Source organism: Ambystoma mexicanum, chromosome 5p, assembly GCF_040938575.1.
Source record: "Ambystoma mexicanum isolate Mex_15411 chromosome 5p, UKY_AmexF1_1, whole genome shotgun sequence".
NCBI classification, from domain to species: domain Eukaryota; kingdom Metazoa; phylum Chordata; class Amphibia; order Caudata; family Ambystomatidae; genus Ambystoma; species Ambystoma mexicanum.
In genome coordinates, this window is record NC_090930.1 from 1156301100 (window position 1) to 1157146217 (window position 845118).

General features: G+C 45.7%; 1 protein-coding gene across 1 annotated transcript; it reads right to left on the reverse strand.

Annotated features, from left to right (window-relative positions):
- Positions 1-41591: 41591 nt before the first annotated feature.
- LOC138481477 (Y+L amino acid transporter 2-like) lies at positions 41592-542776 on the reverse strand. Its single transcript, XM_069613643.1, has 10 exons — positions 542654-542776; positions 516563-517134; positions 381200-381325; positions 341109-341253; positions 261094-261217; positions 193340-193443; positions 148058-148154; positions 96621-96770; positions 54231-54414; positions 41592-41699 (listed from the first exon to the last, which is right to left on the reverse strand). Exons 2-10 carry the CDS (start codon positions 517005-517007, stop codon positions 41611-41613), a joined length of 1464 nt encoding a protein of 487 aa, XP_069469744.1. The 5' UTR covers positions 517008-517134; positions 542654-542776; the 3' UTR covers positions 41592-41610.
- Positions 542777-845118: the final 302342 nt, after the last annotated feature.

Here is an 845118-nt window from a genome sequence, read left to right on the forward strand (position 1 = left end):
ACCTTAAGCTTGCTTTTGTTTCAAAGTGGAGTGCAATCAGAATTGTAAGAAGGTACTTGGGTGGGTATACCAAGCTTACTCAGTTCTTCCCGTAGGATTTCCCTTCTTACATTATCAAATGCTGAGGGCAGTTCCATATATGCAAGATTTCTGGAATACCATCTAAGCAACCATATTTTGAACATAGAAGATGCAGCATAGGACCCCGTTGTATAGTGCCCAGATATTTACTAAGGCACATTATATGTCTGATAGATTATTGTTAATATTTATCCATTCCATCAATTTCCAATATATTATTTGTTTTACGATCCCATTAATTAATGACATGGAGGGATATAATATTGATTCTGTACACATCCCATTCTTTTATATAGGTACTATGATAGTGGTGCTCCATTCTGCTAAAATCCTTTTACACTCTATAATCCTCTATAATTGCAATAAACAAGCACATCAACCGGGTATCCCATAGAGATGGCATATATGTCAATAGGTCTAGAGGTAGAGTTTACACGCTGTGACTCTTGCCTCTTGCTTGCCATCTCTAAGACCTTTACTGTGATGTCTGAACATTTATAATTTCTCATAATCAAGCACTCCCCTCTTGTGATAACCTGCAGTATCACATCCTCACTGAATCTAGGGAACACTAATGCCCCACTATGTGTGCCATATACAATGAAGAAATGTTGAATCTATGTTTCTGTGGTCAAATGTGCTGGGAGTTCTATGGTTTGCATGTTTAATTGGGTGTTCCCAGCCGTCAAACTACAGCAGCTGAATGAATCATGTATCCTAGTTGTAGCTTCATTTGTCCTCTTAGCAGGTGAGTTTCCTTTAACTGAGAGCGCATTTATAGCTCTTTCTACAAACAGTGAACTTTTCTTTGTCTGCTGGGCTAGCCTGTGGCATTTGAAGTAGAAAATCTTGTATTCTTTCTTACAAGCCTTATAACCTGGATTACTTTCCTTGGGGGCTATGCATACTTATCTCCTTAATCAAAAAAGAGCCAGGCACACTACTCAATGCACTAGATGCCCTTAAATGTTCTGTCCTTGCACACTTCCAGTCTAGTATCAAGGTCTGATTGTCCTTCACTATTCTTAAGTGCAGCTGGACTCAATTCTCCATCATGCATTTAATATTTAAATGTTTATGATTATTTGTTAAAACAAGGTAGAAAGCCATTTTCAACTTCTTTCTTATATTCCAATGACAATATCAATTAATGATGGTCATTCTCACTTCTGTTTGCAGCCCCAAAGATTATAATCCATTGTATTAGGAAGACCATAAGATGATCTATTTCTTGCTCTGCTGTTTTCAAACACAACAGGACCTGGGCTATCACCAACACATCAGCCATTCACTGGACATAGTACCCCTTGTAATAACCTTTGCATTTAGCTATCAGATCAGAAAGTAACTCAGGGGCAACATCAAAATCTCCATCTTCATCTAAATCCCCTATTAGCTCTGAGATATCACTTCAGTTTTCCTTTGGATGCATTTATTTACTTATGATGACCCAGGTGGCATACTCATGCGGTGCCCAGGCTGGGCTAGTAGCTTATTCCTACCTTGAAGTGAAGCACACCTTTGCAGTAGCCTGTGATACCATTAGGTCCTCTCTGCACCCACATCAGCAGATTCTTCTTTTATTAGATAGTTCAGTCCAGATCATTATTCTCTGTCACCAAGGCACTAGTGGTCATTAGGCCGGAGGATATCCAGTGTCCTGCTAATGCCCAATGCCCCACTGCCTCAGGTCAGTTCAAAGGAGGCCATCCCAAACACCAGGTAGTAGGTACAGGCTGAACATGATGTTCATTTGTTAACTTTTTTCTCCCACAGGACATAATATTACAGAAACGAATACAGAAAAAAAGAAAAGGGAAAGGGTATGTAAGTGAAATACACCACCAAACACAAAGCAAACCTATTTGCTCTGTAACCTGCTTTACCAATGTCTCTACCCACATAATAATGAAGGAACATTTTTCCCTATATAAGTGTGTATGTATGTGTGTGTGTGTGTGTGTGTGTGTGTGTGTATACACCTATGTAGGCTGCCTTTCTATTATAAGGCCAGAGAATGCCATAATTCCAGACACTACTTATAACAGTGCAACCTCTATGCAAACAAAAGGGAGAAGTTGTCGGCTTCTCCCTGTTTTCTCTTACTCTCTGAACACACCTGCACTGTGTGTTCCATATGCACCTGCGATTGGTCAAATACAGCCTCATGTTAGTATAGGGTGGAGGTGCATGCTGGCAAGCTCAGGGCACAGCTGCAACAATGTTGAGGACCAACGCTCAACCTAGTCTTGCCTTTATCTCCCCTCAACACCAGTCCACCCGGCCTCTCCTATCTCTTTGCAGTGCCTGCATGTGTAAAGCAAGACAGTAGTCTGAGAAACATGTTCCACAAGGATTAATTTATCAACAGAACAAATCATAGATAAGAAAATATTATACATAAAAATATGAACTTTCGGAAAGCTGCTACCTGAGGCTGCGGCCTTCTAGGCCTAGTTAGACATACTTTGCTCTGGAAGCCTGTCCCTGGGTGGGAGATCCAGGACTTGTGCACTGTGTGTGGCTCCTGATACATACACAGATGGTATCCAGTATCAGCTATAGGGCAGCAGACATCATCACCTGACCATCATAAAGATGGTCTCTGAAAATCACAAGCATAAACTACTGGGGGATGAATAGCTGCAGTATCAATTTTTAGGGACTACAATCACTCTTGTGTAGGAGAATACATCCCTTGATTCCCCCACAAGTGTTATTCTGCTCACACATTCTCTTCTGCTGAACTTTGTGCTTGGCACTCTCAGCCCACGTGTATTTACTTCTTTCCCTCATTGTTGGACATTTACAAGGTCTTAAAAACCTGTCTCGTTACTCTAGCATACTTTTAATTCCCTTGTTTTCGAATTCTTGCTTGAGGGAGTCAAAGCATATGAATCATAGGTTTTAGTTATAAATGGTACTTGATTTGTATTACAACTGTTTTTCTGTTTGTTCTGTAGGGAACCCTGTTATTACCTTTTGCTATAGATGTGCTTTTTACAACTTTAACATAAAATACAAATATAAAAATAGAACTGTTAACTAATACTGTTAACACAGAGTACATATATGCCTTCCATTCACATCCAACAGACTCATTTGGGGACTATTTCAGAGTGAAAGGATTCTTGATAAATTGTTGTGGTTAAAAGCATTTCTTCGAGAAAATAGTTATCATTATATTAGACAATCATTACTAATCTAATGGACCAGTTTCTGCTCATTGTCAGCATTCAACAAGACATAGTAGAAATCATCACTCTTTGGTTCCTAGTCTGGAAATATTCTGGTCCTTCACTTGTTTACTTGTTATGGGCACTGTTGCGCAATGTCTAAGATGGTGCCATCGTGTGAGCTCGCTGAGTAAGTGTGAACCCTGGCAAATCTGCAGCATGTAATGAAGTGTTCCTGGCTAGAAAACTACTGAGAAGCTACATAAAGGGTCCGGCCATAACTGGCTCCGAAGGTGCATTGATTGCTGCAGAATCCGCTGAGAAACTAGACTGAGAAGCGCGGCAGGCCCAGATGGAGTGGGCCAACCGCTGTAGGCCGCTGAGTGGCTGGAGACTCCCCCTGCTGGTGCATAGAGTGTGGCTGAAGGCAGAGGGGAAGCCCTGCAGGCGTGAATGTTCGGAAGGCCAGTGGGTGGGAGGAGAGAGGAGAAGGAAATCATTTGCTTGCCTCCCGAGTTGCTGTTACACTGCGTTGGGCTATGGCGGTGCCCGCCATGCATCGGTCTCTCTGGTGCATGATGGTCGAGGCTAGGCAGAGGACAGCCTGATTGGAGCCGCCAGAGCTACACAGCGTGCCCGCGAGGGCCCGGGGAGGCTTTTGGGCTGTGTCCGCCGTCCGATTGGTCGTGGGCGGTGGATGTTAGACCAGAAACTGGGAAGTAATTACTGCAGCATGTGCAGGAGCCCCGGCCTGATCTGCAATCGGCTTTAGAGCAATGCCCCGGGCGCTCCTCTTCACCTCGACTGATCAAAGCAGTAGTGGAACCTCAAGTAGGTTAAGCCTCATTCGCCCTCATATGGAGAAGACTGGTTGATCATCTGTGTCTCCCGCTCCCTCACTTCCCTTGTTGCTGCTCCCTCCTCCATGCTGCTGTCGTGCCCTCGCTCGAGTGCTGCGGCAAGGTGAGTGGGAGACAGCGTGTGCTGCTGGCCCCATGCTGGGGTGGGGAGGACGACCTAAACCGGCAATCTGAAGTGGAGCAACTAAAGAGCATGCCAGATGGGAATTGGTCATTGTTGGGAGTGGTGGAGATGACCCCCTGCACTGTAGCTACACGTACAGGTTGGTGACTCCCCAGGTTCAGCAAGTCACATCACTGTTCACCCAGTATGTGGGAGCTGTCGGACTTCCAATTGGCTGTGCAGATTGAAGGGGGAGGCGCAGTTTATGAGACTGCCCGCTTGCCTGCCCGCCTCTCCCCCCCTCGCTTTCATTACTGAGGCTTGCCTGGGGCACTGTGTTGCATGTACTAAGCGGGCAAGAACACCACTGGCCTCGGAATATACCTGGAAACAGCTGGGACACAGTGTAAGTGGGCAGTAACTGTGAAGACTGCTAAGCAGAGGCTATAAATACGACTGGTAACCATTTTCAGAAGCTCTGGTGAATTGTTGCACTGCGGCCCTGTGGCACGGTTGGTGACCTCCCTGGCAGTGTAGATTTGACCACCTCCGAGGCACATCTCTCCCCGTGTTGCGAGTGGGGGGTGAGGCCTAGAAGACCCAGCAATATGGTGAAAGGTGCTGGCCCCCAACAAAAGTGGTACAATGGACAAATATGACAGACCTACCTCCAGGCAGGTCGAAACAGTGTGCGAGGGGGCGGGCAGCCAGGAACATGTAGAGCGAGCGCCGCCGTTGCTGCCTGTTCATCTCCAAGGTGTTATGGCCATCATGCAGCAGGGATTTGCTTCCATCAACGATAAACTAGATGGCATCACTGTTAAGGTTACTACAATCTGTGCTCAGTTGGAGAAGGCTACGCAATGAATTACGGAGACAGAGACTCGGATCAGTACAGCAGAGGACGCCATAACGAGACCACAACGGACTGTGACGACTATGGCAAAAGAACTGTGCAGCATCAAGATGAAGTGAGAGGACTTGGAGGCGAGGTTGAGGCGAAACAATGTTTGCATTATAAGAGTACTGGAGGATGCCCTATGGAGACAGCTGTAGAAGTTTGTTGTGGAGTGTGCACCTCGAGCGCTGATGGTGAAGCCCAAACCGGGTGGGTTCCCCCGACCAATAATTCCACACCTCATGAACTACAGGGACAGACATCTGGCTTTGAAGGCTGAGTGGGAGAAGCAGGAACTCAAGATGGGCCCTAACGTGGTCCATATATTCCCAGACTACACGCTGGCAGTGCAACGAGAGACGCATATTTGTGCTGGTTAAAAAGGTACTAAGGGAACAGAGAATTCCCCATGCTATGTTGTATCCCACTAGAATGCGTCCACAATACAATAATAAGACTTATTTCTTTAAATTCCCAGATGAAGCTGCATCATTTGTCGAGGCCAACATTCCCCTACCAGAGGGCAGACACCAGGGGCAACCTAACATTTGAAATTAGCTGTGCATTACACCCGTAGCTATATAAATTAGATGTGTTATTGGCAACGTCTGTGTTGACCCCTTAAGTTAAGGCTCAGTCTAGTCAGGGCGAAACAATACAGAAGCAGGGGTCTCCACTCACCAAGGTAACACTCTCCCCCAATGCAAGTGTCTATATTTGTTGGGCGGGGGCTAGTGGGGGATAAAGGGAAGGGAATGAGAATAGTCGAAGTTCGGGGAACTATGAGGGAAGGGGGAGGGGTTGGGGGAGTTGGGGTGAAACTGTTATAAAAACGCACAGTGTAAGCTATGTCTGGTCAGGAGGTGGTACAAAATGGGGTGGAATGTTTGGTGGTATGCAGGAGTAGATGGCAGGAAATGACCTGCCCGATGTTAAACTATTGAGTTGGAATGTGCAGGGCTTGGGTATCCCTATGAAGATGCATAAAGTGATGGCATATGTTAATAGACTGGGGGCCAAGCTCCTGTTTTTGCAGGAAACACATCTGCTAGAGCATCAGGCACATAAGGTCGCCCCTGGATGGGGAGATCAGCACTACTATATGTCTTACTCCACTAGAGCACGAGGGGTCATGATCCTAGTGCATCGATCATTGCCATTCACTCATTATGCGACCGAGCGAGACGAATGTTGCAGGTTTGTGCTCGTCCATGGGAAACCGGGGAGTGCAGAAGTCCTACTGATGAATGTATATGGCCCAAATGTGGATGATTCTGAGTTCTATGATGCCCTATTCCAGAGATGCGCTAGGTAGCTCACTGTGTCTGTAATCTGTGGTGGAGACTTCAACACAATACTTGATGTTTAGATCGCACATCCGCCACACCTACATCCCTAATGAATGCAGCATGCATTATACACACACATTAAGGATTTTGGATTGAAAGATGTGCGGCGCACACTTCATAACACATAAACCGCCTTCACTTTCTATAAATTGGTGCATGATATGCACTCACGTATCGACTACTGACTGATATCCCATAGGCTAGTGAATTGGGTGACTGAATGCTGCATACTGCCTAGAACTTTGTCCGATCACTCCCCAGTGTCACTTTCATTGAGAATCCGGGAGGCATGGCCCAGCGACTACAGTGGAGCTTCAAGGCTACATCCCTGGGACACCCAGTCTTCCGGTCCAGTATGGCGCAACATATAGATAGCAACTTTGAGAATAACGAAGGGTCAGTGGGCTCGCAGGCTGTACTCTAGCAAGCGTTCAAAGGATATATGAAGGGGGTGCAATGTCAACCGAATTCAGGGTATTGCGCGACATCAGGAGGGAGTTAAAGTGGTGTGAGGACGCATTAGCGCGGCTGTAGGCGGAGTCCGCTAGGAACTCATCGCCACAGATTAGTAAGGATATTAATGCACATTTAGATAAATATCAGAATGCTGCAGGCAGAGAGTTACGATACTTAGATAAACCAGCAGCAGCGTGCCGATACGGGGAGCAGGAGAGGCTGGGGAAACTGCTAGTGCAGACAGTTCGCAGTGAGAGGGGCAGCACTAATATCCCGTGCATAATCAGGGTGGACGGAGCGGTGGCCAACAAAGTTGAAGAGGTGAGTGAGGTGTTTTATAGTTTTTATAAGAATCTATACTACCCCCAGAGTGTGGCTATGAGCGCTGAGATAGGTGAAAACTTAGCTAGAATACCCACAACACTCCTCTGTAACGCACTCGGGGAACTGATAAAGTTGAGTGAGATTAATAAATCGATTAGAGACCTCCCCGGAGGGAAAGCCCCAGGATCGGATGGTCTTGGTGCAGAATTCTACAAGGAATTCATAGATGTGTTATCCCCCCGTCTATTATTGGTATGGGCCATTATCCATAATAAATACTGATGCAAAAGTATTTGCAAAAATACTGGCTTCTAGACTTAATCCGCTAATGCCCTACATGGTGCATGAAGACCAGGCAGGGTTTGTATTGGGAAGATCGACGGCATCCAATATTCGTCGGTTGTATGATATAATGGCGCGGACACCACAAGATGTTGAGGGGGTGGCCATGACCTTCGACATGCAGAAAGCATTTGACACGGTATACCGGCCTTTCTTGTTTAGGGTTCTGCATAATTATGTGTTTGGGCCAAACTTTGTGAAGTGGGTGGAAATTCTATACACACAACCGTATGCCAGAATATGCGTGAATGGAGTGCTTTCACTGATACTAGCATTGGCGGGAGGCATTAGGCAGGGATGCCCGCTATCACCTTTGTTGTTTGCATTGGTTATAGAGCCCCTGGCAGACCTTATGAGGGCTTGGCATGCCTGTGCCGCATCAACATCGCTGGGCAGGTGGAACTCATAACATTGTATGCGAACGACATTATGATTTATATCAGAGACTCTGAGAAACATCTGCAGAGGATACTGGATGCGGTTCACAAATTTGGGAACTATTCTGTCCTGTGCCTGAATAGTAATAAGTAGGTCTTCCCCTTAACGGACAGCAAGCCCGAACCAAGGAACATGTTCAGACTGAGATGGACACATCTACATATATAATACCTAGGGGTTGAAATCGCCCGGTCAGCAACCCTTGTCAAATCTCTTAATTACGACTCATTGATCACTGCGATGTGTGCCAGGCTGGAGCGGTGGAACCAGCTCCCCATTTCCCTGATGGGACAGGTGGCGCTGATAAAAATGATTATTTTGCCCTAACCCTTTTATCTTTTTTGGAATGTTCCGGTATGGCCTGGTATAGCTTTTTTCACTAAAATAAGCAGAGCGTGCTCCTCCTTTGTATGGAAGGGCCAGATAAGGGTCAGTTGGAAGCGCCTCACACTGCCATATGAACTTGGAGGGCTGGCAGTGCCAGACTTTGAGCTCTATTACCTTGCTTATTCAGGCTTATTATGCAGTGCACGGGGATGATGGGGGAACAGCCCAAGAATACTATATTATACAGTCAAGCTTTGCCGATCTGGGGTGCGACTTTCATGGCCCGTCGAGGGATACACCACTGGCAACACATTGGCATAGGGTGGGCATACTGAACTTGGGTGACTTGTTCCATGAAGGATTATTTGTGTCCTGGAACATGAGTAAGGTACATGTGGGGGATGCCCCACTTCAGAAGCTCCAATGCTGTCGGCTATGCCCAGCAGTGGCGTCAATGTGTTCTAAATTCCAACAGGAGCCAACTTCTCGCCAGAGTCTCAATTGCATACTGTCTCCAGATGCAACCAAGAAGTCACCTTCAGCATTATAGAAACTAGTACAGATGCCCTGGGGAGGTGCAAACATCAGACATTAGTTTTAAATGTTGTTATGGAGCCCCAGGAAAAGGTTTTAATCACTTAAAGGTAATCTCTTCCATGTCTGGTTAGACAGACACTAATATGACCCATGGAGCCGGTCAACTGGGAGGGAGGCTAAGAAGGGTCCTGGGGAAACCTGCAGCTGTTATTGCTGAGATTTTGCAGGAAAGAGAACCCGGGAAAGGCTTTCTTTTTAGCTGAACCAGAGGCTTGACCCTGTCTTACGGAGTGTGGTGCTGTGTGTTAATGGGGAAACCTAGCTGTGATATCTTTATTAGTTTTATTTTATTTGACCATAAATGACTAAATGAATCCCTAGGAACGAGTTACATTGTCAACGGTTGCCAAGAACTGTTTGAGAACTTTCCCTTTTACCAACGATTGCCATCATCTGCACGGATTATTCTTCCATTGCCTGGGAATACCATCAACTACCCACCTACTTGCCTCATTGCAACATAATGTACTGAACTACCCAGACACTTGCCCCATTGCTAAGGAGTTCCACTACAAATCCAGATATTTTCCCCATTGTTATATATTGCCAGCAAATACCCTGGTAATTGTCTAATTGACAAGGATTTCCAACAACTCTCCAGGTAATTATGCTTTTTCCGGTGATTGCCGTTACCACCTTGCTACTACTGGCATTCCCATGAAATGCCCGGATACTTGGCTGATTGCCTAAGATTGAAATCAACTGGCTGATCATTTCCCATTTCCTAGGATTTGCATCAAAGGGGCAGGAAGTTGGAGTATTACCAAGTATTTCCATCAGTTGTGCAGGAAATAGCTCCATTGTTAAGAGTTGATATAAAATGCCCAGGAAACCTAAACTCTTCTGTTATCACACTTGCCCCATTGTCAAAAGCTACCATGCACTGTGTAGATGGCAGCCATGTTCTGACATGGATTGTGCAGGTTCTTTGCAAAAGAATGGCAGTGATTGTCTGTGCAGTGTCCTCTTGCCAATGATTGATATCAAGTGTTGAGTTACTTGCCACATCGTTAAATATTACCAAAGAAATCTTATTGTATCTTCCCCATGGCATATATTGTCTGCATCCACTTGGCAAATTATCATTTTGCTAAGGATTGCACAGAAATACTGGAGGTACCCATTCTATTAAAAGAGAAAGCCATCAAATTACTGCCATCAGATACATAGACAGTCATCCATTGCCATAGGTTTCGAAAATGTGCTCAGGTATTCACCCCTTTGAAAGGGTTTGACTACAAATATCTAGGTGCCAGTCCCATTGCCAAGGATTGCTAGCAAGTCACCAATTAGCAGCCGCATGGCAGAGGATTGGCATCAAATTCCCTGGAATATGTATAAATTGCCAAGAATTCCTATGAACTGCTGTGGTACTAGTTACATACCCAGGGTTTCCATAAAATACCAAGAAAATGTCCCCATTGCAATCAAATACCTGGCACGTATTGGACCTATTAACATAGTTTATCATGAACCTCTCAGATGCCTGTGCATTGACATCACCAATCAAACCATGTACTCCATTGCCAGTGATGACCATGTACTCTGCCCATAAGGCAGGTACTGACATCCACTAACCAAGTATTTGCCACATTACCAAGGATTGCCATTAAGTGCCCAGGTAGCTGCTCACTGTTGAGGATTGCCATCCACTGCCCACTTCCTTGTTGCATTGCTAAGGCCTGTAGGGTATTTTGTGGAGATTTGGGGCCTGACGGTATTTTCTTACCGCCGAAATATAACTTAGCAACAATCACTCCTTGTATTCAGATTGGGCCATGTACAACAATAATACAGTGAACATGCATTATTTCAGCACCCAGGCATGCATAATTGGTATGCGTGGGTGGTAGGCGCGGTTGGTGGTATTTTGGTGAGCATAATTCCCTTGTTTTATTTGTGGCCCCAATGTCCAGAATCCCTTATCTTTGCTTAGATTTTTCGTGTGATCACTAGAGAGACCTCAGACCTGCATTCTAGGAATACCACATTTTCCAGTGATAGTGTTGGTGTGCCACCATGGGCGAACTCACTGACTTATTTACGACAGAGAGCTATATATGGTAATCTTGTGGTAATTTCCACTACCTTATATACGGTAGGGAGCTATGTTCTGAGAGTCTCTCTTCCCGTTGGCTCATGTACCTCCAACGAGCTATGCTACAATCACTCACAACTGTTCATACTGAATCTGACATGCACACATCTGTCTTAAAATGACCATTGCACTGTTTAAAAATCTCCCCACATCATCAGCATTGTAATGGTAAACAATAAACATCACCCGTCTGTTTTCAAATATTTTTCTGTATTATAAAAGTTGTATTTAAACACGATCTCATTCTTTACAGAAATAAAATGGTACAGTCAAAGCATTGTCTGTGACACACTGCAAAGAGAGTGGCGGAGAACAGAACTCAAATTGCAACATTAGCACTTGATTAAGACACGCACAGGAATCCTACACTGACTGCATATTACCGTACACACTCAGCTCCCACACTTCTCATTACCTTATCTTTTTAGTTGTTCTCTTTGGCTGTTCTCTTTGTGAATGTGGCTCCATTGGATTAACTCCAGCAAAAAGGAACGCTTGCCTTCTCAAACCGGGGTCATTGCCTGGAATTCTCAGCTTTTGCAGATAGGAATGCCTCAGCCAGTGGAAAGGTCCTTCTTTCAGCTCTCCCCAATCTCGACTGCAGCAGGACACAGGAATCTGCATTCAGTCAGGAGCTGTTATGACTAATAAACAAAACTTTACTGAGAGAGCCCGTGTGAGGATTACATAGAAACAAAAAGGTCTCTCACCTGGGAAATGGAACAAGAGATGATGAGGTTTGATGACAAATAGAATTCCCCCCGAGAAACCCCCAGTGAACCGGCACAAAGGCCAGGGCAGAGGAAGGTTCCCAGGGAAACCCTCTTGGGGAATAAAACCCTGTGGAGCTGCTAGAGAACGTAGACTCCTTGAGAAGTCCCGTGGATGTAGGTGAAGCTATCCCGGGAGTTTCGGAGATGACTGGTCGTGTCTTTAGAAGATCGGGGCCAGAGCAACAATGCCAGGCCGGCTGATGAAAGATAGAGAGACAGAATGATTAGTCTTAAAGTTGCCTAGACATTAGATAGATACCCCTGAAGCAGGAATCTTACCAAAGGATCCGTTGGTAACACGGCCTTGAAATGTGAATGGTAGATGACCAGGGATGGAACAAGAGACTGGGCACGCTAGACAAAGCAGAGCAAGGCACAAGGATGGTAAACACACAAACGAAAGGAAAACTCGGAGCCACCTGTAATCAAGGATAAGACCTGAAGGCAATCTTACCGAGAATGGCCAGAAACCCTCTCAATATTTAGAGGTAACCGATGTCCAGAAGGAATGAAGTCAAAAGGTGGTGGATCTGAGTTATAAACAAAAACTAAAACTAAGAATCCACAGGTGAAGAGACCAAAACCCCTCTTAATGCTCCAAGCTAAACAAGTGCCTACCCCTAGGGAACCAAGCCGGTAGGAGACGGTGGCAGGAAACAACTTCTTCAATGATTAGTAGCTGAGAACTCACGAGACTGAAAGGCACCGAGACGTCCTAAACCACAAACACACATCAAAAACAAAGGTCTGTAAAGATCAAAGGGAGCACAGTCGTAATTATTAGAAGCTAACAAAGGCAAGGCTGAAGAGAGGGAGTAAGAGATTCCCTAACACGAACTCACGTAGCGTTCGCCAGCTCCTTGGAGAGTAGCAACGCGTCCTCGTTCGGGATGAGCGGGTTGATAAGCCGTCGGTATTCCGTCCCGGAGACATCGCAAAGCATGATGGGGCGCAACGACTAGACCGCCACACACACTGTAGCGGTCCGCAAGGTCCGCCATGTTGGAATCAGGCATGTCCGTGCCACCCGCCATGTCGAAGTCAGGCATCGCACTGTGGGCAACGCGATTAGCCGTGACAGGAGCCCCACAGCCAGGTCTTCTCCCCAGTAGTGCAGAAAAAAATGTCTCCCCGTCTGTTTCCCCGTTACTGCCCACTAAAACTTTCCTCTCAGCCCTCTGTATGACGTGTCCCAATGAAATCCATCATCTCTCATCCTCCTACTCTTCAACAATAGCTTCGCTTATACATTTGCAATTGTTGCAAATCTGACTTCCTTCTTCCTGCAGTTACTGTGCACAAAAACACGGAGAATCAGGCAGAGAAGAGAAGAAAAAAAATCTGCACACACATTTAAATGGTTTTCAGAGTATGCCTAATTCTGCAGTGGAGAACACATTTTATTAGTGGGTTATGTTAAATAAGGTTTTATTAGTCAGGTTAATGGTTAATAGGTTAGCTGTTAATTTTCAAATGTGTCTCTCGCACCATAGGCATTTCAGGTGAAAAATAGTGTGCATTTTTAAATGAGCACGTGTGCTTTTAACTGTAAAAATAGATTTGCATCTTATATGTTAAAATCGTTTTTGACTGAATAGCCTGTCTTTCCTTGTTAATCTGGTAACCCATATAGCAATGTACCGCACCCTTGTGGTGGTGCTGCAAAACAAATGTGCTACTTGTGCAGTAGTGCTGTACTCTGTGCTGTAACATGCCAAATATCCTTACATATACCCTCCTTTTGTTTTTAGAACTTGGCTATAATCCAAGCCAATTCCTAAAAACAACTTGTTCTCTCTTTTTTTTTTTTTTTTTACAATATAGCAATCCAACAAAATTAATATTCATGTGCATCAATGAAAAATTTGCAATCAACACTTCATCTGAGTCCATCAGTTCATAAAATGTTTCACATTTGCCTTCTCAGTGGAAGTGGCATTACTTTAAGTTTAAATTTTCCAAGTCAATTAAAAACAACGAAATAAAACAACTAACTAAAACAAATAATTAATATAACAAATTAAAATAAATAATTAAAATAATAAATACGTGGAACTTCATATGCCGGAACTTCTGTTTTGTCTCTTTTGGTATGTCCCGACCAGCGATGTTATTCGGTTCATTCGAGTACTCTTTCATCTTGGCAATCTTGAATCCACAGTAGTCATCTCTTTTGGCATTCCGGTTATTTTGTCTTCACCTCCACCTGGAGGCAGGCATCTTTTGGTCTTCATCCAGGGGACTCCAGGACTCCATCGTCTCTCCCGTGGGCTCTGATCTCGGAACCTCCGATCAAATAATGTTAATTGTCTAAATCAAAATAGAAAATAAACAAATTAAGTACATAGCATAATACTAACTTCATCCTTTTGCCAAAAATAAAACATGCCTGGTAAAAATATTTCGTTTATATTTTTTCTGTTTTTTTTTTTCTGAAATCAAATACAAGTTAAAAGAAAACAAACATATATAAAACAGCATTCAATATTTAATACACTTTCTCTCTGCACACCAACCATGAGCTTCCGTTATATGTGCATTTATTTATTTATTTATTTATTTATTTATTTATTTATTTATATTTTTACATATATTACAGTGTTTATGTACCATCATAACAATCAACTTTTTAACTTCTTTGTCACTGCCTCCTGATTGTACCCATTTATTTTCTTTTTTTTGTGTTCAAGGGATTTTATCTGTTTCTACATGCTCAAGCCGCCTGATCTCATGTCTGGGATGGCATGGTTTGATTTGATTTACATGGACAAACTGCTCTATTGCTGTTTCACCTTCATTTTTCAAAATTGTATACACTACAGGAGAGATCTTATCTATAATTCGAAATGGCCCCTGCCAGGCTGCTAGAAATTTAGAATTTTTCTGTTTACTTTTTCCAAAATGAAACTTGTACACCTGATCCCCTACACTGTATTCCTTTACTGATGTCTTTTTTATCATAATATGACTTTGCACTGTCAGCAGCTCTTTCCAGATTTCTCTGCACAAAAGCAAATGCATGTTGCAAATGCCTCCTCAGTTCATCAATATATTCATGAACTGTGGATGCACTCACAAGAGTTTGCTCATGTGTTCTGTATAGTAGGTGTTGTGGTAACACCATTTTCCTACCTGTCAAGACCTCATGGGGGCTAACACCTGTTGCTTTGGCAGGAGTCGACCTGATTGCCATCAGAACCAACGGTAAACGTAAATCCCAGCTGGAACCTGCTTCTGCCACAAATTTCTTTAAAATATCCACAACAGACCTATTGCTTCTTTCAACTGTACCTGAGGACGCCGCCCGATATGCGATATGTAGTTTCCTTTTCACACCTAGTATTTGCCATACTTTACTCATTAGAGTACTTGTGAAATGACTTCCTCTGTCTGACTCAATTCTTTGTGGCAACCCAAACCTTGAGAACACATGGTTCACCAGTAATGTGGCTGCTGTTTGCGCACTACAATCTGGTGCAGGAATGCACTCAATCCACTTCGACATCAAACATACCACACTCAAAATATAACGGTGTCCCCTGCTCGACCTTTTTAAAGGACCTACATAGTCTATTTGCAAATCTGACCATGGGAGAGTTAGGCCTCTTTTCATCAATGGTGCTCTATGCATTGGTGAAGCAGGTTTAAATTGGGCGCATACTAGACATCCTCTAGTATATAATTCCACATCTTGGGACATATGAGGCCAGTAAGCATAATCTTTTAGTATTTCTAATGTTTTTTGTGAACCTCTATGGCCTGCAGTTATGGCATCATGTGCATGGTGTAGCATTAGTCCTCTGAATGAAAGGGGTACTACCCACTGTATTTGCCCTGTTATGGACTCTCTAATCATGAGCCCATCCTGTAATCTAATTCGTGTTTTGTTCTTTAATAACACCCTCAACTCTTCTTTTCCCATACAATCATTTTCTGTTAAAGGATTTTGTTCAGGATCTATCAAATGATTATAATAGATTCCCAAAATTTGATCATTCTTTTGTGCCTCAATCAAATCTTGGTCTGGCGTGTCATGACTCCACTGCACCACCGGTTGATCTACCTCCTTTGGTGCTTTAGAACGTGTGACTGCATCAATTTGTATTTCACCCATTAAATAATCAATAGGTAGCAATTCTCCCATCACGGCCCCAATCTTAGCCAGATGGTCTGCCTTATCATTTCCCTCCTTATCCTCTCCTGGTGTTTTTAAATGCCCACGAATTTTTCTCCAGTATATTGTTAAATTATTTTCTGACACCAATTTGTCTATGGCTTGTATCATTTTTCCATGTTTAAGTGGCTTTTTGTTGTATGTAACCATGCCTCTTGCTTTCCAACCAGGCAAATACTCCACAAAGCTATTCCGTGCATAATCAGAATCAGTCACCAGGACAATTTCACTGAACTTTTTATCAACTGCAGTAGCAATTGCTTTATAGATGGCTGCCAATTCCGCCACCTGACTGCTCCTATCTCCAATCCTCATCCCTATACTGGGAACGCCTTCACATTTCAACCAGACATTTCCTATTCCTGCCACTAACTGTTTATTACTGTCACTTTCAATGTGAAAAGCACAACCATCCACATATACAGTTGGCAAATCCTTGCATGTTTTTTCCTCAAAAGCTTTGTGTGATGATTGTTCAAATTCCTGCAAACTAGTTTCCACTTCCATTTCATTTGGTATTTGTTCAGCTGCACAATCATGTAAGTCAGCTAACCCTTGAGCAATTGGGCTCTTTTTATTTTGTCCATATCTCACTTCTACGGGAAAACCTTGTAATGCCAGCGTCCATGAAGTGATTCTGGATTGCGCTAGATTGCCTGATCTAATCCTTTTACTCTCTAAAAATTGCAAAGGTTGATGATTTGTTTCAATAATCACCTTTTCTCCCTGAACAATGGGGCGGAAATGTTGTAGCGCCCACACAGTGGTTAATAGGGCCTTTTCACATTCATTAAATTTCATTTCAACTTGGGAAAATGCCTTACTTGCATATGCAATGGTTTTGTGATTCAAATCGTGTTTTTGTGGTAATACTGCTGACATACAATGTTCAGAAAAACCTATTTCTATAAAGAAATCCCTGTCCTTTATGGGGTAGGCTAAACATGGTGCCTTTACAAGACATTCCTTCAATCTAGCCACTGCATCAGACTGCTCTCTTTCCCATCTCCAGGGAGTATTTAGTTTAAGCAGTTTAGTCAATGGTTGAGTGATTTCTGCATAATTTTCAATGAACTTTCTGTTATAGCCTGTCATCCCTAATAAACTTTTTACTCCTTTCACATTTTTAGGATCTTTTAATCTTTGTATGGCCTCTATTTTCTTCCTTTGTGGATTTAGCCCATGTTCAGTCACTTCATGCCCTAGAAAGTTCACTTTTTTCTTGCACCATTGTGCTTTTTGCAAAGATACTTTGGCGCCTGCTTTCTGCAATTGGCCAAGTACATGTCTTATTTCATCAAAATGGCTTTTAAGGCTTTCATTTTTTATCAGGACATCATCCACATAAACTATTGTTCCTCTTTCCGCTGCATCCGGCATGGCCTTTCTCAAAAATATGCCAAATTCACTCCCACTATTGATGTACCCGAACGGAGCTCTAAGCCAGGCATATTGAGTCCTGTCAAATGTAAAGGAAAATAAGTGTTGTATCTCCTCTGCCAATGGCACACACCAATATCCAGAGGTGAGATCTAATGTGGTAAATACCTTTGAACCATGTATCTGAGCTAGGCCCTGATCAATGAATGGTAGTGGCCATCTAGATACTGGTACTCTTTTATTTAACTCTCTTAAGTCTGCACACAGCCGCCATTGACCATTTGGCTTTAACACACCTAAAATAGGCGTATTGGATGTGCTATGAATGGGCCTGATTATTCCCCGTGATTCCAAATTTTTAATAATCTCTGCCAATGATTCTAAACATGCCAGCGGTAGTCTATACTGGCGTACAAACACTGGATTTCTGCTACAACCTTCTGGTAGTGTGGCCACATGTAAATCAGTTAAACCACAATCATAAGCATCTTTTGCAAATACATCCTTAAACTCCATAAATATTTCCCTCAGATTGCGTCGATCCTCATCGCTGCCACATGCATCCGCTAAGGAGATCTGCTCTTCTACCATTCTGGAAAATTCTGGAAACTCTTCTGGTAAAGGAATCTCAGCGCTTTCCTCTAACTGTGTGGCTGTGTCTTTTTGTAGAGCTGCCACTTTTAAATATTTTGGCATATCAGCTTCCACTTCAATGGGCTGATTTCCTGTTTCATTTTCATTTAAATTAAATATTATGCAATCCTCTTGATGGCAGCACACTGTCTCATTTGAATCATAAGGATACACAGAATGAATTTTAAATATTCCTTTGGGCTGAGAGTCCAGGTGTTCTGGCAACTCGCCCTTGGCATCTACATATTTTTCAGGAATATTCCCAATCACCATGTTATTTAAATCTGCCGTATAATGTGATTTTTGTATGGCCATTCCTAATGGGGAGTTTTCCTCTAAATGAATATCCTGACAACCTTTATTATTCATAATCCAGGCCTTGCTGTTTTATGGGTTCATTCAGGCATACAAATGCATCAGAGCCTTTCATCTGCTGTCCATTTTTGCATTTCAGTGTTATTGCAAACTGTTTTGTAAATGCAGGAATAATAGTATTTTTCCTCATTTGTAATTCGACTGCATAAGGAACCAGTTGTGCACAATGATAAGCCCTTCTTTTGTCTTCAAATTCAGGTGCCGGACCACCTAGGCGTGACCATATTTTTTGATTAAGGAAATCTAACACCATACACATTCTGTGCATGATGTCATTGCCCATGTAAAATTCATTTTGTGCTCCACTCACTATCCATACATTATGGTAAATTATTTTCTGCCCAATGCTAATTTTAAGCATGCATCTGCCTGCAATTCGGTTTTCAAAGTCTGGACTGTCCAACCCAGAAACATATTGGTTTTTAATCCTAAATTTCGGGATTTCTTCCCTCTCCATATTTTTTTGCAACAATTTCTCATTAATGAAACTCCTTTCATGTTCAAGTGCTAAAGTGGCTTTTATTGTTTTAAGATAATCATTTATACCAACATGAACCCATGGTTGCTCATCTTCCATGTGTATTTCTGCCAGAGTGGTAATGTGTTTTTCTGAATCTGTTTTAGGAACAATATTCTGTTTGCATGTTTTCTCTTTTAAATAGAAACGTAATGTGTGCTCATCTATGGCAGTCTGCCAATCTTTCCTTGGGTCCAAGTATATTTGTACAGGTAGTTTTTCATTGTCGCTCTGATCTTTGTCTTGACACATTAATATAACAGTGACACTAGGTATGCAGCTATTCTGGAGATATACTTCCACAGCATCATTTGTCTTGGCAACGGTGTGACATTCTTTTATATTGCTGTTTTGTGATTTTAGTTTCTTAGGCCTCAATGGTTTTTTGGTTAAGGACCACAGCACTCCATTCACCCCATCTATGAGAGGAGACAATCTTTTCAGGCAATCTGTCCCCATCAGAAATGGAATTTCACAAATAGATGTGATCAATACCTCTTGTTTCATTCTGTGCTTTCCTATTTTTATGTCAACCTCAGTTACACCTATGATGGGCACCTCCTCCCCATTAAAGTTATGCACTGGGCCTTGATTTGCCTTCACTGTGATCTGACTCTGTGGAGGCCTCCCTTCATTGATACTCTTTACCAGCTCCTTGGACATAATTGTGGCCTGTGCGCCAGTGTCAATCATAGCGAAGGTGTGGCATTTTTCTTCTACAGTGATGGGTGCATAATATCTGTCCTCAACTTCCTCTAATACACATAAGAAATGTGAATTCTTACTGATTTCAGGGCTCACCTTTCTCAGGTCTTTTTCACTTTTGGATAAGCACATTGGTAAATGAAAAGACATTTTTCCCTCCTTTTTACCCATTTCTGTGCGAGATATTTTATTCATTTCTCCATGTTCAGAGGTTTTTTGGAGTGTGGCCACTGTTCGCCCATCCATCTGGGTAACATCAGAGACCACATTACAACCTTCCAACTGAACATGTGTAACAACATCATTCAGCAATTTGTCATTTTTTAATTCTGTGCATTTGTGATCATTTAGTGTAATACCAACCCTTTCAGCCTCTTCAAAAATATGTGGCTCAAAGAATTCTTCAGGTGATTGACTTGTACCCTCCTTGTGAGTATTTCCTTTTTCTGTCTGTGTTTGGTCATTGTTTTGCTTGCCCAGGGAAGGAGCTATGGCATCCCCACTTACTCCCTGTTCACTGGTATTCCCCATGCATGAGTCATTTTTCTTAAATCTGTCCCTTTGTTCTTTTGGAATTCCTAATGTTTCTTTTTCATTTGTGCAAATCTTTACTGTTTTATTTAGCTCTAAGTTAAACCGTACCTCTTTTTTAGAAGTATTTGCACTTTCTATCACAATTTCATTTACTGGTACTTTCATTTTTAATCCATTAGTCATCTCAGAGTTGTTATGCAAAATTATATCAGAGCAATCTGTCATTTTGGCACTGCAGTTATCATGAGTACTTAGTCACTTTTCGGAAGCCCCCCGGTCATTGCTATGGCCATCAGCCCCCTCTTTGGAAGGTTGTTTTTGCGCTGTATAGAGCTTTCCTATTTGCTCAGCTAACATTTTCACTTGGGCCTCAAGGCACTGGAACCTTTCCATCTCTCTAGGATCCTCTTTCTGTGGCCTAGGTCGATATTGGTTGTTTTCCCCCTGATTGGATCTATTCTGATACCTCTCAGGTGATTGATGTCGGTTGGGATGGTTTCTGAACTCTTGATTCATTTGTGGAGGAGAGCGGGTTGCACCCATCCTTTGATCATAGTCCCCTGGTGGGGAATCATTGTACTGGCGTGGATTGTAGTTCACGTTTTGCCTCATGTCCTGTCTCTCAGATTGTGGGTACTGGCCCCTATGTTGATTTCCATTATCAGTAAATCGATCCACATATCGGGGCCTATCCTGATTACCATATATCATGGTGTTGGGATCAAACCTACTCTGTGTCCCCAATGACTGGTAGGGACCATCATTTCTTTGATCTTGATTTTGTCTCTGGTTATTGTTCATACCTGCCATATCAGGCCGATATCCTACCCGGGGTCTATCCCCTTGATACCTAGGGCTGATGTAGCTCTCTCTATTACTAGGATCATGTGATTGGAACATTGGTACAGGAAATGGCGATCTTTGTTGATTACCCCTTTGTTCAGGTGTCACATTATTTTTACCTTGACTTTGAGCAGACTCAAGGGACATTTTGGCTGACCTGATTTCCATTACTGTGGCTGAGGGTTCTTTAGATTTAGGCCTAGTATCTTTCATTTTATCACTTTCTCTACCCTGACAATAGAGTACCTCATATAGCTTTGTGCTTTGATGTACAATCCATTCAAGGGACTTGTCACGGTCAAATTCACGGACCAATTGGGATATGTCTTTCTGTAGCCCATAGAAGTATGCGGTTTTAAACTCATTGGAATTTGAGTCAAAAGATACATCAAAGCGAGAGAATGCTCTTTTTAAGTCTTGTAAAAATTGGCGAGGGGATGTATTAGGTCCAGCAGTAATTGTGTACGCGACTTTCTTTGCCTCCTGCAATGACTGAAAAGGAGAAAAATGGCGCCTAATTTCTTTTTCAAACTCCAGCCATGTCATATTCTGCTGTTCATTTAATCCCCTTATGATGCTGGCCGTCGGGGCATCTAAAGTTAAATGAAAATATTGTCTGTACTGTTCCTTAGGTATCTGGAGTGCTTTAAAAATGTCATGCACCGCTTCTAAGTGATCCTCAATGCAGCATTCACCTCCCTTTTTAAATGGTTTGATCAGGGCTTTAATGGATTTCATTATTTTTATGGGGCTACTTGTTGCAATACATGGAATTGCACTATTTTGTGAGTCAATCCTGTTTTCAGGTGTATGAGATTGGTGACTGCCCCCAATGGGAGTATCAAATCCCCCAAGGGCGCTGCAACCAAGTTCAGTCACCGGCCCAGTCACTGGGGCACTAGCTCTTTGGGCAGAGCTAGAATTCACCTCCACTCCATTGAATGTGGTACCCTGCCGCCTCTCTTGGGACCTGGGAATGCACATTTGCTGTTCTAAGTCCTTACACTTTTTAAGGAGTCTGGTTGCTTCATTCTGCAAATAATTATTTTCATCGCTCATTTTATTAATCGCCTCCTGCATGTCGCACATTTGCATTTGGCATTCATTGAACTCTTTATTTCTTTTGTCTCTTTCTTGAATCATTTTAATCATTTCTTGTTCTGCACTCTGGAGATCACCTTCTTTTTCACAATGTTCTTTTTGTAAAATCTGCATTTCTGAAACAACCTCATCTTTATCCTGCCTAATGTGATCCACTAAGGCTTTTAAGTGTGCCAATTCTTGCTCACTATCCTCAAATTGTTTCTTGCTTTTGGATAACTGAGTATCAAAGTCTCTGCATTTTAATTGCATGTCTTTTTGGCATACATCCAATTCTGCTCTCAACATTTCCTGATTTTTACTTGCCCCTTCTAATTCAGTCTTTAACCTGTTAATTAGCTGAGTATCATTCTCTTGCATTCGCAGGGACTTGTTTAAAATAAACCATATTTTGCCGCATAGCCGTATTAAACAGTCTTTCTCTGCACTTTTATCGGCTGCATTCAATAATCTTGTAAGGCAGACCTGAATTATGCTGCCTTCTGCAAAAACACTGTCTAGTTTTTCTTTCTGCACCTCACCCTGAATGCGGTTACTCCATTCTAACGTGCTATTCGAAGACCAATTCCCATGTGCAAATAACTTTGCCTCTAAATATTGCACTAGATCTGAGAATGTGGTTTCCCTTTGTGACATTCTGAAATTCGTTTTTAGTGGCACACTGCTATTATAAAATGGGTTCCCTTTAATGTGCAAATGGCAGTGTGAGACACGCTTGCCACGCCCAGTAGGTACTCTATGATCACTTTCCCGGCCAACGCACCATAAATATGTAGGGTATTTTGTGGAGATTTGGGGCCTGACGGTATTTTCTTACCGCCGAAATATAACTTAGCAACAATCACTCCTTGTATTCAGATTGGGCCATGTACAACAATAATACAGTGAACATGCATTATTTCAGCACCCAGGCATGCATAATTGGTATGCGTGGGTGGTAGGCGCGGTTGGTGGTATTTTGGTGAGCATAATTCCCTTGTTTTATTTGTGGCCCCAATGTCCAGAATCCCTTATCTTTGCTTAGATTTTTCGTGTGATCACTAGAGAGACCTCAGACCTGCATTCTAGGAATACCACATTTTCCAGTGATAGTGTTGGTGTGCCACCATGGGCGAACTCACTGACTTATTTACGACAGAGAGCTATATATGGTAATCTTGTGGTAATTTCCACTACCTTATATACGGTAGGGAGCTATGTTCTGAGAGTCTCTCTTCCCGTTGGCTCATGTACCTCCAACGAGCTATGCTACAATCACTCACAACTGTTCATACTGAATCTGACATGCACACATCTGTCTTAAAATGACCATTGCACTGTTCAAAAATCTCCCCACATCATCAGCATTGTAATGGTAAACAATAAACATCACCCGTCTGTTTTCAAATATTTTTCTGTATTATAAAAGTTGTATTTAAACACGATCTCATTCTTTACAGAAATAAAATGGTACAGTCAAAGCATTGTCTGTGACACACTGCAAAGAGAGTGGCGGAGAACAGAACTCAAATTGCAACATTAGCACTTGATTAAGACACGCACAGGAATCCTACACTGACTGCATATTACCGTACACACTCAGCTCCCACACTTCTCATTACCTTATCTTTTTAGTTGTTCTCTTTGGCTGTTCTCTTTGTGAATGTGGCTCCATTGGATTAACTCCAGCAAAAAGGAACGCTTGCCTTCTCAAACCGGGGTCATTGCCTGGAATTCTCAGCTTTTGCAGATAGGAATGCCTCAGCCAGTGGAAAGGTCCTTCTTTCAGCTCTCCCCAATCTCGACTGCAGCAGGACACAGGAATCTGCATTCAGTCAGGAGCCCCACAGCCAGGTCTTCTCCCCAGTAGTGCAGAAAAAAATGTCTCCCCGTCTGTTTCCCCGTTACTGCCCACTAAAACTTTCCTCTCAGCCCTCTGTATGACGTGTCCCAATGAAATCCATCATCTCTCATCCTCCTACTCTTCAACAATAGCTTCGCTTATACATTTGCAATTGTTGCAAATCTGACTTCCTTCTTCCTGCAGTTACTGTGCACAAAAACACGGAGAATCAGGCAGAGAAGAGAAGAAAAAAAATCTGCACACACATTTAAATGGTTTTCAGAGTATGCCTAATTCTGCAGTGGAGAACACATTTTATTAGTGGGTTATGTTAAATAAGGTTTTATTAGTCAGGTTAATGGTTAATAGGTTAGCTGTTAATTTTCAAATGTGTCTCTCGCACCATAGGCATTTCAGGTGAAAAATAGTGTGCATTTTTAAATGAGCACGTGTGCTTTTAACTGTAAAAATAGATTTGCATCTTATATGTTAAAATCGTTTTTGACTGAATAGCCTGTCTTTCCTTGTTAATCTGGTAACCCATATAGCAATGTACCGCACCCTTGTGGTGGTGCTGCAAAAAAAATGTGCTACTTGTGCAGTAGTGCTGTACTCTGTGCTGTAACATGCCAAATATCCTTACAGGCCTTTCCTGGAATGCTGACACTTACCCAATGACTTAGAATTGTCATTAACTCTACAGACACTAAACCACATGTATTCATTGCCATCAACTGCTCCGGAATCTGCCCTAAGTCAATGATTTCCATCAATTTCCAGGGAAATGTCAATATTGTGATATATTGATAAGGATTGCAATCAATTGTATAGGAACCTCCCCATTTTCAGAGATTTTAAGCAACTGCGCACATTCTTGCCCGGAGATGTGTCCGCTCCTCTAAAGTGTTGTTGGTGGGGGATTGGGGGCGGATACTGCAAACCTTCCTCCCCCTACAGTTGTGCACAGGCCTTAAGGATGAGCGGCCAGGGGGTAAGTGTGCAGCAATGCTATGCTTTCTCTCATCTCCTCCTGCTTCCTTGTTCCCACTGCCTTTGGTATTGGGAAAGTGGGAGAGGATGAAATAGTGCATCGGCAGTAAAGTGAGTTCTTGTGCTGCTTCCCTTGCCCTGCATTTCTACCTGTTGTCATTGATAGATGAAGAGGTGGAGATGACAGTGGAAACACAGCACAGGCAATGTGACAATTGTCATCCCAGCTCTTTTAAAGCTGCCATAAGAGCTGGGGAAGTGCAAAATGCCTGTGCTGCTATGGGGCCTGGCAGACCTTCTGGTTTACAATAGAGTATAGCACAGAGGACAGAGACATACACCTTAACCTCTTGTGTGTTTCCCTTGTTTCTCTTGCTGCCCCATTCTGTTTTGATGTGGGCAGAGGGAGAAAGCATTCCATGGATGAATGGGACATGTAGTGGATAGAGTTGAACTAAAGAAAATGCATGCACTTTCCTTTGCATACCGCCTCTTATGTAGCTATGTCAATGGCTTTAGGATCCATCGGGACTTCCCTTTAAAAATAAAATAAAAGAAGTTACAACAGACACAGGATCATCATAAGTTTTAGAAATTCCTTTGGCGATATATATGCGATGTGGACAGGGCTGCTTTCTCATTTGATTGTGCGCCTTCCGGATTCTCATTCTCATAGCAAGGTTTCAACCAAGAATCTGTGGAGTAATTCACTTGCATGATAATTCAAAATAAATAAATAATACAATGTGATTGCACCTTTATTAGCAAAAATGGAGACGCTGAACTCCCTCTTAATCTTCCAAAGGAGCAGCTTCCGTTCGTCCTCTTCCTAATGAATTTTTGATGGATCCTTAAAAAGTTGCCGGTGTCTTCAAGCTCCAGGATTACAGGGTCAGTGGTTTCAAAATCTATCCTAATAATGGGGCAAAAAAGTGGGACATCATTCCCATTTCTTTGCCATTCCTAGTGTACCCTTCCACTTTCTTCAGCCCCTAGCAAGGAGATGTACAGAACAGACCGCCCTACCTTCCTGGTGTTAGGGTCAGACTGGCAGTGCTTTCCCAACTCCATAGCGTTCTTAAATGGAGGTCTCTCTCTCTCTCTCTCTCTCTCTCTCTCTCTCTCTCAACTCCATAGCGTTCTTAAATGGAGGTCTCTCTCTCTCTCTCTCTCTCTCTCTCTATGTGTTTCTCTATTTCTTTCTCTCTCTCTCTCTCTTCCTCTCTATCTCTTTCTCTCTCTTTCCTCTGCAGGTATCTCTTGGTCTTGCCTTTCTCGACCATCCACCCCTGATACTTGGCTTCTTCTGGTCGTTTCTCTTCTGATCATTGGAAAAGAGGCTTCGTTGAAATGGGCAACTTTTGCTGGATTGTCTTCTGGAATAGGCCCTTCACTTTTTTCCCCAGTGTCTGTTTTTGTATAGAGTAAGGGTAGGTCTAAGATTAACCATTCTTAGTCTGGTCGCATGATCTAGAGGCCCCTCTGTATACTACAGGGTCTCACAGTGGAATATTGGGATAGTACCTCCAATGTCGAATGTATATTGAGTGGTCTGAAAAATGTAGAGCTATTACAACCACTGTACCCCAATGATTTGCAGGCGAAAGCATTGTAAAGTTCTAATATCACTCAGCAAGGTTTCAAATTACTGATGAAGCAAGAAACCGACAGCATCTCTGTGGTGTTTCCACCCATACATTTGCTTCCATCGGTGCCCCCTGTTTTCCAGGAATCAGGTAATCATAGGCACTGTATATGTCATATCCGAAGGCTCAGGGGGGCTTACGGTCCCCGTCAAAGGACTGAAAACTTTCCAGGTGGATTCTCAAGCTGTATATTCAGGCCCGTCTCCAGGCTCCCAATGTAGGTTTGGTCCGGCTAGGGACATATTCTTAACCTGGACCGAAGACTGATAATGAACAAGGGGATGGGTGTGTCTCCATTACTGCTTGATTCTTTTCCACTTAACATGGGTGAGGGTCCCCCGTATGGGAGGGTCACTTTGGCTGATCTTCCCCTTCCCTCTAAGGTGCTTAGCAGATGGAGTTAGACACTATAGAGGGGGGCTGGGGTCTTTATACGGTGAACAAGGTTTCATGTTTTCTAGATCCCACTTCTTGCATCATATGTCACATAAAGGGGGGCACAGAACAACAAGAGACCAGAGTTTGAAGTCTTACACAATCTTTATTTACACACATGAGGAGGTTGTATGTCACCGGGAACCACAAAACAGATACAGCTCTCTGGGCATCAGAGTAATATTCTACAAAATATTAGTGACTCTCTTCAACCCCGAGTCTCCCTGCCAAGGGCCAATCCACTGAGAGCCCACCAGTCCAGACTCCCATTCCATCTGATGCTTAAGAGGAGTCCACACAGCAAATGAAGGTAGTGTTCTCCAAAGAACAGGTGTCAAATGGGTGAAGCTAAAATGGTGTATTTTCTATTTTATAAGGCCCTAATTCCAAAGCATCCATGCACTACTCTAGAGAGCAGCTTACTTGAAGGATTTCTCCAGGGCCTTGTCCTCAAATGTCACTTACATACTCCAGAAATATAAGGCCCTGGTGCCCTTCCTTCGTATGGTTTAGGTCGGTCCTCATAAATCATGGTTGTAGCTTGGTGTCTGTGTCTTGGCTGCATTTACTACTGGTACAGTGATTGGCCCCCAGCAGTTGTTGGACCCCTCGCATCTTCAGGAGTCTGTAATGGGCAGGCACATAGTGCCTCCTATTGTCATATATCGCCCTTGGAAAGTATGGAGCAGATGGGCGATATGGAAGAAGGACTAGACTCTGAGTAACTGCAAGGTGCGGTCTAGTCTTTCTGTTGTACTGCCTACAAGTACCGGAAAATGGAGAACACCTGTGCGTTGCAACTTTCTTGCTGCCGACGTGAGTACACCTCGCTTGTGCTCTGCCTCCAGTGGTTACTCTGTGTTTCCTGTGCCTTCCTTACCTGTTAGTCTGCCCGTGTCTTTCCGTTACCGCTGTTCGCGGTTTCCTACTCCCGTTTTTTCCGCTTTCCTGTCTGTTATCTGCTTCCGCTGCTTTACGCGCTCTGCGCTGCCTTCTAATACTCACACCTGCTTCAGCGTCTTATCTGCCATCGGACGCCTTTTTGCTGGGAACTCTTCGTTGTCCAAGTTCTTTGGAGTACTGTACTGTTTGTGCTGTTCCGCACTGGACCGTAATACCTATTCACAAAGAACACTTACCAGTGCATGCTGGTTATTGAAGTACGGACACACGCCAACAACTTCCTGCCAGCTACAGCTACACAATCTTCCAGGGTTTTTCGGCAAGGCTTTTCCCTGGTTTGGGGTGGGCTCCCCGGAGTTCCCCGCTGCCGGGTTAATTGCTTATAGGCAAGGTGGCCTCCGGGGGAGCTCGCTCCTATTTCGTCAAACAGAAGAATAAGATCGTCAAGACAACGACAAAGACAACCTGGAGGGAAAAGCAGGAAAGCTCATCAGACGAATCCGTAAAGACCCACACAGAATCATCAGATGAGGAGTGGGCTAGTGGGAAGGAAAGTGTGAGTGACAAACCTACAGATTCTGGGACCTATTGCCTTGGAAGTCACCTTCAGGTTTGGCTGATACCTCCCCTATCAATCCTAAGGCTTCTCCCTTGCTTGGTTTGCCCTGCCTGGGAGAATTTGGATAGGCGCTATCCACACATGGGTTATTCTGGATAGGATTTTCTCAACTCCTATTTGGCTACTAACTGGCATCTTGGTGGAATTCTGATCATATGTACAAAGCCCCAATCGTCCGAGCACACTTTCTCTTTCTGTTATCTCTTCTTAAGGGGATGTAGAGTCCCTGATTAGTTTCAGGTACTGAGCAGGCCCTCTATCTTGGGATGGATTCTCCAACAGGGACTGGATCATTGTCATTGTGGTTGCTGGCTCTGCCCCATGTAACTGGCTTTGTTGTTAGCTTCAACTTCTTGCCCCTCATCTTCCTCTTCTTACTTCTCTACCATCTGGTGGCTCAGCTTTTAATTTTCCTCCTCTTAGTACTCCAGTTCTCACTCTTGCACCTCCTCATACTCTCCCCAGTTCTCCTTGTTTACCTCTCCTGCTTGTGCTCTCCTTTCTCTGCCTCCAAACTATCCTGTGCTCTACTTTTCGCTCTATTTTCCTTCTTCAACCTCTCTCCAGCTCTTCTCTCTCTAATAGCACCAGGTCAGGAATGCCATCTATTACTCCACAAAACTGGTGCAGACTGGCTTCCTTTTATACTGTGGGTAATAGAATGAGTGGGGGAAATAACAGCTCTCATTGGCTCCTCCACTCCTTCCTGGTTTTCCACGGCCATGATTGGCCCTAGCCCTGTCTGCCTTCCTCCTCCCCATGAGAGTAACCCCTCCTTAGCTCCAGGTGAGGAGGGGTTCTACTGGTTTAGTTTACTTGACCCCATGCTAGGGTTAGGTAGGAATTTTACATCTCGGGAGGATTGCTCAGTGGCAATGTGCTCACCTTAGAAACAAGACAACATGGAGCTACACAGGTTCGATCCCCGGGTCCGTGCTTAGAAACCTCTGGATATTATGTGCGTTATAAATAACCTATCATATCATATCATGGCTGCTCCCGTGATCAGCCTGGTGGGTTCTTGGGGAATTGACTCTCATATTTCTCATTTTGTGTTTTTAACTGAGCACCACAGGTGTCAATCACGTGCCCAGGATGAGTGCCTGATCCTAGTCTGGGCTCTATGTTTTTCTTTAAATTCTAGTCCATGATCCATGAAGGGCTTTGTCTTGCAGGAGCATGTCAAACTATGAGTCCTTCTCCATGCATGGACTAAAGGACCCTGCACTGTAATTGTTCTGCTCTCCTCAGTTGCCTGGGTGTTGGTGTTTGTATGTGAGCTTTCTAACATGCCTATGGATGTTATTGTGGCAATCTATAGGAGACACGTGCACACTAGGTCTCCCTGGCCTGCACTGGGCAGACTGGGGTAGTGGGGGTTGGTGGGAATCATACATTTCGAGCGTCGGGGGTCACAGTAAGGAGAGAGTGGTTCCTCCTGGCCCCCAGAGCACCCCAACTTCCCTTGCGTCATCTATCCACAGTGACGTTATCATACTTCACAAAAATAGAGGGGACCTTGCCTCGTCTTAGCAAGGAGAACTGTTGGATCTTTCAGGGCCCACTCCGGGGTGCAGTCATGAACTGTATACATCCTAGCTAGCCATATCAATATAAACAAGCCACCATTAATGCCGGGCGAACTGCTGCCCAACCAAACTGGCAAGTCAAGGTGAATTGTGTTTTCAGGCTTTGTCAGACTCCTGAGTTCTCCAGCGATTCCCATATAGTCCAAAATTGTGCACAAATTGGTTGGCTCAAGTTCAGAACTGACAAATCTCTCTGGAAATGTATTGGGCCAATGCGAGTCATAGAATCTGCAGGCCAATTAAAATGGCCAGCTCACTTCCTGCACCTCAGTAGAATGCATTCGGTTGTTGGAGTGAGGAACGGGGCTGAGTCACACTACGGGGGAGCAGCAGAGCTTGTGCTATTGCTATTTCAGACCTCTGTTATGTGTTTTGTGACATTGCATTTTGTATTGTGCAAGTTTTGCGAAGTACCTTACATTTTGAATACCTCTTTGATAAACGCTTTGTGAAACTCTTTGTGACACACTTTATGATTTTTGTATCCCTTTCTCTTACCATTCCTCATTCCACCCAAATAACAAAAGAAAATGGATTCCAGTGATAATATTGCAGAAAATAGTAAAGAATTAATTTACAAAGATTAAAAAACATTGCTAGAAATAACAGAGTGGGTAAAAAATACCTAAAAGCAGAATAAATATTTAAATAAAGAAAATAAAATGTAATGATAAGGGTGGGTTTTAGGTGTTACCAAAACAGGTTTAGGTCAAAGTTGGGATAAAGGGGAGGGAGACAAGGAGAGTTTAGGAGTAGGAGAGGTAAGAGGTATTTTTACAATGTGCACCGTAAAAGGCATTTCAACATTTTTTCATGCAATATTTATTACACTTTGTAATTGTACGCCACTGTTATTTCCGCAATAAAATCACAGTGAACCAAAACAATTTCTGAAACCCTTTGAGGATTTAAAGCTCGTTCCCTTTTCTGAGCTACCCAAACGAAAAAACCCTTTGTGAAATAATATCCCTTAGTCCGCTTCCCTAACAAATTCCTACTACCATTCAACTCTTCCAGGCTGTGATTTGTGTGAGATTTCCCTCAAATAGACTGTTGGGGGCTGAGGAGTGTAGAGCTCGACAGGAAGAGTAGACATGAGAGGTGATGTCAAAACGTTAGTGAAGGTGAGGAGAAGGCACTTGAAGAGCGAGAGATGTTGCGTTAAATGGTGGGAAAGAACCAAGTATTTAAAAGGTGCATGTGGTAAAGGTGGGAAAGAACCAAGTATTTAAAAGGTGCATGTGGTAAAGGTAAGTACGTATATTTTAGAGGGTTGGTAGAGAATAGGGGAAAGAGTCAGAAGGGGGTGAGGGCAGAAATAAGTGTGGTGCAGGCTGATATTGAGAGGCTATGGCTGCCGGAGCAGCGGTAGTAGTGTAGCGATTGTGTTTGAGTTTGCAGTTAAAAAAAACAAGTTTCTGGACCTTGTGTGAGGAAGTGAGAAGGTCATGATGAAAGGAGAGAGGACGAGGCTGAGACTATTAGCCCTGCACTTAAAGCCACACACTTGATTAGTGTCTCCCAAATGGAGTGGTTAATGTTGGCATGTGTGCAAGTGTGCAACGCGCATGCAATCTTTTTATGGGTACTGCTTTGGGGGATTAAGTACCACTGACAACCTTGCTTGGCCTACTTGTATGTGACATGTTTTTAGAGTGACTGCTGAGGGGAAAATGCCAAAGTGGGTTAGACGCAGGCGTGATAATAAATTCATGTGTAACACTCGTGGCATCCATCTTTGGCTCATACTGTGGAGGAGTGAATTCCAGTGACCATTTTACATAACATGCGCGCAAGTGACCTTTGTTGTCAGTGTGTCAAAGACAAGGGAATACAAACATCCCAAAAATTAGTATTCAGTGGTTCTAAAATGAAGGTGCAATTTTTGTGGCTCTTCAAAGAGACTACGGGGAAGAGGGGAGGGGGAATCCCCAGGATTGCATGGAGACAGGCTGTTACCTTTCTTGGGCTGTAGATGAGTGTGCAATATTTAGTGAGTAGAAAATAAAAGTGACCATCTAGTGCGCCACCATGTCCAGGGCACCTACAAGCGCCAGCTGGAAGAAGTGGCATATAGCTAACTAGAGGGTATGTTACATCAGCCATAGTAGTCTCTGTATACACCTGGGATGATGAACTCTGACTGGTACATTGAAGACATCAATCTAGCATTTAGACTCCTGTGTAACATCACTATAGTGTGCAAGATAAAGTGCAGCTAGAGGAGGGGGCTGTTCAGTTCACTCACTCTGGGACAGAAGGGGGGTAGGGAAGGTGCATATTCCACCCACTGATGAGCCAGGAGAAACAACACACACAGTGTTGTGGAGCAGATTATGGGATGTTCCCGGTCTCCACGCCCACACTCATGAACCGATGAGTCAGAGAAAAATAATAAGTATAATGATGAGCAAGATAAACATTGTGACCCAACCGAGTCATGGCTGTAACACATGAACCTGGAAACCAATGACACTGCAGAGGGCCAGATGGAGGACAATGCAGCAAGTACAGAGATGGAAAGGAGCTGCTGCTTGCCCTGTGCTCAACCACCAACAAGGACTGTTGCAGCGTACAGCAATCATTTGCAAACAAAATAGCATTGGCCTGTCAGAAGATCTCTAACTCATTAAAACAACTTCCTACCCAACAACACCTCTCTTTTGAGGAAAATTCCCAGCCGTCCAAGAACTCCTCCTTCCAACCGGCAGCCAAAGACACAATACTTGAATCCATGAAATCCATGCACCCCACATCATACCTTGAAGAGATTTTACCATCTAAAATCCCTCTACAGAATCCCAACATCTTTGCCCCTTTACTGGTGCATTTTGTGTACTCCTCCTTCAGCCACGGAAGTGACCCAGAGAGTGTGAAGGTGGAGGTAGTTACCCCACACCCAAAAGTCTCAGATTAGACCAAAATAATCCGAGCAACATGTGCCCAATTACTAGCAATCTTTTCCTGCTTAAGGTGATTGATAAAATAGCCACAAAGCAGATACAACTCCTGGAAAGTGCCAGCATCCTTCACCAAAAGCAATCTGGCTTTCGTGCTTTGCACGGCATGAAGACAGCCTTAGTGGATGTACAAATGCACATGGTAAGCACGGTGGACGAAGGAAAATCAGCCTTACTTATACTTATAGACCTGTCTGCAGCTTTGGATTTGCTTGAACACAGACGTCTTTTGGACAGTCTGCATACTATAGGGCAAAGCTCCAAGGAGGCAACCAACTGTATTGCTTCCTTCCTTGGAAGTAGGAAATCCAGAGTAGGTTGGGGAGAGGCAGTTTCAGCACCTGAATCGGTACAAGATAAAGTCCTGCAAGGAGCCTGCCTGTCTCCCTCATTGTTTAATGTGTACATCAAGCTCCTCTGTGACCTCTTAACCGACCTGAAACTACAATTCTCCAACTATGCAGATGACGCAGAGCTCCTCATGGAACTCAGAAGAAACTATGAGCAGGATGTGGCACAGTTAAATAACATATGTGACTTGATCAACACATGGCTGACACAGAATTCAATGTGTCTGAATCGCTCGAAAACGGAATTGATGTTATTTGACTCAACATCGGCTAGATCCAAACTCAGCCCTGAATACTCCCACATGAATATCAGGAGATATAGGATAAAAATCCAAGACAAAATTAAAACCCTGGACGTGCACATCAAAGTCATAGTGAGCTCAGAGGCAAATGTGGATGGAGTAATCGGCAGTGCTCAATATCACCTGAAGGTATTGAGGCATGGAAAACATTTTCTGTCTCAAAAGAACAGGACAATCTTGACCAGGGCAATCATTTTGCCCCGTCTGGATTACAGCAACGCCCTTCTGGTTGGGGCAAACACCTGCTGCATTAACAACCTACAAACAATACAACATGATGCATCGCGCATCATTCATGATATACCCAGGAGAGAACACATTACCAGTGCTAGAAGAAACGTACACTGGCTGTTGCTACAAGCTACAGTACGATCAGAGTATTCACCCTAATACAGAGATGCATTCATGGAAACACATCGACATATCTCAAGGCCAATGTCAAGCATTATACACCATCTATACAGTGCCGCTCTAGCAACACAGGCAAGTTGAATGTACTCAGAATCAAAAATGCAGAGGTATGGGTAGATCTTTCGATCTTCTCTCAGCCCAAGCATGGAATTCTCTGCCAACAATACTGAGATTAGAAACCAATCAGCAAGCTTTGAGGAAACGGCTTAAGACCCTTTTGTTTGACTAACGCCCCTCCGCCCCAGCACCTTCTTAGCCATCTGAAGCTTTTATATGTTGTCCTGTTCTTGGTCTGATGTGTATGTGTAGCGCCCTGATGCCTGAGGGCTTTGGCGCCCTATACATAAATAGATGAATAAATGTACAGTTAAAACATGGTATTAGCATAATTGACCTAAAGACATTTGACCTAAAACATTTGATCGACATTTTTGACCTTTTCTTTTTTTTACAAATGTAATTAAATATATATGTGGGGGTGGGTAAGGGCATAGATTAGGTTGAGGGGAAGTGCGGGGGATGCAGGGTGGTTAGACTGAAAAAAAGGTCAAATAAATTCGATCAAATGTGATTAGGTCAAATGTTTTAGGTCAAATAGACCCAAACCTACAACATAGCTGGTAGATCTGAACATCAGTGTGTTTCACAAAGAAAAGAGGATCCGTAGATGGAACCCTCCCGTCCCCTGCACGCCTTGAAATCCCGTCACTCGACGGTTAAATCATGAATTTGTGACAATAGGTTAGTCAATTCTTATTTAGTCTATAAATTCGAAAGGAACAGCTATAAACATAACTGTAGTACAGAAAATGTGTTTAATAATTAATTGAGAAAAACATATTGGTCAGAAAGAATGGTACAGTTCAGTTTACAAAAAATGGCTGATACGTTTCCAGAAAGGCATCATTATAAGCCGGGCGGTCCGGAAATAACGGTGGCGGTAAACCCCCCGCCACTGTTGTTTCCGGACCACCTGATCCCGACTCCTGCAGGCGGGAGGTGATGTGCCCGCAAGGTCTGACCTGGCAGGTTTAACACCGCCCGCCTGCAGGCGGATGAGGAAACACCGGCAGCATTACGAGATGCTGCCGGTGTTTCCATGATCCCCATTCCCATCGAGTCCCATAGGACTCGATGGGAATGGGGATTAACACCATTCCGCCTCCGTGATTCCTGGAAAATCGGGGTTGTAATGCCCCGGTAAATCCGGGAATCATGGAGGTGGAATGGTAATACGAGTCCAGCGGTAACCCAGGCAGTTTTACCGCCGAGGTTACCGCCGGACTCGTAATGAGGCCCATTCTCTACTTCCAGAGCCAGATGAGATTTCTGAACTGTAAATTAGAAAGAGGAGAGGTAATAAAACCAAGTCCATTCGATGTACCAACAACTGGCACTTGTCACATAATTGCAAAACACAACATAATTCACAAATTCAAATATCGTTAATTTAAACGATTGACAGTTTTTAGTCTATATCTGTAGCCAACAACCACCATTTATTAGGGTGATCCGGTGCTCTTGGGATAAATAGTGAATAAAATGCCTAAATCACTGTGTGAAATATAAATAACCAAGGGGGATTTACAGGTATCCCAATAGAATGGTTTGGCATAATCAAATTTAAATACCCATATTTGTATGCACAGAGAGATTAACATTCAGGGCAAGCACTCATCGGAGTTCCACTAGTGAGCTTCGTCCTGTTGCTTGGTGAGTTTAGTAAAGAACTGATCCGGGCATCTATATGACCTAAGTGCCAAGGACGAGTATACTCGTCCTTTTTACATATACTTCAATAATAGCCTGCCACCTAAGTGGTTAAGGGTATGAACCCTGACTTATGAAGTATGTAGTCAAAATGCAGGTCCTGTAATCCATGAATAGGCACCAATGAAGGTAACATGGAAAGTATGTGAAGAAAAGAAGAGTAAAAAAATCGAGTAGAAAAATCAAAGTTTCAAACTCACCAGGGTGTGGATTTAAAAGATGTATGTGGACAAATATGCAGAGTCAGACGTATGTCAGCAATACGCCGTTCAATATTGATGACTTGAGCCATCTGTAGCAGAGATTCAGTCAAGTGCTGTGGATGAAACGTAGAGCTGCATTTAAGAATACGTTTAAGAATATGTGAGGGGAAATAAATGTGCTGAAGTATCAGAGTATATTTATGTCCGCATGGTTGACAACTTACTGTGGCATCTTCGAATGCTGAAATCGGTAAACGAAGTTCCTGGCGTGTGAACGACCATCCAAGCGGAATGTCCTCCGTATGGTGGGCTGCGCGTTGGGGTAACTAATGGCAACCGTAACCAGGATGCGAGCACGAGAAACCTGGAGTGTGCCCCTCGTAAGGAGAGTGAAGTAGTTCTGATCTGAGTCGACATAGAGGAAGGAATGGGTTGTGATCAAGTCTAGACTGCAGCTGTATGCCCCAAAGGCGGCCATGATGGATTAGTCATGCTATTGAGCGAATATTCCTCTAGAACGTGATCTCTGGTAAAAATGAGGGTTGACAGATTGAAAAGAAATTATAAAAATTGAACAACGTTGTTATTAAAAAATTATGGAAGACTCAATATAATGAAAACATGTAGGTCGTTGGCTTCAGATTTACATTTTGTGGAATAGATATGCAGCTATCTGCGATGTCAAATGGAAATGCCTTGCACAATAGAATCATCAATCAATCAATACAAAAAAGTAGTTGTATCGAAAACAGGTCTACAATAGAGTCATTAGTACCAATGAAGACAATTATGAGCCTGTTCATGAAAATTGTTTGCAAACGGTGATTCTAATTGTGGAGAGATAAAAAATGTTTGGCAGTGTGGATTCATGCCTACAATACTAATTGGCGTAATACGTCAATGAGGGAACATTCAATAGTAAAGGTAAACATTCAGCAGTGAAGGTAGACAAAAGACCATAGTTTCATCATTGCTCTAACACCAAGTCTTACATTTCGAATTTATATAAAACACTTCAATGGAAATTCATCATTGAACCCTCTGGGGAGTAGGGTGTCAAGATAATGAATCCAGAATTGTTCCCTGTGTGACAATATTGCTTGGTAATTACCACCTCTAGAAGGTTTTTTCACAGCCTCTAGGACTTGGAATTTAAGCTGTGTCAGTGAGGCTGTTTACTAAAAAGTGTCTTGCAAGAGGTGATTTGTTGTTTTTACATCTTATGTTGGATTTATGTTCAGTCACTCTATCCTTGATGGCTCTCGTGGTCTGGCCCACATATAATTTCCCACATGGGCATTTAATAGCATAAATGACACCTGTGGTTAGGCATGTTGCATACTCTCTCAGTTTTATCTTCCCTTTGTGCGGAGATCGTGTCACCCTCAGTCACGTTGTTACAGCGTGTACAACATAGGCACGGGAACGTTTTTTCTTGTTTTGAGGATGCGTTGTTTGTCTTTTTGGGGTCTTTCGGCTTTCACAAGTTTGTCGCGGAAGTTCTGTCCACGTTTAAAAGCCATCATCAGTGGTTTAGGGAATAATTCTTATAATAGGGGATCATTGTGTAGGATGTTCCAATGTTTTCTTATGGCTTTGCCCACCTGAAAACTTTGTCTGGAATATTTCGAAATATATAGTAATGGTGTTTCCTTATTTTTCTTCCTTGGAGTTAGAAGATGTTCTTTGCTGAACAGATCCGATCTGTGTTTTGCTTCTTGAAGGACTATTTCAGGGTATCCCCTTGACTCAAATTTCTCCATTAACATAGAACATTCTGTGTCCAGGCCCGCAGGATCAGACGTGATCCGTTTAAGTCTCAGGATCTGGCTGAATGGTAGACTTTTAATAATAGATTTAGGATGTGAGCTTGTAAAGTGTAATAGGTTATTTACATCTGTTAGTTTATGATATGGGGATGTTTTAATACGATTATTTTTGATCTCCAAATTGACATCCAGGAAGTGTAGTGATGGTGTCCCTACTTACATAGTGAATTTGATGTGATAATGTACTGAGTTCAGGTAATTGAAGAAGGAATCCAGTTCTTTTCGGGTCCCACGCCAGATGCCAAAAATGTCATCTATGTAACGCTTCCATGTTAATATCTTACAAGACCATTCCGGGTGGTCCAGTACATAGCGATGTTCGAACATGTACATAAATGTATTGGCATACACCGGGGCCATAGATGAGCCCATGGATGTTCCTGTAGTTTGTAGATAATACTTCCCTTGAAATCTGAAATAGCTGTTATACAGTATAAGGTCTAAAAGTTTCAAAATCAGTTGAGTATGACCTCTAGTGGTTGTTGAGTTCAGGAAGAGCCATTCAACTGCTCTGATGCCTTCTTCATGGGGGATGGACATGAAGACGTGTAGAACATCAGTGTTCACCCAGACAACCAACACTGTCACTCTCCTGACCATATCCCATCACATAACTCCAAAGGGTGTAATTTCTTTATGTATATGGTGTCTCGGGAGGATAGCTCAGGAGCGACGTGCTTGCCTTGGAAGCAAGACGACACAGAGCACCACAAGTTCGATCCCGGGTCCGCGCTTAGAAACCTCTGGGTATTATGCACGTTATAAATAACATATATCATATAAATAACATATCATAAAAAATAGCAACATCTCACTTCCAGCAATATGTGCATGCAAACAGTGTGCCAGGGAATGGCTCGGACCAACTTGGGTACTGCACGTTTGCAGACCCATACGATCTGGCACCATGCACAGGACTGGGATAAACTCACAGGACCTCAACTACACCCTCCCAACACCAACAGCCAATCACAAGTAAACCCCTGCCGCTGCTTTCACAGCATAACACATTGCTACTGTACAATGCCTATCTCCAGCCCCACTCTCATAGTGGTGCATATAAGGCAGGGAAAGCAGTGATTGTAATGGAGGAATTTGAACACAGACATAAATATGACAGGCCACCAGAAAGAGTATGCTTTTCCATGCTATCCTGATGGGAATGCTGTTTATGGACATCTAGTAAAATGGTACAATATCTTATGAGAAAAGCTATTCACTGCTGCACATTTCGTTTCATGCAAATATGCACCAGAGTTGTGCAATTCGTTGTTTTTGTTTGCAGTGGGGTAGGTACAAGATCAGGCCGAATGCCATAATATTCACTTCACCACAGGCATGCAGACCAGTGGAAAGAACGTCGACTACACGTCCATCACTGCACCCTGCGTGATCATCCCTTCAGCTGCCAGCCAAGAGACCTCCCAAAGTATCCAGAGGTGCAGCATGTGCATGCAGTGTGTCACCAGGCCACTTTGTACATGCAAGGATTAGAAGGCAGGGATCTCATGCAATTTGACATGTTTGAAGAGTTTGTGGAACATTGGCTAAATGGCTGCCATCTAAGGAAGATCGTTGTGGCTGCTGACAATGGCTCTACTATACTTTCTGCCCCGCAAGTTGACTCCAAATTGCTTGAGAAGGTAGCATCCCACTGCATTGTCAACTGCATCGAGGAACACTCACTTTATGAGCTCCTCCAATCTGGAGTAAGCAGTAAAGACTCCACTAAAACTGATCTCCCCATGTTTCCAATTTTATTTTGCCACGGCTCACCACTTTCACCTCTCCTCCATCCTCATTCTACTCAGTTTCAATGATACATATGCACGATCGATCCCTCACTCCTCCAAACACATTCCTTCATAGGCTTTAGGACATTGTGCTCATTCTGCATTCTTTGCATTCTGGGACTTGTCCTGGATTTCCTCCTTATAAACCCAAGACTGGACTACCATCTACCGAATGGAAGCGATAATATTAGCCACTGAATGGCAGGCGGCTGCCTACAACCCACTCTGGGGCCTTGCCTTCCCTGGCGACCTCTCCAACATGTTCCCAAAATGTAGGCTCGCTCATTTACAACCACTGAATGGTAATATCTGCGCTTTTCCCCGTCCCTATTCCGAGTTTGACAAATCAAGGGCTGTAAAACAGAGTAATAGGTTAACCCCTTAACTGCCAGGCTATTATCCAAGTCTATGCAAAAAGGACGAGCATACTCGTCCTCGGCACTTAAGCGCAAAGAATCCAGCAGGAAGTGGTAGAGAAGTACACAAAGGATAGTATTATCAACCAGTGAGGCGAAAGGGAAAGCTTGGCAATGACTGTTCTGGATGAATCGGTGGACATTTGGGACAGATTGTTCCTTTAAAAAAGTGTTCCAGGCCAGCACATTTCCAGGCAGTCCTGCAGGTTCTGCAGTGTCAGCACTTGCACTGGTGCACCCTAACACTGGCCTTGTATGGTGGTCCTGGAGCCGTCCAAGAGTGGGTGCAGTCATAATCTGCACCCACTCCAGTAAAGGGCCTCCGGACTAATGTACACCGCCCAAGTGGCATTTCTCTGGTGATTAGATATAGAGAACTAGCATGTGGTTCTAGTTCTCTCTTTCTAAGTACTTTGTAACCTTGTGCCAAGGTCTCTCTTTCTAAGTACTTTGTAACCTTGTGCCAAGGTCTCAAGGTGTGCTACGACTACTTCAACCATCATTACAGATATATTGACTGCTGAACTCACAAACAGTGGTGCCCACCCTCATTCACCCTGATTATTTCTCTGGTGGGTGTCACATATAATTGCGAGGCGCACATTACAGATTGTTGGCATTATGGCGCAGATTCTCAAAAAAGTAGCGCAAATGAAAGGAGCAGAGAGAATGCGCCTCTGTGATTTGCGCTACTTTTCGAAATGCATAGGTCAGCTTATTCTCAAAGGTAAATTGCGCATTTCATGAGGGCTGGGCAGTAGAGCAGCGTGTGCTGTCTAGGGGCCTTGCATACATTAGGGTCGGGAGGACGCCCACAATACTAAAGTATGCCTGTCTTCCAGCATCCACGTGTGTCCTGGGAGTACATTTCATAGGGACTGGCCTTTAAAAGGCCTATCTCTGTGAAATGCTCAGAAAAAAGGCAGTTCCATCCCAAGTGTATCAGCCGTGCTTTAAATCGCCTGTCACACTAAAAGAAAAATTCATGACCGTGTCATGATTTTGGGCTACCCCTGCACCTGTTTGCAACAGGCCGCAAGGGGACGGCCATCATTTCTGGGTATTTAAAGGTGCATCTCATATGTGAATTTGGGATGCTCTTTTGTATGTGCAGAAACAGCCCCTTGTTTACGCAAATGGGTGGAAAAAGGACATGTGAATGGTCGAATCTGAGATGCGCTCATTCAGACGTCCTTTCTGGATTGGTCGGCTCCTTTTTGATGATGATGAGATGCGCTTCAAGCCATTTTGTAAATGTAATGGTGCTGTTTGATGTGCACACCAGATGCCATTGGGAAACCCAAAATGGATGCCACATGCACCATGTCATTATTCAGAAACCTCCTTTATAACCAAGAAGCGGTATATTCAAAATATGCACATTATTAAATTGCATTCAATGAGCCATACCTTCAAGACCTTTCGCTACACAACACAGAGATGCACAGAACTCAAACACAACTATGAAGTCATTGTTACAATATGTATTTATTTTGATTTGGGCTGGTGTTCATTTTCCTCATGTGTCTCAGCTGGACAGGACAAGCACAGTTTCTGTAGGTACAGGCACATTGAACCTACAAAATAAAAAAAAAAGAAGTTAAGATGTTAGCCAGATCCATATTTAAAAAATAAAAAAAACTTGCGCTATACCAGCAACACATTGGGGATCATTTTATTAAAAGTGCACATTGCATGCAGGGGATCGCCAACGTTAGCACTTACACTTTACAAAGCGGAGTGTAATCATGAAGAATAAAACAAGGCAAAATCACCCTTACACTTCACTTTTACACTACATGCAAATTATGCTTTTCAGGCAGTGTTTTATAGTTGATTCCTATGGAATCCTCCTGCTCGTTAGCAGGTGAAAATGCAGAGTAGATTCCATAGGAATCCAATGGCAAGATGGAGAAGGAAAGCAAAGCAGAGTTGCAAACTCTGCTTTGTTCCCCACCACGGCCCTTCCAAAAGGCTCTGGATTGTAACAGTAAGGAGTAAGAGTCTACTGCCTTGCTTTCACAACTTGCATTTGCACAGCATTTAAAATGAACCCCAACGTCAGGTTTCATTGGGCTCTAAGGAACAACAAACGCCCCTAATTGGCATTGAACGTACTGAGATTGTTCCATACATGTAAAGATTGAAATGTCCCCAGGTCCTCTGTCAAACTAGTACTGGACTGTTCCATGGATAAAATCCATTCACTCCCGGGGAAGGACGCTCAGCCAATCAGGTGGATGGAACAGCTGTCGAGAATACACTGTGTACCTCCTGCTGTTTCTGAGGCCCTTCAGTGGGTGGGCCATCTAGATTGTGGAGAGGCAACAGGAATCCCCTCCCTGTTGCCTCCCCAAGTCCCCACCCTCCCCCAACCCCAAAAACAATCCTTACCCTTTCCCAACCCCTCTCCCTTCCTCCCCACTTACCTGCTGGACTGGAGATTTGTGCTCTGGGCCTGGCGCTCCATCTACCTTCCCACGACTGCCGCCATAGGAATGGAAAAGGGACAAAGTCCCTTTTCCTATGGCAGTGGCCATCTTTTCTTTTTTTGGAGAATGGGCTCACGCACTATTCGCAGAACCCATCTCCAGCAAAAAAAAACATTAAAACTATTAACACCCTGGCTAAACCCCTGGGTGCGAATGGCTATCATCCCCTTGTCGGGGAGTGGAAACGGCCGGTAACAGCCCACAGCCGTCACCAAGGCCCTCACATTGCTCAGGCCTGCATAGGCTTGGGCTGGCAGCCGTTACTGGCCGTGTCCACACCGAATGCAGAGGTGATTGACAAACTAAACATTCTTAAATCATTCTCAAATACACTTACTTATCTGCAGTGCACTTTTACAGTACCCATACAGTGTGGTAATACATTATCTGTTCTATCAATCATCAAAGTAAAACTGTGCAATGAACAGTTCAACGTACATTCCTTTATTAACGTAAATATTCCAATTCAAATTTTCACACAATTAACATAAATAAAGAAATCTTCAACACAGAAGTTTTATTTGCAAACAGGTCTCTGAACAAAATTCTCTTTTGGATAAAATATTATTGAAAAATATCTGTCGATGAAGTCACTTTATCAAATGCTCTAAGCGTTTCATTGAAGTCTTTTCAACATCACAATGCACATTTGTGTGGATGACTTAAGCACCAGGGACCATGCGACTGATATTGGTAATTTATTGTCCCACACGTGAACAATTAAAATAGTCCGTTTGATATCTAAAGTTTTACCATCATGCACAACAATTTACAAGCTGTTGGGTCTCAGGCATGCAATTTTAAACATATACAAACTTGCATTTACTCTTTCATTTTACGCTCGTTCTTGTGAATAATAAATAAATTCCACCTGCAAATTACGCTCTGCACGTAGCATCTATTCCTAGATTCCCATTGAACCCGCCTGTTCTTGAGCAGATGTACACCGAGATGTGTTCCATTGGAATTAATTTGTTTTATTCCTGCATGAAAATGTAACGCAGGCAATAAAATGAAATGCACTTTCAAGATGGAGGGAGGGAGGTCATTTAGGGATTGCCAGGGGTCGCGCTTGCTACCCCTGAGGTCTGCCTTGCTACCCCTAAAAAATTTTAAAGATTTTTTTAAAACAAATTGAAGCTCCTGGGCTGTGGCCAATGCCATGGTGCTCTTTGTTTCTAGAGTGGCTGGCTTTCTTCTTCAGGCTTGTAAGACTTTGAGCAGTGACCCTAAATAAGAAAGAATAGGAATAACAAATAATTTGTTTTTCTGGAATTCTATACAGTAATTGCTAGAATCATTAAAGGTTCATTTCAAGCACACTTCTGGGGGTGAGTCACGGATTTAGTCTGTTCTTAAACACCTCAAATTCAAAATGCAGACAAAATCCTCCAAAAAGCCTTTAGAGTAGAACAAGCCTCCATTTTGGACTATGTATTTTGCTTTTCGCAAGTTGCAGTTATAGCATGTTTTTTTCTGCTGGTACATATGTTGATCCATTCTTGTATGAAATTTATATCACGTTATGGTGATATTGTAACTATATTTTTCATTGTGTACTTAGACACAATGCTATGGTATGCCGCTTCCTGTTTTGTTAAGGGGTAAACGGTCGTGTTCCATCGCTTCCTGTGATGTCACTTCAGAGTGGAGTCAAATGACATAACGTCCTGTGATGTCATCAGAGGTCAAAGGTCATGTAATGTCACTTCCGCTACCCCAGGCATTTTGGTGAAATGATGTCCCTGGACAGAGGAGATCTACACGGGCAGAGATATCCCTGGTCCATGGCCCTCCTCTGACACCATGTCAGTGCTAGAAAATGGAGGTAAATGAAGGAGTAGACTACGCTCTGATTTCCTACTTTTTCCATTTACAATGACTGTGGCAATGTTTGAAGAGAACATACTAGGGGTTATTTAGCATGCGGCAGCATGAGAAAAGAAGGTGTAAAGGCAAGGTGTAATGCTTTTACGTCTTCATCTCCCACTCCGACCCATTTACCAGGGCCAACAAGGCAGAGAAGGGGCCAGGAGTAGAGCTCACATCTCTGCAGCGTTTTCTTCCTCTGTCTTGTAAGTGCACTTTATTTTACGTCTGCATGTGATTTTACACCCAGGAGAAAAACTAAGGGATTATTATGGATTTCCCATCTATTTAGCATCTGCTCAAAAAAGGTGGATTCCAGTCCATTAGAATCATTTAGGAAAAGCCAATTGCAAAGAGAAATGTGCAGGCGGCATTTACTTTTTCCTAAGACAGAGCACTAAAGTAGACTAAAGGCGATTTGGCGTGGTTTTACTCCTCACCATGCAAAGGTTTAAAATTGCATGAAGTGCGCCCAACAGCACGTACGCGCTAACGCTGGCGGTCCTCTGCATGCCATTAACACTTAATATAAAAGGACCCCTCTGTGATTGAAACGCATGTGGGAATGTAGGTAGCACACGTGTTTTGCACCTGCCTGAGTAAATCAAAATTGTCAATTGGGACCTAATCTTAACTCACAGAGGCTCCCCATCCGTCTTATGTCCCTGTCCTTATTCTACGATGTGAGTCTTCACCCTGGAGATGAGCAACTCACCTGTCTGCCCAAAAACGATTTGTTCCAAATGTCTTATATTGTCCCATCCCCAGGCTTAGTAGGACTTGCTGTTTTGTCCATCTACACTAAAGGAAGTTTCACCTGCAGCCCCGACTCCACCACGCCTTATGGTAATTTAACCCATGGTGTGCTATTCAATCGCCCTGTGACTTGTTTTACTTTCTACTACGACGAGAATTTAAAAGCCTAACAGACAATGTGAATTATGCTATTTAAACACAGGCCCAACTTCACACACAAAAAAACCCATCGAATCTCTTGTTTTGAGTATGTTTTTTAGGCCGGGAACAGTGAAACTTTCTGAAATGAATCAGCTGGATGGGCGGGATCCTCATTAGTGCACCCCTATGGTAAATTGCAGATTGGGACTGGTTTGGACGGGTTTGGTATATCATTAAACAAGCATATAAATAGCAGAGTGTATATAACATTTCTGTGTTTGCAATAGTAAGGTCAGTGGGCACCAAGTACAGTAGCAATGTGTCCAAAATGGAACATACAATAAAATAGCTCGTTGTTCTATTTCTCAAACCTGTTGTTACATTACATTTCTACAAACTGTTATTGTAGCACGCCACCAAAAATTAAAATGGAAGACGGCAGTGCTCATGTGGCTTGTCTAAAACTGATATTCTATGCTTAGCATGTGTAGCTAACAAGAATCCATTTTAGTTTGCTCATTAAATGGAGAGCCGACACAATTGCTAATTATGTTTAGCTCACTTCCTAATAAATATAATTAAAATATATTAATTATAGCGCAGCAGTTGCCGCCCTTATGGTTATGGTGATTGCCTAGTTCCATAGGAAATCCGAAAATTCTATTGCTAATAACTTTTGACTTGCATGACAGATTTGGCTGATATCTTCCACACAAAAATGCAGACAACTTGCTGTGTGTGACTGAACTAAAAGTTTACATTATCACTCTGGAACCTACATGTTATTATGATAAAGAAATCCATCCACTGGAACAAATGGTCGACTGATTTCTAAGACCAGAGAAGACTTTGCAAGATGTGAAAAACCAAGCCTGGTCCTGTGCGTTTGTGTTCTGACAGTAAAGATGATTGACTGATTGATTGATTGATTTGTTATTTATTATGCGCCTATGGACAAGTGATTCAAGGCGTAACAAGGCAAGGGGAGAGGAACAAAGAGAAGACAAGACAAATGATCTTGCTAAGTTTGTGACATTCAGATAGTGCAAGTGCGCAACACGAAGTGCAGGGGAGAGGGTGCAGTGGGAAGTGCAACCAGGGCAGCAGCCTCTGAGTTAAGTGCAGGGGAGACTGGGACAACAAGGTGCAATCCCAGCCAGGAAGTGCAAGGTAGGCCAGGTGGACCCCTCTTGATCAACCTGAAATTCTGTATTTATCGACCAGTCCTCATCTTCCAGTCCCGACTTTCCAGTCATACAATAGCTTGTATCCATTGGTTTTGGCTGTGAGCTGCTGTGGAAATGATGGCAATATGAACCAATTGTCAACAAGTGTATCATTTAATCAGGGTCCTTTAAGGGACCACATAGTGATTGCCTTTTGGATTTGGTTGGTCCTGTTGGGTAGATCAGAAGGCTGGGATGATGTTCAGGCCTTCTGCAAGGCTCCTGAGTAGGTTTCAGTACCATTGCTGTCTAAACCAGAATGTGCCTTTGTAAAGGTGTCAGCATTTACTATTAAGTCTTCTTGGACCTGCTGGGTCTTCATTGGTGGGCTCTTTGATAACCAATAGCAGTCCCAATTGCTGTTTCTGAGGTCAGCTGGTCAAGTTTACCGGATGCGATGTTGAAGACCGGGAGGAACGGAGTTTAGGAATTGCTCCATTACAAGCTGGTCTTTGACCTCCTCAGTGGTCATCTTCCAAATACATTTTTCCATTATTTGTTTGGCCCGATGCAGCATTTGTCAAAGAGTTTCATGAGGTAATATGAATACCTCCCAGAGTTGCTATCTGAGGTACTCTTTGTCATATCACACCATTCTAGGATTCCATCCTTCAGCATACCATAGGGTGTTTGACAATGGGGATTGATCACATAGAAGGCTGCGTGAAGACCTTGTGTCAAGAGGGTGAGATGTACTTGGCCCAAAATCCTTTGCCCCATTCATCTGTTTGACCCAATCTGTTCATAGCTACAAAGGTATGCCTCTAGGTTATCTCCTTGCATGGATAATTGCAGCAGGACTCCAAGAGTCGATGGGGGTTGGGCTGTTTGGGCGGAAGCAACCTTCAGCTGCCCCAAAACTGCCAGCTGTCCTCTCACCAACTTTTCGAGGATGGCTTCTATGGAAGGAATGACTGTACCTTGTCCAATATCTTCTCAAGCCCCTGCTTGTTTCATGGTACCTCCTAGGACTGCCCCAAACACCTCGTCAGATGAACGTATTCTGTATTATATTCCAGGTTGAAGGATATTGGTGATCCCCTTCAGCTAGGCCTTGATCGACCACTCAACCTTCTTGGGTTATCAATTGCATATGTGGCAATCCCACATAATTTGTATTTCTATTTGATTTGATGTTTATAGCACCTTACACCAAAGCGATCTACAAGCATATACAAAATGGTAAACTAAGTGCCAAATCAAGTATGTATGGGAAGTCAAAAGTCAATCACGAAGAGAGAAGATGCTCCTTGAGGCACATTTTGAAGTAAGGAAGAGTAGAATTAGAGCAAAGATAGAGGGGAAAGACATTCCAAAACTTAAAGGCTAGAAGTGAAAAGGACTAGCATCTGTGTGGCGTGCAAGGGGGGGCAGAAATTGAGAGAAGAAAGTGAGAGTGGGATCTAAGAGAACGAATATTATAGAAAGAAATGAATAAGCAAAGGACATTTTAAAGTAGACAAGAGTCAAAGGAAAGTCAGCAGAGAGAAAGTAAAGCAGGGCAAATTGAATCTCAGGGAAGAGTAAGAAGAGAAGGCAGATTGAAGAGTTATTGATAGGAACAAAGTGAAGCAAGTCTAGATGCAAGATGGCTGAAAAGAACAGATGAACAGTAGAAAAGTCTAGAAAAAAACAGAGAGGGGAGAAAGACCTTAATGGCATGAATTGTGAGGAAATGAGCGCGATTTATGGCTGTTATACAATTGACAATGACAGGAGTGAGATACTTCAGCAATGTGGGAAGCAAAGGATAAAGAGGAGTCAAAAAAGAGACCACTAGTAGAAAGGGTAAAGAGAATCGATAGAGCAGAAAGTGGAGGAGGGAGGGTGGAGACAGGGAAGAAAATGACCATGTTTTTAGAGGGATTTAAGTGAAGATAATGAGAGGCGATCCAATATTGAATGGCAAGAAGGCAAACAGAAAGGTTAGACTGTAATTCTGCAGAAAAAGGAGAGAAGGAAAGAAAGATTTGAGAGATATCGAACCGAGGCGGTCGAAGACTAGAAGTCAGGGGACTTGTGTAAAGAGAGAAGAGTAAAGGCCCAAGGTCAGAGCCCTGAGGATACAGAGAAAGTACATCCTGATAGATGAGAAGCAAACCCTTCTAAGACAGAGCCATGGAAGCAAAGATTAAACAGAGAGGAAAGAAGAATAGAGTGGCCCACTGTGTCAAAAGCCACAGAAAGATCAAGAAGAACAAGAAGGGAAGATAGTTTAGCCTAGCAAGCTGTGAGAAAAGAATTGGAAACAGCAAGTAGAGATATTCAGTAGAATGGAGCTGACGAAATCAAGATTGGTTGCGGGGGGGGGGGCATTGGAAATTACATAAGGCGAGATCTGAGAACAAACTATGCATTCAAGAAGTTTGGAAAGAAAAGACAGAAGAGAAATGGGATGGAAATTAGCTTGGGAAAAGGGTCCACGGACGGTTTGTTGAGGGTGGGTAAGATAGATGCATTTTTAAAGGAACAACGGGATATAGCATTTGAGAGAGAAGAAATGAAAAGAGCTGTGATAAATGGAATAAGAAGGGGGTAAACTGAAGAAACCAAGGAGGAAGGGAGGGAATTTGAGGAGGGGTGCAGTAGGATAGAAGAACTGGGAAAATCCTGATGATTATGTTTTTACAGCCCATACATTGAAGGAACAAGTTGTAACTGGAGGTTCAGGTCACAGTGTATTTTGGATGGATATAGCTGCGGATTTTGGCCCAGGTGGGAAGGCCTTGTCCAAAGATCTGATGCCCTGCTAGATCTCTCCCAGTTCCATACTAATATATAATACACACATAATATAGGGGTCTTGTTCTCCATCTTCTCTATTAACCTCCACTAGATGTCAGAGTGCGTAGTATCACTCTCTGTCTCACCCGTATCGGGGGGAAACAGTCTGATCATCATCATGAAGTGAGGGTTAGGAGGACTAATGAGAATGGTTGATGATTACCCTATTTTGGGTGTCCTGGCTTTTCCTAAAATGAAACCTTGGTGGCCAGATACAATGAGTCAGTCTGGCTCGATCAAGCAGTGGATTGGTCCAAAGTCTGTACTGGTCAATCCACTTCTGATACCAAAAGTCACAAACTCAAGAAGGATTAACACCAGACTGAAAAATACACTTTGAACCAGATTATATTAAAAGGAGTGAGGTTGGTTTACAAAGGTTTGGTAAATAATAGTGACACAATTAAGCATCAACAGGATGGCTTTAGCTCATGAGAAAATACATGGAAAAGGAAAGTGAATCTCTAGTGCTGAGAGTTTGTAAACTACCAAAAAAATAACCCCCCCTCTCAAAGTGTCCAGCAGTATATCATATTTAAGAAACTCAATGCCACTTTGATCTGCCTCAATGTCTTTCAGTCATTCACAATCTTGTGGGGGGAAGAACCAACATGCCCTCTCCACCTCACATCAGTGGGCCAACTAAAGAAAGGCAAAATAACAATAGAGCAGCTTCTCTTGAGCATTCCCTCTGTCAGTCTTTGTGCTCAGTCTTTGACTACTCTCCAGGTTCCTGTCCATGGAAACCAAAGGTTTATCAGTCACACACAGTCTTGTAGTTGTAAGACAACCCTGTGTACTCATTTATTGTCCTCGGAAGATTGTTTGATGTCCATGGCTTCTGGTCTTCGATTTCGGGAAGAGCCCTCTCCTGGGTCTTCGGCAGCTGGCGTGCACCCTGCATGCTGAGCCTATATTCCTCTGCATTCATTTTTCCACCTAAAATCAAATCTCCTTCCTCAACCTTCTCCTCCTTCACTCCAGCTCTCAACCTTTTTCTCACGCCTGTGTCTCTGGAAAGACAGACCTTGAAATCTGGATGAAAAAGCATGGCTGTTTTCTTCCCTTGTAGTGTCATTGAGCTGTGGTACAATTAAGACTTTCCCCCAGACACACTTAGCTAGCAAGAGGCCAGATATACCTCAATCTCGAGATTGCAGTCTTATTGGAAAGTCAATCACATCACCTTGCCCTAAAACCCTTGTCTGTCACTGCCAACACACTGCTCTTCACCATCCTGCAACAGTTGTACCTCCTCATCCCCTTTTCTTGGCATCTGTGCTGCACATTTTGTTAGGAATCCACAATCATTTCTGCTCCTCATTTCATCATGAAGAATCCAATGGAGGATTGGAGCATCACTCTGATACCGAAAGCCTGGTGCCACTTAAAAACGTGGTGAGTTGTGTCTGATCATGGCTGGGGGGAGGATTTCATTTTGTACTGTGTGAGGAAAGTATGGGGCTTGTGGGAGACAGCAGGGTAGACCTCTGGGCAAAATGAGCAGGGATTCAGGCCCCTGCCCAGAACAATGTCCAATGGCGGATGAGCGCCTGACAAATGCCTTGCCCTTCCCTAAACAGGAAAACGCCCCAGCAGGCCACTGAACATAACACCTGAGTGTGTTAGAGTGAGGTTTAAGGCATCTCTCATCCTGCAATCCTCAAATTTCAAGCCACCCTTCATTTGAACCTTAAATTCTTGCCTCCCATAAGCCTAAGCTGGTTATAGTAATGTCTGAGTTTCCACAGCCTCCTTTTCCCTCATCTGCCAACTTGGGGTTGCAGCATCACTCTGACACGGAAGGCTTGCTGCTGCTCCAAAACCTGGTGTATTGTGTCTGTCCGTGGCTGGGGAGAGGGGAATTCATTTTTGGATGGTGTGAGAAGAGTTTGGGGCTTGTGGGAGTAAGCAGGGAAGACCTACCGGCAGAATGAGCAAGGATTCAGTACCCAGTCCCGACCAATGACCCATCCTGACAAACGCCTCTCCCTGCCCTTGATAGGAAAATACACCAGCAGGCCACTGAGCATAGCACCCAAACATGTTACACCATAGGCCTTGCCGTTAGCACATCAACACTAACTAAGCGACAAAAAACGGTCATCTTTAGCTCTGTCGCACTCTGCCACATCAGTGATTAGCCAGACCCAAAGTGCTGTAGTCTATCAGATCTTGGGCTTTTCCCTATGGATAACATAGTCCCAAGTCTCTCTGTCAAATCCATAGAAACTAGATTGCCACTCATGAACCGGGTACTTCTGACCTACACCCATCAACACCACAGTTTTCATTTCTGCCTTTCCCACTATCAAGCTAATGAACCCCACTACCCATTCTTCTTACAGAGCCAGGCGCAGCAAGGCCATCAATAGTGGCAGACAGGGGCTATACAAGATTGCTTACATTACATCACATTCCTACTGAATGGTTAGAAACATTCATCCATTCACACAATAAACTGCCTTTCTGAAGGCACGTTTTTGTCCCTTCCCACAACATTTCTGCTGAAGGGTTATATTTCAACTACGTAGAAGAAGGGGTCTCAGCAGTTCCTTATCTGTCACCAGCATGTTGTAGCTGTTCTGCTGAGGAAGAACACTCATGTTTGACTTTACTGGAGACGAGAGGAATGCTTGCACTGCTCTAGAGTTTTTATGTTTTACTCTGTGCATGTTTTGCCTTGGTGAATGTACAGACTCAAGCTCCTCTACTCTGCATGGGGTGTGTGGAGGATCAGAATTAGACGGACTACATTTTGCCATTCTAAATTTTGTTTTATTTAAAAAATATGAAAACTGCCTCTCTTGCCCTAAACTATGAGTTACCTGGATGAGTATGATTGACCCAGTAATGATTTGCACTCTTCTGGTTACTTTGCGTCTCACTGGGACGAGTATGATTAATCCAGTGTTGTTTCTCAGTGCTCTGGTTACTTGGCTACTCACTGAGATGAGTATGATTGCCCAGTGATGATTCTCACTCTTATCATTATCGTGTGACTCAATGGGACAAGTATGATTGACCAGTGATGCCTCCCGCTCTCCTGGTTACTTTACATCTCACTTGGACGAGTATGATTGACCCAGTATTGCTTCTTCCTCTTCGGGTTACTTTCTGTCTTACTGAGACGAGTACAAGTATCGTATTCATTATACTCGCTACCCTTCCCGGGTCTCCCGCTCTTCCAGTTACCTTTGTGGTGTTGGGACTACATCACTGGTTCAGGAGTTCGCCTCTTGGACAGGTGTGGAGTGGGAACCAGAAGAACCAAAAAAGACACTCGAAATAATTTTAAAAGTGACCCCAAATTTCACATTTTCAGCAAGTACAACAGTTTTCCTATTAGAAGATGTCGAAATATAATAAATCACCACAAAAAAAGAGGTCCAGAGTGCAGAGGCCTACCAGGAAATCTCCAGAGTTCCCTCTAGGCCAGTCCACCCTTGCATCTTGGATTCTTCTCTGTGGTTCAGGGTGGCAACTTCTGCTATCTTCTTTTTGCTCCCTAACACCATATGCGTGTCACATTGTGTGTTGCATCATGGCCAGAAAAGGGTATTCAAACACTTTTCCCTTGCTCGCCTGGTCTGTGTGTCTCTTCCCATAGACCTGCATTCATTCGCTCGGCCCTCCAGAGCTTTGCTGCTTCCTGGTGCAACTCGGGCACCACAGACTTCTGGGTTCTGAGCTGCATAGGAAGCGGTCTCTCCTTCTCTTCTCTCGCTTAGCTGGCACAGCAGCTTTGAACTTCCCGGGTTTCTCTCTCAGTGGTGTCTCTGCCTCCAATACTTATGACGCTGCACTGGGGCTTCCCCTGCATAACATTAGAGTCCGTCTTTTGTGATGGATTGGTGTTCATTATTGCTCCATCGGTTTTCTTCGTCACAGTACCAAACATGTACTTTTTCTCAAGTGAAATAGCACAGTAGCAAATGCATAGTGATTTGTCGTGTTTTCTTCCAGCAGGTTTCACTAGCTTTGGCTATTGAGAAAAGTGGGCAGGGAGTTCCTCGTTGGAATGGGAGTCCTTCCAGTGAGTTCCCGATTGCCTCTTCCCCTACGGACCTATGACGTATGGGCTCACCTCCCAAGCCTCACAATGAAAGACTCCCCCATGAGGAGAAGGGACAGAATCCCCCGATTCGTCACAGGTGTCTACCCACAAAGTCTACATATTGTGGTAACTGCACAATTTATCATGTTGAAAATGTAAGCCCAACACTGCACTGTGCATTTAATGTCTATCTTCGGCAAAACTTATATAGAACCCATGCAGGGAAACCTTGCAACAAATATATCTTCATCCTTAGAAATAAGGGCCATGTCATAGTTCCTATTATTGATATGGTTCTTATTGTAATTCCCTACAGGGTTTTTTTTTTTTTGTAGTGATCCAGTTTCTCAAAAATGGAAACTGGTACATGATTTTATTTTTTAAATAACAATACCCCAAAAGGCCAAAATGCCAAAAGTGGAGGAGAAGCACTAATTCAAATGCCTGCCTCATCACCCATTCACAAATTAATGGTGGTCAAGAGCTCTCAAAGTTCTCGCTACAAAACCGATCCGCCACAAGCAAAGCTCTTTCATGTATCAAATGAACCAAGAAGCGGAAGGTCAGTCCATTTAGCCTCTTTCCATTGCCCCACATGTGGAAAGCTAAACTTCCAAAGAAAAAGACAGACATTGAGGAAAAGAAACACATCAATGACATTTTGAAGACAGTTTCCTCTACAGTGTTGCTTTAACTAATATCAACTTTCATATTGGTTCAGGGTCCACCAGAGCTTTGAAGTGCATAACCTTTACAACACAATAATACAATGTATCTTCTTACCTAGTGTTTTTCTGAGCACCTTTGGCTGTCTTGATGGTGGGAGGTAAATACAAAAGTAGTACACAGGTGCTCCAGAGAGAACCACAGCTAACCCAACCAAGGAATCAATGGTGTCACTGTAGAGAGGAACCACCACCAAGCACACACTGCAGGCGCAGTACACAATCGGAAAGAAGAGACTCAGCTGCAAAGCAAGTACAAGGCAGATCTTAAGTCAACTGGACTGTTAACTGCATTAAACAACTTCTGAAAAGAAAAAGATCAATAGTACAAAGTTAAGTATGTGGTTCGATGTGGATCCACCTGGGTGTAAAACTATGAATCAGTCATCAACCCCTGGAATTTGTCTAGGCAGCTTCCCGCAAAATCAATGGTTGGTCTGCCTTTGTCATTACAGAAAAGGAGACACATGCTCAAATTAGCCCCAACAAAAAAGGAGCAGACACGTTTGGACTGCTCATTCAAATCGCTTCTGCATGGGAACACAAGAAACACAAACAGACTTGGCTCTTTGGGTATCATCAGTTTAGCTTGGAGCCCTATGCCAAGAGAACTTAGGACCCATATCTGTGTATGCCCCTGCTAAAATGGCCCAAAAGTGCATGGCAAACCCAACTCTTGTTACATTAAAACAAAGCTGGGACAGCATACAAGCATTGAAATCTCGCTGCTTTCGGCATACTTATCAAAAACAGTTGATTTAGTACTACAAAGGTGTCATCAATGATATCAAAACATACTATCAGTTTACAAAACATAGGCGGAATGGTGATAGGTTAGTGGGTTTGACTACTTATAGATTCCATAAGTGTTAACCATTTTCAATGGGTTATACAAATCTGATGGCTCCACCTAGAACCACCCCTATATTGAAAAAGGTTAAACTACATCATCTGCACAGCAAGGGGTTGTGTGGCATGTCTCTGAGGATTTTGATAGGTTGATACATTGCTTACCAACCTTGGACACTTGGCAGGTCATCAGGATATGAGCCAGACATAGGGCCTCATTACGCGTGTGCCGGTGCAGTAATAATGTGCTGGTATTACCGCATACCGGCACGTTACCGTACCGGCACACTCCAGGTTTGCTGGTACGGTGGTGGATTTACCTCCATCTCTGAGCTGGAGGTATATCTGCCACCCTACTGGCAAATGAACACTGGTATTAACGGCCCAGTAATACCAATGACAGTAATACAGCCAAATCTCCAATGTAGTCCTACGGGACTCCATGGAATGGAGATTTACTGGCGTTTCTGCCACTTGGAATCTGACGGTAATTCCGGCAGGCCAAGTGGCGGGAACGCTATTACAGTTTGCCGGCGGGATACCAGCAAACTTATAATGAGGCCCATAGAGTAGGGGGAGAGAGGCCCGTGGAACGTTCTTACTTCAATTAAAAGTTATCACTCATTCTCAGGCCATCAGACTGGGAAATCCTTTTGTACCTGGCCTTGTGTGGCACCTCATGTCCACGTGTGTGTTTGAGGAGTGCGACAGGTGTCCTGTCTGTGTTTGCCTCTAATAAATGGCCAGTGTTTTCTAATTATGGGTCAGGTGCGATGGACCCATGTTTGGTATATATTTACCTTCTATTTTTTGAGATTTCAGCTAATACTAATGTGTGTGTTGTGTTCTCTATTACCACTGGGGACACTCTTGAGTTATTCTTCGTGGAGTTTTTTGGCTTACTGTTTTGTTGCACCTGGCTAACTAAGGCTGGTTGTGCTCTTATACAACTTTAACTAATCTGGGAGTGTACTGCTTGCATCTTGGAAATTGCTATCTCGTGCCTTTGTTCAGCCATAACCATCCTCCCTAATTTCACTTTACCCGTGGCATTAGTTGTTAGCCACGGTCGGAGCTCTGCATGGAAACATATTTCTGTGGATTAGCCTTTTGAGTTTTCTCAAGGTTTTGAGGCCTGTGTTCATTCAGAGACGTGCTGCGGCTTTAATTTTCAATAATATAAGCTGACCAACTACACAGTGGCTTCCATGTTACCGAGCTATATTCGCATGCTATTCATGTTATATTTACTTTATACAATGGTCATGCTAGTGTTGTTCATGTCTGTGGAGGCTATGTCATTTTTCCTTATTTCTAAATGCAAATATGACCTATTGTTCATGTTCTTCGTGTGGAGTGCATATTTGCTTCATATCTAGTGTATGCTTTTCTACTTTCAGAACGAGAGTTTGGATGCTTTTGCCATCTTCAGCTCACATATTTCACAAACCCTGCTATGCCTGCGGGGGATAAGGGCAGGGCGGATGTCTCATTGAGTAACATCTCTCACCTTTGCGGTAGATGGCGTTTTCATCTGCCTCCCAAATCCCCTGCCATTGAGGCGGACCTTGACCATAACGTGGTGGGGGGTAGGTTTTAATCAAACAAAACAACTAGCACCTGCTCTGGACATGTTATTTGCCAGTAAGATGTGTTCCCACCCCAAAAAGAATGGTCCAGTTAAATGGCAACAGTAGGTCACATTCCTGGTGCATTGGGCCAAAACAACCCGAGATACATTTTGGATCTGCATATGATACCACAGGATAACATTGGCACATGCATTCTGTATGAACAAGTGACAAACCATACAGCATGTGATTTACTCCTGGAATATTTATTCCATGCACTATTTCTTTAGCAACTCTTAAGCCAGTCATTGTTTAAAAAACTGTTCACTTATTTCACAACCAATGTTACTCAGCTACAAAGAATCAGTTGTTGAGGTTTGTCTCTCTTCCAAAGGGCACTTGGCATGTTATAATGAGTCATTTCATGAATATAATAATTTGGGACTAATGTCGAGGCGGATTGATAGGGAAAAATATGAATGTCAAAGTTATTCTTATTTGGTAGAACCCCCTGGTAAATGTTTCCTACGTTTTTATTCTCCCTAAGCTATATTTGATCCTTTTCAGATGCTTACACTAGGCTTACAGTAAAAAGAACTAAAAAGACTAAATGCGCCATTTTCCATTATCTTTTGTAAATGCAAAAAATGGGTACAAGACCACACACAGAAGCCATAAACTGCTCTTGGACCTATCTGGTTTAACATACAGAGATATTCCCTGAAACCTGTACCACCAGCTTTCAATCTCTCTGCCAGCAAGATCACATAAGGACCAAAGCTCCCATATGTCTTTTGCCTCATTTTTCCTCCTGCAAGGTTGGCCTCCCCTGACTACCTGCCCAGTCCTTCCTCTTTCGCCCAACTCTCATTCCCTACCCAGTATGGTTGTGAGAAGTACATCTTGTGAAAGGATGCAGAGATTATACAACCCCCACCCCTAATGCGCTATGAAATGGAACCACCCAGGGCAACCCTGCTCGCTCATAGGCAAAGGGTGATGCCTGCTCACCATATCACCCATGCACGGTACATTGGTCCTGCTCATTTCCATTACTGTTTGTATTAATTTAGCTTGCTCCTCAAGTTCAGAACAAGTTCAAACCCTTCCTGTGCAGGCCCTAGTTACAAATGCACCACATTCAGTACCCCATTGTTCTGTGTAACATAGTTGTTTGCAGGGTTGAGCGTTGCTTGGCTTTCCCATAATAGATTGGGGGCCAGGTTTGTAACCGGATATGAAACTCATGAACTGAGAGAAAATTCATGAACTGGGTGACCTCTAAATCAACATTGTCATAGGTTTTGATCTGCTCCACCAATGTGATTTTGAATGAATTGAGTCAGCTTTACAGTTAACAAATGACTTATTTATTTATTGTTTTCATGTACTACATGCTTTTTATTGGATGTAGTTTTATGTATTATAATTTTATATGAGTGCAGGAAATAAGAATGGGACACTTGTAAATGCAGTCAGTAGTTATTCATCATACATTCTTTTTATTTATTCCACGATAGTTTTACAGTACTGAGTTTACTGTTATTAATACACACTTTAAGTCTTGCTTCTTGAGATGCAAACCCTCACACAGGCATTTGTGTTGCTACCGTAAGAGAACTAAATGTCCCAAAATGCCTGGGACATATTGGAATGTACTACACAAAGTACACCCACATCCTGATTTTGCATAGGCATTTGGGAAGGATCCTCACGTCGTACACAGAAGCAATTTCCACGTTGAACCCCCATCTAACCACAATAATAGCGTCTTCAAAAGCACTGTTCAGCTGAAGCTGTCCTCCCCTCACTCCCCTCTCCACCCATTCACACCTGACCAAGTTCTCAGATCTACCGTTTTCTTTCCGGGATGCAGGAAATAGGCTTAGGATACCGTGAACGCGGTGAATGTATTCAGTATTTGTTATTTCTTTACCATTTTACATCCAACACCCGAGTTTTCAAAGCGTCTGGCAAAGATTTCTTTTTTAATGTATGTAAGATTTCATTTTTTTGGAGCTACAGACCCTCGCAGCACCATTTTGTTTTTACCATAGCAGGACTATCTTCTCCCAGAATGCATAGAGCATTTACTACTATACGCACAGCACATTTTTACTGAGTCTTTGAAGGCATTGGGGGAGGCATTCCATTCTCATCAAAACCACTGTTGGCCTGAAGCTGCAATCCACCCCACTCACTACATTTGCAGAAGTATTCAGGCCGCCGCCCCTCAAGGGTGCTTTGTTCTGCAAAAGAGTGCATTACCCTCAGGGTGCCCACCCAAGCACCAGGATAAACTTTAATGGACTCTGAAGCTCGATTAGCCAGTTGCACCTCCAAGTATACAAATCCAAAGAATTATATATTTAATTTATCTCATCAGGTTTGCATACATGAAAACATAAAGAGAGCATCTGTTAAAATACAGACAAAATAAAACACAATTACATATTCATCGCTTCCCCATTCCTTTCGGAGACCACCAACAGGGCATTTAACATGGGCAATGGTTCTACAGAAAACATGACAGGATATTTAAAAGAATCAGTTGTTGATGTTTGTCTCTGTTCCAAAGGGCACTTGTCCTACAGAGAATGTCGCAGCCAAGGACTTGAGGCCAAATTGTGCAGATGACTTGCTCATGAGTTTATGGACATCCTTTAAATGTCCCTTGAGTTGCACCCACACCATTTCGAACTAAATTAGGTCCTGGCACTAAGGCCAAGTGCAAACATTAAAAAAAGACTCTAGATCTCAATGAATCCTAGAGCAGAGAAATGTTTATGTTCATTTTTGGGTGTCCTCATATAATATGTGTGCACATGTGGTACCAGCGTCCAACAAATTAATGTGGTCATTATAGAAGGCGGTGTCCATTATGCCATATGAAGTGGGCCATTCTTGGAAATGTGTTGTGAAGTGCTTGTCTTTGCATGTTGGAAGACTAATGTCATGTGGAATGTTGTGCTGTGAATGAGAGAATGTTTGGGTGAGGCTTCCAAGCCCAGGCAGTTAGGAAGCCTCTGCCTGGGGGATGGGTGCCAGTGTCTTGTTCTATGTAACCTGTATATGGAACTGTAACTTAAGACGCTGTTAATAAACCAAGAAGTAACCCCAAGAAGCCTAAGAGGTTATGTTAGGCAGACACCTGTGCAGTTCCCTCTGGGACCACTGCAAAAGATTTAAGACTACAGGTGTTTGGCAGTAAACCCACTTGGTAGCAGTCTGTACCACACAGATTCACTTGGTAGCTGTGGCTGAGCAGTCAGACTTCTCACAAGAAGAGTTAGGCAGTATACAGAGTATTCACAATAGGTCAAAAGAACACAGTAGAACAAGTAAACACTGACCAGGGTTGGTGTAAAAGAGATATAATTATTTATTTAAAACCACATCTAGAAAAACACACAGGCACTAATAGTAAGCAATTCAAAAACACGGTCACTGAAAGATGTACACTCCCTTAGAAGAATATTAGACAAGTCTTAAGTAAAGCCCCACTTATTTTCAGACAGCGGTGAGCGCTTAACGCAGATGGCACTCTAATAATTCGTTTTAAAAGGGAGAGAAAAGCAGAGAATAAATTGAAACAGGTCCCAACACTTTTACAAGAACACAATAATAGAGGAAGGCAAAGTAAAACCGTGAAGTTAGAGTTCAGTAGGCTGGATCCACTTTAAGAGGATCAAACGAAATGTGTCCAAGGTCACACGGTTGCAGTGCACAAAAGTCTTGAAAAGGTTCAAAAAGAGTTGGACCAAAGAAAGGGACCAGTTAGAAGGTCAAGGCGGCCAGCCCAGTCCAGAAGGTTAAGGGGTTATTATTACCTTGTAGCAATCTTTAGAAAGGGAGGCCTGGCGGACACGGTACCTTAAAGTGGTGAGAATACTCCAGCGGGGGCAGTTGTTCTTGGCAGCGGATGCAAGTCGGTGCTTCGTCCGGGGGACGAGAGGATCTCGATGGGGAGGAAGACAGGAGTCCGTTGCACTGCCAGGGAAGAAACCAGCCGAGGAGTTTCTCAGGTAAAAGGAGCGGTCCTTTGATTCGCGGTCCAGTGGTAAGTGGCTATCCGGTTGCCGGGGTGCTTGGCATGGGCAATTCGACCACAAGCCGGTCTGGGGTGCGAAGAGAAGAAGGTAAAGTGGTTGTGCCCACCATTCAGGGGAAGAAGCCTCTCCAGCCCGGAGATCTTCTCTGTCGTCGGGAAGTGGTGAGTCGGTTCCGCAGGGCTCCACCGGTGGTGTCATCGTGGTAGGTCGGCTCAGCTTCTCCCTCGTCGGATTCTCAGGTCCTGTGGCGACTTCTGAAGTTCCAGTCCCCAAAGCCCTGCTTTTATGCAGCACACCCCCATTCACTCAGCCTAGCTGTCAATCAAACATGCTAAGTGGTGAGCCGGCCGGCTCACCACTTGGCCCAATCACACAAGAATGTGACTTGAGTTACCAAGGTAACTCACTCCAGGGTGCCTAAACCCCCTCCCACACCTCCTGTGGTACCCAGACAGAGTGGCACCGCTTTTGGAGGATTCTGTGGAGAAGCCCGCCAAAAAGTGGACCAAAGGGCTCGACTTGGGTTGGAGTCACAGAAGAGAACACAAACGCCATTTTAGAATCGAGTCCTGGCAAAAAATACCTACTGGCGAAGTAATATTAAATAAATAAACCGGCGGTATGTTCGAGGCTATGAGAATTAAATAATTAAAGCGGTAGCCTCGAACAATGGGAAAATCCCATAGGGATATATTCGCGGTCGAATATAAAAAGTAGTATCCACTGCCACTAGCCAAAACTCGATCAGGGGGGACGGAGACGTGCCCCCTCGACTAACAGACCCCGGGGCAATCGAAATTGCCCCGACCAGTACGTCCACAATATGATGGTTTGTACTGGTTTCTGTTAATAATTTGGGACTAGTAAAGCCAATGGTGGCTTTACATGCCCTGGGAGACAGTAGTCAGTCCCAGGGTATGGAGTCTATGGTGGGGTGTCACTATGATATCCCTGTGTCACTGCACGGAGGGTGCTGTGTAACAAACATAGTAAAAACACATGAGACCCTATGAGTAAAGGACCCCATAGCCCATAACACACGTTAACAGTCAAAGGAACACCATAAATCATGTCCAAGACTGGGAGAAAAAAGAGTCTCACTCTTGGCAGGAGAAAAAACAAACTCCAGAAATCCAGCAACGCTGCTGGGGGACTCACTAGGTTAGGAAATTCAGCCTAAAGAGAGAATTCTCCCTAACAGGTTACTTTATTACAAGATGCTAACCCGTTAATTGGCTTTCAACCAGTGCTTCAACTGCGTTTTACTAAACAGGTGTTTTCTCTTCCGCAATGCCATTCCAATGAAACACTCATGCCCAATGTCTTTTCCATAAACATCATGTCATCCAAGTCCCCCCCTATCCGGGTCCACTGTTTTAGATGAGCAGCTACTTCTCCTTCTTAATGTCAAAAATCCTTAGTTGACAGCCTAGAATATAAAATAAACACACTATTACTGCATTGTACACACACACACACACACACCTACACACATACACGTATACACACATAAACACCAGGTAACCCTGGTTTTTTAACCCCTCATGTCAAGGCCCCGCCAACCAGGTTACAATTGGTCGCAAAAAAAAAAACATAACTTCAAGTTCCAGGATACCAAGCAAAAAGGACTGGGTACCTACCACAACATGGTGGAATGAATCCTGCTGGCATGCACGGTATAGTATTTGTAGTGTAGAGACATTTCACAGAAACACTGCACAGACTGATGCCAAACACCTGCCTCAGCCCAGGGCATCTCTGAAGTGTAACTCACATCGCAGTCCGCTGTTTCCAACTGAGAGCTCACTAAGCATGGTTGATGACTCTGTCTGTAACTTGTATTCAGTGCTGAAAGAGTAGCACAAAAATGTCAACATGTTCACTGTTCACTCATCATCTTTCTTAATCAGGGTGTCAACGATCCCACCTATCCATCTAAAAGTATAGGAAAAAAAGTGATGTACAGTTTTGCTAGAGTTCAGAAAGAAGCACGCTTTTTTTAGATTTTATAGAGAAACTGGGAGAACATAGTGTGTCCTTCGCTTGCATTGGTCGGCCATCTTACTGCAAATACAGATGTTTGGCATGTATGGGCACCCAACCTCCTACAGTATTCAGTGCATTGCCCCATAGCATCCACAGCTGCTACAGTATAAACTTCAACACATACTCATACTGATGCTTAGTTATCCTCTACCTTGGGTGCACTTTTCCACTAGTGTGAAAATGGAGAGTAGACCATACAAGCGAAATCCTGAAAGTGATGAGTCATTGCTGGATCTTGATAATAGAATACCTGATGCCACAAATCTCCCTCAGCTTGGGCTTATCTTTGGGCCTATGATTTTAGGCATCGAGGGACAGCCTCACAAGTTGTCATGAACCAAAAATATCTGTATAGTGTTCGTCAAAGTAGGGTCCTTTACATGGTGTAAGACGGGGTGGTACACAAGACGTGTAAAGGTCTGCAGTTTAATTGTTTCATTGAGTAACAACCTTAGGCCATGAATGCTTTGTTCCTTAATCAGGACATATTGAAGTTTCCTATACAGGTAGACAGCAATTGGCAACGTGAAAAGGTGCAAAAACCTTGCAAGAGTCCAGAAACCTTTTTCATCAATTTTAAAATCTCCTTATCAGCGGGGCACCATCACCCCACAGAAACCCAAATCATGATCAAAACAAAATAAGAGAAAAGAGGTAAAAAAAAATACATATTTAAATACAGTATCAACAATAGAGTATTCAAAGGTGTACTGTGCTATGATGTGGTGCAGGATTTGCAGTGATCCAAAATCTATTCCAGGAATTCAAGGAAAGAAATTAAAAAAGCATTGCAAACAATAGCGTACATTTCAATAAAGAGGCACCAATAGTATATATTCAAAAGTGGCTAAATGCTGCCCTACGTTTACATATGCTTCGAGCCTATAGTATAATAAATCCAAAATGGCAGCTAAAACAGTAGTGCACATTTCAGTAAAGAAACACATTTTTTAGTTATGTAGTCCTGAGATATAAAGTGTGACTGTTTGTAAAGAGGAAAAAAAATTGGAGTTGGATGTCAAAAGGTTCCAAACCTGTGATGTTTGGTTTCTGGATGGATTTGTCCCTGTGGCGCGTAATGGACACATTACCAGCATTGTTATACAGACTGTGGCCCTTCCCCATGGTCACCAATCTATGAAGCTAAATGCCAATCCAAACGTGGATAAGCTTCCACCCTATATCATCTGTGTTTTTGTACTACTTGTCAATGAGTAAACAACGGTTAAAAAATGAAGGAACTTTTTAAAAAGGCCCATTGGCTTTGTAAGAGGTAATATTTAAATTTAACTCTCACACCTGTGTGTAATTTGGAGGAGAGAGTTCAAACCTTTCCATAACCAAGATCATATGCAAAAATAATGCGAATCATAGGAAAGGGATGACACATCCTCATAAATGCCCAGGCCCTCTGCTTGGACAACAGCTTGCGCCTGAGCAGCGTGGTTTCCATCTAGCTCCACACAATGGAAAGAGTAGAAATGTGCAGTTAATTTCTCTTTAGATTTACTGCCAAAGGGATAAAAGAAATACTTCTAGCAGAGGTCACTCTCAAAGACAACAGGCCTTATATCGTGGGCAAACAGTGCATTGTTTGCAGGCTAATATTTCAACTATCAACGACAAGCATTGTAAATAGGAGTATTGTGGTCTTCAGTGGATCATATTTAGGTGGCTGTATGTTTCCTTCTCCTAGCCCATCTATATCTAATCTTTGGGTACTCCTTGAATGTTTTCGAGTGCTCCTGATGGCCTTCAGAGGACACCAAGAAGCAAGAAAGGGGCATGAGCCCTGTAAAACACAGTTTCGAAGGTGCAGTTTGCACAACAGTCATCCTAGTTCTATCCATCGTGGTATGGCATTGCCTAGAAAGAAGCTCTAGCTTATTCAAACCCAATGGGACACTTAGCTCCTTACCCCTTACTGTTTGTAGATGAAAAGGAGGCTATTCCAGTTCCATGTGTAAATATCCCCGCAAAAATATTGCCATACAAAATATCACCATATTTTTGCAGCGATATTAAGGCATAGAACCTGCAGGGGACAACCCTGCAACCCCAGCATTATTTTTAAAAGGAGTGGGGGACACCCCACAACCCCTGCTCCCAAAAACCCCCAAATTATCCCACCCACAAATATCGCCCATGGCCGTTCCAGACGACCATATATACGGCAATATTTTTGGTGGGGATAATATGTAGTGATACCAGTATTCCTGGTAAAAACTTTGTCTGCTTCAACTTAGACAACATTTTACAGAAAGCCTCAATGAAATAGAATAAATATTAGCTGACCTGGCTTTTGTGGTGGCCATTCTGGCTTTAGTATGTTTCAGAACTTTGCATAGGGTAAAAATGAGCTACACTCATTCTTATAAACCTTTTTGGGACATCTCGTATCGCAATGCATTTCAATGAGATGTTCAAATCTAAGTGCAGCATTTTCCCCTGCTCATATCTACCAAAGTTGCGATTTTTTCTGTGAATAAATATTTGTATTAACTGTTAAATGTTGGTCTCTGTATTATGTGATGAAAGGGTTTTCCTTTAACGAATGAAACATACTTTTCTTTAAAAGTAGAGTATTTCACAATAAACCCAGTTCAATCATTTTCCAAAGTTATAATAGTTTTTAAAGTGTTTCAACTTCGGAGAGAAATATCGGAATGACATTGAATGTTTTCGTATTTTTCTTTATTATTTTAAGACTTGCTAATTGAACCTATTGAAGTGATTACTTCAATTGTTAGACTTGGCCTCATTTTCTTATAGGGTTTCATGTTTTTACTAATTGTGGTCTATGGTGGAAGATTTTAGGCTCACAGCGGGAGATGGTCACTCAGGTACATCTCAGCTGCATTTCCCTTGTGGGGGAAAATGGAAAATAATTTAAATAAATAGAGAAAATTTAGCCATGATGGACAAAGGCAATAATAACTATAAAGTTGACTACACCCATGATCATGTCCTACCCCAATGCAGAGCATGCACACAGTAATGGACTAAAAAGTGTTGTTCAGTAAGAAATGGTGCCAAGGTCTCCAGCACCCAAGTGATTAACCGGACTGGTTGGACCTCGAAGGGTTGTACACATACTAAGAGGTATGGAGTCCTGTTTAAGAAACTGCAGAGGGATGGTCAGGAGAAGGCTGATCATAAGTAGTGCACCTGCGTGGCCCTCCCAGGGGCACCATGGGTTTTCACAAGACACAGATTCCTTTCAGGGTTATGCTAATAGAGGTTAGATGTTCTGAGATGGTTATCTAGTTTTGTTGTTCATGTTTGTCTGGTTGATTGTCATGATCCGTAGAGTGATATATCTGTTATGCTCAGATATTTTTCTGTCAAAGTATTGGCAAATTTGATTCATCAAAGGTCTAGTGGCCTTTGGGATTTCTGCTCTGGTAATCAACTAACGAGAAATAATAAAATACTCATTAACTAAGTAACATGAATGGGGTCTTAGAATTGCCCATCTTCATTACCATCAGTTTGGGTGAGTTTCAGGAGGAGTTCACCTAATCGTTTGTGCCTTTGACTACTCGAAAACATTTCACCAGTGGCTCCCCACAAATCCTCCTATGCAATTTTTGATCACTATTAATCATTTTCATAATCTCGATCAGGCAGCAGTCGAATAGAACATATTTTGGTTCCTTTAATAGCAAATCATCCAGAAGTGTAGTTGTTTGCGATTCCATGGTGGTGGATAAATCCTCAACACTAGGAAGAGTAAGTCCAAATCACAAGCACAATCGTCAATCAGTAGCGAAGATGCTTCAATTATTTCTGTGTGTGATATTTACAATTTATCCTCATGTATTGGGGAAACAGGGAACATTGTCTGTTTCTTAGATATAATTATTTTAGATGGTGTTGATTGTGTTAGCTGTACTTCAAGCAAATCTGAAACATCTTCTCTGTTGTCTGTCTCTTCCGGGTGACATTGTGTGCTGTAACAATGATCCAGGGTTACTTACCATGGGTCACAGCTGACATAAATTCAAATTTTAGCCACTGGACATCTGCAGCACAACACTGAATCTTGCAAGGACCATGCTGAGCCTCAAAATGTAGCTGCTCCCAAGTGACAATGGTTTGGCAACCAACATCATTAGTTGGTGTAGTTGTCTGAGTCTTTATGCTCCTCTTTGTCCTATGCCTCTAATTTAAGAGAAAAAAAACATGCTTAATTTATAGCACACATACAAAATATATGAATGACAACATGAAAATGTAATATCAATGAAATAACTCCTAAACAACTTACTAAAAAAAAAATCTTTCTGTTACGTACCCTTGTTTTCGGAATGTTCCTTGAAATAGTCAAATTGGATTTGCCGACCAACAGACCAAGTTGAAAAACAGCATTTTTTAATTGTATAAACCTTGAACATTGCTCTTCCACTTAAAAAATCATATATAGAATTATAAAAAATGTCACTATGGAAACCACTAAAAACCATTTAATATTACATCACAGTTACAATGGATAATAGCTAATATTTTACAATATCTTATGTATACCTCTTACCCATGTGTCTTTCCAATTTCAACCGCTTCAGTGGTACATTCCTTGTACATAAAAAAATCAAAGATCATTGAATAAATTGTTAAACAATTCAATGTTAAAATCTTTGATCATACACAGTACATCTTGAGAAAGTTGATTTAATGATTCTCAACTTTACTATATCAGTTAAACTATGTAAATAGATAGTTACTCTTCCGATTAAAATGTTTTAATGAGAATTAATATAAATTTGAACACTGTGTACATGTTACATTCTAAAAAGACATATTTGAAAAGTGTACCTGAAAACCTTCAGAAATGTCACAGGGAGTTGGTGCAAGATCATCCTACAAAACATATTGTTTAAATTGTGGTCAATATTGACAAAGAATCCTACAAGCCACTTTGTATCAAAGCTAATATTCAACATCACAATAATCAATATGTTTTAATTTGAACTTGAACAAATACATATTTAGTCGCATCTGAAGGATTATTCTAATAAATGTACTTGAAAGGTGATTGAGGTTGCTGTTGACTCCGTAATAGTGGTCGATGTAGCATCACAGTCCTTTAATCGATGTATATATTCATGCCATTGTTCAATAGAAAATGTACATTAGTATTATACTTTAGACCACATCAAAAATAATTTAAGAAAATGTGTGTGCAAGTCACTTGGCCTCACAATTAGGATGTTGGACGTGTCTTTGGTGTCCTCCGTGGTAACAGTGTGCACTTCCATCAGTGCTTTCTATGTAAAGACAGACATGGTAATTTTTAAAAAATGACCTATTTCAGTGGTCATTTCTAGGACATATTATACAGGCAAATTTAGAAAATGGTAAAATACATTTAAAAATTCAGCGTCCACTACTCACCTGGGTCAACATGTGCTGAAATTCAGTTGGAACTGTATTGGGAACAAGTTTAAGGGGATGCCTTCTAGTGTTCTGCGATTGTTTGCACATATCTTCTGAGAAGTGCATGCTGCCGATGCAGAATTGATTGCCCCTCACGTCCTTCAATACATCCTTGGCACTGCTTTCAATTTCAGACACTAGAAATCCGCAACTCAAGAGCCATTTTGTTATAAAATTTTAATCCTTAGGAAAAACATGCAGGACTTTTAGCATGGCTGCTATTAGTGCAACCAAAAACGATACAAGAAGGCATTGTTAGATTGTCCTTATGATCTGTTAAAGAAATATAAATAAATATTAGTATTAACAAAAGTATCACAGTGAGTAAACCAAACATCCCATTCCTTTGATAATAAACAAAACATTTACTTTATAAAAAACAGCACCTAAAGCAAATATGCATTGAAAACATGCCCTACGAAAGATTACATTTGGAAACAATACTCTGTAATGTTATGTGCTGATTACAGAGATAAAAACGCACAGGACGGTTGATAATGGTGTAGACTTTTTGAATAAAATAAAATGAGAATAGGGTGTACATTGAGTTTAAAGCAATAGAAATTGGCCTAGCAGAAAACGTTGACAGAAAATAATTGTAAATGTTGACTAACCGTTACTTAGAAGAACAGATGAGCCGATTCAGCGAGCCAGGTAAAAAGTCGAGAGATGGCGATATCCGTTGTCAATTTCACAGATATATTTTTGGTAACTTCTAAAGTGTTTATAAAGGCTTACAGAAGTGGGTGTGTATGTGAATGTGTGACATGTTTGTTCACACTCACCACGCCTCTGTGACAATGTTTGACCTCCTCAATCCCGCCAGTGCAGCCCACTTGCGAGCGAGCGCTCAGCCACAGGTGCAAACTTTCATTGATAGTGCAGGAGAATCGATGCGCAAGAGGTGGGCGCAATAAGCCCAGAACACAGTCAAAGGACACAGATGTATGTTGATTGCAGGGACGGGGTCTTCAAAGGGAGACTGGAGCATCCGTGACTGGGCTGGCCATGTGGATAAGGTTCCCCATGCAAAATAACCCTTTGAGGTGTACATGGTATTCGACACCTTGAGCGTTCACATCCTCCCAGACCCCTTGCAGGTGCATGCCCACAGGTGCAGATTTTCATTGATAGTGCAGAGGGGTGGATGTGAAAGAGGCAGGCGCAATAGGCCCGGAACACAGTCAAAGAACACAGGCATATGTTGACTGCTGGGACAGGGTCTCCGAACGGGAGACTGGAGACACTGGGTCTGGGGTGGCCATATGGAAGTGTCCCCATGCGAAAGAACCCTTGGAGGTCTACATGATATTCGGCACCTTGAGCATTCTCATACTCCCAGCCCCCTTGCAAGTGCACGCCCACAGGTAAGAACTGTCATTGATAGCAGAGGGGGGTGGATGTGGATGAGGCAAGCACAATAGGCCCTTAACACAGTCAATGGACCCCAACATATGTTGATTGCAGGGACGGGGTCTTCAAAGGGGAGACTGGAGACACCGGGTCTGGGGTAGCCATGTGGATAATGGTCCCCATGCAAAATAACCCTTTGAGGTGTACATGGTATTCAGCACCTTGAGTGTTCCCATCTTCCCAGCCCCCTTGCGAGCGCACGCCCAAAGGTGTGAACTCTCATTGACAGCGGAGGGGGGGGGATGGATGTGGAAGAGGGGAGCGTGATAGGCCAGTAAACTTGTTACTTGCCTCTTTTAACCCAGGCAGCCCAAGTGAGTCTTGTTTTGTATGGTTTTGTATTTTTTTTAGCCCCCTCCAGGCCCGTGTGCAGTCTAGCTTCCCTCTTTCCAAACCACCTTCACACTGTCCTCCCGCCTCCCAGCCTGCCCCCTCCCCCGTTTGGCTAGTTGCTCTCTCTGTACCTGGCCTGGTCGCTGGCACTGCCTGCGAGCGCCTCTTTTGTCCCAGGCAGCCCAGGTGAGGGTTGTCGTACAAGGACCCTCCTGGGCCTTGTTTTGTGTGGTTTTGTAATTCTTTGGGCCCCCCACCCCAGGATCGTGCGCAGACTAGCTTCCCCGACCCTCTCCTCTCTTTCCAATCCACATCCGCACCATCCTCCCGCCTCCCAGCCCACCCCATCTCCTGATTGGCTAGTTGCTCTCACCGTACCTGGCCTGGTCGCCGGCACTGCCTGCGAGTGCCTCTTTTGACCCAGACAGCCCAGGTAAGTGTTGTAGTACAAGGACACTCCTGGGCCTTGTTTTGTGTGGTTTTGAAATTTGTTTAGACCCCCCCTGGCCTGCACACAGTCTAGCTTCCCCCAACCCTCTCCTCTCAGTCCAATCCACATCTGCACCGTCCTCCCACCTCCTAGCCTGCCCCCTCCCCTGAATGGCTCGTTGCTTTCTCCATGCCTGGCCTGGTCGCTGGCAGTGTCTGAGAGCGCCTCTTTTGACCCAGGCAGCCCATGTGAGTGTTGTAGTACAAGGACCCTCCTGGGCCTTGTTTTGTGTGGGGTTACATCATTTTTTTAGCCCCGCCAGGACCGCGCGCAGTCTAGCTTTCCCAGACCCTCTCCTCTCTTTCCAATACATATCTGCACCATCCTCCTGCCTCCCAGCCTGCCCCCTCCCCTGATAGGCCAGATCTCCAGTCATTACTGGCCTATCTGCCCGAGCAGCCCCTGTGGTTAAGGGCCCCAAGGCAAAGGGTTCCAACAGAGGCGGATCCATACTGTATCTGCAGGTGTCAGCAGGGGAAGCCAGTGACCAGCCATCAACGAGCAGCGAAGAACAAGGTAGGAGTGGCCAGGGTGGGGAGTAGAGCAATCACTGTACTCTGGAAGCCCTGCTACATAACAAACCTACATACACTGGGATAGTATTGTGTTAATTAGCCCGTGCCTTCTAGGATAGCACTGTGATTGTTAGCCTGTGCTTTCTAGTATAGCAATGTGATTGTTAGCCTTTGCCTTCTAGGATAGCACTGTGATTATTTGCCTGTGCGTTCTAGGATAGCATTGTGATTGTTAGCCTGTGTCTTCCATGATAGCACTGTGATTATAAGCTTATGACTCCTAGGATAGCACTGTGATTGTTAGACTGCACCGCACCCTTACAGATTACCAGATACTGACTTGAATCACATCTAGAAAGCACCACAATAGAATAGTACTGTGATTTTTAGCCTGTGTCTCTCTAGGATAATACTGTGATTATTAGCTTGTGCCTTCTAGGATAGCACTGTGATTGTTAGCCTGTGTCTCTCTAGGATAATACTGTGACTATTAGCTTATGCCTTCTAGGATAGCACTTCTTATTATTAGCTTGTGCCTTCTAGGATATTACTGTGATTATTAGACTGTGCCGCAACATTAGATATTACCACGTACTGACTTGAATCACATCTAGGATGCACCCCAATAGAATAGTACTGTGTTTGTTAGCCTATGTCTCTCTAGGATAATAATGTGATTATTAGCTTGTGCCTTCTAAGATAGCACTGTGATTATTAGCTTTTGCCTTTCAAGGATACCACTGTGATCCTAAGCCTTTGTCTCTCTAGGATAGTACTGTGATAATTAGCTTGCACCTTCCTAGGACAATACCATGATTATCAGCATCTGCCTCTCTGGAATAGTACTGTGTTTATTCGAATGTACCGCACCCTTAGAGATTAGCACATATTGACCTGAATCACATCTAGAAAGCACCACAATAGAATAGAACTGTGTTTATTAGCCTGTGTCTCTCTCTAAGATAGTACCGTGATTATTATCTTGTGCCTTCTGGGATAGCACTGTGATTATTAGCTGGTGCATTTCTAGGATAATACTGTGCATATTAGCTGGTGCATTTCTAGGATAATACTGTGCATATTAGCTGGTGCCTTTCAATGATAGCACTGTGATTCTTAGCCTGTGTCACCAGGATAGTACTGTGTTTATTAGACTGTGCCGACACTTAGAGATTAGCACATATTAATCTGAATCACATCTAGAAAGCACCACAATAGAATAGAACTATGATTATTAGCCTGTGTCTCTCTAAGATAGTACCGTGATTATTATCTTGTGCCTTCTGGGATAGCACTATGATTATTAGACTACACCGCACCCTTAGAGATTACCACAAACTGACTGGAATCACATCTAGAAAGCACCCCAATAGAATAGTACTGTGATTGTTAGTCTGTGTCTCTCTAGGATAATACTATGATTATTAGCTTGTGCCTTTCAAGGATAGTACTGTGATTATTAGCTTGTGCTTTTCTCGGATAGTACTGTGATTATTAACTTGTGCCTTTCTAGAATAGTACTGTGATTATTAGCCTGTGCCTTTGAAGGATAGTACTGTGATTATTGACTTGTGCCTTTCTAGGATAGTACTGTGATTATTAGCTTGTGCCTTTCTAGGCTAGTACTGTAATTATTAGCCTGTGCCTTTCTAGGATAGTACTGTGATTATTGGCTTGTGCTTTCTAGGGTAGTAGTGTGTTTATTAGACTGTGCCGCACCCTTACAGATTAGCACATTTTGACTTGAATCACATCTAGAAAGCACCACAATAGAATAGTTTTGTGATTACTAGCTTGTGCCTTTCTAGGATAGTACCAGGATTATTAGCTTGTGCCTCTCTGGGATAGTACTGTGATAATTGGCCTCTGCAGCATCCATACAGATTTGTGGATATTAATTTGAATCACATCTAGAAAACACCACAATAAGAATAGTACTGGGATTACTAGACTGTGCCTCTCGAGGATAGCATGGTGAATTTCACCCTGTCCCACACTGGGATAGTACCATGACTGCACCACACTGGGATAGCACTGTGAATATTGACCCACCTTGCTCCATTAGAGAGTTGTTAAGAAGACCTTTAAATCACATCTAGAAAGTGCACATTGGGTGAGCACTGTATTAGCCCTGCCGCACTGAGATGGTTCTGTGATTATTAGCCCTTACATTCTGAGATGGTGCTGTGAACAGTAGCCTGTGTCACACCCCAGAGATTTGTTTGTTGCTGTAAGCCCCACCCACTGAGAGCACTGCAACAGACCCTAGCGATATAACCCGACTAGACCACCGCCAACAGGCAGAGCCCAAGTTTGTATCGGACAACTCCCCACACCCAGTCCAACAGCATAGGACAGCCGGATTGAAAGCTTGAAAGCACGACTCTGCAATAACAAATAGAATAAAACCAACCAGAAAAACGCGTGCAACCGTACCATCATAACAAAATGAGCCAGCCAACAAAGCACTGCATGAGGGCTACCGCCCCAGCAACTGCAACCTTAACCCCAAGGAAACCCAAAGGAAATACAAACCAAACACGTTACCAAGAACGCAAACGGCAAATAACTCAAAATGCAGAGAAAACAAATTGGACCAAAGGAAAGACAAAGAGCAGAAAGAACAAACCCAACTGAACACCACCGAAGAATCACAACTGCAGAACACACTCCCACTGACAAGAATGATAAAAGAACCAGTGCCAAGAGAAGAGAGAAATCCATATACCTAACACCATACCTAGCAAGTAACCACTCACCAGAACAAACCAACCTAACGTAAAAAGCAAGAACGACCGACAACCAAACACAACCACACAGAAGAACAGACAAAGCTAGAGGTAACAATTCAGATAAGGGAATTAAGCTAGAAGTAGGATCTGTGTGGGCATGCATGGTAGGGGGATTCACCAGACCTTGCAACTTGAAACACGTGAGCAAACTCAAGGATCTGGCCTACATTCTGGCTAAATGGAGAATTGCCATGGGCTGGAAAACAAGCCACAGACCCAGAATAGAGGTGTGGTAGCATGATCTCTTAAAATGGGCCGATGTCGAAACATTGGTGGTATGGTATTAGGCAGTCAGCAAAGGGGAAGAAAACTAAGTGGGACCTCTGACAGCTTGGAGACAACTGGTGACAACACTGACGGGACCCACCCAAACCAGCCCAAGCGAACAAGATACGCCCGAGAGTAGTAAAGGGGAGGAGCCCCCTGAGACATGACACTTGGAGAATGATTGGAGTAAGCTCGAGTTAAGGCGGTTTGGGGGAAGATGACAGCAACAAAGATATGCAAATTGTATGCTGAGAAGCTGGAAACTAAAACTGTCGAGTTGTGTGTTATTTATGTATTGTAAACTAACAAAAATTGTTTTAAAAAAAAAAAGCTAGAGGTAACAAGAACATGATCAACACCCTAACCCCTTACATCACCAAAACAAGAGGACCCTCCCTTCAATAGCCACAAAATGTAGAAGAGGAACCTGATGAAAACAAAAACCCAAGACTGAACCTAGAAGAGCTATTTGAAAACACAGACACAACTGCACAGATCAACTTGGAAGGAAACCAAAACACCAGTCAGAAGACAACAACGACAATAAAGTACAAACCAAACTACACCTTAAAAATCCATTGCAAATTAATAAATGGCAAAACACGCAACAGAGATCTTCAACATCCTTATCATCACAGAAACATGGTTGGACAACAACTACAAAATCACACTCTAAAGTTGCCTCCCCACCAATTTCAAAGGCCTTCAGTTAAACAGAAAAAATAAAAAAGGAGGAGGCCTCGCAATAGCATTCAAAGAAAACCTGAAATTAAAAACAGACAGACCTCTAAACATCGTGAGCTGCAAATCCATGGTCATACACCTATAGGAGAATCCAAAAACAAACATTAAATTTATATTGGTTTAGAGACCACCGACATACGATGCAACCTTCGTCGACAACTTCATAGAAGCCATCACCAACATAGCCATTCAACACGAACATCTGATAATCCTGGGGGACTTCAACATTTGGTTAGAAGAAAAACTCGCCAACTCTCAAAACTCATTAATCGGGCCGATGAGAACCATGAAACCACAACAACTTGTCAAAGGGGCAACACACTTGGCAGGACACACCCTAGATGCAATCTTCACCAAGAAAAGACTTATCACCACGCACCACCAATACAAATACTTTGGAGCGACCATCTCATGACTCCATTCATGATCACACTACCAACCTAAATCACCATCCAGCCCCTCAAGGTCCCACTGACCAAAAAAAGAAACTGGAAAACCATCAAAGCAAGCAACGTAATAGAACAATTGGAGCTGACCAAACCTTCAACGGCAGAACTGGAAAAGGTAGACCTGGACGGGAAAGTGGAGCTACTCCTGATACAATCGAAAACATCTCCCCGGAAAATCCATTTACACCCTCAAGAAAAAGCCATGGCAAAATGGTTCACACCACTACTAAGCACCCTGAAAAAGCACAAGAAGCTGGAATTAGAATGGAGGAAAGAATACGACTAAGATAAGAAAACCCAGTTCCAGAGACAAATCTGATCGTATAATAAGAAAATCCAAAAGGCAAAGAAAAGGCATTATGATGACGGAATAAGCAAAGCCACCAACAAACAAAAAGAAATGTTCAACATCCTAAATGAAATGAGAAACCCATCAGGTTGCGACAACACTCCAATACCCTCACAGAAACTATTCAACAACTTCGCAGACCATTTCAGAAACCAAATCAACGACATCCGACAACTCACACAAAACAGACTAACCAACCCTAACACTCAACCAACCGGACCTGATGAGTAGCCACAGCACAAACTCCAAAACTTGATGGAAATATCAGTAGAGACGTTCATCAAGCTGGTAAAACACAGCAAGAAAGCAGGATCACCCATGCATCCCTGCCCCCCTGACATCTACAAATCAATCCTCGCAAAAGGAACGCAATCAGAATATTGTAGAAATCTCTTGAATCTGTCGCTCGCAACAGGGACTTTACCACGATCTTTCAAATCAGCATATATTTAACCACTACTAAAAAACACAAGTGGCGACATGGAAGATCTCACCAACTACAGACCGATTAATAAATTCCCTAACCAGCAAAACTTCTAGAAACCTACGTATACTAACGAACCCAAGAACACGAACAAAAACACCAGTTGCTAGACCAAGCACAAGTTGGCTTCAGACCCGCAAGAGAAACAGAATCGGAACTACTATCCATCTGGGACGTCCTAAAAACAAATGCAGACTCCAACACAATCTCGACCCTGACTCTGCTCGACCTCTCGCAGCTTTAGACGCAGTAAGCCATGACCCCCTAATCAAATGATTAGAAGATAAAGGTATAACAGACATGACACTACTCTGGATTAAATAATTCACAGAAAACAGAACATAAAGCGTATGGATAAAACCCTTCAAATCTACCCCATGAGTTTACAACTGTGGAGTATCACAAGTATCCTCACTATCACCACTATAGTTCAACATCTACCAAACTCTGGTAACCAGGATTTTCAAAAAATACAACATTACATGCTACAACTACGCAGATGACACTCAAATCACCTACACAATTGAAGATACACAATTGAAGATTCACAAACCAATCACTCATACCTAGTAGAATGTCTAAAAGAGAACTATGATGGGATGAACGACAACAACTTAAAAATCAACCCAGGAAAGACAGAAATTATGATTATATCCAAATACCAAGAGAACTACACCTACATTCCCTGGCCGACGGAACTGGGAACTGCACCCACACCATCTAAGGTAGTAAAAAACCTGAGTGTCCTAATGGACAACGCTCTAACCTTAGAACCCCAAGTAAACACGATAATTAAGAAATGCCTCTTCCTCCTTCACTCAACAAGAAGAATCCTACTTTTCCTCTCCTTCACCCACAAAACGCCCTCATCACGTCAAGAATCGACTATTCAAACAGCCTCTACATCGGGATGCCAGAACACCTCCTGAAGAAATTACAACACATCCAAAATGCAGCAGCTAAACTCCTCCTCAAACTATCAAGAAGAGACCACATCACTCAAGCACTAAAAATGCTGCATTGGCTTCCTATCAAACATCGACTCACGTTCAAAACAATTTGCATAGCACACAGGGCAATCAGCAGACAGGGAGCAGAGTTCCTACAAAAGAAAATAACAATCTACAAGCCAACGAGACTCCTCAGATCAAGCAATGAATTCCGCCTGGAACCAAAACCATACACCAGGAAAGAACTAGGGGGCTCCTCTTTCTCCCACCTGGCTGCAAAAACCTAGAACAACCTCCCGAAGAAATAAAAAACACCTATGACCACTTAAAAGAAAATGGATAAAAACCTGGCTCTTCAACACCTCAGAACCAGATGGAAATAACTGAAACAATCAAACAGGAAACACAAAAGAACAGACAGACAGAATATATGATGGCACAGACAACACCTAGGACGGACTAAGGGAGCCTCCTACAGAGAGACGATGCTAGGTGGAACAGAACATGAGCGACAACCCCATGAGGACAGAACAATAGGAATCATGTCTAACACAAAGACACTGCCACCAATCTTAGCCAACCAGAAAGGGTGTAGGGTATGGGTGTAGGGCCCAAGTACATCGATCTGAAAGGACTAGGTTGCAGCAATGACAAGCTGGGATATATGGGGTGGCCAAATACAAAGATAGAAACACAAAAAGTAGCGGACTTAGCATAATGATAGAGAGATGAGACAGCCTTACCATGCTGAAACTTAATCACTGAAAAGAAGACAACCTTCTCTAAATCACAAAGGAGACTCAATAGAAGTGTCCACTTCTCCTAACAACAAGGCTACTAACCAACCACAATAAACTTCTAAAAACCTCACCACTCCTCACACACCTCCCACACTATAACCAAACACAACCACATCTCTTAAAACCGCAGCAACCCGCACTGACTTCACCACACCGCAACAACAAACACACCACACAGAACCCCACACAACAGCACATGATGGACTCAAACCCGAATACCACATCAATAAGCTTGGTGAACAATGTTCACCAAACTGAAGCTGCCAACAGTACTTCACAGCTCCCTTGCTTTTCTCCACAAACTTTGTCCTACTAACATGCCCTACCCTAGACCCCTTTTGTTTCAGATCCGCCAGAGTGCCAGGGGACCTCTCCAGTGGTGAAAGTGCGTGGTACAAATATCCTTTAACAGTAACAAAGCACACCAATCTGTTATGATACTCTAGATGTTTTGATGTGTTGTGGACTTACACACAATTTCTAAGAACTGTTCAGATTAACAATTGTTTTTTTTTATTTAGTTTGGTAAAGTGGATGGCAATGCCACTACATATTATACTGCTGCAGTTGAGGTACTGTCTGTATAAATCCAAGGTATTGTCCGTGGTCATTTGGAAATTCATCACGAATGGCTCGAACCACGAAGGCATTGAACGTGAAATCCCAGTCTTGCATGAATCTATCATGTAAACGCACAATATGCCACAAGCATGTACCACCTGTGTAAGTGATACAGAAATAGTTTACTTGAATGAACCTAATAATTGCATTTTATTTGTTTGCACTACCTTGTAAAATGTAAGGCATTGTTATGCTTTAACAAAAACCTTTTTGTGCAAAGTACTAACAGTACTTTTGATTTCCAGTAGGGATCAAATAGAAATGTGAATGCAAATTGCAACAAAAACAGTTTGGGAGATACTTCCAAGTGAAAGAAATGTAATTGTTCGGATGATAAATCTAAAGATGAACACTTTGGTTTCAGATTCGAACGAGTAATTTATTCAATTTACAGAAAAAATCTTTTGTGAGTGATCCATTGAAGTTATATTGATGGAGGGGAACAACATATTATGGAAGCTGTCTTGGTTGTCAAACACACAACATATAGAGAGTGAATTTACTGGCTATTTAGATTATGAGGGCGAACTGTAGCTCGAGGATCATGCATAAGGACCATCATGGATCTTGTAAGGCAGGCACCCTTAAGCCATGCAGCTCGGTAACGCATAGCTGTGGTGTGCCTTCTTCGGCAATGTAGGCCAAGCCGGCAGAGTTTTCTCTGCAACAGTAAGTTCTCCACCAGAGTAGGCATAAGTTCACAATGATGGCAGGTACACCAGGTGGAAAGGTGTTCCATGCGTCAGGCTACAGTGATTGATCATCATGACAATCATCTAATACCACATCGTCTCAACTTTTCTCTCTTTCAAGGATTTCCTCTTTTGAATATTCGGCATGTACAGGTAGGGCTTAATTGTTGCCATAGTTCCTGAATAGTGAAGAAGCACAGAATCAACATTGAGGTAAATAAAAACGGTTTTATTTGTATACAGCAAAGAAAAGAGGTTTCCCATAAACATTGAATGTTAAAGAAAGAGAAGCCAAGAAACAGCCATGTTACAATAACACATTGTGAAAAGATAAGATTAATAGGCTCAAACTTTAAAAGTTCGCCAGGACACTGTTTAAATATGGTTTGGTAAAGACATTTGTACATAATATAAGAAATGAAAAGTGACTACTGAGTTAATTGATTTTAGCCAGTATCAGTACAGGTTCTCAGTGTGTCATACTTGGCAGATAGCTGAACAGAGCAGAAACAAGTCAGGGAAGCTCGAAATGAAATACACTGACACAAAGAAAAAAGAAACTCCAACGCTGTTTGATCACTTGTCGAGGAATGAGGCATCTTGGCATTTCCATGGAGACACATCAATAGATTGCGCACTAAGGACGTTGACATAAGAAGTACATTGGTGTTGTGAAATGGGGCATGAGTGTCTAGTGATGTCAGCGTTCGGGGCGGGTGATCTGAAATAGTGCCGCAAAGGCACTTGAACTTAGGGCGATGGATCAACGGATAAGATTAGCACAAGATGGCAGTACATGACCCATTGTTTTTTCGCATGTGTTAAAGTGCGAAAAATTCGGGTAAGTTGCATTGGCATTTTTTAATAAACGATCGATGTATGCGCGGAAATACATGCCTGAACCATTGGGCCAATGACATTTCTGACCAAACTACTCCTTTAAGGTGTCCAATAGTTATTAGGGTGAGGAGAGTTTTTTCATTTTAGCACTGTGATAGAATATTTTGAACTGCATTTTTTCATTTATTTTTCTATGTATTTCTTGTGTACTTGAATGTATGTACTTTTTAATTTAGCTAGTAATCTTCATTATACTTGTTTTTTTAATGTGTGGTGAATAAGTTATTTTCATCTAAAAAAATTGACATTACTTTATGTGACTTTAAAAAGTGCAGTGTGCGGTTAGGTTCCGGGTGATTTTCATCCAGACATTTCTCTTTAATAGTTTGTTCCCATCCATGTTCTGTGGATTCTGGTCGATTTCAGAAGCGTGACCAAAGATTTTCCAAAAATATGGGAGGAGCCACATTGCTTTATTGAGGAATTCCAATCTGTTTTCCACTGTTAAAATCCTGCTTCGGCTGATATGAATCAGTTCATTAGGGTCGTTATTCTTCTGGAGTTTAGGCACAGTCTCACGCAGCACACCAATTACCCAGCTGCTGCCCGTGGAATAGGGTAACAACTGGAGCTGACCTATATTAGAATCATGGCTGCCATTCCTGAAAAATGCCCCAAGAAGACTAATTGGGGAAAGAAAAGCAATTTTAGACAAAACAAGAGGGAATCCCAGGCAGACTACTTGGACCACTTAAAAATAGTGTTCACTCAGCACTCAGGCATTAGGAATACTAATGAGACCATTATGGAGGCGATCACCAACATGTTTATCTGCAGTCTGCAGCCTAAACTGCAAGCTCAGTTGAAGACTATTTGTATAAGTTTACAAAATAAACTCTTGTCTGTGCTGGTGTCAGTAGCAAATCACTGTCTATTGTGCCAAAACAGAAGAGGGCGAATATTAAGAATAAGCTGATGGCAATACAGTTTGTGACAAATCCAAGAACATGTGTACCTCTCCCCAAGGGAGAGCCACTATCCTTTGGTACTAGGGAGGTGAGCCTGCTATGCTTAACACCTCATAGCGGACCATGATCTCTCTGGAGGTGACTGCCCTTAGCGGACAGGAAAACCAGACAGAGAGGGACTCAAGTCACCACACCTCTGCGCAGACACCCTAACACCTTTATAGGGTATGTAGGAGCTAATCAGAAGCTGAGTCAGCCATTGTGAAAAGTACCATAGGGCACTCATGCACCTTAGCTCCTACATTCCCCATAAAGGTGTTACAGTGTTTGTGCGGAGATGTGGTGATTTGAGTCCCTCTCTGGGGTTTTCCTGTCCCCTAAGGGAAGTCACATCCAGCAGGATCATGGTAGGCAGAGGAAAAAACAAAAAGACAAGCTTCTAGAGGAGCGTCATTTTAAGAGCCAATCAGGAGAGAGATTCGGCAAAGCCAACAGAGTTTTAGTGTGCTGCAGCGCACACAGGGGGTGTGGCCGGTGTGAGAAACCTGAAGGTGTCTCACTTGCTAGTCCTCAGGGATCTGTCATTCCGGAGATCGCTATTTGATCTAGTTCCTGGGGGTGGACCAGTGCGGGAGTTGAAGTGAGACACCAAAGGGTGAGACACGGTATCCCCTTCCTTATGACACGTTTTTCCCTATCCTGCACCGTAGCATACTTAGAAACTCTACCCCAACCCTTTCCCATTTTGAAAACTTTCTCACACCGTGAAAGACAACAGCTTAACACCAAAGCCATTTAACTGACATGTCCCAACACAAGGGTCAGGCAGAGTCATGCAATTGCCGATAACTACACACACCTGACTGCACTTTCCCTTCCACAAAAGGATAAAAGGCAGAGCACAAGAGCACACTGGAAGAAAGGCCGAACGCACGAGGAAGCAGCCATTCTGGGACGGCAGTTCAAACGGAGGAGAAAGGCAGGGAGATCTGAAAGGACAACCAGGAGGGAATTGCCTTTGCCCTTTTCAACCCAGACCTGCAAAGCCTCCGAGAAAGGAAACATAAGACTGGGAATCGCAGCTGGCGAGTGGTGTGATGGATGTCAGCGGTACATGGAACCCTCCCGCACTGATTGCCAGGGCGGAGTGTAGCGGTTGCCATCATGGTACCACCCTTGACTCCAGCAGCAAAAGAAACACCATCGCGTACAGGACAGCCAGTGAATATAGATAAATACAAGAATTGAGAAGTGCAGCCAAGAGGTGGCAAGTGCAGGGCTTAGTGCAGACATCAGGTGCCAGGTGCTGTTGGGGGCTGTAAGGATACAGAAAAGGCCCCTGAGCGCAGAGGGTAGCCAGGGGGGCAGTGCAGGTATGTAACTGGCAGGGAGGGTACCAGGGCTGGAGAACAGAGGGTAGCCATGTGGTCAGTGCAATTACAGTTTCTGCCAGGAGGATCTGCTGCACCAAAATATACATTGCTAAAGCAAGCATTATAAGTGTTACTACATGGATAGACTGGCCATCCCAAAGTGGGAGCTGTTACAGTAGCCTACACGTGCCATAAAAGGCAGCTTTCTGCTAGCTGGTCTGACAAAACTGCTTTCCTGAGGCTTTGGGAAATTGGGAAAGCAGTTTCATGTTGCTCTGAAATGAAATATGTGTATATTGCAAATATTCCTTTCTCCTAAAAATTAAAGGAAAATGTCCATTATAAAACAATTTCAGAGCAACGTGTGATAAGGTGGGGTGACCAGAAGCAGCATTGCTTGGTGAAGTGCACTGCAGTGGCACTGGCAGGCGCGTGGCGAGGCAGTGTAGATAATATTGTTTCATTACTGATCAGAGTCTGTTCAGTGATGAAATAACATTTTACTGCACAGGCTCAGGGTCATACCCTTTGCCCTGCATATTTGCTGTGCAAATGAGTAAATGATGACTACCGTGCAAGCAGCATTTAATCGTGATTGAAAAATGTTGCCCATCATGTAATAATAATAATTTGGCATTTATATAGTGCTACGAACCTTCAGGTATCTGAGCGCTGCTTATTATACCCACAGTGTGTGGTGCTCATTTATTGACCTCAGAAGGATGAAAGATTGAGATCGGCCCTACCGGGATTCGAACCTGCGTGAGCAGACTCTGCACGGTTGTCAAAGTGAGCGCTCTACTCGCTGTGCTATGGGACCAGCTATGTAAACATGGTAGGCCGTGTTATTAACACTGCCTGCCTATGGCAGACAGCGTTTACATGGATCCCTAGAGAAACTTCCTGCTTTATGCTAGCGCATAATGCCGGCAAGCTCCATAGGGATCCCCATCATTTGCACCAGCATGAAAATGCATGCAGTCGCGAATAATGGAGCATTTGTATGGCAGAGTGGAAGGAAGCTGGTGCAAACACAAGTTGCGCTCTGCCACCCCACCCCAGCCATACACATGAATGAAAATGAGCTGTAGCTTTTACATCTTGCATTGATGTTACGGCTCTGATAAAAATGAGCCCCTCCAGTTTAGGACAAAACTTGCAGCCCTTCTCATGGGCCAGACGGAAAGGAAACTTGCCTCCCTAAAAGAAAAGTATATGGAGAAAGGGGAAAAAGCGGATAAGATACTGGCTTGGAGGTTGAGGGAACGTAGATACAGCGGGAGAGTGGACTCCATCCATTCTTCTGAGGGGGAGAAATGTATAAGCGATGCCTCGATAGTAGAACAATTTCGCCCAATACTACGAACACTTGTATACGTCGGGATACTCTGGGTTGTACCGACATTGACCACTTTTTAGATTCCCTGCCCATTCCCCGCCTCCCTCCCGAAATAGCCGACCCCCTCAAACTACCCATTACTCCGCAGGAGGTAATAGACACTATTGGTACTCTGAAGGGAGGCACCACTCTGGGAGATGATAACTTCACAGTTCACTTTTATAAATCCTTCCGCTTCATCCTTGCCCCATTCATGTCCAAAATGTTTAATGCAGACCTGGAAACAGGATCCGTCCCCCAATCAATGATGTCGGCCCTTATTGTGGTGATCCCTAAGGAGGGAAAAGACCCTACACAGTGTCAATCTTATTGCCCCATTTCACTCCTAAATACAGATGTCAAGATCCTGGCCAAGCTCCTCGCCAATAGGCTAGCTAAACATCTCCCGTCCTTGGTGCACAGGGATCAGGTTGGTTTTATCCCCAGAAGGCAAGGCGCAGATAATGTAAGAAAGACCCTGGATCTCATGCATGAGGTTTCAAATCACGATTTAGAGGAATACCTCCTCTCGTTGGACTCAGAAAAGGCCTTCGACCGGGACGAATGGCCCTACATGGGTAAGGTCCTTCAAATAATGGGCCTGGGAGACAAATTCTGTGGGTGGATAACAACTTGTCCTAAATCTCCCCCGTCTCACCTGGGATCGCTTCTTGCTCTGTTCCGCAGGAGGATTCCTCTTGTGGATGGATCGGGTCTTGTATAGGCTCGCTCGAGTCTCGTCCAGCTCCAGAGCACGTTCAGGGTTCCAGGAAGGTCGCAGTTCCAGGATGTCCAGGAAGAAAGTAGTGGTTGCCAGGGTTGAGGATTCCGGGAGTAGATTTAGAGGGAAAAGTTGGAAGGAAGGAAAAAGGGACCAGGAAATTAGGAATAGTGGATTCGGTGAACAGCACACATACGTCTAGTCACTACCTACTGATAGCGTTGAGACACGCGGGGCTGTGGGGGCGTGGCCAATTTATAGAACGTGCCGTGTCCGACATAAAGGCTGGTGCGAGGCAAGTCACTTGGCACGGCCATGTTGGGATTAACAAGGAATACAAGCCCTGTTGCAATAAGGACCCGGAAGTCCAGAAAGGGCAAGTTCTATGGTTCATGACAGCATGCCTCCTCCGAAGACCTGTTCCACCAGGTTTGCCCGGGTGTATGAGATGGAATCTTCTAAGCAATTGAGGGGTATTTAGGTTAGAAACTGGTTCCCAGGTTCTCTCGCTAGGAGGATATCCTTTCCATTCAACAAGGTATTGAAGTCGATCCCTTTTTATACCTGGAATCGCATATTTTGGACACTTCATATTCCAGTTGATTGTCCACAATCACAGGACTGGGTCTGCAGGTTTTCCGGGTGGATCGGATGTAGGGTTTCAATAGAGAGGTGTGAAAGACTGGGTGTATTCTCTTCCAGGAGTCTGGTAGCTTGAGCCAGAATGAGACAGGATTGATGATTTCCTTTATGGAAAATGGTCCATAGTACAGGGGGGTCTAATTTGTTTGGCCGTAGATGTCGTGGTAATAGTTTCGAGGACAACCAGACTTGATCACCAACAGAATAAGAAGGCGCTGGTCTTCTTTTGGAGTCCGCATAACGCTTAGTGCATGTCTGGGCCTCTTCCAATTGTTCCTTGGCTTCCTTGTGTATGTTGATAGAGTCTCAATCTATGAGTCGAGAGTAGGTACTGGTGTGGGATGTGGAAGAACAGAAGGAAAAACGGACGGGCGAAAACCTTGACTGCAATAGAAAGGGCTGACCTTGACTGCTGAGTGTTCAGAATTGTTGTAGGCAAACTCGGCCAAGGGCATAAGGAGAGACCAGTCATCCTGAACCTTGGTGGCAAAACAACGAAGATATTGCTCTAGAGTCTGATTTACACGTTCCGTGGCTCTGTTGGTTTGTGGGTGATAACCTGATGAGAGAGACGGTTGGATCCCTAGAATACGACACAGATGTTTCCAGAATTGTGAGACGTATTGAGGTCCTCGGTCCGATATGATCTTGGAAGGAAGTCCATGAAGATGGAAAATGTGTTCCAGGAAGATTCCAGCAAGTTCTGAGGAGGATGGTAGTTTATACAGAGGTGTAAAATGAGCCATATGAGTGAACAGATCTATGGTTACCATGATGGGCGTGTATCCTCGGGAAGGTGGTAATTCCACAATGAAGTCTGTAGCAATGAATTCCCATGGTCTTGCTGGCAGCGATGGTTGCAGTAGAAGACCCGCCAGTCTCTTGTTATCATGTTTGTTTTGACTGCAGACAGCACAAGCTTTGATGTACTGTTGTAAGCCAGTCTTCATTCCAGGCCACCAAAACTGTCTTTGTATAAGACAGAGGGTGTTAGTTATACCACGATGTCTGGAGTGAAGGGTATCATGGCAGAGGTTTATCATTCTTTGTTGTAATTTCTGTGTAGGAATGACCAGTGCATTGTCCTTGAATAAATATCCTTCCTTAACTCTTAGGTTCCATGGATTCTTCCTTGAAATATCCTTCCAGAGGTCAGAGGACTGGGTTTGCACTCGGATTTCTTCCAGGAGCTTGACTGCTTGAGCTAAAGATCGTGTGGGGAAATATCTTAGGATAGGCCTTGTCTTCAGTGGTTACATAGTCAGGACGTCGAGATAAGGCATCAGCAATCATGTTTTGTGATCCGGGAACATGAGTGATTTGGGTTTGGTACTGGGCAAAGAAGTAGGCCCAATGTGCCTGATGACTGTTCCTGCACTCCAACGACTGTAGAATTTGAAGATTCCGGTGGTCCATGCAGACCTGAACTGGATATCTAGCACCCAGAAGTAGATGTCGCCATTCAGTGAAGGCTTGGCGGATGGCTAACATTTCCTTTTCCAGGATGGAATAGTGTGTCTCACTGGTAGTCAGGGTTCGTGAGAGGTAAGCAATGGGGTGTTCCAGTTTATTCTCAAGTACCTGTTTCAAGACCGCTCCTATGGCATAGTTAAAGGCATCCGTTTCCACTAGGAATGGGCGATTTATGTCGGGTTGGGCCAGGATGGGGGCTTGCGTGAACTCTGTCTTCAATCGTTGGAATGCTTTATCTTGCGGTGTGGACCAGATAAAGGGGGTGTCTTTCTTCAAGAGAGCAACGATCGGCTGAACAATCTCGGAAAAGGTACAAATGAACTTCCAATAGAAGTTGGCAAGCCCCAGGAAGGATTGAACTTGTTTCACAGATGTGGGAGTGGGCCACGCCAGTATGGCTTTTACCTTTGAAGGGTCCATACCAATTCCTTCTGGGCTAAGGATGAAACCTAAGTAGTGAATAGAAGTAACGTAAAACAAGCATTTTTCGGGTTTGGCTAAAAGTTTGTGTTCACGGTGTCTTGTAATACTGCCTTTACATGTTCTTCATGCTTTAGAGGATGCTTGGAAAAGATCAATATGTCATCCAGATAGACAATGACGAAGAGTAATAACATGTCAGAAAACACCCTATCCATAAAACGTTGAAAGACTGCGGGAGCATTAGCTAGTCCAAACGGCATGACTAAATATTCATAGTGACCAAAGGGTGTTCTAAAGGCTGTTTTCCATTCGTCTCCTTCCCGGACACGGATTAAATGGTAGGCACCCCGGATCCAACTTCGTGAATATTACGGCGCCTCTCACAGCTTCCAGGATATCCGAGATCAGAGGCAGTGGGTACCGATCTTGGAGGGTGCATTGATTTAAGCCACGATAGTCGAGGCAAGGTCTGAGTTCCTTGGTGTCCTTCTTGGGAACGAAGAACAACGAAGCACCCGCTGGAGATTTTGAGGGTCTTATGGTGCCGTTTTCAAGACTGGTGTCCAGGTATTCTCGGAGGGCCTTTTTTTCAGGTTCGGAAAGAATGAACATTCTGCCGAAGGGAATCACTGCTGAGGGATTTGTATCTATGGCACAGTCATCAGGTCTGTGAGGGGTAAGGACTGTGTGGATCCTTCTCATCCTTTCTTGTCGGGAAATAGATCCACGGAAGGCTCCTATTTGCATGGGTTCCGGATCTATGTCAGGGGTTGGGGCAGGATAGTTTTTTACAGAAGTCTCAAGGGAGTTCTTTTCAAAGGGTATCTTGGTCTTTCTTCTTTCAGCCTTTCTTTCCTGGATTCGGAAGTCTATTTGCATGGCTAGATCCATAAGAGCCTGGAATGAGCTAGGACGAGCCACTCTGGCTAATTCATCGTTTATATCCTCATTTAGACCCCTGCGAAATAGAGTGAAACTTGCTTCTGAAGACCAATCTGCTTCCTTGGCTAGTTGTTTGAATCTAGTAACATACGTTAGCATATCCTGGGATCCCTGTCGGAAATCAAGTAACCGTTCCTGAGCACTATAAACCTGTTCTGGGCGGTCGAACATAGTTTTGAGTACCTGGATAAATCCATCATAATCATCCAGGAGGGAATCTCCAGAGTTGACTAGGGGAGTGGCCCAGGTCAACGCATTCCCTGTGAGGTGCGAGATTATGAAGCCCACCTTCGCCCTGGAAGTTGAAAAATAGTAGGGCTTAAAAGTAAAATGCACCAAGCAGGAATCCAGGAATCCACGTAAGGACTTTGCCGAGCCATCATATTTATCTACCACTCCACCCAGTAACACACTCTCCTTGTTAGCGGAGTCGCGAGACAAAACAAGTTGCTTTAACGCAGCATCCTCCACTTTTAAGTTCTGCATTTCAGTTGTTAGTTCTTGCATGCCACGCATGAGGTCCTGGACTGCTTTCTCCATAGCAGTATCAGTGTCGGTCGTTTGGCATCTCAAACTGTCGTAAATCTCCCCCCCGTCTCACCTGGGATCGCTTCTTGCTCTGTTCCGCGGGAGGATTCCTCTTGTGGACGAATCGGGTCTTGTATAGGCTCGCTCGAGTCTCGTCCGGCTCCAGAGCGCGTTCAGAGTTCCAGGAAGGTCGCAGTTCCAGGATGTCCAGGAAGAAAGTAGCGGTCGCTAGGGTTGAGGATTCCGGGAGCAGATTTAGAGGGAAAAGGTGGAAGGAAGGAAAAAGGGATCAGGAAACTAGGAATAGTGGATTCAGCGAACTGCACACACACACGTCTAGTCACTACCTACTGATAGCGTTGAGACGCGCGGGGCCACGGGGGCGTGGCCAATTTATAGAACGTGCCATGTCCGACGTAAAGGCTGGTGCGAGGCAAGTCACTTGGCACGGCCATGTTGGAAGTAACAAGGAATACAAGCCCCGTCGCGATAAGGACCAGGAAGTCCAGAAAGGGCAAGTTCTATGGTTCATAACACAACTTTGTATAACAGCCCCTTAGCAAGGGTATCAGTCAAAGGCACCATTTCGGCATCCCTAAGCCTCTCTAGAGATACCCGCAAGGATTGTCCTATTTCTCTCCTCTTATATGCCTTAGTGATGGAGCCCTTGGCCATTGCTATCAGATCAGACTACAGAATTACTGGAGTTCATTGCAGTGATTATGACCTCAAACTGTCGCTTGTTGCCAATGACATTCTAGCTTATTTTACCAATCTCTGTGACTCCCTCCCGCACCTGCTTGATTTTTGATTTAATTCGTACCTTTGGGGTATTCTCCGGTCTCAAGATTAACTTATCTAAGTCATGCATAATGCCTATGGGGGATAGAGACTACGAAATCAGATGAAAAAGTGACCTGAAGGGAATGAGAATAGAATGTGGGGCCACCCCGTACTTGGGAGTATCCATCCCTAGGGACTTAGGAACGCTGATTGAATCAAATTTTTCCCTGATCCTGGAAAAGATAAGTAAAGATTTCATACGATGGGCTCCTCTAACTCTCTCGTGTTTTGGCTGCATGGTCAAAATCAAAATGTACATTCTGCCCTGCCTACTCTACCTCTTCTCGGCCTCGGTGATGTTGGAGCACATGAGGGATGACATGGGCACTTATTGGACCTATATTGAAGACAATCACGCTCATCCTAAATAAGTCAGAGATCTCTTGTGGGCCCCTCCTAAGTCACTCCCTGCCCGACTCAGAACACACCCGACTCTGGCTGTGCTATGGTCATCCTGGAATAGAGACAAGGATAACAAACTACTATCCTCCTGGCCGTCCCCCCTGACCTCCCTTTGGGCCCTCCCCCCTTTAACCTAGGTGCTAAGGGCTTCCAAGATACCGAGTCCTGGTCAGACATGGGCCTAGAGAGAGCAGCCCAAGTCTTCCGCCAGAATGCCTTCATTGAATATGACCAACTGGCTACAGAAATGGGGGACAACCCGCCCACAGTATTTGAATACCTGCGCCTTAAGGGGATCTTTACCCACCCCAGATGAATTGCTGATCTGAACCGCCCCTTAAACCCTTTGAGAAAACTATGGTGGAATCTACTACGAGGAGGGTCTCTCTCTCTAGGATTTATAAAACTCTAAATACAGCGAACCTAGAGGGTAGACAGCCCTTCAAACGAGTTTGGGAGGAGAGGATGCGGATGGTTCTCGAGGAGGAAACATGGGGAGCAATCTTTAGGTCTATTTTCCCGGGGTCCCTGTACACCTCAGCTATGGAGCACAACTTCAAGATGTTACACTCTTGGCACCTCCCTCCGGCTAGCCTGTCTAAGATGTCTGTGGGGACATCCCCTCTTTATACTAGGAAGTGCGCACAACGTGGAACCTGGTATCACATGTGGTGGGAATGTCCAGCTGTCCAGATCTATTGGTCTGAACTATTTAGCTGGATCAAAGAGATCATGAGCACCATACCCTCCATGCACCCCTTGGAGATTCTCTTGGGCACACCAACCCCGGACTCTGATGCTAGCACCTTTCCAAAGGTGGTTGAGGCGATGCTGAGGGACGGTAGACTGGCCCTCACCCAAAAATGGAAGAGCCCTTCTACTCCTTCCAAAGCTGAGTGGCTCTCTAGGTTATGGGCCATCTTTACGTATGACAAACTCTCAGCAATAACCAATAACAAAATTGACTCCTTCCTGTTGAACTGGTCTGTGGTCCTACTGAGTGAGGAATGTGGTGCTTTGAAACTGTAGGTCCCTGGCGCTGAAGAAGTCACTGTGTCTTTACTTCTTTTGTTTATTAACTGTAACCTGCTTTTTACCCTGATTCACTTGTCGACCTCACTATGGGCCTCATCAAGACTTCGGAGGTAATGCGGCGGATTGTCTGCCGGACGTAATTAGCGCTAATGCCAATGTCCCCGGCGGACAATCCGCCAAATCACGACTTATCGTGCACGCGCCCCGGTCCATGGCGGTATCGCAAATAGCACAAACCTTTAAATTCAGTGCACCGTGCGATACCGCCATATCGCGGTCATAGCACGCAGTCATAGCGCGTGCTATGAGCGCGCGGGAAACGCATCACCGCCGGAATGGAAAACAAAATGGCAGCCATCTTGGAAATCACAATCCGTCGGATATCACAGTCCCAGGAAGCCATCCACGCCATCCAACCCCAAAACATGTCTCAGGAGCGCACTAGGGGCAAGACTGCCCTGGACAGGGTGAGAAAGCCCAAATTCAGTGACCAGGAGCTAGCTGTACTGGTGGAGGAGGCGGAGACACACCATGAGGAGCTGCAGCAGTGCAAAACAAGTGGCCAGCGCAGAGCACAAATCTGGCGCAACATCAGCCAGAGGGTCACTGCTGTGGGGCGCATGCCCCGGGATGGGGAGGATTGCCGCAAGCGCCTGAGCGACCTGCGCGTGCGAGTCCGTGGCATCCTGTCACAGTACAGGAGTGCAAGCAGGGCCACTGGAGGAGGGCCACCACCACCCCCACCCCCACCCAAACTCACACCATGGGAGGAGAAAATGAGTGCCCTGATAGATGTTGGCACCATCGAGGGCATTGGTGGAGCGGAGGCAGTCACTGGAATCGATCCAACTGCAGGTGAGTCCCGCACCCGAATGCATGCAGCTGAAAGAACCACACATGCAGAACCCAAGTGAATGAATGGGAGGAAATGTGTGTGAGGAACAGCATACACCCATAAGTGAGGCCTACATCCATTGAACCGTAGTGCTGCCAAGACGACCCTGCACGTGCAGTGCATGAATGACGGGCAGGGGATATACATCCATAGCCATAGGACAGCTACGTTGAGTTGAAGTGCGCATGAATACACCCCCAAAACCCTGAGCGCAGTGCACCCCAACCACGCATGCAATCTTGTCACTCCGACATTCCCTTGCAGTCTACCTCCATACCCACTCACAACAAGCACCACATGGCGACAGAACAGAATGCAAGGAGAATGCGTGAATGATACTGTCTTCAATCCCACTTGTTGGCATGAACTGCATCACACAAATATATGTAGCATTGAACTCAAACCACAGCCTATGTACCCCACAGGAACACGTCGATTCCCAACGGGATGAATATGATGGGGAGGAGGCCACACCATCACAGCGGCCACGGCACCGCCCCTCCACCAGCACCAGCACTCCACAAAGAGGCCGCACGGAAAGGAGACGAACCAGGCCAACCCCCACTACACCCCAACGCAGCCCTACCAGACAGCAGCAGCACCCACATGGCCGCAGGGAAGCCACCAGTCACAGCCCCCATGCTGAGGGACAGAGCAGTGGATCAGAGCCCGACGTGGGAGGAACATCTCCACATGGTCATCGGGCAGGAGGACAGCACTCTCCCAGAAGCAGTGACGCCGAAAGGATGGTCACACCCCAGGGGAGCCCAAAGCCAGGCACACAGCTTGCACAAAGCCCACATCTGCCTGTGCGTCGTGTCCGCACACCACAGCCGGACGTGGATACGCCATCATATGGCAGCCTAGAGGACCGGCACTCAGAAACTGGCAGCCTAATCCAAGCTGGCCCAATATCCCCATGCAGCCCCCCCACCCGACAGCGCACAAGTCACAGGCCAGCTCATGACACACCAGGGGTGCCCTTCATCAAAGGGGCTGCAGTGATGGGCCGACGCAACATTATTTAGGCCAAACAGGCCAAGGTGGAATCAATGGCCAAGGTGCAGAGTCGTCACATCAAGGCCGTCAGTGCATCAATACGGCACGGATGCAAATACATAGCGTGGGACAATGAGCGCACACGCAGAGTCGTTGAACAATGTACCGCTGCCCTGACAGGCTTCGGGCAACGAGTGAGAGAGTTGACGGAAGCAGTCTCAGCACTTGCCGAGCAAACAAGGGAGGGAAACAACCTCATGCGACAGCACATGCTGGCCGCCGCTTCAGTCCCTTCGACATGGACCACACCCACAGAGGGTTCCCTCGAGCCATTTCCTAGGCGCCGGTCTATGCGCCACCTAAGGGCACGCACACCAGAGGTGCCCAGAAAAGGAAAGCACCCATGACCATCCTAGTGGTGCATGGCATCGTTGTTGGTGCCCTGATAAGACACAGTTGGGGGTAGTTCACTGGGGGGAGGGATTGTGTGCTGGGTGTTTACTGGTGGGAGAGGGGATTGTGTGCTGGGTGTTTACTGGGGTAGGGGGGGATTGTGTGCTGGGTATTTACTGGGGGGAGGGGGATTGTGTGCTGGGTGTTTACTGGGGAGAGGGGGTCTTGTGTGCTGGGTGTTTACTGGGGGGGGGATTGTGTGCTGAGTGTTCACTGGGGGAGGGGGGATTGTGTGCTGGGTGTTCACTGGGGGGAGGGGGGTTTGTTGGACTGAAAATAAATCACGTTAGAAAAATCACAATGCATGGACAGTAGTGATTGTTACAAATGCAATTTAATGTTGAAGTGACATATTTCCAATTTACCCATTACCCATTTCTAAAAGAATCCATCAATCAATCCCTGTCTGGCCAACCTCCCTTCCCTCAGCCCAATCCTATGTGCATGTGCAACACTTTCTGGCACTTTATCGCCCTCACTACCATCCTCAGGTGGCTGCACATGAGCATCAGGGGGCAGTGGCACATTTCTGCGACAGCAGATGTTGTGCAGCATGGCACATGTCAGTACAATTTTGCCAACTTTTTCTGGTGCATACATCATTGCCCCTCCCGTGCGGTCGAGGCACCGGAAGCGTGTGTTCAGCCGTCCAAATGCCCTCTCCACGCAGATCCGTGTACGGGCATGGGCAAGGTTGTATGCCCGCTCCACCGCAGTGTGTGAATGACGCACAAGTGTCATGAGCCACGTGTACTGGGGATATCCAGAATCACCTGCGCGGGAGAGAAAGCTGATATGGGGACAAGGTAGGTCCCGTGGGTGTACAGAGCTCTGTCATCAGTATGATTTTGCCATATTTGTCATTTGGCCTATAACATTGTGGAGTGTGCTGCCCTATGGGCACGATTGAATCAATGGGGTACTCTCCACTTGGTACGCCTATGTTTCTGGATGTAACAGTACTCATTCACTTGTCGCTAGATAAGGGGGCCCTTCCATCTACTTCTGCATGACAGAAGTGGCTGCCTCATGTGTCATTGCAAATCCATTTGGCTACAGTTGCATTTGCTGGTTGTCACTGTTCTGTACTGTTCTCCATGCATTTCCCTGGCCATTCTGGGGACAGTGTTCGTGGGATGTACATTGTCATTACGTTGCCTACTTATGTGTGGTGCATTTGTGGATGTGCCAGCTTATGGTTTGGAATTTCATTATTGTCGGATGGCCAGGGTGGGATTTCTGTACTGTGTCAGTGTTGGGAGCCATGGTGTTACTCACACAGGAAGCTTTATTGTGGTGGGCCTTCCATATCTTCCATATGTCACTGTGCCGCCACATGTCTCACATTCTGCATGGGTGTGTTCTGCTGTGTTGGACATGTCCAAGGTTTATCATGCAAGGTGCTTGAATGTGAAAGCTGCAGTAATGCTGCTGCCTATTGGGAATAATGGATTCTGTGACAGGCACCATCAGTTGTGGATTGACATGTGTTATGGTACACATTTGTACTCACCCAGTAGCCATGTGTTTTGGCCTTGGTTCCTTTGCATGTACGCCGGCAGGGTACTGTTGCGCAGGACCATGGAGTCGTGGGTGGATCCTGGGTAGCGGGCACAGCAGTGGCTGAAGGTGAGGTCGGGACCACATGTCATCTGCACGTTGAGGGAATGGTACTGTTTCCGGTTTCTGTAGGCAGCCTCATGTGCCTGGGGTGGTACGAGTGCCACATGTGTGCAGTCCAGGGCTGCTATTACATTCGGGACTTGGGCAATGGCATAGAATTGACCCTTCAGCTGGTGCACCTGTGCTTGTGTGGCTGGCAATGAAATGTGTTCGTTCACATGATTCAACAGTGCATCAAGCACCTGTCCCAGCATGGCACTGAATGTGGACTGGGCCATTCCATGCATCATGGCAACGGTATGTTGGTAGCTGCCAGTCCCAAGAAATTGAAGCACAGACACGAGCTTCACTAGGGGAGGTACTGCCGTGCTGGTGGCTCTGCGGCTGCCAATGTCACCCTGGATTGTGTCCAGCAACTGGGTGATGGTTGCCCTGTCCAGCCGATATTCTGTCACCAACTGACCATCAGTCAGGGCCCAGGGTGTTGGCCTGACCCTGGGGATGGCTGGCCGCCTTGCTGTTGCTGCTCTCCTCCTCCTTCTCCTCATCCCCACTGGCCCCTGCACTCCCAGGGCCCTGGCCTGTTGGCTGGCCTCTGTAGCTCCAGGCGCAGCAGGTAGAAGTCAACATCAAGGCTCCCGGCTCCAAATGGCAGCATGGTGTTGGGGAGGGTGTGTTGTGCATGGGTGGCTGCTTTGTAGGCCTCTGATTTCCATTGGTTCCACCTGGGCCCTTATTGCTGTCTCCTCCCACCTCCTGCTGGTGTAATGGTGTTGGGGAGGGTGTGTTGTGCATGGGTGGCTCCTTTGTAGGCCTCTGATTTCCATTGGTTCCACCTGGGCCCTTATTGCTGTGGCCTGTGTTCTGTTACATCCAGCTTTTTGCTGGAGGTATTTTCAGCGGATAATCCGCCGCTTTTCTGGCGCTAATAGCGCCTTACGCGGACTCGTGATTGCTGATGTTTTCGCACGAATGGTTCCAGGTGCTGTTATGGCCGGCGCTTGTACAGCCGGCTGTACTTGCGCCGGCTGTAATGGTGACGGCGGTATTTGGACTCGTGATCCGACGGGCCCTTAAAATCGGCGCTAATAGCGTTACCGCCGATTTTAAGGGTTACCGCCAAAGTCGTGATGAGGCCCTATGTCAGTTGTACTAGATTGTCTTGCCCCATGGTTGTTTTTCAATGTTATTTGTACCCAACACTCAGCGCTTTGGTGTAAAGCGCTATATAAAACCAAATAAATACAAATACAAATAAACACAAATACAAATACACTTGGTTGGGCTTGGTAGTGTCATGAGCTGGGAGGAGGATAGGTAGTAGGGGTTGGTGTTGGGGAAATAAAGTGTAGCATTCTCCTACTGTGTTCCTTACGGTTGTCGCCAGGAATCTCCTGATGACTTTCGTATGTGTTAAAATGCTCAATAAAAATACAGTGGGAAAAAAATGAAATGAGACCCTCAGGAGGAAAGCACAGTGGAGATGCTATCTCTACTCCTGAGCTCATTTTAGTGAGCCATATAATTCAGTGGCAGGGACCCATCATGTGTAGACATACATGTAGACGGGTCCCCAACGCCAAATTTTTGTCATTTGCATGGTGGAGTACAAATGTGCAGGGCAAAAGGCGGTGTACAGGCTCGTTCCTAATTGACAATGTTTGTTCATGCACTCTGCACATTATACCAAATTACAGATGAGATTTAACTATGATCAAGGTTTGGGGCATGAACAATCGGACAGTGCCCTTAGGTAGTGATTACTCCTGATCAAAGACCCTTCTTGGGGGCCTCAATTCAGCAATTCTGATAGGTTTGTATAGAGTATATTTATTAATTGCTTTATCACTGTATGTATTTATATTCTGTTGCTTTTATGGAATAACGGCAAAATAAAGTATCGATTGATTGAAAGTACCACTTGTTTCACTATCAATGCATTACTTTATAATGAACCCTTATATGTCTTATCCAAACTTGTGTAAAAATGAAGGAAGATTTTGCAGAGTGACTGTCAAGAAGCAGAAACTCCCATTGACAATGCAATTTGTCTGTACCTTGATAGGTCTTGGGATGTCGGGACGCTTCCATCGAAGGTAAATCTGACCAGCCACTGACAATCCAACGAAAAGCCAATAAGTGAAGCTGAAGTAGTCAATGAGCGTAAATATGTCCTTCACGCAGAGAAACACCATTGTCATGCATCCCTGTCAACAAAAACAATGGTTTCATGGTTACATGGTGCACAGTTTATCAAACACTTGGATTATGCAAAACCATGCTTGAAATGTACTCAGAAACCGCTCTGATGCTGGGCAATTTGGTACTGACCTTTGCGTCAACAGATAGGTACAAATGATCATCTTTGAACTTATTGATCAGTGAAAAGGCAATTGTTGTGCCAGTGGTTCATTGCAAATGCTGCTCCTCAGAGTGGCTCAAAACTGCTGGCACTGGTGCAAAATTGTCCAGCACTGCAGCAAAAAATGAAATGTGGCACTTCATTGAGCCTTATTACAAGTGTGGCGGTCCGGAAATAAAGGTGCAGGTCGCACTGTACCAGCACCCTTTCCGGACAGCCACAATACAACTCTGCAGTTGGGTGCCGTTGCACCTGACAGGTCTGACCTGCTGGGTGTAACAGCGCCCGGTCGCAGAGTTTCCCAGAAAGCACTGGCACCGTTAGCAATAGTGCTGGTACTTCCGTGTTCCCATTCCCATGGAGTTCCCCTATGGGGGCTGAAATGGGAATGGGGATGAACCGTGTCCGTGTCCTCGAATGAGGAATTACCGGGCCATCCGAACTCGGAATGGTCCGGTAAGTCCTCATTCCGAGGACACGGACACAGATGCAGTTTTGCCGGCAGCCATGCCGCCAATAGCGGCATGGCTACCGGCATAACTCGTAATGAGGCCCACAATGTTCTTTGAAAAGGATATGTTCTTACAGCAAAAGGGATTAAAGTGACCTAGTCAATCTTTGAGGCCCAAAAATGGAGCATGGGCAGTTATAATGCATTTGTACCTTTTCAGTGTCTTGGCAGTCCGTCACAGCAAAGTAGGCATCTCTGTGCTGTGTGAAGGTATCATGTAGCAAGGCACAGACAACAGATTCAGTTTTCTTAATAAAATATTGGTCTTTTAATTGTCAGAATGGAGTAATGCCTAACTTGCCCTAAGCTAAGGTGGGATCTCCCTACCAAAAGAAACTAAGGCCAGTCTGTGTCATCAAGTTCAACTCAAAATCCAAAACCTCGGTTTGCCCTCACAACTAAAGCTATACAGTGTGTAGGTATGTCAACACCAAACGAAACATTGTTCAAAGTAAAGTTATGAGCATATTCCAGCTCTGGCTTGTTTTCAGCTTCACATTTCCCAGGTTCCGAAATAGTTACAAAAGGTCTTGGGGTCTCCCTTCCCCACGTTTAACACAGTTCCACATTATCTTGGGGGCTCCTTTCCCCAAGTTCAACGCAGGTCCAAATTATCTCAGGGGTTCCCTTCCCCAAGTGTGACACAGTTCACAAAGTCTCTGGGTTCACTTCGCCAAGCAGGTAGCGCCTCCAACAGAACGGCTATGAGCCTCTTGACTTGGAAGAATCCTGTCAGTGTAACTTTGTAATCCTCTAGGCTCTGTAATGACTCAAACAAATGCTTTCATTCACTTCAGCAATTTTCATGTAGCATAGCCTTTATATCGTGGCTTTCTTTCGTTCTTCCTCCAATAGGGCTACTCCGTCTAGACGCCGTTGTCAGACCACAAGGTTCACCCATTACAGGTCACGCAACCGATTACCCTTGGCATTTTGTGATGCGCTTGGTTTTTCTTGGTTCTTTCTGAAGGAATCAGGAGGGGTCACTCGGTCTAGGCGCAGTTGAAGAATCAGACGGTTCACCCACTACAGGTCACGCAACCGATGACTCGTGATAATTGACTATCACCTTGTGTATCTGCCAACTTGTATCAAATGTCAATATTCAATGCCACTTTTCTTTACCAGCCTTCTGGGGATGCCACCACATGTTTCCTATTCCTCCAATCTCGGTGATTGCTTTTTGGTGCAGACTTGCCTTGTTACCATTCACATTTCATACATTCTATCAGGCCTCTCGCCCACACAGGCTTCCCTCCTGAACCTGTGTCAGTAATTCACATTCATTTTAGCTTTCAACATGGCAGTCTCTTGGCTTTGCCACAACTTCTATTCAAGTCACTTTGTCACTCTGTGGTGTAAATCCTTTTTACACTTGTTTTTTCCCAATGTTCATTCAAGTTCATCAACTTGTCTTTCAAACTTGCATTTCTACTTAATTCAATAGTGCTTATTATGAACTTTCACTTTGTTCATCAAACGCTTCTGAATGGGTTTTCACTGTGTTCACAACAATACATCATTCACTCTTCACACGTGCAGTATTTTCACCTGACTTCCTGATCTTTCTATTCAATTTGTTATTCAATAAATCTTGGTACATTTCAAAAGGTACTTTGCAGTTTGTTCGGTATCCAATAAATCGTGTGGCATTTCAAAAAGAGCTTTGCAGTTTGTTCAGTATGAAATATTCTTCCCTTAGGGTTCAAAACCCCACTTTTAGGAGTTTTAACAGACTTGCTACTTGTAAATGTTCGATTCCCGCTGCTGGAGTGTCCGGGTACGAGTGTTTCCTCTCTCACACTCATTATACTTGGCTGCTCCTTCGGTCATCTCTGCAGTCTTCTCCGACTTCCACTTTCTTCCCGGATAAGCATCGGGAGCTCCAGCAAACAGCACTCGCTACCAGGAAACCTTGCTGTAGTGGTCTGCTGTGGTTGGGAGTCATCTGTGTTCCCCAGCTCCAGCTCAGGTAATTGCTGGGGCTCTGCTCCTCTCATGGCTCGCTCGGGTCACAGTGCCTCTCTCACCCCCCTCTCACCCCCTGGCAACCCATGCCGTCCTCTCTGTTGGCCCTGCTCCTGCCTGCTCTTCACCTTGCAACTGCCACCTTCTCCTCTCTCGGTCTACAAATTTATGCACATGTGGCTTTTCAATTGGTCGCAGGTGCAAGTTCTTTGCCTGACCACAATTATAGTAATTAACGGGACATGCCTGACCTTCCATAGTCCTCTTCCTTGTCTCAGTTCCATAGTGGTGAAACTGACTAGAAGTGTGCATTACTCCTAGTTTCCTCTTCCTCGTCCCAGTTTTAAAAGTATGTGAATGTGGGACAGCAGGTGTGCAGGGAAGGTAAAACGACTAAATGACAGGGGTACTACTCCTAGTTGTTTACTCCCTGGTTTGGCATAGGTTTGAGGTGTTTTGAAATCAACAAAATGGTTTTGAGGTGTGTTTACCGTGCCCATATAGAGAGAGGACCTTTGAGGTGCTCTCTTTCTAGACCTTTTATAATAAGGGTGTTGGCAAGGGTCATTCTGAAAGGAAGGCAAGGTGGTCAGTCGACAATACCCTATATAAGCTTCTGGGGCAGAAGGTTTGTCATGAAAAGGGAATGGGGAATAACACCCTCCCTCCATTCCCCAAATCTCCTTCACCCAGGTGATCCTCCCTCGCATATCCACCCCCAGGGTCGGGATTCAAAAGTGATGGCCTTTACCTGGCTACCTGAGCAGAGGATGTTGGGGAGAAGGAAGTGAGGACGGCGTCAGGATTCTCATAGATGGCAGTCCGATTTGGGCTCAAATGCAGCAGCCATGATGGTGCAGATGGCAAGCAGGTGTCGAGCCATGGTCGAACTGAAGATTTCTGTGGTAGGAAGAGATGCTCGAGAGATGACGATTGTGGAGGTCAACAGACGCAGTTCGACAGTCAAGGTTCAACAGCTCTGGCGGTTGAGAAGGATGAGACGGACCAAAGTTTGCCATTCTATATTTGTATTTATTCAAAGTGAAGAAAAAATGCCTATCTTTGCCTAACCTAAGGGTTAACCTACCTAACAGAACTAAAACTAGGGTGCTTGTTGTCAGTGTGAAAGTCCTAACAAGGACACACACTCAGTCCAAAACGAACCTGTCCTGACCATGCCACTAACACTATACAGCTATGGACCAGGAGAATGACTCCCTTCTCCTGGTGTGGAAAGATTACTTCCCAATGAAATGGTCGATTAAATATGGAATCTTCAAATCGTGTTTTGCTATCTTCTTCATCAGTTCATTCAGTTGTCTTACAGGACTTTTCCACGTCCTTTTTTGTCCCTCCTTGTCAGGGGTATTCTTATTTATTTATTTTATTTTATTGCGCATTTGTAAGGCACTTATACATCAAGAAATTGTGTTTCAAAGAATCCACAAGGCAAAGAGGGGGTGGGGACAAGGGAAATAAACAAGAAAATGGAATAAAATAACAATGATGAGCAAAAGGCAGAGGCAGTCCTACTAGGCCTTGTGAATATTTGGCACGTGCAAATGCAGAGAGAGAGAAGGGACAGGGGTGGGGGTAAGTGCTAGAGGTTCCACAGAGGGGGAAGGGCCAGAGAGCCAGTTGCAGGGCAACTGGTAAGTGCCAGGCAGTGACCACTTGGTTGGAGAGTGGTCACCTGTAAGTACAATAAGTACGGGCCAGTGAGACAGCACAGGCCAGTGGGTGCCCAAAGGCAACTGCAGGGGGAGGGCAGAGGCTTCAGGCAATTGACAGAAGGCCAGGACACATAGTGGCCCAAGCCACCAATCTCAGTGATTGAGGTGATTAGCATGGGAGGGAGTGGGGGAAGGAGGAGGAGAAGAGGAAAGTCTTGAGGAGCTTGAGGAATTTGAGGAGATCCGGCTCAAGATGAAGAGGAAGGGAGAGGCTGTTCCAGAGGAGGGAGCCAGCCGAGGAAAGAGATTGCCACCCGCTCGCTGCTTAGAGAAGTACTTGACAAGCAGATATTTGGAGCCGGAAGATCGAAGAGATCTCGAGGGAGAGTATTTGGTGAGAGCAAGTTGTAGATAGCGTAGTCCCAGGCCCCAGACAGCCTTACGGAGGATGCAGAGGGATTTGAATTTGATCCTTGCAACCGGGAGGCACTGGAGAGATTTTGGGGCTGGAGAGATGTGGTCCCTGGGCTTGAGGACAAGGATAAGTCTTGCAGTCCTATTCAGGATTAGCTGGAGGGGGCGGAGAGAGGAAGAGGGTATATTAAGGAAGAGGCTGTTGCAATAGTCCAGCTTAAAGAGTACCAGAGCTCTAGAGACATTGAGTTTCTGAGGAAAAGTGAGGAAAGGAGGGTGCCTTTGAGTAGGTGTAGTTGGAAATGGGCCTTCTTGTCAAGGTCCAGTATGTGAGACAGGAAGGAGAGAGAGGAGTCAAAGAAGACTATAAGGTTTCTGGCTTCAGAGGAAGGAGAGGGGGGAGAGCCCAAAGAGGGTGGCCAGAGTGAAGGGATGAAAGAAGGAAAAGGAGTCCCTATAGGAAGGATCTCAGTCTTGCTGGCATTGAGACAGAGATTATTAGAGGTGCACCAGGACTGGATAGCAGACAGGCAGTCAGCAATGGTAGAGGAGGTGGGAAGAGGTTCTGGGGGAAGTTTGAAAAAGAGTTGGGTGTCAACTGCATAACAATGGAAATGGGAGGAGAAAGTGGAGATAAGGTAAGCAAATGAGGCGAGATAGATGTTAAAGAGCTAGGATGAAAGGATAGAGCCCTGAGGAACACCACAAGTGGAGATAGAGGTGGGTGAGTAGATAGAACCCAGGATAACCTGGGAGGGATGGTCAGTGAGGAAGGAGCTCAGCCAGTCTACTGCCCGCTCTGAGATACCCAGGGTATCATGGAGCAGCTTTATGAGGATCGAGTGATTGACCCTATCAAAAGCAGAGGAGAGATTGAGTAGAATGAGAACAGCAGGAGAGTTAGAGTCAAGAGATGCAAGCAGTTCTTCACATCTGTTCAGGAGAGTAGTTTCCGTGCCTCTGGATGCTCAGAATCCAGATTGATGGTTGTGTAGGCAACCAACGAGCCCAGTATGATGAGCTAGTTGGGGGAAGACCAACTACTCCAGAAGTTTCCATGCAAGGGAGTGATAGAAATGGGGCGGTAGTTAGCCGGACCCGAGGGGTGGTTGGAAGGCTTTTTCAGGAAGGGGTGCACAAGGGAGTGCTTGAGGGAAGAGGGGAAAGACCCGGTAGCAAGAGAATGATTACAGAAATCAGCAAGTGCAGGGGCAAGGGAGCCGATTTTATCCTTAATAGTTCTGGAAGAACAGGGACAGACCTGTTTGGAGGAGACCTTCATAGAGCGGACAACTCTAGTGACCTCTTCCGATGTGATAAGAGAGAAGGAGGAGAGAGTGGAGGAGGGAGGATGAGAGGTGAGGGGTGGCTACGAGATGGGAGGAGGGGAGCGGAAGAGGGAGGAAGAAAGAGTACTCAGGATGTCCTGAATTTTTGCATTGAAGTGGGTGGCCAGTGCAGTGCAGAGGGCCTGGGAGCGAAGAGGCGAGGTGGAGACTGCAGAAGGATTGGCTAGTTCCTTTCAGATTTTAAAGAGTTCAGCCATGTTGTTGGATGCTCCTGAGATGCAAGCCTGGATGTGGGCCCTCTTCTTGGAAAGAGTGGAGAGATGATATTGGCTTTGGAGAAGGCAACAGGCCACTTTGTCAGAGGATGAGCTCGAGGTGCACCACTTCAATTCAGCAGCTCTGCACTTACGTTTTAGGGCTGTTAGATCACAATCGTACCAAGTGTTACGCTTGGTGGTAGGTTTCAGGAGGATCCTCATGACAGGGGCAAGAATGTCGAGAGTGTTAGTGATGGCGAGATGGAGGTTGTTGAGCGCTGCGTCAGAAGAAGAGTCAGCAGTGGGAGGCGAGGGAGGATGATGGTGGATGCAAAGGCAGCAACTGACACTAATTTCATCGGATGGATGTCTGCGAATGAGGCTGGGGGAGGTGCAGTCAGAGGGCAGACAGGCCACAGATGGGAGGAGAGGAGGGAGTGGTCTGACCAGGAGAGCGGGGTGGAAAGTGGAACGGAGAGCAAAAGATCAGTATGGATGAAGGCAGTGAGAGTGTGTCCAGCCTAGTGGGTAGGACTAGAGGGGAAAATAGAGAGGGAGAGAGAGGTGCAGAGGTCACAGAAGATGGTGGAAGCTGTGATTGCGGAGTCCAAGTGGACATTGAAGTCACCCAGCAGAAGGAATTTAGAGGTAGATGTCAGGAGAGAGGAGGAGAAGTCAGCTCATTCTGAGAGGAGCGAGGAGATAGGCACAGGACGCCGATATATAGTGGTAATGGTCAGAGAGGAGGAAGGAGAGATGCCAAGTTTGCAGACCAGGCTTTCAAAGGTGGAGTAGAGTTGGGTGGGTATGATGGAAGAAGGGACCCACTCATGGAAGATCAAGGCAAGCACACCACCAGCATGGTTAGGGCAAGTCCTGGAGATGATCTTATAGCCATCAGGGAGAAGAGAGTCAAAAGCAGTGACTGAGCTGGCATTGAACCACGTCTCAGTGAGAACGAGGACGTCGAGATCAAAGTCTTCAAGGAGGAGGGAGATATCAGAAGAATGTTGATAGTAGAGTGAGCATCAAGCGTGGCTAAGTGGAGCCAGTCATCACCTTTGAAGGTTTTTCCGAGGTGGGGTACAGGGAGGTTGGTACACCCACCGGAGGTGGTGAAGTAGGTGCAAAGAGAGAGGAAGGAGGGGTAGCATGAGTAGGAAGGAAGTTGATGAGAGACAGCAGGTGGCAATCAAGGAGGAGGAGATTGGGGTGAGGACCCTGAGCCATAACAGTGTGCGATAGAGATTAATGATGCAACGGGAGGATGAGAAGCCAGCCAAGAGTACTTCCCATATATTGACACCATGAATGGGTGATGAAGAGAAAGGGAGAGAGTGGAGATCAGATGTGGGGTCCATAGGTCTGGGGAGGGGACAGAAAAGAGGATATCAGTGACAACAGGTCTGGAAGTAGCGCTGACATCGGTGTCTGTGATAGGTAGGCCAGGGTTAGAAGAAAGGAGATATTCTTGAATGTTTTTCTTCCAGACTTCGTGAGAAAGGTAGGATAGGTGATAGAATAGCAGTTACAGTAGATGGAGCGATATGGAGAGAGCCATAGATATGTTAGAGCGGGGAGTAAAGGGAAAGAAGGAGATACTGCAGAGGCACAAGATGACTTAACAGGTGGCCTAGCAGCAGAAAGCAGGGGGTGATTAAAGCATACCAAAGGCCTAATTACGACCATGCCGGTCCGGTAACAATGGTGCCAGTAAGCCTACCGGCACTGTTGCTACCGGACCAGCATAGTACGACTCTGCGGGTGGGTGCCGTCCTGCCCACCAGGGTCAGACCTGGCGGGCGGAATTGCACCCGCCCGCAGAGTTTCATGGAAGCACTGGTACCGTCATTAACGGAGCTGTGCTTCCATGGTGCCCATTCCCACTGAGTCCTACGAACGCTGGGTAAATATTGAAAGTCTGGCGGCAACCCGCCACTAGCACCGGCAGGGTTACCGCCGGACTTGCAATAAGACCCCTAGTTTTGATTTTGTCAAAGAACACTAAAACAGCACAAAAAGGAGGATGGAGCAATTTTAAAAGCACACCTAGATTTGAATTGGCCAAAGAGCACTAAAACAGCACAAAATACAGGATGCAGCAGTATTAAAAGCAAACCTGGATTTGATTTAGCTAATGAGCACAAGAGCAGCACAAAAAAAGGAAGTAAACATGTTTAAAGCGCTCATGAGGAGGACAAGAAGGGTTAGGCACAGGTAGGCTTCAGAAACGGCCTATACGTGAGATGTACAGAAATATCCCTGAAAAGTGGGAGGAGGAGACAGTTTGCAGTCAGGCTGTGAGACAGGGGAAGCAGGAGTGAGCAGGCACCAGATGGAGGGTTTAGAACAAGGGGCAGATCATCCGGTGTGCATACCGGTGCAGAGTGGTGGCCTATTCTTCAGGGACTCGGAATACAGGGATACATTCAGTTTGATCAGTGTGCAGCGTGGGCTAGGAAGGATGCAGACGCTACGGCATGGAGGGGCACCCTCCAGCACCAGATAGGACTAAACAGGTGCCTTAGTTGTGGGCCTTGGGTGGGGGCCGGCTTTCATCTGCCGGCTCCCTGATTGGCTCTGATGTAGGGAACTGCAGCCAATCACTGCAGTAGTTGGCAGTGAACACAAGGCACTCTGGTGCTTGTTTGGGGAGGCAGCCATTTTTGAATGGCGGAGTAGCCCAATAAAAAACACGAAGGCCCAGGTGGACTTCACCGGAAAACGTGGATACTACAGGTTAATCAGAGCACACAGTATTGACTCCTATCTTCTGTATTTTGTCCTATCATAAAACAGTCTCTTTCTCTCTTGTATATGTTGCTTCTTCTTCCATGAGACTAGTTCTTAGGTCTCCTTGTTCTTGATTTCTTCCCTGTGATCAGTATAAAGTTCTGTTACGCTCACCTGGTCTCTGCGGAGGCATTGGGGCACTGTTGCAGCCATCCCCGGGGGTGAGGTCGCTGGGGTCCGACTTTGCCTTCTGCGCTTATGTGGTGACTGGTGGTAATAGGTGATGCTGCTCAGGACTGCTCCTGCGTGGAGAATAGCGGGCGTGAGTATGCCAGCTTGTTAGCCTGATCCTCTCCAAGACCCCTTCTCCCAAACGGTGGTACCTGTGGGATGTACTGTCTTCAATACTAGTGGGACAAGTAGGACGAGTCCCGTAGCTATTGTCCCTCTTCATATGTGCTGCAATATTACTGGGAAGAGAAGGAGGGTCCCACAGTTACTCTCACCCTTCTTACGGTTTCTGGTACTACTGGGATGAGTAGGAGAAGTCCTGTAGTTACTCTCACTCTTCTCATGGTTTTGGGTACTACTGCGAGGAGTAGCAGAGGTCTCGTATTAACTCTCACTCCTCCTATTAATTTGCCAATTAGGGTATAGCTATTCGTTACAGCCGCTCCTCTCCTCAGTTCACCCGCTCTTCCCGTTACCTTCCTGGGTTAGGGATTGTGTCACCGGGTTGGCATCTCTCATCGATGTTTCGATTCTTCTTTGGAGCATGGCTCCTCTACATCTACTTAGTTTGTTTTTCAGTATGACTCAGCGTATTTCCTGTGCTGTGTTTTCAACTTTGGGCCTTTTTTGCCTCTTGCTTCTCCTCTCGGATACCATATGTCAGGTAAACTTCCCTTCTTCTCTTTACTTCTCTTTCCGGTTTCACCGGGGATACCGCTAGGCAGATGGCACCAGTACAGAGAGGTGTTTCCTCTCTCACTGTCCTCTGGCCACCACCTCTTATGAGCAAGTCCCTCCTGGGAAGCTTGTTCGTTCCAGAGCCCCTTGTTAGGCTTTCTTGACACAGGCACTCCTGGGACACATGTTCCTCGGTACTACTAGACAATAGGGAGTTCAGTGTCTCTGTCTCCTTCTGACCCGTTTGAAACTCCCAGGTCTTTCGCCATCTTGGCTTTGCGCCTCCCACTTTTATGAGGCCACACTAAGGCTTCCCCAGGTTTCCACAATGGTGCTTCCTTTCCTTTCTATTTGGGTTAGGCTCATCCTAACTCCATTGGGTTTCCTTGTCTCAGTGTCAGGCAGTTCTCCACTCTTTCTTACTCTTTGGTGTTTATTTGTCTCAGTACCAAATAGACACGTATCTTATGCCAAAGTACTACAGTAAAACATATAGGAGGATTCTGATGGTAAAGATCTTTCGTTATCCGTGTCTTGAGTGAGATGAAAATGTAGTTCCTTCTCGCAACGGGAGTCCTTATCCCCAAGGGGGGAGTTTCTCCATGTGAGATCCGCTTTCTAGAACCCCTGGGGGGGAATGTGCGTAACAGTCTCACCTCCCTAGTCTCACAAGAAGAGGCTCCCCCTTGGAGACAAGTGACGGAATCCCATAATTCGTCACACAGCGTATGGCCTGATATCAGGATGTGCAAAGCAAGTCAGTCCGATATTGTGCTCAAAGATCATGGTTCGGGAAAAACACCAGGGTCAGTTTGATCATCAACAGGATTGGCAAAGAAGAAGCTGGAGGTTTGAACAGTGGTTTGAGCAGTGATCGTTCTTTGTTTGAGCATAGGCAATGACACTCTTTAGCTGGTGCGGTGCAGTAGAGGACTTGTACGAAGATGCAGTACTGCGGCCTCAAGGTTGGCGCATGCCAAAGGCTGCTCTGGAGGGGCCTGTTAGTTTGATTGCGGGTGGGAAGTGCTTGTACCATCGTTTGCAGTGGATCAATGATGACATTGCAGGAATTCCGGCTGTCTTTGCTCTAAAGAGCTCTGTGTCCCACTACAGGATCTCAGAGGCAAGAGTAGGCCTTGTTCTTGCGCTCCCAAATGTGGGGGATGCTCGCTCTCACCAGCAGGGGTCCTTCAACATACTGAGATCCTGGGAAACAGTGTAGTTGGCAGAGAGGCAGGACTGGCTCCAGCAGCAGGTCAACACCAATGTACCATGGAGATAGTTATAAGCAGTGCTTCCTTCTGCCTTGGACAACCTGTCTTCACCTCACAACTGGAGGACTTTGGAAAGGACTGCCTTCCTAACAGGGACCAAACAAAATCTTGTTCAAGGCTTAAGTCAGAGATGAATAAGAGAAGAAGTGGGAGACCCCTTTTTTTTGAAGGCAAAAGTCAATAGGTGACTGGACTAAAGCAAGCTTGATTTAGGGGTGCAGTCCCTGTCCTTAAAACAAGTGCACTTTGCCTTCTGACATCACACCCAAAGTGCTTTGTGTTAAAGGAAGTGGAGGATAAAGGAAGGAAAGAGTTATATCTTAGTACAGCATGTGTGTGGGTAGGCTGGGGTGAGTGGAAAATTGGATTCTTGCACTATTCTAGAGTTTACAGGACGTTCTGGTACGAGTCATCTGGATGTTGTGTTTGAAGAGGAAGGTGTCTGAGGGGGCTTTATAACCACAGCTTGCCTTTGTATCAATAAACCGATTACCAGTGTTGTGTGGATCCCTTTACATTTTTATCATAAGAGAGATGAAGAGAGAAAATAAGATGATGGAATCTTCCTTCAACTGGTCTGAGCTCCCTCTGTCTACTCTATAATAATTCTGCCTCCTTCCCTTGTCGAAAGTATCAAAGGCCCTTTTGGTATGCAGTACCCTGGTGTGAGGCTAGTCCTTTTGATAGGGTGTGCTCTTTGATGCCTGTTTCCCAGGACAGGTCCTGCTGGGAGGCTATTCTGCTGGAGAGAGGTGTTACCAGACCTCACATATGAACAAAGGCGAAGGTCCAGCCATTCAGTGTTCTACCCTACAAGTTGGCAGGTCAAGGCTGTCTGACTGGAATACACATAACCCTTCCACAGCTGAGCTGGGCTGACAATGCTGACACATGTATGACATCAATTTAATTTTGGCGTTAATAAGTATGCAAGATATGAGCCACCAGACCTTAACTCAGATATATGTTCTCTTTCCCTCAGGCCTGATATTGCTGAGGCTGCAGCATTTTGAAGATGGTGGTGACGCACCAGCAAAAAGGCTGGAGTGCCTAGTTAATAGAACCCCATTTACATGCTAACTGTCTGACAATCCAGGAAATGTGTGCTTTCTTCACAAGGGGGAACCAACCCCTTTGTGACCAGGGAGGTGAGCCTGGTACGCTTAATACCGCACAGGCAACCGGGTAAGCGGGAACGCATCGGGGGTAACTCCCTCTTAGAGGACAAGGAATACCCAAGCAGGGGATTTACTCATATATGTAGCATCCCATTTGTTCGTTCGCTATATGGGCATTGAGCAGGGCAATAATGTACAAGGCCCTTTTGCATCATATCCCATGTAAACAGACATTCAAGTATGTGACTTGTGTGACATTCTTTACAAGTTACATATAGTTAGTGTGCAAGAGCCAACAATAATCTTTGGTGCACATGCATTTATGTTTCGCCAATCCAAGGTTTCTAGTAGTTACAGCGATATCTATTTTAGAACATTGCTGTGTTTGGCCCAGTTTGTCTTCTACTCATTTCTTAGTAAGTACAACATATGCATCATACTTGTTTCAAACATTCATGGTGACTTAGCATTAATGGAAATATATTTGAAATGATCCCATATGTGGAAGAGAGTGTACATATGTACATGTGAGTTGGGGTTTGGTTAAGGTTAGCATAGGTAACCTGTAGTGGTTACATTAAGACCTTGTGGCGCTTACCGTCATTGTGCCTATATTCATTGTGCATGTTTCAATTGTTAGACCTGTGCCTTTTGTGCAGTGGGGTTTACAGTCTGTGTCTGTATATAGTCCTGGGTGATGTGATTAAAGCCGGTTGGGCACTGGCCCACATACATGAAGGTTATAACAAGTGATACCAGGTTGGGTTGCCTGTGGTAGGATTGGTGTCCCACAGGGGTGCCTAGGTTAGGTGTGGCAGACCAGGTTCATGGGAAAGGGGTGTTCCAGTGGCTGCTTTTGCGAGATGTGGCTGGGCTCATGGGTCTGTGCTGGCTAACTGAGTGGCACTGACGTTTGTTTGATTTAACTGGTGGTTGCCGTTGGGGTTACCTGTTTAGGAATGTGAAGCACCATGTAGCTGGCCATGAGGCAAGTCAAGTGTTTGTCTCTTGCCTCCCTCCAATTGGGTGGATAGCTGGGATAGTTATCTGTGAAAACAGAGGTTTGTATCCTTAGAGGGACGGACTCAGGTGGATTCATAGTTCTGCCGTGGACGGAATCGCTATATTTACCTTAGTTGATCATTTGAACATCATGTAGAGCTGCTTCCAAGTTTCCAAAACATCTTTTGCCAATAGTGGCCCCATAAATTAGAGTGTTGATGTGGGTGTCAGTTCCTTCTGTACATTTCTCTACGCAAGTCCTTGGATCCTGCAGAGAAGATAACCCTTATTGTAAGGCCAACGCTCATGGAACTAATCTCGGTCTGTGAGTGGCGGGAGCCGGTTCAGTTAGTTATTGGCTCCCAGTCCTGAGTTTGGATCGGCTAACAGTGGCAAGCATGTGCTCCTTACCTTAATTAAATCTGCTTGTTTTTTGTGGCAGATCTTTCATGTCCTGGGGTTCTTCCGAGTTACTGGGTGAAGGTCCCAATCTTGGCCCTGGGCTACTAATACCCTGTTTGAATCTACGTTGTAGACATCATCACATTTCGTTGCAACATGACATGTCGGTATGTGGATGGCGTGTCGGTTTCCATGGTGAAAGCACCTCAGTATGTAAATGGTCCTGTGTAGTTAGCTGCCGCACCTCTAATTTAAAGTGTGATTTGGGTGGGCCAGTGCTGACCCCTGAGGGTTATGCATCCATATTTCCTTGTTATGGGGGTTGGGCGTGTGCATCTAAGAAGTGCCCTAGACACAACTGTGCAGAGTTGTCCTAGTGCACAAAGATGTGTGTTGGGACCAATGGGGGGTGATGGTTCTGCACCTGAGGTTCCTTTGATACGTTTGGGCCTGATGAGGGGATGAAGGTGGGTTTCCATATTGTATGGTTGATTCGGGTGTTGTGGAGGAGAAACAAGGTCTGATAAGTGGTTGAAATTAATGGGACCCCAGTTGGTGCCAAAGAGGCGTCGGCCACGTGTCAGTGTGTTAATGCCACAATGTACACCAGTATCATGAGGAGCTCACATGTTGATACATTCATATGTTAACTCCTGTGCAGGTTGTCATTTTTATATACAAGAGTCTTCAATTAATCTCTGAGTAGCACCCTCCCAATGGAATAGGTGACTTTGTTAACACAAAGGTCAGTGCCCCATGGTAGTTCATAGGAAGACCTGCATGTCGTCTTGCTTGTTTAAACCTGTTAGTGTACTTTGGAGTTTGCGCATTATTCTCGCTTCTTCCTGTCTGAGAATAGGTTTGCTATTCCAAAGTCGGACATCTTGCCTGATATGTTTTATTCCCTCGAATTTGATTCCATCCTTATGGTCCATTTGGTGTTTGGTTACCCAATGCTCTTGGAAGGGATGTCTCTTTTCCATTCTGTCGGTCTCATCCATGTTCAGGTGTTCTCTTATTCTTATTTGCAATTCTCAAATAGTTGAGCCAACATACAGTTTTTCACAAACGCAGATAATGATGTAAACCTCATACAGTTTAGCAAATCCTCAATCATCATTTTTTTACCCTCTTTGGTTACAAATGTTTTGACGTTGTTAAGAGCACGCTTACACATTGTGCATGTCATGCATTTGTAGAAGCTCTTTAGTTTCTGTCCTGTTATCACATCGTATTGTACTTGTGTGTTGGTTTCCTTCATAAAACTTTGACTCAGTTTGGTCTTGAGCATGGGTGGTTTGGTGTACACAAAGTATGGGCGGTCCATTATGTAATCATTCAGATCCTTATCTAGTCATAGCATGTGCCCGTTTCTTTTGAAGATTTTGTATCTCTTAGCTATTTCTACCGTACCTGATGATCATACGTGTTGTTATTTCACATTGTGTCTTTCTCTCTCATGGGGTTAGCAGTGTGTCCCCTTTTCAGCTTGTCTACCTGTTTTCTGACATTCCCCATACATTCTGGGGAGAAGCCTCTCTGTGTGAATCTGTGCTCAACAATCAGTGCCTCCTCCCGATGGTGGGTGTCCAAACTGCAGTTCCTTCTCGCTCTGATAAGTTCCCCTTTGGGTATGTTGGTTAGAACTTTTTGTTTTGTGACCGCTTGATTAGTGTCATATTGCGTTGCCATCAGTAAGTTTCCTGAAAGTGTGTGTCACAATTTTACCCTCTATAATTTCAATGTTGAGGTCCAGGAAAGGGATATGTCTGTCACATTTTTCCAATGTTAATTCTATAGCAAAACGATTCTGATTAATGTACTGATTGGAACTAGGTAGTTTGTCCTCTGTGCCCTTCCAGATCATGAAGATATCATCGATGTATCTGATCCAAGTTTGGGTTTTGCTCAGAAAGCCAGGATGGGTGGGCACGTGTTGTGCCTCATATACATCCAGTAAGAGGCTCGCATTGGAAGGCGCATAACTTGCTCCCATTGCTACTTCTTGTGTTTGTCTGTACATGTCAGTTTTGAATAGAACAATGCTGTTTACCAGTGTGAAGCCTACAAATTCCTTCAACATGTCCATTTACATGGCGAAAGATGCTGATTTGTCTTTAAAATGAAAATCAATAGTGGTTAGTGCCAGATTGTTTTCGATGGAGGTGTAAAGTGCTTTCATGTCCATGGTACATAGTAGGTAGGCCCTTTAAAAGTGGATGATGAGTTTTCTAACCCTTGTGTTATTGCCATCCTTGCATGAAGTGCAGAACAAATGTGTTGCCCCATCTTGTTGCAGGGAGAAACATAATGATCTTGTGAAATGGACACAAAGGGAAAGCAAGAGAAAGATAGAGAGACACGGACCTGCTCAGTAACTTGTAGGAGGTAACATCCCCATTCAGCACAGAGCCAGTAAGCAGCACCACACAGATGGCATGGAGACTGGATGTGCGAGAAAGCCCATGGAGCGCTGCTGCCTTCACCAAGACAGAGAGCCAGAGGAGCTCAGACCAGCCAAATAGAGAAGAGATGTGACCAGCCCAGAAGCGCTCAACCGTGCCTACCTGAGCAGATGCCGAAGTCCTGTCATACACCGACGGGAGGAACTGGCACAAGCAAACTGACGAGAAGGACTGGAGGGAAATAGGAGTTGCGGTTCTGCAGCACCCTAGAAGTCCCCCTCTCCTGAGGAACGCTCCCACAGAGCTTTAGGCACGTGGTGGGACACAGAAACGGGGAGGAAGGGGGCAAGGCCTGACCATAGCCCAGGATGGGGCGAGATACAAGATAACACAAGAATGGGTGAGAAACCCAACATCCCAAGAAGGAACGAGATATTAGATACCCTTAGAAGGGGTGAGAAGCCAGACAGCTCAAGGAACGGTGAGAATCCCGAGAGTCCAAGAAGGAACATGGCGCAAGGTACCATAAGATGGGCCGAAAGGCAAGAGAGTCCAAGGCAAGCAGAAAGAGAGGAAACCCTAGAGACGGATAAGAAACAGGATACCCCAAGATGGGGTGTGAGTAGTTGTACACTGATGCGGGGTGCCAGAAGCAGGACCCCAAGTCCTAGTGTGCACAACAATCCTCCCAAGCAGGAAGAATCAAGAGAAACCCCAAAGAAGTGTTGAGAGACACAATAGTTCAGGACTGGGTAATTACAGGTCATACCAAAGGAACAGAGACTGTTACACAAGGTAGAAAGAATGGATACAGGGCGTAAAGGCATCATAAAGCAAGACACAGACAACAGATTAAAAATTAAAAACAAACACTTTTTTTTAACTTAAATGTCAGGATGGAAAAAGGCCTAACTCTCCCTATGCTAAGCAAGGATGTCCCTACCTAAATTAAATTAAAGAAAGTTTGAGTCAAAGAGTTCAATTTAGGAATCTTTCTGTGTCCAAAGACTCTACTTGCCCTCACAACTAAACTATACAATGTGTAGGGAGGTCAGCAACCAAAAGAAACAGTGTCCAACAGAAAGTTCTGAGCTTCCTCCAGCTTGCAGCTTCCTTTCACCTCCCTTCCCCTAGTATAAAACAGTTCCAACAAAAAGTCTTAAAGTTACCTTCCTTAAGTTCAAGGTGATACAGTTTTGACCAATACTCAGGGTTCCCTTCCCCAAGTTACGTGTAACACAGTTCCAAGCACAAACACTCCTAGAGTATCTGTCAACTCAGTAAAGACTTCAGATCCTAGGGTTCCTTTCCCCAAGACCCAGTTTCAGTATCACCAACATATGTGTGATCTTTTTTTAGGGTCCTTTGTCACACTTGCACCCTCTTTTTATTGTTGGTTTTCATGTCATGTATTTTTCACACAATTTGGTATTCAATATGCCTTTCTTTGGTTCCATTGATTTTAGAACGCAGCATAAAATGGTTTTACTTATTTTATTTATCTACTCCTTTATTTATTTATTTTTCGCTTGTTAGGCACTTATACAGCAAATACATTCTGTTTCAAAGCGCCCACAGGGCAACAGAGAGGGAACATGGGATTGAAGTACATAAAAGAAACACAGAAAATAATACAGTAGGGGAAGGGAAAGTACAAGCCTACTATGCCTTGTGAGTCTTCAGAACATGCAAGTGCAGCAAAGGAGATAGCAGTGGGGTAGGGGATGGGGTGTCCGTGCTCGTAGGTGGGTAACAGATGAAGTGCAAGATATGGTAAGTGCTACACAGCCATGAGCCACGTTGGGTGCAAACGTGCGAGTCCCCAGGATGGAGGGTGTGCCAGGACAAGTGCAGAAGGTAGACGGAACCTTGGGAGATTGGGTGTGGATGGTCAGGGGCCCAAAGGATGCATAAGGGTCCAAGACACCAATCACAGTAACTGTGAGATTAGCAGATTATGGAAGAAGGGAAGGAGGAGGAAAAGAGGAAAGTCTCAAGGTGCTTTCAGAATTTAAGAAGGTCCTGCTCAAGATACAGAAGAAGGGGAGGCTGTACCATAGGAGGGATCCAGCTGAGGAAAGAGAACAACCTCCTGCTCTCTGTTTAGCGAAACACTTTACACACAAGTAGTTTGTGCCAGAGGAAGGCAGAGGTCTAGAAGGAGAGTATTTAGTAAGAGAGAGTTGCAGATAGTGTGGTCCCCGGCCCCAGACTGTAACGCTCATCTGGTATCCACGGGGACGTCACTCAGCCTGTTCTGACCTCTTACGACCACAAACCCTTCCCTGGAGTCTACTCGAATGAAGACTGGGCCTGAAACAGGATTGGTAGAGTGTAACTCCCTATTGTCTCTGTGTGCTTGAACCCCTTCTTCCCCGGGGTCCAACCCTTCCCTTTGATCAACAGCTCACCTTGTTTTCTTGGAAAGTGTGCTCTCCGCCCTGCTTTCAGCGCAGGGGTGCGTTGATTGATGCAGGCTCATTGCTGCCTAGTTACTTCACTGGCAAGAGTCCGACAGGTAAGTATAATGAGTCTTTTGAACAGTTCTCCAACTTCGTTCCTTTCCTTCCTTAGATGATGGCCGGCGTCCGGGGATGGCGACGTTCTGCTGAGATGAGTAGGGCTGAAGGTGAGTGAGAGCGTGATGCGCAATGCAACCCTTTCATATTTGTATTGAACTGAGTTCGTTTTCTGTGTCTTTAAGGTGCCGCAATGTTTTCAGCGTGGATGCCGGTTATGAAGAAGAAATGCGGTGAGTAAGCGCGGTATGCGGCGCCTCTAGATGTTTCCACGCTAACCTGGAGTGTCTTTTCCCTCTTGCAGATGGGTGAGAAGTTCTGGAGATAGAGTTCCCCCAGAGCGGCTGGGATTTAGGTAAGCATTTGAAGCTTGTACAGTCTTTAAAAATAAGCGAAGATTTGCTGAATGCTTACTAATGCCTTTTTTTCTGTTCTTTTTCCTTTTCCTTAGGAAGCGGCATGCCGGGATGGGAATGACACCGCCGAAGATGCCCGCAGAACAGAAGAAGCGATGAATGATGGGCAGAAGCCCCGCAAGGTAAGGCTGTTCCTAAGGGTGTTCTTGTTCTCGCAGGAACTGAGCGCAGAAGAAAGATGCAGGCCTACTGGAGACCGATCCGAACACGGTGAGTGTCATGCTGCAGGTGCAGAAAACACAAAGCATGTTTCTCAGCCTGGGCGTGGCTTAAATAGTCTCTGGGTATCCCAGGTGCCTCTGGGCTGAACCACACCCAAAAGACTAGACTGCACATGCAGTTCTGGGAACCGAAATATGTGGGGGCATTCATCTTGTCCCCATCAATGCACTACAAGTCCAATCCCCAATGTTATCCTATGGGAGTGAGTGAGTCTGGTGCCACAAGCGCCAAGTCTGACTCCAAGTGGGTCTTTGGAGGGATGGAGAGGCCCTTGAGGGCCATGTAGGTGATTGTGACCTGGCTCCAGCCTGACATCTTGGATGGCTGGGGACATGAGGGGCAGGAATCATGACACAGACAGCATTGTGGCTGACGCAGAGGGATTGGAATTTAATTTGTGCAACAACCGGGAGCCAGTGAAGACTTTTTAGGGCAGGAGATATGCAGTCATTTAGTTTCAATGTTAAAGTTCCAATGATTTTGAAGTTTCATTAATTTTTAGGATTCATCATACGGTCATTTTTCACTTCACAGTTCAACATACAGTGATTTTAAAGTTTCATTCATTTCTGAACTCGATGTAACAGTTCTGCTTATTGGTAGAGTTTTCATTCAGTTTGGTATTCAACAAAGGTGGGTTGCATTCATAACATACTTTCAACTCAACCTGTTGTTTAATAATGCTTCAGTTTGCTTTAATTGTAGAACCTTGCCCTCAGAGACATTCAAAAACGTGTTTCCTTCAACACGCGACCACTCCGATGCAAAGTATTCCAGGTAATTCATGAGATAACAGTGGTTCATGCCGGAGAGCATCAAAAACATGTTTCCTCAAACACATGACCACTCCAATACAAAGAATTCCTTTTGAATGAAAGAGTTGAAACATTCACGCACCGGGTTTATTAATTGTTATAAACTCACCAGCCATGTTCACTGCTTTCCTAGCAGCATGAATCGTACGGCCTTCTGCGTGTGATGTCAGGGGTCCAATCCTGCCCCTCACGCACTTCTGTGGCAATCTGCTGACCCAGGGGAACGAGCATCTTGAGCCCAAGGAAAAGGGACAGCCTCTCCACACAGCTCCCCTCAAAGTGTTTGGTCTGTTCCACGGAGCCCCAGCTCCTACGGCACGCTTCCATAGACCGATCCCTCTCTGCGGACCTTAGCGTCTCAGCGCGTTTTCCAAATAAAGTTCCCTGCTGCTTACACCTGCCTTCCTGCTGCGTCTCCTGTCACTCATTTTGCTGGTGGGCTGGTCTCCTTTTATACACCTGCAGCCCCTTGACAGGCTGCAGGTGTGGATGTCCAATCAGCTCTGCCTGACCACAATTAAAGGGAAATGCCTGACCCTCACTGCTCTTAACAAGTATCATCCTCGTCCCAGTACAGAGTGGTAAAAGAGTGTAGTCTTCATTGCTCTTAGTTGCCTCTTATTCGTCTCAGTACTGTCAGGGTTTACATGTGGGGAAACAAGGGCAGCTGACTCACAATAACTTATAAAGGTCGGGGAAGGTGTAACGCTCACCTGGTATCCACAGGGACGTCCCTCAGCCTGTTCTGACCTCTACAACCTCAAACCCTTCCTGGAGTCTACTCGACCGGAGACTGGGCCTGAAACACAGGATTGGTAGGGTTTAACTCTCTATTGTCTCTGCGTGCTCAAACCCCTTCTTCCCCGGGATCCAACCCTTACCCTTGGTCCACACCTCACCTTGATTTCTTGTGTAGTGTGCTCTCCGTCCTGCTTTCAGTGCAGGGGTGCGTTGATTGATGCGGGCTCGTTGCTGCCTAGTTACTTCACTGGCCAGAGTCCGACGGGTAAATATAAAGAGTCTCTATGAACAGTTCTCTAATTCTCGTTCCTTCCCTTCCCCAGGTGATGGCCGGCATCCGGGGATGACGGCCTGCTGCTTGAGGTGAGTAACACTAAAGGTTAGTGAAGGCGCGATGCAACCTCTTCGTACTTGTATTGAACAGAGTTTGTTTTTCTGTGTCTTTAGGTGGCGCAATGTTTTCAGTGTGGACGCCAGTTGAGAAGAAGAAACGCGGTAAGTAGCGCAATATGTGGCGCCTCTGAATGCTTTCCCACACTTACCTGGTGTTTCTTTTCCCACTTGCAGATGGATGAGAAGCTCTGGAGATGAAGTTTCCCCAGAACGGCTTGAATTCAGGTAAGCGTTTAAATCTAGTACAGTGTTTAAAATAAGCAAAGGTTTGCAGAATGCTTACTAATGTCTTCTTTCTGTTCTTTTCCCTAGGAAGCGGCGTGCGGGAAGAAAATGACACCGCCGAAGGAGCCAACAGAACTGAAGGAGCGATGGAAGATGGGCGGATGCTCCGCAAGGTAAGGCAATTCCTAATGGTGTTCTTGTTCTTGCAGGTGCTGAGTGCAGATGAAAAATACAGGCCTTCTGGAGACCGATCCGAACACGGTGAGTGTCCCGCTGCAGGTGCAGAGAAACGCAAAGCATGCTTTTCGGCCTGGGTGTGGCTTAAATAGTCTCTGGGTATCCCAGGTGTCTCTGGGCTGAACCACACCCAAAAGACTACAGTCTATAAAAATAAGCAAAGATTTGCTGAATGCTTACTAATGCCTTTTTTCTGTTCTTTTCCCTTTTCCTTTGGAAGCAGCGTACCGGGATGGGAATGACACCGCCGAAGATGCCCGCAGAACAGAAGAAGCGATGAATGATGGGCAGAAGCCCCGCAAGGTAAGGCTGTTTTCTGGGCTGAATCTGTACTAACTTTATAATAATAAAGCAATTGAAACCAAATATGTCTCTCGGCAGTTGTAAATAACACTTTTCTCTGTGATGATCAACAGTCTTGTAATAGATGAAAGAGAGAATTACCTAAAAACCCCTCTTAAACCCAGCCAAAAGGCTAGGTAGAAGTGGAATCTCCAGGGAAAACCCCAATAGGAGAAAAAACCCTGTGATGCGCTGCTGGGGTGCGTGGGTTCCTGCAAGCAGCTGGTGAAAGCTCACGCTAGTTTTAATGTGGTCCGGATTCTTGTCAGGAAGGATTCTAATTCAAAAGAGTAGAAATGCAGGTAACTAAGAATATGGTTTCCAAAGTCTAGTGAAATAGTAAAGGGTATAGAAAGGAGCTTACCCTGACAAGCCTATTGCCTACTAGGTCTTTATATCTCAGTCTGATGGTAAATGTTGGCAAAGCGCCAAATAGAACAGATAAGGAGTAAGAATATGTCCAATGTGTGAAAAGAGAAATGCAATCAGAGATTTGGATCTTACCCATAAACAGTAGACCCAGGGATGAATAGCATAGAACAGATTACGGGTCTTGCACTCGAAGGAATAGAAGGCTGAAAAGGATGTCTAAGGCTGGTTCCTAATGTAGATTGTAAATAACCACAAGATTATGCGTGAGGAAAAAACCCATGAGAATCACAACTCTATCTAGCTAAACAGATGTCAGCTACAAACCAATGGCGGCAGGAGCGGTTGTTGAAACTAGGAGATGACTTCCTGATGATCCACAGAGCGTAGAAAAGGATCGAGAATTCTAATGTTCAGGACGAGAAATGGGAAGAGAATGAATGACGGAAGTGGAGAGAGCAACTCTAGAATTGTTGAATAGAAAAAGTAACGAACTTACGGTACGCAGCGCGACTCTGAATAGAGAAGCAACGCGTAGTACCGAAGTTCCAGTAGCCGGATATACAATTCCGGAAGTCGAGGCTGGAAGTCGAAGGCGGGGCTACTCGCTCGGTCTGAGGAGCAAGAAACACTAGTGTGCTGCTTACGGTTTCGGGCTCCTCCATGTTGCGAGTCCCGATTCTGGGCAAAACCGCGGGCATTGGCACACGGGAAAGTGAAGTAGCGATACCCCAATGGACAGCCGTAACAGAACCACACCCAAAAAGCTAGAATGCATATGCAGTTCTAGGAACCGGGACAAGTGGGGGCATCCATCTTGTCCCACCTATGCACTACAAGTCCAATGCTCACTGCCATCCTATGGTAGTGTGTGTGTCTGGTGCCACAGGCGCCAAGTCTGACTCCAAGTGGGTCTTTGGGGGGATGGAGAGGCCCTTAAGGGCCATGTAGATGATCATGGCCTGATTCCAGCCTGACATTTTGGAGGGCTGGAGACCTGAGGGGCAGGAATCATGACAGCACTCCCCCCAAAGCCCTCCTCAAGGTGGTTCTTCTGTTGGGTTCTGGTTTGGTTGGATGGTTTTGATGAAATCTTCTAAGCAAGCGAGGTGCATGGATGTACTCACAAGGTTCCCATGTCCTGTCTTGTGGACCATACACCTTCCAGTCTACTAAGTAGTATAGATTGGATTTGACTTACTTAGAATCCATGATATCCTTGACTTCGAATTCTGGCTCCCCGGCGACTGCTACTGGCTGTGGTGGCGTTGCTACGCGGGTCCCAGGTTGAACAGGTTTAAGGAGAGACACGTGGAACACAGGATGAATCTGCATGTTTGATGGTAAGGCTAGTTTGACCGCCACAGTATTTATCATGGAGGTGACGGCGAATGGACCCATGTATCTTGGACGGAAGGTTCGAGTTCCTTTGATGGGAACGTGTTTAGATGCCAGACAGATTTTGTCTCCAACTTGGTAATTAGGGGCCTTTATTCGGTGTTGATCAGCAAACTTCTTTTGGCGATCCTTAGCTTGAAGTAGGTGTTCAGCTGCTCTTTTAAAGGTTTGAGAAATGGTTGTATGTAAGGTTTTGATTGCTGGCATTTCCAGGGTTGTAGGAACGTCTAACTCAGAAGTACGTGGATGCCTGCCTTACATGGTATAAAAGAGTGTCTGCCCAGTGCTGGTGTGTAGGAAATTATTATAAGCATATTCAGCTATCCATAATAGGTCTGACCAACTTCCTTCTGTTGGGTGTCTTGACCCACGTTCAAGTTATTATGCTGCAACATTTGGTGCTATGAGCTTAGAAAATCCAAGATGGCCGGAAAGCCCACATTTGCACCAGAATCCAGATAAACCGCGCAGTTTTGCGCACACCAAAATGGTCACCTGACCGCCACCCACCAGTGCGAGCGTGATGGGCCAGAAGCGCAATGAGTGAAACGTGGTGCCAAAGGAAAAAACAGCAGTGCCTGTTAGCTCAAAAAAAAGCGCTTTGAAATCACCTTTGTTTCTCTGAAATGCAAGCTAAAATGCCTATTTTAAACATTGCAAGATATTCAAAAATCTCACTGAACACCAGCAGACATTTAGCAGAATGTTGTCTTGTGTGCATACAAAATCTGGAAAGATAAAGAGCCTAAAGCAATGTTTATAACAAAACTGGCTGAACTGTGGATGTCAGCAGCTTAACTGAAATTGGATTTAAAACCACCAATATCGAAATGTTTAAAATAAATGAGTGACCTACTTTTGAGTGTCACATAGGTTGCAACAGTTTAAAGGTCATAGTTTTGAACTTAGAATCAGCGTTCTAGCTACATGTGTAAAAATTGTAAGTTTGATTTGAATGAAGAAAACTGGAACAAAAGTGACATTTGGCTGAAGCCTGGCTTGAAGAGATTGAATTCTGCCCGGCAACTACCCCCGACAGGAGTGGAAACCTGCCCAGCCTCTGCATTCACAGGCCTGGCTTCCTTCTGCTGTTCCCACCAAAAGGAGATTACACCGCTCTGATTGAATCAGGGGAGGAGCACATGGGAGCAGGGAAACAGAACAATGAGCCTTCCTTGGCTCAGGCAAATGTTAAATTAGGAGGTGGGGGGGGTCGTAAATGTTTTTCTCTTGGGAGAAACTGGGAGGAGCAGTGCCTCTGTGAGCAACCTGAGTTGGAGGAAGTGGATAAACCAGAAATTCCACCATGTGCTTTGGGAAACCACACCCCTCTGGGCCAGAGCATAATTTGAAAAAGATGGATAATTCATAGTAGGGACTTGTCAAAATTATATAATTAATATCATTATTCTTGTGATTTTTATGTGCTGGGATTGCTGAATTGAAGTCACTTAACAGATTGAGGGCTCGAGCCGGGGATTCTGGATTAGATCTATCACTTGTGCAGATTAATGCGGTGTGCTAACTGACAGGATACATAATCCTGTTGGATCACCACGCCGTGTTACACTGTAAAAACACCCCTCAAAGGAACGCTCTAAGGAAACGGTCTGTTTTACAAAATAAAATACAAACTTCTGTAAGTCAGGAAGGAAATCAATTTCCAGAATGACGACCTTGGTAGATATCAAAATAGCCAGAGAACACCTCTTACATAAGCTATTAAGCTATTTGTGAGAGTTGAGTGGGCTCATCAGGACCAGGCGGTCTGGTTGCAGGCAATCGCACCCCAGATCGGTAAAACAGGGTCAGACATATGGAGAGATCAGGGTCCATTACATGTGGCCCTGAGTGAACTATATATGGCCCCTAAAGCCAAAGATGAGCACGACAAGATTGTCAGGATAGCGGCATATTTATATTTATATATGGGAGCCATACAGGACAAATGTGCTGAAGACCAAGATCTGGCAAATAGGCAACTGATGGCATTAGAGAAGGCCCAAACTGACCTGGCCTCTTCTGAGCAGAGGCTGCAGAGGAGCCAGGAGTCAAAAAATGATAGTAGGCAGTATATCATTAAAATAAAAGAGGTTATGGGTATCCTGCAACAGGAAAAGTCTGACCAGGATACCAGATTTCTGGCCTTGCAGAAGGAGTACCAAGAAGGTTTGGATGCCCTACTGCAGAGCCAGAAAAAGCTGGAGCAACAACTGGACTTCAATAGGGCATGCGCAGAGCAGGTAGTCACCCTGCAAAGCCACCTAGATAGGGAGAAGACAGAGTGCAATAAACTGATCCTGAAAGACCTGGATACCCAGACAGAATTTGAGGGAGAGCGACAGAACGCTGGTGCCTTCCAAAGGCAAAGGGACGACCTAGCGGCACAGATGCAGGCTCTTAGTCATGAAAGGGACACCTTAGGCCAGGAAGTCTGCCAATTAAAAGAAAAAATTGAAGAAAATCACCTGGTCCTCCAGGGGCTGGGTGACCTCCAAAAAGACCACCAGGACTTGCTAGAGCACACCAGGAGGGTGGAAGATGCTCTGGCAAGAAAGGAACAGACCAGTAGGGATGGGACTCAGGAGGTAACCCTCCTGCAGCAAAGACTGGCCCAGTATTCCAGGATCAATCAGGAGGCACAGAGAGAAAATGAGGCTCTCTGTCAGCACAATGATAGGCTCCAGCAACAGGTAGCCATGCAGGAGAGACTGATAGAGTCTAGTAAGGCCTTAACTGAGGAACTGAAAGCTCAGGCTCTTGCATTGCAACAGGGAGCAGGGGCTGACAGAGATGAAGTTCACTGGGAAAGGGAAACAACTGAGCATAACCTCAGGAGCCCTAGGACCAGAGGCCTTCATTCTGCCACCCCCATGTCCCCTGGCGCACATGAGCACAGGGCCACAGGGATGGCAGATTGCTATCCAGCCAAAAGTATGGGGCTCATAGGCCAGTACCAGCCAGGAATGGATGGGCGGGCATCCGGGTATGGGCACCTAAGTACAGTGCAATTTAGTTGGGAACCCCAGGAGAGTAGGCCCACTAAGGGCATCCTGAAAACCTCTGCCCAGTTAGGTCAGCGGGGGGGGGTACCCATCAAATCCTGGCAGCAAGGAGGAATCTGAAGACTCATCTGAAGGTCACAGGACACAGGAGACCAGGTCCCCACATTCTTCCAGCCATTCCCAGGCTCGCAGAATCCGGGAAAACCTGGAAGATCAGATGGGCACCTCTGGGAGCAGTGCTTCTGAGTCAGAGGATGAATGGGCCAGGGTTACCCGAACCAAAAAGGCCAATAAGGCAAAAAGGGTCTTCTTAAGGACCTCTTAAAACAGATTAAGGCAATCAGGAGTGTCATCACGCCTTATCACAAGAACGCCAAGTATTCTGTTTGGGAACACTTGGAGCTTTATGAGCAAATGATGGAGACTTTCCATTTGAAGGACAGCAGTAGCTGCATTCAGTATGTCAAATGGACATTCTCCCCAGAATACTCCAGTTTCTTTGCGGGGCTGGAGGACCAAAATCATTCAAGATGGTCCACCTACAGGGCGGCCATCTAGAAATATTTTTCTGTTCACAGAAATCCACAAGAGGCTCGCAAGGCAGCCTACAATTTGCAATGTGGGGAGGATCAGGCCCCACAAGAATTTGTGCAGGAGTTAAAGCGTGCTTTTGCGCAGACTACAAAAAGGATACGCATGGACAGTAAAGAATTTGTTAATACGTTTTCCATGCCTTACCCAAATACATAATGACCCAGCTCATGAGTGATTTTCACGAGAAAATATCTTTAGACTGGGGCATTGAGCAAGCCACTCGCATCTATGAGGTGCAGAAACCGGGGGAAAATAAGAACAAGCCCAAAAACCCCAAAACCAAAAGCACCCCTGCTGCTGCCAAGGTGTGAGAGGTAAAGGTTGCCCCCATTTCAGATTTGGAGATGGGGGGGGCCTAAAAATCTGCCTGCACCGAATAATTCTCAGGCCAGAAGGCCCTCGGGCCAGTCACAGACAGGGAGTCAAGGGGGTAGTCCCACAAATGGGGTCCCTCGCTCCCCTGACTATGTAAGTCCCCGCTACAAGGGAAACAGACCCATCCTGGGGTATGTGTGGACTCCTCCAGCCCAAGGTGGGGGGTCCAACCAGGAACCCAACCAAGGGAACCTCCCTCCTAACTTCCCACAGGAGGGCAGAATTTCACCAAACCCCTGGCAGAACTTTTTTCCCAGGTATCCACCCAATTTCCAGCCCCAAAATCATCCATCCTTCTTTCCCCAATTCCCTGAGCCCAGACAACCTAATCCGGGAGAGGGGAGGACAAGGGTGGAGGGGTACCCAAATCTTCCCAACCTGGGGTACTACCAGAGAAGGGATAGCTACCCTTCCCGGGATCAGCCCAGGGGAGAAAATAGAACCCTGTATCAGCCTGAGCGGGTTTCCCAACTTGAGCGCCAGGTCCAAAATATGGCACAGGAGCTGGGTCGCGTGCTAAGGGCTCAGCAGAACCCTCAGATGGGCATGCCGGCACAGAATGCACCAAACTCTGTGCCTGGTGCTCCAGAACAATGACGGTGGCAGCACCCCGATAACCCACCGGTTCCCAGGGAGGAGGCACAAGGGGAAAGGGGTTGTAAAGCCTTGGAGGAAGCTTCCTTCCCCACTTGTAAACAGCCCCTGGAAACCCAGGAACCAGAAACAAAATCTCCTACCCCTGAAAGTCTGCCACCCAAGGAGCAGAGAGGAGGTAGGAGAAACAAAGGACCCAAACAGACCCATTTTGTGGAGGAGGTAGAGGTCTTCCAATTTGAGGGAGAGGGATCCTCAGAAGATCCTAGGAAAAGGATCTTCTCCTTCAGAGATGGGGGAACTCCTCCCAAGGGATAATGGGTCCCAAGTGATTCCAACCCAGACTGGGTAGATGTGGGGATTGAGCTGTTGCCGCCCATCATTCTATCCCAGAACCAACAATACCGAAAACCCCTGGTTCAAACCCATCCTGGTGACTGCCTCCAAAAGGGGGGGGGGTGGCCCAGAACCGGAAACGGGGGAACCCAAAACCACATCCATAGACTGGGTAGATGTGGGGATTGAGCTGTCGCCGCCCATCATTCTATCCCAGAACCAACAATACCGAAACCCCTGGTTCAAACCCATCCTGGTGACTGCCTCCAAAAAGGGGGGGGCGGCCCAGAACCGGAACCGGGGGAACCCAAAACCACATCCATAGACTGGGTAGATGTGGGGATTGAGCTGTCGCCGCCAATCATTCTATCCCAGAACCAACAATACCGAAACCCCTGGTTCAAACCCATCCTGGTGACTGCCTCCAAAAAGGGGGGGGCGGCCCAGAACCAGAACCAGGGGAACCCAGAACCACATCCTTATCCGATTGCAAACTTATTCTTTTAGATTCCCAAAACTCCCTGCCGAACTCTGCCCAAATCTCTTCTCTCTCAATGTCCAAAACCAGAAAATTAGCCCATCAGTTGTCCGAAAATGTGCATTATCTGTGGCCCCTTGAGGAGAAGGAGGGAAGATACTATGCCCCGGTACAAGTACAGGGGCAGGGTACAATTTTGGCACTGGTGGACACTGGATCCCAAGCTACCCTTTTGTCCAAAAGGGCCTTTGATGAACTAAATGCAGGAAGGGGGGAGAATTACCGAATTCCTCTCACCTCTCTTCCTGGACAACTTCAGAACTTTGACAGGAAGGAAATTCCCATCGAGAGGACTGCAGATTTGGACATCAAAATTGGGCGACACAAGGTGAAACACCCGGTCATAGTAGTGACTCCAGAGGGCACCCCTTGTTTACTAGGGAATGACCTCCTGAGAAGGTTGTCACCCGTAATAGATTGCGTAAACAAGGTCCTCTGGACACAGACTTTCACTTCCAGAACAACCAAATTCCAGACGTGACAGTAATAGCAGTGGGACAACAGACTGGTGATGGGGGGTCCTCTCTATTTCTGAAAATCAACCTTCCTTCCAGTTTAAGGTGGTATGCCACACTGGAAGGAAACACTCTGAAATTCTTTACTAATCCACAATCAGACACTCCCACTCCGATAGTCCAGAAAAATGTGAGATCAGCTCAGAGCCTGGCTGATATTCAGTAAATTGGAGAGCAGTTGTTCATCCCCCTTCAGTTAAATGAAGGGAAGGACTCTGTTCTCGCCCAAGAGTGTGTGAACAACGGTAAGAGCTTCATCAGAGAAGCCATGTTCCGCCAACTCCCAAAAGATCCAGCCATACCCACATTCAAACTGATAGACAAATGGGAAATGGATCTGGAAACACCCAATTACAAACATCTCCTGCCAAGCAGGTGTATGCTCAAAATCTCCATTGGCAACAAGAGCATGTCTAACCGAAACCTGGCTGACACCGAGCTCGGCGCCTGCAGTAGTGCAAGCCCTCCCCCCCAATTACCGCATTACCCACCATGATCGCCCACCCTCAAAGCGTGGTGGAGGCATTGCAGTTGTTTTTAGAGACACGTATACGGTTAGTCAGATACCTTGCTCGCACACACTTAATATGGAAGCCCTACTTTGCCGATGTGTGCTGCCATCATCTTGTATCATCCACCTGTTGCTCATTTATTGCCCCCTGGGCCCTACAGGCACTTTTGGGAAGGGCCTAGCAGACTTTATCGCTGCCCTTAACCTGCAGTACACTAATCTCGTGGTATTAGGTGATTTCAATCTGCATTTTAACCTACCTAGATCGGATGAACTTAATCTGCTTGTGGATAGCCTCTCTGATCTTCACTTTTGTCAATTGATCCAAGCACCCACGCACCTTCATGGAAATACTCTGGATATGGTATTTGCCAATGATGTTCTACTTGGCCTGGGCCTTATTGAGCCAGTGACCTGGTCTGATCATCATTTGATCTCATGTTCCTTTATACCAGTCTCTCCCGTCTGTAAAGTTCCCCCACCAAGATGCTACTTCGCTCTTGGCGATCAGTTGATCCTAAGGCACTTGCTGCCTGTATCGTTTCAAAGTGCACCTCTTTGGGACCGGGATCTCTATCTACGCTTTCAATGTCGCTGCTTTCTGCCGCCAACGTCTTTGCTCCATCTAAACTCGCTCAAAGCCGGAGACTACCCTCTCAGCCCTGGTTTACTGATAAGCTCAAAAGCGCCCGCCTGCTACTTAGACAAGCTGAACGTAAATGGCGGATTAGTTATGACCCTTTACTTAAAGATCTGTACAAGCTTAGTCTTTCTACTTACTTAGCCAATGTCAAATTGGCCAAAACTACTTTTTTTGCTCACAAAATTGATAGTGCTATATGTAAGCCCAAAACACTATTCTCTATTGTCCAGTCACTCACTTCCTCTGAGCCCCTTACGTCCACGGTTAAACCATCACAAAAGCTATGTAATGATCTGGCATCTTTCTTTATCACGAAGATCGACACGATTCGATCTAACATCGCTAAATCCTCCGCCATGCAATCCCCCTGCACTACTAGCTTTGTGCCACCTATCCCCACTGACCCCCCGGCTAGCTGGTCTACCTTTCCTCTGTTTACTGAGGGTGAGGTTCTAGCAGCGTTCCTCAAAATTAAATCTTCTTCCCCAGAAGATGCTATTCCGGCAAGCATTTTGAAGACAATTGCCCCAGACATTCTGTCCGTCATTACAGCGGCTATAAATAACTCCTGCCAGTCTGGCCTGGTTCCGCCAGAACTTAAATCTGCATGGGTCATTCCCCTGCTAAAAAAACCGACACTGGATTCGACTATCCCTTCGAACTTCCGCCCCATATTCCTGCTCCCGTTCCTGTCTAAACTCTTGGAATCTCTGGTCACGCCCCTTCTGTCCTCCTTCCTAGAATCCTCTAAGATCTTCAACCCTGCCCAGGCAGGCTTTAGGCCAGGAAGAGGGACAGAGAGTGTGCTTGTCTCAGTGCAAGACGATATGTCCAGACTTGCTGATGCAGGTGGAGTTGGAGCTCTGATTTTGCTGGACCTGTCCGCCGCAATTGATACGGTGGACCATCTTATCCTTCTCTCACGTCTGGCACAAATCGGGATATCTGGTCCAGTCCTGGCCTGGTTCACCTCCTTTCTCGCAGACCGCACTCAGACCCTTGCTATGCCCCCTTTCCTTTCTTCCCCTTGTGTTCTCACCTGTGGTGTCCCCCAGGGATCGTCTCTTTCCCCTATCCTGTTCAACATTTATATCTGGGCGCTTGTCTGCCTTATCCGCTCGTATGGACTTAATTGCTATTCCTACGCGGATGATACTCAGATCCTGATCCGCTTGGATCAGGACCACACCGAGGTCTCAGCCTGTCTTCACGACTGTTTAAAAGCAGTCGGTGTTTGGATGGACCAAAACTGGCTCAAGCTCAATGGCGACAAAACGGAGGTGATGTTGGTGGGTTGCTCTCCTAGCCCAGCACTATGGACCCCCGCTTTCTGGCCTTCCTCTCTGGGCCCCCTGCCCTGTCCGGTGGACAAAGTTAAGAACCTAGGGGTCATTCTCTCCACCTCCCTGTCCATGTCAAACCAGGTTTCAGCGGTCTGCCAATCCGCCCACCACCAGATTAGGGTACTTAAGAAGGTCCTCCCTATGATCCCAGAAGCTATGCGCCCTCCTGTGGTGGCCGCACTAGTCCTGTCACGATTGGACTATTGTAACTCCCTGTATCTCGCTCAGCCAGTGGGCCTTCTCCAGCGTCTCCAACGCATGCAAAACCTGGCAGCTAGACTGGCCACAGGCTCTCTTTATGGAGCACATATTTCGCCAGTGCTTTGCCAACTTCACTGGCTCCCAGTGGCTCAGCGAGTTAAATTCAAATCACTGTGTATTGTCCACCGGGCAATCCAGGGCCTAGGAGCAGAGTTTCTTCAAACCAAATTTGTCCGATATATCCCGGAACGCAATCTTCGCTCCTCGACCACCAACCTTTTGGTGGTTCCTAGGTACAACCGGGAAAGACTCGGTGGCAGAGCTTTTTCCATCACTGCGGCCAGGTTGTGGAACACCCTCCCACCGCCACTCAAGTCTACCTCTAACCACCTGGCTTTCAGGAAAGCCCTGAAAACAACTCTTTTTTAGCTCCCTGCCTACTATTGTTCTTCCTGCTCGGTAGCTTCCTCATCAGCGCCATGATGCCTTCGGACGCCCATGCGCTTTATAAGTGAAGGTAACATAACATAACATAACATAACATAGTCCATAATTGTTGGGTCGTGCAAGATGTCACTGCCGCCTTTTACTTAGGCAGTGACATTCTCAATCACTTTGCCATTAGTTTGGACATATTAAACTTCAAAGCTTGGTCCTGATTAGCGGATAATCCCATGGGCTTTGATGATCCAGAAAAAGCATTTAGGTCAGCTCAATTGCTACCTTATGCAGTTAAAATTCAGGTTAGAGAGGAAGTCACCATCCCAGAAAGGACCCGACAATTCTCCCTGGAAGGGAAAGTTAAAAGAGGACAAAAATTGAAAAACCCTGATGCTTATATTCATCTAAATGTTTCTCTCCAACAGCAAGAGTTAGGGATAAACCCAACACCATTAGTCAACATAGAACATGACACCATTCCAATAGAGGTGGATAACAGCAACTTTGACAGTGACAGTGATGACAATACAACACCAGACAGGATCTTTACCCGGCATGGGGGGAACTTCCTGGTGTACACTTCCTGCCCTTATGGTAAGGAAGATGTGACTTGTGACTTCAGGAGGGATGAGGATTTTCCAGGTCCATGAGGGCTGCTTTTCCCACCTGAAGCCTCCAGTCCAAATCAGCACTCTGACAAGGGACTTCTCCACCCAACTGGAGGAGGCCGCTGAGATAGCCAAACCAGAAGTCTTTCCAGGCTTCAGGCAGATGGTGGAAGAGAGAGTCAACCTAGCTGATGCCTGCGTGACTCTTGAACAGAAGCAAAAGTTGAAACAAGTTTTCTTGGATTTCCAAGATCTCTTTGCGGTAGACTCATATGACTGTGGTCGCACCGACATACACACAACAACAATTCCCACGGACCCTGGCATGACTCCTGTGTTTGTGAAGCAATATCGCTTGCCTCTCGCATCAATGGAGTCCCTTAACGAAATAATTAAGAGCCTTGAGTCCCGGGGGATGATCCGTCCAGTCCACAGCACCTTCAATAATCCGGTGCTGGGGATATTGAAGCCAAACGGCCAGTGGAGACTCTGCGCCGACCTTAGGGAGCTCAACAAACGGGTCCATACTTCCCGAAGGCCTCTTCCCTACATTGACCAAGGGCTGGCCCAGATCCTGGGGTCACAGGTATTCACTGCAATAGACCTGGCCAATGGATACTGGACTGTGCCTGTCAGTAGGGAGGACCAATACAAGCTGGCTTTTACCTTTGGGGGCCAACAGTACACATGGACCCGGACTCCCTTCGGATACCTCAACTCTGGCAATGAGTTCAACATTTTCCTACACAAGGCCATGCCCGACCTGGGTGAAAGGGGTAACCTGGCTTATGTAGATGATGTCCTCATTAAACGTTCATCTGTGGAGGAACACATAGCAGAGATCCGTTATGTTCTGACACAGTTGAGGGCCGCCGGAGCAAAACCTTCCTTCCAAAAAGCACAGTGGTGTAGAACCCATGTTAATTTCTTGGGGCATGCGATTACTCCTCAGGGTCTCTGTCCCCAGGAAAAGAAAGTGGAAGCCCTCAAAAATTGAAGGATCCCACAACTCTGCGGGAACTAAGGAGCCTCCTTGGACTGACTAATTACAGCAGAAAGTTCATTGAGGGCTACGCAGAGATCACTAGACCCCTGATTTATCTTTTGAAGGGGGGGTCAAGTGGGAATGGGGTCCAGAACAATCCGAGGCAGTAAGACAGCTCAAAAGAAGCCTCTCACAAGCGTCTTGCCTAGCTTACCCTGTCAGAAACAAGGAGTTCTTCCTGGAGACAGGGTTCTCTAATACGTGCTTGACGGCAGTATTATACCAGAAGCATGACAAGGTCAATAAAGTAATATCCTATGCGAGCAAAACTTTATCCTCTGTGGAGGAAAAATTCAACGATTGTGAGAAGGCACTCCTGGCAACGGTGTGGGCATTGAAGAATTACCGCCCGTTTATCCAGGGGGAACACGTCATAGCGGAGACTCCACACCAGCCTCTGCAATATCTCCAAAGTGACAGAATCCGGCCCGGAAATGTGAGTAATCACCGAATTACTTCCTGGATTCTGTCACTGCAAAGCTTTCCTGTGGAGGTCAGATATGGCCCAAACAAGAAGAGTCCCCTCGCGCAAGGTCTGGCTGACTTGCATAATTGTGCCAGAGAAAACTGTCTCGAGGACGAAAGTCTAAAAATCAAGGACAACATGGAGGCATACCTTAATTCCCCATACAAAGTCTTTGAAGAAGACAAGTGTGAGGGAATGCCCACTGTCTATGTGGATGGATGCTCTTACCATGTTGACAACAACGGGGAAAAATAACTTGTGGCCGGCGTAGGGAATGCATGGGTGAATGAGTCCCCAGAACCCTCCGCTGGATACAAAATTGGTCCCCGAAGTAGTCAGGTGGCAGAATTGATGGCTGTGTATCAAGCCATCCTCACTGCTGTCCAACATCAACTCCACGAACTGGTCATAATCACAGATTCAGAATATATACGGAACGGGTTCGTGGAGCACCTGGTTAATTGGAAAACCAGAGGCATGTTATGTGCTAATAACAAACCCTTGAAACATGGGAAGTTAATTCAAAACATTGATGATCTGGTCACCTCGAACGGGATGACCATCTACTGGAAAAAGATCAAGGATCATTCCAAAGTAGAGGGACCAGACAAAACTGGAAATGACTTAGCTGATCAGCTGGCCAAAACCGGGGCCATCCAAGGGGATCTAATAGAGATTGAGTCCCTGTTGGGGGAAATCCAGGTCACTGCTATCACTAGGTCCCAGACAAATGCTCACAATGATCTTTCAACTGCACAATGGAGTAAGGAGACCCCAGATGCTGATTTGATTACGGCTCAGAAGGGGGATACAATAATTGGTAAGTTTTACCAACACATTGAGGACCCTGAGAACTTTCCCCTGACGGATACCGATTACATTGGGAAAGAGGACCTTAGAGTGTTGATGAAATGTTCCGAATCCAAGACGGTTTGTTGTTAAGGAAATCCCAAGCTGGCCATGATCAGTGGGTGGTCCCTACATCATTCCAAAGCCTGATTTTAAGTCACGCCCATGATGCAGCCACCACCGGTCATAGGGGGTTTCACACAACACTTGAAATCTTAAGAGAGGTTGCATACTGGCCACAGATGGGGCACGACCTCAACCAATACTTGAAGGGGTGTCTTGTGTGTGCACAATTTCAGCCAACATCCCTCACACACCGTGCACCGCTCCAAAAGAGGGGGATGACACTGCCATGGTCAGATTTGCAAATCGACTTCGTAGGCCCCGTGATTCGCTCCTCTAGGGGAAATAAATACATGTTGACGGTGACATGCTTACTTACTAAATGGGTGGAATGTCTCCCAGCCCCAAACTGCAATGCAGAAACAGCAGCTGCCCTGATGATCAACCACATCTTTTCGCGTTTGGACTACCCCAAAGGATTGAGTCCGACAGAGGTAGCCACTTCACCAGTGAAGTAATGACAAAGATGTGGGAGATACTGGGGGCTAAAAGGAAGCTACATATTGCTTACCGGCCAGCCTCTTCTGGTGCAGTAGAGAGATACAACAGAACCATAGTGAGCATCTTAAAGAAGTTTGTGGCAGATTCTGGGCCAAGTTGGGATATCCGATTACCTCTGGTCCTAATGGCCATCAGATCTACCCCTTCATCTAAATGTCACCATTTGAGCTGATGACTGGACGCAAGATGGTGCTTCCCCAGCATTTGCTCTACAGGACCCAAGAACAGACATTGATAAATGCCTCCACAACTCATGAGTATGTGGAGAATTTGAGGAAACACCTCCAACATGCTTTTGCCTATGCTCAGCGGAATCTAGAAAGATCAGCCGAGAGTATGAAAATGCACTATGATTTGAAAACTACCATGAAATTATAGACAAGATCTCCCCAGTCGCCTACAAGATCTGCATCCCCAAAGGCAGTTCAGCGGAAGGGGAAGACAAGTGGGTCCATATCAATCAGCTAAAGTGTTGCCATCCCAGGCACACTCTGCAACAACTGGAGGAGTCCTCTGCAATACCAGAGGGGGCCGCTCCAGAGTAATTCAGTTCCAACCCTAAAATATCCCACATATAGTCTCTAAAATATTATGATTCTTAAATGAAAATGTCTCCTGATTGTATCTTGTTTTTTAAAATAAGAATGTAAATATCTCTTGATTTATAAAATGTAAATGCCGCCCCACTATATCAATAGTGGGGGAGAAATGTCTACGAATAGGTATTGTCGCTTTGCTTTGTCATCCTAGGAGAGATGAAACCATGGAGACTGACCAAGGAGGACGACCCGGGGACCGAGAGCAAAGATCCGAGGGGCCCGGGGTACCGCCCAATACTCCCATCAGGACCGGCAAGGAAAACTGATCGATCGACCCTGATGAAGGAAAAATGCTGAACTGTGCCATCTGCGGAATCGGAAAAGATGATGAACTGTGCCATCTGCGGAATCGGAAGAAGATGCTGCGGACATACCAGCGCGTGGATCAAAACATCCTTTGCACCCGACTCCCCCTCGACTCGAAATCAAAGTGCAGTCGGGCGGGGGGCTTGTTCGGTGTCTTGACCCACGTTCAAGTTATTATGCTGCAACATTTGGTGCTGTGGGCTTAGAAAATCCAAGATGGCCAAAAAGCCCACATTTGCTCCAGAATCCAGGAAAACCGCGCAGTTTTGCGCACACCAAAATGGTCGCCTGACCTGCCACCCACCAGTGCGAGCGTGATGGGCCAGAAGCGCCATGAGTGAAATGTGGTGCCAAAGGAAAAAACAGCAGTGCCTGTTAGCTAAAAAAAAAAGCGCTTTGAAATCACCTTTGTTTCTCTGAAATGCAAGCTAAAAATGCCTATTTTAAACATTGCAAGATATTCAAAAATCTCAGTGAACACCAGCAGACATTTGGCAGAATGTAGTCTTGTGTGCATACAAAATCTGGAAAGATGAGAGCCTAAAGCAATGTTTATAACAAAACTGGCTGAGCTGTGGATGTCAGCAGCTTAACTGAAATTGGATTTAAAACCACTAAAATCAAAATGTTTAAAATAAATGAGTGACCTACTTTTGAGTGTCACATAGGTTGCAACTGTTTAAAAGTCATAGTTTTGAACTTAGAATCAGCGTTCTTGCTACATGTGTAAAAATTGTAAGTTTGATTTGAATGAAGAAAACTGGAACAAAAGTGACATTTGGCTGAAGCCTGGCTTGAAGAGATTGAATTCTGCCTGGCAGCTAGCCCCGACAGGAGTGGAAACTTGCCCAGCCTCTGCATTCGCAAGCCTGGCTTCCTTCTGCTGTTCCCACCAAAACGAGATTACACTTCTCTGATTGAATCAGGGGAGGAGCACATGGGAGCAGGGAAACAGAACAAAGAGCCTTCCTTGGCTCAGGCAAATGTTAAATTAGGGGGGGGCGTAAATGGCTTCCTCTTGGGAGAAACTGGGAGGAGCAGTGCCTCTGTGAGCAACCTGAGTTGCAGGAAGTGGATAAACCAGAAATTCCACCATGTGCTTTGGGAAACCACACCCCTCTGGGCCAGAGCATAATTTTAAAAAGATGGATAATTCATAGTAGGGACTTGTCAAAATTATATAATTAATATCATTATTCTTGTGATTTTTCTGTGCACATTTTAAGAGGTGTTAGGACCCTGTGGTATGTTCTAGGGGGTAGTAGCGGAAATAAGGTATTACTCCGAATGTCTGTATGTTAAAAATCTGACACTTTATCATCTGATGCCCATATTCCTTGTGCATGTTTGTGCAAATTCTGGAAAAGTTTAGAGGTTGTGTTCTTGATGAAAAGGGCAGAATTCTGTCATAAGTGGACATGACATCTTACAAAGACAGGGATCAGATGGTTTTGTGCTACAGAAAATATGTTAACTGGACATATAATATTAGAAAAATGGTACATAGATAAATATGTATTTGGATCAAAAATAGATTTGTGTGCAAATTGACAAGGGGAGTGTTCTTTCCGTATGCCATAAAATTGATGCCTGATTACGCTCCATTCCTTCCCCCAATCAACAGAGAGAGGAGAGCTTGGCCAATGATAAGTTGTGAGGGGCAGGCTTAGTTATGCCCAAGCACACACCAATTTTCAAAACACATAAAAAGAGACTGCTTTAGACAGGCAAGACACTCACTTTCCATTTTCTTGCAAAGCATTTTGCCGGACCAGACAATATCCAGAAGGACCATCTCCAAAACTTAGAAAACCAGACTCCAGATTTCAGAACTTGCAACAGAGAGGCCTAGTCCAAAAGCTGAATCTTTTTCAGAGACCTCAGCATCCAGCAAACCTAACCAAACTATTCAACAGCCGGGCAAGCTGTTTGATTCTGGCCTAGAACCCTGTGCCAGTACCCAGAAAGCAGTGCTGTATCCAGAATCCACTTGATCCAGACCAGCAGAACCAGAGACCCAGACCATACCGCAGTGCTGCTAGCAGACCCATACCAGATCGCTGTGAGCAGAACCCGTACTAAAGACCGTTCGTGAGGCCTGTGCAGAACCCATCTCTTAGTTTAAAATAATCTGACTCAAAACATTTGAACCTGTCCAGAACTGCATCATAGAATCGTGTGACCCTTCTCCTATTTTAAACCTGTAAAAGTGTAATTTTGCCATTTTGAATCATTATTTCATTTCTGAAAAACTACCTTCACAAAATTGTCCGTATCTTTGGTACCGCGTGTGTTAGGAACGAGATTTAACTTTCATTTTAAAGCTAAGAATCTAACCTTTCCAACAACCCCTAAACATTTCTGCTCCTTATAGTTTTTCCGTAATCGCGCTCGACGCATTTGGAAAAATTGCCGCGAATTGTCATTTCGCTCAATTTCGTTTTCTGTCAAAATAGCTGATTTGGCTTGCAGTGCTGAAATTCGTTTTCAACCTGATAATCCCTTATCAATCATTGCCAGTGTGACTTGAACTAATCTTAAATAGCTATCACCTACCCTGAACCTCCTACAGGGAATTAAAATCATTTTTAGCATATTTTTCCCTTCTTTGCCTGCCACATTTAAAAATACTGTTGCCTATGTTTAAAACCATCCCTGTTTCTCTAAGCTTGCTAGGGGGGAACTGAAATTCGTATTGTATTGTGATTGTATTCCTGAAAACCGTGTGCTGTACTTCCGTCTCCTTATATTGCATAGGGGGGGAGTGAATTGCCACAAGGGGAAAAGTGAACATATTATCTCTTGTGAAACCCTATCAGTTTATTTCTGTACAGCATTCTTTCCATCATTGTTTTTCCTTGAAACCATAAAAGCATTCTCAGTTACCTTTTCCTTCCTATACCAACTCCTAAGTAATTAAATAAGCGTACAATTGTAATATTATCCATTGTTGATCTCTGTCATATTCTTAAGTGTGATATCAAATATAAATTTATTATAAAAGTGTGATATATATATATATATATATATTGTTTAATTTTTCCAATAAATCTTTTCAATTGCAAAACAAACCTACTTCTTGGCTCAGTGAGGTCAGGGGGATTCAAAGAGAGGGGCGTTATATAAGGGTTTATCATCCAGAGTATAACTTGTCATAAAAATATATAAATAAGGGCTTCCCTGGGGCGTCCCAGACGAGGCACTGACTTAGTGGGATTGCTGAATTGAAGTCACTTAACACTTCAGCTTGGTGTAACATGCAGCGCAGGTATTGCTCGAGCGTTTGATTTGTCCTCTCAGTTTGACCATCCGTTTGGGGATGGTGACTGGTGGATAGCCGGATGTCGATCTGGGCCATAGAGCAGCACTTTCTCCAGAAGTTAGATACAAATTGAGTGCCTCGGTCTGAGACCAATATTGAAGGAAACCCATGGAGCCGTACGATGCCTTCAAGAAATACCTTTGCCAGAGTGGAAGCGTTTGGGAGTCCCTTAGGTGGAATGAAGTGTGCCATTTTAGAAAGCAGGTCCACGACCACTAGAATAGTGTTAAATCCTTGACTGGGTGGTAAGTCAGTAATAAAATCGAGGGACAACGTGTGCCAAGGTGCTGGTGGGATTTCCAATGGTTGTAAGAGCCCAGCCGGTTTCTGCTTGGAAGACTTGTTTTGAGCACACATTCCATATGATAGGATGAAGTGGATAATGTCTTTAAGCCACGTGGGCCACCAATAATTTCGTTTCACCTTGGCCAGGGTTTTAGCGATTCCGGGATGGCCTTCGATCAAGGAATCATGATTACCGGACATGACTTGCTCTCGTAGTTCTTGGTTTGGCAAGAATAAATGGTTCCTGAAGTAGGGCAACTGGTCTTTTATCATGTAATGTTCTCCTTGTGCACTCCACTCTTGTAATTGCTCCTGACTCATTAGGTTTTGGATTTCTTCATGTAATTCCTTCTGAGTTATGGTTGCTGTGATTACTAGGAGTTTGTCACTCGGGATGATTGCAATTGGGTCAGGGGTCTGATACCCTTGGTCTTCCACACCCATACGGGAAAGGGCATCGGCTTTCCTGTTTTTTTACCCCTGGTCGGAATGTGATCTGTGTTATGTGAATGGCTAATGTATTTACAGTGCTCTGCATTACATTTTGTAGAATGTTATGTTCTAGGCTGAGCCTATGAGGTCAGAGCATTCTTATATTGGAACTCCTATGCTGTTTGTTGTTGCTCAAAGTTGATCAGTTGATAAGATCTGATGTGCAGGTTGGGCAGGTTGGGGGTCTTTACTATGTGTCTTAAGATATGCCAATAAATCATTCAAGAAACCCTACTGGTGTGGTCATTGGCTCAACAATCACGTAGTCATATTCGGCAAAAAAACGAGCCCAGCGTAGTTGTCGTGAGGATTGAGCCTTTGCCGTTCTTAGGTACTGGAGGTTCCAGTGGTCAGTAATTACGGTGATTGTGTGTCTGGCACCCAAGAGGTAGAGCCGCCATGCCTTAAAGGCTGACTTAATGGCAAGGAGTTCTTTGTCCGTGATAGCGTAATTGAGTTCGGGGGGTGTGAATTTACGCGACCAGAAGGCAACAGGGTGTAACTGGCCCATTTTGGGGTCCATTTGTGAGAGGACGGCTCCCATAGCCATACTCGAGGCATCCGTTTCTTCTAGGTATGGGAGATCAGGGCAAGGATGGCGTAGAATTGGGGCAGAAGTGAATCTTGCCTTGAGTTCCTGGAAAGCCTCTTCGGCTTATGTTGTCCACTGGAACATTTTATTGCATTTCCTTAGCAATGATGTGATGGGATGCAAAATTTGCGAAAATCCCGGGATGAACCGGCGGTAGAAGTTTGCGAAACCTAACATGCTTTGGACCCCCTTGAATGAAGTTGGGGATGTCCAGTTCAGGATTGCAGCTACCTTGTGTACATCCATTCGGATTCCATTTGGACTGAGGATGAAGCCCAGGAATTCCACTTCGGAGACGTGAAATTAGCACTTTTCGAGCTTAGCGTAGAGCTGGTGTTGACAGAGTTTTTCCAACATGGATCGGACGTGTTTAACGTGGTCCAGGTGCATTGCAAAGACCAAAGGGCATTACTTGATATTCATACAAGCCATATTTGGTGCGAAAAGTGGTTTTCCATTCATCCCCCTTTGTCAGGTGAACGAGATGATATGCACCTCTCAGGTCTAGTTTTGTGTAGATTTGGGCATCTTTGACTTGATCAAGCAATTCAGGGATTAGCGGCAGATGGTAACGGTTTTCACGGTAATCTGGTTCAGTGCGCGATAGTCGATGCACGTTCTCAAGTCCCCCTCCTTCTTCGGTACGAAGAATAGAGGACTGGCTGCAGGATACTTCGAGGGACGGATGAACCCCTTGGCCAGGTATTGGTCGAGATAGGCCTTCAGGTGCTGGTTTTCTGGTTGCGTCAGTGCGTAGATTCATCCACAAGGGATTTGTGCGCCGGGTATCAGGTCGATTTGGCAATCGTATGGTCTGTGCGGTGGTAGGGTATTAGCCTGTTCTTTCTGAAAGACATCTTGAAAGTCCTGGTATTCGCTTGGTAGGGTGCCGATTGCCACTGTCGCAAGCGTGGAGGTTCTGGTGTCTATTGGTTGTTTCCCTTGGCGATAACATGTTGGGCGCAATTCTCGGAAAAGGCCAATTCTTTTGCTCGCCAATCGATTCGAGGATTGTGAGCTACCAACCATGGTATTCCTAAAATCAACCGGAACTGTTGTGCCTTAATGAAGTCGAAAACGATAGATTCTTGGTGTCCATCCTGGCACAGAAGGGTTAAAGCTGCAGTACATTGGGATACTGGACCAGAAGCTATTTCTGTGCCATCAAAAGTGGTAACAGTGTCGGTGGTTGACTTAGGGCATAACAGAAGCCCCATCTTTGCCGCAAGATCCTGGTCGATGTAATTCCCAACGGCTCCACGGGCTATGGACATTCTTACTGCATGCATCCGAGATGGTTGTTGGTGGTTAAGACCACAGATAGTGCAAAATGGGAGGTCTGTAGTTCACTTTCTTCGCTCGACAAGTGGACCTCTACTCTTGCCGGGCTTGGGAGTTTTCCGATTCCTTGATGGTGTCTTCCTTGTCTGTGGCCCCTACTGTCCTCCTCGGCGGCTTCACAGGGCACTCTTTAAGGAAATTACCTGACCTTCCACAGTATAGACATAACTGCTGATGTCTCCTTTTATCCCTTTCCGCTTTAGTCAGGCGGGATCGGACCCCCCCGATTTGCATTGGTTCTCCTGAGCCTTCCATTGTTTGGTAAACATTGTCTTTTAAACGCACATACATAGGGCGAGGGTCCGGTCTGCTCTCCGATCTTGCAACCGATGATCCAGTTGAACAACAAGGTCAATTCATTCAGAGCAGTCTTTCGGGGGGTTCACTACTTGTGTAAGAACATCCTTGAGCTCCCCCCGCAACCCCTGATGAAATAACGTGGTTCTCTTCTCCTCAGGCCATTCTGCTTCAACTACGAGTCTATTGAACGTGGCTATGTATGTCAATAGGTCTTGATTCCCTTCACGTAGGGACAGAAGTTCGTTGTCTAATGCCTGCCCATGAGTACGACGAGCGAACAGCTTTTGCATCTCCTGCTGAAAGTCTCTGAAATCATGCAGCAAAGGATCGTCTTGGGCCACGAAGGGTATAGACCAGTCCGCAGCCTACCACTCAGGTAGGATAGCACAAAAGCGACCCGTGATTGGTCATTCGGAAAGGCCCCTGGTCTACAAAGGAAGTGCAGGTGGCACTGGTTCATGAATGTTGCAAACCTCTTGGGATCCCCCGTAAATCGTTCGGGCGGGGCCAAGGGAACTGCCCCAGGAAGGGTTATCTGAACGGGGCTGGCTGATGGTGCTGGCATTGAGGGCACGTTCCCCGGCAACGGTGCATGCCCCGCTTGTGACTGGAGAAGTTGCCGGCTTAGATCATCAGTGCGTTCTTTGGCTACTATCAACTCCCTCCTCAGGCTGTTGGTCTCCTTCCTGGCTGCATGTACTTCAGAACCTAGCTGCCCCAACATGTGGGCTAACTGATCCGTTTCTGATGTTTCCATGACGGCCCGGGTGGATTTTGGTGTGAGGCTTTGCGTTTCGTAATGCTCACCTGGTTCCGTGGGGACGTCACTCAGCCTGTTCTGACCTCTACGACCTCAAACCCTTCCCTGGAGTCTACTCTACCGGAGACTGGGCCTGAAAAACAGGATTTGTAGGGTTTAACTCTCTATTGTCTCTGCGTGCTCGAACCCCTTCTTCCCCGGGGTCCAACCCTTACCCTTGGTCCACACCTCACCTTGTTTCCTTGTGTAATGTGCTCTCTGTCCTGCTTTCAGCGCAGGGGTGCGTTGATTGATGCGGGCTCGTTGCTGCCTAGTTACTTCACTGGCGAGAGTCCGATGGGTAATTATAAAGAGTCTCTATGAACAGTTCTCTAATTCTCGTTCCTTTCATTCCCCAGGTGATGGCCGGCGTCCAGGGATGACGGCGTACTGCTTGAGGTGAGTAACACTAAATGTTAGTGAGTTCATTTTTCTGTGTCTTTAGGTGCTGCAATGTTTTCAGCGTGGACGCCAGTTGAGAAGAAGAAAGGCAGTGAGTAACGCAATATGTGGTGCCTCTGAATGCTGTCCCACGCTAACCTGGTGTTTCTTTTCCCACTTGCAGATGGATGAGAAGGTCCGGAGATGAAGTTTCCCCAGAACGGCTTGGATTCATGTAAGCGTTTGAATCTAGTACAGTCTTTAAAGTAAGCGAAGGTTTGCAGAATGCTTACTAATGTCTTCTTTCTGTTCTTTTCCCTTTTTCTTACGAAGCGGCGTGCCGGGAAGAAAATGACACCACCAAAGGAGCCCGCAGAACTGAAGGAGCGATGGAAGATGGGCAGATGCTCCGCAAGGTAAGGCAATTCCTAATGGTGTTCTTGTTCTTGCAGGTGCTAAGCGCAGATGAAAAATGCAGGCCTTCTGGAGAACAAGCCGAACACGGTGAGTGTCACGCTGCAGGTGCAGAGAAACGCAAAGCGTGCTTCTCGTTCTGGGCGTGGCTTAAATAATCTCTGGGTATCCCAGGTGTCTCTGGGCTGAACCATACCCAAATAGCTAGAAAGCATATGCAGTTCTAGGAACCGGAACAAGTGGGGGCATCCATCTTGTCCCACCTATGCACTACAAGTCCAATGCTCACTGCCATCCTATGATAGTGTGTGTGTCTGGTGCCACAGGCGTCAAGTCTGACTCCAAGTGGATCTTTGGGGTGATGGAGAGGCCCTTAAGGGCCATGTAGATGATCGTGGCCTGATTCCAGCTTGACATTTTGGAGGGCTGGAGACATGAGGGGCGGAAATCATGACAGAAGGGTTGGGTTGGTAGTCAGGAGGGAAAGGGGATACCAGGTCTCACCCAAGGGCACCCCGCTCCCAGTCCCCAAGTACATTTCACCCAGGTGATCCTCCCTCAATTCTCTGCCCCCAGGGTCGGGATCCAAGAGCGATGGCCTTTCCTTGGCCACCTGTGCAGAGGATCCATGGGGTTTAGGATTGAGAATACCTCAGGTTTCTCACAAGAGACACTGGACAAACCTGAAGCTTGGAGTGCACGACCAGGCAGGTGTCCTGGGAGAAGGAATAGAGACATTTGGGTGGGTCCAAAATTAAGCACCAAGAAGACTAAAGATACACTTTGAACTGTGTAATCAGGCACGTGACCCGAGAGAAGCCTGAGAGACATTTGGGTGGGCGTCAGAAACCAGCCACCATTGATACGGTTGAGAGAAAATCCGTTATAGACCTTTCTGGTTGAGCTTCTGTTAATTGTATGTGCTAGTGATAGGGACAGACCTTGGGTAAGATTAGGTTTTGGACAGAGGACTAGATTTGAATTTTAAGACATCCTGACAAGCACCCTTTTATTATTTTCCCTATATAGGGAAAATAACCACCTTAGAAGTAGGGCCAGGATAGGCCTTATTTTCTTTGGTGCAACAAAATCCTTATTGCAAAACATGACATCTTGTCCATCTCCTGAGTCTGAATTAACACAGCTTCTTCAACTCGAGTCAAAGTGCAGTGGGACAGCACTTGCAGCTGGGGCTGGGACGTGGTACAAAGGACATGCCAGACACCAGCAGGGCAGCGTGTGCTGGGACCGGAAGGACAGGTAAGTGATTAGCAGAAGCAATTAGGAGGGGCAGAAGGGTCGGAGGGGCATGGGACATCCCCTCATTGAAAGCTGCAGGGATGAGTTGGGGTGGTAGGACAAGGTGGACCATAGTGCAAGGCGGGGGCAGAGGGTCGAGGCGGCATGGACGACTCCCTCCCCACCCATTCAATGGGGGGAGAATTAGGAGGAGCTGGGTAGGATATGCAGTGATTTAGCTCATATTGACTTGTCACAGAACTCTGAGGATATAGACAGTTATAGACCAAAACATCACTAGATGTGAGATTCATAAGAAGGATCTAACAATTCAACTGAAAAAAATACCTTTAAACTACATTAAAACAAGTGCCATGGATAGAACTCACAACTATGCTACTTGCACACTTTCAAAAGGGAAACATCGGCATTTTAAAAACAAGGACATGCTGATTTTTTTTATCACTGCAAATTCTAAAACTCAGAAGCAGATCAGAGTCCAAAGAACTGTCGGAGAAATGCCTGCTGTTAATGACATTTCCTATTCATTTGTATTATAGAAAATAAAAAAGAGAACAGTGGACCTCATTGCGAGTATGGTGATTGAGAAAATGGTAGCAAAATGGCTGGAATGGAATAATCCCAACTTTACTGGCAGTTTCTCCCACCACCAAATTCCAAGGTGGAAGGTGAAGTGGAGAGTTTACCTCTACTTTAACTCCCAAAATCAAAGTAAATCTTACAAAATCCCAATGGAGTCCTATGTACTCCAAAATGGGGATTAGCACAGCTTTACCGACACTCATAATCTTGTAGTAATTTGGAAAAATTTGTTTGGCGGTTATTCCTTTGGAATTACCGCCAAACTCATAATGAGGCCCAGTATGTTCATTCAGCAAGCAAAAACAATTTGGCAAGTTGGCTCACAGGTGATTAAGTTCACGATTCTCGCAATATGAATCTGTTATTGTCCAATTAGACAATCCTCAAGTATATAAAAATAAAACATCATTAAACAAATGAAAATCCATGAAACCAAGCTATTATATGGGAAACATATTTAAGTAACTGCACACTGTCATTTAAAAGCAATCCAAACTGCCAAAAAAAAGGCGTGCCCCGGGCAGTGATGGAATCCCAAAAAAGGTTTATCAGCATAGGGATGATTTGTGGGGTCCTGTGGTAACAATTTTGTTTAATGCAATTATAAACACCAAACTGGTACCACATGAATGGCAAAAAGCTATTATTCTGCCAATATATAAAAAGGGCCGCAGGAGTTCCCCGCAATCATACGGCCCATATCCCTCCTGAACACGAGCCTTACAATGTTTGGGAAATGCTTGCTCTCCAAATTAGAAGAACGGGTGATAGCGGAGGACATTCTATCACCAATCCAGCTGGGCTTCAGGCCCAAACCGTGAACGATGGAACAATGTTTGAATTTGTATTTGGTAAATGCCCACTCGTTGGATACAGAACAGGAACCAATATACCTGGTATTGATGGATCCGAGCATCGTCTTCGATAAAGTTTATAGAGAAATAATGTGGGAGGTGCTCAGGTCCTACGAATGTCCGGTAGATATTCTGGACGCATTGGAAGCCCTTCACGAGGCAAATGAGGCATGAATTTGTTCGGGCAGTCAGGGCCACTGTACAACATGGTTCCCAATTAAATCGGGGTTGAGTGATGGGTGCATTTTGGCACCCCTGTTATTTTTACTGTACCTTAACTAACTGCTTGAATTCCTAATACATTGTAATGCAGACGTACCACAAATTGGTAACACATCCCTACCCGCATTAATCTATGCAGATGATACCGTTCTTATTGCACGAACCCTGAGAGCACTACAGATTTTGGTAAACAGCTTGGATACTTTTATGAATAGCTTGGATCTTAAGGTAAATACGACCAAATCAGCTGTAATGGTGTGTCTTGGGAAGAAAATAATGCAAATTCCCAAACATATGGTGCAATGGCCTGGTGATACCTAGGGTGCTGCACTTTGATTATCTTGGGGTCTGTTTTAATGAAAGGTTCAACGGACAAGCCCACATACAAAAACAGCCCCCGTAATGTGACAACTGATAGGTGGTATCTACAGATTTATGAAAACTTGAAAGCAACAACCAATATGTATTGTGGGAAAAGTGTACAATGCCCGTGTTATAGGGGCCATCAAATATGGTGCTGCAATTTGGGGTCATGGTGATGTTAGCCTGCTACAAAAAGAAGAAAATAGGTTCATAAAATCCCTACTGGGCCTACCAATACCAGCACCAAATTTTGCTTGCCGTAAAGAAACTGTCTGGCCCTTTTTAAAGGACCAACTGGTGCTGGAGCCCTGCAGATTGTGGCTATGTATATGGTCCAATCCAAAGGTGGGATTTATGAAAACTCTATTGAAGCACCTAATGTGTAAGAAGGGTGCAAAGGACATTGGCTGGCTAGAAAACGTAAGGATTATGTTGGGGAAAGTGAGTATTAGTGACACTAACGGAGTGAGTACTTGATAGAAGAGTGACTGAGGAAATATCAAAACTGTCAAACAGAGAATTAATGAGACTATCATCAACTAATATAAAAGAATACCTTATCTGGACCAACTTAAAACATCATGGGCTCCAATTACTAGGGCATGCTTCGGCTGCTTGGACTTCGGACAGCGAATTCGAAGCTAAATGCCCTATGTGTGATGTTGGTTCAGAGGATTTTGCCGACTTTTTACCTTTTTGCCCTGCCTATAGAGAACAAAGAATAAAAGACCTACTACTACTGTTCATAGGCCCTGTACTACTGGTTGAATGTTCTTACGCTTATCGTTGTATTTAAGAGTTACCTGGCGTACATATGAAAGGGGCCAAAAAGAAAGAAAGTGTAATTAGAAACTATGACTGAATTAACTGTGCAGATTTTAAACTAAGAGCTTTTTTAAAAACATTTTTTATCACTTTATTTCTATTTTAATTAAACATACAAAAAACTAAAATCAAAACACAAGTGCAAAATCAGTACATTGTATAGATCGTAAAATGTAGAACATTAACAATAGCCATAAAACATACATAACAATTCATGAAAACCGATAAATCAAGCGAATCATAAAATACTATTTTACAACCTAACCAGTTAACAATTTCCGTACACACAACCATCAAGACAAGACCACATGAAAAAGCTCAACAAACAATGATGTATAAATCATTCAATCCAACCCCCCGACCAATGTACACTAACAATCGTATATAAAATATAGGAAACCTAGACATACAATTCATTAAAGGACCCCCACAATCGTGAACAACAATCTTCTCTTCCCTGTTTCAAAAACATAACCTTTTCATAATTGGACAGAGTTTTCACATCCAACAACCAATCCTCCACCTTTGGTTTCTTTCTTGACTTCCAAACCCACAGTATCTGCTTAGTTGCCAACACCAAAACTCTATTCATCCAATCAGCTTTGTCCCTTGCCCTATATCCCCTTCCCCCGTTCGACCACAGAATAGTGGAGGAAAAGGTATGCGGAAGCTAAAAAGTTGATTTTTTCAGGAAAAAACCAATACAGTATTTTCTCAGATTCGGGTACCCAAACCCTCCCTCTTTTACAGGACGCTGCAATATATATTTAGGCACTTTCGGTCTATTGCCGTCTCCCCAGAGGAAGGACTGAAAAACTTTATCAATAGAGCCAAGGACTTTCGTAGTGAATTTTAAAGGGATAGACTGTATAATATATAGAATTTTGGGTAAAAGAACCATTTTTACTATATTCATCCTATCCCATAACCTCAATTTCAATTGGCCCCATTTTAGTATATCCCTTTTCACAGTCTCCAATACTTTAGACACATTGTATCCGACCATTCTCTTTAAGTCTCGGACTAAATAAACCCCCAGATATTTTACAGCACCCACTTCCCAACGACAATCCCATGAACCCAAAACATCCCGAGGCTGACGTACATCCAGCGGGAAGGCCACCGTTTTCTCCCAATTAATCTTGTGGCCAGATAACCGACCCACCTCCTCAAAAATACTTTTAAGCTTATAAGGGCTTTTTTATAATTGCTCTTTTATGATGTTTTTGTGTCCTGTATCTTAACTCTTTCTCCTTCTAGACTAATTGTAGGTAAAGCACATATATTTTTGCACTAAGCACTTTATAATATGCGTGATTTTACATGTATTGTTTTAATAACTTGGTTTAAATTGATATGAAAGGAAATGAATAATGAAACACAACCAGGTGTTTGCTTATTAATGTATATGTTGTATGTGCTACATCCTTTATAGATTCTTGTCAATCCGAAATTAAGAATATACCTACCTACCTATGTACTCCAAAATGGGGATTAGCACAGTTTTACCGCTACTCATAATCCTGCAGTAATTTGGGAAATTAATTGATCGGTTATTCCATTGGAATTACCGCAAAACTCATCATGAGACCAAGTACGTTCATTCAGCAAGCAAACAGCTCAGCTTGGCAAGTTGGCGATGGGTTCACGATTCTCGCAATATAAATCTGTTTTTGTCCAATGAGACAATCCCTAAGTATATAAAAATAAAACATTATTTAACAAATTAAAATCCATGAAGCCAAGGTATTATATGACAAACATATTTAAGTAACTGCACACTGTCATTTAAAATGCATTTCAACCAATGTACGTTCAAAAGTATAATACAGTTTTCACAGATTCCTAAGTGAATCTCAAGTATAGAAGACTTACGTTGAAAACTAGTGCAGGTATTGGTGTGAATCTGTTGATATGGACAAGGCACAGACCGTCTGGAAGGTGACCTTCTCGTGAGCCAACAAAAAACAACCTGAAAAAATTGGAATTGGACAGGTAAGCACTTAGTTTATTGTATAAAACCTTTAATGTGACACTGTCATTGTACTCCTAACTTTAGTACAGTGATATTGCCAACTAGCCATTGCTGTTGAGCAATACATTAATCCAGCACATGTGCATGGCGAGCATCTGTGATCAAAGTTGTCCACACCTTTCATGAAAGGTCACTTAATGCTTAGAAATAACAGTATTCTACAAATTGCACCCATAGGTAATTTGGATGGGTGCATGGAAATATCCCCCATGTCTGGAGCAGAGATTGGCTGGGTGCCGGACTCAAAAGATGTGCTTAGCTTCTGAGTGCCGGATCACTCTGTCTGAGGATCAAGAGAGCATGTTCACGCAGCATGCAGAGAACCCAGATACCTCGTGGTCTGAAACCTTTGGCTCGCCAGATGTTTTGGGCCTTCAACTCCAATCACCCCTACCCAGTATAGTCAGTAGAAAGAGATCATGGGAGTTCAAAACATCTGGGGAGTTAGAGTTACTGATCCCTCCTTTGGAAAAATAACTCCCATCTATTTGGACAGTGACATTTTTAAAAGTACCTTCTTACACTAATTTGAAATGTGATGAGCAACATTTGTTTTTCTCTAGTTGATCAGTAACTTGGAACCAATGGGTTGTGTTTCCTGAGATTGGGGCAAATCCGATGATTCCTGACACTTTAATTTATTTGTTGAAGGTGAACATGTGGGCCAGTTGTACTGCCAGCATTTTTACTATTTGCACCCAGAAATCTAACCATTAAATTAACTACAAAACACACAGAGAGCCGCATGTTCCATCCGGCTGCTTTAGGAAACCCCTTGCAGGAAAGAGATATTTGGAAATGCTTTGAATGAATGAACTGAAGTGCACTTCACCATGGTATTTGAAAAATACATATTTTGGGGAACAGTGTTAGTCCAAATGAATGTGGGCTTCCACAGGTTGTTTGGGTTTTGAAAGGGTTTGTGAAGGGTGTACTTGCCTCGTACTGCTCAATTCCCCATTCATCCTGCTGCTGATGAAGTTCCCAGCTCTGGGAGTCTACTTTGGAGGAAATTCATGTGTGTATTGACAGGATTTAATGCAATCCCGCTGGCTTGCAGTCATACATTTGAACACGTTTGATGGCCCTAATGTGTATACCTGTTTCCTTTTCATGCACACCTTCTGCCTGTCTTGATATCCACTTCTCCTTTTGTTTTACCTTAATTATTCCTTCCAAATATTGATTTTTGTTACCAAAGGACATTTTTCATTTTTAAGGGAATTTCACTCATGTTCGTTTTGTCTTTGTGTATTTTCACTTATCTCCCCTTCAATTTCTGAACGTAGCAGCAGTTTTGCTATACATTATGATATGGCGAGTTATGTCATGCAATATTATGTCATATTGTGACATATTATATTAGGGCATTGTGCCTTTCTTCTTTCAAGCAGGGTTTCAAATCTTAACCCCATCTTCAAAGCCACCATCTTGCAAATTGGATCCCCCCTTCACAACCTTATCTGCAACTCCTTACCTCCATCCTGTGATCCTGAGAGACTGAAAAGAGGGATGATTTGTCATTCCCTATTTGCACGTGTTCCCTGTTGAACTACTTTCAGGTCAGTTTATGAAACACAAGCCACTTCCTTTGTGCATCCATTGCCTGGGCATCCTGAGCAAAGGGTAGGAATGATCATCTTTCTATATGTTTTTCTTAGTCCCCTGTTAGCCCCTGTTTGCCTCTCGGTGTCATGAACATTACACTAGAAAAGCTCACAAACAATAAACAACTCAAACTCTGAGAGCACTTCACTTAGACAACTTTTTAGATACACCTGCATACTCATGGGCTGCCACTCGGCACGTGCTCATACGCAGGGCATCAACAACCTCATCATAACACATACCCAAGACAAGCCCTTTCTCATGGAAAAATGAAATGACTGAAATCCCAGCACACACCTATTATGAAAGATATGCTACCCCCACACTACCTCATCCACTAGAGGGACATCTCACAAAAGCAGGTAGTGGATGTTCAATCATTTACAAAGCCTCTCTCACAGTCAGCCCTGCCCCACCCACCAAGCGCAATGTTTAGAGCCCTCTCTCTCAGTTGCTCTCCCCCAGCAATACCCAAACCTCACATTCCTCGACCGACTTTACTGCCCCACCACACAAGTCCAACTTCCACCCTAAATGTGCTGACTTCACTACTAACAACAACTGCTCCCTTTGCACCAACATATACCGTGACAAATTCAACCCAGGTACTTCCCACATAGATATCAACCCCATATTCAATAACATCCTCACTCCACTCTCCAACTGCTACCTCACACAACACATTGTCTACTCCAGACACATATAGCTGGAAACACTCTTGACCATCATAGTTCCTGCAAAAATGGGCTTTCTGTGCAAAGTCGAATCTGGGTACCATGATCTAACCATTTTGCCATCCCTTTCATGCTCACTCGACCAGACAAAAACCGCCACCTGCCACACCTTCACCCCATCCCCAGCGAGGCAAATCAAACACATCACAAACACAGCACTCGCAGCACTCATACCATCCACCTTACCCTCACACCCACCTAACTCCTCAGAAATTACAACACCTCAATCACCCAGGCACTCAACCAAATTGCCACCTCAAAACACAGAAACCCCACAACCACCATCATACGCCATGGTTCAAGAATTCCCTCCTTACATCTAAACAGGAAACCTGAGGCCTACAAAGAGCCTGTCCAAAGAACCCATTCCCCATCCACAAGTACGCTCTAGAAAGACTGCCACTTTAATTACAAGATGGCCATACACATGGCCAAAGCTGACCACTAGTTCCAGTCTGCCCCCTACCACACACAAAACCTTTTAACATCAAGGCATGCTCCAAATCACCATACAAACACTTCAATGCCTCCATCCACTGCAACATGCAACTCCGACATGGACTACTTCAAAACCAAAACACAGAATATCAGCCAAGCCTTCCCCTCCACCCTCCACACAGCCCCTCTTCTACCACCCAATCCCAAATCCTTCAACACATGATACACTTTCCACACCACTGACCAATTCACTGTCTTCACCCTCATAGACAAAACAAACCACTTCACTTCATGGATGACTCATATCTAACGTAGGACGTAAGTAACTGCAGCAACACCCTGGCTCTCACATGGCACCCTCCACTCCACACTCAAAATAGGACAAATCTCTTCCCTCCTCAAGGTACCATCCCTCGACACCATGCTCCCCCAGAATCACTGAACACTTTTTGTCACAAGCCAACTCCAACATCATATCACCACAAACAACTCCCTCAACCCCATCTAATCAGGTTTCCACCCTGGCTTCAACACTGAGAGTGAGACATTTGACATCCTGGACGACCACCACAACATCGCTGACAGAGGGCAGGCTGCCCTTCTAGTGCTCCTCCACCTCTCCATGGCTTTCTGCACCATCAACAACACCATCCTCTTAAACATCCTATCCCACAGGGCAAATCCCTCAGGCACTGTTCTTGAGTGGTTTACCTCTTTCCTCACTGACATGATACACTTTGTTTCCATAACCCCATACCAATCAAATCCTACCCTGGTCTAATACGCAGTATCACGTGAATCCTCTCTATCTCCTCTAATTTTCAACCTATACGTTGAACCCCTTGATCAGACTCTTAGCAACCATAATATCCACTTCGTAAAACTCAACCCATCCAAAATGGAATACCTCCTCATTTCTCCGCCCCCACCCCAGCAGAAACCTGACCTCATTCCTCAAAAAAATCACCAGAGACAACCCACACAATTCCCTCTACATGCCATTTAAGTATATATGCTACACCGTCAGGACGCACTTGTGTTTCACACAACACATAACTCAACTTCAAAGCATGCAACTTACAGCAAAACTTCCTACTTAAGATAAGGCAAATCATTACCCATGACAACTTCTGCAATGCAGTTCAGGCAGTAGTTTTCTTCAAGCTGGACTACACAGTCGCTGTCCACACTGAATTCCCCAACAACACACTCTGCCCTCCTGCAAGGCACAAGTCATACAAAATGCAGCTGCAAGACTCATTTCACACCTACCAAAGCACTCACACATCACTCTATCTCACTGTTGGCTCCGCTGGCTGCTAGTGCCTAAGGAAATTTCTTTCAAAGCACTCTGCAATTTATATAAAGCCATCCAACTCAAAACCCCATCCTACTTTCACAAGAAACAAAAACCTATCACCCAAACAAACACCAGACAAACCACTTGAACAAAAGCAAGCCTTCACAAGATGGGCACCTAGAGCCTGGAATGCCCTCCCACCCACATTGTTGTAAACAAATCATCAATATACCTATTTCCCTGTGCCAAAACCAGCCAGACCACCTCACCTGATCTACTCTGTCTATCCTTATCTTCCTAAGCTTTGAGGCCCTCTGAGTATGTCCAGCACTGTATACAAGTTTAAATAACATAAAATTAATCATGTATTGTTATTTTGTATTTGTAATGCCGTGTCACATTGTTCAAGGCCAACAAGGGCTGTGAAGCAACGGAAAGGTGATATGTAGCACTACACACACACACACACACACACACCCACACACCCACACTTCAATACTACACATTAGCGGCTTTCCGTTTAGCATATGTGCTACTTCACCCAATGAAGACCTGCAAAAGCAGACTCTACAACCCTTCGGAACCTTGGATTACCCTGCTCATCTCTATTAACAAGTCAAGGTAACTGCATCCCAGGATGAGAAGAGTAGGCAGGGCTCCGTTATGTAGATTTCCTCCCAGAAGATCCCATCCTTATGCAAAGAGGACCAACACCACAATGAACGTCCCTTTAAAACTCCTAGCACGGCTCAAGAGCTTGCAGGAAGCCAAGTGTAAGGCCTTGCTCCTACAGGCACCACAGATCAAAGCCCGCCCACATTTAGTAGTGCCGTAGTTTATCCCATCTTTTCAGTTCATGGAATATGGCAGATTGTGGCAATTGGGGAACATAAGGCATACGTTGAAGAGTGTCTGCTCGCCTGTTCCCTCAGGCATTGCTTGAACACACTCTGCCATTGCAGGAAGGCCTCAAAGCCTGTTCCTGTGCTACAAGAGGCCTCTGCCTACAGGCCTATTCCTTGACTCTTCCCCTCTTCGAGTGTTGTTTTTAATGTAAATGTCTCCTTTTACTAAGTGAGTCTGCTGTGCAATATTTTACAACCTTACCTCTAAATTAATTCTCTCATACTGCATTCCAGTGGCTTATTTACCAATTCAATGCATACAAGTTTGACACTCTTTCTCCCTTCTCAATCAAAGGTCAGTCTAGTATGGCTCGGTTCGGGACATGTTCTCTGTCGTGCTCTCCTTGTGTGGCCCACAACACTCATTCTGCACACAGGCAATTCCTGGCTCTGACCCCTCGGTCAGTGTGCTCGACTTTACCAGAACTCCCTCTTGCTATCGGCAAGAAGGAGTCCAATATGATTACCTGGTTAGAACCCCCACAACTCCTGGGAACTCTTGCATATCTCAAGGCTGTCTCTCATCTACAAGATGACTTAACGTAATATCACCACCACACCAGTGCCTCTATGAGATGTCTGCCAGCCAGCAAGGGAAGCTCTCATTCCTTCTTTTGATTACATGTTCTTATTGTCCTAGATTCATCCCAATGATCACACTAATGGATTTCCATACTGACCATAGATACACATAAGTGGGCACAGAGGCTAAAAATAAAGGCAGAATGGGGGTGGAGAGGAAGGGGAAAGAGGTGGGGAAAAAGAGGTGCAAGGGTGGGACTCCTGAAAAAGAAAAGAAAACATGAAAATGTTGCCACTATAGAAATACAATGTTGCTTCTTTTTCAGCCATTTGTGAAAAATTGGCCAATCACATTTCTGACAAACAACCAATCTGCCTCTTGTTATTCAAAGTGTTTGCAGGGGTCTGAAACACATTCAGTGCAGGTTGTCCAGCATCCCGGGCAGTGTTCTGGTTCATCCTACTGCCACCTGGTAACCTAACTAGGCAACTGCATTTCAGGAGAGGAGTTGGAAAGGAGTGGGTAATATGTACATTATCCCCAGAGGAGCTCAGCAACCACCTGAGATGGAACCAGTCTCTGCAGCCCACAAGGGATTGTCAAAGGTTGCTGGTAGGGCCTTATGACTGCTTGTCCAGCATCTTCAGTGCTGTGTCTTCAGCAGGGCACTTTCATTTGGAAAACCACCCTAACCAGGTCTTATGTATCATCCACTCCCCCCTAATATCCAGTTGACTGTTTGTGACCATCCAAGGCTTAAGGGCCCTTCAATTATGTTTGTTGGCACTTATATGGTTGGCTGAAAGAATCCCTCCTGCTCCGCTGTGCTGTGAGGTGGGTCTTGCTGTAAGCTCCTCAGTGCTGAGAGGCGGTCTTACTGTGACATAAAGCAGGGGACAAGCAACAAGAGTGTTATAGCTTTAAGTTATACATCCATGGAACACGCACACAGACACACACACACAGCCCCCAACACAGGACCCCTCTGCACCAACAGCACTCTTCAGTGTTCTGCATGTGATCTTGTTTTGCAGCATAAGAGGGTGGCGACCCATGATCCTCCACCTTTCTTACTAATTCCCTGGTTGAGGTGTCTTGGTTCATTAACCTCCACAGGAAAAGAGTCATGCCGTCTTTCTTCAAGGGGCCCTGTGACTGATAGTTACCACAACAGAGATCTGTGTGTAAGAGAAAAGGACAGACAGGCATACAGCTCATGGTGCAAGGAAAGTGCCCTACAGTCCCTGTATTTGACTTTCACATTAGATGTTACATCAGAAGCCAAAGAGATGCTTGTGAAGAGCAGATGTCAGTATAAGTGTGAAAAGCAGCCTGACCAGCTTTCTTTTCTGTGGGCAGGGCTTTGTGATTTGGAAGGTCTGCCCCCACCCACCCTCAGACTTTCTGTATATCTGAGTATTGACAGATACAAGATGGCAGAATGCGTAGCGGTAGCATATATTTAGTTTGGTTATGTTTTCCCCACTGTCACCTGTCCCCAGAGGACCATAGATGAAGGTCCTTTGTTGGACTGATAGGAATTGGGACCTTGTCACACTCCCAGACATTTATTTTCTGTTACTCTTTTGTGTATGAACTGTTTACTTGCAAACATGCATTCTTCACATGTTGTGTCCTTTATGTTGTTGATTACCTGCGTTGTACTAAAATCAGGGGCAATATATTCTGATGTCATTTTAGAATCCCATTGCAGATATGACTTTTGGCTACTCTGTGAGATGGTAGCCGCACTTGCCCAGGCCCAGTTGCTTGACTTCAGAAATGTGTGAATATTGTGATGTGCTGCCTCTGCTGGTGTTTGCGGTCCTGTGTGGCCTCGATGTGCACCTTGCAAACACTGACTAGTCTTCATCTGATGACACTTAAGTCGCAGTGGACCACATACATGGGCCTAGTGAGCACATGCTTAAATCCCAGTGTGCACTCGTCGCAGTGTGCTAGGCCTGTTTGAAGCAGCATGCACTACAGGTAGCTACGGGTAAGTGCCTGTTGTGTGATATATGTAGTGGGTTAAGAGTTCCAGAATGCTTTGAACAACTACCTTGTAAGGACTGACCAATGCAATACATTGCCCACCTGAGAGATGTAATAAAAAACACTGTTCTTAAGGTCCATGAGCTGTACAAACGACAAATGTGTTTTAAACTAATATAGAGAATATATGTGTTGACTTAAGACCCCGAGTAGGCTAACTTGTTGGAATATTTATTGTATGCAGAGATGAAATTACAACAAGGCTGACTAGGCCCAGGCCTAGGGTGACAGGTTTCCACAGGAGCACCATTTTATTTTCAATTTGCTAGTATAAGCCAATATTATTTCTCAGAGTCTAGCTGATGCAGGACACTGAGAGGAATGTTGAGCTGTTAGCAGTCTTTCCACTCTGACAGCTAAAGTTTTTGATGGCCAAACTTGTATATATGCTTGATATTTACAAAAGCCATATTGTTAGGGTGACTTTTGTTTAAAAAAAAAAAGAAAGTAAATGTGTGTCAAACCCAACGTAGTTTAGGTATTTAGTGATTCAGTCCCACATCTCTCACAGACATATATGATAGATATAAAGCTCTTTGGTCATTCGTATCATTTAAAAAACAACAGCCAAAACCTCATTGTTTTCATTGGCACCCCTTCACATTATCTTTGGAGTTCTTTCAAATCAATACACACAGTTTGTTAAGCAATCTCTTTTATGTATAAATCCATGACACACATTTTGTAAACTATTGCAAAAATGGGTGTTACTTCAGAAAAGTAAAGGTTAAAGGTTAAAAATTATGCATCATTTTACAATATTAAACACATGCATATGCTTAAGTCAAGCAAAGAGTTCCCACAGGTGGCACTAAAATGATGTTCAGAAGCAAGCACTAACATTTAAGAGGTCTGTGGCTACCCAAAAGGAGCAAGCATAAAATAGATCATAGAGAAGTTCAAATGGTGAAGAGTAAATCTAAAAGTGCAAGAAACCTGTGAAAGGAAACCCACAGCAATAGAAGGGTGAGAACAAAAACGGTCTGCCAAAGGCACACACTGTTTCACAACAGTACTTCAAAGGAAAGCAGGACATCTATACCCACAAATCTCAAAATGTTCCTATGTATTGTACAGTCCAACCAACTCTACAGAGTTAACACACATTTTAAATTACCTTAAACGCAAGGTAGACTAAGCCCCACTCACAAAGGTAATATTGTGCTGGCACACCCAATCCATTGCTCAGTTTTACCCTTGGAGTGTTGGGTATTTTGAACAATTGCACAAGCAGCAAAGATGTAAACAGTTTGTACCACTTCATTTTTTATAAAAGGTGCCTGCATTGTGCAGCTAGGAGGAATGCTGTTGCTTCTCACACATGAATGTTCAGGGTCGCCCGTATTCATTACTCCACTGGGAGAATGCACAAAGATTCCAAGAACTTTCTCCAACTGTCCTTTACTCTACCGAGGTTTTTATGCCCCGGCAGAGTTTACAAACTTCACTTGCAATGTTGCCATATTTTAATGGCATTCCATCCTAAGAGATTGGAAGTACACCGACTGCAGCAGGTAACTTGCCTTATTTCCACCCCCCTCCCTGCATCCCGCCCTCCGCTAACACCAGAGCTGCATCCATGAGAAGGGTGTTGAGTTATTTTTATTCAACATTTTTATAAGATGTACCTGTACCACTTGTATGTATTTCATAGGTAAACTTTACGATTTGACAAGACCGTATGTAGAAATGTTGTTATGTTGCATTAATATTACAGAGCAGTCTAGGTGCTTCTCATAGAGTGACAGCAGACAATTTGTGAGAGAAACCAGATATTATCATTGAAACCAAAATTCCTTGTTCCAACCTTTTCTCATGTGTGTCCAGTTGGCAGACAGCTTATGTTCTTATCACTTCCTCGAAAAGATTGTTTTTGGACCTAACCGAAAATAGCCAATTAGCCGTAACAAGTACCTCTAATGCACTCAACTGTAGAACACACTGCCTTCTCCAAATCCTGGGCAGCAGAGATCTGAAAACACTCTTTCAACTAACATAACATAGAAGATAACAGGCTTGAATTAATAGAGAGGAAGCAATAACGTTCTAATCCCTGCAACCATAAAAATGTCCTAATAATGTTATGTAACCAAAATGGGGGTAAAGGGGTGCAGATTGGACAACGCCGACAACAGAGTTTGTTGAAGGGGCGGAATCTGGTGAACGTACAGAGTCTGGCAGAGGTGGAATAAAGGTGGGCGGGGGGCGCATGCACTTATTTGGGTTTAGGGCAGCAGCAAGCCTAAATACGCCACTGATCGTATGAAAGGCACTTTTTTGTATCTGCCAGCCTGAACCCGTCTCTGGTTGAATGAGGCCACTACCCCTAGGCACTGTGACTCTTGCATTCTTCAGCGAGCTAAGGATCATCCCTTCTCCTCCATTCAATGCCAAGGGAAATGGGGCTGTGCATTGTCCTCCATTAGTTGTAGAGCTAAAACGGAGTCACGTTTTGGTAACTTTGAGTTTTCGTTCTATCCAGCATCTTGGAGTGATAGTCTTTATTTTTTTTAGAAAACAATTTTTAAGGTTAGTCGTTGTCAAGTAAAGCAGTCTTGCATTGCGTCTCTCTATTGACATCTGTGTTAAAGGGAATCATCTTCAAGGCAAGGCAAAAAAGGCCTGACTTTTCATCTACAAACACCGGTTACACCATATCCTACTTTCTAGAGCACCACGATGACTCAGTGAATGTGTTGTTTATTATTACAAACATTATTAAAACATGTAATGTGGCCCCTCTTCATGCGTTTTCTGGGGCTCACCCAGCCATTGAAGTGGGGGTAGGCTGACTTTTTCGAAGAGCATGGCTCAGTCCCTGATTGAACTCACCTTTGTAAATACCCTAATGACTGCATTAAAGGATGGGGTGCAGTCATACTAAAACTCAAAACTCAGAACTCTGCATCATGAGAGGAGATCAAAGCAGGGGACCCTCGTTCCTGCTGTTGCCGCCAATGGCTGCATCTACATGAAGGAGAGTGGTCCTGCTGGTTCTCTGGGAAAACGTGTTCCCACGCAGAAAGTGTCTCCCCTCCCCCCATACCCTATGGATGTTAAGTTTAGGCCAGACTGTGAGTGGTGGGCATTACGCCTGACCTCAAGGGTAGCTAAATACTTGCAAATATTTGTTATCAGGACATGCCACAGGGTATCATGCATTCTTTCATCTTTGCATGTGTCAGGCCCCATGCAAATGATAGAAAACTACAGAACAATGCATTCTGACTTAAAGATGAAAATGTTTTATGTCTATCTAGAAAAAGCTTTAGCTCTCTGCCAGAGCTTCTGAAGATACAGATTAAAAGGGTCTTACTGCCTACCAGGTGGCAACCGTTTTGTAGAAGAGAGAGCTAGAGAGGAATTGTTCACTGTTGCTTCTATGATCTTGTTTAATTTCCTTGCTGCTTTGTACAAGGATGTGATTTCAACATTTGTGTTGCATTAGATTGTGTTCATAACATGAGTTATAGTCATTATTGTTGTGATTAATATCTTTGGCAGCTACTCCTAGTGTGCTTAACCCCTTAAGTGTTAAGAACAAGTATGCTCATCATTTCTGCATAGATATGCATAAAGCTAGAATGTGTCTTTGATTAGTTGGCAGCTGCATACATAAACATTTACAATGCTCCCAATCAATCCATCATGGCCTCCATGAATACAAGCATGGGCAAAGTTAATAGATATGGCTTTGCAAATGGGGAAGGTGACATTTGCTTTTGGAAAGCCTCCACATGACTCATCAAAGTGCAATGCCAACAGTAGTCACCAAACAATATCATTCAAAAATATGTTTCTTTTTTAATTGCTGTTTATTTATTATAACTGGGCATTGATATGTCCATTGCTTTCATCGGAGGGTATATCAGTAGACAACATCAAGGGGAAATAGAAACAGGTGACTTTACACAGGAGTAAACATCCAGTATGCATGCAGAAATACAAATAGATTCCCAGCAGTTAGTTTGAACGTTTGCTGAGATAATCAGTATAGGCAGATAAACATATGTGCCAGTATTAGCTCTTTAAGAACATACTCATGATGTCTTGCACCAAATATTGCAAGTATTTTCCCCTGTAAAGACACACCTGTTCTTGGTTTGACCAAATATTGCCAACATTGGCCCCTGCAAGGACACCATCTTGATGGATTTGCTCAATTATTGCACATATTAGCTTGTTTAAGGGCACACGTGTGAGGAATTTGCCCAACTACTATCCACATTTGCCCCTGCAAGGATACACAGGATGTGACTTTTCCCCAAAATGCCAGCATTTTCCCCTTTATGGACACCCATATGATAGCTGAGTCCCAACACACCAGCATTCCACTGTAAGGACATCCCTACAGTGGCTTTGCCCAAATGAAGCAAAACCAAACGTTGATGGCTGGAAGCTTTTGAATAAATCATAACCAGGGTCACAGTTTTGGGCATCCTTCCAGACCATCGTTTTTCAGCCTGCCAAGCCATTACAGAAGGGGAATGACCATATGTAAATCAGACTTGGTCCCACCCCAACATGGGTCGAAACATGTCTGGCGATGCCTGTGGTCTTGAGCTGAAGGGATGTGGCCTAGCAGTGTTAGGTGTGTTTTTCTAGGCGTATCCCTTGGTTCATAATATAGGCCTGTACTACCCAAGGTTGGTAGAGTGGCAGAGCAGCCAGGCCTATTTTAGGAGGAGGAATGTGAGCTGTATGTCAGTACACAGGAATCAGAACACACATAGACCCAAACAAACACTTAAAAACTTGTAGTTATATCATAAATAGTGGTTTATGTTATATATACACAAGGCAGCTATACATTAAAGGAATATTGTATCAACCAGCTACATCAAATTTACATTCAGCTTAACGACAAATAAAGCAGGTGAGTACATTGTTATGTACTTTTCCTATCCACACATGGAGTGACTTCAGTCAGGTAAGTAAAAGCACTTATCTGCATTAACTCTGCATTATTATGTTATAAGTCAAGAGCAGAAATGAAAATTCTCCCTAACACTCCCCCCTCCCCCCAGACTAAGGGACATGAGGATTTAATCAATCCACCCCTGGATGAATCTCCTATTCCAGTTGGGCATACTTCCTGGAGATACCATCAGCGTTCTTATGGTTTGTACTTGTCCTATGCTCAATAGTGAAGTCAAAGCCTTTAAGGCTTATGGGCCACCTGAGCAGTTTATGATTCTCCCCCTTCATCTTAATTAACCATCTCAAGGGTTGGTTGTCATTTTGAATTTGGAAAGTAGTCCCATACAAGTATAGTCTTAACTTCTTCAAAGCCCACACAATGGCAAAACACTCACGCTCAATGGTTGCCCATCTTGTTTCTCTATCTTTTAATTTTCTACTAATAAAGCAGGTGGGGTGCTCCCTGCATTGTGCCTCAAGTTGGCTTAATACTGCCCCAATCCCTGTGTTACAGGCATCAGTCTGCACGATAAAGGTCTTGGTATAATCAAGTGATCTCAGCATTGGGGCTTTATAGAGGGCATCTTTCACCCCTCAAATACTTTTCCATAATCTTCAGTCCACTTCACTTTCTTAGGGAGCTTTGGAGAAGACAGCATACAGAGGAGGAGCTATGGGTCCATAGTTCTCAATGAAGTTCCTGTAGTAGCCCATGAGGCCCATAAAGGCTCTTGCCTGTGTTTGAATAGTAGGGGTGGCCTAGTCTTGTGCAGCTTGTACTTTGTTGTGTAAAGGCATGATCTTACATCCTCTTACCTCATGCCCAAGGTAGATCACTTTACTCTGACCAGCTTGACATTTGCTAGCCTTGCTGGTCAGATGGGCCTGTTGGATGGCCTGCAAGACATATCCAATGTGGTAAAGATGTTCTTCCAAGTGGCGCTGAACACTGCAATGTCATCCATGTATGCCATGTAGAAGTCCTCTAGCCCATTCAGAACATGATTCATCATCCTTTGAAATGTGTCTGCTGCATGTTTCAGTACAAAGGCATGACCTTAAACTGATACAAGCCTTCAGGGGTCGAAAATGCTGTCTTTTCCTTGGCATGGTCTGTCAGGGCTATTTGCCAATAGCCTGACGTTAGGTCAGATATTATGAGGAACTTGGCAGATCCAAGTTTGTCGACCAGCTCATCTATCCTAGGTAATGGACGAGCTTCAGTCTTGGTGACTGCTTTTAAAGCCCTATAGTGCACACATAACCTTAATTCCTTGGAACCCACTTTTGGCACTAGCACAACTGGACTATCCCATGGACTGGTGGAGTCTTCAATGACTCCAAGGTCAAGAATTGTGTTGACCTCCTCCTTAATGTGATGCCTCACTTGGTCTGACATTCTGTAGCCCCTGCTTTTCACAGAGACACCCACACCAGAATTAATATCATGCTGACCCGAAGGGGTCAAGCCTGGTAGTGAGAATAGAGAGGCAAACTGAGTTAATAAAGCTTTGCACTCCTCGTGTTGCTGCAGTGTCAGGTTAGAAGAGAGTTTGTCTCCTACAAATCCATTTGACGGGTGTCTGCCAAGAGGATCAGGGAGAGCTTCACTATCTGCCTCTTCTTGTTCAGAGGCTAGAAGCAAAGCTCCTACCTCTGGTCTGGAGACATATGCCTTCAGGCGGTTGGTGTGAAAGACTCTGGGGCCTCCCTGGGGTTGCCCAAGTCCACCAATTAGTTGACCTCTCCAAGCTTGCCTACAACCCTGAAGGGACCTATTCATTTGTCCTGCAAAACTACTTGTTTCATTGGGACCATAACAAGAACTAGCTGCTCTGGAGTAAACTCCGCCATGTTAGCTTTCTGGTCATGCCAATGCTTAAACCAGGGCTTGATCAGCTTTAAAGTTTTCTGAAGCATCAGTCATCATCTGTGCCATCCTCTGTCTGAGGCCTAGCACATAGTCAGTAACTCGGACTGGCTTCCAGAGGAACACTCTCCAGCCCTTTTTTAATCAGGGGCAAGGGGCCTCTGACTGGATGACCGTAGAGGGACTCAGAGGGGCTAAAGTCCACTTCAGCTTGAGGTACTTCTCTGTAAGCAAAAACAAGGCATGGCAGTAGAAGGTCCCACTTTCTTATAAGGGTTTCCACTAAAGCATCTATCATGCTCTTCATGGTTCTATTAACTCTCCCCACCAACCTATTGGTTTGGGGATGGTAGGATGTTGGGAACTTGTAGGTGACTCCACAGTTTTTCCACATGGATTGCACATAAAATGTGTCCCCCGGTCGGACACTACCTCCTTAGGAAAACCTACTCTGGTAAATAATACTAAGAAAGGCCTTAGCCACTTCCTGAGCAGTAACAGTCCTCATAGATATGGCTTCAGGGTATCTAGTAGCATGGTGTAATACAACCAGTGTTAACCAGTTGCCTGAGAAGGACCAACAATGTCAATCCACACCTTCTCAAAGGAACTCCCACCTCTGGGAGGGGCACTTAAGGTGCAACATTCTTGAAACCACTTTTGTCAGACAATTGACAAGTTTGGTAGCTCCTACAATGCTTGTCTACATCTGCACCCATATTGGGTCAGTAGAAGTACAAGGAGATCTTCTCCCTGGTCCTCTTGGTGCTCAAGTGACCAGCCAGAGGGATCTCATGGGCCAAATGTAGAAATGTTGGTCTTATTTCTTGGGGTACCACCAGTCTCCTGAGGGCCATTGGAGTAGTCTCTGTAGGCTCACTTTAGAGGAGCCCATCCTCCCAGTAGAGCCTTTGCTTCCCTGTCTCTTGCCCTTCCAGCTGGGAAGCTGCCTGCTGACGCAGACCTTCAACAGATGGACACTCTTTGTCCTCTGCTGAAGTCTGTCCTGGAGGGTCCACCTTCTGCAAGTAAAGTTCTCAGCTCAGGATGGTCTGTAGGATCCAGATCCTCTATGCAGGAAGGAATCACCTCTGCCTCTGTTTCACCAGTAGGGGGGTTCTCTTTTACAGAAAGAGTTTTGGTGGGGATGTATGTTGGTATAACCTCTTCTGTTGGCGACCTTAAATTAATTGTTAGGGCTTTTCAGCCGTGTCGCATCCGTGGGCTTGAGTTGAAGGAACCAATCCCCTACCTCCTTGGTTACAAAACAGATCTATGTGGTCTGCCACTCAAGGATTGCGCCACACATGAATTTTTTCCAAGTCACAAGACTCTTTATTCTTGGTTTCAGAGTCATAGAGCCCTTTATTCCTAGTTTACACGTGTTTCGGCTGCTCAAGAGCCTTTCTCAAAACAAAAAGGGCAACAGCAAAACAGTCATAATCCATCTTATTGCAATAGTCCCGGGTACATCCCTCTAGTACTTTGACTTCATGTTTCTCGCGTTGGCTTAGCACGGCTGTTGCCCTTTTTGTTTTGAGAAAGGCTCTTGTGCAGCCGAAACACGTGTAAACTAGGAATAAAGGGCTCTATGACTCTGAAACCAAGAATAAAGAGTCTTGTGACTTGGAAAAAATTCATGTGTGGCGCAATCCTTGAGTGGCAGACCACATAGAACGGGTTCTCTTTTACCACCCCAGCCTCAGCTGGAGGTGGGTTCACTGGGGTGACCTGGAGTTTCCCTCTGGGAGAAAGTTGTCTTTAAGGAAAGTTTCAGCTTGAGGCCCTTTTTCTTTCCTGAGGAGGATCTGGATTGATTTCTCCTTGGTCCCTTTCTTCTTTGTGAGAGACCTGATGGTCCACTAGAGATATTGTATTCCACCTTGATCTCAAAGGGGAAGTCTCTTAAGGTTGCTTCCCTGGACAATGTAGTATGTTCCCTTTTCTTCTTACTTGGGGGCCTTGGTGTGCTTGAAATTACACCCAGAGTTTTTAGATCATTACAAAGAAGTACCCTACCAGGCACTTCAGACTGGACACTAATGGGTATCCTGACAATCATGTTGTTGCACTTTATGAGAGCTGGAATTATGGGACACATTTGGAGAGGGCCTCCTGCAAGCTTGGTCTTCCCCTACTTCTTCTTATGGAGCCCCAGAATCCTTGTGAGTGGCCCTGTTTGCTACCCACAAGTCAGCAGCTTGTGCTAACCTCTTGGGGTCAAATTCTTTGGAGTCAGCTTAATGTTGTCTCAGCTCTGTGGAACAGGCATCAAAAATACTTTCCAGCATAAAAAGACTTCCTCAAAGGAACTCACCTTATGGCACATAATTCAACCGTCTAAATTTTGCAGGCACTCACATATACAAGTAGTCCACAGCACATCCTCTTTCTTTTTATGGTCTCTGAATCTTTTATGATATTGGGAAGGGGTCTTCCCAAATCTGGGTATAAGAGCCTCTTTGACTTTCTCATAGTCCACAGCATTCAACTCCTTCACAGCCATTCTGGAGGAGCCTAGACATAACCCATGGAATCAACTCATTTCCACTGATATCTTGCATACCATAGTTAAACTGAAAAGTACTCAACCAATCCTATATGTCAAGCTTCGCGTCATACACACTTACTACTTCTTTAGGCAGGCCAGGCTTCTTGGAGACATCAGACTGAGAGGACCATGAAAAGGAAGTAGAGTCAAGAGACAACTTTGCTGTGTCATATTCATGCCACATTTCTCTTTCTCTTAGCCTCCTCTCTTTTTCTTCAGATTGGATTGTTAGTTTCCTGAACTCTAGCTCATTTCTCATTTTATCCCCAGAGATAGATATTCAGGTCTTAGATTGTGACCTAGCGGGGTCACAGTAGAAGGAAACTGGATTACAGGTGTAGTATTGGCAGCCCCTCCTGGTTTCCCCTCATCTCATGATCTCTGAGGTAAACTAGGGCTTAGCTCTAAACATTTATTCTCATCAATTTCTTCCAGATCAATGTTAGGGGTAGGGGTTATAGGCCTACTGCTAGGGTTTTGGTGATTCAGTAAAGTTTGAATCAGGTAATTCTTTCAACTCTTACAACTGAGGTTACTCTCTTTACAAAATTCTTTAAGTTTGTCTACTGTAAGAGCTATAAGATCCTCTTCCTGAAAAATATTCATGTTTACAGTTGTTAGTGAACCTTTCTCAGTAGTGTTAGACTTGTGTCTGGACTCCCTGGACACAAGTATTTCCAATAGTCATTGTGATCTAATTTACACACATCGCACCACCTGCCATTAGCGTTAGGTACGTTTTTCTAAAGTGCAATTGGGATTGGACTCTACAAGATGTATCCCTTCGTTTTAGGGCACCAAATTCTAATATAGGACTGTACTATACTAGGCTGGTAGAGTGGCAGAGTAGCCAGACTTATCTTAGGAGGAGAAATGTGAGCTATAAGTCAGTACACCAAAATCAGAACATACATAGACCCAAAGAAACACTTACACACTTGTAGTTATATCAGAAATAGTGATTTATTGTGTATATATACACAAGGCAGTTATGAACTAAAGGAATATTGTATCAACTAGCAACATCAAACGTACATTTAGAATAATAATAAAAAATAAAGCAGGTGAGTAAATTGTTATGTAATTTTCCTATCCACGCATGGAGTAACTTCAGTCAGGTAAATAAAAGCACTTATTAGGTTATAAGTCAAGTTAAGGATGTAAAGAGCAATAATCACAGGTGGCAATACAGGTAGGCAATACTGTAGCAACTCTTGTAAGGTTTAGGCAGTATTTTCCCTAACTTGAAAACAGGTCAGGTTTTGGAGGGAAACAAGCAATGCCCACCCAAGAGGGTTAGAAGATTTACTATTAAGAAACCAGTAGTGCCCAAGTCAATCAGAATGTGACAGTTATTATGGGTTACCAAGAGCCCCACAGTACCGGGAGAGTGAAGAAGATGATGCAGCTGGATGCCTTCTGGATGCATGGCTGCGAGGCCGGTCTCCTAGTCCTTGGTCATGGTGATGAAAGGGGGGGGCACTGGATGGGCTCATGCAGCAGTAGTAGAGAAAGGGACTTGCCAGCAAAGAATTCTTCTTGCTCCCGCATCGGTTCATGGTTTTGGCGCCTTTTTCTCAACACCAGAAGCTAAGGATCACCACCGGTTGGTATCTTCTTTACTCTGTCCTGCACTCTGGGGACTCTGATGAGAAGATTTGTACTTCTGGAGGTCCACACAGATGCCACTGAAGTTTCAGTGAGATTTGTCAACGACAAGGCAATGCACTTCAAGGTGGTCGAGGTACCCCAGGTATTAGGATTCTGCAGCTCGAGAAGGTCCCAGGACATTGGGAGACGGCTCAAATTGAAGAGTGTGTTGAGTCTGGTTATACCCACCGGCCCAGAGGAGGAAGTCATCCTTGGCGGAGCTTCCCTGTTGATTAAAAAACAGGGCCAGGAGAGCAGTGGTACCTCAGCGGTGCTTCTGAAGTTACTGGAGGTGCTGCAGGGATCTCTGGTCATCTTCTTCTTCAGAGCTTCAGTTCCAGTGGTCAACTTAGGCTTCTGTCCCAAAAACCTTTCCTTTTATGCAGGAACCCATTCATTCAGTTCTATAGACCTGTCAATCACCTGGGGGTGGCTGTCCTTGCAGCTGCCCAGTTCAAACTGGTTCCAGCCAGCCATATTCTGAGACAAGGGCCAGGGATGTTTTGGGCTCCTCCCTCACTTCCTGCCTCAACAGCCACACTGGAGCCTTGGCAGGATTCACAAAGGGATCCCGCCAAAGGCAAAACTCAAAGAGGACCAATGTAAGGAAGGAAGGGGCGAATTAGCCCGCCCATACATTCTATGCGAAATGAACCCTCGCTCTTGCACTAGTGGGGGACGCCTCCATCGCCCTTCTGCTGCCACGAGGAATAAGGCCTCGGCAGAAGCAGAGGTGGGGCTATTGCAAGACACACTCGGACTCCATTTTGTGTGTCCTCGACTCCATCTTTGGACTAGGCCGCAATTTGGCAATTCGAAGTCTCCTCTCCCCTCAGCAGCGCCACGCACAGCGAGCACCAACTGCCCCCACCTTTTCTGCACGGCCCAAGTCCCTTTCTCACAGATGTGCTGAAGCTAACTGCTACAATTAAAATGATGTATCTTATCATTCTTCCTCTGAGATCACTGTCTTGTGTGTGAATCGGTCTGAACCATGACTTGTAGCTCATCCATCTCCACATACCTGCTGCTGCACCCCTCACCCTCGCTATTGGAAAATTACTGCTTGTGTAATCCTGTGCCCTCCTAAGATATTCTCTTGATGTAACAGAAGGGTTCCCCCACTGTGCTGACCACCCCCGAGTGCCTCCAATAAACCCAGACCCCTGTAATGGAATATCCTGTCCGAACCTAACATGTCAATCCACTCCCCATCTCGTCCTGATGTGCCAGACCAGCCCAGTCACCAGGTCATCGCAGAGGGCAAGACCCCTGTACTCCTCACCTTATGAATGACCCAATGTACGTCAATACTATTATATGTGTGTAATTTACAGGTCTCTAAGATTTATTCAAAGGTATATTGATGCTCATTGTTTATTGCATGTCTCGAATAAGTGTATAGATTAGCTAGTAAGGTCCAGCTGCTTCTCCGACCTGGCCTAACCTTCACCTCGCACAGACCGGCCAAGCTGAACCATGTGATGTCCAACCTCCCGCCAAGTCATCTGCCAATCCCGTGGAGCCGGCCCATAAAAAACTATATGTACACCTTCTTTCTAACCAATGATACTGTATAGAAATCATCACTGATGACGCTGTAACCCTTTAAAACATATTGTATCTGTATTGTTTGCCAGAGCGCTCTCGAGGCAGCAGAGTTCTCTGAATACTGAATATCTTATAAATCTTTGACAACTCAAAATCAGCTCTTGTGGTCTCACTCCCCACTGGGATGTGTCCTTTATTCTGAGTTTTATTGGTATTGTGGGGAGTGAGTACCTTCATTTGGTGACCCCTGGGTCCCCCTGATCGAGAGTGCACCGAGAGAAACCCCCGTGCCATGCGGCGAGATCCGGTGCGCCCCCAGCAAAACCATCGCCTCATGCGGCTGACCAGTGTGCGCACAAAAGAAGAGGTTCCAAGGGTCCCGCATTGCGAATACCCGACTGCCCACCAAGGCGGGTCACGGCTTGGTTGGGGTGCGGCCCCGAATGTGGATAGACCTTGAAAGGAGGCTCTCGGATCACCCCGGACACGTGAGTACTTGTTGCAAGAACCTCAAAGAAGGGGAATATAATTGGGGTAAGGATAGTAATAAGAAAATAGTGGGGAGTCCAATTTAGGGCCTAGGCACTATGTGAGTGTAACTGATAGGCTTTTTCTTCACTTTTTTTTATATGGCCATTAGGTTCTGAATACAGAGGTAACGCAATACGGGAAGAGTACGGGAACCTAGCTCCGAAGGAGGACAGAAGGCGGCACTGCGTAGCATTGTCTCGACCAGTGCCGGAAATAAGTGGAAATACAAAACATAGGAGTCTCATATATTGAGTAGACTCCGGAGATATTAGTAAATTTAGTAAATTCTTTTTCTTGTAACTATAACTCGTTTAGAAGTAAGCCGGAAGGGGGCAAGGCAAGGGGGGTAAGGAGAGTGAATGGGAGAACAAAATATCGATAAGCATGACTAGGATAGGGTTGGGGTATAGCTAGCACCAGAGCAAGTATATGTTATATGTTAACTGTTGTTAAAGTCAAAGTTGTTGGTACGTCCAAAAAGTATATGTAAGTTTGTCATCTAAGTAAGAAGTATTGAAAGTGTATCATTTGTCCTTCATATAGAAGCAAGAAGGTATAAGTAACAAGGTTTTTTGTGATATTATGCAGTGAGTGTTGAAGTATTGCAAGAGTAAACAGACATTTTTTCAATTGTATTTGTGACACACTACCCACACACGAGTAAACACAAAGGTAACCAAGAGAACGATGGGGGGAGACACACCGTTAACTCATATTTACCAGCACCTCCCCCTGTATAGTGAAAAAATACAAAAATATCATGAACAGTGGATCACAGAAATAAAGGGAGAGGGGTCATCCCAAGTGTGGCCAGAAGGATGGTCATTTGATAAAAGAGTTTTAGACCTTGTGACAATCCACCTGCTACCAAAGTATCAGGGTAAGCAGCTCCAAAATAGACGTGAAATATTGGCTCTCTGGAGGATGCTTGAAGATGTATCCCCTGGTAATGATGTAACAAAAGAGGTAACGCCAGAAGCGACACCAGCCCAAGCAAGGGAGGGGGGAGTAACAACAGAAGAAAAAGTGGTAAAAACGGGAGACAATGACCTCACTAGATTATACCAGTTACTAACTAGGCTGCGGGGTACAGTGACCCATATTATTTGCCCGAACCGAGTGCCCCTTCAACCCCAGCAGCCACAGCCCCGCCTCCTTATGATCGCAGATGGCTGTACGGACCTACGAACACCCCTCAGGTAAACTTAGCACGTCTCACTGGCGATTTGGAAAGACCTCCAGACAGATGGAATTAACACGATTAAGAGCATTATGTGACAGAGGACAAATGTTGCCTGGGCGAGAGGAGGCACCATCAAGCGTAGCAGAGGGCCAACACCTTACCACAGGGGAATTTACCAACAGGGCCTGAACATGAGTGGAAGTCAGGAGAGTTTTTCTTCCATCTCAATGACACCCCCATAAAAATTGAAAGGACAGAAAGAAGAGGAAGCCAAGCAGGGGAGGAACAAGAAAGTGGGGACTCAGATTAGGGAAATAGACGAGCTCTGGAGTGATTTAGATGAGTACGAAGAGGGGGCAGCAGGATTATCCCTACCACTATGAGAGGACCCAGAGGATGGGGGGAAAGATGGCAGGGAAGGTTGAGGAGCAGGTTGGGAAAGATGTCATTGGGCAAAGCTAAAGGAGTAAAAGTAAGTAAAAAAGGAGGTAAAGCACGACTACAAATGCATCTCATTCACAAGGGGGCAGGGAGACCCCATTACATACCATGGGCACAGATGGAAAAAAAATAACTTGTTGAAGTTACTTCCCCCACTTTCAGGAGGGGGAGGAAAGTGGATACATGAATTCGAAAAGAACACAGCGGGAGTGCCTTTGGCCATAGGGGATGTAAAAAGCATATTAGTGTCTGCAGTGGGAGACTAAGCAGACGGGGTGTGGGTGAAGGCAGGTTTCACAGGAGTAAAAATTAATTGTGACCGCCATGATGGTTCAGCCTTTAACAATGTGCGAGCACAAGTGTGCGATGGACTGCAGAGAACCTTCCCTGACACCCCCGATTTACATTTGGTAATGCAATGTACCATGGGTGAGGAGGAGGAGGCTGCACAATTCATTCTTCTGGTGCAGGACTTGTCGAGATCAGAAACGGGCACGGCTTGGGACCAATCCACCTCCCTTTTTTACTTCATCATCAAAAGAGGCCTCCCAAAGGAGGTACAGATGGCCTTGAATAAAATAGCTGGGATAGAAGCCATTGGCTGGCCTGAGATTCAGAACATTATAGTACATCATTGTAGAAGGATCAAAGAGAGAAAGAAATTGCACAGAGGAGGTTGGCTGATGAGGCGAAGCTTGTACAGAATAAGTTGGTGAAGGTTGCTGTGTTTAACGCAGCCCTACCCACTGAAAGAGAGGGAGGAAGGGGAGGAGGGGTCAGGGAGTACACTGGCAAGGATGGCAGCCACATGGTCTACAAATGGACAGGAACAATGGGCTGGAGAGGAGCAGTACGAAGGACCCCAATGGCAGGGAAGGCCCGCAAGAGGACGAGGTGGGTACAGCGGACAGAGAGGGGGATTGGGAGGTCAGGGAAACAGAGGGTTTGGAGGACAAGGGATGCGAGGAGGGGGCCAAGGACCTTTGTGGAATTGTGGGAGGTGGGGACACTTTTCATGGGAATGTCGAGCACGACCTATGGGATATTATCAAGGGCTCCCTCCCATGGGAAACAAACAACAATTTGGCCACCCTCACCCAGGCAGCCAATGGGTGGTAACGGACAACAAGAGCAAAATTATAATGACTACCTGCAAGGAACACAACATATTGAACACAGACCACAAGCACAACCGCAAGGCATGCAGCCCCAACCAGCATGCCAGAATATGCTGGGGAACACCCACCCCAACATTTTTGCTACAACCGCCAATGGCACACCAGCGCTGTTTTGCGGTACAACAGTAGTTGCAGACAGCGTTTTCTCCGTCCCAGGAACAAACACATACACTGATTGGGACAGCCCACAGAAAGCACTTACGTGTCCAGTCCTATCGACTACCCTACATGCAGAAGAGGAACCACTAGTGGGGGCGGAGATAGGAAACAAACAGTTCATCTTTATGGTGGACTCTGGAGCAGAAAAATCGTACGGTATGGAAGGTCGGTTTCCCCTCTCAGGGAAAAGTTTGGAAACGCAGGGGTTTTCTGGGGCAATTTTAAAATATCCTTACAAAAAAGATTTGGATATAACAGAGGGAGGGAAAACGGTTTGGGCACACCTGCTGTACAGTGAAGATTCACCCATAAATTTGCTCGGGAGGGACCTCCTTAGTAAGCTTAATGTGAACATCTCGTTTACAGAAAGGGGAATAGTGTGCTCAACTCCAGGGGTGTGTCCAGTGCGAGCAATGCTGATGATCAATACCATGACAAACGAGGTTTCAGTAAGGGGGGTGCCCACAGATGTTGACATGTTTATCTATGGGATACAGGTTCTAGATAGAGTGGTACCAGAGATCACCCAGAAAGAATGAAGGGTGCCATCTGATTTCGTTTTCCGCCCTGTGATGAGCCCTGAGATTGTGCCCGGCACCATCCTTTCAATTGACCTACAGGGGGTGTAAGTATCAGGCAGACATATTGTGGCAATAGGACTGGACACGCAGGGATGCGAGTGGAGAACAGTATTATGCATAGACCCAAACATAGCGCTGAGAGATTTGACAGATGAAGAGCTATTCACTAACAATGACACTGATGGGAAAATAATAACGGAAAGATGCGTGTCATGTGACATAATGATCCAACACAGAGAGATACATAACCCCCTCATGGGCAGTGTCAGTAAACTGTCTTCCATATTTGATCAAGATATGAGAGAAGTACCACCAGAGTTATGGACAACAGGGCCCCATGATGTAGGACTCTTGCAAGGTGTAACACCTATAAAATTTAAACTAAAACCAGGCATGGTACCGCCTAGAGTAAAACAATATCCACTGTCCCGAGAAGCGGAAGAGGGAATAAAAGAGACAATAAGTGCATTACTACAACAAGGTATAATTGTGCCATCAAATTCACCATGCAATACTGCGATTTATCCTATAAAAAAGGCAAGAGGCGGGGCGTGGAGGATGATACAGGATCTATCCCCACTTAATGACGTAATACGAAAAGAGTTCCCCTTAGTGCCAAACCGTGCATCCATTTTATGCAGCGACCCAAAAAATGCCACGTGTTTCACAGTTGTGGATTTGAAGAATGCTTTCTGCTCAGTACCACTCGACCCCAGTTGCCAATACTTGACAGCATTCACCTTAGGGTGAAAAAAGATATGAACATTGCAGGCTATCTCAAGGGTACTGTGAAAGTCCCAGCATATTTAATAGAATCTTGCACGAAGAACTCGGCAATATTGATGTAAAAAGCACAATAATTCAGTACGTGGACAATCTCCTTATCTGCAGCGAAAGTGAAGAGCAATGTAGAGCAGATTCAATAACACTACTGAACCTACTGGCAGCAAAAGGGTACAAAGTGGATAAGGGTAAACTGCAGTACTGCCTAGCAGAAGTATTGTACCTAGGACAGCTAATTTCAAAGGATGGTAAAAGAATTATACCAGACAGAGCAACAGCAATACGCCACACCATGATGCCTAAGACAGTCAAGGAAATGCAAAAGTTTCTTGGCACATGCAATTATTGCTGTGCATGGATACTAGACTATGTGGCGTACACATGCCCCCTTCTCCAAGCGCTGAAAGAAGCACAAAAGAACAGCACCCCGATAAAATGGACACAAGAAATGATCACACAATTCTTTAAAATGAAAGATCTCATTACAAACGCACCCGTTTTAGCGACTCCAGATTACGATCAGGAGTTTTAACTATTCTGACATTGCGATGGTACACTAATGACAGCAGTACTCACACAAAAAACATCACTAGGTCACAAGTCATTAGCATACTACAGCGGCACCTTAGATTCTGTAATGCAAGGACACTTTGCATGCGAACAGGCCCTCGTAGCTGCTGCTTTCGCAATAGAAAAAATCGCCACAATATTGATGGGCGGCTTGGTCACCCTGTTGGTTGAACACTGTCTGTTTGCCATATTGGAAAGGTCAAAGTCCACACTCACCACACAAAGAGCAACTGCATATCAAATAATAATATCCAGCCCAAACGTACTCATTGTACGATGCAAAACTGTGATCCCAGCCACATTCATTACAGAGCCCTGCACAGTGGATGATATGCAAGTGCATGATTGCGCTACATATGAAGGGGAAGAAGATGACATCCCTAAAGCAAGTGAAAATGCCCTAGAAGAAGGGAAATGTATTTTGTAGATGGGTCAGCGTCTATCGATTGCGAAACAGGAGAAAAGCATGTAGGAGCAGCTGTGGTAAGAATTGAAGGGGAAGAGTATGAAGTGATAGTGCAGAAGCGCCTCCCCATTTCTCAGCACAAGCAGCAGAACTCATTGCATTAATTGAAGCATTGCGTACAGCCGAAGGGTGTGCAGTGACGATATACTCTGACTCAGAATACGTGACAATGACGGTACATTCGGCTTGTCACGATGGTGATGAAGGGAATTCTGGAGAGCGGATGGCTCCCCTGTGCAACATGCAGTACTATTGAATGACCTTATTGACGCATTAGCAGAACCATCAGTAGTGGCCTTAGTAAAGTGCCAAGCACATACAAATAAAACAGATGCAATCTCACTCAAAAACGCGGCAGCAGATGCCGCAGCAAAAGAAGAAGCATATTTTAACATCCCGCCATCAGCAGAATGCATAGTAAAAACATCAGCACCAGACGACAAAGAAGAGGGGTACAGTTCTACACCCATACTTCAAATAATAGAGCTACAGAGGCGCACCCCACCCAATGAGCAAGAGTTATGGGAGAAACGCGGGTTCACACAATCACCCAAAGACTTACTATGGCACCAGGTAATGACAGGAAAGGTGGTGATGCCAGTAGAGTTATTACAGATAGCATTCAAACAGCTTCACTTTCCAGCACATGTAACAAAACAGCATATTGCAGCAGACATCCAAGAAGAATGGTTCATACCCAATATGCAGGAACACTTAACGAAATTAATAATAGAATGCACCACCTGTCAAACATACAGTTCAGGGATGACACTCAGAACATTGCGAAGAACACTGCCACGCCCATCAGGACAATTTCGAGAGCTGCACATAGATCAAGCCGATATGGGGGAAAGATGTAACAGAGAAAGGTACCTAATAGTGGTGGTGTGCCCCTTCTCGCATTGGGTGGAAGCAAGGTATTCCCGAGGTGGGGGATATGTGATGTGATCCATTCAGACAACGGCACACACTTTGTAAACGACCTCTTCAAAGAAGTGACCACATTATTAGGGGTAAAACATAAACTTTGTTCAATTTATCACCTGCAAGCTAACGGTATGGTAGAAAAAATAAATAGCCTCCTCAAGAGCAGATTGTCTAAATGATGTCACACCCTTAAGAAAAACTGGGTATATTGCTTGCCTCTGGCACTGTTCCAACTCAGAACGCAGCCAAGTAGGGACCACTATTTGAGCCCGCACGAAATAGTAATTGGAAGGTGCATCCAAACGCTACTGTCTCCAATAAGGGGAGCATCAGATGTGCACAGAGCAGCCACAGCGCAACGTGATGTGTTTAAGGAATATCTTACCCAATTGACACAGGCTGTGCGGAGTATAGCAAAACAAGTAGCACCTCCATGTACCTAAGAAAACCAAACTGATACAAATGCACCTGCACAAGACAGCCCAACAGCACCCCTAATACCTGGTGAACACGTATACGTGTGCAGTTTCGTGCGGAGATGGAACTCCACACGATTTCATGGACCCTATGAAGTGGTTTATTGCACGCCCTCAGCTGTTAAGGTGAAGGGATTAAAGTACTGGGTGCATCTTTCGGATGTAAGAAAGGCAAATGAGAGCACCGCACCCCAGAGTGACCAACAACAGGGACAGGAGGTTGCTATTCCCTAAAGAAAAGTTTGATAAAAGAAATAAAGGGCATAACGACAAATAGGGCTGTAACATAACGAAAGAAGAAATAAAAAATGACAACACGTGAAAGAAGATTATAAATATGTATATTACATGGCCACGGTAGTGGCCATGTAGTTATGGTTAAGTTGCTGTTTCCATAGGAAGATCACTTTTTGGGTGGCTTATAACTTCGCTCTCCCTGGACGGATCCTCACCAAACTTTGCAAAAAAAGTAGTTGGGTCACTCTGAATTTTTTTGCAAAGTTTGGTGAGGATTCGTCCAGGGAGGGAAAAGTTATAGGGGGGGTCCCAAAACATTTTTTTTCCCATAGACTGAATGGGAAAAAATGTTTGCTCGTGCCTACAGCCCAAACCGCTGGACGGATTTCCACCAAATTTGGACCAGGAGCAGCGGCTTGGTCCCGAAAGCGTGCTTTTGCAAATTTGGTGAAAATCCATCCAGTAGTTTATTTTTAAAATGACCAAAAAGTAGGTAAAAAAAAATTAGTGATATCTGTGTTCGGTTCGCGGACACACTTCCCTGTTCGCTCCGCGGACAGTGTCCTGATTGGCCAATCGTCTTGCGTGATGTTCGCGGACATGCAACGTGTTCGCTGATTGGACGGCGTGGAGGGTGAAGCGCGTCAGATTTTTTGGTAGCGCCCGCCATCTTGGATTCGCGGACGTCCGCGGACAGCGCGGTGAAACTTTGTTCAAAATGTGTATTTTGTAGAGTGTGTTGGTGTGTAGGAGTGTTTGGGGAGGGTGGGAGTGTATGAGATAGGATGAAAGTTGTGTTTTTTATGTGTTAGACGTTCTTTTTGTGTTCGATTTGTTTGCGAACATCACGGGTGTTCTGAAATGTTCTAAATAAACTGACTAGGGGGTGTTCTAAGGACTCAATATGTGTCCGTTTTGTTCGCAGGCAAAGTGAAACTGTTCTAAGAACACTCGCGGTGTCCGGGGAGTGTTCGTAGGGGGTGTCCTGAGGACGCTGTCCGTATTGTTCTCTGTCAAGTTGAATGTGTTCTAAGAACACCCGCGGTGTCCTGAAATGTTCGCAAATAAACAAAATGGGGGTGTTCTGAAGACGTTTTTGAGAACACTCCCGGTGTCCTGAAATGTTCGTAGGGGGTGTCCTGGGGACGCTGTCCGTATTGTTCTCTGTCAAGTTGAATGTGTTCTAAGAACATCCGCGGTGTCCTGAAATGTTCACAAATAAACAAAATTGGGGTGTTCTGAAGACGCTTCTAAGAACACTCGCGGTGTCTGGGGAGTGTTCGTAGGGGGTGTCCTGAGGACGCTGTCCGTATTGTTCTCTGTCAAGTTGAATGTGTCCTAAGAACACTCGCGGTGTCCTGAAATGTTCGCAAATAAACAAAATGGGGGTGTTCTGAAGACGCTTCTAAGAAGACTCGCGGTGTCCGGGGAGTGTTCGTAGGGGGTGTCCGGAGGACGCTGTCCGTATTGTTCTCTGTCAAGTTGAATGTGTCCTAAGAACACTTGCGGTGTCCTGAAATGTTCGCAAATAAACAAGATGGTGGTGTTCTGAAGACGCTTCTAAGAACACTCGCGGTGTCCGGGGAGTGTTCATAGGGGGTGTCCTGAGGACACTGTCCGTATTGTTCTCTGTCAAGTTGAATGTGTCCTAAGAACACTCGCGGTGTCCTGAAATGTTCGCAAATAAACAAGCTGGTGGTGTTCTGAAGAAGCTTCTAAGAACACTCCCGGTGTCCTGGAATGTTCGTAGGGGGTGTCCTGAGGACGCTGTCCGTATTGTTCTCTGTCAAGTTGAATGTGTCCTAAGAACACTCGCGGTGTCCTGAAATGTTCGCAAATAAACAAGATGGTGGTGTTCTGAAGACGCTTCTAAGAACACTTGCGGTGTCCGGGGAGTGTTCGTAGGGGGTGTCCTGAGGACGCTATCCGTATTGTTCTCTGTCAAGTTGAATGTGTTCTAAGAACACCCGCGGTGTCCTGAAATGTTCGCAAATAAACAAAATGGGGGTGTTCTGAAGACGTTTTTGAGAACACTCCCGGTGTCCTGGAATGTTCGTAGGGGGTGTCCTTAGGACGCTGTCCGTATTGTTCGTTGTTAAGTTGAAAGTGTTCTAAGAACTATCGCGTTGTTCTGAAATGTTCGTAGGGGGTGTCCTGAAAACGGTGTCCGTATTGTTCGCTGGCAAGTTCAAAGTGTTCTAAGAACACTCACATTTTTCGGGGACATTAAAAGTTTCCCATAGATCATAGTTGAAATGTTTGACTCTATGGATGTGATATGCTGCGGTGGTTGTTGCCAGGGCGTAGAGTCTTGGGTGCATGGCCATTTGGCCATGCACCCAAGACTCTACGCCCTGGCAACAACCACCGCAGCATATCACATTCGTATTTGCTTATAACTTTGGGTGAAAAACAAATGTATGGTTCTCTGTCAAGTTGAATGTGTCCTAAGAACACTTGCGGTGTCCTGAAATGTTCGCAAATAAACAAGATGGTGGTGTTCTGAAGACGCTTCTAAGAACACTCGCGGTGTCCTGAACACTCGCGGTGTCCTGAAATGTTCGCAAATAAACAAAATGGGGGTGTTTTTAAATTATTAAAATTAGCCAACAATACATCCATTTTTTCTTCTATATTGTGAAGACTGTTATCCATAACAGGGTTTTCTGAAGTTTTTTCTATTTTGGTATGCTCTGTACAAAAAAATAATATATATGTTAAATGTATATAAAAAAAATAATAAATAAATGGTTTATATTATAAAGTGTTTACCATTAGTTTCACTATCTTGTGACATTTCTTCATGTGGGAAATTGTCCTCTAGCCATTCCAGAGTACTAGACATTTCTGTGAGAAAAAAAAAAAAGATAATATATTTTTTTATCTAATACAGAAAGTTTATAAATATATGAGTAAAATGAAGTACACTTACTATTTCTGGTAAGATAAGTCCTATGTATTCAGTGGGTCTGGTCTTGTTCTCAGTTCTGTTGTGTCTGTGAGGTAATTATGTTGGAAGCCAATTTATCTTCTTGTGGTATATTCCATTTCAGAACATATTGTATTTAAATGAATGGTTAGTGTGTTACATATATGGGTTACATTTCTTATGTATTACTATATATAATGTGTTTGTGTGCTGCTTTTTGAATTTGTTAAATGTTCCTATATTATGATATAACAATCAAAAATACCCCACCACCGCCCCCCAAAGTTTTTAGGTAGTGGTACTGTTCTCCGAACATGTCCGCGAACATTAAATAAGTTCGCGGACATCAAGTTCATAAGAAGAGATCTAGTCAGTTCCATATGACATGTATATAAAGTCAAAGGGCCTCATTACGACCCTGGCGGAGTGGGTTTACGCCAGCGGTATTCGCGGCGGACCCTTCCGCCCTACTACGAGTTCCCGTAGCGCCATGGAGCCGTTTTCCGCCTGGTTTTTCCGGGCGGAGAAATCCATGGCGCTACGGGACCTTGTTGTTAATTACGCCACCGTATTTTACGGTGGCGTAATTAACGCCTTCCCCACTCCCATTATACCCTATGGGGCAAAAATGGGAATGGGGAAGGGTAAAATGGGGATTGGGGATTTACCGCCCCGCCAAGGTCGGAATGGGGCAGTAAATCCGCCAACCCCCATGGCGGTATTGGCAGCTTTCCGCCGTGCTCCATGGCGCATATTGCACCACGATCTCCGCCAGGGTCGTAATGAGGCCCAAAGTCATTATTGTTAAGTTGTGCTACTAAAAAACTATGAAATTCAGTGAAAAAAACTTTGTTAAAGGGACGTTATGGTTAAGTTGCGCTACTAAAAACCTATGAAATTCAGTGAAAAAACTTTGTTAAAGGGACGTTATGGTTCCAAGTAAAACCGAAAAACCCTTGAAATTTGCCAGTTATGGTAAGCTAAGCAACCATAACTCGCGCCACCACCGTGCACTGCTAAGACTAACACCCAGGACATCAAAGATGACATCACAAATGTCACTGTCCGAATCTAACATGTGTCAATCCACTCCCCACCTCGCCCTGATGTGCCAGACCAGCCCAGTCCCCAGGTTGTCGCAGAGGACAAGACCCCCGTACCCGTCACCTTATGAATGACCCAATGTACGACAATACTATTATGTGTGTGTAATTTACAGGTCTCTAAGATTTATTCAAAGGTATATTGATGCTCATTGTTTATTGTTTATTGCATGTCTAGAATAAGTGTAAAGATTAGCTAGTTATTATCTGGCCTAACCTTCACCTCGCAAGGACCGGCCAAGCTGAACCGGCCAAGTGATGTCTATCCTTCCGCCAAGTCATCTGCCAATCCTGTGGAGCCAACCCATAAAGAATTATATGTGCACCTCCCTTCTAAACAATGATACTGTAACTTGTGGACTGTATAGAAATCATCACTGATGACGCTGTAACCCTTTAAAACATATTGTATCCGTATTGTTTGCCAGAGCGCTCTCGAGGCAGCAGAGTTCTCTGGATACTGAATGTCTTATAAATCTTTGACAACTTGCAATCAGCTCTTGTGGTTTCATTCCCTACTGGGATGTGTCCTTTATTCTGAGTTGTATTGGTATTGTGGGATGTGAGTACCTTCACCCAGCCCCAACTCAAATGGTAGAGGAAGGGCCAAGAAGGAACACACATTTTTAAAATGGTGATAATAGAATACTGGGGCCACTTGGGAAAATGGTCACCCATAGGCGCTGTACGGCAGCTGTCAAAACAGCCTGTGAGTAACTAACACAAAAATGGTAGAACAATGTATCCACTGCCACCATCTATTTAGGTGTGTCTGTTACTGTAACTATAGAAGTTACAAGAGCAGTGAGAAAGGAGTTATAGTGTTGGCCTTCATCACTCCACATAAGGTAGTGGGTGCTGATTCCACAAAAAGAAAGGTAAGTATCCTACTATCCTGGAGAACAGTAGTTCTTAGGAAAAAGTCATGAGAAATAAAAAAGGAATCCCAACGGACTCCCCAGCAACACTGCGCATAGGTTGCTGCGTGCTGCAATAATCCAGTACAGATGCCTGTAGTGAAATACTTGGAGGAAAGCATAACTCCATTAAAAGTAAAAAGAATTACAGCAGCAAAAAAATAGGGTACCCATCTCAGAGCAAAAAGAATGAGTGAGTGGTAATAAAAGTCCCACTCACTCAGGAGAATTAAGCAAGAAGGCCATCAAAAAAGCTGGGGGACTCTCAGGTTGAGGGGAATTGGCGCTAGAAATGAAATTCTTCCTAACAAGCAGTTTGGCCTGGGCTGCCCCTTTTGGGTTGGGACCAGACCTGATTTGCACATGGCTTTTCCCCTTCTGTAATGGCTTGGCAGGCTGAAAAACGATGGTCTGGTGGGTTGCCCAGAGGTGTGCCCATGGTTAAGATTAATTCTAAACCTACCAGCCATCACCTTTTGGTTTTGCGTTTGTCACACCGAGTGGCATGAGTATGCCCAGACGTGGGTCCAGAGCCTGCTGGGCCTAGAGACTAAAGCTCCTCACTGATGACGCACAATAAGGCCGGAACATGTCTGGGGATGCTTGTGGCCTCCTGCAGAAGGGATATGACCTAGCAGTTTGGGCTGGCCTGCCCCTGTGTGGGGTGGGGGTCGGGGGGTACGCCTAATTTGCATATGGTCTTTCCCCTTCTGTAATGATTGTCAGGCTGAAAAAGGATGGTGTGGAGGGTTGCCCAAGAGCTGTGTGCGTGGTTAATATTCATTCTAAACCTTCCAGCCATACGTTTTGGTTTTGCTTTTGCCCAAATAAGCCAGTATTTGCCTTCGTTAGGATACATCTGCAATTGCTTTACCCTAACATGGCAGCATTTGCTCCTATAGGAGCATAGTTGTGATGGCTTTGCTCCCACAGGCCAGGATTTGGCCATTTAAGAATATCAATGCCCTACATTAGGCATAGACCTCAGTGAATGGACGTGTTTCTATTATTTCTATGCTTAATGTAATAATGTGAAAACTAATGTGCACACACATTTCAGCTTTGAAAGGTATTTACTGGTTATGCAGGATGTATTGGAGTACTCTTTGACATATTACAGTGCATTCTGAGATGGTGACATACCCATCTCAAAATGAACTGTAATTTGAAAAGAAGTACTTAAATATTGCCTTTTAGCTATTAATGCTGAAAAGAGGGAGTTTTCACACTATTAAATTAAACATGGACATAGTAAAAAGCAAAAAGACTCCTGTTCGCAGCTCTAAATAATGTTCATATACCCAGTAAATGCCTTTCAATTTTAAAAAAAAAACATGCCTAAGCTATTGTTTGCACACTATTCTTTATGCATAGATGTAGAAAAAGGACTTCGGTTCCTCATGATGAACTGAAGTCTCTTCACTATGTCTGCCTAAGGACCCCGGCCCCATCACCCAAAGCCCTTTATTTATCTCTGCATCCAAGTCCAAGGCACACGGTAGCTCCTGCATTGTCTCCCCAGACAGTACACTGCCTCCTCACAAATGGGATCTCTCAGCCAATTGAATCAATGGCATATCTGTGATTTTATCATTAAATCCAATGGTTGGGAGAATGTCTACATCGGTGGGAAGACAAATGTGTGGGTTCTAAAAATCCATTACCAAGCCATTTGCCTCTGGGAACTAAAACAGTGTTACCTTTAACATTGTTACACTACTACAATGGTGATTGTCACAGTAAAAAAAATGTCTTAACATAATGTTTGTAAACCCAGGTCTATTGGCTTTATCAATGCATGTTGTAATACCATAGTAATTTGTTTCCATCTTTCGAATATAACTTTTTATCTTTCTCCAAACCATACCGTATTTCCTTCCTTATCATCTATCGACCTCCCAGTACTATTAACACTTTCTTGGACTCTCTCCTATTCTCTCTACTACACTCTTCCGCACCGTTCTTTCTGCTAGTTGACTTCAACCTGTATCTTTCTCTTACTCATCTGTCATGTCATGTACTGTCTTTTCTAGACTCTTACTTTCGTCATCAGCTTCCCCCTCTCATGCCTCCGTCTTGTCTCTTGACATGATGTTCTCCCTATCCCACTTATTCGCTCTGTCTCCCTTAATCATACTTATTCCTCAGACTATTATCTTTTTCCTTCTCTATTCTTTGTACTTCTGCTCTACCTCATCCCGCTTCACCTTTCTCTCGGCGTGACCTCTGCACCTTTTCTCCTTCCTTTCTTTCCTCTCTCCTACATTTCCTCCACTTTTGCAACATTTCCATCCGAAGATGCTTTTAATACCCTCCATAACTCTCTTTCGCCCACTCTTGAGTCGTTCCATCCTTCTGAGACTTTTCTTCCTTGTTGAAAAACTCCTCAACCACGGCCGACTCCACGCCTGCACTCTCTCCGCTCATCCTTACAGAAAGACGGCGCCAATAGAAAAAACGTACCTCTGCAGATCTTGCTCTTTTGTCTGTACTCCACTCATTGCACAATGCTTCACTCCTCGCTGCAAAAAAGCATGACTTCTCTACTCCTACTTCATCCCTTTCTTGTCACCCCGCCATCTGCTCCAGGTAATTAACAAAATGCTTTGTCCTTCATTTTCTAACCCCTCTACCATCTCTTCTCTTTTCTCTGCTGACTTTCTGAACTTCTTCACATATAAAGTCACTACCCTACTTTCTACTCTGACCCACTCCCTTCCTAGCTCGGTAAGCCACCTTCACCCCTTTCTTCTCCTCGACCACCTTCTTCACTTCCCTGATTCTCCTCTCTCACTGACTCGGACATTACTTCTCTTCTTTCCTGCGCACACCCCACTGTTTTCCTACTTGAACCGGAGGCATTTGCTCTCATCCCCTTAGTCTATCCTTTATTCTTTCCCTGTCTGACATCCTTTTTTCCTTCCAAATAAGTTTTTATTAGCATTTCTTAAACAACTGTACTGAAAAATATGAATTTTCCTCCCAAAATCCCTGCCTCTCCAATTCCCCCCTCTCCCAGGTCAGAGTTCTTCCTTTCTGTAACCTCATCCGGGTCATGTACGTCACCGCTCCCCTTCTTGTCTCACAGTTTCTGCTGGTTGACCCTGATCTGTATACGCTTTGATTCGTCCCCTCTCTGGTCCGTGCCGGTGGCCCTGCCCCTTTCCTCCCTTCTCCTTTTGCAATTCTTTCCACCTTCCTTTAGCAGGAGCTGCCTCTATACAAGACCCAGAAGCTTAATTTTCAGTCGGCACTAAATCCCAGTCCATAAGACATTTCTGGTGTTCTCCCCTTAATGAGTATGTTACTTTCTCCAGGGATGCCATGGTCCAAATTTTCCCTACCCATTCGTGTACCCTGGGTGCCACCTTAGCTTTCCATTTGTGGACCACCAGCAAGGCCCCTGCCATCACTAGGATTACATATATTTTCTGTTGGACTTTCGTGGGCAGTTTTTCCAGATTTCCATCCAGTCCCAGTATAAACAGTCCTGTATGTGTCCTTCTTTCCAATCGCAATATGTCCTTCATTGCTTCCTGAATCACCCCCCAAAATGGTTTATTGGGCATTGCCACCATATATGGCCTCAGGATCCTTCCCCTCCAAATACCCTCCAGCAATCGTTGAATGTCTTTCAATATATCTTTGCCGGTTTACATGGGGTGAGGTGCCACCGGTACATCAATTTTGACCAAATTTCTTAAATTTGCAAGGAGTTTGTCAGTTTGGGTATGCTCGCCCACAGGTTTTGCCACTGGTCTATGCTAATTTCTTGATTGACATCCCTTTCCCAGTTGCACAAGAACTTTCTTTCCCCTGAGTCTTCCCCCTCCTTGAGCAGTCTGTACATCTCCACCACCAGGTGTCTGTCCCCTGTATTGGTTGAAAAGTATTTCTCGAATGTGGTCAATTCCCTTGTCGCTGCTTCCTTTATTGTTGGGTGCTGCTCCCAATGCTTCAATTGGGCGTACCAGAATCGTTCCCCTTCTCCTACTCCAAAGTCACTCTTGCATTGGAGAAAAAGATTTCATCTCCTCCCCTTCGTAGAGATCCCTTAGCATCCGACAACCCCCTGCTTGCCATTTTGCCAAAACCTGACATGGCTCCACGCCTTGGCATGGGTTGTGGGTTCTTGAAGATCGAGGTAAGTGGCCATGGGAAAGTTTTGATTTTGGATCCCTTTACTGCTTCGTCCCATGTTTCCCTGACCAGAGCCTCAATTTCACTGCAATACATATTGCAGGGCCTATCTTCCCGGGGAAGCCACAATACTTTTTCCAGGTCTGTACCCACCACTGCTCTATCCATTTCCCTCCATTTTATCCCCTGGATGTCCTTGGCCCAGTCTCTTAACACCCTGATCTACGCTGTAATATGTTATTGGGTCAGGTTCCCTATTCCTTCCTTGTCCCTGGGCTGTTGCACCAATTTGCGTGCTATTCTTGGTTTCTTCTGTTCCCAAATATAGGCCTGTGAGTTTTTGTGTAGTTGTCTAAAGAAGGAGGTCAGGACCTTGGCAGGGATTGCCATAAACGCATACAATAGTTTCGGTAAAATTACCATTTTTAAGGCATTAATCCTGCCCATCCAGGATATGTTTAAGCGGCCCCAGCCGTGAATCAGTTTCTTAATATTCTCCAGCAGCTGGGGATCGTTGGCCCCGAATAGTTGGTTAATGGATTTTGTTTGGAATATATTACAGATATAGTATTTTATCCGGGGCCCACAAGTACGCTAAGCCGACCTTCATCACCCTTTCCTTTTCTGGTGTTATTTGCAGACTCAACACCTCAGATTTGTTCTTGTTTATTTTCAGCACCACTACCTGCCCAGACTCTGTCATGGCTCTATCTACTGTCTCCAGGGACTCCTGTGGATTTGTTAGGGTTAACAGCATATTGTCTGCGAATGCAGCCACATTATGGGACCTCCCGCCAAATGGGACCACTTTAAATTCTTGGGTAGTTCTGATGATGCTCAAGAACGGTTCTAGGTAGATGGCTTATAATAACGGCGACAGGGGCCATCCCTGTTTCGTACCTCTAGACACTGCCACAGGGTCTGAGACTTCCCCATTGATCAGTAGGCGTAACGATGGGTTTCGGTAATTGGCTTCTCCTTTGGACATGAACGCCTCCCAGAATTCCATTTTGCGCATCGTAGAAAAGAGGAACCGCCACACCACACTGTCGAATGCCTTTTCTGCGTCCAACGCAACCACTAGGGCCGCGGTGTGTGATTTATTAATTTTCTCTATTATATGGGCAATTCTCCTAGTGTTGTCATGCCTTCCCCGTATGAATTCGGATTGGTCGGCGTCCACCAGACCTGGGAGTAGAGGGTCTAGTCTGTTTGCTAGAATCTTGGTATACCTTTTTGCGTCTAGGTTAATTAGAGCAATCGGCCTGTATGTGCTGCATGTTGTGGGATTCCTCCCTTGCTTGGTCAATAGTACTACTTTTGCCTCTTCCATTGACAGTGTTATCCCTCTCCTTCCCCCAAATCCATTATAAAGGGCTGCCATGTGCGGGGCCAAGATGTCCCTGAATGACTTATAGAATTCTGAAGTAAAGCCATCGTGGCCCGTGGCTTTATTAGATGGGAGTGCAGCGATTGCCCTATGCACCTCTTATCTAGATAACTCCTTCTCCAGCTCCTCCCTCTCTAGGGTCATTATCTCCGGCAACTTATAATTTGCTAGGTATTCTGCTTGGACCTTTTTGTCTGGACTATCCGTTTGATATACCTCCGCATAATATTTCAAAAATTCCCTCTTAATTAATTTGAGGTCTGATCTTTCCCCACCCCCTGCCATCTTAATTTTTTTAATAGTTCTTTTTTTCCTCTTCCCTTAGCAGTCTACCCAGGAGTCTATCCGCTCCGTTTGCCTTAATATAATACCTCTATTTGAGGTGCATAAGGGCCCTCTCAGCTCTAGTGGATTGTATTGTTTCCAGTTGGCCCGACTGCCCTATATTCCATTCTGGTCTCCCATGAGAGTTTTATTACCATTTCCTGCATGATTGCCTTCAGCCTAACCTCTAGGTCATCTTCCAACTTCCTGACCTCTCAATCCCTTCTTGCCTTTATCGCTATTATCTAACCTCTAATAGTGGCTTTAAAGGCATCCCAAACTATATCCAGGTCCACCTCCTGGGACTCATTCGTCTGGAAATATTGACCTATCTCCTCCCGCAGTCCCCTCTTCAGGATTTCATCTTTGAATATGTGTGCTGGGTACCTCCATCTCCACAGCCCTGCTGGTTGTGTTGGTTTTGTAAGTGTCACTGTGACTGGGGCATGGTCCGAGATGGTGATAGCTCCTACCTCCACTTCCGTCACTCTACCTAACAGGGGGCATGAAACCCACACATAATCTATTACTGACGCAGTCCTATGAACACGGGAATAAAAGGTGTATCCCCTGCAATCGCCCTTCTTTTCCCTCCACGTGTCCTCCAGTGACAGGTTATCCATTCTCCACTGCAGTTCTTTTGATGGTTTAATTTGGGTGTGCAAAACTCTCGCACTCCTGTCCCTTGCTGGGTCCCATGCTAAGTTGAAGTCCCCTGTGAGTATTAGGTTCCCCTTGGCAAACCCATCTAGTTTATGCAGCATTGTTTGAATAAAGTGGTCTTGACCCGTGTTGGGCGCATAGATTGTTGTGAGTGTTATTATCTCCCCCTTCCATGAAGGATTAATGCTATGAATCTACCTGGTTCGTCTCGAGATGTGCCCATCATTTTCAGGGCTATAAGAGCGCCCCCTTCTTTCCAGGATTGTTTGTTTGTTGTATTCGTTTGTATCCCTTTATTCTCATTTTATGTGGTAGTTTTATCGGTTGGGGCTCCTGCCCAGGGGCTCCGATTCTAGTGGTGAGTCTTTTGTCTGGGGTCTCGGGCCCAACGGAACCCTCCTTTTCCTTCCCTTCCTTTTTGATTCCTGTGTTGATCACTCCCACGCCTTCCTCTTTGGGTGTTCCTTTCCCATGTCTTACTCTCATTCTGTGTCGGGTCTACCTCTATGCCGAGTATATCCGCCCCCTCTCTTCTATAGTAGTGATCCTTCTCTGCCTTTTGTCTACTTCAAACAGGAGGACAAAAGGGAAAGTCCATTTGTATCTCATGCCTCGTTTCAGTAACTCTTGTACTGTCGGGCGCATCTGTCTTCTCTTAGTGAGGGTGATTTGGGAGAGATCTTGGTATAGCTGTATTCATGCATTGCCCTAGTACATCCCTTGGCCTTGTTCCTGGTTCATTCCTCTTAGGCCCCACTCTGTGTACCCTGTCCACCAGTATCTCCTCGGCATCTGAAATGTCACTTAGGGTTGCAAATATTTTTTTCACTGTTTGTTGCAGCTCTGCATCCCCCACCGTCTCTGGGATCGACTTGATCTTATGTTTGCCCTTCTCAACCTATTTTCTAGGTCTTCAGTCTGGATTTCTAGATTATGCGTGGCCCTGGCCAAATGCTCCATCAAGTTTTGTACCTTATGAGCATCGTCCGCCCGCTCCTGCAATGCTATTTGGTTGGTATCAACTCTTGCTTCCAATATATATGTCATTCTTTGCCTCCTTAAGCGCTCCAGTCAGCACCTTGTTCATTGTGTCCAGTTGGGTTTGCATCACATTTGCCATCCTGTCCCCAAAGTTTTGAAAGCATTGCTCCATGAATTTTTTCATGACCCCTCTATCTTCTTATTCCTCTTCCTGGGGGGTTTCCTCCTCACTCCTGTCCACCCCTGTTTTGTTGTCAGGCTGTGGTCCCTCCTCTCTCCTCGACATTTTACACAGCGCTCCTTCCGGGTTCTTCTTATCCCCTTTTGCTGGGGCCGGGGGACCTTCCCTCTGTTTTTTGAAATTTTTGCCACGTCTCACGTCTCTGGCAAATTAGGCTGGTGATTTTATTCTTCCCCGTGTGTTGTCCCTTTCACTCCCCTATTGTGTTGCTGCTGCGTTTATTGTATGCTGTCCAGCTTTGTAGTTGGGGGCACCTCAGAGATTGAATCTCCTTGCTTCCCTTGATAGGAAACTTAGACTGTGCCTTTCACTTCTCCCATGTCTTTGCTTGGGGGGCCCCAGGCCTCCCCTTCCTGCCCCTTCCTCTATATTTCTCCTGCACCATGGGGCTTTCCTTGGTGACCTCAGCCTCTCTGGATTCCAGTTGAGGGGGAGGGTCTTATTGTTCCTATTATGGAAAAGACCCTATTCTTTTTTGCCTCCCCAGGGGTCAAGGTAGTCACTTTTGCGGCCCCTCTTATGCCGTTCGTATGATGGCTTTGTGCAGGCCGTGGCTTTTCTCTCTTACAGCACCCCGCTGGTCTGGGTGCTCTGGGGGAGTTGTTTAGACCAGAGTTTATACCCCCTCAGGACCCCCTTTGGTTTCCCTTTGGTGGCCACTCTGCTATGTGTGGCAGTATTTCCTGCTGGGGGAGCATGGATTTGGTTTACCTGCTCAACGCTTACTTGGAGGGCTCATCGCTGCTGATCCTCACTCAGCTTTCCTGCTCCTGGTTCGTGGCACTGTCCCGGGCTTCCTCACCAAACTGCTTCTGTTCCTGGGCTCTTGCCACGTCACTGTTGCTCGTGGTGCTCCACCGGCTGATCCTTCTCTCATCTCCTGTTCCTCTACGGGGTCCTGCTGGGCTTCATCCTGTCTCTGACCCGGTCCTCACCTCCTCCGCTCCTCCCGCCTCACACGGTCCAGCTTCAGCTCTTTCTGTGTGCACCGGCTGAGCCTTCTCCTTCTTCACGCCTCTCTCTGCTACCGATCCGGCGCTGGCTCCCTGTCCGGCCGCGGGCCAGATCGGAGCTCTCCTTCCCCGGCCGTTCCGACCCTGTACCGGCTCCCCCTCCTTCTCGTCAGTCTGCCCGATAGTGTCACCCTCCTCCTCAGCACTAGGGGCCATGCCGACCGCACCACCAAGCCCACTGAGAGCCATGCAGAGAGTTGGGGGACACCTCTCTGCATGGCTCTCAGTAGAATTCACCTCTGATCATTGATGTACTATGCTTTCCGCTGGCTGGTCTCTCTGCACCGGCCACCTCGTTGTTACCGGCGCAGTCTCTCTCCGGGAAGCACCACGTTTTATCCCTCACAAGTGCTTCGCTGCATTCCTTCAGGACCATTTCCTCCACTTGACTTCAAATTGCTAAAAGAAATGCTCCGGGTGGGGGTTTTAGCTTAATTTTCCTCCTTTTGGTGGTGGGGCTGTGGGGATCCCTGTTATTACAGTGTCATCATCCTGGTGGCCATCTTGAATCTCCTGACATCCTTTTTTAATCTCTCTTTGGCTTCTTCCACGTTTTCTTCTTCCTTCAAGCACACTTTGATTATCACTATCTTTTGACAAAGTCTCTTGATCCTTCTTCTCTATCCAACAACTGTCCCATTTCTCTCCTTCCATTTCTGTCCAAAGTCTGTGAACGGGCTACTTACTCTCAAGTTTCTTCATATCTTAATCATCATTCACTTCTTCCTCTAAATCAGTTTGGTTTTCACCATGCCCACTCCGCTGAAAGTACCCTTCTTCACATCAACTCTCCTTCAGGCTACCCTCAGCCACCCCCTTTGCCTTGCACATATCTGACTGTATGTCATGGTGTGCTGCAAACGACCTATGCCTCAATGCAAGTAAAACCGAGATTGTTCGCATCAGGACTCCTGCTCCTGCATTCCCACTCTCACTCTGGTCGGCCTCCCTTGGCCTGGCGCCCGCACCCACCTGCGAGACAAAAAACCTTGGGGTCATCTCTGGCTCCAATCTCTACTTCTCCACTCACACTTCGGACATTTCCAAAAAGTCCAACTACCAGCTGCACCTTCTCAGGGGCATTCTTCCCTTTCTCACCTTCCCCCAGCGGCTCACCGTCTCCAAAGCCCTGTTTCGCTCTAGGGTGGATTACTGCAGCAACCTCTTTCTCAACCTCCCTGTCTCTGCTTTGCGCCCTTTACAACTCATCCAGAACAGAACAGTGAGATCTATCCGTGGCCTCAAGACTAGGGGCCGCGTCTCTCCGGCGCTGAAATCCCTCCGCTGGCTCTCTGTGGCTGAAAGGATCAAGTTCAAGATCCTCTGCATGTTCCACAAGGTTTTCTGGGGCCCGGGACATATCTAACTGCAACGATGCCTACCTAAATACTGTCCTTCCCGAGCCCTCCGCTTATCTACCTTCAGCCTTCTGCGAGTGAGCCGGTTCTCCAAGCAGGGATTTGGAGGGAGATCTTTATCCTCAGAAGGGGCCTCCCTCTGGAACAGCCTCCCTGCCGCCTTCTGTCTTGAGCCTGATCTCCTTGAGTTCCGGAAAAATCCTTAATACATTCCTTTTCTCTTCTTCCTTCTCTCTCCCTCTATCCTGCTAACCTCACTCTCCACGCTATCACTCTCCTCCTCTTTTTCCCACTCAGCTTGCTGACTGGCCGCCGGGTGTACCTCAGAGTCTCACAGGTCCCCGGCACCTACGCCAGTCCTCTTCGCACTTCCCTCCGGGCCTGCACTTGCCTCATCACTACTGCACTTGGTCAATTATCTAGGACAGTGGCATCTCTCAGCACATTCCCCAGTTTCTTACTGACTGGGCACACTTGGACTTGCCCCCCTGCACTTGTTCGCCCCCTCCTCCTCCTCCCTCTCCTGTACTGTCTGTGCACTTGCACAATCTGAAAGCACCATGCCCGTGATGATCGTTTATCTACCTTCTCTGTATCCCCTCCTTGCATGGTGGCACCTAATGCACTTGGAAAAACTGCAGAATCGTCATCAAACCTATTTGCTGTTATCTACACTGTTAACTGTACTATATGCACTTACTCAGCCTTGCAGACTTGTATCATTCAGAAGTTTAAGGGCTCTGAATGACTGTTGTTTTTTCACCCTTCTTCCATCCCTCGCTGAGCGCTTTGAAACACTTGCCTTGTGTACAGGCCCTTTACAAATAAACATTACCATACCACCTCAATCTCTCTTACTGCTTGTCACAATAAATCATCTTCCATTCTTATTCTCCTAGATCTATCTGCAGCTTTTGACACTGTTGACCACTCTGCGCTATTTTCTGCATTCACTACACTCGGGTCCTCTAGCTCTATTATTCTCTTGTTATATTCATATCTTTCTAATCACACATTTTCTGTGCCCTGACCGGCTGCACCTCTTCTCCACAACCTCTTTGCTACTGTGTCCGACAAGGCTCGGTACTTGGCCCCTTACTCTTCTCTAGAAACACGTGTGTACAGGTGTGTTATAAATGACTTTATCATATTATCATATCATATACACTATCCCAATATTTTCTAGCATTAAATCCATCAAACTTTCCTCACACTTTTATGCCAATAACTCTCAAAATAATGTTCTCACTTTCTACATTTTCAGAGTCTCTTCATGCCACAGTCTCATCATACCTATGCCGTGCATACAATCGCACTCCCATTTTCTTCATCATAACTCGTCAACAACTGCAATTCTTTACTCTCCACCAACTTCTCCAACTCCTTCGCCGCCTCCTCTTCCCCCCATCTGTTCTCCCCTTTTCTTCCTCTGCACGTAATCTAGGTGCCACTTTTGATTCCTCTCTTTCCTTCTCCACTCACATTTCGCTAAATGCTCGCACATGTTGCTTTCTTCTCTTTAACATTCAGAAAATCCACACTTACCTCTTTTAACTCTGAAAAACCCCTTATTACCTCCTCAATCTTTTCACACCTAGACTACTGCTCTGCTCTCTTCATTGGACTATCATTATCCCTTCTCACACCTCTTTGTTCTATATATAACAATGCTATCCGTCTTCTGTTCTCACTTTCTCCCTGCACGTCCCGTACTTCCTCCCTTCTCTCTATATCTCTCCTTACCTATGACTTTAGACTTCTTTTCCGCTTCCCAGCTACGTTTTTAAGTGCTACCATGGTCTTTCCCCTCTTTATCTTGCTTCTCTTCTTCGTCCCTACCCTCTCACACATTCTCTTCGCTCCCAGCATCTCCACCTCTTCACTGTTCCTAAGCCTTCTTGTGCTCTTTCTCGCTTTCGCTCTTACTCGCTACTGGCGGGAACATTTTGGAATGCCCTTTCTCCTGACAATCGTGCCTCTTCCCCACTTCATATTTTCCGCTCTCATTTAAAGGCTCACCTTCTCGTGTCCTTTCACCCTCTTAATTTTTCCTTCTATACCTCTGTTTGACATGCATTATCATCAATTTCAGTTTTTTGTACCGTCTTTTTACCAATTTGATATATAAAGTGCTTTGGTGAATGCGCTTTATACAGTGCAATAAAATACAAATACTGAATAACACAGCATGGACTAAAAATGCCCCACTACACAATGTGCACGGGCATGCTGGCATTGTGATATGGCCTTAGGTCTCTTCATCAAAATAGGCTACAGAAACCACCTTCACTTTCTCCAGTTATCAGCAGCTACAATAGAGATCAGGAACAAAAACATATATTCCCTCCACAAGAACAGGAGGTATCACACAAATAAAGTAAAATGAGAGGAAAAGCAACATTCTGTGTGTTCTTTAAAAGACTTACCTGGAAGCACAAATAATATAGGAATTTAGGCCACCAAGACAAGAAACAGCCACGGATAAGGGAATCAGCCATTTTATATATCCAAGAACTTTGTCAGCGAAGGTCTGAAAAACACAATAAAATGGCAGCAAGCTACTCATTGTACTAAAAAGGCATCCATTTGATATTATCATGCATACCTAAAAACTAGAATTACCCTGCAACATATTCTTCAAATGAGGCGGCACATTTCACATTGTTCATGCAGTAAAACAGAAAATATTCATATTATATGGCATTCATATGATACTCATATATAGAGCAAATGTTCAAAAAGACTAACATTTTAAACATATACAAGAACAATTTATTTTGTCATAATTTCATAATTGAATCACACTTTTTGCGGAAATAATTACTTGTGATAATTATTCAATTGGTGAGGATCACTGTCATTCTTTGTTGAATACTTTGTGTCGATGCTAAAAAATCATAATGAATACTGCAACTTAATATCTAAATCACAGGATGCAAGCTGCATATTGCTCTCACTAATGAGCAGCAGTCAGATCTTCTGTGTTGATATCGATTAGTTATCAACATTTGCCAATTGGGGATATTTGATATAGCTGAACAATTATAAGGATGGTCAAGGTGCTCTTGGAAAACCGCGCTTGTCTTTTTAGTCTAGAAGAGCTTAGTAATTATCACATTGATGATGACTAGTTTAAATTCGCTTAGCTATGGCTTTCACCTTGCATCGGTGGGGGACATGGCTCGGAACAGCCTGCCAGCCCGAGTCTAGGTAGGCCTGGCGAGGGCTGGGGGCCGTTAACTGCCATGCTCTACTGCTGATGAGGGAGTGAAAGCCATTCAAACCCCACAAGTTATCTGAACGATTGGCTGTGCTCATTGCATAGCAGAAATCTGATGAGGAAAAAAAGACAGGGACAAGTGACTTAGTCCTTTTTCCATTTCCATTGCGCCCAGGAGCGGGTGGAGTGCCGGGAACGGAGCACAAAGCTTTGGTCCTGCAGCTAAGTGGGGAAAGGGTATGGTTTGTATCAGGGCTGTGTGGAAGTATGGAGACAACATGGAGAGGCTCCCTGTTGCCTCCCCATATTTAAAAAAACAACATGGCTCTGCCCGGGGAAGGGCCACAGTTGGCTGGAAACAACGGACGGAGAATGCATATTCTCGCCAGCTATTCCAGCCACCTGATTGGCTGAGTACCCTTCCCCCCGTGTGAATCGAGTTTCTTCTTTACTGAGATTTCAGACTTTTGAGCTTGTCCAGGGTGAATTAGAAGAGAAGCACTGTTCCCTGATATGAGGGCAACCTACACTTTCCAAATTTGATTCTTGCAGTAGAGCCACATGATCGTTCATCCTTTCGAGTTTGGTAAATCAAGTACCATTAAGGTAAGTCAATCGCACAAAGTAGCTTGGTGCCTACAAGTGCAGCCATGCACAAACTATTTGCTCATGGCCATGTGGTATTGGAAATTTGTGTTTTTTGACAGCACTTACAAAAACAATGGAATAAGGTTCCTCTTTAATCTACACACCTGGACTGTAAATGACGCAAATACACAATTAACTACGTACATGGACAGTAAGTAACGACAGGTCGATATCACTTTTTTTTGTTTATGCAAATTGAGTTGCTTCCCTCCTTTTTTAGATTTTATCTTGTTATTAGCACCAGGGGTGGGGAAGCCTGGTGGCTTGGATCGTGGATTGTATCCCACCGTCCAAGCCCATGTTTCAAGCAACCTGATGGCTGTTTCCCCAGCCCCCCATCTTCCCCCAACCCTGCCTTCCCTTGTTGTCAAATTCCCTGTCTCTCCCACTCCCACTTATCTTTTTACTTCAGTGGTGATGGCAACCGCCGCCACTGCTGCTGGCACTCCGTCTACCTCATGGCTGCCATGGAAATAGAAGAGGAGATCTGTATGGAGCCCGCCTTCCTGATCCATGGCGGCCATTTTAATAAAGTATTTTGTTTCAATGAATGGGATGCCGTGAAGAGTCCCGTTTATTCTAACAAAATGCATTGGTTTTAGCAACCCGGGTTTCGGATTGCAAACCAAGGGTGCTAATAGCAATAACCTCCCGTTCCACAGGCTGAATTTGGTGGTAATTGCACCAGACCCTTGTTAAAGGCCTGAGCATATTAACTCAGGCCCCGGGCCATTACCATCCGATCCAGCCTGTGGAACGGGTGGTTATTGCTTAAATTGGCCTCCCACCAGTTGCTAACACAGCCACGTTTATTCGAACAGCTGTGTCAAGTTTACCAACACAGGGTGGCTTGAGATTGAAATCGGGGACTGGCTGGGAGTCAGATTGACAGAAGAGGGCAGAAAAGCAGAAAAGGAGTAGTCTGATAGAACATTCAGTAGCGATAGGGAGGAGAAAAGTCAGTTAGATTGTTGGGATGAGGGAGCGTGATACGATGCTCTGGAAGGCTTTAGAAGGAAAAGGTGAAGGAGCTATGTGTGCAATTGGACAGAAATTATAGTGTGACACAACTGTATTCTGTCTCCTTCTGGGAAAGGGCTTTGTGGAAGCTTCATTCATGGGCAGGTCCTGCGTTGTTGTGGGGGGTGGGGTCCTTGAACAACGCTCCTCGCACATAGAGCTCTGAAAATCCTAGATGCCTTGAGCGCAACCTCCCCTCCTCACCCCTCACGCCGTTAAAAAAGATTGAAGAAGAATTTTGTGTCAAAGTCTAGGACATTAAGGTGTTATGTTCAGCTCTGGGTGGCAGGGGACATGGGGTTGCTTGTCACATAACAAAGATAACAAAGATAAATGCCCACAGAGACAGATGGCCTCAGTTTAGACCCACACAATACGTTTTGTCTATTGTGGTGGTAGCTGACTCATAAATACATTTATAAGCAGGGAATTTTGTTGATACTAACTCCTGGTCAATTATTTACATTTCAGGCCTTGCTCATGCAGCATTTTGCTCCTGGGTAAACAGACAGTGCACTCCTCCCCAGGTCACTGCTTTTTTGGCTTGTTTAACACATCAATGCCACAAATAATGAGTACTTCTGTGTCCATTGATCTATAGATGTTTCATGCACTAGCTGTAGCCTGCATTAGAGATGTTATTACCCTGTTACAAGTACTGCATTATGTATGTTAGGCCCCATGTTGAATATGGAAAATGACATTCACCAATGTGTGATCTTGGGCAAATCTCACCTCCCTCTGTGCCTTGGTTCTTTTATTGGACTGAAATGCCTGGAAACACAAGTGTTAGATGCATCTGAAATATCTAAAGGTCGTGTCCCATCACTTTCCGTAATATCATTTGACCCTGCCCCCCAGTGACATAATTTCCTGTGATGTCATCAGAGGTCAACAGTCATGTGATGTCACTTTCGCTACCCCTGGCATTTTGGTGAAATGACGTCCATGCCAAATAGCTAAATCTAAAAAGGAAACCCGGGAACAGAAGGATGAGTCAGGGTCTGACTAAATGGCAAAACCCTTTCGAAGATCTTTTATAATTTAGGATAATATTTATTTATTGGGTATTTATAATGCACCTATACACAATGTGTTTCAAGGTGCTACAAGACAAGGGGGGGTACAGGGATTACAAAAACAAAACAGTTCTACTGGGCCTTGTAACATTCGGATTGTCATCCGGAAGAGGACAGGTGTATCCTTAATATGGAAACAGATCACCTATAGAATGGGGTGATTTATTTCATAATAAATCAACACGTTTATATTTAAGAAAAGAAAATACAGGTTCCTTATCAATAGATTTCCCTACGCCTTGTTATAGTGCTAATTGATCCCAATTAGTCCTCCATGGTCATATTATGGTCATGTTTAAATATCAACGGGGCTGCAGTGGTGAAGTGAAGTCCTGACCTGTTAGGACTACTAATATGCACAAGAAAACTCAAAATCACTGACACCACTTACTGTGCCACACATAATTCTGTTTGAGTCAATAGTATATTTAAACAATATAGTCATAACATTGCATTGACAACTCTCCTATAAATTCTTTTGAGTGAATCGAACAACAATTAATTGTCCAACGACATATTTTACAAAATCATGAGACAATTTATTGAAAATCCATTTGATGTTTATCCATAGGTTTCCTCCAAAAGAAAGCAGACACATGTTTCGCATAGCTCATGATTCTACTTTAACTGAGGCTAAGGAGCTTCATTGTGGCTAATGCATACATTTGTTGTCTATAAAAAAATATATGACATTCAATTAATCACCCAAACAGAGTTATATACCATATGCTCCCATCTAGTGTAACATGTACATCCATTTTTGGTTGTACATGATCATACTGTGCTTCAGAAATATTATATTGGTATGGTAAAGGATTGATAAACAAAAAAGACCATTATCATATGTTAAGCAAATGCTCTAAAAAACATTTTAATTTTTTTCTTACCTACAATTCACAAAACCTATCACAGAATACCTACTGAGAGACCAATTGTAAATGGTATAGGCTCTCCCTTGGAACCTGTATCTGAATTCATTGATAGTTTTCTTAATCCTATAGTACTGACATTAAAATCATCAAGTAAATTCACCTTGGACTACGTATATGCTGATTACGATCTATGGCATAGATGTGAGCCCATCAGGATTTCATTTAATACTCTAAGCCACCATGCAGTATTGACGTGGTCACTTGTAACATCCCAGTCCTATGCAATAGCATATTATAATGAGCCGGTACATATTAATCTGGCAGGCAATTCCATTACATGGAGTAATACAAACCTGGAGAAGCTAAACTTGTTCATTTATGAAAATAGTACATGGCTCTATACTGGGCTGCGGGATAATCATTGGAATTTAATTCAACTGATGATGACATTGAAAACTTATCTTAAACTGAATATACTGCATGGAAAGGAAAATAATATACATGTCGGATGTTTGATAAAGATGTTAAAGCGACTAAGTAGTGCTACCAATAAAAATGTAGACGTATCAATAGAGACCCCTCTCTCACTCGAGAAACTAAACAGCAGCGCAAAAAAATGGCAACCACGCAATATAAGAATTGGCTGAAAATGCACAAGTCATCAGCCAATAATGCTAATTGGACATATATATTCAGATTACTTAATATGCGGGACGAAAGGAGGTTTTGGACTATGATCAGAATGAACCGTTATTCTCTGACTGAGATCGAGCCCAATTCAATTAGTACAGAGGATTGGACCTACGCAATGAGTGAACAATACTATATGCATGGTTCTATTGCAAATAAAATAAATAGCTACTCGCCGACGAGTAGTTTTCTAGAAGGAGTTGATGCTGATGACATTATGATGGTGATAAGATGTATTACAAATTCGCAAGCACCTGGCCCAGACATGATACCCAACATAATATTTAAGCATAACCCACCCTTTTGGGCATCAATTCTGGAAAAACTATTTGCGAAAATACTAAGAAAAGGCTCTATTCCTCGTAGTTGGCAGCAATCCATCATGGTCCCCATCTTTAAAGGTGGTGATCAAACCAAAACCACTAATTATAGATTATTGGCGGTGATTGATGCCATCCAAAAGATATTCGTTATTATACTTCTTAAAAAATTAAATAAATGGATTAGGCAAAAAGCAATATTACCCCCTTTCCGAAGAGGTTTCCACAAAGGCCTGGGTACCCTTACTAACATTAGCTTACTACATTTTGTATTGCTGCTTGTAAGCAAAAGACAACAAGATCGATTATATGTATGGATTATCGATTTTAGTAAAGCTTTTGATATGGTACTAAGGACATGTCTATGGGATAAACTTAGGAATTGGGGGTTGACCCTAGCTTTCTACACTTCATTATCGCATCATATACCACTACAACAGTTAGGGTCAAAGTTAATGGAGAAGGTGCCCTTACTCCAGATATTCATACCAATATGGGTATAAAGCAGGGATGCGTTCTGGCCCCCAGACTATACAATCGGTATGTATGTGACGTGGCCCAGAACATAAAAGCAGTGTGTAACTTTCCCCCGGTTATTGGGGCAAATATGGTTCCATGGATCAGTTATGATGATGATACTATAATTATGGACCGCACCCCAATAGGGTCACAAAGATCTTTGAATGCACTTGCTGAGTATGCCCAAAACAAATTCTGAAAATAAATGGTATGAAAACGAAAGTACTAATATTTGGGTATAAAAGTAAAGCATTTGCACTCTCTTGGTGGTATATTAATGGCATTAAATTGGAAGTGCTTGATACCTAAAATTATTTGGGCATCCCGATCAAAAATGCTCCTTGTAAAGATTTCTACTGTACCAATCTACGATCAAAGGTTCTGAATAAGTGACTACTTCTTAGAAATATCATGCATAAGAGAGGGGGCAATAATGTCAAGGGACTTATAAAGGTCTATACCAAAAATCTAATTCCGAGTATTTTATATGGTTTGGCCACTGTACCAGAAAGTAAGCTGGAGGGCATTGAAAATCTTGAAGCAAAAATGTTGCGATCAATACTGAGAGTATCACAAAGTGTACCAGTGGCAGCCCTCCGTATGGAGCTTGGCGAACATCTAGTAGATCATTGCGTATGTTACAAAAATGCGCACTGTATTTTACGAACATGCTGACCCCGGTGGATGACAACTCCATATATAGCCTCTTGGTGGGACAATACAGCAAAGATAGTAAGAATTCCTCCTTATTGAACTTGAAAGAAACTTTTAGTGGATATATTGAGCAGCTAACTGTTAACCTGGATGAAATATTGCTTAACCCTAACATAATGATACTCCTGAAATAGAAAGCAAGAGATTATGATCGTTGTGTCAATATTGCCAACTTGTCTAGCCTAAAAATGTATGTGGAATATAGTACACAAGCTTTTAAGCAGTGGGTGCCCTGTACATATCTTACAAAAATATGTTCTGGGAAAATTAGAACATTATCATACATCTTCAATATAATATATTGCTGACATATGAACATACAGGGCACTGGATAATGACTCCTAGGGAAGAAAGTCTATGTCAAAACTCCCTGGCATGTCCTCACTGAATGTAGTAAATTGGAGAGGGAATATGCCAATATCTATTGTAATTTTGTATCTAATATTGCACATATCAAAGATAATCAATGTTGGGATACCATTATTGCGGCTGAATCCATTGTCATTTCAGGAGCTGCTTATGTGTGGAAGAAATTCTCGCATTTCTCCCTAGAAGAAGCGATGTGTAGGCTGTTTTGATGTTAGACAATTGCCTTTCTCTCGTGCCTTCGGGGGGCACCAAATTGGCTTATTGATCATGGATAGGTGGAATGTGATACATTTGCTAATGTACTGATTTTTAAATTGCTTTTAAATTGATCTTAATTAATTGCTCAATGTACTTTTAATTATATTTCAAATTTATTTCTAAATTTTGTTTGTTTTATTGTGATTGTATTTAATAATGATGATTTGTTTTTTATCAATTGTATAAAGGTTCGTATGAACCATAGACACAAATAAAAAAAATATATATATATACAAGAGACAGTGTGCATATTCTACAGAAATATAGTGTCAAACCCTCATTTTGGTTGGTAACCCTTGATGTTGTCACCTCTAAACAGCTATAGAACACCATTTTGCTTTAGAAAGAAGCCATTGTATATTTCTACAACCAAAAATCAGCAACCTTTTTTGAGGACCAAAAGATGTTGCTAGAGTTAACCGATCTAGTACTGAGGAATAATGATTTAATTTTTGATGGGATCATATACCAACAACTATCTGGGGTAGACATGGGCTCAAAATGTTCTCCATCAATAGGAAATTTATGTATGGGTTTATTGGAAGATACTTTTTAAAAAAATATATATTTTATTAATTTTATCAAAACACAAACCAAAAATGACTTGCAACATCATATACAGTATCAATCACCTTAACAAATAACATGTTGTACAACTTACCCCCACCCCCTCTACTATTCCCTGCGCCACCTCCCCTACCCCACCGCCCCTCCTGCCTGCTGCTTATTAACACTCTACGTTCCATTGGGTAAGAACCACATGTACTCATTCTAGGGTCTATCTCATTCTACTTTCTTAGCGGACACCTCAGCAAACAGGGTGTATAATAAGGCTTCCCATTCACTGCTTCCCCCAGGGGTTTCCCCACAATCCTCCTGCCCCGTCCTCTTCCATACCACGGGTTCCGCCATTCCCCACCTATACATGTCACTCCACAAGGCCTCTATTGCAGGGCCTTTAGACGATTTCCATGTCATAGTGATTCTAAGTTTAGCCAAAAGACATGCTAGATCCTTCAGCTTCGCAACATGTTTCCGACCCTTGGGGCGCAGGAAGCACCCCAATAGGCATGCACTCGGAGAAAGCACATCTACTACTACTCCCCCTTTCTGTAATCTGCTTGCTTCCTCCTGCCAATACTACCCCACCACTGGACATGCCCCAAACAGATGGAGCATGCACGCTTCCATGTCATTACACTTTGGACATCCCTGTGCTACTGCTCCCAGAAACATGGAAATCCACTGAGGAGTCATATACGCTCTATGTATCACCAACAATTGTATGAGCTGTAACATTGCATTTCTTGACACTTTTTTGTGGTATCCCAGAATCCTCCCCATTGTGTGTCTGTGAAGATGGTCCCCAGATCCTCTTCCCATTTGCCCCTTAGCTCCAGAGGGAAAGCCGGCCTGTCAGACAGTAGGAGGTTGTATATCTGCGATATGGTGTGCCCCCTTCAGCCACAGGGTATTCACTATTGAATGGTTCTCCATTAATTCACCGTACACAGGCCTCCTCCGCTGGACCTCTCGCTTAATGGCTGTATGTAACATATATTGGCCTGAGTGTATCCCAGTCTGACTTGCCAGTTCCAAGAAGGGTGCAAACTCTGTATTCTACAACAGGTCCCCTATGGTGTCCACCCCGCAGGTTTCCCAATACTTGTATATGCCCCTATATGCCTGCGGCGAGGTTGACATTACAGAGACCAGCGGGGTCTGCACCGATATGGGGTCTTTCAGCCCCATTACTGCCAGGGCTCTATCCCAAACCTTCACTCCTGTGGACACCAGATGTCTCTGCCGGCTCTCTCTGGGTTTCCCCATCCGCAGTATCTCCTTTAAATAATAGCTCATTCAGGCAGATTGCAACAGTTGTGTGTCCGGTGTTGGGTCTTCTGCAAGCCAATCTACCACAAATTGTAGTTGTCCTGCTATGTAGTATAGTTCAAAGTGCGGGACTCTGATACCCCCTTCTGCATGTGGCTTATACAGTGTTGCTAACGCTATCCTACTCCGCCCATTCTGCCACAAAAAACTTCTGCTGATGCTCTCCAATTTCTGAAAGAAGGACCTAGGTATATATTATGGGACGCTCACAAAAAGGTGTAATAATATGGGCAATACCATCAACTTCAACAAAGCCACCCTCCCCATCCTGGAAAGTGGCAATTTAGCCCAGAACTTCATAGAGCTCTGAATACCCTCCAGAGTGTGTAACGTGTTGTGTATGTGCTCCTTCTTTGGGTCATGGTACACGTTAATCCCCAAGTATCGCAGTGTATGTTCTTTCCTCTGTAAGGCTAGTAATGGTAGCATAATCTTCCCTGACCCACTCAGCCCTGCTATCAGGAACATTGCCGATTTATCTACACTGATGGCGATCCCGGATAGTTTCTGAAACAGTGACTTGACCTCTGATAGCATCTCCAAATTGTCCTCTGGGTTCTGAATATATAGTAAAGTATCATCTGCATACAAGGATATCAGGTGTCTGGCCCCATCTATTTCAATACCAGCATCCCTGTATTTAGTCCTGAGGTACTGGGCAATTGGCTACATGGCCAAGACATAGAGCAACAGCGACAATGGGCAACCTTGCCTTGTACCTTTACCCAACTCCCACGATTCGGAGATACATCTACCCATTTTAACTCTCGCCATCGGCCTGGTGTACACCAATTGGACCCACTTAATATACGCTTGCACAAATCCGAATCTATGCAAGCTAGCATAGAGCCAGTCCCACCTCACTGAGTCAAACGCCTTTACCACATCTAGTGTGGCAATAGAACATGGAATGTCCCAGGACGCTGTCTGATCGATCACGTGGTGTAATCTCCTCAGATTCCAGGTCATACTTGGACCCGGGACATACCACGTCTGGTTCGATTTCACTAATTTATGTATCACTCTTTACATTCTAGTGAATAATATCGCCATCAGTATCTTACTATCTTGATTAAGCATCGAGATGGGCCTATAGGACGTGCAGTCCGCCTGTGATTCATGGGGTTTTAAGAGGGGTATAATGATAGATTCTATCAGACACAATGGGAGAACCCCTGCCTCATAGGAATCATTGTAGGTGTTGAGCAAATGGGAGGCCAGATCTTGCACATACTCCTTATAGAATTAGCTAGATAGCCCATCTGACCCAGGTGCCTTCCCTGTCAGCAAGCTCATAATCATGGCTTGTATATCCTCCAGTGTAATGGGTGTTTCTAGACCATCTTTTTCCTCTTGGGTCAAGTTCGGGAGCTCGATCTCACCCAACACGTCCGGCAAGTGGGTACCTGGCACCAGTGGCCCCTCCTGGTACAATTATTGATAAAATTCACGGAAAGCCTCATTAACACCGTTTTGGGTGTAGCATAAGTCCCCTTGGCCCAATCCTATTGAGTTTTATAGGGCTTTTTTTGACTTCCTTCTTATACAGCCATGCTAACAATCTTCCTGGTTTATCCCCTTCTTTATGCTGCCTCTCCGTATATTTGGCAAAACTGTGCTTGCCCAGCCTGTCCCATCATTCCATGTATTTCAGACTTAATTATCTAGTCTTTGCCTTGATGGCTGGATGTTGCTCTTCAGACTGCTCTAATGCCCTCAGCTGTTCCTCTGCGGTGGTCTGTTCATGATTTATGCATGATTGTACGCCTATAGACTTCGCCACAGCAGCCCCTCTAACCATCACTTTTAATGCTTCCCAGAAGGTACTCGCACTAGCTACACTGCCCGTATTATGCACCACATAGTCTGTGATGCATTTGTGAATGCTATCCCATAATGGGGGGTCGCTCAATTATTTGCTCCTAAGTCTCCAAATAGGTATACGGGCCCTAGGGGCCACATATTGCCTCTCTAGACTAAGTGGGGCATGATCCGACAATACTTTACCTCCAGACTGAGTATGTGTAATCTGATCGATCAGTTCTTTCCCTACAAAAAGGTAATCTATACTTGTATGCACTGCATGTTTCGGTGAAAAATGGGAATAGTGTCTGGCTGCTGGGTGGAGAGCTCTCCAAGCATCCTCCAAGTGAAAGGAGTCCACAATCCTCTGTAATGTTCTGGCAGGCAGATCAGGTTTAGTGTACTTGGTGTCAGACCTGTCCAGGATCAGGTTCCACGTGCAGTTGAAGTCTCCCCCCCATATCATGTTTCTATCCCGATAGGGGCCTAGACGTGGATACATGGTCTGGAAAAACTTGGCAGCACTGTGGTTGGGGGGCTATGTATTAATTATGCATGTGTCTACATGTTCCAGGAGGCCCTCTACTAACACCATCCTGCCCTCGTTATCCGTTTTCATGTGAGTAACTTTGTAATGAACTGAGAGCGCTATCCATATCAATACCCCGCGAACATAAGCGGAATACGTAGAACAAAATACTTGCCCCTTCCATTTGCTAGCTACTAGCGCCCGTTTCTAGGCTGTAAAATGCATTTTCTGCAAGAAGGCGATGCCCACCTTCTTTGTCATCAGATATGTAAATATTTTATTCCTCTTTACATAAGCATTCAAACCCCTTACATTCCAGGTCAATATGTCTATGGTACCTGCCATGTGTCAGTATCCCCTTCTCTTAGACTACTCCCCACTGGCACCCTAGTATCCATCTGCATCCATCCTCGAAATGTTTTGTCCCGGAACTTAGTACTGCGTATTCCTTTCAACAAACATGCAGGCAACCCCTTCCCCTCATAAACTTCCCCAACTTCTCTAACTAATCATAACTGTCTAGCTTTGTTACCCTTGCCCAGGCTTATCCACTTCCCGCTTCCACCCCAGGTTGTCCGGCCCTGGGCAGTTGCACAGCGAGTGGGCACACAAACAAGTGCCCCAGAAAAATAGAACTCGGAGGACACGTCTAGCATGACCATGGGTCCAGACTCCACTGCTCTGTGCTGCCAGTAGTCTCCGCCATATGCAGTAAAGCCCTTTCACATGCACTCAAAAGCTCTTCTTCCAACACAGTATCTTTTCAGAAAGAGCCGTCCGGCTCCGGACCGTATGTTGATATCCTGCTCTATCAGCACACTTGACCGTGCCGCTCATGCTGACCAAAGTACCTTAGTTTTCTGTCATCTCCAGTTGTGCAGGGCTCTCCTTTCGTTTTCCACATTCGTTATAACGCTACTTTACGCCAGACCCAACTCTCTCCCTGTCCATCCAGGCTTGCGTATCTACCGGGATATCAAAGAACCAAGTCGTGCCTTTATGTATAACCTTAAGTCATGCCGGGTTGATCAGCATATATTTCAGACCAGCCTCTTGAAGTCTAGCCTTAGCTGCTGAAAATTGCGCTCTCCTCTTCTGCACCTGGAACGTGTAGTCTGGGTAGACCGCCAAGTCTGCAGAGGCTCTCTTCAGTTCACCTCCTTGTCTAGAATATGCCAGCATTCTCTCCCTGTCTTCATAATTCAGGACTTTAGCGATGATCGGCCTGGGGGTGCTCCCTGGGGGGGTCTCCTGGTAAGTGCCCTACGGGCCCTCTCTATTGTAAAAGCTTGTGTGAGGTTGCCAGGCCCAATCTCTTGGGGCAGAAAGTTTTCGATGTATGTTGTAGGGTCTGTGTCTTCCTCCCCCTCTGGCAGGCCTACTAAGCGAATATTGTTCCTTCTTGCCCGCCCCTTAGACTCCTCCACTTTGTTCTCTAACAGACTGACCTTTTGCTGCAAAATGTGGATGTCTGCATGTGTTTCACTGAGCTCTCCTGAGTTATCCTCCACCTGTGGCTCCAGCGTGGTAGTGCGCTCCACCAGGTTCCTCACATCTTGATGCAAAAGTCCTACATCTAGTTGTACTGCTGCGATCTGCGTTCCCAGTGTTCCTTCAGATCCGCTATGGGCAGCCACACCTGATTCTGCAGCTCCATTGTGCTCCCATCCTTTTCTTGCGCCAAGTCCGCACTGCCTCCTGGCGCCTGCTGCTTCGGTTTAGCAAAATTATCCATGGGAAGCATTCGGTAGCTTCCTCACTTCTGGTGAGCCCCCTTCGCTTCTACTTAGGATGACAATATTCTAATTGCCTCTGTGAGTGTGCCACTTACGTTACTTTGGCTTGCAGCCTCTTCAATGTTATGGGGGACAATGGTACCACAATTCGCCTTTGGCCGGATCAGCTTCTGCAGTGCCCTCAAAGGGAAGGTGCACCTCTATCCCCCAGCTCACTTGCTTCTGTGCCAGTATTCCCCTTTGATGATAATGTGCAGTATTGCTTCTTTCCACTTGCCACTTGGAACTGGCTACTCACATTTTCAATCGAGTCCTTCTCCCACCTTTCGGACCACTCGCAGTTGCCTTGTCTGCTGTAGTCCCCGAGCAGTTGGGGCTATGCTATTGTTTTTCACCCCCGGGCCCGGGTTCACGAGATGCTCTGCTGCTGCAATGTCTGACTTTTGCCAGCCAAGTGTCTATTACTCCACCAGTTGCATTACAGCCTGGAGCAGGTTAACTTGCTTCCATCAGGTTCCATCCCATCCTGCAAGGGCCTCAGTCACGTGGTCTCCGACCCCTATTCTGTAAGGGTCTGCAAATATTATTTTCACCCCCTGGTCCCGGGTCTCTGATGTTCTTGGGAGGCTTCCCCACACGCTGCTCTCGGGTGTCTCTCACGCGGGGGAGGCACGCTCGACAGAGCCCTCTCCGCTCTAACACGTACCTTCAATTTGCCATTCCGTCACTCAGGTGTATCACTTTAACCCCCTGGGCCCAGGTCTTTGATATCATTGGGAAGCTTTCCCTCACACTGATCTCAGCAGCCTCTCACGCTGAAGGGAGGCGGCTCTCGACGGAGCCCTCTCTGCTCCTCCCCGCACCTCTGATGTGCCAGTCAGTTACTCTGCAGTATTATTTTCACCACCTGGGCCCAGGTCTCTGATGTCCCTGCAAAGCTTCCTCACTCACTACGCACGGCAGCCTCACGCGCTGAGGGGAGGTGGTGCTCGACAGAGCCCTCTCTGCTCCTCCCTGTACTTGCAAGATGCCACACAGTCACTCCGGTATATTGTTTCACCCCCCCGGGCCCGTGTTTTGATGTCCCTGAGAGGCTCCCCCATGCGCTGCACACCGCGGCCTCCCACACTAAGGGGAGGGGCACTTGCTGGAGCCTTCTTCGCTCTTCCTCGTACTTTCGGTATGAAGGTCAGCCGCTCCAGGTCATGCCACAATAGTCCAATGGATACCCCAACCGTAGGCCGGGTGCTCTCCAGCACGAAGGAGGTCCCGCGCCGCAATAGGTCCCACGTCGCCTCCTTCCAGTTCGGTGGTAGCCACTCCAATCGCTGTGTCTCACTGTCGTCCCTCGTCACTCTCCGAGGCAGCCCTTGCCAACAGCTGTCCGCCTTCATTGTTCCGGCCCCACGGCACTCCTGAAGTGTCTGCATCCTCCTCTTTCTTGTTTCTCCCTCACTCTGCACTACTGATCTCACAGGGCGCACAGCTCTGTAACTCTCATCCTCTCATTCCTTTGTTGTGCCCCGGCCATCTTGGTTTAGAGCTCCTCTGGAGGATCTTTAGGTCGCCAAGCATGTCCCTCTGCAACGCGACAATTCAGCTACTCTTTCCAGCAGGGTAATCTCCAGACCTTCACACATGTGTCCTGGCGTTTTCAGCCCATATATTCACTTAAATGCATACTTTCACCGCAGATCATGACGGATCAGGCGGGAGCCTTCCGAACAGCCTTCCTACTCCATCGGCCTCTAGCCACGCCCCCTGGATTATTGGAAGATACTTACATCCATTCCAAGCAGGTGCCGAATTAGATTTAAAAGAATATATCACATGTCTAAATAATAACAGCAAAGGTATTAAGTTCACTGCAACCTATAATCAGGTTTTAATCCCTTTTCTGGCTTTAGAAATTTCCATTAGCAATAACTGCATTGAGGCTCAAACTTATCGGAAACCTTCAGAAGCCAATAGCACTTTACAGGCATACAGTTGCTATCTAAAAAGCATTACTCAAAATCTCCCATAAGGGCAAAAAAGAAATTGCAGCACATTGGACTCTTTTCCGAAACAAAGTAACATTCTAATGAACAGATTTAGAGAAAGAGGATATTGAGATACTGTAATTACAAAGGCACTAAATAAAGCAACACTCAAACCAAGACAGAAATTATTGGTTCTTAAAAGTCGTGTTACGAACAGTCAAGACAAGTGTAGATTTATAACTGTGTATTCATCTCAGTCATCTGGTACACAATTTAGTGAGGAAACAATGGAATATCTTAATGCTGGATCAGGATTTTAAAGAATTTTTAGATCGTACTCTGCAAGTAGTATTCAGAAAGATACCTACGATTGGTAACACCATGGCTCCAAATTCCATGCAAGCTCCCACTAAATTAGAAACACGGTCAGATTGGTTAATGACCACAACAAAAGAATTCCATAAATTTGGAAATTGCAGATATTACAAATTCGATGAAAAATGCAAATGTTTCTCAGATGCATAGAGCCACACATATGCAATCAAAGAGTTCATGAACTGCAAAATCATGTTTCTAATCTATGCTATTAGATGTGCATGTGCTAAAATCTATATTGGCAGTAAAAAAAAAAACTGTTAAAACTAAGAATATATGAACATTAAAGCGCTATCAAGATACAAGATGCTAGATATCGTCTGGCAATTCATTGGAATTCTGAACACTCTCAAAATAATCTAGACAAGATTAGATTCTATGGCCTAAAAAGGCTCATGCAAAATATAAGAGGGGGTGATTTGGTTACGCAATTAAGACAAGAAGAGGCTGGACTTATCTTCCATTTTAGAACGACTACTATTGGTTTAAATTCAGATCATTAATTGAACTCCTTTTTAGGTTGAAATTTAACGTTACACATAAGAAACAGATGGGGTGTCAGGAATACATTTCCAGATATATGCATGTTAAACCCAGCATGGCTGAGATTCTAATACTCTGTGAATGAGGGTGTATAGAAAATGTGGGCATAACTGTGTACAATATTGTAAATGTAAGACATTGTCCTTGAGCATACAGGCATTAGCTAAACTTGGGGAGTATAAAACAGAATATCTATCAAAACACATAAACTACTTTGGGAGAGTTTTAAAAACAAATGTTTTTTTTTCTCTTTTCTTATATAAACTGTTTCCTTTTTAATTGTATAGCGCATCAGTAAAGGATAGACATTGGTATGATGTTTGACATGTCCCAGGCATGGGTGGGAATGATCTAATTAAGCGTTTAGAATAGTACACATAACATTAGGCAACGGTTAGATGTTACGATGGTTGCCTTTTAAGGCACAGTTTGTGTTATCACGTAACTGTGCCCAAAAGAGTAAATCTGGATAGCCCTTAATTTGGAGGAAATGGGGATAGAGTATGCAATATAAAGGAACTCATTTGTGTCAAGGAGTTCCCCCCTTCTCACCTGAGTTCGATCTTTGCTGGATTTCTTGGTCGATGCCTTCTTGCGAACTGATCGAGTCTTGAATAAAGCTGCACGAGTCTCTTCCGACTCCAGCTTGCGTTCAAGGTTCCGGTATGCAGGGATCCAGGAGTCCGGGAAAGTAACAAGGTGCGCAACAAACACACGAGTCCAGGAACCAAGAAAGGAAGGAAAGGGACTAGGATGGGGTAAGGTGGAAGAAGCAAAGGATACAATACAGCGAGCTACGGAGCACACGTCTGGTCGCTACTTCGCAATAGCATTGAGATGCGCGGGGCCGCGGGGGCGTGGCACATTTATGGGACGTACAACGTCCGCCGTGAAGGCTGGTGCGAGGCGTGTCATGTGATATGGCCATGTTGGAAGAAACAATGAATACAAGCCCCGTCGAGATAAGAACCAGGAAGTCCAGAAGGGGCGCGTTCTGTGGGGCATGACAGCATGCCTCCTCCGAAAAACCTGTTCCACCAGGTTTGCCCGGGTGTATAAGGTGAAATCTTCTGAGTAGTCGAGGGGCCTTGAGATTAGAAAGTGGCTCCCAGGTTCTTTCACTAGGAGGATATCCTATCCATTCAACCAGGTATTGAAGCTGACCCCGTTTATACCTGGAATCACATATTCGGGATACTTCATACTCCAATTGGTTGTCGACCAGTAGAGGAGGAGGTCGGGAGGATTGGTTGTAGGGTTTTAATAAGGATGTGTGGAATACAGGGTGAATTCTCTTCCAAGAGTCTGGTAGTCTAATCCGGTATGAAACTGGATTGATAATTTCCTTGATGGGAAATGGACCATAGTACCGAGGGGCCAACTTGTTTGGCCGTGGATGCCGGGGTAGTAATTTCGAAGACCACCAGACTTGATCACCGATAGCATAAGAAGGACCTGGTCTCCTTTTTAAATCTGCATACCTCTTAGTCTGTGTTCTGGCCCTGTCTAAGTTTTCTTTGGCCTCCTGGTGAACGTTGATGAGGGTTTCTATCCAGGAGTAGACAGTAGGTACTGGTGTAGGATGAGGGAGAACAGAGGGTAGAACCGATGGATGGAAACCTTGGCTACAAAAAAAAGGACTGGTTTTAAGTGCTGAATGCTCAGAATTGTTGTAGGTGAATTCAGCCACGGGTATCAGGAGCGACCAGTCATCTTGAACCTTGGTGGCGAAACATTGAAGATACTGTTCCAGGGTCTGATTAGCACGTTCTGTGGCCCCATTGGTTTGGGGATGATAACCAGACAAAAGGGCGCGTTGGATTCCCAAAATGCGACAAAGATGTTTCCAGAATTGAGAGACATATTGAAGTCCTCGATCAGATATGATCTTGGAAGGAAGTCCATGTAAATGAAATATGTGTTCCAGGAAAATTCCAGCAAGCTCGGACGAGGATGGCAGCTTACACAGGGGTGTAAAATGAGCCATATGAGTGAACAAGTCTATCGTTACCATGATGGTCGTGTATCCTCGGGAAGGTGGTAATTCCACAATGAAGTCTGTAGCAATGAATTCCCATGGTCTTGTTGGCAGTGATGGTTGCAGTAGAAGACTCGCCGGTCTCTTGGTATCGTGTTTGTTTTGACTGCAGACAGCACAAGCTTTGATGTACTGTTGTACGTCGGTCTTCTTCCAGGCCACCAAAACTGTCTTTGTATAAAACGGAGGGTGTTAGTTATGCCACGATGTCCGGAGTGAAGGGTATCATGGCAGAGGTTTATCATTCTTTGTTGTATTTCTGTGTAGGAATGACAAGTGCATTGTCCTTGAATAAATATCCTTCCTTAACTCTTAGGTTCCATGGATTCTTCCTTGAAATATCCTTCCAGAGGTGAGAGGACTTGGTTTGCACTCGGATTTCTTCCAGGAGGTTGACTGCTTGAGCTACAAAGATAGTGTGGGGAAACATCTTAGGATAGGCCTTGTCTTCAGTGGTTACAAAGTCAGGACGTTGAGTTAAGGTGTCAGCAATCATGTTTTGTGATCCGGGAACATGAGTGATCTGGAATTGGTACTGGGCAAAGAAGTAGACCCAACGCGTCTGACGACTGTTCCTGCACTCCAACGACTGTAGAATTTGAAGATTCCGATGGTCCGTGCGGACCTGAACTGGATATCTAGCATTCAGAAGTAGATATCGCCATTCAGTGAAGGCTTGGCGGATGGCTAACAGTACCTTTTCTAGGACGGAATAGTGTGTCTCACTGGGAGTCAGGGTTCGTGAGAGGTAAGCAAAGGGGTGTTCCAGTTTATCCTCAAGTACCTGTTTCAAGACCGCTCCTATGGCGTAGTTAGAGGCATCCGTTTCCACTAGGAATGGGCGATTTATGTCGGGTTGGGCCAGGATGGGGGCTTGCGTGAACTCTGTCTTCAATCGTTGGAATGCTTTATCTTGCGGTGTAGACCAGATAAAGGGGGTGTCTTTCTTCAAGAGAGCACGATCGGCTGAACGATCTCGGAAAAGGTAGAAATGAACTTCCGGTAGAAATTGGCAAGCCCCAGGAAGGATTGAACTTGTTTCACAGATGTGGGAGCGGGCCAAGCCAGTATGGCTTTTACCTTTGAAGGGTCCATACCAATTCCTTCTGGGCTAAGGATGAATCCTAGGTAGTGAACAGAAGTAACATGAAACAAGCATTTTTCGGGTTTGGCTAAAAGTTTGTGTTCACAGAGTCGTTGTAATACTGCCTTTACATGTTCTTCATGGTTTACAGGATCCTTGGAAAAGATCAATATGTCATCCAGATAGACAATGACGAAGAGGAATAACATGTCAGAAAACACCCTATCCATAAAACGTTGAAAAACTGCGGGGTCATTAGCTAGTCCAAAGGGCATGACTAGATATTCACAGTGGCCAAAGGGTGTTCTAAAGGATGTTTTCCATTCGTCTCCTTCCCGGACACAGATTAAATGGTAGGCACCCCGGAGATCCAACTTCGTGATTATTACGGCGCCTCTCACAGCTTCCAGGATATCCGACATCAGGGGCAGTGGGTACCGATATTTGAGGGTGCATTGATTTAAGCCACAATAGTCGAGGCAAGGTCTGAGTTCCTTGGTGTCCTTCTTGGGAACGAAGAACAACGAAGCACCCGCTGGAGATTTTGAGGGTCTTATGGTGCCGTTTTCAAGATTGGTGTCCAGGTATTCTCAGAGGTCTTTTTTCTCAGGTTCAGAAAGAATGAACATTCTGCCAAAGGGAATCACTGCTGAGGGATCTGTATCTATGGCACAGTCTTCAGGTCTGTGAGGGGGTAAGGCCTGGACTATGGCAGTTGAAAATACATCAGCATATCCCTGATAGGCCTCTGGGACTTGTATGATATTAGAAACCATGAGTGGTGTTTTCTGGTCTCTTAGTGGTTCTTTAGGAGGTGTCGAGGAGGGATCCAGGGATAGACAGTGGGACATACAAAACTCTGAGCCCAGGAATAGTGATCCTGCTGTCCAATTGATATACAGATTGTGCTTTTGTAACCAGGGCATACCCAATACCATGGGGTAATGGGCTGACTTAATGATGTCGAATGTAATCCGCTCTTGGTGATGGTTTATGGAAAGTTGGATCTCTTTTGTCTGCAGGCTTATAGGTCCTGAAGAGAGGGGTCTCCGTCGATTGCTTCCACCGGCTGCATGGTGCTTCGTGTCTCGTACGGAATATGATGACTAACAACCCAGTCTTGATCAATGAAGATTCCCATAGCTCCGCAGTCCACCAAGGCCAGAATGGGATAGGTCTTATTCTTGGAGGGCGACAGGAAGGCCTGTAGTATCACCAAATTATTTTGTCCAGGAGAGTTCAAGGATGGAATTGATGTGGAGCAAACATCTCTCTTCCGAAGCTCTGCTCCATCTAGGATCAGGAGCTGGCATTTCCCGAACGCCGAGGAGGGGCTAGAGGACACTCCCTAACCAAGTGTTTGTCTGAGGCACAATACATGCACAAGCCCGTATGAATCCTTCGCATTCTTTCTTGCAGGGATGTAGGTCCACGGAAGGCTCCTATCTGCATGGGTTCAGGTTGAGAGACTGAGCCTGGGTTTGTGTCTGTCTTGGTGGTATTCTCGAAAGACAGCTTCGGAGGATTAGCTCTTGATTTCTTCTTCTCTGCCTTCCTTTCCTGGATACGGAAATCTATTTGCAAGGCAAGGTCCATTAGTGCCTGAAATGAGTTTGGGCGAGCCACTCTGGCCAACTCATCCTTAATCGCCTCAGTCAGTCCTCTCCTGAAAAGGGTAAAACTAGCCTTTGGGGACCAATCAGCTTCCTTGAATAATTGCTTGAATCGGGTAACATAGGTCAGCATATCCTGGGATCCTTGCTGGAAGTCTAACAGGCGTTCTTGGGCACTATAGTCCTGCTCTGGACGGTCAAACATGGTCTTAAGGGCTTGTATGAAGCCATCATAGTCATCCAGAAGAGTATCACCGGAATTAACGAGGGGCGTAGCCCAGGTCAAGGCATTTCCTGAAAGGTGGGAAATTATGAACTCCCTTAGCCCTGGGAGTTGAAAAGTAATAGGGCTTAAAAGTACAGTGGACCAAACATGAATCCAGGAATCCACGAAGGGTTTTTGCTGAGCCATCGTATTTGTCCACTATGCCGCACAGCAATACTCTTTCTTTTGTGGCAGAATCACGGGATAGAACTAATTGTTTGAGAGCAGCGTGTTCCGCCTTTAGATTCTGCACCTCGGTTGATAGCTCTTGCATGCCACGCATCAAATCCTGGACAGCCGCTTCCATGTCCATGTCGAGTTCGGTCGGGTGGCGTCTCAAACTGTCAAGGAGTTCCCCCTTCTCACCTGAGTTCGATCTTTGCTGGATTTCTTTGTCGATGCCTTCTTGCGAACTGATCGAGTCTTGAATAAAGCTGCACGAGTCTCTTCCGACTCCAGCGTGCGTTCAAGGTTCCGGATGCAGGGATCCAGGAGTCCGGGAAAGTAACAGGGTGCGCAACAAGCACACGAGTCCAGGAACCAAGAAAGGAAGGAAAGGGACTAGGATGGGGTAAGCTGGAAGAAGCAAAGGATACAATATTGCGAGTTACGGAGCACACGTCTGGTCACTACTTTGCAATAGCATTGAGACGCGCGGGGCTGCGGGGGCGTGGCACATTTATGGGATGTACAACGTCCGTCGTGAAGGCTGGTGCGAGGCATGTCATGTGATACGGCCATGTTGGAAGAAACAATGAATACAAGCCCCGTCGCCATAAGGACCAGGAAGTCCAGAAGGGGCGCGTTCTGTGGGTCATGACAATTTGTAAATTAAGTATTTGAAGAGAGTCACTTCAGAAAGTCAATCATGGCGAAGTCTATGAAGTTCATAGTTAGTTACACATTTCCAAGATGGTGGATGCCTTTCTGGATATAAATAGCACAATCTGTTTCACAGCATTTAGACAAACGAAAACACTGATTGATGCCGACAGGCTGCGTGTGCAGACAGGATACATCCTGTGTGAAGGTAATGTGAGGTTTGGGGTTATGAAATCAAAATCCTTGCTGCAACAGCCATCATATAGTATTTGAACAGTAGTTGATTCTTGGTTTGTGTTTATATATGGTACAGCTGAAATCAGCATAAGGCTTTGGTGGTTGGAAACCTTTGGAACAATTTGCTTGACAAGATTGGAACACAACATTGGCAGTGACTGGATTGCATTAGGATCGACCTAAATAAGAATATGTTTGGGTAAATTACGAGTGAATTACTTGGTCAAGTTAGTATTTTTGTTAATAATGTTTAGTTTTTGTTTTTGTTTTTTCACATCTTAATCAGCCTATAGTATGCCCAGGACATGTCACATAATGTGTTGTAATAAATATTGATTTGTCCCTCTGGTTACTCAGCATGGAAGGTCATGAAAATATTGCAAATAGCTAGTCTTACAATATTTCTGAGGCACAGTTATGAGCATGTACAATTAAAAAGGGAACATGAAATGTGATGTAAATGTTACACTAGATGGAAGGATATGGTATATATGGTATATAGTTTGGGTGATTAATTGAATTTCATATCATATCATATTTTTTGTAGACAAATGTATACATTAGCCATGAAGATGCTCGTTAGCCTCCGTTAAACTAGAATCAGGGGCTATGTGAAACATGTTTCGGTTTTCTTTTGGATGAAACCTATGGATAAACATCAAATGAATTTATAATAAATTGTCTTATCATTTTGTAAAATACGTCTATTTGAAAATTAATTGTTGTTTGAGTCACGAAAAAGAATTTGTAGGAGAGTTGTCAATGTTATGACTATATTGTTTAAATATACTATTGACTGATACAGAATTGTGTGTGGTGCAGTAAGGAGGTGTCCGTGATTGTGAGATTTTTTTACGTTTATATTTACACATACTTTTTTTTTATTTTTTTATTATTTTATTGGCATAAAATGCCTTTAAAAAAGGAGATCAAATATTACACTACAGTTTATTCACTCTTCTCTCCTTAAATGGCCGGGTAGCTCTCGTCTGTTGACACCTTAACATCATGAGTTTGTAAGTCGCTTTCGATCCTTCGCCAGTTGAGAGTCTCTTTAATGCGATCTCACAGTTTTGCCCTTGTTTTAGGTGTTATATCAGTAGTTTTTTCAACAGGCTCAAAAAGCGAATTAACGCGTAATTCAGATGTTTTTCCCGACTGTCGAACAGAGCTTGCCACCAGTCGTCCGCACTTGGCGTTTGAAATTTCGTTAATTGAGGCCCTAATGTCAATGTTCTCTCCCGATGTAGGCTTTTACAATGGAGTGTTAGATGTTTTAAAGTTTCTTCCTTCTTATTGCAAAATCTACAGGCTGCATTGAGTTCTTCTGTTTTGCGTTGCTCTCTAGACCACTCTCTTGTTTTAAATGCATTTAGTCTGAAGTGTAGAAACAAGGCTCTGCTGCCGTTGTCTGGGGACAGTTCGATATAAGGCTGTAGGGTGTTTAGATTTCTTGCTTCACACGGCACCTCCTTCATTAAGTTGTTAGCTGATCTTAAATTCCCAGTCACGATCCAATCCAATCGCCAGACCTTAATTTTTGCAGCGTCCGGATTGTCGTGTAGGGTTTTTAGGTCGATGTCGTAAAAAGCCAAAATTTCCTCGCAGCGTTTATACCACATTGATAGCAGACAGTTGGGATTTCCTTTGCTAGGATTTTGTAGTATTTCAAATTGCAAGGCCACTTTCTTCATGGTTATCTTTCTGAAGAGGCTCAGCAGGTTCCAACTAACTCGTGCATTAATTGATGTCAAGTTTAGCTCGTATCTGATACATGCAGTTGATGTACCCTTTGGTAGTTGCAGAACTCTTACCCAGAAGATGTTTTCTAAGGTAGACCAGACATCCGCGGAGCATCCGAGGGCATTTTCAGCACCAAATATCAGGGCCGGCACTACCTTTTGGCAGTAAAAGTTCCTTACCGGTTTTATTGAAAATTTTCCGTATTTCTTGTGTAATACGCTAGCTTGGCATGCAAATTGCCGGCATTTGGATTTGGCTACCTGTTCCCATTGACTGTCGTTCAGGCTTGAATTAATTTGCATGCCTAAGTATCTTGTGTTTGTTGTGTTATTTAGCCACTCTTTTCCCAGGTGCCATTTAGGTTTTTTGTGCTTTGTTGTTTTCAAGTTTTGCAATGTTAGCACCTCACACTTTTTTTGTTGATTTGTAAGCCATTAGCTCTCACATATAGGTCTACTGCATAGATCTTTCGCTGTAGGCCTATGGGTGTTACGTCTAGCAATATTAGGTCATCGGCATATAGCATCCAGCTTAATGGGGCTCCGTGTATTTTTGGAGAGAAGGAGCGTACGCTGTCAATTGCTCCTCCAATGTCCGATAAAAATAAATTGAATATTATAGCAGCCAGTGGGCAACCCTGTTTAACCCCGCAAAAGGTGTTTATCGCTTTGGACAGGGTGCCTTTTTGGTCCTGGCGGATTTTGATGCTTGTGCCAGTGTGTAGCTCTTTGATGGCCGCTATCAGATCTTCCGGGCATTAATTGTCTTATCATTTTGTAAAATACGTCTATTTGAAAATTAATTGTTGTTTGAGTCACGAAAAAGAATTTGTAGGAGAGTTGTCAATGTTATGACTATATTGTTTAAATATACTATTGACTGATACAGAATTGTGTGTGGTGCAGTAAGAGGTGTCCGTGATTGTGAGATTTTTTTACGTTTATATTTACACATACTTAGGTCCTCATTGTGAGTTTGGTGGTATCTGTAAAAACAGGCAGCATTTACAGTAGTGTCTGGTTTTACCTACCATCGAATTACAAGTTGGATATTAAAAGCGATATAAATGCAGAACATAACAAATATGCATACATCTATAAAACACTGCGTGCAGGATATAGTGCAAGCAGTCCTTTTAGAAAATGTGAATGCTGTGTTAACAGCCTCATTCTAGTCCTCATTATGACTCTGGTATTGCAGTATAAATGGGGCTGTAAAGCGGCAGTAATTATATTTTACTGCTACTTTATTCCACCCTTGAGTTTGGAGGTAAATCTGGAGGTAAAGCTGAGGAAAAACCTCCAACACTTTGTTCAAGGTTTTTATCTCAGCCTTTCTTCCAGAAAATAGTGGATTTAGCAAATTAACTCCCACAGTAAACTCTTCAAATTCTCCATGAATTCCTATGTACTCCATGAATATGGTGTACCTTTGCCAAAACGCCACTCGTAATCTGGTGGATTTATCACCAGACAAAGTGGCCGTAACGATAACAGAGTTCTGCAGTATTCCATACCCCACCCCAAATTAAACACTCTAAACATTTACTTCTGCCAAAGTGAGGTGAAAATTGATCGCACTGGGTGTAAATCATACAACAGGGAATATCATACCATGAACTGATGATGTGTACGAATACTCTATGGAAATTGAAGCAGACATCATCAAATGAAATCAACAAACTGGAGACACGCCAGTTCACTCGCATATCCTACATAAATACAAATGACATACATCTAAAATACATCTAAAATATAATGAAGACAAAAAGAAAAGGCAGCACAAAACATTTGTAGCCGATGACTGGCAGTTGGAACCAAACAGGATCCAGGTGGAGACAATGGGCCTCATTACTAGTCAGGCAGTCCAGAAATAATGGTGGTGGTAAACCCGCCGCCACTGTTGTTTCCGGATCACCTGATCTCGAGTCCTGCAGGCGGAGGTGTCATTCCCGCCAGGTCTGACCTGCGGGTTTAACACCGCCCGCCTGCAGGCGGACGTGAAAACACCGGCACCATCACGAGATGGTGCCAGTGTTTCCATGGCTCCCATTCCCATTGAGTCCTATTGGACTCAATGGGAATGGGGATTTACCGAATTATGCCTCCGGAATTCCCGGGTTGTAATGCCCCAGTAATTCCGGGAATCGTGGAGGCAGAATGGTAATAAGAATCCAGCAGTAACCGAGCCGGAAAAACCGGCAGGTTACTGCCGGACTCGTAATGAGGCCCAATCACATTAAAAAAGTTATGAAATCCAAATCCCAGGAGCACACTGTTGAAAAACAGATGTTGGACTGATGGTGATGTTTGAGGGAACTGTAGCAGACCATAGTGAAGATGAGAAGAGATACCTTTCAAGGAGTGTAAGAAGTAGGTGGACCCCAGTTCATGGGCAAGACTTCTCCCTGGTAGCTAAGCAGTGAGCACATTCTGATATTAGCACCCACATACAACCTGGCATACCCTCTCTACAATAGAATCTGGCAATCCTGCAATTCTGTGCCATGTGGACATTTAAAAATACTATGAGACTACTGTATGGAATGTCACAATCCACCCTTCTCTTTGGTACTCAACCACTTCCTGGATGCGTTCTTGCCTTATGCACATCGCTACATCTCCCCACACACGCTGAAATTAACAGTGTCAAGGACAGATTGTAGTTTAACACTGGATTTCAAAATGTGCTGGGGTACTGGACTGCTGCTGGGGTACTGGACTGCTTCTACAAACCACAACCACAAACAATTATTAAACCCCTAGAAAAGAGGGTAGGTCTTCATGAAGCATAAACAACAGCACACCATCAATGTACAGAAGACTTGTGATGCCATAGATGCTTTTCCCGCTTTCTTTGGATGAACCATTACTCCATGATCCTGCAAAACAGCACCCTCACCAGGTTCATGGAGTCACATAACCAGACACTGAATGTTCTCTTGGCACATGAAAAAGTAGCTCAAGTAGATGCACACATCCACCCACACCCCAAACTCCAACCCCTCAAATTATCACATACTTTCCCTTCCCCATACTGCCACCCATTAGACCCTCTACCTCCTTACAGGCGTTCCCTTCTCCACACCTATTTGCACTCCAAAGTTGTGAAGCAATGGCTACATTCTTCCCTACAGGAGATGCTGGGTACCCACCCCTGCCGGACCTCTTAAATCCCACCCATCACTACAGAACCTAACACGGGGAGAAGTGTAAGCTGGCACATATCATCACTATACCCTAAAGAGCAGGTCTTTGCACCAGTTCAGAGAGCGAAACGGCACCATGTGCCCCTGCCAGACCCAAAGTAGCAGGATCCAGACACAAACTAAGAGGAGGAGGATCCAACTCACTATTAATTAATGGGCAAATTGTTCAACAGTATATTATGGACAATTTTACTTTGGTCAACAAATATTAATTTAGTGTCAGGTTAATTTGGATTTGGTTTGGGCAAATGCCTAAAGGAACTAAGGGAAAATCTAAAATTAACCGGGGGCCTTTTTTATAACACAGTGTCAGGATGGGCTAACAAAATGGTTCCCAGCTCCTTATCCTCCCAAAATCTTAACTCAAAGTAATACCAAATCAGTATACATCCTTGCTCCTCCTGGGACAGTGTATGGTACAAAGGAAATGTTCAAATGATTTGGCCAACAGACAGTCTTCAAACCTAGTCTTAAGAGACCTTAGTCTCCGGGCTACCCTATGCTTCAACACAAAATGTTTCAATGTTAGGCCAACACAAGAGTGCTATAATTAAAACCAAAACAAACAACTCTTCTTTGGAATGCTCCTACCAGAGTTACTCACAGTCTGGAGATTATTTCAGCCTCTCTGCTTTCCCTGCATAATTTAGGACCTCTCACAGGTCTTTATGTTCACAGTTTTCTCTTCGTATGCCTTTCATGGGTCTTGCAATATTCACTGAAAGGCTTTTCCCTGCTCTTAGGTCTTCAGGGTTAATGGGAGGACTCTTCAGTTTTCACACCAGATCTCTATTAGACCTTAGATTTCTTAGGATTCACAACAGATCCTCCCTAGCCCTTGGGTTTCTCAAAATCCACAACACATCCCTCCTGGACCTTGAGTTTCAGGTGTCACAACAGGTCCACCTTGGACATTGGCTTTCAGGATTAATGACAGCCCCTTCTTGACCTTACGTTTCAGGATTCACGAAGAGTCCCACCTGGACCCTCGATTTCAGGATGTATACAGGTCCCTCCTGGACCTTGGATTCAGGATGCTTGACTGGTCCCTCCTTAGTCTTGGGTTTCAGAACTCACAAAAATTCCTTGCTGGACAGTGGCTTTAATGGGTATCCCCCCTTCGATCATGGGCCTCAGGCCTTTGCTAGAGGCCACTGGAAGATAACCTTTGGCCTTTGGCTCTCCGATTCCCCAAGGACTTCAGAGTGGATGCTCCCTTCTGGTCCTCTTTCCTCCTCTAGGTCTCCCAGGGTTTAACAGCCCTCCACTTCTTCGCTTAGTCTTGCCAGGTTTGAACATACCTCCTCCAGGCAGTAATGCCCCTAGCCTTCCTCTATCCAATAGTCTCACCTTGTAGCAAGGGAGCACCAACATGTGTGTATGCTTCCTCTGGGTCCAAGAAACTGAATTAAATAATATAGCTTTCTCTTAAACATGTCTTAATAAGCATTAACTTCCCAAAAAGTAACCGTTGACCCTCTCCCATCTTTAAAGAAGAGTTCAAAGATGCCGTCTGGGCTCATGTAGGTTTTTCTGAAAAGTCAACTCTTGCTCGCATCTTGAATCAGAATCTACATCGTGCAAAGGTTTGTGGCTCCAATTGTGAGCCTCAAACTTCACAGGACTATCAGCAACCATTCAGAAACCTAGAATCTCCATAATGATCCTCTTGGCTCTATAAAGGGCCAGCTCAATCCCTGTTACTTAGTGGGTTTACTAGGCCAATTCTGGGTGCATGAACATGGCAGGCTCACCATTTGAGCGTGTTGGGGAGATCATGGAGTAATCTGCTGCATTTTGCAGTTAGTGGTGTATATACGTCAAACAAATATTTTGTTTGTAGCACTTAGTGTCTTTTTTTGTGTGTGTGTTCACCTTGTGTACGTGTTTTTAGTTTTTGTCAGCCTCCCTTTGGTTACATCCTGTCATTACCTTTATGTTCCATTGAATATGCACAAAAATACAGGCAGTGTACTCTTTCTCCTGTTCTCCCCAAGAAGCAACAAAAACAACTTTCCCTTTCCTCTGTTCCCTTTGCCGTTCTATAATCTCCCACTTTGTATTTCATTTTAGACATTTCTCTCTTATTCCTTGTATTGTTGTTGTTGTGGCTTGTACTGTGAATCTCTTTGATTGTGTTCTGCTTTTCTTTTTTTGTGCATTTTGTACTCACGGTAGGGAGAACATTGCAAGGGAGCGTTTGCTTCGTGAAATGTATCACCTCTGAGAAAATCAGGCGAAGAGGCGAGGAGTTTAGTGTAGGTCAGTGGCTGTTGTGGTGGACAGTAATCTGCATGCCAGTTCCATAAAGGCCAACAGCTCATCAGAAGAGTGTGAGGTTAGATGTGGACCTGCTCATTGAGGGCTGTAAACCACATCTTCTGCAAGCGTCAAGTAGACAGAACGCCCTGCCTGGCCAGGAACAGCGGGTGGTGAAATCTGAGCTGGAGTAGCTGCACGGAATGCCAGATCAGTAAGAGGAGGCAGTGCCCACATTGTTGCTGGAGTAGGAGGGAACACATTCTTGGAGTGGTGATTTTAGATGAGATTCTGACTTGGTAAAGTCTGTGACTGGCCATGTTGTCGGCCATCAGGAGGAGAATGGGAAGGTGGTCTAGGAGAAGGAGAATGCCCTCCTTCTCATAGACTACCTTCTAGCAGGTCTCTAGCACTAGTGGATGCAAGATACCTTGTGTTGAGTAGGAGACTCAGGTCATGCCTCCTTCTCCGGTGGGAGTGACGAGAGTGTGGGAGTCACTGACAAAATATTGTAAGAGCCAAGAAACCTTCCTGCCAATTCCACCACCAGACTAAAGATTCTGGGTGTGACAGTATTTTGTTTCTGACGCATTGGGAAGGCAATCCATGGAGAGATGGAGAGGGATGAACAGTGGTGACCGCCCTTTGAAATAAATAATTAAGACCGGGGCAGAGGTCCAATGATTGCACACTGTGCAAGATGACCTTGTACAACGTCATTTCCGGTACAATGTCCGCTAGGATGTTTAATTGGTACCTGCTGGCAATGTCTCCTCCTCTGAACCTCTCTTCGTCCAACCTTCCTTGGTGACGATGAGGTATCTGGTGGCATATACTGGGATGCTCGATGTACACCATGGCATCAGGAAAGCTGCCACAAACAGCCATCTGTCCCTCTACTGTTCGAGCATGTCCATGTATATCGAGTTAAATGTGTGGGCATTACTATGTGGTCTCACCAGTACCCAGTGAAATTAGTGGCTATAACTGCATCTGGGGTGAACACAGGTGGGACCATCTGATTCTCCAGGCAGGCATGTATTATCCCCATTGACAGTCAAGGGATCTGGAGCATATGCTCATGGAGAATGTCATGGAGGGGCACATGTTTCAACAACATCCTTTCCTCTTGTATTTGGCTGGGTAATGGGGAAGGAAAAGGCAGCCATGAGGTGTGGGGCTGCTTTTTGTGGAGAAGCCTGACAAAGTGCCTCTGTTCTGTGGGAAATCCTGAACAATTGAGGGAATGGCTCTAGTCTAAGGAAGAGCCTGAAACATTTCAAGAGGTGCCCTACTCTATAGGAGAGCCAGAATAATGATGGCGCTTTGCTATATGGGAAAGCTGAGCAACTGATGAAATGGTGCATCTTCTCTTGGGGTTGAACAGTCCCACCATCCCTTCCCAGGTGTGCTGTGTCTCTTTAAGATCCTCGTGACGGGTTAAGTCACGAGGCCAAGTTAATGAATATGGGACGTCAGGAGCGCGAGCGGCAGTGCATCCGGAGACCCGAAATGAGCACAAGGTGTCCGTGTGAATCATTACCAATGGGCTGGGGAGGCCCCAATCTAGATCCGGTCACCACTCCACAACACCAGACAGAATGTTTGAAGCAGATATCGGCATGTGGCGATGCAGGCATCCTGCTGCGTGGTGCTTTGGCCTCAACTGCACCGGAATGGGGAATCTCTCCAACAGGAACCCTAGCCTTTTCCCGCCGAGTCACAGTGGTGTTCCTTGAACAGGAGGCAGGCATTTGTGACAGTAGGCAAGTATCGTCTGATGTTCCGAAGAGGCACAGTGGAGTGCTCAGCTCAGGAGGCGGGGCTTACTTGATACCTCTGGCATTGGTGCACATTGTACTTTCTAGTGACTGATCGGTGCATCTTTGGAAGAGTGGACATGTTTGCTTCTTAGGATGGATTCCCCTCCCCACAGACACGTTGCTAAAAAAGTGGCCACCTTGTCTGTAAAGCATGGACTGAAGAATGACAGCTATTGGTATTCCATATTCTCCTTCATTCCAACAATGCATGAATCTGCATGCAAAGTTAAGAGCTTTTCTCTCACCAGCTGTCATTTGCCTGCTTTGCCAGCCCAGCAATGTTGTCTCACCTAAACAGGACACATTCAAGTTAATACACCAGCAGCAGTAGCATATCACTTAGTGACCAAGTGTTTATGGTAACACACTGGGAACAGACATTGATCAGCAACTGCTTCCAAACTGGTGAGAGGCAGGCTCCTTCCAAAAGCCGGCTATAACTGTTAGAGCAGTCAGTCACTGTGTTTCTCTGCTCACATAGGCACTTTAAGAGGGGTGGCATTCCAATGGGCTGAAATTGCTATCTTTAGCTGGTGGCATGGCAAGCTGTGGTGCACTTTAAATTTGTCCAACACATTTCTTGCGCTGTATACGTGACTGCCTTGGAGCAGATCTTTTATGCCACATTAATCATAGAATTTAGAGGCTAGCAATGGCTGATGAAAGGAGTGACCACGAGGCGAGGGATATCGACTAAGCAAAGGGCATGCATAGATGTGGCAATCTGTGCTTCAGCAAGAGCCATGCACCTATTGCCTGCTGCCAAATGCCAGTTCTAGCCATCAGTGAGCAGGCCTTTGTGCCACCGCCTCATGAATCTTCTCCCAGAGGTGAAATGCAAAATGAGATTTTCCATCAAACACCTGCACACACAGAGATTCCTGTGTGAATGCCATACGCCTGCCAATATTCGTGGGAGTCCAGTTCAGTGATGGAGTGAAGGTGGCCATGTGTGCAGTGATGGACATGCAATCTGTACTCCGTCAACTAGCACACATGCCCATGTTGAAATTGACTACATTCCAGCTCACACTGGCCTACTGCCATCCTAACTGTGGCAACCAGCTGGGGGTGCCACTTTGTTACAGACAGATGATCCGGAAAAAAAATCCCAGTGGCAAGTTAGAAGAGGAGATCTTTTATTTCCATCAGCCTTCTGAAACCAGGTCTTCCACACATCAGTATGCAATAATTCCATAACCAGCATTACTTCTAGGCTGGCATTCAGCAGGTGTGCTCTGACTTGTGACGTGTCACTTTAGCCGATAAGATAGCTCAGCGGGTTGAGCGCACGCTGCTGCGATCTGAGTGTGGACTGCAGGTCACAGGTTTGAATCCTGGCACGGCCAACTCAGCCTTTCGTCCTTCCAAGGTCGATAAATGAGTGCAAACTCCCAATGGCTTATATTGTATGTATATATGTTGTATGTAAAGCGCTTACGCCTAAGCACTATAATAATACACATCATTATCATTTTTACCCTCAGCCTCAGTGACAATGGGCTGGTGCAGTAGCTGAATGTTGGTTAGTATGCAGTATGTGCACCATGCAGCATTGCAGTAGGGCTAGGCCTCACTACTGATTGCGAGGCAGAAGTGATGTCCGGCGTTAGGGCCTACGGTAGTGGCAGTATTCTGGCAAGTGTCCGAGAGATTAGTGGGCTGCTGTTCATAACCTGGGACTTCCCTCCAAACACATGCATGCTTCTGTCTGATATTGGCCTGCAGAGATGTGTAATCCACAGACTCCACAGCCCCCTTTGGGAAATAGCCTGCTCAACCAAACTGCAAGCGGCAACATGCCGCCATGGCATGTCCACTGTGAGGAATTTCCACACCTTGGACTTAGATTGTTGGCTGGAATGGGCTGTGGGCTCACCTTGTTCCCCAATTCATCTTGGTGTACTCTAAAAACCTTTGTTGTGGTGCTGTTGTTAGGGCCATGGGCTCAGGACGTACACTAGCAATGTGTGAACTGCATGGCTGTTTCTGAAAAAGACAATAGCATTGTACACTGGCCTTGCTTCCTGGGCACTGTGCGTAGCTCAGTCTCTTCAAGTTGTTTAATCTTCCCATTTGTGCTGTGGGATCTGCACACTGTCATCCTACACAGAGATGCCTTGCAGCCTTGACCCTGGTCATTATTGCTCGACTCTCAGGAAATAGTCTGAAACACTGCTCCTCACTATTGCCTGTTGGTTCTCCCCCTGTGCAACTGTGGATCATATTTGTCCTTTTTTGTCTTGTGCCCCTGATAAAGTGGTTAGCCACCTCCTGAACCTCCTCCTCCATCATCCTCCGACACGGCTACACAAGACCATGTAAAACGTGGGATTCTTCTGTGCATACAGCAGTCGCTGCATCTCGTGTCAACAACCGAACAGCTGCTCCCCCACCCGGGGATATTTCAGGGCTCTGAGCATGTTGCGGTTTAATAACATGGACTTCACTTCACAACACATACATTAGGCCCCTCTCAAATCAGTTGTCATTAGGACTTGCCGGTATTACCCAAATTGACCTTTTACAATTGACCTTTTGTCCTAATTGACCTAATAATAGTGGTCCTAATTGACCATCTGCACAATTGACCTTTACCTTTATTCTACTTTATATATATATGTGTGTGTGGGGTGGGTTTGGGGTAATACATAATATAATGGGATTGGGTAGTGGGTTCCGGGGGGTTTTGGATTGAGCGGGCGGTTGCGGGGGGCTTCCCCCCGCATATATGTCCTAATTGACCTTCATTTCACGATCAATTGTGCACAAGGTCAATTCTCCCGTGATCAATTGTGAAAAGGTCAATTAGTATTCATCCGGACTTGCCATCTTCAGCAATCGCATGTTAATGTCTGTCAATTTGTACTGATATCTGCTAAAAATGACAGGCCACTTTGTGATATTATATTACCTATCAAAAATTCACATATCAGTCTTTCTGATTTTGTGTTCTGTCCCACAGACGTCACATGCAACTGCCTGCAAGATTGTGTTGCCTGTTGCATGCATCTCTTTTTACTCTCTGTGATTGGATGTTCTCCCCTGCACAGCTCACATGTCACTCTCTATAATTGTCTGTTGCTACCTACAAAACCCATATATAGAGGTCAAACTCTATGATGCGTTCTTGTCACTTGCTAAAATCGAGTACATCTTTCTCTGTCTATCACTCTCTCACTCTCTTCTTCTCACGCTCGCTCTCTGCATTTGTATTCTCTTCTGCACAAATCATATTTGTCGAGTTTACTCGTAAAAATTCATCTGTCACTCTAATTGATTGTTCTGCCTCTGCAAATAAGGTTCCTATAATGAGGCTGAACCTCAGTGTGCGCCTTGAGTAGATGCGTTGGGCACTCCTCTAAATGTTGTTTACCTGACCCCCAATACAAGTTTGAGCTGTTTCACTTGGTTGAACCCACAGAAATGTGGGAGATTATTGTTTTTCTCTTGTTAGAGGAAGCATGGTTAGATTTGATTAAATTACATTGCCTCCTGCCCTCTCCCCTTCCCTCGCCGCCTTCACCCGCTCCCTCTTCCTCGTTCGTGGCTCTCACTTGTCAGCTTTGCTGCGTCGACGCGCCGCTCCTCACAGCCCCATGCTGCCATGGATACGGAAGAGGGGCTACACATGTGTGATGTTACGAGCGGGGGGGTGGCGTGGTGTGGAAGCAGGCCCTCACCGCTCGTAACGTTCGGGCCTCTCCTGGCCCCCTGTCGCTGCGCGCAACGCAGCAGAGTCGCCTGCATACAAAAGACGCGACCACCGTGATCGGGTTCCAACTCCGGACAGGCGCCGTGACGCCAGTTCCGGTTAAAACTTTATTCTTCCTTCCGTGTCACGTGACCTCCGTCTCGCGGGGCACGTGACACCACATTCCTCCCCAAATTGGAGGTATTTGCACGGCTGTCAAAACATACATCTTAACTGGTATCTAACATTATGGTCAAACTTGCGGTTGCAAACATACATCTTAGCCGGTACCTTAACATTGTGGTCAAACTTGCGGTTGTATTCAGGGTTCGCCTCGGTGTGATTTTGGCTGGCCTATTCTATCCACTACGTATCCTTTGAGGCGGGACGACGGCTTGGGCTTCTCCCTCAGATGATACCGTGTGTTTTTCTTCTCTGGCGCTTCTGCTTTGGGGGACGAGGTCTCGTCTCCCCCTGTTTGCTGATGTGAACTGTCTGATGTTCCTGGGATGGCTGTGTTCCTTGGCGCCATTTGGTCGGGGGGTGAGGGCCGTGTTTCAGTTTCTTCTCTCGGAGAAAACGGTCGCTCTTCCCACTGTTCTGGGGGTACCTTCCTGAAGTGAGATACGTTTCTCGTCACCGTCTCCCCTCCTCGGGTGGCTGTGACCATGCTGTGGTTTGCGGTGCTCACTGTCCATGGTTGGAGTTCGAAGTTGAGGGACATCTTTTTTTGTGGGGCTCGGTTCCTGACGATGACGGTGTCTCCTGGCATCAGCTCTCTGTGACAGGCTCGCCTGGCGATGCTTTCTTGCTCATTTCGCCTCCGCCGCCTGGCGTCTATGGCAGGGATGTCTGGTTCCGGTGCTATCCATTGGGGGTGTATGGGTAGTTCTGCCTGCATAGGTACGCCTAGAATGAGGGCCGCCGGGCTGATACCTGTGGAGGAGTGTGGGGTTTGTCTGTGTGTTCTCAGGAACCGGTAAACTGTTTTCAGCCACGGGCGTCCTTGCTCTTTTGCGATCCTGATGACTTTGTTGAGTGACCCCATGAACCTTTCGGCGTCTCCATTTGCTTGGGGCCACCTTGGGGTGATTCGCTGGTGTTTGACATTTACCTCTTTGAAATACTTGCGTAATTCTTGACTGGTGAATGACGGTCCGTTGTCACTTTTCACTTTTCTCGGTATCCCGTGAGTGGCAAATATCTTTTCAAGTGTGAGGATGGTGGTCTCTGCATTGGTGGATGTTACGTGCTCCAACTCCGGGTATCGGCTAAACTCGTCGATCACTACGAGGAGATATCCCTCCCCGGCAATCGTGCAGTGGTCCATGCTGACCGGGTCCCAGCGTTTGCAGCTTCTTGGGGCACTGCTGATGGGTTCGGGATTTTCCGGTCTCCTGGATGCTTGGCAGGCTGCGCAAGCATCTACTAACTCTACCACCTTTTGTTGCATGTTCGGCATCCACATTCTGGACTTCAGATAGGCGTTGGTTTTAACCACACCTTGGTGTCCACTGTGTGCTAGGAGGAGAGCTCTTTCTTCTAGTGACTCAGGCAGTATGATCCTGTGTCCCTTGAGTAGGACACCTTCAGGGGCTACCGAGAGTTCATGTCGAATCCCAAACAGGGCTCTGAGTTTGGCTTGGGCTGGCGCGGTGTGCTGGGCCATTGACGTGAGAAAGGTCTTCCAGTTTCCGGATCGGACGGTATTAGCGGTATGTTGTAGGATGGTGTCTGCTTCCGTTTCGGTGGCTACTTCGTGCAGGGTCAGGGCCCTTGGCCTTGCGCAGGTGACTATGTGGCAGACGTTTCGTCGGTTTCTTTTGCTTGACGACGTTTGCCTAGCAGGTACACTTTGAAGTGTCGGCATCCCCATAGAATGGCTAGGGCTTCCTTTTCTATGTGGGCATAGTTTTGTTCAGGTTTTGTAAGAGCTCTGCTGGCAAATGCAACAGGGAACACGTTTCCTTCGTTGTCGGTCTGTGTTAAGACTGCTCCGAGGACGACAGGGCTGGCGTCGACCAGAAGTTCGGTTTGCCGGTCGGTGTTGAAGAACGCCATGGTGGTGGACGCGGAGAGGGTGTCTTTAATCTGTTGGAATGCCTGCTGGTGAGTTTCGGTCCATACCCACTTTTGGTCTTTCTTCGTTAGTTCTCTGAGTGGGCTTGCTGTGCTGGCGAGGTCGGGGATGAAACATGCACAATACATCGCCATTCCCATGAAGCTTCGAACTTCGGAGGCTGATTGGGGTGCTTTGGTGTCTTTTATGTCCTGTACCTTGGATGGGTCCGGGGACACGCCCTTGGCGCTGAAGATATGTCCGAAGAAGCATATCTCTTCTTTGTTGAACTCGCATTTTTCTGCGTTTAGCGTCAGGGCCGCTTCTTCCAACCTTGTTAGGACCGCTTCCAGTCGTTTGTGGTGATCTCTTTTGTTCGATGCGTATACAAGGATGTCGTCACTGATATTGGTAGTGCCTTCTAACCCTGTGATGACTTTGCGGATTTCATGCTGGAACACTTCTGCAGCAGATGATATTCCAAAGTTGAGTCGTTTGTACCTCATCAGGCCGAGGTGAGAGGAGAATGTGGTGATATATCTCGACTCTCTGGACAGTCTCAGTTGGTGGTAGCCTGATCTGAGGTCGAGTTTGCTGAAGATAGTAGCTCCTGTGAGGTCTACGATGAGCTTGTCTATCGTGGGTGTTACCTGACGTTCTCTCCCAATGGCTGCGTTGGGAAGCCTCATGTCGATACAAATTCTTACCGCGTCCGGTTGTTTGGGCTTCTGGGCCACTACCATGGGCGAGACCCACGGGGTGGGTCCTGACGTTCTTTCAATGATTCCTTCTTCCTCTAGCTTAGTTAGTTCTTTCTCTTCGGCTCCCCTCAAGTGGAACGGGATTCGACGATGCCTTACTGCCTTGGGTTCAATGGTGGGGTCTATGTGGAGCTTGATGGTTCGCCCTTTCAGACACCCGATGCCTTGGAACAACTTCTTATGTTTTTCTAGCAGGTTGTCAAGATTGTCCTGTTGGAGCCCGAAGGCGAAGTGGATCAGCTCTAGCTTTTCTGCTGTCCTGCAGCTCATCAGCATTTCGCAGCCGGCGTCTACTACGTAGATGCGCGCTCTGTAGTTAGTGTTTTTGTGAGTAAAGTCTGACTGGAACGATCCTTGTACGGGCAATGGTTTCTTGCTTCCGTAGGCATATAGCTGAACTTTTTTCCTCTGGAGCGTGGGCTTCGGGCAGAGTTTGTTGAATGCCGTCACTGGCATGACGTTCACAGTTGCGCCGGTGTCTATGACTACCTTCAGGGGTGCTCCGTTGGAAAGAACTGTGCACGATGGTCTTTTCCTTTTTCGTGCTCGATGTGGTTCGATTGCTGAGATCAGGTGTACTCTGTGAATCCGTCTACTCCCTTTCTTCCGTCTAGGTTTGTCTCTCCTCTCTGGGGACGAGTCGTCATCGCTGTCGTCGCTGCTGCACGTGTCTGGGGATCTTTGGAGGTTGTCGACGGCTCTGGCTTTACCTTTCCGTTCTTGTTGGCGGGAGGATTCTCTAGGCGCAAACTTTTTCCTGCGATCTTGTGAGGGTTGTTGCGTTGTGTCATTTTTGTTCGGTGGATTCAAACAAACTGCAGCGTAGTGGTTAAGGCGATTGCATTTTCTACACGTGGAACCCCATGCCGGGCACGAATCACCTTTGTGCCATGGGCCTCCACACCATTTGCAGTTTCTGTCTCGCCCTTGCGTTGTGGTGGGCCTTTGGCTCTGTTTCATGCGATTGCTCTGATGCTTGGAAATGGCTGCAACGTCTTCCGTGGGTTTGGGGTTGTCTAGCGGCAGTCTTTGGATGGCAGCTTCCATGAACGCTACTTGATCATCTGTTTGCTCATGGAGGCGTGCCATTTCCAGGATGCGAGAGAGACGGATGTTTTTCTCGGACAGGATGGCTCGTCTCAGTTTTTCTGAGGATATCCCGTTGATGATCTGGAGACGGATGGCGAACTCCTCATCCAGGAACTCGCAACCTACTGCCATTTCTCGTAGGCGAGCGTGGAACTTGTCTACGGTCTCTTTCTCGCGCTGCCTCGCCATGCAGAAATGAAAGCGTTCGTAGTCTGGGTTGAGGTCAGGTTTGAACATATTCGTAAGTGCGGCTTTGGCTACGTCATAGTTGTTGTCGTTGCCACGGTTCGGGGTAGCGTTGAATAGGCATAGGGTGGCTGCTTCAACGTTGAGTAGGAGGAAAATGCGCCTCTTTTTCGCTATGGTAATGTCTCTCGCATCTAGATGCATCTCAAATTGTTGTAGCCAGATCTCCCACCTAATGGCTGCACCAGTGGTGAAGGGGTCGGAAGGTGGCATAAAAGTTGTTTGTGTTGGGTCTGGAGGGTCCAGGGTGAGGCTCCTCCTGGATGACGAGCCTATGCTGGCTCTCGTGGGGCTGGTGTTTGGGCTGGACATGTTTTAGAACGCACCTTGCCGTATTGTACTTTTACTTCTCCCTTGCCAATGTACTCCTTACTTGGTTTTAGGGCGTGGTAACTCTTGTGGTGAGGTGGGTCTTGTGCTCTTGGTTCTCTGCATGTGGGGTGCCTGGAGGTGTTGGAGGAAGAAATGCTTGCTGCGCATTAGCTTGTTGAGTGTCCTCCACTGCTTCCCATGGAGATAAAGGATTCCTAGGAGTGGTTGTGTAGACTTGTGGCATGCCCCTGCACGTCGTGGGGCCGTCGCGTGGTCTCCCTGGAATGGATTGAGAGGAGAAAGAACATCTATTCCTCTGCGTCGTGGGCGGATTAATGATACGCGGCACTGCGTGTGTTTTGGAATGCGGGCCGATCCCGCTTCGTCGCCAGTGTGATGTTACGAGCGGGGGGGTGGCGTGGTGTGGAAGCAGGCCCTCACCGCTCGTAACGTTCGGGCCTCTCCTGGCCCCCTGTCGCTGCGCGCAATGCAGCAGAGTCGCCTGCATACAAAAGACGCGACCACCGTGATCGGGTTCCAACTCCGGACTGGCGCTGTGACGCCAGTTCCGGTTAAAACTTTATTCTTCCTTCCGTGTCACGTGACCTCCGTCTCGCGGGGCACGTGACACCACAACATGGAACCCCGCCTCCCAATTCCATGCCAGCCTACTGCACAGGGCTGTTGTTATGGTCCTAACTCTCCTTGGGCTTATAACTTGTGCACTTGTCCCCTATTGGACTATCATGCCTGCAGGCGGGGTGATTTTTAGTTTTGGCTATTGGGTGGCACTGAAAGCGCTACCTTTAAGACGAAACGATTGTCATTAAAATAAGAGCTTTAACATAAGTGCTTCAAATAGGGGCTTGAATGAGGGTCTGTATGATATGATATGATAGGTTATTTCCCACCCACCTATTCTTAAAATCACACCACTCTTTATTTGTATTATGTGCTGAATTTGTCTGCTATGTTTATGTGATTGGATGTGCAGTATGTTGCAGGCTGATGGCCCTACCTTGTTTCTCTTTACTTTCCCTCTTGATTCGATTGGATTGTGCCTCTACCCACCTCAGGCCCCTTCTCCTCGCGTCCCCCCCCCACTTCAGAGCATCTTTCTAGGGGGTGAATACCCTGATCGGGTTTCCTGATTTATTTGGAAAGTTCCATTTTTGCTTTTCTTTTTTCTACTATATTTTCTGAGGTTATTTCTTCAATGTATGCATAGTGAAACCTGTAGACAGTAACAACAATGGACATACATTAATAATTGTTTTGTAGTGTCAATGGCAAGAGTAAATTCACTTTTTCACTTTGTTTAGCCTATCCTTGTTTTAAGTAGGCAGGCCTCTGTTCTGGTCTGTTTCTTTGTCCTGTGGTGCTTGTTTCTTGCTCTACGAGGCTAAGGTCCCTCCTTTTTGCGTAGCCCACCAAAGGAAGGAAGAGAAGAGAGGAGCCACTCCCTGGCCCTACCACCAGTGGCCTCGGGCTGTTTGCCTCCACCTGGAGCTTTCCTTTGGGTCTTGTGTGCCCCTGTATCTTCTTGCCTGCCTCCACCTCGTTTTCCTCTCCCTTGTATCTTTTCTTTTGGACCCCATGTCTATCTTTTGACAACATACAAGGAGAAGGCACACAAGCTATGATTCTTTCCCCCTTCTCGGATTGTGGGTTCCCCGCTTTGCCCCCCTTCCAGGATTACATGCCACCCACATATCTCCCGACAGTACTACTCCCACCTTGTGCCCACTCCTACCACACCCCGGAACTTCCATCTCCCTGTTGTGAAGTTAGCCTATGTATGGGCTGCAATTGTGGCAGGTGTGTGGTTAAGGGAATGCTAGATTGGGGGAAGTACAGTGGTTGGTGGTTAGAGAGTGATGTTTGGCAGAGGTCAGTGGAGGATCTAGACTGGGGCAGTTGTTTGGTGGTAGCCAAGATGAAACATGCCAGGCAGGGGGGCAGCATCATTGAGCTGGATAATTGCCCTTCCCCGCCCAAAATTCAGGACCGTTGCTGAAAATGCTTGCTCAGTTTCAGAGCCGTCATGAGCAGGTCACAACGCAGCACCTTAAGTTACTTTCACATTGTTTCTGTTATCAGTAGTTTCATTGTGCGTGCATTTTAGGCCATTAGCACTGTCATGGGACATTTCCAACTGAAGACAATGTACACTCCCAGTTACACAGCAAATGTGTCTCTGCTTACAAGGCCATTAAAGTGAGTAACACAATAAAGCTCCCATTTAAAGACCAGTTTACATCCATGATGTTTACTTGCTTGACTTTCAAAAAAGGTTTCCTTTTATGCAGATAGGTAAATGTTAACATCGTGCATACAAGCAAGCTGCAAGTTCGCAATGTCCATTCTGTGTATCCTTATTCCACATTTTGTTAGTGTGTCTCAAAGTAAAGTAGTGTGAAACTGGGGCCATATTGGGCGAGCATTGTTTTGCATTCTGGGACATGCAGTTTTACATTCAAGATGTGGAATATAAAGGTACACTATTCTTTTGGTTTACAATGTTTAAGCATTTAGATATTTTCAGGTTGCTTTAATATCCAATTTGTGTATTTTGCAAGACTGTACGACCGTGTTAAAATTGCACAATAGGTTGAAATACTGTGTTGCTTGCTTTACCAAAGTGTATGATCCAGGACAAAGAACTTAATCTCACTCTGACTTAACTTCAAAAAGGGGAGTCCTAAAAATGATTACATCTACACCATTTGAAGGAAAGACTCTCATACAAAGGGGCAGACTTGAAGGATTTTAGGCAAAAAGGGTGGCGTCCTGGGCTCCTCTGTTAATGGTGCCTGATGCCATCACCAAGAATCACGTTGTTTCACTGTTCCTTATTCAGTCCTATATCACTTAATTTGACAGGCAGCAGAATAGTCTCACTAGCCAGTCATTGCACCAGAAATTCTACTATGACGGACCGATTGAAGCAGAGTCAACGTTTGTGTCTTGCCCTTTTGATGTCAGTCACTGAAGTAAAGTTGCTTGGGTCATCTAGAGAACTTCCCCAAAAGAATGAGTGACGTTCCTTCGTTCCTTGCTGTGCCATTGAGTCTTGTATCTGCAAGAGGTGAGTTACAGAACTCATTTAGGAGCGTGGCAAGGTTGATTTGTTGCGGTTTTGATGTGTGCATATCTGAAAAGTCAAGACTCTCTGTCGTGTGTACGTTTTAAGATATTTTGTGACTTGTCTGTAGCAGCGGTGGATGTGTGCTTTAAGTTGCTAATGTACACATTTTTGTGAGCTTGTCTGTGGTGCCCGGTGGTAGCATTTAAGGAGTGCAGAGAGTTCCATGGGTGTGTCTGTGGTGGGTTAGTGTGGTATTTAGGGAAATTTAGTGTAGCATATATGCCCCATTAGTCAGAGGATAGTCAAGACTTTGCTTCAACTTTGGATTCTGGGACTTGTGGTCTTGAGTTTATAATGGTGGCGCCTGAGCGTGAGTCCCAGTCTGCCCCAGTCACTCTATCTGTGAGCAGCTGCAGCGACATGAGAAGCCTGTATTCCTGTTTCTTTTGACTGGCCCTTTAAGCTCCGAACTCCATCTTAAAAGGTGTTTGTGGGTGCGGAGCGCCGCACAGAGTCCGAGCGTGAGTCCCAGTCTGCCACAGTCACTCTATCTGTGAGGAGCTGCAGCAATGTGAGAAGCCTGTATTCCTGCTTCTTTTGACTGGCCCTTTAAGCACTGAACTCCACCTTAAAAGGTGTTTGTGGGCGTGGAGCACTGCACGGAGTCCGAGCGTGAATCCCAGTCTGCCCCAGTCACTCTATCTGTGAGAAGCTGCAGCGACATGAGAAGCCTGTATTCCTATTTCTTTGACTGGCCCTTTAAGCTCAGAACTCCACCTTAAAAGGTGTTTGCGGGCGCGGAGTCCCACGCGAAGTCTGAGCGTGTGTCAGAGCGTGAGTCCCAGTCTGCCCCAGTCCGCCTCATTCGCCAAGAGAAGCAGCAACATAGTAGCGGTAAGCGGACCACAGATGGGGCAAAAAACACTGCAAAAATCCTTACACACATGACGCATTAATCCTCCAAACATAATGGACCTCGTTTTGCGTGATGCCGACTCGCAACTAACATCGGCGGTGGCCGCAGGAGAGGTAAGAAATGCAACTACTACTACAACTCTGACAACAATGCTGTTGACATCGCCAACACAAATTCCGACGTCCTTCCTGAACATAACGCCTGTGTGTAGGTGTGTATCACGCTTGTCCTCGTTAGCAAAAGCTAAGCCTTGTGACGCTGATAAAGGATTCATAAGCAATCCAAATACTAAATTGCCAGTGAGCTCAACTGCAGAGAATGCAGTGGTTTCAGTAAATAAAGCAACCGAGCCGGGTGGCGCCCGGCACTCCGATGTTCTAGACTGTGACAATCCAGTGGGAGTTGGAAATGCAATTGTTACGGCTTTCTTTCAGTCTCCCTTTGATGTCAAAGACATCGAATTCTTAGCACTTCAAATTCCAACTAATCTTGCAGAACACAATGATCTCATTGTTGTGACGCCTATGTTTGAGATCAGCACAAACTCATCACTGGTGAGTTCTACTGTTTCCCCCGTAAAACAGCAAAGTGGCCGTATGAATTAAATAAGCTGCCCAAAGAATCCAAATATGAGCGAGAAAAGAGGAGTGGATTTAGCAGGGTGCGAACCTCGATTAACTGAACGCTTAATAGCTGATTTTCAGGTTGTGAAAGACAAACTAATTAGTAGTTTTGTCTTTCCACTGGTGAACATAACAATAACGGATGAGGTCAACAATCCGAAACGAGATCGTTGCACACCGACAGTACGGCTCACCGAATAAACACTGCAATCAGAAAGGACAAGTATGCTGCAGTGGAAAGGCTCATTCATGAATAATAATCTAAAGAAACCTGCCTCTCAAGCTTCAGAGCCAAAGTCTCATGAAACTGCAAGCATTAACATGGAAAATGGAGTCCCACATGACAAAAGGGGGAAGCAAATTGACACAAGTCACACACCAACTTTCTCAGGTGCGAGAAATCAAGACTTTGCCTCAAGTAACGAGAAAGCAAACGTATCTGTCGTGGCAGGCATTCAGATACATAATAATGTGTTAGCCGCAACTTCTCTAGCCTTAATTCCTTTAGTAAAGCTTTATGAGACCTTAAGCGAAGCTATCATCAAAACTAACCACAATTGAGCAGACTAATGTTTTACTGCAACAAAAATTGGATCGAAAATCAGACATCTCCTCCCAATGGCAAGATCGGTTGGGAGATTTAGCCAAGAACGATCGTACCAACAAAGTGGATTTAATGGATGCCATCTTGGATTGTATGAAATGGCTACGCCACACTGGTAGAAGCAGATCTGAGGAAGGCATGCCTGTTGGGTTAACGTCGACGGAAAGGAATGAGGTGCAAATTATTCCATGCAACCATAACAAAAGCGTTGTTGGAAAAAACAAGCCGAAAGGGAAGAGAGCAAGAGCGGTGGCAAAATGCGCTCTTGAAACTGTGGATTCCATTTCAGAACATCAATCACAATTACCTGCTCCTGTAGATGTCCAACTGGAGCAAAACGGGTCAATCCCTCAAAGCACAAGTCTGGTGACAAGTGCTCACACACATGACTCACAACCTCATCTGGTCGCTGCCAAGCTCAGTTTAAACATATTTGAAATCTTTTCAGGTACAGCAAAAACCCTAGTGAACAATCACAATGTACCTAGTGCAAAAAAAGTGACAAACCCTTTGCAAATGCAAAACAAGTCGAGAAAAAACAAAGCGACCATTAATACAAGGAAGACAAAGCAATTTGTAAGAAATCTCTCAACCCCACAGAAAGTGGGTCTATTCTCAAGAAAGCCAAATGCACAAACACAAGTTGACTCCAAAAGAATATCTTCAGGTGTACTTAAAACCAAAGCGATTGAAAAAACTTCAGAGATGTCCCAAAGAATTCCAAATAAATGAAGGAGAATAGACTCTGATGAGAGTTCAATGTCGCAGACTGAATGTTCTGTTGATTTATGTGAGTTTTCAACTTATTCAATTGGGTCAATGGAAAAGTCAGTTGTCCTAGCCCATCAAGGTGATGTGGTAAATCAAGAAACAGTTGTACCACAGCGAATGACCAGTAATACTTTAACTACAAACAGTAAACATCACATGTCCAATGGGACTGGCACTCAGAACAGAGCAGTGAAAAGTCTAGATAATGGGCCTCATTCCGAGTATGGAGGTAGTCATGCCACTTTTAACGGCATGGCTACCCCCATACCGGGTACCAGGTACGGGTTCCTGGAATGGGGAAATACCGGGCCATTCTGACCTTGGAGCGCCCGGTATTTCCCCATTCCAGGAACTCGGACCCGGTACATCCCCATTCCCATTTGAGCCCCCATTGGGCTCAATGGGAATGGGGAGGATGCTAACAACAGGCCCATTAATGACGGGCACGTTGTTAGAATCCTGGTCTGCTCGCGGGTGTCGCTAAGGACGCCTGGTTTTACCAGACGTCCTTAGCGGGTACCGCAAGCAGACCTCGTAATGGGGCGGTAGAGCGTTAACGGGGCCGGCAGCTCTATCAGCGCCGTTATCCCTCTACCGCATTCCTCGTAATGAGGCCCAATGTCTCTAAAACTGATCCACGGAAAATGTCGGACGTTGTGAAGTTACCTGCCAAAGCCCAATCAATGAAGTTGAATCAAAAAATGACAGCAGCTCAGTGGCAGAAACAAAACAATCTTAATCCAAAGGTTCAGTCAGTTCGAAAAACTGACTCCAGGTTAAATGCTTGGAAAATTCAAGTTGACATTATCTTCCCGTAGGAGCTTGAAGTCAATTTAAATCGAGGCAATATAATATGCCTCCTTCTTAACTTTCCATCTTTAAGAACAATCAAATCCAAGGATATTGCCATCGTCGAATATATTTCTTAAAAATGCTTGGACAAAGTATATCTACATATCAGCTCCCAAGCACTTGAAAATACTTTGATGGCTGCAAAGGATGAACTTCTAACTTATGGTTTTGATTTGGTTGTTGAGAAAGAGCTTCAGAATTCTTCATAAGTTAGTGCACAGTTGCACTGCAATATACGATCCACAAATGAAAGCAGACAAGATGCTCTAAGAAAGCATTTCAGAATAAGAGACAGAGAAAATGGTGAAGAGTCCCAGAAGGATATGAGGAACCCCGTCACTAGGCCAGTGACGTCTGGAAAATCGAATTCAGCGTAACTGAATCAGTGTCTCAACGAGGCACAGAGTGTCCTGATATCTTGGAATACCAGAGGATTCATACATCTGTTCCAGAACCTTCCACTATCATTAGACGACAACTTTTTTGCAACGGAAAATTTCAGCTATGTACAATGAATGCTGGCGTTTTGGACATTTGCCAGACAGGGTTTACGAAAGGTGTAGGAACGGGAGTAAATCTTTTAATACTAAATATATTGAAATTAGAGGCTATCAAAAAAAAGAAAAAACTGTTCCTCGCCTTCGTGGACATGCAACAAGCTTTTGATACCATAAATCGTGCTAAATTGTAGAAAAAGCTAAGTCAGTGGTCATGTCCTCCTGCTGTGCTTGATCCAATAATGGCACTGCATGAGAAGATGTCAATCAAAGTTTGGATCAATGTAATGGGCGATTTAACGGACAAAATTGTAGCTAGCAAAGGAGTCAAGCAGGGATGTCCCCTGGCAGCACTCCTTTTTAAGCTTTTTATCTCTGACATTTCTGTTGCCCTAAAGGAAGCACATTGTTTCCCACTGAAATTGAATGGGCAGTCGATCAGCTGGGCATTTTATGCTGATGATATTGTCCTTTTGGACTCTACTACGATTGGCTTGCAAAGACTGTTAACTAAGTTACAAACATACCTACATTAAAATGAGCTCGAAATAAATTCAGGAAAGACAAAAATCCTTGCAATTGGTGGGCTGGCAAAAAGAAAGTATAAGAGCTACAAGTGGCATATTGCAGGAACACCAATTGATCAGGTCCCTTGTATTCCTTACTTAGGCATTCAATTTAACAACTATGTTAGGGAAAGCAATTGGGCATTGGATTTGAAAAACCGGATGACCTCTTTCTCACTGCAAAGTGCCAAGTTACATGCCGACTATAGCAAATTCACATTTCAACCTGTTCTGACCTTCTACACTCAAAAGGTGATTCCATCTATCACATTCGCAGCAGAAGCAGGCTGGAATCTCGGGCATCAGATGTGGAATACCTTAGAAGGCCAATTTTGGAGACGTGTTCTTAGATTACCAGTCTTCGTATCTATGATTGCAGTGAGACACAAGCTTGATATTGATTCCATGTACGGTACAGTCCTGTAGAAATCAATAGCGACTTTGAGGAAAATGTTCTTGATTGATCAAGCCCCAGCATATCAGATATTGGCTTTGTCTGCAGTATCTCCGCATTCTGGCATTTTGCTAATCTGGGCAAATAAAATAAAGCATATTTTACATTGTGTAGGGATAAAGTGGGAAACCGTAATGATGACTCCACAGATAGCCAAAAGAAAATTAAGTATATGGAATGGCTCCAAAACAACGACAGGAAGAGAGAATTAAAACCCTCTATATATTTAGGAATAGCAGCAAACAGTCTTGACCACCTACTGCAATATCTAGCAAAAGTTCCATAAAGATTTCATCTAAATCAATTTTTAAGGATACGGCTGAATGCATACAAAACAAAAGAGATCTTACGGTATAGATAAGATAAGGAAACTACTGACAATATCTGTAGGTTCTATAGGGTTTCAGTTGAGTCCTTGAAACACTTAATTACAGAAAGCCTTGAACTCACTAATGAAAGATCTGTGTTCTTGGGTACATTTGCTCTGCCGTTAAATGGAAATATGGAGGAGTGGTGGTTCTATGTGCTATCAAGCAACCATGTTCCTCTGACATGTGCTGTGGTAGATTTTCTTGAGAAGAACTTGTCGACAGCAATAACTACCACAGTCTCAGACTAACAGTAGCGAAAGAGTATGGAGTCTCGATGACATTCTGCCCATTGGTCTGGTCTGCTTATTGATTTGCATATTAGACTATTGATGTTTTTCTTGTGTTGGTTTCTTCTTCTTCTTGTTTTTTTTTCTTTTTTGTGCTGTTCTCTTCCTTTTCCTCTCTGCTATTACTGTCATTGTTTTATTACTCTCAGATATGATTTGAAGACAATAAGTGAACATAATGAGGAATTGAGTTGTAATTAAAGTGTGTATGAAAACTATGGGCCTCATTAGGACCCTGGCGGTAGCCGTGCCCTTGTTAAGGGCACGGCTGCCGCCGGTAATGAATTTTTTCTGGGGCCCAGAAAAGGGCAATAACCGGGTAATGCCGACCTTGGCGGACCCGGTTATTGCCCTTTTCTGGGCTCCGGAAAAAAACATTCCCCATTCCCATTCGAGCCCATAGGGCTCAATAGGAATGGGGAGGATGCTAGCGGGACCCGCTAAGGACGCCTGGTCTGACCAGGCATTCCTTTGCGGGTCCTGCAGCAGTCCTTGTAATAGGGCAGCTTCTAATGAACGGTGCCGGTCCCGTACCGGCACTGTTCATTACGTAGCCGCCTACCTCCTAATGAGGCCCAATATATTACAAGTAAAATAAAAAAATAAATAAATTATAAAAAAATAATGGTGTAAATCATCGATTACAAGTCCCAGAATACACAATTGAAAACTGGTACTTGACTAGAATCTCCCAACTAGAATGGGTCATGTTGACATATATGGTATAGACCTGTTTCTTCAGGTGGTGTAGGTTTAGTTGTGTAACCAGAATTATTTTGGTGAGAGGAAGAAGGCGTGCAGGAGTAATTGGCAGGATCTGTGATCCTGGCAAAGGCGCAAGATGCCAATATTGCAATGTCAGCATTCCAGAAAACCATGTCAAAAGAAACTGCAAAGATTTGAAGAGCGCTAGCCATCCATGGCTTGTTTTCTCTTGACTTTCCTACTTGCTCATTGTTTGATTCCGGTTACTGTTGTGGTATTTTTGGGTAGCCCGAACCAGTGCTTGAAATGGAAAAACAGAAGTGGAGGCACTCCTTATCAGAGAGTACCTGCTTACTATTGAGAAGTGCTGGTAGTATGGGCTTCCCGATGAGAAGGGCTGATATTATGTCTTCAGAATAAAAGAACTGCCGTACTCGGACCGTCAAGTATCTATCCATTTAAAGCACTAGTCTGAACACATATTGTTTCCTGGTCTGCTCCCTACCATACCAATGTCTGTTTCCACTGCCCATTAAATACAATTTGTTACAGCACCATCTCTCGTTCTCCTCATTCTTCTTTCTCCTCACGCCTCATGTCTTTTCTCCCTCTCAACATTGTCCTGTCTTCTCTCTCACTCTGTCACCCTCTCACTAACGTCCTTTCATTCATCTTCATCACACTTTGCTGGTGCCTTTCCTTGCACCCCTACTTTTTCTACCATCCTTCCTCTCTCACCCTTACTCATTTACCAACCAGCTTTCAGTCTCTTGCTTAACTTTTCTAGTGCCATTTCTCACTCTCCTCACACTTTTCCCTCTACCAACACACTCCTCACACTCTTGCTCCCAGTTTCTCCTCTCCTCTCTCTCAATAGCTAGTACCCTCATATTCTCACCCTCTCAGTATCAACTTTGCATGCACCCTCATCATATTGTCTCTTGATCTCACCTTTCCTTGCAACCCTACTTTCTCTCACAACCATCCTTACACACATGATCTCATCCCCTCCCACTAACGGTCTCTCGCTCACATCTCCTCCTGCTCTCCCTTGTTAGCTGCATCACGCCTGCCCCTTTATCCTCCCTGGCATTCTTACACTCTTCCCCTTGTGACTGATTCCTATAAATACAAACTGCAATGGACATTAGCAAAGACCAAAACAGTTGGCTTTCCCAATTACTTACTATAATGGTGTCCTATCGTGTTATGCCCTTCTAATCTTACTATTGCTGTTTCCATTCTCTCTTCCACTTAAATATGGGGGAAGCCAAAATCAACTGGCGGGATGTGTATTTCCAATTTTTTCATTTGTTGACTAGTAAATGCCAACGGTTTCTATTTAAGAGTTATGGCTAGCAAAATGAATGCCATTCCATATTTTTGTTGAGGGAAAGTATGATGAAGTTGTCTTTTTACCATAACCAGATTATGATTTTGACAAATAAAGGATTATTTTCTTGCTCTATTGCCTTACTTCCTGTTTGAGTGGGGAGCGAAGGGTACCAGTCGAGGTGGGACATGTGACCTTACTTGTACTACTTTTCTATCATTACTTTTCATATCAGATTGAAGCCACCAAAGTGTATGTCACATTCTGACAGAATTTTGAATGTAACACTTTGTTAATAGAGACCTTTACTCTAGCAAAATGTGCAGTTGTGCTGTCGATACATAAACACATGAATTTCGAAGGTGTCTTTGAACAGTATTTTCATTGGAACACCTTCGAGCAGGGTTGTCCAACTCCAGGCCTTGAGAGTAGGAAACATGCCAGATTTTCAGGATACCCCTCATTAATATTCATGAAATAAATTTGCATACACTGATTCTAAAACATATGCAAATTGTTTATCATGAATATTAATGAGGGTTATCCTGAAAACCCGTCAGGATTCTGGCCCCGAGGCCTGGAGTTGGACAACCCTGCCTTAGAGTGTGGATTCAAATATAACACGTAGACACCTCTGTTTCTATACTTATGATCCTATTTAAGGTAGGGGTATCCCAATGGGTCAATGATGCCCAGTTGAATTTGTGCCAAAGATGTGACCTTCGTCTATATTATTCATAATGACAAAAGTAATTGAATGATGGTGAGCAACCTTCAGACTGTGGTGTTTAAGGTGAACATTATGGTGTCCTGTGAGTATGTTAGTCTGGGTGTGAGAGGCATTGCTCTCTAGCAGGTGTTATGTATTGACAGTTTGTATACAGATCCTGCGCATGTGTGCATAGTGTTAATCAGTTGAGAGAAAATTGTTTAACACTTTCGCCAATGACTTTGCAGTACATTGTGGGAGCACTGATATTCATGGCCCTCATAACTATTGGATTCCATATTTAGTAAACCATTGTACCCAATATTTGGGAAATGTGTTAAAGCGGTGGGTATAATCAGCCTGGGAAATGAGGACAATATCCTGTGGTCACTCTAGTTCAGATAGGTTTACACTATCTCCATATTCAGTAAGTGCTGACCTATGCACACCAAATGCAATGATCACATTTACAATTCAAGGAAAATGAGACACAGCCAGTCAATCAGCACTTAGAGAAAACATGGCGTTTTAAAATGTCCTTTCACCTAATAACCCACTGGTGATCAACTGGAGCCAACAGTGTCTTCAAGTGAGTTTCTCCAAGCTAAAGAGTTAGGATGAGAGGACATGATTTCATCTATTGGCATTAGGCTGGAGAAGCTCCTCGCAGATCCCCTTCTGGGTAGGCTAATTGCTGACATGTATCGAACTGATGAACTGCACAGCATTATTGCTGTAGCTGTCATGACATTTGAATTGAATTGAATCATAGGAATAAAAGATAAAAGTAAGGATGAACCATTGTGCATATCCCCAAATATCGTGCAACGGTAGTATCGGGCATTGGGAAATTTGGAGGTACATTACCGTGAATGCGGGCATCTTTAAACAGGCGATGGTAGATGGAGAATGGGACAAACGTCGCCAAAGGCTCGCCTCCTACTATGATGCACCCATTTGCATGGATCAAAGGTGTCATTGTGAGGCGGCACCTGCACTGAGTTGTATAACTTTACTGCCGATACGGTGATGCTTCACAATCACTCAGTTTGACAGTTAGCACATTTTTATGGCAGACAGCGGTTTTACAAATCCATAGCATTTGCTTGCCAGGAGAAGTCTACTTAGATTGGGAGAAGGTGGCAAATAAAAACACACACATGCCTGGAGAAAGGAAGTCAATTGAACATTAATAGGAAGTAGACTAATGTAAAATGGCTGCTCAGTTTTTCCTATAGAACAGCAGGGTACACATGTTTCTTAGCACTTGATACAGAGGGAAATTTGGCTCTGGATTGGAGATTTTTGGTGACCCAAAATTCAGACTTGTTTCAATTTAAATTTAATTTTGCTATATGCTTTTAGCCTGCATGGAGAAGGTACAAGGGACCATAGACACGTTAAGTATAATGTTCAGAAAAGCTTTTTATTAACTTTATCAGGATGGCGTTTGCATGAATTTCATGGGTAAGTGAACTGTCTAAAAACAAATCAGGAAAGTCTCCACCGAGATCTATCTAAGCCAAACATGTCAAGCATCGGACTAACTCAATGTATTCCGAGTGCCTAGCTAGGGGAATTCTAATCGTCTCAGAATTCCCTATTATGAAATAGATTTTCAGGATTATAACACCCAATAGGCTTCTTGCTTCAAACTTAGTTAAGGATATGGCACCCAGATATGTCTTGGCAGTCCTTGACCTAGGGATATAGTGCTCTGCTCGCTTCTTGATATTGTCTGGTAAGATAGCTCAGTGGGTTGAGCGCTCGCTGCTGTGATCTATGTGTGATCTGCACGTTCAAATCCTGACAAGACCAACTGTAAAGACTGGAGGTGGGGTGTCTGTACTCCTGCCCTCTATATGGCAGAGTAGAAGCATAGATCAGCACAGCCAAGATTCTCTATAAGGTAGAATAGATGAGCAACCAAGGCTTAAGCTCTCAGGAGGTGATGCAGGGTGGTTCTTACGTACAGTGTAGTCCCCAAGCCCCCACACAGGAATGTCCACACACTATGTTATGTGCTAACACAGTTCTTAATATAAAAAAATGTATATAAAAATAAGGTTCAATATATATACACAATTAATAACACACTTTGTACTTTGGCAAATCTAATATAGCAAATATATTGATTGATTGATTGATTTATTTATAGAGCGCTGTGGTACTACACTTAGCCATTGACTTCTTTAAAATGCATCAACTGCTGACAGTTCTAGTGACATACAAATCAAACAGTAATTGGTATCAGCATAGGACATAGGAAGGAAGACCAGTTAGTTTAAACAATGGCAGAATACTTTGTCCATCTACCAAGACACAGTTCTGTGTGAGGATCCCCCCACCTGGGAAACGTGTAATAAAGTGTATTAACAAGCCCAGTCCATTTATGTTAAAATAGTCTTGTTTCCTGGTCAAAAATGTTCAACTACCCCAATGTACCTGAGTTAGCAGAATTTCTTCGACGGTTAGTCGACAAATCCCTCGAGGGTGGACTCCCTTTAAAGCAGGAGCCACAGGGCATCGAGAGTCCTCGAAGAAATGTGAAGCTTGGCATCGAGAGCCCCCAAAGAAAAGAGTTTGGTGCTGCAAAGAAGAGTCGATGAAGAATGTAGACCAGGCAGTGGGCTTCTAATGTCGGTGTCAGCTGTCGGCATCAACGATCGGAACTCGACCACGGCTGGATTTTGGATCTTCACTTGTTGGTGTCTTTGTGGACTTCGGGTGGTGGGAAACCCACTGGCGGATTCTCGACTTTCTCTGACAGGACAAAGCGGTAGACGGCGATGGCAAGGGAGCCCTTTGTTCAATGTTCTTAGGCAAGGTGGAGCGTTGCAGCTCCAGTCATCGAGCAGCACAGCGTCAAGTTGTCCCCACTTCTGGGCAACACGACTCGGCGGGCTTAAAGCGATTACGGAAATCCTCCGAACCCCGGTCGACGTCGAAGGACTTCGATTGCCTCAATGTCTGGGTTCTTTACTTCGAGATTCCTCAGCTGACCCCATCTACGGTCGACAGCCTTTCGGAACTGGCGTCGAAGGAAAGCAGCAGCAATTCTTCATCTTCCAGCTGGGTTTCAAAGATAAGCAGCTTCAAGTTTCAACTTCAGCTTCTGAACAAATTGGGAAGTGAGAGGTCACTCATTCACACTGTTGAGCCAAGCTCAGTCAGCCAATCAGACAGAAGGGCATTCATGCAGGCATGCAGGCAGGCAGCCAATCAGGCTCACATTGCATTCAGGCCTTTCACTTCCACCCAGACCCCATAACAAGGAATGTGGATTGGGGCAAGCACACAGCCTTTCAGCACACCACACTGCATTCATGTCAGTTTCAGGCAGGGCTGACTCATTCATTGTGTCACACACACAGAAACCAGTCACCCATAACATGGAATGCATATTAGTCACACTCTACATTCACCCAGGTCCCACCCCGAGGGTCTACCCACAACATACAGTCACTGGGAAGGTTCCAGCCAATCTGGGCTGGATTTCCCCATAATACCACATATGGTTCTTCCACCCAACAGCCAGTCAGGGGAAGGGACAGAGTCAGGGCTTCCCAGGACTTTGGGAAAACAAGGTAACAGGTAATAGAAACCAAGAGGCCACAGGGTTCATCTTGCCTAATCCACTGATTCCTATGGTAGGGCCTGGGTATCCCAAAAATGGAAGATACTCAGAGCACCTGTCAAAATCAGCATGAAGTCACCACCAGCGCATATCCTGCTCTGTGGGCCACACTCAGATGCCCAAAACATACACTAGGAGCACAGGGTTGTACCCTCACCTATGGGTGGGTGTCACAAGGGTATCCCAAAGGTCTCTGTTCACCACAACCAAAAAGAGTAAGAGCTACACTGCCAGGAGTCCCAACTGCAAACAACACATAACACACGCGCGTTCAGAGGAGTGGTTCAGCTGAGTGGTGCTGTCTCGCTGTGGTGCTGCTCCCTGGCGCTTTTCTACAGGAGTCTGTGTGCTTTTCCTGGAACGTTGCTGCCTTCGTGCTGCCTTGGCCTGCCTCTACTGGCTCCGCCTCCTAGTTGCAGCTGACTCCTTATCTTCATCACGCATGCGCGGTCAGCGCGCGCGTTCAGATGAGTGGTTCAGCTGAGTGGTGCTGTCTCGCTGTGGTGCTGCTCCCTGGCGCTTTTCTACAGGAGTCCATGTGCTTTTCCTGGAACGTTGCTGCCTTCGTGCTGCCTTGGGTAGGCGTGCCGTTTCCAGCGGCTCCTTTGCAAGATTTGCAAGACTCTATTTGTCGTATTGCCAAGGACTGATATTGTGTTTTCTTTGGTTGTTTCCAGCCCGCCTCTCCTGGCTCCGCCTCCTAGTTGCAGCTGACTCCTTATCTTCATCACGCGTGCGCGTTCAGCGCGCGCGTTCAGAGGAGTGGTTCAGCTGAGTGGTGATGTCTCGCCGTGGTGCTGCTCCCTGGCGCTTTTCTACAGGAGTCCGTGTTCTTTTCCTGGAACATTCCTGCCTTCGTGCTGCCTTGGGTAGGCGTGCCGTTTCCAGCGGCTCCTTTGCAAGATTTGCAAGACTCTATTTGGCGTATTGCCAAGGACTGATATTGTGTTTACTTTGGTTGTTTCCAGCCTCTCCTGGCTCCGCCTCCTAGTTGCAGCTGACTCCTTATCTTCATCACGCGTGCGCGTTCAGCGCGCGCGTTCAGAGGAGTGGTTCAGCTGAGTGGTGCTGTCTCGCTGTGGTGCTGCTCCCTGGCGCTTTTCTACAGGAGTCCGTGTGCTTTTCCTGGAACGTTGCTGCCTTCGTGCTGCCTTGGGTAGGCGTGCCGTTTCCAGCGGCTCCTTTGCAAGATTTGCAAGACTCTATTTGGCGTATTGCCAAGGACTGATATTGTGTTTTCTTTCGTTGTTTCCAGCCCACCTCTCCTGGCTCCGCCTCCTAGTTTCAGCTGACTCCTTATCTTCATCACGCGTGTGCGTTCAGCGCGCGCGTTCAGAGGAGTGGTTCAGCTGAGTGGTGCTGTCTCGCTGTCTAGCTTTCGAGCTTTCAGCGAGGCATTATTTTGGGAGTTTTTGTTTTGTTGTTTTACAAATTGCTTCTGCTGCTGTTTGTGTATAGCGAGGTTTTGTGTGTTTCCTCTGTTCGCCGAGTGGGCTACAGATTGAACCACTATGCAGGCCAGACTGCCAACATTGACTATGGGGATGCCCCCAGCTCTCCAACCTGGGGGCTCCAATCCTTCTCGCAATTTTTTGTTAGATAATGCACAACTATTAAAAAAAAAAAAAAAAGCCAGCACTATCACGCTGTTCAACGCCGGTTTTGAGCCGTGGTCGTAATGGCAGCAAAGTTTGTTTTAGAGGTCATCATTGCCTGATATTCGGCCCTTTTGTAAAGAAACAACTTTGGCCCCCTTGCTTGATAATTTGCGAGTTCCCTTAGCTTCACAAGCCACATGTGCGCCTTGTTTAACTTCAAAGGATAGATTACCTCTACCCTACACTAAAGTGGCTACTGAAGCGCGGGGCCAAACTCCTGTTTCTCTAAATCCTTCGATTTGTGGTAGTCTTGTGTCCTGTATTTCCTTGTCCGACAGCATGTTACTCCACAACTTACCGCTTTCATCTGCGGCAGTGACTCAAGCCGCGTCTGCTGCCTATGTGCCTGCTGAAGCTGCAGTTATTAATTTGGATTTGAATCCATCCGGCTTTTCCCAACAACTTTTGCCTGAGAAATCCTCTCTAAACTTGTCACGCTCTCCAGTCATGTTTTCAGACATTGATCTCAACTGTTCTGAAATTGAAGCTTCATACCTCGCACCGACACCACGACGTAGCGCAGCACCACTAGGTCCTTCTGGCAAAGTGGATGCGGAAGCTACGACCAATAATATGGTCAATCTCACTTTATCTGCCATGCATGTCTCACTACAAACGTTATCCAAACTTTTTGACTCAGTGATTAACAATATGTGTGATCACTCTCAAAAGTTGGATAAGATTTTAGCCTGGCAAGAGCATGCTACTTCACTGTTACAACAAACACATTCTCCTGTACCTGGGCGAATTGATGCAAGTGATCGCCCTCTGGCTCTTACAGCATCATTAGGTATTCAAACCTCGTTTGAGGTACAATTAGTAACATGTTCTAACCAAGTCCATCCTTCGCTGGCATCCCTTTCTTTATTACCTGCAGTGCCACTCATTGAAGGCATTATTTTGGATAACATAGCCACGGCGCCTGCTCTTTCAACTATCTCAGTTGCCCCCCCCACCCAATACTGGAATTCTAGCTCCCCCAAGTGTTCCTTACACTATTTTCACTCCAATTGCCTCGTGTGCTGGCCCCTCAACCCTTGCAAAGTCTCAGTGTAAAAAATCCAAAAACCTTCCAGCCACAAAAAAAGATAACTCTTCAAAAACGAAAAGCTTCTTTCGTCAACTTCATCCTCCCAAAAAAAGTGCTCTTATTGCTTCCTCTGCTGTGGCAAAGAAATATCACCAAATGTCTATAGTACGTATTCCAGCATCCAATGCTGAGGGTTCCTCCATCATTCCTCCCCATGCTCCGCTTGACACTTTGGTAGAAATGGTAACTGAAATGGGCAATACCTCCCAACCCTCCACAGTGCCTTCCAAAGGGCCTCCCACAGGCGTTAGTGACACTATCTTGCCTGTGGATTTCCATCGGCAGGAAATTCGTCATGCTGTTGATGCTTACATGTCTGGCCATGTTCACCTTGGCCAAAAATGATCTCTTCCCATTCAGTCATCTTTAACTAAATGCCCTTTGAGTACAACCCACCTGCCATCACCAACAACGGCCTCCATAACGGCTCCTGCCGCCGGCTCACTTGTTCGCCCTCCCAAAGGGCCTTCCTAGCGTTAGTGACACTATCTTGCCTGTGGACTTCCATCGGCAGGAAATTCGTTATGCTGTTGATGCTTACATGTCTGGCCATGCTCATCTTGGCCAAAAATGATTTCTTCCTATTCAGTCTTCCTTAACTAAATGCCCTTTGAGCACAACCCACCTGCCACCACCAACAACGGCCTCCATAACGGCTCCTGCTGCCGGCTCTCTTGCTCGCCCTCCCATGATAGATGCCGAGCCCCTGCCTCCCTCAGACTTACAAGCATCCGCTGGCTTTTCCAGACGTTCACTGTTAGCGGAAATTGCCCCGGAACTGCTTGAATTACTGCAAGCTGTCTGTCAAAAGGAGTCCAAACCATCTGCCATAAATGCACCAGTTTTTTCGGCGTTGAGTAAAGGATCCTCGGTCTCCAGGCCTACCCCTAAGCGTTCAGCCAATTTTTGCCTACAATTAAAATGCAGGCCACTTCCTTGTCCTCAATATGTCTTAAATCGCGGTTCAATCTTGAGCATTTTTTCTGATGTTCCTGCTCTAGAAGACATTAACTCACTCGACATAGCTTTAGTTGACTTTTTTGACAAGCATAACATGCACTCGGTTCGATTATGGATGCAATCACGAGTCATTCAGAATGCAATATGGGCAGCACGGAGACAACTATGTGATTTGGGCTTTGAGATTTCTTTGGAAGCGGCTGATGACTCCTCTCCTCTCCAACAGCAGTTGTCAAGTAGGTCAGCTCTCCATCGTAATCATAGACCCCACTCTCAGGAGCTGAGAGGTCCACGTTCTGCTCCTGATCCACTTACCCAGCACTAACTAGTCCAAGTTGTGGAGCCTAGTTATTTCACTGTTATTAGCTGGAACACAAGGGGGCATTCGCAGTTACTGAACAATGATTCCAGCTTTTTGTCAAAATATAAATTAATGTTATTGCAGGAAACATGGCTTACTGTTGATCCTATTTGGGATGCCCATGATGTACTCACCATAGTGGCTCATCAAGGTCATAGTGGCCGTCCCTTTGGTGGGTTATTGACCGCAATCCAAGTTGATAGTAACTCTAGTCTCTTTCCCTGGGCGTCCCCTAATGCTTTCATTCAAATGTCGAGATTGATATTGTCATCAACGGTTACCAGTCAATTGGTCGAAAACATTTGGTCGACAGGACAACTGGTCGACACCATTTGGTCGAATGCCAAATCGTCGATTTTTTTTTTTTTAACACCTTTTTTGGCATTCGACCAAATGGTGTCGACCAAATTGCAGTCGACCAGTTTGTTTTCGACCAATTGACTGGACACCGTCATCAACATCATATGCCATTATTAACATTTATTGGAATCCGGTGGGGATCACGGACGAATGCTTCCTTAAAGCCCTGAGTGATATGCTGTCTCTAACTTTATTGGATGGTTTTGTTAAAAAATTATTAATTGCGGGAGATTTTAATCTGGACTGCATTCATTCCAACAGCAGAACCAATTCATCTTGCATTAAAAAATTGGAACAATTTGCCAAGGATTAATGGAGAATTTCCTTCCAATATCCCTCCAGTTTCAACCTGGTCTAGGGGCTCTTCTGCATCTATTATTGATTATATGTACACAAATGTCATCTTATTTTGTGATGTGTTGGATTTTGAAATTGTGCACTCGGATTTGAGTGATCATAAGCAAGTAACTGCTGTCTTGCAATATTGTGATAATTCCATTTTGCGCAGAGATAATATTGCTAAGTGTCAATTTAAGGTCAATAACGCGGGTAATAGACTCTGATGGACAGAACAAGCCCTAGTCTCCCTTCATGGTTGTTTGTCAGTGTTAAATTCCACTACTTCAAGTGTCTGCTACTCTGACATGCTTCCTCTTTTTCAGCCTCTATGTGTCTAAGCGTACATACTCTATTCCACCTTTACCTGTTTTTGACAGGGAAACTAGAGATCGCAAGCGCCTCTTTCATCAGCAGAAAAGAGCAGCATTGAAAATTCCCATTAACATTCCCATTAACATTCAGCACAAGCATCTTATTAATCTCAAAACTAAATACAAAAATTGGGTCAGAGCAAGACGTGCCAAACTTTATCACCTTGATAGCCAACTTCTATTGGCTGCAGTTCAGAGCAAAAATATTGCTAGAGTGTGGTCCCATCTTAACCAAGCCACAACTGGATCGCAAGTTGTTACACAAGCCAATGAAGTCTCCGAATTTGCTTGGATTGCCTATTTTTCTGATTTATACAAAGTGCCTGAAGGCAGTATCGCCCTAGCTTCCACTTATGCCCTGAATACCTGATGTAGATGATATTTTAATGTTCATCAAAAAAGCTAGTCGATCAGGTGCCTGTGGTCCGGATGGCTTGTCCAACAACATGTTTAAAGCCCACCCGGAAGTGTGGGGGCGCATTTTGTTTTCTATCTTCACCCTCATCATGAAATCACAAAAACTGCCCCCAACCTGGACCCATTCAATCGTCGTCCCCATTTACAAAAAGGGGAACAGGAAAGATCCGTGCAGCTACCGGCCGATAGCGCTACTAGATGCCCCAGGGAAGATTTTCTCTCGACTGATTCTGAGAGACTCTCAAAAGTGGACGTCAGAAGTCCACCTCAATGATCCATTTCAATCAGGCTTTGTGGCAAGTTTAGGCACCACTCCCAATATAATCACTCTCAACATGCTTCTCTCTGATCATGCGGCCCGTAAACAGACCTTATACTTGCCTTTCGTTGACTTTAAGGTTGCATTCGATTCAATTGATCGTAGCCTACCCTATCATAAATTGGTCAATCGGAAATGCCCACCATCTTTGGTATCTCTAATAGTACTCCTTCACTCTAACACCTTTAGGCAAGTCCGCCTTAATTTAGGTGGGGACTTGACTGCAAAATTCCAGACGTTCAGAGGGTTGAAGCAGGGGTGTATTTTAGCTTCCTCAATCTTCAATTTTTTCATACACGACTTGGGCCTTAATCTAAGCAAGATTTTAAGTGACAATCCCAGTTTGGGCTTGCGCAGAATTCCTTATCTGTTCTATGCTGATGATTTGATCCTCATTTCAAAAACTCATTCTGGTCTCCAAAAATTATTGGATGGCCTAGAGTCATATGTGGATCTAAATCATCTACAAATCAATACTTTCAAAACTCAAATAATGATTTGCAAAAGTCATTCAGGCACGAAAAACAAACCCTTCAGTTGGCGACTACATAATGTCTCTCTAGCACAGGTACCCAGTTACAAATATTTGGGCACTATAGTGGCTGATACGCCCACAACTCTTGAGCTTGATCTAGCAACCACTGGCAAATTATGATCTTTAGTCGCCCAAGCAAAGATTCTTATGGGCAAATTTGGCAAGTTCACTGTCTGACATGTATTAACATTCTATCTCCAGAAGGTGCTCCCGGTTTTGACCTATGGATCTGAAGCACTCTCCCCCAGACCCATTGAGTGGTGGGATAAATTGGAATCATCCTTCTGGAAACAGGTTTTGCATTTGCCCGTGTGCACTCCTTTGCCTCTAGTTCATTTTGAATTGGGATCTCTTTCCATGGCTTCCTTTGTCATCTGGAAGTACTGTGCTTTTTTCGGAAATGTCTCTTGTCTTTGAACCGTTTAGATATCCTGGGAAAGGTGGCAAGTCATCTACTTATGCGAAATGTGACATTCTCGAGAAAATGGTGCATGTTCGTTAAGAATGCACTGTCCGACGCATCTGTGGATTTAGACTTGCTCTTATCAAATGAAAATCGAGCCAAAAAGAAAATATATCATCATGATTGGATTACAACCCAAAATAAATGTTTAACTTTTAAGGACTTCGATCACACTTTATCTGCCCATAAGCGACTCAGAGTAATGGCCGATTATTTGGCCAAATTTCCTTGTTCAAAGACTCGCTAGAAATTTCTTCGTTTTCGTTTAAATCTCTGGCCAACTCTAGATGTTCTGGCCAGAAGGAAGTAAATTGGAAAGGCTGAGAATTGGTGTCGATTTTGTAAGAATGTTAACCAAAAAGAAACATTAGAACATTGTTTGGTGCATTGCCCAAATTTGGTCTCCATTCGGGTAAAATGTTTTGGGAAGTTCTTTAAAGAGCAAAATGTTAACATACAAAAAAACATGTGGCAATGCATTTTCTCATCCGTCTCATTGGGTGTTAAGATAGCAACTGTACAGTTTTTGGATGCAATTTTTTATGATCTACATTTTAAAGTTTTTTTTTATTCTTTATTTCCTCTCTTGTCTTATTAATGCTGAATTTTAATGTTGATTTTTGCTTTCCACGTGTCGCTTTTGTATTTTTCTTTTATTTAACTGTAAAAAAAAAAAAAAAAGATTGTAATGACTGTAATTCACTGTTCTTGACATTTTGTATATTGAAAGGTTGATTTTATCAACCATAAAATAAAAAAAAAACAAAAAAAAAAAAACATGTAACACACATGATAAGGTAGTACAGGACAAGGACATGGAGGCCCTGTCCCTCCAATGCATTTCCAGCATCACACCAACTCAGCCTTTTATCCTTCCAAGGTCGATAAATGAGTACCAACTTCATTTGGGATGATAACTATATGTAAATCATATGTACACGTTTTGACGAAAGCGCTATTCAAATAACAAATCATGATCCCCTACTACCAAGGGTTTCTCCTGACTTGCATAAGATGGATGTTAGGTCTAGATATTTTCATCCAATCTAGATATTTTCACCCTCCATCAACCTTTCTAAACAAGTTGCATTACCTTATAACGCACTCCAAAAAGCAATTATTTCTTCCTTCTTGCTTAGGATTTTGTCAGGATGGGATGTTGTTAGCCAGCAGCCAGAGGTCACCATGCTGGGTTCTGTCTTTTCCTTGGTCTGGTCACTGCCACTGTCTGTTATAAAGCTCTCAGCTAGCTCTTTGTCTTCTTCTTTGGCCTGATCTCCACCAAAGTCTGAGGTACTTAGGCTTGTGAAGTCCTCAGATAAGAGTTGTTGCAAATATAGGTGTAGAGAAAGGGTCTGATCTGGATACATTTATTGGCCAAAATACTCTGCCTACATTATACCCTCAACAGATACTCCCTCTTGCCAACTCAGACCCTATCTGTGCCCTAAAGCGCTAATCCCTGGTGTTCTTTAGAGTGCTCTGGCCTTCTTTAGAGCCCTCTTGATTGGTTTGAATATATAATAATCCTGTGATAGGTCATACCTGAACTTCTCTTGTTGCGTTGCCTGTGATTGCTTACTTAGTGATTACTCGTTTCAAAACACTAATTTCAGAAAGTGTTTGTTTTTTGTTTTTCCTTTTTAGTATTTTTTTGCAGTGAGTGCGTGGGTGAGGAGGGCATTGATCTTTTTCTAAGTGTCCTGCGTTTGAAAATCAAAGGATGTTTTAATGTTAAAACAAATGGTCTCTTATTTATTGTATGCAAAAAGTGGGGAATTGTGTACAACTTTAAATACAAAGAGCAAAAGTAACTACAAGAAAACATTGCGTATTGGTGGGTATTGCTCTATGTGATATGTTGCTGGATCAATACAAGACTGGTAAAATTCAGTAACATTTATGTATAGTCGTGTCTTAACAGGAGGTATCTCAATGAGCACTTCAGAGTGGCTTATGTAGGCCTTCTTCAGAATGGATGTAAGAATTATTACAGTCATTTGGGCTTCGCAGTTTCCAACATTCCAACATAGTTTCAGAGTTCCACGTGTAGCATTTTGTTATTACAAAAGAATGCAAAGATGTGTGTGCTTGAAAATGCTGTGAAGAGAGTGATTAACATCGGATATCATCTTCAACTCCCCCAAACCACTTTATCTGCATATTTCTAACAAATGACGACCTTAATGATAAACAGTGGCGGGACAGTGGTTAGTTGAGAAACATGTCGTCATGGGAGATATAGAAACTAGACCGGGTTTAGAACAATGTCACTATGGCCCCCTCATGCTGTGACTCGTGTGTTTTACCATGTAAATGGCCGACAATTTACAACATGAGGCACAATGCAACCAAATGTAAAATTGGACTTAATACGCTACACAATGCGTGTTTATAAAGGTCAAAATTTCTTTATATACAAATGGTGTTATTTTTGATTACAGGCTAATTGCACAGAGGGAACATCCAACACGTGCACTTATGTTCACTGTAGTTGCCACCATGCAGTTTTCCTTGTTTGCGCTACCAAGTGCAAAACATGCATGCAAATACAAGCAGACGTAGGTTTATGTACAAGCAAGCGTAAATGTCTCCCGCAGTGTATGGGTGGTGGGAGGAATTGAACAGGGACTCCTATGGAATCCCAGAGCTTTTAGCAGATGTTAAAAGGTGGTGGATTCCATAGGAATCAAATGGATAATGTATTTATCTATTGTTGGCTTCTATGGTACATGCTCCAATATACAGAATTCTTCTTGTTGCATCAAGATGAAGGGGGGTTTAAAAGACAAGAGGAGGGCAAGGGCACAAAAAGGTAGTTTTCGGTTCTTGTAGAATTCAGACCTAGGGCGAAGGAAGATGGAGAAGAAAAAAGGCCAAAAATAACATAAGCGATTGCAGTAGAAAGTAAAGTCGGATTGTCGTTATCGTAAAAGAAGCACCTTAAAGAAGTGTGTAAGGGCAGGCACAGATTCAAAGCACAATGCAAGAACAGAATAAAAAATTAGTAACCCTTAGCATGAGGGAAGACAAGAAACCAGACATTGACCATCCGGGATCAGGGTGAAATTGGCTAAACCTAATCAGGATGCCGGTGTGACGAATTGGATTCTGCCTTGCACGAGTACAAGGATGAGTAGAGATAAAATGTCCCACTCAACTACACACTTCTTTATACCAAAACACAACGCAATCATAAGGGTAAAACATGGACAATCAAGCGATATAACATCTTTGCCTTTTGTGGGAACGTGGGCAGAGGGAAGGCTATACTGTCAAGAGGGGTGTGAAGGCAAACCAGTAAGGTCCAAAACAGCACAGTATCCCAGTCTAAAATAAAGGGAATTTCCAGTCAAGTTTCTATATAAATATATATACTTTAATTAACCCCACCGCCTAGACATAGAAGAAAAAGAGAATACTGCATAAAAACCCACCCTAAAGGAAGAAAAGAGAAGATGCAACAGATGTCAGAAAGTAGCACTCTGAGCGTAAGTCCAGGGTCGATAGGTACGGTACTACCATAAAAAGGATATTGGGTTGAAAACATAGATGATCGTGGCCTAATCAACCTCTAGGGTCCAAATGGACTGTGGGAGCAGTTCAGGGTCAACAGTACCTGGATTCAATTCTTGGTGAGCTGACACATCCGACCGGGTGTCGGACAATGATGCATGCTGATCAGGCTCAGTTCAGGCGGATCTGGGTTGTTTGACTGTGGCAGAACTGTTCACGGCGGAATTGATCATAGTCAATTTCACTGCAAATACAATTCTACTGCAGCCAAACTGACCAAATCTATGTCCCCATTCCCCCAATACACCCACCCCACCTTTTCTCCGTCCGCTGCCTCTCCTGGCCCTGCAGTGTCAGTTCCTTCCCTCTAAAGCGGGTCGGATCCGACATGGTGGGGCCCCTTTTCTCTTTTTTGTCCCCTGCCTCCAATCTTCAGGAAGCAGGGGACGACCCTGCAACCCCCGCTCCCCATGTTCGTTTTTTTTACCCAACTTGATCGAATCAAATCTATCGAATGGCACTGGCCGAATTTGGTCAAATGTACCATTAGATCAGTAATATAATATTCAATCAAATTGGGTAATACAGTTCAGGCACGTAGGATCGTAGAGGCCCTGGGAGCAAGCGGGCATGGAGTAAGAGCAAATAATCGTGCTATGTGCAGTAGAACAGTGGCTTTTCAAAGATGCAGGGCGTGTGGTCCGAGAAATGCTTTGCAGTTGTCCAGGTCGAGGCAGGCTTTAGCCAATGGGAGGGTTCGGCAAGTGACACTCCAGCATTTCGAGATGGCGGGCGATGGTCATCGAAGTGGTGATCGAGGGTGCACCGATGTGCGATCAATGAGGCAGCAGTTAATGGGCTAGCTGGGCTGAGGCGTGGTTGTAACCCCCGGTTAGAGTCGGTGAATGACTATCTGGTGATTCGGTTTGCGCTCCGGCATTGAGCAGTCGCTTACAGCCTAGTAGGTCGTGTGCTTCACTAGGACACAATGCTGTGTCGAGCTGGTTTAGATGCAAGCAATAGTTTGGATGGTTGGAAGAATGCAGACACCAGCACCAGTGCCTTCCCTCTTGTTCAAGATGTGGTGAACACAGAGTGACCAGTTTGGTGATGTATCACAGGACGTTTCGGCTGGTCTGGCCTTCTGGTTGTTGTGAGGCCTCTGCAGAGGACTTGAGGGCAGTATGCTTCCATTCAGGGTCTGCTCACCTAGCTTAGGAGATCTGTTGCAGAGTGGTTGGTCCTGGACCACAGCACTGGTCACCCCGATGTGCCCTGGGGGTGGTTAGAGGACAGATCTTCTTTTTGTCTTGAACGGCTCCTTCTTCACCTCAGGCTGAGGGCTTTGGACAGTGCAACTGTCCCAAAGGAAGTCTAGTGAGAATCTTCAGAATGTCTCTTCGACCTTATAGGATCCTCGTGGAAGTGAGTCAATCTGCTTATGGGGTGAGATACCCCTTCTTTTAAAGGCACAAGTCCCCTGGTGATTGGTCTAAACCTAGCCTGCTTTAGTGGACCAATCCCTGCTCCTGGCCGGAGTGGACTTTTCCCTGTTGATGTCACACCCAAAGGGATTTGCTCCAGAGGAAGTTGAGTGGACTGGAAAGGAAAAGAGAGACAGCAAGAAACAGGATGGTTGAAGGCTTCTTCCAATGACCAGAACCCCCCTGTCTATCCCACTCCTGCACCCTTCCCTTCTACTGACAACAAAGGCCTTTGGACATGCTGCACCCTGGTTTGAGAGTACTCCTCCTCAATGGGTATGTTCCTTTGATACTTGTGCCCAGGATAGCTGCCTGCTGTATGGCTGTCTCTGGGGAAGGGTGTTACCAGCCCTCATAAAGGGGATCAAAGAGAGGCTGGGTTCTCTGAGTTTCTGTCCTGCCATTTGGAAGTATTGGCCTATCTAACCCGAATACACATTCCCTTCCACAGCCGAGCTGACTCACAGGAGCTGACACATGTGCAATATCATTTTGGATGTGGTGGTCATGATCAGAAGAAGTGCCATGCACTATGCCTAAACTCAGACATAGCTTATTTTTTAGAGATTACCCAACCACCAGCATTTGGCACTCGCGATCATCATAGTTTTGGTACAGGGGCATATCTTTAATGTCGTCCCTATGCTGCAGTGACTTTTCTGTCGAGTCGACATCTTGTGACCTTTGAACACTTTGGACTTGGAAAATGAACCCAAAACTGTGCTTTCCAAGATGACTATACTTCTGTCACTGGCTAATACAAATGAAGACAAGAAAAAGATGTGTTCAAAGATCTACTTTTTAACTTGAATCTTTCAGAGGAATTAGCCTCCTGGATTTTTGGCTTTGATAGCCTTGCAGATATTCTGGAACTATGAGATACTCTTTCTGCGTTCTGAAGGGAGTGAGGTATTGTAATCTAGTTTATTAATATTAATCTCCAATTGTATTCAATAAGTACATGAAAGGAATGTTATAATGCTGTAACCAGAAATGTTGCAAAATCTTCGAAGACCCATCACTATTGCATGACAGCAGCACGTGTCAGTTAGAATCATATTGGCATCTTACCACAGCTACCGCACCGCTCTCCAGGATAGTCTCCATATCCAGCACTGTGTAATAGGCCACATTTGTCATGATGTAGATGACGGTAACGACTGGCATGGAAATGATGACTGCCAATGGCAGATTCCTATCCAGAGTAAAATGAAACAAAACATGCAATTAACGCTGTGTTTATTTTTGAGCATTTGAGAGAGCCCTGGACCTAAATGATCAGCAGTTGAAATTAACTTAAAGTCAATGGGCCTGGTTACATGATCAATGTGAAACTCTGCATAGTAGAACTGTCCACTGCTCATAGCTGCACAGAGACAAGGTTATTTAGCGTTTGAACCAGTGCTAACATGTAACAAATCCATTTAGCACGGAAATACGGAAAGAAACCAGCAGGGTTTGCAGCATTACTACAAAAAGGTTTTTGCAGTGCAGTGAAATGGTTTATCAATTGTTTCTGCCTGTCTGATCAGGCACAGAACAAATATGACCTGCTCTAAATTTGGTAAGAACCCTATTGCGTAACAATTTGAACCAAGTCAAGGAATATAAGCACATAAATCAATTTTTCAATGTTTTACTGTGTGTGCAACAGGAAGCAAATGCAATCCTTGATCCACTTTTACAATGTGGAAGATAGGACTTTGAGGTTAAGTGTGTCTCTATTTATCTCACGTGGCAAACATCAGACTGCTTACTTTTTTGATCCACTGCAAAAAACCTTTATCTAATGTGGATTGGGGCAAAACCTGTTTGCTCGATTCCCTATTACGCAAGCAGCAAAACTGGTGCTAAGTATATTTGGTAAATTTTCAGTGCCTGTACACACATTTAAGGATTTAGTCCTTAATGGAGAAAGCAGTGATCTGTTACTTTGAAAAGCCTTAATATGCTCTTTTTGTAAGTAATTTTAGTCCCTTTCATGATGAACATGTGGTATTGAGAGTGGGCAGGTTCAGTTGGAAGCCCTATATTTAGTGACCAGCCTATGTGTTCCTATGCCGAGGTATTGTAATTCACACTGAGACACCATCACAGGTAAGGTTGGTCTTGATTGGGAACAATCAGTGTCTTACTGTATGACGATCGATGACTTTGCGAGTTCATGATGTTTCAACACACCAAAAGTCACATGTTCTAAGATTATTGCAGAGTTTAGCCCTACTTAAAAGCACAATGTGGTTGATCACCAGCACTCCCTTAGCCTGGCTTAATTAAGCACATATTAGGACATTTATATGCCATCGATCATGAAAAAAAGATAGATAAATGATACATGATAACTCATTTTGTATGTGTATTTATTGCAAGAACAGGAGTGCCAATTTTGATCAAAAATGACTTACAATAACACATTTACGCAAATGTGGTCAAATTGTGCTGTTAAGATGGATTTCTGAACTCTGCCTTGGAGGGCAGTGGTTCGGAAGGCCAACCTAGTTTCTTGGAACAGGGTAACCGCTCGACAAGCCAGACCAATCAGGGTAGCTATGGCAGGCGGCCAAGACTAAGGAGGTCATTACAACCTTGGAGGTAGCCATGCCGCCATTTGCGGCATGGCTACCCCCATTCCGGGTACCGGGTCCCTGGAATGGGGAAATACCATGCCATTCTGACTTTGGAGGGCCCAGTATTTCCCCATTCCAGGATCCCATCCCCATTCCCATTCGAGCCCACATATGGCTCAATGGGAATGGGGAGCATGCTAACAATGGGCCCGTTAATGACGGCCCGTTGTTAGCATGCTGGTCTGCTCACGAGACCCGCTAAGGATGCCTGGTAAACCCAGGCGTCCTTACCGGGTCCTGCGAGAAAACCTTGTAATGCGGTAGTAGGGGGTTAACGGGGCCGGCAGCTCTACTGGCCCCGTTAACCCCCTACTGCCAAGGTCGTAATTACCTCCTAAGTCTCAGGAGGGGTGAGGGTGACTGAAGGACCTCAATGAGCACAGAGAGCAAGGACACTTACAAATTACTCCAGACCAGTGTTATATCAAAAATATATACACATTTATTACAAGGCCTTTGTAACATAGACCATAGCAAAAGAATCACAGTAACACTAAGTAAACCAACACATCACAAGCATTTCAATATATATACAAGACCTTTGGGATCTAAAGGGGGAAATGCACGAAATATGTTGAAACCCTAAATGGGAAGGAAACAGGCAGTGCAGATTGTCTTTAGGCCCAGTTCGACATCGACAAAACACCTAACTAAGAGGCAGTCCAAATCCTAAGAAGAGAGGAGCCTTGTGCTCAATAGTACATGCAATGCAAACACACACGGTTGTTCCAATGGGGAGAACAGGGTCTCTTCAGGGGTCTCTAGCAGCTCGGGAAGGTGGATGAGGCGATGGAGAATAAGTTCCCACTATTCAAGAAGGACCTCCACTTGAAAGCAGAGGCAGTTCGAGAGTTCGGGATGGAGTCACTATTTCACAATAGAAGTGGAAAGGAGAGGGACCCTCAGGAGCCGCTCGTGCATAAAAATGGGCCCTTGCACTAGGGGCCACCGGTTAGGGTACTGAGTACTCACCAGTTCCCGACGCAAGTGGACCCAAACTTCGGCAGGTCAGTCCACTTCGCTTGCAGGTTCGAATGCGGCAAAAAGGACGTAACGGCACCTTTTAGTTCCTGAGATACAGCAATGATTCCCAAACGGGACAGTGGCGATTTCTCTGCTCTGGGGGGATGAATCGACCCAGTTTCACTGCAGCAGGCTTCAGGGGCAAGAGGGTCACAAACGCAGCAGACTTGCAAAGGACGTTGCACGGCAGGGCAACACGGTAACCGCTTTTACTCCGGTCCTGGCGCACTCATCTCACTTCAGACCTGGGAACGCCAAGTGTATGAGATTCGGTGTGAGGGTGCCGTGGACACAGAGCTAGCAGTATACCAAGTTTCGAGGGCCTCCTCGAAACAGTGGCAGTGACAGAGCAAAGCAACTTTGTAAGCTGGTTAGTCCACTAGTTGGCCCAGGTGCCGATGAAGGTGCCGAGAATAGTTGGTCCCACTATTCCAATGGGTCGAAGCATCTTCGCAGACTTCTAGGAAGACCAGATGCAGAGGGGTCCCATGGGACGACAGCTGGCTCAGGGTGCCAAACCTTCCAGCGGGTCCTCGACTCAGCTTTGTAGTTGTAGGATACTTGGATCCTATCCTTTGTTCAGTGAGAACTCAGGAGATCGACCTGGTAGTGGTGTTTTCAGCCTCCTCTTATCCAAAGTTCCCTTCGCGCCAAAACAGAGAGGACCCAATGGGAGATCTGCTCACAAACACAAACTCCATTTTTATTTTTTTAAACTTTATTTTTTGAATTTTCAAGACAATTACAACTCAATTAACATTCAGTGGGGATAAAACACAAATGCGCCTCTGGATTTCCCCCATCCCGATTACCCCCAGTTCCTCCCAATTGTTCAATACTCAGAATGGTCTGTTCACGTGAAAATACGGATACTGTGGTGCACCACATCCTGCTCATAGTGTCTGTTAAATGTCCCCGGGTCCCCACTATGCAGGTGATTGTGGATTAGAGGTTGCTGACAAGGACAGTAGATATGTGACGTATGGCCCCCATATGTCAGGCGAGCGTGCAAGGGTAGGATTTTGATAAATTCTGATTCTACATCTTGGCAGTATAATATGTCTTTCTCCCAGTTTACCGGTGTGGGGGCCTGTCCTCGACCCCATGACATAGCGACCCTCCTGCATGCGAGCACTAATAGGATGTTTTGTCAGGCCCAGATGGCCTAACGCTGGAATGGGTGTTGGGGTTTCTCCGATTATTGAGGCTGTTGTTTGTAGGACTTGGGTCCAAAATTGGGCCACCTTGGGGCAGCTCCAGGCGAGGTGGAGAAAGTCAGCCGCTGGGGGACCACATCTTGCATATGAGGCCTCAGATTCAGGTTACTGTCGGCATTTTCTGGCTGGTGTGTGGTAGGCTTGGTGGAGATAATTGAAGTAGATTTGGTTAAAGCGTGTGTTCAATGCCCCTTTTTGAGTTTGTCACAGGATATAGGACCAATCATCATCAGGTATCGTAGCCTGAAGTGATTTCTCCAAGCGTGCTTTTGTGCGATTATCCGTGTGTACGGTGTCTGTAAGTAGGGATTTATACATCAGGGAGACCAATCTACCTTCACCTTTCGCTTGTATCACACCTTGGAGAAGGTGCCATGTGGGTGGTTGTCGCGGAAATGTTGGAAACAGTTTGTAGGGCGTGCCGGAGTCTTAAGTATACGAATGTGTCGAGGGGTGTATTGCTTCCCTTCGTTCTGGCCAGCTGGGGTGTCATGAACACCTCACCGGGGAATAGGTCACCCAATGGTTTGTATACGTAGTGTGTCTACCCATTGATGAAAGACTTTTTCTGACGTGAGGGGAACTCCAGGTATACATTTAATCGGTAGCAGGGGTGAGAATCTCCTCTGTATGCCACACTTCCATGCTATATTTTTCCAGATTGCATATGTGGACAGAACAATGTTCATCATGTTGTGTGGTACGGCAAGGTGGCCGATTATAACTCCCCTTAGTAGATTGGGAGACGCAAGGGCCCGTTCTATTTGGACATGTGGTCTGATGAAATGTGTGGTGTACCAATAAGTAAGGTAGTTTGCTTGAGCTGCCCAGTAGTATCGTTCTAAATCTGGAAGTGCTAGACCGCCTTGAGATGTCGGAAGTATAAGTGTTGTGTATGCTACCCGTGCTAGTTTACCCATCCATAGAACCTCCAGGATTAAACTCTTCACTCTCTTGTGGAAGTATAGTGGTAATATAATGGGAATGTTGGCAAACAGGTAGAGGAATATAGGGAGAATCTCCATTTTGACCAACGAGGCTCTGCCCCATAATGTCAGTGGAAGAGTTTTCAATCTATACACTTGATCTTGAAGTGATCCTAGTGTCGCTTCGTAGTTATCTTTGAATATGTCGTGGTGATAGAGAGACATAAAGATGCCCAGATATCGCACGTGGGAGTATTCCCGTTTAAATCCATAGTCGTCTCTGAAGTGTTTAGTGTCACGTGTCAAGTCGAATATTACCGAATTTGATGACCTCGCGTATAATGGGGTTCAAGCTATCATGGGGGTCGCAGATGTAGAGTATTACATCGTTGGCGTAGAGGGAGAATACTAGTTTATGGGGGCCGAGTGACAGGCCCCTATGGACCTGTCGGGATCGTAGTGCGGATGTCAGGGGTTCCATGATCAGTGCGAATATTACGGCTGAAAGTGGGCAACCTTGTCTGGTTCCTCATTGTAAATGAATGTGTGCCGACTTCGATGTGCCAGAGTAATGAAGGATTGAGGATTATTATACAGTAGGGAGATTAGCTTGATGAAGTAGTTCCTTAAACCCAGATGTTGCAGTACCGCAAAAAGGTATGGCCATTCGACTGAGTCAAAGGCTTTTTCTGCGTCGAGCAGAACAGCTGTTGCCTGGCATGTTGGGTCAACAGCTTCCATGACACCAAATAATCTTCTGATGACGAATGCCATGCTGCGCCCCGGCACAAAGCCTGACTGGTCGCCTAATACCAATCCGGGCATGAGGGGTAGTAATCTCGCTGTTAGTATTATAACCAATATTTTGTTATCAAGGTTAATCAGTGAGATCGGCCTATAGGTGGCGCACTCCTCTGGGGGTTTGCCGGTTTTGTGTAGAAGGATAATGTTGGCCTCGCGTAGGGACGGTTGTAGTATCCCACGTTCTAGCGCTTCCTCGTATACCTGAAGGAGGAGCGGGGCACTGTGGCTGCAAAGGCCTTGTAAAATTCACCCGGGGGTCCATCAGGACCCGGGGCTTTAGTGTTGGGGAGCTTTTTTATGGTGTCTAGGATCTCTTACAGTGTGATGGGTGTGTTTAGGGGTTCGCGGAGCTCTTGCTCTACCCAGTAGAGTTCGATGTCATTTAAATAGTTTTGCAAGGTTTCAGGGTGAGTTGTGCGCTGGGTGCTGTACAGGTCTTGTTAAAATGAGTGAAAGGTGTCAACTATTTCTTCTTGTGTGTGCCCCGGGTGTTGTATACTCTATCCACGCAGGTGGTCTTTTTGTCAGCGGCAATCAAGCGGGCTAGGAGGGCTCCTGGTTTCTGTCCTTCGCCGTATTGGCGAACCCGTCGTCTGTGACCCAGGACTTTTAACTTACGGTCGGCCGTGGCCTCGAATTTCGGGAGCTCTTCTTTAAGTTCTGCCTAGGTGCTGGGGTCGTTCAGACTGGCACATTCGTGTTCAAGGCCCTTTAAGCGAGTCTTGCTGGTGTCGAGCTCTCGTCTGATTAGTTTGAGGATCCCATTCTCCTTTGCTATGCACACGCCTCTGATGTAACATTTAAGTGTATCCCAGAGCTTGCCCACTGAGTCAACTGAGTTTTGGTTAAGCGCCAAAAATGTGGAGATTTCCTGTCGATGTTCTGCTGCAAACACCAGGTCTGACATTGAACCCGGTTTGAATCTCCAGTGGTGTGGGTTTGGTTTTGAAGTGGGAGAATGGAAGACCAGGCTCCCGTCCTTCCCCTCTTGCGCCTGGCCTAAAGGATCACGGCCCAGGCACCCGCCACGAGAAGAGTTTGCCCATCTACCAGACGACCAAATACCCTGGTACAGGAACATACGGATGTGTCCATCTGCCTGCCCAGCAGCCCGCCCTGTCCATGCCGACACCTGCGGCACGGATCAACTAGACTAAAACCTACACGTCGTTAGAGATGCCATGACGACCTAGCCAACGGTCAGCACACCTGTGCAAATATACACACCGGACACTCCCGCACCAATCTACACGAAGAATATACTCAGTGCTATGACGTAGGCGACAGACATACTCACGGACGTGCATCTTTATTATTTTCCACATAGGCTCTCAAAATGCAGAAACGCAAGACGCATCATGAACCCATCTAAAGAGCTTGCTTACGCTTCTCCTAAAACCAGGTGCCATAATGAGAAATATAACGAAGACACGATACTGGGGATAAGACAATATGATACTATAACCTAAAGCGCCTGTGCACCAAACGGTTCCACCTATACACCAGGCCTAAGTAGGCCGCAAGCAAGAGCTTCCATGGACTTTAAAAGAACAAGAGTCAGGTTGCTGATCCTGCAGAATGAGCCCGGCGAAAGCAGACAGCCAAGATCGCAATGTTGCAAACCCACATTCCGAAAGCGGACAATCAAGGGCACGATGTTGCAACCTCGCACGCCGCACACCAATGTCAAAGTCACACCTGCAAATTAAACCAGGCACACAGTGGAAAAACAATATTAACTGTGCAGAATTCTGCCTCAAACACGGTCCCACCTCACGTGACCAAGCCGAACCTGACAGGATGCCAAGGCCAGAAAAGGCGTCTGGATCCCTCGTTACAAGACACAGGCAGATACAATTAAAAGGCTCAATGGACATCTGCGACAGTGGGAGTAGTCGGCCTTCCAGCTTATGAATAAGTCCTCACATTGTCTGCACGTACTCATAGTGAAACATTGTTGCAAATGACAGGTGCACCGAGAGCTGGGAACAGCGATGGTCCCAGACTGGGAGGCTCGCGAGCGCACCAATCAGAACATGGGGCTCTTATCACTGACGCCATTAACATTAACCAATCATCAGGGGTCTTCATGTAACAATTCTCATGTATCTAATTGTAGGGACAACCCAGATATATCACCTGACTAACCCTTGACCACTAACATTGTTCTCTATACGTATGCTATACTAACCCTACCACTCGAGCAACCAATTAAGAGTGGCGATAGGTTTTCTGCTAACTTTCCAATGTGACGCAAGTAGCGCGTCATACTAAGGTAAAAAGGGCCTGCGAGCCCCACGATTGTGTGTGTGTCAGGACGGACGCGTACGATCCTTGACCCATCCCTGCCGTTTTTGTCTAATAAACAGCAGAGTCACCTTGCTTCTTGCGTGTGTCTCATACTCTATCTCTTTTGGGATATACGGAAGGAGTTGGGGCCTCCCTGCCCGGAGGTCTGCGGACGGCCCGGCCGACCCTGGCAGAATTTCCCCCCCGACAAGTTGGAGGCACTGCTGAGATTCGAACTCAGGATTGTCGGGGGGAAATTCTGCCGGGGTCGGCCGGGCCGTCCGCAGACCTCCGGGCAGGGAGGCCCCAACTCCTCCCGTATATCCCAAAAGAGATAGAGTATGAGACACACGCAAGAAGCAAGGTGACTCTGCTGTTTATTAGACAAAAACGGCAGGGATGGGTCAAGGATCGTACGCGTCCGTCCTGACACACACACAATCGTGGGGCTCGCAGGCCCTTTTTACCTTGGTATGACGTGCTACTTGCGTCACATTGGAAAGTTAGCAAAAAACCTATTGCCACTCTTAATTGGTTGCTTGAGTGGTAGGGTTAGTATAGCATACGTATAGAGAACAATGTTAGTGGTCATGGGTTAGTCAGGTGATATATCTGGGTTGTCCTTACAATTAGATACATGAGAATTGTTACATGAAGACCCCTGATGATTGGTTAATGTTAATGGCGTCAGTGATAAGAGCCCCATGTTCTGATTGGTGCGCTCGCGAGCCTCCCAGTCTGGGACCATCGCTGTTCCCAGCTCTCGGTGCACCTGTCATTTGCAACAATGTTTCACTATGAGTACGTGCAGACAATATGAGGACTTATTCATAAGCTGGAAGGCCGACTACTCCCACTGTCGCAGATGTCCATTGAGCCTTTTAATTGTATCTGCCTGTGTCTTGTAACGAGGGATCCAGACGCCTTTTCTGGCCTTGGCATCCTGTCAGGTTCGGCTTGGTCACGTGAGGTGGGACCGTGTTTGAGGCAGAATTCTGCACAATTAATATTGTTTTTCCACTGTGTGCCTGGTTTAATTTGCAGGTGTGACTTTGACGTTGGTGTGCGGCGTGCGAGGTTGCAACATCGTGCCCTTGATTGTCCGCTTTCGGAATGTGGGTTTGCAACATTGCGACCTAGGCTGTCTGCTTTCGCCGGGCTCATTCTGCAGGATCAGCAACCTGACTCTTGTTCTTTTAACGTCCATGGAAGCTCTTGCTTGCGGCCTACTTAGGCCTGGTGTATAGGTGGAACCGTTTGGTGCACAGGCGCTTTAGGTTATAGTATCATATTGTCTTATCCCCAGTATCGTGTCTTCGTTATATTTCTCATTATGGCACCTGGTTTTAGGAGAAGCGAGAGCAAGCTCTTTAGATGGGTTCATGATGCGTCTTGCGTTTCTGCATTTTGAGAGCCTATGTGGAAAATAATAAAGATGCACGTCCGTGAGTATGTCTGTCGCCTACGTCATAGCACTGAGTATATTCTTCGTGTAGATTGGTGCGGGAGTGTCCGGTGTGTATATTTGCACAGGTGTGCTGACCGTTGGCTAGGTCGTCATGGCATCTCTAACGACGTGTAGGTTTTAGTCTAGTTGATCCGTGCCGCAGGTGTCGGCATGGACAGGGCGGGCTGCTGGGCAGGCAGATGGACACATCCGTATATTCCTGTACCAGGGTATTTGGTTGTCTGGTAGATGGGCAAACTCTTCTCGTGGCGGGTGCCTGGGCCGTGTTCCTTTAGGCCAGGCGCGAGAGGGGAAGGACGGGAGCCTGGTCTTCCATTCTCCCACTTCAGTTTGATGTTAGGGAGATCAAATTCGAGCGTTACCATGGAATGATCGGAAAATGTTCTAGCAAGGATCTGGCTTGTCCCCCATTGGAAGGGGCTCCCTATGGACACAAGGAGATAGTCAATCCGTGAGTTAGTGTTGTGGACTGCTGAGTGAAAGGTGTATTCTCTAGTATCGCAGTTGGAGTGTCTCCACACATCTGTCAGATCAAACGCTTGGCAGATTTCTTTGACCTGGAGGGCTGCCTTGGACGATTTTGAGTTCGTGCTGTGTGATTTGTCCTTCTGGGGGTTCGGTGTTGTGTTGAGATCAGCTCCCCAGATGATTGTCTCTGGGCATTATTTTCCGAGATGTGATTGGATCCAGGTGAAGTTGTCTGAGCCATTGACGTTGGGGCCGTATGAGTTCCCAAAGATCACCTCCTTGCCAGCTAGGATCCCTTTCACCAGTAGCGCTCTGCCCCCTGTGTCCTTTTCGTATTTTATTAGGCTAAAGTTGGCTCTTTTATTTATTAGGATGGCTACCCCTCCAGCGTACGAGGAGTATGAGGAGAAGTTTCTATGGCACCCCCATTCACGGGCCCAGCGGTGTTCTGACTCTGGAAGGAGGTGGGTTTCTTGAATTAGGGCCACGTCAATTGTGTGCCTCTTGAGGTATTGAAGGATTCTGCAGGTTTTCACTGGTATGTTGCCCCCTCTAATGTTCCAAGTGGCTACCTTAAATTGGTTGGATTAATGACATGGTGTCGAAGGTGTTGTTTCCTGGTGCTTGCTGGGGGTGGTGATGATGGCACAGCGGGGTCAGAGGAGCGCTTTTCTGTGTTTCTTTCTGTGATGCGCATAGTCGCCACTGTTGATAGCTGGGGTAGTGGAGGCGGGGGGGACTGAGTCCCAGAGGTGTGTTCCCACAACAATTGTGACGAACCCTTCCCTGATCGGGCAATCCCCAACTCGCCCGAAGTGGTTCCCTTCCCTAAAACTAAAAACAGTAACAGGGCTGCGCTTGGGGCACTAGTGGCTTTCCAAGAAAATGGGCTCCTTTCACATTAGAGAATTGTGTTCCTTTAGCGTTAGTGTTGGTGGTGGGTTTGTCCACGTCATATTGCCTCGTCAAGGCAGGTTTCTTCTGGCTGGGTCTCTTGGCAGTGGACGCGAGTTGTTGTTGGGGGGTCTGTCGAGGAAGGTGTTAGCCTCTTCGGGTGAGATAAAGAATTGGGTCTTCCCCTCGTGTTGGATGCGTAGTTTTGCTAGGAAGACCATCGAGTATATCAGCTGATAGTCTTGCAACTGTCGCTTGATCCCCGCAAAGGATTTACTTTGTGCTTGGACAGCCGGGGAGAAGTCTGGATAGATTTGGATGCTATCGCTGTCAAACCGGAAGTCTCCTTTTTCTCTAGCCAGCCTCAAGATTGTATCCCTATCTTTGTAGTTGAGCAGCTTAGCATTAATTGGCTGTGGGGCTGCCCCCGGGATAGGTCTGGTAGATGGAAATCTATGGGCCCTTTCCACCACAAACAGTTGGGATAGCGCCTCGATTCTAAAGAGTTCGATGCAGATTTTTTCAACATGGTCCTCCATTTTGGTTCACAGTTGTTGTTCCCTGACCCCGACCAGTCTTATGTTATTGCTCCATGAGCACCCCTCCAAATCTTCATTCTTTGCACTAACTGTCTTCATCTGGCCTTCCAGTGCTGACACTCTGGCTGTCAGTGTGGTCGAGCTGTCGTCCAGGTCAGACACTCTTTGTTCGACTGCGTCCAGTCTGTCTTCATGCTTATCAAGCTGATGTTGTAGCAGGTCCACCTTGGAGGATAGTGAGTCGATTTTGCAGTTGAGGTTGCCTATCCCAGTTTTTAGTTTGAGTAGAATATCTCTAATGTCAAAGGGTTGGGGGAGTTCTTCATCCTGGGATGTGCCTCATACGGGTGATTCTGCACTGCTATTCGGCTTAGGCACCTTGGAGGAGGTTCCATGCTCGAAGTTGAGCATATGCTGTGATTTGTCACTTACCGCAAGGTTTGTGTCGGATCTGCAGGGCGGTTGACACGTTGCTGCTCTCCCATGGCGCCAGAGGGGCAGGGCAGAGGCTGCACTGCTATTGGGGTTCAGGGCTCCTCTGCTGCCGATCCCCCGTCACCACGGCAGGCTCCCAGGTGCTGCTTTCACCCGCGCGGCCCATGGGCCGGTTCCTCCGCACCTCTTCTGGATGACCTGCTCTTGATCGCGGGGTGCAGGTCGGATGATCGTTGTTGTCTGCCTCCAGTCCGTGGCGATCCGGGAGCGTGGCGTTCAGGCCCCCCGTGTGGGGTTGCAGCAATGATATGATATGATCTAATATGATATGATATGATATGATATGATATGATAGTTTATTTATATAGCGCATATACACAATGTGTTTCAAAGCGCTTCAAGCCAAGGAAGGGAACAAGGGAAAATACAACGACATTCTTACAGGCCATGAACAGTAAGGATGTGAAATTAACTATCGTACTCGGCCTGACGACATTTCAGATAGTGCAAGTGCTAAGACATAGATAAGGAAGCGAGGGGGAGAGTGGGAAGGAAATGGAAACAGACAGGCGACTCCCGTACTAGGCCTGACGACATTTCTGGTAGAGCTGGAGGAAAACAAAAGGTGAGGGAGAGGGGTGCAGAAAGGGAGGGGAGGAACAAAACAAGTGACTATTGTACTAGGTCTGACAACGGTTCAGATAGTGCTGGAGGGAGAGGGGCAACAGTAAGGGGATAGGGGAGCGACAGGTGAGGTTGCTATCATAGTAAGTCCAGGGACAATTCTGATAGAGTAAGTGCATAGAAGAAAGTAAAGGGAGGAGGGGAGGATATAGGAAAAGGGAGAGGGGAGGGGAGGAGAGAACAGAGAGTAAGCAGTCAAAAAGAGTGGAGAGGCAAGAGAGGAGAGCGAATACAATTGCAGAAGTCAGTAGTAACACATAATGTTGCAAGCCAGGATACAAGATGACGATTGAACAGCATGATTCAGGGCCACCATGAGTACAAGATGCAAAGGAAGTCCAGCATGAGAGTTGAGAAAGGGTGACGCACTGTGAATTAATGAAGTCCATAAAAGTAAAATCCAGCATTGGCCACAAGACGGTGATGGTGAAACCAGAATTTATCAGGACAGACTTCTGTGTGCAGGAAGGGGGGGAGGGTGCACAAGGGAACAACACGGGGGGACCAGAGAGGGTGGGGATGGCCTGTTGGGACAGAGGGTGTAAACACATGTTGGTGTATGCTTACCTGCTGTCTCAGTAGGGAGTCGGACCCTGGATCCTCCTGGTCCGAACAGGTCCAAACAGCAATAGCCCTTTTCTTTGACTGCCCTTCACTTTGGACGCCCGGGCGAGAGACGCCCTTCATCTAAGAGTTAAGAGCAGGAAGGAAGAGGCAGGGCTAAGAAGGTGGGCGGGTCTTAGGCCAGGTGACCTAGATCCACTTACACCTGCTCCCCAGCCAGGCCTGGCTCCAGTAGGGGGACCAGGGGGGCCAGGCCCCCCCAGAGCCAGCCCCTGGCCCCCCATAGAAAAGAGGCCATGTCAGTGGTGTAATACACCATTAGTAACCAAGGTAGTGGAGGGTGGATGTCACTCTAAACATTCATCAGCAACCTCAGAGACATCATTCTGAGAGGTTGAACTGCAGGAGGCCCAGCCAGGATTTGTTTTCTTGCCCTAGACAATGATTTATGCCCCACAGCTATGAAAGTACAAATGGCCTGGGAGATGGAGGGCCATTCACAACTCTAATTGAGGTAGCACACAGATTCAAGCAGGCTGCCTACAACTATTTTCTCAAAGCTAAAATCACAATTTTGGTTTCTGTATTTTAAAGTATGTTTATATTTTTTGTGGGAACATAGTGGTTTTTCACATCATGCTTAATAAAATGGTTAATTATATCAAACAATATAAATGGCAGTTAAAGTTGCTTGAATACAGATTTCTGCAGAAGGTGCGTCAACTGACTGGTGGCTCTTACAAATTAAATTCAAAGTATATATTCTGCTGCATTAACTACTTGAGTACAAGTGAAAAGATAAGATTGGTAGTAACATACATTTAATTCTGGAGGGGAAGAGTGTAGTAAAATCAAAGTGATAGATGCACGGCTTTGAATTAAACATTACCACTACAGTTTCTCTGCGCAACATTCCATGCCATAATTCTGTAGTATGTATGTGCCATTACAGAAGGGGACAAGCCTTTAGCAAATTACTTTTGGTGCTGCCACCAAAATGTGCAGTTCAATTTCAATTGCTAGGCTGTGTTCCATCTGCACTGGAACACAAGTAACCACATGTATTTTTAGGCCCTGTGGTCTAGCAGTTTGCAACGGGCTTCTGATATTAGTGACAGGGCCAAGGCTGATATGCAAACAATGGTATGGAAGGCTGGCCAGAGCAATGACAGTGGTTCTAATTGATTCAGAGACTTTTTACCTGTTAGGTGCAACCAGAACACATGCTGTGAAACACAGATAGGATTGCAATAAAATGTGAGAAACACACACCCTATGGGGGTGTCTGGTCATTTACCCACCTAATGACTAGCCATGGCTATGTTAATGCCTCATCACCAAAACCCAACCTTTCTAGAACTCTTTGAGCAAGCTCTATCACAAACTAACACCAAATGTGTTGCTGTATAGGGCCTGCCAGTGTTATATCTAAGCATTCTTTTGAGTGTTTAATTACTTAATTGACTCTGTAAATTAACTCCTGGTTCTCTTAATGCGTGTCTTCAGCCAGTTGATTTTCAATATATTTGTCAATGCCTCAGTGACAGTGCACTAAAGTCCTGTCTTAAACAAGCAATCACATTCCATCAGTTTTTGCTTGTGCATAGGTATTAGCTGACATTTGCCAGGCATGCAATCATATGCCCAGTTACTGGCACCATTTTCCTGCTGTTGCCATTTATAGCCATTTGGTACCCGCATGTGGTACCCTTATGGCAGTGCCTGGCAAATGCCTATCCATGCCTAATCAAAATCCCAAGCTGTTGGCTTTGCCAATGCATGTTGGCTTCCGTTTGTTTCCCTAAGTGAATGTGTATATGCCCAGATGTGGGTGTCTTGCTTGCTATGCCTAGGGAATCAAGCTGCACCTCACTGTGCTGGTCCAACAAGGCCCTACCTGACAATGATAAGGCTAGGTTGGCAAGTATTGACCAGTTTCAGATTTTCTCATGCATACTTACCAGTGGGGCTGCGACTTAAATAGAATGTATCTTTGTTGGGCAGCCTAGTCTATTCTGCCAGAACGTTTCGTGATTCAAACTGATAGGTACTGACTATCTGTTTGAGTAACTTTACAGAATTTGCTTGCCAACAGAATATGTAATGCTTGTTGTGGGATTTGTTTGGAAAGCATGATGTAAATCCTGGGTGCTAGGTGTTTATGCAGTGCCGGAAATGAAACATGAACACCCGTTAAATAACATAAAAGAAGAGCGTTTTCTATAATGTTGCGGGCAAAGTATAAAAGGTGCACATCTTTTATAACTAAAAAGCAGTATTTCAATATTTTCTAAAGAGTGCCATCAGAGGTAAATTTAACATCTGGACAAGGTTAAAATGCCAATGCCCCCCACCCCCTGTTCTACCCTCTCCCCTTAAATGCAAATAGCATGGCTGAACAGGCCCTACCATTGAGATTGTTTATTTTTAACGTGCCTCAGAGGCAGATTATTTACAACAGGAAGTGCTATGATATGCTGATGATACTGTGCCTTTTCCCTTTATCAGATGACCACTCCAAAGACACTGAGGTCATTAATGCCACATACAGCCAAATCCAGCTGATCCTGTATAATGGCCTAGCCCTGAATAACTCAAAAACTGAGAATATTATCCTGGGCACCGGCCCCAAGTGGCGCCAGCTTGATCAGTCCTATTGATTCTTTCAAATTGTAGACGGTCTGCTCCCCACTTTGAAAAAAGTAAAAACCTTGGGGATCACTATTGACCAATAGTTCTCAATGAGGTCCCATATCAGTGGCCTAGTGTCTAACTCAACCTACTACATTACACTTTTGGCACAAATCAGACCATTCCTTGAGGCCTCCAGTTGTGCCACCCTATCCAGGGCGATCATTGGGAGCCGCCCAAACTTCTGTGCCAGCAGTCTACTTGGGGTAGGCAAAGGAGAATTCAATTGTCTGCAAGTTGTGCAGAACAACGCAGTGAGGGTAGTTATTGGTATGCGTAAAACAGATTATATTTCAACAGCACGCAGAGCATTACATTGGCTCCCCATTAGAAAGAGAATCAAGTTTCATACCCTTTGCATTGCATATGCTTGCATGTATGGTCTAAGCCCTTCTTATATGGCAGCACAGTTGAAGTGGCTATCTAACAGGTGTAATCTAAGATCCAAAAACACTGGGTTGCTTTTAAACCCAAAGGCCAAGCTGGTACAGGTGCAAAATGGATGCTTCCCAGCCGCAATTCCTCACTTGTGGAATACTCTTCTGCCTGATTTGAGGCTGTGCGCCACTTTTCCCAGGTTCAAATGTGTCCTGAAAACCTTTCTTTTCAAGTAAATTGATCCTTGGCCTCCAATAGTTTCCCTCATGTTTCTCCTGAGGCCTCTCTGAGCTCTATGCTTTTATTGTATGTAATGTCAGCGCTCTTATGCCTCCGGGGCCACTGTCCTAGCGCTTTAGAAATAAATTAAAGGTGAAAAAAGGTAAAAAGGCAGGGACCATTGCTGTGGCACATTAAACAAAAAACAATTATAGAGAGTTTTAAGAAGCTGTTTGGGTGATTAGTAATTAAGGGGATACAGAACAAGCTATGAGAAACAATAACCTTGTCATGCATTTCATTTCACTATGTGGCTGTATCAGACTTTTTGTAAGTTCTCATGAATTGCTTTGCTGGAGCTTATAGGCTTCCATTCAGGATGGGGAAAATAAAGCTACAGTCATAGGGGATTATTTTCCAGGTCAAACGGAGTGGAAGAAGTGGCACTAAATGCATTTAGCTCCACTTTTTATAAGCTGTAGGATTTTGTATGATTTGATAGGCGAAGTTGGAGAGCAGATCAAACTTAACTAGGTCCCCCTGCCAAATCCGATTGGTATTCCACCAGCATATATTTTTATGTTGGCAGAAAACCAATGGATTCCTATGGGATCTGCCTGACTTTTACACCTGACAAAAGTGGACAGAGTCAAAAGGAATCCATTGTGGATGGCTCCCACAATCGTTAATTGTGGAAGTGATTTACACTTTTCCAGACACGTAGTGGTAAAGTAAAGAGCAAAGGCGATTTTCGCCTGTGTTTTACTCTTTACTTTTCCAGTGCTTGGTGGAAACAATTAAAATTAATGAATGGCCCCTTTTGCAAAAAAGTGCAAACATGAGTCTTCAGCTCTATGCAGTTTATAATTCAAAACAAAATGCCCCCCTTAATCTTTTCATCAACATGTTTCTACAATGATGAATACATTGTCAGGTTGTTTTATCATGTGACTTGTGCATTTTTAAAGTAATCTGTATATAATTGAGCATAATTTTAGGTATTCAAAGCTAAAATTCAACATATATTTGTACCAACTTGAGCTCAGAAGATGTGTAGTATCTAAATTTCAGGCTAATCTGAAATTATGGCTTTACCACTTAACCAAAGTGTGTGATCCTGAGCATTTTATTTTTCACTATGCCTTGCTTGTTAAAATGAGGTGGTTTAATGGATGGGCAGAACAGGCATTAGGACACACACACACACACACACACACACACAACTTACTTTGAAAATATCCGGGCCACATTTATAGAACAAATTTGTATCATTCAATGCCAAATCAAAGTAAACACATCAAGCAAAGAGACATCATGGACAATTGCATATTATAACCAGTGTATAAACAGTATGTACCAGACAATGATGTACAGGGCCATGTCAGGGGACCAGCACCGTCTGCCTCCTGATGCAGCCCTAGAACTGTCTTGCTCTCTCAACTGAATTTAAATTTGTTGAAAAAATGCAACAAAATCTAACATTTTGTGTTTAAAATGTAATAATTTTGGACATGAATCATTGATGGGAAACATTCAGAATGGGACTACTGTAGGGGATCAGTTGGAAAGGAGGGGGGGTTGTTGTGGACTGGGTGGGTGAAGGGAGGATTGTATACATGTGTATGCTATTGGAGGATATGTTTTTGTGCTCTAAATATTGTTAAGATCAACAAGGCTACATGTATTGATTGGGCATGGTATGTTCTGTTCTTGAAAATAAAAAGAAGTTTGAAAAAAATGTAATTTTGTAGGAAATACAATTTCCTATTCCTTGCTTCAGTATTCTGGGGTTTAGGGGGGTATATCTTTCACAGCAAGATGGAGGGAGCACAAGCATCTCCTCCGGGGTCTGCTGGGAGTAGCCACAGTGCTCAGGAAGGTTTTGCTGGGCAGACACCATCTGAGATGGTACAAAGACTGGGGGCCTCACTGCTCAGCCTCTCAGAGGAAGATGAGGAGGCATCACCCTCAATTCTCCCAAGCCAGGCCAGGAAAGGTGTGCTGGGTGCTATTGTAAATAGGTGGAAGGGTAGGTAAATGGGAACGGTGGTTAGGGCAGCTGTAGGAAGGTGTCTGGACGGTGAAAGGTGAAGGAGGATCAGATATAACAGAAAGGGGAGAGCAGATGGGAAGGGAAGATAGGTAGATTGAAGTTGCAACACTATTTGCCTTGCTTCTCTTTTGCTATTTTCTGTTTTTTATAGAGCAGTGCAAATGGGAAATCTGGATGCATGCCAGCACTTTGATTAAGGTACTCCTAGACCCAAACCCAATGAAATGTGGGCCCCCCTGGTCAGAACCCTGGCCCACCCAGATGAAAATTCCTGGAGCCGGGCCTGTCCCCAGCTGCAAAGGAAAAGAGGCTGGAGGGCTTCTTAAGTAGGGAAAAGAGCGGCAAGCAGGAAGGCACCAGGTGGGCGGGGCTTGCTAAGTGGTGAAAAGGAGCGACAAGCAGGAAGGCACCAGGTGGGCAGGGTTTAGGCTAGGTGACCTAGATCCACTTACACCTGCTCCCCAGCTGCAAAGGAAAAGAGGCTGGAGGGCTCCTTAAGCAGGGAAAAGAGCGGCAAGCAGGAAGGCACCAGGTGGGCAGGGCTTGCTAAGTGGTAAAAAGGAGTGGCAAGCAGGAAGACACCAGGTGGGCGGGGCTTGCTAAGTGGTGAAAAGGAGCGGCAAGCAGAAAGGTACCAGGTGGGCGGGGCTTAGGCCAGGTGACCTAGATCCACTTACACCTGCTCCCCAGCAGCCCAAGCACTGCTCCCCATGGTCTTCTGTGATCACAGTTGTGTTGATCCTGGGGGGTTCCTCTCGGGGGGACTGCAGACCATGTAGTTGATGTCGGCTACCTCCAAAGATTTTCGTTCACCGTTTGGGTTGATTGCCCACCATTAGAGCAGTGATTTACAGGATTTCTTTGGAGCTTCACAGAGCTCAGTAGGGAGCCGCCATCTTGGTCGCCTGTCTAGCGCCCTCATACAAACACACACTCCGTACGTGGACCAATCACGGACCCCAGTGCTCCCAGGCATTCATGGCACTCCAGACTCTCTGGCACCCAGGATGTATATTGGAACCAGACGATCCAGCCCACATCCTGGAGGCACACACACAAGGCATGCAGAAGCCCGCGAAAGCATTGGGATTTGCAGGAAAGTGCATGACCAAATAGGGACTGACCCAGGTTGGCTCAACCTGGGGAAGGTGAAGAGGCAAGATGGCCAAAGAACAGGACAAAGAACCTCGTGGCATGGCCATTTTGGAGCCAAGCCACCTATTTGTGCCAAACGCGGTTAACACGGTTAACATGTTAGGAAATGATTAAAAATAATGCGAAAAGATAGCTGCCACCAGTCCTGTCCCTGACACATCTGCACAGTTCATAAAACGTCCAGCGAGAGTATCTAGGCCCTTTGGAAATGACTATAGACCCAAGTGTGCTGTATGGTAAGATACATTGCACACTTGTTGCATGTTGCACAAAAACTGCAACATGAGGAAAGGACTAAGGGAAACAAAGTCTCCCAGTACTGACTGTCTTAAAGGCATGTCAGTTTCCCCATAAAAAGTGAGCAAAAGGCCAGAGGCGTGCAGCTGAAGACTGTACTTCTCTGTCAAAGTCAGTCAATGGGATCTAAACTGCAGCAAAAAGTTTGGGGGTTGACACATGGAAGGAAAATTACATACAATTATGAAATCTTTCCTAACATGTGCTGTGCCCAGTGACCGGTGCTTGCAACTGCCCTGCCACTTTTTTAAATTGTGCTGTGCCCAGTGACCATTGTGCTTTACTTCTCATGCTTTCCAATTCAAGCTCTTCTGTCTCCTCTGCTTGCACCACCCGCCCGTGTCTTCATTCCCCCCTCTCCTCTCTCCTTTCCCACCCAACTCCCTCTCTCTCCTCCCCCACTCCTCCACTGCACTCATGGTGCTCTCTGTCTCTCCTATCTTTTCCAACTGTTTCTCTATCGACTACCCGTCCCTTCTCGCTAAATCCAGTAGGAAGATGTTCAAAAAGGATATCCTGATCTCCAACCCAGGCCTCCGTATCGCTGATACCTACACCAGCGCTTCTCCAGACGGACCCTCACTGACATCCTCTTTGTCGTTCCTTGGCCAGACCTATAAACTCTTCATATGGTCTTTGTGCTCTCACCTTACTCCTCCTCTCCCATTAATGATGGCACCCGGTGGGAGGCCCTCCTTGCCTCCTTGCATTCCTCTAAGGTCATCATTAATGTTCACCTGAATGGCACCCTCTTGGTCCAAGGCCCTCAGGCCAACCTCCTCCTCTTTGACAGATGCTTCCTACGTCTTATCAATTTCCTTTCCTCTCCTGCTACCCCTTCTCTCCCTTCTTTGGCTTCCTTGCCCTTACCCTCTGCCATTTCTCATGCCCCCTCTTCTTCCTAATCCTCGGCTACCTTGCCCTCTCCTCCTACCTCCTCTGCTCTCCCTTGGGCTCCTTCTACACTTCCGCAGGGAGTACCTCTGATTTGTACCCCTTCCCCAAAGTCTTTCAAGGATGGCAACCTTCTCCACCTAACCACTCTTAACTCCCGCTCTGCTGTCAAACTCTCCTCTGACATCTGCTGTCTCCTGGAAGAACACAACCTTGATGTCCTTGGTCTCACGAGACATGGTTCATGGCCAGCTCTGTCACAAACGTTGACACTCTCCTTCCTGATGGCTACAAGATCCTCTCCGTGCCCAGAGCCAACCGCTCCGGTGGGGGTGTTGCCTTGCTCTTCCCGGAGTGGATTCCTGCCTCCATAATTCCTATGCAGGCTTACACCTCCTTTGAATGCCTTATCTTTAGGCTTTTTCTCTCACCCGGCCATTCTCTTGCGGTGACTACTATCTACCGGCCCTCTGGTCAGATCACCTCCTTCCTCTCTGAGTGGACGGACCTCTCCTCCTCCCTCCTGGCCACGACCACTCACCTCCTCCTTCTTGGAGACTTCAACATTCACATGGATGTTTCCTGTCCTGCCACGGGACTCTTTTGTGACCTTTGTGCCTCTCTCTCTCTTTAAATTCTCACCTCTGGCCCGACTCACTCTGCAGGGCACACTCTTGATGTTCTGATCTCCTCAGACCTCCCCTCTCTAACCCACTCTCCTGGAGTGATCACTTTCTCCTTTCCTCTCATCTTTGTCTCTTTCTACCCCTCAGTCAAAGCCCACCCCCTCACTGCCACCCACCTTCTCAGTCATTCGACCCATGAAGCGTACGTCAGTTAATGCTTTCGTGGCATCTTTCTCTCCCCCACCTGCACCTCCAACAGACTCACACCCTGACAAAGCCCTGGCCTTGCTCCACTCTGCTATCTCTGATACTCTCGGTGTTCTTGCACCTGTCATGAGGATCTGCATGAAGCCCAAAATCAAGTGCAACTCCTGGTATGACTCAGACATCGTCACCCTTAAACGCAAGTGTAGGGTGGCTGAAAAGAAATGGTTGGCATCGCACACATCCTCTGTCAAACTGGCCTGCTGCCTGCTCCAAAGGCAATACCGACTCTCTGCCTTCCCTAAAAAGAGAGGTCACATTCAAGCCCATGTTTCTGCGGCATCTAACAACTCGGCCGAAATCTTTAAAATCTGCAAGGAACTGGCCAATCCTGCTGCAGTCTCTAGCTATCCTGTCCCTTCCCAGGCACTCTGCATGGCCCTGGCCTCTAAGTTGATCTCTAAAACCCAGGGCATCCTGTCCACCCTCTCAGCTCCTCCTGCCTCTCCCTCCACAGTCTCCTCTTCATCCAGGACCCCTGCGGCCACCCTTCCTCCCTTCTCTGCCTTTCCTCTCTTCTCCCCTGATGAGGTTTCAAGACAAGTCCGATCTATGAAAACCTTGTCAAAACAGATTCTTGCCTGTTCCTCCAAAACCTTCAAGGACCAAATTTACACCCATGCCCCAGCCCTAGCTGACTTCTGCAACCACTTGTTCGCCTCTGGGACCTTCCCCTCCCCCCCTTAAGCACTCTCTTGTGCACCCTCTTCTCAAGAAACCCTCGGCCAACCCCTCCCTTCCGGCTAATTATCGCCTAATCTCTATCACTCCCTTCATGAGCAAACCCCTGGAAAAGCCAGCCATCTCCCAGATTAATCTTCCCACTGAATCTGTTGGCTGTCTCCATGACCATCAGTCTGGCTTTAGAGCAGCCAGAAGCATGGAAACTGCTCTCCTTAACATTTGTGAAGACCTGCTCTCTAACCTTGATTCTAATCTCCCTTCTGTCCTCATCCTACTTGATCTCTCTTCTGCCTTTGACGCGGTCAACCAGTCCATCCTGCTCAACCGGCTCTGTGATAACCTGGGCATCACTGATCATGCACTGGCATGGCTGACTTCTTTCCTCTCTGACCGACCCTCCCAGGTGCAACTTGGGTCCTTCCTCTCCTCTATCTCTCTCTTCACCTGAGGTGTTCCCCAGGGGTCTGACCTTTCTCCTTGGTTGTTCAACCAATATATGGCACCTCTCGCCCACCGCATTGCTGCTCTCTGCTCTAGTTTCCAGTGCAATCCAGATGACACTCAGCTTGTCTTCAGGTTCCCCTCTGCCTCCTCTTCTCCCTCTCTGATCCCGGATTCTCTGATTGCAATCCAGGAGTGGTGCGCCGCCAATGATCTCTGCCTGAATGCAAGCAAGACGGAGATCCTCCTCATCTGCACTTCTCCACCCATCTTTCCTGCTACTCTCTGGCCGGCCTCCATTGGCCCTCCTCCTGCTCCCACCTCTGAGGCTAAGACCCTCAGGTTTCTTTTCGACTCCTCTCTCTCCTTCCCTCCTCATATCACTGACGTCTCTAAGAAGTTGAACTATCAACTGCACCTCCTCAGAGGTATTCTTCCTTTCCTTTCCTTACACCAGAAGCTCACTGTTTCTAGATCTCTAGTTCTCTCTAGGCTTGACTACTGTAAAAGCTTCCACTGAAATCTGCCTGCCTCTACTCTCCGTCCTCTGCAACTCATCCAGAACAGGACTGCAAGACTTGTCCTTGGCCTCAAGCCCAGGGATCGTATCTTTCCAGCACTGAAATGTCTCCATTGGCTCCCAGTGGCTGAAAGGATCAAGTTTAAGACCGGTTGCATTGTCCACAAGGCCTACTGGGGCCTGGGACCAAAATATCTCATTTTTTTTTCTTCTGAAGTATCTTCCTACTTCATACTTCGCTCCTCCACCTCCAACTCCCTGAGGGTCAGTCGTTCTTCCAAGCAGCAAATTGGGGGCAGATCCCTCTCTTCATCTGGTGCCTCCGCCTGGAAGAGCCTCCCTGCCTCTCTGAAACTTAAGCAGAACCATCTCTGGTTCTGCAAGCAGCTCAGGACTTTCCTCTTTGCTTCTGCCTTCTTTCTTGCACTACCTCGCTGATCTCCTGTCTGATACTGCACTGGCTACCTGGCCACCCTCTAAACCAAGGGCCCAGGTTCCTACCCTCCCAGTTGTACACCTGCACTGCCCCCTGGCAACCCTGCACTTGGGGCTATATCTGCAACCCTGCATCCCCCCATACTTGCACTTATCTACCACCTGTTTTTCTGCATGTAATCCTTGCACTGCCACCTGCTGGCCGCACTTCCTGTTTCCATTGTTTGCCCTGCCCCTTGTACTTCTCCCCTTCGTTCTCCCGTGCACTTGCACGATCTTAATGTCACTTGGCCTAGTAAGATGTCACTTGGCCTAGTAAGATTGTTGTCTTGTTCCCTCTTGTTCCCCTCCCTCACCTTGTTGTGCCTTGAAACACTTGTGTATAGGCACAATATGAATAAAATATCATATCATATCATATAGTGGAGGCATTCCCCGGAAGGGTACCTGTACAGCAGCACAAAGATGAGAACAGGTGGTGAGACAGTTTATGAGGGTGTGAACAACGTGGGGCATATGCCAGGAACAAATAGTAACAAATATAAGAAACAGGTGACTTACAAAGGTCACATTAACCAAGGTGTTCAAGTGCTTCAAATTAAGAGGCCTATTGTATAAATATACAACATTATACTATGATGTGCACTGAAGGAAGTGGTGTGGTCAGGTAGCAAGGATGGGTGAAAGATCAGGGGGAGCTCCCACTATGGCAAGTAAGTGAAGTTTAAGCCGAGCTTTGAAAAGATCCACAGTCGGGCTGGTATTGATAGGGATGGGCATGGGGTTCCAGTGGAGTGGGGCAAGTAGGGAGAAAGCCCCCCTCTCATCTACCTCACTCTCACCCTGAAGCATCCCTCAGGGCTCTATCCACTTGCTGTGGCTTTTCAACATATACCTTGCCCCCCTTGCCCACTTAATCTCCACCTTCTCTCCTCATTTCTAGTGTAATGCTGATGACACACGGCTTTCCTTTAAGCTCCCCTCCTCTTCCTCCTCTCTCCCCTCTATCATTCCCAACTGTCTGACTGCTATTCAGGCAGGGTGTGCTGCTAATGATCTCTGCCTTAACGCCAGTAAGACTGAGATCCTTCTCATTGGGACCCCTACTTCCTCCTTCCGCCTATACTCTGGCTGACCTCCTTAGGCCCCCTCCCCTCACCCTTGTGTGAGGCAAAAAACATGGATGTCATCTTTGACTCCTCTCTCTCCTTCTCACCTCATATCGCTGACATTATGAAGAACGCCCACTTTCAGCTTCACCTCCTCAGAGGCATTCTTCCTTTCCTCACCTTCTCCCACAAACCCAATCTCTCTAGAGCTCTTGTTCTCTCAAGGCTTGATTACTGCAACCACCTGTTCCTTAATCTGCCTCTTTCCTCACTCTACCCTCTTCAACTAATCCAGAATAGGAATTCACAATTTATCCTTATCCTCAAGCCCAGAGACCGCATCTCTCCAGCCATAAACTCCCTCCACTGGCTACCTTTGGTTGCAAGGATCAAAATGAAGACTCTCTGCATCATCCACAAGGCTTTCGGGGCCTGGGACCTTGCTACATTCAACTCTTTCTCCCAAAATAGCCCCCTGCTAGAGTCCTCCGGTCCTCTAGCTGCAACTCTTTGCAGATGAGACATTTCTCCAACAAAGAGTGCGAAGATGATCTCTCTCTTCGGCAAGAGCCTCCCTGTGGAACGGCCTCCCTGCCACTCTCTGTCTTGAACCAGAACTCCTTAAGTTCTGGAAGCTCCTCAAGACCTTCCTTTTCTCCTCTTCCTTCTCTCTCTTTCTCCTCTGCTAGTCTCCTCCTGCCAGCACGAAAGGATGCATGTGTCCCTTATGAGTCTCACTGGGGTCAGGCCATCCCTCATCCAATCTCCCCTCTTGAACCCTCCAACAGCACTTGCCCTTGGGCTTCTTTCCCTAATTAGCCTTCCGGGTTGACCCTCCCCGGCCCTCCCTTAGCACTATCACCCTAGCCCTTGTGTTCCCTGGCACTAGCCCACTTGGGCACCCCTTTGCACTTACCCAGCCACCCTCGCCCCCCCCCTTCAGTACATCTCCCCTCCTCAATCCCCACGCATTTCTTGATAGTGCACTTGCAAGTTCGAATATCAGAAGGCCTAGTACAACTGTTATTGTTTTCTCCCTTGTCCCCCCTCTCTATTTTGTCATGTGGCGTCTGGAAACACTTTCTGCTGTATAGGCGCCATACAAATGCTCAATTAATAAATAAATAAACAGCGGAAGCGAGGGATTGCACAGAGGGTGGCATGGGACAGAGAGGTTGAGTGCCCAGGAGAGAAAGGAATGAGATGGTCAGTAGACAGAGATAAAATTAGATAGATACTGAGGAGTAAGACCATTGATGGATCTGTAGTCTAGGGATGTCACCATTTTGTTTTTTTAGCGATGTGATAACCGGCTAGTAAAGTGACACTATACCACAGTTATCACAAGTATTTCAAATTCCCCTTAAAGATGCAGCATTTTGTAAAAACAGACCTGAAATGTCACAGATACCATTACAAAATGTACATCACCAAATTAATGTTACGTTTTTATTCGCTCTATACTTAACTTTACTTTAACTATATTGGCTAATGCCTTGCACACACAAAGGTATGTGGTTTAGTTTAAGGTCCCATATTTAAAAAATGAATATTCTGCAAATCATGTTATGTTGTTTTAGATTCTTGCTGAAGGACCAGTCAATTTTTGGTCTAAACTTTTCACATCAATGTTAACAATACAACATATTTACTCATTACTAAGGATTAACAAATGTCAATTTGAATGCATTTTTACAAGCAACGATTGAACTATGACGCCAATAAAATAATATCCATGTAGCGTTGTTCCCCAGTGCTTGAAGTACAGCTTTGTAGTGCTATAAGAATCAGATGCTCATGTTAACCTACTTAATACTAACTTTGTGTGAATGTCGGACAAGATAAGGGCACAGATCAATAACTTTCCTTAGACACTTTTCTCTTTTGCTGTAATCTCTGGAGGGCATATAGGATACCCGCCTTTCAACATCAGGTGGTATCTTCCTGAAGGAAAGGATAACAAGGTTGAACTAGAGTGACTGATTTCATCTACCAGTGTTTATGATTTCCTCCCCATAGCATAAGAGCTCAGAATATATTGTTTGTCGAAGATCACAAGACACTGCTTGATGCAGTTAAGAAAAATTCAGACGTTGATTCTGGCACCAACATATCACTTGGATGTAAAATGCAACACAGCACAATGGGTATCATTACGAGTTTGGAGGCAATTCTGCGGTAAATCCATCAGATTGCCACCAAACTCATTTACCGTTACTGCCACTTGGCCCAGTGGGTTTACCAGGAGATGACAAGTGGTGGAAGAACAGTGTTATTGCCTATTTTTGCAGTCTGTATGACTCCATTGCTATCTAGGCGGAATTACTATGAGCGATAATTTGCCACAGTAATGCTGTTGATTTTTGGCATTAACATGGAGGAATTACCTAACCTCTAGCATGATACTGAAGTTAAATCCACCACTTCGATGTCAAACTCAGAATTTGGTGATGCTGTAGAAACAGCAGTAATCATGTTATGGCCAAAAACAGTGGTGGTAACAGAATGACTATTTACCACACCGCCAAACTGGTAATGAGGCCCGATATGTTTTGTCATAATTCTGTAAAAATGTTGAGTCCTAAGGGGTATTGCACCCGTGCTTAGATCAGCTATTAAGTTTGAGTATTCAGTATTTAGCTATACCTCCAATGAAGGGTTCATGACGTCACTTGCATTTTTACTTAACTACTGCCATCTTCCAAGTCAAGCTGTATCATAACTACAACATCAAAAATGACCTCTGTTTTAAGGTTTTAAAGATGTTTATAATTGTTGATACTTCAATTTAGGAAATCGTCAGTTTATTCTCAGCAACCACTGAACCACTTTCCCATTCTCTTTATCCAAGTTCGAGGCATGCATCAGATTACTCTACTATGCCTAAACTTGAAACAATAGCAACAGCACTGAGTAGTGGACCAAGGCATATTTGGTGCAGCAAAAACACCACAAGGAACCGTTTCCTTGTTTCCAAAGGTTACCCAGCAATGCTAATTCATTGCGACTAAAAATAAAATCATTTAGCAGACTTATTTAAGCATTAAAGCCTTAGATAGTGGGGCATGACCAGACCCGATAATTCCCCCATCGAGGGGGCTATTGCTATTAGCACCACAGCATGCTTTCTAGGGTGCTAGTAGTTTTTTAAGTTGGGAAACAGTGTGTTTGCCATTTCTTAACTTTAAAAAACTACAAAAAAAATAACCGCTATGGACAAGAGAGGAGGGAACTACATGTAGTCCCTTCTCTCTTTCCATGGAGACCATTGCTGCGACGAGGTAGCGCCGAACACCAGGTGGTCCGGGCACCTGTGAGGGACGGGGCTGTTGCAGTTAAGTGGGGCAGAGGTTTGGATGCAAAGGGAGATAGTGGAGGAGGTGAAAATTGGTTCCAGGAAGGGAGCGCAGGATTACTTACTTACCTGTGACCCTGCACAGAAGATGGTGGCCTCGCACTGCTCAGGTGGCTCAGAACGTGGACAATACAAGCCGCATTCCGAACTCCCTGCTTGGCTGGGAGACATTATGATGCCCACTCCGGGGTGCTTATTTTCAATGAACAAAGAAATTTGCAGTGGAATAGTGAAACAGTTGGAGTACGGATTCCTGTGATTCAAGTATTTGTAAAGGTTTCTGTTGTTGATTAAAATTACTAACAATTACTAACAATTTTGAAAAATGTTCATATTACATATAACAACATAATCTAAGAAAGCACACTTTATTTCCAAAAATGTAATTATGTGCTTGCTTATGCATTTTCACTAGTACTTTGGGATGGGATAGCAATGTTTTATTTTCTAGTGGTCATATTTTGTTAACCTTCTGCACCTTATTAGCACTGCAGACGGCTCTATGCGAAAAGACCTAATTTCAAAGGTTTCATGAGAAAAAGACCGATTTACAATGCCTGATTTTCTTTTGATCGTAAAAACAGCATTGTAGAGCTCTTTTCCTCTCAAGACCTTTAAAATGCGTTTAAATAAAGATATTCATCGCCCCGAGATGCCCGTTGTTCCGTAGCGGCCTGACCCTCACCCGCTGGGTTTCAGCGGGATTTCAGCCCCAGCACCCTCCCCCAAGCCCACCCCCGCCCAAATCAAAAGACATGCATAAACAAACACCAACACACACGCACTCACACACTTAGCCACTCTCCTCGCCCTCTGCTTCCGGGTCCCGCAGAGCCTGCCAGCCCCTTCCCACACTCGTGTGTGGCCGGGGTTTGTCAGATCGATTTAGAAAGACCGCTCTGTGCGGTCATGGAGCAGTCTTTCTAAATAGATCTTTCAGTAAAACGATCTTTATAAAAAAGATCTTCTCACTAAGGACCCTGCAGACTTGACTTTCTTGCTTAACAACAAATCACTGTCATTTAACAGGAAAAAGAGATAAACGGTCGGGAAAAAAATTAAGGTCATTGTTAGTAAAACCAGACCTTTCTGAAATAAGTACCATTCTGCGACTATAGCTTATCAAATCTATTGTGGACTAGGAGAGGAAATATGAAAAGTGAGTGGTTGCGCATTGGAGAGCCAACCAGCATGATGTCTGCAGGTAGAAGTGGGCATGGATCTGTGTAGGAAGCAAAGGTGGGACTTTGCGCCTCATTACGAGTTGGGCGGTAAGTGGAAAAAGTGGCGGTAACAGACTTACTGCCACTTTGGCGACATTATAAATAGTGACCATATATATGGCATGCTGGAGACCACATTTTCAATCATGCTTCGTGCTGGATGCCCTCTTGCGGCATGCACCTCAGCCCATAGCTCTCTGCCCACCATCCCAGCACAGATAAATGCCACAAAGGCACGAGTTTACTTGTCAGCCTACATGCCCAACGTAAATGCAGCCCTGGACTGGACCCATGTGGCCTTGGTGCCCCCATGCAGCAAAAGAGGTATACCGCATCAGGAAGCAGTACCATTCACTGAATGTACAGGTGACCTGTGATGCTGACCTCTCCATCACACACTGCTGAGCCCGCTTTCCTGGTTCAACCCATAGAGCCCCGGTCCTCCGGAACAGCACACTGCCTGACTACATGGAGGGCCAGAGGGCACTGGACATGGATACAGGGTAAGTACAGTACCATCACAAATTAGAAATGGGGCCGAAAGGGTGGGAGGAGACACCCATTAAAATAACTAATCAATGCAGAACCTGTCACAGCCCTGTGCATGCAGTGTGTGGCCTCTCACCCCACACAGAGCAGCCACCAACCCTCAGGACTAGGACCTACAGGACAATGCAGTAGCATACCAGCAAAGCATATTGCTCTATCAAGGAAGAAATCCACTAAGTGAAGACTACAGGTACCACAATGCATAGGGAAACCATACCTTCACTGTCAAAATCACATTTTCCACTGCACAATGACAATGATACACTGCCAGACAGGGGTGGCGTGTATGCAGCTAACCATGATTCTCATTCCACAAGAAGAGAAATGCACTAACCATCAAAATGCTCAAGGACAAAAGCTATACACACCTCAGGCCACATGCAGTACAGCACAGCACAGGACCACCGCTGACAATAAGTAAATTGCTAATCCAGACACAGGGCATGAATTTTACAACTGGTTGTTGAGAGATGTGTAAAAGAGGATTCCCAAAGTGACACTGCATATGTGCCTCCGATATACAACACTATCGTTCGACAATGCATCCTAACTGCATAAAGAAAGTGTACATCAACATGCCATGAAACAATGTCACACACTCTCATGTCTCTGTTACCGGCACCTGTGCCCTTTGCCCTTGCAGGTGGCTCTGGATACCCACAGGTCCCGTGGCTGATGACACCTGTGAATAATCCATGCACACCATAGGAGGTGGCCTTCAATGAGACATTCATCAGGACCAGGCTGTGCATAGAATGGACCTTAAGCCTATGGAAGGGATGTTTCCGGTGCCTCCAGTTTACCGGAAGGGGTCTGATGTATAGGCTGGAGAAGGTGCGGAAAATCTTTGTAGTCTGTGCCATACTGCACAATATGTCCATCAAGGGATATGTCCCCCTGTCCCCGTATGTTGACATGCCTCCCCCAGAGATCAACGGCACACTTGCTGCTGTTGAAGTGCTGCCTAACAGTGAGTGTGATGAAGGAAGGGACTGCCATCTGGTGTGGCAAGAACTCATAGACAATTTCTTTAAGACACATGTTAACAAAAATAGCACTCATTTTACATAGCCACATATTAAATAGTTCACTTTCACTCAAAAACCATTGTCCTTGCATGTATTCAAGTTAACATGTGATTTATTTAGAACTGTGCAAAACACCCATGCCCTTCAACCTCCCCCAATCCCCGACACCCATGCCCTCCCACCTTCCTCAATTCCCAACACCCATACCCTCTCACCTCCATCATTCCCCAACACACTTGCGCTCCTCTCTCAGTCCCCAAAACCCTGCCCTCCCACCTCCCTCAATCCCCAACACCAATACCCTCCCACTGCCTTCAATCCCCAACACCAATACCCTCCCACTGCCTTCAATCCCTAACACCCATGTCCTCCCACTTTCCTTAAACAACAAGATCCATTCCTTCCCAACTTTGTCAATCCCCAACACCAGGGTTCAAGTCGAGGGTACACGCGGGGGGACGGAGTCCACCCATTTTTTTCACAGGGTGGACTCAGTACCCCCCAGCTAAAATGAGAAACATTGAAAGTCCTCTTTGAATTTATGAATTAACGCCGACCTTAAGGGTTCGAAATGCAGTGGCCAGGTTTGCAAGCCGGACACTTCACCATTGCACTATATAACCTGTTGAAAAATAACAAACTAAAGGTGAAAGGTCCCATCCCATTTCGGTACTGCAAGTCGCATGGAAAGCATTAGTGTTGGTTCTTGGATATCAAAACATGCACACTTTTTAACGTTTTCAAAAACACTTTTTAGAAGAAAATATCCTCTCTTGGTTTTGTGTGCGAATGCCATTCGTCCCGGGCAATTTGGGTGGTAATGCAAAGCCAATTTAATGAAATATGTATATCTCATCTTAATATGCTAATTTCTGCTGATGTCACATCCCATTGTGTTTGTTGATGAGTCCCCCCACTTTAATTTTTAGTACTTGACCCCTGCCCAACACTGATGTCCTCCCACCTCCCTTGTACCCGGTATTATTGTCAAATCACAAAAGGTGTCATTTACATGCCCTCTTGGGCTTGTTCAGGCTGTGAGCGGGCCACATTTCTCTGGAAGCAGAGATGTGGGATGCCAGCCAATGAGCCCCCTGTGGGAGTGACAGAGGTGGATACTTCTGAATCCTGGCCCGGATTTGCTGGAGGGTCAGGAGCATGGTGCGCTGCATGTTTTTTGCAAATGCAGATAGGGCCTCAATCAGCTCCCTGACCCTCTGGCTGACAACAGTATTGGAAGCAGTTGTCACTGACAGATACCGGCACTGATAGTCCAGGCACCTGGCATTCCTGCGGGATAAGCCCTGAACAGAATCGTCGATTGCCTGCAGATGCTGTAGTTGCAGTTCGGCTATTTATTCTATCCACACCTGGTGCTGTTCTATGGTGTCCAGCCACGTCCAGATAGCATCAAACAAATGCTGTGGCACACACTCAAGACTATGTACGTGGCTGGGGCTAAAACAGAGGGCCTCAACCCCCTATCACGTGCATCTGCTGGTCCAATGCCATCATTATTGCTCACTGTGTCAGCGTCGTGCTGCTGATGGCATTGAATCAATGACACAGGTGAGGAGAGGGAAGCAGGGGGTGGATGGGTGGGTGCATGCGTCACTACATAGGCGGCAGCGGTGGCATGTTGCTCCTCAACTGTCTCCACATGGGCCAGCTGTGGAGTGGCCCCTGCGGCTGCTGGGTGTGCAGATATTGCAGCTGTGCCGGCTGTACTGCCATCTGGTGTTGTGCCAGCAGTGGCATGTGCAATGCTGGTGGAGGGGTCAGTTGCCACACGTGTGTCAATTGTTGCAGTGTGTCTGCTTCCTGCAGCTGGCATGCTGCTGCGGCCTGTGGCAGGAGTTTCACTCCTGGGCGCCTTCCTGAATTTGCCATGACTGCAGGGCCCAGGAGGGCAGGGAGAGGTTCTTGGGGTGATGGATGAGTCCAGGGATGTGGTTGAGCCTGTATCTTCACCGTGAATCGACTGTGAACCTGTAGGTGGAGGGGCCAGTTGCCACACCTGTGTCAATTGTTGCAGTGTGTCTGCTTTCTGGAGCTGGCATGCTGCTGCGGCCTGTGGCAGGAGTTTCACTCCTGGGCGCCTTCCTGAATTTGCCATGACTGCAGGGCCCAGGAGTGCAGGGAGAGGTTCTTGGGGTGATGGATGAGTCCAGGGATGTGGTTGAGCCTGTATCTTCACCGTGAATCGACTGTGAACCTGTAGGTGGAGGGGCCAGTTGCCACACCTGTGTCAATTGTTGCAGTGTGTCTGCTTTCTGGAGCTGGCATGCTGCTGCGGCCTGTGGCAGGCGTTTCACTCCTGGGCATCTTCCTGAATTTGCCATGACTCCAGGGCCCAGGAGTGCCTGCCTGGAGAGGTTCTTGGGGTGATGGATGAGTCCAGGGATGTGGTTGAGCCTGTATCTTCACTGTGAATCGACTGTGAACCTGTAGGTGGAGGGGCCAGTTGCCACACCTGTGTGAATTGTTGCAGTGTGTCTGCTTTCTGGAGCTGGCATGCTGCTGCGGCCTGTGGCAGGCGTTTCACTCCTGGGCGTCTTCCTGAATTTGCCATGACTGCAGGTCCCAGGAGTGCCTGGAGAGGTTCTTGGGCTGTTGGGTGAACAAAGATATGCTGCCAGTCATGCATACTTGTAGTTGGTATAGCAAGACACTCATGCACTATCATGGATGATCATCCTAGACACATGTGGTTTCGTAGCTGTTGAACGCACTGCAGGGTGTTTTTATTATGTCAACCAGATTTGGTCTCTGTGGCACGACCACCTTAACGGATATGAGGGCTATATCCCATGTAACATGTTGCGCAAAGGACGGTGCTCTAGCAAGATGGGAGTAGGGCCAGGACAGGATCCCCACCCCATATGCAAGGCCTCATTGGCAGATGGCTTGCAGAAATGGTATTGGCGCAGTAATTGGTGCTGGTGTTTCAGATGTGGGTTGATAGCCTTTTGGGTGTGTCAGTGCTGGATGTGGTTGGAGGGGTTTCAGTTTGGCACTCCGACATGGTCTGCCCTCATGGGTGCATCTCATTATTGCATGAGGTCACATACGCATTTAAACAAAGGTGGCTATCTATTTGCACAGTATCACATCTACCCTTGCACACACATGTTGTTGCAGTGCCGCAGTCCACATTGCCATTTAGAATGGCATTTCCCTGTACATTGTGACCATCTATGCTGGGAGACACATGCATGGGATAGGGATATTGGCAGTGCATTTTCATGGGAGACTTGACATTCATATTCACCAGCCTCACGTAAACTGCCTGTTCCGCCTTTGGCCCCTCCTATGCCCTCAATGAATTCCATGTGGAGGATGCTGCTGGCTCTTTCCTCCCATGGTATGAGGATAAGTAGCTCCACAGTGCCGCCTCCTGTGGCAGCTGTCCCCCCCCCGGTAGTTTGACGGGTGGCTGCGGGCCCTGGTCTTGAGGTTATTCCACCTCTTACGCAAGTCCTCGCTGTCACGTGGCACTGTGCCCACTGCCACTACCTCGTCCCGTATTGTGGCCCAGAAGGCATTCTTCCTCTGGGCTCATGTCTTCCTCTGCCTTTCCCCAAATAGCTCTTCAGCATGGGCCACTACCTCGTCTGCGAGGACCTGCACACCTGCCTCACTGAATTTTTGTTTGCGCATTCACAGTTATGGCACTTTGGCTTTTCCTTTACCCTGGGACATGTTCTTCTACACTATTGTATTCAGATGCCTACAGGATACAGAAAATGGGAGATTCAGAACAGATTGGATTTTTAAAGGTGGGTGCTGCTAGACTTTCCATTTTCAACATGACACTATTTCCGCCCGGCCCTAATTCCGCCAGAGGAATTACTGTTCGGTAATTCCACCAGGGTTGTCTCCACTGATGTGCCCGGCAGTAATTACACTGATACATGGAAGAATTACCATCCAACGTTGCTTTTTGCAGTAATTCCGCCAGATGGATTTTCTGTTATCGCTGATGGTATGTGCACGCTCCTGTTAACTTCTAATGTGACGGTAACTCCGCCAGTCTTCACTGAGGTAATGGTAATTCCGTCTGGCATAATTACCCCCATACTCTGCGCCCAACTCACAATGAGGCCCTTTGTCTAGAGAGAGAAAAGAGTATAGACGAAAGTAGAGATGAAAGCCAAGGAGTAGGCTCGAGCAGTAGTTGAGTTTGCTGAGCACAAGAGTGGAGATTAGAGTTATGAGTAAGAAATGGGTAATTTTTCTGAATGTTGAGAAGGTTAATATGAGCAGCAGTGGTAGTGATGAATTTCTGCAGTCGGATGTCACTATCAAGAAGAGCCCACGGTTGCGAGCCTTGGGCAAGGCAGAAAGAAGATCAGGCAAGAAAGAGACAGGAGAGGGGAGGATAGAGATGACATTGGCAGCCAGGAGAAAGTTGACTTCCATTGTTGGTGAGTTCAGCATGAGGCAGCGGAGAGCATTCCAGTAATGGTTTGCAATGAGCCAGTTGGTAATCTGTTCTGAGATGGCTCAGGTGAAGGAGGGAAAGAAAAACAAGATTTGAATGTAGTCTGCAAAAGGGCAATAGTGAAAGCCAAAAGTTGAGATAAGTCTTCCTAGGGCAAAGGTAAACAGAACAAAGAGCAGAGATCCAAACACTGATCATTGGTGGATGTAAAGAGGAAGAATGGTGAGGTCAGAGGTTTTGGGGGTTCCAGGAGATTTTAAAGGAGCAGTTTTCTGGATAGGAGGCAAGCACAGGAGACAACAACGCTCTAATTGTTCAGATGTGCTTTACTGGCAACTGTCAAGCCCCACAAAAGTACATATTGTTAAAAGATGCTTGTGTGGTGAAACGTGTCTCAACTGTACATGCTGTCAGATGACCATTCAGCAGAGGGTTTGCAAAGGTTTTTAACAGAGTTTAATTTTCCAATGGATAATAAAGAAATATCTGCCACTAAATTCGAGGCATCTTTTTCTCACTTCCCAAAAAATAATTGACCTGAATCTAGTCAATCAAGGCTCACCAGCCAGTCTCTGTTTATCTGTACATATGTGTAGTACACATTGAAGTGGGGCGTGCACACTCTTGACATCAGCCCAATGTTAATGCAGAACTGGAAACAACAAAGAAGCCAGCAGTTCCCTTTTTAGGTGTGGCTGAGAGGGCTTTAGATCTCCGCCAGACCTCTTGAAGATGCATATTAGAGTCATCGCTGCTGATGGCATTGGATCAATGACACAGGTGAGGAGAGGGAGGCAGGGGGTGGATGGGTGGGTGCATGCGTCACTACATAGGCGGCAGCGGTGGCATGTTGCTCCTCAACTGTCTCCACATGGGCCAGCTGTGGAGTGGCCCCTGCGGCTGCTGGGTGTGCAGATACTGCAGCTGTGCCGGCTGTTTAGTATAAGTGAATGGAACTGTTTAATATGGCAAGAGAGAATTGAAATATTACTTTCTTTCGTCTTTTAAAAAAAATGTTACTTTCAGAAGCTTGCACTGTTTTCATGCTGCTTGGTACGTTGATGTGTTTTCCACTTTGCGCTGGATTACATTTTGTTTCTTATTTTAGTTGAAATATTTATTTTTAACAGTAAAGTAAATAGTGTTCCTGCCTGCGTGGTGTGGCGTGCCCAGACTCTTTTGATTGAGGTGGCCCAAGTGGGGCACTGACTTATGCAGGGGTGGCATGAAGAACGAGGGCACACACACATAATGATCACAGTTTAGGATAATAGGGTGGCAACCGGGGTGGCCAATCAGATTCCAGGGGTAACACGTGCCACCCCAGGCCACTCCCTGGAGACGGCACTGCCTCTGTGGCAAGAGTGAGGCCATGATGGATTGAGAGCCTTGTATACAATCCTGTATAATTGCCCCCGATTGTTAATGAGCCCAATTATAATAAGCATTTACAAAGCGATATAACTCTGGCTTGAAATCTGAAGGGGGGGGCGTGTGTGTGTGTGTGTGTGTGTGTGTGTGTGTTATTCCTACATGACAAAACAGTCTTACCCTCTACATTTGCAAAGCCAGATCGATTGACTATGTCAATTTGTGTTTATCCATTCTGTCCACTCCAATGACTGCTGCATGAGGGTTTTCCACATGGCCGAGAGAGCCCCACAGGTTTTCTCTGTGCAGGGTCACTCTGCTGGGTTCCAGCGCCAGTAGAGGAATCTCCCATGCCAATGGGGGCCAGGATCCCAATCCAGGCAGAATGGGACGATTTCCACGAATTGTGGCTGGATGTCATGCATTGCTGAGCTCTGCCACCTGCACTCCCCGGATCACCAAATGCGTGCAGTGAAAGGGCGGAGACCCAGGCGCCCCCCATGTGTCTGTGACCTAGATCACATGCATGTGGTTATGCAAATGTGCGGAATTTCATAAACAAGCACGGCCGCGCAGATGTGCATCTTTTCCTTGGTTCCACCGCAGGCACCAGAACGATTCCCTCTGCGGGAGGGCGCTTTAAACAAAGAAACACTGGCATCATAAAAGGCAGTGTACTATGAGAAATAACGCCGGTACTGCTACATAAGCACAGACAGCTGGGAAACCCGGGTCATGCATCTTGCAATTTCACCTTACGACACGACCATTTTTTTTAGATTTACTGAAGTTTATCCTTCCCTGTTGTTTTTCACCCTAAAACATGTTTTTAAAGTCTAATCGTGACAAGTTAACGAAAACTCCCATATAAACCCAGGCGTTGTTAAGAAACTGCTGCAATGTGCCTCTCATAGTGTGGCACGCGCTGCTAGCCACCCTGCATAGACATGCAGCAGGACAATGGACGATGACCGCCTCTAAGGCCTACAATGGTAAAAGGTGATCAATGGGTAAAGAGATTCCAAGACCCAGCTTTCCATTGTTCATTGATGAATTGTTTAAGCAACTTCCACTGTGGGCCACTCGTGCAAGTCATTCAATGGATATCTTGTCTAGCCTTTCCACCTTCACCATTGGTAAGAGGACATGCAGAATGGAGCTGTCCTGCTTGCTGCATTGCAAATATGTGTAATGTTGTTAGGGGGTCAGGGACTACACATGCATAGGTGTGTGCTGGCTGGGGTTGATAAAGGAAATGTTGGCAGATTCAGCAATGTCCAGGCCATGTATCTTCGAGAGGAAGGAGACAGAATTATCTGGTGAAAGGAGACTTGTTATGGCAGTCATGGGAAGAAATTGGCTTGGCGGCCTACGTGAAACCATGAACTCCCAGTAAAGAAATCATGAGCTAAAGAATGGATGATGTTGGTTGGAGAGCCTGGAGAAGCGTTTTAAACACTTGTTTTTCGCCAGGAAGCGTCTCAGTGAAAAATATCTGCATTCAAGTTCCGATACATTTGAAATGAAGGAGCTCTAGTGCCATGTCTAGTACACCAGCTTCACATATGCATTGGAGATGCAATGGAAGCAATGGTCAACCATCAGAGGATGAAGGTCTTGGGATTCTGTGGCAGCATCCCCAAACCTTTGCCCTTTGGTCCTGCTGATTTACTCATGTTTTCGTTAAGGATATGAACACCGATATTACTCCCGATGGGACCTAAGCCCCTCTAGGACAGTGTGCTCTATGGACCCAGTTTGCTCTAAATGCTTAACCTCGCCTATGTGTCTATGTATGTGCACTTGTAAATGGTATGTGTGAGATTTATAAGGGGCACATTTAGCTAGGAAGCAACTGATAATTGGAGTGTATGATGCACCCAGACGGTGCCTACAGGATTGTCCTGCTACATTTGGCTAGGATGTATGGGAGTTGTAGTTCAAAACATCTGGTGAGCCAAATGTTACAGACCCCTGATGGATGTGGGGCAGGTGAGGGGTGGGAGCTGGAAAGGGGGAGAAGTAGGATGAATGGAGAGATTAGAGCCTGGTGAGATATTCTTTGAAGGGCAGGCTCTTCAGGGCCTTCCTGGAGTGTGGGATGTTGGGGGCCCATTCTATCTGCATTGGTAACACGTTCCATGGACAGGGTGCCTACCAGGAAAAGGCTATGTTCCTAGGTGTCTTGCAGGCACTTGCACTTCTCAGTTCTCAGGCTAGTGAAGCTGTGTTGCATGGTGGTGTATTGGTCGTTGGCGTTGGTGTCTCGACCAGGTGGAGTGGTGTTTTGGTTGTGTCTTCTTTGTAGGTGATGCAGGCTATCTTGAACGTGATACACCTAGATGCCTATAATGGTTCCACTGGCCAATCAGATCCAATTCAGGGAGTGAAACCTGGCTGACTCTGCCAATGGTGAACAAGGAAAGTCCAGCTGTGCAGTCCTAAAGCCTGGCCATGTTTCTATGCATGTAGTACAGGGGTGGCTATACATGGTGCTAGCATTGACGGCAAGGGATTTCCACGGGCTGCTACAAGTGAAGCCTAGGAGGAATGGTTTTTTTTGGAGGATTCAAGGTTTTTTCCATATCTGGAGAGTTGGCCCAGAATGAAGCCTGCCGGGTCTCAATGAATGGCCGGTGATGACTCAACGTTTTGCAACTCGGATTCCATTGTCAATGTGCCACACCTGCAGTCTTTTTCGAAGATTATGCTTGGTAAAGGGCACAGGCAGGTGGATGTGGGGTGCGGGAATGAGAGGGGCACTGAACATTGGAAGTCACACATTCAAAAAAGAAACAATACGTAGGGTTATGACGTATCCACTATGAAGACCACAATGGAAGCATTACTCCCACGTTGCCATGCAAAAGATAAAGACATATGAGCACAGATTCCAACCCATCTGTGGGATGAAGTGTACACAACCCTAAGTCACCCGTCAATGGGAAGGAAACAGTGTGCGTGAAGTGAGAGTAAGTGCAGGATGTAGGGGGTGGCAGTTCAAGACAGAGATGCTCGGGAACGGGAGTGGGGTTCCTCTGACGCGTTTCTCTGTGCGGGAACGAACATAGAAAGATGGGTACAATGCGGAAAAGCCTTACTTTGATGAGGAGCTGTGGAAAGTTGAGTCATTGAAAGAAGACTCCAAACCCAACTAAAACCTGACGCTTACGGCTCTGTTGAAAAGTCTGTTATAAACCACACAAATGTTACCATTTAGACCCCTAATGTTAACTACATCTCTCATCCACCATCAGCTGTGCATGCCACGATGCTCAGCGAGGGCCACTCGGAGGACTCAACCACTTCTATACCCACCAACCCATAACATTTTTCGACTTCTCCCTTGACACCTTTGTCGCAGGTAGAGCGATGCTTCTTGCTAAATTCCCCTTCTGAACCATGTCCTTCTTAAGAATGATCTCATGTGCATCAAACTACAACAAAACCAGATGATCTGAAAAAGCTCAGAATCAGCCTCCACTAACCAGGCCTTTGATATCCCACCAATGAAACGCGGCACTTAAAACCTGTTACCAGGAGTCATTTCATTCTTCATGTCCCCCTTATTTTTCCATCCAACCTTGCAAGGCCCTTTCTCTATAAAATCCTATTTACGTCATCGCCTCATATTCCAATAATTCAAAAACTCTATTGGGCATGTTCAAAAGCATTGGGACTAATGTCAGGTGTGGGGATGTTATCCACTGATTTGCTCAGAAATTGTTGTTACAACTTGTGTTGTATGATGCTGTATGGCAACCCAGGATCAAGCCGAATCTCATATTCACTGTCCCTGCGGCACTCACCCGCCGGGCACCCACCCACTGTTACACTTTATAGGCCACTGTCATGCTTCCTTTTTCAATTTTATGGTCATATTATCATTCCCAGTGTCACCCTCTAATGCCACGATTGTGCCACTGGCTCACCAATTGGCACCCATCGTGGACTATTTGGGACTCTATTGTTTCCGTAATACTCCCTGGACAACACCTATTCATATTATTGTCTTTACTTTCCGTTTACAAGGCTTTGGAACTTTCATATTTATTTTTACAAACTACATGTCTCATAATGCACCTTGTGGCAGTTCCCATTTCCTGGCTATTCCTATACAGCAGTTCTAGCACTACAATTCCCAGAAGCCTTAGAGAACAGTACAGCTTTTGCTTTCCCAGGACTAGAGAGGGCGGAGGCCAATTACATTCAGGTGTGCTGCTCCAGGTGCTGCTAATTAACCTACTTCAGCACAGGGCAGCTCAGTATTTAAGCAGCTGCCTGCAGGAGCACAGGCCTCTTGCATTGAGCTTTCTACCAGCCCTTTGTTGCCCTGTTCCTTGGATATTTGCTGTGTCCTGTGGCTTCCAGTTCCTGCTCTTGTTCCAGAGCCCTGTGCTTCCTGCCCTGCTTCTCAGCCCTCTCTCCCCTCTCTCCCCTGCCTTTTGCCTGCACCTCTGTGCCTTCCATACTGCATCCCTGCTTCCTTGTTTGCAGCCCTCTGTTCCCTGGCTACTGCTCCCTTGCTCTCTTCGTTGTCTGCAGCCCTCTGTTCATGATTCCTGTCCTTGTCTTCCTTGAGTCTTTAGTCCTCCCCTTTGGTTATCCACTTCAGTTGTACTGTTTCCTTAATTTCCCTCTGCTAGCTTTCTCTTGTCTTTCCAGCCCTGAGTTACTGTTCTTGTTTCCGGTCGCCATTCCCTGCATTTAGATACTAGGTTTATGCCCTTCGTTTCTTCCGGTTCTCTGTTCTGAACCTTGCTCTCTTGAACTTCCCTTTCCCTGGATATTTCTGTTCTTGACTTCACTTGTGTTTTATGTAATTCCTATGTACAGAGTTTGACTGTTGGATTCCAGCAGGCAATCTCTGCCCCTTCCCTTGTCGCGTTTCAGTGTTGTACTTCGTGCCATTCTTTACAGCGTACTGGTTTCTGTTTCAGGAAGCAGTCATTGTTCGGTTCCTGCTGGACCTGTACAGGCTTCAGTCTTGTGAGTACTGTTACCTTGTTCGTACCTTAGGGTTCAGGTACAGACACCCACTGCTGTTGCTCCCAGCCATGAGCAGAGTGGGCCCGTGTAATAGCAATCTGTGCAGAAGGCTGGAGTTTCCAAAGGTCTGTGGAACACTCTTCCCCCATTCTGTGTACACCCCAAGAGGGAACCCAGCGTGATAAAACAATTTCCCCCTACATTCAATGGCATCAGAGATGCCTAAACAGCTTAGAAACCCCATTAACCATCCTGGCAATAAGCATTACTCATCCACTCGAAACACCAAGACATAGAACATGCCATACACTCAAGCAAGTGCTGCACTCCGGCAAGTGCTGGTATCGCACATATGGAGCAACATGTGTTTAGGCATGCCTTCAGCCAGTCGCTACAAGACTACAACACCCTCCCGCATTCCACTGATTAACTGGCATAAGTCACCCTCATGTTTGATTTCATTATCCATGTCAAGATCCCACACCTATTGCAAACCTGGCTACTTCCCTCTATAGTTTAACATAAGACGAAAAGGCAACAACATATCAATTTCTCACAAACTCCAGATGAAGCATCATAGTCACACCAGCATTCATGTAGGAGACGCATGCTAGGAAAAGGAACCCATGCCACCGACACAATTCCTGATCCTGTCACAAACAATGGAGGCCATCAACAGCACCGTGGTCGCAGCTCCAAGAAACCAATTACACTGACCCAAAACATGTCTCTCTTCAAACTTCAAAAAAGCATGCAAGGAAATCAGGAAAAGAAACCTAACACTTACAAAAAGCTAAGCAGCCCAGGAAAGCTGGGTGCCACTGAAATGAGGGCACTGCAGGAGTGCCCTTGCCATGCCATATATGGAACATGCATCATCAGCTGGCTTCATGGGTGAGTCACCTACTGTACTGGTCACTTGCCTCAGTTTAATATTAACGTTTATTTTTGATTGTGCTACTCTCATTCTAAATTTCGTCATTTTCAGAGAATGGGGGGAATGTGCGTTATTTTATGATGCATATTTGATCTGCATTCTGTGTCTTATTAAAGTAAAATGCATATAATGTCCAGCTCTTTATAAGGGATCACATTTTGTCTGCGTAGGTTACGAAAATTGCATTTAGTTCATTGTACCTTATATTATTATTAAAAAAATGTAATTGCATGCAGAGGACCACCAACTTTAGCACTTTCGCGCTGTTGGGGCTTCTTCGTATAACTTTATGTTCATGAGACGTAGGGGAGAAAGAGAGCCTGAAAACGAGGCAGTTTTTCTCTTTCATTTCCCTTAAAGCTTCCTGCAAATAATGCTTTGACGATGGCGTTGACTAAAACATTCCAATGGAATGTGCTTTATTTTTAGCAGGTGCTAATGCGAGGCAGATTCCATAGGCATCCTTTCTTTTTGCCTGCATGAAAATCTCACATGAACCATGGTATTGATGTAACCTGCCTAATAACTGAAGTCAGTCTGAAGGCTTTATTTGTAGTGATAAGCAGTGAGTGTTTGTTCTTCTGAGTTTACTGGTTGAATTTGTAGTCATGGGAGGAGTCGGGGATGGGAAACACGATTGGAGGGTGGGGGGACCGCGCAAAGAGGGAGACACATGGTGAGTGTCAGCGAGGAAGACTTTAATTTTCAAACTTTTTCCCGCCACCTCAGGAATCGGTAAATTCTGCGTTATCGCGGGAATCGACATACAAGGAAAGATTATCATGGGAATAAGAAGCGTAGGAAAAAAGTAACTGGGACAGTCATTTACACCTGGACAGGTGGATCTACGTGATTACTGCGCATCCGGAAATTGCGAATCCAAAAAGATCTAATCACAAAATCCTTTTGCCCAGTGATCACGTAGATTGCTATCCGCCATCCCTCTACCACTACCCCCCCCCACTTACCTTTTTTGGCAGCACACACAGAAGTGTGCTGCCGACTCTCCTGTACCCCTGCCAGTTCCCGGCCACTAACGTGGTTTAGAGCTGTCGCTGCAGGGGGCTTTTTCTTTTGTTTTCAATTTTTCTTTTTTTCTTGTCCCTCGCTTCCAATTTCATGGAAGCGGGGGATACTCCTGAAGCCCATAATGCAGAGCAAGAGGAGCAGGCTCCCCCTGTTCGGCATGATGGGCTTTGATTTTTTGGTCAATTAGTACGATAAAAGATGTCTTGCAATACAATAAAGATATCTCTGACTTTGTACTACCCAAAAACAATTATGGGAGCTCTCTTTCTCTGACACTTTGGTGCAGTGACTCATACTTGTCACACCCACAGGGAGCACCACCCGGTTTACTGGACTGCTTTCCCACAAAGCCCCCCCAGTTCTAGAACTGAGAGGTAAGAAGTCTACTTTAAAACTCCTGTGGGGTGTTCCAAAGGAGGATGACCACAAACTGCACAGGGAGCCGAGTTTGAAAATGCAGATGGCCCATATGCAGAGGGGCGGGGTGGGGGGAGGTGGGATCAGGCATGACAATCAAATCAGATCACGAATAAGAAACCGGAATAAGCAGCAAGGTCCATGTCTAGTTATTCGTTTCATGAACAACATATTTTTGATACTATTAAACGAGCCCTCGGGTTTAACAGTCAGTCAAGAAAAGACAGGATTTTATAGTGTCTGATGGTGTGAGTGGGTGTCTTCTCAGCGCCACTTGGCAGTCTTTTGAACCCGTCTCACTTTTCCCTCCCGGGGCTGAAGAAAAGTGGAGTTTTCCTTGTGTAGAAATGAATAAGGATAAGTGAGTTTGAAATGGTGGGCAATAACATAATTATTATCAGTTAAGGAAGAAGTAAAAAAAACAGGAAGCCTAATAAGATCTAGGAACATAGCAGACCAAAGTGGTGCCAATGCCACCTTAAGGCACCCCAACCTGTTTTATGTCTACAAAATATAACAGTCGAACACGCAAACAGTTACAAGAATGGCATGATTTCATGCAGAGAAACCAACATAACCAGTTCTCACTAGAAGGTACCTTTTCACAAAGACAGGCTAGCCAATTGAAAGTGCACTTTGGAATCTAGCAACTGAATAATCTGTCCAAAACTATGGGGGGGGGTATATTCTGATTGGGAAGAAGAAGCATCAGAGAGACAAAAAGCCCCTAAAACTAGGGGGTTAAAAGATGCACATGAAACATTAAAAACCCAAATAAACAAGCATTGGCAAAGCCAATCGTTTTGCCATTTAATTCAGTCTTTGCATTTTGCATTGCTGGACCCCACGGTTCAAGGAGGTGGGTGCAATACGGGGTTCAAGTGTGCAAGAGAATGAAGCGCAGGAGGTCTTGATTCTATTAAAGACATGGAGGTGAGCATTATGCTTAACTTTATTTACTGCTTCCAACAGCTTTTCAAAATCTTAGAACCTTTTTTTTTTTTCTTTTTTTTTTACATCAGCCTGAGGCTGTAAAACAGAACAGTATAAACAAAAAAGGAGAGAAAAGAAACCACACATCCCATTAGTCTCACCTGTATGGTAGTCCTAAACCTCTGTCTCACTCCCCAATCTCCTCAATCCGGGCTCATCCATAGCTACAAATCCCTGTTTCTCCAGGTCCTTTCCTCTTCGTTTTGGGTGCATCCCTGAAACTCTGTAAAAAGTCTAGCAACAAGAACAGATAACTTCCTCTGAGTCTTCTGAAAACACTCCTGTGCTCAAGTAAGTTTCCCTGCAGACCCTGCGGGTGCCTAATCCTGAATGCTCTTCTGGGAATCTCCTGCATCAAAAGAGAGACATACTATTAGGGAGGGGGATACACCACCTCTGACCTCATAGATCAACATGCTGTATAGTCCATAACATAGCGTATCTGCTGGGAGGGATAATGCTTGCCTCTGTGTCTTTAATAGAATCAAGACTTCCTGCGATATGCGCTTGGGTAGTCTTCATTTCCTGTCAAGACCAGAGGCAAGCATTATGCTTGTTCAAAGCTCTCTACCACACCTGTGGCAATATCAGAAACCGGCTTAAAGTAGAACGTTCTGAACAAAGAGTCACTAGACCAATCAGCCACTTTCATGATCTCCTGCAGCGGAACCCCTGCTGCAAAAGCCTTGGAAGCCATAGCCCCTCTGGCTGAATGAGCCCCAAACAAAGAAATAACTCCTGCGAAGGCCATTATTTCCTTCACCCATCTTGCTATAGTATCTGATGCTACAGTGTGATATGGTTTCCTGCGCACTATCAATAACTACTTCACGCTCTGGGGCCTTACTGCTGCTGTTGTCTTCTCGTAACTCTTTATGCACTGTGCTACGCATAAATTGCTATTGTTAGGAAATTCGTCGCTGCGCAATATTAAATACTACACCTTCTGGATAAAAAAACTTTCCTGTCAATCTCCAAAGACTTTACATCCAGAACTCTGCTGCAGGATACTAGACAAAGTAACATGGCCAACTTTGCTGATAACTGTTTCCCCGACAGAAGGTTGTTCCTCAGCCACTGTTCCAACAAACGTAGCACCCTGTTACAACATCCCACAAGGAAAAATGTCTTGGCTGAGGTGGTCTGCTCACTTTCACTCCTTTTATCAACCTGGCTACTGCTGGGTACTTTCCTACTGGCGCCCTGTCCACTAACTCTTGTCCGTCTAAAATGGCTGATCTATAAACTCTACCATTCGGAATGCTCTCCCCTGACTGGGCAGACTCGCTAGAAAGTTTATCACTTGTGCTATAGGGGCTGAAATAGGAGGAACACCCCTCCCCCCTGCACCATAATTCCCAGGCTTGCCAAGTGGAAACTATATCTCTGAATCATTGAGGGAGCCCATGACACTCTGATGAGCTCTGTAGATTCCTCTGAAAGCCCTGGCAAACACCATATGTGCCTGAAACTCTGCATGCTAATAACTTTAGCGTCCGACCTTGCACTTGCGGATGCTGGGCTACCGACAGATCTGATGGGAGATCCACCCTTTGAGGAATCCTCTGGGAGAAATCTGAAGAAAGATCCATCAGAACTGGAAACCAGGCTTGCTATTTCCACTCTGGTTCACTATCACTAATTCTGCTTTGTCCCTACACACTTTTGCTAGTACCCTCGCCAGCATCGCGAAGGGGGAAACGCATAATGGTCTTGATCTCCCACAACTGTATAGAAATGCATCTGTCCCCAGTGCTTCTGGATCTAGCCTCCAACTGAAGTACTTCGTAAGCTGGGTATTGAGTCTTGAGGTGAAGATCTGTATGGAATGGCCCCCACACCTGTTGTAACTTCTCAAATGGATCTGTGGAGTATCCAGTCGCTCAGGTCTAGTAGATAGCAGGAGTTCCAGTCTACTACTGTGTTTGGAGCTCCCAGCAGATACTTCGCTCTGACTGAGATCTTTTTCTCCAGGCAGAAATGCCAGAAGTCTTTTGCTAGCTCTGCTAGCATTTTGATTTCGCTCCCCTAGCTTGTTTATGTATCTCACTGCTGAGATGTTGTCCATCCGCAGCAGTATACAGCACTCCGCTTTGTCTCTGGCAAATGCTTTCACTGCGAAAGAGCCAGCCAGAAGCTCCAGGCAGTTGATATGAAGCTCGAGTTTTTCTTGCGACAATCTGCCTCCTGTCTCTGACCAGATCTGGCTCCCCATCCTGATCTGCTGGCGTCAGACTCTATTATGAGTTCTGGAACGTCTCAGAAAATGGCTCTGCTGTTCCACGCTTCCATATTGCAAAGCCACCAGAGTAGTTCGTCCTTGCTGTCCGCGTCTACCGGTACTATCTGATGGTATGTCAAACCTTTCTGAAGATATTTGATCTTTAGCCGCTGAAGGGCTCGATAGTGAAAGGGGCTGGGAAATCCGGCTAGATGCCGAAGCGATATAACCTTATTCCTGAGAGCTGCTCTCAGATCCTTCTTTATCGCTATCATCTTGGGAGGATGAAGCTCTAAGGTCGCTCCTCGGGTGTCTTTAGTGAAGCCTAAGAACTCTGTTCTCTTGCTCGGTGTTAGAGCAGATTTCTCTTCTTACAAGGAAACCTAACCCTGCTATCATCGAAATCACCCAATGCACCCGCTTGTTGAGCCTCTCTCTATCGCTTGCCATGAATAGGATATGGTCAAGATAAATGATCATTCGAATACCTTGTTCTCGAAGTGCAGCCGCTAAAGGCCTCATCAGCTTGGTAAAGGCCCAAGGGGCTGATGTAAAGCCGAATAGGAGGCTCTTAAACTGCCAAGTCTGCCTCCTCCAGGTGAACCTCAACAATGTATGGTACTCCGTCGCTACGGGTGTTGTAAGGTATGCATCTTTCAGGTCTAGCCGTACTAACGAGTCGTCTTTTCGTGCATGTTCCCTAACAGATGGATCCCTTCCACCTTGAAATGTCTGTACACCAACCAACTGTTCAGTTCTTTTAAATGTATTACTGGGTGCAATTTGCCTTTGCGGTGTACTAAGAACATGTTGCTCGGAAAACACATTGCGTGGGAGTCTGCTCTTTCTATAGCATTCTTCTGCGCTAGCAGTTGTATCTTTGAGTCTAATAGGGCACTTTCTGCTTGTGTGATGTGAATGCAGGTGGGAGGATGCTATTGTCTGGGAGTCTCCATAAATTCCAATCTGAACCCCTGAACAGTTTGCAAGACCCACGCATGAGAAGACAGTGCACACCAATTGCTTATAAAAAAAGTTGCGTTCTCCCTCATACTGGGGGGTATTGTGTGCTGCGCGCTCTCACCTGTGGTGCCTCCTTGCTGTCTGTAATATCCTCAACCTTTATACCCACGACGTCTGGGGACCTCTGGGGAAGAAAGCATCTTGCTGCCTTGACTCCCAATATTGCGCTCTAGGACCTTGGGGCCTTCTGTGCAAATTGAAATGGCCAGTTGAAAGGACCCTGTGTCGACCGGCCCCTGTAAAAACTCTCCTGGGTAAAACCTTCCAGATAGAGGCTTGCACTTTCTCTAATGCTGTGAAAGTCCCCACAAATGTGTTCATCTCTTTCTCGAAGGCTTCACCAAAGAATAATCCTTCTGCTCCTTCACCTGCTTCATAGGTGGCTAGATCTCCCAATGTGTTATCTATATTCAGGAGCATGGTCCTGCGGCTCTTCGAGGAGATTGCACAGTTTGCATTTCCTAGCATACATACTGCTCGCTGCGCCCAGCGTGCTAAAATCTGTGGGTCCATTACTTCTCCTGTATCCTTAGCCCTTTCTGCTAGACCCATAATCTTTGCTATGAGGACGGCTAAGTCTAGGATCTTGTCTTGACATGATCTCCGAACTCGATCCATGCCTTTCCAGGCATCCTTTCCCGCTTTGGTAACAGGCGTGAGCATTTTCGGATCCAGCTCTGGTGTATCTGCCACCTTTCCTGCGAGCTCTGATCTTGGGCACTCTGCCTTTAAGCCAAATCCGGTCTCTTTCTCCAGGGGTTTGCGCATCTTCTGCGCCATGTAAAGCGCCACTCTTGGTGCCAGGACCCACTCAGTAGATCTGGGGTGTCTGATAGAGTCGGGTTTGAACATGTCTAACATGTCATCTGCATCTTGAGGTACCTCCACCTTGCTGGCTTCCATCTCGCAGGTAGGCTTCATCTGCGTGTCAGTACTCACATTGTCATCATCATCCTCCTCGTATTGGTCGAACTCCATCTGATGATGACTGTCCATCCCCTGTATTTTACGCCCCTGGGGTAGGGGGTAAGAGGCTGGACGTGGCTGATTTTGATAGGAATGCATTCTTAAGCCTATTAAAGGCATCAGTCGCATCCTGGGGCTTTTTCTTTATCCCCATCAATGTGCCCGGGGGAGTGGAAGAGGCTTCTCTCTTCTGGGCTGTTTTGCTCCCCTTATCACCCTCTCTCAGGGGCTGGACTGTGGAGCTCCCTCACCTTAATCTTCTAGGTTGCCAGCTCCCTTTCCCAACATCGTTTCCAGACTGGCAGTCTGTCCTGTAGGGGCTTCATTCCTTGGGTTACAGCTCTCACTAAGGAGTCTCCCAACACTTTCTTGAAGCTCTGTGCGAGATTAGCTTCTTCCTCCCCTATGTCCTGCTCACTCTCTTCGTTCCAAGAGTAGTCCCATGTGTCACATGCCATAGTTATCTTCTTGGCAGTGTGTTGTAGGCTATATGGAAAAAAGGAGACACTTTCACTTTAAATTATTTGTGTGCTTAGACACTAGCCAAGGAGCGAGAAATAATCCTTCTTCACAATTCTTTTTATTTCTTATTTTTTTTATTAGGGTTTGTCTCCAGATGCCTACCGAACCGCTATGCTTGCGTGTTATCTCTATTTCATTAATACCGCTTCTGTAGCGGGAGAAATTGAGCCAAGCGTTTGTTTCTGTCACCTCGCAATATACGAAATGTTCACGCATGCATGATGCGTACCCAGCGTGTCATGCTGAATTCCCACAGTGAATGAACGCTGATGGGAGACCGTTACACGGTCTCATATCCTGGTAATGTGGGAGGGAAAAGGGGGGCACCTCTAAATACCGCAAAACGTACGGCGATGCCGATGGGAGCCCTGGGGGGGAGCGAGTTCGCTTGCGGGCCCAGTATGCCTTTCACCCTGAATTCCTCTAATGATCTGAGGGGAGATACCAATAGCGTTCACGCTACGAAAGCAATGAGGGATACCATCCGAGTTGACACACCGCGTATCACAACTACGCTAAAGTCAACTCGTGTGTGTGCCATAAATGCACGCAAATACAACTAACCATACATTATAATGAAAATTGCAAATGATTGTAAATGTGACTTAACTGTCGGCAGCAGCAAAAAAGAAGAGTAAAGGACCTAGGGAAACAGGGATTTGTAGCTATGGATGAGCCCTGATTGGGGAGTGGACACAGAGGCTCAGGACTACCATACAAGAGAGCCTCATGGGATGTGTGGTTTCTTTTCTCTCCTTTTTTGTTTTCCAGCATCAGGCTGATGTAAAAAAAAAATAAGAAGGTTCTAAGATTTTGAAAAGCTGTTGGAAGCAGTAAATAAAGAAGTTAAGCATAATGCTCGCCTTCGGTCTTGACATAGAATGAGAATGGGAACAGAGCAAAGGCGGAAGCCATCGACAAAGGCTGCGAGGATGATGAGCAAGAGGAAATATGAGTGAGAAAGGATGAAAGTGAGAGTTTAAGAAATAAAGCGAGAGTGTGAGAGGAACAACGAGGGGGGTAGACAGCGGGATAGGTGGGTGGTGAATAGAGGGATTAAGGTGGATTTGTGGGGAATAGAGGGTGTAGGTATTTGTGAGAATTGAAGGGGTGATGTGGGTGGTGCTAGCGAGGGGGTAGGGTTGACTAGAGAGAGAGCGGGTTGTGTGGGTGGGTAGAGAGATGGGTTAGGGTAAAGAGAAGGGGGTAGGGTGGTGGATGGAATTAGACAGGGGATAGGGGAGGTGGTTTGAGGTAGAGAGAGTGGCAGTGACACAGGTGGGTAGGAGTAGAGAGAGTGGGATAGAGTATGTGAATGTGGTAGAGAGAGTGGGGGTAGGCGGTAGAGTGGGGGTAGGGTGGGTGCGGGTAGAGAGTGAGTTTAGGGTGAGTGGGTTTTGGTAGAAATATTGCGGGTAAGGTAGGTGGGGGTAGAGAGAGTGTGGGTTGAGTGAATGTGTGGGGGTATGGTGGGTGGGGTGCAGATAGTGGGGTTAGACAATATAGAGTGTTTGGGTAGAGAGAGAGTGGTTGAGGGTAGAGAGTGTGAGTAGGGTGGTTGGTTGAGGGTACAGTCGGTGGGGTGGGTGGTGTGACGAATCAAGGGATTCAGTCACTTCCTCCAAGAAGGGAGTCCCTTCCTGTGAGGCTAAGGAGGTGAGCCTGCTACACATTCCCCCTATAGATGGCAGTAAGCAGTAATTAGCAGGGAGAGACTCCCCTCTTGGGGATGAGGACTCCCTTTCCCATAAGGAACTCCCTTCTTGCAATCTCCCAAAAAACAGTACAACTTTATTAACTGACAGACAACTAAACTCCTTTTTATGTATTACTGTAATGTAATACCAGAAAAACAATATCAACCTGGCACTGTGAAGAGTAAGAACATGAGAGTAATGACGAACGTTTGTCAGTCAAATACTGACACGAAGAAGCCAACAGGAGGCATAGTGAATGTGACCCCAACACAAAGTAAAGACTTTCCTTGAAAGCCGGTGAAGTCCCATCAGTGCGGCATAAAAAGAGGAGGGTCAAGAGAACAAGGAAGTCAGACCTGGGAGTTTCAAACCGGCCAGATGGAGGAGGCTGTCAAAAGTAGCTACTGAGAAGAAGGGACAGCAGCACACTGTCTGACTAGCAGAGTGGAGGAAATCCATAACAGTCCCTTAAGGGACGCTTGAGAAGAGCTCCATCGCTGGAGTTTCGGGTAGACGATACGCCAATAACAGACCTGAGGAGGTCTGTTCATGGGTAGAGTACCCGACCAACAGACCGAAGGAGGAAGTTGGTGGTGTGGAATGGAACCAAAGAAAAAATGCTTTCATCGCAGAAACCACCAAAAAAGAGTGAAGCGTGTCAGAAAAGGGACACAGAAGAAACCTAAGAATCATCCTGACCGACCACAGAGGGGAGAAAGAGAACTCCGATCCGGTGATGCAAACCCCCATCAATACAGGTACAGCGGAGAGAGGGAGACCTAGGGAACGAGGCATAAAGAGTGAAGATCACTCAGGGACCCTCATCCTCATCCCAGTGATTGGCAAAAGTGTATGAAGAGTGAAGATCACTCAGGGGCCAACATACTCATCCCAGTGATTGGCAAAAGTGTATGAAGAGTGAAGATCACTCAGGGGGCCAACATACTCATCCCAGTGATTGGCAAAAGTATAAGAACTGCTTAGGAACACATGACAGATGCTCCTGTGCGTGGCAAGACTGTGAGAGGGGTACAAGTCAGACAGAGACTTCGTCTACACATTTTGATAAGAAGAAAAGTATTTGGAGAAACAAATGCACACAGACCTGGGAAGACCCATTGAAAGAACTGAAGGAACTATTACTGGGAATAGCAAGAGACTATTTGAAGCTATCATATTTATTTATTGCATTCATGCAACACCCAGATGCAGGGGTATCACAGCATTTGTACAGAAGGCGGGAAGAAATAATCAAAGTCAACCGGAAGTGGCATTAGTGTCAGAGATCCCCTCTTGCTCCTTACCTGAGCCTTCAGCCGACATATGGGGAGATTGTTCCGTAAGGATCTTCACCTTACCCTTCTTTTTCTTCTTAGAGGTCTTTCTTTCTTGGTAAAGATATGGCCTGCCACGAGAAGAAGCCACTATGCCTGACTAATAAACAGCCTAGGCAAGGGACTCACTCCCCTAGATACCGAGTCAGGGGAAAAAGCCACAAGGTACAAAACAAACCAGCAGGTATGTTCAGCTGATACACGTACTGCTGGGATGAAAATAGCACTTGGGATGTCGGGAGTATATTCAAGGTTTTTCTCCATGAAGAACAGGATAATTAACTCTGAATGTAGAACGAGGACAGGGAAACTGCCCAGCACTGTCAATGCCGAGGCAGGGGAGGCAGAAAGAGGAAAACAGAAAAGCAGAAGAAAAAGGGGTCCAAGATAACGCCAGCCGACTGGAGCTGCACATGAAGTTAAGGAGTAGGCAGAACGCTGGAAGGACAGAGCAAGGATGAAAGAATGATCTGCAAGAGAGAGAGAAAGAGAGAAAGCATGAACTAAGCGTCTTACCCTGGATGAGAGAAGAATACAGGTTGCAACGTACCGCCAAGGCATACTGACAGTGTTATTATACAAACAGGTGGCGGCCATGATGGAAAAAGACTAGAGTGGGCAAAGACGTCCCTGGAACATGACGGAGCGTCAGTGATGGTGCGTTCCCTTGCTCCACAAGCGCCAGAAGGGAGACACTGTGACAGTATGCCCCCTCCTGTACCTAGAGGTGCCAGGCTTTCCTGGATGTAGATGGTGAAATTGCCGGACGAGTTGGGGCACTTTGATATAAGAGCTAGGCTCCCAGGAGTTCTCAGACTGAGAGTACCCCTTCCAACTTACAAAGTATTGAAGGGATCCTTGGTGATAGAGAGAACAGCAGCAGATGTGAGAAACTTCATATTCTTTAGTGTCTGGTGAAGTGTTGATCCCGTATCTCTTCTTCTGTCTGGAGTAGGGATCTGGAACCCAAGATTGGAGAAGGGAGGCATGAAAAACTGGATGTACCATGTTCAAGGGCTTGGGTAATTGTAGCCGAAATGCCACCAGATTTATCTTGGCCTTGATCTTGTAAGGGCTGATGTATCTCGGAAATAACTTTGAAGGGTGATCCCATCTCAGTAAGTAGCTTGTGGATAGCCAAACTCTGGAACCAACCTCCCATCCTGGAGTCCCACTTCAATGTTTGTCTGCCTGTAGTTTGTTCCTCCTCTTGCTGTCCTCTAGACTTTGCTGGGCCAACCTGTGAGCATTGGTGATGCTAGATAACTCAAAATCCACTGAAGGTATCTTTGCGGAAGGACAGACACTGATAGGCAAGGAGCGAGGATGGAAACCATAGGTACAATAACAGGGGCTGAACTTGGTGGAAGACTGAACAGTGTTATTGTAAGAGAACTCAGCCGTAGGCAGAAGATCTACCCAGTTATCCTGTTGAGCATTAATGAAACAACAGAGGTACTGCTCCATGGTTGTGTTCAGTTTCTCGGTTTGGCTGTTGGTCTGGGGTGTTAACCTGAAGATAGGGCTCTCTTTATGCCCAGGAGTTTACATAGAGTACCCAAGAAAGCTGAAGTATATTGCGAGCCTCGATCCAAAACAATGTGTTCGGGTAGCCCGTGTAGTCTAAATATGTATTGAAGAAACACTCTGCCCATGTCAGCTGCAGTAGATATACCAGGCAGGGGGTACAAAATGGACCAACTTAGTAAAAGAATGTATGGTGACCATAATCGCTGTACACCCCTGCGAAGGAGGCAGATCCACCACAAAATCAGTAGACAGATGACTCCAGGGTCAAGTAGGTACTGGTGCTTGTTCCAAGTAACCAATGGGTGTTCTTGTGCTGTATTTGCTTTGTGCACATATAGGAGAGGAATTGATAATGGTCTTGATGTCTCCTCGCAATTAGGCCACCAAAAGTGCTGCTGTAAGAGATCCAGAGTTGCAGTGAACCCTTTATGACCAGCCGTCAGGACTTGTCGCTGTAGAGATGTTTTCGGAACCACCAGACGACCTTGGTAAAACAACATTCCTTCCTTCCTTCCTTTCGAAAGGTTGCATCCGATTACAGTACTGATTGAGAGGCAGGCCAACACAGGCTTCCTTGACTTTTTGTAAAAAATACAAAACCACAGAAACAAATCTGTTACGGTGAAGCATGGATTCCATAGAACTAGGAAGAGTAGTATCTACTTCCTGGTAGCGAGACAAGGCGTCTCCGATGGTGTTTTGCATACTAGTCATGTAGGTTATGGAGAAATCAAACTGCATGAAATAGTGAGCCCATCTTGCCTGTCTGGGATTGACACATTCCATCTGTTGTATGATGCTGTTCCTGTGGTCCGTCTGGACTTCAAACAGATTTTTTACGACTTGCAGCAGATTTCGCCATTCTTCACATGCTAGTTTGATAGCCAATAGCTCTCTCTCGATCACTGAGTAACTACACCCCCTGGAAGACAAGGTCTTCGATAAATAGGCTATGGGGTGTTCTTGTCCTTCCACCTTTTGTTTAAGTAAGGCTCCCACTGCCCCAACTGAGGCATCAGGTTCGATAATGAAGGGCAGGTTCTGGTTGGGTTGCAGCAAAATGGGCGCAGTACAGAATAACAACTTGATACGTTAAAGGCTGCCTCCGCAGATGAAGCCCATCGCAAAGGTATATTCTTCCTAAGGAGAGCAGTGATGGGGAGCACGAGCTCTGAAAATCCTTGAATAAACTTGCGATAAAAATTCACAAGACCATGAAACAGCTGTATCTCTTTCACAGAAGTAGGAGTTGGCCACTTGAGAATAGATGAAACCTTACTTTGATCCATTTCAATGCCTTGATCGGTAAGTATAAAACCCAAATAGGGTACACAAGTTACCCCAAACAGACATTTGTCTGGTTTAACAAGGAGATAATGATTTTACAGCCTGTGTAAGACCCCACAGAGCTGGTGATGATGTTGCCGTCGAGAGGCGGAGAAGACCAAAATGTCATCAAGGTAGACAATCACAGAGTGAAACAGCATGTCTGAGAATAGTCTGTCTATGAAACGTTAAAAAATGGATCTGCCATTTACAAGTCCAAAGGGCATGACTTGGTATTCAAAATGCCCAAAAGATGTACGGAGAGTGGTTTTCCATTTGTCACCCGACTTAATGCACCGACGATGGTAGGCACCTCATAAATCCAATTTGGAGAAAGTTACGGATCCTTGCATGGCTTTCAGTTTGTCTGGTACCTGTCTATGATCGTAACCTTGTTGAGACCCTGATAGTCTATACATTGTCTTAGGTTCTTGGGTGTCATTTTTGGTATGACGAACAGAGATGCCCCTGCAAGCAAGTGTGAGGGTCTAATATTAGAGTCTAGGTACTCCCTGAGAGTCATCTTTTTAGTTACAGATAAAGGGTGCATACGGCCAAAGGTAACCAGTGCCTCTGGAACCAGGTCTATAGAACAATCTTCCCGGCGATGTGGTGGGAGTTCTTTTGGGATCTTATCCTGGAAGACGTCAGCATATTCACAGAGGTCGTGGGGAATACAGTTCACTCCAATAATAGAGGTGGGTTGAGCGGGTCTAGCCAACACAGTATTCTCCAGGCATCAGTTGGAGCAGTTGTCTGACTCAAACAATAGGATGTTCTTGGTCCAGTTGATACTGGGATTATGGTCTCTCAACAAAGGTATCCCCAAGATCACCGAGAAGTGAGCAGCATCTATTATATGGAAACGCAAGCACTCATGATGGTTGAATTTTGTCCTTTCCAAAAGATCAATTGTATGTGTGATAGGGCCTGAACATGGGGGGGTACCATCGACTCCTTCCTTCCCTTCTTTCCTGTAGTGGAATCCTTTCTTTGTTTGCCCATGGCGTATCGGCAAAATTGCCTGCTGCTCTGCTGTCGATGAGGGCCATAGTGGTGATGACCCTTTGTTTGATGGTAATCTTGGCTGGGTGAGTCGGGGTAGAGAGCGTGGAGGCTGGGTGAATGTATGGGTTAGACCGTTGGAGAGAGTGGGCATAAGGGGTATATAAAGTGTGGGTAGGGTGGGTTACTGTGGATAGAGGGAGAGTGGGGGGTGGGATGAGTGAGGGGGAGAGAAAGTGTGGTTAGAGTGGGTGGGAGGGGGTAGAGAGAATGTGGGTGTTGTCAGAAGGAGTGGGGGTAGGGTGGGTGGGGGTAGAGTGAGTGGGTTAGGGGTGGGTAGCTGGGGCAGAGAGAGTAGGGGTAGGGTGAGAGGGTGTGGAGAGAGTTGTGCTGGTAGAGAGAGTGGAGGTAGGGTGGGTGAGTGGGGATAAAGGGAGTGGGTGTAGGATGGGTGGGAGGGGTAGAGAGAATGTGGGTGTTGGTAAAGGGGTTGGGGATTGGCTGGGTGGGAGTAGAGAGAATCGGGTATTTTGGCTGGGAGTAGAAGAGTGGATGTTTGGATGTGTGGGGTTAGGGTGGGTGGTTGGGGTAGAGAGAGTGGGGTTAGGGAGGGAGGATGAAGTAAGAGAGTGTGGGGGTTGGGTTGGTGGGGGTGCAGAACATTGGGGTGGATGGGGTACAGATGTTGGGGTGTGTGGGGCTGGAGAGAGTCAGGTGGGTGGGGTTATAGAGAGTCAGTGGGGTCTGTGGGTGTGGTTAGAGAAAGTGCAGTGGTGTGAGTGGTGGTAGAGAGGGTGGGAAGGGTTACAGAGAGTGGGGTAATGGTGGGTTGCTGAGTGTAGAGAAAGAGTGGCAGGGTGAGAGGGTAGGGTTGAGAGTGTGTTGGTGGTGGTAGAGAGATTGGGAGTTGGGTGGGTGAGTGGGAGTGGAGAGAGTGGGGTAGCATGGGTGGATAAGCGTAGAGAGAGTTGGGTAGGGTGGGCAGTATGGGGTTAGAAAGAGTGTGGGTAGGTTTGATAGGTGTGTTAGAGGGAGTGGGGTTATGGCTGGGGTAGAGAAATTAGACCGGGTGGCTTGGGGTAGAGCGAGCTGGTTATGGTGGGTGTGGTTAGGGAGAGTTTGGTTGGAGTTAGAGAGAGTGGGTGGGGTAAAGAGAATAGGGGTCGGGTGTGTGGATACAGGTAGAGAGAGTGGGGGTAGGGTGAGTGGGTGGAGTTGGGGAAAATTGTCATAGGGTGGGGTTGGAGAGAAAATGAAGGGTGAGAGGTTGGGAGGCAGATGTCAGGGGGTGGCTGGGTGGGGATAAAGAGAGTGGGGGTAGGGTAGGGTGGGTGTAGCCAGAGTTGGGCAGGGTGGATGGGTTAGAGAGAGTGGGGAGGGTGGGGATAGAGACAGTGGGGGGGTACAGTGGGTGGGGTAGAGAGAGTGGGTGTTGGGGCGGTGGGTGGATGTAGTGAAAATGGGGATAGGCTGGATTGGTGGGGTTAGATGGAGTGGGGATAGTGTGGTTAGAGAGAGAGAGAGAGGATAGGGTGGGTCGGTGGTTGTTGAGACAGTGGGGGTAGGGTGGGTGGGGGTAAAGTGAGTGGGTGGAGAGTGGGTAAGTGGGGATAGAGGCTGTGGCGGTGAGTCATTTGGGGTAGATAAAGTGGGGAGGTGAGTGGGTGAGGGATATAGAGAGTGGGGATGAGATGGGTGAGTCGGTGGGGGTAGAGAGAGTGGGGTCGGTGGGGGTAGATTTTTGAGGGCAGAAAACATGAAGAACAAAGCAGCCTCAGGAGGACTCATGGAAAGTAGTCCAAAATTGCCCAGACAAAACCCAACCAGCACATGGGCCGCTCTGCAACAGAGTGAGTGTATGGGAGGTGCAGCTGCCGTACCACTGACTGTTACTACACCGACTCAGATGGCTCAGACGTCAGGAGCCCCGGAGCCAGTCATACATCAACCAACTTCAGCACACTGATTGCTCCTCAGTTTCCACCCCTGGATTTTCATGACTACCAGATGTTGGAACCCATTACGGTACCCACAGCATGTTCTATGTCTCGGTTATCTGGGCAGATGTGCAACTCTAGGTTATCACATATCCCTGTCTTAGCCTTATTTCTAATTTTACAGACCATGGGACTAACCAGTCATGAAGGACACTGGTCTGTTATTCAAGCCCTTCTGAGACAACTGCTGTGACCTTCGGCTGATGTAGAAGAGAACTTGGTTACTGTACATTTGCTCATGGTCAACTAAAAACTGTAGGAAATTGGTCAACAAATTTCTAAATAACAGTGAGAAACCTCACTGTTTCGCAGAGGAACTGGAGACTGTCCTTCATTGTTATAACCCCTCTTGGGGTCATATGAATCAGTTCATGAGGGCCAGCAGAAGTCAGGCAGAGCCTTATCCAGCAAGGAGAATCACCAGATGTAGACCCAGGAATAGGGACAGAACTAGTGCAAGGAACAGGCTATTGGTCTCTATCGCTGAGGTGTGCCCAAGAATACGGATTGGGACAAGACCCATAACTCAAAACAGAATTCACTGCAGAAGAGGTGGTATCCAATTACTTTTTTTCCTGGACATCTAAGCTCCAGAAGCAAATCAAAATGATCTGCTTTGAGTGGCAGACTAAATATATTGATATTGATATTTTATTTATATCACGCACAAGTGTTTGAAATATAGAGAATATAGAGAAAAGAATGTAAACAAATTATTCTTCATATCGCTACATGGACAATACCTGGAAATTGTGTCATGTTTATGAAAGTAAGTCTTCTTTGTGTGCCAAGCACGTTTTAGAAACATTAGAAGAGGCCACACCACTTTTGGTGAATTTTCCCACAGTAAGAAAACTAACGCTGGACGATATTGTAGAAAGTTAATTTCTCTTAGTACTGGTTTCAGATTCGCCCTTTTTTTGTTTGTGTAAATGGGGCAAAAAAACAAAGTGTGCCAGGTCCTCTATCGGTGCAGAACATAGCAGGCAAGAATGATCCATGCTTTCCTGGTCTGAACATGTCACAGTAATAGCTCTGAGCGCAAAGCAGTTCAATCTGGCCCTTGCTATTGCCATGCGCTGGCTTGGATTGACAGCCCAGGGTAAATATGTTTGTAGAGCGCTATCGGTGATAATTGCCCACCTTCTGTTGGACATTTTCGCGAGTTCCATTTGTTCGCATCTGCCCTTGGTTGCTGCTACCAAGTTCTTTTTTAAAGTGCCTGGCATAGTGCTGTTCAAGGTGACTTGTGTTTAAAAAAAAAAAAAAGTGTAATGCATTTATTTCAGCAAGTTTGATTTTTGTATTGTTTTGAGCTAAGGGATATTTAGTGAGTTGTCAGTGGTTGTTAGAAAATGAATGAGCTCCTGAGTCAGAACTGCAACGGTTTTGTTTTTCGCACGCAGCCAGTGTAAAGCTGGTTTCACTGACAATTGGTCTTTTGCACGAGTTTGCAATGATTTGGTGCGGCACAAAGGTGACCGAAAACATATTTGCAAAAATAATTTTCAAATACCTGAATGTGAGGTATTTGGAGTGACATTCAGTATTTGGCCACTGCCCCTGCTTTGGAATGGTAACATTTTAAAACCAGATCAACTCTCTGCGAATTTGACACAGACCTAATTCTTAGTACTCCTCCAAAGGCCCGTTTGAACCCCAAAGCCTACTTACCTATGTGAGATGTTGGTGTGAAGGCGGAAGAAAAACATATTCCCAAGTAGTTTAATTCCTTCACCAATGGTATTACCAGGCCATTACTGACCATTGCCAGAAGCTTGGGAGCCCTACTTTTTCTGTAACAGACCATAACCGCAGGCTTTGCTGCGTTGACGACCAAGTCAAGCATATTCATAATTTCTGTGTACTCTGAGGTAAGGATCTGCAATTCTCTCTGGGTGCAGGTAATTAATACCATGTCATCCGTGTAAGCGAGCAGTGGTAACAATCGATTCCCCAGTTTGGGCACGTCGGCACCTACCCGCACCAAAACTTTGTTTAGTTCATTTATGTATGAAGTTAAAAGCAGAGGTGCCAGGACACATGTCTGGTGCACCCCTGTTTCCACAAAAAATGGAGTGGTGCAATCTCCAGAAGCTCTGTTCCTTACACAAGCATACGTACCATAGTGGATACTAATTAATAGATACAGGATCCCTACCGGGCACCCCATGGATCAGAGCAACTGCTATAACTTGGACCTGATGATTTTATCAAAGGCAGTGCTCAAATCCACGAAGGCCATATAGATCGGTTCACGCTTAATAGAGAATTTGCCACGATCAGGTATATATATTAAAAGTCTGGTTACCAGTGCCCAAACCGGGACTGAAGCCCAGTTGAACCAGAAATAACATAGTGGCAATAAGCCCCGGGCCGGCGGGCCATTACCACGTAAGGTAATGCCCTGGAGCCCATATTTATAGCGGCGAGGGGCTTATTGCCATTAGTATTACAGGGTTTTTAGCCCCGGGATACTAATGGCGTTGTTACTTTTTTCAATCAGCTTTTGTTTTGTCGGTTGAAAAAAGTGGCGGTGTAGTACGCATTTGTTCTACAAAGACTAGAACGTGTGTACTGCTTTATTGCTACGGATCAACAGGGCGTCATTTTGGGCCAAGTTGATCCGTAGTAATGAATGGAGAGGTGAATGAGGAAGCTGGCAGACCCAGCGCGTGATGCACTCAAATGCGTAAACGGGATTACACTGTGGTATGGCTCAGAACTGAGCCAATTCACGTTCAGTGTATCTTGTGGCATCGGCGCGCCAGTTACTAATATTTGAGTCAGCCCATTCTTCTAGTTTGGATAGTAAAGCCCAGCCAAAGACATTGAACATTGAATCCAATAATGAGATAGGTCTGGGAGATATTGGACTCTATCTAGGGCCTTTGTGTAAACTGGCTGGATAATGGCAAGTCACCATGAGTTAGGAATTGTATTCATCTTGGATAGGGCATTAAAGTAAATGATAAGCGATGGAGCCTATATGCCCATCTGTGCCTGAAATAGGTCCACTGGAATGCTGTCAGGCCCTGGACATAGATTTGTCTTTTGGGCCTTGAATGCCATAATGATTTCCTCAATGGTATAAACCAAATCAAGCCCATGTTTTGGTTCTCCCTAGTTCATGTTAGCTGCAATATGAGTGACCGATGACCTCGGCCTTCACTATTAATAGGGCTTTTGTAGAGAATTGAATAATACTCTACCCATGAGTAGTCCGGGACCATATACTTGCAGCCTGTTCCATGGAGCTATAGGAGGGGCCATCTGTAACCAAATCCCCATTTTCTTAGTCTTATTATTATCTGCCACTTTTACAAGTTCAGGCCATGTATCATGCTCTATTGCCTTCTTCCTTTTAGAGATTGTTTTTTCTAAGTTGCTCTTCCTTCTATTATTTACGATCTAGGCTTATTTTTTAGGCGTTGTAGTAGCCTGGTCCCGGCCTTTGTACGCTCAGAGTTAAACCATCTGGTGTTGTTGGATGGCAGTGCATTCTTACTGGAAAATGTAAATTGTTTAAACATATAGGCAGTCAGAACCACACAATTATGTAAGATGATGCCTGGGGTGGACAAACTGTCCAATAATTAATTTATTAGGGTTACATTATTACCTATCAGAGTTCATTCTATATGTGGCTGTTTTTTAGGGTCCACCTCACTCTCCATTTAGCATTTCCTAAGGATGTGCCTGATAAGCGAGGAAACAGAACCCTTATTGGGGAATTCACTATTTTTAATTTGAAAACTAGGGGGCGCTGATCAATTAAAGTTTTCAGCTACATTATAATCATCAATCATTTTGCAATGTTTCGTAGGGAAACACAAATAATCAATACAAGAAGAACCTTGTGTCCTGATGAAGGTATGCTTTCCGGGTCTATCTGTGGGAAAGCGACCATTAACAGTTCTGAGGCCCCACTCATGGAGGCTTGTGAGAAGTTTAAGTCCATTGGGTACTTTATTGGCTCAGCCATAACTGGTGGCAAAATTCCCAGTAATTTGTCTTCTGTCTCATCAGATAAGTTAAAATCACCTCCCACAACTATTAGAACGTTCCGATTACAAGGACCTGTCACAAGTTCGTCCATGGCGAGCATAAGCTCAGATAGCCATCAATCATTATATGATCTGTTTGGACTGTTCTAAAAGTTAAACAACACCATATCCTTTGAATTATTTACCTTTATTTTCACTACCTATAGGAGCGTCACCCCAGGCACCAATGTTGGGTTGTTACTCCTCAAGCTTGTCCCAACCAAGATGGCCATACCCACAAAATATTGGCCTCTATTATTCTATTGAGTTGACATGTGGAAAGTGATATATCCTTCCATGTGCGGGTCTCAGACAACCAGGTCTCCTGAAATATGAGAATGTCTACATGTTTGAGAAAAGCAAGGGCAACTGTGGCTTCTAGTTTGCACCAAATCCCTGCTACATTCCATGATAAAACAGTTACAACTTGTTCAAGTGAGTTTGGTGACAGTGAAGTGTTAGTTAAGTGATCTATTGGCTTCCTGGTGGGGTTATGGGCTGTAGTGTCCCCGGTGACTGAGTGGTTTCACTGGTATTAATTGATGAGATGGAGTGCCAATGAATTGCATCAAGATCGGTGAAACAATCACATCGATTTATGATTTGTACTCAAGTCTCAGTTGATAATAAAAATCTAGACTGCCCTTGGATGGACATGCTCTGGACCCCTGCTTTATTAAGGTTGACTGTTCTACTAGAGCTGCCTTGGTCAATTATTAAATGTTAAGCCAGCCAAGGGACCTTGGTGTGAAGTGGATTTTGATGAGGAGAGGGTATATCTGACCTTCGGGTAGAAGGTAGATGAGGCGAGAATCCTTGGGCTTGTGTTTGTTGCCTCATTGCCCAAGTTCGAGTTGATTAAGTGGCTAGTTTCCTTGGGTTGGAAAAAGATACCACTATACAATCACCCTTGATGTTTTTCTCACTGTGTCCCACCCACCTCACCCTACTAGCCATACAAATATGTTGAGGGTTAATTTATTGAGGATTGATGGTAGTGTTTATCCAATTCAATGTCTTATTAAGGATCTAGGATCTTCCACTTTGCCCATTGGTAACGGGGGAACTCCCACAATGACACCCACCAGAGGTGATGCTTTGCCATCAAAGACTGGGCTTGGCCAATCGAGAATCTAGGTGAGGCATGTACCTCGATGGCAGTCACTTCCTTGGTCTTAATAGCTTGGGGGGCTATTGTGCCATGTTAGACACGCTATCAGCACTGTTTCAATGTATGGCTGAATTATTCCCCTGTTTCTCATTATTAATGAGCAAATTATTCATTTGTGTTTTGAAAGTTCAATCATCCATAATTGCCAGTGTTCAAAATATCAGTCTTAAAATGTGTTAAAATGCCATACAGCCGCTGTAGTTTGGGTTTAAAGTACAATAGTACTAGCTTTTATCTCATTATAAACTGGACACAGTAAATTGTCTATGTCCAAGTCTTGTGTACTGCTGGTGGTCATGACACGGCCAACTTCCTCTAACCCCTTGCACGGGGTAGAGGTCGCTATGGATTGGTGTTGCCTCTCCACTGTGGAAAAATAATTATGCTGTGTTGTGCTCTGCGTCATTTGGAGAGATATATTCTGCCTCTGGGAATTGTTCGGACAGGGCCCACAGACTATGCTGCTCCAGATAGTTGTTAGATAGTTGTTGGATTTGAAGTCTCTAGAAGGTATCCCGTTGCTTCACAGACAGTTAATTTGTTTGTGGTAATTTACCATGAAGTAATTACCTCGAAATGTTATCGACAAATTATAGGTATTTGTGGGTAGGGGACTGAAAAGGGGGGCATTAATGAAGGGTAACAGGGGCATAGGGGTGGAAACCTCAAAATTAAAGAAAAAATCAAACTAAAATCCATGAAACATTTCAAAGTAATTACTTTGTTGTACTGTCGGCGAAGTGACATGGAAGCCTCTGGAGGGCTGAGATATTTAGTGGTCAATTAGGCCAACTCAGCTGCCTTGATCTGCTTGTCAGTTTTACCAGCTGCATGTGTCAGTTATATTTCCAGGGACAGATGTTGTAGCTTCATGTTTTTATTAATAGATTTTCTAAATTTCCTGTCCTGTTGCTTACAATAACTATTTTTTATTATTGGGCATTTGGTATCATTATAACAATCTGTGCTTTTCTTAAGACATAGATGTTGAGAACAGATTCTCCAATGTTACTTTGAGTGGGCTTTGTTATGATTGTTGTATAACTACTGTGTTATGTGTCTCACTGTTACATTCACTTCTGGGACAGTGCGTGTTATTTGACCCAAGACATGAAAGTTGCTGATGCAATAATTCCGTGCGAGTCCCCAAGTGTGTCATGTGGTACGAACACTCTGAGCTGATGGCTTGAGCAGGTAGCAATGGAAAGTTGCAGCCATGTGGGAGAAGCAATATGGCAATTCTGATCATCGTGTGGGTAGGGGTTTTCCAGAAAAGGGTCCGATTTATGGAATTTTCTGCCTGCTGAAAGTTGACTCTGCACACATTTCAGCGTGCAAAAGTAAGTTTACTGATTTATGGAACACACTTTATGTGCATTTCCGGGTCCTTGCAGGGACTTTGCACGGGTCCATCCCGTCTCTGCGTGCAGTTGAGCGACTTGCGCAAGACTCTACGCAAAGTGTGGGTGGGGCCTACACCAGAAGTAAACGGGTGGCGGAACAGGCATATTACCCATTCCCCAGGATGAATGAGGAAGAACAAGGCATTACATGGTGGTGACGAGGGATGGCCTGCAAGAGGAAACTGCATGCCCAGCACTGCGCAAAACCAAGCGTATTCGTGGGTCTGACCGTGCAATGACATGTCAGGGAATTCAGTATGCAAAGCTTGCGATCTCACCTCCACATGAAGGCATGCACAAAGTCCCAATCAGATAGGAATCAACACGCAAAGCTAAGGTCCGATCGGGGTCTGGGCACGCAGTTGGGGTGCAGATTGCAGTTAGGGCTGCGCATATGCAGATTAACGGGGTGCAGCCATAGCTTACAGGGGTTCACATGGAGATCTACTTGGGGCTGACTTGAGTTACGAGTCAAGCTACGTGTACTGACGGGGTGCAGTTACGGGTTAAGGGGCACCCTATGCAATGTCACTGGGGCGTTGCCTTGGTTGAAGAGACACAGCACACAATATTGCCAGGGTGCATGACTTTTCAGACGTGGAGGGGGCATAGGTTGGTATATGTGGCTGGTTCTGCTTTGCATGGGGGCGTGGCGTGGCCGTTCCGGTTGCTACTTGCACCTAGGGTTATTTTGCGGTTCAGATTCCATGAATACATGCGCATGACATGCGTTTGTGTGCAGGTACGCGCAAAGTGGTGTTACGTGCCGAGTACTTTGCGGAGTCTATGGGCATTTTCTATTAATCGGGCCCTTAAAATGAAAGGTTAGGAATGCTGGCATATCATATTTCCCACTCGAATCCGAGCCACATTTATTCAATTATAACTTTACTTTTAGAATGAATCCATGCTAGTGAGTTCCTGAGTTTTGCCTTCAGGGTTCCACAAGTGTAATTCATTTTCTGTGTTACTTTCCAAATAAACATTCATTTTTATTTGCGTTGTTTTGGATTTTATAACTGATTAAAAATCTATAGAGTATCGGACCTCAATAGATAATAGTCAAAATATGATTAGTCGTCAGAGGTAACTCCTATGTTGCGAGGAATACGATGGCCTATTTATTTCGTGTATGGACTCCGCTCCTCAATAGATAATGAAAGTGATGGAAAAGATGATCCCTTCTAGTTACTGGAATCAAAAAGCGATCTGATGTAGGGATCTCCTTGATCCGTGTTGATCTACTCAGGTCGCAAAAGAAGCCGACCGGTTTCAGTGGTATAAAGATGGATGTCACCACTTTCTTCAGGGCTGGGGACACGCACCAGTTTTGTTGTGCGGTCGCATTATTTATTGTTGAAAGAGCTCAGTCTCTAGTATCCAGGAATGGGAGGTCGCCCTATATGATACATAGGGCGGGAAAAGGGGAGAAAGAGAGAGAGAACAGGGGAAAATGCCATTAGGAACATGTCCCACCATTTGTCTCAACAAAGGATAGATATAAAACTACATCTTACCCAATAGAGCTGTGGAAACTCCCATCTATCAGGGTCCTGGATTCGAGTAGGGTTCTTTCACTATATCCCGAATCCAAAAGGGTTTATTTATTTACCCACCTACAGAGAAAGTATTCTGTAAGTTTCACATGGAACACTAAAAACACTACCATATCACACTCCTCAGACATAGTGGTGGAATAGTAAGATACATTTAAAAATTACAATTTAAAACTAGCTCACTAAATTTCACAGGTCAGCTCCAGAAGAGCTTGAACTGAGATACACTCCGGCAGGTTTGCGTTGCTCTTTTTGCCCACACAAGGGTTTCTCAGGGCACGCCGCTCCTATACGACCAAGCCATTGTTGTCATTAAATCCTTTCTTGCACATCTAGCAAGTAAACAGTTCCCCCCGCTCGCAACGCCTATCACTGACAGTCCAGAGAACACTAGGCAATCATGGAATGGTCATTTTCAAGCGCCTCTTTGGGGACACTTTGTTACTGTTACGGAATGGTCCCCTAAGCACATAGTTCACATTCTCTGCCACACAAAATAGCGAAGCACTGGGGAATGTTTTGAGGGTGCCCGGCTGGGCCGGAGTGTACCTCAGTTCAAGCTCTTCTGGAGCTGATCTGTGAAATTTAGCGAGCTAGTTTTAAATTGAAATTTTTAAATGTATCTTACTATTACACCACTATGTCTGAGGTGTGTGATATGGTAGTGTTTTTAGTGTTCCATGTGAAACTTACAGAATACTTTCTCTGTAGGTGGGTAAATAAATAAACCCTTTTGGATTTGGGATATAGTGAAAGAACCCTACTCGAATCCAGGACCCTGATAGATGGGGGTTTCTACAGCTCTATTGGGTAAGATGTAGTTTTATATCTATCCTTTGTTGAGACAAATGGTGGGACATGTTCCTAATGGCATTTTCCCCTGTTCTCTCTCCTTCTCCCCTTTTCCCGCCCTATGTATCATATAGGGCGACCTCCCATTCCTGGATACTAGAGACTGAGCTCTTTCAACAATAAATAATGCGACCGCACAACAAAACTGGTGCGTGTCCCTAGCCCTGAAGAAAGTGGTGACATCCATCTTTATACCACTGAAACCAGTCGGCTTCTTTTGCGACCTGAGTAGATCAACACGGATCAGGGAGATTCCTACATCAGATCGCTTTTTGATTCCAGTAACTAGAAGGGATCATCTTTTCCATCACTTTCACCTATCTATTGAGGAGCGGAGTCCATACACGAAATAAATAGACCATAGTATTCCTCGCAACATAGGAGTTACCTCTGAAGACTAATCATATTTTGACCATTATCTATTGAGGTCCGATACTCTATAGATTTTTAATCAGTTGTAAAATCCAAAAAAATGCAAATAAAAATGAATGTTTATTTGGAAAGTAACACAGAAAATGAATTACGCTTGTGGAACCCTGAAGGCAAAAGTCAGGCACTCACTAGCATGGATTAATTCTAAAGGTAAAGTTATAATTGAATAAATGTGACTCGGATTCGAGTGTGATAAAACGAAAGGGAAGATTCGAGGTCCTGACTTCCAATTCAGGTTCCAATTTTGTGGATATCATATTTCCCTACATAAACAGTGAAATCCGCAGAAGATGTGGTTAGCTACAGATGCACATTTTTTAAAATGACATGATTAAGGCAACTACACCCAGGATAAGAAAAGTAATTATTTAAGAAGCAATCAGGAAGCAGAATGATGCAGGCCAAGTTATTCCTGTAGAACATCCCGGGGTAACTGACAAAGGATCATTGGCTTTGGTGCTCGGGGAGAAAGGAAGTAAGGGCAGCCTTAGAGTGATATACCACAGCAGCAGTGGTATAGCACCTTAAGGAAGTCCCCCGATATAAGGGTGGATATTTCCTTTGGGGCAGGATATGCACAACCTTTGTTATACATTTTCAACCTGAACTGCATTGGAAATTATTGCAAGCCACGCCTACTCAAGCACTGAAGAAGTTGCCCATTCTGTTGTCTGTGTTACCTGATTCTATGTTAACACATTAAAGGAGACACAAATAATGTGACGAAACATAAACATTGATGTCTTTTCATTGCTTTAAATACTTCTGTCTGGGTCGTATCCCATAGCCCCCATTCCAACTTCTTTTGTAACTCCCCCTTCGGTCAGCAATACCTCTATTCCCTGAAATTATTCTAGTGCCTCTGGTGGAAGTGCAGAGGCGTAGACAGGGTAGGGCTTGAGGAGGGCATTTGCAGAGGGCCACTGCTGTGGGCCCAACTAAATTAGCTTCAGGCCCCACGTGTTAGACACTCCTGGGTACGCCTCTGTGGAAGTAAGGCTCAGCATGAAAATTACAGATCCTTACTCTCTGGCATAAACGCCAGCCCCTACCACTTTGCAGTCACAGCTGAACAACTTTGACAGAGCTAAGCAGGCTCGGACTGGCCTATAGGGCAAAAGAGCAATGCCCAAACCAAAAACGCAAAATACTAGTTTGTGCCTGTTTTTTTGGGACAAAGTGGGCCACTTTTTGGCCAATGTGCAGTTTGATGAGTTACTTCACTATGCGGCTGGTAGTTTTGACCATTGTGGAATATGTAATTGCACAATTTGCATTAGATATTATCAACAAAAAAACCTTGGGTACTATTCAAACAATCTGTCACAAAAGGGATGAATTGCCATTTGCAACTTTGGGCGACTTTTTCATTGGTGCCCGAGACAATTTTATGCTCCAGTGCATCCTGGAGCTAAGCACAATAGTCGTGTGCACAAGTAACGTGTTACTGACAGATGTGGCGACCGTATCTGCATTGACGACAGTACCGTGTGCAATGAAAATAAGTTGTACATTTATCGCAACACTATGTGGAAAGGAATTCATGAACGCAGATGATTATGTTGCACGGCAAGTAAATACCTTTGGAAAGTGTGTCAGTACTGTGCGGCATATCACATTGTGTGGTATGCAGAGCCGCACAGTGTGGTATGTTATTTTGCAATTTATATATAGCTCTATATATCATTGTTGTGACCTCAAAGCGCTGGAAGGTTGAACTCCCTCGGGGGCCGCAGTCCAGGTCAGTCGAGAGAGTAAGGTGTCATAGGGTACATGGGTGCACCGATTATGTGTACAGCTGATGCGATTGCTTGATGGTAGCTGCATCCTAGCATTAGGTGTAGTGGTTTTTGATATCATTTGAATGTGTGCAGTCTGGAGGATGGACACCAACACTGTGATCGGTCTGTGTTAGGCCTGTTTAGTACGCTTATGTGTGTAGCTAGGCCGATTTTCGTGGGGTATAGCTGAGTTTTATCAGAATGTTGGGGTGCTCATGAAGTATTGTTCGTATGTGAGCAGCTAGGCCGAATTGATCGAGGGGTGTAGTTACTCTCTAATTGTGTGTTGGTGTAGAGAGTGAGCATAGTGATAGGAGAGGTCAGTGTCTGAGTGGAAATTTTGATTAAACACGCCTGCTTTCCAGATTCCAAGTGGATGTTTCCAAGTGCTGAGTTCAAAGTAAACATATTCGTGACTAAATAGGCACTTTCAGTGTCGTCATTGCTCGGGAGCTATCTGAACATTTGTCATTTGGTTGCAGGGTCTCAGCAGCCTTAGATGGTCTTGGTCAGCATTATGCAAAGAGCCAGGTTGTTAGAGCCTTGCGGAAGGCCATGTAGTATTGGCTGTGTCGAATATGAGGGGGGGAGTGAGTTCCACAGAGGTGGTGCCAAGGTCGAGAAGGCAGATCCTCTGATCCTAACAGAATTATAGGTGGGAATCACTAGAATGAGGGAAGAGCTTGATCTTAGGGTATGAGATGGGAGGTAGGGTATTATCTTATCTTGTAGGTACCTTGGGCTGGTCTTGTGCACTGCTCTGTGGGTAATTCATAGGGTCTTGAAGGTGGCCCTTTGTCCGACTGGGAGCCAGTGGAGGGTTCAGAGAGCGGGTGAGATGTGGTCTCTGTGTCCTAGGGAGAGGAGGAGTTTGGTGGCAGTGTTTTGTGCTTTTTGGAGTTTGTTGAGTTGGTATGCCGGTGCCCCAAGGAGGATTGAATTGTTAACGGTGTAAAAGGCAGCAGAGAGATAAAGGAGAAACAGCGCTGCCCAACCCTCAGAATCTGCCGTGAACTTAAGATCATCGCAGATCGAGATCAGAGTAGTTTCTGTTCCATGTCGAGATCTGAAGCCTAATTGAGCGGGGTCGAGAAGTTTGTTGAATTCTACAAAGCAATTCAGCTGGGAGTCTGCGGTCCGGTCAATGAATTTCGTGAGAAATCTGTTGTTGGAGATTGGACTGTAATTCTTAGGTTCAAGGGGGCTGAGGGATGCCTTTTTTAGGAGCGGTTTGACATGCACTATTTTAAATGTTTCAGGGAAGATGCCAGGAGATGAGGGAGTCATTTAGTAAGGTTCTTGCATGTTCTCCTGCGCAGGTATAGGAGAATATTTATTTCAGAACAGAGGCGGGGGAGGGTTCAAGGGGTGACTTGCAGGGTCTGCTGGCTAATAGTAGGTCAAGAAACTCGTCTCTGAAGATGGGTTTGAAAGAGTTGAAGGTTGGTAAAGTGGGCGTTGAGGCAATGGGATCCGGAGGGGTCTGTTTAGGGAGGGGGGTGAGCGAGGACAATTTGGTGTTAAGGGTTGGCATCCTGTCAAGTGCGGTGTTATAGAAATGCAGTGAGAGGAATTCGCAGAGTGGTTGTATGGGAGTGAATTGGGCAGAGGTGCAAGTAGGTTTCACCAGTTCGGAGATGATCTTGTGGAGTTCTTTGCTGCTGCTGCCACAGTTCAGAATTTGTTTATTGTAATAGGCTTTTTTGGCCTTTCGAATCTCGGATTTCTAATTACGGTGATGGAGGGCAAACATAGATCTGCTGAGATCAGTTTTAGATGCTCGCCATTTGCATTCAAGAGTTATTTAGTTCTTTTAAAGTCCTTAGGTGGGGTGTGAACCATTTGGGGGGTGGTACTTTGCGTGAGGTTGTGGGCCACGAGGGGTTGAGAGGAAATAGTGATTCTTTAAGCCAAGAGTCGAAGGATTCGATGGTTAAGGGTCTGCCACAGGACAGTGTTGCAGGGGGGCGAAGTAGCAGGGCTTCAGCTAGGTTGGGAAGTATTGTGACTTTGTTTTAGCAGTTGTGATCAAAGGTGGGGCAGGGGGAGCTGTAAGAGGAGGGGTTGGTGTGTGGATAGAGAAAGGGATGGCAAAGTGGTCTGTCCAGATAAGTGGTTTGGGACTGGATATGGAGACCAGGTCAGAGGAGCTGAAAATCGCATCATGGGTGTGCCCACCTGAGTGGGCTGGACCAGTTGGCAGAGGTTGAGTGCTTCAAGACTGCCGACCAGAGGATGCGTCATGGGGTTGTTGGGCATATCAAACCAGAAATTGAAATCTCCCAGGATAGTAAGAGATGGGTGATCTACCTGAATGGTAGCTATTGTATCACAGTGGTTGTGGTGAAATGTCTGTCGTATCCCGGGGTCTACAGATGAGTAGGAAGCTGTGGGTGAAAATTGATAGCGAGAGTTTTACCAGAAGGGATTCGCAGGAAGCATTGCATGTCTAGGAATCGACGAGTGAGATGAAGAAATGGGATTTGTAAAGAATAGCGACTCAGCCAACTCTGGCGGGTCTATTGTGGGCGATAAGCGAGTAGCCAGTGGGGAAGGCCCTATGCGACTGGCGCAAAATCGTCGGAGAACCAGGTGTCGGTGATGAAAATGAGGTCCGGATTGTCAGAGGATAGGAGGTCAAAGACGCTGTGTCTGTTTCTTGCTACGGAGCGGGCGTTAAAAACGATGCATGTGACTTCGTGAGGGGGGGGTGGGTTTCATGACACTGTTCGCAGGGAGTGCTCCGTGGACATGGGTGCCCGATGAGGTGGGGGATGTGGTAGGATTATTATGAGTGGCGGGGGGACTGAATGCCTGTGCACTTTGAGTATCGGGTGAGGGGGTTACGTCGATGGGGTGCGGGAAGAGTAGGCGGGCGGTGGTAGGTATGTGAGAGATGAGGTGGGGAGGATCAAGGGGATTGGGAGGGTGATCGGTGGAGCACTAGGGGTGTGGGGTTCAGGTGGGTTGTTTCTGGTTCGAGTCTGGAGGGCGCAGGAGGTTTAAGTGTACTGGGTGAGAAGTCAAGACAACAGCCAGGGTGGAGTCTGGGAGAGGGGTAGGGGAGGGTCTGGAAGTACGGGTAAGGAAGGCTGGGAGGTTGGATCAATGGAGAAGTGGTGAGTAATAGAGGGTCGAGGGAGAGGGCAAGTTTCGTGCATTTCGGTGCCATAAGAGTGTGAGAGCAGGTAGGAGGGTCAGAGAGGGAAAAGGATGACACTACTGTTCTAGATAGGGCGAGACAAGCTACTTTCAGAGAAGGAAAGGGATACGAAGGGGGATCTGTGGGTGGAGGTCGAGTAGGGGCTGAGGGGAAGGGAGAGGGCAGCATGGGAGGTAGGTTGAGAGGGTGCAAGCTCCTCAGTAGGCGCAAGGATTGTGTGTTAGTGGAGCAGTGCTCATGATGCTTGAAACGCCAGTGAGGTCCTATGGCTTGTGAGTTTGATATTGCACGCGGTGTATGGACAGGGAGTGAGGGATCGTTCTCGATAGATGCTAGAGGGAGGATGGATGGTGATTTGTTTGGGTGGGTTTAGGGGGACTCGAGATGTTTGGAGCGCCAGAGTGCTCCTCTGGCTTGTGAGTTTTTTATTGCACAGGGTGTATGGACTGGGAGTGACGGGTTGTTCTCAACAGATGTTAGAGGGAAGATGGATGGTGGTGTGTAAAGGTGGGTTAAGGGGGTTACGAGATGTTTGGAGCACCAGAGATGACCTCTGGCTTGTGAGTTTGATATTGCATGTGGTGTATAGACGGGGAGTCTGGGGTTGTTCTCAATAGATGCTAGACGGAAGGAGGATGTTGATGTGTTCGGGTGGGTTAAGGAGACGGGGGTGAGTGTTTGATGAGACTGGTGTTTGGCGCACCAGGGTGCTCCTCTGACTTTTGGATTGGAGGTTGGATGAAGGTATGGGGGTGGGCAGGCAGGGTTTGGGTGAATCGTTGTTCGGGAGCAGAGGTTGTGGGTTGTGACCAGATGCAGGAAAAGGGGGGTTCATGAAGTTTGGTGTTAGGGTGCGGGTTATGCGCCGGGAGTGGTGAGTTATTGGGGAGGGTATGGTGCTGGGAGGCCGGGAATGAGGAGGGGTTGGAGAGGTGGTCTTTGTTGATATGGGATCTCCATCCCAGGGGGAGGTTAAGGACAGCACCAAGAGATTGAAGTACTTGTAAGAGTAGATGCAGTGACTCTAGATGTAATACCCATGTCTAGATTCTGGACAGCAGGACAATGGCAGAGGGTCAGAAAGGGGGCAACAGTAAATGCAGCAACTCTTGATGCAATCGCAGAATCTAGATCTGGGATACCTAGACCGATGGAGACAGGCCTAACACAGGGACACCAGCAAATGCAGCAGTAGAAAACACAATTACCCTAGATGTAACAGCAGCACCTAGACCTGGTGCACCCGAATAGATGGAGGAAGCCCCAACACGGCGACTGTCAAGGTGCAGGCCGTGGGATTATGTAAAGGGGAGCCTGGAGTGAGTTGTGGACGTGGTCCACACATGGACAGACACAGAAAACTCCAGCACAAACGGATATTGCCTTATCGAAGGCTTCTGTGCCCTCTTTGCAGGAACAAAGGCCTACAAACTCCAACTCCCAGCAGGCCCCGGGCCAGAAACTACAAAACCCCACCCACGTTGGGTGGAGCACATCCGCGCATGCGCGCGCGCACGATAGCACAGGGCTTGTGCTTGAACTCCCGAATGAAGAGGACGTGTTTTTTGCAGCTCCGAGGAAGGGGACACACGCAAGGGGCCACGCCCCAGCCAGCCATCACCCGGGCCCCTCACACGCCTGAGATAAGTACAGCAAGCGCAGGGGAGCAGCGACAGCACATGCTGGGAAAACCGCGCTTCAGCAGCAAAGCCGCGTTCAGGGGCGAACAGTCAGGAGTCTCTCACGCGAGCGGGGCACACGCAAGGGGGCACCGCCCAGACTCATCAGTCCCCTTGTTCGGCAAAAGATAAGTCCGGCATAAATCCAAAGCTAAGACCCGCGCAAGCGATCCCACGAGCAGTGCATATATTTGCATGCATAATTAGCCATGTGCATTAGCTAAGGGAACCGCAATTGGAAGCACAGCGGCGTGGCTTGTACAGAAGTCGCACTGCGCCACGTGCGGCTAGCGGCACGTTTATTCTATCTACGTGTGCATATTAACACGTGGATCAGCGAGAATTACGGGGCCACGTGCGGCCTAACCGCATATCAGGGTGAAACCCACTCAAGGGGGCATACGAGTTAGAACGTGGGGGGGTGCATGAAGGAATGTCCTTTACCCACTGATGCATCTGTTGTGTGTGTGAGGAAACACTCACAAGGTAGTAACTCATAACTCTCTTTGCAGCATTTATCTGCTCCGGAGACCGGACCTGAGAGTGCGCAGGCAGGAGGCCAGCACTCAAAAACAGAGATAAGTCCTTTTGCTCTAATTGCCTCATTGATGACAGTCTGTAATGTGGGCATGTAATGTATATGCAGGTTTGGTATGCATGTTTAATTGTTAGTCTGTATTTACCCTATCACCCCCAGTCCTGTCCACCTTCCCTCTCCTAAACCTTGTTCCGGTTATCCTAAAACCCAGTTCCTGTCCAACCATCGATTCCCTAACCCTCTTTCCCCGCCGGGGTCTCGGAGGTCTGTGTAAGCTGTGACTTGCAGGCACTCGGACCGCGGAGGGGGTGGTTGGTTCGTGCCACTCCTGCGCTTGAAGGTTGGAGCCTGACAGCGACAACAGCAGATGCAATAGCAAATTATATAATCACCCTAGATGCAACAGCAGCGCCTGGACTCGGGATACCTGGATAGGGGGAGAAAGGCCTAATACAGGACACTAGTAAATGCAGTAACAGAGTACGCAATGGGCCTAGATGTGACAGCAGAGCCTAAACTCAGGATATCTGGATTAGCAGAGAATGCAAACTCGACAACAGTAGCAAAGCAGTAGCAAATAATATACAATCACCCAAGATGCAACAGCCGTGCCCAGACCCGGGACACCTGGACAGAGGGTGAGAGGCCCAACACAGGAGGCAGCAGTGAACACGACAGTAGATGCAAAACTGTAGCTGTAATAGTGACAGGGAAAAGGTCTAACATGGGGACACAACTAAATTTAGTAGCAGAGAATGCAGTAACCCTAGATGTGACAGCAGTGCCTAGACTGGGGACACCTGGAGAGAGAGAGAGAGGCCTAACACAGGGACAGCAGTAAAAGTAACGGTAGATGCAAAACAGTAGCTGAGTAGCAGCATCTAGATTTAAGACATCTGGACAGAGTGAGAAAAATGGCCTAATACCAGGGGCAACTCGAGAGTGCTGAGACTGCTTAAGAGTTTTGTAGATTACATTTAGTTTTTTGGCATCTATTTCGTAGTTTCTGGCCAATTGAAACAACAACTGTGGGTCTTCGGCATAGTTTGTAAATTGAACTTCCATTTGAGTTAACAAATCACAGATTGGCTTGATATAAACGTTCAAGAGTGCTGGTGACAAACAGGTGCCCTGGGGGACACTGAGACTTCTAAGCACTATAATTCAAACAACATAGAACATCTGAGACAAAGTTACAAGATTGCAGGTCAAATTTAATATACATAAAAATAAAAAACACTTGAGCGCACCTCAGTTCAAATCAGTGCCAATTTATGTAGAGTGCAGAAGTGAAGTGCCTGAATGGTTCACCAGGTTGATTTTTATACAAAACTGAGCCTGCATAAGTCATGTGTTATTCATTTGCAAAAGATAATAATGCAAATATGTTTAAACTACATACACAATAATTCACCTAATCCCAAGAGGGCAGGACAAATTGCATATTCAACAGATATTCTTGCTATGTCAAGAGTCTTTATCTTGCTTTATGGCTCAATCGCATACTTTATCCCCCAGTTCATGGTCAGTGACTTATGTTTGAGGTCCTTAAACACAGAACCCGCCTGCCCTTTGCTCCACCAATGGTCACCCTATTTGCACAACCTTTTAAAGATACCTTCCGTGCTTTAAATACGAATGGAAGGGCTTATCATTATGATTCAGTGTGGTTCAGTGTGATTGAGTGTGTAACTAACCTTTGCTTAGTGTGGTCAGTCTTTACATAGAATTTAGCTGAATGGGAGTTCCTGCTTTTAATCTTATTCCACTTAAATGTATCAGTGAAGGCCATGAGGCTAAAACATGCCCTCTACATGGACCCAGTCTTTGTCTGTCATAACACGTTCGTATAATGACTGACAGAAAAGCCACAAACTCATTTCCATTTTGATTTACAGGGTTTTCATCGCAAAAAGGGATTGGTTTAGGGCTAAGAAAAATGCATCTTATTATTATATTCTAACAACACCACAATAGACAGGGACTAGAAGCATTATCACACTGCACCATAGATTTCCTGTTTCTTAGAAACAAATGAACCCAGTAACAACTTTTTCTGAGCATTTCCCTGTCACATTGAAAGTGGTTAGAAGGTGCTCATGATCAAGGAGATCGAAAGTCAGTGACAAATCTAACAGAACTAGCAATCCGGTTTTTCCCATGTCCAAGATGTCAAACATGTGAGTCTATAGGTCAAGCTGATATGATATGGCATTTACAGCGCGCCTATACACAAGTGTTTCTTTTGGTAACATGATTTGGTCGCAAGACAGATGATCTTATAAGCAGAATGGAAGCAGAGTCCAGATGTTCTTGGAATTGCTCGTAGCTATTCTTTTTACTATTCTTAAGAGAAAATGGGAACTAGTATTGGGCCTGAGATTAGAAGCTTCTCTGGGATTTAAGCCTACTTTCTTTAGCAAGGTGGTTACTATGACTTCCTTTATAACGTCCAGAATGCTATCATGTGTAAATTAAGCATTTAGAAATGGTGTAAGAAAGGGGACAAACAATTTCTTGTTCTCAAGGATCAGTTTAGATGGAATAACATCACTGGAACAAGAGGTAGTGTGACTTTTGCCTAATACCTTTTCCATTTCTGCCACAGTAACGGGTTTGAAAGAGAACTTTGGACAGTTCAGTACTTGCTTTAATTCTTTAGAGTTGTTTAGTGAGTCATCAGGCGCATAATTATTTGGGTTCTGTCAGCCGACAAGCAGGCCTTTTTTATTTTTTTTCTGTGCAGTGGAAATGTTATCAGAAAATGCGTGTTGCATTCTTATACAGTCCTCTTTAATGGGATTAAAGGCTTGTGATTGGACTTTAGGCTTCTCTACCATTTTTAAGATTTCAAAAAGCATTTTGGTATTATTCTCAGCACTGTTCATCTGCTCATGAAAAGGTTTGCTTAGTTTCGTAAACTACTAACCTGTAAACTTTCACATGGGTTTTGCATGCTGTTTTGTGAGTGTCTAACTTAGATTTTTGCCAGATAAGTTCCGCATGTCTTTTTTTTTGTTGAGGTCTTTAAGGGTTGGGGTGAACCAAATGTTATAATGGAATCCAGCCATTACAGTTTCAATTCTCATGGGTGCTACATGATCCAGCATTCGAGTCATATATGTTCTATATGATTCTGGCAAGGTTCTTGACGTGTCTGAATGTGCAGTAGATTCAAAAAGGGTGTTGATGCACTCAATTAGATCACAGGTTGTCATTTTATTGTAGTTCCTGCTGAGGATTCTTTTGGGTAAATAGTTTTTTATGTTTCAATGTTCTGGAAGGCATATTTGAAAATCAACAAAAGAATGGTCAGACCAAATACATGGTTTTGTGTTAGTGATATAAATGCCAAGATTCCGTGAAACAACCTACTTCTATATATTACCTTTAGGTTCACTGTTACAAACAAAAAACTTCAATGTTGTTCAGGTTTTGTTCTAAACCACTTGGTTTGTTTAGAGGCCATGGCATACAGATAATATCATTGTTGAACCTGGGTATATCCCCTGGGGTTGGGGGGGGGGAGGCAATAGAGGAGAAGAATATTTATACATCTGTTATGATTAGGGTGCAGTTTAAGGTGTATGATTTCACAACCATTACAGGTACTTTGAAAAGAAGTCATTCTTTCCTGGGCTATAATGGCAACTCCCCGTCCATTACCATGTTTCCGGTTTTAGGAGAACAAAATCATAGTCCCTAGGTACAGCCAGGTCAATTTTAGGTACGCTAGAGTCTTTGAGCCAGGTTTCCGTTTGGCATAACAAATCAATATAATTTTCCACAAAGTAGTCATGAACATCAATGGCATGTTTTTTCAATGACCAAGTGTTCAAGAGTGATGCTTTAATGATTCTTCCATATAAAGCATCTGTTGGTGTAGGGAGATCAGCAGGGCACCCATCTCGATCTAAAGCAGCTGTGGCATGGGAGGAGTTGTCTATACTACACTCAATAGCCACATTCGTGTGCACCTCAACATTGTCAACCCGAGAGGGATTGTCCTATATGTCATGTAAAATATAACACGACTCACTGACGAAATGAAAAGGTATTTTCTTGACTGGTGGAGGCAGTAGTAATACTTCTGGGGTAGAATACACAGATGCCTCCAAAAAGAGCAGGAGTGGATATTGTAGAATAATCATCAGGCCAAGGAGAAGTAGCAGTGGGCATGGATCTATTTTTAGCTAAGGTGGTCTCATCACAGTTCCTTAGCTCATTAATATATTTGCTGACAATAGCCCCGCCCCAGTAACTTTTTGTGCAGCCAGAGGTAGACAGATCAGTATGATAACCCATCACTATACTGCAACACAAGAGGATGTAGTGGGTATACTGCAGATGGGAGCAATCAGAATATGTTTGGTATGGGGCGTCTTAACAGCCAGCAACAAGGCAAACGCAACACACCATCACCCCATGCACCAACACGAACTGGCACAAACCGGCTTTGACGCGCCAGCGCTTGACTCGCCTGACCCGATCTAAAGATGGCAACGGGGCTGCTGGGAGATGCAGTCCCGGGCAGAGATTTCAAAAAGTGGCTTAAGTAAATCATTCATTCCCAACTAGGCTTTCAGAGTAAATACAGTCTTTCCCAACACTTTTACGAGTAAAAGTAGAAAAATGAACTCAAGCAATACTGTTCACAATGCAATTAACTATGCACTATGCTTAACTGTTAACAGGCACCTTATTGTGATTTTATCAAATCAATTACTCTCATGGTTTCCTGGAAATGATATTGCAAAAACGCTCACAAAAAACGGATTGTCTGTTAACATGTGAAGACAGGTTACCTCTGTGGATTTTTCATTTCTTCCGACACGTAGTTCAAAACATCCCAGCCAGAAAAGGAATATAGGGCAGAATAGAGAGCCATGGATACCGCGCCTGCATTCAGCTGCGAGCCCTCAAAAGGCTTTTCAAAGTTCTGGATGTTACCTGCAAGAAACATCAGAAATCATATCTCTCTTTTGACATGGCTACATTCAACAGCAACTTTAGGTCAGGCATCATATTCCATGCAGGTATCATTTGCGTGCCCTTGTGGTAATCTACCTTTAGTGGAGAATTGTGCAATACAACCATCCCGCTCCCAGTGCACCCAGTGTCAACCTTTGCCATTGATTGCCTACTTAAGGCACCCCTGCTATAACCCAATGGTCTGCAAGCTTTGGTTGGCCCTATGTTTGAGACTGCAACTACCATTATCACTAGCCACAATTGTCAAAGGTGATGGGCCATGTGAGTCGCACTCCAAAACATCTGGACAGTCACAGCTTGCAGAACCCTGCCATAACCTGAAATTACACAGGGCATCCTTCGAAAGGGGAAAGGCGAAATGTGGTGCCTGTTCTCTGTGTCGCCCCTTCCCAGAGATAATGCCACCACTAGGCAATCTAGGCATCTGAGAAGAGTGCCAGGGTAAAGAGGCAGCAGGCTGGCAATTATGAGGACACCTTCCAGCACTGTCAGTATGCCAGGGCAGAGGCACCAACGATCATCCCAGAATGTCGGTCATCCTATTGTCTCCCTCCCTCTTGATCCTAGGGTGTAGTGGATGGTCCGTTTGTGGCTCTAGGTTGTGCCTACATATATAGGACCACTGTCATGAGAGCTTGATCAGACACATTGCCTGTATTGTGAGGGTCGGCAGTCAATGTAGAGGAGCTGGACGGTGTCCAGTCATTTGGTCGACTACAAACTGGTCGACTGCAATTTGGTCGACGTCATTTGGTCGAAAACCAAATGGTCGAATTTTTTTTTTTTATATATATATATATATATATATGTGTTTTGTGGGTTTTCGTGTAAAAAGAAAGGAAAAAAAGGTGGTTGGGGGGGACCCCCCCCCAAAAAAAAAAGGGGTAAAAATAAAAAATTCGACCATTTGGTTTTCAACCAAATTGATTCGACCAGTTGTCCAGTCGACCAATTGTTTTCGACCAAATGACTGGCAACCGAGCTGGACGACACTGAAGTCCAAGATTCTGCAAAATTTCAACTGCAAGCCGTTCACCACAATGTGATGTGCCTCATTACGAATCCAGCGGTAATCCTGGCGGCGCTTCCGGCGGGTTTCTCCAGGACTTGCAACACTTTACCAGTGCCTGACTTTTTGGTGCCACCAGGACATTACAAGTCCGGGCGGGACGGGAGGTCAGGCGCCGGTAAATGTTAATTCCCCATTCCCATGGTGCCCCATAGGAATCCATGCGAGTGGGGAGACGGAAGCCCCGGCACTGTCTGGAATGGTGCTGGTGCTTCCGTAAAAACTATGCGGGCGGGGGCCGTTGCTGGGCAGAACGGCCCTTGTAGTGTGGCAATCCGGAATGGGTGCCGTTACGTTGCTAGAGGCACCCTTAATTCCGGACAGCCACACTCGTAATGAGGCCCAATATCTCCCAGTAATTTGGGGGGAAGGGATTAACATTTATATTTTCGGGCATGACCTGTGGTGGAGGAGTGCGTCATTGGTATTGTTTAACTTTTCTATTTACAAAATGCAGCTACATAGAAAGCGCATGTGTGGCATGCTACTGTACTGGAGTCGTACGTACCCCAGTCAAAATAAGTATCTTACTACAAGAAAGGTTGGTGGGGAAAACGTCTGTGTGGTGACCTGACCATAGTGCATTCCTGCTATCATACCTGCTGACGACCAGGCATTTGCTGCAAGGCCTGGACCAATGCAGCTGAAGCGAAACAGAACACAAAGGCAAGAAGGGTGGAGTGGGTACCCACGCACTCAGGCACCAAAAGAAAAGAGACAGAGGTAAATGGTAGGATACAAAATCCCCTACTTCTTTTACAGGTGTAAAACGTTTCTAAATTATGCAATGAATTCATGGCACAGTCTCACCAATTCAAAACATAAAGCCTTTAGTGATTACCTTTTTAGTCTATTTTATATTTTGGCAACTTTCAGTTCCATGAGAACATTAAACAAGCATCTGCAATGCCAACAGTTTGGGCTTGTTGTGGGCATGGGAAAGGCACTTGCCTAATACCTATACACAAGCCAAAACTGTTGGCTTTGCCAATTCTTGTTTTAAACAGGACTTCAGTGAAGGACACACATAGTGCTTATACATCAAGTGGCTGAAGGCAGACCTGTTTAAGACATTTCTATTACACCAGAATATGGTTTACAGCTCCAGTAACTCTCAGAAGACTGCTTTGAAAAAAAGCACTGGCAGGCACTTGAGTGGCTAATCTGATGCTAGGGCTTGATTAAAGCCATATCAAAGAGATCCCATGAGGAGGTGTTTTGGGGCGGGAGGGGCATGAACTGGGTGGGAATGGTGATAGGGATTAGCCAGTGCCCCTCTTCTCTTTGCTTTCAAGTACGTTTGCTTTCAGCTTTCTAAATACAGAAGCTCCAGAATGCATATTAAAAAGAAGAGACTCTGTCTGGTGGGCTTCTCATTCCGGATACGGGGAATCTTAAGAGCGCTGCTTTAGTAGACAGACGCTGCAGTGTAAGACCAAGTGTGACTCAAGGTTAGCTCTCAAATTATCCCCATGTCAGCCAGGTGTCTCCCGTCTGTTCTTGTTTTCTTTCCCTTGCATTCTGGGACTTTTAGTAGCAAAAGACTCGGGATGCAAAGACAAAATTGCACTGGAGGAGAAGAAGTGGGCTCTAAGGGGGCTGAGCTAGCCTGCACAAGAGCAATGTGGCTGATCCATCAGCACCCCTCTCAAAGGCACACATGGCAGCACATTCTATGACCACCCCCACCTCTCTGGACAGAGGCAACGTTGTATGCCAACCCCCCGGGGGGAACCACAAGGGAAAGTCACAGGAGGAACGTGTGTGCCTTCCCCTGATAGTGCATGCCTGCAAGCACATTCCAACCCAAGTAACAAAACGGAGGTCTTTGTGTAACCTTTAGACTATAAATCCAAGTCCAGGCTCCAGTGACTAGTCCTTTTATCCTTTCGATGTTCGTAAAATGAGTAGCAATGAAGATTACCCCTGCATACTGCGCAGGGAGTCTTGATTCTATTAAAGACACATAGGCGAGCATTATGCTTCAACAACTTTAATTACTACTCTTCAGCAGTTTCAACAAAATTGCAGAAATAACGGAAAATGCCATCAACAGCTCATTTCCTCTTTTCCACTTTTACTGATCTCGAACTACACTTCCCTCTGCTCTCACGGTTTCTGTAGTCCTTGACAATCCCAGCACTGTCTACATGTCCTGTCCTTCACTCTTCTTCTTTGGATGCTCTGAACTGATCCATATTGGCAACTTCCAACTAAATGTAAAGTTGCAATGCAATTCCGGCATTTCAATTGCCTTGGGTCCGCGTTAGCCCGACGTGTTCATTTGCTCCCACTTTGCTCTGCAGTAGCCTATTCTCCTCTTTCTCAGTTAGTGTTTTGGTCATCTCCTGTGGAGCAGATAAGGGAGTTGACATTAAGGTGGGGAAAATGCACTGTCTATCATGTCATAATCAAAACATTTCTCATGGTCTATTACAGTGCATGCACCAGGTGGGACAATAATGCTTGCCTCTGTGTCTTTAATAGAATCAAGACTTACTGCGCAGTATGCAGGAGTAATCTTCATTCTATGTCAAGACCGGAGGCGAGCTGCTGTCACCACTGTTTGAATCGGCTTAAAGTAAAAGATCTAACGCACTATCGCTGGACCAGTCTGCCGTTGCAAAATATCCTAAAGCATCACTCCTGCTGCAAAAGCTTTGGAGGCCATAGCAACCTCTTACTGAATGCGCCCCAAATTCCGTCGTCAGTCCCTGCTAACTGCATTATTTCACGCACCCATCTGGCAATGGTGGCTATCGCTACGGTTTTTTAAAGCTTCCTACGCGCTATCAAGAGCTGTGTAGCTCCTGCTGAAGGCGTCTCTGCTGTTCTGCATTCGTATTCACTAATACATGCTATCACCCACCATTTCGGGTGCCCTGGTAAGTAGGGATAAAAGATAGATGCAGAGTTAGTCTTTGTCCTCCTAGCGAGTGTGAAGGTAACTGTCTGGCCCAAATGTTTTCCTGTTGACATCTAGGGCTTTGACGTCCTCTACTTGCATGCACGACACTAGGCATACTAGCATAGCTAACTTACCTGACTACTGTTTCAAGGATAAGTATTTGTTCGGTGGCCAGTTTGATAGGAAGCACAGCACTATTGTCACATCCCATAATTGTAAATACTTTGGCTCTGGTGGCATTCGGAATCAGGGTCCCTTTATGAGCCTCAATACTGCTGGGTTTTCTCTTACCGGAGCCACGTCAACGGTCAAGTGTCCCGCTGAGATCGCTGACCTATACACTCTGATGGTCCTGAAAGCTTTCCCATCTTGTAACAGGTGGGATAGGAAATGAGGACTGCTATGACAGGGGCAGAAATGGGATGAAAATGTCTCCTTCAGTAAAAACTCCAATTCCAAGCCGCGTTATTGGTCCTCCATGTAGGAGGTGCCCAGGACTCTTCAATGAGCCCCACAGCCTATTTTGAAATGCCTGGCAGTGCCCAGCATTTCCGGATATCTTGCACGCCATTAAAGGGAGAGTCCCTTTCACTCTCAGAGGATGAAACAACCTAACTGGGTCCGTGAGCAGGTGTTCTCCTGACAGGAGAATCAGCAGAAAAACAGTGGAAATTTCCATCGGAGTCGGAAACCATACTGAATGGAGGAAATGCATAGTGCAGTTCTCTGCTCCAGTCCTGCAGAAATGCATCTGCTCCTCGAGCTGTCAGGTCTAGTCTCCAACTGAAGTAGCTGCTCTTCAGCGCGTTCAGCCTGGATGCGAACAAATCTGTGTGCGCTGACACCCATAGCTGCTCCAGCTGCTGAAACACCTATTTATTCAGTTACCAGTCGCTGAAATCCGTCAGGTATTGGGAGTTCCAGTCTGCCCCTATTGAGTGTGCCCGTTAGATATTCTGCCGTCACTGAGGACCCTGATTGTAGGCAGTAATGCCAGAAGTCTTTCGCCAGTTCCGCAAGGAGCCTGGACTTCATTCCCCTTAGGTGCTTGATGTACTTGACTGCTGAAATGTCAATGGCCCTCATTACGACCCTGGCGCAAAGCGAAAAACGATGGCGGTAAACGATTACCACCATCGTCTTCCGCTAGGGCCGATTACGACCCGTGACCGTAAACTACGATGTCATTAGCGGCATCGTAGCTAACGCTGCCGCTGACTGCGCCAAGGGCGCGCGCACGCGAACATCCACACCGTACTTAGCGCCATGGCGGAAAGGTACGCGAATGCCGACCCAAGCGGACATGCCCCTAACGCCATCACCCAGCCCGTTAAGTACCTTACCGCCATGGTGCTAATTACACCATCGCGAACCAACCGTAAAGGGCCATGTAAAGTGAATGCAGCTGCCACAGGTGCACAGAAACAGCACAGGTGAAGGCAATACAGACTCAGGAAGTACAAAAAGAGCACACCCCACCCCTTCCTACACCCAGTCACACTCCACAATGATACCAATAGGACTAGCAATGTTGGGGCTGGAGGACCTGATAGCAATGCGAGTGCTACAACAGCAACTACAACAACAACAGGCTGCACAGAGGAGACGCAGGAGGAGAAGGAGGGCAAGGCAGGCCCAGCAAGCCCCACCAGCACAGCCAGTGCCACCACGCAGGCAGCCCCCAATCCCACGAATCAGATCCAGCCCATTCAACCTCACCGCTGAGCAGATCCACACCCTGTACCGACTGGACCGGGACACCATCACCACCATTGTGGACATGATACACAACGACATCGTCCGCATGATTGAAACACCCACTGCCACCCCCCCCCCCCTACTGAAGGTAGTGTCCGTGCTCCACTTCCTGGCCACAGGCACCTACCAGCACACAGTGGGGCACTTGCATGGCATATCACAACCATTATTCCCGCGTACACTGATGCAAGTGCTCGATGCCCTCCTCAAGCACACAGATGACCACATCTCATTACCACGGTCTGCCCAGGAGATTGCCAACACCAAAGTGGATTTCCATGCACTGGCCGGCATACCCGGTTGCATTGGTGCCATTGACTGCACCCATGTTGAATTGGTGGTCCCACATGCCATGGAGGTACCGTACCGCAACCGTAAACATTTCCACTCAATCAACGTGTAAATGGTCTGTGACTCCAACAGGATCATCACACATTGTTCTGCCAGATACCCCGGATCAACCCATGATTCAATGGTCCTTCGGAACTCCACAATACCACGCTACATGGAGCGACATGCAGGCCCAAGATCCTACCTACTCGGTGAGTCTAATGTCATGAGCATGGAAATGCAAAGTGGGTGTTGAATGACGTACCAATGCATATTTCATCTGGCAGATACAGGGGGGTGATGCATACGTTACATGGGTGCAACTAGCAGTAGCCAGATCATTCCCTGTGGCAGCACTGACGTCAACAGAGTAGTGTACACATTATGCCTGACCTAATCATCCCAACATGTGAATGAAAGTGTATCCCAAAAACGACACAACCATCTGCAAGTGCATTGTGCATATTGTGACCGCATTGACCCTAAAGAAAACCACCAACATGCACGTCACCATGCACCAACTACTGAAAGGCCTGTCCCCCACAACTGCGCACAAAGGAGGCACATGACAGACAGGAACATCAATGCACCACTACAAGACCCACAAACTGTCCCCATTGACACCAGTAATGCTCACTGGGGTCATAATGAGCCAGACATCAATGTTGCTATCATGTGAGCTTCAAGCTCACAGGACACGTGCAAGGTCACATGAATGACGGCCTGAACAGACACAGTGGATGGCCATTCACAAGGCAATCGTCCCCCCTGCATTGTGTTTTTGCATGCAAAATCGTACATGAGAGCCATGAACACATACTGGTTGCACAGTGTAAATCCATTAGCACAACTCTAATTGGTGCACAGTAACAGTCGGAATCAAGGCATGGTTGTGCGTCATGTTCACAAATCAATCTCGTTCCTGACACATTCATTTCTCACATTTTACAGGTGATGCGGGCTATCCCCTGAAGAGGTGGCTCCTCACACCAGTGCGGAACCTATCGAACCAGCATGAGGAGGACTAAAACCGTGCTCATGCACGTACCCGTGTGGTGATAGAGCAGGCTTTTGGCCTACGGAAGGCACGTTTCCGCTGCCTCAGCAGGTCTGGCGGGGCACTCCTGTACCGCCATGAGAAGGTTGCAAAGATCGTCATGGCATGTGTCATGCTACACAATATGTGCATCAGACGAAACGTGCCTCTGCCCCCTGACGCAGAACCACAACCACCTGATGATGGGGATGATGATGATGGGGATGGGGCAGCACCTCAGGGAGGCAGCGATGCACAGGAGGGGCATATAATGCGTCAGAATGTCATTGACCGATACTTCTAGAACACACAGCGTGTGTGTAACATATGGATGGCACTTGGGGCACTGTGTGTGTCTGGTATGTCAACACTGTGGACTGTAAAACAATAAAGCACACATACGCAATGAGCAATGTCCACACATTTCGTTTGTGAGAAATGAAAAAGTGTATTGTTCTTCTGAATAGGTATAACAGAACCCCTCCCCCTCCCCCCTGAACACTCCAACACACCCAATTCCCCCCTCCCCCTCCCCCCTGAACACTCCAACACACCCAATTCCCCCCTCCCCCTCCCCCCTGAACACTCCAACACACCCAATTCCCCCCTCCCCCTCCCCTCCCCCTGAACACTCCAACACACCCAATTCCCCCCTCCCACTCCCCCCTGAACACTCCAACACACCCAATTCCCCCCTCCCCCTCCCCCTCCCCCCTGAACACCCTGCAAACATGTGACAGTGCCTGTGGTGAAGTGTGTATAGTTTTGCACACTATTGACTGCCCCCTCTCCCGGAACCTGGGGCCCCCCTGCCTGTGCTCCTCAGGGTCCTGGATGACCTGCGGGCGGGAGAGGCTTGTGCTGAACTTGCAGCTGAGGATGTACCGGGCTGCTCAGTACGGCATGTGTCCACAATTGTCTGGATGAGCTGGCTCATCATCTGCCGCACTGCAGCAAGTTCGGTGCATATGTCCCTGCTGGCAGTTTGGATGGCAGACCTGATGCCATCAGCACTCCTCTCCATGGCTGCACTGGCACTTCCACATTCTGCAACATGCTGCGTGAGGAGTGTGCCCAGTACTTCCTGCCTGTTGGCAATCTGCTCCAGCGACAGCTGGAAATCTGGCTAATGGAGGGTGCCAATGGGGGACCAATGGGACTACTCCCATCTTCCCCAACTCCCACTGGGCTTGGAGTTGCTGGCCATGAATTAGCAGGCGATTGGCCCTGGGTATCATCTCCATGATGGCTGATTGGGGATAGGTGTGGTGAGTGAAGTTGTGTGTTGTGGGCAAGTCCAGTGTCATCCTCCACATCACTATCGGAGCAGGCAGCGATGGCTGCAGCCTCCCCAACAGTACTGCTCCCTGCTGACACATTGCCCTCAGTGGGCAACAGTGGGTGTTGTTGGGCTGCAGGCGCTGTCACGACCCCTTCCTCGGGGGACTTTGCTGCCCTGGCCTCTTCAGCCTGGCGTGGTTTCGGCCTGGGTCCAGCAGAGGTGGATGCATGGTTCCCTTCTCCCACTTTCCTGGCCTTCTTGGCTGGGGTGCTGGTGCTGTCGTCCCTGCCAGTGTCCGGGTGCGAGCCTGTGGTGGAGCAGAGGAGGGTGACTGTTATTGATGGTTCAGCGGACATTGAGCAGGCATTGTGAAGAGTGTAATGGATAGATGGTGGAGTTAGTAGCCCGTGACATACAGGTTGCCTCCCTTTAGGTTCGGTTTTGCATGCAGGTGTGTGTCTGCCTACTGTACAGTGTACATGCTGCATGTGCGCAGGGAGTGGCTCATCTGCTGATGTGTTGCGTCTGCCACATTGTGATTGTCACGTGCAAGTGTATCAGGGTGTCTTGCAAGGCTGGATATGAGGCACCTACCTGTGTCTCCAGATGTCGGGGCCCCTCTCTCCATCTCGCCGACACCTTCGATGCACTCAATGCCAATCAGAGAGGCACATGTCTCCTCCCATGGCTGCATCTTCAGTGGGGAGTGTGCTCCCCCGCCAGTTCCCAGGGCCAGGTTACGGTTGGCAGACATAATGCCCCGGACCCTGATCCGCAGGTCGTCCCACCTCTTGCGGCACTGTTTGGAGGTGCGTGGGGTGGTTCCAACAGCACTGACACGTTGTGCCACAAGTTCCCACACCTCCTTTTTGCGGCCTATGGCTGGCCGGGTCATCTCAGTGGAGAAGACAACATCGGCCTTCTCCTGGAGCGTGTCTGCAAGCATTTGCAGTTCCTCACGACTGTAGCGCTCCTGCCGCTGCCTGTCACATGCCTTCTTCACAACTTTCAGCATGGTTGGGTGAGGAAATGGGTGGGTTATGGGAATGACAGGGTTTGAGGGTTGGTTGTGGTGTGGTTGGGTAGGATGGCAATGGATTGTGTTTTTTAAGATGGCCGCTGTGCTGTTTCCCGTTCCGCCGCGATTACGCTATTTCCGGTTCCGCCTAATTGCGGTCACCGCTGACTACGGTCGCCGCAATGATGGGTGGCGGTAGGTCACCCTGCGCTGTTAACGAGGCCGGTAAGGGCTATTTACGGCATGGCGTAGTTTACGTTACCGCCATGGCGTAATGCTCGTGCGCGATGGGTCGTAATATGGCGCTCTTATCGCCATCGGACCATGGCGTTAACGCTCATTACGCCATGGCGGTAATTTCGATTACTTACCGCCTGGGTCGTAATGAGGGCCAATGTTCAGCAGAATGCACAAATTCACTTTACCTTTCGTGAATGCTTTGATCGCAAAGGTTCCAGCTAGTAGCTCTAAGAAATGTATGTGTAGTTGCAATTCTTCTGTGCTCCATTTGCCCCCGTCTCTAACGAGCCACACCATGCTCCCTCGCCTACTCTGCTAGCGTCTGACTCTATCACTAGGTTGGGGTGGTCTCTGAAGATGGCTCGCCCATTCCAAGCATCCATATTCTGCAACCACACTCTAGTTCTGTGATGGAAACGCGGTCCAGCGGAATTTTCTGATGGTACTTCAGTCCCTGCTGGAGGTGCTGTTTTTTCTTTTTTTACAGGGCCCTGTAATGTAAGGGCCCCGGGAATTTCGCTTGGATAGATGACGCTAATAGCCCTACTATTCTCGCCAGTGCTCTCCAAGATATCACTTGCTTGTCGAGACATACCTTATTCTCTCTCTTGATGTCTCAGATCTTCCTGACCGGAGTCGCCGATTTGGTTTCAATTACAGAGCCTAGGAAGTCTAGTCTCTTTGACGGGGTCATGTCTGATTACTCTTGCTTTACTAGGAATATTAGAGATGCGAGGAGCTCCTTCACCCACATCGTCTGATAAACCAGTGCTTCTCTGTCGTCTGCTAGTAACAGCCTGTTGTCTAAATATAGGATCAAGCAGATCCCTTTCTCCCTGATTTCTGCTGCTACTGGTCTCATGAGCTTGGTGAAAGCCCATGGTGCCGATGCTAGCCCAAAGGGCATTTTCTTGAACTGCCAGAACCGCTCATCCCAGATGAATGCTAGGAAGGGTATTGTGAGATACACGTATTTCAGGTCGATCCTGCTTAACCAGTCCCCTTCTCTTAAGGTGTCTCTCAGCTGGTGAATATCTTCCATCTTGAAGTGGCGGTATATCATCCAGCCGTTCAATTCCTTCAAGTTTATGACTGGTCTCATTTTCTCTTTCCAGTGAACCAGGAACATATTGCTCATAAATCTTAAAGTCACTGTGCATAGTTCGATAGCCCCTTTTCGTTTGAGATGCCTCTGCTCATTGTGCAGGCTCTCCTTCTCTGCTTGTGCCATATATACTGCATGTGGGATGCGCCCTTGTTTCGGCTCCTGAATAAAGTCTAATAGCAACCCTCTGGCTGTCTGCAGCACCCAAGCATCGCTAGAAAGCATGCCCCAGTTATACCAAAACTGCAGTGTCCTCCCCCCCACAGGTGGGTATGTAAAGGGTCTCACCTGTGCAAGAGCCTTGTCCTCTTCCTGTGCCTCTGCTCCTGCGGCCTTGGGGGAACCGAACTCTGGAGGGGGAAGAAGGAGTCTTTTCTGTTCTCCCGGTAGTGGGCTCTGTTATTCTGAGGTCTTCTCACTCCCTGGAAGTGACCGGCTCCTCGACCTCTGTAGCAAAAACTTGGCTCGGGAAATTGTTCCTAATATAGGTTTGTGCCTTTTCGAGAGAGGTGTAGGTCCCCATGAACCTCCCCATCTCCTTGCCAAAGGTCTCCCCAAAGAGGATGCCCTGCGCTGCTTCACCCGCCTCGTAAGTGGCTAGGTCACTCAGTTTCGCATCCATCTTTAACAGGAGTCGTCTCCTCCTCTCTGAAGATATTGCACAGTTCACGTTCCTGAGTAGGCAGACTGCTCTTTGAGCCTGATTCACTTGCGTGTTTGCGCCTACTTCTTCTGCAGTCTCTTTTGCTCGCTCTGCTAGGTGCATGATCTTTACTAACAGGTCTGCGAGATCTAGCACCTTCTCTTAACAACTTCTCCAAGACCTGCCCAGACCTTTGTGAGGGTCTTTAGCTGTCTTGGTAATGAATGCTAGCATTTTGCAGTCCAACTCGGGTGCCTCTGCCACCTTGCCCGGCAAGTCTGGGCGTAGGCACTCAGCTCTCATGCCCTATCTAGTGTCCTTGTCTAGTGCCTTCCTAATACTCTGTGTCATGTATTTTGACACTCTGGGAGACGGCTGCCAGTCTGAAAACCTGGGGTTCCTGATGTTGTCTAGTTCAAACATGTCCGCTATCTCCTCGCCATCACCCTTCAGGTGTTTTTCTTCCTGGGCTCTTTTACCTCCGAAGGGCTTTGCCCAATCTTCTGCAGCTTCCTTCTTCACCTTGTGCGTCTATATCTGCATTTCCCATATTATCTTCCCCTGGGGAGGGGGTCATGAGGCTTGGCACAGCTGATTTCAGTAGGAAAGCGTGTCTCAGCTTTCCGAAAGCGTCAGCAGCCTCTGGGGCATCGTTGCTCACCCCGTAATTGTGACCTTGTGGGTCAGTAGAGGCTTTCCTCTTACAGGTCTCATTACTCCCCTGAAGATCTCTTTCTGAGGCCTTGGTGAACGTGCTCTTATTCACCTTGGTGCTTTTAAGAGTCTGACTTAGAATGTACTCTAGTGTAGGCAGTCTGTCTTGCAAGTGCTTCACTCCTTGCACCACTGCATCCACCAACAAGCTTCCTAGCACCTCTGAAACTGTAGGCTGCACGTTCTTTCTGTCTTATGTGCTGTTAATATTGTTTCATGGGCATTACCCTTTGTCTGCTGATTCTTGCAGACATTCCGCTGTCTGCCGACTCAGTGGTGGGCCTTTGTTGGTGTTCGCACACGCCGCTTAATGAGGAAAACTAATGAGGAGAACTTGCTGTCCCTCGTTTACCGGCGCGCACAAGTTTGTTGCATTGTTTCACTCTGGGCACTGCGTTGCTCTTGTGACGTGCATCTCTTTAGGCCCCCCCTCTGTGAGGGAGGAGGCCGACACGCTCTTCCAGGTCTTACGGAAGGAGGAACGGGTCCTTGGCTGTGTCAGTAATGTGAAGCAGGCCCTGTTCCCCCTCCGCTCTCTAATTGTCCCTTGTACCCAGCCACCCTCTCTCTACTGTGTGTGAACTGGTCTTGTAGCGCCGCTTGCCAGCTGAGTAAGCGAACGCTGCTCCCTCATGAGGTACTACGCATGAACGCACCGCATTCTTCTATTAACAATGTTGTAGCACTACGCCCGAGCTTGTTCCTGAATTCCTTAGCGATAGGGCATCACGCAAACATATAACTTGTATAGTACATGCTTATTAAAACGCTCTACCATAAAAGTGTACTTATCTTGCTGAAGAGCAGGAAAAGTAGAGAAGGAATGAAGGACAGGAAGTGACATGTAGACAGGGCAGGGATTGCCAAGGCCTAGAGAAGCAGTGAGAGTAGAGGAAAATGTAGTTTGAGACCAGTAAACAAAGTGGAAAAGAAAAAATGAGTTGTTAATGCTATTTGCAGTTATTTCTGTTATTTTGTTGAAACTGCTGAAAAGTAGTAATTAAAGAAGTTGAAGCATAATGCGTGCCTCCGGTCCTGAAATAGAATATAGTCTTTGACTACTACATGAGTGGATATTGGTAATTTTGTTTAGAGTTGAGATGAACGCTGTGGGCATAGAACACATTCATTCCGTGAGAGAATTTTGAAAGGCCAACAGGTTTCTTTAATCATAGTAGCATTATCTTTTGGGAAATTAAATCAAGTGAACCCTAACACCACTTAGACTTTGGAATCTTTGAAAGTAGAATAAAATAAAATTGTAATTGTTTGTCTTATCTCAGGAGATAAATTGTAGTAATTTTTTATCTGGTTTCATGTGTTTTATATATGTGTATGTTCTATTTTACTATGACATTTATAAACATTCCTGCGTAAGGTTTAGTTTAAACCAAATTACAATTTGTAATAATAAGAATTTCATAAGTATATAACGGCATTTAAAATCAAAGGGTTTTATTGAAAGTTCCATTCTTAACGGTGCACAGTGTGGTAAGTAACGGGACAGACAATACCTCTCTCTCCAACCTTCTGCATGTTGCAAAGTTTACCAACTGTCACTGTGAAGTACTGGGCAAAGAGTGGTGTGTGTTACTGGGGGTAGAAAAATGATCATGCACCTAGGTTGTTGAAAGTTCTTTCACTGGAATTGCGCATGCCCCACCTTGCCAGGATTCAGACCACACTTCCGACAGGTAAAGGACACAGCCTAAATAGGTTTTCGCATGTGACTCCTCAATTCATATGCTTTTCTGTGTTTATCTGCAACCCATTTTCTCTCCTGATATTATACCAACGTAGCCCTCTTCTGTTTTTGCCATGCATATATCTTGCATCAAAGTGACTACCCCACAATACTCCTACATTTAGGTAACCCCCGTTGTAATTTGCTTTTAGGCGGTCGGCTTCCACCCACCCACCACCATTGTATTTTGTGAGCAGGTGAATCCCCAACGATATTTGAAATCTACTCTATTTTGCTTCTACGCGATCCCGCCACTGTATTTGGCATTCACTGTGTCTTGCATCTCCCCTGACCCCCCACTGCATTGGGCGCCCATGGTATTTGCTTCTAGACTGTCTCCCGACTGTGTTTTGCATTCAGGTGACTCTGCACTGTATTTAGCTTCTGGGTGATCCCCCCCCCCACCCGCATTGTATCTGGTATCTGAGACAAAACCTCCCTCTAACATCTTGAAGTTGTACTTTTTACCAATTGTCAAGTATTGGACAATGGGTGGGATGTATGACTATCGATGGCAAAATTATCATTGCATAGGGCATGAAACTTCTTGCATTCTCCCATTTTATCTTGCATCTAGGTGATCCCCCCAATGAATTGTGCATGAAGGTGATCCCTTACTCTGGTTCTCATCACCTGCATTTTGCTTGCAGTTTATCCCTCATGTGATTGTGCTTCTAGGGGACACCCTGCTTTATTTAGCACCCACTACATCTTGCATGTATGTGCTTCCAGGCTGTATCTTGGATGTAGGTGCACTGTAGTTGTAATCCACTGTATTTTTCTTCTAGGTGACTCCCTACTGTATTTGTTATCCAATGTATCTTGCATCTATGTGTTTTCAGCATACATTGTATTTTCATTTAGTAAATCCCTCTACTGTATATTTCAACTAGGTCACTTCCCCATGGCATTCCATATCCAGGTGTCCATCCTCACAACATTGCTACATCCATCTATCCCCTCAGCGATATTTCCTTTTAGGCAATGCCACGTCTAGTTATTACCCCTCCAGTCTTTTGTAACTAGGTAATCTGTATGCATCTTACATCTAGGTGATACTCCCAATGCATTTTGCATTAGGTCACCCCCACAATATTTCTATGTATAGGTATTGCCCATCTCCACCCCCACTTTATTTTGTTTCTAGGAGATTCCCACTACTGTTCTTGGCATTCACATTATTTAGCTTCTAGGTGTTCCCCTCCCACACAGACACCATTTTGGCCTCCACTGTATTTTGCATCTATAACCCCTCCCATGATGTGGCTAAAATAGGTATTCCTCTGCTGTATTTTGCTTCTAGGTGACCCCACAGCTAGGAATTCCCCTACAGTGCATTGAACCAGGTATTCTCCCATTTTTTTCTGCAGCTGGGCTCCCCTGCTGCACCTGCGTTTTAGGTATCCCATACTGTTTTTTGCATCCAAGTGCATTCCTACTGTGCTGTAAAGGTTTATTGAGAGGCCACTCTCAACATGGCGAGTTCATTCCCTCCCCAAGCCAGGTGTCACACAAACGGTTTAATGTCAGTTCTTTATTCAGTCCAATTCATCTAATACCCCTTGGATCCCTCCCTCTGAGCTACCAATGAGCCAAGAACCAGGCCGCTGTACAGGAAATATATTGTATTTATTTGAATGATAGGTAATAGAAAATCACACTAAAATGTCCCACACCACTTTATCCATGGCACAACACAATACACTTCTCTCTGCATAAACTACTCACAATTTTGGTTGGGAAAACTTATATCACAATATTTTACTTTATACAAATTTCAAAATAAATGATCACCAGCACTGGTCCCTGAATAACATCAATTTACATTTGCAGTGCTGTACAATTTCAGTTTTTCTGTGCACTTAAATGGCTAGGAGCAAATAAACACAGGGTGATTTAGCAGTGGGTTTTTCAGATCCCCCTACTTGTGTCTGCATTGGGGAAGTCAAACAGAAAAAAGGGGATGGTTTAAGACTTTGGGATTTTAGCCCCCCCGCCACTTAAAGGCCTTTGTTGGGGAAGCGGGACCCATAGGATTACCCAATTAAATTACAGTCTGTGCACACTGGGAATGAGCTTTGTTAATTTCGCATTTTAACAAAAATCACTGCGTGGTGTTCTGCCAAAAGGGAATTAATTAAATTAGTAATTTTAGTTAAAAAGGCTAAGGATCTACACCGTTTGCCCCTCCCCCTTCCGATTATGAAGGGAAAGGATTTAAAGCCAGCAGATTTCCCCACCTTTGGGTTGGAAATGGTTAAAGTCTGCTTACATTGAAAAACTCTGTTTAAAGTTCAGAAAAAGCCAGCTGCATCGCAAGACCCTCTTGGAGGACAGGGCAGGGGTCTGGTCACTCTCAAGGATAGTCCCCAGCTCTCCACCATAGGACCCAGTCAGCTTTTAGGTCTTGCCAGCAATGGACAGCTCCATTGAGATTCACCCACAGCAAACATCTGCTTTTGATGTTTCACTGTGGCTGTCAGATGTTACATTTCAGCAGCTCTCCCCTTCTTCATAAGGCATCCACTTTATATACTAGTGATGACACCATCAAATTTACAATCTTGATCAGTAACCTGAAAGGGTTCTTGCAAATAGGATTGGACAGTTACCCTTCTCTCTCTTCCCAAATCTAGCCCCTCTCTAAGGATTGGTTTAGGAGTCTGGAGCGGACATATGGCAACTTCTATTTGAAATCCCCTGTTGTTCCCATGTGCGTTTTTTGGGCAAAACTTATTTTTGTAGAAAAGATTCATAATTTGCTAGCAACCACCATAATATACATACATTCCGCTTAAGCCACTCATGGAGAATTTTACAGCCATTTCCAGCATCATATTGCACAGCCATGTGGCAATTTTCCACCATTTACACAAAAAGCATAATAATTATGAACATGTAATTTACTCTCCAAATACCTAATTGTACACCCCACCAGTTCACCAATCCTTAAATTCGGGACATGTTCATAGCAGCCGGGAACACCTTTTAGCTCGCCATTACAATTCCCTTAATTGCAGGTGGATGAATTTATTTCAACAAAATCGCCTGGAAATGAGGTAACAAATGACACATCAATCACGGAAGTACGACTTATGGTTGCTGAGGAAAATGACTAAATACCTAAAGACACCCAGAGCTCCCCGCGATACACAAGGACAAAGCACTGTAAATTAAAAGATCATTTGAGATAAGAAAGTAGAAAAAAAGGGTACCCATAGTTATGGAAGATAGTAATCCAATTGACATCCCTATCAGCATCCATGACCAGTAAAGAGGGAGCAACTGGGACTTCATTCGACCCTAGTTGTCCTGCATGAAACTTACTAGAGCTCTGCTAGAAGTAATCAAGTCACATGAGCATTCGGGAGAAATCCCATGGTATCGAACTCCCATCCAGAATCCTCTGGGGATGAGACACCAACTCCACAAGGCATAGGAGTGGGGTACAGCAAGGCACCCACTTCCGTCCTGAAGAAGGTTGGAGAGAATTAAGGGCGACAGTATCAAGGCCTGCCAATTCCGACTCAAACAGGTGTCGACAACATCTGACAACATTTGTTGCGTAATAGAGAGACACACCAGTACATATATCGAGTGTCAAAAATTGTTCAATTAGTGTAAAGAGGCCATGTATGTTACAAGGCTGATATAGGAAATGTATAGTGAATAAGTATTGCGAATGTAGATATGAATGAGTACGCCTGAGGGAATATATTGGATGGAGTGTGAGCCATTATGGATGAATTGGAAGTTTAGGTTTTAATGTATTGGTTGGATTATTACCATTGAATATTAATATTGTATGAAAATAAATATATTTTTCTGAATTTACTAAGCTGTTGTTCGCCACCCTTTTGATCTCGGTCCATTATCTTGTCTATATCTAAATGATAATAATCCTTTTAAATTAATAGGAGAACTTTAGGTCATGCAAATTGGAGCTCTCCTGTCTTCAGTGTCATTTGCCTCTCTTGACCAGTGTTTTTATTAGTCTCTTTGTTGTTTGAAGTGTAGGCTGCAGATCGTAAACACCTGGGACCTTGGCAACACAGAGATCCTCCTCTTCACATTCATGTGATGCACTAGCTAGAACATTTGCCTTCTCAGACACCAATGTAGAGGAGCAAGTGGACATGTTATCCCTAGCTCCCGCCACCTCACCTCCTTCCTATTGGAACATTAGGAGAAGAGCCCTTTGCGGAACACCAGGTATCATCCCAATACTGCATCGGGTGTGTGAGAGATGATATGCACTCAGACAACCATATTGAAAGTATCCTCGCACTGAGAGGGTGGAAGGATGCCTACACACACCATTGGACATCATAGAGCTATAAGTGTAATCTGACAAGAGCAGAGTGACAACATAGAGGAAAGATACTGAGGCTTACTGAAACCACATGCAAATACTCAAAGAATAAGGATTTAACTGAAGTAACAAGAGGAACATGTAATCGAATATGAAGAAATCGTATATGCAAAAAAGATAAAGTAACCTGCTGATTAATAAACGTATATATGCTGAAACGTAAGGTAGATGAGACATATAGAAGATTGTTGCAGAGGAAAACATAACATGGCTAAACTGGCCATGATGGAAAGATGGACGTCAGACTCGTATTAAAACCACTCAAGCTATCTCAGAGACAGACCAGGGCTTCAGAATCAGGAGATGCTGGAAAAACAGCTTCATTCAAGGAATAAAGAGAAGTCTATTGACCTGGGATGAAGGATGCTACTTCAAGGAAAGATTGCAAGGCACAAGGGAAGTCAAACAGATTAGCCATGTACATAAGACATATTTCTCTTAGATTAGCCTTCAAGGTCAACTACAAAGGATAAGCCTTGACTTGGGACCTGACTGATGAGAGACGATGGACTAATTGGGAAAGTGGGTAGAACTCTGATGTTGCTTGCGGCACCTGAGTTTCGTTTTGCTCACGTGCTTCTAACGAGCCGAAAGTCCAAGGTTGGGAAAGCATGCCAACCAATCAGAGGGTCTATGTTGCAACCTGCTATACAATTTTGCAAAGACCAACCCACTGCATTCTTCCGTTATAATCAGTATTATATGTATTAAGAGGTAGTTTGAGGCATGCCCACCAGATACGGGGCAGTCAATGAAGTTATTAACACTTATATATACTATAGGTACATATGCTCCCTTAACCAATCCCTCCATTCAATAGGGTTTAGTTTGCCACGTAGGATGACATCATAGATGATGCATATCGAGGTATGAAACCTTTGTATGATCACATTTGGGCTGAGTGCGTGAATTACTGCCTGTTATTCGCCAGGTTGCCCTACTATATTTCTATACTAATAATAAAGCAGTACTTTGCCATATTCTTTGAGTCTGTCCGGTTATTTGGGTCTGAGGTCATTATTGGGAATTTCATCTAGCACACCAAGTCTAGGTAAAATCTGTTTATAAGGTCTCTTAGCAGCCACACTTTATTGCTGTTGTAAACAGCTGGGAAGCCAGCCAGGTTTTCAGTGGTGTAGTCTTTTGTGAAGTTTGCCCCACAGCAAGCAAAAGGGTCTGCCTCAGGCTTACAGGAACGTTTTCATGGAAACCCCTGGAAACAAAGTGTGCTTTAACTTTTCAAATGTTTGCCAGTATTTATTTTCCATGTGAAGCATATTATACATTACTTTTGGTCAGCACACACCCTGTCTTTTCCCTGACATCTTTATATTAGCAGGGGTACATTTTCTCATGTCTTGCTTTAAACTGCAAACGCCCATGCAAAGTCATTTTGGTGTCAGTGTTTGAAAATCCTGGTTTCCTTGTGAAGCAGGGCTTTGCATTTCTTCTGCCACTTTGAATAGAAATTATGCTTTTCCTTTTGTAATGACAAGTAAGCCTTTTCACATAGTGCATCCTTGTGGTATGTGCAGAAACCCCCAGAGTCTGCTTTAATAGGCCCAGTTTCTGTGTGAAGGTTTTTCTTATTTTCTTTGATGAAAGCTGGTAGGCCATGCTTCATGTGGCCCTACAGTTTTATTTATTTGGGGGCTTTGATTAATTCCCACATGTCCCTCCACCCCTCATTCTTCCATGATTCTTTCATGGGGAAGAACGAGGGTGGGGACATTTTGGAGCCCCCCAGCTCAATTTCCTTCATTAGGGATTGGGCACCCAAGTCTCCCCTTCTGCCTTTGCATTGGGGTGTAGCACGGCACCCCCTTTATTTTTTCCTTCCGGGTTCCCGCGGTTTCTCACTGGACTCCCCTCCAGGCTGGAAGTGAATGGAGTTAATTATCTAACAAATAGAAAAAAAAGAGGTTCAGTACTTTTTACACAACATCTTTCCCTGGAGGATTTACACAGAATTTACAAAAACAGCAACAGGATACAATTCTAACACAAGACATGTTCATAATTTCACCAAACCTTATTTATTTAATTTCTTCCTTTCTACAATGAGCACTAAGTAAATTACTCCCAGTATGTACATATATATATTTATTCAATTATTCGACGGCCAAACCGTTGCCAGGAGCGCTTTCTCGCAGTCATCAAATTTGTCCTCGAAAGAGGACAAAGTCTTACTCGCGTACGAGATAACTTTGTAGGCCTTCTCGTCCTTTTGATACAACACTGCTGTGACCCCATCTCCAAGAAGAACTCTTTGTTCTTTATGGGATAAGCCAAGCAAGAAGCCTGTGAAAGGCTTCTTTTCAGTTGTTTAACTGCCTCAGCTTGTTCCGGACCCCACTCCCACTTGACTCCAGTCTTTAATAAAGGGACCAATGGTCGAGTGACCTCGGCGTAGTTTTCAATTAACTTCTGACTATAATTAGTGAGTCCAAAAAGGCTTCTTCATTCTCGCATGAGTAGTAGGGTTTTTTAATTTCATTAAGGTGTCCACCTTCTTTGCCTGGGGATTAAGACCCTCAGGGGTGATCTTATTCACTCAGGTCTTACACCACTGTGCCTTCTGAAAGGACAGTTTTGCTCTGGCTTTCTGCAGCTGGATTAGAACATTGCGGATCTCTGCTATATGTCCCCCCCACATTTGAGCTCTTGATTAGAACATTATCTACATAGGGCAGATTTCCCCTTTCGCCCAAATCGGGCATGGCCTTATATAGATAGATGTTGAACTTTGCCAGAGTTTATGTATCCAAAGGGTGTTCGGGTCCATGCATATTGCTGCCTCTGAAGGTAAATACAAGCTTGTACTGGTATTTCCTACTCACTGTAACTGTCCAATAGCCGTTGGTCAGGTCAATGTCAGTGTACACCTTTGGATCTGTGCCAGCCCTTGATTGATGTAGGGAAGTGGCCATCTTGACATGTGGACCCATTTGTTCAACTCCCTCAGGTCTGCACATAGTCTCCATTGGACGTTGGGTTTGAGTACCCCCAGTGACTAATTGTTGAAGGTACTGTAGATCAGACAAACTCCCACAGGATTCTTGTCATGATGCCTACCCCCGGGCTTCAGGACCAAGCCCATCAGCTCCGAAAGCAGGCATCCAGATATTTATTAAAACCCCAACAGTCCCGGCTGGGGGCTGTTTGGGTTCAGTCCTGGTGCCTTAGGTGCCAGGCTCATCATAGAAATCAGTCCTGGCGCCATAGGCGCCAGGCTCATAGACTTAACTTACCTGATGCAGACCATGCTGCAAGTGAGTCCAAGCCAACGTGAGGATGGACTATTTTATTACAGGGACTATTTTTTACTCTGGCGTGGTTCTGGGGAACTTCTTACCTGGAACTACTTTGGAGGCTATTTAATCCACGCCCGATCAGCAGCACACGCTTCGCGTTATTCTGTATCCAGCAGCGTAACGCTCACCGTGCCTGTAGTCAGCATCCAGTCTTCTGCCACGCCCGCCTCGAATCTGGAGCTCCTAAAACAAAGAGGAAAGAAAAGGACAAGGTTAGAAAACAAACTATTTTCAAATTCCTCACCTGATTCCGGATCCATCTCGCCTACGGACCTGGAAAGAACATGATTTCAGTATGCGTCGCATCTCCAGCTGCAGTGCCTCGCCATACTCATCAGTCCTCGCAGCATCTTTCGATTTGGCACTGCCTCCATCATTTCTTCGCCGAACTCCGGCACCTGGGGACAAAAGAAAACAACAAGGTGAGCCGAGAAAACCAACAAATATAACTCTTATCACCATAGACTTACCTGATTTACCACCAGAGGCATTATTCTATAACTCTCCACATCTTCGTGTGCCGCACCTGCAAAGAGAGACAAAAACAACACGTTAAACACGTGCAACATTTACCGGACAGAGTCGGGTAATACAGACTCTTACCTGAGTGCCACCAGCTACCACGAGAGCATCTTCTCACGAACTCAGGTGCAAGACAAGGAAGGAAGGGGGGAACAAGAGTGAACATCGGACATATTGAACTCTATGAACTTGATACTTACTGATCCTCGCCAGGAACCTCAGTCAATTCTCTCCGGAACTCTCCCACGCCTTCAAACCAGTGAAGTAACTGGCATCAACGCGCCCCTGCAATCCATGCAGGATGGAGAGCTCATCTTTCAAGAGTATAAGGTGAGATTGCTGAGAGGGCACTTCGGCGGTGATTAGTGGGGAGGACTGTGGGGGGTGCCATCACTTGAATCCACGGGTGGCTAAATCCATCCCTCCACTTGCAGGAGAATACTTCCACGGGTCAAGCAGACAAGATTAGGAGGGCCAGTCCAGTCAGTCATCTCTGCACTACGCATCACGTTGGTGGAGACCGCAACCGTCCGGGTCCGACCAACGCCCCTGTGGGAGCCAGGTGAGCGTAACAATTCTACATTGTTAATAATCTCTGTCAGTGATTCCATGGACGCAAGAGGTAACCAGTATTGTTTCACAAATACTGGAGCCATCTCGGGGTCCATGATAAAGGTGATTGAACGAATAGATGTGCGTCCACAGTCATATGAGTCCACTGAAAAGCTATCTTGGAATTCCAGTAAGACCTGCTTCAGCTTTTGTCTTTGCTCCTCAGTCTCACAGGCATCAGCAAGCTTGATCCTTTCCTCGACCATCTGCTTGAAACCTGGAAAGACCTCAGGCTTGGCAATTTCAGTGGTATCCTCCAGTTGAGTGGAGAGATCTCTTTTTATGGTGTTAACCTTTCCGGTAGGTTCCAGGGATTCGGGGTAGTGGTCCTTGACTCTGAACACTTCCTCCTCCCTCCTGATGTCACAGGTCACCTCTTCCACCTCTTAGGGGGCAGGAAGAGAATGCCATGAAATTTCCCCCCATGCTTAGTAAAAATCATTTCGGGAGGAATACCATCGCTGATGTCGAAACAGTCGTTTGGGATTGCTCCCATGATTTCATTACCTAAATCAATGGAATAATGTTGGGCATCAACCGCCATTACAATAAAGGTGTCTGTGCCCAAAGTGATACTTTGTGGGTCGCTGTTATCCACCTCAATTCAAATAGTGTTGTGTTCTAGGTCTACCGGAGGTTTCAGATTTAAATACATACTTTGTTGTTAGAGATGGCAATTTAAATTTATATAGGCGTCGTGATGTTTGAGGTTCTAGCCTTGCTTAATTTTGAGGGGAATAGTAAATTGTCCACCTGTCCTGGGATGGTAACATCTTCTCGCACCTGAACTTCAACCACATCAGGCAGCAATTGAGTTGACCGGAATGCCTTTTTGGTGTTGTCAAATCCCATGGGATTACCCCCCACTTGTGACCAGGATTTATCATTAATTAGGTCCAGATTGATTCCAAATTGGTTGAGAATGTCACTGCCCAAATAATAGGCAGATGGGACATCTCTCACGACCCAACAATCATGCTCTATGCTTTTGTTGCCAACTGACATTCTTTGCATACACCTGCTTGGCAGGAGATATTTCGAGTTGGGAGTTTCCAGACCTACTTCCCATTCCTCAATCAATTTAAATGTGGGATTTGTCTGATCTTTTGGGAGTTTCCTGAATAATTTTTAGCTGATGAAGCTCCTTCCATTATTCAGGCATTTTCTGGTGAGCACCGGCTCCTCCCCCTCATTTAAGCAACTATTCACCCTGTTGCCCGGACTGGGCATACAAATAAGGACGCAAGACCAGAGCTCAGGAAAACACCTCTTAACTTTATTGAACACAACTCGGAACTGCCTTTGTTCCGTTAACACTTCCCCCTTCTCCTTGTACGTCACCAGATCCTCCCTTTTGGCTCAGGGGCCGCTCTCCTTAAAACGTCCGGGCTGGTAACACCACCCCCGGACAAATGTTCAGACTTCCGGGTCAGCACTATTCAACCCAACACGTTGGCTTGCATATCAGGCATTGGGGCCGGGCGCTTCTGTCCCCTGGGTCGTCCGGGGTCAGGGACTCAGCTGCCGGTGCCCTTGGGGGTCCCATCCCACATGGGGGAACCCACATGTCCTCACGTGGTTCCCTTGGATCTGGGTCCAGTTCTGGTGGTAGTGGCTCGCAGTCATCCGTTTTGATAAAGTGCTTGAACAGAGAGCTGTTTCTCGTGACTTCCCTGTCTTCGTTTTGCACTGTCACCATCTTCCCTTTGAAGGCCACCACGTTTATTGGCCTTGGGGCATATTGCGAGTCCGTCTTCTTAACCATTGGCTGCTGGACCAGGACTTCATCTCCGACTTGGGCGTTGCTCTCCGCCTCATGTCTGACTCTTGCTTGGTCTTCTCCTTCACTTCAGTGTCTCTGCAGATGACTTCTACATCATCTTCGTTGAGGGCTTTGATATCTCTCACAATCTGAGTGTGCATATTGTACCGTACCATCAGTTCCGCCGGGGTTTTGTTGGTGGCCTCGTGTCGTGTATTGCGATAGTCCCTCAACAGCCAGCACAGCGCTTGGTGGGGGCAGGTGCCCCCAATGCGAGCCCTTTGCATCGTCTTCTTGATTGAAGCCATGAAGCGTTCTGCCATGCCGTTGGCCTGCGGCCATCTGGAGGTTATCTTCAGATGTTTGAACCCCATATGCTTCGCAAAAACTGCAAATTCTTGGCTGTTGAACGGCGGTCCATTATCTGACTTGATTATTCTTGGAATGCCCCACTCACTGAGGACCTTGTCGAATATGGCTGCTAACTGGGCATACACTATGGTGTGTACCTCCTTGACGATGGGGAATCGTGAATATTCATCTATCAGTAATAGAAGGTATCCCCCTGACTCCATTGGCCCGTAAAAATCAACAGCTACTCTCTCCCCGGGCCGATCCGGGATGTGCGTTGGTTGCAGAGGTATCGGGGCTTCGGCTCTTGTCATATATTGGCATGCCAGGCAGTTCTTGACCCACCGCTCGACCAGTGCATCTAGAGAGGGGAACCACACATGGTGATGCAGTTGTCTTTGTATTTTCAGCCCCTCAGTGCCCTTCATGGGCTGTCTTGATCACTTCTGCTCTAAGCGTCGCAGGGATGACGACCCGGCAACCTCTTAACAGGATGACATGGGGCCTCATTACGAGTCAGCCGGTCCGGAAAGAACGGTGGTGGTAAATCCGCCACTACCGTTCTTTCCGGACCGGCTAATTAAGAGTCCTGCAGGTGGGAGGTGTCACTCCCGCCAGGTCTGACCTGGCGGGTTTAAGACCACCCGCCTGCAGGTGGACATGGAAACACCGGCAGCATTACAGCATGGTGCCGGTGTTTACACTTCCCCATTCCCATGGATTCCTGTGGGACTCCATGGGAATGGGGATTAACAGAATTCCGCCTCCCGAATTACCGGGACACCGGGGTTGTAATGCCCTGGTGATCCCGGCAATCACGGAGGCGGAATGGTAATACGAGTCCGGCGGTAACCTGCCGGAATTTCCGGCACGGTTACTGCCGGACTCGTAATGAGGCCCATGGTCTTTGCCAGCCAGTTCAGTATGGATTCTTGCCAGTCTTTCAAGCTCAGCTTTGCCCACCCCCGGATGGCTCAGCATTGCGTGGGGGTAGTCCATCTACTTGCCATTGATGGTTAGGCTGATGGCTAGTGCCATCGTAGGGTCGGCAGCCGACGCAGTTGCGACTGCCTCAAGGGACAGTGCCGGAGGCAGTGAGTTGTGCGCGACGTAGTAATGTTTTTGACGTTGCCCACGCGGGTGCTGGGCGAGCCCGCAGACTCGTGCGACAGGTAGTCTGCTGGATTTAGGTCGCCTATGTCGTAGTGGTATACCTGCAGTCGAATATTTAGGTTGCCCCCAGATCGGTGGACGATGTCGTAGTGGTATTCCTGCAGTCGAATGCCCCATCTTTCGATCCTGGGGGGCATTTTCATTCACGGATTGCCAAAAAGCGATCGAAGCGCTTGGTGGTCCGTAATGAGGGTACCTTTCTTCCCGATGATGAAATTATGGAAATGCTCGCTGTCCCAGACGGTGACAAGGCGCTCTTTTTCAGCCTGCGAATACGCGCACACGGGTCCAGAGCGGGCACGACTCACGTAGGCCACAATGTGCCTGGGGTGAATGTCGGCGCCGCTCGTCTGTGCTACGATGGCCCCCAGGCCGACGGGGCTGGTGTCCACTGTGATCTCAGTATGCCAACTGGGGTCAAAGTACGCTAGGCGATGGAGCTCCTGAAGAAGCTGGCCATCTCCCAGCTTAACCTCCATGCTGAATCTGTTGGTAGTCTTCATGACCATCAATCTGGCTTCAGAGCTGCCAGAAGCACGGAAACTGCTCTCCTGAACATCCGTGAAGACCTGCTCTTGAACCTCGATTCCAACACTCCGTGTGTTCTCGTTCTGCTCGATCTCTCCTCTGCCTTTGACACTGTCAACCATGCCATCCTGCTCAACCGTCTCTGTGAAAACCTGGGTATCACTGGTCAGGCTCTGGCGTGGCTGACCTCTTTCCTTTCAAATCGACCCTCCCAGGTCCAACTGGGGTCCTTCCTCTCCGACATCTTTTTCTCCACCTGTGGTGTCCCCCACGGATCTAATCTCTCTCCCTGGCTGTTCAACCAGTATCTGGCACTCATTGCCCACCGCATCGCCGCTCTCTGCCCTAATTTCCAGTGCTATGCGGACGATACCCAGCTCATTTTCAGGCTACCCTCAGCCTCCCCCTCTCCTTCCCTCATCTCTGACTGTCTGTCTGCTATCCAGGAATGGTGTGCCGCCAATGACCTCTGCCTTAATGCCAGTAAGACTGAGATTCTACTCATCGGTACACCCACTCCCTCCTTCCCTGCAGCTCTCTGGCCTGCCTCCCTTGGCCCCCTCCCTGCTCCTACCTGCAAGGCAAAAAACCTTGGGGTCATCTTCGACTCCACACTCTCCTTCTCTCCTCATATTTCTGACGTCGCTAAGAAGTCACACTACCAGCTGCACCTCCTCAGAGGTATTCTTCCCTTCCTCTCCTTCCCCCAGAAGCTCACTGTCTCCCGAGCCCTGGTTCTCTCGAAGCTGGATTACTGTAACAGCCTCTATCTTAATCTGCCTGCCTCCACTCTCCGCCCTCTGCAACTCATCCAGAACAGAATTGCGAGACTTGTCCTTGGCCTCAAGCCCAGGGACCGTATCTCTCCAGGACTGAAATCTCTACACTGGCTCCCAGTGGCTGCGAGGATAAAGTTCAAAACCCTCTGCATTGTCCACAAGGCCTTCTGGGGCCTGGGTCCTAAATACCTTCAACTCTCTCTTCCCAAATATCTTCCTTCCCGAGCCCTTCGCTCATCCGCCTCCAACTCCCTCAGGGTCAGCCGCTTCTCGAAGCAACGAGCTGGGGGTAGATCTCTCTCCGCGGCAGGGGCCTCCCTCTGGAACAGCCTTCCTGCCTCCCTGAAACTTGAGGAGAACCATCTCCGGTTCCGGAAGCACCTCAAAACCTTCCTCTTTGCTTCTGCTTTCTCTCTCCCTCTCCCCTGCTGAACAGCTAATATCCTTCACTGAAACTGCACTGATTCTGCAACTGGACCACTCTTAACGGCCTCGGTCCTGGGCCCAGCCACTCTCCACTTGCACTGATGCACTGGAACCCCTCTGCACTGCGGGACTGTCTCTGTATCCCTACAGCCCCCCCCTTTCCCAGCACTTGTTCTGCACTTACCTTGCACTTGCCACCAGCTGGCCCTATTTATTTATTACTTTACGCCACTTACCTTGTACTGCACTTCCCCCCTCCCCTTCCCCTTGCACTTTTCCCCCTCCCCCACCCCTGCACTTGCGCGATCTGAATGACACCTGGCCTAGTAGGATCGTTGTCTGTCTCCCCTTGTTCCTCCCCTCCCTGCCTCGTCGCGGCTTGAAACACCTGTGTATAGGCGCGTTACAAATGCCATATCATATCATATCATATCATATCATAAGGGCTCTCTTGATGGAATTGAAAGCACTTTGACAGGCAGGCAACCAGATAAATTACGTCTCTTTTTGTAGGAGTTTCTGGATCGGCTCGGTGATGGAAGCATAATGAGGGATATATCTCACGCAGTAGCCGGCCATTCCCAGGAATGGCTGAACATCCACAGCTTGCAGTGGTTCTCTCAGTTTGGTCACGTCAATAAAGAAATAGGTTGTGGGCAAGGGTGCCAAAAGCAGTGGATAAATCAAGCCGTACCATCTCGAAGTCGGAATGGGGGCCCATGAGCCAGAGACTCTGCTCCCCACATCTAAAAGTGCTGTTTCACTTCCATGGCCCAGTCTGAAGTCAGATTGCCAAATACCAGCAGATGGTGTTAGTCCATGCGCTACAGGAGTTGTATGGTTACAATCTTTTCCAAGATTTTGCCAAGGAAATGTATGATGACAATTGGTCTGTAGCTGGTTTGAAGAGTGAGGTCTGAAGTTGTTTGTTCTAACAAAGCCGGCATCAGGCCTGTGTAAATCGGTTATGTACCCTCATTGGTTTTAGAGATTCATTAATGAATTCAGCAATACACGAATAAAGCTTTGGGATTCGAGCTTTAACGATATTAGTTGGACAAGCATTACAGTGGGGCAGAAAGTAGTCTTCATCTGGTTGACAATATCTATGATCTCTGATGGGATAACAGGGTTCAAATCAAAAACGACAATAGAATATTAAAGTAAGGGAGTAAAAGATTTATCTGTGCTCAATGTTTATGCTAAAGATGCTTTCATTTCAGAATGAATCGTAGCCGTCTTTTCCTAAAAATAGTTGTGAATATTTTAGACCTAATCAAGAGACTATAGTTATTTGATACATATTTAGAAACAGACTAGTTGGGTTGCAATACTAGGCACAATTCCAAAGCAGACATGTAACTAAGAATCTTTTCATATAGGTGACATGCTATACCCTCATAAACAAGATTGCTCTGCTTGGTGCTTATCACTGGACCAATGATTTCTTCCATTGCAGGTACAGCAGGTATAGTAGGTGAATGAAAGGGGTGCACAAGTTGCAATGTGCAAATAAAAACTGTACAGTCATCATCAAAACAGGGTTCCTTAAATCAGGTAGGATGAGTGAAGAAGGGGTACACAAGGCCCATATAAGTCTGCTGTTGAATTGTTTCATCAAGTAGCATCTCAAGTACAACCATCAACGCTTGGTGCATTAATCAGGGCCAATTGACATTTTCCATTTCAAGTAGACAGATATTGCCCATGTGGAAAGGGGCACTCACCTTGCAAGAGGCCAGAGGAGATATTGGGCACTTTGCAGGATGTTAAGATCTCCATATCAGTTGGGTGCCCTCACCCAGAGTCAAGATTAGGACATTGAAACTGCAACCTATCCAAAATGAAGCAGCTAGTCTTATTTTTTAACTGAAGCCATGGGAAGATATCTCACCAGGATAAAAAAAAACTCTGATGACTCCCCATTGGAAAGAGGATAACACACAAAATTATCGTTATTACTTTCCAAATCCTCCACAACATTACTCCTACTTACCTAAACACTTACATAAACAAATAGGTACCTACATAGCCGTTAGGATTATCACAGTTTAACATTCGAACTATGCCCATGGTCAATAGACTGAACCATGGAGGGATATCCCTTGCAGTATTAGCTGATATTCAAGAACAACACCCCCACAACCCTGAAAGCAGTATATACCCTCAAGAGTTTCAAGAGGAATGTGAAAATATTGTCTATGAACGAAGATCTAACTCAAATATGCCTGCGTACATTGACCAAATAACCTTCCCACTCCCCAATGACTCCTAAACTTGACAGTGCCACACTTTTCTTAATGGCGAGCACTTGCAACCCAAGGCCACATTTAGACATTTCCAGCTAACCTCGAATTTGCCTGCTTATATCCAGAGAAAAGTAAACTGACTTGTTCCCAGATTCACCTGTTTTATGTTTAATGTAATAAGAATAACCAGCCAGGATGAGAATTTCTGTAACCTATGGTGTTTTGGCAAAAGCATCAACCACACTTGTTAACCCAATAGTCAGCACAGATTTCTTATGCTGCATAGAACTAATCAGAGTAGTGGGGCATGTAACATCATCCCATGCTTCCTATTCCTTATATATATCACATAGTCTATTGTACCCAATTTCCTGCTTTGTTTTTTCAAGGCTCTTTAAAGTGGTGCTTCCAAGAGTTAGCACATTAGAAAACGGATAACTAAATACCCTTACAGTTTGCAAGTATGGTGGAACCCCTGGTTTTGCTCCTCTGTTAACATTGAAATTCCCCAAAACTAGTTGCCATTTCAATGTTCCTTTCATACTCATTCTGGAGGGACTTCATTATTTGGTTGGATTTCACAGCTAACAAAACCACCTGTCTCTTTCTTGACTATTGTGAAACGTTGTCCCTCATAGTGTCACGACTCGCTCCCTTCGCTCCCGTTCCCGCCACTTGGGGGCATGTTTTGGGGTTTATTCCCTACTGGACATTTCCTTCGAACCTAATGCTACAGTGCTGTGATGAATTGGGAGCGCTAAAACCTTATTTTCCAAGTTACTTCCCTTCCGGATCCATTCCAGGTTTTTGGCAGCCAGCATGCTACTTTAATCAAATGACTAAGCTTCCCAGAATGCCTGGCTCACTGCTTCACTTCCTCCCTTGCAGGACAAGGTTGGGTGGAGGATAGGCACACCTGTGGCTGCAGGTGCAGCAGGCGGCACACCTGATGGGTGTGCTCGTTAAGCAGCTTTAAAAACCTCAGTTTGCTTCAGTCCAGCGCTGGTCATCGTTGCAGTGTTCCTGTTGTGACTAGTCCCTTGTTCCTTGTTCCTAGCTTTTGTGCCTAGTTCCTAGTTCCTGTTTCTTGTTCCTCCGCCCTGGATTTCAGATTCATGTGCTTAATTGATTTCTGCTTTCTGGATTTCCCTTTCTGTCTTCCTCTGTCTGCAGGCAGCCTTTCTCTGTGCTTTACCCTTTGATGCAGCCCAATTTGCCTGTGTTTTCTGTTTTTTTGATGCTGTCCTTTGCTACTGAAGAACTTGATGCATTAGTCTTTCCTTTTTTTAGATTTAGTTTCCTGCCTTTTCTCCTTGGATGGGTGGGTAAGGTTTCCTTTTGTGATATCATTTTCCCTGCTCCTGATCCTTACTTCCTATTGGGATCCATGCCATGTTTTCCATTTCACTTCTGCATTTATTTCCCATTTGATTATTTAGGTGTGGGGTGTTGTTGTAACTAGTCCCTGTGTGAATTCCTTTTGTTTTCCTCACTATTTCTTTAATCACAATTCCTACTTGCTCCTTGACTTAGGTCTTAGGTATTTAGTTATCCTCCACCCATTGCTGTTATAGCCTTCTGGGTCCCTGTTTGATCAACTGGGTTCGTGGATTTACTGACATTCAAGTGGTCTTTCTGGTTCTCGTGAGTACTGTTTCTAAGTTCCTTATTCAGTATCATCCAGAGTGTCAGCACACAGATCCTGTCCTTGCTTGCCCTCTATGTGGGCTTAGCGCTGTCAGTATCTGTAATAGCATAGTGGGTAAGGAGTTTGCCGACTTTCCTTTCAGTCATAAGGAGGTTCTAAGTGCTTACCCCACATCCCTTTTCATATATAGGTATTTTTGTTTCACTCTATCTGCACTCCTGGGTTTTAGTATATATGACTCGTGGTTCTTGTGTGCACGTTGTTTGATTCAAGGTTATTCACTGTCCGATTTTGTGCACATTTCCCTTGCCATATTCGCTGCCTTTGTACTCACCTGATTAATCCTGACAGAATGACCAGCCTTAAATTCCCATTGAATATGGCAAGTTTAAGAAGGAAAGGCAGCAAGGCCTCTAACAAATTTGTACAGAAAGCTTCCCCTACATTTACCTGTGACAATCAAATCACTAGTCCTGACTTAAATGAACTCCTTGTCACGAATGGGCATTTACGTGCAGAGTATTTTTCCCACAGGATGGCACATCTTACATTGCCTGATCCTAGTTCTGTCTTTTATTCTGATCCAGATTCTATGTCAGCACAAGCCTTAGCAGCAGAAAACAACACACTGTTAGACTTATTATACAAGAGTACCTCTGTTGTTGAACCCCATGATTCCAGTTGTGCTTCACCTCAGATTGAACAGTTTCATGGTACAAACATAAAGAATGGAGGGGTTCCTTGCATAACTTCTGTTTTCTACCCTCCGTCTAAAGCATACTCCTTTGCACAAGTACATACTGTAGTCCCTAATGCCAAGAGGTCTAATGTCAATAGTTTGCTTAAGGGAAACACAGACCAAGTTGGTAAGAGAAAGTATAAATCTCAGAACCTGCAAGCAGTATGATGACAATGTACAATCGGTGCACATCCAGATTGCTAGTGCAGGATCCAGCCCTGATGCCACTATGCCTCCCCCTGTGCCTACTGATAGTGATGTACAGTTAATGCAGGGCATGCTAAGAGCTAAGCTTGAGGAGTTAAGACAAGAATTAATTTCTTTACAAGAAGAGAATAAGACCTTGCACTCTTTACTGAATACACCTCAGACTTTATCCGTTGATGTTGATGAAGTGAACACTGTTCAGCCCCTGAGTGCAGAGACTTTGGTAAACCATGATATTTGTCAATATGTTAGATCTATTGGGAGTGAAGTCTTTCTTCTAGCACAGCGCTTAATCTGGGCACAGTTTCTGACAATTGTTCTGCTGTTTGTCAGGGATTGCAGTTAGCTGAAGATTTACAAGCCACTCCTTTACCTAAAATTTCCTGTGTAGCAGTTTGTCATAATTCTGAGCTTGAACACATACATGCTTCTGATTTCCAAACACAATCCACAATGGTGACATACACAGAATCAGTCACTACTGTAGGCTTAGGTTCTGCCCTTGATCTTGCTGCTGAGACTGAAGTAGACGTTCAAGTTCATGTGGAAAACGATGCTACCTCTGTGTTCGCTCTTCCTTCTGCCAATTCTGGTCACAACGAACAGTCAGAGACAGTACAGATTTCAGATTTTGATGGACCCATTCCACAGTATACTGAACCAAAAACCTGGCAGATGATTCCTGAACTGTTGATTGTTAATCTGCCACTTTCAGAAGCTAAAACAGAGGAATGGACAATTGACGAAATCCTGATTAACAGAGACTTTACTATGGTGATTCCTCTGGTTGATATTGACTTCTACAAAGGAAGAGACTCTGTGCCATCCACTAAGGAGAGGGACTGCAGGGGTACAGCTCAGTCTTTGGTTACTGGTGCCAAGGAGTCAACTGCCCTAAAGGTGTTTTCCATTCCTGAGCCACAAATATGTCTGTCTACTTCTGGGACTTCAGTCTGTCCTCCTACAACCATTGACTCTTCCATTATCCAGTCCACAGCTCTGCAGTCATCTTTGACACACGTGTCTTCAATCAATGAACAAATGCCATGTCTGCCATTCACTCAAGAGCCTTCACCATGTACGTGGTCAGTGCCAAAGACCTTGACAAGTTTGTCTTCAGCTAACGAGATGGCTCCAGCTTGGATGCCTTCTGCCTCAGAATTTCCTCTGGCATGCCTGTCTTCGGCTACAGTGACTCATCCAGCAGATTATCCTTCAGCCATGGAGCCTCCGGTAGTACATTCTAAGTGCATGTCTTCGGTCCCAGAGCCTACTGCTAGTTTGGCTTCAGTTCATGAGAGACCTGTATCCTTCTCAGCCTTGCGGCCAATATCAGAGGTGTACCTGTCTACACTGTCAGATCCTGCTGCATATTCTTCTGCTCCAGAGATTCCTCCTGAATCCCAACCATTTATTACCGATGAAGGTCCAGCCTGCCTTTTGTATGCTTCAGGGGGATCACCAGATTGCCTGCCTTTTTCACAAGACAATTCTCCCAACTGCTTGACTCTAGCATCAGAGCCTCCTGAAGATGCAACATCTGAGTCTGAAACTTCTGCCAGCTCTCACTTCAGAAACATCAAGCTGGATCATGACTCATGCAAGGCCATTGGATTTACCTGGAGTACTACGAGAGGGAGACGGATACCATCCGCCACGGCCCGTCACCAAACAAGTAGCCGACCAGTATAGCGGGCTGGGTGGTTCGCATCTGGGGTCCGGTTCGGATCAGCCGCTTGACAGCTTTTTTGTTGCCGGGTCAAGCATGAGCCCGAAGGAAGGGACGGGCACGGCCCCCCCCCAGCAGCAGCACCAGTTGGGTGCTAGTAGCCAAAGGAAGGGAATGACTGCTGCAGTTCAAGATGTGCCGGTTATTGCTCCTGCTGTGAGTGTGCCTGATGTACTAAGTACTGCGTCTATCACTCCTATCAGTATGCCAAACGTCCCTGCGGTGGTATCCCACGTGCAACAAGGTGGCTACACGACTGTCATCGGGAGTGCCAGCCTCGAACAACCCATAGGACTTCCAGGCCTCCAAGGCATGGAACATATGCAGTCAAACCTTAGTCACTTTCAACCACAAGCCTTTTCCCAGATGGATGACAGAAAAGGATCCGAACCTCTACCTCGGCCGCCACCTTCTTTTTCTGAACATAAACATTTCCTGAAACCTGCAGTTTCCTCATCTCCTGCGTGTCCACTTTCGGCAGAAAGGCTAACAGGGCTTCTAGCATTGTCTAAGGCATGTTGCACCAGCCTGCCTCCCTCCTCAAAGACTTATAAGTGTCCACTCCCAGTGACTGAGCTTCCTGGACCTTCCAACTCTGCTTCAGGTCCTGCAAGTCTTTCATGCCTTTCTTCGAACCATGAGTCTCTTCCTCACCAGAAGCCTGCCTATGACTCTTCTAGACTGCAGCTTGATTCTATTCATTCCAGTCCATCTGCTTTTGCCCACAGGCCACCGTTTCCATCAGTGCCACCTCCAAAGACAAAGCGCTCCTATCATAGAAGGAAGATGTTTTGTGCGGGTGACGGTCGCCTGGAGACGGCCGTGGAAGGGGGTATACTGTCACGACTCGCTCCCTTTGCTCCCATTCCCGCCACTTGGGGGCATGTTTTGGGGTTTATTCCCTACTGGACATTTCCTCCGAACCTAATGCTACAGTGCTGTGATGAATTGGGAGCGCTAAAACCTTATTTTCCAAGTTACTTCCCTTCCGGATCCATTCCAGGTTTTTGGCAGCCAGCATGCTACTTTAATCAAATGACTATGCTTCCCAGAATGCCTGGCTCACTGCTTCACCTCCTCCCTTGCAGGACAAGGTTGGATGGAGGATAGGCAACACCTGTGGCTGCAGGTGCAGCAGGCGGCACACCTGATGGGTGTGCTCGTTAAGCAGCTTTAAAAACCTCAGTTTGCTTCAGTCCAGCGCTGGTCATCGTTGCAGTGTTCCTGTTGTGACTAGTCTCTTGTTCCTAGCTTTTGTGCCTAGTTCCTAGTTCCTGTTTCTTGTTCCTCCGCCCTGGATTTCAGATTCATGTGCTTAATTGATTTCTGCTTTCTGGATTTCCCTTTCTGTCTTCCTCTGTCTGCAGGCAGCCTTTCTCTGGGCTTTACCCTTTGATGCAGCCCAATTTGCCTGTGTTTTCTGTTTCTTTGATGCTGTCCTTTGCTACTGAATAACTTGATGCATTAGTCTTTCCTTTTTTAGATTTAGTTTCCTGCCTTTTCTCCTTAGATGGGTGGGTAAGGTTTCCTTTTGTGATATCATTTTCCCTGCTCCTGATCCTTACTTCCTATTGGGATCCATGCCATGTTTTCCATTTCACTTCTGCATTTATTTCCCATTTCATTATTTAGGTGTGGGGTGTTGTTGTAACTAGTCCCTGTGGGAATGCCTTTTGTTTTCCTCACTATTTCTTTAATCACAATTCCTACTTGCTCCTTGACTTAGGTCTTAGGTATTTAGTTATCCTCCACCCATTGCTGTTATAGCCTTCTGGAGCCCTGTTTGATCAACTGGGTTTGTGGGTTTACTGACATTCAAGTGGTCTTTCTGGTTCTCGTGAGTACTGTTTCTAAGTTCCTTATATTCAGTATCATCCAGAGTGTCAGCACACAGATCCTGTCCTTGCTTGCCCTCTACGTGGGCTTAGCGCTGTCAGTATCTGTAATAGCATAGTGGGTAAGGAGTTTGCCGACTTTCCTTTCAGTCATAAGGAGGTTCTAAGTGCTTACCCCACATCCCTTTTCATATATAGGTATTTTTGTTTCACTCTATCTGCACTCCTGGGTTTTAGTATATATGAGTCGTGGTTCTTGTGTGCACGTTGTTTGATTCAAGGTTATTCACTGTGCGATTTTGTGCACATTTCCCTTGCCATATTCGCTGCCTTTGTACTCACCTGATTAATCCTGACACATAGTCTGGCTGTCAGCCCCAACTCTTATCAGCTTGCATACCCTTGTCATCTTCCTCTCCAATATCCTGTCAATCACAAACGCCCTCACCATTGACCTCCTTTGGTTTGACTACTCCCTCCTTACAGTACATATCGTCAAACCTGATAGGGCTGTGCCCCTACCCCAAGCCAAAGTGGTATTCCTCTATGTACTGCCCATGAAGAGAATGTCCATTTTGGCCTTTGGACATTCTATTATACCTCCTGGCATAATCGTGACTGTGTGGTCCAACCACAATACCCTTCTTGCCACCCTCCATGGCACCCTCCATGGCACCTTTATCAACACCCTCAACATGTTTGCCCCTGTTGTCAAGAAAAAAGAATCTCACAGAATTATAACAGCTGCTATGACCTCGAGGGGGCTTACATGAAAAACAAGAAGAGGAAACTTGAATGGTCCTCTTGAAAAGACCCAGGAAGACAAATCGATGTATTTGTGTCACATGAAGTGATATCATGTTAACATCAGACTGAAGAAAAAACTCAACTTCACAGATGTATTGACCCAGTTTCCAGTAAATCACTGCAGATGTTACAAATCTACAGGGAGATGAGTGCCCCTGAAGCTTGAGCCTCATTTCCGGGAGCCTCTCAAACCTTAGCAGAGACCCTATCAGCATTGTTCATTGAAATACCGGAGCTCATTCAGGCCTCTGTGTATCTCAAGCAAAAATCATATCCCCGCCTCATTGACCGCTACTGTACCCGTGTTCATATTTGCCTGCTTGAAGCTGGTCTCCACTACTGATATTGTGACATTGACACCTTAGCCCCTATGCTGGCGGCCCTGTGTAACAGCACTCTTGTTGTTGGTGTCGTCCCCATGTGCAAAAGAATTCTTAAATACTCTTGCTTATCAAAAAAGCATCCTGACAACCTTGCAGTCACAGCCAACTACTGGCCTAGTGATATCACACCTTTTATTGGGAAAATATATCAGGACTTTTTGGGGAAAATACTGGACAAAATGGCATTCTTCCGACTTCTGCCTTTTTTTGATGAAAATGGACTGTTGAATGACAGTGTGATGTCCAGCCCTCGGGGGGAACTGTATCTGCCCCCCCTTTACGCTCATAAGAACTGCCCCTTTTGTCTTGATCCTGCTGGATGTATCTTGGGCCTGTGATACACTCAACCATTCCACTCCTCTTGGCTGCATAGATAACATATTTGGCATCAAAGATTGTGCGATTAGGTGGATCTTGTCCTTTCTCCTGGACCTCGAGGTCCAGGTAGGTTCAGGCCCATTTCTCTACGGACCTTCCATGGCACAAATTCTTTATTGACTTAAGGATAACGCATCTTCATCTTCAAGTCAGATCGCGAGCTGCCACTCGTGTCCAGCCTTGGATGTTTTTTGATCAATCTGTGTCTGAAAGAAGGAAAGACTGAAATGATCTACATGGATTCCCCATCCCTCTTCCTTATCTTTTACTTGGTTAATCTCTCTGGACCCCACACCTACTATGGTCCCAGCTAGGAACCTGGGTGATATCTTTGAAAAACAATTTCCATTGCCTCCAAATCCCTCAAGCTAAGAAATCTCATTTCCATCTTCACCTCCTCAAGCGCATTCTGCCTTTCCTCAACTTCATTCATAAGGCAGAGGTGAACAAAGCCTTGGTCGTCTTGAGGCTACACTGCTGCAATAACCCCTATCCGTGCCTCCTCAAGCACCTTCTTCACCTTCTCCAGGTCATCCATAGCAAGGCGGCTAGACTCGCGATCGGCTTCACACCTCACGACCACATCAATCCTGACCTGAAATCATTTCACTGGCTCCCGGTGGAAGATTGGATCTCCTTCTTCAAAGCCTCCTGAATCATCTATCAGGCCTATTTGGGGAAGGGGCCATGGTACGTTCTGCACATGGTTACCAAGTATGGCCCACCCAGGTCCCTGGGTGTATGCTTGCAGATCCCTTGTGGTCTACCATTATAAGAAAAGAAAGCAAGGTAGCAGTACTTCAAGGTCTAATTATGCCGCCTATGGAATTCCCATCAGACCCCCGTTCCCCACATGGGAGAAGAAAGCCGTCTCTGATTTGGGAAAAGACTAAAAACTCTCCTATTTAACTTATACTTTAACCCTTACGATGGGAGTACCTCCACTGTATCCATCTGTTCGGCCGCCCTGGCTTTCATCCTTGGATCCTGTCCGTGTTTGTGCTGTGTATCCCTACCCTATCGAGTGTCTCTGGTGCAGGGTTCACTGTTGTGTGACCTCTTGGTGACCATAAGTAACCTTGCAATTATCCGGCTTGTACTTACCTGAGGTACTGTTTCAGGGGGTCCTTTTTGCATGGCTAGCTCCCTGTACTGATGTTTGTTGATGTACTGTGGTAGCCATGTGTACCTTGCACTTTGCCCGCCCCCTCCCCCCACAAACACACAGACCAGATCTGATTGTGACAAGACTATGCCGATCAGTTCTCTGACTCTCCCCTTTCTACTTTTGGCACCGCAAATTGACTGCGTTCCCAGAGGATACCTTATTTATCGACTTTAAATACGTAAATAGGTTGTAAATGATGAGTTTGCATTCGCATTGCAAGCACATCTGAGTTGCTCATTTATCCGTCTCCATGTACTTTGGCCACTTCTTGGAAGGCCAGCTGAATGGGTAATTTGCTGAGACATAAGGGTAAGGTTGTTACTGTTTAATTGCAAATGTGACGAGCCAGGAAGTTGACTAGCATTTGGTTTTGTGGGTGAAAGTGTTGGATTGCAAAACACCCCCTGAGAAGCAGTTGGAGATCCTACGGCGTGCCATTGGCTAGAGTCGGGGGTGGGAGGTCGTTGGAACCCTCCACATGCATACATGGTTACATGTTTTTGCATTGGTCTCAGTCTACTGGTATTCGTTGGCACTGGTGAAACTGTTACAGTGCATAATGGGAAGCACTGATAGCACAGGTACAATCAGCAAAGAAAATGGGAACAGGGAGGAGTAAGGGCAAATGGAAAACAGGCAGGCAAAGGTGGGTGGGGGCTATGGAGGATCTCCCACCGCTGTACAGAGCAGAGCATTGAGAGTCTGGCAACCAATATTATCACGCAGGCCCATTCTATATGGAAATATACACATAGATGTGATCTGTTCTGGCAAGCAGAAAAACACAGTAGCATTGTTTTGGAGAGACGTTCATGGAGTTGATAGTTCCCCTTTCTTTGTGTTCGTGATACAATGTGCTGGCTTAACTAATAGACTCCAGCATGTGCTGGATTCTGTGTGTTTTCAAATTCCAAACTGACCTACTGCACTGTGTATTCAGACCTAAGTGGTGAAACCGCCAGATCTGAACTTCTTGCATCATGTTATATATTTATTTTTTTAAGGGAAAATTATTGGAGAAAAGTAGATATTCACCCAACTATATTCTCTACTTTATAAAAACCAAAACACATACCTTGACAAAGCTTGACCACTCCAGCGATGATGATGAGCACCAGGGCTGTGACTTTAGCGAAAGTTGCCCCATCCTGCAACAGCACTCCCCATCGCACTTTAGCGCAGTTCACTGCTGTTAGCAAACCTAGGAGGACAAAAGACTGTTTGAGTCTGAAGTGGAGAAAACAAATGTCAATTTTCATGCACGCCTGAGGCCAAAGCATGCCTCAAGGGCAGGCATGTCCTACATTGGCGCACCTTGAGGCAATTCAATAGACAGAGGTGGTGTACTGGTCCACTCGACCGCCCTCCCACCAGCCGGCCCGTCCATTCGTTCCTTCAATTTTTTAGGTCTTTCCAGATCATCACAATAGAAAAGTGACCCCAGTACTGGATTGTTTGAAAGTAATAGTGACGACTAAAAATCAAGAACGGCAAATTGGCGCAAATGCAATCAATGCATGTGCAATACACCAACCTATTGGAGGCCATGTAAGCACGTGCAAATAGGGGCAAACAGAAGAAACACTATGGGGCGGATTCACAACGTGTTTACTTTGACGCAAATAAAGTTGACCCAGCAGCGTCAAAATAAGACGCAGCCTAATCTCAAAGGGCATCTGAATGTACTGTTTAGAAAATGTCCCTGGGGGTGCAAAATGCACAGAAGGATGACTCCTGACCCTTGTGTGCACCTTTCTAAAACTAGGACAGCCGCATTATAACCTGCTGCTGTTGAATTTATTTTTCTCAAATTCTTTTTGTATTTTTATTTTTTTCATGATCAGAGGCCCCTGATATGATAAGTCATTTATAACGCGCCTGTACACAAGTGTTTCTAGGCGCGACAAGAGAAGGAAGAGTAGGTATGGCAAAACAAACAATCTTACCAGGCCTTGTGTCATTCAGATCGTGCAAGTGCGAGGGGGAGGGAAGAGGAGATGTGCCAGGGTGGAATAAGGGGAGATGGGGGGAGGGGGTGCAGTGTCAAAAACGTGGTAGGTGCTGCCAAGGTGGTGGCTCAAGTAAGTGCAGGAAGGCAGGGGACTGTAGGGTTGCAGATACAGTCCAGAAGTGGGTGGGAGGCCGGGAAGCAGTGCAAAGGGCTACTGGTCGTGCAGGAGCCTGGTGCCCGTGAGGTTCCGTGGGTGGGCAGGCAACCAGTTAGCGCAGCAGACAGGCGCATCAGCAGGGGAGAGAGAAAGCGGAAGCGAAGAGGAAAAATGTCGAACTCTCGTAGATTGGTATGGAGAGTCAGGTTTCTATTAATGGCACGCACGAGAGTATTATGCACTATAACCCTTTATTAGCTCCACAGCAGTAACAGAGAGAAAAAACAACTACAAATCCTACAATTCTCTTCTGTAGTCTTCCCACAAGTCCAAGTCCTTCCCATAAATTGTCCCCAACCCGGTAGTCCATCCGCTTTTCACCCAGCAACACTTCCTCCGTTTGTCATCGAGCATTGTGGGAGAAAAAGAAGTATCCCCATGCCATCCACACTAAACGTACGTGACCATCAAGCCCTTCCCCCCTCTCCTCCAGTAATAGGATTGTCTGCCGAAATATCCATCTGTCAGCAAACACAAACAAAAACTAATTGGGCCCATCTCCCTGGGTGAGATAAAACTCGCCTCCATGCCATTAATACAGTCATGACCATCTGCCACAAGCTAGGAGCAAGCGACATTCTAAGGCATGGCACTGGTATAGAGGCGTCTTATTATGCACATTTAAAGCTGTTCTAACGCAGACCTAGATGCGTGTACATTAGGTTTGCAAAAAAACCGATAGAGCCTATCAGCATTAGACCAATCAACTGCCCTTAAAATATCCTCAAGGCAAGCCCAGCCTAAAATGAAGCCATAGCCCACAGAGCTGAATGGGAGCTAAATATCCACCCCAACCTGGTCCACCACCCACCGGACCAACGAGCCAAAGTGGGGGAGGAGACAGGCTTAAAGGGCCTACAAAAGGAAACAAACAACTGATCAGTTGAGCTCCTAGGGGAACTCATACATCCTAAGACATTGCACCACACACAACTCAGGACAATCTGAGAAGTCAAGAAAAGGAATGACAGACAACCCCATCTTAGTCCTATGGTGATTATGAAACCGGACCCCCTCCGTGCAGAAAAACCTTCCCAAGAGATCCAGAGCCCCGGTGTCTCCCTTCCTCCTAAAGGAGATTAAATACATAAGCATCACCAATTTGGCACACAGATCCTGCAAAGATTACTCTGCAGTAGGGGGCTAGCCTCTAAACAACCTCAGAAACATATCCACGTCCCAAAGATATGAATACTTAGACCTAAGAGAAGGCGGAGGAAAAAAAATACCCTACAATAACCTGCAGACCAACTGATGCTCCCCCAAGGGCATGGGTATAATATTCCCTTTGGGTCTCCCTCAGCTGGGCTCAGACCCTCTTCTTACACAATGTCTCAACGGGCCTCCGCCGATCGGGGTCGGAACCCTTTTTGACAACTCAATGGCACAACTGGTCTCCCTCAGCCGGGCTCGGACCCACTTTTGGCTTGCAACCCCAATAGGACTCCCTCAGCCGGGCTCAGCCTTGGTAGGGTTCTCTTTAAAGAGTAGTTCACTTACATCGAAGACTTTCGATTGTGCAAAGGATTATTCTGAGACCCTTGCATGACCACTTCGATTTTCTCATATCGGATTTTCATCTGCAATGTCGCTATTCAAATATCAAAAATATCAATGTTTTCTCTGCTTTGTTTCTTTCTAAGACACCTTTCATCAGACCTTCGATTCAGCACCAATGCAGTGCCGAACCACTCTGCAAACTTGTATCTTTTGTTTCTCTCATAAAGCGTTCAACATACTTTCCATATTTTACTCACACCTTTCATCAAACGCTTCAACGTTGGCTCTCTGAGGATACATTGTCGCCGCTCGTAACCTTCATTTAAACAAAAACCGGCCTCGTACAATTCCTCCCAACTTACCAGCTGTGTTGAAGGTTCTGCTTTCGGCTTTGATCCGGGTGCAAAGGACGATACCATGGCAGCTTCTGTTCCTCCCTGACTCGGTCAGTCATGCAGGCGGGCCCTGGGTATCTCAGACACACAGAATAGGATTCTCTTGCTTCGCTTCCTGGCTATAATGATCACTCATCAAAAAGCTGAAGGGTATCTCCCTCCTTTCTCTCTCTTCTCGACCTGTCATCTTTCTCCATTGATTCAGCTGTGCCCTGGAAGAAAGTGGTCCTTCGTGTGTTCTGCCTCACTCAAAGTATGCTCTTGTGCTCCGCCTTTTATCTGTTTGGGGAAGTTCAATGGAGATCAGGTGCAAATCGTTAACGGCGATTGCTTGACTCTGCCTGACTATGGGAATGGGACATGTCCGGTACATTGTTTGGATACCAGTCTGTTTTCTCCTAGAGTGGGCTGTCTGTGAAGCAGTGTTCATTTTACAGTTCCCAGATAGCGTGCCTAGTAGGATGGGTCAAAGGGAGCATGGGGGGGGGGGATACTGCGTCTTGCCACAAGGTGCCCCACTCCCTGAGGACCCCTCACGCAGGTGATCCTCCCGCATTGGTCTATTCCCAGGGTCTGGATCCAAAGGTGATGGCCGTGCCCTGGCCACTTAGAGAGAAACCCCTGGGGACTAGTGGGTGAGACATCTTCTGGTCTCTCACAACCCAACCAGTCACTCCTGAATTTTGATAGGAAATGTTTACGCCACTCTGATTAAAAGATTCACCAGCTACCACTGAATCCATCCCTCTAGTTAAGGTTGCTTGTAGATTCACTTTAAGTGTGTTGTGGTAGGTCAGAAGGATGAGACAGACTAATGGGTGCCATTTGCAAAAGGTATATTGGAAAATAATAAAGAAAATGCCCCACTTTCCCTATCCTAAGGATTTCACTACATAACACAATGGTGAAGTTCACAATCAAAAGTCTGTCCTCCGTCCGACACTGTTGAAACGGGGAAGCAGATATGACTATCTCTGGTAGTTTGACTCTGCACTCCAAGGCAAAGGAAATCATAAAACGGTTTGGCTTTCCACAAGCCTAGAATTTGACGCTGGCACAGTCTGAAATCGATCTTGCATCGCATGGATATGAACATGCAACACTTAAGATGCCTTTTGGAGCAGATGACCTCCTCATGCTGTACAAGACAAATCATGAGCATGTAAAAACACACAACATCGCATGTCCGAAATCATCTTTATGTCCTGAAAGTGGCTGGTGTATGTTACTTCGACAGATTACCCAGCAGAAACTCGAGTAGACATGTTTAAAACTTCCAGTGGACAACAAATGCTCGACAGCTCAATGTAAATTGAATAAGCCAAATTATTGTATCATAAATGCATTATTGATAAACTCCAGCATTTTTAAATGACAGTGCATTTATGGTCATTATAGCACATTGCACTTTAGGCCGATTTCTTTTTTTACCTATCATTGTTTTAAATGATTGTTCATCAATTTGCACAGTATGAATGAAATCGTATGTGAATGATTGTTGGTCAGGTTGAGTGATTGATATGTATGTTGTGTGTGTGTGTGTGTGTGTGTGTGTGTATCCATTTTTCAGTACGAGTGCAGCTATCAATTCAAAAAGATTTTAGGAATGTTTTCTGATTTTTCACTGTCTTTTCATTATGTACAAATAAAACTGTTCAAATAAATTTAAATGAGATAACAATTGGATATTGTCACTATGTGTAGGAGTTTGTAATACTAGAATACTTGATGAATGCTATGAGAGGTGGTATATGCCTTTTGGTATATACAATTTATTTGTGTACCCATCCAAAACTAACCTAGGCGGACCTCACCACTATTACTACAAATAGAGCAGAGGAATGGCTCCCTTCTCCTGGTTTGCTTTTCAGAAAAGTTCTCCTCAATATGGGATCTTCAGATAGCCTTTTGTTATCTCTCGTAATAGGTCCTTTGGTTCCCTCAATCGGTTTTTCCAGGTTCTTTTATATTGGCTTCCTTGACTCTTCAAATTCCTCTCTGGGCTTTCTTTCATTCTTGACTGAGTCTCTGAATATAGGTTATGCCTCATAACCCTAATCTCTCCTTTAGAATGAACAAGCATATGCTCACAACAACTCTCTATCCTTTGGTTATTTAGCTCCTCACTGAAACAGGTAGGTGGAGTCCATATTTGACTCTTGTCTTCTTATGATCTGGCCATTTACTGGGACGAGTATGATGAGTCCCTGAATGATTCTCACTCTTCTTATGATTTTGCCCCTCACTCGGACGAGTAGGCTCTCTCCAATCATTATGTTCATATTTTCTCTGTACAAATTAATCACACATGTCCTGCATCCCGGGTCTCCCACTCACCCTGTTACTGCATCACCGGGTCAGCATTTGACTCTTTTCGGTCTTCGGTCAGGACGGCTCATTGATCCATACACTAGACTTTGTTGGACATACCTCTGTGTCTGTTTGTGGTATCAGCGAGTATAAGGTATAGGTTTCTGAGTCCTCTCACACCATCATGCAGTTATCTTTCCTTTGCTTCCATTGTCTGTCTTCGGTGTGCTTTAGGTTAAGCACCTTCAGATTGGGGATTCTCCTTACCCCTTCATGGATGTCCCTCCTGGGATTAACAACCGTGGGACTGACTTCCTCGAGTTGGTTTATCACTTCGTGCACTGCAGGTGGCCAGGTGAAACAGCGTTTCATGAGTCACCAGTTTCACGTTTCCAGTTTGTTTGTAATATCTGGGTCTCATTCTGACATTGTCGGGTTCCTCCCACTTTTATTGCGCAAAGCTGGAGCTTCCCCAGCTGAAAAACCTATGGATATTCTCCCATGCAGACCCTGAGAATCCTCTATTCAGGTGGCCAGGGCAGGCCTCTCGCATTTGGATGCCAACCCTGGGGGTGGACGAGCGAGGGAGGATCACCTGGGTAGGAGAGTCTGGGGTTGTGATCATGGAAATACCCCAGGTGAAACGTGGTATCCCCGCACGATAATATGGAAGGAGGAAGAAGTCCCTGAAGCCTTTATGGGATATGCAGCCTCCAAGAGAGAGGTGGGAATACCGTATTAGAATAAAGGCAGGCAGGGAGGTGGGTCAGAGGAAAGAACAATATGACTTTAAACCTAACACCTATTTATCTCCCAACACTTCAGACCCAAGGGGGGCAGTCAAGATCAGTATCATTATGGCAGGGGACTAGGAGTAGGAAACAACTTAAGAAAAAGGGGAATCACCCCAGTGGTATAAAAGCAAGGTGATGGGGATTCTCCTCTTTCCTCTGTCAGTCATCCTATGATTATTACACCCATAAAGATAATTTTCAATCCCATTTCATCTCCACCCTCCCCTTTTCCAACTAATGCTGAGACGAAGAAGAGGCAACTGGGAGCAGTAAAGATGACCCCCTAGAAACAAAAGGACGAAAGTAAGGGAAACGTCCTGTAGAAAGAACTCATACTAATAGAGTCAGACAGGTATCACTCATACCTGACTCCACTTGACTGTTTTTCAACTATATAAGGTGTGGTTTTTCTCAAGGAAGAGAGCGAGCTGGGGATGCTGTCAGGAGCTGAGAAGCCAAGGAGAAGAGATCAGCAGGAGTAAAAGCCTGGAGGAGAACGGCGTGCCGAGATGCTGGCCCATTGTTTGTGACGGGATGCAGGGTGGCTAGGGAGCCATGCTTCCAAGGAGCCGGAGTAGGGCAGCCTGTATCCTGCTGGTGGTATTTGTGATGTGTGCCTGTCCCTAAAGTGTCTGAGGGGCAGGTGGTGAGACCATGAACTCAACTCTGTGCATCCAGAAGAACCGTTTGTCACCGCAATGCTACCCAGTAAGAGAGAGAGAGACACCGAAGCGTGCGTTTGACTGAAGCAGAGCAGGAGAAAAGCCACACTTTTCAAGCGGCATGGAGCGGAAAAGGTTTGAAAGTGTGCGAAGGACAGAAAGCATAAGAAATAAACAGACGGAGAGAAATAGAAGGAAGAAAAGGGGGGGCTTGCGGCACAGAAGAAAAGAAAAAGCGAAAGAAAGGCATGTGAAGAGTTTAAAGCAGGCAAAGGGTTTACGGTAAAGAGAGGACAGTGTGTTAAGCATACAGGAAGCACAAGCACCATAGGCACTCTGAGTTTTTTCTGCGGTGGCGGTGGTTGGTTTCTTCGTAGCACATTTACAGTGGTCATGCTATTGTTCGGGTTATCGTTTTGAGTGGCAGGAGGCTGATCATGTGTTCCATTTCTGTCACGTGCTTGTCAGTACTCTCGCGCTGCCGTCCCATGGTGAGGATCGTCTCCGGGGGCAGGTTTGTTTCCAACAGGATGGTCCTGCGGAGCTTTTCCGAGGAGAGGCTGTGGATGGCCTGTTGCCAGACAGCAAACTCCTCGTCCGGGTAGTCGCACCCAATGAACATCTCGCAAAGGTGACCATGAAAATCGTTGATGTTTACATCGGGACATTGTCAGGCTTGCCTCATTTTAAACCTCTCAAAATCTGGGCTCAGTTGCATTTTGTTTTTTATTCGTCAATACATCCTTGGCTGTATCGTAATCGTCTTCAATGCCCCTGTTTGGCAGTGCATTGAACAGCTGTAATGCCATTGTGCCTAGGCTGAGCATCAGTAAAGTTTATCTTTTTTCATTGTCTGTGACCTTCCTAGACAGTTAGGATGAGTTTGAACTGTTGGACCCATAGTTCCCAGCAAAGCGTTGCCCTGGGTCCAAAAGGCTGAAATGGCTTCATAAAGGTACCCTGTGTCATGTCTATCCACGTGCCGGTGTCAGGGTTCTGTCCTTGCCCCTGTCCCAAGGCTGGTGATGCAGCAGGGTCAGCTGCCATGCTGTAGTGCTGTGCTGCGTGTGCTGCCTGCCCTGGTGGGGGGGGTCTTTACGGAGTCTTGGCCCTTACTGCCAATGGAGCCTCCAGGGCTTCCTTTTCCCTTAGCTTGCAACAGAAGGTGTAGCCTGGGCAGTTGCCTTTTCCCCTGCCTTGTGACCATCGGTCCTTGTGACCTCCAGCACGACTTGTGTGTTGGGCTGAATCCTACTCTGGACACAGGGGCCTCTTACCCTGCAGCTCGTTGAGCTCTTAGTCGTTGTGGAGGACAAGCTGTAGGTGTCTGGCGGGTGGTTGGTAGCCCTTCTGCGGGCTGGGGGGGTGGCACACGCACGTGCACTCACGCTTGTAGGGCCATTGCAGCAGTGCGATGACGTCCCGGACATGCTCCGGCTTTCTCCTCCCGCCCTTTGTGGTCGCCTGCATCAGCCGATGCCATGGGATGCTGTGTAACTTATCCGACTGTTTGTGCCTGCAATCGGGCGCATCCGAGGTGGCGTTGTAGACCACTGGCTGTGGTGCCGTAGTGGGCGTCGGCCCTCAGCCCTCATCGCCAATGTGATGTCCCATGGGCCGGGTTGAGGCGCAGGCAAAGGGACAGAGCAATAGAACACACTCACACAGGGTTGCTGGTGCAGGAAAGGCAGAAAAGGACCCTTGCAGGCTTTTACACTCCCCTTTCTTTGTCCCAGCCACATGGGCCAATAACGGCAACATCCCGCCGGTCACTGTCACGTGACTATCATAGGGTGCAGGAAACTACCTGAAATTGAAAGGTTTAAAATGAAGAGCAAGGGGTACAGAGAGGGGTTAGAGATCAACATGGTAATGTCTAGGAGGAGCAAAGAAGCAGGCAGTTTCGAAAATCTCTGATTGTGCCCCACAAGTGAAGTGTGTCTGAAAGGACTGTGTTTAAAAGGAAAGGTACATCCTGACAAGTTGAACTTGTATTTGAAACCAAAAAGGGGCCCATGCTTGGGGACGGGAACCCTGAGAGGCCTAAGGAAGAAAGCAAAGTATATCCTGACAAAACTGAATCTGTGTTGGAAACTGAAAGGGGCCTGAGCTTGGGGAAGGGAACCCTGAGAGGCCTAACCAAGTTGGAAACATATTGTTTTGTAGTGTTGAAAGGATTGAAGCTTGGGCGAACTGAACCCTGAGTAGCTTTGCAAAGAACTGTTATATTTCTTTTGTGGTGTTTTTTTTTTTTTTACTTAGGCATGTTGAAAGGGGCCTGAGCTTGGGGAAGGGAACCCTGAGAGGTCAAACTTATTGTTTTGATTTAAGCTTGAGGAAGGAAACCGTGAGAAACTTAAAAAGAACTGTTATATTTCTTTTGTGGTGTTTGGAACTTTAAAAAGTTGAAGCTTGGGGAAGGGAACCCCAAGGAATCCAAAGACACTGAAGGTACTTGAGAATATTGCAAGGGCTTTGTGGAGAAGGTCTTACGAACAGCCCTTTTTGATTGAACTCGTTTGACCTTCACCAAACTACACCTGGTGAGAAGACCACCTGAAACCAATCTTGGTTTCTTATTTTCTGTTGAACCACTATTGGTTCCTTTTTAAAGTCTTCCTATCACATTTAGAGTGAGGGCAAGCATAGGTTTAGACACAGATAGATTTTTATTTTGGACCATTAAGCATCGACTGCCTTTAGAAACATCAGTTAAGGGAATCATCCCTTTAGAGGTAGGACCAGTCAGGCATTACACCAGCCCGGGAACCTAGTAAATAAAAGTTTTGAAACACACACCTTTTTATTCTGTGTTCTCTTGATACCATGCCTGTCTCACACATTACATTACAATAACATATGTAAGAGGAGTCTGGTTGTCTGTCAACTGATAAGGGTTGAAGTGGGTGTTTGAGGATAATGAAAAGGGAGGTCTTCATCGGAAAGGGAGTCTTTATTCCCGAATAGGGAGTCTCCCTGTGAGCTCCCGCTTACCACCACCCCTAGGGGGAAGTTGTGTAGCGGGCTCAACTCCCTAGCCTCACAGGAATGGGCTAACCCCTTGGGAGAAGTGACTGAATCCCACGATTTGTCACATACCCTTTCCCTTTGGATGTTGGCTTCCCCTTCTTCACAGAGAGGGAATCTGCAAAGGAAATCAACATTCCCTTGCTCTTTCTCTTTTCTGTGCTCGTCATGGAAACAGTAGAGCTGTAAGTCAATGAACCATTGCATAATGGAAGAATTGGAATGCTTCCTAAGACTTAACAATACAAGTGGGGAATGGTGGGTTATTAGTCGGAACCTCCAACCGGTTAAATAGTATTTAAAATATGTAACCGACCACTTAATGGCTTACGCCTCTAGTTCAATAATGGCATAGATCTGTTCTCTCTGTAACAACTTACAGCTGATATACAAGACAGGAGGTTCTATGCTGTTGTATTCCTGAGAGAGAACAGCGCCCACACCCTCCTTGGAAGTGTCTGTCTGAACGATACATTCCTTATTAAAGTTAGGGACTTTCTGAGAACAGGTTAACTGCATAGGGTGGCCTTTAAGTTGTCAAAACGGCCTTGGTTTTGTTTCCCCCATCTTAGTTTTTGAGGTTCCACGTTCTTGAGCTTATCCGTGATGGTGCAGTAATTGGGAATAAATCTACAGCAGTATCCCGTAAGACCCAAAAAAGCACAGAGTTCCCTTTTTGGCTTTGGTGGGGAAGTCAGTTGGACAGCTTTAACATTTTCTGTCTGTAGTTTCACTAGGCCATTCCCTACAAACAATCCCAAGTATTTAATCGCTGATTGTGCAAAATGACACTTCTTATGATTTGCTTTTAACCCTGCTTTCCGTAGGGCCCTAACTATTTCATACAGATGAAAGACATCATCTTCCCAGGTCTGACTATGTATGAGGATGTCATCGAGGTATGTGCCACAACAATGGGAAAAGAGTTGAGACACTCGATCCATCAATCATTGGAAATTAGAGGGGGGCCAGGTAGCCCAAAGGGCAACACCTTAAATTGAAATTACCCCAGAGGAGTGGAAAAAGCTGTTTTCTCCTTATCTGCAGGGTTCACTGGAACCTGTCAATAGCCCTTGGTTAGATCAATTGTGGAGCTGTATCGTTCCTTTTCCCGACTTGTCGATCAAATCCTTGATTCTAGGCATGGGATAGTTGTCAAATTGGGAAATAAAATGTAACTTCTTAAAATGTATGCAAAACCTCCATGACTGATCATGCTTTGCTACCTATTGGCAAGGACCACGGCTCTCTGAAGGCTCTATTATGTCTGATTCTAGCATATTTTCCACTTCTCAGAGAACAACTTCTTTCTGAGCTTCAAGGACCCTATAAGGTTTTAAATTCACTACTTTCCCTGGGGGAGTTCTGATGTTAAGTACAACATTTTTCACGTGGCCAGGCTTATCACTAAAGATGTCAAGAAATTGATGTAGAAGGTCCTTAATGTCTCCCTGCTGTTCTATGGTTAGTTCGAATGAGATTAAAGTATTCTCTTGGCCCACCTCAGTCAGGAATATGGCCATTATTATCAAAGAGCTTTCAGTGGGATCCGCCCTCCACTCTTTCAGTAAATTGATATGGTACAGTTGAGTTGTCTGCCTCCTATCGGGTTGGGAAACCAGGTAGATCTTTTCAAAGATCACATATGGTCCCGAGGGTCCTGTTGTGCAATATGGTGTACTAGACTCTCTCCGTCTAGCTCCACTCTGACACTGTATTAGCGAGGCTGTAGAAGCCTCAAAACTGCATTTTCAGAGGCCATTCAGGCAGGATTGAGCATTGGAATTACGGGGGAGTAAACTAAGCTGCGCCAGCGAGAGAAGTGAGGCAGCTGCAGGAAGAAACGTGCTTCGAAAAGGAAGTCACTGGCATGACAAATATGGCAGAGTGCAGTGGTGAGAGCCATATCTGAGGCAGCTGCAGAGGGAGAGCAGAGGGAGATGCCGGGGCCTGAAGAAGACCTCAGCCCCACATCCGTGGCATTGTGAAGCAAGTGGAAAGCCAGCAGCTGCAGTTTGTGACCCGCTTCGGAGCGGTGACGAGGTGAGAGCAACCTGCGCGGTCCCATTATCAAGCCGGTGAGCTAACGAGAGATATGGGAGGGAACACCACATGGCTCCCACCAAACGGATCCCGGCAAGCTGCCCCCACACCCAAGTGGGTGGAATAATGTAGCCCGGGAGCCATTTTATGAAGGGCACGAGCCTTAGGGTCAGAGGCAGGCACCATTACCAGGTAAATACCAGCAACGTGGGCAGGACCGGAGTGGAAGGGTAGAGTACACCAGCTGAACAAGGAGCAATGTGCAGAACTCCAGGGACATGTAAAAACTGCTGGTACCAGGAAGGGAGATCCAAACTCTGGCGGGGGCAGAAAAACCACTCAGACACCCACAGCAGTAGAAGCACAGTAAGGAGGGCAGACTCCAGGCCAGATGAAGAGGACCTCCGGGCTTCTCCAAAAGTTTTGAACATCTGCACAGTCTTACCCCCCACCAGCAGGGGGAGGAAAGAGTGGGGGCAAGGAAAAGGGAAGGGGCTGCCCAGGTGTTCGCCCACAGGTAGAGTCACCCAAACTGTGTGGGACACGGAAGCACCCGCTGGATGGCGCGGTACGCAACAGTGCACAAGGAAAGCACGAGGATGGCAAAAGAGAAAGGGAAAAAAATTCTTGGCCAAGCGAGGATGGATTCATCCATGCTGCCTCCTAAGGGTCTCCTAGGCAGCGAAGCAGGTGGAATGGATGCAGGCTTGGGAACACCACAGGTGTCACCCACGTTGGGCGAGCTCCTCTTAGCCATTCAGGAATCTAAATCCTTGCTGGAGGGCAAGGTGGATGCAATGGGAGCAGAGGTGAGCTTCTTAAGACATGATCTACAAAAGATATCGATGAGAGTGGGCGAGGCGGAGAACAGAATATCAGAGGTAGAGGACACAATGCAGCCGATCAAAAAAGACAACCAAGACTTAAAAAGCAGGACAAAATATTTGGATTAGCGGGTGGAGGATGCAGAGAAGAGGGCCCGTTGTAATAATGGAAGGATACCGGATCTCCCGGAGAAAATAGAAGGCCCTTCCATGGAACTGTGCCCTGAAGGTTGGCTGGCAGAATGGATTGGGCCTATGGGGCTGTTGCGATTCTTCTCAGGAGAGAGAGCCCACTGCATCTGGAGCAGAGGGGGGGATCCCTAGGGCCCACCCCAGGCTGGTAATAGCCAAGCTACTAAACTACCATGATCGCTATGTAATAATACAGACGTCAAGGAAGAAAGGACCCACCAAGTTGAATCCGGTTGCTTGTGGTATCTGTGGTACTGTTAACTGTGTCTCATTAGGCTCTTCCTACTACCTATTTACCCTCCCCACTGGGAGTACCTTGTTCGGTTGAGTGTACCTGTCTGCACCCCCCGCGCATCCTGTGCTGTGCGGCACTGGGCAGTCCCTCCCTCCTCTCTCCTTTGCTCTATCCTCCTACTTCCCCTCGCACCCTCTATGGTGCTTTTCGTCTCTCCCATCTTCTTTAACTGCTACTCAATCTCCTATCCTAACCCTCTCACTAATTTGGGAAGGAAAAGGTTCAAGAGCGACATCCTGGTCTCCAACCCAGGCCTCCCTGCAACACCTGATGTCTGCACTTACCCTTGCACTTGCAACCAGCTGGCTGCACTTTTTATTTATTGTCTTTATTTATTTTACTGTTATCCTATGTACTGCACTGCCCCGCAACCTTTCACCCGTACTTTTCGCTTCCCCCCTCGCCTGCACTTGCACGATCGTAATTTCACCTGGCCTAATAAGATTGTTGTCTCTGTCTTCCCTCTGTTCCCCTCCCTTGCCTCGTCGCACCTTGAAACACTTGTGTATAGGTGTGTTATAAATGCTGTATCATATCACACCTTCATCAGTGCTTCCTCCAGACAGACTCTCATTGACATCCTGATTGTCGTTCCCTCTCCAGACCTATGGACCCCTCATTTGGTCATTATTCTTCCTCCTTTCTCCTCCTCTCTCCATTATTGGTGGCATCTGGTGGGGGGGTCCTCTTGGCCCCCTTCCACTCCTCCAAGATCATCATTAATGTCTATATGAATGGCACCATCTTGGCCCAGGGCCCTCAGCCCAATCTCCTCCCTTTCGATAGGGGTCGCCCGCATCGTATCAACTTCCTTACTTCTCCTACTACTCCTATTAGCAGCTCTCTGGCTCCTCTGCCACCTCCTTCTTCCGATGCCCCTCTGGCACCCTCCTCCTCTTCTCTGGCTTCTATGCCACCTCCTTCTACCACCTCTGCCTAATCGCGGGTCCCTCTACCACTTCAGCAGGGAGTACCTCAAGCCTGTACCCCACCACAGAAGTCATTCAAATGTGACAACCTGCTCCAAGTCACTACTCTCAACGCTCGCTCTGCTGTCAAACACTACTCTAACATCTGCCACCTCCTCAAAGATCTTGACCTGGATGTCCTCACTCTCACCGAGACATGGTTCAGGCCAGCTCTGTCATGAGCTTTGACACTCTGCACCTTGATTGCAACAAGATCGTCTTTGAACCCAGAACCAGCAGTCCAGGAGATGGAGTAACATTGATCTTTCGGGAGTAGGTCCATGCTTCTGTCATTCCCACACAGGCCTATTCCTCCTTTGAATGTCTGATCTGCAGGCTCTCTATCCTGGCCTCTCTCTGACTGTGGCCACCATCTACAGGCCACCTGGCCAGGTAGCCCTCTTCCTCTCAGAGTGGGCTGACGTCTCATTTTATCTCCTTGCCTCTAGCTCTCAACTTCTCCTTCTCCGAGACCTCAACATCCACCTGGATGCTTCTTATCCCTCCTCGGGACTCTTCCCCAACCTCTGCGACACTTTCTTTTTCCATTCTACCCTCTGGTCCGACACATTCTGCCTGGCATACCTTGGATGTTCCTATCTCCGCAGACATCCCCCTCTCGAACCTTCTCACCACTCCTCTCTCTTGGTCTGACCACTTTCTGCTCTCCTCTCACCTGGAGCTCACTATTCCCCAGGCTAAGCCCACACCAGCACTGCCACCTACCTTTCAGTGATCCGGCCCTGAAGTGTGTGTCAGTGGACTCACACTCTGACACAGCCCTCTCTAACCTGAATCTTCCTGTCTCTAATACTCTAAACGTCCTTGCCCCTGTCATGAGAATCCATCTGAAGCCTACCGCCAAGTGCAACTCTTGGTATGACTCTGACACCGCCGCCCTGAGACACAAGTGTAGGGTGGCTGAGAGGAAGTGGATGGCATCTGGCGCATCCTCTGACAAACTGGCCTGCCGACTGCTCCAAGGGCAATATCGACTCTTTGTCCTGTCAAAGAAGAAAGTCCACATCCAAGCCCTCCTCTCTGCGGCCTGGTTAGTTTAGTTTCGTTTATTTGCTTGTATAGTGCACAGAACCTGAGGGTATCTGGGCTCTTGTGCTTGCATATGCAAGAATTGTTACGTAATGTTACTATTGTTACAGGAACACACAGTGATCTCATACATTGAGAGCAAGATACAATAATATACAGTATAGGCAGTTGATTTGTATTACAGGTTAAATCACATGACTTGGAAAGTAATACACAGTTATATACAGAGTTCTATACAAGTGTGGATATACTTCTAGGATGAGAACTACGAAGGAAAACGCTTGGTGTTACATATCTAGGTGTAGGTCGTTTGCAGGTACATTGTGTAAACATATATAGATAGTGTAAACATAGGTGTGGAGTCAATAGTGGAGTAACGTCCTTAATTCAGCTGGGAGAAGAACCAAGATGTTACCTTATTTATGAAGGACGGGAAGGATGGTTCAACTCTTAAAGCAGGGGGCAGAGAGTTCCAGATTTTAGCTGCCAGCGCTGGGAAGCTGGCCCCGCCTGCTCTATGCAATTTGAATTTTGGAATGTTAAGGCAGTGAAGGTAGTTAGCTCTGGTAGGTCTGGAGGATTCCTTTCTAGAAAATGTATTGACCAATTATTTGGGAGCCGAATTTGATAGACATTTGTGGGTGATCATTAAGATATTGAATGTAATCCTGTCTTGTATCGGAAGACAGTGTTGCGTCTCGCTTGTGATATGTGGTTGGAGTGAGGAATGTTTAGAGAGGATCTGAGGGCATTGTTTTGCAGCACTTGTAACTCATTTAAGTTTTGCTTGCTGGTGCCGAAGTTCAAAGTGTTACAATAGTCCAATTTAGAGAGTATAAGTGCTCTTGCAAGAGTGATACAGCTGATAGTCTGCATGCGTTTATTAATTTGGAAGTGTAGGCAGTTGCTGAGGCTGTTGTGTTGACTTGTCTGGAGAGGGAGAGGATGGAGTCTAGGTAGACTCCTAGTGTTTTGGCATCCTTTGACACTTTGATATTATTCCCATCAATGTTGAATGAGGTGTATTGGGGATCTAGATTGTTGAGGCGTTGCCTGGAGCTGACAAGCAGTAACTCGGTCTTGTCATCATTGAGAAAAAGACAATGCTCGGCCATCCATGCTTAAATTCTGAGTTATATTTCATTTAGGAATGTGGAGTCTTTGTTGTATGAACCTGAGGGTAATGAGAATTTGCATATTGTCTGCATAGTTTCTGTAGGGGACGCCCAGGTCATCTAAATGGTCAAACAGAAGCTTTGTAAAGATGTTGTATAGGGTAGGGGAGATGCAGGAGCCCTGCAGGACTTCACATGTGATTGGAGAGGGTTCTGCTGAGGCTGATGGAAAAAAGACCCTCATCGTTCTGTCTGAAAGGAAGGATTGGACCCAAGCAGTGGCTTTAGAGGAAGAAGAGGCTGCTGTAGTCAAGTGAGGGGTTAGGATGTTATGATCAACTAAATCGAAAGTTACCGATAGGTCGAGTAAAAGGAGTAAGGCAGGACTTCCATCCTTTTTTGCTTCATCCATCTGGATTTTCAAGTCCAAGAGGCCTGTCTCTGTACCATGTCTAGATCTAAATCCGGATTGCCAGAGGCCAAGAAGATTATTGGTTTTGAGATGGTTCTGTGTTTGGATATAGGCTGCTTTATCCAGTATCTTCAAAAGAAAAGGAACGGTTGTTATCGGTCTGTAGTTGGTTGGCATGCTAGGGTCGAGATTAGATTTTTTGATAAGAGGCATTACCCAGGCATCTTTAAGAATTTTTGCGACAGTACATGAGGCGAAAGAGGAATTAATGAAGGATGTGATAAAGGGAGCAAATTCCTTTGCACCCTCTTTTATAATTGTGGCTGGGCAAATGTCTCCCTAGCAACTAGAAGGTTTAAGGCTAGCAATTATAGCTTCTACCTCTTTGGTAGTGATTAGGGAGAGTTGAAATAGGCTACAGGATTTAGAAGGAGAAGAGTGGAGTTTGCTTGATTTGGCACTGGATGCAAGGCTCAGTTTTTTGGCTTCAATTTTCCTTTGTAATAGTGCGATTTTGTCTAGAAGTGCCTTTGGATGTTGGCGCACCGTAGGGCGCCTTTGTTACACAAGTCTGGTGGGGAGATAGGTGACTCCAGCTCTTTGAGGATGGAGAAGAGCTCTTTGGAGCTGGACTTGGCATTTTGAATTATAGTATTGAAAGTGTCGCATTTAGTTTTCAAGATCGCAGCTTTATAGGTGTTAGAGGCATTATTGAAATTTTCCTTGTTCTGGACCAAAGTTTTTTTTTTTCCAGTTAGCTTCTGAACATCTTTTGGACTTATGTAAATCTTTCAAGTGTAGTGAAAACCATTTGTTTAAATGTGCTGGAGGCTTGGCTTTACTCAATTTGAGCGGAGCTATTTGGTCTAAGTCTTGGAGTAGGTTCTGGTTATAAAGGTCCACCAGGTTGGCAGGGTCCTCGTCTAGATTCTTGTGGGGGTTGGCAATAGGCTGGAGTAGTGGGAGTATGTTCTCCAGGGTGATCAGGCGGTTGTTTCTGGTAAAGGCAGGGGGGACTTGTTTACCAATGAGTGGTGGGCAACTGAAGTCATGGATTTCGAAAGATATGACGTTGTGATCAGACAATGTGCACTGGGAGTTTGAGAGGATTTTTTTGTGTTACAGTTTAGATCAGCTACCCAATTGAGGGTTCTGCCTTTGATGTATGTTGGTCCGGAGATGCGATGTGAGAAGCCTAGTTCTGTGATGGAGTTTTCTGACATCTTGGGTGTCATGTAGGCCTAGGTTCAGATCACCCAGTAACATGATTTGGGAGCTGGGTTTGGTGTTATGGGTAAAGAGGTGTGTAATGTCTTCCTCAAAGGAGGACAAAGGGCCAGGTGGTCTGTATATAAGGTGGATAAGTAGTGCATGAGCAGCTGATAGGGGGAGTTTGACGGAGAGGAGTTCTCCTGATGAGATCGGTTGGCTGGCAAATTCTCTGAGGCCAAGTTGGTTTTTGGCAATTAATGCGACTCAACCACCTCTACTGGTTGTTCTGTCAGCTCCAATGATTGTGTAGTTTTCAGGTAGTGCTAGCTTGAGGGAAGGTCCTGATGCTTGGTGAAGCCATTTTCTGTGACTGCTAAAAAGTCAAGGTTGTTAGATGAGATGAGGTCTGCTATATCTAGCGCATGGGCGATCAAGGATCTGGCATTGATGAGAGCTCCTTTGATGTGAGTGGTCTCCATTGCCAGGTGAGGTACTGAGAGGATGGCCTTAAATGCCTATAAGGGGGCATTATTGTTTGTAATAAGGAGATCAGAGTTGACTGAAATAGATTTAGTCGATGGAGTCTTGTAGCGTTGTGTGTCCTTGGATTTGGTGCGAGAGCCAAGTCTTGCATTTCTGACAGCGGTAGAGCATGGTATGTTCGGAGTAGGCCTTGTGGCATACGCAGTATCCACTGACTAGGAGTGAGGGGGTAGTTACTGCTCTCTGAGTCTGCAGTATTGGGTCTAGGCAATTGATTAGGAGCGAAAGGGGGGAGGAATTTGGCAGGTGCAATGGTGTTGAAAAGAGGTAACAAAGTGGGCATGGTGAGCGTGACAGCCCGTAAATTGGCCATGAAGACCAGTGGTGGGAGGGCTGCTTGGAGCATAGGATTGGAGATCAATTGAATGTATAAATGAAAGTGGGCTAGGGGGTAGGATGGGAGAGCTGGGTGCGCTATCTAGGTGTCAATACTGGCAACGGGGCAACATGACAGTTATGTTAACAATGGTATCAAATTCTGTTACAAGTAGCCTAATAGGCATATAAAAAAAATATAGATACACAGTAGGGAGTTCAACCTGATTAGATGTTAGCTTATGTTATAAAATGGCGAGGTCCATTCGGACACATTCCTAAACATTATTCCTAGATAGTATTCACATAACAGTCTAAATCAGGGCCATCAGGTGCTAAATAAACAGCAGTAAATCAATTTTAGTGAAATTCACATGAAATGGCTAGTAAAACACTGTAATAGTGTCAAATGTAATACAAGGTGCATCTAAAAATGACAATCAATGCATGACTCGCTACTCATATAGTACCAAGAAAATGGTGTGCAATGGCAATCACACAGATCAGAGAGGCACGGTGCTCTTACAAATGTAACAGTACACTTGCAGCTGTAGCACGCGGCAGCAATAAGGTTCACTGCGCACTGGCAGAAGTGAGTTTGTTACAGGTAATAACATATGATACAAGAAGCAGGAAGTAGGAGTGTGCATAAGCGTTAACGAATTAAGGAACTTGCACGCTTAAGGCAGCAGTATGGATATGCTTGTGGGATAGCAGTTGCAGGTAGGAGGCAATAGTAGTCGGGGTGTGGGTGGCGTGGGGCAAAATAGGGGGGTCTGTGTACTTGCAAGGACGGTGGCACTAACTTACACAGTAGCGGAGGAAGTAGGCTTTAGTTATAGGAAGGCAACGGATGCTAGGGGAAGAGCGCGCAGACAGTTTCAGGAAAAGTAATTAATATGAAATATGAGCAATCTTACCACAAGGTAAAGCGAACACAAGATGACTCAAGCAGGCAGGGGGAGCAGCAGTGTCCAGCTGTTGGGCAAATAAATACACCAGTTGCTAGGCAACGTGTATACAGCCTCGATCTAGGCTGAGTGCTGGTCTTGCGCCCACCATTTTGGGGACAGGCTAGCTCTAACAACACAACCAAACACTTTAAAATCTGCAAGGAGCTGGCCAATCCTTCTGCAGTCTCCACCTCTCCTGTTACCTCACAGGCCCTCTGTACTGCTCTGGCTTCTCACTTCACCACTAAAACTCACTACATCCTGTCCTCTCTCTCCTCTTCCTCCCCCTCTACCTCTCTGTCCCCCTCTGGATGCCCCTCCCTCTCCTCCTCCTTTCTCCTCTTTCTCTCTGACTACACCTGACGAGATTTCTAGACAAGTACGATCCATGAAAGTGTCGTCCAAACAGGTGCACCCCTGCTCCTCCAGAACCATCAAGGACCACATTGACACCCTCGCTCAAGCCTAGGCCGATTTCAGCAATCACTCTTTGCCACTGCAACTTTCCCCTCTCCCCTCAAGCATGCCCTTATGCACCCCCTCCTTAACAAGCCTTCTGCTGATCCTACCTATCCGGCAAACCATTGCCCAATCTCTATCACTCCTTTCCTGGGAAAACTCCTGGAACAGCTGGCCAACTCCCAGCTTACTCTCCACACGGAATCCATTGGTTGTCTGCATGACCATCAGTCTGGCTTCCGAGCCGCCAGAGGGATGGAAACTGCTCTCCTGAACACCCATGAAGAACCGATCACTAACCTCGAATCAAGCCTTCCTTCTATCCTCCTCCTTGACCTTTCCTCTGCTTGACATGGTCAACCACGCCATCCTAATCAATCAACTCTGTGAAAACCTGGGCATCACGGATCAGGCCCTCGAGTGGTTGACCTCCTTCTTCCTGGACTGACCCTCCCAGGTCCAACCTGGGTCCTTTCTCTCCACCACCTCTCTCTCCACATGTGGTGTTCCCCAGGGCTCTAGCCTCTCACCCTGGCTCTTTGCTCCTATATCCCACCTTTTCTGTACTGTCTCCTCTAACTTTCAGTGTTACGCAGATGACACTCAGCTCTCTTTCCGGCTCCTCTCAGCCTCCTCTCCTTTCTCTCTCATTCCTGACTGTCTATCTGCGATTGCGATCTGAATGACACAAGGCCTAGTAAGATCGCTTGTCCTGTCCTCCCTCTCTTGCCTTGTCGCGCCTATGAACACTTGTTTACAGGCGCGTTATGAATGACTTGTATCATATCATGCTGAACTGCTCCAGAGTAACGATATATCCAGATTTTATGAGGGCAGTTCAGAGGGCTTTGAAGAAGTCAAGAGATGGCTATGCTAGGTGGAAGTTAAATACTCAATGCCCTGCCCAGCAACCCTGAGGGTGGAGGGTCCCACAGGGGTAAGGTTGTTCCATACCCCGCAGTAGGCCTGGGACTGGGTGGCCAATGAAGGTTTGGGCCGACGGAAACAGCCACGGGAAACGGACAAAAAACGACCTGGCATGATCGAGAAAACGACAGGGGGGAGGTTGAGGCTGGTAACGATGGAACGGTGAGAAACTGGCATAATTGGGTGTATCATGGCTGTCTGGGGATGGCATGGACAAAAGGGTCACAATTGGAGCAGAGCTGGAGAGTTGCAACGAGCACACAACCCTGGAGCATCCATCTGCGGGTGGGGACAATCATTGTTTAGATGTTAGCTTGAGGGTGACAGATGCTTCATGTTGGGGGGAAGGGTGGGGAGGGCAGCGGGAGGTTGGGGTGCCTTCCTTCACCCCCAAGCGCTTTAGAATTAGGCAAGACTTCTTTTGACTGCCTCTAGGCACTACAAGAGACCAGGGGGAGGAGGGGCACTGAGAAAGGTTTTTCATGCAAATATAATCACACACAGAGACATGGACAGGCACTAAAAGAAGGCAGTTATTATGTAAATAGAAGGCGCAAATAACTATTAGCTGAATACATTTGTAAATGTTAAATCCTATTTGGTTCTAAAATCTCAGCCACGATAGAAGCAGGCTCTCTGCCAAAAGGAATGCGTTCTGCCCTAAAAATGGATCGCATGGCTCATGCAGTGTTGAATCACTGAGGCCAGCTCTGGCAGAGCAGCACAAAGTAACTCAGCAGCTGTCTGCTGTCTGTCAAAAGCCCATGCATGCTAAAAGGAGATTTTAATACACTCATGTACAACATACAGAATTATGGAAACCAGGTTTAAAAGAAATTACAGGACCAGATCAAAATATGAGTACAATGATTGAGGTATGGAGAGAATAACTGTAAATGTTTTTGTACATTAAATATTCACAGGTTGCAAAATTGAGCTATAGTGTATTTTTGCATAGGCTAGCAATATGTACAGTAGCATGTCCTAAACAGAAATCGCTGACCATGAAGAAAGGAAGACTGGAGCATCCCTTGTATGGAAGCAGGACGGTTTGGGATGTAGCCATGCCCATATCCAGTGATCAAGCCAAGAGTATGTAAGCTCCTGTCTGGCTCCAGTTTGCAGGAGAAGGGAATGGTTGAGGGACAGAAGAGACCGTTCAGGCAGCAGAGTTATTTACTCCTATCCTCATTTCTGTAAAGAATACATTTGTTATCCTTGCAAGATAGATTCTTGGCCTTACTTCGCTGGAGTGGTGCATTTACTCTGGTGTGAGCGTGATTAGTGGTACCCCTATAATTAAGGGTTACCCCTGTAAATTGAGCTACCCTTGGTGACGACCCAACATGATCTTAGTTTTTTGCCCTCATGCTTTGCGAAAACCCAGGCCAGTCACCAGGAAAGAGTCACGCCCATCCATAACTACCAGTCCCTTAAATCAAAAAACATGTATATCCTGAGCGGGTTTAGTAGAAGCCAATGTAATAGAATCCTCTACACTCACTAAAGCTGGGCGTGGCTCCAGAAAGAAAGACTGGCCAGCATTGGGACTTTGCAATGGAGGAAACTCGAGTGAAACATGCACATTTGAGTATACTCTTGCAAGTGATAACAAGGGGTTATGTATGTATGAATGTATGACAGTATGGTGATGTGGATGAAGTACGAGGAATAGATTGAATAGGATCTTTGGTGATGTGTTAAGGAGTATATTGGGTAGGAGGTGGGTTATGTATTGAAATTGTCACGTATTTCTGTTTTTCTACTTTTTATAATGGAAAAGGGGAGCCTCAGCATATAAGGACTGGGAAGTAAGGGATCCTCAGCCATAATAGGTTGAGAAGGTAGTACCACGCATTATACTTTTATGACGATAAAAACAATGGGATCTTCAACATATTAATAAAGCTGGGAAGGTGGTATTACAAGGATATAAGGAAAAACAGTAGTGGCTCGGTGTAAGGAATGGGCCTGGATTTTTAGTCAATTATTTTTGTATATTTTCTCTTGCTGTTTTTTGTGGTAAAAATGGAAGGAAGGTAGATGAGTCGCAGTGTGTGTGTGGGTGAAATCAAAGTGGAAAAGAATTAGGGGTCTGGGGGAAAAAGTGGGTTGATCTGTATTTTTTGTGTAACAAGTAGCAACGTGCGCAGCATAGCAGTAGAGTCTAAGTGAAGAATTAGGAACGCACGCCACTGTATTGTGACAGAATAAATAAGTATCACAAACAATGGATAGTAGAAACAGAGGAAGGGGGGATGCCCTGTTCTTGGCCAGAGCAGGGCTCCCATAACAGAAACATGCTAGAAAAAATCATCTTTTTAGCAGCAAAATATAAAGGAAGAAATTCCAAAAATGAAAAGAGATTTTAGATCTGTGGCGATTATTCGAGGATATGGAAGATCAGGAAGATGAAAAAGAGATCCAATGTAAGGGGATATGATATGATCTGATATGGCATTTATAACACGCCTATACACAAGTGTTTCAAGGCGTGACGAGGCAAGGGACGGAAAACAGAGGGAAGACAGAGACAGCGATCCTACTAGGCCAGGTGAAATTGAGATCGCGCAAGTGCTAGGGGGGAGGGGAAAAGTGCGGGGGGAAGGGAAGGGGAGGGGGCAGTGCAGTATATAGGGTAACAGACAATAAATAGAAAGTGCGGCCAGCTGGTGGCAAGTGCAAGGGTAATTGCAGATATCAGGTGTCACATGCTTGTAGGGGCTGTAGGGATATAAAAACAGTCCCCAAGTCAAGGATTGCCAGGGGGGCAGTGCAGGTGTGCAACTGGCAGGGAGGGGACCTAGGTCCAAGATCAGAGGGTAGCCAGGTGACCAATGCAGTTTCAGTTTCAGCCAGGAGTTCAGCAGGGGAGAGGAGGAGAGAAAGCAGAAGCAAAGAGGAAGGTCTTGAGATGCTTCTGGAACCGGAGATGGTTCTCCTCAAGTTTCAGAGAGGCAGGGAGGCTGTTACAGATGGGGGCCCCAGCAGAAGAAAGATCTACCACCATCTTGCTGCTTGGCAAAGCGACTGACCCTGAGGGAGTTGGAGGCGGATGAGTGAAGAGTTCGAGAAGGAAGATATTTAGGAAGAGAGAGCAAGGTATTAAGCCCCGAGAAGGCCTTGTGGACGATGCAGAGGGTTTTGAACTTAATCCTCACTGCCACTGGGAGCCAGTGCAGAGATTTCAGTCCTGGAGAGATACGATCCCTGGGCTTGAGGCCAAGGACAAGTCTCACAGTCCTGTTTTGGATGAGTTGCAGAGGGCGGAGAGTAGAGGCAGGCAGATTTAGAAAGAGGCTGTTGCAGTAGTCCAGCCTAGAGAGAACCAGAGCTCTGGAGACAGTGAGCTTCTGGGGGAAGGAGAGGAGAAGAAGAATACCTCTGAGGAGGTGTAGCTGGTAGTGTGACTTCTTAGAGACATCAGAGATGTGAGGAGCGAGGGAAAGTGTGGAGTCGAAGATCACCCCAAGGGTTTTAGCCTCACAGGTGGGAGCAGGTAGAGGGCCAAGAGAAGCCAGCCATATACCCTGTAATGCCTAAACATGCAGTAGGTTATACAAACCCAGTCTATAAGCCTCCAGTGGTAGAGAGAGTGTCAACAACAGTTTTATCAGGATTAGCAACTAGGGGGGGCTCAAGAGCTTTTGCACCTCCACCTCTATATAACCCATCCACAAGCGCTGACATGCTGTAGCATCAGTGTATCCAGAGGGTCCACAAGCAGATATAGACAACCCGTTAAGAGCGTTGCAGGAAAGGTTAGTCAGGTTACAAGAACCTGAAGAAGTATCACCAGAAATAAGGGTACCAGTGCAGAAAATAGGGGATTGGAAGTCAGGAGTTATTTTGTTTAGATTCAAACCTGGTAGAACAAGCAAGGGAAAATGGAGGGGAAGATCAAGGTGGTAGAACTAATGAAGAGGCAGGGCAAGAAGGATATCAAGGAGAAAAGGTGGCAAGAAACCCGTCACCGCCACAGGAGGCAGTGAGGAGGGATAGACCAAGAACTAAACCAGATTTAATGGTGGTAGTACAAGATCATAAGAATACTAAAAAAGGGATAGAAGACAAAATAGACATGCAGATAGGCACATTCAGATAGGCAAAAATGCATCCAAAATAAACTTCACTCTGCGCCTCTTCCACCCAGGCGTTTTCCAGGTGAGCGTATCTCCCTCAGACCCTCCAGGGCCGTGATTTTGAAAGAAAATTCTTTGTTTACCCCCCCAGCCCCGGCGTCCTCACTTGTTTCTCCCCAAACCCTTCTGCATCTCTGTCTCCTTCCCCTCCCTGCGCCCACCTCCCAGCCCGCCCCCTCCCGTGATAGGCTATTATACCTTCCCATGCCTGGCCTAGTGGCCGGCACCACTCGCTCTGAGCCTCTTCCACCCAGGCGTTTTCCAGGTGAGTGTATCTCCCTCAGACCGTCCTGGGCCGTGATTATGAAAGAAAATCCTTTGTTTACCCCCCCCAGCCCCGGCGTCCTCACTTGTTGCTCCCCGACCCCTTCCGCATCTCGATCCCCTTCCCTCCTCCCAGCCTGCCCCACTCCCATTATAGGCTACTGTACCGTCCCGTGCCTGGCCTAGTCGCCCGCACCACTCGCTCTGTGCCTCTTCCACCCAGGCGTTTTCCAGGTGAGTGTATCTCCCTCAGACCCTCCTGGGCTTTGCTTTTGGAAAAAATAAGTTTGTTGCCCCCTCCAGCACCGGCGTCCTCACTTGTTGCTCCCCGACCCCGTCTGCTTCTCGATATCCTTCCCATCCCTCCTCCCAGCCCAACCCCACCCGTGATAGGTCAGGTTGCTGCTCTTAACTGACCTTCCCAGGGCAGCACTCTGCCCGTGCAGCCCCTGTGGCTAAGGGACCTGAGGCCAAGGGTGGTGCCTATTGGGGCGGCTCCTAATAGTGTCTGCAGGTGGAAGACAGTGGCCAGCCATCAAACAGCAGATACAGCCAAGGTATGTGTGGCTGGGGTGGGGTTAGAACAATCACTCTACCCTGGAAGCCCTACCTCGTTGCTAACTATCCTAGCACTGTAAATGGTGGCCTGCGTCACACTTTAGAGAGCTGTACAGATCGACTTGAACGAAATCTGTTCTTGCTACAATAATTCACTTCTAGAAGTGCCCACTGAGAGAGTACTGTGCTTTATTAGTGCCTCACACTTAGGCTTTGTTCTTGTTAGCTTGATTCGCATCTAGAAAGTGCCCACTGAGATAATTATGAAATGTATCTGCCTGTCCCGCTCACCTAGAAATTGCCCTTGTTAACTTGATTCACATCTAGAAAGTGCCCACTAAGATAGTACTGTGATTTATTTGCCTGTCCCGCTCACTTAGAAATTTCCCTATTTGTGCCACACAATTAGAAAATTGTTCTTGTTGCATTGATTCACATCCAGAAAGTGCCCACTGAGATAGTAGTGTGATTTATTTGTGCCGCACACTTAGAATTTGTACCTGTTAACTTGATTCACATCTAGAAAGTGCCCTCTGACATATTTCTGACATTTATTTGCCTGTCGTGCTCACTTAAAAATTGTTCTTGTTATCTTGATTCACATCTAGAAGTTGCCCACTGAGATTGTACTGTATTTTATTTGCCTGTCCCGCACACTTAGAAATTGTCTTGCTACATTGATTCAAATCTATAAGGTGCCTGCTGTGAAGATACTGTGATTTATTTGCCTGTCCCACAGTCTTAGGAATTGCTCTTGTTAGATTGATTCACATCTATAAAGCAACATTGATTCACCTCTTGAAAGTACCCGCTGAAACAGCACTGTGATACACCTGCCTACGCTGAACAATTAGAATTGCTCTTGCTGATCCGATTCACAACTAGAAAGTGCCGTCTGAGATAGTACAGTGATTTACTTGCCTATGTTTAAGGCGCTGCTACTGCATTTTGACTTCCATCCTACTGTGACCCTCTTTGGCCCTCTCCCACTGCCCTCGTGCCCAAAATCTAGACGCAGGTTGTACATCTAGGGCCTCTTAATTTACTGTTACTAGTACTTCAATCTCCGGGACCTCCCCCCGGGATGGAGACCACAGCTCATCATATTCCCCCTCTCTAACCTGTCCAGATCCCTACCTTCCCTGCTCCATAGCCCCCCATGACTCGCCCCTCGGGGTGCATGGCCTGTGCTTTAGCACCCAACTTCATGACCCCCCCCATTTATCCCCACCCTGATCGCAAACCACAACCTCTGCCCTGTACATCAATACACCCGGATGCCGCCCACTCTCCTACCATCATCCCTCATCCAACTCTAAGATCAGAGGAGCACTCTGGCGCTCCAAACACCTGCCTCCTCAAACACTCATCCCTCATTCCCCATCCCACCCTAACACATCGACTTCCACCTTTCCTCTGACATCTATTGAGAACACACTGATACCCCCCGCCCATACACCACACACATTATTGAACTCCCAAGCCAAGGGAGCCCTCTGGTGCTCCAAAAAGCGCAGTTCAACCTCCACTTCCACACCATCCATGTGCCCTCTGAGAAACTCCCCTCACGCTCATCTGACCTCCCATGCCACCCTCTCCCTCATGCTTAGCCCACTGGGGGACTCACCACCCTCTCGACCAACCTCCTATGCCGCCCTCTACCTCCCCCTTAAACCCTACTTGACCCCCACCAACAAACCCCCCTTCATATCCCTTCCCATCTCTGAAAGTAGCTTGTCTTGCCCTTGCTAGACCGTTAGCCTCATCTCCCTCCCCCTCTGACCTCCAAACCCTTTCTGACAATCCTATGTCTCCAAAACCCAGAAAATACAGGAAACGTGACTGGTCCTCTCCCTCGACCCTCCACTCCTCACCACTTCTCCCTCAGCCCAACCTCCCAGCCTCTCCCTCCCCTACCCCCATACACTCCCCTCTCCCAGTTTTCACACCCTTTCTCTTGATGTCTCACCCTGTAGACCTAATCCCCAAGCACCCTCCTTACTCATTCAAATATCAACCCACCTAAACCCCCACACCCCAAATGATCCATTCACCACCCTCCCAATACCCCCTGACCCGCCCCTCATCTCTCACATACCTACCTCTGCACGCCTACTATTCCCTCCCCCATCGACATAACCCTCTCAACCGTCACTCAAAGCCCCTCCCGTACCCCACCTCAATCGCTCTTAACCACCCTGAATGTTCCTACCACAGCCACCACCCCACCCAGCACTCATGTCCGCCAAGCTCCCACTATGATGAGCATCATGAAAACCACCTCCCCTCACAAAGTCACATGCATCCTTTTTAATGCCCGCTCCGTAGCAAGAAACAGACACAGCATCTTCGACCTCCTATCCTCTGACAAGCCCAACCACATTTTTATCAGCAAAATCTGGTTCTCTGACAACTTTGCCACAGTAGCACACAAAGCCTTCCCCCCACCCCCCTGGCTACACGCTCATCGCCCATAATAGACCCTCCAGAGGTGGCGGAGTGGCAGTCCTTTTCAAACCTCATTTCTCCGTCTCACTCCTCGAATCCCAGACATGCATTGCCAGACATGACTCCTGTGAATCCCTTCTAGTAAAACTCTCGCTACCACTGACTTTCACCCACAGCTTCCTACTCATCTACAGACCTCCGGAATACAACAGACATTTTGCCAACAACCTCTGTGACTCAATAGCTACCATTCTAATAAATCATCCTTCTCTTACACTCCTTGAAGACTTCATTATCTTGTTCAATATCCCCAACATGACTCATCCGCTGGTTGACAGTCTTGATGCGCTCAACCTCTCCCATCATACCACTGATCCAACCCACTCAGGTGGGCACAACCTTGATGCAATTTTCAGCTCCAATAACCTGGTTTATATATCCCGTCCCAAACCTCTCATCTGAACCGACCACTATGCCATCCCTTTCTCTTTCCACACGCCTGCCCCTCCTACTACAGCTCCCCTGTCCCCCACCCATGAACTCAAATGCTGGAACAAAGTCAAGATCCTTCCCGAACGAGCCAAAGACCTGCTCCTTCGTCCCCCTGCAACGCTGCCCCCGATAGACCCTTACCATCGATTCCTTCGACTCCTGGCTTAACGACTCACTAATTCCTCTCACGCCCCACTTGCTCTCGCAAAGGACCGTCCCCAAAATGGTTCACGCCGTGCCTGAGGAATGCCAAAAAAACAAAAGAACTATCTTGAACGCAAATGGCAAGCATCTAAAACCAATCTCAGCAGATCCAGTTCGCCCTGCACCACCGTAACTACAAATCCGAAATCAGAAAGGCCAAAAAAGCCTATTACAATGAACAAATTCTCAACTGTGACAACTGCAGCAAAGAACTCCACATGATCATATCAGAATTCATGAAACCCTCGTGCACCTCTACCCAATCCATCCCATCACACAATCACTCTGTGACTCCCTCTCCCTACATTTCTACAACACTGCACTTGACAAGACGGCAACCCTTAACACCAAAATGTCTTTCCTCTCCCCCTTCCCATCACTGACCCCTCCTGATCCCATTGCCCCGATGGCCAATTTCCCTACGTTCGACTCCTTCAAACCCATCTCCAGAGACAAGTTCCTTGACCTACTATCAGCCAGCAAACCCTCCGGGTCACCGATCGGCTCCTGCCCCACCTCTGTCCTGAAATAAATATTCTCATCTACTTGCGCAGGAAAACATGCAAGAGCCATACAAAATGACTCCCTCACCTCTGGCATCTTCCCTGATGCCTTCAAAATAGCGCATGTCAAGCCACTTCTAAAAAAGTCACCCCTTGACCCCAAGAATTGCAGACCGATCTCCAACACCAGATTTCTCGCGAAACACATTGCCCGGACAGCATACTCCCAGCTCAACTCTTTTGTAGAATCCAACTGTCTCCTCAACCCCACACAATCAGGCTTCAGACCGTGACATGGTACAGAAACGACTCTGATCTTGATCTGGGGTGATATCAAGGTCGCTGCCGACTCTGAAGGCTGCTCAGCACTGATTCTCCTCGATTCTCTGCAGCCTTTGAAATGGTTAACCACTCAATCCTCCTTGACCGCCTTCACTCCCTAGTAATCCGTAGCCCTACTCTCAAATGGATTAACTCCTTCCTCAGCAACAGGAAACAAATAACCCTCCTCTCCCCTTTTGTCTCAACTGCTTGCTCGGTGCACACCGGAGCACCCCAAGGCGCATGCCTATCTGCTCTCATGTTCACTCTCTATATGACCACTCTACCCGGAATCATCCGCACACACAGCATCTCCTGTTACAACTACGCTGACGATACCCAAATTATCCTAAGAATTCCCAAGTCAGGCACTAACCCCCACCCCGACCTCAAAGCTTGTCTCCCCGATATTGAATGTTGGATGACAATAAACCACCTCCTTTTGAACCCCGATAAAACTGAAATCATGGTGTGCAGCAATCAGGGTTGGATTGCCCCCTCTACCTTTCGGAATCCTCCCTGGGGAGTAGGGCCGGTTTCTGGCCATGCCTGGGCCGGATTGGAGAAAAAAAATATTTTGAAAAAATATATATATATTTTTGAAAATAAATATACCTGCAATGGCATAATTTATCAAAGCAAGGTAACACATGTTACCTTGCTTTGATGATTTATTTGCATGCATGATGTGTGCATCATAAATTATGATGCATGCATCATTCACATGCTGCTGCAGAATGCAAAGATGAGGTGCCAGGGGCTGCCGCCGGGCCGGCAGCTGTCACCGTGCAGCCACTACAGGGGGCACGGTGCCCCCTGGAGTTGCTGTGCTATTGTATTAGTGATAAATATGTATTAGTGATATTAGTGATAAACAACCAATTTTAGAGTAGAATAAGCATCCATTTCGGACTATGTATTTTGCCTTTTGCAAGTTGCAGTAATAGCATGTTTTTTTTCTGCCTCTGTCTCTGTTACGATTATCACAAGACATTCCATCTCGGTGTCCTCGGTCAATTGACAAAATCCTTGTGCTTAAAAGCTTCTGTACAGTGTAGAAATATTTGACCATAGCACATCAAGTGACCATTGACTTCATTGTGCCACAATGAATGCTTTGTTGTAATGTGTCTATCTTTCCCATCTCACTGGCATGCTGTTCAGGAAGTTTATTTGCATCTATGAGGTAACGAGTGCTCAGAGTATGGGATGTCCTGTGAGTGCGCTGCTTTCCCTATTTTGCCAACCTCTGAAGCCTGAAAGTAGATGCCTGCAGGCTTGACACGCGGCCAACTTTACACCAGACCTGCAGATGAACTTAACTGGTCTGCTGTTAAATCTCAGTTACCAGTTTAATGGTATCCACTACAGAATAATTGCTAATTTTACTATAGCCGATATGATAGCTCAGTGGGTTGAGCGCTCGCTGCTGCGATGTGTCTGTGATCTGCAGGTCCGGATTCCAGTAAGGCCATCTCAGTCTTTCATCCTTCTTAGGTCGATAATGGAGTACCAACACAGGCTGGGTGATATTGTATGCATATTTGTTCTATAAAAAGAGCTTAAGCGTAAGTGCTATACAATAACATTATCATTTGGCCTTGGACGTCTGCTTGCATTCACAGTAATTTGACAATATGGATCTATACACACCGATACTAATGATACATATGTTGATCCATTCTTGTGTGAAATGTATATCACATTAGTGAAATCCTAACAATATTTTTCGTAGTGTACTTAGGAACAATGCTATGTGATGCCACTTCCTGTTTTGTCAAGGGGTGGTGAAAGGTCGTGTTTCATCACTTCCTAGATGTCACTTTGGGGTGGGGTCAAATGGCATCACTTCAGATAATGCCATCAGAGGTCAAGGGTCGGGAGGCGAGGGGTGGGACACTTTTTTTGGGTGTCCGGGCCTATTTCTTGTCCCAGTCCGACCCTGGCGCTAATACTGCCCTTCTGCCACATCCGCTCCCAGGGCCCCCATCCCTTGGCCCACCTCACCCCCTTCGATATAGTGAAAAACCTAGGCTGCACCATGGACTCAGGCCTAACCCTCCCCCGTCAGATCAACAACGTGTCAAAATGCTGTCACTACCACCTCAAACCCCTCAGACGCATTTTTCCCTACTTCTCCTACCCGAACAGACTACCGCATTTATGTCTATTGTGATGTTGAGACTGGACTATGCCAACTCCCGATACCTAGGAGCTCCTGCATACAAACACAACAAACTCCAAAGAGTTCAAATTGCTGCCGCAAAACTGCTCCTCGCCCTGGGTCAAAGAAACCACATCTCACCAGCTCTCCAAACCCTCCACTGGCTCCCAGTCGGACGAAGGGCCACCTTCAAGACCCTATGCATCACTCACCGAGCGGTGCACAAATCCGGCCCAGGGTACCTACAAGAAAAGATAAAACCCTACCTCCTATCTTGCACCCTAAGATCAAGCACTGCCCTCCTTCTAGTGATTCCAAACTCTTACTCTGTCAGGATTGGAGGATTCGCCTTCTCAACCTTGGCCCCAACTCTGTGGAACTCACTTCCCCCCACATATTCGACACACACAAGACTATATGACCTTCCACAAAGCTCTAAAAACATGTCTCTTTCCGTAATGCCGACTACGACCATCTGGGGCGACTGAGCGCTGAGACCTGATAACAAATGCTCAATGAGATACTGAGCAATGACGCTACTGAATACGCTTGTTATGTCACTATTACGCAAACACACGCTTGAAATCCAGAACAGCAAACTCCTTAGATCATAACTCCACCCAAACACTCACCTTCCATATCACTATGCTTACTCTCTACTCTACACCAACACACAATTAGAGTGTAGCTACACCCCTCAATCAATTTCGGCCTAGCTGCTCTCAGGAACATTACCCCATGAACACCTCATCATTCTAATAAAACTCAGCTACCTCCCATGACAAACCTGCCTAGCTGCACACATAAGCGTCCTACACAGGCCTAACACAGCCAGAACCCAGTCTTGGTGTCCACCCGCCAGACTGCACACATTCAACTGATAACAATATCACCACACATAATGCTAGGATACAGCTACCATCAGACAATTGCATCAGCTACACACATAACTGGGGCACCCAAGCACCCTATGATATCTTACTCTCTCAATTGACCTGGACTGCGATTCCCGAGGGCGTTCAACCTACCAGCGCTTTGAGGTCATACAAATTATATATAGAGCGCTATATAAATGCCAAATAACATAACATAACACATAACATGCCTCTTATTCATAAAGGAGTAGGGATAACACAGTATGTTCCATGGCCTCAAATGGACAAAAGAAATGTTGATTAAAGCTTTTGCCCAGCTTATAGCCAGATCTAGTAAATGGATCTATGAATTTGAAAAACAAACAGCAGGAGTAGCCTTAGCACTAGGAGACCTTAAGAGTTTACTGGTCGCCATAGTTGGGGACCAGCTTGGGGACATATGTGCAAGGGCTGGGCACCCTGGGGTAAGTCTTGCAGATAATTAACAGCAGCCTTTAATGAGGTGACAGCAAGGGTATGGGATGCCCTATGAAGGATGTACCCAGATACACCTGACTTACATGCTTTAATGCACTGCACAATGGGTGATGATGAGGACCCAGTTAGGTTTATTCTTAAGTTACAGGAAATGTGGAGAGTTGAGACAGGAGGGCAATGGGACCATTCAGTACAATTTTTATATTTTATCGTAAAGAGGGGATTACCAAAAGAGGTCCAGAAGGCAATAGATAAAATTGTGGGAATTGAATCCATCCAAAGGGTGGGCAGAGATACAAAGTATAATAGTCCACCATTGTAAGGGAATCAAGAAGCGGGACAGGGAGACAGCCCAGAAGCAGCAAACGGACGAGGCAAAACTAGTGAAAAAAAACTAAATATGGTTGTCATCCAAGCACCAGTGATGGCACCGGTTCAAGGGGAAAGTACAGGAGACCTTCAACAAATTGTGAATGCCACATTCACGCCACTATGGGGTAAAGGAGGACAGAGACAATGGGGTGAGGGGGACAGTACCCCAACCCACAGTGGCAGTATGAAGGAGCACTAAGGGGAAGAGGAGGATTTCGAGGAGCAAGAGCAGGAGGCTTTGGGGGGGTAGGGCCCCGGGGAGGAGGACTGGGAACATCACAGTGCTGGTATTGTGGGACCTAGGGGCATTTTGCTAGAGAATGCAGGAACAGGCCTGGGATGGGATTTAATTATGGGCCATCACCTCCAGGGAAGGGATTCCAAGGGCCTCAAGGAATTGGAGAAAAGCAGTTTGGGCGAGGGGGTCAAAATAGGTTCCCTTATGGGGCTGACAGGCAAGGGCAACATGGGCAACAACTACAGCAGGGTTAGGGAACACAGTTTAACAGGATGTCAGGGGGAACAAGCGCCCCATTCCAAGGAGTTACAATGGCAGGGGGCGGCCCTTTTTTTCATTCACTGGGACAAATACATATTCTGATTAGGACAGCCCACATAGAGCACTCGCGTGCCCAATCCTATTGACAACCGCACACCCTGAAGAGGAGCCGTTGGTGGAGGCGGGAATAGGAAACAAGCAATTTATATTTATGGTATATTCAGGTGCAACTAAATCATACATTATGGAGGGGAACTTTCCATTATCAGGTAAAACTCTTGACACCCACGGATTCTCTGGGGCAATTTCTATGGTTCCATACACTGAGGAGCTGTATATAAAAGTGGGAGGGAAGGTATTATGAGCCCCCTTATTATATTCAGAGAGTTCCCCTGTTAACTTATTGGGTAGGGTTCTGCTCACTAAACTAAATATAACTATATCATTCACAGATCAAGGGGTAGTGTGTTCCACTCCAGGGATGTGTGTAGCTCGAGGAATGGTAAAAATCAATGCAATGGCAAGGGAGTCAGTAGTACGTATGGTTCCTGTGGTCCCAGACATATTTTTCTATGGCATCAAGGTATTAGTAAAAGCAGTGGCTCAAATTGCGACAAAATGTTGGCGAGTGCCCACAGATTTTATTTTCTGACCCATGGTGCCACCCGAGATGGTGGCAGGGACACTATTGTCATTAGATTTGCAAGGACTAGTAGTGTCAGACAAAAGAGTAGTCCTGATTGGAACAGACCAGGGCGGTTGCGAATGGCGCTCAGTACTATGTGTAGATCCGACAGTACAATTGAAGGAAATGACGGATGAGGAGTTATTTGAGGACAGTGAGCAAAATGGGAGATCATTTTGGAAATCTGCATCCCCTGTGATCTCATGGTGCAGTATAGGAAGGTACAGTGCCCCCTGATGGCAGTGGTGACCCCATCTTTATTTTTTTTAAGAGGACATGCGATATGTGCCAGCACAATTATGGACTATAAATCCACATAATGTTGGGTTACTGAGAAATGTGACCCCAGTAGAGATTACATTGAAGTCAGGAGCAGTACTCCCGAGGGTGCGGCAGAACCCGTTGTCAAGGGAAGCAGAGGAAGGGATAAAATGCACTATTAAGGCTCTATTAGAGCAAGGGACCATTGTGCCATCCACGTCCTTGTGTAATACGGCCATATACCCAGTCAAGAGTTGGAGGATGATCCAGGATCTACGTCCTATCAATGACGTGGTGCAGAAGGAGTTTCTGGTACTTCCAAATCCGGCGACAATCCTATGTAGCATTCCCAAGACAGCGACATATTTTACAATGGCAGAACTGAAGAATGCGTTCTTCTCAATCCCACTTGACCCTGGTTCATGGTATCTCACTGCATTTACGCTTGGTCAACGGCGCTTTGAGCACATGAGATTGCCTCAAGGGTACTGTGAAAGTCCAAGTATTTTCAATAGACTACTGCATGCCAACTTGGGAAATATTCAGGTGCCTAGCACAATCATCCAGTATGTGGATGATCTGCTGATATGTAGTGAAAATGAATATCAGCGTAGGAGGGATTCTGTTGCATTATTGCAATTGCTGGCTCACAAAGGGTACAAGGCAGATAAAAAGAACCTACAATGCTGCCAACAGGAGGTACTATACTTGAGACAACTCATTTTTGCAAATGGGAAAAAAATATTGCCAGATAAGGCGGCAGCTGTACGCCCCACCCCTAGGCCGAGTACTGTCAAGGAAATGCAGCAATTTTTGGACTTATGTAATTATTGTAGGTCATGGATCCTAGACTGCTCAGCCTATACAAGGCCGCTGTCACAAAGTCTCAGAGAAGGACAGAAGACAAAAAAGGGTAAATTGGAATGGACTGACAAAATGAATAGCCAATTTGAGGACTTAAAGAAGCTATTTACAGAGGCCCTGTTTTAGCAACTCCGGATTATACATAGTAGTTTTATTTATTTTACCACTCTGATGAATGGCTCATGCATTGACGGAAGGAGACATACTATATGTTGATGGGTCATCAATAATTGACCAGGAGACAGGACGGAGGCACACATGGGCGGTGGTGGCGCACGGTAAAGGGGGGGGAGAAATAGTGACCACCCCTGTAGAAAGCGTGACCGCAGTTCCATACACAGCATTGCCCATATTACAAGTGGACCATTATTACCTGGGGAACTGATCAGCCCCAGGTTTGAAGGTCCTTATGAGGTGGTCTTCTGTACCCCTCTCGCCGTCCGTGCGAAGGAGTCACGATATTGAGTGCATCTCTCAGATGTCTGAAGAGCACCTGAGACAAGGCAATGCTCAATAAGGACCTAGCCAAAGAAGATACATTTCAAAAGGATCCATGCCAGGGTGGTGTGCAGTGGCACACACCTGATTTTTTATTTTGTCTCTTTTTTTTCTTAATTGTTTCATTTTGTTTTGCTCTTGTATTTTTTATCCTTTTTCAATTTTTCAATTTTTTGAAGGTCCAGAACCCAGTCGGCCCAGGTGGGAATGGGTCTTTCCCTCTCCCTCTATCTCCCTCTCTGTCCCTCTCTCTCTTTCTTTCTCCCTCTCTTTCTCTCTCTCTCTTTCTTTTTCTCTCTCTTTCTCTTTTTCTCTCTCTCTTTCTCTTTCTTTCTTTCTCCCTCTTTCTTTTTCTCTTTCTCTCTCTATCTCTCGCTCTCTCTCTCCCATTCTCTCTCTATGTCTCTCTTTCTTTCTCTTTCTTTCTCTCTTTCTTGATCTTCACCATTTTTCTCCTCTCCAGGAATAAGCAAAGATGCCTGACCAACGTGTTCAAACCTCTCTCTTATGTAGGGATAAGGTTAAGATAAATGACATTTGTTCTAGGAATTATGCAGTATATCTTTGTAGTATTATATTGTTTTTTATGACACTGGTCGTGGTTGTTGGAGTGGATGAAGGTATGTCTGTTATATGGGGTGGCCATATAAAGGGGGTGGTGGGCAGTTGAAAAATAATGACATATGATTTATATAAGGGGTTGGGCTTTGACGCCATTTCTGACATCGATTACCCAGAATCCTTGAATAGCTGGTACTCCGATATGCGCATTGCAGATGGAATGTGATCAATGAAGGCTGTTACGTGTGTGCACTTACCCCGCACGGATCAGGGGCTTCTAAGGTTTTAGTTCCACATCCAGTCCCAATTGCAGATGCACAATGCCTGGTACATCTTGCACTATGTAGGAAAAAGGACACATTCCAGGCACACATCGTGCAGTTGAGGAGCATTGATCTAGACCCAGTGTTATGCAATGGCAAAAAGAAATACTGCCACTGTCTACAAGTACCATATTTTTCCTTGGGAGGTTACTCACATGTCAATGACAAATGGCAGGGCACCACAGTGACCTGCCCGGCAGATGGACTGTCGAGTACAGCAGAGAAGCAATAGCCCAAGTAGAGACTATGGGCTTCATTATAAGGTTGCCGACCCGGGAACTACGGTACCGGTAAGCATGCCGGTACCGTAGTTCCCGGACTGGCAAACTACGAGTTCTGCTTGCGGGTGCCATTGCGGCCGCCAGGTCTGACCTGGTGGCCGTAACGGTACCTGCGAGCAGAGCATGTCGGATGCACCGGCACCGTTTATAGCGCTGCCGGTGCATCCGGCTTCCCCACTGCCATTGAGCCCTATAGGGCTCAAATTGGAATGGAGAAGAATTTTTTTCCAGCGCCCAGGAATGGCCAAATACCGGGTCCAGCAAGGCCGCAATGACCCGTTAATTGCCCATTTCTGGGCGGCGGAAAAAAATATACCGGCGGCAGCCATGCCTGTATTAGAGGCACGGCTACCGCCAGCCTTGTAATGAGGTCCCATGTGTGCGAAAAAATGTGGTCCCAATACATAACAAGGTTGACATGGATTGCAATAATTGAGATGTCAGTGCGAATAAATAGAGACATAGACTATGAACTTCATTTTAGCAATGAAGGAACAGTTCCTTTTGGCGCAAACACACAGTGCAACTACACTCTTGTGATCCCTGATATGATGAAAGGTACGGCAGCAGTGATGGATTACTACTGAGTTTGTGGACGACAAACCTACTTGCACCTCCTACCCTCCTGGAGAGGCAAGTGTTCACTGGCCACCCTGCACTCAGTGCTACTACTAATCCTGGAAAAACTGCTGAAGGGAGAAGAAATGCCTATCAAGGTGCCAACAGGCACTCCAGCACCTAAAGAAGCAGAAAGAAACTTACAGATCACACAAGAATTTCGTATTCTGCCAGAAAAAGGATGATTTCAACAGCAGAGAAGAAAGAAGAGATCAAACTATGTCTCAAAGGACTCTTCCGCACTGCTCAGAGGAATACCTGATGAGTATCGACTTTTTTAGCTCAGCAGAGACTTTCTTTTCATCTTTTTTGGCTCCTGAGGTACCAGCAGCTGCTAACGCCAAGTGGGTGAAGATAGTCCGATGGGAGCTACTCCAGCTGCCCAATGACACAGAGAAGTAGTTCAACACCATCAAAGTAGAGCTCCGTGCATTTAGACTCATAACGATGCGAAACCGCTACCTGTTGGATTTGCTAACAGCCATAGAAGGAGGAGCGTGAAAAAAGTTGGGAAGCAGCTGCTGCACTTTCGTACCCCCGGAGGATGCTGATAATGGGTCACTATCCCACGTCATCCAGGCGATGCACAATCTAGGTGTTCAAATGAAGAAAGAAAGAAGTTCAAAACACGGATTGGCTATCGCTTGCCTTTGATTGGGTCCCGTCATGGCTGGGGGCAGCAATAAAAATGCTGGTGCCTGTTATTGTATTCTTCTTGGTCCTCTTCTGCACGTGCCAATTGGGTCTCTGATGTTGTGTCAGTATAGTCCGTAATAGTGCAAAGATGATGGTATCAATTGGGGAATCTAAAACATCTTGCCATACAATAAACAGCAAAACTCAAACTAATATTTTTGGGGTTGTAGACATGTCGGATAGGGATGAGTTTGTTACTGTGGAAGTAACGAAAGAGGGGAATGTTGAGAAGGAGCTGGCACCTCCCTTCACCCCCCCAAGCACTTTAGAATTAGGCAAGACTCCTTTTGACTGCTTCTAGGCACTACAAGAGACCAGGGGAGAGGAGGGGCACTGAGAAAGTTTTTTAATCACACACACAGACATGGGCAGGCACTAAAAGAAGGCATTTATTAAGTAAATATAAGGTGCAAATAACTATTAGCTGAATAAATTTGTAAATGTTAAAGCCTATTTAGTTCTAAAATCTCAGAGCATGATAGAAGCAGGCTCTCTGCCCAAAGGAATTTGGCCTGCGCTAAAAATGGATCGTAGGGCTCATGCATTGTTGCGTTACTAAGGCTAGCTCTGGCAGAGCAGCACGAAGTAACGCAGAAGCTGTCTGTCAAAAGCCCACGCATGCTAAAAGGAGATTTTAATATACTCATGTACAACATACACAATTATGGAAACCAGGTTTAAAAGAAATTACAGGACCAGATAAAAATATGAGTAGAATGATTGAGGTATGGAGAGAATGACTGGAAAATGTTTTTGTACATTAAATATTCATAGGTAGCAAAATTAAGCTACAGTGTATTTTTGCATAGGCTAGCAATATGTAAAGTAGCATGTCCTAAACAGAAATCACCGACCATGAAGAAAGGAAAACTGGAGCATCCCTTGTGTGGAAGCAGGGCGGTTTGGGGTGCAACCATGCCCATATCTAGTGACCAAGCCAAGAGTATAAAAGCTCCTGTCTGGCTCCAGTTTGCAGGAGAAAGGAACGGTTGAGGGACAGAAGAGACCATTCAGGCAGCAGAGTTGCTTGCTCCTATCCTCATTTCTGTAAAGAATACATTTGTTATCCTTGCAAGATAGACTCTTGGCCTTACTTCCCTGGAGGGGTGCATTTACTCTGGTGTGAGCATGATTAGGGGTACCCATATAATTAAGGGGTACCCCTGTAAATTGGGATACCCTTACAGTATCTCATGGCATAATCTACTATGACCAATATAACATTATTTCTTAGCCTAGATGGTTCGCAAGGTCTGACAATGTCCATCCCAATACAAGAGAAGGGACTTCTATAATGTAAGTGGTTGTAAGGGTGCTGGAGGAACTGACTGACGTGTGGTTTTCTCTCATAACTCACAGGTTACAACAAAGTTCTTAACATCAGTGTAGATTCCTTGCCAATAAAACCTTGGAATAATCTGGCCGTGGGTTTTATTCACTCTCTGTTGTCCAGCCATGAAATGCGAATGGGCGAGCTCCGAAACGACACTCCGTTGACTTTGAGGAATCACCAAATCTGTTCTTGAGTTGTCCTCTGGTGTATGTCCGCTCTGTATAGCAGACCATTTAAAAATAAAAATAAAAAGAAGGGGCCAGCCTGAGCCTGACTTTTACCTTCTGGAATCACTTTAGCAAAAGCCTCTGATAAAATGGGATCATTAGCTGATCTGGAATAAACTCTGTTTCTTCTCCCTGGGGGATGGGTTTGCCTTTTTGGGTTTTTTCTGCATCTGCGAAACCTTGGTGACCTCAATCTGTTTGGTCTTATTCTGTAACCTCCTGGGAACAAGGGATATTGGTTTTTCCTGCGCTATTTTCTCCCCTTCTTTGACCTTATATGGATGCCTTCCATGAGTATGTAATAGAATCTTTACATCACCTCTATAGTCGGGCTCAATCTCTCTGGCCATGACATCTAGTCCATATCGCCATGAGAGCCATGACTTAGAGGCAAGCCTGATGTATTTTCCTTTCGGTGGAGATAAATCTAACCCAGTAGGCATTAGTTGTCTCTCACCTGCTTCAACAGTGCTATCTGCGCTACTGTATAGGTTGAAACCTTTTGCTATCTCTCATAATAAGTCCTCAGATCCTCAAGGGGCTTTTCCAGGCTCTTTTATAGTGGTCCCCTTAACTCTTCAAATTCCACTCTGGGCTTTCTTTGATTTTTGACTGAGTCTCTGAATATGGGTTATGCCGCACAACCCTAATCTCTTTTTAAGAATGAACAAGCATATGCTCACAACAATTCTCTTTCCTTTGGTTATTTAGCACCTCGCTGAAACAAGTAGGTGGAGTGCACATTTGACTCTTTTTCTTCTTATGATCTGGGCATTCACTAGGACAAGTATGAAGATTGCCTGAATGATTTTCACTCTTATTATGATTTTGCCACTCACTGGTACAAGTTTAAAGAATTCCTGAGTGATTTACGCTCTTGTTATGATGTAATTACTCATAGGGATGAGAATTATGAGTCTCTGAATTATTCTCACTCTTCTCATGATTTTTCCACTCACTGGGACGAGTAGGCTCTATCCATTTGTTATGTTTGTCTTTTCTCTGTACTTGTACATATGCAAAGCATAAATGAGTCTTGCTAAATGGATTAGTCGAGCCTGCTAAATACAAATATTTTGATTATGGGGTCTATACCAGCATACACAGGATCATTCAAAGTAGACCAATCAACCAGAACCTGCACAATCCCCTACATATTCCACGATCACAGAACTGGCTCAACAGCTTCGTCCAAATGTCAAGAGAAAAACTCCTCAGCCTGATTAAAGGAAAAAACAACAAGGTAGGCTCCCCAATGGACCCCTGCCCACCAGTCATCTATAAATCAATCCTTGCACGGGGCACACCATCGGAATGCTACCTAACCCTCTTCAACCTATCACTCTCAACGGGGAAAGTACTGCAAGCATTCAAATCTGCCTACATCAAACCTCTCCTCAAGGACACAACGGGTTGTCAAACGGGAAATCATATTCTGCCTCCTTTTCATATATATTGGCCTAAGCCCAGTCGCTCTGCGAAGAAAACCACGTTGCAAAGTTCCGATTTTAGATCGACTTCGCCACCATTTTAGAATCGTCCGCCATTTTGATTTCTGTTTGTATGTGAATTCTCTGTTCTAAAATGGTGGACTGTGTTTAACTTGCAACTGAGCCTTCGTGAACTTTGAGCCCTCGTTAATGGTTAGACTGTCCGAGGGCCGACTGTTTAGACTAGGTAACGCGACTTTGCACCAAGTTTGACTTGTTGTCCCAGGATTGTCTGCACTAACAAGCTTCATCCACGAATACACATCGAGAACAATGTTGTGTAAATGTCAAGCATGGACACTGGCAGAGTTACATTGTGGAGGGATATGTACTAAGGCTCACTGCTAAATCCAGGAATACACTTCGCCATTGTAACTTGTTGGAAACACAAACCTATCTAATCCATGTGCATATTATTGTATGAGCTGTATGTGAACTCGGCACAAACTCTAGATGGCAGATTATTAACCTGTAGAGGGGTGGGACAATATTGTAGGAAATGTATAAATAATGTGAATGTTTAGATGTCCAGTACCTCTCCCTCCCTACTCTGATGGGCTGGTACTCATTGCGGGGTGTCGAGAGCCAGATAGCTTTCTGTATCAGATCTGTGTTTTTTTGTAACTGTGCAGTATTAAAGATCTGTGAATCTTTATAGCCCGTGTTTGGTGTATTTCCTTTTGTGGTACTCAGCTTCGATATTTCCTTGCTTTTACAGATGGCGCCCGAATAGGGACCCTCAAGATTGATGCCATCTCGTTGAAGTGTTGACGCGGCTATCGGGCTGGGATCGGACGGTGAGAAAGGGGGCACCTTCTTGGATGAGACGCGATACCTCAACAGTCCTGCACGATTCGATCCCTGGACGGTGAGCCTGCGGGCTGAGACAGCATCTTGATGAGGGCCCATATATCGAGGCGGGCAGTTTTGCCGAAATCACCAACCACAAGGGTCCTTTGTTGCCCTTTGTAATCTGATCAGACCTCCTTTAGTTCTTTTATCAGGTGAGTCGTGTCCCGATTTTTATGTATCCTGATAATTTGTTTTGGCGTATTGTACTCGCGATCACAATTATTGACCAGGTAACACCAGGAATCTGATATGCCTGAGAAATTGTCTGCCTGTTTCAGGGCATTATTCTGCAGAGACAATCTTTGGAATTCGGCCGTCCGGCGCCACAGGAGGGGTCACAGGCGTGTATTATGTACTGTAAGCACGGCATTGGTAGTATAGTGTTTAATGATATTTGGCACAGACAAACTAGACATGCTTCCGAACTTCAGGGGCCAATCAATGGTAGCTTTGAGATTCGTCGTATAGAATATTTAGAGTCTATATTGTTGAAGAAAAAAGCGAGACCTGCAGCATTTGATGTATTACAAAATTGGAAAAAAGAAGCTATGCAGCAACTTAAAAGTAGAGCGAAACATGCGCACCGACATATGTCCAACGCAGAGAAAGCGTTATTGTATGATCAAAACAAGCAATCAGAGTCAGTTAGAAATGTGGATAGGGCTTTTCAACTTGGCATTCAGAAAATATATCCGTCTAAAGATTTTCATGTGTCTGATGAATTAATTGATAAACTTCTAAATGAACGAAGGCCTGGTGCCACTGCGCCACCTCCGTATGTTCCTATTTCTGTTGCTTTAGCTCTTCTTGGTGTCGTTCCTCCTCCCGTAGTAATTCCCGCTCCTCCTATCGTTCCTCCTATTGCTCCTCTTCTTCCGGTTATTGTTATTCCTCTTATCGCTGCTCCTCCACCTGTACCTCCGCCTTTTCCTATTGTTACGGGTCCAGTAGATTTGTCTTCTGCACCAGTGATAGTACCTTTGTTACCAATTGTACAAGACTTTTCTACTCTTTCTCTTCCAAGTGGTTCTGTTCCGCTTGTAGTTGATAAGGGGGCAGAATCAAAGATTGTAACTCGCAACACAGTGTCTAAAGAGAGAAAGCGTGATTTGACTGTATGGGATAGACAGTGCATGGAGAAGGGTGAACAATCTGATGTTTTTGCCACACTCTTTAATCTAGAAAGTTTTCCTTAGAAAAATGTTTTTATCGAAGGACTGGGAATTCATTTATCTGTAATGTGGAACAGACTGAATGATGTAGATCTCCCACAAGGGTTCATTTATTTGAATGTTTTTGCATATTCAAGAGATACTGCGGAGAAAGTATATGAGCACGCTGAGAGGGTTTTTGAGTATAGAAGGGAGTTGGAAAGGTTACGGAATGAAGAAACTGATGGTGATAGTTTGGGTGCTATGTTTGTACAGAAAAGGTTCCTTCCTTGCTGTAAGCCGATAAGTGAGGAAACACGAATTTGCACGAAAGATGCAGTTAGATGGATTTCAGATATGTCGATATCTCCCATAGAAATATATAGACATGTATAGTCAGTATATGCCAGAAATGCAGAGGAAAGTGATACAGGTTATGGTAGAATACTTACAGGGTGAATGTATAAAAAGAAAGATTTGTTGTCCCGCAGAATTATTGAATATCTACAAGAGAGCCTTTTCGTCTGACACTCCTTCAGCTGCTTAAGTGCTCGATTTAGCTCTGTTGCTCAGTAAGCGTTCGGAGTTTCCTATCTCTCAGTTGCCTATGAGAGAGGTTCCTCCAACATTTGTCCCAAAAGTTGAGGTTCCAGCTAATGCCACAGCAGGTACTGCTGCTTATGACATTCCTGCACATTATGTATCACAGTTTGTTCACGTCCCGTTCTCGAGACAGGAAGTGAACACTATTAGACAATCCATCCCAGATATTAGAAAGAATCCAACAGGTTTCTTTAAAGAAATAGAATCTGTCTTGCAGTCGTCAGTATTTATTCTGATTGATATAGATTTGTTATTTCCTGTGCTCCTACCCATTGATTTGTGGAAACAGATTAGGACAGTAGATGATGCAGCGGGGTTAGGGGCACATGGGATAATATGGTTAGACAAGATAGAGATAGACCAGCTGGCGAGAGACCGCCACAGGTAATACTGACTTTGCCAGATAGAATAGTGACAAAACTGAAAGTCTTAATTCCTGAGAGAAGGATTGTCTGGGACAAACTTACTGCTTGTGTCCAAGAAAATCTGAGGGTGCTACCGAATTCTTTAAATCGGTTTGAACAAGTGTTTTCGGATTTCAGTGGACAAGATTTGAGCACAGAGTCTGGAAAACGACTATTTGTAGACAAATTTATGCGTGGATTGTTACCTGACATCCAGTTGCAAATTGTGACTTCTAATAGCGCTTGGCAAGCTAAGTCTCAGTCTGAAGTATTGCATATGGGTCAGTATCATGAAAAACGAGTCAATAATGAAAAAGAGAGGATCGAAAAGAGAAAGGAAGATCTAAAAACTAAGGTTTTGTTGCAACAGATTGTTAGAGTTCCTAGAGGGAGTAGTGCACAGTTTAGGAGACAGTATGCTCCACAAGGTACTGCGCCGTTGGGTCCTGTACACGCAAACCAATGTGCTTATTGCAGACAAGAGGGTCATTGGCAAGCACAATGCCGGATCCTTCAGCAGAGGTCGAATAGCACATTTGGTACTATGGGTAGACGATCCAGAGGCCGCCCTGGGGCAGAGTGTCGTGGTAGAAGTCAGTTTTCTCAGAATTTACAGCCTTTTTCACAAGACAGTCAGTCACCGAGTGTGGATAATAGAAACATCTTTGATCATCCTTCTACTGCATATCTCTCTGAAGACCTTCCCTTTGACGATATATTGTTTTGCTAGGATTGCCCCAAGCAGGGTTTGGAACCAATGCCTATTCCCATTAATCAGAAAGGTCCCTACGTTGAAATGATAGTGGGAAATAGGAAACATCTATTTTTGATAGATACAGGAGCGCAGAACTGTTCCATTGACCATTCACGGGTTCCAAACATTCCACTGTCAGGGCAAACCAATGTTTCTGTAGGGTTTTCCGGTACACCAGTGGTTAGTCCGGTTTCTTCACCGGTACCGATTACACTGGGTCCATTTACGGATCACTGTCCATTTCTTTTGACAACGAACTGTGGAGAGAATTTGTTGGGGTTGAATCTGTTGAAGGAATTAAATGCGGTAATTCATTGTTCTTCAGATGGAATGCGTTTGACGATTTCACCACAGCAACTTTCTGCCTCGCAGTTCCTAACTAGACCTTAGCCACCGGAATTTAGTGATGTTCCAGAGTGTTTATGGGCGATTGATGACAATGATGTCAGTGTTCTACAAATTGAGCCTGTTAGAATCATTTTGAAACCTGGAGTAAAGTTGCCACGTATTCCTCAGTATAAGATCTCGGTTGATGTTGAGCAAGCTTTGAAGTGTATAGTTTCCGATTTTGTACACCGTGGGGTAATTGAAGAAATTGCAGGTAGTTTGTGCAATAGTTAGATTTTGCTTGTGTATAAGAAAGGAGATAATGCAATTACTTTTTGTTTTATCAATAAGATTGTTGCTCCACAATTTCCTATTGTGCCTGATGTAACAACGATATTAACTATGATCCCAGCTTCTGCTACTCATTTTAGTGTCGTAGATCTTAAGAATGCTTTCTTTAGCATTCCTATACACAAGGATAGCAGATACCTGTTCACGTTCACCTTAGGTGGACACTCGTTTACATTCACTCGTGTGCCACAAGGATACACGGGAAGTCTGAGCATTTATAGTAGGGCTTTGAAAGAGCAGCTTGACACACTCGAGTTGCCTACCACTTGTACATTGCTTCAATACGTAGATGATCTTCTTTTAGCTGCTGATTCAGAAAGTGCCTGTAAGGAGGGCACTGTGTTGTTGCTTATTCACCTAGCAAAGCATGGACATAAAGCTTCACTGAAAAGGTTTCAATATTGTCAACAGGAGGTCGCCTATTTAGGCTATCTCCTGTCAACAGAGGGAAGAAGGTTGATACCTGAACGGATTAAAATAATTTCTAGCATGTCTGTCCCAAATACACAGAAGGAAGTCAGAGCCTTGATAGGAATGGCTTCTTACTGTAGGCAGTGGATCCCGAACTTCTCACTATGTTTGTTATGTTTATTGTGTTTATATAGCACTTTACGCCAAAGCGCTACTCATTATAACAACAAGAATACAATAACAGTAGAAGCAATTACAAGATATGAGTCAAACCAGTAATACAGCAACTAGAACAATTTGCCAGTGGAGATAAATGAGGGAAGAAGGGGTGGAGGGGGGAATGGAGTGGGGAACAGGAAGTGAGATAAGCTGAAGGCGAGAGAGGGGGAGAGTGGACATAAGAGAAGACAAGGCAGGGGGAGAGAGGCAAGATGAGGAGGATAAAAGAGGGGTGGGGGAGAGGGAAGGGCGGAGGAGGATCAGAGTATCAGGGAGGGGAGTGGAGTGGAGAAGAGAAGAAGAGATTTTAAGGAGACACGAAAGGAGGAATAAGTGGGGATGGAAAGGATAGAGAGAGGAAAGGAGCAAGGAACTGAAAGGAACGAAAACGAGAGGAGGCACATGGGGTCGGGGGAACAAGGAGAAGGAAGTGATCTGCAGATCTGAGGGAACGGGAGGGAGTGTACAATGAGATGAGAGAGGAGAGATATAGGGGAGCAAGTTCATGAAGAGATTTAAAGACAAGACAGAGGAAGTGGAATTTGAGTTGGGAATGAAAGGAAAGTCAGCCAAGCTGTGAGAGCGAGGAGGAGATGGAGTCATGAGGAGAGAGAAGACAGAGGGTGCGAATGGCAGAGTTGTAGAGGGATTTGAGGGGGGCAAGATGAGAAGCAGGGAGTCCGAAGAGGAGAGAAGAACAGTAGAAAAGATGAGAGAAGAGAAGGGAGGAGATTAAAAGTTGGAAGGTTAGAGAGGAACGTACTTTGCGAATATTGAAAAGGTGGTAGCGACATGCGTGGGAAGTGAGAGAGATATGGTGGGTGAAGGAGAGGGAGGAGTCAAAGTAAATGCCTAGATTACGAGCATGGGCAGAGAGAGGAAGATTAGCGGGAGGAAAGTGAATAGAAGGAGGGGGACAAGGAGGAGGAATAGTGTTGGACAGAAAGAATAAGACTTCAGTCTTGTCCGTATTGAGAGAGAGAAAGTGGGATGACATCCGGTTTTTAATGGCAGTAAGACAAGAAGAGAGCTTAAGATGGAGGTCAGGAGTGAAGGAAGAGAATGAGAGGAAAAGCTGGGTGTCATCAGCGTAGAAATGGTGAGAAATACTGAAGGAAGAGATGATAGGGGTGAGAAAGGAGGTGTGAAGAGAGAAAAGAAAAGGGCCAAGGACAGAGCCTTCGGGTACACCATAGTCCAGGGGGAGTCCAGGGGGAGCGTAGAAGAGGTATGACCGCCCCAGGAGACGGAAAAGAGTGCTGGGAGAGGTAAGAAGAGAGCCAGTTGAGGACAGAGCCTTTGAAACCTAAAGAGGAAAGAGTGTTGAGCAGTAAGGGGTGATCAACGGTGTCAAAGGCTGCAGAGAGATCAAGGAGGATAAGGACAGAGGATTGGACACTAGTGATTAAACCAATGTTGGCTTTGACAAAGAAGGGCATTTCTTTGCCATTGCCATGGAACTTGGAACACCAGAAAGCATTTGATCTGCTCAAGACTGCACTGTGTTCCGTACCAGTTTTGGGCACACCAAATTATGAAAAGGCCTTCGAGTTGTATGTGTATGAACGTGATGGATGTGCTTTGGCTGTATTAACGCAGGAACATGGAGGGAAGAATAGGCCATGCGGTTACTTTTCTTCCGCCCTTGATCCTGTCGCATGTGCTTTGCCAAGATGTTTGAGAGCTGTCGGTGCTGTTGCTGCGTCTGTAAAACAGAGTGAGGGTATGGTTCTAGGCCATGCTTTAACCTTGTTGGTACCTCACTCTGTAGATGTTCTATTAAATAGAACACAAACGCAACACCTCCTTCCGCACGATTAACGAGATATGAATTGATCTTGTTTGCACCGCATATAAAAATAAAGAGGTGTTATGCATTGAATCCGGCTGAACTATTACCTTTCCCGCAAGATACTGCTTGAAGTGACGAAATGTCACATGACTGCCTTTACACCACAGAACAAGAGACTAAAGGCAGGATTGATCTGAAAGATACACTTTTTTTTGTCGTTGGTTAAAAACCTTTACAAATTCATATACAGACAGTATCAGGTATTATATTAATTTCACTTATACACATAAAATTTACCTAAAATCAAGTACAAAAAAATATATATTAAAATAAGAATTAAGGAAGAAAAGAAAAATGATGTTCTCAGACAACTTAATGAATAACAAATTCCTCACAATTCATTAATTTCCTTCAACTTAGAATCAATGTTAGCCAAAATCAAAGTTAATCTTATAATAAGCTTAGTACTCTCTCCCCACATACATCTCTGCCACAGAGCTTCACGGAACAGGGTAGAACATGAGTACAAAAAGTTCCCAAACATAGAATGTCGCAGGCCCTCGAAATGTTCACAGTAAATGACCAGATGTTTGAGGGTCTCAAGGATTTTAGCATCATTACAAAAAAACGGCATGAGCCAGTTACAAATTTGTTATCAGATTTACCCCATTGTAGCAACTTTTCATTTGTGTGAAGTAGGTTCAGTTTGTATCGAAGATATAAATTGTGACCAGATGCAGATGGAAATTGCATAATATATCTTGATCTGTCGCCCCACTTCCTTCTGAACTGGGAAAACTCATAATAAGATCTGTATGACCCGATTCTATCTGCCTGACAGCTCCAATAATACAGGAGCAGTTTCGATTTACAACTAGGTAAACCCAGTACAAGATCTTCCTTCGAGGTTCCTATCAATACCATTAGATCATTCATTCTTTCAGCATAGCTTGTTAATGATCTCACACAACCTATACTAAGCTGTTCATTCAAATATTCGTAGAGTGAGTTGCAAGGTGGATCGAGAATTTTTGCATAGTTATTTAATAGCCGCCAATTCCGTTTGGCAGAGAGTGGTAAAAGACCTAATTCATGACGAACTTTGTCATTAGGTACGGAGGCAGGTAACCCAAGTACTCTTTTCCAGATTCCTCCTTGTAAGGTATATAATATATTATCCACCTCGTATATACACATATCTAGGATGTAAAGAATAGATGGCTCAACTTTTAGGAGGTAAAACTTAAGCATAGGCACAAGTGAGAATCCACAGTATTTTGCCATAATCAGTATCATTTGAGAGACTAAAGGTTTGCTTTTGCCTTGGATTTTTTCTTTCCTCTTTCCACCAAGCCTTTGAAAAAGAGTTTGATAGAGGATACCCCAGATATTTGATTTCTTGTGCTATTTCAATTTGTATACCATCCATCATCCATTTATGGGAGCATCCTTTTTTCCCCCATCTGTTAGTATCAGAATTTGTGATTTGGACTGATTAACCCTTAAATTATGGGCTGCAGCATAATGAATAAATACATTGATCTTATTCTGCAGCCCAAATGGGGTTTTATCAAAAATAAGCAGGTCATCTGCAAAACCAATATAATTCAGTTTAGTACGGACAATTTTAATTGGATAGATAGTTTCCTTCACCCAGCATTCCTCCACGTCACAAATATATAAATTTAACAACACTGCTGCCAGCATACAGCCCTGTTTAAGCCCAATTTTTGAAGGAATAAGGTCAGTAAGCACACCTTCCTTGTTTAAACGCACTCTATAGTTGGTGCTAGAATGTAGCAGGCTAATGAGCGCTATTAGATGTTCTGGAAAGCCCATCGCCTGCATCTTAACCCACAACAGTTCTCTTAGCACAGTATCAAACGCCGAACTCAGATCAAGAGCTGCCATATAGACAGCTCCCATATGGTTATGTTTGGTGTTCCTTTGTATATGTGCTACCAAGGTAGCATTGAGAGTGCAACCCATTTGGCGTCTAAAGCCTGTCTGAAATTTAGAAAGAATGGCATTCTTTTTCATATATTCTTGGAGTTCTTCCAGGATTAACTGACAAAACACCTTCGAGGATGCATCTGTTAGGGCAATAGGTCTGAAGTTTGCAGGGTCATCGATGGGACATGTTTTATAGATAGGAATAATAACTGCTGAACACCATGATGTAGGTATGGCTTGTGAGCGAAATATTGCATCAAATTTATGTTTCTGCATCATTGCCCACAGATGAGTATTAGATCTAAATTAGCATGCAGGGATACCATCTGGTCCCGAAGCCCTTGAAAGGTTAATTTCATAATTGACCTTCATATATCTTCTAGGCCCCAGGGAGAACGAGTTATCATGGCTTTTTGGTGATCAATTCTAGTTTTATTTAGAAATTGATCGGGTAGGTCATATTTAGACTTGATGTAATTGACCCATTGATTAGCTGATATACCATTTTCCTTTTGTCCCTCTTTAGAACCATTTATCAACCTTAGGATTGACCAGATTTTACGTGTGTCACTTTTAAGTATATGGTACATCATATTCTGGTTATCATTTAAATAGAGTTTTGCTTTTAAGTTATTCACCGAAGTTTTATAATTAAAAAGAATATTCTTTTTTAAAAACATAATAATTTAGCTGTTCAAGAGATAACTTGGGGAGTTGTCGTACCTTATAGTTTATGAGCTTCTTTAATCTAAACATTTCTAAATTAAAGATGTGTGTGTTGTTTTTGTTCAAGGGCAGGTTTTCTATGCTTTACCATTTCGAGTAAGTGATAGTCAATCCTCTTAGAAATGATTGTGTCTAATCATACCGGATCAAGATGGAGGGCTGACAGGATTATATTAATTTCTGGGTCAACTTTAATTCGACAAGTTAACTGATGGCAGATAGAAGGGTTCCATTTGACCGATAGGCCTACCCCATCATTTTCCACCAATTTCAAAATTTGATTAGGAATAAAATCCCAGCCATCTAATTTCAGTTCTATAGAGATTGCATGATGGTAGTCAAGTCCCAACTTCTTTATGTCGATGGTATCAAATAAATTGTAAAGTGTCGAGGATTTAAAGAAATGGTCAATATGCGAGCGCAGTCCTCCTCTTGACGATGTATGAGTGGAGTCCTTCTCTCCAGTGGGAATTACTTGAATATCCCAATTGAGGAAGAAGTCCACCCATTTTTTTCCCCTTCTTTACAGTACTAGAAGAAGTTAAGGACTGGCACCCAGAACCCATTTTATGAAACAAACAGGAGGAATTAAAATCACTCCCCCCACTACCACTCCTACCTGGGCGTGTCGTGTGAATGCCCCTTCTAAGATTGTGTCCAAAATATCAGTGATTTCATTAAACGTAGTTGTGCTCCTATTCCAGTAAATGCACATAATAAGTAATGGATTCATAGTAAACCGGGGGTTAGTCCAATGGCTATTACGTTTGCATCCTTGTAGATACATTTCGTGGTAAATTTACAGGCATTATTAACAAGAATTGCTAGCCCCCCCGAGGGTCTACCCTTTTCCCCTCTGATAGCAGGTTGTGAGTGGCATTTGAATCCTTCCACAGTAAAATGTATTACATGCATGGTTTCTTGAAGTAGGATAACAGCAGGATGGGCATTTCCATGAATGGTACCCAACAATCGATTGAAATTTGCCAACCCACAACTATTCCACGACAGACATTCAGACGGTATTTCATGCTGCACAGGGCTAAGGGGGCGCTACCGAAATCATCGCAGGCACCACTGGGAGTAAGTTATTATATCCAGAAAGTGCAGCAGCCATGGCTATTATCTGCTTAACAAAATCTTCGTTGATATGTGGAAACTGAACATGCTCCATATTCTGATTTACAGTTATAGGGGGAGCAATTGGTTTTTCCAAAAAAGGTTTTGGCCTCTAATTCAGAGTGCATAAGGAACGGAGTCAATCCAACGTACTCAAAATTCTCTTTCTGCTCCCAGACCAATTTCATAATTAATCTGGAGTAGAATCCACATGTCATCCTATTGTTGTGTTTGCTGGCTAGTCTTACCCAATCAATATCTTCTGAACAAATTGTTCTTAGACAAGGTATTGTATGGAAGGCTTTTAACAAGGAAGAGAGATTCAGATTTAGTTTTACATTAATTTTTGGATCACTTTCCCATCCCAATATAAAAGGCTGGTCTTGATTTAGGTCAAACTCCTGAGTTACATCTTTTTGTATGATACTTATACCACTTGTCGTTCCAGCCTCAACAGATGTGGCCATTCCCATGGGGATCTCAGTATCCTTTTCTTTCGGTATATCATCTTTTGTCAGTGGTGTTCTTGCACCATTATTGGTGGACAGATCCTTCACAGGATGCTTAGTCTCTTTGGATCGTAACAGATCCCTACCCAAAACCCCCATCATCCATGGCTCACCAGAGACACTTTATCGGCTACCTCCCTGACTCTTGGCTCTGATTTACTAGCCATTAGTTCATTTTCTTTTCTTTTTTCTTTATTAGATGTTGTTTGCTTGTGACTCATGGGATAGAACTGGGAGAGAGACATCTGCAACCCCCCCATCATGGTACCTGAAGAGTTGGGGCTTATTGGTGTTGTAGTTTTACATCCATTCTTACCCCTGTTTCTTTTTTCAATAGCTTTCACACTCACATTCCTTTTTACCCCTACTTTATCAGTGTTTTTTTATCTTGATTTTTGTGGGGTGGATTAAGGTCCAATAGTACCCTGGATTCATCATCCAACTGAGATATGTCAATAACCACCTCATTTTCAAAAGTGGCAGTCATTGCATTCGATTGAGCCGTTAGCACTGTCCTCGCCTGTTTCTTTGCCAGGGCATTTGCTTTAGCTCTCCTTTTTTGTGCCCTCCCAGCAAGCCTTTTTTCTTTACGGGTTAAGACTAGTTTGGGTTGAGGTAGCGGCTCACATTCTGTTTGATCCGATAATTTAGATTGTCCATGACAGTACATTCCTCGGAGAGATCAATCAAATCAGTCAATGGGGAGGGACTATCTGAATCTTCTGGCTTACCACTAGACTCGACCACAGGATTAGGGGCCATAACCAAAGATTCTACCAGGCATGTATCTATTTTTAATTTATCCAAATGACGTTCCATTTTTTGGACAGAAGTCAGTACTTTAAGTAATTCATCCACCTTTACATCTGTCTGTGTGTTGACAGTTTTGTATACTATGGGGGTCAATAGCGCTTTTTTTCTGCATAGGCACACCAAAGATACCATCAAATTGGATGGCACTTTCACCCATATCCTTCCTTTTAGTTTGCCTTTCAGAAAGAGCAGCCACAACATCACAGGTGAACAGAAGGCCTTCAATTCTATTGGTTTTGTTTGTGAGTTCGCTAATCGCTGCCCTTATAATACCAAACTCATAATGAGAGCGCTCATGGCGCTTGTCCAACAGATCCAGAATTCTTGCAAGTACAGGGAAATCAGGACTTAATGATCGGACATCAAGAGTAATGCTCTCTGAGCGTGCTTCATTACTAGAAGCTTCCTTATCTTTGTCATTCAAACTAGATTGAAATTCTTGAATGTCTGTAATCATTCTATCATTAAGTGCAGTTTGAGCGCTTTTTACATTTGGAGAGCTCACCATAGGTTTACTGAGAGACTCATTTGCATCAAGGTCAATTTCCCATGTCAATTTTGCCTTTTCACCGCCTATGACTCCAGGATTAATTTTAGGTGCTGTATTGACCTTTTTTAGAGCATGATTGCTCATCATAAATACATCTTCTCTCCCGACCATTTTATGATTTACTGGCGTGGATGGGCCAAGAGAGAGACAAACTTGCTTACTCAATTCCGCTTCAATTGTGGGGCCCATCATTGAGCAATCAATAGTTTCATCTTTATATGATATGTTAGTAATACTATACATACCATTATCATTAGCATGCAATGAATCTATTAGCGGGGTACCAGCTTGGTTGCTATTATTCAAGTCTTTTAGCTTAAATGTTATGTTTGGTAGAGCAGCATCAGTATAACTCTTAGCACAATGAGTTATAGCAGTAACACTGAATTTAGGAGTAATACCCATTTCTTCTAAGATCCTTGGTTTCAGGTCTAATAGTGGGTTAGTTACAGTACTACCCATTACCTCACCAACATCTGTTAGCATAGCAACTGGTAATACAGATAAATCCTCAGTAGGTGATGTTAAATCCTCACTATCAGGATTAGGATGTAGTGTGGTTTGTGGATCTATTAGTTTCCATCCACTACGTAACCCATACACCATTCTGAGGTGAACGTAAGTGTAATGGCACGTGAGTCGCTCCAGAGCGTAAGAGGGAGACTAGTGTGAAAAGTTGTCGTAAGTCGGCAGCCTAATACAGTTTCCCCTTAACCACTAGATAGAATAACTTAACCCAAAATAACAGAGGTCCAAATCCAAGTATTTTGTTAGTAATTATATCACATTGGTTTACCAAAACACTGATACTACTCACAAGTAGACTAAATTCAATGGCCCCTTGCACTCGCCGCACCGCCAAACAGCCCAACAGCACTTGAAGGGCACTTGCGGGTACGCACGCGGGTGCGCGTGCACCTGAGTTTTATGCAAGGCTGTGGGCTACAGGCGACGGGAAGCGGGGGCGTGTCACGCACGCAGAGGATCTGCGAGGGAGAGACAAAATGAAAATGCGTAAGTATCGCGCCAATAATTAGTTAGCAGGAGACTCTGTGCTTTTCAGCACAATTTAGCATTCATTAGTGAGCAGAGTAATGTCCTTAAATACAGAGGAGAGTCAGCAGAGTAATGTCATTAAACACTAAAAGAGAGTCGAAGTATAATGTTAGTAATTACTCTGGGGTGTGTGGTTCAATAGCCCGTTTCGCCGCGGGTTGGCAGGCACGGCTTCCTCTTGTGCATGGACGCCTTCAGGAACAGCGTCTCAAGTTAAAGTCCAAACGAAGCACACGAAGCCAGCAGCACAATCAGCGGCACAACCAGCCCAACAACACTTGCAGGGCACTTCCGAACGACCCACAAGGGGAGCTGTTTTGCGATGGCTCTTGCTTCAAACTACCCGATTGTACATCCACAGCTGCTTATGCCATCACCACACTAAGCACGATTGTGGAAACCAAAAGAATTTCGCATTACTCTGCACAGGCCGCAGAGATTATTGCATTAACTCGAGCTTGTGAACTTTCCGAAGGGCTTAGAGTAAACATATATACTGACAGTCAGTATGCTTTTGGGGTAGTTCACAACTTCGGCAGACTTTGGGCAGAACAAGGTTTCTTGACCTCACATGGAACGAAGATTCAATATGGCTCCTTGATAGTACGGTTACTTTCAGCACTTGCACTTCCCACTCAGCCAAACAAACTGCTAGTGATCTATATACAGATATGTACACTACAAGGGAAGCCACAAATGTTTGTAGTATAGATGAAGGTATTGAATCTGTAAAGAATATCTAAGCCGATGCCACTTTAGAAGAAACTAAGCAATGGGCTGAGGGTTTGGCGAGGTTGGATGATGATGAGTGTTGGGTGGATAAGTTAGAGGGAAAATGGATGCTGCCAGATGCGTACATTACTATGATGGTCGCAATGGCTCATGGGCCCACCCACATCTGTGCCAGGAAGGTTTGCAAAATGTTAGAAAATGTCTGGGTGAACGATAACATCTCAAAGACAGCTGAGCGTTTTGTCCAGAGTTGCATGATCTGTCTACAGCACAATATGGGGAAGGGCACATCGACACCAAGGGGTAGTTTTGGTCCACCTTCTGTCCCCTTTGAAGTTATTCACTTTGATTTCATTGAAATGGAGCATTGTAATAATTTTAAATTAGTTTTGGTTGTTATTTGCGCCTTTAGTAAATGGGTTGAAGCCTTCCCTGTAAAAGTAGCCACAACAATGACAATGGCGAAAACCATGCTTAAGGAATATTTTCGTAGGTTTTGTTTGCCAAGGGTCATCTGGTCAGACAATGTTCCACATTTTATCGCTACTGTAATTCTGCAGATATGCGCGGGATTACAGATCGATAAACGGTTCAATTCAGCTAGACATGCCCAGAGTGCTGGATTGGTAGAGAGACACAATGGAATTTTGAAGAACAAGCTCGCTAAAATGTGTGCCGGCACCAAATTGAAATGGCCAGACGCCTTACTGATAGTGTTACTGCCAATGCGCACCACCACACAGACTAAGACTGGGCTCTCCCCATATGAAGTGGTCATGGGTAGGCCAGCTAACATTTGGAACCTCCCAAAGCCCCGGGCCCTGAGGGACATTGAGCATGTACTTCTTTCCGATTACTGTGACCGGTAAAAATCTGTATTTGATTTACCAACAGGTGCCAGAAGCCGTTCCAGCAAAATACGAGGGGCCAGGTCATAGTATCTGACCTGGGGTGTGGGTGCTCATCAAAGCATTCAAACGAGCATCCTGTCTTGCACCGTAGTGGAGAGGACCGCACCAGGTTCTCCTGGCCACACAGACGGCAATTAGGGTGGAAGGCAAGAGGCATTGGATACATGCATCGCATGTCAAGAGGATACCCTTCCCTTTGCCATACGATAAAGGAGATATGGAAAAACCTACCTGCTCAGCTCCCAACGATCAATCAGCATTGAGCAGTACTGAGAGTGCTTCGGAGACACTCCCTGAGCCCGCGGGGCTTGGGGAAACAGCTGCTTTATCTCCACACTCTGCCACAGATCCTTTTACATCTTCGTCTGTACTGCTGCAAATTCATCACTTCCATCAGGAAGCAACGACACGTTCGCAGATCACACTGTACCAGGAGTCACAAGGTACGATCTGCGTCCACTGAGCTAGACTTACTGCACGGTTCAGCTGTGCCATCAGGAAAATCATCATAGGGCTTGTCTTTTGCCCTGTCTTTTGCATACTAAGGAATTTTGTTGGCTGGGGATAGGGAAAGACTAAGAAAACACGTGATCTGGAGATCACCAGCACATGAACTACGGCTTTTTTCATTTCAAAGGAACAATGCCCGCTATCGCCTCTATCTATACAGAACAAATAAGTGACTCTGTGGCCAGTAAAGACAATGGACAATCAAATATATGGTCTTTTAAAACGTATTGCTTTCTTGTAATCATGTTTACCGGTTTCACAATATAATTGCTTTAGGATTTTGGTACATGGAAGAAATATGTCCGCTTGAAATGTTTTTGCCTACTGAAAATGTACCTACTGTATCTACACCTTTCGTGCATCGGCACACTCTATCTCCTAGGGGCTCTCAACACAGACAGAGTTACCACAATAACACATTACTGCTTATAATGAATGCAACACATGCCATTTTGAACAGGTCTAATTGTTGGGTCTGCTCTCATTTACCGCAACATGGAGACAAAGGGTTGGGCTGGTATATTCATACTTTGCCTCTGACTACTATGCTTCTCCAAGGGCACTATTCTTTGGCCGATGGAATGATAGCATCTGGGGGAACTTTGATGGAACGAATTTGAACGAGTTTGAAAGACGAGTTCTAACGCCCCTGGGATGTTCACTTTTCGCAAATAGAAGCAAGCTTAATGTTGCTTCCATTAGGCCATCTGATAGACTGTCTCGACCTTTCCAATCTTTGATCTCCTTCGAGATGGCTCCTAAAGGCAATAGGGATGCCACGCCACCTTCCTATAATGTAAATCACAGCCCAGACTCAGTTTCTTTCTGCATATAGAGGAATGGTACTCAGTCAATGGGTGATTTCAAGGGTTGCACCAATGTTGCGAACTTGACCAGTGAGGACAGACCTTTGTATGTAGGCGAACCTGTCTATTTCGTTTGCGGTAATGAAGCTTTCCCATGGCTACCTAGGGATTAGCAAGGAACCTGTTATTTTAGGATCCTGTTACCAGGGGTATTTATAGCTAGTACCACAGAAATCTCTAGGGCTCGTCCAAGGCGGGATGATTATGGCGATACTTCGTTGCAAGTTCTGGGTGACGTAGCAAAATCCTTTGTACCTTTCTGGGGGAAAATACTAAACTCCGAGGATATTAGGAGACTAGCGAGAGTACTGGAGAGAACCATCAACCGGACCACTGACATACTCTATAACATGACTCTAGAACAGAAAGCAATAAGGTTAGTGGCACTACAGAATTGGATGGCGTTAGACGTCATCCTGGCTGAGCGTGGTGGAGTATGCAAATTAGTGGGGTCTGCTTGTTGCGTTTTCGTACCAGATTCCTCCCCAACCCTCTTTGAGGCTATACAAAATATGCACGTCCTTAGTTCAGAAGTACACGTTCCCGAGGGAAATTGGGATCTTAGCGCTTGGTTCTGGGACTTCTTACGATCTTGGGGATGGAAGCTACTTTCAGTCTTACTAATTATTCTGGGTGTTCTGTTGTTTTGCTGTTGCTGTATACAATGTCTTCCTGCCATATGTTCAATGCTAGGCGATGTTGTGCACAGACTATGGGAACATTAGGACAAAAGGTACGCGCACCGGAAAGAATGACCAATTAATTTGTGTTGAAAGACATTTCTGTTACAAACCTTATGGCGATTGATATCTTTGATGATTGTGATTCAGGTTGTATGGACATTGAGACTTGGAGTTACTCGTAAAGTGACTAGTAGTAGTTTAGCGCTTGGCTTAGGCCAAAAGGAGGGTTTGTCAAACGGGAAATCATATTGTGCCTCCTTTTGATATATATTGGCCTAAGCCCAGTCGCACTGCGAAGAATACCGCATTGCAAAGTTCCGATTTTAGATCGACTTCGCCGCCATTTTAGAATCGTCCGCCATTTTGATTTCTGTTCGTATGTGAATTCTCTGTTCTAAAATGTTGGACTGTGTTTCACTTGCAACCGAGCCTTCCCGCACTTTGAGCCCTCGTTAATGGTTATACTGTCCGAGGGCCGACTGTTTAGACTAGGTAATGCGACCTTGCACCAAGTTTGACTTGTTGTCCCAGGATTGTCTGCACTAACAAGCTTCATCCACGAATACACATCGAGAACAATGTTGTGTAAATGTTGAGCGTGGACACTGGCAGAATTACATTGTGAAGGGATATGTACTAAGGCTTACTGCTAAATCCAGGAATACACTTCGCCATTGTAACTTGTTGGAAACACAAACCTATGTAATCCATGTGCATATTATTGTATGAGCTGTATGTGAACTCAGCACGAACTCTAGACCACAGATTATTAACCTGTAGAGGGGCTGGACAATATTGTAGGATATTGTATAAATAATGTGAATGTTTAGATGTCCAGTACCTCTCCCTCCCCACTGACAGGCTGGTATTCATTGCGGGGTGTCGAGAGCCAGATAGCTGTCTGTATCAGATGTGTGTTTCTTTGTAACTGCGCAGTATTAAAGATCTGTGAATCTTTATAGCCCGTGTTTGGTGGTATTTCCTTTTGTGCTACTCAGCCTCGATATTTCCTTGCTTTTACAGAGTGATGTGGAAGACCTCTCAAACTACAGACCAATTTTAAACATTCCCTATCCAGCTAAACTATTAGAGACCTATGTATACAAGCAAACACTGAAACACATAGAGAACTATCAACTATTGGTTCAGGCACAAGTTGGCTTCAGACCCATGAGCGGGACGGACACAGCACTTCTCTCTATATGGGACTACCTAAAGACAAATGCAGACTCCAACACGAATTCTGCACTGATGCTACTCGACCTCTCCGCAGTATTCGACACAGTCAGCCATAACATCCTCATCAAGAGACTGGAAGAAATAGGGATCATCATCACGACACTGCTCTGAATTGAGTTTTTCCTGTCTGAAAGAATAGCAACAGTATGGATAAAACCATTCAAATCTGCACTGCGGGACACCACCTGTGGAGTACCACAAGGATTCTTGTTATCACCACTCCTCTTCAACATATATATGATGCCACTAATCACCCCCATCAAAAGACACAGCTTCACTTGATACAACTACGCAGATGATACACAAATCATCTACAAAATCAGCAATGAACAAAACAACACAATGCTAATTGACTGTCTCAAAAAACTCTACCAATGGATGAACACTAATAACCTCAAAATCAATCCGGACAAGACGGAAATCATGATTATATCCAATATCCAAGAAAGCAACCATTAAATACCACGGCCCACAGAACTGGGAACAGCACCCACACCATCCAAAGTGGCCAAAAATCTGGGAATCCTAATGGACAACGAGGTAACCCTAGAACCGCAAGTTTCCTTGATAATTAAGAAATGCTTCTTCAATCTACACACAATCAAAAATATTCTACCATTCCTCTCCCTCATGCACGAAAGCCAGGCCATCACCTCCTGCATCATGTCCGGGATAGACTATGTCAACAGCTTATAACTCAGACAGCCGGACTATTTACTGAAGAATCTGCAACGTATACAGAACGCAGCTGCCAGACATCTCCTCAAACTCTCGACATCAGTTCAGCACTAAGGATGCGACATTGGCTCCCAATCAAAAAACGAATCACCTTCAAATCGATGTGCATAACACACGGAGCAACCCATGGCCTAGGAGCAGAATTCATACAAAAGAAAATCACCATCTACCAGAACACTCAGATCCAGCGACGACATCTTAACCTAAACCATACACAAGGAAAAAACTTGGCGGATCAGCATTCTCTTGCTTACCCGTAAAACTTTGGAACTCTATCCCCAGAGAAATACCAATGATGAAGGACCATCTAAAATTCTAAAAACCTCTAAAAACCTGGCCTTCAACTCCGAACGGGATGAAAACGAATGAACAACACACACGCACCATGAAAAGGAAAATAAACTGAGAAGGACTGGGGAGTAGGCCAGACCAGAGTGGAGTACCGGGAAAAAGAGAGGCATCTAAATGGGAGGAAGATCTAGCTATACCCTTCCCTATAGAGGGTCAAACGTGAAACAGGAGAGAGAGATGGGTCTGACTTAATTAGACCTCTGATAGAAGGCATTAGAGGAACAAGGGAAGAAAGAGATGTCCCGATCTCGGAAATGATGGACCACAGGGCACGGGGAACACATCCCCATGGAGCAACCTGTGGGGATGGCAATTGCTACACACAAAAATATACTATAGGGAAATGGGCAGCACTTAATCTGAACACTGGGGGTAGAAAAGGTACTGCCACTGAATAGCCCTATGGAGGACCCACACTTCTGCACACAGCATAGCACACAACATAGGAGTACTGGTTGTAACACACCAGAACGTGCAATGGGGAGGGATATGGCCCCAGTCAATGGAAAAAAGAGGTGGTAGGATAGGGTACTGCCACTAACCAACCTTACTAAAAACACAAATCTCTCTGCATACACCTCTCAAACCTTGAACTAAACACAACCAGACCTCTACAGCACAACAAACCGCAAGCACTTCACTACCTCACAACAACTAAACAAACCACAAATGGCCTCACCCAACAGCACATGGCGGCTACCAACCGAAGAAACACACCTACGCTCAGCGAACGGTGTCAAGCGAATTTAAACTGCCAACATCACAACACAGCTCTCGTTATCTTTTCTCTGACTCAGTCCTACTAACTAATCCCCCCTTGCTTTACAGTTCTGCCAAAGCGTCAAGACACCATGCAGGTGGCGACATTGCGTGGTATATGAACCTTTAACATAACATAAAATAACATTAGCAATTCAACGTATATGATTAGGAAATGTGTATATCCTTGCTTTCAATCAGGGCAAGTGCAAAACATGTGCCCCCTGTACGGCAGCAGAGGGCATAGAGACCTTGCAGGCTTGTTTCGCCACTGGTACTATAATGAGGATGTCTTTTGTTGGGTATGTGACCGAATACCACTATCTTTGTAAATTCAACAGGGCTTCCCACTAGTACCTCACAAATAGTTAACACACACTTATCTATCGGCAGACTATTTCAATGGCAGGCTCCTTATTAGTGGTGGTTCATTGATGAACCATTGTTTCTGACAAGTGTTCACTTTCCCTTCACATGATATGCAGCAGCAAGCATGATTCTGTCAAACAATGACTAAAGGAAGGTGACCTTATCATACAATACCTTTTACTGCGTGTCTAAGTCTTAAATGTAAATTTGCCAAACTCATAGGATGTTTTCTAGCTTCACATTACTTTGCACTTGTGTAGTTTTCCATTCAAGAATGGGCAAATAAAGCTACAACCATATTATTTATTTTCAACATATTTCTATATGGATTTCTATCATTTTCAGCTTGGATGATTCTTTTTTGTAAGTTTCAAAACATCTCTACAAAACAGTATTCTTTAAAACCAAAGAACTATTTCTATCAACTGAAGCTGGGAAGATATTTGGTTAAGGGTGTTATGTTGCAGACTGGTTTCAAATCCCGGCTTCACAATTAAATGAAGTGTGTGATCCTTGGCAAATCATTTGACCTACCTGTGTGTTATCTGCCAGAATTAGAAGTGCCCACAAGCCATTCAGTTGACATGTGTACGCTACACAAAAAAGCTTGCACAAGGTACTGCTGCATATATACTAATGATAATGTGACTTGTTAATCTGCACATCTAAGTTTTCTCTTGGCTTACGTATACAAATGTTTTAAATTTAACTTATCGGGACCACAAAAGTGATGGGTGGAAGGTTTCGAATGAATCTGAACCACTGGCAATTGCTCTGGGCAACCTTCCACACCACTGTTTTTTAGCCCGTCTGCGCCATTGCAAAAGGGGTCCAGCCATGTGCAAATCAGTCAGCCTCCGCCACCAATGGTAGAAGGCCAGCCCGAACTGCTAGGCCAGGTCCCCTCTGCACAGAAAACCAAGCAACCCCAGACATGTTCGGCCTTGTTGGACCTCCTCAGTGAGGTGCAGCCTGGTTCCCTATGGCGCAGCGAGCAAGGGACCCACGTCTGGGCATACCCTCTCTCACATGGAGAGACAAACTGTGACCACAAAAGTGATGGGTGGAAGGTTTTGAATGAATCTGAACCTCTGACAATTGCTCTGGGCAACCTTCCACACCACCGTTTTTTAGCCCGTCTGCGCCATTGCAAAAGGGGTCCAGCCATGTGCAAATCATTCAGCTGCTGCCACCAATGGTAGAAGCCCAGCCCGAACTGCTAGGCCAGGTCCCCTCTGCACAGAAAACCAAGCAACCCCAGACATGTTTTGGCTTTGTTGGACCTCCTCAGTGAGGTGCAGCCTGGTTCCCTATGGCGCAGCGAGCAAGGGACCCACGTCTGGGCATACCCTCTCTCACATGGAGAGACAAACTGTGACCACAAAAGTGATGGGTGGAAGGTTTCAAATGAATCTGAACCACTGGCAATTGCTCTGGGCAACCTTCCACACCACTGTTTTTAGCCCGTCTGTGCCATTGCAAAAGGGGTCCAGCCATGTGCAAATCAGTCAGCTGCCGCCACCAATGGTAGAAGCCCAGCCCGAACTGCTAGGCCAGGTCCCCTCTGCACAGAAAACCAAGCAACCCCAGACATGTTTCGGCATTGTTGGACCTCCTCAGTGAGGTGCAGCCTGGTTCCCTTTGGCGCAGCGAGCAAGGGACCCACGTCTGGGCATACCCTCTCTCACATGGAGAGACAAACTGTGACCACAAAAGTGATGGGTAGAAGGTTTCGAATGAATCTGAACCACTGGCAATTGCTCTGGGCAACCTTCCACACCACCGTTTTTTAGCCCGTCTGCGCCATTGCAAAAGGGGTCCAGCCATGTGCAAATCAGTCAGCTGCCGCCACCAATGGTAGCAGTCCAGCCCGAACTGCTAGGCCAGGTCCCCTCTGCACAGACAACCAAGCAACCCCAGACATGTTTCGGACTTGTTGGACCTCCTCAGTGAGGTGCAGCCTGGTTCCCTATGGCGCAGCGAGCAAGGGACCCACGTCTGGGCATACCCTCTCTCACATGGAGAGACAAACTGTGACCACAAAAGTGATGGGTAGAAGGTTTCGAATGAATCTGAACCACTGGCAATTGCTCTGGGCAACCTTCCGCACCACCGTTTTTTAGCCCGTCTGCGCCATTGCAAAAGGGGTCCAGCCATGTGCAAATCAGTCAGCTGCCGCCACCAATGGTAGCAGTCCAGCCCGAACTGCTAGGCCAGGTCCCCTCTGCACAGACAACCAAGCAACCCCAGACATGTTTCGGCCTTGTTGGACCTCCTCAGTGAGGTGCAGCCTGGTTCCCTATGGCGCAGCGAGCAAGGGACCCACGTCTGGGCATACCCTCTCTCACATGGAGAGACAAACTGTGACCACAAAAGTGATGGGTGGATGGTTTCGAATGAATCTGAACCACTGGCAATTGCTCTGGGCAACCTTCCACACCACCGTTTTCTAGCCCGTCTGCGCCATTGCAAAAGGGGTCCAGCCATGTGCAAATCAATCAGCTGCCGCCACCAATGGTAGCAGCCCAGCCCGAACTGCTAGGCCAGGTCCCCTCTGCACAGAAAACCAAGCAACCCCAGACATGTTTCGGCCTTGTTGGACCTCCTCAGTGAGGTGCAGCCTGGTTCCCTATGGCGCAGCGAGCAAGGGACCCACGTCTGGGCATACCCTCTCTCACATGGAGAGACAAACTGTGACCACAAAAGTGATGGGTGGAAGGTTTTGAATGAATCTGAACCACTGACAATTGCTCTGGGCAACCTTGCACACCACCGTTTTTTAGCCCGTCTGCGCCATTGCAAAAGGGGTCCAGCCATGTGCAAATCATTCAGCTGCTGCCACCAATGGTAGAAGCCCAGCCCGAACTGCTAGGCCAGGTCCCCTCTGCACAGAAAACCAAGCAACCCCAGACATGTTTCGGCTTTGTTGGACCTCCTCAGTGAGGTGCAGCCTGGTTCCCTATGGCGCAGCGAGCAAGGGACCCACGTCTGGGCATACCCTCTCTCACATGGAGAGACAAACTGTGACCACAAAAATGATGGGTGGAAGGTTTTGAATTAATCTGAACCACTGGCAATTGCTCTGGGCAACCTTCCACACCACCGTTTTTTAGCCCGTCTGCGCCATTGCAAAAGGGGTCCAGCCATGTGCAAATCAGTCAGCTGCCGCCACCAATGGTAGAAGCACAGCCCGAACTGCTAGGTCAGGTCCCCTCTGCACAGAAAACCAAGCAACCCCAGACATGTTTCAGCCTTATTGGACCTCCTCAGTGAGGTGCAGCCTGGTTCCCTATGGCGCAGCGAGCAAGGGACCCACGTCTGGGCATACCCTCTCTCACATGGAGAGACAAACTGTGACCACAAAAGTGATGGGTGGAAGGTTTCGAATGAATCTGAACCACTGGCAATTGCCCTGGGCAACCTTCCACACCACTATTTTTAGCCCCTCTGTGCCATTGCAATAGGGGTCCAGCCATGTGCAAATCAGTCAGCTGCCGCCGCCAATGGTAGAAGCCCAGCCCGAACTGCTAGGCCAGGTCCCCTCTGCACAGAAAACCAAGCAAGCCCAGACATGTTTCGGCCTTGTTGGACCTCCTCAGTGAGGTGCAGCCTGGTTCCCTATGGCGCAGCGAGCAAGGGACCCACGTCTGGGCATACCCTCTATCACATGGAGAGACAAACTGTGACCACAAAAGTGATGGGTGGAAGGTTTCGAATGAATCTGAACTACTGGCAATTGCTCTGGGCAACCTTCCACACCACGATTTTCTAGCCATCTGCGCCATTGCAAAAGGGGTCCAGCCTTTTGCAATGGCGCAGACGGGATAAAAACGGTGGTGTGGAAGGTTGCCCAGAGCAATTGCCAGTGGTTCAGATTCATTTGAAACCTTCCACCCATCACATTTGTGGTCATAGTTTGTCTCTCCATGTGAGAGAGGGTATGCCCAGAAGTGGGTCCCTTGTTGGACCTCACTGAGGAGGTCCAACAAGGCCGAAACATGTCTGGGGTTGCTTGGTTTTCTGTGCAGAGAGGACCTGGCCTAGCAGTTCGGGCTGCGCTTCTACCATTGGTGGCGGCAGCTGACTGATTTGCACATGGCTGGACCCCTTTTGCAATGGCGCAGACGGGCTAAAAACGGTGGTGTGGAAGGTTGCCCAGAGCAATTGCCAGTGGTTCAGATTCATTCGAAACCTTCCACCCATCACTTTTGTGGTTAAATTTAACTTGTCATCATCACATTGAGTATCTAAGGTTAAATAGGAGCTATTTTTTTTTCTCGCACAGCTACGCAAATTATAAACCTGGCAACTTTCAGTGGAATGCAAAGTTCACATTTGTCATGAAAGTTGAATGTCAGCATGCAACTCAAGTTCGCATCACATGGCATGCACATTAATTAAAAAAGACTAGCCTACGCTTTGCATGCTTGGTCCAGACTATATAACCTGGTAATAGATGGCTTAACCATAACCTTAGCTTTTGGTGCAGTCATTGAATTAAGATGGTGCCCAAATGCCAATATGTACAATACCCACAGCAACACATGCCATGGCACCGCAGCTTTGCATGAGCAATGCAGACTTTCACATGCACACAGACATCAGTCTTGCATGTGCACACCTAGCCTTCCATATCTAGCATAGCATTTCAGGCACACAAACTAGAGCCTTTCACATGCATACATATCAAAAATGCACATGTGCAAACTCAGCCTTTCACATCCTTTCAGATGCATGCACACAATAGCCTTATGCATGCACACAAGAAAGCCTATCCTATTTAAGGCCATTGCAGTCTGAGTGGAATATAGAGCTCGGCAAAGGCGGCAGCGAAGAGAGGGGAATTAGAAGGCAATTGATTTAGGAAGCAAGATGTGTGAGAAAGAATAGAACAAAGAAGAGCCTCTCAGAAGAGATTAGGGGAAGATGGGCCAGAGAGAGCGTTATAGGGTCTGCTGGATACATGAGAAAAAGGTGAACAAAAAAGGGGGTGGACCATCAATAACAGGTGCAAATGTGAGCACAAAAAAAATAAATAGAAAAATGCTGGGAAACAGAGGTGGAAGACGTGACCGATCAGCGAAAAGGGCTAACTCATTAGTACCATCCTGACACCCTCCCAATATTTATAGTGGAAGACAGACAAGCTCCCACACAGCCCCCCTTATCTGCAGTTTCCATCAGTCAAAGTGCTCATTAAAAGTAAACATTGGGGTCAGCCTGAAGCCTGGATTTCTGCTTTTCTTTGTATGGTCCCTGTAATGTCCTGGAGCTTGGTGCAAAGAATAATAAACATGCTCATCTTCTCTTAAATGAGGTGCAGTTAGTGCGACATGATTTATAAAATGAAAAGCAATTAATCGTTATGTCTAGGGAATAGCGATGCAATATCCGTTATTTTAAGCCTTGCATATGCAGTACATGTGCCCTGCGCCCCAGGTCTCCCGCTCTCCCCATTGCATTTGTTGTACTGGGGCTGCATCACCGGTCGGCATCAGACTCTTTTCGGACTTTGTTCAGCACAGCTCTTCAATCCACACACTCGACTTCATTGCACACACCTCTGTGTCTGTTTGTGGTATCGGCAAGTAGAGGGTATGGGTTTCTTGGTCCTCTCAAACCACCACGCAATTCTCTATCCTTCACTTTGGTTTCCTCTGTCTGTAAACAGACCTTCCCATGTCTGTCTTTGGTGTGCTTAATGATAAGCACCTTTGGATTGGGGTTTCTCCTTACCCCTTTGTGGATGTCCCTCCTGGGACTAACAACTGTGGGACCGACTTCCTCTAGTTGGTTTCCCACTTCTTGCACTGCAGGCACTTCTTCTCTCACTCCAGCTATAGCCAGGTGAAGCAGCGTTCTCCTGAGTCACCAGTTTCACGTCTCCAGCTGGTTTGTAATTTTAGGGTCTCGTTCTGACAGTTTGCTGTTCCTCCCACTTTTATTACGCAACATTGGGTCTTCCCCAGCTTCTGAGCATAGTCCTTCCTTAATGTTGTAGTTATACGCTGCATAGCTCCTTTAGGTTTTATCGTTTCAGTGCTTGGCAGACAGGTGTTCTTTATCCCTCCTTCATTCTTACTCTTCACAGTACCAAGCAGATACTTTTCTTTTGTCAATACATTACAATAACATATGTAAGACGAGTCTGGTTGACGGTCAACTGATAGGGTTGGCCTCAATGTTTGAGGATAATGAAAAGGGAGTTCCTCATCTGAAAGGGAGTCTTTATTCCCAAGAGGGGAGTCTCTCCCTGCGAGGTCCCGCTAATAGGCACCCCTATGGGCAATGTTGCATAGCAGGCACACCTCTCTAGCCTCACAGGAAGGGGCTCTCCCTTGTGAGAAGTGACTTAATCCCACAATTCGTCATAGTGTCCTATAAAATCTTTTCATTTGTTTGTTACCGGAAGGATGGTATGCTGATGTTGTATTGTGACAGATACCACATCACTACAGGAATGCTCTGCTCTCTTCAGAACAAAATTGAGCTCCATTATCTGTGACAAGATACTCTAGACACCCTTCCCACCTGAAGACTGCCTGCAGGAACCCAAGCACTTTGGATAGGGTGTCAGTGTCTATGATTCCACCGCAGCCAACCAGTAAAATGATCCACTAATACGATTGCATATTGTATGCCCGCAAGATGGGTCTCAAGAGGTCAGGGGCCAACTTGTTCTAGTTGTCCTCGGGTATAGCAACCAGAACCATGGAAGGGGCTCCAACCCTAAACCCCTTCTCGCTATTGCCACCCATGCCACAATGTGGGCCTCTATTGATGTCTAAGAAATCTCTTGGTGACCAAAATGCCCAGATTACCCAAATGGGCCCACTCTGCTAGTGTCTAGATCATGCCCACTGGGTGAGTCCCCTTATCACCTCTGAACAACAGATCTCCCTCTATCGACAGTTCGCCCTGTATTTCCAGGTAGGGCAGCACTGTTGGCTCTACTACCTTGGGAAACCAGCCAGATTAGCCTTGGAGACATGTTTTCGCCAGCTGGTTTGGCAAGCAGACCAACTAATGGTTTGTGCTCAGTGTGCAATTCTAATATCTCACCCCCACAGAAACTGCCTGAATTTCTCAATCACACACAGACATGCCAAAGCCTCTTTTTCTATTACTGAAATGCTTCTCAAGTGAATGTGACCTAGTAGTTCGAGCTGTACTGTCCCTTTTGGGGTGGGACCAAGCCTTTTTTGCATATGGTCTTCCCCTTTATGTAATGGCTTGGCAGGCTAATGAATGATGGTTTGGAGGGTTTCCCAGAGCTGTGCCAAAGGTTGAGATTAATTCTAAACCTTCCAGTTATTACCTTTTGTACTGCTATCATCGCCCCTAGTGGTGCAGGTATGCACAGAGGGCGGCCCAAGCCTGCTGGGCCTAGAGACCCAAGCTGCTCCTCACTGATGATGCCCAATGAGATTGAAACATGTATGCCGATGCTTGTGGTGCTGTGCATAAACAATGTGATCTAGCAGTTCAGGCTGGACTGCCCCTTTTGGGGTGGGGCCAAGTCTGATTTACATATGGTCTTTTCACCATCTGTAACGGCTTGGCAGGCTAAAGAACAATGGTTTGGAGGGTTGCCTAGAGCTGTGCCATAGGTTGAGATTAATTCTAGGTGTTCCAGCCATCAACTTTTGTTTTTCTATAGTCTGACCGCTTCTCAAGACATGGGAGGGTGATATGTGTGTGTGTGCCCCTGTCCCACTGTGCCAATACCACACCCACCCATCTGCACTGGCATCTACAATCAAGATGCTGCAGACCTTGGGATTGAGCAGGTACAAGTCGGGGGAGGCAGCTAAAAGCCTCTTGATCTCTCTAAATGAATGTTCTTGTTCCTCTCCCAAGACATATTGGGCCTATTTCTGGAGTAGTGGCCTCATAAAAGAAGCAAAGGTGCGAACAAATCTGGAGTAGAACTCTGCTAGGCCTGCGAATGACCTCAATTGGTCATGACCCTCTGGATTGGGAGCTCCCTCAATGGCTTGTACCAGGTTCATTTTGGGTCCAACCCATTAAGAAGAGGTTCTGTGGCCCAGGTACTCAACCTCTTGCTGGAAAAATTTACACCTCTCCCTTTTCATGGTCATTCCACTATCCTGGAGTACATGCAACACCTGGTCCAGTTTCTCCTCTTGCTCCCTCTCAGACTCTGAATATACTAGTAGGTCATCCTAAAAACATACAGCTCCAACCGTACCACCTAGGATATGTGCAGAACACTGTGGAAGACTGCCAAGGCAATTCCAAAGGGCATGCAGAGGACTCTGTACAGACCTTCTTGGGTGACAAACGTGGTGTAGTCCCTTAAGCCTGGATGCAGGATTATTTAGTAGCAGATAGAGTGCAAATCCAGGGAGGAATAAACTCCCTGCACCCCATGCTAAGTAGCTCTAAAACATTATGTAAGGCATGGACATCCAAAATTATGATCATATTATTATGTGCAGAGGTCTACACAAACACACATACAGTCTTTGTTTCCTTTTGCACCAGAACAGTGGACAAAATCCACTCGGATGATTCTCTTTATTCTATGATGGCTCTTCTCCCTCGGCAAATGAAGCCCTATCCTCTCTGTCTTCATCAGTCTCTCCAGTCTGGATCAACTTTATCCTCTCTCATCCTTCCGCCCTACTCGTAAACCTTCTCAACCGTGGCTTTCCTCCCACCTCTTTTCTATGTGTCGACTCCTACACCACCTTGACTCCAGCCTCAGCTCTGCTAAACGCTTTTACTACTCTAACCTTCTACACTCTCAAGCCTCTCATCCTCGTCATATCTTTCAAACCCTCTCTCGCCTCCTCTCCCCACCTACTCGTGACCCCTCAACCTCATAACGCTTATCCCTTTCTGACTTCTCTGACTTCTTCTCCTCCAAGGTACTCTCTCTTCGCCAAAACATCACTTCCTCCTCTTTGTGCTATGATCCCCCTTTTCCCCCAGTCACCCTCTAACTGTATGACTGATTTCTCTCCTGTCACTCCGTCTGAAGTTTCCATTCTCCTGTACAAATCTCATCCCACTGCTGCGCCTTCTGATCCACTTCCTACCCTCCTTATTACCAAGATCTACCCTCTCCTCATTCCTTACCTAACCTCCTTCTTCAATATTTGTCTCTCTTCTGCTACCTTCCCCTCTGCCTTCAAGCATGCTACTATCATCCCTATTCTGAAGAAACCTTCTGCTAATCCTCATCTTGTGTCCAACTTCCGTCCAATCTCTCTTCTTCCATTCCTCTCTAAATTACTTGAACGCACAGTCTACTCCCAGCTCTCTGCGTTTGTCAGCAACTTTTCTCTCCTTCCCCCCTTTCAATCTGGCTTTTGCCCTAAACACTCCTCTGAGACTGCCCTCACCCAGGTCCTTAACTCCCTCCTCATTGCTCGCTACGCTAAGCAATCCTCTGTCCTTATCCTCCTTGATCTCTCTGCAGCCTTTGACACCGTTGATCACCCCTTACTGCTCAACACTCTTTCCTCTTTAGGTTTCAAAGGCTCTGTCCTCAAATGGCTCTCTTCTTACCTCTCCCACCGCTCTTTTACCGTCTCCTGGGGCGGTTGTACCTCTTCTACGCTCCCCCTGGACTATGGTGTACCCCAAGGCTCTGTCATTGGCCCTTTTCTTTTCTTTCTTTACACCTCCCTTCTCGCCCCTATCATCTCTTCCTTCATTATTTCTCGCCACTTCTAGGCTGATGACACCCAGCTTTTCCTCTCATTCTCTTCCTTCACTCCTGACCTCCATCTTAAGCTCTCTTCTTGTCTTACTGCCATTAAAAACTGGATGTCATCCCACTTTCTCTCTCTCAATACAGACAAGACTGAAGTCTTATTCTTTCCGTCCAACACTATTCCTCCTCCTTGTCCCCCTCCTTCTATTCACTTTCCTCCCGCTAATCTTCCTCTCTCTGCCCATGCTCGTAATCTAGGCATTTACTTTGACTCCTCCCTCTCCTTCACGCACCATATCTCTCTGACTTCCCGCGCATGTCGCTACCACCTTTTCAATATTCACAAAGTACGTTCCTCTCTAACCTTCCACGCCACTAAACTCTTAATTTCCTCCCTTCTCTTCTCTTCTCTTGTCTTTTCTACTGTTCTTCTTTCCTCTTCGGACTCCCTGCTTCTTATCTTGCCCCCCTCAAATCCCTCTACAACTCTGCCATTCGAACCCTCTGTCTTCTCTCTCCTCACGACTCCATCTCCTCCTCGCTTTCACAGCTTGGCTGGCTTTCCTTTCATTCCCAACTCAAATTCCACTTCCTCTGTCTTGTCTTTAAATCTCTTCATGAACTTGCTCCCCTATTCCTCTCCTCTCTCATATCATTCTACACTCCCTCCCATTCCCTCAGATCGGCAGATTACTGCCTTCTCCTTGTTCCCCCATCCACATATGCCTCCTCTCTTTTTCGCTCCTTTCAGCTCTTTGCTCCCCTCCACTGGAACTCCCTTCCCCTCTCTACCCGTTCTACCGCCACTTATTCCTTCATTCGTGTCTCCTTAAAATCTCTTCTTCTCCCACTCCCCTCCCTGATGCTCTGATCCTCCTCTGCCCTTCTCTCTCCCCCACCCCTCTTTTATCCTCCTTATCTTGCCACTCTCCCCCTGCCTTGTCTCCTCTTATGTCACCTCTCCCCCTCTCTCGCCTTCAGCTTATCTCACTTCCTGTTCCCCACTCCATTCCCCTCTCCACCCTTTCTTCCCTCATTTATCTCCATTGGCAAATTGTTCTAGTTGCTGTATTAATGGTTTGACTCATATCTTGTCATTGCTTCTACTGTTATTGTATTCTTGTTGTTATAATGTACAGATCTTTGGCGTAAAGCGCTATATAAACACAATAAACATAACATAAACATGGCTCCTTCCATCAGGCCCTTAATGATAGTCTCCATCTCCCCCAATATAAGTATAGAGACTGGACAAGGTCTATGTTCAATTGGAATTGTTCCAGCTTCAGCTTTATTTGGTGTTGACAATGTTATAGGCATCCCTGCTCTTCCGTGAAAACATCACGAAACTTCCCTAAGAGATCATCAAAAGTGTGGGGAGGGTCCACCAAGGTCACCTGGAAGATTTTGGTCTCTCCCCCTTTGTTAAGTCTTACCTTAAACCAACCTTGTTGGCGCCATTCTGACAATGGTGCATATATTTTGATGAAAGCTGATCTGTCTTTGTAAGCCAACTCAGCAAGAAGTAGCTAATGGTACTAATGTGGTGACCTGAACAGCATCCAGGATTTATATATTTATGTCGGGGATGTCAGCTTACCCACAAATGATTCTAGTGTGGTTTGTGCAAGATTTCCTCTTTCACTGTGTAGGTAGGGCCAGCTGGACTGAACAGAATCTCTATAGGTTGACCAGCATTGGTAGCCCAATTGGCAGACCAATCCTTTCGGGATGACTGAGGGTCTGTTGTCAACACTGGCAGCCCTCACATTCCCCCATCGGTAGAGGGATCTGATTATTCAACTTCTTAAGATACTGTTTGGCACCTCTCTCTCTCTCTCTCTCTCTCTCTCTCTCTCTCTCTCTCTCTCTCTCTCGCTCTCGCTCTCGCTCTCTCTCTGTCTCTCTCTCTCTCTCTTCTCTCTCTTCTCTCTCTTCTCTCTCTTCTCTCTCTTCTCTCTCTCTCTCTCTCTCCAGCAGCGAACCTTAGCAAAACAGCCAAGCAGCACACATTTCACCCAGTGTTGGACACGGGCTGTTGCTGTAATAAGGGAGGTCACAGTTTAAGCACTCCAAATTCCTGGAAGGTTTTTGAGAAACTGAAATGGCTGATACTTCATTGTCTGTTATAAAGGGAATGTTTGAGCATGATCTGCAGTTGGCAACTTGGTCAACATGTGAAACCTAAGCCTTATTTTCCAATGCAAAAGCTTGATCCGAGGAAGGGTTTCCATTGTGTGAAATCCACAGCTTTTCTCTAATTTGTTTGTCACAGAGTCTCATCATGAGTTGGTCTCTCATGACTTCATTTAAGAGTGGCCCATATTCGCAGGTCACGGTTATGTCCTCTCTTCCAACACATACTATTTGATCTTTTCTTCCTCAAGTTGATATCCAGTGTAAAATGTGTGCCTCTTCCATACCATGTTGATGTTGTTACTTAAGTGTTTCTCTATGCACTCTAAAGCTTTCTCATCCATCCGAGTTCGTCCACGGGATCCCCCCAGAGGAATAGAACATATGTTGCACTTCACAGCCCAGTACATGTAGAAACATAGATTTCTTGGCGAGTGAACATAGTACTCAAACACAAATGTTTCCAGGAGGGTTAGGAATGCTTGTCTCCACTGTTTTCATGGTAAGGGTGGTACCCAGGATTCAGTAGGAGCTTAGGTGAGGGATCTAATTGTTGCATGATAAGATATGCACTTGCTTGTGTCAGTAGAGTGGAGCAGTGGCCATCACTTAATTACCTTAAAGCTGTAGTGGTACATAAATATTATGAACTGTTTTGTGGTATCCTCGTTTGGTATGATGTTATTCTAGAAATTATGTGATTAGCCGTTATTTGTCCTTTTTGTCCCAGGATGACGTCTATCTTATTGCCCCCAAAGGGCCAGAGTCTGGAATCTTGGATACCCCGGAGGGACAAACAAGTGAACTAGTGCTGGCGAGCCAGAGATATGGTGGATCAGCGATGCAGCATCCCAGAGCCACTGGGTTGCTGGGCAACTGGTGCGCACTGGGGCGGAGAGCCTCCTGCATCGCCAGGAAGCACAAAGTTGTCAGGCACGATGAGGAGGATGTGGAGTCAATGATGGCTCGCAACTGTGCTACTGAGGGGTTGAGGGAGAGGAGTGCGAGGAACGCAAGGCATGGGTGATCCTCCAATGAGTAGTGGACTGTAAGGACCACAGTGCCAGAAGGCCTTTCTCAGTAGTGGGGAGAAGGGTACACTGCAGAGTGCTTGTTCTCACCTGAGTGCTTGCATGCTGAGCCTCAGTTCTGCCGCACTGGACAGGGACGGGTTCTCTGTGAAGAGGAGTCTCATAGACACCTGATGAAGTCAATGCTCAATGGAGAATCAGGTGCAGGGGTTTGATTGGAGATACTAAGATATATTGACTGTCCGGGGAGCACAACCTCTTCCCTCATCACTCTGCTCCCATTCAGAACTCAGCACACTTACACTTCCATAAAAGAAAGGTAGATGGCATTACGGACACTTAGAGATGAAAGGGGGAACAGAGAAATTAGGGTGATGAAGAGGAGATCGCAGAATGCAACTCCTATAACCCAGACGGACACTACATGCATGGTCCAAAGAAGAAGTGCCTTTTGAAAGCAGGCCTTTCATGCCCAGCCAAGGCCACCAATGAAAACATCTCCACCGGGGCTGCCACCCTATCAAAATGCTGTTATTGTCCATAAGCAAGTTGACTGGATTATTGATATTGATAGAAGCCTCTGAATGTTTCCAAAACTGAAATCATCTACTTTGCTTCCTGCATCCCTTCTCCTGGCTCTGTTCCTTGCAGCCCTCCCCCTCCTCACTACAGCAAAAGACTTAGAAGTTATCTTCGATGAGCTCCACACCTTCTACCAGCAAATCTATGAATTCACAAAGTAGTCCTACTTCCAACTTTGCGTCCTGAAGTGGGTTCTCCAGCACATAAACATCTCCCTGAGAGTCTAAGTGACTTCAGCGATGGCAATCGCACGTAGTTGCCTTTACCAGGGCCTTCAAGATGCCTTACACATGAACTCCAAGCGATTCATAAAAAGTCTGAAAGAAGAGTCTCAGTTCTGAAACCTCGAGACTACATGACTCCACTGCTAATTGCAGTGCACTGGTTTCCTGTTGCTGCCAGCATTGAGTTCAAGACTATCCATCAATCACAGAGCCTTTTAGAACACTGGCCCAGGCTACATCATAAAAAAGAAATCTGAGTTACACCTCTTCCAAGATTCTTGCTGTTGCATTCGACTGGAAGAAGAAACATGGTGGTAAAACGCTAGACAATGCTTGTGCTTCGACCTGGAAAATACACTTCCTATGGCCCTCAGATCCAAGGAGAATCACATTTGCTTCCAGAAAAGCCCAAAGACTCTCCTTTACCGAAAATCTTTTGTACCCAAGGCCTGGGGTTCTCCTGCACGAATGAACCTCAGAGTTGCACTGTTCATTGATTCTCTCCAACTATAGTGTCACTTTTCACACACGTCATTCAGTATTGGGTGCACTAATCCTTATGTTAGATTTACTTTTGTAACCGGTACCCAGGGAGGTCATTTCACCAAAATGCCAGGGGTAGCGGAAGTGACGTCACACGACCCTTGACCCCCCTGATGACATCACAGGAAGTGATGTCATTGGACCCTGCCGCAAAGTGATATTGCGTGAAGCGATGGAACACGACCTTTCACCCGTTGACAAAACAGGAAGTGGCATCACATAGCATTGTACACAATGAAAAATATGGTTAAGATATCACTATAATGTGATGTACATTTCATACAAGAATGGATTGCCATGTGTATCGTTAAGATCAGTGTATATAGGCCCATATTACTAAATTATTGTGAATGCAAGCAGACGTCCATGACCAAATGATAATGATGTGTTATTATATAGCACTAACGTTTAAGCGCTTTATATAGAAAACATATACACCCAATATCACCCAACCTGTGTTGGTACTCATTTATCAACCTCAGAAGGATGAAAGGCTGAGTTGAGGCATTTAACACAGACTAAATCAGTGACTCACTCCCTGAAGTCTGCCTGAAATAAACGTTTGATGAGTCTAGCAATTACTGTATAGAATTCCAGAAAGACACATTATTTGCTATTCCTATTCTTTCTTATTTAGGCTCAGTGCACTCCTGTTCTTATTTTTCTTCTTTTTTAAGGGGCCTGAACAAGAAAGCCAGCCACTGCAGAAGTAAAGAGCCACATGGTGCTGGCCACAGCCCAGGAGCTTGAATTACCAAAAAAAAAAAAAAAACTTTTTTTCTTTTTAAGACAGAGGTCGCAAGGGACAAGGGAGACCACAGAGGTCGCAAGGGAGACCTCAGCGACCCCTAAATGACGTCCCTGCCGGTACCTCTCTTCTACATCTCCAATCCACTTGGCACTGCAATTTCTGCGATCATGCTCCTTGCTCTTCTCTCCGTCGCCCCCCCCCCACCCCATGCACTTGACTGGCTGAATTTCTCCAAAGCCTGTGACGAACAGTTGGCCTCTACGTTTCCCTTTACTTTGGAGGAACCACAAATCATCGGTGCTCACGGTTGACAACTTACAAATGACAAATAAATAAATAGATACATGAAAAACAGACAGTAGAGCCTCAGACTGACAGTTCTCAAAGTGTTCCACAAACACATTTACTTATGTTGGACTCGTCAGTTATTCCCGATTAAATAATATAAACGGCAGGGCAATTCGGTCAAGTCTTTCATTCGGGATGGCAGAAGTATGAACTGAGTCAGCCAATACGATCTAAGTAGCCTGAGAGATAGGTCTGCTGCCTACAAAACATAAATAATGAAAAGTCCATCTGGTTTGAATATACATTATTAGATGAAAAGGCCTATTCTAGTGTCTGCTGACTGCTTTAATAACAGGCATGTTAGGATTATTTATATTGCAGGTGTGCTGGTGTGTAGAAGTGGCAAGCATTCAATGTTGTCGTGAATGAAAGCATTTTATTTTATTGTTGGATTCCTTTTCAGACTGTATGTTCTGGAAATTGATGTGAGTGCGTTATGGTTTCTATATTTTGTATATAATGATGAGGGTAGCTATGATATCCTATGTTATGTCACTTTAGTTTTTAAGAAAATATTAGGTTGCATATTTTACATCGAATTGCTTTTAGTAGTTTTGCTCATGTTTTGGCTTTTAACGCCAAGTCAAATACCTGGTTTGGCTCGTGGCTCGACTTACCATAAAACGTTTTTGGCTTGCCCTTCTCTATGAATTTTGTTTTTTATCTGCACCTGTTTTTAAAAACACCCAATTTAAAGATTGCCCAAGCATGAAAGTGGCAGGCAGTAACAAACTGGATTTCACAGAACACAAATAGTGATAATAACATATGCAACACAGTAAAATGACAGACAGACAGGCTAATTATGTAATCATTCACTATTGATTAGTACTTGCAAAACCACCTAAAGTGTGCTCCTAAAAACCTGTAGATCACCAGTTCGAAAGGGTGCATACATTCACATGGTGAATATTCATTGGGTAACTTTTGGGGGATAAACCGGCCACTGCCACCCCCTAAACAACCCAGTAGCCCCTTTCCCAACTCCACCTTATGGTTCCATGGCTCCCACAGCACTAGCAGTAAGGAAGAACACGTGCTCTTGCTCTATTGTCAGCACAAGGAAGACAGAACTAAGGTTTAACATGACCCACTGCCCTGCAGGTGTCTGACAGGTCTCAGTAGAGCAGCTGGGCATGCTATAGACGCCCTCGGGGATCACAGGGCCATACCTATTGGCCCATGGATGAACCTTGAACCTTTACATAAAAATGTCCAGAAAATGTAAAAGAGTTAAAGGTCTCCAACCCACCCAAAATCCAGGTGGCTTGACAAGTCATTGCCCGAATCATGTTTGTTTTCATTCTATGTCATGCCGTGCCTTTGCTGCTTAACTCATACTGGAGAGGTCCATGTTTCTTAAGTAGTCTTCTACAACCCCAGCTGCTAGGAGTAAGGCTGATACTGCCTGTGCACTATCCCAAGTAATGATTCAGTAATCCAAGCGGTATATGTAGATTCCTCACATCGTCCCCTGCGATGTCGGTCCTTGACTGTGTACATGAGATTTGTTGGTCAAGAGGGCGCCCAAGTGTGGCCACAGGAAAAGGGTACTTGTTACCTCCTTTCGTTGTTAAAGCAGAAAGGAATTAAGCAGCCAGTCATTGATGGTGTTCGTACTACCAATTCAAAACGACCACAGTGTTGTGAGAGAAGTGTCCGCACCCTAAAGGGTTAAGGAGGCAGGGATGTAGCAGGAGAAAGGGGAGGAGCCTCAGGGAGGAAGAGACGGCAGTAAGAATAAAGTAGAGAGATGAAGTAAGACTGGGTTGTGGGGGGCGTGGCTTGGACGCCATGTGAAAGGACGTGCCTGAACGGGAGCTCCCGTTGATCCGAACATTATCCGGCCGAATCCGCGCAACGGCCGCTACGATGTGGCATAGACGGTGATGACTGTAAATGCGAGGCTCGGCTGCACATTTGGATGCATTTTCATACGGGATTGTGCAGCGCTTGTGTACTTAGGAGCCGCGTGAAGTTTTGGGGCCGGAGCTTCTCCGGCAGACAAAATGGCTGCCGTCGCTTGATGTTGGGACAAAGGATCGGGGACCGGGACTCTGGAGGCGATTCCCTCAGTTCACGTTCAGCGCGATCCAGCGAGAGCAAGCCTGGCTGGAGGTAGCCGACACTGTGTGGCGACGGGGAGACATAGTGCCCCCAGGCCTGGGGCCTTAGCGAGATCGAAGGGACGCTCCGGATCGAAGACATGTCGAGCAAGCTCCTGAGGGCGAAGAATAAACAGCCCACGCTCGACGAATTTGCCAAGACATCGCCTGGCACCGAGGGGATCAGGAGCAAAGAGAAGGCCCAGCCCAAGGAGATGGCCGCAGGAGGAACGAACCAGGAGGTCCTGGCAGCGATCGCTGATCTGAAGGCGACATGGGAGACCAAACTCCAACTTGCGGTGGCCGAATTGAAAACTGCGATGGAACTTCAGGTCGGGGCGGTACAGGAGGATGTGAACCTTCTGAGGCAAGATGTGCGTACCCTGGCCGAGCGCACAGAGACCCTGGAGAAGGAGATGGGCCCGACTGTGGCGGAAAGCACCGCGCACAAACGAGAGATCCATGCCCTGGTGCAGAGGGTAGGCAACCTGGAAAGCAGGGCTGAAGAGGCAGAAGGTCAGGCCCGCAGAAACAACATCCGGATTGTGGGCCTACCGGAGGGAGCTGAGGGCCAGAATCCCACAGATTTTATCGAGACTTTGCTGCTGCAGGAGATCACCGGAGGTGCCCTAACGCAGGGATTTGCAGTGGAGAGGGCACATAGGGCCCTGATCAGAAGGCCACCGCCGGGTAATCCGCCCAGGCCCGTGATCGGCAAGATCCTCAACTACAAAGACCGGGAGAAGATTCTGGAACATTTTCGTAAAGGGGGCACCATACGGCGAGGGGAGGCGACCATCACTGCTTACCCCGACTACACTCTACAAGTGCAGCGCAGTCGGATGAACTTTGGAGCGGTCAAAAGGCGCCTGCGGACGGCCGGCTTTAAGTATATGTTACTCTATCCAGCCAAACTTAAGGTCTTCTTCAAGGCTAAGACGCTGTTTTTCGACACCCCTGAGGAGGCCATGGAATGGCTCGATGCGCAGAACTGCCCTCAGGAGCCTGATGTGCAGATGGCGGACGGAGCAGGGAGAGTTAAGTGAAACGGGGGGCCCGGCGGATTTTGAACTTTTGGACTGGAATATAGTCTTTGCCACCTTGTGATGGGGATGCACTTTTTAACTGTTGCGAACATGGTCCGCGTGCGCGGATATAAATGTGTAGGGGGCATCCGAGGGCCGTTTTATTCGTACCCCAGGGTGTGGTTAGGTTAGTCACTGTGTGGGGAGTGACACCCTGTCGGGTTCTCTACACGGGCTTCCGAAGAGAACCGAACACGGGGATGCCTGAGATCCAGGGATGGAGCTGGGCAGTTGGTTGGGTTAGGGGGGTGGGGGGTGTTAGTTGTTATGTGAGCCTGGGGAAGAAACTGAGAAGGGATGTAGTCGGGACTGGGGGGAGGCGATCAGACCAGAGGGGGAAGTGGGAGCTACGGATAAATCATGGGAGACCTTAAGGTATTGACATGGAATGTTAGAGGGTTGAATAGCTACCTGAAGCGTAATAAGGTCATGTTGTATTTGAAGAGGCAGAGGATAGATGTGGCCTTGTTACAGGAGACGCATTTGACACGGGATAAACTTGAAATGGTGCGGAGAAAATGGAGGGGGACAGTGGTTGGATCCACATTCTCTGCGTATGCCAGGGGTGTGCTGGTTTGGGTTGCACCACATGTCCCGTTCAAGCTCTTGGGGGAGGTTGTGGAGTCGGACGGGCGGCTGGCCATGGTTCGGGGGATTGTGGAAGGTAGAGTTGTCTGTATCATAAACACTTATGCGCCCAACCAAGACACAGCGACTTACTTTAAGACACTGTGCGCGAGACTCGGTGAAGGGATGGGGAGCACAGTAATTTGGGGTGGAGACTTTAATTGTGTGCTTAACCCCAGGGAAGACAGGTCGGATGACAAAATGGTTAGGCCCAGCCCAGCGGCCAAGGTGTTGCAGTCGTTGCTAACGGATCTAGGCCTGGTAGATGTGTGGAGAGCGAGACACCCGGGTGGGAGGCAGTATTCGCACTATTCGGCTCCGCACCAACTGCACACGAGGCTCGACTACTTTTTTGCCACTCCAGACATTCTTACGGAGTGTGAACAGATTGACTACAGGGCGAGGGTCCTCTCGGACCACTCGCCCCTAATCATGCATTGGCGGCTGCACCCCCCACGTGCACGGATCCCAACATGGCGCCTTCGGGCGGAGGCGCTACGGGATCCGGTATTCAAGGAGGACATGAGGGAGGAGATAGTCGCGTACTTTGAGTCGAATACAGGGAGTGTCAAGTCGGCTGGTACTTTGTGGGAGGCTTTTAAGGTGGTGATGAGGGGAGTTGCTATCGCGAAGTCCAAGGGATTAATGGGCGGAATCCTGACCGACCTGCGAGAGGCCGAGATCGAGCTGGAAAAAGAATTGGAGAAGGGTGGGGCCGATATGGAAGTAGTTACTGAGCTGCAGCAGCGGTGCTCTGGGCATTGGGACAGACTTTGTAACCTGAATTATACGAAGTACATTGAGAGGTTGCATGCGGGTGGGGACAAGACAGGCAGGCTCCTCGCTTGGCTATATAAGAGCGAAACCCCTAGGGCTCCGATCCGATCGGTCATCACCGAAGGGGGTGCGGAGATTGATACGCAAGAAGGGGTAAATGGGGCATTCGCAGAATACTATCAAACATTGTATGAAGATCGGGAAGGGGGGAGCCGAGAGGAGATAGATGAAGTACTCGGGGATATAGGCCTGCCCAAAATCAGCGATGAAGAGCGGGAGGAGATGGATGCCCCGATCACTCTGGAAGAGCTCAGAGAGATAGTGCGACAGCTGCCCACTTGCAAGGCCCCGGGGGCGGACGGGTTCCCCAGCGAGTTTTATAAGGCGTATGGGGAGGAGGTACTCCCACCCATGCTGGACATGTTTAATGAAGCGTTTGAGCTGGGACAGCTACCAGAATCACTCAGGGAAGCGGTCATAGTGCCACTCCCCAAGCACAATACACCGGGACACGGTTGCGGCTCCTATCGACCCTTGTCGATGCTGAACCAGGACAGCAAGATCCTAACAGCTGTCTTGGCGGCTAGAATGAGGAGAGTGATAGGCAAGCTGATTCACCCTGACCAGACGGGCTATGTCCCGGACAGGAACATTACCCACAACCATAGACGCCTACACAGAGTGGTCGAATGGGGATGTAGCAAAGATGGCGAAATGGCGATAGTGGCGCTGGATGCGGTCAAGGCGTTCGACTCTGTTCGTTGGCCGTGGCTGTTGGCGGCATTGGATCACTTCGGAATGGGGCCAGGGTACAGGAGGTGGGCCGAATTATTATATAGCGCACCTCTAGCCAGAGTTCGTACGGGGGCAGTAGTGTCGGATAGGTGGCAGTTAGGTAGAGGCACCAGGCAGGGATGTCCTTGGTCCCCAATGTTGTATATCCTGGCCCTTGAGCCCTTGGCAATTTACCTCCGGCAACAGTATGACCTGGTGGGCATAGAGGTGGGGGGGGAGAGCCATCTGATATCCCTGTATGCCGACGATATGCTGTTGTACCTCCAATACCCTGAAGAGAACTTGCAATATGTCTTGGAGGTGATGGAGAGGTTTGCTTGGCTTTCTGGCATAGCGGTCAACCCTCGGAAATCCACTCTGTTCCCGTTGGGCGGCTATGTGGGGATACCGGCTGAGAGATTGCCAGTATTGCGAATCCCATGGGCGACAAGCACCTTCCGGTACCTTGGCATAGACGTATACCACACGACCGGGGAGGAACACAGGCACAATACTGAATTGGCAGTGGGGAGGATCGAGAAGTGCATGAGGTTTTGGGAGAAACTACCCTTAGCGATGATGGGCCGGGGTGCTATGCTTAAGATGGTCGTGCTACCTAGGCTGCTGCATTATTTCAATAACATCCCATACATGATACCCAAGGGGTTTTTTGCTAGACTACATAGGGTATGTAGAGATTTCTTATGGCAGGGCACGCGTAACAGGGTCGCATTGTGGAAATTGCAGAAGGCTTATGAGAAAGGCGGCGTGAGGCTGCCAAACTTTGAGGCCTACTACGTGGCAGCGCAGCTGCAGTACGTGGCCAAATGGCTTTCGGACGACGAAACCCCGGAACATAGACTGTTGGGTAAGGACTGCTCCCCCTTCTACCTGCGAGAGATTATTTGGGTATCCAGCACGTGGATGAGGGGGCGTCCTAAGATGCTAGCGTTGGGCAGGAACATGTGGCGAAGAGCCTGCCGGATGATGGGGGATCCCCTGCCGTGCATGCCGCAGCTGCCGCTGGTGGCCTTGGCAAGGGAAGACGGACAGCTTAGGGCCATCCTGCGAACATATTGGGAGTCAGTGGGGCTGGTCACTTTGGGCGACATTTGGCAGGATGGGGCCTTGGCGGAGTTCGCAGATCTAGAGGCGGGGGCGGGGCTGCATGCGGGGCAATACATGACGTTCCACAGAGTGGTCAGGGAGGTCCGGAGCACTTGGCCCGAGACCGTATTGGCTGACGAGCCGGATGCGACGCTGGAGATTATGTATGACGCATCCGAGGGCGGGCATGAGGTTTCCAGGCTGTACGAGATGCTGATGGCAAAGGTTGGGAAGGATTTGGGGTACCTGAGGTTGGAATGGGAAACAGAGATGGGGGCCCCGATGGCGGATGGGCAGTGGGAGCGCGCCCTGGGGTACCACAAAAAAGTATCAAGGAATGCCAGGTTTAAACAGATACAACTGTATATTACGCATAGGGCATACATGACCCCCCTGAGAATTTCCAGATTTCGAGACGCTGGGCGCCAGGCGTGTCCCAAGTGTAACACAGAGAACGCTGATATGATTCACATGTTCTGGGCCTGCCCTTTGATTGCAACCTACTGGAGTGAAGTGGCGCAGAAGCTGGCAGGGAGGGGCATTGTACTTAAGATAGATTCGGCCTGGGCCTGTTTGCTTGGTGGGTATCCTAGGGCGCGCAAGCTTCGGCACGTGGAGAAGCTTAAAGATTTGGCTTATGTACTTGCCAAACGCAGAATAGCCATGGGATGGAAGAATTGTCACAGGCCACGGGTGGAGGTATGGTGGCGTGACCTCCAGAAATGGGCGGCCGCCGAGACAACAGCATGGTGGGAGGCCAGCAGGACGGGAGGGGAGGAAGGGGCGAGCTCCCTCACGACATGGAAGGTGCTATTGGCTGAACTGTTTAGTACGGGGTCGACTTCGGCTGGATCTGAGAGCGACGGAACCCCACCACACGGAACGGACAATGATGGTGGACACCCTACAGGCTCATAGGGGGGAGGGAAGGGGATTGTTAAGTTAATTCTGTTCTGTTTTTTCTTTCTTTTCTTTTTCATATTTGTTGTTTGGCCTTTGTTGTGGCTTGATGTGTTCTATTTATGTTCTGTTGCACTGTGTGGTTGTTATAAAATAAAATACATTTTAAAAAAAAAAAAAGTAAGACTGGGTTGTGTGGTTCTTGCTCCGACATCCGTAAATCTAATGAGCTAACAACTAGCAACAAGAATAAATCCTGTCATTTGAGCCGGCGTGCCAAGCAGTTGTCCATCCGTGGGCCACTTGAAGACCTACCTACATCCTTCCGGGCTTCCTGCCCATCCTTACTGAGAGCCAGTGTCCTTGCAACCCCTGCCAAAATCAAGGCATCCCTCTGGACATTCCATCTGCCCTTGCTGTTGCGGGAGAGCCAGCGTCCGACCACCAGGTGAGGTGCGCATCGCAGGGCCTGCCTGCAGGAAAGCAGAAGCCACCACCCAGCACAGCCCGCGCATCCATGTTACTCACCACTCCGAATAGGTCAAGGATGCGGAGAACACGACCTTGGAGATGTTGGTAGCATAGAATTCCGAATTCAGCCTTCCATCCCAGCTCCCCTGAGTACAAGACTCAGGCTTCCTCAAAGAGGGGCTCTTTTCCACAATGTACCTCTCTGCTGTTTCAGTAGAACAGACAGAGATGTCAATTGAATAAAAGAGCGGGGAGAACACACACCGCCAATACCAATGCTGCAAAAGAATACCGAGATATTAGACAGTGTTGATGTGTTGATGTTAAACAAGTGATTAGAACAGTAAATGATTGAACAACTACCTATATGGATATTGGAGTGGAATTGCGTTTCCCCGGGATAATCTACAAAGAATAACACGAATGAGTGGAATAATTCTAATTCAGTATCGTTTCCCACTTTAACTATAGAATTGATAACAACTGACCTGAGTAAGATAAATGGAGTAGGAGGAGTCCAGGATTGAAAGAGGAGTTCAGGATTCTGAAGACAACGACAGGAGAAAATAACAAACAGGGAAGTTAGTATAGGTAAGTAACCCCGAACGGCACGAGGGACGCACTAGGATCGGGTTGGTGCAGATCAGGAAAGCGTTCATGTGCACTGAAGAGTAATCTCACAGGAAAGTCACTCAATGTCCCAGAATCCAACAGAAAACAATGTCCTTGGAAGACAATAGATATGTACCTGAGTACACGATTATAGTTGAGTAGTTGTTGAGATGATCCGGATGAAAACAGCCAAAATAGATGTGCAGAGCGGCAACCAGGGAAGAACCGCAAGACATAGAAGGGAGCCGTATCCAGAAGCGTTCCGAGTCCAACAACCAGACGATCACAACAAGAACAAGGGAGGAGACGAAGCAATCCAAATTTCAGGCAAAAGGTCAAAACCAGGAGTTCAGATAAGGATTCGTGTAGGGATACACGAAGAAGAAACGGATGAAACCGCGTGTAGCTGGTAACGCTAATTAGCAGCAACGAGCCGCTTGGAAGTCGGTGGTTTTATAGTCGTAAGAGGGGTGTGGCTTACTGTACGTCTTCCACGTACAAGGCATGTCAGGTGACCTGGAGTCCGTCGACGTTTGTACAGACGCCATGGTAGCTTGTACCTGGACCATAGAGGAGTCTGTAAAGAAGTTGTATTCTGCAAGGATGCCGGCGGGGAAGTCTGAAGTGTAACAGCATCCTCCCCCAAAGACACCGGCAACCCCCTGGCGGAATGGAAGCTCCTGAGAAGAACCGGACAATGCAAATTGGAGAGTGGCTCCCACGTACGGTCCTCAGGCCCATACCCCTTCCAATCCACGAGGTAGAACAACGTACCCCTAGACACCCTGCAGTCCAGGATACGCGAGACCTCATATTCCTCCTCACCATCCACCAAGATCGGCGAAGGACGAGTAGGCAGACGGATCCCAGGGATGAAAGGCTTGATCAAGGAGACGTGAAAGACTGGGTGTGTGCGCCATGATCGCGGCAAAGAAAGCTTAACTGCCACGGGATTGATGACATCAGTAATGACATAGGGTCCCACAAATTTAGGCAGAAGTGAGCGTTTACCTGCAATTCGCAAATTGCGGGACGATAACCACACCTTCATGCCTCTGCGATAGACTGGAGCAGGTGATCGATGCACATCGGCATACTTCTTGGCACGATCTTGAGCTCGGAGTAAATGGCAGCGTACATCCCGATGAATCTTATCGATATCTCTGATGCAATCCTTTGCTGCAGGATTAATGGCCGGTAATACCAGATCAAGTGGAAGTGCCCTAGGATGACCACCATTCAGGGCGAAAAAAGGAGAAACTCCAGTTGATGTATGCATAGAGTTGTTATATGCAAATTCTGCATAAGGCAAAGAAGTAAACCAAGACTGTTGGTACTGAAGGCATAAACAGTGTATATACTGTTCGATGGCAGTATTAGTTCTCTCAGTTTGCCCATCCGTTTGAGGATGGTAAGCTGAGGAATACCTGTCTTCAATACCCAAAGAAGCTGTAAGAGCCTTCCAGAATCGTGACGTAAATTGGGTGCCACGTCGGAAACAATGACCGAGGGTAATCCAAAGAAACGAAACACATTCGTCAAGAACAGTTTTGCCAATTCAGGAGCTGCAGGTAAACCAGAACAAGGTATGAACAATGCGTATTTAGTGAAGTAAGCAACGATTACCCAAATAGTGTCATAGCCCTGAACGTCAGGAAGTTCCACAATGAAATCCATAGACAGCATCTGCCAAGGTTTGTACGGCACAGGAAGAGGTTGTAACAATCCAACTGGTTTGGCTCTAGAAGTTTTACACTGAGTGCATATAGAGCAAGTCAAAATGTAATCCTTTACATCACGAACCACAGAAGGCCACCAGGCCCAACGCCGTAAGGCTTCAAGAGTTTTTTGACTTCCTGGATGTGCAGCAATCAAGGAATCGTGAGACCACTGAAGAGCTAAATCTCTAGCTTGACCTTATGGTATAGAGCCGCGCCCTTGAATGAATGGCATACCCTGAATGATTTCCAGATTGAGGTCACTGATCTCTTTTGGATGTTTTGAAACCCAATCAAGGATAATTGAACGCAAAGAGGGCTGAACCGAACAACCACAAACAACCTTGTTTGGTAGAAGAGGAAGAGCTTCGATCTATTGAGACTGGCCATCCGCATGTAAACGCGAGAGAGTATCAGCCGGAACTTGAGCTTTAGCAGGACGGTATGTATTAACAAATTGGTATTGTGAAAAGAATAAATGCCAGCGCGCCTGTCTAGCTGTAAGACATTTCATAGACTTGAAGGCTAAGAGACTGCGGTGATCAGAGTATACAGTTACAAGATGTTTAGCCCCCAAAAGATGATGCCTCTATTCCAAGAATGCGTCTCTGATGGCTAAAAGTTTGCGTTCTGCGATGGAATAATTATTTTCGTAAGCTGTCAATTTACGAGAAAAATAGGCAACAGGATGAATCTCTCCCGAATGCGGACAGGTTTGAGACAATACCACCCCAATGGCATAACCTGAAGCATCAGGTTCCACAAAAAAAGGAAGCTCGGGATCAGGATGTTTGAGGACAGGAGCGGAAGTGAAGGCTGATTTTAATTGATCAAAGGCTCCCTGAGCTTCTGAAGACCATACAAATGGTACTTTGACACTTGTAAGAGAGGTAAGTGGTGCAGATATTTCAGAAAACCCATTGATGAAGCGTCTATAGAAATCTGCAAATCCCAGGAATGATTGTAATGATTTGACTGAATTAGGCACAGGCCATTCCAAGATCGCACTAATTTTGGATTGACTCATGCGCACACCATTGTTAGTAAGATCATATCCCAGAAATTCCACCTCTGAGGCATGAAATATGCACTTTTCGGCTTTAACAAACAATCTATGTTCTCTCAGACGTTGGAGTACTATCTTGACGTGTTTTTCGTGGTCTTCCTGGTTTTGAGAATAAATCAAAATGTCATCTAGGTAGACAACAACAAATTGATCAAGAATGTCGTAAAACAGATCGTTCATGAAAGCTTGAAATGTGGCCGGGGCATTACATAAGCCAAAAGGCATGACCAGATATTCAAATAGGCCATAACGTGTTTTAAATGCAGTCTTCCATTTGTCCCCCTCTCTCATGAGGACGAGATTGTAAGCTCCTCTAAGATCGAGCTTAGTGAATATTTTGGACGAACCCAACTGGTCAAGAAGAACGGAAATCAGAGGAAGAGGATACTGGTTTTTAATGGTTGCTGCATTCAAAGCACGATGATCTATACAAGGACGTAGATCCCCTTCCTTCTTAGGGACAAAGAAAAGTGGTGATGAAATAGGTGATTTGGAAGAACGAATAAATCCCATGGACAAAGCCTTGTTTATGTAATCTTTAAGAACTTAGTCTTCTTTGAGAGTGACAGAGTACACTCTGCCGGATGGTATTTTTACTCCCGGAATTAGGTCTATTGGACAATCATAAGCTCTATGTGGAGGTAGAGTCTCCGCCATCCCTTTGTCAAAAACATCTGAATAATCTGTATATTGCCGAGGTATCACAGAGGTTACGTTTTTAGAGACAGCTCTGATATGCATAGTAGGTGAAACTAGCGCCCTGACTGGACTATCATGGGTAATACCGAGTAATGTAGTATATCGAGTATTGCACATATTGGAAGGGAACTGAATCTGAGATGTCGACCAGTCGATGGCAGGATTATGAAGTTTCAACCATGGAATGCCCAGAATGACTTTGTAAACTGGTGCTTTAATGATATCAAATGATATTTCTTCAGTATGGCCTTCGTCAGTACTCATATGGAGTGGAACTGTTTGGTGAGTTACCATTCCAGAGACAAGAAGTGAACCATCCACTGCGTTAACTGTTTCAGGGATAGTTTTGCGAACTAATGGTATTTTTGATATGGTGGCAAAACATTGATCAACATAATTACCTGTTGCACCTGAATCGATCACAGCTGTAGTCTGGAATGAAGCACCATGATCTAAAGAAAATGTAACAGGTAGTCGAACTAAATGACTCGGATTCTGTACTGTAGAGTCCAAGGGTGAGTTTCCCGACATAGGGACTCTGTCTACTGTCGGGATTTGGCGTTTCCCGCCTTTCTTTTAGGTTTTTTGGTACACTCAGGTAACAAGTGATCAGAGGCCCCACAATACATGCAGAGATTGTGTGATCGACGATATTCTCGTTGAGCAGGGGTAAGCGGCCCCCTAATCACCCCAATCTGCATAGGCTCAGGCGCAGGAGATGACGAAGATGAGGCCTCTGCTGCAACCGAGCTGAACAATGCTGTTTTCTTTTCGCCGCGTCTTTCAGACTTACGAGCATCAATCTGAAGGACTAAATCTAGTAGTTCCCCGAATGCTGCGGGAACCACAGGAACGGTGGAGAGAATGTCCTTTAGATCATCTGAGAGACCTTGATAGAAGACAGCTGTCTTCTTTTCTTCAGGCCACTCAGTCTCTGCTGCCAACTGATTGAATCGAGCCAAATAAACCAATAAGGAATTGTTTCCTTGTCGATGTTATAAGAGTTCCAGATCAGTAGCTTGAGTGGTATAACATGTATCAAATACTTTACTCATCATAGCAAGAAGGGCGTCACAATTGTACAGAACATGACTATTAGATTCCAACAACGGGTTAGCCCATGCGGCTGCAGTGCCTCCCAAATGAGGCAAAATAAAAGCCGCTTTGGTTGTAGATGTGGGAAATGAGGTGGGGCGACACAGAAAATGTAATTTGCATTGATTGATGAAAGTTCTGTATTGTTTAGGGTCGCCTAGGAAGCGTTCAGGAGGAGCTAGCGGGAACTGGGTTGTAAGCATGATCAGATTTGATTCCTGCTATGGAGGTGGAAACCCTGAACCGGATGCTGTAGCTCCGGCACCAGCCATCTGTGACGCTGGTGTGGTGACCAAAGACTGAATGGCGTCCATGCGTTGGCGCAGTGCTTCTTGTGCATTGGTCAAATCGGTACGTAGATCCGTGACCATTTGCACGATTTGATTCAAAGCATCACTGGCCTCTGTGGACATTTTTAAGGCTGCTAATTCTGTTACTCACCACTCCGAATAGGTCAAGGATGCGGAGAACATGACCTTGGAGATGTTGGTAGCATAGAATTCCGAATTCAGCCTTCCATCCCAGCTCCCCTGAGTACAAGACTCAGGCTTCCTCAAAGAGGGGCTCTTTTCCACAATGTACCTCTCTGCTGTTTCAGTAGAACAGACAGAGATGTCAATTGAATAAAAGAGCGGGGAGAACACACACCGCCAATACCAATGCTGCAAAAGAATACCAAGATATTAGACAGTGTTGATGTGTTGATGTTAAACAAGTGATTAGAACAGTAAATGATTGAACAACTACCTATATGGATATTGGAGTGGAATTGCGTTTCCCCGGGATAATCTACAAAGAATAACACGAATGAGTGGAATAATTCTAATTCAGTATCGTTTCCCACTTTAACTATAGAATTGATAACAACTGACCTGAGTAAGATAAATGGAGTAGGAGGAGTCCAGGATTGAAAGAGGAGTTCAGGATTCTGAAGACAACGACAGGAGAAAATAACAAACAGGGAAGTTAGTATAGGTAAGTAACCCCGAACGGCACGAGGGACGCACAAGGATCGGGTTGGTGCAGATCAGGAAAGCGTTCATATGCACTGAAGAGTAATCTCACAGGAAAGTCACTCAATGTCCCAGAATCCAACAGAAAACAATGTCCATGGAAGACAATAGATATGTACCTGAGTACACGATTATAGTTGAGTAGTTGTTGAGATGATCCGGATGAAAACAGCCAAAATAGAAGTGCAGAGCGGCAACCAGGGAAGAACCGCAAGACATAGAAGGGAGCCGTATCCAGAAGCGTTCCGAGTCCAACAACCAGACGATCACAACAAGAACAAGGGAGGAGACGAAGCAATCCAAATTTCAGGCAAAAGGTCAAAACCAGGAGTTCAGATAAGGATTCGTGTAGGGATACACGAAGAAGAAATGGATGAAACCGCGTGTAGCTGGTAAAGCTAATTAGCAGCAACGAGCCCCTTGGAAGACGGTGGTTTTATAGTCGTAAGAGGGGTGTGGCTTACTGTACGTCTTCCATGTACTAGGCGTGTCAGGTGACCTGGAGTGCGTCGACGTTTGTACAGACGCCATGGTAGCTTGTACCTGGACCATAGAGGAGCCTGTAAAGAAGTTGTATTCTGCAAGGATGCCGGCGGGGAAGTCTGAAGTGTAACAATCCATCACCCATGCAGAAGTCGTGCCAAGGACACAACCATAGCCCGCATCTGGCCCTAGAGAAGGCCTGTCCACGCGAGAGAGAGAGTCAGGCCACCTACCCCACACCACAAGGGTGGCCCGACAAAGGAGCACGCATAAGAAAAGGAAATATATAGGGAGAAAGTTTAACGTTCCAGAGAAGCCACAGAGGACATTGACACAAGGAGGAGGACACGGCCCCAACTGCTAGACCACACATACAAACACACAGAGGCCTGGCAACAGCACGAGGAAACTTAGTCAACACCCCCTAGCAGCACAGAGGGAGCCAACGGAATAAATCCCTGCACCAGGAGATAAGCGCCCCTCCACGACGCCCACTGGACTCAGGAGGCCAACTCACCGTACATCATGGTGGACCCAGCAGGAGAGCAAGGAGCAGCGCAACAGACCACCAGCAGCATTGCATTCTTAAGGAAGCCGTGCCCATTCAGTCTCCAACCACAGCTAGACAGAGGTCCCAGATGGACCGCTTGGGTCGAAGATTTTGTCGGTTTTATCAAGGTGGGGGAGGAAAAGTCACCAGTACGCAAGGGCATCTTCACAAACCTGGCGGGATGGAAATCCACGGCAATCATTAAAACTAGCCCTAGATAACAAACTAGTTATTCAGCAAAACAGACTATGAACGGTATGTGTTCAATCAATTCCAACAGACGTCAACATGCGCCTTTGACAAACATTGGTCCACTGGCAATTCTCAGCCTTCTCCGACGATGAAGCAATCCGACTCTGTGTTATCGAAGGTTGCATGTCGTCCATGCTATGAAAACAGCTCCTGAAGAAGCCTCTGAGGATCGATGAAGTAATCGATATGGAGAGAGTGCACAAGAGGGTGGAGATCTGAGCATCCGCCATGGAGAGACCCAAAAAGAAGACAGAGAAAAATGACTCAGTAGGGCCCTCACCAACACCAGAGACAATGGAAGGGGTGCACTCGACTACTAAACCCCACCGAGAGGACCGCCAAGAGAATGATACTCAGAGATGAGACCAGGGTCATGCCCACAGAGACTATGCTATTGATGTGGTTTGATCTTCCCTCATGCGGGCCTATGCCCAACAATGAGTCAACGGTGTTCCAGGTGCGGCAGAGAAGGCCACTTCCAGGCTATCTGCCGTGAAGGGAGACTGTTTCCACCAACCTGATAGCCTCAAGCAGCACCAAACAACTGTAGACAGCCATACAGGGCAAGCTCAACAACCACACAGTGGAGACAACTGCAGTTTTACTCACAACAGCCGAGGAGAATGGTAAGGGCGATGGAACAAGGTCTTGACCATGGGGAGATACCTGGCGATGACCAGCTACTAAGGTCAGAATACCATAGTGACAACTATGGCTACCTGGACGACCCATCATACAGACAGGACCCAGAATACCCCAATGGAGAGCAAGATAGCAGTGAAGCACCCAAAGTAATGGTAAAGATGGAAGCGGTCACCCACCACTTCCTAATAGACACTGGAGCTACTGTCAACATCATGGGGGAACAGGATTTCCTACCATCAGGGAGCAAACAAGACCTGATACCATTGAAAGCAATAATCTTTCAATGGGGTGCCAGCATGCCACTACCGTAGCTGGGATAATTTAGAAAGACACTTTCATTTAAGGGGAAGACGCCTGACACTGTCATGCATGTGCTTAGGAGCCCAGTCAGGGGAAAATGTCTGCTTATCTACCGAACAGCGAAGGTGCTCAACCTGATACATTAATTTTTAGGACAATGACGTGGTGGTATGCGGAGGAACCAGTGCGGCAACGAAACCGTATGTCACCTAAAGTGTGCCCAAATAGACAAGGAGATTATCAGGGCCATGTTTCCCGAACTCTTCAAAGGTCTGGGAAGATTGAAAGACACAGTGATCCTCCTACATTTCAATGACACAATTAAGCCTGTCCCACAACACCCAAGAAGGGTAGGTTTCCACTTGCAGGAACCCGTGTCACGAGAGCTGCAACAGCTTTTGGACAATGACAATATAGAAAACGCGACTGTGCCCACACCATGGATCTCACCCCTGGTGATGGTACCCAAAGGTGGCAACAGACTCCGGTTATGCGTCGACATAAGAGTGGCAAAGACCATGACTGACAGAGAGTGACATCCAGGCCCAAAGATAGAGGACATTATAGTCCAATTGATCTATGCAATGAATTTCTCCAAGTTAGACCTCACCCAGGGGTACTACTAACTGGAACTACATTCCGACTCCAGAGAAATAACCACTTTTACCACCCTCTAGAGCTTATTTTGGTACAAGCGACTGAATTTCCAAATTTCCTCTGCCACAGAGATCTTCCAGGAGACAATTAGACACCTGCTCCTCTCAGTTAAACTAGCTTTCAACTATTCTGATGACATCCGAATGTACGGCACCACCCAGGAGGAACACAATAAAGCCTTCATGGACGTATGTAACAACCTGAAAAATGCAGGGCTTACCCTAAACTATGGCAAATGCAACATCAGCAAGGACAGGTTGATGTTCTACAGCCCCATCTTCTCAGGGAAGGGGATGCAGCCTGACCCGCAGAAAGTGTTTGCCATCAACGAATTTCAGGAACCCACCCATGTGGGAGAAGTCAGATCATTCCTGGGGATGACCGGGTACTGTGTTCGATACCTGCAAGAGTATGCCATTACCACTGAACCACTAAGACAAATACTAAGGAAAAATGAGCCGTTCAACTTGTAACAAGACTGCCAGAAGGCGTTTGACACCAAGTCCAATCTAGCAAGAGCAACACACCTAGCATATTTCAATCCACAGTGGCACACAGAACTGGTGGTCGATGCCAGCCCGGTTGGTTTAGGGGCCATCATGGCACAACGGGAGAGACCAGATGTACCCACAAGCTGCATAGTGGCATGTGCAAGTAGGTCCCTGTCCTGAGAAGGTATGTCAAGGAGTCACAATGGACTTCTTTCAGCCACTCGAGTCAGGGGACCACCTCATGGTAATAGTAGACGAGTTCTTCAGGTTTCATATCATCAAACACACATCGCCCGCAGCGTTCACTCAGGTAGTCAGAGTTATAGAGGAAGTGTTCAGCGAGTAGGGCATCCCCCCACAGTCAAGACGGACAATGGGCCACCGTTCAGTGGTCAGGATTTGTACTGGTTCGCGAAGCACATGGGATTCACCCATTAGAGGATAATCCCACTATGGCCACAAGCCAACGGCATGGCAAACCGGTTTATGTCGTCCATAAAAAGGACCATCCAGAAGGCAACCATCGAGGGCATGTCGACCCAGCAAGCCCTGTGCTGCATCCTATGACACTAAAGAAACACACCACACTCGGTGACAGGAGTATCGCCTGGAGACCTCATGAGAGCGTGCCAACACACGCCTGCCCCAAGGAACCTAAAGATCCCAGAGACGACCCGAAGACGGAGACCTTCTAGAGGATGAGGTGAGAGAGAGATGCAAGAGCAAAGGAGGCAACAAAAGAAAGAACTGACCGGGCCCGGAAAGCGAGGGTCAAGGAATTTGAGGAAGGAGAAGAAGTACTTGTGAAGCAGCGAATACTGAGGAAGACGGACGCAAGGTATGACAGCACACACCGCAGAGTGACTGATGTGAAAGGGACCATGGTGACAGCCGCTAACACTCAGAGGGCGGTCACCAGGAATGCATCCTTCTTCAAACATTTCATGCCGGACAGAGATCCCGGTGAGGAGAGTGACCAAGGCCAGAAAACAAGGATGTCAGAGGAAGAAGAACGAGAGGATGTGGGATACGTCCCTTTAACAGCAGATAGGAGAGAAGAGACTGACACAGAGGGGTGACCAAGACAGATTATCAAAAGGCCCTGCAGACTCATCGAAGAGGTGTAACACAGACGTAAGGAGATGTGTGAGGAGGTGGTGTTGTCAGGGAAGTGCCAGCGCCATACAGGATTAAGGCAGAAAGGCTGTAGCAGAAGGAAGGGGAGGGTCCTCAGGGAGGAAGAGGCAGCAGTAAGAATAAAGTGGAGAGATGAAGTAAGACGGTGTTGTGTGGTTCTTGCTCCGACATCCATAGATCTAATGAATGAACAGACTGTTTTTTCCTGAATCCATTTGAAAGGGAAGCCATGAGACATCCTAAAAATGTTGCAAGTAGTTAGCTCTGAGCCTACAAGTGTCTTGCGGAAGGTAGCTGAAAAGAACCAATAAGGAAGCAGCTCCCTTCCTCGGGTTGGAAGAAACAGTGGTTGGGGCTGGTAAGAAAAGAAGAGTTTGACAGATACGTCATTATCCTCTAGTGCAGTTGTCTGCAAGCCCATTCATCGAAAGCCTCGTCAATCAGGGGTTTTCAGGAAAGGCACCATGTAAATAACTAATGTTTGTATTAACTGCATTCAAATGTATAAGTGTCGATATCCGGAAGAAATGGGGTGTATTTGGCTCTTGAGGATAAGAGGTGGAGACACCTGCTCAGGAAGGTACATTCTGCTTAATGTTGAGTATGTTTGAATACCATTGAAATGGTTGTCACCCTTAGCTGTAGTCACAAGGGGCTTCCATTTGCTTTGGGGGAATGGCATTCTATGAATGAATATTAATAGATGTTATGGAGCAGGGCCACAGAGGTGCCGGCAAGTGGTGGCCTTCAGTTAACAGGAAGGGAGTGGGAAAGTGGTGTATTTCTTGTGCTCTATTTTGAAAGAGAATGAGTTCTAAAAGTTTGCAGACCTTCACCCTAGTTGTGGTTCATGTATTATTTAGTGAGCAGTGTGAAAGAATGCAGCATGTTCTGAGCGCTGACATTGGGTACACCATGCTCCACGGAGGGACATGCAGTTAATGAAGCACATCTTGGCTGTGCACTATGAATGTGGACAGCGTGAGTTCCTAGCTTTGACTTGGAATATGCTGTCATGCCGGCGCCGGTGGCGCACGCATTGGCAACCATCATGGACCACTTGGTACTCATTTATCCTCCTAATCCTCTGTGAACAACTCCTATTCATGCCTTGGTCTTTTTTTTCCATTTGCTCAACTTTGGTTCTTTCTTGTTTTATTCAATTAACTACGTTTCCCATAATGCACCTGGCTACAGTCCTCAATTCCTGGCTATTCTCATTCCTCGTTATTGGGACCACAATCCCCAGAAGCCCTAGCAGCCAGTGCTGCTTCCACCTGCTCAGGGCCAGAGAGGGAGGAGGCAGATGGTCTTCAGGTGTGCGGCTCCAGGTGCTGTCAATTAGCCTGCATCAGAACAGGGCAGGGCTGTATATAAGCAGCTGGCTGCAGGAGCACAGTGTCTTGCATCTTGAGATCTCCCCGCTCCTGTTTGCCTTGACCCGCTACTTTGTTTGCTGTTTCTGTTGCTGCATTTCCCTGTTTTGGATCCAGTGCCCTGCCGGGCTCTCTACTTTGCAGCTGATCACGCTCTGCTGCCTTCCAGCCACCGCCCTTGCCCTGCCGGGCTCTCTACATTGCAGCTGATCACGTTCTGCTGTTTTCCAGCCCCCGCCTGTGCCCTTCGGGCTTTCCTACCTTGCAGCCGATCTTGCTCCGCTGCTTGCTACCTACCTATTTCCGCTGGGTTCTCAGCCTGGCAACCTACTACAGTCCTCTGCAGCCCTCTACAGCCAGCGGCCCTGCTCCTCTGGGCTCACTCCTTGCTGCCCTGCTCTTCTGGGCTCCTTGCCTTGCAGCCTGCCTCACTCCGGCTGCCTACAATCCTTGTCCTCTAGGCTTCCTGCCCTGCAGCCTGCCTCACTCCGGCTGCCTACAGTCCTTGTCCTCTGGGCTTCCTGCCCTGCAGTCTGCCTCACTCCGGCTGCCTACAGTCCTTGTCCTCTGGGCTCCCTGCCCTACAGCCTGCAACCCTCTGCTGTCTCCAAGCCCTTGTCCTCTGGGCTCCCTACCTTGCAGCCTGCACCTCTTCGCTGCCTACAGCCCTTGTCCTCTGGGCTCCTTCCTTGCTGCCTGCTCCCTCTGCTGCCTACAGCCCGTGTCCTCTGGACTCCCTGCCTTGCAGCCTACTACAGTCCTTCGCCGTCCACTACAGTTTGCCTGCACCTAGTCCCACTCTTGACTGCAGACCTGCTTCCTACTTTGCAGCCCTTCTGTTTTCCTGACTGCTGCTCCCTTGTTCTCTTCCTTGAGTCCTCTGTACTCCACCTTAGGTTATCTACTTCAGTCTAACTGCCTTTCCTTCATTTCCTTCTGCTAGATTGCTCATTGACTTCCTTTTCGCTGGATATATCTGTTCTTGTCTTCTCATGTGTCTTATGTAATCCCTTTGTACAGAGCTTGCCTTTTGGTTTCCGGCAGGCAACCTCTGCCCCTTCCCTTGTCACGTTTTCAGTGATACAGACACCCACTGCTGTTGTTCCCAGCCATGAGCATACAGTGTGGGCCTCTGTTATAGCAATCTGTGCAGAAGGCTGGAGTTTCCTAAGGTTCGTGGAACACTCTTTCCCATTTCAGCATACACCCCAAGAGGGAATCCAGTTTGTTTGTACCTTTATATCTTTTGCCCCTTTTGGCTCACAGCTACAGTTTCCTACTCTACTTTCTTGTTTTACTCCCTGCTGTGTGTGCTTATCTGCTACCTTACTTCGGCACAGCCACCCAAAATCTACCTGGGTACCCTGTGTCACTCTTGACAGAGTGCCATTCCTGACAGAATGCAAGACCAAAAAGATTCTTGTTCCATAGGCAGGAAAGGCACACACATACCAAGGATGCCTTCTTTTCGGTTCAAGAAACCTCTACAAAGACCTAAAGTTTTTCTAAGGACAGCAAACAAGAACCCTAGTTTAAAAGACAGACTGGTCCTAGTAAATAAAGGTTTACAAGCACAGTACTACACTCACTGGCTCTCTGATGCTTCTATGCATAAATACTATGACATTTGCAACTATGATCCACAGTCTCTATCTGTAGAAGAACTACAGCTAGAAAACAAACTCTTGCAGATTTTGTTAGCCCAACCAGTGGAAGACACTCATGCGCTTTCTGACATTTCTTTTGACACTGCTTCAACTAAAGATGTTGCACTCATTGTGGCAAACTTTCAACCAGAGTACGCTGTTGCCGAAGTGATATGCTCAATATCAACTTGGCAAGCTACACAACCTCCCCTGACTGCTGTAAACACTCATTTAACCGGACAAGGCATTCAGTATCCTGAGGTTAGTGCAGCTGGTCCTGGGTACAAAAGACCAATACTGACCATCGGTTGTCTTAATGCTTCCCCAGTAACCACTAACCATGATAACTCTAAGGTCAGTCTTCCAATTGCAACACCCGAATTTTCTGCTGCACCAGATTCTGAAGCTGTAGAACAGGCTAATGGAACATACCTGTTACAAGAACAACTCTTAAGACTTAAAAGACAAACCGAAGACCTCTATGATGAATTTGCCTATCTGCATTACAAGAATCTAGCTAAGGGACACAATTTACCAGACCATCTGACACTATGTCCAACACCCGACGTTCTGTCTTTAGAGTTTAACAGATTAAGGCCTGTACTGGTAACACAGAAGAGGATACAGACTTATACAGAGCAGTTGGAAGACCTAAACTTGGCATATACATACCAGTTAAAGCTTGACACCGCTCATTCACTTACTAGCCACAGTAACACAGGCTGTCGTTCAGATAGTGAAGGATGGATTCCTCCAGTGGGCCAGATCGCTCACACGGCCATTACACCAAAGATCAAGTGTAATCATCTGACTGGACATTCCGCTGAGTCAAAGGATTGTTCCATTCTTGCCTTTGATCTCAGTCCTTTACTCCCTCTTACAGCCTCTACTGAAGTGACCAGATCTGAGATGTATTCTGCTTCTATGAACATTGGCACTCCTGACCATGAGTCAGATCCTGAAAAATACCCAGTACCTGTCTGGAATCCAACTTTGCCTACTGTCAATACCCCAGATCCATGTATCAACTTGGGCACACAAGACTTTGCAGGCCAGCCTTCGGAAGGCTTACCTTTTCCTGGTCCCACATCCACCATGCTACTTGTTACAAGATCTGCTAGCCCAATCTCTGCTGCTCCCCCTGCTAGTACTCCTGAATCTGCTACTGATGACTCATCTCAGATCACTCCTACTGCAGTCGAAGCACCCACTTCCTCTCTGCCAGCAAGGACAGTACCTGTTGCAAAGCCAGTTAAAAGTTCTCCTATTAAGGCTACAGCTCTGGTAGATCCTGTTGGTGCCTCTGCAGCACTTAAACTACCAGTCACGACGCCATCAGTCTCAGATGCATCCCTGTCGGCTGGTGCTCCTGTGACACCTATACTTCCAGCTGTTACAGCCTCTGTACTTCCTACTGCCATTCGTGATCTTCCTGCAACTCATGGTGTTCCTGCAACATTTGTTACTCCTGAAGTCTCTGTCGCAAATCTTCATGTTGCAATTGCTGCTTCTGACTATTTGGACGACCGTCCTAGAGCAACCAATTCAGCTGAATCTCTGGTTCCACCTTTCAGCACTGTACCATTGCCAGTCCTAAGGAAGACCACTTCTTTCAAAGCAATATATGCCATGGAATCTGCAGCACATCTCCACAGTTCCTCAGTTCATGAATGCACTGTTGGGTTTTTGGTCCCTAAGAAGTTGTCTTTTCTGAATTATACCTCAAAGGTTCGAAACATTGGTAATGTCTCCTCCCTTCAAGACTCTCACCTTGCAGCATTAAACAGTTTTTGGTGCTTCATGATGTGCCTTTTTGGTATAAGACTCTCTCGTGGTGTGACAGGCCTTGGATGTGCTCTTCTTGTTGGTCAGTCTTCAGGGGGCATGAGAGGTGCATACTGTCATGCCCGCGCCGCTGGCGCACGCATTGGCAACCATCATGGACCACTTGGTACTCATTTATCCTCCTAATCCTCTGTGAACAACTCCTATTCACGCCTTGGTCTTTTTTTTCCATTTGCTCAACTTTGGTTCTTTCTTGTTTTATTCAATTAACTACATTTCCCATAATGCACCTGGCTACTGTCCTCAATTCCTGGCTATTCTCATTCCTCGTTATTGGGACCACAATCCCCAGAAGCCCTAGCAGCCAGTGCTGCTTCCACCTGCTCAGGGCCAGAGAGGGAGGAGGCAGATTGTCTTCAGGTGTGCGGCTCCAGGTGCTGTCAATTAGCCTGCCTCAGAACAGGGCAGGGCTGTATATAAGCAGCTGCCTGCAGGAGCACAGTGTCTTGCATCTTGAGATCTCCCCGCTCCTGTTTGCCTCGACCCGCTTCTTTGTTTGCTGTTTCTGTTGCTGCATTTCCCTGTTTTGGATCCAGTACCCTGCCGGGCTCTCTACTTTGCAGCTGATCCCGTTCTGCTGCCTTCCAGCCACCGCACTTGCCCTGCCGGGCTCTCTACATTGCAGCTGATCACGTTCCGCTGCTTGCTACCTACCTTTTTCCGCTGGGTTCTCAGCCTGGCAACCTACTACAGTCCTCTACAGCCCTCTACAGCCAGCGTCCTGCTCCTCTGGGCTCACTCCTTGCTGCCCTGCTCTTTTGGGCTCCTTGCCTTGCAGCCTGCCTCACACCGGCTGCCTACAGTCCTTTTCCTCTGGGCTTCCTGCCCTGCAGCCTGCCTCACTCCGGCTGCCTACAGTCCTTGTCCTCTGGGCTTCCTGCCCTGCAGTCTGCCTCACTCCGGCTGCCTACAGTCCTTGTCCTCTGGGCTCCCTGCCCTACAGCCTGCAACCCTCTGCTGTCTCCAAGCCCTTGTCCTCTGGGCTCCCTACCTTGCAGCCTGCACCTCTTCGCTGCCTACAGCCCTTGTCCTCTGGGCTCCTTCCTTGCAGCCTGCTCCCTCCGCTGCCTACAGCCCGTGTCCTCTGGACTCCCTGCCTTGCAGCCTACTCCAGTCCTTCGCAGTCCACTACAGTTTGCCTGCACCTAGTCCCACTCTTGACCGCAGACTTGCTTCCTACTTTGCAGCCCTTCTGTTTTCCTGACTACTGCTCCCTTGTTCTCTTCCTTGAGTCCTCTGTACTCCACCTTAGGTTATCTACTTCAGTCTAACTGCCTTTCCTTCATTTCCTTCTGCTAGATTGCTCATTGACTTCCTTTTTGCTGGATATATCTGTTCTTGTCTTCTCATGTGTATTATGCAATCCCTTTGTACAGAGCTTGCCTGTTGGTTTCCGGCAGGCAACCTCTGCCCCTTCCCTTGTCGCGTTTTCAGTGTTACAGACATCCACTGCTGTTGTTCCCGGCCATGAGCATACAGCATGGGCCTCTGTTATAGCAATCTGTGCAGAAGGCTGGAGTTTCCTAAGGTTCGTGGAACACTCTTTCCCATTTCAGCATACACCCCAAGAGGGAATCCAGTTTGTTTGTACCTTTATATCTTTTGGCTCACAGCTACAGTTTCCTACTCTTCTTTCTTGTTTAACTCCCTGCTGTGTGTGCTTATCTGCTACCTTACTTCGGCACATCCACCCAAAGTCTACCTGGGTACCCTGTGTCACTCTTGACAGAGTGCCATTCCTGACATATGCATAAACTCTACTGCTTCCCTTTATGCCTGTGTCTTGGTGGCACCGTTGTGGGTAGTGTGCTGCTGATCTAGAACTGTAGAGTTTCTTAATGAAGATGGTTCTTATTAGAAGAGATTTATTTATGTATTTATTGTGGTTTGGTTTACATAAAACCTTTCCCAAAATGCAAATGATCCATATCCAAACAATTTACATGGAAATATTATAATTTGTTACAATCAAGGCCAAATCATTATTTCTAAAATCTTAAAAACAATCATAATACACACAACAAGATATAAACTTGGACTCCAATAATGTATTCAAATAATCTAAAAACGTCATTAAATTTAACATTAGGGAAATCTGTTCCCCATCCATAAATCTGCCCCATAGACCTTCCCCTGCATCTGGGTAATTACATTTACAGTATCTACAGAAGTAGATATTCGTCAAATGCTCTTTAACCGGACAATAAAATATTTCATTGTTTCCAACGTGTTGGAGGATTTATAGAGTTGACAAACTCTCTCAGACTTTTCCAATCCTAATCTTGGGCTCATTATTTTCAGAGAGGAAATCAGATTGAATTTGAACCTCATGTAGGTAGATCTCAATGTACAGCATGGAAACAGAAATATATACCTTGGCACATTTAATCCCTTTCTGAATAATTTTTAATACGCAGAATAAAGCTAATAAGAGCCCAGTTGATCGACTGTAAGCCTCCAATACATTTCATAGGGCTTCTTCTTTGTCTTTGATGGATTATTCAATAAATCCCATATATCCTAATCAATTTTATTTAGACGGTTAACTTGTGAGGGATAGGATAGATCTGTCCTCCGCTCCCTTTTTAAGATCTACGAAGAGCGAATTAGTTGGCAGGTTAATGATTTTAGCGACAAGATATAGTTTTTTCCAACAAACAATTGTTTCCCTGAAAATCAATCCCAATTTGTGTCTAATGACTCTATTTGGCAAACCAGGAGGAAGACCCAAAGACTTCTTCATAATGTTCCCTCCCAGGAATTAAGAAAGGATCCATCCTCAAGAAGGATAATGTGTAATCCATAGGTCGATGTCAGAACTAATTTCATTGAGTAATTGGTGAGTATTTCCATAATCTTTTATATATTTGTTTTAATGGGGCAAGCATAGGTTTTATTTTTCCACTCAAAACCTCTAAAATAATGTATAGAGGGGATGAATTCGATATTGTGAAGTTTAAATATGGAATAGACAGAACCCTCTGAAGTGTTATACCCGAGATCAACCAACTCATGATCTTGGAAGCTCCCTTTTTGGAGAGCATGAGAACCTTTGATTTTGAACCATTAACAGCAACATTGTTCAGTTCAGCATAGGCATAAAACATTCTTAATTTGCTTTGCAGAACTATCAGGATCAAATCCAACAATAATAGATCCTCCGCAAATGCAGGCCAGTGCAATGAAATGTTTCCCAATTTCACCGGAAAACTATTTAATTCGTCCCATAGATCGTTGATGTCTGCTAAATAGAGATTACATTTCAAAGGGGCCAAAAGATAACCCTGTCTGAGCCCTACAAATGTGTCAAATGCCCGTGAATGCTGCCTTTTCGCCTGCATATTTGCACTCTGCCATGCAAATTACCAAATTTTGGCAGCAGGGAGCCGCTTACGTCTATGTCTACACGTAACGGCTCCCTGCCGCCAAATTACACTTTGGAGCAAAATGAGCTCCTTTTTAATATCCGGTGGAACCTTTGGCTAATGTTTAGGGTGACCCACAGACTGAGGCCTAAACAAACAACATAAGTTCCCACTCTCTTTGGGGAGCTAAATGAGAAGCATTGCTGCAGATTATTTAAGTCTTGACAGGCTCATATAGTGCCCTACAAGCAACAAGAGCAAAATGTAATCTCTGCAAGCAGTAGCGTACCGAGCATGGGGTGGCGGGACAGCATGCCACCCCAGTGGCTCTTTTGTGAGCCAGATCGGGATATTTGGGCACAATGGCTCATGCCATTGTCCTGCCAGTGCTTTTTGTCTGAGCGCCGACAACAAGCATGTGGAATTCTACATATCATACGAATGTCATTATGACTTCAGATGCAAGCATAACCAAATACAATAAGTTCATAAGGCTTTGAAATCTTCAGTACAGCTGTGTACTTAAATTGTGTAGAATGTGGTATATGAAAATATATTTGTTCAGGTAAAAGCTACATTTTTTTTAGTACTCTGATTGGCTAAGATACAATATCAAGCAGGCCTTTGACTGCTTTACCATGGGAGGGACAGCCTTCGATGTCACAACATGAAAAAGAGCAGCTACCTTCTGCTCGTACTCAGAGAAGCCATTAAGGGAACAACTGCAAAAACAGCCATTTATGAACTCTATAGTCAAGAACCCAAATCTGAGTAGATGACAACTAACATTTTAGATAGGTGAGATTCTGCATGTCTTCAATGGAGATGGTAGAGTGAAAAAACAACACTATATTTCACTGATGTCAGAGCAACAGCCCCACCCCCCAAGAAATCAATCAGGGTTTATGACTAAGATTTTGCGAAGCACTTTTTATATTGTAGCCTTGGTCTACACTGCCACAGCAATATGTCTACTCGGTGAAGATCGATAAATTGGTAGGTTGTGAATGAAGAACACGCCAATCAGAAACGCGCAATCAATTCTTATTGTGTTAAATGTGGATCCCAAATGTTCCTTTTTCTTAGGGATGCTTATCCCTTTTGCAGGAAACTTGTGAATGGTCCTTGCCAACACCAAGAAGACTTTCCAAAACAGGAAAGGCTTACCTCCCTCAAGGATCGTGACACTGGACTATTTCCGCTTTCCTTGCTGCATCATTAGTAAATGCTTGTTTCTGTTTGTTCGAGGGGTGCATGGAAGCTGAACTCGAGGGAGCAGTCAGTGTCAACATCTTTGGCATTCAGTCCCTCTGACCGACCAAGGGAAAGGATTTGCTAACCCATGCATTCTTCAGGAGTTTATAAGTGAAGCCCTTTAAAGCAGAATTCCCAGAGCTCTTACTGGCTTCAAGCGCTGACCAGGAAACCCAAAGCGGCTTCAAGATGACACCAACAGTTGTTGGCATTACGTAACTCTACGTAGATCCACTTTGGCACATTTTCATTTACCAGCAAGTTCCTTGCATCCATGGACTGAGTAAGCAATGGTCCTCTATCCCGACAATGAAAGTCCTGAGGCCTAAACAAGCAACATCATTTCCCAGTCTCTTTGGGACACTAAATGAGTAGGATAGCTGCAGATAAATTAAGTCGCGACTGGCCGATAGATTCCCCTACGAACACCAAGAGCAAGAAGTAAACTCTGAAAGAAGCTGCATACTGAGAAGGGGGGTTCGGGGATCGACAGCTTGCCCCACAAGTTCTTTTGTCAGCCAGACCGGGACATTTGGGCACAATGACTCATGTCATTGTCCTGCCAGCGCGACACCTTTCCCCTTCGACACCCTCATTGTCAATATGAGGGTGTCTCGAACGGGAAAGGTGTCCCGCTGGCAGATCAACGAGGGTGCCGAGCAGGAGCACATGGCAAACGGGGGTTCGTGTCCTGCTCTGCTCTGGGCCACTGTAGCGGCCTGGAGCAATGCGGGACCCTGACACCAGTGTTGGGGTGTGCTGTGCCTCTAAATCCTGAGCGCATTCACTATCACTTCATAAAGAAGTCAGATCATTTCTTTCTAGAGTCAGAGAGCATCCGACTCCAGAAAGAAATTATCATACTTCTTTCTAAAGTCAGAGTGAATGCCCCAGACTCAGAGACTTAACAAAGTAATGTTCTAGTCGCAGACTGCATGCCGCCCTGCAACTAGAACGTTAGTATCTGTCTGACTCTGGCCCCACTACGCATGACAGGAAACCAGGAAGCTCTCCCTGCTACTCTGCTTGCCTGGGATGTCAACTGGGGGTTGCCAGGGGTCACAATTGCAGCCCCTGCCAACTCCTATGCGACCCCTTACTCTGCCTCTGCGACTCCTGGGGTCTGCAGAGAGAAACCGAAAGTAAAGAAAGAGGCTGAGCCCTCTTTACATTAATGTCTTTTTGAAGTCAGTCTGACTTCAAAAAGAAATATTTTCTGTTATGGAAATCCGTGATGGAAATAAATATTTTTTTTGTTGAAGTTAGGCTAACTTCAAAAAGCACCCCGTCCACCCACCTTCACCAGGACATGGAAGGCTCTGTCTCCCCTGCTCTGCGCATGACGGTATCCAAGCAATATGTCGATTTTTTTTTTTCCGAAATACCTAGATGTCGAACCAAAAGTGCCGACATTTTTTTTTCTCGAATTTATTGTTTTTTATTTTATAGTGGTTAGTTTTGTTTAGTTAGCAAAAAAAGATGTTTAAAAAAAAACAGGGGTTTGGGGGGGAAAAAAAGGTTTTCGGAAAGAAAAAAATAATTCGGCACTTTTGGTTCGACATTTTGGTATTTCGAAATAGTGACTGTCGAAAAAGTCACTATAAACCGCGCATGACAGGCCCAGGGCTGGTTTCTCGTGTGCGTGGAGCATGGGAGAGAGGCCTCCCTGAACAAGAGTCCCTCAAAGCAGCAATGAATTTGGAAAAAGGTAAGAAAGTGTTTTTTTGTAAATGTGTGTGCATGCGTGCATGAAAGGATGTGTGTGTGTATATGTATATTATGTAAGGTGTGTGCATGCACGATGTATGGGTGGTTGGGTGTGTGAGTAAATGTTGAATGGGTGCAATGTGAATGGTGTGCTTGTGTTCAATACCAAGATTGCTTACCTGTTATCTTCATTACTTCTAGTCCTACTCTTCTACATCCCAGTATTTGACTATGAAGCACCGTTCCTCATACATAAGTACTGGGATGAGGAAGAGGAACGTGGAGGTAATGCTGGGCCAAAGGGTTACATTTGGGATTGGAGAAGAAGAGGGCGTAGGGGATTTGTCAGGAGGGTGCGGCAGGTGGGGGGTGCGCTTTCATGTAGTGGGCATCCATGATAAAGTAGGCATGATATGTGTTATTTGTGTCTAGACGTGCATTTTGGTACAGCAAGTCTAGTAATTTCTTAATGTGGCATGACATTTTTACAGGGCATCTATGATAAAGTAAGCATGATAAATTGTATTACCTATCTAGACTGCCATTTGGATTCAGCCAGTATGGTAATTTCTTACTGTGGCATCACATGTTTACAGATCAAAAAAAATAAAGTAAGCATGGTAAGTGTTATTTCTTGTCTAGACTGACATTTGGGTGCAGCCACTCTACTAGTCATTTCTTACTGTGTCATGGCATAATTTTTCCTGCATTTATAATGAAGTAAGTATCCGTAAGTGTTATTGCATGTCTATATAAATAACAAATCATTAATGCTCCTGTGCATTGAAAGTGACTTGCATCAATTGGATTTTTGGATACTGTATTATTACAGCAACTGGCAATGTAGGAGATCTACTTTTCTTATATTAACAATACCCGACCTGCAGCTATAATTGGCATAATATGGGAGGAGCTGGCCATACAATGCTGAAGTCGCATGTCTATGGCAGTGCCTCAGCCTATTTTGTTTTTTGTGTTTATAGTTTATTACAAACTTTAACACATTTTTAATCATATGCTTCACAACTCTTAGTTGATTACAAATGGCAATAAATGACTTAATGCACAACATTCTAAAACAAACATTACAGACATGAATTCATTCAACACAATACAATATCATATGCTATAAACCTATCAGAGCCACACTTTCTAACCCCCAAGGTTACCTTTTCCACCTATCCGACAAATTGCGCCCTTCCCTACTTCATTATAGTGGGCTAATCGAGAAAAACATTTTCCCCCAACTTTTTGTGTATCATTTTTAAAATAAAGCTAAATGCAATGGTCATTGAGGGTATCCTTGCAAAAGCCTAGCCCACTTGACTTCACAGTTTAAATCCTCTTATGAACTTTCCCAACCACATTGTCCTGGGCCCTAGTGTTGCGCTACAGCCAATCAGCCAATGTTTCAGCGCTTCTGCCTCCCCTGGCTATTTACAGAGCCAACAATGTCTTTCTTGCCATGGCATCATTCCTATGGGACCCCACCTTTGTAGGGAGCCTAGTAAGTTAAGATGAAAGCGCTTATAAATGTAACAATATTTCGGCCCAGGGAATCTCATCGCGGAGGACTGCATCTCTTTCTATGTTCTCAGGTGTGTGGTTAGCTCCCTCTATAGTTTAAAAAATGTCATTCTCTGTATATCTTTCCTCATTCTACAATTTTCATTTTGTTGTACATCTTCACTGGGCTTTCCATCAATGTAAGCTTGTCTGAGTCTATTCCAGTGAGAATCGGGTCACAGCACTCCCCATAATTGCTCAATGCTTTGTCATAATTATTGATTAAGATATATTCAAATCTTCAAATAGCCACCCCAATGGTGGAACCAATATTGCCTCGGCTTACGTTGTACTATTGGGTCTAACCCTATTATATAATGACGCCATCCATGGCATATGAAGGCAGCACCCTTGTTAAAATGTGGTTGGATTCTAAAATATTCATGTCTGCTACAGTACGTATTCGATATTTAAAATTGTTTACGTTCATGTACTTTTTTCTACTCCTGCAAGCCACTTTAGGTAATGTCACCAGGGTTAAAGAGGAATTGATGCCACCTGGGTCAAAGATTAAGTGACATCACTTCCTGTGATGTCATCCAGTTTGCGATGTCACTTCCGCTACCACTGGCATTTTGGTAATTCAACGTCCCTGCTGTCTGCGTAGTGGAGGCGGGAGGCAGCTGAGCACAGGAGTGAGCAGGCTACAGTGGAGGCCAGGCCTCCTTCCTGGCGTAGACATAGTAGCAATAGAGCAGGTAAGAATGTTCTTTTGTTCTGTGTCTGTCTGTATGTGTATGTATTTGTGCTGTACTGTGTGTTTATGATTTATGTGTAGCGAGTGAATGTTGTGTGACTGGGTAGGTGTGTGCGTGTGTTTGTGCTGGGCTATAAGCAGAGGAGCAGATTTTGGCGCGGGTTGAGGGGCAGTGTCGGTGTGCCATAATGCCACTGTCACTTTTTAAATGGGCATCCATTCATGATAAATCATGAGTTGTATGTGTTTTTACTTGACTAAACTGGCATTTGGGGGCAGCCAGTCTAGCCCTTTCTTACTGTGTCATGCATACGTTCTTTTCTGGGCATCTGTAATAAATCACATGTTTTGCTGTATGCTCCTGCTCAGCCTGGCTGTCTGTAGGGCAGTGGCCCTGAGCAGGACATGGGCAGCACTGTGGCCTTATGCTGCTATTTTGCCCCCTTCCTTCACAATGGGGAGTGGGGGGGCATAGCAGGAGCATCCTGTGTGTCTCACTCCAGGCCATTGACTGCACTGCAGGCCCAATAAGGAGCAGAGCCAAAGGCAGAGCAGGAGCTCACAGCTTCATGTCCCATTCTGGTCCGATTGTTGCAGGGACAGGGGGCAGAGTCAAGTCATCATATGGGGGCAGGATTGTGTGTCAGTTTAGCCTTCATTTGCCAGGGTGAATTTGGGGGTGGTCATAGCAGGACTTCTTTCGTGGCTCACGCCCCCACTTTTGCAATGCTGGATACTTCCCCTGTCTGCATTGATCATAAGTGATGACCATAAGAACCTCACACAGACCAGCCAACTAGTATTAACATGGTGTTAATTGTATTGGGATAATGTGCAGAAAATGTGAACATATAAAACTGTCATCTTCCAAATATGTGAATTGGGGGGCACATGTCTGCCTACAAAAGCCCAAACTATTTGCTTTGCCATTGCTCCTTTACAGTTGGCAAGAGCGACTCTAGTTAGTCTTCGTTGGACTTTAAGTTGGACCATTATTCCAGATGCTTATAACTTTAGAGCCAATCGACAAAACTTCACAACATTTCCGAGAACAAATAAATAACTAACTCGAAGTTATAGGGTGCGGCAAAACGGGCACGTCACATACAATGTCTCAGAGGGCAAATGTTGCTCTAATCTATAGCAAAGGTCGCTAATAAGATGAACGCCAAACGTTTGCAAGGATCTCAAACCTGATCCATAAAATGTGCTTTAACTTCTTGGGTAAAAATACATCTAACGTTTTTTTTTATTTTTTTGTTTTTTTTAAAATAGTGAATCGAGAGACACCGGGCGGTGAGGTGAACGGCTCTATGCGGTTTCCACTACGGACATGGTGGAAAGTCATGAACAAAAGAATCAGAGCCACGCGTCAAACTACACAGGTGTTCATTGTACACACCGAAAAACCAACGGGTTTCGTGCACAATCACTTTGTCAGGGTATCAAAAGTAAAAGTCAACCGCAAAAAAACACATACAGGCAAATCACCCATAAAGCAATTCGACATCAGGAAACATCGAAAAAAGTCGAAAGATCTGTAAAAGCTTGTGAAACAAGTGTTGACAAAGCCAACAGTTCAGGCTTGTGTATAGGTATGGGGAAGGCATTTACAAGGCACTGATATAATGGTACTACCTGTTCATAACATCTCAACAGCTGGCAAATGGTCTAATCACCTGGGCATATGATGGCAGGACGTGGCACATGCCTATCTAATGCCTCAAGCCAAATCTGTTGGCTTTGTCCTTTTTTTAGAAGGACTTCAGTGCATGGAAGAGATATATATTAAGTGGCTGAAGAAACACTTCGTTCAGGCATTTATTTTACACCAGTAACCATGCACAGCTGCAATTAGGCCATTGACTCTCAGCAGACTTCTTGGAAATAACTGTCAGGTCAAAGTTTGATATTACCGCTTGATAGAGCAAGCTCAAAGAGATGCCAGTAAGATGCAGGGTCGGAGCAGGTAGTGGCTGGGAATGGCCATAGGGATTGGCATGGCCTTCAGCAGTCAGTGGGTGGGTAAATGACCAAAGCACAACCACAAGATGTGTGCATCTCCTCACATGTCATCTCCCTCCTACCTGTACTCCTATGCAGCAGTTTCTGCTTATAGGTGGCAACTAAGCGCCACCTAACAGCTCAAACTAAAAAGACTACCACACCCGTGCTAACAAAAATACTAAATAGACAATTCAAATACATTTGCAAAGTAAAGAAAAGTTTAAAATAAGTAGAGAACGCAAAACTATAGAAAACAGTAAGAAAATATATCATCATAACAAATTGGACACAAAATGTAAAAGGCACTGTGACACACAGTAATGCCCCTAAACATATTAATCAATAGTGGAAAACAGATAAACAAAGTAAACATATTAATAATTATAAATAAGGCAAAACTCAAAGCGGGCAACCCAAAATAGGAAATGCACTTTCTTCTGACTGCCCCCAATTTGAGTGGCAGTGCAGTGTTACCCCGCAGTCCTGTCTCCCCATCTGCGTGTAGTCCCTGCGATGGCAGCAGTGTGCCTGGACTGGATGAAAAAACTAATCTGCAATCTTGACCAGTCCACAAAGCCCAGCTAGCAGGTAAGGTGATGGAGCCGTGCAGTTTTCTACAAACCACTGGCGGTACGAGCATTCCCACTTCCACGTGGCTCTCTGCCTCGTGGGTGGGGCCTATGGACTGTGCATTCTTTTGACATGTGCCCTTTGTTACAGGGGTCCCATTGGAGAGATGCCACTGCACGCTAGTTCCAAAGTGTACTATAAATCTTCTCAAAGCCTCTACGGTGGGCGATAGAATAAGCTTCAAAGCACGTGCAAATGAGTGACAGGCAGTGGGCAGTGGAGCTGTAGTGGTGAAGGTCCCTACCATGACCAACTCCAGCAGACTCCAGACAACCAGAACCCATTCACCAGATTGGAGAGGACTTCAAAGAATGAAATCTCTACGTTTTGGGAGCTTGCAACTTTGAAAAAATGGTATTAGCATAATTGACCTAAAAATATTTGACATAAAACATTTGATAGTTTATGTTTAACCTTTTTTTCGGTCACATTTAATTAAATATATATATATATGGGGGTGGGTAAGGGTATAGATTAGGTTGAGGGGAAGAGCACGGAGGGGGTTTGTGGGGGGTCTTCCCCACATTTTAGACTGACAAAAAGGTCAAATAAATGTGATCAAATGTGATTAGGTCAAATGTTTTAGCTCAAATAGACCCAACCCAAAAAAAATACATTGAAGTTACACAAATCCGAAGAGGTGTGAGAATTCTCTTGTTCTCGTTCTTTGATGAACTGGAGTGTCTTCCAATGGAAGAATGGGAACAACTTCTTTGAACATCATCAAAGAGAAGGCTTGAAGCACTTATTTTTTTTTTTTAAAATTTTTATTTAATTAAAGTGTTTTTTGGTTAATTAAAACCTTATACACTACAAAAATATTATATCAACCAAACACAGTTACATATTACACATAAAAAAGCATACATCATATTACTCGCTTCCAAATATAAAAGGCTGCCCCAATAAAAACCTTAATCTCTCCATCATAAATAACTGACCAAAATTGGTCAGATTCAATCCTTCGCATATCCTCTACAAAATTTGCATACCCTTTAAAATAACATTCCCTTAAATTGGTGCATGAAGTTAGAATATGTCTTGCTGTCTCCACCTCTATATTACAGTGCCTACACAATCTTTCTGCACGGGGAGTTTTTGTTCTTGCCCCGATAATATCATTACACGGGAGAATGTTCAAACGTAGCTGCAAGATAAATCTTCTCAAAGCTCTGCTTCCCGTGTTTAGCAGATATTGTCTCGGGGTGGCAGGTTTGAGGCCTTGGAGAGCATAAACAGAGTATCTGGACTTATTATAAAGATAAGATTGATTTTCACACAGATCCCAAATAAAAGCTTTATCTTTAAGACTTTTATTAATACACATTCTGTTATCTTTTCCCATGAATTCATTATAGCCAAGGGCTTCCAGAAAAGATAATGCTATTTTTTGAAGATTTAGCATATAGGAATTCTTAAATCTGCCTTCACTTTTATTTTGTCTTATAAGGTTAAGCAGACTTCCTTCATCCCCGTCCCCTGAGATTATTCTAAAATAGAGTTTGCAACATTCGATTTTCCACAGAGTCAAGAGGGATATGAGCCCCAGTTCGCACCTTATAGCTTGTATTGGTACTGAGTTGGGGAGTCCTAGGGCTGGTCTCCAGATCTTCCCTTCAAGTAGGTGTAGTTTACTCAGATATTTACTTTCTACTGTTTCCAGCGCATACATAATACCAGGTATAATGCAGCTTTTGTATATCTCAAGTAAACCTTCGATTGAGTGGCCGCCTTTACTGGTCATATATTTCCTTATGACTTTCCATTTCTTTAGTACTTTTAGATTAACCGCCTCCTGGAAAAAATGTATGCAGGGATTGCTCAGAATAGGCATCCCCAAATAAGGATAGGCCTCAACAACCTCCAATTTAATAGAGTTTATCTGCCATCTTGAGGAAAGTTTTTTCTTTTCTAACTTTGTAGCTCCGAATACCATTACCTTAGTCTTATTAATATTAATACTAAGGTTATTCGCTTCAGAGTAAGCTAGTAGGCCATTCAACATTCTTTGCAGCCCTATCGGAGTCTTATCCAAGAGGACGGTGTCATCTGCATACATAAGGCCACATATGGGTTTCCCCGCCACTATTGGTGGGAAGTTATTTATGATGGTAAAGCTTTCCCACATATCTGAAACATACAAGTTATACAATATAGGCGATGTGACACATCCCTGCTTCAGTCCAGTATTAGTAGCGATCTCAGGTGATAACATCCTTCCCTTGCCCAAACATAAGGAGACAGTAGTTTCCCTATACATTTCTTCAAAAAAATGCAAAATTTTGGGGCAGATCTTTTTCTCTCTTAATTTCTTCCACAAAAGTCCCCTACTAACACTGTCAAAGGCTTTCGAATAATCAACGAAACACACATATAGTTTTTCCCCCTTATCCTTAGACCCTGCTATAATGTGTTTCAACATTATTAGATTATCGAGGGTGCTATATCCTTTGCGGAAGCCAGTTTGGAGAGCAGACAGAAGACCCTTTTCCTCTATCCAGTTATTTAAGCTGTCAACTAACAGGGAGCAGAAGATCTTACAGCTACTGTCTGCCATGGCCAGCAATCTATAATTATGGGGCAATTTTCTGTCCCCTTTTTTAAAAATAGGGACTACTATAGCTTTCCTCCAGCTATCCGGTATGCGGCCTGTCTCCCATATACCAGTGAATAGCTGGAGCAAAGTCACTGCCCATTTCATGGGATTTTGTTTTATGACAGCATTAGCTAACCCGTCTGGGCCGGGGGCACGTGATGATTTCATTTTAGAGATCACTTTAATAGTGTCCAGAATACCAAAGGGAAATGTATTATAGCTGTATGGATTTATACCAGTAGGAATAGCAGACATATCACTAATCTTGAAGTAGAGATCAGTAATGTACTGCTTCCAAGCCTCCTGGCTCACATTAGTATTTTCCCTACAATCTTCCTCCATCAAGAATTGTCGATATAAGTACCAAATTTTTTTTGAGTCATGGGTTTTACATATCTTATATAAACACCTCCCATTAACATTATTAGTACTATATTTATAATCCTTTAGCCAGTTTTTATATTGTGTCTTTATATTACTGATTCTCTTACTTCTCTCTTCGTCATCTAAGTCACATGTCTGCTTTAGTTTACGAATCTCACCCATCATTTCTTTTTTCCTGTCATAAATCACTTGATCAAATTTGTGGGAATGGTTTTTTCCCTTTTTATTTTTCACAATAAGGTTGCTGTTTGTCCTCCGTATTATTCCCAACAAATTCATTATCAGATTGAGGCCGTTACGTGCAATATCCTGACCATCAATGATCAGGCGATCAAACAGCTCATTAAAGATAATTACATTTTTATCCGACCAAGTGATCCTGTTTCCACCTGCAGAAAATTGAATATCCATCACATTGCCCACATCCCAACTTTGCTTTTTCGGGCTATTAAAAAAATGTACCCCTGATGGGTGTATGGTCACTCAAAGTGGTATCTATGTGTTCAAAATAGATCGTAGATTGGCTTAGTTTATTATTTACAAACATATAATCTAACCTATAGCCTACCTTCCCATTTGTCCAGGTTGCCCCAGTACCTGGCCCTATATTAGGTTCCAAATATTCTAACCCCCAACTAGACATAAGGTTCATCCACCGGCATCCCTGCACAAACTGGGTATTTAACCCATCAACCAGGTTGCCCTCCTGTGTTTCCAATGATGCAGTAATGACCGTTTCGTCCCACAATTCTTTGCACCTATTCATCTCCCTTACAACAGAGTCACAGTGGGCGTTAAAATCACCCACTATACAAATTTCGGACTGAGGAGAATCCAGGGTCCAGCTTTCAATAGTATGGTTTAGAAACTCCCCAATCTCCTGAACATCATCCCCCCCTGGTTGAGAGTAGATGTTAATGAGAAGGAGGTTCCCTGATAACCTTCCCCTATCTATGATTGCACACATAACATTAGGTAAGTTCCCGTGCTTCTCATAAGGTTTAAATGAGAGATGGTTTTTTACCCCAATACATAGCCCTCCATACGGCCGGCCCTTTTCACCTTTGGAAGCAGCTTTACTCCAGATATTATATCCATCAAGTAGAATTTCCCCAGTTACCCAAGTTTCTTGTAAAGCAAAAACATCACTCTCCAACAACAATTGGATACCATCCTTGTGTAATAGGGAATTAAAGCCCCTACTATTCCAAGAGAGGAGATTGAATTCATTAATACATACCTCATCTCAATTCTGAGTAGTAGTATTTCCCTCCAAAGAATTTACTTCTACGTTTTTATTTCTTGGTTCCATAGTAGTAGGTGGAGCTCCCACCAAATCCATGTTTTTATCATTCCGATCATTATGAATTGCGGAATGGCATATCACAATTTTATAGTTATTGCCCCATACTCCATTAGAGTATTCCCTTATGAGGTCAACAAAAACTGCAGATCTAAATTGGACAATGACCCAGTTTTCCCAGCTTCCATATTCCGGCAGGATAATAGATTCAATATCCCCTGAATTAATATTTTGTAACTGTGGAATGTGTGACAGTTTATTCAGTAACCAAGCCCGATTTAAAAATGGGCTTTCATCAAGAGTGGATTTTTCTATGATTTTAATACTTTTCCCCACTATAAGTAGAGGTTCTTCATTTATTCCCACAAAATTTGCCATACTTGTTTTTTGGTTACTATGCATGGCCAATCGTTCCATCTCTTTGATATATATTTCCCTCTCCCTTTTTGTGAGAGGCATAATATTGTTATTATATGGAATTTCAACATATTTAAAATTATTTTCTATAGATACCATGTCCTCACATTCACTTTCCTCTATTGTATTATCCTTACCCTTTAGCCAGTTTTCTAGTCCCTTACTTTTAATTACCACTTTTTTCCCTTCATCCGACTTCCGCTGATGTTCAATAATTTCATAGTGGTTCCCCACTTCTACGCATTCAGAGTCTAAAGGGGCGGTATTTGCTAGAGCCAGGGAATTTTTTTTAACAATCTTAGTAGTTTTAGTCTTGCCCATCACCATCCTCTTACGGGTGGATTTTTTATTTTTTCTATTTCGCCTAGGACGCCTCCTAGAGCCTTGAGCTACCCTTATTTCTACCTCTCTCACACTAATACTAGTCTTATCAGCCGAGTTTTCCCTTGAATTAAGTTGTTCCGTATGGGAAGTATTAGTCTGTACAGTGGTATTCTCATTTTCTTTTTCAACCACCAAAACCAACTCACTCAAGTCTCCTAACACCTCATTAGACCCCACGGTATGCCTTTTCCCCTTTTTAAAATCATTTCCACAGTATTCCTCTATCATAATCCCAAGTGATCTGGTATTATCAATATTCTGTAGTACCAATGATTTTGTGTCACTCTGTTCTTTAAGCAATTTAGTACAAATGGTCAAGAGGACATCCATCATGGCAGTTAGGGCATCCAATTTCTCACCAGATTTAAGTGAGTTTTCACTTACCCTACTTCTATCACTGTTAACAGAAATTTCAGAATGGTTACCCATAGAATTATAAGACTCATCACTCGAATTAAGTTCCTCTTCTCTCTGGGCAAATTTATCCAAATCTGGAGAAGCTGACAGATTTGTACCGATAATATTATTCATATCGGTATCCTCTACTGCAGAAATTTCCAGATTTGTTCCCGTTCCCATAGATTGACGCCTGAATTTATGTACTAATGTCAACAGCGAATTATTATCAATCATAGAGCTATTAGAGGAAAGAGGGAGAGGTAATACATTGTCAATCCTCGAGCTATTAGAGGAGGGGGGGGGGAGTACATTGTCAGGTGCCGTTACTTTTTCTTTTATAGTAAAAAAGCTGAGTATCTTAGGTTGTTCTAATACGCCTTTAGTCTCACAAATAGGCTCATTCTTACTTCCCTTTTTTAGTTTTTTCCCTTTACCAGGCTTCTGGGTTCCTAATTTAATATTAGATGTGGATACGCTTTTCTTCCCCTTTTTAGATCTCAAATTATGTGAGCATGGACTTTGGGCCATGTTAATAGAGCGTTAGGGGGGATATATATAAATAAGATATGAAAAGGAGTAACTATTAATCCCTAAGGAGACGAATCACCCAAAAATTAAATCAATCCTATCACAAGTAAATCTATAATAAATGTACCTAGGACCTAATCAATTCAGTAGGTAAAATACACTCCGTTTCTTAAAATTAACAGGGGAGAAGAGACCTTCGCAGCCCCTGAGATAAGTTAAACTAATATCAGGGATCAGCAGATAATAGAACTATAAAATGAGCAGCCAATACCATCAATTAAAATGGGAGCGAATAAAAACCAAAATTATACAATTTCGTAAGGAAAATAATTAATTTGTTTAGTTAAAATTATCGTCACAAGTCATATAATGATGAAAGTTAATGAATGGTTGAAGAGTAGAGTTAAAATGTCAATAAATGGAGTATCAAGGTACCGATCCAAAAGAACCACCCGGAATGGGAACGCCCGACAGCTTGAGGAGTGGCCTTAGTCCGACTCTCCCCCCCAACCAGGTGATAACAATGTATATTTCACTGAGATAACTAGTTTGCTTACTTAGGATCCTGTATATTAATCTTCCTTCAGCAGCATCGGCACAACACGCACAACAGCCGTATAACAGCCAGAGGGCTTAACTCCACAGGGCTTTACGCCGCAAGGGTGGTTTAGGGTTGGTTTTGAGGCCCGGTGGATGTCACGTGATTCGTCACGTGAGGCTGCAGCGCCCCGCCTCCTCCAGGAAGCAGGCACCAGTGTAGCAAGAGCAGTGAGCTCGCAATGCTACTCGAGCGCAATGTTAGGCGGCAGAACGTTGGCGTTTAGGGATACGCTTTTACAGATTTCGGCAGCACACCGAAGCACGAAGCACTCATGAAGCAGGCTAATAACCACCTAAAAAAAAAACAACAGAAAGTTGAGGCTAAATGTTGATGTTTTACAACTAGGAGATACTGATACACAGGGAACGGTTTACTGGGGAAAAGGTTCATCAACGTGCCGATAAGGGCAAGACAAAACAACTAATGAGATTTGTATTGACCGTGGTCCTATTCTCTTGGACACAGGGTAAGGAGCTGGTCTGGTGCTTTATTGGGTGGAGGAAGGTGTCGTGTGGGATATCTGGTCCCAGGCAAAGTTGGGCGTGCTACCTGGCTGGAGGGTAGTCTGGCTTGGTTTGGTTTGTCTGGTCACCAACAACCTGAAGGATGGGAGGGGGCAAGGGAGCGGAAAACCAGGATGGGAGTGGGGGCAACCAGCACTATTATGTGAAAGAGTGCGAGAGGGGGATTAAATCTCGTATTCTTAAATCTAGACAGCTAGAGATGACAAGTGCAAAAAAGGAGGCATCGGGATGGTCATGTAATTTTATTTTAACCTTGATGACTCAAAAGTTCCTTGCAAGAGGGTGGTTTCCCGGGGGGTGGATTGGGTGATACCAAATTATCACTAAAAATGCACTATCCCACTAGTTATGGGATGGAAAAGCCCATGCTTTCTGGGTTTTTCTCAACTTCATGCAGTAACCCCTGTTGGTCTTGGGGGTATCATAAAATGTTGTGGTGAAGCCACAACAGGTGAGGTCGACCGGTTTTGATGGTTCGTGAGTGATTACCGACCATCTTCTTCAGGACAAGATCGATCTTCATGTGCTACTGAATAGTATCTGTTCTCTTAGTAGGGCAGCAGTAACAGGCTGCAAGGGGATCCTGGAATGGGAGACACAAGAAACATAATTGCAGAGAGGGCATGAGTTAACCTCTAGCTGCAATGTTGCAACAATGGTACATCCAGAGTATAGCTAAAGAACCTGTTGCAAGGCAAGTGAATGCAAACACAAACAAGGTGCTCGCCAATTCAGAGCAGAAAGCCACTGCATTGGTGGCTAAAAACATAGACAAATCAACCCCGTGGGGGAGGGAAGGGAGATGTGGCAAGACCTGTGCACGTGGGGGAAAGGGGGGGGAGGGCCGTGGGGTGTGCAAGGGGAGAGAGGGACCTACCTGGAAAGGATGGCTGAGCTGTCCAGGAGGTCCGCTGGGAGCAACAGATGAGCTCTCTCCAGTGGCGTGCCTGCGGGGAAAGCGAAGCAGTGAGGGGCTGGATGAGCCTGGAGTGACGCTAAGAAAAGCGGGGAAAATCACATACCTGAGGAAATTCGAGGCGGAGACGGAGAACGCTGCGGCCTGCTCAGTCCCAAGACTGTAGGTATACTGAGCGGCTGCAGCGATGAATATCGGCCGCGTCTGACGCTGCATGGGGGCGTGGCAACACCCGTCGTAGGCGCGTGAGCCAATCGGCGGTGAACACGTCACGGCCGTGTTCAGTGGAACGGTGGCCTATCAAGGCGCGGCCCGGGCGGAAGTGTGCACCGCGGGCGGCCAATCAGAGCACACACTCCGGGAGGTGTGTGTGCTGCCGGGCTGGGGCTAAGCAAGAGTAGCCACATAGCGAGTGAGACGGCTGAGGAAGGGGCCGAACAAGGCGTGACCCGTGGAGTGATATGGGCGCGCGTTCGGCCCCTTCCTCAGCCTCCTCAGTGTGTGCTCTGATTGGCCGCCCGCGGTGCACACTTCCGCCCGGGCCGCGCCTTGATAGGCCACCGTTCCACTGAACACGGCCGTGACGTGTTCACCGCCGATTGGCTTACGCGCCTACGATGGGCGTTGCCACGCCCCCATGCAGCGTCAGGCGCGGCAGATATTCATCGCTGCAGCCGCTCAGTATACCTACAGTCTTGGGACTGAGCAGGCCGCAACGTTCTCCGTCCCCGCCTCGAATTTCCTCAGGTACGTGATTTTCCCCGCTTTTCTTAGCGTCACTCCAGGCTCATCCAGCCCCTCACTGCTTCGCTTTCCCCGCAGGCACGCCACTGGAGAGAGCTCATCTGTTGCTCCCAGCGGACCTCCTGGACAGCTCAGCCATCCTTTCCAGGTAGGTCCCTCTCTCCCTCTGCACACCCCACGGCCCTTTCCCCCCCCTTTCCCCCACGTGCACAGGTCTTGCCACATCTCCCTTCCCTCCCCCACGGGGTTGATTTGTCTATGTTTTTAGCCACCAATGCAGTGGCTTTCTGCTCTGAATTGGCGAGCACCTTGTTTGTGTTTGCATTCACTTGCCTTGCAACAGGTTCTTTAGCTATACTCTGGATGTACCATTGTTGCAACATTGCAGCTAGAGTTTAACTCATGCCCTCTCTGCAATTATGTTTCTTGTGTCTCCCATTCCAGGATCCCCTTGCAGCCTGTTACTGCTGCCCTACTAAGAGGACAGATACTATTCAGTAGCACATGAAGATCGATCTTGTCCTGAAGAAGATGGTCGGTAATCACTCACGAACCATCGAAACCGGTCGACCTCACCTGTTGTGGCTTCACCACAACATTTTATGATACCCCCAAGACCAACAGGGGTTACTGCATGAAGTTGAGAAAAAGCCAGAAAGCATGGGCTTTTCCATCCCATAACTAGTGGGATAGTGCATTTTTTTGTGATAATTTGGTATCACCCAATCCACCCCCCGGGCAACCACCCTCTTGCAAGGAACTTTTGAGTCATCAAGGTTAAAATAAAATTACATGACCATCCCGATGCCTCCTTTTTTGCACTTGTCATCTCTAGCTGTCTAGATTTAAGAATACGAGATTTAATCCCCCTCTCGCACTCTTTCACATAATAGTGCTGGTTGCCCCCACTCCCATCCTGGTTTTCCGCTCCCTCGCCCCCTCCCATCCTTCAGGTTGTTGGTGACCAGACAAACCAAACCAAGCCAGACTACCCTCCAGCCAGGTAGCACGCCCAACTTTGCTTGGGACCAGATATCCCACACGACACCTTCCTCCACCCAATAAAGCACCAGACCAGCTCCTTACCCTGTGTCCAAGAGAATAGGACCACGGTCAATACAAATCTCATTAGTTGTTTTGTCTTGCCCTTATCGGCACGTTGATGAACCTTTTCCCCAGTAAACCGTTCCCTGTGTATCAGTATCTCCCTACGGTTTGGGAAGGCAATTGCCACTCTGGCTCTTTGAGCTTTAATTTACCCTGTTGTTTTTTCCTTACAACTAGGAGAGACAGTGATAAACAATAATTAGGGCATCGTTTGGGGTTGCCACCCTGCCGTTAGGAGAAGCCTGTATTCTAAGTGTCTCTCTCCCGGCTCCTCACAGCTTTTATGTGCATTTGTCACCTTTTGTTTTCCTGTCCCATGTGTTGACTTTATGTAGTCCCTCTTTTCTATCTCCAGGTCGGTAAGTGCCTACAGCACCAACATCATCTTCTTTGGGATTTTATTACTATTGTGACTGGTTTTCAAATGAAACCTTACACACATGAAATGTCTCAAAATACAAAATAATAAATCAACGGAAAATACATGATACATCATCAGCCACAAGGTGAGGATGCAAGCAAAAACTAGAATACCACAAAATGCTTCACATTTCTATGACAACAATCAGGATTAAAATGTGAATACACACTGATCAACAATTAATTCATCAATCTGGGTATGCAGCATATCAAATAACATCCCTAAAACCTTTAAGCGGAAGTAACAGAGTGATATTATTAACTCCCATCAAGCTATTCCATAACGACTCACTAGCATTTTCAAAATGACCATATACAAATAGTTTCAAATATAATTTCCTCAAATTGCGAGTTGGTTCACAGTAGAAAGATAAATGTTTCAAGGTTTCTAAGGAATCTTCCCTTTTGCTTGAACAACAAGCTCTTGCTAGTTTTCCTAGGCCCATTCTTGGACCTTTACACTCCAGTGTAGGCAGTTGGTTCAGTTTAAATTTGATGTCAATTAATCTCGCTCGGCTGCAGGGAAATAAATAAATGTACCTGGACATCATCTTCTGCCTTGCCCAGCAGTGTTCTCCCACGCACCTTATTGTTTACCCACTGTGAGTACTCTTATCTTTTTCTTCTCACACAACGTTGCATCACAGCCGTGCACCCCCACACTCCTCCAAAAGTCTCTCAGGCAGAGGGTGGTGTCAGCGCATGGAGCTCCGACACTGTCCCAAATACTGCTATGCCTCCAGTCCATCCTAATCAATTTCTAATCAACATCTTGGTGTCTTCCACCATCAGTACATGGTCTAAATGTGTTAGACCCCTTACCATCAGTGCTCTAAAGTCACCCTCATTAGAGGCATCCACCTTTCATTCTGGACCACTAACTTGGGTGGGTATCACCTACCACATGTTAGAGTCAGCTGGTGTGGGCTCCAACGCTTCAAAAGAAATTAAATGAAAGTCTAAGGTCCTCATTATAGGTTTTCCGGTATGCCATCAGTGATACCGGCAAACCTGCCTTCCCGTCTCCGACCGCACTGTTTCCCAGTATTATCAGGATATTATGGGCGGCGGAGAGCCAGTAACTTCCCATTCCCAGCCGATAGGACTCCATGGGATGGGATCGCCTGAATCACTGGCACCATTAATAATAGTGCCGGCAATTGATAATTTATTTGCTGGTAGGGGCCTGAACTGCCGGCAGGTCAGGCCTGCCTGGAGGTCCATGGCCCCCACCGGCAAACTTGAAGTGTGCTGATCTGAAACAAATGCCAGAGCCAGAATTACCGGCATTGTATCCTGGCTGGTACACTTACAATGAGGCCCTAAAAATACAATAAAGATTGTGAATATGAAAGGCTAACAAATTCAGAAGAGACAAGAAGGATTATATACATTGGCTATATACAATTGCAAAATAATTGGAAACCAAGAATTTAAAGGAAATGTCACATAGTTTGTTAAGTTTGTTAGCTATAACTTCCATTCCTAGCAATGGAGATATCAGAACTCTCCCCACTCCAAAAGTGTCATTTTCAGAAGAGTTTTGTAGGTAGATACCAGAAAAACATCAAGCACAGCGAAAGGGAAACACAGATTCAAGTTGAAAAGAAGGGGCAAGAGGTCATGACAAAAAAAGCCTAAACACATACCACATGAACACAAGTTTGTAGCTAAAATCATGGTATCAGCCAACAATGCAATGTTGATTTACAGCATATCCATGCACACTCTGACTGGACCAGAAACACATATTAGTGAAAGGTCTTTCTTTCTGTCCTCTGCTTCCCTTTACAAGACTAAGATGAAAGCTGATCTTTTCAAGCTTATCCGTAGATTTAAATTTAAAGATTACTTTATGCTTAACCTCACCGAGAAGGTGGCATTTCTCACCAGACGCGGTCATAAGTTCGGGCACTGGATTTAAGACAGAGATGATCTCTGAATACAAGGATTCTGCCCACCAGCTGTATGTTACAGTAGTACATGAAAATATCAGAAACTTTATGGATATCCTTAATTGAGTGGCAGACATAAGCTGACAGTTAGAATGTACACCTGTTGCCCTTGACATCAAATCACTCTATACCATAAATTGGCATGATCAGGATATGCAAGAAGGAAAGCAAATTTGGATCCCTGGATCTGTAAACTATCTAAAATATACTGGAATGCTGTCTAGTATGCTGGACTTTACTTTAAAGGACCTCTTTTCATTCAACTGTGAACCTTATGTTTAAAAAGGTGCTACAGCAATGGGAGCTTAATTTGCACTCCTTTTGCTAAATTGGTTATGGGGCCTTCGAAAACCTTCAAAAGGAAGCATGCTTGAAAGTAGTGAACCACCATATGATTGAAGAACATCATAGTATGAACGTGCTATCTAGATGGTATCTTCATGATTTGGGAAGTCACAGATGCAGCTCGGATGTACTTATCCCGTACTTAATACTTATCCCACCACAACAATCTGCACCTCCTGTAAAAGTAAGGAGAACCTTACATTCTTAGATTTTGAATTCTTTGTTCCCGAAGATAAACTACTGTTTCATAATCACATGTTATAATCAGCCATCCAACCCAGGTTTTGTATTCAGGGGTTCCACTATGCTGGACAAAGGTGCTCCAGAAGATAAAATCAGGGTAGCACCCTCCTATTATTGTTTCTCCCACAATGAGCCCTGCACCCTAACAACCAGTAACAAGTATATGGAGAGCATCGTCATTTCTACCTGAGGACGTCTTTGAGACGCAAAAGGAAATGGCTGCAGGGTCTTGCTGCAGAAGGTCTGGAGCAGACTGGTATCACAGGGCCAAGCTGGGTTCCTGAGCTGGAGGACCTGTGGCAGTGAAGTTGGGGGTGGGGGGTGTTAACTAAGATTGTTGCCCCACCAGCATACACAAGCTGGGAGGGCCTGGCGGGCATAGAGTGGCAGCAGAGCTGTATTAGGGGAGTGGGATTACCAGAGGACAGGATGTGTCCTTGGTTACATTACCTGATTCAAAGATGACCACCCGATTATGTCCCCAGCCCACTTCTAAGCTATGGTAGAGTGCCAGGAGACAAAATGTTGGCAGCAGTGGCGCAGAGGAGGAGTGAGCACATCCTGGTTGCACAGTGTGGCAGGCTGCAGTTCAGCCAGGCAGAGGGGGATGGCCTACAGGTAAGGGAAGGGAAGGAGCATACCAGGGGATCAAACATGGGAGAATGAGACACAGAGAGAAGGTACCCAGAACTAAACTGGTGAGAGTACAGAACAAATTAAGGCTAACAAAAGAAGTGAAAGAAGACCCACACATGAGAAGAGGGGTAGTTAAGAGTAAGGAAAGGAGAAGGGTAGAATTGGAAATTGGGACTTAGAGAAACACGTGACAGAAGCAAAGCAACCGAGAGTAAAAGAGATAAAGAAAGCTGTCATAACGACGTGAAGTGAAGGGAAGGAAAGGACATTCTGAGACAATGAATAGGGTAAAATTGAGAAAGTGAGATTTAAACTGGAGACAGAAGAGTGTGCCTTGCCCTGCTCTGCTTGGTGCATGGACAGAAGGCTGTGGAAGACCCCGAAGAAATGACATATTTACTTATGCAAGAATAGTTTATGAGCCCCATCTGTTGCCTTAATTCAAGCAGTATTTGAAAATTGCTGATGTTGGCACTTCATCATATTGACTTGCAGAATTGCCTGGCCTCAAAGAACAAAGACGTGAACCATCACCAAGATGCTGTCCGTTATGTTCCTGCCATTATAGAAGGAGGACTTCTGAGACAACACGTACATGATACATGGAGATATAACTAAAAGAATGAGATGGATCTAGACAACCTTCCACACCACTGTATTTTAGCCTGTTTGGGCCATTACATAAAGGAACCGGCCACATGCAAATCAGTATAGTGCTGCATGTGAGCAGTCTCGCCCAAACTGCTAGGTCACGTCCATTCTGCAAGAAAACGCGAGTAACCCCAGACACGGTGCGGCCTTGTTGGGCTTTATAAGTGAGGTGCAGCTTGCTCCCCTATGGCGCAGCAGGCCAGCGACTCACGTCTGGGCATACCCTCTTTCACATAGGGAGACAAACTGTAACCAAAAAACGATGAGGGGGAAAAAGTTTATAGAATTATATGCTTCGAGGAGGGCGCATGCACACTGTGTATAATAATTGTGTTTGCATAGTTTTACCATAGGTTTTTATTGCTGTTAGTAACATTGCATCTTTTTTGTTTCATGCTGCCTTTATGACACTGCTTGTTGAAATAAAGATTAATTGATTGATTGAAAAGATTGTAATGGTTTTTAACCACTGCCAGTGCTCTGGGCAACCCTCTACACCACCAATTGTCAGCACGCCTTTGCCATTGCAAGGGGATAGTCATGTGCAAATCGGTCTTGTGCTGCCACCAATGGGAGCAATCCCCAACAAAGCTAGGCCACGTCCTCTTTGCATACATGACAAGTCTTGGCCTTGTTGGGCCTCCTCAATGAGGTGCAGTTTGGTTCCCTATGGCGCAACGAGCAAGGGATTTCTGTCTGGGTATCCCCTCGGTCACACAGGGAGACAAACTATAACTACAAAATGTTGCTCTCCTTCTGTAATGGCCGGGCAGGCTGAAAGGTGTGTCCAGAGCTTTGCCAGTGGTGCTGATTCATTCAGGTCCCTCTAGCCATCAGTCTTCTGTGTGTGTCGACCTGAGTGGGACGTTATGCTCAGATGTGGGTCCCGAGTTTGCCATTCATAGAGACCCCACCTAGCCTCCATTGACGAAGCCCAGTGAGGCCGAAATATATGTGGGGTTGGTTGTGTTCTCGGGCAGAAGGGATCTGCCTTAGCAGTTTGGGGTGGACAGCCGCATTAGGGTTGGCACCAAGACCGATTGGTTTATGGCCTCTCCCCGACTGTCAGGAGGATTTGCCAGAGTTTTGACAGTGGTCTTGAATTCATTAGGAACTCTCCAGCCATCCCACTACTGTGCTGCACGTGTTGTATGGGAACCCTGAAGCCTGAGGACACAAAACCAGGCCCAGCAGTGATCTCTCACCTTTAATCCCAGCCAATGTGCATCAGAACAGCTGTGAAAGTGGAAACAACTTACCAGGCCACAGGCCTTGCTTACACCAGGGCCACAGATAAGTGAACATGTTTTCAGAAACAGAAAAGGACGTGCGTCTAGCACCAAACTGCAGATATCTGCCTAGGTCCAGGTACGGCTGATACATCAGGAGGTTGGGGTAGTGATAGGTTAATGGTACATGGGGAGGGGGCGAGGTAAAAAGTTACTTTTTTTCCATATAACTCTATAGGAGTCTGAGTGCAACCTCATAAATCAGAACTCATACAAGAAAGTGGGACAATGGAGGTAGTGATGATTCCGGAAACCGAGTGTCCTTTAGGGCCTAATACCAGCTCTGTTGCTTCACAGAAGGTGATTATGAAGGACACTAGACCATTCCAGTGCTTCAAAAGCTTATCGCTGCACTCATATCACCTTCCTCAATGAGCAGTGCCTTGGGACAAAAGTGCAAAGGTTCACCAGAAGTATGTGATGGAAACAAAAAGAAATCCAATACAAATATCTGTCTGTGTCCACAAAAGCACTATCAGGGGCTACTACCATTATCGCTGGGGGAGCCAAAGAATTCATGGAGAGAGCTGAGGTAGAGCTGAGCCATGCAGACTGGAATGAGACAACTGCGAGCTGCGCCAGCAAAATATGCACACTTTGCAGTCTGCCTCCCCACACCCAAACACAAAACCCATACCTTTCATCTTGTCTTCTCCACCCCTCCAACAGCAACCCAATGCCTGGATGTTACTCCCTGCCCTCAGCTATATGTACCTATACCTATACCTGATGTCCTGCCTCCCTGCCCCCCTAACAGGAAACCATATACCTGGCATCACAGTTTTGGAAGATACAGCATCGTGATTTTTCCAGGAGCACAGCTTTATGTACGATGGGTGTTGATCCCAATCTGCACTATAGACAATGTACTACATATCCTCTGATCGCTTGCGGGATATAAATGTGTGTTAAAGAACAGTTGGAAGGAGCTACAGTTATGCACTGTTTGATAAAGATGGCAAATCACAATATAAACAAACCTGAGAAATAAACGAAAACGTAAAGAAAAAGAATGATTCTAGCTTTATTTTCGCCATCCTGAATGGAATTTTACATGTAGAAGATTGCAAAGTAAACAAGTCCCTTTGCTTTACAGCTGTACTTTCAAGATCTAGAGATACAACAACACGAATGTGTGGAATATTCAGCTTCTGGTAGTCATTGTTTCACACAGACTTGGAGCTGGTTATTGTGCACAGCGTCTAGTGTGCTTAAACCATAAGGGAGCTATCCTCAGTATTTCAACAGACACATGCGGGGGCTATGTCAGAACCCATATGTCCTGGATATTCGGAGATTTGCGAACCAAACTAAGGAATCCTCATGTCTAGGCAAGTATTCCCCTTACGCAAGACCAGTGTGACCTGTCACTGCCTCATTCACAAAGTGGGTAATATGTGGAAACGACTTAGCCACTGCCAAAATCCCAGGGGAGAGTAAAAGAAAATGCCCTGGCAAGCTTGTTAAACTGTAAAAGAAAATGCCCCAGGCGAAACCTCTTACCCACCAAACAGTGCAGTAAATCATCTATTTCTCTGTTCGAAACATAACTCATAAGGGAAAGAGCATTAAACAAGTTAAGATATACTTCAGCCTATGGTTTGCACCACGCATCACTACCACCCAGGGGCAGTCTCCAGGCATTCATGTGGCTCTGCAAGAAAGAGACAGGGTTGGTTAGTGAGGCTAGAGGGATAGCATAGGTCCAGAACAAGGAGAAACTGATGTCTGTGTGTGTTGGGTTGCAGATGGGTTGTTTGCTTTGTGAGAACCCTGAAGGTGTCTCCCTAGCTAGGCCCCGGGGATCTGTCATCCAGGTGCCCAGGAAACAGTCATCGCTATTGGAGCCAGTTCCTGGGGGTGGACCAGTAAGGGGGGATCCCTTAGATGGGGTGTCATTCGGGAGTGGGAGTGGGACACCGATGGGCGAGACATGGTATCCCCCTTATTTCAACACCTTTTCCCCATCCTAGCACGTAGGATATTCCTAAACACTGCCTCCCCCCCTTTTTCCACACAAACTCTTTCACACTAGACAAAAGACAATGGACTAACACCAGAGCCATTTACCTGACAAGTCCAAATGGGTGTGTGTTTGTGTGTAGTTTGGCTAGCCCATGGGCATGTATAGTACAAGGGATGTGTGTAGGAGGGGGGCAGGAGTGGGGGGTTAGTACATTGGGTACTCACAAAGTTTTTCTCGGTTGCTAATCTTCACAATTCTATCTAAATGTGATGCATGGCTAATCTTCACAAGTTTATGTAAATGTGAGGCAAGAATAATCTTTACAAATCTATCTAAATGTAACGCATGGCTAATCTTCCCAATTCTATTGTAATGTGATACATGGCTAATCTTTACAAATCTATCTAAATGTAACGCACGGCTAATCTTCACAATTCTATCGTAATGTGATGCATGGCTAATCTTCACACATCTATCTAAATGTGATGATTGGCTAATCTTCACAATTCTATCGTAATGTGATGCATGGCTAATCTTTACAAATCTATCTAAATGTGATGATTGGCTAATCTTCACACATCTATCTAAATGTGATGCATGGCTAATCTTCACAAGTTTATGTAAATGTGAGGCAAGAATAATCTTTACAAATCTATCTAAATGTAACGCATGGCTAATCTTCCCAATTCTATTGTAATGTGATACATGGCTAATCTTTACAAATCTATCTAAATGTAACGCACGGCTAATCTTCACAATTCTATCGTAATGTGATGCATGGCTAATCTTCACACATCTATCTAAATGTGATGATTGGCTAATCTTCACAATTCTATCGTAATGTGATGCATGGCTAATCTTCACAATTCTATCTAAATGTGATGCATGGCTAATCTTTACAAGTTTATGTAAATGTGAGGCAAGAATATTCTTTTCAAATGTATCTAAATGTAACGCATGGCTAATCTTCCCAATTCTATCGTAATGTGATGCATGGCTAATCTTCGCACATCTATCTAAATGTGATGCATGGCTGATCTTTGCACATCTACCTAAATGTGACGCATGGCTGTTCTTGACAATTCAATCTAAATAGGACGCATGTCCATTCTTCACAAATCTATCTAAATGTGACACATGTGGCTATTCTTCACAAATCTAATGTGGCCCATGGCTAATCTTCACAAATCTATCTAAATGTGATGCATGGCTGTTCTTGACAATTCTATCTAAATGAGACACATGGCTATTTTCACAAATCAAATGTGATACATGACTTATCTTCATAAATCTATCTAAATGTCATGCATGGCTATTCTTCACAATTCTTTCTAAATGTGAGGCATGGCTAATCTTCACAATCTATCTAAATGTGACGCATGGGTAATCTTCGCACATCTTTCTAAATGTGATGCATGGCTAATCTTCACAAATCTATGTAACAGAATCACTTATAGGTGTTAGCCAAAGGAATTTATACCGTTTTAAGTAGAATGATTTGCCCAAGACTGCATAGATTGGTTAAGTGTGAAAGGTAGGTTTTCTGGGTGCACACTTTGTAGTGTTGCAGCGTTAAGGCCACACATGCTCCCATTGCTTCTTTAGGTATGCACCAGTATGCAATCCTTGCCAAGAGATAAACTAAGTACTGTGATACAAGTACCTGATTGCATGCTGTTCATTTAACTGTCAGTGGGTGGAGGTGTAACTTTAATTCACTCTGTGAATTTAACAGAGGATGAGGTGATGCTTGGCTCGGCTACAGTTGGGCTCACCTTTCACAATGACACTCGAGCCAAGCCAGAGCCATGCATTTGGCTCTAACTAGAGTTGAGCCGGCTCTGGCTCCACCACCTTTAGCTACCGGCCTGGATTTTTTGCCTACAATAAGCTCACTGACATAACTTTGACTCTATGACATTCTCATGGTAAAGCAACTCTATCTGAAGCAAATAAAAATATAACAGCATGTTCTCCCCAAAGAACGTCTTTGAATATGGGTTGAATTAGTCATTTAACAGCCCTATTTCTGGATTCACATAGATAAGAAAAGCCTTAGAATGAACTGGCAGTTCCATAGCAGAACATGTGAAATAATCCAATACGTAAAATGCTCACTACATGTATAGAGGAGCATTTCACTGGCACAAATCATGCAGATTCCAATCAGAAAAATGTGGGGTCGATAGAAAGACCTGAGGCGCCGTTGTCAAATATATAAATGTGCAACATCACTAAAACAGTTCCTGATACAGTGTGCCACAACCAAACTGGGAAAAGGTTTAATTGAAAATCAGTATAAATGAAACATGCTTGAAATGTTGTGTCTAGCGATTTACCATTTAATGAATATCATTGTTCATGTGCTAGTTAATAAAAAACACTTGCAGATCTGCTAGAACATAGTATGCCACCAGTATTAGCTGCAAATGTGTTGACGTGTTCCAGGTTAATAAATATGGCAAAATGTAGTTAAACAAGCCAGCCTGTCAGTGTTAACATTGCTATGCCAATTACAACATTAAGAAGCCAGTTTCAAACTGCACCAGTTGGTGCAATTGTATCATTGTCATTCCAGTTTCAACAGCATTATGCATGACAGTGTTGCTGCAGTAAACCCTTTATCAGGCAGGCTTGCAGACATCCTGCAAGTTGTGATGCCAGTTCCAGGGGAGCCATGCCAGTGTTTCCCTGGGAAAACATGCTAACATTGCCAATATCCTAATTAGTGGGGAAAACTGAGCATTGCATTGTTTACAACAGGGATCACAATTTTCTGTGGAAAATGCGACATATCTGCATTGCCACCAGCAAATTGTGATGGCAATCCTGACATACAATTCACCATCAGTATCATGCTGAGTTAAAAAAAAAAACACATCCACCTTTAGTGTGAGAGTAGAATAAGCCAACTCAGCAAAAAAAAACAAAAAAAAGCCACATACACACAGAACCACCTAGCAGACATCACCGGAAGTTACACTCCATATTAGAGCAACACTTCAATTCACCATGGCCATGCAAATTAGCTGACAATCTTGCTTTTTGCACCAGAGTAAATTGTCATTGTCCTAAAGGGCAATATTATTATATACCTAGCTTTATCAAGCCAAGACTGACAGCTCTCAAAGGTTGAAACAATCATTCAAATATGTATTTCACCTGTATTGGGGACCTCAGTGTGGTGTGGATTGGAGCAGTGGGGCATTCCTGCCTCGATACCCGAATCACAAGAATGTCAATTTATGCCACACTGACGATTCACAATAAGGGGCGAAACATATTTTCTGAACATGGTTCACAATTTTCTGGGGCGATATACCAGCAATCTACACTGCCCATTGGTTACTCTCTCATCGCTACAATGATTGTCTGGCCCCATTTAAGCACACTTTGAATATTGTATCCTTATTTACCAACAGAGCAATGAACAATCACAAGTGATTGCTCTGTGATTTGCAGCATGTCACACATATTGCCTCCATTATTGCCCCTTCTTTTGCTCCATTCCACTTTCATTGCCATTCAAACGGTCCCATGTCACATCACCCTGCTCCTGATTACCCACATGGCACTCGAATTGCCCCAACATTAGCCCTATTTTCTCATAATTTGTCACGTCACACTCAATGCCCCTAAAGCCACCCCATGTGACATTTCACTTCTTCCTGATTTGCCACACGTCACTCATTGCCCCCTGAACTGCTTCATTGCCCCGTGCTAGTGGTCTTGCCATTAGACCTGCGCATGTCACATCCCATTGGATCCTGATTTGCCACACGTCACTCATTGCCCCCTGAACTGCTTCATTGCCCCGTGCTAGTGGTCTTGCCATTAGACCTGCGCATGTCACATCCCATTGGATCCTGATTTGCCACACGTCACTCATTGCCCCCTGAACTGCTTCATTGCCCCGTGCTAGTGGTCTTGCCATTAGACCTGCGCATGTCACATCCCATTGGATCCTGATTTGCCACACGTCACTCATTGCCCCCTGAACTGCTTCATTGCCCCGTGCTAGTGGTCTTGCCATTAGACCTGCGCATGTCACATCCCATTGGATCCTGATTTGCCACACGTCACTCATTGCCCCCTGAACTGCTTCATTGCCCTGTGCTAGTGGTCTTGCCATTAGACCTGCGCATGTCACATCCCATTGGATCCTGATTTGCCACACGTCACTCATTGCCCCCTGAACTGCTTCATTGCCCCGTGCTAGTGGTCTTGCCATTAGACCTGCGCATGTCACATCCCATTGGATCCTGATTTGCCATATGCCATTCTTCTTACTCACAATGTCCCAATTGCCCTCTGATCAACCCCATGCCACCCTCATTATCAATATCCCATTTCCATTGCCCCCTGATTTGCACCAGGTAACCCACAATGCCTCTACATATGCCCCATGTCACGTCCCACTGCCCCCTGGTTTGCCGCATATCACTCTGACTTTCAGAGAACTAAACCATGACTTGCCCAATGGCGCTGAAATTGCCTCCAGAATGTCATGACCCACTCCCCCTGGTTTGACCCATATCCAGAAATGTCCCCAGAACTGTCTCGTGTTATTTTAATTGCCAGACGAAGTGTGCCATTGCCCTATGAATTGCCCCTGGTCTAGACTTTGCCACGTTTCCCTGATTCCTTCCTTCCTGAGATCCCCACTCAACTAGCTTGAGAGTTGCCCAGTTCAGCAGCTCTTAGGCTGGTTTAGGGAAGTACTTTGCCTTCCCTTTTATGTCCCTCCATAATGATTGACTGGGAAATGCCCCCATGACTATTAGTGAAGGGCTGCTATTATGAAATCCGAAACAGTTGAACATTTTTCATAAAGAACCATCTTTTATTTTTGTATCTGTGTTTTTCTTTTCCTCAATCCGCTGATTAACATGCGTGCTTTGAAACCCTGTAGAACACAGGGGCCCAGAAAGGTCCTGTGTAGCGCGTTAATGTATGCACCCCTAGAAATGTATGATATATAACTTGGTGAGTTGGAAAGACTTACCAACACACACGACGGCTACCAAGTACACTGCGAGTGCTGGCGGAGGGCAAGATGGAAAGAAAGGTTCGATGAGGTAGTTGGAGAAGGTGAGCGCCAGGATTGCCTCACTAGCCGGGCAAATAATTAGCAGACTAGACCAGAGGTTTAAAAAAGCCAGAAATCCCCCAAATGACTCCTTTATATAGATGTAGCTTGATCCAGATTTGGTGAATGTTGTTCCAAGTTCTGCATAGCAAAGGGATCCAATGACTGAAAATATCCCTCCAAGAGCCCAAATTATGAGTGAGAGTCCATAGGAGCCGCTGTACAGGAGAACTCCTTTCGGAGACACAAAAATCCCAGCACCTATAGTAGTTCCCACAATTAAACACACGCCATGAAACAGTGAAATCTCCTTTTTCAGGTGCACCAACTCTCTGGAACCAGTGTTATTCTTTTCTTTCATTATTAACTTTTTAGCTTTTGCAAGGTTTTCTGCAGGAAGTACTGTAGGTGAGGCAACTGGTCATTCAGTTTTCTTATCGCGTCGCAAGCCTGATGTACGATTAAATGACAGCAAGAACATCCGGAACCTGAAAGAAAACAGTACACAAGTGTCATAAAAAGTGATTACACTCTCTGAACATTGCAATTTCTTTGTACATGCCACATACTGAATTAGGACTACACATCCATTGTTTACTAGCTAGATAATATCTACTCTCCTCCGCTCTTCAAGCTTGACACCGGGTGACAGCTAATTGATGCTCTACTTTCATGGTCGTTCAGTCTTTCAACAGCATTACACCTCTTGTTGACCAGCACCCATGCACGTACAATCCTCATCCGCACAATGGATTTATTTATTCGTATACAAAACATGTATTGACAGTTTGTGGCCAAACTAAAGGAGGTTTCATGTTGTGTCCTCTTGCCTGGTTGCACTTAGTGATGTCATGGTGAGAATGTTCCCTGAGTGCCAGGAGAGTTGATGTGTTGTGGTTTGAGTGTAGGAGTTCCACCCCAGGCAGTTGGAAGCATGTAGCCTGAGTAGTGGGAGCCAGTGGGCTCAGCTCCAGCTCAGAGCCAGTGGGGTAACACCATGCAGGCTACATGGAAGGAAGTGTTCACAAATAATATGTCAGGACGCGGTAGTCAGGTCTCCCTTTCCCACATTTTCAGCACAGGACAAGGTAGAAGTCTGGAGCTCAGATCTACTAAAAATGTGTAATCATATCAGGACCATCGGTACATAAGTTTCCTCGTTTCCGAGGACCTGATAGGTTCACTGTATCAAAATAAAAGTTCAACAAAAGGAATTTTCTGGTTGAACTTTGGGTGATGCTTCCTCACCCTGGGATCCCCCTCTTCCGGGCTCAGACCCCTGTCAAATTTCAGCCTCCCTCTATCGGGTTTATTATGGCTTGGTGGTGATTTTCCCTTCTCACTCTTTAGCCTCCCTCAGCCGGGTTCACAATGGGTTCTCAACATGATCTCATCTGTGACATTCACAAATCATAATGTCATTTTAAACAGTTCACTGTGGACATCCCTTGGCAGGGTTCACTCTTGTCAACACACTGTATATCGGGACTTTAGACTTCGCCTCTTGTTTATCGGCATCCCTTCTTCGGGTTCACTCTTGCCATCTTTGTCAATCGCACATTTTCTCAATCAGTTCCTAAGATGTGGGATTTACGTCCCTTAGCTTCACAATCATCTGTCAGTCAAAGACTTTCAACTCTACAGAGGATTTAACTGGACCACTGTATGACCACTTTGACACCTTTGTCGCCTTTCCCAAGGCCTTCTGGTAACGGTAGTTTCAACACTCGGGTAATCCCCCAGAGTTTCCTGAGTGAGCACCCACGTGGTGCCTGACTCCTCTATTGCTGGTTTTCTGTTACGCTCACCTGGTATCCACAGGGATGCCACTCAGCCCTGGTTGGATGATATGCACCTGGAACCCTCTCCCCAATCCCGAGTGGTGCCTCAGATGGAAGTCGAAACTGAAATACAGGACGGCTGGGTTCAAGACTGGTCGTCTCAGATAGAGTCTCTTCCCACCTCCCTTGGATTTGAACCTCCCTAGGCCCTATCCTCACCTTGTTTCGGTGTAGGGCGTGGTCTCCGTCCTGCTCTCTTTGGCAGGGGTGCTTAGCCTACTGTGGGCGTGGGCGACCGAGTTACTTCACTGGTGCGAGCCCGTTCAAGTGTCTTTAAAGGTAGGTCCTGCTGCTTTGCAGTCTTTGTATAAAATACTGTTCTTGCCTTCCTTTCTATTGTGGTTAATGTCTTTTTCTCCCTAGGTGGACAGGAGATTTGGCGCTTCTTCGTGCTGGCTGGATTGAGCACCTGCCGGTAATGGATGGCACGAGATGCGCGCTGCTGTCCGGTAGGCAATGCGCAATGCACGGCGCTGCTTCGCTTGTATATGCTAACCTGTGTCTTCCTTTTGCTTTCACAGGTCGCAATGTTCTTCTCCAGCGGGCGTGGTGTTCCGGAACGATGCCAGCCAAAAGGCGACTAGCCAGGTAAGATTCTCGTAATGTCCGATGTCTATGCGAAGCCGTTGTATGCATTCGCTAATGTTGTCCTTCTCTCTCCCTTTGCAGGTTGCTTCGTTCCGGAAAGCGTGCGGTGCCCAGAAGATGTAGTTCGCTGGGTAGACAGCCCGCAAATAAGCTGAATCAGGAGTTAACGCCGGGCTGATGACAGGATGGAGATCACAGGTAAGATTCCAAAAATGATGTTCTTTTTCCCCTCTGCAGGTTCGCTGCTTCAAGGATTGCCGGTATCACTGGACACGGTGAGCGTTACGCTGCCAGCTGCAGAATAACGCGAAGCGTGTTCTGTTGCTTGGGTGTGGTTTAAATAGCCTCCCTGTAAAGTAGTCCAGGTAAAGTAGTCCCAGGTCACCACACCCAAAACACTATACCGCATAGCTCAGTTCTTGGGAACTGGGCTATACGAGTGCCTACATGTTGACTGCAAGCCCAAAGAAAAGTAGTCCCCATTTATAGATGTTCTCCCTGCTGAATATGAGACTGGCGCCAAAGGCGCCAGGACTGACTTCAAGAGAGTCTAGGAAGAGGGTATGAGGCCTCTGAGGCCCTAATGGAACCCCGAATCCTGGCCTTACCTGGCAGGTGAATTTGCCAGTGGGGGTCTAGGATAAGGGTTGTGACATTTTCCCCCTTCTAGTATCAACAGTTATTTGTATTCTTTCACAATTCAATTAGCCGTTTGATATTTTCATTCAACACAGTTCGGTTTCTTATCGGCTCTCCCCTCGGCTCACTGGCTGCGATGAACCGTTTGGCTTTTCTTCTTTCTGAAGTAAAGGTTGGTACCACGGAGACAAGTGTCAGTATCTCTCCCCAGGTTGGTTATCCATGGAGGAGGGCCCTGTGTACCATTGCCATCTGCTGCAACACACGCTGGCTATTTGTGGTCTTATGATTACTTCTGCGGAGGTATCCTGGACCTTGGTCGGAAAGGGTAAGATTGCTTCTCTCCTTGTCACCCTTTCAGTTTGCGACATCTTTCTCCTCCTCTTGAAGTGCCATGCGGAGTGAGCTATCTCATTGGGCGGTCTACCTTGCTTCTAGTGTGCTCTCGTGATCCACCTTTTATCCCTGTGGGGAAAGGAAAGGGCCGTCAGGTGTGTGTGATTCTGGTTAATTGCATGACTCTGCCTAACCATTGTGTCGGAACATGTCAGGTAAACAGCTCCAGGGTTACTCTGTTGTCTTCCACTGGGTAAGAAAGTTTTTTTATCAAAAAGGGGAGTTTTGTGAAGCAAACAGGAATGACCAGGATTGTTATCATGAAATAAACAAGGGGGATTATAAAAACAGTAGTGTTTTATCTAAGTTGGTTGGGAGTGTGGAAAATAATAATCAGAGGGATGGGAAGGAGAGTGACTGGGAGTATTTGGTTAGGACATAGGAAAACAGGGATTCTGGGAGAGGTAGTTTCCGAGTGTAATAGGATTTGGGTTCCTAGTCGATGGGTAGGGGTGAGTGGATTTTATCAAGGGAGCTTCTTTTGGTGGAAGGGAGGTAGAAGTGGAAATAATCACAAAAAAACTCAGGGACTTCATCCCCTCACCTTCTTCCTCGATATAATACTGCGTCTCCCTTTAGCCATTCCCCTTAGCATAATCCTGGGTTCCCCCACCCAGGTGACCCTCCCTCGCTCATCTACCCCTAGGGCTGGGATCTGAGAGGGCAAGTTTGTCTCTGGCCACCTGAATAAGGGTTTCCCAGGATCTACGTAGGAGAATACCCTCAGGTTTCTCACACTTTGGATGGATATGCACTTGATTGCTGTTTCGGCCAGCTCCTGCTGCGAGGCCCGCTCATTGGAAAGGGTGTTGCCCACCATCACAAAGGATAAAAGGAGTGGAATAGCCATTTTGTCTCATACCCTATCACCTGGCAGGCTCAGACTGTCTGAACAGAATGCATATAACCCTTCCTCAGCTAAGATGGGCTCACAGTGCTGGCACATGTATGATATCAAATTGGTGTGGCTCTAATAAGTATGAGAGACACAAGGCACAATACCCTCACTAAGATATGGCTTATAATTAAAGTTTACAGCTGCCACCAAGTAGTCACTCTTATAGTTATGTAGTTTGTAAACATATGTGCATATCTTATATGCATCCCTTTGATTTATTTCATCTGATGTTTTTGACAAAAATTGAGACTTTCTCTGCTTCTGGTTAACTGTGACTTGTGAAACTATTTCCAAACCTTTCGATAGCTTGTGGTTGCTTTCCCATAACCCAGAGAGCTTACATATTGTCTGAATAGCACGAGCACTGATTCATATAGGTGATATGTATTCCTTTTAGAATAAACATTGACTGTGGAGCATTCCAACCCCATTGAGTCAAACTTGGTGCCCATGTCCCTGGTTGAACCTTATCTCTCCCGGACAACTTGTTAGAGTCCCATCCCATAACTGTTTTAGAAAGTTATTCACATGTATTTATGCATTACCATTTTTTCTGCACAGCAAGTATAAAGATATAAATTGAGTAATGTATTGTGTGGATGTTCACTTAGTGAATGTTATATAGCATTAACTGTACTTTAACCCACCCTGCACCCATCCCGAGTGTGCTGCCTTGCGGCGCTTACACATTGATCACTGGGAGAGTCATGAGTACTTGAGGGCAACTATGTTGCTTAGTTGTGGGTAGATTAATATCAGACTCTTAACACGGGATCAGAGAGGGGGACTGGCTGGTCAAAGCGACAAGTGAATTCTATGGCTAGTAGCCCTAGTGTACTTGAGAGTAACCTTTGGACATATCACTCTTTTTGATCACCCAAAACAGATATTTTATTGATGCATTTCTCCACTCTTAACCCCGTATTATTTCCAAAAAATGACCAAACAGCCATGGGAGATGCTACAATGTCACCACTAAGTGTCTCCTTGTCATTCAACACTTGTCAAGACGTCAGCATCGCAATGCCCTATCCACGTTGGCCAATGGTGCACCGTTCCCAGGCACATAAGTGATCGCCCATACATCATAATCAGAGCAGTGGTGGACAGAAGGTTAGAACAGTCCCCGAGAGGGAATAAGCAGCCAAATGGGATGGGTACGATTCAGATTCCTGATTACCTACTTTTATTTTTATTTAAATTCAGCCATTTAACAAAGACACCAGTTAAATGCGATTACATGATTTTATGTGGGTTGAACGAGGGAACTGAATAGACTACAAATCTTAAGGCAACCTTCTGAGAAATGATGTTAGATAAACAGGCTGAAGCAGTTAATGGACTAAACCATCAATGCTCCATTACCTAATGTTTATATGGGAAACAGCTGAAATCAATATTTCATAATAGCCAATTGAATCTGTGTACACAAAATTCTTATTTTCCACACATGATTCTCTAGCAGATGTTTACTTTATGGCTCAATCAAATCCTGCAATTTAAACAGTCTCCAAAAATGTGTGGTGGCATGACCGGGTGATCAATAGACAACTCAAGATATGTCAAGTTCAGTATAACAGGATTTACTAAAGAACACACATTTTTTAAGAGTTGGGAAGGGCTGGCAGAGGGGACACAGGACATCCAAGGAAATCAAAGAAGTTGAACTCATCCAGCTTGTGATTCAATCCATCCCTCATTTCCTTTACGTTGCTTCACTCACAACATTTCTTTCAGGTTTTAGGTGAAAGATGCCTCTGTTGTTTTCCGTCACGGATGTTGGTCTCACAGTTGGTCCCTTCCACCTGTTGGAACTCGTGGGTCTCGGGCTGACTCATTAGGCCCTGTTGCAGAGGACAAGAGGGCCAGGCCCCTTCAAGGGGAGGACATGTGACTAGGGAAGGGCCGCGGGAGCGTGCAGCAAGGGGCGGGATGAGGGAAGGGATTTTACTTCCTATGGTGAAAGCACCTGACCTGTGAGAGAGGGAACAGAGAATACAGTAATGCCTGTTAATCCGTCCCAGGCCTGCATATTCCAATGGGGCGCAGCAAACCCATTCCAGTCAGCAGGACAGTTCCAATATGGTGGAGTTTATCTAAAAAAACATGTGTAGTCTCTAGTTAACTTTCGTCTAGGTCCACTCTGGTGGATGAAGTGAGACATAGGGGAGAGTGTTACTCATGTTTTTTCTAGTGGATAGTGTGGGCTGATGTGGTACAAATAGATAATGGATAAGAAGTTTTACACCATACGGATAGCGTTTCTAGAGGAAAACATAGGAAATTATAGTATTCTCTGTATCTCCCTATGTTTCCTTATAGACTACACGTTTTTTAGATAAACTCCACCATAGTCAGTACTTAGACTACGACCAGCAGAAGAAATCAGACTACAGTGACTTTCGCAAGGGAAGGCCATTTATTTTAGACTAAAGACCACCATAAATATCTCAATATAGGTGGTTGCTTCTATCGAGCAACAGGTGACCACCTATGTGACATCCTACGTTCGGCGGGCCTTACCCTCAATGGGGCCAAATGTGACATAAACAAGCCCGGTTTAAGATTCTTTGGGCATATCTTCTCAGACCAGGGAATAACAGCGGACCCTGGAAAGATAAGTGCAATCGTTGATCTGGCCCCACCGACAGAAGTTGCTGAACTCCAATCGTTCCTGGGCATGGAAAGATACTGCGCACACTACCTCCCAAATTATGCCACAATAACGAGCCCCCTCAGACTGCTACTGAAAAAGGACACCCCCTTCAGATGAAACTCGGCATGCGAAGACGCCTTCCAGGCCATCAAATCAGAACTCACCAACAACCGCAGACTAGCATACTTCAACCTGCAGTGGGACACAGAAATCACGGTAGACACCAGCCCTGTAGGACTGGGAGCAATCCTGGCCCAAACGAGGACAAACGAAAGGACAAGGTTGGCACATTGTCTCAAGCAAAGCCCTTTCGTCCACCAAGCTGGCATATTCCCAGGCGGAGAGGGAAAGCCTGGTGCCGTGTGGGCGTGCATCCTCATAACAGACCACCAGGCGCTCACCTCCATATTTGGGAACCCGAAAACAAGAATGCCCCACGCATTGAAAGATGGGGCATCAGGCTACAAGAATATGACTTCTGCATAATCCATAAACCGGGAGGGGATGCAAACTCAGATGACTACTTTTCAAGGCACCCGGAGGGGCACAGGAAAGATGCACTGTAGAAGGAGGCAGAACACTACATTCAGTATCTGTCGGAGAATACACTTCCACCGAAGCTCACCGTTGCATTATTCGCCGACAAAAGCAAAGCAGATCACACCATCAAGGCGGCGGTGCAGCTCACTAACAGAAACAGACGGGGGAACTACCGGAAGGAACTGTTTGAGAACGTGGAGGTGGACAAGAAGCAAAAAGAAAGAATGGCCAAAATACAGGGGAGCTAGCCACTATAGATCAAGGTATTCTACGGAAGGGGAATCGACTGGTAGTCCCCAAGTGCCTAAGGAAGACGATGGTGAACTTAGCACATGAAGGCCATCGAGGACTGGCAAATACGAAAATGATACTAGGCAACCAATTATGGTTTCTATATATGGATGGGGTAGTTGAGGACATATTAGCACACTGCCAGGCCTGCCAGAGAGCAAAAATATGGAAAACAGTGTCTCACTGAACATGATCCTTCCTCTGTGACTATTATCCATACATTGAATATGGGTGCTGAGGTTGGAGGCAGGAATGGGCTTGTTCAGCATGGGTCTCATGAACGGTCAAACAGCAAATCAGAAGGTGGGAGGGCAGGAGGGGTCCAGGAAACGGATCAGGCAACAATGGATGGAAACAAATTAAGAAAATAAGCTATCGACAAAGTACACAAAAAAGGAAAGCAGTCCTTCCTCTGTGGCTGCAGCCTGTGAATGAGCCCTAAATTCAATGTGGGTGCTCAGGTTGGCGTCAGTAAGTGGCTTGTTTAGACCTGGTCATGTGATCTGGCGAACAGCCATTCACAGGGTCACAGGATGTTCTCAAATGTGAAGCGGGCTTGGAGTAGACAAGCACGCTTTTACATAACAAACCCAGGGAGATCTATCCACCTTTTTAAATGTCTCCACCTCCACATGATTATTGACACTGAACCTTGGCATAAAGTGGCGATGTTTAACCCAAGCTTGTTTTTCAATAACTGTGACCCATGTTTCTGCTGTAACTATGGGCCTCATTACGAGGCCAGCGGCAACCAGCCGGTTTTTCCGGCTCGGTTACCGCCGGACTCGTATTACCATTCCGCCTCCATGACTCCCGGAATTACCAGGGCATTACGACCCTGGTGTCCCGGGAATTCCGGAGGCGGAATTCGGTAAATCCCCATTCCCATTGAGTCACATAGGACTCAATGGGAATGGGGAAGTGGAAACACCGGCACCATCTTGTGATGGTGCCGGTGTTTCCACGTCCGCCTGCAGGCGGGCGGTGTTAAACCCGGCAGGTAAGACCTGGCGGGAATGCCACCTCCCGCCTGCAGGACTCGGGATCGGGCGGTCCGGAAATAACAATGGCGGCGGGTTTACCGGCACTGTTATTTCCGGACCGCCCAACTCGTAATGATGCCCTATGATTGCTAACATCCAATGTGGTACTCCTAAAATCCTATGCAGAAAATGGTCTAGCAGATCCACTTGGCTTTGTCACTCCTTTGCACTAGTGTTTGGCACCTTAAATTGCTACTGCCACAGACTTCTCAGGTAAACCCTTTTTTGGAACGCCCTGACAGAATGAACCCAAAACAATCGTTAAAAGTGGGGTCCACTACTTCTGTCTGCCCATTGTGGCGTGACCGCATGCCATCTGCGAAGGTGTACTTTCCCGTGTTTTTTGTATTTGTTACACAAAGTGAAGGTGTGTTCGGCATCGGGTAATATTATCCACATAAATAATGTTGCCATACATATAGTCACCGGGAAACAGCATAGGCGACATTATTTATGGGGATAATGTATGGGGTAAATGGGAGTGGGGGTGACCCCCGCAGGTTCCATCGGATAATATCGCCACCAAAAAATGGTGCCATTCATGTATGGTCACATTTTTGCTGGGATATTATCACACGGAACCGTTTGTTCTGCAGGAAAGTGTGCTCTGCTAAACAACTAAATTATTTTATTGCAAAATGTCATCAAATTTAAAATGATTTTAACATTTTAATTTTCAATTCAAATCAGCGAATGACACTTCTTGAGAAACCCCATTTTCTACGGAAGGTTTGCTGTATACAAACAAACACTCAAAAGCATTTGAGAGAAATGATTCTACTTTAATTTCTATAATACATAAAAGTTATCATTTGATGTTTTTATGCTTACAAACATCGCAATTAAAAACATACAAACAAGTATTAATATTCCACAAACAGTATTACATAATCCCTAGTTTTTATATTACAGCTAAGTGCACTAAAAAGCTCAAAAAGGAACAAAACAATGTGAACACAAATCAAACAAAAACACAAAAATATATGACATATCTAATTAATCGCGTGTCACATAACTCATAGATAAAAAGTTGATATGTAGCATGTCAAATTAACCACATGTTGACTGGTGCACACAGAAACCCCTTAATTTCAGTCCATGTCTTTTTCGGCAATGTTAACTAGTTTCGACTGGACACCCCTTATTCGTTGGACCATGTCTTCCTCAGGACCATTACATATGACAAAAATCTATTGAAGGATGCGCAAGTGTTAATACTATGTATTGAAATGATCCACAGTGCTTTTTCTTTTTATCCTCTTTGCCGGTCATAAATTCCGGAAATCATGCATGCACCTAACGCCACTCAATGTCACCTATAAAACATTTATGAAAGGTACTGGAAATAAAATGAATTAAAACAGACTAGAACCTCCAGGGGCTGGAACCCATGGCGATTCAAGAATTAGTAAAAAAAAAAAAAGATGCAACTTTGTCCCATTCACCTACATCTGTATCAGATTCCTCCCAGTGTGCTGTTCGAGGGTACGGACTGCGCCCAACAGTCTGATCCGGACACACTGTTGGAGGGTCCAGAGCCCACTGTGCTGCTTTGCAGTGCCGTGTTGCTCTTCTGTCGCACCGCATCGAGTTTTTTTCTACGCTACTATTGTCTTCTTATGCTGCATCACCATTTCACTCTTCATAATCAGGTGGGATTCAAGGACCTGCTGTGATAGCTCAGGATGAATTGGTGTACATAGCAATGGAAATAAATTCTCCCTACTTCTGTTCGGGGACCAGGCTGATGATGGAAAGGACTGTTCCCTTGTACTGCAGCAGCACCGCAGATGCTTTGGTACGCCATCGCCATGGATTTTGTTTCAGGGGTGTAGTCATATCCTGCTCCCTCATGCTGGCCTTTACTTTGCATCTCTCTTTCTTAGACTTTTTCGCAGCTGGATGGACCTGCCAGGAAAGAAGTCAAAGAACCTGGCACCCAAGATCCAGAGACCTCTTGTTGCATCATACCCCACAGTAGGTCTTGGTGATTGAATTGGATGTAAGATATGCCTGAACCTCAGCAGGAGAACCATTCCAGCCCACTTCTGGTCCAGGTAGTAAAGCTTCTTAGCCATGTTGCACCAATGGTCAAGGCAGCACCTCCCATCCTGAGACCTGTTCCTGGTCAAATAAGTCATCACCTGCATTTATGTATATTGGAGGTGTCTACATGGATTCAGGTTCAGCCCTGTGGCCAGTTTTAGAGGATTGCAGGTTATTCTGACTTCCGTCATCATCTTGGTTCTGTGTTGCCCGCCTATCTGGAACCACCCCCCTCACTATGAACATCTATGTTAGGGAGGGGAGCGGTTTATCTCTGGTCGAGTACATCATTGCAAGCCTCTAAAACAGCAGTGTAGAGGGGGTCCCACCACACCATCACCCAGGGGGCCTCTTCAGCACACGAACTTAAGAAAAAAACCTTTTATTTCTAAAGTCAGATGCTGGGGCTGAGCTGATCAACCGTGGTAACAACGGTCCGAGCGGAGGGGCTCTTGCTCCACAACGCGTGGTGTCGGGAACCAGAAAGCTCTCCTTGTTTCCCAGTTACTATCTGCATAGAGCAGCTCAGGCTCAGAAGGCCTTGAATGGCACATCGAATCCAGAGGTGGTTGGGTCAGAAACAGATTAAAAAAAAGAAAAGCTGTTTGTGTGTATATGCATGTATGTGTACATGTGTGCATGCAAGGGGGTGGTATGTTTATGTATGCATGTGTACATGCAAGTGTGTGTCTGTGTACATTCGCTCATGAATGAGAGATCTCGATTCAGTGTGAATGGTGCATATGTTCGGGTGTGAGTGCACGTTGAATGAGAAGGCAGTGTGAATGGCTGCATGTGTTGAGAATGCAGTATGAATGTTTTGGGCGCATGCGTGGAGAATGCAGTGTGAATATTCTGGGTGACTGACTGGTGTTTGAATGGGTATGTGTGTAAGGCTGGGGCTCACGGAGCATTAGTGCATGGACGTTTTCTTGTAGTTGCATTGCATGGCTCACTGACATTTTTGGGCAGAGTCAACTTGATGGGTGTTATTACATGCAGAAAGGGGTTCGGGTGGTATATTTTGTGTACAATGGGGCAGGCATCTTCAGTCTGGACATTTTCTTAATGTGGCATGGCATTTTATTATTGTGTTATGGGTAAGGCCAAAATGAAGTATGTTCTACAACGAGGGAGTCTGCATGTTTGCAGCCAGCAAGGAAATTGCTTCTTATTGTGGCATTGCTTTTTTTACTGGTGTTAATGGGACATTTAAATGTGTGCTTTTACATGGTCGGCAGAGGCATTTGTGCAGTCAGCATGGGAATGTTTCTTCACTATGGCACTGCATTTTTTTCCTCGTTTAAGGGAAAAGTCAACATGATGAGTATTCTAACTTTGGGGGAGAGGGGAAATTGGTGCAGATAGCAAGGAGATTGTTTTCTTACTTAGGCATGGATTTTTATTTTCCGGGTGCTAAGGGCAAAATCAACCTGATAAGCATTCTTACATGGCGGGGGAGTTGGATGTGTGTAGCCAGCAGGGAGATGATGATGTCTTACTGTGGCATTGCATTTTTTTTACTGGCATTAAGGGAAAAGTCAACATAAAGAGCCTTACATGGTTGGGGGAAGCATTGCTGCAGCCAGCAATAACATGTTTCCTTCCTGTGAAATAAGATTTTCAAAGGTATTAAGGGCAAAGCCAACAGGAGTATGTTCCTCCATGGGGACACTGACATATATTGGCAGAGTCGGCATTGTTGTGAGGGAAAGGGCACCTGCCCCTTTAAGGGGAAAGTGAAACTAGAACAGGAAAGGGAGGGGCGGTAGGACGGGAGGTGGGCATTAGAGGGAAGCCAGTGTGTAGAAGAGAATAAAAGGGTAAAGACCTATCTGGTGTCCTGCGTCGTGATTGAGGGCCTTGTTAGGCCACAACAACCGGCAACGGAGCGGAGAAGGATCCCACGCCACCGCGGACGGTGAAGGAGGAGCGTGGAGGACCAGCATGGCCGGTGAGGAGGTCCGGCACACCAACGACCAGACCCAGTGAGCGGCTGATGTTTTTTTGAGGTATTATTACTGCACATACTATTACTGGCAGAGATGTGTCTGGTACATCGGGATGCCAGAGGCCAAGCACTGCCCCTTGTTCCTATGTTAGGTGAAAGATTTAATAAGATTTGATTAAATAACATTCTTACAACTTTCACCTAATTCAGTGTGAGGAGTAACCCTGCAGCAATGTGCATGGTCATCATGCACTTTACGCAAGCTTGTGTGGACCAGGCCGACCGGAGTGTGGCAAGGCCCATGCTTTGTTGAGGAGTTTAGGTCAGCCCCCTCAGCATGGCTCGCACGAGGGGCCCCACATTTTGTGTTACACCACTGCTATTAACCCTCCTCAATCTGAGGTCCTTTCATATAGCCCAGTGCCAGTTTCTTCGCCAATGCCGGGATTCATTGGTCACCCTCCTACAGACCTTGGACAGATGTGCCCTTATTTCAGGGCAACGTTGACAAACAGCTGTTCCCCACCATCTCAGGTTATTAAGGCTAGGTCCTAACAACCATTTGATATCTCTGCTAGCAATGTCAGAAGTTATCACAGTAATCACATAAGAATCGCAGATGTCTCATTGTCTGATTGTGGAGCCAATATCGGGTTCTCAATCTCATCCCACTGTCACTAGTTGTGAGACAAACCCCCAGAGTTGTCAGTTGGCAACTATCCATTCAGGCTTTGTAAAGCCTCAACCTTGATGAATTTCTTAAAATCAGGACTTAGGAGGTTGTGCAATTCGCCAAACAACAGACAAAGAGATAGAACATTTTAAAATCTGGTCTGTATTTACAATCAATGATAAGACATATAAAGAGCATAAAGATTTGCATAAATGAATATTAATTCAACACAAAACTGACGTGCAGGCTACTGACACCACAAGGCAAACACTACTACCAAAGAACCTCAGCAGAGCATTCCTTCACAGACACCAAACTTAACTTGCCTCTAGAAATTATCCCCCTGACTGCGTGGCTGAGGGGCACATGAATAGAAGAATAACAGGGCTTCTCTTCATCCTCCAGAAATGACCAGTATAGAGAAAGACTCCTTTGCCCCTTCAGGTGTGGGTGTACCCCAGGGCAGTCACTACTTCCCTGGCGAGCTTCCTTGGACATTCCCAACCCAGTGCGAAGCGTAGGGTATTGGCACAGGGCTTTCTCCTCCCCTACGTAGAATACCCTGAGCATGTCTGGTCAGCAAGAGGACCTCAATATAGAATGACCATGCAAAAGGGCAAGGAGGAAACAAGATAATTGTTTGTTCTCCTTTGACCTGCAATCATTTTGTCCTTGCACCAAATATAGTGGCTTTCATCGATAAGATGCACCTTGCGACATGAACCAAGTATATAGGTTTGCAGCCGCTTGCAGATGCATAGGACAGACTAATAGAGGGTGGTAACATGTTGGTCTAGCTGACTTATTTGACAGTCACAAATCAACAGGAGAGGCATCCAGACCGGCATAGGCTCAAATGCTCGAAGGCAGGAGCTCCACCCACCCGAGAACCTCTGACATCTGGCTTTGCATATCATGCACACCAGTCTCTCCAAAAACAAAGTGGGGAGGACTTTTTATTTCCTCCTACTAGAAGCACGCCTTGGTCCTAGCCACTCTCAGGCATCTGTTAAAGACTCCAATCAAGCAGTCCCACTAAGTCAGTGCCTTGTCTGGGATTGCTCAAGGGAAGCCCTTATTTATATATTTTTATGACACGTTATACTCTGGATGATAAACCCTTATATAACGACCCTCTCTTTGAATTCCCCTGACCTCACTGAGCCAAGAAGTAGGTTTGTTTTGCAATTTAAAAGATTTATTGAATAATTAAACAATAGGTATATATCACACTTTGATAATTAATTAATATCACACTTAGACATATGACAGTGAGTGATCAACAATGGAAGATGTTATACTAGCACACTGGTTTAATTACTTAGGAGTAGTATAGAGGATAAGGTAGCTGAGAATGCTTTATATGGTACAAGGAAATGCAAGGTGGAAAAGAAGCAACACAGGAATAAACTTGATATGATTTCAGCAAAACATAATATAATCACTTTTCCCCTTTTGGCAATTCACCCCCCCCCTCTATGCAATGTAAGGAGGTGGAAGTAACACACACAGTCTTCAGGAATACAATAACAGTACAATACAAATTCAGTTCCCCCCTAGCAAGCTTAGATCACAAGGATGATTTTAAACACAGGCAAAGTACTTTAAATGTGGTATGCAAAGAAGGAAAAAATAGGCTAAAAAAGGATTTTAATTCCCTCTAGAGGTTCAGGGTGAGTGAGAGATACTTTAAATCAGTTCAGGCCAGCCCTATCAGTGATTCAGGGATGGTTACCAGGTTGAAAACGGAATTCCGTAATGGAAGCGAAAGACAAATATTTTTACACGTGGCTGGAATGAAACAAAATGTCAAATCGCTGCAATTTAGTCGCGTGCGTCGAGCGCAATTACGGAGAAACCATAAGGAGAAGCAAGTCAGTTTAGAGGTTGTTGGAAAGCTTAGAATCCCAGCCTTATAATAAAAGTTAAATCACGCTTCTATCACAAACGGTCCAAGAGATACGGACGATTTTGTGAAGGTAGATTCTCAAAATAAAAGTAAAGCTCAGAATGACAGATGACAGTTTTGCAGCTTTGAATCAAAAAGAGGGACACGATTTCTATGATGCAGTTCTCAACAGGTTAAAATAGTTTGAATTAGATTATTTTAAACTAAGAGATTGGTTTTGCACAGTTCTGGCTGAGTACTCACACTATATTTTGGACAGGAATGTGACTTCGTCACAGATCGGATTAGGATTGGCTGGGGTTCTCTCGCCACTTGGTACTGGTTCTGCGCACAGCGATCTGGGTCAGCTCTCAGCACTGCACAGTTCTGGTCTCTCTGGATCTCTGGTCTCTCTGTCTCTCTGGATCTCTGGTCTCTGGAGATTGATGGATTTGAAGTCTTTAGTCTCCCGGCAAAGCGTCCCGCAAGAAAGTGAAAAGTGAATGTCCCTGCCTGGCTTCCAGTGGCTCTTTTTATGTCTTTTGAAAATGGGTGTGGATGCTAACTTTCTTTGCCCAAACGACTCACGATTTGATAGGTCAAGGATTTCTCTTTGACTTGATTTGAGAAGGGAACAATGAGTCAGAGTGATGAGGTAGGTTTATGGTCAGAGGATCCTCCCCTTGTCAAATTGCACACAAATCTACTTCTGATCCAAATACACATTTATCTATGTACCATTTTTCTAATATTATGTGTCCAGTTAACATATTTTCTGTAACACCAAACTATCCGATCCCTGTCTTTGTAAGATGTTCTGTCAACTTTTGACAGAATTCTGCCCTTTTCATCCAGATAACGACCTCTAAACTTTTCCAGATTTTACACAAATGTGCACAAGGGATATGGGTTTCAGATGATTAAGTGTCAGATTTTTAATATGCATACATTTGGAGTAACAACCTTATTTTCCGCTACTACTCCCCAGAACATACCACAGAGTCCTGACACCTCTTAAAATGTGCCCAGAAAAATCACAAGAATGATGATATTATTTATATAATTTTTACAAGTCTGCACTATAAATTATCCATCTTTTTAAAATCATGCTCTGGCCCCGAAGGGGTGTGCTTTTCCAAAACACATGGTGGAATTTCTGGTTTGTCCACTTCCTCCAACTCAAGTTGCTCACAGATGCAGTGCCCCTCCCCGTTTCCTTCCAAGAGGAAGCCATTTACGACCCCCCTAATTTAACATTTGCCTGGGCCAAGGAAGGCTAATTGTTTAGTTTCCTGCAGTCCCCAGGTGCCACTCCCCTAATTCAATCAGAGAGGTGTCATTTCCTTTTGGCAGGGGCAGCAGAATGCAGCCATGCCTGGGAACACAGCTGCTGATCAAGTTTCAAGTGTCAGGGGTAGTTGTCAGGCAGAATTCAATCTCTTAAGCCAGGCTTCAGCTAAATGTCACTTTGGTTCCCAGTTTTCTAAATTCAAACCAAACTTGCAATTTTTACACATGCAGCTAGAACACTGATTCTAAGTTCAAAACTATGACATTTAAACAATTGCAACCTATGCGACACTCAAAAGTAGGTCACTCATTTATTCTAAACATTTCTATTTTAGTGGCTTTAAGTCCAATTTCACTTCAGCTGCTGACATCCCTAGCTATTTTCATTACATACATTAGACAATGACTTCCTTCAAGTCATTTCAGAATATAGTTTTACATTGTATCCACCTCTTAGTAAGTCTTTCTTTGGCCTGGTTTGGTTCATTTGTTCAGTTTTACACAGGTGTCTGGTGGTTTTAAAACGCCGGCTTTCTGATAGTGTTGAGCACCAGTATTGCACCTATTTTTGACATTAATAACAACAGATTTTGAATAGCACCATATTCCTTAGCACTGATTTCGCTCATGGCGCTTCTGGCCCCTCACGCTCACACTGGTGGGTGGTAGGTCAGGTGACCGTTTTGGTGTGCGCACAAACTGCACGGTTCTCCAGGATTCTGGCGCAAATGTGGGCTTTTCCGCCCTCTTGGATTTCCTAAACCCACAGCACTAATGTTGTAGCCTAATAACTTGAACGTTGGTCAAGACACCCAACACATCCACCAGGCATTCAAAGTATACACAATTAGGACATCATAGAGGTAGAGCACCCACCACTCAGGTAATGGAAGAGCCCAGTGGCCAGGCTTGATATGGCATGAAGGACAACTAGCAATGCCAGACGGGCTGACTAACTGCGCCTGTTCCTAGGCCAAAGTTGGATGGAACGTTGAATGACTGCATTCTGTGGCTTTATAATGCACTATTTGCAACAAACGTTGCCAAAATGTCCCCGTTAGGCAGTATTCAAACACTCATAAAAATCATGAATTGCCATTTCCGTTTTGTGGGCCACTTTCTTATTGGTCACCAGGCCTAGTTTATGTCCCAGTTCAATCCGGCTGATAGCACAGAAAAAAACAAGGCAAGAGTTTTCCAGAACAGATCTGCTCTGACACTGAGAACTGTCAGTTGGGAGTGTGTAGTGATACAGGGTAGTGTTTAGGCCTTGATGGGCCGGAAACCTGACAGGTTTTCAAGATATGCTTCATTAATATTCATGAGGAAAAATGTGCACACATTTAGAATCATTATATGCAAATGTCTCTCATGAATATTAATGAGTGGTATCATGCAAATCCGACATGGATCCGGCCCTCGAGGCCTGGAGTTGGACAACCCCACTCGGTGCGTGTTGTGCTCATTGTCCTCCTTTGCTGCGTGCGTCTGGGTTGTTTCCTTATTACCTTTTCTCAAAGGATGTTTAACTTGCAATACCCTTGCGATTCAGGACGGCGGCGTATATACCTAAAATAACTTTGTCAACTTTCTTGGATAAGAATTTGACAGCTTGTTGCATTTAGAATTTTTTAAAATCTAAATAAAGAAGGCTAATGGTTAACCTGGAGAGTCCTTTTTGTGCGGTGAACCCCCCCGTGTGTGTTGCCCCTTTTAGGGGATGTGTCCCTCCCCCTTGTATCGCCGTTGCCCTGCAGGCACGTGCGAGAGGACAACTGAAGACTCCAGAAGAGGAACTCCTGGGTCCGTGTCTCATTCCATGTAGGCTTCAGGCCTACACGTGGAGGTACAGGCCTACAGGCCCTGATGTCGTGGGACCCTCGTGCCATCACGGTGGCAGAAGTCCGCATGGGCAGGGGTACGGCAGGCACGGCTCCCACACCCGATGGTGCTGGCGTTACCTAGCACCATGGGGCCTGCCGGATGACCAGGGCAGGCCCCAAACCCCACAGGCACTGGGCCTGTCATGTGCTGATGAGTATAGCACTGTAGGGGCCTGCCGGATGTCAATGGCAGGCCACCCACCACAGTCCTTACAAAGAAACGCACAGGTTCCCAAAGTTTCCCCATAAAGAGACATCAGGCAAGGCACATGTTCCACCAATGCCTTAGTGAAGCTGTTAAAACCCTTTTACTCAAGGGCAACATCTGAAAATCCTACAATTCGTTTTCACTTTATTGGTGTCATTCCCAGGAGATCCAGTCCTTGATCTGGCAAAGGTATTGGCATAAAATAATCCAAGTGTGAGCCATATTGATCAAATAACGACCACCTCAAATAAAACATTCTTTCCCCGGGTGTGACTCCAGGAATCCGCTGATTCCCTGCAGTGTGCTGGCCTTCAGGGCCGGATGTGACGCGACTCCATTGGGCCGCCAGCCATCTGGAGAATGCTTTACTTTGTGTTGTGTTCCTCTCTGTTGGGTCAAAAGGCAAATGCTGCGTCTACTTATTGAAAGTCGAAGGTCACGCTTGGTCGTGTGCCTCGTTAACTCGTCAAGCCCCACCTCCTTACTTGCAATGGGCCTCTATGATTGGAAGACCAAAAGACAACGACGGCAGCTCTCGTGACGACCAATCCTCAAAGGAGGTTTACTATGGTGAGAGTAAAAATGAGGAAAACATCCGGTGGGATGGCTTGTGTCTTTCCGCGTCTGTCTGATTCTAGGCCCCCCTTCAGTTGTTCCAGAATGATAAGGAGTGCATGTCTTGTCTTCAGTCACTATCAAGGAAGGACATGATCGACGTTCACGTTTTTAAAGGTGTCCAATGTTTTATCATCTCCTGAGAAACCTTCGAGGCACCGACACTGAACAGCCAAGATTGGTGCCTCAGGCTGGTACAGGGCTGGGCACGTTCACCCACCCACCAAATAGTCCAATCCATCTGGGGTTTCAGAACGAACTGCAAATAACAAACAATCTTACAAGATGTCTTTTCATTCTGAATATGATGAAAACCTAGATATGTTTTTCTATTTGATGCATCGACCAGCACAGAGTACAGGCGCAGTTTACTTATATAGCAGTAATACTAATCTGTCACCGTTTTTCTTATGGGGAAAGGCATAACATAAGCAGACTTTAGTTATTTCTTTACTGAAGAGCAGAGGAAATCTGTAAAAAAAAGATATATATATATATGGTGGTCTAATTCTTGCAACTCGGCCATGCTTTAAGTGAGCTGGGTCCCGCCAGTCCCGAGACCAAGAAAAGCTGAAAGAAGCCTTGCCGATCAGGGCTCTGATATCCACCAAGATCACCCTAGGTAGTGGGTGCCAGTGCCCCCCTTTCAGTTCATTCCATTCTCTGCTCCAAATGTGTTTTTTGCCTGCTAGCCGCTAGCACCTGCCCACAGGATGGGGCAAATTAACAATCAAGTGAAACAAGTAGTTCGTGGGAGGACCAGAAGCACGCATGCCTTTAAACAACGCTCTAATTGCGAGTTAGAAGACTTGGTTTTACCGCCCTAATAAGCCATCACCCATTGGTGTACCTGTTAGTCAGTGACCATGCAAGCCACCCAACCTCTCCTGTCATCTTCTGAATTCTTTTACTTACTGGTGTGCTGTTCTTTTTTGTGGCACACTGAGGGTTCTCCCACTTTGTGGGTCATACATGTGCTGCAGCAAGAGGCCGCCCAAATGGCAGAAGTCGGACTAAGCCAGACCCAGCTAAGCCAAACTCGTCACAATGCCTCCTCTTAGGAGACTTCAACTTAGGTTACAAAGACTCCAAAGACAATCAAGCCACCCTCATCAGTAACACCATGTCTGAACTAGGCTTCACACAAAAAGTATCCAGCCCCACTCACAACAAAGGGAGAACCCTTGACTGGATAGCAGACTACAACTGTGCCGTATCGATCACTAATAACACTCCCCAATCCTGGACTGACCATCATCTCCTTTCCTTCTCACTCGAGGCCTCAAGCCCCATAACCAACATGGCGCTAGCTGCAGCCATCCCCACGAGAAGCAAAAAAAACATTACAGTGGAAAAATTGATCCCGCTCATTCTTCCTATGCTTAGCCAACTCCAAGACTCTAATCCCTATGACCTCGTAGAAGGCTATAACAACACCATATGCACAGCCTTAGACGCCATTGCACCACTAAAACTCAGAAAATGCAAACCAAAAAAGCACCTTAACCAATGGTTCTCCAGCCATCTAAAAACCCTTAGATTGGAAAAGCGTAAACTGGAACAAGTCTGGAGACAGTCTCCAACAGACCATAACAAACTACTGCTCAACAAAATAACGGCCAACTATAAAAAAGAAATCATAGAGGCCAAACAAGAATCCTATAACCAGAGAATCTCACAATCCAACTCCAGCACAAAAGAACTATTTACTATCCTGAAAGAATTGGAAACACCGGTGTTAATTCCTGATACCTGCGTTAAGGACAAACAATGGTGCACCAGTGTCCAAAATGCACTAAACAATAAAGTCACCGGCCTTCAAACTAAAATTAAAAACTCACCAACCCCATCAACGCCCACTCGAGCCCTCCACCCTCACTCCACACACCCAACACTGCCCGCTTCAGCTTTTCAAAAGTCTCTACTCGCGAAGTAGAAAAAATCATTCTTGGCCTTAAACCCTCCAACTGCAAAGGCGACCTCTGCGCCCCACAAATCATTAAAGATGCGGCAGGAGACCTCTCGCCATTCATCACCAAACTCATCAATGCTTCATTTTCCTCAGGAACAGTCCCCAGTAACCTCAAAGAGTCTTGGGTCCTCCCTCTTCTCAAAAAACCCTCCCTCGACCCGTCCATCCCAACCAACTACAGACCGATCACCACCGTCCCATTCCTGCTCAATATACTGGACAAGACAGCATACCAACAAATCCAAAAATATCTTGAAACAAACCACCTCCTAGGCATAAAACAATCAGGCTTCAGACCCCAACATGGGACTGAAACCGCCCTGATAGATCTGAAAGCCCAAATAGACGCCCTTAGAGACAACGGGAAAACTGCATTACTACTCTTGCTAGACCTCTCTGCGGCGTTTGACCTAGTTGACCATAACATCCTTTGCAATCATTTAGACTCAGCTGCCCACTTCTCCCAAGAAGCCATCAGCTGGATTGAGTCATTCCTCAACAACAGATCCATGCGTGTCTTCTCCTCCTCTGCCGCCGCCGAGCCCATCCCCATCACGTGTGGAGTCCCACATGGCTCCTGCGTCTCCCCCACTCTGTATAACGTGTTCACGAAGCCCCTGTTTGACGATCTAGATGGCCTGGGTATCACCTACACCAATTACGCCGATGATACACAGATCCTCATCCCGTTGACGGGAGATTACAACCAGGATTTGGCCTTGGTGAACAAGGTGTATCTCATCATCCAGGCATGGATGGCTTCACACAGTCTATGCCTGAATGATGACAAAACTGAACTCATCATCCTTGGTTCCACCCCCAACCTAACCAAACTCGACCACAACTACGCCAACTTCATCATAGACGGGAACCTAATCAAGGTTTCCAAAGAAGTGAAAACTCTAGGAATATACCTCGACTCCTCCCTATCGTTCCACAAACAGGTTAGCTCAATGGCATCCGCCACAGCCTACACATGTAAGCTTATAAGAGCAGCCAAACCTTTCCTTTCCACCCAGAGTTGCATTACACTAGCCAGAGCCCTGGTATTATCCAAATTGGACTATTGTAATACCCTCTACATAGGAGCCAGCAAGCAAATCACCAACAAAATTTAGACGCTACAAAACAACGCTCTTAGGGCAGCGCTCAACATTCCCAGGAGGGAACACATCTCCAATATCAGGAAATCCCACAACTGGCTCAGCACAACAGACAAAATCCTGCTCAAAGTAGCATCGCTCACCCACAAATGCCTGAACAACGCTGCCCCACGCTACCTGGCAGACAGATTATGCAAACACTCCCCCAACAGACCCACCAGAAACTCCAACGCTAACCTGCTCACTGTCCCCAGGTTTAAACGCACCAAAATGGGCGGCAACAGCTTCCAGGTGAAAGCACCTCAACACTGGAACTCCTTACCACCATCTCTCAGAACACCCCAATCCTACTCACACTTCAGACGCAACTACATCCACTGGATAAAGAACACGAACCATTAACACCTCTAACACCACACAGCTGCTTTCCGCATTGTATGCCTATATGTACATTTGTAAAATATATGTAAATCTTTAAATATATGTACTGCATTATCTCCTTCCTGCCAAATTGTACACATGTCCTCCATTGTCACACTGTAATTATGTAATGCAATGTATAAGCAACCTGTAACCAAGCTTTGAATAACCATGCTGCTCATGCGCCCTCATACCCTCGGGTCTGGTGCGCAATACAAATCAATAAACTAAACTAAACTAAATACTTTACATACGAAGCATTGGCCCAGCAGAATTAAATCTGTAAAAGTATAAGTTCCATGCTCGAAATGAGCCCCACAAATAGGCATCGGCAACCCCCCGCCCCCGCCCCATGAAAACAAACATAGCTGACATATGTTGCCCCATGTCGTCAAATGACCCTAGGAAAGCGATGTCACTGGATCCTCTCTGGAGCACCCTACTCAGATGTTTGGGTTGGGGGGCTGGTGTGGAGGCTCGATGGTCTTGCAATTTATTTTCCAAGTCAAACTCTTGGAGCCGATTTTTGATTTAGAAAATCCTGGTCCCAAAGCTTGATTCCCCACAACACCCACATTAAGTGATACCGGGCGGGATCCCTTTCTCTGTGCACCCCAGTTCACTTGCTTGCCACAATTGGGAGCCTATAAAACCGTGACCAATATAGGAAACAACAGCTCCCACAAATAAAACTAAAATGATTGCCTGGAAGTGATTAGGCGCAGATCCGCTTAATACTGTATGAAAAAGGGCTCTCACTGATTGGCTGGCTTCTACAGGGCAGCATTGTAACTGGAAATTAGGGCGATGCTAAATGTCCATGCAAGAGTTTTTAGCTCTCAGCAGGATGCAGGCTTTGGGGTGACCATAACAAGAAGCTATGTCAAAAGGGGATAATTGTGATCAGGCCAAGCCCGTCACTGCAAGTCCATGTCTCTTTTAAGGCATGTTAGGGACTAGTCCATCTGTTTCATTCCATTTCACAATGGGGTTAAAATGTATTCTGGCGGCCTACTCGTTTAAATTATGAAGGATAATCTTGTACCATGACTTTAGATGTGATGACTTTGGAGGTCAATTAATATAGCGTTAGCACCAAGTTCCAAGGGCTAGAAAGGGGGTAAAGGCCCGGCCGCCCGATTTATCGGTACGAGAGAAAGCATGCATCCTGTTCAATGAATCAAAAAAAATGTCTAAGATGACCGCTATGGTTGTAGAAGACGTGTGGAGTCACTCTTTCATTACCATCGCGGCCTGAAAAGGCGAGAGGCAGTGAGGCGGTGGTGGCTGGTGCCGCTGCTACAATAATAAGGTAAGTGGGGCTGGGGAGAGGGGTTGGTAAATATTTTTTTTTTTAAAGGGGTGGTTGGGGGGAGATGGCGCTGCGAGGCAGAGGAGTCAGCCAGCGTGTTCCGTAGATCAGAGGTTTCAGCCCGCGATCCATAGAACCTGATTGGCGGCGACCCCCACTCCGGGTGCTAATTATATTTAAGGGCTAATTCCAATACATAATAGAATGTAAAATATTATTTGTACGGATGGAAATCGAGTAGTCTAAAAACGAGCTAAAACATAGCAATCATGCTGAAAATACTGGTATGTTATTTACCTGTACACTTTACTGGAAGACTAGAAGGTTGGTTGTTACTACAATGACCCCAGTGTGCATTCACTGGTTCCCAAACCACACTTTGAAAAGCCCTGGTTGTACATAGTATCCATGTGCGTAAGGTGTGTGGCGCTGTAAAAGTAAAGCAAGTCCTTTTTACGAAATTAAACGTTAATGGCTGCAAAAATTAGAATTAACCATAACTAGTGTGATTGTTCGAGGCAACCCTGCAGGCCATCTTTTTTTTTTTTAGACTGCTTGCATGTCAGACAGCGTTTAATTTTACTTGTGAACGCTGCTTGTCATGCCATACAAATGATTGAAAATGTGGCGTGGTGTGAATGTAAGGCGTAATCGCCTTACGCTGGGCTTCAAAGCCTTTCATTCACGTTGCAGCACTTTAGAACATGAACCCCACTGTAACTTCTTTCGAATTAAAAAGACCTTTCCAGGTGTAAACTAATGTTAATTCACAGTTACGCATTGTGACGTCTCAAGGACTCAAACAGCCCTTTGCAGGTGTAAGTTAATAGTAAGTCACGTTACAGTTTATAACTTCTTTGTAAATCGGCGCCAGAGCTTGCTAGACTAGGGCGAAAACGGAGCAACTTGAGTTTTCCTACATCTTTTTCTACTTCTGGACTTTTGCACAGCGATTCATAACAGCGCAAACAGAACGAAAGGCAGTAAAATGTCCACGACGTTTGGTTTTTACGTAACAGGTGACAAGTTGTAAAAGGGCTGAGGAGAAAATATCGTATAAGTATGTTGCATCCCTTTAATGATGAGCCTTAGTTTCGGTCACAATCTATGTGCTGTAATCCATATTAGCTAGATACGCTGCAAAAAGTGAACAATCGATTTGCAACAAGTCCAGCAAAAAAATGTGCAAACCCGAATTGATCCATTTTTTTGCACTGATGAAAGCTTTGCACAATAGGCCGGTATCTCTGTAAAATCACCCCGATTCCCGCCCCCCCCTCTTCCCCCCAGGGACACAAGCCTTCCACATTCTCTGCACGGTCACAATTCGTAGCTTCCTCGGATCTAACCGAAGAGACCGATATTTTCTCCTCAGCACTTTTACAACAAAAAGTTGCTTTTATAAAGGCCAATGTCACAAACTATGTTGCCACCAGTGAATGATTAGGTTTCGCAAGCGGTGGGGAGCCAATTGCCATGCACTCAAAATCTCCTAATCACTGCGGCTAAGCATTACAACTCCCCATGCAACAAACTCCTCAGGAATTCCTGCAAAAGTGAACTCTTTTCATCCAAAACTACAGTGCAGAATAAAGGCACATTGCTAAATAGTTTATCCGCATCGCACAAACGCGAACCTGTCTCGTCATACAACAACACAAAAACAGCTCTCTAAAAGTATGAGCAATTAGTCTTGAGTCACTTATTAAATTATTTGCTTACTAACATTTGACAAAAAAAAAACCTAAATGTACCTGCTTGGAGCTTCTCAGTCTGGGGTGCAATTGAGGAGGAGGGCTGAGAGGGGTGGGCGAGGACTGTTCAGTCCCTCTTGCCAGAGCTCTCACCGAAATCAGACTGGTCAGCCTCGGTCCCGCGAGCACGTGAGGGAGAAAACCCTGCTAATAGCTACAGCCGCCTTAAAAAAAAAAAAAAAAGAGAGAGACGCGCGCGCATCCTCGACACTAATTACCAGTGTTTGCCTTGTACAACTGAACGGCAATGCCCAACGGTCACACGGAGCACATCCACCGACCCCCCTCAACCCAAATTTTGGGGGTGCCGGCTGAACTCTTGGCGATCCGGTCACAACCACTTGTGGGGACCTCTTTCACGTTACGAGGAATGCAGGGGGGCGAGTGGTGATATTGCCTTTCAACAGCAGTTGGCCACATCATTGTTGTCAACACGAGCAGATTTACAAATAACTTTCGGTCGCACTCAGTTCGGGGGGTTCTCCGTCTCAGAGTGTTAGCCTTCAAGAAATGGGACAGTAACATGTGCCCACGTTGAGCCACATCACTCATTCCGCCCCAACCCTCATCCAAAATGAATGCCCTCAGCCCTTGTATGCGCCATCATACACTTTGCCTTCAATCACAGTGTGAACCCAAACACTCACAGTACCTCGTCATCTACTCTATACCCCTTACACACTGGACACCCACCCACACATGCCACGCCCTCTTTTCCCCTATTCCCCCTCTCCACCTTCCCGTTCTGTACTTCCTCACCCACTCCATCCTCAGTACTGTAACCCGACGCACCCCGCTTTGTGACCCAGCCACATATTCTGTGGCCCATTCAGACAATCTGTGCCCGCCTAACCCACCCTGTAACCACCACATTCAATCTGTTCCCATTTACCCACTAAGCATACTCTAGACCCACTCTGTGCACCCTATGCATTTATTGTCTGTCTTTTCATGTTTTCCATGGAAAGGCATTTATTGTCTGTCTTTTCATGTTTTTCCATGTTCTTCACTATTCATTCATCTACTGTGGAAATATATTTTCTTTGTTGTTTCAGACTTGCAAACTGAAATCAAACTGGTTCCATAGTTGCAAATGTATGCATTTATTATATTATATTATATATTGCAATTGTTTTCTTTTCATGTTTGCTTTTCCCTTATTCACTCATTATTGAAACACATTTGAATATTGTTGAGATTAATTTTGTTAAGCACCACTGTTTCTGTTTTTTTGTCTAATCAGTATATGTCCAACGAAATACAGCACTATATTTTTTATCTCTGAGTTCTGGTGTGCTTATTATTATCATCATATTTTCCTCTCTTTGCCCTCTGTTCCTGATTGAGCTATGTTCCTAAGGGAATTGAATAAGGATTTCTTTGGATACCACGTTTTGAATAAGAAATAGGATTTACCTCTCAATTTATTATACAGCTTTTTGGATTTCTTGTTTTCACAAGTTCTTCATACATACAGCAGTAGTGATTCTTGGGTGTGAGTGGGTCAGTGTTTGGCAAATAACCACGTTTTGAAGGGTTTGCAGAAGACTGAGTAGGATTCTTCGGTGCTAAGGGCAGGTGGGTGGGAGTTCCAGTATTTGGTAGCCAAGACTGGGAAACTGGATCCTCCATCTTTGCTTCGTTTGAACGTGGGGTGGACTAATCTGTGGGAGTATATGACTCTGGTGGGCCTGCTGGATTGTACTTTGGCGATGTTCTGCACTAGGTAAGGTGGGGCAGCATTGGAAATGCACTTGTGGGTGATCTTTCCTTGACGGGTAGCCAATGTACAGCTCTTCAGGCGGCCGAGATGTGCTCAGAGCGTGGGATATTGAGCGCAGCGTTTAAGGCATTGTTCTGGATGGTTTGAAGTTTTTACATGTTACGTGAGGACGTGCCAGCGAGGAGGACATTGCAATAGTCTAGCCTGGCGCTGATCACTGCTCGGGCTATCGTTAGACAGTTGTCTCTAGATAGGCGTTGAGTAGTTTCGTAGAGTAGGCTGCTGCAGAGGAGATGGCATTTACTTGTCGAGTTAGGGAGAGAGTGGCATCGAGGTGAACTCCCAGTGTTTTTACCGAGGAGGAGACAGGGATCACAGATCCGTCAATGTTGAAGGTGGAGTATTGTGGGTCATGGGTTTTTAAGGCAGTTGCCGGACCAATGATGAGAAGCTCAGTCTTCTCATCGTTGAGCAAAGGCCATGGGTTGCCATCCGTGCTTGGACTGTGGCGTAGGCAGAATTGAGGGAGGCAGAATCTTTATGGTATTACCCTGAGAGCGGAAGAAGAATCTGTGTGTCCTCCAGAGGCGTTGCTAGGGGGCTGAGGGGACTATAGCCCTTGGTTGTTTGGTTGTAGTCCCGGATAGAAGCTCAGGAACTACAACCAAAAGGCTATAGCTAGGCTCGAATCCTGCCACTCCTGACATTACCTTAGCCCCTGATCTTTACCAGACCTAGCAACACCCATGGTGTCATCGGCATTGTTCGTATAGGCTATGCCGAGCGAGTCTAGGCAGTAAAAGAGGGGCTTTGCGAAAATGTTATATAGCGTGGGCGAGACACATGATCCTTGGGGAACCCTGCAATTGATTGGGGAAGGAGTGGCGCAAACATCATCAGAGAAGACTTTCATCTCTCTCCCATTGAGGAAGAATGTTATCCAGGTGGCAACTTTTTGGGAGAAGGCAGCGGAGGAGGTGAGTGGTGGCACAGGATGTTGTGATCAACTAGATCGAAAGGTTGCAGACAAGTCAAGGAGAAGAAGCATGGCCAACATTCCATTGTCTCTGATGGCATCTAACTGAATTTTCAGATCCAGGAGGGCAGACTAAGTGCTGTGGGCCAAGCGGGAAACCAGATTGCCGGGTGCCTAGAATTTTGTTAGTTTCTAGGTGGCATTGAATTTGTAGGTAGGCTGCTCTGTCGAGGATTTTGGGGAGGAACGGGACGGTGGTAATAGGCCGATAGTTGTTTGTGTTTGTGGGATCGAGCTTGGGCTTTTTTAGTCGGGGAGGACCCAAGCTTCTTTAAGGCAGGAGTGTACTATACCCGTATTGAAGGAGGCATTGGTAAAGGCCGTGATGAAGGGGGCTAGTTCGTGGTCACAGTCTTTGATTAGTAGAGCCAGGCAGATATCCCCTTTGCATCTTGAAGTCTTCAAACTTTGTAGGATGCAAGATGTTTCTGGATGGTGACCTTGTTGAAGCGGAACAATGGGACATCATGAGTAGGGGTCGTTGGCGTGTACATTGGCAGGGATTGTTGCATAATGCATGTTTTTTTTGCCTGGATTTTGTGTTTCTGTGTTTCAATTTTGGATAGGTGGGCGTTTTGGATAGAGTTGCACCAGGTAGAGTCCTTGAGGATCGTAGAGACTTGGGGGATTGGTGTTTCCAGTTCCTTGAGGATGGAGAAAAAATCCTTAGAATCTGAGCTGGTGTTGGCAATTCTTGTGTTGGGGGAGGAGGCATTGACATGTAGAATGGCTTTTTTTGTATTTGTTCAAGAGAATAGAGAATGCACATTTGGATGAATCGGAGGGGCAATTTTTCCAACTTGACTCAGCAAGTCTTTTTTTTATACCTGAGCGGGGTGAGCACTTCAGTGTACCAGGCATTAATGTGGACAGCTAGTTTGGCTTTTTTTGCTGCTCGAGGAGCAATAGTGTTAATGGCATTGGTAAGGGCAGTGGAGTAGTCCTGTGCTAGGAACAATGGATTGGTGGCCTCTAGGCTGTCGGAGGTAGAGGGCCTTGATGAATGGGATGAGGTTTTCCTTAGTGAGTTTGCGTGAACTGCAGGCAAGGCTGGACGGGGTGGGGCTGAAGGGGGTTTGGGCGAAGGGCCTGCTGGGAGTGAGTAAGTGATGATATGGTGGTCTGACCAAGGGCATTATAAGTTAGCTTTAATGGCGATGCAACAGTTTGTGTCTGCTAGCCAGTCTAGGGTGCAACCCTTATTGTGAGTGGGACTGCTGATGTGTTGGTCGAAGCCAAGGGAAGCGAGGGCAGTAGCTAGTGAGGTGGCTGCTAGGTCCAAGAGGTCGTTAAGGCCTAAATTGAAGTCCCCTAGAAGGAGCACTTGTGACGTGGATTTGAGGTTGTGGCTTAGAAGGAGAAGTAGGTTTTCTTTGAAAGTTTTGTGTAGGTGCTGGTGGGCGATAGACAAGGTGAATAATGATTGTGTTAGTGGGGGAGGTGGTCCATTTGAGGGAGAAGATGTCACAGTTATTATTTAGAGCAATAGGTATTTGTCGGATAATCTGGTGGTCCTTTACAATAAAGGCTTCACCACCTCCTCTGGAGTTTGGTCTGTCACTTCTATAGATGGTGTAACCTAGAGGGAGAATGAGCGCAAGCCTGGGTCCAGAGGCTGCGTGAAGCCAAGTTCCAGTGACGGCAAGGGCATCTAGTTTGTTACTAATTAAGAGATCATGGATGTCCAGGGCATGTGCGGTCAGAGAGTGGGCATTGATTAAGGCTAGATTAAGGTCGTGAACAGGGGTGGAAGGTAAGCTCTGTGCTGGTGTGGGGTCTTGCCAGTGCAGGCGAGACTAGGGGTTGTTGGCTTTGGGCAGAGGAGAAATTCTGTCGTTGGTCATGGTTACAGTGTTGGCATATGTCGTTGCGGCAATACTTACATTGGATCTTACAGCAAAACTAGGATTTTGCAGGGCAACTGTGCTAACATTTGACTTTGGAGCAGTGCCTACATTCACCAGAGGAACAGCGGTAACATTTTGCAAGGCAATAGTATTGGCCTTAAGGAAATGAACAACAGGTCTGGTAGAGGTGTGTAGGGTGCCCTTTTTCAGGAATATCTTCCTGATGGACTATTCTGCTCTCTTTCCCATATGAAGTCAGCCCCTTCTCAAATCATTAGTGTTAATTATTGTCTCTTCTTTTAGCAGACTTTAGTTAGATAACCCATTTCCCCTGTTGGTGGTGGACAAGTAGGGTGCTACATTAACTCGACTGTGGTCATGCGCCAATCCTGCTGACAATGAGCATCTCCGACCATCCCAGTTGACTCTGACTACGTCGCTGGATTAAGACCAATGGTTTGTTCCGGCTCAGGCTAGATTGGACAAAGCGCAGTTAAGAGAAACCGAATGTTGTAAACAGTGCGTATCCCCTACGCCTCACGCCAGAGGGGTCGAGACTGCAAGTACCTCATAACTCCATGATAAACTGGAAGGACTGCTATCCTACATCATTCTCTGCTACCGATAGAGGAAAAGCACTATTAGACCCATGAATGTTTCTTTTATTAAAGGTGGTAGGCAGGAATCGGGTGACGGATTGCCTGATCTACCCTTTCAGTACTTTCAATGGTCAGGTGCCCGGGTCCTCTATAAAAATGGCAGGTCTGGAGGCCGTGTTGGGTTAGTCAGGTGGGAAAAGGTTAATGGGTTGGATGCTGTCTGTTTATCTTGCAAGCAAACTAATAAATCTCCTTTGTTTTGGCATGACTAAAAATTAAAGCAAGACTGATTACTCTAACAATAGGCACCACATTCAATCTTTTCCCTTTTACCCAATATGTGCCTTGTACACCTACTCTGTGCATCCTTCACCAAATCGATACCCCTTCATCCACTGTGTGCTCCCTTCACTCACACTTCATCTCCTCTGTGTTCCCTTTACCTACTCACTGCCCACCTTATCCTTTTCCTGTCATCGCCCGCATTGTGCCACCACATGCCTGGGACACTGTCTCTTTGTAAGCCCTTCATAAGTGTAGCTCGGAGGGTGACTCTTGCTCTTAGGTGGCATTTCAATTCCTACCCCACCTGGTCACAGGGCTCCACCATGCAAGACCTTGTTGACATGACCCCACAGCCATTACCCCTCTTCCTCATTTCAGTCCTTAACAAATGAGGTCACCCCACCTCCCAGACAGATCTCAAGGTAAAAATAACTACATTTTACTACCCTCCCTATATGGGAGGGAGGCCCCTCCCTCAATCAGCTGACCAGATAGGAGGAGCCTTCTCCCCTTCACCCACCTGTTTTATCCTTTTCCTGGCAGGTAGGTTTTTCACAGTGTTTTCTGTTTCTTTGTTTCTGGTATACCCGAGGTATCAACCCCCAGAAAAGACCCTCGCCTCCCAGGTGGGACACATCACCAGGTGCCCTCTTGTGGGTGCAGCACCGTCCGAAGCCATCCTTCCAGCTAGGACACCCCGGAAATGAAAGGACTTCAGCATCACCAGAAGCATGCCCTGGAGAAGGCTTGAGGAAGCAGCTACCAGATCCGAGATGGGTCACAGGGGGAAGACCGTATGCTGGTTAGTAGCACCATGCATGGATCAGAAGCACTCAATCAGTCTTGGCAGGCAGTCCCGGTCCTGCTCACAATGCAGAGAGAGGCCTCATTTCCACCAGGGCACTCCAAGTCGAGGTGTCTCGGAAGCAGGGATGAGATCCCTGCTTCCATGGCATCACCAACCCCCTCCTACTTGTCTGCCTCATCTACTGGCTCACCACAATCTGTAAGCCAGGTGAGGACCTTATGAGGAAGTTGCCACCGTTACCAGCCCCTCAGTTGGTGCTTCCTATGCCTCTGCTGGCCTCTTTTGGCAAAATCCCCGGTTTCACCTGCCCCAGTGACTCAAATGGTTGAGAGGTATGGAATGGTTCCTTTCTACCCTCCACTTAGGTCTCTCTGGCTTGCCAAGGCTCCACTTTGACCCCCATCTGCCGTCCCACTCTCAAGGCACCACAGGTGGATCCATTAGATCCCCAGAGCTGGGAGAATATGGGGAGATATCTCCAAAGCAGGCGACGAGTAATGGAGACTGCTGTTGCACGTTGTATGAATACTCAGGGATGTAATGCCCCAGCTCCTGAGACTCCAGAAGGATTAATGCTTATAGCAGATGTCTCATCGCTGAAGTTCAGGGATTGCCCTTCCTGCAAAGCGCCTGAAATATCATTCACTAAGAGTAAAGACTCTCAGAGAAGGCGACAGTCCCTGGCGTTGGATCGGGGCGTGCCACCTCAGTTGTCATTCGGAATTTACATTGAACCTAATTGCCTATCTGCAATCTTGCGTTATCTCCAGGTCATCAGTTTTCAGAAGATGTTTCACCTCTAAATCAGGGGGATCATTGGAAAGGCTCAAGCTGCCTCAACTGCGGATTACGTTAAAGGATTCATGTTGCCTTCTTGTATTAGCATATCCTACAAGGGTTTTCAGGATCAGACCCTTTCTAGAGATCTCAGCAATAGGTTTTTGTGCACTTCTCAACGATGGCTCAGGCTACTCCTCACTAGTAAAGGTCCTTGAGAAGTCGGCAGAAGGGATGAAATTGGGAAGGTCAATGTGGCTGCTATTAGCTTTCCTGGGGAAACCCAGTTCCTCCAGGCAGTTTTACAGATGTCAGCCCTCCAGACCAGCCTCTGTTACACAGTGAGGGATTTTCAGGGAGTTGGGGCAAGGCAACTCCTCTGCCATCAAATCGTATCCCCCCGCTGCACCAGCTCCTTCAAAACCGCAGTTATTTCTGGTCTGTCTGCATCCAGAGTTTCAGTTGGGTAGTGCTACAAGATTTGCAGAGGTTTCGTTAGGTGCATTCCTAGATGTGCTGTGCACAGAGTTGCAGATGGGCTGTTCGTCGAGTTTACCTCCTTGACTACAAGCTCCGGCACATGAATTTCTCCTTGGCCCACAGTCCGCAAGGTAGACAGTGCTTCTATTGGGAAATCCCATGCTTCGCGCCTAGAGGGCTTTCAGGAGTAATTCTGGCAGCAGTGTGATGCCTGTGGGTTGCCATCCATCCTTTTTCTGATCATCCTTTTTCTGATCACTAAGTCATCAGGAGACTTCCGACCCATTATCAAATTGCTGGAGGTGAACCATTATATCATCCAGTCAAGGTTCAGGTTGGAAACTCTTCAGTTGGTAATCCCTCTCATAGCCCTGGGAGGACTTTGCCTATTCCATCATTCTGGTTTACACCTATTTCCACGTTGCTATCAGAGTTTCCTAACTTGTGCCATGGAGGAGGGGCTCTTCTAGTACCAGGTGCTGTCGTTCTGTCTTTCTTTGGGCCAGGGGTCTTCAAAGGGATATTGGCCCTTTGGATAGGTTCTTTCTCAAGGTTACTGGGACACTTGGTTGCTCCTCATATCCCCCAGAGAGAATTTTGCACAGGGCATGACTGTCTGCCTGACTGGTGATCCTGCGGGGGAGTCATCTGGTACCGTTTTTCTCTCTGGTTTTCTGAGGGACAGACTTCGAGGCACAGCTGGGTCAGGTGCATCCCCTCCGCAGAACTTTCAGGTTCCAGCCGGGTCGACGTCCCTCCTCTCAAAGTCTTCAGCTTAATCCGAAGCTAGTAGAGTAACTTTGGTGAAAATGTTGGGGGGGCATGGCAACTAAAGGAAAGGGGCCCCTGCCAAACGAGGCGGACGAAATGGTATGCCAAGATAGTTTGGGGGGGACAAACACAATTGTCCCCTCTAAAATTAAGCCCATGTCCGAAGCCTGTCATCAGGACTGTGGGGACATGACATTGTCGGTCTTTAGGGCCACTAAGCTACAAAACATCTCTATTTTATGGAGGTGCACATTTTGAGGTTCTGGAGTCCATCCTCCCGTGGCTTTTTCCCAGTCGATTATTCTTGGCCCTGCCAACAGATGAGATCTGCAATGATGATTGTCCAGTGTTGTGGCAGTCTTCTCACCCTTACAATCTCCCTCAGTGCAGCCCTCCTCTGTTCATCCTCGAGTTCCTCCAAAACGGTTGGCCTGGCAGTTTCAACCCTTCATGCCCAGTTCACAGCCATTATGGCCCTTCAAGATCCATCAGGAGGGGTCTGGGAAACTGAGAGCTTTTGCAGCTTAGCTGTCCGGCCTGAGATCCTCCTTTGGTTCTCTCCCTGCTGTTCATGGATCCTTTAGAACCTATTGCTGAGATCTCTAGAAAGGGTCTGATCCTGCAAACAATGTTTTTCCTTATCATTCTCATCCACTAGCTGCGTAGCCGAAGTGCGGTCTCTCCTTTATGTCAATCTGTGCTTTGCTTTCTTACAGAAGAGCTAGTTCTGCGCCCCTTCCCAGGGTTATGCGCTACGGGCATCTCTGCTTTCCACCTTAACAAGGTGCTGGTCCTGCCTACACTCTTGAAAGTGTCTTCAGTTGAGGCTGAGCATTCCATGAATCCTTGATGAATTAGGACGGCCAAGGCACACCTGGATGGAATGGCTCACGTGAGGAATTGTGACTCTCTACTGGTCACCTTTGGCACTGGCCATGCCGGCAAGAAGCCTTCAGTTGCTATCCTTCAACCTTGGATTTCGCTTTCTCTTTCATGTACTATGAGCTGGCTGAGGTGACAGTCCCTGTGGTCGTTTAGGGCAGATCTGCTAATGGGTCACTACCTTCCTGGGGGCTTCTATATCAGAGGCCTACCGGGAGGCCACTTTGGCCTCCCCCGGTCACTCTTGTTAAACACAAGCATCTCTCTATCTATCTGGGGTCACAACTGTCTTGCTCCAGCATTGCTGAGCACTGATCACTATTAATGTGTGCAGTCTTAATGGCTTAATAGAATAAAATCACTAATGCACAGATTCATAGTCAGGTGTTTATGTTGAATTTTGGGGGGGTGAACTGCCTCTGCTTGCCATATTCTCATTTGTAAATGATTGGGACGAGGAAGAGGGATGAAGGGATAATTCCCGTATTTCTCACTGGTAATCTTCCTTACCCCAAGTACTAGTCTTGCTTGTTCCAGCCCTATTTCCCGGCACACCCTCCCGAAGGGTTAGGCCTGCTCACCTACTTTGGAATACATTTGGGCGAAGGGGAGGAGGTTCCTCTTATTCGGTCACGTGATTGGGGGCCTCTTTCCCTTAAGTAGGGCACTAAAAGTTTTCTTATTTTTACTCTGAGACCTGTGTGGGAGGTGGGATCACCTCATTTGTCAAGGACTGGCACGAGGAAGAGTGGGACTCAGGGTAATGAAGATTACCGGTAAATAATCCGGACATCCACTCACTAGCATAGGGGCATCTATGTAGAAGGGTAGCATGCAACATGGGAAAAAGAGGAAGGCTCTTTTAGCTTTCCAATTGAATAAATACATTATATTCTGCAGTAAGCCTGGTTATTAAGCGGGCGGGGGTGGCCCTTTTTGAAGCAATATGAACATATTTAGATTTCTAAATGTACAGAATCCTGAGTGACTGTAGGGTTTTCCTTGTTTTGCCCCTGAGAAACTTTGTGGGAAACTCCAGCCTATGCCTGGGTACCTTAATATGTGTGCTGGAATCTCACCGACATCTGCAATGCTTGCATTTCTTTGGGATTGCCGTGTTGAAGATTGCAAAAATAGGTTTTACCGCTACAGGTACACTTAGGACTTGTGATGAGAGACACTGTATTACTATGATAAGCAGCTACCCCGCCTAATGTTGTACTAGACTATTCTGTTGCCCGATTCGGGGCGAGGGATAGATTATTTAATTTCACTTCGTCCTATTCTGTTTTAAATCTGACTTTTTACGTCTACGTCTCATTGAACACAGGGTGGATATCAGGGGTGTTGTTAGGTCTGGAAAAGATCTGGTGCTATGCTAATGTCAGGACTGTCGGGACTCAGGGCTAGCTAGCCTTTTGGTTGTAGCCCCCCCCGAGCTTCAATCCGGGGCTATAACCAAAAGGCTACAACCAAAGGACCCGGGGCTATAGCCCCCTCAGCCGCCCCTAGCAACGCCTCTGGCGGGTACTTAGGGCACTGTTGAAGAGCATGTGTGCCTGTTGAGAGACGCTGTATTTGAACAGTGAAAAGATAGCTCGCGAGATTTTTATGTGCGTGTGAATTGGTGTGAATTCGTTTTGCTACTTGGAGCCACGGGCTGAACATTGAGTAGGGCTCTACTGTCCCAAAATTCAGGATAAGTGATAGATTATTTAATTTAATTTTGTCCTATGCTGTTTCAAGTCTGCTTTTAAGTCTACATCACTTGGACACAGGGGGAGGTACTAAAGGAGTCAGAGAAGCGCCCATGCAGTGGACACGCACAGCGGGTGTGCCGGGTGCGTACGAAAGCCACACCCAAGGCAAGCCCATCTACACCGGTGCACGCTTGGCTGTGGCCAGGGTGAGTGATGTTATCAGAATAATAATTCTTAATACTTCTCACATAAAACAGATCTTTTCTCATGGACATATGATGAGACCATAATGATTAATCAATCCAAGTTTTTATATAATTCAGTCTCACTGAAACTCAAACAGAAATTCCGTCTCAAAAACGTCACCTCATTACGAGTCTGGCGGTAGCCGTGCCGGAAAAAGCAGCAGGCTGCAGCCGGACCGGTAATACCATTCTGCCACTGTGATTGCCGGAATCACAGGGGCATTACAACCCCGGTGACACAGTAATTCTGGAGGCGGAATTCAGTAAATCCCCATTCCCATGGAGTCCCAGACGACTCCATGGGGATGGGGACCATGGAAACACCGGTTCCGCCTATGACAGAGCCAGTGTTTACATGTCCGCCTGCAGGCGGTTGGTGTTACTTCCGCCAGGTCAGACCTGGCGGGAGTGACACCTCCCTCCTGCAGGACTCGGAATCAGCCGGTCCGGAAACAACGGTGGCGGCGGATTTACCGCCACCATTGTGTCCGGACCGGCTGACTTGTAATGAGGCCCATTGTTTAAGTCTAGTGGTCTGATTTGAAAAACACTTTGTAAACCAGGCTGCCAACCAGGCCGTATGTCTCTACTGAGCTTAAATATTGACTGCATTTTTAAAAAGTGATATATGAGAATAACACTTTACTTTCCTGACATCCTACACCTCACGAAAACTTGGCCAACACTGGTAAATTCCACCTTTATTACTGACATGATATCTCCTGGTTAGAATACCCACTTGTGTAAAGGCGCCTACAAACGCTTGTGTGAAGGCGCGTCATAAATACCAAATCGTATCATATCATATATCATGCCCTGGACTGAATCGTATAAGGGGCGGGGTTGCTATCATCTTTTAACAAGATTTATCGTTTACATCAAAAGATCCCCCAAATACTTCCCAAATCGGTCACACTCTTAGAGTAAATCTTTTTTCTTAATAAAAGCAAATGTCTGTTAGTAATACACAGACCACCAGGGTTGAATAACGAATTTATAGTACAGAGCATTACGGATGTCTTCTCAGAACTGATTTTACAGTACTCCCCATTTTTGATTGTGGGTGATTTTAATTTCGGGTGAGATAGAGCACAGATTCCTTCACAAAACTTCTGCTTAAATCCATGACGGACCTTGGGCTATCCCCAATAATGCACCAATCCGTGCATTTTTATGGCCCTACTTTCAGTCAAATGTTTACCTCAGTATCTCAGTGTCATCTTGAGAAATGTGCCCAAGTTATGTGCTGAGATCATTTCTGTTTTTCCTTTTCACTTCTTAAAGTAATCTGAAAGTTTACCTGTGCACCAACCAGCCAAACTAGCATGTGCAGTCTTTGAAACCTCAATCTAAAGATAATATTCAGGAGGGACACAATGATCTAACATCATTTTATAGCACTAATGTATAATACCCTGAAAGAATTTTAACCAAATTAAATAGTCAGGTATTCCCGGCCTTAGACAGAGTGGCCCCTCAAAAGTGTAAAATATCCAACCCAATTGACCTTTACAGAAATGGCTTACTCCAGAAATTAACATCCGTTGATGCAAATTGAGAAATCTAGAGAGAAAACAGAGGATGGATTATGATCCTAATATTCAATTGCATTTTAAACAAGAGTATTTTCGTAAGAGTCTTATGCGAAAGGCAAAGCAAATCTTTATTCAAGATTTGCAGAAGTACCCGTTCTGTGAACGGGATCTGTAGACAGACATGATAACACTCTCATCAATTGTTGAAAATCAATGATCCTGTAGGTCGCTGTTCCCATTCGCTTATCGCTTGATGTGCTTTGCACCCTGAAGTAAACTGCACTGAGAATGGGCGCGTGTGGCTGGCTGACATACCCTGGAGTAGATGTTGGTGGGAGGCGAGAGTTGGTGGGCTGCTGCATACTGGGACTTTCTGTGATCTCTCCCCAACTTTCGTTGCAGTGAATTGCGGTGCAAATATATTGTAAACCGCGCATCGTAGGGCCTTGAAACGTGGTTTTAGTTCAGTTCCTCGTGTCAGGACCGATCCTTCTAAGACCACATTGATGTTTCGCTGATTTCAGGCAACCGTCTCATGTGTGAAGGTGCTGAAATCCAGGGAAAGGATTGGGCTGTCCAAATGTCATGTAGCCAGTAATGTACAGAGGGTGCTAACGGGCAACTATGCAACATTTGGGGGAGATTGGTGAAACAGTGTGCAATTTTATAAGGAACAACGCTTTACAATGCAACACATTTTGACTTTTATTAATATAGATAAAATCACTAGCACAACCAATAGATCCAGCAAGCATTTATTCATATGTCAATGAATGATCTAATCCCTCAGCCCTATTCACGGGTATAATATCACCACAGTCCCTAGTGGCCAACCTGGACAATTTCTTCCTAGCCAAAATTAGTGATATAAGATCACGTTGTTGCAAACACAAATGGAAAGAACTGAGCACAATGGTGACAATCCGGTGAACATTTATCCAGAGGACGAAATTAAATCATTATGCCACCTTTGAGCCACAGACTCTATTAGATGTAGATAAACAACTATCATACGCCAAATATTCAGGTTCTTTGTTAGATATTATTCAGCAAAGTTTGCAAAAGGTGTAATATGACCACTTATAAAATATCTGTCCTTGAAGGCAGGTGATCTTGGCAACTTCCACCCTATTTCCCGAATCCCATTCTTGGCCAAACAATTTGAAAGAGCAGTTGTAGAGCAAAGAATGACATTTGTGGGACTTTCACATTTTCTTGGCCTAGCACACATGGGTTCACTCCAGGTGGTAACAATGAGTTTGTCACTACCTTTATATATGACTAACTATAATTTCAGGTAGACAAATGTGGCACTGGTGCAGTCGTATTGCTACATTTCTGAGTGAAGCTTGACACCGTTGACCATACCATTCTTTCTGGAAATAATGAAATCTATCAGTTTTGATGACAAAATGCTACATTTATTTGCGTTATTTCTATGTAATAGACAACAGAGAGTAGCTCTAGATCAATTCTCCTCCGAGGGTGAATGGAAATGGAAATGTAGAGGAGCAGCTAATTTTCTCTACAGGAAGTCTCGCCACCGACGAGCCATCTGTATGTTGGAAGCCTGAAATGGTGCCATGCTTGACACCTGCAGTTGCGACCATTCCACAGTGAATATTCGAGAAAAGGTATCCGGTGAGAAAACCCTATCAATGTATCCCCGAAGAGATGACAATCTGAGGGAGGAGCTCCCAGAAGGGATATGTGAAAGAGGAGCTGGTGATGTCATGAAAGACAAACATGACGCCTAGGGAACACTGGCTGAAGAAAACATATGGGCCTTACAGAAACTGATCACGAAATTAAGAATCGAGTAAACTTCCATATGCGAAAGAAGATTGCACGTGTGAAGAGCATGGCAGAAAATGCAAGTCGTTCAATAACTGTACAGATGCTTTAACGCAAGAAGATCAAGTAATCTTAGAATCTGGCTATAAGTAGTGAATAGACTGCAGGCCAAGTTGCCATTCTATAGAAACTGGACACCGGTGTCATGAATTAAGTAAGCTCGGACCCATGGAGAAAAGATCTGAAAGCTGTGTTGCAGCAAGAATTAGCTGAGATCGTAGAAGAGTCTGGAAGGACTGTCTGGCCTGGTGTCAAGGCTGATGCAGCCAAGACTGGCTATCTATTCTTGAAGGCGGTTGCTGAATCAACCCTTGTTAAGGTGCAAAGAAAGAACACCAAGCATGCCAAGTTGTCTTCATTTAAGACAATTAAATGATATAAAATGGACCAAATAGTAGTCTCCTATCACGTGAGCCATGGATGGAAATAGAGTTGGGCGAGGAGTTCTAGAATGACGATAGTGCATGCTTGCACTCCCTTATATTCCCAGAGACAAGGATACTTCGCAAGGCCGAGTTCAAAGACAATCTTCATTGCAGAAGGCATGGGTGATGCGAGATGATGGGCTAATTGGGTGGGGAGGTACAGGCAAGCCCACCTCCTGGCACCTGGGGTTTGATCTTACGTGCTGCTAAAATGAGCCGAATGTTCCAGAATGGCACAAACATGCCAACCAATTGTAGAGGGATGTATAACAAAGGGCATTATAGTTTAAGAGCCAATAATATACAGTGTATCTAATAGTGTTAAAGATGACTTGCACTAGAGGTGGGCATAAGGTGTCCACCTGACAATAGAGATCCAATCACAATCCAACCACTTATAGAAAGTATACTTAGATGTTCCCTTTGAATGTATCACAATCCCTCATAGGCTTTTCTTATTTGCCACGTAGTATGTCACGTATGACAAGTTTTTACTATATAAATGTAATTTTTTGTAAGAAGCAAAGAGAGCTCACGCGAACATCCATTGATGTCCGTTGTAACTCCCTGTTTTAGATAATTGTTAATAAAACAGTACTTTGCCATCTTCCTAAATTGGCCCGATTATTTGGTGTAAGAGTTACTCTGCTTCCCATCCACTGAATACATGCTACCCAAAGGGCCGTACTCTCACAAACCTAAGCTATGGGGTGCCCCAGCGATCTGCAATTTCTCCACTTTTGTTCAGTCTACATATTCATCCCTTTGCCTCCTCATTCGAGCAAGTCACTTTTAATTTATGAACTATGCAGGGATAGGCAGACCTTAGTAAAACTGTCAGGAAATAGAAATCTTACATATACAAAATGTAGAGACGGCCTTTCCTCAGTCAAACTTTGGATGGAGCTACATTTGAGTAAGCCGGAAGTCATGGTCGTGCATGGCACCACAAAGCCCTGAAATGCCCTCTTTCTTATTTCAGCCCCTGCCCCACACCTTCTCCAGTGGTAAGAATTCTGGTTAGGCCATTTGGATGGGCCTGGATCTTACACTGATCCCACAGGTTTCATCAGTGTTGAAAACATTGCTTCTTTTGCTAAAATATATGTTCTCCTATCTATCTATCTATCTATCTATCTATCTATCTATCTATCTATCTATCTATCTGTCTGTCTGTCTGTCTGTCTGTCTGTCTGTCTGTCTGTCTGTCTGTCTGTCTATCTATCTATGTAGTTAATGATTTCATCTATTCCAGATTGTACTTTGGTTCAATTAAATTAAATGGCTGGCCTGCAAAAAGTACAAAAGGCATCAGCCTGATTGTTGTTCAGGATGGGGCAATTTGATAATATTTGATCAGGAAATAAATCGTTACACTGGTTTGCGGTTCGGGAAAGACTGCTTATCAAATCATTATGTTTAGTACATAAAGCTATGAACTACACCACTCCTTAGATTCACACTGGTCGCTTTCAGAGATACCAACTAACAAGATCCATATGCCCTGCCTTACAATGGCTTGTGGTCATCCCTAAATTTAAAGAAAACGCATGCAGGCAAGAAAGAAATGTCTAGCACAGGCAGCAAGGCATTGGAACCCCCTTCATATAAATCTGCAGAGAGAACCTACCATTCTAAAATTTAGAAAACGCCTGAATACCATCCTTTTCAGATGATTATAGCATTATCACCTTTTCTTACTCTGTCTCATCACCTCTTATTATAGCACCAAGATGCCTTTTAGTTGAATGTCCTGCAATCTCTAAAGCCCCCCCACATACAGGTATACATATATGCTCATGTTTACTAATGAATGGGACTCCATTTTCGAACATTTGTTGGCCTTTTTATATATATATTTGAAATAATTGTACTCTGATTTAAACACTAGCACATAAGACAAACAGACAAACAAAAGCCATAGTATTCACCAGAAGGCTGCTTACCATCATTTAACGGAATCCGTACAGGAAAGGTGCATTGGCTTTGCGTTAGCAAGTGCATAACATCATAGGCCAGTAAGAGATCCAATTAAACATCAAGATTCAAAACGGGGGTGGGGGAGAAAAGGAGACATAATAAGCGGGGTTTAGTAAGAGAAAAAACACTATGAATACTTAGCGGTACCTGGGCTGCAAATGTTCTAGCCCAAAGGTAGGTATGTATTCAATCTATGCATAAAGATCATTGAAGGTGTAGAGGAACAGTTACATGCCTCTGCAGGAAATTCCGCCCCCCTACCTCCTATATGTTGGAAGCCTGAGATTGTGCCATGCTTAACACAGCAGTTGTGACCATACCATGGTGAGTAGTCGAAAGAAGGTACCCACTGAGGAAGCCCTATCGACTCTATCCCTAAAGAGACGATAATCTGAGGGAAGGACTCCATGAAGGAATATAAAAAAAAACAAAAAGAGGAGCTGTTGATGTCACGAAAGACGAGCGTGACGCCCTGAGAATACTGGCTGAAGAGAATGCATGGACCTTACAGAAATTGATGACACAGTTAAGAATCGAGTACATTTTCATATGCGAAAAGAAGACTGTACGTGTGCGAAGCACTGCAGAAAATGCAAGACGTTAAATAACTGTACAGATGCTGTAACGCTGTCACGACCCTCGCCCAAAACCCCCTCTGGCAAACCCATTAGCCAGGTGGAGTCAGAACTCAGGCCTCTAGAGCCTGACATCCTCTTCAAAAGCCCTCATGGGGCCAGTCCTGGCGCCTATGGCACCAGGCACATACACCATGAAAAACAATGTGCTTGGGAACTACTTTATTGTATTGTCAGCCAACATGGAGGCATCACATAGCTTGGTTCCTAAGAACCAAGCTATGCAGTCTAGTGTTTTGGGTGTGGTAGCCTAGGGACTACTTTACCTGGACTATTTTGTTGGGGCTATTTAAACCACACCCGAGCAAGACAACACGCTTTGCGTTACTTTGGAGCTTGCAACGTGACGCTCACCGTGTCCAGCTATTCCCTCGAATCTCGGAGAAGCAGAACCTGCAAGAAGACAAAAGGAACATCATTAGCAGCAGCATTTTACCTGCAGTCTTCATCTTTAAACACTCGCAGCTACTGAGAACAGCTTCCTCGAATCTGCACGCCTCCCGGACAGAACGACCTGAAAAAGGAAGATAGAGGCAACATTAAAGAAAGCAGTAGACACATTTACAAATTACGAACTGCTCAAAAGGCTTACCTGGCTGGTCGCCTCTCGGCTGGCACCACTCCGGACATTCCACTTGCGCTGAAGAACACAGCGACCTACAAGGAAGGAAAACACAGGTTAGCAAAGACAAGACCGCACATCGCTGCGCATATCGCTTACTTACCGCATCATAGCGCTCTTAATGCGCCATCATTTACCAGCGGGGCTCAACCAAGCCAGTTCACCGCGCTGAAGCTCCGCATACCTAAGGGAGAAAAAAGAGACATTTTAAACAAAGAAAGGCATGCAGGATAGCAACAAAACTAAAGAACAGCAATAAGACCTACCTGAACAATATCAAACGGGCCGGCGTCAGTGAAGTAACTGGACCGCATTCGCCCATGAAAGACAACGCGCCCCTGCAAAGAAGGCAGGACGGAGAGCACGCCTAATTCTACCACAAGGTGAGGAGAGGGCCCCAGAGGGAGTGAAATCATACGGGGTGGAGGGAGGATACTTACCCCAGTCGGTCAGTCTTGAACACAGTCCTCCTGTATTTTCAGGCAGAACCTTCCCCGCAGACCACATCAGGGCAAAGCTGAGAAGCATACCAGCGAGTAACCCGGCTGGGTGGCGTCCCTGTGGATACCAGGTGAGCGTAACAGAACGCGAAGCCTACCATAACAAATCCACCTGGGCGCCATGGAGACATCAGAAATGGGCCAATTGGCCCAATTACTAGGAGAGCTTCGTGCTGAGGTTCATTCTGCCCGACAAAAGACTAATGCCCTCCGGAGAGACCTAATAGTGACCAAAGAACGCACTGAAGAGATTATCAGGCAATACTTGCAATCACAGGCAGGACAGATGCCTCTACCTGGAAGCAATCCAACGATGCAAAACCCTGCCATACCACCCACTCCGGTACAGATCACGTTACCTGGAACAGTGCCCCTGGCACCAGCAGAATGGTATGCAGCATTCATCAATCAGTGCCACCTTCATTTTCTTTGGAGGCCTGGAGCATTTCCAAACGACCAAGCTCGGGTAGCTTTTGTCTCATCATACCTGAGTGGTAGTGCAGCAGATTGGACGGTGCCGTTGGTAACCCATGACGATCCTCTATTACATGACTTTGGGGGGTTCCAGAGAGAAATGGAAAAACGTTTTGCTCGCCATACCCAGGAACAAGCAGTAGACAATGAACTATTGTCCCTCCGACAGGGGAATCAGGACTTGTTAACGTACATTGCTACCTTCAACAGACTGGTTGCTGAAGCTAGGTGGCCAGAAAACAAAAGAACCTAGTTATTCCATCGAGGCTTGCGAGGTTGATCCACCCAGAGACTGTGCAGAATTCATAAATCTGGTCGTGCAGCTAGACCACCGGTTGCAGGACCGAAAGGCAGACCGGTCTAAGACAGACCCTTGGACCGTGTATGTTCGACCAAGGGAAAACACACCCCGTGTACCTGAAAATGCTGTAGAACCCATGCAAATTGGAGGGATACGGCCTCCATTAACAAAACAAGATCAGGACAAAAGAAGACAACACAGCTTTGTTTGTATTGTTGGAAACCAGGACATGTCCTGAAGGACTGTCCAGTAAAACCCCCAAGAAGAACAGTCGGGGCCACAGAGAAGGATGAAGCTAAGGAATCGGAAAACTACCAAGCTCGAAAAAACGTAGAGGTCAGTTTGTCGAGTGAGAAGAAAGAGTTGCTGACCTCGCACTTTGCAATACCAGTGATCTTAATTAACCACCAACATTCGTCAAGAATGCATGGCGTTGAAGCATACATCGATAGCGGAGCAGTTGGAAATTATATTGATCAAGAACTGGCATCAGAGATGGGGCTTCCTTTGTGTTCTAAGCCAACTATGGACAAGGTAACCACCGTGGATGGGACAGAAATCGTTTCCGGACCAGTAACCCAGAGCACAGCCAGGGTAACCTTGCTGTGCCAGGATGGACATCGGGAGTCTATTTCATTCGATCTCATCAAGGCACCTCAGTTCAGGCTAATACTAGGGATGCCATGGTTGGGTGCTCACAACCCTTTGATAGACTGGCGGGCATGAAAATTAACCTTCCCCAGTGACTGCTCCCCTGCCTGCTATTACCAAGAGGAGAAACCCGACGTCTGTATCCCCATGACTCCCGGAGCGACAGTATCAATTCTGGAAGCAACTAATACCTTGCCAAGTGAATACCATGATTTCCAGGATGTTTTCCGAAAGGACCAAGCCAATACATTGCCGCCGCACAGGCCCTATGACTGTCAGATCGACCTTGTTCCTGGTGCACAAATCCCTTGCGGCAGGATCTACGCATTCACAGAACCAGAAAACCTTCATTTAAAATCCTATTTAGACCAGTACCTTGCAAACTGATTTATCCGTCCTTCAAAGTCCCCCGCAGCCAGTCCTTTGTTCTTCGTACCAAAAAAGGAAGGAGACTTGAGAACCTGTATTGACTACCGCGCATTGAACCAGATCACTGTGAAGAACCGCTACCCCTTGCCACTTATCCATGAGATGCTAGACCAAGTTAAAGATGCCCAGATTTATACCAAATTGGACCTTCGAGGAGCGTACCACCTGGTCCGAGTCAGAAAAGGAGATTAATCGAAAACCGCCTTCTGTACTAAGTACGGCTTGTTTGAATATCAAGTCATGCACTTCGGGTTATGCAACGCTCCTGCGGCATTCCAGTATTTCATGAATGACGTCTTAAGGGAGTTAATTGATGTGTGCGTCTTAGTGTACATAGACGACATCTTAGTATACTCATGCTCGGAACAAGATCATGTCAGGCACGTTCGCTCAGTCCTCACCAAGCTCCATCAACATCGCTTGTTTGCAAAGCTTGAAAAATGCTTTTTTCATGTCACCGAAGTAGAATTTCTTGGTTTTATCCTTACTGCAGGGGGCATCAGAATGGACGTGCACAAGGTAGATGCCATTCTGAAATGGCCTTCACTGACGTCTCTGAAAGGGGTACAAAGCATGCTGGGCTTTGCGAACTTCTACCACCGGTTCATCACAGACTTCTCTCAGGTTGTGCACCCAATCACAGTACTATTACGAAAAAACAATAAAAATTTAGCTTGGAACGAAGAAGCAGAAGAAGCCTTTCAGGAACTTACCCGAAGGTTTACCTCCGCTCCAATCCTGCGACATCCTCGTCCAGACCTCCCTTATGTCGTTGAAATTGATGCGTCCAGTCTCGCAATGGGGGCTGTCCTTTCACAGACAGACCCGGAAACCGGCCAGCTACATCCTGTGGCCTTAAGGTCGAAAAAGTTCTCACCTCCAGAGATTAATTATGCCATCACGGACAAGGAACTCCTGGCTATCAAATCAGCCTTTAAAGCCTGGAGGCATTAACTTCTGGGGGCCAGACACACCATTACAGTCATCACAGACCACCGAAACCTGCAATATCTCAAAACAGCCAAGGCCCAGTCCTTGTGCCAATTACGGTGGGCCCTTTTCTTCGCTGAATATGATTATGTAATCACATTTCGACCAGGAGTTAGAAACGGAAAGGTGGATGCCTTATCTCGCATGGGCATAGATGAAATAATATATACAACTCCAGACCCAGTACCTATTATACCTGAAGACAAACTCTTGGGTATCACAACAGCCTTAACACAAGCAGAACTACAAAAAGAAATCCAACGGACAATGAATCTTGATGCCTACCTCGCATGGCAAACTCAAGGAGAACAATATACCATCAAGGACCATCTACCCTTTTTTAGGGATCACCTATATGTACCCAAGAAGGAATTACAATAGCATATTATTTCAAACTATCATGATTCACTGTTCGAAGGGCATCCTGGGATCGCCAAAACGCTAGCTAAGGTGAAAGAGAACTTTTGGTGGCCTACCTGGCGCAAGGACATCATTCAGTATATTCAGTCCTGCGGTGTCTGCGCACAAAATAAATCACAGAAACAAAAACCATCTGGTCTCCTACAACCATTGGACATTCCTCCAGTTCCATGGCACACTCTTTCCCTTGACTTCATCACTGCTCTACCTCCAAGCCAAGGGTTCAACACCATCCTTGTAGTTGTGGACTTATTCTCGAAGATGGCCCATTTTATTCCTCTCAAAGGCCTCCTAGACGCAGCCACTTTAGCAAAAGTGTTTCTGGAGGGTGTGGTTAAGCTACATGGCTTCCCTTCGGTTCTGGTCTCTGATCGAAGCAGCCAGTTTGTTTCAAACTTCTGGAAAAAATGTTGTGCAATGGCGCAGATCGACGTTAGGCTATCTACCAGTCACCATTCCCAAACGGACGGCCAAACCGAGAGAACCAATCAGACACTCGAGCAATATTTACGGTGCATGCTGCACCACGAATAAAGGAATTGGAAAGAACTACTATGGATAGCCGAATATGCATATAACAATTCTTTGCTTTCAAGCACGGGACAAACGCCCTTCTATACCCTTTATGGCAGACATCCATGTACCTCTGAACTAGAACTTCCAGCCAGCTTGGAAATGCCAGCGGTAAAGACTCTACACACAACCATTAGTCAGGCTTTCAAAGGTGCAAAGGAACACCTTATTCATGCCAAAGAGAAACAAAAGAGATTCGCCGACCAACACTGGAAAAAGGCCCCTGATTATCAAGTAGGAGACAAAGTTTGGTTAGCCGCTAAATTCGTACCCATCAAGGGAACCCAGACCTTTCATCCCAGATTCTTAGGACCCTATACCATTAAGGCAATTATCAACCCAGCAGCCGTGAAACTGGATTTACCACCTAATCTACACATCCACCCGGTATTCCATGTGTCCCTCCTGAAACCAATGCAACCCGGCACACGGATTGGGACACCACCTAAGCCCATACTTGTCGATGGAGAACCAGAATTCGAAGTCAAAGATATCTTGGACTCTAAATACTCTAGGACCAAGCTATATTATCTCATCAATTGGAAAGGATTTGGACCACAAGATAGATCCTGGGAGCCCAGTGAGGATATCCATGCACCACGTCTAATCAGGAAATTCCATCGGAACCTCCCAACCAAACCTGGGCCAGATAGAAGGAACACCATGGGAGGGGCCTTAGGGGAGAGTGCAGTCACGACCCTCGCCCAAAACCCCCTCTGGCAAACCCATTGGCCAGGTGGAGTCAGGACTCGGGCCTCTAGAGCCTGGCATCCTCTTCAAAAGCCCTCATGGGACCAGTGCTGGCGCCTATGGCGGCAGGCTCATACACCATGAAAAACAATGTGCTTGGGAACTACTTTATTGTATTGTCAGCCAACATGGAGGCATCCACATAGCTTGGTTCCTAAGAACCAAGCTATGCGGTCTAGTGTTTTGGGTGTGGTAGCCTAGGGACTACTTTACCTGGACTATTTTGTTGGGCTATTTAAACCACACCCGAGCAAGACAACATGCTTTGCGTTACTTTGCAGCATGCAACGTGACGCTCACCATGTCCAGCTATTCCCTCGAACCTCAGAGAAGCAGAACCTGAAGGAGACAAAAGGAACATCATTAGGAACAGCATTTTACCTGCAGTCTTCATCTTTAAACACTCGCAGCTACTGAGAACAGCTTCCTCGAATCTGCACGCCTCCTGGACAGAACGACCTGAAAGAGGAAGATAGAGGCAACATTAAAGAAAGCAGTAGAGACATTTACAAATTACGAACTGCTCAAAAGGCTTACCTGGCTGGCCGCCTCTCGGCTGGCACCACTCCGGACATTCCACTCGTGCTGAAGAACACCGTGACCTACAAGGAAGGAAAACACAGGTTAGCAAAGGCAAGACTTTGCAGCGCTGCGCATGGCGCTTACTTACCGCATCATAGCGCTCTTAATGCACCATCATTTACCAGCGGGGCTCAACCAAGCCAGTTCACCGCGCTAAAGCTCTGCATACCTAAGGGAGAAAAAAGAGAAATTTTAAACAAAGAAAGGCATGCAGGATAGCAACAAAACTAAAGAACAGCAATAAGACCTACCTGAACAATATCAAACAGGCCGGCGTCAGTGAAGACTGGACCGCATTCGCCCATGAAAGACAACACGCCCCTGCAAAGAAGGCAGGACGGAGAGCACGCCTAATTCTACCACAATCTGAGGAGAGGGCCCCAGAGGGACTGAAATCATACGATGGTGGACGGAGGATACTTACCCCAGTTGGTCAGTCTTGAACACAGTCCTCCTGTATTTTCAGGCAGAACCTTCCCCGCAGACCACATCAGGGCAAAGCTGAGAAGCATACCAGCGAGTAACCCGGCTGGGTGACGTCCCTGTGGATACCAGGTGAGCATAACAAACGCAAGTAGATTAAATAATCTTAGAAACTGGCTATATGTAGTGAATATACTGCAGGCGAAGCTGCCATTGTACAGAAAATGACCATAAGTGTCATGAATTTAGTAAGCTAGGACCCATGGAGAGAAAAGGCGAGAACTGTGTCACAGCAGGAATATGCTGAAATCGTGAAAATGAATGGCAAGGCTTTATGGCCTGGTATCAAAGCTGAAGCAGCCAAGGTCGGTTATCTATTCTTGAAGGCAGTGAACGTGCAAAGCTGAATCATCCCTTGTTAAGGTGTAAGGAAAGAACACAAAGAGTGCCAAGTTTTAGTCATTTAAAACATTTAAATGCTGCAAAATGGACCAAATTGTGGTCTCCTGTCACGTGAACCAAGGATGGAGTTGAGTTTTGAGTTCTAGAACAACGATAGTGAGTGCTCGCACTCCCATATTTTCCCAGAGACAAGAATGCTTTGCAAGGCCAAGTTCAAAGACAATCTTCATAGCAGAAGGCATGGGTGATCTGAGATGTTGGGCTAATTGGGTGGAATTTAATTTTTGTTTAGACCCTATATCCCCATGTATGAAGAGGGGGGACAGACGTTCCCTATAGAATTAGAAGCAGCCATAGTACAAAGGGAAATGACAATGTTCGAAGGAAGAGATGACGAGGGCAGGCCATGGAGGACAGTGATAGCTCTCGAAGAAGGGCATAGGCTGACTGACTTTACTGATGATGACATGTTTAGAGATGACCCAACAGATGATGAAGTAGCGTTCTTCATGAGCATATTGGATAAGAATAGAGAAAAGGGAAATCCCACAGCGAATGGCGATAATGCAGCAGCGTCCAGCATTTCTTGACGAAGACCTGGAGAAGGTGCCACGCGTCCTATGGACTACAGGCCCTTATGATGTAGGACTGTTAAAGGGGGTAGGGGAAGACAAAATAAAGCTGAAACCAGGAGAAATTCTACCTCGAGCAAGACAATACCCCATGTCTCCAGAGGCTGATGAGGGTATTTTTGAGACTATTTCAACACTGATGAAACAAGGCATTCTAGCACCTTCAGAATCATTGTGCAACACCACAGTGTATAGTGTGAACAAATCTAAGGGAGGGTCGTGGAGATTCATACAGGACATGAGACCGATTAACCAGATTGTAGAGGCAGAGTTTCCTTTAGTTCCTAACACGGCGACAATACTATGCAGTATCCCGGTGGAAGCTTGATATTTCACAGTGATTGATTTGAAAAATGCATTTTTCTCAATCCCGTTGCACAAGAACTCACAAGACTTGACTTCATTTACATTCCGCCAGACTCATCTGAAACACACTTCCTTGCCCCAAGGGTACTGTGAGTCTCCATCGATCTTTAACAGGGTCCTACAGATGGACCTAGGTAATATCGATTTAAAAAGTGTTGCGATACAGTATGTAGATGACATTTTCATCTGTAGCATGACAGAAGAAGAGTGTAGACAAGATTCAATTCAGTTGATGATTATCCTAGCAGATAAGGGATACATGGTAGACAAAGAGAAGTTACAGTATTGTCAAGAAGAGGTGTTATACATAGGACAACTGATCTCATATGAGGGAAAGAAGGTGACACCTGAAAAAGCTGAGGCGATTATGAAAACTGCAAAACAGCATACATTAAAGCAGATGCAACAGTTTTTGGGCTATGTAATTATGTTAGAACCGAGTTGTTTGACTATAGTTCATACACAAGACCCCTTTTACAGGCTTTAAAAAAGGCACAAGTACATAAAGTCAAAATAGAATGAACTGAGGAAATGGAGGAAGGATTTGAAGCGTTGAAAAAATCAATCTGTACAGCTCCTGTTTTAGGAATTCCCTTTATGCTGAGGAGTTTTTCTTATTTTCGACACTCAAATGGGACAGTCATGACTGCAATGCTTACACAGAGAACTACATTGGAGTACAAACCTCTAGCGTATAACAGTGGGATTTTAAACCCAGCTATGGGACACTTTACTTACAAACAGTAATTGGCACCCGCCGCGTTCCCAATTGGCAAACCTACAAGTATTGTAATGGGATGCTCTATGACTCTTTTTCTGGAACATGCTTCGTTTGCCATTTTAGAGAAACCCAAAAGGTACATTGACATCCCAGAGAGCTTCTGCTTACGAAGTGAGTATTTCTAACCCAGCAATTAAAATTGCTAGATGTAAAATAGTGAATCCTGCCACATTTATAGCTGAGCAAGTGACAGAGAGTAACCATGTGCATGATTGTGCAAACTACGTTGAATTCTATGATGATAAACCTTGTGTAAAAGAAAACGCATTGCCAGGAGGGGAAATTCTCTTTATTGATGGTTCTTTGAAAATTGATCAAATTAGTGGAGAAAGGCATTCTGGCACAGCTGTAGTGAGGCATAGAGTAAATGGCAAGTTTGAGGTTGTATCAAGTGCAAGACTACCGTCTCAATTTTCGGTGCAAGCAGCAGAATTAGTTGTGCTTCGTCGTGCTCAAGATTCTTGAAGGGCACGACGTGATGGTGTACAGTGACTCCGCCTATGTAACGTCAACCGTACACGTAGGGGTAGCACATTGGAAAAGAAGGGAGTACATCCATGCAGATGGCACTCCAGTGCAGCACGCATCATTATTGGACAGGCTTATTAAGACACTACAGCTCCCAGTAACAAAAGTGGTCATTAAATGTGCCGCTCACACTAAGCATACAGACATTATTTCTTGCTGGAACGAAGCCGCAGATGCAGAAGCCAAAAGGGTTGCATAGTCCCCAGATATTTCAAGTTTTGATATTCCAGATGTCAAGGAGAAGGTAGTCAAGATTATGATAGTGAAAGAAGGATGTAATCATTTGCCAAGAACCCAATTAATGGAGATTTAAGGAACTGCACCATAGGAAGAGCAAGAGTTATGGAAGCAAAGGGAGGTGTTCTTTATCCCCCACTGAAGCATTATGGTGACAGGATAGCACTGGAAAGCCGGTGATGCCAGTAGCATTGTTAAAGGTAGCACTTGAACAGCTACACTACCCTTTGCATGTAACTAGGGAAAGTCTTGCTGCAACGATTGCAGAAGACTGGCGTGTTCCATATTTGTTAGAGCACGTTGCATTTTATGTAGTAATCTGTATCGTATGTCAAAAGTTTACCACTGGGCATACACTGTGAACAGTAATTCCTCGACTGAATGGTCCTTTTCAGCATTTACATATTGACTGTGCTGATATGCTGTTATGTAGTGGATACAGGTATCTGATAATGGCGGTGTGTCCCTTCTCCAGGTGGATCAAAGCAGGTCCATGTACACACCCTGACACCACTTGTGCAGTGAAGTTTTTTAGTATGTGAACTCTTTCCTAGATGGGGTGTGTGTGAAGTGCTGAGATCTGATAACAGGCCACATTTTGTTAATGAAATATTTGAACAAATAGCACTATTATTGAATGTTAAGCACAAGTTTTCTTCTGCTTATCACCCGAAAGCGAATAGGATATGTGAGAGACTCAATGGCCTCCTTAAGGAAAGGATTGCCAAGCTCAAGCTTAAATTGAAAAAGGGATAGCTGTATTGCCTACCCTTAGCTTTATATACCCTAAGGAATCAGCCTGGTCCAGACAACCACCTCTCACCCCATGGACTGGTAACAGGGAGGCGAATGAGAACACCTCTTACACCTCGATCGAGGGGTAGAAGTGATGCCCAGAGTATAGCAGAAATGTTAGGAAATTAGTTACGTGTATATTTGACATGTATGACCGCTAGTATCTCTCTCATTTCAAATCAACTAAAGCGGCATGGGGGTCGGTCTCAGAACACAGATGAAAACCATTCAGCAACGGTATCAAGTGAACTATTATCAGCACCTAGACTATGTGTTGGTACTAATTAAAAACTTCACTAGGAAGTGGTATGAGCCGAGATTTAATGGTTCATTTCTTGTCGAAAATGTTACTCCTTCAGCAGTAAAAGTCCAAGGCAGACAAGCGTGGATACATCTGAAGGACATCAAGCTATACGCTGGTGAGACCGCAGCACCCCTAGCCATCAGTACATAAACAAGACAAGAAGAAGGATTTCAGCGTGTGCAGACTCGATCGATGACAAAGAAGAAGGACGATAAAGCTACAAACTAATGAATCCAGATTTGCATTTGGACTGTGACTTCCCATAAACACTCCTTATTGATACTATAGCAGGCGTGCAAATCTTTGCTTGAGTCACAGTAATCTTTAAAAATAAACTTTAGAGAAATATTGATGTATCACAATCATGCCTAAAGGACAATACTTTGTTAAGAACTGGAAACGTGAGCAGTACCCCGACTCGTTTCTCACTGAGATTTATTTGGCTAGCTCTATGGTCTTGTCAGACAGAGATGTGCATCGACTCGTTCTTGCTGTTTTTATGTCTATCCTTCTAGCTTAGCCTGCTTTTGTCAGAAGAGATGTGGACATCCACACTTTTATACAGGATCCTAAGAATGGCCCTGTAATCAGAAGGCTGCTTGTAGCAAAAGTAGAGGAATTACTGCAGCTACCAAATTCACTACAGTTACCGGAGTAAGGTGTTTTTCCTTCCTTAAATTGCAGTAAAAATGAGGAAAGTTAAAGCTGGTACAATTTCAGAGAATGAGCAAGCTCGGGAAGTTCCAGAATGGCACAAGTGGTGGGGATAACTATCTGTTGGTTTGTGATATACATATGCTCCATTATGCTTGGTGTTTTTCTGTTTCTTCTGATTCGCCTTTTCTGTCTCATTGATCCAAACAAGACAGAAGTCCCTTTGTCCCTCCCCACTCCAGGAACTCTTGTAGATTTGCCCATTACAGATGAGTCAAGCGTTGCCTCCCCATCATAAGTCTGCTTTAGAATAGTTTCCATGGGCTGCAAACATTTTATTAGGGAGACATAGGAGGCGTGCATAGAAAGACAATGGTGGAATAAACACGTATCTAGATAGTACAGCACACCTGGGTAATAACATGTGGTATCCGAACTTGAAAAAGGTGGGAGAGAGAACATCTAAGGAGAGTTGCTACATCTGCGCTCTCATACCTTATGCCATGGGAACTTCCAAATTGTTCATAGCTACAGAAGTACCAGTGAAAAAAGCTAATTGCCTGACGCATCTCGCACTTTGCCAGACAAGAGGACAGTTCCAAGGCAGAACAGCATCCCTGGTATGGATAAATAAAGAGACATCTCAAAAAGAAGATAACTATGTGCAAGACTTAAAGACAAGAGAGAAGCCAGAAACAAGGCATCGGATAATCAGATATGAACAGCCTGGAACAAACGGAGCAGGAATCAGGATGAAAGAAACAAGATGCTAAATTGTCAAGGCAAGAGGAAAGAAGAGATACTGAGATGCTGGAAAAGAGGTCAATTGCAAATCAGAGGAACGGTGTTGACTCAAGAAGGATGGGTTGATGGACTGAGTGTGTGTAAAGCAGCAGCATTAACTGGACAGTATGAGCCAGTAATAGACACTGCAGAAAATGAATGCAAGGATCAATGGTCAAAGATTACGAAATTGTTGACATGGGTCAACGACAAAGGAGGACCATTACAGATACTACCTTTAAAGAGTGCATCCTTGTGTTTCAGAAATAATGGTATGAGGAAGGTTGGAGAGAATCACCATTGTGGCCAAATCATTTATGTACCAGGCATGAAGGAAGGGACAGTCATCGTGATGGATCATTATTGGGCTTGTGGGTCCCGAGCCTATATGAAGCTGCCCAAAGATTGGGGAGGAATGCGTTCCTTGGTATTGATGCATGGTCCAGCGTTAGTGATTCCTCAAAGTGACCTGAACATTGTTGAATATCCAAAAACTGGTTGCCCATTTGAGAAAGAGAAGATCACTTGAATTTTTCAATCGAACAAAGAGGGAGAACTATTTCTCAATAGAAGCCTTTGATGCTATTCCATATCAGCATAAACTGTTCAGTAAAACTGCTTCAATCTTCATGACTATTTTTATGCCTGGGATCCAGACGATGGCCAATGCCAAGTGGTTGCAAATCACTCGGTGGGAGCTCCTGCAAACAATCAACATTATCATAAGGAGATTCAATGCGATCAGGGAAGAATTGAGGGCCATAGGACTGATGACCCTCCAGAACAGATATGTGCTTGATATGATGCACGTTTATACCTTCTCATGATGACGAGAATGACTCAGAGGCCAAAACATTGCTGACGAAATTGCACAATCAGATGGAAGATGAGACAGAAGACATTGTGGATGATAGCTGGGTTATGTCTATCTTCTCATGGGTTCCACAATGGATGGAGAACATCTTTAAGCTTCTTGAGCAATGCTGGTGATGGTTGGATTCTGTTTGATCAGGCTAATAGTCACACAATATAAGAAGACAGCAAACAAGGCCGTAGGCATGAAGATCATTATCGATGTCGAATCAGGGTTCAGACCCAAGGAGTTGACAGATGTAGAGATCAGGAAATATATAGAGGCCAGACTTTTAGCACCTGAGGGAACAAAGTTCCTGCATCCAAGAAAATATAAGAAGTATCTAGGGCGATGGGTCTATTGTAGCCCGAATGGACAGTGCAGCTATATGACCTGGAGGATCTATGTGATCACTATGACCCTCACAATTGCGACAGCCGAAAATGCTGACTTTATTTATTTATTTATTTTAAAACCCCTTTACACCATATATATATGCACGGAGAGACCCCCCGCAAACCCCCCCACATATTAATTTTATATCCTATACCCCCCCCCACATATATGTGTGGTGTAAGGGGGGTCTAAAAAAAAGAAAAAAGTAGGCATTTTCGGCCGTCGTAATTGTGAGGGTGACATTTTTGGCCATTACCGACCTGGAGTGTTCATGAACATGTAAAATCAGCAGGGTCCCAAAAAGGAGTGATGAAGATCCAGACTCCAAAGAAGCACTACTTCAAAAGAGGATATCAAGATGTGAAGACTGATTAAGGAGTGGTCGATGAATCAACTAGAGGGGGGAGTGTAGAGGAGCAGCTGAATGCTTCTGCAGGAAGTCCCACCCATCCTTCCAATATTCTGGAATCCAGAAATCACGACATGCACAACACCAGTGATGGTGCATACTCCACAGAGAACCTTTGAGAAAAGGTATCCATTGAGAAGACCTTATCTGATGTGTCCCCGTAAAGATGACAATCTCTTGGAGGAGATCCCCGAAGGAATATGAATACGAAAGTGTTATGGTACCACTTACCTAATTAGACACTTGCGAGACTCCCAGGTTCGGGATCCCAATTCGGCAGTACAGTAACCCCAACCCGGGGTCTCCTGAGCTCAGGGAGACCTTTTCCTCTAAACACCCCTCTGTCTGTTTAGACTCATGGACAGATTTATGGTTAGAACAAAAGAGCAAATCATACCATCATAGTATGCACCAAGCTGTATAGAAGGATAAGAAGGCTTTAGGATCTTAATAGTGGTATAGACACAAAACAATAGAAAGTGCAGTGGGGAGACTAACCTGAAAGCTCTAATATTCGCTCTTGACTCATAGGTGATGCATGAACAAAAGTAATAATTCCATTACGTGGAGCAGAAAACAATAAAAGGGAAGGTTAATATGGACCTACGCAGGCAGCACAAGGAAGCTCTAAAGACTCTATATAAGGCACCTGAAAACTGAAAACTGCCTTGCCAAGGTGCTCCTTCCAGTATCTAGTGTCTGCCGCAAAAGTTCCAAAGACACTGAAGAACAAAGCAAGGAAAATCCAAAGCAATCCAAATAGCGGTGCAAGCTCAGTTTAAGATGGGTGATCAAACGTAAAGCCAAGGAAATCCAAAGAAGTCCATTTAACAAGCCAAGGTTGGTATAGGGAAGGCGATTAAATGTTGAATCAAGAGCATCCAGCAATCCCGCAGTGCACTCTGATGTTGTAGTTGGAAAGCACAAGCCCGTAAGCAGGCGGGTTGCCAGGAGGAGTACAGGGAGCCATTTTAAGAATGGGCATCACAAACCAGGAGGGGTTCCCCGATCAGAGGGTGTCACGGAATGAGGGACAAGAGGTCGATGAAGAAATTGGGGAGTCCGCTCACCGTAGTTCATAGGAATCAAAAGAAGTAAGGTCGGTGAGAAAGTGAGGAATACTCTCACTTCTGCAGCCAAGGTTTCCTAAAGGGATTAGGAAGACGAATGGGGCAGCGAGTAGTCGCAAAACAACTTAGATCAGAAGCACGGGATGCCGGAAGGGGAAAACCTTTTTGGAGAAGACCAGAACATCCCCCTCCGGCATGCCTTTACGTCGAGATAACCATGGCAACCTAACGGGTTCCCGAACGTGAACTTGACCGTCTGCCTGCATGGAGCTGTTGTAAGCGCCACGGAAGTCGCCAATCTTGTAGCAACGAGAGCGGGCATTGTAACCAGCATCCACGCCTCCCTTTCCTCCAACGGCAAACCGTAACAGAAAGAAAGAGAAGTTGGTGATGTCACAAAAAGCAAGCGTGACGCACTGAAAAGAGTAGTTGCAGAAGAGGATGTATAAACTTTATGTAATCTGATGATGAAATAAAGAATCGAGTAAACTTTCATATGCGAAATAAAGATTGCACGTGTGAAGAGCGCTGCAGAAAATGCAAGTTGTTTTATAATTGTACAGATGCAGCAACGCAAGTAGACTAAGTGATCTTAAAGGCCAGCTATATGTAGTGAATAGACTGCAAAGGGAAAATAAAGGGGTAGACCTGCACTCGAGTCCCTGATCCTTCAGGTATAGTATACAAATATCGAAGATTGGATCAGTAGAATGGGATGACACTAACTTTCTCCAATGCTTATTGATGTATTTAACACGTAGTTGTTTTTATATTTGAATGTTGAATGAGTCCGGTATGTGGTTATGAATGATGATATGTATCAATTGTTTTTTATCGATTTTTATGATACTAAGATGAATTTTTCTTGTGATGAGTTTACTGAATAAAATTTGATGTGAATAGACTGCAGGCATGCCGCCATTATGTAGAAGCTGGACATCGGTGTCACATATGTAGTAAACTTGGACCCATAAAGAAATAGGGATCGGACAGCTGTGTCACAGCAACATGAAGCTAAAAGCATGGAAAGGCCCGGAAGAGCTGTCTGGCCTGATTCAAAGGATGGAACGACCAAGAACTGGTTATCTATCCTTGAAGAACAGAAACCGTGAGACACTGAATCATCTCATGTTAAGGTACAAAGAAAGAACACCATGAGTGTCAAGTTTATTAATTGAAGACAATTAAATGCTGCAAAATAGGCTGAAATACGTTCTCCTGTCACTCAGATTGTGGATAGAAATAGAAGATGGGCATGCTGCTCTAGACTTGAGATAGCGTGTACCTGTACTCCCTTTTATTCTCAGGAGCAAGAATCCTTTGCAAGGCCAAGTTCAAAGACAATCTGAATGGCAGAAGGCATGAGCAATGAGAGATTTTAGGCTAATTGGGTGGGGAGACATGGTCAAAGTCCACCCGCTGACACATGTGGTACCAGCTTAGGTGCTGCTAGTGAGCAGAATGACCCAGAAGGGTACAAGCATGCCAACCAATTGTAGAGGACCATATAACGAAGGACTGTATATTTTGAGAGCCAATGATATACTAAGTATCTCATAACCAATGAAGATGACTTGCGTTAGCGGTGGGCATAAGCTGTGCACCTGACAGTAGCGACCCAATCACAACCCTTCTCTATATAGAAAGAATACTTAGATGTTCTCCTTAAGCCAATCGCGACCCTTAGTAGGTTTCTCTTATTTGCCACATAGTATGACGTCATGTATGACATGTTTTTACTATAAAAACATTGTTTTTTATTAAATGCTTTGAGAGAACATGAGCAAACGTCCGTCGATGTCCGTTGTAACTCCCTGTTTTAGATGATTGATATTATAACAGTTGGATGCAACTTTTTGCCAGCTTCCTGAGTCAGTCTTATTTGGTGTAATAGTTATTCTGCATCCCATCCACGCTTGATGTGTTACTGATTTAAGGACCCCCCCAGGTTCACTAGCATCATTGATGTTATCTATGTTCATGTTTGTCCATAGCACGTGGATCTCATCAGCCTCATTCGGATCATTTCCTCGAGTTAACTTAGTCTGCCTCTCTTCGATGACTGCTTCAGAGACATTTCTATTCACTGGAGGATCTATTGTGGATCTAATTAACAAGTCATTGAAGTCACCTCATACCTCTACTCTCTTCAGGTACCTTTCAATCTTCTTCAAATCTATTTCATGATGTTAGACAAACTTTATTCGGCATTGGGCACTTGCACTGTAGTTGAGGATTCTTTTTAACTACTTTTTTCACTTTTGTGGCGTAAACTCTCTTTATTCTTCTGCGTTCCCTTCGTGTGAAGTAAGAGTTCTGTTTCTCTTGTGTTCCAATGTCAATGATGGATGCAGTTTGCATTACGTCCTCCAGATTTGGAGATTCTAGGGCATCTTCATGTTGAGCCTCGGGTTGTTCAAACGTTGTAGCCTCCAAGCAGCTTCTATCTAAATTTGAGTCTACGCTTTTATCATCAGGGTCCACTGTGCATGTATAAGCCTCCCCAATAGGTAGTAAATGCCTATCACGCGGCTTGAAAATCATCCAGAGCCATGGTGGTGGAGCTGGCCTGCTTCAAGGGCCTGCAGTGGCCTCCTTTGTTACACCAGAGTGCTCGTCTCCTCCATAGATGGCAGACGCAAAGTCCGTAATAGCTGAAGGGGCTAGCTTCAGCCATTAGAGCCGGCTGCTATTTCATCTGTTTGACTGATGGCTGCCTTATTGTCCAATTGGTGGGGAGCCGGCAGGCGAAGCCGCCCCCTCATAGGGCCCTGTGAAGGTTATCTCCCTGTCTGTGTCTATGCAGGCCTGGCTGCCGAGGCTGCTGTTCCCTTCTTCCTTTGTCTTTTCCTGTTATCATGTTTTGAATCCCTCTGCTTCTGCCTCACAATATCATCTACTTGGGTAAGACTGCCTTTTTGCCCCCCACTTCTGCTTGCCATTCCTTTACTGGTGTCTGTTGTAATCTGCTGCCGGTGTATTGTCTTTCCTGATCCTGGCTGCTGCCCTCCTTGCCACCTTTGTCTCCTCCATGCCCTCCGAAACACATTGCTCATCATCTTTGCATACATCTGATGCCGACCTGACAGCCTCGCGCTGTCTGAGTGTCCAGAGGGCAATTTACTTACATCTTTTACGAACTGCATCCTTGTTGACTGCGCGTCTCCCTCCCTGCTTTCCATTCCTTTAACGTGGGTTCCTCCGACCACCCTTCACGCAATAGCCTTGAGTCACCAACCTTCAGTCAGCCTGCATACAATCCCCTTCACCACGAGATGTGGCTTTCTCCAAACTGTGTGCTCATGATGATGCTGCCTCGTACCTCCTTACCGGCTGCGTTCTGTACTTTACTTCACTATCCTCCAGATTGACATTCCTTACCAATCTGTTCTTGTCTTCAACTACCTGTACCGAAGGATTGATACTCATTGCCTGCGCTGTTCGATCTATAACCTGCATATTGATGTACACCCCACGACCAGGTTGCAAGATTTTCCCATAATATTCACCCTTCCTAAAGTTGCATTTACCGAATTGTACCTGCATTTTTTGTAGGCCACTGAGCATGAGTGAGGCTGTCCCATTACTGTGCATTTTACCAAATGTTGCATAACCTATCCTGTACCTGCTTACTGATGTTGCCCCCTTTTTCCATGATGAGTGGCTTTCCCAATTGTGCCCCCTCCCCATGTTCCGTTTGTTCTTTTCCTGCCTTGCGCTGTGTTTGCACCTGTCCACTTACACTTATGTACCCTTCTCCTCCTTCCGCCTGAGCACTATTCGGCAAACCTGTCCCCCCCTTACTGTTACTGCACATTCACACTCTGATTTGTCTCTGGACCTAATCTGTCTTGTATCCTCATCCATGTCATCCGCTACCCTCACTACCCTCCTCCCCCTCTCCCCCTCTCCCCTGCTCTTCTTGTTATAGCACTGCATGATCTGAATGGTCACAAAGCCTAGTAAGATAGTTTTTTTTGTTCTTTGTCCTTTTGCCTCATTCATTTGTGTTCCCAACCACTCACTCGCCCCACTCCTCCCCTTCTCCGTCCCTCCCCTTCATGTCTTGTGATTCAGCACTTGCACATTCTTAATGTCTCAAGGCCTGGTAAGAATTTTGTGTTTTTGTTTCCTTCTGATCCCCTTCCCGTCCCACCTTGCCTTGGTGTACCTTGAAACACTCTTTTGCTGTATTGGCACATTACAAATAACCAAAAATTAAAATAAAAGCTGTCTTCCAGATGTTGAATTGCCTGTGCAATCATTCCATCATACATTGTGTTGCTGAATTGTAGCAATATTTTCAACGCAAAATGAATGGGTTCATGGCTAGTAGTGGTGAGTGAGACAACAGTCATAGGGGGTCATTTAGAGGTTGGAGGTAAGTAACAGTCCTTACCGGCATAGAGCTAATACTGTGTCTGTGTAGTAAAGAGCCTGCTAATAGAGGGCTATTACGTGTTCGCATGCACAAGCTTTGCTTAGCGGCATCATGGAAAGTGCAGACAGCACTACCGGCATAAATGGAAATGACATTAGTGGGCACCGTAAATAAGCAGAACCGGAAGTAGCGTCATCGCACAGTAACGGGAAAGAGCACGGCGGCCATCTTGCCATCCTCAGCACACAGGACCTGGAGCATATTGCAGACTACAGACATCAACCATCCATAGCAAACTCATACCCAAGGCAGTAAAGAAAGGCGCCTCCCGCCAGCGCAAAGAGCGCTTTAATGAGGATGAACTAACAATGCTGGCTGAGACCCTGGCCGACAATGCCGAGGTTGTTTTCGCAAACAGCCTCAAGAGAGAGGCAGTCATGAAGAAAAAAGAAATCTGGCAACTTGTTGCCCAAAGAGTCAGCGCGGTAGGCAACACCCACCGCACAATAAAGGATGTTCGGAAGAGATGGGATGACCTGTGCCTGCGAGTTAGGAACATCCAGTCCGCAAACAGGAGCCAGGCCATGGCAACTGGTGGAGGACCTAGCTCATAAATAAAGCTAAGCCGGTGGGAGGAGATCTGCACGAGCACGATTGGCATAGAGGCCATAGAAGGTGTGGGCGAGATGGAGCATGGCGCCACCTCATCGGCGGAAGGAGGTGAGTGTCCTAAGAAAACACTGTAATGCCAAGCATGATGATTGTCCACCAATTTGTCTGTCCAAAGAGGCAATGCATGGACCAATACATACACATTCCCTGCCTAGATGTCGTCCGCAGCACAGACACATGCACATGCATGCAGCATGGCAATGCCATACCTGACACACACCAGGCAAATATGAAAATGGCATAAGTCACACTGCACGCAGGCCACAACAGAAATGCATGTCACATAGCATATGCCTGCCCCAACAGGAGTGACCCCGATGGATGCCTGCATGCTCCAGCCATATAGCAAGCAACGTGATCATCAAAACTCCACTGCCTAATCCCCCCTAATGTGTAGAAGAGCAATAATACAAATGTATGCATGATGCTTGTGAAACCATCACTCATGCCGTCCCTCTCTTGGTCCCCTACAGGCTCAGATCCTGACAGCGAGGCCCAGTACTCACCCCCACAGGCGACTACACCCCGGAAGAGGGCCAGGGATGAAGGCAACAGGCCTTCCACTTCGAAAGGCCCAGAGAAGCCACAACAGGCACTGAAGAAAAAAACAGCCCAGGATGACACGGCACTGGTGCCGCTAAGGGCTAAGGCCCATCACCACAATCCCCACAACACCTGTTACACCTGCACAGGAGACAGTGGGCGATGGGGCACAATCTGCAGAGAACAGCTCTGTTGGGGAGGCGGCAGCTACGGCACCCTAGACAGATGATGAGGTGCAGAGCCAGGTGTGTGTGCCTGTCGAGGACGACTCCTTAGACCTACCTGCAACACCAAGTCCCGCCCCATACCCCCAGCTCACACCTGTCTACTCCTACCATGACACCACACCAGAGCAGTCTGGAGGGGAGGCAGTGCAAGGGAGCATGAGTCCCACAGAGGACCCACATGGATTTGGCCATGTCACACATGAACCCTCCACCTCCACTGGTGTACAGGCGGGGGTGCAGCAGGCAGGACACGCAGCGCAGCTCCAGGAGGAGCTCATTGCCCTAATGAGGCATTTCGTCGCAGACAGTACCCAAGCAAGGCCGGAGGGGCGCGACAACACTGCGTCCTTGAGGCAGGTCATTGTGGAAAGCACCACTAGATTGTGCAAGGAGATGTCTTCCCTGAGGCAGGTCCTCACCCGCATTGCGGATTCTATGGAGGGTGAGCGTCCAGCCCCCAGACAGGAGCAAGCGGCCACCCCTTCTTCATCAAGCTCCACCCAAACCAGCCCCTTACACAGATCAGCGGGCACATTGCGCCGCTCGGACATGCCGCCAGGAGGTGCAGGAAGTGGAAGGATGTAGACGGGCAGCCTGATTAAGGCAATAGACACTGACACCTGAAGCATTTGCTTGGACACCATGTGTGGGGAAGTTGTGGGGGGAGGTGGAGGGCGGTGAGTGTGTGTGGGAGAGTTGTGGGGGGAGGGGGAGGGAGAGAGGGTGTGTGGGGGAGTTGTGGGGGGAGGGGAGTGGGAGAGGGTGTGTGGGAGAGTTGTGGGGGAGGGGGAGAGGGTGTGTGGGGGAGTTGTTGGGGGAGGGGGGAGAGGGTGTGTGAGGTGGATGGTTTGAGCACTTAAATCTTTTTTGGACAGTTAAATACACCGTTGTGTGAAAATAAAATCTTGAGTGGACATTCCTTATTGCATGTGTCATTTATTGATATATAGTGCTTAGAGTACATGTACTCCCACACCCAGTGTCCTCTGTCCAACTTTCATGTCAGCCTCTGCACCCATGTATGTTAGAAATATTGTGCAATCACTGCATGATGCACAGCACGTCCCTCCTGTGCATCGGCACCGCGATGATGTGCACCCACATCTTCTTCATCCCCTTCATCATCACAAGGTGGTTGCAGTTCAATGTCAGGGGGCAAGGGCACGTTCCGTCAGATACACATGTTGTGCAGCATGACACATGCCATGATGATCTTTGCCACCTTCTCATGCCTGTAGAGGAGTGCCCCACCTGACCGGCTAAGGCAGCGAAACCGTGCCTTTAAGAGGCCAAAGGTCTGCTCGATGACCACACGGGTACGGGTATGGGAATGAATGTAGTCCTCCTCGTGCCTGTTCTGTGGGTTTTGGACAGGGGTGAGGAGCCACAGCTTCAAGGGATAGCCACTATCACCTGCATGAGAGGCAAAAAAAGGTATATGTTAGTCGATTCATGATGGACAGCTGTACTAGTCACACATGCCTGCAGATTTTCGTTGGTCATATGCATATGTCCCTGGTTGTATGCACACAATGTTCATGCCCTCAATGTGTTCTGTGCCATGAACTTATGGTGTGGGTTGCATATTGATGATACACGGTGTACACTGCCTTGATGTTACTCACGCATTGTGGATGCATACCGCTGTGTTTGTGTCTAATTTGTGATGTGTAGTCTTCTGTCTGATTTTCTAACTGGCAGCGTTGGCAGTAGGCTCTGCAATATTAGGCATTCAGCGTTGATTATTACGATGGTGACATGCTGCACTTCTGTGGTGATGGCGGCCCTGTGACAAGCAGTGGATTCCCTTGGTGATTTTGTTCAGTGAAATCCCATGGATTTGCTGCAGACATTTACATAGTGAATATTCACAGCATGTTGCTGGATTGTGTTATGGAGGGTGAGGTACAATGATGTGTGGTGCATGTGTTGTGGCATGTGCGGTGGTTTTAAGTTTGGCATGTTGTGATAGTTGTCCAGCTTACTTCTTTGCTATGGGATTTGGTTGTGATGTTCAGTTTGGGAGGCTTTGCGGCACAGTGTTTTGGGATGTGCACATCGTGCTGTCACATCAACAATGACACCACGGTGGTGTGTGCATCTATCCCCCCATTTCACTGCCATGTGCCTGTCATGCAACTTACCAAGCAGCCAGGCACGTCGCCCTGCATGTCGTTCCATGTAGCGTGGTAGTGTGGAGTTCTGCAGGACCATTGAGTCATGTGTTGATCCGGGATTTCGGGCACAACAATGTGTGATTATCTTGCTGGCATCACATACCATCTGCACATTGATGGAGTGGTATTGCTGGCGGTTGCGGTACATCACCTCCATGGCATGCGGGACCACCAACTCCACGTGGGTGCAGTCCAGGGCACCTATACAATTTGGCATGCCTGCCAGTGCATGGAAGCCAACTTATGTGTCAAAAATCTCCTGGGGAGTCCGTGGTAGGGATATGACGTCCCTTGTGTGCTTTAGGAGGGCATCCAGCACTTGGTTCAGCATGCGAGAAAATAAGGGTTGTGATATGCCATGCATGTGCCCCACTGTGTGCTGGTATGTGCCTGTGGCCAGGAAGTGGAGCACCGACACTACCTTCAGTAGAGGGGGGATGGCGGTGCGTATTTCAATGAGGCTGTCAATGTTGTTGTGTATCATGTCCACGATGGTGGTGATGGCGTCCCAGTCCAGACGGTACAGGGTGTGGATCTGCTCAGGGGTTAGGTTGAATGGACTGGCTCTGATGCGAGGGATTGGGGGCTGCCTGTGTGGTACCACTGGCTGCACTGGTGGGGCATGCTGGGCCTGTCTCACCCTCCTTCTCCTCCTGCGTCTCCTCTGTGGTGCCTGCTTTTGTTGTTGCTGGTGTAGCAATGCAAGCATGTCTTCCAGCCCCAGTATTGCTACTACTAGTGGAATCATTTTGGTGTGGGAAGGGGTGTGGTGTGTGGGTGTGCTCATTTTGTGCTGGCCCATTGCCACCACCTGTGCTGATTGTGTGCACCTGTGGCAGTTGGGAACACTGCACATAGCAGTTTACGGGTGCTTCGCAATGCCGGTACTGCCGGCATGCTGGTATCCCCTATTAGCGCCTTCATGATGCCGGTATTTGCATGTCTGCCAGACTTGTGATGTCCTCCTGTTAGCAGTATCCCGGTATTGCCGGCCTGAAGGCCCGCGTGCCTGCGCCCTTGCCACTATTAGAGGCACTGTTATTAGCAGTGCCTCTAATAACGGATTCTTAGGTCGGAATAGCCCGGAGCGGTATGCGATGCCGGTAATTCTTTACCGGCATCGTGTTTCCATTACCTCCAACCTCGTAATGACCCCCATAGTCTTGCTAGCATTGTGGTCAAGAGGTTTACAGACCGCAAACAGATCTGGTGTAGCCGTGAGGCTGGTGTTCAGTTGTGCATTAACAGCTGCATGGAGTATGCTGGAGTGGAGCCCGTTGGTACTTCAGAAGTCGTCGTCATAATTCTGTGTGCCTGGTTTTGAAGGGAATAACAGAGAATGAGGCGGGAGTGGTTATCTATGCAAGTAGATGTACATATGTCACCAATGGAGTGTTAACTGTTCTCCAGTTGTACAACTTCCAGCTCCCCAGTCGTGATAGTTTTGGTAAAATATGTGGTGATTTTACGGATGTATTTTATTCGAGAAGGGGCGTAACTTGTATTCGTACTCATAGTGCTACTCCTTAAATTGTACGGAGCGATTTGTACTTCACTTGTCATTTTAAAGTAAACCAAACACCAAGGACAAACAGGCCGCCTCGTTGTTATATATATCCTCCTCTAACGTATAGGTCTTTTAGACAGTAAGGAAGGCATCTGCTTACTTCAGCCATGTGTTGCACACTCACCAGTGTCTCCTACCGTCAAAATGTCTGCCAAAGACTGCACTTTCATGCACTTTGCTGGTGCTTTGTGCCGCGGGAGATATTTTAAAGTATCGCCCACAGTCTAAGACGGCAGGGCTGGGGGAAATACCCTCAGGCAAGCAAGAAGCAGCAGAAAAAAGACCCACAGCTCAAGAGCCAATGCAGCAACTTCAAACAGCTCGTGCCAGAACCAAACAGATGAATGAATGAGGGTCCCAGCCAGCTCTCCACAGCACAGTCATTACTGCCAAAGACTTACTGATTCACAATGGGCTTGCTCCTAAGAGGACCTCTCCTATTCCCTCTCTCTCCTCCTCTCCAAACTCTTGTCTCCCTTCCTGCACTTCCTTCCTGCCCCTCCACAGGCTTACACCTTTGGCCCACGACACCTGTCAGGCTTTAAGCTTTACTACTCCGGTTTCTACCACTCTCCATTTCCTCTCTCGCTCTTCGAGTCTTTACATTGACTTTGTCTCCTATTCCTCTTCTTCCTACCTCAGAACAGCCACTTCCACTCTCTACGTTTTTTCTAGCCTTATCCTTGAGGTTCCCCCGTTCTCTGTGATATTCCTTTCACTGTTGTTTATGGTGTTCTCTCCCCTTCTACTTTTTGTCAGATATCTCCACACTCTGCCCTTTCTTTCCCTATTTCCTTTTAACTCCTTCTAGGATCTTCCCACAACCTCCCTTTTTGCAGCCCACGTCTTGTAATTCCCCCTTTATGAAACCACCTCTTTAGTGCTCATTACGACCATTCTCCTCGGTATTGAACGAAAATCTCGCATTCAAAATCTCGAATCCACCAAAATGTTTAATATTGCCACAACAAAAAAAATCGAATGACTATTATTGAATAGAACAAATTAATAAGGACACATTAATGAAACCTACCTTTTTTCTTTTTGTTTGAATCTCCGCTTTCGATTTAATCTATTTTTTGTTTATGCTGCCATCTACTGACCATTAACATTAATGCACCTTCGAATACAATTGCATAGGCTAAATTAGTTTTAATTACAACTTTAATTTAATACAATGACATGACTGTACAATATAATACCCTTAAAAATATTGTCTCTAACAATGTATTGATAAGTGTAACACAATATTTAACAATCAACTTTTAAAATGTTACATTTCCAAATGCATTTCCATTTCTTTTTGGTTTCATTTCAGGTTTCACCCTGTTTTCTTCCTCTTATTTATAGGACAATTAACTGCACATTGAATGCAAGGCTCGAAATATAATCAGTTATAAAAGAATAGTCCATAGGCACCCCTCTGCGAGAACGATACCCACTCGAGAGTCCGCAGCCACACTATAGCTCACTGTACCTCTCAGAGATGGGAAATATCCATTTGCATATCAGTCTTTGTCCCACCCACATAGGCAGTCCAGCACCGAAATGCTATGGCAATTCCCTTCTGAACAAGAGTACCAACAGCAACCACATACACATGCTTCAGCCTTGTTGGGCCTCATCATTGAGGTGGAGCTGTGTCTCTCTGAGCACAGTGAGCAAGGGGTCCACGTCTGGATGACCCTTAGAAACTTAGGGTGACTAAACCTAAGTCCCTTAAAAAATCAAAATTAGTCCATAAGCATCCCTCTGCGAGAACGAACACGACCCATTGACCTGTTTTATGGGATGGTATCCACTTGAGAGTCGGCAACCACACTTTAGATCACTGCACCTTTCACAGATGGGAAAAACCCATTTGCATATCAGTCTTTGTCCCACCCACATGGGCAGTCCAGCACCGAAATGCTATGGGAAATCCCTTCTGAACGAGAGTACCAACAGCAACACCATAAACAGTGGGTACCATCCCAAAGAAGAGGTCAATGGGGCAATGTATTTAGAGAAGATTTGGGTTGCCGGAGAGGTCACTGCCATACGATCAAATAAAAAAGGGTCCAAAGCAATAGTTGCCAAAGTAAGGTGTGTACCCATAGCCTTAAATGTGGAGGTGACCAAAGAATTTACCAGACTAATGGAGCAAGATATGATAGAACCTGTAGAAGCCTCAGAGTGGTGCTCCCCGTGGTGGTGGTGGGGAAGCCAAACGGCAGTGCCGGACTCTGTGTGGACCTCAGAGCATTGGATAAATGTGTTATTGTTGAATATGTTCCTCTCCCTAACATAGGAGAATTTGTGAGCCTCACTAAGGGCACCAAAGTGCTTACCACACTTGACCTAGCATCAGCATACCAACAAATCAGATGACATCTGAAGCCCGGAACCTCGACACATTCATCACACAGGATGGTACTTTTCACTTTAAAAGGATGCCATTTGGCCCAATAAATGCAGCAGCATTCTTCCACAGAATGATGAAAGAAGTTGTTGGAGATATCCCAGGGCTATTCTATTATCAAGATGATATCCTTGTCAAGGGGACAACCACCAAAGATCATGATGACAAACGTAACACTGTTCTACTCAAGTTAAATGATGCAGGGCTCACCCTTCAGAAATCTAAATGTTGCTTTAGAACCTCAGTCATTGACTTTTTGGGACACCGCTTATCAGACAAAGGTATTTCTCCCCGACAGGGGTTGGTCTCCTCCATAGTTCAATCCACACCACCCAAGAATAAGCAGGAAGTAAAGTCATTCTTGGGGGTAGTCGAATACTATTCAAAGTTTATTAGAAATGTTTCTGATAATGCAGAAAAATGTGAAACCTATGGAAAAAAGGCCAAATGGTTGAATGGGATGCTGAATGTGAGTGTGAATTCATTGAAGTAAAGAAAGCCATCGTCAATGCCCCAATTCTTATTCCATTCAACACAAATAAGGATACTTATGTTATGATCGATGCTAGTGGCACCGGATTAGGTGCAGTACTCATGCAGTCAGACAATCAATGTGACAGTATCATAGCTTTTGCCTTTAGGGCATTGAAGGAGATAGAACAAAGGTACTCAGTAATTGAGAAAGAAGCCCTAACTTTAAAAAAGCGCTGAAAACCTGGCTATTCAATAAATATTAACCCTAACTAGCCCTACTCGACTCAAGTACTAGAACGCTACAAGCCTACCCTTTAAACGAATTGTGAGTTGCTACTTTGACCCAGTGTCATTTAGCATATGAAATTTGATTTAAGATGCTATGCGTAATCTCAGTATAAATGTTTTGATTATTTGTCTGTAACTGCAACACTGTATAAACATGTGAAAATTCATCTGAAACCTTTCGCCGTGATACCCCCGGGTCTGGGCGTGTAATAAATGTAATAAATAAATAAAATAAATAAATAAATAAATAAATAAATAAATAAATCTGTAACATGGGCTGTTAAAAAGTTTAGAACCTTTCTCTGGGGCAGGACATTTTCCATCATCACTGATAACAAACCTCTGGTGGCAGTATTGATGTCGAAGGGGCTAGAAGGTGTTTCAAGTCGCACCATGAATTGGTTAACATCCATTCAAGAGGATGACCTCACCATCAAGCATGTTACAGGTACAGATAATATCATAGCTGATTACTTATCTAGGTTTTCAGTCAACACTTGCGAGGAAGACTTTGAGGAACCTGCAAAAGAGGTATTCTGGGTCTGTGAAGAATCAATTTCCCAAGATGTATGGGAAAAAGAGTATGGAGTAGGATCTACAACTCAAAAAAGTAAGAGTGTTTGTTTTTAGTAATTGGTAAGGATGGACAACCGACAATGGATTATGAGAATTTCACAGAATAAGAAATTAACTGAGTGTTGATGGTACACAATTGTTAAGAGCAGGGCAAATTATCCTTCTGATTGGAATGAGGAAGAAACTATTACTGTTAGCTGATAATAGTCACATCGCGATTTCCAGAACTAAAATAATTCTCCGCTCAGACTATTGGTGGCCGGGTCTGGCCTTGAAGTTGAGGACATGATACAAAATTGCAAAATTTGTGTTTCATCTGACAAGTGCTTAGAACTCATGTCCAACCATCAAAACCCATAGAACTCCCCAACATTCCATGGGAATACATTGCCATAGATATCTTGGGTCCATTACCTTACAGGGAAGGGAGGATAAATGTATGCTAATCATGGCTGATATATATTCTAAATGGGTTGAAGTACGTTCGGTATTAGAAGCTGATTCTAAAGCTTTGATTAAATTCATGGATGACATATTTCAGAAAGAGGGTATACCCAAAAAAAAAAACATTGACGATGGTGTCACTTACAGGTTGATAAAACATTTCTTGGACAAAATGGGTGTTGAACACCAGAAATCATTTGTATTTCATCCCTCTACCAACGGTATAGCGGAGAGGTTCAATACAGCGTTAATGCAAAATATTTGAATGTCCATTCAATCTGGCAGAGATTGGGAAATTGCATTAAGAAACTTGCATTAATTTATTATTTATCACCTCATGCCACCACAGGGCGAATCCCCTTTGAAATATTAAGGAGAAGGAAGGCTGCCTCACATGTTTGCCTTCGATGGTTGGGGAGAATGAAATGTATTGAGTGGAATGAGGAGGATCTGAGAGAAAGAGGCAGGAAGGAAAATGAGGCAGCAAAGATCATTTATGATCAAAAAGAAATTCAACACTAGATTGTCAAGAGTAGAACAGGGTGACAGTGGGTGGGTTCGACGGCCATTGGGGGCTCAAAGGAGAAAGTAAGTTCAGTGGCCCATTCAAGGTGGGCAAGGTTTTAAACAATGCTTTCGTTTTAAATGATGGTAGAATATGGAACATAAGTAGGATTGCTATGCGTTGACATAGGTAATCTCTTCTCCCTCGGGTATAAAATGGGAGGTCTGTTATATCTTGTAAATCAACTCCCACTGAATTATATGTCATATAACCATATTCGTAATAAAAATGCCATTTTCTCCTTATATGGAGTTTGACATCAGTTGTATAAATGTATATTTAGTACATATGAACAGCAACAGTAATGATAAACATGTTATGGATAACAACGCCTTATAAGAAGGTAAACACTCTGCCTAACTGGAATAAACAAACAAGTTATGATTCTTATGATAATGGTAGTTACAAACATGTTATGATTACATGTACCTTTTTACATTTGTATATGTTGTTGTTGCCATTCTGTAGCCAAATCATAATAAACTTGTTATATGATCTCCTTGAAGATATATATATATATATGGACTTCTATGTCTTCTGTCATGGATGTGCACTGACATGAAGGCCTTTACTCTATGGAAACAAATACTTACCAGAAAACGTACCCGTTGTCCTGGGAGTCCTTCACTTCAGATGCACAACACTTACCTTGATCTGCTGGATATACAGAGGAGCATCAACAAAATCCAGAGGGGAGAGGCCCCTCAGCCTGAATCAAGGAGAAACGCCAGCATCAACACCTTCACCAGCAGCCAACAAATTCAAAATGGTGGATGGCTTATTTGAAAACATCCTTGTAGGGGTCAGGGTAAGAAAGCATCCCTAGAATTGAACATGCTTAGCCAGGTTAGGTGACTGATCCAGCCAACCAGAGAGGACCTTGTCAGCATCACACCTAGGCTGGATCCCAAGACTGCAGGGTGAGTTATTTAGGGTTGGATTTGGAGAGCTGGGGTTTTTTCAAATGTGAAATCAGAGGTTGTGAAGAGGAGTGAAGAGGAATAGGCGGATTGTAAGACTTGGAAGAAAGAGAGACACACATTGGAATACCTAGAGTGTTGAGGCACATTGTAATATGTAGAGACCGGAGTACAGTGAAATCAGGAGACTGATCATCAATAGGTAAGAAGCAAAATTCAGAAACCAGATGAAAGAGAAATCTGGAGGGCTACATTACACACAGAAACACACACATGCGCACACACATACACATGCAAACACACACAATCACTCACTCTCTCTCTCTGATCTGACTAGCACAGTCCTCCCTAACACAGGTATACCTACTCCCAGGTTAATATGTCCAGCAGATACCACTCTTACTGTCTAAGTTCTTTCTTATAATCAGCGCAGAAACCTAATGTCAGAATGCCTTCATGAGTTCAACTCCTTCAGGGACTTCCAAACTGTCCATACTCTATCCAGTGGTTAATGATCTAAAGGGATTACAGTGAGGTGCCATAAAGCCATTCTGCTCAAGTCAGGCCCCCTTCTTTCATGTCCACCTACTTCCTTTCAATTCCTGACAGTCTTTTGTCGCTTTTCTTCTCCCACCATCCTCATGCACGCTCCTCAGCCTATTTCTTCTGTCTTTCTCCTCTATCCCTCTGATGTCTCTCACTCCTTTGAAGCCTCGCCTCCACCATTTGATATTACAACTCTGCCCTCCATGATACTGCTTCTCTCCCCCCTTAAAATTCCTCCTCTGAACTACTACTCCCTCCGCCATACTTCTACCCTCTCCTCTACACTACAACACCCTCCTCTGTTCTACTACTCCCTCCTCAAAACTACTACTCCCTCCTCTATACTACAACTCCATCCTCCACACTACTACACACTCCTCCAGACTACAACTACCACTCCACCCCACCTCCTAAGCAGATGTTCACCTTTCACGCACACAAGAACTTCACATACACCCTACACTTCCTCACCTATACACACTTGTTACTCTCTTACGCACACTGAAAACACAGTACCACTTGCACTCACTAACCAATACCTTACCTTTTCCAGAAATCATCACCACACTCTTCTGTGTCTCCCTTCTCCCTGCTGGTTTTGGGTTTGCCACCTCTGACCTTACACGAACAACCCACAACTTATATGATTCCTGTTGTCCTTTTTAGGCTCGCACTCCTCCTGCCATTGGAGCACTGGCTCTGGTCAATCTGGCCCTGTCTTCCCTGCCTGGGAAGTGTTACAAGCAACAAAATTGTTAACTAGCAGGTAAGGTCCACCCCTTTTCTCCACAAGGTCCCACCGTGGAATTGTGATGGCAGCCTGGAAAGTCGAGTGCCAAAGTTCGTGTTAGGGGGTCTTGGTCCTGGCTCCAATATAGTAAGGGCAGTCAGTATTTGGGTTTGCGCCCTTCTCTTTGTTCCATTGTGGTCTTGGGAACTTGCTGCTGGCTGTGGGTGCTTGCTGCCAGTGCTGGGGAGCATTGTGCGTCTTTGCTCACAGCTGCGTATACATTGTAATACCATGCCACTCTCTCTCTCCTGGCGCTCCACCTTGGGTGGCAGAATGAGGGGCCCTGGAGGGTTGCTATCACTGCGTGGGGTCCATATCTGTGGTGCTGTGTGTGGTGCTGGAGGGATGCTCTGGGGGTGCTTTATTTTCCTCAACACATGTACATTGACTCTAGAAGACATAGAAAGCATTTTGATTTGAAGGCACTGTGTGGGATAAAGCAGTTCTGCATATGGCACAGGGAGAGACAGGAATTGGGGCCATCTCAACTACCACTGTCCTCCTCAGCAGTAGGAATGGCTCCAGATTTCTCCTTGGTAGGCATCGCATGCCTGGCTGGGAGGGCGTTCCCATCCGATCTAGACATGGCCAGAATACCCGCGTTGTTACAGTGTTTACCAGTGTACTGTTCTACGTCATCATCTTCTGATCAACGAAAACAAACATTATTTTCCGACTTAAGGCAACACCATGATGTTTTGGTTGACACTGACCTGGCATCATCTGAATAAATGCATCTGTTAATTCATTCCTAACTCTACTGCTTATCCTCCTCCTCCTGATTCTACGTCTGATAATGACCAGATTCATAACCTCACTGTAATCTTATCTTAAACACAGATAAGATCTTATCTTAAACACTTAAAATAAGTCAAGAAAATGGAATTCCTGGAAGAAGCTGGAACAGTCCCCGTGAGGAATGAATTAAAGGAATGGATTAACTAAATTATAAGTCAATATCTCAAGACAGACTATTATGGTTGAGAAAGCCTGTCCAGGAGAAAGGAGTCATTCTCCTGGCACCCCCTTTTTGTTTTGTTAGTTGATAGTTAGTGGTAGGGTCAGAGTAGGGTAATTTCTGGACGGATGACAGACTATATTGTTTTGGAGGACCTTGCTGACGATAAGCACCCTAGTTAGATTCTGTTATGTAGGGAAAACCCGTGTTTGGTAGGGATAGATAGCCCCTGCTGTTTAACATTTATGTCCGCCCTCTGGCTAACCTGATAAAGAAACATGGCTGCCAGTTTTATGCTTATACAGAGGATATGCAGCCCATCCTCCGAGTTGATCATAATCTTAAGGAAGCTGCATCAGGCCTGCAGAGTTGTCTAGCAGATATTGGCAACTTGATCAACCAAAATTGTCTCAAACTCAATGGAGACAAGACTGAGGTTCTTTTGATTGGACCCCCCACTGCTCGGTCCTCATGGGCTGCAGATATTTGGCCTCCATCTTTGGGTGATCTCTCTATTCCGGTTGACTCTGTTAAGAATCTGGGGATACAGATATCTGCCACCCTTTCTACAGACCTGCAGATCAGCAGTAGATGCAGATCCATTTTTTTAAGTTGCAAACTTTTAAAAAAGTGATACCGTTTATTCCTCCTGATATGAAGGGCCCTGTGGTTGCCTGTACAGTCATGGGCATTTTGGACTATTGTAATGCCACTTTGTTGGCCCAGTCCAAATATCATCTGGAAAGACTGCAGGTTGTCCAAAACTCGGCAGCTCCGTTAGTGGCGGGTCTCCCAAAATGTGTGCATGCCTCTCCAGTTTTGAACAAACTTCATTGACTCCCTGTTGAGGGTAGGGTGAAGTTGAAGAACCTGTGTCTAATCCATCAGGCATTACATGCCCATTGGTTCTTGTACATCCGTGAGAAGCTCACAGTGTATGTTCCTAGCAGGGCTCTTTGCTATGTTGGCCATCATCATCTCATTGAACGACGTACTAAGAAATCCACGGTTGGCGGCTGTGCATTCTCTTTGGCAGGTCCTTTGCTTTGGAACTCCTTTCCCCTGGCCCTTGGGCTTATAGATGATTATCTTAAGTTCTGCAAGGTTTTAAAGATGTTCCTTTACCCGTATTAGCTGTTTTGGCTTGTTGCTATGTTATTGAATCTTTTTTCAACTACCCTGTTGGGTGTCCTGGCACAGCGCCAAGGTACCTTCAGGTGTAAGCTGCGTTACACCAAGTTATGTTAACATAAAATAACATTATTTGAATACAATTTCAGGTAGAAATACCACCTCTTTGTCCGCCTCCTTTTTCTGACCTACAACTTATGGTGTCAGAGGTGGGATTCCTATCCATCTGTAACAAAGTGTAGGACACGATAAAACAAGTGTATTTTTTATGGCCAGGCATTTTGACCAGCTACCTCCCATAGGCACGTTGGGGAAAAAGCCAGGCCTTATAAGATCTACAGCAACAGTCCCACAACCCAGCCCTTTCACGTCTTACCTCCTAGATAACACTGATAGTAGTGAAAATTCTGATGATACAATAGAAGTAGGGATATTTAAAATAACTAGGCTAGAGATGCTACCCAAAACAGAGATGAAAACCTTTGCGGTGTTACTAGGCCCTCTGGTGTCCCACCATATTCAAGCCGAACAAAGATTTTTGAAGGGATTATATAGGCTAACAGTTAGTCAACAGTGCCCTATTCTTCGCCATGGTATCCTACAACCCTATAAATATGGTGAAGATTTGGGTGTTTTTTTTCTAAACTTTGAACAACTTGCTCACCAACTCGGGTGGAACGGAGCCTTGAAGACCAGTTATTTAGCCCCCCTGTTGAGAGGAGATTTACAGGCCTCCTACCAGACTCGCAACCCTCAGCGGACTACATTGTTTGGTGAGATAAAAGAGGGACTGATAAAAAGAGTGGGACAGACCAAAAACTTTTATAGACAGAGGTTTAGGGACATTCATTTAAACCCCTACGAAGCAACTTTAGAAATGGGCACCAGAGTCCAAAACACATGATTGTCACTATGGCTGGGGAAGAAGACTGTGCCTGAAGTGTGTCATGCCTTTGGGTCGTTCCTCCGGCCATGTCCCGTCACCCAGTCTTGTAACCCGTCCCTCCCATTCACCTGTCTCCCGGGGCTCACGCAGGCAACCCAGTTTGGCTCGCACGCTGGCAAAACAAACGCCATACGCCTTACAGTCGCGGTTGCGGCCGTTTCTCCTTTGGCAGTTGCCATGGAGATTAGGCCACCGCTCAAGCAGTAACACACTCGCTCGTATCGATGTGGCCCGATCACGTGACTTGATTACACGGTCATGTGCCCCAGGTTTGCGGTCACGTGACTCCGTTTAGTGTCATGTGACCAGGAAGAAGATGGTATTTAAACGGTGCAGTGCCTGTACACCACGCTTCACAGCTGGTTTACTTGGAGACTCTGTTTGGCTTGCTTACCCGTGTTGCTTACCTGGCTTCCTTGGACATGGCTTTTGTTTTCTGGACTTCTTGTGGATCGCGCTCGGCTATTGCTACGTCGGCTCTTCTGCTCATTACGGCTCCTGACCCCGGACTGAACTACGGACTTCCTCTGGATCGTGCTTTTTGTTCTTCCATTGGTTCGGACGGCTCTTCCTGGCTTCAGACCTTTTTTCTGCTCAACGGACCTCTCTTGGGCCTCCCTGATTGCACCTCTGCACGGTTGGTCTCACTTCCCAGTTGGTGGCTGTCATCTGATTACCTGGGGCCCTTCTACAATACAGACACTCTCCAGGTGGAGACTGGCGAAGACCATCCGGACCTATCCCTTAGGGTGGGTCCTTTGCCTACGTGAGTCCCGGAACCATCCTCCCGTTCAGGTTCACCATCCCTTTCATCAAATCCCCGGTAAGACTCTGATTGCCTTCTGACTAATACATGTAGTATCCTGTCTGCTTGGTATATAATCATTGCCTTTTTTCACAGCTGCCTTGGGGTTCCTAGTACTTCGGTTCCGGCTCCGGATCTTCTCCACCTGTGGCCTCAAAGGTTGCACAGGGAGTGAATTAGTGATTCTCCCTGTGCGGCACTTGGGGACGGAGGTCTCCTATATCTTCACGACTCTCAACGCAAAACAGACTGTGAAGCCTGTCGTGTAAGATATGGAGGGTGCCGCTGAAGACCCCCTGGCCGCTGTCATCCAAGCAATCACGGTACTACGGGCCGACATGGTGGCTGCTAATACTGCAGTCCATCAGCGTCTTGACCTGTTACAGAGCGCCCAACATCCCTTACCCGCGGACCCGGAGCTCGGAGACACCACTCCAGCACCGGTATCCCTTGCACACCCAATCCCGACTCCCTCGGCTCCCGTTCCGGTGGTCCTGCCCTCTCCCTTTCCTTTGGCTGCCCCAGAAAAGTTCCATGGGGACCCGAGGAAGTTTAGGACTTTCCTTAACCAGTGTAAGTTGCACTTTTTGTGTCGACCCCTTGCTTTTCCTGATCCTACCACCAAGGCGGCATTCACTCTATCTCACCTAGCCGGCACGGCTGCTGCTTGGGCAAACCCGCTGTTAGAAACCGATCATCCTGCCCTCTATGATTTCGACCAGTTAGTATCAGAGATGTCCCGAGTATTCGACACCAGGTATAAAGCACAATCCCATGATCTAGAACTGCTGGACCTGTCCCAGGGTAAGGGCTCCCTCATTGAGTACATTACACGATTTAACCAACTGGCAGCAGAGACCTCATGGCCCGAAAGCAAAAGATCGGTTGTGTTCTATAGAGGGCTAAGCAGCCCTATGAAAGACGCCTTGGCTATGGTACCGTCTCTACCAGTTCAGTTCCCGGCCCTGGTGGACTTGGCTCTCCAAGTGGACGCACGGCGCTCTGAACGCAGGGCTGAGGCCGGGTTTTCCCAGACTGCCAGCTCTGCCGTCTCGTCGTCTTCCTCTGAGTCCACCGGTGAGCCTATGCAAATAGGGGGTGTTAGGAGTCCCATCACCTCGAGAGAGAGGGAGCGCAGAAGGGCTGAGAATGCCTGCTTTTACTGCGGCTTGGGGGGGCATTTTGTGAAGGAGTGTCCCCGGAGACCCAGACCCAAGAAACAGGGTTTTCATCCAGCTCGATCCTAGATACGGGGGTAGGATCGAGTTCTCCATGCCCTTCCCCGAATCTCACTCCATCGTTTGGTCGAATCAGGCCTATTCAAGTAGAAGCCACCATACAGCCTGCCCCTGGTATCATCCACCCCGTGCAGATCATTATTGATTCCGGGGCCTCCGGGAACTATATTGATATCACTCTAGCCCAGACACTGAACCTACCTCTGATCAACAAACCCCGACCCGAACCGGTTCAAGCAGTCGACGGGACAGAACTTGCTTCTGGTCCCATTAAGCAACAGACCACCCCCCTCGTCCTGACCATCCAATCAGTCCATAAGGAAACCCTCCACTTTGATTTGATATCCATGCCTCAGTTCGGCGTCATAATAGGAATGCCTTGGTTACGGGAACACAACCCGCATATCGATTGGGGAATGGGACACATACATTTCGAATCCGAGCTCTGTCAAAACTTCTGCCTCCCCGTGGACAGAGAGGCAGACACCCCAGCATTAGCTCTTGGTGCTGTTGCCCAACTCTCGATACTGGGCGACGACATTCCCCCTGCCTCGCATATAGTGGGTTTAGTCACCACTCACATCCCTGTGGTTTATCAGGATTACAGAACGCTATTCGATCAGGGCTCCTCTGAAGTACTCCCTCCTCACCGCCCCTATGACTGTCCGATTGACTTGGTTCCCGGGGCCTTGGTACCCTCAGGCCGCATCTATTCTTTGTCCCTATCGGAGGACCTGACTCTTAAGGAGTACATCGATAAAGCGCTGCGTCTGGGTCACATACGACCGTCTAAGTCATCTGCAGCTAGCCCCATATTCTTCGTGCCTAAAAAAGAGGGCGACCTTCGTCCTTGTGTGGATTATCGTCGGCTCAATGCCGTCACGGTTAAGAACCGCTACCCGATTCCACTCATCTCTCCTCTTTTGGACCGGTTAACCCATGCCTCCATATATACCAAGTTGGATTTGCGGGGGGCCTATAACCTCGTCCGCATCTGAAAGGGAGACGAATGGAAGACCGCCTTCTGTACGCGGTATGGCCTTTATGAGTATACGGTCATGCCCTTCGGCCTATGCAACGCCCCGGCCACTTTTCAGCATTTCATGAACGACATCTTCTCGGACATATTGGACACGTTTGTGGTGGTGTATCTTGATGATATACTCGTCTTCTCTCACACTCTGAAAGAACACATACAACATGTACGAGAAGTGTTGTCCCGGCTGCAAAAACACTCGTTGTTTGTTAAACCCGAAAAATGTTTGTTCCATGTGACTAACGTGGAATTCCTAGGGTTTAACATCACACCTGGTGGTCTGGCCATGAATCACACCAAAGTACGGGCGATCCTCGAATGGCCAACACCAAAGACCCTAAAGACCTTGCAATCCTTCTTGGGTTCCGCTAATTTTTATCGGCGCTTTATCTCTGGGTTCTCTTCTCTCGTGTCCCCTCTCACGTCCCTTACCAGTCCTCTTGTTCCATTCAAGTGGCAGGAGATACACCAGCAGGCCTTCGAGGCGTTGAAGAACGCCTTTACCACTGCCCCTGTGCTCCAGCACCCCGACCCTGACCAGCCTTACGTCGTTGAGGCTGACGCCTCTTCTTTTGCATTGGGGGCAATCCTGTCACAAGCCTGTCCCGCTACAGGGCGGCTTCATCCTGTAGCCTTCCATTCACGCAAGTTCAGCCCCGCAGAAACCCACTATACCGTAACCGAAAAAGAGCTACTGGCGGTGATGGACGCCTTCCGAACCTGGCGTCATCACCTGTTGGGGGCCAAACATAAGGTTACGGCATACACAGACCACAGGAACTTGCAAGACCTGGCAGCCCTGAAATGCGTAAACAGTAGACAGGTCAGATGGCACCTGTTCTTCGCTGCTTTTGACTTCCAGATTAAACATCGCTCTGGTTCAGAGCATAGCAAGGCCGACGCTTTGTCTCGCTCCCCTGGGGGGGTTTCGTTACCGGTGTTTCCTGACACGCTCTTACCCCGGGGGCATGTTGTCTGCACATGTACACCCCCTCTGGCACTACTAGAAGAGATTCGTTATTGGGTTCAAAAGCACCCCGATCAGCTGTCGGAATGGGATCCCACTTATCACAACGGTCTGCCGTATGTACAGGACCGCCTAGTTCTCCCTTCCACTGACACCAGAAACCTAGCCCTGGAGTGGTCCCATGACGCCCCGATCAACGGTCACCCGGGCCAGGCCCGTACCTTGGACCTCTTGAAACGCTGGTGTTGGTGGCCTTCCATGAGACGTGACGTGGGCTGTTACGTAGACTCATGCTCAGTCTGTGCTCAGGGCAAACATCGTAGGGGTCGTCCATTGGGGCTTCTGCGACCCTTACCCGTGCCACCAAAGCCTTGGCACACCCTGAGCATGGATTTCGTAACCGATTTACCCAGGATCCAGGGCTACGACACCGTATGGGTAGTGGTCGATGTCTTCACCAAGATGGCCCGTTTCATCCCTTGTCATGGTATCCCGTCTGCCCCTACCTTGGCCAAGCTCTTCTTTGATACCATTTTCTGTCTATACGGCCTTCCCTCTGTCCTTGTGTCCGATCGAGGCTCTCAGTTCACATCCCGTTTCTGGCGTGCCTTGACCGCTCTGCTAGGTATCGATGAACGGTTCTCCTCCACATACCACCCAGAAACCGATGGCCAGACCGAGAGAACAAATCAGTCCATGGAACAATATCTGCGTTGTTTGATGCTGCAACAACAATCGACCTGGTTGCAGAACATACGTTATGCTGAATTCGCCTACAACAACGCTACACACTCTTCCACTGGTTTCTCTCCGTTCTACGCCATGTATGGCCAACATCCCCGAGTCCTCCCTGTCCCCGACATTTCACCCACCGAGAACCCTGCCGCAGCAGCCTGCGTTCGAGATATGTCAGCCCTCCATGCCCAGGTCCTCGTTCATCTGCAGGAGGCACAGGCATCCATGAAGGCCTCCACAGACGCTAGGCGTACCATGGCCCCTTTGTATCCCGTTGGTTCCCGGGTTTGGTTGTCCTCCCGACATCTCCGCTTGAAGGGCTGTCGCAAACTGTTGCCCCGTTTTGTGGGTCCTTATGTTGTTTCCCGAGTCATCAATCCGGCGGCCTATCGCCTAGTTATCCCTTCCTCTTGGCGGGTACATCCTGTGTTCCATACCTCCCTCCTCAAGCCCTGCCCGTCCCCGACACGTCTTCGCCCCTTTCCTGCCCCTGTTTCCATGGATGCGCCTGATGTTTTCGAGGTCTCGGACGTTCTGGGGTCCCGTTTCCTTCGGGGTCGCCTGCAGTACCTGGTCGATTGGTTGGGTTTTGGTCCGGAGGAGCGTACCTGGGTCTCTGCCTCGGATGTCCATGCCCCCGGTTGGTTGCTCGGTTTCATCGGGAGCATCCTTCCTGCCCACAGGGTCGTGGGCCTTTGGGGGGGGGGCTCTGTCATGCCTTCGGGTCGTTCCTCCGGCCATGTCCCGTCACCCAGTCTTGTAACCCGTCTCTCCCATTCACCTGTCTCCCGGGGCTCACGCAGGCAACCCAGTTTGGCTTGCGCGCTGGCAAAACAAACGCCATACGCCTTACAGTCGCGGTTGCGGCCGTTTCTCCATTGGCAGTTGCCATGGAGATTAGGCCACCGCTCGAGCAGTAACACACTCGCTCGTATCCTTGTGGCCCGATCACGTGACTCGATTACACGGTCATGTGCCCCAGGTTCGCGGTCACGTGACTCCGTTTAGTGTCATGTGACCAGGAAGAAGATGGTATTTAAAAGGTGCAGTGCCTGTACACCACGCTTCACAGCTGGTTTACTTGGAGACTCTGTTTGGCTTGCTTACCCGTGTTGCTTACCTGGCTTCCTTGGACCTAGCTTTTGTTTTCTGGACTTCTTGTGGATCGCGCTCGGCTATTGCTACGTCGGCTCTTCTGCTCATTACGGCTCCTGACCCCGGACTGAACTACGGACTTCCTCTGGATCGTGCTTTTTGTTCTTCCATTGGTTCGGACGGCTCTTCCTGGCTTCAGACCTTTTTTCTGCTCAACGGACCTCTCTTGGGCCTCCCTGATTGCACCTCTGCACGGTTGGTCTCACTTCCCAGTTGGTGGCTGTCATCTGATTACCTGGGGCCCTTCTACAATACAGACACTCTCCAGGTGGAGACTGGCGAAGACCATCCGGACCTATCCCTTAGGGTGGGTCCTTTGCCTACGTGAGTCGCGGAACCATCCTCCCGTTCAGGTTCACCATCCCTTTCATCAAATCCCCGGTAAGACTCTGATTGCCTTCTGACTAATACATGAAGTATCCTGTCTGCTTGATATATAATCATTGCCTTTTTTCACAGCTGCCTTGGGGTTCCTAGTACTTCGGTTCCGGCTCCGGATCTTCTCCACCTGTGGCCTCAAAGGTTGCACAGGGAGTGAATTAGTGATTCTCCCTGTGCGGCACTTGGGGACGGAGGTCTCCTATATCTTCACGACTCTCAACGCAAAACAAAGTGCTGGCGAAAGTAGCCATGTAACAATTTACAAGTTACCCCCTCACATGAGAAAGCAATCTTGCAACAATGTAAACCTACTTTCAATATCTCCGTTGAAATAGCTCCGGCCAATGTAGACACTGCTAAACAACTAAAATCTTTACATTGAACAGAAGATGCCAGAATGGAAGATACACCTTTTAATATGAATTTACCTCCCGAAAAGTCACCTTGTATTCCAGAAAAAGGAAAAAGGGAAGAAAAAAAATGACCACTTCCCTTAAGAGGAAGTTCTATCCCCAAGGGAGAAACCGAAAAAGGAAAACCTACCCTTCCTTTCATACCAAACTGCTTCTCCTATGGAGAAAAGGGACATTTCGCACAGCATTGTCTGAAAAATAAAACAGAAGAGCGTATGGAAATAGGCTGGATGCGCACCGAACCATGGGAAAAAGATCCTATAGAGCAGGAAGAGGAAGTATAACTCACAGAGAGTTATTTTTGTGCCTCTAACCCTTTTAAAACACATGAAGAAATAACTGTTAATGGAATAACTGCCATGAGATTAGTAGACACTGGAAGTAAACAGATTGTAGTCCAGTCTGATCTAATTTATGCACAAGATTTAAAGGGAAGTAAACCAATAAGGATCACTTGTGTACATGGGGGTGCTGAAACATAGCCTAGAATACCTGTTAACCTAACAGGTAAAGGCCAATCCACTTGCTTTAACTCAGCCATAGTGCTGGGACTTCCTGAGGAAGTTATCATTGGCGCTGATTTCCCAAATTTCAATATGTTTTTGGAAGCTCTATCCAGTCCCCCAGAACAATATTCGCCCCTAAACACCTGTGAACAGGATTATTTTTTAAATAGAACCCATATGGGACTGGGGACCCACAAGATAGTTTCACCAACCATAGATGATATTTGTGAAACTCAGTGCCTATCTGAAGAATGCAAAGGCAGGTTCACAAGGGAAAGGGTATGTGACAATTCACAGAATCTCATCACTTCTCTGTGAGGATAGGGAGGTGAGCCTGCTACGCAACATTCCCCCAGGGGGGGGCGGTCAGCGGGACCTCACAGGGATAGACTCCCCTCTTGGGTATAACGACTCCCGTTTCGTGAAGGATCTCCCTGTCCCACTTTCTTATTAACCTCTCAGACCATTACTGCCTCAGAAGACACAACCTGAACCGTCCACTGTGTGCTATTGTGGTACCAGTTCTAATATTAGAGACCAACACATATCCACTGAGAAGAAGAATAGAAGAATTGGGGAGTAATGTTGATCACTCTTCTATGACAAATAGGAAATACTGTAAAGAGTGGGAACTATGGAGTAAGAAAGGCTATTCCAAAAAAAAGAGAAAAAGGACAATGATCCTCCGTTGGGGAGGACCCACCTAAATTGCATAAAAACCAAAGAAGGACTTGCATTACAGAGTCGTGTTCACTGAGAAGGTGAATCCCGGGAACTTTGAACCTGGGAGAGAGAAGCCAGGTCATTTTGGGAGGTCCTCAGTTGAGACGACGTGGAGAACAGAGAAGGAAAGTGGTGCAGGAGCTGATTTGTGTGTGGCAAGCATTGCAAGTGGTGCTGTGACATCAAAGAGGTGGACCATGTGGTCCGACAATGACACCAAGACCATCCAGGAAGATACTCTGCAGCACTGTGGAGACCGAAGCAGAGAAGGAAAGGAAGATGCTGGAAGCATTCCTCGAGATGGCGTGATCCTGACCCCATAGGAAGAACCAGTGATGCCAGACCGACACACTAGAGGTAACGGGAATGGCGGGAGACCCAGGAGGGGCCACTCGCAGACGCTAAACAGCAGAGTATCACAAATACCAAAAGACTCATCATACTTGTCCCAGTACCTATAACAGTAATAAAGAGTATAACAAATACCTAGAGATTCATCATAGTCGTTACAGTAAGTGTGACAACAGCAGAATATATATCGAATCCAGAGGTACTCATCACATTTGTCCCAGTGATTAGAAAAGCAGTCAAGATAGGTGTTAGGAAAGATTTCATAATTGTAGGTAATTTTCCTTCCATGTGGCAACCCCTAAACTTTTTGCTGTTGTTTTTCACCTTGTTCTTGACTTTGCCTGAGAAATGCAGCCTGCTGCCGCACTCCTCTGGGCTTTTGCTCCTTTCTTACGGGGAAACTGACATGCCCTTAAGACAGTCAGTACCGGGGAACGCTGTTTCCCGTAGTTTCTTTTATCATATTGCGGCTTTCGTGCAACATGACACAAGAGGGCACTGTAAGCTAAGTTACAGCTCTCTTGGGTCTCTAGCCTTCTACAGGCCTAGATACTCGTTTAGGATTGTATCTGATCAGTGCAAGTGATTCAGGGACGGGAATGGTGGCAGCGATCGTTTCTTGTGTTTTGAGCTCCCTTTTGGCGTTCTAAGCGCGTTTTCCGCGCTTAACCCAAAATGGTGGCCTGGCTCCCAAAATGGCCAGACCACGAGGCTCCTTTGTCCTGTCCGCTGACCGTCTTGCTCCCTTCACCTTCCCCAGGTCGAGCCGACCCGGGGCCTTCCTTATTTGGGCATGTACTTTCCCGCGAAACACGGATGCTTTCGCGGGCTTCTACATGTCTTGTGTGTGCCTCCAGGATGTGGGCTGGGATGTCTGGTCCCAATACACATCCTGGGTGCCAGAGAGTCTAGGGTGGTGTGAATGCCTGGGACCACCGTGGTCCGTGATTGGTCCACGAATGGTGTGAGTGTTGATGAGCGGATCTCCCATTGGGTCCCCTCCGTTTTGGCGCGAAGGGAACCGTGGATAAGAGGGGGCTGGAAACACCACTACCATGTCGATCTCCTGAGTTCTCACGAACGAAGGAATACAGGAGCCAAGTATCCTGCAACCAAGAGGCTGGACCGAGGAATCGCTGGTGACCCGCTGAAGGACTTCCCCTCTGCACTGTTGTCACCTTGTGAAACCCTTTTCGCCTTTGATCGAACCAGAAGGCCTGTACTGGTTCTTCGACCTTTGGAATAGCGGGAACAGCTATTCTCGGCATCTTCACCATCTCCTGCCAGTAAGCCTTCGGAAGTGTCTCTGGGCCATCCAGCTGACTGACCAGCTTACACGGGAGTCTTGCTCTGTAACCGCCGCCAGGTTGTGTAGTATTTCGAGTCCTTGCCACTCTCACACGCTTCGTACACTTGGCGTTCCCAAGTCTGAAGTGAGTAGTGTACATTTGGCTCAGATACACACGGCCGCTCCGTTGCCCTGCTGTGGTAACAAACTGTGCTGGTTTCTTCGATTGGGACGTCTTTTTATTCAACACGACGACGAGGCATTCCCTGCTCTTCTGAACCTGCCAGCTGCTGAAACTGACGCGGAGAAGCCTGGGTCTGCTTGCATCGGGGACCGGTGAGTAGCATAGCTAGGATCTGGTCGCCCTCCTGCAGGAGCACCATTGCTTTTCCCCGCTGTGTACAACAGCACCCTTTTTCGTACTTGCGCTCTGCTTCTGCCCACTGTGGAGGCTGCGCTTGAGTCGCGGAACTTGTTCTCCTTCTTTTGTGCACTAAACTGAACTGCCTGATTTCCCTTGAAGAGCTTCTCCTTTTGCCCGTTGGAACCAGCGTGTGCAGGTACTTTTTGAGCACAAAAGCTCCACTCTTCGCAGGGCTCGGACTTCCATCTAGTTAGGTGCCTCTGAAGGCGAACTGGGTCTAAGCATTATTTTGCACTGCCTGTCTTCCTTCCCTTTTAGGTGGACTACCCATTTCGTGCATATAACGCTTGACACTGTCGTATTTGTATATATATTGTGTTGATATGGTATGTGTTGGTTTACTATCGTTATATTGTGATTTTCTCGCTACGGTCATTGTTTTAAAGGCCTTGAAATAAATGTGTATATATTTTTAATATAACAACTGTTTGGAGTAGTTTGTAAGTGATCTTGCTTTGTGTGCTCATTGCGGGCTTTCAGTCACCCTCACCCCTCTTGAGACCTAGTCTTGACCGCCACGATCGCTACCTTGATTGTTCTGGCTCGTCCAGAGGTTACCCTGTTCCAAGTAATTAGGTTGACCTTCTGAACTTCTGCGCCACCAGGACAGAGTTCAGAAATCCGTCTTAACAAATTGGTGTACAGCGGTGGGATACGACTGAAGGTATCCAGTGTTGCGCATGAACTAAGGCATTTCAGGTTATTCAAACCAGGACACGTAGTGAATTGTTGTAGTATAACTTTAAAAAGGCCATAGTCCTATCTAACAGTATGGAAACAAATACCTTGTTAACTTTAAATGCTTCCAAATCAGAAACATTGAAAAAGATGTGTGCGGAGAGAGGTATTTTCTCTCAAGGCAAGAAATTGGAAATGATCCAAAGAATCGTGGCGTGGCAAGAAGCGCAGCGTGACGCTATAACTTCTGAGGACAGTGCGGAAGGTGGTGGGGCTGCTCTCACTGGTAGAACCGACGGTTCTGCCGCTGCACTGATCCATCGCGACCACGAGGACAGGGAGGACGAGATGTCTAATGTTTCCTCTGCCAGTGCTGATGGGGAGGCTATGCTTGAATTCAAGAAGCAAGAGCTGCGGTTTAGGCAGCAGGAGCTTGAATTCAGCATAGCCAAACTAAAAATCGAACAGGCAGAAAAACAAAAAGACAGGGATCACCAGTTGGAACTGGCCAAGCTTCAGTTTGCAAAGGGGTCCAAGGGTCCTGGACATGGGTCTGGGGCTTCCTCTCATCCACGGTTTCCGAAAGATCTGCTCAGTGTATATGAGGAAAGGAATGACATTATGGACTGGCTGAATGCGTTTGAGTATGCATGCGAAGTTCAACAAGTTGACAATGCTGATAAGATTGCCTGGTTACTCAGCAGACTGCCCCATTCTGGCTGTAGTGCCATTATGGAAATGTCGAAGGCTGAGCGAGCTGATTTCGCAATGTTAAAGCAAACTCTCATTTTAAAGTTTGGGAAGACTCCGGCCCAATATTTGAAACGTTTCAGAGAGTATAAGAAAAAGGAAGGTGGTACTTGGGTATCTTATGTCACTGAGTCCTTGAAAAACTTAACTGGCTGGGTCGAAGGTTATAAGGTTTCTACCTTCGAAGGCATGATAAATCTTGTCATGCTGGAACACATTTTTGCATCTTCTTCCCCGGAGCTTAAGCAGCATTTGGCCGATTCGAAGGAGATAGATCCTAAGAAGCTGGCCATTGCAGCAGACTTATGGGTGTCACATTGAGTGTCCCATAAGGACGAAACTCATCCTGGTAAGCAGGAGGAAGGGAAAAAGTCCAAAGATATGGAGGGTGGAGAATCTGATAAATCTTCTTCTCATAAGGGCCACAAAAAGAAAAATAAGGGTAAGACACAAGAGAGCTCACAGGGTAGTGGAGGTCAGCCTCCGAAACAGAACTCTGGTTACAATAAGCCTCCCTATGTAAACAGACCCAATGGATCTTGTTTTGCTTGTGGAGCAACTGACCACGTGAAGGGGGATCCCCGGTGTAAGGTTAGACCTTTGGGGGTCCACTCCGCTAATCTGGCCTTCTCCTCTTACGAGGAAGAAGAGATTACAGGAGCATCCTTCTCCTCAGACTCATTTCCCAGCGGGATAGAGGCTGAGGTAGTTTTAGTGTCCCTGGGTTCCTGGGAGCCTAAAGTCGCAGAGGCTTATGCTAGGATTCCGGATAATACCAAGCACTACTTTAAAGACAGTGTGCTGATCAATGGAGTAGATACTCCAGCTCTTAGGGATAGTGGGTGCAGTCGCACTGTAGTGGATTCTACCTTGGTAGACTTAGAGGAAGTTGCCAGAGCTACTCTGATGCCCACTAAATTGGCTGACGGCCCACTCCGTATGTTCCCAGTAATACCTGTAAATCTTACTTTAAATGGTACAGCAGTCAGGATTCCAGTGAGCATTCAGAGAAACGTCCCGGGAAAGGTCTTGTTAGGTAATGATCTCAGAGCTTTAGGGCTTGTAGGAGACACTGCCGAAAGACCCTACACACGGTCTCAAGCACGGGCAGCATTGGCCAAGACCAATACGCTGCCCCAGCCGAAGGGGAAACCCAAGGCGAAAGGAGTCGACAAGTCAAGACGAGGGAAAGAGAATATTCCCCCGAGCTCGCCTACCACTGCGGTGGAGGAAGTTGGTCAATCGCCCGGGCCTGACGAGGAGGTGGCGATGCCTGAAGTATTTGACCCCAACGATCATCCTGAACTAAAAGACTTGTTAGTTGAAGGAGGTCCTGATAGGGACGAATTCAGTAAAGGCCAACGTGAGTGCCCATCTCTGGAAGGCCTAAGGAGACAGGCCTGCTCCCAGCTTGAGGGTGAACCTCCTGGGATGCATAGGATTTATTGGGAAGGTGGACGCCTGTATAGTGAGCCCACAGAGTCTACAGAAGGAGACCATAGGAGGTTGGTGGTTCCCCTTGCTGTTAGGCCCTTCCTCCTGCAGTTGGCGCATGAAGTTCCCCTTGCCGGTCACCTTGGTATGAAGAGGACCAAGCAACGGTTATCCATGCACTTCTACTGGCCCAAGATGGGGGTGCAAGTAGAAAGTCACTGCAGGAGTTGTGCCTCCTGCCAGTTGTCTGGTAAGGTTGGCGCGACATTCCAAGCTCCGTTGGTACCACTCCCAGTTGTGGGGGTACCATTTGAAAGGGTAGGGATCGACATCGTTGGTCCCCTTGACCCCAAACATCCTCGGGCAATAGGTTTATCCTGGTGCTGGTCGACCATGCAACCAGATATCCTGAGGCCATCCCATTGAAAACTGTAACTGCCAAGTCAGTTGCAAAAGCTTTACTTGGCATATTTACTAGGGTTGGCTTCTCTAAAGAAGTTGTGTCGGATCGTGGCAGCAACTTTATGTCGAAGTATATGCAGGCTATGTGGAAAGAATGTGGGGTCACCTACAAGTTCTCTTCTGCATACCACCCCCAGACCAATGGTCTGGTGGAACGTTTCAAAAGAACGTTAAAAAGCATGATTGGGGCTCTGGAGGAACCTCAGAGAAGAAAATGGGATCTTCTTTTACCATGCTTACTGTTTGCCTACCGAGAGGTACCACATGAGGGTGTTGGCTTCAGCCCCTTCGAACTTCTGTTCGGTCATCCCGTACGGGGACCCTTAGCCATTGTCAAAGAGGGATGGGAGATGCCCACTCCCCCTGTTACTACTAACATAGTTGATTATGTGCTAGGGCTCAGAAAACGGATGGTACTTCTGATGGGCTTGGCTAGTGATAAATTGAAGGCAGGACAAGCACTGGTGAAACATTGGTACGACCAGAAAGCTTCCCTCATCAACTTTACACCTGGTCAGCAAGTCCTGATCATGAATCCCATAAGTCCTCGAGCTTTACAGGACAAATGGTCAGGCCCTTACACAGTGGTGGAGCCCCTGGGTGAGGTTAACTATTTAGTGGACCTTGGAAGGCCTGGACAGGCTCCAAAAGTGTTTAACGTGAATAGGCTGAAGGCTTTCGTCCCAAGAGTCGAAATCGCAGCACTGCTACTGGCTTCAGATGTTGAGGAAGAGGAGTCTGAACCTCTCCCCGACCTGTTCCAAAGCGGTCCTTCAGATAGCTCCTTTGAGGGTGTCCGAGTGGCCCCTCACCTGACTTCTGATCAGCAGGCTGAGGTGAAAAGTTTGCTTAGGCAGTTTTCCCCCGTTTTCACAGTCGCCTGGTTTGACACCTTGGTGCAAACATAACGTTGACACAGGAGACAGTGTACCTACCAAAAGTAGGGGATACAGGATGTCAGACAAAGTACGGTCTTATATTAAGACCGAGGTCAACAAGATGTTAGACCTCGGGGTGATTGAACCCTCTAGTAGTCCTTGGTCCAGCCCTGTGGTTTTGGTTCCAAAGGCAGGCACTTCTGAATTGAGGTTCTGCGTGGATTACAGGGCTCTGAATGCTGTCACCAAGACAGATGCACACCCCTTGCCTCGAACAGATGAGCTGGTGGATACTTTGGGTGCCTCCAAGTACCTCAGCACGTTTGACCTCACTGCTGGCTATTGGCAAATAGCTTTAGCAGAACATGCCAAGGAGAAGACAGCATTTTCGACTCCAGAAGGCCTTTACCAATTCCGGGTAATGCCGTTCGGGTTGAAGAATGCACCTGCCACTTTCCAGAGGCTTGTGAATCATGTGTTGAATGGGTTGGACGAATTCTGTCTTGCATATCTGGACGATATAGCAGTTTTCAGTGCCACCTGGGAAGACCATGTGAAACACCTCGGGATTGTGCTCCAGGCTCTTCAGAAAGCACACCTGACCATAAAGGCTAGTAAATGCCAGATTGGACAAGGCTCAGTGGTTTACCTTGGACATAAAGTAGGTGGAGGGAGGATACAGCCTCTTCCCAGTAAAGTACAAGCAGTACAGGACTGGCCTACTCCCACTACGCAAACCCAAGTGAGAGCCTTCTTAGGACTCACGGGGTATTACCGCAATTTTGTGGCAGACTATGGCACCATAGCTGCCCCTCTGACTGCCCTCACAACTCCGAAGAAACCCAAGAAGGTAACTTGGACCGACGAGTGTGAGAAGGCCTTCAATGGCTTAAAAGACTCCTTGTGCCAGGCCCCTGTCCTCAGGGCCCCTGATTATCAAAGACCTTTTATGGTGCAGACGGACACCTCTGACACTGGGATAGGAGCTGTACTATCACAAGTAGATGAGAAGGATAAGGAACACCCTATTGGTTTTATTAGCCGCCAGCTTAAGGACAGAGAGCTCAGATGGTCCACGGTAGAGAAAGAATGTTTCTCTGTTGTGTGGGCCCTAACAAAGCTGAGGCCCTACCTCTATGGGACCCACTTTACTGTGCAAACTGACCATAAGCCTTTAAAGTGGCTAATGAACATGAAGGGGGAGAATCCAAAGTTGCTTAGGTGGTCCATAAGTCTACAAGGCTTCGACTTCACTATTGAGCATAGGCCAGGTGTCCAACATAGCAATGCTGATGGGTTGTCCAGAATGTTTAACCGACCTGAACAAGAGACTCATCCAGGGGTGGATTAGTTCCCCCTGTCCATAGTCTGGGAGGGGCGAATGTTAGGAAAGATTTCATAATTGTAGGTAATTTTCCTTCCATGTGGCAACCCCTAAACTCTTTGCTGTTGTTTTTCACCTTGTTCTTGACTTTGCCAGAGAAATGCAGCCTGCTGCCGTACTCCTCTGGGCTTTTGCTCCTTTCTTACGGGGAAACTGACATGCCCTTAAGACAGTCAGTACCGGGGAACGCTGTTTCCCGTAGTTTCTTTTATCATGTTGCAGCTTTCGTGCAACATGACACAAGAGGGCACTGTAAGCTAAGTTACAGCTCTCTTGGGTCTCTAGCCTTCTACAGGCCCTAGATACTCGTTTAGGATTGTATCTGATCGGTGCAAGTGATTCAGGGACGGGAATGGTGGCAGCGATCGTTTCTTGTGTTTTGAGCTCCCTTTTGGCGTTCTAAGCGCGTTTTCCGCGCTTAACCCAAAATGGTGGCCTGGCTCCCAAAATGGCCAGACCACGAGGCTCCTTTGTCCTGTCCGCTGACCGTCTTGCTCCCTTCACCTTCCCCAGGTCGAGCCGACCCGGGGCCTTCCTTATTTGGGCATGTACTTTCCCGCGAAACACGGATGCTTTCGCGGGCTTCTACATGTCTTGTGTGTGCCTCCAGGATGTGGGCTGGGATGTCTGGTCCCAATACACATCCTGGGTGCCAGAGAGTCTAGGGTGGTGTGAATGCCTGGGACCACCGTGGTCCGTGATTGGTCCACGAATGGTGTGAGTGTTGATGAGCGGATCTCCCATTGGGTCCCCTCCGTTTTGGCGCGAAGGGAACCGTGGATAAGAGGGGGCTGGAAACACCACTTCCATGTCGATCTCCTGAGTTCTCACGAACGAAGGAATACAGGAGCCAAGTATCCTGCAACCAAGAGGCTGGACCGAGGAATCGCTGGTGACCCGCTGAAGGACTTCCCCTCTGCACTGTTGTCGCCTTGTGAAACCCTTTTCGCCTTTGATCGAACCAGAAGGCCTGTACTGGTTCTTCGACCTTTGGAATAGCGGGAACAGCTATTCTCGGCATCTTCACCATCTCCTGCCAGTAAGCCTTCGGAAGTGTCTCTGGGCCATCCAGCTGACTGACCAGCTTACACGGGAGTCTTGCTCTGTAACCGCCGCCAGGTTGTGTAGTATTTCGAGTCCTTGTCACTCTCACACGCTTCGTACACTTGGCGTTCCCAAGTCTGAAGTGAGTAGTGTACATTTGGCTCAGATACACACGGCCGCTCCGTTGCCCTGCTGTGGTAACAAACTGTGCGGGTTTCTTCGATTGGGACGTCTTTTTACTCAACACGACGACGAGGCGTTCCCTGCTTTTCTGAACCTGCCAGCTGCTGAAACTGACGCGGAGAAGCCTGGGTCTGCTTGCATCGGGGACCGGTGAGTAGCATAGCTAGGATCTGGTCGCCCTCCTGCAGGAGCCCATTGCTTTTCCCCGCTGTGTACAACAGCACCCTTTTTCGTACTCGCGCTCTGCTTGTGACCACTGTGGAGGCTGTGCTTGAGTCGCGGAACTTGTTCTCCTTCTTTTGTGCACTAAACTGAACTGCCTGATTTCCCTTGAAGAGCTTCTCCTTTTGCCCGTTGGAACCAGCATGTGCAGGTACTTTTTGAGCACAAGGCTCCACTCTTCGCAGGGCTCGGACTTCCATCTAGTTAGGTGCCTCTGAAGGCGAACTGGGTCTAAGCATTATTTCGCACTGCCTGTCTTCCTTCCCTTTTAGGTGGACTACCCATTTCGTGCATATAACGCTTGAGGCTGTCGTATTTGTATATATATTGTGTTGATATGGTATGTGTTGGTTTACTATCGTTATATTGTGATTTTCTCGCTACGGTCATTGTTTTAAAGGCCTTGAAATAAATGTGTATATATTTTTAATATAACAACTGTTTGGAGTAGTTTGTAAGTGATCTTGCTTTGTGTGCTCATTGCGGGCTTTCAGTCACCCTCACCCCTCTTGAGACCTAGTCTTGACCGCCGCGATCGCTACCTTGATTGTTCTGGCTCGTCCAGAGGTTACCCTGTTCCAAGTAATTAGGTTGGCCTTCTGAACTTCTGCGCCACCAGGACAGAGTTCAGAAATCCGTCTTAACAATAGGGAAGAAAGTTGAAAGACTGGTATCCTAGTTTCAGTGGTTGGGAAGACCAAGATATGAGTAAAGAGCAACAGAAGAAAATACATGGTGATTTCCAAAAAGGGAAGACTTACAAGACAACAAAGCAGTGAAAGAAACCAGGGGACACTGGTCTCTGCGGAGTGAGAAACTGTAAAACAAGTGCAAGAGAGAGGGATATTGATGTAAAGGAATTCCAAAGGAACAAAAGTCAAGAGCCTCAAATAAGGAAACCAGGAACTGTAAATAAGACAAGACAAGACAAGGAGATACCTGAGAGAAGGTGGAAGAGTCCCCTTGTGGAATTAAAGGAACTGATTAACTATGTTACAAGGAACTATCTCACGATAAACTATTAAGGCTGAGAAAGTCTATCCACAAGAAGGGAGTCATTCTCTTTTTGTTTTGTTAGTTGATAATTAGTGGTAAGGTCAGAGTAGGGTAGTTTCTGGATGGAGGACGGGCAACATTGATTTGGACAACCTTGCTGACGAGCACCCTAGTTAGATTCTGTTAGGTAGGGAAACCCCCTGTTGTTTGGTAGGGATAGATAGGCCTTTTGTTTATTATTTTAATACAATTTCAGGTAGAAATGCTACCTCTTTGTCCGCCTCCTTCTTCTGACCTACCATAATAGTTCAACTCAGGTTACCAGTCTGTTGGTGGGAGATCAGGGGTTTTGATCACCACAAACCAGCCCCAGTTTACACCCTGGTGAAGCCTAGCATGAGGGTGCACATGGAGCCCATGGACCTGAAAAAGAGGAATTCCCTACGACTGTAGACATGAAGCAGGCAACCAGATTCAATGAGCCAAGAATGATAATCAGTTGAACCCAGTAACCGAACCACGCAGAACAGAAGTGTAGGGGACACTTTAAAACTCCAAGGAATATGAGTGTCTGTGAAATGATCATTAAAACCGGGAACGGGTCTCGGATAGAGATTAACCAACTCAAAAGACTTGAACACAAGGAGAAACCATATTGGCATTGCTACATTTTTATATTGCATTTTCTTAATTTTGCCCAAACCTGTAACGATACTGTCAGACTTGTGTTGATCCTATTTCAATTCAATTGGGCCATTTGTTAATGCTCTTATGCTAGTAGCGATATGAGTTATACAGGGCAGCTAAAAAAAAGACAGTTGCAGTTCTGAGTTAGAAGGAACTTAGGGTCTTCCTCTCAGCCAATAAAACACCGAATAACTCTGCACCTATGTGTTTATGCAGTGGTACAGTAAGTGCTTCTTTGCTTATTGATTATTTCCCCTGATCACATCAAACTAAAAGTGTCTGTAATCAGAATTATTCCGCGGTTCGTTGAACACCATGGAACAGTTTTATTGTAGCAAGTTAGGCAAGTACTTTGTCACTGGTGCAGTGGAATCATTTATGGGACGATCCTGTGCATGTATCCATCTTAAATGTTCCCACTGTGACACTCCACTGTATGATAAGGCAAGGCAGGGTGCTCTAGGAAGTGAGCGGAAGTGAGCTCCGGTTTGTAGCTATAGAATGAATAGCAGTCCAGTTGTTCCCTGAAGTGTCAAACTATGCAGGGAAAACTTCCTCAAAGAGCATCATTTTCAAGCACCTTGTGAAGGCAATAACTCTGGACAGTATTCTAATTTGAGTGATCGAGGAGTTGCTGCGATGGGAACCTTGCTCCTTGATGGATTGGTCTCTATATTTGTTCTGTTCGAGTCTGGACTGGCATATTAGTCTTGTATTATGCTAGTTGTACAATGGATGCTTGGCGTAGACTCGATAAGCATACTGGTGTGGTGATGCCACATGCGCCCGAAGGGGAATTATGGGGGATGCAGTCCCTTACACTGACCTGCGACAGGTGGATCATGGGCTCTTGGCTGAAACTGGAAATCAAATACTTAGGAGACGTTTACCCGGAAGGCTTCATCGTCACAAAAGCTCACTTTATAGAGGCGGTTGGGGAAGGCCTAGTTCGATCTTCAATACCACAGAATGAGGGAAGCTTTCCGAACCTCGGACCCCAGATTTTCATCTGCACCTCCATAGTCCAATCTCCTGAAATGTATAGTGACTTCAGGGGGGTGCAAAGATGTGATCTCCATAATACGTAAACAGGCACAAGACCTAACACCTTCCTCCCAGTCCAACACTAAATTAAAATGGGAACAAGACTTTCAGGAGGCCATTGATGAAAAAACCTGGAAAAAAGCGTGCACCTACAGATGTAGAGTCTCCCTAAACACCAGCTACAGGCTCATACAGTTTAAGGTCCTACACTGGGCATACCTCACCCCAGCATGTCAGGTCAGGTGAAATTTGACCCAACACAAGACGGAACCTGTAAGAAATGTAGTAATGATGGTGTTTCATTTTACAATCTGATGTGGTCCTTTACACACATCCAGCACTATTGGCAGAAGGCAGGAGGTGCTAGCATTCATTGGCAAGATATTAGGAAGTCAGGTTGCTCTTAGGCCTCAGGTATGTCAGCTGGGAGTAGCCAAGTGGCTAGCTATGTGCCTGCTTCTGGCAAAGCATAGTATCCTTCTGACATGGTCACACAGAGCACCTCAAATTGTGAACGAATGGCTAAAAGACTTAGGGCCTCATCGCAAGTGGGTCATATCCCGGTGATAAATCCACCAGAATACCATCCAATGCAAATAGAGTTAGCGCAACCTGGTCCAGCTCTGCTATTGCCGGATCCCAAGTTGAGGCAGTGCAGTAAGTTCCCATTTTTCTCGAGTCCAAAGGTCTCAATGGGGCATTTGTGGCACAATTACTGCAGCGCTGTGGTAATTGCACCAAAAATGGGTGTACAGTCGTCATCCCACAGACATTTTGGTGAATGACCCAAATCCATTTGGACCTGGCCCACGATCTGTGCCTGAATTGGTAGGTAGGGCTCCAAATTCCACAGATGGCCAATATGCAAAGAAGGAACACTGAGAGCTTGCACTGATAGCTGGAGAATTTCCACCAATTTTGCCACAACCCGTGTTTAAGCTGCACTCCAGAGGCTTCAGACAGGAGTTCAGGCACAACATTTGGGATATCTCTCATCTGGCAATTTGGGTAATCCTGGGTCTCCAGAATTGCAACATCCTTCTCAACTTGTTAACCTGTAAAAGTAATGTTAGATATCATAGTTGTTAGCAGTTTCTATGTCACTGTGATCAATTTTACAATGACATGGATCTCCTTTAAACTCACAACTAGATGTCACAGCTGGACTCCTCTTATTAGTCTTATAGCTTTTTCTAACTTTCCTACTCTATCTTCATGGACCTGGCCTCTACATATAGTCCAGGCGGAAGCCATCAAGTTAATACCATCCAAAATTCAACCTTGCAAGTCCCTTTTCATTCTGTAGCCATGCATATCCTTCTGTTGCACCAGACTAACATGTAGAACATGAGATGTTATTTGACAACGTGGTAATGGAAGAAAAACGTGCACAGAGCCAAAGGTTGTATTCAGTAAATCCACCTGTCTAACCAAGTCTTTTCTTTGCTTAGCAATGGATTACAGAGCTTCTGCTGCTCAATGGTTGTGAGATTTGCAATATGGTTAGTTCTTGGAATGTAGTAGAACACAAGCGGGAATTACATGCAAGCTGTGTAGGAAAATGGCAAAAACTTTAAACTCAAATGGCCTCATTACGAGTGTGGCTGTAAGTGTTAAAGTTGGCGGTAACTATGTTACCGCCAACTTGACCACTACGCCAAATTATGAGTCTTGGTCTGGAGTGGAGGCATCGCATCCAGGAAAATGCTGGAGGTAAATTCTCACACTCACTGCCAACAAATCAGCAGAATTGGCGGAATTGCCTTGGCGGAAATTCCGGCAAAAAAAAAACATTGGGTGTCCAATGGCCCCAAAATAAATGTGGAATTACACCGCCAGCACCACTTGTATTCAGGCGGAAATTCTGCTTGACCAAGTGGAGGTAACGGTAATTCGTTAGGGTGCATTTTGGCAGATTAACCGCCAAAGTACTGCCACACTTGTAATGAGGCCGAAAATCTTTTCATCTTGCATTCACACACACAAGCTCGCGATGGTTGTTCATTGTGCACCAAGTTCTGACTGTGTAGCTTTCACCTGTTTCTTGCACTTCATTATCTGGTACAGGCAATGCTGGGGCTATCGCACGTTAAAGTTTCCCTTCCTAGCAGAATTTGCTAGAACAACTCACCCTCTACGGTAGGCTCACTCGTTATTTCTATTATTTCAGTACTTACGGTTCCCTTAGGTGTCCACTGGATTACTCCTAGAAGCAGTTGTTCTCATTTTGTAAAAAGATAAGTGAGTTGGGCAGTAAGAAGACAGGTTAGTTGTTTGCGTAGGTCTTGGCCACCCGTATTCTCTTATCTTTTGAGTAGTAGCCCTAGGAGGAATTTTAGATGGAACGGAAGCCACTTGTTTTTATCACTCTCTGCTATATTGGGTGTTGCTTTTGAAATAGCCTCCTGCTCTCAAACATTTGGTCCCCAGTTCAGCAATGGGTGCCAGTTTGAGGGAAAGTATCCATAGGTACAGGGGGTTACGCTCCCAGAAACAATCCCGTATACTGTGTTTTGCCACATTCCTAAGAAGCAGTTTTACGTGTGCGACCTTGCTAATTCACAACTGTCCTGCACCAAGGCCAAATATTTATTTCTTCGGCGGTAACCGTCTCTAATCTCTACATTGTCTCCTGAAATCCTCTATTAGTTCTACATTCACAGTTTGCAGGAAAATGTTCATTTCCCCTAATGCTAAACAATAGCAAAACCGGTCCACTAACTGCATGCAACAAAACAGCATCATCTTGGGAGGGCTCTGCCTTTTTATACAATCTGGCATTCATGGCAGGCACATCTCAAAAACTGGCTGCTGTATTGATGGTAAGACCACAAAGGGCCACCTTCCCCTAAGGGCAATTGTGCTGATAGGACTTCATGTAAACGTATTCGAGTGGCTTCAGCTGATGACATTGTGTTTCAGGATCTTTCGCCAGAACTGCACAGATGTGTGAGTACATACATTTAATAGTTTGTATCAGAACCTGATAATACAACAACACAGCATTGTCTATCAGTTGAACATTTGCTGTTGCCAACAGGACAGGAGGTGGTTCAAGTAATTGCTCTGGTCTGCCAATGAGGACGACACGAGCACGCTTGTCTTATTTTCAGTACTTCACAGGCTTGTTGGAGTGAGTGTCAGTGCATCAGGCCACTTCATTCCAGTTTCAGAACAGATTGTTGTTCTTAAGGACCCGGTTTTGTGCCTCATTACGAGTGTGGCACAGTGCAGTACAAGTGGCGGATTAACAACACTACAAAAAAAAGTTGTGAAAAACTGCAAAAATAGTTTTCATACTTCTGCAAAAATAGTTTTCATACTTCTGCAGAGTTGAAGTTCCATAATTACTTCTGGAACTGTCTGAACATTTTAAAATCGCCAGTGATTTCTAAAATCTGTGGAGACAATTACAAAAAATACCTTATAGGATTCTTATAAGTATCTTATAAGAACTGGTGAGAAACTAGTGGGATTTTGGGAATACTAATAAGAACCTTATAAGAATGTATACACACCGAAATACTATTACATTCTTATACGTCTGAAGTATAATGATTCTGGAATGTCAGTGAACCAGGCAGCAGCTTGATCCAGCAGATTTTACTGCAGATTTTGTGCCTCATCACGAGTTGGGCGGTATCCTGGCGGTAATTTGTCAATGATGATTTTTGGTTGCTACTATTTAGAGGTCATTGCATCCTTCTAGGACATGTTGGGGGCGCATTCCCTCTTACATGGCCCACAAGGGAACATGCACCTTGTGCCGGGCACAGAGGTGAAGGGGCTGCCTTTCCAGCAGCCTGCATTTTTTGTACTGTGCCAATGGAAGAATTTTACAAGCAGTTTTGTTTTCTGATGTAGAGTCAATTCTATGCAATTTCAGATTGTACAATGGGGGAAAAAAGAGGAAATGCTTTCCTGCTTCCTTTGGAGTGCTTTTTAGGGAAATTAATTCTCGAGTTGTGCTACTTGGCAGGAGGACGCTGTGTGGTCTGTGGATGGTTTCTATATGTTCTTTACTTGCCTCAGTTGGACGACCTGTATTATTGGTACACGAAGAAGGTGCCTACTCATCTGCTATTGAGTCCATGGCTAACTTCTTTTTGTCGACTTTACTGCAATTTATATTTCGGCTGAAGGTTGAGCACGACGACTGGGACCGAGAACTACAGTGTGGTGTTAACGAAAATCATAGGTTGGTGCCATGTGTCACTCAAATAGCCACCAATCGCGGCGTCACAGATTATTTGCATCTCACATATTTCATTCGACCATCAGCAGGCAATGCCATATTTTGCGTTGCTTCCCTCTCTTTAGCTGTTCGTTTGATTTACACAAATAATATGTGGAATTCATGTGAACTTCACTGGCTGTGATTGTATGCAACATGTGATTGGTGCGCCGTGTTCAGTGAGACTGAGCCCTTTTAATTCTAAATTGAATTGAAATTACAGTTGACCTTGCACTCTATAATTTCTGGAACCAACTCTTAAATACTCGATCTGGCATAGGTTACAAAGAGGCTTCATCGTGCTGGGCTACATTTGGGGATGGGTTTTGGGGACTTGGCACATTTCAGAACACTATTCCATTCGATGTGTGGCCATGACTTGTGGGCGGTTTCCTCCGAATCGGAGGCTCGCTTGCACAGGGTGTTTGTTGCGGCTACCTGTGTGGATGGATGGTCCTTAGTAGAATAGTATCTGTGGTATCAGTAAATGCATGGAGATGGTTTTGGATCTGCAATTTTAGAGGTGTGAATACATCTGGGAGTCAAGTTGTTGGGGGGAGGTTTGGCTGGTTTTGGAGTGTTTGGAGCGCAATCAAAATTTTGAAGCGCACTGCAGCCTGGTGGTGCTACAGGATGTTTATAGGTGTTTTAGTGTTTTCTGCTTGTGTGCCGCTGTGCATGGGCCTCATTACGAGTCCAGCGGTAGCCGTGCCGGAAAAACCGGCAGGCTGCCGCCGGATCCGTAATACCATTCCGCCTCCTTGATTGCCAGAATCACCGGGGAATTACAACCCCGGTGACCCGGTAATTCCGGAGGCGGAATTCTGTAAATCCCCATTCCCATGGAGTCCCAAAGGACTCCATGAGGATGGGGACCTAGAAAACACCGGTTCCATCTATGACAGAGCCGGTGCTTCCATGTCCACCTGCAGGCGGGTGTTGTTAATCCCGCCAGGTCAGGCCTGGCAGGAGTGACACCTCCCGCCTGCAGGACTCTGAATTAGTCGGTCCGGAACCAACGGTGGCAGCGGTTTTACCACCATTGTTCTTTCCGGACCAGCAGGGTCGTAATGAGGCTCCTTGTCTTTGTTGTGTTATGTGTTTGGCCAGGTGTACAAAGTGATTGAAATAACTGGATCCAGTAAACAAAGTTTGAGAGTAGTCTCTTGGAACGTTAATGGTATGAACAACCCCAGCAAAGCGCAAAAGAGTCTTGAACTATGTTAATGGATTGAAGGCGAATGTGTGCAAGAAACATTTTTTTATAACTCTTTTTATTATTATTTTTAAAAGAAAAACACATAATTTAGTAAACAGTACAAACAACATTAACAATCAGTAGGTCACACATAGCATTATCACTGGACAACAAGCGTAGTCTTTGCCCTGGTGAGGGCCTCCAGGGTGCCCCAAACCCGCTCCCGTGGGAATGTGACACCGACATAGATAGCGAGTCAATAGGGATACCTGGGTTTCCTTTCCAGGGCAATCATTGGTCCACCCATTTCCCCCATACTTTCTGAAATTTTACAGGGCAGTCTCTGGCTGTGTAGATTCGTCTTTCAAGGAAAGCACATCTCTCCAGTTCATTGGCCCATCGGTCTATACTCACCTTGTTCGCCGAACCCCATGTCACCGCCGTCTGTCTCTTTCCTACGCCCAGTGCCAGTGCCAAGAATGTTTTTTCGTGTTTGGTAAAGTCGACCTCCCCCCAGATGCTGCGTATAATCCATTTCAGGTCCAGAGGGACCGGAGATCCCAGCAGCCTGGTCAGTCTGTTGGTGCATTTCCCCCAAAAGGTCTGCAGTTCAGTGCAGTCCCAGATCATGTGGAAGAAGATGCCATCTGTGCTATTGCACCGAAGACAAGTTCCACTGGCCACCGCTCCCCATAGGGCCATCATTGTTCTAGAGTAGTATGATTGGTGCAACATTTTAGGTTTTATCAAGCAGAGTTTGGTGTCTACGCCTATCTCCAGAGGGAACATCAATGCCTCCACCCATTCCTCCATTTCCAATGGGACCATGTGTATCTCCCACTTCTCTTTCAGCTTGGTCAGTTCTTGGGCGCCAAAGGAGTTAAGGTTTGGTAAAGTGTAAAGGTGACTTTAGCCGAGATACAGGCAGGAAGTATGTTGGCTTCTAGGGGTGAGCGATCGGGCACTTCAGTAAGATTCGGGAACTGGGTCTGTATTGCGTGGGTGAGTTGTATGTGTCTGCAGCAGTCCATGGGTTGTAACCCGTATTTCCCTCTCAAGGTCGCAAAGTCTAACACGCGTACCCCCGAATCACATCTGCTAGTGTGCATTAGCCTGCTTTCTCCCAGTTCCCAAAGTGCCCCATTTTCTGGATCTCGGGGAGGTACTTATTTTTCCATAGAGGTTGAATCAATGTTGGCTTTGCATCCCATTCTATGTGTCGGTGGGCCTCGCTCTAGACTCGGCGGATGTGAAGCGTCATTCTCAGCGCCCCAGCCACTCTTCCATCGTCACCGTATAATACCTGGAGGGGAGGGACAGCGCCCATGTTGTTTAGTTGAAACATTCTTAATGGACACTAACGTGGGGACACTGTGAAGGGGGTGGGTTGGTTCAGTTTACTCTTCCTCTTATTGTTCCAATTCAAGGGGGTCTGTATTTTGGTTCAGAAGGGTCTCCCTCTGTCTATTCTCTCTACAAGCAAGCACGAGGAGGGTCAGACTGTCTATGTTCAAATTAAGCTGCAAGACTCTTTGCTGGGGATACGTAATAATTATGCAGCTATTACAAAGGAGAGGGAAAGTGTGACAGACTGCTGGTTTACCATCTAAAGATTCAATAGAGCGATAGATTCATCAACGCCATAACTGGTGCCTCAGGGGTGGAGACACACAAGCCAGATGAATTAATGAAGTGTTCCGTGACTTTTATGAAAAGTTGTATACGTTCTAGAAGTGAAGCCAGGCTTGGGAGACCAGAAGAGATACATTGGTAGCTGTGGTATGTGGCATCTGCCAAATTCGTTCAGGATCAATCTGGATTCGGCTCTCACGGTGGATGACCTGAAAAGAGCAGTAAATTGCCCGAATGAGGGAAAGTGTCCTGGTCGGGGGCAGCCTCCCAGCCGAGTTCTATAAGGTCATGCCAGATAAGGTTTTTGAACTGTTACTGCAAATGTTGCAAGCATCAGGACTAAAGGGGACGCTTCCTCAATGGACACGAAATGCTTCCATATCACCAGTGCTGGAGAAAGGCATACCTCCTACCCCATGTCAAGCTAGTGGCCAATAAGCCTCATAAACACAGACAATGAAATATTAGCAAAAGCGGGTTGAGGGGAGCTTGCTGCCTCTTGTGGATGAGAATCAGTCAGGGTTTCTTAAAGGGAGAAGTCCATCCTCCAATTTGCAGAAATTAATACTGACATTGCATGAAATTCAGAAGCAGACGTCGGCTGGGGCTGCTCTCTCGCTTGACGCTGAAAAGGCGTTTGACCGGATAGAGTGAAGCTTCCTCTTTGCATTGCTGGAGTGTTTAGGACAAGAGATAAGAGAATGGATGTCATTGCTATACACTGAGCCAACAGTGGCGGTCAACACAAATGGCATGTCCTCAGATAAGTTTGAACTGATGAAGGGCACAAGGCAAAGTTGCCCACTGTCACCTTTGCTATTTGTGTTGGCGATGGAGCCCTTTGCCTCAAAGATCAGATTGGATGCAGCAATAAATGGTGTCTATTATGGGGAAGCATTACAGAAAGAGGTGAGATCACTGATGGGCGGAAACATGAGACGCTTGATGGTGAACATGAAAATGGATCTGGCGAGATGGTCGGAGTTGAACCTGTCCCTTTGGGGGAAGTCAACGCTATCAAGATGACATTGGCGCCACGCATCAATTATGTAAGCAGCACGCTGCCTCTACATATGAAGGGGTCAAGCTTATCAGAAATAGTCTGTTGCAGAGGTTTTTTTGGGGAGTGGAAAAAGCTGTGCCTGAAGCTGTGGAAACTGCAGCTGCCCTGTGAACATGGGGGCTTCGGAGTGCCTGACTTTGAATTGTACTTCTGGCTTTTTCAGCGCTCCATTTGATACGGTTTCTGGAGGAGTCGGCTGGTGTTTGGGCGTGGGCAGAATAATGTATGAATACGCTGCTGGTCCTTGAGCCCCTTTTGACAACTGGGAGTGCCAGGGGCAGTGTCCCTTCTCCTGCGATGGATTTCCTGAGAATGACCTGGTACACGCTTGAGAGAATGACTGGGGAGGAACCCGCATTGTCCCCTAGAACATCTATCTGGCTGAATAAGAGTGCGGATCGATGGGAAGCCTGTTTTCTGTCCGCATTGGTTTCTGAATTATGTACGCTGGATTGGAGACTTAATCAAGAACAATAACTGGATCCCCTTTAGCAAGCTTTCGTGGATGATGGACCTTCACAACTGCACCTATGGGGAATAGAGAAGACTGCGGGCAGCGATAGGAAATGTTGAAGTGAACAGATGAGATGTTCTCAAAGAACAAAAAATGAACTTTATGGGAAAGGAGCATTTTGCTTCAAACATGTACAGGCTTCTAATGTGCAGCAAGGAGTCAAATGAACAAATACTCAGGACATGGTCAGATTCAATTGCCATGGGATGACATAGGGAAGGTGTGGGGAGAAACTGTGCAGAAATGTGGCCCGAACCTCATTGAATCTGGGTGAGAGAGATAAAGATTCTTACCAATCTTTACTGGTCACTAATCATGTTGAGTGTGAGGGTTATGATTGACTCAGATGCCTGTTGGGGTTGTGGTCATAGGTCGAGCTCTTTTGAGCACATGATTTGGGAATTAATTGAGGACATTCTGGTGTGAAGTTACAGAGACAATGACCATGGTCTTGAGACTGAACTGGATTTAGATTTTTGGCCCGTTATCTTGAGGAAGGAATTGTAAGCAGAAGTTGTCCCCTACTTGCAATCTAGGTCTTGTAATGAAATGACCCCCACAGGGTTTTCACGCAATAGTTTTGTCAGCATTCCTTATTGTGATCCTGAGTTCAGAATGCAGGGAACCAGGACACCTCATGGGTCTGCATCTGAACCCCTTGTGTAAGTTCTGCAGATGATGCATGAGACCATACCGGGTAGTGCACATGCAGCGGGCCTGAACGCCCGTGAGAATTCCTTGGTAATATAAAACCTGCACATGGGCAAAAGAAACTCCTCAATTGCAGTGAGGAGCACACACATGCAAATGAGGGCATGGCCACTCTGTAATGTGTGTCCGCGGCTTTTGCACATGCACATTCATTATTTCCAAAATGTTCTCTTCTGTAAAATCAGCATGCTCTTACATCCGGCTAACAGCACAAGATGGGGTCTGATCAGGGGTGCATAGTGGATAAGAAGGCCCCCCAATGTACTGGGTAAACAGGCCCCTTATACTCTAAAGCATCCTGCCTATGAATGTGGTGCCTAAGAAATCACCAACACCTTAGTTCTCCGGCATTGGATCTTTCATGGATTCACATGCTGTGAATATTTCCCGTCGTCAGGCTGGGAAACATTGGTAACTTTAACTTAGCATTTTCCTATGGAAAACTTTGACACCTCAGGGTCCTATTGTCATTCTTTTTGGGTGCTTTAGGCTACACCAATAGGATGTCTGATATAAACAGCCCCGCCCCCGCGGCTTCCCTTCAGATTTCTCCAAACTGTTGGGATCACCTCGTGTTTCTCTTCGTGTTTTGCATGTGCTTTTCGTATCCAGCCAGTATGTCATCTGTGGCCCAGAAAAAATCACTGTTTCGGCCTGGTACTACCTGCGGCCAGAAGAAGGTCTTCGAAGGGGATGGCCATACGGACTGTCTCTAGTGTCTTTACCCCCATCATTCAATATATGCCTGCGAGATATGTCAAGGGTTTTCGCAGAAGACTTTGAAAGACCGTAACCGTGGCCTCATCTGTTGATTGAACGAGGGCACTTACCGGGCTTCGGAGGTGGGTTCGGCCTGGGGGAGCCAGTCTTCGGTGAGGGCAGAAAAGGCCTCGGAGCACCGACGGGCAACGTTGGCGGAACCCCACGCTAAGAAGCAACGGATGGAGTTACATACGTCGGATGTGGGGAGAGGTGGCAAGTCATCTGCGTCCAGGTCGCAGCATTCGAGAGGGGGGAGTAGCTCCTCGCTGTCCAAGTCGGATCGGCCTGACAAGTCCAAGGGGTCTGGTGGTAGGCCCGAGAAGTCGAAGGCCTCGGACAAAGGACAGGTGAGGCCCAAGGAGTATTCCTCGAAGCAATCGTCGTTTAAAGATCATCATAGATCCTCGTCAAGCCGGGACTCTTCAAAACACCATTTCCGGTTCTTCTGCCAAGAAGCCTGTGTCGCCAGAGAAGGCTAAGGCCCTGGAGGCCGCGGTTCCGATGATGAGAGTGGGGTCGACGGATGTTCCCTCGTCGACGGTGGTGGTTCAATCTGCTTTTCCATCATCGGCGGTAGTGTCATTGGCTCCGTCCACGACTGTGTCTGACAGTGGTCCGCTGTTGTTGTTGTTGACGCAGATGGATTGGGAAGGCTTGTTGCTGACAGCGGGACCATGGCAGTCTGCCGGCTTTGGGCCCATGCTTCCTGTGGACATTCTGCAACCGGAACCGGCTGTGTTTTCTGGTTCCTCAGGGATGGAGGAGGAAGCTTTTCAATCCGTCGGCTCTGGGTCTGCAAGGTGCATGCCTGGCGACGTCGAGTGGGGTGGGGGCTGGGCCACCCCTTTACCCGTTGGTGAATCCTTAGTCCCTGATATCCTTGCAGGTATTGAATACGCTGCAGTCCTTTTTGGGGCAACTGGATGCGAAGCTTCCACCGCCTCCAAAGCCGTCGGCTCCAGGGGTTGAAAGTGTGCCTGGTGAGGCCCCTAGGAAATCACCTGCGGTGTGGTTGCCAGTGGGGTTCGACCATCCCCAAAGTCGTCCTAAAGAAGGGGAATTGCCAGATTCGGATCCGGAGAGTGTTCCGCGTGATACCCTGTCAACAGTGTCTTTGTCGCGGTCGAGGGACGATGCCTGGGATACGGATCCTGAAGTGGAACAGCCCAGTAGCCCGGCACAGCCATCTCCACCCAACGATGTTGGGGCGTTCCACGCCTGATGGCGAAGGTGTGTCAGGAGTTTGGTCTGGCAACTGAGGAAGAATGTAAGGACTGCTTTCTCTTCGACCATATGGGGAAATGACAGAAAGCGGTCTTCTCGGTTCTGATTCTCAACCATGTGTGGCAGGTGGGCCTGCACACGATGCGCCACCTGTTTTCTGAACCTGCAGTGAAGGGATGTCTGGAAAAGAAATTCAAGGCTCCTGAGTCCACCCACAGATGTCTCGTGTCGCAGCCTGCTCCTGAGTCAGTGGTTTCGGCGGCAGCTGCCCGTAAGGCCAGAAGCCAACCCAAATGTGTTACGCCCCCGGACAGTGCAGCCAAGAAACAGGACGCCTTTGGGAAGAAGGTCCTGACGGTTGGGGCTACCATGGTAAAAGCTGCAAATTCCTTGGCTTTTATGGCCAGGTATGATAGGAAGATGTGCCACCAACTGGCTCTGCTTCTGGATCACCTCTCGGAGCAACACCACAAGGAGGCAATGCTGTTGGTTAGAGAGGGGGAGGAGGACTCCAACCACAGCATCAATATTGCAGTGGACCTTGCAGAGTCAGGATATAAGTAAATCAATAATGGGGTGGTACTCCGATGACAGGCTTGGCTGAAGTGTATGAATTTTCATCCAGAGGTCCAGTATAAGGTCGTCGATATGCCTTATGAGGGTGAACACTTGTTTGGGGAGAAGACAGACGAGGCCCTGAAGGGGATGAAAAAGGATACTGAGACAGCTAAGTCTTTGGGTTCCATGCAGAGTGGCCAGTCTTTTTGCCCCTTTCTGGCTTTTTGTGGAGCCTCTGGTAATGCCTGGTTTGCCTCCTACCATGATCGAAGTTACGGGCGTTACGGCTACTCGTCTCAAGGCTACATGCGCTCGTTCCAGTTGGCTCAGAAGAACAGAGACTTTCAAGCTCTGTGAAAGAAAGGTTCCCAGGCCTCGTGTGCTAAAGGGAGGCAGTCAAAGTCTCAACAATGACTGCCACATGGGCAATCTGCTGGGGGGCAGGGTGGTGAACCACTTCGACGAGTGGCAACATAAAACGTCAGACGGATGGGTGCTGGATACAGTACGTCTCGGCCACTCGTTGGAGTTTCGGCCTCCGCTGGTCCCTATTCTGCCCTTGTATGTGGCGCAACTGCATCTTCCAATCTTGCGGCAGTAGGTGGTACTCATGCTGGCGAAAGGTGCGATAGAACCAGTTCCGGTTTCGGAACGAGGCCAGGGGGTGTACTCCCGGTATTTCATCGTGAAAAAGCCCAATGGCAAGTGGAGGCTTATTCTAGATCTTCGGTCGCTAAACAGGTATCTGCAATACCTGAAGTTCAAGATGCTCATGCTTCAGGATGTCATCCGCTAGGTGCAACCGAGCGAGTTCCTGGCGTCGTTAGATCTGCAAGATGCCTACTTTTACATCCCAATGAGGCAAAAGCACCGCAAGTTCCTGTGTTTGGTGGTCGGGGAGGATCATTACCAGTTCCGTGTCCTCCCGTTTGGCCTGAAGTCGTCTCCCAGGACAGTTAAAAAGTGTCTGGCGCTGGTGTCTGCCTTTCTCCGCAGGGAGGGCCATCATGTGTACCCCTACCTGGACGATTGGTTGGTAAGGGGTCTGTCGCCGGAACGGACAAGGGAATCTCTCATGGCGACTATGGACCTGTTGCAAAGGCTGGGATTCGCTGTCAACTTCGAAAAATCCTATTTGACTTCGTCCCGGGTATTGGTGTTTCTCTGGGCGCAGTTTCTTACCCAAGGCAATATGGTGAAACCTTCCAACGAAAGACTGGTGAAGTTGCGGACCAAAGCTGGCGAGTTGGGGCGGGACGGTGGGCTCAATCCGAAGTTTCATGTCGCTGTTGGGAGCCATGGCGCCATGTATTCCACTCGTTCCAAATTGCCGCCTGTTCATGAGACCAGGGCAGGAATTCCTTGTGGACAGGTGGTCACAGAGTCAAGGGTTGTGGACGGACAAAGTGGTTGTCGACGAGGGATTGGTGGCAGCCCTTCGGTGGTGGATTTGCGAGGACCATCTTGTACGGGGCATGCCCATGCTGGAACCGGAATATCAGTTCATGATAGTGGCGGACGCTTCCCAGATGGGGTGGTGGGTGCACCTCAACACGTCACAGGTACGAGGCCTAGGGTCTCGAGAGGAGGCATTGTTGCAGATCAATTGAAAGGGGCCCCTAGGGGTCCCTCGTGATATGGAAACAAGGCAATAACCATACACGAAAGGATGCGCCAGACACGAGGTTCAAATTCCCAATGCTAGGGTTTATTGCAAGCAAAAATAGTCCCAATTGGCCAACTGTGGTCTCACGCCCCGCGACGTGAGTTTTCTAGACCTCGAGGGACGCAAGAGAGCGAATTACGTACATCAGTTACATATATACAAAATGCATATCATACAATCAGCTATGTCATGTTTAACACCCCCCTTTATTAAGTTTCTTTGAACTCGGGATGACGATGGACAATTCCGACTGGTATGACAATTATGACAATTATGACACTTTCGATGTCTATTCTAGTAACAATATGCAATTAGAAAGTGCGGAGGCATCTTCTAGCTGTTGAACAGAACACAGTGGTTCTGTTCTTGGAAGCAAGCTGCACACGGGGGAAGAGTCACATTCCAAGCTTTGCTATCTATGAGGTACTATTCGTGTCCTGGGAGCCGACACGCTCTAAAGGGTTTTGCGAAGGGGGGCCGTAAGAAGAGCATAATTCAAGCCTTTAGCTGCTTTATGCTAACATATTCTACCACAGTACGAGACTGGCTGGCAGCTGTGAAATGATTAAATGCCCTGCAGCTCTCCCTCAAGGCTACAGAGAGGGAGCGTGGGCATTCCTTTCTGGGCTACTCATGAGGAGTTTCAACGAACTCCTCAGTCCCGTGGCCTTGCTCTTTTCATATTCAGACAACAATGTTAACAGTTGAGCAGAGTAGGCAGAATTCGCAAGAATTGCAAGCTCCAAAGCAGTTTTAGACAGAAAGCAATGAGCAATGGTTAACAAGCAAAATGGCGATTCTTGCTACGTTTAAAATGGCCGCTTGTTCGTCAAGCATAGCAGTCTGTATTTCTATAATTCTGTGCATAAAACGGTTGGCCTTCGGCCATCAAGTTACGTCTGTCATTCAAATGAAAAGAGTATTCATTTTTCCAGATTGACAAACCATCCTTTTGGCCGTATGCCAAACGTCTTATTCATTAATTGTATCCTCCTCCGATGAGGATAAGCCTGGGGTATCTATGTCTGAACCTTTCATGCTATCATGGGCATCATCTTCATCATTAATGTGTATAGCCATGAATTGTTTTACTGTTTTTGTTTCATCAGTGACTCTGTTATTTCAGCCATGCGTTTGTTTTCCTCTCGACACCATGTGCATACATCCCTTAGTACATCCCTCAGTTGTCTCAGTGCAAACTATTGGCAGGCATTGTATGCAACAGCAACATGTTATGAATATACCAAGTACCACCATTAGTATCGAAATTAGCTTCCATCCCCAGGACCGCAATAGTCCCCACAACCAGGATCCTATCCCCCAACCCCCTTCTTCAGTAGAGAGTGTGGAACTTAGGACATGTAATTTCCGGATTGCTTTAAATATCGTAGGGGAGTAATCATCTATATACACACAGCATGCAGTTTTTACGAGATTGCAAACTCCCCCACAATCAACTAATATTATATCGAGAGCCATCCTGTTTTGTAGTGCCATTAGTCTTATTCCTTTCTCTTCTAACGTCATATTCAATAAAATATCTGTTGTTGAATCTATTGTATTTTTTAATATTCTAGACAGTTTTCTTATGTTATAGGAGTTTTCTATTTGGGCTAAGAATGGTATAAATGATTTGGCTATATCTATTGCTATCATTCCATCTTCACTACTCCTTTGAGTTCTACTTTTTGTTCGTCTGGCTACTTCTGCTGGTTCTAAGAGGAACACTCCTGGAAACAGTAGACCTAGGTAGCATGTACCTCCCCAGTTCCTAGGTAACCATGGATATGGTTTTGGCCCCACATATAAAGTAAACAGGGTCCCTTACGTACACGGTTCTATTTCGTGCTTTAAAACCACTGTGTTCAGGCAGCTGCTAAACGTTCCTACTTTATAGGAACCTTTTTTCTTTAAACATAGAGGAGCAGTTCTTGGGCTGTGATCCACTGTATAGGCAGGGGGCACAGCATCTTTATTCCATTCATCCCTCATTCGAAATGTCATTACTGATGTTTCTTCTACTGGCGGGGTCGGTCTATTCTGCCTATGTAATCTATCTAGTCTTGTTGTCTTTTGTGTATTTTTACTCATGGGATCTGGTGAAAAAACGCGAGCTTTGTGGAATATGGAACAACCCACAGGTCTCATGATCACTTCCTCAAATTCATTCATATTGGTCTCATCTAGCTGACCCGTATTACTCTTGTTCCATTTCCCAAAGAACATTGCACTCAACGATACTTCACATGAATGAACCAACGATAACGGTTGTACATACCAGCCTATCCCTTTCCCACCATGCTGTGGTAAATGGGCACAAGCCCAGCAATCTTTTTTCTTTAAAACCGCATAGGTCATGTTCATGATGAGCAACAATGTATTGTTGGCATATCCTTCTCTATGTCTTTCTTCCATTGGGGACAAAGTACCAGTGATTACATGAACCGGGCTTTCAGTAGCTGCTTTTGGCAAAAGTGTTTCTAATGGGTGCATGGACTCCAGGAACCATAGTGTAATAGCTGGTATTGTTGGTACTACCATACTTAAGAAACACAGGACCAATGTCCAAACCAGTACCTTATTCCTTTTACCATGCTTTTTCCCTAAATGTACAGTCTCTAAAACTATTATCTTTTCAGCAGGGGTTCAGGAGGAGGCTGAAACCGGTCTTGATTTGTTCTTCATCGTCCTTCTTCTTGCTGTCAAAGTTCGTCGCAAATGTCTCTCGTTCTTCATGCCAGAAAAGTTCAACGAAAATGTCACAGTTCCATTCTGCTAACCCTTTCACAGCCTAGATCACTTATCCACTCCGAGCAAGATTAGCTGTTCTTTCTCCCACTGCTCAGAAGATTTCTGAACAATTCTTTATTGACAGAGCACTATGTGCATCCAGCTTGTCCTGCTCTGGCTCCTGACACATGTACTTTATTATAAGCGCACCGAGGAGCCGTGAGTCTTGAATTGTCCGACTTGCATAACTCTCACACTTCTCTCCTCTACGCCCCTGGTTCCTACTCCGTCCGTGAGAGGAACCAAAAGCAAAAGAAAAGCGCCCAAGATATGTGGATCACTTTGCCTGTCGAGGCAGCAAATTATACCATTTCACTCTTGGTATTGTATGATCCGTGAATAGTGCCGTTGCACTTCCAGTATCAGGCTCAGTGTCAGCCTGCGGCACAATGATGGGTAGCGATGAGCGTCGTGGCAATGATGTAGTTTCTTTCTCTGGCCTTGGTGCGTTTGCAGAAACTGGCGGGCGCCAAAGGGGTACACGCGTTGTTTCTGCTGGTGTTTGCAATGCAGAGTTTGTGTCGCTCGGCAGTGATGTTGTTTCTGCTGAGCAGCGTTGGGGCACTTTTCGCCCTTTCCCCTTTCTGGCAGCCTCCTCAGGCTCTGTTTCGAGTTTCACTTCTCGCTTGGGCTTTGTTTCAACTTTCACTTCTCGCTCAGGCTGATGCTGTGGCAGTGGACTGGCAACAGTTTCTTTCGTTTCCAAGACCGTTTCCTTTCTCTGGTCGTCGGAAGTTGTCAGCAGTCCTGGGAATCGTTTGGCATGTGTCGCATGGATCCATGCCTTCCGACCGTCCACTCGAATGGCCGTTTGCGTTGCCAAAAGTACTTGTTAGGGGCCGCGCCACCTGGGTGCTAATGCAGTCTTCCGCTCAAAGTTCTTAATCAGGACCCAGCTTCCAGGCTCCAGCGAGTGCCCCGGTCCGGTGTATCGCACTGGTAACGCCTCCTGCACCTGCTGATGAATCAAACGCAACTTCTGCATTAAAAAGCCACAGTACGTGCTTAATACAGGATGCTCAACCTCACATAATCTTTTGGGCTGCGGTGCGCACCATACATTTGCCGGTCTCCTCATTATAATTTCATAGGGGGAGAGCCCAGTTTTAGCCTGCACAGACGTGCGCATGCACAATAGCGCTAGGGATAATGCATCCACCCAACTCAACTTGCTCCCAGCACAGATTTTAGCTATCTTTGACTTTAAAATACCGTTATGTCTCTCAACAAGCCCGGCAGAACTGGGATGCCTGGAACTGTGGAATCGTTTCTCTATCTGTAGACCTGCACAGATCTGTAGTACTACTGCGCATACAAAGTGTGGGCCGTTATCTGACCACAGGACACGGGGCAGCCCGAACCGGGAGAAATACTCTTTCAACATTACTTTTGCCGTTGACATGGCAGTACAGTCTTTTAAAGGATATGCATCCACCCACTTGCTAAATGCACAAATCACCACTAACACATATTTGTAGTTCTGGCACCTTTCCATTTCTATGAAATCAAAATGGATCACCTCAAATGGCATGGAGGGTGGGCCAAAACTACCTACTGGAGTCACGGTTCCCTTCCCTACATTGTGTTGCAGGCACGTAATACAATTCTGCACTAGCCTTTCTGCATTCTTTTTTATGTGCTCATTTTTCCATACTGTGGATAAATGCTGTACCATCTTCTTCGCGCAAATGTGGGTAGGGCTATGCGCCATTGTAACCATTGCGGTTACGTAACAATTTGGCAACATCCAGTTCTTGGTCTCTTTGTCCACCCAACATCCTTCCAAATCTAACCCAGCAGAGCCCTCAGTCCGCCCCTGAATCTCTTCGGTCGTGGCCTCAGCCTGCATTTCTTTGACTGTGGCAACTCCATTCTCTATCATAGAAGGTACTTCCTCAGTCTGTACTGTCATCATTTTATTTCCCAAATCTGTGGCTGTTTGTTTTGCAATCCTGTCTGCAAATGCGTTTCCCTCTCCCACTTTACATGTTACTTTTGGTGTCCGGACATTTGGTCGAAAAAAAAGGTCGACAGGACAAATGGTCGACACCATTTGGTCGAAAGCCAAATGGTAGAATTTTTTTTTATTTATATATATATATTTTTTAGGTTTTCGTTTAGGGAAAAAAAGGGTTTTTTAGAAAAAAAAGGGGGTTGGGGGGGACCCCCCAAAAAAAAAAAAAGTGAAAATACAAAAAAAAAAAAAATTCGACCATTTGGTTTTCGACCAAATGGTGTCGACCATTTGTCCTGTCGACCTTTTTTTTCAACCAAATGTCTGGTAACCGTTACTTTTTTATGCGCCTTGCACTTCACTATAGCTAAGCGCTTTGGAAACGTGAGTGCAGACAACAATCGTACAATCAAAGGGCCATGCTGAATCCTGGCCCCATGTGATGTCAAGAAACCCCTCTCAGCCCAGAGTCGGCCAAAGTTATGAACCATGCCAAAGGCGTACTGGCTGTCAGTATAAATATTTACGTTCAGATTCTCAGAGAGTTCACAGGCTCGGGTCAGTGCTATTATTTCTGCGGCTTGTGCCGAATTGTAGGGGATTCTTCTGCTTTCTACAACACTCTCTAGGGTAGTAATTGCATATGCGGCCGTTGATGTGCCATCAGGTAATTTAAAACAAGAGCCGTCACAAAACAACTCCCCATCTGGCTCTTTCTGTGGGATGTCGCTCAAGTCAATTCTTCCCTTTGTTTCTTCTTCAGTGACCATTAAACAATCATGGGGTGGTGATTCGTTGTCACCAATTTCTGCTATGGGCAGTGGCATTAGTTCTGCAGGATTCAATGTGCTACACCTCATAATTTGGATGTGGGGTGCAAACAAGATGAGCTCATATCTTGTTAGTCTAGCAGAGGTGAGGTGTTGCGTCTGTGTTCTGTTTAATAGAACGTCTATGGCATGTGGCACCATCAGAATTAAAGTATGCCCCAATACCATTCCTTCCGTTTGTTTCACTGACGCAGCCGCCGCTGCAACAGATCGCAAACATTGTGGTAGTGCGCGCGCTACAGGGTCCAGCGCGGAAGAATAATAGCCGCACGGTCTATTTCTTCCACCTTGTTCCTGTGTCAAAACCGCCATTGCACATCCTTCACTCTCACGCACAAATAGTCTAAAGATCTTTTTTATAGTTAGGAGTGCCTAAAACTGGCGCAGCACACAATGCAGCTTTCAATTGCTCAAACGCTTTCTGACATTCCTCATCCCACTGTAAAGGCATCACTGCATCCTTTTTGGTTAATTTTATCATCGGCTTCACAATCAACGCAAAACTACTGATCCACTGCCGACAATAAGAGGCCATGCCTATTACAGCTCTCACTCCGTTTTGAGTTTTTGGAATAGGCATACTAGAAATACTTTCTATGCGTTCTGGTGTTAATCTTCTCCCTTCTTTTGAAAGTAGGTAACCCAAATAAGACACCTCCTTTTGATTATACTGGAATTTCTTCAAACTCGCCTTGTGACCATGGGTCGCTAGGTGTGTGAATAGTAATACAGTACTTTCTTTGCAGATCTCTTTTGTGTCAGCAGCTAGTAATAAGTCATCTATGTACTGCAAGAGTACGCAACCTTCGGGTAATTCTAACATGTTTAGCTGCTCTTTTAGCGCTCTACTCTAAATACTCAGGCTTTCTGTGTATCCTTGTGGAATACGTGTGAATGTGAATGATCGACCTCCTAGAGTGAACGCAAACAGATATCTACTGCTTTTATCCACTGGAATGCTAAAGAACGCGTTCTTCAAATCAACTACACTAAAGTATTCTACAGTGGCCAGTATCATTGTCAGTATTGTTGTGACATCTGGGACCAAAGGGAATTGTGGGTCTACCACTTTGTTCAATGCGCGCAGATCAATTATGAAACGATATGGTACTTCATTGCCTCCTTTCTTGTAAACTGGAAGAATCGGGCTGTTGCACGTGCTACCTGCAATTTCTTCAACCACCCCAATCTCACCAGGTCAGTAACAATACTCTTTAATCCCTTCTCACCTTCAACAGAAATTTTATACTGGGGAATTCGTGGTAATGTAACACCTTCTTTCAAAGTTATTTTTGCTGGCTCTATTTTCAAGCATCCTACATCGTTATCAGACATTGCCCACAGACAGGTTGGTACTCTACTTAGCTCTTTTGGTAACGCTTTTGACATAAATTCCATCAGCGATGCATCATGAGGCCAAATCGTGGGGGACACCCCATCTGGCGTACAATGTATAACTGCCCCCAATTTTCTCAACAAATTTAATCCTAGCAAGTTCTCCCCAGAATGTTCTGTCAGAAGAAATGGACACTGTTCCGTAAATGGTCCTATTGTAATTGGGACAGCTTCGGACAAGGGGTTAATTACTGGTGTACCTGCGAACCCTACAGAAACATTTTTTTGCCCCGACAGTGGGATCTCCGGAACCAAGTGGTGGTCTATCGAACACTTCTGTGCCCCTGTATCTACAAGGAAACGGTGCTCCTTATTCCCAACTCTCATTTCTTCGTAGAGTCCTCTCTGATTCACAGGAATAGACACTGGTTCTGACCCCTGCCGTGGGCTGTCCTATTGCGAAAATAACACATCGTCCGACGTGTAGTCACCGCTGCTGCTATAATACGTGTTTGGCTGTGTATCAAAAATATTCCCATTTCCCCCTCGGTGTCCTCCGCTCTGATCATTTCTCTGTTGGCCCTGCCCGCCCTGATTTTGGTTCGGAACACTTTGGTTCAATGCCTGGTTCTGTTGAGCTTGGTTTTGACCATAGGATTGGTTTTGATTACCTCCATTGGTATATCCCTGTTGCTGCTGCATGCTATTTTTGCTTAGGCCATTTGACCCTTGATGTCCTCTATGAGGCCTTCTCTGGCCAAACCCACCTCTATTCTGTAGGTGCGGGCATTGCGCTTGCCAGTGTCCTTCCTCTTTACAGTATGCATATTGATTTAATCCCAATGACACCCCATGCATATTATTCAAATTTCCTCTGCCTTGTGCATTTCCTCTACCTCTATTGTATCCGATTACCTGCTGCAGTAAAACTCTCCTTTTTTAAATTTACTATATCCTTCATCTCTCTTTCTTTCGCCACATTTACCCTGTTCTCATAATATTGGGCTATGTGTAATATCTCACTCACCGGTTTTGCTGCCCAGGCACTTTCCGACGCCATTAACATATCTTGAATTGGTAATATTAGTCCCCTCACATATTTATCAACAAATAGCCTTTTCCCCGACTCTGTGCTCACATCCTGCCCACTGAAGTCTGTGAATACTCCTTCAAATCTATTGAAATAATCTGTTACTGGCTCATCCTTGCCCTGTACACATGTAGTTAATTTGTCCCACTGAATTCTTTTTTCTGGAATTATTTCCCTCAATCTCCGCATTATCCATTCTGGTAGATCTGCCATGCGGGTTCCCGGATTTTCCCCTACTTTTCTATTTTTGTCCTCCAATAGTAACTCCGCCCATGTGGTGCCAAAAACCCCCACGTCATCTACCATCCTTATCTGTTTCCATATATCTGCTGGCAAAATGACTGGGAAAATCAAATCTATATCGCTCATAGTAAGCACTGCTGATCTCAGGGTTGACTCTACTTCCTTGTAGAAACCTGCTGGATTCTTTCTTATATCGAGAATCATTTGTTTTATAGTATTCACCTCTTGCCTGGAAAAGGGGACATGCACATACTGGGCGGTGAAATGGGCTGGTGTTACCTGCGCCCCTACTGTTCCCGTCGCAGGGACCTCTACTTTTGGTATAAACGTGGGTGGAACCTCTCTCATTGGAAATGCCCCACTCACGATCCTTCCCCCTTCTCTTAGGTTCAAAAGTATTCCTAAGTCCAGTGATAGGCCCGTTTCTCTGGTACTTCGCTCGAATGCTCTCTTGTATACCGCTATTATCTCAGGTGGGCTGGCCTTATTATTTTTTACATCCTTCGCTATCAAATGTTCAGCCATCGATTGCAGTGCCTTTCTTTTCATTGGCATGGAATATTCATCAAATATGTCATGTATGACCATTGTTGGGATACTAGGATTCGACACCCACTTTATCGCTTCTCGTATACATACTTTCAGCTTGTCGCCCCTCTGTACAGATGACATTGAATGTCTCCGCTGTATGTATGGTTCTACCGTCCCTCTCCCATCTCTTCTAATATCCCAACCCCTGTATCCAGGTGCAGCAAACATTTCAGCATACTCATTATCCAACTCATTTTTAAGATCAAAAAGTCCATTCACATGTTCCTTTACTTCTTCATCTTTTATTCTACAACATGCTAATCGGTTCAAATCTAACAATCGTTGTGGCGGTAATTTCTCAAGTAACTTTTTCCATTCTCCCACCAAAAATTTCCCCATGCATTCCAACACTACCTGTCTCTCGTTGCTTTTTCGGTGCCCATATAATGAGGCCAATGCTGCCATCCCATCATTTCCTTCTATGTACATTTCTGCCTCTTGCTGTAATTCAATCTTTCTTTCTTTGCTGATCGCGCTGCGAGTTACCCGTCCAAATCCTGTTCCTTCAGCCCCGCCCTTCGCCTCCCCGGTCTCAATTTCGACTTCGGGAGGGGCGGATGGTGCTGAATCTGTTTCTGGAGCGGGAGGTGCAGATGGGACAAGTGAAGGGCCTTCCTGGGTGCTGGGAAATTGTGCGTCTGCGGTCTGCGCTTGTGGGAGGGCTCGAGCTGTGGTTGGGGCGTGGGTTAATGCTTGCGTGAGGGGAAGTGCTTGGGCTTTGGGAGGGGATATGAGAGCTACTGGTTGGGCCTGCGCAGTCACTACTGGCGTGTTTGGTTTCGATCCTGGTTTTGGGCCTCGACTCGTATTAGTTAGCAAATGTTCCATTAATTCGTCTGCTATGTGTAGTTCCTGCTGCGGGTATATTCCTTCTATGTTCATTTGCTCACGTCTCCCTTGCCATCTTAGACTTGCCGTCCACTCCTCCTCCTCCTTTTCTTCTGCTACCTCAAGCTTCGATTTGTGCCTACGCGGATGCTTCTCTCTACTCCTAAGTCGGATCATTGCTTCCCTCCTCCAATCTTTGATAGTCTCAAAAGCTGCGGGTCACGCTTTTTCCCTTATCAACACCCTTTCTAGGTTATCTATCCTCGCAATCTCAAAACTACCATTAATCGGCCACTGATGGTCCTGTTGCTTTCTAGTTTGCCTATGCAGAATTTCACAAAATATTATCGCACCCACACCATATTTTGCATACATGTCATAAGCCGGCGTTCCCACAGGCGGTGCACTTTGGCCATTTTCCAAGGACTGCCTACCACAGCGAAAAAGCCCCGCTAAAGTGGACAGTACTCCAGGCATGTTTTTAGCCTTCCCCTTTGGTTAACTAACCTTTACCTGGACGTTTGAATTTGCAAAATCAACACTCTACCAAAAATCAGGTTTTCGTTTGAATCGGGGAATGATTCACCTGATAAAACAAGTCGCCTGTCCTGACGCAACCTCTCCTAACGTCGTGTCTGCGCTTCTCTGGCCTCTGCCTCGTTTCGGGACCCTCGCCTCCTTTGCCCTCTGGCCCGGTACGTCGATCAGGGATCAGATGTGTGCAGATCTGCGAAGGAATCTCTCCTCACTTCTACAGGGCGCCCCGTACACCTCTTGATCCCGGCTCGATCGTCCCGTCCTCGCTGTTCTTCCGCCTTTACTCCGTTACAACGTATACGATGAGGCAAGTGGGGGAGGGTCCCTGTTCAGGCGCCATCTTGAAAGGGGTCCCTACGGGTCCCTCATGATATGGAAACAAGGCAATAACCATACACGAAAGGATGCGCCAGACACGAGGTTCAAATTCCCAATGCTAGGGTTTATTGCAAGCAAAAATAGTCCCAATTGGTCAACTGTGGTCTCACGCCCCGCGACGTGAGTTTTCTAGACCTCGAGGGACGCAAGAGAGTGAATTACGTACATCAGTTACATATATACAAAATGCATATCATACAATCAGCTATGTCATGTTTAACACCCCCCTTTATTAAGTTTCTTTGAACTCGGGATGACGATGGACATTTCCGACGGGTATGACAATTATGACACTTTCGATGTCTATTCTAGTAACAATATGCAATTAGAAAGTGCAGAGGCATCTTCTAGCTGTTGAACACAACACAGTGGTTCTGTTCTTGGAAGCAAGCTGCACACGGGGGAAGAGTCACATTCCAAGCTTTGCTATCTATGAGGTACTATTCGTGTCCTGGGAGCCGACACGCTCTAAAGGGTTTTGCAAAGGGGGGCCATAAGAAGAGCATAATTCAAGCCTTTAGCTGCTTTATTCTAACATATTCTACCACAGTACGAGACTGGCTGGCAGCTGTGAAATGATTAAATGCCCTGCAGCTCTCCCTCAAGGCTACAGAGAGGGAGCGTGGGCATTCCTTTCTGGGCTACTAATGAGGAGTTTCAACAAACTCCTCAGTCTCGCGACCTTGCCCTTTTCATATTCAGACAACAATGTTAACAGTTGAGCAGAGTAGGCAGAATTCACAAGAATTGCAAGCTGCAAAGCAGGTTTAGACAGAAAGCAATGAGCAATGGTTAACAAGCAAAATGGCGATTCTTGCTACGTTTAAAATGGCCGCTTGTTCATCAAGCACAGCAGTCTGTATTTCTATAATTCTGTGCATAAGACGGTTGGCCTTCGGCCATCAAGTTACGTCTGTCATTCAAATGAAAAGGGTATTCACTTTTCCAGATTGACACAATGTGCTCAAATTGAGAGTGGTACACTGGGCTCTGAAGTCGTTTCTTCCCCGCATTCGGGGTGCAGTGGAGAGGTTGTTGACGGACAATACCACCATGATGTTCTTTTTGAGGAAACAGGGCGGCACGCATTCCCGGGTCCTGTCCAAGGAGGCTCAGGAGGTCTGGCATTGGTCTCCGGCTCAGGGGATGCAGATTGTAGATTTCCATCTGCCGGGAGTTCTGAATGTTCAAGCGGACGCACTCAGAAGAGACTCCGGTCAGCTGCACGAGTGGCGTCTGAAGACTCAGCAGGTGGCAAGAATCTTCTGGAAATGGGGGTCTCCCCCAATAGACTTGTTCGCCACAATGGAAAACAAACAGTGTCTGGAGTTTGCCAGCAGAGGGGCTTATCCAGAGTCCGTGGGGGACGCGTTCTCATTCCCGTGGATGGGCCTCTTCACGTATGACTTTTTCCATATTTCCACTGTTTCGGAAGACGATCCAGTGGGTGCGCAAGTACCGGTGCAGGGTGATTTTGGTAGCCCCATTCTGGCCCAGGCAGATGTGGTTTTCAGATCTACTTCACCTAGCGGTCGAAGAGCCGTTTGTCTAGGAGCAGATCAAGATCTCCCATCTCAGGACGATGGCAGAGTGTGGCATCACTATCCGGCAACTCTCAGCCTGGCTGCATGGCTCCTGACTACTCCGAGTTCGGTCAACCAGGTATCTCCCAGGAGTGTCGGCGGATCTGGGAGGCGGCAAGGGCTCCTTCTACCAATGTATCATATGGTCATAAATGGCTGGGATTCTGTGCTTGGTTTGATGGTCACCCAGAGATGTAGCCATTGGACGTCTCTCCAGCCCAGATTCTCCCATACCTGTTGCATCTTGCACAAGGGGGCCTGGCGTTGTCATCCATCAAGGTGCATTTGGCTGTGATTTCTAGATTCAAGAGACAGCGCCATGCTGCTCGCTGTTTAGTGATCGCCTGGTTAAACATTTTCTGAAAGGACTGTTTCGGACATTCCCCCCGCAGAAGAGATTTGCACCGGTGTGGAGCCTCAATGTGGTTCTCTCTGCTCTGATGAAGTCTCTGTTTGAACCCTTGTCGACGGCTTCCTTGAAGTTCCTCTCGTGGAAAGGCAGACAATAATGAAATGAAACGAAATTACTGTGTTTCTGTTCCTTTTCTTTTATTTCTTTTCTTTCCCTTGTACTGCTATGCTTAATGTTGGAACAAATGTGATAAAAGTTTTTAAAAACTAAATATTACAATAACATTTTTAAATTTTTTTTTAAAAAAAGTGACATTTCTGGTTGTGATTACCTCAGCCGGACAGGTGTCTGAATTGCAGGCACAGGTCATTCACCCGCCTTATCTGAGATTTATAAGGGGCAAGGTTCTCCTGGCTCCGAATCCGCACTTTATCCCGAAACTGCCTTTGGCGTTTCACAAACTTGCTTCCATTGCCCTACCCTCATTCTTTGCTAATGCATCCACGCCAGCTGAAAGAGCCCTGCATTCTCTGGATGTTAAGAGGGCACTGACATTTTATCTGAACCGTACTCAAGACTTCCGGAAGTCAAAGCAGCTGTTTGTGGCTTTTAGTTCCTCCAACAAGGGGCGGTCTATTTCCAAGCAAGGACTCTCCCATTGGCTTTCGTTTGCCATTTCTTTTTGTCACGCAAAGGATCGCAGGCCTTTGATGGGTACTCCTAAGGCCCATTCTACACGGTCCACAGCGTCTTCGGCAGCGCTATGGTCTGGTCTATCGCTCGTGGACATTTGCCAGGCGGCTTCCTGGGCGGTGCTGCATACCTTCACCAGGCATTACTGTCTGGGGCAGCAACATGTGGAAGATGTGCAGGTGGGACGGGCGGTCCACCCACGCCTGTTTCAGTAAGGTGGGCCACGCAGCTTCAGGGGTTTTCTGTTCTACTCTGTCACTTGCTGGTTTTGTGATTCTCAGGTGTATTAATGGATTTTGTTTTATGGTTTGCCTGGGATGCACCGCCACACATTGGTCATACGGCTATTTAATCTATTCACAGCATGTGAATCCATGAAAGATCCAATGCTGGAGAAGGGAGTAGTTTATTACCTGTAACTCCATTTCTCCAGCGTTGGTATCTTTCATGGATTCACATGCGCCCGCCGGACAACCCCTTGAAGGCAAATTCTTGGTTCGGGTTCAATCTACTTTTAAGGTTAAAATATGAAGGGAAGCTGCGGGGCAGGCTATTTATATCAGACGTTCTATTGGTGTAGCCTAAAGCACCCAAAAAGAACGTTGATAGGACAATGAAGTGTCAAAGTTTTCCATAGGAAAATGCTAAGTTAAAGTTACCGAGGTTTCCAAGAATGACGACGCGAAATATTCACAGCATGTGAATCCATGAAAGATGCCAACGCTGGAGAAATTGAGTTACAGGTAAGAAACTACACCCTTACTAACATTGGGGGTCATTGTGCAAGGAGTATATTGAAACTGTAAGGTGTTAAAGCAAGGAGGGAGCTGCTTACACCTTACATTTCATTGCATTTGAAGGAATCGTAGGGGCATGAAACTTATTTGGCATTTCCACTGTTTATTCCTTCTTCTTCAAATGCCTCCGTGTTTGATGCCTGCATGAAATTTGCATGTAAGCATAAAACAAATGGGTTCCTTTGGGATCTGTCTGCATTTAGCACCTGCAGGCAGATTTCATAAGAACAATTGTAAATGTTATCTGCAAAGTGTAATTTAAGGGCAGCATTTCCATTTTTTACAAAACAGAGAGTCCAATGAAAGCGTAAATGTGAAAGGCGGTTTCGCCTGTTTGTACACTAAGGTTGATGATCTGCGGCATGCAACTACCTCTTTTAACAAAACGACCCCTATTGTTTTAAGGCACTCTTTAACTAGCGTATCAAAGATGTATTTTGCTTAACCATAAATCTTGTGAGCAATGTGCTGCTATCAATTGTGTTCTTTTCGAAAAGTTAATCGCAGGTTAACTAGAATCTACCTGAGTGCTGTTTTTTAAATGCATTTGTATGTACTCATTCACTCCTTTTGAGGGTAGGGGAAGGAGGGCAGAGGGTGGTAAGGGAGACTATGTTGTTGGTTTCCTTCTATACTAGCAGGTTAGGTCATGTTATACTATGTTGTGTTTTCTTATAATGTTTTGCTTTAAATGTCTCATGTTGAAGCGCTTTGAAGCAGCTGTAAGACAGCAGGTAGCACCCCCTGAACATGCACAAAAAAAGAAAAAGAAGGCAGAGCTGGATATCTAATCAGTTAACTAGATCCTATACTTTGTTTTGTGCTAACATTAGTATGATGCCCTCTCCTAACAAGACACAATAACTGCAGCCTAGGGTGAGAAGCCTAGTCAAAGGCTGGATTATGTAAATTAATTCCCAAAAGCGACCAGCCGGAGCCTAAGAAGATTCCTGCCTCACACACCAATGCAGGACTCATCTACCTCCAGAAAGGTCAGACTCCCAGGGAAGCGGAAATCGAAATACCAACCTTCAATTAAATGTGTCCATATTTCCTTTCAGCTTTCCCAACTATAGAAGCTGGCTGTTTGTGGCCATTGTTGGCTTCGGTGGAGTGAGTAGAAGGGTCTTGCACACAGTTTTCTTCGGTGTGGTTTCTACTTGCCTTGGCTCACCATTATAATGTGAAAGGCTCAACGCTTGACCACTGCAGAGCCACGGGTAGGCTTTGCATCCATAAGCACCTTGCAGAGAAGGACAAACCTAGGTTTTGCCCAAAAAAAACATTTTGGGACTCCTGATATCAATGAGAAAACCCCCAAAATTCAAGATTGTTTTGTTCGTTTTTCAGGGAGCTTTTTTTCCTCCAAACTTGGAACATTGTGGCATGCACTCCCCCCAACACCCCCGCACCCCCAAATTAGTTTCACATGCTGCTAAATCTTATTTGCCCCAATCCAGTTTTTCTGCTAACCCTGGGCGTCGGCCTGCTTCTAAGGGCTCCCCACTAGGGAAAGTGATTTGTGATTTGCTCTTCTGTTCAAGTGCAGGATCCATGATTGCATTTCAGATCTGTTCTTGGTTTCACAGCTAACAATATTTCTACTAGACCCCGCCAGGTTTTTAGCCAATCCATCATTAATAGTTTCAATATATATTTTGCACAAGGCATCAATATGGTTTATATTAAACAACGAATTAAGAGAAATAGATGTTTCCATTAGCACCCAGCCCGTAATCAGAGTGAATCCGATTTCTGTTTTTTAAAATCATTTCTTAGAACACAACACAAAATATCCTAGAGGATGTGAGCACATTTGTATTTGTGGCAAGTTAAACTGCAAATCCTACCCCAAAGAAATGTCGACCAATACAGAGCCCCTTAAAAAAGGCATTAGTGCCAGAATAGAACATAACCTCGCTAAACAATGCAACGTTCAAACAGAAAATAAAAATAAACCAATTGCAAGAAAATGTACATGTATTTTTTTGCAAGTGTAGCACTCAGCCATTTGGAAAGTGAATTTACATTTCTGGTCCTCATGCCTTCATTTCCACTGTTCCCCAGTAGGTGGTAGTACAACTTTATTTATCCTATCATTGCGTTCAACACATTCAAACAAGCAGAGAGTCAGATATAATTTCATTGTAAATCACTGGAATTAATTGTGAAGCAGTTTGACCATTTCATCGGAAAGGTGTGATCTGTTTATGCAGGAATGCAACAGTCTTTCCATTCATTTTAAGGAATGACTTAAACAATAGGTCTACCATCGTTAACAGGATGAAATAAAAAGGGATTGTGGGTAGCTCTGCTCACTATGCGCTAACCATTGAAGTTCTGAAAAGAATGGACTTTCGCTAACCCAGGTACTCTAAGGTATACCCGAAACTTGGTCTCAGTTACATAAATTGGGTTGAGTACCTGAGGATGGCGCTGGTCCCTCCATTGAAGATGGGTGTATAAAGGTGCCTTTATTATAAGGTGCGCCCTTTTTTTGACACGTGTTTCGACCCAACTCTGGTCTTTTTCAAAACATGGCACTTATTCTGTATTGATCACAAGAATCCAACATAAATTATGATGGACAGTGCAATTAAACAAGAGACATATGCAGACATATGATGACCAGTGGCATACATGGATTTACAAAGAATGCAAATAGCAGTGCATAAGGTTGTTAGGAATGTGGACAAAACCAAACATGGGATAAATGAGTACATTAAGGGGATCCCAGGGGTTGAAGATACATGGGGAGGATTGGGAGGAAGAGAAGGAGAGAAAAACGGTCTCCATATGTAACTATAGTTTCTAGAGTTGGCAAAAGGAAGGTTGTTTCTATGAGCTTATCAATCCAATGCTCAGAAATGGCTACATGGTTAGCATGCTCCCATGGGCAGATACCCAGGGTGCGGGTCCTGGGGAGTGTGCATTATTGGCTGAATACATCCAAAATACGTGCTAAAAAATGCATGCAGGGATTATCAGGCAATGTGCCGCAGATGCACTCACCTTGTAGTATACTACCACTCAGGAGGAGTGTGAACTCAGTATGCCATAAATAGATGGGGTAAATTCCCTGGATCCTGTAAGGAAAATAAATGCTATTTGGCATGCATCCAAACACAAGCGCGCCACAGAGTATGTCACTGATAGTTTTTTCAAATGTATTTATTTTACATTTGTATAGCGCACAAAGCAGCCTCTAGGCATCGCGGCGCTGTTACTTGTAGTTACACTTAGTTATAGAAGGGAGTGAAATATATTACAGAACATATGTGAAACAGAACCTTACATTATGCATTTAAGGCAGGTGTAGGTTTGGAGTAGCTGATGTGTGGGCGTGGTTAGGTGAAAAGTAGTGTTTTGGTAGCTTTTCTGAAAGCTAGGTGTGAGCTTTTCATAATAAATAAGATGACATACAGGACACTTGCTGTCCTTGTGTCCTATAACGGTCTGAGCATTCATTCTGTTAACGTTGCATCTGCGCATATTTGTGCCAATAAAGTTGCAAGTGTACATCACTCTCTTCTGTGTGGCAGTGTACGGACTTCTTGAGTCAGATTGTCATACCGTTACACGATCAAAATGTAAACAAATCTTTAAGCGCTTTAAAGTAGTGTGCATACGTGTGGACTGCCGTAATTAAAATATGCATAATCAGGCATCCCGTTAAGCGAGCAGGAAGATGACTTCTCTAAGCGCGCTCTGGGTATGGTGCACGCTCCGCTGTCAGCCTGTGTGCTGCATGGCTTGGGCTGTGGCGTCCCCTTCAGCGCTTTACAATTTACTAAGGAATACCCAGTCATGGGCATGTATACTCGCCCACCTCTCTAAATTAAAGTTACCCTATGATTGGAAAATGTGCATTATGTGAGACAGGCATGGTATCAAGAGAGACACAGACTCAGAAGTAACAGTTTGAAAACCTTTATTATCAAACTTTGTGGGGTTGGTGTAATGCCCATCTAGCCCTAACTCTAAGGGGGTTGTTCCCTCAACTGATGTTGCTAAGCGTCCTCGATGTCCGTAAGTCCAAAACCAAAGTTTGTCTTTGTGCAAACCTATGCTTGCCCTCACTCTTAAACCAAATGTGATAGAGGTTCTTCTTAAAGGAAAAATGGTGATTAAAAAAAGAAAATGAGGATTCCAAGATGGCAGTCGGGGTGTGAGGACGTGAAGATCTGTGATCCGCTCCAGGCCTTGATATTAAGCACTGAGCCCAACCGCGAAGGAAGGTGCGCAGCCAGTTTCTTGCGCACCATGGGGGTTGTGGAGTGTTATTCCCTTCCCTCTCCTATCCTCCCCCCCATGAGAGAGCAATGGCTAAGGAGCACCAGAGCCGACGTTGAAGATATGAGTGGCCATGTGTGAGGTGGCGGCGGACCATCAGAGGGCCCTGGGTCTTGATGTGAGGCAGTGGATGAAGCAGTGAGAAGGGCGTATGAAGAGCGGAGCAAGCTGTAGTGACGGAGACCAGTGGCAAGAAGAAAGCTGAGGCACTGAGAGCCGGAACAGAGAGGCCTCACCCCCACACATCCGGTGGTCCTGATGGAGCGGGGACCATTGGGAACGAGGTGCAGAGCGGTGGTTGAAGCAGAGGACCATAAGGAAATGCTCCCAGAGGATTGGCAAGGCAGGGGGTGATAGCGTGTAACAGCTGGGATTGTGGGAGGCTACGCACCTGAACCCCGGTCGGCAGGGACGGGTACTGGAAAGTAGCCCCAGCGCTGGCTACGTGAGATGAGGAGGAGAGCGTTGAGTGGCTAACGAGGGAGGCTGGTGGTGGAGAGGAAGGAGAGCCCGGAATGAAGTGCAGGAACCACCATATACGGCAATTATCCAACATATGGTCAAGGAGAAGGACGGTTCGAACCCCAGTGGTGCTATGCCCCACTGAACACAGATTGAGGCTACAGGCAGCTAATCAGTGGTGGTAGTTGTGGGGACATTTGCATTGGCTAGCTTCCATTTCATCCCGGTACCAACAGCCCAGACAGACAAATAGAGGGCTTCCGCCTGATGACAAACTGGAAAAAAGGTTGGGTGAGACATTGATGCAAGCAGGGAATGTCACATTGAATTGTAAGGAGAAGTGCAAAGTCTAAAGGGAACAAGGCTGGGGGAGGCCCGAAAATAGAAGGAACTTGAGTGTTGTAGCTCGGACAGGAAAATGCGATCCGGTGAAGGAGGTAAGATGAGCAGGACTAGGGGGAGTGATCGAGGAGGTGAGGGTGACTATCAAATGCCAAGTGCAAAAGGAAAAACTATGCTGGCCCGTCTGAAACAACATTTGCAACGCCCGGAAGGGTAGCTAGAATGCTGTTGGAGTCAGAAGGGAGAGGAAGCTACAATTGGCAGCGAAAGACAGGGAAGAGAAAGCAGCGAAGGTGCCCAAGGGGAATGCGATATTTCTCTGAGTAAAGAGGATCTAAAGAAATGTCTTAAAGATCTGGAGGGAAGGAAGGCAGCGACATTTCAGGATCAATATACAGCACTCAGAGAAGAACTGTGGGGCTCCCTGAACGAGGCGAAAGGAGACGTTAAGGACTTGGGCACTAGAGTGGACACAGCTGAACAGGGATTGATGTAGATGTCTAAGGAAGTGACGCAAAACAGTGAGCTGTTGGAGCAGATGGCAACAGTGGCACACAACCTAGAATTACAGGCGGAGGACTTGGAGAATCGTTCACGCCATTCCAATATTCGAATGAAAGGTCTCAGTGAGTCAGTCCAGGAAGCAGAACAATTGTCAGGACCCAAGATTGGAAACATTGGTATCGCTGGCGGTTCCGCCGGTGATCGGTCTAGTCCTCACCCAACATGGCGCCCATCATGACGCTGAGCTTATATAATCCGGCTCCGCCCACTTTTCGGCGTGTTGTATCTGTTATTTCACTCTCTCTCAACGCTCCGACTTTGGATTATCGCCTTCCTGTGTATACTTCCTAGTCCTCATTTCCCCTGGTTCCCTCCCTTTATCCCTATTCTTTTCCTTTCTATTATCTCCGTATTCGCTACAGTTTTTCTCTGCGCCCACAAGTGCAGCTGTTACATCTGTTGCGGTACCCTTCCGCTTCGCTATTTCTTTCTTTGATCTAAACTTCCACTTACCTTACTTCAACCTGGGACTCCGGCCGCGAGGGTGCTTCTCGCACTGTGTTTCCGCGTCCGGAAACAGGAGCTTTCTTACTGGACTTGCTATCGGCTGTTCCTTCAACCCTTCTGACTGGTATTTCCTTCTTTTACAAACACGGAAGCGCTGTGCTGGTCGACGCTGCGTTTCTCAAGCCTTTGTTACTTTTCTACCTTCGTCTACCTTCTCGGCGTTATACCTTCTGGCGAGTTGTTCCTTTCCGTTTCGCCGCAGGGGGTTAGCGCTGCTTCAGACTACTTGAGACTTTGGTACAGTAGCCCTTTCTAAATACTGTTTCCCTTTTCCCTTTTCGATACTTTCCTTTTCTACCCTTATCTCAGGGTCAGCTACCCCTTTACTCCGTACCTTGCTTTTTTGCCTCTTTGATTCCTGCCTTCAAACACACTACCTACGTCATCACCCCTGACATCTTGGAACTGCAAATTATAGTTCTGAACCATCTAAAGGACCTACCTCCCAAACCCATCTATGGACTAGGGTTTTTTCCGCCTTTGGGCTTTTTCCCTAGAACTGAGGCTGGCCCCCTGGGGTTCCCCAGTGATAGGTCCACTCTTCTGTCACGGTGGCCTCCAGAGGGGCCAGACCTTATCTTCACGAAAAGAAGGCCAGAACACAGAAAAGCAGGGTTCCAAGGACTAAGGAGAAGCCAGGCAAGTTTGAGACCGATCCTTGTGTACGTACATCGGAGGAGTCAGGTGAGGAGAAAGGGGAGGTGGACTCGGAACAGGACAGAATACAACGCCTGAACCCTAACATGGCTTCCTTGGAACAATATCAAGAGCTGGTGGCGGCAATGCAGAACCTCACAGTTGAAGTCCAAGCTTTGAGGACAGAGAACATAGCACTCCGACAGCAGGTAGTCCTACATAGAGACGACCGTGGAGATCTACCTGCGATGCCCCTTTCCTTTGGCAAGTACAACGGTTACCCGGGAGGAATGAAGGAATTCCTTGATGCCTGTGGTGTGTATTTTGCCTTCCGGACCCATGCCTATGAATCGGCAAGATCTAGGGTTGGATTCATCATTGCCAACCTCACAGGAAATGCTCTGGCTTGGGCCACTCCTCTTGTTGCCAGAAACGACCCTTCTTTGATTGATTATGATCGTTTTATAGAGGGCTTCAAGGAACAATTCGACAGACCAGAGGTATTATACTCCTCCTTAGAAGCTATCCTGGATGTCGAACAAAGGAACACAGACGTCCAGACTTACATCGCCCGCTTTCAGAGACTAGCGCTAAGGCAGACTGGCCCGATTCAGCTCAACAAACTATATTTCGGAGAGGACTCCATGACGAGCTCAAGGACGAGTTAGCTCGTGTAGCCCGACCAGTATCTTGTCAGGAACTGATGACCTTAGCATTACAGATTGAATTCCGATTAACAGAAAGACGACAAGAAAGAAGACGATTCAGGAACAATCCTCAGTCTCTCAGTCTACCGAACCCTTCTCCAGCAACCCGGACCAACGCCCGTTCTGAAGAACCCATGCAAGTCGGAACTACCAGGGGACCCCTTACACCGGGAGAGCGTAAACGAAGAAGAGAGACCGGGTTATGTATGTATTGTGGTTCCGCCAAACACTTATTGAGAAACTGTCCTGAAGTGCCACCCCGGAGGAAGGAAAACTTCAACCCCCGATCTACAGCAAGGGAAGTCTCGGGGGAAGTGCCAAGTACCCTTGCAACCACTCAAGAACCATGAACAACCCTGAGGAAAACAACCTGATGGTTTTCCAAGTCACGTTATGGTTATCTCTTTCGAGTTCCATTGAGGTACTTGCTATGCTGGACTGTGGAGCTGCAGGTAACTTCATGGATGCTAACTGGGCTATAGAACATCACATAGCTACCAAACGTAAGATAACTCCCATTCCGGTAGAGGGTGTAGACGGTCGACCCCTGTCATCCGGTCCTATCACCACAGAAACAATACCACTAAGAATGGAGATGAGCCATCACTCGGAATATCTGGTCTTTGATCAGATCAGAGCAGCCCATTTCCCTCTGGTCATCGGTATTCCATGGCTAAGGAAACACAATCCCCACATTGACTGGAAGGCTAATAAGGTGAGCTTCGACTCACTCTTTTGTAAATCAACTTGTATGGGCAACATGGTTTCCTCCACTCATCCTGAAACGGAACCACTTCCTACACAGAGTTCGACAATCATCGCCTCAGTTCCACCTCAATATCACAAATTCTCTGAGGTATTCATAGACATCCAACCTCGTGATCTTCCCCCTCACAGACCAGAAGATTGCGGCATTGACCTAGTACCTGAAGCAGTGATTCCTTTCGGGCGGATGTACCCTTTGTCACTCCCAGAAAGGAAGGTCCTACGAGAATATCTGGACTCTAATCTCCAGAATGGACTCATTCAAGAGTCGAGATCAGCCTGTGGAGCCTCCTTATTCTTTATACCATAGAAGGAGAGCTCCGAACTGCGTCCATGTATTGACTATAGAGGGCTTAACAAGGTGACGATCAGAGACCGGTATCCTATGCCATTAATCCGAGACATCTTGGAGGCGGTGCAAGGAGCCATATATTTTACCAAACTGGATCTAAGAGGCGCCTACCATCTCCTAAGGATAAGAAGAGGCGACGAGTGGAAGACCGCGTTTCGCACTCCTTTCGGATTATTCGAATACCGGGTGATGCCATTTGGCCTGGTCAACACCCCCGCTGTCTTTCAGAGGTATATGGATAAGGTGTTCGCAGACATGTTGTTTGTCTCGGTGGTGGTGTATCTGGACGATATCCTGGTATACTCTCGGTCGCTAAACGAACACAGGTCACTGGTGAGAAAGGTACTCCAACGTCTTCTTGAACACCAGCTTTTGGTTAAACCGGAAAAATGCAAGTTCGAGACCACTTCCGTATCCTACCTAGGATTTGCTTTGTCAGGTGAAGGCATAGAGATGGACTGAGCAAAGGTTAAGGCTATCATGGAGTGGAGAGAACCCAGCACTATCAAAGAGCTACAAAGCTTCTTAGGGTTAGCCAACTTTTATAGAAGATTTATACCAACCTTCTCCAACCTAGTGCTTCCTCTCACATCCCTGCTCAAGAAAGGAGTCAAGTTTGCTTTGGGAGGTGAACAAAGAAGAGCTATTCAGACTCTGAAGGAACGTTTCTCCTCCGCTCCCATTTTGATACAGCCGGATCAGACCCTACCATACATCCTGGAGACGGATGCTTCGATAGGAGCAGTAGGTGCCATCCTATTACAGAAGGCAGCTGATGACTATGAACACCCAGTGGCGTATTTCTCGAAGACCCTCACCAGTAGTGAACGGAACTACTCCGTCTTAGAGAGAGAACTCTTAGCCATCAAGTTAGCCTGCCAAGAATGGCGACATCTCTTACAAGGCGCAACCCATCCCTTCGTAATCAGAACTGACCATCTCAATCTCCGAGTTCTACAACAAATGGAGTGCACCAATGCCCGACATGCCCGGTGGGCATATTTCTTCCTACAGTTCGACTTCATAATAACCTATATTCCGGGCACAGAAAACAAGAAGGCAGATGCCTTATCAAGAAGTATCGGGGGCAGTTCAGGAACCTACAATGAACATGACCACATTTTCCCGAATCTCAAGGTCCTAGCTTCCACAGTCTCTTTTTTCCGAGATCTGATACCTCATTATCAGTCCGGTGCAAGTCTACCCGCCACAGTCATTCAAGGAAAGGATGGACTGTACTATCATGATCACGCCCTTTTCATTCCCACCAAGGATCTCCAGAAGCTCGTCCTTTCATGGTGCCATGATACCCCCATGTCGGGTCACCCGGGCATCAGAAAGACCTATGAACTCTTGCAAAGAGGCTTTTGGTGGCCAAAATTAAAGACTGATGTATATCAGTATGTTACCTCCTGCTCAATCTGTGCCTCTAACAAATACCGAACCGGTAAACCGCTCGGACTCCTACAACAACATACCTTACCGTCACGACCATGGGAACATATCTCCACAGATTTCATCGTCGATCTTCCCCCTTCTGAGGGTATGACGGTGATTATGGTCACAATAGATTCATTCAGGAAACTGGCCCATTTTTCAGCTTTTAAACACATCCCTTCTGCTTCGGAGACAGCTGATATCTTCCTTCGAGATATAGTCCGTCTACACGGTCTACCCCAGACCATTGTATCTGACCGGGGACCTCAGTTTACTTCCAAATTCTGGACTTCGCTTTGTCAGGCCCTGGGCATCAACAGAGCTCTTTCTTCGGGATACCACCCCCAGAGTAACGGACAGACCGAAAGGTTAAACGCAAACCTGGAACAGTACTTAAGGTGTTTCTGCAGCACACAACAAGAGAGATGGCATCGTTTCCTTTCCCAAGCTGAGTTCGCCTATAATAATACCCTGCATACCACTATCCAAATGAGTCCTTTTTTATGCACTTATGGATTCCATCCCAAACACCTACCAGGGTTTGGCTCTCTAGCCACTAAGATCCCATCTCTGGACGGCGTGATACAGGAACTTCAGGAAGTTCATAGTCTCGCCAAGAAAGCACACCAACTCAGTCAACAATCACAGAAGAGATGGGCAGATAGGAGCAGAGCTTCCAATCCTACATGGGGACCAGGACAACTAGTCTGGTTATCTACTAGATTTCTTCCTGGATGGGTTAATTCCGGAAAATTCTCTCCCCGTTATCTTGGTCCATTTTCCATTCACCAACAGGTCAACCCGGTTGCCTTCCGACTCAAACTTCCTGACTATCTCAAAAGGGTTCACCCGGTGTTTCACGTCTCTTTGCTCAAGGAGTACAAGGTAGACCCGTTCCTTAGACCCATCCGCAAGAGTCGAGCCCAGGTACGTTCCATTCCAGAAGAATACGAAGTGGCATACCTAGTGGACTCCAGATACCACAGAGGTCGGCTCCAATACCTGGTTCACTGGAAAGGCTATCCTCTGGAAGAGAGGTCTTGGGAACCAGTAAGCCATGTTCATGCCCCTAGGCTCTTGAGAAAGTTTCATCGCCTTCACCGGGGCAAGCCGGGGGGTACCCCAAGAGGAAAGGGGTATACTGTCAGGACCCAAGATTGGAAACATTGGTATCGCTGGCGGTTCCGCCGGTGATCGGTCTAGTCCTCACCCAACATGGCGCCCATCATGACGCTGAGCTTATATAATCCGTCTCCGCCCACTTTTCGGCGCGTTGTATCTGTTATTTCACTCTCTCTCAACGTTCCGACTTTGGATTATCGCCTTCGTGTGTATACTTCCTAGTCCTCATTTCCCCTGGTTCCCTCCCTTTATCCCTATTCTTTTCCTTTCTATTATCTCCGTATTCGCTACAGTTTTTCTCTGCGCCCACGAGTGCAGCTGTTACATCTGTTGCGGTACCCTTCCGCTTCGCTATTTCTTTCTTTGATCTAAATTTCCACTTACCTTACTTCAACCTGGGACTCCGGCCGCGAGGGTGCTTCTCGCACTGTGTTTCCGCGTCCGGAAACAGGAGCTTTCTTACTGGACTTGCTATCGGCTGTTCCTTCAACCCTTCTGACTGGTATTTCCTTCTTTTACAAACACGGAAGCGCTGTGCTGGTCGCCGCTGCGTTTCTCAAGCCTTTGTTACTTTTCTACCTTTGTCTACCTTCTCGGTGTAATACCTTCTGGCGAGTTGTTCCTTTCCGTTTCGCCGCAGGGGGTTAGCGCTGCTTCAGACTACTTGAGACTTTGGTACAGTAGCCCTTTCTAATTACTGTTTCCCTTTTCCCTTTTCGATACTTTCCTTTTCTACCCTTATCTCAGGGTCAGCTACTCCTTTACTCCGTACCTTGCTTTTTTGCCTCTTTGATTCCTGCCTTCAAACACACTACCTACGTCATCACCCCTGACATCTTGGAACTGCAAATCATAGTTCTGAACCATCTAAAGGACCTACCTCCCGAACCCATCTATGGACTAGGGTTTTTTCCGCCTTCGGGCTTTTTCCCTAGAACTGAGGCTGGCCCCCTGGGGTTCCCCAGTAATAGGTCCACTCTTCTGTCACGGTGGCCTCCGGAGGGGCCAGACCTTATCTTCACGAAAAGAAGGCCAGAACACAGAAAAGCAGGGTTCCAAGGACTAAGGAGAAGCCAGGCAAGTTTGAGACCGATCCTTGTGTACGTACATCAGAGGAGTCAGGTGAGGAGAAAGGGGAGGTGGACTCGGAACAGGACAACAATGAACTATAGATCGACAATGTTTTGGGTACTTGTTGTTAGATACGACACCGACAGAGGTGGGAATCAACCGGATACATCAGGTGGATCCCAAGAGAGTGGAGCTGGGAGCATGGCCGAGGGATGTATTGGTGGTCTTGACCTCATATGGCCAAAAGGAGGGGATCCTCCGTGCAGCAAGGGGGCAAGTGAATATAACCATGAATGGATCACTGGTTTTATTGTTTCAGGACTTAGCTACGTCGGCCCTCCAGAAACGCAGGGATATGGGAGGTGTAGACAATTTAGAAGGTTCGGGGGGGGGGTCTTGGAATACGAAGGTGGGTGCAGTTAACGGAGTGCCCCAGGTGATTACTCAGATCAGGGCCTCAGGGGTGGTCTCCGAGTGTATCTTAGGATCACTGGTCTGGACCTGAGAAGGGAGCGGAGGGAAGGGGAAGGGCACATAGTTGGGGTTGTTTTAATGTTATAGGGAGAGGGGGGCAGTGGCAATGAAAGGCAGAGCGAGGGGGAAGAGCGGGTGTTGGAATGGAGTAGGAGATAGGTATGCAGTACAAATGCCACATTCCAGATATTCACACATAATATACGGGGGAAAAATTCCCCAGGTAAGCGTAAGACGATGGAAGCGCAAATCAGACGGAATGGAGCAGATGCTATAATGTTTCAAGAGACTCACATAAGAAAGGTGGACAAAGCTAAATTACGGCTGTGACAGTTCTCACGGACATTCCAGGCTAACGCTGAGGGGAAGAAGGCAGGAGTGTTGATAGGGGTTCGAGATACGTGCACTGTACAGATTGCAAAAGTACTGATAGACCCGGAGGGGAGATATTTGCTTGTGCAAACAGAGTGGGGACATAAAAAGGTTATGATAGCGACGGTGTATGCTCCCAATAATGGTCAGGTTGGGTTCTTGCGGGAGCTGGTCACTAAATGTAAAGGCTTTGCAGTAGAGGAGGTGGTTTTGACAGGGGATTTTATTTTGGCGTGGGATCCGACTGCAGATAGGAGCTCAGGGACGCGACTGGGGGCTACAGGCCCATCTCGCTCTCTCAGGGAGGCCTTTGAGAGTGTGACCTTACAGAATTGCTGGAGGGCGCTGAGTTGAGCGAGAAGGGGTATACATGCTCTTTGCATGTCCACCAGTCCATGTCTAGGATAGATTATGTATGGGTCTCTGCGAGGATGATGAGGGAGATGGAGATAATGGCAATGGGGCGATAGCATTGTCGGAGCATGCTCCTCGTATGATAACGGTCAGAGTACAGAGAACGGAGGGTATCAGGTAATATTATCCCCACCAATAATATCACCATACATATGGTCGTGGGGTAAGACGATAGGCGATATTATTAGTGGGGATAATTTATGGGGTTATTGGGACCGGGGGTTGCGTGGGTGTCCCGCGCTTCATTAATAAAACTATGGGGGTTGCAGGGGTGTCCCCCGCAGGTTCCATGGCTTAATATTGCTGCAAAAATATGGCAATATTCTTGTATGGCAATATTTTTGCAGGGATATTAACACATGGAACTGAACAGTGTAGGCAGTGGGGGCGGAAGTTTCCACAGGAACTCCTAAATGAGGACCTGATCGCAGAGACCACAGGTGATAAGATTGATAGGTATTTTACCATGACACCCCAGAAGTCACACAGGAGGGACTTTGGGAGGCATTCAAGGTTGTAATGCGAGGGGAACTGATAGCTCTTAAAAGCCAAAGGGAAAAGCAATGGAGGCGGCTAGAGAAGGAATTGGAATCCTAAGTGCGGGAGGTTATGGGTGCTTTAGTGGAAAAAAGGACAAGGGCGCTACAAAAAATGCTGAAACACACATAGGGCCATTTAGAGCTGCTACATACCCATAGGGATGAATGGGCATTGCTGAGCGCTAAACAAATGTTTTATGTGAGCGCGAATAAAGCAGATACACTACTGTCAAGACAGTTGAGAGCAGCTACTGCAGCCCAGACTATCATAAAGATAATAGAACCAGGGGGTGGGGGGTGGTAACAGAGTCAACAAAAATTGCAGAGGCGTTCGCCAAGCATTATAAATCCCTGTATACTTCAAGGAACTCTACACAGGGGGCGGCGGAGGAGTATATGGAAACAGTATCAGTGCCAAAGGTCACACCAATAGAAAGGGAATTATTGAAGATGGATATTGGTGAGGAAGATATGAGTGCGGTAATTAAATCTCTGCCTATGAGTAAGGCCCCGGGGCCTGAAGACTATCCGGCATCTTTTTACAAGCAATATAGTGAGAAACTGGTACCAAGACGTACAAAACCTTTTATTGCAATGGTGGCAGAGGGAAGAGTGACACAGGTCAATGGCGGAAGCTAAGGTGATGGTGTTTAAGAAGAAGCCAGACAAGGACAAAAAACAATGCAGGTCATGTAGACCCATTGCTCTAATGAATCTTGATGCTAAGATTTATATGGGAGTGCTAGTGGCCAGACTATCCCCTCTGCTCCCTGCGCTTATCACCCCGGACCCGTCAGGATTCATCAGAGGACTACAGATGTGTGATAATATAAGAAGGATTTTACACCTCGTCGAGAAAACTACTAAGCGGCAGGTTCCGTCAGTGTTGATATCGCTAGATGCCGAAAAGGCAATCGACCGCCTCGAATGGCCATTTTTGTTTGCTGCCCTTGAGTGCATGGGACTAGGGCGTAGGTTTATACAAATGATTCTGGTGAATTATAAGAACCCAGTGATCCGATTGGCGAATAATGGTGGTCTCTTCCGAACTATTGCCATTAAACGATGCACAAGGCACGGGTACCTCCTGTTCCCATTATTGTATGCAATATATCTGGCGCTCCTGCTTGAGAGGCTCAGGTGCAATGATAAAATGAAGGGCATACCAATTGATGGAGAGGAACAAAAGGTTATCGCTTTCGCAGATGACATGTTGGTAGCATTGACAGAACTGGAGATGTCAATACCGGCATTGGTGGCTGAGCTGGGAATAGTGGAGAAGACTTCACGTCTTTCAGTCAACATGCAGAAGTCAGAACGTTTGGGTTTGGCGATTACTCCAGAACGGCACAGGAAATTGGTGCAGCACTCCCCCTTTAGAGTCGCTGATAAAGGTATACAATATTTAGGCGTGAATATCGCAGATACCATTCCAAGAATGTATGACAGAAACTATCCGGAAGTGTTGAGACAAATCCAGCTAGACCTGGCAAACTAGAATTCGCTAAGAATATCATGGCTTGGTTGTATCGCACCAGTGAAGATGGTTACGGTACCAATGCTCCTATATTATTTTCAGCCGTTACCAGTGTCAGTTCTACGTACCTTTTTCACGATGTTAATTAAGCAAATCTAAAGATTTATCTGGCAAAATAAGCATCTGCGTCTCGCGTTGCATACCATGATGGCGCCAAGGGAACGAGGAGGCATGGACCTACTGGATTTTGTGAAATATTATGAGGCAGCACAATTAAGAGTGATACAGGAGTGGTTCTCTATAGGGACACCAGTAAGCCGTGGGTATGAATGGATAGGGCAGTGATAGGAAAACCTATGGAGGGGATATTATGGTTGAATAGGCAAGACCAGCCCCAAAATACTCGAAAACACCAGGCTGTAGCGTTGGTATGTGACATATGGGACAGGTTGTTGGAGAAGGGGGCATTGTCAACAAAACTGTCCCCTTTTACGCCGCTATTGGGGAACCTGCAATCTGCACCAGGGATGGAGTGGGGGTCATTTCAGCAGTGGCAAACTGTAGGCTACAGGAAATTGGGAGACATGATGGTAGAAACGGCGATACGCTCTTTTGAGGAAGGCAAACAGCAGTTAAGGCTTACGGAGGGGGACCCTATGCGATATTGCCAGATGAGACACTGGATAATTAGCCCAGGAGTTAAGCAGGCGGCAGGGTGGGAATTTACTACGTTTGAAAAATTCATTACAACCCATTTAGGAACCAAACGGATGATATCCATGTTATACACAATATTAATGGAAGAGGTCACGGTAACACAATGGGGATGTATGACACAGTGGGAGGACACATTAGGAGAGACTATCCCCATAAAACAGTGGGAATAACTATGTAGAAATATTCCCAAGTTGACGTGTTCCATACAAATAAGAGAGACCTGGTATAAAGTAATGACACAGTGGCATTACATCCCACATAGACTACATATAATGTATGCAGGCAGCCCGCAAGAGTCCTGAGGAGGGTGCTTGAGTGAAGGGAACTAGAGACATATATGGTGGGATTGTCCAGTATTGGGTACATTTTGGGCTGATACCTCCACCCAGGTGAAAGCAATGGCACCACAAGTTGTAGTGCTGACACATAAGGAATGGGTGTGTGGACTCTTAGATCCAGGAGTTGGGCAGCTTAACAAATCCCAGAAAAAGGCGCTTATGATGATGATTATAGCAGCATGGCAGGTTTTAGCGACACATTGTATGCAGAGGCTGTGGTGGTGTTATACTAGTTGTCCTTTCACTGGCCTCTGGTATGGGTGGAAGTGTGCTGTTACCTACGCTGCTGTGTAGCATCCTTGTTATAGTGTGACCCCACACTCCTGAATGCTAGATGTATGTACCGGGCGCATGATGTATGGTTGCGGTACAGTTGTTTGTCAACCTATCCTTTTCTTGTCTGCTTCCCGGTTCCCTTGGTGTGGTTTGCAGTGTCTGTGGGTTGAGTGTGTGCCAGGATGTGGCAGATCCTGTGCCTGGGGATGGCGGTCCCACGTCGGTAGAAGTGTGTGATGATGGTTGCCAAGCTTAGGCCCCTCCTCACGAACTTCAACAATGTCTCGTGTGGGCCTCTTAGGGTTCCCTTCCCCAAGCGTAGGCCCCTCCTCAAGAAGTTCAACAATGTCTCTTGTTGGCCTCCTAGGGTTCCCTGCTCCAAACCTAAGCGCCTCTGGTCTCAAACACACAAAAGGTTCCTCTGGTCAGGATGCACCTTTCACTGTACAGTTCTTTCAGGGGGGTAGTATCAGAGACTTTCGAGAACGCTGGGTTCTCTGCTCCTCCCAGGTGCGACCACTCTGATCTCTAACCCCTCTCCTCATTCTTTGGCACCTTTTCCTCTTCTGGGCCTCTTTCACTCTGTCCCTTTCCACTTTACTGTGCTTTGTGCACACCTTATTTTCCTGTTGTACACACTTGCACCTTCTTTCCACCTTTCTGTGCCTCTTGCACACATCTCTTTAATGTTCACTCTGCTCTCTTGCGTCTTCAGTTTCTCACTGTGCTCTCTTGCACCTTCCTTTGGCCTTTAACATGCCTCTTGCACTCTCTGTATTTCTTGCGTGTCACTTGCACCATCGTTCTCACTTTGGGGTTGCTTGCACCCTTTCTTGACTGTCCATTTTCCTTCTCTTTGCTTTCTCTCTCAATTTCGGGTCGCTTGCACCCCTCTCCATACTTTTGGGTCTCTCTCGCACACACTCTTGGCTGTTTCCACGCTGCCAGAGCCCTTTGCTGTCTTTCCTTACTTCCTTAGTGACCTACCGAGGGTGAAAGCTATCCCTTTAAATAAAACCAAGGCTAGAGGATTTTCCTATATCCACGTATGCCATTGGTTGTCATATGTTTGCATATGTTTCTTGTTCAATTGCATTGTCCATCATAATTTATGTTGGATTCTTGTGATCAATACAGAATAAGTGCCCTGTTTTGAAAAAGATCAGAGTTGGGTCAACAAAAGGGCACACCTTATAATAAAGGCACTTTTATACACCCATCTTCAATGCCTCATTGTACATTACTTGCTAATCAGCCACATTTCGACTTAGAAGACTAGCGCCATACTCAGGTGCTCAACCCAATTTATGAAATAAAAAGGGGCTAAGATAAAGTAATAAAATAGGTAATGTAATCATTCTTTTCTTTGGACTGGGAAATGCAAACACGTTGTTATTAATAATGGTTTTATTCATGCAATAATTTCTTACTCAAACACAATGTGTCATTAGACATACATTCATCTCAACCTCTGAAAAAATACTGTGCCAGCATCCTCTTTGATCTCCCCAACTATGCTTTCTATCCTCTCGACAAGATCATTAACTTTGCTTCCAGGACTCTCTTTGAACTCACTTCACACCTACTTCCTCATGCTGTCACCAGGCTGGATGGCTAACAATGCAAAACAGGACCAGATTTAAATGTCTTCTCCTGGTTCACAAATCTATCCACAGTAAGGCAGCGCTTTGTCTAAGCTTCTCTATCCAACTCTACAAGCCTTCTTGTAATCTCTACTCTGCCTCCTCGACTACCCTTGTTGCAACACACCCTACCTGTGCTTTCTCTTGCTCAAAATCTTTCTTTCTTCCACCACTTGCATGGAATTCTATCCATCCGAAAAAAGTCCACAAAGATGTGTTCAAAACCAAACTAAAAGTATACCTCCCCACCACCGAGTGACCCTCTTAACCTACCTCTCATCTGCCTTGTAGCTGACATTTATCCCTCACCTCTAACCTGTCTCTGTCCCTCACTTTCTCTGCCTCCACTCTAGCACTTTATCCATCATGGTCACATCCCAAACACAGATGGCCGTACCGCCTACCTGCACTTAAAAAAAGTCTAATGTTGGTTGCCCTTTATGTATGTCCACCCATGTATTGGCCCTGATGGCTGTTCAGTTACTCTCCTCCACAACTAGTCAGAATGTCACTTGAACTCACCCCATTGTAAGCCGCTCACTACTTCCCATCAATTCTGATTTCTTTCTATTGCATGTTCTTTTGTGATAAAAAGAGCAATGTTCCTCCATGTATATAAATGAATACATTCTGTAAAATACACACAGATGGGGGCGTGGCTTGGAGCCGCTGCAAGAAGCATGGCTCCTTTGAAGCTCCTGGTGTACTCATGACATCGAGCAGAATAACGCCAGCTTCGTGGTCCGGTGCGAATCAAATTGTAAAGATGACATGCCCTCACAATGGGGCATGAGTCGCCTGCAAAATCCAGCGGATCACCGTTGTGGTTGTGGAGAAAACAGTAGTCAAAACTTCCCACCCGGCGCAGCAGTCATAGAGGAAATGGCGCTCACATCTACTGCTGGCACACTGTAACGGCTGTGGAGGAGGGTCCGCCGGGCAGTGCGACTCCCGCAGCCTGAAGTGAATGATTTGAGGGCCCCCAGGACAACTCAGCTGCATGGACATCTCTCCGACATCCGCCCTCAACTGCCAAGCCTGATTGATGTCCCTCCTCATCAGCTTAGCTGGGAGCACAGACGTTCCACCTTGCTGCAGGGCCCTGCGGCACCTTTAACCATTGCAGCAAGTTTTCAGGAGACTTCTGGAGTGTTACAAGGACGGGGACCTGACTTGACTGGGAGATCGTCCGCGGCAACTTGGCAGCGCGGGCTCTGTCTCTCCTGTGGAGCTCCAGTTGATGCCTGCCTCCGTGCGCCTAAGCTTTCCATCCCGCTTTCTCCGCCAGGTGAGTGGTGCTCCCCCTCGCTGCACGGACCTGATGGGTGTGGGGTGCACCTGGCGGTAGCTTGTGGCCCACTGCCTCGCCCGGCCCGGTGCCCGGGTCGGCCTGCCCTCGAACAAGCTCCCCAAGCATTGCAGCAGCGGAGGATCTCCTCCTTTGCAAGTTGGCCTCAGTCTTTGCCCCTCAATCTCCGCGGGCACCGTCCCGCGCTTTACCAGTGGAAAGAGGAGCCGGGATTGGAGCACTGTGGCATGGTTTGAGCCCTGGGGCCCCCCGGGCCACAGTCCTTCCAGTAGAATTTAACACTTGGGGGCCTCTGACAAGCAAGGAGCGGCCCGTCCTGCGGAGCCACCGGGGAGCATAGCAGCGTAAAGCTGCCCCCGCTTGTGAAGGGTGAGCTCCGGGGGACATCAGTGGAGGAAAGGCTTCCAAGACGCACCTCTGAAGTGACAGCCATGCTGCACTGCCCATTCCTGGGGGCTGGCCGTGCGAGATGGTGGACATTGAGTAAGCCCCAAGGACTGCACCATGTGTCAGGCTGACAGGGGCCTTCAGCAAATTCCCACGGCAGGCGCTCCCCACAGCATCCTCTTGTTCAAAAGGTTAACCTGCAGCATGAACAGGTGGGTCCCCCCTCATGAAGGAACGCAAGACCATCCGTATGCAGCCACATAACAGCACCTGCCCGTCATGACCTGGTGGGCTTGGCTTGGATCTGACATGGTGTGAAGCTCCCTACCACAATGACGGAGAGTGTACTCTACTACCCCCAGAACCGGATCCGGGCAGCTCTCACCCCTGCACGACCGCATTCACACAATAGGAGCCTCCTCCTGGTTCTCCCCTGAGTGTCAGCATAGGTGAAGGAGGGGTTAAAGCACAGGAAGGCCTACCACACTCCTAATCATCCTCTCCCACCAGGCCACAATGGCGAAAAGCGGCAAAGCGACCAAGCAGGCAGACATAGCAGTGCTCATGAGAGGGACCAACTTGGAAAAGACGAAAAAGAGTGACATGTTGGATGATTACTCCTCCGGAAACGGCCCCAGCCAGTCAGCCGCAGTCGCAGAACCGTCAGCCACAAAATCAGACTTAAAAGACCTTCTTGAGGCACTGAGTAAGGAGATCCAGAAGGGCACTGAAGAGGTCTCGAAGAAGATCAATCTCCTGGACAAAAGAGTAGCTGAGGTAGAATCTTGCACTGCAGAGCTGGAAAATGAGTGGTGTGACTAGAAATTCGAATGGAAGCGAGGGCAGGACAGGATCGCTGCCCTGGAGGCAAGGTGTGAACTGCTGGAGGTGAAACAGGAGAACACAGAAAATAGGTAGAGGTGCAATAACATCCACCTCAGGGGCATCCCAACAACTGTCCTGGACTCAGACCTTGAGAGGTATGTGTCAGATCTCTTCAGGTTTATCCTAACTCTCTCGGACGGTGCCTCACTGGAATTAGACCGTGTCCACAGAACAGTCCTGAGGCAGTCTACCTCTTCTCCACCGGACGTCCTGGCAAGGATCCACTTCTACAAAGTCAAGGAGGAGATCATGAACGAAGCTAGACCGATGAAACAAATCAACTTTAGAGGCTCGATCATCTTGCTCTACCAAGATCTAGCGAACGCCACCCTTCAGGCACTAAAGGTCCTAACGGAATGGCTGCGGGAAAAGGGTATCCCATACCACTGGGGATTCCCAACATCGGTGAAATTTACCTGAGAGGGAGCCCAGCAGCAGATCCACTCGTTGAGAGAGGCTGAAAAATGTATTGGCGTCCGCGGAGGAAGTGAAGCCTCCGGGGCCGAGGAGATCCCTCAGAGTCTCTCCAAGAAACAGTTGGGAACGTCATGGACACGGGTCAGCATAAGACACAGGGTCTGGGCCCCCCTCGGAAGACCCCTAAACTGGACTGATCATCTCAGTCACTATCCGCGCTCCCAAGGTTAGAGAATTCCATATGGGAGACTTTGGGGTTACACGTACACATATTGTTATTCTATTATTTCAAGGGTTCTAGTGGTGTTGTGGCCCCAGGATGGGTTAAGGTATGGGGCGGAGGGGGGCTGGAGATCCGGAAGAGGGGGGCTGCCTTTTTGGGAAACACCCGCCGCTTGATGCACCCCCTTTTTGGCAAAAGTAGGTTTGTCGTCACTCCTCTCAATGCTGCGTTGGGCCCGGTTGGCCACAGTTGCTCGGTGCTGGAGCACCACCAGTTGCCCTGTTAGGTGGGATGTGTTCAATCCTACCGATTGGCTAGTTTGGGGGGGTGGAGGGAGGGATAAGGAGGGGCAAGGGGTTAGATCGGTGAGTGGTGGTACGGGGTTACCTCGCCTCCTACATTTAGCTTTGAATTGCAACACGTTGACATTGATTACCACTCCAGAAAGACATGGTCAGAGGAATTGCCCGATAGCAGCATACATGATCTCCAGCAGGGCAGCACCCATAGCTGAACCTATCATTGAACCTAATGGGGACGAATGATGAGAGAGAAATCAGGATCCTCACATGGAATGTCCAAGGCCTTAACTACCCAGGGAAGCGCAGGTTCGTGGAGCACAAGCTGGGGCTACTGAAGGGGGATTTGATTTTGCTCCAGGAGACCCACCTGCTGCATGCTGATGAAAAGCGCATCAAATTTAGGAGGTACAAAAAGGGGTTCTTCGCCACCTCTGGGGAGAAAAAGCGATGGGTTGCAATTTTACTAAGGATAGGGTCCCCCTAACAAACATCACAGTCAAAAGAGACCCCGGTGAGAGATTCCTCCTGGTGAAGGGACACCTTGTTGAGCGCCCTATTACCATAATCACTATTTACTGCCCCAACACTGCCCAGGACAAGTTCATTACTGACCTGAACCCGATGATTCAGGCCTTCGCGGAGGGGGTTCTTATCATGGGTGTTGACTTTAACTTGGTTCCGTATCCCCTGGTTGACAAAACTCTTCCCCAGACCAGATCTCATTACATACAGGCTCTATCCCTAGCTAGACTCCTGAGGCAAACGGAGAGTCTAGATGCATGGAGGCTGCACAATAGTGGGGCGAGGGACTACACTCATTATTCTCATGCACACAGGGGCTTCTTGTGCATAGACCTTCTGCTTGTCTCAGGGGCCATCTAACCAAGCCTGGACAAAATAGACATACACACCCAGACGATCTCAGACCATGCCCCAGTGTCTGGGAATCTTAGCATATCAGGCTCCACTCATCCACCTCAGAGATTCTGGAAGCTGCATGACCCCATTCTTCTGGATGAGAGTATAAAAAGGGAAACCGGTGAAACGCTCACCAACGACTTCACTGAAAATGCAACACCCAATATAGGCATAGACATTATCTGGGACACCATGAAGGCGGTAGTGAGGGGTACTCTCATTAGCGTAAGGGCGGAGCAGAAGTGGATTTCGAAAATTGCTGTGGCTAAATTAGAGGGGGAGGTCGTCTCATTGGAAAAGGAATTGCAGTCCCATAGATCACGGAAAACTGAGCGGGGATGGAAGAAAGCTAAGACTGCACTTGAAATGCACTGGGCTGATCGTACCACCAAATCTTTAGCCTACACTAAACCATTGTATTATATCAAAGGTAATAAAGCGAACATAGTACTTCCATATAAATTAAAGAGAGTTCACAGCAGGAATAATATTTTTAGACTGATTGGAGCTGATGGTAGAGCTGATAAGGACAAAATGGAAGAGCTGGTGAACCATCACAGAGAAGTAATGTCCGGCCCACCCACTCTCTGCAACAGACACCCCAGCTACTTCTCTACTCACAATCGCTGTACTGCAACCTCCCTGTCAGCCTTAGAAACTCCAATTACATTGGAGGAAGTCATTGAAGCCATCAAATCCCTAAAAAACACTGCACCGGGGCCCGACGGGCTGACTACTACATTTTATAAAACCTGTGCCCACATTCTTAACCCACAGCTAACGACCCTGTTTAACTCCTTTCTGTCCATGGGCTCAGTCACCAAATCAATGGCAGAGTCATTAACAATCCTAGTCCAAAAACTGGGGAAGGACCCGAACCATGCTGCTTCTTACAGAGCCATAACCCTTATGAATGACGACGGGAAAATATTTTCGAAAATACTAGCGGCGAGGCTGAAACTGCATCTCCCAGATCTAATTGCCTGTGATCAATTCGGGTTCTTCCCGGGGAGGGGAACACAAGACAACATCCGACGTACTATAAATCTCATAGAGAGCGCCTCCAGGACCGAGGAGGGGATGGCAGTATTATCATTGGACGCGCACAAAGCGTTTGATCTGGTAGACTGGGGGTATATCAGCAGGGTGTTAGCATACTTTGGATTCGTCCCTAATTTCTCAAATTGGGTAATGGCTAATTACCAAAGCCCCTTTACGCAGCTCCGCGTTAACGGTGTCCGATCTGAACGGATCAAGATAACTAGTGGCACCAGGCAAGGCTGCCCCCTGTCGCCACTGGTCTTCGCTTTATCTATGGAGCCATTTGCGAACAAGATCCAGCGAAACCCAAAGATCAGAGGGCTCACGGTGGGGGAACATGAGTACAAGATCGCACTATACGCAGACGAGGTGCTCATAACCGTGACGGCACTGAACACATCCCTGGGGCCCCTATGTGAGGAGATTGAGGAATTTGGCTGGGTCTCTGGATTTAAGGTGAACCTAGGCAAATCCGCTGCACTGGCAATCAATCTCACCAAGAAACAAAAGGCAGCCCTTAGTCCCACATTACCGATACCATGGGCTGAATCTACGATCGACTACCTCAGGGTGAAGTTCCCCAAGGACATCTCCCGCCTGTACTCATGTAACTTTCCCCAGCTACTGGATGAGCTCCGGCGAGATCTGAAGCAGTGGGAGACCCAAAAGATCTCCTGGTTCAGGCGCATCACCACGGTAAAAATGAACCTGGTTCCTAGATTGTTATACCAATGCACCGCGCTCCCGGTAAACGTCCCACCGAGCGAACTGCTCATCTTGCAGAGAAATATACAAAAATGTATCTGGGGGGGGGGCCCAGAATAGCAAAAAGGATCATGCTCCGCGGGAGGGTTTTAGGAGGAATTGGAGTCCCGGATGTGGTTAGATACGCAAATGCAGCCCAACTCTCCCACACTTACACATGGTCCCAGTCCGCTGACCACCCTCTGTGGAAACAGTTGTAAGAAGCCTGGTGCCCTGTTCCCCCATCAGAGCTCCCTCACTTGCCACCGCTAAAAACGCACGCAAACCAGGGCCCCCTCTCGGCAACAAGCGTGACTGTTTGCAGCTGGAAGACACATGGGGCCACTCACCCCTGTTTTGAATAATCCTTATTTCTCCCCTGGCGATCCCCCACATGGCTTTCACATCATGGAAGGAGGGAGGGCTGGGAAAGCTGTCGCACATGTCAGAGGGTGACTCCCCTATCTCATTTGAACAGTGCAAAGAAAAATTTGGGGTAGGGGAGATCGAGAGATTCCATTATGCCCAACTCCGACACTGGGTCTCCCACATAACAGTAAGGGAGAGGGGGGCGCTCGAGATTTCCTTACTATCTGCCGCCCCTAGGGGCAAAGTCTCAACACTCTACCGCCTGTTGGACTGAACCGACCCTGTACAAAAAGAGAAGTATATGTTAGACTGGGAGAGAGACCTAGGCTGGGAAATAGAGATCGAGGAATGGAGTAAGATCTGGACTAGGCTGCATAAGAGCACACAATGTATCTCAAATAGGGAAGGAGGATATACATTCTGTTATAGATATCACATCACCCCAGCCCAACTAAACAAAATGAATCCTGAAATTCCCCCAAACTGCTGGAGAGGGTGTTCATCCACTGGTTCTCTGTTCCACCTGGTGTGGTCTTGCCCGAAGGCCGAGGCACACTGGACGGAGGTGACAGAGCACATAAAAGCAATTACTGGGCTGGCAATACCGTGGGAACTCGGAATTGTGCTCCTTGGCGAGACAGGGGGAGGGGAATTCCCATTGTCGGGGCAGATATCGCGGCTCTGTACTCATCTCGTATTGGCTGCAAAAGTGGCAATGGCAAGGCTCTGGAAAAACGTTGAAGGTCCCTCTATACCTTTATGGTGGTCAAAGTGTTGGGAAATTGTGGTGGCCGAAAAGGTTAATGCAATTCGGATAGGAAACCTGAACTATTTCCTCAACACATGGGCACCGTTTATGTACTACGCCAGAAGGCCTCCCCTAACACACTGGCTCCAAGGAGGAACTCTCTGTTAGCGCAGGGGTTTGGGGGTTTGGGGGATGCTGAACTGCAGCCGGGGGGGCACCAGGGGTAAGAATTTAATACCTGTATAGTGGCCAATGGGAAGCCACAGGATCATGCTAGTAGCTATCTCGGACAGTCTGTGTTGTTGTGAAGTATTATGCTATTGTCAATGTGTTTTCTGTGAATACTCCAATAAAATGTTTGATTCAAAAAATACACACAGATGCAAAGAACCATAAAATACAATGCAAAGATTAAATAGTTCTCAAATCCTATCAAACATTCCAAATGGTAAAGGCAGCTTAATCAAGTTCACTGCTTTCACCTTATAATTATTTAGCTACATTAAATGTACGTCATATTTCGACTTAACTATTGGGTCTAATCCTTTTCATTTTATCCAGAGCAATTTACTATTATCACATAGCCTTCACAGCAGGGAAATGCCAGGGTTCCCGGCGAAGCTGCCTCTCCTACAACTCCCCCCGCCTTTCAAAGTCGAACATTCCGGGACGGCCTTTTCGTGCAGCCCTTTCGGCATAGGCCATTTCGGCATGGTGCATTCTGCCACAGCCAGCAGGGAGAATGGACTTATCCACGCCGGGATATTACTGTTTCCTTAAATGTATTGTCGTCCTAAGCGTTACCAAATGCTGTGCTTTGGGTCACAGTATATTTCAGGAAAACACTACACACTCAGTACATGGTGGTGCACTGTAATTGAACGCTCCATGCACAAATAGGTTTTCTATGTCCGGATGTTATGTATGCCGGGCACAGAAACCTATTTGTGCACTGAGCATTAAATTTAACTACAGCTCGGTGTACTGAGCGTGAAGGGATTTCCTTAAATATACTGCCAGCAGATCACACCTCAATGGCTGGTGCTTTAAGGACTGCCCTAAAAGGGAACATTATTCCCCTTTCCCTTCATGGCCTGGGCTGTAACTATTGCAAGCAAAGGGGGCAGTTGCCCCAGGCCCCACCTTGGGGCCAGGCCCCCAAAGCTGCTTGATCTAAAGAAGTCAGTTTCCAATGTTCAACAAACTTAAATTGCACATGTCAGGCTATTTTATGGTGTGCTGCTGAGACTCTAAACCTATTGCCTGTCTGTTGTTGATAAGTACATTCTTTTCAGATCAATTCATGCTGTAATGCTTTCTGTGTTCACTGTGATATACATCGTTTGTGCATTCACTATGGCGCAACTTCTATAGCATTCTCATCTTCCTGGGGGTGGAATATATTGATCCGAATCTAGCTCAGTGTGTTAAGCACTCATTGCAGAGATGTGTGTTGATATGCAAGCTTATAATACCAAATTCCAGTAAGGCTGACTCAGCCTTTTCTTATCGCTGAAGGTGATAAAATTGCATGTATATCTCCTTCGTTTTTTTTTAGCACAACAGGTGCTTTTATCACCAATAGCTGTGCTATAAAAACACACATATTATCTGTATGAAGAAGCTCTAGATAGCCTACAGATGAGGGTTGCAAAACATAGGCAGACAACCCCAATGATGAGCCTAACGTGTTAGTCCGGAAAGGAAATTAGGTATCCAAATTCAAGACTGCGGGACCAATGCATTCATTCTCGTATCCTGAATTAGCCAGCAAACGAGACAGGGATCCTGGATAAATCATCTTATATCACTGCCAGTACTTTGCTGTCTCATGTGAAAAGGTTTACCTTCTCACATGCTGGTGCATTGTTTAGCCTGTTATCTGATCTTTCTTTTTATGTAGGCCATTTGAGTGAAGCTATTCTAGACAGAAGAGTTGGCCAGGTATTATAGGCCTGTGGTAAGCATATTTAATGTCTGCTTATCTGGCACACAAAATGGTTCTATGTCTATGGGTCGCGCACAAAGGGACGCGCACAAACATTTGTACCTGTGGATTGCAGCGCAAAAGGCTGCATTCCGCTGGTGGAACGCATTGTGCGCAGCCCTCTCCCGGTCGTTGTCTGGGATTGCCCGAACCCGCAGCCGCTATATGGCACACGCCACCCCGTCCATCTGGTCCCACCCCTCCCCCACTTATCTGATGTGGGCTCCGGTCTCTGGCTGCCTGCTTCCCTGCTCCTTAAGCTCTCAGTATATAGCCAGAAGCAATATGCAGAATGTATACCCACAAAATGGTAGTTCTCCACATCATGGATAACAATCTACAAGCCTGTATTTTGAGTATATTTAAGTATCAGTATATTTAAAGCTTTAAAATACAAATGAGAAACCCAGATGAAATCTTTCAAGATCAAATCATTTAGTATGCTGATGATGGAGATAATGAAGCTAGAATCGTTCCCATTTAGCTTCGAGAACTTTTTTTTGTATTGTCCTGTTGGGTTATGTGATTTATATAACATGGGAATATTTTCGTTCATGGTTAGAAATGTAAAAAGTGGTGAAGTGCAGAAATTACAGATTGGGTGCAAATCCCAGCTCTTCAGCAATGTCTGATCCTCTGCATCTCATGTAATCTCGTTTTGCCTAACCTGTCAAAATTGTCAGCCGTTCAGAGTGATTTCGTTTTCAGGTTATGATCTTCAAAAAAGCCTCACTCATGGTTTCACTGGCTATAGTGTTGCTTCATCTATAATCACACCCCCCAACTTAACGCAAAAACAGCAATAAAAAAGTAAAGAAAATGACAAAAGACCAGCTTCACAAAACTGTTTTGGGCACAAGTGATGAGCTGCGCTAACACATCTCATGGGTTGCACCAATAAAAGGAGCAGCCCAATCCACGAAGGACACCTGAATGGACGCATTTTATATGTCCCCACTCAGGAGGTCTTTTTCCCCCCTTTTGCGTATTTGCAGAAATCAGGGGGTGGTTCTGCGCATTTAAAAACACATCCTGAATTCACAAACAGGATGTGCTTTTAAATGCGCAGGAAAATAGCGCAATCCCATGCACCTGTTTGGAAGTGGCGCGGGGGTTGGGCATTGCATAATAGGGTATTTGCTGATAATAGGAACCACTACTGTCTCACTTGCATTTCTATTCGTCAATCAAGGATTTTTTTTTATTTATCACTCTGTCCCCTGGAGATGCGCAGGTCACCTTTGAGAACCTTTTGACCATTTCCAAAAATGCGACATCTAAAACAGTGCATCTTCGGCTCTTTTTTTCATTGCCCCATTTTCTGAGGAACTAGCCCAAAATCTGATTTTTTTTTAAATAGTCACAATATGAGGGTGGAGGAGAGAGAGGAGAGCAATGGGCCAGATGGGGAGTGATGGGAAAGAAAGCAGAGAGGGAGTGGTTGGCCGGAAAGAAGCAGCTAGCTGCAGATTGGGAGCAAGGATGGAGGAAGAGTGTGATAGAGTTGGCTAAAGGAGGCAAGATGCAGCAAGAGCGAGAAAAAATGAAGGATTTAGGCTGCAGGAGGAACTGGAGAGTGTCAGTTGGGAGGATGGTTTGGAGTGTGAGTTGTGAACTGACTGTGTGACAGATCACATGAGTATGCTCATGACTGGCAGAGTGAGATGTTTTGGGGTGTAAAATATGATGGGAAATTGGTGAGTGCGAGGGATGTTGGTGAGTTGGATTTGTCGGTGTTTGTGGGATTGTAGAACATAGAAGGAAAATATGTTCACCATTTCTAATATTAAAAAGGCATGCACATTCTACCAAAAACGTAGAGTACAACAAACACTGTTCTGTCAAGCCTAGAACATCTGGGGCTCTTCCTATTAAATTGATACCAAAGGTGCAAATAATGACAACCTGGCTCTCTTGCAGCCTCAATGACTGCCTTGTTCTTATAACTTGTCATTCTTACACCCTCCAGTCAATAGAAAATGTACTGCAAAAATGCAGCAAAAATGGCACAATTATGCAATTTTGTGCTGCTAAATTTGTTTGTATGCCCCCAAATATTCTGTGTCATGCCACAATATCCTGGAGGGTCTGTATAGTAATAGTGAGCAATGACACATTGCACAGCCACTTGTTGCTATGATTCCTAATGGTAACACCACTTCAAAACCGTGTTCTTCTTCTATTCTCAGTGTGTCTCAATATGGGCAACTTCCTGGTAGCTTCTAATCTTTATTCACTATGGATGCTATGTAATGTGTACCTTTCTCCTTGCTTCCAATGGATCTCCAGTGATTGTGCCCTTTTGCATTCTTGGAGGACTCTGAATCCTCTATCAATTCTGGGTTATGTGCACCTGTTTCATAGGATATGCCTTTCATTTATACCACAGCCCCTATATGTTTCCAGTCGCTGCCATTGGTGAAAAGGTGTCCTGTACCTATGCTTGAACACAAGTGCAATTGTTGTGGACTGCTAATGTTGCCCTTGCAATGCTGCTTGTTTATTATTTTGATTACAGGAATAATGAATAGTGTAGAGTAGGGGGACTGGAAGGGAGTACAAATGCTTATTTTGATTGCTGCGATTCAACATATAACTTTATGAGTTGTGATTGAGACGAGAGTAGCCAGACCAGATATTCGAGATCCTTTAATTTCATTGGTTCGGTGGAGGGGGCCCCAAAGGTGTCTGTGCCCCGGGTCCCAAATGTGCTTAAGATGGCAATGTCAAGGGCCCCACAACCCCACGCCAACGAGGACTGCGCATGCGTGAGGGACACAAAGAGGTTACCAAAGTGAAGGCTGTAGAAGAGAGCTTCTATCAGCACCGGTCACATTTACAGTTTGTACAAAGTTAAAGGCATGGATCGTGTTGACCCAACCATCAATTATGTTTAGGAGCATTCCCTTCCTTTCTTGACTCAAGTACAAGATATTGCACCTGATGAGGGGGGAGGCGAAGAGGGGATGGGCATTCATCTCCAGTTACCATGGTTGTGACCGGTAGGGATCAGAGTTCCTCAATGAAAAGGGTGGGTTGGCCGTCAACCAGCCGTGGATGATCTGCTCCCTGGCACTCCTCCTGTTCTGTGGGGCCCATGGAGACAGATGTTCTTCACATAGTTGGAGGACAATGGCAGCCTGAATTGTCACAGAGTGCGCTTTCTTTCTGCGTCAGAGAGAAAGGGACAGATCCTTTTCTGCATTACATCGCTGGTGGAGGACATGAAGGACACAATGGAAGATAGCTGGTGGCTCAGCCCCTTGGTCTACACACAGGAGACAGATTGAAAAGCTCTCCACTTATGTGAAGACCTGAGAGGCCCAACAACATTAACAGCTTTATAGACTCTTGTCCCAAAAGTAAAATCACCCATATGATTTATGCTTCTATCGGACGGCAAGCATGTCACCAAACTGGACTTAAATGGAATGTTCAGGCATGTTCTGCTTCATCTAGGATGCATGATAGCCATCATCACTGTGAATGCGCTAGTCCAATATACCCACATGCATTTCAATCTTTCCTTTGCAGCCTGCGTTTTTCATACACTCATCTCCCATCTTCCCAAAAGCAGATCCAGTGTTTTTTAATTTCAAGAGGGCATGCTTGTGTATGGTAATTCAGCGAATTTGCACATGATATGATAGGTTATTTATAACCCAGAGGTTTCTAAACGCAAACCCAGGGATCGAACCTGTGTTGCTCTGTGCCGTCTTGCTTCCATGGCGAGCACGCTGCCCCTAGGCTAGCCTCCCAAGACACCTTGCCCCTAGGCTATCCTCCCTCATGCTCACACTTGATTGATTGGTGTGTGAAATACAAGACAGTTGTTTTGATTGTGTCTGTTCTTGCAATTTTAGGTTGAATACATGGGTTATACCATCATCCAGAGTAGGGTTAAGCCAAAAGCTTTCCTAGTTGATGCCAGGTGTTGATTTATTGCACCTACAACGGGAATGACTGATGAAAAATGGAGGCATCTTCCGGTTGGTTGAGCGTTGCCAGGCTATATTTGACTTAAAAAACAGAACATTTTACAGGCTAGCTCCCTCCACTCATTTCGCTCCTGCTTGGGCGATAATCGCAATGGATGCCAGCACCCATGGCAGGGGTCTGTAACCTGTGGCTCTCCTCATGTTTTGGACTATGGATCCCCTCTTCCCTCAATTTTGACTCTGCTGGCTAGGGATGATGACAGTTGTAGTCCAGAGGAAGTGGAGAACCAAAGGTTGCAGACCCCTGCCCTACGGCCTGAGGGAGCATGGCCATGTTCCAAAGATGCGCTGGGGTCGAACATGAACTAGTATTTGCCTCATACTCTCTGACTTAGCCAGAGCACAATTCTGTGATCCAGCAGGAGACGCTAGCTTAAGCATTGGTGACAGAACATTTCAATACGGACAAATTTAGCCAGGAAATGTTTGGTTCACATGGACCACACGCTTCTTATTCACATCCTGCCACCAGGTAGGTCACACCTCTTTTGGTCTGATTGGCAGCCAAACTGCAACAGACTATGGGCTGAGGGGCTGTAAATCACAGGCAGATTGCCTATCCAGTCTGCCTTCACCCTTCAGTCCACGCTCTTGTATGCACTGGGACAAACAAGAGTGCATCGTATCCCACACACGTGATGTGGCTCCTGACACAAACATGTGTCACAGAATTGCAATGGAAAGCTAACATCACCACAGACCCTGATTTTCTATGCTTGAAAATATACGTCACTCAGGTATGGCCCACTGAACGGTCCTTAGAAGCCAGCCTGCAACCCTATTCGAAAGTGGCCACTGAAATCATAGACAACTATGGCTTTTTAGTACACATCTACTAACTCATTACACCAATAGTTGATAGCATTGGCTTGTGAGAGCCACCTTGGCATCATTTCATAAAGAACTACCTGCGGACAGTGGTGGAGCTGGCGGGGGCCGGGGTGGCACTCTCCCCAGGCTTCCCCTGGTGCCCAGTGCGCCCACCACCCAGCCTCCCACTAGTACCCTAAGGCCCGCCGCCTGTCCCCCCAACCTCCCTCCTCCTGCACCAAAAGCTGCCTCTGCTACTGTCTCCAGAAGAACCATCCGTGATAAGCCATGGATCAGGAGGTACTATGTCATGACTTGTGTACTTTATGTTGAAAGCCACAAGTGCCTCCTCACCCCTCACACTTACATTCCGGATGACTAGTGTGCAACTGTTAGAGAACGTGTAAGAGCAGGTCAGCATTGAATTTAGGGACCTCATGAATGACATGCCTTCAGAGTTTTCAGGGACTCTGTCCTTGTTGATGGAGTGAATATGTGTAAAACGGGCTTGCACAAACTAATCCAGCACACGGATGAGCCCATGGAATTGTGCGCAGCCTCTGCCAAGGGTGCCAGAAGCACATCCAGGCAATCTCACCCCATGACTTAAATTAGTTACACAATCTGGTTTGACTTCTATTAAATGGTCATTGCTGGCAGTGTTGTGGAAAAGGCAGAGCTGCATTCTACAGCCCCATAACACTGTTTCATAAATCGCATGAGGCCGCCGCCCAGCCCCTATCCAGCATCATCTGTATGGCTAAAGCAATAATGCACAATAAGACAACTGGTGCTGCCCCATAGGGGATATTCAACAACTGCCAGGCATGCATCAGTCAGATCACAACATTTCAGAAGGAACTGAACAGACAGATGACAATGACAACAGAAATGCAGACAAACACCACAACGATATATTTGTAATTGTGTATTTAATTGAGATTTATATAGTGCTTTCTCCAAAGCGCTGAACAATTTGAAGAAATGAGTATAATAAATACGGATGAGATTAAGAAAGCAAAAACCAAAATTAAGAGTCAGAGAAAAGGAAGAAAAAACTATTTTTGAGACAGGAACGAAATATGTTAAAAGAAGATGAAGAGCAAATAGTTAAAGGAAGTGAGTCCCTGTGGTTAGAAGCGAGAAGAGAAAAAAGAACAGAAGAAGGACTAAACACATATGGCCTGGGGTACTGAGAGAAGATGTTTGAGAGTGTAGAGAATGAGAGGGCCAGTAAGGAGAGATCAACTAAGAGAGACAGAGCTGGGTGAGACCATGGATACATTTATATACAATACAGGGAATATGGAACAGAGAACAACTATCAAAAGGTAGAATGGAGATAGCAGGGAGAGAAGTAGTAATAGAACAAAGAGGGGGAAGAGAAAAGAGTAGACAGACAGCAAAATTAAAGACAGATGAAGTGGTGTGAAATGAGAAATGGGGAGACCAACTAAGAGGGAGCCAAGGCGGGAGAATATAAGAGAGGAGATGAGAAATATAGTTGCCTGTAAGGAAAATAAAGGGCAGTCCTTCTGAATATTATAAAGATGAAAATGGAAGGTGTGAGCTAGTTTAGAAATGTGGGAAGGGAAAGAATGGGAAGAATCAAAAATAACACTTGGGTTTCGATTTGAAGCAGATAAAGAGAGAAAATAAGGAGGGGACAAAAGGACAGGGGTAGGTAGAAATGAGGGAGGGTGGAAGCTTGGAAAAAACAAATCATCCGTTTTATTTAGGTTAAGATGAAGGGAGTGAGAGTGCATTCAGGACTGAATAGTGGAGAGACAGGTTGAAAGTGTTGCATGGGTAATGTCAGTGAAAGAAGAAAAGAAGAAAAAGATCTGGGAGTCATCAGTGTAGAAGTGACAAGAAAGGTTGAAAGGGGTTATAAGAGTAGGGTGAGGAATCGTTCAGAGGGGGAGGCGAAGGGGACTTCAGACAGAGCCTTGAGGAACACCAGATTGAAGAGATAGAGAGGATCACATATACTCAGTCCAAGAGACAGGATACGTTATGGCAGAGAGGTAGAAGCAAAACCATTGAAGGACAGATCTAGAAAAGCCATGAGAAGTGAGCATTGAAAGAAGAATTAGATGGTCAAAAGTGCATAATGCAGCAGATAAATCAAGGAGCACTGGAATCAATGATAGATTGACATGACGGGAAACTAGCTCAGATAAGCTCAGATACATACAACCCCATATCTCCCAGCAGGAGCAAGAAGAACTAGACAAAGTAACTTCAACGCTAACAGCTACTGAAATGTATGTGTGTGTACAGCGCTGTAAAGAGGAGTAGTATCCCGGTCCCATGTGCCCCACCCACCCAGCTGCTGCTCCTCCCATGTGTTCCTATAAATTTGATGCTGTACACAATTGAAAGGAAGCCTACGCTCAAATATATGCAGATTCACCACAAAAAACTTTGTTGAGGGGACGTTATGGTTAAGTTGCCCTAACAAAAAACTGTACACTTCACTAAAAAAATACTTTACACCTCCCCTTTATGCTTCAAATTAAAACCGAAAAACCCCTGAAATTCGACGGTTATGGCAAACTAAGCCCCCAAACCTGCCACCACCCCTGTGCACTGCTAACACTAACACCCAGACCATGAAAGATGTCATCTCAAATGTCAACGATGACATCACTGACGACATTACTTGTTTAGCCCCTTTCTATTGATTCCCTGCCATACATATATATATGTACATTCAGTAAAGAAATGTCACTAAAGGAATGTTATACTTCACAGTGAAACCAAAAACCACTGCACATTCCCCCATTATGGTAAGCTAAGTAACCATAACTCGCACCATCTACGTGCATTGCTAAGACTAACACCCAGGACATCAAAGATGACATCACAAACAAGTGATGTTGTCAGTGATGTCATCATTGACATTTGAGATGACATCTTTCATGGTCTGGGTGTTAGTGTTAGCAGTGCACAGGCGTGGTGGCAGGTTTGGGGGCTTAGTTTACCATAACTGTCGAATTTCAGGGGGTTTTCGGTTTTAATTTGAAGCATAAAGGGGAGGTGGAAAGTATTTTTTTAGTGAAGTGTACAGGTTTTTGTTAGGGCAACTTAACCATAACGTCCCCTCAACAAAGTTTTTTTTGTAGTGAATTTTACAGGTTTTTGAGAGGGCAACTTAACCATAACGTCCCCTTAACAAAGTTTTTTTTGTAGTCAATTGTACAGGTTTTTGGAAGGTGGAACTTAAGCATGACATTGTGGCAATGAAGTTGTTGTGCAGAATATACACTGTCATCATGTGATTTTGGGAGATATGTAGTATAATCTACGTACTTGATATACATTTAACATAGAATATACAGACCCCCTCCCTATTGATGTTGGAAAGGGACGGACTGAGCACCTGTTTGCGGACGGAGCGGACAGGAGCAACATTACCCAAAGAGGCGGGGGGTATTTGAAAATGTACTATTGTCTTACACAAAAAGTGTGCAACGTAGAAGATGGACATAAAGATATTATAAGTAGTAATAAGTAAATTTGGAAACCTGAAGATGGGAAAAGAAAACGACACATTTAATAACCATGTAGAATGAAGTGGATGGTACCATAAAAAAAAAGGATGCCTCCAGAGTAATCACTTCACAGAAACTCGGCAGCCTGGAACGACAGTGGACGGACGCAGTAGGACGAAGGGAAATTACCGCAAAAGAGTGAGCGCAGGTCATTTTTTTAATATGGGTGTGGTTTTTTTTGGTATGTGGTGCAGAAATAATAATTTCTTTCTGTTGTTTTGACTCAGAAATGGCTAGTAGTTTGGAGTGGCTGGAGGAGTATTTCCCGCATGGGGAAATGTCTGAAGACAGCGACAGTAATGGTACACATTGCTATGAATATGCAAAATAATGACCAGTATTTTATAGGTATTTAACTTATGTATTTTTTTTTAAACAGACCAGGAAAGAAAAGAAGAAAGGGCAACAAACGAGACAGAAGAAGACAGGATAAAAAGGATAGAGCAGAAAATTGACATATTGAACGAGAATTTTAAAAGTTTACGGGACTTTGTGGAGGACTGTGTGAGAGGAAAAGTTCGTTACCATTGCCCCACCTGCACCTGCCCTGCTTCTCCATTAACTAGTGACCCATCCCCAAACCTTGAAGAGGAAAATAGACGTTTTGGCGAAATATCCATCCCTTCTTCCCCTCACAAATCTTCTCCTCATAACCAGCCCGTGTTGAATCCTTATTCCCCCATATTTGTTTCAGTGTCCGCTTCCCCCGCTATTTCTTTAGAATGATGTGTGTGTGTTTTGAATGTTTTTGTACAGTAGTTGTAGTGAAAGAGTTTGTGTAAAAAATGTATTTTTAAAAAGACGTAAAATGTTCGCGAACAGCGCCCCTGTTCGACCTATCCACAAGGAATGGAATGTGGGTGCTGTAAAGGCAGTACACCTACCCTTACTAATGTCAAGTAAGATGGATTTGATGTTTGACTGCACCATCTGTTGAAATTGTGCGTACATAAACAGAAAGGGGTGTCCAAAGGCTGTTATACCTCGCCGTACCGCTTGGAAACGAGATGATACATGTTCGTAGAACACACCAGATATCCAGAATGGGTGTAAAATGAGCAAATGGGAGTGTGTGGAGGGCAGTATACCTGTCCGTATCGGGCGCGGCCAAAATTATGCCGTCCGTAGAACAGGCGCGGTGGCCAGCAAGTTCGTAGGCAACCAAAATGGAGTTGTCCAAAGGACACTAGAACTGTCCGTACAGTGAACATAGCATGCGTGCACATGCGCAGTACATCCGTAAGCATAGCGACTATCGCGCCTGTCCCTAACTGTTCGTCTCTCTTGTGTCACACTTTGAATTACTTTGAGAACCCGAACACTGTCCGTAGGACACTTGCGCGCATGCGCACGTTTGATACTCTGCATTTGCTGTCAAGCGGACTCCCATTACTGGCGCGGATGTGTTGAGGACGTCATCATGTGACCGCACCCACGCTTAGAGTGTGGACTAATTTGCGCAGTTGGTGTGCTTCCGCAACAGTACAAAAGAACTTGTAGACACAAGGCAAAGTATTGTAGAGTGTATAAATGTAATTTCACATATCCCAGACAATAGCTGACCTCAGCACTTGCTGTGTAAAATTTTTGTACCGCTTTGCAGGGATGAAGACGGTCACAAGGCACACCCCTCTACCCCTACAAACGGCCACACCCCCGAGCACATCTTCATTGTCCTGCTTGCTATATCAGATTGAGGTGTACTGCCTTTACTGCTGTAGTGACCAAAAGGAAACTAATCGGTATGGCTTCCATGGCTGCTGTTGGGTCATTAGCCTCTGCACCACCCCCAAACCCGCCACCACCTCCCCAAGGGCCTGCAGAGAGATATATGGGTGAGGCTGTAGAGAGCGAAGAAGAAGAGGAGGAAGAGAATGAAGTGGAGGAACTCCGCACTAGGAGCACTCACCGGGAGTCATGGGTGTGGCGGTTGTTTTCCATTTATGGGAACGTACCAAAAGCACGTGCGAACCTGGTGAAGTGTAATCAGTGCAAGGTGGTGCTGAGTCGTGGGAGATTTGGTGCGTACAGCTTTGGTACGACAACCATGAAGCGACACCTCACTTCGTTCCACCCTGCGGACATTCGCAAGGTGGTGCCATGTGAAGAGCGTAGTCGATTGAGTTCCTCCACAGCATCCTCTGTGTCCGATCCTCCCACCACAAGAGACACTCCTGTGGGGGAGCGCCTCCCTCCAGCTGCCTCACAAGCCATTCGCAATGTTGTTGACCCTTACCTTTCAAAGGTGACAGTAGTGTGCACGTATTGTGACGCAGTACTCTGCAGGGGGGAGAGTTTTCGAAGTGCTTTTGTGGCTGCAGTCACAGAGCACCAGAAGATCTGCTCCTTACCTAAATAAAGCTCACCCTATATCTTTCTCTGTTCACTTGCCCTTTCTTATCCCTGTGGCTGGTGTCCCTTCCCTACCCTCCTTTGGCCTCTTCTCCTAGTGTGCCGTGTGCTGTTAAGCAATAAACGTAAAAACAACAGAAATTACAGAAAAGGCTCTTTTCAGAGCTGCCTTTCTCAGTATAACATTAGAACTATGAAGTGACGGTCGTAGACCCCCGCAGAGTTCTGAAAAAGTTTGCGGACAGTCGTAGGGGAAAAAAGGGAGGGTGCAAGCGGAGCAAACACAATGAAGTGTATGCTGGGAGTAAGAGGCGGCTCTGAAAAGAGCCTTTCGGTGGTGTGTTGTGTGGGATTGATGAGACACCTCCCAATACTTTGATCTGGACAGAAAACAGAATTGTTGTTCCATTTTACTCTAGGGAGTAAAGCAGAAAAAATGACTTTCGTTGTTGGCAAGATGGTCATGAGTGCTTCAACCAACTGTGCCAAATCTGCCAACAAAGTATGTGAACTCACGTATCCCAAATGGCAAGCACCGTAGTGCAAAATTACCACATGAGGAGTGGTGATTGTACGCATGTCTCTACAAACTTGCAGAATTGCCGCAGCAATCGCATCAGTGTCAGCGCTCCACACCATCTCCACTCCTCTCACATCGAAATGGTGTGCAACATGCCTACTCTCGGCATAGTGTTGTAAGCCATGCACAAAAATGTCTCCAAGCACCAAAACCCTGACCCTCTCCACCTCTGCCATCTTCAGTGTGCACACCGTCTTTCGACACAAAAGAGTAATCTGAACATCTGATTGGCTGATGCCACAGTCGCCTTTCCATGCAGGATTTGCTGTAGAAACCCGTATGTGACACGCCCTACCTGCGGAGAAGCGTTGCCTACATGCGGCATGTAACTCTTACCCAGTCCTTCCACCCTTTCTACAGCGGTACCAAAGCGAGTACCTCATTGGACACAACTAAGCAGTCACACAACCATCCACCAATCACATTGAACATCGCTAATTCTAACTCTGTCATCAACATTGCGCACTTCAAAATTACTGTTGATGATTCTGAATGGAAGTCGCATATCATTGCAAAGCACCTACTTCACAAGCTACTGTGCAGGTATTGCAAATTTCTACCTACAGCTCCATGCATGCGCACATGCATGAGTATAGAGTACAGGTATGTATATTTTACTCAGAGAACATGTGGAACCCTTATGATTTAATTTAAACAAAATAATGCAGCTAAATGTGCACAGGCAGTACATAACAACGCTCCCCCTTTTAAGTGCAAGATGTCCGATTTGTCATTCACAAACCACACGACTGCTTACTGTCTTCCACATAACCTGTACATACGTTGCAAGCATGCCTATTTGGGGCGGAACTCAATTTTGTATGTGAAAATGTCAGAGTTGTGTACTCTGTACGGCCTACAGTAATGCTACTTGCAATGTGATCGTATGAGAATAGTAAGCGCTCCCGATTGCGGTGGTGACATCTCCCTCTGAGAGTCTCCCGATTTCTCGCCATCGTGCTTTTAATTTACAAGTAGAAAATGTTTTCCCATCTAGTACTATGCCCTATCGCTTACAAACCTCTGTCCGATGCATAGTACAGCCTGTAAAAAACAAGGCATTTCCATACCCTTAAAATGGTTAGCTATTTGAAGGACTTTCAAGTACCATATTGCAAGTACCATGCAAAGACTGCACAGAATGAAGTGAAATGTACACATGCACTGGGTTGAAATATGAAAGTTGAATGCTCTGACGAAAGAAGCACAATTAGTGTGTGCAGTATCATCACTGCTGCAAACACACAAAGTTATTGATTTTGTTTTTTTGAATCGCAGTGAGGACTACTCTCCTGAGAATCAACAACATCTACACTGCAGACGAAATATCCGAAGAAACCTGGTCATCTTGCAAAAAAAAGTAAGTGCAGTACAACCGTTATATTGTAACTACTCCTCAAAGAGGCTGTGTGGGTTATTTGTTTATTTTGGGCACCAAAGCAAGCATTGATTTCTAAACCAATCTACCTACAAATATCCATTTATTGAACAAAGAATAACAGGCAGAATGGCTGATAAATCCCTGTGTGCTTGGTACTCAAATAACATACGTAATCCTTAGAAGGTTAGATTGTGAAAAGAAGTTGCTGTAGCAAGTTTATGGCATTTCGGTTATTAATAATGGTTCTCGTCACAAGTAGCCCACTTTGTATTCTCATCTGAAGCACATTGTAGTAGTATACAAACAGTAAAGTAGCCTTACCAAATCATTGCAAGCGTTCAATGCACGTTGACACACCATGCCAAAAAGCTTCCCCATCAAACTCATGCCCACATGCACACTGCACACATACATTGGACAACAGACCAAAGTATACCTTTTTTTCAACAGACACCAAAGAATGCCTACCAAAAAGCAACTCTGTAGAAAGGAACGCAGAGGTAGAGCAAAATAAAAATAAAAGTGCCCAATGTAAGCATCCACCTGTTGTAGGGTTTGTAGAGAATGTTGGTACAAACCAGCTAATGCAGTTGGTTAGCAAAATAAAGGAAGTCTCAACTACCGAAACTTTACCTCCTCCATCAAAATGTGTCACAAAGCACAAAAATGTTGTCAAAAAAATGGCTACCAGTACATCTAACAATGTTCCTAATAATCCTGATAGTGTAAGAAGAACCCATAGTAAAAAAAGTATGTTAGCAAAAATGTTTCATCACAGACTCCTTCAGAATCTGCTAAGAAGAGGACCGAAATCATCTTCACCCCTTAAAACCTACCGTGGAAAGTTAATCCTACAAGCTCTCATGGACAGTGCAATCCTTCTGAAAAGGAAGTTGTTCATATTAGTGTTGAATAGGATGAAAGCACTAACAAAACTAAGTACCAAACTACAAAAGAAACGCAGCAATAAACGGAATGTGAACAAAAATAATGTCTTAGAGAAAGGCCACCAGGGGGCGCACGGATGAGTATCCCTCCCGTGTGAGCTCCGTCCCTGCGGTCCCGTTAAGCGGTATGAGCCCCCGCTGATGGACCCCCCCCACGAAAGTTCGAAATTCTGTGACCTGAACGGACCCCCCCGCAGCTGAGAAAAAACCCGACAAAAATCGGACCCGTTTTGACCGAGAACTCGGCAGTTCCAGAAGTGCATAGCCGCTGCGCCACGGAGAGCGCGAAGCCTGGCGTAGTGTGGCCCGTGCGACAGGCGTTACCCGCGGTGTACATCTGTGCCCCAGGCTTGCGGTGGTGATCCCTCACTCGCGTGAGACTGCGAGCCCAAAGACTCCCAAGGGGTGAGTGAGAGACTTCTACGCAAAACTCCGCGGTACCAGAGCCCGCGACCGGCGGTGCCGCGTAACACGCGTGACCCCCAACCCTGCCGCGGAGCGCATGCGGTGAACTGTACCCCGGGGACTGCGTGCTACCCGAACCTCCCTGCTGTGACACTGCACACGACCCCCCTGAATGCTGTGAGGGAAGAAGGGCATTGGACATCACGCGGATTAAAGGACACACTGCACATTGCGGTTTTGAGGAAACGCCGGTCCCCACACTGGCTTTCCGCTCCCTGCCTATCTAGGCCATACGCTCCCTGCACAACATACTACGCCGGAGGAATAAGAGTGGTCTGTTGGACTCCTGCCGATTGCAGTGTAGCCCCTCTGCCCACGCACACTCCTGAACCACACATACCCCATGTCAGGGGCCCGCGTAGCGGACACCCATGACCCCCCCGCGGAGCTGAACCGAGGAGTTGTCCCACATCATACGAAGTGCTGGAGACCGGAGACAATACGGATCTCGCAACCCGAGCATCCTCATAGAGGGTAGGGCCCCTACTCAGGGGCGTGTGCCTCCTCTAACCCGGATTTTGTCGCATGGACCTACACCACAAACTAGCCAGATTTGCCTACGAACCGTACGTCCCGCCTTGCGGATTTACAGGTGCAATGACCACGGACCCATCGGAAGCAGGTGCCGCCGCCACCAAAAGAGACATCGCCACTCTATTGAACGAAATAAAAAATATGGGAGCCAACCTCGGCGGCAAAATCGACAAAATCACTCAGAGGATGGACAGATTCGAAGAACGATTGGAAAGTGTGGAAAATAACCAGGCCTCGATTGACACCCTTAAAGCTCAGATGGATGTACGGATCCAAAACATCGAAAAAAGAGAAGTCGAGGCGAGGCTCAAGATGGATGACTTAGAAAACAGAGAGAGGAGGAATAACCTCCGCTTTTTTGGCGTTCCGGAACGCAAAGGTGAAACTGAAAAAGATCCACGACATCATTAGAATCTTGACCGCCGACGAAGACATCGATGAGCCCAAAATCGAACGCATACATAGAGCCGGTGGGCCACCCGGCGGTCCACGGTCTGTTCTGGCCAAATTTCATCGATACCAAGACAAAACTAGAATTCTTGAGAAGGCCAGGTCTGGAGGCCCGCTCACAATGGGAGGCGCTCAAATCACCATCTTTCAAGATTTATCCTCGCTAACTTTAGCCCTGAGACGCCTTTGCAGCCCCCTGACGAAATGGCTTAAGGACCAGGGCATAAGGTACAGATGGGGATACCCTTTCTCGCTTACCTTTGAGCACGGCAGCAGGAAAATAGTCCTACGCTCTGAAGACGAAATCAAAGACTGCATCGTCGATCTCCTCGGTGCAGACCCGCGGAGCAAGGAAGGTGGCGACGATGGACGACCGGGATCGCAGTGGGAGCTCCAGGGCCCTAGGCGCAAGAGGGTAAAGGGATCGAGAAAATTTAGACGCCCCAACAACACCCCCGATCATGATTAAACAAGAGAATCTGCGTCGGAATCGTGCTGGCTACAGCCATATCTAAAACACGAAGCAATGTCTCCCGAGCAGGATGCTTTATGGCGAAATCAGCCGCTTTGGTGCTGCTGCGGGCAGGGCACCCCCCAGAAATGGGAGACGACGTGAACTCCTGCGGAAAGACCTGAAAGCCACACGTAACGTTGAAACTTTCACATGTTTGTTGTTATTACTGTTGAAATTGCATAATGTTTGGGGGAGGGGGCGAAGAGATGGGGGCTCACGCTTAAGTTACGATGGTAGATTTGCTCGAGACCGTAGGTCAACGGTCCCTACTGATGGTCCGCCGACGGACTGCATACTCTCATCCAGTCTGTCCCGGACGCCGTCAACAGCTGCCGAAGCAGCATCCCCTGTCTGCAAGCTCAAACGAGCACCATCAATTATGGTGGAATACGGGAAAAGGGGAGAGAGGTAATGAACACTTGGGACATGTACAGACAACAATATGTTTGCTCCAAAGTATCACAGTCAAGATGGCACAGGGTACCCACTTATGATATGATATGATATGATATGGTATTTGTAACGCGCCTATACACAGGTGTTTCAAGGCGCGACGAGGCAGGGAGGGGAGGAACAAGGGGAGACAAAACAAACGATCCTACTAGGCCAGGTGTCATTCAGATCGCGCAAGTGCAGGGGTGGGGGAGGGGGGAAAAGTGCAAGGGGAAGGGGAGGGGGGGAAGTGCAGTAAAGGTAAGTGGCGTAAGTAATAAATAAAAAAAGGGCCAGCTAGTGGCAAGTGCAAGGTAAGTGCAGAACAAGTGCTGGGGAAGGGGGGGGGGCTGTAGGGATACAGAGACAGTCCCGTAGTGCAGAGGGGCTCCAGGGGATCAGTGACTGGGACCAGGACCGAAGGCAGTTTAGAGTGGTCCAGTTGCAGGATCAGTGCAGTTTAGTGAAGAATTAATTAGCTGTTCAGCAGGGGAGAGGGAGAGAGAAAGCAGAAGCAAAGAGGAAGGTTTTGAGGTGCTTCCGGAACCGGAGGTGGTTCTCCACTTATCTTTCTGGCCGCTGATGGCGAGAGATCCTAGTCTGCAAACCGCTGATGGCATCACATGAGAAGCCTAAGGGCAAGGGTCTCCTCAGAATTGGGACTATCAATGTGAAGGGACTGAATTCCCCTACTAAGAGATCGCTAGTGCACAGAGAATTCCGAAGATCTGACATTGACATTCTCCTCATACAGGAGACGAAATTTGCCAGAGGAGAGGAGCGAACGGTCCTGGGGAATCGGGGAGGTATGGAATTCTGGGGCTCTGGCCCACTCAGGAAAGGAGGGGTCGGGATTCTCATCAAGAAGGGAGTAGGCTTTGAGCTAGAGAAGACCTGGTCGGATGTGAGTGGACGGGCCCTCCTGCTAGTGGGGAAAATCGCAAGAGTTCAGGTCACGATTGCTACAATATACTCGCCTAATAGCGGGCAAGCGGCATTCCTTCGGAAAACGATTCCCAAAATAGTACTAGAGACTGCAGGCCACCTCATTATAGGAGGCGACTTTAATCAGTGGGTGGACCCATCTGTTCACTGGAGGCCAGGCAACCCCGACACGCGGGCCCAGCATAGAGGGGACCGTACTGAATTCGCTGTCATGATGGAGCTTTACGATCTACGAGATGTGTGGAGAATACAACATCCTGACGAAGGGGGCTTCACCTTTTACTCGAACCCCCATCGCACATTCTCACGCATAGACTATATATTCCTCGCACCTGACCTTGCAAGGTCAACAAGTCATACCAATATTGTCCCAACAACATGGACAGACCATGATATGGTCCTAGCAGACGTCAACTGGGCCGACCTGCCTGCCGCTGGGGGATCCTGGCGATGCAATGAGTCCCTCTGGACCGACGCGGCGTTCAGAAATGAAATGGAGACCGAGATCGAAGAATATTTCAAGACAAATGACAACGGGGAGGTCTCCAAACAAGTGATCTGGGAGGCGGGGAAGGCCACTTGGAGAGGTCTATTAATAAGAGAGGGCTCCTCTAAAAAGAGAGAGCGTAAAATTGTAGAAAACAAGCTCCGCAAAGAAATACACCAGCTGGAGGCGGAAATAAGAGACAAAACGACGGTGGACTCCTCCAAACTAGACATGGCCCAACGTAAAAGAGAGGAACTACGGCTGTTAGAACACAGCCAGGTGGTGCGGAAATTGCAATTCCTGAAACAGACATATTATGAGAAGGGGGACAAAGCTGATGCACTCTTAGCCGCCAGGCTCAGGGAAAGGAGGGAAGAACGTAAGGTGAAAGAGATAAAAGAGCCCACCAACCCTGCGATGCACCCACCCCACTCGATACCCGAGAGCTTCGCCAGCTTTTACGGAAACCTATATACCTCCGAGCTGCATGCGGCTCATTCTGACATATCCTCTTACCTGTCCCCAATTACTATGCCTACAATAACACACACAGAGACCGAACTCCTCGATAGCCCAATAACCGAACACGAGACACGAGAGGCGATGAAACGGCTTACACTGGGGAAGTCTCTGGGCGAGGACGGTTACACGGCCGGCTTCTATAAGACCTTCACCGATCAACTGTCACCCTTTCTCACGGAACTCTTTAATGAGATAATGAGCTCTGGGATCGCACCAGATTCCTTTAAGAAAGCCCTCATAACTGTCATCCCTAAAGAGGATAGAGACCCCAAATTATGCGGGTCATACCGCCCCATTTCCCTCCTCAATCTCGATGCGAAGATTTACGCTCGAGTATTGGCAGCCAGACTGGAAACTTTAATGCCCAACCTGGTCCACCCTGACCAAATGGGATTTATCCTTGGGAGGCAGGGTGCCGACACCATGCGTAAAACTCTACATCTTGTCCACATGGGGCACAGTCTACCCGATGATCCGGCCCTCCTGTCGATTGATGCAGAAAAAGCCTTCGATAGGGTGGAATGGGATTTCCTGGGCGCAGTCCTCCAGAAAGTAGGGATAGGCTCCAAATTCCGTGATGGGGTACGAGCAATATACACCTCTCCCAAAGCATCAATATTTGTGAACGGGGAATATTCCAGATGGTTTTAATTGCAACGGGGGACCAGACAGGGATGCCCACTCTCCGCGATCCTGTTTGCACTTTCCCTCGAGCCCCTAGCCCAAAAAATAAGGAACGACCCCCGAATAGAGGGAATACGGCTGGGAGGGACGGAATACAAGGCAGGGTTGTACGCTGATGATATCCTTCTACACCTAACTAAACCTATGACCTCCATCCCCCATGCCCTAACTCTAATAGAAGAATATGGCCGGTTCTCTGGGTTTAAAGTAAACATGTCCAAATCCATACTCTTTCCACTCCAAGGTACCCCAGATGATAATGACACCAGGTTCCTCCCCTTAGGGCTCAAAGTAGAACACACAACATTACGATACTTGGGCATACAGATCACCAAAACCCTAGATGACCTCTATGAGGCTAACTTCCCCCCGCTCCTTCGATGCTTCGAGAGAGACCTCGAGAAATGGAGCAAACTGACGATCTCTTGGCTGGGGCGCATCAATGCCGTCAAGATGGTGTGCCTCCCCCGTTTCCTCTACCCCTTTCAGATGTTACCGATTGAGATACCCCAAAAATTCTTCATGGATGCCCGAAAGACCATGCTGCGGTTCCTCTGGCAGGGGAAAAGACCGAGGATCTCTTACGACACACTTATTCTCCCCAAGGATAGGGGAGGATTAGGTCTTCCCGATCTGAGAAAATACTACAATGCCGCCCAGTTGGGTGTCCTGATTCCACACTTCAGGGACCACAAACACCTGCAATGGGTCCAGATGGACAACCACTACTTGTCCCCCGCCACAGTGGCAGAGTGGCTGTGGACACCATACCAACGGGTCCAAAAGAGAATTAAGCAACACCCCATACTGACCACCATATGGGCTATATGGCGCACTGGGAAAGAGATGCGAGAAGTTACCACCTGGCCATCCCCGCTTAGTCACTTGTGGTCTCCTGGTATAAATTACCAAATCCCGAACCTAGAGCGATTCCAGTCATGGTACGAGGCAGGCCTGGAGAGGGTCGGACAACTCCAGAGAAAGGACTTGTTTATCACATTACCTGACCTGACAACGGCACTGGGGATAGGTACTCTATCGACATTCCACTTTATCCAGCTAAAAGGGGTGTTAACGAGACCCGAATGGAGAGAAAAACTGAGAAGAGATCTTACCGCCTTTGAGAAACTCTTAGACTCCAGAACAGAAATGAAAGGCCTTATATCTGTAATGTATCAAACGCTATTGGGAGCAGGCGGTGGTACTACGGAACCCCTTAGGGCCAGATGGGAAAAAGACCTCGGCGAAGAGATACTCCCCGACCAATGGGACTTAATGTGCAGAGCTGCACCTAAATCCTCTATATTCAACCAATATAAGCTCCATGCAATAAAACTCCTACACAGATGGCAATACGATCCGCTTCGACTCTCCAAAATTTCCCAGTCCATGAGCCCAAAGTGCTGGAGAAACTGCGGAGAAAATGCCAACTACTGGCACATGTGGTGGAGCTGTCCGCACATCAAAGTGTTTTGGACTGAGGTCCTGGGATGGATCAAAGAAGTAGATGACATCCATAGATAACTTGACCCACACCTTGTTCTGTTTGGCCTTGAAAGAGTCAAGGAGGATTGGTTTCGAGTCAAAGGCCTGGCTCCCCAGCTATTACTGGCTGCTAGGGCCCTAATAGCGACCAAGTGGAAATCCCCTCTGGTTCCAGGTAAGACCGAGTGGATTAAATTGGCCACGAGCATTTATGTGATGAAAACAATCACCGCCTCCCTGCACAATAAATCAGTGAAATGTGAAACTCTATGGATGGACTTCAAGAATACATATATCACACCTACTTGCGACTCCCAACCAGAGGAACCCCCAAAACCCTGACCGAATGATGCTACACCTAAGGAACACTACAAAGGATGAGACTCTCATTTCCAGCGACCATGGTACTACCGGATGTGACACTGTGTCAATCATATGATACTAATACTTTTGTCAAACTATTGTACTCGTGAAGTACACCAACCCAAGTGGGGGGGGGGTGGGAGGGGGTTATGGCGAACAGTCAATGAGACACTTCCAGACAATCGGGACTGTCGCACTACCAAAAGATTCCAGTATACTGTTTTATTATGCACCGTCTGTTCGACTTGTACCTTTGGAAGATGTATGATCTTGTTTGAATATTGTTTGCCTCTTTTTGTTTCTTGCAAAACCAATAAAGCTAAATTTAAAAAAAAAAATAATAATGTCTTACATGTTTGTGATGGTGAATGGAGTCACACAACAACCACAGAGCCATATTTTAATGAAGAAGCATACAAACAAAATCAAACAAACACAATTGCCATCCATAGCAGTGGACGAGGGTATGAGAAAATCAATACTACCATCATGGAACGAGAAAGACTGCTTACAAAAGTATCCCCTGAAAACTCAGAGTCAACTCTCGATTCAGCAGAACCACACTGTCCAGTATACAAATGGCCGTGTACATCAATGTGTGCCATTCCAAACAAAGCTTTCAAATCTTTACGTCATTTCCTCAATCAATATGTAAAAGGTAAAGACAAAAGTAAAATTAAAGTGCTGCAAAATATGGATATTTGTCTAGTGCGGAAATACACAGGACTAAAAGGACATTCATTAGCCTGCATTTCTGGGCCTATTTGCAAAAGCACCTTCCATGATATCAAAAGGACAGCAATACATCATTCCAATGTAAGAAATCTAGTGTATAAAATATACTATGCAAAAGGTCCAGCTTCAGAATTAGGCAATTTAAATACCACTCTTCTGCATGGTACACCCAAATACTTACAAGAAGAAATTGACCGTATTCAGAGAATGTATTTTGGAAGTGAGAGCCACTTACAAAATGCAACAGTTTTAGAACATAGTAGCAACAATTCTGCACATAGCAACCTTCTATTACACACATACAGAAAAGAAATAGTAAAATTTAAAAGGTCATCAGCGGAAGTTCCAAACCATGTGTGTTTGTGTTGCCGCAGAACGTTTTACAAAAGGAACACAAAAAATACAAAATAGAAGACAATGAAGACTCTAAGTGGTTTGAATTAGCTCTCTACCTTTTAGCAGAAAACAAATATGAACTAACTGAACGCCTAATATGTTGCAGTTACTGTACTACAAAATTAGAAAACAACCACACTCCTTCCCGTGCTATTACAAATAATTTAGAATTGTTTCCATTACCAAAAATCTTAAACAGCTCAATTTGTATGAGAGCATAATAATTCAAACAGTTCACCCATTTCAAGCAATTATACGCCTTCATCCAAAAACAGCAAAATTACCTCCCCTTGAATTGGTGAAAGGCATTCGTGGCAAAGTAGTTTATTTGCCATTAGATCTAACTGAAAATGTACACACTTTAGGAGTGCAAGGTTCCATAGAGCATTCTTTAATAGTCTTGGTAAATGGAGTACCAACACAGGACAAAAAAATTTGGCAACAATTAGTGGACTTACACAAAGTTAGACAAGCATTGCAATATCTAAAAGACAATAATGAGTACTACAAGGAAATAAATATTGATGAAAGCTTAAGGGAAACAACTGAAATTATTCAAGAGGCATCAGAAACTGGACAATTTGAACTTCTGGATCCTGCTACAGTATCCACTCTTTTGGACCATTACACAATCCATCCATTGCATTCCGATGAAAGCATAGATGATGCACTAGAAACTTACCAAATGCGACAAACCAAAGGGTCACCAATGAGTATATGGGAAAAAAGTATAGAAGCACGTGCTTTTCCACTGCTATTTCCTACTGGCAAAGGTGGAAGATGCGATGATAGACCCACTCAGTTCGAGGCATCAGAATACCGCTCATTACGAATGTATTCGCAAGATCCCAGATTTAGACAAAATGTGGAATACATATTCCACCTACTCTATGAAAGTGAACTGGCAACACTATGTTACGGAGTTGCACACATTCTTAAATCTGGAACCCACTTTCAAAATATGTCAGCTACGCAGTTAATACAAAACATACAGGAAAAAGATGAGGTTTTACAATCAAGTATAACACATTTGTTTGCAAACATGCGTGGTACAAAGGAATACTGGTTCCGACGGCACAGAGACGTGCGTTGTAGGATCAGAAACCTGGGACCACCGACTTGGTTTGTTACGCTAAGTTGTGCACAATATGCATAGGAAGATTTACATGAGTTCCTACGCATAGCAAACAGCAACAAAAACAACATAGATATATTAACACCTGGAGAACTTTGCTCTCTAGATCCAGTGAATGTGTCAAGATATTTCCATCATCGTTTCATTGCCATGCTACACTTTATTTGCAATAAAACTGTTCCTCCCCTTGGAGAAGTGCAACACTTCTTTTGGAGAAAAGAATATCAAGCGAGAGGAGCACCACATATTCACATGCTGTTATGGATCAAAGGTGCACCAAAATTTGGTCACGACAGTGTTAGCACTGTTTTGAAGTTTATCCAAAAATATGTCACTTGTGAAATCTCTTCACAACAGACACATAGTGAGCTGCATGGGCAGATTTTACAATTTCAAAGACACAAATGTGGCAAATATTGTCGCCGCAAATACAAAAACAAAGGTAAATACTACACCAAATGCCGCTCTGGTTTCCCTAGACCAGTTACAGAAACAGGTGAAGTAAACAACTTCATGTCTTCAGTTCGACATAGTGTTAAAGGTAAATCACCTAAAAACACATATTACATAAAAAGAAGGGAAGAATCAAAATATATCAATGATTACAATGCAATCATTGCCCTCTTATGGAATGCAAACATAGATGTGCAGTACATTGCAGACAATTCAACTGCTGTTGCACGATATGTAATAGCCTACTTAACAAAAGCAGAAGAAACAGAGCTGCAAGACCTCTGGGATGACCTAGCATCAGAAAAAACATTATCACAGGAATTGTACAGCCTAGGCATAAAAATGCTCTCTCATAGAGAATGTGGCGCCTATGAAGCAGCAGATCGGTTAACCGGTACTGCTTTGTATGGAAAATCAGACAACATAGTATGGCTCAGTCTTGGTCCTGCAAAATGTAAAAAAAGAGTGCTAAAATCATATGAGGACATAGAAACAATTGCCAGAAATGATCCCAAAAGCCAAGACATTCTTAAAAACAATTTACTGGACACATACTATCCGAACAGGAGTAGCACTCTGGAAAGCATGTGTCTATACCACATTGCTCAAAACTTTGCATACAAAAATAATGTAAAACCCGATGAAAGCAAACCTATATATAGAGTGACCGATTGTGAAGGGAGCCTAGTGAAACTTACCAAATGAAGCTTAATTAATCATGTAAAATTGTCATTAAAAACTCATCAACAGAAAGAATTATATTACATGTCTCTGTTACAACTTTCCAAACCATGGAGAAAAGAGGAAGACATACTAGATAACTATGACTGCTATGAAGATGCTTTCAAAGCAAATGAAAGCGCTATCACCGATGTGAACTTTACGCAGTACAAAACAATGTTACACAATGAGCAGCAACAGGAAGAAGAACTTCAGGCCCAACTAGATAAGGACTCTTCCAACAGTAGTCAACCTTCTGTAACAGAAAGTCAAGAACCACTAGGACAACCACTAATAGCAAATGAGGCTGAAGTAGCTATGGCAGAACTAGAAAACACCATGTATCAGTATCAAGAAGATACAGAAGACTTAACTGTACAACAAACAAAACTTAACAACGATCAGCGCACCATTTTTGAAGACGTAACAAAACAAACTGTACATGGTGTACAGGGCGAAAATAAAGAATGTACCTGCCAAAATTACAAACCTATACTGCTGTATGTCAGTGGTGAAGCTGGATCAGGGAAACATTTTTAATCAAGATCATCAGCAAGTTCCTCCAACAATTGACAAACAACATACTGTCAGCTGTTGTAACGGCTCCCAGAGGTTTAGCTGCCTACAACATAGGCGGTGTCACTTTACACTGATTACTACTGCTTCCAGTAGGCATCAAAATAAATTAGACGACTACAAACTTTCTGCAGAAGCTGCAATGGAATTACGCAGAGTATTGAAACAAATGAAAATGCTACTAATATATGAAGTGAGCATGGTCTCCAACCTAATGTTGGCTTTGATTCATCTTAGATTGCAAGAGGTACTTAAAAGTAACAAAGAAGAACTCTTTGCAGGGAAACACATTATCGTTTTCGGAGATCTTCTACAATTGACACCAGTGAAAGGTAAACCGATTTTTAAAACCTTAGGCCACAAACTCTGCCGTAAAACTGTTGGTAGCATAGGTAATGTTAACCTTTGGCAACATTTCCAATACAGAGAATCAATCTGCAGATCTCACTTATGCCAACATCTTAAAAAGTATTAGAGTTGGTGTATTATCGCAAGAAGCACAAGTTGTATTGAAAAAACCGGCACATACATGCACTTTATGGCGGTAATGCATGTGCAACTGATGTTATGGAACAAATAGCGCACAAAAATGTCAATTGTATGGCCTTAAGGCCAACTCTTGCAAGCTGTTTCAAATTCAATGAAACAATGTTATATAAAGAAAAGCAACCAATAATAGAAATTAGCGCCACAGACAAACTAGACATACATGGTATGACAGTACCCATGTGTGAGCAAGCCACAACAAGACTAAATAGTTTAGAAAATTCAATCTCCAACTCAGCTGGGTTGGAAAAAATATTGAAATTATCCTTAAATTGTAGAGTAATGCTTAAACGTAACCTTGACGTAGAGCAAGGGCTAGTTAATGGAGCACTGGGCACAGTTGTTGGTTTTCAATCATACCCACGTGATAGCAACATTCAGTTTGTCAATATTCGCTTTGATAAAGTTTCAGAAGTGAAAAGGAAAGGGCGCTCAATTGCTCGATTCCTTCTCTTCAAAGACATGTATGTACGTAGAGAGAAATTTTCTCTAACTCTTGCATATGCAGTTACCATTCATAAATCCCAAGGTCTTACCCTAGACAAAGCATTGATAGATATAGGAAACCCAGTCTTTACGGAAGGCATGAGCTACATTGCATTATCATGCTTACGTACACTTGACGGTCTATTGCTAATGAACTTTGATGTAAAGTCAAAGCTGATATTCCTTGCATTCTAGAATACAATAGATTTCGTTCACTGTAGACCCCTCATCTGAAACAATACACTGTTCCAGATAAAGTAAAACGTGGTAAAAGAAAACTAAATGAAACACAAATGCAACAAAATCCAACAGCAAATTCCGCAAAGAAAAGAAGCGAAAGTTTCATCAATTACCGCAAACATAGAAGAACCTATAAGGAAATGTAAACCAAGAACGTCAGCAAAGAAGCAACAGAAAATCCGAAAAATGCACTCAGATACAGAACCTGCTGGTCCATTCAAATTTGCAAATGAAAGTGGGGTAAGTTGCTATGCAAATGTAGCAATGAATATTCTATTTCAATTGTTAACAATATTTACCTGGACGGTACAGACCAATTATGTTTGCAAATTTTCGTGCTGCATAGAAATGCAACAGGCAATCCTGACAACACATACAGTGTTCATGGAGTAAGGCAACAATTGGACGACTGTGCTGGAATGGTGAGATTTACTATGAACTCACAAGAAGATCCACAAGAATTTCTAATGTACATACTATTAGTATCGGAAAACAAAAGCATACCTGTAAATAAAATCTTCCAGATTTCGTACATGTGGAAACATACATGCACTCTCTGTAGCAAAGTGATACAGGAAGAAATCCCAAATGAGCGATTTGTGTATGTTTCCATACCAAATTGTGAGAGCATTCCATTTCAGCAACTTGTACAAAATACAAACCATGGCAGATTATGTACTATTTGCAATTCAGACAATCGCTCCACCTATTGATACAATCACATAGTGCCTACATAATACTTATGCTGCTACGTTATAATGCAGATGGCACCAAAAACAACTGCAAACTGACTGGATTCACACACGGGCAAGTGTCACTTGGAAAGAAAACCTTTACAACAGTAGGTATAATTTACCATGCAGGAGCTACAACCAAGGCAGGTCACTACACTGCATACATTAAAAAGAATTGTGGATGGTTCCAATGTAATGATAGCACCATTACTCTGAAGCAGAGATTGCCGGCTAACCTAACAAATGCCTATTTATTGTTCTTAAAGCCAAAATTTACGAAATAATGTGTACTTCAAGATTGTCAAAAAATTATGTGAAAGACTACAAACAGAATACGCCAACAGGTATCTAACTACCAAAGAGGATGTAAGAATGACACAAATACATGAATATGACAGATCGTTGGGAACAAATACACAAGTAGAATACGCCTATAGATATCTAACTGTTGTTAAAAATCGGCAGAAAGGCAACAAACATACCATTAATCAGAAAGATGAAGGAAACACTCAAAGGAAACAAGGAAGTTGTTAGTACTATAGTAAATGAAGATTTTCTTTAATCCGACAAGGATGTATGACCATTCTGAACAAAGTAAGGAGTAAGTATATTGGCAGTCATTTTCTACACATGCAAATCTACACGTCTAATCTATGGTACTTATATGCTGCAGTGCCTGTAGGCTGGCCCTTGCATCTTCAGTGTGTAACCTATCACCTACACCTTACGACCAAGGTACAAGGAGTATACTTCCTAGCCACAACCATCGCTGCATGTCAAAACCATGGTCCTTGTAAATTAGCTACTTTTAAATTTTATTTTCGGACCATCGACTGCAGCCATGAAGCTAAGACACTAGGGCATCAACACAACTAGCGCACTGCACCACACCCATATTGACTTGTAAGTGCACTGTTTTTTACTTCAGTCTTGGGTGCATGGGCTTTGGCCATGCACCCAAGAGTGCAGGGTCTCTCCACAACCACCTCGGTGATGTGTGGTAGTGGGGGTTATTCTATAAGTGTGTTATCCTTCAGTGCTTCTGGCCAGAGGCTTCACTCCTAGCTGTATGTCCATAGATCTTACATGGGATGGGTGTGCAGTGGCTTCCACGTCTAGTACGTATCACTTTGTTTTTGGGTGCATGGCCTCTGGCCATGCACCCAAGACTGCACGCACTCCCCACAACTTGCCAATCCAAACGCAATACTACGGGTGTATGCATGGGTGGCACATGCTGCAGTGGTTGTGGCCAGGGCCTACAGTCTTGGAAGTAGGGCCTTAGGCCTTCGGCCTTCGGCCGACGGCCATGCATCCAAGACTCTAGGCCCTGGCCACAACCACTGTAGCATTTGACACCCATGGTGGCGTACTAATGAATATAATAATAGCCATCGGAAAAAGTAATGCATTCACAGCATGTTGACAATTTCAATGTTGGCTACCACTACGCGTGTGCTTTCAACAGTTACAAGTTTCCTGTCCACTGCATGGACTGAAGTGCTATCGTTATCACACCCCACATTTTCTGTGCGTACAAGGTGTCCATAGAAATTACATCATGAAGACAGACCCCCAGAACAAATGCATTGCTCACACATGTCTTACTGTCTGAACCTTTCCAAATGCTCTGTGACACAGCAAAAGAGTTTTATAAATAAAGCATGTGTACGCTGGTTGTTGCTCCGCTTTCGGCGGATCCAAGATGTCGGGCGCATCCAAACAATCTGACGCAGAACACGTCTCGCAGCAGCCAATGGGCAGAGACGTCCGTGTCCACGGTCATGACGCCAGCCCCTTAGCCAATCGGTATCTTGTTCGTGGACTGAACAGGGAAGTGTGACCGCGGAGCGGACATAGATATCACTAATTTTTTCAGACCTACTTTTTGATAATTTTAAAGAAAAGTACTGCACAGAAAGGTCACCAAATTGACAAAAGCACGCTTTCTGGACCGAGCCCCTGTACCTGCCGCATATTTCGTCAAAATCCATCCAGCGGTTTGACCTGTAGCCGTGCGCAAAGTTTTTCCCCCATTCAGTCTAGGGGGAAAAAAATACATTTTGGGACCTCCCCCATAACTTTTGCCCCCCTGTACAAAAATTCAGAGTGGCCCATATACTTTTTTTGCAAAGTTTGATGAGGATTCGTCCAGGGGGAGCGAAGTTATAAGCCGCCCAAAAGGTGCTCTTCCTATGGAAACAGCAACTTAACCATAACTACACGGCCACTCATGTGGCCGTGTAATAATACAAGCAATGTCTGATCAACGTAGTGGGAACTCATCAAGTATTTAGCTTTCTAATACAGAACGATTGGTGCTACCAAATCAGTTGATTACAGCAGCCTAATTTACCATGAAGTGAACCTCATGAAAGCAGTAGTGATACAATACCCAGTAGAACAGTATTTTTTAGATGAAAGATCAGAGAAAAAGTTAAAAAAAACTCCAACCTTGCCAGCAAACATACAAACTTTAGTCATTAATATGTATCATATTCAGTTGTCTGTATATGAGAGACAGGCTTTAGAGTTAGAGAAGGTTTTATATTTGTACCCACTGTGGTAAGGAGCCGGACAAAGAGGTGTAATGTTTCAACACGTTTTTAATTTAAATATATGGAAAAAAGGTCCTACCTCTCCCTATCCCTAAAGGGTTATCCCTGCCTAACAACTATCAACTCGGGTGCTCGTCGTCAGGATGTGCATCCAAATGAAAAGATCTGTCCTCTGTCCAAAAACGTACTCTAACCTTACCACTAGTCTACAAAAGGGTTCAGCATCCAAATGAAACATAATTGAAGGTTTTTATAGTTGCAAGAAGGTTAGGGAGTTTTCCTTCATGGAACAGGGTCTTCATCCCAAGGAGGGAAGTCTCTCCCTGTGAGGTCCCACCACCACTAGGGAGACAATTGAATAGTGACATCCCATGGGGAGAAGTGATGAGAACTTGTGAATCATCACAGCATGCACAGCTCTTTTCTATTGACAAAGTTCATTTTGTAGACTTGTCCATAAAACGAAATTGAAGATTTTCTTTGAAGTGAATGACAATGCATCTGGAGAAAGGCAAGCACCAGAATATGTAGAGGTCACTCCCACATTTAAATGTAGTCTTTTAATTCAGAGTTCTACTTCAGAAATGTTTGGACATTTAGTTTCAAATGATTTAAATCAATTGAATTACAAGAGCTCAAAGTGCTTCGATTTTTAACAATAAAAGCATTGTACAACAAGTCTGAGCTACCTATTAAACCAGCAGAAAAGCTCAGAGCTCTAGTACGTATGTTACTAACTATTCCAGAAATTAATGTTGGTCTCAGCTTCAACAGGGATCTAACTATATGATGTTACAAATAGTCTTACCCTTGAATATCTATCACTGATAATGACTGTGATAGGTAAGGCTAAAGAAATAGGTGGTATTCATAGAACACAAAATAACCCTAATCCAATCATGACCGTCTTCTATGCCTTACTCTAACCTTACCACTAGTCTACAAAAGGGTTCAGCATCCAAATGAAACATAATTGAAGGTTTTTATAGTTGCAAGAAGGTTAGGGAGTTTTCCTTCATGGAACAGGGTCTTCATCCCAAGGAGGGAAGTCTCTCCCTGTGAGGTCCCACCACCACTAGGGAGACAATTGAATAGTGACATCCCATGGGGAGAAGTGATGAGAACTTGTGAATCATCACAGCATGCACAGCTCTTTTCTATTGACAAAGTTCATTTTGTAGACTTGTCCATAAAACGAAATTGAAGATTTTCTTTGAAGTGAATGACAATGCATCTGGAGAAAGGCAAGCACCAGAATATGTAGAGGTCACTCCCACATTTAAATGTAGTCTTTTAATTCAGAGTTCTACTTCAGAAATGTTTGGACATTTAGTTTCAAATGATTTAAATCAATTGAATTACAAGAGCTCAAAGTGCTTCGATTTTTAACAATAAAAGCATTGTACAACAAGTCTGAGCTACCTATTAAACCAGCAGAAAAGCTCAGAGCTCTAGTACGTATGTTACTAACTATTCCAGAAATTAATGTTGGTCTCAGCTTCAACAGGGATCTAACTATATGATGTTACAAATAGTCTTACCCTTGAATATCTATCACTGATAATGACTGTGATAGGTAAGGCTAAAGAAATAGGTGGTATTCATAGAACACAAAATAACCCTAATCCAATCATGACCGTCTTCTATGCCTTTCCACAGGTGCACACATATTCCACTGAACCACCTTGAAGAGCTGTAGTGGCTGGCACTAATAGCTTAACAGAACTGCTTGTTAAATATGTAGACTTCACTCTTCAACCCCCTAGTCCAGCCTACATCTACTTATATTAGATATTCTGGCAATTTCTTAGTTGACATTAATGTTTTAATTGATGCCTTTTGGCTCTATTGCTGTAGCGGTTTCCAATAGGAGGCCCGCAGCAACAGTGGACTGGCACCAGGGGAATTCAGCCATCGGCTGATTCAAATTCAACTTGGTGTGGGGCGGTTTTACAAGAATAAAAGTGGGCCAAATTTGAAAACCAAACAGACACTTCATGTCCGTGGTATGTGCTTTTAAACTTTCAACTTCTCTTTGCCTGCTGCTGAAGCTGAGTTGCAGTATTCTCTCACATGTTTGCTCTTTTATTGCATGTGTTCTAGTTACATTTTACCACTTGACTTCTAACAGCAATGACACCAGGCCGGCTGTGAACATATCCGCGGCCTGCCGCCGCACTGGCGTCATCAGCCCAACTGCCGGCACCCTGGCAGGCTCAGCTCGATGGAACATGATGTTTATTTTACACCAGCACACGTGATGTGAGTTGCCTGCTGCTCATGCACAGGTTTCTGGGTGTGACACAGACAGCGGATATAACTGGCGTCAAAGCGAGGGAGAGCCAACTCCAGGAGGCATTAAGTAGTCCATGCGGCCACGTCGACTCTACCAGGCTGAGAGAGAGCATCACTATCTCAGTCTGACTTCTACCCATGCACTGACTAGTCGACAACAAGAACAAAAGTACGTAAAGAAGGAAAGATGGTCGACTCGGCCAGGACCTGACAGCGCCAATTAGTTGGCGGCATTGCACTTTTGAAGTTTTGAGGATGAATGATCATGATAACATCTTTCCATTCATTCCTGTGAGTTGAGCGCCTCCCTGGCTCCAAACTCAAGTTTCAGAGATGTAAGGAAGGCATGTTATCAATAGTAGACACAGACACAATGGATGCAAGTTTCGAAACCTTTATTTGGTATTTTGGTTGGGTTGGTAGAATTCCTAATTGGCCCTAATTCTAGAATGGGAGTAATCTCAACCATTAAATAAATAACCAACAGTCCAGGTCAATCTAGTCAAAATAAAAAGGCCTATACTAAAAAGAACCTAACCATGTCCTCCTGCTCAAAATGACAAATGTATTAAGGGAATACAAAAGGAAAATAGTGTCTCAAAAGAAATGTTAGAATGGCTTAAATAACAACTCCTTTCCCCACGTTCAGCACCACAGAGTCTAGAGAGTTTCCTAAAACGTCTACGTGGATGGCACAGTTCTTTCAGTCTTGCACACTTTGGCTTACTTTTACAAATTTAACAGTTCAGGCTTGGGCTTCAAGCTTCTGGTAGTTCAATCACTTCGTTAGGCTTTGTCCGCCTTGTCACAAATATACAGTTCCACTTTGGATCTTTACTTTCCTGCAATCCAACACAGGCTTCCCTTCGCAAGGCTTGTGCCTGCCTCTCTTGTCACATTCGCTTTCTTCATATATCATACAATTATGCACAGGCTTCCTCTGCTGGGCTGGAGCCTGTATTTCCCTTTGTGGGATTCCATTCACCATGTTTTGTCTTAGGTATCTTTTCACTGTCGAAGACTTTCAAAACTGCAAGGATTTTACAAAGACTCCTGCATGACCACTTCGACCTCTATTTCCATAATTTTACAATCCACAATCTTCCTCCTCTAACAACACCAATGCCTCTTGGTGCTTGTAGTTTCTTTATTGCCTTCTTGGCCTCTTTCAGAGTTCATAGATTTTGCTCTCTTGGCATATTCAGAGTTCACATACTTTGCTTTTCATGTATTTAACTCCCTTTCAGAATCACGGTTACTTTCTTGCCTTAGGCTGCCGTTCAACTCAGAACATTTCACAGAGAGAGACTTTCGAATGTGAGATTTTGTCTCACAGGACCACTCTGTTACTTTGTATCCATTCTGTTTACAATTCAGAAATTGTCTTTTTCATTACATGTTTTATCGGCACACGCGCAACCTTCAACTTTTGAGTTACAGTTACTTTTGTCTTTTAACACAAACCAGACTTTTGTTACCTTCGATAACTCACTGGTTTTGCTAATCAGTCTTCTTTCATCAACGCTCTTCATGCAGCAGTCAGGGCCATTTCCAATGCCTTCTCTGCTCCTCCCCAACTCTGTTGTTCAGCCAGGAGGGTCATGGGACGCTTTCAAGTACCTTGAAGTTTTCCTTCTTCCGCTCAGTCGGATTCAGCCTTCAAATGCTTACAGCTTCCCGAAAGTGTGGGATTCTCACCTGGCTCTCTCTCTCGATCTTCGTAACTGAAGATCAGCCCCTTGGCCTTCTGACTTCCATCGCCTGGTTCGCATCAGCCCTGAAAGAGCTGTTCCTTCTCGTACCCAGCCTCGCTCAGAGTGTGCCTGTGCGCGCCACCTTTTATTCGCTTGAACAGGCGTGCAAACAAGTGGCAAGTGTATATAGTTAGGATGACGTAACTGACTCTGCCTGGTCTTATTACAGGGTCATAGCAATTGCAAGTCAGTAGGAGTAATTTGTCTGAGCTCATTCCTCATCTTTCTCGGCTCAGTAGTGTTGTCAATGTAACGTGGGGAGGAATTATGGGAGCTGTAGTTTCCCATAAAATAAGCTGGAATAGGGGTTAAATGGGATATGGAAAAAGGGGGCTATCATGTCTCACCATCGGGTGCTTCTCCCCCACTCCCTGAAGAACCCCCTACCCAGGTCATCTTCCTTCGCTTGTCCACACCTAGGGTCGGGAACCAAAAGCAGTGGCCCTTCCATGGCCACCTGAGTATGGGATCCCCGGGGACTAGGTTGTGAAACACCCTCTGGTTTTTCACAATGAGTAAAGTAGTGTAACTACTAGTCTTCTAGAGAGGGAGAGAGTCAAGGCCCCCGAGTGAGTCAGCAGTAGGAGCCCAGCTGTGAGCATCTCCAATGCAGTGACGGTGAGGAGACTGGGCCTGGACGTGTCTTGGTCTGTATGGGCACCGCAGTTGCTGTTTTGCAAAAAGAATGAACTGTCAACAAAACGTCTAGGTTTTACGTTTTGATCATCGTCCGTTTGTCTTTCTTTTCGGACTGTCAGCGAACGGAACTACTCAGACTAGTTACTAGCAGTCAGAGAGAAAGGGCAAACAAAGCAAGGGCCTCAGGTAAGCGTCCCCTGCCCTGGCTGGTGGCTACTGCCTACGACTAGCTGATGTGAATGGAGTGCTTTGTGGGGGGGAGGGCAGAGGCAGCGCTTTGAAGCATTATAGTGTGGCTTTGTTGGGGGTCATGAGCGCAAGAGTGAGTGGAGCTGTGAGCTCCTCTGATGCAGTAAGTGGCTGTGAGGTGGAGACTGAGCATTGGCCTGTTTGGACATTGCAGTGGCCCAGCCCTTTGAAGAAAGACGTACAAAGGAATGTCAACACAAAAAAGTTGTAATGATTGCTGGTTCGTATTTCTTTTCTGACTGTCAGGGACTACTAGTCTAAAAGTGAGGGCAGGTGAGAATCTCAGGCAAGCTCTAATGCGGGAGGTGGTGAGTGGAGATTGAGGGGCAGGCAGGACGCCATGGGGCCCTGCCCTGGATGGTGGCTACTGCCGGTGGATGCGAGTGGAATGCTTTGTGTGAGGGAGGGAGGAGAAGCAGCGCTTTGAAGCACTGCAAGTGTGGTTTAGTGGGGGTCATGCCTAATGATCAGTCATGTGTCGCTGGGGTCGGGTAGCCACACACTTGAGCAGCTGCCGCAGACAAACTTGTGGGGTGTGCAGCAGTGCACAATACACCCACAAGAGACATTGATGGTTAATTATGATCTTAAGTATGTCCCACTGCTAACTGCAGCTGCTCACACATGTTTCATTATGAAAGGCAAGCTCTGAGGAGAGTGGGCCTGGGATCAGTAGTCCGGGACCCAGGCTGCTGCCAGTGCTGGTGAGACACTGGAGAGCTATGGTTTGTGTGTGGGGGCAGCTGGGGGGGATAAGCAGGCGGAGCGAGCAACACAGGGTGTTGGCTCGTCATTACTTAAATCATGTATCTTTGCTGGGCACGGTGCACACAGACTTGGAGGGTGAGGAAGGGTGCAGAGGTTTGCACAGTAGATGTATCCATTAGTAAAATGGTTGCTTCTTAGTTGATGTTTTTCCCCTGCAGCACGGCACAGATATGTTTATTATGCCGTACATTTCAATATTTTAAATGAAGCAGCAAAAGAATTTAAAAAAGCGCAGCATCGGCTGAAACTAAAGTGCAGATTTGCATGACGAGGCAGATGCTTTGCTGGTGTACAGCACACCGGCCTTCTGTTGCACTCTGGCGATTCGATTCTGCTCCAGGTAGTTTTGAAATGTATAGACTGTGTACACTATTTGCAATTAACCTATGTCATACTACGTGGCACACACATCATTTCTGCTAGGCACGTGTGCCCCTTTTTCTGATGCTTACCAGTGATTACAGCGTTTGCACATCAGCTTCGTTATTTTTCCAGATCATTGCAGTTGAGACACTCTTTATGTGCGGTCATATTCCTTGTTCCTATGTTATCATGCTTAGTGCCACTGCTTTCTGGCTGGGCATTTAATATGACAGTATTGCCCCCTCTTTGGCTTCTTCACGTTCAATGATTCGGTTCTAAGCACAGACGCTCGTGACAGGGGAGAAGGGAGTGAAGGGCCCCCTTCCTTTCTGCCTGTGCAGCGAAAATGTTGAGGATGACTGACTGTGTGCTTATATCATCCGCTCCAACACACACATCCATCCACGCAGACCGATATGTATTACAATTATGTTTGCATATTTTTGTCATTTTTGTATGTGAAGAAACTCCACACAAAATGATGTTAAAATCTATGTAATTATCTGTAGACAGTATGATTCTCTATCACTCTCCCTGGCATCTCTATCTTCTAGACTATTCATCTCCTCATCCATTTTTCTGCCTGGCTGTTTGTCTATCTTAATCGGTTATGATCTAGTGCCCTCAAGCTCGAATATAAGTAAACGTGGTTGTGTGTATTATTCATTGAACTGTGGCAATGATGTGAACTGTGTTGTGTGTGGTGTGCATGGCGTGTATGCATTTGTGTGTGCTGACATATGAATATATACAACTGAATCAGATGGGAACCCTTCTTTTTAGAAGTAGAACGGTATAATAACTGAAAGCTTGTACCGGAGGTCATATTGTGGAAGCCAACGTGGGGAAGGCTGCGTGGGAAACCCCAGGCAGAGTCACAGTTTTGGGCCAGGGAATTAACAAACCCTGGTGAGGGTGCATTGTGTTATGCAGACGGACTGGGGCCCCCATATGGCAATAACAGGCAGGCTGCACCGAAATGTGGGAACACAAATGAAGGCATAAAGGTTTTGTCAGAAATCAGGAACAGAGTTATTCCAAGCAGAGAAGTAGACACATTGCCAGCAGAATATGTTAGGCACACCGGACACAGATTACTGTCTGCACTGGGTTGCAAGCTTGCAGTGGGAAATTGGTGGCAGGCATACAAGCTAGGCACACCCAGCTGCATGGGACCCAGGGAGCCTGGAGAGTACCCTTGGATGCAGGGGGCAGAAGGGACATCATCTGGCAAGTCATTTACATTGGTCCTCTCCCATCTGAGAATGGAAAACATTATGTGTTAATGATTGTAGGCACATATTCGGGATTGCTGTTGTCCCATCCAGCCAGCCGCTCATGCAGATCAGTTAGCTACATTGCAAGGACTGGAGCATATGATAAGACATTATGGCATTCCAGGTGAAATCCAATCTGACCAAGGCAGCCATTTGGCAGGACACAATGTTCAAGACTGGGCTCTGCAACAAGGATTAAAGTGGACACTGGACATTCGCCATTATCCAGACACTTCAGGACTCATTGAAAGAATGAATGGCTTATTGAAGCTATAAAGAAAGAAACTGGCTCAGACTCACACTCTCAAAGAGTGGTCCAAGCATCTAGCACAAGCCTTGTTTGAACTGAATTATCGTCCTTTAGGAAAAAAGCAGACACCTTTTGTGAGACCGACAAGTGAAAAGCAAGAGTCTACAAAGACACTTTTGTATGGAAGACTGAAAAAGAGGCAAAATTGCCTGTACAAGCAACAGCAGGCTGTATTGGACTAGATCTTTTTACATTTGAAGATGATGTAATCCCAGCAGGACAGACTAAGTCTATATCGTTGGGCATTAGATTGAATTTGCCGGCTGGCACTTATGGATGCATTGCTGCACAATCTAGTATAGCAAATAAAGGCATTGATGTACTGGGAGGTGTGATTGATTCTGATTACCGGGGAACTATTTGTGTTCTCTTCCACAATACAGGTGCATCTGAGGTACCATTGACCAAACATGACTGCTTTGCATAATTGATTTGTGAGCAGGCAGTAACTCCATTCCTTCTATGGCTTGGCTTATCTAATAATGCATCTATCTGTGTTTATACATCTTGCTGGTTGCTATCCTTCTCGTGTGACAGCAAGAACGATCTCTACTGCTGATATATCATGTTCATAGTCTAAATCTATTGCAGTTTGCTTGACTAATAAAGGTTTTACTCTAGCTCCTAACCTTCTTCTTGTCTTTTGGGCAAACTCACTTGCACCTATCTCTACGTGCATGCCACATTGACTCTTGGCACATATTTGTTGGTTCATTGTGTTAGTCATCTTTCGGCCCACCTACAGCTATAATGCATATGCATGTTGCTGTTCTCCATCTTATCTCTTGGTAAAGGGGTACAGTGGCAATGGCAGGGTAATCTGCTTTTGGCCTGGTCCTTGGCCCTTTGATGTGTGTTCGGACTTGTGCTTCATGGGTTTTCTTAGTTTGTATTTCCTCTCACATATATGTATGACCTTCATCCCACCATCCCCCTTTAATTACTTCTGGGATGAATTCCGTCAGGAACTCTATGCCTCTTAGTTCTTGTGTGCCCAATCATATACATCTCTTTGGATCCACATCTTGCTAACATTTCTCATAATTCCTCCTATCATTGTGTAATACCCTGGGCTGCATCATAGGAAATAGTAATCCCTATCTCCTGTGGGACCAACATAGCATTCAAGGTCATTTACGGGGTTGGAGGCTGGTGTCCAAAGGTTTCCTGGCGGGCCTATGGGATAGTCTATGGATACCATCTTGGGTTTCGGCTTTATTTCTACCTTCTCAATTTGTGGGTGCTCATGTTTCCAAGGAGAAGTGGCCTCTTCTACCTTAACTGCAAGTAACTTTATACCATCTCCACAGGACAGATAACAGGATCTCATGATTTGAAAAATGGTCCCGATCAGGATTAAGAGGATCAAAATTGGCAAAGTTATTCTGCAAACATCCATGAAAACATGTTGTGACATTCAATCACTGTCTCTTTAATTCCCCCTCATCTTTAATTTCAACTTTCAAGTTATGCAAAGCGTTTATTGCAACAGTGAGAGTTCCATTATCTTGGTTATTTGGGGGAATGTAAGTGCAGCAAGAGCTGCCAATTTTTCTACACACCCTGCTTTCCATGGTGGTGAGTAGATCGAGGACCATGTGATTTTGAAGGGTCATAGAAATGAATCGCTCTTAACTGCTCTCATATAGCATTAAATCTGTGTTCTGTTGTCATTCGCAAGCTGGACCAGATTCCAGCATGGAATTTGCAACCACTTTGTGGTTGCCTGTATTGCATGGGCTAAGAGAGAGATGAAAAATGTCTCAGTTTTAGTAAACAACCTGTATTGTGTTGGAACCTCTTCCAGGACTTTGTCTGTGCCCTTGCTAAGGTAGTTCGACCGCTTATTGCCGACCAGTGTCTGTGAGTCTTTTTGCTTTTGCACTGCTGAGGCTACAGTGGGTGACTCATGTTTTGCCTTAGGGGCCGACAAATGATTCTCTGGGATTAAGAGTACTGGGGTGTGCAGGTTCATGAGGGAGCACACCCCATTCCAAGATGATGGTAGATGGAAGTAGGCATTGGGTCTGCACTGCCAGAATAGATCCATAATTGCAGCTGTATCGTCTTGCAGTGCTGACATCGTGATAGTTCGATGACATCCTTTGTTTTGACCCACAGGCACATTTCCTTTGCCTCTGAAACAAAATGAAGATCGAGTGAGAATCTGTGCTTTTACTGGTTGTTCATTCTGTTGCAGATTTGTCAATTTATTCACAGATGGTGCCCACACTTCTTGACACTTTCCATCTATATTTTTTATGAATTCTTCTTTGCACCCCACCAGTCTGAGTACTGTCTGCCCCTTTACCCATGGTTTACTCCAGTATGTCTATCCTTCTATGTACATCCGGGGTTTGTGTTGTAGTTTTGCCCTTTCCTCCCTTCACACTTGCTTCTATCTGTTTCTTCAAGCCTTATTCAAACTGTGTGTCCCTGGAACTGCCTTTTCAACTTGCAAAGTACTAAATGTGCTAAGCGCTGTGATCCTAACAGTGATAACTCTTGTGGAATAAACAGTCTGGGGGTGCCAAATGCATGCAGGATAAACCCACACACAAAACATGCATCATTGTACTGAGCTCTGTTAATTCCTATAATGGTCCTATACCAAACTTTGCTCCCTTTTGAGTGATGCTCTTCAATTATTCTGGCATTTGTACTTTCTTCCTCATGTGTACTTCTTTTGTGTCTGGTCACAAGGTTATCTCTAATCTTTGTTACACCTGTATCATTTCTATTTTTACTTCTAACTTCTATTGTTGGTATTTTCATGATAGAATAGGAGAGAAGAAGAGAGCAAAACAAACAACAAATTCCTGTAAAAAGTTGTTTCATCTTGCTTGCATCTGCTATTTGAGTCTCTAAAGTTTGATTTGACCTTTCAATTTTCTATTTGCCCAAATGGTCGTACTCTCCCAAAACATGAGCTCATAATGTATTATGCACTCAACTTTGGCTGAGCGTGCTGGTCCCAGCGTCTATCTCTCGTTGTAGCTCTGTTGCTATACTGCGGTCCTTCCTGATGTCAGAGATGTGGACCCAGGGCTTTCAATTTCTCAGCTTGACTGCAGTCACAGTTGCTTGGATGAATTCTTTGGGACCCAAGTACTTTGACTGATGCCATTTGCGGTTGTGCTGTCGCGTATAGACGTGGTCTGCCTGGCATAATTGCGCTGATGGTGTTGCTTCTGTGCTACTCATGTTTGTTGGGGCCCGTTCCTGTGCCTTGATAATTACCTGATGGGACATACCTTTAGCACATGTTGACAAATTCCTAAGATATACATTGAACTCTGGCCCAAGAATATCAGCGTTCCTGTGAGCGTCTGTCATTGTTTGATTGGGAGCGACCGGCGTGCGCATCTGCCTCCTTGTCAGCACCTCATGTGGTGACAAGTGAATGTCTTTGCTTGGCTAGTTGCGCCGACTGAACATAGCCAGGGGCAACCAATATAGCCATCTCTTCTTGAGCGTGGTGCACATTTTGGCCAACTTGTTTTTAAGTAGGCCATTCAACTGTTCGACAATCCTTTTTGCTTGTAGGTGCGACGCTGTGCATAGCTTGTGTTTTCCCCTCAGTCATTTTGTAATCTCACTGAAGAATTTATTTGCAAAATGAGGACCGTTTTTGGAACTCAGGGCACTACATATTCCCCACCTTGGAAAGAGCTCTATCACCAGAAATGTGGCTGCATAATTTGCATCAGCGTTCATACAGGAATCATACTCAATTCAACGGGAAAATGGGCACACTATGGCTATCATTATTATCATAATTGTTTTTTTATAACACACTTAGTACCAGAGATAAGTTTCTAAGAGTGGGATCGGGATTCGAATCTGTATTGCGCTGCATTGTCTTGCTTTCAAGACAGGTACGTTGCCCCTGAGCTGTCCCCCCCCCCCACTACCTCATGTACCTATAAGTACTGCACCTGTTCAGCACGTCGATAATGTAGACATGGAGTTCTTTGAAAGGTCCTGATGGGCGTGGCAGTGTTCCCTGTAGGATTTTCATTGTGCAACCTGGCTGAAACCTTTGGCACATTGCACAATTCGTCACAAACATATATGCTTGTTCTGAGAGGTTCAGAACGAACCAATCTTCACTGATGTCAGCAACAATGTGCTGCTTAGTTGAGTGGGTCAGGTAATGGAACTGTTCCAGGGCAAACCTCAACAGCTCTAATGGCATTACTACTTTACCTGTGTGGTTTTGTCTCCACAGCATATCAGTGGGTGATAAGGTGCACCCTCTCCTCACCCATAGTGTTTTTTCTTCTACTGGTGATTTTTACTGTAGCTCACTTCACATCGCAGACATCACTTTACTTTGGAAGGGGCACATAAACTGCCTGTTTCCACGTGAAATTACATCTTTCCCCTTAATGTGCACTGCACACTTCACAATGGTTACATGGAGGGGCATTTCAATGCATCTATTAGTCTGGTGAGTAGTCCAGGATGCTGGACTGGTAATCCATCAGACTTCCTGTATCCTCTCCTTTTCCATCTTGATAATCCTGAATGAACTGTGGATGTTACATAAACTGAATCTGTGTAAATGGTGATGTCATCATTCGATGACCCCTCAAGGGCTTCCATGAGTGCAATGAGTTCTGCCGCTTGTGCTGACATGTGTGAGGGTAATCTTTTTTGCATCACTATTTGAAATTCTTCTTCCTGGTCTTGTGCATACCTCACCACTGCATCACCTGTATGTCTTTGACCATACTCCTAGTTTATCGTTGAAGTCCTGTCTACATAAAGTGTTTCTCCTGTTTCAAGTGCATCTTCACTTACTCTGTTTCTATCTTCTGACTCTCCTTCGTACACCACACAATCATGTACCTGATCTTGTCGCTCTACAGACTATGTTGACAATGCAACATCATTCTATGTTACTGTCTGGATTGGACAATATTATCTCATATCTTGATGCTCTCTGTGTTGTGAGGGTGGATTTGCTTCTCTCTAATATGGTGAAAACAGTGTGTTATTGGGCAACCCATTATAATGGTGTCAGATTTCTGGATTGCAAATGTGGCAGCTGCCAAAGCCTGCTCACAAGGGAAATGTCCCTGCATGACTGGGTCTAAGGACCCCTGTAGTAGGCTAAGGGTTTGTGTTTCTGAGATGATCTCTGTGTAAGTACTTGTTCCTTGGCATGCAAGAACAAGTAGAAATATTTGTTATAATCTGGTGCTAGTAGTACCGAGCTTCACTGATGTCCATTATTAGATCCTCAAAGCATTCTGTCACCTTATCTGTCCATTGAAGGGGCTAATTCATTTTCTGGGCATCTTTAAGTGCTTGCAGTAAGGACCTGACATATGTTGAGTAATCAAATATCCATGTTCTGCAATAATTACACAGCCCTAAGAAATGCTGCATCTCTTTCACTGTTTTGGGTTGTGGTGTGTTTCTGACTGCTGTTGCTCTGTCTGGGGTTACACATCTCCCTGCTGCGGAAATTATCTGCCCTAAGTGCACTACCTCTTTCTGGCAGGTTTGGAATTTCTCTTTGTCTACTTTGTATATATTATCTGCAAGGAGTTGCAGGAGCTTGATTGATGGTGACCTCTATGCACTGTTCGTCTTTGATGCTGCACACTAACAAATCATCTGTGTACTGTAGTACTGTGCTGGGCATTTGTTTGTTCCCTAGTCCCCGAGTGTTTTCCCATTTGTTGAAGACACTCGGGGACTCACAGAACACTTGTGGTAAACAAGTATGCTGGTACCTCTGACCGTGGTAGGAAAACCAAGTAAGGTACTGGGAATATGGATGCAAGATCACTGAGAATTTTTTTTTAGGTCAATCACAGTGAAGTATATGTCAGAAGAAATCCTAGGAGCCTATGGAGACACTGGAAGATGCATAATCCGCAATATTCTCAGTGGAATCCAAGATGGCGCCTGCTTGACAGTGTTACCACTTACTAACATTGCAGGGCTAGTCTTCGTGCTTCAGCCCCAAGAACTGACAGGTAACTGCGTTGCTACTCTACTGCTATGTTTAGCATTGCTCCGCTAGCTACGCTCCCTCTCAAACCTTTCCAAAGGTTTTCCTTACTCGTTTGTTGCTTTTCACTGTTTACCTTGCTCGTGGCGTCTCTGCCTCCGGAGACCTGCCCTTTCTACCACTTTCGACTCATTTCTAACTATCGGCTATTTTTTTATTCTACACTTTTTCTCCTCGCACTCTGCGTGGAGATTGTCTCCCCTACCTTCCTTCTCGCTGCATTTCTTCGCCGATCTTGGCTCTCCGTGCTACCTCGCGCTTGCCTTCTTTTCTCGTCTCCACTCTCCTTCCTACCTGACGTTTGTCCACTTACCTTACCGTTTCTCTGTCCATTCCTGTATTTTCCTCTTCTATTGGACTCCTCAATTCCGGATAAACCTGCTGCCAATCTTCGTTACTCCACGTGAAGATCGCTAACCTTTTCCATTGGACTCCTATTCTACTGGATACCCTTGCTGCTAATCTTTGCTACTTCACGTGGAAGATTGATATTCTTCTTCATTGGACTTCCATCTCGCCATCTGAATCTGGGTTTTCTTCCCCACGAGGGTTTCCCAGGGGGTAGCCCCCTGGTCGCACAGAGCACAGTTTTATGGTCTCTGGACTTCCGGGGGGACGCCTCTTACCTCTCCAAGACTACCACTGAACCCGAAGACCCGTGAGTACCAACAAGGCGAAAGCAAGATTGTGGTGTTTGTAAGAGATTGTAAGAGATAGCAACGCCAAAAAAACAAGAGTGAACATGGATCAACAAATCCAGCAACTAATGGCAGCAGTCCCAAACCTAAATACTGAAGTACAGACTTTGCGTAATGAGAACACCATGCTTCGCCAAATGGTACATTCAAGGACGGAAATTCCCCCTGGACCTCTACCCATGGGAAAATATGAAGTCAATCCAAAGAGACTTAAGGAGTTTATTGACTCTTGTACTGTACAATTTACGCAAAAAACCAGCCTTTTTCCCTAATGATCGATCTAAGGTTAGTTTTATGATATCTAACCTATCAGGAAGTGCCCTGGCTTGGGCTACGCCATTGGTGACCACAAACAACCAACTCATAGACTCCCTAGCCGGCTTCACAAATAGCCTGCAGGCCATGTTTGGACGCAGAGAATTGGTGGTCACAGCCCAAGAAAACATTCTTGATTTAAAACAAGGAAATAGTGAACTTCTGGCTTTCATCACGCAATTTAAACAGTTGGCTAACGAGACGGCATGGTCAGATGATGCCCTCCTAACCATATTCAGGAGAAATGTTAACGAAGAATTGAAGGATGAGCTGTCTCGAGTTCCTCGTCCACATAACTTAGCTTAAATGATTACTCTTGTCCTACAAATGGATTATCCCATCCAAGAAAGAAATCTAGAAAAGAGAAAAGGAAAGGCAAAGGGAATTCCGCCAACTGTAAAAAGTGAATCGGTCAGGACATCACGCGCCACTGAGGATGAACCCATGCAAATAGGTACAACCCGAGGGCCTCTTACTTCAAAGGAGAGGAATAAAAGACGTACTTTGGGCTTGTGCATGTACTGTGGATCCGACAAGCATGTACTTAAGGATTGTAACCTGGTCCCTCCATGGCGCTCGGGAAATGCCTCCAACCATTCATAAAGGGAACCATGAAGGGGTCCAATTTTCAGAGTTCCCTAAATTGTGTATCTAGTTCACCACAGATGGTGGTTCTGCCGATTACAATCCAATTCCAGGACGTCACCATCGAAAGGGTTCAAGCGCTTGTTGAGTGCGGCGCAGCGAGTCTATTTATGGATGCCGACTGGGCTTACAAGAACAAGATACCTCATTTATTCAAGACCACAGCTGTACCGGTTGAAGGAGTAGATGGGAAACCATTATCCTCTGGACCTATAAAAGAGAATACCTCAGTCATCATTATGAAGATATCTACGCACGAAGAAGAGGTAGTCTTTGATCTTATCAAGGCAGCACACTACCCCATAATCCTAGGGATTCCGTGGTTGACTAAACATAATCCCTACATTAACTGGAAGGCCGGCACTATGTTTTTGGGATCGGAGTACTGTATTTCCTCATGTCTACCGAACTGTGCCACGGGAGTGCAAACATCAAACTCTCATGTCGCATCTCAGAAGCCCTCCTCTGTGATACTGAACTTAAATATGTTACCTGACTGCTATCATAAGTACCACAAAGTCTTTTCCAATGAGGAGTTCAAGGAATTGCCTCCCCACAGAAGAGAAGACTGCAGTATTGATCTGTTACCTGACGCTCAGATCCCCTTTGGAAGAATGTATACTTTGTCAAATCCTGAAAAGGAAGCATTACGAGAATATCTACAAACCAATATGCGCCATGGGCTTATAACAGAATCCAAAAGCCTGGCAGTGGCATCCTTATTCTTTATACCTAAAAAAGATTGCAAGGAACTTAGGCCCTGTATTGATTATAGAGGGTTAAACAAAGTCACCCACAAAGACGGATACCCTTTGCCCCTGATCCAAGATATCCTTGAAGCCGTAAGGGGTGCTTCCATTTTTACGAAACTGGATTTAAGAGGGGCCTATCATTTAATTCGGATCAAAAGCAGAGACGAATGGAAAACCGCATTCCGCACTCCCTTTGGGCACTACGAATATTGCGTGATGCCCTTTGGGTTAGCGAATGCACCTTCTGTTTTCCGGAGGTTTGTAGACCAGTTATTTTCAGACTTGTTACTTCATTTATTAATCGTCTACCTAGACGATATTCTGATCTTCTCCAGCAATCTGCATGACCACATAAATCATGTTTCCGAAGTTTTACATAGTCTACAAATCAACCATCTCTTTGCCAAATTGGAGAAGTGCTTGTTTCATCAAGACAGTATTCCCTATTTGGGATTTATACTTTCTGCAGAAGGGGCCTCCATGGACCCCCGAAAGGTGCAAGCCATTCTGCAATGGAAGGCCCCGCAAGGAGTAAAAGAGATTCAAAGATTTGTGGGGTTCTCAAATTTCTATCGAAGAAATATCCCCAACTTCTCTAAAATCATCAAACCATTAACTACACTCCTACAAAAAGGAAAAAAAATACATCTGGACTACGGAGACACAGCAAGCATTCAACAAACTCAAGATGGCCTTCTCATCAGCGCCCATTTTAAGATTACCAGATCAAACCAAGCCATTCCTTCTTGAAACCGATGCTTCCCATTCTGCTTTTGGAGGTGTATTGAAACAGACTTCTCTAAGTGGCAAAGAACACCCCATAGCTTACATGTCAAAAGCTTTATCCTCCTCAGAACAGAATTACACTGTTCTTGAAAAAGAATTACTCGCTATAAAAAAGGCATGCCAAGAGTGGAGAAATCTTCTGATTGGAGCAAAATATCCCATCACTATCAGAACCGACCACAGAAACTTGAAGGTCCTTCAAAATTACGAATGTCAAAACATCCGCCAAGCCCCCTGGGCTTATTTTTTTTCTTCCTTTGACTTCGTCATCACCCACATCCCAGGAACCAATAATCAATTGGCTGATGCCTTGTCTCGGAGCCTCCAATCAGAAGAAGGTTCTATTCATGAGAAAATATTACCCCAAGCCACTTTTGTTTTTGTAGTCTCCACATTCCTTCAAGAAGTCCGTAGTCAAGTAAATAAAATCAACGATATTGATATTCAAAAGTTCCAACTCCAGGAAGAACAAGGGTTGTACTATCACAACATGGAACTTTATGTGCCTACTGAGTCCCTTCAACAACAAGTGTTGCAGATGTGCCATGACCACAAGATCGCGGGTCATCGTAGTATTGCCAACACACAAGAACTGATCAGCCATCATTTCTGGTGGCCTTCATTGTCTACTGATGTCAAAGACTATGTATCTTCTTGTGACACATGTCTTCAAGAAAAGACACCTAGGAAGTTACCAGTAGGAAGGTTAGTCCAACCTCCCATTCCCAACCAACCTTGGGAAAGGATTTCTACCGATTTTATAGTAGATCTACCTCCTTCTAACCGCAATACCACCATAATGGTAACCATTGATTCTTTGACAAAGATGGCCCACTTCATTCCCATGGTGAAACTTCCTACAGCCACCCAAATGGCATCCGGTTTTCTACAGACTATTTTTCGCTTGCATGGGTTACCCAAGAGCATTATCTCTGACAGGGGACCCAATACATTTCGGCATTTTGGAAGAATTTATGTCAATCTCTAAACATACAACGGAACCTGGCCTCAGGTTACCATCCACAAAGTAATGGGCAGACGGAAAGGCTAAACCAATCTTTGGAGCAATACCTCAGATGCTTTATCTCCGCTACACAAGACAACTGCAATGAGCTGCTTCCCTATGCAGAAATCGCTTCCAACAATTCTCAACATTCAGCGATCAAGATGTCTCCGTTTTCTTGTATTTATGGTTTTCACCCTGTAATAATACCTACCACCTCACCCCGGATAACAAATTCACCTGCTGTTGAAGAATTGGTGGCCAACATTCAATCTGGACATAATCTTGCCCATACCGTATTGAAGGATACCCAAGAAAAAAACAAAAGACAAGCTGACAAGAAGAGAACCCAGGAACCAACTTACCAGCCGGGGGATCTTGTTTGGTTATCTTCTAAATATCTCCCAAGGAGACTAATACCTTCCAAATTATCCCCCAAATTCTTTGGTCCTTTTCAGGTAACCAAGGCCATTGGCAAGGTAGCTTACCAGATTCAATTACCTCCATCCTGGTCCCGGATACTTAATGTGTTTCATGTCTGTCAACTAAAAGCTCATGTGTCTGACAGGTTCCACAGATTAAGAACAATCACTCCTCCTCCACTCGACACACCTGAAGGACCAGAGTATGAGGTGTCAGCTATAGCGGATTCCAGGTATCATCGGGGAACTTTACAATATCTGATCGATTGGAAGGGCTATGGACCTTCCGATAGAACTTGGGAACCAGTCTCCTCTGTTCATGCCCCTACCTTAGGACACCGGTTCCATAAGTCTCATCCTTGGAAACCTGGTCCTTCCACCCCACTGGGGGGGCATACTGTTTTAAGAAATCCTAGAAGCCTATGGAGACACTGGAAGATGCATAATCTGTGATATTCTCAGTGGAATCCAAGATGGCTCCTGCTTGACAGTGTTACCACTTACTAACATTGCAGTTCTAGTCTTTGTGCTTCCGAGAAGCACGCTGTTTACTATTCATTCGTACTTAAGCCCCAAGAACTGGCAGGTAACTGCGTTGCTACTCTACTGCTACGTTTAGCATTGCTCCGCTAGCTACGCTCCCTCTCAAACCTTTCCAAAGGTTTTCCTTACTCGTTTGTTGCTTTTCGCTGTTTACCTTGCTCGCGGCGTCTCTGCCTACGGAGACCTGCCCCTTCTGCCGCTTTCGTCTCCCTTCTACTTTTGGCTTTGTGCCGCTTGCTCCGCCCTCGGCTCCCTTCTACTTTTTTCGGCGTTCTGCCGCTTTCTAATCATTTCTAACTATCGGCTATTTTTTTATTCTACACTTTTTCTCCTCGCACTCTGCGCGGAGATCGTCTCCCCTACCTTCCTTCTCGCTGCATTTCTTCGCCGATCTTGGCTCTCCATGCTACCTCGCGCTTGCCTTCTTTTCTCGTCTCCACTCTCCTTCCTGCCTGACGTTTGTCCACTTACCTTACCGTTTCTCTGTCCATTCCTGTATTTTCCTCTTCCGTTGGACTCCTCAATTCCGGATAACCCTGCTGCCAATCTTCGTTACTCCACATGAAGATCGATAACCTTTTCCATTGGACTCCTATTCTACTGGATACCCTTGCTGCTAATCTTTGCTACTTCACGTGGAAGATTGATATTCTTCTTCATTGGACTTCCATCTCGCCATCTGAATCTTGGTTTTCTTCCCCACGAGGGTTTCCTAGGGGGTAGCCCCCTGGTCACACAGAGCACAGTTTTATGGTCTCTGGACTTCCGGGGGGACGCCTCTTACCTCTCCAAGACTACCACTGAACCCGAAGACCTGTGAGTACCAACAAGGCGAAAGCAAGATTGTGGTGTTTGTAAGAGATTGTAAGAGTATGTGGCATCTGCAGGGATATTGCAGAGTACTGAAGTTGGGTTAGGCCCTAGCGGATACTGTGCTTTCACTATATTGTTGAGATGCCTAGAGTCTTGTATGAATATCCAAGATTAGCCTTTTGCTTTCTTCACTGGGTAGATTGCTGTGTTGCATGATGATGTAGAATGTACTATGGTGTCCTGCTCAATCAGTGCTATAATTGTGTCACATATTCCCTCATCTGCTTCTTGGAAAAGTTGATATTGTTTTACGCATGGCAGTATTGCTCCTGGTTTGAGTTTGATCTGTGCTGTTCCTTTGCTGATTAGTAACCCTACATCATGGGGTTGTCTGGACACAGTCTGCTAGGCAATGCTGGCAAGTCCTCTTCTAATTGTATGAGTGGTGCTGTTGCCAGTGTCTTATTTAGGTGTTCTGCTGCCCTAGGCCCCACTAAGTGTGTGTGCACCACCCCAACTTTCCTCCCTCTTTGCCAGACTCTGCACCTTCAACTGATTCCACCCCTTCACCAGACAATGCCCACTTGGCCAAACTACCCCTCTTCACCACCATTTTGTCCCATAACAACATAAGGCACTATAACAACATAAGGATGTGTCTAAGGCTGAGGGGATTAAAAATGTTGTGAGAGTAATTTCTGGGGCCGGGAGAGCCGTGCCAAGGGTCCACAGACTCCCAGCTCATGAATGGCCCTAACTCCCTCCCAGGTTCCAAGAAACCGAGGCCCACACAAATAGCAAAGGTTTACTGTGGTTTATTTCATAAAACACACAGGGTCAGATGCCAACGAGGTCTGGCTCGCAGGCCAGTTTTAATAATATGTGATGTCACATTATGCGTCACTCCTGGCTCCTTTACCCCAAACCTAACACCACTCAGGATAGGCTGCTAAGTGATAGGTTCCCTATAGGAACTTATAGAAGGCTCGGTTAGTGGCTACGGCTATGTCAGGTGATGCACTTGGATCATCCCCGAAAATCACTACTCTGGAAATGTTACATTGGGTAAGCCCTATGATAGGTCAGTAGCCCCCAAACCATCTACTCCTGGATGTAGCGCCTTGATTGGTCAGGCCATGGGCCCCCAAGCCCGGGACAAACGCTGTTCCCAGCCGCAAGACACCTGTTCTCAAGTGCATGTCTACTATGTCTCAGCAGGTTGCAACTATGTGTCTGTGTATTACAATAGTGTGAGGACAACTAATGCCATGAGAGCATTCCATTCCAATTTTCAAGGTAGCTGGAGCAACCATTATGTATCAAGCTGCTGTCTAGCCGTGAGATGGCCACTTGTCCCCGGTGTCCGAGCCTTGGCTGGTTGTCAGCTTCTCCAGGTCACGTAGCTCAATTACCTCGAATTTAAGGTGTGTTTGCAGGGAATATTCGTTGCTGCTGCCGGTGTCACCTTGGCTTGAGATATGGAATGTAGAGTTGCAACATGACGGCCTTGATGGCCTGAGACTCTTGCCAGGGTTCGTTTTATCTGCACAGTACCTTGCATCTGAAAATTAACTGAGCCCATCATGGCCTACCGCGTCTCTCTGAGGCCTGCTGTGGTCCCCATTAGAGGATCGTCTTAATGTCCATAGGTTTAGCGGGTTTCTGAAGTTGGCCAAGTCCTGTCCTTCCATAGGGTTAATTGTCTCTAAGCATTGCAAGCGTAGGTACACATTCTTCTTGCTTCGTGCGTTCCGCAGTGCTATAATAGCCTAATGACAAAACAATAAACGTGCAGCTAATGTATATGTGTATTACTGTCCTCTATATCAGCGCACTGTTCGTGTTCTTCGTGTAGATTGGTTCGTGCATGTCCAGTTGTGTGGATTTGCACGTGTGCTTCGTGTCTAACGCGGCTAGGTCGTCATGGTGTCTCTAACGACCTGCAGCATGGCGTTTATTTTTCAATCTCTAGTCAAGTGCGTCCTTGCGATTGGCTCCAGCTCATTCCTGTTGTTCTTCATCCACCCTGGGCAGAGTGTGTGGTTTAACAGGAGCATATGGTAGGCCAGCGGGGTACCTTTCGTGATACATGTTTGTGGCTGGGGCAGTAGGAATCGACATAAATTCATAAGATCTGCGGCTATGGTATTGCTGGGGCTTCTTCCGATTGAGTGTCTGTCTGGGACGGTGGGTGTATTCGGTTTTCTCCTCTTCAATGTATTCCTTCCACTCTAATTAAATCCTGTTATCTTCTATGTTATGTTAGTTGAAAGAGTGTTTTCTGACCTTTGCTGCCAAGGATTTGGAGAAAAAGGGTGTTCTACTGTTGAGTGCAATAGAGCTGCCTGTTGAGGCCAATTGTCTTATTTCGGTTAGGTAAGAGAACCATCTCTTAGAGGAAGAGATCAGAACATATGTGATCTGCCAACTGGATACCAGTTAGAGAGGGTTAAAATGAGAAATTTCGGTTTCAATGCTAATATCTGGTTTCTTGAGAGTTGACTGCTGTCACAGCATGAGAAGCACCTGCATCTGTCTGTAATATGAATGTTTTGGACAACATAATTAACATTTTCTAAATGTACTCTTGTCAAATGGTAAAGTTTAAATATGAAATATAGGCAGGTGGTAAAGACACACATTGAAGAAATGTTGATTAAAAAAGTAAATCTTCTCGCGGTTCTAATGAGACGTTACTGCTCTTGTGTTAGCAAGGGGGCACAACAGGGATATGACTGCTACAGCCCATGCTCCTCCAATCCCTTGCGCTGGAACGCCATTAAAAGACGGGTAAAGTCACAAGTTAAATTTGAAAACTGCTTGGGCATAAAGACTTCAGTGGAGTAAAAACGGAGGGAGAAGGTCCTAGGAACCTTTGGCTGGGGATTCTCATGGTGGAGTAATGGATAAGCAGGACCCGCAACATATATGGGTGGGCAGCAGCAGTATTCCTTGTGGCTGTATAGTGCAGGCTTCTTTTATAAACTATTTAGTGCACACTGCTTACATCATTAACCAAGACCCCAAAAATGAAACTGAGTAATGGCACAGGCTTTCCAGCACAACATTATATTTGTGGCTGTGGGGAAGGTTATGGGGTTTGCCAACTTACATATGTGATAATTTAACATTTTTGTTTTGTTAACTGCTTAAAATTGATTACACTATACACTAAATAGAAACATTTTAACACTTGTGGGTTATAGATATAGATTTCCTGCTGTCATCTGAGGTACTGATTCATGGTAGAAACATAACTGCTATGCTTGTGTGGCATACTTTGCAGTTGTTGTCCTGTCAGTACTGAGCGTGCTACTGAACGTTATGAAAACCCAACAGGCCTGCCATCTGGCTGCTTAGCACTGGGAATCTTCTATAAATATGGCTTAACTATTTCTTGTCAGGACACTTCGGAATGTTCTTCTTTATAGCTGCGAAACATGGTGTGTACTTTTGGCTCCCTGTATGTTTTCTCTCTCACCCTTATTTTGCTTTGTGTCTCATTTCACAAGCTTTTTTATGCAATTGTGCATTTATATTTTCTCTTTGTACAGGATTTCAAATGCAATCTTTCTGATGCATGTTCCTTTTGGGTGCCCATATACCTCTTAAATATGGGGAGGGAAAGTAATGCTGGCTTCTGAATCTCATTTTAGTGCCCACCTGTGTGAACTCGCTGCTTGACTTAAGCATAAGCATGCGTATAATATTGTAAAATGGTGCATAATGTATAACCTTAAGTTTTCTGTAGGATAAATTCTAATTTTTGCAATGTCTTAAAAAATGCTTGTCATTTATATTTGAGCATGAAAATGATTGTGTAAGTAAGTAAGAGTGTGTATGTGCGTGCGTGTGTGCGTGCGTGCGTGCGTGTGTGCGTGCGTGCGTGCGTGCATACGTGTGTGTGTGTGTGTAAGAATTCCAGTGAGAATGGGGAGTTGCAGTATTAAAACCAGCTCTGCATATCAAGGGACATTTTGGGAACATATGAATGACCACAGAACTTTATATCTGTCATATGTACCATCTGTGAGAGTGGTATGACTGAATCACTACATTTAAATGCACGTTTTATTTAGTACACCCTCGTCCCCTAAAGTCCTCCTAACAATAAAGCTTTTGTAAATATTCAGCATATATACAAGTTTGAGCAGCAAGCCCTTGACTGTCAGAGTACATGACTGCTAATAGCTAGTGTTACTCCTCCTCCACAAAAAAGCTGAAAGGTCATGAGCCTCACATTGTGAGAAAGGAAATGTAATCATCACCCAGACTCAGAACAACAAAAAAGGTTTAATTTTAAAAATGTTAGTATTTTGTAAATAAACAGCTATATAAATGCTGCATTGGTGGCAATCTGCCACCGTAGGCCTGGGTCTAGTAGGCCTTATTGTAAATACATCACTAGCTGTTGCCACTGTTGCCACTAATACAGTCCGTGGTATCTCTCTGTGTTGTAATATCATGTGGCATGGGTCACAAATTTCAAACAATATTTCCTCCTCGGATTCTGTATCTGCAAATAAAAACTTGTCAGTGGTTTCTCTCAATGTAGGATCTATGCACAATACTGTGCACCATTCTATTCCTTCCTCATCTGTATTACTGTATCAATGTGTAACATGAACGTTGTGCCTGGTTCTCTTTCTTGTGGGACTGCTGGTCTGAATAGGAATTCTGCTGGCAAGCAAAATACCATGTTCTGGACTCCTGGGAGCCATCCAATTAGGATGGTCAATGCATATAAGAAGATTTTCTCATGCAAAGGTAGGGCTCGAATTGCATTAGTGCTGCATAGTGCTTGCACTACAGTGGCTACTCTGCTGTAGTGCATACCTGGTGCGGAGCACACTATTCCTTTGTCTGTGAATGATATTGTCATATTCAATGTTTGGAGTAAATCCCTACCCAATAAATTCACTGGTTTCTTTATGCTGTACAATATTGGTGCTAGCATCTCTTGTATCCCTATGGTGATGGGAAAATCTTCGGTAGAAGGAACCTTTGTCACTGCCACAGAGAATCCCTATGTGTCCATAAATCTGTTGGTTAATGGGAACCTTCCTTCCTTTATACAGGACATTGTAGCTCCTGTATCCACCATGAAGGTGAACATTCTGTCTCCGATCGATCTTCAATCCCACTTTTTGTTTCTTTTCTGGATTTGGGGTGATAGATAAGACTGGACATGTCAGGGCTAGCTGTGGGCTGTTCTATTGTGAACACATATTGTTCACAAGGAGTAGAAATGTGTTGTCCCCCATGACACTCACTCATGTAGTGTGTCACTGTCCCACGGCAGTGTGTTTTTCTCTGAGGGTGGTGTAATAGCTTGGTATGGTGTTTGCAGTGTGGTATTTTAAGCAATATTTGCATTTAGGTATTGTATGGCCTGTGTGGGGGCCCCCCATCTGCTGTGGGCCTGGATACTGTGGCTGTGCTGACCTTGGGGCGTATCCCCTATAGGCTGGAGCCCTGTGAGAGGAATCATATGCTGGGTATTGGTGTGGGGGCACACCTGGCTGATACTGCATTGGTTGCCTGCTTCTACAATCTAGAGCTACGTGACCCACTTTAGCGCATGTCCAACATGCCCCTCCAACCCTGGGTCTCAAACCTCCAAAGCCTGCCCCTCTCTCTCCCTCTTTGGGAGTTGCTCCGTGCACCTTGTACCCCTCGCATGTTTCTCCTATAATTTCCCATATTATCTGCACTTCCTTGCTGAGGCTCTATGTCTTGTCGATCTTCGCTGGTATTCGTAACTATCACTCCTTTCATACTCACCATTGCTAACTTTTTCTGCACGTTTTGCTTCAGCGCGCTGTATCTGCTCTTGCTTCTCTCTTTCTTTCTCACGCTTGTGCTTGCTATAATGTACAATGAGAGCTTGGCTTTTTCCCCATGTTTTAGCCTCACTGGCCACTATTTTGTCCAACTCCATTTGTACCTCTGTTGGCAGACCCCTGCGCAACACATGATAAAATATTGGTACTGTGAAAAAACAGACAGTCTTTCACGGCCTAGTTCCCGGGGATGTTTTACTCCTGTGGCCAGAGGAGGGCCATCACTTTTGGATCCCGACCCCTCGGGGTGCACAAGCGAGGGAGGATCACCTGGGTAGGGGGTCTTCGGGGAGGTGGGGTGAAGCACCTGATGGTGAGACATGGTATCCCCCTTTTTCCCTAACCCATCTAACCCCTATCCCTGCTTATTTTATGGGAACCTACAACTTCCCACTGTACACTGACAACACTACAGAGCCAAAGAAGAGGAGGAATGAGGCCAGGAGGATTACCTCTACTGACTTGCAATGGCTCTGTCCCTCTAATGAGATCACGCAGAGTCAGGCACGTAATCCATAAAATCACTCCGTCTCAGGATAAAAGGTGGCACCCACAGGCTGGGCACAAGAAGAAACAGCTCTTTTGGGGCTGATGCGAACCAGGCGTAGGTTGGAAATCCAAGGGGCTGATTGGGTGCTGCAGAGAATTAGAGAGAGCCAGGCAAGAATTCCATCCTTTCGGGAAGCCGGAAACGTTCCACAACCAAAAACAAGTGAGCAGAAAAGAGGAACTTTTAAAGTACTTCCAGGTGGCCCGCCACTCTCCTCAGTGAACGACAGAGTTGGGGAGGAGCAGAGAAGGCGTTGGTAACGGCCTCGTCTGCTATTGAAGATAGAAGATCAATTGACACGACCAGTGAGTTATCAAAGCAACATAAGGCTGTTTTTTGTCAAGACAAGAAGAAGCATGTAACAAAAGTTTAAGGTTGCGTCTGTGCCAAGAAGACGCGTAATGAAGAGAACAATGATTGAATGCTGAGAAAAGAGTATGAAGTAACAGAGTGGTCCTGCAAAGCAGAATCGCACATTCGAAAGTCCTTGTGAAAGGTTCTGAGCTATGGAGAGCGGTAAACAAAGGCAAGAAAGTAACTACAATCCTGAACGAGAGTTAATTGAGTGAAAAGCAATATATATGAACTTTGAAAACTGCCAAGAGAGCAAAAGTAAAACTACAAATACCAAGAGGCCTTGGTGTTGGGTGTGAACTTTGAAAGATGCCTAGAGTGCAAAAGTAAAAACTACAAGTACCAAGAAGGAAAGAGAATAAGGAAACTACAGATACCAAGGAGCATTGGTGTTGTGAAGAGTGTTGATTATCAAATTCTTTAAAAGAAGGTCGAAGTGGTCATGCAGAGGTCTTCAAAAAATCCTTGCAGTTTCGAAAGTCTTCGACAGTAAAAGAGATAAGGATAGAACGTGGGGAAGGGAAACCACACAAAGAGAAAGACAGGCTCAAGCCCGGCAGAGGGAAGCCTGTACTGAACTGTGGTAGAGTGAAAGTTAAGTGTGAAGCACGAAACGTGGGGAAGGGGACCCCCACAAAAAGGAAGACAGGCTCGAGCTTGGCGGAGGAGAGTCTGTGCTGAATTGTGATAAAGAGAAAAGTTAAATGTGAAAAATGAGGCAGGCTCGAGCTTGGCGGAGGGAAGCTTGTGCTGAATTGTGGCATTGTGAAAGCCAAGAGCAGAACTGAATAGTGGTAAGGCCTACAACGCCTAAGGAATTGGTTAGACTGTCAAAAGCTTGAAGCCCAAGCCTGAACTGTTGAATTGTACCAACAAGCCAGAGTGTGCAAGACTCATAGAACTGTGCCATCCACCTATCCTTATTAAGAAACTTTTGAGACCTCATGCCTATGAACGTGGGGAAGGGAGTTGTTACTAAAGCCATTCTGACATTTCTTTAAAGACACTATTTTTCCTTTACACATTTGTCATTTGAGAAGGAGGGAAAGGTTAGGTTTTCTTAGTATAGGCCATTTATATTGACTAGACAGAGGTGGACTCATTTGTGGTTTATTTACTGGTTGAGACTACTCCCATTTTAGAGTTAGGGCAAATTAGGAATTTCACCAACGGCAGTAAACTACAAACTAAAGGTTTTCGAAACATCTATTGTGTCTGTGTTTACTGTTGATACCATGCCTTCCTTACATATTATTTCAGAAGTGGGATTAACCAAGTTGGGAAACCCACATTGACGATGCGAGATCAATCTTACAACCCAATACCTTACCCGCCCCTCCCCTCCTGCTTTAAATGGAGGGGGAGAGGGCCGAGAGGCGAAGCCGAGCAGGGAAGGCCGTAAGGAAAGGCCTCCGATGCTCTTTGCAGCTCTTCGCTGCTCGTCTGCCCAATGCCCTTGCAGCACCTACAAGGTAAGAAGCACTACTCTAGCAAGCTTCTCTCTGAACCATGTCTCGCCTTAAGACTTCTCAGGTTGCGCACCCGTACTCAGGAAGCAGCCTTCAGCTCGCACCCCACCCCCACGAGCACCCGTAATACACGGCTATGCTCGCGTACTGCACAAACTTCTATATGTGCTGATAAGGCCAGATTCCAGCGCACAACCTTGAAGGCTGTATCCTCTAACGATATTACAATTACAGCAACCAACAAAGTACTTCACCCGCATCACAACTGTCATACCCACATTACAAATACAATTAATCCTGCGCCCACCACCACCCCTAGTGTGAAATCTGTGTTGTGCAAATCTTCTACCACCATTTTGAATTCTATTGTGCCAAATGCTATGCCACCTGTGTCCACCACCCATGAAAATGAGCCCCCCAGTGTAAAATCTTTGTTATGCAAAACTTCTACCACCATTTTGAATTCTATTGTGCCAAATGCTATGCCACTTGTGTCCACCACCCCTGAAAATGAGCCCCCCAGTGTAAAATCTGTGTTATGCAAATCTTCTACCACCATTTTGAATTCTATTGTGCCAAATGCTATGCCACTTGTGTCCACCACCCCTGAAAATGAGCCCCCCAGTGTAAAATCTATGTTGTGCAAATCCTCTACCAACATTTTGTATTCCATTGTGCCAAATGCTATGCCACTTGTGTCCACCACCCCTGAAAATGAACCGCTCAGTGTAAAACCTGTGATGGGCACCGCCAACAACACACTTGATGCACCTAGCCCCTCCATACCACCATCTCTCATCACAAGCTCCCCCACAGCCACTACTGAACCCCACCTGAAATGCGCCATGATTAACGCTAGATCCATCAATGCCCATGCCCTAGACATCCACGACCTCCTAACCTCCCAAGACCTAGATCTACTTATGATCTCAGAAACTTGGCTACATGATGCCTCTGGCCCTGCGCTCTCACTCGCCCTACCTCCTGGCTATTCCATCACTAGACAAGACCGCCTCTCCAAAGGTGGAGGTGTAGCAATTATCGCCAGAGACTACCTCTCTGTCAGAAAGGTAGAGAAATCCCTGAACAACAACAGCGACTATCTTCAAGTCAAAATAACCCTCTCCCCCCACTGCACAATTACTGTGCACACCGTATACCGCCCACCAGGCCCAACAGGAGACTTTCAAGCCTCTCTCATCCACCTCCTCTCGGACAACCTCAAAAAACAGTCTAAAGCCATTCTCCTGGGGGATGTCAACCTAGGGCTCCGGGATAGTAAGGACGTAGCAGCAAAATCCCTCGACTCTGCCCTCAAGGCGCTAGGGTACAAGAACACCATACTTAGCCCAACTCACACCCAAGGCAGAACGCTGGACTGGATAGCACAGCACAACTGTCCACTCATCATCACTGGAAACACTCCTACCCCATGGTCTGACCACCACATTATCACCTTCAGCATCCTCACCGCTAGTTCCCCAGCTACCCCTTCACCCCAACCACTCCCTCCCTGCCTCGCCAGATGCTCCCGCCAACTCACTAAGGAGAGATTATTGCCCTTCCTCCAAGGCCCAGCCTTCAGACCACCTTTCCCTTCAGACCCTGAAACACTCGCATCAACCTATGATACTGCCATCAAAGCAGCCATCAACACCATTGCCCCACTCAAACCTCGTAAATCCAAACCCACTGCACATTCCAATTCCTGGTTCACGCCGGACCTCCTCTCACTCCGCAACGAGAAAAAAGCCACACTCACACAGTGGCAAAAGTCCCACTCCGAAAAAGATAAAATGATCTTCAAAGCCCTTTCCACCAAATACAAAAAGGCAATCACCCAAGCCAAAGCCAAATCCTTTGAATCCAGAATCTCGGAAGCCCAATCCAGTATTAAAGAAATATTCGCCATTTTCAGAGAACTCGAAACACCCACTCCCGCCCCCCAGAATTTCACCAAAGACAAGGACTGGTGTGACGAAATACAGAAGGCCATGCAATCCAAAATTAGCCTCCTCAAAAACAAAATACTAGCCACTAAACAAGCCCTACCGAATAAGCACACCCCAGTCCCACCGCTTGCCCCTGATCCCCCCTTACCCTTCTCCTTCAAACCCATTCAGGAAAAAGACGTCATCAACATAATGAGGAACATTAAACCCTCTAACTGCAAAGGTGATGCTTGCCCAGCCTCCATTATCAAAGACTGCGCAGAACTGCTAGCTCCCTTCCTAACAGCCTTTGTAAATGCCTCCTTTACCACAGGGATAGTCCCTGCCTCCCTCAAGGAAGCCTGGGTCCGCCCTCTTCTAAAGAAGCCAACGCTCGATCCCACCTCCCCCAATAACTACAGACCCATCACCACTGTCCCTTTCCTCCTCAAAATATTGGACAAAGCAGCCTACCTGCAGGTTCAACACTTCGTTAAAGAGAACAAACTCCTTGGTCTCCGCCAATCTGGCTTCCGCCCCAGACACGGAACAGAAACAGCCCTACTTGACTTGAAAAACCAGATGGACGATGCGAGAGACTTGGGCAAACCTGCACTTCTCCTACTCCTAGACCTCTCAGCGGCCTTCGACCTTCTGGATCATGGCGTCCTATGCCACCACCTCTCCACCACGGCCAAATTCTCCCCTGAAGCCACAGCGTGGATCACCTCCTTCTTACAAGACAGAACCATGCAAGTATTCTCTGACTTAGCCGCCGCATCACCAACCACTATACTTTGTGGGGTGCCCCAAGGCTCCTGCCTCTCCCCCACGCTATACAACATTTTTACACGCCCCCTCTTCCTCATCCTCGACGCCATGGGCATCTCATACACCAACTACGCCGACGACATACAAATCCTCATCACTCTCACAGGTAACCACAACACTGACTCCCTGGCCCTCAACAACCTTTACAATACCATCCAAGCCTGGATGGCAGACAACGGTCTATGCCTCAACTCTGACAAGACGGAACTCCTCCTGGTAGGCTCTCCCGACACCATAAATAATCTAGATGCCCAATTCAGTCACTTCACCATTGATTCCATTAAAATTCCAGTCTCCGACTCTGTCAAAACCCTGGGAGTTTATCTGGATTCTAGCCTATCCATGGACAGACAAATCAATGCAATTGCCTGTGCAGCGGCATATCATGCCAAACTTATCAATGCAGTCAGACCCTTTCTCTCCAAAGAGAACTACACTAACATAGCCAGAGCCATCACCGGCTGTAGGCTAGACTACTGTAACGTACTCTTTCTAGGAACCTCTAAAAAAAACCTAGAGAGACTACAAGTAATACAGAACAACGCGCTCCGGGCAGCCCAAGGTATTGCAAAAAGAGAACACATCTCTGAGGCAAGAAAACTAGCCCACTGGCTCCCAATAAAAGAAAGGATATTATTCAAAGCCCTGACATTGACCCACAACTGCATCCACCTCAATGCGCCTGCATACCTCTCACAAAGGATACACCCTGTCTCCACCACCAGGCCAACCAGATCACCCTACACCAACATGCTCTCAGTGCCTCTAGTAAAAAAAGTAAAAGCGGGCAGATCCAGCTTCCCTTACCTTGCGCCCTCGGACTGGAATGCCCTACCACACACTATCCGTGGAGAGGCCTCCCTCACCACCTTCCGCAAAACGCTGAAGACTACCCTGTTCATATAAGGCTAGACATACTAGCACGATTACCCCATGTATATTGTATCATATGATCAAAAGCAATATCTGTAACAACAGTATGTCATCCTGCAACATTTACAATGTGTCAACAACCGCTATCTTACCTGTACCATGTAACTAAGTCATTGCAAGTAACAGCGCCTCAATGCCCCTGGGCTGCTTGTGCGCTATATAAATGTAAATAAATAAATAAATAAAGAGTGTTGAGATGAGAAAAGAGGAATTACAGTTATCTCAAGGGTAATTTCAACACCTTTCACCTTGAAGAAAGATACAATACCCCAGCCCCTTTTTCCATCAGTGGGTGACCCCCATAAAAGAATTACGGGACTCCTTTAAAACCCCCACAGGCCAGAGAACAGGAATCCAATTTTTTCCCTTGACCAAACAAGCCATCCTTCCCATTAGGAAAAATGTGGAAAGTAATATGTATCATCTTTTCTTCCCTCATGCTTGTCAAATCCCTAGCAGAGATAAAGTAATCATCTCCCTAGAGGTTAAGGCAGAAGTACCAATCCACTCTGTCATGTACCTTACGCCTCCAGGTGAAATAAGACAAAAGAAGGGGACGGCAAGTGAAGCTATTTGGCTGTCCGGGACGCTTTCTGAATGCTTCTCGCCTGACTCACCTGATTAGACCCCTTTCTGTCGAGCGCTGAAGATCGCTAGTGGGCAAGAGGAAGCTTGTGAAGGTCACTGCGGCGAAACTCCTTGGATTGCCTGCATCGACACAGATACTGAATTCGCGGCACTTTTTCATGAGTCCCGCCCCCTTTTCCCGGCTCGCCCGGCTACTTCTGCTGGCGTGCCTGCGCACCCGCCCCTGAAGTGGACGCCAAGTGAAGCTGTTTGGCTGTCCGGAACGCTTTCTGAATGCTTCTCGCCTGACTCGCCTGATTAGACCCCTTTCTGCCGAGCGCTGAAGATCGCTAGTCGGCAAGAGGAAACTTGTGAAGGTCACTGCGGCGAAACTCCTTGGATTGCCTGCATCGACACAGATACTGAAGTAAATTCTTCTTCTGCTAATATTTATCTGCCGATTAGGCGGACTTTCTGCTGGACTTTTTGTTGGACTTTTTGTTGGCCTTTTTGTAATATTGGCCGTTTATAGTGCTTATTCACCAAAACTTATCCAACTCGACATCCGTTTCTCTTCCCGTTTCCTAGTTCGCGGCACTTTTTCGTGAGTCCCGCCCCCTTTTCCAGGCTCGCCCGGCTACTTCTGCTGGCGTGCCTGCGCACCCGCGCGCACACCCGAAGTGGACGCCAAGTGAAGCTGTTCGGCTGTTCGGGTGGGCGGCGGGCGTACGGGCCAGAGGAGTGGGGACTGCACGGAAGTCTGTCGAGGTGGGTTAGCATTGAGGTCTGTATCACCATGGGTTTTGGAAGAGAATTGTTAATTAAACCAGCAGAATAGTCCAATTAATCAAGTATTTCATGCTGGTTATGTATGCCTCTATAAAACATATGCATTAGGTGCATTGTTTCTCTATCTTAACGTATAAAACTTCGGTTAGGAGGGATTCTAGATTGTGAGCCTTTGGACAGGTCCTGGTGTAGTAGCCACCACCAATTGTTCTCCAGGATTTGATAAGGACCTGAAAGCCAGTTAGTATCACGCAGTTGTATACGCTCCAGCTTAGGAGACGCCCTACATCCTGCCATATACCAAATAGCGTTCCCTTTTATTTGATATACAAATTTCAAATACGTCCTCAAACTTTCGGAGGTTTGGGAACTCTAGGGAAAATCGGGTCCTTACATAGTTTTTCAAATGTCTAGGTGCAGAAACAGTATCGAGTATGTCTACTCCAGGGGTGCTGCTGTAGGCCCCTCCACCAGGAGTGCTACTGCACAGGGAATTAGGCTGTATGATGATATCTTATCAGCCCCACTTATATTTACGCCAGTAAAAAATACACTAAGAATGGCAATGAATATGCCATTACCGCTATCCACCCCGGAGCCGAGCGACTCTATGCTACTAGACTCTGAAGCAATTGCCCACTCGTCTCTTCTTTGCTCAAGAGGCCCCACACAGGCCCCACAAGAGGAAGTAGCAGATCCCCCCCTATTAGATGCAGAGACATGGGAGGAGGCTGTGATAGTCCCAGAATCCTCCTTCCTCGATACTCCACCGGATTTCTTCTCGGCAGACTCAGATCTGAGAGACCTAACTCAGCACTTACAGGAATCGTCTAACCCTTTTAATGATCCACTCTCAGGGCAAACATCAGAGACGGGAGGGCTCCTTCGGGATATACTTCAAGAATTAAAAGTTCATTCGACTGGCTTTATGGAAATATGCATACTGACAGGGAGACAGATTTCTCAGACTAATAATATTATAGAAGCATTGGAACTTCTTCCTACAAAAATCGTAACCAAATTGATGGCCCTTGGATTACTTCCCAGTAAGGAAGAGTCTGGCAAATCTGCCTCAAAAACTGAGCCCGCATCCTTAATGAGTTCTTATGCTTTGAATGTTACTGATGAGCCATCTCTACCTATGAATAAAAACCTGGTAGAGAAGGAAGAGGGGAGTGGGCCGAAAAATCAAGTTAACAAAAATAAAAACTACCAAAATAACAAAAATAACAGGAAGAAGGGACATTCGTCCTTCTTCAATAAAAGAAGTAAAATAGTCAAAAATACCTGGAGAAAATTCATTACAGACGAAAAGACACAGGTATCTGACCAAGAGGTTGAAACAACTGATTTATATGAAACTCTAAGTAAACAACAGGAGGGAGAATACAGTCATGCGACAAACTCTTTGATTGATGAAATGTCACACAAGGGAAAGACTCCTCCCCTCAACATGGGTCCCAACAAGACGGTTGTAGCAGAAAAAACTAAAACATCAGCTACCAAAGACCCGAAAGAAACATATGATCTTTTTACAAAACCCAAAACACAAAAGCAAGGCCCTACTACTACTTCTTTGAACCCTTTTGCAATTGAGTTCCAAACAAACACAGCCCCACTGGTAGCTCAGACCCTAAATACAAGTGATTCAGTAACAACCGTCTCCCCTAACCAAGGAAACTGTATCGAGGGATCGCCCAGGAAGAATGACCCTCCCCTGGTAAATCCTCCCTGAGTGAAACGGAGGGAAAGCTCTTAATTAATGCTGCTGTAGAAGCGGCATTGAAGTCCAGACAACCTCACGAGACCCTAGTCACGAATCTACCTTTTCGAGCTGATAAGTCACTGATAATGGAGCCTCAAACAAATTTAGGGCCCTTGGCTCCGCACGTACAAAATATGAGTAAACAATCTGGGCTGGGGAACTTAAATAAAGAAGATGAGTCGGTGGGTCCTGTCAAGATGAAGAAACAAGTAATTAACCTTTCCAACAACCCCTCTTTGACTGAAACGGAGGTAAAATTATTAATCAGTGCGGCAGTAGAAGATGGACTGAGGGCCAGAACCTCTCTGGAGCCATTGGCTCCTATCCCCACTGTTGGAACTGATAAATCAGTGCCTCCTCAAAATCAGCAAGAGATTAGGGAAATGTTCTCTGCTCCTATGGCGGTGGAATCTGCTTTACCTATTCCAACTGCACCGGACTCATTGCCCACCTACATGGATCCACCGATCTTTATTCCAGCAATGTCACCTAGAAGGCAAAGGGAGGCAGCGGAGGGAAGGGCACCTAAACATTACATGGATACCGAACTTAAACATATACCATGGAGAACACCGTGCTTTTTAGATTCCCCAAGTATCTTAATCTCTCCTCTTTTTGATTGTGGCTATCAACCCTCTATGAACAGGAATAGAACTCCTTAATGATATTCCGAACTTAGCAAACCTGACTTCGGCAGATATTAAAAGGGTGGACTTTATTCATCCTTATTGCTATGACCATGTAAGAATCATATTTTACTCTAAATTGGTCTATCGGAATGTCCTCTTAGAACTGGATGAATTCAATAAGAGGGGATTTGACATTCTAAATTTTGGAGACGACACTCAGCAATCAGAAATACCTGAGTCTACATAATTATTAAGACTGGTTGGCATGGGTGAACACGAGCCAAGAAAAAAAGAGTCAGAAGTTCTCCAGGAACACGACTCAAGCTGGAGATTGCTAGCCTCGAGCCTGAGAGACTCTATTGTCCGATTGCAAAATCTAAAACAGTAGATTCAGCTGTAAGTAATCTTGTTTCCATCTTATCCTGGAACTCAAGAGGGAATTCTCATCTGTCTTCCTGCGTGGAATTATGCCACTATTTAAGAACAAAAAACATTCTATGTTTACAGGAAACATGGATGACCTCTCCTGCCCAGATAGATGGTTTCGAATGTCACCATCTTTTAGCCTCCCAAGGGAGAATAGGCCGCCCCAAGGGGGGGGACTCGTATTGGCAATAAAGTTGGATTCTGGTATTAGCACGGTTGAAACTTTTGCAATCTCCCCTTTGGGATTGGGAGCGGTCCTAAAGCTTGAACATTTTAATCATCTATTAATTTGGAACATATATTGGTCACCTGGAATAAATCTATACGAAACAACTTCCAAAATGGAAGAAATAATGGAGACATTTCTTTGTATCTACCCGGGTCTTCAAATCCTCATAATGGGGGACTTGAATAGCAATTTACTGATGCAGACAAACGAAATAATAGCTACTACGAGTATAGTCCATCTGAACATATTGGAGGAACCTGGGGAAATAATTGATGCACATTTGAAAGGTTCAACGTATAAAAAATGGGATCGACTAGGTTGGTCTACGTTATTTAAAACCTGGGGCCTGAAATCCGCACATGAAATTTTGAATTCAGAAGACCCATATATAACGTGGACATCAGGCGTTAAGTCATCAACTATTGATTACATCTATGTCTCCATTGATATTTTTAATCTGATTGAAAGTTTTAGATTATCTCCCACTTTGAAAAGTGACCATAAAATGCTCGAATGGAACCTTCACATCCCAACAAGAAATTCTAAACCCTCGAAAATGCTCCATGACCTAATTATAAATAATGGGAACAACAGGATTAGCTGGCACCCTGGTAACGTTCTGACATGTAATAACCTATTCTGCAAAGAACACACGGATACTACTTACGAGGAAAAAAGGTCAGGTTTCACGACCATTTTGGTCCATATATAACATTTATTGAAAATTCTACAAAAAAGACGAGGAAATATCCAACTAAACGTCATCTACATAAATATGATCCCACAGTCTACATAGCAAAAATGTTATTTCACCGCACTTTAAGACAAGTACATCTATTAAATATATGTGAGGATCTCAAAAGAAGAGGGATCAAAGGCATTAAGCAAGTATACAAGAATTGGACCAAAAACCATAAACGTAAGTTACTACAAGAAGATAATGAGGAAATGCTGTCTTCACTGAAAAATAATTCCAATAGACATTTCTGGCAGTTTATAAATAAATCATCTAAATCTGTCAGAACCCATAATCTCAATCCCATTGATGAGCAAACATGGAAAAACCATTACTAGAACCTGTATGGAAACAGGGAGGATACAGTATATGCTCCATCCAATTCTAAGGACACACAATGGCCAGACAATTTCTTGATTATTATGATTAGAGAGAGGATAATAAAATCTAGTTCATCTCGAGCAGCGGGTCCTAATGGGCTATCGAATATACTTTTGAAGGGGAACCCAGATATATGGTCAAAGGCTCTATTCCTCCTCTTTGAAGACATTGGGTGTACCAGATGTATTCCATCATCATGGAATATGAGCTATATAATCCCTGTTTATAAAAAGGGAGATAGATCCATGCCATCCAACTACCGGCCAATAGCCCTCCTTGATTCAGATTCAAAAATGTACGCAAGTCTCCTTTTACAAAGAATAAAAGTTTGGGCAGCAACAGAAAGGATCTATTCATCTGCCCAATTCGGCTTTAGAAAGGGAATTGGAACATTGGCTGGAGGGCTGATAATCTCATTATTGCAAGAATTGGGCTGGCAAAAAGGGGCGAGTCTGGTATACCTGGCGAGCATGGATCTTTCTCTTGCATTTGACATGGTCAGCCGAATAATATTATGGAGGAAATTGGCTCGGATGGAGTTACCCCGCAACCTATTAGCCATTTTGGTTCATCTTCATGAAGGGTCCACAATACAGATCAGATTAAATAATGAAGGCCATCTTTCAACACCGATTAAGACCTCAAACGGCCTCCGCCAAGGATGCATCTTTGCCCCAACCCTATTCAATTTATTCACCTCCAATATAGGTCAGTCTTTAGGTCCAGCCACCCTGATAAAAGCCAATGTTGGAAGGTAAGAAAATGTGCTGGTGTTCCTACGCGGATGATTTTCTGTTATTTGACAGGTCCCCGATAGGACTCCAGCACCTATTATCCGCATTTGGAAAATATATGATAACTAATGGCCTGGTTGTGAATCCCTTAAAATCTCTAATCTTGTGTCAACAGGAAAAAGAAGACCGCTTTTGAAAAACTGGTGCATGGGCATACATAAGTTACCTATCAAAAGTTCAATGATTTATTTGGGGTTTTTTGTGAATGCAAAGGGAAATAATATATCATTTCTTACCCATTTCTTATCTAAGGTTAAAGCGTGGATCACACAACTGCGGGTTGTGGACCAAAAATTTGGAAGCTTTTCTTATAACCCTTGCTTGAGATTTTATAAGCTTAAAGCAACCCCTAAAATTTTGTACGGCAGTGAAATCCCATTTATAATGGGCAGATTAGACGTAAACAGATTAGAGGCGACTATTCTAAGAAAAATGATTACTTGTCTTCCTAATTGCGTTCCAATAGCAGCAATCCGGTATGAACTCAGTTTACAGTCATTTAAGAGTATAGTACAATGGAAATGTCTATTGTTGTTTCGCAATCTAATAACGCAAACTGAAAATAATCTGTATCATGATTTGTCCAGTAAGATGAAACAGGGGAGCCCCAAATTTGTATTTCTGTCCAAACTTATGGAATTGTGCTTAACTCTATTAAGCAGTGTTGGAGCCCAAATAACAACGATCATAGTTAATCCTAAAAAAGTGAAACAACTTCTGCAAAATGCTGATTGGGCTTCGACCATTAATAAACTATCTTCATATAGACTGTACGCACACATGATATCCTATTACAAATATATGGGAACTATGCAACCCTATTTATATATCTTTCCTAATAGAGGTTGTAGAAATATCTACATGAGATTCAGATTTAATGTTTTGCTTACCAGGGAAATAATTAAAGCAAGAACTAAACCGGTATGTCCAACAATATGGTGTAGGCACTGTAACGAACACGAGGTAAAAGAAACACTCAGACACCTGCTATTGGAATGTCCTACTCTGCTAGCAAAGAGACTACTTTATTTTTCAAGCTTTGTATCAGATGTAACTAATGTGGACACAAATCAAGTTTGGAAACATATGTTATTCGATAAGAAAGTTTCCCTACAGTTAGCAATTGTAAGATTTCTCAAACAGGAGTGTGGTTTGATGTAATTTGCTTTTACTGAGAGTTCATTTAATCTGTAAAGAAGTAAACAATTTTTTTTAATTTATTTAGGAAAATTTTACAGTATTGTGTTAGAATCGTAGATTTCTTTCATTGTTAACAATTATGTCAAATACTTTAGATAAATTGTATTTGCTGTTTTTAGCTTTCTTTTAACTGTATTACTTATTTTAAATAGTGTTTTGTAAAGGTTTTGTTTAAAACCAGATACAAATAAAAGAAAAAAAAAGGATTAAGGGTGTTACCCCATTTGGCCAATGGAGAAGAATTAAAAGTGGCTCTCTTAAATCTGGCATATAATCTGATACAGGTTAAGCGGGGTGAACCGGTTAATTTATGAGACCCCTTGCAAAACCTTTTCCCAACTAGGCCTTTAGAAGAGAGATAGGAGAACTACAGACAAGCCACCAGGTCGAGGAGTGACACAAGAATCGTTTTCATGTGACTCTCGACTAGAGGCAAATAAAAACACTGTCTCTAGTTTCATCTAACAGAGTCAAGACACATAGGGGAAACCTCTGATACATTTACCACACAAGAGATCATCCTCCCTAGGGATAAAGAAAATAATAACCACTCTAAAATACCAGTCATTTTGCCACCCTCCCTAAGGAGTACTGCTTTTGTTTCATCGGAAGCAGATATCCCTCATGAGCCTGCTCCATCCTCAGAAGAAGGAGAGACTTCTGTTCCACCGAATGTAGAGGATCAGGAATCTCCAGTGGTAAGAGTCTCCCAGGTTATATACCAAAGTCAGAGACCCATGAGTGGAGAACTCCTCTGTCACATTTTGTTGAAACTGTACATCTCCTCCACTGTGATATCCCTCAGCCTCGGGTTTGAGATGAAGAAAGAGGAGAGTGAGGAACTTCCAACCCTGATGCAACACTGAACCATGGAAATTTCCACTGAATCCATCAATACCATTTTAGAGGTAATAGATCCCAGTAGAAGAGAAAGAAATACTGGAATACCATCATCCCAGTGGTACCCCTCAAAGGCTTGTTAGAATTAGGGCCATCTAGTGGTTCTGACATCGAGGAACAAGGATGGAGCCATAGAAGGAATGAGAATCTTGCTTCTCTTTTGACATCATTAGAGGTTGAGAGGCCCTGCTATCCCTGTGGAGAGATGGACCATCAAGATGAACCACATCCTCTAGATCTTCTCAATGGCTTACGAATAGAACCCTGAGAAACAAGTATGATAAAATCACAGACTTCCCTTGGGAATCAGAAAATCCTTGATAAGAAGTAGAAGAGAAACCTTCCTTTGGGGAACAAGAGAACCCAGGGAGTGGTTCCTCAGTTGAAAATGTAAACATTCTCCTTGCCCATGCAAAGCCCCAGTTATCCAGTGGAACTAGGGACCAGATCCAAGAGTTTGGCCCATCCGATCGGGGGCGACCAGCACTTTTCAGTCCTGAGCTTATACCTTGTTTTTCTGTCGAAAGGTTGGTCATGTGGCACAACATTGCCCCCTTAATAAAAACAGATCTCATCACTGCCTTGTCAGAAAAAACCCACTAAGGACAGATTAAGTAGAATGGAATTATCCTGTGCTAGGAATCTTTCTACCCCATCCAGTGAAACACCAACTGAGAGGGAGGATGAACCTCATCATTTGAAACACCCATTTGTTAAATGGACAATCCAACGACAGGTGTCCATCCCAGAAAATATGCAATGGTCCTTGAACTCGCAATCCAAGTGCTTCCCAGTTGAACACCAAAAGGGTCGGGAACAAAGCAACATGAATTTTCCTTTGTGGTTCCCTTGTGAAGCAGTTTGCGTCCACATCGCATAGGGGAAGGGTGTGTGAAAAAACAGAGGCCCCAGTGGCCAGGGGAGGTCCATCACTTTTTGATCCCGACCCTGCGGGTGGACAAGCAAGGGAGGATCACCTGACTAGGGGGTCCTCAGGAAGTGGGGTGAAGCACCTGATGGTGAGACATGGTATCCCCCTATTTTCCTAACCCATCTAACCCCTATCCCTGCTTATGTTATGGGAATCTACAACTCCCATAATTCCTCCAGACTGTACACTGACAAGACTACTGAGCCGAGGAAGATGAGGAATGAGGCCAGCAGGATTACCTCTACTGACTTGCAATGGCTCTGTCCCTCTAATGAGATCAGGCAGAGTCAGGCACGTAATCCGAATTACATACACCTGCCACTTGTTAACACTACCTGTCAGGATAAACGGTGCCATGCACAGGCACCCCTGAGCGAGTGCCATACCGACTCGTTGGTCACTGTGGCATCGCTGGTGTAAAGGGCAGCGAACCCTCCACTACGTGTTACTATGCTCTGGGGCTACGAGCGTTCCATCACACTGTTTCCTCATCTGTTACAACGGTCTAACTTTCAACCAAGATGGCCGCTCGTATCGCGGCATTTCCTCTTATACCGTTGAAGTCTCAATGCGCATTGCATTGCAATCCTGTTTGCTCCCGCTATAGGGTAAGACGCTAGTGTCTTTTCTTGCGGTCTTTCTCGTTTCTGCTTTCCTTGTGCTTGCTACTGTTGCCGTCCTTTGATTTCTTTGCTTCCATTTCATCATCGTCCTCTTTTCCGCTTCTCCCTGTGCTCTGGACTTGCTTCCTTAACAATTTTTACCTAATCCTCAGAGAAATCAATTCCTCATTGCACCTTCCTGCTCCTTCAGCCCGGAACGTCCTTAATGTAACACAATCCACTGGCGTGCCCAAATCCTACTACCATCAACCTGCAGAGGGTTTTTATGCCTTTGGGCTTTTTCCTCAAGTCACGGGGAAAATCCTGCCCGACTACCACTGTGTCCTACGTGTGGTTTTCTACAAAAGGTCATTTGGGTGGCAGGCCAGGATAGGCCTTATCTCTTCCAGGATCGATTACGTGATAAGGCAGAGGTTAAGAAAGGAAAATCCAGGACTTCTACGAATGAACTCTGATACTATAGACTCAGGTGAGAGTAAGAAGGGAAATTCCAAGACTTCCTGAAAGGACTACGATACAGCAGGCTCAGGTGTGAGTTTGCAATGCCAAAAGGACACTTCTAAGATGGCACATATACAGGAACTAATGAATGCAGTCCAAGGTCTGTTGGCTGAAGTACAGGCCTTAAAAGCGGTTTACTTTGAGACACGATAAAGGCTAGAGATTTGTTACCCACAGATGCACCGGCAGGGGGTCTTACTTCATGTAAATTCAACGGTTTGCCTGGACCTTTGAAAGAGTTTTTGGACTCCTACACGGTCCACTTTTTTTTCAAAGACAATACATTTGCTACAGACAAGGCTAAGTTAGGCTTTATGATTTCTAACATGTCTGGAAATGTTCTATCTTGGGCTACACCAGTAGTGATTTCTGCAAACCCTTTAGTAGTCTCATATGCAGCCTTTGTCCAAGCTCTCAAGGATATGTTCAAAAGACAGGAGTTGACTTTCCATGCATATGAATCACTTCTAGACATCAGACAACGGAATCTGGAGGTTTTGGCTTATGTAACAACATTCAAACGACTAGCACAAGAAGCAGGATGTCCAGAATCTGCTCAATACACTATTTTTTGTAGGGATTTGTCGGAAGAGGTCAAGGACGAATTAGCTTGGTCCCTAGTCATTGCATCGAATGCCTTACCATAGAAAAAAAGCATTGGAAAAAAAGGATTGAATGCATTTTTTTTAATGCTTTTTTTATGGGGGTTCCTCCTCATCCCCCCTTTTTTTACCTCAGAAACCCATTATAATTATAATAAACCCTTTACCATTGAATAAAATGCATTCAATGCTTTTTTTCTATGCATTTTTTTCTATGGTAAGGCAATCAATGCTTTGGCATTCGATGCAAAGACTAGATACCATTAGCTCAAGTCCCACACCCTCAAACTTTAGCAGAATTGATATCTGTTGTACTACAGATCGAATACAGGCAACAAGAAAGGCGAGATGAGCGGAAAAGGATTAGGGGACCATCTCTTATGCCACAATAAAGTCTTCCCCCGACTCCTAAAGACTCAGCCACTCCAGATGAGCCCATGCAGATAGGAGCAGCCAGAGGACCTCTGACCCCAAGAGAAAGACAAAGGAGAAAAGACCAAAGTCTTTGTTTATACTGTGGTACTAAGGGCCATCTTCTTCGTGATTGCCCAGAAGTCCCCCCTAAGAAACAGACCCTAAGAAACTACAGACCCCGGCCCTAGTGGGACAGGGGACCAGGGTGTGTGAGTCCCTAGATTCATATCACAGCTGTCAGAGAACCAATGGACGATCACTTGATGGTACTACAAGTGAATTTACAATTGCCTACACTTAAACCTTTAACCGCTCTTTTGCTTTGTCGAATTGTTTATGGACAGTGAATGGGCAAAGAAACATGACATTCCTCTGGTAAAGAGGACGGAAATTTAATCTGTTGAAGAAGTGGACGGACAACCGTTATGCTCCAATCCCATAACTCAACAGACCATTTCTCTTAAGATGGACATCACTCGGGTGGGGCGGGGGGGAGTTTCCAGCAGGGAATGAGCATGTAGCTCTCTGTGGCTCCCACTACGCCGGTTGAAATCCTGTGTATAAATCTGTCTCCCAAGGCCAAAACGCCAACTATAACTTGAGAAAGTGTGGCGGAAAGGCTAGTGCCGCTTCTAGCGGAGTGAGGGACGAAAGCGCTGAGAATCCAGAAAAGTAGAATGAATCTCCCTCATCGGGGTGGCAAGCCGAGGAGTCAAGATGGCCACTATGCCCAACTGACTGCCAATTTACGGGCCAAGTGCTGCAGATCCAGTGGACCCAGAACACCCACGGGGGTGGCAATATCCCAGCACGGAGCAGTACGAATCTCCGGGAAGGGTGAAGAGGCAATCGCCCAGCAGGTGGAGCCAGCAAAAGAAGGAAGCAAGTAACGGTGCTGGCGCTATGGGTGGCGCAACGCAGTGCCACGGGAGGAGGTGCAAGGGTGCAATAACAAGGTCAGACCCCGTCCGAGGGAGACCTGCAGGCCGGCGAACAACAAAAGTCTGACCGGCTCTGAGGCCCGGTGGGAAGGGCATGCACTGGGTCCACACCACACTCCACAGGACGGACACAGACACTGTAGACACGGTCGTCCCCCAAGGCGGGGGAGCAGAAAAGCACCAATGGGGGAGAGCGACAGTGAGACACACTGGCGTGTGGTAGCAGACTCCCACCGAAGCCGTACAGAGTTGATAAGGCAGTTATACACACAGGGCCCCACAAGATTAGGCTAAGGAGTGTGGGGGGAGTGGAGCCCAATGGAGCAGATCATTGAGCAGCCTGGGGACAGGCCTAGGCACTGTAACTTACCCCCAGGATCTGAAAGAGCAGGAGGTGGTCAGGTACGGTGCAGGGGAAGTAAGTGGTAGTGCATTAAAGGTTTGGCAGTCAGCACGATCCTGCCTAGGACCACGAATGGTGTAGGAGACACGGGACACAGTTGTGGACCCCACATGTTCTGAGCTGATAAGGGGAGATGGAAGCCTACCACAATAATACCCAGCAGTTCGCCGGTCATAGACTGAGAAGGGGGAATAGATACCCCTAATAACAGTGCATACAGAGGACCTCCTAGCAGCAGAGGTATGGGGAAGATACTGTAAAAAGCAGCAGCAACTCCCACGGACACAGCAACACAAAACAGGAGATAATCTTGGCCTGGGACACAGCATGCATGATTAAAGGGCAGCAAAAAAAATGGAAAAATAAACAGACCCAAGAAGTAAAGTGCAAAAGCAGGAAGGACCAGACCAAGGGGAGGAGGGCACAACTGAGGGAGACACAGAAGGTGTCACCCTGGTCACGCTGATGGAAGAATACAGGCCACGATGTTGTCCCTGGAAGGAAGCATCAAGGAGGTGATGGTAGACGTGTCCCTGGTCAAGGCGGACCTGTAGAAGGTGTGTGAGAGGTTCACGGAAGTGGAGCTGAGAATCAGCTCGGTAGAAGATGACCTCCAACGCCTCAAGAACCAAGTGGCAGGTCTCGTAGGTGCAACCAGGAGCTTGGAATCCCAAGCAGAAGACACTGAAGGGCGATCCAGGCGGTATAATATCAGTTTAGTCGAGAGAAGAGGCCCTCAGTGTGGATCTTTCTGTAGAAAACCTCACCCTAAAGGTGTTGAGCATGAAGGGCGTGTCCACATTTTTTACAGTTGAACGGGCTCCCACCACGGGACCCGCCAAGAGGGGTAGTGGCAAAGATCATGAACTTCAGAGACAGGGACGCTATCATGCAGGAAGCTAGTAAAGTCGGGTTTTATGAAGTGGGAAACACGAAGCTATGCATTTTCCCAGTCTTTACACTGGAGGTGCAGCGGCAAAGGAGAACGTACAACGCTGTCAGGTGGCGATTTAGAGATCTTAATATGAAATACATGATGTTTTTTCTGGCCAAATTGAGGGTCATAAGGGCAGTCATGGTTTTTCACGTCCCTCCAGGAGATCTGGGATTGGCTGGAAACAGGACCATGCGGATTGGATCTGCAGCACGGCAAGGGGGAGGGGTGATTACAACCAGGGGAATAAAGGTGGACCTAGAGGAGAAGGAGGTCAAATAATGGGGGCACATGCGTCAGTAAAGAAACCAGTGGAAGTAGCGGCAAAAGGGGATTGTGAGATGTGAAGCAGATGGGTTGGAGTGGGAACGACGGGGAGTCCCCCTGTTTTGGACCAGGGTCTATCTGCCCATGGGGAGGAGAGGGGAGAGGGGCGGATCGGCCCATGGGACAAAGATACGGGGAGGGGGAACCATACTCTAATAAGAGAGAGTTCGGAGGCATAGGGACGGGAGTAGGGGGCTGCGGGGAAGGGGATCGAAGTGGGGGAGGTGTGGAGGGGAGGGGAGTTGGAGTTGTGATCAAGTTGGGCACAGTTGTCTAGTTGGGTGGAGTTCAGTTTCAGGAGGGGTGGTGGGACTATACGGGGGAACCGGGGAGGTATGAAAGTAAGACCGAGAAGTGGGCCCAGTGGAGAGGAGGGGATAACAGAGGACGGGAGGAGGGGAAGAGAGACTTGTTAGAACGGGAGAGGATTGAAAATTATTCCTGGAACCGACAATGGGGCCTATAGAACTGAAGTTTGGAACGTGGAAGGGTTCGGGAGCTGGGAACAACTCGAAAGAAACAAAGAGTGGGGGGGGGTTCTAAAAAGACAGGGAATAATGCTGGCCCTGATACAGGAGACGCACCTCACCAGAACCGACCTGGTGGTTCTAGGCAGAAGATGGGGAGGACAAGTGATCGGCACGTCCTACTCGTCGCAGGCGAGAGGAGTGCTGATCTGGGTGGCGGTGGGAGTACCAATACAGGTAGAAAACGACTTCATGCATGAGGTGAGACTGACGGTAGTACTATTGGGGAAATTGGAGGGACAAACAATATGTGTAATAAACTTGTACGCACCAAACATTGATGACAAGGAGTATTTCCCCTTGGTGCTACAAATGATAGGGGCATAAAGGGATGGCCTGTTAGTTTGGGGGGAGATTTAAATTGTGAGTTGGATGCAAAGCTAGACAGAACTGGTGGATCTGGGCCCTGCAAAAAAAAACATATGGTTGTGACACTGCACAAGGTGATGGAGGAGATGGACTTAGTAGAGATGTGGAGAGAGACACATGGTAAGGAGAGGGGGTTCTTGTATTACTCAGGGGCACATGGGTCATATTCAAGATTTGATTATCTGCTGACAGGGAGGGAAAGTCTTCACCTATTTGGAGGGGTGGAATATTTAGGACGCACCCTAACAGACCACTCCCCATTAGTGGCGAGGTTGCAGGGGCCAGGCGGGAGTCCTCTGCGATGGTTGTGGCGTATGCAGGGGGTGACGCTGAAGGATGTGGCCTTTAGGAACGAGCTCCCAGGGGGGATAGAATGCTATTTTTAACAGAACATAGGGTCAGTGACAACAATGGGAGTACTGTGGGAGGACAGAAAAGCAGGTAGTGGAATTAGACAGGGAAGCGGCAAGAGGGGGCAGGTGGGTGACCGGTTAGCCCAGATCTTGTCGTCCCATAACACGACATTGGTGGACCTTGCAAACTTTGATAGTAGCAGGTGGGATATAAGACTGCATGGGGAAGGGAATAAGGTGGGAAAACTGTTGGTCTGGTTATTAGACCGGGAACGTTCACGTCGGACCATAACCCGAATTAGGACTGGGACGGGGGAAATAGTGGGGGCCTAGGAACAGATCAATAACGTGTTCCTTGAATTCTTTAGAGAGCTATACACAAGTGAGGGGGCATATGTGGAGGAAGATGCTGACGAGCTACTCCATACGGTTCAACTACCAAGGTTGGGGGCAGATCGGAGGGAAGACTTGGAAGGCCTGATAGAGGCGGAAGACATACATTGGGCGGTGTGTTCGATGAGGAAGGGCACAACTCCAGGTAGTGACGAGCTCCCAGTAGAATTTTACTGCGAGTATATAGACCTCCTGGACCCATGGCGTAAGAAGGTCTGCGAGGAGGTATTTGAAAGTGGTGTCCTCCCGGAATCTATGCGGGAGGCTATTATCATGGTCCTGCTGAAGGAAGGGAAAGACCTGCTGGACTGTATGTCATATCGCCCCATCTCCCTGTTTAATATTAACGGGAAGATCTTGGGGAAAATTCTAGCGAACAGAGTGACGGGAGTGGCCCCGAATTGGTGCATCTGGAACAGTGTGGGTTTATTGAAGGGAGAAGTACGACAAGGAATATCAGCCGCCTACATCATGGAATGGAGCAGACTAAAAACCAGAAGGGGGAAATGGAGTTGGCAGCTTTTGGGGATATGAAGGCATTCGATTCACTGGAATGGAGCTGGCTGTTCCGGGTATTGGAGAGGTTTGGGTTCGGCAAGAACAATCGTAAATGGTTGGGCTTACTCTATAACAAACTGATAGCGGTGGTGAGGACAAATAACTGGGTGTCGGACAGGTGGGAACTTGGCAAAGGGAACAGGCAGGGATGAGCAGTTTCTCTGATCCTATTTGCATTAGTGCTGGCACCGCTAGCGGGATACATGAGACAAGAGATAGGGGAAGCAGGGATTGTAGTAGGAGGGGTGAGACATGCAGTATCACTTTATATGGATGACCTGTTGTTGTATGTGAACAATCCCCGGGATAATCTCCCAATGTTGTTGGAAGTAGTGGGGAATTTCCGGCACCTGTCAGGTTTCCAGATAATTAAGGAAACATCCCTGGTGTTCCCCTCGGGGGATTGCGGGGTATTAAGAGAGAAGACCTACCGACAGGGGGATAAAATGGGAACAGAATCATTTAGGTATCTGGGCATCCGTGTATTTCATGAGATAGAGGATACCTTTGTGCACAATACAGGAAGGGTGTTATTCAAAATAAGAGATTCAGTGCAGTTCTGGAAAGGGCCCCACCTCTCCCTGATGGGAAGTGTGGCAATATGTAAAATGGTAATACTCCCAAGATTGCTCTACTACTTTGCTAACATACCGTACATAGTCAAACAGATTTTCTTTAAAATGCTGGATGGTGAAATTGCGGAACTACTGTGTAACACAGGAAGGAAGAGGGTGTTGATGGCAATGCTGCAGCGGCCAAGATTGTAAGCATGTCTGGGCCTTCCAGACCATGAAAGCTACGTCACGGTGGCTCAACTGCAAATGGCACTTGAATGGGGGCAGGCGGATGGGGGAGTCCTGAAAGGCTGGGTTGGGGTGCTACAGGCTCACCGACAGGGGGTGGAGTTGTTGTGGACACCAGTGGGGAACAAGGGGACGACAATAGTATTTACATCGGTCAGAGAGGTATGGAGAAAATACATTCAGAGGAGGCGGCCCTAAGTGGTTATACAGTGGGGCCTAACCCTGCTGTGTGGACCCAAAACTGAGGCAGGCCATCGGTAGGGCAGGGTACAGAGGCTCTGGGTCTAGGGCTGCTGTGTGGTGGGGGGTCTGTTTGAGGGAGGGTCTCTACTGACGTTCTCATAATGGTGCGCAAAATATGGTCTCCCAAAGTGACTGTTCCTGACATATGGAGCAGTGGTTAAGAGGTTAGCAGAGTTTTGGGAGGGTATACCTGAGGAACATATGGCCAGTCTGCTAATGCAGGTATTAATGAACCAGGCAGGGGGGAGGTGAGAGTTTCACGCATATATAAGGCCCTGCAGGTGGAGGAGCCCTAGGAGGGATTGAAGGTGAAGGGTAAATGGGAGGCAGACACAGGAAACCCAGATATCAGATAAGGAATGAACAAAGATCTGGGAGCAAGTACAGAAGGTATAACGAAATGCTAGATTCCAGTTGATCCTGTTCAACCTGCTGCATAGGGTATATGTGACTCCAACTAGGCTGCGAGCGATGAAGGGGACCTTAAGTGATGATTGCCCAAGGTGCGGGAGGGGCCCAGCGGGATTCTGGCATATGGTCTGGGAATGCAGGGTTAAAGCAAGGTACTGGGAAAGGTGTTCAAAGGGGTGAAGGAGCTGTTGGGAACAAAGTTGGAGTGCAATCCAAGACTTTGCCTGTGGGGACTTCTCCCGAGGGGAAAAGATGTAAGTCACGGAACAAGCATGTGAGGTTTCTCTTGTTTTCAGCGAAACGCTGAATGGTGATTGCCTGGAAGCATCCACAAGGTCCATCAGTAAGGTTGTGGCAGGGGGGTGTCAGCAGATGGAGGTTGGCTGAATTGGAGGTACTGCAGGCTAACCGTAACCACACAGAGGAGGAAAGGATAACAGTAGATTGGGGTCAATTGTTGAATGACCTGTGCATGTCCAAAGATCTGAGACCACCATGAGCCTTGGGAGGAGGTGGGACAATAGGAAGAGAGAGGGGAAGGAACAGATAGGGCTAGGCCATGGAGAGAACACTAGTGGAACATACTCAAGTGCAGGGGCTTCCACTCATGGTAATGGGAGAGGTCTAGACGGGGAGACAGGGAGAAACTGGTACATGGGTCACAAGGCATTCAGTCAAATGGACAGAGGGGTAAAGATGAAAGGTCGGAACTAAGGGGGGGGGCAAAAGAGATAACGTTGGGATTGTGTTTCTATTTTGTTTTCGGTTATGCCAATAAGGAGGGTTAAAAAAAGATAGACATCACTCAACATAAAGAGGAACTTGTCTTTGATATAATCCAAGCAGCACATTTTCTCCTTATTCTCGGGATACAGTTGTTGCGATTCTATAATCCACTCATAAATTGGGAAGAAAATACCATCAAGCTGACCTCATCTACCTGCAAGGATCGTTGTTATAAATCAGAAAGCACAGCCAAGACCAATCTTGCTTCCTTTCTTGATCCCATTCTTCCCTGTCCCCCGATACAAGAGGTCAGTATGATTCCTGTCGATTATCAGGACTATGTCGAAGTGTTTGAAGACAGGCTACCTCACCAGCTTCCTCCTCAACGTCCGGAAGACTGCTTGATTGATATCAAACCAAATGCTGTGGTTCCCTTTGGAAGGATGTATTCCTTTTCAGTTTCGGAAAAGGAAGCCTTACGCCAATACGTGGATGATAGCCTAGCCAACGGCTTGATCAGAGAATCCAAGTCCCCAGCAGGAGCATCACTTTTTTTTATTCCAGAAAAGGATACTTAAGAGTTAAGGCCATGCATAGATTATAGGGGCCTTAACCAGATTACAGAGAAAGATCAATACCCTATGACCCTTATCAATGACAGCATCGAGGCAGTACATTCATCGGTGGTGTTTACCAAACTCGATCTATGGGGAGCATACCATCTGCTCCGTGTCAACAAAGGGGACCACTGGAAGACAGATTTTCGTACACCCTTTGGCCATTTCGAATATCAAGTCATGCCTTTTGGTTTGGTCAATGCACCCGTGATCTTTCAATGATTCATAGACAGGCTTTTGTCAGATATCATATTTCACTACATCATTCTTTACTTGGATGTCATTCTAGTTTATTCACCATCTCTTTCAATTCATCGCATACATCTCACTGAAGTATTGGACCGGCTACACAAGAATAATTTGCTAGCCAAACTGGACATTTTTTATTTGAAGTTCAGTCAGTGCCCTATCTCGGATTCATTCTTTCTGATAAAGGCATCGAAATGGATCCACGAAAGACATTGGCTATTCAAGGGTGGCCATCCCCAACCTGAAGGAAATACAATGATTCTTAGGAGTGGCCAACTTCTTCAGGAGATTTATTGACCGGTTTTCAGATACTATTCTTCCCAATACTGGCTCCTAAAAAAAAAAGGTGTTACCTTCTGTTGGGATGAAGCAGCTGAGTATGGCTCCCATTCTTTGTCAACCCAATCAATTCAAAGCATTTATCATTGAGACCGATGCCTCTTATGGTGCTATAAGAGCAGTCTTAAAATAACTGGGCAACGATATTTTAGAACATCCCGTAGCCTTTTTTTCTCGCACAGTAGACCATAGCAAGCAAAATTATTCCATACTAGAAAAGGAATTATTGGGCATCTGTGCTGCATGCACAAAATGGCATTATCTCCTGTTGCGTTCTTTGCATGAATTCGAAGTCTGCACAGATCACAAAAATCTGCAAGTCCTACAAAAAATGGAATGCTGGAACAGTAGGCAGGTGCAATAAACTTATTTTTTCTCTCCATACGGCTTCAGAATCACTTATATCCCAGGAAGTCAAAACATCATTGCAGATACACTCTCAAGAAAGGAGGACGAAAGAATGGAAGAACTACAGTTGTCTGAAAGAATTTTAGGAAATACGACTTTCATCAGTGCCGTCTCTTCTTTTCTTCAACAAGTCAGGGAGGCCTAACTCACTCCTCAGTACAGAAGAACATGTCAGAGCTTCCATAATTATACAGCCCGAGATTCATTGTATTACTATCTAGACAGCATGGTGATTCCCACCTCCTTTCTGCAAACCAAAGTCATGTCTTGGTGCCATGATAGCCCAACAGCTGGACACAAGGGGATAACATCCACTTTGGACTTGGTTTCTCGTACCTTCTGGTGGCCTTCTATGAATCAGGATGTAAGGAGAAAAGTCTCTTCCTGTCCTGTGTGCACCAGAAGTACTCACCTTCCAAACCTATAGGACAACTGGAACAAGCGCCCGCGCCCTTAGGACCATGGACTCACATCTCAATCGATTTCATTGTAGATCTTCCCCCTTCAAATGATTTTACTGCTATCATGGTAACAATAGATGCATTCACTAAGATGGCTCACTTTACTCCATTACATGGAGTTCCATCAACCCCCCACTTGGCTGTAGTATTCTTGAGGGACATATTCCGTCTACATGGTCTACCGGTATACATAATCAGGGAGCAAGAAACTCAATACACCGCAAAATTCTAGAAAACTCTGTGTGAGTTGTTGGGCATAGAGGGAGCACGTCCTCCAGATCGCACCCCCAAACTAATGGACAAACTGAGCGAGTAAATCACACTTTAGAACAATACCTATGCTGTAATACCGCCAGCTCTCAAGACTCCTCGTCACATCTACTACCCATAGCTGAATTTTCCTACAATAACACCATTCATTAAGCTACTAAAATAGGCCTTTCTATTGTCATTCTGTTTATCATCCCAATATACTTCCAATGGCTACATGTCCACCCTCAAATATTACCACTCTGAACGATTTTCTAAAGAGGATATAGGAAAGCCACAAGACTGCTTATCAACAGCTTAATTTGTCTAAAGAATGGAACAAGAAGTATGCAAACCGTCATAGAAGACAAAACCAAGACTGGAACATCGGAGATAAGGTCTGGCTTTCCACAAAGTTCCTTCCCAAATGCATTCACCATTCTAAATTCTCCCCTCAATATGTAGGACCATTCACCATTTCCGCTAAAGTTAATCCTGTGGCCTTCATACTTCATTTGCCCCAGATGCATTCATCCTGTATTTCACTCATCTCTCTTGAAGGAATATTGAATTGATACATTTCATCGCCTCACGAGAACAGTTAGACAAGATCCTCCAACATATGAACCGGAAGAATATGAGGTTTCTAAGATCTGTGACCCTAGGTATTACGGAGGCTCCTTACAGTATTTGGTGCACTAGAAAGGATACACCATACAATACCGAACTTGGGTACCAGTAACCCATCTTCATGCACCCATCTTGGTTTGCCAATTCCACAGATGGCATCCCTGGAAGCCAGGACCCTAGAGGATGAAAAGGGGGCATACTGACAGAGCGACTCGTTGGTCACTGTAGCATCACTGGTGTAAAGGGCAGCGAACCCTCCACTACGCTTACTATGATCCGAGACTACAAGCATTCCATCACGCTATTTCCCCATCTGGTGCAACGGTCTAGTGTTCAACCAAGATGGCCGCTCACATCCTCTTATACTGGCGAAGTCTCAATCTGCATTGCATTGCAACCTTGTTCGCTCCCGCTGTAAGGTAAGGCTCTAGTGCCTTTTCTTGCAGTCTTTCTCGCTTCTGCTTTCCTTGCTCTACCTTGTATCCTGGCTTTCCGTCCTGTCTTGCTCTCCTGTCTCCTGTATGCCACCCTTTCCTTCCAGTCCCATCAGTATGCTTGATACATTTGCCATCCTGTGATTTCTTTGCTTCCATTTCATCAGTCCTCATTTCCGCTCCTCCCTGTACTCTGGACTTGCTTTCTCAACATTCTTTGCCTAATCCTCAGAGAAATCAAACCTCTCATTGCACCTTCCTGCTCCTTCAGCCTGAAACGTCCTTCATGTACCACAATCCACCGGTGTGCCCGGATTCTACTACTATGAACCTGTAGAGGGTTTTTATGCCTTTGGGCTTTTACCTCAAGTCTCAGGGCACACCCTGCCTGACTGCCGGTGTGCCCTACGTGTGGTTACCTACAGAAGGTCAATGAGAGAGAGCCAGGAGAATTCCATCCTTTCGGGATGCCGTAAATGTTCCATGACTGAAAATGAGTGAGCGGAAAAGAGGAACTTTCAAAGTGCTTCCAGTTGGTCTGCTACCCTCCAGGGTGAACAATGGAGTTGGGGAGGAGCAGAGAAGGCGTTGGTAACCGCCTTGCCAGCTACAGTAAAAGCATTGAAGATAAAAGACCAATTAACATGACCGCTGAGTTATCAAAGGAAACAAAAGCCCGGTTTGTGTTAAGACCAGAAGAAGCATGTAACAAAAGTTGAAGGTTTTGCGTGTGCCGATAAAACACGCACGGAAAAGAACAATAATTGATTGCGGAGAAAAGTGTACAAAGTAAAAGAGTGGTCCTGCGAAGCCAAATCACACATTCAAAAGTCTCTGAGAAATGTTATAAGTTATGGAGAGCGGGAAACGAAGGCAAGAAAGTAACCGTGATCCAGAACAAGGGTTTATTGGGTGAAAAGTGATATTATATGACTGAAAATAAAGGGGATATGAACTTTGGAAGATGCCAGGAGGGCAAAAGTAAAACTACAAATACCAAGAGGCATTGGTGTTGCGTGTGAACTTTGAAAGATGCCAAGAGGGCAAAAGTAAAAACTACAAGTACCAAGAAGTATTGGTGTTGCACATGAACTTTGAAAGATGCGAAGAGGGCAGAAGGAAAGAGAATATGGGAACTACAGATACCAAGGAGCATTGGTGTTAAAAGGAGGTTGAAGTGGTCATACATAGGTCTACATAAAATCCTTGCCATTTTGAAAGTCTTTGATAGTAAAAGAGATAAGGATAGAATGTGGGGAAGGGAACCGCCACAAAGAGAAAGAAAGGCTCGAGCCCGGCAGAGTGAAGCCTGTGCTGAACTGTGGTAGAGTGAAAGTTAAGTGTGAAGCCTAAAACGTGGGTAAGGGGATCCCCACAAAGAGGAAGACAGGCTCGAGCCAGCGGAGCGAAGTCTTTGCTGAACTGTGATAAAGAGAAAAGTTGAATGTTAAAAGTGAGGCAGGCTCGAGCCCAGGGGAGGGAAGCCTTTGTTGAATAATGGCATAGTGAAAGCCAAGAGCAGAACGTAATAGTGGTAAGGTGTACAACGCCTAAGGAATTGATAAGCATGTCAAAAGCTTGAAGCCCAAGCCTGAACTGTTGAATTGTACCAGCAAGCCAGAGTGCGCAAGACTGATAGAACTGTGCCATCCCCTTATCCTTTTAAAGAAACTCTTGAGATCCTGTGCCTCTGAACGTGGGGAAGGGAGTTTTTATTTAAGCCATTGTGACATTTCTTTTTAAACATGTTCTTATTGGGATTCAAGAAATAACCATTTTTAACCAGTCACTTGTCTTTGGCGGCCTTTTCTGTTTCCAACATTTCGCAATGACCAACCATGCAACTATAATCATTCACATTAAAGCTTTAGTATGCATCCTAGAAGGCAGGCAGACCCCCGTATCAAATAACCAACACATCCATTCCCTTGGAGTCAAAACTGCATCCAATGCTACCATTGTCTTTATCTGGGTGGTGACCTCTGTAACGAACTCATGGTGGCAACAGTAAAGACAGACACAAGTGATCACAGTTCAAGGGTGTTTATTGAACTATTAATGCAGGGTGGAAAAACGCCTAATCCTAACCTAAATCTAAGATGGGAGCAAGCGTCAACCAACAAATGAAAAATATGGCAGTCCTAGTGGCATTGTTTCAAAATAAAAGGGCCTATAATAAGAAAAACCTATTGCCAATGAGATAGGGTATCAAAACAAAGGAAACCGTGTTCAAATAATAAGTCAGGATGTGGTTGCCTTGAGGTCAACTTTCCCCACGTTTTTAGCACTGGACAAGGTGGAACGTTGGAGCACAGCACACGCTCGAGCCTTCGCAGCACGAGCTAACAGTTCCGTATCAGCTATCAGGTTCTTCTATGGTTAAGTCTCTTTTCAATAACAGTCTCTCTCCTTCGAGGCCTGATGCACTCAACAAACAAACACAAATGTTCTGTTCTACGAACACTTTCGGTGATGGCTTCACCTCTGGGTCCCCCTCTTCTGGGCACAGACCCCTCAGAAATTGTATACAACAAATACACAACACAGTTCCTTTCTCAGTGAATTTTGGGTGATAGCTTTGCATCTCTGGATCTCCCTCGGCTGGGCTGGGATCCCAAATAACAAGGGGGGTACTTCCCTTTCCCTTTTCTTGCAATACCTCTGGCTTTCACCAATCTTAATGTCGTTTTGAACAGATTTTCGGGCTTTGTCCCTCGTTGTCGGTTTCCCTCTTCCCTTTCCCTCACTCTCGCTGACTTTTCCAATATACTGTTCATGTGCAAATTTTCACAAAACACAGTTCATGTGCTAATTTAAAAAAATACTTTATTTAGTTAACATGTGGTCAGGTTACATTGACATTCCACATAGGTTTCCCTTAGGTATCTTCGGAAAGGTTCCCAAATGTCTTTGGGTCTATTCGTCACTGTCATGACCCACATTACTCACTTCTCTTTCCTGCATATAGGTCAGTTCTCTAAGCCGTTGGCGTATTGTTGGTGCAAATCTGGATTTCCACTGTCGTAGTATACAATTTTTGGCAATAATACATCCCATGTTAAATAGTCTACAGGTTTTTTGACTGATCTTCCCAATTTCACCTAATAGGTATTTAAGGGGGAGTAGAGCCGGGGGAGTAGGGTCAGGGGGGATTTCTGTAATTGTATGGAGTGTTTCAGCCACTTCTTCCCATAAAGATGCCACCCTGGGGCAGCTCCAGAACTTATGGATCGTGTCTGCTCCCTCTCATCCGCACTTCATTAATTTGTCTAGCGTTTTACTGGAATATCAGGACTCCCTCAATGGGGTGTAATGAAGCCTATTTAAAACTTTAAATTGTATGAGTCGCATGCATGAGTTGAGGGAGACTTCCTTGGTTAGGCAATAGAATCTCTTCCATTTAGTGTTACCTATGCTGGTTGTTGTGCCCCTCTCCCATTTCCCCTTCACAGTATTGTGTTAAGTAGTAGCCTCCTGTATCAGCCCATATAACCTGGATATTAGCCCTTTTCGTTCCTCTGCCAATACTATGGCTTTGATGCAGTCCGAGGGCTATGACTCTTTAGGGAATGATGGACACTTCTTTCAAACCTCCATCCGCATTCGGATTTTAACCGGGTTGTCTCCCAGTTTAGCCTTAAATTCTTCCTTGGTTACAAAGCAGCCCTCTGGGAATAGATCCCCCCGTTTAATTTCCTTTCCTGGGTCCCATGAGATCTGTATTGAATGTTGGGGGAAGCCTGAGGGCATGCTGCCATTGTATGGGTATGGTATGCCTAAGAGCTTAAATATACGTTGCCATGCGTTTACTGTTGTGCGCGCTGGGTCGAATGTGCATGTGTCTATGTAATGATCATCTAATATGACTGACTTGAGTTCTGTCAGGGCTGCTCCATAATTTTCTAGGGCTCAGTGTCGCGGTCTGGGGCCCGCCTGATCTGATACCGGTATCTTGTGTAGTGTGCCTATGCCACTGTGTAATATAGTTCAGAATCCGGCGTGGCCAGTCCTCCGCAGTTCTATGTTTCGGCTAGCAATTCCCAACACATGTGGGGGGTCCCTTCTTCCCAGACAAATTGTGTTGTGATTGTGTGGAGTTTTGTGAAGAATTTGCGCCCTGGCCATATCAGGATATTGTTGAGGTAGTAAAGCAGGTACCACCACATTGAGTAGTGAGACCCTGCCATATAGGGACATTGGGAATTTAGTCCATATATCTAGTTTCACAGCCAATGTGTCGATATTCCTTCTGTGTTTTTTTTGTATAGTAATTTCTGTGTTTGGGCTATTTCAACCCCCAGGTATTTTAGGCTGGTTCTGAGCCACTTGCACCCGCATAGGTCATCTGTGGTGCCTTGAGTTAATAGGAACAATTCTGACTTAGTTGTGTTGAATTTATATCCTGAATTATGTGTTAATTTGGTTACTTCTTCCATGATTGGTTTAATGTTCGTGTTCGGATTTCGTATGTATAATATAGCATCATCAGCATATGAGGAGATTATTTGTGGGGGTCTGCAATGTCTATCCCTCTGTTGCTATGTTTACCACTCATCCGTTGCACAAGCGCTTCAATTGTTAATGCAAAGAGGAGCGGTGAGAAGGGGCAACCCTGTCGGGTGCCCCTGGCCAGTGGGATTGGCACTGAAATGAGCCAGTTGGTGCAGACTTTCGCTGTTGGATTCATGTAGAGTAGCCCAACATACCCTCTGAAACGACTTCCCAGCCCTACCCGCCTCAGTACAGTGAATAAGTTCCAGGACACTGAGTTGAATACCTTTTCAGCATCGAGCGAGGCCACAACTGCGGATGCTTGGGGGTCTATCTGGGAGATAATCCCAAACAGTCGCCTCAAGTTAAGGGCCGTGGACCTGCCAGGGAGGAAGCCGATTGGTCGGGGTTGACCAATTGAGATATGTATGGGAGAAGCCTATTGGCAAACACTTTGTCCAATATCTTCGCATTTGAATTGATGAGCGATGGCGGGCGGTATGAGGCCACTTCTCTTGGCGGTTTGCCCGGCTTCGGGAGTACTGTGATGATTGCCACGGACATTGACGGTGGGAGGGTGTCATTAATATAAGATTCCTTCCACACCCTAAGCAGTTGTAGGGCTAGGATTTCTTTATATGTTTTATATAATTCCATTGTCAGCCCATCCGGGCCTGGTGTTTTGCCTGAGGCCAGTGAGGCAATGGCTTCCTTTATTTCTTCTAAAGTTACTGGCTTATCCATTATCTCGCTGGTTTCTAAACATACGTTGGTGAGTGTTGTCTCTTCTAGATACGATCTATACTCTCCTGGGTGCAGGTGTCTGCATTGGCGTATAATTTCTTATAGTATTTCTTGAAAACCGCATTTATATCTTCAGTTTTAGTGAGCAATTGCCTCCCTCTGTCCTCTATGCCTATTATGGTCTGCGCGCCTTTCTCGCCCCCGGAGCACCCCGGCCAAATAGCGACCAGGCCTGTATCCCTCCCCATATCAGCAAGCCTGAACTGGTGATGCCATAACTTGCACTTTTTGGTCTGCTAGGTCCCGGAATTTCAATATGTTCCCATTATTAATTCCCAGATGGACCCCGTAACCTGTGTTGCCGTAGTCATTTTCAAGCCTGCGCAGTTCCTGCTCTATTTCCCCCATTTCTCTCCTGGTTCTTTTTAAGATCCTGGATGTGATTGAGATTGCTGTGCCCCGTAACCATACTTTGAACGTTTCCCATAACGTTGCATGTTGTGAGACGTGCCCTTGTTAGTTTTAAAGAACATTTCTATTTCTTCTCCTAAGGCCGACGCCAAAGTGGCGTCTGAAGGGACCGTTGAGGACATTCTCCACAGTGGTCGGGCCTAGGTGTTGTGTTCAATATGATGTGCATTGTGATTGGAGAGTGGTCTGATAGGGTATGCGGCAGGATCTTGCTTCCGCACAACCTGTGCATCAATGTCGCCGACATCAACCACTGGTCAATATGGGACATTCCGTCGTGTACTGACGAATAATATGTGTATTCACTTACTTCCCAGTGCTCCTTTCTCCAGACATCCACTCATTCGTATAAGGACAATATTTGTTGAAGTGTGTGAGCAGTTTCTGTGAGTCCCCGCTGTCTGAAACTGGATATGTCTCTACTTATGTCTAGTATCGTGTGGGTATGGGTACTCCATGTGTTTTTGCTAGGATTCGTGAGATCTGGGTATAAAAAGTGGGATCATCGATATTTGGACTGTACGTGTTTACCAGCATTATCTCGTCCCCAGCTAGTTCGCCTCTGATAATGATGTATCTCCCCTCGGAGTCAACCTGGACGTCGTCAGCTCTGAAGGCCAGTGATTTATGTATCAGCATGAGTACTCCCCTTGATTGGGACGAGTGAGACATATAAGTGCCTTTGGCATCCTCATTTGGGTGCAAACCCCTTGTGTGGGGAGCTCAGTGCGTGTGTTTCCTGTAGCATCTTAATTTTAGGGGAGTGTCGCTCTATGTATGCTAGGACTTTTCTAGCTTTGATAGGGTTGTTAAGGCCATGTACGTTCCAGGAGATCAAGCCTATTGGTTCACCCATGTGTTTCTTGTTGTCGCTTTGCTGTCCCATACCTGCGTACCCTCATAACCACGTTTGAGAAATGCGCCCATATTCGTCTATGAACCTGCAACTTTTCCATAACATCCCGCCTCCCCTTGTTCCTGCAGGGCATACATAACCACCCACTCGGGGCTACCTTCCCCTCGGTACCTTCAACTTTGTAAACTTCCCCCTCCTCCCACCACCCTCACCCTCTACCCCAACTTGATGATGCGCCCATTGTGTAACCATGGAACTTCCCAGGGGAACGTCACTGGCAATTAGTATTGCTTGGACTGCCAATCGAGTGCCTCCACACAGGCTTTCATATAAACCATCTTTTCGTGCCTATTCATTGGCACCAAACTTGCGCTGTTACATTAAGGATACAGTACTTTGTCCCAATCAGTCCCTAGCGGCCTCTGGCCTGTCTTACACTCTCAGGCCGTGGTTCTGGTCCCTTCCTGAAGTGCTAACTTTCAACATGTGGGATTCACTTTCCTTAGCTTTTACAGTTCTCTGTCGGTCAAAGACTTTCGACGGTACAGAAGATTTTACGAGACCCCGGTATGACCACTTTGACAGTTCTTCGCCTCTTCCCAAGGGCTTCTGGTAGTCTTTTTACCATTGGGTTATCGTCCAGAGGTTCCTGCGTGAACACCCACCTGTGTCAGTCTCCTCAGTGTCTGGTTTCCCCTTCTTTCTCAATAGTATCCTTTTGCTTTCAAAGTTCAAATTATTCTTTGACTAGTTTTCATTTAACACAGTTCGGTTTCTTATCGACACTCCCCTCGACTCAACGGCTGTGATGAAGTGCTTGGCTTTCTGAGGTCTCAGAGTCAAGGTTGGCACCAGAGAGACAAGTGTCTCTCCCTGGCCTGGCAATCAGCAGAGGAGGGTCTTGTAAACCGTTGACATCTGGTGCAATACACACTGGCTATTGTTTGCAGACTTATCATGTCTCCTGCAGAGGTTCCATGGGCTTTGGTCGGAAAGGGCAAGGTTGACTCTTTCCTTGTCTCCCTCTCGGTCTGCTGCGTCTTTCGCCTTCTCTTGAACTGCTGTGTTGCGTTAGCTCTTACTTCGTTCTGTCTGCCTTGCTCGTCCTGTGCTCTTGTACTCCATCCTTTATCGCTGTGGGGACAGGAAAGGTATTACGCTCACCTGGTCTCTGCGGGGGCGTTGGGGCACGGTTGCAGCCCTCCCAGGGATGTGGGTGGTCTTGGAATTCTCACTCTGTTTTCCTAGCGATGACGAGAAGGTGCTTCTTAAAGGGCCGCACCTGAGTGGAATATGGAACATGAGTATGCTAGCTTAGAGTCCTTGCTCCAACCTCCCGTTGTTCCCGTGGTGTGGATTCCGCTGCCCTGCTGCGAGGAGCTCATCTGGTGTATTGGATGCGTGGGCTCTCTCCGTCCTGCTACTTTGGGCAGGGGTGCTTGATGGTGGAGGACCGAGTTCCTGCACTGGTCCTGCGTGATAGGAGCCGTTGTCTGCGAAGGGCCAAGTTTCTTCACTGGTCCTTGGGTAAGTAGCAATATTTTAGTATAGTTTTTTTGGTTTTCTGTATTGTCCTGCTACTGATTAGCTTTCTTGTAGAAATATCCTTTCAGTTTTGTGTTGCCCGCTCTTATCTTACCCCGTTCTTGTTCTCTTTCTTACAGGGGTGTGATGTGGACCCGAGCAGAGGCTGAGGTCGAGGCGAGTACCGGAGCGGTGAGGGAGAACAGGACCAGAAACTGCTGGTGGATGGTAAGTTGTCTCGTTGGGCAGTGCACATGCAAAAAATGCAGTGCGGTCTTCTGAGAAATGTCGTCACCTTGTTTTGTTCTTCTCTTGCAGCGGTCGAAGATGCCAAGAAAAGGATCACTACGGAGCGATGCCAGAAATGAGTGATGCAGATTCCGAAGGTGAGTAGCTGCAGGAGGACTGTACCAGAAGTGAGTAGGAAGCAGGATCTTACTTCTGCTTAAGAGCCTGGCGCCAGACTGAGCCCAGCTGGGCCCCCTGTGAATATTTGTCCTTAAAGGGCTTACATGACCCGATTTAGGGTAGTAACTCATGGCACCCACTACCTGTGGGCGCAGTACCAGTGTTCTTGGACCAGTGGTTGTAACAGCACTCCCCCTCAAGGCCCCTCTCAAGGGCGATTCCCCCTGCTAGGCCTAGGCCTGGCTTGGTTGGGTTATTGTGGTGGAAGCTCTTAACTAACCGCGGGGCGTGAACATTTTTACTTGGTTCCCAGGTTCGGTCTTGGGGTCCATAACCCTTCCAGTCTACGAGGTAGTATAGTTTGGATCGGACTTTCTTGGAGTCTAAGATAGCACTGACTTCAAATTCGGCAGCAGGATAACTGGACCAAAGGTGAGTGTCAGAAGGTTCACACGCCGGTGAGCGTCTTGTTGCACAGAGTGCAAAGTAACGCGAAGCATGAGCCTCATGAACAAAGCAGCTTATATAGCTGGGCTATCTGGGCCCCGCCCATCAGCCTGGCCTCTCTGCCACACCCAGCAGCCGGCACGTGGGGCTGGCCCATTGATAACCGGCCCCAAATGGGAAATAAAGTAGTCCCTCTTACTTCTGCATAAGTGTCTGGCGCCAGAGGCGCCAGGACTGAGCCCAGCTGGGCCCCCTGTGAATATTTGTCCTTAAAGGGCTTACATGACTGATTTAGGGTGGTAACTCATGGCACCCACTACCTGTGGGTGCGGTACCAGTGTTCTTGGACCAGTGGTCATGACAAAGGGCCATCAGGTGTGCGTGATTCTGGTCTATTGCCTGAGTTTGCCTGACGCTGGTACTGGGACACGTCAGGTAAACGGCTCTGGTATTAGTCCGTTGTCTTTCATGTTGTGTGAAAGTGTTTGTGTGGAAAAAGGGAGGGCAGTGTTTTGCAATATCTTAGCTGATAGGTTGGGGAAAAGGTGTTGAAAGAAGAAGGGGGATACCGCGTCTGTCCCATCGGTGTCCCACTCTGCAAGGACACCCCATCCAGGTGATCCTCCCTCACTGGGCCACCCCCAGGAACTGGATCAAATAGCGATGGCCATGCCCTGGCCACCTGGACGACAGATCCCCGGGGACTAGCTAGGCAGACATCTTCAGGTTTCTCACATACCTTCCTCCATGCGATGTAGCCACATTTGTTTCACAGGGGAACCGAGAAAAAACATCTACATTTCCTTGTTCTTTTCCTTTTCGGTGTTGCACAGTGAAACAATAGGGTTGTAGTTCTAGAAACCATTGCATGGCCCTAGGGTTGGATTCTTTGCATTGGCTAATCCAAATGAGAGATGAGTGGTCTGTAAAGAGCGTGAACTTTTGTCCAAATAGATAATACTAAAGATGGATAATGGCCCACGTGATGGCCAGGGCCTCTAGTTCCAACACAGAGTGATTTATTTCATGTGGGAACAACTTGCGGCTGGTGAGCAAGATGGGATGTTCTAATCCATCGCAAACATGGGATACGACGTCTTATAATCCTGTAAGGGAGACATCTGTCTGTAAGACAAACTCCTTAGAGAAGTTGACTACCTTTAGGATTTGGGTTCTGACACAGCATTTGCCTCAAGGTGTTATAACATATCTCATCCTCGTCATTCCAATGAAGTTTCTGGGGCTCAGCATTCTTAAGTTGATCTTTCAGCCAGGCTGTTTTGTCTGAAAGGTTAGGGATAAATCTTCGCTAGTGTTAGGCAAAGTTTGTATGAAGTACCCTCTGGGACCACTACACACAACTCTGACTACAGGTATAGGCAACACAACCTTTGGTATAAGCTTGTACTACACAGTTTTGGTAGCGTGTTGAGCAGCCAGGCTTATCTCAAGAGGGGTCAATGTGAGTTGTAGTGGAGTTACACAGAGATTTACAATTACAGGTATTGAAATAAACTCTTACACTCAAGGGGCCTCATTCCGAGTCGGGCGGTAGGGGATACCGGGCACCGGTAAGGAGACCGGTGCCGGTATTCCCCTACTGCCCGATTCCGAGGTCCCCCAATGGGACCCGTAAGGTACGTTTGGTCGGACCAAACGTAACTTACGGGTCCCGTTAGGGGACCAGGGCGCAAATAACGGGCTTGCCATTAGCGAGCCCATTATTTGCGCCCTCCCCATTCCCATTGAGCCCTATAGGCGCTCAAATGGAAATGGGGAATGGTTTGGTCAATGGGGACTTACCAGTCCCTCCAAAGTCGGAATGGATCGGTAAATCCCCATTGACCAACACAGGTGCCGGACCCGTTATTGGTGGTAGTCATGCCGCAAATAGCGCCATGACTACCACCAATCTCGGAATGAGGCCCAAGGTTTCTTGCATAAACAATTATTCATTTATTTATCAGTCAGTTAGAATAAGCCTTCTTCAGAAGGGAGCAATATAATAGTAACACACAAATACACTTCAATACTGTACACTCTTAGTTTCTAAATCAGTAAAGACCCTTTTGGGATGGCCCACAGACGCAACCTACACCCACAGGTGACTTCAATAGCTAGGGTGCTGGGGACATTAATATCTTGCTGTTGGCATTTAGAATACTTTTAGAAGTTGGTAAAAGGCAAAGGTTATTAGAACAACAAGAGACCACAAATATTCTTAAGCAGGCAAATACTTTTTTGGATCATCCAAGAAGAGTCATACAATTCAATAGGCTAAGCCAAAGTCAATGGGCAAAAGTCTTGTATAGGATGAAGCACTTCTGGTAAGTAAATGGAAAAGTCTTTGCAGAAGTTCTTAGGACTCTGATGAAAAGAAGACTCAAATGTAGGGCCACAAGCTGATTAGACTTGTGAGTTGCAGAAGTGGCAAGCACTCTACAGTAAGAGGTAAGTTCTCTCAGACTTTTTACAGTACCTTGGAAATTAAGAAAAAGATGCAGCTGATGACTTCTGTTCCTGTGCAGCTCTGCAGATCTCGCTGTTCCTGAGCCTCAGTCGTGGGGACAAGAGGGAGGACGTCGGGTGACTCCTGCAATGCACTGGGACGGTCAATTTTTTCATTTTTAAATTTGTTTATTAGCATTTATCATTGTTATTACAGTAGCTTGACATAGAAATGTGCACAGTTAAAGGATGATGTGTATTTCGTAATAGAACATTAACAAATTAACAATTCAACATTAACTGTCTCCAAATGTTCTTTCCGTTACGATAGAACAGATTGTCAGTTCAGGAGGGGTCAGGTAAGCCGGTGATAGGGGGGGGGAGGGGGCTTGAGCTTGTAGGAACCAAGTAAGGTAGAAGTTAGTTGCTCTTGGGGTTCAGTGACATTGGTCGTAGGTCTGTTTTCCGTAGGTTTGTTCATTTCATGGGGGCTTATCGTCCGAGGGGTGAGACAGGGATCCTGTGAGTTCGCACTGGGACGGTCAAAACTCGCAACCGGCAAACTTCACTTTCAGTGGCTGTTCAGTGTTTCAGCTCCTTCGTCTACCACAAATAGCAACACCGCGGTTCCTTGCTGTCAAGATGGACTTTCCTTGCTTCTGGGGTCCCGCACTCTGTTGAGGGGGCTCAGACTCGGCCAGTCCTGCTTCTTGGGAGTCCGGAGCATCTTCCAAAAGCTCTAGGCCAGCTTAAAGCAACACACACAATCTAGTGTTCCTCTCCCTGGCTATACGGTTTCCATCAGTAACTCTGTGGAAATTCATCCAGCTCCGAGATGGATGTCAAGGTGGCTTACTTTGGAGTTGATTGGTATCACCAACTCAAGGGGATAAGTCATCCGTGCAGGGCCTTCTATGTCGATGCAAACCTGGCGTTTCCGCACTGCAGCAGGGCTTCATCGGGCAAACCAATGGTCCAGGAGTTGCAGCAGGTCTCCTCTTCAAGCTCTTCTTCGGTTCCTTCGTCCAGTGGTCGACTCTGCCTTCAAAGCCAAAAGACTTGCCTTTTATTCAGTTCTCTCCCATTCATTCCAGCCTAACTGTCAGTCACCCAGCAAGGTGGCTGTCCTTGCCGGACAGTCAGCCGCCAATCATCACAGAGTTTATTCGGGTCTCCTAGGAGACTAAGCACAGGGAGTTTCAGGCACCTCCCTCACTTCCTGCCTACCCCAGACACTCTGGAGCCAGAGGCAGGCTTCACTCCTGAATCCCGCCAAAGGCGAAATGAACAAAGAGACCAAACCTAGTTTGCCGGACAGAGCAAATCTCAAGAAGGACCTTTCCACAAAGAAATGGCGAAAAAAGAAGACCGGGAGCCATTTTGACAAAGATGGCGCCCGTGGTTGCTTTACAGCAGCTGTGAACACAGCCCGCGGTAAAGACACACCATGGTAGTTCAAACAAAACCACTGCTACTAGCCATTCAGGGACGAATGGGTAACATAAAAAATGTTACATGAGAAACTAGACAAAGGGGATACTAGGTAACCCCTCCAGCACTCTATTGTAAGATAGGGTGTGCTGGGTCTAGCAAGTTACAATGGTAAGTAAAATCAATTTCACTTTGCTGCTCTTGGAAACAGTAGTTTATCCAAGAGAAGGTATTTAAACCTTTGGGAAATCTGGAAGACTTCCCTGTATCACTGCACTGAAGGTGCCGTGTGACACAATGTAAAACATGATGCCTATGGAGTTTGTCAGACTCCACAACCAAAAGAAACACAGAGGTAAAATTCACATTAAAAAAACATGAGTGGGAAAAAGGGTCTCACTCTCTCCAGGTTAAAGTAATCAAGTCCTCAAAATCCAGCATAGTTGCTGGGGGTCTCTAAGGTGGAGGGAATTGGCACATTTCTGAGAATTCTCCCTAACAGGTAGTACCCTATTAATCTGAGAAAAGCTTCAAGATCTCTTTTAGTTTTGGGAGTTAGTGCATCTAAGACAGCTTTTACCTTCTCATGTTGTGGTTGTACATTTCCGTTCCCTACGAAGAAGCCTAGATATTTTACGGCTGATTGGGCCAATCTGTACTTAGCTGGATTAGCAGCAAGACCAGCATTTCTGAGGACTTTCATGGTGGCACCTCAAGACCATCCTCTTTGCTTCTGCCTTCGCTCTCCTTCTCACCTGCTGATCTGCTCTCTCTTGGCACTGTGCACCTGGCCACCCTCTGTCCCCTGGGCCCAGGTACCTGCTCACCCTGCCACCTTCCTGTACTGCCTCCTGGCCACCTCTTGCACTGGGGATTGTATCTGTACCCATAGAGCCCCCACCCCCATTTTCCTTCTTTTTCTACACTTATCAGACTTACCCAGTCTGCTGCCTTAAACACAGCACTTGCCACTTGCTGGCTGCACTACCACTGTTTATTGCCTCCATTTTCTATTTATTTTTATTTATTTTATTTCTCAGCGCTCCTCTGCTCCGCACTTTCCACTCTCGCCCTTCCATGCACTTATTCCCTTTTCCCTTTCCCATGAACTTGCGCGTTCTCAATGTCACTGGGCCTAGTAAGATCGTTTTTATGTTGTGCTGGGTTCTCCCCTGTTCCTCTCCCTTGCCTAGTCGTGCTCTGAAACAGTTGTGTACGAGCGTGATACAAATAAAATATCATATCATATGGTATAAAGATAGAAGAGATGGTCCTCCCAAGTCTTGCTATAAATGGCGATATCGTCAATATAAGCTCCACAGAAATCAGAATAGGGTTGAAGGATTTTATCAATGAGGCATTGGAAAGTGGCTAGTGCACCGTGTAGACCGAAAGGTAAGACTTTAAATTGGAATAATCCTAACAGCATTGAAAACGCAGTCTTTTCCTTATCTGGTCCATAGACGGGAACTTGCCAGTATCCCTTGGTTAAATCTAGGGTAGATAGAAAGGTGGCCACTCCGAGTTGATCAATTAGGTCGTCAATGCATGGCATGGGATAGGCATCGAAGTCCAATATGGCATTAACTTGACAGAAGTCAGTACAGAATCGCTAGGCACAGTCAGGTTTAGTGGCCAGCACGATAGGAGAGGACCATGGGCATGAGGATGGCTCAATAATGTTGGCTTTCAACATTTGTTGACATCCTCAATCACTATCTGCTTATGGGCTTCTGGGAGTCGATATGGTTTTAAGTGTAACACTTTATCCTTATGTATTCTTTTCTCTCCCTAGTTTTTTTGAGAATACATCGGGAAATTAAATTACTACATCTTTTTGTTGAGTAGATAACTCGGAAGAAATTAAATCACAGTTATCTATGTCTTCGGGAACCAGACAGGCTAGTACTTTGGCATGGGTGGCTGACGTGTTCTCTTTCCACTCTTTTAAAAGATTCATGTGATATATTGGATTTTCTGTTTCCTATCCGGTTGGGCTACTCAATACATACAGGTTCCCGTTCTTTCAACTATTTCATAAGGTCCGTGCCATTTGGAGACCAGTTTGTTCTCTGAGGTTGGTAAGAGGACTAGTACTTTCTGTCCTATAGATAATGATCTTAAACTCACGTTCTTATCATAAGTGGCCTTTTGTTGGCTTTGAGCCATGTGAGTGCAAACAAAGTCTCGGACCTGCTTCATATGTTCTCGCATTCGGGTGGCGGTTTGCGAGATAGGAATAGGGGCCTCCTCTCATTCTTCCCAGATTTCCCAGAGCATGTCGAGGACATCTCTCGGTTCTCTTCCATAGAGCAATTCAAAGAGTGAGAAATCTGTGGAGTCTTGGGGGGTTTTCATCACTGAAAATAGTGCCCATGGGATTATGCTGTCGCAGTCTTTCCCGTCCTTGTCTACCAGTTTTCAGAGAATTCATTTTAAAGTCTTATTGAATCTTTCTACCAGGCCATCGGTTTGAGGATGGAACACAGAAGTTTGCAAGGTGGTAATGTGGAGTATCTCTTTCACTTCGGAAATAACTTTACTCATAAAATTCGAGCCCTGGTCAGTTAGAATTTCCTTAGGGAAGCCCACAGTAGAAGATGTTTAAGGATCTGCTGGGAGGTATTGTTTCGGATATCGGGTAGCATAATCCATGATCACATGGACATATTTATTGCCCAATCTGGAGGTTTCTAGCGGTCCGATTATGTCCATGCCAATTCTGGAAAAGGGGACTTCTATTACCGGCAACGGATTTAGAGGAGCAGGTGATGGGATGTGTGTGCTGGTCTTTTGACACATTTTGCATGTTTTGATGAAAGTTTTTACATTGGCGTGGATGCCTAGCCAGTCAATATTTCCACTAATGTGTGCCTGGGTTTTAGAGTGCCTTAATACCCCCCAGTAAGGTGGGAATGCACGATTTCCAGTAAAACCTTTCAATGGCTTTTGGGTATCACCAATTGTGTTTTTACCATACCCTCTGGGGAGGTTTCTTTTCTATAAAGCAGTCCTTGTTATATAAAGAAAAAAGGACTCTCTTCTCTAAGCCTTCTTCTTCTGGTATTGCTTGTAAAAACTCTTCAGCAAGAACTCGATCATTTCGCTGGGCAAAGGCCAAGTCTGGATAGATGGTGGATTCCTCTCCCTTCCTTTCTTTGACGTCAGTTGACTCATTGGCTTCCCCAAAGCCTAAGTTACCTCTTTCTGTTTTATCTGGTTCACTTTCTTTCAATTGAGGAAATAGAGCTCTTTCCAAAATTCCCTGGGCAATTTGATCTCCCTTGCGTACTTCAAAAGGGATCTCGCCATGGTTTTGTAAGAGAACCTTCACATACCCACTAAAATCGGGATCAATAACGCCTGCTAGGACGTCTATCTGGAACTTCCGCGCTCTGACAGATTTTGGGGCTAATCGAATGGAACACCCTGGAGGGGGTATAAAAACCAAGCCTGTAGGAATCATTCCTCACTTCCATGGGGGAATGGTAGCTTCCCTACTGCTACCAATGTCAAACCCTATTGATTCCTTGGTGACAATGGAAGGGCTAGAGGCTCTCTGACAAGGTTTTTGAAATTGAAGGGATATGCAATTAGTTTCAATTAAGTCACATCCCACTCCTGCACCATATGTAAGGAACCCATGGTGGCAACAGTAAAGAAAGACACAAGTGATCACAGTTCAAGGGTGTTTATTAAACTATTAATGCAGGGTGGAAAAACACCTAATCTAAACCTAAAAATAAGATGGGAGCAAGCGTCAACCATCAAATGAAAAATAAGGCAGTCCTAGTAGCGTTGTGTCAAAATAAATGGGCCTTTACTAAGAAAAACCTATTGCCAATTCTTTACAACTAATTACAAAAAGAGTGTGAGATAGGGTAGCAAAACAAAGGAAACAGTGTTCAAATAACAAATCAGGATGTGATTGCCTTGAGGTCTCCCTTCCCCACGTTTTTAGAATGGGACAAGGTAGGACTTGAGAACAGCACACGCTCGAGCCTTCGCAGCATGAGATAACAGTTCTGTATCAGCTACCAGGTTCTTCGAAGGTTAAGTCTCTTTTCAATAAAAGTCTCTTCCCTTCGAGGCCTGATGCTCAACAAACAAACACAAAATTTCTGTTCTACTAATACCTTAGGTGGTGGCTTCACCACTGGGTCCCCCTCTTCTGGCGCAGACCCCTCAGAAATTGTATTCAACAAATTCACAAGACAGTTCCTTTCTCAGTGAACTTTGGGTGATAGCTTTCCACCTCTGGAACTCCGTCGGCCAAGCTTGTATCCCAAATGACAAGGGGGACACTTCCCTTTCCCTTGTCTTGCAATATTTCTTGCTTTCACAAATCTTAATGTCTTTTTAAACTGGTTTTCGGGCATTGTCCCTCATTGTCATTTTCCCTCTGCCAGGTTCACTCTCGACGACTTTTCCGATATATAGTTGCTGTGCGAATTTTCACGTAACACAGTTCATGTGCTAACTTTCAACATGTGGTATTCACTTCCCTTAGCTTTCACAGTTCTCTGTCGGTCAAAGAATTTCGACGGTACAGAGGATTTTTTACGTGACCCGGTATGACCACTTTGACCGTTCTTCGCCTCTTCCCAAGGCCTTCTGGTTACGGTAGTCTTTTTACCATTGAGTAATTGCCCAGAGGTTCCTGTGTGAACCCCCAAGTGGTGTCGGACTCCTCTGTGTCTGGTTTTTCCCCTCTTCCTCAATAGTATTCTTTTGCTTTCAAAGTTCAATTTATCCTTCAGCTAGTTTTCATTTAACACAGTTCGGTTCTTATCGGCACGCCCCTCGCCTCACTGGCTGTGATGAACTGATTGGCTTTCTGATGTCTCAGAGTCAAGCTTGATACCACAGAGAGAAGTGTCTCTCCCCGGGTTGGCAATCAGCGGAGGAAGGTCTTGTGTACCGTTGACATCTGGTGCAATACATGCTGGCTTTTGTTCGTGGACTTATCATTCCTTCTGCGGAGGTTCCAGAGGCCTTGGTCAGAAAGGGCAAGGTTAACTCTCTCCTTGTCTCTTTCTTGGTCTGCACCATCTTTCTCCTCCTCTTGAATTGCTGTGTTGTGTTAGCTCTTACATCATTCGGCCTGCCTTGCTCATCCTGTGCTTTGTACTCCATCTTTTATCCCTGTGGGGATGGAAAACGGCCGTCAGGTGTACGTGATTCTGGTCTATTGCCTGACTTTGCCTGACCCTGGTATTGGGACACGTCAGGTAAACGGCTCTGGTGTTAGTCCGTTGTCTTTCGTGTGGAAAAGTGGGGGGGCAGTGTCTTGCAATATCCTACGTGGTAGGTTGGGGAAAAGGTGTTGAAAGAAGAAGGAAGATACAGCGTCACTCCCGTCGGTGTCCCACTCCCACAGGACCCCCCATCCAGGTGATCCTCCCTCACTGGTCCACCCCCAGGAACTGGATCCAATAGGTATGGCATGTCCTGGCCACCTGGATGAAAGATCCCAGGGGACTAGCTATGAGACACCTTCAGGTTTCTCACACCTCCTCCCAAAATTCCCCGATTGACCGGCACTCCCACCAAGTGTTTGTCCAATCCTGTCTCATGCCACATTGCCTCCACACTGATCTGTACTTGCTGGGAACATTTTATGTAATTTCTCTTGGGTGTAGTGCCATTGAACCATGTTTTATACCAAGACCTGGATCGACCTCGTCAGTTTGGGGATATTTGCCCACAAAGATACCCAATGTTCCCTTGGTATATCAATCCCTAATGTCCTTTCCCATCTATGCATATAACGGCAAGTTTGATCAGAGTCCCCTTTTAATAGAATCGTGTACAGCTTTGACACTAGTTGTTTGTTACCAGTGTGTGTAGTAATGAACTTTTCAAACACTGTAAGATCTCTACCCGCTGCTGCCCTACCCCCAGAGCTGGCAATCCAGTGTTACAGTTGGTAGTATTCCATTCTATCATCAGTTTCCAATAGTCCCATGTCCTGCTTACATTCCATGAAAGTGCAAATGTCGGTCCCCTGCATCATGTCCCGCAACTTTGTACACCCCACCTTCCGCCATTGTCTAAACGTTCCCTGTATGGTCCCTGGTTGGAATTGTGGGTTCTCAAATAAAGGAGTGAAGGGGGACGGTCGTGTAGATATGCAACCCTCTTTGAGTTGGCAGTCCCATATATCACGCACCACAGCCAGTATCTGACTTATCCGTGTGTTCTGCGGTCGGTCTCAACTATATAGCCAGAGGATCCCCTCAAGGGGGGACCCCGTTACGCCCTATCCTTCCTAGCCCAGGGTTTCGATTAGTCCCCCAAAAGCCATTCCCTCAGCACTGCCAGCTGTGCGGCCTTGTAATATTTTATAAAATGTGAGTCCCAGCCCCCCCGTTATCTCTAGATGCCATTAAAGTGCGCAATGCTACCCTCAGAATTGTATTGCGCCATATAAATCTCAAGACCATTTTGTTCAAGGTTGCGAAAAACAGATGCAGGATTGGTATTGGGAGAGCCTGGAAATAATAAAGCACCCTTGGGAGTATCACCATTTTTATGGTAGACACCCTTCCTATCCATGAAATACATAGTGAGGTCCATTTCCCCAGATCTTCCTTCACTTGTTGGAGGAGTCTCGGGTAGTTATTTTCATACATATGCGGTATCGCTTTAGCTATATTAACCCCTAAATCTCTTATACTATTTTTGGCCAACGCAAACAGAGAGTACTTAGACTAGGCGTTCCACTGTGTCTGCGAAAGTCCCAATGGCAATAGCTCTGACTTCCCCATATTCACTTTGAGACCTGCCACTAATTCTATTTCTGCCAATTCCAACACCAATGACAGTATTGATGTCTCGGGGTGTATCAAGGTCAACAACATGTCATCCGCAAAGGTGGCAACTTTATGCTCACCCCCCGGAAGGGGATGCCACTTATTACTGCCTTCTGCCAGAGTTTGACCAGGAAGGGCTCTAAGTATATAGCATAAAGCAGTGGCAGCAATGGTCATCCCTGCCTTGTACCTCATCCTATTTCTATTTTAAGGGATATTTGCTTATTAATTGACAAACGCATTATGGGAGCCTTGTAATTTGCCTCTACCATCTGTATAAACCTGGCCCCCATTCCCATACGTTCCATTATAGTAAACAAAACAGGCCACTCAACATGGTCAAACGCCTTTTCGCCTCTGTCATAGTTGCCGTTCCTCCCCCTTTGGCTGCAATTCAATTAAATAGCCCTAACAACCACGGGGTCAACTTGCTTGCATACTTCTTGTAAAATACTGCTGGGAATCCATCCAGCCAAGGCGCTTTGTTCATGGGTAATGTCCTGATAGCTGCTTCCACCTCATCCTCCCGTATGTCCCCTTCAAGGCCATCTCTATCAGTGTTATTTTCGGCATTGATATATCTAAAAAGTACTGTTCTACAGCCTGTGGGTCCGGCCGCCCTGAGGTATATAACGTTTCATAAAATTTGGCGAAATGCCTCTAAAATGGTCTCCAAATCTGTGACAGTCGACCCATCATGTTGTACAATTTGCTGGACCATCCTAGCTGCTTTTGATACCTTCACTGCCAAGCCAGCAACTTATCTGCTTTGTTAGCCCATATATAATACTTCTGCTTAGTTGCTAACAATAATCTCTCTGCCCTTCGGGTATGTAACAGCTCCAATTGGCTCTGGAGTTCCTTTAGCCTTTTGTGCACTGGTTTCATTCGGTGGTTAACTGTGGCGTTCTGGGTATCCCGTAATTGGGACTTCAAGTCCTTCTCGATTGCTATTCTCTGATACTCCCTCTGTGCTCTTAACGCGATGAGTTTCCCACGCATCACTGGCTTTAGTAGCATCCTAAATCCCATACGGTGAAACATCCATGTTATCATTAGCCTGAAAATACTCATCTATCTTGTCTCCAATCACCTCTGCCACCCCTTCATCGTTCAGCAATTCCCCTGGAAATGACCAAGCCCACAACCCGCTATGCTGCCCTAGTTCCTTAATCGATACCAGCAGTGGGGCATGATCTGACAGTGATATTGACCCGAGTTCGACTTCCTTACCTTTATCATCAGCCTACTTGTTACCCACATGTAGTCTATTCTTGACAGAGATTGTAAAAAATGCGATAAACACGTGCATCCCTTCTCATCTCCCCACCTAGTCTGCCATATGTCTCGTAAGGTCAGGTTATCAAAACTTTCCTTCAATGCCCGTGATGGAAGCGATGATCCCCTCCCCACCCCCGCACTATTATCCTTCTTGGGATCCCATGCCAAATAAAAATCTCCTGAGAGTAAAATCTCACCCACTGCAAAGCACTCTAATTTCGCTGCCACCTCCCGCAAAAAGCTATCCTGTTCTGAGTTGGGTAAATAGACTGTTGCCATGGTAACTTGTTCATGCTGCAATTGCACTATTACAAAGAGATACCTGCCCACCACATCCGCCTGCACCTTCACAACTGTAGCCCTAAGCGTTTCTCTGAACTCCATCAAGACCCCTGAGGTCTTTGCTACCGCATTGGATTGGTACATTCAATAGAATTGCTGCCATCTAATAACCAATTTTTCATCCTTCTTTATATGTAATAGATACAGGGGGTCATGATGTACTTAACACATTTAAGAATACCTTTCTCCACAGGTAATCAGGAAGTACAGGTGGTTAATGTAGAGACTTAAGAAGCTATTCATGCAGACAAGGCAGGTGAGAATGGATACACTAATTTTGAGCTACAAAATGACCGGATCACTTCAAGTTTACTTCAGTAATTAATATAGTTTTATGTTAAGGAACCCTTCAACCCTTCTACACGCGCATCTCCAGTCTCCGGATACCTCGACCATCTTACCTGGATTCTGCCATCTGCTTTCCACTCTGCTGTCGCTGCGCCCGCCTTACCTGAAGTCACACCTTCGCTGGAAGCATCGCCATCCACTTCCCAGTCCGCAGTCGCTGTGCACGCCTTACCTGAGGCCGCACCATCTCTGGAAGCGCTGCCATCCACTCCCGACTCTGCCGCAGCCGCATCTATCTTACCTGCCTTCCGGAATCCTCCGCAGGTACCGCCCAGCATCCTTACCTGTCCTGAATTCCACCAACACAGTGCCTTCATCGGGTGCAGTCTCCGGCAACCAGAAGGAGTCGGACACCTCTCACCAGCCATCGCCGATCTGCCGCTAAGGCGGCACTACTCATTAACTTGGTGCAATTCCTAAAAACTACCTACTTACCAATCCGGAGCAGACTCTTTTCTCCATCACACGCTCCTGGGTCATCTTCATCACTACAGGGGAGAGAGAGAACAATATACCATTACGAACAATCTTCCTTCAAACAGTATTGTTACAAGAATACGGACAACAACCATTATTATAAAAACTTACCGTCAAGACGGAATGGTCGCAGCCGGTCTGGACCTCCACAATTTGGACCAGTGACGCAACTAGGTCCATCCGCTGCACCCCTGCTGAAGAAAAGCAGGACGGAGAGCTCATCCTTACATACAAACAGGTGAGCCTGCATGGGTAAACTTCTACGCACTACGTTTTGGTACGAAAGGGCAGAGGGGAACTGCGACTCCACCACGCTATCCTTATTGCCTCTCACCTTATCACAGGAACAAGCCCAGCCTTCCGGATCCACAGAAAGACAGCATTTGGGGGAGAGAAGTGACCTGAGGGAGTCAGCTCCGAGGAGGGCTGCAACCGTGCCCCAACATCCCCGCAGAGACCAGGTGAGCGTAACATTCCCTTTAAACATTTGTCATTTGAGAAGGAGGGAAAGGTAGGGTTTTCTTAGTACAGGCCTTTGAATTTTGACTAGACAGATGTGGACTCATTTGTTGTTTATTTAATGGTGTAGACTACTATCATTTTAGAGTTAGGGCCCGTTAGGAATTTCACCAACCCCAGTAAACCACAAAATAAAGGTTTTAGAAACTCGCATCTATTGTGTCTGTGTCTACTATTTATATCATGCCTCCCTTACATATGGTGTCAGTGGTGGGATGTGGCTATACTGAAACAAGTTAGGGAATCCACATATATGATGAGAGACCAATCTTACACCCCAATAACTTACCAAAAGTGTTAAGAGGAGAACAGAGGAATTACAGCTCTCTCAATGGTAATTTCAAAACCCTTCACCTTGAAGAAAGATACAATACCCCAACCCCTTTTTCCATCAGTAGGGTGACCCCCCATAAAAGAACTACAGGACTCCTTTAAATCCCCTGCAGGTCAGCGAACAGGAATCCAATTTTTCCCTTAACCAACCAAGCCATCCTTCCCATTAAGAAAAATGTGGAAAGTAATATGTATCATCTTTTCTTCCCTCATGCTTGTCAAATCCCTTGCACAGAAAGTAATCATTTCCCTAGAGGTTAAGGCAGAAGTACAAATCCACTCTGTCATGGACCTTATGCCTCTAGGCGAAATAAGACAGAAGAAGGGATTAAAAGTGTTACCCCTTTTGGCTAATGGAGAAGAATTAAAAGTGTCTCTCTTAAATCGGTTTTACAATATGATACAGGTTAAGTGGGCTGCACTGGTGCGACTCTGAGTTTATGAGACCCCTTGTGTGACATGTTCCAACAAGGCCTTTGGAAGGGAGATAGGAGAACTGCAGAGAAGCCTCCAGGTCGAGGAAAAACCTCAGAATTGTGTTCATGTGACTCTCAACTAGAGGCGAAGAAAAACATTGTCTCTAGTTTCCATCTAACAGAGTCAAGACAAATAGGGGAAGCCTCTGATAAGTTTACCACACGAAAGATTATCCTCCCTAGGCAGGAAGAAAGTAATAACCACTCTGAAATACCAGTCATTTTGCCACTCTGCCTAAGGAGCGCTGCTTTTGTTACATCGGAAGCAGACATCCTTCGCAAGCCTGCTCCATCCTCAGAAGAAGGAGAGACTTCTGTTCTGCTGAATACAAAGGATCAGGAATTTCCAGTGGTGAGAGTCCCCCAGGTTATACACCAAAGTCAGAGACCCATGAGTGGAGAACTCCTCTGTCCCATTTTGTTGAAATCCTACATTTCCTCTACCAAGATGTCTATGGCCAGCCTCGGGTTTGAGATGAAGGAGGAGGGGAGTGAGGAACTTCTAACCCTGACACAGCTCTGTTACTTGGAAATGTCCAACAAATCCATCAATACCATTTCAGTGGTAGGAGATACAAGTAGAAGAGAAAGAAATACTGGAACACCATCCTCCCCAGGGAACTTGTTAGAATTAGGGTCATCCAGTGGTTCTGAAATCGAGGAACAAGGATGGAGCCATAGAAGGAATGAGAGTCTCTCTTCTCTTTTGACATCATTATAGGTTGACAGGCCCTGCTATTCCTGCATAGAGATGGGCCATCGAGATGAACCATGTCCTCTAGATCTTCTCAATGCTTACGAATAGGACCCCGGTAAACAAGTATGATAAAATCACTGACTTCCCTTAGGAATTAGAAAATCCTTGAGCTGCAAGAAGTAGAAGAGAAACCTTACTTTGGGAAAGAAGAGAACCCAGGGAGTGGCTGCCCAGTGGAAAATGTAAACATTCTCCTTGCCCAAGCAGAGCCCCAGTTATCTGGTAGAATTAGGCACCAGATCCAAGAGTTTGACCCATCAGATCAGGCGGCGGGGTGGGGGTCAGCACTCTTCAGTCTTGACTTGTATTATTTTCCTGTAGAAAGGTTCGTCATGTGGTACAACACTGCCCCCGTAATAAAACAGATCTCATCACTGCCGTGTCAGAAAACACCACTCTGGACAAATTAAGTACAATGGAATTATCCTGTAATAGGAATCTTTCTACCCCATCCAGTGAAACAGCAGTTGAGAGGGAGGGTAAACCTCATCATTTCAAAGACCCATTTGATAAATGGCCAATCAAGCGATGGGAGTCCAACCCAGAAAATATGCAATGGTCCTTGGTCTCACAATCCTGCTGCTTCCCAGTTGAACACCAAAAGGATTGGGAACAAAGCACCATCAATTTTCCTTGTGAGGCAGTTTTGTCCACATCTCATAGGGGAAGGATATGTGAAAACCAGAGGGTGTTTCATGGCCTAGTCCTCAGGAATCCCGTAGGTAGCCAGGGAAGGGCCATCACTTTTGGATCCCGACACTGGGGGTGATTGAGGGAGGATCACCTGGGCAGGGGCTTCTCTAGGAGTGGGGGTGAAGCACCTGATGGTGAGACATAGTATCCCCATTTTTCCCTAACCCATATAACCCCTATTCAGCTAATTTTATGGGAAACTACAACTCCCATAATTCCTCCCCACTGTACACTGACAACACTACTGAGCCGAGGAAGATGAGGAATGAGGCCAGCAGGATTACCACTACTGACTTGCAATGGCTCTGTCCCTCTCATGAGATCAGGTAGAGTCAGGCACGTAATCCGAATTACATACACCTGCCACTTGTTAACACTCCCAGTCAGGATAAACGGTGGCATGCACAGGCACCCTCTGAGCAAGGCCGGGTACAAGAAAGAACAGCTCTTTCGGGGCTGATATGAACCACCCGGAGGTTGGAAAGCCAAGGGCCTGTTCGGGTGCCGGTGAGAACAAGAGAGCACCAGGCGAGAATTCCATCCTTTTGGGACGCTAAAAACGTTACACGACCGAAAACGAGGAACTTTCGAAGTGCTTCCAGGTGGGCCGCTAGCCTCCTCAGTGAACGACAGAGTTGGGGAGCAGCAGAGAAGGCATTGGTAACGGCCTTGCCTGCTACGAGAAAAGCATTGAAGATAGAAGACCAATTAACATGACCGGTGAGTTATCAAATGCAACAAATGCCCAGTTTGTGTTAAGAGCATAAGAAGCATGTAACAAAAGTTGAAGGCTGCTCATGCACCGATAAGACCCGTAATGAAGAGAACAATGATTGAATGCTGAGAAAAGTATACAAAGTAACAGAGTGGTCATGCGAAGTGGAATCGCACATTCAAAAGTCTCTGTGAAATGTTCTGAGTTATGAAGAGCGGGAAACGAAGACAAGAATGTAATCATGATCCCGAACAAGAGTTGATTGAGTGAAAACCAACATAGATGAACTTTGAAAACTGCCAAGAGGGTAAAAGTAAAAACTACAAGTAGAAAGAAGTATTGGTGTTGCACATGAACCTTGAAAGATGCCAACAGGGCACAAGGAAAGAGAATAAGGAAACAACAGATACCAAGGGGCATTGGTGTTGTAAAGTTTGTTGGTTATCACATTCTCTAAAAGGCTATCGAAGTGGTCATGCAGAGGTCTACATAAAATCCTTGCAATTTCAAAAGTCTTCAACAGTAAAAGAGATAAGTATATAGCTTGGGGAAGGGAACTCCCACAAAGAGAAAAGACAGTCTTGAGCCCGGCGGAGGGAAGCCTGTACTGAACTGTGGTAGAGTGGAAGTTAAGGGTGGAGCACGAAATGTGGGGAAGGGGTCCCCCACAAAGAGAAAGACTGGCTCGATCCCAGTGGAGGGAAGCCTGTACTGAACTGTGGTAGTGTGGAAGTTAAGGGTGAAGCACAAAATGTGGGGAAGGGGCCCCCCACAAAGAGAAGGACAGGCTTGAGCCTGGCAGAGGGAAGTCTGTGCTGAACTGTGATAAAGAGAAAAGTTGAATGTGAAAAGTGACGCAGGATCGAGCCCGGCAAATGGAAGCCTGTGATGAATAGTGGCATAGGGAAAGTCAAGAGCAGAACCGAATAGTGGCAAGCCGGACGACACCTAAGGAATTGATAAGACTGTCAAAAGCTTGAAGCCCAAGCGTGAACTGTTGAATTGTCCCAGCAAGCCAGAGTGTGCAAGTCTGATAGAACTATGCCATCTACCTATCCTTTTTTAAGAAACTCTTGAGACCTGTGCTTTTGATCGTGGGGAAGAGAGTTGTTACTTAAGCCATTCTGACATTTCTTTTAAGACACTAGCTTTCCTTTTTTGTATTCCCTTTACACATTTATCATTTGAGAAGGAGGGCAAGATTAGGTTTTCTTAGTATATGTAAGGCTCTAACAATTGTATTTCACTATATTACTTATAAACACCTGATATCAGAATATAGCAAAGACTGACCCCCAATTATGGACTCACCAGCGGAGTGGGATTCTTGAACACGTCTGTGTCCGTGTCTCAGGAGAAATGAGGCTATAGGAATCCCCCTGAAACCCCTCTCCCACTCTGTGACAAAAGCCCCAGATGGATAGAAGAACTCCAGGGAAACCCTTGGGGGGGAATAAAAACCTGTGCGTCTGGAAGTCGTCTGCTTCGGGTGTTTCTTTTAGGCAGTAGCTGGTTCAAGGTAGCTCATCTGTGGTGTCTACTCAGAAAAGATGAGATTGACATGGTAAGTAATAATAAAATAGCAAGTAAAGTAAGATAAGTAAATGAAAGAGAAATGCTGGATTGGGTCTGGGCTGTGAAGCAAATGCTGTATATTTCTTCTGATAATGAGAAGACTGAAACATAGAAGATTACAAAGTTTAACAAAGAAACTAGTGCTTGAGCTGCACTAAGAAGCTAGCACTGCCCTTCGTACCTCAGAGGTAGCCGGGGAAGGATTGGAGTTGGAACGCGAAGGAGAGGTATGTGTAAGTACGAGCGTTCATTCCGGGTGTTTTGGAGATGAGTTTTCAGACCCGCGGGTGTAAGTCAAAACACGCTGATAAGTAGTAAACAGAAAACGGAAAGTGAGCATGAATAGAGTTCGTAAGATGGACAGGAAGACAAAGCCTAGGTCCGTACTTACGAAGCGTTGTTTTGGCAGAGTAGCAACGCATCTGCTTGTCGGGGAGAGAGCCAGGTATGCTGTGCGCGGGGTAGGGGGCAGAGTCAGACTGCCATTCGGGAGTCGAACAACTAGACTGCAGCAAGCAGAGTGAACCACCATCTTAGGAGAAAGAATGGATGCCGCATACCTTCGAGTCCAACGATGCCAAAGGGGCCAGCGCTTCCTAAGGGGCGTGACAGTATAGGCCTTTTTATTTTGACTATACTAAAGTTGACTCATTTGTTCTTTATTTAATGGTCGAGACTGTTCCCATTTTACAGTTAGTGACAGTTAGGAATTTCACCAACCCCAGTAAACTACAAAATAAAAGGTTTTCAAAACTTGCATCTATTGTGTCTGTGTCTACTATCTCTTCCTTCCACATCTCTGAATTGAATGAATGTATGATGCTGGATCTTCGTCAGCTCGCATTGTGCATGCCATAATTGATCCTATGTCAGGTTTGTCTGGGTATGCCCTTCTTAATGCATCCCGAACGTGGGCTCCACAGTTGCTGAAGGGAGCCCCATCATGTGCATCATCTAATTGGATTCCCGGGTACCCAGCTTTCTCCCAAATAGTGTGTGTCTGTGCCCCCAATATGCTGACGAGTAAGCTTTTCATGTCGCCCACTTCTAATGCGACTCCCACTGTTTGCTTTTCAAATGCATATATCCACTTGCCCGCTCCCACAGTGAAAGTGGGAAGCGTCTTTATCAAAATATTGTTGTTCATATGGGGCCAGGGCAAAAATTATGACCTCCCTATCCCCTTCTGTATCAATGGAAATTGGTTCCCCTTCTTCCCATTGTTATGTCTTCTCAGTCTTTTTTCCCTCTGGCTACTGCTATTGTTGTCGAGCTGAGCCTAAGCTGCTCCCCCCATGGAGTCCTTTCCACTTGTTCTTCATCTGTTTCCCAGTCTTCCTCATTGTCCTCTTGGTCCTCATCATTTTCCGTTACTGCTGAATCATAGTCGAAAGGTCATCTACTCTCTTTGTGGAGTACCGAACTTACCCCACTTCTCCCTTCTGACTGTGTATCATCCTCTGTCACTGTTTTTACATCCTTAATCACTGCTCTGTTCATTTTTAACAATACCTCCCCTGCTGTCCATGTGTCTGCATTTACTACAGGGCATGGTACCTCTCGTTCCCTTAATCTTGTCACCCTTTGTAATTCCTCCTCTTTTTTCTGGATCGCTGGCTTAATGTCCCTGTGCACTTTGTTTTGTATCTTCGCTATGGTAGGCTCTCTATCTTTAGTGTTTCCCGTGGCTCCCTTTGAGCGGCCTCCTTGGGGATTGTACCATACCGGGTATTTCTATATCCCCCGGCAGGCTTTATTGGATAAGCTCCAGAGAAAGATGGATGCATCGGCTTTGCAGGTGTTGAAGCCTGAACCGACTGTGTTCTCGTGACATAGGGATGGAGCTGACAACTGAGCAGTCATTGCAGCCTGTGTCGTGCTTGTTCTGTCCCTGTATGATGGAGGGTTGGAGACTGGTACAGGTGTTTACCTTTTGACTCCTTCACCTCCCTCTGACTCTCCGTCTAGCTAATATAGCTTTCAAAGCTCTAATATACTCTGCCTCCTGTTCAGCATGTTGCCTTTGTAAGTCTATAGCAAGTGTATATACATGTGTTCTATTATATTCTCAATATGTGTGCCTTTGGCTGGCTATGGTGTAAACATTTTCCCTTCAGTCCCCTCGGACAACTCCAAGTTATACTTCAAAATCTTATCTGTGTATGTCGGAAGCTCCCCATACATGTATTCAATGGGAGTACTAATTTTTGGCTCAATCGATACATCAATACAATACTGATCAACAATTGATTACCAAAGCGAATAAGGTCACCAAAAAAAAAAAATAATCCAATCTCCTAATGTTGCCCCCTATGGCCCATCCCCGAATTACCACAAAAACACAAAACGAAAAAACAATTATGTTAACTGTGCTTCTTCGCACCAATTCAATACGCTTTTGTTCAATACAATCTTCTCAGCCACGACATGCTCACTCTCCGCACTCGCACCAATCTACTCTTGCCTCTGATCAAATACACCTTTATACATCTACATGTTTTACAACACAACTAAAGTTCAACACTTATATACACCATTGTTTTATTTTTCCTCCTCTGGCTCTCTTACCCACGGAATGGAAGGTTACAGTCATCGCTAGTGCCGGACTTCCCACTCTTAGTTAAACAGCACTCCTCTCTCTCTTTATCGGGAGAAGTTAAATCTACAATAACACAATTCTTACTACTGTGATGTCACTGCTTCCTCCCTATCGAAACCCTCTTCTATTTCGACTAAAAATCAAAACATATGCAAAAAGTTCACAGCTCACGCACTTCACTTTCGCACATACACTCACTCTCTCGATCGTTGTTCTTGCATCAGTTGCACTTCGCTCACTACGTTCCCCCAGGGTTCTCCGAGGCCGTCCCTCCCTCAGAAAGGCCAGCACACCTGGGGACGGTACCTCTGCATCATTGAACTATGAATACATCTATCTGTGTATATATGTTTTTTCTGGGTGCTATGCTTCTCGTGTGAAAGGGAGAACTAGCTCTACTGCTGATATATCATGTTCATAGACTAAATCTATTGCAGCTTGTTTGTCTAATAAATATTTTACTCTAGGTCCTATCGCTCTTCTTGTCTTTTGGGACTACTCGCCTGCATCTATCTCTATGTGTATGCCACATTGACTCTTGGCACATACTTGTTGGTTCATTGTGTTTGGTACACCTACACATAAAATGCATGTGTATGTTGCTGGTCTTCATCTTATCGCTCGGTGAAGGGATACAGTAGGAATGACAGGTGTGAGAAACCTGAGGTGTTTCTCCCATGCTATTTCCGGGGATCCCTAATTCAGGTGGCCACGGAAGGGCCATCACTCTTGGATCATCAACCCTGAGGGCTGTGAAAAACCTGAGGGTATTCTCCCAGTAAGACCTCAAGGATCCCTTATTCAGGTGGCTAGGGCATGGCCATCACTGTTGGACCCAGTCCCTGGGGGTGGATGAGTGGGGGAGGATCACCTGGGTTGGGGAACTCAGGGAAGTGCCCCAGGAGAGACGCAATATTGTGCCAAAGAAGGAGAGAAAGGCGAGATATCAGAGGCTTTTGTGGGCTGTATTGCATCTATTCTATTCTATAGAATTTTTATTAAGCACCGACGTGCCCGCAGGCTTCAGGGCACTAACAGACAATACAAACATAAAACATTGAGCAGTGGAGAAACCATAGGATATGTGTCTGGGACCAGGGGAAGAGAGAGGGGCAGGTTTAGATTCCTCACCATCAAACAAATGAGTCTTTAGTTCTTTTTTTAACTGAGAAAGCGAGGGAAGATGCCTGATGGATAAGGGTAGGTCATTCCAGACCCCTGGACCCCAAGCATTGAGGCTCAGATCTCCAAACCTCTTGAGTTTAAAGCGTGGCTGCAGAAGTAGGTTCTTGCTGTTAGACCGCAGGGTCCTCCGGCAAGGTAGTCCTCTGATCCGTGATTTAAGGTAGCTGGGGGTGCTACCTCCAAGTCGTTTATACACCAAGCAGGGAACTTTAAAGCAGATCCTTTGCTGAACCGTCCGCCAATGTAGTTTCCTACGGGCATCCGAGACATGGTCCCTGTGTCTGATGCTGCATACAGCTCTAACAACCCCGTTCTGGATAACTTGCAGTTTTTTAACGTTTGCTTGTGTGGTACCAACCAGGAGCCCATTACAGTAGTCGAGCCTGGAGTTAATGGCTGCAGAGGCTAACAGAGCCCTATTTCCTTCTGACAAGTATGGCTGGATCTGCCACAACAGCTGAGTCATGTAAGTACAATTAGAGGTTATGTAAGAAACAGGTTTCTTAAAATCAGGATGGCAATCAAAGACCACTTCCAGGGTTTTAACCTGACTGGAGACCTGAATTCTGGCCCCTCCAATCAGAAAGGCCTCATATTGAGGGCCCAGTGACTTAAGTTTAGCTGAACTGCCGATGATTTAGATCTCAGTCTTCTTATCATTTAATGCCATAGAGTTTTTCCCATCCATCTTTGCTGGTATCAAAAACCCTGCTGATCAGTCGTGAGTCTGCCTCATAGGAGCCAGACAATTCCAGAATGATCTGTGTGTCGTCAGCGTAATTTGCATATGTGATTCCCATGCTGTCCGAAAGATCAAAAAGAGGCTTGGAATAGATATTGTACGGGGGCGTTGCTTAGAAGCCATGCGGTAGGCAGCTCTTACCGAGAGCTCCGGAACATCCGACGGAGATCCGCACCGCGCGACTGACAAAGAGCCCATAAATAATCAAAAATGGACGTGCAGCTGTGTGAATCTGTGGCCCATTGAATGAGTGTACAGCTGATTGCAACAGGCGTGTGGGTCCAGAGGTAGGACCTCTGCAGTGCGGAAACTTGACTCGGAATGGGCTCAGACAAGATGGCGGAGGAGAAAGGACAAAGGACAAAGGGAACCCCTGGCGCACTGGATGGCCGCAACGCACAGTAATGTGTAGCGCGGGGAATAAAATATGAGCTGGCAGCAGGAGTATTTAGCGAGTATGCCGGGCCTGCCGTGAACTTTGTTACTGTTGCAAGGACATTGTGTGATTGCTGCAACATTCGCGGCTGCAGAGCGGCGCCGGCGGTTTCAGCTGGCAGCAACAGTGGGAGGTGAAGAAGCCCGGGGACGCCTTTGCCTGCAGAGACAGAGGAGGCAGCAAGAAGCGCAGCAATACAGGCCCACGCAGCATATAATGAACGCTGCCGTGCGCGACTCTGCAGTATGGCAGACGGCCGTAATTAGAAACATAAGTCGGATGTGATGGATCGGATGAAAGGGGAGCTCCTGGGCCACACATGCCCCCAAAGAGTGATCAATCCGAAGCCCTGCAAAGGCAGGCAAGGAGGCCCGAGTGTGGAACACTGTAGAGGACGAGAGCACGACAGACCTGCCCCCCGGCCGCCTGACACAATCAATGTACTGGGGGGGTGGACAAAGATATAAGGTTGTGGGACACCTGGGCAGGGGTGGCCCCCTCCACTGTGGCATTAAAACAATAAAAGGGGACAGGTGAGGACACCGCCCCAAGTGCACACTGGCACGACACTGCCACATGTTAAAGGCAGCCTGGGCTCTCTCAAGCCAGCATATAACGAAAGAGGATGGTGCCACCCAGAGCAACTGGGAGACACGAGCCTACGCATTGAGGGCGATCCCTCTTAACTAACGGATGACACCACAGGCAGGCGGAAATTGAGGAAGATATCCCTTGGCTAAAAGCGAGGAGGGCCATAGTGTAACTGGTCCTGAGGGACCCAGGACCTACTGAGGCAGAGCATTGGCTGCGGCTCAGGGAGTCACTTTGATGACAGGAATACCAAAAACGCCCCCTAGACCAGGGAGGCGCACCAGGAATACTTCCCATGTGCATGGTGAAACAGCGCGGAAACTGGGCCGAGCCACAACACATAAAACCTGCAACCAAGGGAGGAACTGCGACGTGGCACAGTTCTGACGATTGCTGGGGCACCAAACAAGAGAGCTAATACCAAGTTGGATATGTCTGTCAAAGCAAGCAAAGCCAAGAGCAAGCAGCCCACAATGGATATTTTTGCTAAATCACAGCAGTTCCCCATCACTCCAACGCAAAGTGGTGCGGCCGCAGCGGCACCAAGCGAGAACCATATGATCTTGACGGTGATAACGGAATTGAAGACCTTGTGGGGGACGACCATGGCAGAATTGAGGACTGCACTTGAAACAAAAATAGACGCGGTTGGCGTGGAGGTCAACCTACTAAGGCAAGATGTGAGAGCGCTAGCTGAAAGGACCAGCGGCCTGGAAAGTGCAGTGAAGATCAACACAGACACTAGCACGACAAATGCCCAGGCGGTTCACATATTGAAGCAGCAGGTGGCCAACCTGGAGAATCGAGCAGAAGAGGCAGAAGGCAGAGCCAGGCACAATAACATATGCGTGGTCGGCCAAGACCCTACGAATTATGCTGAGAACATGATTATGCAAGAAACAGGTGCAAATGTGCTCTCCTAAGGGTTTGCGGTCGAACGGGCGCACAGGGCTTTGATGAGGAAACTGCGACCTGGAGCCCCTCCGAGGGCAATTATAGCGAAGATACTAAACTACAGGGACAGGGAAAAGATAATGGAGTTCTTCAGGAAAAGTGGAACGATAGAAAGAACGTTGTCGACCATCACGGCATATCCAGACTACACGATGCTGGTTCAAAGACAGCGTTACAGCTACGTGGCGATTAAGAGGAGACTGCGCACGGCCGGGCTCAAGCACATGTTGCTGTATCCTGCAAAACTCAAGATTTTCTATAAGGATAAAACGCTTTTTTTTAATTCCCCGGAAGAAGCGGCGACGTGGCTGGACATGCATGGCTGCCCGGGCAGTGATGATAAGCAGGGGCAAGAAAGATACGATAAGTGAGTCCATAGTTTTGCACATTATGGAAAGGGCGCAGGGTAATGAGTAATCGTAATATAAGATATTTGAACATTTTGGACTGGAATATAGATTGTGAAACACATTGAGAATAACGAAGGGTGCAATTAGCCAGATTAGCGAATAAGGAGCAATGGTATAGATGCAACCTACTCCCCGAGAATCAGAATAGGAGGACTGCCACTAGGAGCTGGGCAAAAGTTGGGGGTGTGGGGCAAGTTTGGGCAAGGAGGGGAGGAGGGGGTTAAGGGGGGTGGTAGAGTTGGGGAGTGTCTAACAGTTGGGGAGGGCATTGTTGGGGCAGGGAAGGGAGGTGGAGGGAAAGGGGTTGGGGGGGTCTGATGTGTTTTTTAGTTAAGGGGATGTTAAGTTGGGAAACAAGCCTATATAAAGGGGGAACAAACTTGGACACGAACTGCATTGGTAGAAGGAGGGGGATTCTAATAGGCCATGGGGGACCTTAAAATAATTACTTGGAACGTAGGGGGCTCAATAGCTATTTAAAAAGGAACAAGGTTATGTTATACCTGCGCAGACAAAAGATAGATATAGCCCTGTTGCAAGAGACTCATCTGACGCGGGATAAGATGGAAATGATTGGGAAGAAATGGAAGGGAACTGTGGTGGGTGCACCGTATTCAGCCTATGCTAGGGGAGTACTTACCTGGGTGGCGCCACATGTCCCGTTTTAGCTGGTACAGACGATAGCTGAGACGGACGGGAGGATGGTCATACTGAGGAGATTGGTGGAAAATAGGGCGATAATTGTTGTAAATACGTATGCCCCGAATCAAAACACAGCGGCGTATTTTAGAACGTTGTGTAACAACCTCAGCAGGTGCATGGGGAGCGCAGTGATTTGAGGGGGAGACTTTAATTGCATACTAAACCCCAGGGTTGATAGATCGGATGGGAAAATGGATAGACCTTCTCCAACCGCTAAAGCGTTGCAGACACTGCTGAATGATTCCGGGTTCGGAGATGCGTGGAGGACATTACACTCCCATGAGAGGCAATATTCGCATTACTGTGCCCCGCAGCAGTTACATACAAGGTTGGACTATGTCTTTGTCACACCAGACGTGCTGACTGAGATTGCACAAGCAAAATACAAAGCAAGAGTCCTTTTGGACCATTCTCCCTTGATCCTCGGTTGGCAATATCGACCCCTGAGAGCGAGAATTCCGACATGGCGCCTCAGAGCAGAGGCGCTGAGAGACCCCGTTTTTAGGGAGGATATAAGGGAGGAGATTGTTAACTACTTTGAGACGAATACTGGCAGTGTTGACTCGGCGGGCACATTGTGTTACGTTCACCTGGCTCCCACAGGGGCGTCGGTCGGACCCGGACTGCTGCGGCCTCCACCAACGTGATGCGTAGTGCAGAGATGACAGACTGGACTGGCCCTCTTAATCTCGTCAGCTTGACCCGTAGAAGGATTCTCCTGCAAGTGGAGAAAGGAATTTAGCCACCCGAGGATTCTAGTGATGGCACCTCCCTGCTCTCCCCACTAATCACCTCCGAAATCCCCTTCCAGTACTCTCACCTTATATTCTTGAAAGATGAGCTCTCCATCCTGCGTGGATTGCAGGGGTGCGTAGACACCAGTTGCTTCACTGGTTAAAATGCGTTGGGGAGTTTCGGACGAGAGTTGACTCTGAGGTTCCTGGCGAAGACCAGTAAGTATGTTGTTTTCTCTCCGTTTTCAGATGCGGCGTTTGAAGATGTGAAGAGTTAAAAAATAATGCCTCCAGTGGTAAATCAGGTAAGTCTATGGTGGTAAGAGAGATTGTATTTGTTGGCTCTTTCGGCTCACCTGGTTATTTCTTTTGTCCACAGATGCCAGAGCCCGGCAAAGAAATGATGGAGGCAGCGTCGGATCGAAAGATGCTGTGAGGACTGGTGAGCATGGCGCAGCGCTGCAGCTGGCGATGCGACGCGTGTAGAAAGAATGTCCTTTCCAGGTGCTGAGATGTGATGGTTCCGGAATCAGGTGAGAAACTGGAATAAAGTTTGTTTTCTAACCTTGCCTCTACTTTCCTTCCTCTCTAGGAGCTCCGGATTCAGGAAAGGCGTGGCAGAGGTCTGGAAGCTGACTTGCAGGCACGGTGAGCGTTACGCTGCTGGATGCAGAATAACGCAAAGCGTGTGTTGCTGGTCGGACGTGGTTTAAATAGCCTCAAAAGTAGTCCCAGGTAAGAAGTCCATAGAACCAGACCCGAGTAAAAATTAGTCCCTGTAGTAAAATAGTCCCTTTCAGGCTTCATGTTGGATTGGAGTCATTTGCCGCATGGTCTGCCTGAGGTAAGTAATGACTATGAGCCTGGCGCCTTAGGCGCCAGGACTGATTTCTACTATGAGCCTGGCACCTAAGGCGCCAGGACTGAACCCAGATAGCCCCTAGCCGGGGCTGCTGAGATTTTACTAAATGTCTAGATGCCTGCTCCCGGGGCTGATGGACTTGGTCCGGATGCTTGGGGGTAGGCATCATGACACATTGCGGGAAGCCTTCAAAGTTGTGGTGAGAGGGGCAGCTATAGCAAAATCTAAAGGATTACAAGGAGGGATCCTGGCCGACCTACGGGAAACAGAGGGAGAATTGGAAAGGGCATTGAGAGGAGAAAACAATACCAAGGAAGACATTGAACTGATACTCGGTCTGCAACAGAAATGTGCTGGGCACTGGGATAGACTGCGCAATCTTAATTACAAAAAATATGTAGAGAGACAACATGTGGGAGGGGATAAACCAGGAAGGATCTTGGCATGGCTATATAATAGTGAAACCCCCAGACCCATGATCAGAACAATAACAAGGGAGGATGGTAGTACGGTTGATACCCAAGAGGAAGTCAACCAAGAATTTGCAGACTATTACAGGCTATTATATAGAGATGATGGGGAGAGTGATAGTACAATGATATTAGAAACACTGGAGGATATAGGATTGCCGCAGATCAGTGCTGAAGAAAAGGTGGAGCTGGATGCCCCAATTACCTTAGAAGAGTTAGAAGAGCTGGTGAGACAGCTAGCCACTAGTAAGACTCCGGAGGCTGATGGACTCCCAAGTGAATTCTATAAAGTATTTAAAGGAGAGGGCTCCCCCCACTGTTATAAATGTTGAATGAGTCATATGAGCTAGGCAAACTGCCAGAGTCACTTAGAGAAGCGATTATAATACCTCTTCCCAAACCTAACAAGCCGGGGCATAGCTGTGATTCATATAGACCCCTGTCAATGTTAAATAAAGATAGCAAAATACTAACAGCCATTTTGACAAACAGACTGAAGAGGGTTATTGGCAAATTAATACATCCTGACCAAACAGGCTATGTCCCGAATAGGAACATATCTAATAACCATAGATGACTCCATCGAGTGATCGAGCATGGAAACGAGAGCGAAGGCAATTTGGCAATTGTGTCACTGGACGCAATAAAGGCCTTTGACTTGGTTAAATGGCCATGGCTGCTGGCGGCTTTGGCTAGCGATGGGATGGGGCCTGGATATTTACGGTGGGCGAAAATGTTATATAGTGAACCGCTGGCCACAGTTAAAACAGGAACAGTGATATTGAAAAGATGGCAACTCCGCAGGGGTACCAGACTAGGATGTCCTTGGTCTCCTATGCTCTATATATTAGCCCTGGAACCCCTAGCGATATACTTGAGGCAACAATATGATACGATAGGCATTGCCGTCGGAGGTGAGCGACATCTGGTCTCCCTATACGCGGATGACATGTTGTTGTACCTGCGACACCCGGAAGAAAACCTCCAATACATATTGGAGGTTATGGAAAGATATGCGGGCAGTCTGGTATAGCGGTGAACCCTCAGAAATCTAGTATGTTCCCAATGGGTGGATATAAAGTGATCCCATTGAAACAGTTACCGGTGTTACAGATACCTTGGGAGGTTAGTACGTTCCGCTATCTGGGGATAGATATATACCACACGGTGGAAGAGGAGCATAAGTGTAACACAGAGGTAGCCATTAAGAAAATCGAAAAAGGCATGAGATTCTGGGTGAAGCTACCCTTAGCAATGATGGGACGTGGGGCAATGTTGAAGATGGTGGTCCTACCTAGGCTCCTGTACTATTTTGGGAACATACCGCACTTGATACCAAAGAAGTTCTTCATCAGATTGGACAGTATGTGCAGGGATTTCCTGTGGCATGGTACGCGGAACAGAGTGGCCCTCTGGAAGCTACAGAATTTCCACGAGAAAGGGGGTATAGAACTGCCTAACTATGAGGTTTATGGTCGGTTTATGCAATATGTTGCTAAATGGCTCTCAGAGGAGGTGACCTCTGAGTCCAGGTTGTTCGGACAAGATTGTGGCCCATTTTATTTATGGGAGATTATGTGGCTGCCGGTGGGCAGTCATAATTTCGAAAAAAAAATGTCGACAGACAAAAATGTCGACAAAAAAATGTCGAAAAAAAAAATGTCGACTTTCGTTTTTTTTAATTATATATTTATTTTAGGGGTTCGGAAGTTAAAAAAAAGGGAAAAATTAAAAAATAAATTAAAAAAGGGGGGTTGGGGGGAACCCCCCCATTTAAAAAAAAAAATGCATTGAAAAAAAAAGTCGACATTTTTTTTTCGACATTTTGACTGTCGACATTTTTGTTGTCGACATTATGACTATAAACCGTGGCTGCCCAAGGCGGAAATGGAGGGGCGTCCAAAGCTGATGGTACTTGGGTGGAACATGTGGCGCAGGGCATGCCAGATGATGGAGAACCCATTCCTGTGTTCCCCGCAGGTACCGCTAGTTGCGCTGACAGGTGGCGAAAAGCAATTAAGGATGATAATTAGAAACCACTATGAACCGGTTGGGATAGCAACAATGGGAGATATTTGGAGAGAGGGGACTATCATGGACTTTGAGGTGTTGGGGGAGGAAACCGGGTTGAATACAGGCCAGTATATCACGTACCACAGAATGGTGCAGGAAATTAAGGGAACATGGCCTGAAATGGTACTGGCAGAAGAACCAGATGCTGCCATAGTTCTAATATATGACATAGCAGAGGGGGTACACGATATATCTAGAATATACGAGATGATGATGTCTAAATTAGGAAAGGAGGTTATACGATTGAGACAAGAGTGGGAAGCGGAAGTGGGAGCCCCAATGGATGATGGGATGTGGGAGCGAGTCCAAGGGTATCATAAGAAGGTGTCGAGGAATGCAAGACTACAGCAGATGCAACTATATGTTACGCATAGGGCGTATATGACACCCCAGAGGATATCTAGGTTTAAGAATGCAGGACGGCAAGCATGTCCTAAATGTGATGAAGAGAATGCGGGTATGGTGCACATGTTTTGGTCATGCCCGGTTATCGAGTTCTTCTGGGGTGAAGTGGCACATAAACTAGCAGAAAGAGGGGTTAAGATGGTGGTTGATACAGTGTGGGCCTGCTTGTTGGGGGGGTTCCCTAGACCACGGAAACTCAAGCATGTGAGCAAAGTAAAGGACCTGGCATATGCGCTTGCAAAGAGGAGAATCGCGATTGGGTGGAAGACATGTCACAAACCCAGATTAGAGGTATGGTGGAAGGATTTGCAGAAATGGGCGGAGGCAGAAACCATGGTGTGGCAAGAAGCGAGCAGTATTGGGGGGGAGGAGGAGACAGAGACCCTGATGGCCTGGAAATTATTAGTAGCAGAGTTGTTTGGGTCAATGCAAGACCCAGCAGAGTCAACAGAAGTAGATACCCTACCACTAGATGCAGGAATAGAAAGTGAGAAGTAATAGGCTCGAAACGGGGGTTGGGATAAGGGAAGCAGTGAACATAATTAAGCAATGTATAATTGAAATTTTATTTTGTGCACTGCAAGTTTGGTTGGTATTGTTTGTTTGAATAAACTAATAAAATGTTTAAAATGTTTTTATTTTTTTTAAATAGATATTGTACAGTAGTGGGGACACACTAGACCCCTGTGGAATACCATGACAGAGAAGGACCACTTGAGACTTGAAGTCCCCCAAGGGCACTTTAGCTCTCCTTGGTGCCAGAAAAGATCTAAACCAGTCAGCAACTGACTTGAAACACTTACCAACTTCAGTTAGCCTGTCCGCCAGCCTATCATGATCTACCAGTTCAAAGGCGGCAGACAGGTCTAACAACAGCAACATAGCCAAGCTACCCTGATCCACAATTTCAGAAAGGGCAGATCTAATTTCGACCAAGGCTGTTTCTGTTCCATGATTTTTCCTAAAGCCATACTGGCCATTGGACAGAAGGTCCCTTTCTTCAACAAAGGCGTTGCACTGAGTACAGGGGACTTTGTCAATAATTTTCTGCAAGAAAGGCACATTTGTTATCGGGCGATAGTTCAGAGTATCCTGAGGATCAATGCCTTTGTTTTTTTAATAGGAGGGGGGTGGGGGTGTGATCCAGTCTTCCTTAATACAATCTGGAACTTTCTCCTCCTGGAAAGACAAGTTCATAAGGGATGTCACTGAAGTAGCAATACTAGAAAAGTATTCCTTCAACAGTGTTGCAGGAAAGACGTCCCCTTTACATTGCGTGGTTCTTATGTTAGCAACCATTGAAGATAGTTCTAGAACTGAGATCTGCTTAAACGATAAAGAATCAGTCTCAATATATTTATCTAAAACAAGAGGGGGTTGGCAAGAATCCTATCTTGGTGCTGTCTGACCATTTGAACCATGCTCTCATGTATCTTTTGGCACCAAGCGTCATCCACAACTAGCTGTTGCTCTTGTGTTTTCCCCTTTAGCTCGTTCAGAATTTTAAACAGCTCTCTAGTACTGGATTTTGCTCCGAGGATGCGCTCTTCCAGCATAGCTTTTCTTGCTGCCAAGATAGCATCTTTATAATGCTTAGCTGCTTTTTTATATAGGGCTAACGTGTTTTTTTCTGGATTTTTTCACCATCCTCTTTCTGCAGCCCGTTTGAGCTGTCTAGCAAACAGAATATCAGTGGAAAAACACTGAGTGGCATAGGATGTACTTCTTTCCTTATTGGATTTCCAGAGGTTGTAACTTTACAAATGCAGTATTTAAAACATCTTGCAGCTTAACAGTGGAGAATTCCAAAGATCCCCGACCCTCAATATCCTCCAATTGGGGAGAGACAATAACTTTAAAGGCCTCCTTTAAGATGTTGCGAGCACCTCTGTGCAAACTGGGTATGGGACGTGCGCTTACATTATCTATAACAAAGGTAGATAACATAATTGAGAAGTGAACAATATGATGGTCTGACCAACAGCAAGTTTGTATATCTATTGGCGTAATAGGCTTATTTATGGTTAAAACCCAGTCAAGTATGTTACCTGCTTGGTGAGTAGGGATGGTAACCTGGTGTTTTAGCCCTATGCTCTCCAGCAGATTCAGTAAAGTGCTCGCCTCCGAGTCCCGTGGGTCATTAGCCAATAGGTTAAAGCTGGGTTTTTAATTTTGTGTAGGAGCCTAGAAAGGCCACGAGCTGTTCCTGAAAATCTGGCAAGGGGACAGTAAAGAACAAGAAGACTTATCTGCCTCCCTTCCTCCCATTAGATCTCTCTGGCCCAGATCAAACAACCCCTCCGCACGTAGTCAGTCCTCTAAGGTCCCAAACATGATTACATCCAAGAAGTATAACTCTCAGAATCCTTGTTTCAACGGACTGCATTCAAATACTCCATATCCTTCTTCTTTCCGTTCCTTTGATTATCATTTTCCGCATTTCCAAGCTGATCAGACAAAACCCTTCAATTTCCACAATCCCCTTATTCATGTCATGACCCCAGCTATCCCCCGCTTATTCTACAAACCCTACCAATCCCGTCCCTCTGATTGTCATTGTCCAAAATACCAACCTACTATGACTGAACATTACTGTACCCACCATCCCCTATGTTCTGTTCTTCATCCCTGTCATTCTCGTTCACTACACAAACCTTCCTTATTCCGTCCAATAAGATAGGATGTTTGGAAACTCTACCAACCCCTTCCTTTTCCGACAGGAACACTGGTTTAAAGACTGGTAATAGAACTGTGTATCTGACATGTCCTGACACAAGGGTCAGGCAAAGTCATGCAATTAACTTAAACCACACACACCTGATGGCGCTTCCTTTTCCACACATGGATATAAGGTAGAGCAAGAGAGCACAGTACGAGCAAGGCGAGCATAGCAGACATCACGACGAGACGGCTACCAATCGACGGTTCAAGTGAAGGAGGAAGGCAGCAGGAATCAAGAAGGCCGCAAGGATAGAAGTGACCTTGCCCTTTTCATCCCAGACCCGCTGATCCTTCGTGGAAGAGAGCCTAAAACCACAAACAATAGCACAAGTGTCCTGCAACAGATGTCAATGGTACACGGGACCAGCTTATGCCGATAATCAGGAGCGAGGGAAGCTCCTGCATCCGTGGTACCGGCCTTGCCTCCACAGAGAAGCGAAAAGCCCCAAGCTAGGTGGTTAAGCACAGCCAGTGAGGCAAGGGGAGAATCGATGAAAGCCGGGATTTGTTGAGTGAAAATCGCAGAGTGGCAAGGTTGAACATGTAGTCTGAGTTTTGTTCGCACAAAATAAGCTTTTACAATAACTGGCTTGCCAGAAATGTTCTAAATTACCTATTGCATCTTTCATGTAGTAACATAGCGTGGAAACAATCGGCACGATCTGACTACTGCCCAATAGAAGATCCTAACGACCGTATCATCATGTATTAGATGACTCTACCTTTGTCAACTGTGCTACAATTTTGACTCAGGTAGGCAGACAACGTTCTTTTTCAACACAAGACACTGTGCAACGTGCCCCCCTTTTATACCAGTACGCACTCCATATCCCTCAGCCTTGTACAGTTTGTAAATTTAGGAGTAGGCACATTTTCAGTCTTTTCTTTAATACATTTTTTACAAAATGTTTTCCAATTTAACTTTCAGCAAAATTTGCCCTTCTGTTTATATAGGCACATTTATTTAAATGTCGGTCACTCGCACAGGGTCAATCCGCACTGTTAATCCTAGAAAAGTAAAAGTTAAAAAACTTTTAGAGTCAAGGACTCGTGCTCACTCCTGACTAAAGTCTGTGTAACTACTATTCACATAACCATTTCTTAAAGGGCCTCTAAAAGCCCTGCCTATCAGCAACATTTGGATTATTGTATGCCCATGCGAATTGGTATTCATTTTTTGACAGTGGATACAAAACTCTTTGTGTCCACAGAGTTGCAAGGCTAGCCAAGCTGTCCTTTTGGTCTCTCTGCTCCACTCCGTCAATGCATCTATGAGGTTACCTTTGGCTTGTCCCAATTTGTACTGCCCACCAAATGCGGGTAAGCCTACTAGAAGGGACTTTAAATAATCAGATAGTTAAACAATGCTCAAATGCTAATAAACTTAACACTCTGAACACAATCACCACATTTTTTCATATGTCTGCTTCCCCTAGGGTCCAGTTGCAATTCGCCCTGAGGAAGGCTTCTTTTGAGATTTTTGCCCAGCAGGTGGCTCCATTGCCGAAACGTGTTTTTGATGTCTGACTAATCAAGACATTTTTGTGAGTTATATTGTGATTTGTATGCACACGTAGGCAGACCTGCATTGAAATCAATAAGCCAATTTACAAATCAGTAATACATTGGCATATTAAGATGTGTCATAGCAATTTCTTTTTGTCTTTAGTTACATACTTCAAATTAAGTTAATTTCATCATTTCCTTTTAAAGAATTGTTTATTCCTTTTTGACCCTATGTTCAACTTGTTTAATTATTTATTATTTTCTTTTTCACTAATTTCTTTACACATGTTAATTGGAAAATGTCCCATTAATTCTTGCATTTTTAAGTTTGTATTCTTGTAATTTTACAAAAAAAAGGTACACTCTCTTTTTTGAGTGTCATATTTAAATAAAAAATTGAAATTCCTTATTCTTTTTCATAGAGTGGTCATTTGATGGCATCCAGAGTGTTATTAGCTAAGAATGTTCTTTTGAAGTGACATCTGACAAGATAAGATGCACTTGTTTAAATAATTGAAGTTATTCTGAATTAACTTCACCTATAGCAGCGTGGACCTTTATGTCATGAACATATTTAATTGAACTGTGATTGAACTGTAAAAGGTGGTTAAAGGGTGACCAGCTGAGGAGGGGAACAGGCACCACGTGGATGTTAACACAAGAAGTGCTGGTTACTCCCCGCTGGAAATGAATTACTGAAACCAGAAAGCCATCACGTGAGGGTTGAGCAAAAGCCCTGTACATTCAAAAGACTTTGATTTGTGAATTAGCATTAAAGCAAAGGAAGTGAATCCTGTATAGTTAATAAAGAAAAGGGACGTGATTCCTATGAACATTTGAAACCAATAGAAAGCGCAGAGAAGGTTCCAAGCCCGGACGAGGGAGATCCAGGGTGAAGATAAACTCAACACTGGCAGTCCTGAGAGGTCCAAGCCCAAATGAGGGAGATCCAGGTGTGAAGCCATCACCCAAGGGCTGGCATTTGTGGGGATCCAAGCCCAAATGAGGGAGATCCAGTTAAGCTATGAGAAAAGAATAAGAGACCTAAAGAAATACTGTTGAGAAGGAGTCAGCCCAGAAGAGGGGATCCAAGGGTGAAGCCATCACCCATATTAAACTTAGGGAACAAACTTTCATTTGTTAAAGGAACTTTTGTTTTTGTTGTTTGAATACATCAGGCCCCGACGGCAAGAGACTTTCAGTGGAAACGAGACTTAGCCATCGACGGTCCTTAGAATAGCCATTGGAACTGTTGTCTCATGCTGGAGAAGCCTGAGCCTGTAGTGTGCTCCAAGCTCCCATCTTGTCCTGTGTATAAAACTTGAGGAAGAGAGACCCAGGCTACCGCCTCCTGACTTACTATTCGAGAACACTTCTTTCTTTCTTGAAACTTAACCCCAAACCCTTTGTATTTAGCATAACGATTTATAGGTTTTCTTAGTATAAGCTCTTTTGTTTGACACAACACCACTAGGACTGCCTTATTTTCATTTGATGGTCGACACCAGTCCCCATTTTAGATTTAGGTTTAGATTAGGAGTTTTACCAACCGCATACCACTTTCATTGTTCAATAAACACCCTTGAACTGTGATCATGTGTGTCTGTCTTACTTGTCAACATGGGTTTCTCACAGGTGGCACTCCAAGAAAATAGGGTAGTGGAAAAAATAGACTGCGAAGAGAGAAACACCATACAATAACGGGCTATATATGGCAACACTGGAAGACCTAAGGGAGGACTCCTGATTAGCATAACATTAATCTACTCTCTCTGTACATTTGGTAACCCCTCAGAGTGCATACTGGTAGGATATATCACAGGCAACTGTCTTCCATACAGCACAAAATCACTGATTATAAACATCTATAATTATGTGGGATGGAATTTGACAGTGTGTTAAGCCTACATGATTGTACAGGAGATATCTCGACATTGATTGTGGGAGACCTGGATGCAAGAATGTGAGGTGATCAGCACAGTCATGGGATTCTAGGGTGCTTCTCTTACCATAGCCTTGCTCGCTGTAGTTATGACCCACTTGGATTTTATTCATGCACTATTAATATATGTATTATTGAAAATATTCTTTTAATTCTGTGAAACTAATGAATCCTAAAGAACACAACAATAAACGCAAAACGATGCATCTCTTTGTAACTAACTAGGCTTCCCTTGTCCACTTGTCATTCAAGGTGCCACTATGAATAATGAGGAAAGATAATTGGACATACCGCCGGCAGGACTGAAGCAGACCGGCAGCAATGTTAAGGGGGAAAAGTGCCGCTCATTCCTCCGAATTCATTGCTTAATGAAAAAAAGCAAAACAAAAGAGGTGATGGCTTGAAGGTTTAGAATTAATCTCAACCACTGGCATTGCTCTGGGCAAACCTCCACACCATCGTTCTTCACCTGCCAAGCCATTACAGAAGGGGAAAGACCATATGCAATCAGTTTGGACCCCCCTCAAAAGGGGCAGTCCAGCCCAAACTGCCTGGCCACATGCCATCTGCACGAGACCACAAGCATTCCTGAACATGTTTCAGCCTCATTGAACCTCATCAGTGAGAAGTAGCTTGGATCTCTAGGCCGCACAATGCCTAATGGCAGATGTAAAGGTGATGTCCCGGCTGAATTTACTAGGATTCGTTACAAATGTTCTTCTACTATTCAGTACTGTTTTATACAGGCAGATTATTCCATCTTATCATGGGTCTCGAATTTGAATACAGAGAAGAGAGCGACCACTCCCTCTCATTGTCACATGTGTGTCTGACCCAATAGAAATAAACCACAACATGGAGAATGCAGCATTAACGCTAACCAACTAACCAACTAATTGGGAAGCCTGGTAAACTCAAACGGCCCAAAGAATATTTGACTAAAACTTGTCCTACTCCCACATTTTTATCCTAAAGGTCTCATACCATCAATAGTAATGGGGCCAGCTGGTGTGGACGGGTGTTACTGAAAGAGTACAAAGCTTTCATTCATGACATAGTTGATCATACCTTTAGAAGCTCACTCGACCCCAGCTAGAGAGTTCATTAACTATGCTAGCAACATCTCCATGGCCCACAAAAATGCATTTGACATCGAGATCTGAAACAGAAAAAGAACCTTAAGGAAAGAGCTCAGAATGAAATTCATGAAAAATGATGGGCAACATGCTAATCATTGCAAACAATTGAAAACAGAGTACCGACATTGGCTGTACCTACAAAGGCACTCTCCTAAACTGACTTAATGGAGAGAATTAGTCACGATTACCAGAGATCAAGACACCCACAAATTTTGGCAACTGCTCAATGGCACTAGAGGGAACTTAAAAAAGGGTGGGCGGTGCCTCCAAGGAAGCGTGGGAGAAACACATTCAAGGAACACTGGGCATTAGCAAGGAAGAACCAAGCTGCATGCCCTGGCAAGGATCGACATGGAGTTTCGACCAAACTCACGAGAACATATCACTACATCAAGAAAAACAAGAACTCAAGGGTACCAGGACCCTATGCAGCACCAACTGAATACTGTGCGTGTGACAATTTCTCCATAGATATCCACATTTGATCAAGTGACACTTGGCTTATATGTATCCTATACTGATATTGGCAATAGAAGCACCCGCATCACACATACTGACAATTCGACCAGCCAATGTATCCTAAAGAGATAAGGCACACTTCCCTGATGATTACAAACAATTGCTGTGCATGGCTGCCATAGTAATCTCATTTCTCTATTCTTTAATCATTTCACCAACTGTAAATCACACGCAGCAATGTTGCTACATATTTCTAACTCTCAAATTTACCGTTATTCCACTTGTATAATGCCAACCTGGCACACTTACGTAAATAGCTATGGCTTACGAAGGAGAAAGTAAATATTCACTTTTATCTCAAAACATGCGCACGCTCATTGTGATGAGATGCGCACCGTCGTGAGAAACACGCGCTTTTCGGCAGCAGGAAATATAACAATTGCCGCGCTGATGGCCACCGCGTGGCAGCCTATTAGAATTCCGTGGTCGCTTCGCCTCCGATTGGGTAAGTGAAAATCTTTCCCCTAATATGGTATATTGAGTGCCCAGGCCTTATCTGTCCACAGGCCAATTGGCTGACATAGTACCCACTTCTGTAGTAATATCGTAACGTATAAATACATTATGCTCTTAGTCATATTTGCATGACTAGCATGATATGTGAAGACAGCCATCTCTGTAATAAAGTATAGCACGCTTAGTAATGGGGTTCACTGGTAAGTTTTATTGTGGAGCCGCCGGAGGACACAGCCATCCGACCCAACCAACAGCTCACTCTCACACAGTTCTGGAATGCCTAGCTCTCCAGAACACCTCTAATACATACGTATGATTCCACAACAAGAAAAAACATACAATCTCTTAGACCAACGAAAATTCACATACATTCCTCACGACCGCAGTCCCACCTCTAACCAGATCACTGGGCCAGATAACTCACAATAATCCGATACCACTACCCAATTGTGGGGATATTCGCAAATAATCGGCTGTACACTATTTGCCTAACACGTTATAAATGTTCATTTTTCCATCTGCTTTTAACAGTAGCACTAAGATTGGATCATACGTGACTTATTTTGCGGCCAGATCAGAATATCCACTGTGTCACTCAAACGTTTCTTTTTTGATCTAATCTGCAGGGATTTATAATGGATTACAGCCACTGTGCATTTGAATACTTGACTCTTATTCCCCACTCATGCTTAAGGGCCATGTGTTAGTAGTCACCAGACTGGGCGCAATGGAGAAATCCCAACACGCTAAAAAATAAGGTCTCACCCTGACCCTACATCTATTTCTATTTTTGCAGTTGCACAAATTGAACTTTCTTAATGGTGAAAACACTGCCTACCATTGCCAAGATTCAATAGCCCTACTCATCAGGTCAGTGCTCTCTGAGCTTTTAATTTCTACTTTTGACATTCACTTAGACTGACCTATTATTGTAACAATGTCTTTCTGACAACATTTGTTTCAGGCATCTTACTATATCTAACGTTGGTAAAACTATATCACCATCAAGCACAACACTTTATAATAATACCCGTACACCTTCACTGATCGTATTCTAAGAGTTGAGAGAGTAATGCTATGCTAGCTTCAACCTAAATTTCACTATTTAGAGGTGATCAGCGCAGTCATGGGATTCTATGGTGCTTCTCTTACCATAGCCTTGCTCACTGCAGATATGACCCACTTGGATTTCATTCATGTACTATTATTATATGTTTATTGAAATATTATTTTAATTGTGTGAAATGAATGAATTCTCAATAACACAAAAATAACAGCAAAACAATGCATCATGGTTTTTGTAACTAACTATGCTTCCCTTGTTCACTTGTCATTCCTGTCCCCGCGCTCCCAAAAACCCTGCAGATGGTGTGTACCAATGATTTTTGTTTTTTCATGTAACCATCAATTCTTCTTCTATGTGTTATGTCCATTGACCAGCCTTGACAAAGACAGTTTTGTCGAAACAAGTGTAAGCTGAAGGGCTGAACCGTTGATGCACACAAAAATAAATTGCAGCCAATCAAGCCCACCAAAATATCTGTGTTCATTTATAATGGATAATATTTGAAGTCTACAAACCAAACCTTACTAATGGAATGTTACTGTTTAGGCTAGCCCAGCCATCCAGATCCAACCTGTGTCTTTTTTTGCTGCACTGGAAGCCTTATCTGAGCGTCTCTGTGGGATCAGCCTGTCAGCTTCTCTCTGTATTCGCGAGTCCTTTCTGCTCTTTTCATTAACTCCAATGTAATCGTAGCTTCCATCTTGATTTACATGGTCATCCATGTTAGTTGCATTGAAGCATCAGCAAGCAGTTCATATGTATTATTGTGCAACTTGCGGTTTCTGCATAGCAAGAGTGTGTCTGCCCTCTAAGTGAGTCATAAGCATGTTCTTCCTGTATGCCAGAAATTAATCTAAGTGTCTGCGTAGTTTCATACAGGGATACCTATGTGCTTGATGTCCAACGCATCTTTGTCATGGTATCAGTCTTGACATCATCGGCTTTCTCTGAGGTTGTCAGTTGACTTGCTCCATCGATTGCAAGCTCGTCTTTTCAATGACATCATCAGGATAGGGTCTAAATGGCTGTCTGAAGGAATAACGTTTCTCACATCTGTGACACATCAATGATGGGGAGAAGGGACCCAGGAACCAAGTATACCTTTCATTATTCTGCCGCCGAGGTGAGAGTGCGATAGGTGCAACGAGGGCCACGTTTACAACTCCTTCAATTTGCTGAATTGAGAAAAAAGCTACACAATTGCCTATTCTGTTGTGTCTCGAGAACAAGTCCCTTCAGGTACACAAACTTTGTGCAGATCCCTTAGCAGAATACATGGCTAAAAAGGCGTGGTTGCCAAGCCGAATAATGGTTCTCATGACCAGAGTTCAGCCTTATACCAGAGCAAGACCTCTGATCAATCATTAGATAAACCCATTAAGCTAGATGCACCCACAAGAACAGATATTTATTAAAGAATAATAGAGAAATAGGCCTGAATTGCATTTCAAAAACTTGTTTTTGATGATCTCGTCCCATTTTTACGACTCATGGCTGGTCACTCGAGTGAGGCCTGTTTTTCACAGTCGAAAGGATCAAATGAAATTTTGCTCCAGCCAGATGTTGACCTTTTTGACTTATGGCAGACCCATACAATACCTTCTGTGCATGTCTGTTTCCTGGCTTGGAGTCTAACCCAGCCTTTGATGTTAATAATTAACAAGGAGAACCTTCAAGACACAAAAAATAACACACATTTATAAATGGGTCATATGAATTGAACCAAGATGAAAATTACATGTTAACTTAGAACTTTGCAACATTTTGGTAGTTTTAAAAAGTGAAAAAGATTTAGACTCAGGCCAGCATCCCCGAGAATATAACATTGAACAGAATCTATTAATTTAATACATTTACATATTTTAATAAACTGTAATAATTTTCATGTTACTAGAAGTGTAAAAGGTCTGATGCAGGATTATCATGGGATTTAAAAAATGCATATTTCCATAATGTGATATGTTCCAACAGAATCTATGGGAGAAACGTGCATTTGTGTCCAAATCGGAAAATAACTACCCTCCACCCCCATCCAGTCACATGGCAAAATGTTATGGACCTATCCAAACAGAAGGGGTGCAACTCTGGAGGATCAGTATTTGAAGGGATGCAATGAAAATACACATTAAATGAAAAACTGCTGTCAAACTACACTGAATGTGTAAAAGTTAGCATCTATTTAAGGCCAACCACTGAGGAAATCGGGAGACGTCTGGGATTCTTGGCAAGTCTGCAGATGGGGGCACCCTGTCAGACAGGAGAAGTGCAGATATGGGATTATACCTTGGAATTAGCTAGAGGGTCCCCATAAAGAGGCTTATAGTCAAGATGAAGCCTCATCCTGAAAACTTTGTCCAAAACTGAACTATATTCACAGAGAAGGATTTTGGAAGCGGAGGACATATTGGAGGCCTACCTGACTAGGTAAAGTTGCCTGGAGCTGTTGATGTCCCTACAGGCCATAAACCTAAAAAAAAAAAAAGTTTAAAAGGGAGTTTAAAAAAACCTGCATAATTAGGTATATGTCTTCCGAAATTCCTTTACCAGCTATGCCACTGAATAGGGACTGGGCTGCAAGGGAAACATTGGGGAAGTCATTTAAATTACAGCTGTATATAATTTTCAGCACAAAGTACATATTGTTCTGATGGTAGTCAAGTAAATCAAACCTAGTGTTTTTACTGGTGTATTGTAAGACTACGAACTGTGAAATGGTGTACAGCATATTATTATACGTTTGACCCTGTAGGATGTTTTAATCAGGCGACATCTAGTTCAATAGAATTTTCTGCCCACTCCAAATCATGCGCGCGCAATTTACATTTATTCAATAAAGGTCTTTTCATGAACCTGGAATACCCAATTTAACAATATTGATTTCCTACTGCATCCCTGCCCTTTCGAGACAAGAAACACACAGTGTTGCATTGAAGTTCTGTTTATTACTAAAATAGAATTAATTACATCCGTTTAAACAAACAAATATAGACAAATTAGGCATCTATGAACTTCCAACTTCAATGAAGAATGATCAATGTACAGGCTGCTTCAATTTTCTATGCTACGTTTACATGAATGTAGACTTTTGTAACACACACATCAGCGTAGATACATTTTATTTACCCTGGGCGCACATCAACCAAGGATTAAAAAAATGCACGAGGGTCCAGGTAAAGGGTTTCATTTGTTAAAATACTAATTCAATCAGAGTATTCCTGCCTATCTAAATCTCTATACTTCTCCTTTATTGAAAATGGATACTCCCCCTTTACTCAATGGACAGTGTTCCAATTTGTAATACTTTCGACATTGATATGAGTGTATAGCTTTTTGAATAATGACATTTATCAATATATTATTTTTAGATTTCATAACCCACAAACGAAATCTATATATGGGCACAGTGAACTGTGCTATATTGCGCATTACTCAAGTATTCTGTCTCCTTACATGGCAATTTTAAATATTGGCATTTCATTATCAAACAATAATTTACCTTTACAACTTCTTGACTATCCCTTGAATCTGAAGCAAGAACATTCTACTTCCGTCACGTGCTCGCAGTTATCAACCACTTCTAGCGCGTATCAGGTAATCATACTTGGCTATTCCGCTACAGACTTGTTTTATGCATGTCAAGTAATACTTTGTATGTATCGTGTGATTATTTTACCAATTGTTTGGTTAGTGCTTTCCAATTGATATACGCCTTAGTTGTCGTCCCCTGGTGTTTGTTTTCAGTTATAATTAGTGTTATCCATACTAATGCAAGTACTGTCTTCCAGGGAGATGCTGAAGTGTCCACCACATTGACAATAGCCCTAGATGTTCTTCAGCAGCCCGAGGTATGGATACTGACAGCTCAACTGACCGTGATCATCAGGACTGGAACACTTGTCGTTTGATTGTTCTACACCATGTTTCATTTGTGGTTAGCCGTTGATATGTACCTGTGCGGTCGACCCCAAGCGTGTGTTGTGTTTTCAATATTGTAATCCTTACTAATGCAAATACTATGTTTCAGGCTGTTGTTGAATCGTCAACCCACGCACTTGATGCAGAGCTTGACATTCAAGTAATTCCGGTGGAAGCGGGACCATGCGGATACGAATCTGCGCAACAGCTTTTGGAAGTGCGCACCACATTGACAACAGCCCTAGATATTCTTCAGCAGCATGAGGTATGGATACTGACAGCTCCATCGAGCGTGATCATATAACGTGATTGCATTTGCTATACTTTCTTCCCTATTAACGCAAGTACTGTGTTCCAGGGAGATGATGGAGCTTCCACTACAATCACAAGATCACATTTAGATGATGCAGATGTAAAGACATTGGAGAAATAAGTCGATTAAATCTGATCATTTTTAAATATTCCTTGATTCTTTTAGATAATGCAACATTTGTGGTTATCTCTTTATATGTACCTGTGCCGTCGACCCCAAGTGTGTTTTATGTTTACGATATTGAAAACCATACTAACGCAAGTACTGTGTTTCAGGGAGTTGCTGATGCCTCCTCTTCAATACAATCATTCGTGGCAGTCCATGTAGAGCCAGAGGTATGTATACTGACATCTCCATCGAACTAGGTCATCAGACCTCGAATACTTGTCGTTTGATTGTTCCACACAATGTTTAAATCGTTTTTGGCTATTGAGATGTACATGTGTGTTCGTCCTCACGTGCGTTTTATGCTAACAATATTTTGATACACAGTAATGAAAATACTATGTTTCAGGGAGTCGATGGAGCCTCATTCCGTGCTGTCTATGCGGATACAGAAAATATAGTCGTTGCAGCGCAAGAGGAAGGGGAGACATGCGGATACGTATCAGAGCAACAGTGTGCAGATGTTGAAGGTCGAGTCAAAAAAGTTGTAAAGAAAAGAAACCAAAATAAGGTTAGTTACAAACAGTTCATAACTTTAGAAATGTTTTTGTGCTGGGGACTATTTTATGTTTTTTTCCAGTCAATTGTACTATACTTTATCTTGTGTTTAAACTGAACATCCCTTTTCCAATCTGTCCTCTAGTTACCCGTGGGTCTACAAACTATACATACACAGACAGTGAAGCGAAAGAGAGATGTTGCTTGCCAGACCATTTACACTATGGAGGAACTATTAATTCAGACGCTGCGTGTTGACACTCGGGATGCTCATGTCCAATGGCCAGAACATGAAATGAATGTGTCCGGAGAATCCAGCAAAGTTTTATTGGACCATTGCTACAGTACGACCGCACCGCCGCAACAACATGATACTGGAAGTATTGAAGATAGCTCTGAAGTAGTCGCAGATCAATTCACACAATCTACACCCGCCAAAAAATTGCCACCAAAAAAGCTGTCGACATTGTTGTGTTCTCCCATCAATGTTGAAGTAACAGATGTTGAAATAACAGAGAATGAACCAGCAGCAGCATTCACCGACGCATCAGAACTTGATAGCAGCGATATTTCTTTCAAATGTGGTGATATGTCCTCAACGTCACAGGCCGAATCAACTTTGACGCAGGATGACAGTCTAATGAAAGAGGGCAAATACATAGTATTGAACAGTTGTTTGATGGATATTATAAGTATGCTGAAATGTGGGCATTCCCGTCAGAGGGAAAGTATGTGGGAAGCCATTGATTCATGTGACTCGTCAAAAACAAGGCAGTGCCGCCTGTAGATTACATCATACCTTCTCATGGTCTGCACAACCGATGCTGGGGAAACTGCCAGCAGGCAATCTACTGTGTGCAGCTGCATCACTTTTTAGTGGCTCCAGTTTTAGAAAGTTGGAGTCTTTCTTTCAGTTTGTGGGACTCCATTTCATTTCAAAAACGCAGTACTACAAATACCAACATGATTATCTGTTTCCGGCCATTAGTGATGCTTGGAAAATTGAACAATTTTCTCTAGCAAGTACATTCGAAGGCAAACGATTCAGGCTAGCTGGCGATGGACAGTGCGACAGCCCTGGATTTTCTGCCAAGTACTGCACTTACCACTTTCAGGACATGTATAGTAAGAAAATTGTGAGTTTGGTGGTCGTGCAGGTAACACAATGTACATCCTCAGTGGCCATGGAGAAACTAGGATTTATAAAATCAGTGGAATATCTACAATCGAGGGGAATGCACATCGACCTCATAGCCACAGACAGACACGTTTCAATTGCCAAGACAATGAGAGAGCAGTTCCCACATATTAAACATCAATTTGACGTATGGCATCTTGCTAAATCAATCAATAAGAAAATCTCGGCTGCAGGGAAAAAAAAAGGTTTGGAAAGTATTTCAGAGTGGTCCCAGTCTATCAACAACCATCTTTGGTGGAGCTCCAAAACTTGTGAAGAGTCAGTGGAAATACTACTTGAAAAATGGCGGTCACTGATGCACCACTGTACCAACGTGCACCGCTGGTCAGAAAACCTACATTTCCACCAATGTGAACATGGCCCTTTATCCCCAGTGGAGGCACGGAAGAAGAAGTGGTTGAATCCATCTTCACCGACACACAAAGCCATTGAGAAGATTGTTTTCGATAAAACTATCAAGAGATTTGAGGGGACGGACAGAATTCTGTCACACAGGAGGTTTGGAGGTGTTCCACAATATGTGTCTAAAGTACAGGCCAAAGCGCTTGCATTTCAGCATACAGGGCATGAGAGATAGGACTCTACTTGCCGTCTTGGCCCATCTCGGCCGTGAACAATCTAGGACTAAGGGTAATGTAAGGATGCCTCGCTAGACTAAGGCCTTTTCAAAAATAAGTAAGCAATGGGTGATCAAACCAGTATATGAGGAAATGGAGTTCGACTTTGTCAAAAGCCTTATTGTTGCTGTATTAGAGAAGCACAGATATGGAATTTTGAACGTTTCTGTGCAGAGCACTGATCCATTGCCACCCAACATTGCCACTGTGCCATGTCCACCCAAAGGAGAGCTGGTTGTGAAGTACAAATCCCGGTTTAAATAATTGTAATACGATTGTTTTTTTGTAAATAAATGTTATTGTACAGTGTGCATACAAAGTACCCTAACCCCTACCTTTACCATCCTGGGTGCCGAACTACCTGGGTGTCATCTTTGAATTCACTCTCTATTCACCTCATATTGCTGACCTTGTCTATATGTGTATGTATATATTTTTGTTGATGTAACTAATTTTCGCAATCTCTTATAAATGCTGGGCACTGTTAACCGAGGGGAGGCTTGCGTATTGCAAATAATAAAACAAACAATAAATCTCACTTTCAAATCAACTGCTCGGGTACTTTATACTTTCACCTGACCTTCCCCAAAAAATTAAAAGTCTCAATAGTTATGGTTCTTTGGGGCTTCAAAGCTCACAGACAACGAGGACAAAATTGGGGCCTTAGAACGCGCCAAGCGAGCCGTTGCAGATGAAAGAGAAGCCAGTTCGCATTTGCACATTGAGGCGCACTACATAGATGGATTCGAAACTTCAAGTTCTCACAGATGGCTTTACTACGGGATGTTGCAAAGAAAGAATGTATGCTAATTTCTAGTGAAGGTCAGCGGCTTTGATTTTCAGCTCGCGCCCTGAAGAGGCCCACAACTCGCACTGGCAGTATAAGGTTCTATTGTTTTTTGACCTTGAGAGACAGGGACCATGCTGAAAGAACTTCATTTGAAGGGAGTCTTGGGGGGTGCAATAACATTTGAGACGATAAGGCAGAACATTCTTAAACTAGACCGAGTTTCATGTTAGTTCAATATACGAAAAATCGCTGTCAAGAGCACAGTGGGATTTACGGACTGCATTACGCAGAGACACAATGGAAATTGCAAATATAATGTAAGTAACTCTTTAGACGCTTTTATACCGGAATGAAGAATTAATGAATGGATGCATGAATAAATGAATGAATGAAGAGCTTTGAAAAGGTTTGTGGGATTGTCCTTGTAGCAGGCACATGGGCATGCAGGTCCACATTCCACACGCATGTAGACAAAAAGTCGTTTCTCATTATGTACCAACCTCGATTTATTTAGTTAGTTTTCGCATTGATTTTAGAGCCGAACATACTCCATTGCACTATACTTGAAAGCATATAGTTTCAGCTCGGCCGTAATAAATAAAATGAATAATATTAATAAAGATCGGTTGGCGAGACTAATTATAAATGTTATGTTTTCAAAATAGGTACATACTCCCGTTTTGCCCCAGCCACCAGTTTCAGACACCGGCAGACAGTTTCTTCAGCCGCCAGCTGCAGCTTAATGTAAACAACTGCACCATTCTGATGATCTTATGGGACGATCGCCAAGGGCCCATATGCCCTTACGCGGTACTAGCGGCTAGAAGCAACATATCAACCTTTACGCTGGCCTAGTGCCTACTTGATGGAACAGCCTTGCGGTTCAACGTGCGACAAAAGTGCCTCTTTGAACGAAAACCAAAACCCTGTGTACCATAAAGGAACAGCGCGTGACTCACGATAACATTTTAAGGATTTGCGGATAGAGATAAAACAAAATAAATGACTTTCGGAGTTCATATGTCAATTGCTGAATATTCTATAAACATTTAATGTCAAATAAATGTACTTTACCAAATTTACCGTGTTGCTGTTTGATTTTAAAGTACAGTTTCATATTCCGAATTGTGGCGCGCTGTGCTGTGAGCTGATCTGTGTTGGTTTCCGGGTTCTGTGTAAAGTCGCGTAGAAGACGACTGGGCGCGTTTGCCTACGCAGCACAGTAACGTCACGGAGAGAGGCGGGGAATATGAATCTTTTGATAATGTCAGGCTCAGGGGCGGGGGATATGATTAAGTGCCGCAAAAGCAGGTCAGCCAGGGCGATGGGGGAAATGATAGGATTATCACAAAATGGCAGCTCCCTGGTGCCTGTTTTCGCGTGCGTTTAATGGACGAAAACTCGGATAAGGTCCATAGGAAATTTTTCTAAAATCGAACGACTTAGGCTTAAAAACACATGGCCGACCCGCAGAGGCAATAAAAAATTTTGACCGAACCATTCCTTTAAGCAATTCAAATAATGCAACTTCATTTCAGTACGACATATGGGGATAAATTACAGATCTGTACTCGGTAATACTTAAACAGCACGGACGCTGGGATATATGAATCACTACTCTGTGCCATTTCTGCACAAAACTACCAACATGCGCCTAATTACCATATTTCTTTTTTAAAAATTACATTTTGTATTCAGCTGATCAGGTCTTTCAAGAAATGTTTTTGAAGCATGAACTTTCTAGGACTTTTCTTTCAAAGGTTATAAGCGATAAAGTGATTAATGTAATTGCAAGGGTGCCTTTTTTTCTTATTTACAAAATATTACATGGCATCTCCAATTAATTTGCCCAGCATCAGAACATCTGTTGTCCTGTAGTGTTAGTTTATGGCTGGGGCATTTCATGACTCCTGCAAATGCTGTGGTCATGGTGAAAGTTAAACTGGCATGGCCAGTTTTGACTTCAGTTCTACGCTCTTTGACTGATTCCAGGACCTGGCTGCCCCTTTGATTAGACATCCCGGTGTGAAGTCGAAGCTCCCTTCGGGAAAGGCCTGGCTGATTGTGAGATGCGATTATGTAAAAAAAAAAAAGACCAATATGTAAAAAAAAAAAGACCAATACTGAGAATGAATTCAATCTATATTTAAGGACTTTAGCACAGAGACAGATGGAAATTTTAAATGGGAGACATTTGTTTTTATTGCAAGGCCTGAATCCTGTGAAGCAACTCCAGACACAGTCATATGTTCTTATGGTTCAGCTTGAATATAAACCTTGAGTTTCATTTCCTTGGTGAGGCTGGGCATCTACTCTACCCCCATTCCTGTAGCTTGTCAGGGGGAGCAGAGGGGTGGAAGACCATTTGATCAGGCCTAGCTTGGTCTCATTTACAGCATTTTTTAAAGTAATGTTTTTGTCCATATTGCAATTGCCACCTAAAACAGAACATTATAACTTTTTCTTTGTCGTCAAAGTCCTTTCACAAAATACTTATTTTCACTAACTCTTTCTTTATTCAAAGCTGTTTTCAGTCCAATAAAGGAAACAGACAATGCAAGGCCCAATTTGTTTTTTTCAAATGTTCCTGTGACATGCTGTGCTTTTTATCTCCGCATGAAAACATTTCTCAATTTTAACAAAATGTTGCTGGAATCTGTCGCACAACAATTAATTTTTGTGCTTTGTCAAATAATGTTGAACATGCACTTTTATTGTATATGGTCGGCAAACATTGAACATTTCCCTGCATCTGCCATTTTTTCATATGCTACGCGCAGGCTGCAGCTTACACATTTACCATAGTTTATATAAAAAGAGAAACTGAGTAAAGTCACACCATTCTGGTATGAAGAGATGGAGATTACTTTGTTCACTTCCATTCCCAAATAAATGAGGCACATTTAAAATAATTGCCATCTCTGCAATTTTACTGAGAAAATGTATTCTGAATTAGGTACAAAGTTAATGCCAAGTAGGATCGGGGGGCTAGTTTCTGTCCCTTAAGATAATTATAGTGCTTTGAGAAACCTGAGGGTATTCTCACTCCTACTCCCCTGGGATCCTCTATGCAGATGGCCAGGGAAAGGCCATCGCTTTTGGGTCCTGAGCCTGGGGGTGGACAAGCGAGGGAGGATCACCTGGGTGGATGGCCTTTAGAGATTGAGAGTGGGATGCCTTCACTTGAGACATGGCATCCCCCTTATCCTAATGATAATTAACCTAACCCTCCCATAACCTTTATGGGTTATTATAGGTAAACTCCCCTTCTTTCCTCTCTTGGGACACAGGACAGTACTGAGAAGAGGAAGAGATAGCTGGGAGCAATGAACACCACACACTCTCACCATGCTAGTACTGAGACGAGGACGAGACAGCTGAGAGTAAAGAACACCACACACTCTCCCTACTCTAGTACTGAGACAAGGAAGAAGCAACTGAGAGCAAAGAACACCGTTCACTTAGGTACTAGGACGAAGAAGATGCATACAAGATGCATACAAGGTATCAAGGTCAGACATGTCCTCGTAATCAGAGTCAGGCAGAATTGAATAATGGAATACACCTGCAGCCCATTGAAGGACAAGAGGTGTATAAAAGGCAATGCCATGAAGGAGGGAGAGAGACGTAGGGAAGTTGGGCAGAGATCAGCATAACATCCAGGGAACGCAGAAGCAGCAGTCGTGGGACCCGAGGACGAGACGAGACTCTGGCCGATATCCCCAAACCAAGGGAAGTCTCCATTTGTGTAGAGCGAAGTCTCCCGTGTGAAGTGGGAGCAAAAGGAGCTGCGGCACGAACACGAGGCACGACGTGCCTGGACTCGCAGATGCATTGAAGCCTCCTAGGCCGACCAAGGTCCTGTCCCCACACGAGCTGAGTTTGCAGAATCCAAGCAACTGCCAGAGGGAAGAAAGAAAAGAAGCAAGGGCCACAGGAGGAAGACACAAACGGTGAGTGCTGGGAAAGTTACCCATAGATCGGGCGCTCCAGGCGGGCTGCGAAGGTTGTAAACTATTTACAAATAAAACTATGAAATTAAATGAATGAAAGGCAAGTGGTGGTAAAGCAATAAATCTGCTAAAATTTAATAACAAACTGAGTGAAAGCAGAAAATCTGCTAACATTCAAAAACTGAATGAAAGCAGTAAATCTGCTATTATTTAATAATGAACTGAAGGAAAACAGCAAACCGGCTCATATTGAATACCGAACTGAATGCCATCAGCAAATCTGCTAATGTTTATTCATGTATTGAAAGAAAATAAGAAACAAACCCAAATTAAGGACTCGGACTGCAGAGTTGAAGTCAAGTTTGAGAAACAGTTTGGTTTTGAAGCTGCCTTTGATAACCCATTTATTTGTTGAGTACAGAACAAATGGGCACTAGATCTAAAACCCCTCTTGCGCTTGTTTTTGTGCTTTTGTTAAAGGTTAGATTCTAGCCGCATGGTCAAGGGTGGGTAAAGGCACTGCCCACACCTTTTTATTTAATAGGAAGCTAGTATGAACCCAGATACCTGTGCGCTGGTTATTTAGATTGAGATCTACACAAAAGTATTAACTTCAGTGTGGTTTTATTTGGTGTTTGCAAGTGGTCATAAGTGGTCAGCTGACAAGCATTTCGACTCACAGGGTCCTTGGCAAGGTTAGGTTTGAAATTAAACTGCCAGGTCTTATGGATCATGGGCCGGACGTTTCTTGCTGGCCCGTTAAGGCTGAACGCACTTTAGCCATGCGCTATCGCAGTGTAAGCCTCCTCACAAAGCTTCAAGATACTTTCTTGGATGACATCTTTTGATATTGAACTTGGGGAAGGGAACTCTAAGACTTGCTGCATGAAACTGTACTGAATTTGGAGAAAGGCACTGAAGAGTAAAAATCAGAGTACACCCTCAACCCTGGACGTACCCCCAACCAGAAGAAGCACCAGCAACAGTGTGGCCGCAAATCCTACAAATTCATGCCGATCCCTACCACCCCAGCTATGGACGTTTACCGCGAAAGGTACCTGTGATGAAGCAGAGGAAGATAAGATACTTCAGAGCCAATTAAATACCTGGGATGTGATAATGGAGTGATGTCATAGAGGGACTTGAAGGGAGGGCCTTCTCTTCAAGGACATGGGAGTGGACCAATGAGAGATTGACCAAGTACTTTTCTTTAATACTGGACTTTTGTTTTATGTTTGATTTTGGTTTTTAGTCTGATGAGAAGGGAGAAGAAGAAAGGATTGCCTCTGAAGAGGAAGTCGCCTATGAATGGGCATACTAGTACTGATTTCCGAGAGTTAAACTGAGTTACACTCCTGTAGAGCATCACATGAAGTTTTTGTTGTTGCTGTTCAAGTTGAGGTGAGAGGCTGAATCGAGGAGGCCAGTGCGGAATGACCGGACGCCGTTCAACCGCCTGGTGAAGGAAGAAGACAGAAAGCTGATCTGAAGGCTACCATAAGCTAAAGAGGTATGCCCAAGCCCTGAGACCCGCCCCCCCCTCATTCCGCTGAAGAAACCGACGCTCGACAGAGCGAAGAGATCAGCTGTGTAGCTGTGAGGAATGCGAAGCGGAATCGGCCCCCACCGTTGCGGGGGCGGGGCTCAGGCCGACCGGAGAGATCAGCTGTGAAGCTGTGCGGAGCTGCGAAGCTGAATCAGCCCCCACCGTTGCAGGGGCGGGACCCAGGCAGAGAGAAGGGATCAGCTGTGAGGCTGTCAATCGGCTACCAGCGTTGTGGGGAGCGAAGTTTTCGAGTCGCCGTAAGGAACGGATGACAGTTGAGAGTTGCTCCAGGCTCGAAGAGCTGAGAGAAAAGAATCATCCCGAGCATTGTGTGCTTCGAGTTTAAAGAGGAGGAGCCATCACTCTTCAGAGACTGTCGTAGCCTATAAGAGACCAGAGGGGTAAGAAGCTTTACTTAATATAAACAAACTGTGCATTGGAAAAGTGTGAGAGAAGAAGGGAATTGGAGAAGGGTGAGAGATAAACAAGATAAGAACATTACGAATATCTCCACAAGGCTCCTTGAGCCGAAAAGGGACAAATAGCAAATGAACTAGACGGCAACACCGTTCTTAACCCTTAGATGTCAGTTCTCCAGTCATACCAGAGACTGTAAGGGAGATCACTACAAAAGGAGATATATATCCCAGATGACATCTACCCTCTACCCTTATACCCTTTGCCTAACATAACCCAGAATACTGGAGAAACTGGTGAACAAGCTGTGAAGTTGAGAAATTTAAAATAAAGAGACTGTTAAAGAGTTGGTTATAGGTTATGTCTCTTAGTTAAAGACATTTCAAACTCTCCTGAGTACTGGCTGTTCTATATCCATCTGCACTATCACAGTACCCCACCAGCCTACCAAATGCTCCTGTCAAACCACGGACTCTGCCTAGAGTGGACGAAGAACCACAGGATCGAGCTGGAGACAACTGCATGGACAGACTTGACAAAGGTATTGAACCACAAGCGACATGCTGCAGGTTGTTAGAGACACCCTGATGACATAGCCACGTTAGACACGAAGCACATGCACAAATCCGCACAACCAGACACGCACGCACCAAACTACACAAACAGTACGATAAGATAGAGGACAGTGATACATTAGCAGCACGTTTATTATTTTGTCATTAGGCTTGCTATAGCACCGCTGAAACGCAAGAAGCAAAGAAGAGCTTGTGTATACGCTTGCTGCCGCTTATATGCAACAGAACCCCCACAGCGGGACAGGAGTCTCCAGGGGACTTGATTAACCGTAGAGCCTCCACTAACCTATAGATACTGTAAGAACCCCATAGCCTAATCAAGCAGGCCTCAGGAGAATACAGTAGGCCGCAAGGATCTCGGGGAAATTTCGATAACGCAAGGTGCTGTGCTGACAGAACAAGTCCTGGCCAGAGCCTCAGACTGCCAAGGCCATCACGTCCAACGTTACATTCCACATCCAAAGCCAAGGTAACATTGGCAGCGACAATGAATGTTCCCTGCAAAATACAAAGTAATTGGGCTCGCAAGAGTGGTCTCGACCCACATGATCGGAGGCTGAGAACGAGTAGCCGTCTCGCGGCCAGACAGCCGCTTGCAACATAAGGGTTACCTCGACACCTTGCAATGGGAATGGAACGCTCACATGGCATTAGTCGTCTTGACATCACTGTAATATACAGACACATAGTTGCAATCCATGAGGACACAGTAGCCATGTCCTGAGAACAGGTGTCTTGCGGGCTGGGAACAGAGTTTTTCCCAGGCTTGGGGGCCTGCAGCCTGACCAATCAGTACAATACAAGAAGAAACTTTTTTGGCGAGTGATACATTGGCAGAAGCCAAAAACCAATTTAACGCCATTAATCTGGAGTGGGACGAATTTAAGAAATTCAATCTATTGAAAAAATCTAATAAATTAAAAATAGACATTGCAGCTTTCAGCCTAGCAAAAGACTATAAAGCCCCTAATTGGAACCATAGGTTCCAAGGTAGAACCAACAACAGTAAACGGTGGTTGACATTTTCTGAAGCTCATCAGGGAGTGATCTTAGCAAATCCGGACTTGGACAAAATAACAACAATAGAGGCCAGAGTTTTTAGGCCGGGGCGGCCCAAGAGGCAGACAACCACCCAGAGGCAGCGGTCCACCAGTGGGACAACAGCAGACATTCAACACGAGACAACGGGGATATCCCCGGTAGTGTGTAATACAACATCAGTATCCTCACACCACCTGACCCCTATGGAAGAGGGTGTCTTAAAGAAAGAGCTTAGCTTTGTACCATCAGCTGACAGTACCATCAATAATTTGGAGATTGAACTCAGGAGGTTCTTCAGGACCATCAGATTGAAAGCATTCTTTATGGAAAAGTCGGAGAGACCTGACGAATCCTTGACAGGCTTTAGACCGAAGTCCTCGTTCATTCCCACTATCAATGAAATACCAGCAGAAATAGTTATGTTTGAAAGAATGGTATTGAAGGCATTACCAGCAATTACGCACCAATCGGGCAGCCCACAATACAAACAGAATCTATCTATAGAGGAAAAACAGGCTTTAAAATCTCTGGCAGGTAATAAGAACATAGTGATAAAATCTGCTGACAAAGGGGGAGGAATAGTCGTGATGGATAGACAAGGCTATGAGAGAATGGTCTTTGCATTGATTAACAACACTAACCACTATCAGAAAATACGTGTGGACCCCACTGACAGACTCATGGGCATGTTACAAGAACTCTGCACTCAGGGAATAGAGGACGGGTTCCTTACAACTGAAGAGGCATGTTTTTAACACCTAGAGAATGCCGGATACCGACAATGTATGCACTGCCAAAAGGTGCACAAAGACAGTGTGGACCCCGGGAGACCGATTATCTCACTGTGCGGCTCGGTGCTAGAGCCAGCAGGGAAATATATTGAAAAAAACGATTCATGCTTTAGCGGAGGATTGTCCATCATTTCTGAAAGACACAATGTCCACCATCAACCACTATGAGGGACTGAATGTTGGTGTTGATCAAACACTGTTGGTAACATTGGACATTACCGCCCTCTATACAAATATTCCCCAGGACGAGGCACTAGCAAGTATCGAAGGAAGGTTGAATGGGCGGTTGCATCCCCATGGGATACCTACACATTTTGTATTAAACTTACTGGAAATCGCTTTATGCAATAACTTTTTCCAATTTCTAGATGATATCTACATTCAGAAACATGGTACCGCAATAATCTACCCTATGGCCAGTTCCTTAGGTTACGACGGAACTGTACGAACCTGGGGGACTACAAACTCCAGGCCGACCTTTTAGGTTCCAGACTACTAGAGAGGGGATACCCACGCAAACTAATCAAGTGCTCAGCCAAACGGGCAAGGTGGACACCGAGGGAACATCTTTTGAGTCCAAGGGAGAAGAAGACGGATACCGACCGGTTGGTGTGTGTAACAACTTTTTCACCACAACACAGGTCAAAAAACTCATCAACAAATACTGGAATCTTGTTACTAGCACAGGGTGTACTAGTGGACCACCTTTGTTTGCTCTTAAGCAGTCTAAAAACCTTCGGGACCACTAGGTCCACTCTAGGCTGCAAACTATCGGGACAAACTTTGCACAGAACAGCCTAAGAGCCGCTTGGAGTAACAATACAGAACGTACACTGGGCCACTACCCATGTGGGAAATGCAGTGTATGTCATCTAACTACAAAAACCACAACATTTAAACATGGTACATTTAATTGGCAACTTCGTCAATTTACAAACTGTGCATCCAGTAATGTCATTTATGTGATATGGTGTCCTTGCAACCTACTATATGTAGGGATGACAAGGAAGGCATCGACTCGGATGAGTGAACACAGGTCATGCATCCGCACAAAGTGCAGGACTGCACCGCTGGTTCAACATTACATAGCAGAAAATCACCCAGAAGAAGACATAAAATGGACAATAATAGATCAATTGTCCCCTGACAAGAGCCAATATTCAATGCTACACAGGCTAACTAAGTTGGAGCAGAAATGGATTCTTCGACTTAAGACGCATGAAATTGGTCTCAATGAAGAGATCCAGTGGGCACTCTTAATGCAGTAAGAGGGACACTGACAGCTGTGCAATGGATATCCGCACACCCATGGGGGCCCCTCCACATTGCTTGGGACGTATTCTGTTGGATAGGAGAAAACTTGCTGCAGTTATATGCCTAGGGGGCTCTGTAGGATCATACAAGATAACATGAACACCTGCCAACTTTAGTACACGTACTAGGGTGTAACTGGCATTTCCAGCTGTTCAAATGGGTGGTTCCAACCATCTCGGGCAGATATAGCTTTTTCCATTGAAGCCTCACACTGCTGCGGCAACTGGATAAACCACTTGAGTGGTATGCCAACTATTGTCCCTAACGAGTTGGTTTGTAGTATGGGAGTCCCTATGTAGGTGTGTATAACTGACAACCTCATAGGATTGGGGTGTACACAAATTTGTCATCTAGATGGGGTATTAGGCAAATAGAAGATGCCATCATCCCGCGGTTGACCCTCGAGTTAATGTGGGAGAGGCTTTGTTTATAAAACCTCATGCACCTTTCAATCCCGCATTGTCAGTCAGCGGCAGCTGAGTGACTGTCCGCATGTACAAACAGAACGGGCCCTTTAAATCAAGTCAATGGGCGTGACGGAAATTTTCGAACACAGGAAATCACCTCCCCGTGACCTTGTGAACCCGCCTCCAGAGCTAGAGACGCCGCCCATGTAGGAAGGCGTGGCGAATTGGAAACACAGTCAAAACGGCGTGAGGAACGCCAGATCGTAAGAACGGAGATAGACAGAATCCGAGGGAGAAGCCGGCATATGTGGCGGAGGTGCGGCATGGACCGGGAATAAAAGGTAAGTTGTGTCCACCTGTACTTGTATTGAGAGGATGCTCCGGGCCAATGGACGCTCACATTAGTGTCCGACCCTGAGCTCCAGTAGTAAACGCCCAGGCGATGGGGCCATGCTGGACACTGCTCCCGACTGCCCCCGACTGTGTGCCGCGGCCGCAGACCGGGTGGGCGTCCTCCCAGGGGTTAGCAATCGGTTTGCTGCCCCCATGGGAGGTGTCCATCCGGAATGCGGTTCGGTGGCCGGCGGGGGTCGGGTGTTGTCATTGGCCCGGCACGCAAATATGGGAAGCGGGATATGAACAAGTTTCGTTTACCCACGAGTTACTAATGCTTTGGTATCCCTCTCTTCTTTCCCGTTTCCTCTCTTCCTTCTTTTTTCTCCCCTTTTTTTGTTGCTTTTCTTCCTGTGGATTTGGTTTTTTCCCCCCTTCCCTTTTCTTTCATTTCCCTTTCCCTTTTCTCCCTACCCCTTGGCTCCATTTGCAGAAAACCTCTGCCTAGACAAACGCAACAAAGACCCTCAAAGGCGAGGGCGGGGTCTACGTGGAGAAAGATAGGAATCGGGAGCAGTACCCGGTAGAGGCAACACTTGTACTAGAGGAACGAGTGGGGCAGGGCGGCACCAATTCAAAAGGAGCAGGCAATAACCACAGGTAAATCATGAGGATTAACACACTCGGGGAAAAAGGGTTCGTTTGGGTCAGAGGATGGATGTTATCATGGAGTAATGGGAATACGAGGGATACATAGAGATGGAATACAACAAGGCAATTGTTGGTTGTGCCTCTTTTGATACCAACAGGCGGAAACATACTACCCAAGAGGGAAACTCTGGCAGGCATTGCCAGCCAGCACGGATCAAGTACAGGATGCACATCTAATTAAAAAATGCTTTGGATTGAAGTGTGCATAGATTCACCCCGGCTTCTCTTCCTTCTACCTCCGTTGTTGGGTAAGAATCGGCTCCAAGATTTTATATCTCCCCTTTTTCAGTGGGGTTCTATACAGGAAGGGGTTGCTTAGTCTATCTAGGAGACTTGAGGCTTCCGAATGGTGTGTGTGTTGCCTCACATGAGGTGACGGGGGGTGATCTAGCAGAGGTGTTAGCGACATCACCCTTCCAGAAACGTAAGGAGAAAATTCAGTTTTCCTCTTTTCCAATCAGGGTATTACTACCCATAGTTAGCCATGCTTACAAGAATGGGGTAACACGGCCTTAGACGAATTGTGATATATTTTTAGTATCTAAAAAGCATCATAAGTAATGTCGAGAATGTTAGAAACTTTAGGAACAATGCTGAGAGTGAAATGCATTAAAATTTCTTTGTGTATTCCTTTCTTCTTTGTCTCTCTCTGCCTGTCCCTCTTTTGGTTGAAGAGACCGTCACAGAAACAAAGTGGGACCGACAGAAGTATGGAACTTTGTTTGAAAATGGAAAGAAGTTATATCTTGAACATCTAGATGACACGCAATACATATCGAATTTAACTATGTTGATTTGAATTGAGGTTTTCGGTACTTAACAACGTAAATGTCCTGATGAGGTGTACCAGATAGAAACAGTATATGTCTATTGTGGTGCCCGAAACTTGAGTAGACAATACCATAGAGCCCACTTCGTGAAGTTGGGCCTCTTTGAGTTTCTGTTAAACATATAGACAATTAACAACATGTTCATGAGTAAGGCCTTTTTGAACATTTGTCTTGTTTAACTATGTGAAAAGGAAAACAAATCTAGTGTCAAATAGGCGTTTGGAATTATATAACAATATTGGAGTCCTAATAGGTGGGGGGTTCTACTTTTAGAACAGAGTGATTAGAAATGCGATTTTTTGCACAGTAAGAATGGTGGATGGTATGAATCTGGATGGAAGTGGATGTGAGCAAAGGATGGGTGAAATGCGATCACTGTTTTTTGATATGATAGGGGCTTTTTCTAGATGTGACATTTGTGTCTTTAAAATTGTTTTTTAATATATGAAATGTCATTGTGCTATGTGTGGTCTTTCTATAAATGGATATTTTTATAATGAAGTTTGAGCAATAAATGCAATAAATGAATATAAAGCATACATATCGTGATTTGTCTATAACATATGCCCTTTGAGTAGGGCTTCCTGATTGGAAGGGATGTTTGTAAGCGTTTTTACGCATGACTTGTTGTATAAATGAATGGAGGGGATGCACTTATCCTTGGATAATTGCAACTTTTGTATGGCCTGACCAATCAGGACAGTAGGGTCGAGGGGGCAGACGGCAGGGGACTATCAGCCAATCACAGGGCTTACCCAATATAACATTCTCAGAGTAGCAATTATTAGGGATGATCCAAGTATACCACCTGACACAGCCGCATCCACTAATATCTCTCTATAGGTTCCTATAGTGGAACTACCACTCAGTAGCCTATCCTGAGTGGCGTTAGGTTTGTGGGGATGGAGCCAACGAGTGAGGCAGGATGTGATATCACAGGTCATGAAAACTGGCCTGCGAGCCAGAGCTCAAGGAGACGTGCCTGGATTCTGTTGGCATCTGATCCCTGTGCGTTTGTGAAATAAACCACAGCAAACCCTTGCTCCTTGTGTGGACCTCGACTTCTTGGGACCAAGGCGGGAGTAGCTGGGAGTCCGCAGAACCTTGGCACGGCTCTGCCGGCCCAGGTAATTACCCTAACAAGTCGGAGGCCCCAGCGAGATCGTTCGTGACGTCAGCTCGGCCAGGTGCTGCCTCCTCTGCCATCGGACCTTGAAGGACTGCAGGACCCTCGCGAGAATACCGGCCCTGGTCATTGCAAGCTGACTTCAAATTTTCCCACCCGCGATTGGAGAGTTGTCCATGCAGTCCAGAGGGGGCGAGGCGAGCCAAAGGAGGGGAGTCAGCGGCCGAACGGCGCTGGCAGGCGTGTAACATCATAAGTGTGGTCCATGCAACGAGCAACCTAATTTGTGTGGGTGGGGAAAGGGATGTGTAATAGGGGAAGAAGGGAATGTGAACCTGTATTGTAACCAGGTGTTAATGTGTGTAGTGGTCTGGTTGAAAATGGATACTCCGCTCCAGTAGAAGTGGGAAGACAGCTGTGCGGATTTGGGGGAATTCTGGAGTGGGATAGTAATGTTGTCTTGTTGTCCTATTGGCACGCAAGGAACTTCCATCTCATATGAATGTTAGTTGGTGACGCCAAACACAAGAACTTGGCTGTAAAGCCAGCGGTGTGGGCTGCACTCCCAGAAACCACTATCAAGTGGTATATTTATGAAATTTTATTCAGTAAACAGTCAAGTACCAATAGTAGTGTTCATAGTAAAGTCTCAATTTATTCTTTAAATTGGTATTTAATATTTAGTATCTAATAGTTGCAGATACATCAGAACGAGGCCTATGCATTTCGGACTAAATCGTCCTTCATCAGGGCCAGTGTTTCCAATTGCTGTCGTACCAGCACCATTCACATGTGAAATTATTAGTGAGCATCAAATCACAAGGAGTTGCCATTCAATCGGATGTAACATTGTACCACAGAGAAGTTGTCATTTTTGTCCCAAGCATAATTCCCATAACGTTGTCGTTAGGATATGATGTCGCATTGTTTATACTGAAATTCCATGTTATAAACATTGAGCAATCTTATTACAAGGTTATTCACATTAGCACATTAAAGTAACCACAGAATTCAATCATGAAATAGCATATCATAGAATTGTATAGTCATGACAATTGTACGTATGTGGCATTGCAAAGAAAAAGACTGCAGTATAAAAAAGAAAAGAAAGGAGAGAATAAATTCTGTCAGTTACTTGCTTAATCCTTACCTCCATTATACCATGCGTATGACGTTAATAGTTAGTGACTAACCTGATGCTGATGACTAGAGAGGAAATCTGAGGGGAAAGTGTAAAACCTAGTGTAAATAGTTGTGATCTTGCTAATAAGGTCATGTGCCGTCCTTACCAATATGACACGCAGTTCGTAGTATCGTGTGGATGTCTCAGCGTTCGAGTCAGCGGGAGACGCTGAGCCCATGTCACTATAAAGGAACACGTGTATCTACATTCTGATCAATTATCGTACAATCAAAAACAGCACTTTAAAGTCACGTTCGTGCGACGACTTACCCTGTCGGGAAAGGACTAGTGAAAGCAGGATGCCACATGAACGTGCGTACTGCTTGGGGGCTAAAAGTTGTTAGGAGGGTTGTCATGGAAACCATAGGTCATGAGGCCTTGTTAAGACGGCCATCTTGGAATGGTCAATATCGTAGGCACAGCTCATATAATATTAACTAAGATGTTAGCAGTTACACACACCTAACATTATATTTATTATATACAGTCTGTGAGATATTGCAACACTTGGTCAGTTAAACCTTGGTGAAAAGTGGTGATCAAATACGAAGGTGGTCTATCATGAACCACAGTGTTGCGAATAGCACATGGAATGTTAATAGTGACAATATAAAGCGTTTAATCCTGTACAGTTTATTGGCAGTAAAGAACAGAATGGAGATACACATACGTCCAAAGGATATCACATCATACTGATGAATTGTGTGGATAGTGTCATAATCTAGACACGATCATAGTGTCCCAATTCGAGCTCGTCCATAGTGGGTTAACCTCGATATCAAAACACTGTCACTGTTAGATTGCATCAATGTAAACATAGGACGCGACTGTGAAGCGAGGTAACATCACACTGAGCCTGTGTCTATACTTAATTCTTAATAGTCTGGCATGTGTAGAGTTTTACATTTTCATGAGTGGACTTTTAGATTTATGGTGTACTGATTGGTTTGCCAAAAGTGGAGAGACAAGCAAAGTTTGTTGGCAGTGAAATTAACGTTACAACTTAATAAACATCCAGGGCTGTTATTGACAATCCTAGACGTCTGAAGGGAGAACAATATATGTTGTATCAACTCATAACATTCAAAAGGAGGTGTTGCAAGAGACATCTTGTGTCAATTTGACACTTAAAAAAGGAGGAAATCTACGAGAAATAACATGTTCTTAGTATTCATTTTATACGATAAGTTCATAAAAAAACAGCTCAAATCAAGCTCTTTATTGATTCCACCTGGTCATAGAGAATCAAGTCTCTCTATCCAGAAGGCCTCTTGTTGTGCTCCGAGTTTCTTGATGTTATTGCTGTAGCCTCTGGTTTGTACAACTTCCAGTACTAGAAAGCGTAGATGTGTAATTGAGTGACCATTTTCTTTAAAATGTCTCACCACAGCTGAAGATTGATTGTTGTTTCTAATGCACGATTTTTGCTCATTGATGCGCAGTCATACTTTTCTAGATGTTTCACCTACGTAATACTTCCCACACGGGCAATTGATTGCATAGATAACGTTTTCAGATAGGCACGTGGCATGGTATTTGAGTTTTATTTTTTCTCCTGTCCTTGGATGTGATACAGTGGTGCTTTTTATAACATTGTTACAGTTACCACAACTCATACAGGGATAAGTCCAAGGGTGCTTGTCAGGTGGCTTTTGTGACGATCTGCCTTGTGTGTCTACCAGCATATTGCGGAGGTTGCTGCTTTTCTGGTAAGCAAATACCGGTGGATGCAGGAATAAATCCTTAATTCGGTTGTCACTGGTTAAAATGCTCCATCTATTCAAAATGCTGCCTTTGATCTGTCTGCTTTGAATTGAGTATTTGGTCACAAAGACTGGGCTTGTTTGTTCGGGTTTGTTCTGTAGTAGTTGATAGAGCTATTTCCAAATCTGTCGCGGGGTAGCCTCTTAGTTGCAGTTTCTCATGGAGTCTTTGTAGTTGTACCTCGCATTCCTCTGGATCACTAACGATCCGCTTGATTCTCAGCATTTGCCCATAAGGCAGGTTTCGCAAGATGTTGGGAGGGTGAAAACTCATCCGGTGTAGTAAATTGTTCTGATCGGTCTTTTTTGTGTATAACATTGTGGTGATTTTGGATCCTTTGATGATGGTCTGTACGTCGAGATAATGTACACTTGGGTTTCCAATCTCCATTGTGAACTGGATGCGTGTGTCAATGTTGTTTAGATAGACCAGTAGTTGGAGGCGTCACCCATAGGCTACTGCATAGGACCCTGTCTGGTGAATTGGTGTAGGATTAGCTAGTTGGCATATCCTGGGCTAATCAGAAAGGTTAACAAGCGGCAGAGCGCAGACGGCACCTGTGCAGAACTGAGGTGGTGTACCAAACTACGGCAGTTCTGGTGGAGGCGGGGCAGTACAGGGGTACGCCGCATAAGATACTGAGCCGCGGAGGCTCATAAAAGGAGCCAAGAAAAGAAACATATATATATATTAGTATTGTATAACCAATCTCTTCATTCCTCCTTGCATTAGCAGCAGAGTGTCGAAATCCTCAATTCAAGGTCAGGTAAATTACAATTGGTTTTGTGTTCTGCGGAAGGGCAAAGGGGAAAATGTATAGTGGATCAGGAGTAGTACAAACCCCCATTCGGCACTTGTGTCTCACTTTGCCCCTCTATAGAGACAGAATTATTCAATTTAGTGTCCAATGGTCCAAGGGTAGAGAAGGGAAGGTACTAAGACCTTGGCCGCCTAACAGCAGCTTTTCCCCAGATGTGCTGCAATCACTACTGGCCCACATACAAGGGAAAGAAGTTAGCTAAATCGTATGGAGATCTACGACTTATGGTGTATTTTCCAGGCGGACAGGCCATGGATGAGGAGCTTGGAGGGGGGTGAAGGAGGAGGGCGCGGACTCATCCACGCCACCTCCAGCACCACCCAGTGTTGCCTTCGACGACAGAGGAGGAGCAGGGCTTATACGCTTTACGAGAGCTAGAGGAAGTTAAGGAGCCACAGGAATTAAAGGCAGCGGAAGGATATTCAAATCCCATGTAAAATCCACCCCCATATGCTCCAAAGATACACGCCCCAGGCCTCCCACAGCCCAGCCAGGGATGGGCGAGGAGGCCGACAGTACGAGCTGCGGTGAGGAGGGACTGCAGCGCACGAAAACTGAATTCACAGGAATAGGGCCAGACGAGTGGGTGGCGGCACAGATTCTGTTAAAGCTACAAGGGGTTATGACAGGTGAGGCAGAAGGTGCAGTGAGGAGTTAGAACAGGGACAAGGATGTAAAGGAAAGATGAAGCACGTGGTAAGTACAGTGCCGCAGCGGGGAAACGCAGAACAGCAGCGGGAGGAAGAGATGAGGGAACGGAAGGACAGGACACTTAAGGCATTGGAACTATAGGAGCAGGTACGAAAGGATCGAGCAATGGTATTAGAGAAGGAGCGAGAAGAGGCTGCAACGAGACGCAGAGGCATTACAGAGGGTAGCGGAGTTGGAAAAGACAGAAGAAAACTTAGAGGGGAAGAGAGGAGGATGCAGAGAGGGAAATGGTATTTTGGAGGAAAAAGATATTGTTGCAGGAGACACCTAAGTTCGAAGAAGGGAAGCTGAAGGAATTGAGGTTGGCGAGAATAACCAGGGAGGGAAATGAGAGTTATGAGGGAGCGGGCACTTAAAAGGGTCAGGGAAGCAATAAAGGAAGAATTAGCCAGGAAGAAATGCGATGAGGAATGCCGGGGTAAGCAACAGGATGGACAGGTGAATAATGGGTATACGGAGGATGGGGCGAGCACATCCAAGGCACGTGCAGCAGCTAGTGAGGTAGCACCCTCGGAGGTATGGGAGGAAGAATGTGCATGCAGCTTCACGAAAATAAATCTTGAAACCGTGACCACACGTTACCCACAGGTACGGAGATGGACCTTTTCTGATGGGTTCTGTAGAGAGGAGGAAGAGGAGGACGGGGACAATAAAATAACAGATGAGGGATGAGAAGGGCCTCTCAAACTTTACATAACACGAACGGGCACAGGAATGTCATGGGAGTGCAAAACGCAAAAGGAGAGAGACAGAAACAAGCATGTAGACAGCCTGACTGAAAACACAGCACAAGGGGTGACTGCACAGACACCATATATAAGCAGGCTCCAGGACCTCCCAGGGCGCAGGAGAGAGGGGGTGACGGCAGCACTAACCAGGGAAAGCACATCCTGAAGGGGAGGGCTCACTGGGACACAGAGCACCCTGCACCGGCCACACAAAATACATGTAATGGATATGGGGCGAAGGAGGATGAGCGGGGGCCCATTCAGATACAACAGTACCGACGCACACCAGAAGAGAGGGCCGGGTAATCGCATATGCCCCTGCTAGAGAGGGGCAGGACGAGGCCACAGTAAATAGCGTGGAAACGCACAGACAGGGAAAACATCAGACTGAGGATACCTTCCTTAAGTGGAGGGGCAGGGAAATTGATATATGAAATGAAAAAAATAACAGCGGGACACAGGTTGGTGGTGGGTGACGTTAAAGGTCCCCTGGTCTCCATTCTAGGCGATGCAGCGCATGACATTTGGAAGAGGACGGGGTTCCCGGTGGTAAACGTCCACAACACTGCACAAGACGGAGTACCATTCGCAAATTGCAGGCATTGCAGACGCAAAACCAGGACACATCAGACATTGGAGCAAACACATGACGCAAGATGCGTGACGATGAAGAGCCCGTTAGCTACATTCAGCAAATCCAAGAGCTTTGACGCCTTGCAACTCGGGAGCCGTGGGATAAAACGATAGCTATCTTTTATCACATCTTGATCCAAGGGTTGCCTGAGCCGGTGCAAAGACAACTGAAGAAGTTGGTGGGAATAAAGGGCATGGCATGGCAAGGCATGGTCAGAAATACAACTCACAATAGTACACAATTGCAGGCTATGGCAAGAAAAGAAAGCAAAAGGCAGGACAGGAAGGCAGACGAAGCAAAATTGGTTCAAAAGAAACTATCCAAGTACGCCCTAGAGGGTGCACTCATAACTAGCCCAACCCCACAGCAACAGATAGCAGTATCACAACCCCAGCCCCAACCGCAGCAACCCTTACCGCCACAGCAGTACAGCACTATGCAACAATACACCGCAAATGGGAGGGGGATACATGGGAATGAGCTGCTACTAAACCAACTATAGGGGGAGAAGAGTATTCCAGAGAGGGCACCCCGGTGAATGTTCAGGGGCTACCCGCAGGGAAAGGGTGAAGTGGGAGTAGGGATTCCATGGCAAATGCGAGAACCACAGCAGTGCTGGGTGTGCGGCCAATTGGGGCATAGTTCCTGTTCGTGTACGAGTAGGGGAATGCAGCCCGGGTGGGTAGAACAAGGGCAGCACAATTACCAAGGGGCCCAGAGTGGATTATATGTGCAAGACGTTAAACAGATGGGCCCATCGCAGGCTGTACCACAATACCACCTACCACAACCCCAGGTGCAACAACACCACAACAGCAGTGACAACCACAGAACATAGAGAACATAGCAATGCCACGACCCCAACATACCCAACCAGTGCAACAACTAATTCAAATACAAGACTATTCCCAACAAGCCATGGACACAACGGCAATGGTGCCCGTGACAAGGATGGGTGGGGTGACATTGGTCGGGCACAATCCTTATACTAGAAACGGACAGTCATTGTACCCTCAATAGGACAGCCCACAGACAAACTTGTTGTGTCCCATCCTATCAGTCACACCTAACCCTGCGGAGGGAACTCGCATACGGGTGGCTGGTTGACACAGGGACGACTAGGCCATGCATAATGGAGGGGAAATATACGTTGTCAGGCGATGCCATGAACACTCAAGGATTCTCTGGGGCTCGAGAAGTGGTTCCATTTACTGATAACATCTTATCAATTGGAGATCACAACTTATAGCTACCCTTACTCTATTCCAAGCAGGCACCGGTAAAAACACTGGGGCGCGACATAATGAGCAGGCTAAACATGACATTTTCCTTTACAGACAAGGGTATCATTTGCTCCACACCAGGCATCCACATGCTCACAGCTACGCAAATACTTCAGGCATACTGTGGTCAACGTGTACAGAAGGGGGAGCCTGTGGACCCAGAGGTCTTCCAGTATGGGACAGACATGGCTCTTGCGTGGATACCAGGGATCGCAGGGAAGGTGTGGAGGAGGCCCGGTGAGTACCTCTTCAGGCCAGAGACACCAGCTGATGAAAAGGAAGGAGCCTTCAAATCACTGAACATAAAAGGCATCGTAGGCAGAGAAGACTGGGTAGCTGTGCATGCGTTGGATGAAGGAAACGCATGGAGAGAATTAATAGTAATGACAGAAGGGTGTAGGTTAACACAAGTGTCAGACAAAGAGCTATTCTCTCAGGAGAAGGGGAAGAGCAAAATGATGTTGGGGATGAATGTGTATGTCTGGCTACACTTAACCTACACGGAGGTGGCGCAGAAAATGGCAATGGCCCTAGAGGCTCTGCCTTCTTTCTGCGAGAAAGATCTGGCCAATGTGCCCGAGGTACTATGGACCACCAGCCCATATGACGTTGGGTGCATCAAAAGCATAGGAGGAGTACAAATAAAATTGAAACCAGGAGCAATATTACCAAGAGCCCGGCAATACCCTCTGACTAAAGAAGCGGATGAAGGTATCTATGAGACAATCAGTGCCCTCATCGACCGGGGTATCCTAGTACCATCAGAATCTCTGTGTAACACTGCAGTGTACCCCGTTCGCAAGGCAAATGGGGGGGTCATGGTGTTTTATACAAGATGTACAGCCTCTTAACAGCATTGTAGAAGCGGAGTACCCGGTAGCAGCCAACCCGTCAACTATCCTATGTGGCATTCCGGCGGAGCCACAGGTTTCACGGTCATTGACCTCATAAATGCGTTTTTCTCAATACCACTGCACCCAGACTCGCAGGACCTAACAAGCTTCAAGTACTGAAATCAGAAATGGAAACACACCAGGTTGCCACAAGGTTATTGTGATTCACCCTCTATTTTCAATAGGATAATAGAAATGGATTTGGCAAACGTGCAAACAAAAAGCACGGTGCTGCAGTATGTGGATGATATCCTCATCTGTAGTATTACTGAAGAAGAATGCAGGGAGGATTCAATACACATGCTCACTGTCCTGGCAGAGAAAGGATATAAAGTAGACAAGGCAAAGCTGCAGTACTGTCAAAAGAAGTGCTGTATCTCGGTCAGGTGATCTCCAAAAATGTCAAGAGTATAGCATCAACGCACACAGGATACTTGACACACCCCAGCCGAAAACAGTAAGGGAAATACAACAATTCCTTGGGTTGTGTAACTGTTGCAGGGTGTGGTTCTTTGACTACAGTACTTATACATGCCCTCTCCTCACAGCATTGAAAAAGGCACAAAGGTACAACAAACAGTTGTGTTGGACAAGGGAGATGACAGAAGCATTCAATGAGCTTAAGGAAGCGATATCTACAGCCCCAGTTTTAGGGACACCAGATTATAAGAAATATTTTTTTATATTCTCACACTCAGATGGGCTGATCATGAAGGCAGTATTGATACAGAACGAGCATGGGCCACAAGCCGGTCGAATGTTCCAGCAGACAATTGGATCCAGTAACGTTAGGACATTTTCCATGCAAGCAACATTTGGCTGCTGCAGCGTTCGCTGTGGAAAATGCATCGTCCATAACTATGGGATGCTCTACCACACTTTGTGTGGAACATGCCCTCTTTTTTGCGATCCTGCATAAGCTAAAGAGCACACTAATGACACAAAGAGCAACAGGCTATGAGTCCTATTATTAAAGCCCGAGTTAAAAATAGTGCAAGAATGTAAACCCGGCACAATTCCTGGCAGAGGAATATGAATAGGGAGATCGTGGTCACGATTGTACACAGTCCATTGAGATATACAAAGAAACACGGAAAGTTGAGGAAGATCCGCTTGAGGGGGGAGAAGTACTGTACATTGACGGTTCCTCAACGATTGATCAAGGGGACGCTATCAGAAGAACAGATGCGGCAGTGGTAAAGTTAAGAGGGGGATTGGACAAGCGAGGTGGTTAGAAGCGTCTGCCTCCCCCCACACTACTCAGCACAAGCAGCAGAAATAGTGGCCCTCATACTAACATTAAGGGAGTGCGAAGGGAAAAAGAGTTGCCATCTACTCTGACAATGCCTACGTCACCTCAACGGTGGGCTAACGCGATGGGTAAGACAGGGGTTCCGAAGGGCCGACGGGACACCAGTGCAGCATGGCCTCCTCCTGGGAGAACTCAGAGGCGATCATACACCTGGTGGAATTGGCACTAGTTAATGCCAGGCCCAAACAAATGGAGAGGATCCAGTATGAAAGGGAAATTAAGCAGCAGACTACCATGCAAAACATGCGCCATATTTTGGGGAAATGTCGGACATACCAGAGAAAAGGAAAGAGGGGAGGGGTGCAGATGATGTTGATGGCGGAAGGGTACAACCACTTACCTGAAACGCAAGTTATGGAGCTACAGGCAGCAGCGCCCATGGAGGAAAAGTAACTGGGTAAAAAGAGGGTGTTCAATGTCCCCTACCAATGCATTATGGTGGCAGAACAACACTGGCAAGGTAGTGATGCCCTGTGCACTACTGAACACTGCTCTCTCACAACTGCACCACACCGCGCACACAGGGAACAATGTCATTGCAGCACGCATTAGGGAATCATGGTTTTGTCCCGACTTAAATGCACAGGTTTCCAATTTCATAAGTAACTGCTTGACATACCAACAAATTACGGCAGGGCATACCTTGAGGGTAATAACAGGAGTAATACCTGTCGACTACGTGGATATGATCAATGTGTGCCAAGGATACCAGTATATGCTAGTGGTAGTGCGCCCCTTCTCGAGATGAATTGAGGCAGGGCCGTGTTCCCATGCTGATGCCCTGAGGGCAGCCAAATTCCTGGTCCGAGAGGTATTCCCGAGATGGGTCGTTTGTGAGGTTCTGCTGTCAGACAATGGCCCCCATTTCGCAAATGAACTGTTCCGCCATATAACAGCCCTGTTAGGGATCAACCATAAATTTGCATTTGCATACCACCCACAAGCTAACTGCATATGTGAGCACCTCAACGACTTATTGAAGGAAAGCATAGCCAAAATACGGCAGAGGACCAAGAGGAACTGGATGCATTGCTTACCCCAGCCCTGTTTGAAAGGAGGAATAAACCCAGCTCGGACCACGACCTCATACCCCATGAGGTAGTGACAGGACGCTGCATGCGCCTCCCCCTAGCAGCACCCACTAGGGCTCTAAGAGATTGCGAAGGGGTTGCAGAAGTGTTTGGCACAGGAATGTATGGCTACATGAATTCACTAGTTTCTAGGGCCTCTTATCTCTTGACAGATCCAACGGACACAAGGGGGAAGAGGAGGACGGCGCGCAAGAGGACAACTGCACCCAAGACTCAGAGAAAGAGCAGCTTATTAAAAAGGGGGGTGGGGGGAAAAAATCAGATCCTCCTAAAATATTATATCAGGCGCTGGTGTGCCTCGCTTCACTGGACCCCACACCGTGGAGGCAGTGACTGACAGGGCAATACAAATTGAGGGAGGATCTGTTTGGTATCATGTCCAAGACGCAAAGTTATACAAAGCAAAGACGTCAGATCCAAACTGCTCCACAGAAATAAATAGCACCAATGACCTGGAAGTAAATAACCCCCGAGACAGTTGTGACACCCAATTGTAAATATTGTGAAAACTGATAAACCCGCATACTCTGACACCCCGGAGCGTGCCGGTCACCTGATGGTCAGGCGCTCACAAGTATCTGATATTCCCACTGCTAGTATGGAACATTATGATCAGTAGGCAACCACAGAACTAGTATACAAGATGGCTCCTGTGTGTGAAATATATAGTGAAAGAAAACTGCCATACCACATGCACAATCTCATTAGGAATACACTGTTAACACTGTTTCGATGCTCCCTTTTTCTCTCACACATGCAGGTCGTTGCGACTGTAACTGTTGATGTATAAATAGTTAGGATAAGAGGTTACAAGATACTAGATGCAGCCCTCCATTGATTACCCTCAAGCATTGTTTCACCAATACATTCAAGCAATACAGAGGGGCGCCCGCACTAGACAAGGGCCGCCCGCAAATTTACTACTACCCATTTCTTGAGTATCTGACACAAACATATCCACAACTTCACCACATTATACCAATCCTGAGACAACGACCAGTTCGAAAATCTGGGATGAAATGTTTGTATGGGCATTAAACGATTATCTAGTTCGCGGAGCTTAAAACACTTACAAGTACTAACATAACACTTTTTATCGCGGTTTTCAGGCAGGCAACTTCTCATCAGCTACAACACTGATAAGGGAACAGGTAAAATGGTGACGGTGACGATAATAAAAAAACATTATAAAAGTTGTGTGGCTATTATTGGGGGTGGGAATTTTAATTACTGTTTGCTGGTACATCTATGATGCTTTGCATGCCTCCATTGCCTTGAATACTAACATCACCCCAACCCAAGCAGCAAAGACAACTGTGTCAGGTGGAATTCATGCCACTACGGCCAAGGTAAGAAGAGGTAAACCTAGTGTAGGCACTGATACAAGCAGAGTGAACATTTATCTCACCGATACTGCACAAATACCCAACAACATGTGGTATAAGCACATGTCCAAAATTGGTAAGGATGCAACAAGGGAGAGGTGCTATGTTTGCTCATTGATCCCTTATGCCATGGGTGCCTCCAGGACCTACGTACCAATGGAAATACCAGCTGCCACGGCACAATGGCTTTTGTACCTCACAATGAAGCGGACGCGAGGGAGATTCCAAGGGAAAACGGCAACGCTAAAATGTGATCGAGGGACACATTACCCTACGAAGATAACTTCATAAAAACTCTACAGATGATGGACAATTACTGGTAGCAGGCAGAATCCCTCGGTTACATCACTGATGGGCCAGAGAAAGGAGAAACAAAGGAGGTAACGTTACAGTATCTACCATGCAAAGGGGGAGCGAAGGAGATAGGAGGAGAGCCCGGCTGCTGGGAACGAGCGCAAATACTGGTGTATGGGAAGGTATATACGAAGGATGGATTGGGAAGATGGAGCAGTAGGGAGCAAGGCATTGACACGGACCAAGGTACCAGTGAGTAAGGTCTAAGAAGAGAATGACAAGTGCCTCAAGGTATGGGCGAAGAGTGGGAGCCTACTGACGTGGGTGGACCACCAACGATAATACCCCTGACCACACCTGCCTTATGCTATCTACAGGACGGCACCGATGAAGTGGGACACAACGAGGGATGCAGAAGAATAGAAAAGATTCACAAATGGGGACAGGAACGGCAGTGCTAATGGACCACTATTGGGCCTGTCGTTCTAAGGCATACGAGAAACTCCCACCCAACGGGGGTGGGATATGTTCACTGGCGCATGTCAACATACCCTCGCTGGTAGTACCTAAAACACACGTAAACATAAACAGTTTCCCCAAAATGGATGAAGGAAGCAGTAGGAAGAAAAGATCGTTGGCACCAACGCCAGACACTAAAGACTATGCTACAACACAAAATAGAACACTCAGAAGGATGAAAAGGGGTAACTATTTGTGGGGACGGTCCAAGGTGACACTCGAAATACCTCCAGCACACAGACTATTCAGTAGAACCGCAATGTTCTTCTCAGCAATCATACACCCCGAACTCCAGACATATGCCAACGCAAAGTGGCTGTAAATAACCCACTGGGAGCCGATGATCCATCGATTCAACTGTGAATGGCTTTGATGTAATAAAGGAAGAGCTTCGAGCGATAAGGTTGGTGGCCCTACAAAATAGGTATGTTTTTGACTTCCTCAAATTGATAGAAGAAGGAGTTTGCGCTAAGATTGGAAGTTCCTGCTGTACGTTCATACCCGCAAACGATGAGGATAATGGAACTCTGTCTGAGGCAGTAGGACAACTGGAGAGGATGCACGCAAAGATGGAAGAAGAGTCGAAGGGCGCAAAAAAAGATTGAAGCTGGTTCTCGTACATCTGGTCCTGGATGCCAACATGGTTATCGCATGGCTCAAAAGGTGTTAGCGGGAGGACTAGTTATGGGGCTAGGATCTCTGTTCAGCATAAGGTTCTGTGTAGCAAGATGCAAGAAGGCCACTGAAGAAGCGGTGGGAATGAAGTTATTAATGGCCACGGACAAAGACGAACACATGGATGAGGTAATGAAAGAACGCAAGAGACTAAGGCAACAGATAACAGAAGCGGATGTGTATCCTCCTACTATGACGATAGAAAACCCTTGTAACCCAAGGAAGTACGTAGGGAAGTGGGTCTACTGCAAACCCGGAGGTGGCTGTGTGTATATGTATTGGTCATTTGAACATCACGTCAACCATTATGGACATTTGGCCGGAATAACTAAGGTATGGCGGCTGATGGACGATAGAAGATATCACAATGCTGTGGTCGACAAAATCGACCAGAGGGGGGACTGAAGAGGAAAAATCAGAGTACACCCTCAACCCTGGATGTACCTGCAAACGGAAGAAGCATCAGCAACACTGTGGCCGCAGATCCTACAAACTCATGCCGATCCCTACCGCCCCAGCCATGGACGTGGACGTTTACTGTGAAAGGTATCCCACCAGCCTACCACATGCTCCTGTCAAACCACGGACTCTGCCTAGAGTGGACGAAGAACCACAGGATCAAGCTGGAGACAACCGCACGGACAGACTTGACCAAGGTATTGAACCACAACTGCCATGCTGCAGGTCGTTAGACACCCTGATGACGTACCCACGTTAGACACGAAGCACACGCGCAAATGCGCGCAACCGGACATGCATGCACCAAACTACATGAAGAGCACGAACAGTTCGCAAGATAAAAGACAGTGATACATATACATTAGCAGCACGTTTATTATTTTGTCATTGGGCTTGCTATAGCACTGTTGAAATGCAAGAAGCAAAGAAGAGCTTGTGTATATGCTTGCTGGCGCTTATATGCAACCTAACCCCACAGGGGGACAGGAGTCTCCAGGGGACTGGATTAACCGTAGAGCCTCCACTAACCTAAAAATACTGTAAGAACCCCATAGCCTAATCAAGCAGGCATCAGGAGAATACAGTAGTCCGCAATGATCTCTGGGAATTTTCAAGGGGCTGTGCTGACAGAACATGTCCTGGCCAGAGCCTCAGACTGCCAAATCCATCACGTACAACGCTACATTCCACATCCCGAGCCAAGGTAACATTGGCAGCAACATAGAATATTCCCTGCAAAATACAAAGTGATTGGGCTCGCAAGAGTGGTCTCGACCCACGTGACTGGAAGCTGGGAACCAGTAGCCGTGTTAGGGCCAGACAGCAGCTTGCAACATAATGCTTACCTGGACACCTTACAATGGGAATGGAACGCTAACATGGCATTAGTCGTCTTCACACCATTGTAATATACAGACACATAGTTGCAATCCATGAGGACACAGTAGACATGCACTGAGAACAGATGTCTTTCGGGCTGTGAACAGAGTTTGTCCCAGGCTTGGGGGCCCACGGCCTGACCAATCGTGAAACACTGGGGTATAGGGGGCAGATGGCGAGGGAGTATCAGCCAATCATCCGTTCCGGATAAATCCTGCCAGAACGAACACATTCTCCTGATCTCTCAACCACCACACCTACCGATAAGAAGCAGCTATTACACGTGTACCGCACAAGCTGCACACATATCCGGTGCTCACACGCACCTTTTGACTCTCCCTACTCTCTCTACTGATCTGAACTTCGGTTCCCAAGGGCGTTCAATCTACCAGCGCCTTCAGACCATACCAATGGTATATAAGGCGCTATATAAGTGCAAAATAACAATAACAATAACAATAACAATTACAGGGCTTACCCAATGTAACATTCTCAGAGTAGACATTTTTAGGGATGATCCAAGTACACTACCTGACACAGTCGCATCCACCAATACCATCACTATTTCGGTTCCTATAGTGGAACTACCACTCAGTGGCGTATCTGAGGTTTGTGGGGAGGGAGCCAACGTGTACACAGGATATGACATCACATGTCATGAAAACTGGCCTGCGAGCCTGGATTCTGTTGGCATCTGATCCCTGTGCGTTTGTGAAATAAACCACAGTAAACCCTTGCTCCTTGTGTGTCTTGGGACCGGGGAGGGCGTTTGGGCCCTCCGTGAGCTGGGAGGGCGCAGATCCTTGGCACAGTTCTGCTGGCCTCAGTAATTACCCTAACAGCACCCTGGCCTTTAAAAAGGTGTGGAACCTCCTGGACCTGAAGATGCAACTTGACGCCCACAGAGACAACGGTAAATTGGCCTTGCTTCTCCTCCTCAACTTATCTGCAGCTTTTGATTTAGTGGACCACAACATCCAATGCCGCCACTTAACCTCATCGGCTGCCTTCTCCCATGAAACTGCTGCCTGATCTCCTCCTTCCTCAAAGGAAGAGTAATGAAGTTCTTCTACAACGCCTGTGCCACTCCATCCACCATCAGCTGCAGAGTCCCACAGGGATCATGTGTCTCACCCACACTCTACAACATCTTCACAAAGCCCCTCTTGGACCTCCTTGACTCGCTCAGCATAGCCTACACTAACTATGCTGATGACATGCAAATTCTCCTCCCACTCACAGGCCCATACCACAAAGACTCCACCGCCCTCAGCACCACCTACGCCACTATCCAAGCCTGGATGGCGGCCCACAGCCTCTGTCTCAACGATGAAGAGAACAAGCTCCTCATCGTCGACCCGGCAGCTGCCTTAAAAGCCCTTGACTCGCAATACACTTCATTTAACATCGACAGATCACTAATAACAGTCTCCCCCTCGGTAAAAACATTAGTCTACCTCGACGCCACTCTCTCCATGACCCAACAAGTAAGGGAAATATCTTCTGCCATAGCCAGTGGTCCAAGTGGGTGGGAGCGGTGCTCCTCTACTTTTTTTAATTAAACTTTAAAAAGAAACCATTCCGGAATAGTTTCATTGTAAAATAAAAGTGTAGGAAGCAGTTGAAACTTGCACTTTCAGTGCACTGTACTGAACGTTCCTTTAAATAGCAGGCACATTTGTTTGGGGGTTTGCATTGTGTGTGCAAGGTGGCGCTGCGATGGGGTTTGTTGCGAGCGAGGGCAGGTCAGTAGGGAACATAGCTCCACTACTACCTTTCGTACACTTCAACCACTGGCCGTAGCTTATTCAACCAAATTGCTCAACGCAGCTAGGCCTTTCCTCCCCAGGGACAACTGCCTATCGCCCGGGCTGTGATTGGCTTGAGGCCCAACTAGTGCAATGCCCTCTTCGCAGGCACATCTACCCACAACCTAAAAAGACTCCAAACTATCCAGAACAAAACACTATGCGCGTTTGTCAACATCCCACGCTCTGAACACATCTCAACGGCCGGAGAACTGCCCACTGGCTAGCCATTAAGGCCCAGATTCTGTTCAAGACCCTCCATTACCCACAAGTGTATTTCTAATACGGCCCCTCGTACCCAGTACACAACATTAAAGTACAATCCACTAGGCCCACCAGAGCCCAACACTACCATACGCTAAGCAAACCGAAGTTCAAACGTACCAAAGCAGGAGGATCCAGTTTTCCAGTATTGGCTGCCAAATACTGGAACTCACTCCCACATGCCCTCAGAGCAGAAGAATCATACTGGATCTTCCGCAAAACATGGTTATTCTCATAGACCCATCCCTAACCCAACCCTACAGATTAGTAGTTCAGCATTACACTCTGTATTTTTCATACATGGCCATACTAAAACCCTACCATACTCTACATTAAGAATAGAAATGTTTTGAGATTAAGAAGGTTATATTAAATAAAACATATGATGTAGATTTGCTCTGACAATATTTGTCAATCCTGTCAGAGAAAATCAAGAAAAGGGTTCATTCTGAGTTTTTCTCTGGTGTCAAAACTTGCTGATGTTAGAGAAAATAAAATGTACTGAATTGTCCGTTACTGAGTAAAATAATAAGAGATATGGAAGCCGACAAGTTATGACAGCTTAAACATGAGTTGCATACTGTTGCCGAGAATATGTGGCATAGATTTGAAGTATACGAAGGATGTTGGTTTGCATTGAGAATTACTAAGAAAAAACAGCCAAGTTAATGTTCTCTTTTGTAGCTAAGCTGCCTATGTTATAATAGTGTAAGTGACTTCCGAGCTAAAGAGCACCCTTGGTTTTTATGTACTATGTAAAAAAAAAAAATATAGACTATTAAGAAACAAAACAGCACGATTATTGTGCCAGAATGTTGGGGTAGTATTGTTGTGGAAGGACAGTTGTCAGTGATTGGTTGCAAGATCCATTCACTGCAGGAAAGTTGGGTCTGTGGGCGTACTCATTGCTGTCTTGTCACCTTCTGAATAGAGGTGCACGAGATACCTAGGGAGCAGGAGAGCTGGAGCAGACAGCAAGGCTCCTAAACGGGGGAGAAACAAGGAAGAGGTCAGGTATAGTACACATTAAGGACCTCCCTCACCAAGATAAGAAACCCAAAGTACCTGATTGGAACTTCTGGTGAATGCTGAATAAATGAATCACAGGAGGAAGTTCAAAGAAACAGGTCTAGGAAAACGGGAGGATAAGAACAGATCAGGAACTGTGCCAGACGATAAAAGAAAAAAAAACAGAAATAAAGAAATTCAAGGACCTCCCGACCGGTACAAGGGTGCCTGCTAAATCCAGTAGTCTTGTGAAATAGATGCAGGGAAATTTAAGATTCCACCACTACAGTCCCAATCCTTTGGTAGGTAGTCTCGAGCGGGTGATGCATAAGAATTAGTAACTTCCTGTTCCTCCAACATGGTGGAGTAATGGGTCATCGTGTTTTTCTACATGCGGACTAGCTTATGGGTGTGGTGGCTATATAAGCCCCACCCATGCATTCAACCCTGCTTCGCGTTATTCTGCTTAAAGCAGCGCGACGCTCACCGTCTTCCGGCAACCTGCAAGAAAAGAAGAAACAGTTATTTGCTGCAATAAGCACGAGCGACCTCGGCGCAGCAACACTTCACTTACCTGGAACTTCTTTCCTGTTTTCCTGGCTCGTGTACCACAGTGTTCTTCCTGTCATCCGCAGCACCAGGTCAGTCCCCCGTCATCGCGGCTGCCTCGTCAACTTCGAACGCTGCTCCTCAGTCATCTGGCACCTGCAGAAGAACAAGAGAACAAGTAAGTCGGGTCTTCCGACATTAAAACACAGCACATGGAATGCAGCGCAATCTAATGACAGAAGTCATCCTACGCCTGCATTAGCACTACGTGATACTCAAGACACCAGCACGAGAGTTAAAGACATATCTTCAGTGGGGTTCGCTTGCACACAAATGCTGCTCACACTTGCAATTATCATCTGCACACGTGCTAAGGAGGCACCAACACCGCAGAAAGACTGTCCCATCCCAAGTAAGGGGTTGGCAAAGGAACAATAACAGACCACGCAAGAGCAGAGACATTACAGGAAAAAAACCAACGCTGCAGCTGACCTGGGCTTGGAAATTTAAAACCAGTGAACCAGTGACATAACTTGGTTCCACAAACACGGAAGCACATTGCGCCCCTGCTAAGAAGAAGCAGGACGGAGAGCTTGCCTACAAATATTACAAGGTGAACAGAACCCCAGGGGGAAGGCCATGAGACACGGGGAAAGGTGGGAAGAGGAAGATACTGGCAAAAATTAACTATTCCCTCATTTTAGGAGCTGACCCCAAGGTAGACCAGGCAGCCAGCGCACGCACAGCTGATATCTGTGCCGAGGCTCCAGACGCTCCCACAGAGACAAGGTGACCGTAACACAGGGGCACCAAACTGATCCAGGGTGCATGAAGAAGGGGTTAGAACACCTATTTTGTAACCCAGTTTCCCCACGCGATAGTCCTAGACATTCAACAAAACAACTTCCCAAACGTCATAGAAATAATGCAGTTGACCCTCTAATGGCCTCCATCGACTGCCAGGACTTCTGCCCTTCTTGCTGAAGACAGATCTTGGAGAACCGCCGATCCACCTTCCCTTTCCTCGTCCATCACAGCCAAGAATGTGAGGAAAATCCAGGTCTGCGTAAAACCCCAGGTCATTGGGAATGAAACAGCTTGTCTGTATGCCCGAGTTTATAAGGGCGCTTGTCCAACTTAAAAACCTAGTGAACCTTCCCTTCCAGCATGTCACCAATGTGCCCCCCTCAAAAGAAGTTTTAAGGTGTTGCCTTCTGGGAACCCTCTGAGCGTCAATCTCTGAGATGGAGGCGTCTCCTGCCAGATGCAACAGCCCCCACTGTCATAGCCGCCGTCCTTACCCCAATAAAGGCGAGAAGCAGCAAGAATGGACCCAGAAGGTGTATGCCCTCTGAATAGACGCACAATCAGCTCCCTCCGCAATTGCGGGGTCCAGTCTCTGAAAACCACCCCAACACAATCTGGGAATCATATGAAGCATATGTATCTGTTCTCAGAGCCAGAAGTGTCCTGATGTAGGACTTCTTAAAAACTGTCTCTGCCTTCTTCTCAACTGGATCACGCATTGCTGCTTCCTCCACAACCATAGAGGATCAACAATGCCTTCCTACTTGCCGCTCTTTTCCCTATTTAAGGAGCCTTCCAGCCTCTTTCCTTTGCAGTTGGGGAGCAGGTGCAAGTGGATCTAGGTCACCTGGCCTAAGCCCCGCCCACCTGGTGCCTTCCTACTTGCTGCTCTTTTCCCTACTTAAGGAGCCCTCCAGCCTATTTTCCTTTGCAGGTGGGGAGCAGGTGTAAGTGGATCTAGGTCACCTGGCCTAAGCACCACCCACCTTCTTAGCCCTGCCTCTTCCTTCCTGCTCTTAACTCTTAGATCAAGGGCGTCTCTCACCCAGGCGTCCAAAGCGAAGGGCAGTCAAATAAAAGGGCAATTCCTGTTTGGAGCTGTTCGGACCAGGAGGATCCAGGGTCCGACCCCCTGCTAAAACAGCAGGTAAGCATGCACCAACATGTGTTTACACCGTCTGTCCCCACAGGCCATCCCCAACCCCTCTGGTCCCCCTGTGCCTCCCTCACGAACACAGGAGTCTGTCCTGATACATTTTGGTTTCACCATCACCGTCTTGTGGCCAATACTGGATTTGACCTTTATGGACTTCATTGATTCACGGTGCGTAACCCTTTCTCAACTCTCATGCTGGACTTCCTTTGCATCTTGTACTCATGGTGGCCCTGAATCATGCTGTTCCCATCTTCATCTTGTATCCTGGCTTGCAACATTATGTGTTACTACTGACTTCTGCTATTGTATTCACTCTCCCCTCTTGCTTCTCCACTCTTTTTGACTGCTTACTCTCTGTTCTCTCCTCCCCTCCCCCTTTTCCTATATCCTCCCCTTACTTTCTTCTATGCACTTACTCTATCAGAATTGTCCCTTGACCTAGTATGATAGCAACCTCGTCTGTCGCTCCCCCATCCCCTCACTGTTCCCTCCCTCCAGCACTATCTGAAACGTTGTCAGTCCTAGTACGATAGTCGCTTGTTTTGTTCCTCCCCTCCCTTTCTGCACCCCTCTTCCTCACCTTTTGTTTTTCTCAGGCGCTACCAGAAATGTCATGAGGCCTATTACGGTAGTCGCCTGTCTGTTTCCATTTCCTTCCCACTCTCCCCCTCCCTTCCTTATCCATGTCTTAGCTCTTGCACTATCTGAAATGTCATCAGGCCGAGTACGATAGTTAATTTCACATCCTTACTGTTCATGGCCTGTAAGAATGTCATTGTATTTTCCATTGTTCCCTCCCTTGCCTTGAAACGCTTTGAAACACATGGTGTATAGGAGCTATATAAATGAGCTATCATATGACAAGCTGGCCAAAATTGGCTCAATATTTACACCTTCTGGCAAAGAGGTGTCCTCCCCTGCCAACGGATACAGCATGGATATAAAGCGTACTATGGAAATCCACTCTGGGTTTTACCATTCTAACAAAACCGTGTCCTCAATATCCTGAATAAGAGGCAACCCCAATTTGGGTGCCTTCTTAAACTGACAGACTCTAGGGTCATCCCCTGACCCAGGAACCTCCCGAGGGGGCATACCACACAAAATCTACAATAGAGCACCTTCCCAGTTCGTCCTCATTCAAATATTTGCTTCTGTGGTCACAGTCCCCCTCGAACTCGTCAGACCCACTGGTCGACTAAGTAGTTAAAGGGGACAACTGAGAGGAGGACGGGGACAACACCCTCACTCACTTGGCCCTCGCCAATGCCCTCTGACTTTCTTCAGTGTCCATAGGACTATCTTCTGCGGCCTTGTTTCTGAAGCACAGTAACTCTTCCTATGCCTCCACTTCTTCCAAACAAGGACTATGGAAGGCGCAGAAGTATCTTACTCTTCCTCAAAGACCAGGTCCACATCCTTGTGCTTGCAAGAACGCTTTCTGCCAGCATGACACATGACTGCAAGAAAACTTGGAGGCTCTGAATCCATCATCAACCAGGCCTCCTTGCCCAGCACGGAGCCCAAGAAGCAACTGTATACTGCCATCGCCCATATGCAGGGGAGGGTACACGCACTGCCTAGAATCAGTGCTCCTCACACTGGGAAACAGAGGTGGAAGGCCCAGACACATAAGCCAGGCTGTGGAAATGAAGGGAGGAAGTGCCTCCTTCATGACAAAGTGAAAGGGGGCAGCCAAATGGCCCATTTTGTTCGCACCAATGTGTGCAGGGAGGTGACCGGGACAAAACAAAGGAACACATCAGACTCTATGGCGCCAGAGCCCAGGGGAAGGAGCTCGTGCAGGCAAAACTTACCTGATAAGGGCCACACAGGCCCTCACAACAAAGGAGACCAAAGGATGGCCACCAACTGGACTGGTTGGGGCCACTGGTCTCCCAACTAACACAATGAGGTGTCTATCTACCCTCAGGCTAATAGTGGCAAAGGCACCCGCTTCATATTTCCCGCCTCAGCCCGGCAAGAGCAGCAGAAAGAAGAGTACACGAAGTGCAGGAAAAAGCCAACATACCCGCCCAAAAATGGCCAAATAAGGGCTCTAAAACCCAAACAAAATCACAAGAAAAGGCAGGATCAGCCTCGAGTTGGCCCTACGATGGGGCAGGGCCCCCGCTAACCAGATCCAACGTTTTCCATAATCATATCCCACGTTGTTTATTATCAGTGCTTTTTATTAAAGAGTATTTTGTTTGGTGTAATAAAGCTTAACAGCCTTTCTTTTCCCACCTTACCTTGTTTATGGGTCTGTTATTACATATGCATGCGATGTATGGGTTAGGAAGTGGTCATTTGCTGCATACACCTACCTACTCACTAACAATTCGACACACTATGCCACTTCCAGGCTTATTAAAGCCAAGAATGGAGGGGAGAGGTCTCTGTTCAGAATAACTGGGGGGGGGGGAATTGGAAAGAGACCTATTAAACCTCTTGTGGAGTGGCTGAACAATCTAGATTGTTAAAGGATTCCTGTCCGTGCGGGCTGGGCCTCAAAAGTAAAAACTGGGACGAGGAAGAGGTTCATGTAGGTAATACATAAGACACGGTTTGAAAATTTGAAAAATAGTATCCTTTACACAGGTGGGGGTTGTATCCCGACATCACCGGTTGTTCATCTCATTTAACAGTGTTACTAAAAAGCATAGACCAAGTTCCTGAAAATCCTATTTTGCCGTTTGTTTTCATCTCAGCACACACTTTCGTCTCCGTCCATCTGTTCGTAATTTTAAATATACTGCAGCCCGAGTGTGAGGCGAGGACTAGGAAAAAAAACTGCAAACACAAGCAGGGCAAACCTCTTCCGTATTTATACCAGCAGATGGCACGGCCCTGCTCTCTTTTCCCTTCAGAGGCTGGTGGTTGACATTGATTTGCAGTTGATGGGTTCTGTCAAGGAGGGGCTGGCGTGGGATTTGTTTTGGGCTGGAACACGCTCCCTTTCGATGAAACAAATAGAGGCAACGCCTCCGACTGGTCACTGTCAGCAAGGGGCGCATAGGTGGGTGCAGCAGAGGAAACAGCCCTCACAGTGAGTGGATAGTCTGCCAAATGTAAACACGGAATACAAAACCAGAAAAACCACAAGATAGAGGGACGAAAATGTCTCCAATTGGAGAGAGAGAAAAAAAACCACGTGCCGCCGTCAGGTGTTCCTCGAAGAGCGGTGTTAACCCATATTTGTTTAGCAAGGCAAGTGTGTAAAT

Coding starts and splice junctions, on each gene's coding strand:
- LOC138481477 (XM_069613643.1), bottom strand. CDS start 517,007: ATGAAAGAAAAGAATAACACTGGTTCCAGAGAGTTGGTGCACCTGAAA. Junction 341,254..381,199: donor AGTGGTCAAGCTTTGTCAAG/GTATGTGTTTTG, acceptor TGTTTCTTGCAG/GTAACATCCAGAACTTTGAA. Junction 54,415..96,620: donor ACATCCCAAGACCTATCAAG/GTACAGACAAAT, acceptor CTTGCTTTGCAG/CTGAGTCTCTTCTTTCCGAT.